The following is a 1,153,433-nucleotide window of genomic DNA, read 5'->3' as shown; positions in this document are numbered from 1 at the left end:
CCTTAATTCGGGCCATCATCCTTTCTCACTAGGGCCTCTTACTGCTTCTGGTTCACCTCCAGTTCACCTCCAGTTCTTCCTCCCCACTATAACCAGACAGAAGCTTCTGAAATACAAACATAGCAATGTCACACTCCTACTTGCAATCCTTTCATGGGGTCCATCTGCCCTCGGTGTGCACATTTCATAGCACATACTATAAAGTCCTTCATGATGGAACTTTCAATGTCCAAGCCTATCGTCTCTCCATTATCCTCAACCCCTGCTCTTGTACAGCTGTCCTCATTCCAGCTTCTCATCACCCCCCAGTGCACTACTGTCCCATAGCTGTAACCATCACATCAGTCTAATGCCCACTCAGCTTAGAAATCACTTCCTTCAGGAAGTCTTCCCAGATCACCAGAGTTAGGAGTCCCTCCTTCCTAGTCTCGCAGCATTCTGTACAGCTAACTATAATGCACCACTAATGACATATTATACTTATCTATTAAAGGTAAAAGCAAGGACTGGGCCTGATGCTTCAAAAGTCTCCAGCACCTTACTCAGTACCTGGCCAAGGGAAGATATCTAGTGATCAGGAAATGAATGAATGAACTAATGTAGCACCAAGCAAACCAAAGCAAAATGAGTAATTAAATCATGAAAGGAGTGAAACCAAGCAATTAAACTAAGGCATTTTCAAGTCTGGTGATTAAGACATAAGAAAAGTCAAAACATCAAAATTATTCCCAGTAGTAATTTCTGCAGAGTAAGATTAAGGGAATATGAGAGACAAAGTTTGTGTTTTAATTTCTACATTTAGCAATTGTTTGACACTTCCATAAATATGCGTTATCGCAATGAAAAAATTCTTAAGACAATAAATGCCCGTATCTAAAGGTTTCCTGTTAATTTTAAATTAGAGGTAATCACCCTCTGATCAACTTCTCCCACATCTTAATTTGAATGTTTCTATTTTTTTCTTAAATTGTTCAAAAATAGGAAAACTTAAAAATAAAAGCTATCAAGAAATGAAATGTTCTGGACATTTTAGCTTATTCGTGATATGATGTTTATACAGGATCTCAAGGATTTTTGCCTGTCATGGGACCTTAGAATGTTCTTAATAAAAATGTGTCCCGATAACTTTAATGTTTTTTCTTCAAGAGAGTGAAGCGGATTGAGGGGAAGAATAGGGAACATTTGGAGGAAAGGGACTTCTACTTTTTACCATATACCCTCTGTTCTGATCAAAAATTTTACAAGCCCACATTACTTTCTTAATAAAACAAAAACTAATTTAAAATGCAAAAGCAAATATTGGCAAGCATTTTATGAGGCTTATAAAAAATACATTAACCCTCTTGGCAACTCTGCAAGGTAGATATTAGCTTCATTTTAAAGATGAAAAAACTGAGACTCCACAAAGTTCTAGGACTTGTCCAAGGTCATAAAGTTAATAAGTAACCGACTGAGGACTCAAACACAAATCTGATTTTAAGGCCAAGGTATAGCTCTTTAAAAATGCAATATGCAATGTTTTGTTTTATTAAACATGCTGATAGTGGTTTGCTTGGAGGATAAGTGCGTTACGTTAGGGTTGGAGAATGATTTATGTCCTTACTTCAGGGCAGGAATAAAGCTTAGGGATATGAAATAAATGCCTTTCTGGACTAAGGTAGCCAAAGAGGAATTACATTAGCTGCTAAATTGAAAACAAATTTCCTTCTAACACTATTATTAGTATCATAAGCATTATCATATTTCCTAAATATCATCTCTCAGCTTTGGCAACAATAAAGCCTTAAACATAGAGCTTTGAATATAGGAAACAATCAATACTTATTTTAAATTTGTTAAAGTATGGGTGTGTGTATATATTTCTATGTGCCTGTGTGTATTTCCATGTGAGTATTTACTTGTATATTCTAGAAAAATAGATACCCAGACACCCAAATTTTGACTTAAATAATGACTTTTTTTCTTTTTCTTTTCTTTCTTTCTTTTTTTTTTTTTTTGAGACAGTCTCACTCTTGTCACCCTGAATAGAGTGCTGTGGCATCATAGCTCACAGCAACCTCAGACCCTTAGGCTCAAGTGATCCTCCTGCTTCGGCCTCCCAAGTAGCAGGGACTATAGGCACCCACCACTACACCCAGCTAGTTTTCCTAATTTTAGTAGAGGGGGGTGTCTCCCTCTTTCTCAGAGCTCATCGCCAACTCTTGAGTTCAAGCAATCCACCCATCTTGACCTCCCAGAGGGCTAGGATTATAGGTGTGAGCCAGCATGCCTGGCCTGAATGATGACATTTTAAATAAATTTTAAGTTCTCTGGAATTTTCTAGACTGCTGCAATTGTCCACAATGGATATTTGTTACTTTTATAATAAGAAGGAAAAGAGTAGGAATTGTTCTACAAGATAAGGAGACTTATTATAAGGCCACAGTAGGTATGTGTGTGTATTGCTTCAAGAATAGACAGACTGACCGATAGAACAGAGAACCCGGAAATACATATGGAATTTCGATATTTGACAGAAGTAATGCAGCACTATGAACTGGAGAAGGTGTCAGATAAGGAGAAGGAATTCAATAAATTGAGCCAAAAAAAGCATTTTCTGTAACAAAAAAGGTATCATTTTAGATACCTGCTTCAAATCATATTCAAAAATCAATTCTAGATTTATTAAGGATTTTAATGTCACAAGTAAGACTTTTAGAGAAAAAGTAGAGAAGATTGAGGAAGATTTTTTAAATAAGATACAAAGTATACTGATCATTGAAGAGGCAATTGTTGAAATTCAAGTTCATTAAAACCAGGAAATTAAGCTAAGAACACCCAAAAGAAAGTCAAAAAAGAAATCACTTGTAGGAAGAAGTTATTTGCAATGATCTAGCCACCAACAGATTAGTATGAAAAAAAAAAGACAAGCAGCTCCTACAAATTAATAAGAGAAAGCAAATTATTCCATAGAAAAATTGGGGAAAGCCATGAATAGACATTTCACAGAAATGGAGATACCTGTAGCCAACTAATATAAAAAGAGATTATCAATCTCGTTAGTAGCCAGAGAAATATAGGTCAAGGTAAAAATTCCATTTTATACCCATTAGTTTAGGAAAAATATGAATACTGAATGTAAACAGAGGATATGGCTCAATGAGAAGGCATACACATTCTAGAAGGAGGATAAGTTATTACAGTCATTTTGGAAAATAAGTTGAACAGTCACACACCTTCTATCCAGCAGTTCTACTCCAGACTATTCCCAAGAGAAAATCCCATTCATGTGCCCATGAAGACGTGTACAAGAAGGTCCACAGCAGCACTTCCTTCATAACAGCAAAAAAATGGGGAAAAAATGAAATGCCCATTAACAAGGAAACAGATTAAATCCTGTAATCTTTAGGAGGCTGAGGTGGGAGAATGACTTGAGCCCAGGAGTTTAAGACCAGTCTGGGCAACATAAGCAAGACCTTGTCTCTACCAAAAAAAATTTTTAAACTAGCAAAGCATGGTAGGTAGTGTGCACCTATCACCCTAACTACTCAGAAGGAAGAGGCAAGAGGACATTTGAGCCCAAGAATTTGAGGTTAGTGAGCTACCATTGCACTACTGCCATTGCACTCCAGCCTGGGTAACAAAGATTTTATCTCTTAAAAAAAAAAACAAGAAAACCAGATTAAAGCACCTAAAACAGTGCCTGGCACATAATAGAGACTTACTAAATGGTAGCTACTATGGTTTGACTATTTGCCCCTTCCAAAACTCACGTTGAAATTTAATCCCCATGTGGCAGTATCAGGGCTTTGCCCTCATGAATGGATTCTACCATTCATGCATTCATGGATTAATGGGTTAACAAATTAATGGGCTATCATGGGAGTGAGATTGGGGGTTTTGGAAGAAGAAAAGAGACCCCATCATCACGTGAGGCCCTGAATCACCTTGGGCCTCTGTAAGGAGTCCTTACCAACTAATAGGCATGGCTGTCACCAGATGCAGCCCCTTGATCTTGAACTTCTCAGCCTCAATAACTAAAGAAACAAATTCCTTTTCTTTATAAACTACCCGGCTTCACATATTCTATGCAACAGAACACGAACAAAGACAGTAGCCAGTACTACTACTAAGCATCAGTTTCTTCATGTATTAGATGAATAGCAAGAATACCTATTTTACAGGAATTGTGCAGATAATTAAATGAGAAATATATACATATAAGTAAGCTCTTGGCACATAAAAGGCTTTTGGTAAATGTCACTGCCTCCATACAGATCTGTTAGAGCTGGGAGTGTGCCACAGGTTGGCAATAGAAGAGCGTATATAACACAGTGTTGCCAGTCAACAGACTTCCAAGGCTACTTGCTATTTTTTTTTTTTTTAATTTCAGATTAATATGAAGGTACAAATGTTTAGGTTACTCGTTTTCATTCCTAAGGTAAAGGTCAAGTTGTAGTTGAACCTTTCACCCAGGGAGCGTGCTGAACACTCTCACTTTAGGTGAGACCCCACCAATCACCCTCTCCCCTCCCACAAGGCTACTTGCTTTTGAGTCAACATTTTAATATTCACTCTATGCCAGGAAAGCCCCTTCTCAAGTGGTGCTACCATTATTCCCATTTTACATAGATAAGAACTGAGCCCTTGAGAGCTGAGATTGCTTGTCCCAGGTCACCTACCTCAGAAGGAATGGGTCTGGAATTGAACTCAGGTTGTCTAATCTAAGGCCCACTGTTAAAACCACCACCCTCTACTGCTTCCCTGATGCCACCAGAGCTCAACATCAACTGTAACAGAAAGCCAAACAAAATCTCTACTGGCAGAGATTCCAGAATCCTCCTTCTATTCCCCATCCTGGAGGGGGAGGGTAGAGGACACATGCACTGGGGACAGGGACCAGGTAACACCCAATGAGAGACCTTCGAGCAAATGTCAGCTCTGAGGAGCAGAAGCTGCAAATGGTTAATGGCCCGAAGGGCACTGGAAAGTCAAGTAAGCAATTCTTGACCTTTCAGAAGCTATTACGAGAAAAACATAAAGAAACAATTCTGCGGGCTTAATGAAGGAACGCTGTGAAAAGTGTAATGGGCTATTTGTGCACATCTCAAAAGCATCATATAATTTGGCACAATTGGCAGTCTATTCTTTAGCATGGCCATGCAGGGTATTGCTACTTAGGCCCAAAGGGCCTTGGCAAAGCCAGCTTCCCACCTCCATCCCTTCTCTAAAGCCAAAGGTGGCTAGTATTTAATTTCCAAGGCTTAAACATCAGTTGCTGAAATGAGACAAGGTACAAGCTCATTCATTTTCTCTGAGTGCAAAAATATGTTTTCTATTCCAAAATATGAGCTGTATTTAAGTTTGATTTTTTTTTCTTTTTTCTGCTACAGAGTTTTGTGGGTTGTTACGGGGGGGGGGTGTTGTTTTGTTTTTGTAAAGTGTATTTTCAGCCAATTCATTCATTAGGTTGACTCAGCTCCCTGTGATCTGGGTGGAGGCTGCTGGAAGAGTGAGGTGTAGAGTACTTCATTATTTTTAAAAATGATTATTGACTATGCGTGGCTCCCATATTTCATTCCCAATTTCATAAGGGCATTTAGTATGCAGACTTTGTGCGTAAGATCATCAGCTGCTACATTAGCACAATGGCTCTTTTGGAGCCATAACAGTCTACCATGGAAATGATCCGTGAATTATTTAAGTTTATAAGGTCTAATACACTTACAAACAAAGAATTTTCTTTTCACCCTTTTCCATTATTTATTCCTCATTAGGTTTCCCCTCCCTCCACCTTTCTGTGCTTTTTAATGGCAAAAGCAAAAATAATACCCAAAGCCTGGGAATACACATACCTAAGTATGTTTAACTAAAGCTAAGAGAAGCCTGAAAAAATGATTCCACCAAAGTACTGATTTTCAGTTACTCCTGGGCTTCAGCCTATGTTTTGCTCCTACAGATTTTCTGTTTATGGTCTAAGTTGCTTTTCAAATGTATGAATAAGTGTGTGGCTTTGTGGGTCAGAGTTTTCTAGCTTTTTGTGGGGAATTGTGATATGACTTACTGACAGTGTTGCTATGTTTCTCATGAAAGATTTGACTCTATTTCAGGTTCTGTTGTTTAAAAACAAAGTGGTAAAAGTTCGAAAGCAAAACTGGTAACTGTGTATTTGGGAAAATATGGATATTTTTAATCAACTTATTTCAAAAAATAGAAAACTCTGTCTCAGACTGGGCAGAGATCACTAGGCAGAGAGCAAACTGAAGTATCTTCAGTGCCCTGAGTGATGTTGGCATGACAGCCTGTGTTTGCTAAAGCCATAAACAAAAGCCGGAGCCAAGTGTATTTAATGATAACAGCAACATGCCCCTGGACAACCATCACTGCTTATATTTGATTTAGATAATTCTTTACTAGCGGTACAGTGTTGCCCTTCACTTCTGACACCAAAGAATAGATTGTTTTCTTAGAGAGGAATATTCAAGCAAAAGGTACTTTCAGATATCTGTAGAAATGCAGCCACTAGAAACAGAGAACTGACCACTAGCATTTATAATCTCTCCCTGCCAAGTCCCAGTAAATGATAGCACAAGAATAATCCCATAACCAAGACAAGCACAGAGGGGGACCATCAGTGAATAAGACACCTCACCAAATTTCTGACGGATGGGTGGAAAGAGGAAGGCTATTGGTGGTGGAATAGAGAGCATTAGGAAATGGGAGGAGATTCCAAAGGAGAAAAGAGACAGTTGCTCACAGAGCTCCAAAGAAGCTGCAGAGTTAAGACAGGCAACAGAGAGTAGGAATGAGCAAGAAGTTAGCTGAAATTATCTCTAGAAGGTGTATTTGCATTAGCTGCTGCTCTCACTTCCCTCCCCAACCCTGGTCCAGGTAGTGCAGCATGTGGCTGACCAGGCTGCTGTGGCTCCCATTCTTGCCTCCAAGTTTCCCCATACGCAAGCAAGCAAAGCTAGATCTCACCCTATTGCCACCACCTTACAACCCCCAAGGCTAAAAAGCCAGGTAACTCTTGTCTAAGAAAAGCTGAAGTAACTTCCTAATGAAGAGGGAATGCTAGTGTGGACGCAGGCTCACCCACCATAGAGACGCCAACTTTCTGGCATTTGGAAGCCTCTGTCTCCAAAGCGGCTACCTGCCTATTACCTTGATGTGAAACCAGCTGACAGTAACCCTTACCTGCGTCCTCAGAGCTCCCCAGCAGCTGGCCTATTGGTACACTAACAACACAGAGGCCCGTCTATGAGGCCATCAATAGCCGTCATCTCCCTTGTCACCCCTATCATCATCACCGTCAAAGATGATTGAGTGGTATCTGATATCATATCTTGGATCTGTCATAGGCACTGCAAACTCTTTCCCCAAAATGGGCTCACCACATTCTCCCCTAACTTCCTCCCAGAACTACTCCTTTTCCAGAATTTCCTTTCAGAGAATGGACCTACCAAACATCATATTAACATTTAAGATTCATGGGGCGTTAGTCTACACCAGACAGATCTAAGCACATTTCATATAATAACTCATTTAAGGGCGGCGCCTGTGGCTCAAGGAGTAGGGCTCCGGTCTCATATGCCAGAGGTGGCGGGTTCAAACCTAGCCCCGGCCAAAAACCAAAAAAATAAATATAAATAACTCATTTGGGAGGCGGAGCAAGATGGCAGCCGAGTAACAGCTTCCTTGCATCTGGGCACTGTGAGTCTGGGGATATAGGACTCCAGGCATCTCTGGCTGGTGGGATCTGCCTATCATCACCCCTGAAAGGATACAGGGAGTCAGCAAGAGACTTCTGGACCCCAAGACAAGGACTAAAACAGTGGAAAAACGGCAAGTGGTCGCGTGTGTTCAATCCGTCTAAACCCGCCCGCAACTTCCACAGGCACGAGAACTTAAAGAGCAAGAGGAAGTGAAAGGAAAATTAGGGCAAGGAAACAGATAAAAGAAATCACCCATGAGGAACAATCAGCAGAAAACTCCAGGCAACATGAAGAACCAGTCCCGAACAACCCCGCCAAGGGACCATGAGGTAGCTACTGCAGAGGATTCCACCTATACAGAAATGTTAGGAATGACAGAAAGGGAATTTAGAATACACATGTTGAAAACAATGAAAGAAATGATGGAAACAATGAAGGAAACTGCTAATAAAGTGGAAAATAACCAAAAGGAAATCCAAAAACAGAATCAAATCAGAGATGAACGATCTGAAGAATATAAAAAGGATATAGCAGAGCTGAAGGAAATGAAACAGTCAATCAGGGAACTTAAAGATGCAATGGAAAGTATCAGCAACAGGTTAGACCATGCAGAAGAAAGAATTTCAGAGGTAGAAGACAAAGTTTTTGAGATAACACAGATAGTAAAAGAGGCAGAAAAGAAGAAAGAGAAAGCAGAACGTTCACTGTCAGAATTATGGGACTTTATGAAGCGTTCCATCACATGAGTTAAAGGAATTCCAGAAGGGGAAGAAGAATGCCCCAGAGGAATGGAAGCCATACTAGAGAATATTATAAAAGAAAATTTCCCAAATATCACCAAAGATTCTGACACACTGCTTTCAGAGGGATATCGGACCCCAGGTCGCCTCAACTCTAACCGAGCTTCTCCAAGACACATTGTGATGAACCTGCCCGAAGTCAAGACAAAAGAAAAGATTCTGCAAGCTGCCAGGAGTAAGCACCAGTTGACCTACAGGGGCAAATCCATCAGAGTGACCGCAGACTTCTCTAATGAAACTTTCCAAGCAAGAAGACAATGGTCATCTACCTTTAATCTACTTAAACAGAACAATTTCCAGCCCAGAATTCTGTACCCTGCTAAGCTAAGCTTCAAAACTGACAGAGAAATCAAATCATTTACGGATATACAAACGTTGAGGAAATTCGCCACAACAAGACCAGCTCTACAGGAAATACTTCAACCTGTTCTGCACACTGACCACCACAATGGATCAGAAGCAAAGTAAGAACTCAGAAATTAAAGGACAGAACCAAACCTCCACACTGATACAAAAGATAAAACTAAGCAACGGACTCTAACAAAATAAGATGAATAGAATACTACCACACTTATCAATTATCTCAATAAATGTTAATGGCTTGAATTCCCCACTGAAGAAACATAGATTCGTTGACTGGATTAAAAAACATAAGCCATCCATTTGCTGTCTGCAAGAAACACACCTGGCTTCAAAAGACAAATTAAAGCTCCGAGTCAAGGGTTGGAAGACAATTTTTCAGGCAAATGGAATTCAGAAGAAAAGAGGAGTTGCAATCTTATTTTCAGATACATGTGGATTTAAAGCAACTAAAGTCAAAAAAGACAAAGATGGTCACTTTATATTGGTCAAGGGAAAAATACAACAAGAAGACATTTCAATTCTAAATATTTATGCACCCAATTTAAATGCTCCCAGATTCTTGAAACAGACCTTACTCAGTCTGAGCAATATGATATCAGATAATACCATAATAACAGGGGACCTTAACACTCCTCTTACAGAGCTGGACAGATCCTCTAAACAGAAATTAAACAAGGATATAAGAGATTTAAATGAGACCCTAGAACAACTGTGCTTGATAGACGCATATAGAACACTCCATCCCAAAGATAAAGAATATACATTCTTCCCATCACCCCATGGAACATTCTCCAAAATTGATCATATCCTGGGACACAAAACAAATATCAACAGAATCAAAACAATTGAAATTTTACCTTGTATCTTCTCAAACCATAAGGCACTAAAGGTGGAACTCAACTCTAACAAAAATGCTCGACCCCACCCAAAGGCATGGAAACTAAACAATCTTCTGTTGAATAACAGATGGGTGAAGGAAGAAATAAAACAGGAAATCATTAACTTCCTTGAGCATAACAACAAGGAAGACACAAGCTACCAAAACCTGTGGGATACTGCAAAAGCAGTTTTGAGAGGAAAATTCATCGCTTCAGATGCCTAATTCGAAAAACAGAAAGAGAGCACATCAACAATCTCACAAGAGATCTTATGGAATTGGAAAAAGAAGAACAATCTAAGCCTAAACTCAGTAGAAGAAAAGAAATATCCAAAATCAAATCAGAGATCAATGAAATTGAAAACAAAAGAATCATTCAGAAAATTAATGAAACAAGGAGTTGGTTTTTTGAAAAAATAAATAAAATAGATAAACCATTGGCCAGACTAACGAGGAATAGAAAAGTAAAATCTCTAGTAACCTCAATCAGAAATGATAAAGGGGAAATAACAACGGATCCCACAGAGATACAAGAGATCATCTCTGAATACTACCAGAAACTCTATGCCCAGAAATTTGACAATGGGAAAGAAATGGATCAATATTTGGAATCACACCCTCTCCCTAGACTCAGCCAGGAAGAAATAGAGCTCCTGAACAGACCAATTTCAAGCACTGAGATCAAAGAAACAATAAAAAAGCTTCCAACCAAAAAATGCCCTGGTCCAGATAGCTTCACCCCAGAATTCTATCAAACCTTCAAGGAAGAGCTTATTCCTGTACTGCAGAAATTATTCCAAAAAATTGAGGAAGAAGGAATCTTCCCCAACACATTCTATGAAGCAAACATCACCCTGATACCAAAACCAGGAAAAGATCCAAACAAAAAGGAGAATTTCAGACCAATCTCACTCATGAACATAGACGCAAAAATTCTCAACAAAATCCTAGCCAATAGATTACAGCTTATCATCAAAAAAGTCATTCATCATGATCAAGTAGGCTTCATCCCAGGGATGCAAGGCTGGTTTAACATACGCAAGTCTATAAACATTATCCACCATATTAACAGAGGCAAAAATAAAGATCACATGATCCTCTCAATAGATGCAGAAAAAGCATTTGATATAATCCAGCATCCTTTTCTAATTAGAACACTGAAGAGTATAGGCATAGGTGGCACATTTCTAAAACTGATTGAAGCTATCTATGACAAACCCACAGCCAATATTTTACTGAATGGAGTAAAACTGAAAGCTTTTCCTCTTAGAACTGGAACCAGACAAGGTTGTCCTCTGTCACCTTTACTATTCCACATAGTGCTGGAAGTTCTAGCCAATACAATGAGGCAAGACAAGGAAATAAAGGGAATCCAAATGGGAGCAGAGGAGGTCAAACTCTCCCTCTTTGCTGAGGACATGATCTTATACTTAGAGAACCCCAAAGACTCAACCACAAGACTCCTAGAAGTCATCAAAAAATACAGTAATGTTTCAGGATATAAAATCAATGTCCACAAGTCAGTAGCCTTTGTGTACACCAATAACAGTCAAGATGAGAAGCTAATTAAGTACACAACTCCCTTCACCATAGTCTCAAAGAAAATGAAATACCTAGGAATATACCTGACGAAGGAGGTGAAGGACCTCTATAAAGAAAACTATGAAATCCTCAGAAAGGAAATAGCAGAGGATATTAACAAATGGAAAAACATACCATGCTCATGGATGGGAAGAATCAACATTGTTAAAATGTCTATACTTCCCAAAGCAATCTACCTATTCAATGCCATTCCTATCAAAATACCAACATCGTACTTTCAAGATTTGGAAAAAATGATTCTGCGTTTTGTATGGAACTGGAAAAAAACCCATATAGCTAAGGCAGTTCTCTGTAACAAAAATAAAGCTGGGGGCATCAGCATACCAGATTTTAGTCTGTACTACAAAGCCATAGTGCTCAAGACAGCATGGTACTGGCACAAAAACAGAGACATAGACACTTGGAATTGAATTGAAAACCAAGAAATGAAACTAACATTTTACAACCACCTAATCTTTGATAAACCAAACAAGAACATACCTTGGGGGAAAGACTCCCTATTCAATAAATGGTGCTGGGAGAACTGGATGTCTACATGTAAAAGACTGAAACTGGACCCACACATTTCCCCACTCACAAAAATTGATTCAAGATGGATAAAGGACTTAAACTTAAGGCATGAAACAATAAAAATCCTCCAAGAAAGCATAGGAAAAACACTGGAAGATATTGGCCTGGGGAAAGACTTCATGAAGAAGACTGCCATGGCAATTGCAACAACAACAAAAAAATAAACAAATGGGACTTCATTAAACTGAAAAGCTTCTGTACAGCTAAGGAGACAATAACCAAAGCAAAGAGACAACCTACACAATGGGAAAGGATACTTGCATATTTTCAATCAGACAAAAGCTCGATAACTAGGGTCTATAGAGAACTCAAATTAATCCACATGAAAAAAGCCAACAATCCCTTATATCAATGGACAAGAGACATGAATAGAACTTTCTCTAAAGACGACAGACAAATGGCTAACAAACACATGAAAAAATGTTCATCATCTCTATATATTAGAGAAATGCAAATCAAAACAACCCTGAGATATCATCTAACCCCAGTGAGAATGGCCCACATCACAAAATCTCAAAACTGCAGATGCTGGCATGGATGTGGAGAGAAGGGAACACTTTTACACTGCTGGTGGGACTGCAAACTAGTACAACCTTTCTGGAAGGAAGTATGGAGAAACCTCCAAGCACTCAAGCTAGACCTCCCATTTGATCCTGCAATCCCATTACTGGGCATCTACCCAGAAGGAAAGAAATCCTTTTATCATAAGGACACTTGTACTAGACTGTTTATTGCAGCTCAATTTACAATCGCCAAAATGTGGAAACAGCCTAAATGCCTACCAACCCAGGAATGGATTAACAAGCTGTGGTATATGTATACCATGGAATACTATTCAGCCATTAAAAAAAATGGAGACTTTACATCCTTCGTATTAACCTGGATGGACGTGGAAGACATTATTCTTAGTAAAGCATCACAAGAATGGAGAAGCATGAATCCTATGTACTCAATTTTGATATGAGGACAATTAATGACAGTTATGGTTGGGGGGGAACAGAAAGAAGGAAGGAGGGAGGTGGGTGGGGCCATGGTGTGTGTCACACTTTATGGGGGCAAGACATGATTGCAAGAGGGACTTTACCTAACAATTGCAATCAGTGTAACCTGGCTTATTGTACCCTCAATGAATCCCCAACAATCAAATAAATAAATAAATAAATAACTCATTTAAACCTCAAACAGCCCCAGAGGAGTGGGTAAGCTAGGCTGAAATCAACGAGGACACCCCTGTAAGTACTTCAGACCAACTGGCTAAAGAGGTCTCTAGAGAAAAGAGACTTGACTCTCCAAGACTCCTAATGATTTGCTATTTTCTGGGGGACATGTTTATGTCTAATTTTGTGATATTTTCTATACAAAGTAAAGTTTAGGCCCCTGAATCTTGGATTCGGCCCTAGGCTACCTACACAGAGCAAAACTTAAACTTGCATGAGAGTTCTCATTGGCAACACTGATATCTGACAAGTGTATAATAAAGCCCAGGGTATACTGTACTTACAATGAGCAGACACTGCCCAAAGTGCTTCATGTATATTAACTTACCATATGAGTTAGAATTTCTCCGAAAAAACAGAACCAATAGGACATACATAAATACAGGTAATTATTATGGAAACTAACTATCACAATTATGGAGGCTACAAAGTTCTCAGATCTGCTGTCTGCAGAGAGCCCAGGTCTGAAGGCAGGAAAAGATGGATGGCCCAGGTTAGGAAGACAAAATTTTCCCTTCCTTTGCCTTTTTGTTCTATATTTGCCCTCAACAGATTAAATGATACCCACCACATTGAGGAGGGCAGATCTTCTTTACTCAGTCTACTGATTCAAATGCAGACACATCCAGAAATGATGTTTTACCAGCTATCTGGGCATTCCTTAGCCCAGTCAAGTTGACACATAAAACTGACCATCACACTCACTTAAATTATTTTTCCTGTTTTATAGATATGGATACTAAGGCACAGGATATTTCAGTGATCTGCCCAAGTCCCAGGTAGGCAGGCTCACTGGCTTGACTGTTAACCATGATAGTTCCGTCTCTTGGGAAACTGTAAAGCCCATGCCACTAAAAAATTGCTGTTAAATTTTAAGTGTGTGATAGACCTGTGGTTATGTTTTTTAAAATGTGTTTGCTCCTTAAAAAAATTCAACATGGAATTACCATGTGATCCAGCAAAGCCACTTCCGGGCATATACCCAAAAGAACTGAAAGTAGAAACCCAAGCAGATACTTGCACATCTATGCTCATTGACAGTATATTATTTGGACACAATGTACGACATACATGAACCTTGAAGTAGTACACTGAGTGAAATAAGATAGTCACAAAAAGACAAATATTGTGTGATTCCACTTATATGTGGTACCTAGAATGCCGAAATTCATGGAGACAGAAGGTAGGATGGCTGAGGGATGATGGAATGTGAAGCTTTTATTTAATGGGTATGGAACTTCAGTTTGGTAAGATAAAAGAATTCTGGAGGTAGATGGTAGTGGTTATACAAAAACATAATTGTGCTTAATGCCTCTGAATTGGGCATTTAAAAATGGTTAAAATGGCAAATTTTGTTATGTATATTTTACCACAAGAAATAAATAAACGGCAAACAAACCAACCCACCAAAACAAAATAAGAAAATATAATAACTTTAAAAAAGATATTTGTGTTTATTAGTTACAAATAAGATCTTGAAGTAAGCACTCCAATTTATACAAATAATCAACACATTGAAAATGGCATAAATGTATTTATGGTCTATGTACAAAAGACTTAACTAAAAAATTAATAAATAAATTTTAATTCACCATTGAAAAAATAAATAAATATATGATACACTGTTTCACGGACAAAAAAAAATCTAAGGTATTAATAGACAAAAGAATATGCAGTGTGAGATTTGCTATTTTAATTTTATTTATGTACTTTGGAGACAAGGTTTAACTCTGTTGCCCAAGCTAAAGTCTACTAGCTTCATTATAGCTCACTGCAACCTCAAACTCCTGGGCTCAAGTGATCCTCCTGCTTTAGCTTCCCAAATAGGTAGGATTACAGGTCCACACCACCATGCCCACCTACTTTCTTTCTTTTTTTTTTTTGTAGAGATGAGGTCTGTCATCTCAACCCTGTTACCCAGGGTTGTCTTGAACTCCTGGCCTCAAGTGATCTTCCTATGCCTGGCCAGAGATTTGCTTTAAAATAACCTGGTGAATACAATTATTATTTATCAATTAAAAATAAAATTAAAATGCCAGTCACAGTGGCTCATCTCTATAATCCCATCTACTCAAGAGGCTAAGGCAAGATGATTGCCTGAGCCCAGGAGTTTGAGGCTACAGTGAGTTATGATCATGCCACGGTGCTCCAGCCTGGGAAAGATCTCATTTCTTAAATCAGCAATTCACAAACTGTCGGTTGCAACCCCTTTGGACTATATTAAAGGTTCGCAGCATTAGGAAGGTAGAGAACCACTGCCTTAAGTGAATAAAGAAAACTTAAAAAATTTTTAAATAGGCTTAAAACTTAAAACTTAAAAACTTTTTTAAATTTTTAAATAGGAATATGATGGCTCACACATGTAATTCCAGCCCTTTGGGAAGCTGAGTTGGGACAATCACTTGAGCACAAGAGTTTTGGACCAGACTGAGCAAGAGCAAGACCACTCTCACTCTAAAAAAAATAGAATAATAAGTCAGGCATGTGGTACATACCTGTAGTCCCAACTATTTTGAGAGGCTGAGGCAGGAAGATCACTTAAGTGCATGAGTTCAAGGCTGCAGTGAGGTTGTGTCACTGCATTCCATGCTGGGTGAGACTCAGATGCTATCTCTAAAATAATAATCTGGTGAGAGGAGAGGTTGGGAAATATAAAGAAAATTATGGCAGCCTGAGCAACAGCAAGACCCCATCTCTACTAAAAATTGAAAAACTAGCTAGGCATTGTGGTGGGCACCTGTGGTCCCAACTAATTGGGAGAGGCTGAGACAGGAAGATCATTTAAGCCCAAGAGTTAGAGGTTTCTGTGAGCTATGATGATGCCACGGCACTCTACCCAGGGCACAGAGTGAGACCCTGTCTCAAGAAGTAAAGCTAGAAAATCATGAGAGAGGGATGAAGATAAAACATGATGACTGAAGCTGGGTGATGGCATACGGGGTGGATGACGTGATTCTCTCTACTTTGTTTATGCTTCACATTTTCCATTAAAGAAAACAAAGTTTTAAAATAAGTATCTCATCCAGTAGAGAATAGGACAGCAGCTGACATCATATTAACCCTTCAGATAGAGACAGGGCTATGGGGAAAAGCCACCAACTCAGCCCACTCCACAAGACTCCTGAGAAGCCCCCTCCTCTGCACACCCCATTGCCCATTATAGGATTGCCCATCCTTGGAGTGCTCAAGGTCTAGAAGAAATGAAAATAAACTCTTTCTGGACTACCATATGCAGAAAATTATGCTTTTTCCTGTAACACAAAAAGAAAAATCCCAGAGAAGGCACACATACTCAAGAATCATACTCTGACCTACGTCTGCATCAAGTCATGGGATGTACCAACTCTCCAACAAGTTCTCTATATTTTAAATTATAAAGTCAAGGCATCATTTTTCTCCAGAGCATTGTGCACATTTTGACAGTGCGCGGAGGGAGCAGGGAGGTGTTTCACACAGATGACAGTACAGACACACACCACACACAGTTCTGCCTGGGACAAAAAAAAAATCACAATGAATTATTGTCATCCGAGTAATTTTAATTTCTCTACTTGCTGTTTCATTTATTCATATTGAACAAGTATTTGTTGAGTACTGACTATGTTTCAGGCATAGGACTTGGTGCTAGGTGAGATGGGGACACACTCAGACCCCCAGAGCTGATATGAAGTTTATTTTAAAGTAAAGACACCTGAGTTACAACAGATGCAGAAAGAAACCTGCTTAGAGGCTTCCTTAAATGAAGCTTCCAGAATTGTCCTTTCCAGGGCAGTTCACTTCAGGAAGCAGACTAGAAGGAAAACAACCTTACATCCTCTCTCCGAGACAGTTTATACCAACCGGAAAGATGACAGAGAAGACCACGTGCGCCTGCATAAACAAACATTGTCACAGACTTTCTTACCTTCTGTTTTGTTCTCCTAAAAGCCTCTTTGTCTTTCCTAAAGAAACTTCTTTCCATGGAAGCCTTTTCTTCCCCCCATTCCTTTTGCCTTATTATATGGTGATAAAGCCCCTATCTTTGGCTACTCACAGAGTCACATTTTTCTATGAACTCCCGTGCATTTGCATAAATAAAAATATGTTTCCTCTTATTAGTCTGTCTTCTGTCAGTTTAATTCACAGGCTCCCAAACACCGAATATAAGAAGCTTGAGGAAAAGTTTTTCCTCCCTGATGGTACTTTTGCTTTCATGGAAACTACCGGTGAGTCACTCGAAAAGAGCAAATATTGGCATCTGCTCTGATTGCATGGTACCCATGCCTATTAACAGCATCACTCCTGGAGGTCTAGAAAGGCCTCGTGGAAGACATGACACTTAAGGTGGAGTCCAAAAGCATGAGAAAGAACGAGCAATGGGAAAGCGGTGAAGAACATCTCTGTTAGAAGGAGTAACACACACAAATTGTCCCTGCCTCTTGGAACTTAAAATGCTCAAATGTGAGTGCAACAGAAGCAGGGAAGTGGAAAGGTAGATCAGGCCATGTCATACAGGACACGGTGATGCCTCTATTTGTTCAGGCTTCTAGAATTTATGAGGATTACCAATGGAATCATCATAGATTTCAAGTTCCCAGAGACATGAGATGTCTAAGGTCAGGAGATCCAGTAAGCATTACACACGCCATACAAGAGCAAGGACCAGGTGGTAGCCACAGACTTCACTTAGAAAAGTAAAGGCTACCTGACCCCTCAGAGACTCGGGGGAAAGAGTTTTGGTAATTGTTTTGACCACTTAATGCCACAACCTTACCATTTTGTCATATATTAGGTTTGAATACTGGGGAAGGCACAGGTGAAGCTGACTCCAGAGGCAAAAAGATAAAGACCAAGTGCCTTTATCAATCCATATAATATGCTTCTTAAATATATCTGATGCACCATTGTATTTTAGTTTTCTTTTATAGGTACAGAAAGTGTCAATCAAAGAATCATGAGGTTCATACATTTGGAGAGAAGAGATTTATTTCTTACAATGAGTTGCAGCCTGCAGGCTGGGAAGTGCGGCCTCCAGGAGAAACCAGAAGCATGACTTCCAGGGAAAGAAGGGTGAGACAGGAACTTATGCTGAATGGGTGGGCTAAGTATATATATTCAATTGGTTATAAGGGAAGCTGTGAATACCCATGAAGGGGGGCATGCACCTGCATAGTAAGCAAACATGCGTGTTACATATGTCCTGTGTTCACTTTGGAGTGGAGATGTTCAGATGCATTAAAATGAGGCTCTATATATCAAAAGGTGAAACAGGACACACAGGTATCCTTGCACAGCCTCTGTAAACTGACCACAGTCAGTCCATGATCTATGGCTTTTACCAGGAAGGAATGCTGGCCAGCTGTTGTGCTGAAATCACAAAAAGGGAAAGGAGTCTGGCTGAAATCAGTGGGGAAGCAAGTCTTTCAAAAGGGCTGGTTTCTGTTTAGCCCTTAGGAAAGAAAGTCCAACTGCAGTTAGCGAGGGCAAGGGAGCGAGTATAATGAGGCATATCCAACCTCCCCTCCGCCCATCCTGTCATGGCCAGAACTCAGTTGTCAAAGCTTCTCTGGGGTCTCCTTGACCAAGATGAGGTCTGTTCAGTTAGTTAGGAAGTGTAGGATTTTCTTTTTATTTCTCCAAAGACAGGGTCACATAATTCAAAATATTTAGAATATTAATATTTCTCATTATTTCTCCGGACTGAAGAGCAACCCTATGGTATTATAAAAGTATCTTTAGCTCTCATCAGTAAACAAGGTCCTGACTTCCCCCAGAGACAGGCCCCAGAACCTAAGGCCTCCTAAAAGGTAGGAAGTGCTGTTCTAAAGCAGTATTTACATGCAGCAAGGAAGGGGGAAATGTCCAAAATTACATGACTGCATATTCCTAGAATTCTGTCTGGCATCATTTATTTGGGACTTGGATTTATTTTCTCTAAAGGAGAGTGAATTTTATGTCATCCTTGAGGAAATGCAGTATTTAAAGTTAACCTTATTATAGGAGGGATTCCTGGAAAGATTTAATAGAATCCAACAGTTGGTGGATTCAAGCTGGAGGTCACTCTAATTAAGAAAGTAAAGAGTAAATAGAATGCAAACAATCCTATTTCTCACTACACAATAATTCAATGTGGGGGAATCCTTTTAGCATAATGACTCAAGTGCAGATTACTTTCTCAGAGGCAGAGGCAGAGCCCCCATTGACTTCCACTGCAGACATTGATGCATGTCTAGAAACAGTTTGGGGCCTAGAGGCTGCTGAAATAAATTGTGTGAATCAATTTAAAATGCAGCCAGATGTTTTTGACTCTGAAAATAAAAAGACACAAGATAAAAGAGGGAAAAAACCCAAAGATAGCCCACTTGGCAGAGGTTTCTAAAAGTCAGCCATCGTCAGCTAACTTGACCTCTTGTCATGGTCTCTTATCTTTTATATGTACCATTAAATACTTTTATTTGACAAACATTTTAGAAGGCCCCCTAATTTTAAAGGACTCTGAGGAAGATAAAGACAGACTAATCTGAAGTTGGACCTCAAGAAGCTCAGGGTTTGGTTTGTAAAAGAAATGATTTGTGCATCTACAAGATTAAACAAGGGAGACATTCAGGAAATAATCACAACGGAGTGGAGAAACAGTTGCCTTCAGAGATTTTATGGAAGCATTATTCTTCCATAAGGGTTCTATGTAAAGAATAGTTAAGAATTACACTTTAAAAAAAGTACCCATTAATAATGATGGAATAGTTTGCAATCATTGAAGAGGATGCTAGAGAAAATATTTAAGAATTTGGGAAACTGTTGATGAAATGCTATTAAGTGAATAATCAGCTAACCAAATATGATTTACAGTGTGATTCCACTTTTTTTTTTTTCATTTTGTCACCCTCAGTAGAGTGCTGTGGCATCACAGCTCACAGCAACCTCTAACTCTTGGGCTCAAGCCATTCTCTTGCCTCAGCCTCCCAAGTAACTGGCACTACAGGTGCCTGCCACAATGCCTAGCTATTTTTAGAGGTGGGGGTCTCACTCAGGCTCAGGCTGGTCTTGAACAGTAAGCTCAGGCAATCCACCTGCCTTGGCCTCCCAAAGTGCTGGGATTACATGCATGGTGATTCCACTTTTGAAAACATTTTTGTACCAGTTTGTTTGTACAAGGGAGAGAAAAAATATTTACCAAAATAGTAACATGGCTTACCTCCTGGTGGTATAATTATAAATGCTTTTTTTCCTTTACTTTCCTTTTATTTTTAAAAACTCATCTGTATTTTCCACAATAATCATACATTATTTTTTGTAGTTAAAAATAGAAAAAAAATATTAAAATGAGAGTTTAAAAAGAGGATAGAAATACAACATGGGGAAATTTAGAAGAGAGAGAGAAAGTCAGTTAAAATAGAAATGGAAGGCAGTGCCTGTGGCTCAGTGAGTAGCGCACCAACCCCACATACAGAGGTGGTGGGTTTAAACCCAACCCCAGCCAAACTGCAACAAAAAAATATAGCCGGGCGTTGTGGCAGGCGCCTGTAGTCCTAGCTACTTGGGAGTCTGAGGCAAGAGAATCGGCCCAGCCCAAGAGCTGGAGGTTGCTGTGAGCTGTGACGCCACAGCACTCTACCAGAGTCTACAAAGTGAGACTCTGTCTGTAAAAAAAAAAAAAAAAGAAAAACGGAAATGGAAATGGAAACCAAGGAGCAGAATTGGAGGGAATGGCATTGGAGCTGATCAATAAAGGAGGAAAGGAACTGAAGCTGGAACTTTTTTTTTTTTGAGACAGAGCCTCAAGCTGTCGCCCTGGGTAGAGTGCTGTGGCACCACAGCTCACAGCAACCTCAAACTCTTGGGCTTAAGCGATTCTCCTGCCTCAGCCTCCTGAGTAGCTGGGACTACAGGTGCCTGCCACAACACCCAGCTATTTTTTGGTTGTAGTTGTCATTGTTGTTTGGTGGCCCAGGCTGGATTCAAATCCCCCAACTCTGGTGTATGTGGCTGGCGCCTTAGCTGCTTGAGCTACAGACTCCAAGCCTGAAGCTGGAACTTCTAACATTGACTTCTGATACCAAATTTCTGATGACTCCTCTGTATGGCCTTACTATAAAAGACAGACGTACACAGGGCCACTGTGCTGCACAACTGTTAGGGTGCACCGTCCTTGTAAATGTTGCCCTCTAGCATTGTGCAACCCATAGCCTTATAAGCAACATTCTTTTCCTTATGGAATTCATGATTCTTGCTGCAAAAAAAAAAAAAAAATGAAAATGAAAATGAAACAAACAAACAACAACAACAACAAAAAATCCTAGGGGAAATCCAACCAGTTTATTGTTCTGAATCAGCAGAGGCCCAGTATTCTACCAGCTAATTCATGGACACCTGATAGAGGCAGGCTTACTAGGTGGGATTCTGGATTTTTTCCAGACTCTCCCACCCTCTTTTCACAACCAGCTACATAATTTGAAGAGTCTAGTGCAAAATGAAAATGAGAGGTCCCTTGTTATAAAAGCAGGAAAAAAGTGGAAGATAACTGAAGGGATCCAGAATATACCACTATGGCATGAAAATGTTTTGAGCTGAAGACATTTAAAAATCAACAGATACAGGAAGAGACTTCATTTGAACCTACCTTTTTTTACCTAAAACATAGTCTCCCTTATCAAGGGCCATAAATCCCCTCTTCAGGGGAGGCTTCTTATACCTGAGGAAAAGAGTGACACCTGTCAACAGAGATGAGAAGTCCATGCTGGTCTGAGAACTGTCATAAACAGATTTTACTAAAACAAACCTCAGCTTGGAACCACACTAGACCTATCTGGCTCCACTTTTATGAAACAAAGTTGGGGGTTGCTTTTAAGCATGCACCCATGGGTGGACCCTATGTGCTCAGAAGAAGGGGCAAGGACTGAATTAAGATGCAGACACCACAAGGCAAGATCTAAGATTTAATCAGATTGAGTCCTGGCATCAACCTATGGCACGATCCATAAGAGTACACCTCCTGGCATAACCCCATTGCAAGATCCAATCAGATCACACCTCATTACCTTACACTTATAAAACCTGATGCAGCCCCAAGCTTGGGGAGACTGATTTGAACATATCTTCCTATCTCCTTGCCAGTCTACTTACAATAAAGCTTTTCTCTTCTCAAAGGCCAGTGCTGTGATATTGGTTTCTATGTGCAACAGGCAGCAAGCCCTTTGATTGCTTGCAACAACCTTCCATTAATGTCCCCCATGGGTATCTCAGTCATTTCCCACCATTAATTGTCACTTGAAATTCTCCCCCCTTCCCTTGTAAGATGGTATAGAAGACCCAAATTCTTGCAATATCTTCAGTGACATATTTTTGTGCACTCCTGATAACTTACATAAATAAAACCCTGCCTTTTTTCTCTCTTTCTGTCTTTTGTCAGTTTAATTTGCAGGCCCCCAAACAATAAACATGAGAGGGTAGAGAAAAAGTTTTTCCTTACTGACAGCATGAAAACATAAAACTCTTTGCCTTCTTCTGTGGTTTCTTTTAACTTGTGGTGTTTTTTATTTGGATTTTAGTATTATTCTAGCTAAGGAAAATTAAAATCTTAAATTATTAACATAAATTATACCACTTATCTCTATATTGTATACGAAATGCAGTTTTAAATGCATTTTGCTTACATGCAAAATCACTGAAATGAAATGAGTCATATGTTGTAGGTCATACATGCAAATGTATTTTGTTCTTAGAAAAACAATGGAAATGCTGCACAAAACTAACTTAATGGTGTTTTATTTTATTTCTTGATAAGCGCATATTCTGCCAATACTCTCTACCACTGGCTTACAGGTAAGGAAGGAAGGATTGCAAGGAAAAGGAACTATGGGTTGATTTATCTTTGCCTTTCTCTTTTTCCATCATTTTCAGCATTATTGGTTGGCTGCTACAGAGGAGTTAACAGGAGGAAGAATGAATATGATAGGGTTCCTTGGTCACTTGTATTTCTTAGAATTCCATTTCTGTCTTTCTGTGTTAGACACAGATTCTGATTCTAATGAAAAGAACCTCAGCCCCTGCTCACTCAGTCATAGATGCAACACCCTTACCTTGTCCTGGCTTTGAGTATCTTTGAACTTCCACACAAGGTGGGTCAACTTGAATTCCATGCTTATGTGGCAGCATCCGCCCCAATATGGGTAGGAGTGGGTAATGAGGAATGGACAGCTCATTGAGTGGGCTGGTCTCCTCTGCTCAGATGCATGCCCCATTGCCCCCTGAATTCACTTACAAAACTTAAGTTTAAAAATAAAATCATTAGCCGGGCATTGTGGTGGGCGCCTGTAGTCCCAGCTACTTGGGAGGCAGAGGCAGGAGAATCGCTTGAGCCCAGGAGTTGGAGGTTGCTACGAGCTGTGATGCCACGGCACTCTACCCAGGGCGACAGCTGGAGGCTCTGTCTCATAAAATAAATAAATAAAAATAAAATCATTAAAAAGTGTAGGGTGGGTGGAGGGTGGAGCAAGATGGCAGCCGAGTAACAGCTTCCTTGCATCTGGGCACCGTGAGTCTGGGGATATAGGACTCCAGGCATCTCTGGCTGGTGGGATCTGCCTATCATCACCCCTGAGAGGATACAGGGAGTCAGCGAGAGACTTCTGGACCCCAAGAGGAGGACTAAAACAGTGGAAAACCGGCAAGTGGCCGCGTGTGTTCAATCCGCCTAAACCCGCCCGCAACTGTAAGTTCAGTAGCAGCGAGACTGCAAACCAGAAAGGCCTTACCTGTGAACTGTTTTGGTGTCTTTCGACTTGGCACTCAGCTGAACTGCCTTGGGGAGAGCCTGAGCGGGAGTGCGGAGAACTTTGGCCTTTGTCTAGGGCCCCAGTCTGAGCCGCTGAGCCAGACGGAGCTAATAGAGTTTGGCTCTGGGTCACAGGCAGACATTGTGAGCGATCTGCCCTGGCAAGCTCCGCCCTCAGGGTCACAGAGCTGGAATTGGGTGGGAGCTGGTAACCCAGTGACCAAGTAGCCTAAGGGCGGGGTCTGAGCAGCCTTGCAGCCCTAACCCTCGGGGGCAGAGGGAGACCAGTTTTGACACACAGGGTAAGTGGATAGCCACTTCAGCAGTGATTCCAGCAACAAGCACTTCCCTGAGAAAGCTTCTGCTCAGTAAGTGAACAAGTTCAAAGTGCCTTTTAAGTGGGCTGAAGAGAGATTTAGGGTGTCTACCTGCTGGGGTTCGAGAAACTAGCAGCCTCCAGTCGTATCAGAACTGTGATTAACATCTCATACCCCAGAAGACCACGTGTTGCCCAGACAATATTCAATTCCATATACATACTGCTTTGTTTTTGGTTGCGTGTGTGTTTTTTTTTGTTTGTTTGGTTTTTTTTTTTTTTTTTTGGTTTGGTTGTTTTTTTTGTTTATTTTGACGTTCTAGATTGTTGTTTTGATTTTAAGTTCAACCTTTTCCATACAGATCCTTTTTCTTTCTCAATTTTTCTAGTTTAATTATAATTTCCCATTGCTGCCTATTTCAATAATCAGAACTTCATTTTTGTTAGTGTTTCTACCACTATTATTTGGTTTTTCCAGCCAATTTTATCCCGTAAGGTTTTCTGTTTGCTTGTTTTGGTTTGATTTATAGCATTTTTGTCTTTCCTCTCTACTTGGTGGAGGTGGGGTACTGTGTCTGATCAGGTTAGCAAAGAGCTGCTGACCTCAAGGGAACCACCCCACTTGGCACCCCCAGAAGGTGTTTTTTTTTTTTTAAGGTTGTATCGAAGTACCCTACTGTACACCTATATTGCTCTGTCTCCCTCTTTCTGTGCCTCTCTTCTTTTTGTCAATATTCCTTTCACCCAACCACTCTCCTTTCTCTATTTTTCCTTTTTTTCATTTTTTTTTTTTTTTCTTATCACTCGGTCCTCATTTCTTTCATCGCTTTTTTGCTCTTAAACCTTCTCACCCTTCTGGTCCTGTAACCCTTAGTCCACAGGCACAAGAACTTAAAGAGCAAGAGGAATTGAAAGGAAAATTAGGGCAAGTAAACAGATAAAAGAAATCACCCATGAGGAAGAATCAGCAGAAAACTCCAGGCAACATGAAGAACCAGTCCAGAACTACCCCGCCAAGGGACCATGAGGTAGCTACTGCAGAGGATTCCACCTATACAGAAATGTTAGAAATGACACAAAGGGAATTTAGAATACACATGCTGAAAACAATGAAGGAAATGATGGAAACAATGAAGGAAACTACTAATAAAGTGGAAAAAAACCAAAAGGAAATTCAAAAACAGAATCAAATAAGAGATGAACGATATGAAGAATATAAAAAGGATATAGCAGAGCTGAAGGAAATGAAACAGTCAATCAGGGAACTTAAAGATGCAATGGAAAGTATCAGCAACAGGTTAGACCATGCAGAAGAAAGAATTTCAGAGGTAGAAGACAAAGTTTTTGAGATAACTCAGATAGTAAAAGAGGCAGAAAAGAAGAGAGAGAAAGCAGAACGTTCACTGTCAGAATTATGGGACTTTATGAAGCGTTCCAACATACGAGTTATAGGAATTCCAGAAGGGGAAGAAGAATGCCCCAGAGGAATGGAAGCCATACTAGAGAATATTATAAAAGAAAATTTCCCAAATATCACCAAAGATTCTGACACACTGCTTTCAGAGGGATATCGGACCCCAGGTCGCCTCAACTCTAACCGAGCTTCTCCAAGACACATTGTGATGAACCTGTCCAAAGTCAAGACCAAAGAAAAGATTCTGCAAGCTGCCAGGAGTAAGCGCCAGTTGACCTACAGGGGCAAATCCATCAGAGTGACCGCAGACTTCTCTAATGAAACTTTCCAAGCAAGAAGACAATGGTCATCTACCTTTAATCTACTTAAACAGAACAATTTTCAGCCCAGAATTCTGTACCCTGCTAAGCTAAGCTTCAAAATTGACGGAGAAATCGAATCATTTACGGATATACAAACATTGAGGAAATTCGCCACAACAAGACCAGCTCTACAGGAAATACTTCAACCTGTTCTGCACAATGACCACCACAATGGATCAGCAGCAAAGTAAGAACTCAGAAATTAAAGGACAGAACCTAACCTCCACACTGATGCAAAAGATAAAACTAAGCAATGGACTCTCACAAAATAAGATGAATAGAATACTACCACACTTGTCAATTATCTCAATAAATGTTAATGGCTTGAATTCCCCACTGAAGAGACATAGATTGGTTGACTGGATTAAAAAACACAAGCCATCCATTTGCTGTCTGCAAGAAACACACCTGGCTTCAAAAGACAAATTAAAGCTCCGAGTCAAGGGTTGGAAGACAATTTTTCAGGCAAATGGAATTCAGAAGAAAAGAGGAGTTGCAATCTTATTTTCAGACACATGTGGATTTAAAGCAACTAAAGTCAAAAAAGACAAAGATGGTCACTTTATATTGGTCAAGGGAAAAATACAACAAGAAGACGTTTCAATTCTAAATATTTATGCACCCAATTTAAATGCTCCCAGATTCTTGAAGCAGACCTTACTCAGTCTGAGCAATATGATATCTGATAATACCATCATAACAGGGGACTTTAACACTCCTCTTACAGAGCTGGACAGAGCCTCTAAACAGAAATTAAACAAGGATATAAGAGACTTAAATGAGACTCTAGAACAACTGTGCTTGATAGACGCATATAGAACACTCCACCCCAAAGATAAAGAATATACATTCTTCTCATCACCCCATGGAACATTCTCCAAAATTGATCATATCCTGGGACACAAAACAAATATCAACAGAATCAAAAGAATTGAAATTTTACCTTGTATCTTCTCAGACCATAAGGCACTAAAGGTGGAACTCAACTCTAACAAAAATGCTCGACCCCACCCAAAGGCATGGAAACTAAACAATCTTCTGTTGAACAACAGATGGGTGCAGGAAGAAATAAAACAGGAAATCATTAACTTCCTTGAGCATAACAACAATGAAGACACAAGCTACCAAAACCTGTGGGATACTGCAAAAGCAGTTTTGAGAGGAAAATTCATCGCTTTAGATGCCTACATTCGAAAAACTGAAAGAGAGCACATCAACAATCTCACAAGAGATCTTATGGAATTGGAAAAAGAAGAACAATCTAAGCCTAAACTCAGTAGAAGAAAAGAAATATCCAAAATCAAATCAGAGATCAATGAAATTGAAAACAAAAGAATCATTCAGAAAATTAATGAAACAAGGAGTTGGTTTTTTGAAAAAATAAATAAAATAGATAAACCATTGGCCAGACTAACGAGGAATAGAAAAGTAAAATCTCTAGTAACCTCAATCAGAAATGATAAAGGGGAAATAACAACGGATCCCACAGAGATACAAGAGATCATCTCTGAATACTACCAGAAACTCTATGCCCAGAAATTTGACAATGGGAAAGAAATGGATCAATATTTGGAATCACACCCTCTCCCTAGACTCAGCCAGGAAGAAATAGAGCTCCTGAACAGACCAATTTCAAGCACTGAGATCAAAGAAACAATAAAAAAGCTTCCAACCAAAAAATGCCCTGGTCCAGATGGCTTCACTCCAGAATTCTATCAAACCTTCAAGGAAGAGCTTATTCCTGTACTGCAGAAATTATTCCAGAAAATTGAGGAAGAAGGAATCTTCCCCAACACATTCTATGAAGCAAACATCACCCTGATACCAAAACCAGGAAAAGACCCAAACAAAAAGGAGAATTTCAGACCAATCTCACTCATGAACATAGACGCAAAAATTCTCAACAAAATCCTAGCCAATAGATTACAGCTTATCATCAAAAAAGTCATTCATCATGATCAAGTAGGCTTCATCCCAGGGATGCAAGGCTGGTTTAACATACGCAAGTCTATAAACGTTATCCACCATATTAACAGAGGCAAAAATAAAGATCACATGATCCTCTCAATAGATGCAGAAAAAGCATTTGATAAAATCCAGCATCCTTTTCTAATTAGAACTCTGAAGAGTATAGGCATAGGTGGCACATTTCTAAAACTGATTGAAGCTATCTATGACAAACCCACAGCCAATATTTTACTGAATGGAGTAAAACTGAAAGCTTTTCCTCTTAGAACTGGAACCAGACAAGGTTGTCCTCTGTCACCTTTACTATTCAACATAGTGCTGGAAGTTCTAGCCAATACAATTAGGCAAGACAAGGAAATAAAGGGAATCCAAATGGGAGCAGAGGAGGTCAAACTCTCCCTCTTTGCTGACGACATGATCTTATACTTAGAGAACCCCAAAGACTCAACCACAAGACTCCTAGAAGTCATCAAAAAATACAGTAATGTTTCAGGATATAAAATCAATGTCCACAAGTCAGTAGCCTTTGTGTACACCAATAACAGTCAAGATGAGAAGCTAATTAAGGACACAACTCCCTTCACCATAGTCTCAAAGAAAATCAAATACCTAGGAATATACCTAACAAAGGAGGTGAAGGACCTGTATAAAGAAAACTATGAAATCCTCAGAAAGGAAATAGCAGAGGATATTAATAAATGGAAGAACATACCATGCTCATGGATGGGAAGAATCAACATTGTTAAAATGTCCATACTTCCCAAAGCAATCTACCTATTCAATGCTATTCCTATCAAAATACCAACATCATACTTTCAAGATTTGGAAAAAATGATTCTGCGTTTTGTATGGAACTGGAAAAAACCCCGTATAGCTAAGGCAGTTCTCTGTAATAAAAATAAAGCTGGGGGCATCAGCATACCAGATTTTAGTCTGTACTACAAAGCCATAGTGCTCAAGACAGCATGGTACTGGCACAAAAACAGAGACATAGACACTTGGAATCGAATTGAACACCAAGAAATGAAACTAACATCTTACAACCACCTAATCTTTGATAAACCAAACAAGAACATACCTTGGGGGAAAGACTCCCTATTCAATAAATGGTGTTGGGAGAACTGGATGTCTACATGTAAAAGACTGAAACTGGACCCACACCTTTCCCCACTCACAAAAATTGATTCAAGGTGGATAAAGGACTTAAACTTAAGGCATGAAACAATAAAAACCCTCCAAGAAAGCATAGGAAAAACACTGGAAGATATTGGCCTGGGGAAAGACTTCATGAAGAAGACTGCCATGGCAATTGCAACAACAACAAAAATAAACAATTGGGACTTCATTAAACTGAAAAGCTTCTGTACAGCTAAGGAGACAATAACCAAAGCAAAGAGACAACCTACACAATGGGAAAGGATATTTGCATATTTTCAATCAGACAAAAGCTTGATAACTAGGATCTATAGAGAACTCAAATTAATCCACATGAAAAAAGCCAACAATCCCTTATATCAATGGGCAAGAGACATGAATAGAACTTTCTCTAAAGACGACAGACGAATGGCTAACAAACACATGAAAAAATGTTCATCATCTCTATATATTAGAGAAATGCAAATCAAAACAACCCTGAGATATCATCTAACCCCAGTGAGAATGGCCCACATCACAAAATCTCAAAACTGCAGATGCTGGCGTGGATGTGGAGAGAAGGGAACACTTTTACACTGCTGGTGGGACTGCAAACTAGTACAACCTTTCTGGAAGGAAGTATGGAGAATCCTCAAAGCACTCAAGCTAGACCTCCCATTTGATCCTGCAATCCCATTACTGGGCATCTACCCAGAAGGAAAGAAATCCTTTTATCATAAGGACACTTGTACTAGACTGTTTATTGCAGCTCAATTTACAGTCGCCAAAATGTGGAAACAGCCTAAATGCCCACCAACCCAGGAATGGATTAACAAGCTGTGGTATATGTATACCATGGAATACTATTCAGCCATTAAAAAAAATGGAGACTTTACATCCTTCGTATTAACCTGGATGGACGTGGAAGATATTATTCTTAGTAAAGCATCACAAGAATGGAGAAGCATGAATCCTATGTACTCAATTTTGATATGAGGACAATTAATGACAATTATGGTTATGGGGGGGAAACAGAAAGAGGGAAGGAGGGAGGTGGGTGGGGCCTTGGTGTGTGTCACACTTTATGGGGGCAAGACATGATTGCAAGAGGGACTTTACCTAACAATTGCAATCAGTTTAACCTGGCTTATTGTACCCTCAATGAATCCCCAACAATAAAAAAAAAAAAAAAGTGTAGGGTGATGACAGCAGAACTTCAACCAAAGCATGGAGGTCTTCTAAACATGGGAGTCTGTGCAAGGGAAAGTTCACACACCCAGGATGCCCACCCTGCCCGTGTGGCATTCCTATTAAAATCTCACTTGAAAAGGGATTTGATGTATTATTAAAAATGTTAGTCTAGATTAAGAGACAAACTCAAATACCAATTCAGCTAGTAAGGCAATGGGAAGGAGCCAAGCAGACGTTTTCAATCTTTCGTCTCACTATTGAGAGACACAGAGAATTCAGGTTATTTCCATTTCCTCTCAACTCTACCACTAGAAAAACAGCAATGCTGATCCACAAAAAATGGCAGCTGACCATCAGCTTCAGTGTCAAGACACACTGAGGACTGCTGGGGATCGCAGGGCAGTGTGGGCTTCTGACCCTCTAGAGGAGCCGCCATTGCTCACCAGCTGTTGACCACCACTTGGGAAAGCAAGCACAGCATGGCCAGACCTTCCAATTTTTCAAGAAATCCAAACTCTTACATGAAATCTCTCAATTTTTCAATATTGTCAACTAATTAAATTGAATTTTATATAAAGGAACTTAATAGACAATAGCATACTACCAAGGAGGACGGCACAAGTCAGTGGAGAAAAGCCAGACAAGTTATCAGGTGGCGTTGGGGAAACTGGCTCATCATATGGAGAAAAGTAAAACTGAATCCAGAGAAGAATAAACCTGAATCCTGGAAGATGGTGGCCAAGTAACAGCTTCCTTGCATCTGGGCACCGTGAGTCCAGGGAGATAGGACTCCAGGCATCTCTGGCTGATGGGATCTGCCTATCATCATCCCTGTGAGGATACAGAGAGTCAGTGAGAGACTTCTGGACCCCAAGAGGAGGACTAAAACAGTGGAAAACTGGCAAGTGGTCGCGTGTGTTCAATCAGTCTAAACCCACCCGCAACTGTAAGTTCAGAAGCATCGAGACTGCAAACCGGAAAGGCCTTCTGTGAACTGTTTTGGTGTCTTTGGACTTGGCACTCAGTTGAACTGCCTTGGGGAGAGCCTGAGCAGGAATGTGGAGAACTTTGGCGGTTGTCTAGGGCCCCAGTCTGAGCTGCTGAGCCAGACAGAGCTAATAGCATTTGGCTGTGGGTCACAGGGAGCCATTGTAAGCGATCTGCCCCGGCAAGCTCCACCCTCAGGGTTGAAGAGCTAGAATAAGATGGGAGCTGGTAACCCAGTGACCAAGTAGCCTAAGGGTGGGGTCCGAGCCGCCTTTCAGCCCTAACCCTCAGGGGCAAAGTGAGACCGGTTTTGGCACACTGGGTAAGTGGATAGGGACTTCAGCAGTGATTCCAGCGACAAGCACTTTCCTGGGAAAGCTTCTGCTCAGCAAGTTTACAAGTTCAAAGTGCCTTGTAAGTGGGCTGAAGAGAGATTTAGGGTGTCTACCTGCTGGGGCTTGAGAAATCAGCAGCCTCCAGTCTTATCAGAACTGTGATTAACATCTCATACCCCAGAAGACCACGTGCTGCCCAGACAATATTCAACAACATATACATACTGCTTTGTTTTTGGTTGCATTTTGTTTTTTCTGTTTTTTGGGGGGGGGAGGGTTTGGTTGTTTTTTTGTTTATTTTGATGTTATTGATGTTGTTTTATTTTTTTAATTTAAACCTTTTTCGTACAGATCTTTTTCCTTTCTCAATTTTTCTAGTTTAATTATAATTTCCCATTGCTGCCTTTTTTAATAACTAGAACTTCATTTTTGCTAGTGTTTCTACCACTATTATTTGCGTTCTCACCCGATATTATCCCGAGAAGTTTTCTGTTTGCTTGTTTTGGTTTGATTTATAGCATCTTTGTCTTTCCTCTCTACTAGGTGGAGGTGGGGTACTGTGTCTGATCACGTTAGCAAAGAGCTGCTGACCTCAAGGGAACCACCCAACTGGGCACACCCAGAAGGTGGGTTTTTTTAAAGGTTGTGTCAAAGTACCCTACTGTACACCTATATTGCTCTGTCTCCCTCTTTCTGTGCCTCTCTTCTTTCTGTCAATATTCCTTTTACCCACCACCTCTCCTTTCTCTATTTTCTTTTTCTTTTCACTCGGTCCGCCTTTCTTTCATCCCTTTCTTGCTCTTCAACCTTCTCACCCTTCTGGTCCTGTACCAAACGGACTCATCTAACCCTTAGTCCACAGGCACGAGAACTTAAAGAGCAAGAGGAAGTGAAAGGAAAATTAGGGCAAGGAAACAGATAAAAGAAATCACTCATGAGGAACAATCAGCAGAAAACTCCAGGCAACATGAAGAACCAGTCCAGAACAACCCCACCAAGGGACCATGACGTAGCTACTGCAGAGGATTCCACCTATAAAGAAATGTTAGGAATGACAGAAAGGGAATTTAGAATACACATGATGAAAACAATGAAAGAAATGATGGAAACAATGAAGGAAATTGCTAATAAAGTGGAAAATAACCTAAAGGAAATCCAAAAACAGAATCAAATCAGAGATGAACAATATGAAGAATATAAAAAGGATATAGCAGAGCTGAAGGAACTGAAACAGTCATCTAGGGAACTTAAAGATGCAATGGAAAGTATCAGCAACAGGTTAGACCAAGCAAAAGAAAGAATTTCAGAGGTAGAAGACAAAGTTCTTGAGATAACTCAGATGGTGAAAGAGGCAGAAAAGAAGAGAGAGAAAGCAGAACGTTCACTGTCAGAATTATGGGACTTTATGAAGCGTTCCAACATACAAGTTATAGGAATCCCAGAAGGGGAAAAAGAATGCCCCAGAGGAATGGAAGCCATACTAGAGAATATTATAAAAGAAAATTTCCCAAATATCACCAAAGATTCTGACACACTGCTTTCAGAGGGATATCGGACCCCAGGTCGCCTCAACTCTAACCGAGCTTGTCCAAGACACATTGTGATGAATCTGTCCAAAGTCCAGACAAAAGAAAAGATTCTGCAAGCTGCCAGGAGTAAGCGCCAGTTGACCTACAGGGGCAAATCCATCACAGTGACCATAGACTTCTCTAATGAAACTTTCCAAGCAAGAAGAAAATGGTCATCTACCTTTAATCTACTTAAACAGAACAATTTCCAGCCCAGAATTCTGTACCCTGCTAAGCTAAGCTTCAAAATTGACGGAGAAATCGAATCATTTACGGATATACAAACATTGAGGAAATTCGCCACAACAAGACCAGCTCCACAGGAAATATTTCAACCTGTTCTGCACACTGACCACCACAATGGATCAGCAGCAAAGTAAGAACTCAGAAATTAAAGAACAGAACCTAACATCCACACTGATGCAAAGGATAAAACTAACCAATGGACTCTCACCAAATAAGACGAACAGAATACTACCACACTTATCAATTATCTCAATAAATGTTAATGGCTTGAATTCCCCACTGAAGAGACATAGATTGGCTGACTGGATTAAAAAACACAAGCCATCCATTTGCTGTCTGCAAGAAACACACCTGGCTTCAAAAGACAAATTCAAGCTCCGAGTCAAGGGTTGGAAGACAATTTTTCAGGCAAATGGAATTCAGAAGAAAAGAGGAGTTGCAATCTTATTTTCAGATACATGTGGATTTAAAGCAACTAAAGTCAAAAAAGACAAAGATGGTCACGTTATATTGGTCAAGGGAAAAATACAACAAGAAGAGGTTTCAATTCTAAATATTTATGCACCCAATTTAAATGCTCCCAGATTCTTGAAACAGACCTTACTCAGTCTGACCAATATGATATCTGATAATACCATAATAACAGGGGACCTTAACACTCCTCTTACAGAGCTGGACAGATCCTCTAAACAGAAATTAAACAAAGATACAAGAGATTTAAATGAGACCCTAGAACAACTGTGCTTGATAGACGCATATAGAACACTCCACCCCAAAAATGAAGAATATGCATTCTTCTCATCACCCCATGGAACATTCTCCAAAACAAATATCAACAGAATCAAAAGAATTGAAAATTTTACCTTGTATCATCTCAGACCATAAGGCACTAAAGGTGGAACTCAACTCTAACAAAAATGCTCGACCCCACACAAAGGTATGGAAATTAAACAATCTTCTGTTGAATAACAGATGGGTGAAGGAAGAAATAAAACAGGAAATCATTAACTTCCTTGAGCATAACAATGAAGACACAAGCTACCAAAACCTGTGGGATACTGTGAAAGCAGTTTTGAGAGGAAAATTCATCGCTTTAGATGTCTAAATTCGAAAAACAGAAAGAGAGCGCATGAACAATCTCACAAGCCATCTTATGGAATTGGAAAAATAAGAACAATCTAAGCCTAAACTCAGTAGAAGAAAAGAAATATCCAAAATCAAATCAGAGATCAATGAAATTGAAAACGAAACAATCATTCAGAAAATTAATGAAACAAGGAGTTGGTTTTTTGAAAAAATAAATAAAATAGATAAACTATTGGCCAGACTAATGAGAAATAGAAAAGTAAAATCTCTAGTAACCTCAATCAGAAATGGTAAAGGGAAAATAACAACTGATCCCACAGAGATACAAGAGATCATCTCTGAATACTACCAGAAACTCTATGCCCAGAAATTTGACAATGTGAAGGAAATGGATCAATATTTGGAATCACACCCTCTCCCTAGACTTACCCAGGAAGAAATAGAGCTCCCGAACAGACCAATTTCAAGCACTGAGATCAAAGAAACAATAAAAAAGCTTCCAACCAAAAAATGCCCTGGTCCAGATGGCTTCACACCAGAATTATCAAACCTTCAAGGAAGAGCTTATTCCTGTACTGCAGAAATTATTCCAAAAAATTGAGGAAGAAGGAATCCTCCCCAACACATTCTATGAAGCAAACATCACCCTGATACAAAAACCAGGAAAAGACCCAAACAAAAAGGAGAATTTCAGACCAATCTCACTCATGAATATAGATGGAAAAATTCTCAACAAAATCCCAGCCAATAGATTACAGCTTATCATCAAAAAAGTCATTCATCATGATCAAGTAGGCTTCATCCCAGGGATGCAAGGCTGGTTTAACATACGCAAGTCTATAAACATTATCCACCATATTAACAGAGGCAAAAATAAAGATCACATGATCCTCTCAATAGATGCAGAAAAAGCATTTGATAAAATCCAGCATCCTTTTCTAATTAGAACACTGAAGAGTATAGGCATAGGTGGCACATTTCTAAAACTGATTGAAGCTATCTATGACAAACCCACAGCTAACATTTTATTGAATGGAGTAAAACTGAAAGCTTTTCCTCTTCAACTGGAACCGGACAAGGTTGTCCTCTGTCACCTTCACTATTCAACGTAGTGCTGGAAGTTCTAGCAATACAATAAGGCAAGACAAGGAAATAAAGGGAATCCAAATGGGAGCAGAGGAGGTCAAACTCTCCCTCTTTGCTGACAACATGATCTTATACTTAGAGAACCCCAAAGACTCAACCACAAGACTCCTAGAAGTCATCAAAAAATACAGTAATGTTTCAGGATATAAAGTCAATGTCCACAAGTCAGTAGCCTTTGTATACACCAATAACAGTCAAGATGAGAAGCTAATTAAGGACACAACTCCCTTCACCATAGTTTCAAAGAAAATGAAATACCTAGGAATATACCTAACGAAGGAGGTGAAGGACCTCTATAAAGAAAATTATGAAATCCTCAGAAAGGAAATAGCAGAGGATATTAACAAATGGAAGAACATACCATGCTCATGGATGGGAAGAATCAACATTATTAAAATGTCTATACTTCCCAAAGCAATCTACCTATTCAATGCTATTCCTATCAAAATACCAACATCGTACTTTCAAGATTTGGAGAAAATGATTCTGCATTTTGTATGGAACCAGAAAAAACCCCGTATAGCTAAGGCAGTTCTTAGTAATAAAAATAAAGCTGGGGGCATCAGCATACCAGATTTTAGTCTGTACTACAAAGCCATAGTGCTCAAGACAGCATGGTACTGGCACAAAAACAGAGACATAGACACTTGGAATCGAATTGAAAACCAAGAAATAAAACTAACATTTTACAACCACCTAATCTTTGATAAACCAAACAAGAACTTACCTTGGGGGAAAGACTCCCTATTCGATAAATGGTGTTGGGAGAACTGGATGTCTACATGTAAAAGACTGAAACTGGACCCACACCTTTCCCCACTCACAAAAATTGATTCAAGGTGGATAAAGGACTTAAATTTAAGGCATGAAACAATAAAAATCCTCAAAGAAAGCATAGGAAAAACACTGGAAGATATTGGCCTGGGGGAAGACTTCATGAAGAAGACTGCCATGGCAATTGCAATAACAACGAAAATAAACAAATGGGACTTCATTAAACTGAAAAGCTTCTGTACAGCTAAGGAGACAATAACCAAAGCAAAGAGACAACCTACACAATGGGAAAGGATATTTGCATATTTTCAATCAGACAAAAGCTTGATAACTAGGATCTATAGAGAACTCAAATTAATCCACATGAAAAAAGCCAACAATCCCATATATCAATGGGCAAGAGACATGAATAGAACTTTCTCTAAAGATGACAGACGAATGGCTAACAAATACATGAAAAAATGTTCATCATCTCTATATATTAGAGAAATGCAAATCAAAACAACCCTGAGATATCATCTAACCCCAGTGAGAATGGCCCACATCACAAAATCTCAAAACTGCAGATGCTGGCGTGGATGTGGAGAGAAGGGTACACTTTTACACTGCTGGTGGGACTGCAAACTAGTACAACCTTTCTGGAAGGAAGTATGGAGAAACCTCAAAGCACTCAACCTAGACCTCCCATTTGATCCTGCAATCCCATTACTGGGCATCTACCCAGAAGGAAAGAAATCCTTTTATCATAAGGACACTTGTACTAGACTGTTTATTGCAGCTCAATTTACAATCGCCAAAATGTGGAAACAGCCTAAATGCCCACCAACCCAGGAATGGATTAACAAGCTGTGGTATATGTATACCATGGAATACTATTCAGCCATTAAAAAAAAATGGAGACTTTACATCCTTCGTATTAACCTGGATGGACGTGGAAGACATTATTCTTAGTAAAGCATCACAAGAATGGAGAAGCATGAATCCTATGTACTCAATCTTGATATGAGGACAATTAATGACAATTGGGGTTATGGCGGGGGAAGCAGAAAGAGGGAAGGAGGGAGGGGGGTGGGGCCTTGGTGTGTGTCACACTTTATGGGGGCAAGACATGATTGCAGGAGGGACTTTGCCTAACAATTGCAATCAGTGTAACTGGTTTATTGTACCCTCAATGAATCCCCAACAATAAAAAAAAAAAAAAAAAAAAGAAGTGATAAAAGAAAATGAGGGAAAGTGTCTTTGTGACCTATGCAGGGAGAAGGACCTCTTGAACGAAACTTCAAAAGCACCACCCGTAGGGCAAAATAAATGATGGATGCCGTTACAACAAAGTCATCATGAATAATGATGAGTTAATCAATCTATGACTGATTGGAGGAAGATATTTCCAATGTTTAAACTAACAAGGGATTTGTTTTAGAACAGCACTGTCCAATACAAGTATAATGTAAGGCACCTAAGTAATTTTAACTGTTTTAATAGCCACACTAGAAAAGTGAATTAAAAACAATTACAATTAATTTTATAATGTATTTTATTTTTATCAATCTTTTCAACATGCAATTCCGGTAAAAATTATTGGTGCAATATTTTACATTTTATAATTATGAAATCTATACAATCTCATGTGTGTTTTATATTTATGGTATGTCTTAAGGCAGACTAGCCACATTCCAAGTGCTGAAAAGGTACATGGGGTTACTGGCTACCATATTGGACAGGACATAATCTAGATATATGTCTAGGGGACATAAGAAATTAGTTCAAATAAATAATAATACTTTCTAATGTCAGTTCCTGTAGGAAAATAGGCAAAGGATATGAACAGGCAATTTACAATAAAGGAAATACTACTAAGATGGGAAGAGATGTCAATTTTATCATTACTAATTAACATCAAATTTAAACTATACATCTGGAAAAATCACAAAGTTGGATAATACTAAGAGTTGGTAGGGATATAGGTGTAAAGAATCCCCATTTGCCAGTGGGAGGGCAGACAGCTGCAGACAGTATTAAGAGTCATTTTGTCAAATTAAATAGATGACTGTAATTTACTCTGCTAGTAGGTATTTATTCTAAAATAGAATAGAAATTTCTGTTGGTTGTCTGTCTGTCTTCTCCACTAGACTATAAGCTCCATGAAAGCAAGGATCTTGCCTGGGCCTTCTCTGGCTCTCCAGTGTTGTGTTAGGATAAGCACTGGCATGTGGTAGGTAGTAGAATGGATGGATTTTGTCATGGTCATCACAGAAACCCAATGAGGTGTATGTTTCATAAAGGAGAAAACTGAAACTCAGAACAGCCATCCCTCCAACATCGTTTGTCCAGTCACCAGCAGAGAGGACATTAGTACAAAGTGCAACTGCCCAGAATGACTCCCAGGCATCATCCGTTCATTATTTTAGCATCACTTTTAGAGCATCTCATAGGGAAAGGCATCCTATAATTAACAGGAAAGAGCAACAACATTGCCACATTTTCCGGGTTTAAATTAGAGCATGTCTAAATTCAGAAAGGGCCTGCTGAATAAGGATTCCTTCTAAACTCTTTATGTTCTTGGGTCATGCCTTTCTCAAGAAATGTTATTTTTGTTTTCTTTTGAAAAAGAAAGGAAGAGAAGGTAAGGAGACTAATAGATTGAAAGCTTTTGTTCTCCCACGCGTATTTAGCCATTCGGTAACAAAACAGGCAGTCTCAGAGAGAAATAAATCACAGCTTTATTTTACAGCTTTAATGTTAAAAAGGGTTAACATTTACCCACCAGCTTACATGCCTTTTTGGTGTCTGCCTTTTCCTTTCTCTCCATAGCTCTGATGAGTTATCTTCAGAAGATCATTTGAGTACTTGCTTCATTTTCTCAGTTCTTCTTGGCCATCCATTCCTTGGCAGGTTTCACCCTATTTGAGTATAAGCACCCACTCTACATCGCCTCTCCACCCCCTATTTCATGAATCAAGTGTTAACGAACTTTGTAGCAAAACAAATCCATCTGGAAATTGGCATTTTTATGATGTGTTTTTAAAACCGCTGTTCATCATTCCCAGCGTGTGCGCATGTGTGAAAAATTCAGAATACATTTAGGCAGGAAGCACTGGAAAGGCTGGGTGCACATTTAGAAGCCAGAATGCAAGTCACGGGTGAGGGTGGGGGATACACACGCCTGAGGGTACTGAGGGTTGACTATCGCTTGTATCAGGCATTCTAAATATTTGACCATTTTGACGAAACTTTATTAGTCTGGATATATTCCACATTCTCTATTTACGGAAAGATTATTTCCCAGTTGCTAAAGGGATTACAGTTATACAAAGTCAAAATACATATTCCTTTTTCTTCATTAGTTAATTTATTTATACCCAGCCCTGCTTGTTGCAAAAAAGGATTTGAAGATGCTCTTATACAATTTGACAGACAGGATTACATGGGGAAGAATTCCTACTTCCAAATCGATAATAGCAGTAAAATTAACAACAAAGTAATGATTCAGAATCACTAACGCTCTTTGAGTGTCTACCATCTGTCAGATTCTGTGCCAAACACTTTACATATATTTTCTCATCTAACCTTCACAAGAACCCTTTGAGTAGATGATTTTTGTCCCTGTTTCACAGATAAGGAAAATTAGGTTTAGAGAACAGACAAAGCTGGGATTGGATTCAAGCCTATTCCAGGGAGTTCCCTCTCTACCAACTTTTGTTTTTTTTTTTTTTTTTTTATTGTTGGGGATTCATTGAGGGTACAATAAGCCAGTTACACTGATTGCAATTGTTAGGTAAAGTCCCTCTTGCAATCATGTCTTGCCCCCATAAAGTGTGACACACACTAAGGCCCCACCCTCCTCCCTCCATCCCTCTTTCTGCTTCCCCCCCCTTAAACTTAATTGTCATTAATTGTCCTCATATCAAGATTGAGTACATAGGATTCATGCTTCTCCATTCTTGTGATGCTTTACTAAGAATAATGTCTTCCACTTCCATCCAGGTTAATACGAAGGATGTAAAGTCTCCATTTTTTTTAATGGCTGAATAGTATTCCATGGTATACATATACCACAGCTTGTTAATCCATTCCTGGGTTGGTGGGCATTTAGGCTGTTTCCACATTTTGGCAATGGTAAATTGAGCTGCCATAAACAGTCTAGTACAAGTGTCCTTATGATAAAAGAGTTTTTTTCCTTCTGGGTAGATGCCCAGTAATGGGATTGCAGGATCGAATGGGAGGTCTAGGTTGAGTGCTTTGAGGTTTCTCCATACTTCCTTCCAGAAAGGTTGTACTAGTTTGCAGTCCCACCAGCAGTGTAAAAGTGTTCCCTTCTCTCCACATCCACGCCAGCATCTGCAGTTTTGAGATTTTGTGATGTGGGCCATTCTCACTGGGGTTAGATGATATCTCAGGGTTGTTTTGATTTGCATTTCTCTAATATATAGAGATGATGAACATTTTTTCATGTGTTTGTTAGCCATTCGTCTGTCATCTTTAGAGAAAGTTCTATTCATGTCTCTTGCCCATTGATGTAAGGGATTGTTGGCTTTTTTCATGTGGATTAATTTGAGTTCTCTATAGATCCTGGTTATCAAGCTTTTGTATGATTGAAAATATGCAAATATCCTTTCCCATTGTGTAGGTTGTCTCTTTGCTTTGGTTATTGTGTCCTTAGCTGTACAGAAGCTTTTCAGAAGCTGTACAGAAGCTGTACAGAAGCTTTAATGAAGTCCCATTTGTTTATTTTTGTTGCTGTTGCAATTGCCATGGCAGTCTTCTTCATGAAGTCTTCCCCCAGGCCAATATATTCCAGTGTTTTTCCTATGCTTTCTTTGAGGATTTTTATTGTTTCATGCCTTAAATTTGAGTCCTTTATCCATCTTGAATCAATTTTTGTGAGTGGGGAAAGGTGTGGGTCCAGTTTCAGTCTTTTACATGTAGACATCCAGTTCTCCCAACACCATTTATTGAATAGGGAGTCTTTCCGCCAAGGTAAGTTCTTGTTTAGTTTATCAAAGATTAGGTGGTTGTAAGATGTTAGTTTCATTTCTTGGTGTTCAATTCGATTCCAAGTGTCTATGTCTCTGTTTTTGTGCCAGTACCATGCTGTCTTGAGCACTATGGCTTTGTAGTACAGACTAAAATCTGGTATGCTGATGCCCCCAGCTTTATTTTTGTTAAAGAGAACTGCCTTAGCTACACGGGGTTTTTTCTGGTTCCATACAAAACGCAGAATCATTTTTTCCAAATCTTGAAAGTACGATGTAAGTACTTTGATAGGAATGGCATTGAATAGGTAGATAGCTTTGGGAAGTATAGACATTTTAACAATGTTGATTCTTCCCATCCATGAGCATGGTATGTTCTTCCATTTGTTAATATCCTCTGCTATTTCCTTTCTGAGGAGTTCATAGTTTTCTTTATAGAGGTCCTTCACCTCCTTCGTTAGGTATATTCCTAGGTATTTCATTTTCTTTGAAACTATGGTGAAGGGAGTTGTGTCCTTAATTAGCTTCTCATCTTGACTGTTATTGGTGTATACAAAGGCTACTGACTTGTGGACATTGATTTTATATCCTGAAACATTACTGTATTTTTTGATGACTTCTAGGAGTCTTGTGGTTGAGTCTTTGGGGTTCTCTAAGTATAAGATCATGTCATCAGCAAAGAGGGAGAGTTTGACCTCCTCTGCTCCCATTTGGATTCCCTTTATTTCCTTGTCTTGCCTAATTGTATTGGCTAGAACTTCCAGCACTATGTTGAAAAGTAAAGGTGACAGAGGACAACCTTGTCTGGTTCCAGTTCTAAGAGGAAAAGCTTTCAGTTTTACTCCATTCAGTAAAATATTGGCTGTGGGTTTGTCATAGATAGCTTCAATCAGTTTTAGAAATGTGCCACCTATGCCTATACTCTTCAGTGTTCTAATTAGAAAAGGATGCTGGATTTTATCAAATGCTTTTTCTGCATCTATTGAGAGGATCATATGATCTTTATTTTTGCCTCTGTTGATATGGTGGATAACGTTTATGGACTTGCGTATGTTAAACCAGCCTTGCATCCCTGGGATGAAGCCTACTTGATCATGATGAATGACTTTTTTGATGATAAGCTGTAATCTATTGGCTGGGATTTTGTTGAGAATTTTTCCATCTATATTCATGAGTGAGATTGGTCTGAAATTCTCCTTTTTGTTTGGGTCTTTTCCTGGTTTTGGTATCAGGGTGATGTTTGCTTCATAGAACGTGTTGGGGAAGATTCCTTCTTCCTCAATTTTTTGGAATAATTTCCGCAGTACAGGAATAAGCTCTTCCTTGAAGGTTTGATAGAATTCTGGAGTGAAGCCATCTGGACCTGGGCATTTTTTAGTTGGAAGCTTTTTTATTGTTTCTTTGATCTCAGTGCTTGAAATTGGTCTGTTCAGGAGGTCTATTTCTTCCTGGCTAAGTCTAGGGAGAGGGTGTGATTCCAAATATTGATCCATTTCCTTGACATTGTCAAATTTCTGGGCATAGAGTTTCTGGTAGTATTCAGAGATGATCTCTTGTATCTCTGTGGGATCAGTTGTTATTTCCCCTTTATCGTTTCTGATTGAGGTTACTAGAGATTTTACTTTTCTATTTCTAGTTAGTCTGGCCAATGGTTCTCTATTTTACTTATTTTTTCAAAAAACCAACTCCTTGTTTCATTAATTTTCTGAATGATTCTTTTGTTTTCAATTTCATTGATCTCTGATTTGATTTTGGAAATTTCTTTTCTTCTACTGAGTTTAGGCTTAGATTGTTCTTCTTTCTCCAATTCCATAAGATCTCTTGGGAGATTGTTGATGCGCTCTCTTTCTGTTTTTCGAATGTAGGCATCTAAAGCGATGAATTTTCCTCTCAAAACTGCTTTTGCAGTATCCCACAGGTTTTGGTACCTTGTGTCTTCATTGTTGTCATGCTCAAGGAAGTTAATGATTTCCTGTTTTATTTCTTCCTGCACCCATCTGTTATTCAACAGAAGATTGTTTAATTTCCATGCCTTTGTGAGGGGTCAAGCATTTATCTTAGAGTTGAGTTCCACCTTTAGTGCCTTATGGTCTGAAAAGATACAAGGTAAAATTTCAATTCTTTTGATTCTGTTGATATTTGTTTTGTGCCCCAGGATATGATCAATTTTGGAGAATGTTCCATGGGGTGATGAGAAGAATGTATATTCTTTATCTTTGGGGTGGAGTGTTCTATATGCGTCTATCAAGCATAGATGTTCTAGGGTCTCATTTAAATCTCTTACATCTTTGTTTAATTTCTCTGTAGAAGATCTGTCCAGCTCTGTAAGAGGTGTGTTAAAGTCCCCTGTTATGATGGTATTATCAGATATCATATTGCTCAGACTGAGTAAGGTCTGCTTCAAGAATCTGGGAGCATTTAAATTGGGTGCATAAATATTTAGAATTGAAATGTCTTCTTGCTGTAGTTTTCCCTTGACCAATATAAAGTGACCATCTTTGTCTTTTTTGACTTTAGTTGCTTTAAATCCACATGTATCTGAAAATAAGATTGCAACTCCTCTTTTCTTCTGAATTCCATTTGCCTGAAAAATTGTCTTCCAACCCTTGACTCGGAGCTTGAATTTGTCTTTTGAAGCCAGGTGTGTTTCTTGCAGACAGCAAATGGATGGCTTGTGTTTTTTAATCCAGTCAGCCAATCTATGTCTCTTCAGTGGGGAATTCAAGCCATTAACATTTATTGAGATAATTGATAAGTGTGGTAGTATTCTGTTCGTCTTATTTGGTGAGAGTCCATTGGTTAGTTTTATCTTTTGCATCAGTGTGGAGGTTAGGTTCTGTCCTTTGATTTCTGATTTCTTACTTTGCAGCTGATCCATTGTGGTGGTCAGTGTGCAGAACAGGTTGAAGTATTTCCTGTAGAGCTGGTCTTGTTGTGGCGAATTTCCTCAATGTTTGTATATCCGTAAATGATTCGATTTCTCCGTCAATTTTGAAGCTTAGCTTAGCAGGGTACAGAATTCTGGGCTGGAAATTGTTCTGTTTAAGTAGATTAAAGGTAGATGACCATTGTCTTCTTGCTTGGAAAGTTTCATTAGAGAAGTCTGCGGTAACTCTGATGGATTTGCCCCTGTAGGTCAACTGGCGCTTACTCCTGGCAGCTTGCAGAATCTTTTCTTTTGTCTGGACTTTGGACAGGTTCATCACAATGTGTCTTGGAGAAGCTCGGTTAGAGTTGAGGCGACCCGGGGTCCGATATCCCTCTGAAAGCAGTGTGTCAGACTCTTCGGTGATGTTTGGGAAATTTTCTTTTATAATATTCTCTAGTATGGCTTCCATTCCTCTGGGGCATTCTTCTTCCCCTTCTGGAATTCCTATAACTCATATGTTGGAACGCTTCATAAAGTCCCATAATTCTGACAGTGAACGTTCTGCTTTCTCTCTCTTCTTTTCTGCCTCTTTTACTGTCTGAGTTATCTCAAGAACTTTGTCTTCTACCTCTGAAATTCTTTCTTCTGCATGGTCTAACCTGTTGATGATACTTTCCATTGTATCTTTAAGTTCCCTAATTGACTGTTTCAGTTCCTTCAGGTCTGCTATATCCTTTTTATATTCTTCATATCGTTCATCTCTGATTTGATTCAGCTTTTGGATTTCCTTTTGGTTATTTTCCACTTTATTAGCAATTTCCTTCATTGTTTCCATCATTTCTTTCATTGTTTTCAACATGTGTATTCTAAATTCCCTTTCTGTCATTCCTAACATTTCTATACTGGTGGAATCATCTGCAGTAGCTACCTCATGGTCCCTTGGTGGGGTTGTTCTAGACTGGTTCTTCATGTTGCCTGGAGTTTTCTGCTGATTCTTCCTCATGAGTGCTTTCTTTTATCTGTTTCCTTGCCCTAATTTTCCTTTCACTTCCTCTTGCTCTTTAAGTTCTTGTGCCTGTGGAAGTTGTGGGTGGGTTTAGACGGATTGAACACACGCGACCACTTGCCGGTTTTCCACTGTTTTAGTCCTCCTCTTGGGGTCCAGAAGTCTCTCGCTGACTCCCTGTATCTTCATAGGAGTGATGATAGGCAGTTCCCACCAGCCAGAGATGCCTGGAGTCCTATCTCCCCAGACTCACGGTGCCCAGATGCAAGGAAGCTGTTACTCGGCTGCTATCTTGCTCCGGGAGGCCCTCTCTACCAACTTTTATCAGTACTTTTCTGATGGGAGGTGTGGCTGAAGTTCCTATTCAGTCACTTGAGTTTAGACTTAAGTGATAAGTCTTGGTACCAAGACTAGAGATACCAAGACAAAATGTGTAACAATCTCAAGTTGCTCTTAACTAGTAGGCAGGGGCGGTACAGAATGAGTTCCCATGCAGTCCTGCCCCACCAGGCTTCCTCCTTGATTTTAGGGCAGTGACAACATCTGTTTTACTTACCAATCTATCCCCAGCCTATTACACATATTTGGCACCAAGTAGATGCTTAATATTCATTTAATGAATGACTCCTATGTGCGACTGCACCTACCAACTCGGGGAAGAAACCCAAGGAGGTGAGAACATCTGAAGAGAAACCACCTTCAGGAAGACAAGTGAGTTCAGCTGCAGTAGGCAGCATCCCTGATGGCCCCAGGCGCAACCTTCTGATGAGCATGTCCTGTGCCATCCCCTCTCCTTGGCAGGGGGTCAGATGTACTGATTTGTACTTAACAGGTAGAATGTGACAGAAGTGATAGGATGTCACTTCCAAGGTTAGATAACAAAAAGAATATAGCTTCTGAGTTAGTCTCTTTCTGGGATGCCCTCTCTCTCCTCTTTTCCAGATCATAACTGTCATACTATATGGAGACTCAGGCAGCCCATGAAGAGGTCTGCATGGTAAAAAAAAAAACAACCACGAAGCCCTGCCAGCAAGCATGCAAAGCAGCTTAGAAGTGAATCTTCAGAGACCTGTCAACAGCCACACAGAGAGACTGGAAATGGGCTCTCCAGACTTCCATACAAGCCTTCAGTTGACTGCAGGCTGACTGCAAGCTCACGACAGATGTGAGCCAGAAGCACCCCCACAATCTGTACCCGCATTCCTGACCCAGAGAAACAGTGAAATAATGGAAGTTTGTTGTTTTAAGCTGCTACATTTTGGGGTAACTTATTATGTACCAATAAATTACTAAAAATTCCTTGGTAACTTCCACGAAAATTAATTAAGGAGTATCAAGGAGGAATTGCAGCTGTGAATATGGTATAAGAACACTTAACAATTGTCGAGCTTGTTACTTCCCGACTGATTTCCCCACAGCGATTAGCTATTACCATCCCTAGAAGAGAAACCCCATGCAGGAGCAGCAAAGCGGTGGGGGGATGGGGACATTGGGCCTCATTGCACAATCAGTCCTCAGAAGAGAGGACTCTCAGGAAACTGAACATGCCTGGGATTAACAATTAGGCCTATGGAGAATTCATCTCGGTTCCAAACATTCATGACACTGAAGTTGGGTAATTTATCAATTAGGATTAAGTTCAGCTACATAAGAAAGGAAACCCCCAAATAACAACGGCTTAATGGAAAAAGAAACTATTTCATATATAGTGGGAAGTCAGTTGAGGGCAGGTCTGACCTCGAAAATAATAATTATAATGTGATCTGGAACCAGGTTTTTTGCATCCATCCTTGCACACATGCCAAGAGAACACCTCACCCTCCTTGTCCCACATGGCTGTTTGATCTCTGCCCTTATATCTTTATTCCAGCAGCCCGTGGAGGAAAAGGTACAGAAGAGTGCACCTGTCCTTTTAAATAGACTCCCCAGAGTCCCATGTGACACCTCTGTTTACATCTCACTGACCAGAATTTATTCACATGGGTATATCTGCATACCTGCAAAGGAAACTATGGATCATGCCCAGCTAAAAATCAAGGTTCTGTTATTAAAAAAGAAGGGGTAAACAGATGCTGGAGAGGCCACAGTGACCTCTGTTCCAGGTAACAAGACCGAGAGAGCCCTAGAGGGCTAGTCATTCAAAGATCTCCATGATCCAACACACCTCACACTTTCAAGCCTATCTTTCTCCTTTATCTCCCACACACAGCGTTCAACACTACACCTCACACCTTCCCATCTCAGCCTTTGCTTATGTGGGTCCTCCCGCTGGAGTCTCAACCCTCGTCAAGCATCCTCACCCAGCTCCAGTGCCATTTTCCAGACATTCTTTCCTCAATCCTGTCCTTATTCTGGAAACCCACAGCATTGATTTGCACCTCTGCCCAGTAAAAAAAAAATATATCATCATGTACTTTCAATTGCCAGACACTGCAGTAGGGATGCAAATGTGAACAAATGAGGACCCAGCCCTCAAAAAATGGATAATAGCCCACAGATGAATGTGCATTGAATAATGGGTGGTTAATCTTCTCTGTAGTATTATATCAAGCTTTTATTCCATAAAGTTTTTATAATCCCAAGCATAATCAAAGGTGGAGCATGGTTCATATACATCAAATTCAATAGGATTTCCTCAATATACCTGATGTGCTTGACACTATGTTCCACGCTTGCTCCTTCTGTCCTTCCTTCACACATTTATTTAATATCTACCATGTTGTTGACAATACGCACAGCACTAGGCATGAAAAGAAAGGCCTGAATCCTTCCCTTGGGGACTTAGGGAGAGACAAGCAAAAAACAAACAAACAAAAAACAAAAAACAGGTATAAAAACAAAAAACAGGCAGAACAATAAGAAAACTAAATTGGAGATATGTACAGAGTGATAAGAATACTAAATCTAGCTTGGAAGATTAGGAAAGGGTGGTACTTAAGTTTCAAAGATAAACAGAAGTTAGCTGGGCCCAGAACAGAAGGAACAGCATTCTAGGGCAGAGGGAACATCATCTACAAAGGCCCAGAGGTAGAAAACAGAATGTAGTGATTTTACTGCACAGGAAGTTGATCAGTGCAACAGAATTAGGTATATGAACTTGAGAAGGTAGAGAATGATGCTGGAGGTAGACAGGAGCATCAAAATGAATAAGGAACTGTATCTGAATGTAACAGACCTCCCCAAGAGCATCTTATACAAATAAAAGTTTCTATTTTTCCAATAAAACAATGACTCCCAGGCTAGGCAGGTGGGCTGATGCAAAGGCACCATGGTGCCATGAGAGACTTAGGGTTCTTCTATAGCTCTGTTTGCCCACCCTTAGTATGTACTTAACCCTTGCGTTCTCAAGGGTTAAGCCCTAACTTCAGCATCTCATCTGCATAGCAGGTGGGGAAAATAGGAAAGCAAAGGGCAAAAGTTATGTGCTAGCCAAATGTGCCTACTTTTCCTGGAAGTCCCATCTTACTACAGCTTTCTTATTGGCCAGATCTATGTCACACGTATGCCACAAGAGCAACAACTGCTAGAGATGCTGGCACACAGAGTTTTAGCTGTGTCCATGCTCTCCTTATCCATCAGCGCTCTGTGCATCAGGAAGAAGTGGAGGAGAGTTAGAAAGTCCCGAAAGTTAGGTAAAGGAAAGATTGGGGGTGGAAGGAAAGATTACTGTCAGGAGTCTGTTGTAGAAAGGGCCAGAACTTAGACTGTGAAGGATGGAAGTAGTAGATTGAAGTAGATTGAATAATGTCCCCCACCCCAAATTCATGTCCAACTAGAACCCCAAAATGTAACCTCATTTGAAAATAGGGTCTTTGCAGATAGAATTGAGGTCAACGATTCAGATGATCATACTGGATTAGGGTAGGCCCTAAACCAGTAAGGACATTCTTATGCAACACATAAAAGGATAGATAGAGACACTGAGATATGAAGAGGGAGGCAGAGACTGGAGCAACACATTTACAAGCCATAGGATACCAAAGATTGTTCTCATCCTCCAGAGGCTAAGAGAGAAGTATAAAGCAGCTTTCCCTTAGAAGGGACCAATCTTGCTGACATCTTGATTTTAGACTTCTGGCCTCTTGAACTGTGAGAAAATAAATTTCTGTTGTCTTAAGCCACCCAGTTTGTGTTAATTTGTTATATCAACTTTAGAAAACTAATAAAAGGTTTTTAAAAATTGTGAAAGCAGAATCAACAGGACTGAATGGGTAAGAGGGAAGAATTCCTGGTTTCTGGTTTGGCCGACTGGGTCAATGGTGGTGCTTTCGTTGAGATGAGGAGCATGGGAGGAAGAACAGGATTCAGAAAGAAAAAAAAATTGGTTTATCTGAAGGTAAGTTTCTTTGAAGGTGCCTAAGGGACAAGCAGATGACAGGTCTGGGACAGAGAGTAGATTTAGCAGCCCTTGAAATCATTAGAGTGGGTCTTGCCCTCAAGTTGCCTATTACTTTTCCAGGGGGATAAGACTTTTAAATGGGGGATGATTCAGAAACCTCACAAGAGAGTATGAACTAAACTGCCAAAATGTGGAGCATAACAATTTCAGGAAGCTTGAATTAGAGGAAATTAATGTAAGGTGGAAAAAATGACCCACATTTCTATACTAATGAGTAAGGTTGTTCCATTTTTATTTTTAATTGGCATAAATCTGCATTAGCCTTTGACCAAAGAGGCCGTACCAATCCAGAGATTGGTTTGCATTATATGTGCAGATGTTCAAAGAATGTTAGAACCACAAAGGACAAATCCTTTCCAACCTCCTCCCTCACAGATGGAAAAGCAGTCTTTGAGGGAGAATGACTTGCCCAATGTCAGTGAGAGGACAAAGTGAGATCCCAGCACGTGCCTGGCCTTCACCCTGAAACTCACATAATAAAATGTACCATGAAAAACATCACTGGAAGGAAAACGAGGTGAGGTTTAACCTGTAAAAGTCAAATGACAAGAGAAATGAGTAGATTAAAATGCTGCCAGTCTCCACAGCCAGAAAAAGACTTGGTTTCAAATCTAAATGCCATTGAGCATATCAGTAAGAATGTTTTTGGTTTTAGAAGAAATCTCCACAACAAGAAAATTATTGGTTGGTATAATGAAAACATCCAGCTTTGGTTGTGTTTTAAAGAGGGCTCCAACTCCATTTCTAGGTTCTGTTCTCCTTGCAACTTCACCCTCAGACTGGCTTCCCATAGGAGCCTTCTGTGAATCCACCTTAGCATCCAGAACACAGCGTCAGTACAGTGGTGTACCCAAAACAGGGAGATAGGAGTTGTCCATGCTGGGTGCAGATGATAAGAACTTACATGATCACCAGAGAATTTGAAAACAATAATAAAACAAACAAAATTGGGTCAATGATTATCATCACCATGCAATGCAATGGAAACTTTTCACAGATTCATGCAGTGGCAATTTAATACAAGGTCAATGATAAAATGCTTTCCCAGCCAAGCCAACTGCACCCACACCCAATGCTTTGCATGGTGCTCCAGAATTTCCAACAAAAGTCCTGAAATCTACATTGATTGGACTACATTAAGCCACACCCCTATTATTAAGCTAATCACCGTGTGCAGGAGCATATATTGTTTGGCTTAGCCTAAGTTTTGGCCTGATAGCAGAGGTGGAATCAATTTTTCCAGACCCTTAGAGGTTCCCAATTCAGACCCAGAATGAATAAGGCGGGGAAAGATGAACCAGATACCAGTGAAGTAACCACCAGATGTTCATCACACCATGTAATCTTGAGCAAGTTATTTAATCTAAATCTCAATTCGTGCCAGACTCTCTCTTAAATGTCCTACATGTATGTAAACTCATTTAATCCTCACACCAACCATAGGCAGTAACTACTGTGAATAAAAAAATAGAGTGCTCGGGCAGCGCCTGTGGCTCCATGAGTAGGGCGCCGGCCCCATATGCCGAGGGTGGCGAGTTCGCCACCCGGGCGAGGGTGGCCCGGCCCGGGCCAAACTGCAACAAAAAAATAGCCGGGCGTTGTGGCGGGCGCCTGTAGTCCCAGCTGCTCGGGAGGCTGAGGCAAGAGAATCGCGTAAGCCCAAGAGTTAGAGGTTGCTGTGAGCCGTGTGATGCCACGGCACACTACCCGAGGGCGGTACAGTGAGACTCTGTCTCTACAAAAAAAAAAAAAAAAAAATAGAGTGCTCAAGTTAAAGCGCTATGAGGTGGGCTTTTTTGTAGAGAAGCTAATTACAAAGGTATAGGTTAAATGTAGATGACTGCAAGGGAGGGTGCAGGAGCCCGAGGCTAGGAGAGGCAGAGCTATCACCCATCATTCTTAGGCTTGCAGGGACAAAGAGTGAGTTATATAAAAATGGTCTCAGCATCTTGATAGAAGCTGTGGCATTTGGCCAAGAGCACAGTCAACCCAACACAACCTCAAAATGAGGGAAGCCAGGAAATAAATACCCTAACCTGACTCTCTTCCCTTCTTCTAGGCTAGGGCAGAAGCCCCCTATTAGCCAACCTGAACAGGAAGCAGAGTACATTAGCCCGAGCTGATATCCTGTTCTCTCAGAGCAGAAATCAGGGTAGAAATGGTGGAGGGTAGCTCTAAAGCAGTGGTTCTCAACCTTCCTAATGTTATGACCCTTTAACACAGTTCCTCATGTTGTGATGACCCCCAACCATAAAATTATTTTCACTGCTACTTCATAACTGTAATTTTGCTACTGTTATGAATCGTAATGTAAATATCTGATATGCAGGATGGTCTTAGGCGACCCCTGTGAAAGGGTCATTCAACCCCTAAGGAGGTTGTGACCCACAGCTTGAGAACTGCTGCTCTAGAGGATTAGAGAGAAGATGGCCAACATGCCCCATCTTACAGATGTGGAAGCTGACGTTTGGGGAGGTGAAGTCACTTCTCTGGTCCAAAGCAAATCTGTTCTCTTAATCACTATACTATACAACCCCCTGGGGCCAGCAAAGCTCAGGCAGAGCTCCTCACGTACCACACATGCTTCACAAATATTCTTCCACTTCATTCTAGTTTCCACTAGCAAAGAGAAACCACTAATAAAATCGGTGTTCAGACCTTCGCCAGGCAGGGTGCTCCCCCAGCAAATGAACTAAGATTAGTCCCTTCCCCCAGGGAGTCAACCCACATCACCCAGTCCACGTGGTGCCATCGCACCCAGGACCTCGCTATAAATGTCAAAGACACGCTGTTCTTCCTCTCTGCATTTCTAAGCTAACATGCATTGCTGGCCGTACCACAAAAATAAATCAAAATCTGAGTGTCTGTGAACAGTTTCCATTCAAGGTACAACTGATGTGTTACACAATGCACATGGTAACCAGAGTCACAGACCAAGTACCCAGGGTGACTGACAACATGCGCGTCTTCTAGCCCGGAGCATCTGCTGGTGCCCTCTCTCCCAGAAAATCACAGTGCTCACCTGGTTTCTTAATCCAATTCCCACTCACCTCGCTCTTGTCAGGAAGGTGGGTGGCAGATCTTATTTATCCTTCCAGTGTCACTGGTGGGCTCAGAAGGGTGATATGATTTACCTATTGTCAAGCAAGTTTCCATCACAGCCTAACTCCATTTGACACATTCCTTTCAGTAAGCCAAACATGTTGTCGGTCCATACCTTGAATGTGTCAAAATAATTTGCAGGCGACACCCACATTCCCATCCCATTTGATAGAGTTGGGTTAGTCACCTGAGAGAGTTGCTAGGGAGGTTATTCAAAGAGGACGAATGCTAGAAAATCGGTGTGCAGGGGCTTTGCCTCACCAGGGGGAGGCTGATAATTAATTATAATACTATTGTATACAGAGCTCGGGTTGAAGCAGGCACTGCTGCTAAGCTCTGTGCCTTCATGATTGCCTCTAATGCTCACAAGCACCCTATAAAGGGTACTACCAACTTCACCATTTCACAGAGGAAGAATTTAAGTCTAGAGAGATGAAGTAACTTGCCCTGAGGCAGAGCTGCATGACCTTGCAGGGGCCCCACCCTTGGTTTAATGTTCTGTTGTTGCTGTCTTGAAATTCTTAATACTCTTTGCACAAGGGAACCTGCCTTTTCATTTTGCAGTGGGCCCTGTAAATAATGTAGCTTGTAGGCCTGGAGGTATCTATTCCATAAAAACTTACATAGTATGTTCTGGACACTGCGTTAGGTGAAAGGGATCAACAGTATAATGTTCAAGCTCCCACTCATGGCACTGCCCTTCCACTGGGGGAGAGAGGTAAGGAGGGAATAGCAAGGTAATTGCAGATGATGATGAATGCCACAAAGAAGGCACACAGGGGTGATGACATGATGGTAATGGGGGCAAAGAGGTGCCACTTCACACAGAGACTCAGAAGAAGTGATGCTTAAATGAGGTCTGAGCCTGAGAAGGAGCCAGCCTGGCAGGACCCAGACCAGACAAGGGAGGGCAAGTGAAGGCCAAGAACTCACACAGGGCCAGGGCCCCGCCAGGCTGAAAGATCAGAAAGGAACTCAGCTACTTCGCCTGCCTGGTGGGAGCTGAAGCACAGACAGGGAGAAGAGAGAAAACAAGGTGATGTCGAGAATGAGGCAGAAACTGGTTTACACAGGGCCTTGTGGAGCACAGCTGGGAGCTCGGGTGTGAGCCTCCTGCAGAGGGAGACCCAGGGAGCACATTAAGCAAGGCAGCGACAGGAGCTGATTCATATTTTAAGAATATCATTCAAGCTACTACTGTGTCAAGGACAGATGAGAGGCTGTCAGGAGACACAGGAGCAAAGAGCAACTGTAACCTGCCACAACAACACAGCCTTCTGCGGGACAAGCTGAAGGGAATCCCTTGAGGCATTTGGAGAGCCTGCGTGTAACTGATTTCCATTCTGTGTGTGTCTCTGTGCGTGTATATACACTTATACACACGTGTATGTACATACAGACATCCAGACGATCTATACATTTCCTGATTTCCATTTTATGTGTGTATCTGTGCATGTATATGCGCGCACGTCTATGTACCTATATACACACGTATGTCCATTTATAAGACATCCAGGGAATCCATACAGAACTGAGATCCACATCTTATAGCATGCATATATTTTTCAATGAAATGTTAAAAAACAAATGCACACACAGATATATTCAAACTTACATCTAATATATTAATTGACGCTTCAGATTAACTCATTTTCATATAAATTTAAGATTTAAAATTGCTTTACTATCCCTGCTTATTTGAAAAGTCTCCTGAGATGGAGATGATTAGCAACAATACAGCTGTTTAAAACCATTTTTAGGCTTTTCCTTACACTGTGAAACCAGAACAAAATACAGTCATGTGTCATTTAATGGTGATATGTTCTGAAAAATGTGTCATTAGGAGATTTTGTCACTGGGCAAACATCATAGACTGTACTCACACACACCTAGGATGGTACAGCCTCCTACACGCCTGAGCTGTGCAGTACAGCCTATCACTCTCAGGCTGCACACCTGTGCCTCATGTGACCATACTGAGTACTGTAGGCAGTTGTAACACAAAAGTATTTGTGCATCTAGACGTATCTAAACACAGAAAAGGTACAGTAAAAATACAGTATAAGAAATAAAACATGGTACACCTGTATAGAGCATTTACCATGAATAGAGCTTACAGGACTGGCGTGGCTCTGGGTAAGTCTGAGTGGTGGGTGACCGTGAAGCCTGGGACATGATTGTGCACTACTATAGACTTTACAGACACTGTACACTTAAGACTACGCTAAATTTACAAAAAAAAAATTCTCTTTTCGTTTTCTCACTTTGTTGCCCTTAGTAGAGTGCTGTGGAGTCACAGCTCACAGCAACCTCCAATTCTTGGGGCTGAAGTGATTCTCTTGCCTCAGCCTCCCGAGTAGCTGGGACTACAGGCACCCACCACAATGCCCAGCTATTTTTTGTTACAATTCTCATTCCTATTTTAGCTGGCTGGGGCCGGATTCGAACCTTCCACCCTTGGTATATGGGGCCTGTGCCCTGCCCCCTGAGTCATAGGTGCCGCCCAGAATTTTCTTTTTTCAATAATTAACTTAGTGTACTACAACTTTTTTACTTTAAAAACTTTTTTTAACCTTTTGACTCTTTTGTAATAAGGTAAAGCACAAACATGTTTTACAACTAAACAAGAATATTTTCTTTCTATGTTTATTCTATAAGCTTTTCTCTACTAATTTTTTTTTTTTTTTTTTTTTTTTTTTTACTCTTTAAACATTTTTGTTAAAAGCAAAGACACAAACGCACACATTAGCCTAGGCCTACACGGGGTCAGGATCATCGGTATCACTGTCTTCTACCTCTACAGCCCGTCCCCCCGGAAGGTCTTCAGGGGCAGTAACACACAGGGTGCTGTCATCTCCTGTGGTAATGATGCCTTCTTCTCAAACCTCCTGAAGGACCCGCCTGGGGCTGCTTTACAGTAACTATTTTTTGTTGTTGTTGTTATTGCAGTTTTTGGCCGGGGTGGGGCTTGAACCCACCACCTCCAGTATAGGGGGCTAGCGCCCTACTCCTTGAGCCACCCAGTTAACTATTTTTATAAATAGAAGGAGTACACTCTAAAGTAATGATAAAACATGTCATACAGGAAATACATAAGACAATAATATAGTTATTTATTATCACTGTCAAGTATTATGTAGTTCATAACTGTATGTGAGACTATTATACAACTGGCAGCCCCGTAGGTAGGTCTGCTTCCCCCAGCATGACCACAAGCACATGCTGCTTTGCACTCTGACATCACTAAAGTATAGGAATTTTTCAGTTCTCTTACAATCGTAAGGGAACACTGCCACATATATAATCTGTCCATTGTTGACCACAAGGTTATCATGCAGCATGTAACTCTAAATAGGATGCTGGGACAGAACAGTACAGACTTCTCCGAAGTCTGCAATTTCACATTTGTTGTTCCCTGGCTTGTCATTGACTCTCTTTAAAGGAAGTAAAATGCTATATATTTTAAAATATACTTGTGTTTTGCTCTGGTAGAGACTGGTTTGTCTATTTGATGTGCATTCAGCAAACCGTACTAATAATGAACACTAATGTTATAGTACTCCAATATACAAGCCAGGTCCTCCTCCTAGATCTTTCACTCATGAAATCCTGACCACTATAACAGAAAGACTCTCTCATTAGCCCCTTTTCACAGAAGAAACTGAGGCACAGAGAATTTAATATCTCCTCATTTTAATAAGTGAGTAACAAGATTACACAGCTAGTCAGTGGTAGTGCCGGGATAAAGCACCTGGCAGTCCAGATGAGAAATCTATGTTTTAACCAAGAGTTAGCAGATTGAATCAGTAAACTATGGCCCATGGGCCAAATGTAGTCCTTTACCTGTTTTTACAAATAAAGTGTTATTGGAACACAATGCCTATTCATTTACACATTATCAATGCCTGTTTTTGCACAACAGCCAAGTTGAGTAGAGGTTGCAGAGATTATACTGCCCATAAACCTTAAAATATTTGCTATCTGGGCCTTTATAAAAAAAGTTTGCTGACTCCTGCACTAAACCATGGCATCTACTATGTGCCAGCTTCTATTCCAGACGCTAGGAGTATAAAGGCAAACAGAACTAATGGGGGTCCTGCTCTCATGGCGCTTATGATTATATGAAAGGTTTACAAGATTTCATGTATGTGTGTGTACAGAGGGGGATTATTCTGCTGCTAAAAATTTTGACCATTCAAACATAGATAATCCCTTATTATTATAATATACTGTTTTGAGACAGAGTCTCACTCTCTTCCCCAGGCTAGGGTGCTGTGGCATCGTAGCTCAAAGCAACCTCAAACTCATAGGGTCAAGCCATCCTCCTGCCTCAGCCTCACAAGTAGCTAGAACTACAGGTACCTGCCAAGAGGCCGGGCTAATTTTTCTATTAATAGTAGAGACAGGCTGGGCATGGTGGCTCATACCTGTAATCCTAGGACTTTGGGAGGCTTGGGTGGGTAGATTGCTTGAGCTCAGGAGTTTTGAGATCAGCCTGATCCAGAGCAAGACCTCATCTCTATTAAAAATAGGAAAAAAATTAAAAAAAAAAAACTAGCCAGACATCATGGTGGGCACCTGTAGTCCCAGCTACTTGGTTGGCTGAAGGAAGAGGATCTCTTGAGCCCAAGAATTTGAGGTCTCTATGAGCTATGATGCTACAGCACTCTACACAGGGTGACAGAGTAAGTCTCTATCTCAAAAAAATTATAGTAGAGACAAGGTCTCACTATTACTCAGGCTGGTCTTGAACACCTGAGCTCAAGCAATCCTCTCGCCTTGGCCTCCCAGAGTGTTAGGATTATAGGCACAAGCCACCACATTGGGCCCAAAACCTTATTCTTAAAACATATATATATTCTAGTGATAGCAGATCCTTAGGTGTCTTAAACTTGCTTTGGAAGGGAAATTGATATGATTCTTGTCTCTTGCCACAGACAAGATACAAGGAACATGACTCTTGACCCAGCAGGGTAATTCTGATGTATAAAAATATACCTGCCAATTAGAATTGTACCTCTGGCTTGTTCTTGACAAGTAGGTCAATAAAAAGATAATTAATAGAAACAAAGATTGCTAAAATTGATAAATATTTATAATAACCAAATCTGATCATCCAAATAAGAAGGAAGCCTAATACCACAGAAATTAAAAGATTCCTCAATCAGAACTCTATCTGCGATATGTATTTTCCCCCACTCACTTGTAGTCTCTGTTAAGAGTTTGTGATTGTCAACATTACCATGGCAACCTGTTTGAGAAAGGGCTGCAAAAGATGCACCTTAGATTTCCTTATAGCTGATATTCACCAGTAATGCTCATCCTACAACAAAGGGCTTGCTTTTGTTTTTTTGTTTTTGTTTAAGGGGTGGAGTTGCAGGATATCAGGTAATTAAGAAATTCATTGCATTCTTAATATAAGCTAAATCTACTAAGATTTCACATTTATACTCAAAACATCATGAAAATCCATCGATAGAGAACAGTTTGCTGATCATATTATCATAATTGTTGATTGAGTGATAGATGACATTAACAGTCTAAACACTGATTTTCTTCTCTCTTTAAATAGTCTCTCTTAATTCTAACTTGTGGCCTTCACTTGTGAATTTTGAAGTCACTAATTTAGAATTTGTGATTCAAATTCAATCAGAATGCATTGAACACCTACCAGGTGTCTTTACATGCATCTTTCATTTAATTCTCTTAGCTTCCACAACTGTTCTAGGAAATAGATGTTATCACATCTGCTTTGCAGATGAGTAAACAGAAGCTCAGAGAGGTCAAGTAACTTGCCCAAGGTCATTCAGCAAGAAAAGGGCCAGCCCTTTTACTAACAAACACTAGCCTGCTTCTGATATTTTTAACCCCAAGCTGATGTCTACTATTGCTTAGCAATATTTCCTTCATAGACTGTCGATTATACATAGTATGGGGCGGGGGTGAGGTGGGTAAAAACAGCTATTAAAATAAGTGAGGCAATTATTTTCAAATATCTCAAACTCTTTAAAATATAACACCTCTATTTAAATCCCTACAAATTTAAACATTACAAATAGCTCTGTAGACCAGGTACAGTGCCTGACACCTTTAGTCCTAGCACTCTGGGAGGCCGAGGCAGGTGGATCACCTGAGCTCAGGAGTTCAAGACTAGCCTGAGCAAGAGTGAGACCCCATCTCTACTAAAAATAGAAAAACCTAGCCAGGTGTGGTGACAGGCACTTGTAGTTCCAGCTACTTGGGAGGCTGAAGCAGGAGGATCACTTGAGTCCCAGAGTTTAAGGTTGCTGTGAGTTATGATGCTCATCGCACTCTACCCAACAGAAAAGAGACTCTGTGCCCCCACCAAAAAATACTTAATTTAATTTAAACAATGTTAAAATCCCAAATAGTTCTCTAATTTATTAAAGTAGTTCAGAGATGTTTCTAAAAAATATTTGGCTGACAGTTGAAGTTATTTAATCACTTTGAAAGAAACTAGGCTGAAAATTATCCATCTGTCCCTCCAAGCTCACCCTCCATCCTTCTCCAGGCTATTCTATGCTTTGGGAGGCCTGTCTGGACCAATGGGTCTTCCCTACCCTCTGGCTTCCTAATGCATTCAGTCAATGGGCAGCACCTCAGGAGATAAGAGGGCAGAGAGAGAAGTCAGGGTGTGTGTGCAATCCTTGGCTGTCTCCCTGCAGGGTGGCAGCAACTGCATAACTCTAACCAATACCAAGCTCCTGCCAAACTGTCTCATCCTAGAGCTACAGTTCATGCCAGTTCTCAGCTAAAGCTCCCTCCTCTTGTGCCTTAAAGCCTGAAGAGTCGAGCACTTTCTATTGCTGCTAACCCTGGGTGCTTCACCATCCCTTGCTGGTTTCCTTTAATCCTGCCTTGACATGTATCAACAGCCTAAACTCTCAAAGTGGGGCATTGAGATTCTTAATTTGAAACTCTTTTCTAATACAAGCATTAGCACTGGAAGTTTTCCTCTCAGTGCTGTAACTTCTGTATGCTGTATTTTCATTCAACTTAATGTATTTTTTTAATTTCCCTTGAGGCATCCTCTTTGACTCATGGATAATTTTGAAGTGTGTTGCTTAGTTTTCAATTTAGCTGGGAGATTTGTCTGCTATCTTTCTGATATTGGTTTCTAGTCTTGATTTCATTGTGGTTGAAGGACACACTCCATATGTTTCAGTTCTTTTTAATTTGTTGAGGTTTGTCCTATGGCCCATGATATGGCTTATCTAAGGGTATGTTTCCTGGGCACTTGAAAAGAATGCGAATTCCACTGTTTACGGGGTAGAGTGTTTGTTATGATGTTGTTGAGTCCTTCTGTGTCCTTGCTGACTTTCTGTCACGTTTTCTATCAACTGTTGAGAGAGAGGAGTTGAAATAGTCAACAAAAATGATGAATTTGCCTGTGCTACCTTTTAGTTATATCATTTTTGCTTCACATATTTCGTATCTCTATCATCTGGCATCTCAGTTCCAGCCTGGCAGACTAGGCTGCCTATACTTTGCTGGTGGGAGTAGGGGCAGGGATGGGCCCACAATTTTTTATGTACTGCTTGGCTACTTTAGAGCAGCTGTTTTCTAAAACTGGTTCTTCTGTCTTGCCCTTTTCTTGGTCCTTTTGTTAGAGAGACCAGGCTTTTGTTGGGGCTTGTTTTACTGCACCTATTTGCAGTTTGGGGTTGCCAGTTTCACCAGTGTCTATATCAGATATAAAAGATAAAAAGAAAACTCAGGAGACTTACCCCACCCCATTTTTATTTCAGTCCTAATGTCCCTAGCCAATCTGCCTTCTTCTGCCCACCTCTCAAAGTCCTCTTGTGCTTGTTTTGTACATAACATCCAGGACTTTCAGTTATACTTGGCAGAAGGAATAGGGTAAAGCATGTCTATGGTGTCTTCCTGGAAGCAGAGGTCTTCCAGTCAGGCAGTTTTACAAACAAAATTTGACAGGGGGAACTAGTTACAAAGGGCTAAATGAGGCAAAAAGACAAATGGTACAGTGAGGCAACCCCCAGACTTGTAATAATGGGAAGAGGCTATTGCACTGGGACTGGAACCAGACAAGCAGTGGGTGATGTTAGCAGAGCCTGGAAGCTGATGCTGCCTGATGGGAGACTGGACCAAAGCGGAAGGAACTGTACCACTGAGAGCTGAATCAGTGAAGGAAATGCAGCTGGTTATGGACTCCCAACAAGTCGAATCTATCAAGTATAGAACATAAATGTCTTAACACGATAATCAAGTAAATGAGGTGAAAGCTATATTAATTAGTTTGATGTAAGCACTCCAAATTGTATAAAAAATCAACACATTGTACCCTACGTGTGCATAAATGTATTCATGATCTATGTGTATATGACTTAATAAAAGAAAAAAAGAAGAAAGAAAGAAATACCCTGACTCCTCCCTCCCTCTCCCTCCAGGCCCCTTCCAGTGTCTCCCAATGGCCAAACCCAGCCAGAAGTCACCTGTCAAGGGAACAAGGAACACACTATTTGCAAGGATCACCATCCTGGATACTGAGGAGAACAGAGGGATGTGGGAACAGGTATGCACGGAAATGACTGACATGCGGATGAATAGTTATTTTACAGCTGTTATGGGGTTAGAGGCAAAAAGCCCTAACATAAGTATGGGATGACGGCAGGAACACAGTAAACATATTGGAGGCCACAGGAAAGATCATTATTGGGTAGCCTACTGTGTGCTTCGAGGAGGAGGAAGACCAGACTGCCATACCCTAAAACATCCAGGTAATCCTTATAATCTATCCACATTCCTCTGGCTGTAATGAACTAGCTTATAAGATAATAAGCCCAAAATATTTGTTACTGGAACTGTATCATCTTTAGACTCCAGTGTTCTGATAATTGAGGGAGAAAAATAATGCTAAAGGTGATTAGGTGGGCTTCCCTCGGCAGGCAACTGTGATTCATAGGGCAGGATTCTTTTTTTTTTTTTTTTTTTTTTTGGCTGGGGCTGGGTTTGAACCCACCACCTTTGGCATATGGGACCGGCACTCTACCCCTTTGAGCCACAGGTGCCGCCCTGGCAGGATTCTTTGTGACATGTTTACTTTTCATTCATTAGTGAAAGTAACTACCTGCACAGTGGTTTCCATGTATAGTATTTAGCTGATCTGAGTAGAAGCTGAAGGTGCTCCACAATGAGATATAAACTTAAGAAAAGCAGCACTACCCAGCCAGGTGCTGTGGTTCACACCTGTAGTCCCAATCACTCGAGAGGCTCAGACAGGAGGATCACTTGAGCCCAGGATTTTGAGGCTGCAGTGAGCTATGCCTGTGCCACTGCACCCCAGCCTAGGCAACAGAACAATACCCTGTCTCCTCCAGAAAAAAGCACTACAAAAATGTTGTTTGAACTAGGAGAAAGTGACACTGCTACAAACAGACGTTCCATACCTAGAAGTCACAATCCACAGAGATTGACAGGCTTCAGAGAGACACTACCACCCCACCCATGATGCTAATTTGGTGGCAACCCACATGAAATTTCTGATGCATCAGAAAGTTTCAGTTGGCAGAATCTATAAAATTAAAACAACAAAAATTAAAAACAAAAAATGATGAATGGAAGAACTTAAATATTTTGAAGAAGCTTTTTTTCAAAGAATCCATTTTCATAAACAATCACTCTAATTCATCAAAATTCTTTTCCTTTTACTATGTCTTAAAAACCCATTTTTAAACCTGAGAGAACTAAATCAATATTTCTATAAAAGTATTTTATAACTCAGATTTGTTAGTATATGTCTCTCAGTGCTGTAGGAGTTGGTTCTGTATGCACGTGTGCTATTTGAAGGAGTTCAAGTACAAGACAAATAAGCTGTGTCTATTCTCTCAAGTGAGTACTTCTTTGATTGACAGTTTTTTCCTAATTAGCACAGCCAGCTATAGCTGACCACACTTGTGTTGGAAGCCAGTACAATAAATTATCCTTCAATTCCCATTCAAAACAAAGTTCAAAAAAGAACTAAACATGAGGCAGTGAGGGGAAAAAAGCCCACAATATTCATGGTTTATTAATAATGTGCAAGGATGGCCAGCACAGTACTTGCATGAGATGGGGGTGACAAAAGTCAATTAAAATCTTGAGACATTTTCGAGATACAGAATATTAATTAGAGAAAGCAATTGCAGAATATCAGCACGACGAGGCTCACGTTTGAAATCTTGTTTATAGTTCAAGAAGCCGTCTTCTTCAAGAGCACTTAAGAGACTGAAAAAAAGCATCTAGAAAAAAACCAATTAAAATAATTCAGAACTGGAAGATGTTAGGTCAACTTGGCGCATGGAGTACAAAAATGATCCAGTGGTCAGCAGGGAACTCCAGGAAAACTATGAGGATAGCTACTTCCCTGGGACTCTTCAGTGTTTGTTATTTTTTATTAGTTTTTTCTGGCAAAGGCCACTTGAAAAACATCAGTGTGAAGAAGGCGGTTATGAATATATAGGCCGGCAAAATATTATGAATTGCCTCTTACGAGCATAAGTGAGAGGAAGACCCTTTTTGCTCTGGCGAAGCAAATCATCTTTGTGTACAACAGGATTAGAGATGTCATAGACCAGGAAGCTTGGCTCTGTTTCTATGACAGGACGTCTACCCTGCAAAAATAAACATAATTAACATCTTTTCAGAGCCTTCTTGTTGACCAGGCCCTATAGTATGCTTTCTCAATGGCTTATTTCCTTTGGAAAGTGTGCTACCTGAAAGCAAGAAACCTTGCTTGTTTTGACCACGGTCATATCCCTCATGCCTGGCACATAGTAAGTGCTCAATAAATATTGTACCAATGAATGGTTGTTTCTATGAATGGATGAATTTGTTATGTCTGCATTGCTGTTATAATCAGAAATAATGAACACAGTGGCTCACCTCCTCCTGGTGTTGAATCACGCCCTGTGTAAGCCCCTGGTTTTGCAGACTAGACCTACGGCCCACCACTAAGGAGAGAATATAGAAAAATTAGAGGAATGTCACCACTGAGATTAGGTTATAAGATGACTCAGATTTCCGTCTTTACCCCTACTGTTCTCCCTCTTGCTCATTCTGGTGGAAGCCAGCTGCCATGTTTGCAGGGGCCCTACGGTGAGGTCCAGGCGGCAGGAGACTGAAGGGCACTCTGGCCAACTAACACAGAGGAACTTGATCCACAGTCCAGTGGCACCTGAGGATCTGGATCCTGCCAACATCAGGTCAGTGAGCTCAGACTGTCCAGCCCTGATTGAGCCTTCAGATGACCGAGGCCATGGCCGGGTAATCTTAAGAGAAACCTTGGGCCAGTTACCCATCCAATCTGTGCCTAGATTTCTGATACACAGAAACTATGAGATAATATTTGTTGTTTTAAGCTGCTCAATTTGGGGACAATTTGTTACAGAGCCATAGATAATGAATATATAAATCTATAGAAAAATTTCCTTAAGTTATGAGGGAATTTTTTTAGCATTGTAATTTTGTAATTACAAATCAGCATTGTAATTTTTTTAGCATTTAAAAAAAAGTTAGCATTTATAATTTTGTAATTACAAATTAGCATTGTAATTTTCTACTTTCTGCTCTTCATGGAATGTCCCGGTTTTTCTCAAATATTGACCCTGCTTTGATAATGTGATAATAGCTGCTTCCTCCATGGCCAATGGACAAGAGTAATATTACAACTGAAAATATATGGTCCTGCTCAACTATGCTACATTGGCATATTGACAAAAGGAGACTTAGTTTTTAAAAATTGCAATTAAGTCAAATTTCAAAATATACTTTTAAATCCTTTGGTTTTATTCAGCACAGCATTGTACATGCCATAATGATGCCAATTGCTAAAAGTAATCTCTAGAAACTGCTATTAAAGTTAAGGGGGCCCTCTTTATCTGATTCCATCTATAGCATAATGACGTCCATGTGTTGTTTTTTTTTTTTCAATAGCCAGACAACAGCTATACAGATGAGTCTTATGAATTCATATCAGTTCACCATTCCAATCTAAACATAGTAAATACCCTATTATCTGGCCCCCCAATTCCGATGGTACCTACATATTTATAGCTCACTTTTGCACTGCTAATGTATGAACTCTTAAAGTCCACTATACATCTAACACTATCATGGAGCCAAAATAATTTATTCCTGGAAACTTAAAGGGTCTTCTTAGTTACCATTACATATGTGTATAGCAAGAATTATTCCAATCAATTAATGTGGGCCTCTTATCATGTAGCTTTCTCCTGGCCCTTTGATTTGTCTTCCCCCAGACTGTAGGTCTGTTCCATCATGGAAGGGTACCTGTAGACATTCAGATGTGTATACCAATGAACTCAGACTAACTCACTCTCATTTATTCATTCAAAAGTACATCAGCATAGTCCTAGCCCTCAAGGACTGATAAAGAAGTGGAATAAATACACAAATAATTATGATGTAAGGCAGTAATAAAAATAATAATAATTACTTTGTGAAGTACTACATATTTGAAATTAAACTGGGGATTTATTTTTAAATATGCAGATCTCTAGACTCCAACCTTCAGCCGAATGTCTAATTTAACATCAAATATTTAAATTTATCTTTGCTTAAAAACCATGGCCAGGTCAAAGTTGGCAAACTTTTTCTATAAAGGTCTATGTGGTCTAGCAAGCCACATAACCTCTGTTGTAGCTACTCAACTCTGCCATGCAATGCAAAAACTGCTATAAATAAAGCATAAATAAATCAATATGGCTACATTCCAATAAACTTTACATATGGACGCTGAAATGGTAATTCATTAATTTCTTGTAATTTTCACACATCATGAAATATTCTTCTCCTTCTTCTGATTTTTTTTCCAACCATTTAAAAATAGAATAAATAGTCCTGGGTCTTGGGCTGTAAAAAAGCATACAGCTGGCCAGATTTGGCCTCTAGGCCATAGTTTGCCAATCTCTGAGATAAAAGAGAGATAAAAGATCATGGACTCTGGAATTTTCTTGACCTAAGTTTATATTGCAGTTCTGCTCTTTACTAGCTAGTGACTTGAGCAAGCAACTTACCCAATATGCACCTGTTTCTTCTTCACCTGAGGTCTGAGAGAACTCAGCAATGCCTACTTCAATCCTTGAGGTGGCAAGACACTCGAAGACAAAAAAAAGAGAGAGAGAGAGAGAGAGATTGAAAAGCCTGTGTGCTAAAACAACAACCATGCTACTTGAACTATCATAGTAAACATGTTTTCCTTTTACATGCCAATCAGGGAACTAATTTGGACATAGGATTTAATTAAATGCAGTTGGCTGCATCACTAATATACTTCTCTCTCTTCATCATATTCTATTACACAGTAGTCACTTCATTTGGGCATTTGTTATTGTAATGTGATGAGACCTCAGCATAACGTGTCATGGAGTGCACCAGACAGCATCTTTTATTTTTATATGACTAGGTTTTAATGGGATTTTACAATTTAGCTGTAGGACGTCTAGCCTGCCAAATCATTCAGCAAATGCTAAGGCAATTGTCTTAACTAGCACACTGCAAGTAAATGGTTCAATTTAATACATCATAAAAATAATAAAAACAGGAAAATAAAATGGATAGGGAAAAAGGGAAAAATCATTTTGGAGAAAAGCCTGGCTTTCTCCTGAATTAAGATTTTAGGAAACAATGTTTATCTTTCATTTCTGGCAGATGTTATAGCTACCATTATCAAGATTTCCCCCCACCACCTCCCCAAAAAAGACACATTCGTAGTTTAATCACATTTACTTTATACAGTGCCTGACAAGTAATCAGTCATCCAGCCTGATTTTAGCAAACTATCCCTGATTAAAAAAAAAAAGTCTTAAAGAAATAATGCCTTAACCTAAAGGGATGGCTATCTAAATAACAGAATAAAATGCATGAGACTAGAGGCAGATAGGTAGTGGTGGGCTGGTAAAACAGTGAAGTTATACGTAGAAAAAAGCCCATCTCTGTTATCTGTGAACAAATAGAGAGATTACAATTGGTGGCCATGTAGTTTATCAAAACATTCAGAAGTTAGAAATCAACCCCAATCCCAGCTGAGGTCCTATAGAGCTATCTGGAAATAGTCCTCCAGCCTGAATGCTAAAAACCTGTTACACACAGTAGCACAAATATGCTGGGCATGGCAGGGTGGCTACCTGGGCTCAAGCCCAGAATTTCTGGGCGGTTACTACACTAAAAAAAAAAAAAAAAGACTAGTTCAGCCAAGGTTGCAGGATACAAGATCAATATACAAATATTAATTGCATTTCTAGACACTAACAACAAATAATCCAAAACCAAAATTGAGAAAACTCCATTTATAAGAACATCATGATGAATAAAACACCTAGACATACATTTAACAATAGAAATACAAATGTAAAACTCTAATTAGAAAACATTTTTGAAAGAAACAAAAGACCTATATAAATAGAAAAACATTCCATGTTCCTGTATTATAAGATTGAATATACTTTAGATGGCAAAATTCCCCAAATTGATCTACAAATTCAATACAATCCCTATGAGAATACCAGTTGGCTCTTTTTTACATAAATTGGCAAGCTGATACTAAAATTCATATGGAAATACAAGGGCCTCAGAATAGCCAAAACAACCATGAAAAAAGAAGAGCAATTTTGAGACTAACTACAAAGACATAGTAATCAAGATAGTGTGACAGACACCTTTAAGGACAGATACATTTAGCCTTAGTCCATTTGTGTTGCTATAAAGGAATACCTGAGATAGGCTAACTTATAAAGAAAAGAGGAATATTTGGCTTACAGTTCTGCAGGCTGCACAAGAAGCATGGCACTGGCACCTTACCTCAGGCTGCTTCCACTCATGGCAGAAGGGAAGAAGAGCCAGTGTGTGCAGATATCACAGAGATCAAATGGTGAGAAAGGAAGCAAGAGAGAGGGGGAAGGGGCCAGGCTCTTTTTAACAACCAGCTCTGGGAAGTGGGGAGGCGACTTTCTCAGGAACTAATAGAGTGAGAATTCATTCATTACTATGAAGATAGCACCAAGCCATTCATAAGGGAACCACCCCCATAAGCCAAACATCTCCTATGAGGCCCCACTTCCAAAGCTGGGGATCAAATTTCAACATGAGATCTGGAGGAGTTCAATTCCCAACCCATAGCATAGATCAATGGAATAGAATTGAATCCAGAATTAAAAGCTCACATTTATAGTCACTTCATTTTCCACAAGAAGTACCAAGACAATTTAAGGGTCAGCAAATGGTGCTGGGGATATTCCCATATAAAAAGCGAGGTTTGATTCCTACCACACAGAAAATTTAACTCAAATTGGATCATAGACTAAATTTAAGAAATAAACTTATAAAACTCTAAGAAATAAACACTGGAGTTTATCTTCGTGACCTCAGATTAGTCAAAGCCTTCTTAAAAACAACACCAAAAGCACTAATGACTATAGACAAAGTAGATAAATTGGATTTCTTCAATATTGAGACTTTTGTGCTTCAAAAGACATCATCAAGAACATGGAATGACAATCCACAGAATGAGAGAAAATACCTACAATGGAAAGACAGAAGAATTTGGCACCTCAAGATATACCACTTTAGCATAAGGACTATTTTGAGCTAAAGGCAATTAAAAAGAAGCAGATAAAAGAAAAGCTCACTAGAGAAAAATAAAACAAAAGCACAATGAGGTATCATCTTATACCCACTAGCATGGCTATAATTGAAAAGACAGAAAATAGTAAGTGTTGGCAAAAATGTGGAGAAACTGGAACCCTCATACATTTCTTGTGTGAATGTAAAATGATGCAGCCACTTTGGAAAACAGTAGACATCACATGACCCAGCAATTTTACTCCTATTTCAGTGTACATTGCTTCAATGTAATGTACATGATTTAAATTCTAAGTCTACCTAAATGGTCTAGGGCAGTAATTGGCAAACATTTCCTTCAAGGGACAAATATTAAAGCCATGTTAGGTTTGTGGGTTATACATAGATTTACACGGTCTATGACTGCTTTCAAAAGAAGTGACAATACAGGTCCACACAAAAACTTGTATTCATATACAACAGTATTCACAATAGCCAAAAAGTAGAAACAACCCAAATGTCCATTAACTGATGAGTGGACAATGGAATATTATTTGACAATAAAAATGAATGAAGTACTAAACTGTGCTATGACATGGATGAGCCTTGAAAACACTGTACTAAATGAAAGAAGTCAGCAAAAATATGACCTATCATATGATTCCACTTGCAGTAGGTGTGGTCCCTTAACGGTTGGGTTCTTCCCTTGCCCATGTCTGAAGGCAGAACCCAAAGGAACTTCTGGGAGGCCTGCACAACACACATGGAGGGCAGTTGGGACTCCTTGACACTCAGGTATTTCCCTTTCATGCTCAGGCAACATGAAGGTCCTGTTGATGTCCTCCTCCTGTTTGAAAGCTGAGTACTACTGAGTAGTACTGTAGTGAGTAGACTACCCTGTTTCCCCGAAAATAAGACAGTGTCTTATTTTAAGGTGTGCTCCCAAAGATGCGCTAGGTCTTATTTTCAGGGAACGTCGTATCTTTCCTGTAAGTAGGTCTTATTTTCGGAGGATGTCTTATTTTCAGGGAAACAGGGTAGATTTATATAGTCTATGGCTGCTTTCAAACTATAATAAAACTTAAATTAACAGGTATGATTGTGTTCTGATTAAACTGTATTTATAAAATCAGCCAAGGCCCCCCCAAAGGCCATAGTTTGACAATTCCTGCTCTGGAGAAGCCCCTCTATTTATGATCGTAAAACCTAGCCTCCTTATGTATGTGAGTGAGTTGAAAAATCATCTGTCTCACACTTTCCTAGTATTTGTCTCCTCTCCTGCCTGAAGAGTAGCCAAGGTTTTGTTTCCTGGAGAGCTCAGCTTCTCTTGCCCCAGGGGAAAATTGAAGACTTTGCTTTTAAAACCTCAAATTTCAGAACAATATAATGATAATTATAATAGTAGCTGACATTTTCTGAAAATTTACTAAGTGCCAGGCGTGATGCAATAGATGCTTTATGATAAATTATTTCATCCTCACCACAACCTCATGTAATAGGATTTATTGTCATTCCCATCGGTTAGGAAACTGAGGCTTAGGAAGCCAAGGCATAGGTAGGTCTGGGAAGTATAATTACAGAGCCTGTAGCCTTAACTGCTATATGTATAAGAATGCTAGGACTGGTTGAGCCAGAGATGGAGGTTTTCAAAAATTGAAAGGAAGGAAAGTACTCTGAGCCCATAGAAAGCTGGATTGCCCAAAACCACAGAATAGAAGGGCGCACTGTAGGTGAAGACCCATGCCCTGTTCCCATACAGAACCCTCTGGGTTGACAAGAGTTTTGATTGAGCATATGGGTCCCTGTAGACTAAGCACCAGGCCTAATGTTGTTAGACGATGATATAAGATCCCAATAGCCATGTCAGCATGGAAGAGGGGCCCTCAGAACTACTCTCCCTCAGATAAACCCAGGTAGGGACAAACAGAACAGTAACCACCAAGTGTTTTTATGGACATTCATTAAGTCCCTGGGACCATTTTCCAGCCCTGGAGGGAGGCAGTGCCAAAAAGAACTGATTAGACACCACACCTAGTAGATTGGCGGGATCTACGTTAGATGTAGTTTAATTTGGCAAACTAAAGAAATGAGAGTTTTCTTGTAGCCAAGGATCATAGAACAAATTCACACTACAAAGTTGAGGGTAAGGTGAGGGGATGCTAAAGAGATGCTATCTGTGATGATGAAACAAAAATAAGAAGTTTACGTTTCTTGTTTGAAAGAGTAGAATTGGTCCTTCAAGGAACTAGTTTTGAGAGATAAGGGGGCATGATATATATAATCTAATTCAATCTTCATGATCACAGCAAGAAGGTACTCAACATTGCCCTAATAACCCACACTACATCTGCTTTCTGTTTCTGTGCTAAACAATACCATGACCAAACAATAAATAACTTGCATGCTCCAAAGAACACCTGTTCCTGGAAGATAAGACTCTGAACTAACTAAACAGCTTATTTATCAAGACTCATACCAAGATTTGCTTCAAAATTTCACCTTTTTCCCACCAATCAAAAATTAGTATGCCATAAACTCAACCCAATTCCACATGTTTCCTGCCTTGCAAGACTTGCCTTAAAATCGCTCTAAACTCTATAAATATCTTTCCTTGACTCCCCGCTCCCCACTCCAATCTGCCCTGAGACACTACTATGATTCTGTGAAGGTGTTCTTCCTACTTGAGCAAGTCTAAAAAAACTTAGCTTTCCTTGTTCAATGGATTTTTCATGTGGTCCTTTTAAGGTAAGGAGTCAGCAGTTGATAATGCAACGTTAATTAAAAAAAATAGTAGGAAAGAAATATCATTTAGAGATACTGAGACAATATTGAGATAATCACCTGAAAACAGAAATGGTTAAAAGGGTCTCCCTCTGGTGGTACAGAGGGGCAGAGCCAGAGGCAATTGCATTTCATGGTAAGTCTTTCTGTACAGATAATACTTTAAATCATGTATGTGTATTACTCTGATAAAAATATATAAAACTTTTTTTAAATATTAGGAATATGCTGGTGCAGTACCTCACACTTATATTCCTGGCACTCTGGGAGACCAAGGCGGGTGGATTGCCTGAGCTCAGTAGTTCCAGGCCAGCCTGAGCAAGAGCAAGATTTCATCTCTAAAAATAGCCAGGAGTTGTGCTAGGCCCTGTAGTCCCAGCTACTTGGGAAGCTGAGGCAAGAGGATCACTTGAGCCCAGAGTTTGAGGTTGCTGTAAGGTATGATGCTGTAGCATTCTACTAAGGGTGACAAAGTGAGACTCTGTCTCAAATTTAAAAAAAAAAAAAAAATTAGGAATTTGATGGCTCTTAGGCCACTTTCCCCAACCAGGAGAGACAGCTCTTCTCTTTCTGGATTTAGCCCTAAAAACAATATAATACTAAGCAAACAAAGAAACATTACAAGTTATGTTCATCCATATTGCACAAACACAAAAGTCACAGCACAAAAGGCATGTTTATAGGCACAGATGAGGCCAAGAGCCAGCATGGTGCACTCTTATTTGTTGCTATAAGGATTCCTGCAAGTAATGTCTATGAGTTGGCCCAAATGAGCTTGGGATTGCATCCCACCCTATCTTCTCCACCCCACCAACTTGTTCCCACTACCCACATTGCCAACCAATTTCTACTCTTAAATTTCCCTCGACAAGAAAATATCACAAGAGAAGTCATTTTTCTTATAAGACAGATCTTTTCCCTAGGCCCCAATTGTATTTTAATCTTAAATCTTAGAGAGGAAATCACCTTTTCAGATTAAAAACCAATTTCTGCCTAGCTCCAGCTGGAGTTTACCTCTGAAACACAGTACTACGAAGACACTGTGCTTGTAGTAAGTATTTGGGAGACTGAAGGGAGAACTTAGATGGGAGGTTGTGAAAGTCACTTGAGAGGTCTTAGCAGAGGACATGCAGATACAGTTCCATTCAAAAGATAAATGTTGGCTCGGGCCTGTAGCTCAAGTGCCTAAGGCACCAGCCACATACACCAGAGCTGGTGGGTTCGAATCCAACCCGGGCCTGACGACCACCAATGACAACTATAAACAAAAAATAGCTGGGCATTGTGGCAGGTGCCTGTAGGCCCAGCTACTTGGGAGGCTGAGGCAAGAGAATCTCTTAAGCCCAAGAGTTTGAGGTTGCTGTGAGCTGTGGTGCCACAGCACCCTACCCGGGGCAACAGCTTGAGACTCTGTTCAAATAAAAAAAAAAAAAAAAAAAAAAGGACAACTGTCTATGTGAAGAGCTTCTTTGAAAGTATATATATATATATATATATACTTTCTGTACAGATAATATTTTATTATCTGTACAAAAATATATATATATATATATATTTTTTTTTTTTTTTTTGTAGAGACAGAGTCTCACTTTATCACCTTGGGTAGGGTGTTGTGGCATCTCAGCTCACAGCAGCCTCTAACTCCTGGGCTTAGGCAATTCTCTTGCCTCAGCTTCCCAAGTAGCTGGGACTAACAGGTGCCCACCACAATGCCCAGGAATTTGGCTGGGCCGGGTTTGAACCCCCCACCCTCAGTACATGGGGCCGGCGCCCTACCCACTGAGCCACAGGTGCCACCCTGAAATACACACATATACATAGATGACATGGACAAAGATCCTTTTTATCACAAAGACCATAAAACAAGTTGAGTTGTGGTCCCCTTTCCCCCAGACCTTAACAAAAGAAGTTATTCACTGAGTTAAACCTGACACCCCTACACTTCAGAATTCAACCTCAGAAATGGCTAAGATATACTTTTATGACTGTGATGTGGCTTTTTTAAATACTTCAACCTCTGTTTGGGGTAATGGCTAGTAGAAATGCTAATGTGTTTACCCAGTAATCATTTGTTCAATAGTATCTGCTGAGCAGCTCTGTACAGTTCTACACACAAGGGATAGAGGGAAACAAAACCAAAGTCCCTGCCCACAAAAAGTCCCAATCTAGTACTTTGTGTATAGTAGCGTATATATAAAACCTTGATGATTAAATGAATAAATAAGTAATACATTAAGTCTAAAATATAATAAAACCACATCTGAGTGGTAGGCCTTTCTAATCCTCTCGAAATCTATCTTTAGATGCCAATAAGAAAAGGAACTAATTTGGGAAAATATACAATAATGGGAAATATTTGTGATGCTACCTTAGGGAGAAAAGACAGTAGAAAACTTTATACACAGTTTTGTTTGTTAGCAAGAAAAAAATAGATAAAGCTGGATGGAAGAGCAGAAAGTCTGTAATGAAACAATCCAAAGTGTTTATTGTAATTTTCTTTAGAATTAGCAATGTGTTTGTTTTCATATTTTTTTACCTTTCTACTTTTTCAGTTTTTCTAAATATATATTCTTTATATAAGGAAGAAAACACATATTTTAGCACAGAAGAAAATCACTGCACTAATTCTGCACGTAGTAATACTAGACGTAGGAGATCTTCAGAAAATATACTAGACTGACAAGCTAGCTAGTTTCTATCAACTTTTCCTCAATATCACAAGACAACTTTATTTTTGTTTCTCCAACCTAATCTCTGAGTTATGTGGGGGTTGCTAATCCCCAGAAAAGAAACCAGCAATTTTGGCTCCAGGAGAAAACAGAAGAAACTTCTACAGTAGTACAATCCAGGAAAAAACAAGGGACTTGTTTAAGGCAACCTATACCTGGCACAGCCAATCTCTTAAAATCACACAAGTCTCGATACTAATACGAAACCAACACATAAACAACTACATGCCCATACTAATGATAGAACACAAATATCGTCTCATGAAGGGGTGGAGGAGCGGAGGGGGAAGAGGGAAGGCAATTGGCAGGATATCACCTAATGTGCCTGATATGTGAGTGTTCAGCAGACACTTGCTGGGTAAAGGGCTCAGCTACAACGTGAACTTTACCTTAGAATTGAAAACAATGTAACCTAAACATGTGTAGCCTCCTATTAATTTGAAATTAAAAAATAAAAAAAGAAAAATACATTAATTAATTAAATTAAATAATTATAAGAGTCTGGAAAGGTTAAATGGCCTCTTGTTGTTTTTATTTCATTGGTTCCTAAACTAATGAAACTTGTGATAATATATTTCATGTTTAGTTTCTATAAAAGAAAATGTTTAATGATAAGTATCATAGAACGAATGGACACTATTAATTACAAGAATAGCTAACAATTTTTTACTGCTTTACTATGTTTCAGACACAGGGCTACTCTCTGCATATACAATTATTTCATGTAATTCTGAATCCCACAAAATGTCTTCCATTACTATTATACCTAGACAAGAGGAAACTGAAGAAAGAGATGATAAGGAACTTGCCCAAGATCATAATGCCAGGTGAAGAAATGGCCTAGAACTCAGGTCTGGCTGCACCTCATACCCCAGTGACTAAGCTGCTTAGTTATTTACTGTTTTTTTTTTTTTTTTCTCTTCCTTCACTACCAAGTCATTTTTTGAACATGATATTCAGTTTTTTTTCTAACAACTGGGAGGGGAACGAAAAGCAAGTTTCAAGTTTTAACAGCCTCTATTCACACTTTTACCCATCTTTCCTTCATTGTTTTCAAGAAAGTAAGGCTTTGGGGAAAGAAACATCCTAATAAAATTTCTTTAAGGCTGAAAGAATCAGCTGTTACATATTATTTGATAATTTCCACATCGCTTTTTGTCTTGTATCTCACATTGAAAAAACACATGCCAGACCATATTTGGTATTTCTATCAGTCTCATGGGGTTCAATACAGAAAACTGTGTAGGCAGAATAATATTCCTTCTGAAGAATTTATTGCTTCAACTTAATATTTAGAATGTAGTAGAAAGAATCAATATGCATATTCTTCTTAGTAGTTAACATGTTTATTTAAACAAACTCAATGTTTCCTTCATATATATTCAACATACCAACAGCTTGAAAATAGTTGGAAAAAGGATACGCTTGAATATCTCAGATGCACAAATAATAGATGGGAGAGGGATTGTATGCAACAGCATGTACACACTCAAGAAGCATTTTCTTTTATATCATTGGATATTTGAGTAAACTTGGTACTCACCAAGTTTGGATAAGACAGTCCTATTCAAAGTCATGACAGCAAAACGTTGTGGTTCTCAACCTTCAGAGCCCTTAAGAAAAATAGAGACTCATGGACTCCAACTCTAGAGATTCTGCCTTCCCTGGGTACCTGGGAATCAATACTTGACAAGCCTCCCCCATGATTTGGATGAACGATTCCTACCTTGAGAAATATTGTTGTGAATAAGAATGAATAAAAGTGAATGGGTTCTGGAGTTGGCTGTATCTAAGTTTGAATCATGTCCTTGCCTCTCCCTGGACAGGGTGTCCTCAGTCAAGTCTCAGTTTCTACACCTGTGAAATGGGAGGATAACAGAAATGAGTGTCTTTGAGAGTTGCAAGAATGTTTTTAAAAGAATGCATATGTTATTATTTCAAAAGAGGAATTCCAAAGCTCCAAAACCCACTTCTGGCTTGCTCTCTTTACTTCTCAATCTTCTCTCAGGAATAATGACCACCTTCACATTTTCTCTTAGATAAATGTTCCATGAGTATAAATCTTGGCTTCCTTTGAACATGAAGTCTCCAAATTTTATAGAAACTTTATTTGGCATTCAACCAGTTATCTCTACACTTCAAAATATTAGAACATAAGGAGAGTTTATTGCCTATTTGACCTTACTTGTTACAATAATTGTAACCGATCTCCCCAGATCTATTCATGCAGTGAATAAAATAAATCTCAATGCACAGAAGAACAACTAATTAGTTATCAAACCATTGTGAAGAAGTTTGCTAATTAAAGCATCCTATATATGTATTTGATTTGTAAAAGATAAATATACATGCACGCACACAAGAACTGACACTGAACTCTTATCTTCAAATAATATATTAGCTGGATTTTAAGTTTCTAAAACTTACAGACCTTTTGCAAAAACAATATGCTACAGTTTGTATTATACATACAGCAGAATGAAAACATGTTTCAGTATAGAAATTGCAGTTTCCAGAGGATTTGAGGTTTTGTCTTTTTATTGATATGTAATATTCCTACAGTTAAATGCTACATCCTCAGGGCACTGCTCAAGAAATTTTGACAAAGTGAACACACCCACCTCAGCATCACTGCCATGGAGATGGAGAACACAACCAGCGCCAGAGAAGGCTTCCCTGTGTCCCCTCAGTCATTACCTCCCATACAGGTAACCACTATTCTGACCCTCGTTACCAGTGATTAATTTCATCTACCTTTGAACTTCACATAAACAGGTTCATAAAGTATGCACTTTTTTCTGTCTGGATTTCCCCCTTACCATTATGTCTGGGAAATTGATCCATATTTTTGTGTGTTAACAGCAGTTCCTAATTCATAAATCAATGTACAGTATTCTATTGCATGGCTGTGTCATGAATTACTGACCTATTTATGGACATTTATTTATCTATGAATTGTTTTAGTTTGGGGCTATAATGAATAACATAAGACTGAACATTCCTAGTCATTCTTCTCAGCACATATGTGTATATTCTTTCCTGGGTGGTAAGGTGCTGGGAGAATAGGGGCTGAAGACTCCATTCTTAGCAAAAGAAAGCACCCCCAGAAAAAGAGGAAAACTAAAAAGCAAGCTGAGAGGGTTGAAACAAGGAAAAGTCAGCTAGTTTACGTTTAAGCTAGCCATTGATAGCAAGCTTCTCGCCTTTTCTGAAATTCTAACCTGTTGGAGATACAGCTTACAAACACCCTGCTGGGTCTGTGAGCACTCTGAGGAAAATAATGGTCATAGAAGAGGCTATGACAATGCCCTAGAAAAGACACATCTCCTAGGGCATTTCCTGCCCATTAAACAGGCAAAGCAGATACCCATTGTGGAGATTTGCATTTGCCTAGGGCAGAGACCAAGGGAGCAGCTCAAGCCCTGAGATAGGGGCCGAAGAGCTTGTTTGTATCCCTTATAGCAGAGGAAAAGCCCCTGTGGTGGTGATAAGAGGAAAAAGCCTCCCTCCCACGATCTCTCAGAGGAGGTTAGCCAGTGGTGTTTTACTCCACAGAGAACTAGTGGAGCTTAACAGTTCCCTAGAAATCTGTGTGTGTGACCTCAAGCAGGAGACTCTCCTGATACAAGGCTCAGATTTCAGATTACTGAAGGCCACCCTTAAGGTTAATAATAATAACAATAGAAGCTGATATCAACAAACCAGAAACTGCTGATGCCTTTGTTCCCTCCCTCATCTTCCCTCTGGGCAAATAGACTTCAATAAAATCAGAGTGGACTCAGTGCCTGTAGCACAGTGCTTACAGCACCAGCCACGTACACGGAAGGTAGCAGATTCAAACCCAGCCTGGGCCAGCTAAAACAACTGCAACTACAACAACAAAAAAATAGCCAGGCATTGTGGCAGGCGCCTATAGTCCCAGCTTCTTGGGAGGCTGAGGCAAAAGAATCGCCTAAGCCCAAGACTTTGAGGTTGCTGTGAGGTTGCTGTGAGCTGTGACACTACAGCACTCTACAGAGGGCGACATAGTGAGATTCTGTCTCAAAATAAATAAACAAATAAAAATAAAATCAGAGTTGAGCAAACATTATGGGCCATTGCCAGAATCTCACTAAGGATAATGGACCCCTGAGCTCCCACTTTTAATTCTACTCTATGTCTCTTTTCTTTTTTTTTTTTTTTCACAGTTTTTGGCCAGGGCTGGGTTTGAATCCACCACCTCTAGTATACGGGGCCTACGCCCTACTCCTTTGAGCCACAGGCACCTCCCTGTCTCTTGTCTTTCTTTACCATCACTTCTAACTCTGTATTTCTTTAATCAATTGCCACCAGTCTCCACAGGTCTCCACAGATGCTGGGACCCTGACAGTAAAGTAGGAATGTGTTTAGTTTTTAGTTAACACTGCCGCAAAAAGTCAATATGATGATTTTATCAATTCACATTCCCCCAGCGGTTTATGAGTTCCAGTCACTCCATGTCCTCCCCAATCTTGTTTTTCTGTCTTTTCCCTCTTAGCCATGATGGGGGACATATAGTGACGATGCATTGAGACGTTACTTTGCATTTTCTTCATGATCAGTGAAGTTGACCATCCTTTTTTGCCCCTGTTGGGCATTTGGATATCATCTTCTTAATATTCCTCTCCAGTTTTTTGCCCATTTTTTATTAAGTTACTCACCTTTCCTTTTTATTTTTAAAAAAACTTTTGCAGGGAGTAATTTTAGATTTATAGAAAAATTGTAGATAGCACAAGGCATTCCTTTATACCCCTCACCCAACTTTCACCTAATGTTAACTTTTTGTTTATCATTTGACATTTGTTAAAACTTAGAAATTCACATTGGTACATTACTAATAACTGATTTTCAGGCTTGCTTTGGATTTCTCCAGCTTTTCCACTATCATGCCCTCTTTCTCTTCCATAATGTGAAACAGGTTATCACACTGTGTGCTGTCATTATGTCCTTGGTCTCCTCTGGTTGATAAAAATTTCTCAGTTTTTTCTTGTCTCTCATGACCTGGATAGTTTTGAGAATTATCAATCAAGTATTTTGCAGAGTGTTCCTCAATTTGGATTTGTTTGATATTTTTCTCATGATTAGATGGAGATCTGGGGTTTTGGAAAGAAAATCACACAGGTGGTATGCCCTCTTCATCACATCACAGCAGGGTGATGTTAACCTTGAACTTTTGGTTAAGGTAGTGTTTAGTAGGCTTCCGCTACTCTATGAAGTTATCTTTCCCTTTCCAAACCCTAGTCCTTGGAAGTGAGTCAGTAAATCTAACCAACATTGGTTACCTTTTCTTTTTGATTTGTAGTTTTGCAATGAATTCTGGGTATAAATCCTGCATTGGATAATATATACATATGTGTTACTTATGTTCTGTGTAGTCAAAGAATATATATGTATGATTTTAATCCTTTGACATTTGCCAACACTTTCTTTATCACCCAGATTATGGTTTAATGAATGTTCTATATGGCTCCAAAAGAATGTGTATATTTTGTGTTTATTGGATGCAGTATTATACAATAGACACACACATATGCACACATATACAAGTCTGTTAAATACATTGCTCAAATATTTTATAATTATAAAAATGTTAGTCTGAGATAGATGTGTTAAAACCTCTATGATAATTATGGATTTGTCTATTTCTTCTTTTACTTGCATCTGTTTTGTTTTTTGTCATTTGCTAGACCAAAATGTCATTAGGTTAGGTATCTATAAATTTATTACATCTTCCTGTTCAACTGTCACTTTAATCATTACGAAATGACCTTCTTTCTCTCTGGTAATAATTTTTGTCTCAATTTTATCTACTACTAACAGACGTAAACCCCTTTGTTTTAGTGTTTACATGCCATATTATTTTTCATCTTTTTGAATGAAAGACTTTCATACTTGTTTGTCTTTATGTTTAAGGCATATGTCCTATAAGCATATATGGTTGGGTTGTTTTTAAATCCAGTCTGACAATCTTTGCTTTTAATGGGAATATTTTGTCCATTTACATTTATTGTAATTTCTAACATAATTGAGTTTAAGTCCGCCACTCTACTATTTTCTATTGTTTTATCCCTTTTGTCTTCCTTTTTCTCCTTTCTTGCATTATTTTTTTAAACCAAGTTCTTTTTCTTTTTTTTTTAATTTCAGATTATTATGAGGGTACAAATATTTTGGTTACATTGTTTTCATTTCTAAGGTAAAGTTCAAGGTAGTATACTGGGCACCCTCACATTGTGCACATTAGGTGAGATCCTGCCAATTGACCTCCCTCCTCCCTCCTTCTTCCCTTTCCTTATTCTCCCCTCCCACTCACTATATTTTTGGGCTTTTTTTCATGTAAGCATGTAGTTGTCTATATATTGGTTTCATATTAGTATTGATACATTGGATACTTTTCTTGAATTATCTTTGATTAATCAAGTAATTATTTTATCATTATATTTTCTCCTTTTTATTAGATTATTTATCATACTCTCTTGTTCATTTAATATTCACCCTAGAAATTGCAACTTATATCCAGGATTTAGTAATCTATCTGAGATGAGTAATTGTAACATTTCCCAGATAATACAAGAATCTTAACACTTTAATTACTCCCCTCCTGCCTTTTGTGCTATTATTGTCATAGATTCCTAATTCTATATATATTTTCAAGATCTATATACTAGATCTTAAATTTATCCATATATTTGTCCTTCCTACTGCTCTTCATTCCCTCCTGCATTCCCATGCTCCCATCAAAGATCATTAACTTTCTGGCAAAGAACTACCTTTGTGCTTATTTTAAGTGTGTGTTTGCTAGCAACAATTTCTCTTCTTTTTATTCAAATAAAATGTGTTTATATCATCTTTAATTCTGAAGGATATTTTCAATGGTATAGAATTCTTCTCTGGTATTTATTTTATCTCAGCAATTTATATATATTATTCCATTATCTACAAGTTTGCACCATTTCTTTTGAAAAGTCAACTGTCAATTTATTATAGCTTTTTTTTTTTTTTGGTGGTTTTTTTTTTTTGGGGGGGCCAGGGCTGGGTTTGAACCCGCCACCTCTGGCACATGGGACCGGCGTCCTACTCGTTGAGCCACAGGTGCCGCCCTATTATAGCTCTTTTAAAGGCAATATGCCTTGTTTTTCTGATATGATTTAGATTTTCCATTTATGAGTTTTGACACTTTTTGTTGTGATATTTTTATATTTATTCTGTTTATAGACCTTTATAAATTTGCAGTTTGATATCCTTTTGAAAATTATTTGGCCAGCGTATTTCAAACATTTCTTTTGCTTCCTTTTTCCTCTTCTCCCATCCCAGAACTTCAATTCAACATACATTAGGCATTTTTAGCAAAACTTAATATGTGGTCTATGTTACTAGACCACATACTTTCCATTCACTTCGCCTCTCTGCACTTCAAACTTAATATTTTGTTTACCTTCTTTCAGCTCACTAATTCTCTATTTTGTTGCATAATCTGCAGTTAAACTCATTTTTTTTTATTTCTTGATCCTTTTTGCTCTAGAATTTCCATTTGATTATGCTTTTACAGATTCTAATTTTCTGGTAATATTCTCTGTTTTTAAATCTGCTTTAACATTAATTATAGTTGGTTAAAATTATATTTCTGTTAACCTCAATATCTATATCACCTGCAGGCTATTTCTGTTGCTATTTTCCTCTTGACTTTTGTTCTTTGGTCCTGTTTTCTGACCTACCTGTAATTTTATTTCATTTTTTAAATTTTATTCTTGCCAAAGAACTTACTCTGCTATATTTAGTTTTTTATTTCAGAACATTAAGGGCTACCCATGTTTTGTTTATTAACTTTTCTTTTTGTACAGATTGAGTCAAAGTTATGAGTCCTTGACTCAGATATTGTGCACTGTACACAATCCTCCCCCAGCTTTATTTTCATTAAGATTTACTTCCATACGTGTACTAAAGTGTTGACTGATTGATTCCAACTTGGTATTGAGTACATGTGTTTGTTTCTTTGTTCTTGTGATGTTTCATGTAGAAGAATGCTTTCCAGTTCCAGTTGTCACAAAAGATATGAGATTACCATTTTTATGGCTGAATAGTACTCCATAGCCTGTATATATCACATTTTATTAATCTATTCATGTATTCATGGGCACTGGGGTTGTTTCCACATCTTTGTGATTGTGAATTGTGTTGCTATAAACATTCACGTGCATGTGTCCTTTTTATAAAATTACCTTTTTTCCTTTGCATGTACACTCGGCAATGGAATTGCTGGATCAAATGGTAGGTCTACTTTAAGTTCTTTGAGATAGCTCCATAAAATTTTCCACAGAAGTCATTAGTTTGCAATCCCACCAATAAAGTGTAAGAGTTCCTCTCTCTCATTCACTCCAGCATCTGTTGTTTTAGGACTTTTTAATAGGATCCATTCCCACTGAATATCTCATTGTGGTTTTGATTTACATTTCTCTAATGATTAGAGGCATTGAGCATTGTTTCATGAGTTTGTTGGCCATCAGTATATTTTCATTTGAAAAGTTTCTGTTCATGTCTTTTGCCCACTTTTTAATGAGGTTATTTGGTTATTTCTTGCCATTTGCTTGAGTTCTTTATAGATTCTAGTTATCAGTCCTTTATCAGATGTATAGCATGTGAATATTTTCTTCCATTCTGTGTATTAGCTATTTGGTCTTTCAGTTGTTTCCTTGACTGTGCAGAAGCTTTTTAATTTGATCAGGTCCCATTTATTTATTTTTTTTTGCTATGATTGCTGTTGCAGTCTTCATGAATTCTTTGCCTGGGCCAATCTGTGATTTTCAAAAATTTTCTTCTAGGATTATTATAATTTCCTGCCTTAAGTTTAAATCTTCTATCCATCGTGAGTTAATTTTATAAGTGGGGAGTGGTGCAAATCCTGTTTCAGACCTTTACATGTGGCTATCCACTTTTCCCAGCACCATTTATTGAACAGAGATTCTCTACCTGGTAATTTTGGATTGAATGCTGACATTATGCATGAATGACTGTAAAGACCCTGGATGATATTATATTTCTCCAGAGAAGATCTTATTTTCTTCTTCCTACAAGGCAGGAAACCCTGATCCAATCAGAGGATGAAATAATTGCAGGCTATTTTTAAGACTTGTGAGGGCTGATCTATTACTGATTTATCCCTATCATCAGTCATAACACTTCAGAGTTCTCATTTAAAAGTCTGAAGAATTTACTGGGATCCTTGGCAGGTTCTAAATTATAATTTTTGTTTTTCCTTAGCACCGTGAGACTGTCAAAGTTCTGATGAGTTTTTCAGCCTTTTAGCAACTATTTTCTTTTAGTTTTTGTAGCCTTTCATTCCATCATGCCCAGTTTAGGAATTAGCTAATGACTTGAAGAGAATTGTGTAAAGACTGCTGAGATCACTTTTCAGAAATTCCCATTTCTTTGGAATCTTTACACCTGTAAGTTCTGGATACTTTAGTAACCCTGAAGTTCAATTGTGGGTGATATGTCCTAGTGATATTGTTGTAAGTCCTAGACCCCTGCATTCGCCTGAGTCTCTCTGCCCCTCAGGCTAATTAACAAATGTTCGATAGGCAAAAGCATTAGTAAATTCAGGACTCATTTTTTGCTTTTCTTTGAGATTATGGCTACTAAAGTTCTGGCTACATTGGTTATTGTCTTCAACAAGTTGTTTGTATTTTACTGAGAATTTATTGTTGTTCTCAGAGTGAGAGTGAATTCCAAGGGAATTGGGTTCTCTACTACTTTCTCAACCACTCAGAAAGCAGCAATCAACTTTTAAATAGAGTGACACTCTGCCCAGTTTCCCTGGAATGGATCTGTATTATGCCTCTTACCCTTGAATATATTAGTAATTATTACTAGCACTCCCATTCACTCTCAAAAGTATCCAATATTTGCAAAAAATTACATGATTTTCCACTTGCAAAGGTGATTTCTCTTCTTCGTCTCTATTAAAGTAACTATTAATTACTTGGCTTAGAAGAATAAGGAATTTTATATGATCAAACAATTTACATTACGTGTGCATGCCTTAGAATTAATATTTCTTACATTTACTTGCATGTCTGACACACCATTTGAAGTCCAATAAAACTTTTCTGTTTTTAAGGATCAAGGTTATTTCCATCTTCAAGTGAATAATCAATTCTAACATCTAAAAACTCATCATTTCATATATGCAAATATAAATATACATTTGAGTCCAATATGCCCATTCATAAAACTCAACTGTTTTTCTATATGTATGATTTTCATAGTATCATAGGACTAGAAGAAATAGTAAAAATGATTGAACTCAGACACATACATTTCTTTTCTGCAGCTAAAGGCACAGAGGTCTCAAAAATTAGTATGGGATAGCCTAAATAATTTATCCAACATCACAGGTATATCCTAAACTTTCTTGACTCCCAGTCCAATACAATTCCCGCTCTAGCTACTGTCCAACCTAGGATTTTTCTTATTAGCAAACTCCTCCTGCTTGTACAGTAACAGACACCTCCCGCTTCTATATTCTCATACACAGTACAAAAAGATTTGAAAATATTTTTCTAATAGAATATAAAGGGCAAAATACCTCCTTTCTTAGAATTTTATGAAGTAACCATTTATATTTTTATTCACTAAACATTTGCCAGAATACCCTTCAGGTAGCCCCCAAGGATTTGGAGATGCAGATGGTTCATTAAGATTCGTTGTTTATTTCAACTGGAAGAATTTACAGAGTACATGATTTATTAGGTCGCTGTAGCAGGCACATCTGGTGCCCTGAGTCACATCCGCCTAGCCCTACATCTGATTTTAACCAGGTTGGAATAGAAAATCAATGTAATCTGAGTTTTGCTTCACCTGATAGAATCCCACCTCTAGCCCACACTGAGCGTCTTTCCTTTCTGCCCCATAGCTGTCTTGGATTCTATCTACCAGGAGTTTTCTTGGCTTATACATATGTGCAGAGAAAGGGTAGGGGGCAATCTTGACCAAGGGACAGGAGTTAATAAATAAGCACACTTGCCTCCCAACCATTGTGTGGACAATTCTGGGAGACATTCTACGTGCTTTTTAGGATGTTCCAGTAGAATTAAGCCCTGCTGCCTATAGCAATAGTCTTGAAACTTCATCCTTCTGTTTCTCCTTTCTTTCCTTTCCAATCTGATTCTTCTTGCTTTCTTATTCCTACTCCCAAAATCACATTTTGAAGAAATACAAACCACATAAAACTCAAACACTAATTCTTCCTTTTACAAAATGTCCCTATTTCAAAGGCTATTTCTTCACTTTCATATATGAAGGCTACACCTAGCTTCAGTTTCTTTTTTGTTCGTTTTTGTTTTTGAGACAGAGTCTCATTTTGTTGCCCTTGGTAGGGTGCCGTGGCATCACAGTTCATAGCAACTTCAAACTCTTGGGCTTAAGCCATTCTCTTGCCTCAGCCTCCCACGTAGCTGAGACCACAAGGGCTATTTTTTTTTTTTTTTTTGGTTGTAGTTGTCATTGTTGTTTGGCGTGCCCAGGCTGGATTCGAACCCACGAACTCTGGTGTACATGGCCAGTGCCCTAGCTGCTGAACTAGGTGCTGAGCCCTTAGCTTTGGTTTGGATGGCATGTCTTCCTAGATAGTAAAAGATAACTATAATGAATGTGTTCTATTACAGTGCCATCTAGTGGCAAGGATGAATCAAAGCTTATGGCATCTAAGTGATCAGGGTGTCAATATTAAACTTAAACTCTGGTAATTTCACATTACATGAGATAGATAAATGTATTCAAGAGCAGACTGTCTTACCACAATTCCACTGAAGGTCAAAAAGATAAATGTTTGTGACAGGATATTAAAAGGTTGGGATAATTTTATGATATGCAGGTAACACAAGCTAAGACAATGATAAAGATAATCAAATCTCACGCATGAAAAGGCAAAAGCTAATCACTAACAAGGTCAGGTAGAGCTTTATCTCTGTGTTTTGATTTAGCTGAGCATAAGGCCATATTAAACACACAAATTTGGTTCTTACAGTACAGAAATCTGCCCCAACAGCCAGCTCTAAAAAGATCTCAAGATAGAAAAAAAAAAAAAAGAATAGTAACATAAAGTAATAATAGCCACTACCCTTTAATGAGTCCTTATTATGTTCCAGGCTCTGTGCTAAGCATTTTATCTATATGATCTCATTTAATTTTCACAACAAGCCTATAGAGTGGATACTTCTGATACTTTCATTTTTCAGATAAAGAAAAAGAGACAAAAAAATAACTAAAGTTCCCAATGTCCCATACTCAATAAAAAGCAGGAAAATTTTCAAAAAGGTTATTTGTCTACAAATTCTCTTGACACACTAGAAATCATGACTAATTTTATGCCAAATATATTGTTCGTGATCAGCGTTATCTACAAGGACCCTCCATTGTGCAGAAATGCAATCTGCAAGAACGGATTTGCTGAAAACAGTCGTGGTTAAATTCCTTGCCTCATGTCATCTAGAAATCAGTGGCCTACTTGAATAAAAACTTCTTGCTCACTGGACCCTAGTCGAAACATATATTCTTTTTCTTCACTGACTTCTGCCAGCAATTAATTTATAACCTCAAGCAAAAGATCTGATTGCCTTATCTTAGATTGTACAACTGAAAATGCTATTATTAGATATTCTACAGAACTATGAAATATATTTATTCCAGAGAATTTAACTCTGTGCCATCTTCTGACTTCTGTGAGTTTCACGGTTCAGCTAAGTTTCAGGTGAATCAGAACCCTGTGTTAAGCATATATAGTCCTAGCAGTTCAGCCTAACACAAGAATCAGGGATGAGATAAATTTATCATAGGGCACCTGAGCCTAATCATGATAAGAGAGAGAATCTCCCTGTTTACAAACATGTCCCTCTTCTTAAGAAAGAAAAATGCTTCTAGATTCTGTTGAATAACCATCAGCACAACCTTGGATAGGATCTTTAAGCTTTCTGAGACTTAATTTTCCATCTTTGATTTTTAAAATAAATCCAACTTCACAAAGTGGTGGTAAAGATTTATCTATAAAAATAAGTAAGAATAATACACAATTTATAGTAAAACTTAAATGTTTTTTCTCTTATTTTCTTTGTTTCATGAAGAGTTCGAAATTCCTTATAAAAATAAACTCAAAAGATATGTCTCTTCATCCCTTCTCTGGTCTAGTGAAGACTAATTCTTTCAGCAAGTTGAACACTGTTTTGAACTCTAGAAATGAACACTTTGAAATATGTGGGCTTGCCAATGGAGGACAATTTAGTAATATCTAACAATTTACAAATGCAAATGTTGTTTGATCCAGCAATTTTACCTATGGGCATTTATCCTAGTGATAAATTATTTATGTATAAGGCTATTTATTGTAGCATTAATTTTAATGGAAAAGTATTTTTTTAATCTTAATGTCTATCAAGAGAGGATTGGTTATGGTACATGATAATCCATACAAAGAAATAATATGCAGCTGTCAAAAATTCCAGGATGTATTTTTAAGTGAGAAAAACAGACTATAGAACTTCAAGTGTACTATACTGCTATTATATAAAAAGGGGATTAAAATTAATAAATGATAATATTTGCTTTTATATACATAAAGAAACTATACAAGATACAAAAAAAAGTATGGTTTCTGGTGGACATGGGTGAGATGAGTAGAAAAAGGTGATTTTTACCCTATTTCACTTTTTGAAAAACCAATGGCAAAACTTTAATAAAATAATTGAATTTTAAAAGTATTTTAACAGGGCTTGCATCCACTTCCAAAAGAAAAGACCAGAAAATACGCCATCTTATCTCACATACCTTCTAATAGACAAATAGATGAACTGAGCCACAAAGTACTAGATGTGTCCATGGAACAATTTTCATACCCTAGAGACACAGAGCCACCCACATCTATGACTATTTCCACTCTTTCTAATTTGGTCATTATTGTATTTCTCTGTTCTTCTATAAGAGAATCTTATGGTAGCTGTTTGTAGGTGGGACACAGTTTCACCACTAACCTTCAGTACATATAACTGACAGTGGATGCCATGTGCCCTCTAATACCTTCCAGGCAAACTTATGAATCATATTGTTAATCTTTGAAACTGTCAAAATCTTGTACCAATAATCAGACAAAAGAGAGTCACACGGTAAATAATCTTCTGATTGTGTTACATTTAGTGAGCACTTTTTTTTTTTTTTTTTTTTTTGTGGTTTTTGGCCAGGGCTAGGTTTGAACCCGCTACCTCCGGCATATGGGACCAGCGCCCTACTCCTTGAGCCACAGGCACGGCCCTAGTGAGCACTTTCTTATTGGAACTCTTCTTTCTCTACTTGATGTGTGTCACTCCAGCAAAAGGAAAATTAGAGTATCTTTCCTTTAGAATATTGGAGATGGTCATTCCTGACTTTCATAATGTATATTCACCAAGATGACTTAAAACATCCAGACCTGACTTCTTGATTTCCCACACTAAATTTGCTACTATCTAAGCATTCCTTGTGGCAATAAATCACACTTCCATTCACCTAGTTGCTCAGAGCCAGAAACCATGGAGTCAACCTTGATTACACTCTTTCTCTCATACTCCATATCCAATCTATTAGCAAAATTTGCCAGCTTTGCAGTAAAACACTTTAATTTGGAAATTAAGCAATATAGTCATAAATAACCCATGGGTCAAAGAAGAAATCTCAGGGGAAATTAGACAATATTTCACATCAAAACATAATTAACATAATCTGTGGATGCAGTTAAAGCAGTGCTAAAGGGGAATTTATAGGTTTAAATGATAATATTACTAAAGAAGCAGAGTCTATAATCAAAGATTTAAATTTCCATCTTAAGAATATGGTAAAAGAGAAAACTAAACCCAAAGAAAATTTAAAAAGGAAAATAATAAAGCTAAGAAATTAATAAGATAAAAAAATTAAAAAATTTTTAAATAAATGAAAACAAAAATCGATTCTGTGAAAGATTGATCAAATAGACAAATCCCTAGCAAGACTTGCCCACCCCAACCCCCAAAGAAAAGCTCAGAAAGTATAAGGAATGAAAGAAAAGTTACCATGACAGGTCCTAGAGACATTAAAAGGATAATAAGGAAATGGTACTAACGACTTTATGCCTATAAAATTAACAAATTCTATGAAATGAACGATTTTCTTTAAAAATACAACTTATAAAAGTTGATGGTAAAAAAATTATAAAATTCTGAATAGCCCAATATTTACTAAAGAAATTTAATTTTGAATTCATAATAAAAAAATCTTCCTACCAAGTAAACTTCAGGTCCTATGTTTTCACTGGTAAATGCTATTAAACATTTAAGAAGGAAATAATAACAACCTTAAATAAACTCAGAAAGTAGGAAAGAACACTTTGCAACACATTTTATAAGGCAAAAACATTACAAGAAAATAAAATTGCAAGCCAATATCCTTCATGATGCATATGCTAAAATATTCAACAAGATATTAGTAAATTAAATGTAGAGATACATAAAAAGAATTCCATATTATGAACAAGTAAAGTTTATCTCAGCAATACAAAGTTGACTCTGTATTCAAATAGTAATCAATTCAATCAAATGTAATTCACCACATCATCATGGAGATAAATGATTATTATAATAAATACACAAAAAATTGCTACATAATCAAAACACTGATTTTCTGATAAATAATCAGATTATTTATCAGAAAATCAGTAATAGAAGGGAAATTCCTCATTTTGATAAAGAGTACCTATGAAAAACATACAGCTAATATTACACTAAACGTTAACATATTAAGCACTTTACCCCTATGATCAGGAATAAGGCAAAGACTCTTACTCACACTACTTTTACTAAACATAGCCCTGGATATGTCAGTAAAATAGAAAAAAAGAAAAAGCATAGAAACTGAAGAGGATAAAATTAAACAATATTTACACATGACTTCATTGTCTACACTGAAAATCAAAACCAATTAATAATTTTACCAGAATTAAATTAATTTAATAAAATATAGTATAACAAGGTCAATATAAAAAATTAATTTTATTTCCCTATACTAGCAACAATCAGAAAATCAAACTACCATTTATAATAGCATCAAAAAATATACACATTTACTAATTCAGAAAAAAGTAAAATCTTTACACCAGAAACAACATAACACTGCTGAGATAAATTAAAGAAAACATAAATAAATGGGGAAGTATATCATCTTAATGTACTGAAAGAAGAAATATTCATTAAAATGTCAACTATGTTCAAATGGACCTATAGATTCAACACTCCATCACAATCGCATCCAGATTTTTTTTGTAGAAGTAGACAAAGTAATTATAAAATGTATTTGGAATTCCAAAGGGTTTACAATAACAAAACAATCTTAAGAAAAAAGAAAGAAAAGCTAAATTGAAAGATTCGTATCACCTAACTTCAAGAATTAATATAAACCCACAGTAATTAAGACAAACATAAGAAAATAATTCAATGGAGAAAAAAGTTTTTTCTCAATTGGTTGTGTAGGATCAAATAACAGTAAATGGAAAAAGAAATGAAATTCGGCTCCTATGTCACATCATACACAAAAATTTGCTTGAATTGAATCATAAGACTAAACAGAAAACTAAATCGTGATATTTCTAGAAGAAAATGTAGAATTCCTTCATAACCTTGAGGTAGGCAAAAATTCTTAGGATAAGACAAAAAATTGCCATTTTAAAATTAATAAATTAGACTATAACAAAATTATTGATTGATTGATTCATTCATTCATTCATTTATTTATTCAGACCAAGTCTCACTTGGTCACCTTAGATAGAGTGCCATGGCATCCTAGCCCATAGCAACCTCAAACTCTTTGGCTCATGCGATCCCCTTGCCTCCATCTCCCAAACAGCTGGGACTACAAGCATATGCCATCATGTCAGGCTAGTTTTTCTGCTTTTAGTAGAGTCAGGGTCTCACTCTTGCTCAGGCTGGTGTCCAACTCCTCAGCTCAGGTCCACCAATCTTGGCCTCCCGGAGTACTAGGATTACAGGCATGAGCCACTGCCCCTGGCCCATTAACAAAATTTTAAGTGTCAGCACTTTCAAAGACTCTGCGGATAAATTGGAAAGGCAAGCCCTAGATTGGGTGAAAAGATCTGTTAAAGATCTTGAATAAAGAATATGTGTATGTGCCACCTAACTGTACACTTAAAAATGGCTGAATGGTAAATTATGTCACATGTATTTTACAGTTATAAAAAAAGGCAAAAAAAAAAACTCCTAAATTTCAATAATAAAAAGATAAACAAAATGGGCAAAAGACTTGAATAGATATTTCACAAAAGAAAACACACAAATGACCAGTAACTACACAGAAAGATGCTCAACTTGGATCAGTGCCCATGGCTTAGTGAGTAGGGCACCAGCCACATACACTGAGGCTGGCGGGTTCGAGCCCGGCCCAGGCCTGCTAAACAACAATGACAACTGCAGCCAAAAAATAGCTGGCATTGTGGTGGGCACCTGTGGTCCCAGCTGCTTGGGAGGCTGAGGCAAGAAAATCACTTGGCCCAAGAGTTTGAGGTTGCTGTGAGCTGTTATACCACGGCACTCTACCAAGGGCAACATAGTGAGACTCTGTCTTAAAAAAAAAAAAAGAAAGAAAGATACTCAACTTATTAGTAAAGATGGAAAGATACTTTAAATCACAATAAACTATTATGTCACTTCTTGTAAAATGACTAAAATGAAAAAGACTGACAATACCAAGCGCTGACAAGCACATGGAGCACCTGGCCTTCTCATACATGGCTAATGAAAATGTAAAATGGTACAGTTCAGCAATTTTTTTTTTAATTTAAACTTACATCTAACCCAAGATTTCACAGCCTCAACACTATTGGCATTTGGGGTCAGATAGTCTCTGCTTTGAAAGGTGTCTTGTGTATTGCAGGATGTTTAGCAGTATCTTTGGCCTCTACCACTAGATGCCACAGTTGTGAATATACACCCCACAGCTGTGAATACAAAGAAATTCCTATACATTGTTAAATGTCCCTTAGAAGGCAAAGTTGGCTACCATTGAGAACCACATAGCTACTCTATGACCTAGTCATTGTACAACCAGTTAATAATTCAAGAGAAATAAAAGCATATGTCCAAAAAGATATGCATTGGACTGAATGTCTGTGCCCCTGCAAAATTCATACATTGAACTCCTAGACTGCAATGCAGAGGTATTAGGAATGGAATGTTTGGGATATAATTAGGGCATGAAGGTAGAGTCCTCATGAATGGAATTAGGGCCCATAAAAAAGAAACCCCAGAGAGTTCTCTTGCTTTCTTTCCATCATAGGAGGATTCCAGAAGCTGACAGTCTGCCACCAGGAAGAAGGCCCTCATCAGACCCCAACCACCCTAGCACCCTGATCTCAAGACTGTCAGCCTTTAGAACTGGAAGAAGTAAATGTTTGTTATTTAAGCTGCCCAGGCTGTGGTATTCTGCTATAGCAGCCCAAACTATAACCAAGACTTGTGCATAAATGTTCATATCAGTTTTATTTTGATAGCTAGGAAAAAAAAAACTGGTAACAATCTAAATGTCCCTCAAGAGGAAATTGCATTTTAAAAATTGTACTATACGTATACAATGGAAAAATTACCATATCTTCTCTTTTCTCACCTGTCATTTCTACCTAATATCCTGCCATTTTGAATGAATGGCTACAAGTTGCAGCATATATTATGAGTTTAGTAAATCTGTCTCATTCTGGCCTTTATATGTATCTCTCCTTCTTCCAAGTCTGCTGACCTATGGCCATCCATAAGGTCAAAATGATTTTCATAATGATACTTATGAAAGTATCATTTATAATACTTATGATATCTAAGAGATACTTGCTTTTTTCACCGTGTTAACTTAGGCACTGATAGTGCAACAGCAATGGTGGTCTTCTCTCCTGGCTGATTCACCAATACTGGAGTTTTAGGTTCTTGGTATCGGCCATTGGAAGAATGAACCCAAGGACCACAGATCAGTGGTAAGACAGGTTTTATTCACAGAAACAATGAATATAAAAACTATAAAAATCAAAGCTCCTGGCAGAGCAAACCCAGGTAGGAAACAAGCTCCCTTGCTCCCACTCTGGAGTCTGTCCTAGGGCTCTCTGCTCAGGGGTATATATAGTGGCGGGGGTTGTTTTGCTGGAACTCAATGTTTACATTTAGGGCTAGGTCCTTGTCAGTTACGGTCAGCTGTTGTTGAACGCTCAGGCCTTGGAAACTTACATGAAATTCACCAGTCAGAAGTGCCAGGGGAGGAGACAGCAAGGCACCACTGTCTAGCGCAGGTGTCCTGACTTTCGGGCTACTGGAGCCTCCCAGGGGGCAGGTCGTGGCGCCACCTGTCCTGCATCAGTGCCACAGCATAAATCAAGGCAGTGGCACCCAATTGTATTAGAAGTTATGTTCTTTACTTCAACGTGCGTGCAGTTTTTTTGTTTGTTTGTTTTTTTGTTTTTGTTGTAGAGACAGAGTCTCACTTTACTGCCCTGGGTAGAGTGCCATGACGTCACAGGATTCACAGCAACCTCCAGCTCTTGGGCTTCCACCATTCTCTTGCCTCAGCCTCCTGAGCAGCTGGGACTACAGGTGCCCGCCACAACGCCCGGCTATTTTTTGGTTACAGTTCAGCCAGGGCTGGGTTTGAACCCGCCACCCTTGGTATATGGGGCAGGCGCCCTACTCACTGAGCCACAGGCGTCACCCTGCAGTTCTTTTTTTTTTTATGCCAGTTTTACCTAAGACTGTATTTGCTAAAATAGAATAATAACTTTTATTAAATTTTGACCCTTGAGTCCTCGCCTTTGTAACATTCTGTGTAACAAAATGGGAACTATACATAAAGTACTATGTAACAAAGTTCAGCAGACTTTCCCAGGATGGGGAGCATTTGTGTGACATTTTGAGTTGCAAGCTGAACTCCTTACTTTTCTCATAGAATAAACTATTGCTATTTAGACTTAAGTGGTTAGCAGATATTTTTGTCAAAACTTTTCTTAAAAATTAGCAAAGTAAGGCCATCTCTTCAAAACAATTGATGGTATTTGTTGCCAATGGCAAAACCCAAACTTTCCATTAAAAAATAGAATTTCTGAAAACTTGTATCCACCACTGTGGGCTTAAAAACTTCCAATATTTAAAAAGCATTCTGATGAGTTTGATGATGATACTTATATGTGTGAGGTTTTTTGCATTACTTAATAAAATTTGTCAACATTTAGAAGACCTACAAAAGTCAAAGATTCATTTTGTAAAGACTCAATGCATGATGTCACAAAATTATCTACAAGTAAAACATCTATTGAAGGTACAATACAGATCAATATATTGTGGATTGTAATGTAATAATATACAAAGAGTTAATTGATCAAGTTTCAGATTTCACACATTGCAACTAACATTTAAAAAATTATCACTTAGGGAGGATCACTTAATAAGCCCAGGAGTTGGAGGTTGCAGTATGCTATGATCACACCAGTGCACTCTAGTCTGGGCAATAGAGCAAGACCCTGCCAGAAAGAAAGGAAAATGAAAGAGAGAGAGAGAGAGAGAAAGGGAGGTGGAGGGGAAGAGAGGAGGGAGGGAGGGAGGGAGAGAGGAAGGAAAGAAGGAAGGAAGGAAGGGAGGGGGAGGGAAGGCCACTTATTCAGTTATATAATTTCAAAGAATATCCACAATTATCCAAAGAAACTCATAAAATATGCCTTTCTTTTCCGACTTCATAGCTCTGTTAGACTGGATTTTCTTTTTGTTTCCACAAAAACAACAATCACAATGAATTGAATACAGAAGCAGAAAGGAGAATGCATTTATCTTCTATTAAGCCTGACATTAAAAAGATTTGAAGAAATATAAAGCAATAACCACTCATCCTGTTAAATACTTATTTTAGAAAATATAATCATTTCACCCCCAAAAATATTATTTTATGTTAACATGCAGGAGATTTATTTTTAAATGCAATAACAAATATTTTCTAATTTTTTAATTTTGGTTTTGAATTCAGCAAATATAGAAAGACATAATTCACCATAAACGAAACTCTTTGGGATCCTCCATTACTGTTTTTTAAAATTGTGATAAAACACACATAACATAAAATCTACCCTTGTAACATTTTTAAGTGTACAATTCAGTGGCATTTGGTATATTCACAATGTTTGCAACCATCACCACTACCCATTTCCGGAATTTTCAACTTCTTAATCATTTCAAACAGAAATTCTATACCCATTAAACAATAACTCCCCATCTCTCCCTCCAGCCTCTGGTAACCTCTATTCTACTTTCCATGTCTATCAATTCATTCACGTAAGTGGAATCATACAGTATTTATTATACTCAATATATATTATTATATATAATATATATTTATATATTAAATCTATAATATTTATTATACTCAATATAGGGAGTTCCTCCTATAAGTGGAATCATATTGTATTCTGTGCCTGCCTTATATCACTTAGCATAATGTTTTCAAGGCTCATCCATGTTGTAGTATATATCAGAATTTCATTCCTTTTAAAGACTGAATAATATTCCATTGTATGTATATGCTCTGTTTCATTTATCTGTTGATGGACATTTTTGTGAACAATGCTCTGTGAACATTGGTGTACAAGTTTTTTTGTTTGTTTATACTCTTCAATTCCTTGGAGTATATGCCTAAAAGTGGAATTTCTGGATCATACAGTAATTCTATGTTTCACTTTTTGAGGACTTTTTGAGGACTTCTTACTACCTTTCAAAAGCATAAAGGAATCTGAAACAAACAAAAAAAAATTGATCATTGCTATTCTAGAACATCCTAGCTTAGCCCGAATAACTGCAGCTTATTATTCGAGACAAAGGCGAGCATCATCTACTGAGAAAAATATCAGCTCGAGCCCCAGATTGTATTATGAGGCCCTTCTATGTGCCTGTGCATACCTCCCTCTTTACTTTCAGTACTCTGTGTTTTTATCAGCTGTTAATTTCTCTTTTTTCTCACTTTAAATCGTAAATCCTATGAGATAAGAGATCCATACAGATCTCTTGTATGTGGGTATATTCCCATTGTCTGGAATAAAATGGTGCATGAGAAACATTTGTGATATATTTTTGAAGGTAATTAAAGACAATTATTTGAAATGCTCCATAGGAGGATTAATAAAGATTTCACTTGTATGTCGCCTCTGATTGTTTATTAATGAGTGCCTAGAACACTGTGTTGAGAAGGACTCTGGGGCGGTGCCTGTGGCTCAGTCGGTAAGGCGCCGGCCCCATATACCGAGGGTGGCAGGTTCAAACCCGGCCCCCGCCAAACTGCAACCAAAAAATAGCCAGGTGTTGTGGTGGGCACCTGTAGTCCCAGCTACTCGGGGAGGCTGAGGCAAGAGAATCGCTTAAGCCCAGGAGTTGGAGGTTGCTGTGAGCTGTGTGAGGCCACGGCACTCTACAGAGGGCCATAAAGTGAGACTCTGTCTCTACAAAAAAAAAAAAAAAGAAGGACTCTGAAGTCATGTAGAAGCTTAACAAGAAGGAGTAAAACAGTAATTAGCAATGTTAAGTGGGTATGAAAGATCTATCTCTGGACTAGATACTAAGCCCTCTTGTAGTTCTAGCATTCCATGTAGAGAAATGCAATCAGTTTTGTCCTCAAATCTTAATGCTTTATTCTAAAAATCTGATACTTCTTTCATTAGTATCAAATGTGACTATGTTGCAGAATCTGCTGGATAAAACACACACACACACACAAATACCCATCTTCAGTCTGTATCCCTACCCCTGGGTCCTGCCAAGATCAAAAGGTCCTCATGGGGCAGTGCCTGTGGCTCAGTGAGTAGGGCGCTGGCCCCATATATGGAAGGTGGTGGGTTTGAACCCAGCCCTGGCCAAACTGCAATAAAAAAAAGTAGCCAGGCATTGTGGCAGGCTCCTGTAGTCCCAGCTACTCGGGAGGCTGAGTAAAGACAATCACCTAAGCCCAAGAGCTGGAGGTTGCTGTGAACTGTGACGCCACAGCATTCTACCAAGGGCAACAAAGTGAGACTTTGTCTCAAAAAAAAAAATTCCTTATAGAATTCTTCATAGGTTTTTACAAATACATCAACACAATTTTATGATAATATGAGGTTGTTAGATTTGAAATGACTCACATCACTTTCATCTGGGGACTCATTTCTTACCCGAGTAGCATTCAGAGACAAATATATACAGCCCGCATTTTCATTTTATTTCTAGTTTCATGTCTTTGGTTTTATTTATAAAAAGCTACACGTTGTTTGAAAATGAAAATCATTCAAACACATATTATTATGCTATTTCTCCAACCTTCCTTTTACAAATGGACAGCTATTAGAGTTAAAGCAATTACTAGCTAGGCTCAAAAAATTAACGATGCCTCAGAAGAAAGACTAACAGGATACATTTGAATGTGGAGTCTGGAATCAGTATAGCCTATCTTTTAGAGAAAAAAGGGAAATATCTACAAATTAAGTACAAGTATGTTATTATCTATGTGAGTGACATAATATGTTGGTATATCACAGTGTTAATTTCCCAACAGCCTGATCCATAGGCATTGAAAGCAGATAGATGTTACTCCCAGAAAGAGCCTTTCGTTTGTGCTGTTTAGATTTGTCCAGCAGATTCCAAGGCCTCTGATGAGCTTTATGCTTATCTTTCACTCTGAAACGTGTAGAAACAATAAATGAGGACTTAAGAATTTTATTCAAATCTAAGTGATACTAGATTTCCTTCATAAAGGAAAAGAAAAAAATTTCCAATTCCTTGAGGATAGGGAAAGAGAACTTTGAAGGCTTTTTTCATACGCATGTATGTGGAGAAGAGCTGATAAACAATGAGTGTGATGGAAACCAATTTTGCAACCAAGGCACAAATACTACCTTGAATTTTATAGCACTTTTTGCTTTTTAAGAACGTGCTCACATCCATTATTTCATTTTATCCTCCCACGAAACCTGTGAGGTAGGTAAGTCAGGTTTCATTATCTCCAAGATTTATCTCACACTCTTACCAGTACTATTTTATGAGAAGGTTCATGGATCCAGAGAGAAGCATTACTTGTATTATGGCTATGCTAGTGACTCACAAGAATTGGAGAAACAAATAAACCAGTATGTATTATGAGGGTCGAGGACACTCTTTCTTACCTGGGGAGCCCGATTTCCCTTAAAAATATTTTACCACAAAAATTAGCAATAAACATAACTGTTTTACGGTACTGAAATGGGGATTTTGTCTCACCAGAATGGGGGTTAACTCTCAGAAGTGAATCCAATGACTGCATGCAACAAAAGTGCTGGCCCATAATTTCCTTACCTTCTTTTTTTTTTTTTTTTTTCCTTACCTTCTTCTTAACTCTTCATCATAGTTAACCCTCTCTCTGGCCTCTAGAAGATAAAGAATCAAAAGGAGGGGATAGGAACATCTTAGGTGAGACAATTCAGAGTCCATATTTCTATTTAATTTTAAACTACCATGTATTATTTATTCCATGCCTTATTATAATCATAAATGAAAAACATTTATTGAATGCTAGTAACACATCAGGCAAAGTAAAGAAATTTGTACATAAAAACACTAGCTTAATCTCAATGTGCACTCTTTGCTCTTTGTTTACAGTGAACAGACGCAGTCCTCTAGGGCTGGGGACCGCACCTGCCTAGTCCATCCACTTGTTTGGCTAAGGACTGTCTAAGGACTTATGACTGTTAAGCATTTTACATACCATTCCTGATATAATGTTTGCTCTTTTATTCCTTTTACTTTTCTATGTGCTTGAAATTATACACATATGCATATACAGTGGTTACGGCGCCAGCCACATACACCGAGGGTGGCAGGTTCAAACCCAGCCCGGGTCAGTTAAACAACAATGACAAGTGCAATTAAAAAAAAAAAAAATAGAAGGGACCACTATAGCAGAGGGTCTCTGCTCCAGGGCCCAGTAGGTTCTAAACTCTGACAACCCCTCTTAGCAAGTTCAGATCTTGGGCCAACATGGCTAAGAGTCCATCTCTACCAGGTCTTAGGACTGAACTCAGTTTTTCCATTGATAGGTTACTTTTTTTGGAGGCAATAAGAATGTTATATAACATTACATCATAAATTCACACAAATTTGAATTTGACCATATCCCAGATGCCTCTACTGAGGGTTGTTTAACCTGCAACTGAGCAAATATGGCCAAAAGGTATTCGCTCACCTCTGTTTTCCTTGTCAGTTCTGTCTGGCTGCGCAATACCACTGCGAGCTCATAGTGCAGCTAGAACTGAGTTCCAGTTACCACCAGTTCACTGTTTCATAATGAGAGAGAATGCCATCTCCTCTCCCAGCCCTGCACCCCACTGTGGGCTATGGCCTTGGGTTCATATGGCCTCGGGGTTGTTCTGGAGTCACACAACCTGGGAGTTGTGCTCCAGCACTCCCCTTTCGAACCAAGTGACCTGAGCAAGAGCAATTTGCATGAATTTAGTTTCCTGATTTATAAAATAAAGATACCAAGGACCTACTTTAGAGGCTGGTTTAGAGAATTAAATGAGGTATGCTTAGGGCACAGTGCACAGCATGTAATAAGTTCTCTGTAAATGTTAGGAGGGGATATTTATACCTTGACAACAGTCAACTTTGTAAGAAGTATAGTACACTGGTCTAAAAGCCTTATTTGCTGGCACCCTTACTAATGACATTTTCAGACAGACCCCAAGGTGAGTACATACCTGTACTGACTTCTGAAGCCTCATTAAAATATAATATTGCCTTTTATACCCTTTATAATTAATTATTTCCTGCCTCTATCCCACCACTGCAGGTCCGGCTCACCTAAGTATCCTTCTGCATGATTATTTTGTCCTGCCCATTATTTTGTTCTGTCTCAGAGAATGGGCACCTGAGAACAATAATATTTCCTTAATATTAGCTTCAGCTACTCTAACTCCGCTGAAATCGTCCTCCACTGATGGCCCAGGACTTCCAGGGTACCAATAACGGAACATTTTTCAGTCTCAATTTTCCTGAGTCTATTTCCATTGGACCCAGCTGACTACTTATATCTTCTTGATACTTCCCCTTCCAACATGCTGCTCAGACCTTATTCTCCTCTTACCTCTCTGAAGATTTCTTCTTTCCTTTTCTCTGCTCAATCGCCAAACATTAGTATTCCCACCGGCAGCAGGAGCTCATAAGAAAGAGGCCCATTCTATATGTGATCTATATGTGCTACAGAAGATCTCCAAAATACCTAATGAAATTAAAACAGCAAGGTGAATCTGCTTACCATTTGCTGTCTTTCTCTCTTTCTTTATTTGTAAATAGTCTCACTGTGGACATATGTGTGTGTTAGTTTCCTAGGGCTGCCATAACAAAGTATCACAAACTAGGTGGCTCAAAGCAGCAGAAATGTGTTCTCTTACAGTTCTAGAAGCTACAAGTCTGAAATCAACTTGTTGGCTGGGTTAGTTGGGTTTTGGAGGCTCTAAGGGAGCCTCTGTTCCTTGCTTCTTCCTAGCTTCTGGTCCTCACTGGCAGTCCATAGCATTTTTTGGTTTATGGATGCAGCACTCTAATTTCTGCCTCTTTTGTAGATGGCATTCTCTCTGTGTCTCTGTTCTTTCAAGGCATTTCTATCTCTAAGTGCCTGTGTCCAGATTTCCTTCCCTTTAATGAAGACACAGGTCATTAGATTAGGACCCAGCCACCTTAATCCGGGATGACCTCATCTTAACTCACTGATATCTACGAAGATCCTATTTCCAAGGCAAGTCACGGTCACAGGTTCCAGAGGTTAAGTCTTCAACATATCTTTTTGAGCAACATAATTCAACTCATAATAATATGCTTTAGCTTTAATTTTTTTTTTTTTTTTTTTTTTTTTTGTTGAGACAGAGTCTCTGTCTGTCACCCAGACTAGAGTGCCAGGGCATCAGTCAAACTTACAGCAATCTCAAACCCCTAAGTACAAGCAATCTTCCTGCCTCAGCCTCCCAAATAGCTGGGACTATAGGCTCTCCACCACACCCTGCTAATTTTTTTTATTCTTAGTAGACATGGAGTCTCATTCTTACTCAGGCTGGTCTTGATCTCCTGGCTTCAAGAGGTCCTCCCATCTCAGACTCCCAGAGTGCTAGGATTACAGAGGTGAACCACCACACCCCGCCACTTTTAATTATTTTTAAATGTTCATAAAAGAAATATGACCATTAGGCTAATATGAGCTATTTTCTTCTCTATGAATTGCATATTTTTATCTTATAAACATTATATAGAGCGATATAGAAAAACACTGTACAGATATCAATACGTATACATATTTACATACGAGGACCCTTTCTGCCTTGTAGGCTGCCCACTTTTCCTTGTATCCTTACACAGCAGAAAGAGGAAAAGATCACTCTCTGAGGTCCCTTTCATAAGGGCTCATTCATGAGAGCTCCATTTTCACAGTTCAGTCACCTCCCAGATGCTCCATACCACATACCATCAATTGAATTTGATGTCAGGGGCTTAGCATTTCATCATATGACTTGATAGTGGGAGGGAGATTGACACAAATATTCAGTCCATTGTAGTGATTATATATATGGGGTGTCCCAGAGTCACCCCACAGTCACCATTCCAAAATTTTACAAAATATTTGCAAAATATTCTGTTAGCCACCTCTTTGTAAAATTTTGTAATAAATATTTTGGAAATAAAGATATGTTTAGCTGTAATTTCCCATTTTCCCTATGTATAGCAACTTGAGAGACAACTTATGGGACATCCTGTATTTGGAGATAGAGCCTTTACAGAGGTAATTAAATTTAAATGATGTCAGAAGGATGGGCCATGAATCCAGCATGACTGGTGTCTTTATAGAAAGAAGACAGAGATTGCTTCTCTGCATCTTGGTTAAAATCAGGAAGAAAACCACAAGGGATGCTCACATACCAAGAAACGGCCACGTGAGGACAAAGTGAGAAGGTGGCTGTCTACAGGCCAAAAAGAGGCCTCAGAAGAAACCAGCCCAGGGGGCACCTTGATCTTTCAGCCTCCAGAATTGTGAGAAAATAAATTTTTGCTGTTTGAGCCCCTCAGTCAGTGCTGTTTTGTTACAGCAGCCCCAGAAGACCAATCCAAACTGTCTGCACAGATTCATTGTTCTCAAAAGTGTGGCTCCTCCTTCTATGCTAAAACCTCCCAAATCAACATCTTTAGTCCTGACTTATCAAAGCCTTCGAATGTGCTTCCTACTGATACAGCATAGAAAGTGTCCACAACAAAATCACCCCTGTCTTTTTCTACTTTATCCCCATCCTGCCCAGAAACCCAAGCCAGAAATCTGGGGGTCTTCCATGAGGGCTCCTTCTCCCGCTCTCTGCCCACATGTACCATCAGTCGCCACCCTGCGGGTCCTGTTTTGTTAATATCTCGCAATCCAAGTTCTCTCCATCCTACTACCACTGCTTCAGTCCAAGCGCTCCTTGTCCCTTACCTGGGCCGCTGCAGTAGCCTGCTAATTGGTCTCCCTGCATCCCGTCTTGACCCCTTAAGTCCATCACTTCCAGGACAACTAGAGGTATTTGTACAAAATGCAAATTGAATTATGTTGCACTGCTGTTTAAAATTTGAGCCTTGGGTCCAGTGTGGTAGCTCGCCTATGATCCCAGGCACTCTGGGAGGCTGAGCCAGGTGGGTCACCTGAGAAGTTTGAGACCAGTGTGAGCAAGAGCAAGACCCTGTCTCTACTAAAAATAGAAAAACTAGCTGAGTATTTTGGTGGTGTCTGTAGTCCCAGCTACTCAGGAAGCTGAGACAAGAGGATGGCTTGAGCCCCAGAGTTTGAGGTTGTTGGGAGCTATGATACTACACACTCTACTCAGGGTGACAGAGTGAGACTATCTCAAAAAAAATAGTGAGACTATTCCCCAAAACCTGGTCTTGCTACTCCTTCCCTTGAGTTTCTCAGCCTGCACAGGCGACACGCCGCCACATGCCTAGCGGCCCTTCAGACCTAACGCTCTACCATCAGACTGCCCACAGACACTGGCTCACAAGTCTCTTCCTCCCGTATGCTACATCCTCTGCCAAATGCCGTTTCTTCCTCTGCCAAACCCTTACCAACCTTTACGAGGCATTCCAGGTGTATCATGTCTACCATTAAGTCTCTTTGAATCCTGGGTGAGGCAAAGTGGTCTTTGCAGATGTTAGCAGAGCACGCTGAGTACACTGCTCTCTTAATCTTTTCCTTGTATGTATTAAATATCACACTATGTATCCGGCTCTCTGACTGCAAGCAACTGAGTGATAAGGATCATGGTATTTTGTTTGTTTGTTTGTTTGTTTTTGCGGTTTTTGGCTGAGGCTGGATTTGAACCCGCCACCTCCAGCATATGGGGCCAGCGCCCTATTCCTTTGAGCCACAGGCACCGCCCAGGATCATGTATTTTAAACCATGTACCTGTAGTGCCTTGTCCAGGCTCTGGCATGAAGTAGTTGCTAAAGAAATACTGGCTGAGTGAACAAAGGAAGGAATATTTTACTATTCGATAATTTCCACTAACTGTTCATTAACAAAGGAATAAATAACCATTTGGTCATAATTTAATAATATCTCAAAACATTAATTTTGTATAGATCAGGGTTTCTCCACCTTGGCACAGTTGTCATTTGGGCTGGGTAATTCTTTGTTGCAGGAGCTATCCTGAACATTATTGGGTATTTAGTGATGTTTTTGGCCTTTATCCACCTAAATGCCAATATCTCCCCACCCCCTATTTGTGACAACAAAAAATGTCTCCAAACATTGCCAAATGTCCACTAAACAGGGAGGGGAAGTTTGTGAGGAAGCAGGGAGGGGTAAGTTTGCCCACTGGCCTAGTCTGATCTTCAATTGTGAATTTCATAACACCTTCAAAGACAGGAATTCCCATAACGTTTCATTTGGTCCCTCAGGATATCAATTATTTTTTCTAAGAGCAAATCTGCCATAGTTTATCATGTTTTTAGAGGTGTTTATATCAATTGTATATAAAACTTTTAAGAGTTTTCTAATATAATTATCTTGTAAAAAGATGAGATCATGTCGTTTATTGTTCTATAAAAATGTAGGATTGTTTTTTTAAAAAATTATATGTGCCAATTCTCATTTGTAAAGGAAGGAGAGGCCTATAATTTAATTTGAAAGCTGCTGTCTAGCTGGGAGAGAGGGAGGTAGTGAAGAAGAAAGAGAGGAAGAGAGAGAAGGAGGAGGGATATTTTATTTTATTTTATTTTATTTTTTATTTTGAGACAGAGTCTCACTATCACCCTTGGTAGAGTGCCATGGTAGGAATGTCATAGATCACAGCAACTTCAAACCCGTGGGCTTAACCGATCCTCTTACCTCAGCCTCACAAGTCACTGGGACCTGCCACAATGACTGGGTCGTTTTTCTATTTTTAGCAGAGACAGGGTCTCACAGTTGCTCAAGCTGATCTCAAACTCCTAAACTCAAGGGATCCCACACCTCAGCCTCCCAGAGTGCTAGGACTCGAGCCACCATGCCTGGCTTGGGGTTGGCTATTTTAAATCCACAGTTTGAGGAGTTTCTATGGTAACTCCACATTTCCTTTGCTCTCTGATGATTCTGACCCACTAATATTGATCAGTGTGGTCAACATTAAACAAAGAACAGTGAACTCTGTTACACAGCCTAGTCAGACAAAGGCCAATCCAATATCCTGGTTGACAGAGTTTTCAATATTCAAAGTATTTCACTATTAATAATCATACAAACCATAAAAACTACAGTAAAATCATTAAGAAATTCTTTGAGTCAAAGGGAGCACCTCCTATGTACTAGGAATGACGGATTTTTTTTTTCTTTTTTAAGTGAGCCACATTGCTACGATCTCTATTCTTTGAACATGTATGGTCTGGTTAAGGGATATAAAATGAACAAAATGGTTATGATGATGGGAGTATAATTACAAATTGAATATGCTACACAAAGAAGTGATTAAGAGACATGAACTAAAATTGAAGAAGTGATGTTGGAGTTGAAAGAATTTAGGGAAGTGACTAAAAAGAGACAAAAGGGCAAATGGCAGGTTGCAGGCGCAGCAGAAGCATATTGTCTGGGCTGCAGAGAGCAGGTCCGGGAACTGAAGAAGAGAAGAGGGGAGCTGAAGGAGGTAGACCAGGGCCTAGAGAGTCGCACTGGTGTAGATCAGCAGTTCTCAACCTGTAGGTCGTGACCCACAGGAACTGTATTAAAGGGCCCCGGCATTAGGAAGGTTGAGAACCACTGGTGTAGATGGAAGGCTGTCTGCTGATGTAGGGTTTAAGAAACCATTCTGGCAATGTTGTGGAGAAATGATTGGTACAGGAGGTTGAAGAGCATGCAGGGAGACGTTAGCATCTTAACCATGTCAAGGTCCTCATTGTTCTTTTCAAGCTCAGACAAAATACCTCCTGTTCTACAAAATGCATGATCCTTGAAAACATTTTGTTAAGTGAAAGCCACCTTTTGCTGGCTGCAAAAGACCACCTATTGTGTGATTGCATTCGCATGAAATGTCCAAAGAGGCAAATCCCTGGAGATTAGTGGTTGCCAGGTGCTAGGATGAGAGAGAAACTGGTAGTGAAGATGAAAACATTCTAGAATTAAACAGTGGTGCTGGCTGCATAGCTTTGTTAGTATACTGAAAACCAATGAATTGAATACTTTATAAAGGTGAATTTTACAGCATGTGATTTACATCTCAATAAAGCTGTTAGCAAAAAGAAAAAAAAATTCTTATTATATCTTAGGAGAAAATAGGTTCTAAATTTCCTAAGGAAAAGCAAGGTTAAGAGCTGACTTTTAAAATTCTTAATTTTAAAATCATGTTCTTTAAAATGCTCCTTATATTCTAAAATTTAATTGGCTGAAATTTAAGAATGATAGAAATAGAGGCATTAAAAAAGAACAGCTGATCAATGACTGATAGAGAACTCCATAATTCCCAAATCATAGTTTTTGTTAAGAAAAGTTTTAAGAGCACCAGCTAGTGAGAATTAGATCAATTGGAATTTTACAATTTTGTCAATTCAAACAGTGGATTTTAACTTTTAGCACGATTTTCATTTTCTACTCAGACAGACACTTAGCAGAGATGTGATATCAATCTTGATTTCCAACCTCAACTTTCTGTGTGAATTTAATGGGGAAGTAATTGTGCAAGAATGTATTTAAAACACAAATCTCAACTACCCTATTATTACATTTACAGCTGATTACCACATTAATTGCCTTTATGTTATGCTGGAATATCACTAACACTCTTCTCTCAAGGGGCGCGGGATAGTATAGTACAGGACTCATGAAACAACCATGACACTGCCTTGTATTTATTTTTGAACTCAGACTTCCATGAAAATTATTACCTAAAAAAAATAAAAATAAATAAATTACTAACTAGAACAAAAACAAAGTGCAGGATCATCGTCTATGTTGGGATTCTTTTTAGTATAACAGAAAATCCAACACAACACAGTGTAACTGAAAATAAAAATTTTTGACTTCTGCTTACCTGCAAAATTCAGGGGTGGGGAAACCCTCGGGGCACAGCTAGATTGAGGGCTTTCTGGTCTGTTTTCTGCTAGGTTGGTTTCATTTTCAGGTCCCTCCTGATGGTAAAATGGAAGCAGCAGCTCCTTCTGCCTCTCTCTCCCCCCAATTCTTAGCAAGAGATTTGTTTGCTTTGTTGCATGACTTCTAATTGAGACATGTGCTCAATCGTGGACCTACTACAATGGCCAGGAGAATAGGGCATACTGACTGGGTCACATGCTCGCCCTTGGTGAACAGGGGCCCACTGAAAGCAAACAGATTGAGAGACCAAGGAAGAAACAAATCTCTACCAGAAAAGCAGGTATTGTTGCTAGAAGAAAGAAGAATGTAGGCTGTCAAGGAAAACAAGGAATGTCCATTGAAACTTTCAGTCAAAAGGCCGAAAGCCAGGGCAACGGGAGGCAAATGAACAAGCCATCTGAGGAAGTGCAGTAGACCCTTCTGCGGGTATCTTCCCTGCCAATTACCCTGTCTGAGACTTTCTCCATTCCATGGTTTGAGTCAAATACCTTCCACTTGCTCTATTAGAACCACTAGAAACTGCTTTCTGACTTGAGTGGACAAAAGCAGTAGCTCTGGGTTAGTCTGGTGGGTGGGTGGTAATGGCAGGACATGGGTGAGGAGGGGGTCCCTGTGGGCTAGCCGTATCTCTTAACCAATCACTACAGCTCTTTTTTGTGACTTCTCTCTTTACTTGAATGTCTGTTCCTGGCTCCAGAAACTTATTCCCACTGCTTGTCTCATGAGGTTTAGAGGTGGTAAGGACTCCCTCTGTTACGAAGTCTGGGGTGCTGCACCCTTCCAATAGCTTTGAAAATAATCCCTTCTTTAAGCCCTTTTTGAATTACTGCAATTTGAGCGCACCATCTGTTTGTTGCTGGGACCTGACAGATGCAGGTATCAGGAGTGGCAGCTGTAGTCTTACTGCAGGGCCTCACTTTCTAATGTTGTTCTAATTCTCACAGTTATCCTATGACATGGGCATTCTTACTCCCTAGCTGACAGATGAGGGAGCTGAGATGCAGCATCTCTGCATCTACTCTTGCCCACTTACAGATTTCCTCCACACAGAAGCCAAACATCATATGTTCTACATATCTAGAGAGCTGTTATGAGGAGCCAATGAAATAACACTTAAACACATATGTAAAGAGCCTTACGAGCTTGATACACTAGCTCATTGAATATATATGTAGATCCTTGGCCAATTTCAGCATTGGCTTCCATGGGAGTGGAGAGTTTGGAGGAGATGTTGGAGGAATTGAGGCTAAGGATGCTGTCCCTCTGGATTAGGCTTACTCATCACCTCATCCAGAAAGTCTTTCTGATAGTCCAGGGTGGCTGAGTCATCCTCACTATGCATTCCTAATATTTATCCCTACCATAGCACATGTCCCATTTGGTGCTATTATTCACTTTCTCTTCCCTAACCCATATTCCACTCTATTGTATTTGTCCATTTACTCCTCTACCTCTTACTGGACTACAAGTTTCTAGAAAGCAAGAGTTATATTTATTATTTCTGTATTTCTAGTTTCTTACACACATCTATAGAAAGGTCCCAAATGCGTGTCTATTGAATGAATAACATCATTTTGGAGGGAAAACCATGCCAAACAGTTCCCCTTTAATTCCTCTCCCCCAAGACTGGCTGTAAAGAACAATAGCAAAGAGAGCCCTTTGGTAGGACAAGGAGTGACCTACCACTGAGATTACAACAGAACTCTAAAATATTGCAATTCTAGATTGCACGATTATAATCTAATTAGGAAATGAGTATCTCACCACGGTATGGGTTAAGAAATCTTAAACTACCATATGTCATTTCTACTAGTGGTGACTAAATAACTAAATATATTATAGATAATATGAACCATTGGAGAAAAGACTTTAGTGAAAAAACTAATGAAATTCAAATAAAGTCAAAAGGTCCTTTATCTAGCTAATAATATCCTCCCAATGTTAATTTCCTGGTTCTGATCATTGCATTATGGTTATGTAAGATGTTAACATTGGGCTCGGCACCTGTAACTCAAGCAACTAGGGCGCCAGCCACATACACCAGAGCTGGCGTGTTTGAATCCAGCCCGGGCCTGCCAAACAACAATGATGATAACTACAACCAAAAAAAAATAGCCAGGTGTTGTGGTAGGTGCCTGTAGTCCCAGCTACTTGGGAGACTGAGGCAAAAGAATTGCTTAAGCCCAAGAGTTGGAGGTTGCTGTGAGCTGTGACACCACAGCACTCTATCCAGGGTGACAGCTTGAGACTCTGTCTCAAAAAAAAAAAAAAAAAGATGTTAACATGGGGGAAAAACAGGTAAGGGGGAATGAAAAAGTACTATTTTCAAAACTTTTCTGTAAATCTCAAATTAGTTCAAAATGAAAACTGTCCTATGGCATAGTCTTTTAGAGTGCACTCTTAGAATCTAATGTAGGTGATAAAATTTCACCAAGACATTCATTGGGGCATAACACATTAATAGCTTGCTGTGTTATTCAGGATCACACAATTTTAGATTTTAAATGTAATCTTGGCAGTCACAGTCCATCATGCTGCTCTTCAGGGAATCCCCTTGGTACTGTCTTTGACAACCCAAAGCCTTCTGCAGGGACAGGCACATATCACTGCCCCCAAAACACTCTTGGAGAAGAGTTTGAATTGCTGCAAAAAAATCTTTCTCTTTCTGTCTAACAAGCTAAAATCTGCCTCCTGTTGATTCTCTGGCCCCACATGGTGACCCTTCAGACATGCAAGGAAAGCCTGCACCATCTCTCTTGTGTTTTTTCTCCTTCAAGCAAAACAACCCATGCCTACCCAGATAATGTTATAATGTTTTCTTTTCTTTCTTTCTTTATTTTTTAATTAATTTCTTTATTTATGATTTTTAGTTAAGATCATGGGATACGATGTCGTGATGTTTCATTGAGGCTTTGATGCCTTGAGGCAGCAGTTTCCAAATTTTTTTCTTCAGCAACAGAACTGTTAGTCAAAGAAATTTTCATGTGAAACTCAGTATGTAAAACAGATCAGAGTAAAACTTCTCTGCTAGAAGTAGCAGGTAAGGGACCCAAGGACTTTTTGACCTTCTTCCCGTCCTTACTCATCCTTGAAATATAACCTTAGAATCTTTACAGCTTCTTAGAATACAAACTTTCACTCTTTGAAGACAATATGATCTTTTACTTAGAAAATCCAAAGGACTCAGCCACAAGACTCCCTAGAAGTGATCAAGAAATACAGTAATGTTCAGGATATAGAAATCTATGTCCACAAATCAATAATTTTCATATATGTTAACAAGTCAAGCTGTTAACAGCTTGAAAGAAAATGAAATATCTTGGAATATACCTAAAAAAGATATATTAGGAACTAGGAAACCCTGAGAAAAGAAATAGTAGAAGACATTAACAAACAGAAGAACATACCATGCTCATGGCTCGAAAGAATCAACATTGTTAAAATGTCTATACTACCCAAAGCAGTCTACAGATTTAATGCAATCTCCATTAACACACCAACATCATATTTTGAAGAACTTGAAAAAATAGTTCTTTGGTTTGTATGGAACCAGAAAAAAACCTGAATAGCCAACACAATTCTACAAAATAAAAACAAATCTAGAGCATCACATTACCAGACTTCACATTACACTACAAGTCTACAGTGATTAAAACAGCGTGGTATTGACATAAAACTACAGACATAGCTCTATGGAACAGAGTAGAGAACACGGAGATGAAACCTGCCTCATATCACCATCTGATCTTCAATAAATCAAATAAAAGCATACACTAGGGAAAAGAATCCCTATTTAATAAACGGTGCTATGAGAACTGGTTAGACACACCAGTGGCTCTCACCACTTACACAGACCCACACCTCTTACCACTTACAAAAATTGACTCATGCTGGATAAAAGATTTAAATCTAAGACATGAAATGATAAAAAAAAAAATACTCTAGATTAAAATATGGGAATAACTCTTAACAATATTGGCCTGGGGAAATAATTTATGAAGAAGACCCCATGGGCAATTGCAACAACAAAAGAAACAAATATATGGGACTAGATCAAGCTAAAAAGCTTTTGCACAGCTAAGGATGTAATAAACAAAGCAAATAGACAACCTCCAAAATGGGAGAAGATATTTTCCTGTTACAAATCTAACGAAGGGTTAATAAACAGAATCTACAAAGATTTCAAACAAATCAACAAGAAAAAAGCAAACAATCCCTTTAATCATTGGCCAAGAGACATGAACAGAATCTTTTCCTAAGAGGATAGATGAACTGGCCAATCCACACATGAAAAAATGTTCTTTGTCCCTACTCATCAAAGAAATGCAAATCAAAATTACCTGGAGATATTACCTAACCCCACTGAGAACAGCCCAGATCACAAGGAGTGAAAGCTGCAGATGCTGGTAGGTGCGAAGAGCAGGAATACTTATGCATTGTTGGTAGGACTGCAAACTAATACAGTTTTTATGGAAAGAAGTATGGAAAATCCTCAAAGAGACAAAAGTAGACCTTCCATTTAATCCTGCAATTCCATTACTAGGTATCTACCCAGAAGAAAAAAAGATCATTTTACTATAAGGACATTTATACTCATATGTTTATAGCAGCTCAATTCATAATCACAAAGATGTGGAAACTACCCAAGTGCCCATCAACCCATGAATGGATTAATAAACTGTAGTGTATAGATATATATATATGTATATATATATACCATGGAATACTATTCAGCCATAGAAAGATGTAGACTTTTCATCTTTTGTGTTAACCCAGATGGATTTGGAGAACATTCTCCTTAGTAAAGTATCATCTCAAGAATGGAAAAGCATCTCATGTATCCAATACTAAGTTGAAATTAGTAGATTAGCAACTACAGGCCTACTCAAGAGAAAAACACAATTGAATTCAAGAAAGGGTAGGAGATGAGAAGAGGTTTGGTAAGTTCCCACCTAGCAGGGTACATGCACACCTCCTGAGCAAAGACTCAACTACAAATTGGATTTTACCCTACAAATGCAAACAATGTAACCCAATGATATATATATGTGTATATATATATATATATACACCCTCATATGAATCTGAAATTTGAAAAAATTCCTAGAATATAATTAAACAAACTCTTCCTTAAACCAAAGGTGTGAAAGGACACAGGAAGCTCAGATCCCAAAGCAGGTGTGTGGCAAAAATGTTGTTTAGTACATGCCTTCTACTGTTCCCAAATGGCACCATGTGGCTAATTCCTGCTGCAGCTATTTGTTGGGTCAGACATAGTAATGATCATAACAACATCAACAACTAAAGACTTAAGATTTGACTTTATACATATCAATTCAAGAACCACCTGATACAGATGTTAGGATTGTCCCATCTTGTAGATGAGAAAAGGAGAGCAGGGCAGTAAGCCAATGTCAAGAGAAGTGTAAGGGCTGGGCTTTTAACCCAGATCTTTCTGACTCCAAATTCATGCCCTTAACCGCTGTACCAGTATTCTTTAGAGAGAAAATGTTTTTAGTTTCCATAAAGTCCAATTTATCCATTTTTTATGCATTATGCTTTTTCTTAGACTAGTCAAGTGCAGTAGTGAGAAGGGAGGGAAAGAATAGAACAAGGAATTGGATCTGTTAGTGACTTACAAACAATCTAGGGAGATAACTCACTACCTTCAGACCAGCCTGCATTATGCTTTTGATGGTATATTTCAGATAGTTTTGTCTGACTCAAGATTCACAAAGAGTTTCTACTATTTTCTTATAGAAGTTTTGAGCTTCAGTGTTGTGTCTGATGAGTTATGGATTGGAATTTATTTCACTGTGTATGAATGTACAAGTGTTCTTAGCACCATTTGTTGGAAAAAATATCCTTTGACATGCCTTTGTCAAAAATCTATGTACCAAATATTTGTATGTCTATTTCTGGAACTTCTATTCTATTTCATTGATCCATTCGTCTGTCTTGGTACTAACACTATACTATGTTGACTATTGTAGCTTTAAAATAATTCTTGATAACTGATATTATTAGTTCTCCAATTCTGTTCCTCATTTTCAAAGTATTTTAGTCCAGTAAACAAAATAGCCTGTTGTGATTTGGCCTGGGACTGCATGGAATGTATAGATTAATTTGAGAACAACTGATGCCATAATAATAATGTCTTTCAATCCATGAAAGAATATATCTCTCCATTTATTTATATCTTTTTAAAATTTCACTTAGTAATTTACTATTTTAGGATTTTTAGTGTATAGGTCTTGAACTTCTTTCATCAAATTATGCCTAAGTAATTTTTCTAATGTTGTAAATAGTCTTACTTTTGTAATTCTGTTGCTACTGAAGTTTTTTTTTGTTTCTTTATTTAATTTCCATTTAAGGGAAGATTTTATAAAGCCAGCCTATCTCTTAAAGTGCTGGCTTGAGTGGTTGTGCTAGGTCAGGAATCAGCCTGATCCAATCAACTGTAACAGAGTCTAGCATTCTATGGAACAGATTAAGCTCCTTGCTCACCCCATGAATCAGTCTAGGGCCATTGACCCTCAATAGGGATGGCCCTTAACTAATCCCTTCCATACACAGAGTAAAATTACTAACAAATGGATAACAGAAGTTAAGTCCCTTTCCTTTGAAACAGGGTCTCACTCTGCAGGCTAGAGTGCAGTGGTGACGTCATAGCTTACTACAACCTCAAATTCCTGTACTCAAATGATCCTCCTGCCTCAGACTCCCCAGTAGTTGGAACTATAGGCACCTGCCACCAGGCTTGGCTAATTTTTCTATTTTTTGTAAAGACAGGTCTCACCCTACTGCTCAGGCTGGTCTCTTAACTCCTCACCTCAAAAAATTCTCTAACCTCAGCATGAGCCACACCCAGCCTAAATCAATTATTTTTTTTTTTTTTATTGTTGGGGATTCATTGAGGGTACAATAAGCCAGGTTACACTGATTGCAATTGTTAGGTAAAGTCCCTCTTGCAATCATGTCTTGCATGTGTGACACACACCAAGGCCCCACCCTAAATCAATTATTAATGTTGTGCTTTTAGATTTTGCAGCAGGAAACTTCTCTGTGGATGTGGGGGAGGATGAGCAAAAAAGAGTCTTGCATGAAAAGTCAAGTATTTATTTCTGCTGGCATCTCTAAATACAACCATATGGTCCTAGAGGCCAGTGTGTTACAAATTCCACCTACTACAGGAAAATCTCAATTCCAAGGAGACCATATATCTAATGATGTATCCCAGCCCTTTAATTTACACTTGGGTCTGTCAGAAACTCTGCTTTTAACGGATCTGGTGAGCATAGAAAGCAGTGCAGTTCGAGGGATGCACAGAGCAACTAACAGGTATCTCTGGCAAGTGTCCGTCATGGAAGAGTTGAAATTTTGTGAATAGGACACCACCACCACAAAGTCCATCTGAAGCCCTCAGCCATTTTAAAGACAGCATTGAAAAGCCAAGTTTACTTGGTTAATTTTCACTTTTTCAGAATAATTCTCTATTCATTTGGTTTGTCTTATATTTCCTTTCATTCAGTCATTCAACAGATATCCACGAGGAACTACTTTGGGTGGCAGGAGGGGTGGGAAAGAACACCAAGTTTGTAATATAGGATTCCTCCTCATAGGCAGGGGAAATAAAGACATTAACGTACTGTGAATAAAGGTAAAAGGTGCAATAGCACTCTAATTTGTAAATATCAGACACGATTCCAATGTTTTGTTATTTTATGCTCAGAAGAGACAACACAATGGAGAGTTGAAGGAGGCTTCACAGAGGATGGAGAAGTGCTTGACCAGGTTTTACAGATGAACATACATTTCTTCCCCAGGTAAGAAGACATAGGAAGGAGTCTGTATTGCCTATCTACTTTTCCAAAGACCTTAGTGTATGATGCTGGAGGGAAATGGAGGAAGAACATCCAGTAGAGGAGTATTATCGACCATATTTTCCAAAGATGGCCACATCCTCCATCAAGAGATGGAATCTAGAAGACTCCAGGCATCGGCTTATCAATACTCTCAATTAATGTGAATGGTTTAAATTGTCCTCTAAAGAGGCATAGGTTGGCGGACTGGATACAAAAACTCAAGCCACATATCTGCTGCATCCAAGAATCGTATCTTACATTAAAAGACAGATATAGACTCAAGGTGAAGGGATGGTCATCTATATTCCAGGCAAATGGAAAGCAGAAAAAAGCAGGTGTTGCAATCCTGTTCGCAGACGCAATAGGCTTTAAACCAACCAAAATAATTAAGGATAAGGATGGACACTTCATATTTGTTAAAGGTAATACTCAATATGATGAGATCTCAATTATTAATATTTATGCACCCAACCACAACGCACCTCAATTTATAAGAGAAACTCTAACAGACATGAGCAACTCGATTTCCTCCACTTCCATAGTAGTTGGAGATTTTAACACCCCTTTAGCAGTCCTGGATAGATCCTCCAAAAAGAAGATAAGCAGAGAAATTTTAGATTTAAACTCAACCATTCAACATCTGGACTTAACAGACATCTACAGAACATTTCATCCCCCAAAAACTGCATACACATTCTTCTCATCAGCCCACGGAACATACTCCAAAATCGACCACATCCTAGGCCACAAATCTAACCTCAGCAAATTTAAAAAAATAGAAATTATTCCTTGCATCTTCTCAGACCATCATGGAATAAAAGTTGAACTAAATAACAATAGGAACCTGTATACCCATAGAAAAACATGGAAGCTAAACAACCTTATGCTGAAGGATATATGGGTTATAGACGAGATTAAGAAGGAAATCACCATATTTTTGGAACAAAACAACAATCAAGACACGAATTACCAGAATCTCTGGGATACTGCAAAGGCAGTCCTAAGAGGGAAATTTATAGCACTGCAAGGCTTCCTCAAGAAAATGGAAAGAGAGGAAGTCAATAACTTAATGGAACAGCTCAAGCAACTGGAGAAAGACAAACACTTCAACCCAAACGCAGCAGAAGAAAAGAAATAACCAAAATCAGAGCAGAATTAAATGAAATTGAAAACAAAAGAATTATACAACAGATCAATAAATCCAAAAGCTGGTTTTTTGAAAAGATCAATAAAATAGATAAACCTTTGGCCAACCTAACCAGGAAAAAAAAGAGTAAAATTTCTAATTTCATCAATCAGAAATGGTAATGATGAAATAACAACAGACCCGTCAGAAATTCAAAAAATCCTTAATGAATACTACAAGAAACTCTACTCTCACAAATATGAAAATCTGAAAGAAATCGACCAATACCTGGAAGCACGCCCTACCAAGACTTAGCCAGAACGAAGTGGAAATGTTGAACGGGCCTATATCAAGTTCTGAAATAGCATCAACTATACAAAACCTCCCTAAAAAGAAAAGCCCAGGACCAGATGGCTTTACGTCAGAATCCTACCACACATTTAAAGAAGAACTAGTACCTATACTACTAAACCTCTTCCAAAATATAGAAAAAGAAGGAATATTACCCAGCACATTCTACGAAGCTAACATCACCTTGATCCCCAAACCACGTAAAGACCCAACAAGAAAAGAAAATTATAGACCAATATCACTAACGAATATAGATGCTAAAAATACTCAATAAGATCCTAACAAACAGAATCCAGCAACACATCAAAAAAATCATACACCATGACCAAGTCGGATTTATCCCAGGGTCTCAAGGCTGGTTCAATATACATAAATCTATAAATGTAATTCAACACATAAACAAACTTAAAAATAAAGACCATATGATTCTTTCAATTGATGCAGAAAAAGCTTTTGATAATATCCAGCATCCCTTCATGATCAGAGCACTTAAGAAAATTGGTATAGAAGGAACATTTCTTAAACTAATAGAGGCCATCTACAGCAAACTCACAGCCAATATCGTATTGAGTGGAGTTAAATTGAAATCATTTCCACTTAGGTCAGGAACCAGGCAAGCTTGCCCATTGTCTCCATTGCTCTTTAACATTGTAATGGAAGTTTTAGCCATTGCAATTAGGGAAGAAAAGGCGATCAAGGGTATCCACATAGGGTCAGAAGAGATCAAACTTTCACTCTTCGCAGATGATATGATCGTATATCGGGAAAACACTAGGGATTCTACTACAAAACTTTTAGAAGTGATCAAGGAATATAGCAATGTCTCAGGCTACAAAATCAACACCCATAAATCTGTAGCCTTTATATATACCAATAATAAGCAAGCCGAACAAACAGTCAAGGACTCTATTCCTTTCACAGTAGTGCCAAAGAAGATGAAATATTTGTGAGTATACCTAACAAAGGATGTGAAAGATCTCTACAAAGAGAACTATGAAACTCTAAGAAAAGAAATAGCCGAAGATGTTAACAGATGGAAAAACATACCATGCTCATGGCTGGGAAGAATCAACATGGTTAAAATGTCCATACTGCCCAAAGCAATATATAATTTTAATGCAATTCCTATTAAAGCTCCATTGTCATACTTTAAAGATCTTGAAAAAATAATACTTCATTTTATATGGAATCAGAAAAAACCTTGAATAGCCAAAACATTACTAAGCAATAAAAACAAAGCAGGAGGAATCACGCTACCAGACCTGAGACTGTACTATAAATCCATAGTGATCAAAACAGCATGGTACTGGCACAAAAGCAGAGAAGTAGATGTCTGGAACAGAATAGAGAACCAAGAGATGGATCCAGCTACTTACCGTTATTTGATCTTTGACAAGCCAATTAAAAACATTCAGTGGGGAAAAGATTCCCTATTTAACAAATGGTGCTGGGTAAACTGGCTGGCAACCTGTAGAAGATTGAAACTGGACCCACACCTTTCACCATTAACTAAGATAGACTCTCACTGGATTAAAGATTTAAACTTAAGACATGAAACTATAAAAATACTAGAAGAGAGTGCAGGGAAAACCCTTGAAGAAATCAGTCTGGGCAAGTATTTTATGAGGAGGACCCCCCCAGGCAACTGAAGCAGCTTCAAAAATACACTACTGGGACCTGATCAAACTAAAAAGCTTCTGCACGGCCAAGAACACAGTAAGTAAAGCAAGCAGACAGCCCTCAGAATGGGAGAAAATATTTGCAGGTTATGTCTCTGACAAAGGTTTAATAACCAGAATCCACAGAGAACTCAAACTTATAAGCAAGAAAAGAACATGTGACTCCATCTCAGGGTGGACAAGGGACTTGAAGAGAAACTTCTCTAAAGAAGACCGATGCACAATCTACAAACACATGAAAAAAAACTCATCATCCTTAATCATCAGAGAAATGCAAATCAAAACTACTCTGAGATATCACCTAACCCCAGTAAGAGTAGCCCACATAACAAAATCCCAAAACCAGAAATGTTGGCGTGGATGTGAAGGAAAGGGCACACTTTTACACTGCTGGTGAGAATGCCCACTAATACGTTCCTTCTGGAAGGATGTTTGGAGAATACTTAGAGACCTAAAAATAGACCTGCCATTTGATCCTATACTAGGTTTATACCCAGAAGACCAAAAGTCACAATATAAGAAAGACATCTGTACCAGAATGTTTATTGCAGCCCAATTCATAATTGCTAAGTCATGGAAGAAGCCCATGTACCCATCGACCCACGAATGGACTAGCAAATTGTGGTACATGTATACCATGGAATACTATGCAGCCTTAAAGAAAGATGGAGACTTTACCTCTTTCATGTTTACATGGATGGAGCTGGAACATATTCTTCTTAGCAAAGTATCTCAGGAATGGAAGAAAAGGTATCCAATGTACTCAGCCCTACTATGAAGCTAATTTACAGCTTTCACATGAAGGCTATAACCCAACTATAGCACACAAATATGGGGAAAGGGCCAAGGAAGGGGAAGGGGGGGAGGTTTTGGTGGAGGGAGGGTAATGGGTGGGGCCACATCTGTGGTGCATCTTTTGGCGATTGCACTAATGTACACAGCTATGATTTAACAATTAAAAAAAAAGAAAAAAAAAGAGATGGAATCTAAGTCTCTCCTCTTAAATACAGGTGGGATTTTGTGATCCAGCCAACAGAGTATGGCAGACAACACTACGTGCAAGATTAGGTCATAAAGCTATGTTTCTGCCCATTTCATCAGAACCCTTGTGCAGAAGTCCTGAACTATATAAGCATTCCCACTACCGTGAGGGTGCCATGTTACAAGGAAGCCCAACCTAGCCCATGTAGAGGACACATAGAGAACCCCTGAGCTTATCTACATGATTAGCCCCTGGCTGCTCCAGCTCCAGCCACTTTTCAACTATAAATTTATGAGCAACCCCAATCCAGAACTTCTTAGTTGAGCCCCTCCCAAAGTACTGACTCATAAAAACTGTGAAATATAAAATAATTATTGATGTTTTAAGTCATTATGTTGCAGAGTGTTTTGTTAGGTAGCAATAGATAACCAGAACAAGAGCAAGGAAAGAGTTGAGGACCAGGCTCTATGAAGGCTGGGGAGAAAAACAGAACCATCATTGAAGCAGAGTTGCTAAACTGAGATTCAAAGCAGGGACTCACAAACAGGTGGCAAAGGCAGGAATCTTGCTACACAAAGCAAGTAACTAGGTCACAGGAAAATAAATGAGAGAAGTGAAATTTGAACATGAACAAACAGCGTGATGATGCTGAGTTGCGAAGCCTTGGAGAAAGTGTTTCTCTTAATTAGAGAATCTAGAATAATCTCAGAAACTGGCGTGGGGCCTGTGATCAACCCAGGTGGTTTAGATGGCAACAGGATCCACTAGGGCCAGATCAGTTATTCTATTCACTGCAACCCTGATCATTGTCTAACTCGCTCTGCTTACACTCAAGCAAAAAACAAAAAAGGAGAGACCACAACACAAAAGAAAAGTCAAGAGAAAGTGCAAGGGATTACAGGTGGTGTCTTGGAAAAGTTTCTAGCCACTAAAAATTCCCTACTAACTTGACAACATGACTGAAAATATTCTAAAAGCTAAGACAGCATGCAAACTTGTAAGTAACAGGAAAGCATGGCCACTGCTACAAGTTTATAACAGCTACATCCATAGCTCAAAGGGGAACAACAGACAATCTAATTGAACAACAGATTGACTGAATTATATAACACCATAAAGCCTGTTTTTTTTTTTTTTTTTGTAGAGGCAGAGTCCCACTCCGCGGCCCTCGGTAGAGTGCCGTGGCCTCACCCAGCTCACAGCAACCTCCAACTCCTGGGCTGAAGCGATTCTCTTGCCTCAGCCTCCTGAGTAGCTGGGACTACAGGCGCCCGCCACAACGCCCAGCTATTTTTTGGTTGCAGTTTGGCCGGGGCCGGGTTTGAACCCACCACCCTCGGTATATAGGGCCGGCACCCCACCGACTGAGCCACAGGCGCCGCCCACCATAAAGCCTGTTTTATAAAATGATGCTTGAAAAATAAAATAAAATGATGTTTGGTAAAGGGAATAAATATTCCCAAAGTATCTTTTTTTGTTTTGTTTTGTTTTGTTTTGTTTGAGACAGTCTTACTATATCAACCTCGGTAGAATGCTGTGGCGTGGAATAAATATTCCCAAAGTATCTTTTTTTTTGTTTTGTTTTGTTTTTTTGAGACAGTCTTACTATGTCAACCTCGGTAGAATGCTGTGACGTCACAGCTCACAGCAACCTCAAAACTCTTGTACTTAAGTGATTCTCTTGTCTCAGCCTCCCAAGTAGCTGGGACTACAGGCGCCCGCCACAACGCCCGGCTATTTTTTGGTTGTAGTTGTCATAGTTGTTTGGCAGACCTGGGCTGGCTTCAAACCCTCCAGCTCTGGTGTACGTGGCTGGCGCCCTAGCTGCTGAGCTACAGGTGCCAAGCCCAAAATATCTTTTAGTTTCACAAAAAGTTTCTTAAAAGCAGGTTTTAGGTATTTGTATCCTTAAATACGTCTGTAACAATTCCTTGCACCAGCAAATCCTTGAAAAATGTTGGTTGAAGAAGTGACTTCTATAGTTAATTTTCTATGAGGGTGTACTAAGTGCCAGGCATGGTTTTAAATTTCTCCCACATACAAATTATTTCGCCTCCACGTAACCCTAGGAGGTAGTGACCATTATCTTCCCTGCTTCAGACAAGTGAAAACAGAGGCAGAGTGTTTAAGAAAGTCACCAGTAAGTAGTCGCACCAGGGCAGGGAGGGTCAGGCCGTCTAGCTCCATGACACTGTACAGCCTCTTGTGCTATTCAACTCTTAAAACAAGTGATCTGAGGAAAAAAAAAGTCAAAATTAAAAATTTAGTTTTTTCGTCTCGGCGCCCATAGCTCAGTGAGTAAGGGCGCCAACCATGTACACTGAAGCTGGCAGGTTCGAGCCCGGCACCAGCCTGCTAAACAAACAATGACAACTACAACCAAAAAACAGCTGGGCGTTGTGGCAGACATTTGTATTTGGGAGGCTGAGGCAAGAGAATCGCTTAAGCCCAAGAGTTCGAGGTTGCTATGAGCTGCGATGCCTCTGTACTGAGGGTGACACGGTGAGACTCTGTCTCAAAAAAAAAATTTAGTTTTTCCTTTACCAAGTTCTTACCCAACACATTATTAAGGAAAAAAAATACCATTTATTATGTGTCACAATTATTGATAACCAACCTTCTAGAACTAAGAAGAGGGAGAATGGTAGCAAAGATTCTAGAATTAAAGGGGAGGAGGTTGATCCTAGGGATACTCTTTGTTGACCTTATTCATTTGTTCAGTGTCGGGGAAGATAGAGCAAACAGAGACTATGAAGAAGGCAGAATGTGCACTGGCTCACACCTGTAATGACAGCTACTTGGGAGGCTGAGGCAAGAAGATCACTTGAGGCCAGGAGTTCAAGGCTATAGTGAGCTATGATTGTGCCACTGTACTCCAGCCCCCGCCCCCCAGCAACAGAGTAAGAACCTGTCTCTAAAAAAACACAACCAAATAAAATTTACAAAAAGAAAACAGAACTTTAAAAAAGGAAAACAAGTTTGTCACGAGGTGATTTGGAATCGTTATACAGGGGAAAAAAGACACCTGTAAAAATATTTTTAACAGAAAAAAATATTTTAACTGTCTTATTCTGGGATTTTCTGCTTCCCATTTTCTCTCCCATCTGTATGCATTTATTTCAGCACCTACTACACAGGTATAATCTGCTCTAAATTAATTGAGGTCTGTTCAGAAAATTTTTTAAATCTTACCATCAAGAATTAAAACAAAATAGGAATAGAAAAATAGAAATAGCTGATCACCCCCTTCCCAAGGGATCCTGTCTCATGCCGTTTCTCAGTTGTTTCTAGCCTTGAGTGAAGACCCCCCAGCTCTGAAACGGGATTACGCTATGTGCACATTTGCCGCTTGAAATGGGACAGGCACCAGCAAACCAATATTTCCCTCGCACACCTCCCTTTCCTCTGACAGCGCTGAGAAGTTGGACTGATTTGAAGTGTGGGTGGTGGGAGAGTGGGAAGTGTTAACCAAACCCCCTCTCCCCCAAATTCCGCAGGGCGACCACCCTGCTGCTCTCCATACCATCCACGCCAGCAGCACATGGAGCTTCTTGATGTGCTTTAATTCATTTCTCCTTTCATTCTCACGCTCAGAAGGAAACGGATAAGGTTAGATAAAATTGCCACTTAATAAGAGGTTACCGAGTGTGTAATTGCTCCCAGAGTGTTTTCAGAGTGATAGTCCGCTGGTAGGAGCCAAGTTTGCTATAAAGAATCTTGCTAAACTGCCCAAGGACGGTAATTCCATTCACTGGTGGTTATTTGAGTAACATACCAAAGACTAAGGAGCATCAATTATTAAAAGTCTTTTTCTCCCACCTCATCCCAAACAGGTCAGCAAATTCAGAAGTTCAAACTTGTGAAGTGCTCAGGTCCTAAAGTTAGAGCTAAGGTGACTCCAGAACCTTCCTACCCACAGCAGAATTTACTAGCAAGTCGATGTGATCTTCGCCAGAGTTGCTGACAGAATCACTGCACTATATAATTTCTTTAGAGCTTAAGGGATCTTAAGGCTCATGATTGCATTCATGTGCCCTATTTCACAAACTAGGTCGCCCAGCTGGGATGAGAGTTAGTACCGCTGGGTGCTAACCTACTGCTCTTAGCATTTTCTCCCAGGACAGAGGCAGGGCAGAAGGTGATCTGCGGTGAGGGGACCCAGGAGGGACGGGCACAGTCTGACTTGAAGGGTTGGCTTCTGCCCAAGTTCTCACGTGGTATTAGTGTTTTTCTCCATAGAAACTTTGCTGTTGTCCCCATTATACCAGAATTGGCGTGACTTCCCCACCACCACCACCTTAGAGCTAAGGGTGCCAGCCACAGACTGTCCAGGCTTCATTTTCCAGCAATGCTCACAGGAGCCGGGGGAAGCTGCCATTAGAATCCCTGTGCTAAACTCACTACTGAGGGTGAATTACCTGATTTCCACTGAAGGAGCCCCGCCCACCCCAGAAGTGGGTACACTCAGGCTTCCCATTGTCTCCCCAAATCCGCAGGGAGGCGACATCTCAGTCACAACCAGTTTCGCTGTTTTCCAGCCCCTTTTGGAAGGTTGCTTAGTAAAGAGAGCGAGGAAGGCGCAGAGACCAGGAGTGCTGCTGAGGAGCCCTGGGATTTTGCAGACTCTCCAGTCTCTGGGAGACTGGTCAGCGTAGGGGCTAGCCTTCTCCAGGCTCTGCAGTTCCTCTAGAACCTTGCGGGGTTTGGGAGGGCCGTGGTTGATAGTTGGGAATTTTTGCTTTTGGTTTTTCTTTCCCTGGGGCCACTGTTCTGGAAATTTATTGCCTTCAGTTAAGTGCCTATGTTTGTTTAGATGCTGTGGGTGAATTACTTTTGCTCATTTTTACCATAATTAACCCCCCCAAGGGGGGGGAAGCCTTGAGGAAGGGATTGGCTGTGCATCTCAGAGAACCATCCTCATTGCGCCATCATTCGCAGGAGATATAACGTCTCCAAGTGCCTAATAGGGCACAATAATACCGTTGCTTTTCTTGTATTCATTTTGTGAATTAGCCGCAACATTTCCTTTCTTTTTTTTTTTTTATTGTTGAGGATTCATTGAGGGTACAATAAGCCAGGTTACACTGATTGCATTTGGTAGGTAAAGTCCCTCTTGCAATCATGTCTTGCCCCCAGAAGGTGTGGCATGCACCAAGCCCCCCCCTCCCCCCCGCTTTTCCTTTCCCTCCAGAGCAATATTTTCAATCCATGTTACTCAGGGTAGCCTTAGGCCACCACCCATAGAAATAAAAACTCACTGGGACATCTTACTTGCCACTTCCGCAGCAGGGATATTGTCTGGAATGTGTAGGCATTCAACAAGTTTGTTGAATAAATAATAGTCAAGTATTCAGGGTACACCACTAATTACTTTTTAATCACATGAATTACAAAGTGAACTATGAAGTTTGAGAGCAGAAGGTGTTCTTATGATTTGGCTTACACATTTCACTGCTAACCTGTACTAATGAGGATAATTAAATGCTATCAGTTGATAGTAAGACAAACAAGTGGTAAATAATAACCAAGTTTGGAACCTTGTTTACAAGGACCTAAGAGTGAGAATGTTCACAGAGGTTTTTTGGTTATTGTTTTTTTTTTTTTTTTAATTTTAAATTGTCCCAAAGTTTTTATGAGCTAGTATTACCACTGTTCTCCTCGAAACTCATTCAATTATAAGCAGCAGAAACCTACACAACGTAGCACAAGTGAGAAAATGGGAGTGGGAGGTGGGGGTTCATTGTAATGCTACAGAACCTCACAGAATCCAAAAAAAAAAAAAAAAAGACACAAATAGCTGGGCTTTACGCAAACTAGAGCACGGTGAGCGGAACAGCCAAGGTTTCTCTGTATAACGTTTCTCATTTCTGTATCTCAGAGTCAAATCCTTCCTCATCCTCTCGACCTGACTTCCCTGACTACTCCTCCTCTTACGCACGGTCAGAGGTGATCTCCTCCGATCCCAGAGAACATAACTTGTCTACTTAGTGCCCATCTTCAGCGAGACACATAACCTCTTTTGATTTTGAACGGTGACTCAGAAGTCATGGGTAGGTGTCCAACCAACGCAGTGGCCACTTTGGAGTCAGGCGTCCATCCCCAGTCCAGTCTTCAGTGGCTGGGAGCAAGGAAGGGGTTGACAGAGTATTGAGAAAGCTTCAAGGGTGAAACAGATAATGAAACACATCTGGTACTTTTGTAGTGTTAGTAGTATACAAACTCTTTGGTGTTGAGGATGTTATTTTATTCTTCTTTGTGTGCTTGGTGCCTCACATAAGGGTTGTACATAATAGATATTCAGCAATTACCTGGTGAGAAATTGAATGAGCTTGGATGAGTACAAACACCCACTAAATTCTATGTGATACCATGTCATGCCTTCAAGAATAGCTATAAACAAAACAAAACAAAAAAACAACAGCAAGTGTTGATGAGGATATAGAGAAACTAGAACCCTCATATACTGCTATCAAGAAGATAATATAGTAGAAAATAGTGTGGAATTTCTTAAAATGTTAAATACAAACTTATCACGTAACAAAGCAAAATCACTCCTAGGTATCTAATCAAGATAACTGAAAACGTATCCACATAATGGCTTGCACACAAATGTTTATTGAAGCATTACTCATGACAGCCCCAAAGTGGGAACAATCCAAACACCTATTAATTGGTGAATGAATAAACAAAATGTGATGTATTTATAAAATGGAATACTATAAAATGACCTAAGTATTGACAAATGCTATAATGTATATGAACCTCAAAAATACACCAAATGAAAAAATACAAATACAAAATATCACATATTGTATTATTGTATTTATATAAAATGTTCATTGGACCAGATGTGGTGGCTCATGCCTATAAATAATGCTAGCACTCTGGGAGGCTGAGGTGGGAAGATCCCTCAAGGCCAGGAGTTTGATATCAGGCTGGGCAATAGCACCAAGACTCTGTCTCTACAAAACAATTAAAAATTATCCAGGCATGATGGCTTGCACCAATAGTCCTAGCTGCTCAGGAGGCTGAGGCAGGAGGATTGCTTAAGCCAAGGAGTTGCAGCTCACAGTGGGGTCTGATGAAGCCATGGCACTATAGCCTGGGCAACAGAATGAGACCCTGCCTCAAAATAAATAAATAAATAAATAAAATTTTTATAAAAGGAAAATCTGCAGAAACAAAAAGTAGATTATGGCTGCCTGAGGATGAGTGTGAAAACAGGGAGGTACTGCAAATGGGCATTTCTTTGGAGAGTAATGAAAATGTTCAAAACTTACATAGTTATGATGGGTGCACAATTATAAATTTACTGACAATCATTGATTTATACACTTAAAGTGAGTGAAATTTACTAAAGTATACCTCAGCAAAGCTGTTTTAAAAAATCTATGGGACTAAAAGCAGCCATGTCAGTTATCTCAATAACAAAGACCCTTTAGCTAATCCTTGGTTTTATTTTCTGTTTTCTGAGCAGAGCTACTCCCAATTCACCAGTAGTGTCACATCCTCTGTAATCAAGCCTGTGCTAAAATGATCTTAGCAAAATCAGAGTGGTCAACATCTGTGACAGTGGGGCTGTAAAGAGCAACTGAGTTGTGTGCAGATAGTATCACCAGCTAAAGCTAAGATAGTATTGATAGCCTCTTCTGCATCTTCATGGCCTAGATGGCCCATAAAACTAATCCCACAATATAGACAACTTACTTACCTGGGAAATCCTACATACTGTTATTATATGGGCCATTTGCTTGCCCAAGAAAATAGAGCCAGCTGGCCACTTAGGCATCCATAAAAACCATAATGTAATTGACCAATATAAAATGTACCATCACTGTATGGAGAGTGCTTAATTTTACATTCTTCACCAGTACATACTGTGATGCTTCTCTAATCTCTTTATGTAAACAGTCTTTCCAGGTTAAAGCGGTTAAGCCTGGAGAAGACATAAAATAAAGATCCAGGAATAGCCAAATATTTCTCAGCCACCGGTATCCTCCTTTTTCTTCAGTGGTTAAGAGAGGATGAAGTTGAAGAAATGAAATAAATGAATTCTTATTAAAAAATAAGAATATCATAGTTATATCTCTATATTTTATAGATAGTTTTCTTACTAAATTAAAAAAAAAGTCACCCTCATACATTCAAGCAACCCTAACTCCATCCTTGCCACTCCCCTGGTGGTTGATTACATGACTTGAAGTAAGGAATTGCTCAACTCTTCCCACTTTCTACCCTTTTCCAAAGTTAGTTTTGCTCAAAAAAAATTTTTTTTAATTTCTTGTCCAGTTTCCTGAGTGGATCAGAAATTATGCCAGGTATGATACAAAGAAAACTGACTTCTTTATTTAATTAAACTATCCTATGGATTTCCCAGACAAGTTTGTCAATTAACTTTTAAAAACAAACATTTTAATATATATGTGTACATGCAAATGTTTCTTTCTTTTTTGGTTTTTTTTTTGGGGGGGGGTTTGAGACAGCGTCACAATGTCACACTCAGTAGAGTGCCGTGGCATCACGGCTCACGGCAAGCTCAAACTCTTCGGTTTAAGCCATTCTCTTGCCTCAGATTCCCAAGTAGCTGAAACTATAGGCACCCACCACAACACCCAGTTATTTTTTTGTTATAGTTGTCATTGTTGTTTAGCAGGCCCAGGCTGGGTTTGAACCCGCCAGCCCCGCTGTATGTGGCCAGCACCCTACCCACTGAGCTACAGGCGCCAAGCTTATGCAAATGTTTCTTTACACAACTACTCTAGGTGTTGTGATAACTCTGAGATTTTTTTTTTTCTAATCAAATTGAGCCAATCAATATTTGATTAGTCCCTGTGGTAAACCCCTAGCACGGTAAGTACAGTCATGGGCAGTAAAAATAGTGATAGGAGCTGCTAGTTAAAGAGATGCTCTTAAGGCAATAGAGCAGGGCTTAACAGCAGGTAGAAAAGAAAAGAAGCAACACCAAAAGAGAATTAAAAACCCCAAAATACTAGTGATAGTCTCTAGAAATGCACAGGAAAATGAGTTAAGCATTCTTGAATAGAAAGTCAAATGATAAAATGTTTCCTAATTAACCATAGCACCTTGTAAGTTTTGATTATAACTTAGGAAAGTAATAAACTTGTGCATCATAAATCAAGCAGAACATATTCCTTAAGGCATGATGGATGGAAAACAATGGATTGGACTTATTAAAAGTTCACTATAAAAATAAAAATATTTTGATAATAGACTGTTTATACTTCCTGTTTATCGTTATCTTTCTAAATGAAATAGATCTTGAAACACATTTTTCAGGAGCTAAGCTACTGATCTAACTGTATTAACGGGAATGAAGAGAAAAAAGAGAAAAAAAAAATACCAGCCACAACACTGCATGACTCAATGTCTTGGGGATATCATGGGAATATAAATAATAAAAGAATACTTGATACCAACTTTTTTGGCTATAAACAAAATAGTCTGAAATTGAGGTGTCTGTCTTTAAGAGTTTATATGCAAGATATTTATCTTTATCATGGTTCACTAAAAAATACTTGAGCTTAAAATGGAAGAGCTGGAAATAATCACAGTTTGGAAAACTAAAATAAGAAAACAGTTTTTGAATATTGTGGGCACTAATTAATAAGTATTTGCAAGTATATATACTGTAAAATCACACTAATTTGGATCAGTGAGATTGAGCCTAGTCTAAAATAGAAAAATATAATTGGGAAATAATTGAAAAGAAAATAAATGTTTCTTTTTAGTACCTGCCACTGAAATGAAAAACAAGTGGCTAACAAAGGACTGGACCTGATGTTAATTGGTAAAGCAAATTCATCTGAAAATGTGTGTTGACTATTTTTTTGCACAGAGATTAATCTACAGTGTTTCCTGAGCTCCTTACTTCATGCCCACCAATATATAAAATGCAGGGGAGGACATCGGTGGAACATCGGAGAACTTCATAAATCTGGCTTTCTTAGGAAATGAGTGAGTTTATTGAGTAGCTTACTCTAGTAGAGGGTCAAATATTTCTAAAATGGTATTGGACACCCAGAGTCTTTACAAAAGACTCCCTCATCACAACAGGACATATTTCATGAAGAGTCATTATTATGGGTCTTTATTGTCACCCTGTACTATCCAGTGATACTTTCAGGAGTTGGTAAGGGATAAACAGTCTTTGAAACTATGTCAGCCACTCTTATTCAGTGTCTTGTTGAGCTGCTGCTGGTATACCTTTGGTAACAACCCCCAGGTCTTCTCATTTACTGCTTACCCTCTTCTTTGTAATGGAAAACTGGACCATTAGTTTCATTTTAATCATTTTCAAGGTAATAGTTACAGTAATAAACATTCCTATATGCCAGCCTCTATGTTAGCCTGCTCTGGTGGACATCTAATTTTTTGCCTGCTGATATCCATTCCCACTTCTTTTGGAAATAGCATCCAGATTTGACTTTGAGGGAATTTGCCTATTCTCCCTACGACCATCCCTTCCCACAACACACACACACACACACACTCTTGTAGTCTGTAGGGTTTAAGTCAGTGGGCCATGGCCCAAGCTAGACTTCTCAAAATATTTTCTCTCCCTTCTGTGGTCATTGGTGGAGCCAATGAGGACAAGTTTTAGTTTTCCTGGAACTATTGGGAAGGAGATGACCTCTTTCTGCTGTAGTTAGTAGCTGTAAGGATAATAACATGAACCTAGACATGTCTCTTGAGAATGAAGCTGATATAGAAGAAAGCAAAATGTAGAGATGAAAAAAGAGGCAGAATCTTGGTAACATTAAGTCCCTGGGATTCAGCTATACCTGAATCCACTCTTAGACCTTTCAGTTATTAAACTATTATAGCTTCTTTTTTGGTTCTGCAAAGTGGGGTTCTGCTTCTGATCCTTGAAGTATCTGCTTAATAGACACACTCTACTTCATTTAATTTCTATAGCAATCCTCTGGAGGAGATGCTGAATTCTGTACCTTTAATGCATCAGAAATCTGGGGCTCACAGATTTAAGAATTTTTCCCCGTCATACCGTCATAATGTGATAGAACCAGGACGAAAGCCCTGTCCATCCAACACCAAGTCCATGCCCTTTACCCCGACCTCATCTTCCCCACCGCCTCATTTCTCTCCGTGACCCCAGTGTTTAACACAGGCTCTGACAAATACTAGGTGCTCTGTCAGTATTTAGTTGGGATTACAGGAGAGAAAAACAAACTTTCCTGCCTAAAATGGACAAAGGCATATAATAAAATAGAATGGAAGAAAACCAACTGGAGACTGGGGGATGCTGGGGCGTGAGGGAGAGAAGAATGAGACCATTTTGACTAGAACAAAGAATTTTGGAGAATTCCTGGAAGTGGCCCAGTTAAATCTTTACCAAAGAAAGTTGATTCCAAAATTGGGTTAAACTTTTACCTAAACTATCTTATTTATCTGATTCTTGTACTTAATAACTCATACTTCATAAAGAGCACAAAGGTATACTTCCTAATGGTTAAACTGGCCCAAGTTCCTATGTAGAAAGGCAGATTGACATATTCTTCTCTATATTTGAGACAAGCTTCTCCACTTTGCTGCTGTATCATGACAATGGATTTATTTTTTTTAACTCACACTAGTTAGTGATCCCAAAAAGGGGCTCAGTTTCTGTTCATGTTCCAAGAGCTGTGAAGCTTATCTGAGGACAAACCTCTTACAGAGTTCAAAGGGAACTCTACCCTCAGATATGCTCTGTGAAATTGTGTAGCAAGCGCAGAAACAGCCCCTTAAATGGAATGCAGATACATCTGTCCTAATTAAGTAATAGTCACCTCTGGCTTAGTCATATCACAAAGCACACCCCAAATATCACAAGCCCAAGTACACAGAGACACCATGAGGGCCAGGACAGCAGCATGCGATGAAAGCCCGCAGCATAAAAAACGGATGCTAAATGCTATTCAGGTCAGGGGTCTCTGCCAGCTATGGCTGACGAGCCTCACCTGTCTGGTTCACTCAGCCTGTGCAGGTCTGAGTTCATTAGGCAGATGATGGGGGAGTGCGGCTAAAGCAAACTGAAAATATTAAGACTCTGCACATCCATGAAAATGGATGACTGCACAGGGATTCCATCCCAGATGATAGCCCAGGAGGCAAAGAGCTCACTGAGAAACTCCATAAATTGCCCTTATTACTTAGTATGTGTAAAGTGTGCAAAATCAGAATAATAGCTTCAACTCGCGGAAAGCTTGCTATAGCCCAAGTACTTGGTTAAGGTTTCTGCAATCTTACCTCGGCTTCATAAGCACTCCTGTTGGGTGTCACTATCATGCCAATTCCAGAGCTGGGGGGAGAGGGGCTCAGTGAGGTAAGTTACATGCCCAAAGTCACACACTCTTGTTTTTTTTTTTGAGGTATTAGAGTTAGTTTTTTTTTTTTAATTTTTTTTATTGTTGGGGATTCATTGAGGGTACAATAAGCCAGGTTACACTGATTGCATTTGTTAGGTAAAGTCCCTCTTGCAATCATGTCTTGTCCCCAGAAGGTGAAGTCACACACTTAAAAGACAAGGCTGGGGTTCAACTTTAGAGCTAGCTGTCTTTAGAATGAGGGTACATAACTGTGTTATACCACCACAACCAGAGGCTACACAGAGCACCAAAGTCCTCTCGGATGCAGTTTGGTTCAATTGCATTTCTTTCCATTTCGGTATTACCGTAAAATAAACATAACATAAATCTTACCATTTAAATCATTTTTAAGGGTACAGTTCTGTGGCATTATGTACATTCATCTCATTGTGCACTAATTATCATCATCAATCTCCAGAACTCTTTCATCACTCCCAACTGAAACTCTGTACACATTTAACAACACTGCCCATTCCTCCCTTCCCCTAATCCCTGGTAATCACTATTCTACTTTCTGTTTCTATGAATTTGACTACTCTAGGTACCTCTATTAAGTGGTGATAATCATATTTGTCCTTCTGTGTCTGGCTCATTTCACTTAACATAATGTCTTCAAGTTTGTCCATGTTGTAGTATCTGTCTGAATTTCACTCCTTTGCAAGGTAGAATAATATTCCATTATATGCGATACCACAATTGGTTTATCCATTTATCTTCTGGATAAATGCTTTCAATTCATCTGAGCGTATGCCCAGAAGTGGAATTACTAAACCATATGGTATTTCTGTATTTAATTTTTTGAGAAACCACCATACTGCTCTCCACAGTGGCGGCACCATTTGACATTTCCATTAGTAAAGCACAAAGGTTCCAATTCCTCCACCCCCTCACCAACCTTTGTTATTGGTGGTTTTTTGTTGTTGTTTTTTAATCATACTCATCCTAATGGGGTAACCTGTTGCCTCATGGTGCTTCTGATTTTAATTTCCCTGGCAATGATAGTAGCGTTGAGCATCTCCTTTTGTGCTTACTTACCACTCATATATCTTCTTCAAAGAAATGTCTGAGACACTTGCCCATTAATCCCCTAGTAGAAATATGAATTTGCTATCATTATGTGGGTTGCCTTTTCACTCTGTTGCTATTGTCTTTTTGATGCATAAGAGTTTTTTTTTTTTTTTCGTAGAGACAGGGTCTCACTTTATGGCCCTCGGTAGAGTGCCGTGGCCTCACACAGCTCACAGCAACCTCCAACTCCTGGGCTTAAGTGATTCTCTTGCCTCAGCCTCCCGAGTAGCTGGGACTACAGGCACCCGCCACAACACCCGGCTATTTTTTGGTCGCAGTTTGGCCGGGGCCGGGTTTAAACCCACCACCCTCGGTATATGGGGCTGGCGCCTTACCGACTGAGCCACAGGCGCCGCCCAATACATAAAAGTTTTTAAGTTCAATTGCGTTTGAATAAGAAATGTTCATCCCCTATGTATACAAGAGTGTGATCAGGGAGACAGAGATGAGCAGCAAGGATTCTCTTTGTTAGAGAATGAAGTGCACAAGCAGCACGATATGATGAATACCATGTGGGAATTTAGCAAAATAATTTTTAAACATTAGCCAGGAATGATGGCACACACCTGCAGTCCCTGCTCAGGAGGTTGAGGCAGGAGGATCACTTGAGCCCGGGAGTTTGAGGTTGCAGTGAGCTGTGATGATGCCACTGCACTACAGTTGGGGTGAAAGAGCAAGACCCATTCTCAAAAAAAAAGAAAAGAGCATTTTATCTGTAGTCCTTGTAGCAACATTCTACTGTTTCTCTCTATTTTACATCCTTTGCCTCATACCTTTGAAGAACAATCCATCCTGTGTGTAAGTCACGTGGCTCTGACAGGGCTGGCAAACGTGTGGAATCTGCTTTCCACTACAGCCACAGGAGAGGATGGCCACAAGGCTGGTTGATCGAATATCGCATCCATTTACCCACAGTGGCTGACCTATGAAAAGCACGTAAGCCAAATAAATCCAGTCAAAGAGGATTTATTTGCAGACATGGGAAGATGGAAGAGGCACTCTTTCCTCTGAGGTAATCAAACTGGAAGGACAGGCTGGCTCCTTGGCAGTCTCACTCCCCATCTCACCTCGCTCACCTGCTCCATCTGTAGTGAAAAAGGATCAAATCGGCAACAAGAGAAAAGAGAGGCCCCTGAGAAAGAAACACATATGGAGACACCAATGATGTCTCTGCCTCTAGAACATGGATCATCAAACTAACATCCACAGGTCAAATCCAACCCTTGGTCTGTTTTTGTTGGACATAAGAGCTAAGTATGGTTTTCACATTTTTACATGGTTGGAGAAAAATCAAAAGAATGATAACACTTCCTGACACACAAAAATGATGGAACTCATGTATAATGCCCGTAAATAAAGTTTTTTCTGGAAAACAGCCACACTCACCCATTTACATCTTGTTTGTAGCTGTTTTGTGCTGTAACAACAGAGTTGAGTATTTGCAGAAGGGACGATAAGGCTTACAAAGCTGAAAATATTTACCATCTGGCTATTGATATAAAATGTTCACTGGTCTCTGCTCTAAAGCAAAGCCAATACCCTCAACTGTTACGTGAGCCCAGAAAACCTCTTTTGATTGCTTACACTGGTGGGAGTTGGATCTCGGTCACTTACAACAAAGTGTTTCCTGAAAAATATCCTTTTGGCTTTAAGAATGAGGAACATGGAGTTCAGAGGGAATACATAACTTGCTTAGTCACGTAGCTGAGGACAGAAAGGGACCAGTCTGACTTCATGCTGTACAAGCTCCGTAGCCACACAGGGCCCCATACTCAGGAGGACTCTGCACTCGGCTTTGTGCTCTGTTACCAGAATCTTGAGATTCTTGGTAAGTTTTGCACAAGGGGCCCTGAAAATGATGTAGCTGGTCTTGGGACCACCTACTTAGCCTCCCCAGCCCTACATACCTTGTTTACCCTTTTCTAATCACGTTTCACTTCAGCGTAATTTTCTACCACCTTAACACATTAATATTAGGAAAAACTGATATTATGGCAGCCTCTATATTTTAATTCCAACATAATTTCTAGTAAGAAGAGCACATTTTCTCACCTTTACAACAAAATTTTCTCCAAGGGTCAAGTAAAATAGCTATAATTTTATTTTTACATAATTTAATTATTCTCATCATCGTAATTATTTTGTATTTATTTTGTATTTCACTTACACTCTGGGAGTGGTGTGGCATAGGGAATGGATTCAGTAATTCTGCAAGTTCATAAATTGGGAACGGGACTGCAAAAATTGTGCCTGTTATTGGAAGCATCTGGCTGTGGTGATAATTGAAATGAAAACATTTATAAAGTGTTTATTAGATATCCCCACAGCAAAGCAATGTTTGGGTCAAGTAATTTATAACACAGGGCAAACCGCAAGGCTTAGTTACCTAGTCAAAACTAAATCTCTCTGTCTGAAACAATTCAATCTGTAAAAAATGGGCCCAAGAAATGCAAGAGGAAAGAAGAGTTAAATCATACAGGATGACACTGCTCTTTGATTTTTTAGCAATATTAACCTATTCAGGTTATGTTGGGTTTTCACCTTTTCCTGCCTCCCCATTTGTCCTAAGACCTTTTATTATAACTAGATTTTTCTCCTTCTTTCCTTCTTTCCTTCCATCTCTCCATGCTTCCTTCTTACCTTCTTTCTTTCCTTTTCTTTTTTATGACTTTTCCCATTTTTATAAATTGCTAAAGTCGTACGTGTTTATTGTAAGATTTTTTTAATTTGTTTTCCTTTTTTATTGCAATAGATGTAGGGGGACAAGTTGTTCTTTGATACGTGGATGAAGTGTACAATGATGGAGTCAGGGCATTTTAGCGTCTCCATCACCTCAATAGTATGCATTGTACCCAATAGGTAACTTTTGACCCCTTACCTCCCTTCCACCGTCCCTCCTTCTGAGTCTCCAAAGTCTAATTTACCATTCTGTGTGGTCATGTATCCTCATCACTTAGCTCCCACTTATAAATGAGTGCATGTAGTATTTTACTGAGATACTTCACTTAGGATAATGGCTTCCAGTTCCATATTGTAGGATATTTTTAAGGTAAAGGTAAGGGGGAAAAAGAACAAAATTATTCATCATTTTATCACCCACAGATAACCATGGTTAACATTAATTTTTGTCATTGCTAACATTTAAAATATGTGTTTTTCTAATCCATTCTTTATATACACGTAAAACTTTAAAAAATGGAATCTTATTGTACATACTATTAGGAATTTGCTTGTGAACATTTCCCCATGTGTTCATTAGTTTTTTGCATTGTCATTTTAACGACTACATTTTATATAATTTATTTAGCAAATTCCCTACTGTTTGACATTTGGGTAGTTTCTCATTTTCAGCTGTACGAAACAGCGCTGCATTGAATATTCTTGTACCTGTGTTGATATGTACATGTGTGCTTCTTTCTTTTATTTTATTTTAAAGGCTAAGAGAAACAATCTTTCATTTCTATGATTCTACAGCCTCTCAATTCCATAACACTATCGAGGAAGGGAGCTTGGGGAAAAGTATATATGTAATATATAATTTCAAACACTTGCATAGCATAATGCCTACACATCGTATTTCTCAACAAATAATCGCTAGCTATTAACAGCTCAAAGACAGAGTAGCCTCCTTGACATCAAATTCAAGTGACAGTTTTCCTTGGTTGCCATTTGTAAACCTCAACAGAGCCTTTTTTTTAAGAGATGGAAATATTCGTGTCCCACCGTCCCTTAGAACATGGGTTCCATTAGTTTAGAACCCATGTGAAAAAAATAGGATATCCCTTTATTCCACTTACATCTTAGTATCCCCCTCATCCTAATATTTTAGGATTAGATAAATGCATCTTAAGCAACTCAAAATAGACATAAAACTGACAAACTGATAGGAACATATTTGTATGCAAAACAATTTACTATTCTTTTTTCTTTCAATTGCCATATCTTTAGAAAAAAGATCCAGTCCCAACTCAATAAAAATTAATAAATTGGACTAAAGACTTTTCATTCTATGTTAAGTACATCTAAAAAGTTTTATTATAATTGGAAGGTAATTTTAATTTTTAAAAATAGATTAAATAGGCTGGGCAGGGTGGCTCACACCTGTAATTCCAGCTCTTTGGGAGGCTGAGATAGGAGGATTACTTGAGGCTAGGAGTTTGAGAACATGCTGAGCAAAAGTAAGACCTTATCTCTACAAAAAAGTTGAAAAATTAGCCCGGCACAGGGGCCTGTACCTATAGTCCCAGTTACTTGTGAGTCTGAGAAGGATCGTTAAAGCCCAGGGAGTTTGAGGTTGCCATGAGCTAGGCTGATGCCGCTGTACTAGATAGCCCAGGAGACAGAGCAAGATTCTGTGTCAAAAGAAGCAAAAGAAGAGAAAAATAGATTAAATAATAATAAGAGAGCTAAATTTCTTCCTCACGTGGTTCAGTATCTACAAGGGACTTACGTCTCTTAGACTTTCCAATAACCAAGCTTCCAAACTGGCAAATGTTCATATAAGTATCAGCAGAAGTGTCCCATCTATTGCAGGTTTTCCATGAATGTTTCAAATAATCATCACTTTAGGTACATTGAGAATTCCCTTGGAGAGTGTTATAGCTTAGCATTCAACTTAGGATCTGGTATGCAGGTTACAATAAACATTTTATTAATACCTACATGAATAAATCAATGCCACCAGGTATTGCCTTTACTGTTAACATTGGGTACAATTTTTACGTCTTCTCTTTATTTATAATTGTTATTGATTCATAACTTCTCTTAGTTTCCTCATCTGTAAAATGAAAACAGTAATAGTGCCTCATAGAAATGTTGTAAGAATTCAATAGTGGAGATTACTGAATTGCATGGCATTTATAAGCCCTCAACAAATATTAGTTATTTCAATTAACAATAACATAATCATCATCATTATCATCACCAGCATCCCACCTTCAGTATCATCGGTATTGCCATTATTATCATCATCATCCCCGAATGCAAATGCCATCCACTCTGCTCTCTTTTTAAGCAGGTGTTAGACTTATTTTCTCCTTGAGATTATTTTTCTTTTTCTTTTTTTTAATTTATCTTTTTTTTTTATTGTTGGGGATTCATTGAGGGTACAAGAGGTTACACTGATTGCATTTGTTAGGAAAAGTCCCTCTTGCAATCGTGTCTTGCCCCCTAAAGGTGTGGCACACACCAAGGAAGATGATTTTTCTGTAGTGGAGTTTCTCATACATTCCCCACCTGAGGGTATCATATGGAAAGGAGTCAGGGATTGAGAATTGAGGGGAAAAGGGAGTCTGTTAATTTTGGAAAAGCAAAATGTTTCAGAAAACCTTGGCCAGGTGTATGAGAAAAAATGGACTCAGCAATTACTGTTGCTATGAAACTTGTGTTTTATGAAGCCAGAGGCTGGAACTATACAATAAAACAACTTTGAAATATCAAAAGATCACTTTGGGTGGCCTGCCAGTGGATTACAGACATGACTTTTATATTTAGAGGGACTGTCTGGCATTGGATCAGAGGAACTATATGGTTTGAGCAGCTGGATATCAGTAGATAGTTTGGGCTTAAATAAAAAAATCAAAGTGGCAAATCAGTGCAGCATAAGCAAAACCTAAGAGATTTGTTTTGTACAGTGTAAAGAAAGAGTAGTTTCTGTAAACATCAAACTCCAGAGGAAAATGCTGGAGATTTCTTTTTATACCATTTCAGCGCACTGAAACTTTTCATGGACCTAATTGATTTTTAGGAAGACATTTAACATTGCAGTCTGAATGGGAACATTCTTTGAGATAATTTAAGGGCAAATTCATCATACACGCTCACTCTTCTAATTACTGAGGGGAGATTAAAAAAAATTGCAAGTTGGAGAGAAAGACAGGGCAAAAAATCCCTCCGATTTCGTAAAGGGAATGCAGAAACTGTCCATTGTTGAAAAGCTAATAGAGAAACTGTCCATCATAAAAGCTAATGAGAGCGTGGCCTCGCTGTGTCTGATGATTGATAAGCAGCCAGACTTATAAATGTTACCAGCTCAAAATGAAAACAAAAGCATGCACAAGTTACAGCCTATAATTGGTTAGAAAGACCACTTACTGCTTCCAGAACTCAGCTGCTTGCCACTCTCTCTTCAAAACAGATTACTAATCCACATGCCGTTCAAGTTCTAAATTCATTTTAGCAGCAACCACAGCCGTTTCTCATCCACTAGAATGCAATATATACAAAATGTAGAAGCCAGCAAAATGGAATCATGTCTTAGGATGTTTAGGAACCAAATCTTCTGTTCAAGCAAGTAAATTATGACATAGAAAAGGATACCGGTGCTAAAACTGAACACAAACAAGCCATCATTTCTCCCTAGAAATTTTCAAAATGATTTTGCCAGGGAGGTACCCCAAGCTAACAAATAGGAGACCTCTGGGCATTATAAATGATATCACTATATCTGCAGAAAGCCATCTTCAAGAAATGGACTGTTAAGATATTAGCGTACTTTAAATGTTGGTGATTGGAGCCTGGTCCACCTGCAGGGTTAAAAATAGAAGGCTCCTCTGTGTTGCAGTCTTTTATGCTACAGTGTCCTGCAAACAGAACCTGTATGCCTGCAGGTCCTTCCATTGGCCTTCCAGTCGTTCTAGAGAGACTGTCTGAATGACGCCTTGATTGCAGCTAATTATCTCAGCTCCAACCAGCATGTTTACACATATCCTGCCAGACTTTTCCACCAGAGCTGGAATTCTCTTGCTAAATACAGACTGATCTTCCTGTCGCCAACCTTACCTCGTTCGATCAATCCTTCACAGTGCCATTAGAGACACCTTTCTAAAACATAAATCTGATAACTGTGAGTGCCCTATTTTAGAAGTCATCAACAGCAAACCTCTTTCCTCCTAGATTATATCCCAAAATCCTTACAACAATCATTAAGAAATTATACGACAGGCATTTTGTACACGTCGCACTTAATAGCGTAAGAATTATAATAGTTTTAAATTATTAAACAAAGATATTATTTTTGTTTGGAGACAGAGTCTTGCTCTGATGCCCAGGCTAGAGTGCTATGGCCTCAGCCTAGCTCACAGCAACCCTCAAACTCCTGGATACAAGAGATCCTCCTTCCTCAGCCTCCCAAGTAGCTGGGACTACAGGCACCTGCCACTACTAATTTTTCTATTTTTAGGAGAGATGCAGTCTTGCTTTTGCTCAGACTGGTCTCAAACCCCTGAGTTCAAGTAGTCCTCCTGCCTTGGCCTCTGATTGTGCTGGGATTCCCAAAGTTTGTTTGTTTTTTTAAATTTCTTATGTACCTTGTGTTTTTTGTCTAATGAGCAATGGCTTCAATGTATCTTTAGTAGACCAGGTACACACTGGAGCAGTGGTCTTCAACCAGACGTAGTTTGTCCTCTGGGACAGTGGTCCCCAACCTTTTTGGCACCATGGACCAATTTCCTGTAAGACAATTCTTGCACGGACCAAGGACTGTGAGCGTAGGGGATGGTTTCAGGATGATTCATGTGCATTACATATCAACCTCAGATCATCAGGCATTAGATTCTTATGAGGATCCTGCAACCTAGAGATCCCTCACAAGTGCAGTTTGCAGTAGGGTCCACATGCCTATGAGGATCTATCTGACAGACCTTAGGTGCTGATTCAAGCAATCGTAGTGGCTATAAATACAAATGAAACCTTGTTTGCTCACCTCCTGCTGTGCATCCTGGTTCTAACAGGCCATTGACCAGGATCTGTCCACAGCCTGAAGGTTGGGGACCACAGCTCTAGGGAACATTTGGCAATCTCTGGAGTCATTTTTCGTGGTCACAATGGAAGACTTGACTCACATCTGGTGGGTAGAGGCCAGGGAAGCTGCTAAACATCCTACAGTGGCCCAGGATAGCCCTCACAACAAAGAAACATCTGGCCTCAAAATGTGAATAGCGCTGAGCTTGAGAAATCCTGCAACAAAAGAATAAAAATTATTGCTCAGCTATAACCATGAAATTTGGGTTTAGAGCCTTCTACTACAGGAGTGGCCCTCACAGACTGATGAATGTGTGGTTCTGGAAATTGACCTTCACTTCACTCAAGGTTACAATGAACACTAAAAAAGGAGATGGGACTATATTGCACCCATAGATGATATGAACACCTGGTTGTCCTGAGTCTTCAGATGAGCTGGGCAGAGAAAGGGGTCAGGAGGTGTTAAAAAGGATTAAGATGGCTAAGGAACTTCTTGTGCCCAGAGACTTCTCACTCAGCACAGGTACTATCAGTCATCGCTGTCAGTCCCTACGAAGAACTGGGGGACCTGAGAATTCATTTTTCTGAGAGCACTCAGTGACAAATTCTGTGCTAGCTAACAGTCTGTTTCTGTATCCCCTGCCATTTAAGATTCTTACATCCTCCAACTTCATCTGTTGGTGTTTCCATTAATCATCATCCCTTCGGGACAAAGATGTACCAGTGAAACAATGATCTTGGGAGCCAGACTGAATTGAGCAAGAAAAAGAAGTTCTGAAATCTTCCCTTAACATGTCAAAGCTAAAACTTTAAAATCCAAGTGAGGCCATTGAGATGGTTCCTGCCTGCCATCCCAGCACTTTGGGAGGTCAGCAGTTGAGGATCACTTGAGGCCAGGAGTATAAGACCAGACTGAGCAAGAGCAAGACTCCCATCTCTACAATATATAGAAAAAATAGCTGGGCGTGGAGGCACATGCCTGTAGTCCCAGCTACTCAGGAGGCTGAAGTGGGAGGATTGCTTTGAGCCCAGGAGCTCAAGGTTACACTGAGCTGTGACCATGCCGATGCATTCCAGCACAGGTGACAAAGTGAGGCCCTGTCTCTAAAAAAAACTTTAAAAAGATCTGAATGCACTTTTTATTTTTATCACAACCCAGAAAAACCTGGAAATCAAGATATGACATTAGAAAACTTTCCAACTTCCCAACAGGAAGGGGAGGGTATTTGGGAATGTAGGGGGATGTGGAGGACAAAGAAAAGAGGTCAAACACAAGGGCCCTGACTTCTACAGGGTCAAGAACTGGGTGGGGCTGTGTGAGAGGCAGGCACAAGTCTGGAGAGCCTGAGGGAGGAGCTGAAAGCCTCAGGGAGTTGGGCCCAACTTTCCATTTGTGCTACTGCAAACAGGCCACTTTTCAGATTGCCTCTGATAAATGTGCAACAGGGAAGGAAAAGGAAATGTGGCATGTTTGTGGCACGGGGATCCTGTTGTTTCTACATGCCCCTGGTGAGGAACACAGGTCACTATCAAGTTGAGGGGCAGCAGGCCAATGAGAGGTAAGTTTATAGTCGAGGCTGGGATGGCCCACCACACCCTGCATGCAGAGGCAGGATGCAGCTGAGATCCAGGGGCTCTGCAACAGGAGGGCCCATGTCAACATGGGAAATCACACCCAGGAGAGCTAACCAAAAAGGGAAGATCAAAGTTTTCATATCTTTGAAATTCAGCAGCAATTGCTAAGTGGGATAAACATGTCTTCATGAAGTCAGCAAAGACCTGGAGAGATTGGCCTCGTGGCACAGTGGGGCAGGCCCATCCGAGACAACACACGGATATGCACACAGGGGCCCCAGCTTTGGAGGAAGAGGAAGCAGGGCGGCCCTCTGAGAGCAGAACTGGGGTCTACTCAAATGCACGAACAAAGGGAATGGACCCTCACAAAGTTCAGATAAGTTGTGGAAATAAAGAAGCTATAATGTTTTGTACATACAAATTGTAGTATTTAAAATATTGGTGTTCATTTTAGTAGGAAACTCCTACTTACAGAGTGCTATTATGAGGTAACTGAAGCACAAAAAAAGTTAACTTAATTCGCCCAAGGTCACAGAGTCAGTGAGTGGGGGAGCCCTGGCTCCAAGGACTTTCCACTGGGTCTCCCTCACCATGACATGAGCACACCCTGGATGGTCTGGCCCTCCCTGAGGAGAGGCCTCGCTTACCACTGCCTCATACTCTGTTTCAGTCGTTAGATTATTTCCCAAACATGCCAGACTTTATTCCTCCTTCAGGGTTTTGAACAAGTTTTTCTTGCTACTTCATTGCACTTCCAAAGCACACTGTTCCCTCCCCAAGTTGATTTTTCTCTTCTGCCCAACCTAACACACCTTTGGGGAGGCTGGAACCCTCTTCCTGGAAGCAAAAGTTGGGAAATACAGAGGAGGAAGCCAACAAAATCAAGTTACTGAGCCAATTTCCAGAGAAAGAGTGCTATTTTTTCCTGCCTGTCTGGTTTTCCTCTGGGCAGAGAGGTTGCCAGGCTCAACAGGCAAGAAAGGGAGGGTTCACAACCACCTCCTGCGTCTTACTGGCTACACCCACTGTGCTGCTCCCATAAGCTCTCAAGCTCAGAGACTTGCTGCAACCATTCTGTTGACAGTCCCAACAACCCCTTGAGAGCTCATTCCTTGTTCCTCGGGCACACAACCTTCCTTAATTTCTCTCCATCTTTCCTCCACAATGAAACTAGCCAGGCCAGCCACAATTTCTGTTTTACTTACATGTGGCTTTTCTCATTGTCATGGCATTAATGTGACATGAAAAGCCTCCTACCTAAGATAATCAGAAGTACTTCAGCCAATTCTCTGCTTCACTTGGTTTACCTCTCACTGGCTCATCTCATTTTTGTGACCCCATGAATCTAAATGCCCTGCAAGTTGACACTTTTTGAGGCCTTTCTATAACTACAGATCAATTCATGTTCTCCTTAAGGCATTCAGGTTAGCACAGCACTTTCCAATAGAACTTTCTGTGATGATGGAATATTCTATATCTGTGCTGTCCAAAATAGTACCCACTAGCCACCTGTGGCTACTGCATCCTTGAAATGTGGCTAGTGTGGCTGAGGAAGTAAAACTTTATTAAATTTTAATTCATTTAAATGTAAATTGCCACATAGGTCTGGTGGCTACCACACTGGATAATCACAGGGTTAGAACATTCAATTTCAACCAACATTCAATTTCAACCAATTTCAACTTTCTGCCTAAAGATTAAAGATTATTTCCAGGCATACATGATATATTTGTAAGCCCACTAACCAAATTCATCTCATAGGAGGGTTACTATGAAAGTTTTGAGACAAACTGTGTTATAGTCCATTATTTCACCTCTAAGAAACACAGTCAACAGCGCCCTTTCTGATTCACCTTTGCAAGTTCCAACTTGCTCCCTCCACTGCAGATTTCCCTTTTGATCAATAATAGCTATCAGCTGTCATAACCAAGCCAAAAGTTGCTCCCTCAGCAAAGCTCTCCCTGTCACCTCTAAAAGCAGTCATCACTTCTTTTCCAAGACTCACATTTTATTCCTTTATTTGTCATAGAACCCATTACAGCATATTAGTCCATTATTTACATGTTGGTCTTCCTTCCAACATGTGTTAGAATATTCTCTCTCTGAAGGAAGGAAAGGACATTTCTATTCATCCTTGTTTCACTAACACCTAGAGCAAGAGGGGGCATAGCAGTTATCCAACTGGTATGTGAATAAATGAATGAAAAAGAACAATGAAGATTGACAAATACGTTACAACTACTTTTTTAAAATGAGCATAGGAAGGATAAAACCTAGCTGGTTCAGAGACAACAAACGTCTCATCTTTTTGTATCTTTTTCACTGACATTTCTTTTTATAGAAATCACTGTGATTTATTTGAGGAATGTAGAATTCTAATTGCTAATGAGGCCTCCATAGAGGCCAGAATTAAAGACAGTATTTGAGTTGTCAGTTATCGAATGTTGGTAATAGATGGGAGACAACATGCCTGGTGAAACAGTTCTCACCACAGATGTCATCTGCTACGTACACCAACCCAGGACGTGTTTTTGCAGACTTCTGAGTCACAATTACTGTGCTCAATGTTGCCTCCAATCCCTTTTCCAAATCACTGTTCTCTTTTTATTTATTTATTTTTTTTTTTTGTAGAGACAGAGTCTCACTTTACGGCCCTGGTAGAGTGCCGTGGCATCACACAGCTCACAGCAACCTCCAACTCCTGGGCTTAAGCTATTCTCTTGCCTCAGCCTCCCAAGTAGCTGGGACTACAGGCGCCCGCCACAACGCCCAGCTATTTTTGGGTTGCAGTTCAGCCGGGGCGGGGTTTGAACCCACCACCCTCGGTATATGGTGCCGGGCCTTACCAACTGAGCCACAGGCGCTGCCCACTGTTCTCTTTTTAAATGCAAATGATGTTGGGTCATGTCCATGACTGAAATCCACTGCTGACCAAACTCCTACAGGCCACCAGAGGAATGGACATCCAACCCAACTCTCTAGACCCATCTCGGACTGCACACCCTTGCTCCAGTCACACTGGCCTTTCTTCAGGACCTCACCATCTCCACCAAGTTCCTTCTCACCTCAGCACATGTGCACCTTTCAGTTCATGCTCCCTGGAACTCTCTTGTCTCTCTCTTTGCCTAGTTAATGCCATCTCACCTATCAGCTCTTAGCTCAGGCATCACTTGCGGGAAGACTTCCCTGAAATCTGGATAAGGCCAGATTCTCCTTTGATAAACAACTTGTACTGCTTCGTAACACACATCACAGATGGTTTTGAATTGTCAATTCTTAAATATTGGCTACAGATTTGTGAGTATTTGAGACATGTCAGTTTTCACCCAGGAGGTACCACAGCAACCTGAGCTGTGTTTACTTCTATTCACACTGTGACTCCATAGCCCCTAGCACTGTCGCTGGCACTAAGTGGGCACTCAATAAAGATCTGTTCAATAAATGAAAGAATAAATGAATGATTGGTACCAATAATTTCCCTTAAGGATATAGGTCTAGAAACTAAATGTTACTAATGATCAAAACTCACAGTACCTAAAGATCACAAGGATCAGGCCCTTGATAAAGAATAAACACATCAATCATGGCCTAACTTGGTTGTGGTAAAAAAACAATAATAATGACTCTCAAATAAAGGTAAGGCACTAAGATTACTTAACAGATTCTAGATCATTCTAGTTAGTGTGACCCTTTTAGAGGTCACTAAGGCAGCCCAGGCCGGGTGCAGTGGTGGTTCAGGCCTGTAATCCCAGCACCCTGGGAGGCCCAGATGGGCAGATTGCCTGAGCTCACAAGTTTGAGACCAGCCTGAGCTACAGTGAGACCCTGTCTCAAAAAAAAAATAGCTGGGCCTTGTGGTGGGCACCTGTAGTCCCAGCTACCTGGGAGGTTGAGGCAAGAGAATCACTTAAGCCCAAGAGTCTGAGGTTGCTGTGAGCTATGACGCCATGGCATTCTACCAAGGGTCATAAAGCAGCCCAGCATACTACCATCTGAAGTGAGCAGCCAGTTGCTTCCAGAGGTAATTAGAAACACTAATGTAAAAATATCCAGAGATCTTCATTGTGGAATTTACTTCAAGGGTCAAAGATATGGACTTTTTAGCTTAAATATTTGCTGATTATTTAGATAAGTCAAGGGAAATGGAAAGCTTCACTTTTTACATTTTGTTTTGGATATACTATGTACTTTATAAACATACAATAAAACATGTTGATTGCAAATTCATATTCACTTATTTATTCATTCAACAAATACTTTGTACTCAGCAGCAGTGGACAACATACTGTTCAGCCTCAGGGAGCCTACACTCAAGTGGATGATAACAGCTGATATTTACGAAGTGGCAACTCTTGTGCCAGACACTGTACTAAGAGTTTGACATGCATTATCTCACTTTAATGATCTATTTTATCCTGCAATCCTATTATTACATATCTATCCAAAAGAAAAATAATCATTTTACCATAAAGACATTTGCACTCAAATAGTTATAGCAGTTCCATTCATAATTGCAAAGATGTGAACTGCCCAATGTCTATTAACCCATGAATGGATTAATAAACTGTGATACATGTAGACCATGGAATACTACTCAGCCATTCAAAGAAAGAAGGAAACTTTACATCTTCTATATTTACCTTGATAGAGTTAAAGCACATTCTCTTTAAAGTATCTCAAGAAAGGGAAAACAAAGGCCAGCATAGTGGCTCACACCTATAATCCTAGCACTCTTAGAGGCCAAGGCAGGTCGATTGCCTGAGCTCATGAGTTCCAGACCAGCCTGAGCTAGAGCAAGATCCCATCTCTAAAAATAGCCAGGCATTATGGCCAGTGCCTGTAGTCCCAGCTACTTGGGAGGCTGAGGCAAGAGGATCACTTGAGCCCAAGAGTTTGAGGTTACTGTGAGCTATGATATGACACCACAGCACTCTACAGAGGGCAACAAATTAAGACCCTGCCAAAAAAAAAAAAAAAAAGAATGGAAAAACAAGCATCCCATGTACTTAATACTAATTTGAAATTAGTAGTTGAACAACTATAGGCCCACACCAGGGAAAAACACAATTAAATTTGGAGGTGGGGCTGTTCCCATCTGACGGGTAAAATGTAGGGATATATGGCACACCTCCTGGGTGAAGGACTCAAATCCAAATTGAACTTTTCCTAACAAATGCAAACAATGTAACCTAATCAGATGAACCCTTATATTAATCTGAAATTTAAAATTTATATATATATAGAGAGAGAGAGAAAGTATTTTTAACAAAAATCTAAGTCACCAATATCCTTCCAGTAAACTTTACTTAAATTAGTGGCAGTTTCTATTGCTTACATACAACTCAAGAAAATTAATCATTGAAATATGACAAAACAGGTTGGAAAAAAGGTCATATGGCTACAAGATAGCAGAGTTGGAATCAGAACACATGCACTCTGACCCTAGATCTCTCCTCACTCCTAAAAAAGTAAGTAAGTGAGTGCCATGGTTCGTAGGGTGAACTCCAGCAGGTTCTAATCTGTCCCATTTTGATCAAGGCTTTGGTAAGATGTCACCGCCAACCACAAACGTGTCCATGCTTCCTGCCCTTTATCTGAGAGGTTTGAAGGATCTCTTGGAGCAGAAGCATGAGGGTTGCCTACAAGCAGTGTGTTGGCAGAGGTTTGTGAGTAGAATCAGCCAGAGTGTATAGGGCACCAACAAATATCAGTTCAAGCTGGACACAGCTGCCGATGGGCTGGCCTCTGGCACTCGATGGTTTTCCCTGGATAAGGTCCCCAAATGACCTTGGAACTGGGTCAGCTCCCAGGCTGAATAGTGTCCTCATCTCCTCTTCCCTCTTTCCTAGCCAGAGCTTCATCTAGTTCTGAGGAGTGGAAACACGACCCTGCAATCATACATCCAAAATTTCTGGGCCAGAAGCCTTTTTCTCTGAGTCTTAAAGTCTCTAATGCTGCTTCCAAAGTGAATGACTCAATTCTGGGGGAAGAAAAAAGCCCCCAGAGAACAAGTGAGAAAGCACCCAGCAAGGACACAGCCGAGGTGGAGTTATTATTGTGCCCCATGACCTTGCCCCAAGGGAGCAAAGCAATCAATGCTCCTTGTAAACCCAGGAGAGAATGAAAGGTGTATAAATACATTGCCGGAGTCCAGTGAGGAATCCAAGAGTGTTTCTTTGACTGTGTTGGTTGTGAATTTCTTACACATACAATAACAAGTTTCTGGCTTTCCTGGCACATATGTTTGAGCAATGTGTTGCTACATCTCTGACAGTTGGTGACATTTCCTTTGCAGTCAGCAAGATTTGTACAGAGGCAGTGGGCCCAATGAAGAAATTAACATCCTGAGTCTCTATATGTGCTATTAGTCATCATTTGTGCCTTTATCCAAAAAATATTCACTGAACACCTACTGTGTGGTTAGCCCCAGGGGACAGAGATGAATCCACAGCAATTACTGCTGTCGAAGAAACAATAACTACTTTACTCAATAATATTATTAGTTAGAACAATTGCAATTAACATTTATTTAAGAACATACAGTGTGCCAGGGATTGTCTAACTATTTTCCATGGAATGTTTCCTCTATCCAAACCTTGCAGGAGCTCTGCTATTACCCCCATTTTACCGGCAGGAAGCACAGAATAGTTATTTGCTCCCAAGATCACACTGGTACAATAATGGCAACAACAGGCTTCTGAATTCCAAGAGAGAGATGTAAGTCCCACAGAGGGGTTCCAGAAGGGCTTCAGAGTGCAGAGACTGTGTGAGCTTATCCAGTAACTGCACAGCACTTTCAGATGATGTTAAGGAAACATGAGCATACTGCTTTGGTGAGTCTTGTTTTCAAGAATCATTTTATCCTCCATCCTTCATCTGAGAGCTGCTTATGAATCTGCAGATCCTGATAACAGACTTTACGTGAAGACCTTACATTGATCTCACTTCAAAGCTTGAAAAACTTCATTGTATCGGTCCATTGTATTTGAGATATTAAAATTTAGTAAATCGAGTAAACTTCAGGGAAAAAATTGCCACAGAGTTAAAAGATCAATTAAGGAAATTGATACCTTGATGAATTCACCTATTGAGCCAGAGGCCACTACATAATCAGAATTTTACAACTAGATGAGATGCTAAACCTAAACTGATCTATTACCTTCAATTTAAAAGTGAAAGAATGTACCTTTTGTTTGATCCCACAATCCCATTACTAGGTATCTAGTAGAAAAAAAAATATTTTACCGCAAGGATATTTGCACTAGAATGTTTATTGCAGCTCAATTCACAATTACCAAGACAAAGAAGCAACCCAAGTGCCCATCAGGTCATGAATGGATTAATGTATACTATGGAGTACTATTTGGCCATAAAGAAGGATGGAGACTACATCTTCTGTGTTTACCTGGATGGAGCTGAAACATATTCTTCTTAATAAAGTTTTGCAAGAATGGAAAAGCAAGTATGAAACCAATATATAGACAATTACACCACCACACAAGAGAAAACATAAGTCGGACTTTGAGGCAGAATTCCTGGAGAAGCAGGATCCTTGTGGAGACATAGGGTCGCCAGAAGATGGGATGACTAGAGTTTTTCCACGTAACTGCTGACTGAAAAGCTACAAAGCTGGCCCGGCCCTGGAAGTGCTGTGTAAAAAACTGTTTGGGACATACTCATATGGAATTACAGGAACTAGCGGGTGCCAAAGGCCTGGTTCCGTGTTGCCATCAGAGGGTTCATAGTGGCGTGATGCACACAGACTCCTGCAAGTTCCCCTAAGTTCTTAGAGGACGGCTTTACCATTCGAATCTGAGAGTTGCAAAGTTCCATAAAGAATGGCCCTTGTGGATAAGTACAAAGTCTAGAGACAGCGCTTGGACAGAATTTGCGAAGGTATCCGCCCACAGATCATGAACGGCCCCCTGCACCTCTACCCCCTGGTGGCTGCTAGATGATCGCGACTGCACAGTGGAGATGCCCATCCTGAAGGACCTGGCCACCGTGGCCTTCTGTGATGCCCAGTCCACTCAGGAGATCCACGAGAAGGTGTTAAACGAGGCCATGGGCGCCATGATGTACCATACCATCACCCTCACCAGGGAGGACCTGGAGAAGTTCAAGGCCCTGCGAGTGATCGTGCGGATAGACAGTGGCTACGACAACGTGGACATCAAGGCTGCCGGCGAGCTCGGGATCGCTGCGTGCAACGTCCCGTCTGCAGCAGTGGAAGACACCGCTGATTCCACGATCTGCCACGTTCTCAACCTGTACCGGAGAAACACATGGCCGTACCAGGCGCTACGGGAGAGCACGCGGGTACAGAGTGTGGAGCAGATCCGAGAGGTAGCCTCGGGAGCAGCACGCATCCGCGGGGAAACGCTGGGCCTCATCGGCTTTGGTCGCACTGGGCCGGCGGTTGCTGTTCGAGCCAAGGCCTTTGGATTCAGCGTCATATTCTATGACCCTTGCTTGCAGGATGGGATAGAGCAGTCCCTGGGCGGGCAGAGGGTCTACACCCTGCAGGACTTGCTGTGACAGAGCGACTGCGTCTCCTTGCACTGCAATCTCAATGAACATAACCACCACCTCATCAATGACTTTACTATAAAGCAGATGAGGCAAGGAGCGTTCCTTGTGAATGAGGCCCGTGGCCGCCTGGTGGATGAGAAAGCCTTAGCCCAGGCCCTCACGGAGGGCAGGATACGAGGGGCGGCCCTGGACGTGCACGAATCGGAGCCCTTTAGCTTTGCTCAGGGTCCATTGAAGGATGCACCAAACCTCATCCGTACTCCCCACACGGCCTGGTACAGTGAGCAGGCCTCACTGGAGATGAGGGAAGCTGCGGCCCCAGAGATCGGCCGGGCAATCACAGGCCGCATCCCAGAAAGCTTACGAAACTGTGTGAGCAAGGAATTCTGTCACTTCAGCTCCTTGTTCAGTAATAGACCAACAAGCAATTCATCCCGAGCTCCATGGTGCCACATACAGATAACCACCAGGCATCGTGGGCGTGGCTCCAGGAGGACTGCCTGCAGCCAAGGAAGGGATCATCCCTGGGGGCATCCCAGTGACTCACAACCTCCCTACAGGGGCACACCCTTCCCAGCGTCCTCTCCCAACCAGCCCACAAAACACGGGGACAATCGAGAGCACCCCAATGAGCAATAGCAGAGGACGCCGAGGCCGGAAGTGTTAAAACTAGGAGAGCTAGAAAACTGAAGATGTCTGCTCATGGAAGCACTGAAAGACTAGGACGTGATTTATTAACGACCAACTTCTGTTATTGTGTGTTAAGTTTTTCATCTGTGCATCAAATCACAAAGAATAAATAGAGCTTTTTCCTTTATCAGTCCCTTGGGCATAGCAAGTCCCAAGCAGCCTGCTCTAGAACGTTGCATCAGGAGTTCCAAACATCAAAAACAAAAATTAAAAGGAAAATTCCCATCCTGTGACTCTAGTCCCTTTGGTCTACAGGGGCTGGTTACTTCTTTTTGCTAATAGAAAGATTAAAACTACAGAATGGAGAGAAACTGTCTGCCTGTATTAAGACATCTGCACGCATAGGATTGAAGAGAGTACAGGCTCCTGTACAAAGAAGTGTCTAACACCTGAACTGCATACTGAGCGGACAAGTTGGTTGTAAGTTCAGTAATACCCTCTGATGATGCAAAAAAAAAGTATTAAGTTTCACAAGCTGTTTGTACTCAAATATATTTTCTCAGTTTCAGATCCTCAGCTATTTTGTTGAGCGGAAAGTCTTGAACAAAAAGTGTTCAAGAAGAATAATGTTGCATTTCCTTATGTCTCAGGAAACACTTTTTATGGTAACTTGTCAGATTGTCTATGAACAAACCCACTTTTTTAGATATTGATAAAGTCTTCTTTTCTTCTCGTGATATTTTATACAAGAACACTTCAGATGTATTAGATGTGACTGATTTTAACAAATCCTATTAGATTTGTATGAACTAGTTACACGTTCTAGTCATAGTCTTTTGTGAATCATTGCCTTTTTGTTTAAAAAGATGGCCTATTTTGAGCCTTTGTAGAGATACATTCCTGTTTTTGTGACCAAAAAAAAACTTTAAAACTGTCCCAAACAAAAAAATAATGGCTATCAAAAGTATGTTTTGTTTTAGTGTGAGTTGCCGTTACTGTATTTGTTTATCGTAACGGTGGACATTATGCATTCAGTGCAGTTTTCAATAAACAGTAATTAAAAAAAAAAGAAAACACAAGTCTATTCTAGTGAGGAGAAGGAGGGAAAGGGAAGAAGGAAGGGTGATTGGCAAGTTCTCACCTCATGTGCACAAGGTAAGGGCATATAGCACATCCGCTACAACTCCAACTTCACCTTGTTAGAGGAAACAATGTAGCCTAAACATTTGTACCCTCACATCAATCTGAAATGAAAAATAAAAATAAAAAGTGAAAGAATGAAGGCACATAGAAGTAAAAAGACCAAGGGCACATGCAGACTTTGTGCAGGAGCCAGAACATGCCCTCTTATCTTCTGGTTCCTAATGTAATGTTATTTTTATTTGAGAAAACTACCTTAGTCAGGTATAATTAAAGTGCACTAAATCACAAATGCTTAGAGTGTACAATTTGATCCATGTTGACGTATCTATTTACCTGTGAAACCAACACCACAATAAATATTTCATTTCCATTGCCCCCAGAATTTTCCTTATACCTTTCTATTCATCCCTATATCTCCATTCCTAGACAACCACTGATCTGCTTTCTATTGCACTAAACCCGCATTTTTTATAATTTCATGTAAATTGAATAATGCAGTATGTACTCTTTTAGGCTGGCATCTTTCACTCACACAATTAGTCTGAGATGCATTTGTGTGTATCCAGAGTATGTTCCTTTTATTTATAATGGAATAGTAGTCTGTTGTATGAATATAATACAATTTGTATAACCATTCAACTAACGGACACCTTATTTGTGTTCAATCTTGAGTGAATACATGATAAACATTCCTGTACAAGTGTTTTGTACGTTTATGCTTTTATTTCTCTTGGCTAAAGCATTAGCAGTAGACTGGCTGGGTCATATGGTAGATGTATGCTTATCTTTACAAGAAACTAACAATGTTGTTGTACCATGGTATATCCCCATCAACCATGTGTGTGAGTTCCAGTTACTCCACAGCCTCTCCAACATCTAGTAGCAACTTTTGTTTCACTTTTATTTTTATAAGCTAGTAAAACTTTCCATTAACACTGACTAGTAAATTCTTTACTACTGCACTGGCAGAGAGGTGTGATTCTCTAGTGTCTGAGGTCTGATGTGATTTTCCTACACTCTCACCCTCTTCTTTGCTCCACTTCTCAGCTTTAGGGGGACATTGGCTTGGGGGTAAACAGTTAAAAGAGTAGATATTTCAGAAGAGATGAAATGTAACAGAAAGGGCTGACTTCTTTGGAGGTGCTCCGCCTTGGTGAATACAAATGAACAGAAAGCTCCCTTACTCAAAGCATGGGAAAAATTGCTATTACCACCAAGCAGCACTCAGAAGCACAAGGACCTGATGTCAGGACCCTGGAGAGTCCAATGAAGGGAAAGGAAGAGGAAGGAGACCAGTGAGAAGGCTGCCAAGTTTTCTATTTCTGAGCTCTTCAAAAACCACAAGGTGACTTTCTTTTTCCTTGCCTAGACTGGAGACCAAACAACTCTTGGTCTTAGATTGCCTGTAGGCAATCCACAAACATCTGCTATTAGTTACTTAATTGTAATAGCTATTGTTTATGCATTAGTACAGAATGCATATAAGGAATTGTTTTAAGAATGTCACATCTAATATTTTATTATTTTATTTTATTTTTTATTAATATTAAATCATAGCTGTGTACATTAATGCAATCATGGGGTACCATACACTGGTTTTATAAACAGTTTGACACATTTTCATCACACTGATTAACAGAGCCTTCCTGGTATTTTCTTAGTTATTGTGTTAAGACATTTATATTCTACATTTATTAAGTTTCACATGTACCCTTGTAAGATGCACGGCAGGTGTAATCCCACCAATCACCCTCCCTGTGCCCATCCTCCCCACTCCCTCTCCTCCCTCTCTCCCTTCCTATTCTTAGGTTATAACTGGGTTATAGCTTTCATATGAAAGCCATAAATTAGTTTCATAGTAGGGCTGAGTACATTGGATACTTTTTCTTCATTCTTGAGATACTTTACTAAGAAGAATATGTTCCAGCTACATCCATGTAAACGTGAAAGAGGTAAAGTCTCCATCTTTCTTTAAGGCTGCATAATATTCCATGGTATACATGTACCATGATTTATTAATCCATTCGTGAATCAATGGGCACTTGGGCTTTTTCCATGACTTAGCAATTGTGAATCAGGCTGCAATAAACATTCTGGTGCAAATATCTTCGTTATAATGTGATTTTTGGTTTTCTGGGTATATACCTAGTAGAGGAATTATAGGATTGAATGGCAGAGATATTTGCTGCATACAAGAGCACATCTTACCTTAAAAGATAAATATGGACTCAGGGTGAAAGGATGGTCATCTATATTTCAGGCAAATGGTAGCCAGAAAAAAGCAGATGTTGCAATTCTATTTGCAGACACAATAGGCTTTAAACCAACAAAAGTAAGGAAGGATAAGAATGGTCACTTCGTATTTGTTAAGGGTAATACTCAATATGATGATATTTCAATTACGAAAATCTATGCACCCAACCAGAATGTGCCTCAATTTATAAGACAAACTCTAACAGACATCAGCAACTTGATTTCCTCCAGCTCCATAATACTCAGAGATTTCAACACTCCTTTGGAAGTGTTGGATAGATCCTGCAAGAAGAAGCTGAGCAAAGAAATTTTAGATTTAAAACTAACCATCCAACATTTGGATTTAGTAGACATCTACAGAGCATTTCATCCCAACAAAACTGAATACACATACTTCTCATCAGCCCACGGAACATACTCCAAAATTGATCACATCTTAGGTCACAAGTCTAACCTCAGTAAATTTAAAGGAATAGAAATTATTCCTTGCATCCTCTCGGACCACCATGGAATAAAAGTTGAACTCAGTAACAACAGGAACCTGCATACTCATACAAAAACACGGAAGTTAAATAACCTTATGCTGAATGACAGCTGAGTCAGAGATGAGATCAAGAAGTAAATTGCCAAATTTTTGGAACAAAATGACAATGAAGACATGAATTATCAGAACCTCTGGGATACTGCAAAGGCAGTCCTAAGAGGGTAATTTATAGCACTGCAAGCCTTCCTCAAGAGAACGGAAAGAGAGGAAGTTAACAACTTAATGGGACATCTCAAGAAACAGCAAAAGGAAGAACATTCCAACCCCAAACCCAGTAGAAGAAAAGAAATAACCAAAATTAGAGCAGAATTAAACGAAATTGAAAACAAAAGAATTATACAACAGATCAATAAATCAAAAAGCTGGTTTTTTGAAAAGGTCAATAAAATAGATAAACCTTTGGCCAACCTAACCAGGAAAAAAAGAGTAAAATCTCTAATTTCATCAATCAGAAACACAAAGACAAAATAACAACAGACTCTTCAGAAATTCAAAAAATCCTTAATGAATATTATAAGAAAAACTTTATTCTCAGAAATATGAAAATCTGAAGGAAATTGACCAATACTTGTAAGCATGTCACCTTCCAAGACTTAGCCAGAATCAAGTGGAAATGTTGAACAGGCCAATATCAAGTTCTGAAATAGCATCAACCATACGAAATCTCCCAAAAAAGAAAAGCCCAGGACCAGATGGCTTCACATCAGAATTCTACCAAACCTTTAAAGAGAAACAAGTACCTATATTACTCAAACTGTTCCAAAAGGTAGAAAAAGAAGGAAGACTACCGAACACATTCTATGAAGCAAACATCACCCTGATCCCCAAACCAGGAAAAGACCCAACAAGAAAAGAAAATTATAGACCAATATCACTAATGAATAGAGATGCAAAAATATTCAACAAGATCCTAACAAACAGAATCCAGCAACACATCAAACAAATTATACATCATGACCAACTCAGTTTTATCCCAGGGTCTCAAGGCTGGTTCAATATCCGTAAATCTGTAAGTATAATTTGGCACATAAACAAATTAAAAAACAAAGACCATATGATTCTCTCAATTGATGCAGAAAAAGCTTTTGATAATATCCAGCATCCCTTCATGATCAGAACACTTAAGAAAATTGGTATAGAAGGGACATTTCTTAAACTGATAGAGGCCATCTACAGCAAACCCACAACCAATATTGTACTGAATGGAGTTAAATTGAAATCATTTCCACTCAGATCAGGAACCAGACAAGGCTGCCCATTGTCTCCACTGCTCTTTAACATTGTAATGGAAGTTTTAGCCACTGCAATTAGGGAAGAAAAGGCGACCAAGGGTATCCATATAGGGTCATCAAGGGTATCCATATAGGGTCAGAAGAGATCAAACTTTCACTCTTCACAGATGATATGACTGTATATTTGGAAAACACCAGAGATTCTACTACAAAACTCTTAGAAGTTATCAAGGAATACAGCAGTGTCTCAGGTTACAAAATCAACATTCATAAATCAGTAGCCTTTATATATACCAACAATAGTCAAGCTGAAAAAACAGTTAAGGACTCTATTCCGTTCACTGTAGTGCCAAAGAAGATGAAATATTTGGGAGTTTATCTAACAAAGGACATGAAAGATCTCTATAAAGAGAACTATGAAACTCTAAGAAAAGAAATAGCTGAAAATGTTAACAAATGGAAAAACATACCATGCTCATGGCTGGGAAGAATCAACATTGTTAAAATGTTCATACTACCCAAAGCAATATACGATTTTAATGCAATCCCTATTAAAGCTCCACTGTCATACTTTAAAGATCTTGAAAAAATAATACTTCTTTTTATATGGAATCAGAAAAAACCTCGAATAGCCAAGACATTACTCAGAAATGAAAACAAAGCAGGAGGAATTACGCTACCAGACCTCAGACTATACTATAAATTGATAGTGATCAAAACAGCATGGTACTGGCACAAAAACAGAGAAGTAGATGTCTGGAACAGAATAGAGAACCAAGAGATGAACCCAGGTACTTACTGTTATTTGATCTTTGACAAGCCAATTAAAAACATCCAGTGGGTAAAAGATTCCCTATTTAACAAATGGTGCTGAGTGAACTGGCTGGCAATCTGTAGAAGACTGAAACTGGACCCACACCTTTCACCATTAACTAAGATAGACTCTCACTGGATTAAAGATTTAAACTTAAGACATGAAACTATAAAAATACTAGAAGAGAGTGCAGGGAAAACCCTTGAAGAAATCAGTCTGGGCAAGTATTTTATGAGGAGGATCCCCCAGGCAACTGAAGCAGCTTCAAAAATACACTACTGGGACCTGATCAAACTAAAAAGCTTCTGCACGGCCAAGAACACAGTAAGTAAAGCAAGCAGACAGCCCTCAGAATGAGAGAAGATATTTGCAGGTTATGTCTCTGACAAAGGTTTAATAACCAGAATCCACAGAGAACTCAAACTTATAAGCAAGAAAAGAACAAGTGATCCCATCGCAGGCTGGGCAAGGGACTTGAAGAGAAACTTCTCAGAAGAAGACAGGTGCATGGCCTACAGACATATGAAAAAATGCTCATCATCTTTAATCATCAGAGAAATGCAAATCAAAACTCCTTTGAGATACCATCTAACTCCAGTAAGATTAGCCCATATCACAAAATCCCAAGACCAGAGATGTTGGTGTGGATGTGGAGAAAAGGAAACACTTCTACACTGCTGGTGGGAATGCAAATTAATGCATTCCTTTTGGAAAGATATTTGGAGAACACTTAGAGATCTAAAAATAGATCTGCCATTCAATCCTGTAATTTTATTTTAATTTTTAGACAACCACATGAGGTTGGAATTACTAGTCTTAGTTTACACATGAGGAAACTGAGACATAGAGGTGTTCAAGATCTTAGCTTGTTCAAGATCACCAAACTAACCAGAAGAGCCCAATTTGAACCCGGTTCTGCCTGATTTCAAAACCCAAGTTCTCAGCCACTGAACTCTACTACCTTTTAAATGACTGAATATGAATGTTGTAAATGTAAGTGAATAGTAAAAGAGTATGAAACCTCTTCCAAACCTAACCTCCAGTGAGTCTCTTATATAATGTTATGGATTGATCACAAGCATTGCAGGCCAATTATTCAAGGAATTAATGCAATGCTTAAATGTTTGCCAAGAGTTGGTTCCTAATGCTCCCTAGCAAATTGTTGAGGGAAGAAGAAATAAGTATTTAGAACATTGGTTACTAGCCAGTGTTCAGACAAAGAATCTTGCTCTGTTGCTCAGGATAGAGGTCAGTAGTGCAGTCATAGTTCACTGCAACATCAAACCCCTGGGCTCAAGCAATCCTCCTGCTTCAGCTTCCAGAGAGACTGGGATGAAAACCGCATGCCACTGTACCTGACTTATTTTTCTCTTTTTAATAGAGACAGGGTCTCACTCTTGCTCAACCTGGTCTCAAAGTCCTGACCTCAAGTAATCCAGAGCGCTAAGATTACAGGCATGAGCCACCACACCTAGCCTGCACCATTCTTTTCCTTTTTTTTTTTTCTGCCAACCCATTCAAGCTCATTTTTCAGCAATTACAGTTGTCTCTCAGCATCTGCTGGGCATTGCTTCCAAGACCCCTCAAGGTTACCAAAATCCACAGATGCTCAAGTCCTCTATATAAAATGGTGTAATGTTTTTCATATGACCTACGCATATCCTCCTGTACACTTCAAATCATCTTTAGGCAACTTATGATACTTAATATAATATAAACACTGTACTGTTTGAGGAATAATGACTACAGGGAAAAGTCTGCACATGTTCAATCAATTCAGGCACAACCAACCATTTTTTCTGAATATTTTTAATTTACAATTGGTAGAATCCACAGATACAAAAGGTATACATTGTATTACAATTTAATTTTTCAGCTGTATGTACATGTCCATACCCCTTCCCACAGTGTCCAGTGATTCCCTACTTTCGGTATGCATAAGTCTCACCTGAAAAGCTTATTAAAAGCAGAAACACCAGGACCCCATACTCTGAGATTGTGATTCAGTAATATTGATTTTGTGCCCAGCATCTGTATTTTCAACTAGTGTCACAGGTAGAGCAGACCTATGTTACTTGTTACTTTGTTAGCTGCCCATTATTCATTCCTTGACCTAAAATCAACCCAATTTTATTTGGAGGAAATAAATAAACAAGGGCTTAGCCCTGGTGAGAGGGCAATTCCAGGCACTCACTTTCATAGAAGCCAAATCTTCTTTACCAAGGACTTGGCTTGTGACCTAGGCTTACCAATCACATGTCCTCTCTCAAGACTTTGAATTTCGAATGAAGGAACAAGAAGAAATGCTATAGAAGCTCAACCATGGGGGGTCCCATTTCAACTGTGAGATGATTGTGTGTTTTTTGCTCTTTGGCCCAGAGTTTTCTTTGTAACTACCTGGTCCCTCAAGGCTCCTCTCAGTTCTGAGAATTCCCATCCTACTTGCCCAAATACCCTTCCAACTAAACTTTTTTCTAAAGTTAGCTGGTCAGTTTTTGATGCATGCAACCGAAGTGATACTCCAGAATATCTCCCAGCAATTCTGATGCAAGTGGTCTAAAAGCCAGCCTTTGGGAAATGTTGCCTTGAATTCTGAGTGCTTGCCTGCTTGATCATTTTGGGAAAGGGCATCTTGTCTCTACCAGATATTTTCAGCCATCATTTCTATGTAAGTAACTTGTCAAATACTTTCAACAGCATAGGGAGATTCTGTTTTTACAATATTTTATTCTTACTCTTTTGAATACCATAGTTATAGTCTCTGCATAGAACACGCATCTTTTTTTCTGTCTTGTTCACTATTAAGTAAGAGCTCAAAATGCTATTCTTGGATGGCAAACCAGAATTACTCTTACCGGATTGTTTTGTTGTGTTTCTTTTTTAATTTGTGCACCTCAGGAGGCTCTGTTAGTCTAGAGGAAAAGTTAGTAAAACCAAGTGGACATCTGACAAGCCAATAATTAACTGCCTGGTAAAGTGTTGATGTGGACCATGACCTCAGGGAACTGATTACAATGATCTCTAGGAAAGAATAGAAAACCAAAAGAGCACCATTATTTGCAACTCCTGATGAAATGATGACATTTCAATGATAACAATAGATGCTAATTGTCCCCTCAAAGGAAGTTTCTATGGTGATAAGCCCTTGGTCACAGATTTCAGGCTAAAGAGTTAGTCACTGCAGAACAAATTATAGCAGAACAGAATAAGGGCTGTGACCCTCTTTTCCCAGCCAAGGCAATGTTATGACTTTGATGTTACCTAGTATTGTTAACAAACTAGTTGTAGGTGCAGAAGTTATGTTGATCTAAAGAAGAATGGACTTTGTGGGGAGTGGACTTCTGAGACATTCTTATTTCCCTCTCTGAAGATGGCATTTCAATATACTTCTGGGAAACCTCCCTTTCCCCATGGTCATCTGTGAAGTTTCAGTGGGTTGACATCATCTCCTTAGTTCTAGGGACAGGCACAGAACCTAGGCCCAGTTAGTCAGGACATTCAGTGTTCCTAGCCACACTGATGGAGCAAAGGTGGACACACAACACCAGCCACACTCTAACCAGCCCTATGCAAATTTCAATACTCCTATGTTTTTTTAAAAATTCTCTCCTTCAACTAACTACTTGACTTGTTGAAGTACTTCCCAGAAAGTGTGCATTTTCTGTGGTACGAAAGAGCTGAGATTCTGAAGGCCCCTGGGCAGACTTCCTGACACCAAGACTCACCTTCCCCTACAATCTGCCCCCCAGGCCTATAGCCTCTTATTAGTCACACTACTACCTGCCTCAGACATGTGGCTTCTCCTTTCAAAGCCCATGATCTCCCATTAGTTAAGGAGATAGATTCGAGGCAGCTTCTCCCAACTTTCACATTAAAAAATTCCTTTCTTTTCTTGGCAATCCTCCTCACCTCAACAATTAGATCTTTGTGTTATGGATAGCTGAACGTAGGCTGAAATCCCTTTGCAGTTTCAACAACACAACTAGTGAGACTCAGAGTTGGTCTTTCCTGGAGGCAGTGAAAAGAAGGTGCTTTTTGCTTAGTTTGTAAAGCTAGTTGTTAACTTATATCCAGGCCATTTTTACTACCATTAAGGGAAACTCCATTTAAGAATCAAGCCAGCTCACGAGAAAGCCAAGCCAAAAGACTGAGGAAGACAGATTCCTGATGTCTCTATGCAAGTCCTTGAATCCAGCCACCACCGAGGTAGCACTACCAGCCGGACTTTTCAATTACATCAGCCAATCATATCCTCTTTGGTTTTGCTTTAGTGGTTTTTAAGCTGGGTTTGTTTCTGTCACTTGCAACCACAAAAGTCCTGACTAATATGCATGAGAAGCAATGGATTGATCTCCACAAAGGTTATTTGATGAGGTAGATATTCCTTTAATCTGGAACTTTCCGAACTACTCTTTCTGGTCTAGAAGGAAAAGTGATACAGGCATAAGAAAAGGACAGGAAACTTGTATAATTGAATCCTCCTGCTACAAACACTTTCCCACACATTTCCTAAGCTATGTGGCAAAATCTTGTTTTCTTGCCTTCCTTCTACACAATGTTTTCAAATTCAGAACATATGCTGAAACACTCCAAATGAACTTGACTTCTGCTGTTTCTCTCTTTCTTCAGGAAATCATTTCAATTTTTGTGGACTGGCGTCACCTTAATGCCTTTCTTCCAGTCGTGTTTCTTTAAGGAAATCTACCAGGCCAAGGTCATTAGCCTGAGTGCCTCAAGCAAGTTCTCCATTGGAATGAATTGAAGAGAAGACAGGTCAGGGTTGCCTGGTGTGCACTCTGCCCCTCAGTGCTGTCACACCCCAGTGAGGGATGCTAGTCAATTAACATATAATAGTCTTTCCCAGGTAAAGGGATGCATGAACATACCAACATGCCTCGCTAGTGTGAAATTTTAAAGTCAATCTGCAGCTTCCCACCATCCTTACTCCTGCCAAGTCCTGTGATCTCAACCCTCAAAGAGCTTAAAAATGAAACTCAGATTGGGTAACAGAAAACACACAGGCGTTTGTAATACCACCAGATCAGGTGCAGATAATCCCAAGATCATCTGCTTTAGATATATGACAAAAAGTCTAACATCTTGTGGAGAATGGCTAGAGACAAAGGAGAAGTTAGAAAAAATGTGGAGGAAAAAAATAGTGAAATCACTGGTCTTGTGAATACAAAAGAAAAGACCAGGTAGAAAAGCATGCTGGAGTTTCTGGTGTAGGAAGTTAGACATAAAGTAGAAAATACAGTAGCCATGGTTAAGAGCTGGTAAATTTTAAAATATTACTTTTTTTTTTTTTTTTACAAAAATCATACTGGTTCATTGTAGAAATAGAAATCATCTGAAATCACACTGCCCAAGTATGAACACAATGAAAAGTGCAATATGTTTCTTTTATGCCTAAACATACACTCTGATTTAGATAGACGGGATCATATTGTCCATACTATTTATCACAGCCTGTTTGTTTTTAACATATTTTATGACCATTTTTCTTCTATATTGCTAAAAATTCTAAATGGGATTTCTTTCAAATTTAATTATTCAATATTTAAGACATAGAGAGAGGTAGAAAGAATAATATAATAATTCTTAGATCAAAATAATATAATAACACTTATCTCAAAAAAGAAATCATTACACAGTTGAAGCTTACATATATCCCCCTGGAGTGATATTCCTCTCTTCTCTAGTGGTAACCACTTGCCCACTGATTTTTTTCAGATTGTGTAATGTTGCATCATAGAAAGGTAACATAACCTATTTAACCAATTCTTTATTATCTGGCATTTGGACTGTTTTAATTTTTGATTACTATTAGTTAACACTGTGATGACCGTATATACATTTTTTCCCACACATCTGTGCTTTCTTCCTAAAGACAAATTCCCGGGAGTGCCAGGTGCAGTGGCACTGCTACTTGGGAGGCTGTGGCAGGAGGATCACTTGGGGCTAGGAGTTCAAGACCAGCCTGGACAATATACTGACACTCCCATCCCTACCAAAAATGTTAAAAAAAAAAAAATAGCCATGAGTGGCAGCATGCACCTGTGGTCCCAACAACTCAGGAGGCTGGAGCCCAGGAGTTGGAGGCTACAGTGAGCTATGATCGTGCCACTGCACTCCACTCTGGGCAGCAGAGCAAGAGCTTGTCTGTAAAGCAAAACATTTTTTGTTTTTTTGAGACAGAGTATCACTCTGTTGCCCTGGGTAGAATACCATGGTGTCATAGCTCACAGCAACTTCAAACTCTTAAGTGATCCTCTTGCCTCAGCCTCCTGAGTAGCTGTGACTATAGGCACCTGCCACAACCCCCGACTAGTTTTTCTATTTTTAGTAGAGACAGGGTTTTTCTCTTGCTTAAGCTGGTCTTGAACTCCTGAGCTCAGGTGATCCACCCACCTTGACCTCCCAGAGTGCTCAGATTACAGGCGCCAAGCTACCTGCCCAACCCTAAAAAGCAAATTTTTAATTTTAAAGAAGTGTTTTTTAATTCTTAGAAGTAAAATTGCTGTTGCTTAATATTGGGACATTTTGCTGCATATTGCCAAATTGCTCTCCAGGAAAGTTCTAACCAACGACACCCTATTCTGCCCCCAGCCATTGTATAAAAGAGCTTACACAATTACTGCACAGGAAACACTGGGGAAACATCACAAAGTATGTTTCTAATCCACCTTCTTGTCAGTTAGACAGAGTGTCTGCTCCTCCTGGCTGCAGACTTTCTGCTAGGTACTGAGGACACAGAACACAGAAGTATCTAAGCCCTGTTGATCTACCAGAGAATAGTGCTGGAGTAGGAGGCAGAAGACAGGCTGGAGAGACAGTCTAGCCATGGCCTTAGGGCCTTGCTTCCAAGGCCAGACCTCTACCCTGAGCAAATTATTCAACTTCTCGGTGCCCCAGTTTCCTTATCTGTAAAATAGGGGTCATCAGCCTTACTCAGCATGATCCATAAATCGGAGAAATCACAGGTCTAAAAGACATGATGCACAGACTCCCTCACTCACTTGTTGCACAGTGTTATTACTACTAACTCACCTCGACACACAACTAAGAGGTAGATAAGGGAAGGTAGAGACCAAATCAAAACAAAATGCTCCTGACTGTAATCTACTCTGCCTGCCTACGGCCATGTCTGAACCTTACAGAAGGCAAGTTATTAAAAGGGCCTTGGCTACCATGCAGAGGGGTGTGTTTTCTGTTGCCAAAAACGAAGGAAAATGCTCTTTCTCATCCCATATCCAATGTAATCTACACGTATTGATGTACTCCAAATATCACTGTGTATGAAAAAGCATATTGCAGAACATACTGTTGCAAAAGATAGCATTTATATCCATTGTGTGTATATAAACTATAGTTCATGCACTCATACAATAATTAATTGAAATGTTGATTGAGGGCTTACTGGGTGTGAGGTCCTATGCTAAGTGCTGGGAATACAATGAGAATAGGGTCCCTGCTCTCAGCAAGTTTTTATCCCGGTGACTGGCGTTAGAAGATACCTAAACTAACATTAGGTATCTTCTATACTGTCATATTGTTGGATTATTTTTTCAATAATTATTAGGAAAAATTAATTTTGACTTTTAGAATAATGAATGATGTACAGCAGCTATAAGATGGAGGCTGATGAACGAATGAAAATATAAAACTAGGCTACCCCAGGCTAAAGAAAGCTGAGAAAGAACTCAGCTGAAAAGTGAGTTATGAAAAAGTGAAGTGCAGACACTTAAGGAAGGGAAGGGGATTAAAATGAACCCGCTCTCCTTAATAAGAATCTCATTTGATGATCTTTTCTAAAAGAGGGGTCAGCAAACTTCTTTTGTAAAGGGCCCCCTAGTAAATATTTTAGGCTTTGCAGATCATTGGATCTCCACCACAACTAGTCAATTCTACCATGGCAGTGTGAAAAAAGCCAGAAATTACATACCAGTGAATAGGCAGGCTGTGTTACAAAAAAAAAAAAAAACCTATATTTATGGAGGCAGGAATTTAAATTTTATATAATTTTCACATGTTGTGAAATAGTCTTCTTTTTAAATTTTTTTTTTTAACCATATAAAACTATAGAAGTCATTCTTAACTCTTGGGACAGATTTGGCCCGTGAGTCATAGATTGCCAAGCTCTGATTTAAACAGCTACGTAATAGTCCATTCTGTGCATATTCCAAAATACTTTTAGCTAATGCCCCATTGGTGATATTTAGATCATTTCCAGCTTTTTCCTATTACACACAGTGCTGTGATGAGCATCTTTGCATCGTTCAGCATGTTAACGTCTGTCTTCCACCTGTCTCTGAATTCACATTGATGTCACCAACAACAGCTCTCGTGAAAAAACTATACAAGAGTGTTTGAGACTGTCCCACTGAATTCCAAATGCAGGGGATCATAATGGCTCTTTTACTTACCAGCTTAATAATTCTATTTTTAAAAGGCTGTCAAATTGCGTGACATGAGTTATTCTTTACAAACCCTGCTGCTTGTTCTCAGTGATTCATAGTGCTCAGTGTTTACCAAAAGGTTCTCAAGACGGCCTCATGCTTTTCCCCAGAAGAAACACTCAGGCCACCCCTCGCTGAGAGACCCTTCCTCCCAGCTTCTCCCACCAGGCTCCCCGCCCTCTTTTTGTTTTAGATACTGGGTCAGTTTGATATAAGATTTCCTTCCTACTGTTGCTGTAACTCAAATACTTGGACGGGTGTTTACTACATTTATAAATTTTTCCCAAGGATCTTTGACTTCTATTTATACATGGCTATCTCCACCCTGTCTACACCATTTCTATTTTTTCCTTTTGTTTGCATCACTTCAAATTTTTAAATAACCTGTTTATTTTAAAATTATTTTTGCAGAAAGAATACTTGTAAGAAAAACAAATAGCAACTTATTAAACACCATAAAGTAGACTGTGACAGTCCTCCCTTCCATGCCCCACCAAGAGTAGCTGTCCCTCTCATTCAGAGCTGCTTATCTGCCTTAGATAAGTGACTTAACTCCTCAGAGGCTTTGTTCTTCATCTGTAAAATGGGAATGATGGTTCTCATTACTTCAGATGGAAATCATGCTTTTGAAGTATTTAACACTTAATTACAGTGCCTGACCATATGAAATGTTTGATAAACAATAGCTATGTTAGTGATATTATTATTAAGAGCTCTGTCTCATCCTTCCTCTGTGCAAATGTAATAATAACATAATGTATAATTTTTAATATAAATGGTATTATTTTATGCTTAAACTTTGGTATTTTTTTAAGCCACTTAATTTATTTGGAGTAACCATCTTATTCCATTTAATGACTTCATAGAATTCCAATGCACTGGTATACCATTATTCCTTTAATCATTTCACTATTGCTGGTTATTTAGGCTTTCATTTCAGATTTTCAGTGCTGGATAGAATGTCCTTGAACATACAAGTTCAGGTATTTGTGGGGATATTATTTTAGGATGAATTCCCCAAAAAGGAATTGAAGCGTCAATGGCAATAAGCATTTTAATCGTTTTAATGATTTTAATAGCTACAGCCCAAGGCAGGAGTTCTATTGAGCTAGTTCCCAAAATATTTCCAGCTTTCTGCCTTCCAGAGCCCCAGCAGGCTGCACCTCCTGATCCTCTCATCGCTAGAAGGGCCATGCAAGTTGGCCAATAAAGTCGTGAGTGCAAAGGACATATGTCATCACCATTTAATGCCAATTTGAAATCTTCTGGCGCCTTCTTTGTCTTCTGCCATAGTGATAACAGTATTACAGATGGTGGCAGCTCCACTAACTTGAACTCTCTAGTGAGCTCAATGTGAAACAGAGCCTCAGCTGACCTGCCACAAACCCACAGTGTGAATGACAAATAGACATTTGTTGTTTTAAGCCAAGTCATCCTAGTTACTGTAGCATAAACTGATTGATACACTGATCAATACACCTACCTGCTCTCCAAGTTACCAATCCACACTCCTACCAATAGTAGGCAGTTTGCTTTCCTGTATCTCTCTTGCAATTTTTCCTAATTTTTCAATTTCTCTTTTCCATTAGTTTTATTAGACGTGATCAGAAAAAAAGATGTGTAATACCTCTGCCACTTACCAAGCCTTTATTAATTCCACACCCCTTTTGATTTATTAGCAAGTCCCATTTTCTCAAATATATCCCACGGTGCTAATATGCTACTAAAAGCTCTTTTCAGACTCTTTAGTTTCTTTTCTTTCTTCAATATTACCTAAATCCCTGTCTGCTGGCCTCATCTCATGTTCCATAGCCTTAATAAGTATACTGTAAGCCCATCCACATCTCTCTGCACCACCTTGATTTTTACAAAAGGTTTTCCCCGTTAGAGAAATGAGCAGTTACCATAGTTTAGTTGTGACTATGTTGAATGGTCCTCCTTGAAAAACTCACATTAACACCTCCATATCTCTTAACTCTGTTTGTAACAAGGGGAAACAAATGTAGATGTGTAGATGCACACACAAACTCCAGCCACTCTTTAAGGACCAGCTTAAACTAAACGCCACCTACTTCACGAAGCTGTTCTTCCTCCTCATCCTCAGTTTAAGGTAATGGCTCCCTCCCCTAAAGGCTCAGGCGCTTTTCTGTATCTTTTTCACACACTTCGTTGGGCTGCAGTTAGAGGGGGCTGCATGGGGACTCATCTTCCTTTGTTCTTTTAGCAAATCATCGTTGTTCATTTATATGCAACATATTTTGCTACCACTGCATTACAAAGTTGTACCACTCACGGGGAGCTAGGGAAGGCCTGTGAGCAGAGCACCGGCGTGAAAGCAAGATGTTCTCACAGAGAATTTGGGAAAAGCCTCGAAGCCTTCAAATATGAATGCTCAAACTCTCAAACCCCAAGTGCATTCTTACATTTTTTTCTGCAAGTGAAATGATCCTTCTACTGATAAACTCCAGGATAAGGGAAACAGAGGGTATGTTTTATGATAACCATTGGTGTCTCAACAAACTCTGCACTGGGATGTATCCATCTCCAGCTTGAAAGGAGATTGCAGGACAGTATGAACTGACTGATTCTGGCCTGTTTGCTTACGTACAAACAGCAGGTTGGTTTTTTATAAAATATAAGTTCCAAGAGGGCACATAGAAATTGTTCAGTCATTGTTTACTATACAGAGGTAGGTCAGTGTAAACTACCTCCCCCCCAAAACAAACACTCATTAGATAACCCTTGATTAGCAAGCAGGCATAAAAATCGCATAACCTCCGAGCGCTCTGAAGTCCCAGGTGTCTGTCCCTCTAGTATTTAACTATTCTTTCCAAGAGACACTCTCTTGATACAGACACAACAATCTTCTTGAGGCAGAATTCAGTTAACCTCATAGTCAGCATTAGACAACCAGAATCATCTAAGTTAGAAGGTGGAGGTAGGACCATATTAGAGTCGAGTCTTAGGCACCATTCTGCAAGTTGAAGGGTAAAAAGCTCACTATTTTTATATCCTACGCATGCAATATTGGGAGTAACTCTAAAATATTTTAGGCAATCTATATATATCTTGAATACCAGCCATTGAAAACCCACTTCTCATATTTATTATGCTGTTTTAATTAACAAGACCTTTGCTACTAGTCAAGGATAAATATATAGTAGTTGAAACACTTCACCTGGAAAGTGGTCTTATTTGAACAAATGCAAACTGGCCATCTCTGGAGTCTATTTCCAGAGAGATGGTCTGCCCCTAGAGTGTGGCTCAAAACTAATCAACCACATATTAAGATCATATTCTCTGATGGCATAATTTTAAATCAATTACACACACCAAAACACCAGGGATTGGTCATGTCAGACTCTAAAAGCAGGGGTCCTCAAACTGCCGCCCACGGGCCACATGAGGCGGTGTGATTGTATTTGTTCCCGTTTTGTTTTTTTACTTCAAAATAAGATATGTGCAGTGTGCATAGGAATTTGTTCATAGCTTTTTTTTATTTTTAACTATAGTCCAGCCCTCCAACGGTCTGAGGGACAGTGAACTGGTCCCCTGTTTAAAAAGTTTGAGGACGCCTGCAGCTAAAGCATAAAAATCAGGGTATTTGACCCAGCTCTGGAAATGTGGGCACGAACAATAGGCTCCAAAGGCAACTCTCTGTATGTCTCCTGTCACATAAACTTTTGTGACAGTGTGATAAAAAGGAGAATCTGATTCACCAAGGAGAAATTTCTTCTGGTATATTGCCTGCGTACAGTGGAAGCAGCTGCCAGGTGAGTCACTGCTCTCCAGATCTGTCAGGGAGACGACCCACACAACCTCACTAGCCACACATCCCCAACACCTCATCACAAGCTCTGAAAGGCTTCTAACACGCACCTCTAAGATTAGAGATCAAAAGCAGTAGATGTTTTGTTCCTTCTTTGCTGTAAGGCTTTTTAAAGAGCCATTTTAAGTTCGCAGCAAAATTGAGCAGAAGGTACAGAGATTTCCCATATATCCGCTGCACCCCCACACACGCACAGCCTCCGCCATTATCAACACCCCCACCAGAGTGGTACATCTGTTACCATCCATGGACCTACACGGACACATCATTATCTCCCAAAATCCACTGTTTGCATTAGGACTCTTGCTTGGTGTTATACATTCAGTGGGTTTGGACAAATGTCTAATGACATGTGTCCATCATTGGGGTATCATACAGAGCTGTTTCTCGGCCCTAGAAATCCTCTGTGCTCCGCCTATGTGGAGTCATCTCTCCCTTCCCCCAACCACAGCAACCACTGATCTTACCACTGTCTCCACAGTTTTAGATTTTTGAGAATGTCGTGTAGTGAGAATCACGCACTATGTATGGCATGTGGCCATACTTTCAGACAGGCCTAATGTATTCCTTCTTTATTGTCTTTAAGGTGGATATAAAGGAAGAAAGACATTTTCCTAGACCCTCATTAAGTGGCTCCTTCTCCCCCCTCATCTGCATCTCAGCTCTTCACTATGAGGGAGAGTGGACACAGATGCAGAGCTGAAAGGTAGCTCTGGGCAATCCTCACACCCCCGACCTCCTTCATCGGCACTCCTCTCCTTGAAGAACATACTTTTTGTGGCCATGATACATTGGGCAACTTGGCATTTCCCTGTAATTCCTCCGCCAAGTCTCCTCCGCCAAGTCAAGGGTCAATATTTGAAAGTACAAATGACTGCACATGGCCTTTTATTATATCTGCGGTATTTACACAATATCTTTTAAGTGTTTTTAAAATGTGTTTTGAGTCAGTGTTAATGGAACAAAAGTATTTCATGGTGTAGCTCTGAGTATGCTTCTAAATTTTTTTAAATAATTCATATAGAAAGAATTTCCCATTGTGAATCTTTGCACCGAGAGTTGCATTTTTCCAGGGATATAGCATTAACATGTGATCCAGACCCCCTGTATTTGTAGGCACATCTTATTGTCCCCAGTAGAGACTCCAAGCACAGAGTTTATGCCTCTTTACTCTAATGATGAAGCTCTAACATCTAGTTCAGTGCAATGCAACATAATAGGTCTTCAATATGTTCTTTTTAAATAAGTAGATAGATACTTGGGTGACCAGAAGCAGCCAGGATGTATTTGTGCTTGGTTTAACACTGATGATGGTCATATTTAGATTTACCTTTGTTTCAAATTAGGTTAACATTTCAGTGTTCCGTGGAGATATTGCAGATTCAGTTCCAGACCACTGCAATAAAGTGAATATTAAAATTAAGTGACTCACAGAATTTTTTCTTTTAGGGACTGGGGCCTTCCCATATTGCCGAGGCTGGACTAGAACCCTCAGGTGCTAGTGATCCTCCTGCCTCAGACTCCCAAGTAGCTGGGACGACAGGCTTATGCCACTGAGCCCCCACTCACATAAATCATTTGGTGCTCCAGCGTATATAAAAGTTAGGGTTATGCTATGCTGTAGTCTATTAAATGTGCAATACCATTATGCCTAAAACAATGATGTATACACTTTAGTTAAAAAAACACTTTATTGCAAAAAATGCTAACCGTTCCCTGAACTCTTCAGCAAGTCAGACTCGTTTTGCTAATGAAGAGTCTAGCCACAATGTTGATGGCTGCTGACTGATCAGGTTGGTGGTTGCTGAAGGTTGGGGTGGTTGTGGCAATTTCTTAAAATAAGACAAGGAAATTGGTTACATCGGTAGACTCTTAATTTCACAAAAGATTTCTCTGTAGTGTGTGATGCTGTTTGGTAGTATTTTACCCCCAGTAGAACTTCTTCCACAATTGGAGACAGTCCTCTCTAAGCCTGTGGCTGCTTTATCAACTAAATGTATGCCATCTTCCAAGTCCTTTGTTGTCATTCAACAATGTTTACAGCAGTGTTTTTCAACCTTTTTCAATCTCACAGCACATTCGATTCTGTAGCACTCTTACGTTATGTTGATCAAAAAAAATAAAAGAATAAAAAAATAAGTTCTTTGAAAATTATTTAATTATCTTTAAAATTTTTTGTACCATGCATGAGGTCCTCTCACTGCACACTGGTTGAAAATCACAGGTTTAGAGCATCTTCATCAGAAACAGATTCCATCTCAAGAAGCCACTTTCTTTGCTCACCCATAAAAACCAACTCCTTGTGTGTTCAAGTTCTATCATGACGTTGCAGCAATTCAGTCACATTTTCAGCATCCATTTCTGATTCTTGTTCTCTTGTTATTTCCATCACATCTGCAGTTCCTTCCTCCACTGAAGTCTTGAACCCCTCCTAGTCATCCATGAGGGTCAAAGTCAACTTCTTCCAAGTCCTATTCATATTAATATTTTGACATGCTCCCATGAATCATGAATGTTCTTAATGGCATCTAGGATGGTGAATCCTTTCCAGAAGGTTTTTAATTTATTTTTCCCAGATCCACCAAAGAAATCACTATCTCTATGGCACCTGCAGCCTTTCACAATGTATTTCTTACATAATAAGACAAGTCAAAATTACTTCTTCTTAACATATGGACTATAGAATGGATGTTGTGTTAGCAGGCATGAAAACAGCATTAATCTTGTATATCATCATTAGAGTTTTTGGGTGACCAGGTGCATCATCAAGGAAAAGTAATCTTTTGCAAGGAATTTTTTTTTTTGAGCAGATCTTAACAGAGGGCTTAAAATATTCACTAAACCATGGTATAAACAGATGTGCTATCATCCAGGCTTCACTGTTCCATTTATAGAGCATAGGCAGAATAGATTTAGCTAATTCCTAATGGCCCTAGGATTTTCAGAAGGATCAATGAGCATTGGCTTCACCTTAAAGTCACCAGTTGCATTGGCCTCTAACAGGAGACTCAACCTATCATTTGAAGCTTTGAAGCCAGGCATTGATTTCTGCTTTCTAGGTAGAAAAGTATTAGATGGCATCTTCTTCCAGTAGAAGGCTGTTTTGTCTACATTAAAAATCTTTTGTTTAGTGTAGCGACCTTCATCAATGATTTCAGCTAGATCCTCTGGATACCTTGCTGTAGCTTCTGAATCAGGACTTACTGCTTCACCTCATATTTTTCTGTTATGGAGAAGTCTTCTTTTCATAAACCCCATGAACTAACCTCTGCTAGCTCCCAGTCGTTTTTCTGCAGCTTCCTCATCTCTCTCAATCTTCACAGAATGAGAGTTATGGCCTTGGTCTGGATTAGGCTTTGGCTTAAGGGAATGTTGTGGTTGATTTGATCATCTATCCAGACCATGCAAACTTTCCCTTATCAGCAAAAAGGTTGTTTTACTTTCTTATCATTTATGTGTTCACTGGAGTTGCACTTCTAATTTCCTTCAAGAACTTTTCCTTTGCATTCACAATTTGGCTAACTGTTTGGCAGAAGAGGTTTAGCTTTCGGACTATCTCAGCTTCTGTATGCCATCCTCACTAAGCTTAATCATTTCTTGATTCCTATTTAAAATGAGAGGTGTGCAACTTTCACTTGAACATTTAGAAACCATTGTAGAGTTATTAATCGGCCTAATTTGAACCGTGTTGTACCTCAGAGAATAGGGAGGATGGAAGAGAGAGAGAAGGATGCAGGGACAGCCAATCAGTGAAGCAATCAGAAAAATATAGCATTTATCAATGAAATTTGCTGTCTTCTATGGGCACAGTTCATGATGCCCCCAAACAATTACAACAGTAATGTGGATAATCACTGATCACAGATCGCCACAACATATCTATAACAATAACGAAAAAGTTCAAAATATTACGAGAATTACCAAAATGTGACAGAGACAGGAGGTGATCACATGCTGTTGCAGAAATGGCCCCAATAGATTGGTTGGAGTCCGGGTTGCCACAGTCTTCACCATTTGTAAAAATCATAATATCTGCAAAGAGCAATAAAATGAGGTATGCCTGCATTCAATTGTATCCTACATGCACATAAAATAAGTTTACAGTGTCGTTTATTTTATTTTTCGCTAGTACTAATTCTACATTTTTACAGATGGATGGTGGGCATTGTCCCAACCCTACAGAATTTTTGCATAAAATTAAGTCAGTAGTTGCCATTTTTTAAAAGACTCACAATTATGTGGGGACAATTGGCAGCTAAGCAATTTCATGATGAGAAGAAACTTCAGGGGTTATTTCATAATACTGGTTTTGAGTGCTTACAGTGTGCAGGGTTTTGTGCTGAGCACCTTGCAAGTATGATCTCATTTAACCCTTTTTCTTTTTGCCTCGGGCTCCAATATGGCTTGGCACAGCACTGTTACTGATCCTGCTTTTGTTGAAAATGTTGACAGTTTGTTCATGAATTTTTTTGCATTAATTTTGATATTTTTAAAATGTGATATTAAAATATTATTTAACTTGACTGATGAAATCTGTCGGCACCTCCCTCATTTTGTATCCTATTCCTAGTAAAAGTCTTAGAAAGTTAGGATTATTCTTTTTCACCCTTTAGAGAGGAAGAAACTAAAGGTCAGAGTGGTTACACTTGCCCAAAGTTTAGAGGTGCCAGTAACTGTGGAATAAGATCAGATTCCAGATGCCCTGACATACCAGCCCTCAGGTTAGGCACATAATTTTACAAATGAGAAAACGGAGAAGCAGACGCTACTCAGAGTCACTCAACAGCTCTGGAGCAGAACCAGGACTCCTCACCTGTCTCTGAAACATAATGTCAAAAGCCATCCATTGTAGACTGACCATACGTATTCTCCAGGCTATCCCAGGATGTAGGATTTATTCACTCAATAACTATTCATTGAGCATGTCCTAGGAGCTCCACACAATGTGCTTAGTATAATGATAGCTAATTTTCTTGACAAAGAAACTGGGAAAAGACCATCTTAGAGAGCATTCTTTTTTCACTAACTCTGCTAGGCTCTGGGATGCACAACATAAGATTCTAAGAGGTCCAGTCACAAGAGGAGGACACAGATCTGCAACTAAAATATGGAGATATTATAATGTAGGATGAGCTCAACCATAGAAGGGCTCAAAAGTGACAGAGTCTCCGTTTCAGATTCTGAACACAGAGTAGCTTTCATTTAGTTAAGCACCTTCAGTATTTCATACACAGTATCGTGTGCTGGCAGAAGAAGATTTTGAAAAATATAACATAAACTTTCTCCCTTTCAGGAGTTTCTATTCAACTTAAAGAAAAAAGATCATCTACATATCACATGTGCAATACTTACCTGATCCCTGAGTAGGTAGGTGACTCCTTTAAGGATTCACAGCTTACAGCGCTTCCCTGCCATGTAATCTTCCTTCCTTCTTTCCTTCACTAAGAATGAAATGCATACTGACCGTGTGCCCGGCATTTTTCTAGGTGTTGGAGATGTAAGGCATGCACACAATTGACAAAGCCTCTGTTCTTGTGTAGCTGATATAAAAAAAAGACTAACTTTGAACAACCAAGAAAGCCTAAAACCAAGGCCAGGCACGGTGGCTCATGTCTGAAATCGCAGCACTCCAGGAGGCCAAGACAGGAAGATTACTTGAGCTCAGGAGTTCTAGAACCAGCTTGAAGAGCAAGACCCCATCTCTACTAAAAATAGAAAAATTAGCCAGTGTTGTGGCAAGTGCCTTGTAGTTCCAGCTACTCGGGAGGCTGAGGCAAGAGGATTGCTTACGCCTAGGCGTTTGAGGTTGCTGTGAGCTGGGCTGATGCCACAGCACTCTAAACACTCCAGGCTGGGCAACAGAGTGAGACACTGCTTCAAAAAAAGAAAAAAAAGAAGACCTAAAAGTGACAGCATGCTTAAGGAAGGCTTCTCCAAGTCATTGACATTTGAGCTGAGACCCATATAATGAGAAGGATCTATCAAGTAATGACTCTAACCCAAAGGCCCCGAAACCAATTCATCACTAAGGGCTGCCTAACCCTCCTAACCTATCACCTACCTTAATCTTAGCTCTAATCTAAGAGCCTCAAACACTATTCATCCCCAAGGTTTTTGGACAATTTGATTAAATCTTTCGAGGCCACAATTTCTTCAGGTAAAAAATGAACAGACTAATAACATTCCGCTCATAGAGCTGCTGTGCTGATTAAATTTAATATGTATGCCATGGTGAGAATATGGAGATGGGCTACTATGGACCCTCCAAATAAAAACTTGCTTTTCAGCTTCAGGGAGTACAGGCAGCAGACTGTCTGGCTGTCAATTGTCTCTTGAGTTGGCCTCAGTTGTGAAGAACCCTTCACAGCCCATACCCTGTGACTGAGCAAGGTATTAGTATAAAGATATGGCTAGGTTGGGTGCAATGGCTCATACCTGTAATCCTAGCACTTTGAGAGGCTGAGGTGGGAGGATAACTTGAGCTTGGGAGTTTGAGACCAGCCTGCACAACTCAGTGAGACCCCTTCTCTACATAAACATTTTAAAATTAGCCAACCATGGTAGCACACATCTATGGTCCCATCTACTTGGGAGGATCACTTAATCCCAGGAGGATGAGGTTGCAGTAAGCTATGTTCACACTACTGCACTCCACCTAGGCAACAGAGCAAGACCCTATCTCTTAAAAAATAAGAAAAGATACACCTATTTTAGCATGATGCAGGATGTCTTGATAGTCCATAGTCAAGTCAGAACTCCCCATAAGGTTGGCTGAGAATTTGGGGGGCCCAAAGCACAGTTCATCTTCTCCTACCCAATCCTGCTTCTTTCTCCCTTTTACTGTGTTGCTCCCTAATAAACATCTTGCACCCAAACCGCATCTCCACATCTGCATCTGAAGACCCCAACTTAGGACATACACCAACAAGTGCTCAGCACAGCTCCTAGCACATGGATCATAAGCATTCAAAAACACTAGTCAATATTATTATTATTATTATTGATGGCCCTAATGATAACAAGAGCGAAATGTTACTTGTTCTCAGCATGTCTTTCTGCAATGGTATTGAGATTTTCATTTTTAAATGGAGATACCAGGACATCTAAACATAATATTGTCTCTCTATTTCTCTAGGGATGTATGTGAATTCATTCATTCACTTTAGATTGTGAGTGACTACTATGGGCCAGGCTAGGAGTGAGAATACAACCAGCCTTGCAAGAGCATTTTAATTGGCATCAAATGAATGCAAAGGTAAAGATAAGATTTAGTGCCCTGCCCACCAAGTGAACTTGTAAACATAAAAACCTGTTTATCCCTGAAATGGGGGTCGTGGTAAGGAATAGGAAGGATGAGACAGTGTGGCAACAGCAAATTATTCTACCTCTATTGGTAGAAAGAAGAAAGTTACACTCAGCCCAGATAGGTGCATCTTTTACTATTTCCATCAGTTTTCTTTCATGCTTATGCAGAGATGACAAAGGAAATTCATAGCTTGCTGAGTGGACAGAAATTCAGTCTCCAATTATGGCCCAAACTGATGAACAGTAACATGGAAATAATCAAGAATCTACAAAGCATAATGGAGAAACAGAAACACTTCTAAGGCAACCAGTTATTTAATTCAACCATTTCTTGAGCACGCTGGGTGCAAAGCCCAGCTCCAATGCTGGGGGCAAAACACACAGAAATAATGAAGGCAGCTCCGAGCCTCAAGAAATCAAAGGCCTGTGAGTAAAGACTAAGACCTATACAGATCAACTATATAGAAACCAGCTTATTCTAATGAATGTTTGTGTAAGAATATTGTATGTGAATAAATATAAGGTAATTTTTTATTTTCTCAAAAAACATACACACCAGACAGAAGGTATTTGCTTTGTATTTTAGTACTTACCAAATGCCTCATTACAAGACATGCACTCAAATTCTTTAATGTAAAGAATAAACTAACTTCAACAATCCTGGTCTGCGGTGATTATGCAGTCACCCAACACATTTTAAAAAATAAAAAGACAAAGATGGTTGGATGCAGTGTCTTATGCCTGTAGTCCCAGCAATTTGGGAGGCTGGGGTGGGAGGATGACTCGAGGCCAGGAGTTCAAGACAAACCTAGGCAACTGAGTAGGACCCTGCCTCTACAAAAAAGATTCTTAAATTAGCCAGGAATGAGCTCAGCGCTCGTAGCTTAGAGAGTAGGGCGTAGGCTACATACACTAAGGCTGGTGGGTTCAAGCCTGGCCCGGCCTGCTAAACAACAATGACAACTGCAACCAAAAAATAGCCAGGCATGTGGTAGGCTCCTGAAGTCCCAGCTACTTGGGAGGCTGAGGCAAGAGAATCGCTTAAGCCCAAGAGTTTAAGATTGCTGTGAGCCATGACACCACAGTACTCTACCGAGGGCAACATAGTGAGACGCTGTCTCAAAAAAAAAAAAAAAAAAATTAGCCAGGCATGGTGGCACTTGACTGTAGTCCTAGGTACTCAGGAGGCTGAGGCAGGAGAATGGTTTAAGCCCAGGAATTGGAGGCTACAGAGCTATGATCACACCACTGCAGTCCAGCCAAAAAGAAAGATAAAGATTTAATACAGATTTAGAGACTATTGTTGGATGTATAACCTCACAGATCCAAGAGTCAGATTATTTGTAAACAAACCTCTGAAAGACCATTTTAAAAAGCAATTCAGAACTTCGATGTCAGAAGGGCAGACACTAGACAAACAACACTGCTGAAAGAAACAAGTAAAAACCTGGATTAAAAACATAAAAACGTCTGCTTAAGGCTTCATTGGGCTGAGATCGAAAGAAGGATTCTCCAGAGGCCAAGCACAGAAAAGCAAGGTTCCTGGGAAACATTTTTCTGATTCTAGAGACCTTGAACCTTGGCACATACAGCTGCTCAGAGTGGACATCTGAGGGTATGGGTGCAGAGGAGTGCTAATTTGGTATTCCCCCATAATGCTGAGACCCAAACAAGCTCTACCGTCTATCTAAGGAGCACTGACAAATAAACCTAGTGTTTATTATAGGAGTCGGAAGAAAACAGCTCTGAGTAATGGCAGCGAAAAAAACTCCCCTGAGAATTTATAACTACAAGCCGGCCTTCACCTGCCTGGTTTTGCGATCTGAATTCTACCTGTTTGATCCCAAAATACTTCCAGAATAAAATATAATATAAAGTAAGTCAGGACAGTTTAAGATTGCATTTTTTCACACCTAGAACTCCAACAATTTTTTAAAACCTTTCATTTCTTTATTACATGGGTAGGTATACTTTATTATCATATTTAAAACCCTAAAAAAATAGAAAATAAAAAGCATATGAATAATTTCCATCAAATTCTATATATCCCTCTTAATTAATAAGAAATGGTACAATTTCCAGGACAGCAACCAAGAATACCTGTGAGAGCCAAATGCTTAAAGGCAGCATAACATACAGAATGGTTTGCTTTAATTATTTGCTTAACTCTTTTATTACCTTTTTTACTTTTCTTTCTTTGGCTTTCACATGAGAAAAAATGTGATCAATGTTGAAACAAGGTGTTACAATGGTCCTTGTTAATTTGCTAAATGAATGACAACCAACAGTTTTCTTTAATTATGTTTAAATTCATGCTGACCATGAATGACATAGGATGTTCCCTGGATGCCATGGGATTTAGTCAAGGATTTAACACTGGGAAGATCTCAAAAGGCTTTATAAAATAAGTAGGCAAGGGCGGCGCCAGTAGCTCAGTGAGTAGGGCGCCGGCCCCATATGCCGAGGGTGGCGGGTTCAAACCCAGCCCCGGCCAAACGGCAACAAAAAAATAGCCGGGCGTTGTGGCGGGCGCCTGTAGTCCCAGCTGCTCGGGAGGCTGAGGCAAGAGAATCGGGTAAGCCCAAGAGTTAGAGGTTGCTGTGAGCCGTGTGAGGCCACGGCACTCTACCCGAGGGCGGTACAGTGAGACTCTGTCTCTACAAAAAAAAAAAAAATAAGTAGGCAAAATGAAAGGAAGTTAGACCTTGGTAAATATTTAGGTCATTAGGGAAAAGGAGTATAAAGGGAACAATTATATTGACATATCAATGTTTTCCACTGGCAATCAACCTTAGTCTTCCAGATGTTCAAATTATGCTTTATTTGTTGCAAGGGAACCAACAGGCCATAAAGCACATCATTTAAATAGTCAGGCTCCAAATTTCATCCAAATTAATTTTTTTCTCTATCTCACAATTTGCTCTTCTGCACTCTTTTTATGCAGACATTCCTTCTATATATACAATGTCAAATAATTCAGGCACCATAAATTTAGCTATTGACAGACAATGAGATAAAGGTAACACTCATCAATGCCTAAATAATTAGTGGTTCTGTTACGAGAATGGGGCTTGGTAGTCAGGCTGAAACTATTTTAAACTGAAATCAAGATATCTCAGCATGATTCCCTTCAAACTATGATAATAGGTCTGCATAATACTTCACTACACATAAAGGCACTTATTTGATAAATCTAAACGAATCTGATTTTTCTGATGGTTATCTGCAATTGGAAAAGCTAGAGCCACCCTGTTAATTTATTTCCAAGTCAATCTATAAATAGTGAGAAGATGACTGTTCTCCAACCAAAGTCAGACATCTAGCCACACTCACCAAAAATTGGCAAAAAGGAGGCAGGCACGGTGGCTCATGCCTGTAATCCTAGCACTCTGGGTGGTCAAGGCAGGAAGATCCTTTGAGCTCCAGACCAGCTTGATCAAGAGTGAGACCCCATCTCTACCAAAAATAGAAAAACTAGCTGGGCATTGTGATGGGCACCTGTAGTCCCAGCTACTTGGGAGGCTGAGGCAAGAGGATCACTTGATCCTAAGAGTTTGAGGATGTTGTGAGCTGGGCTGACACCATGGCATTCTAACTTGGGGCAACAGAGTGAGACTGTCCCAAAAAAAAAAAAAATTGGCAAAAAGATTATACTGCATTGAAATTTAGAGAAGAACATGAAAGGAGTATTCCTTGAAATAAAAAGAAGCATTTTGGAGAGAACATTTATTGGTCACCTTCTTTATATACCTTCTTGCCTTCTCTCTTTTTTAACAAGGCCTCAAACTTCTCTGTCATGAAATTTGGCTAGAATTGAATTGTTCCAAGAATATAAGAGTACGCCCTAAAGGGTTTATGTCAACCAGTGTATCCTTCCTCCAGCCACAGTGGCTGGATGTTTAAAAGAATTCTGGAAAAGAAATATTCTCTCTTTTCTGTGGAAGTTACCAAAAGAATACTTTCTCTTCTCAACTGAAACAGAAAAATGTAGGCCCTGTTCCTGCTACCAGCCTTTTACGACCATGAAGGATGCCAATCTTTAAATGAAACTGATAAGGAAGACAATATGGAGAAAGAAAAGGAAACCGGGATGCTTGTGATATTGTTGAGCCACTAGATCAATCTATACCTAAAGCCTACCCTGAACTTTTCAGTTAAGTAAGCTGACAAATTCCCATATTGTTTAAGCTAGTCTAAATTGGGTTTTCTGTACTTGAAATCAAATGAATCTAGTTAATTATTGAAGCTGAAACAATATTAAAGGTAAGCATCTTTCAAAAGAAAAACAAATTTAGGTAATTATTCAGATATCCTAAAGATTCACAGCTTAGACAGCATAGAGTGTCTTACTCAATAAGCAACTACAGCTTGATGTTGAATCTATTACAATGAAAAAATTTTAACACTAACGTGTAGAAAAATTATTGCTAGCAGAGGGCAGATTTTATTAAAACACTTTACCATGAAAAAAGAGCTAAGGCTAATACCTCAGCTCATTCTCATGCATAGACTATGAAGACACAACAAAAGAACACATATATAATTTCTTCCACCATTTCCATAGTAATTTTCAAACTCTCTATCATGAATTGTTTAATCTAAGAAGATTGTTTGTTTGCTTGTTTGTTTGTTTGCTTGTTTGAAAAAGACAGATGGGAATTCACAAAAATATTCTTTGGACATCCAAAATAGGGAAAATCATTTTTTCACATTTTCCTATTCCTATTGAATTTTTTTCACCTTTTCCTGTTCCTTTTCAACCTTCCTAATGCCGGATGTATTTTCATTGTTACAAAGGGGTCGCGACCCACAGGTTGAGAACTGCTGCTTTTCCGCCCAAACAGTAGCCCACTGAGAGATTTTCATAGTGTATTGTGCACGTCTCAGTTTGTCTGGCCAGTGTCTTTTACCCATCCCCTTCCGTCCATCCCTGTGGTTACAATACTGGGCTCCAGGCAGTCATGACTAGGTAGCAGGCCCCTGGTTACTGGCTTCTGTTTATTAGGCCAGGGATGGATACCTATTCCATTAAGCCAATCAATCTCTTTCCCACAAATGTAGATTTAGAACCAGGAAAGTGTCAAGTTTACTTGGCCCCTAAGACTAGACTAGAGACTTATAAAATCAGTAGGATTGAGTGGTCATTCTTAGTCATGTAGATGGAAAAGTTAACAAATCAAGTCTTCCAGTGATGTAAGAAGAATTCAAAGGGCAAACAGTTAGTGAGAACCTACTAAGTAGCAGGCACTGAGGTAAATCCTTTACATGTGTTAACTGCTTGATGCTCAGAACACAGTTATTATGCACATTTTAGTGATTACTTAACCACGTGGGTAAGTACATTTTCAAGGTCAGAGGACTTGTGTCAGAGCCAAGATTCAAATCCAGACCATCTGACATCAGCCCATTTGCTCTAAATCACCAAGTCCTATCCCTGATGCCATTGTGTGCCTGAGGTTCAGATGTATCTTTGTCTTTGAATCCTGTAAAACTACCCAGTACTGCTATAATAAAGTTTCCCTTTTAGTTTAGTATAAGTTGGTTTCTGTTTCCTGCAAGCAAAAATGTCTTAAGGAGCACATTACTGACAATCAGGGATCAACATTTATAGGTCCCAGGAATTCAATAAACTCTGATTAAACGGATAAATGAACACCACAAACCCCCTCTACAGCGGGCTACTGGGCATCTTAACTCATGACAACTCCAGGCTCAGAGTCACTGAGCAATGCATCTTATTTGTGCCCTCTACACAGCAGATGCTCCATTCCTGGACATTTTTATAGTAGGTGGATAATTTCCTGGAACTGGAACATGTTCTTGAGAGAAAGCACAGACAATGCCCTCCCCTGCAGTCTTGGCATTTTGAAGGACAGATGTAGGACTCAGTCAGTAATTAGAATCCAGGGGAAAATTGCATTGAGATTGAATTTTTGAAAAACAAAGCCATACTACTTATGGCAAGATTAACTCGAGGCTGAGAATCAGACTTTGGATCCAGTAAATCTGAATTTGAACTCCAGCCAGTTCTACCTCTAACAGTTATTGAGCAAGTTTCTTAATGTTTCTCTTTCTAGTTTTATGAATTTTTCTAAAATGTTATGAATTTTTAAAATACTACTATGGGAATTGAATAAAAGACCCCCAATAAAGTACAAAGAAACAAATAACAATTAAATGTAATATACCCCACATAAATAATTATGATTTCATCATGGAGGCCATCTTTACCTTCCTTTTCATTATTTGCTTAATAAGATAGTTGGTTTGTATAAAAAAAAAAATCACACAATGATGTTCATAAAAATGATATATATTCATTATAAGGAATCCAAACAATGCAGAAAAGTAAAAGGAAAACTCATTTTAATTGCCCAAATTCCACCACCTAGAAATCACTATATTATATAAACTTTATTATAGAAATGTGTCTATATGCACAGATAGCTGGCTACACAGATAAATAAATTGTTCAATAAGTACACGTAGGTTAGATTGATGGTTAGAAATAAAGTCTACTTTAGATATCTTTTAAATAAGATTTTAATTTAATTTTAATTTTAAAAAATGAAGAGAAGAGACTGAAGTTTCCTTTTAGTTTCCTTTGCTTAAGTTCCAACCGACGCTCCTGCAAATATTTCCATACTCTCCCTTTGTCTGTGTCACCTAAAATTCAGAAGGGAGACCTTTAGATCTTCCAATATGCTATTGTTGTTGTGACTGTGACAAAATACACATAACAGAAAATTCACCATTTTAACCATTTTAAAGTACAAATGAGTGGGATTCAGGACGTCCACAACGTTGTGCAACCACTACCTATATCTAAAACCAGAACATTTCATCACCTTAAAGGGAACTCCTACACCTGTTAAGGATACATTCTCTCCTCCTCTTCCCTCCACTCCCTGACAACCACTAATTTGCTTTCTGGCTCCATGGATTTTCCTACTATGGGCATTTCATGTAAATGGAATCATACTACATATAATAAGTGACATTTTGGTCTAGTTTCTATTGCTTAGCATGTTTTCAAGGTTCATCCATGTTGTACTGTTTATCAGTACTTTATCCCTTTTATGGTGAACTAATATTTCACTACATGGATAAATCACATTTTGTTTCTCCATCCATCAGTCAGTTGATAAACATTTGGGTTGTTTCCATTTTTTGGCTACTGTCAGTTATGATGCTATAAATGTTCATGAGCAAATTTTTGTTGGAAAATCTATTTTTCAGTTCTCTTAGGTACAGGCATACAGCAGAAATATTGTGGTTTCAATTCCAGACCACTGCAATGAAGTGAGTATCGCAGTAGAGTCACAGGAATTTTTTGGTTTCTTGGTACCTCTAAAAGTGATAGTTACACTATACCGCAGTCTATTGAGTGTGCAAAAGCATAATGTCTAAAACAACAGTGTACATACCTTAATCCAAGAACACTTTCTTGAAAAAAAATACTAACAATTATTTGAACCTTCAGCAAGACAGACTCCTTTGCTGGTGTAGGGTCTTCCTCAATGCTAGTGGCTGCTGACTGGGGTGGTGGTTGCTGAAAGCTAGGGTGGCTGTGGCAATTTCATAAAATTAGGCAACAAGGAAGTCTGATACACCAATGGATTCTTCTTTTCACAAAAGATTTCTCCATAGGATGTGATGCTGCTTAGTAGCATTTTACCCATAGTAGGACTTCTTTTACAAATGCAGTCAGTCCTCTCCAGTCCTACTGCGGCTTTTATCAACTAAGTTTATGCAATCTCCCAAGTCCTTTTTGTTATTTCACAAATGTTTAGCACATCTTCCTCAGGAGGAGATGCCATCTCAAGTTATCACTTTCTTTGTTCACCCATGAACAGTAGTAATTCCTCACGTGTTCAAGTTTTATCAGGAGATGGCAGCAAGTCAGTCGCATTTTCAGGATCCATTTCTGACTTTTGTTCTCTTGCTAATTCCATCACATCTGCAGTTCCTTCCTCCACTTAAGTCTTGAGCCCCTCCTAGTGATCCATGAGGATTAGAATCAATTTCTTCTAAACTCCTGTTTATGTAACTATTTTTTCTTCCTCCCATGAATTATGAATGTTCTTAATGGCATCTAGAATGCCCAGATCCATCAATGGCAGTGATAGTCTAACTAAATGTCTTTCTTTTTCTTTTCTTTTCTTTTCTTTTTTTTTTTTGAGACAGAGTCTCACTTTATAACCCTGGGCAGAGTGCCATGGCATCATAGCTCACAGCAACCTCAAACTCTTAGGCTCCAGGGATTCTCTTGCCTCAGCCTCCTGAGTACCTGGGACTACAGGCGCCCCCAGCTATTTTTAAAGACAAAGTCTCGCTCTTGCTCAGGCTGGTCTCCAACCTGTGAGCTCAGGCAATCCACCTGCTTCAGCCTCCCAGAGTGCTAGGATTATAGGTGTAAGTCACTGCACCCAGCCACTAAATGTATTTCTTAAATAATAAGACTCACAAGTCAAAATTACTCCTTTCTTTTTTTTTTTTTTTTTTTTTTTTTGAGACAGGGTCTTACTCTGTTGCCCCAGGCTAGAGTGCCATCAATCTCAAACTCCTGGCTTCAAGTGATCCTCCTGTCTCAGCCTCCTGAGTAGTTAAGAGTACAGAATCCTACCACAATACCTGGCTAATTTTTCTTTCTTTCTTTTTTTTTTTTGCAGTTTTTGGCCAGGCTGGGTTTGAACCCGCCAATTCTAGCATATGGGGCCAGTGCCCTACTGCTTTGAGCCACAGGGGCCGCCCCTGGCTAATTTTTCTATTTTTAGTAGAGACAGGGTCTCACTCTTACTCAGGCTGGTCTCAAACTCCTGAGCTCAAGGGAATCCTTCTACCTTGTTCTCCCAGAGTGCTAGGATTACAGGCATGAATCACTGAGCCCAGCCCAAAATTACTTATTGATATATGGGCTTCAGAATGGGTGTTGTGTTAGCAGGAATGAAAACAACATTCATCTCCTTGTCCATCTCCAATGAACTCTTGGGTGACCTGGTGCATTGCCAAAAAACAGTAATATTTTGAAAGGCATCTTTTTTTCTGAGAAGTAGTTCTCAACGGTGGGCTTAAAATATTCTGTAAACCATCCTATAAACAGATGTACCCTTCACCTCCCAGGGCTGCCTCCATTTCCTCTTCTATGAAATGGGGGAAATGTTGAGATGGCAGATTATGATGGTCAGAGATAAAGCTCGCGGAGGTGACTAGCGAAGACACAGAGCTGCACTGTGTGCATGTGCACGTGTGTCTGGGATGTCTCCGGTGCCGCTGACAAGCACTGTACATAGTATGAGCTCAGATATTATCAGCAAATTGCTGTGTTCTTTCCACACGTATCCAACAGCCTTGGGTGAAGCGTGAAAATGAAGCAGAGTTTCTCTCTTTGTTTATTTTGTGCATATTTCTTTGTTGTATTTTGTGCATATGATAGATTCATATTGTTGTCTATTTATATCCACCTCTTTCCAAAATATTGAAAAGACATAGTCTCTTATCTAGAGAATCTCTTCCTAGAAGGTCTCCTGAAAATAGTCATGGAGACAAGAAAATGCTAGGAGGCCTATTTTACAACCCAGTGGGTTAATAGGTAAACTGAGGGGAAGGACTGGGCCTGTGGCTTATCGGCCAGGGGCAGAGATGGAATTTGAGCACATTGTCTGAACAGCAGCTGAGTCCATGCTCTCAACTCCTAAACAACACTCTCTCCCAATGGAAATCCCAGAGTCATTCTGAAGAACACAGGATTTTGCCTCATCAAGCAAAACACAAAAGTGAATAAAGAGCCTAAGATACCCCATTACTCTGATTTAATTCATATTGTATGCCCATATAAAACATCACATGTACCCTACAAACATATACAACTACTATGTAGCCATAATAATTAAAAATTTTTTTTAAATTGAGTAAAGAGAAGAGGCCTAAGAGAAAACAGCTTCTGCATAAGCTTAATAAGGAAGAAGTGAAATGAAAAGCCATAAGTGCAACATATCTAACTCACGAGACTCACTAGAAGCTGAGCAGTGCCAGTCAAATCACATCATCCCCAAGTACATAACAAATAACTTTTAAGAGATGTTGAGCCCCTCTCCTACTGACATATTTCAATCTTAATAAAACCTGGTATGGGGCAGCGCCTGTGGCTCAGTGGGTAGGGCACCGGCCCTATATACTGAGGGTGGCAGATTCGAACCCAGCCCCAGTCAAACTGCAACAAAAAATAGCCAGGCACTGTGGGGGGTACCTGTAGTCCCAGCTACTTGGGAGGCTGAGGCAAGAGAATCACCTAAGCCCAGGAGTTAAAGGTTGCTGTGAGCTGTAACGCCACAGCACTCTACCAAGGGCAACAAAGTGAAACTCTGTGTCAATAATAATATAATAAATAAAAATAAATAAACTTTAAAAAAAAAAAAAAACCTAGTATGGATCAGGCATGGTGGCTCATGTCTGTAATCCTTACACTTTGGGAGGTTGGAGTGGGAGAACTGCTTAAGCCCAGGAGTTTGAGGCCAAACTGGGCAACATAGCTAGCCCCCTCTATATAAAAAAATTTTTAAGATACTAACCAGGTATGGTGGCACATGTCTATACTCCTAGCTAGCTACTCAGGAGGCTGAGGCAGGAGGATCCCTCAAGCACAGGAGTTCAAGGTTGAAGTGAGCTATGATTGGGCCACTACACTCAAGCCTGGGCAACAGAGTGACAACCTGTCTCTTAAAAATTAAAAAAATAAATAAATAAAATAAACAAAAATATTTTTTAAAAATCTACTTGGTAGTGATGGCTGGGGGCAGTGGTTCACACCTATAATCCTAGCACTTTGGGAGGCCCAGGCAGGTGGATTGCCGGAGCTCAGGAGTTTGAGACTAGCCTCAACAAGAGTGAGACCCCATCTCTAAAAAATAGCCAGGCATTGTGGTGGGTGCTTGTAGTCTCAGCTAGTTGGGAGGCTGAGGCAAAAAGATCACTTGAGCCCAAGAGTTTGAGATTACTGTGAGCTATGATGCCAAGGCACTCTACTGAGGGTGACATACTAAGACTCTGTCTTAAAGAAAAAAAAATCACCTGGTGGGGCCAGACACAGTGGCTCATGCCTGTAATCTGGGAGGCTGAGGCGGGTGGATGACTTGAGCTCAGGAGTTCAAGACCAGGCTGAGCAAGAGTGAGACCCCAATCTCTAAAAATAATAGCCAGTTATAACAGGTAATCCCAGCACTCTGGGAGGCTGAGGCAATAGGATTGCTTGAGCCTAAGAGTTTGAGGTTGCTATGAGCTACAAATGCCATGGCATTCTACCAAGGGTGACAAAGTGAGACTCTGTCTCAAAGAAAACTAAAAACTAAAATAAATAAATAAATAACCCACTTGGTGAACATACAGGCTTTTAATCATTTCACCAAATTTCATGGAACACTACTCAGTGCCAAGTACCGTGTTTAGCCTGGAGTACTTTGGGATCTGTTAGAAGAAGATTCATTCCTTAGATATAATTATTAGACATGGTCTACATTTTAGGAAAACCATTGAACTTGCTGTCAACATAGCTCTAGCCATCTTGATGGCCCTGGTAATTAGCTACTGGAATGAGGTTAAAGAGAAACTTTTTTAATTAAAAACTCTATCAGTACCCCATCAATATTATCATTTGTTTAATTCCCATCACTTTTTTAATATGAAAATTCAATCTCATTTAAGCCTAAAGATTGTATTTTTAAAAAAAAAAAAAATTAAGCCCATGGAACAATTCAAGCATATTATTACTATAAGATCATACTGTGCATTCTTACACACCTACCATGGTAGTCAGAATAATGGTTCCCAAAGAAGTCCACATCCTATCTCCAGAACCCATGTTATGTTACCTTAGATGGTAAAAGGACTTGGCACATGTGATTAAGGATCCTGAGACAGGTATGACCCTCATGTACTCAGGTAGACCCAACGTAATTACAAGTGTCCTCATTAAGAGAGAGGCAAGCAAGGAGAGAAAGAAAGAGATGTGATGAAAGAAACAGAGGTTGAGACTTGGCGCCTGTAATTCGGTGGTTAGGGCACCAGCCACGTGCACCAGGGCTGGTGGGTTTGAACCCAGCCTGGGACTGCTAAACCAAAAAAAAAAAGGAAAATAGCTGGGCTTTGTGGCGGGCACCTATAGTCCCAGCTACCTGGGAAGAGAATCACTTGAGCCCAAGATTTGAGTTTGCTGTGAGCTGTGACGCCATAGCACTCTACCAAGGGCGACTTAGTGAGACAAAAAAGAAAGAGAGAGAGAGAGAGAGAAAGGAAGGAAGGTTGAAGTTAGGTGGGCCATAAGCAAAGGACTGTGGACCCTCTAGAACACAAATCCATCTCCAGAACTGTGAGATAATATGTTTTTGTTGTTTTAAGCCACTACATTTGTGTGATAATTTGTTACAGCAGCAATGAGAAACCTGGAGCTAGACCTTTCTGAATCACCAGATTGTCAGATGGAAAATCACCTCCGAATATAAGACAAGACATCATTGCAAGAGTGGGGAAGGGAGCATTTTTCTTTTTTTTTTTTTTGTAGAGACAGAGTCTCACTTTATGGCCCTTGGTAGAGGGCCGTGGCATCACACAGCTCACAGCAACCTCCAACTCCTGGGCTTAAGCGATTCTCTTGCCTCAGCCTCCCGAGTAGCTGGGACTACAGGCGCCTGCCACAACGCCCAGCTATGGGAGCATTTTTCTTACTTGTCTTTTTTTCAAGCTCAAGAAAGCTAACCATGGTCCTTTTGTGAAAGTAAAAGGAAGAGGGGGTCAGAATGGTTCAACGTGCAATTTGATCTTTCTAAAGAGGTCACAGCAAAAGACCCACATAAAATCTATATACTCCTACCACATGGTCCCATTTCAACACAGAATCGCATTTAAACAAATAACAATCGGATAGAAAAGTGCAATTCAGAGCCCTTTTAATCTTGATTCAAATGTTTGAGAAAAGTATAAAGGGGGAAACTTACTCTTAAGAGATCACTTCTTAACAATCTTTTTTTTTTTTTTTAACCCATCACCTCCAGTATATGGGGCCAGCGCCCTGCTCCTTTGAGCCACAGGCACCACCCCTTAACAATCATTTTTGAAGCTTCTCACATTCTTTGTCTGAAATGTAGCAGCAGTCCCCCCAAATTTTCCTTTTCTCTTTCTTTCCCCTCAAAACTGTCCTCAACCCCCAACTCTATGACCTCTCTAGTCTCACTTTCGGCCTCCCCTACCCCCAAGAAGGCCTCAACTCTTTAACATGTACATCAGTGATTCTCAGGTGTGGGCCAGACCCTGCAGAACACAGCCCTGCCCTCATACAGAGAACTACATGCACACAAGGTCAAGGTGTGGTGAGGGAGGATCAACTGATGTTCTCTGTCTCTTGATTTTCTTTCCCTGACTAATGAGGAAACAGAATCCTCCTTTAGAAACGTGATGAGTGAAAACATTTGCAATCTCTTTTAATTTGACATTTTCTTTTATACCATAAAATAAGAATTAAATACAATAATATACAAGAAGTGCCCTGTGTGATTGCTCAAACCATGGGTCCTATAGACGCTCAAAAAATATTGGTTCTCATCGCTTTTCCTAGAAGGGAACGAAGAATCCAATTTAGTCTTAACTCCAAAGACTAAGTGTTCCAAAGGTAATGGCATCTTTCCCTATTGTGGCCTCCCGCCCCATAGCTACTTCAAATTTGGGGATATTTAAATTATAAAAACTGTTCACGGGCGGCGCCTGTGGCTCAGTCGGTAAGGCGCCGGCCCCATATACCGAGGGTGGCGGGTTCAAACCCAGCCCCGGCCAAACTGCAACCAAAAAATAGCCGGGCGTTGTGGCGGGCGCCTGTAGTCCCAGCTACTCGGGAGGCTGAGGCAAGAGAATCGCTTAAGCCCAGGAGTTGGAGGTTGCTGTGAGCTGTGTGAGGCCACGGCACTCTACCGAGGGCCATAAAGTGAGACTCTGTCTCTACAAAAAAAAAAAAAAAAAAACTGTTCACCTGCTGTAAGGGAGTAGTACATTCCCTAGGAAAATTAGATTTTTGAAATAAGAACATTAGAAAAACAGCAGAGAAGAGGATTATTGAAACCCAGCCTTCAACTGCTGAATACTAAAGGCATCGATTAATATATTTCAGTACTTGAAATGAACAATGTTTATCATATACCATCCATGATGTGTAGGGAAGGAAATAGCTTCTACCTGTTTTTAAATAATGCCTCATGTTTATTGTAATGACTGTGAAGCCCTTTGCATTTCTGTTAAACTTACATTATAGAACTCCAATTTCTTTGCACAGGTTTTTTTAAATTATCATACAATATACACAAAATAAAATTTACTATGTTAACTGTTTTTAAGTGTACGGCTAATGGCCTTAAGTACATTGACAATATCATGCAGTCATCACCACCGTCTGTCTCCAGAACCCTTTTCATCTTGCAGATGTGAAACTCTGCACCCATTAATCAGTAACTCACCTGGGCAGCGCCCGTGGCTCAAAGGAGTAGGGCTCTGGCCCCATATACCAGAGGTGGTGGGTTCAAACCCAGCCCCAGACAAAAACTGCAAAAAAAAAAAAAATTGTTAAAGCAATGACTTCCCTTTCTCCCTTTTCCCCAAGCCCTGGTAACCACCATTCTACTTTCTCTATATATTAATTTGACTACTCTAAGTGCCTCATAGAAGTGAAAGCATAAAGCATATTTGCTTTTGTGACTGGCAAATTTCACTTAGCATGTCTTCACCATTCACCTGCTTTGCAGCACACATCAGCATTTCTTTCTTTTCTGGCACTATATGGCTATAACACATTTTGTTTATCCCTTCATCTATTGATGGACCCTAGGGTTGCCTCCACCTTTTGGCAATTGTGAATAACGCTATTATCACAGGTATAGCATCCATCTTTCTTTTTTCAGACAGAGTTTCACTTTGTTGCCCATAGTAGAGTGTCGTAGTGTCACAGCTCACAGCAACCTCCAGCTCTTGAGCTTAGGCGATTATCTTGCCTCAGCCTCCCGAGTAGCTGGGACTACAGGCAACCGCCACAATGCCTGAATATTTTTTGTTGCAGTTTGGCCGGGGCCAGGTTTGAACCCACCACCCTTAGTACATGGGGCTGGCACCCTACTCATTGAGCCACAGGCACTGCCCAGCATACATGTTTTTTAAATGCTCAAATTATAGTGTCTGAAGGACTTATGCATGTTTACTTTCATTTTTAATATGGTTAACATGGAACTCAAATTTTACTGTATTGGCCTGTAAAAAATATACAAATTCAGATTTCTCTTTTTTTGTTTTGTTTTGAGACAGTCTCACTATGTCACCCGAGTAGAGTGCTGTGGCATCACAGCTCACAGCAACCTCAAACTCTTAGGCTTAAGCAATTCTCTTGCCTCAGCCTCCCAAGTAGCTGCCTGCCACAACACCCAGCTATTTTTTGGTTGTAATTGCCATTGTTGTTTAGCAGGCCTGGGCTGGGTTCAAACTCACCAGCCCCAATGTATATGGCTGGCAACCTATCCACTGAGCTACAGGTGCCAAGCCCAAATTCAGATTTCTAAAACAAAATTATACAAAACAACAAAGCACATTATCATAAGGGTTAACAGCATGGTACTCTATAGTCAGCCTACCCACCGAGGCAAGTAACTTGGTCACCCAATACTAATTTTTCTCATTTGCTCAGTACTGTACACTAGACATTGAGGTAGGCACTTTGCATGTATTAATTCATGAAATGCTCGTAACAACTCTGAGAGGTATCCTACCCTACTTAGCCTGGTGATTGAGGGTATATTCTTATGTGTCTCCTTTTTTTTTTTTTTTATTAAATCATAACTGTATACAATGATATGATTATGGGGCATCATACACTCACTTCATAAACCATTTGACACATTTCTATCACAGTGGTTAACATAGCCTTTCCGGCGTTATCTCAGTTACTGTGCCAAAACATTTACATTCTACATTTACCAAGTTTCGCAAATACCCCTGTAATATGCACCACAGGGGTGATCCCATCGATTCAAAAATATGGAACGCTTCACGATTTGCGTGTCATCCTTGCGCAGAGGCCATGCTAATCTTCTCTGTATCGTTCCAATTTTAGTATATGTGCTGCCGAAGCGAGCACGAGGGTATATTCTTGAGCCACCTTGTCTAGCTCTTCTTTTCACGAGCTTTGGCACCATAGTCAAGTTCATTAACTCTGTATTAATGTCCTCCAGTGTAAAATAGAGAAGATAGTATCTACTTGGGAGTGCTGTTATAGAATTGTGTGAGATGATGTATGTGAACTCTTACATCAGGACATCGCACGTAATTAGCATTCATGAATTTTACCCATTAATGTTTGCATCTACTTTTCATTCAGTACAACCGTGATACATTTCTTCCCCATCCCTAATGGTCATATCTGAAGAGTAAGCTCAGAATTTGCAAACTAATGTTAATATTAGCTTAAGCCAAACAAGATTCAGTAAGTCACCTTTGCATTCTAAATTATATGGAAATAGTATAAAGGTGGCATAAAAATCACATTCCAAGTTCAGATAAAATGATTTGATGTTATCCTTTAAACTCTTCTCTTTCCTGCTATGGATAATGACTGAATTGAAATTTCAGAGACTTCCATTTGAGATCAAGTTCTTTATCAACCTTACAGGGCAACCTTCCTCAAGTCACTTTACTACACCAAGGCTCATTTTTCTCTTGAACAGAGTACAGGCACAGGACTCAACAGTCATAAGATTCTTCCCGACTTTAATATGCTGTGATTCTGAAAGTAGATATTTGTATCAGACATCAATAATTAAAAGTCTATACCCATTTGGGGGGGAAGCCCCTTGCCTGTGGCCCAATCTAACAACTAGACCTTATGAAATAATCCTGCTTTGACCTCAAAGCAGGATTATGCTCTAACTCCTTCAAACCTGTTCAACAGAGAGAAAACATATGCCCAGTATAATGTGCAAGGCAAAAGCTTTATGTATGGATTGGATTCTACTGAGTAAGCTATTTTTTGAAAAAGAGTATCTAGGCCGGTGTAGTCACTCATGCCTGTAATCCTAGCACCCCTGGAGGCTGAGGAATGTGGAGTTTGAGACCCCATTTCTACTAAAAATAGAAAAAGTAGCCGAACATTGTGGCAGGTGCCTATAGTCCCAGCTACTTGGGAGCCTGAGGCAGAAGGATCGCTTGAGCCCAAGAGTTTGAGGTTGCTGTGAGCTACAATGACGCCATGGCACACAAACCTGGGTGACAGAGACTCTATCTCAATAAATAAATAAATAAATAAAAAGAGAAAGAGAAAGAAATACAGTATCCTCTTTCTCAACTGTGCTGTAAAGTTTCCAGGAGATAAATAATCAAGTAATCTCTAGATGGCTTCTGTACGGAGTTAAGTCTTACTCAGACCTATGCACTGCTTCCTGTCTTTTCACCTTCATGATTGAAGCAGCTGGCACATTGAAGTTTTGCAGGCCATACGCCCACAGCCTACATGACTTTCTGATTTCTAGCCCTTGCATGTACTGTTTCATCCACATGGTATATCTCTCCTTCCTGATGGAACTGTTATTCATCCTTCAAGGCTCAGTTCTAATATCAGGTTCCCCCAGGAAATCTATACACTGGCTAATTGGAAGCTTGTGTTTACATCTGCGCTTTCCATAGCATTAATTCATACTTTCTGATTGATCTTTATCATATATTTCTTAGCCTTATTTGCAAGTGTATGTCTAGAAACCTTATTATTTTCTTCTTTGAAATCCTCAGAGCACTTAAAGTGGCATGTTACACATGCTCCACAAACATCCCCTAGTTCAGATGCTACCTGTAGACAATGGCATCTACCTGCAGATGACACTTGCGACGCTGAATTTGATCATTCAGTGCATATGCCTTGTTTGTGTCCCTCACACCTACCAATAGACACTGTTGGACAGATTTATCTGAACAGAATTATTTGTTGTGCACCACCCTGACACTGTCTAAATCTTCTTAATCAGAAAACGTGACTTTGAGAAACCCAGAAAACCAAATAGGAGCATCTTGTTTTTTCTGAATGGAAAAAGTTTCTTCTTTGACTTGATTTGGTGCTGTCCTTAATTACCTAATGGGAGGAAAAACAGGCATTGAGTGGAATGGCTTTAAAACTGTGCCATCGGCCACATACACCGAGTCTGGCAGATTTGAACACAGCCTGGGCCAGCTAAACAACAATGACAACTGCAGCAAAAAAAAAAAAAAAAAATAGTTTGAACCCGGCCCAGGCCTGCAAAACAGCAATGGCAATTACAACCAAAAAATAGCTGGGTGTTGTGGCAGGCGCCTGTAGTCCCAGCTACTTCGGAGGCTGAGGCAAGAGAATTGCTTAAGCCCAAGAGATCGAGGTTGCTGGGAGCTGTGACACCATGGCACTCTACCCAGTGTGACAGCTTGAGGCTTTGTCTCAAAAACAAACAAACAAAAAAAAAAAAACTGTGCTGTAAAGTTTCCAGGAGATAAATAATCAAAAAACAGATGATTACAAAAGCCATTATAGATAATCTCAGTGGAAACTGAACTGGACCAACTATCATCACAAATAAATAATTTTGGATAGGAGTTATGCTTGGAAATACCCAAACATGGGCCAACACCAGTTTGCAACTTATGTTAAGAAAATGTAGATGGCCTTCTGGAATTATCAAAGGTATTTATAAAGGCCCACAGGGCTGTGGCATGATATAAACTGCGTGGGCTAAGGTTGCCCAGAACTAAGGAATGCATCTTAAATGTTGCAAGAGGGTCCTCTGTTTCACTTCAGAGAACTGAATGTTGCATAATGTTAAAAGTAGAGACACCACATGTGATTGAAGACCTGAATCATGAGTCAATATACACAAAGACGTTAATTGGCAAGCAATATTTGCTGCGAATAATTAAATCCCAGATTGGCTGAAATTAGACTTCAAGTAATTCCTTGATATAAAACCAAACTCATTGAATAACCTCAAGGGAAGTTCCTCATGTGTTACTTGGAAACCAAAATCCCAAGATTCTGGAACTTGCTCTTGGAGCTGAGCTACATTTCTGATGTTATCATCAGAGAGTCCTACTCACCTGCTCAGGGCTTGATATGTTCAGTCTTTCTTTTTTGCTAAAATTAAAATTATATACATAAAAAAGGGTAGTTATTTTTTAACCAATTCAACATGTTTTACTGAAAACATTAGTATTTATGTTAAGGGACACGGAGATGACTAACACATGGACCCTTTCCTCAAGGAGCACACCCTAAAACACAATGTAATAATGTAATAATAAAAACAGCGTAGAGGCTCTCTTACCCAATATACCATAAGGCCGCCAAGCCATTTTTTGACTGCTACAGCAATTCTAGTTTGTGTGCATCTACATTTAATTTTAAAATATGTTTTACCAATTTCTAGTAAAAAGATGAGTGAAATTTAAATTAAAATTGCATTGAATATGTAGCTCAACTTGGTGTGAAGTGATAACAATATTTAATACCCCGTGAACACAGCATACATCTCCATGTTCTTTATAATATAATTTAAAATATTTTCTAATTTCCCCTGTGATTCCTTCTTTGACCCATGAATTATTTGAAATATTTTGTTTAATTTCTAAATATTCAAGGTTATATTGAATGTTATATTGTTATTAATTTTTAATTTCAGTTGGAAAACACACTTTATAGATTTAATTCCTTCAAATCTATTGAGACTTGTTTTACAGCCTCGCTTAAGATCTATTTTTATCAATAGAATCATAACCCCTTGAAAAGAAGATGTATTCGGCAGTTACTGATGTAATAGTTTATAAACAGTAATCAAATAAAGGTGGTTGATAGCGTCATTCCCATTGTCCAAATCTTTACTGATTTTTTTGTCTAGTTTTTCTATTAGTTGTTGTAATAGAATATGAACATTCAGTATTATTATTGTAGAATTGCCTTTTTCCCTGTTAGTCTGTCGATTCTTCTTCATGTATTTTGAGGCTTAGAAGTAGGAAATAGTCTTTTACAAGTGGATATCCATTTCTCCCAGCACCATTTACTGAATAGGGATTCTTTCCCCTAGTGTATGTTCTTGTTTGGTTTATCAAAGATTATGTGGCTGCAAGATGTTAGCTTCATTTCATGGTTTTCTATTTGGTTCCAGATGTCTATGCCTCTATTTTTGTACCAATACCATGCTGTTTTGATCACTATGGCCTTGTAGTGAAAGACTGAAACCAGACCCCCACCTTTCTCCACTCACTAAAATTGATTCAAGATGGATAAAAGATCTAAATCAAAGGCATGAAATAATAAAAATCCTTAAAAACACCTGATGTTCTCGGACTGGGAAAAGACTTTATGAAGAAGACTTCAGTGGCAATTGCAACAACAACAAAAATAAATGAATGAGACTTAATTAAATTGAATAGCTTCTGTACAGCTAAGGAGACAACAACCAAAGCAAATAGACAACCATCAGAATGGGAAAAGATATTTGCATATTATGAATCAGACAAAAGCTTGATAACTAGGATCTACAGAGAATTCAAATTAATCAACATAAAAAAGCCAACAATCCCTTATATCAATAGGCAAGAGAGGCGAATAGAACCTTCTCTAAAGAAGACAGACAAATGGCTAGCAAACATATGAAAAAATGCTCATCATCCCTAATCCAGAGAAATGCAAATCAAACCACCCCAAGATATCACCTAACCCCAGTGAGAATGGCCCACATCACAAAATCCCAAAGCTGCAGACGCGTGGGGTAGAAAGAAGGGAACACTTTCACACTGCTGGTGGGACTGCAAACCAATACAACCTTTTTGAAAGGAAGTATGGAGAATCCTCAAAGGAACTCAATCTAGACCTCCCATTTGATCCTGTAATCTCATTATTGGGCATCTACCCAGAAGGAAAAAAATCATTTTATTATAAAAACATTTGCACTAGACTGTTATCATAGCTCAATTTACAATTGCCAAACTATGGAAACAACCTAAATGCCCACCAACCCAGGAATGGATTAACAAGCTGAGGTATATGTATACCATGGAATACTACTCAGCCACTAAAAAAGATGGAGGGTTTATGTCTTTTGTATTAACCTGGATGGATGTGGAACACATTCTTCTTAGTAAAGCATCACAAGAATAGAGAAGCAAGAATCTTATGTACTCAATTCTGATATGAGGACAATTGATGACCTGGCACATGGTGGGGGAGGGGACGCGGGACCCGTGAAAGGGAAGGAGGGAAGGGGTTGAGGCGTCACAGAGTGTGACATACCTCTTGGAGGCAGGACATAATTATAAGAGGGACTTTACCTAACAAATGCAATCACTGTAACCTGGTTCTCTGTACCTTCAAAGTATCTTCAACAATAAAAAATATAATAATAACATAAAATAAAAAAGAAGTAGAAAACAACAGAATATAGTCAAATTTGAGTAAGGCAGGGCATAGAGTAATGTTGGAGCTAATCATTTCTACTTTTTGTAAATAATAATTGCGTGGATAGTAATAGCAATATTACACTGCTGTTCCTGGTTCATGCTGTAAAACTTCATTACAACAAAAACAGTGTCATCAGGAGAAACTGCAGGCACTTCCAAAATAAGATATTGTTAGATGGAGTTTAAATGAGATCCTTTATAGAAAATTGCTCAAAATGCATAAGCATAAGTGGGAGGTATCATAATCATCATCAATTCGAACTAAGAGCATCCTTTCTACCCAGTTGTGTCATATCAAGAGTATAGTATGGAGGGGGTGTGGTGGCTCATGCTTATAATCCTAGAACTCTGGGAGGACAAAATGGGTAGATTGCTTGAGCTCAGGAGTTTGAGACTAGCTTGAGCAAGCCAGATCCCATCTCTACTAAAAATAGAAAAACTAGCCAGGCATCATAGCAAGTCTATCTACTTGGGAAGCTAAGGCAAGAGGATTGCTTGAGCCTGAGAGTTTGACGTTGCTGTGAGCTATGATGATGCTATGATGATGCCACAGCACTTTACCCAGGGTGACAGAGTGAGATTCTGTCTTCAAAAAAAGAAAAGACGTTAGTATTAATAAAGTTAGAGCTGTTTTTAAAAACTTCTTAAAGTCATTATAGTAAAGAGGAACTCTGTTCCACACAGAAAAAAGAAGGGACTGGGAAATAAAAATATTCTCAAAATTGTAGAAGGTACCAGTACATTATATGGAATATAAGATAATGCTGAAAAAAAATTGTTTGAGACAGAATCTTACTCTGACGCCTTGGGTAGCGTGCCATGGCATCAGAGCTCACAGCAACCTCAAACTCCTAAGGCAAGAGAATCCTCTTGCCTTAGCCTCCTGAGTAGCTAGGATTACAGTCTCCTGCCACAATGACCGATTAGTTTTTCTATTTTTGGTAGATGAGGTCTCGCTCTTGCTCAAACTGGTGTCAAACTCCTGAGCACAAGAGAACCACCCTCCTCGGTCGCCCAGAATGCTAGAATTACAAACGTGAGCCATGGCACCTAGCAGAAAAATTTTTTTACATCTATACATAAACCAATGAAAAGTTGACCAGGATATATGATTAAGTGAAAAAAGAACATGGTAGAATAATATATAATGTGTTTTTTAAAAAGCACACAACTCTATAGGTGTACATGTGTATATGTATGTTTTTACAGGCTTTGATCAAGAATGAAGTTGTTAACCCTGGACAGCTCTGGAGGGGACTTCAGAATGAAGAATTGGCTGTCAGGGAGGGTAGCGAGTAGAGGATTGAGGGGGATCTTGGGAGGGGTGTAGAGGAAATTTTCCCTTTTTACCATCTATAGATTGATATTATTTGTATTTGCTTTTATAACCAATGTGAATTTTTAAACAATAGCTTTTTTTTTTAAGTTTGAGCATGAGACAACTAATAAAAAAAAAAAAGTGTAAAATATGCACCAAAAAATAGTTAAAGTTTCTGGTATGGGGAAGACCAGGACCTTAAAGAAATACAAAGAAAGACAAAGAAACTACACAGTGATTTTACCTCTATAATGCAAGGCTGGATAAGATTACTAGAGTCATTTTTTTTCATCAATTCATGAAAATAATATGCTCTGAGATTAATGATAATTACCCATTGTAACTTGTTTGTTCTATTGGATTTTTAATCAAACTTAAAAAAAAAAAAAGCAAGCAAACACAAAGCTACCTCCTGAGCATTGCAGCACAATAGCAGCCTTCTCCTGTGCTGTCCTTTATTAGATTAATTAAATTAAATTGGTTCATAGGGAATCACAAATTCTACATAAGCCTAAAGGAAGAAGCCATGTCGGACTCCCCAGCCACTGCAACTTTGAATCAGGACTCAGTTTGGAGTGGTCAATGGGAGACAGAGGGATTTGCTTGCAGACAGTAGCATCTCTAAGCAAATCTATTTTGTCCCAAGAAGATATTGTTGGCCTGCTCAAGTGTGGTTCCTCAGAATGCAAAGCAGTCCTTCATAGAAAGTGGTACTGCCGGCAGACACCTAACAATCATTTTCCTACCCTCTTTCTTGCCAGCAGAGCCCTCCTCCTAGTCCAAAAAGCTGAAAACCTAGATACACAATTTATGATCCTCCTTGATTCAGTGTGTAGACATGGGACCCTTTCCTGTCCAATGGGACTGAAGGGGAATGTTTCCCAGGATAAAGAGGGAAATAAATGGGAGGAATCGCCCTCTCTTACCCTTTCTGCTTTTGGACATGGATGCTTTCTGTCACTGCAGCTGCCGTCTTGTAACTGCGACACTGAGGGTGACAGAGCAGCAAGGAAGAAAGGATCTGGGCTTATCGGCCCGCTGAAAGTCCTACCGGTAATCACCTACTGCTGTACTTCTACCAGCTCTGTCCACGGATGTGGGGGGTCTGTGAACCACTCAGGAGTTGAGCAGAAATCACGGGCGAAGAGAAGAGATCACATGTTGCGCACAACACGGGCATGGCTGAGAGGATAACTGCATTGCTACAGCAGTATTGCCGTGTGGACAGTGAAAAGTTTTGAGTCACCCTTTGTGGTCTGGGAAGGTTCTGGAGTCTTGGCAGCTGAAAGTAGAGGGTAAAATCCCCCTGGGGAGTCCTGTTGCCACTCCCTTGCACAGAGCTGTTTCCCAGGGCAGATCTTCAAGGCCAATTAGCAGTGAGACGGAACCCGGCTGGTTGTTCAAAGCAGATGCCCAATCCATTGAATCTACTTCCCATGTAGTATTTCTCATGGTAGCATCAGGCCGCATGTCCTTCGTGGTTTCTTCCAGAACTCTTTTTCAGAGACTTCCTTCTCCAAGGTCCTGCAGCCTTCAGTACCTAACTATTACTCCAGCTCAGGGTTTAACTCCTAGGCAATAATAATAATATAATAATATAATACTGATAGGTATTCTGCAGTCATTCTATGCCACATTGTATTTTAAGCACTTTCATATACAACCCACAATAATTATATAAAGAGGATACTATCAGCTCCTTCATTTTACAAGTAAGGACACTAAGGCATTTAGCAACTTATTCAGCATCTCAGATCTAGTAGGTAGCAGAGCTGGGCACCAATTCCTGGCAGCTTGGCTCCAAAGTCTATGCGCCCAACTCCTACACGAAACGTCCTTTTAGAAACCAGTTTCCTTTAGAATAAAGGGAGAAGCAAAAGAGAGGAATTAACCCAAAGAACAGATGTGTAGGGGGTTGGGGGAAGGGGAAAGCAGAAAGAGGAAAGGAGGGAGGGGGGTTGAGGGGGGTCACAGCGTGTGACATACCTTTTGGGGGTGGGACACAATTATAAGAGGGACTTTACCTAACAAATGCAATCAGTGTAACCTGGTTCTTTTGTACCCTCAATGAATCCCCAACAATAAAAGAGAAAGAAAAAGAAAATGTATTTATTTTGCTACCACATTTATTTAGTTAGTACCATTTTTTTTTTTTATTGAGACAGAGTCTCCCTACGTCACCCTCAATAGAGCGCTATGGCATCACAGCTCACAGCAACCTCAAACTCTTGGGCTTAAGCAATTCTCTTGCCTCAGCCTCCCAAGTAGCTGGGACTATAGGTGCCTGCCACAGTGCCCTGGCTATTTTTTATTGTAGTTGTCATTGTTGTTTAGCTGGGCCACGCTGGGTTTGAACCTGCCCACTTCAGTGTATGTGGCCAATGCTGTAACCACTGTACTACAAGCACCGAGCCAGTACCAGTCTTATGTACACAGATTTCTAGACTTTCTAATGAAGTCTAGAACAACCTTACCCAGCAGGCATTTCAATATTAGGCTGAAAATGCAATGAGCTCTTCTATCTCAACTTCTAACTGAAATTAATCATCTTCCCTTTTTCCTCGGATTTATTTATTTATTTACTTATTTATTTATTTATTTTTAAGAGCTAGCGTCTCACTTTATCACCCTCAGTAGAGTGCTGTGGCGTCACAGCTCACAGCACCTCCAGCTCTTGGGCTTAGGTGATTCTCATGCCTCAGCCTCCTGAGTAGCTGGAACTACAGGTGCTTGCCACAATGCCCTGCTATTTTTTGTCTCAGTTTGGCCAGAGCTGGGTTCAAACCCTCCACCCTTGTTATATGGGGCCGGCGCCCTACTCAGTGAGCCACAGGCACCACCTTTTCCTCGGATTTAAATACTTTTTATGGGCCTTTCTACTCCTCCTACTTATAAACTCCTTATTTTCATCTGCTAATTTACCTTTTCATTATTTAACTCTGCCATATTATCCCAAGAGTATGCAGTGGTTCTTAGTAAACCTTGTACTATTTCAGAATAATAAAAAAAGGTCAGAATGGTATTTTTTTGAGAGGATCTAAAGGTAAAAATAAGATTTACTTTGCATGCACCATTAAGGTGATAAATCTCCAGGCTTCCATTAAGAACACAGCAGCATCAAATGTCATGGAAATTCCTTCTTTATGCCACTTATAAAATTTAAAGCAGAATGTAAGGTGTTTCTAAAAAAAATGTCATAGAGTTGGTGAACATTGCTTCTGGAAACATGAATAAAGAGCTATAGAAGCAGGGATGGTAATCATTTGCCATGCACCAGTATCCAGTGTTGGTTTTTACAACATCTCTTCCCTTTGGGCCAGTGACCATTCTTGACTGTTTGGCTGAATGTCTGGAGTGACCAGTCTGTCCCTGTTTCCGTGGGATTTCCCCAGGTTAGCATCCCCTTTCAGTTCTAGGAAAACTGGGACAGCTGGTCACCCGAATTACCCTTTTCAGCGAAACTTAATAATACTAAATTAAAAACACCTCAAGTCCACATTTTGTAAATAATTGTGTGTCTTCAGGTTTGTGATACACTCCAGATTTTTTTTTAAGTATACTTAAAACACATTCAAGACCAAAATAGAAATTACATGAGTATTGTGTCAGAAAAGACTGGTAGCAGAAAGACTAATTTGCATTGGCATTTACAATAGAAAAAATTTACATGTTACTTGTGAAATTAAAAATAAAGGTTTTTTTAGAAAGAGGCAGATATGGAAATCTGCCTAAAAGATGTTAATCTGAGAATAGTATAAAATCAAATTTCTTTTACAGCTGAGATTGGTTATTCTTTATAAATGTGAATTGTATCTGTTGGAATAGATTTATGAAGTACAAGTTCAAAAGGAACAAAAAGTACACTCACAAAGTAGCATCTTCTACCTCGCACCTGTTCAATCAGTTATTTACAGTATTTCTAGCATATAGTCCAGAGATAGTCTATGCAAATATAAACAAATTAGTAGATTTTTTAGAAAGCAAACTGATAATTTCCAAAGATGAGGCTGGAGAGGCACAAGGAGACCCAAGCTGGTACCTGGCCTGCAGGCTGGCTTCAGCGTTGAATGGAAGGTGATAGTCAAGCTGGAAAGGCACAGCACGGAGGCAGCCTGGAGCATTCAGAGCAGCTCAGAGGGTCAGAGCTCAGGGGACAAAACTGGTGGGAGCAGTGAGAGATTAATCTGGAGAGACAAGCATGGCCAGCAGATATGCTTTCTTTCAGTAGGAAAGCACAATTTTTGTCTTAAAAACTATAAAAAGGTCTTGTGAGGCAGTTCTCTTGATGCCAAGCCCAGTTTGGGCCAATCCCTGGATAATGTGTTAAGGGGACATAGTTTAAAGGAGAGGGAATGTATCCACATTTAAGACAAAACTAGGTTTTCTACAAGATTGATGTCCATCTCTATTATGCGAACCACAAGCAAAGCATTGACTAAGGTGGATATTAGGGGAAATTGTTTTAGCAAGGGCCCCTATTTCCACGTCAACTGTGTGACACGCTCGGTATGTCTTTAACTCATTGGGAAGAGCTGCTTTCTTAAATGCTCTCATCAGTCCTGCCACCTACAATCGTACCTTAGAGGATGTCATAGTTGTGGTCTTTTAGAAGGCTTTCTCTGTGGCCAAATGCAATGGGAGAAGCTGAAGGAAAACTGTTCTCACTGGTGCATTCTCTCTGCATGCCAAGAGACTTCCGGCAACTATGAACATGTTCCAGTTGCTGAGCCAATAAACAGGGACTCTCTTTCTAGAAAGAATGGCTTGCACCACTGCATAGTAATTTCTAAAAAAATAAAAGAAAGAATTTCCAAACAGTGCAAGATAGGAGTTCCCTAAGCTAGGTGTATATCAGAATCATGTTTGAACTTTAAAAAAAAAAAAAAAAGATTCAGGACACCAACCTTGACTTACAGGGTCAGAATAGGGGAGGGGTGACAAAGAAGCATCTGTTTTCAAAAAGCGTAATATCTCTGGAGTGAGACTATGATTAGTCAGATGTGGGAGACTCCATCTGCTAATCCAGAATGGGGCAGGATCCTCAAACTACCTTTGGTAATCACCTCAGAGTCATTTCAAATGAGCCTGATTGCACTGAGGCTGTTGAAAGGTTTATCAGGACAGGTGGAAGACTCTGCAACTCCCTTGCAATTTGTTAATCTCCATAACAGGGGAAATGGCCAGTGGAGAAGAAAGTCCTTCTAGAAACCTATTGGTGATGGGTCATTTAACTGTATTGGTGTACCTGAGTGCAGGAGATGTGTTTCAGAAAAAAGAGTGAATAAATCAAATTTCTGTAAGTGGAATTTTTAAAAGTATAGAAGGAGACTTAAAGGGATCTTAGGGGGCATTTTTCAAACCAGTGTTTTATTTTAAATGTAATAAATCCTCAGGGTTAAAAAAAAAAATTCACACACTAGAGAAAGACATGAGAGGTAAAAATCACATCTCCCCCTTCTAACTCCTCTCAAATAACAATTTTTTTTCCACATAATCCATTTTAACCCTTTCTTGTTCCCCGGTCATTCTCATTGCATATTCCATCATGATTTTATAAAATCTATTTACTGAGTAAAGTATCTCAAGAATAGAAGAAAAAGTATCCAATGTACTCAATACTATTATGAAACCAATATATAATAACCTACACTTTCATACGAATGATAAATTAAAACACAATATAGTCCAGAAAGAAGGAGGAAAAAGAGAGGGAGGGAGGAGCCCAGGAGGAGGGAGGGAATTTGGTGGGACCTCACCTAATGGGCACAGTGCAATAGTACATGTCAAAACTATTAAGAGTAGAGTGTAAATGTCTTACTACAACAAATAAGTAAGTGAGGCGAAGGTTATGTTAACCAGTTTGATGTAAGCATTCCATATTGTATATCAAATCAAATATATATATATCAAATCATTTATGGGGTATATCAAATGACCCCATAAATGCATTAATGTACACAGTCATGATTTAATTAAACAATCTATTTACTGGTTTTTTTCATCTATCAATACATGATGGCTGCCACTCCATGTTAAGAGACAGAGAGCCCTCTCTCATTCTTGAAATGGCAGAGTAATGTACAATATCAGTAGTCTATGTAACCATTCCTTACTTTTGTAAATTTAGATGATATGTCTCTCTCTTTCTCTCATACACACAGGTACACACACACACATAAACACATCCCAGTGCTCCAGTGAACATCCTGGTAAATATAAACTTGGAAATATAGTAGAACCTCTGTAAGTGGACCACCCAAGGGACAGTAATAAATTGGTCAATATATAGACATGGTCAATGAAGAACTACTGATATGTACACATGGTGCATGTCCAGAGGTGGTCATTGCAGGGAGGTGGCCAACTATGGAAGTTCTACTATATATTTTTATACATGTATGCATATATATGCCAAAAAAAGTATACACATTTTAAGAGAGAAAAAAAGTATTAAAATTTTGACACTCAATACATACTGATAACATTTGATATCTTGTATCTCTTATAATTGCAGAAGTCAAATGTGATTTGAGTATTTCAATTTAAACAGTTTTTTCCCTTCTTAAAATGTATATACTTTTTTGGCACCATCTGTATACATACAACTACAGGATAATGTATAGTATACCTATAGGATAATTTCTCAAATATAAAATTGCTGGGTAGAAGAGTCTGTGCATGTCAAATTTGGTAGACATTTCTGAAGTATGTTCTACCCAAACAAGGGTACCAACTTCCATTCCCAAAAACAGTGTATGAGAATCCCTGCATTCCCACTTCCTCACTTCCTGTCCATAGCTGTTTTATCTGAGTCAATCAATTCGGGGAAAAGGCATCCTATTCTTACTTCAACTAGTATGTATTTTATGTGGCAGCTGGGTGTATTTTCCCAGCCACTGGGATTCTGTTGAGAACTCTTTCACAAAGCAGACCATCATTTTTCAAGGTGATCTTTCAGGTTCCATGATTTATCCCTTTCTAAGTTTGCTTTGTCACGAGTCAGCCAAAACAAGTCATTTCCAAGGGATAACCATGTACAGGTCACTCTCACTTTGAAAAAGCCATCACTTGATCCTGCTCCAGTCCCATTTCTCTCTCTTGCTTTGCTGCCAAGAGGTTAATCCTTATCCCTGCCCACACCTTCCTCCTTTCCCTGAGTTCTGGCATCTGTCCCCAGCACTCCAATGAGCATGTATTCTGGAAAGTCATCAAGGGTCTCCTTATTGCTAGGTCCTCGACCTCTGCTGTCATCATTCGTAGGGGGCATTTAAGGGTCCCTACCTCTCCCTAACCTTTCTGAGCCTCATTACCTCAAAAGATATTAATAATAATATCCTTTCTGCTTTGGGTTTCATGAGAGTTATAAATGAAAAAACAAAACAGGCTCAGCACCCATAGCTCAGTGAGTAGGGCACCAGCTACATACACCGAGGCTGGTGGGTTTGAGCCCAGCCCAGGCCTGGTAAATAACAATGACAACTGCAGCCAAAAAATAGCTGGGCATTGTGGCAGGTGCTTGTATTCCCAGTTACTTAGGAGGCTGAGGCAATAGAATGGCTTAAGCCCAAGAGTTTGAGGTTACTGTGAGCTGTGACGCTACAGCACTCTATGGAGGGTGACATAGTGAGAGTCTGTCTCAAAAAAAAAAAGTAAAGAAAAAACAAAACTAAACTAAACATGAATATGCTCTGTAAGCTATAAAATACTATGTAAATACAAATTGTTATTATTCTATATCTGAACCCCTGCAAGTCCCAGAACAGGGTTAAGGTTAGAGGACTGCCTCTTTTAGTTTTCTGTCTCTCTCTGAAGAGATTTTTACTGAGTACCTACTATGTGCCAAACAACATGTAGGGGGCTGCAGAAACAGCAGTAACCAGCTTTGGAAAACCTCCACTGAGTATTGACAGAGTGCCTGCACTGTGCCTACTAGCCCACAGGGACAATGATGTCTAATCCTCATATCAATTCTCAGAGACAAGTATTGTTTTTACTTCTGTTTTAAAGATAAAAATCTGAAACCCAGAGAGGTTAAGTAATTTACCCAAAGTTACACAGCTAGTAAATGGAGAAGCTGGGATTTGAACCCTGGTCTTTATGACTATTGTATATAATATTCATTATACTAATCCCCACCACCTAATATGCCTTTTGAGAGAATTTAGCGAAACAAGATAGATGCTTAATGAGAGTATACAGTGGTAGATGAGATAAATAGGTAATTCTAAAGATAGATTCTTACTTAAGACTAACTCCAGGACCACAATGGCAACCTGGGCAACTCAGGTATGAGCAGGCTCTAGGCAGGATTGACAGGAGCTAGTTCACAGGCCTTGAGGGCACTTTGATTCTCCAGGTGGGCACCATAGCACATGGCATGATGATTAGTCTGTGCCACAACTAATCACCTTGTCCTCCTTCTGCCACAGGGGTCCATAATCAGTCTTGTTTTATTCCCTCATTTTGTGGCCTCTTGCTGGAGGGAACAATAAGGGATCAGGTGTCATGCTGCAGTCCTGAGCCTGAAGAAAGGTCCAGGCAAGCAGGGAGAGCAGTCTGCTTCCCCCTGGAGAGGAACTTTAGCCCTCCTGCATGTGACTAGCATTCTCTGGAAGAGGGCACCCGGAATTAGGTATTCTGAGTCATTCTGCAGATATATCGATAAGCCAAAGAGAGACAAAAGGGCATTCTATCATTTCAAAACATCAGAAACTCACCCACAGAGACCTACATGGCTCCAGCAGTGAATAATACACCAGGACCCACAGGACATGAATCCAAGTACTATTGTGATGGCTCTGGCTGCCATTTCTCAGCCAACGTAAGACAACATCCAGTACGAAACGTGCCACTTTTTAATATACTGCTAAAATAAATGCTGCCGATTAAACTGTAACACCCCACTATCTGTAAGATGCACCCTCATCTTAGAAGGTGTTAAAAATGGGAAAACAGGTAAGTATCAAATCACTTTTTGTCATGGCCAGGGGGCCCATTGCTGTCTGTGGTGAATGTATCTCGCCCTTGCTTTCAAAACCTAATTTTCTCTTCCTCAATAAGCTTTGTTTCTTACTTAAAAAAAGAAAAAAAGGGTCAAAATTGGTAAAATTGGTAACAGGAAGGACAACTAAAATGTTAGCGTCTTCCAGCTGCATCTGTCAGGTGCTTTGTGTACCTTACCTTCTTCAATCTTCAGAACCTATGAGGGGGGCATTCTTCTTCTTTCACAGATGAGGATACAGAGGCCTAAAAACATCTACATCACACACGCAAGATCACAGAACTGTCCCTGGAATCCAGATCTGTCCAACTGCGTGCAATTGCTCTTTCTGTCACCACCGCCATTAGTATGGAAAGGTCAGCGTGTTCTTTGGAATGTCCAGCAGGCAATGTGGAGCCACTGAAACCAAGTTGGAGGAGTGTCAGTGGGAACGGTGCCCAGAGCTGCCACCTGCCAAATGAGCTTGGGACATGCCACGGAAGACATGTCTGGCTCCCTGAATAGTTTCGCCAAGGTCAGCTAACATCAAAGAACATGAGAAAAGTTCAAGACAACTTCCAGGATGTAGCTTACTTACAGGCTGTTATTAATCACAAGCAGTGAGCTAGCATAGCGAGGGTGACAGTGATCACAGTGGGTAGATGGGACTCCCTCAGCCCACCCTAACATCACAGAATGTGCCTTAATTGTAGAAGTATTCACAGATGGGACTGGCTGGACTCATCAGAAGCAGAAGAGGTGTTTTTGAACCCATTCTCAGAGAAACCACCAACAAATGTTCACAAAAAAAAAAAAAAACACTTCTTATAATCACATGTGCTCCTATTATTAAATATTGACTCTCAGCCAAGATTTCTCAACCTCCTCATACCCATGCACAGGCCATGGACTGAGGAATGGACCCTGGCAGGAGATCACACAAGGCCAGGTCACAGTCAAATAAAAAAGTCAGGCCCCTCCTTCCCCATCCCATTCAAACCAGTTTGTCTCAGGACAAGAAAACAGCTGGATGTTTTTACAAGGAAAATCAGTTTTGTGATGAAGAAAGGACAGCAGTTTCCTTGGGCAACATTCTCGATGGACAAGTCTTAGGACTCACTTAGGGAATCTCATTAAAATACTGAGGCCAAGGCTCTCTGCAGCAGACCTACTAATCAGACTATCCAAGAATACATCTAGTATTTGTATTTCTTTTTTAAAGTGCTCTATGCGATTCTTCTGATGGGGGAAGTTTGGAAAGCCCTGCCCTACAGGCAGTTTTTGTTTCAATTTCAGGCCAGTCATTGAAATGGGTGTTACCTAGGTGGGCAAACTCTGGAATATAAATTAATTCCTTGAGACAATGAATAATTGAAAGGTTTCTGATTCTTACCTACTATTTTCTCTAATAAAAAAAAAACAAAATCTTTGGGCAGCACTGGTGGCTCAAAGGAGTAGGGCACCGGCCCCATATGCCGGAGGTGGCAGGTTCGAACCCAGCCCTGGCAAAAAAAAAAATAAATCTTCCAGCTGATTTCCTGGATCTTGACAAAAATGAGTTACATACTTAGTGGCTACAGCCAAGGAAGGAAACTCAAGAAAAGCAGATCCAGGACCATAATTTTGGTGGCTACTGTTAGGCTTCCTGCAAGCTATAATAGGGCTGTTCTGTATTGTTATCATTTTACAGATGAGAGTTCCAAAGCCCAGAGAGGTTAGTAACTTGCTAAAGAGTCCAATGCAAGTGGGGCTAATGGGAGCTGAAGAAATAGGAAAGAGTCTGTGAACTTCAATTGCCACGTAAGTAATCCGATCTCAGTCTGGAAATGTTATTTTAGCCCTTTTAAAAATCATTAGGCTTTGATATAAGAGGAATAAGCCCTACTCTGGAGGAAATTGGGTTCCAACTTCTGTCATTTAAACTCAACCAAAAAGAGTTATTAAACCCAACCAGACTGGGCAAGGTGGCTCACACCTGTAATTCCAGCACACTGGGAGGCCAAGGCAGTAGTTTAAGGAGGTCAGGAGTTTAAGACTAGCCTTGGTAATATAGCAAGACCTCCATCTGTACAAAAAAATTAAAAATCACAGCTGATGAAGGTGAATTTTTTTATTGGTCCACAGTCTTATTCTTACTAATGAGGATGAGAAAATGATCATTGCACTTCAGTTGCACTATTTGTGGTTCTTATAAAGGGTCAAATTTACAAGAAGAGCTTTACCCTCTATACAATCCAAACAAAACTACTCCATCTTTGCATTGTTAAAATATAATAATTCCTTGGTTCTGTTGATCAAATTTCTGAGTACAGAAGAACCCCTTTTGCAACTTATTACAATTGCAGATTCCTGGACCTGAGATTGTATTCGATAGTTTAGGTCTGGATGGAGGCCTGGAAATGTGTATTTTAATAAACAGCCCAGTTGAATCTCAGAATGGGGAGTCATCTATGAGATACTGCACTAGTAAGACTTATTTGTAACTGCTTTCTACTCTTAACTATTGTCTTTCATGCCAAGATAGCCCATTTTTATATTCAGCATAGAATTTTCAGAAAAAGCTGAAAAGAGTTCTGAGTTTCAAGGAAAACAGGTGAATTTCCAGCGGAGTGATTTTTACAGAAGTAAAATAACTCACTCATTTAGGCAAATAGGCTCCCCCTGGTGGAATGTCTTCTGCAGCAGGTATGGGCCTCTTGAATGAACCACAGGTGGTGGTACTGAACTGATCCACACAACTCAACCAGGATTGTTGTTGTCACTGTCTCATCTGGACTTCTGGGGACGTCCTTTGTCTCCTGCATCCTTCTTCACTCTATTTCTTGCATCTAATCTGATGTTCTAAGTTCCTGTCTCATTGAGAGCATGAAAAAGAAATTAATTGAATTAGCCTGTTTCCAATTTTCATTGCACAAACCCACTTAAAATTTAATTCTGCAATGTCTGCTTTCCTCAAAGCCCTCTCTTTTTAGAGGTAAAATCCCTAGATAAACAAGCCACCAACACAAGGGTTTTTCCCTTGGCACTTTCCAAAGATAGATAAGCTAAATGAATTTTGTATAATAGGTTCCATCATCATTTCTAAAACAAAATTTTTTTTTTCAAAATCTCTTAATTCTGTGATAATCTCTTGTAATAGGTGTTTGCTGTATTATTTAAGATTATTCAGTTCTGCAATGGAAAATCAGAGAAGCAAATAAGGAGAAGAGATGAGACTAAGTATAAAACCAGGTAGCTTATGAGACCTATCAGACATGGACATAGAGCAACGTGCACAGGAAGACGTGTTACATGTACGAAGAGATGGGAAGACCAAGGAGATCCAAGTGTTCCTGCTACACAAGTTAGAGACCACATTTCAAAAGGGGATATTGTGCAGGAAATGACATGCAACGGTTGCCTTCAAGTATATGAGGTAGTCAATCTAAAAGGTCTTAAATTGTCCCCTATTGGTGACACCCATACTGGCGCCAAGGTATCTGCCCAAGAAAGATACATGGCTTCTTACCAGCTTTTTGGCAAGCTACAGATACCAGTCAGGGATACTTGAAGCATGTTTCCAATAGAGCAAGTATGTGTTACGGTCCCAGGTGCCTTCTGTCTGTTGGATATTTTGCTCAAACCTTACCTCTGGTCCTCCTAAACCAGCAGTGCTCAACCCGTGGGTCGCGACCCCTTTGGGGGTCAAATGACCCTTTCAAAGGGGTCGCCTAAGTACATCCTGCATATCAGATATTTACATTACGATTCATAACAGTAGCAAAATTACAGTTATGAAGTAGCAACGAAAATAATTATATGGTTGGGGGTCACCACAACATGGGGAACTGTATTAAAGGGTTGTGGCATTAGGGAGGTTGAGAACCACTGTCCTAAACAGACCATCACTGAAAAGACTGATGTGGCAAAAAACAAACAAACAAACAAAAAAAAAAAAAACAGAAAAGTGGGAGAGGAGGAGTAGAAGGAAAGGAAGGGGAGCTGCAGGGGGAGAGGGAGGGGGGTGAGAGAGGGAGTGTAAACACTCTGAAAATTCAGATAACATGAGCCTTCCACCCTATTGATAGGATAGCCCTATATGCAGTACGCTAACCTCTCCCATATCTTTCTCCTTTCTTCACACTGTGTTTTAAATTGCTTCAATGAAACATATGATTTAAACATCTCTATCTGGTTTGTGAGCCTTTCAGTGAGATGACTTCTTAGTTAGCTTGCCTGGTAGGGTCTTTGAAGGCTATCATTACATCAAGGAAATTTCTCACGAACATTTTATTTTTATTTTGTCTACAACTTGTTTTTAAATACATCAGTAGTAACAACGGGTATTATATGTGCAAGTTAACATTCATTACTCTATTACCCTAGGTGTGTTGAATTAACATTCAAAGTGCCCCGATTAGGACTTAACCCTTGTTGGGTCAGCACCTGAAGGGTCCTAATCAGGAATCAACACACCAGCGAAGCTTCCTTCCCCAAGAGCTTCAAATGTCCCTATTGAATCAGCACCAGAAGTTTTATTAATTAGCATAAGAGATGTTAAAAATAAGTTTTCATGTGTGGAAGTTGGCAGGAAAATTTGTACAGGCATCTTCTCTCTGGCATGGATGAGGTATAATTATCTGGTGAGCCCGGGAGACTAATGCCTCCTGAGTGGCACTGAAAGTTTATAATTCACTTGAGTTTCACATCATCTTAACTTACTGGAGGATCCTTTCACCGGATCTGACAAGAAGGTAGTGGATCTTGTCATCACAACATGGTTGCATTTGCCTTTGAATAAACCTTTCATGCAAATTGCTATCAAAGTAACTAACATGACAGAGAATGGCAACTTCAGTGAGTTCACAAGACTGGATGTGTGATTGTTTTGGGTCTGCTTGTTTGCATGCCAGAATTAGATCTGAGCCTTGTCTTAGTCGTTTTCATTCAGTAAGAAGTTAGGAAGAACTACAGCCCTCACCTTCCCTAATTATTGGAGGATATTAGTATCCATCAAAGAGAACACACAAAGCCAGGCAGGGTGGCTCACACCTGTAATCTTAGCAGTCTGGGAGGATGAGGTGGGTGGATTGCTTGAGCTCCAGGAGTTCAAAACCAGCCTGAGCAAGACTAAGACTCTATCTCTACTAAAAACAGAAAAACTGAGGCAAGACAATCACTTTAAACCAAGAGTTTGAAGTTGCCATGAGCTATGATGCCACAGCACTCTACTCAGGATGCCAAAGTGAGACTTTGTCTCAAAAAAAAAAAAAAAACACAAATTATGAACAACCACATTTATATAGGTTAATGTGAGGCATGTATTAGTTATCTATTGCTTCATAATAAATTATTCCAATATTTAGTGGCTTAAGACATGAGTATTTATTATCTCCATGGGTCCCAAGACTTAAGAGTGGCTTAGCTGAGTGGCTCTGGCTCAGGATCTTTTATGAGATTGCAAGATGTCAGTCGGATCCAGAGGTGCTGGCAGATTGTAAGCCAAAGCAGGAAGATCACTTGAGCCCAGGACTTTGAAGCTGCAATTAACTATGATCATGCCACTACACTCCAGACTAAGTAACAGAGCAAGACTCTGTCAATCGGGCAGCTATAACAACAATCATCTGAAGGCTTGAATGGGGCTGGCAGATCAGCTTCCAACATAGATCCCTCACTTGCCTTGCAAGATAATGCTGACTGATGACAGGACGCTTCAGTTCCTTGCCATGTCACTCTCTTCATTGGACTGCCCATATGTTCTCAGAATACTGAAGCTGGCTTTCTGCCAGAACAACTGATCCAAAGACAACTAGGCAAAAGTGTCAATCTCTTTTATAATATAACCTCAAGGGTCACACATACTGTGACTGCCACATTCTATTCATTAATTAGCAGTGAGTGGTTAAGTCTACTCCACACTAAAGGAGAGGGACTCAGCCTTTACCTCTTATAGGAAGGAGTGCCAAATAATCTGTGCACATAATATTAAATCTCCCTGAGTCTGCTGGAGTCTCAATTTTGCAAATCCAATGAAATTTGTTCCATCTTTTCTACGTTCTTAACAATACAAATTTGTCAAGCACTTGCAATGGGCCACGCCTTGCTATAGTCAGTGTTTTTCAACTTTTTTAAAAAATCTCATGGCCACTTGAACCTATTGTTAAACCTCCATGGCACACTTAAATTATGTTGATCAAACAAACAAAAAAAAAGAATATACTTACTGTGCTTTGAACTTCGTTAGAAAATAATTTAATTAATGATCTCTAGAAATTTTTGAGGCACACTTAAGATCTTCTCACAGCACACCAGCTGAAAAACACCACTATAAGTGTTGGAATAATACAACTCTGAATAAAGCAGACGGGGTTCAAGGTGGGCAGGATCGAGGACATAGCCTGTTAACAGCAAACCCAAATGCAGTTGGAGGAAGCTGCCAGGTATCAGAATATGGACTAGCAGAGACAGTAGTGAAATGGGCATATTTTCCTGTTTAAGGAAGGTATTCACTATCATCTGTGGGGGAATATGGTCTCAATATTTCCAGATCTTCTGATTTTTCAAGAGAAAGAGACATTAGAAATGTTCAGGTATGTAAAATTTCCAGAATTTTAATATTAGTAACTAATACAAACGTTTATAAAACACTATGAGGGGAAAAAAGGCACTGAGCCTAATTCAACCAAAGTTTTGTCGTTTTACAATATCTAAACTTGATAAAAAAAAAACATCTCTGATGATTTCAGCATAATATGAGCAAAGTAACCATGGTTAACAGATCTAAACATTACCTAGGGATTGAAAGATAAGACCCATCATATAGAAATACAGATAGACAAAAATATTCACATAAAATAATAAAAGGTCAGATAAAAGTTTAAATAAAATCCCTCCTAGAAACTTCATGTTACTGGTCTGAATTCTGATTAATTCCTCTATTTTAAAATGATGTTAGTAATCTTTTTAAAGTTTAAAAACAAAATCTCTGGGAAATAAAGTAGGAAAAATGGCCTTATGAAAGAAATTGGCACTGTCTACATTTAGATAAAATGGAATTATAATCAAATGTGCAATATCCTGGATCACTTTTGCCATTCCCCCTTACAGAAAACAAACCAACTATGGTATTTAAAAAATAAATAGATAGATAAAGATATAGAGACATAGATATGCCCTGAACCCAGCTAGCTGCTTTTGGTGATTTAAAAATAAGAGCTATCACAAGAGTTCTAGACCAACCTGGACAACATAGTAAGACCCCATCTCTACAAAGAAATTTTTTTAATTTAAAAAAATGTTTTTAAATTCTCCTTTCTTAGAGAGAGTAAAACACTTAAACTCTCAACTTGTTTGCCTGGAGAAAAGAATAAAAAAATCACTTTCCCAGCTGATATTAATTAGTAGAAGTAAAGTGTTTTAGAAATGCAGAATATGGTTCAATTTTTTTAAAAATTTAAAAAATTTAAAAATCAGAAGGTCTGATAATACTGAGCCAACATTCCTCCACAGAACATGGTGGTGAAAGTTTGCACACTGCACTACCGTCTCTGCTATTCCATATCCTGACACCTGGTACCTCCCAATAGTCCCAGCTACTCAGGAGGCTGAGGCAAGATGATTGCTTGAGCTCCGGAGTTTGAGGCTGCAGTGAGTGAACTATGATCATACCACTGCACTCCAACCTGGGTGACAGAGCAAGACTCTGTCTCTAAAAAAATAAATAAAGAAGGGCCATCAACAGTCTTAACTGATCAATGATTTTCCCCCCAAATTATTTATTCCATCATAAGACTGTAATTTATAATTGAGAAATGAAAATGATAATATAGCATGTCTTTCTTTAATAATGTAAACTTTGAAGTCAGTAGGATTTAATCTACCAGGCTTTCAAATCATTATGTTCTGACATTCTGTGAATGAAGCAGATTGGGTATGAAAATTTGGTTTAGGAAGGTGAATGACTTCTGCAGATATAAACACAGGATTTATATCCAGAGGGTGTTGGTTAGAACATGAGTTTTTAGCTTTGGATTCTTGGTTGAAATTTTAGCGTTTGACCGTTAGACAAGTTATGACAGCTCTCTAAGCTTTTTATATTTTCATTTGTGAAATGGTGATAATTAGATACACACTTCCAAGTATTGGAGAGATAATGAGATTATACAAGTCCTGTGCACATTGCCAAGGCTCAATACATGTCCGCTATTATCACTGGGACACAAGGCTCCATATGGCTGCGTACTGGGAGAGAAATCCACCCACCTAATAAAGATCTTTTTTACCCTTAAAATCTGACGGATTCCTTGTAGGCCACAATTTGGGCCAACAACTGCTTTCTTCAAAGGTAATTTCACATCACCAGGTGGGTATTCGTTAAGTTCCTGAAAGATTGCCTTAATGGTCTTCATACAGGTTTAGATCCTGGAATTCTGTCCATGACCTCCTCTCTCAGAAAGGGGAAATCACTTAAACTCTCAGCTTGTTTGCCTGGAGAAAAGAATAAAAAGTCACTTTCCCAGCCATGATATTAATTAGTGGAAGTAAAGTGTTTTGAAAATGCAGAATATGGTTAATTTTTAAAGGGTAAAACATAAATGTTAAGTTCATTGGAATTTTATCACACTACAGAGGAAATGTAACTTTCTTAATGCTTTTTTTGCAGAAAAACATTAGATGGTGGTGGTAATGCTTAGCTTTCAGAGACCTGGGTTCATTTTGAGCGGAGCTAAGAAGAACCTTGGGAGATGAGGCAAGTTTTCAAAAATTGAAGTAAAGTAAGAATTAGGAATTTTATAGGACTGCTTTCTCTGTGAGATAAATCCCCTAAGTAAAATGAATTTGTTTCCGGTTCCCAAAGATTTCCACTATTGAATATCTCTAGCTTTAATATGGCCATAATAGCACTCAAATTCTCTCTTTGTCACTCAGGGGCTCTCTGTTGAGTACTCAATTGCTCATTTTGCTTGTGAAAGTGAGGGTCCCTGAGTCACCGAATCAATGTAATGGATTTTATGAGCTGCTTTATATCAGTGAGGTGTTCTAGAATAATGACTTGCTTAAAGAATTATTTGGCTTTTCAAAATGGAAGTATTATCCATTTGACCAGTAAAGTTCACACAGAAATCCTCAAAGAGGGGTCGGGGCAGGGAGGACTGTCATGGCCCATGTTGAAATAAATGTTGCTAATGAACGAGGATACTGGCTTGTTTTTAGTTTTTGAAGAGTGTTATTTTTTGTTTATTTTTTAAAATCACAATCTTTAAACATTCTCTGTGGGATAGAAAAACAACATAATCCACATTGACTGGAGGAAATTGGGCTTGGTGACTGACTTTTCCTGAGCTTGTGACAAGCTAATGAAAGAACCAAAATTAGAATCCCTAAGTTCCTGCCCCTTCTCTTTGTCCCACTGAACCCTTTTCTTTCCAGGCAAAAGCACTTCATTTTACCATTTCCTGTTTGGTCTCCGAGGGAGTTTAGCCCCTCCCTATTCCTTTTCTATGACCTTCCAAAGACAGGGATATTTATCAAAGTCCTCTCTCTAAATGATTACCTGGACACCAGCCATTTTCAAATTTTACATAAAGAACAGGATAGTGACACCCTAGAATTTAGTGAATTTGTTTGGGGGAGACAGTGTGTCTTTGAAAAGGGACACATGACGACTAGAAGGGCTGGGGAAACAGTCATGGGCAACAAGGATGGGATTAGCTGAGAAAAGGAGAACAGAACCTACAGAAGGCCGGAAGAGGAAATATTCAGGAAAAGAAAAATAGTAACTGGTATCGCATACCGACTGACAACAGAGCTGGAAATCAAAGACTTAAATGGTAGGAAAAGAGGTCAAAAGAGGAGGAAATTTTCTGTTTCCTGGCTCTGAGCAGAAGAGTGGATAACTTAATGCTGATAATAGCGGAGGGGGTGAGGATGATGCACTTAGAGAGTTTGAATGCAATGCTCCCTAGGACAGGGGAATGAACTCAATGAACCAGTTGGTCATTTCGTCTCTGGGTTTTAGAATGAGAGCCTGAGTGGAAGACAGTGGTCTTGGTCTTGGTCAGATACAGATTCCACTGCTGAAGATGGGGCTCCAGGCTGCATTTCTGTCATCCCAGGGGATGCTATTACTGTTGGTCCATGGATCACATTTTGAGTAACAAGGTTCAGAGCTATGCAGTTAAATAGAAATGTGTGAGCCACAATGCAATTTAAAATTTTCTAGCAACAATCTTATCCCTAAAAATTGAAAAATTAATTTTAATGTATTTTAACACATTATAAAGAAAATATATTAAAAACTAAAATACATTATATTTACTTTTTTTTTCTTTTTTTTTGAGACAGAGTCTCACTTTGTCGCCCTTGGTAGAGTGCCATGGTATCGTAGCTTATTAGCAACCTTAAACTCTTGGGCTCAAATGATCCTCTTGCCTCAGCCCCCCCAAGCAGATGGGACTACAGGAGGCTGCCACAATATCTGGCTAGTTTTAGATACCAGGTCTTACTCTTGCTCAGGCTGGTTTCAAACTCCTGAGCTCAAGCAGTCCACCCACTTCAATCTCCGGAAGTGTTAGGATTATAGGCATGAGCCACAGCACCCAGCCTAAAATATCACATTTTTACCTTGTAATCAATACAAAAATTATTTTACTTTTTTTCCATACTAAGTCTTTGAAATCTATGTGTATTTTATACTTACAGAATATTTCAATGTGAACCAGTCACATTTCAATAGCCACAGGTTCTGGTGGCTTTTGTATTGAGTTTGCAGGTGTCGACACCTCTGCAAAAATGTAAGATAGTTCAAATGCTGTGTTGGCAAGGCAAGAATAACTATGCTTTTAGTACAAGAACACACTTGGGAAGGATCCGAGAAGACCCAGGAGCATAATGAATTCACTGCTATAGAGCAGGAGCCCTCAAAGTTTAATTATTCACCAGGATACTCCAAGGACAGGGTTAAATTGCATATTCCTGGGCTTTACCATACACCCTCCCCACTCCTGAGATGTTTTAAAAATCCAAAACATTTTATTATTGAAAATGTGAATATTTGTATACCAGTATAGTGAAATTATGCCATTAATGTATTTGTTAGAGAAACTGGGTTATTTGTTCCTCCTTGATTTGGCTGATTGCTTCCCCATAGTGCTGTTTCACTTGTTCTCATATCCCCATATTTCCTGAAAACTGGCATTTATTGCTGGAGAATTGATGACATTCAGAGTCCCAGAGATTCTAATTAGAATAGGGTTTACAACCTTGGCTCCTCATGGGAAACACTTGGGAGCTTTAAAAATTGCCAATGCCTAAGTTTCTTCCCCAGAGCTTCTGATTTAATTGGTATGGGGTATGGTCTTGCCCATCATGGCTTTTAAAAGCTTTTGGGTGGTGCTGATGTGCAACAAGGGTGGAGAACCACTGGATAAAACAGACTCTGGCTTGAAACAAGGCCCATAAATGGGTCTTCATCTTTATCCTGAAGTCTCCTTCCTTTCCAACAGGAAAAGAAATCACTGAAATGCTCCCACAGCAAAATCTAGAACATGCTTGCAAGTCTTAGAAATTTTTATTTTTCATTTTTGAATTCATTTTAGAATTGACTTCGTAAAGGGCCTCAGAGACAGTGTCATGCTAAGAATTGGAGTCACCTTAAAAAAATGCCAACATCCATGTTCCACCCCCAGAGAATCTGATATAATTATTCTGGGGCGTATTTTGGTGTCTTTGGCTTTAAAGTCTCCCTTGGTGATTCTAATGTGTAGCAAGGATTAACATTTAGGACAGTCTTTCTCAAGTTTTAATGAGCATACGAATCATCCTGGCATCTTGTTAACATGCAGGTTCTGATTCTGCACCTCTGGGTGACCTCCCAGGTAACACTGATGCTGCTGGGACCACGATTTAAAAAGCAAGTGTGTAGATGGCTGATGTGCACTATGGCACAAGAAAAAAATTCCCTTTGAATTCTGGCTTTTGCAACTTGGGTGGCTTTCAGCAAGTCGCTTCACCTCTCTGAGCCTTTTTTCTCACTCACAAAATAACAATGATAATAACTCCTACCTTTAGCCCATCACGTGGCAGGTGTGTGGCATGTAAGCCCCTATTTGGCTGATGTGAACTGCAAAGGGAGCCTCGCTGGATGTGGGGTCTCTCTAACGTCTTTACCCATCAATCTAAATCATTCCCAAGAAGTTTGATGGGTTTTCTAGTGACTCTTTGTTAAAACTGACAGATAGGGCATTTAAATATGGATTCTGAGGCCAGCATCCATATTCCTCTGTTCTGTGCCAGACTTTCTGCTTACAAAGCAGAATTTACGGTTATCCGTGACCTGTGCTGTCTCCTAACTTCTGGTCCTCATTACCTCTGATGGGTTTCCCACCCCCTTTGCTTCCCGTGGTGCTCTGGATTAATCGTCTTGATGCCGTCATAAATCACAGCCAGCACCACATGTTTCTGTGACTATGTTGAAATAAAACCCCTCTTTTCTCACCATCTGCCTGTCTTGCCCCCACATCTGAATCTCAGTGGGTTCTCCATGCCCTGACTTACAGCACTCAGAACAAACGCCAAGAGGAGTCTATCTCCAGGATGAGAGAAGAAACTCTCCTGGTAACGTAACTTACGAACTGCAAGTTCAGATCCTCTATTTTTAGCCATATGGAACAATTTGGAAGTCTATAAATCACATGACAGTGTACACTCAACCAAAATTACCTCTTTTTCGTGTTAAAAATAAGTTTATATGTATTCTATTTTCCAAACATGACAGGCCAAAAACAAAAAGTTTGCAGTAGCTTCCTGACTTCACAGATGTGCCTTCCAGGTGCTTTCGGCTTTGTTCTGAGTGCTAACAGTTCACAGTGGAAACTGATTAACACCATTAATAGTTTTCCAGTTCAACAGCCCTCTCCTATCCGAATTACTTTTAATATTTGTCTATTTCTTTCCATTTGCTCTTCATTTAGGTACCTGACTCCCTCTCAAGTTCAAGTTCCCATTGGGTCTTTTAAGGGATCAAATAAAGACTTTTTATTTGTTTCCCTGTAGAGATGTCCTTATGCTAAGTAAAGTGACTGAAAATGTGTTTCCTATTCAAATTAGAGGAGAAAAAAGTGATACAGCCTCTCCATATCAGTATTTTTAAAGCAACCTATATATTAACTGATTCAATAAACAATTATTGGGTGTTTGCTATGTTAAAAAAAACCATGCTGTGTGCTAAGGAAGGAGCCTACAGAGATGAAAATAATGAAAATACAAAGTCTCTGTCCCGAAGGACCTTGAAACGGAGAGAAATCTGCATATACCAGCACCTATAATGTGAGCACTATATGAAAGATGTTTTTCAAAGCCTCTTCCTAGGTGCTTTTTTTCCTAGAATACTCTGTACAATGCAAACACTATCCATTGTGTTGTAATTAGTTGCCTACTGCCTGTTTCCTTGGGAGGGCTATAACCTACTGTCTCTATGGGGCTAAGCAGGGTGAGATACATAACAGGTGTTCGAATGAATGAAAGAGAGGGAGGGAGGAGAAGGATGAAAGAGAAAAAGAGGCTAATTTGGGAGTGAGTTGATCTGCGTTCTAAGCGATGCTGCCCATGTCCCATGATTCGGAGCTTGTTGATGAAAGAAGGTAAATTTAAGTCAGGCCTCCAAACCTGGTAAGAGTTGCTCTGAGTAAAAATGAGGTAGAAGACATCCAGGCTCCAGAAATTCTATAAGGAGCAGGGGGGAGAAAGGTATGGCCGGGGTAATTCGTATGCTTACAGAGATAGACACCGAGCAACATTAAGAGTGATTAAGAAGGTCCTCGAAGCAACCACAGCTGAAGAACTACCGCAGGTTGAATTGTTCGTGAAGGCTGGCAGTGATGGGGCCAAGATTGGGAACTGCCCCTTCTCCCAGAGACTGTTCATGGTGCTCTGGCTCAAGGGAGTCACCTTTAACGTCACCACCATTGACACCAAGAGGAGGACCAAGACAGTGCAGAAGCTATGCCCAGGAGGGCAGCTCCCACTCCTGCTGTGTGGCACTGACGTACACCCAGACACCAACAAGACTGAGGAGTTTCTGGAGGCAGTGCTGTGCCTTCCCAGGTTCCCCAAGTTGGCAGCTCTGAACTCTGAGTCTAACACAGCAGGACTGGACATATTTGCCAAATTTTCTGCCTACATCAAGAATTCAAATCCAGCATTCAATGACAATCTGAAGAAGGGCCTCCTAAAAGCCCTGAAGGTTTCAGATAATTACTTGACATCCCCCCTCCCAGAAGAAGTAGATGAAACCAGTGCTGAAGATGAAGGCATCTCTCAGAGGAAGTTTCTAGATGGCAATGAGCTCACCCTGGCTGACTGCAACTTGTTGCCAAAACTCCACATAGTACAGGTGGTGTGTAAGACGCACGGGGGATTCACCATCCCTGAGGTATTCCGTGGAGTGCATCAGTACTTGAGCAATGCCTGTGCTCGGGAAGAATTCGCTTCCACCTGTCCAGATGATGAGGAAATCGAGCTAGACTACGAGCTACGAACTAGCCAAGGCCCTCAAATAAGCCCCTCCTGGAGCTCTCTCAGCCACCTCTGTTTTCTCCACAAAGGCTCTAAGTAGTTTCCACATTGTTATCCAATGGACACACTCCAAAAGGGCCAGTGGGAATCTTGGAGCACTTGTGCAGGGCTGGTGAGGGAAGAGGGATGACAGATAGGGATGGGGGACCTGGGTGAGATTTCTATTGTGAGGTGGGGTAGGTAGGACAATGTATTTCATTAATAAAATAAATAAAAATCTAAAAAAAAGAATGATTAAGAAGTAGGAAGTGTCAGCAGTGGAGATGCCAGTGCTGGTAAAAGGCCTAGTGGCAAAACTATCCCTCTCTTGTTCACCAACTCAACATGTTTCACTGTATGTACTGAGCTCTAATCCTGTGCAGGCTCTGTCCTAGGTGCTTGGGACCAGAACAATGAGGATATGTGAGCTTCCTGCCTGTGGTGAGGCTCACAGTCCCATGGAGGAGAACGGCAATGATTTGATATACCCACAAGATCACACACATACACAATGTGCTAATTTACTGGGAAGAGAACAGTGTGCTGTGATAGAAAGGGACAGCCTTTTGTGAAGTAGAGCTTGGAATATGAAAACCAAGAATTCAGGGAAATAACCCCAGGTAAAACAGCCATCTCAACCTGGCAGGAAGGGGTAGGGGGAAGGGACACTGGAAATGTATGAAGATATTTTAGAGTAATGACGCTGCTGGTATCTACTGGGCAGAGGCCAGGAAGCCGCTAAATATCCTATAATGCACAGGACGGCCCCACAACAAAGAATTATCTAGCCCCAGAGTCAATAATGCTGAGGATAAGAAACCCTGAGCAAGGGGGACAGGCCACTGCAGAGACCCCAAATTGAGAATGAACTCTGAAGTTGAGAAATTGGCAAAGGGCTAGCGTGGAGGGAACATTCTGAGGCATGGGGGAGTGGAAAGTGATGAGAGAGGCAGAGAGACAGGGGCCAGATCACAGAGGGCCTTGTTGGCTGTGGCAATAAGCCCACCTAATTGTGGTGCTTTAGAACAATTAACCCCGACCCCATAGCTACTACAATTTATGATTTTAGGTGCATAAGGCATTTCCTTTAATAACTTTAAAGTAAACAATTCATCGCTTATGGTTGCTATTCCCAGCTCTCTGCTATTCTAATAACAGAGCAAGAAATGATTTCAGTACAATTTGCTTCTTTGAGCTTGAAGAAAAGAACTTCCAAACAGTTGGCCCCTCCATTCTGTGGTTAAACAAAATTCCTGCAATGAGGAGGGGCCCAGAAAATGGAATCTTGTTTAACCTTATTTAATCCAATTCTCCAGTCTTCTGTCATACATCTTTATAGCTCTTTTGCGCACCCAAATTGCTAATGTGGAAAGAAAGACACCTTCATTACTGAGAACTCAGACATGATGGATGATGATGTAATGATTGATTTGCCATTGCTGGAAAATGGAGTTGTACATGTTAAAACCTCAGTAGAGAGGAGCAAGATTGAACAGGAATGTGGTTATTAATTTGCTTGTGGAGAAAGATGAAATAATGTGCCTCCAGAGCCTTTGATGTACACAAAAATGTATAGTTTATAAATGTACAGATAAACAACACTCTGTCATGCATGTTACTAATACTATTGAGCACATGTTATGTGGGTGGAAATATGGACGGTATTGAAAGCTAAAAAGAAAAATAAGGCAGAGTCCTTGGTTTCAAAGAATTTATGGTTTATATGTAAGATATCACATGTCAACAGAGTATAATATAATCCAGAATTAAAGAAATATCAAGTAGAAGCCAGAGACATCTATAGCCTCTGCCTTTCTAGTGTATATTCCCTTTATATCACAACCACAATTGGACACCTGACTTAGGCCCAGCCAATCAGCTTATTCCATTCTTCTGGTCACAGGCAGGAAAGTTCCAATTTCTTAAGATGGACCTGTGGTCCACTCTGGTCCAAGGACAGTCAGCCCTATCAAGAGGAAGAGCTGAGAATAAATCCAGCCTAGAGCAAGGCAGACAAGAATTGGAGAGAGGCTAACTTTTACTGACATTATTTAAGCCCCTGGATTTAGCCATTCCTAATAGTGTATAGTTCTATGAGTTTTAACACGCGCATATATTTATGTAACTACCACCACAACTGGAATACAGAACAATCCTGTCAAACCCCAAAACACTCCTTCCCTCATGGTCAAAACCTTTCTTTACCCCTAACACTGGCAACCACTGATATGTTCTTGATCGATATAATTTTATCTTTTCCAGAGTGTTATGTAAATGGAGCACACAAATGTAACTTTTGAGACTAAGCTCGCTTCACTTGGAATAATATATCCGTGAAATTCATCCAAGTAGTTGTTGCATATACTAATAGTTCAAACCTCTGTATTGCTGAATAACATTCTTTGTTTAGATGTACCACGGTTTATCCATTCTCCCTCGTAAGGGTTGTTTCCAGCTTATAGTAATTGGGAAGAGAGTTGCTATAAACATTTACATAGGGTTTTGCATGGCCATAAGTTTTAATTTCACTTTGGTAAATACCTAAACTTAAGATTGCTGGATCATGTGGTAAGGGATAAGTTTACCTTTATAGGAAACTGCCAAAGGTTTTCCAGAATGGCTGTGCCATATTATACTCCCACCAGCAATTAATAACAGTTCCCTTTGCTATGCTAGCTCAGCTAGCATCTGGGGTTGTCAGTCTTTTTATTTTTATTTATTTATTTTGAGACAGAGTCTCACTATGTCGCCCTTGGTAGAGTGCTATGGTGTCACAGCTCACAGCAACCTCAAACTCTTGGGCTTCAGTGATTCTCTTGCCTCAGCCTCCTAAGTAGCTGAAACTACAGGTGCCCACACATTGCTTGGCTGTTTTTTGGTTGTAGTTGTCATTGTTGTTTGGCAGGCTCAGGCTGGGTTCAAACCCGCCACTTCTGGTGTATGTGGCTGGTGCCCTAGCCGCTGAGCTACAGGCGCTGAGCCTGTCTGTCTTTTTAAAAGCCATTTTGGTGGGTGTGTGTTGATATTATGATTTTAACTTGCATTTCTATAATGGATTATGATGTCGGACAACTTTCCATGTGTGTATTTGTTATATGCTTTGGTGAATGTTCAGATCTTTTGCTCATTTTTCTTTATTTTCTCTGATGTGGTTTGAAAGTTCTTAAAATAGTCTAGACACAAGTCCTTTGTTGAATGTGTGATTTTCAAATATTTTCTCCAAATCTGTATCTTGTACTAATTCTCCTAACAGTGTCTTTTGCAGAATAAACATTCTTTATTTTGATAAAGTCGTATTTATCTTTTTTTTTTTTTTTCTTTTAAGGATTGTGCTTCTGGTGTCTTACTGGAGAACTTTGCTAATTCAATAACCCAGGCTGGGGGAGGTGGCTCACACCTGTAATCCCAGCACCTCTGGGAGGCCAAGGTGGGCAGATCGTTGGAGACCAGCCTGAGCTAAAGCAAGACCCCACCTCTAAAACCAGCAAGGCACTGTGGTGGGTGCCTGTAATCCCAGCTACTCAGGAGACTGAGGCAAGAGAATGGCTTGAGCCCAGGAGTCTGAGATTGCTGAGAGCTATGACACCATGGTTCTACCAGGGAAGCAAAGTGAGACTGTCTCAAAAAAAGAAAAACAGACAAACAAACAAAAAAAAAAACCATGAAGATTTTCTCTTTTGACTTCTACATTTTTTTACAGTTTTACATTTACATTTATGTTTTATTTTGAGTTAATTTGGAGGTAAGATATGACATGTAAGCTGAGCATTATTTTCTTACATATGGATGCCCAACTGTTTTAATACATTTTTGTTGAAAAATAAAACTATCTTTACCATGTTAAATTGCCTCACACCTTTGTAAAAATCAGTTGAGTATATTTGCGGGCCTCCTTCTGGGTTCACTACTTCATTTCGTTGTTCTGTGATCTGTATCTCCACCAATGTCATGTTGACTAGATTCATCTGAGGCTTCTGACTTTTTTTTTCATAATTGTTTGGCTACTCTAGTTCCTTTGGTTTCCATTTGAGTTTAAAATCAGCTTGTCTATATCTACAAAAAGTCCTGCTGGAAGTTTTATTGGAAATGCATAAATCATAGATTTATTGAAAATTGTTATCTTAACTCTAATGTCTCCCAGGAAGGTGGTATCTCTCTCATTGATTTCGTGTTTGTTTCTTGTATCTTGCAGTTTTCTCTATACTGATCCTGCATGTGTGTTGCTAGATTTATATCAAAGTATTTCATTTGGGGGGTTTATTGTAAATGAGTTTTTTGAATTTTAATTTCCAATTTAAAAGCTCACTGCTCCTATGTAGATACACAAATGATGTTTGTACATCGACCTTATACCCTGGAACGTTGCTAAACCTACTTTTTTTAACATTTCTTTAGGATTGTCTGTGTAGACATTCATGTCTTCTGCATATAGGGGCAGTTTTTTTCTGCTTTTTAATATGTCTACCTTTTTTGCTTGCCTTATCACAATGGCCAGGACTTCCAGAGTAAGAGTGGTGAGAGTGGGCTCAGCACCTGTAGCTCAGTGAGCACCAGCCACATACATTGAGGCTGGTGGGTTTGAGCTCAGCCTGGGCCTGCTAAACAACAATGACAACTGCAACAAAAAATAGCCGGGCGTTGTGGCAGGCGCCTGCAGTCCCAGCTACTTGGGAGGCTGAGGCAAGAGAATCACTTAAGCCCAGGAGTTTGAGGTTGCTGTGAGCTGTGATGCCATAGGCACTCTACCAAGGGCAACATCCTGACACTCTGTCTCTGGGGAAAAAACAAAAAGAGTGGTGAGAGTGGCTATTCTTGTCTTGTTGCCAGCTTTGGGGAGGGAAAGAATTCAGTATGTATAAGTAAGTATGAGTTGAGCTGTGGGTTTTTTGTTTTTTTGTTTTTTTAACAGAGGTCCTTTATCATATCAGGGAACTTCCTTTCTGTTCCTAGTTAACTGAGAGTTTTTATCATGAACAGATATTGAATTTTGTCACACAATTATTCTGCTGTAATTGATATGATTATGGAGTTTTCTTTAGTCTATTACTGTGATGGAATATATGGACTGATTTTTAAACATCAAACCAGCCTCCTATTCCTGGAGTCAACCACACTTGGTTATGGTGTACTGTTCTTATCATACTCAATTTACCATTGTTTTCTTGAGGATTTTAAAGTCCCATTTTTTTGTTTAATCCAATTTGAGTGGATTTCCATCACTTCCAACAATAGAAGTCCTGACCAGTACTCATAGGTCCAAGCAAGTAGCATGAAATTTCAGAAAAAAGTACTACAATTTATGAATGTTACAATAAAGTAAGAGTACACAAAAGATGTATTTTTACTCCTTTTCACAAGTAGTAAAAATAGAAATTATAGGCTCGGTGCTTGTAGCTCAGCAACTAGGGTGCCGGCCACATACACCAGGGCTGGCAGGTCGAACCTGGCCCGGGCCTGCCAAACAACAATGACAACTACAACAAAAAAATAGCTGGGCACTGTGGCAGGGGCCTATAGTCCCAGCTATTTGGGAGGCTGAGACAAGTGAATGGCTTAAGCCCAGGAGTTTGAGGTTGCTGTGAGCTATGACGCCAAGGCATTCTACCGAGGGTGACATAGTGAGACTCTCTCAAAAAAGAGAAAAAAAATAGAAATTATATCATAAAATTAAATTATTTCAGATGCTGCTATAGCTGTTGTAGTAAATATTCCTAGACACCTCACAATAGCAAGTTTTTGAGTAAAATTGAAATAGCTTTACTTTTTGAGTTTGCCCATGTAGTATAATTTGCAAAGACACAAAGATCATATATTGTGTGATTCCATTTATATAAATCATCGGAGTTGGCAAATCCATAGGATAGAAAGCAGATGGGGAGTTGCCAGGGGCTGGGAATGGGGGCAATGGGTCTTCTAGGGGTGATGAAAATCTTTTGGAATTTCATCCACTAGTGATGATTGCACAATTTCATCCACTAGTGATGATTGCACAACTTTATAAATATATTAAAAACCACCAAATTGTTGTGTTTTGAATTTTAAATTTTATGACATGTGAATTATATCTTAATAAAGCTATTATTAGAAAAAAGAAGAAATAAAACAGAGAAATCCCAGGTGCCCTTTATACAGTTTTCTCCAATGATACTATCTTGCAAAACTGTAATTTAATATATTATATCACAACCAGGACATTGACAGTTACATAGTCAAGGTACAGAAAAATTCCATTTGCCATTTGTGTATTCTCTTCAGTGAAATGTCTATGTCTTTTATCCATTTTCTGATTAGTTTAATTGTTTTCTACTATTGAGTTTTGAGGAGTCTTCAAATACTTCAAATAGTAGGCCTTTGTCAGATATTTGGTTTGCAAATTTTTTCTCCCATTTCTTATCTTTTCAACCTTTCATCTACACTTTCCAAAGAAAGTTTAAAAAAAATTTTTTTTTTCCTGAGACAGAATCTCATTCTGTCACTCTAGATAGAGTGCTCTGGTGTCACAGCTCACAGCAACCTCAGTCTCTTGGGCTCAACAGATCCTCTTGTCTCAGCCTCCACAGTAGCTAGAACTACAGGCACATGCCACAACATCCACCTAGTTTTTCTATTATTGGTAGAGATGGGGTCTTGCTCATGCTCAGGCTGGTCTCGAACTTCCACCCACCTCTGTCACCCAGAGTGTTGGGATTACAGGTGTGAGCCACGGCAAGCCACCCAAAGTTTTTAAATTTTGATAAGATTCAATGTTAATCTTTTTTTTTTTTTGTCTTTTGGATTGTGCTTTTGGTGTCAATTCTAAGAACTCTTTGCCTAGATCCTGAAGAACTCTAGATCCTGAAGATTTTCTTATTTCCCCCCCAAATTTTATACTTTTACATTTATGTCTCTGATCCATCTTAGTTGTGTATAAATTTTAAGGATTAGGTAGAGATTCACTTTTAAATTTATACATATAAAAAATTTGCCTGTGAATGTCCAGGTGCTCCAGCACCATTTGTTTAAAAAAGTATGCTGAATCTACTGGATTATTTTGCGCCTTTGTGAAATATTTCTTGGACCAGTGCTGTCCAACAGAACTGTCTGCAATGATGAAAATGTCCCCCATCTGCACTCTCTAATGTGATTGTCATTAGCCACTACTGGATACTGAATAATGTGGCCAGTGCAACTAGAGAACTGAATTTTTAATTTTATTTAATTTTTATTAATTTCAATAGCCACATTTGGCTTTTGTCTACCATTTTAGATAGCACAGCTTTGGACATCATCCACATCAGAATTTACAGCTCTGCCTTAATCTTTCTTAAATTAAATAATATTTGATATATAATTTATATCTAAGTTATTCTGGATAACAAACTCTCAATACCAAATATATATAATTTTTAAATGATAAATTTGTATATGCTATATAATAGTAGAAAAGGAAATTGAAACCTCAATTTTGAGAAAGTCAGATTTGCCACAAGGTAATTGTAAAATGGAATGTTTTAGACCCAAGAGTTTATACATATTTCTGCCCTGCCATGCTCATCTTCATTCTTTTAAGCCTTATGGTAGGTAGCAGGAAGCTCCAGCTCTAATACCAATATTCGAAGTCAAGAATAAAAGAGGAAGAAAGAAAAGTATCAAGTAAATACACCCCCCACATGCTCATTTAAAACATTGTGTCATGAAGCTAGCTGGGGCGCTCAGGCTTATAGTCCAAGATACTCAGGAGGCTGAGATAGGAGAATTCCTTGAGCCCACAAGTTAGAAAACAGCCTGGACAAAATAGCAAGACCCTGTCTCTAAAAAAGAAAATTATTGGTCAGGTGCCATAGCTCATGTTTTTGTTTGTTTGTTTGTTTTTTGAGACAGAGCCTCAAGCTGTCGTCCTGGGTAGAGTGCTGTGGCATTACAGCTCACAGCAACCTCCAACTCCTGGGCTTAAGTGATTCTCTTGCCTCAGCCTCCCGAGTAGCTGGGACTACAGGGGCCCGCCACAATGCCTGGCTATTTTTTGTTGTAGTTGTTGTTGTTTGGCAGGCCTGGGCTGAATTCAAACCCTGCCCGCTCTGGCGTATGTGACTGGCATCTTAGCCGCTTGAGCTACAGGCACTGAGCCATAGCTTATGTTTTTAATCCTAGCACTCCGGGAGGCTAAGACAAGTGGATTGCTTGGACTCAGGAGTTCAAGACCAGTTTGGGCAAGAGCAAGACCTCATTTCCACTAAAAATAGAAAAATTAGCCCACATTATAGTGGGCACCTATAGTTTCAGCTACTAGAGAGGCTGAGGCAAAAGTATCGTTTGAGCCCAGGAGTTTGAGGTTGCTGTGACCTATGATGCCACAGCACTCTAGCCTGGGGCAACAGAGTGACACTTGTCTCAAAAAAATACAAAATAAAAAATAGCTGGGCCTAGTGGTTCACACCTGTAATCCTAGCACTTTGAGAGGCCATGGCAAGTGGATCCCTTGAGCTTAGGAGTTTGAGACTGACTAGCCTGAGCAACAGCGAGACCCCATCTCTACTAAAAATAAAGAAACTAGCCAGGGATCGTGAGGGATGTCCATAGTCCTAGCTTCTCAGGAGGCTGAGGCAAGAAGATTGCTTAAGCCTAAGAGTTTGAGGTTGCTATAATGATGCCATGACACTGTTCCCAGGGTGACAGAGTTAGACTCTCTAAATAAACAAATAAATTAATAAAATAAAAATAATAGAAACAAATTATTTCTATTATTATAGATGGGAAATTTCAGACATACCTCAATGTAAGGAAATAAATGTAATGAACTCCATTGACTCATGTAACTATCAAATAGCTTCAACAATGATCAACTAATATCCAAGCCTGTTTCCTCTGTATCCTTATCTACTCCAAAGATATTTCAAAGGAAGTCTCTGTCATCATTATCATTTCACCTGTATCTCTAAAAGATTATTTAGGCAAAACCATAATCCTTAATGTCATCAAATATCTCATAAATGTCATCTTTTTTGATATGGCTCTTAAATCTTTTTTAAATCTGTAGCTTATACCCCTTTTTCTTTCTTTGCAATGCATTTGTTGAAGAAATAAGGATGTCCTGTGGTTTTTCCATGGTCTGGGTTTTGTTGATTTTTTTGCTGTGATGTCACTTGACATGTTCTTCTTTCTTTAATATTTTGCTATAATGTGACAGTTGGATCTAGAGGCTTGATCAGATAGATTCACATTCAACTTTTTCTAAGATTCTTTTATCTGGTATCACTGTTAAAAGTAAACTTTCTCAGAATACTCTGTCTCCCCTTCCCTTGCCAAGTAGTCGGCTACTTCAGTCTTATTGGCCAGAACTTGATCACTTGTCTACTCCCCAATTGCAAAGAAGGATGGGAAAGCAAACATCTGATACAGTGAGCAGGATCGGGATCTGTTACCCCTCCAAACTGATCAGGGTTCTTTTGGCAAAGCAGACGGGGAAAGGGGTATTATTGTATGGCAGGTGAAGACCATCTGCCTTAGCAGTTTAATACAAATTCATGATTGGCTTGGTGCCTGTAGCTCAAGTGGCTAAGACACATACACCAGAGCTGGCGGGTTCGAATCCAGCCCGAGACTGCCGAACAATAACTACAACCAAAAAATAGCTGGGCGTTGTGGAGGGCACCTGTAGTCCCAGCTACTTGGGAGGTTGAGGCAAGAGAATCGCTTAAGCCCAGGAGCTGGAGGTTACTGTGAGCTGTGATGCCACAGCACCCTACCTAGGGTGACAGCTTGAGGCTCTGTCTCAAAAAAAAAAGTCATGATTAATACAAGTAATAAATGTTCTTTATAAAGCATTATAAGTAACATTTATCAGTGACTATTAAATGCCAACAAGGAGAGAATGACTATAGTTTAATGATGACTTGTCATACTCACTCTTTGTATTGATGTTTCAAGTAAGACTACCTGGATATGGTAATTTCTGGGAACTGCAACAGAAAATGGCCCTTTTCAGATGATGTTTCTTAAAACAACTTGATTCTCTAAAATGATCCCTTAGCGTCTGTTTGATATGCTGGAAAGAGTATGTTTCCAGGGTTTTTGAGAATCCTCTAATGAGGGCTAGCTGAGCAATGAACCTCATATTTTCAAATAAGGGCAAGAATTGTGTGGGTTTATTATAAAAGCTGACGAAGCTACAGTTTGACTTTCTGACTAAATTTCCTCTGTTCAAATCAATTTCATGGCACTTTATCAAGGCTAGTAGACTTTTTAATGATTCAAAATAAGTGTCTCAGTTGGGCACGATGGCTTATAATCGTAGAACTCTGGGAGGCCAAGGTGGGTGGATTGCCTGAGCTCAAGAGTTCAAGACCAGCCTGAGCAAAGCCAGATCTTGTCCCTACTAAAAATAGAAAAACTAGCTAGGCCTTGTGGCATGTGCTTGTAGTCCTAGCTACTTGGGAGGCTGAGGCAAGAGAATCACTTAAGCCCAGGAATTAGAGGTTGCTGTGAGCTGTTATGACACCAGGGCCCTCTACCCAGGGTGACAGAGTGAGACTCTGTTTAAAAAAAAAAAAGGCTTGGCACCTATAGCTCAGTGATTAGGGCACTAGCCACATACACTGAGGTTGGTGGGTTAGAACAAAGCCTGGGCCTGCTAAACAACAATGACAACTACAACAAAAAAATAACCGGGCATTGTAGTGGCATCTATAGTCCCAGCTACTGGCTTGGTAGGCTGAGGCAAGAGAATTGCTTAAGCCCAAGAGTTTGAGGTTGCTGTGAGCTGTGAATCCACAGCACTGAACTGAGGGTAACATAGTGTCTCAAAAAAATAAAAAAATAAATAAAAATAAAAATAAAATGTCTGTTTTAAAACTTTCATTGTAGAAAAGTTTAAAAATATAATAAATAAAAATGAAAATAAAAATCATTGGCAATTTTACTATCCTGAGATAATCATTGAAAATATGTTAGTGTATTTATTTCTAATCATTTAAAAATACATATAGTTTTTTTGTGAAGTTGAGCTACGAATATGTATTTTAAGTTTGTGTTCTGATTTTACCAGAGTAAGGTAAAGCATTTTCTACATGTCTTCATAAATATAATTTTGATAGCTATGCAATAAATTATTATGTTGATAACATGTTTTTATCATATTGCACTGTATTTATAATTTACCATTATAAATATTATTGCAAGGGATAGCCTTATAAATATTTTTGAGGAATTTCTATTTTTTATTATCTGTTTTAAGAGAGTACTAATGGTTTAATTTCTGGACCAAAAGATATGAACATTTTTGAGGTTCTTGATACATACTGACCAGTTGTTTTTCAGAATATTTACACCAATTCATATTCAATTGGCAGCATTATGAATACCCATTTTGCTGTATGTTTTTCAGCATTTAGTTTTATCAATTAGTATTCTGCATTCAAATTTTTTTTCCTTTTGGGAAGGGGTTGTTTGTCTTTTTGCAGAGACATTATATATATGGAAAACACCCATTTGGGATAAATTTCAGAGCCTTCTTTTCATCACTAACATAGAAAATCTCAAAGAGGAAAATCTAAATGCCTTGCCTTCACATAATTTTATATTTATTTGAGGTTCCTGTATTTTTTGCAATTGTGGAAAGCATTGTTATGGCTTCATAACAATAAAGTTTGTTTGTTTGTTTGAGACATAGTCTCATTTCATCACCCCCAGCAGAGTGCAGTGGAATCACAGCTCACAGCAACTTCAAACCTTTGGTGTCAAGTGATCCTCTTGCCTTAGCCTCTCTAGTAGCTAGGACTACAGGTGCCTGCCACAACACCTGGCTATTAGAGACTAGGTCTCACTCTTGCTCAGGCTGGTCTCTGACTCCTGAGCTCAAGCAATCCACCTGCCTCAGCCTCCCAGAGTGCTAGGATTATGTGTGAGCCACTGTGCCCTGCCAAACAATGAAGGTTTTTTTGTTTTTTGTTTTTGAGACAGAGTCTTATTATGTTGCCCTCAGTAGAGCGCTGTGTTGTCACAGCTCACAGCAACCTTGGGCTTAGGCAATTCTCTTGCCTCAGCCTTCCAAGTAGTTGGGACTATAGGCATCTGGTTATTTTTTATTGCAGTTGTCATTGTTGTTTAACTGGCCCTGGGCCAGGTTCGAACCCACCAGCCTCGGTTCATGAGGTTGGTGCTATAACCACTGTACTACAGGTGCCGAGCCAGAAACAAGCAATGAAGTTTTTTTTCACTGTTATAAAAACTGTTTTTGAGTTTAATATGTTCAATTTCACAAGCATCATTGCAAATTTTGGTGTTATAGTATTCCACTAAATATCTGTGTAATAATTTACGTAAATGATCCCCAATCATTGGGCATTTTTCAGCTGAAAATACTAGGATGAAAATTCTGTTCATAAATTATCATCAGCTCTGATTACTGTGGGCCTACAATGTTTTGTGAGTCACGTTACTATGATTTTGGCTGTCACTTTTGCATTGAGGTCTGGTAACTATAGACTTCAGGTCTTATTTCTGGGCCTAGGTATTCAATCAATGAATTCTGGCCTTATTCCCCAATCGTTGGTAGTTTTACTTTGTATTACCTAACCTCCGGACGCCTCAGTTTTCACTTCTTTAAAATAGGGATGATATCATCTGTTCCCACTTCAGGGGACTGTTGTCAAGGATTAAATACTATTGAAGCTCCTTTTTTCTTGCCTACCCCTTTCCTATTCATTGTCCCCATAAAGTACTAAGAAATGAGAATGATGTCTGCTTCCACCATCAGGTTGGTTTGTTTTGGGCTTCTGTTACTTAGAACTGACAGAGCCTTATCAGTCATATTTTCTTTTTTCCTTTCCTTTCCATCCCTCCCTCTCCCTCCCGGCCTCCCTCCTTTCCTTCTTTCCTTTCTTTTTCTCTCTTCCTTCTTTTTCTTTAATTTTAAGGGTTCCACTCTGTTGCCCAGGATGGAATATAGTTTCCAGGCATGAGCCGCCAGGCCTAGCAAGCACCATTTAGTTTTAAGTTGGTAAATGAAATGGGTTGTTTGCAAAGAAGGCAACAACTGCTTCTCCCTTCCTTATAGTCATGCTTTTTTGCTGCTATTTTCATTAAGAACTGGCGTCTAGGGCCAGGCACAGTGGCTCATACCTGTAAGTAAGCCTAGCACTCTGGGAGGCTGAGGTGGCAGGATCCATTGAACTCAGGAGTTTGAGATCAGCCTAAGCAAAAGTGAGACTCCATCTCTATTATAAATAGAAAATCTAGCTGGGCGTTGTGGCAGTTGCCTGCAGTCTCAGCTTCTCAGGAGGCTGAGGCAGGAGGATTGCTTGAGTCCAGGAGTTTGAGGAAGCGGAGTTGGGCCCAGTCCATGGCATTCTAACCGAGGCAACAGAAAGAGCCTTTGTCTCAAGAAACAAAAAACAAAACAAAGTCCCTGGAATCTTTTCTTACCTCCCCTTAAATCTGGCCCGGCCTTGTGACTTGCTTTGCCATCAAAAGCAGTGGAGATAATGTCATACAATTGTTAAGTCTAGGTCTCCAGATGCCTTGAAACTTTTGCTCTCATTCTCCTATTGCTCTGAGACCTTTTTGTGAATAATTGTGAGAGACTGCTGCAGAGGCCAATGCATGAGGACTCAGGTGCTCCAGGCAATAGCCAGCACCAATAAGTGCTGTGGTCGAGACCATCCTAGAGGCAGCGCCAATTGAGCCCTGGTGCTATAGCTGCATGAATGACCTCCCACAAACCAACAGAAGAACGGCCCAGCTGAGCTGGGCATAAGCTGCTGACTTATGAAATGTTTACTGTTTCAAACTACTAAGTTTTAGAGGGTTTTTTTTTTTTTACAATAGATATGATACCAGAAGCTTGAGCTGTCTGTTGTTTGCAACCTCTATCACTCAACCAAATCACTTAATTCTAACAGCCTCTGCTTCCTTCTTTGTGAAATGTGTATATTTTACTTATCTGTCACCATCGATTCCAGGTTTCAGATTTTTACTTTCATTGAATGAAAACCAAACTCAAAGAGGCTCAGCAATGAAAAGAATTTATTAGCTCAAATAACAGCAAAGTCCAAGGTTTGGTTTGGTTTCAAATATGATTTAATTCAAGGACTCAAATGAGGGGCCCAGGGGGTTGTTGGCCCTTTCCTTTCCATTCTGCTTTCTTCTGAGTGTTAGTTTCAGAACTAACACTGGGTGGGCTTATCCCAAGTGTGGCCCTGCAGTTCAGTTCACCCAGCCTGGTAAACTCAAGAGGAGGTTTGACTGTCTTTGGACCAACTAGAAATGTGTGTCCATCTCTAGGCCAGTCAGGACAGCAGAATAAGTTCTAAATGGTCAGGACTGGGGCAAAAATTACTTCTGTGCCAAAAGGAGAGCCTAGTTATCCACAAAGAACAAGTGATGTGGAGAGGTCAAGGGTTGGGGTAAGAGAAGAAAGGAAGACTTACCAAGACCCTCCGGAGAGATTAGCATAAAGGAAAATCAAGATGATATTACCAGAAGAAAGGAAATGGAAGCTAAGCAGGTTAAAAATAACAAATGCTCACACACAGGCTGGATGAACAGATAATAGTTAACAGTTTACATTTATTAAATGCTTATTAAGTGACTGGCACTACTCTAAATCAAATATACTTTTATTTATTAAATGCTTATTAAGTAACTGGCACTACGCTAAGTCAAATACACTTTATGTATATTAATTTCTATTAATCTTCTCAATTTAGGAATAGAGGCAGTAATTACAGTATTCCCACTCTATAAATGAGGAAGATGAGGCACAAAGTGGTATTTTTTTTTTGCAGTTTCTGGCTGGGGCTGGGTTTGAACCCGCCACCTCTGGCATATGGGGCTGGCGCCCTACCCCTTTGAGCCACAGTCGCTGCCCCTCTAAATTTTTTTGCAGTTTTTGGCTGGGGCTGGGTTTGAACCCGCCACCTCCAGCATATGGGGCTGGCGCTCTACTCCTTTGAGCCACAGGCACCACCCCAAAGTGGTTATGTTAACTATGGTCATGCAGATGTCTGTAATATAAGAACCCAATTAGACTTATATTCAAAATAGGTCCTCCAAGATTCCCATCCCCTGGTAATGCCTTCTTGAAAGTGAATGGGATCCTCAATTGACCAATTAATCATCCCCTTTATTAGCTTATACTATAAGGCAAAAATGATGGCTCACTTTTGAGACATTATATCATTTTGATGTCTCAAGACTCCTTCATAGCCAACTGTAGGAGGATTCTTCTGCTGGTTTTGAGTAAGAAAGCTGCCATGTTGTAATGGGGCCATGTGGCTTGGACCTCTAACTGAGAGCAACCCTTGGCTAACAGCTAGCAAGAAGACTGTGTCAGTCCTACAACCATGAGGACCTGAATTTTGCTAGTAACCTGAAAATGCTTGGCAGAGGAGCCCTAGCTCCAGATGAGCAAGCCTGATGCACACCTTGATTTTAGCTTGATGAGACCTTGAGCAGAGGACCCAGCCTTACGGTGCCCCAACTTCTGACCTCTGAGACTGAGATAATGTGTATGTATTGTTTTAAGCTAAATTTGAAAGTAATTTGTTAGCATTTGGCACCTTCTCTTTCTTGCCTTCTTATTTTCCATCTGAATAGCCAGGCTTTCCTTTTCACACTCCCAGAGCCCTTGTACTGTATTATACAGCCCCCACCTCACCTGAATTGAGGGTTGTAAATACCAGCTGGGAATATGGCAGGGCCACTGCCAGGTCACTTTTGTGCTGCTAGCACTGGAAACAGTGTCTAGTGTGTATGAGTTGCTCTGTAATTGGTTTAGAATGAATGAAAAGGCATCTGTGCAGTATGTCTGTAATGTTTTATTTTATATTTTATTTTATTTAAGACTCACTCTGTTGCCCTGGGTAAAGTGCCAGGGAGTCATCTTAGCTTACAGCAACCTCAGTCTTTTGAGTTCAAGAGATCCTCTCCATTCAGCCTTCTGAGCAGCAGGGGCTACAGGTACCCAACAGTGCCTGTTAGTCTTTCCATTTTTAGTAGAGATGGGGTCCTGGTCTTGAACTCCTGAGCTCAAGCAGTCCTCCGGCCTTGGCTTCCCAGAGTACTAGGCTTATAAACCTGAGATACCATGCCTAGCAATGTAACATTTTATCTTCTGTAGTAATGGAGGGGAGGGGCAGGGTTGTGCTTCCTAGAACAGTTCCCATGTTAAGTTGCAGCTTGGGGCTCTAGGACAGTCACCAGCCTATGCATAATTGGATGTGAAATTTTACATTACTCAGGTAGCGAAAATTCACTCTCCAAACCTATTCGAGGTTCTCCTCCCCTCCCAGCAAGCTGCTTCTTAGCCGTCCAAATTTCATCGTCTTCTCTGTTTTTTTTTTTTTTTTTCCTTTTCCTTTTCACAGCTGTGGAGGCAAACAGGTCTGGGTTCAGAATCTCAGCTGCTCAGTAGATGGGCATCCATCATTTGCTCTTTTAAGCATATTCCCTTGCCTATGAAATGGGCAGAACTGTAAGGACTCCCTGAAAGAATGTAGCAGGTACTTAGGAAGGGGAACTCCAAAAGTTTCCCCTCCTCTCCTTTTGTGCATGGCTGTGTTCTTGGTAAACCCAGAACACACTAGGTGCTCGGTAGGTACGTCTGCTGAATGAGCAAACAGTTTACGGGAAAAATTCAGCACAGTGCTTGGTGGAGAGTAAGCATTCCACAACGGGCAGTTTTTATTATGTCCATTTGACAGAGGAAACTCACCTGAAGATGTTAATCCAAGTGTTCCACAGATTTTTTCCCATTTCATCCCTCAACCTCTAAGAAGGTACTCAGGCACACTGGGGTGATTCAAACCTATCTCAAAGCTTCTACCGACAAAATACCCCTTAGATACACGACTTTCGAGAAAACTGGCCTTCGCAAGCATTTATGAGGGAGTCACAATTCCAACAAAACCAGGAAGGACCAAATTCCAAAGCAAACAAACTCGCGTCATTCTCCACCCTAGCTGGGGGAGGGTGTTCACCCCCGTTCTACTAAAGATAGAGCCCGGGCCCTCCCCGGGAACTTCCTGGCTTTTATTTGTTTGTAATCCCAACTTTTCAAAGGTTTTCTTTTGGAAGAGTGGGTGCAAAACTGCCTCCCTAATCACATCTTGCAGGAAGATCTCTGAACATCTGTATATTATTTGAAAACCTAGCATCCGGAAGGGATGTTTGGGTGGGTGGAGGACCCTGCCGAGGTGGGATGAACAGCAGAGACGCGTTAGAAAAGTGTCAATATCGCTTTTAAACGGAGGCAGAAAAATTAGGCAAAAATTACAAATGGCTAATTACCTTGGCTCAATTACACAGTTAATCAAAAGCCTGCCTCCCCCACTTTCAGCACGAAGTGGGGGAAAATAGGGCACTCAGAGGGCTAAGCGATAAAGATCTTCTCACTGAGAGCCAAGGGACAAAACTCATTACAGATAAGCCTAGTCCTCCCATTTCCCCTGGACGCCTCTCCCGGTTAGCTAAAGCAGTAGCCGCTCCCCGGGTAGCAGCCAGGAAATCAGTCTGCCCCGCGGCGCTTTAGCCTGGCTGGGGGTAAGAGTCGCGCTTCCTGCACCCTCCCCGCGGCCGAGCCCGGGTGCAGGAACCTTCTCCCTAGGAGCAGAGAGTTGGGAAAACTCCGCTGCCGATCTATCCAGGCGCCGGGGAAGGGGGTGTGGGGTTCGGAAGGGCTGGATTTTGCAATCCTGGGATCGATATTCCTCTCCTCCCCCCTCCCCCAGCCGTTGACTCGGCCAATGGACGCCGAAAAGGAAAAAAATTAAATCTCAGTACACCCCGAGTGTAAAGGCCGCTCGGCTTTGTTTCCCGGCGGGGGAAGGCGTTGGGCTGGGGGTACGAACAAGGGAAGAGGGCGCTGCTCCCCGCCGCGGCACTGCCCGCACAGTGAAACCCAACCGGAAACCCCTTCCCCTAAAGGGGCAGCTGGCCGCTTTCCTCCCTTCCCTGGACCCGGGCGAGGGGCGCCTCAAGTCTCGGATCCGCGAGCTACGCGGACTCCGGGACCTTGCCAAATCCGCGTAGAGTGCGGCGTCTTTAAGAGCCCGCACAACGGGAATCTGGCAAAGACACGCCGGTCACAGAAGGCAGCCGCCCTGTTCTCCTTCCAAGACCGCGCCTGAGGCGCCCCCAGCCCCCAAACCGCCCCAGTTGAGCCCACGAAACCCGGGCTACAACCGCGGAGCAGAGCCGCGGGAACCCCTGGAGGCGGGAGCTGAGCTTGGCTGCTTTAAGAGCACAGAGCGCGCGCCCCCGCCGCCAGCTGCCCGGGACTGCGCGCCCCCGCCGTCGCGCGCCCCCTGCTTGCTCGTTCGCTCGCTCGCCGGCTTTAAAGTCTCTGCCAGGATCCATGCTCACATGTTACTTCCTGTATGGAGGCATGGCCAGTTTCCAGCCCCGCGCTCCCCGTTCCTCCCCAGCCTGCGTCGGAGCCACAACTTTCAGGAGCATGGACTGAAGGCGCCCTCGCCCCAGCGCCCCTCTGAAATCCTTTGTGTTTTCCTGCGTTTCCTCCGGCCGTTTCTATTTTGGGGGGCTCTCCGCTCCCCCCACCTCTCCCCTCCCCTTCCCCGCTTGCAAACATGCCTCCTTCCTTCCCGGGGCCCTGGAAGGAGCTGCCTGCCTGAAGCCCGGAGGCGCCGCGCCGCGCTCAGCCCCGCCGCCGCCCGCCGGCTCTCGGGCTGTGCTGCGCTGCCGACTCAAGTTGGGGATCCTCGGCTGCTCGCCGCCGCCGCTCGCGGTCCCTGCCTTCCCCGGGCCCGGGGCATCGCCGCCGTCCGCCGACTCCTCGCCCTGCCTGCTCGGCTCGCTCCTTTTTGAACGGAAAGCAGCCTTTCTCTGTTGAAAGGATCGTCCCCAGCGTGGTTCCACATTCCCGGTCACTTTTTGAGATTTTCCGGGGGACGCTCGGAGGCTTCCCGGATTCCAAGGGGACTCGGGCCGCCGAGCGCGGGGGGCCCGGGGAACAGGCGAGCCGGGGAAGCGCCCCGGCTTAGTGGAGGCTCGCACGGAGGCAAGAACTTATTCAACAAGTTTACCCCCCCTGCTTTTCTCTTTTCGATGTGCGTTTTCGGACATGCGGAGGTTACTGGAACCGTGTTGGTGGATTTTGTTCCTGAAAATCACCAGTTCCGTGCTCCATTATGTCGTGTGCTTCCCGGGTGAGTGCCGGCCGCCCAGGGGACGCGGCCCCGGCCGGCGCGCGTGGGGGATGCAGAGTTGTCGCCGGAGCGCGGAGCTCGGGCGTGCGTCCCCGGGACCCTGGCGAGGGTGGAGGGGGGCCTGGCGCTCTGGAAGGAAAGGGAGATCCGCTCCTTCGGCTCTGGCGATATTTAGGGAGGCTGGTGGTCAGGAAGGATGGAGGCAGGCACGGGCCAGGGAGGGGACAGGGGACGCGGGGGTCTGTTCCCGCCTCGGTTTAGGCGGCCTGGGGAGCTGGAATGGTGGTAAAACGGGACTTGATTTGCTGATCCGCTGCCGATCGGTAGAGCTAGAGTTGTGAGGCGGTTTGGGGACACTGGGGCCACGGGGAGGATGCCTCTGTCGGTTTGGGGGCCCGGGGTGCGCCCCTCGTTCCAGCGGGAATTCAAGGAGCTCAGAACCGGGGGCTCGCTTTACTGCTCTCCGACCCTTTGGAAAGGCTGGTGTTAGGGGTATGGAAGCGGCGTCTGGCCGCGGAGGACTGAGGATGTGGGGAGCACCCTGCATTCTTGTCTTGGGGGGTCTAGGGCGTCCCCCGCCCGCTTGGGGCTGGGGCGCGCGCTGCGCTTCGGTGGCGGCGTGAGGCATCCTCCCTGGGCTCAATAGGGAGGGCATGGACCAGGTGATTTGGGGAGACCATTGGTTCCCCTAACTCCGGCTCGCAGCGCTTTCTTTACGCGACTCTGTTTAGCTAGGTTGCTGGGGTCGGGGCGATGGGGGCGGGTCGGCGGCCAGGTTGTAGTTAGCGCCCGGGTGGATTTTTTTTCCTGCCTCGCGCGCCCTGCCTACCTTCATTTTTGCCCTTTTGCAGGCTTTTCACGGCTGGCAGACCCAGACCCGCTCTTTTCTGGTCAGGTTAAGACAGGAACGATATTGACCATTGATGACGAGAATAAATCACCTAGCGTAACGGTGTGCGGCTCGGCGACCCTCCACTTCCAGCCCTCAGCCTGCAGGCCCCCTCCCCTGTCCCCTCGGGGCGGGCAGAGGCCAGCCGCTTCCCTCTTCCCTCTTGCAGGCTCACTGGGCTGCAGCCTTGAGGCTCCCTCGAAGCTGTCGGACTCCATCCCTGGGGGTGGAGGACAAGTCCTGTGCCCTGCCGGGGGAAAGGGTGGAAGAAAGGGGGCGATTCGCTTTTCATCCCTTGCTTTTTTCTAAGGACAGAGAACCCCCCGTTTGTCTACTCTCTCATCCACCAGCTCCTGGATACCCGGAGGTAGAGGTTATCTGAATCAAGGAAAAGAGGAACGTGCCCTGATATTTCTGCTCTGCCTGGTTACAGCCGCCTGTCCCCAGGCAGCTACAGAGCCTGGTTTTGGTGCAGCCGGTCCCCCAGCCCTGTCATGCGCCCAGAAGCAGGCGCGGGCTGCCCTTGCTGCCCACCGGGACTTGCTACGGGAGGACTGGTAGCCAGTGCCCTCTTTGTGGGTTGGAGCTGACCTCGAGGGGCAGAGGTAAAGCCCGTCTTTTCTTTTGCACCCCCTTTTCCTCTCTGCGCATCCTCCGGCCCATGAAGCCACACGGAGCTCCAGCCACAGCCCAGAAACCCAGCTTGGAGGCTGAGCGAGGACGTGCGTCCACACTCACCGGAGGCCTGAGGTTTTCCCACTGGGGTCCTGCCTCTGTGGTGGTGCGGGCCGTGGTTACATCACCCCTGAGACATAGCTGTCTTGCCCTTAAAGATCACTGCTCAGTATTTGTATTAATCATTTCCCCCTCCTAAACCCCCCCCCCCCTTTTTGCCACAGACTTGCCGGCTGAGTGGGCTCAGGTGCACACAGGGGTCGAGCTTTGTGAGGACCATGCTTTAATGGGGGCGGTGGGAGGCAGTGGAGGGCAACCTTGCGAGATAAGAGGCATTCCACTGTGGCCTTGAGCTTGGGGCTGCAATCAGCTGCGGGCTGACCGTGCTTTTCTTTTTCCTGGTGTCTGAGGAAGCTTGAAATCCAAAATGGGCCTGCCAGGGATCCTGCCTTCGTGGGGCTCGACCATTTTCGTCTTCTCATTTTATTTTCGTGCCCACGCTGCGAGGTAAATGGCCCTTTCCCCCGTCCAGGAGCCGCAGGGCGTCGGAAAGGGAAGGGGCAATGGTGGGAGACGCGGGAAGAGAGGGATTTGGTTTGGAAAAGTGCAGCGGGAGAGGGTGCTGCAGCCTTGGAGCAAGGCAAAGTTGAAATATCAGAGCCGTTGGGAGACGCTGGGTGCCGCGACGCCGCTGAACCTCAGGGGGCGCCCCCGAGCCACTTGTCTGGCCCCTGCCACCTCCGGTGGTCGGCCGAGGCCACCTCCATGCTGCGGGGATGGGGCGCGCGCGTGCCCGGGTCCCCGGGCGCCGGGGCTGCGGACGCTCCTCTGCAGGAGGACGCAGCCTGGACTCGGCGAAGCTGCTCCTGGCCTTCTCGAAACCCGGTGGTGGCCAGAGTTTGCTGTGGGACCCCCCCCCTTCTTGCCTGGCTTAAGCTCGAAAGCGTTTGTCTGTTTGACGCGAGAGATAAAAATGCTTCTGGTTTGGGATTAGGGTCCTCCTTGTGAGTCTTAGACAAAATCCCTTGTTACTTTGTTTCTTCCCAGAATCTCAACAGCTTTTCAGTTGTGTTTCTCAGCTCCTGTTCAGGATACAGAGTAGCTGCAGTTTGAGGAGGGTTTTGGAAACCGCACTGGCATGGGTCTTTTCCCAGCAGTTGGGATCAGAAACAGTGGCTTTTAGTCTTTCCACAACAGCAGTATGGCCGGTGTGAGATCCTTGTCAGGGTTAGTGCTTCAAGTGATGCTTTCGCAAGTGCAGAGCAGAAGTATTCTCTCTCATGATATTGGGCAAACATTCTTGTCATATATCTTTTAAAAAATTATTGTGAAAAATTTACAGACATTAAAAAATGTTAATGGACCCTTGAAGACACTCCACTCAGCTTCAACAGTTACCAACTCTGTTCTGCCCCCTCCCCACGTTATTTTAAGGCAAATCCTACACACATTTCCTGTAAACTTTGCTATATATCTGTAATCATTGGGAATTTAATTGCCTCTGACATGATATAAACTGTTACTTGAGAGGGTTAACCTTGTATCTATTTTACATTCTGTAGCTATTCGGAAAAAAAATTTTTTTTTATTGATTTCTTCTCTCTTTTGGTTCTCAAAGTGAAACGATTCTCTTTGGTTCTGAGATGTTTTGTACCATAATTACATTACATCTAGGAGACTGGCGTTGGAAACACTTCAGATGGATAAGCTCAGTTGTGTACCTTGGATGTGTCAGAATTAAAGGATCCCTGATCGATGTCGGGTGAATAGTGAATCTTCTTCCTAGCTGTCTCTTGTTTTTGCATGTGCATGCTTTAGTCCTGATGGACATCCCTTATGGCCTTTCTAGGAAAAGGCAAAAGTAATATTTGAAAGGCAGCAGACTTACTGTTAGGAATGTGGTGAAAGATCATGCAGTATGTTTTTCCTCTTTTGAGTATCTTTGAAAAGGAAGGTTTGAAAAGGAAGACTCTTTATCCAGTCTAAACTGGGTCCCTGTGGTACAATAATGGAATACAATCTTTGATATTTCCTTCTAAACAGAATTCACATTAAAGGGTTGGTGAAGAACATTAATAAAAACAGGCATAAATAGGACCTTTGGAAGTGGGGGAAGCTGCTGTTGCTAAAGTAAGAAAGGTTGTAGGAAAGGTGGTGTGATGTGAGCAAGGGTACTACCCCTTAGGAAGCTTTGAGTATCTCCTCTTAATTATAAACTTATTTTCAATGAGTAGAAGATTATGAAGTGGTACATCAGTGGAAGGCTGATGATTTAATGCAACAAAACAAAAACCCTTTTGTATATACTTTGTCTTCTGAAAAACTGGCAAGTTAACATAGTAACATCGCTTATACCTTGTACTCATTGAAAGGAACTGACATATGATTTAAATAGGCCTAGACTACAATTATTAGGGAACTCTTTACTCCTTTGCCCTACTCCCATTCCTGGAAATTTCTTAACCTAAGAGATGGCCTGGGCTCTTAAAATAGCCTTACCTGGGTGAAGAAAGCAAATTAAGCATTGCTAGTGGGTTGTTGATTTCATAATTCCTTTTATGTAGAAATCTCGTTTGTTTTTTTAAAATCTGGATTTCCATTCATCACTTTACTTTTAGCATATGGTTCAAAGCAATGTCATTTCTAAGCAGGATGAAGATTATAATATGGGTGTGCATTCTGATTTGGGAGGTTAAAAAATTTATGACTAACACTTTTACTGTGGGCCATGTCTTTCAATGCCATCACTTTTCATAACTCAGTGCTTATGGGAAAAATTTTGAGAATGTGAAATTCCCCTGAAAGCACTTGATACACTCAAATAAGCCCTTGATAGTATTTGGTTACAGATTGACCACTATCAGATGATGGGTGGTAATCCCTGAAATTGCATTTTGGGATGTATCTGATCAGAGGACAGAAGGTCTGTGTATCTGTTAATGTAATGGAAGCTAACAAAGAGTGCCCTGTCCCCACTTTTTAATTCTCCACTTGAACTAGACCTAGGTAGAGTTAATAACTAATGATGAGGTGTAGGGAAGGTTCAAGAAAATGAGAAAAGTTCTTTTGAGAAGAGCTTGCTTGCAACAGGTTCTGAGAGCTTCTTGTGGATTTGGCAACAGTCATACTAAATTTATCCTAGAATGAAGTTCCCTATGCAAATATTAAAAGATCAAATACCTTTATTTCCCAGTCTGAGAAATGGGAGTGATTATCTTGTTTGCAAAATGCTGAACCCCGACTATGGCAGTGTTCTGCGCACTTAGAAAATCAAATGCTTATCTATGAAGTTATCTGTTAGTTTGCTTTGGCTTGCTTTTGGTATTTTGTTTATGTGAAGTAGTAACCAATGATACAACTCCAAAAAAGGATAAGTGTGTTTCAAACACCTGTATGTACTACTCCCCCCTCCTTTTCCCTGCCATTCTTCCGTCTTAAATTTCCAGGACTACAGATTATCAGTATCTCCTAAAACAAAACAAAACAAAGAAATCTTGAAGTAATGTAGGTGAATTTCACTTTCACAAAAGTCTGTAATGATTATAACACATTAATTGGTGGTTTACTCCTACTGTTGGGTTTGTAAGTGATGGCCTTGCAAGATTGCTTTGAGTAGCTAGAGGGCTCCCTGAGCAATTGTCCCCTTCTATAGGGACACCGGTGATTGGAGAGCCTGTTTCTCTTGGTATCTTTTGCAGCAAAATGTGTGGTGTTTTGACAGAAAAATATAACCTTGAGATGGCTTGCTAGGTGTATGCAGGCTCCAGGTTTTTAGGACTGCAGCACTTGATATGATTATTTAAAAAAAATTTAAAAACTTTTTTGGTGCTGAGTGCAGTGGCTTATGCCTGTAGTCCTGGTGCTTGGGGAGGTTGAGGAGGAAGGATAACTCAAGGCCAGGAGTTTGAGACCAGCCTGAACAAGAGTGAGACCTGGTTTCTTTTTTTTTTTTTTTGTAGAGACAGAGTTTCACTTTATTGCCCTCCGGTAGAGTGCCGTGGCGTCACACAGCTCACAGCAACCTCCAACTCCTGGGCTTAGGCGATTCTCCTGCCTCAGCCTCCCAAGTAGCTGGGACCACAGGCGCCCGCCACAACGCCCGGCTATTTTTTTGTTGCAGTTTGGCCGGGGCCGGGTTTGAACCCGCCACCCTTGGCATATGGGGCCGGCGCCCTACTCACTGAGCCACAGGCGCCGCCCTGAGACCTGGTTTCTAAATAAATAACTAAATAAAGAATAATAATAAATAAATAGTTGGGTTTGGTACTTGGGTACCCTGTAGTCTCATACTTGGGGGGCTGAGGCAGAAGGATCACTTGAGCTCAGGAGTTTTAGGTTGCATTGAGCTGTGATGATGCTATGGCATTCTAGTCCTGGACAACAGAGTGAGACCTTACTAACTCAGAAAAAAACAAATAAAAAAACAAAACCCCATGTCCATACGAGAGAAAAACACAATTAAAATCAAGGAAGGGGGAGGAGGGAGGCAGAGGCAGGAGTGGGACCTTTGGTAAGGTCTTACTTAACCAGCACAATGTAGGGGTCTAGGCATACCTGGGTGAAGGGCTCAACTACAACCTGGACTTTGCCTCACTAATGCAAACAATTAACCTAATTGGAAGCACCCTTATAGTAATCTGAAGAAAAAACCTGCTTCAGAGCTGGTTAGAGGAAATGATAGCTTATCAGGTTCTGTATGTGCCTGGTTTCTCCTTTAGAAGCTCCCCTAACTGAATTGGGCGGGGTTACTGTTGTACTTGGGGTGGGAGGCAACTTACACACGGAATGAGAAATTTGATACCTGTCAACCAGTTGATGAGAGTCACTCTACTGTTTTGTCAGCCCATAGCAAGGAGAAATCTTCTAGGAGCCTGAAACTTATTAATGCTTTCTATTTTATTTTTTTCTAAACCAAGTTGCTATTGAGAATTGTAGAGAATATAGCAAAGTGGGTAAGAATATGGCTTCTGGAGCCAGCCTGCCTCTGCCATTGTTAGCTGTGCTACCTCAGACAAGTTACGTAACCTCTCTGTGCCTCATCCCCCCTCAGCCCCCCACCCCGGGAAGTGAGGTGGTGATAGACCCTGACTCCTAATGTCTCTGTGAGGCTTGAATGAAAATGCACATAAAGACTTAGCACTGTGCATGGGAAATAGTAAGCACTTGGTAAAGTAACCATCTTTATCTTATGTCTACTTTAAAGAGATTTGGATAGGAGTATATGAAAAGCAGAATATAGAACTGAAGGGGACAACTATATATATGAATAATTTTTAAAAAAATTATTTAAGCATATGTGATGACAAACCTTTGCTGTTGAGGAAGGGCACAAGGACATCCCTTGGCAGATTAGTAAAATGGTTATGTTTTGAGGATTAAAGCAGTGGGAAAGCCTCTGTGAAGGTACATACCTCCTCACTCCCATTGCAGAGGAGGTCTCTGCTTTCTCAGCTTAAAATGGGAAAAATGCTTTCTGTTGGCTTAAAATGTGGCTCATAAATCTCCCAAATCCCTGTGTAAAGAGTTGGTCGGGCATGCCCCTCCTCTGTTAATTCCTCTTGTCAGGCCTGGTGGCTGCATGGGAAGGGAAGGAAAACAGGTCTGCTCTGGAACTGTCATCCCTGGGATTTAATGTGGTGATATGAATGGGAAATAAACAGCAGTATTTGGGTGTTTGTTTTTATTTTGCACTTGGATGATACTTGAACATGCTGGTGTGCCTGTCTTGGTATTTCTATGGCTTCAGAGCATCCAGGAGAGCCACACACCCAAGCACAGCTCCTGCCCTCTTGTCATTTTTTTGCAGACTGAAACCAGCATGATGGTTTCCCGGCCAAACAACAAAATGTGCTTTTAAACTCCTCACTTTAGCTATTTTTGGGGAGTAGCAAAGTGACACAGTTGGCTGCTGAAATGTAGCAACTGAAAAAAAAAAAAAGAAGAAACGAAAGCATAGTTCATGGAATATGTAACATTTCCATGTAAGAAAATAGGACAACTGGTCTTATTTTTGGGTCTGTGATACTATCTTTCTGAGTGAGTGAAGCGGGTTGTTTTATAATGCAGTGGGTATACTTTTGAGGAACTCATTCTAGTTACAATAGGGATATAAGAAGTGTCTGAGTACCTTGTACCGTTGCTGCCTCATAAGGACTACTGTGTTCTTAAATCAGATAAATTCATTAATTTGGCATAATTTGGATATCTAACACAGCCACAAACAGTTTACCAGGCATAAAAGTGCAGTGGAGATTATTGAGGAAATACTTATTATTATTTTTAGACAGACCATAGTCCCACAGCAATCTCAAACTCCTGAGCTCAAGTGATCCTCTTGCCTTAGCCTCCTGAGGAGCTGGGACTACAGGCACCTGCCACATTGCCTGGCTAAGTTTTTTTTTTTTAATTTTTAGTAGAGACATGGTCTTGCTGTTGCTCAGGCTGGTCTCCTGAGCTTAAGCAATCCACATGCCTTGGCCTCCCAGAGTGCTAGGATTGTAGGGTCTGAAATACTGACTTTTTAAGATTGTCTTTAAAATTTTTTAAGACTTGTGAACAGGATTTATTTGCAAAACAATGGTTGGTTATCCATTAAAAAAAATCACATCACTTTTCTTGAAGTGTTTCTACAGTGAGTGTGGAAGCTGAGAGTCAGCTGCAGTCGGAGCTTTGTCACTGTGTAGCTTGGCTGCCCCAGCCAGGACAATGGGATCTGGTAGTACTGGGGGTCTGGGAGTTCCAGATATACATACCTCTTATTATTCAGAAATCACACCAGGATCTCAGAGAACTGGGGTGAAATTTTTGGTCTCTTGAAATTTTTATTTACTTTGGGCAAATGGCTTCAGTGTTTTAATCTCTAAAATGGTAACAATAGTTCTAATTGCTCAAACCAAGTGCTTATGACCAAGGCCTGATGCCTGAGCATTTTATAAGCCTGTAATCCTCCCTGGAGGTAGAAACCATGATGACCACCATTTTAGGATAAGGAAACTAAAGCTGAAGAAGGGTGTCACTTATCCATGGTTACCTGGGTAGTAAGTGAGTTGTAGCTATAATCTGTCTCTTTAATTATGTTTTACGAGTATTTTGAATTTTAGACTGGTTGCATTTTGAAGACAGTTTGGAAGCTGTTTTTCCTAGTCCCATAGGAGAACAAATTTAAGAACAGACATAGGCTGGGTGCGGTGACTTACTCCTGTAATCCTAGCACTCTGGGAGGCCGAGGCACACAGATCGCCTGAGGTGACAGGTTCTAGACCAGCCTGAGATCCCCATCTCTAAAAATAGCTGGATGTTGTGGCGGGCGCCTGTAGTCCCAGCTACTGGGGAGCTGAGGCAAGAGAATTGCTTGAGCCCAAGAGTCTGATGTTGCTGTGACCTATGACGCCATGGCACTCTACCTGGGAGCGACAAAGCGAGATTCTGTCTGAAAACAAAAAACAAAAAAACAGCTTTAAGTATTTTACCCTATCACTTTTCCCATACGTGTATAAGCAAGTGCCATAAATACTGGGTGAAATAATGGTGCCTTCCTGTATTTGCTACAATTAAATAGGGAAATAACACAATTAGTATAGGATTTTATTTGGTTACATTGAAGAGATGACCTTTCAGCAAATTACTTTAGCCTCTAAATAAGCTGATAATAACTGTGGATAGAGTCTGAATTTGTTGGTGGTGAGGTTTTTTTGACTCCATTCCTCTTTGGAATAATCTAAATTGATTTGGTTTGTAATTTGAGAACTTTTTAATTTAGAGCTTTGAATATGGTTACTTGGTAATAACATGGTGGTTTTACTATCCCATATATATCATCTCAGTGTGGGCTGCAGGCTCTGAATCATAACTTCAGGAAAAGGTTTGAGGGCGTTGTGCTTGGCAAGATACGGTTTTGGGTTCTGGATTTTTCCTCTGGAGTTTAGAGCAAGCCATAGGAAACAGGCAAATCAGGGGTGGAATCTTGGGGAAGACCTTCAATTTCTTTGGGTTGTTTTCCTTACCCTTAATTAAATGGCTTTTAAATTTTTTTCTAGAGTTTCAGGGATTATTGCTTCCAGGCTGGACAGTTTGGAAAGGGTATGGCCTTTTTGCAATATGCTAGTCAAATTCTCAGTTACATATTGTGATTTGTGAGGTACATTTCTTGTTGACTTTTTCCTGTGAGAATTGTGCTACCCAAGGTGCTAAGAACCCTTCCGTTATCTGGCTAACCCTGTTTGCCCTTCCCCCGGGAAGGGCAAACCATTTGGTGAGTAGATCTTGGTTAATGGAATATTTGTAAGCTATTTCTTGTTTTTTCTTTTAAACATTAAGCTTTATTTCTGCTGGAGTCCAAGTTAAAAATAAAATGGAAGTTTGCTCATGCCAACAAAGTGATATATTGCCTTTAAAATTATCTAATGTGTGGCCTTTAAAACTAATATGATTTAGGGCGGCACCTGTGGCTCAAGGGGTAGGGCGCTGGCCCGATATATCGGTGGTGGCAGGTTCAAACCCTGACCCTGGCCAATAACTGGGGGGAAAAAAAACAAAAACTAATATGATTTATAGTTGGGGTTGTGGAGGCTTGATTCTTTCTCTAAAATAAGAACACAAAGCTAATTCTGGATCTTGTGCCTGGAAAGGGAAATGGAGAAGGAATAGGCCTGTGGGTCGTCTTGAGTTCTGCAAGGGGCAACTGGCCAGCAGAGGCTCTGTTTGGCCATACTGTGTTTAAAAGAAAAAATTAACTTAAAAACTGGTCATTTCACATTCCCACTATCAACAAGTATTTTCTGAGTACCTAGAGTATGCCAGGCGCTGTTGTAGACGCTGTTAAGACGGTGGTGATCAAAGCAGATGGAAGCTCCTTCCCTTATGAGAGCTTCCCATACAGGTCTGGTTTACTCTTGAAAAACAGGAAGGTAGCCTGGGTGCAGTGGCTCATGCCTGTAATCTTAGCACCCTGGGAAGCTGAGGTGGGTGGATCGCTTGAGTTCAGGAGTTCAAGACCAGCCTGTGCAAGAGTGAGACTCTGTCTCTAAAAAAAATGAAATATAAAAAAAATAACTCTGTTGTGGCGGGCGCCTGTAGTCCCAGCTACTTGGGAGGCTGAGGCAAGAGAATCACTGGAGCCCAAGAGTTTATGGTTGCTCTGAGCTTGATGCCACTGCACTTTACAGAGGTAACTCTGTCTCCAAAAAAAAAAAAGAAAGAAAAGGAAGATGTAGCCGTTTAGAGCCTGTGTTTCTTGCTTGGCAACAGCTCAAAGCTGGAATTAACAGTGTCTGTCTCTTGGGATGGGGCACACACCTGGCCCATAGTGGTTATTTACAATGCTCAGCTGGTCCCTGGTGGCGTTTATCACCCATGTATGGGTGATTTCTATGTGTGAGGCAGATTTCTTTATCCTTTTTTTCTTTTTTGGTCTTTTTGGGGTTTTGCACTGCTTGGGTAAGTTGTGGATAAATGTGTCTGTGTGCTTGGGCTGGTGCAGTATCGTGTTGTTGGCTGATGACATTGACTTTATGCATGTCAGGCTGGCCTGGGAAGCTTGAGTTTAGCTATCCTGATGGTGTCCTTTCTTGGCTCTACAAATGGCTTGCTATAATACATGAAGATTTCGCAGTAATGTGTTGACTTGATCTAAATTTCTGTTACCTTGTTCAATTTAAAAAAGTGGTGTTTTGAAAAATCACTGACTAGGACGGTGGCTGTGGCTCCACGAGTAAGTAGGGCGCCATATACCAAGGGTGGTGGGTTCAAACCTGGCCGCGGTCAAACTGCAACAAAAAATAGCCGGGCGATGTGGTGGGCGCCTGTGGTCCCAGCTACTGGGGAGGTTGAGGCAAGAGAATCACCTAAGCCCAAGAGCTGGAGGTTGCTTTGAGCTATAACGTCACGGGACTCTACCGACGGTGACAAAGTGAGATTCTGTCTCTAAAAAAAAAAAAAAAAATCACTCACTTAAGAACTGTGTCTCTTGGTCACTTTCTTGCTCGCAAATGACCCAAGAAGGGGATGGATGATGGGTGACCAAGGGGAGAGGCCACTGACCATTACAGTAGGGTCTGAATAAATTAATACAGGAGATGCCTTATTAGTGGGTCCCTGGACACCTAGTTTGTTCAGTATCCTTGCCCCCCCTAAATTTTGCAGAGGAATTTCTACTGGTAGAAATACTACATATCTTAATTTTTCCAACAACAGCGTATGGAAGCCTGAACTTTGCTAGCTTTAGGCTTGTCCAGACAGAAGGTTTTAGGGGATGATTCCTTTACCCTAGTTTCAGCATGAGTTCATTAAGTGGTCACTGTCATGGAAAGTTCATTTCTCACATTCCCTGTGTATGATTCAGGCCAAATTCAACTGTGTATTCCTAGAGGGCAGGTCCACTTTCCTCCTTCCAGTTGCTGTAGCTTCAGTGTCCAGGTGGCAGTAGTTATATTTGAGACTGACAAATAATGCTCTTCAAAACGATTCTGGGACATTTTGCAAAACACTGATATCATTGTATATAGTTTCCAGAAATCTCACATTTGTGTATTACATCCTCTTAAGAGATATGGTATCCAAAGTTTATATCTTCCTTTAGAAAAATCACAGTGTATATATTGTCGTGGTGGCTGAAGTCTGTCTATAAAAAGGGAGATACTAAATTCTTGCCCCAAACAAGATTCTCTTCCAGCGGTTCTCAACCTGTGGGTCACAACCCCTTTTAACTGTATGAAAGGTTTGTGGCATTAGGAAGGTGAGAACCACTGTAATCTGTTCGGATTAGGGGACAAATGTCTGTGGGACAGCAGGGCTCTGTTTTGCTGGTAGTAGTGGTAGCAAACCTTCTTTTCCTCTAGTGGAATGACTTAGGTTAAATTCTATGAATGTGGTGTTTGTTCTGTCAGAAGCAGTCTTGGTTTTATGATTGATCCAGGAAGAGACATTCTAGTTTTTCTTTGGTGGTTTTAGAAGTAGTGAATGAAGTATGGAGAGGCAGCGGACTTTGCTTCACTGACTAAAGCATGAAGATGTATGTTGCTCTGTTGTCTAGAAATGGCTTTGGGCAGATTGGGGCTTGCCTGAACTGACCGTTTTTGCCTGAATGGCAGGTGTTGGTTGTCCACTGTGCCTGCTGCCCTTGATTAGAGACAGATGTTGGCTGGTGAATCATGGTAATTTCAGACATGCTTAGGCACAAGCCAAGTTTTCTAGAGCACACTGCTGGTTGATGCCTGCTCTGTTTTATCCCTCTTCCAACCAGTTGTTTTCTTTTCTAAAACTAGTCATTTTCTTCTACTTACATGTGTGTGAAGGCCATGAGTGGAGGGTATGGAAAATTTCCTGACAGTTTTAAGCACCAGCCCCTTATTTTCTCAATTGGTCAATTTGGACAGAAACTGCTGAAATTTCATGTGATAGAGGGTGGTTGTCCTATTCCATTATGTGTGGCTGTAACAGAATATCTGAGATTGGGTAATTTATGAAGGAAAGAGGTTTATTAGGTTGGGCACAGTGGCTCACACCTGTAATCCTAGCACTCTGCGAGACCAAGGTGGGTGGATTGCCTGACCTGAGGAGTTCGAGACCAGCTTGAGCCAGAGTGAGACCATGTCTCTAAAAATAGCCAGGTATGGTGGGCACCTGTAGTCCCAGCTACTTGGGAGGCAGAGGCAAGAGACTCACTTGGGCCCAAGAGTATGAGGTTGCTGTGAGCTGTGACGACAAGGCACTCTACCCAGGGTGACAAAGTGAGACTCTGTCTCAAAAAAAATGAAAAAAAGGGAGGGTAATGGGTGGGGCCACATCTATGGTGCATCTTAGAATGGGTACAGGCGATTGCACTAATGTAAACAGCTATGATTTAACAATAAAAAAACAAAATGAAAAAATAGGCTATTGGCTCATGGCTTTGGAGGCAGGGGAGTTCATTGTTCTGGCTTCTGGGGAGGGCTCTTGTGCTAAGTCACAACATGGCAGAGAAGGTCAAGTGGAAGCGGTCGTGTGTGATGAGAGAAAACCTGAGGAGTGTCCTGGCTTTGTAACAATCCTCTCTCTGGAGGGAACTAATGCATTCCTATGAGAACTAACCCAGTCTCCCCATGAACCTCATGACCCAAATAACCCATTCATGAGGAAGGATCTTCCCTCATGACCCAGAGATCCTCACTAGGATCATCTTCTTCTTCTTTTTTAATTTTTTTTATTTTTTGAGACAGAGTCTCCCTCTATTGCCCTGAGTGGAGTGCTGTGGCATCATCACAGCTCACAGCAACCTCAAACTAGTGCTTGAACAATCCTCTTACCTCAGCCTCTTAAGTAGCTGGGACCACCTCACTTGGCTAGTAGAGATGGGGTCTCTCTCTCTCTCCCAGGCTGGTCTTGACCTTGTGAGCTCAGGCAGTCCACCCACCTCAGCATCCCAGAGTGCTAGAATTACCACCCCTGGCCTAGCCCCCCCATCTTTTAATACCCTCACATTAGGGATCAGATTTCAAAATGAGTTTTGGTGTGGACAATCTGAAACCAAGCAGTGGATAACTCTGGCATTAGAGTTCTTTCTGCACATTTTTTACCATGTGATCAACTTCTCAGTTGAGAAGAGGGGGGAGCTGCTGGTTCTTGAAGTTCTTATTGTCACGATGCATAGTGGAGGGAAAATTTAGCTTTGGGAAATCTAGGGAAAATATGAACTTTCTGGCGACATAAACAGGATTTTGTGGAAATAACTCTTATGTGCATTGGGACCTTTAATTAAACAGGGTTCTGAGGGAATGAGACTTTTAAGGGTAGGTAGATTCTGGTGAAAGAGTCTGGTGCAGATGCATGTTTAAAATAAAAACTACAGATGTGGAGTGAATTCCAGTTCTTTCCTTTGTTAACTTTGGCCAGTTACTTTTTGGTTTCTCATCTATAAAATGGGGATAATGAGAATTTCAACCTTGTAGAATCCTTGTGAAGATTAACTGAGATGTGTGTAAAGTACCAGAAAAGCTTTAGGCACACAGAATATTATAAATGGTACCTGTTTTTAACAGCTGTTGCTGAAGATTGAACAAATGCTTGCATGAACGGGTTCTCAAAGCCATGCAGCGCTGTGAAGAGGTGGAAGACTGAAAGTCAGGGAGAGTGAGGCGCCTACAGCTGAAGAAGCAGCAGGATGGGAAGGAAGGCCACTGACAGCTGTCAGGCTTCCTCTTGGCTGGCACAGCAGGTGGGGGGTGGATTGAAGGCCCACAGAGCTGATCAGGAATATTTTACTGACAGGGACTAAGTGAAAAAGCCTATTAGGGTTTAATTTGCCTTAAATATCCCCAACTTCAAGGTGTATAAACTACTCTTGGTATTCTCATTACTGAAATTATCAGTGTTAGTAGGATGCACGTGCCCTGCTGTGTATTTCTGTGTTAGTGTAGGGGCCATCATACCCTTAGATCAGTGGTTCTCAACCTATGGGTCGGGGCCCCTTTGGGAGTCAAATGATCCTTTCATAAGGGTCGCCTAAATACATCCTACATATCAGATATTTACATGATGATTCGTAACAGTAGCAAAATTACAGTTATGAAGTAGCAATGAAAATCATTTTATGGTTGGGGGTCACCACAACATGAGGAACCGTATTAAAGGGTCGTGGTATTAGGAGGGTCGAGAACCACTGCCTTAGGTGCATGTGAACACTTAGAGTCAGTGAAAGTCAGAAGCATATACTTTTCCTGTCCCTGTGTGTTATGTTTGGTTTTTCTACAGAAGGGCTGGCCATTAGTATTTGAGATAATGGTCCCCATTTCTCTAGCTGTGACAGACATTGTTAATTGATCACAGAGTTCTCTGTTGCTAAAGCCTGAACTATATCTTAGAATCTTTTGCAAGAGTTGGCCTGGAAGAGGATTTCTTGTGCCATCTCTGAGCTGTTCTATTAGCCAACCTTCAAAAACAGCATAAGGGCTCAGTGCCCGTAGCACAGTGGTTACAGTGCCGGCCACATGCACCGAGGGTGGTGGGTTTAAACCCGGCCCCAGGCCTGCTAAAACAACTATGACAACTGCAACAACTACAAAAAAAAAAAAAAAAAATAGCCGGCGTTGTGGTGGGCACCTGTAGTCCCAGCTACTTGGGAGGCTGAGGCAAGAGAATCGCTTAAGCCCAGAGAGTTTGGGGTTGCTGTGAGCTGTAATGCCACAGCACTCTACTGAGGGTGACATAGTGAGACTCTGTCTCAAAAACAAAACAAAACAAAACAACCCCCGCATAATAAGGAGAAGCATATCCAAGGGGCTTTTATATCTTATAAATAGGTGTGCTATTACATGGGCAATTTAAAAAATTTTTCTGATCCATGAAATTGATTTGAACTCATATTTGACTCACATTTGTTTATTCAGAGAAAGAAATCCAGTCTTTTGATGGTGATTACATCATATTATAATTGGTGAGATCCACCAATGGAGGTGTAGGGATCTAAAAATTACTTGCTTATTTTTCCTTTCTTCAAAGCCCAAAGGTTTTGCATCAGATTATGGCACTTGTAGGACTGTTTGTATTCCAAAGTGACACCTTTCTGAATTCTTAGCTATTTAAGTAAGTGTTAAGAATGGGCTTGGTTACAGCAGTTTTTCAAACTGTGGTAGACTTAATGGATCCTTTCCCCCTTATTTATACCCAGTAAAATGTCTTGTGTCTACTCTGAATGAACACATTGTTACCTTTAGGGTAACTTGTTTCTCAAAATGTGAGTGGTCCTCTGATCAGTGTTTTTTTGATAAGGAAATTGCAGAGTAAGACTGAAGGGTGGGGGGAATTCTTTCCCACAGCTGACATCAGATACATTTTGGTGTTTGGTAATATGCCAAGGATTTGAGTGACATTGTTTAATCCTGTAGTTGTTCCTTGGATATGAACTTTTCCCCCTAAAGATCCCTTTTGATGTTGAACCTTAATCTTGCTTCTTAAGTAATGTCTGTAGAGCTGCTCTGTTCAGTCTGGTAGCCAGTAGCCACATGTGGCTATTGAAATATAGCTTGTCCAGATCAAGGTGTTCTGTAAATATACAACATACTCTGGAATTCAAAGACATATTACAAAGTACGTGTAGTATCTCATTAAAATTTTCTTTTCTTTGCTTTTTTTTTGAGACAGAGCCTCAAGCTGGTAGAGTGCTGTGGTGTCACAGCTCACAGCAACCTCAAACTCCTGGGCTTAAGCAATTCTCTTGCCTCAGCCTCCCAAGTAGCTGGGACTACAGGCACCTGCCACAATGCCCGGCTATTGTTTGGTTGTAGTTGTTGTTTGGCAGGCCCGGGCTGGATTCAAACCTGCCAGCTCTGGTGTATGTGGCTGGTGCCTTAGTCCCTTGAGCTACAGGCACTGAGCCCTCATTAAAATTTTCAAGTAGAAAATTGAAAAATTTTAAGTAGAAAATAGTAAAATTAATATCTCCTGTTGCTTTGTAGTCTTTCATGTGACTAGCATAAAACTTAAAATTATGCATGTAACTCACATTTGTGGCTTGCATGGTATTTTTATCAGACATCACTGGTCTAGAGTGCTCTTCTGTACAACCTTTATCTCACCATTTAGAAGAGCATTTCATGTTTGTAGTTGCCTGTGCAATATTGATCACTTCTTCTCCCACCCTACCTCTTCAAAACTTTTGTCACTGACGGAGACAGTTGCCTCGTAGGAGGTACTGTCATTGGGATATTCCGGGTATATCAGGGGAGTGGGTTGGGAATCACTTAGCTTTGTGTGCTGGCTTGCCTGTCTGTGAAATGGGCTAACAGTCTTTGCCCCATAAGATTGTTTGAGGAACTAATGAGGTAAGCCATGTAAGGCATATGGCACAGGCCTGGCATCTAGGAATCAACTGAAGATAATAGCTGTTATTGTTACCCTGCTGGCTCATCAGTGGGCATCTGGAGAGTTAGTTCCTGGTGCCGATTTTCTCCTTTTCTGGTTTCTGTTAGTGATGCATCTTGGGACCTGTGGAGGGTTGCAGACAGACTGGCCCTTACTATGGACCAAATCCAGGGGCAGCCTAGGATACCTTGAGCATACTGACTGAGTTCCTGCTCAGCAATGTGAAAGGCAGAAGGGACCTCAGAGATCTTCAGAGGAATGCACATGGGCCACAGAAGCTCCCTGACACAGTGCTGATCCATCGTGTTTGGTGCAGGAGGATTTTAGAATCCTGGATCCTTGCATTTGCTTTCCTGGGTATTTTGTTAATAGCCAGGCTCACATAGGATCTAAGCTCTGGACTCCCAGGTTACTGCCAGAAGTCCAGGCTTTCACACAGCTGTGTGGATTTATTTGGTCAGTTGGAGTCTGTAGTGATCTCTCCGTCTGTATAGTTTAGAGATATCCAAAACTCCCTTTTAGGATGCTCGGTTCCTTTTTCCAACAGAATGTTAAAATTAATGTCTTTTCCAAGTGGAGTAAATATTCTCTGTACTCTCCAATTTGCTATGTAATTTGGAAAGGAAAATGGGGAAAATGTGAAAGACAGATAGGACATACTCCTATTAGAAAGCTCTGTTAGATCCACCCAGAAGAGCTTCTAGCTTGGGATTTGCTGTGTCCTAATGTAGCCACAGGCCAAGAACATGGGCAGGGGTGGCTGGTGCTGGGGGTGGGGCAGCTGGGAAAACCCTATTTTTATTTGTTTTTCAGCTTTATGGTGGGGATTATTCTTTCCCAGGGGGTGTTTGGCAGGGTGGATATATGCCCTTTGGTGCAGGTGGTAAGAATCTGTTTTCATTGGTAACTTCTTTTACCAGGGATAAAAAGGAAGTTAAAGTCTTCAAGTTAGGGTGTTGAAGGGGCATGGGGCATCATCAAGCCCTACCCTGAGCCTGTCTTGGAAACTCAGGGGAGGGCTTCTGAGAGCAGCTGCACATGCTCACGTAGGAGTGGGAAGAAGGGAGTTCCCTGAGGACTTCTTTATATACTTCAGCAGAGCCAGAATTCAGAGTGACTCTTAAAAGAGACTAGTCCTGGCTCGGCACCCGTAGCTCTGTGGTTACGGCACTAGCCACATACACCGAAGTTGGTGGGTTCAAACCTGGCCCAAGTCTGCTAAACAACAGTGACAACTGCAACCAAAGAAATAGCCGGGCATTGTGGCAGGTGCCTGTAGTCCCAGCTACTTGGGAGGCTGAGGCAAGAGAATCACTTAAGCCCAAGAGTTTGAGGTTGTTGTGAGCTGTGACATCACAGCGCTCTACCGAGGGCGATATAGTGAGACTCTGTCTCAAAAAAAAAAAGAGAGCGAGACTAGTCCTGCAGACCTTTCTGTCCACACAGAGATTATTACCAGTTATCGTGGCTGGGTTATCAAGGCACATCTTAGGGAGTCCTGTGATCACCTACGTGTACCACTAGTGACAGTTCCCTGAATCCCTGTCCCTTCCCTAGGCCTGGGAGTTTTACTCCAGTGTAGTATTTTCCGCTGTGAGCCCCAAGGGCAGAGCATTTCCCTCACCAGCCAGTCTTGTGCAGTGAGGGAGCGCTTGCTGACACTCTGCTGTTACTCCTTCTGTGGGTGTTTTTACAGTGCACCTACCATAAACCACCATTTATTAAACACCTACTATGATCAAGATCCAGTGAAATAAAGTAGCCTCCCATTGGAGGATTGACACACTTTTTCTATAATTCATCCTTGCCTTTCCAAGGTGTGCATCTGGAAGTCTTGCTAAGTTAAGGAACTTGCTCAGTATGGGACCAGGCTTCTGACTCCAAAGCCAGGGCCCTAACCACATAGGGCTTCTGTTCATACGTAGATAGCCATCTGTGAAGTGTACTTGAAGTTTGGGTCCTTAAGATTGACAGCTGAGCTCTGAGAAGGGGAAAGGCCAGGAGAGAGGACTGAAGGCTGACCTGAAGAGATGCCTTAATTCTTGGCACTTGGCTGTAGCAGGGATCCATGGGGACAAGTCTTTGTATTTACAGTTGACCCTTGAACAACAGGGCTTTGAACTATGTGGGTCCTCTTAAACGCATGTTTTTCAATAATTATAAAATTGGAAAATTTGGGGGGATTTGGGACAAGTAAAAAAACTCACAAACCACATAGCCTAGAAATACTGAAAAACCAGAAGCATTTTGGGCAGCACATGTGGCTCAAAGGAGAAGGGCGCCGGCCCCGTATGCCGGAGGTGGCGGGTTCAAACCCAGCCAAAAAAAGAAACCAGACATTTTTGAAAAGAATATACACAAATAGCCAAACACATGAGAAAATGTTTACCATTACTAATCATCAAAGAAATGCAAATCAAAGTTACAGCGAGATGCCTTCTTACCCTTATCAGATTGACCATTATTAAAAACTAAAAAACAAGAGATGTTGGCGCACAGATGCAGTGAAAAGGGAACACTTATCCGCTACTGATGGGAATGCAAATTAGAATAGTCTTTATGGAAAACAGTATGGAGATGCTTCAAAGCACTAAAAGTAGACCTGCCATTTAACTCAGCAGAGGAAAAGAAGTTGTTACATCAAAAAGACACCTGGATTTGAACACTTGATTGTGTTTATTGCAGCACAATTCACAATATAAAGATATGGAATCAACCTGAGTGCCTATTATCTGATAAAGTGGATAAAGAAAATGGGTGTACCTACACACATACCTGGAGTACTGCTCAGCCACCAAAAAAGAATGAAATAATGCCTTTTGCAGCAACTTGGATGGAACTGGAGACTATTATCCTGAGTGACCCATCTCAGGAATGAAAAAACAAATACCATTGTAAGTGGGAGCTAAACAACGGTGGATATACAAGTCACACAAAGTAGTATGATGGACTTTGGAGACTCAGAACGTGAGAGGGGGGTAAGGGATCAAAAATTACATACTAGAAGCCAGGCATTGTGGTGAGTGCCTGTAGTCCCAGCTACTCAAGAGGCTGAGGCACGAGAATTGCTTGAGCCCAAGAGTTTGAGGTTGCTGTGAGCTATGATGCCATGGCACTCTACCCAGGGTGACAAAGTGAGACTCTGTCTCAAAATTACATAATGGGTACAATGTACACCATTCAGGTGACAGGTATGCTAAATGCCCTGACTTCACCACTATACAGTCATCCATGTAACAAAAACTCATGTGTACACCATAAATCAATATTGAAATTTAAAAATAAAAAAACAGTGACCGTAAAATTATAACTCAGTGAATGAGCTGGATTATATTGGGCCAATAAAATAAATTTAAAACAAAAATAATTAAGAAAAAGATGTCATAAATTCATAAAATATAAACTGTTTATATGTTAGTTGACTGTTTATGTTATTGGTAAGATTTCCAGTCGGCAGTAGGCTATTAGTAGGTAAGTTTTGAGGAAGTCAAAAGTTACATAGAATTATTGACTGTTTGGGGAGGGGGTGTCAGTGCCCTAACCTCCAAGCTATTCAAGGATTGATGTACTCTGATTTACCGTTAATGAGATGCTAGAATGCATTTTAAACTTAGTAAATGACAGCGTATGTTAAAAAAAAGTAAGGAGAAAAAAAACCTTACTGGATATACATGTTTTATCCCTGTGGCCAAGAAGTGAGTAAAAGGACTTAAAGATTATTTTTTTGGCTGGGCACACTGGTTCCGCTTGTAATCTAGTACTCTGGGAGGCCGAGGCAGGAGGACCACCTGAGCTCAAGAGTTCAAGAACAGCTTGAATAAGAAGGTGACCCTGTCCGTACTAAAAATAGAAAAACTAGCCGGGTGTGGTGGCGAGTGCCTGTAGGCTCAGCTACTCTGGAGGCTGAGTGGAGTATAAGTTTGAGGTTACTGTGAACTATGATAGCACAGCACTGTACCCAGGGTGACAGAGTGAGACTCTTCCTTGAATAAAGTGAAGTAAAATAAAATCAAATAAACATAAAAAAAGATTATTATTTTTCTTTTGACTGTAGAAACCCTTCAGGAGCTCTTCTTAAGTAACCTTGGGTAACAGGATATAATCATACCCTGTGTCTGCAGAGGGCATATTAGCAAGGTAGCATGTGATTTGTACTGCTTTCTGGAGGTTTGTGAGTAATTACAGAGAAGCAATAATGTCTTTTGATGGAGAGAAAATATTTGTGCTTCCTTCATTGCTGTCTTCATCCCCGAGCATAGCTAACATGCGTTCTTTCCTTCTCCACTCAGGAACTTTTGGTGATGATATCCCCCATGTGTGTATAGCCAAAGAAGCAACCAGGGCAGGCAGGGATGAATTTTAAACTTTTCTTGGCTGTGGATATGTTTAAAAGCCAAATAGGCAGATAATTCTCTGAATAATGAATCCCAGCTCACTGTGCTGTCTGGTAGTTCTAGCCTAAAGGAGGGGTTGTAAATCTAGAGTCATTAATTCCCTGAGAGAAAAGTTGCCAAGGTTTTTCTTCCCTTTCTTTCTTGCCACACCTGTTAATTAGTTCCAGACACTAGCTAATCAGACCCTAGTGGGAAAGCTCGGGGGTAAGAAGGAAGGTCAGATCAGCTGTCTTTCTCTGCACACAACTGCAGCCCTTGTTTTCGTAGTAAAGGTTTCCTGGTGTGCTTTTCTTTCCTTAGTTTCCTAACTCTGTTTAAGTGCAGGCTGCGCACAGCTGTGCAGCCTTTTGTCTCCTGTGAGTTAAGTCTGTACTTAGCTGGTTTGAGAGCTTGTGGCCACAACAGCGTGAGAGGGGAGCAGCGGGGAAGAAGGGCAAAGGAGAGGCCGACATGGTGGCTCACGCTTGTAATCCTAGTACTCTGGGAGGCTGAGGCAGGTGGGTCGCTTGAGCTAGGAGTTCGAGACTAACCTGAGCAAGAGTGACACCTCGTCTCTACTAAAAATAGAAAAACTAGTCATGTGTGATGGCAGGTGCCTGTAGTTCCAGCTATTTGGGAGGCTGAGGCAAGAGGATCACTTGAGCCCAGGAGTTTGAGGTTTCTGTGAGCTATGATGCTACGGCACTCTGCCCAGGGTGACAGAGTGAGACTTTGCCCTACCCTATTAATTTTTTTGAGACAAAGAGTAAATGAGAGAACCTATAGTTGCTTCTTAATCTTGGCAGATGCAATACCCTTAATTTGGGGTGAGGGATGAGGGTACTGGGAATACTGAATGTATACAAAAGTATTTATGAACATATATATATATAAATCATATAAATGATAAAAGTTACAAGGGCAGCAGCCATGTATAGCTAAAGTGGTAACAATTCCTAATACAGGCTGGAGCAGTGGCTCACATCTGTAATCCTAGGACTCTGGGAGGCTGAGGCTGGTCGATTGCTTGCGCTCAGGGGTTCAAGACCAGCCTGAGCAAGAGCAAGACTCTGTATCTACTAAAAACAGAAAAATTAGCCATGCGTGGTTGCTCATGCCCATAGTCCCAGCTACTTGGGAGGCTGAGGCAAGAGGACTGCTCAAACGCAGGAGTTTGAGGTTGCTGTGGGCTTTGATGACGTCATCACACTCTACCCAGGGCACATAGTGAGACTCTTGTCTCCAAAAATAAATTTTTTTTTTTTTTCAGGATATTGTTTCTGATTGTACTGCATGACTCTGTGATCCAGGCTCTTTCTCAGGGTGAAGAGCCAGTGTAAGGTTGAATAATTTGTGGAAAGTGGTGACCACAGGCAGGAATCTGGGGAGCCTTTGCTGTGTTTGATCAGGGTGGAATTCGTGACTTTATCCATGTACCCTTTTTTTCTGTTGGAATGCTGGGAATGGGAGGATGACCAGACTGACTCTTCGGTGAAGCTGTTACCTTCTGGACCTTACTGTTTCTTCTCTGTAGATAGGGCAGCGAATGCCTGAGCTTTCCAGTGGGACAGTATGATTTCTAAATACAAGAAGGTATCCTTTTGCACATTATTGCCAGGAAAATAATGGATTCAGGTCAACTATTAGTGGAAACTCCATGTGTTAGCACTTTACTTGGTGTTATAGGGTTTCTAAAAGTGTATATAAATTAGGGAAATAACATGAAATTTTCTAAAACAGTTTGTATTGCTGTGTAAGGCTGAAAATAAATAAATGCAGAATTACTGATTCAGATTTAAGATCCTAAATTACTGATTCAGATTTAAGATCCTAAGTCTTCAGGAGCAATAGGGTAGCGAAATGAGATACTTTGCTGGGAATAGCTTGGCTGGTATTTTATGTGTATATCATGAAGTGAGCAGAGGCAATAATAAACCTAGGGTAACTGACCAGTAGGTAAATGGCTTATTCCTAGTGCAGAGTCCTGCATTTCTGGGGCCTGGACTCATGTCTGCCTTGTACCTTCAGTGTGCCCTTGTGCTATAAGCCATTAGTGTCTGTCAGCTTGTAGATGGACCCTGCAGAGATTTGAGAGGCCTGGTAGCCAGTGTTGGGTGTGTGGATTGGCCCCTGCATGCCAGGCTCAGGCATTTGGACTTGATTGGGTTGTCTGTGAACACTGTAAATTGCACAGGACGAGACTCAATGCCTTTCTCACAGTGGTCTTGTAAACTGAGACTGTTGTATGTCCCTGCTTTGTTAAGGATCGGCTTTGCATTCCTAGTTCCCCCAATTCCTCATCCATGAGATAGGATAATGGTTTTTTCAGAGCTGAGGAAAACACTGGTCCCTAGCAATCATGTCATCACTGATTTTGTTTGTTTGTTCTCCCTGCACTGCTTTACTCTTGCTTACCCAGTGGCTCTTAACATTTTTTGCTGGTAGCACCTTTGTTCCTCTTTGTTTTTGTTGTTTGTTTGTTTTTTTTGAGACAGTCTTACTCTGTCACCTGGTATCATGGTGTCATCATGGCTCACAGCAACCTCAGACTCCTGGGCTTGAGCGATCCTCTTGTCTCAGCCTCCTAAGCAGCTGGCACTACTGACATGCGCCACCATGCTTGGATGGTATTTCTATTTTTAGTAGAGGCTGGCATCTTGTTCTTGCTCAGGCTGGTCTCAAATTCCTGAGCTCAAGGAATCCACCTGCCTTGGCCTCCCAGAGTGCTCCTCTTTGGGTCTTGATCTCTTCTCCACAGTCTTGATGGGGTTCTCTGTTGATGGGGGCTCTGTTCACCTCTTGTTGAGGGTGGTACAAAATCCACTCCTTTTCCCCCTGGAATTGGTAGCTTGAGCCAGATGACACAAGAACACCATTATCTTTCCCAATTCCTGCTCCCTGAATCCTCAGAGCAGCTCTAATCCTGTCCCTTCCAAAATTGGATTGTTTGGCTCCTCATTGGACTCTTGGAGATTTCCAGGGTCCTCTCAGTGTATTTTTCTGCCAGCGTTACCCAAAGGTTGACTTTGGTCATTTTTACTCCGAGGGCACCACTATTCATTGGAAGTACACAAAAGGGTAGATAATGAAGTGTGTTGAGAAGGACAGGAGCCTTCTGCCTGCCGAAAATAGTCCTTTAACAGTGGTTCTGTTCCTCTGCTTGGTTTTTTGGGTTCATTTCTTTTTGAGCTTTTTATCTTCAGGAATAGAGGACTTTTATTTTGGTGCTAGGGCCAGCCTCTCTTGAGGAGACATGCTGATAACACTTAGCGTTAACTGCTTCTCTTGATTTTATTTGTAAATTAGAATCCTAAAGATCTGTAAGGAAACCGAGTAAAACTTAATTGAACAACATTTAGAGCCTGAATTTAAAAAATAATAAAAAGAGTCCATAATGGTAAGAGGCCCTGGAGGATGAGATTAGTGCAAAGCTATATGTCTGGGTATATAATATTTTGTCCACACCTAATCCTTTCTGTCATGTTTTAACTACTGTTTAGACGGGAGGTCAGCAGAGTGTCTGATTACCTCCAGAGTTAGCTCTCTTATCATACCTTGTCCCCACTCACAGTTTCCTTTTCTGGCATTATTGGACAGCAAGTGTTCCAACCTAAATTAAAAATCAATAAGAAGCAATTTCATTTGTTTTTAACTACAAAGACAAGTGCTTCCAGTAGAGCACTGTACTTTCAAGTACAGTTCAAGTTTTTGTTTTTTTTTTTTTTTTTGGCTCTTCCTGGCTGATGCCCAAAACGCATTAATTTTTATGGTAGGACTTTTCTTATGTTGCCTTGCTTTGATTTATGGCCTTGTTACCATCATCATGTCTTGAAAACTAGGATTTCTGGCATCTCAAAATTATTTTTGTGCTTTATAGGTCCTTAGCAATCAAAGCGTCATTGGTTTTGTCCAACCCTTACATGGTGGCTTGTTAGAAATGCAGGATCTTGGCCCCACCCCAGATCAGTGGAATCAGAATTTATATTTCAACAAGATCTTCAGGTGATTTTGGTGCATGTTAGGGGTTGAAGACTGCTTTCTCTGTTTGAGAATGTCATTTTAATCTATTTTTCATCATTTTCCACTGATTATTGAGGTATAACAGATGTTCCTTATAGAAAATAAGGGAATTGGTTTGGCACCTGTAGCTCAGCAGCTAGGGCACCAACCACATACACCAGAGCTGGCAGGTTCGAACCCAGCCTGGGCCTGCTAAACAACAATGACAACTACAACCAAAAAATAGCCGGGCGTTGTGGAGGATGACTGTAGTCCCAGCTACTTGGAAGGCTGAGGCAAGAAAATCACTTAAGCCCAAGAGTTTGAGGTTGCTGTGAGCTGTGACACCACAACACTCTACCCAGGGCAACAGAGTGAGACTGTGTCAAAAAAAAGAAAAGACGGGAATTCATGAAGGTGGAAAAGAGAAATCACCTGTAACCTTAATACTCATAAATAATGATTTGCCGTTTGGTGTGTAGCCTTCGGATGGGTTGTTGATGCATTTTAGAAGTAGTATTAGAATCATTGTGAGTGTTAAAGTATCCTTTATTCAGCATCCAGCTTGATTCTTAGGAAACGAATAATGAAGATCCAAATTCTCCTTTAGTTGACAGCAGCACATTCTTAACGCAGTTGCCCTTGTTTTCTCTCAAGCCTGTTTGATTTGTTGGGGACCTACTATGTGCCAGGTGCTGCTGCCGGCCTTGTGAAACCATCAAGTTGGTCATAGAAGAAAAGTGAGGACCCTGCCTGGGCTACTGATTCATCACATGCATTTTTGTTGAGGCCTCTAGACTTGAGGCAAAGGAAATTAGTTTGCTTTTTCCTTAATATTTCTTCTTTTTTCTTTTGCCTTGTTTTGCTAGTATGGAATTTGAATTAATTGCTACTTTAATTGCTTTATTAGGTGATAGATCCTGCTGATTGAGTAGACCTTTTTTGTCTCCAAGTATCTAGGATTTGAAACTTAAGGTCAGGAAGGGTAAGTTCTTCAGTTGGAGGGGGAGGAGTGGTTGTCTTGGCAGCAGAAGCTTGCTAATTACACTGCCAGTTGTAGTATCTATTTATAATGGAGGCACTGGGGACCCAATTAGCAGGTCATTTTCATGTAAGAGTTTTAGGATTAGACTGTGGTGTATGAAGATGATATGGCAACTAGTGAGCACCTTCTCAATGCAGGGAAATTGGAGATGGTTTTGGATCTCGTTGCTTTGGACTGCCACTTGTCACTGATAGGAAACTAAAGCTTGACTGTTCTTTCATTTATTTGAACCACCACTTACTTTTTTTTTTTTAAATTGTTGGATATTCATTGAGAGTACAAGATACCAGGTTACACTGATTGCATTTGTTAGATAAAGTCTCTCTTAGAATTATGTCCTGCCCCCAAGAGGTGTGTCACACACTGTGACCCCCCCCAGCCCTCTCCTTCCCTCTCTCCCCTCCCGCATTCCGCACCCCCTGCCATGTATTAGCATCAGTTGTCCTCACGTCAGAATTGAGTACATGGGGTCTTGCTTCTCCATTCTTGTGAGGCTTTACTAAGAAGAATGTGTTCCACATCCATCCAGGTTAATACAAAAGACATAAACTCTCCATCTTTTTTAGTGGCTGAATAGTATTCTATGGTATACATATACCTCAGCTTGTTAATCCATTCCTGGATTGGTGGGCATTTAGGTTGTTTCCACATTTTGACAATTGTAAGTTGAGCAGCAATAAACAGTTTAATGCAAATGTCCTTATTATAAAAGGATTTTTTTCCTTCTGGGTAGATGTCCAGTAATGGGATTGCAGGATGAAATGGGAGGTCTAGTTTGAGTGCTTTGAGGATTTTCCCTACTTTCTTCCAAAAAGTTTCAGTCCCACCAGCAGTATAAAGGCGAACCACCGCTTTCTAAAGTTGTCTTTTCTGCTGGGTGACAGTACTGAAAAGTGACTACTCTTGAGAGTCTGGCTTCCTGGGAAGGAACTGGCCCCCGTGATGAGACTAGTTGGGTCTTGAGAATCAGTGACCTGGAAAAACGGGGATGGGAAAGGCAGTGGGAACAGCAGGGCATTCATTTGCTCTGATTTCCGTGTGTCTTGGATCTGTTTACTGGAATGACTCTAATTGAATTCTTTGACTGACATGGATATGGAAATGGTAGGGCATCATCAGACAGACTGGGCCGTTGTTTTCTTTCCATGTTTATTCCTTTGTAGGGCTAAGTGTCACCCAGCTATGTCAGCCTGCTTTTTGTCCTCTGCTCAAATGGGATGCAGAGCAGGTGGGACTCACCTGGTGGAGGCCAAGGCCAGGGAGGTTTTCTGTGATGGAACTACTATAGGGGCTGTTGTTACAGGGATGGAGGAAGTGCTTTGATTCCTGTTTATTTTACCCAGGGCAGAAATTAAGGGCCTGTGGTGACACTGGACACAGTCTTGATGTAGGCCTATTTGTAGCACTGATGGCAAATATCACCCTACATTATGATGATGATTATTATTATTTTTGAGACAGAGTCTGTTTTCCCAGGCTAGCGTGCTGTGGTGTCATAGCTCACAGCAACCTTAAACTCCTGGGATCAAGTGATCCTCTCTTGCCTCATTCTCCCAAGTAGCTGTGTGTGCCACCATGCCTGGCTAATTTTTTGATTTTTGGTAGAGATGGGGTCTCACTTGCTCAGGCTGGTCTCGAACTCCTGACCTGAAGCAGTCCACCTGCCTTAGCCTCCCAGAGTGCTACCATTACAGAGGTGAGTGCTGTGCCCAGCCTCCCTACATTATTTGGTAAAATAGAAACATAAAATGCTCTCAATAAAGAGCTTTTTACAGGGTACTTGTAGCTATCATTTGTTCTTAGATTTTAAAATTTTGAAATAATTTTAGATTTCCAGAAAAGTTGCAAAAATTGTACAAAAAATTTCGCATATCCCGTTCTGCTCAGATTCTCCAAATACTAAGTTGATCAGATTTGCTTTGTTTGTATTTCCACATAGCCATATACAAAACACCGCTCCCTGACTACCCAACAGGCACACTTTTTTTCCCTGAATAGTTTGAGAGTAAGTTGCAGACATGACGCTCTTTGACTTTTAAACACTTCAAGTTGTGTTTCTCAAAACAAAGACATCAGCATAACAGACTCATCCACCTCAGAAAATCAACCTGGATGTAGCTCTGTTATCTAATTTGTATTCATTCATATTTATCTCAATGATGTCTTTTATAGGAAAACAAGAGATTTTAAGATATTTTTCTTTTTAACTTTTTTTGGGTCCAGGATCCAAATTCACACTCACACATTTCATTTGGTTGTCCTTTTAAATCTGGACCTTTTTCTTTGAGGACCTTGCCCTTTGAAGACAACAGGTCACTTAAGAATCTCTCACTTGAGATTTGTGTGATGCTTTCTTCCGGTTAGGTTCAGGCTGTCATTTGTTTTTTAATACAGTTAGGTGTCCTGTTTCTGAAAAGAGGCTTGTAGAAGAGGCTTGCTCAGCCTCTTTTAGATCTGCTGCTCTGACTACAGGGAGAGAGATTCAGTATATTTTTCCAAAGTGCAGATGAACTCTTCTACTGATATTATCAAAAATACAAAATTCAGGAGGGATACATTAACATTTAGTCATATTAATATTATATATGTATGTATGCACATATATGCAGCCATACATACTAATTCATAAATGTTCTGCTGTTTTCTTCAAATAGCCCAGTGCTAGCGAGTTCTGCAGTAAACAGCAGTTACAGTCAGTGCTCTGCAGGGGGAACAATTGTTGCAGCGTAGGTCTGTCTGTAGGTTACAGGATTTCCTTTAACACATGGATTGGCAAACTGTAGCCTGGAACCAAATCTGACCCACTGCCTATTTTGCTTAGTAGTAAGCTAAGCATGGTGTTTTTTTTTTGTTTGTTTGTTTTTTTCACATTTATAATTGCTAAGTCATGGAAGAAGCCCAAGTGCCCATCGACCCATGAGTGGATTAATAAATTGTGGTATATGTACTCCATGGAATATTATGCAGCCTTAAAGAAAGATGGAGACTTTACCTCTTTCATGTTTACATGGATGGAGCTGGAACATATTCTTCTTAGCAAAGTATCTCAAGAATGGAAGAAAAATTATCCAATATACTCAGCTCTACTATGAAGCTAAATTATAGCTTTCACATGAAGGCTATAACCCAACTATAGCACAAGACTATGGGGAAAGGGCCAAGGAAGGGGAAGGGAGGGGGGAGGTTTTGGTGGAGAGAGGGTAATGGGTGGGGCCACATCTACGGTGCATCTTAGAATGGGTACAGGCGAAACTTAATAAATGCAGAATACAAATGCCTACATACAGTAACTAAGAAAATGCCATGAAGGCTACATTGAACAGTTTGATGAGACTATTTCAGATTGTATATGAAACCCACACATTGTACCCCTTGATTACACTAATGTACACAACTATGATTTAAAAATGGAAGAAAAAGTATCCAGTGTACTCAGCCCTACTATGAAACCAATTTATAGCTTTCATATAAAAGCTATAACCCAATTATAGCCCAAGAAGAAGGGGAAAGGGGAGGGGAGGGAGGAAGATGAGTGGAGAGAGGGTAATTGGTTGGACCACACCTATGGTGCATCTTACAAGGAGGGTACATGTGAAATTTACTAAGTGTGGAATATAAATGTCTTAACACAATGAGAAAATGCCGTGAAGGCTATGTTAACCAGTTTGATGAAAATATTTCAAATTGTATATAAAACCAGCACATTGTACCCCATGATTGCATTAATGTACACAGCTATGATTTAATAAAAACAAAATGAAAATAATATTTTGTGTTATGTAAAATCATGACATTGAAATTTCAGGTCCATAAAATAAAGTTTTATTGGAACACAACCATGCTACCTCCTTCACTTTTTTGCAAGAATACCTTGTTCTGCTGCCTGTGACCATGGCACAAAGTTCACTGCATCCTCTAACTCCTGGGCTCAAGGGATCCTCCCACCTTATTCTCCTAGTAGGTGGGATTACAGGTGCTCACCACTGTACCTAGCCCCATTTGTTACAAGAAGCGCTGCAGCAGCTGAGTACTATACAGCCTGCACACATAAAATTTTTACTGCATGCTCTATTAGAGAAAAAGTTTGCCAACTCATATTTTTTTTTTTTTTGAGATAGAGTCTCACTCTGTCACCTTAGGTAGAGTGCCCTGGCATCATAGTTCATAGTGACCTCAAACTCCTGGGATCCAATCAATCCTCTTGCCTCAGCTTTCTGAGTAGCTGGGAGTACAGGTGCCTGCCACCATGCCTAGCTAGTTTTTCTATTTTTAGTAGGCATGGGGTCTCTTTCTTGCTCAGGGTGGTCTGGAACTCTTGATGTCAGGTAGACTTCCTGCCTCAGCCTCCAAGAGTGCTAGGATTACAGATGTGAGTCACCACTGGGCCTGCCAACTCCTATTCTAACACAATGAATGGTATGGTCCAGATCTTGAATTTAGCACTTTGCATATTTTCATTCAGTCCTCCTATTACCCCATGAGAATAGGGGTCTCCTAAGGTATCTGCTTCTAAGATATTGTCTCTGCCTTAGAAATGAGAAAGCTGTGAGGCTGACAGAAAAAGTTTCCTTTATGCTCGGCACCCATAGCTAAGCGAGTATGGTGCTGGCCACATACACTGAGACTGGTGGGTTAAAGCCCGGCCCAGACCTGCTAATCAACAATGACAACTGCAACCGAAAATAGTTGGGCGTGGTAGGCAAGCACCTGTAGTCCCAGCTACTCGGGAGGCTGAGGCAAGAGAATCATTTGAGCCCAAGAGTTTGAGTTTGCCGTGAGCTGTGACACAATGGCATTCTACCAAGGGCGACATAGTGAGGCTCTGTCTTAAAAAAAAAAAAAAAAAGTTTCCTTCAGTTATACAGCTCCTCAGTGGTGGGACTGGGATTTGAAAACAACTCTTTTGAAATTTAGCCCTCCTTGACGCAAGGCCATTCTCAACTTTCAGAACTCTGGTGGCTGGTGGTGTGGATTGGGAGGCAGTGTGGGCGGCTTGGGCCCCTAGACTGTGGGTGGTCAAGATTGTCTTGTCCATTGTTAAGTCCTTAGTGTGCTGGGTTTGTGGTGGCTGCTTGTTGGAGGTTGTAGGTAGGTACCTGGCTGGCTAGATGATGTCTGCACTCAGCATGGAAAATGAAAGTAGGCTAGGTGTATGGTCAGGGTCTGTTACTAGATTAGATTTACAAAAAAACAGCCACTTAAAGTTGGGCTAGAGCAAGAGGGTTACCTTCTTAGGGAATCTATGGCAACAAGTCAAGGAAGTTAGGTCAGAGATAATGCTGGGAGCCACCAGGGCATCAGACTAAATAAAGGTTTCCCAGACATATTCTGGTGAGTGGTGACTGAGCGTGACATAGCTTGTTGGTGAAGTGCCTACCAGGGGTGTCCAACCTCTGGCCCGTAGGCCAAATGCAGATTATTTGAGGACTGTTTTGCTTAATTGTGGTATCTGATATTGTAAAAAGTATGCATGGACTTCTTTAAAATTAGCTTTTGTTAGTATTTTGTATTTAATATGTGGCCCAAGACAACTGTTATTTTTCTAATGTGCAACAGAGAAGAAAAAAGGCTGGACACCCCAGGGCCCTAGACTTCGTCTCTGTCCCAGTGGACATGTGCCTTTTCAGTTTGGAATCATCTCTATGTCTGATAGGGATGAATGGGCCAGGAGCACAGGAACATCTGCTCCTGGGTCAGGCATCACTGGCATTTCTTTTTTCGTTAAAATATTATGTATCATACATGAATATGTTCCTTCTTGGAACATTTTAGCTAGGGCTTAAATCTGTAGATGGCTTTCTCTCCTCCCTCTGTCCCCAGGCGTGAAGCTGCTGCAATAGCTTTACAGATAAATATTTGTACAAACACAGAGATTATTTTATTTATTTTCTTTTGGAGACAGAGTCTCACTGTTGCCCCCAGTAGAGTGCTGTGGCATCATGGCTCACAGCAACCTCAAACTCTTGGGCTTGATTCCTCTTGCCTCAGCTTCCCAAGTGGCTAGGACTACCGATGCCTACCAAATGCCTGGCTACTTTTGTTTTTTTAAGAGGTGGAGTCTTGCTCTTGCTCAGGCTGGTCTCGAACTCCTGAGGTCAAGCAACCCACATGTCTCAGTCTCCCAGAGTGCTAGAAATACAAATGGAGGGCCACAGAGATTATTTAATAAAACAAATTGTAATACACTATATCTTTGTACTGTTTGCTTTTTTCATTTCATAATGGTTTTTAGAAATATCTTATTGTTGATCCCTAATACATTAACATAGTCCTTTTATTAAATAATTGCAGTATAGTTTTCTATTGTGGAAAGTATGTCAGAGGCGATGAGCCGTTTTCCTGCTGATGGTCATTAGGCCATGTCATATAGAATGGTCTTTATTCCTCCTTGTGTATATTCTCTAGGATTTGCTTAGCATTGTTACAGAGAATTGTAACTTCACGGTCATAGGGTAATAGAAATGAGGTCTTGGCTAGCCCTCCCCTCCTCTGGTCTTCTTGGCCTTGCTTCTTGTGTGTATTGTTTCTTTTTTTTTTCTTTTTGGAGGTTGACAAGGCACCGGGATGAGCTTCCTGTGGAGTTGTAGGCCCAAAATACAGGAACCCAGGGACGTCCCTCATGCTGTGTCACTGGCCCTGCAGTGGGTTTTCTTCCCTCTGTGCGTGTGGAGTGACAGAGAAGATGTATCAAATTTGCCAAGGTGTCCTTGCCTTAATTGCTATGTTGTCTTTCAGCAAGGGGGCCCTGTGGCCTCCCGGTGCAGGTAAGGGGTGTGGAAATGAAATGGAGAAGCAGGAGGGAGAAGGCAGGGAGGAGTGGAGGGGAACCAGAGAGAATCCTGGGGGCCACACGTAGTGACCGTGGCAGGGAGAGTATGATGTATTCACTGAAGCGTAATAGAGTTCCAGGATGTTGGAGGGTGGGTATGGACTTTGGGACTGAGGAGATAGATAGACTTGGTTTAAATATTGTTTCTAGGTGTAACCAGCTTAAGTTTGTCAGTGTGCTCTGAACCTTGGTTTCCCAGAGAATCGTTGAGAATTGTTCTTAAAGGGGTTAGAGGAGTCAGGCGTGGTGGCTCACACTTGTAATCCCAGCACTCTGGGAGGCTGAGGTGGGGGGATTGCCTGAGCTCAGCAGTTTAAGACCAACATGAGTAAGAGCAAGAGCCCATCTCTGCTTAAAACAGTAAAACTAGCTGGGTGTTGTGGTGGGCGCCTGTAGTCCCAGCTACTTGGGAGGCTGAGGCAGCGGGATCACTTGAACTCAGGAGTTTGAGGTTGCTATGAACTAAGACGGATGCCGTGGCACTCTACCAAGGGTATCAGAGTGAGATTCTGTCTCAAAAGATGGGGGTGGGGGGGTAAGTGAGAGGGATGTGCCGGAGGATAACAAATACCAGGTGTCACACAAGATGTTGACACTTAGTAGGTGCTCATTGTTAGTTCTCTGCTCTGTGTCCATTGCTGAGTTTTGTGCTGAGACTGAAAAGGGTAACTAAGGCGTGTTCTCGCTTTCAGAGCAAACACAGTCTAGAAACTGCCTTGTAAGTAAACAAGCATAAATAAAGTGTTGGATGAGCTCAAACTGCTTGGAGTTTCTCTCAGTCAGAGGCACTGGGGGAGAAAAAATGATGACTGACTTCCCTCTCTGTAGAGCTTAAATTGTGCTAGAGTAAATGGATACTGCAACATGCCATGTTTGCTTTTCTATAAAGTTGTGTCTCATCAAAATAGCTGCAAATAATTTTCTTAGTGATAATTGTAGAAACGCCCCCTTCCTCCCCCTCTCTTTTTTTTTTAAAGGAAAGAGAGTGAACTTGTAGAGCTCTCTCAATATTCACCCTCTGACGTCCTTGAAGTCTGGTGAAGGCAGCCCGTAAGCTTTGTGCATGTTGAATATCCTTGTAAAGAGACTGTTTCTAAAAAAAAAGAAGACATCCAGTTTCTCCACAAGTTCCAGGAAGAATCCTGGGCTCACTAGAGGCTCATCTTTGACCTAAGCGTGGTGGTCAAGAGAATGTGCTGAAGGTGGTTTCCTAGGGAGAATGGGCACTGGGCAGGCAAAAACAGTGCGTTCCATGTAGGCCTGGGGTGTTCTAGGATGTTCTGTGTCTTACCACTCAGGAGTGTCGTCCTCCGAATGGCAGCATTGGCACCACCTGGGACCTTGTTAGACATGCAGAATGTTAGACTTTCCAGTCCCACTTTAGACTCTCATGGATCAGAATCTGTACGTAACAAGATCTTCCAAGTGATTCTCCTCTACACTGGAATTAGAGATGCATCGGGCCGGAATAGGCCCAGGCAACGTGGCCCACACCATCCTTCTTAGCAGCATATCTCCAGATACACCTGGGTACCTCTGTCCCCCATCAGGAGAAATTCTGAAATTAAAAAAACAGTGAAGGGAGGCCCCACTGTGGTGCTGAAATGTTTTTCGGGGACTCTGTAGTTTTCTTTAATCCAGGAATCAGCATTTCTTTTGTTAGCTAGGTAAAAATGATGAGCTTTAAAAAAAAAATAGATGGTCCCAATTTTTCTCACAGTTAAAAGAGCTGTAGTTACATGGGTGGGAATTGCTGCTTAAAGGCTTAAAGTCTGTTCCTTAAAAATAAGCTGTGTATACAGTTCTCCTTTTCTTAGCTAAACAAAATGAACCGGGTTTTGAAAATTGGAGATTGAATGTGGTTTTTATAATAATCACGTGCATTTGCTCATCAGCTCTTGTTCTTGTTCTCTTCATTTCCTTTAAGACTGAGGCATTTTGGGTGAGGAAAGGAGTTAGAAAAGGGGGTCACAGGAACCAAAAGACAGAAAGAAAAATTCTGCTGAGCGCTGTAGCTGTTCTGAGTTCTTTAAAGTGCTTGAAAAGTAATATTTTGTTGCTACCAAATCTAATTAATAGCTAGCTGGTACTCATCAAGACCTCATTTCTTTCAACCTTGAAGGCAATTGGAAAGATACACAGATCTGTGTATTATCACTGCAAACGAATTCTCTTTTTTCCTTAATCACTTAGAGCTTGATAAAGCAATGTAGGCAGCAGATGGACAGCTGTGTTTAAAAAATAAAATGCATCTCAGGGTGTTCATTGTGGCATGTAATGAATGTGTATTGATTGTTAGAATTACTTCTTGGAAAAAAAAAACAATTCTGAAAGCAGAATCTAAACTATATACTAGGCATGGTTCTTAACTGAATATCCTACCTGACCCTGAATGATTAGATTGAATGAATAAGTATTTGGAAGCCTCTCCTCTGCCTAGCATGGACTGATCAGAATGCCTTGGACCAAAATGGATTTAAACACAAAGAGGGGATGAAAATGCTGATTGGGGAGGAGGGTGCTGGGTGGATTACAATGCAGGGGCCTCCATTGCCGCCTCTGTAGGGTGCAGCTCTGGGTGGTTAGTTACAATACATGGGCATTTCTCCTGTTTCTGAGCAGATGAGGTGTGAACTGACTTGGCCACAGTGCAGATAGGCTCAGGTAGAGTAGGTCAGGTCTTAATTGTGGCTGTTGGACATTGGGAATGCTGCTCCTATGCCCCTTCCCTCCTTAGAACCACTTATTTCTGCTGAAATGCACCCAGGACCGACGTGGGTTTGTGTTTGTTAGGTAGTGTTATTCAATTTGGCAAGTATTTATTAGGTACCTACTTTGTGCCAGGTCCTTGGTGTGAGCCTCAGATCTGCCTTTGGTCAGCTGTGCCAGTGGTGCCCACATCCCTTAGCATGTCTGTAATTTATACTATGCTAATAATCTCGAGGCCCTGCTTTCAAGCCTGACTCTTATCAATAAAGCATGACGGAGAAATCTGCACAGGGTGTTTGGGGAAATAGTTTACAGAAAGAAACGTGATGTTACAATAAAATTGGCCTGGTCTAAGCATAGCCAAGGTCTGGAATGGACAGAGAATTGTTACAATTAGTACATTTCTTTTTTTTTTTCTTTTAACCATTCCTAGTTCATTGTGGGAAAATGAAGGTGTTTCTTCTTAATGCAGATAAAAGCGAGGAAACTGGTCTGTGTACAGATGTTTTGTCATTTTGTCAATACACACAGCCTACATTTTTTAGTTTCCATCTGGAGGTGCTACGTGTATCTGTATGCAGAGAGCAGCAACAGTCTCCCACCTCCCTGGACAGAGCTTTTGTACCCTAACGTGGGAACTTTGCTGTCAGTGTTTGCTGGTGAACCATTTGTTTCCATGCTGGGTGGATGGTAGGGTCGTCACAGTCTATATACGGTAGAACCTCCCTGGTTGACCACCTCCTTAAGTTGACCTAATTTTCATAAACTGGACATTTACTGATACCGGAATTTCAGGTTCTTGGTTTCGGCAATTTGAAGAATAAATCGACGGACCACAGGATCAGTGGTAAGTCAGGATTTATTTACAGAAACCAAAAATTACAACAACTACAAAAACCAAACCTCTGGCAGAGAGAACCCAGGAGGGGAACAAGCTCTCCTGCTCCTTCCTGGAGGTCTGTCTTTGGGCTCTGCGCTCAGGGGTTTATATAGTGGCAGGGGATTGTTCTGGCAGGGCTTGAGTCTTGTCAGTTACAGCCAGCTGTCCAATGAACTCTCAGGCCTTGGAAACTGACAGGAAATTTACCAGTCAGAAGTGCCCTTGGAGAAGACAGCCAGGTGCCATCCATGAAACTGACCAGTCTGAAGTCCAAGTGGAAGAGACTGCAAGGCTCCAGCATCTTCCCTGCAGGTGTGCGGCCCTTCCAGGAAGCTGGTTCCTCCATCCGGAGCGTCAGCACCTTCAGGGCTAAGACACCAGGTCGTGGTGCTGCCTTCTCCGCCTCAGTACTACATATATATGTATCAATCAGAACAGAAGGCCTCGTTCCTTATGTTGACCACCTCCATATGTTGACCAGCTTATTACAGTCCCTTGGGTGGTCAATTTTAGGAGGTTCTGTAAATATAGTGTCATTTAGCTGCTGAGAGTTAACTGAAGTTAAAAAAAAAGCGGGGGGTCAGGGAGGGAGGAATGCCACAGTATCTTTCCTCAGAGCTGGGAATATGTCCTCAAAAGTTTGCATTATTCTTCAAGATAACTGGCAACAGTGTTACAGTTCTAAGAAAGGAACTAGCTGTCAGAATTTGGGTAAAGATGGCATTTTTCCTGTGACTGCTTGAGCCAAGCTGGTAAAGAATTTCACTTTGATAATGTAGTAAGTTGGCTCTAAACCTTGACCCTTCTATTAATAAATGAAATGATTAATGTTATTCCCACAAACCAGTAGACTGGAGTTCCATTTATATATATACTATCTGTTAAGCTCTGGTGGGACTGTCTAAGATTTACATGTACATCTGGTTTTGAGTCTTATAGAGTCTTTATCTATTTCATAGGTTTGGGTAATTGGTTTATATTAATGTAATAGCCAACAAGTCTTGCTAATGTTCATACCAGAGTAAAAGATTAGATAATTTATATGTTGTTTTTCTTTTTATAATTCTGTTTCAGTAAACGAAACTTGAAGCAGGTACACACTGCAGTGTTAACACTGTTGTATTTTTTTTTTTGACAAGAATTGGAAAATATTTGAAAAGAAAGCTCCTCCCCACACATAATTTATCCATAGCCTGCCCTCAAGGCAAAAATCGATATGGTGTTACAGGACAATTTGTTTTGAAAACAAATTTGAGGAATCTCCTTTTGTATTTGCTCTTTGAAATGGAAAAATGTATGCTTTTTAGGCCATTTTTCAGCAACTTTGGCCAAAATATATTTTAGGAAAGAATATTATTTAAAGTTGTTTATCTTTGAAATGCTTAAAGTAAAAATTTATCTGTGGCTACCCCTCATTCTCGAAACCCCTAAAATCAGTCCCAACTTGTTTCCCTTTGAATAAAGACACTGAGTGTGCACATTGAGCTCAACAGTAAGAGCAGTTTTACTTTAGGTGCAAATTTCTTTTATTGTGTGAGTGTGAGATAATACCCATATCTATCTATATACGCAATGAGATTTTTTTTCCCCCCAAAAAAAAAACAAGACCAGATTTTACCAGTCGTCTTAAACTTTTTTTTTTTTTTAAACAGAATCCTTTCTTCATTCTGATCCTTTCTTGTTGGAGCTCAACAAAACATGTAGCATGACATCTTTATCCCACAGATAATTGGGGTGGCAGCAGAGCACAACTCTTGCCATTGTGGGCGTTAAAATTAGGTGTTAGTTTTTAATCTAGTGCAACTCTTCCTCCTGATGAGGAAGCTGCGTTCCAGGGAGTCTGCAACACATTCAAGGTCACAGGGAGTTAGTGGCAGAAGGGTATTTGAAACCTGTCTCTCAGTTGCTTTTTGTGATTCTTTGACAGAAAAGACGATGAAAAGAAATGATTACTCTCAACTACTTTTCCGAAGTGAGTAATTATTTCCAGTTTGACTTAAATGTTAGTAATGGTCTCTTAGTCCATTTTGTGCTGCTGTAACAGAATATCTGAGCCTGGGTAATTTATAACGAACAGAAGTTTATTGGCTCACTGTTCTGGAGCCTGGGAAGTCTAAGATCAAAGGAGAGGGACTGATGAGGGTGGAAAGGCAAAGGCTGCGGGCTGGGTATGTGGGACCCAAACACCAGAAGCTGCATATGCTTAAGTCCCTTACATAACATGGACTAGTACAGTCAACCCTCTAGGCCCTCGGACGTCAGTCTGCTCTTGGCTGAACCTGAGGATGCAGATATTGAGGGCCAACTGTAGAACATTATGGGTTAAATTTTACTTTCCTTGGTCTGTTTATTAGCTTAGGATACTGCAAGCTCCCCACATTGTCTAGGGCATCCAAGTTCATTTGTTAAAGGGCCTGATTTAATCTTTTTACCATGTAGAGTTTGCTGTTAAGTCATTGTCCTGACCTTAATAAGTTTATTTTAACATCCTATGTGTATTGTTGGCTTGTGTCATGTTTAATTTAATCCATTAAAATGGATAAATTTGCAAGGATGTTGAAGACTCTATTTCTTTGACAGGTTTTTGTGAGCCATTTAAGCACTTTATTTTTGCCACATATTGATATTTATGTGAAAATGGATAGAGTGATTTGTGTTAGTTGTAATTAGGGTCATTTTATTAAGATGAAGTTTATCCTCTTAAAGCAGTTTGAGACATTATCATGGAGTATAAAACCAAACCAAACATTATTCTAGCATGGAAAATCCACTTAAAGGGCCTAGTTGCTGCCACAGTTTGTTTTCCTTCACCAACCAAGATACGGGCTTTGAAACGAAGGGGCATTGGCCATGGGAAGGAGCTACTGGCACTGAATGAATAGAAATTTTGCACTTGCTTGTTTTGAAACTCAGCTACTTCTGTTCAGGGTTGACTGGTCTCAGTGGTAACAAGCTTAAAATGAAATAATGCCTTTTTGCCAACACCATCTTGATTCTTCTCGTATGGACTGCTTGAGCCAATGTAACACATAATGTAGAGCAAAACAAGGAATCGATAAGGCCATTAAGTAGCTCACTGTCCGGCTAGGAATGTTGATGAATGGGTCCGCATTTCCCCTTGGGTGTTTTTATTCACCATGGAAAGAAAAGGAGTGGGCCAACAAAGTAGAGAAATTGGGAAGAGCAGCTTTTCTTGCTTCAGGGAGGCCATGCAGTTAGCAGTTGTCTTTTTTACTCAGGAGACTCCTTACCTCTGAAACTGGGATGTGAGGTTCATCATTCTGGGCTGTCCCTGTCCTGTTTTCTTGTTTGGGGGGTTTGTTACTGAATGATAGTGAAGAGATACAAAAACATGTGTTAAACTCAGGTATCGGTTAAGTTGTAACTCCACTTGGCGTCACAAGAACAGTGTCCGAGAGCGTGGAGTGTGATGTCCGTTTCATGGGGCCACGGGATAAGATGTGAGCTTGGGTAGTGCATTAGTTTGTATTAAAATGAACAGTCTGGCTGGCTTAAACAACAGAAATATACTGTCCTACAGTTCTGGAGGCTAGAAATCTGAGATCAAGGTGAGGGTATGGTCGGTTCCTTCTGAGGGCGTCAAGGGAAAATCTACACTAGCTTCTGGCGGTGTGCTGGTAATCCTCAGTGTCCCTTGGCTAGTAGCAGCAATACCCCCATGTCTGTCTTTACATCCACGTGGCAATTTCCCTGTACATGTATGTCTGTGTCCCATTTTTATAAGGGACACCAGTTGTATTATATTAAGGCCCGCCCTGATGATTTCATTCTTAAGTTAATTACATCTGCAATGACCCTACTTCCAAATCAGGTCAAATTCTGAGGCATAAGGGGGTTCAGATACTTGAATTTCTGGGGACACAATTCAAGTGGATAGGAAGATCGCTAGTTTTGTGTCTGTCAAATCTCAATTGAGAGTGGCTCCATTCAAGTGACCTGCAGATTCAAAATTAGTGAACACCTACTATGTGATAAAACTTTTGTCTGGATGCGTTCACATGTCCTGCATTCCTTACTACAGCAAGCATGCATTCATGTTTCTGAAAGTGGTAGAGGTTTTATATAATAAAAGAATGCAGTAGAATGAACCCTACATGTGACAAGGCGCACTTTCTAATCTTCTACTCATCTTCTGTTCTTTTTTGGGTACTAATAACTCTAACCCTCAGTCACCTCCATGAAGACTTTGATTTTAATCAAGATGGGTGGGTGGCAAATGTTGGCATTACCCCAAACATGAACTGTATCATTAACATAAAACATGTACTGTGCTTTTCAGGAGATTCAGGGGATTTGTGAAGGGTAATGTTTTTTTTTTTTTGAGATAGTGTCACACTCTGTCACCCTGGGTTGAGTGCTGTGGCATCATAGCTCAGAGCAACCCCAAACTCTTGGGCTGAAATGATCCTCTTGCCTCAGCCTCCCAAGTAGATGGAACTACAGGCACTTGTCATGACACTTGGCTAATTTTTCTATATTTTAGTAGGGACAGGGTCTCACTGTTGCTCAGGCTGATCTCCAACCTTTGAGCTGAGTGATCCTCCCTCCTTGGCCTCCCAGAGTGTTAGCATTACAGGTGTGAGTCACCACGCCTGGTCTGTTAAGGGTAATTTTGACTCTGGCTGAAACATTGAACCCTGACTTTTGAACATACTATAAAGCTTTTTAAGGATGTTTCTTGTTTTGTTTTAAATGGCTTAAAGACAAGTGTTTTCAAGCCTGCCTTTAGCAGTAAAACCTGTTTTGCAAATATGATTTTACTTGAAATTTCAATATATAAAACAGATTTTGGCCAAGTGTGGTGGCTTACACCTGTAAACTCAGCATTTTGGAAGGCTGAGCTGGGAAGATAGTTTGAGGCCAGGAGTTTGAGCACAGCCTGAGCAACATAGTTAGACCTCATTTCTACAAAAAATGGAGAAGTTAGCCAGGTGTAGTAGGGAGTGCCTGTAGTCCCAGCTACTCCAGAGGCTGAGGCAGGAGAATGACTTTGAGCTCAGGAATTTGAGGTTGCTGTGAGCTATGGTGATGCCACTGCACTCTAGCCCAGGCCACGGAGGGAGAACTCCCTCCCCCAAGCTCCCACAGATTTTTAAAAAGCACTTTTCTAACTGAATCAGAGTAAAGGCTTGAACTAACTTACCAGGAACACGGTTGAGAAAGACAGTGAGAAACTGTAGGGTGTGAGCTTGTTTCCTTTTGCTGTGTGACGGGAGTTATATTACCTAGAGGAAAATTGCAACCAGTAAAGATGTTATGTCCTTGGGTTATAGGTTATTTATGGGCTCCAATTTCTGTAAGATGCTGCTAATCCCATCCATTTCTCATATTCACAGAGTGTGTTGGTTTTGTTGGTGTTTTAGGTATTTGAAAAAAGGACAAGACCAACAAATAAGACCTGCTTTTATGTAGCATGTGTTTTATTTTGTGTGTGTGTAGGGGGTCCATAGTAGAAGGTTACAAGTGTCAGGAAAAAGGAAAGAGTAAAGGAAACTGAGTTGTTGGAAGTGGGGTGGGGGTTGAGTGTGTTGTCACCTGTTTTTAAATAGACTTCATTGGAAGAAGTTGACATAGGAGCAAAAATGTGAAGGTGGTAAAATTAAGCATGTGGTATCTGGGAGCAGAGGGAAAAGGTAGTTCACTCTGATGCATTTGGACCCCACAAGAGCCCTGCTGGAGTGTTATGAAGAAGTAAGCCAAGGCTAAAGTTGTCCAGGGTCGCCTGGCTAGGAAATAGTGGTAGAATTCCAGCCCGCAGGGGGGCTTCATGTGCAATGCAGCTGGCTAACTAGACAAATGTCTCTGTGACTGTGGTAATAGGGCCTTCTTATGCTTCTGTTGCAGACCCTTCTAGCCTTTTGCCAGGCTGTGTGTGCCAACAGGGCCGAGGCTATATCTGTCTTGCTGACTTGGGTCTCCACAGTATGTAGTTCATAGTTGTTACTCACTATACATGCGTTGATTGAACCAGAAGGATAAAATATGGCTCCTGCCTCTTTGTGATTAAGAGAAGGGTTCAAACACCCAAGCCAGTGGTGATAACACAGTGCAGAGGGAAATAAGGCCAGCGTCGTCCTGGTAGTACCAGTCAGGTTCCAGGTAGCTGTCTGACAAACATGGGCTTCTAATTTTCTCTGTGGGTCACACTAAATAGTCCATTGTTCATCAAGGAGAGAGGAAATTGATTTCAAATTACTGCTGTATTGGTTAAAAACCAAACTGCCATGAGTGCTTTATGGGATCAGGGAGAAGATAGGCCCAGGGTTTTAGCTGCAGTAAAACCTGCTTAATTAACCACTCACTGTCCGTTATCACCAGGCAGCAAGCAAGACCCCTCCTCTGCAGCTTGCTTCTAAAGACCTTCCTCCCAGGGCTGGGCGTGGTTTAGATGTGGTGGGAGTGGAAGAGTTGTGCGCAGAGCCCTTCTTTTCTGCTGTTAGCTTCCTTTCTGGGTTATTGCTGTTGCTGGCTCCTAAGAACTGAGTGTTTCATTTTATGAAACTTGGAGAGCTGGTTATTAAACACAGTCTTTTAAAACACAGCATTATGTAAAGTCACAATTCAGTTATATGTAAGAAGTGATAAATGTCCCAAACTTACCACGTTCTAATTATTTTACTTCATTTTGCTGTTATCTATGCCCTAGAGGTATGTGTGCCTGTGTGTATGGTGGAAATACTGTACAAAGGTTTGCCACTGCTCATCTCTTTCTTTCTTAACATTTAGTGGCTTTCTGTCACATTGGTGGTTTGAAATTGGCCATCTTGGGAATATTTACACCATGGAAATCAGCAAATGCTACAATTCAGCTGTCCTGGAGCTGAATGGTAAACATTTACTGAAACGGTGGACTGGGGCCATCCCATATATTAATTTCCTAGGGCTACCATAACAAAATACCACCAACTGCTGGAGTTAAAAGCCAAATGTATTGCTTCACAGTTCTAGAGGCCAGAAATTCCAGAATCAAGGTGTTGGCAAGGTTAGTGCCATTGTAGAGGCTCTGAGGGAGAATGTGGTCCTGGCCACTTTCTAGCTTCTGGTCCTTGCTGGCTGTCCTTGGCGTTCCTTAGCTTGTAGACACGGCACTCCATTCTTTGCCTCCCATCTTCACACGATCTATCTACTTGTATCAAATCATGTCATACACTTTCAATTTAATGCACTTTGGGCTGGGTATTGTGGCTTATGCCTATAATCCTTATACTCTAGGAGGCTGAGGTGGGAAGATCCCTTGAACTGAGGAGTTCGAGGTCAGCCTGAGCAAGAATGAGACTCAGACCCCCGTCTCTACTAAAAATAGAAATTTTTAGTAGAGAAATTATCTGGGCATTGTGTCACGTGCCATTAGTCCCAGCTACTTGGGAGGCTGAGGCAGGAGGATCACTTGAACCTGGGAGTTTGAGGTTGCCTTGGGCTGGGCTGAAGCCACTGCTGTGAGACTCTGTTGCTCTGGGTAGAGTACCATGATGTCATGGTAGCTCACAGCAATCTCAAACTCTTGGGTTCAAGCCATCATCCTGCCTCACTCTCCCAGTTTGCTGGGACTGCCACAACGTCTGGCTAATTTTTCTATTTTTAGTAGAGATGGGCTCTTACTCTTATTCAGGCTGATCTTGAACTCCGGAGCTCAAGCGATCCTCCTGCTTTAGCGTCCCACAGTGCTAGGTTACAGGTCTGAGGTACCGTGCCCAGCCTCATGTATGTACTTTTATTTGTCAGTTTTATTTTTTAATGACACAGTCTCGGTTTTGCCACCCAGGCTGGAGTACAGTGGCACTCTCATAGCCTGCTACAGCCTCTAACTCTTGGGTTCAGGTGAGCTTCCCATCTCAGCCTCCTGAGTAGTTGGTGTAATAGGCGGGCACAGCTAGTTGTTTAAAGTTTTCATAGAGTCTGGGCTTTGCTATGTTGCTCGGGCTGGTCTTGAACTCCTGGCCTTAGTTAATCTGCCTTTGGTTTCTTAGCGTACTGGGTTTACAGGCATGATCCACTGTGCCTGGCTTGATTTGTTAATTATGTTACAATAAAGCTGGGGCTGCTGTGTGTGGTGGGGACTAGACTATATTAGAATTCTGTTGCCACATCTGGGGTTTTCTTCTGACTCTTCCATCCTTTTGGGCTTGGACCCATGTTATTCCCACATATACCTTTCCCTACCTTAGCCAGATACATCCCATGGTTCATACATAAGTCACAGTTAGGGGCCACTGAGTACATAAACCTTGGCAGGCTTTTATGAATAGCCTCTGACTTACCAGTCATTGGGCTCAGTATAATGTTATTTCTTCAGATTCTTTACACAGAGTCCCTGTCCTCTGGCCTCAGTCTCGGGACCACTCTATTTCCTACTGTTTAAATGTTCTCACTTTCATATAGTTAGGGGAACATTGCAAGCACTGAAAGCCCCCACCTCAGCCTCACAGAAATGGCATTCTCTCAGGAAAGAAGGGTTTTTGCCAATAAAAGAAGGAAGGCATCTTGGGCAGGTGAAAATAACAGATGCCCATGTTAGAGCCTAGAATGACCTGGCCTATTCTATACTGATCAACTTGTTACACATTCAGGGATCCAGAATATTGTGAGAGTATGTTGTGTCTCTCCTCCCTCAGCATTGCAGCAGGTGAAGCAGAAGTGGACTGGACAGCTCCCCGTGATAGAAATGCTGTGTAAGGGGCCACTCCTGAGAGGTTTTCATGTTGGTGTAAATCCTCCTCTCGACATGAGTATCCTTTAAATGCTTATGAATATTGTCCTGAGAAAATGCCACACGAGTTGGGAAGTCAGATCAAACTGTGTTCCTTGGGATTTGTTACAACTGAAATGCCTAGCGCCAAATGCCAGCCAGATGCGTCAAAGTCCACAGTCAGTCCAGGACTGCCCTGAGACACGTCCCTGCTGCTCTCATTGCTTGCGATTCTTTTTCCTTTCCCACAAAAAGGCAGTTCCAAAAACTCTTTAAACCTTACTGTCCTCCCTCCCTCCTTTTGCTGCTGTTGTTGGGGGGAAGAAGGTAGCAGAGGGAGGGTCTGAACAAAGATAGCAGAATCTGGCTAGAAATTTGATTATTAACCCCACTTTCCCTCCCGAGGGCCTAGGGGTGAGGTTTTAGCAGTTCCGGGGCCCACTTTCTGCAGCAGGTATCCATGGTAGCTGATACTGAGGTGGCAAACTCACATAAATGCCAACTGGGCTCAGGAAGCTAAAGGTGAGGGAGGGAGGGAGCAGAGAAGCGGGGAGCACCCGGACTGTGGTGGGCTGGACACAGCTTGTTTCTCACAGCGTGGCTGGGCTTGAGCTGATTATTGTCCTATGGGAATTTGAGTCAGTGTTGTTTTACATCATTCTAACATTGAGATCTGAAATTTTACCTAATTACCTCTCCCATTTTTAAAATTTTGCTAATGGATTCATTAGTTTTTGTTACCGCATGAGGGCTGAGCTGGTTGTATTTGGCTAGACCTGTCCTGTGGGTGGCCAGTTTTGATCCCTGGTCTGCATCTCCACCAGGGCAGAAGGCTTGCTGGGGATGTTGTTTGATACCTAGGCAGCACCTGTGTTTCTGGCTTCCTTCCTAATAGAGCCTTGACTTTGTAGAGGTGTCTGCCTTACTCCATGAAGCCGAGCTCTAGGATTGTCTTTCTTTGCCTTGCAGCTTATTAGAGATTGGTTCAAGACTGGTCATGTGATCTCTATCCAGTGGGCCCTTTCAGGGAAAGCTGGGTGTGTCCTTGTAGCCTGAGTGGCTGTGTTGGCACTGCCTGCCCTGGGAGTGGTCAGGATGTGCTGCCCACAGCTGTTGACCTGCTGAGGGTGAAGTCAAGGTTGAAGCGGTGGAAAGGGAAGAACCTGGGTTCTTGCTGGCATCCTGGAGCCGCTGAATTAGCTGGCTGTGAAAGCCTGGCCTGCCTTTGGACTTCCACTTGTGTAAGACAATAAATTCTTTATTGCCTACGGCAGGATTGAGTCTGCCTGAGAAGCAGGCTAGGGGAGAGACCCCAGTCCATTCCTAGACCTCATGAACTGTTGGTGATAAAGAATTCCTTCCCAGATGCCAGGCTGGGCTGTCTCCAATTCATAGTTGGATAATGGCAGGATTTTATCCTATGTCTTTACACTGATCCTTTGTTATTGGCCCTTTGGAGGATTATCCAAGATAATACTCTGGTCCTTCTGTTGAGAAGGAAGCTCTGGGCTCAATGGGGAAGAGCATGATCACTTACATCTGCCCTGGTGGCTCAGCCTGAGGAGCCGTAGGAGTGCCATGCGTTTGTCACCCATGGTTTCAGGTTAGGCAGCCTGAACATGATACTGATGCCTTTGAGCTCTGTAGAGGGTTAGGTACGATTAACATTAACTAAACTATGGCCTCTTGTCCTTGGCAAAAATTATTCTTCAGAATCGTATGCCTTCATTATCAAAGGAGGCTCGCTCTTCATGGAAAGGCTGAGTTGTATTTAGAAGAATCCAAAAATTTTGGCTCTTAAAAAAGGACAAAGCAGAAAGCAGTTGTTGTCCAGCAACTTAAAGCACCCCACATCTCTAAGCATTCTACATATTCTCATTACTTTAAAATAAGAAGTAACATTGCATTTTAAGAGGATCTGTTTTTAATTTCTATTACTTTATGCGGGTTATCCTTCCCACTCCTTTTCAATTAATTAAAAATTAAAGACTGTTCTTTATAAGACTGCCCTTTTTATAATGCAGATAAGTTTGGATCATACAAAATTTATTTTCACACTTAAATATGTTTATTAGTATCTGGTGTGGAGAGTTTGTGAGGTGTGTGGTAAAGAGCCTCAGTGTCACACTGCCTGAGTTTGAATCCCAGCTCTGCCACTTACTGGCAAATCACTTAATTTCTTTATGCCTTAGTTTCCTAATCTGTAAAATGAGAGTAATTATAGTACTGACACTGTAGGAATGGGAGGCTTAATTTAATACATTTAAAGTGCCTGCCACACTGTGAGTGCCTGTGTGGGGTCACTTTGTGCATATTCAAAATAACAGCAATAAAATCTGCAGTACTGGGCAGCGCCTGTGGCTCAAAGGAGTAGGACACTGGCCCTGTATACTAATACCGGAGATGGCAGGTTCAAACCCTGCCCCGGCCAAAAACTGCCAAAAAAAAAAAAAACAAAACAAAAAATCTCTGCAGTACTACTGCTGGGAATATCATCAGAGATTTCAAAAGACTTGACTAATTTGGTAGATGTGTCATCACTGTTCCTTAGATTACAAGTGATTTATTGCTGGATCTAAAAAATTGCTCTGGATGAATCCTATGTACTCAATTTTGATATGAGGACAATTAATGACAATTAAGGTTATGGGGGGGGGAGGAAAAGCAGAAAGAGGGATGGAGGGAGGGGGGTGGGGCCTTGGTGTGTGTCACACTTTATGGGGGCAAGACATGATTGCAAGAGGGACTTTGCCTAACAATTGCAATCAATGTAACCTGGCTTATTGTACCCTCAATGCATCCCCAACAATAAAAAAGGAAAAAAAATAAAAAATTGCTCTGAGAGGTAAGCTTGGGAAAAGGAGCCTCCATGGGGCAAGGATGCTGGGCTGCAGCCAGCAGTCTTCATAGCAGATGGATAAAGAGATTATATAGTATGTTTGCCTACATGGATTTGGCTGTACTCAGGGTGATAGTAGGAACAGGAACTGGATATTACTTAAGAGCTCAACACCAAAGCATGTGCAGCATTTGATAAGACACACGTCTCTATTAAGTGACCATTCCTTTCACAGGTAGGCAGTTCTCTTGTTTCATTCACTTAACACTATTTATTCTCTCCTGGTGTCATTCTTTTTCTGAAGGGCAAAAGCAAGGTTTTATACTAGTACCTTAATCATCTTGTAAGGGTTGAAAGAGTCGGATTTAAAAGCCAATAAAACCTGGTCTCAGTCTCTGGAGACATCACGTACTGCTGGGACCTTTGAGGATGTTATTCCACTTGTCTTGGGGTCAGTCTTCTCACCTGTAAAATGGGGGTAACCATCCCTTAGAACCTCTTTCTGCGGATCAAATGGAATTAGGTATGTAAAGTGCGTTTCTCATCATTTTTAATTGTCATTTTTTTCCTGCTCTACTTCTAAGCACTATCTTGGCTACCAAGTCAGAAAACTTGAAAGCTTTCTTGGAATGGAAATGTACAATTTTTTTCCACACATAATAGAATGTGACTTTTTTTGCAGATTTTTTTTTGGTCGTGTTTTCTGAGAAGGGAACCTATTTAGAAGGAAAGAACAATTTTTGTTTCATTAGTAACTACATGTTTCTAGTGGGCCTTTAGTTTATTTGGAGCTGTTTTCCTGAAATTTGTGGGTGAATTAAAGTAGTGATTGGCAAACTTTTTCTTTAAAGAGACAGATAGTAGATGGTTTTGGCTTTGCAGGCCATATGTCTGAGTTGGACTGACTCGCCGCCTTGTACGTCAGAAGTAGCCACAAACAATACATCAACACACGGGCGTGGCTGTATGCCCACAAACTTTTATTTAGGGACACTGAAATTTGAATTTCATGTGCATTTCATGTGTCACAATATATTCTTTTGATTTCTCTCCCCAACTATTTAAAAATGTAAAAAACATTCTCTGCTTAAGGACCATACAAAAAAGAGGTAGCAGGTGGAGGTACCTTTGACCCCTGCATCAAGGTTTTCATACTACATGGCAATGTATCATCTGTGTAGTTGAGATGGCTCTCATTTAAAGAGCTTGCCTATTGAGTATCTTGGATTGTGAAGCATCTTTCTGTAACATTTGTTGGGACTCTGCAATTCGCTCAGGTTGAGAACTTTTCTTGGATGGCCTATGCCCAGAGTGAGATGCACGTGTGTTTCCTGTTCAGTTCCAGGTAATTCTCGGCAGTACAGAGCTTGCGGCTTATTTCCAGTTAGCAATGTTAGCTCCCTGAGCCTAGGTAGCTGCTGGGCTTGAAATGCCTGATTGCGTCCCTGAAAAGCTGTTAACTTCTCCACCCCTTTTGAAAGGATCCTCAGCTTTCAGCATTCTCCAGCCTGTTTTGTTCCCTTGCCCCCCCCCCCACACACACACACATTAAAGGTGCATTAGTGTATTCTCAGTGCAACACTTTAGAGTTCTTGGAATGGGCAGAGAGCAGTTATATCCCACAATAGCTGGATAATCAATGGAAAAGAGATAGATTGCCAGGTTGTAAATCATGTGAGAGAATTTGATGATATCAGCTTCAGGGGAATGGGATCCTATTACTTGTTCTAAATTCTCTGATTCCTAGAATTAATTTTTTTTTTTTTTGTGCTTGTAATCATTAGGTGGAACAGCCTTTACTGTGAACCCCAGGATGACAAATGACAGCTCAGCTTTGTCCCGCACATTCCACGCCTTCCTGCCTTCCTGTCTGTGCTCACTTCAGATGGGAAATGCTTTCTGTGTAGCCACACTCAGCACAGCAGAGTGGTTTACACTTAGACTGTCAAAGAGTCAAAAGAGCATTTACTGTCCATATTCAAAAGTGAAGAAAATCACTCCCTTTTAGGACACTCAAAAAACTAGTAGAATCCTAGCAAATGCATTTGCCGGCAATCGGAAGCAAAGGGCTTTTTCTATTTTTAAGAGAAATAAATTGTGCCTTTTACTTTCTGACTTAATGCAGAGAGATGAAAATATGCTAAAAACATGTTTTTTAAAAAGACATAGACCAGAGACATTTTGGAATCTTTTCATCTAGCAAAGCCAGCTTCCCTTTAAGCAAAGCATCAGGATTGCTTCAATATTTAGGTATTAATATTCCCTTGTGGCTCAATCAACTCTTTGAAAATGAATTTCTCCGTACTGCTGTCACAATTAAAGAAAGACATGCTGAGGTGAAAGGGAATTTGTGTGTTTCTTAGATTGGAAGGATGTGTTGAGTGAAATGAACATTCTCTCAAGGTTAAATTATCTATTTAAAACCCTTCCAATTACAGTGCCAGGTACAATCTTTGATGAGATTCAGGGAGAACAAATGAGTTAATCTGTGCACGTGAGAGCGAGAGAGATATTCTGTTATATGAAGGAAAGCTATGAAATTAGAATGAACTGGATATTGTTTATTATGGGGCGGGGAAATGGTTACGTAAACTGAACATGGTGTTGTCTCAACTCACCATGAAAGCATGAAACTCTTTACTGGATTATTGAAGGCCTCATAATGGCAGAGGGTAGGGGTAATTTTGTTACTGTAGTGCTTTTTCTTTCCCAAGAGTCAGGTGACCAGAATAGAAAACCATTAGTGATATACTGTGACCTGTATATTGAATCTAATTCAAGGAATTTGGGTGGCAAATACAGTTTTACTTAGGTGGTTTCATGGCATGGCTTCCTAGAATAATTGCCCAAGTGCTGTAAGCTTTGCCTCTGGAATCTTGACTGTCTCTAGCCAGTCCTTTGTATGTCTTCTGCTATTGCATGGTAAAGCACTGTCTTCTTTGAGTTAAAATATAGTGACAGGCCTCTACGTGGTTACCATGCTTTTAGAAACATCTTCTTGTTAACACATTAAAAAATCCACACTTTTACCGGTAAACCTGCCTCTGCCTCTCACCTCTTCCCTTGCGTTCGCCACTTACACACCAGCTCCAGGCTTCACAACTGGGATGGTTCATCAGGCCTGGTTCCAGCTGCCTTCACCCTCCTTCACTGTTAGTTGCTTGGGCTATTGCCTTGATGGTACAGTAGTTGTAGACCCTGGAGCCAAACTGGTGGGTTCAAATCCTGGCTGAGCTGCTGACCAATCCTGTGACCTCAGGTGAGTTTTCTCGTCTTTTTTATTTTTTGAGATAGAGTCTCACTTTGTCACTCTTGGTAGAGTGCCATGGTATCACAGCTTGCAACCTCAAACTCTTGGGCTCTTGCCTCAGCCTCCCAAGTAACTGGGACTACGGGTGCCCACCACGATACCCAGCTATTTTTAGAGATGGGTGTTGCTCTTGCTCAGGCTGATCTGGAACTTGTGAGCTCAAACTATCCACCCGCTTTGGCCTCCCAGAATGCTGGGATTATAGGCATGAGCCACAGTGCCCGGCTGAATTTCCTCATCTTTAAGTTAGGCATAATAATAATAATTCTACTTTTTAATAATACTTAGTAATTCTACTTAAGTTTGTGTTGAGGAATACACGAGTTAAAATACAAAAATAATTAGACCATTGCTTTGCGCTCAGTAAGCACTATATAGATGCTGGTACTGTTTTTTTGTAAAATCAACACCATAATTGTTATCTCTGCCCCTTGGAATTGTAAGTGGCATCCCTGTCTCTTTGGACAGCTCAGCTCAAGTGCCTTTCTGAGTGAGCATCCCCACTGAAGGCCTCATAATGGAAAGAAACTACCCCTTCCTTATGTACCATGCACTCTACCCATTATAGGTTAAAAAAAATAGAGGAAAGAAATTGCAACTACAACACAGAAGAACCCCTTTCCCCCAGCCTGGTGGATTCATTGCCATCCTGATGCCTTGTCACCTCTGGACACATGAATGTGTTTTCATGTCCTACAAACAAAGATGTTCTCCTATAGTACTGTATTAATTAATTAATTTTCCCATCAAAATTGGGAAATTACCTTTGATTCAGCATACTTTCTAATCCTCTGAGCCCATTCAAATATACCCTGATTATCCCGGTCACAAAAGGAGCCATTTAGGATCATGCCTCTGTTGTTAGTCTGCGTTGGGTCTGTTTCTCGGGCTTTCAATCTGTGCATCTGTCCCACAGCACATTGGATCACTGTTCCACGTGGACACCCTCTTCACCTCCATTAGACATGGACACTCCACGCTCAGGGCTTCTGTCTGCCATGTGTGGACACCCTCGTCATCCCACTAGGTCACCCCTTCTGAACAAATGGCACCTTTGTGCAGAATAAGCCATGCCTTCCTTCCGGTGGACAGCAGCCCCGTGCCAGGGTACTTGCTTCCGTGAACAGCGTATGTGGGCTGGATTTCTTTGTTCTTAATTGACCAGGCGGTTTTATGTTGTACAAAAGTATCCAAGTTTATGCAGTAGCCCTGGTGACTCTACCATATCCACCCCTACACAGTGGATGGGTTGATAATGGTCCTCATCCTCCTTGGATTGGGGTGGTACTGCCGTGGGTGTGCAGCAATGTTGAATCTAGGAATTTTGAGAAAAGTTGCTGCTGGGAGTTGATTTCCTGCTATTGACACTGTGACTCTGAAAGACAGAAAATTTGGTTCATTGGGAGGGGACTAAAGTAGATGGGCAGAGAAGGTAGAGGGCCAGACAGAGTTGTTTGTGCTTTCTCACCCATGGCCTTGGGTGGAGGACGAGATGCAGTTGTTTGGGGTTTCTCACCCGTGGCCTTGGATGTGGGATGAGACGCAGTTGTTTGGAGTTTCTCACACGTGGCCTTGGGTGGGGGATGAGATGCAGTTGTTTGGGGTTTCTCACCCGTGGCCTTGGGTGGGGGGATGAGATGCAGTTGTTTGGGGTTTCTCACCCGTGGCCTTGGGTGGGGGGACGAGATGCAGTTGTTTGGGGTTTCTCACCTGTGGCCTTGGATGTGGGATGAGACACAGTTGTTTGGAGTTTCTCACCCGTGGCCTTGGGTGGGGGATGAGATACAGTTGTTTGGGGTTTCTCACCCGTGGCCTTGGATGTGGGGTGAGACGCAGTTGTTTGGAGTTTCTCATCCGTGGCCTTGGGTGGGGGATGAGACGCAGTTGTTTGGGGTTTCTCACCTGTGGCCTTGGATGTGGGATGAGACACAGTTGTTTGGGGTTTCTCACCCGTGGCCTTGGGTGGGGGACGAGACACAGTTGTTTGGAGTTTCTCACCCGTGGCCTTGGGTGGAGGACAAGATGCAGTTGTTTGGGGTTTCTCACCTGTGGCCTTGGATGTGGGATGAGACGCAGTTGTTTGGAGTTTCTCACCCGTGGCCTTGGGTGGAGGACAAGATGCAGTTGTTTGGGGTTTCTCACCCGTGGCCTTGGATGTGGGATGAGACACAGTTGTTTGGGGTTTCTCACCCGTGGCCTTGGGTGGGGGACGAGACACAGTTGTTTGGAGTTTCTCATCCGTGGCCTTGGGTGGGGGACGAGACGCAGTTGTTTGGGGTTTCTCACCCGTGTCCTTGGATGTGGGATGAGACGCAGTTGTTTGGAGTTTCTCACCCATGGCCTTGGGTGGGGGATGAGACGCAGTTGTTTGGAGTTTCTCATCTGTGGCCTTGGGTGGGGGACGAGATGCAGTTGTTTGGGGTTTCTCACCCGTGGCCTTGGATGTGGGATGAGACGCAGTTGTTTGGAGTTTCTCACCCATGGCCTTGGGTGGGGGGACGAGACGCAGTTGTTTGGGGTTTCTCACCCGTGGCCTTGGGTGGGGGATGAGACACAGTTGTTTGGGGCTTCTCACCTGTGGGAAGGTCCCTGTGTTCCTAGACAGCCATCCCTGTGTGCTGTGAAGTCATGTTTCTCGAACTGCCGCTTGGTACCTTGCCCCCATTGCTCCTCAGGGGCATAAAGGTGCACAGGACCTTCTATTGGTGTGGATTGTGGATTATGGCCTTTCTGTGTAGCTCACTCCCTGGCTATCAGGAGCTGGATAAGCATGGACCTCTATGTAACTTAGCTCATCAGCCAACAAGAGCTGAATAAAGACATGTTACCCGTGCCCTCCATGCCTGAAGTACTCTCTGGTCTGTCCCAGTTAGAACGCTTGCTTGTTTTACAGAAGGGTTAGAGAAAGAGGAGTGCTGTTGGTTTGATGGAAGGTTTGGGTACCTGATCCTGGTTTGTATCGGCGGCTAGCTGGATCCCTGCTCTTCTTGGAATTTGGGGGCCAATTCCATATTCTTATAATAAATTCAACCTTGAAATTAAGCTAACAACAAGTCACATGGTCAAGCCCCATGTCAGGGGACAAAGAAGTACACTGGGTGGGAGGAACTGCAAAGTTGCTTGGCAAAGGACTGGGCGTGGAGTTGATCTCCCAGTTTATCGTAGAGGTCAACTTGTTTGTCAGTGGCTGTCTCATTAATACGTACTAATCTAAGTGAGGTGTCTCTAGCTAGGGTGTTGACATTTAATCACTTTTCAGTTACTTCTAGATAAAATTGTTAGGAACTTGATCTGCATGGTGTACAGGCAATTTAGAAGTGTTCCTCTTGTTGCTTTCTCTTGTCTTCTTGTACATAGGAAGTTTGCTTTTAAGGAGGTAGTGTTGGGCTGAATATGGCAGCTCACACCTATTATCCTGGCACTCTGGGAAGCTGAGGCAGAAAGATTGCTTGGGCTTTGAAGTTCCAGACCAGCTTGAGCAAAGCGAGACCTCATTGCTACTAAAAATAGAAAAAATTTAGCTGGGCATCATGGTGAATGGGCGTGTGTAGTCCCAACTACTTGGAAGGCTGAGGCAGGAGGATTGCTTGAGACCTGATGCCATGGCACTTTAGCCTGGGCCACAGAGAGAGACTGTCTCAAAAAAAAAAAAAAAAAGAAGGTATTATTAAGCTGCTACAGAACTTCCAAGAACCAGATGGCCTGCATTTCTTTCTTCCCGATTAGCTATAATAGAGCTAATTGTCCAGCTGAGAGAGGCTTAATTTTACAGGCTTACCGGAGAGGCAAGCTTATTGTTCACAGCTTTGCACCCGCTCTTGCCTTCTTTGCCAGAGGCTCTGCTCATGCAGAGGGACCTGAATCTAACACTAAAGAATTTTGGAAGAAGTTGGATTTTTATGGGGAGTCACTGCAGTGGATCAGTATGAAAACATTTCTCTCTAATTCTGTGAGTTCGAGGTGTGCCTGTGTTGTTCTTAGGTCTTGCATTCTCTGTCTTCTTTGATGTATCACATTTTAAGTGGCTTTGATGGACAGTGGGAATTTGTATAGTGTTTTTCAAATAATGTCTGCATTAATGTCCTGTAGGCAAAGGCCTGATAGCATTGGAGACCATTTTAAGGAATTATAATATAAAAATTATCCTGAATTATAAATGTGCAGGGGACACATTATAAGTAATTGTTAAGAAGCTTACAAAGAGGCCAAGTGGTACTTGGTAAATCTTATTATTTAGCACGGTGGAGAAACTATTTTTGCATCGGTGGAAATATTACACTGAAGCAGTGCCTTTTACGCAGAGTAAAGATAATAGTGGCTGGAATGTAGGATCAGCCATGTGCTGTGTGAAAGATGGCAGGCTTAAAAAAAAATCCATTCGTATTTGTGGCAAATTGTCTTACCATAATCCACATGCCTTTCTAATTTAAAATATGAAACTTAAATAAAGTTTATACTGAAGTTATGTCCATTAAGAAACTGGAAAATAGTTGAGTCTCACAAGCCTAAACTCTAACATTAATGGTTTGTGTGCGTGTCCTGCTAACATTTGAATTGTGAATTCACATTGCATTCCCTTGCAAGGATGTGCCATTTTTAATTAAGACTAAAACATGGTGGGGTTTTCTAAATTAGGCCTGATTATAATTGCAGATGGCAATTGAGCTTTTGGAAGCTGGTTTCTTTAACTGTTAAATAAAAATTGTCTTTTTTAGTATTGGTTTGCAGAAGTTCAGCAGTGGTTGTTTAGGGAGAAAAAGATTCACCTTTATTTCTATTAAACTAAATATCACAGCATATCCATCTTCTATTAAGGGATTTGGGTCTGAAGACATTTTTCTTAAGACTTTCCTAACAATTGATCAAATAAAGAATTTTGGCCTATAGACCTGAACTTTCTAGAGGCTTTATGTTGATAAGTATGGAAAACTCACGATAGATATTTTCTAGGCATTTTTTCCTCCAGTTAGTTATTGAGTCAATGCAATAATAAAGTGCCAGTATTCTTTTTTATTACAAAGAGTTTGTTTTATCATTAGTAGACTTTTAGTAATCAGACTCAGTGTAGCCTTCTTCTGTTGGGCAGGCAAACTTGATTGGATTCTGTGTTTTAGAAAGGATCATGGGCAGGAGAGTCTGGGTATGTAATGGTTTTCTGTGTGGAGTTCCGTATAGAGTAGAACCTCTCTAAGTTGACCATCCAGGGGACTGTAACAACCTAGTGAAGACATTGTAGGTGGTCAACATACGGAACTAGGCCTCCTGTACTGATACCCTATGTGTGGTGTGTGTCCTGTCTATGAAAATTAGGTCAACCTAGGGAGGTGGTCAACTATGGAGATTCTACTGTATGTATAATTTCTGCCTGTTGACCCACTAGATCAGTGATTTGCAACTAGGACTTTACAATCTTGCCCTCCATCAACAGGCCATTTGGCAATGTTTGGAAACATTTTTTTTTTTTTTTTTTGGCCGGGGCTAGGTTTGAACCCGCCACCTCTGGCATATGGGACCAGCACCCTACTCCTTGAGCCACAGGCGCCGCCCAGGGAAACATATTTTATTGTCAGGATTGAGAGAAGAGTGCCACTGGGATTCAGTAGGTAGAGGCCAGGGATGCTGCTACACATGTGGTAGTGCACAGAACAGCCACCCACAGGAAAGAATTGCCCAATCCAAAACGTTAGCAGTGCAGCTTTTGAGGAACCCAAGGCTACATAGTGAGCCTGTAGTGCCTTCCTTGGTCTCCCACTCTAATAGTGGGCTTGGATTCACCATGGACCTACTGTATTTTATTTTCCCACTTCTGTATTGGTGGGTATCAGTGGGTAGTATTAAATGTGATTTTTCCTTTTCTTTTTCTTTTTTTGGAGACAGAGTCTTCCTTGTCATCCTGGCTAGAGTGGTATAGTGGCATCATCATAGCTCACTGCAGCTTCCAACTCCTGGGCTCAAGTGATCCTCCTCTCTCAGCCTCCTGGAGTAGCTGGGATCACAGACATCCACTACCACACCCAGCTAGTTCTTTTATTTTTTGTGAAGACAGGGTCTCGCTCTTGCTCAGGCTGGTATTGCACTCCTGACCTCCAGTGATCCTCCTGCCATGATTTCCCACAGTGCTAGGATTATAGGCCTGAGCCACCTTGCTTGGACTTATATGTGAATTAGTAAGAAATTGTGTTTTCTGGAAGAGGTCAATAGGGAAGGTGAACAGTGTATTAGCGATGTATCAGGCAAGTGGTATGGATGGAACCAGAAGTTTGCAGCCGGCTAGGTGTGTGGATTTGTTTATGGGCTTTGGGGACTAAAGCCTTTGTTAGAGCAGATGTCACTCCTTAAATGTTAGCTCCTATGGGTGATGAATTCTTTAAAAGGTGCTGATGAAACATCTCAATAAATAACATCTCACAATTGTATTACTCCTTCACCCCGAATTCTCCCTAATGAAGATTGGCTATGTGCAGCTAGCACTGCTTAATTTTGTTGCATTTTGTATACACTGCTCAGAAAATTAAGAGACCAGGGAACTAGTATTGAGTAGAATAATAAAAGGACTTTCTTGAATGCTGACACTTTTGATGTTTTTTTTTTCCTGCCTTCCGTGAGTGGAGGAATAAGGGAGGACCCATGTCATGGGGCTTATAAACAGCTGATAACAACAGGCTTCATGTACATTTTGTAGCTTGTGGAGCCCCCTCCTTCCAGCACATGCACAGGGAATTGAAATTGCAGTTTGCCTATTATGTGTTGGCAGTAATCTTTCAAAAAAATTTTTATGTTTCAAATCAGACACCCAACAGCAGTAGCCAGTGATATATGGGGCTATTGATGTGAATTGAATTTGCTGAGGGAAAATGGGATTTGCTTGCTGTATGAACTCATAATGAGGGAGCCCCACAGATTTGTAATGGTCAGCCATTGATTGTGCCCAGAATCAGCCAGGAATTAAATACCTTTTGAGGAGAGTCTGAAATGAAACTTAGAGTTTTTTTTTTTTTCTCTTCAACAAATGAAGTTGTTCTAAAGTCATGTCATTTGGTTTGGCAGTAGAAGATGCTTGAAGTTAATAGTTAATTCTTTTAATGAGTTCAGAAAATTCAATCAGTGGTCTTTGTTGATACTATTGTCTTATCAGTAAAAAAATCGGGACCCATGTCCGCATTATATAGATATGTGAGTATTTTTATTATGTATATGTGTTCTTATACTAAAATCGTATGTAAATTGTAAAACATTAAAGATGTAAAGTGTTGTCTAGGCACGGTAGACCATGCCCATAATCCTAGTAATGGGAAGCTGAGGCAGGAGGATGGCTTGAGCCCAGGCGTTGGAGGTTGCAGTGATTATGACGATGCTCCTGCACTCCAGCCTGGCCAACAGACTCTGTGTCTTTAAAAAAAAGGTTAAGCATGTAGTCACAACTACTATGGATACGAGAGTTAACTATTTTTCCTCATGTCCTCAATGAGTTGTCTTGTGCACTCCGGGTGCTCCATGCTGGAAATGACAGGTGCTAATACTACCTTACCTGACAGTGTCAGGCCCTGGAGAATCTCGGGCTGCCTTTCCTTCCATCCTTCAGGCATCTTGCTAAACTTTAAATGACTTAATCTGGAATCTTTACTATGATTATGTGATGTGAGCAATAGATACTAAACATTCAGAAGTGATTGTTCTTCAGAGGTGTGAAGTGTAAGCTAGAAATAGATTGTCAACTACAACCTACTTCTTATGTTTTACCTGGATGCTTTGCCTTAGCAGTTTGCATCCTGATTCATCTCAGTACTTTAACTTTTTTTCCGCCTTCCTCCTTCCTTCCCTCTCTCTCTTACTTACTCTTTCACTCTCTTCTTTCTTGTGCCAGGATAGGCTGGGGACACACAATATGTTCCAAATGTGTTTCTTCTCTGAGGTCAATTAGAGTTTATGGACTAGAGTATGGGATTTGATGGCCAGGTACAATTGTTCACACCTATAATCCTAGCACTGTGAGAGGTCAAGGTGGGAAGATTGCTTGGTGCCAGGAGTTGGAAACCAGTCTGAGCAAGAGCGAGACTGTCTGTACAAAAAATAGAAAAATTAGCCGGGCGTTGTGGCAGGTGCCTATAGTTCCAGCTACTCGGGAGGCTGAGTCAGGAAGATCGCTTGACCCCAGGAGGTTGACATTATAGAAAGCTGTCGTGATGGCACTGTACTCAAGCCTGGGCAAAAGAGAAAGATCCTACCTCCAAAAAAAAGGGAGGGGGAAGCTGGAGTTAGAATAATTATAGTATTTGAATAAGTGAATGAATTAATCAATGGATTTATCCTTCAGGCTGAACTATGCTGGTTAGGTGATCTTAGCTGGTTAATTCCTCTGATTTTCTGTTTTCTTATCTGTGAAGTGGAGATCATTGCCAACTCCGGGTTCTCTACATAATTAAGTAGGGTGTATGTGAAATAGCCAGCACAGGGTATGGTATTGTATAAATGCTCATTTAATTTTGGTTCATTTATTCTCTCAGCAGTCTGTTTTTCTTGGAAGTCTTGAAACCATTTCTTGAAAGTCTTCACTTAATCTCAGAGAGTCTTACATACTAAGATGAACAGATGGTACAGTGTTTGCTGGGCACAGATCATTCATTTAGGTGTTCTTTCTTTCCCCCACTAAGTTAAGTTTGTGGAGGTTAGAAACCAAGTTTAAACTTTTTTTGTGGTTGACTTTCTTGCCTCTTCCCGACACCTTGTTCAGCAGGTAGTCAAAGAACTAATTTTTAGTTTCAGGTAAAAAGGCATTTTTGTGTTTCTCAAACCTTAGTTTTTGGTTGAAGCAGAAGACTTGCTTTGAAATTACAGAAGGTAGCCAAGGAGGGGGGAGCTGGAAGGATTTCAGGAAGGAGAGTTAGCTAATTGTAATTAGTGCCTAACAGAAGTTGGTATGTTTTTGTAGTTCTCTGTTGTCAGTCACTTTGGATGATAATTTTTGTGCTATTATTTTAAAGTGACAGATTGCAGTACGTATTTTAGGACCTGCCACCCATTTTGATTTGAAAGATTATGTTGTCGGATTTTTAGACACTGCAGGTAAAGACCTAATTTTACTAAATAACAGGGACCTATGGATCTTGTAAATTATTTTCCTCTTGCAACTGAAAGTGTTTTTCTCTGATTTATTATACAAATAATTGTAAATCCTGTAACTGAGCAAAGTAAAACTTTGCATGTGTTTTAGAACGTGTTTTCTGGTTTCGAGCATTCAGTAATAGTCTTACCTTAATAGGGAAGAAGTTTAAATTGTGTGGATTACTGAGCAGAGATGAAGAGATACATATTTTGGTTATTTCCAGCTAGTAGCTGCTGCTTAATCAGATTAAGACTCTTTTCTTTTTGCCAAGGTGTCTTTCGGAAGGCACACTTTCACCCTAAATATAATAAAGGAAGAGTATTATTTTCCTGCTTTTAGTGAAAGTAAAAATGTCCTTATTTTTGTGTTCAGACATCACCCTGTGAACAAGGGGGAGTAATTTCACACTATATATCTAGTATTAGGGAAATATGTCACATGCATTTCCACCTGATACAACAGGGTTTCCTTGGTTGTGAATAGATTATGACTGACTTTAAGTCAAAATTTGAATTTGGAAGGATACTATGCAATTTTTTCTTGGGGTGAAGGAATCATGACCCCTGATTATCATCATGACATAATGATGCCTTGGAAAGAGCAGGAACCAGGACAGGGGCAAGTAGAGGGCAATTGGTGTTGGGATGAGTTGGTCCATGCCTTGTTTTGTTTTGGGAGACAGCACTCCCCAAACTCAGATTCCTCCCTGGGAATGATTCTGATTGGCTTGGTTGGGGAGGACAGGATGCCAGCAGGGGTAAGGCAGAAGCAAAGTGGGGGACTAGAACATGGAGAAGTGAGGGGAAAGGGCCATGAGGCTAATTACTATCTTTAAGGTTAATCTGCGACAGGGCTTTGATCATAGAGTAATCAAATGTTTTCAAATGTTGGATCAAGAAGGGGCTCCCAAATGTCTTACAAAAGCTAGGGGCATGAGTGACTGTTAAGAGGTAGGTAGTATAGCTGGGACTGCAACTGGATCCTCTCCTGGCTAGTTTTTTTTTCCCTCACCTTTGTACCAGGCTAGGGAACATGGTTCCTATGTGAGGCTGTGTAAAATGGGGAAAGAATATCACTTTCCTTTAGTACAGATAAAGTGTTGACAATGTTGTAGACTGGATGCCTATAAATATAGGCTTCCTAGAATTGGAAAGGAGCACTTAAAGACGACACAAAGAAATTCTTCAGTTGTTTTAGAAGGAAAGCACAGGACAGCTGTGAAAGGCTTCACCTACTAGGATTGTAAATGCACTTGAAGAGACAAAACATCCAGGAGAACAGCAGAGGGTGCCGTGGCGGTGGCTCACACCTGTAGTCCTAGCACTCTGGGAGGCCGAGGTGGGTGGATCACTTGAGCTGAGGAGTTCCAGAACAGCCTGAGCAGGAGTGAGCCCTTGTCTCTAAAAATAGCCAGGTGTTGTGGCAGTCACCTGTAGTCCCAGCTACTCAGGAGGCTAGGCAAGAGGGTTGCTTGAGCCCAACAGTTTGAAGTTGCTGTGAGCTGTGATGCTACAGCACTCTACCAGTGTAGAGTGCTACTATGTCTCAAAAAAAAAAGAAAGAAATTCTGTTGTTTAGGGGGGTATGTCAGAGGCTCTGCAACCTTACTACTATCTTGGATTCATGTGCTCAAAGGTTCTACATTTACCTTAAAATTCAAAAAGAGAAACCAGGGAGCTTAGGAGCAGCTTAAAACCTTGTCCAACCCCTTTGCACTTAGGCCCACCCCTTGATAAAGGTTTTGGGTTTGCTGAGAGTGGAGTGTAGCATGGTGGTTCCTATTCCCAGTGGGTTTGGGATCAAGAGATGGAGACTCTGTCTCAAAAAAAAAAAGAAAAGAAAAAAGGAAAAAAAACTACTTCTTCATGAAAAATTGCCCCCCTCCCCTCCCCAAATCTGTCCTGTTGTATGAATGACTTTTTAGTTTATATCTGCAGGTTCTGGGATCAAAAGGCTTATAAAGTGGCCAGTACGTTCTTCTTCTTCTTCTCCTTCTCCTCCTCCTTCCTCCTCCTTCCTCCTCCTTCCTCCTCCTTCCTTCTTCTTCTTCTTCCTCCTTCTTCTTCCTCCTTCTTCTTCTCCTTCCTTCTTCTTCTTCTTCCTCCTCCTCCCTCCTCCTCCCTCCTCCTCCTCCTTCCTCCTCCTTCCTCCTCCTTCCTCCTCCTTCCTCCTCCCTCCTCCTCCCTCCTCCTTCCTCCTCCTTCCTTCTCCTTCCTTCTTCTTCTTCTTCTTCCTCCTTCTTCTTCCTCCTACTTCTTCCTCCTTCTTCTTCTTCCTCCTTCTTCTTCTTCCTCCTCCTTCTTCTTCCTCCTCCTTCTTCTTCCTCCTTCTTCTTCTCCTTCCTTCTTCTTCTTCTTCCTCCTTCTTCTTCTTCCTCCTCCTCCCTCCTCCTCCCTCCTCCTCCCTCCTCCTCCCTCCTCCTTCCTCCTCCCTCCTCCTTCCTTCTCCTTCCTTCTTCTTCTTCTTCCTCCTTCTCCTCCTCCCTCCTCCTCCCTCCTCCTCCCTCCTCCTCCCTCCTCCTCCCTCCTCCTTCCTTCTTCTTCCTCCTTCTTCTTCCTCCTTCTTCTTCTCCTTCCTTCTTCTTCTTCTTCCTCCTCCTCCCTCCTCCTCCCTCCTCCTCCCTCCTCCTCCCTCCTCCTCCCTCCTCCTCCCCCTCCTCCTTCCTCCTCCTTCGTCCTCCCTCCTCCTCCCTCCTCCTTCCTCCTCCTTCCTTCTCCTTCCTTCTTCTTCTTCTTCCTCCTTCTTCTTCTTCCTCCTCCTCCCTCCTCCTCCCTCCTCCCTCCTCCCTCCTCCTCCCTCCTCCCTCCTCCCTCCTCCCTCCTCCTCCCTCCTCCCTCCTCCTCCCTCCTCCCTCCTCCTCCCTCCTCCTCCCTCCTCCTCCCTCCTCCTTCCTCCTCCTTCCTCCTCCTTCCTTCTCCTTCCTTCTTCTTCTTCCTCCTTCTTCTTCTTCCTCCTCCTCCTCCTTCCTCCTCCTCCCTCCTCCTTCCTCCTCCTTCCTTCTCCTTCCTTCTTCTTCTTCTTCTTCCTCCTTCTTCTTCCTCCTTCTTCTTCTTCTTCCTCCTTCTTCTTCTTCCTCCTCCTCCCTCCTCCTTCCTCCTCCTTCCTCCTCCTTCCTCCTCCTTCCTTCTTCTTCTTCTTCTTCCTCCTTCTTCTTCCTCCTTCTTCTTCCTCCTTCTTCTTCTTCTTCCTCCTTCTTCTTCTTCCTCCTCCTCCCTCCTCCTTCCTCCTCCTTCCTTCTCCTTCCTTCTTCTTCTTCTTCCTCCTCCTTCTTCTTCCTCCTCCTCCTTCCTCCTCCTCCTCCTCCTTCCTCCTCCTTCCTCCTCCTTCCTCCTCCTCCCTCCTCCTTCCTCCTCCTTCCTTCTCCTTCCTTCTTCTTCTCCTTCCTCCTCCTTCTTCCTCCTTCTTCTTCTTCTTCCTCCTCCTTCTTCTTCTTCCTCCTCCTCCTCCTCCTCTCCTTCCTCTTCCTCTTCCTCACTCTGTCACTGTGCGTAGAGTGCTATGCCGTCATAGCTCACAGCAACCTCAAACTCCTGGGCCCAAGCAATTCTCTTGCTTTAGCCTCCGAAGTAGCTGGGATTATAGGCACCCACCACATACACACCTGGCTAAGGGGGCCATTACATTTCAAGTTAGTTTTAGAATGTTAATTACTAGCTCTTATGATGCTCTTGGATTTGGGTATTTACTTGGGTGGGTTTTAAGCCCAGGAACAGTTAATACAAGGGTCAATTGTTATTATATGTTCTTTAGAATAAATTTGTTTGTTCTTGGTGAATTTACTGGTCATTGGGATCCTAGAACATCATACCCAAGATGTACCCCATAGACTACCCAAGATAATCTGCTTCAAGGGCATTTAAAGTGTCTGACAATTCAGCCTTCAAAATAAGTTCATTAAGGGGGGAGGTTACTTGTTTAAATCACATTCTATGTTCAAAAATTTAAAAACGCTGAAGTTTCTACTATTGTAGAACTTCCTCCACTACATTTAAATTTGGAACCCAGTATTCTTTTTTTTTTTTAATTAAATCATAGCTGTGTGCATTAATGCAATCATGGGGCACCATACACTGGTTTTATAAACAGTTTGACACATTTTCATCACACTGGTTAACATAGCCTTCCTGGCATTTTCTTTTTTTGATCTTTTTTTTTATTGTTGGGGATTCATTGAGGGTACAATAAGCCAGTTACACTGATTACAATTGTTAGGTAAAGTCCCTCTTGCAATCATGTCTTGCCCCCATAAAGTGTGACACACACCAAGGCCCCACCCCCCTCCCTCCATCCCTCTTTCTGCTTTTCCTCCCCCCCATATCCTTAATTGTCATTAATTGTCCTCATATCAAAATTGAGTACATAGGATTCATGCTTCTCCATTCTTGTGATGCTTTACTAAGAATAATGTCTTCCACTTCCATCCAGGTTAATACGAAGGATGTAAAGTCTCCATTTTTTTTAATGGCTGAATAGTATTCCATGGTATACATATACCACAGCTTGTTAATCCATTCCTGGGTTGGTGGGCATTTAGGCTCTTTCCACATTTTGGTGATTGTAAATTGAGCTGCAATAAACAGTCTAGTACAAGTGTCCTTATGATAAAAGGATTTCTTTCCTTCTGGGTAGATGCCCAGTAATGGGATTGCAGGATCGAATGGGAGGTCTAGGTTGAGTGCTTTGAGGTGGAACCCAGTATTCTTACAGCTGCTTTCGTTTTCTTTGAAAATATTTCCAGCATTGAGACCATTACCACTTGAGTGAAGCAGAGTAGTTTATGCATTAAATAAATAACTTCTGCCCCAACAGGGTTTTTTTTGAAGATCAGTTTTAGGTGACATTATGTGTTCATAGGGGCTTCTCTTCAAGTAAAAAGCATAATTGAAATACAGCTGAATAGGAATCAAGAGTGTGATTCAAGTATAAGGTAAAATTGATGACATCTCTTATTGCTTTATAGATGAATTACTTTATGGTGGCCTATTTCCCGATAAAGCTTTTTAAAAACTAAAAATGCATTATTCTATGCTCTTAATTGTCCATCCTGACAGCAGCAAAAAGAAAAGCCTGTTTGTTAGTTGTTTTTTTTTTTTAACCCTCCCTTAGCAGTGATGGTAGAAATTGCTTATGCTTGAAAATCTGTATTTGCCTGCAGGTGTGCCATTAAAAAAGGGATTTGGTAGCCTGAATTCCATTTTTCATTTAACCTAAGACATAAGGGGTTACGTTTCCCATACTGGCTGAATGTGGAATAGGTAGGTGACTCGAATGTGGCCTTTTTCACTTAGAGAATTACCATTCAAAACCACCGATGGTGAGGAATTGGAATGTTTGAATGTGAGATCAGATGAGGGTTTGAGGGTGAGTTCTATCTCCATCCACCAAGTTATTGGCTGTGTCAGAATCACACTCCAAGCCAGGGAAGGAAGATTGCCAGAGTAGCTGCAGACATCCTACTGTTGGGTGCCCAAAGTGGGCAGATTCTCAGCTTTCCAGCAGTGTCAGGAGTAAAGGCTGATGGGGAGAAGGGTAAGGACTGTGGGAAGGAGGCAGGGGAAGGGGTGTGCCAAGGCTGCTTGGCAAATCATTAGAGGCATTTTACAGTTGTCATCCAATTTCATTTCTATATCCACATGACTCTCTGTGATGTATTCTTGGAAAAACAGCACCTCAGATGAAGCTTCTAGATCAAATGCTGAGGACAGAGCATGATGTAAAATGATACACCTGGAATGCAATCAACAAAACCCACAATGAGAGGAATTCAACACTGTATGAACAGCTTAAAGAGGCAGAGAAACACCTTTGGATTGAAAGAGGTTTAATAGATGCATCACCCAAATGCAGCTTGTGGAATTTGGATCCAGATTTGAACAAATCAATGTTAATTTTTTTTTTTTTTTTCTGTAGAGACAGAGTCTCACTTTATGGCCCACGGTAGAGTGCCGTGGCCTCACACAGCTCACAGCAACCTCCAATTCCTGGGCTTAAGCGATTCTCTTGCCTCAGCCTCCCGAGTAGCTGGGACTGCAGGCGCCCGCCACACGCCCAGCTATTTTTTGGTTGCAGTTTGGCCGGGGCCGGGTTTGAACCCGCCACCCTCGGTATATGGGGCCGGCGCCCCACCGACTGAGCCACAGGCGCCTGGGGAAATTTGGATAATGGATGTTATCTGATTTGTGGCCTTATTGCCAGTTTTTAGGTAAAGACAAGATAATACTATTGGAATTATATTTACAAGAGTCCTTATCTTTTAGTGACAGATGCTGAATTAGTTATAGGGGAAATGATTATATCAGGAATTTACTTTAAGATAATTAAGTTGGAGTCAGGAGTGGGTCAGGGTAAAAAGAAGTAAGATTTGCCATATGTGATGTGTTAATTGTTGAAAGTAGGGAGTGGGTACATAGGGACTCTTCTATCTTCGAATGTTGGACATTTTCATAATAGAAAGTTAACAAATAATAAGCACTTACCTGTGTCTTCTCCTTCAGGATGGCTGCTGACTTTATAAGGCCTGTTTCTTTTTAAGTATTCTTGGGGTAATGAATATTTAAATATATAACCTTTTTACCTCAAAGTAATCTAAGTATAACATGGTCACTAACTGGAGCAACTGAGCCTTGCAGAATTGACAGGTTTTGTTTAATGACCCATTTTTCTTTATTTGAACTCAGCCCTATGGAATACAGGAGATGTTTTATTCATCAGACTCTTCACTTTTTTTTTAATGTTAGGATGCTTTTGTAGGAATTAGCAGGTGTTTAATTATCAGTGGGAGGATTCTTTATTTGCTGAATGCAGTAGAAAGTCATTAAAAGAAGTCTGAAATATGAAAGAATCAAATGGTGGGAAAACTTGGGGAAAATGAGTAAATCTGTTCTCTCGTGTCCTGGGTTTATTAAGGTCAAGTGAGGTGTGGTTTAATGTTTTGCAGCTTCATTATAAACAGAGCCAAAGGAAAAATCTTTCTGCCCTTTGGTCAGACATTCCTAAGTGAAGAGAACACCAGCTGAAGTGAAACAGTGCCAAGGTTTTTCAGTCATTTCTTAAACCTCAAGTTTAGTTAATTGAGATAAGCCAGGATTTATTGACAGATTTATCCCAGTTTCAGCATTAAGCCCTTATTTTCATTTTTGCATTTTCTTTCGTACAGCAAGTGTATTTTGGAGTGTCTACTGTGTATTGACCTGTGTGCTAGGGACTGGGGAATAAGACCCAAGAATTACGTGTATTTTGCTCTTTGGTCTAACTTGAATGTAAACTGTCTTAGTCACATCCCCACCCTTCTCTTTTCTTGTTACCTCTGTCTTTTTCTAGCAACATTGCCCTGTCAACTTCTAATGACTTGGATTTGCACTTTGGAGGTGGAGTGATGGAGGGGGACATGAATAGCTGCTGTTAATCCGGCTCTGACCCAATGCCTTGTACTATGCGAAGATATGTCAAATTTATTCCAGCCCCCAAATCCTGCAAGTTAAGAATTATTCCCACTTTATAAGAAGGGAAAAGAAACACAGTTTAAATAACTTGATCTTTGTGGTCCTGTGTAAAACTTCTTGTAACAAACATACCATACCCCGTCTCCAAGGCAGTAGGTAACAGGGGCAATTTTACAGTGAAATATCTGCCATTTATTTTCTGCGTGACTTTACTTTTTACTGATTTGGTATAGGAAGTTGAGGGGCAGGTAGGAAGCGGAGGCATGTGTGGCTTCAAGCAGTCCCTGGAGGGCATCTGCAGGAACGTCACAGGTCCCTAAATTTTTTACATCACCTATTTTCAGGGTAAAAGAGGGGCCTAGGAAGGACAGAGACACCATGAAATGATTTGTCTTGTTCTTCCTCTGTATTGCTTCTTTGTTTTAAACACAAAGTTGCAGAAGGCTCCATGGTGTGATAAACAGAGATCTTTATGAAGAAAGCTCCTTGCCAGCCGCAGGCAGTGACGGGTAGGCGCTAGTTTCCTAGACCTTGTAACTGATACTACTTCTGTGGTCTCAGGTAAGAAGGCGCTAAAAAGGGTAAAGGTTTACTGTAGGTTCTTCGGAAGGCTGTGGAGTTTGTGAAGTAATAATAAAAGAGATTCCTCTTGGTCTCTTTCCTGCAGGCTGTTGATGTTATCTGCAGTTATAAGTACACAGCTTCAGCTTTAGGCTCTTTGCTCTTTTGCCTTTCAATGGCTCTTTTGTCAGGCTGATGAGCCGTCCTGCCAGGAGTGAAGTCCACTATTAAATCGAAATGTTTGCTAAACAGAAGATGGATGGAGAGCGCTTTTTCAAGCACCATACCATAAATTATGGAGAAGTTAACTTGGGTTGCCCTGGTGTGCCCCAGTGACACTGAGTGCCAGTTTATGACTGCGAAGTGCGTGTAGGTGAGGTTTCTTGGTCATAGAGTTGGAGGAGTGTGCTTTAAATGGAGCTTTTTTTTTCTGAGTTGATTTATTTATATTTTTAAATTTGTATTTATTTATTTTTTTGAGACAGTGTCTCACTCTGGCCCCCTGGGCAGAGCGCCTTAGCATCATAGCTCACAGCAAATCTCAAACTCTTGGGCTTGAGCAATCTTCCTGTGTCAGCCTCCTGAGTAGGTGGGACTACAGGCACCCGCCACCACATACATGCCTGGCTAGTTTTTCTGTTTTTAGTAGTGACAGGGTCTCACCCTGGGCTCAGGCTGGTCTCTTACTCCTGAGCTCATGCAATCCACCCTCCTCAACCTCCCAGAGTGCTAGGATTATAGGCGTGAGCCGCCTCACGTGGCCTAAATGGATATTTGGATGATATTGGTATGAAATAAAACGAAGAGGAAGGAACTGTAGACCTGCTTCCTGGACCTTATTCTGGGTCTTTTTTTATGGAGATGTTGGCCAAAGGAAATTTTGAGATAAACATTCCCTTAAAGATGTTGTCAGGAACTTGAGTGAATTCACTAACTTAAGGAGAACAAATTCCACTAATTTGGCTTCTGCCTTCCTCTGTGAATATGAAAACCACGTAGAAAAAAAACTTTTAGGTTTTCTTTAGTGTTTTAAGCACTAAGTTTTAAAAACCTAGTTAATACTTAAGTATACTGTGCTCTCCTAGTAATAATGATATTATCTCCCGTTGTCTATAGTGGGAGATAGAAGGTTACTGTCTGTCTTTGGGGAGCTCTTTCAGGGATCTTTCTAAAGACTGACTGAGCCAAAGGAAGCTTTCAGGTCAGCTGACATTCATTGTGAAGCCTTTGTAGTTTGGCATCATTCAATATATTTATCATCTCAAGTCTCTTAGACAGTAAGGGAAGAAAGACATATACTTTCCCCAAAGTACTGTTCTAATTGTCAGCTACTTAAAAAATGTATCTTTAGGGTTAACTAGAATTCACATCTTCAGAATTATTGGAAGCAAGGCACGGTTAATTGGGATTGAGGAATCAAAACTGACCCTGGTAGTTTTACTACCTTGAAATTGTACAGTAAAAAAAGATGGCTAGCAACTTCTTGCCGGGTGTAAAATATTTTCCAGGCGTGCTAAGTGAGTATAATTGTCTTCTCTTTTCCACGGTTTTATCTCCCAGGGTTTCAATTACTCACATTCAACCGCAATCCAAAAACAGGTGAATATAGTACAATAAAATATTTTGAGAGAGAGAGACACCCAGACTGTATTCATGTAATGTTTATTACCACTGTTGTTACAATTGTTCTCTTTAATCTCTGACTGTGCCTACTTTATAAATTAAGCTTAGTCATAGATATGTATGTATAGGGAAATCATAATACATATTCTGTTTATTTGATACCCTACATGGTTTAGGAATCTGTAGGGGTTTTGGAACATATCCCCTTTGGATATGGTGAGACTATTAGATATTATTTTCTAAAAATTATATTCATTATATACAAATCCATGTTGCTATAGTGTTTGAGCCCTTTGTTTGCATAGGCAGTTTAAATACAATGGAAGTGTTTATTCTGCTCACTTGTTGAGGAGACTCTTCTTCTTCTTTTTTTTAAATTTGAGACAGTCTCATTCAGTCACCCTGGTAGAGTGCCATGGTGCCATAGCTCGCAGCAACCTCAAACTCTTGGGCTCAAGCAATCGTCTTGCCTCAGCCTTCTGAGTACCTGGGACAACATTCCCACCACAACGTGCAGCTAATGTTTTTAGTAGAGACAGTGTCTTGAGTTGCACAGGTTGTCCAACTACCTCAGCCTTCCAGAGAGCTAGGATTACAGGTGTGAGCCACCCTGCCCAGCCTGAGGAGATTTTGTCCTTGTTCAGTAGAGAAAAGGTAAATTGCAAGCATGTGAAAAGCTTCTCTTTGGTTTTTGTGATGAAGGCACTGGGGATGCAGGTCTGAACAAGATGTGGAACCTCCCTCCAAGGAATTTATAATCTAGTGACCAAGAAAGACATGCAAATAACACTTGCAATAAAATGATGGAGATGCTCTCAAGGAATTGAGAAGACACTGAAATAATACTGACAGTACTGGGTAGGAAGTGATCAGGACTACAGAAGGTAGGAAGATAAAGTGGGACTTGGTTTCCAGAGAAAGAAATGACTTATACTAAGAAGACTAGAGAAGGCCTCAGCGAGGATGATGATGATATTGTATGTTCACCAGCCATTTGGAAACTGGGACGCAGTTGTGGTAAATCAGATAATGGCTCAGAGAGCTAGGGTGACATACTCAGGGCCATACAGGGAGTGTTGCATGAGCATGCATTTGATTGAGCATTTCTGACCATTTATTCCACAAAGAACCAGAGGGATCAGATGTGATCACGTCACTTTCCTTCATTCTCCTCATTCCCCTCCCCTTCCCTGACCATGGCTTGCCACAGAGGGTAAAGCTTTCACTCTGGACTGTGGCCTGCAAGCCTCCCATTGATATGGCTCTTACCTTTCCCTAGCTCTAACCTCCTTGCTCATCCTTAATATTGGCTGTTTCAGGACTACACCAGGCTGGTTGCCATTCCAGGTTCTTACACACACTGTTCCTGTAACATACATGAGCTATCCTTATTACCCCCTTCTTGATTTGGCTCATCGTGAGAATGTCACCTCCTCAAGTAAGTTTCTCTGACTTTAGATCTAAAACACATCCAGTTCTTCCATTAGTCGCCATCTTCCTACCTGTATTATTTTTATTATGGCACTTAACACTATTGGAAGTAAACATTGTTCATCTATTTCTTTATTGCTCTTCTCAACTAGAATGCAAGTTTCACGATGGGGAGTGGCAGAAATATTTTTGTTTATTGCTGTTTTTCCTTTGCCTGCGATGTAGGAAGAACATATGAAGCACTTGCTAAGTATTTATTAATCAAATAAATGAGTCTTTACTTGCTTAAAGTATAATTCATGTAGTTTTCCAAGAGCTAGAAATGAAAGTCATTGGGATAATTTTATAATATCCAGTTCATAGATTGGAAATTTGGAATTTATTTGGGAGAAAGTGTTGTGAAACAACAATTTTAAATTTCAGTTTTAGATTGTTCGTTGCTAATATATATAAATGGGATGGATTTTTGTGTATTTATCTTGTGTTCTACAACCTTGATGAACTACTTACATTGATAGTATTTTTTGTGGATGCCTTAGGATTTTCTGTATGCAAGATCATGTCATCTGCAAATAGATATGGTATATACTTCCTTTCCAATCTGCATTTTTTTTTTTTTCTGGCCTCATTGCCTTGCCTAGAACCTTTCAGTGTGGAAGTGAATAGAAGTGGCCTTCAGAATAGAGTTGGTAAGATCAGATATCCTTTTCTTGTTTTTCATTTTAAGAGGAAAAGCATGTAGTCTTTTGCCATTGAGTATGATGTTAGCTGGGGGTTTTTAATTGATTCCCTTTGTCAGGTTGAAAAATTTCGCTGTTATTCCTAATTAGCTGAGTTTTTTTTTTTTTTTTTCCTTTTTAAATCATGAAGTGGTGCTAGATTTTGTCAAATGCTTCTGCGGAAACATATTTCTTTTTATTGGTAAGTACTATTTGTACATTTTTATGGGTATATGTGATATTTTGATAAATGCTAACAACGTGTAATGTTCAAGTCAGGATATTTAGGATATATGTCGCCTTGAACATTGAACATTTCAGATCTTTTCCTCTAGCTGTTTTGAAATAATACGCTATATTATTGTTACCTATAGTCACTCTACTGTCTGGTTGAAGGTTAGAACTTATTCCGTTTATTTAACTGTATATTTTCACCCACTAACCTACCTCTTTCTCTTCATCCCCTATCCCCATACACCCATCCCAGCCTCTTAGTAACTGTCAATCTACTTTTTACATCCATGAGGTCAACATTTTTAGCATATGTGAATGAGAATATGGCAATATTTGTCTTTCTGTGACTGGCCTATTTCACTTATCACAAAGACCTCCAGTTCCATTCATGCTGCAGGCTTGCAGGGTTTCATTTTTTGTGGTCGAATAGTGTTCCATTAAGTATAGGTACGATACTCTCTTTATCCTTTCATCTGTTGATAAATACTTGGTTTGATTCCATATTTCAGCTATTGCAAATAGTGCTGTAATAAGCATGCAGGTGCAGGTAACGTTCCTTCTTGACCTCCTCCCTGCCCTGCTGAGAGAGGTTGGAGAGTTTTCCCATTTTCTCCCATGAGGTCCCCTAACTGCCTGCAACAATATTTGTCACAAGGTTAACTTCCAGAGAAGGATGCCTCTGCTCATCCTCTGGGAACAATTCTAATGACAGGATGTTTCTCTATACATCTCAGAAACAAACTGCTAGAATGTGATGCCATATCTGATATGCACACCATTGCTATGTTTGTTTTGCAGGTGTAATACTGTCACAACACTGTTGAGCGAGCTGATTTCAAGCTGTTGATGTAGTTCAGTCTTTGGCAGTTTTCTAATCTCTCTGACGCTTTAGTGTTTTGATTGCATTCGTTTGCCCTGCAAATAGTCAATGGTGTCAGCGATCTCAACGTGAGAATAATATATATCTAAAGCTTGTATTTATAATAGACAAGGTTCAAAGGAGAGCCGAGATCTTGTAAAGTATACTATGAACGTCTGAGCATGCAGTAAAGACTTCACTAACATTCATTGTGGCCTGTCAAACAGCCATATTACAGGCATGGTTTGGTTGCCTGGGACCAACTCAACACAATGAGTTGGTGAATAACAACATGAGAATGAAGGAAAAGAGAGGACACGTGTAAAATCATACTGTGTTAATTTAGTGATTTCAATAGTTTGAGGCACATTAGGTTTTTGTTGAGAGAATTCTATTATCCAGTATTTTATACCATGCCTTTGTTAAGGTATTAAAATAGCACTAATTTTTTTTTTTTTTGTAGAGACAGAGTCTCACCGTACCACCCTCGGGTAGAGTGCCGTGGCATCACACCGCTCACAGCAACCTCTAACTCTTGGGCTTACGCGATTCTCTTGCCTCAGCCTCCAGAGCAGCTGGGACTACAGGCGCCCGCCACAACGCCCGGCTATTTTTTTGTTGCAGTTTGGTCGGGGGCTGGGTTTGAACCCGCCACCCTCGGCATATGGGGCCAGCGCCCTACTCACTGAGCCACAGGTGCCGCCCAAATAGCACTAATTTTTTAAAAGGAACTTCTGGGTATTGATTGGAAAATATTATATATGCTCTATTGTTAGGATCTATTTTTAGAATAGGGTCCTGCTGCTTTTAATCAATGAATGCTGGTGGATGGTGTTTTTGTTTTAGTAAGAAATCTGTCTGCAGATCATATCTTAAAAATCCTGTTACAGAAGCCGTGAGGAGGGCCTTATCATATTGTTTAGTCCTTACCAAACTACCCTATTTAAGTAGTAATTTATATTATTATTATTATTGACTTTATTTGGAAAGAAAAAGGAAAAAAAACTGAGTCTTAGGCTGATTGTTTCCCTTAGGTTAATGTGGAGTGTGAATTTGATTCCAGGTAGCCTATTTCCATATTTTGTGTTCTTAAACATATCTTGGTTTATTGACTAATTCTTTAGTCACTTAAATGTCATCTAATAAATGCTAGAATTTTAGTGCCTTAGAAATCGTTCCCCATAGCACTTAGCCCTAAATTGAAATACATCTTTTCAGTGTAGTTTTCTTGTCAGTGTTGAATGCTCCGCTTGAATGCTTCCAATACTGGAGAGCTCACTACTTCACGTTGGCAGTCTCTTTCATTGTTGGGTAAGTTCTTCCTGATTTTGAGCCATCCTGAAGGTCAGATTCTCTTCCCAGCAACTATAGTATAGAGTATTGCTGTCGCTAGACAGACAACTTAAGTGCTCCAGTTACTTACTTTTTTTTTTTTTTTGGTGATAGAATTAATAACCATATAGTTCACCCATTTTAAGTGTTTTCCATATGTTCACCAAGTTGTACAGCAGTCTATTTTAGAACATTTTTATTATACGCAAAGGAAACTGGGTTCCCTTTAGCAGCCACTTCCCCACTTCCCCTGAATACCCTACTCCTTAAGCAACTACTAATTACTGTCTCACTTTATAAATTTGCCTATTCTGGACATTTCATTTAATATGGGGCCTTTTGTATCTGGCGTCTTTCAGTTCCCCTAATGTTTTAAGGTTCATGCATCGTGTAGTATCAGTACTTTATTATTTTTATGGGCAAATAATGGTCCATTGTGCGGATACACCTCATTTTATTTATCCATTCATTACTTTATGGACAGTGGGGTAGTTTCTACGTTATGAATAGTGCTGGTAGAAACATTCATTTCCAATGCATTTTTGACTGAAAATTTGTTCTCTCTCATTTCCTGTAGTGTATTTACTTATTGGTTAATCTCAAGGTCATATTTTACTTGGTAAGATCCTGTACTGTTGGAATTAGTATGGTTCACCTTGCTGGAAGTTTGAAATTTTGATTCAGTGATGGATTGTAGGATCTGTTCATTTCAACGTTGGCTACTGTGCCAATTGGTGAAATCTCCAATGTCTGACCTCATACAAACCAGAGATCAGGATGCTAGAAAGGGAGGGTAGCCTCCCTGCCACTTAGTTTATTATTGCAGAAAGGACAGAGCTATCTCTCTCCAGCTGTTGTTTGTGTGCAGTTAGGGAACTGGCACATTTTTATGTTCATGTGAATTATTTTAGATTCTATAGATGTCCTTCTATTTCTACCAGGACTAAGATGCTATGGCATTATGGGATTATCTCTGCCATTTGCTCATCTCTAGTCAGGTTGTTTCGTATACCAGCTCAGACCAGAATTTGAATTCTGGGTTTTGCACTATTTATTATCAGAATAACCCTGGGCAAGATACTTGAAGCTTAACTTGGTTAATATTCTCATCAAATAATAAGGACGATAGGAGGCCTCACCTCACAGGGTTTTTGAGAGTGCTGAGTGAAGCAGTCCATATAAAACAATCCTCGTGTGCTGGACTTGTTGGTGGGGACTGTATTTCAAGGATGGAAAGGAGGCCAGAGGGTTTTCTGTGACTTTCTCAGGGTTGAAGATGGCGTTATGCAGCTCAAGCAGAACGTTTCCTGTTCTTTCTGAGCCTTGTTCCCCTAAGGCAGCGGTTCTCAACCTGTGGGTCGCGACCCCTTTGTAACAATGAAAATATATCCTGCATATCAGATATTTACATTACGATTCATAACAGTAGCAAAATTATAGTTATGAAGTAGCAACGAAAGTAATTTTATGGTTGGGGGTCACCACAACATGAGGAACTATATTAAAGGGTCGTGGCCTTAGAAGGTTGAGAACCACTGCTTAGGGTTTTCTTTCTTTCTTTTTTTTTTTTGAGACAGAGTCTCACTGTGTCCCCCTGGGTAGAATGCTGTGGCTTCATAGCTCACAGGAACCTCAACATCCTGGGGTTGAGAAATCTTCTTGCCTCAGCCTCCTGAGTAGCTGGGAGTACAGGCTCTTGCCTCATTGCCCAGCTAGTTTTTCTGTTTTTAATAAAGATGGGGTTTTTCTCTGGCTCAGGCTGGTCTTGAGCTCCTGAGCTCAGGCAGTCCACCCACCTCAGCCTCCCAGAGTGCTAGGATTGTAGGCATGAGCCACCACACCCGTCCAGGGTTTCCATTTCTGAGGGACATAAAGCTATTTGTGATGCTGGAACACACACCTGTGGAACTTGGGGCAGCTGCGGAGTTGACCAGGGTGGCCTCGCATTGCTTCCTTGCTCTGCCTCCTCGACAGTGCTGCCAAATGACTTTTGTGTGTGTGTGTGTTTATCGTTGTTGGCCATGGACCACAGAGGTATCAATCCCATCTAAAACTGCCCATAAACATAGTCCAGCCCTTTGAGAACCTTGCCTACTGTGTGATGTTGATAAATGAAGATAGCCATCTTATCATTGCAGTCTGTGAATTATTATTTATTCAGACTGGAATAATCTTGTTAAGAGAACTGTGTGCAATCTCTGCATCATAATCGGATTTCAGTTATCACTTGGAGCTGTGACTCAGTCTTGAGGAATTTTAAGGACATAATTTAAAAAACCCAGTTTTGGTCGCTATTCAAAAAGGGGTTGTTATCTTTCGATTTGTTAAGCTGGGAGCCACTGTTTTCAAAATTGTGGTCCAAAGTTACTCTTTGCAGGTATTCATAAGTGGTCTTATAAAAACCAAATAGGCTGAGGGAAGAGAGGCATCTTCTTGCTGATATGGAAATGCTGCTGCCTTGTTTTATATTCGAGAGCATCTACTACACGGATATTTAATATTTGTACGCAGTTTTTCTTCCGCTATGTTTACCAAATGTCAGGACTATACTACGGAGCAGCGTTTCTCAAATTTATTTGTAGACCTGTTGTCATAGGGGAAAATACCTTGCAAGAACCCTGTGAATTTTTCCAAACTTCAGAAACAAATATAGATACTTCGGTTTTTTTGCACAGCATTGTCTTTTGACTGCCAGTTATCAGAGTACTTGCCTGATTTGATGTTTATAAATGAGAATATTTCATTTTTAGCTTTCATAGAAAGGGAAAACTTAGAGCTTGTGGACTCCTGAGAACACGCTGGTGGTCTCCCAACCCTGGTCCAGAGATGAGCCTCGGGTGGGAGGTGAGGGCTCTGGTGGTCCCTGGGAGGTGGCAGGCTGTACATTTATGAAGCCTGGGTGTCTGACTACAAGACATGATCTTTTCTTTTCAGATTTTGCAAAGTAGAGGTTGAAAAGTTTGCAGAGTAATTTCAGCAAAATTGTGGCTGTGCATATGTACAATACCAACCTCAAATATCAGGTGTTATTACCTACAGCTGGCATCCACATTTCCTTAAGTACCTGGTAAGTGTGGTAAGTGTGGTATACTGTCCTGTGCATACATTATTTATTTATTCATTTATTTATTTATTTTGGTGAGACAAGGTCTTACTCTGTTTTCCCAGGCTGGAATATAGTGTCATGATCACAGCTAACTGTAACCTCAAATTCTAGCACTCAGACAACCTCTTGTCTCAGTCCTCCTAATAGCTGGCACTGTATGTGTGTGCCGCCATGCTCGACTAATTTTTCTATGTTTTGTAGAGACAGAATCTCACTCTTGCACAGGCTGGTCTCAAACTCCTGGCCTCAAGCAATCCTCCTGCCTCAACTTCCCAAAGTGCTAGAATCAGAAGTGTGAGCTACCACACCCAGCCTCCTTATCTTGCCCCAACCACCTTGAACCAGACTGTTGCTTTGTCACCCACTTGAGGAGAATTTGATGCCTTAACGCTGTTACTTGGTCATGTACTTGTATGGGAAGTGAGATAGCTGTTAATTGCCTAGGGCTGTGCCACAAATTATGCCAAACCGAGGGGCTTCAACCTGTAGACATCTACTCTCTCACAGTTCTTCAGAACTGAAGCCAGAAGTCAAATTGCTGGCCAGGCTATGCTCTCTCCGGGGGCCGTGAAAGAGAAGCCCGTTCTTTGCCTCGTCTAGGTTCTGGTGGCTGCTGGCATTCCCTGACCATGGCTCCATCTGTGTCCCACTGCTACCTTCTCCTCTGCCTGTTAGATCTCTTGGCCACAGTGTGATAAGGATACTTTTCATTGGATTTAGGGCTCACCTAGATAATCTAGGATAAACTCCTTCTCTCAAAAATCCTTAGCCTGATAACATCTTTTGCCATGTAAGGTAATACGGTTGGCCTTCCCTATCTGTGGGTTCTGTGTATATGGAATTCAACCAGATATGGGTTGAAGATTTTGAGAAACAATAACAATACAACAATAAAAAATAAAGACATTTAAAACTGTATAACATTTATATTGTATTTAGTATTATAATTAATCTAGAGATGGTTTAAAACAGGGGTCCTCAAACTTTTTAAACAGGGGGCCAGTTCATTGTCCCTCAGACCGTTGAAGGGCTGGTCTATAATTAAAAAAAAACAACTAAGAACAAGTTTCTATGCACACTGCACATATCTTATTTTGAAGTAAAAATCAAAACGGGAACAAATACAATCACACCACCGCATGTGGCCTGCGGGCCACAGTTTGAGGACCCTTGGAAGTATTCAGGAAGATGTGCATAGGTTAAATGCGAAGTGCTGTGCCATTCTATTTCTTGAACTTGAAAGCATCTGGGGATTTAGGTATCTGGGGGGGAGTCCTAAAACCAATCTTCGGCACACTGACGGGTAACTGTACTTTTATCCTGTAAGGTGATAGTCACAGGTTCTAGGCATTAGTATGTAGACTTACCTTTTCGGGTTACGTTTAGCCCTTACCATACCCTAAACCATCAGATTGCTTCTAGGAAAAGAGTAAATGCAGAGCACTGGATGTTCAACATATTATCACTTACTCGCAAGAGCTAATGCTTTACTGCTTTTCCTTTTAGGGAAAGCAGCACGTACTAGGTATGGGTTAGGTGTGGTGGATACCACTGACAGCATCGCAGAAACTATGGATGTCTCTCTTTAACTGGGTTTGTCTTTCCCTGGACACTCTCAGAGCTTTGCCTCCTGCTCAGATCTCTTACCAGCCCTTAGCTGGCCAGGTGTTTCCCTTACTGTTCTGTCCTCTCAGAGTCCTGCCCATGGTTGGTGATTTACAACCCATTTTGCTGTTTGAGTGCTTTCTGTGAACATGAAAATTCATAGCAGCCTTAAGGGAGAAATGAAGCTAACAAAGCCAGTGTGGTAGGGACAGTGATCACTGTCTTTTCCCAAAATGAAAGCTGCCCTCTGGAGAGATCAGAGCGGGATCTGGGGTGTGAACTGGGGTTTACAGCCTTGCCATCTCCAACACTTAACATGGCTTTTCTCTCCAGGGTGTGCTAAGTATTGCTCCCCTTCCTCCTTGCCTTTCTCCTCATGAACACAACTTGTTTGACAAACCAAGGGTCAGGCTCTGTACCAAGTGCATTTTGCAGGTTACCATATTTATCCTCACATAGCCCCCAAAGGGAGCAGCTACTGTTATCCTCCCATTTAACAGATGAGGCAAATGTCCCCAGGGGACAAAAGTGACCTGTTTAAAATCATGTGGCTAGCAAGGGTCCGAGCTGTCTGATCCAAGCCTGAAGGTTATTATTAAACAATCTTGCCTCCTATTCATCCTGCAAAATAACGTCTAACACAAAGTACAGTTACTTTAAAGGCAATGCAGTGATTCAGACAAGATCCAATTGCTTTTGGATATTTCAGGTGTCTACTGCTGGCTTCTTCTTGGGTCACTGTCCAAATACAATGAGTCGGTAGTAAACAGGGCCCTAGTCTTTAAGTGGGAGTGTGTTTGCAGATGGAAAAAGTTGATGGATTACATGTTGCATCATGCTGTTTGAGAGGTCTCTCTCTGAGAAACTTGGTGTGGAGGTGGGGAGAGATCAGGGAACACTCTTCCAGCTTTGGCTAGGGGAAGTCCAGGTAGGTTATTTTCTGATGACATGAAACTAGAGGCATATTTGCAGAGAAGAATCCAGATTTCAGCTCTTCGATCATATCTCTTTGGAGTATGTTGTTAGTTCTGAAGTACTCCTGGTTCCTTCTTCCTCCTCCTCCCTACTCTGTCTTTCCTTCCCGCAAATATATATAAAGTACCTCCCATCAAGTGTTGTTCTAGGCCCTGGGGATAACAGCAGCAAACAGAAACAGAGGAAATTCTTGCCCTTATAGGCAAGTAGAAGGGTAGAATAGAAACTACTTTTAGTGGGTGGAAATGTCAGGAGGGCAAGCACAGCAGCCCATGGTTATCCCGTGGATTACAGTTAATGCTAAGTGGTTTGTTACACAAAATTTTTTATTAATATGGGTATGACAGTTTTCAAATGTTTATTTCTCCTTACTGTCTTTCTGTACTACGTATTTTTAAAGAAAAATCTTCTGGGTTAGTTCTGACTCTAGGTAAGTGCTTCCAATTCATTTAAGGCTTATCAGCTTTTGTGTTTTGTCCCACTACAGACTGGCCTGAGGTTCTGTTTAGAAGATGGGTCACTATTACATATGTAGAAAGTTAATACAGTGTCATTGGATGCCTTCATGAAATCTGATAGTGATTAGAAAAATCAATTTCTGTGCTTGGTTCAAGAGGAGTGAACCCAAATCTAGAAGTACAATGATGGGCTGTAATGTCCGCACTTACACCTTTTAGAAGAATGAAAAGCAGGAAGCAAACCTTGCCTACTGCAAAGATCTGATATTTAGAATGGATGGGTCTAATTTTGTTTTGCATTTATATTTAATGGCCTAGGCCCCTTTCCTGTGGGCTGGTGTACATTTAGCTGTGAATGCCTTCTGAGGAGACCTTGTCAAGAAGGAGGAGGTACACCCAACCTCCCCATCCGGAAGCCCCAGGGAGAAATCCAGCTTAGTTGCTGGCAGAGCCATGGCAGGCTCACCCGCAGAGTTGTTTTCCTGCTCCCCACTTGTCTGGGTTGTTAGTTTAAGAATCAAAGGACCAAAGCAGAAGCCCAAGTGTTGACCTAGAGTTGTTAAATTGGCTCCTCTGGCCATTTTTCTCAGCCACAGTGGTGCCCACTAGCCCCAGGCCCTGACCCTGTGCTGAGGTGTTCATCTTTTTCTGCCTCGGGCCCATCAGCTTTCCAATTTGTAAAGCTGTCGTTCAATTGAGTTCAGACTGTTGATTCCATTTTTCTTGTCTACAGTTTGTCAGTTTGCTCTGCTGTGCTGCTCTTATGCAGGACCTTTTTTGGCCAGCCTTGGGGCATCTGCTGTTCTGGTCACAGATGGCCTGCTTCAAGTTTGGGAAGCTGCTCAGAGTCCTCTGATGGTTTTGGGAAGGCACCTGAAGAGTGATGTGGTTCTACCAGCTAGTAGCTGGGCACACAGTCCCCAGAAGAGGACTGTATTGTATCCCAGCACAGCAGAGGAAGAGAGAGACTGGAGGTCCCTTCGGATTCTATCAGTTCTCTTTGCTGTCCTTTGTACTGAATGGGCATAAACTCAAGTGTGTTTATCTTGACTTTGGGGGAAACTGCTTGAACCCTAGATTTGACTGGAAAATAACAAGGCTTTTGGTTGTGGCTTCTGGCCATACTGTCTGTAGTGGAAGTGTGGATGTAGTATATATGTATTTTAAGAATTAAGAATAGCTTTTAATACTGGGTAACCAAGTCATGGCTGAAGGGAAGTTTTTCTTCTATAAAATCGTTGTAAACTAAACATGAAGACAGAGTGATGGAATACAGGCTTGCCATTTTGGAGCCCATTAATGAGTTGATGGAGCTGGGTGTGAGACACGAACACAAAAGACAGCTAGCTATTATCTGCCACTTTACTTTTAAGGAAGTAGTCTTATAAAGACAAACACACCCGATCTGCTCAAGTCCAATTTATAGGAATTTCAGAAAACTGGAAAACATGGTAAACGACATTATATGGCTACCACTGGCATATTCCAGAGTGAGCAAAAATCTGCTTTCCTTTACAAGTAAATTGCAGGGGAGGTGAAAGTGAGATGGAGAAGAAAGCCTATAGATTAAAGTAGTTAAGAGATATGCCAACCAAAGCTGAGCACCCGCAGCTACTCAGGAGGCTGGAACAGAGGATTGTTTGAGTCCAACCTGTGCAACAGAGCTATATGCTTTCTCTTAAAAACAAACAAACAAACAAAAAAAAAAAAACAACAAGAGGGCTTGGTGCCAGTAGCACAGTGGTTATGGCACCGGCCACATACACTGAGGCTGATGGGTTTGAACCCAGCCCAGGCCAGCTAAACAACAATGACAACTGCAACAACAACAACAAAAATAGCTGCGTGTTGTGGCAGGCGTCTATATTTCCAGCTACTTGGGAGGTTGAGGCAAGAGAATGCTTAAGCCCAAGAGTTTGAGGCTGCTGTGAGCTGGGATGCCATCGCACTCTATGAAGGGCATTGCAGTGAGACTCTGTCTCAAAAAAAAAAAAAAAAGAAGCCAGGCATGTTGCTCACACCTGTCATCTTAGCACTTTGGTAGGTGGAGGTAGGAGGATTGAGGCCAGGAATTTGAGACCAGCCTGAGCAAGAATGAGCTCCTGTCTCTACAAAATATAAAAAGATTAACTGGGTATTGTGGTGGGTACCTGTAGACCCACCTACTGGGGAGGTTAAGGCAGGAGGACCTTGTGCCCATGAGTTTAAGGCTGAGATATGGGTAGGCGGTGTATAAGTGTGTGTGTGTGTGTGTATGTACGTATATATATATTTTTGTGACAGTCTCATGTTGTCACTCAGACAGGTGACATATATATATGATCAGCCATTCTCTGTTGTATGTACTTATTTAGATCGTGATTCAAATGAATTAACTAGTAAAAACAGGGAATTTGGAGACTGCACCCTGATTAGAAATGGGTCAGTGCTAGGCAACTGTTGTAATTATTTAGGTGTAATGATATCATGGTTTTGTGTTTTTATTTTTAAAAAGCATTTAATAAACATGGATGAACTAAATCTGAGTTATTCTGAATACTTTGATATATTCTGGTGCTATGGTATCATAGCTCACAGCAACCTCAAACTCTTGGGCTCAAGCGATTCTCTTGCCTCAGTCTCCCCAGTAGCTGGGACTATAGGCCGCCACCACAACACCTGGCTATTTTTAGGGACAGGATCTTGCTCTGGCTCAGGCTGGTCTCCAACCTATGAGCTCAGGCAGTCCACCTGCTTGGGCCTCCCAGAGTGCTAGGATTACAGGCATGAGCCATTGCACTGCTAACCCATACCTCAGGTTTTAAAAATGTAAATGAATACTATTGTAGATTGTTGTAATCTACTCCTTTCATTGAACTCTTTATTTTGAGTATCGTCCTGGGCGATTATTCTGAAATCTTTAGAAATCAGCTATAGAGAAATGTTGGGTTTAATCCTTACACCATGATTTTATTTAACTATTTATTGTTAAACAAGTGATACTTATAATTTTAGATATTATAATGAATGCTGTGATGAAAATCCTTCTAACTAAACCTCAATACATATCCTTCTTTCTCCTTAAAATCAATTTCTTGGAAGTGCTAATTCAGCCTCTGCCTCCAGTGTTTCAGATTGCTTTTGCTTGTGTGCTTTGGTTAGGAAATGTTTTTAGCTTTCTGTGGAGAGGATTTCATCCCCCCACCCTCCCAGAATCGTAAGCCTCTTGAGGCCAGAACCTATATTTTCAGTATCCTTTGTGTTTCATAAGCTTGTCTAGCTGTTCACAGATGTTTACAGGACTGCTTGTTCTTCCTTTCCTCTTTAGAAACTAAACAGTGTTCTTACTGCAGATCGGCAATGAAGACGCCCTCACTGTTCCTTAGGTGTGGCTGAGTGGCATCTGTAAAATAAGTGAACATTTCGACATTTCATTAAGCTAGTAAAAAAGACCTCCACCCTGTATTCTGGTATTTGTCTGAAGGTAAAATTTCCTTTGTACACATGGAACACTGAAACTAAACTAGCAAGGAGGTGGTCCATGCAAGTTTGGAAAAGAAATACTTTCTTTTTTTTAATTTTTTTTTTTTTTTTGTGTGTTTTTGGCCGGGGCTGGGTTTGAACCCGCCACCTCCGGCATATGGGACCGGTGCCCTACTCCTTGAGCCACAGGCGCCGCCCGGAAAAGAAATACTTTCTATAAAACACCCTCATCATTGTTTCAGAACACTTGGGTTTAGGTGGCTTGGGTGCATCCAGGTACTATGCTGTGGTCAGAGGGTGAGTTCTTCTCTTACAGTCCTGGTTCACTCCTTTTCTTGCCCTGGCAGTGTGAGACCAGACTGTCTTTAACCAATGGATGTGGGCGTGGTTCATGTTTTCAAACTCCATGGAAGAGTATAACCATTTCTTATCTCTGTGGATGAGGGAAATTTAGTAACTATGAAGTGAGATGTTTGGTTTGCATAGTGGGTAGGTGGGGAGTTTTGTGCCTGTGGGGAACTAATAGGAGATCTGTTTTAAAAATGAGAGTATATGGCTCAGCGCAGTGGCTCATGCCTGTAATCCTAGCATTCTGGGAGGCCGAGGCAGGTGGATTGCTTGAGTTCAGGAGTTGGAGACTAGCCTGAGCAAAAATCAGACCCGGTCTCTACTAAAATAGAATAATCAGGCAGGTGTTGTGACCCATGCCTGTAGTCTCAACTACTTGGGAGGCTGAGGCAAGAGGATTGCTCAAGCCCAAGAGTTTGAGGTTGCTGTGAGCTATGATGTCACAACACTGTACCCAGGGGGACAGAGTAAGACTGTTTCTCCCAAAAAATAAATAAATAAAAATGAGAATATGATACAGAGATGAAGTAATCACACTATGTTAATGAGGAAACCAAGACTCGAACCCAGGCCTTCTGTGAGGGTCGAGCCAGTAGACGGACGTGCTCAGGACCCTTGCCTGGCCTTGTCTGAAACCCACTGATGTGGAGTTTTGTAAAAGGCCTCAGAGAAAAGAGAGTAACTAGAGCTTTGTGTTTCAAAAGCAACGGCTGTAGTATAGACAGAACTGATTTGTGCCTTAGCTGCGCCACACATAAGCTGCCTTTAGCAAATTATGGGAACAACTTGTGCCTCAGTTTCCTCATTTGTAAAATGGTCCATAATAGTAGGAGCTAGCTCACAGGGTGGCTGTGAGGAGTAAATGAACTAATATATGAAGTAATATGCCATATATGTTTAAAATGATTAGAGCAGCGCCTGGCACATAATGATGGCTTTATAAATAATTATTATTGCTGTGCTGGCTTTCCTAGAGGATGTTAAGGCATCGAAGCTACTGCAGTGACTGCCCATAGTAGGCACTCAGTAAATGCTTATTAAGTGGTCAATTTGATCAATATTTTAATATTTAAAAAACTTGCAGATGAACTAGGATACGCTTTTTATTGTCTGTTGACCATTTGAACTCTATAGGAAAGAATAGATGAGGCTTCCATTTTTCCCTCCTTCCAGCTTGTGGAACCAAGTCCCTGTGGGTACCGCATCTATCCTAACAGAGGGGATCACGATCACATTTAAATTATGCTGTGCACCTACAGCGTTTCAGCAGATGTGTGAATATTAAGTTATTAATAACTAATTGGGTGCTAATTACGTGCCCCGGAGTTCTTGGAGCTGATAAAGAGGTGCCACCTACTGTGTCAGGCCTCTGTCTTTTCAGCTCTGGAAAATCATTTTTGGCAGATGTGCCAAAGTTAACTTTGGAGCTTTAGGTTTTGAGTATCATTCCCCATACATCTTCGTTGTATTTTTTTGTGTGTCTCGTGAGAACTTCCTGACACAAATGTGATTTCTCATACGCAGAAATTGTGTGTACCATTTTCCAACCACCGTGTTGGCCAGGATGTGACCATAGTGTTTTATCTCTGGCGAGACAAAAGAATTCAATGAACTAAGAGTAATCTGAGGGAAGAATTTAAATCTGTGCATGGGAATTCAACAGTGATTCTAAAGCCCGGTGGGTTTTGGTTTGTTTTGGGACAGAACTCTATGTTTGAAGAGCTTTGAACTTAGATCTTGGGTCTGGCAAGACTTAGCTCCAGCACTAAGAATATGCATCATCTCAAATTTGCTCCACTCCCCTCAATCAGTTGTTTGTTCTCTGTCCCCATTAGGAATGCTTTGGCTTTTGTTAACTGGAAGAAAACTTTGAGTTCGCAATCCTGGATGTGAGTCAAGACCCTAGGAAAGGGATCTGTGATATCTAAGATTTATAGAACCCTATAAAATTCAAAAGATATGTTTTGAATGAGATCATCATTGAAAATACTATCCTTTCCCCTTTCTCTAGTTACTTGTAAGCTTTATATTGCTGGATTTGTTTTTGTCCTGTTTTGAATGAGCAAGATACTCGCTTGTCTTAAAGCAAGTCCAACAAAAAACGAAGGTGTTGACTATCTATTTGCTGCTAGGAAGTTGTTAGGATATTAGGGCTGCCTCGTTTGCTTTGTCTTTTAAAATGAGCTTCATAAATGCATACGTTTGAAGAGCCTCCTGAAGGTGGATGTGCTTTTTCTCCTACTGAACTAAGAGCATTAGAAAAAAATAAGCATTTCCAACCCAGGGATAAAAATATAGTATAAAAGATATAAGGAAAAACTGAAGATGAGAGTAAACCAATAGAAGGCCAGGCTTAGCAAATATTGACGACGATTAACACCTCTTACTGGTCAAGTTGGCTGAAAACCCAGTGTTTAAGTTGAGCCACAGAAAATAAAAATTCTCCCAGTTGGGTTGTGGTTCATAGCTTTGTGTCCACACTCCACATACCCCTTTTATGCTGTGCTTTTGCCTGCCTGCTGTCTGAAACACCTTCTTGGTTTTTTTTTTTTTTTTTTTTTTTTGAGACAGAACCTCGAGCTGTTGCCCTGGGTAGAGGGCTGTGGCATCACAGCTCACAGCAACCTCCAACTCCTGGGCTTAAGGGATTCTCTTGCTTCACCTCCCAAGTAGGTGGCACTACAGGTGCCTGCCACAACACCCACCTGTTTTTTGGTTGTAGTTGTCACTGTTGTTTGATAGGCCTGGGCTGGATTCGAACTTTCCAGCTCTGGTGTATGTGGCCAGTGCCTTAGCCGCTTGGGCTTCAGGTGCTGAGCCAGGTTTTTTCTTTTTTTTGACTTTAATTATTGTGGGGACATAATAGTCGTGTGTCTTTATAAGGGTATGTGTGATGCCTTGATATAGGCATACAATGTGAATTAATCAAATCAGGGTAATTGGGGTATCTATCACGTCAGGCATTTTACATTTCTGTGTGATAGGAACATCCCAGTTCCATTCTTTAAAAAGTCATTTTTAAAGTATATTGTAACTTACTGTTAATTTATATTCACTTTGCCCTGTTATCAGATATTGTTCATTCTACCTATATGTCTTAATTTTTTGCCCCCAGTAACCACCCCCCACTTTACACTCCCCTCCCCGCTACCCTTTCTATCCCTTGGAAACCATCCTTTTACTATATTCTCTCCGTCTTCTTGAGGTCCATTGTTTTTAATATTTAACTCTCACATATGAGTGAGAACATGTGAGATTTGTCTTTTCTGTGCTTGGTTTAATATTCTTCAGTTCCATCCATGTTGTTGCAGATGGCAGAATTTCTTACTCTTTGTGGTTCTAGGATATTTTATTGTATACATGTATTTGAGGTTCTTTATACATTCAGCTACTGATGGCCATTTAGATTGATTCTAAATCTTGGCCCTTGTGATTTAGTGCTGCAGTAAACATGAGAGTGCGGGCACCTTTTCAATATATGGATCGTCTCTCCTTGGGATGTATACCCAGAACTTGGATTGCTAGGTATCTTTTCAAAATAGAGAACGTCTCTCCTTTGGATATACACCCAGAAGTTGGATTGCTGGGTCATATGGTAGTTCTATTTTTAGTTTTGGTGGAACCTTCATACTGTTCTCCATGGTGGTTGCTCTGATTTACATGCCCACCAACAGCGTACGATTCTTGTCAAAATTTGTTATTGCCTGTATTTTTGATAAAAGCCATTTTAACTGGGATGAGATGGTATCTCATATAAGTTTTAATTGCATTTCCTTGATGACTAATGATGTTGAACATTTTTTCATAAACCTGTTGGCCATTTGTATGTCTTCTTTGGAAGATGTCTATTCAGATCCTTTGCTGATTTTTTAATTGGATTATTTTATTTTTAAAAAAAAATTTCAGATTAATATAAAGGTATACATGATTAGCTTACATTGTTTGTGTTTGTTAGATAAAGCCCAAGTTGTAGTTGAGCCCTTCATCCAGGACGTGTACCATATACTCCTACATTGTACCCGTTAGATGATGATTTATTTCTTACCGAGTTATTGGAGCTCCTTATATTCTAGTTATTAATGCCATGTCAGTTGGGTAGTTTTTCCCATTCTGTGGGTTATCACTTCACTTTGTTGATTGTTTCCTTTGTTGTGCAGAAGGGTTTTAGCTTGATGTGATCTCATTTGTCCAATTTTGCTTTGGTTGCCTATGCTTTGCAGGTACTATTCAAGAAGTCCTTGCCCAGACTAGTGTTCTGAAGCATTTCCTCAATGTTTTCTTTTAGTAGCTTCAGGTAGTTTCAGGACTTCAATTTAAGTCTGCAGTCCATTCTGATTTGATTTTTGTATATGGTGAGAAGTACAAGTCTAGTTTCATTCTTTTACATATGGATATCCAGTCGTAATCTCCTCATTGACCCACTGGTCCGTTCAGGAAAATATTGTTTAGTTTTCATGTGTTTGCATATTTTCCAGTGGTCCTTTGTTAACTGATTTGGTTTTATTTGGTTGTGGTTAGATTAAATAATCAGTATAATTTCAGTTTCTTTGCATTTTTTAAGCCTTCTTTAAGGCTTCTGTCCTTGAGATTGATCCATGAGCTGAGAATAATGTGAATTCTGCAGCTGTTGGGTGAAATGTTCTATAAACATTAGGTTGATTTAGTGTATAGTGCAGATTAGGTCCCATGTTTCTTTCTTTTCTTTTCTTTCTTTTTGGCAGTTTTTTGGCTGGGGTTAGGTTTGAACCCACTACCCTCAGTATATGGGGCTGGTGCCCTACTCCTTGAGCCACAGGCGCCACCCCAAGTCCCATGCTTCTTTGCTGATTATCTGTCTGGATGATCTGTCCAAAGGTGAAAGTGGAGTGTTGATGCTGAAAGTGGAGTGTTGAGCTCTCTAGTGATTTTTTTTTTTTTTTTTTTGTAGAGACAGAGTCTCACTTTATGGCCCTCGGTAGAGTGCCGTGGCATCACATAGCTCACAGCAACCTCCAACTCCTGGGCTTAAGCGATTCTCTTGCCTCAGCCTCCCAAGTAGCTGGGACTACAGGTGCCCGCCACAACACCCGGCTATTTTTTTGTTGTAGTTTGGCCGGGGCCGGGTTTGAACCCGCCACCCTCGGAATATGGGGCCAGCGCCTTACCGACTGAGCCAAAGGTGCTGCCCGAGCTCTCTAGTGATTACTGTATTGGGATCTTTCTCTCTCTTTAGCTCTGACAATATTTGTTTTGTATATCTGGGTGCGCCAGTGTTGGGTGCATATATATTTAGAATTTTCATATCTTCTTACAGGATTGACTCCTTTATCGCTGTATAGTGACCTTCTCTGTTTCTTTTTATAGTTTTGGTCTTAAAATCTTTTTTTTTATCTGAGGTAAGTATAGCTAGCTATTCCTGTTCTTGTTCAGTTTCCATTTGCATGAAATATCTTTTTGCATCCCTTTATTTTCAGTTTGTATGTGCCTTTATAGGTGAAGTTGGTTTCTTGCAGACAGCATGTTTTTTAGTCCATTCAGCCGCTGTTTTCTGAATGGATAGTTTAGTGCATTCACATTCAATATAATTATTGACAGGTGGGGACTTATTGCTGCCATGTTGGTATTTGAGTTTTGATTGTTCTGCAGTCTTCTCTTTGGTTTTTACTTTCTTCCTGTCTTCTTTTGTTAAAAATGATTTTCTCTGGTAGTACGTTTTAATTTCCTTTAATTTTTTCTGTTGTAGGATGTATTATATCTGTTGTAGGTTTTTTGATTTGAGGTTACCATGAGTTTTATAGAAACGTATTAATAACCAATTATTTTAAACATGACAGCTCTGACTACAAACAAAAACAAACAAATAAGCAAAGAGAAATCTAACAGAAAGCCTACCTTCTTCCTCCTTCCCTGCTTTTTAACTTCTTGTTGTTTTTTATCTATAGGGTATTCTGAAAAATAGTAAAAATTGGGAAATTGTAGCTAAACGTACTTTATATACAAAATATTTATTGCAGAATTTTACAAAGAGGTGGCCAACACATAGAGAATATTTTGTAAACAAAGACATATTTAGCTAAAATTACCCTTTTTCTCTATGTATGTCTACTTTTGAGACACACTGCGTATCTTTTAGTACTATCTATCTCTGAAAAAGTTGTTATTTTTGATAGGTTTGTCTCATAAGTTTTTTTTGCTCAAGATATAAATGGTTTATACACCATGATGACAGCAATGGAGTATTCTGTATTCGTGTCCTAACTGTTACCCAGGAGCTGTGTACCTTTACGTGATTTCTTATTTTGCATTAATGCCTTTTCCCTCAGCTCTAAGAACTCCTTGAAGGATTTCTTTTAAGACAGGTCTAGTGTTGATGAAATCCCTTAGCTTTTGTTTGTCTAGAAAAGTCTTTATTTCTCCTCTATGTTTGAAGGATATTTTTGCATAATGTACATATAATATTCCAGGGTTAATGTTTTTTCCTTCAGTACTTTGAGTATGTCATGCCATTCTCTCCTGGCCTGAAAAGTTTCCACTGGGAATTCTCTTGCTGGACTTTGTATTTGTTAATTTTTTCTTTCTTTTTTTTTTTTTTTTTTGTTTCTTATAGAACTTTTTCTTTACCTGTGAACTTGGAGAGCTTGATTATTAAATGCCTTGAGGTAGTCTTGTTTGAGTTAAATCTGCCTGTTTTTCTATGACCTTCTTGTACCTGGGTATTCATATCCTTCTCTAGGTTTGGGAATTCTGTTATTATTTCTTGGAATAAACTTTCTACCCTAATATCTCTTTCTCTCCTTCCCTCCTTACCTCTAACCCTCCCTCCCTCTTTCTACTCCCTGCCCTCCTTAAGGCCAGTAACTCTTAGCTTTTGCCTTTTGAGGGTATTTTCTAGATCATCTAGGCAAGCTTCATTCTTCTTTATTCTTTTCCCTTTTTTCTCTTCTGACCAAGTATTTTCAAATATCCTGTCTTCAAGCTAACTCATTCTTTCTTTTGCGTAGTGAATTCTGCTATTGAGAGACACTGATACATTTCTCAGTTTGTCAGTTGAATTCTTCAGATTCAGAATTTCTATTTTATTTTTTAATTTCAATCTCTTTGTTGAATTTCTCTAATAGGCTTCTGAAATGCTTCTCTGTGTTCTCTTGAACTTCATTGAGCTTCTTCAGGACAGCTGTTTTGAATTCTTTGCCTGAAAGGGCACATATGGCCATCCCTCCAGGGTTGGTCACTGGTACCTTATTTACTTCATTTGGTGAGGTCTTTCTGAATGTTCTTATGTTTGTGGGTGGATGTTTATTGACATTTGGGCATCAAAGAGTTAGGCATTTATTTTAACCTTTGTCGTCTAGGCTTTCCAGATATTCAAAGGGAATTGAGTGTTAATGACCCAAGTCTTTGGTCACTGAAGCTGTATCAGCACTGGAGGTGCCCTAAGCCCAGTAAGGCTATGACTCTTGTAGACTCCTACTGGCATTGCCCTTGGTGTACTTGGGTAAGTTATGGGAGGAGGAGTGATGTGGGCACTCCCTTGTGGCCACCAGCCAGGTCATACTTGAAGCCAAACCAGTCTTACCCAAAGCCTGTGGTGATTGTTCTCTGTCTACCTCTGATGTTGATTCAAAGACTAAAGGCTGTTTAGCCAGTAGATGGTGAATCGTGTCAGGATGGATCCTTCCTTCTGCCCCCTGGTGGGTCCAGAAATGCCATCCGGGAAGGCCACACAGTCTTTGTTTGAACTACCCAGCTCTACCATTTGAATGTGAAAGCAACCATAGATAATACATAAACAAATGAGTGTGGCTGTGTTCTAATAAAACTATTTACAAGAACAAGCAGTGGGCTCAATTTGGCTGTAATTCCAATTCCTGATCTAGCTATCCAATGATTTGGGGAGCTAAACTACCTAATACTTCAACAACTTTGTTTTCTTAAATCAGCTAAACTTAGTTTTTTGCTTGCCACTTGGATACCCAGTCATACTTCCAGACTTCATAGTCTAAGTTACTTTGTGGTGAGGCCCTAAAATCCTACCTACTTTATGCAGACACAAATAGGGGCTGATCCCTGCAGAGACAGTAGCTCTTTTGGCTCAGATATGGCCCATTCCTGATTCTGCAATGGACCATCTAATTCTTAATGGAACTTACCTCCTTTGTCCAAAAATTGCTGTAATTCCAAATCCAAAAAATACTTCCAAAAATGTTTCTTTTTTAGGCAGAATCTCAAGCTGTCACCTTGGGTAGAGTGCTGTGACGTCACAGCTCACAGTAACCTCAAACTCTTGAGTTTCAGTGATTCTCTTGCTTCAGCCTCTCAAGTAGCTGGGATTACAGGTGCCTGCCACAACGCCCAGCTATTTTTTTGTTTCTGTCGCAGTTGTCACTATTGTTGTTGTTTTTTTTTTTTTTTTTTTTTTTTTTTAGCAGGCCCGGGCCGGGTTCAAACCCTCCAGCCTCGGTGTATGTGGCTGGTACCCTACCCACTGAGCCACTGGTGTCTCCCTCAAAAGTTATTTTTCTCAGAGGGGACCTATGTACCCCATACCCAGCCTCTCTGAATGGTACTTTCTATGTAATTATAAGAAAATATCAAAACCAAGAAATTAACATTGTACATTTACAGCTTTTATTCAGATTTTACATTTCATGTGCCCAGCTATATGTGTGTGGGTAGTTCTACGCATTTTGTCACGTGAAGATTTGTATAACCACCACCACCACTAAATCAAGATACAGGATGGTTCTGTCACCACAAAGAGCCTCTTAATAACGACCATCCCTCCATCTCTGACCTTCTGTAATCACTCATCTTTTGTCATTTTAAGAGTGTTGGTTCTGGCTTTCTTTACTCAGCATAATTCCCTTGACCCATTCGAGATGTTTGTTCCTTCTTATTGCTGAGCTATATTCCATGATATGGACGTAGCCATTAGTTTAACCATTCATCTGTTGAAGGACATCTGGTCCTTTCCTAGTTTGGGGCTATTACAAATAAAGGTATTTGTGAACATTTGTAAACAGGAGGAGGAGTGTTTTTGAGCGAACTTCTAACTTTTCATTTATCTGAGATAAATGCTCAAGGGTCATATAGTAAATACACATTTAGTTTTAGAGGAAACTACTAACCTGATTGGCAGTGTTTGAACAGCTCTTGCTGTTTTTCGTTTTAGTCTCTTTTTGTGTATTATCTGGATTAATTTTCTCAAAACACTAGTGCAGTTTTCCTACATGCCATGTGTAGTATACTAAGCACCATACACATATTACCTAATTTAAGCCTCGTAGCAATTCGTCAAAGAAGGGTCTATGCCATCATTTCTCTAGAGAAGGAAACTGAGTCACAGAATGTGTAATTAACTTGTTCAAGTGCATCTAACTTACTAAGAGCCAACAATTTAACTTCCTTGCTAGGCTGCCTTTCTGAAACATCTTTTTCCCTTATAAAGTGTCCTGATTCTGATTGTGCCCCTTGAGACCCACCTGTCTGTCCACCTACTCACACCCCCTTGTACCCATCTGTGAATCCTCTGCCATTTTGGTTTTAATTTATTTATTCATTTTTTTTAGAGATAGAGTCTCACTTTATCACCCTCAGTAGAGTGCTGTGGTGGCACAGCTCACAGCAACCTCCAACTCCTGGGCTTAAGTGATTCTCTTGCCTCAGCCTCCCAAGTAGCTGGGACCCCAGGTGCCTGCCACAATGCCTGGCTATTTTTTGTTGCAATTTGGCTGAGGCCAGGTTCGAACCTGCCACCCTCGGTATAAGGGACCGGCACCCTACTCACTGAGCCACAGGAGCCATCCCTGGTTTTTATTTTTTTCTCATGCTTTGGATATGTTTGAAGCCCAAGACACTTTATAACTCCATGGTAAGTCAAGGGTTAATATTTGATGAAATTAAAAGTCCCATGGATGGTCACCCGAGGATATCCTAACAGTGAAATTCATGAAGGAAACTATGGCAGGGTGTAGTGGGCCACACTGGGGATGAAGACTTTCTGAGGTTACAGTAACATAGCTGTACATCTATAAGCATAGTGTCGATATGTTACCCAAATCATCCTTATTTAATGCACAAGGTCTCATAACTGAATCTCAGCAGAAATTGGATGCCCGTAACTGCTGTGGATTCCCTGGCGTCGATATTTGTTCTTTCCTTCTTGGAGGCCTTCATGTGTTCCAGGCACTATCCTGATGTAGGGATTCAGATATAAGACACTTAGCCGGTGCACAGGTTTACCACAAGTGGGAATAAAAACTGGGCAGCAACGGAGAAATTTTGTTAAGAAATTATCAATCTTGATATAAATCAGTTTCTCTACCCAGAAACAAAAATACTTCATTTTGTGTCAGCAGCTAAAATTAGGGTGTTTGAGTGGGGTAACTCCAGGCTAATGTACGAAGGCAGTGTCTAAGGCTTGCATCTCCGAGGCTTTCTTCTGCAGAACATACGTTTGACACACACTCATTTTGCTTGCCATCTGTAATACACTCAAGGTGAGGGGGTAGACATTTTTCTATTAGGCTCTGTTACCGTGTATTGGAAGAAGAATGGCATATTGCTTGAATGTTTCCCAAGAGAATGTTTTTTATGTGCTTCTTGTACATTTAATCTCTAAATAAAAAGAGTAATGATGGTAGGGTTGGGGGTGGGAGGCTGGCTAGTGAATTTCCAGCTTAACAATTGTGATCTTTGTTGAAGCAATTGTTTATTTACATGGATCAACAAAGGATGCCAAAATTAAAAATAAAAAACTAGATTAAAGAGGAAAAATTAAAGGATCCTTTTTCCTTGAACTGTCTCTGGAAATCCAAAAGTTAAGAAGTGCATGTAGGTTTAATATGGGGTAGCAATGTCAGTGTTAAAGAGCAATCCTGTATGAGTTTATTTCTAAGAATACAAAAACCTAGTGGCAATTTGGGGCTTTGCCTTCATTTGTTTTGTATTGTTGTACCAGTATACCAGAAACTCGGTGATTTATAAACAAGAGGAATTAACTTCTCACAGCTCTAGGGGCTGGGAAGTCCAAGATCCAGATGCCACCAGCTTTGATCATCTGTTTTCAAAGTGGCACCTCACTGCTGTATCCTCTAGAGGGGAGGAAGGCTGTGTCTGCTCAGGCAGAAAGTGAAAGGGCAAGCAAAGGGAACACTGCCTGAATCTTCCTTCAGACTTAGACCTTGATTCCATTCCCAAGGAAGAGAACCTCATAGGCTAATCACCCTTTAAAGGCCCACCTCTTAATACATTTGTTAACACCTGAATTTTGGAGGAGACACATTCAAACCATAGTAGCACTCAAGCTGAATAATATAAACAACTGGGATTTATTGCTTTTGGTAGAGTAGAAGGCACTTTGCTTTTATCTTGACCCCTTAGAAGTCACCCCTTACAGATGAGCATTCTGACACCTAAAGTTTTAGTTATTTGCTCTAGATCATGTGGCTGGTGATAAGGCTTGAAATTGGTAGAGACTAAGTTTGGGTCTGGACTCTGTGTTGTTAGGTCCCTGAACACAGAAGTTTCTAGTTCATCAAAAGCAGACTAAACTTATAAACAGTAGCCCAAAAGTCATAATAAACAAGTCATTGGGTTTTACTACTAAACTTAATAAGGGGCATCTCTGGTTTCTCTCAATTTCTTCTTGTCATTAATTCTCCCCTCTATTCCCAAAGGGAAAAATAAAACCCAAAAGCACCAGGGGATTAAAATGCTTGATCATTGTTTCTCCCCCTGTATAAATGCAGTGATCTATAGTGAAAGTGGGAAAATCAGAGCTGTATACTGCTATGCAATTAGCTTTTTAATGCATAAAAATTCTAACACTGAATCTATGAAGCCAAGGGTGGAGGCTTCACATACTATAATCTTAAAAGGTTGAATGCCAGCATAGTGTTGTGGAATTGGCCATTGCCACATACCTGGAAACATCAATGGGAATGTGTAATACAAGATTTTTGTGGACTGAGAGTCATGTTTGAAGAACATAAATGTCGAGTTCTGCACAGAACTGTTGAGAAGCAGCAAAAAAAAGAGCTCATGAATGATTGAGCTCTGGCCAGGATAAGGGAAAACTGGCACCTGATTTTATTAGGATGCAGTAGTTATCCAACCCTTGGACGTATCCACGGTTTTCTTTGGGAAGACTGGAAGATCTCTGGGTGATAGCTGAACAAGGAAGAAGTTTTGTGTTAGAGTCCATGTGTTCCTACCAGCAGTGTTCTTTTCGGTGAAGTGAACATTTCCTAACACTCCTGTGAAAATTTAACCAAATTGAAGAAACACTGCATCCTAAAACCGCATAGTCAAGTTTTAGTCTAAAATTTATTTATGTGTTCTTTTTTGTTTTCAAATGTGATCATTTTCAACTATTCTAACTCTTGCAAATGAGTTTGTACATGAAATGTGTGCATTTGGAAGGGTCTTTCCCCCTCTTTGGATTTATACCTTGCTTCTCTTGTTTACTTCATGTTGTAAACTAATTTTAACTACCAATAAAAGTTTTAGGAATCCTATTTACATCTGAACAATGATTCGGCAATTTGAACCTGTATTTTTGGCTGTGGAGTTGTCTAGTAAAAAGTTTATATGACTCTGTTGACTCTAATGGCCCAGATAAATTACACTTTTATCTGTGTGTATGTTTATATTTCTTTCTTCGCTGCCTACACTTTTAGAACCCTATTCATCAACCTCAATTATATGGGTGTATTTGGACACTCTTCTTTTTTTTTTTTTTTTAAAGGAAAAACACAATTTCTATATGCTACCAGATGGGTGTATTGGCTGTAAGATAAAAATCCCCAAAATACTTAAGAGGCCATCTGGTATCTGGGTAGGGTTTAGTTGCTTAAGTTTTTGTATATTGATTTTTCAGTCTCAGCAGAGGTAATCTTGCTCCCTTTGGAGCTCTACTTTAAAAGAAAGTTTGTATTTTATATTTTGTCAAATTGTTAATCCTTTAAAAAAAAATTTCACACACACACAAACCTGTGATAGATGCTAGCACCCATTCTCTTATGTTCTCATGCAGTTGCTAGCTGAACAGGTCTGTGAAGCTAGCAGATTAGACTTGGTTTGTAGGACACAGCTTCTCTGGATTCATTGGTATACAGCTTGAAGCTAAGCAATTTCCATGCACCCACATATTGGAAGTTCTTTTGAATGTGATATTGAACTTGGCAGGCTACCTGTTAATACTGCATCTCTTATATATCTGGGACATTGTTAGGAGCTTTATATGCATTGATCTAAGACATACGAGCATTAAGTAAATAGTACCATGGTCCTCATTCTGCAGATGCAGAGTATGTTAACTGACAGCAGAGCAGAACTTGGAGTTTTTTCTTAGGCGCAACTCTATTTTCTCTGGGATAGCACACCTGATGTCCCCCTGCTGTGCGCCTCGGACTGTGTAGTTAACGGAAAGCTTGGAGGAACAGATGTTCACTTTCTCTTTTTCTTCCACAAAAAGTATTTTGAGTATTGTTAATAACTTTTCTTCTCTTATTTATAATTAAGATAGGTCCTTAGGCTCTTCAGTTTATAACAGTATATATTGGGTTCTTTTGGTTGAGGGTTTTTTTTTTTTTTTTTTTGAGACAGAGTCTCACTCTTCCCCGGGGTAGAGTGCAGTGGCATCATCAGAGCTCACAGAAACCTTAAATTCCTGTGCTCAAGTGATCCCTCAGCTTCCAGAGTAGCTGGGACCACAGGCACATGCCATGACACCCAGTTAATTTTTCTATTTTTAGTAGAGAATGAGTTTCACTTTTGCTCAGGCTAGTCTCCTGAGCTCAAAGGATCCCCCCACCTAGGCCTCCTACAGGTGTGAGCCACCAGGCCTATCCCCAGGATATGATTTTTAAATTTCAATGTATCTAACCAGGGTCTCTCAGCCTCAATACTGACTCTATACTCAATACTGTGGAGTTGTTGCTACTTGGCTACTTGGTGCCAGTAGCATCCCCCTAAATTGGAACAACCAAAACTATCTACAGAGGTTGCCAAATGACCCCCACTCCCCATCGGGGTGGGGGTGGAGGCACAAATTTACCCCTAGTTGAGAGCCATTCTTCTAAAGTAACTTTTTGTCAATGGGTGAAATATCAGAAGCTTGTTTGGGCTGCTACAGAATCTCCCTGTCAAAGTGTCAGGAAGGGGAGATTTACACCACAACTCCCTGATATTATGAGGGTAGAAATTATGCTAACTAACAAGTTTGCTTTCATTATAGAATATAAGGACATCCTACATCGGGGAAAGGCAACTTTTTAAAAAGTACTCATAGGCAAAACGAAAAGTCCATTACAACAACTCATCTCAACTATCTAGAGATAAATGTGACTTTAGGTCACTACATCCTTGTTTTGCTTTTCTTCTATACATGTGCACAGGGATAGTCAAGACATCTTGTCCGTGATATTTTGTAATCTGTCTTTTCATTTTATATTGTCAGCTTTTCCCCATTTCTTTAAATTCCCCCTTTTCAACATAGTTCATAGTAGACGGCTCACTTGCCCTCTATTCCTAGTCATTTTTTTTGATAACTGCAGTAGTAATCCTCAATTAATAGACTGGTGTCTAATTTTCTGTCATTTTGATGTTGGACATTATGCTTTCAGTTTTCTTCTGTTCTAAATAATACTTCGATTTAGCACCCAAATATTTATTTATACAGGATTATGTGCCAGGCACTCCTGGCATTCAGGTACCTGGAGTAGAAAAGAGCAGAGGAGATTCCTGCCCCACGTAGTTACAGTCCAGCTAAGCACCATAGCCAAGTCACGGCATTTATCTTTGCTCGGTTTTGTTGGGATTCTTTGTGCCCTGCTGTTTTCTCTTGTGTTGTCCCCTACCTCACCAGGGATCTCTCTGGTCTAAAGGCCCAGTCTCTGTGAAAGGGAAGCTCTAGAATCTGCTGACCATAGGATTAAGAGTTAACCTTGGCTCCTACTGCTGCCAGTTTTCAAGTGGGAGCAGTGCAGCACCTGAGAGGCACAGAGGGGGCGGGAAATGACGTGTTCTTTTCCTGGGCTCTCTAACCTTGACAAATTACTTAATCTCTTTCCATCTCAGTTACGGTTGTTGTGAGGATTGAATCAGTCTGGGATTAGCGTGTGCCGTGGGGCCTGAGACACGGGAATCACTCGGGAATGGAGGCCACCTGGCCTTCATCTGCCCACTCTTTAGGAAGTCTTTCTTTCTGTGAGTACTTCGTATGTACCAGACTCTGTCGTGTGTCCTCAAATCTTCACAGCATATTTATAGATGTAGGTGGGATTCTGTCCAGTTTTGCTTCATGTTTTTGGAGGCTCTGTAGTTGGGTGAATACACATTTGTACTATCTGGTCTATTGGCCATCCTGTCCAGGGTTCTTGCACGCAGCCCAGGGCTTTGTGGTTTGAACTTCCTGCTGATGATAGAGGAGGGGTCACCTGTGCTTTTTGTTAGCTCGTTGAGATGTGGGGCCAGAGTCCTTGTCACCTGGAGAGTTATCCTGCAGGTGGAATTGTTGGGTCTCTGAGTCCTGTGTGTGAGGCTACAGTTGTACAAGGGCACAGCACTGCCTCTCAGTGACAGAAAATGGATGTCATCTCCTCCTAGTGTTTGTCCTTATTCCATCACTGATTATTGTCTTCCCCGCATTTAAACCATATTTTTTGTAGGTTATATTTTTCACTTATTTGTTTCACCTGTTCATGATATTCTTTACCCCCATAGATTAAGGTAAAAACTTCAGGGACTGTTACCAGTTTTAATCATTCTTGTATCACTTGGTCCTAGTGCAGTGCCTGGCACATAGTAGGTGCTTAAAAATATGGGTTGGATGAATATTACCATTGAAACCTCTCAGTCAAGGAGGAGTATTATTTATATGTCGTTGTTTTTCTCAATGGTATCTTCAAGTTACTCATGTCCATGAATGGTTTGCCCCTACTGGCTATTTTACTCGTAAGAGTAGATGCCATTTATTTCAAATAATTTCCTTCCTTTCCCTAGTGTGTGAGCTTTCCTCACATGATGCAGAAGGTGAGGTGACACAGAAGTGGTCTTCTTCTCAGTCTCAGGGATTAGGAGATTTAGAATGGAAATGCTTCTCCAGTCCCCAATTTATGTGTGAATACTTAAGAGCTGACATTTCCACAAAATGAGCAGTAACAGGTAATGCCTTTTTTTAAGGAAGGAGTCTTGTGATGGGTGAATTCCAGAGGAAAGAGGAGGCATGGGATACCAGTGCCATTACTTGGTACCAATGTCCGTCATTCCTTTCTGGCGACATTATTTAAAAAATTAGCTTTTAGGATTACTTCTCCAAGTATTCTTGGTTCAGCCTTCTAACACGTCACTTACCTGATTGTATTTGATGGATATCTTGGGATTCAGTGTCTGTAGGATTCTGGAACGTTCTCTTTTTTTTGGAAATATGTTCCTGGGTTACAGCCAACATTCTTATATTTGAAGACATTTCTAGTTTGTTTTCTTTGCTTTCTGGTCTCACATCCTTTGTTTTTCATTTGTTGCCATTATAGAAATGTTTTTATTTATTCCCCAGATATTTATTTGCAACTCTCTGCCAGGCACTCTTGTTTCAGGCACCCAGGATAGAGCAGTGCACAAGACAGACCTCTGTCCTTACAGAGCTTGCATTCTAGTCATGAGCAGGGCAGAAAAGATTCCTCTTCTCACCTACCACAAGGCTTGTGGCTTTGATTCCTGAAACAAAAGACAGATTGACAAGAGAAAATTTTACATGTCATGAGAGCCTTCAGAAATGAAGACCTAGAGCCGTGGTTCTCAGCCTTCCTAATGCTACCGTCCTTTAATGCAGTTCCTGTGGGTTGAGAACCACTGACCTAGAGAAACAAGGGAAACTGTCTTTTTATGGACCATGGTGCCAAAGTATGATTGGAGGAAAGGAAGGTATTGTCTGGTGGTAGCAATGGGGTGGAACTAGCAGGGCCTGTTGGTTGGTTTAGGTGCTCCCTAGTGTCTTTGCTTCTTAGAGGTGAGGACATTCCTTTCCTCTAGGTATGGGGAGGATTCCTGGAATGAGAGTTTTTTGTTTTTGAGACCATCTCACTGTGTCACCCTGGGTAGAATGTCATGACAGCATAGCCCACTGCAACTTCAAACTCTTGGGCTCAAGTGATCCTCTTGCCTCAGCCTCCTGAATAGCTGAGACTATAGGTGCTCAACCACAACACCCAGCTAATTTTTCTCTTTTTTAGTAAAGATGGGGGCTTGTTCTTTCTCAGGCTGGTTTCAAACTCCTGAGCTTAGGTGACCCACTTATGTTGGCCTCCCAGAGTGCTAGGATTACAGCTATGAGCCACCACACCTGGCCCCCTGCAAGGAGGGTTTTACAATCTGCTTTCTGGGGGTAGTGGTGAAGGGGAAGGTCAGAGAGACCTTCCGAGACCTTCCTGCTTTTGCTATTCTCTCAAATGCCAAGATGCCATATTTTGCAGTAACGTGTCCTAAGCCTCATCATGTGCCTAAGTCATTGTCTATATCTTTGATTTTTCTTGGGAGTCATTGTGCCCTAGTGTTTCCTCTATGTCCTGTCCCTCACTCCTCCTACTTTCTTTACTTACATGGAATCAGTTAATTAAAGATGAAATGAATTGAGTAAGCTGTAAAGCAGTTATTTACCACTGAGTATTTAGGTTTCCCTCCCTTAGAAAGTGCTATTGGCTTGACTGCTGAGAGTAGAGGCTGGTTCTCTTTGTCCTTGCATTGATCTGTATTGTGCATCAGCAGGGAACGTGCTTTGTACTTTGTTTGTTAAAAAGAGGGCTGCTGAGTGGCTGGGGTCAGCTTGGGCCTGGCTGTGCCCACCCCATGGACAGACAGCTCCATGAAGATATTTGAGAAATACAAGAGCTCTACGCCTTGAGGTAAGATGCAAAGATGACCACTCCACTTCCTGGATTTGGAAGTGAAGTCTTAACGCACTGTTCATCTTGAATCACAGCATTCTTCTGACACATACTTGGAGTTTTGATTGGCTTAAAGCTCGGGGGTTGCAAAAGCTGCCAGAATGGGAATGTTCTGGCCTGGTCTAAGCAGGTGCCACTGCCTACATACTTGGGGCTCATCATACTGCACCAGGTCCTTAGGGATTCAGATGTCCCTGATGAGGGTGTCCCAGGAGAGTGACTGAGGTCTCAGGAGCAGGTACAGGATTAGAAGAGGTAACAGGCAGTCATGATTGATTACTTGCTACCTATGCGTTCAAATGCTGGCTCTGACATTAACTGTTTTTTGTGACCCTGGGAATGTTGGGTAAGAATTTGAATTCATTTCTCCATCTTCAAAATAGGGATCTAATGTTTAACTTAACTCCCTGGTTTCTATCCACCCTACCCTCAACCCAGTCACACTTCTATGTTCAAATCTTATTTTCTGTCACTTATTCCTGAAATAAGGGTTTGTTTTGTTGTTTATTTCCCTGGCTAGTGTACAAGTTCTTTGAGAGTCAGACATTTGGTTCATCTTGTTCACTGCTCTGTCTCAGCTCTCAGCACCTACTAGGTAAAGTATTTGTAAAATGAAAGGATGAGTGTTTTTTTTGAGACAGAGCCTCAAGCAATTGCCCTGGTAGAGCGCTGTGGCGTCACAGCTCACAGCAACTTCCAACTTCTGGGCTCAAGTGATTCTCCTGCCTCAGTCTCCTAAGTAGCTGGAACTACAGGCTCACTCGCCACAACACCCGGCTATTTTTTGGTTGTAGCCGTCATTATTGTTTGGTGGGCTCGGGCTGGATTGGAACCATCAGCTCAGGTGTATGTGGCTGGTGCCTTAGCAGCTTGAGCCACAGTCACCAAGCTCAAAGGATGAGTTTGCTAGAAGCTCATGGTCATGATCTTGTGCTCCCTGGCCCATGTATTTTCGGCCACAGCCAAGAAAAGATTGTGTACAAGTAAGAGCATAGTATATACCTGCAAAAGTTTGAGACATCATGGATTCTGCCTCCATGCCTTGAGTTCTTAACTTCTGAGTCTGTTTTCAGACCAAGCACTCATTCTCATGCCTTGCTTTGGAGGATGCCTTTGGGAATTATTGCGGGTAGCCTTATGCTCAGGAGCATGATGTTTGCTGTCCTTTCTCCTGCCCCTCCCCTGTTCCCAGCTTCCCTTCTCAGATGGTGCCCAGAGCCTAGCAGGGGCTCCCTGGGGCACCTTTGGCCTGAAATCCTCACTGAGCTCTGCTTTTAAGGGTCTTGAGCCATGGCCTGATGAACATCAAGGACAGATGCTGATTGTTTTATTCTTGTAGCTCCAAAATGTCAGTCTGATTACATGTTCTCAGAGCTTCGTATGGGCGTATACAATGTATGTTTTCTTTCATTGATAAAGGCTGTGATTGTGTAAGTCCAAACAGTGCTGCTTGGTGGAGTATTTTCCAGTTCAATTTTCGGAAGCTCTTGACGGACTGCATTCTGCTTCACTGGAGGAGAAGATGGTTTGATGAAGCTGTGTACGCCTCTTGAAGTGAAAAAGCCTTTGCAGGTTTCTCCAGACAGTGGGATGTAGCAGGAAAGACAGTCAGAAGTCAGGGCTCTGTGTCCTGATTTTGAGCAATCACTCCCCCCAAAAGCTTGGACAGGTAAACATTTAAATTAAAAAAAAAAAAATCCCAGGGACACAATTCCCTTTCAAAGAAAATGAAATACCTAGGAATATATCTAACAAAAGAGGTGAAGAACCTCTATAAAGAAAATTACTAACTCTAAGAAAAGAAATAGCAGAAGATATTAACAAATGGAAGAACATACCATGCTCACGGCTGGGAAAAATCAACATTGTTAAAATGTCTGTACTTCCCAAAGCAATCTACAGATTCAATGCAATCCCCATTAAAATACCAACATCATACTGGAAAAAACAATTCTTCGTTTTGTATGGAACCAGAAAAAACACTGTAGAGCTAAGGCAATTCTTAGTAATAAAAACAAAGCTAGGGCCATCAGCTTACCAGACTTTAGGTTGTACTATCAGCCCATAGTGATCAAAACAAGCGTGGTATCGGCACAAAAATAGAGACATAGACACTTGGAACCAAATAGAAAACCATGAGATGAAGCTAGCATCTACAGCCACCTAATCTTTGATAAACCAAACAAGAACATACACTGGGGGAAAGAATCCCTATTCAGTAAATGGTCCTGGGAGAAATGGATAACCATATGTAAGACTGAAACTGAGCCTGCACCTTTCACCACTTACTAAAATCAATTCAAGATGTATAAAAGATCTAAATCTAAGACATGAAACAATAAAAATCCTTGAAGAAAGTGGGGGAAAGACACTTGAAGGTATCGGGTTGGGAAAAGACGACTTTATGAAGAAGACTTCGGTGGCAATTGCAACAGCAGCAGAAATAAACAAATGGGACTTAATTAAACTGAATAGCTTCTGTACAGCTAAGGAGACAACAACTAAAGCAAATAGTCATCAGAATGGGAAAGGATGTTTGTGTATTATGAATCAGACAAAAGATTGATAACTAGGATCTACAGAGAACTCAAATTAAGCAACATAAAACGAGCCAACAATCCCTTATATCAATGGGAAGAGAGATGTATAGAACCTTCTCTAAAGAAGACAGATGAATGTCTAACAAATATATGAAAAAATGCTCATTGTCCCTAATCATCAGAGAAATGCAAATCAAAACTACCCTGAGATATCAGCTAACCCCAGTGAAAATGGCCCACATCGTAAAGTTTCAAAACTGCAGATGTCAGTGTGGATGTGGAGAGAAGGCAACACTTTCACACTGCTGGTGGGACTGCAAACTAATGCAATCTTTTTGGAAGGAAGTACGGAGAACCCTCAAAGAACTCAAACTAGACCTCATAGTTGGTCCTGCAATCTCATTACTGGGCATCTACCCAGAAGAAAAAAAAAATCATTTTATTGTAAGGACATTTGCATTAGGCTGTTTATTACAGCTCAATTTACATTCGCCAAACTGTGGAAACAATCTAAATGCCCACCAACCCAGGAATGGATTAACAAACTGTGGTATATGTCCACCATGGAATACTACTCAGCCACTAAAAAAGATGGAGACTTTACATCTTTTGTACTAACTTGGATGGAGGTGGAACACATTCTTTTTAGTAAAGGATCACAAGAATGGACAAGCAGGAATCTAATGTACTCAATTTTGATATGAGGACAATTAATGATCTAGTACATGGGGGAGTGGGGGAATGAGGGAGCAGAGAGAAGGAAGGAGGGAGGGGGTGAAGGGGGTCACGGTTTTTGGCACACCTCAAGGGGGAGGAACACATTTATAAGAGGAACTTTGCCTGACAAATGCAATTAGTGTAAAAAGGATCTTTGTACCCTCAATGAATCCCCAACAATAAGAAAAAAAAATCCTTTGAGTGTCAAATTTCTTCTTTGCTGAACAAAATTCACTGTGGTGTAGCCAGTAGATTATATTTTGATGTCATTGTTGATTATTAAATTAGAGACTATTTGGAACCCTGTATTAGAAAGGAGCCTGATGTCTGGGCCCAGTGGAAAAGCATCAAGATGGACTTGGGTAACCTATGCTGGTAAACAGTTTACTAGGCTTTTTTTTTCCTGAATGTCATATAGAGTTTCCTTTAAATGTAAGATTGATTTAACTCGAAGAAATGAGTTGAATTTTAAAAATAAGAATAAAATCGGGTACAGGGGAAATGTGGACACCGCAGAAACTTCTGAAGATAGTATGAGAAACAGTGAAATTCTGGAAACATTGCTTTGGGGGTTTTAATGCAGATGGCAGTTTGTTGTGATTTTTAAAGGCAGTACATTGACCGTAAACTGCTTTTTTTGACAAGGAGGAAACTCTGTACTCCTAGTCAGTCTCCTGAAGCCCTGAGAGAGGCCTGTGCACAGGATGTGAACAGCAGGGTAGAATACCTGTCAGAGTGTGGGTGCTGAAGGGCCGGATCGTTTGGGTTGGAGCCCCTCCATTCACCTGTATTCACATAACTAGTGAATGGTAAAGGTATTTGACTTCCTTGATCCTTGGTTTCCCATTTGTTAAATTAGGGACAGTAATAATACCTACTTCGTGGTGATGGTGCAAGGACTAACAGGGCCCTTACAGAGCAGGTTCGAGAGCGGCACTGTACAGTGTAACAAAGCATCCCTGTCTTTACAATGATGATGCTTATCAGACACAGGAAACCTTACACAGTTCATTAAACTATTTCCTTTCTTGCCTCCTTCATTCATTTATTCATTCCTTCCTTCCTGGGTTCAAGCAATCCTCCTGCCTCAGCCTTCTGAGTCAATGCATGGCTAGGTTTTCTATTTTTTTTTTTTTTTTAGTAGAGACAGGATCTTGCTATTGCTCAGGCTGGTCTCAAACTCCTGAGCTCAAGGGATCCTTCTGCCTCGGCCTCCCAGAGTGCTGGGATTATAGGCGTGAGCCACCGTTCCCGACAGTGGTTGGCCTTACTAATTGCTGAGATTATTGTGAAGTCTTCTTATTTTTATAAACGTTAGCTTAAAAAAAAATTTTTTTTTTAAGAGAGATATTAATTTTGAGTAGAGGGATAGCAAACCTTGGCTTTGGTGAGTATCTTATTTCTCCTTTAGTGTCTATATGCTCTTTCTTGTGCTGTGTGGATCTTATTTACCTCGCTCCCCGAGGCAGCTTAGACTATGTTAGCATTTGTGCAACTGAATATTTCTTAGAATTATAGCATCTTTGGTGCATGGCTCTTCCTAGGCTAAGACATTTTATCATGGTATAAATACCAGAAACACTAGAAATTATTTATCTCGTTTTTGTTTATAAATTTTGCTCCCTTTATTTTTGTATTGGATAAAGAGCTTCTTAATCACTTCTCTTCCCCCCACCCTTTCTTTGGAGTAAAGAAGAGGTATGAGTTTGGGCATAGATACTAGCATACTTAACAGAAGTGTGCAGCTCTAGACACATAAAAACCCAGCACCTGTAAGTTACTTTTGAAATGTGATTATGGAAAAGAGAAAAATTATTTTGGTTTAAGAATACTGGTCTGTCAAAACAAAACAAAATGCCAAAGCAAAAAACCTAACTCAGTTCCCTGCCTTTTCTTTCCAAATGTTGATAATTTATAAATTTTTACAGGCCCCAGACTTAATGCCTCATTAAGTATGATTTTCTGTATTGTCATACACTTCGCTGTAGCTGGCCTGTTGACTAGTTCTGGTTAGCAGAATAACAAATGGAAACCAACAGTTTCATCTCAGGGTTCTGAGTACTCCTGAAGACCTGCTCTCTTCTTCTCATCTTGGAGGGGGTTATAAAGGTAACATTTAGTTTAAAATATGTCCACAAATTTTTGATATTCATTCTTTCAAAAGCTGGTGCTTCATTCTCCTGCCATTGACTATGGACTGGACGTAATGTCTCACTTCTAATGAACATTATAGGGTAGAAGATTCTTACAAGGTGATTGTAAGACCTGGAGTTGGTGTATTTAAAGCATCTACCACAGGCATTGCCCACAGCTCAGTGGGTGGGGCGACAGCCACATGCACCAGGGTTGGTGAGTTCGAACCCAGCCCAGGCCAGCTAAAACAAACAAACAAAGAAAAATAGCCGGGTGATGTGGTGGGCACCTGTAGTCCCAGCTACTTGGGAGGCTGAGGCAAGAGAATCGCTTGAGCCCAGGAGTTTGAGGTTGCTTAGAGCTATGGCGCCACACCACTCTACCGAGAGTGACATAGTGAGACTCTCAGTTAAAAAAATAAAATAAAATAAAGCACCTACCACAGTAGACAGGCATGTATTTTTCATGGTCTTCAGAATTAATTCTGGTTATGAGGGTTGGAGAATGCATGTGAAGGTTTGATCATGTGCTTTATGTTTTGGCAGAATTAGCCCTGAGTAATTCAGTTCCTTCAGTTGTCAGTGATGAATTCAGAAAATGAACTGTTGGATTTGGCTGCACATCTGGATCCTATTAAGTGGATTATTGCCAAGTTCCCACTCTACATGCTCCTTGTAGTCAAGCTAATGTCATGCCCCTCTCATTTCCAAGAAGATAACGTTACAGTGGTGAGTCAGAGTTCTCCAGCAGGAAGCACATTCCTGGGCCTCACTGAGAGGGTAGCTGAGAGCAGAGCTCTTGATCCGAGGAAGCATCAGGCCTTGTGGTGTAATCTTCAGTACAAGAGCGCATCAGAATTATTTGTTTCTTTAACTGAAGATTGTTCCAGGAAAGGAACCTGTAATAGATCTCGATATTCTGTAAAAAAAAAAACAGTTCTGCCTGTGTGCTGTAAATAATATTTATGATTGTTAGTTTGCCTAAAAAAGGCATTATAAGAAGATACTGAGCAGGAAGTTTTTATTTGAAGGAGTATATGAATTTTAAGAAATTGGACACCCTGTGTTTTTATTTAGATTTTTTAGTTTTTTGGTACTACTGGCAAGTGGAGTTTTCTGACAAATTTGTAGTGCTTCTTTCAGTATCACCCCATTTGAATAGGAGCTCTCACAGGGGGATCCGTATTTAATGTCAGGTTTTGTTCTGTTCTGTTTTGTGCTGCTGGGCCGTGTAACCTGAGGTGAAATGCTGAGGAAAGGAAATCTTGATCATACACTCTCCTACTTTTCTGTCATTTAGAACTAACGACCTGGAAGAGGTAAGAAGTGGGATCCAAGAAATATATCATCTGGCCTTCTGTGATACTTGCCTGTGTGTGTATTTTCACTATCCTGTTCCTGGAAATAGGGCTTTAAATCTGTTGTACAAAGTTAGGCAAATAGGTTTGTTTGAGTTGATGGTTCTTTTTTTTTTTTTTTTGGCCGGGGCTGCGTTTGAACCCACCACCTCCGGCATATGGGACCGGCTCCCTACTCCTTGAGCCACAGGCACCGCCCCGAGTTGATGGTTCTTATATGGACAGAGATGTGTCAACATTTTATGGAGGCTCAGAGTTATCCTGCAAGTCTGGGCCAAGTTGTGACTTAGAGTCCAGAGCATTTATATATACCTGAAAGATTTTGTCTTCTGAAATAAAATATGCATGTGAAAATTCTTTTTTTTTTTTTTCTTTTTCTTTTTTTGAGACAGAGCCTCAAGCCGTCACCCAACCTCCAACTCCTGGGCTCAAGTGATTCTGCTGCCTCAGCCTCCCAAGTAGCTGGGACTATAGGTGCCTGCCACAATGCCCGGCTGTTTTTTGGTTGCAGCCGTCACTGTTGCTTGGCAGGCCTGGGCCAGATTCAAACCCACCAGCTCAGGTATATATGGCTGGTGCCTCAGCCACTTGAGCCACAGGTGCCGAGCCTGAAAATTCTTTTAGTTGGAATTTTATATGTGAAATTGAGAGGTCTACAAAATGAAATAAAATTAGACTTATTGGAAAGGATTAGAAGTCTGGCTTTTAAAGATTTACTCCCCCCTTTTTGGCCAAAAATAAATGGCTAATTATACTGGAAGCAGAAATAGGTGGTTGTTTATCTTACTCAGTAAATAAAGAATGATGTTAACCTCTCCAGAATGCTGGTGACTATTGAGTTTGGGCAGAAAATTCTATAAAGGAGAAAGAGCTGCAGAGTATAATAAACTCCCAGGTGCTCCATAAAAACTCCTATTCCTCTTATGCTGGCTGGTGAAGATCAAGGGCACTACTGCAGAGCCACTGAGGAGGCTCCTTACTGGTGCAAAGGTGATGAGATTTCTCTTTTCCTGCTATCTGTCTGAATTACTTCTGGGCCTGACAGAGATGGGGATTCTCATTTGATAGCAGCTCAGAGACTCTAGATATCTTAATTCCCTTAAGTTAAACCTACTACTCTTCATTTGCAAGATAATTTTCACTTCTGCCAAGGTTGTGTGGTAAGCCCCACAAGCTCGCGTGCAACTCTTTGCTTTACCTCGAGGCTGTGGCTGGCCCTGTGACCTCTCTGCGTCATCTTTTATGGCATCTGCCAGTGGGCAAAGGGAAAACCAGCCTTGGCAGGGTTGTTGAGAAGGTGAAATGAGATGATAAACACAAAGTACCTGGCAGGTGGTTTTGCTGTTACTGGTTTTCTCTAAGTCTGAGACAGGTTTTCTCGGTTCTTTGCTGTGGAGGACCAACCTGTGCCTTGCAGGTTGTTTAGCAATATCACTGGCCTCTGTCCTATCCTACCAAAGATGTCGCAAGGTATATTTGTTTCTGACTACTGATAGAAATGTACTTAAGAAAACCTGATGTCAGGTTTTTATTTTGTTAAAAAATGAAACAGTACTTGAATGGGTGACTTCCATTTAATAACTACTTTTACACTATAATAGTAGCATTCCCCACCCCCACCCCCAAACACACACACACCTCCCAGTATATTGAATTGGTCATGTAAAATAGACGGTGCTTTAAAAACATAGGCCCAGTCACCTATTCCTTTCTGTTGCCTTAAACCAGCATTCAGCACTTGAAGATGGGCTTGGGGAACAAGAGCTGAAACGAAAGGGTTCCAGATGACTCCAAATTATAATAGAGGAACTCAAATCCTATGAAAACCACACATCTTATGAATAAGCTCAAAACTTCATTGTCTTCCCAACAATGTAAATTTTAGATCGCATAGCTTATGTATTTGACTTGACATTTTAATCTCTCTATATACTTAAAATTTCTGTTTTTAAGATGCATAGGCATTAACATAGAGATTGAAAGGATGTTTATTTCTATCTTTGCCTAGAAACTCTGGCATCTTTGAAATAGCCTTAACAGAAAGAAACAAAAAATGTATTTGGTATCACTGGTTCTGGGTAATGATATTAATCCTGTTAAAAAATAATGTTCGTAGGCTAGGCGTGGTAGCTTATCACTGTAATCTCAGCACTTTCAGAGGCTGAGGAGGGAGGATTGCTTGAGGCCTGGGGTTGGAGACCAGTTGGGGCAAGAGACCTCATCTCTACAAAAAAATTTTAAAAATTAGCCAGTCGTGGTATGGAGTTCCTGTAGTCACAGCAGCTACTGGCAAGGCTGAGGCAGGAGGATCTTTTAAGCCTAGGAATTCAAGGTTATAGGTGAGCTTTAATGGCACTACTATACTGTAGTCTGGGAGACAAAGCGGGACCCTGTCTCTCAAATGCATACATATATACATACGTATTTGTAGCAAAATTAAATAAGACTTAGTATTTTCTTGGGACTACTCTAAACGCTTCAACTATTTTCATTCCTTTGCTTCTCAAAATAACCAGTGTTATGATTCTCTCATCCCTGCCTTTCTGCATTTTATACACAGGAAAACCCTAGCAAAGCAAAATATCTTGCTCAGGATTACCCAGTTAATGAATTTAAGCCTGGAAGTTAAGTCTCTTTAACTTCTTTCCGCTGGTTCTTGGACCCACAAGTCCGGGGGTTGGCAAAACATGGCCAACAGGCAAATATCTGGCCCACTGCCTATTTTTGTAAATAAAGTTTTATTGAGATACAGCTTCTATTATTTGCTGACTTACTGTCTTCTGGCTGTTTTCTTGCTATGATGGCAGAGTTGGGTGGTTATAATAGAGACCATGTGGCTTGCCACACCTCAAATAGTTATTGTCTGACTCTTTACAAAGAAAGTCTTCCCATTTCTACCTAAGAGTACTCTCATCCATATATATGGTTCAGAAAGGTAGGAAAATGAAAAAAAAAAAACTTTCATAAACATTCAAATCAGACTTGGTTAAAATTTATCTTAGACAGTGAAGGTCCAAGTATTTGGTGCTAACGTCAGTGTTATGGTGGATGTTAGCCTGTGGCTCAGTGAGTAGGGCGCCAGCCCCATATACCAAGGGTGGTGGGATTGAACCCGGCCCTGGCCAAACTGCAACAACAACAACAAAACAAACAAACAAAAATACATTTATAGAACAGCTCCCTTTCTCAGGGTATTTGGGAGAGGGGAAAGGAACAGATAAACACAAAAATAGGACAGGAGCCTGGGCAATAGCAAGACCACCTCTATAAAAAATACAAAAATTAGCCTGGTGTGGTGGTGCATGCCGGTAGTCCCAGCTGCTCAGAAGGCTGAGGCAGGCATTTCTCTGGAGCCAGGAGTTGGACGCTGCAGTGAGCTATGACTACACGTTGTACTCTAGCTTGCAACAGAGCGAGACCCTGTCTTAAAATAATCAATCCTAAAGAGCAGCCCAGCATCCTTCATTCAATTAATTATTTTTATTTATTAATTTTTTAATTTTTTTTAGAGATAGAGTCTCATTTTGTCACCCTCGTTAGAGTGCTGTGGCATAATAGCTCACAGCAACCTCAAATTCTTGGGCTCAAGTGATCCACTTGCCTCAGCCTCCCTAGTAGCTGGGACTATAGGCACCTGCCACAATGCCTGGCTATTTTTAGAAATGGGGTCTCGCTCTGGCTCAGGCTGCTCTCAGGGCAGTCCACCCACCTCAGCCGCCCAGAGTGGTAGGATTACAGGCTAGGATTGGTTACTTTAAACTTTGACTTTTGCTTGAGAGTGGACTGGAATGTATAGTTCAAAACAAAAAGTTTGAGCAGAAGTGCTGGTTTTAGGCAGAGATTTTTTTAGTGCTTGATTTCCTGTGGGGTTGATGGATGATTTTTATGCCTTGAAACTTCAGGCTTATGAGTTGGTTCACTGAGACCTAGAATTAATTCGGAAGGACTGATTCCGATAGTGTACCTTGCTCAGATGGTGGTATTTGTCAGTGAGTGTGCAATTACGTGTTGCAGAAAATGAGTGGGACTCTACCAAGTGGTGCTTTAACTTGCAAAATTTCAAAATAGCACTCTAAAAGTTCCTTTTCTTCTTGTACTTTTCTGCCACAGCTTCAGAATAGAAACTGACAGGCCCATTTTTATCAGGTTCATTTTTATAGAAAGCAAATGGCAATGTGTGGGTGGCTCCTTGTAACACAGCAACTCAAGGTTAGGTAGGGGAAGACCAAGAATTGAGTTTCTTTTGTCAAATCAGAAATTATGCAAATTTTACAAAAAGTATTAGAGGAAATGTGTAAGGCTTTAATTGGTTTTATGGGTTTATCAGTTTTTTTTTTTTTAAAAAGGTTGCTTTGTGAACATTACCCTCTGTTGAACACTGTAGACACTTCCTGACGTTTAATGAGATCTTGGAGTAGAATAACAACAAATGTGACTCTCCAGTATTTTCAAGAGATGGTATTATTATCTTGGGCTAAGAGTATGTTACAGTAAGACTGTCATTTCTTAGGGGGATTCACTCTGCCATACGAACTCCTCTTTGAAATTATGATGAGCTGTAGCATAAAGCCTTTTGCTCACACCAGATTCACAGAATACTTATTTAGTATATACTAAATCAATGGTGGCCTAGTTTTTAAAGTTCATTTATTATACTGAACTTTAGTTAATGTAGAAATGCTTTATAATTACAATTTTGTCCCTTGGTAAATCTAATACTGTGGTTTGCATTTTTTTTTTTATTGATTTTTTTTCCCCCCCTATGGCCCCGTGAATGAAGGATGCTGGCTGCTCTCTAGGATTGCTTATTTTAAATTTTGATTTTTGCTTGAGAGTGGACTGCATTGTATAGATCAAAACCAAAAGTATGAGCAGAAGTGTTTGTTTCAGGCAGATATTTTTTTTTTCAGTGCTTGATTTCCTATGGGGTTGATGGATGATTTTTATGCCTTAGAGCTTGAAGCTTGTGAGTTAGTTCAATGAGACCTAGAATCATGTCAGAAAGACCAATTCCAAACAGGGTACCGTGCAGATGGTGGTACTGTGTAGATGGTGGTACTGTGTAAATAAGCTCATAGGAGCACTGAACATGCCTCCAGTGATAACAGTCAGTCACACCTGCAGCCGCCTGGGGGCTTACAGTGTCTGCAGGACCATCTTCTCCGTGTCTCTTACCCTTCCTTCTCTTCCTGAACCTTCCCTCCGTTGTTAATTCTGGTTCTGTGTGTTTTAGATAGGCAATTTAAGTTAACTGGACTCCCGTACTTACAGTGTGTTAGTCAATGAATAAATTGCTTTGATTTTTCTTCTTTTAAGCAAGGAATTTTCTGCTTGGAAATACATCGCAAGTCTCATCTTTAAAATTCTTCAGGACACACTTTATGGTATATTTTATGGTCTGTGTCCTCCATTGCTGCAGAATGCAGTTGTACTTCAGACACCTTGGCACAGATTGAGAAGGGATTGTGGCATACCCTGGCACTGTGCTGGACTGGCTGGGCACCGGCGTGGTGACAGGTGGGATGAGGAGGCCTCAGAGACCAGAATATGTGCCATTCTTAGAATGCAGGTGGAGTTACGGGTATAGTCAAGTGGGGCTGCTCTTTTCATGGAAGAGATAGCTTGATGGGTGGTTGAGTTTCGGTTCTGGAGTCTAGCAGATCTAGACTTCTGGCCGGATTCTGACTTACTGGCTGTTTGACCTTGGACAACTTTACTCAACCCCTTTGATGGGAATACATACCTGCCTTATGCACAGCCTCGGGGGAAGATGTTAAAAAGCCTGGCTCTGCTCCTGGTAGGCAGTAAATGCTGTGTTAACTTTTCTTTAGTTGAATGTGAACTGATTGAATTGCACTGGGACTTAGTCTGTAGGCAGTAACTTATGTGCAAAAACTTGGGAAGACCCGGGAGGGGGTTGACTTATTCTGAGATTAGGTTCTTTTTGAAAATTTGCTAATTTTTTCAGGCCAGCAAAGTGTCATCTAAGGATGTCTGAGAATTAACCAGTTCTCAGGGGTCTTAAAATGTCATTGTGGCTTTCATACATAACTGACTTATTCTTTTTTTTTTTTTGTAGAGACAGAGTCTCACTTTATGGCCCTCGGTAGAGTGCTGTGGCATCACACAGCTCATAACAACCTCCAACTCCTGTGATTCTCTTGCCTCAGCCTCCCAAGTAGCTGGGATTAAAGGCGCCCGCCACAACGCCCAGCTATTTTTTTTGGTTGCAGTTCAGCCAGGGCCGGGTTTGAACCCGCCACCCTCGGTATATGGGGCCGGCACCTTACCGACTGAGCCACAGGCGCCACCCTTCTTTTTTTTTAATTAATTTTAAATCATAGCTGAGTACATTAATGCGATCGTGGGGCACCATACATTGGTTTTATAAACAGTTTGACACATTTTCATCACACTGGTTAACATAGCCTTCCTGGCATTTTCTTAGTTATTGTGTTAAGACAGTTATATTCTACATTTACTAAGTTTCACATGTACCCTTGTAAGATGCACCTGAGTTATTCTTAAGAGCACCTTTCCTAGTAGGAGTCTATTCTGTGATATTTGTTTAAATTATGTTACAGCACATTGTGGACTTGTAGTCTGTTTTCAAAATGGTATTACGTGCCCCCATATTGATCAGGGCCACATCCTTTACTTGCTTATCTCTGCCTCCCATATGGTTATACTCCAAAGCTAGACCTCGAGCAGATGCACTAACTCATTAACCTCTGTGACACAAAATATAAACCCTCCAGAAGGGGGCTACCTATGGGAGAGAGGCAGAGTGTTTAAAGTCTGTTTCAGTCCCACCGCATTTTCTCCAGCCTCTGTAATCTCTTTTAGCCCCACTGCATTTCCCTGAACCTCAGTTATAAGCATCAGATTTGGTGCAAGTTTTCACAGCATGGGAAATGGTTGTCATGGTTGAGTTTGTGCCATTATTTGAAAATTATCACTTGGCCAGACTTGGTGGCTCATGCCTATAATCCAAGCACTCTGGGAGGCTGCGGCAAGTGGATCACTTGAGCTCAGAAGTTAAGAGACCAGTCTGAGCAAGAGCAAAACCCCACCTCTGCTAAAAATAGAAAAATTAGCGGAGCATTGTAGTCCCAGCTACTCAGAAGGCTGAGACAAAAGGATTGCTCAAGCCCAAGAGATTGAAGTTGCTGTGAGCTAAGATGCCACCGCACTCTACCCAGGGCAACAGAGTGAGATTCTGTCTCCAAAAAAGAAAAAAAAAAAAACAAAAACACCCAGTTAGTTCTTTGAGATATAATTAAGTAGAAACATAGGGAATAGCTGTTCACTGACTTTTTTGTGTGTAGTGGCCATTGAAATCCCAGCTCATGGTAGGCTTACCCTGACTTGAAGAGACATGGAGGGTTGAGACCATGCAAAGCTGTACAATGAGGGTATGCAGTGCCCAGCTGACTTTGGTTGAGACCATGATTCAATTTGAGAATTGGTGGTGCCTGTCTCCAGGTTGTCATGGGGTCCAGGAGAGAGAAACGGGGGGAAAATATCTTAGGTGTCTATGGGGACAGACTTTTCTCCATAGCTTATTTTGTTGGAGGTCTTAGGGTTTCTGCTGATACAGTGTGAACAAGAATTGGAGAGAAAACGGATTCCTAGACTCTCATACCTTCAAGTCTAAAAAATTCTAAAGTGTCCCTGCATGTGAACCAAATTTTCTGCGTTTTCTGAAAGTAATGGGAATTTCTGTGGATTTCTGAAAGTAATGGGGATTTCTATGGGAATGTCTATAGTTTGGCAAAGAAAGGCTCTTGAGAAAATTCTGGGTTAGTTTTTTGGCAAATAATGAATAGCCTGAATGGTTCCATAGGATAAAACACCACCATGAGAGTTTACAAAGTTGGGCTGTCATTGAGGTATTTTTCAGTCTGTAAAATGAGGTTGATACAGTCTAGATAGTGTAATTTCGAGTGCCATCTTGGCATTAGGAATCAGACTGAGTAGGAAATACATCCCTACATGTTTTTCCTTTTAAATATAGACCTTTGAACTACACTTAATTGGATGGAAAGGGTTGGAGTAAGTAGAATGTTAAATTCCTTATGTTAAGATGTGGTAGGAAAAAGAAACGTGGCTTTGCATGAGGAATGCCCAGTGTTGGCTTGAGTAGAAGGATTCTGACTATCATTTTCTTGCTTTCTCATTTTTGTTTTTATTTTTTATTTTTGAGATAATGTCTTGCTCTGTTGCTTGGGCTAGAGTGCAGCGGTGTCATCATAGCTCACAGCAACCTAAAACTCCTGCTTCAGCCTCTTGAGTAACTGGGACTACAGGCAGATGCCACCAGGCCTGGCTAATTTTTTATTTTTTTGTAGATACAGAGTCTCCCTATGTTGCTCAGGCTGGTCTTGAACTCCTGGGCTCAAGTGATCTTCCTGCCTCGGCTTCCCAGGTTGCTGAGATTACAGGTGTGAGGCCACTTTGCTTGGCTTTGCACCCTCATTTTTGGATTTTAGTATTATTTAATGTATTTAAAGCCATAAGGGGAGTCCATAACTAGTGCATTTTTTTTTTTTTTTAATGAGGTAGGAGGAGGTGATTCTCTCCTTCTCCAAAAAGTTAAATTGATATGCTGCTGAATTCTCTTTGGTTTAGAAAATGTTTATTGAGCATCTGTTTGTTGAATTGTTTGAAAATGAATAAAAAAAAAAAAAGAAAATAAATTAAAAATAATCTTACTTTGACCTTTCCTTTAACAACTTTTACATCACCTCATGAGGTAGCTGGAAAAGTCCTGGAATGTCTTTCAAACTCTGGGTGGGAATTACTGTTTACAAGTTGTCAGCCAGTGTCACTAGGTGATAATTCCCCTCTGTGTGAATGTCATGGTTACAGTCTGCTTTTTTGCCTCTAAAAGAACAATTATATTCAAGAAATTTCCTAGTGCATTTAAAAACAGCTGGGTGAAAGTCATTTTAAATCCCCAAATCCAACACATTAGTTCTTTTATGCATTTAATTAAGCAGAAGTTAAAATAAATTAGAACAGGAGACATTCAGTGCTGATTGTTGAATCAACAAAGCAAGAAACAGCCTAGCATTACCCTACCACAGATGTCTGTCACTCAGTGCTGCTGCCCTATAAATTTGCATCACTCTTTAACATTTTTTGAATAACAATTTCTTTTCTAGTAAAAGCCTGCATGCGATGTATAGTAAACAATGTTTTTAATAGGAACTGTACTTCTGACTCCCTCTCCCCATGACACTTTTTAGGGGGTGGGGAGAGGGTTAGGCTAGAATTGTAAAGTTTAGGAAAAGATAGAAAAATAAGATTTTGCTGTAACTTTGGATATTATAGTGGAAGTGAGAGTTGAGATTGTTTCTACTCCTGAAACAGTCCCCCAAAACTCTGCGAATTTGAGATAATTTTTATAATGCAAGTAATACATGATTCATTGTAGAAAAAATTGATTAAAAATGCATCGGCTAGGAATTGAGCCCTGAATTCTTATCACCCACAGGCATCACTATTAGACATTTATAGGTATTATTGTTTTGGCTATTTATTTATATTTTTGGGCACAGGGTCTTGTTCTGTCACCTAGGCTAGAGTGCAGTGGCATCATCATAGCTCACTGCAGCCCCAGATTCCTAGGCTCAAGTGATCACCCTGCCTCAACCTTCTGAGTAGCTGGGATGACAGATGTGTCCCACACCTGGCTAATCTCCCTCCCACCCCCACAAAGGTTTTGTCTGTATTGTCCAGGCTGGTCTAAAACTCCTGCTTCCTGGGCTCAAGCAATTCATTCTTCTGCCCAGGCCTCCCAAAGTGCTGGGTTTACAGGTGTGAACCACTGTGCCCTGCCTTAGCTATTTTTTTAAAAGCACGATTATGCTTTCTGGGAAGTCTTATGTCTTTTTTTTCTCCCTTCAATAGAATATCATGATTGGTATTGTATTTGGTACTGGCTTCCATATAATGGGGGGAAGGGCAAGAGTATGACTAGTGTTTCAGTTGAAAGAAGTTAGTCCTAAGTTTAGGATAATTTTTGTAGCTGAGTAATGGATTCTTGAGAGTTTACAATCTCCTGTTACTGTTACATACAGTTTAGAATTTTCTTTATAAAAAATTTATTAGTGTGTCCATCAGTTATAAACTTCCCAGGTCTTCACATTATATCCTTGTCCTTATTCTTAGGCGCCATGTGTTATTCCATCATAGTGTGGACCATAATTTAACCAGTACCTTCTTTTTAGATACTTTTTTTGATTGTTTGTTGGTTTGTTTGTTTCAGATAGAATTGCACTTTGTCTGTCGCCCTTGGTAGAAAGCTGTGTGTCACAGCTCACAGCAACCTCAAACTCTTATGCTCAAGCGATTCTCTTGCCTCAGCCACCCAAGTAGCTGGGACTACAGGCGCCCGCCACAACGCCCTGCTATTTTTAGAGACTAGGTCTTACTCTGTGTCAGGCTGGTCTCAAACTCATGAGCTTAGGCAATCTACCCACTTCGGCCTCCCAGACTGCTGGGATTACAGGTGTGAGCCACCGCGCCTGGCTTTAGATACTTGTTTTTAGTTTTTCAGACCATTTTTGCAAATGGGTGAAAATTGGGTCATTTTCTTCAGAATTTGTATGTCGAATTTTTATTTTCTCATTACCCAGAAGGAATCTGGAATTTTGATTACTGAGGCAACTGGCAGGTATTTTGCCTAGTTAGCAATAACCAAAACTCTTTATTTAGGGAAGTTTTAAAAAGTATGTGATATTAGTAATTTTTTTTAATTACTTCGTTGCAATTCAAATGAATCTTGTGGTTCACACACAAGTAATTTAGTCCCATCAAATAAGTTTTGGAACTAGATGTCTTGGTACCCTGATATAGTTGAACAAGTTGTAGTTGCATCTGACTCTTTCAGAGCCATCTACTGGGAAGTGGAGGATGGATAGTTGCATGGTCTGTCATCTTTGTGTTATTTACCATAAGCAACTAATTCCTATTTAGGGATATAATCTGGAAAAGCCTGCTGGGCATTACAATGGGCATTTACTTTTGGTGAACAAAAAGAAATTTGTAGTTAACCAGCAGAAAGCAGATGAGTTTTGGGTTGTTTTGAGTAATTAAACAAAATAGGACATGGTTATAACAAGATCGCAAAGTAGCTATGGAAATCTTTTTTCTAGGAACCTGGAAGCCTACATGGGAAACATACATTGGCCTTTTAGGCAGTGAACTTTCTGGCCAGGAGGTAGCCACCATGTCTGGGGCTTCTCTGAGCTGGAGAGATCAATACAAAGAGGTCCAACTACCCTGGACTGCAAAATATTTAGGGGATTGGGGGAGGGGAACACCATCAGGTTGTGCCTACTAATTCTGATCCTACCTGACTCCTCCCAACTCTCGACTCCTCCATTGTGTGTTCTGACAACTCTGTCTGTAAAGACTACGCCACTAAGGAGACGTTTTAAATCACATGTTGACTATTTCTTTCTTGGAGAACACATGTGCATCTGTCCCTTCTTTGGTTACTTAAAACCCCGCAGGCTACCAGAGTTCAGCTGTTTGGAATAGTATTCTCCACTGCTGGTTTTCAAGTATCTTTTAAAATTACAGTCATTTCCCTTTCATCATCTGTGACCTTTGGCTTGGGGGAAGGCAGTCACATGAGTGCCTTTGGTTTGCTCAGGAGACTGAAAGTTGTTGCTGTTGAACTTGATCATTTCAACTTCAGCCCCTTTATGTAGCTGGCCAGCGTGGTTTGTCTAATGGTTATAAAGCATCCTAATCTATTCTGCATCAAGACTGTCTGCTCAGGCTCTGCACACAGCAGTGCTGTGTCTCCAAATGTGGTGTCTGTACCTCTGGGTATCAAATTTCCCAAGCAGCTTGATAAACTTTAACTCATTGAGGAGAGAAGGGCCGCATGCAGGCCACGCTTTGAAACTCCACTGGTCACTCTCCTTTCCTTCTTCCCCTTCTCCCACCCACAGGGCTCACAGGGACTCTTTATAACTGACCTGTGGTCTAGGGGTTGCGTAGCAAAAGGGACTACCGATTTTCAGAAATTACTAACTTAAGAAATACATCAAGTAAGCAAGCCACCCTACCAGTCTGGGACCCCATGCATTTGAAATTTGGTTTGCTCCAAATCAAATGAAGAAGGACAGAAAAGGGAAAGTCAGCAAAATGTAGCTATTGAGGCACAGACAGGAATGAAACTTTTAAATGTATAACCAATAGATAAGACAGATTTTGATTACAGGCCATTTTCTAGGGCTTCATTTGCCTATGCTATAATTAAAAAATAAATACTCATCTACCAAAAAATTCATCACTGATTTACAGAATTAACTTTTTGGGGGGGGGGGTTGGGGGGGAGTCTCACTTTCGTTGTTGCTCATGGTAGAATGCTGTGGTGTCATACCTCACAGCAACCTCAGACCCTTGAGCTAAGTGGTCCTGTTGCCTCAGCCTCCTGCATAGCTGGGACTACAGGTGCCTGGCATTATCCCTGGCTAGTTTTAGAGAGGAGGGTCTTGGTCTTACTCAGGCTGGTCTCGAACTCTTGGAGCTCAAGCAGTCCACCTGCCTCAGCCTCCCAGTGTGCTAGGATTTCAGGTGTGAGTCACTGAGCCTGACCTGATTTACAGTAGTCTTGATCCAAGCTAGTAAATGTTAACTACTGTGTCCAAAAATCTGTATCTAACTGTGTGACCTTATCTGAACAAGTTACTTCCTCTGTCTAGGCCTCATTTCCTCGCTTATAAAATGGGGGGAGGATAATAGAGACTACTTCTGAAGGCTGCTGTAAAGATCGAAGCGGATAAGATGGGTGCCAAGTATAATACAGCACCTGTCCCACACTGAACACACGTAGAAGTAATGGGTAGTAATGTGTTTTCTTACCCAAACTAACTTGGGGCTCACAAAACAGATAATACTTCTTCACTCAGCATTCTCCCTCAAACTGTAGAAGCCTAAAGGGGAGGAAATTGCAGGTTCATATGTGAACAGTTACACAATCTCTAATTCTATCTGGCTCGACTCCCTTTGATGGAATGAAGTCCTAGATTAGATCTCAGTTGAGCACCCTTACATGCTGGGGTGCCTCCCAATGCCCACCCCTCCACCCCTCATGAAGGACTTCTTTATTAGATACCATTTCCCCCCCTTTCTTCCTCAAAAGGTTTTCCAGAATAATAGCTTTTTCATTTTTCCCTTAAATGAAGAAAGTCATCTCTAAGTTAAGTTTTATTTGTCTAGGAGAAGGAAAGAATATTCACGGAGGGCACCAGGCCGACGTGACTGGAGACACTGATAGAAACCCTGCAAGATCGTGCCATGCTCAAATTGTATAGTTTCAAAAGCTTGCTGCCTCAGGGATGGACGTACATCCAAACTCCCAAATGGTACATTAATTGATTTTGATTATATGAGTCCAAAATGCTTGAGCATTTGAAACTGTTTTCAAACTAATGGCTGCCACATTTGGCAAGGAGCCCAACAGCGCCTTTGGTTCATGATAAAAGGAGATTTTGACAGCACATCAGGACAGAATGCATGCTTCCTTCGGAGTTGTTGCTCAGTTTCAGAGAACTTTGTATTGTTTTTCCTTAACAGGTACACTCCCACCACGAGACAGGCTCGTAAGTCACAGAGTGACCCTAGTAAATACATGAAGAACTTTAACTGTGTGATCTTAAACTCTCCTCATTAGATTCCAGCTAATAAAACCTCAGTGTGTCAGAGGTTTGCAGGGTTTACTAGAATTAAACCCCGTGGAAGTGAAGGGTGATCCCAAGTAGAAGGAAAATCCATGACACCTTGCCTCCTTCAACTTGTCCCACTTTTCTTCAACTGCCCCAGTACTAGAACGGTTTCTCCTTCTTGATTTTGATTGTCCCCTTAAGCCATTTACAAATTAGACATTAAAACTTTCTATCCTCTCAATCCCAAAGCAAAACTGATGAGCACAGCAGACCAAAGCAGCTGGGCAGGAAAAGAACAAAGACACACCTGATGCTGGGAGTGGAATCCAGGGCCAAAGCCAGGAACCCAAGCCGAATGGCCATGTTTTCCGTTAAGGCCACCCTGTCCTGGAGTAACTATTAACACTGCTCTCTTTCACTCTTACTGTCCCAGTCCAGGCAGTGTGAAGTTGCTGGAGGCGTGAATGGTGGTGAGGAGAGGAGGATGGTGGAGATGGGGTGAGAGTGGGCCCCATCTCTGGCACTGGCCCCATGTTTGCTACCCTTGGGTGAGCGTGCACATACTATTGCCCCCATTGAGCTTCAAGAAAAGCTGGAAATTTGCGTTTTTAGTTTTGATTTTAACATGTTGTTAATTATTCAGATTTATAAAAACACCTTGGTGGGGTGGGGTAGGGGTCTGGGAAAATATGTGAGTGACTGTGGGCTGCTTTGCAACGAAAGTCTCCATTTTGTCCTTCAAAAAACACCAGCAAGGGGCGGCGCCTGTGGCTCAGTCGGTAAGGTGCCGGCCCCATATACCGAGGGTGGCGGGTTCAAACCCGACCCTGGCTGAACTGCAACCAAAAAATAGCTGGGCGTTGTGGCGGGCACCTGTAGTCCCAGCTACTCGGGAGGCTGAGGCAAGAGAATCGCTTCAGCCCAGGAGTTGGAGGTTGCTGTGAGCTGTGTGATGCCATGGCACTGTACCGAGGGCCATAAAGTGAGACTCTGTCTCTACGGAAAAAAAAAAACAAAAACTCACCAGCAGGACAGGAAATGAAGCAGGGAGGGGCATAACCCACCTCTGGTATAGGCAAGGAGGCTACACTGGTGAGCAGTCTTCTCCTAGAGCTGTTTCTGATCATCAGGTTGTGATGCGGGGATGAGGGGTGCTGCCTGGGGGCGCAGCGTGTGGTAGAATAATGACGGGCACCCAGGTGGTGTTTGGTGCCTGTAATTTGCTGGGCATTGGGAATCTGTAGATGGTACAGGCCGTGCACACCAGGGGGTGTGTCTTCTCTGTGGGAAGTAAGCTGCATAGAAGTCATGATTTTCAAGTGTGGTCATGGCTTTCACGCTCCGAATTTTTGTTCCTTTCCACATTCCCCCAACCAGTTTACACAAGCAGCTCTGGTTTTGAGTCAGGTTTAGTTAATCTTACATCTTTATGTGCTCCTAAAAGCCAAAAAAAATGTGTGATGATATCCAAGCTTCCCTGGAGCCATTTCTGTCTCTGTGAAATAGGCGATTTAAGATCCATCCAGTCCTGAAAGCTTTTAGCTTGTGAAAAGCTTCTTTTCTTGCTTTTAAAACCTCCACTCTGTGTTTAGAATAAATGGCATTCCTGGATCTGTTAAATAGGCAGTTAATAATGCCAGAGAAGCTGCCCATTGCACACTCAACCATAAAACTTGCTCAGGGAGCGAGACCTGTATTGGAATATTCTGTAATGATCCAACCCTGAAACATTAGAATCAGCCCTGACCCTGCAATCTGCATTCTTAATTGCAGTCTTCATTTACAGTGCAGTATCCGTCTGCTTTGAGTTCCTCCTGAAGGTTGACTGAATTTCTGTAATCTATTCATGTCAGATTGCCTGCTAGGACCAGCCTGAATTCAGCTCTTCAGAGGAAACATTGTTCAGGGGAGGAGGATCAGGCTGTTCAGTTCATGTTGATGTATTTCCCAATACATTCTTTGGCGATGGTTTTTCATTCCTTCTCTATAAAATGTGGATTCGAAGGACTCAGGCCCCATGGAGTTGTTATGGGGTTTAGAAGAGATAGGTCGTGTAAAGTGTTTGATTTGGGCCCATAGTGTGCGCCAGATAAATGGTAGCCATTATGATTTTTCTTGCAGTGGATTTAAGTTTTCTAAGATTCTGAATTCTGGGTTAGCAATGTTGACCATGGAGGAAAGTTGAAAAATGAGGTGACCTTCATTTTCTTAAGTATCACTACATGACGTAGTAATTAAATGGCATAAAAGAAATTTGGGGGATAATTGGTGAAATGCATATTGGACTGTAAATGGGGTCATTTTCTATCAGTGTCTCCTGACTTTGAAAATTGTACTGTGATTATATAAGAGAATGTCTTTGTCCGACGAAATTCACTCAGGTATTGGGGTTGAAGGTCAAGTATTTGGGTTTGAAGGTTCATGATCTCTGCAAAATATTCTCAAATGGCTTAGGAAAAATATTTGCATAGACAGTTATAAAGAGGATGATGGTAAATGTTGACAGTGATCATTATATGAGCTATACCAAGTATCAATAGTACCATTTTTTTTTGTACTATTCAGTGTAAAAAAAATTTTTTTCATAAAGTGGGTGGGTGAGGGAAAATGTAACTGGTATTTACCAGTTTATTTCACCAGGTAAAACCTGGTTTTATAGAGCTTCCCAAGTCCAAAGTGTTTTTTTCTCAATTTGTTCCCCCCATCCTTTTTTTCTTTTCCACTCTTCAATTCTTGATTCCCAAGGATGTTCCTTTCCCAACATTTAGTGCTCCTGCTGTTTTGTTTCCAACTCCCAGTCATAATCCTTTGTTCATGACATTATAATCATCACCACAAGTGGGTATTGTGATGTCACAAATGGGGGGATTATGACTCAAATGAGGAATAAACAGCAGGGATGGATTAATTCCTAAGCAACGAAGAAGATTCTGTTTGGTGCAAATGCCCCAGGGCAATAAAATTTAAAACCAGAAAAAGGCTGGAGGAAGAAGACAAAGCTGAACATATGTGATCTATTAGCTAAATTGTTTTTAAGTGGCGAGCTTTCCCCCACCCCTCTCTCTTCCTTCCTTAATTTTCCATGTGGTATGAACAGCTCTTCTGTAGTAGATAAATGGATTTGTTTTTAGCCCTAACAGCTCAAGGTGTCTTGCTGACTGATTGCAGGGATGTCACACCTGGGCTGAAAAGTGGGTCGTTATGGACCCATTGAGGTGTTTTTGTTTTCCATAAAGTTGAGTTGCTCTTTGCAGTCAGCATTGCAAAAGTCAGGCTATAAAGATCATCAGGATGGCTGAAGACAGCTGGGCTGATAATTGACAGTAGTCCCAACCTGGAAACCTGGGGCAAGGCCTGCAACAGCCAGAACGGTATCAGTCACTCAGGACAGTTTCCTGAATGGGTCTCATATAAATGAGGCAGTGATAACAGCTGTTGCTATGGATTGGCCTAGAAATAGTAGTCAATTCTCTGTGGAACTGCAGTTTTCAATTCCAAGTCAAGGATGTGTTTCCCCCCCACCCCTATCCCCCTTTTTAGGAAATATGTGGTTCCCGTATTATTTGGTTAACCAAGCATCCAAATTCTCCTCTGCAAATGACACTTAACAGCTCCCTTGTCCTCAGGGTTATTTGGCTGTCTCTGGAGTACTTTTGAGTTTGTGGCGTTTTCTAAAACCATAGTTTCAGGTTCCAAACTAAACTGGAAATCCCTTTGAATTGTTTTGCTCTTCATGGGACACAGTGTTCGTTCTTCTTGCTGTTATATTTAGTTCTCTCTGCACTTGAGCTCTCTCTCGACTTAATGACTTAGCCCTCACTTGAATATTGGAAGCCTTCCTGAAAAACATCGGTGGAAGACTTGAGGCTAACACTTTGGCATTGGCAGCGGAGCAAATAAACCCTACTTTAAAAAAAGAAATGGGTAAATTTAGTTATAAAGGAGACTTCCCATTTGAGTCTAGGCATTTAATAATAGCCTTTATGCAGAAAGTAGAAATTATGTGATTATTATCTTAGGGCTGTGATTAGAATGTGTTGCTATATTGGTAACATTTAGAATTGGGTAAAGGTTTGGATACAGCAGCTTTAGCTAGAGCAACTTGTGGTCCCGGAAAGCATGGCATAAACATGGTCTTGCAGTTGTACGCTGGTTTGTGGTTCCCTGGAGACAGAACAGCTATGAGAAAGTTGTGCCTCCACTATTTTCCCTTGTGTTTCCTTAAGGCAATCAGAGATTTTTTTTTTTTTTTTTTTTTTTTGGAAGTTTTTGGCCGGGGCTAGGCTTGAACTTGCCACCTCTGGCATAGGGGGCCAGCGCCCTACTCCTTTGAGCCACAGGCGCCACCCAATCAGAGATGTTTTCTGTGTTTTTAAGAGTAGTTCAGACAGATGTTTTGCCCCGAGTTGTCAGGCGGCCACAGCCTGTCCTGGTTCTCATGGGTGTGTATGTTGTGGGGGTGTTTTCTTTCTGTTTCCACGTCTACATGCTGTTGTCCACCTCTTCTCCAGGATGTGTTGTTGGGGTGCATCTGTGTGCTTGTAGGTGTCCCTTTAGGAGGGTGATTGCCTGTTCTTTCAAGGTGAATGTGTACATTTAGCTTTTCCTTTCAGCATTTTTGGGGTTTGGAGCATTTACAGCCCTTTTCAAAAATGTTGTCATTTCCATGTGGGTTTTCTATGAGCCAGTATTTGCCACACTCCAGCGATACTTGGAGAAACAGAGAGAACATGTCCAAGCCCAGAGGGGCTCTGTCTCGACCTGTGACGGGACCTCCTAAACCCAGTGTGGTTGTTTTTGTCCCAGTGCTGTGGATAACACAAAAGTCATAAAAGTGGTGGCCTCCGATCCTGGGGGCATTTACAGCTTAGCTTGTGAGCCAAAACCCAACCATGTGATACAGCTTAGAATGGTTTCAAAACTGAGAATCAGTAAATGTGGATTAATGTAGATTAAAACTTGCCTGTAAGATTCCAAAGGGCTTGGGGATCTGAGCTTTGTAATCTACTGGGGAAGGCTGCCTAAAGTAGGTGAGTTTGGGAGACAAGTTTTGAAAGAACCAATATAGGGTAGTGAAGATGACCCTGATCTTTGTCACCAGAGGCCCCTAGGTGTGAGTCTCTTCCCTGCTCCTGGCTGACCTTGGGACATGTTATGAAGTCCAGTCTCCTGGAGATGAGTCTCCCCCTCCCTACTTCTTTTCTCCCTCCCTCCTCTCCTTCTCTCTCCAGTACAAGAATACCAGCCTACCTCATCAGGGGCTTATGAGGATTATGTGAGACAACGTGTGTGAAGAACTGGGCAAGGTGTCTGTGCTTAATTGAGATTTTGAAGTTATCAGTGGAGCCAGGAGGTGTGCAAGACAGGGAACCTGGTGAGTGGAAACTGAAAGTGATTGAGAAGGATTACCCCAGATGCACTATTATGGATGGCAGGTTAGCTTGTTTAAAAAGGAAGGTCTGAACAGTGAAGTGAAGAGGATTTTGAATTGATGGTCCCAACGGGGATCTGTTTTATCTGTGTCAAGTCAGGATGCAGACACAGAATTAGCAGTTCATGGGGTTACTGCAGGTTAAGTTCTGTGGCAGAAGCAGTGAGAGGAAGCAGGACTGGGCAGAAAGAACCCCAGAACATGCTGAAGATCTGACCCATTGGGAACAGACAGGTGGACCCCAGTACCCCTGACCCAGTACTGCCCTTGGCTGGGTAAGAGCTTCACCTTGACTGAGAAGCCTCCCTGCAGTGGAGCAGCAAGTTCTTTGCCGAGGGAGCTCCACATTGTGCACAGGGCTGTTTCACAGTCTTAAATTGAGGTCCCTATCCTATCTTATCTCTATCATGCTATCATGTTTATTTCCTTTACAGCATTTTATCATCAACTATAATAAAAAATGTATCCAATTTGTCTCTGCCCCTAGAGTGTGGTCCTTGTCTGTGTAACTGAGTGCTGGTGCACAGGTGGGCTCAGAGGAGGGCAAACGATGTTGGGTCTCTTCTCGTCATGATCTCTCATTTGAGCTTGGAAGGATTAGCTGCCCCTCATGGGAGTGTGGGTGGAAACGCCACCATGGTGAACATTGGCTGAGCGTTCACCATCTGCTTGATGGATGAGGAAACTGAGCTGTAGAGAAGAGACGGGAGGTGGGACCACAGCCCTTCTTGCTCTCTGAGCCCATCATGTTAATTGCTTACCTGCTTAGCTATCTTGTGGCAGACACAGCTGGGAGTCAGGGAATAGATGGAAAGAGAATGTGGTCCATACTGGCCCTCTGATACATCTCATTGTCCTCCGTGTCAGGGTTCATAGCCTTTTAGAACTGGCCCGTGCCACGAATAGTTGGTGAGACTGGGCAAATGAGTAATCTTAGACATCAGTGGGGACTTTACATTGCTAGAACTTCTGTGAAGGTACACGTGCGTCACAGTACACTGTGATCAAACGCTGCCCCGAGGTGCTTACCCTTCAGATGTACTTGTCCATGGGGCAAAATGACTTATGTCAAAGTTATTCACTGCAGCAGTGTTTGGATTTGGAACGGATTGGAAGCCACCTGACAGCCCCATTAATAGGAGCTGTTTAATAAATTATGCTTTGCTAAATAATGGCATATGTGCAGCTGTTACAATCAGTGAAGCATCTCCCTATGAATGGATACATATGTTTGTTTGTATATCTATATCTGTATTTCCCTAGATATCTTGTTAATTGGGGAAGGGGGAGGGCAAGGTGTATAACATTATTAAGATCAGGCTACTTTGGGGGAGGAAGACACAGGCTCATCATTAGCATTCATGGTAGTAGGTGTTGCCTTGAGGTATTGGGAAGAGGTGAGGGAAGGATATCCTTTTCCATCTTTGATTTTGACTTATGTTACATCAGGCATAATCAGTTCAGAAGATTAAATGCAGCAAGGAATCTCCCAAACCAACTACCCCCCCCCCAAAAAAAAATTAGGCACTGACCATTAGGAGTAGGAAGAAGAGAATCATGTAAAGCTTACCCAGGAGATACTACTTGCACCCCAAAATAAAACAAAGCATCTGTTTATTTGCAGTGGAGAAGAAAACACCTAGGAAGTTTTCATCAAATTTGGAGATGTTTGGAATAGCTTAACATGAAAAATCTTATCTGGCTTAATTGGAATCTGAGGTAGGGTGCCTTCAGTGAGAACTTGAATTGGTCTAGGGTACACACAGATTTGGATTTGCAGTGGAGGTATTCAGGGTACCAGCCAGCATTTATTTGTATAACACTGCTTAGTAATTCTTCCCGGCTATCCTACTGGTAATATACCTTCTAAATGTATTTATCAAGGGGCAGGTGTGATGGCTCACGTTCATAATCCTAGTGCTCTGGGAGGGCGAGGCATGGTGGATTGCCTGAGCTCATGAGTTCAAGACCAACCTTACAAGAGTGAGACCTTATCTCTAAACCTAGCTGGGTGTTGTGGCAGGTGCCTGTAGTCCCATCTGCTCGGGAGGCTGAGCCAGGAGGATCACAGGCAAGAGGATCACTTGAGCCCAAGAGGTTGAGGTTGCTGTTAGCTACTTCATCATGGCACTCTACGGAGAGCAACAAAGTGAGACTCTGTCTCAAAGGAAAAAAAATCGATTTATCAAGGTTATAAATAGACTCTTGGGCTACACATTGGAGGACCTACCCTGACCTGACTAAACATGGTTTGGGGATCCCTTGGAAGTTACTGGTTTCAACACAGCGACTTAACCCAGGCTGGTCTCAAACCTTCCTCTCAACTCAGCCTTCCAAGTAGCTGGAATTATAGGCATGTGCTGCTGCTGGTTAATATTCTTTATTTGTCGCAAACCAAATAATTGCAATTGAGAAGAAAACAAAACTATTAACTTATATATTTATTCAAAAGTATGAAAATGAATGACTTTTTCTATTTATACCAAAATACGAAAAAGAATGACAAGTTAGGAAATTGTAAACGGAAGACTTTGTAGCTTTGTTGGTCATAGAGATCTTTTTTTATTAACATGTTAGACAACTCTTTAGAGGTCAATTTGCATTCACATAGGGAAACATTTGTTGGGGGGTGGTGTATAAAAGTGCAGCAATACCTGCTCCTTTTCTGGGAAATCAATTTGTTAACTAGCCCCCAGAATATGACAGCTTTATGGTGGGATTATGCCTTTTTTTACAGTTTAATCACATGCCATTATGTTGATAGGGGTGTGGGAAAGCTCAGACCTGTTTCTAGAAGTGGAATTGGGTACCTGGTTTTTGCAAGCTGCTGCTTAGCAGAGTCAGTAATTATATGTTTTGGATATGTGCCAACCCAGCCTGTTCACAAGGGTGTCTGGCCTTTCTGAGTGTGACTGACATCATTTTCTTAAGTCCTTGGCTCTGTTGAGGTGGCTGTCAGGGATGGTGCATTGCCAGGTCCAGAGAGAGAAAGAGAGACCTCTCTTGGGATAATCCATCTTTCCATCCAGATTTATATTATTTACAGGGGATTAGATAGAGGCCAGAATTTAGATAGGTGTTGCCCTGGAAAATTGTTGTGGACCTCTAGCCAAAAACAAAAAAGCAGAGGTGGGGGCGTCGTATGAGGGGGGTGACTCTGCATGCTGACCCAGTGAGGTAGCAGGTCAGTCACTGAGGGGCAGCCTAGACTCTGTATCCAGGCGTTTGTCATGCCAGCTGGGGAGCTTTGAGGAATCAGAGCTAGATAAAGCTAGAGCTCATCAGCCGCGCTCTTCCCTTGGTCGCCTCTGTTTTTCCTGAGACTCAGAGGCCACCAGCTGTGACAGCAGGTCTTGAGCTTTGTTGGTGATTAGCTGCACTGTGGGGGAGGCTCTTCGCATTCCCCTCCACTCCGGAGCTCTTCTGTGGATTGGAGCTGTCTAATCTGGCTCCTCACTGAGCAGGATGCCCGCAACTAGGAGGAAAAGAAAGGTTTTACACACCAAAAGACCCAAAGCTTATGTTTGCAAAATTCAATTGTTAGTGCCCTTGTCAGCTGCTACTTTAAATTCTGTATCTTTTTCCTGTTCCTGGGTCATTGCCTAGTAAATAGTAAACGTTACCATATCCCAGCTTCTTATTTCTGGGTTGTCTTATGTGAGCCTTGTTGGTAGCAGAAGCTTCCATGGGGTGGCCGGTACAGCTTGACCTTGATGGACTTGCCACATTTGTGGGCTGCCCTGTCTCTTTTCTCAGCACATCAGAGAAAATATCCTAACATGTTTGGTGTGCCCTTTAGCTTGACAGAGAGAGCACAGGCTGGTAAGGTTTGGAGGTGCACCTGTACTTACTTGGTTAAGGAGCTGACACTGGTGAATCAGTTCTTACTTAGCCCAGCCATCCTGATTCCTATTTGAGAATTGTTTTTACTGTAATAATCCATTCCTCTTTATGGTCTAGGAATGACACAACTGTATTTACTACTAGCTGAAAAAACATCGTTTGCAATTTGTATTTGAGGGTGCTGTAATAGAAATACCAGCCAGAAGTGATTTGACAATTGGAATTACCTGTTTGGGGGAGTGGGTCATATCACCGCTCCGGTTATCTGAAACTATGTGTATATATTCACACATGTGCGCGCACACGCACACACACACAATTTTGTTTACTGGGTCTTACAAAAAGTCTAGAAGGATTTTTAATAAAATTGGATGCATATTTATGATAGTGTGATTTCAAAAGTAAACTGTAGTGTGTGGCATTGACTTTGGAGGGAACCTCAAATAAATAAATAGGTGCCGTTCTCTACTAGAGCAGCTGGACCTGAGACGTAGGGAGAGGCTGGTGTGGTTGCCCAGCTGAGAAGACTTGATTTCCCTTACGGGATGTGCGCCTGGCAAGGGCAGGTGTGAATGGCTTTGGGTCTGCTGCTCTCAGGGGCGTTTCTTGCAGCTCAGGTGAAGGTGCATTTGGAAATCTAGTTTGTATATTTACTAATGGGGGGTAACTCTCTTAAGAAACAGAAGAGGACAAATGGGGTGATAATCATGATGAGGATGATGGTGTTGATGATGGCAAAAAGCAGTCTGTCGCATTTTAGAGCACGTTTATCCCATTGTGGATATTAGTTGATTAGAACAACCGAGGTTTTAACCAGATGCCATTTGTTTTATACTGGAAGCATTTTCAGAATTTCAGTTGTGTTCTGAAAATTCTCTGGCTAGTGATGTTTAGGGGAGTTAGAAATAGTGTTCCCCTGGCGTGTTTAGTAAGGAGCTCATCCAGGGGCATACCTTCTGTCAAGTCTCCTGTGTGCTGCTGTCGTTCTGCTTCCATGACTTTTCCTCTTCTGGGCACTGTCCAGGTCCTCCCCTGGGTTAGGTGATGTGGGAGAGCTTTGGTGGACTTCATTCTGGCGTCAACCAGGCAGCTGACTTGACTTGTTGTGACAATGTCACCAGCCCTCATTGTATGCAGCAGATGGCCTGAAATGCAAGTGCAGTGGTTCTTCGGGCAGTCGGTCACTTCTCCTGGTTCTTCAGGGCCACGAATCGAGAAGGGAGAAAGTGGGAGACGGCAAAGACCCACTTCCAGGCAGCTTCAGATCCCTTTCTGAGTTTCTGTTGTAGGGTGGCTCATCGGTGGCTTCTCTCCAGGACAGAAGGCAGTTGCTTAATTGTCCCTGTGCTTGAGAGGGACATGTGTTGTATACAACAGCTGTTTCAGGGCCCTGTCTGCCTTGTTTTCTATCTTCTGGATATCTGATACATGCAAAGCAGATAAAATACAGCAAAGAGTAGGAGGCAGGATGAGTAAACATGCACAAAACAGGTAAAGCTTGGATCCCCCAACTGCGTGCTTTCACCCTGGAGGCTGCGAAGGGACAGATTTGTCTTCCCTGTTCACCGTCTGTTAAGGTTAGGATCCTGCAGTTTGTAGATTCCACATCCTAAGACAAAGCCATTCACTCAACTAACTTTCTGGGAGTTCAGGCCTCTTCTCTTTGAAATGCCCTTCTAAGCATTTGGCCAGACACAAAGCTTTTTGAATAACAGCAACCCTTGGTTGGCTTTTGAGTTTGTGTCAGGTTTTTGCTAGAGAGTGATTTTTTTCAAGGACATTAATAGATGATCCACTTACTGCCAGGCAGTTTTAGATCTCAGAGCTGTCTTCTTATGGTTTCTTTACATCTTTCAGATGAAACTGCTCCGAGAGTGATTGATTTTTTTTTTTTGTTTGTTTGTTTTGGAGTGCATTGGTGTGTTTTTACATAGAAAAATAGAACCCCATGATCTGTCAATAGGGGAACGGTTAAATAAAATACAGCACACCAGACAAGTGGAATGTTAGGCACCCTCAAGTCTGTGTAGAGTGACGGGAAAAGTGTTTAATATGTTGGTGGGTGATAAAAGCAAACTGCAGAACAGCGTGCAAAATGCAGTGTTATCCTCTTTGTGCTTTATAAATGAGTGTTAGGACCAGCCCAAACACGTGTTTGTATCTCTGTGTATCACTGTGTGCAGTTACTTAGAAAAATGACTAGAGGGTTTGAAGGAAACTATGTTCCCTCAGGCAGCCTTGGGTGGAAGGGGGCAAGGATGACCCTTGTGTTTTGTATAAACCTGTGCTATCCTGTCCTCACACAATCAGTATATATTTATATGCTATGGATGTACAAATTCTCAAAAATATCCCAAATGTTTGTAATGCAGACAGTACTTTCCCTGAGGCCACCTTTTTGGTTCTCACCAAGAACAGATGGCACCATCAAGTATTTCAGTAAAATTTTAAAGCAGATGGGGCTTGTGGAAGGCCTGATAACGTAGAATCATGTTAAAGAAGGAGAACTTAGGTTTAAACTTCTGATTCATAAAGAAATTATTGATAGGAAGACAGAAAAGGGATGTTCATAAAATAAGTGCATTTTAGGTTGTGGAGAGTACATTTGGTACGTAAGATGAAGAATGATTATTTCCGGTTGTATTTCTGATTTGTATTGTTTTTAGTATATTCCGATGATAAATAGTGAATAATATATGATAAATAATGAACTTCTTCCTGTGTAATGCAGCTTCTCCTCAAGGAGTCAGCTGACTTCAATAGGCGTGGTGACTGTTGATAGTTTGCTGAAGAGTTTAATGTTGCACATAATTTGTAAATAATGTTCTTTTTCTTGGCATCCCCCATGGATTTGGACAAACCAGTCCAAGTCTCCATTATTCAATGTAGTAGAAATACATCCTTGCATTAAGCTTTTAGCCAGGTCTTTTTTCAGCTATAAAATGTGAATTGTACAATTAATTGTATTAAATTGATGTGTTAAATAAAATAGTGTACCAAAATGACATAAGTCATAATTTGTGGCACAGTATTGTTTGATCAGTATTAGCTGTTATCAGTTATCACTACATGGTATACTATGGAAATAAGCAAAATTGATAGCAAAATGTAGTTACATCTATGTAAGCATGTATTGAACTTTTTTGTATGTTATGCGTTTTCTTCTTCAATATCTTCCCAGCCCTATTAGTAATAGTTGTTTTTTATAGCAATTGGATGTAATGTGAAACTAAGAATTTTTATTAATTGGTTGCTATTCCTTAGAATAAAAATGTAAAAAAGATTAACAGTGGAAGAATATTAAAAGTGCAGTTTGCCCATTCATTATATCAGATGTTTCATTTTTATGGAGAGGTAGGCATCATATTAAGGTCCACCTATTTAGCAAGATATATAAATGATTAATAGATGAGAAATTAGGAATTTAATGCCCGTCCAAAACTTGTTAGAATAAATGATTTTTATGTTCCCATTAGGTTTTGTGATGGGAAATAATATATTTTATGTAAGAGAAAATTCAAATGATTCTACTTATTACCCGTGAGGTGTCTGTAAACTTGGCACCATGTTCCTTTTCTTCTAATACATTCTGAACTCTTGTGGTTAAATGCCTAGGTAATGTGTTATAATTGAATACATGCTCCTATCAGTAGTGTCCGTCAGCCAGTTTCCAGTAGATGCAGCGACACTTTCTGCCTATTGGGTGGCTAGGCTTAGTGAGCACCGGTAGAGAGCTGGTGCTCTAGAAGGGTGTGCCCAAAACTCCAGGACTAGAGACAAAAGTATGATCTATAGAACAGAGGCATTAAAAGGTGTGTGTGTTCCAGGGGTCGGGAGGGAGAAGAAAAAGGCGTGATGAGATCTGACCTTGGGCTGTATGTGGAGGAAAACGAAGACGACTTTGAAAGTAGACAGTGTTGAGCTGGGCTCGAGAAGCGACCTTGCCATTTCAGAGAGGGAACAGCATTTTAGGTAGGGGGAAGAGCACAAAAAATACCAATTCTTTAGGGAAGAGCTGAGGCTCTAACAGTGATGATACTGGCAAAAGGTAGGAAGAGGTCAGTTCATAAGGCCCTTGGAGGTCTTACACACACGAAGGCTGTAGCTGGTAAGGGAACATTATAAAAACATGCTTTATAAAGTCTCCTACATTTAACACTGCAGTAAGATGTCATTATTCATCTATGTTGATTGGCGAAAATGAACATGTTGGTAAAATACCATTATTAGTAGGGGTGTGGATTAAAGTACCCTATTATCACCTACCACTGGATCCCAGCTGTGTCCGTGGGAATATAAATTTGGCTGAGAATCTGTCAGTGTCCACAAAAGTACAAATCTGCATGTCTTCTGATTGAGGAATCCCACTCTGAGAATTTATCCTGTGGAAAGACTTGTGTATCTTCACCAAGGTTTATGTATAAAGGTAATCTTTGCAGCAACTGTAGGAATACCACGAAACTTGAATCAGCCTTGATATCCATAGTTAGGGGAATTTAGGGTTGTGACGTTTGTGTCATGGAGCATTATGTAGCTATTTACAAGGAAAGGGGTCGCTGTGCCTATTGATTTAGAATGATTTTTCATTGACATATTCAGTGAAAAAAAGCCACATGCAGACTTTGTGTGGTATTCTATTTGTTTAGGATGGTGGGAAAGCAGCACATTTTTTTCTCTGCTTCTGTTTCTCTTTCTGTCTCTTACACATTGTCTTTGGAAGGATATGGAGGAACTGTTATCCAATGTCTCTTCTGGAGAGAGGACTTATTTTTTACTGCCATACCCTAACTGTTTGGATTTTTTGTCAGAGAGTAACAACATTTTTTTCTTTCTTTTTTTTTTGGCCGGGGCTGGGTTTGAACCCGCCACCTCCGGCATATGGGACTGGCGCCCTACTCCTTGAGCCACAGGCACCGCCCAACATTTTTTAAAAAATTAAAAAATTCCTGCATTGGGCGGCACCTGTGACTCAGTCGGTAGGGCGCCGGCCCCATATACCGAGGGTGGTGGGTTCAAACCCGGCCCTGGCCAGACTGCAACCAAAAAATAGCCGGGCGTTGTGGCGGGCACCTGTAGTCCCGGCTACTCGGGAGGCTGAGGCAAGAGAATCGATTAAGCCCAGGAGTTGGAGGTTGCTGTGAGCTGTGTGAGGCCACGGCACTCTACCGAGGGCCATAAAGTGAGACTCTGTCTCTACAAAAAAAAAAAAAAAAAATTCCTGCATTGGCATGATGCTTCCTGATGTCTTAAGAGTATTGAAATAGGTGGTCCGGGTTATGATAAAAGGCTCTGCTACTTAAAACAGTAGCTTCTAGGTCTCAGTTTTCTACCTCTGTCCTTTGTCAGCTCTGATTATCTGAAGTACCTTGAAGAATCCCTCTTTACCATGCGCAACGTTCTCCCCTCCCCCCACCCCCCATTTTAGGCATTCATTGGAGATTTAACAATGTGGTTTGATTTGACTTTGTTTGGTTTGGGGTTTTTGATTTTTGGCAATTCAAGAAAGTCAGACATCTCCTTGGAAAATACAATGAGTTCTACAGCCAGCACAACTTGTTTCAGGTTACAGGGGTGTACCTCCTGGGTGCGTTTATGTTTGTTTTATTTTGCTAAGTTAGTAATAATTGTAATTAGAGTTGTTATTGGTTATGTGATGTACAAAGACAATCAGTTTTGAAATTAAAAGTAATACCATATTAAATGTACTTTTAATTTTAATGAATACATCCCCTCATTAAAAAATGTTAAGGAGAATGACTGAATGAGTGGGACAGGGATTCAGAGATGTAAGGAAGTGTTTCAAGAACATTTTATGGCACAGGCAATATGGGGGTGAGCTGATTGGAATATAACTTCCAACTAAGACTTTGCGGGTGTTGTCAGGACAACAACCCATGTCACACAGTTCTTAAATGTATTCTAGGGCTCTTAAATTCCCCCAATGCTTATGTGGTCACACTAACTACTTTTTACTATTGTTGTAAGGGGATACAGATTGACGAGTCTCAAGTGCATATCTAGTAACAAATCTTCTAACTACACGTTCAATTCTAATGTGAGTCTTTACTGTGGTTCTGGGCTTTCTACTCACTGACCGGAACACACTTTCTTGTCTGGGTGCTTTGGTGAGTACAGGGGCAGGCAGCTGACCTGAAACTAGTCTTTGCGGTGGAAACAACTGGAGCCCTGTGCTCTCTTCAAGGGAGAAGTCTTTTTTTCTGCCTTTTGTCAGTGTAGGATAGAGTGTGAAAAGGGTTTTTGAAAAGTTGGATGTTTTTCATGTTTCAGTCAGGTAATGTCTGATCTTGGGGTCAGACCCCAATTTTTTTTTTTTTAATTTAATTTAATTTAATTTTTTTTATTGTTGGGGATTCATTGAGGGTACAATAAGCCAGTTACACTGATTGCAATTGTTAGGTAAAGGTCCCTCTTGCAATCATGTCTTGCCCCCATAAAGTGTGACAAACACTAAGGCCCCACCCCCCTCCCTCCATCCCTCTTTCTGGTCCCCCCCCCCCATTTTTTTTTTTTAATCGTTAAATCATAGCTGTGTACATTAGTGCAATCAAGGGGTACAATGTGCTGGTTTCATATACAATCTGAAATATTCTCTTTTTTTTTTTTTTTTTTTTTTTGCAGTTTTTAGCCAGGGCTGGGTTTGAACCCGCCACCTCTGGCATATGGGGCCGGCGCCCTACTCCTTTGAGCCATGGGCGCCACCCCAATCTGAAATATTCTCATCAAAGTGTTCAACGTAGCCTTCATGGCATTTTCTTAGTTATTGTATGTAGACGTTTGTATTCTGCCTTTAGTAAGTTTCTGCATCTACCCATTCTAAGATGCACCGTAGGTGTGGCCCTACCCATTACCATCCCTCCACCGTAACCTCCCCCCTCCCTTCCCCTTCCTTGGTCCTTTCCCCATAGTCTTGTGCTATAGTTGGGTTATAGCCTTCATGTGAAAGCTATAATTTAGCTTCATAGTAGAGCTGAGTACACTGGATACTTTTTCTTCCATTCCTGAGATACTTTGCTAAGAAGAATATGTTCCAGCTCCATCCATGTAAACATGAAAGAGGTAAAGTCTCCATCTTTCTTTAAGGCTGCATAATATTCCATGGTATACATGTACCACAATTTGCTAGTCCATTCGTGGGTCGATGGGCACTTGGGCTTCTTCCATGACTTAGCAATTATGAATAGGGCTGCAATAAACATTCTGGTACAGATGTCTTTGTTATATTGTGATTTTTGGTCTTCTAGGTATAAACCTAGTAAAGGAATTATAGGATTGAATGGCAGGTCTATTTTTAGGTCTCTAAGTATTCTCCAAACATCCTCCAAACGTATCAGTGTGCATTCCCACCAAATTTGAATACCATGTTCTTCACTGATAGAGTCTTGTGACCTGAAAGTCCCTTAAACTTTCTGAGCTTTCAATTTTTCCTGCATATGTTGGGGATGATGACAGGAGTTTCTCGTATGAAGTTACTGGAAATGCCTGAATTCCTGTCCACTCTATCTTCTTTGCCAACACACACATTCACTCCTTCTCCTTTATATTAGTTAATTAGGGGATGTATTTATTAGAATTAATATATATCTAATGTAGTGTTATTTTTAATCTCAAAATTGATTTTTGTACATTACATAACCGATAATATCCCTAATTACAATATTTGCCCCCCCCCAAAAAAAACACAAAAACAAGTACACTGTTTCAATCCTTGCCGATCTCAGACTCCTGGGCTCAAGATGCTCCTGCCTCAGCCCTTAGAGTAGCCAGGATTCTGAGTGTGAGCCACCTTGCCCAGCTGGAAGATTGATGTAGATAGAGTTCAAGACAAACTACCCCCACATATGGCATCTTAGCATTTAAGAAAATAGCAGAAGCAGAAGGGTCACTCTGACCTATCCCTCACCCTTCTCCCTTGAAGCTGGTCATAAGACCTCACTGCAGCTGTGTCCTCCCAGTACCCAGAGGAAAGGCATGTCCTTACACTGAGGACACAGCCACTGCTGGGGCTCAGAGAACAATACCCCCAAGGTACAGTGCTTGGGCACACCGAATACTTTTGAATTAAAATAAATTGGAAGGCTTTAAAAGCTGCTCCCAGACCAAGGACTTTTCGAACTTTCTCTTCTAAAAGAAATATACTTGTGTTAGGGACCACCCCCCCCCACCCCCCAAATTTCATCAAATAACCAGGAAAAATCAAGTACCAGGGAAAAAACTAAAATTAGTCACTAAGTCCAGACAGACTTTTCCTATCTGTTCTTTTTTTCCCCCTTTGGAGACAGAGTTTCCCTTTGACATCCTCGGTAGAGTGCCCTGGCATCACAGAGCAACTTCAAACTCTCGGGGCTCAAGTGAGCCTCTTTTCTCAGCCTCCGGAGTAGCTGGGACTATGGGTGCCCACCACAGTGCCCGGCTATTTTTAGAGACGGGATTTGGCTGGCTTTTGTTCTGCCTGGTCTTGCCCAGACCGTCCACCCGCCTGGGCCTCCCAGAGTGCTAGAATTACAAGCAGGCTAGAGCCATTGTGCCCAGCTCTATCTATTCTTCTGAGGACAGTGTTGAGAGATTCTCTGGGAGACTTTATCTGCATAATTAGATAGCCTTTGTTTGTAGTACCCCTCACTTTCTAGTATCTAGTCCCATTTATTTTCCAAAGAGAATCATTTACAAACTGTTGTTCTGTCCTTTGGGTACATTCATTAACCTAAAAGTTGATATTCTGCCCTTAAAAATTGCCTATAGCGTGCCCCCATCCCTACACCCACCCCCCGCAATTGCCCTCTTCTCAATCATTTGCCCATTCTTTGAGTCTCACATTTTGCAGTTTTTTTTTTGGTCTGGGGCTGGGTTTGAACCCACCACCTGCTACCTCCAGCATGTGGGGCCAGCACCATACTCCTTTGAGCCACAGGATCACCCACCTAGTCTCCCATTTTGTACAGCACCTGTTTTTATGCACAATCATACGTGTGTGTGCGCCTAGTCTCCTGTTAATCTGCTTATTGTCAATTTCAGTAAACTCAAACCTTCAGAGGGGAGGGAACGTTCTTTTCATCCTTGCAACATCAAGGGTGTTATTCAGAAGAATCTGTATAAACAGGCCTTACTAATTTTCCCTCAGTTTATTACCATTAAATCATTTTTTTCTACAAGTGTTCATTCTTCTTCAAACCTAAGCATAAAAATCACAAAGTTTATCTGTTTCTTAGGGTTTTCATTTCCTTATCAAGCTTTTCTTGTCACTTAAAAGTTATATTTAATGCATTTGTGTACTTTTCTATTGTTAATCTTTTGTTATAGGGTCTTTGACTGTGAATCTAATATGGGAAGGAAAGATATTTCTTTTTCTCTACAATTTGATTCTTGTAAAGTCTCCATGTCCGGCTCATTGGAGATGGTTAATTAAGATTGTTTATCATCATCATCTTCCTAACTTTCTGTAAAAGGCCAGATAGTAAATGATTTGGGTTTTACAGGTCATATTATCTCTGTTACAGCTACTCAGCTCTGCTGTCATAGGAGGAAAGCCATCATGGACACTATTTGAAAGAATGGGTGTGCCTGTGTTCCAATAAAACTTTATTTACATGAACAGGCAGGCTGGATTTGGCTTACAGATAGTATATCCTTGTAAACAAGTGTAGCTGGTGTGTGTGAATACATTACTTACAAACTTGTCATGTTAGATGTGGCCAGCAGGACACATAGTTTGCTGGTCTCTCCATGCTAGTGGTTCTCAAACCTTTGAATCTCTGATCTCTTTTACCCTTTTAAAATTACTTAGAATAGGACCAAAAAAAGCTTTTGTTTATGTGGCTCATATCTGTTGATATGTATTGTTATAAAAACTGAAACCAAGAAATTTTTAAAAAACTATTAATTCATCAAAAATAACTAGTAAAATGTTAGCAGGTTAACACAAATCATAAATTTTTATGAAAAAGAATTATTTTCCAAAACAAGAAATTTTAACATGAAGAGTAGCATTTCTTTACATTTTTGCAGATCTCTTTAACGCCTGACTCCATAGAAGACAGCTAGATTCTCATAACTGCTTTTGCATTCAATCTGTTGTGATATTTCAAGTCCTGAAGTGTCTTGAATACTCCGTCCCCTGTACCTTCTGAAAGTATCTTGGAAACACAGTGGGATCTCTGGGCCACACTTTGAGAGTCGCTATTCCACAGACATCATTAAGGGAAATTAAGTTAGGTATTACCCTGTGAATGCCAACTGCTTTCCCCTGTTATTTCCAAGTTCCTTTGTCATCTTTCTCTGAGCTAAAAGTGAACACTGCAGTGTCTTTCCCTCCCTCCTGCTGTAGGAGGCATATTTAGTCATGTGGTAGGAGTTTATGAAAGCAGGTCTGCTTTATTTTTTGCAACGATTTTCACCTTAACTTAAATTGTCTGCCGCTACATCACAGTAGAGTTTTACTATAGTAGAGAAACAAAAGCCAGGAGATAGTCTGAATTCATTGGAGTAACGGGGAACAAAAGAAGCTAGCTTCAGAGCAGGAAAATGCCTGTGATGACAATGGCATCTAAAAGAATGATTTGCATAAAACTGAAACACTTGAAAAGCTCCAAGAAAATAAGATTAAATACAAAAGGAAACTCAACCTTAGAGGGCTGCTTTTGAAATAACTTTTCAGGAGGATTTTCAAGAACAAATGTTTCATACTGAAGGTTTGAGGGCCCTTGAACTCAGGACAAAGATACCTGGAAGCTCTATTTTTAGTGGGGGTTGGGGGCCTGTGTCTCTGTGGTCCTCTCGGAATTGATCCTTATACAATGAACAGGTGGCTTTCGAAGCCTTGGGAATTTTCATACCCAGTGTCCTTATTCCTCACTCTACCCCCCAAGGATTTTTCATATGCTAGTAAAACTTGGCTTTTCAACCAAGAAATAAGTAGTTGGCTCACATTGCTAAAATGATGGTGTGAGATCCTAATATAAATCTGTACATGAGGGATTTTTTTCATAAAGAAAGGCAGAATTATTTTATCTAGATCCGTTTTCTTCTTGGATACTTGTGAGTAAATAGATGGAGGGATAAAGCTGCAAATAAGCTGAGAATGTTCAACAGTAATATTTCCCATCACCCTGACTAGATAGAAGTGAATATTAAAGTAATTCAGCACACTGCTAAAAGCTTGTACTTAATTGCCTTTTCTTTATATTTAGCTTAACTTTAAAGGAAATTTATAACTAAATTGGGCTCAGTGAATTCCCTGGTTGCCTACTTTTATTACCCATTATAACATATTTCTGTTTAATTTACCTCTTTTAGCTGTAGTACTTCAGTGGGGATTCACCTATGTACTTGGAAGGAGGTGATATGAACTTCACTGTCTTTGGGCTTCTAGTGTTGCGGGAAGACCAGGCCCAATGGAGAGAAAGAGCACCCAAATGCCATGTTTATAAGAGGAAGGGCTTTATTTCAGCTGACGGAGCATAGAAGAATTCCAAACGGCCTCCGACTGGCTTGGTCTTTCCCTTTTTATCTCCAGTCAGAAAGTTCCAGCCCACAGGTACCTTTCTCATTGGTCACTTTGAATCGAGCAGGAGATGCTGTTCCAGCCCCCACAGAACTACAGATTTCATACAAGTGGAAATTTCCAGGTTCCAGGAAGTCAAGTCTAGAAATTCCCAAGAGCTGAGTCACCAGGGAGAGGACCCTGCAGGTGTATCCTTGTGGTCTCCTTGAGCAGACCTGTTCTCCTAGACCTCACCCTTTTCAGGTATCCTCTCTCACCAGGACTTCTTAAAAGAAAACACAAACCAAAACCATTAAAAAAAAAACAAAACCCCAAACCTAAACAAACAAAACCACCAAAAACTAAAACAAGAAAACTACAAAAGACATTAAGGAATCATAGCCTCCCTCCAGAACATTCACGTTTTGGAGTTTTCTCTTCTGAGATGTAGGACTTCCTCACTTTCACGTTCAGCTGTGTCATTTTCATTCTGTGCCTAGACCCATTCTCTACTTACTATATCTGTTACTGTTAGACTCCCCAGGAAATTCATGCGAAACGTTCTAGCCACTCTGATGGAAACAAATGTGCGCCCTCTCATTAATTCTACCCCTGGAAGCTTTGCCTCCATCCTGGTCAAAGGCCCTACCAAAGAAGGAATCCTAGTGATTAGCGGGAAAGTGGAACCAATCTAGGAGGGAAAGCTCCTGGTTTTGGGGAAACGCTCAGCCAGAGATTTAGTATTTGTTATTCCTCTGCCCTCCTTGCCTGCCCCTTTGTTCTGTTTACAAGTAGTTTACGAGTAGCTACATATTTCTTCCTGTGCGGACAGGGAACGCTCTGCCATCACACCATATGGGCTTTTTCCTCTGGTGATTAATCAGGTTGCATGCTGGGCTCTCTGATTCTTTGGGGACTGTTTCCTCGTGATCTTGTCAGAACATGCAGAATAGCAGTGTGATACTTCTCACATTTTGCACCCACTGCTAACAAGGTATCTGACAACTCCTCAGTATCACGTTGGATGCCAGACAGGGGAGTCTGCTGGGCCAGTGGTGTTTAATTTTCAGATCTGTGGTAGCTCTGAGTTTGAGGAGGCCCAGGTCACATTTTCTTATTTATGTTGCATCCTATTTCATGTTATTAGAACAATTTTTATTAAAAAAAAAATAGTTTTGGCCAAAAGGTAGGGGGAAGGGGGAGCCCAAAGTCCATGTTCCGTGGCTAATTCTTACCTCTATAATATATAAATGAACAGTAAGTGCCGAAATGTTTGTCAGAATTGTTAATTATAATAATGATAATAGAAATAAAAGCAGCCTATGTGCTTTGATACTTCGTGCTAAGATTTCACCCATTTTTATTTTATTTATTATCTACTACAACTTGACGAGAATAGGGGCTGTTAATTACTTTTGTTCTAGAGAAGAAGAATTTGAAGCCCAGAGAATAATCAGGCGTGAAGTCCCTCAACATCAAAAACAACAATAATGGCAGAGTTACTTTTTTACTTTAAGCCATTAATTTTTTTTAATTTTGGTAATTTAAAATACATATATTTTTTACATTGCAGAAATCTTAAGTACGTGGCTGGATATGTTTATAAGGGAGCGTTTCTGCTTTCAACTGCATGACCACTTTCCAGATCAAGACAGAAAGAACATTTCCAGCATCTCACCCACATTGATCATTTCTCTCCAATGCCCTGCTGTTATCAGAAGGTCCAGCTGCCTGTCACTGTCAGCCGAGATGCGGAGATGGGGATAGGTCCCCCAAACTTTATTTGTCAGAATTCCAGGATTCTGGAGAACAGTGAGAATAGCCTCTCCAAGATGTTCTGTCCTGTCATTTCCAAAATTACAGTTTTTATACATGAAAGTTCAAAGTAAAAACCTAGTTAACTCTTATCTTAAACAACAATAATCGGTGTAACAATAACACAATAATCAACATAACCCAGGACCCAAAACGGTGTTCCAATTCAAAAGTTCATCTCCTACATCAGTTGCGCCAAACTACTCAAGATACACACTTTTTTGGGTTAAAGCTGAATTTACAAAACAGCAAGAATGGGAAACATGAGGACATAAACTGACCAGGGCAGCGGAATACTCTCAACCCCAGCCTGAAGGACTCCATTTTATTTTCACTACACAGGCTTTCGCTGCCGGGTAGCCATGATTTTGATTTCACTTATTATATACAGTTTTGCCTGTAGAAATAAACGGATCTATACCATAGATACTCTTTTGTGTCTGGCTTTTGCCTAAGGTAGTGTGTGGTTGCTCACACCTGTAGCCAAGGTAGGTGGATTGCTTGAGCTCAGGCATTGGAGACCAGCCTGAGCAAGAGCCAGACTTTGTCTCCACTAAAAACAGAAAAACTAGCTGGTGTCGTGGCAAGTGTCTGTAGTTTCAGCTGCTCAGGAGGCTGAGGTAAGAGGTTCACTTTGGCCCATGAGTTTGAGGTTGCTGTGAGCTGTGGTGATGCCATTGTACTCTGCCCACGGCAGCAAAGTCTGACTCTTTATCTCAACAAAAAAATACCAAAACCAAAGAAAGAGGGAGACTTTACCTCTTTCATGTTTACATGGATGGAGCTGGAACATATTCTTCTTAGTAAAGTATCTCAAGAATGGAAGAAAAAGTATCCAATGTACTCAGCCCTACTATGAAACTAATTTATGGCTTTCCTATGAAAGCTATAACCCAGTTATAACCTATGAATATGGGGAAGAGGGAGAGGGAGGGGAGGGACGGGGGAGGTTGGGCGGAAGGAGGATGATTTGTGGGATTACACCTACCGGTGCATCTTACAAGGGTACATGTGAAATTTAGTAAATGTAGAATATAAATGTCTTAACACAGTAACTAAGAAAATGCCAGGAAGGCTATCTTAACCAGTGTGATGAAAATAAGTCAAATGGTCTGTAAAACCAGTGTATGGTGCCCCATGATCACATTAATGTACACAGCTATGATTTAATAATAAAATAAAAAACAAAACCAAAACCATAATTCATAGGAGATTCACACATGATATTGTGAAGTATTTGTTCTTTACTCTTCACTGATTATATCAGTAGTCCACAATTTGCTTACCTATTGCTAGGACTTTGAGTTCTTTCTAGTTTTTGTCTTTTAGGAACAAAGCTGTAAAGGGCAATCTTGTAAATGCTTGTGGCCCACATTGGTATGCTGTTCCCCAGGGTGCCTACTCATAAGGTGGGTGTGGAACTTGCATTTGAACATTTGGTACTCTACCTGCAGAGCCTTGGCACTTGACCCTCTGCTGCTGCCTGTAATTTATAAGTCTGTATTTCCCTCTAGGTGATGAAGTTGTAGGATGCCTTTGTATGAAAGTTCAGGGGATTGACACTTTGAGATGTGTATTAGCAGCTTGTGTTTGCCCCAGTTATGTAGGGACCAGATCATTAAACTCCCCTTCATTTTCAGAATGATGCTTTTCTGTACAACAGATAAGATGTTTAAAAGATTGTAAAGAAGTTTTAGTCATGCTTTGTGTAGTATTTCACCCCTATAGTCCTAGCTACTCTGGAGGCTGAGATTGGAGGATTGCCTGAGGCCATGAATTTGGTACTATCTTGGGCAACTCAGAACCCATCCCAAAAAAATAAAAAAAGAAATTTCAGCTGTAATAATGTCAAATTTCACAAGATGTTGAGAAAGTAGTGTGTTTAACTAGGCAGCAGTTTTTCTCTTCTGGGTTTTATTTAATAGTGGTGGCACTAATTCAGAAACTACTTCGAATACTTAGAAGTAGTATTTCTCAGGCACTCTCCAGGGCTGGGGGAGTTGATGCTGTGTTTTTCCCTTCTCCCTTTGTGCTAATTGGTGTGTACCTGTGGTAAGGCCACTTAGCTTCTTTTTAATTTGCCCATTTTTAAAATGAAAGGCATAGGATCGCATCTAGGGTTTGCACCTTTTCTGGATAATCTGAAGGATGACTCTCTGAAAAACAATACAGATTTGTATAAAGTTTCATAAGTTTGTTCGTGCATATCAGCTTAGGATTCCTTGATTATAAAGGATAGTTCCACTTCTAATATTAGATGAAAGTTCAACTCTGTGCATTTTGGGGATGTATTTTATTACATTGGGTTTATTATTGTGGACAGCAGTATACACTGTCATAGCTAAAATGAAAACTCCATGGTTCTTCTGCAACAGAAGTGAGCTAAATGCAGCGGTGATCACACTTTAAATCACTTATCCTCGTGGACTGCCTCTGTGGGGCAGCTTTGTTCTGTGAGGGTAGAGAAGTGAATTCCCCATTCTACATCTGTACCCTTATTTACAGTGGGCAGAGGATCTGATTTGAACAGCTATGGAGAACAGAGGCAAAAAATTGTTTGGGAGACCAGGTAGTATAATAGCCATAGGCCAGTCCTTTAAAACTCCCTGTCTCTGTTTGTGAATCTGTAAAATGGGTAAGGAACTGTACCCACCATTTTGGATTATTGGGGGTTTTAAATGAGGCAGTACAGGGTTTCTTGACCTGGGCAGTATTTGACAGGTAAGCGGGGGACTGTCTGGTGCATTGTAGGATTTTAAGCAGCATCCGTGGCCTCTTGCCACTAGATTCCTCCAGTGAGACAACCAAAAATTTCTCCAGGCATTGCCGAATGTCCCCTGAAGGGAAAAAATGACACTTCTCCGTTTCTCCTTTTAAAACCACCAGTCCGTTGTTAAATTCTCTTCTAAATGGTGTGGTAAAAAATTCCTGGTGACTGTTGGCTTAAAGAAAAACTCCACTGAATAAGCTATCATTCTCTATCTTGTGCCCCGTTGATGGAAACAAAATCAAAAAGCTAACAAAGCCCATGTAAGAAAACTCTGTTCTCATTCCTTTGCTCACTGAATTATTGATATGCTTTCCTAGATGAGCCTCATTCATTCAGGCCCCTGGCCCTGGCCACAGTGACTTGACTGTTTTCTGCTGCCTACCTGTTTGCAGCCCAGCTTCCCTGGCTTCCTGCAAATAGGTCCTTGCTCTGAGCAGAGCTGTTAAATCATGTTAAAGCCAAGTTCCTCCTGGGGGAGGTCCTGCCTGCTGGGGGGTGGACACTGGTGCCAGGCTGTGGGTGAGCTCAGGTGACCTGGAGGAGACACCTGCATTGAAGGGCTTGGGTGGCTGAGCCCCAGGTATTGACTTGTCGCCCATTAATCAACCCATACTCTAGAGGTATTGGCAGTCTGTGGACACCTGAAGCTTGAAGTTAAGTTCATGAAGATGCCTGTGATGGGTGTGACGAATGGGTTGAAATTACAAAGCTGAAAAGGCACTTGGAAAGTAGCGAGAAAAATAGCAGTGTCTGATGGGTTTCTGTTGTCGGTGGGGGGGAGCTAGGGTGTGACAACGGGAGTGGGGGAAGCCTGAGTCTTTCTTCATTATTTGTTCAAGGATATTATTTTGTCAGTGGCTTTAGGCTTTGGATTATGTAGGCCATTTTAAAACTAGAAGCATGGGGCGGCACCTGTAGCTCAAAGGAGTAGGGCACCAGCCCCATATGCCAGAGGTGGTGGGTTCAGGCCCAGCCCCTGCCAAAAACTGCAAAAAAACCCCCAAACAAACAAAAAAACTAGAAGGCTGTTGGGAACTTAATAACCTTTAAGTTTGTCTAATAAGGTTATTTAAATAAAAAAGGGTAACTTTTTCTGTCACTGTCATTGAATAAAAGGAAGGATGTTTTGTCATCAGAAAAGTGGGAGAAGCATAACCAGTAGACTCAAGAGGAGTGTTTATATTGAATGGGTTTGATGTTTTGTAAGATTGTCGCTGGTCCTTCATTTCTGTTACTTCTCCAGCGCCAGGTAAAGGTATAATCTTTAGCTCCATTTGTGTCAGTGCTCTTGGTAGGACTCGATGTTGCTTAGATGACCAAGTCACTAAAAGGTGTTATCCTGTTCATCATCCTTGGTGAGAACTGATGGCTACGCAGAGGCCAGTGGTGGCATTGGTGGCTATGGTCATCATGCTGTGGTGCCACCCTCTGTGCATTCAGCCCCCAGTTTTCCTGTTCTCCCCTCTCTCTCCACCTTTGCCTTTGAACTTTCTCTAGATGATTTTGTACCTCTTAGTCTGCTGCTCGTTTGATACTATTTTATTTGCATGAACCCTAGAATCTTAGAATCTTAGCAGGGAGCTTTTAGAATTGGAGGCCGCCTGTCTTTAATCCCCACCCCCCCCCAAAAAAACCCCAAAAAACCTGGGAGAATACACGGGGTGCAGCTAGGAGCTGTCCTAGTGAATAAGTGCCCATTACAAGCTGTATCTTTAAATCGAGGCCCTGACCTACTTCTCTTACTAATCATTGGAACATATATAGTAATATAATATCTATAATGTTATATATCTTTGTAGATCTGTAAAGCTAAGACCTTAATTTCTTGCTTTGTAAAATAAGTATTGAAACTACATTCACTCAATTTCTTTGTTTGATTTTCATCTTACTATGCTTAGTATATGACTTTTGTTTTCTTAGTTAAAAAAAGCAATCTATCAATACATTGAAATGTGAAAAATTCAAAAAATACAGAAACACACTTGACCAATCCCTCTTAATTCCAGACCTCTCTATTGTGAATTTTGTGCATTTACTATGTGCTTACACATGGGGAAACACTTAGCTTTTGTGTTATATCAATGGCACATTTATATTATTGGCCTGCTCTTTTTTCTGTTCAATATTGCTTGAAAATGTATATGGGCTGGGCGGCGCCTGTGGCTCAGTGAGCAGGGTGCCGGCCCCATATACCGAGGGTGGCGGGTTCGAGCCCAGCCCCGGCCAAACTGCAACAAAAAAATAGCCTGGCATTGTGGCGGGCGCCTGTTGTCCCAGCTGCTCGGGAGGCTGAGGCAGGAGAATCGCTTAAGCCCAGGAGTTGGAGGTTGCTGTGAGCTGTGTGACGCCACGGCACTCTACCGGAGGGCAATGAAGTGAAACTCTGTCTCTACCAAAAAAAAAAAAAGAAAATGTATATGGGCTATTCCACAGGTAGTGTTCATCATTGCCAACTGCTTCATAGTATTCTGTTGTGTAAGTATGCCATAGTTTATATAGCATGCACCTGTTCATAGCAGTATGCTAATATAAATGATAGTATGGTGAACAAGAAAACCTTAGTCCATGCATCTTCATGCCTATGTGCATTTTTACCTATGATTCAATACGTAGACGTTTAGTTTCTATTTTTATAATTTTGTGTTCTCCAGAGAAACAGAACCAATGGGATGGGTGCAGAGATAGAAAGATTTATTGTAACACTTTGACTTATGCAATTATGGAGGGTGACATGCCCCAGGGTCTGCAGTCAGCAGGCTGGAGACCCAGGAGAGCTGATGCGATAGTTCCAGTTGAAGGCTAGCAGGCTTGAGAACCAAGAAGAGCTGATTTTTCAATTTCAGTCTAAAGGCATGAAAAAAAAAATCAACATCCTAACTGGAAGAGAGGTTGAAAGAATTAAACTTTTTAAAGGGGAGGGGCAGGCTTTTTGTTCTATTCAGGACTACTAGTAATTGGTAAGACCAACCCATAACCCACATTAGAGAAGACAATCTGCTTTAATAGGTCTATCATCCATGAACGCTCTGCAGACAAACCCAGGGTAATGTTAGACCAAATACCTGGGCACCCTGTGGCCCAGTCAAGGTGATACATAAAATTTACCATATGCCATTAACAGGTATTCTTATTTTTTAATGGACACTTTCCTTTTCCAAAATGTAATGTCACTTTGTATTGTTCCCATCCACAAAGTATTAAAAGACTGTCCTTTCTGTACTTCACAGCCAACTGGAGATCTAAGGCCACTAAAAAAAATACTGAGTTACTTTGTTGGGGCAACTTATATATTGTTAGTCCTCTCTATGAGTGAGGAGGCACATTGTGGTTTACAGTCATCACTGGAGCAGTGACCTGCCTCCAGGGGTGTCTCCAGAAGCCTCAGGACACTGAGTGCCTTTCACACCCCAACACTGGTCCATCATTAGGTCACAAAAACCTATTCTGAATGGGGAATACTAGTCAGGCTTTCTGAAAGATGTTTTGGAAAGTTTTTATTTTTCATGTGGCTGCTTTTAAACCACCTTTGTGGGGACTTGCCCCGAGGACACAAATAAAACAGGGTAATAAAAAATGTCTCAAGGTCTGGCAAGTTTGGATTCTCAGAAAGTCTGTCAGAAGGAAGCAAATACCCATAGTAGAATATTAGTAAAAACATTGCAGCCAGTCACATGTATGCTGTGAATGAACGTCTGGGCTGGAAGCCCCTTTAGTGTCTCTGTCCTTCCCATGGCCTCTCTGTGTCACAGCTGCTGTCGTCTCCATTTTGCAGCTGAGGCTACTTGCTTTCCGGGGACAGCTTGCAGGAGGGGAAGACTTTACTTCTAGTTTACCTGTCATCAATAATCTTTTAAAATTTGAATTATGTAAAATTCTTACATAGAGAAAGTATACTAGACATTCAACGATGCTAGTATTTTGTCACAGTTATTTAAGAGACTTTTAAAAAATACTACAGCATTGCTAAAGTCGCCAGGCCAGGCATGGTGGCTCACGCCTGTAATCCTAGCACTCTGGGAGGCTGAGGTGGGTGGATCCCTAGAGCTCAGGAGGTCAAGACCAGCCTGAGCAAGAGCAAGACCCATGTCTACTAAAAATGAGCCAGGCATGGTGGCGGGAACCTATAGTCCTAGCTACTTGGGAGGCTGAGACGTGAGGATCGCCTGAACCCAGTAAGTAGTTTGAGGTTGCTGTGAGCTTGGCTGATGCCGTGGTACTCTAACATGGGCAACAAAGTGAGACTATTTAAAAAATTTAAAAAAGTCCTAACCATTCACACCTCCTTTTTCGCTATCCTAAAATATTATCTTGTTTTCCATACTTATGTTTGTAGCAAAACTACAAAATCATGCCTAGAAATATAACATATATCAGCTTCCGTATATGACTTTATAATCAATGGTGTGTATTAAGTTAGGTACTCCAGGGGAAGTGATAAGATTAGTGAATGAGCTGGTTGATGTTCCCAGGGTTTGTAGGCATTATTGATAACTACAGGAATTCCTGTCTGCACCCCGAGTACACTATGTTTTTTGTTGTGTGTTTTGTTTTGATTTTCTAGTGTCTCACAAATTCCTAGAATGGATGTCTCTGCATTTGGTGCTTTAAGCTCCTATCAGAGTTTTGACAGATTTTTCTTTTCTTTTCTTTTGCAGTTTTGGCCAGGGCTGGGCTTGAACCTGCCACCCCTGGTGTATGGGGATGGCGCCCTACTCCTTGAGCTACAGGTGCCGCCCTTGACAGATTCTTTGAAACAACAAATATTTCTAAACCTCCCTACATACCAGACATTTTGCTAGGCAATGTGGGGTTACAAAGAGAATGAGAGAAATAATCCTTCCCCCCTGGACCTTGTATTCAGATTACGCCAACTTTTATTTCCTCCCTAATAAATTTAGTGTAATACAGCTTTTCTCAAATTTAGTACAGTAGCACTTGTTAAACAGAGTCCCAGATTTTACATGCTGGCCTCGGCATTCGGCAGTGGTTACCATCTTCCTGTGTGTTACAGGCAGTAGGCCCCAATTTTTTTGTTCGCAGAAGGTGGTCACTTTATCTATTATGTGGCAATGAGGCATCTACACTCTTCGTAAATGGCCTGCAAAAGTTATGTGCCCATTTCCATTTGTTATTAGACATTGTGCTAATTGCATGGGTGATTTAAATGTTATAAAGGCATTAAAGCATTTGTTGTAATAATTAACAGAGATTGCTAGGTTACAAATGAATGATAATGCTGTATTTAAAAAATATTGCATTATATATCTGTGCAAAGTGATATATGTTATGAGACATTAATATCCAAATGAGAGATTTGAACCAAATGATCTCTAAAATCCCTTTGAGTAAGTCTTTTCTGGCTTTCTAAAGTATGAGCTCTATGACTATTAATATATTATGTAAGATGTCAACTGTGCCACACTTTTTAAAACCTCAAGGAGAGTCCACAGCCTACCTTTAGACATAAACCAGTATGTTAACCGAACCTCGGATAGGAGACTAGAGGTTGTGGCTTGTCCTCTCTTATTTCTCAAGAAGAGAAGCCACATTTTTCTACATGGACCCCAAGCTGCAAGAAGAAAGACCAACCACCAGCCTCCCTTGTAGCTGTGGTCTAGTTGGGAGGATATAAGTGGAAATGGTGGGAGAAGAGTATGTCTTTAATCTCTACCTTTTTCCTGCTGGCTGGAATGTGAACACAATAGTTTGCATCACATGCTGAAGATGGTGGAGCCATAATATGGAAGGACTGTGGGAGCACTGTGTGTTCAGTTGTGCAGGTGACTTCCTGCAGGAAGATCTCTGAATGAGGGGTAAGAGAGGGGCTAAAACTCAGTCAGGTTCCTCTTCCGAAGTGGTGTTCCTGTAGAAAGGGTCCACCCTTTACTTTGCATACAGAGATCTTGTACTTGCACTGTTAGGGTTGCTTTTGCCTGGAGGGATACCTTTTTCTAATTTGTTCAGTGGTGCCGCACCAGCCCCCACGATGTGAAATGCCCCTCCATCTCAGACCTTCCTACCTCTGAATTACGTTAATGGCAGAGAGAAGTAAGAGGTTATGAGATATTGTCTTGTAGCCCTCTCGTTTTGGCTTTTTCTATTACTGATACCTAGGCATTGCCCTGATGAATGTATCACTGTCTTTCTCTTTACGGGGTCACTTTGGATGTGTGTGTTTGTAAACAACAGAAAACACTTTTGGGTAAGTTAAGCCAATTGAGGTTTTTTGAAGGTGACCGAGAGGGGCAACTTGAAGAATCATTGTTGGTCATGGGCAAGAAATGGCGGAGGCTGGGAAGCGAGGGCTGGAGGAAGTACACTCCTAGGTGGAATGGTCTGGCCAGAGGGATGGCTCCTGCTAGGGGGAAATTACTTGCGGCCCTGTCTTTTCTCCTTAAGGAGCTCATTTTAAATCTGCGGTGTCCAGAGGACACCGTTCACTTGGCAAGGCCCCCGATCATGAGTCTTGCCTTTGGCTCTACAGGGTTGGGTAGAGGAAGGCCCTGGGCCCTTGGCCCCCAGCTTCTACCTACCCGGTGACTGTGTGATGCCTGCGGGGGAGGGAGTGTACTTTTCCAGAAAAGAAATGAAGTTGCTTACAGGATGAGGAGTGAATGTTGAAAAACAGAAAAAGGGAAAGAAAGAAAAGAAGCCAATGATGATAGCAAGTGATCACACCCATGTGCTCTTTATTCCACAAATGGAATAAAGTGCATGCTCGTTTTCCACCAGTAGCCTTTTCTTTTTTTCTTTTTTGGTACATAAATCTCTAGCATCAGGCAGTAAGTGCTAGCTCTGTGTTTCTCTGTGTTTATTAGTCCACAGATCGATCAGCTGCTCGTTACTGACTCTGCTTTGTGTAGGGCACTATGGTAGTAACAAGAGGGTCGTAATGGCATATTGGATGGAGAGGTCCTCCCCATGGTGGGGTGATCCTAGCGCTGTGATGTGTTTTGTATAAGGGCACCCACAATCGCAGGAAGCACAGAAATGCCTCTGAAGTCTCTGTACACTGCCACCAGGGATTGCCTTTCCTTCATAACTCTTTTGGGGGAGGTTTATTTGCTTTTTTCCCAGAATTGGGGATAATGTCTCAACGCTGAGGTTCTAATGTCATTTTGAACCCTGCAGAAGTATGTTTCAGCCTCTGAAGTGCTGTTTAGTGGTAATTTTATGGTTTTTCTTTATGAATAATTTATCCACAGAGTCCTGATAGCTTGGTAAGACAGTCAATTTTGGTGTTTATCAAGGATGTATCTCAACTACAGGAGAGAAATCAATTTCTTATTACAAAGCAAAGTAAAACAAAAGATCATCTATCCTATGGGGAAAATGTGTTTTATAAGCATTTTGGATTAATATTTAAGGCAAGAAGCCATGGATAGATAAACAAATTATGATCACTGCTCATAAAGGAAATAGTATATTTATTATACTTTTTAAAAATTGTTTGGGATTCATTGAGGACATAAAGAATTAGGTTCTACTGATTGCATTTGCCAGGTAAAGTCCCTGTTAGAATTGTGTCCTGCCCCCAAGAGGTGTGCCATACACCGTGACCCCCCCATGCCCCGCTTCCTCCCCTCTTCCCACGACCTCATCCCCCTACTCCCCCAACCCAGTGTTAGCTCATCTACTGCCTTCGTATTAGAATACAGTACATTGGGGTCTTGCTTCTTCATTCTTGTGATTCTTTACTAAGAAGAATGTGTTCCACCTCCATCCCGGTTAATACAAAAGATATAACGTCTCCATCTTTTTTAGTGGCTGAATAGTATTCCATGGTATACATATACCACAGCTTGTTAATCCATTCCTGGGTTGGTGGGCATTTAGGCTGTTTCTACATTTTGGCAATTGTAAATTGAGGGTGATAAACACTCTAGTGCAGGCTCGGCACCCATAGCATAGTGGTTACAGTGCCACCCACATTCACCGAGGCTGGTGGGTTCAAACCCAGCCTGGGCCAGCTAAACAACGATAACTGCAACAAAAAATAGCTGGGTGTTGTGGCAGGCACCTGTAGTCTCAGCTACTCGGGAGGCTGAGGCAAGAGAATCTTTTAAGCCTAAGAGTTTGAGGTTGCTGTGACACCACGGTGCTTTACCAAGGGCAACATAGTGAGACTCTGTCTCAAACAAACAAACAAAAAACAGTCTAGTGCAAATGTCCTTATGATAAAAGGATTTGTTTTTTCTTCTGGGTATGGGATTACAGTATCAAATGGGAAGTCTAATTTGAGTTCTTTGAGGATTCTCCATACTTCCTAACAAAGGTTGTGTTAGTTTGCAGTCCGACCAGCAGTATAAAAGTGTTCCCTTCTCTCCACATCCATGCCAGCACCTGCCGCTTTGAGATTTCATTACACTTCTTATATATATTCTCTTTGTCTATTATTGTTGGGTTAAGAATTGTCCTATATTCACAGCATTTTAGGGCTAAATGAAAAATATATACTTAAACCATGTAAAATACAGTAAAACTTCTGTTAAGTTGACCACCCAGGGGCCTGTGACAAACGGATTAACACATGGAGGTGGTCAACGTGGGGAACAAGGCCAGCTGCACTGATTGTACAGGTGATGTGTGTCTGGTCTGTGGAAGTTGGGTCATTGTAAGAGGAAGTCAGTGTAGGGAGGTGGTCAGCTGTGTATGTTCTGTCATTGCCTAATTTTTTAATAAAATTTCCTGAGGACATTGACTACATTATCTTTTTTGGTGATTTTGTCTTAAGCTATTCTGGCCCCTTACTGTAAAACATATCTTTAGGTTCTTTCTCATTTTTTATGTCACTGTTTCTTCGAATCATATGTTGTAAAGATTTCTATGCCTCTTAAGTCAAAAGCCTTTACTAGCCTTTCTTTGTGATTAATCTCTGAATGCCCAAATGAAAAGAGAATAGTGGTAATAATAGTAATGGATACACTTTAAGTGCTTCCTATATGCAGTCTATAATCTGCCTACTGTTCAGTACCCCATTTTACAGATGAGGAAACCAAGGTCCAAGTTCTCATGGTTAAAGACAGCAGACCCACAGTTTGAGGACTCTGTGCCTCAAAATCACTCTCGTGTTTTCCCATGAGTAAATTTATGTATGTATACTTTTGTACTCAAAGGATAACTGGTAGGTGTTACTGTAAGGGAAGTTTTGTGCTTTATTATATTACAGTATTATATCAAGCTTCCGTTTTACCCAACATAGCTTTTCAAAAAGTCAAGACTCAGAGAAAACCATGTCAGATTTAGAAACTTCAACTTCATCTTCTTGCTATTGATTGACCTGTTAGATTCAGGGAAGGATTTTTTTTTAGGTCAGTGATAAACGATTATTTTATTAGTAAGTTTCTTCCAGACTGGGTATGGTGGCTCACACCTGTATTTCTAGCACTCTGGGAGACTGATGTGGGTAGACTACTTGAGGTCAGGAGTTTGAGACCAGCCTCCACTAAAAATAGAAAAATTGGTTGGGTATCATGGTGGACGTCTGTAGTCCCAGCTACTCAGGAGGCTGAGGCAAGAGGATCCCTTGAGCCCAGGAGTTTGAGGATGCTGTGAGCTGTGACATCACGACTTTCTACTGAGGGGGACAGAGTGACACTGTGTCTCAAAAAAAAAAAAAAAAAAACTCTCTTTCTTTTTTTTTTTTTTTTTTTTGTAGAGACAGAGTCTCACTTTACTGCCCTCGGTAGAGTGCCGTGGCGTCACATGGCTCACAGCAACCTCCAGCTCTTGGGCTTATGTGATTCTCTTGCCTCAGCCTCCCGAGCAGCTGGGACTACAGGCGCCCACCACAACGCCCGGCTATTTTTTTGTTGTTGCAGTTCGGCCGGGGCTGGGTTTGAACCCACCACCCTCGGTATATGGGGCCGGCGCCCTACTCACTGAGCCACAGGCGCCACCCAAAAAAACTCTCTTTCTTATCCTTAGCCACTTTTCACTTTAGCCAGATGAAATGGTACAAAGAAATGAATTGGAAAATGAATCGCTTTGCACTGCATGTTAGGGAAGACATGGATCTACTTTAACGCATTTTTGGCTTTAACAGGTTGAATGAGTAGATAATGGTATGACATTTTGATACCGTGTTTTAGTTTTAATACCTGTTTTAGTTTTCATATTGAAAGACTTGGGACAGGACCCCCCACTCTGTCCTGAACGATGACGACCTCAATCAACCGCAAGAGACGGCACTTGATGCAATCAGCAAGAGGATTTTATTCCAGCATGCTGGGGCTTAACTCGTAACTCTCTCAGGAGCAGAGGAGTCAAGCCCCGAACAGCAGGTTTTACAAGCTTATAAAGGCAAAAAACACAAGGTAGGGAGGGGTAGCAGACATAGCAGGGGCTTTCCAGATAAGAAGAACTGGTTACCGGTTATCTGCTTCAGCTTCAGCTCGGAGCTATTTCCTGGAATAGTTACAAAGGTCACATTCTTATGGTAGGGGGCAACAGGTGCTGCTACATGGCTGGTCCCCCCCCCCCTTTTGGATTTGGTAGTACTTTCCTTCAATATCTACATTTATATATAATATTAGTGTATTAGTTCTTGGGAGTGTGCAACATGTAGAGGAGGTAGAATTTTGCCTTGTATCCCTGTTGTTTTGAAACAAAATTAGGAATTCCTTTTACCTTGCTTTTGTTTGTTTGTTTTTGTTAATCAGGCCCACAGGAGGTTTGAACTCACCACCCCTGGTGTGTGCTGTGGTGGCGGCAGCGCTAACCACTGAGTACAGCAGCCAACTTGGAATTCATTGTACATTGAACAGCAGCGTGTGTTCCAGCTTCAGGGCTACTGTGACTTAGTAACTTTTCCTAAGCAATTAGAAACCAGGGACTTGGGAAGCAGGTAGCAGGCATTGAAGTGGTCCAGAGACTCCTAAGAGAGATTGATGATCTCACAGGGTAGAATTGGACTTTGAAGCAAGGTTTTGATAACCTTTTTGGCCTGATGCCCTGCCCTCATATAGTCCTTTCCCATTTGTAATAGAAGCATGGAATTCAAGGCTATTGACTTCGAGCAGTCATTGAATCATGATGTGCACTGTGAATTTAGATTTTGGTTCTTAAGTTGAAAGGGGAGAAACACTATTGAATTCTTACCTGTTATGGCTTTGTTGGATTCAGAAATTGTCCCCAAGGATCCATCATGAATGGTACAGATACCAGCCATCGTCTGGCTTATTGAAAGGCCATAGAAATTTTTAAAGCTCAGTTTAGGCAAGGATTTTCACTCTGCTCTTGCAAAAGCTTCCACAAACGGTACAAATTCCATATGTGAAATTGTGCTGTTTTGCCGGCTACCGAACAATAAAGGCTTAACACAGACAGAGAAAAATGGCGAGTAAGTATGAGTTGTAGAAATTTTGGGGAAAGATAGTTGACTTGTGTTATATATGAAGATGTAGTAGACGAAAGGCCCTGGGGTTAATTTCTTTAATTAAAAGAAAAGCCTGCACATATTCTCAAGTATTATTGAGCACCTGCAACCTTGGGCCTCTCTCTGGGGTTGTGGGCAGGACTGGGGTGTGGAGGCCTTTTACAGCTGAAGTGTCTGGGGAGTGCACAGAGATCCGTCCCTCCTTTCTGTCCTTCATTCTGTCAGCTCTCCTGGGTCTCCATGCTTCAGTTGTCCAGGGTGATGCAGCCTGCAGCAGTGTCCTTGGCAGTGGAAAAGAAAGGGAACAGGGAGTGAGGTGGAATAATCCTATTTGGGTTCCTCATCCTCTCTTTTTCCACTTCCCAGTTCCTCCCTGTAGCACTTGTGTTTTTTGTTAAATGTGACATCTTGTCATTGAATTGAGCACATTTGTGTTTAGGGATTAGAAAAATGGGGACAATAGTTGTGTTTCTCTCATTGTTACTTTCCTATTTCTTAGTTTCTTTCTTTCTTTTTTTTTTTTTGTTTTGTTGTTGTTTGTTTGTTTTCCCTTTAGAGACAGGGTCTCTCTCTGTCACCCATGCTGGAGTGCAGTGGCACAATCATAGCTCACTGCAACCTTGGACTTCTGGTCTCAAGTGATCCTCCTGCCTCAGCTTCCAAAGTTGCTGGGATTGCATGCATGAGCAGTTAGTCTTTTTCTGCTTTATTGAATGACATAAGTGTCATGGGTCAGAAGCAGCAGCAGTTTTTCCCTGCTTTGTTTCAGTTCTTCTTAGTATCCCTTCAGAAGCTCTCTAACAGGTCTGTGGTTTCCTTCCTATTGCAGTTTTTCTCAGTGCTGCCATAGGGACATCTGGCGATGTCTGGAGACATTTGGGGTTGTCATCTCTGCAGGAGAGGCTTGCTGCTGGCTTCTAGTGTGTGAGGTTGCTAAACATCCTACGATGCACAGAATGGTCCCTTGCAACAAGCAATCGTCCTGCCCAAATGTCATTGGTGCTGATGTTGAAAAACCCTGCTTTACAGAAATAGCTCCCTGGCCAACATAGGATCCTGCCTTGCCTGGAACAATTTGCTAATTTAGCCATCTGAAGTGTATGAAACTGGTTTCCTAAACCAGTTAATCATTTTTATTTTAATTTGTATTACAAACTCTTTCTGGACAAGGCCTATCTAATTGCTGCCCCAAAGGACCACAACTTACAGGCTAGTGTGATCACGATTGGAGGTTTTTCTACTTGATGAAATAATGGATCATTTAGAGAAAGACACTTGACTATTCAGAATGTAGTTCACCAGCATTAGATAGATTCATAGAGTAGGAATTTTTGTGTCACAGGATGATGCAGCTTCTAGTATCTATGATGCACTTAGGGTCATTACTTATTTTGTGCCAAGCCATGTGCTGTTGTATTTTTCTTGTCTTCCCTGTACTAACCCATTTGTCTTTTGGCTCTCACCCTGGCCTTTGCTTCTTTCAGGAAACCTTTCTTTTTTTTTTTTTTTTTGTTTGGCTGGGGCTGGGTTTGAACCCGCCACCTCCGGCATATGGGACCGGCACCCTACTCCTTGAGCCACAGGCGCCGCCCCAGGAAACCTTTCTTGATGACTCAAGTTTGTCAAATGTTCCTCTCTTATACCTGCGTCTTTTGTAAAACAGCTCGACTCTTTGAATCACTGTGGCTTGTTGTGGACTTTGAGGGCCACCTCTTCCCCCGTGTATAATGCCCTTCTGCCAGATAACCAGCACACTTCCATAAATACACGTGTAATGCATAAACCAAGGAAAACTGGAAGATGGCACTTCTGCCTAATTACAAAAGGAATTATGGTGGAAAAAAATTAGAAACTCAGAGTCAGGAAACATAGTTTTGTTTTTTCCTTTTCTTTTTTTTGTCCTGAACTCACAGCAACCTCAAACTCAAGCAATCCTCTTGCCTCAGTCTCCTAAGTAGCTGGGACTGCAGGCGCTGGCCACAACACCTGGCTATTTTTAGAGGTGAGGGCTCACTCTTGCTCAGGCTAGTCTTGAGGTCCACCCACCTCAGCCTCCCAGAATGCTAGGATTATCCGCATGAGCCACCATGACCCCTTGAAACATGAGTTTTGATGTTGGTCCTCTGTCTCTCCCTTGTCAAGTAAGTGGATCAATAAGGGTGCCGAATTTCATTATTATAAATGAGGAACCTCTGTGCTTCTCATTAACACTCTCATGTATGTAGTACTAGCAATATGAAAGTTGAGCTGCATTGTTAAAGACAAAAGGATTTTTGCATGCCCGGAATCGATAGGTACCAGGGTATTGCTGTTAAAATGTGAAGTCGGACCTTGCCAGTTCCCTGATGAGCGTTCTCATGCACCCTCTTCCTACTTCAGGGGCTTCTGGCATCATTGATGAGGGTTAGATGGCAAGAACTTTTGTCAGTTTCTCTCACTGCTGTCTCTGCAGCATGTGGGTAAGCATAGATTACACATGAATGGAGTGAATTAAAGTAAACCTGTACATCTGATGTAGTTAGATTTCGAAAGCTGATTTTTGTTTATGTTTTAGTCCGAGTCATTGGAAAATGCAGTTATAGGCTTTTTAAGTATTATCCAGTTGCTAGATCCTGGCCATTATAACCTAGACAGTTGGATTTGTCACTTGTTTCTGCCATGTTGGCTTTGATTCTTTAAGTGTTTTACCTGCGATTTCTTTAAGTCTGCTGTTCTTGACTGTAATTTTAATTTATACTCTATTCTGTTTGCTGGCACTTAATCAGATACCTCTCTGGTGATAGGCTAACAATATCATTTAACTTCTTGTCTAACTACATTGTAAGTTAAACTAAGCATAATCAGTTTGCACCAAATTTTACCCTTCAGTCTTGATTCTTTCCTACCTGACATTATTGTACATTTCTGTTTCTGGTCACTGGTCACTTTCGTGTATTGTTTGAGAGTTGATTACGTTCCAGATGGGTGACTATATTAGAATTGCAACCTGACTTGTTTTAGTGCTTTAAGTAATAGAGTGTCATCAGATTAGATTGTGTTGCTAACCATGCGAGACTAGTAGATAAACTCAAGCATACAGGGCCTGCCTAGAAGTTTGGGTTTGTAGTGTCTCTGGCTGAAGACACACAATGAATGACGTGAGGGTGTGTGATTCATCGCAAAGTCATTGTGTAATTGATGAGTGAAGTTACTGGGCCTTCATACTGGAAGATGGCAAAAAGTGTATAGAGGAAGGGCTACTTTTTGTTTTGTTTCAGGACAGAATCTTTTTTTTTTTTTTTTGGCTGGGGCTAGGTTTGAACCTGCCACCTCCGTCATATGGGACCGGCGCCCTACTCCTTGAGCTACAGGCGCCGCCCATGGACAGAATCTTACTTTGTCATCCTCGGTAGAGTGCTTGCAGTCATAGCTCACGGCAACCTCAAACTCTTTGCCTCAAGAGATTCTCTTGCCTCAGTTTTTTTATTTTTTAGTAGAGATGGGTTTATGCTTTTGCTCAGGCTATCCACCTGCTTTGGGGTTTTTGATCTCTTTATCCATAAGTCTTCCCTGCCAGATTTATATTCTAAGCAACTACGTGAAACATGAAAGCCAGTATTAAATTTCTCATCCTGTTTTCCTTTAATGTCAGTCAGTATGGCAACTTCAAACTGAAATTGTTATTTTGGTTGGGGAATTAATAACAGTGAATTTTATGTTATGTTTGTTTATTTTTGGTTAAATTTTTAAACAGACTTGCTTTCTAATTTTTCCTTAAGACTTAGTATACTTTCTGACACATTTCTGTTCTTAAGAACTATAAAGGTGACAGGCCATATTTTGAATATGAAAGTAATGTTTTAATAAGAATGATTAGAGAGAAATGCAACTTAAAGGAATTTTGGGGAGAGGGTTTGCGGGGGTGGGGAGATGGGGGTGATTAATCAAGGGGAGTTGGTTTTTGTTTTTTTTGCAGTTTTTGGCTGGGACTGGTCTTGAACCCACCACCTTCTGGCATATGGGGCCTTGCCCTACTCCTTTGAGCCGCAGGCACCACCCGAGGAGTTGGTTTTTTAGTCCTTCCTGGGGTACGGTGTTCAACCTTAGTCGTATATTTAGGACTGTGCTTACTTTCTCTCTCCTTTCTTTTCAGGAAATGTCTTTGTTGTAAAAATTATATGATCCATCCTTCAGTTGGTACATTGTTCAAAGGACTGGTCATGTGTGGTAACACCCTTTTGTTTTATTTCCCAGTATTTTATGAGATGATCAACAGGAAATTACAGATTTAAAGGCAGGATGGCTTTTCTGAATTTTTTTCTCCTGTTACAACATCGTTAATTTTTATGGTCTGATTATCTGTGGAGGTATCTTTCTGAGAAGTTGCTAAGTTGCATCCACTCTCATCTTCCTTCCCCTTGGTATTACTGTTGCAAAGAAACCTTCTGTGAAACAAGAAGAGGGGAAACCCCCAGCATCTCATTGTCCTTAACATGCATTCCTCCTGGTCCCATGTTCTTGTTTCTGTGAGATGCCTCGCAGAGAAAGCAAAACCAGTGGCTCTTGTAAGACTGTCTGAGATATATACTATATATACATACGCACACGTGTATATGTGATTAAAAGTACAGTTAACTTCTAGTTTTGAAATAATTACAGATTCATAGGCAGGTAGTACAGAGAGATCTTGTATGCCCTTTATTTTTTTCTCCAGTTGTTCCATCTTACGTAACTGTAGTACAGTAACAGAACCACGAGTTTGACATCGGCCTGATAAGTGTTTATAGGTCTTTGAGATTTTTATCTGAAGCATATGTAGCGCCACCACTGGAGGCAGGACGCAGAATGATTCCATCACTGCGGAGATGTCCCTCATGCTTCCCCTTTATAGTCACACACGCTTGTTACCATCTCCAAGTCATGGCACCCATTCATCTGCTTTACATCCCTACCATGTTGTCATTTTAAGAATGTTGCCTGCACGGACTCATGCAGTATGTGATGGTTTGTCTTTTTTTATTGAGACAGAGTCTCACTATGTTGCCCGCAGTAGAGTGCCATGGCCTTGCAGCTCACAGCAACCTCCAGCTCTTGGGTTTAAACAATTCTCTTGCCTCAGCCTCCCAAGTAGCTGGGATTACAGGCACCTGCCACAATGCCTGGCTATTTTTTTGTTGCAGTTGTTATTGTTGTTTAGCAGGTCTGGGCTGGTTTCGAACCTGCCAGCCTTAGTGTGTGCGGCCAGCGCCCGACCCACTGAGCTACGGGCGCCGAGCCCGGTTTGTCTTTTTTCACTCAGAGTAATGACCTGATCTCCCTCCAAGTTGTGTGCACCAGTGGTCCACTCAGCCTTGCTGTGGAGCAGGATTGCATATGCAGATATGCCAGTTTCTTTAACCTTTCATCTTTTGAGGGAGATTTTGAAGGTTTCCATTTTCTGGCTGCTACAAGGTCATTTATTAACTGTGTACAGGTTTGGGGGTGGACGTGTTTTGACTTCTTCGGGATGAAGGCTCACAAGTCTCATTGGTGGCATGTGTGATAAGTGGATGTTTATTGATTTATTTTTTTAAAGAAACTGTCAAACTCTTTTCCAGAATACCTTTACGATTCCATGCTCCCACGAGCAAGGCATCAGAGATCCAACTTTTCTGCATTCTCCTGTCCCCCAGCTTTTGTTGTTGTCATTGTTAATTTTTTTTTAAAGACAAGGTCTTTACTCTTGCACAGATTGGAGTGCAGTGGTACAATCCTGTCACCTCAAACTCCTGGGCTCAAGGCTCAAGCAGTCCTTCTGCCTCAGCTTCCTCAGTAGCTGGGATGACAGGTGTGCCACACTGTACCCACAAATTACTTGGGTAATTTTTTTCTTTCTTTCTTTTTGTTTTTTTTGAGACAGAGTCTCACGATGTCACCCTCAGTCAAGTGCTGTGGCTTTACAGCTCACAGCAACCTCAAACTCTTGGGCTTAAGCGATTATTTTGCTTCAGCCTCCTGAGTAGCTGGGACTACAGGTGCCCCGTCACAACGCCTGGCTATTTCTTGTTTTAGTTGTCCTTGTTGTTTGGCAGGCCTGGGCTGGGGTTCAAACTTGCTAGTCTCAGTGTATGTGGCCAGTGCCCTAACCAGTGAGCTACAGGCGCTGGGCCAATTTTTTTTTAATTTCTTATAGGAACAGGGTCTCACTATGTTCTCCAGGCTGGTCTTGAACTCCTGGCGTGAAGCAATCCTTTCAGCTCAGTATCCCAAAGTTCTGAGATTACAGGCATGAGCCACTGTGCCAGCCTGTTTTTTATTTTAGTTGTGTTGATAAGTGTCCAGTGATGTCTCAGTGCACGTCCAGTTTGCACTTCCATGATGGCTCGTGATGTTGAATATCCTCCTGTGCGCTCATTGGCTGCCCTCCTGTGTCTCTCGTCCACTTTGTTATTGGACTGGGTGTTTGTTGTTGAGTTTTCAGATCATCTTATATTTGGGGTAGTAGTCCCTTGTCAGATATAAGCAAATATTGCATATATTAATTATTGCAAATATTGCATGTAAGGTGTGAGATTTATGTTGAAATTATTATTATTATTTGGGGGGGGGTAGCTATGGCTATCCAGTTGTTGCAAATATTTTTCATAGCCCAGAACTTGTCTTCTCATCCTCTCAAAGACACCCCTTATAGAGCAAAGTTCTTTTTTTGAGAGACGTCTGTAATTTTCTCTTAGACCATGCTTTTATTTTCATATTCAAAAACTCTTCATGGCTGGGTATTGTGGCGCACACTGTAATCCTGGCATTCTAGGAGGCAGAGGTGGTAGGATCCTTTGAGCTCAGGACCTCAAGACCTGCCTGAACAAAGCCAGACCCCTTTCTACTAAAGGTAGAAAGATTAGCCAGTGTTTGTCATCCCAGCTACTCAGAAGGCTGAGGCAGGAGGGTTGTTTGATCCCAGGAGTTTGAGGTTGCTCTGAGCTAGGCTGACCCCGTGACACCCTAGCCTGGGCAATAGAGTGAGTATGCGATATGTCTAAAACAAACCAAAACAAACAAAGAAAACCTCTTCACTAAGTTCCAGGTCCAGAAGATTTTCTTCTGTGGTATCCTTGAAAATTAGTTCCACGTTTACACTTTAACCTATGATCTGCTTTGAGTTAATTTTGGTATAAGGTATGAGGTTTATGTTGGTTGAAATTATTATTATTTTTGGGGGGTGCCTATGGCTATCCAGTTGTTCAGCACCATTTGTGGTAAAGACCGTTATTCATGTATTGAATCGTTTTTGCACCTTTAATCAGTTGTACTCCGTGGGTCCTTGTGGGTTTTCTGTTCTGCTCTAATGGTCTGCGTGTGATCTCTCGACCTGTGCCTCCCAGGCTTGATCACGTTAGCTATATAACGAGTCTTAAATGCGGACACTTCTTCTCTTTCGATGGTCTCTCTTTTGAAGTCTCCATCACCTACTCCTATCCTACTTTTTTTTTTTGGCTTGGGATGAACACTGTATTCAATGCCAGTGACCAAAGTGTTCCTTCAGAAGTCCTCGCTTTCATGTGGCACATTTTATCACAGGGCCAATTCCAACAGACTGGTAACCTCTTTTTCTCTGCTTTATTTTATTTTTCTGTCCTCCAGTTTTCAGCATGATGGAGAGAACGAGGCCTGGTTCAGCAGAGAGTGCTCTTGAGCCCTGTCTGGATAGGCACCTGGTGTCAACGGCACTTTTTTTTTTTTGCTTTACTGATTTTAAATAAGTCATTGTCGAGTGAGTATTACCTGGAAGTTTAGGCCTGGCTGGCTTGGATGGTAGAGAACAAGGCTTCCCCACACATTTAATCTAACCTCTCCAGTTTAAATATTTCATTCCTCCTCCATGACCTTATAACATTAATCGGCACGGAGCTGCCGTTCTTATCTTCAGACTTCAGTCAGGTTTCATTACTGTGGTTTTTTTTGCCGTTTTTGGCTGGGGCTGGGTTTGAACCTGCCACCTCCTGTGTATGGGGCCCGCGCCTTACCCCTTTGAGCCACAGGAGCCACCCTTGATTTACGACTTAGTGGGATTATTTTTTTCCTTGGATAGAGATGTGTATGGGTTAATGGTTAAAAATATACAGGATTTAGTTGTTAAGAGTATATAGAGAAATTGGGTTAATTGGAGGGACTGTAATATTAGATCTCACTTGTATTGAGAATTTTTATAATGGAAACACACTACCATTAAATGGAAAACACAAAAAAATAGCTAGATATGATTGTAAGTAGGTGCTTTCCTACCTAGGATGGACATGATGCCCGCAAAGCCATTTTATAATCCATTAAACACGGCTAGGAGAATTATATCTCCTCCAGTGCATGCCCCCTAAATTGCATGTTTTGATGCCTGAAGTTTCACTGTTAAGGATTATTATTATTGTATTTTTGCATCCCCAGGAACCTTCTATGTTAGATTGACAGTTCCATTGAGTTTGTGATATGTTAAGCTGTTCCTGCTTATTGAGATTGAGTTATTGAATTTAATTTTGATTTTCTGTGGTGGTTTACTGAGTAAGGTAGTTTCTAAATGGAAGAGAGGCGAGGGTTAGATTGGAGCCTAAGTTGTTTGGGAGAATGGCTCAAACCATTGCAGTGTAAAAATCATAATTTGCAAAAAGTTAACAACATGGTTATCATACAAATAAAATGAACGCATGCTACATTCAAGTAGTTAATAAGGCAAACAATAATATGGGAAAGCCATTTGAAAGGGGATTTTGAGGAACTTCAGTATTCGTGGGCTGCAAAGGAATGCTGGAATATGATTTCCAGGTTAGCCACCAGCACTGGTTAATGCCCTACAAGGTAATAAAACTGTAACCTGTTTGTCTTTGTTCAAAGTAGACATCTACAGGTTAATGTGTAACTTCATCATGTTTTGCCTTTAATCATAATGAATATCAAATCAAACAATGGTACATTCTTCTAGGTAACAAAATAGTTTTGGAGGGAGCTTGTGAAACTTCTCAGCAACATGACATTGAAAGGGTATGATGCATCATCTTTAACCTTATTTCCAATTTTGGGTAATTTTTCTCCCCAGCAGTCTGCAAAGCTTTATGGCAACTGACAATGCCTGGGTTTTATCTACTTTCCAGTTGTGTTTTTGGCTGGTGCTGAATGCTGGTCTACCTGTCTGCACGGTGAAGGACTTCACAGTTGAACCATTTGTGATGATTTCACGCCATTTCTCCCTCTCTATTGACATTTGACACTTCCAGTGGCAGTCCCATTCTCACTTCTTTATTTCATCCTGTTAGAGTGCATGGATGCTGTTCTAATTTGCTTAGCATGCTGGCAAAGAAGAAAGGGCTGTTGGAGAACACTGACTTAGAATGCCCACAATGCCTTGCTCTCTTTGCCTTCTGTGCTTTGAGTTAGGAGGACATGGCTTTGCTTGTGACCTTGAGCAAGTCAGTTTACCTCTATAAACCTCCATTGTGGTCACCTAAAACCTGCTGAACACTGGTGATAGGATATTGTGAGGATAAAAGCAGCGGTTCTCAACCTTCCTAGTGCCGCAATGTATTTTCATTGTTACAAAGTGGTCTCCACCCACAGGTTGAGAACCACTGATTAAAGGATTAAAACTAGGGCAGTGCCTGGGGCTTAGTGAGTGGGGCCCTGGACCCATATACCGAGGGTGGCGGGTTCAAACCCAGCCCTGGCAAAAAAATAGCTGGGCATTGTGGCGGGTGCCTGTAGTCCCAGCTGCTCTGGAGGCTGAGACAAGAGAATCGCGTAAGCCCAAGAGCTGGAGGTTGCTGTGAGCCGTTGTGACGTCATGGCACTCTACCAAGGGCAGTAAAGTGAGACTCTGTCTCTACCAAAAAAAAAAAAGGATTAAAAACTAGTGCCTGAGCACACAGTAAGTTTTCAGTTAAGATGATCTCTGACTAAGCTGGGTATTACTCTTTTGTGGGGGAGGGATCTTGTTATTTTGACCCTAGATGCTGTAAAAGTTTCCCAAACTCATATACTTAAAAGGACCAGGGAAGCACACTATAAATAACTGAAAAGAGCTTACAAAATTATGCATAGGAGCAGCGTCAACTGGCTACTGATACCTGTCATCCCAGCGGGGGAAGGAATAGATACTGGTAGAGGCAGTGGCAAAGGGGAGAGCATTTACCCTGAGGGAAGGTGGCCTACAGCTGTGCCTCTGAGCAGTTGCTGCCTTGTGGTTTGGTGTGGCTTGAGTTTAAAACTTTTTAAGAGAAGACTAAAGTCTGGATTGTCTTATCTTCTTTCCCCTTTGTAAATGGTGGCAACCAATTGACCTAAAAAACATGCTACGTTTGCGAGCTCCCTTTGCAGGCAGGCTGCAAGGGAATTGGCCTTTCTTGGCTACCAGTTTGCCACATTTACTCTGGGTTGATGTATGTTGTTTAACAGGAAAGGTAAATTGTTTAATTTAGACCATGTCAGACCTTGAAGTCACCAAAGCAGTCATTTCCCCAGCCTCCAGCTTTTGAAAAGACCGGGCCATTTGGTTTGGGCAAAGTCACACAGCTTGGTAGTGGTAATGATTTTAATTTTGAGGGTAAGGGAGGTTTACTGTTAAATATTCTTTCATTTGGGGGTTACAAGGCTGAAGGTTGATTTACCTTTACCACAGATTCATGTTTGAACAGTTCATTTTAAAAATGAGTCTATTGATTATTGGAACAAAGGAGGGAAATACAACAAAATTTGAACAGTGGGAATGGTTATTTTTATTTTCTTGTTTATGCTTTTTATGTACTCTCCCATCTATTTAATGTACTCTGCTCATTAATGTACTTCACCTAATGTGCTTCTATAATGAATATTTATTGCTTTTATTATCACAAAAAGCAGTAAATGGTATTTAAAAAATAATTTATCATAGAAAAGCCTAGATGTGCGATAATATGATTATTGATTAGTTTCCCGGCCCCAAGATCATTGCCAGCCATGTGATGGTTCATTTGTTCCTGGAAAGTGATGGTGCCTCTTAATCTCCAACTAAGCTATGTTTAAGTGGGTCTTCCTTAGACTGCAGTGATTTCTTTGACTGAATGAGTTTGTGACCACCATGGGGCATTGAGTTGCTGGTCCCCCTTTTGGGCAGCTTGCCTGTAAGGGATATCGTCTGTTTTGGCACAGCCAGGGCCCTGTCCTGCTGGGCTGGAGCCCACCAACTGTTGCAGCTGCAGTGCCTCAGCTGTTGTGCTTTTACACTAACTGTTATTAGCCACGCAGACCTTTATGGCTCAAACCAGGCCACATCTGTTGTGCATCCTCTGACCTTCAAAAACCCTGACCAGAAAGAAATGCAAAACATACTTTTTATCTCCAGGCCTTCTTTAAGGACATCATTTGAGAGGGCCTATTTTTAAAAATATTTTTCTAAACTTATTTTGCAACAGATTTTCGTCTTCCTTGTTTTCCATTGGCAGTGTATTTACATCCTTAGTGAACTGAGCAAATTAGAGCTGTTCAGAATGTGGACTGTTGCCCGCTTGCATCTGCTCCCAGAAGGAGCTTGTTCAAAGTTTTTCTGGAGCCTCCCAGGAGTCCAGTAGAAAGAATCAAGATCTTAGGGGTGCGTTTCTCCACCAACATTTTAAATCAGTGATTTGGGCATTAAGAGCTGTATGCCCAAAAGGACATTTTTAGTATTGCCTAAAATGAAATTGTCCTCTTCTCTGTACTTGGGCTGCGAGCGCTCTTCACTCCCATTCCCTCTGAAAAACTGCTGAACAGTATGCTATTGTTCCTGAATCCTTCAAAGCCAAGCCCAGGTGTTAGGCCTCCTGATGGATTTATGAGCCTCGAGCTGCTATTGCTAGGGCAATGAATAGACCAGGGAATGGGTTGGCGCCATAAAAATAATCTCCTCCCCTAGGGACTTAGCATCTCTGAATAGAAAAAAAGGGAAAATTGAAGAAATGGAGTTCTCCTCATTTGTGGAAATAGCCTAGGTGGAGAAAAAGAAGAGGGATGGTTTGACTGAAGTTTGTTCTTGATGGCAGGTAGGCGGGGAGAAAGAACACAGAAGCTGACTTTTCACGGTTGTCTGTGAGGATTTAAAGCAGTGCATTTCAGATGAAGGAGCCAGTTCTCCCCTTTCCTTCCTTGTCTCGCTCTTTTCTACTGTTGCCCTGTCCAATAGAAATACAACGTGAACCACGCAGCTACTTTTAACTTCTCCAGTAGCAACCATAAAAAAGTAAAGAGAAGCAGGTTAGAAGAACTTGAATAATTTATTTTATGTAATCCAGTATATTCCAAATACCACCTTAAACACTTAATCAAAATAACCATCTTCCTGAGATACTCTGCCTTCTTTTTTCTTAGTGAGTAGCTGAAATCCTTTCTTAGCTAGGGGCTACTATGTCAGCTCAGTTCTAAAGGCTTCTTCACGTCCCCGCTTCTCAGTTAAAATGTGAACATATGCCTGCATGGAACATTCCCTTCTTCTGTTTTAGAGAAAGCGAATTGTTTTCTCAGCAGTTAGTTGGTGTTAGCATAATGCCTTCCTGTGTAGGCTGTAGTGTTAGAATTCTCTTTGCAAGCCTTATAATAATTTTCAGGAATTATCCCTTTTATTATAGTATTTTTAGTGCAACTAAAGAGTTTTTTTCAGTGTGAAATCTCTTAAAAGGACAGTCAAAAACATATTGTCTGGGCTTTCTTGTTTTGTTATTTTTTAGACCAGGGTTGGGCATTTAATTACCTAGTAGACTCGGTGAGACAGAATATGTAAAATTAGAATTATCCAGGAGATTCTCAGTTAAAAGGTCACTTTGTATCAGTTCAAACATGTTTTTGTTTTGTTTTGTTTTGGGTTTTTTTAAGACTGAGCTCACTCTGTTGTCCCAGGTTAGAGTGCCATGGCCTCGGCCCAGCTCACAGCAACCTCAAACTCCTAGGCGCAAGTGATCGGCTGCCTCAGCCTCCGGAGTAGCTGGGACTATAGGTACACACTACAATGCCTGGCTAATTTTTCTACTTTTACTAAAGACATGGTTTCTCTCTTGTTTAGGCTGAGGAACTCCTGAGCTCAGGCAATCTTGCCACCTCTCCCTCTCAGAGTGCTAGGATTACAGTCATGAGCCACTATGCCAGGTCTCAACCGTGTTTCTATTGGTGTTTTATGTTTGAGTCTTCACACTGTACCTATTTTTTAAAAAAGAACTAGATGCCATTCATTTCTGTTTTTGAGACAGAGTCTCACTTTGTCACTCTTGGTAGAGTGCCCTGGTGTCATAGGTCACAGGAACCTCAAACTCCTGGGCTCAAGTGATCCTTTGTCTTAGCCTCTCAAATAGCTGGGACTACAGGCATCTGCCACAATGCCTGGCTATTTTGGGTTCTCACTCTTGCTTAGACTGGTCTTGAACCTGTGAGCTCAGGCAACCCACCCGCCTCAGCCTCCCAGAGTGCTAGGATTGCAGGCGTGGGCGACCAGGCCTGGCACCCACCATTCACTACTGTATTGCAGCCCCTCACCTCGCCTGGCACCCACCATTCATTACTGTATTGCAGCCCCTCACCACAACCGGCACCCACCGTTCACTACTGTATTGCAGCCCCTTAGACTTTATGGAGGAGTTTCAGTGGAGCGTCATTTCTCCTCCTATATCTTATCTTTTCAGAGTATCTGGGTTTGAATCCCTTTTGCTATCATGTATAAATGTGGCTTTGGCAAAGTACGGAACCATTTTGTGGCTTAGTTGCTTGGTTTTGAAAATGAGAATGATAATGGAATTTACCCCTCAAAATTTTGTGCAGATAATCCAGTTGGAACTCAGCACAGTGCCCTGGTCCACAGTTAGTGATGAAGGCTTCTAGCTTTCACCAGGACCTTTATTCATTGTCTTTGTGAATTTTACCGAGTAACATGGTACAGGAGGAATTTTAGGAATGGATTTATTTCTTTGACTTGGAGACGGAGCTTTAAAAAAATCCTTACTTCTTCCCAAAACATATTAAAAAATCTTTGTTTCTGCCATGCTGTTTCTAGTTTCATTTCCCAATTCCTTTCCACTATTTTATCCTGGGATTGAGCATCTCTTCACTTTGGATAAATTATCTTACTAAAAACTCTGCGTTTTGAGCATCTCTAGTGAAAAGTCCTACATGCATTTTACAAAGTTCTTTTTCTCGCTTTTTATGAAACATTGGTATCTGAACAAACCTCAGATATCATGCATGATTTCTGAACTATCTAGCATATGCAGACTTTTTTTTCTCTCTAGTTTTTGGTTCTATTGTAGTAAATATCAAAGAATGGATTAACTGTAACAGTGGTTCTCAACCTTCCTACTGCCGCTGCCCTTTAGTACAGTTCCTGTGGGTGGCGACCCACAGATTGAGAACAGCTGAACTAGAACATGGATGGACCAGCATGAAAGAAAAACCAGAGATTTCCGTTTGCTGCCAATGCCATCCATTTCTCTAATTACACAGATGTGTTATTTAAGAGCAAATCTGTTTAGTAAATCTTTGGAAGTAATATTTAAAAGAGTGTTTATTTTTTAAAATTCAGGATTTCTGCAGTTCTGTGGTTTTGGCACCCATGTTGTACCCTTTGGTTCCAGAGTATTTCACGGTATATTCTGTCTTTCTCCTTTGCTGTCTAAAAATCAAAGAGGCAATTTGTTTAATTCAGTTTTGCTTGATAGGGAAGTCCCCAAAGATAAAAGTGTTCTTTCAACATCAGTGTATTCATTAAAAAATTAAAAAGAAAACTGTCTTTTTCTTCTCTGTACTATCCTCAGTTTGATTGACTGTACTGCCATCCTAAAAGGATTTAAATTCAGAGTTGGAAAGTCTCCTTGAAATTGATTCACTCAGCTTCTTGTATACAAATAGATATTGAGAAAGAAAAAAGGAATATTGAACTGAAACTTTCAGTTTTGTATTTGAGCTTTCTAAAGTCATTGCTGCTTTCCCATTTGACTCTTCTTATGGGTCTTGCCTCCTAACTGGTCAAACCTTTTTTTGAGAAAAAGCACAACTGAAGAATAAAAAGAAACAAACCTCGCTTTTTTTTTTTTTTTTTAAATAGCTTCAGTTTCTTCATCAGGAAAGGGCTTTGATTAGATAGCTCTTTTTTCCAAATAAAAGGCAAAAAAAAAATTGCCATATAATTAATTTAAGAAATTGCTTTTGGAGCTATTTAAACAGACTTAGAGATAAGTTCTTTAGCCATCTTGATGTAATCTATGAAAGTTTTTATGTGGTTAGAATTTTTTTAATTAAATCACTTTATTTAAGATTGTAATAGCCCTTTTAAATTATTTTCCTTGAAACTTGTATTGTGTTATTTCAAGTTAATAACTCTCTTCAAGCAAAGCAAAAGGCAAGATATTTCTTCTGATGATTTCTTTCTGCAATTGAAGAGAACAAAGCCACCCTCACTCTTGCTGGAAAGGAAGCAAATCTAACACCTAATAAAAATGGAGATAACAAAAATGAACTTGTAGCCTTGGGATATTCTGACTAGCAACATGAAAGTGGTTGCCTGGGCAATACTAACCCCAATTCCTTGGGTTATTTTTTTTTTCTTTGAAATGTCAGGAACGGATCTACCTTGATTGAATCAAACAAAGCCCTTGAGAGGCCTGTTTTTCAGTGTTTGAGAGGGAATTGTCCTATAGATTTGGAATAAGAGAGAGAGAAGTATGTATATTTGATGTTTCTCTCCCTACCAACTACAAAGCATAGATGTTCCTAAATACATTTTCGTGATTATAGACAATCCTGAATGGTTGATAAAGAACAAAATCTTTATCATCCTTTATCACCTTCCAGAGCGGAATTAGCATGTCACTTTATCAGCCTTAGGTAGATCACTGTTGTTCCATTTGCTTACACATACTTGTGGAAGTAGGTTTTGGGGATTGTTTTTGGGAGGCAGAGTTGAGATTAAGTTCATGGCCACATTCATATTTAAACAATAATAGAATTATTTACAAAATAAAATCACCAACCTAGGGTTTCTCTGAAATCCAAGGTGAAGTGCTCTGTATCAGATAGGCAAGTGCTTTTTTTCTTATATGTTAATGCAGCTAAGGAAAAATACAGCGATAATGAGTAATTTTGCCTTTTTTCCTTTGCCTCATTTTCTTTGTACAATTGTGTTGAGTTTGATTCTTTTTCAGTTACCTTTTTTAAAAAAATCGATATGTGGGCGGCGCCTGTGGCTCAGTCGGGAAGGCACCGGCCCCGGCCAAACTGCAACCAAAAAATAGCCGGGCGTTGTGGCGGGTGCCTGTAGTCCCAGCTACTTGGGAGGCTGAGGCAAGAGAATCGCTTAAGCCCAGGAGTTGGAGGTTGCTGTGAGCTGTGTGAGGCCATGGCACTCTACCAAGGGCCATAAAGTGAGACTCTGTCTCTACAAAAAAAAAAGAAAATCGATATGTATAAGCAGTTGATTTTTTTTTTTTTGACTGATCCTAATTCAGATGAAAAAGGGCAAAGGTGAAGTTTGTAGACAATAGTAACAAAATAAATGTAAAGACAAGTTGAGTAAGCATTTGCCTAGGAGAATGTAAACATTAGGTTAATATCTGTTTGCTTTCCCACATTTTGCTTCCAGGGGCACCCCCCACCTGTGCACAGGTGCATCCACAGGCCTAACAATGATTTGTCTTGACTCACCGTGGGGGCCGGGGTGATGAGCCTCACCTGCAGCTTCTGCTCTTGCCTGCCTCCCTCAATCTGTTCCCTGCCTATAGCAGAGTCATTTTTTAAAAGTACACATTGGTAAAAATGTTCTACAATTAGATTATGGTAATGGATGCACAGCTCAGTAATTATACTAAAAACTGTTACTATCTCAATAAAGCTGTTTTCAAGGAAAGCATCTATCAGACCAGATGGACTATCACCTTGGAGTCCTTCCTTGCCTTCCCAAGCTCCTTGAAGGTTCTGCCACATCCTGACCTTGGTCAGCCCCCACCCAGCAGGGTGCAATTTCAAGTTAATACCACCAGGCAGGCCTTTGCACGCCACACTGTATTCTGTAGGATCCTCCTGTGTTGTTCCCCTCTTCAATTCTGTGCTGCCTCCCTGCCAGTGCCCTGACTCCTCTCTAAATACATTCCTTCCCTGTTTTCCTACTTTTATTCTCTGTGGCTGTATCATGTTTGTTTCATTTCATTTTCACATTTGTTTCACCATGTATACAACTTTGGATGTATGTATTAATTGACATCTCCCCTGCACCAGTCCAGGAGCTCTGGGAGGGCAGGGACAATGACTTCTTTCAGTAGCTTCCCACCGTGGAGACCATGAATACTTGCCTAAATCATACTAAACTCCCTTGAAAATCTCTTTTTGGCTAGAAGTTAGGAGCTACTTAAAGCAGATGATCAGTGAGGAGCAGTGGATAGGTTGTTGGCTGGAAGCACAAAGCTCTGAGCACTTGACGTCCATGGCCCACTGTGTAGCTGGCCAGCCAGGGTCCAAGTGGCATCTTTGACCTGGTTGTGGAAACTCACAGGTCTCTGGGTTTCAAACCAGGTGGAAGGTTTTGGGAAATCAGGTCTGCCCTCATGGTGATGTGGTTCTTGAACAAAGGGGTGTCATGGTTGTAGTGCTCTCTGGATTTGCTCCCCAAATGCAAGGTTTAGGGCTTGTGTCTACAATGTGTGTTCTATCATGTACCATGATGTTTCAGAGTTATCTTGTTAGATATTTTCGTTGCTGTGCAGCTTACTTATTATCTCTAAGTTCTGGAATTATATTTCACTTGCTGGCTCATGTTGTTAGCGTTAGTGTTTATGCTGAAGTTTTCAAATTGGCCCACAACCACATTTAAATAGGGTATCTGTGTCTACTTCTGTTAAGAACTACCTATTTTATTCAGTATTTCCCATGGAATATATATGTATAAATGGCTCAGCTGTATAAAAGGCCCATGTTAGTGATGTTTATTTCTCATATTTCTCATAGATAAATAGGCTGTCCCAATTACACATTTGAAATGAAAGAAAATGTGAATGAAGATAATTTATTAGTCAATATATTGGTTTCTTATTTCCTTAACTCAAGTATAATGTGATGCTTATTCATTTTTTTCTTTCTTCCTTCTTTCTTTCTTTCTCTCTCTCGACAATAATCTCATTCTGTCACCCTGTTGGCTGGAATAGAGTACCATGGGGTCATCATAACTCACGGCAACCTCAAACTCTTGGGCTCAAACAATCCTCTTGCCTCAACCTCCCAAGTAGCTGGGCCTACAGGCACTAGCCACAATGCCTGGCTAGTTTTTCTGTTTTTAGTATAGATGGGGTCTTGCTCTTGGTCAGGCTGGTCTTGAATTCCTGAACTTAAGTAATCCACCTGCCTCAGCCTCCCAGAGGGCTGGGATTCTAGACATGAGCCACCATGCCCAGCATCTTACAGATATTTTCCTGATGCCCCAAATTTAGGATTTTATGAAGAATAGTATAGTGTTCATGTACATGTTTGGGAGCACTATCTGCTTCAAGGCTATGTGTTCTTAGGCAAGTAACATACCTTTTCTGAATAATTGTACTTGAGCTACAGGACTGTTGAAACCATTACAAAAGCCAGTGTACTGATGGTACTTTCAATAGACCTTGACTCATAGGCAATAATTTATGATTGGGCCAGGCCATGGGTGCAAACTCAGATGACCATAGCATTATTTAATAAATACAGTTCTCACTGTTGTGGAGGCTGAAGCCAGAGGATCGCTGGAGCCCAGGTGTTTGAGGTTGCAGTGATGCCATTGTATTCTAGCCTGACAGAACAAGACCCTGTCTCCAACTCCAAAACACAAACAAAAAGAAATATAAATGATTAAATGAATTTGGGTGGAGACCATGGCTAGCTAGATAGTGATGTCTCTTCTCTAAAGCAGTGGTCAATATCATGTGCCATATTGTTGCCATTTGGAAAAAGTGTCCAGATGTCCTATTAGAAAAATAAAACTACAGATATTGGTGTCCTCTCCTGGATTCTTCCACATTGGCAACTAATGAAACACACATATACACGTATGCACATACAGTGGGTGAAACAGAACCTGCTAAGGGGTAGAGCTACATTCAGCGTGACTGCCCTCAGCGGGCAGCTCTGAACTGTGCTTGCCAGTTCTGTCAGTCCCTAAGATGCAAAGAGATGCCACCAGGGTAACCTTGAAAGTACGGGTCTGTGGCATTGGATGTGACTACAACACTATACGTGACTAATCCTCATTTTCCTAGTAGTATTGGAGAATCAAGAGACCTGATTCTTTGAGAACTAAAACTGTATTAAAATAGACGGGGAAGAGTTGGTTGTTTCATTTCTGTCTGTTAGAATATGTTTAACGCCAAGAGCCCAAGTTTTTTTAGGAGAGCGCCTCCCAGAAAGAACGAACCATGGTGTTTTTCATGTTTGTAGCACAGATATACAATGAACCCCATTATAAATCAGTTTTCTAAGTGTACCTTTTGTCAGATATGTTGGGAAGTGTGTTTTTTAAACAAAAACGTGGAAATTTCTAAACTATGACAGAGACAAAATAGTGGAACGGCTCTAATTTTTTGTTTCTTTTAGCCCTGATTTTGAAAAAGTAGAATCTGCTTTTTGGAATTGGTATTATTTTAAGAGAAAATAATGAAGAGAAATTCAGTATTTTGCTTCTCTACCTGACTTAGCTCATTGTTACAAGGCCTTTTCCTTTTCCTCCTTGGAATATAATATTGCTGAGTGATTCCTCTTTCAGTGAGATTGCCTCTTAAGTTTTAGTAATTTATTTTACTTTAAAAAAAAATCATAGCTCTATATTAGGTCTCTGTATCCTTTTAGATGATGGAAAAAAATTATTTTTGTTGTTGGGACAATAAGTACATTTGAATATGATATAATAGGTAATCTACTGTAATATACTCTATTGTATTTGAGGTTAGTTCAGTATCACAAACAGCTAGAGGGACCATTTGTAAAGCAGTAGTTACAAAGAAACACACTTCTTGATTCAACTTTTTGGGACACTCACCATGTACATTTTACTACAATTAATTGAAATACAGGCACAAAGGATAATAGACTGATCGGAATATTTAATTACTTTTAACTATAATCTGATACTTTTGCCCATTGTACGCACAAAAAAAGATAAAGATTTATTCATTTTAGACTATTGTGTGGGATTTAATGTTCTTAAATGCTCTTTAAAATTTAGAGAAAATTGTGTTTGATAGAGATTTCGTTTTCCTTGAGGGATCTTTAATTTGTTTGTTGTATGAGTTGCTATAATAGATACAAGCAGCCTGCTTAACTGCTTCTCTGCCATCTTGGAAATCTGCCTTCTGTGTTTAAAAATGTGAGTGCCGATTGCTTATTTTTTTTTTTTCTTAGAGTAAACTTTATTAAAGTTACTTTTCCAGAAAATACATTCAGTAAATTTGGTAATATGGTAATACACTTGAGCTCATAAGCTTTTGAAATTTTTAAGTAGTCTTCAATGATGTTGATCAGGGAATTCTTTCATTGGTGGAATTACTTCTCCTGTTTCCACAATTGTATCACCTGGGAATATTCTGGGCTTCCTTTCAACAATGGCATATGGTTTTGTCATGTTCCTCCAGGGGGTGGGCTTCTGCAAAAACTTATTCCAGAATGCCTCCATAGGCCACATCCTCCGAGGGGGCAGCACCGGCTCCCGAGGGCTCAGCTCCTGGTCCTTCAGCCATTGCCTTCTCAGCTCTCACAGCTGCTGCAGCCGCAGTTTCTCATCTGGTGTGTACCCTGACATGTCCCGATTGCTTATTTTTATCGGGCTTATTTTTTGGCAGTTACTCTGGCACAAGAACCAGGACTCCTTATTCGAGAGCCATCCATTTACCATCTTAAGTATTATCATTTTCATTTTGGCACCAGGGGACCAGAATTTCTTTGTTCTGATGTTTTCAATTTTGGATCAAAGCTGACCTGTTCTCCCAGGCTTCTGAGTCCTTCCGGATGACCTGGAATTGGATGCACAGTGGAAATACTCTCATGTACTTATGCACTGTTTAATTTTAGGTACAAGATGTCCAACCACATTGTAGATGGAACTTGGGGATGTTCTCATTATAAACTTACTCTAGTTTCACATCTGCATAACCTTTGCCATATACCCACTTCTCCCTACAGGAGATAAGGGATGATGTAGCAGAGCTCTCGGGGACATTATTGGTTCAATATGGTGAGATGATACAGTGTCTTGGAGGAATGCAGAGGTTATGTTGGAACCCTTGGTGGCCATGTGTCTTCCTTTCTTGACAGGCCCTTCGTATTTTTACTCATATACAGGTATACAAATGCATATGTAAGCAGACCACTTTTGTCAAAGTAAGATTCAGGCCAGGTAAGGTGGCTCACACCTGTAATCCTGGCACTCTGGGATGCCAAGGTGGGTAGATTGCCTGAGCTTACGAGTTCGAGATCAGACTGAGCTCAAAAAGGAAGACCTCATCTTTAAAAAATAGTCAGGTGTTGTGGTGGGCGCCTGTAGTCCCCGCTACTAGGGAGGCTGAGGCAAGAGGATCTCTTGAGCCCAACAGTTTGAGGTTGCTGAGCTGCGATGCCAGGGCACTTTACCAAGGGTGTTTGAGACTCTGTCTCAAAACAAACCACACGTGCAGTTTTAGAATAAAATACTCTCTTTTAATATATATTGAGCAGCATTTATTTTTATCCCATATAGATGTGATGACCCTTTCTTCTCTCTGACAGTAAAACTTGGGGAAAAAACAGTGTCAAGAATACTATTTAATATGGCATTCAGAAGAGTGGGCTCTTTGTATGAAAAATGTTTAGCTTGTAGATTAACTCAGAAGAGTTAACATAGCTTGAAAGCCTTTGTTTCTCCCCCTCAGGTCAAAATTTCTATGAAAGCCGAGAGTATGGATTAAACAGAATCCTTCCGAAGGTACAGTTAAGGCAGATGGGCTACACATCTGTTTTTATAGTCCCAGAATAAAAACATTTATTCTTATAAACTATGTCCGGTGGCTCTGGGAAATTAAACCGTGCACATAGGAAACAGCTTTGTTAATATTTTTAGTGCTAGGTAACTCTTAGGATATTTTTATAGGAAAAGATTGGGCCTTTGGGTCTAGAAACATTTTTATCTTTTTCGCTCAGGCTGGAAATGAAGTTAAGCTCAGTAGAAGTTCTGAGAGGAGACGGAGTTTATGAAAACTCCCTGATGAAAATAGCTGTCACTCATTTAGCTCTCTGCCTGGCAACCAACTTGACTTAAGATTCCTCCTGCTGAGTGAGACGTAAGCATCATTGGCTAGTTAATACTATTGGTTTTGAAACCTCCACTTTCATCTTGTCAAAATTGAGAGCCTCAAACTCTCCTGTAGGGTGGAAGTGCCTCGATTCTTCCTCTCTAGACCCATTTCATTCTTATACTATCCAGACCCTTGAAGATCGCTTCAATTTAATATTCCTCATTCCCAGGATTGCCAGCTCATTTGTGTGCCTGTGAGTGTTGGTTACAATGACAGTCGGGATGATCTCTTTGAGGAGGAATATATGGTGATGTATAGTGTAGATGACTGGGCTTCCCCGGGTCTTGCATAACTCAGAGTCCAGTTACTTGCTATGTTATAACACGACTAAAAGCCCTTCTAAGCTTTCTGCTGACAAAGGACTTCAGCTCCATAAACTAGTGGGCTTGGGGCTGCAGCACCTGGTAGGATATAATCTTTGCATAAACATCCTTCTCTCTTGTTATTCACTGATAACCATAAGCAGATTTACACTTACTGTCTGTTCTGAAGAGTGAAACTACATATTTTTATAAGCATACTCCATTTTTAATTATGTAATTAAGTTGCTGACATAAGCGAGTATGCAATTTCACATTAAGGTGAGGGTCTGTAAAGGCCTTCATTTGCATAATTTAATTTTCTGCACAGAAGAAACTGAAAATCAATAGCATGATTCATAGCCATATCATATCTTTGCCATATTGCCGTTGTTGGTTGGCTGTTTGAGCTCAGAAGAGTACAAAGAGTATTAGCATTGATTGAATTTGGTGTGCTGACGCTGTATCTTTACTTGGGATCCGCAGACTTGTTTCTATTTGCAGATCACTGCTCCTTGCCAATAAAATACCAAGTTACTTAATGTACTCTGTATCAGTGGTTCTCAACCTTCCTAATGCCACGACCCTTCAATATAGTTCCTGTGAGTTGCGACCCACAGGTTGAGAACTTTGGACTGCTATTCAAATCATAGTTTTTTAAAAAAAAAATCACCTTGTCATTGATTTGTACGTGTGGAGGGGAGTTAGTTGTTTTCTCTTTAATTTGCAGGTACCAGTAATAGGGTAATATGTCCTCAGGCAATTTTATCATGCGACATCACAGAGGGCAATTGCACAAACCTGGATGGCACAGCCTCCTCCACCCCAGCCCTCTATGGAAGTCCTATTGCTCCTTGGCTACGAACCTGTACAGACTATAGTATGGGTACAGCATGTAGGCAAGCTGGGTGTGGTGGCTCACCTGTGTAATCCTTGCACGCTGGAAGGCCAAGGTGGGTGGATTGCTTGAGCGCAGGAGTTTGAGCCCAGCCTGGTCAAGAGTAAGAACCCATCTCTACTAACATAGAAAAACTAGCCGGGCATTGTGGCGAGCACCTGTAGTCCCAGCTCCTCAGGAGCCTGAGGCAAGAGGAGCTCTTGAGCCCAAGAGTTTGGAGGTTGCTGTGAACTCTGATGCCATGGTGCTCTGCCCAGAGTGACAGAGTCAGATTGTGTCTCAAAAAAATAAAAAACAACCAACCCCCCACCCCCAGAAAACTGTAGACAGTTGTAACATTGGTAAGATTTGTGTATCTAAAAATAGAAAAGGTACAGTGAAAATGCAGTTTTGTAAACTTACGGGACTACCTGTCATTGACCGAGATGTCACCGTGTGGTGCGTGACTATATGTGATTCTGATCTTATTTGAGGAGAGAAGAAATCACACATTACTGACATAGATGGAATGAAGGGAAGACTAAATATAGTCACTTTTAATGAGTAGTTTATCTGTGAGAGAAAACAAAACAATCTGGTGGCAGCATGATTAAGTCCTTTGCTCCCGTGTGTCGCTGACTTGCCTCCCAAAGACTTGCTCACTGGGGACCTGGGGTCATTCCCTTTCTCTTCACGATTTACGTGTTTGCTGTTTCCCATGGGTGCGCTGTGGCTAGAGAGAGTCAGTGAAGGAGAGGGGGTGCTTGTGCCTGTGGCTTATGTAAACACACATGCAAATATGTACAGATATACATACTCTTACCATCACTTCCCCCAAACACACACCGCCGGCCTCTGTATCATTCATTCACTCACACTCTGTGTTTGGACGGTACCATGTACAGAGCTCCAGGGTGGGTGGTAGGTTGGTAGTTGTTCAGGAATACAAATGCTTTTTATTTCCAGGGGTTTAAAGTCTTTCATAGCCACAAAGCATGCCCTTCAAAAAGTTTTCCTGCCTATCTTGCTTGTAGTGTGTAAAATCCCATTATACGTCAATACTGTGAGGAAGTCAAGTTTAACCCACCTTTCTTGGGATAGCTCTGGCAAGAGGTGTCTTGTCAGTGGATCTGTATTCAACACACCTCATTTCTTATTTCTGTCCCATATGAATTACCTTTGGACAGGCAGTTCTGCTGCTCGGCTGAGACCTCTTATGCCACGGTGTGATGTATATGTGTGACCGGCTGAGGTCCAAGGCATAGGTTTCTTTTTTGGTGGTGGTGGTGGTGGTTTTATTTTGATTTTTGTTTTCAAAAGGGGCTCAGGGTTGAGAGGCAGAGCTCTTGTCCAACAATGGCCTTTTATGGATGGAGAAATTGCTGATCAGGAGTTCAAGTGGTAGTTTACAGGACAACCTCAGTGTCATCTGGGGATCTTTTGTATACAAGGACACAAAAATGTGTAGGTAATTGGTTCATGTAACTTAGAGCCTCGGAAAGGGCTACTAGCTAAATCTGCTTTGTCCAAGGTTTAAATTTTGTCACCAGAATTGATCTGTAGATTTTGTCCCCTCTGGCTTGGTTCCAATTTTGAGATCCTCAACTATCCCTTGAGGCTTCTGGCTCATGTCATAATCTTTTGAGGAGGAAAAAATAATCTCTCTGATTGGCCGAGGTGTCCATGCCAAACACATCACTGTGGTTAGTTTACAGTGATTGATTGGCTTACAGTGAATAAGGCCCACCCCCTTGGGCTGGGTATGACGTTGGTGACTGAGGGTAGCTGTCTAATCCCTGTTGCAGTCAAAGGGGATTTGGGTATGATTACTACTAAAACAGAATCTGTACTGTGGATTTCCACTGTATCATCAGGCATTTCAAAAGCACTGTATACCTAGTGCTGAGTTAGGTGTTCTTGTCACTGTAAGTTGTTCCTGGGGCCCTGAATGGTTTATCTGCACAACTGTAGGATGGTTTGGGTGGTAGGTACCTAAAACTTTTTGTACTTTAAAAAGGGGTGTGTATGTTAGATTTAGATTTTTTTTTTTTTAATTGAAGTCCAGGGAATAGAAATAAATGACAAGTTTTCTATGTAGATGTGCATTTGGAGTTGGTGAGATTCTTATTACGCTCCATAGGGTCATCCCTAGGGAATGTTTCTGTTTAAGTGTTCCTTCACTTAAAGGGACTCTTTGCAACTTAAGTATAATTATAAGGTACTTACAGGTTTCCTAATTTTTCTTTATGACTGTCATGTTGTCAACAAAGCTAAAATAATCATGATATTATTATTATATTGACTAATTTGGAATAATGTATTGTGTTTTGGGGTTACTGTCTTCATCTTAAATTGACTATATAGTTTTGCAAGCTATGGCCCTTGGTTTTTTAAAACACGCTTGATTTTGTTTGGGTGCATTTAAATATTAACATAGTCAGCTGGGGTATATTGTTTGAGTATAATTCTATTTCATTTTGGATTCTGAGCACCTGTGATGTTTGCCTTCTCACACATCAATGCATTCAGGTGTGGGCTGGCAACAAAAGAAATTTGCATCCATGAAGTGGCTGTGAAGAGAGAGGACTTTGAACACTATGGGCAGATGGAAACTCTCCATAATGGGGTAGAATATTTTTGCTTTCGTTTGGTGGATTGGATTCATTTTGAGATTTCAAATATACATTATTCAGTGTGTTTCTTTTCTGAGCATTATTTGCCTTGGAGGATTTTTTGTATCACATGCTCAGGTACCACAGGTGACTGTTATTGGCCTGAGGGATGTGGAAGACTGGTGCTGATCTGGAGAGTCTCCCAGGCCTCAGGTCATGCTGCATTTGGTGGCAGAGGCCTTGGCTTTGATGTGGGATGCTTCTGTTCAGTTTTCTGATCTGCTGCAGGCTGACCTGTGTGCCCTGGAGCTACTTACTGAAGTTTTTTGGCCTTAATTCCTTCATCTGCAAAAGAGATGCGATAAGCCCTAGTCTCTGAAGATCAGTGAGGCCAGAGAGCGTTTATACCCATGGCATAAGCTCATAAATGCCATGGGTTTCAGGTCTACCAGTTGTATGACCTTGGGTAAATTATTTCACTTACTGAAGCTTTATCTAAAGAATGGTCCCATGGTTGGGACCATTGTATTTATTGCCTTGTGGGATTTTGCATATGGAATAAGATAATATATAACTATAAAGTGCTTAGTGCGCTGTGCTTTGTGACACAAAGTGAAGGTTCACTGTTAGAGGTAATTAATAGTAGTAATAATCATGACCATATGCCAGACTGTCTTTTAGAGATTTTATTTATGTATTTACATTCTTTTGGTAAAACAAATTGGTTCTATTTAGTTATCCCTAATGTCTGTGATTCTGTGAGGTCACCTGGCCATGTCCAGGGGGTGATGACTTTGTCTTATGGTGGGTCTCCTCCTTTTCCAGCATTGACAGAAGGCTACGTCGGGGCCCTGCACGAGAACAGGCACGGCAGCTCGGTGCAGATCCGCAGACGCAAGGCTTCGGGGGACCCGTACTGGGCCTACTCGGGTAAGTCCAGTTGTTCTGATTGGGATCATCCAGGCCAGTTTACATCCCATTAAACTCACTCAAAAGCAGATTTTTAATTTGCTTTCGCGCCTGAGTTCTAGGTGGCCAAACCTTTCCCGGTTTGCTAAAAGTTGAAACGTTCAAGCCTGCTTTTCTTTAAGGTTATAAGTACCTTAATTTATTTCTACCACCTGTTTTCTCAACTTGTTTTTTTTTCCCCTCAATTTGCATTTATTTCTGAACTTTACTTGTTAATGAGTTATGGTACTAAACTTGTAATTTTCTGAAAGACACAGCTTTTTCTTTTCTGTCTTCAGTTTTTCAGTGGCTGTGATTTCAGAGAGCAGAAAATAAAGGGCTACTCTTGAGCTCCCACATGTCTGCTAAATATTACAAACTCCTATATCGAAATGGTCCATTATGCTCTAATCTAAGAAATGCAACTTTATTTTTAAATCTTCATGTTTGAATATATTTTGGCCCTCAATGATATGCTGCAGTTCTCTTCGTTTTTATTTTTACTTTTAGCTTTGGAGCCAGTGAAGAGAGAGAGCATTGTTATAGCAGTGTTGATTATTACTTTGGAAATCATTTCCTTACTTTTTTTTTTTTTTTTGTAGAGACAGAGTCTCATTTTATGGCCCTCAGTAGAGTGCTGTGGTGTCACACAGTTCACAGCAACCTCCAACTCCTGGGCTTAGGCGATTCTCCTGCCTCAGCCTCCCGAGTAGCTGGGACTACAGGCGCCCGCCACAATGCCCGGCTATTTTTTTTTTTTTTTTTTTTTAGAGACAGAGTCTCACGTTGTTGCCCTTGGTAGAGTGCTGTGACATCACAGCTCACAGCAACCTCCAGCTCTTGGGCTTAGATGATTCTCTTGCCTCAGCCTCCAGGGTAGCTGGGACTATAGGCGCCCGGCTATTTTTTTTTTGTTGTTGTTGCAGTTTGGCCGGGGCTGGGTTTGAACCCGCCACCCTCCGCATATGGGGCCGGCGCCCTGCTCACTGAGCCACAGGCGCCTCCCCATTTCCTTACATTTTAACAGGAAAAAAATGAAGACTTAAAGCAATATACAGACCTTTCTGAATTATGCTTCCCACATCTACCAAAGATACGATAGGTAGACTGTTATTTCTTTTTTTTTTCTTTCCTTTTTTTCCTTTTTTTTTTGTAGAGACAGAGTCTCACTTTATGGCCCTCGGTAGAGTGCCATGGCCTCACACAGCTCACAGCAACCTCCAACTCCTGGGCTTAAGCGATTCTCTTGGCTCAGCCTCCCGAGTAGCTGGGACCACAGGTGCCCGCCACAACACCCAGCTATTTTTTGGTTGCAGTTCAGCCGGGGCCAGGTTTGAACCCGCCACCCTCGGTATATGGGGCCGGCGCCATACCAACTGAGCCACAGGCGCCGCCCGGTAGACTGTTATTTCTAAAAGAAATTTTAATGCTGAAAAATACAGGGAAAATATATTAAAGCTAATTAAGGAGAAATGCTTGAGGAAGAAAGACCACTTTGGAAATTACCTTGGCACTGAATAATTCAAATTCCTTGTGTGAAAGGGCTTAGAGGCACAGACTATTAGTCTTAATAATAAATATATGTATTATGCAATGTTTTATACAATGTTGTTGCATATGGAACTGAAAGGTTTCCATTTCATAATGATGCTCTGGTTTAAATCCTGAATTTCTACCTGCAAATCCTGTTAAATTTATGTCAGTGTAAAATTTATAGGTCTGATCTTTAATTACGTCTTATCTATTGGCTTTTTGCATTCCTTTGTCTATTGATAAATCTCCTGCCCCTACTGGGAGAATAGCCTATCTGTTTTGTTTTGGTATGAACAGATAGTGATTCTGAAGTCTTCCATCACCCCCAGTTCCTTGTGATTAGAATTATCTAATTAGAGCCTTTTTGTCACCATTTCTGATAAATGAAGGAAATTGGGAGATGAAAGCCAGAATTACATATATAGAGCTTCTCGCCAAGAAACCCAAAGAAAATTTATCATTTTGTACTCTGTGGCTCTGACATCAGTCAGGAGGGAGGCACAAAGTGGCCTGGTATTTACAGTTTATCAATTTAGAATAATGATGCTGTTAGGAAATTGGAAGTTATATCCCATCAGCTTTTCCAATTGAAAATGGCAGTGAAGGAATGAAAGGCTTAAAACTTTCCCCATTACTTAATTAAGAAAGAGTGTGCATTAAGTGGTGCCATCGTTGTGATGCAGCAATGTTGAAAGCCTTAGTTCTGGTGGACTTAAAGAGCCTCTAGCTTATATTTCTGGAATGCATTGTGTCTGGATTTAAGTAGCCTCTTTCATTGGAAGGGCTAATGTTTCAAGTTCAGGGATTGGCAGACTTTTCCTGGAAAGATCCAGATAGGAAACACCTTAGGTTTTTCAGGCCCTATGGCCTTCATTACAACTACTCCACTCTGTCATCATAGTATAAAAGCAGTCATAGATAATTCTGGATAGAATGCCCATGTTCTGATAAAGCCTTATTAATGCAAACTGGAATTTGAGTTTTGTATAATTTTCATGTGTCAGGAAATACTCTTCTTTTGATTTTTTTTTTTTTTTTTTTATCATCCATTTAAAAATATAGGCTCGGTGCCCGACGCTCAGTGAGTAGGGCACTGGCCACATATACCCAGGCTGGTGAGTTTGATCCTAGCCTGGGGTCTGCTAAACAACAATGACAACTGCAACCAAAAAATAGCCAAGTGTTGTGGCGGGTGCCTACTTGAGAGGCTGTGGTGGGTCCCAGCTACTTGAGAGACTTGAGGCAAGAGAATCACTTAGGCCCAAGAATTTGAGGTTGCTGTGAGCTATGACGCAATGGCACTCTACCAAGGGCAACACAATGAGACTCTATTTGAAACAAACAAACAAACAAAACAAAATATAACAACCCATTGTTATTTTGCAGCCTATGTAAAACCAGGTAGCTGACTGGTTAAAGTCCAGAGGCTATACTTTGTCAACATGTATTAGTTTTTCTGGAATTCAGATAGTAGTAGTCATTTGAGGAATTACTCAGAAAGATGTCAACTGATTTGGAAGAACCAATGGGGTCATTTGCTGGATGTAATGGAGGAAATAATAGTAAAGGAAGAATAATTAAGTGAAACAAATACCAGGTGAAGGTATATAGTTCTTATGCTTGGAAAAGTTCTTTCTGAAAATTCTACAATATTAGTGGTTGCTTCATGCTGGATTGGTGCAATCTTGGTTCTCAAGTCAGAAACTTGGACTCTTTCAGAGACATTCCTTAGCTTGTGGGCAACGGATAAGGGCAGGAAGGAGAAGGATTTGGGGCCTGTTACTTTTGGTACTTCAGACCTTAAAACCACACCAAACCAGCTGTGAGATGATTAGCTACAGATATGTTCCCCTAGATTTAAATATTCCCTGAAAAGTAGGACTGATCAAAAAAAAAAAAAAAGAAAGAAAGAAAAGTCTCCTTCTTTGCTGGGGGAAATTCAGCACAGGTGAAGGAGACCATTCCTAAAAGATTGGCTTAAACTAGATTTTAATCTCTGATTCCCTCAATTGTCATCATTTCTCCTGCAATAATACCACTGGTGACTCATGGGTGTGGTGTGCCACAGTGTAAGTTTGGCAGTAATACGGTGAGACATGGTTCAAAGCTATCATCAGTTACTCTTTTTATGATGTCGGAAGGCCATTTAGTTGTTTGGAGTCTGTTTCCCTGTCTGTGAAATGGGAATAATTAGTAATACTTCACTCAGAGGGTTGTTATGGGGATGGAATAAGATGATGTGTGTGAAAACTTTGACTTAGTTTTTGGCATAAAGTAAGTAGTTAATACTACTTTTACTTTTGCTGCTGTTGATATTATTGTTATTCTCAGTGGGTAGTCGTGATTGACAGGGATGATTACTAGATTCATTCTGAAAGCTGAGCAAGTTAGATTCTATCAGCCATAATTCATTATAAGCATTGCCTGTTTGAGATTTGGGAATGAAGGTTAAGCAAACTGTCCTTACGTTTAGAGATTGGCAGACTGAAAACTACAGCCTGTTCTTTGTCAATAAAGTTTTATTGGAACATACCCTTCCTTGGCTGCTTTCCTGCTATAACTGCAGAGTTTAGTAGTTGTGACAGAGACTTTTGGATCAAAAAGCACAGAACATTACTATCTGGCTCCTTACAGAAAAAGTTTACCAACTCTTGCTTGCATTATTATAGCCTGGGTTTGTGACCAAATGTTAGACCAACTCACGTACAGAATCGTCAGAGATTTGGAGAGATTTTTTTCCTTTACATTTTCCTTGAGCTGGAATAGCCTCAGCAAGTCTGCTAGCGTTACTAGGTGAAGAGGGTCTGGCTGCCTGTCACTGCCAGCTGATGTGCAGAGACCAGGAAAGGTTCACCAAACTTTGTCAGAAGGCCAGCGATTCTGGAGAACCATGAGAGTAGCCTCTCAAGACAGTTCCATTGGTCCATTCCCAAAATGACAGTTTTACACCTAAAGGTTCAAAGTGAAGACCATGTTATTTCTTATTTTAAATAATAATCAGCACAATTCAGTAACCTACTACAACATTTCCAATTTAAAAGTTAATGTCCTAAATACTGAAGATGGGCATCTTTAGGGTTGGAGCTAAACTTACAAAACAGCAAGAGTTGGAGAGGGGAGGTGAAGGTCTCCCAGGGCCTAAACCAACCAGGCCAGCTGTGTCTTGTTGGCCATGGCCTGACTGACTCCGTCTTATTCTCACTACATGTACTCTCATTAGGTGGCATTTGTAGTGTTTCCTGCGACCCCCTCTTTTGGAGAAATGAGGATGAATGTAAGGGCTGTGGTGCGGGAGGTAGATGGGAAGATGCCTGGGTGTTGGTGTTACCGGGTCCTGCTCCTTAGGTCACCTTTGTGTGGGTGGGTTTTGGTGAATGGTGCTGACCTAGTTATTCCAATGGCGCAGCCGTGGATAGCTTGTTTTTAGGATCCTGTCGTGGCCGTAATCGCTACAATTAGAATAACTTTTCACCAGTTTCACTGCCTCACCTTGAATGATGCAGACACCCAATTTATGTTTGATATGTTTAAAAAACTTTACTTTTGTCGGTTTATCAGAAATTGCCTTTGTGAACACTACACCATTAGCATGGAGAACTGTTTGTTGAGGAACTCGTAGATACGTGAGTGAGTCTTAGTGTGGTCGCCTGCAGATGGGTATCTCTCTGGTTCTGAATTTCATCCTCTGTGAAAAGGCAGGTCGTAATACCTGAGTTCAGTGTGAAAGTATTGTCCATACAAGATACGAAGTGGAAGATAAGTGTCAGATTACATTTGATTATGTAATAATGGCAGTGTGTTAGCTTTGGATGTCTTTTTCCTTAGATCAGCATAGCAGACAAAAATGAGAGTGACCTCTTTATGTATTTCATGTAGAGTTACAACCAAAAAAAAAAAGTAATAATTAAAGAGTATCTCATTGAAAATAGTAAAACAGGCTCGGTGCCTGTGGCTCAAGTGGCTAAGGCGCCAGCCACATACACCTGAGCTGGCAGGTTCGAATCCAGGCCAGGCCTGCCAAACATCAGCTGCAACCAAAAAATAGCCGGGCGCCTGTAGTCCCAGCTACTTGGGAGGCGGAGGCAGAAGAATTGCTTGAGCCCAGGAGTTGGAGGTTGCTGTGAGCTGTGATGCTACAGCACTCTACCCAGGGTGATAGCTTGAGGCTCTGTCTCAAAAAAAAAAAAAAAGAAAATAGTAAAACAGTTTCTTTTGTATTATTTTTACTCAACTAAGATATAGAATATTTTTCTGTGTTATTTGAGGTGGTAAGAACTCATGAATTTTGGAGTTTGCCCAGAACTTCTGTAAATATTACACAAAAAAGTAACACATGCTAGGTAGGTGGGTCATTCTTGAGGGGAAGGGAAATAAGAAGAAATTTGGAGCCAGTTGAATTGGAAATTTGCGGGATTTTTGTAAAGCTGTCTGTTTTCTCTCTTTCCCCACAAAGACTTAGATAAAAATGCCTTGTGGTCCCCCACCTGTCTTTTGGGTTCTTTTGAGGGGTTTTGGCCCTTTTTTTTTTTTTTTTAACTTATCCTGTATTTTTCTTTTTTGCATTTTAAATAATCCTTATCTCATGTACTTTTTATGTAGAAAGAGCTTTTAAGAATCCATACAAAGGGGGTGGCACCTGTGGCTCAACGAGTAGGGCGCCGGCCCTATATGCCAAAGGTGGTGGGTTCAAACCCAACCCCTGCCAAAAACTGCAACCAAAAAAAAAAGAATCCATACAAAGGGGGAATTTCTCACTGTTAGAGAAATCCAGAATTGACTATAATGACTAGAATTCCCTGTAAGAAGTGTCTGGCATTGAGCTGGGTGAGGGTCAAGTAGGATTATTCTAAGAAGCATTCCTGTCTTGTCCTGGGGACATCCAAGGACCTTTCTGACTGTCCTCGGGTTTGATGACTTGCTCAGCTGTAAAATGGAGTAAAACATTTATACCTGGCAGGATGGCTTTGAGGATCTGTAAGCACCTGTTATAATTTTTGATTTAGGGCTCTACCCTGGAGTAGAGCATGTATTATCTATTTGGCTCTTAATTATATGCCACACTATACTATGCATATAAGCATCTCATTTTATAACACCTATGTGTATGTAGGTGTGTGTCTCATTTCCCAAGCTAAATGTGGAATCCTTGAGGCGAGGATTATAGCTTATAGTATGTTTCTCCTGCAGTATGCCAGAATATTTTGTTTTGTGCATTTTTGGTGCATATTTTCAAGTGGGCAAGGAGATGGATGGATGAATTAACTCCCGCCAGAGTCTATGCTTGGGAACTCACTAAGGGAGGCCCTGCCATGAAATTCAGATAAATTAGTGGGTGATTTGCAAAAGGTTTCACTGTTGGATCCCTTTATGTAACAAGCTCCTCTGGTGAACTTAAGATGTAATTAAATTCCTAAAATTACATTTCCATTCCTATTTTTAAGAATGTCTGTACAGGATAAAGCAAAATATACATGCTTGCAGAAGTTTGCTTTGGTTATTAGAAAAAATGGAACACTATATACCCTGAAGTTTTAATGTTAATATTGTTGTTCTACTTCCCTACTCCTAAAGCCTCCTACAGAGTCTCATAAGGGAATCATTTCCCTGGAGAGTTTCTCTTCACACTAGAGACTTCAGTTCTGATGGAACCACACCATTGGGAGATAGTGGCCTTGAGATTCATCTACCTGTGTCTCAACTCAAAGGCTATTATTGCTGCCCTGAAACCTGACCCATCTCTCCCTTAACTCTTCAGTCTTCATTTTATTTTTCACAATTTTTATCTTTTCTACACATCCCTATTTATTTACAGCTTGTAAGTATGAGTTCTTTATTCATTCACTGCACTTATTAATTGCTTATTGTATGCCAAGTTGTGTTATAATGGGAAGGACCAGAGAAGCTCCTCATAGAATTGTTGTGGCCAGATCCAGATCCTATAAAAGAATAACAGCATTTAAAGATCCTGGTCTTTAAAGAAGGGCAGATAATGATTGCCAAGACGTGCACAGGGCTTGAGAATGAAGTAATCCAGCAGTGACTGGGGAAGTAGAAACTGGTCAAAACGTCTAGCAAATGGTAGGATGGAGGAAGTTAAAGGAATGATGCAGAGTATTGGGGTTAGGCCTTGGAGGGCCTTATCTTACTAGTGACAGAGAACTTTCTATGGGAGATAGGGAGCCATTAAAGGCTCTCATGCTGGACTTGGACTGTGGTTTTGTTTTAAACTACTGGTTGTTGGCTTAAGATTTGGTTGGTGGGAGGAAGAGGTCAGGATTAAAAATGATGAGCCTGGGGCGGCGCCTGCGGCTCAAAGGAGTAGGGTGCCAGTGGGTTCAGACCCAGCCCAGCCAAAAACTGCAAACAAACAAACAAAAAATGAGGCTATGACCTTACAGATTTGAGAGATAAAAGAAAGAGCCTTGGGGCAGTCACTATCATCTGTACACAGAGGAGAAAACAAGGACTATCCCCAAGATGATTGAAGATGGCATTGCATTTAATTTAAAACGGTAAATGAGAAGAGTGGAGGATTTGTTGAAAAGATGAAGAATTTGAACTAGAACCTATTAAGATGTAGTATATATAGTGTTTTGTCCACATTTCTTATGCCTTTCAGACTATGTTCTTTGAGTAGAACCTCTATAATTAATCTTTGTTATTTCCCTGTTTCTACCTAAATGTTTTTCGTTAGGAGGGCCTCAGGTAGGAAACAAATTATAGAATAAAGTGTTCCTTCCTACAGATATTCTATTTCTTTTATACGTGATCTGTGATTACAAGGATAGATGGTGTGAGAAAAAACACATATGGTCACACACTAATCAGAGTTCTATGTATAAAGAGAAAAATGTGTTGCCATATGCTTGAGGTACCTTGAGCAGTTTTCAGTACTTGGCTGAATTTGGTTTTTTCCCCCTCCACTGTTTGAAAGAAATTCTTCTTTCAACTTAGAGATGTTTTCTTTTTCTTTTTCAAAAAAACTTTATCCTAATCCTTTGCACTTGAATTCTAAACCCTCTTGACATGTTCTTACTTGCGATGGTTTCACAAGTGTTTATAAAGGTAATGGGTGCTAACATTTAAGAGGACATGAATACATTCCCTAGGGTCCCTGTGACCCCTGGGAAAGTCTATTAGAAAGATAGAATAGTGTTCAGTATTGTGGTGGTGTCAAGTGATATTTATCAGTGATAACAATTTCAGTTGTTGCTATGATAGGGCCTTTAAAACCATGGGTAAGTGGAAGGCTGAGAGTTTGGGTTTGAAATCGACTCTGAAGATGGTGGGCTGCTGGAGGCTTTTTGGAAGGCTCTTTGACCATGTATGTGAAATTGGTAACTATTGATAATTTTACACCGAGCACTTCTGCTTTTAGGATTTGTCTTTCCAAAACACCGGGGTCTGTGCATGTAGCAGCGTTGTGTTTAATAGCCTAAATGACTGTCAGTAGAAATATGTGTAATTATAATACATCCATGTAATGAAATGCTTACCCAAACACCCACCAAAATGAAGTAGGTTGAGCTACAAGATATATTAAAACAATATGGGGAATGTGGTCTCATTAATGAATAAATCTGGAGACTGCACATAAAAGTTAATTGTGGTTATCATTGAGAAATGAGGGCTATTGCCTTTTTATATTTATATTACTATAATATCTTAACATTTTATAGAAGTATATGTAGAATATTTGCATTTATTATACAAATATACCCATTTTTTTTAAAGATCCTTTTATTTTAGAATGATGGCTAAATTGTGTCAAATTAAGGCAGTTTTCCTTGTGATAATTTTCAGGTGGAAAAAGAAAATGTTTTAGGTTTTTTCCTAAAAGGGAAGGCAGAAGGAAAGCAAAAGTCTTTTTGTCTCATTAATTGGCCGTATCTAAGTTTTTTAGTTGAAACATTTTCACTGACATTTCAAATTTTATAAAATGCTGATATGAACCATGCAGAAATTAATGAACTGATATTGACTTAGTTTGAAATGAACATCAAGATTTATTGAGCAAAGCAGTAAATATTGACCCAAGCAGAGGTAAGGTCAATATTTACTCTGACATAACATAAATCCAAATATTCATTAATCTATAAATTTAGTGGGTCAACATAAGACATACAAAGTTATATAGAAATACATAGTTTTCATATCTGCGATGGATCAAAGTCAAACATCTTTTTTTTTTTCCTGGTCATAAATTGGAAAGGATGATGTTTTTCTCCTTTCATACTACCTTCTTGGGGAGAGGGTTGTGTGGGTGGGTAGAGGGACGAGATTAATGGCACAGGTAACGGTTCAGAGGAGAAATGCACATGGCCAAATACACGTATAGTAATTGGAAAGCCGTGGCTTGTGTGAACTATGTGGTTTACTTAAAGGCCACTGCTCTTCTTTTCTAGGTTAACAAAATGTATTCATTTACTATATCTGATTTGGTTCATAAAACCCACTTTCGAAAGACATAAAACAAGGAACATTCTCTCTTTCCCTCTGGATATTGTTAAGCGACATTATGTGGAATTTCATTTGGCACATAAAATATTGTTGGTGTATATGATGCTCAGTAACACTTTATTGGCCCCAGTATCCCTTATTGAAATTATTAAGCTGAATTGAACTCTCCTTCCTTATCTTGTTGCTTCTCTTGGTGGGGTGGTTGTGGTGGAAGTAAGAAGAAAATGAGGAAGAGCTGTTTCACTGGATGGGGAACTTTTAGTATTGCCAGTGTGTACCCGGGGTGTTTGATATCTGCTTAAACTTAGAATTGTCTGTTTATTTGAGAGCAGAAAGTCTGTTAGTCACAAGGTCAAGTGTAATCTTGTACCTGAGCAAAAGTCTTAACATCTTATGTGGTCCTGTTGAGGTCAGCCCACCTGTCACATTCTTTGAGTGTAAACGTGGTGAAGTTAGTCTTCAGTGGTTTGACGGCTTATCTCTCTTAGCTAGTAATCTCCTGTGGCCCTGTTTGAGAGTAATGGCATTAAAAGGAGTTATCATCTTGTCTTTTTTGACACGGGGTTGCCCTGTTGCCTAGGCTAAGGTAGAGTGGTGTCATCATACCTCACTGCAACTTCAACTACAAACTCCTAGGCTCTAGGACTTCTCTCTTAGCCTCCAGAGTAGCAGGGACTATAGTTATAGGCCACCATGCCTGGAAAATTTTTTTATGTTTTGTAGAGACAAAGTCTTGCTATGTTGCTCAGGATGGTCTTAAACTCCTGACCTCAAGTGATCTTCTTGCTTTGGCCTCCCAAAGTGTTGGGATTACAGATATGAGTCACTATATCCAGCCTTGGTTGTCTTTCTTGCTATTAAAATTTACCTACCCTGGTTGGGTGCAGTGGCCTGTAATCCTAGCACTCTGGGAAGCCAACATAGGCAGATCACTTGAGCTCAGGAGTTTAAGACTAGCTAGAGCCAGGAGCCAGACTCTGGCTCTACTAAAAATAGAAACATTAGCAGAGTGTTGTGGTGGGTACCTGTAGTTCTAGCTACTTGGGAGGCTGAGGCAGGAGGATCATTTGAACACAGGAGTTTGAGGTTGCTGTGAGCTAGGCTGATGCCATGATGCTGTAGCCTGGGTGACAGAATGAGACTCTGTCTCAAAAAAAAAAAAAAAATTATTTGTCCTGTATTTCATTTACTTTTAAGCCCCATTTTCTATTATGTAACTGAGACCTTGTATAAGTTTTTAAAAAATACCAGTGGGATGTACGTAACACAGTATTTTACCTTCTTGAGAAATGTTTGAACTTTTAGTAATCTTCACTTTTGATTAATATGTGTGCCACTATAGTATATAATAATAATGTTTCTCTTGAGTATGGTATTCATTGTGATTTTATGTCACATGAGAAATGACTCTACTGTGATATAGGAATTTGACTTTAACATAATAAAGTCATTTCTCCTTTTTTTTTTTAATAAAAGAGAAATTCGCATTTTGGTACTAATAGGTCTTTAACACCCCTCCATCATTTGCTAATATCTCTTTTCAATATAAAGAGATAGCACTGGCCTCAAAGTCCTGAGCTGGGAAAGTATCTTAGAATTTAATCTCACGGATTTTGTTATTTTCTTGGTACTCTTCACGTCTGGCGAGCCATGCTAGTTTTCCATTTTGATGTGTTACGTTTCCTCTTAAATTATATTTAAGATTTTATAAAAAGTGAGCCAGTTAAAAGAAAAATTTTATCTAAGCAGTAGTACAGCTGGCTTTCCAAGATGGCAAAATAAGTTGTCTTCTGTGGGAGATATCACCATTTGGGTGCAATTGAAATGCCTGTTATTATGTGCCATATAATCAGACTATTATCTGTGATGTGAAAAATTACAAAGGGTGTAGAATTTCCTTGTGTTAGTTTAAAAATTAAGAAAACAGTGTCCTCATTCAAAAACTATGTCTCATTGTACGTACTGGTTCTGGTATAGCCATATGGATTGTTAACAATCCTAAAATAGTATATACTTGGCCCAAATCCTCTGAATTTTCCTTCCATCACTGCTCTAGAAACTCATTTCCCTATTTAGGATCCTTCCACAAATCCTACAGGAGACCTCTTCACCCATCCCCTGCCATCGACTGTGAGTGGTTCTTGTCTCCGATTTGTTAAATATTTCAAATGCCATTCCTGCTCATCACGATGATGGGAATTTCAGAGAGGGACAGGGCTGACTTTGTGGTGTTTTAGGATATGTATTCCTCTAAAATGCTCTACAGCCTATTTGAATTGAGCTGATCTCTAGATTTTCCAGGGCTTGGAAAGCCATTTGATCCAGATTTCCTGTTTGTATTGATCTGCATTCTCTCAGGTTGAAGTCCGGTCCCTGGGAGGAAAACAATCTTCTTCTTGAAACTGCGTGAAATTTTGCTGTTCCCAAAGGTATCATTTAATAGCTCTGTCTCAATTATTACTGACCCATTTTCTTTTTCACTGTCCCTCCCATCCTTCTAGTTTCTAGTGTTAGGACAGTGTTCTTCCTTTTAGCAGGGCATGCATGCCATTAGTGCAGTCAGTATTGATTGTCCTTTGAGAAATTTAGCAGGAAAATGCAATATGGAGCTCTTCTAGCTGTTTGTCTAGCACCTGCAAAGGTGAGCAAAGCCATTTGTAGTGTGTTGCTGCTTCTGGGTCTTACTGTGATAATGGGAAGCATTTTCTTATCACTATTGTTAAGTACTAGTCCACACTCTCCTCTTGGGGAGTGATTTTGACACTTCTTGATGGTCCTGTGGCTTTTACATTCTTACACCACCACCTAATTAGCTGTCTCTTCTCTCACCATCCACTAGGGTGTGAAAAGAAAGTTTCAACACTGAAGGTCAGTTGGACTGTGTACCTGCGGTGCTGGAAAGAACTAGCCAAGACTTGCTTCCCTTTTTTATCCAAGTACACCGTAGCTAGCAATATTATTAGCATTTTTCTCTCAAATTATCATAGAAGTCATTTCCAGGAATATTTTTTGAGTATAAGGATTTGCTTTTGGGTCAGTTCTAGCCTCTGGAAAAGACCCTCTTATTCTCTTGGCTTAAGGATATGGGCAGTTTATAGTTATTTATTTATTTTCTTCTTTTGCTGATAGAATCTTACTCTGTCACCCTAGGTAGAGTGCCCTGGCATCGTAGCTCCCAGTAACCTCAAACTCTTAGGCTCCAGTGATCCTCTTCCCTTACTCTCCTGAGTAGCTGGGACTATAAGTACCTACAACAACACCTGACTGTTTTTGGTAGAGACAGGATCTTGCTCTTACTCAGGCTGGTCTCAAATTCCAAACAACCTACCAGCCTTGAGTGCTAGGATTATAGGTGTGAACCACCATTATCTTACGTAGCACCTCTAGAGGTTGGACACCTCTAGCAGCGTCTTTGTATTCTGCTATCTTTAAGGCATATCCCATGTTGTTTATACTTTGCTGTCCTTATGGGTTGGCTTTGCTTATGGTCTTATTATGGCTTCAAATGCTAAGACCCCATCCAGAGAAGGCAGAAAACACATGCCTTTCTTGTATCTCTATTTACGAGCAAGTAAAATTAAAATTAACTAAGTTGAAATGAAATTTAAGATTCAGTTCCTCAGTCACACAAGCCAAATTTCCAGTTGTCCATAGCCACAGGTGGCTAGTGACTACCGCTTGAATCTGGACAGATAGAGAACATGTTCAGTCTTGCAGAAAGTTGTATCAGACAGTGCTGCTCAGAGGACATAGATGTTTTAGAGAACCCAGCAGGTGACACAGTGAGTATTGGTTCTGTCCAAAGCACAGGGCTAATTGCTCTGTGTTAACTGATGTTCATATAACCCCCTTGAGACATCATGCTCCTTATGCAGAAGGGAAAAACTCTCTGGGGAAGTGACTTTCTGGGGAGCACGTTATAGACTTCTCCTGAGCACTAACACCTGTCTGCCCACTTGCCTTCCCAGCCACTGAAGCTAAATTTGGGAATTGGGACAGCTGGATACCTGCAGATGTTCTCCTATATGGAAAAAAGCATTAGGTACAGGGGTTCATTTAAGATCTTCCTGGAAAGCTTGCACAATGCTCCAAGTGTATAAGGAAGGGGGGCCTCAAGTCTAGGAGGGTTCCATGGAGACCCCTCTTCCCTATGGAGCTCTGGGGAAGTTGAGCTAGGGTCTGATTTCTGAGCAAAGTTCTGACACTTTGGCTAAATACGTCAGGGACTTAAGAGAATAGAGTATGTGGGTGGGGAGAAGTGAAGACTTCGTCTTGCCAGTCTTCATACATTGAGACATTGACTGAAAGAGTATTAATCAAGCACAGGCCAGGCGAACAGTTCAATTGTACATAAATAAGAAAACATGCAGAATTCCATTTCTACCCACATTCCTACAATGAGGCATTCACAAAATAACATGTAATCTCATCACCTAATGCTGTGAAAAAAAGTGTAAATGAAGTGAGTGCAGGTAGGAGTGAGGTAGTGCTGTAGGGCCTGATACAGAGAAGGGAAGACCTCCTGGAAAGGCAATGTTTGAGCAGAGACCTGAATATAAAGGAGGGGGTGAGGTAATATGTGGGGTAAGCTTATAGGCAGAAGGAAGAGAAGAAACAGTGTAACCCTAAAGGTTAAATGGTGTGCTTAAAATCACTCCGTAAATTTTATTTTATTTATTTATTTTTATTTTATTTTATTTTTTGAGAGTCTCATTTTGTTGCCCCTGGTAGAGCTCTGTGGTGTCATAGCTCACAGTAACCTCAAAGCTCTTGGGCTCAAACAATTCTCTTGCTTTAGCCACCCAAGTAGCTGGGACTATAGGCGCCTACCACAACACCCAGCTATTTTTACAGATGGGCTCTTGCTCTTGCTCAGGCTGGTCTCAAGCTTCTGAGCTCAGGCAATCCACCGCCTCAGCCTCCCAGAGTGCTAGGATTACAGGCGTGAGCCACTGTGCCTGGCCTCACTCTGCTAATTCCTTTACTAGGTTTATACCCAGAAGACCGAAAATCACAATATAACAAAGACATCTGTACCAGAATGTTTATTGCAGCCCAATTCATAATTGCTAAGTCATGGAAGAAGCCCAAGTGCCCATCGACCCACGAATGGACTAGCAAATTGTGGTATGTGTATGCCATGGAATATTATGCAGCCTTAAAGAAAGATGGGGACTTTCCCTCTTTCATGTTTACATGGATGGAGCTGGAACATATTCTTCTTAGCAAGAGTATCTCAGGGATGGAAGAAAAAGTATCCAGTGTACTCAGCCCTACTATGAAGCTAAATTATAGCTTTCACATGAAGACTATAACCCAACTATAGCACAAGACTATGAGGAAAGGGCCAAGGAAGGGGAAGGGAGGGGGGAGGTTAGGGTGGAGGGAGGGTAATGGGTGGGACCACATCTATTGTGCATCTTAGAATGGGTACACGAGAAACTTACTAAAGGCAGAATACAAATGTCTACATACAGTAACTAAGAAAATGCCATGAAGGCTACGTTGAACACTTTGATGAGAATATTTCAGATTGTATATGAAACCAGCACATTGTACCCCTTGATTGCACTAATGTACACAGCTATGATTTAACAATAAAAAAAATAAATAAAAAAAATAAAAGTTATGATAAGACATCAGGTAAAAACTAGAGGAAATCTGAATAAAGTATGAAATTTAGTTTAAAAATAATGTACCATACTAATGTAAGATGTTAATAATAGAAGAAACTGAGGCAGAGTATACAGAAATCCTTAATACTATAACTTCTCTGTAAATCTGAAACTGTTCTAAATTAAAGCTTATTTTTTAAAAATAAAAAAAAAAGGACTCATTCTAGAGCTTCTGGCCTAATAATTTTGCTTAGGATAAATATTCTATAGTACTAGAAAAGAAGTTTTGAACTGCTGACTTTTTGCCTTTCTGTGGGACATTGGACAAAGTCAGAGACATTTTTAGATCATCACAATTGGGAGTGGTTGTGTGGGTAACTGGCATTAAATGGGTAGAGCCCTGGGATGCTGTTTAACTTCCTATCATGTACACAGAAAAGAATCATTTGGCCCCACATGCTAATAGTGCCCAGGTTGAGAAACCCAGTAGTGAAGCCTCACCAGAATCTATCCCTTTTATGTAGTCTCCATGACGCTGTGAGAGCTCCACCTTTCTAGCCAGGTTCTGATCCAAATCCTCAATTGATGGCCTAAGCACTGCGAGTTGTGATGTGCAGGGTGGCTACATTATTAGAGAACCAAGTGAGTGCCACTGTCTTCCCTCCTGTTTGGAGACTGAAGAGTAGAAATGGAAATCTTGGCAAGATGACCATTCCAGAAGTTTATGCCTGAAATCATGGAGGAGTCAGTCACACATCTGGGTGTGGTGAAAAGCCTCACATGTAGGTGATGGATGATGGCCGCGCTGCATAAAGAGGTGATGAGATTGCTTTGATCATTGTTTTATCTTTGAGGTCTCTGGTGACTGCCATGTGTTGACTCTTTGATCTAAGAGGCTGTTACGAAATAATATCCATCTTAGTATTGCTAACCACGAAGGGCCCTAAAGAACCAGCTGCCCACGCCACTGTAGAGCCATGAGAAAATTTACAGTTACCCAGCTGTAAACGGTGACAAGTTACTTCAGGGAGGGCAGGGGATAGCACAGTTTCTTAAGTGAATCACCTTTCACAGAGGAAGGTTAAGGAGAACAGAGCTGGGAATGGTGATTGACAGGCCATCGTGAGCCAGGCTTTTGTCAAATATCAGCACCTTAATATTTGATAGGTCTTATGTAAATGTTGTAATAATGGCCAGGGATTATTTCCAGAGTAGATTTCTAACCTCCCTATATAGATTAAACAAAAGGTCCGTTGTGATGGGGTATAAATATGTATATATTTAACTGCACATGTCATGGTGCCCTTGATTTCCACAGTGCAGACAGTTGTTATGAGTTCTGTCCCAGACCTTCTTATATGTGTTTGAATAAAAAGATGGATTCATATGGTTTCTGCCACTGGGGACCTCAAAGTCTCTTTCCTTCTTTTCTCTTTTGAAAATGATGTTTTATTATCAATGGTAGCCACTGGCTTTGTAGGTTAAACATACCAGATCTAATATAAGTATCTTGATAATCCTTTTGTAGGTCTACAAAGAGTTTGAAAAGGTATAAGATCTTTTATATGTCAGGGTGGCTGAGAGATATGTTTTCTTTAAATTGGGATGATAATATCTGGGCAAAATATTGACACATCCATTTAAATCGTGTGCAATGTGTATAACTCCAGCTTCTTCCATCCCTGCTATTTGGAACTCAAATTAGAGGATGAAGATCATGAGAGAAGCACTGTTTTCCCCCAAAGAATTATTTTAGCATCTTTTTTTTTGGCCAGGGCTGGGTTTGAACCTACCACCTCCGGCATATGGGACCGGCGCCCTACTCCTTGAGCCACAGGCGCTGCCCTTAGCATCTTTTTTCTATCTTGGATTCTTTCTTACATCCCAGAGTATTTCCAAAAGCGTTTCTTCAGTCAGTGCTGTTAACAAGAGATTTTACTTTGGAGATATTTTTTCTTTTGTTTTCTTTCTTAGGTTTTGATTCTAACATCTCTGATTGATACATTTTCCAGATTTCCATCTGTATACATAGTATAAAAAGAGTAGATTTGAGATTTCAAATCCCTCCCGTGGAGATAAAGACTGTATTATAAAAAAGGAAAATATGTTTGTATCAGAATGTATTATTTAACACTGTTATTGTATTAAGATGTTTTCCTAATTAAAAATGCTTCTTATGCAACATGTTACTTACAGAGTAGAAGGTGGCTAAATTCCAATAAATGATTGTAAGCTATCAGAAGGTTATATCGTTTTTTTACTCTGTATCCTCTGGGCGTATTCAAATGTATGATTAATTTCTTATCTTGCAGTAAATTATTTTTTCTGATTTTCCTCATATGAACAACCCCAAAATGGATAGATTCTCATTTTAAATAATCTATCTAGAGGTGACTCTAGCTGAGCACTGTCCTTTGCAGAATATGTTTTATAGGATATTAGAGCATTTAAAGCATTTTTCATATTAATTGCTTGGCATTTAGATGTTTTAAGTTATTTTAATAAATTTAGTAAAGTTATCATATAAGAGGAGGAAAAAATAATGTTTTTATTGTTCAAAGACACTTCAATAGACTATAGAATGCTTAAAATTTGAATCACGATGAATATTTGATATTATATTTTGAGTTCTCCTTACAGAACAGAATGGATTTATGCATTGTGTAGGACAGGAAATACAATAATTGGAAATATATTAATTGATTTTAGATTTTTGTCTGTAAAATACTCATAAATACAGTTATTAGAGTTCATGTTTATAGTCTTTGAATTTGATTGAGACAGAGAGTTATTCATCAAAAAGTCTCCAGTCCTACCATTTATCATAACTAATCGTGAATTTACATCTTGTAACTCACAAATGTGATGTATATCTTTTTTTGGTAGGGACATTTACTATAGGAATTAATATCAAGCATTGGGAGACTTTTATAGCCACTTAACTATTAGCTGTCTAGAGATTTAAATAAATTTTCTGGGTTTTTGGTGTTAGCCTCTGGGAGTAGATTTTCACCACACAAAAAGAATATCACTGGTATGCTAGAATTCAGAGAGTTCTTTTGAGTTTCTCTCTGACAACCTCAGTACTGAGTCTCCTCTGCATAGGAAGTCCCCGGCAGAGGTATATGTACAGGTGCTTTGCTTGGAGAGCTTTTTCTTTTTTTTTTTTTTTTTTTGAGACAGAGCCTCAAGCTATGGCCCTGGGTAGTGTGCCATGGCGTCACAGCTTACAGCAACCTCCAACTCCTGGGCTTAAGCGATTCTCTTGCCTCAGCCTCCCAAGTAGCTGGGACTACAGGCGCCCGCCACAACGTCCAGCTATTTTTCTGTTGCAGTTCAGCCAGGGCGGGGTTTGAACCACCACCTTTGGTATATGGGGCCGGCGCCCTACTCACTGAGCCACAGGCATCACCCCTGGAGAGCTTTTTCTTAAAGTCTGTGCCTGGAACATTAGTTAAGGAGTCTGTTGATAGGCTTTTTATGGAAGGAGGGTTCTGTAACCACAAGAGACTGGGAAACACTGAGATAAAGGTAGTAATGCTAGTTTCAATAATGCAGGACTTCTCAGAGCCTTTATCAGTCCACTCTTAACTAAAGAATTGGATACCTCACTTTCACTATGCACTTATATATTCCATTAGAAAATAAGGACTACGGGCGTCTGGGGGAAGGTTGTGTGCAGGGAGATGGAAGAAGTTTGAGTCTCACGAGTGGGATCAGTGTCTGCTATCATAATGATTTTTTAATAGCTTTAAGAGGGCTGTGATACTGTTGTAGAGTGTAGTGACAGGGAAATTTCAGTCTTTAGATGAGTTGCGTATGATTCACACTCCTACTATGAAGTAGTAAAAGGAAAAACTAGGCCAGTGTGCATCAAAAATATTTTCTTCTTTCTTCCTTATGGATTGTTTGTGTGACAAAATTCCTTGGGGGAGGGGGGATAAAACACCATTTAGTTTAATGTGAGAACAATATCTATTCAAGTCACCATAAATGAAAATATTTGTTAGAAATGAGTACATTTAAATTTATGGATATGAGTTTTGTATAATTCTTCCTTAAGAGGGTGGTGATGACGTATGGGAGTGTGGGATGGTTTTATTTATTTATTTATTTTTTTGGCCGGGGCTGGGTTTGAACCCGCCACCTCCGGCACATGGGACCGGCGCCCTACTCCCTGAGCCACAGGCGCCACCTGGGATGGTTTTATTTTGTATCAAATTTGGGAATAAAAGAATTTTCACTCATATCTGGTTTGTTGAAAGCAATCAACTCTATAAAAACTGAATTTTTGATAGCAAGAAAGTAAAGATTTCAGTCAAGCCACAGCACACATGATTGGACTTCAGCAGTGAGGGTACCAATGAAGATTAAATTTGGAAATTAAATTTGAAGAAGGGAAAGGGAAGAATTGGGCTTGCAGAATTTGGGGAGAGAATAAAATATGGTGATGTGATTCTCTAATTGTTCTTTTGTTCTTTCTGACTGTAAAGGAGTGCCACATTCCCCAACTGGGAATATCAGATGTGTTTTCAGATGTTGCGACACCTCCCTTGGGGAGGTTGGGACAGGATCCTCCTAGGTTTAGAATTGCTGTTAAGGAACATGAAAGAAATAATAATAGGTAGTGATAATATAGTATAGCGTGGAATTATTAGATGACAAATGATTAGATTGGCCATGATTTTGACTTGATTTAAGTTTTTTTTTTTAGGTAAATAAAAAAATGTCCTTATTGCAAGTAGCAGATTTTTATGTGTTTCTTATAACAAATGTGGCAGAAATGGATTTTAGTTCCCTTTGATTTGTGTTACGTAACCTCTGGAAATGGATGATGTTGATTGTAGCTCAGACTGAAACCAAGGAGCAGTCAGGGGTTGCCTCGTTAACATGTTGGTCCCCAATCTTTACAATTCATCATTTAAGGTTAATACTTAGGGATGAGTACTTAGGTTTGTTTTTAGACATTTGCTGCCTTAGCAGGAATTCAGTTAACAGAGCTTCATCTCACATTTGCTTGAAGAATTAAAGTTGCTGCCTGGGTTAAATCAAAACATTAGACAAGATCATAACGTTAATTATTAGAATGTGTGAGACTGCAGAATATATATACATATGTAAGTTTTGCATGGGAGTGGAACTAATTATTAGAATGATTTTCTTAATTTTGCTTATACTTTTTTCTCCCCTCATTTAATCTAGCTTCATTCAGATCATCTCTAATTTCTGTGGAAATGGCTTCATAAAGAATTTGAAACAAGCTGTGATTTGAGACTGACTCTTAAAAATGGAAATTGCATGTATCTGGGTTACAATTTTATCTAGGATTATAACTTAATAACTGATTATTATTTTCAAAATCATATCAGTGCAACTGAAAGTTGGTTTTTTAAATTTCTTTTCTTTCTTTCTTTCTTTTTTTTGAATTTTAAGGCAGAAAGCAAGCTTACTTTATTTTGTCTGCCAAGGAATGTTTTCTTCCTTAGCGTAGACAGGAGTGCCCTTTCTTTTCACTCTCTACTCTGGTGTCCTGGGGTTCTAAATTCTGTCTGGTTGCATTTTTCTCCGTTCCCCCTTTATCTTCCACTAGGGACAGAGAAGTGAGTCATCCCTTCTTCCTGCTCTTCTTTTCCATCTTGAGATAACTACATCTCACTATTTCCCATTGCCTTCTTTATTTTGCTTTCTACTGGTCTTTTGTTCTTGAAGTGGTTGGCAAAGTGGGGAGAGTTGAATTCAGTGAAGAGCAAGTGGGCAGACTTTTAATCTCTTTTATACAGAACAATGACTTTTTGAAAAAAATCAGAACAAAGAGAAAATAAGATGCATTATAATGAAACGTTGACACTTGTTGATAATGAAGCTCTTAGTTCCCATCATGTTGAGTGGAGGCCAGAAAGTCCACCAGATCCCTTACTCTGTGTTCATTTCACTGTAGTAAGATGAGAGAAACAAAAGGTTTCAGAAACTTGAGAGTTTTATCTGTCTATCTATTTATTTATTTATTAATCATTATTACTTTTTTTGGAGATGGGGTCTCCCATATTGCCCAGTCTAGTCTTGAATTCCCAGGCTCAAGTGATCCTCCTGCCTCAGCCTCTCAAATAGCTGGGACTACAGGCCACTGCACCTGCTTAATTTTGTCATTTTTAAAACTGTGTACGTAAATCAAAAGGCATATCAATTTGGTATTTCCATGGTAGTTTGAGTTTCCTTTATATCACACAAACTTACTCATGACTTCTGTCACTTTTAAAGATCATCAAAATGCCCTACTGCTCTGAGAGGCCTAGGTAGGTGGATTTCTTGAGCTCAGGAGTTTGAGACCAGCCTGAGCGAGAATAAGACCCCCATCTCTTAAAAAAAAAAAGTAGCTGGGCATTGTGGCTGGCTCCTATAGTCCCAGCCACTTGGGAGGCTGAAGCAAGAGAATGACTTGAGCCTAAGAGTTTGAACTGTGATGCCACGGCACTCTACTGAAGGCAACAAAGTAAAACTGTCTTAAAAAAAAGAAAAAGAAAAAGGTTATCCAAATGCTTAGGCTCATTACTTGAATTCTTTGGTATCCCTCGTAACTTGTTTTTACGGTTCATTTACTATGGAGATGAGATATAAATTTAATACCAAAAATAATTATTGTGCCCATGAAGCTGTTATTTCCTACCTTGGCTTAATGCAATTCTAGTTTAGTGAACTATCTTTGATTGGAATAATTTAAAAATGATATCCTCATCCCCCTTTTTACTTTCCTGAACCACAGGAGATTGGGTGAGCAGGTATGAAAACTCTAAAGACATCTGCACCACGTTCATATTCTCACTTTACTTCTTCCCACTGGGACCAACCAAGGACAGAAACAGGAATTTATGGGAAGTTATGTAGTTGAGGGGAGGGAGTTAAGCAGGGAGAATGGAGTATGTTCTTTGAGAATGCTTTGTGTATAAGTGTCTGTGAAGTTCCTATTTAATGTTGAATGAGGAGTTTAGGAATTACAGTAGACCACCAAGGAATTGAAACAAACTAGTCAACATACAGAGGTGGTCAGCAAAAGGAACTAAGCCTGCTCTATTGATACGTACATGTGGTGCATGTCTGCTGTATGAAAATTGAGTCAGCTTAAGGAGGTGGTCAGTGTAGGGAAGTGGTCAACCATGGAGGTTCTACTGTATTGGCGTTCGTTGATGCCAATTATGGTGATGTCCAGGATTCTCAAAATGTGTTACAGAACAACCAGCCCATTTACATACTTCTTTTTCTTAGTGTCTAATATATATATATTTTTTTTTGGAGACAGAGTCTTACTATATCGCACTCAGTGGAGTGCTGTGGCGTCACAGCTTACAGCAACCTCCAATTCTTGGGCTTAAGAGATTCTCTTGCCTCGGCCTCCCAAGTAGCTGGGACTACAGGCACCCACCACAATGACTGACTATTTTTTGGTTGCAGTTTATATTGTTTAGCAGGCCCAGGCTGGGCTCAAACCCGCCACCTTTGATGTATGTGGCTGATGCCCTACTCACTGAGCTATGGGCACCGAGCCATTAATGTCTAATTTTTATATCATTAATTTTGAAAATGTTTTAACAATAACCTGTATTAGAGCAAAACAATGAGTGGAAAAATGGGTATTTAAAGCAGTCATCCCTTTACCCCAAGCCTACTGTCTTGAGATAACCTTTCTAGTCTTTGTGTACACACACACACACTTTTCTCTTTTTAGCAGTTTGTCCTTTGATGACATCATTCTTTTAACAATGAAGAGCAGATACCCACCTGAGTCAATACATAAAAATCCATGTTTTAAAAAAATAACTGTGTCGGGCGGCGCCTGTGTCTCAGTCAGGGAGGCGCCAGCCCCATATACTGAGGGTGGCGGGTTCAAGCCTGGCCCGGGCTGAACTGCAACCAAAAAATAGCTGGGCGTTGTGGCGGGCGCCTGTAGTCCCAGCTGCTCGGGAGGCTGAGGCAGGAGAATCGCTTAAGCCCAGGAGTTGGAGGTTGCTGTGAGCTGTGTGGGGCCACAGCACTCTACCGAGGGCCATAAAGTGAGACTCTGTCTCTACAAAAAAAAAAATAAATAACTGTGTCTATTCTGTAGTATTGGCAGTATGATATACATTATTTAAAAATTTCCTTATTGATGGATATAGTATCTAGTGTCATGTGCTGGTACTTTTATTTTTATGGGAGAGATAATCAAAGATAGGGTTGCTAAATCAAAAAATGTGCTGGTAGTTTTTCCCATGCCTTTTAGTACAGAGCTTTTCAGATTTGATTATTTCACCATCACAAAGAGTGGGTGAAATGAATGGAACAACTCCATGACATATGGACTGGAAGTAAGTGAACTGATCAACCGTGAAGGAATTGCTTTCATAGGCAACATTTGAAAGACAAAAAAGATAAGAAAGACAAGATAACATCTGAAACATCAGATGCTGGTTCGCCCAGCTGAAAATCAAAACATGCAGGTACATATTTGCAAGTATACATGTTGAGGGCTGGTGGTAGGTTTGATAGTAGGATGGGGGTGGGGAGAGGGTTTGAATGTATCCCACAAAATCTTAGGAAGGAGGTCTGACAAATGCTGTCATGTGGAAATGATTCAGAAAAAAAGTGACAAAGACTATACAATGACAATTAAGTTGTAATTAGAAACTTACGAGATGGAATTTTACCAGATAGAATATAACTGTTAAGAAATGAAAGGGATCCATTGCTTGAGTTCAAGAAGATGAGAAAGAGGAAAGATTAATACCGAAATACTGACCAGTGATAACAAAGTATAAAAGATTCCAATTTGGTAAAAAGAAATGCTGAAAAGTTGCAGGAATGCTGTGAATTTGGAAGATGTGACCCTAATGAAAGACTTTTGGGATTGAAGGTGGCTATTGGATATATAATAATTCATAGAGTAGTTCCTTTGTATAATGGTGTTTTAGGTGAATAATGTCTTTTAATTTCTCCATCAGAGGAGAGTATGGTGATTATTGTTATTGAATAGGTGTGAAAATGAAGGGTCATAAAATAAAGTAACTTGCCCCAAACACATTGTTGTATCCTGAGATACTATAAGAGAGCCTAGAGCATAAAAAATAATCAGTAACAAAAATTTGCTGCCTAAGTGAAAACTTGAAACCTTTTACCTTATCATCTGTTCATCAATCATAAGCTTAGGGAATCACAATTCTTCCCCAAAGTTGGCCACACAGAACACAGCAAAGCATGACATTGAAGGAAGATTTTGTCAAAGACCAAGATAGTTTACAAGGACAAAATGCAAATGAGTTTGGTAACTGAGAGGTTCGCAGAATGTGAGAGATTCCTGTTAGTCTGGCCAGCATAGTTATGCATTTACATACATCCAGCTGATCATTTTTGCAGATGAGTGCATGGTTATAAATACTCCATTTGCAGTTTGTTTGTTGGCACTTGAAAATTGGACTTTTTAATAAGTGGTGTGAGACTTGGTATTGGAGCTGTTGCATAAGAGTCCATATAATTTATGAATGGGGTCAGAGCATTTGTGGCCTAACCAGAGGACATGATGAGTAACACCAGAGGGCCACCAGGTACATGGATTCTGGCCCTCTCTGTTAGATGCAGATCTTAAATCTGTGTCAGTTCGTTTTCTGTTTCAAAGGCTGGATGTGTTTTCATCACTCTCTGGAGATTCCAAAGTTAAAAATCATTGTTTTATAATTAGTGCCCGTGGAATGGACAGAAGAAGAATGTTGCATGGGTTTGTGTTTGTGTTGCATGGGCAGCAGCGAGTGCAGGGTGCACGCATGCTGGCCCCTCTGCCTCATTCCCCATCCACATGGGGCTACTGAGCATCTTTTCGAAAACACAGCCCTAAAAAGGTGATTGATAAAAGGCAGATGAGAGAGTGGACGCCTGAGTGCCCCTGGGATTGCCCTGAGCCTGACTTGTCCTGGTATTGGAGAAGGTGTTGGCCACTCTGTTCAGTTCCCAGTTGGGCCCCATTCCTGTGGCTTCCATAGTTCTGAATTACCAAGTAACCATCTCCTCCACTCCCAATTAATGTTTTTGACCTATTTTTGATTGTGCATTACATTTTATCCCTTAAAGAGTGTTCTTTCACCAGTTTAAACTTGTAAGGTGGTAGCAAAGCTTGCAAAGCAACTTGGCCTGCTTTATTTCCTGAATATGGCTGTATCTTTTTTAAGAGTATTAAAATGATGTTACAACAGAAATGGTCACTTCATAGTAGAAATCTTCTTTGGGTAATTTAGTTGATATTAAAAGACGAAATGAGTCTTAATGAAGCGCTCAACAATCTTAGAAATAGCTTCCTGTCAATAGTTAATTTCCATGTAAAATACCAAAGGTCTTGACTAAAAATTCAAGGTTCTAATTATATCAGTCAGTGGAATAAACGAGTCTGGCAACTCCACATCTCCAGATTTCTATCCAGAATTTTATGAAAGGGAATGATTTGGAGCCTACACAATATGTAGGCCATTACAAAAGTTTCGAGATACACAAACCTCAAGAAACATGAAATCCATACAGACAGAAAAAAGTGTAGCACACTTAGACAGTTGAAACTTGCACAGTGAATTAGAAAGGATGCTATTGACTGTGTTTCTTGGAAGTGAAATAATGAATCATGGCATAGTCTATCTCATAATTTTTGTAGTGACCCACATACTATTTGCAACCTTCACCTGGGAAATATGTCACTTACCCATACATTATACCCATTAGGTGGGCACTTACCAACCCCCTCTCCCCTCCGCCTTCCTTCCCCCTTCTTGAATTTAATTGAGTTTTTCTCTCATGTGTACATGTTGTTAATCTACAAGTTTCAACTTAGTGTTGAGTACATTTGATTTTTCCATTCCTGTGATACTTTATTTATGAGGGTGTTCTCAAATCCATCCATGTTGTAACAAAAGATACAAAATCTCCATATTTTTATGGCTGAATAGTATTCCATGGTATATACAAACCACATTTTATTAAGGCATTCATGTACTGAAGTGCATTTGGGTTGTTTCCATATCTTTGTGATTGTAAATTTGCTGCTATAAACATTTGAGTGCAAATGTCCTTATGATAAAATGGCCTTTTCTCTTTTGGATAGATAATGAGATTGCAGGGTCCAATGCAAGGTCTATTTATAATTCTTTGAGGACTCTTCGTATTTCTTTCTGAAAAGGCTGTACTGCTCTGCAGTCCCACCAACCGTGTCTGAGTGTTCTCTTTCCTCCCCTCCCCTTCTCTCCTACACCAGAGCCTGTTGCTTTGAGATCTCGTGATGTGGGTCATTTTGCTGGAGTTACTTGATATTGCAAAGTGGTTTTGATGTGCATTTCTCTAATAATTAGAGACAGACTTTTTTATGAGTTTGTTGGCTATTTGTCTTCATGAGAAAAGATTCTGTTCATGTCTCTCACCTAGATTTTAATGGGGTTGTTTGTGAATTCTTTGTTGATTTGCTTGAGTCCTTTGTAGATTCTAATTATTAGCCCTTTGTCAGATTTGTAGCATGCAAGTATCTTTTCCTGCTCTTAAGGCTTTTTCTTTGCTTTGCCGATTGTGTCCTTAGCTGTGTAGAATATTTATAATTTGATCAGGTCCCACTTTTTAATTTTTGTTGTTTCAATTGCCTTTGGAGTTTTCTTACATTCTTTCCCAAGTCCAATATCATCAAGAAATTTCCCACACTAGACAAAATTTTTCAACCTTTTATATCTCCTGGCACTCTTTTTTTTTTTTTTTTATTGTTGGGGATTCATTGAGGGTACAATAAGCCAGTTACACTGATTGCAATTGTTAGGTAAAGTCCCTCTTGCAATCATGTCTTGCCCCCATAAAGTGTGACACACACTAAGGCCCCACCCCCCTCCCTCCATCCCTCTTTCTGCACCCCCCATAACCTTAATTGTCATTAATTGTCCTCATATCAAGATTGAGTACATAGGATTCATGCTTCTCCATTCTTGTGATGCTTTACTAAGAATAATGTCTTCCACTTCCATCCAGGTTAATACGAAGGATGTAAAGTCTCCATTTTTTTTAATGGCTGAATAGTATTCCATGGTATACATATACCACAGCTTGTTAATCCATTCCTGGGTTAGTGGGCATTTAGGCTGTTTCCACATTTTGGCGATTGTAAATTGAGCTGCAATAAACAGTCTAGTACAAGTGTCCTTATGATAAAAGGATTTTTTTCCTTCTGGGTAGATGCCCAGTAATGGGATTGCAGGATCGAATGGGAGGTCTAGGTTGAGTGCTTTGAGGTTTCTCCATACTTCCTTCCAGAAAGGTTGTACTAGTTTGCAGTCCCACCAGCAGTGTAAAAGTGTTCCCTTCTCTCCACATCCACGCCAGCATCTGCAGTTTTGAGATTTTGTGATGTGGGCCATTCTCTCTGGGGTTAGATGGTATCTCAGGGATGTTTTGATTTGCATTTCTCTAATATATAGAGATGATGAACATTTTTTCATGTGTTTGTTAGCCATTCGTCTGTCGTCTTTAGAGAAAGTTCTATTCATGTCTCTTGCCCATTGATATAAGGGATTGTTGGCTTTTTTCATGTGGATTAATTTGAGTTCTCTATAGATCCTGGTTATCAAGCTTTTGTCTGATTGAAAATATGCAAATATCCTTTCCCATTGTGTGGGTTGTCTCTTTGCTTTGGTTATCGTCACCTTAGCTGTACAGAAGCTTTTCAGTTTAATGAAGTCCCATTTGTTTATTTTTGTTGTTGTTGCAATTGCCATGGCAGTCTTCTTCATGAAGTCTTCCCCCAGGCCAATATCTTCCAGTGTTTTTCCTATGCTTTCTTTGAGGATTTTTATTGTTTCGTGCCTTAAATTTAAGTCCTTTATCCATCTTGAATCAATTTTTGTGAGTGGGGAAAGGTGTGGGTCCAGTTTCAGTCTTTTACACGCAGACATCCAGTTCTCCCAACACCATTTATTGAATAGGGAGTCTTTCCCCCAAGGTAAGTTCTTGTTTGGTTTATCGAAGATTAGGTGGTTGTAAGATGTTAGTTTCATTTCTTGGTGTTCAATTCGATTCCAAGTGTCTATGTCTCTGTTTTTGTGCCAGTACCATGCTGTCTTGAGCACTATGGCTTTGTAGTACAGACTAAAATCTGGTATGCTGATGCCCCCAGCTTTATTTTTGTTACTAAGAACTGCCTTAGCTATACGGGGTTTTTTCCGGTTCCATACAAAACGCAGAATCATTTTTTCCAAATCTTGAAAGTACGATGTAGGTACTTTGATAGGAATGGCATTGAATAGGTAGATTGCTTTGGGAAGTATAGACATTTTAACAATGTTGATTCTTCCAAGCCATGAGCATGGTATGTTCTTCCATTTGTTAATATCCTCTGCTATTTCCTTTCTGAGGAGTTCATAGTTTTCTTTATAGAGGTCCTTCACCTCCTTCGTTAGGTATATTCCTAGGTATTTCATTTTCTTTGAAACTATGGTGAAGGGAGTTGTGTCCTTAATTAGCTTCTCCTCTTGACTGTTATTGGTGTATACAAAGGCTACTGACTTGTGGACATTGATTTTATATCCTGAAACATTACTGTATTTTTTGATGACTTCTAGGAGTCTTGTGGTTGAGTCTTTGGGGTTCTCTAAGTATAAGATCATGTCGTCAGCAAAGAGGGAGAGTTTGACCTCCTCTGCTCCCATTTGGATTCCCTTTATTTCCTTGTCTTCCCTAATTGTATTGGCTAGAACTTCCAGCACTATGTTGAATAGTAAAGGTGACAGAGGACAACCTTGTCTGGTTCCAGTTCTAAGAGGAAAAGCTTTCAGTTTTACTCCATTCAGTAAAATATTGGCTGTGGGTTTGTCATAGATAGCTTCAATCAGTTTTAGAAATGTGCCACCTATGCCTATACTCTTCAGTGTTCTAATTAGAAAAGGATGCTGGATTTTATCAAATGCTTTTTCTGCATCTATTGAGAGGATCATGTGATCTTTATTTTTGCCTCTGTTAATATGGTGGATAACGTTTATGGACTTGCGTATGTTGAACCAGCCTTGCATCCCTGGGATGAAGCCTGCTTGATCATGATGAATGACTTTTTGATGATAAGCTGTAATCTATTGGCTAGGATTTTGTTGAGAATTTTTCCATCTATATTCATGAGTGAGATTGGTCTGAAATTCTCCTTTTTGTTTGGGTCTTTTCCTGGTTTTGGTATCAGGGTGATGTTTGCTTCATAGAATGTGTTGGGGAAGATTCCTTCTTCCTCAATTTTTTGGAATAATTTCTGCAGTACAGGAATAAGCTCTTCCTTGAAGGTTTGATAGAATTCTGGAGTGAAGCCATCTGGACCAGGGCATTTTTTAGTTGGAAGCTTTTTTATTGTTTCTTTGATCTCAGTGCTTGAAATTGGTCTGTTCAGGAGGTCTATTTCTTCCTGGCCAAGTCTAGGGAGAGGGTGTGATTCCAAATATTGATCCATTTCCTTCACATTGTCAAATTTCTGGGCATACAGTTTCTGGTAGTATTCAGAGATGATCTCTTGTATCTCTGTGGGATCAGTTGTTATTTCCCCTTTATCATTTCTGATTGAGGTTACTAGAGATTTTACTTTTCTATTTCTAGTTAGTCTGGCCAATGGTTTATCTATTTTATTTATTTTTTCAAAAAACCAACTCCTTGTTTCATTAATTTTCTGAATGATTCTTTTGTTTTCAATTTCATTGATCTCTGATTTGATTTTGGAGATTTCTTTTCTTCTACTGAGTTTAGGCTTAGATTGTTCTTCTTTTTCCAATTCCATAAGGTCTCTTGTGAGATTGTTGATGTGCTCTCTGTCTGTTTTTCGAATGTAGGCATCTAAAGCGATGAATTTTCCTCTCAAAACTGCTTTTGCAGTATCCCACAGGTTTTGGTAGCTTGTGTCTTCATTGTTGTTATGCTTAAGGAAGTTAGTGATTTCCTGTTTGATTTCTTCCTGCACCCATCTGTTATTCAACAGAAGATTGTTTAATTTCCATGCCTTTGGATAGGGTCGAGCATTTTTGTTAGAGTTGAGTTCCACCTTTAGTGCCTTATGGTCTGAAAAGATACAAGGTAAAATTTCAATTCTTTTGATTCTGTTGATATTTGTTTTGTGTCCCAGGATATGATCAATTTTGGAGAATGTTCCATGGGGTGATGAGAAGAATGTATATTCTTTATCTTTGGGGTGGAGTGTTCTATATGCGTCTATCAAGCATAATTGTTCTAGGGTCTCATTTAAATCTCTTATATCTTTGTTTAATTTCTGTTTAGAGGATCTGTCCAGCTCTGTAAGAGGTGTGTTAAAGTCCCCTGTTATGATGGTATTATCAGATATCATATTGCTCAGACTGAGTAAGGTCTGTTTCAAGAATCTGGGAGCATTTAAATTTGGTGCATAGATATTTAGAATTGAAATGTCTTCTTGTTGTAGTTTTCCCTTGACCAATATAAAGTGACCATCTTTGTCTTTTTTGACTTTAGTGGCTTTAAATCCACATGTATCTGAAAATAAGATTGCAACTCCTCTTTTCTTCTGAATTCCATTTGCCTGAAAAATTGTCTTCCAACCCTTGACTCGGAGCTTTAATTTGTCTTTTGAAGCCAGGTGTGTTTCTTGCAGACAGCAAATGGATGGCTTGTGTTTTTTAATCCAGTCAGCCAATCTATGTCTCTTCAGTGGGGAATTCAAGCCATTAACATTTATGGAGATAATTGATAAGTGTGGTTGTATTCTATTCGTCTTATTTGGTGAGAGTCCATTGCTTAGTTTTATCTTTTGCATCAGTGTGGAGGTTAGGTTCTGTCCTTTGATTTCTGAGTTCTTACTTTGCTGCTGATCCATTGTGGTGGTCAGTGTGCAGAACAGGTTGAAGTATTCCCTGTAGAGCTGGTCTTGTTGTGGTGAATTTCCTCAATGTTTGTATATCCGTAAATGATTTGATTTCTCCATCAATTTTGAAGCTTAGCTTAGCAGGGTACAGAATTCTGGGCTGAAAATTGTTCTGTTTAAGTAGATTAAAGGTAGATGACCATTGTCTTCTTGCTTGGAAAGTTTCATTAGAGAAGTCTGAGGTCACTCTGATGGATTTGCCCCTGTAGGTCAACTGGCGCTTACTCCTGGCAGCTTGCAGAATCTTTTCTTTTGTCTTGACTTTGGACAGGTTCATCACAATGTGTCTTGGAGAAGCTCGGTTAGAGTTGAGGCGACCTGGGGTCCGATATCCCTCTGAAAGCAGTGTGTCAGAATCTTTGGTGATGTTTGGGAAATTTTCTTTTATAATATTCTCTAGTATGGCTTCCATTCCTCTGGGGCATTCTTCTTCCCCTTCTGGAATTCCTATAACTCGTATGTTGGAACGTTTCATAAAGTCCCATAATTCTGACAGTGAACGTTCTGCTTTCTCTCTCTTCTTTTCTGCCTCTTTTACTATCTGAGTTATCTCAAAAACTTTGTCTTCTACCTCTGAAATTCTTTCTTCTGCATGGTCTAACCTGTTGCTGATACTTTCCATTGCATCTTTAAGTTCCCTGATTGACTGTTTCATTTCCTTCAGCTCTGCTATATCCTTTTTATATTCTTCATATCGTTCATCTCTGATTTGATTCTGTTTTTGGATTTCCTTTTGGTTATTTTCCACTTTATTAGCAGTTTCCTTCATTGTTTCCATCATTTCTTTCATTGTTTTCAACATGTGTATTCTAAATTCCCTTTCTGTCATTCCTAACATTTCTGTATAGGTGGAATCCTCTGCAGTAGCTACCTCATGGTCCCTTGGCGGGGTTGTTCTGGACTGGTTCTTCATGTTGCCTGGAGTTTTCTGCTGATTCTTCCTCATGAGTGATTTCTTTTATCTGTTTCCTTGCCCTAATTTTCCTTTCACTTCCTCTTGCTCTTTAAGTTCTCGTGCCTGTGGACTAAGGGTTACAGGACCAGAAAGGTGAGAAGGTTGAAGAGCAAAAAAGGGATGAAAGAAAGGAGGACCGAGTGATAAGAAAAAAAAGAAAGGTAGAGAAAGGAGAGGGGGTAGGGATAAGGAATATTGACAAAAGGAAGAGAGGCACAGAAAGAGGGAGACAGGGCAATATAGGTGTACAGTAGGGTACTTTGACACAACCTTAAAAAACCCCACCTTCTGGGGGTTGGGTGCCCAGTTGGGTGGTTCCCTTGAGGTCAGCAGCTCTTTGCTAACCTGGTCAGACACAGTACCCCACCTCCACCAAGTAGAGAGGAAAGACAAAAATGCTATAACTCAAACCAAAACAAGCAAACAGAAAACTTTATGGCGATAAAATTGGGTGAAAAACCAAGTGATAGCGGTAGAAACACTAGCAAAAATGAAGTTGTAGTTATTAAAAAAGGCAGCAATGGGAAATTATAATTAAACTAGAAAAATTGAGAAAGAAAAAGGGATCTGTATGGAAAAGATTGAAATTAAGAAACAAAAGAACATCAACAACGTCAAAATAAACAAACAAAAAAACCCAACCAAACAAAAAAAAAAGAAAAAAAAATACACAACCAAAAACAAAGCAGTTTGTATATGTTGATGAATATTGTCTGGGCAACACGTGGTCTTTTGGGGTATGGGATGTTAGTCACAGTTCCGATACGACTGGAGGCTGCCGATTTCTCAAACCCCAGCAGGTAGACACCCTATATCTCTCTTCAGCCCACTTAAAAGGCACTTTGAACTTGTAAACTTGCTGAGCAGAAGCTTTCCCAGCTTTCTCGCTGGAATCGCTGCTGAAGTGGCTATCCACTTACTCAGTGTGCCAAAACCGGTCTCACTCTGCCCCTGAGGGTTAGGGCTGCAAGGCGGCTCAGACCCCACCCTTAGGCTACTTGGTTGCTGGGTTACCAGCTCCCACCCGTTTCTAGCTCTGTGACCCTGAGGGCGGAGCTTGCCGGGGCAGATCACTGACAATGGATCCGTGTGACCCACCGCCAAACACTATTAGCTCCGTCTGGCTCAGCGGCTCAGACTGGGGCCCTAGACAACGGCCAAAGTTCTCCGCACTCCCACTCAGGCCTTCCCCAAGGCAGTTCAACTCAGTGCCAAGTCCAAGGACATCAAAAGAGTTCACAGGTAAGGCCTTTCTGGTTTGCAGTCTCGCTGCTACTGAACTTACAGTTGTGGGCGGGTTTAGACGGGTTGAACACACGCGACCACTTGCCGGTTTTCCACTGTTTTAGTCCTCCTCTTGGGGTCCAGAAGTCTCTTGCTGACTCCCTGTATCCTCACAGGGGTGATGATAGGCAGTTCCCACCAGCCAGAGATGCCTGGAGTCCTATCTCCCCAGACTCACGGTGCCCAGATGCAAGGAAGCTGTTACTCGGCTGCCATCTTGCTCCCTCTCCTGGCACTCTTAAAACTATAGTTAAACTTCTGAGGCACACTTACATTATGTTGACTGTCAAAGGGAATAAAAAAAGGAATATACTTGGGCAGTGCCTGTGGTTCAAGGAGTAGGGTACCAGCCCCACATGCCGGAGGTGGCAGGTTCAAACCCAGCCCCAGCCAAAAACTCCAACAAAAAAACAACAATAACAACAACAAAAAAGAATATACTTGAACTTCACTTAAAAATAATTTAATTTAATGATCTTTTAAAATTTTCACATCACATCTAAAATCCTCTCACAGCATACCAGTTGAAAATCACTGTTCTTGAGTTTTTTATAGTTTTGTGTTAGTTTTAAGACTTTACCTTACAAATGCAAACAATGTAACTCAATTGTATGTACCCCATGTTAATCTGAAGTAGATATTGAAAAAGGGAAGGCTTATATGCTTTTAATGGGAATGTAAATTAGTATAACCTATATGGAAAATAGTATAGAGATTCCTCAAAGAATTAAAAGTAGACCTACCATTCAAACCAGTAGTCTCACTATTGGGTATTTACCCAAAGGAAAACAAGTCATTACATCAAAAAGACAAATGCACTTGTATGTTTACTGCAGGACAATTTGCAATTGTAAAGATATGGAATCAACCAGCATGCCCGTCAAGTCATGAACAGATGTGATGTACGTATTATGGACTATGGCTCAGACATAAACAGGAATGAAAACATGTCTTTCATAGCAGCCTGAATGGAACTGGTAGCCAGAATCCTAAGTGAAATATCTCAAGAATGGAAAAACAAATATTGCATATACTCACTTATATGTAGGAGCAAATGATGGGTATACACAGTGCGATAATGGACTTTGGTTTCTTGCATTGGGAAGGTTGGGAGGGGGCTGAGGGGTCAAATACCTATTTGGTATTACATACACTATTCAGGTGACAGATACACTAAAAGCTCTGATTTCACCCCTACACAATTCATCCGTATAACAAAAACAAACAAACAAAAAAAAACTTGTAAATCTATTGAAACAAAAATAATTTTCTGTTGGGGAAAAACAAGAAAAGAATACCGTTTGCCAAGGGAATGGATGTACTGGCCAACCTGAAAGTCTTGCCAGTTTTTATTTTGGATGAATGAAAGCCCTGAGCTTGACTTACCTCCTTAAAAGATTATGATTTTTTGACCCCATTTTTATTAGCATTTCAAATTTAGTTTTATTGTACAGATTAATATTAACATAGGTACTTTCCCCTTTTTTGGCAAACAAGTATTAGTGATCCCTGGTGTCACATGGTGTTCCTGGAAAGAAGTAGTTTGTGTCTGTTAATTATTTTCTTTTGATCAGACCAGTTTCCTGGCTTCAGAAAACTCAGGAGAAGGTACCTTCTATCCTATGGACCTTATTAAAGCACCAGTTTCCTACACAAGAATTCTGTACCTTTAACAGGAGCCTCTTCTGGGTTCTTTAGGCTGGCTGGTGGCAGTGATCTGTAGCCACATACTTTCCACACAGTCTCTTGTATGTCACACCAAGAACATTAGTCATTCTCGAACATTCTCCCATTTTTCCTGCAGCTGAATCCTGATTTTATACATATCTAGTAATTGTGTATAATTGTGCTTCTTGTTATTTGTTAAAATCTTCCTCATTTTCAAGAGTATATCAAAAGCTACTTCTTTGCCTAAATGTTGCTGGATTGTAAATTTTGTTCTGTCCACGCCTCCCCCCCATTTGAATTAATTATTACAGGTCTGCGTGCTTTTCCTTTTTTTTTTTTTTTTTGGACTGGATTATAGCGAACTAAGACTGGTATACTTTGCTTTGCATGCTGGTCGGTGAAATTTTTGAGAGTCAAGGATCAAATCTCAGTGCTCTTTGAATCTCTGCCAGGCCTAACCTGGTATTGTTTATGGAGAAGTTCCCATTAATATTTGAAGTGTTTTATTGAATTACGTGTCTCTGTGGAGTGTCACAAGTGACATTTCTTCTGGTGAATAAATAATAAAATGTTTACTTGCTAGCTTTATTTCATAAAGATCCATACTAGCACTGTCCAATAAAACTTTCTACACTGATGGAAATGTTCTATTCTGTGCTAAAATGGGAGCTACTTGCCACATGTGACCATTGAGCACTTAAAGTATTGCTAGTGTGGCTGAGGAACTGCATTTTTAATTAACATAAAAATTAGATTTAAATTTAAATAGCCACCTGTGGCTAATAGCTACTACATTGTACAGCACAGCCAGAGAAATAAGATATTTCCGATCTTGGTCTTTTTCTCTCTCTTTTCTCCTATTACTTCCTATGGCCTGGGGATACCAAGAAGCCTTGGGTAATACCAAGACTGGGGAAACAAACTCTCAAAGAACTGCAGAGGGACCCACAATATCTCATCACTCATTAATATAGGACAGTAAATGTGATGCTGTCAGGGTAAGCAGGGAATTGGGGACACACAGATAAGATTGGTATAAAGCCAAGGATGATTTGCAGCCAAAACCTTGGAAGGGGGGGAGTCTCATCTCCCCAGAGCCAAGTCATCTGTGAAGAACAGTGGATAGGTCAAGGAGGATAGCACAGAGGAGATCACCTGACCTGATCATATTTTATGGGCCACGATGGACAGGCCATCAGTGGTCAGTCAGTGTATATTACAGATACGTGCAACATGGTAGTACGTGATCAAGTGACCTTTCTACCATATCTTTATTGCGATGAACATTCTCTCATAAAAGAGTAACGTCCTACTGCTTTGTCCATTTCTTTGACTCTAAGCCCCAACACTGTTGAATTTATAGGGTTTTAAGTACAAGGTGGATTGAACTATATAGTTGGTTCTCCTGGGCCTACCATAATACCTGTCCCATGGAAGGTGCATAGGAAACATTCATTCATTCATTCATTCACACAGCAGCTGCCTGGTAGGCTGTGGCTCCACTGGAGAGCATAATCCACTTGGACCCTGCTTCCCACAGAGACCTATCTTACTGGACTAGACAGGCAAGACACTAATCAATACAGCAGTCACTAAAACTAATCTATGGTAGCCATGAGGGAAATGAAGGGGCTGGTGATAGATGATAGCAGTAGGGATCTGTTTTAGATGATGGTGAGGGAAGGTCTCTCAGTTACATGATGAGTCTGAGAAAGAATGCTGACCTCTGCTGAGGCAGAGGATGCAGCGAGTATAATACAGGTAACAAGACCATGTTATGGACAAAGCTGGAGGCTGGAGTATGATGAAGGAGAGGAGAGTTGTGTGATGAGATCTGAGAGGGGAGGAAGGAGCTGGAACCTTCAGGGTCGTGTAGAATGTGTTAAAGAGATACATGAAAAATCCTAAGAATGACAAGTAATCATTACACGAAGATTCTCTCTCAGAGACAGAAGTTTGTAAAGTTTTAGTCCACATTAGAAATGACTAACATTTCTTATGGTCAGTCACGTTGCTATTTTGAGATACCCTCATTTTGGCCATTGTGGAAGATCCATTAAGAAACTGCGTAGTGTTCTATATCTTCTGGGAATGCTTGAAGCTAAAATAAACTGGGGGAACATCTGATGAATCCTTGGAGAGACAAAAGTAGAGGATATAGTGCTGCACAAGTAGGTTTTGACTTCAGGTCTAATTTTCAGAGTAAGCCTCCCCGTGAGAGGCAGTAATTGGCTGGAAGAGTGTGATTTCCCCTAATTGCCTTACTAATTACACATGGTGGTGTTGGGGGCCTGAAGGCTTGGTGCTTGGTACTGTACATCACAGATGACTTGGCTCTGGGGAGATGAGACTAAAATATCCCCCAGGTATGAGTCTTCTTGTGCAGCCCACCAACCAGTGAAAATGCAGATAGAAGTTGAGGGATGCAGGTTATGTAAATGGCCTTTCTGATATTTAGGGTGGGCATGATCCACCTCAGATTTTGGACATCCCACCATACCTTTTAGCTTTAGGAAAGTTGGTTTCTTAAATGTTCTTGTTTTAGTCCTTGCTCATTTTTGTTACGGTATTCAAGAAGTTGAGGTAGCATAGATGCTGTTAATATCTTGCCCATGTTTTCTCATCTCATTTCCAATTACTTATTTTTCAATTTTTAATTTTTTGCATGCTGACCTACAGTCTACCTATTGGCATATGCAACTCTTTGCCCAAGGGCTCTCTGGAGCCACAGGTACTGTACATGGCCATCCAGAAGGAATGAATGAATTCATGTCCCTTAGCCAGCAGCTTTGAACCAATGATTATTGATCAGATTTGGATAATATCTTCTCTGCATTATTCCATCTTCCCCTGTTGCTCCTTGGGTCACTTCCCAAATAAAGTACTGGTCCTGTAGTCCTTAAACTCAGGGTCTGTTTCTATGAAGACACTCTACCTTAATAAAAGTTTTTACAAGAACTTAATGGCTACAAAGCTTCATTGGCAGACGCGGAAGTCACATATGAAGTCCAAATGTGTTTCTCTGAATAAGACAGTCAGCATTACTATATAAAGTATAATCAAGTGATGACAAGTTACTTGAAATTAGTCATTTAATCAGCAACTCTGGGTAATGACAATCAGACTTCGTTTTGTTGTTTTGTGAGAGGGCTCATTTTATGAAGCTGGGAAATATCAGAATCTTGAGAAGGGGACAGGCAGATACTTAGGCCCTCAGTAAGAAATTTTGGGAATGCTTAATGAAACTATCTTTGAGTTTCCTGCCTGAGACTAAATACCAGGCAAACATAGATTTGTCTCTGATTGGGGTTGCCTTTGGTCTGCTGATAATTCTTTTTTTGTTTTTCCAGTGTTGCTTTGAGTTCGTATTTAGCATTTAAAAGCTGGGGATTTTAATTTAAAAGACAATATGAATATCTCCTTTAAATTAAAATCACAATATTCATGTTCTTAATTGAAACAATAAAATTGGGGGGGGGGGAAGCAACAGGGAGCCTGCATTCCTACCATCAGCAGTGCCTTCTGGCCAGTCCCTACTGATGAGTAATATCTTGAGCTCAGCCCTTCATAGTATCTGCCTAGTCCCAAGAGACAGGTGAATGAATTTGCATCTGTGATCTAAGAATTTGTTTTTGGTTTATTAACTGTTTGAAAAACTTAATTCTTAGGCACTTCTGCCAATTAGCTTTAAATAGGAAGTTGAAATATCTGTGAAATTAAAATGTATGCCTGTGTCCATACTCTTTGTTTTAGAGGGTGATGTACTTGATGGGGGGATATTATAAGTTAATTAGATTTTGTTAACAAAAACATTGATTAGCTTAGAGCTCTCCTACAACGATCCTCCAGAGGGAATGGGGAGGAAATTTTATAATTATGTAGCTCTGAATGTATTTGGCTTGGATCTCTTAAGTTATCTTAGCTAATTTCAGATGACTTAGAGTGTCTGCCATAAGTTAAGGGAGCATGTGTATATTAAAAGGATTTGGATAGGAATGCCTCAGTGACGGCCCCTATAGGAGGAGGAAGGGGGCTGTGTGTCTGGATCTATTGGGCTTCCACTTGCCTTGAAAAAGTTCCTTAACTTTTATGAGTAGAAGAGCCAATGAAATGGGATTTTCCCAGTGTTTCATATACAATATGTTTACGGGTGTGTGCCTTTCAGATAAAATATCGAGAGATGACTGGCTATATGAGCAGTTAGAGTCCCTTTTTCTAGAAATACATAATAGATTAAAAAGCCTAACTACAATATGATGACTGCCCTTTGATTATTATTTCTAATTTATTGTATTTTTGAAACTCCTGAGGACCACTCTGTATTGTGTGGACCAATGGATTTAGGGTAAATGTCATCTTTTCTCATGTCCTGAACCACTACGCTGTATAAAAAAAAATTGAGAGTGTTTTATCATCTATGGTGAATTTCTTTTTCTTTTTTTTTTTTTTTATGGTGAATTTCTTACATGAGACTAAATTACAGGCGAACTAGATTGTCTCTGATTTGGGTGCATTTGGTCTACATATGTTTTGTTTTTTGTGAGCCTGCTAACCGGATTCAGCTCTGCATGTAGACAGTTAATCTTTTCAATGGAATTGTTTTAAGGATATTGATTACTAAATTAATTGAATTTAAAAAAATTTTCTAAATAAATGTGATTTAAATCAGTCAGAGCTTCAGCTTCACATGACATGACCCCACGGAGTGGATATAATTCCCAGGTCTAAGTAGAAACACTCAGTGGGTAAGTTATTTTGTGCAGGTGCTGTAAAATATTGGGAAGCAACCACTGCAGAGTTCCACTATGACTTTAAGATCTTTGAGACCAAGGGAAAAGGTATTTATACTTCCATCTTCCTTTGGCTTGCCTTAAACTTGTTTAAAGATGAGCTCGCTCAAATGTACTTGTCTAATCTACCATCTCCTCAATGTCAGATGTTGTTTATTTTCCAAGGTATCAGTTGGCTAATTTGACAAACCAATCAATGCTAATTTAATAATAGATGAAGACAATGGTTTATTCATCAATTTAGTCATGTGTTAAATCAGTCTGTAAATTGAGTGTGAACCCATTAGCCAAGGTGCTGCACCCTGCCTTCACGGAACTTAGAGGGTAGGAAAGACAGAGACCAGACAAATAATTTCACCAGTCATTGACTTAAAAGTGTGATGTGTACAAGGAAGTTTGGTGTGCATGTTGGGTGAGCCAGAACCTGTGAGGTTTTAAGGATGGGAGTAATTGCTATTGTTAATTGAGGCAGAGTGTCTCTAGTGAGACAAGGGCTGAAAGAGAATAGGAAGAGGAATCTGTGACCTAGTTAACGTGGGGCATCCTAGAACCCATCACTGCTGATGTGATTTTTAAGTTGAAGGTTGGATCATCCAGGATCTGCTCTTCCTTTCATGGTAACAATTGTATGAGCATGGTTGCTTATTTCATTTGTAATTCACTTTTTAAAGTCTATTTATTGATTATCTGCTTTGTGCCAAGCACTGCCCTGGAAGCTAAACTACTTAAAATGTTCATTGTAGTTAAGGTGGAATAGACCCGGAAGATGACAGTTCACATAGTACCATCATGTGGTGACTGCAATAATAAAGGGAGGTATGTGTTGCAATAGGGCCCAGCTGTAATGCTCCTAGGGGTGGCTTATGGGACAGGGAAGATTTTCATGTGTTTGGGGTGATATATGTGCTGTGGGTAGAGGCGTTGAGGTGGTATGTTTGGATGGTGAGATTAATACTGTGTTGGTGTGGGGTTGAGGGGCTGGGAGCAGCCTATCTGGTGCAGTTAGATAGAGCAGGAGCAAGATGCGGAGGCCAGAACTGCATAGCTTGTTCTCCGAGGCCACAAGCAGGGGCCTGGTTGCAGAGAGCCTTCTTGTCGTATTTTGGACTCTGTGCAGTGGAGGGCTGGGTTAGTTGGAGGCATGAGCCTGAAGTATTGGAAAAGTACAGCTGGTCATTGGCTATTTGAGGTTGGGATGGGGCAAAGATTAGGCATTAGCTAAAATGACTAAAAGAAAATTTATAGAGCAGTGTCTCCTGAGAAACTGATTTGTAAGCAGCTGAAAAGGGAAGAGCAACCTACAGAGATAAAAGGTCAGGAATGGTGGAAAGAGGACTGTGAACTAACTGGTGGGTAAGCCAGAATCTGCTGAAAAAGCTGTGAGGAGGTGAGTAGTCAGTGGTGTCAGGGGGACACGCACCAGAGGCGCCTGCCATCCTGTTCCCAGCAGCTGATCTGAAGGGCAAGGCTGAGTGGTTGGGGGCTGGGGATGGAGTCAGACAGTGTGTTGCACTGGGCAAGAAGCAGCTATCATTAAACTTACGGTTTCCTTCTCTTCTTTCATTTCTTTCAGATGTTTCTTTTTTTGCTCCATCACCCAAACTAGACTGCAGTGTCATTATCATAGTTTACTGTAAACTACTACTTCTGGGCTGAAGCCGTCCTTCTGCCTCAGCCTTCTAAGTAGCTGGGACTACAGGTGTGCACCACCACATCTGGCTAATTTTTTCATTTTTTTTGTACAAAGTCTCATTCTTGCTTAGGCTAGTCTCAAACTCCTGACCTCAAGTGATCTACCACCTTAGCCTCCCAGAGTGCTAGGATTATAGGTGTGAGACACTGCACTGGCCAGATTTTGATTTCTTAGTGTATAACATAGTAGGTGATTCTACAAAGACATATTTTTAACCTCAGAATAGAGACAAAGGAATCACAGGGACTGGGCTCAGTGGCTCACGCCTGTAATTGTAGCACGTGGCTACAGGGCACGTGGCTTACTTGAGCTCAGGAGTAGGAGCCCAGCCTGAGCTAGAGTGAGACCCTGTCTCTACTAAAAATAGAAAAACTAGCTGGGTGTAGTGGTGTATGCCTATAATCCCAGCTACTTTGGAGGCTGAGGTAAGAGGATTGCTCAAGCCCAAGAGTTTGAGATTGCTGTTGGCTGTGATGCCATGGCACTCTACTCAAGGTGTCAGAGAGACACTCTGTCTCAGGGAAGAAAAAAAAAAAAAAGCAAGGAAGGAAGAAATCATGGAGTTGTATGCCTGGACAAGGTAATTGAGGCTGAGTTAGAAACTGACATGAGGCCCTAGCTAGGTCTTACCAGCTGATCTTCTGGGTGGGTAGTTGTTCTTTTTAAATTTCTTGTGCAGGGTACTGGGAAATGAGGAGCTTACTAATTTCATTCAGTGATTATGATCTGTTTCTTCTGCCTTTCCATTTTTACGTGGAGAAGCAAATACCATTAACAACCAAAAGGACCCATTTGTTCTCATTATGAGATACAATTCTTGTAAAGAATTTAGTATGCATATCCTTGACCTTTTTTAAAATTAAAAATTATCTTGAAAATTTACCTCTACATCTGTAATTTCTGTGGCGTGCTCAAGAACAGCTTAATAGTCTGAAAACGGATGAATTTAAAATTAGAGAGTTGAAGGTCGTAACCCAGCAATGATAACTTAGCTAATGAAATATTCATTTCTAAGTACGAAGTGGCACTGTATATCAATATGTTGTCACTGTCTGTCATTGTTACGTAGAGCGCAGGTATATTTATGCATTTATAAATAGCTGAGGGGAGAAAAGAGGCTAATTACATGCAGAAATGCTACAGAAATTTTCATGGCTGTGTTTTTAACAGGCAACTGCTAACCATTTCTGCAAGCCACGTTTGTGAATTAAGTATAGGTTCTGCACATTAACCTCTGCTGTGTTTGGTTTTTAGATGATGCAATTACAGGGAGCACAGTTTAGGAGATATACATGCTTTTTTAGGTCATGTCCACACCAGAGGGTTGTTTATACAAATGTAAAATGAAGTGTGTAATTTAGCACTACCTAGAAAAATTAAAACAAATACCCTTTGGTTTTTGAAAAATCTAGAACATTGTTAAACAGATATGTATATATTTATATAATTAGCTTCACCAATTAAGAACAAATTGACTTTAGAAAAAAAAAATCAATGTAATTATCCAGATAATTCAGGCTAATTAAAGCCCTTCCCAAGTCCTTAGATCTTCATCAGCTGCATGTTTTGGGTAAAAGCAGATTTTTTTGGTGTTAAATTAGCTTTATAATTTCTATCAGTCTTGCTTTATTTTGCTGGTGTAGATCTGGCTTCAGTTGAGAGTGCCCCCTTGACAAACAGTTGTTCAGGGAGAAAATAAAATGAAAAATATAAAACATTACATATGATACGGAAAGCATCATGGTACTCATATTGGTAAATCATCTTTAGATATACGTGGACAACAATAGAGAATTCGTTTAAGAGAAGACACATGTAGGGTCATGATAATAATACTCTGATGAACAACCTGCTTTAGATTCTCGTTGTCTCTCTCTGTCTCTCTATCTCTCTCAAATTTCTTCCTTTGATTCCTGCCAGTAACCACCACTTCTCCCCAGTGGTGGCTATTACATTTTTTCTAAACAATACGTACACCTCTTTCTAAACAATATGACAACCACTGGTGAGACTTAAAATGGCCAGATGCAGTGGCTCACACCTGTAGTCCTAGCACTCTGGGAGGCCAAGGTGAGTGGATTGCCTGGGCTCACAGGTTCTAGACCAGCCTGAGCTAGAGCGAGACCTCATCTCTAAAAATAGGCAGGTGTTGTGGTAGGCACCTGTAGACCCAGCTACTTGGGAGGCTGAGGCAAGAGAATCTTTTGAGCCCAAGAGTTTGAGGTTGCTGTGAGCTATGATGCCGTGGTGCTCTACCGAGGCCGACAAAGTGAGATTCTGTCTCAAAAAAAAAAAAAAGACTTAAAACCACAGACCACCTTGATGAACATCATATGTAGGTATGCTAAATCATATGTGTCTTTAGTTTTTTCTTAACATTCGCTGTGAAATGAACATATGTGTATATGTGTGTGAGTGTGAGTGTGTGTATGTGTGTGAGAGAGAGATCTGAGGGGGGTGGAGTAGGTGGTGGCAGAATTACTGGTTTAGGCTGGTTCAGAAATTAAATGACCTGAATTTAATTTTTGGGTTCAGGGCGTGTGTCACTGATAGTGTCAGAAACAGGAAGCTTTGACTTGGGCAATTGGCACTTGGTTTTCATTTCTGAAATTTATTTACTATTTACTATTTACTACTATTTACTATTTATTTACTTATTTTTTATTCTTCTTTGACTGTTCCTAGCTTTTAATGTGAGGAAAGAACATAGATTGTGTCTTGGGCTAACTTCCTGATGCACATGATCAGACCAAGCCTGGTTTAGTACAGTATTGGGCTAACCTTGAGCCTTGTATAGTATTGGGTTGACCTGATACCTTGAGCCTTGTATAGTATTGGGTTGACCTGATACCTTGAGCCTTGTATAGTATTTCATTATCAGCTGGTCCGTAGTAAGGGTCCTTTATCATTAGAGGGCTTTAAGAAAGATATTAAAACAACTGGGCTGGTTATCATAATTACTGTGGGAACTACAAGGGGGCTTGAAATGTCAAGGTAAAGAAGAGTTAGAAAAGAGGAATGAAATTCACCTCAGAGCTGGGCGTGTGTCACTGGTAGTGTCAGAAACAGGCAGGGAGTATTATTTTTGGAGAAAAGGCCTACTTTCACCTTTCTGTTTCTTCTATTTTTATACACATGTCTCCTGATTATTTTTTTAAAACACCAGCAATGACATATGTCTATCAAGTTTTGGAACTAATATATTTTTAAATGATTATTCTCTGTCTGATTAGATCGTGTAGATTTAGAATATGCTAAATCTGAGGAAGATTAGCATCGTGTCTTTCAAATGTCCCCCTGGGAAATGAAAAACGTACACGCTGTAACCACTTAGATGACAAAGAGAAAGCTGCATTCCTTCTGAATTACCACCATGATCTTTCACATTTCACTAGTGGTGTGTCTAAGTAAAGCACACTTCTGCTTTTTAACATCTATCCCTAAAGGGCAAAAACATTTATAACATAGGCTAAATATTTTCTCCAAATCTGGATCATTTGTGTGAAAAAAAGAACAAAAGAGTTCTTTAACCTCAGAAGCAAAAACCTTTTTGAGTTGAACTTTAAACTCCATCCATCTTCCACCCCTGCCCCATACAGGAGATTGAAAAGAAGGAATTATGGTGACTGTTATTTCCTAGTAGCCCTTTAAGGTGCTTGTGTTTTATGTTAGTTATTTTTTTTTTTTTTTTTTTTTTGGTAGAGACAGAGTCTCACTTTATGGTCCTCGGGTAGAGTGCTGTGGCATCACACAGCTCACAGCAACCTCCAACTCCTGGGCTTAAGCGATTCTCTTGCCTCAGCCTCCCGAGTAGCTGGGACTATAGGCGCCCGCCACAACACCCGGCTATTTTTTCGTTGCAGTTTGGCCAGGGCCGGGTTTGAACCCGCCACCCTCGGTATATGGGGCCGGCGCCTTACCGACTGAGCCACAGGCGCCGCCCTATGTTAGTTATTAAAATGAAGGAAAATTACTTTGGAGAGGATCCACAAACAAGAAAAACTCCATGTATAATTTATGCTGTCACTCCCTTTCTGCCTCGTTCCTGCACGTACCTAAGGCAATTTTGGTAGAATCACATTATCTGTGTTTGAAAAACTTGGCTGTGCTTAGTTTTAGTGGATGGGTTATCTCATTGGTGTTTGACACTGGGAAGATTCCGAGAGGTATCGTTACTGTTCCACTTTTCAGTGATCTGTGAAGTAAAGAGCCCCTTAGTAACTCAGGACAGCACAAATTGTTTCTGAATCACCATAGTTTGCTTTAGTAGGTCCTTTTGGGAAGCTCATAAATGCTTGATCACTGACCCCAGACCTTAAGGTTCATTCCTTATTGGAAGCCTTTAATTTTGGTATGATGGACACAGTTATATCACAATGGTTCCTATGGAGTTGTTAAAGTCAATTTGTTCTTAGAAACTTCTTAAAAGGCCGATTTATTGACTTGATGGACTGTGAAATAGTTTCCGTTTATTACGGAATTACCTTCTTAGGTAGGCATTTGTGGCCATGATGGCTTCAGTGATATCCCTTGGTGTAGCCAGTGGAGTCCTGTTAAAAGTCTTGAAATTAGGCCATTTATTCCCCCAAGGATATTGTCTCCACTCATGTAGTTTTTTCTTAAAGATAGCTCCTGATGTTAGGGAGATTACCAACTTGTAAGTTTGGATATTCTTACAGATCCTTTCTTTCTTTTCTTTTTTTTCGTAGAGACAGAGTCTCACCTTATTGCCCTTGGTAGAGTGCCGTGGCGTCACACAGCTCACAGCAACCTCCAAATCCTTGGGCTTAGGCGATTCTCTTGCCTCAGCCTCCCAAGTAGCTGGGACTACAGGCGCCTGCCACAATGCCCGGCTATTTTTTTGTTGCAGTTTGGCTGGGGCTGGGTTTGAACCCGCCACCCTCGGCGTATGGGGCCAGCGCCCTACCCGCTGAGCCACAGGCGCTGCCCTTCTTTTTTTTTTGAGACAGAGTCTCATTCTGTTGCCCTGGGTAGAGTGTCGTGGTGTCATCACTGCTCACAGCAGGCTCAAGCAATTCTCTTGTCTCAGCCTCCCAAGTAGCTGGGCCTAGAGGTGTACACCACCACGCCTGGCTAGTTTTTCTATTTTTTAGTAGACACGGGGTCTTGCTCTTAGTCAGGCTGGTCTCAAGCTCCTACACTCAAGGGATCCTCCCTTCTAGGATTCCCAGAGTGCTAGAATTACAGGTGTGAACCACCACGTCCAGTCCAGCAAGATCCTTTCCTTTTCTCAAAGTTTCCCAGGCAGTACCTCCAGTTTGAGAGCCTCCTCCTGCCTACTTCTTGGCTCCGACCTCAAAATTGGCCATGGTGTCCAATGTTTTTCCCTGTCTCAGTTTAATAGTGCTTTATTCACATAGTTCAGAGTGGTGTTTGCAGCATCAGTGTGCATTGCTCAGGGTCTTTAAGTAATTTCCATATCATTCCTAGGTATTAGAAGTTCAGGTGCCTAGACCTACTGATGTAGACCTAGACTTAGATCTGCTAGATGTATAATGAATGTTTCTTAACTGTACCAACCAGACTACATAGAGTTACACAGGGAACTTAATTATACCGAGTTAAAGTTCAAAATACTAAAATTTGTGATTAGCAATACATGAACATTCTGTTAGCACATCACAAGATCTTGTAGCAGATCTAATAACTATCATAATATTAAAGTTGTCATGAGTGCACATGACATTTAGAGATACCTGCTGCAAACTATACTGTGAGTGATTCCTGATGATGACAAATTCTCAAGTACTGCTGAACATACCCTGGGTTCTCTTACATTTGCAAGTTGAAGGAAATGCTCTAAATGATAAATTCAACAACCAATTTGAAAATAAAGTTTGATTTCTTTTTCATTGCAAGTCACACATCACTGGAATTCTAGCTACGGTTTATTCTGGATCACAGATTGCAAATTTTTTCTGTGAAGGGCCACATGGTTAATATCTTTGGCTTTGTGAGCCAAATAGTCTTTGTTGCAGCTCGCTAACCTAACCCTGCCACATTAAAACAGCCTTAGACAATACCTAAATGATTGGGCAGGACCACATATCAATACAACTTTGTTTTAAAAAACCAGACAGAGGTCTTGGGTATGGCCCCTTTTCTAGATGAAGGCTTTTCTTGCCAAGACTTGATTCCTATCCCAACTGGCAAATTCTCACTTTGAGACCTAATCACTGTTGCTATTCTTTGTTATTTAGCATGTTTTTCTCATATTTATTTTTATTTTTTATTTTTTATTTTTTTGTAGAGACAGAGTCTCACTTTATGGCCCTTGGTAGAGTGCCGTGGTGTCACACAGCTCACAGCAACCTCCAACTCCTGGGCTTAGGTGATTCTCCTGCCTCAGCCTCCCGAGTAGCTGGGACTACAGGTGCGCACCACAATGCCCGGCTATTTTTTTGTTGCAGTTTGGCCGGGGCTGGGTCCGAACCCGCCACCCTCAGCATATGGGGCCCGTGCCCTACTCACTCCGCCCTTTTTCTCATATTTAGGTGTTGTGTCTTATAATACTTTTGTATTACATTTAATTTAATGCGCATTGTTGAACACTAGTATGATAGTTTCTTACAATACAAAGATGATTAAGGCATACTCTCTGCCCCTACAGAACCTTCTATTAGTTGGACAGACCAACACATAAATGGGTAAGTATAAATAAAGTGCTATAATTGCCACAATTAGTGCAGCATAAGATGTTACTGGAACAATAACATCCTCCTTCTTTGGAAGACCTCTCAGTGCCTTGCATTCACTACTTTGTATGGGTAGGGTTTTTTCTTTCCATGACCTGGTACATGGAAAGATTACCACATTCATATTTAAATAAGTATTTTATCTGAAAAGGGTGAAGAGTTCAGAAATCCTAAGTGTTTTTTAGGTGATGGTAATGGAAGTTTATTCACAGATAAATGATAACGTGCTACTTCGAAGGTGCTTTGTTTCAAATGGGTTTGGTGGTTATTGTAGGCGTCCAGTGTAAGTAAGGTAACATAAGGTAATGCCTAAAACTTAGTCCTCTAATCTGAGCAGAGTGAATTTTGTGCATGGAATTAATTTCCACAGCTGGCATATTCTGCTCTAATTGAGATCCTGTAATTAAAATATTTAGGACTTGGTTTTCAGCAGCTATTTACTGGTACCATCAGGGTCGGGTAGCCAGTAGGTTTCATTTGCTGCACTTAGGCCAGGGGGTTGAGTCTCCCACGAGTTGTGAAGAGTTTACAGGCTCCACCTGGGCTCAGTGGGAAGACTGGTGTGGTCACTAAACTGTATCCTGGGCAGTGGAGCCCACAGGGTGGCTGCCTTCTCCCCATCTCACATCTGCACGAGGGGAACCCTGAAGATCCACTGTTTTGTATCAATGCAGAAAATGTTGTTCCCAGTCTCCTAATGTTGCTGACTTGCTGTGGTGGTGGATCACTGGGGCTGCTATCTTTTCTTCCACCTTTGGTTCCCTCCTCAAACACAGGGTACCTATGAGAGCCCCCCCCATCTTCCTAGCTTCACCTCTTTATTATAGACATGCCGTTGAACAGGAAGTGTTTTAGTCTAGTGGTTTGGATTAAAATCAAATGTGAGGACCAAATTGTGACCATGTACTGTTTTGCTACAAACATCAGTATTGAATTTAATAGAGCTTTTAGCGGTGGAATAAGAGACAACATGGAGAACAAAGTTGCTGCTGGTATTTAACTGACCTTTATGGATAAAATACTCTTTTGCCTCTTTGGCTAAGTTTATATGTAGGGTTATAAATGTATACTTTCCCTAACTGTATACATAATGATGCACTGGAGCAGAACCTTCATGGTTATTTACTTTGCCCTTGGCTTCACAAATAGCCTCACTGAGGCATCATGAGGTGACTTTTCAGTCTCAGAATCCCTTTCATCTCTAAAATTCTTTGGCTTTTCTGCGAGTTTCTTTTTCTTTTTTTTTTGGCAAGACAACAATGTCCTTTATTAGAAAATATATCAAAATCCCAGCCCTCTGAGCCAGGACCAGTGAGGGAGCTACCCCAACACTGGCACAAATTGCCCAGGGAGGGGCTTCCGAGTTTCTTTTTTTTTTTTAAGAGGTAATGTTTTCCTGAAATTCAATTATTCTATTGTGATTTAATTATTTTTTGTAGGAAAATATGTGTAATAAGTCATTCGTCTCTGACATAGGTAGGTACAATGATTGATTTGTTGATAATACTTTGAATATCAATAAGATAAGCTGCATGTAAAAATCTTTGTTTTTATAAGAAATTGTGTTTCAGGATAAAATCTAGGTTTTTTTTTTTTTTTCCTGTTTTACATTAGGAAGGAAATTCTTGGTATAAATTAGGAGCTCTTTTTTCCTCTTGCTGTGTTAAGACATCAGTCATTGGTTTTAAAACAGTAGCCCAATCACGATTGCCATGCTGCTAAATTATTGATGAAACAGAGAAGAAATATGCTGTAATTTTTATTATTTGACTTAACTTCTTTACATGTATTTGTTTATAATGGATCCTGAGCCATTAGATCTCAATCGAGCTTTGAGGACGATTTCGGGAAGCCAGAATCTATCATTTCTCCATGGACAGGAAAAACAAAGTTAGCATTTACTTTGGATACTTACAATGTACTGTTTCTTACATTTGTAATTCAGGTTTGCTCGCACAGAGACTGGGAAATTATTTTCTGTTGCAAAGGTGAGTTCTTTGAGACATGTTGTTTCAGCCTTTGATTCAACATCCCAAGTTATCTTAGGGATGAAAATGTTCCTGTTACTTAGATAACATTTTTGAGGCAAAGGCTGGGCGGATATTTGCAATAGTTTCTGGTGCCCAGAATTGCTATATTTCTAATACATTTTATTTATTATGCTTAATGACTATTCTACAAACTGCAAGTCTCTGTGCTAGTTGGGACTTTGTTTAAGGCACTCTTCTTGTTTTCAGAGGTATTATTTATTAATGAATTTATTTTAAGCTCATCTCACTTTTTGGACTTTGTTAATGATTTGCAGACAAGAGGAAGGCAGAAAAGTACATATTTAATGCATCTTCATGAATAATAAGTGGATCTTTAGTTTTAGACACTGGAATGCCTCAGTTGTTAGAACTCATCTTTCTGCTTGGGTTACTACGACCTCAGAGTTTAGAGTTTTTTGGGAAGCAGGGAAGATGGGAGGTCTGTAGTTCTACTGTGGGTCCCCAAAGAAGGCTCTTGCAAGTATGTGAGTTCTGAGCTCTTCCTCTTCCTTAACACACAGGACTTTATGGCTTTACTTTGATACTGAGCCTACCTTTTGCCATTGAGCCTACATTTAGTGGACTCATATTGGCCCATGCCATATTCCTCTCAGTTCCACCAATGAATTCAGGACATTGGGTTCAAATCTCAGGTGTGCTTTGTCACAGTTTTCTTTCTTTCTTTCTTTCTTTCTTTCTTTCTTTCTTTCTTTCTTTCTTTCTTTCTTTCTTTCTTTCTTTCTTTCTTTCTTTCTTTCTTTCTTTCTTTCTTTCTTTCTTTCTTTCTTTCTTTCTCTCTCTCTCTCTCTCTCTCTCTCTCTCTCTCTCTCTCTCTCTCTCTCTCTCTCTCTCTCTCTCTCTCTCTCTCTCTCTCTCTCTCTCTCTCTCTCTCTCTTTCTCTCTTTCTTTTTCTTTCTTTTTCTTTCTTTCTTTCTTTCTTTTCTTTCTTTCGAGACAGAGTCTAACTCTGTCACTCTTGGTAGAGTGCAATGGCATTGTAGCTCACAGCAACCTCAAACTCACAGGCTCTAGTGATCCTCTTGCCTCAGCCTCCCAAGTAGCTGGGACTATAGGCACCAGCCACAATGTCTGGCTAGTTTTTCTATTTTTAGAAAATGAGATCTTGCTTTTGCTCAGGCTGGTCTCAAACTTCTGAGTTTAAGTAATCCACTGAACTTGGCCTCCCAGAGTGCTAGGATTAGAGGGTGCACTACTGCACCTGGCCTGCAATTTTTTTTTTCTAATCATTTTTTTCTTTTTCTAGCTCATACCTTGCCATTCACTTCATTAAATAATAAACCTAAAGAAAAGTTTAAGGGTGACACAAGAAGTATAAGATCAGAGGTTAGGTGAGGTGGTTCATACCTATAATCCTAGCACTCTGGGAAGAAGATGTAGGTGGATTGCCTGAGCTCACAGGTTTGAGACCACCCTGAGCAAGTGGGAGACCCATCTCTAAAAAACAAGAAAAAATAGCTGGGTGTCCTGGTGGGCACCTGTAGTTCCAGCTACTTGAGGGAGGCTGAGACAAGAGAATTGCTTGAGCCCAAGAGTTTGAGGTTGCTGTGAGCTCTGATGCCATGGCACTCTACTGAGTGCAACAAGTGAAACTCTGTTTCAAAGAAAAAAGAAATATAAGATCAGAAATTTAACCAAGTATGGGAAGGGTCTTCAGGATTGAATGGTCATGGGTATTGGGGCATCTCAAGATATGTCTCTCTATTGGTGCATCCTATCCCTTCCCCAAGTCCCCACTCTTCAGAGTTCTCCTAGTAGGACAGTCCACCACAATGACCAGAACAGGAGTGGACCACTTACCCAGCTGCTCTCTTTCACATGAATGGGTATGTCACCTAGGCTCTTTGGAGTATCTAGCCACAATGGTGGAGTCCTGACTGGTCTTGTTTCTCTAGCAAGGCTAATGTCTTCTCTGAGTTCCTCACACAGTTCCTTCCTTTCTTTTGGGAAGGACAGTATGCTAAAGTTTGGGCTTTGTGAAAATTTGTTGGCATGAGAAGTAGAAAAACAGTCAGAGCTGTGATGAGACCTGAACCAGCTGTACCTGAAGCCTTGTAGCTTAGGCTTTTCAATTATTTAACTCAAGGCGGGTTTTTTTGTTGTTGTTAATCTTTTTGATCTAGATTTATGTCTCTTTTTATAAAAAAAGATTTATGTCTCTTTTATCAAAAGATATACACATTATATACCTTGGGAAAGGAGCACAAAAACCACTGATTTAAAAAGTAAAATAACCAGCAAATTATTGTTACCAGCACGAGGCCTTCACCTCCAGATTGACAGGAGTCCAGATACAGTACAGCATTCTGGATGTTGTCTGCTTGTCTTTTGTCTGACCACTGCCACCACCACTTGCTAGTTTCCTTTTAGCTAAAAGAACCGAAATTAATTCCAAGTTTGGCTAGGTTGTGAAAAAGAAACTGAGAATCATCTGTTTCTGTTTCTCCCTGCCATACGGAAATAAACATCTTTTTGATTATTCAATTATAGCTAAACTGATGTTTTTCCTCGGCATGTTGAAGTTATTTCCGCCACATATTTTGTTGGAGCGAATTGATTTTGCTGGAGGGGAGGTGACATCCTTGGAAGTGGATAATGTCACAGACTTGGTGTATCTGCTTAGTGCTAGAGGCTTCCTTTTGTGTTGAGTTTGCCCAACTGCCTTCGTGTCTGCGCACAGAAGATCCTTTTGCATGAGTGCTTTTATTTAAATCCTATCCTTTCTACTACTTTGCCCTATTTCTTACCCCTACCCTGTTTTACTTTGTAAAAATCAGGATAGAATTTATTATGGCCTTGTGTTTGGGGTATCTTATTTTTGTTGTTATAGGATATGTTAGAATTACTATTATTTTAAAAATTCTCCTTGTCTTTATTTTTCTTTTGCCATCTGTTCTTTTAAATATTCTCAGATTGTTTACAGTTTCAGTTTTCCCTCCATACATTTTCTGGCATTTGGCTCTCCTTTTCTGACACAATAGGTCAGGCTTTAAAAAATCTGGCCCCTGTGTAATTTGACTTTTTCTGTAGTCAACACTTCGCCCATGCCTCCTGAAGTCTTTTATCTCTTAGGTCTTTGAACAGATGTTAACTGTTTCAATATTTTGATGTTTTGGTGCAAAGAAAATTGAAATATAAGACGTCAGTGATAGCATGCTTTGCTTACACCAGAGCAGATTGCTGCTTACAAGTTGAATATGCAAACATCTTTAAAACATGGAACATTCTCTTATGCATTTTAACCATACTCTACAGGTTGTGTACTTTGAAAAATGAGTAAATTCATCAGGTTATAATGAAGTTTTTTGTTGAGTCTGGAATATATCTAAAAGCTGGTGTTTTTATTCTCTGAATTGGTTTCAACTGTGGGAACTTACCTGGCAATAGACTTAGGCTTCCTTGTGGGAATGAGAAAGGAATCCAGTGCGTTTTATGCTCTGTAATTTGTGGTTGATATCACACACATTTTTACACATGGTCTTGGTTTGTCACCCCAGCTAGAGTGTAGTGGCTTCAGCCATCATATCTCACCGTAACTTCAAACTCCTGGGCTCAAGCAGACCTGTTTTCAGCCTCCCGAGTAGCTGGGACTCTACGCACACACCACCATGCTTGGCTAATTTTTCTACTTTTGTGTAGAAATAGGGTCTCCCTCTTGTTTAGTCTGGTCTTGAACTTCTAGCCTCAAGTAATCCTCCTGCCTTGGCCTCCCAAAGTGATAGGATTACTGCACCCTGCCTTGGTTCATGTGCATATTATATTAATGAAGGCATTTGAACATGTTTGGACAAATTATGAATGGTTAAAATAAGTAATCAGTATGTTGTAGGTGTTGTAAAGTCAACTAGGAATGTGACATCACTGTTAGTAGCAGCCCAGGAGAAGCAGTATTAATAACCAATGTTCTCTGCATACTTAGTATAGTCCTGACTCTGTGCCCAGTCTCACATTTAATCCTCAGCCAGCCCTGTATGTTGACCCATATGATTATCCCATTTTACAGATGGGGGAAGTGAGGCTTTAAGTAGTTAAATCGCTTCCTTAAAGTCACACAACTACTAAGCAGTCAACAGGGATTTTGGTCTCTGTGGTGTGAATCCCTTAGTCATGGGTTTGGCCACTGTTGCATTTCTTCATTGTATATAGAGTTTAGGAGCACAGGCTGCAAGGGTCGAGAAGATGCGACCTCACCAAAGCTTAGCTTTTTTGATCTGTTCAAAGTCTTAACAGTACTTTGAGGTTAAATGACAAAATGCAGACCCCTCGCTGGTAAGTGCTCAGTCAATATTGGCTTATTTCATTATTATTAAGGCTGTTAATTATTATTATACCTTAAAACTTAGTATATCCTTTCCCTCCCACCCCCATTATAAAGCGGCCTCTCTCTGTGGCTTTGAGTGTAATCGTATCTTGGGGTAGATAAATGCATCTTTTGTCTTACCGTGTTGTAATAAATAATTCAACAGTGTTAGATATCCCCTTAACTTTATTCAGATTTTGTCCTTGGCCTATTCCCCACCAGCCAAAAGGAGGAGAAATTTGTCGCTCAGGCTCTTAAGTTGAAAGTGGGCATTAATATTAGCAAATTCGCTTTAATAATCATCCCATTAAATTTGATGACTAGAGGGGATGTCCTCGTAGCTTATAACTGAAAATAATGTCTCTGAGAGACAAGGGCGCTTTTCCCAGTGTTAACTATTGAGCAAGATTAAAGGGACGTGGCCTGGGAGGCGGAGGTAGGTGGCGGGAATCTACACTCAGATAACTCGGATGGTCCTCACTCAGATAATTCCTGTTAGGGTTCCTGAGCATCCCTTTTCATCTTGGCTGCAGAGATAGAAAAGAAGATTGTAGACACTTGTCCTGCAGCAAAGATTATTGATACATTTTTCTCTCTATCTTTTTTTTTTTTTTTTGTAGAGACAGAGTCTCACTTTATGGCCCTCAGTAGAGTGCCATGGCCTCACACAGCTCACAGCAACTTCCAACTCCTGGGCTTAAGCAATTCTCCTGCCTCAACCTCCCGAGTAGCTGGGACTACAGGCGCCCGCCACAACGCCCGGCTATTTTTTTGTTGCAGTTCAGCCGGGGCCGGGTTTGAACCCGCCACCCTTGGTATATGGGGCCGGCGCTTTACCGACTGAGCCACAGGCGCCGCCCAATACTTTTTTCTCTTACATGAGAAACAAATGAGGACTGTCATAGATAGTGGCTCTGACCCCTGGAGCCAGGGGTTATTGAAAAGGAGCCAGGAGAGCTCATCATTGCCAGAGTATCCTGAACGGGCACAACTCGGGCCCTAGAGGCAGTTGAAGCTGCCTAGGTTGGGCGCAAGCCTGCGATGGCCTCCAAGTGTGACTTGACCATTTTGGCAAGGGTTGGAGGGTAGCATGGGAGAGGGGGACTTTCCTTTATGCCTCTTGCGCACACCTTTGGACCTGTGGGCCTGGTTCCCTCTGCTTCTTTTCACAGCAGACTCCTCCTGTCTAGTCTAGATCATAAAATAACATGCTGATTCTTAAGTGTGCCCTCTCCAGAGGACTCTTGCCTTCTCCTATTATTGCTATAACTTGTTTGTTGTTTTGGCCTCAGTTACTAGACACCAAGGCAGGGATTTTGTTCGTCTGTTCACCATGTTTTCCAGTGTAACACAGGGCCTGGTGGCACATACCAAGCACCCACACCTTTTTAGAGAATGAAAATCAATGATTGGCTTACTCCATGCGTTTCTATGAAGCTGTTGTCTTCATCTGTTTTTCTCCAGGTGCAGGTTTGGTTTTTGGATTCAACTTTATAATGCTTGGAAATAAGAAATCAGGTGAGGGGCTGTAGGAAAAGTTAGAGCAGTTCCCTGTTTATCGGGTTCCTAGAGCCAGGGAGGGCATGAGTGTTCTTCATACTCCCAAGGGCTGAGATTTCCATCATCTAGGAAATTCTGAAGTGATGCTCGTGGTATTGTAGGCTTCCTGCTTCCCTTGAGGATTAGACAGGTTAGCAGATTACATCGCTGCTTAGATTTTTTTTCTTCATGTTTTAACATCTTTGAAATCAGCATGTAATTTTCATTTAGTAATGTTTGAAAATTATTGTTGGCATTTTTTTCCCCTTCTATTTGAACATCACTGAAAACTGTGACGAGTCTTATAATCAATGATGTCTGGCTTCATGAAATAAGGTAATTATGGGAGGCATATTGATGTTAGGTCTATACTAAAACGTTAGTTATCTTTTCCCTTGATAACAAAGGAGAAGCAAACTGTTGATACAAACATCATGATGAGAACGAAGGAGCCTTTCTGCCAAAGGAGAAGCGCAAGCTGAGAAGCACTGGCGAGCTGGCTTCTTTAGTTCTTGTGTGGACATTAACTGGTGGTCGTTTACCCTCCCTCTGTCCTCCGTTATAAATCGAGGTTTCTGGCTTGCCAGTGCTCTGTGAGCGCCCTGTGTTTGAAAGAATTGTGAAGCCAAGCCCTGGGTCTGTAGGCTGGTGTTAGAATCATTTAGTGTTCTCTGTCCTGAGCCTGGTAACCTGGGTTAGTTGTCCCTCAGTTCTCCTTTTCAACATCAAATAGAAGGAAAGAGAGTTGTGGAATAGAAAAAGAAGAATAAAAGAAAAAACTAAAGTGAGAGACAGAGATCTCTCAGAAAAACTGTGTGAGGCCAGGCCCAGTGGCTCACGCCTGTGATCTTAGCACTCTGGGAGGCTGAGGGGGGTGGATTGCTTGAGCTCAGGAGTTCAGGACCAGCTGAGCAAGAATAAGACCTCATCTCTACTAAAAATAGAAAAACTATTCAGGCGATGTGATGGGCACTGGTAGTGCCAGCTCCTCAGGAAGCTGAGGCAAGAGGATCATTTGTACCCAGAAGTTTGAAGTTGCTGTGAACTATGATGATGTCAGAGCACTCTATCCAAGGTGCCAGAGTGAGACTCTGTCTCCCCTATCCCCCCAAAAAGGAGAAGAAAACATAAAGAAAAACAGGGTCAATGGAACTTTCTTCCCAGCATAATACAAATGAAGGCAGAGAGTTCTGAGTCTTATCTACTAAATCCAAGCATACAGTAATTGTGTTGGGGCAATTATGGTCACGTAATTTTTTCTTTATTCTTGAAATACTTGTCTGTATTTTAGTACAGTTAATTGCATGAATTATCTCTTCTAGGAATAAATGGTTTTTCCGCAAAGGCTAACCCTGCCCAGCATAGTACAGGGCTTTTAAAGAGTTTATTAGCTGTGATGTAGGAAAGAGACGCTTCAGATGATTGTGGGAAGTCATGGATACAACTGCAGCTGGACATGCCAAAATGTTAACTCAACATTTTAGTGCCGCTGCCTCCTCTCCAAGTAAAGTTCCCACTAAAGTACTGTAAGTGACAGTAAATGGACAACTAGTTCTTCTGGTAGGTTAAGAAGGGCTTTTGGGGGCGGCGCCTGTGGCTCAGTCGGTGGGGCGCCAGCCCCATATACCGAGGGTGGCGGGTTCAAACCCAGCCCCGGCCGAACTGCAACCAAAAAAAAGAAGGGCTTTTGGGGTGTTGGAAACAGTATCAGGCATGAAATTACTTTATCAGTGTAATGCTGGTCAGAATCACTTACAACTCACTGCACTTTACCTGAAACTTATGCACTAAACATTTCCCAGAAAGAAATTAAAAATGTTCAAAGTCTCCATGAATGTTTGTTTGTTTGAGACAGAGGCTCACTCTGTTACCCAATCTACAGTGCTGTGGCCTCAGGTCTAGGTCACAGCAACATCAAACTCCTGGGCTCAAGCAATCTCTTGCCTTAGCCTCCTGAGTAGCTGGAATTTTAGGTGTTCACCACAATGCTGAGTTAATTTTTATATTTTTAGTAGAGATTGAGTCTTGCTCTTACTCACGCAGGCCTGAAACTTCTTTACTACCCCAGTAACGGATTCAAAATATTGCTGTTGTAATTGTGTTTTGTTTTGTTTGAGACAGAATCTCACTTTGTTGCCCTGGGGTTGAGTGCTGTGACATCATAGCTCACAGCAACCTTAAACTCTTGGGCTCAAACAATCCTCATGCCTTAGCCTCCCAAGTAGCTGGGACTACAGGCGCCCACCACAACCCGTAGCTAGTTTTAGAGATGGGGGTCTCTCACTCAGGCTGATCTCCAACTGAAGAAATCCATCTACCACCCACTTGGCCACTCAGAGTGCTAGGGTTACAGGAGTGAGCCACTGCTCCTTGCCTTTTTTTTTTTTTAAAAGAAACCTTTGAATGATTTTGAATCCTTTCCTTTTACCTTTGCATTGGAAAGGGCCCTTAATGATGGTCTTGTCTTTTCATTTGTAAAGGTGTCATAAACAGCCACTGTGATCCCTCAAGAGTTGGAAGCAAGGCTTGACTAGTCAATTAAATAATCTGATTTCATGGATGAGCAGCAAGCGGAGACTGAAGCAGTCGGGGGAACAAACCAGAAGCATGAGGAGTCTTTGGGTTTCTGTTGATAAAGAGCCAGCCCTCCATTCCTGAGCAAAGTTTTCTCCTCTTTGCCAGAGCTAGAAACTTTAAGGGTTTCTTATCTTGTCTCCAACTATTAGGGTCATGTGTATTTTTAAAAAAATAAACATTTTGTTTTTTAATGATTTTCGATTTATGGAAACATTGTGAAAATATTATAGCACTCCCATATAGCCCATATCCAGTTTTCTCTATTGTTAACCCCTTGCATTAGGTTGGTACATCTATGGCTACTAAGGAACCAAAATTGATACATTTTTATTAAAGTACATATTCAGCCTTAGTCTTACCTCACAGATAACCTCATTACATTTAGTCATAGTGTCTCTGAGTTTTCTGGACTGTGAGAGTTTCTCAGACTTCCTTATTTTTCATGACCTTGACAGTTTTTAGTGCTGATCAAATATTTCATAGAATGTCCTCATAATTAGACTGGTTATAGGTTTTTGGGTGGAAGGTAACAGAGCTAAAGTGCCATTTTCATCACATCCTATCAAGGGTACAGGCTGTCAGCACAGTTGATGACTGTTGGTGTTGAATTGGATCTCTGATATTGTCAGGTTTTCTGCTGTAAATTTGCTTGTTCCCCCTTCCACGTGCTGTTCTCTTTGTGAGGAAGTCACTGTGTGCAGCCATGTTTAAGGAATAGGGAGTTGGGCTCTACCCCTCAGAATGTAGATATAACATTATTCCCTTTCATGAATCAGTATATTTATTACCAAAGGGGTTGACTTCTTAATTTGGGAGATGATACACCATCACAGTTAGGAATGTAGACACTAAAGCTAGACTAGTCTGGGATGAATTCCAACCCTGATAATTCCCAACTCTACCCTGGAGAAGTTAGTTAATCTGTCTGTGCCTTAGTTTTCTTTTTCTTTTTCTTTTTTTCTTTTTTTGAGATAGAGCCTCGAGCTTTCGCCTTGGGTAGAGTGCTGTGGCATCACAGCTCACAGCAACCTCCAACTCCTGGGTTCAAGCAATTCTCCTGCCTCCACCTCCCAAGTAGCTGGGACTATAGGCACCCGCCACAAAGCCCGGCTATTTTTTGGTTGCAGCCATCATTGTTGTTTGGCGGGCATGGGCTGGATTCAAACCCGCCAGCTCAGGTATATTTGGCTGGCACCTTAGCCGCTTGAGCCATAGGTGCTAAGCCAATGTGCCTTAGTTTTCTTATGTGTAATATGGGTCTAATAATGGGAACACAGTGAAGAGTAAATGAAATAATCTGTGGTACAATTAGTCCTAATTTTATTTCCTTTATAAATATTGTTGTGATTTTGTAAATAAGCTAGTTTGGGTGGAAGGTCTGTGGCAGATGTTATTGTAAGTATTAGTTTTAAATTGATATATTTTTTTTTTCCATAGAGGAAATTTTGTAGAATATGGTAGGTTTTCCTGGTGATTTGAAGACAGGTGACATGTTGCAGCATCAATTTCAAAAATAAAGACAAAGTAAATTCTGGGATCAAAAATACCCTAAACATTGGTATAGAAGAAAGAGCTGTTATTAGAAGATGAGCAGGTGCAGGGGCCCGGGAGAGTCTCGGCTGTGTGTGTTGGTCTCTTGGCTGGTGCTAGTTCTTGGCTGTTTTCATGCTCATTGTCTCCAGAGCTGTAAAGGTCCTTGTGACGTGGACACAGACCTTGGTCCCATTTTTCAGGATTGGTATTTCAAGCTGAGTGAAGAATGTCATGTTTTTTTCCTGAAGCAATAGTAGCGAAGGAAGACGAGACACTGGTGGTGTGGACAGAAGTCTGCACAGTTCCGTTACGGGAGGAGAGAGATGGAAGGAGGCAGAAATGCCGTGAAGCTTTGCTTGAAGTGTTCTGGCTTGAAGTCCCTGCCCCAGCACTGTGGCTTCAGCGTCCCTCTGGGAAGTGGCTTCCTGGTGAGGTAAAAAGTGTGTCACCAGCTGCTTCTGCAAAACAGATGCACCAGGAGCTCAGGGGAGTGCTTGTGAGGTGGGAAATGGCTTCTGACTGCTTAATTTAGCTTTAAAAGCACACATATTTTCATGATTATCCCCAGCAGTCTGCACCCACCCCCACTCCCACCCCATATACTCTCCAGGTAAGGACCCAGCACAGTGTTTTTCTCAACCTTTGTTTTCTTTTAATCTCACTGTGCACTTGAACCTATAGTTAAACTTCTGTAACACTTAAATTTAAAAAAAAGGTCAGAAGAATATACTTATGCTTTGAACTTCTTTTGAAAATAATCTAATTAATGGTCTTTAAGAATTTTCGCGGCACACCTAAGATCCTCTCAAGGCACGCCAGTGTGCCACAGCACGCCTGTTGAAAATCACGGCTCTAGGGGTTTACATGTATGTGTGTGTCTGTGTGCCTGTATGTATGGGTATAATTTTTTTTTTTTTTACACACAGCAGAGGGGTGGAGGAGGGCTAGCTGAGATGAAGGAGGGAGGTCAGGGTGATGATTATACAAATAAACTATGTTAGGTGCAAGCAACGGAAACCCACCGTAAGTTGGCTTCAACAGTAATGGAAAAGAATAAAGTTTCTGTGGGCCTCAGTGCTGGTTGGGTTCAGCTCCAACCCCTCATGCCAAGATTTTGGGGGTTCTGATTCTTTCTGTTTCTAGGTTCTGGCATCAACAGTGTGAACTTTCCCTTTACACCGCTCTCCATGATGGTGGGCACTTCACTCTTTGTGCCAGGGACTGTTTGGTTGGAAGAACTTTCTCAGCAGGCCCAGAGGAAGGGTGGTTTAGCTGTGTCCCGTGCTTCATGGAGCTTCCCATCCAGCTCCATGATCTGTGCAGCTAGTTAGCTTAGGCCTGACGTACATGCTGCAACCCACAGTCTGGGCAGAACCTGAAAACATTTTTGTTTTAAACTATGGAAAGGATCAGTAATTTACAGAAGTAAGGAGAACAGGAGAATGAGGCCTGTGTACACCTTACCCAGCACAGTGCAACTTTGCTTTAATCATCAGTCCGTGATTCACATAGGGAAGGGATGACCACGCAGACTAAAACCAACATTCTTATCCAGAAATGGGAAAAGTGGAGACCAGAGAGAACATGAAATGAACCCTGGGCCGCCAACCACAGTGTTCATTACATAGGTATTAAGGGAGCCCAGCCCTGTTAGATAGTTACAGGAAGGGTTTGTTTAACATTAATACAACGGTCTGCAGAAGAAGTGTCATAGTAAACAGTTCCCCTAATTGTTCATGCCTGCCTCTGGGGGAAAGTTGCCCAGCATTTTTATTGCAGGCCTACCTTTCTTTATTGCTAGGATAACTATACACATTCTTATTGAAGCCTGTTATCCAGAAATAAATACTAATTATGCCCTTCCTTTCATTTTCAAAATTGATTTGGGTTGGACAATAAATCGTACTGATCAGTACGTGATAGAAACACACATTATCTGACTCCCTGATTTATTTTTATTTTTTATTTTTTGGAGACAGAGTTACTCTGTTATCATGGGTAGAGGGCCGGATGTCATAGTTCACAACAACCTGAAACTCTTACGCTCAAGTGCTCCTCTCGCCTCAGCCCTCCTGAGTGCCTCTTTCTATGGCGCCTCCTCCGTAGGAGAAATGCTAATACATGTGGCCGTCATGTAAGGTAGGCCGGTTAGACTCAGGCAGTGATGGGGTCTTTGGGAACCTGGAACACCCATGCCCAATCTAAAGGCATTTCAAGTTCAGATATGTATATAACCCATGCTGGATCCATTGTTGCCCGAATTCAGATCATGAACCCTATGTATGTTTGTCTTCTTTATAGGGAACTGTTAATGTTCTAGACCCAGGGTAGGCAAGTTAGGGCACACAGGCCAAATTCAGCATTCTGAAGCCTTCGTAAATGAACTGTTTTTGGAACACAGCCACACCCATTTGTGTACACATTATCTGTGGCTGCTTTAGCACTGTGGACAGTCGGAGCCTAAAATATTTCCTATCAGCTACTTACGGGGTGTTTGCTGGCCCTTGTTGTAGAATAGTGCTGTCCAACAGAAATACCTTGTGAGCCATCAATGTTAGTCCCCCATGTAATTTACAGTTTTCTAGTGGTCATACTAAAAAAGTAAAAAGAAAAGGTGAAATTAAATTTAATAGTATATTTTATTTCACCATTATCTCTAAAATAGTATCATTTCAACCTATGATCAATAAAAAAATTATTAGTGAGATATTTTACCTTTTGTTTTGCTTGCTAAGTCTTTGAAATCCAGGGTGTCTTATACTCTATAAGCACATGTCAATTCTGACGGAGCCACGGTTCAAGTGCTTATTGACCACAGGTGTGTTGTAGCTAGTGTACTGGACAGCATGCTTCTTAGAAGGCACATCCCAAGCATTTCTCTGAGCATACGCCATTCACAGTTCAGTTTTCGTATTTTCTTACACACCCGATGAGTTATTGTTCTGTTATTGCTTCCTGAATGTTGCTTTTTTCCGTGAAAGTTGTGTTGAGATGTGAGCATCTGGGGCTCAGCTAGGCTCTCGGATGGGGCTCCCACACACACCCTATACTCGCTTTCTCGTGCTCAAAAGTCATTTTTTCTTCAAGAACTTTGAAGTTAATCTGTTTGCTATAGATCTTCTGGGTCTGGTAGAATAATCACCAAGCATTTGAAAAGTTAAAAGTTGCAATGCCAGGGTCTTTTAATCTTAATTTTTTTTTCTTTTGAGACAGAGCCTCAAGCTGTCACCCTAGGTAGGGTGCTGTGGCATCACAGCTCACAGCAACCTCCAACTCCTGGGCTCAAGCAATTCTCCTGCCTCCACCTCCCAAGTAGCTGTGACTACAGGCACCCGCCACAATGCCCGGCTAATTGCCAGGGTCTTTTTATGCTTCCTCTAGGATATAGTTGTCTAGAATGAAAAATGAATGATGGCAAGATCCATTTGTTGTATTAATCACACCTTTCCTTTGGAGTTGATTTATGGTTCAGTGGGAAGTTCTGGAACATGCTTAGAATTAACATAAGACTGTGTCAGTTTATGGAGAACCAGTGGAATGCAGGTTCAAAGTGAAGAAGAATATCAAATTCCAGGGCCCGTGGGAGAAAGCCTTTGGTCACTTAAATTCCCTGGGCTTCTTGTCACAGAACGTCCCTCTGTTGTATTCTGTGTTGGTTTTCTAGTGTCTCATAAACAAAAGCAGAGGAGCTGTGTTCATTCCCTGAACCCACTCACTGTTCAGAGTACTTTTGGGTAACCCTCAGATCTCTGTTGTTAAGGTTGATGGACAAGATGTACTGCCCAGAACTACCTGTCTTCCCTTTTTAGAAAGATGCTAACTTTGAGGGGCAATCTGGGGTTAATAGTCAGATCTAGATTATATCCTCTTTCTTGGGGTGTGAGCTTTGTCACCAGAGTAACCCAATTTCTTCATAAAGGGAGGTAACCTCAGGTGTACGTTTCAAGCTGCCAGACTTGGTTTGCTTTTACAGCCCCCAAATGGAGTTGTAATGTTCTTTATTCCAAGGGTACCTTGTGACAGACTGTATTTCTCAACCTCTTCTGCCAAGGGGTTAAGATAAATCTGTTTCATCAGTGTCTTGTGTTTAAGGATAGCTTAAAAGTGCTGATGGTTAGCTTTACTTGCTTGTATGCTCATTCTTTATTTTTACTGCAGGATTTACTGACTTTTTCTTTTACTGTCTCTCACTGCTCTCTCTCTCTCAAAAACAAACAAATAAAAAAAACTTCATTGATATGTCAAAAAGATGAAAAGATGTTATAAAACATACTTTGACTTTTCTGTTTCTTTGCCCCCCACCCCCTTTTAAAAATAGGTATCACAGCGTCAGGCATTTGCCATTGCAGCAGTTTTGAAGGGTAGGATTTTCCCTTTCCTGATGTATAAATGCTAACTCTCTTCCCCCCTCTGCAGACACAGGCATTTCCCCCTTTTGGATTTTGGTTTTAATAACACATTACAAAGAGTAATCTTTATCTTAAAGAGAATCTTTAAGATAAAGGTCCGTTGATATATTTCCTGTTTGTGGTGGCTCCCAGCTTCAGTGGAGATAGGGACACAGGTGCTGGAAACCTGCAGAGGCAGGACAGATGTGCAGCACTCCTGCTCCAGGCTTGCCAGGGCCGACCTTGTTATTTTAAAGGAGCTCGCTCTTTTGCTCTAAAGCAGGGGTTCTCAACGTAGGTGGGGTTTATCCCTGAGGGGACATTGCAATGTCTACACACATTTTTGGTTGTTAACAATAGGATGGGAGCTCGAGCATCTAGTGGGTAGAGGCCAAGGCTGCTAAATGTCTAACAAAGCATAGACAATCCCCCACAACAAAGAATTTTCTATCCTGAATTGTTAATAGTGCCAAGGTTAAGAAACCCTGGTGTAAGGGATGCTTTCTAAGATCAAACTGTGGCCTGTGTCTGCTTGTCTTTTCATTTCTTTTTGCTTTCAAAAAATATGCCATATCGAGTTAAAATCTACAAAGTATATTCTTAATAAATTGCCTCTTAATGAAAATCCTAGGTTTACTCTTTCTGAAAATGAGAAAGACAAAAAAAATCGAAGTGGCCCCATGGTACAAGTTACCCGCTTCTGGTGTTTCCCTCTGAGGACTGTTTTCTGGGTTAGGGTAATTAACACAGCCCAGAACGTCTTGGAGTCGAAGTTAAAGGGTGTCACTGATTCAGCCCCCAGATGAGCCTTCCCACTGGGATATATGATGCTATAAACAACAGTTAATGCTCATGTTGTATTTGATTTCTGATTAGAAGGAAATAAACGAGTGGTCTTTATAATTTTTTCCTAGAGCAAAACTCCTCTGTTGTTTTAGTTTAATGTGATTTCTTGTGAAGGCCGACCTTAGACAGAAGGGGAGGGAGCAGAAATTTACAAATCTTGCAGTTTGCAAAGTACGATGTGACCTTTTGTTTTTATATTGTGGACTGTGTTTTTCTATTAAGCTGTCGATCATATTCTCTCTTTGCCCTTTAAGAAAAAGAAAGTGCACACCTCTTTGTGGGTCTGAGTGCATGGTGACAGCATTCAGTGGGATGACTGCGAACGCTCTGGAGCAAGACTTTGGAGCTGATTTATTTTAAATCAACAAATAATGGATGTACTAAATAGAATTTTGTGTGCCTAGGTTTCACTAGAACTTGCATACCATTTTTATTTTTTTATTTTTTTATTTTTGTGCAGTTTTTGGCCGGGGCTGGGCTTAAACCCGCCACCTCCGGCATATGGGGCTGGCATCCTACTCCTTTGAGCCACAGGTGCTGCCTATTTATTTATTTTTTTGAGACAGAGTCTCACTCTGTTGCCCTTGGGTAGAGTGCTGTGGTATCATAGCTTACAGCAACGTCAAACTCTTGGGCTTAAGTGATCCTCTTGTCTCAGCCTCCCAAGTAGCTAGGACTACAGGCACCTGCCACAATGCTTGGCTAGTTTTTCTGTTTTTAGTAGAGACAGAGTCTCACTTTGTTCAACCATGAAGTTAGACTACAAATAGCCATATCCTATAAGGTATATCTATGACCCTTTCCAAAAGGGAATGGGTTAGAATTCCATTCTGACACTTAGAAGCTCTGAGACTAGGCACAAGTTATTTGTTCTCTCTATCTCTCTCTTTTTATGGAAACAGAGTCTCACCCTGTCATCATGGCATCATAACTCACAGCAACCACAAAGTCTTGGGCTGAAGCTATCCTCTTACCTCAACCTCACAAGTAGCTGGGACTGCAGGCATCTGTTATAGCTGTCAGCTAGTTTTTCTATTTTTAGTAGAGACAGGATCATGCTCTTGCTCAGGCTGGTCTCAAACTCCAGAGCTCAGGCAATCCTCCGACCTCGACCTCCCAGAGACCTAAGATTGTAGGTGTGAGCCACTGCACCCAGCCAGTATACCATTATTTGCTTGAGCTCATGATACAGGGAAAACTGAAACAATATTTCAGCATTATCATTTTGGTGTTTTAGAGTGGAGGGATGGGGAGAGACAGAGCAAAAGAGAGAGAGAATGAGAATCATAGCAAGCATACTTGAGTGAATGATCTTAGGATGAACTTGGTGGGAAATAATGGTGTTGGTGGGAAACAAAGTGATGTTTCTATATTTAGTGATCCTGAAGATCTGTCAGGGCAAGTGCTTCTAGGCAGAGGCTCTCTGGAATAATTCAAAGGGTGTCCGTTATGGATGGGTTAAAGACTTCCATCTCACCATCATCCTTGTCCAAGTTCTAGTACTCACGCCCTGTCTGTTATGTGGCTCATTTTAGATGCAGGGAGTGGAAATTCAATTTAATGATTAAGTCCCTGAATTGTGGATATTCATGTGATTTTTGTGCTTCTGGGTTTATAATGCATCTTAATGAATATCCTTTTTTCTTCCTAAATTATCTGAAAGAAAGGCGATAGAATAGTTAGTGGGTTGTGTTGGTTGGGTCTGTGGAAAACAAGGGGAAGAGAGGTGACAAAAATAGGTTTCCATAGGCCCCTGGCTAAATCAGAGTGGTAATTATTCTTTAAATACTAAAATAAAGTTTCACCTATTAGAAGCCTCATAAAACATTGTCCACCATGTATCTGATTTTGCTGTTGATGTAATTTTAGGAAATCAAATGAACCGAGATGGAAATTAGGTTTTATACTCAGTGGCTTCTGTACCCCTCTAAGTTCTATTAGATTTAATAGGAGTGTTGCAGGTGGAAACACAGCAGGACCACAGCTTTTATCACTTCAAAGAGCAGGCCCATCATAAACAGAGAATACAAAATGATGCCTTTTATCTTCTCGTTTAAAAATTCTTTATCTTCCGCACCCAAGTTATTTGTCACATGGAAGGAGAGGACAATTCTGGATATTGTATTTTGAAAAAGGGAAAGGGAAGCCATTCCAATTCCTATTAAAGTGAATTGGATGAGCCGCACACCACTTTCTAATTTCTGAGAAGACTTGTAAATCATAGGGAGAGAGGGCACTCTACCACCGGTCAAAGGAAAAATGGAAAATTTAATCATTTGTCAAAGATTAATAAGAAAGGATTACTGCTCTGAGAGACTCTGACTTGGTGAGCCAGTACGTTTTGGAGTTCGTCAGACTTATAAGCAGATAGAGAGTTTAATTAAAGTTGCTTGTCATTACTCAAGTTTGCCTCTTCTCTGTCTCTGGGCCAGGTGTGTGGTATGCCGATGACATTGTCAAAACTTGACCCTGAGAGCTGTGCGTTTTTCTTTTACTCTCCCCTGTTCTTCTTTCATCATGTAGAAAATAACGTATGTTTTTAAATGGTAATCAATTCTGTGTCTCAATGCTTGATGAATAGAAGTCCCAGTGGGTAGCGGGTTTTTTTTATATACATATAATTTTTTTACATTTTTTTAGCTGATAATGATTCAAGATGTTGAGTTGGTGAGTTTCCAAGGATTCCCAAGAATCCCAAGAAATAACTAATACATATATGGGTATATATATATAGAGAGAGAGACTCTATAAACAGACACATATATGCACATGTATAATACCATCTTGATAACAGAAGCATGTGTGTGTATGATTATATATGTACACGTATTTATATATTAATATATGAGTAATATTGAATCTTATCAGGATGATGTTTTCCCCAGACTCTGAACTATGTATGGAGATAGTTTGTACCATTCTCATAAGCAAAGCCTTTTTTTTCCTTTCTATTCCTGCAAAGAAGCTTGGAGAAAGTGACTTTATCTGGGAGACCGCATTTTTGATCTTGTGCAGAGTTAAGAGGACTCTGACATATGGTTCAACAAAGGCTCAAAGAGTCAGGCATCCCGTACCCATGGTGCTTCTGTTAACACCTGTTTATCAGATTATTGAAGGGCAGGCTGCTTTCCTTAGAATGTGCTCATTACTCCTGACTTCATGTAATCCTAACCAGGCCTGGCCCTGATAATCATCACACAAACAGAATTCTCAGCAGGCACTACTAAAAGTCATAGAATGGATCCCTTAGGATCAAGCCTTTTGTGTTGATATAACCCAATGTGTAGGAGACCTAATCATCACAGTCTGAAGCTTTTCAAAATTGCAGTTGTTGGAAACTAAAGCCAGAAACTATGAGAAAATCCACTGATTTTTTTTTTTGTTTGGTTATTTTTAAATGAACAAGTTACACATTTGTTAGCTGTTCAGATGTAGAGTGACCTGGAATCCAGTGGTTACCAAATCTTGAAGCTCCAGATGTGCCTGCTGAGCTTTCCTATGTGGCACCACCCCTATTTTTTTTTTTTCTTTTTTTTTGAGACACAGCCTGAAGCTGCTGCCCTGGGTAGAGTGCTGTGGCATCACAGCTCACAGGAACCTCAAACTCTTGGGCTCAGGTGAGTCTCCTGCCTCTGCCTCCCAAGTAGCTGGGACTACAGGCGCCAGCCACAACGCCCGGCTATTTTTCCTTTTTTTTTTTTTTTTTTTTTGTAGAGACAGAGTTTCACTTTATGGCCCTAGGTAGAGTGCCATGGCATCACATAGCTCACAGCAACCTCCAACTCTTGGGCTTAAGCGATTCTCTTGCCTCAGCCTCCCAAGTGGCTGGGACTACAGGTGCCCGCCACAACACCCAGCTTTTTTTTTTGTTGGTGTTTGGCCGGGGCTGGGTTTGAACCCGCCACCCTCGGTATATGGGGCCAGCACCTTACCAACTGAGCCACAGGTGCTGCTCTACACCCGGCTATTTTTTGGTTGCAGCCGTCATTGTTGTTTGGCAGGCCCAGGCTGGATTCGAACCCACCAGCTCAGGTGTATTGTGGCTGGCGCCTTAGCCACTTGAGCCACAGGCACTGAGCCTCCGCCTCTATTTTTTAACTGTGAAATCTCTATATATACTTACCCTAGATAATTCTTATGCTGGTGGTCCCTTGATCCAGTTTCATCCTCGTTATAACCTTCTCGGGCTGGGATCAATTTCTTTTGAGTGTAAGCCATTTAAATTCCATCATATGATATTGGACATAAAAGCAGATTTAATTATGTAGGACAGAGCATCCTTTTCACAAAACGTACAAAGATTTCACGTTAGGCCTAAAATCTTTGGAACATATATTGTGTTGGGCACAGATCCTCTGGCCTAGATAATACTGAATCACATTCCTCCCTTTCCTGCCCTCCCACATAGAAGTTGGCTAGGGTACCTTGGTGAAGGTTATTCTTAAAACCAATACTGTTGTTCAAATCCGGTGGTGAAAAAGGGTTTGAAACTTGGGTCCACTCCTAATGGAGCTTTTGATTGAAGTGCTTTAAAATTTAGACCTTTTGTATCACAGTTATGAAAACTGAGGTGTAATACACCATTTAAAAGTTTAAAATTATTGGCTTGGTGCCTGTAGCTCAGTGGTTAGGGCGCCAGCCACATACACGGAGGCTGGTGGGTTTGAACTGAGCCCGGGCCTGCTAAACAGCAATGACAACTATAACAAAAAATATAGCTAGGTGTTGTGGTGAGTGACTGTAGTCCCAGCTACTTGGGAGGCTGAAGCATGAGAATCACTTCAGCCCAAGAGTTTGAGGTTACTGTGAGCTGTGATGCTATGGTACTCTACCAAGGGTGACATAGTGAGACTCTGTCTCTCTCTCTCAAAAAAAAAAAAAAAAAAAATTCAAATTATTTCCACCAGACCTGTTGACTTTAAATCTGTTTTTGATACCTAGTAGGTATGTGACCTTGTGCCAGGTAATTTAACCTTGACACATTTTGTTTCTTTTCCTGCAAAATGGGGGTAGACCCATAGACCTATAGAGCTATTGTAGGTATAAGTAAAAAGAAAATGTGGGAAGTATTAGCTCTTCTGCTTCCACAGAGTAAAGGCTTAATAAGTGCTGTCTCTCATTATTATAAGGAGGGGTGGCAGGGAACCTGACAAAGTGAATAAGCAGCAGCAGACTTTACCTTTGTCAAGAAGCTTGCAGCCTCAAATTTGGGGTAAGGTACAATTGTATTACCTAGTAGAGTTAGGAAAGGCAAAACTCTAAGGGAAGAACAAATGGTTTCTCCTTTTTCAGAGGAGGATGTGACTTCCTGAAGGGAAGCATTGCACATGAAGCAACTTTCTGAACTGAGGCCACAAGGGAATGACCTAATGGAGTGGGACAGACAGAAGAACCAACTGCAGCAGGAAATGATACGGAGAAATAGTGTATGGCACACACAGGATAGCCAAGACATAGTGATTGAAAAGCATGGGGCTTTCTGGAGAGACACTTGCATTTGATTTTTTGTTCTGCTTATTTCTGTAAAATGGGGTCATAACTGTTATAACACTGCCCGTTGTAGGATTGGATGCAGTTAAGGGTGATATATTGTGCTTTCAGGTTATCTGGCACATTGTAGCTTCAGAAAGAGAATAAATAGTTACTTTATTCATATGAAGAGAATAGAAAGATTTAGACTGAAAATACAAATGTGGACCACAAAAGGAAGGCGTTTTAATCCTGAGCTCTAAGGAGTTTGGATTTTATTCACTTGATAGTTGGGAGCCATGGAAGCTTTTTGACCAGGTGCATTGACTTTGAAGCTTTGTGCTCTCAACGATTTCAAGATAATTCAGCAGAAATAGAACAATTTCTCCTGTATACTCCTTTCTTTCTTGTCAGGGTGCCTGAACTTTCCCAGAACCCCTATCACGCACTTCACCTGGGATTGGGTCTGGGCCTTCCTTATTGCTGCAAAGGGAGGCTGGGAAAGTGTTGAGCCTGTTGAGTCTCTGTAGCTGGAAGTGGGCTCTGTGTGCACAACACAAATGGCTCTTGTGGCCAGGCAAACAGAGATACCTGTGTTGGGACCATAATAGCATGTTGGAGCCCAAAGTGTACTCTGTAGGGAGTACAGGAGAAAATAAAAACAATACTATTGATAAAGAGAATACAGGAAGGGGCAGAGGTTTTGCATGAAAAGCTGGTGAATTCAGTTCTAGAAACAGAGTTCAGGGTGCAAGTGGGTATCCCACCTATCCACAGGAGTAATTAGGATTAGAATGTAGGACTTGAAGTATTGATTTGGGACTCATTTTGCTTAGAAAGTTACAATGAAACTCTTAAGAATTCCAAGTAAGGAAGAATTAGAAAAGAATAGACAAGAACCAAATCACAAGCCTTGGAGAATTATTTCTTTTTAGGGGCCCTGATTAGCAGTGACAGGGCCAAGTGGTACCTTATTTAATAACATTTAAACTTCTATAGCACTTCTATAGTCATATGGCCTCAGTCAAAGCAGCAATGGACTTGTGATACAAACCATGATGAAAGACAGGTTCTGGGGTCTCCCCTCCCTGCTACCTGACTCCCACCTCTCCTGGACAGAGATCTCTACCTGGCTTTGTCAGTTGTCCCTTCTGTGGCCTTTGATTGGGAAGTAACAGAGACCCAAATAAGCAAATTAGAATAAACAGGCATTTATTATTCAGGACAAATGGAGAAATCTGGTCCCCAGGAATGGCTATAAAGACGGCAGCTGAACTTCTTTTTGTTCAGCTTTACTTTAGTGTTGCACCATCAAGGTGATGCTCTCAAGAGATAATGAGTGTCTGATTGGCCCCCTGCCAGCCAATAAGAGAGAGGGAATGAGAGGCTTTCAGTAGGCATGCGGGTCAGGGTGAATTTGGCAGCCCAGGTGCAGTTGCCCTGATGATGGTTCATGTGTGACTCCCCTCCCTGTCATAGACCTACAGCCCCTTTACTGTGTGACACTGTGTGTTCCCATTTGGGCCAACCGTGGACATCTCAGTGCCCACCTGACTTGGGCTGGGTTCTGTGATTCTCCTTGGTCAGTGGACTGTCCTTGAAGATATGTGAATAAAAGGCTTGAAAAACGCTTGCCTGGCTTTATTTGACCCCTCTGCTTTTGTGGTCTGCCATGAGACAAGTATGCCCCAAACCCACAGGTAACTGCAGGTCCCAGAATGAAAGATGCATGGGGCTTCCTGGTCACCAGTAAGAAAGGAACACACGTCTGTGGTTACCCCAAGTCTTCTGCTTCCGCATGGTCACACAGTCCTTGTGGAAACGTGACCTGTTCAGCAGACAAGTTGTCTAATGTGTCAGCTCTTCCACCAGAAAGCTGAAGGAAGCCAAAAAAGACCATGTAGTGGGAAGGACTGAGTCGCGTTATCTACCCTCCTTTTGACCAAAGCCGAATTGCGGTGAAGTGTCCTATTTTGATCATGTCTGCATTCATTTGCTTTTCCATAGAAAACATTAGCATTCATATTCTGATTACCAGAGGCAGCATACATTTTGAGGCTTAATTTAAAGGTGTAATCAGCTATGTCAGTCAGATAAGGTAAAAAAATAGTACTGTGGACGGTTTCTAAATTCCCACAGGCTTAAAATATAAAAATTCCCTCAAGAGTGCTGACAGCACACCTTGCCTATTATTACAGCTCGAATTTTGTTTTGTTCCTCTGCCAGTACCAGAATATCATTAGGTTACAAATCAGATCTAATGGTTTAGATTATTGTTCATCTTGAGCTCTGCGCTTTCTTTCCATTAGTTGTGGCATAACAGAAATAATTTAATTTATTAGTGAGCCCGTCTTCCAAAAAAAAAAAAGAAAAAAACCATTTTATTTCAAAATGTGCTTGAGGACATAGTGGGGAGAACCAGGAATCTATTCTCAGTGTCTATAGAAGGGTAAAATTGCTAAAATATAACAGGTTTGAAAATGTGTGTATTTTTGGCAGGATGAAGAGAGGCTTGTATCCTGCTAAAGTGCATCCTTGCTGCAAAGAACAGGTTTTCCTATAACCCCTTGTTGGTAGCTGTCATTATTTTTTATTTATATTCATTTATTTATTTTTTTTAGGGTCAAAACATAATTTAAGATTTATTGTCTGGGGGTAATTGAGCAGTGGTGTTCACATTCATTCATTCTCTTTATCAATCTGTCTACCATTCAACAAATACTCTCCTTTTCAGGGCATGATCAATTTTTCTTTTGTGTAATACATAATAATCTTTCACACAGATAGAAGATTATCCAATATGAGTATATATACATTTTTGTAGTATAATGAAAACTTGCCAATTTCAAGTCAGATTTGTTATTTAATTTTCCAAGTTTCCAGATAATGCTCGCATTAGTTGCCTTCCACAATAGGGGTTGAGTATTCCAAGCAGACAGGTTTTGCCTTTGCAAAACCAAACTAAATTCAGACTCATCATTATGTTTCTTAGGTTTCTGCATACTCATTTAGCTGTCTTCCACAGGAGAGATTCAGAAGGGGCAACACAACCAAGAAAAAAAATTGCTCCTGGTCCTTCAAGAAGTCTGCAGGCTTTTTTTTTTTCTTTTTTTAAGATACAGAGTCTCACTTTATTGCCCTTGGTAGAGTGCTGTGGCATCACAGCTCACAGCAACCTCCAGCTCTTGGGTTTAGGTGATTGTCTTGCCTCAGCCCCCCGAGTCGCTGGGACCACAAGGCTTTCAGCCTTCTTTTATATCTACCCTCAGTAAGCCTGCCTGTGTTGGTCCAGCACTCAGTTATTTGGTGATGCAGATAGGAGTATGGGAAGTGATTGAGCACATGGGGGCAGAGAGAAATGTTGTGAACAACTGTTTTGCTGATTTGATGAATATTTAATGAGCACCTACTGGCTTAGGATGCTAGACTCATCTCAATGTGCGTAACTGCCTTTAGGGTCTTAAATCCCCCCATGCTTTATGGAGACATTTAATTTTTAAATCTTATAAACAGTATTGTTAAATTCAACGAATAATTGCTTAGATTATCTGAAACAGGTTCCCATCCATTACTGTTGGCAGTGACCAGTATCTTGAGAATCTGGGACAAATGAGTGAAGTAGAGCAATGAAGTTCCTCTAGTATCATGTGTTGTGTGAGACTCAACCTAATGGTAGAGGTTGGGGTTTGAGGCTTCAGTGTGTAGTGTGTTTGTACTGGTTTGTTTTGTACATGGCTTGAAGAATTCTGGGTACCTTTAATATAATATAACAACAGTACTTGTAGCAGTAATAATCATTTGTGACACACATGTTATCTTCCTGGCTCTTTCATTGAGCGCCTTTTTTTTGTTTTTGAGACAGAGTCTCACTCTGTCACCCTGAGAAGATTGCTGTGGCATCATCATAGCTCACAGCAATCTCAAACTCTTGGGTTCAGGCGATCCTCATGTCTCAGCCTCTCAAGTAGCTGAGATTACAGGCACCCGCCACAATGCCCAGCTGAGTTTTCTATTTTTAGTGGAAATGCAGTCTTGCTCTTGCTCAGACTGATCTTGAAATCCTGAGCTCAAGCCATCCGCTTGCCTTGGCCTCCGGAATGCTAGTATTGCAGGCCACACCATGCCTGGCCTCCTGGATCATCTTATTTGCTTTTATCGTAAACAAACTTATGATGAAGGGGCTGTTAATCTCCTGTGATGAAAGAGGCAAAGTCTCAAAGTGATTTCTTGATGTCCTAAACATGTATGTAATACTCTCATATGTCTTTTTCACATGTTACGTTCCTACAGAAACCTTGAGATACTATTCTTATAGTGAGGACACTGAAGTGGAAAAAGTTAAGACACCTGACCAAAGCCACACCGTTAGTAAGTGGGTGAGCAGGATTTGAATTGGGCCCTCTGCCTCTTCTGCTCTCTTGCTTAAGACTTGGTGCATTATTCTACCTCTTAGGTGAAAGAACAGACTCCAGGACAGGCTTTGCTTTTTGTAACAGAGAGCAAATCTACCAGGAGACCAATTTCTAGGGGTAATTTGCTCTGTCCATATCTGACTTACTGTAGTTCAGCTTCTCTCTAGTAGTCCCATATGTCTTTGCTTGTTTTTTGTTTGTTTATAATTTAAGATCTGCTCATAAGATTTTCTCAGACCTCAGGGAACTATGAGTTACATAGAAGGCTGCTTAAAATGCTATGAAGTCAGGATCAGCTACCTGGGGCGCCTCTTCTTTATTTTATGTATAAGCCAAAGAAGAAGAAACATGTGTTAAAAATTCGGTGACCTTATAGGGTGTGTCTCTTGCTTCCCATGTCTAGCTTATCTTTCTCATCCTTTTATTATCTAAGGTAACTGGGCGGGGCTCAGGAAAATAAATTTCATTATATGCCAGCTTTGGGCCAAGCATATTCCTAAGTGCTTTGCCTACCTGGTCTCGTTTACCCTGGCAACAACTCTACTGGGGAACCAATAGTTTTTATTCCTATTTCATTAATAAAGATACTGAGGCTCAGGCTGGCCAGTGGTGGAGATAGGATTGAGATTCACATCTGTCTTCTTTGAAACCAATACGCTTTCCCTACAGCAGGCCTGCTTCAGACTTAGGTTTTGTGTGACCTGCCTGCTAATTAGGTCGTTAATGGTTGCTGCTTTCTCAGATTTAGTTTTGTTTATTATTAGAAGAAATCCCAATATTTCATTTTGTTGTCTCAATTGGCTGTAACCCTGTTTCCACTGCAGTCTTAGAGATGGAATACATTATTATGGGGATAACCATTTCTCAGTGTCATCTCTTATTTGAGCTAATCAGAGAATACACGCTTGTATATTGGCAAGATTGTAGGAACCCAGATGATGGGGCTTCATTGTTTTACTGAGCAAAAGGAGTTTATCCATTCTTTATTGCAAGTGCTTATTGAGAACCATATTGCTCTATAGTCTCAGTGATTACCAAGTAAGATGAAAGATATAGTGGCCATTTATTAGGTTAAGGGAGGCCCGTGCATTCATCCAATAAATATTTATAAAGCTCCTGGTACACGCTGGGCACTGTTGTAGGTACTGGGAGTACAGGTGTGAACAAAGGAAATCAGGAGCCTGATTGGCCCTAGAAACATAACCAGTGTTTGGAAATTTTAGAATGGACTTCAATTCATTTTCATTTTCATTTTATTGCAATTTATTTTATTAGCTAAAATCCCTGGCTAGTGGCCATCTTTAACCCATGAAAATACTTCTATAAATGAAGATCGCTTTCTAGCAGACTGTTGGAAGCTTTAGGATGACGGGTGCTCCTTGCCGGCTGCTCTTGTACGTTTGTTATGAAATCTGTGAGATGACATCAAGATCACCTAGTCAAGCCCCCACATTTACGAGAGGAAGAAATTGAGACCCAGGATGCAGTTCAAACAGCATGGCAACTCCAGCAGAGTAGGAGTTTTGACATGGTGCTGTTTTGTGTCTCGGCACTCCTAAATGGAATTTCAAAACCTCAGTAAAAGGAGTGAACTATTAACTTGGCCCCATCCAGCTGCTAGGCAGTTACAGCTCTGCTGGTTCTTAAGGGCTTGAAGGCCAAGAAATCGTGGACATCTTTTCCCCAGGAAAATGCCCGTGGCCATGTATTTTTAATATTGTTTAAGCAGTCTTTGAAAATCAATCATATAGAGACATGCATGGGTGGCAGTTTTTGCAGGTTTTTTTTTTTTTTTTTTTTTGAGACAGAACGTTATTCTGTCACTCAGGCGACAGTGCCATGTCATCGGCATAGCTCACAGCAACCTCAGGCTCCTGGGCTCAAGCAATGCTCCTGCCTCAGCCTCCCCAGTAGCTGGGACTACATGTACCTGTTACAGTGCTCAGCTAATTTTCTCTATTTTTGGTACAGACAGGGCCTAACCCTTGCTTAGGCTGTCTGGAACTCCAGAGCTGAAGTAGTCCTCCTGGCTCTGTCTCACAGAGTGCTAGGATTAGAGGCATGAAACACCATGTCCAGCCTTTTTGCAGTGATTTGGTGAGAGATGATGAAAGATTGGTTGAGGGTGACTCTGGGGGAAACACAGAGAAGTGACTGATTTGAAGACTTTGATTTGAGACAGAATTGATACCTCATTGGGCTAATGAAAATCGGTTTCACTTGTAAGTTATTTGGAAATGTAGCTTTTTGCTGGAGATAATTAATAAAATTAAATTAAGTGCTATGAAGCTCGTTGGTAGATGCCCAAGGATTCCAGTAATCAATTCCTTTTTATTTGTATATATGTTATATTTACAAAAAGCTATTGATAATATAAAAGTATTGCCATACGTTTAAAATTTAAAACCTAAAAATTTTTATATGAAGAAAGTGATTGAAAAAATTTATAGAAAATATTGGTAGGTAGAAGTTTTTGATTTTGGGGGGAAGTTTTGAGATATTTTAATGTATCTGTTAATATTTCCTAAGAAAAAATAAAATGTTTAGTTGCGGTTTTGGCTTCAGAATCATTATAATTTGCATTGCCAGTGAATTCTGAGAAGATAACCCCAGCAGAGACCTTTTTAGAAGTCTGAGATTCCTTCATGAAAAAAATAAAGGAGAGTTAAACTATAAAATCATAAAAAATATATGCAATAAAACCATCTTATAAGGTATCCCCATCAATCTCAAAATATGTATGGATTGGACAAACCACTGATAGTTCCGAGACCTGGCTGAAGAGATGGAAGAGCTTCAGTTTGCAGGCCTGATGGGTGGTGTGGTGGGGATGGTGGGCCCATCTGTGGTGTGTGTTGAGGACCGGGAGTGATTCCACTGGACAGCCAGTTTCCTAATGAGGTGCAGGACCCTGCAATGGAGCAAGATCAGGTGATGACAGGGCTCTATCATTTACCCAACTAACAAACCGGAGCTTCCTTGTGAGGTGAAACTTGGCAATAAGAGGAACTGCTGGGAGTAGAACCCACGTTGAGCAAGATGGGGACAGTGAGAATGATCAGATGAAAGTCTAGGTTTGAAAAGATACATCCCTCGGGCGGCGCCTGTGGCTCAGTGAGTAGGGTGCCGGCCCCATATACCGAGGGTGGCGGGTTCAAACCCAGCCCCGGCCAAACTGCAACAAAAAAATAGCCGGGCGTTGTGGCGGGCGCCTGTAGTCCCAGCTGCTTGGGAGGCTGAGGCAAGAGAATCACGTAAGCCCAAGAGCTGGAGGTTGCTGTGAGACGTGTGACGCCACGGCACTCTACCAAGGGCAGTAAAGTGAGACTCTGTCTCTACAAAAAAAAAAAAAGAAAAGATACATCTCTCTTCCTCTGAAAGCAGAAGATCACTTTTTGGAATGACTCTGTGAAAACAGTAAAAGTAGCCAATCTAAATACATGTTTGTAGGTAGAAAAGCTGAACCATAATACATGCCCCCATCCCTGTTTGGAAGTGTTTATTTTACGTTAAAAAACGAGCACAAGAAAAGGATTATGGTTGAATCCTATACCAAGTTATGAAAGAGAATAAGGAGAGGTACTCATGAAAGAGTCGAAAAGCATGTGCCTGGTATTGTAAAACGAGACAAATACTAAGAAGCTAATAGATGGTATGGAAGAGCATTATACATTAGTTTTAGAGAAACACAAAAATGAAGACTTGAAAATAAAAATGGCAGAATTCAGGGAAGAAGCTGAAGTAAAAGAAAACAGTTTTAGAAGTTAAGAGTAAATGCAAAAGCTTACAAGAACAAGTAAACACAGTTGCTGATATTTTAAGTAAAGTAGAGGAGAGGGAGGGGATGGAGCATTTACTAATCTAGGAGGTGGCCAGGAGTGGTGGCTTGCGCCTGTAATCCTAGCACTCTGGGAAGCCAAGGCAGGTGGATCGATTCAGATCAGGAGTTCAAGACCAGCCTGAGCAAGAGCAAGACTCCGTCTCTACTGAAAGTAGAAAAATAAGCCAGGCATTGTGGAGGTGCCTGTAGTCCCAGCTACTTGGGAAGAGGAGGCAATAGGATTGCTCAAGTCCAAGAGTTTGAGGTTGCTGTTACCTGTGCTGCCATGGCACTCTACCTAGGGAGACAGAGTAAAACTCTGTCTCAAAAAAAAAAAAAAAAAAAGAAAAATCTAGGAGAAAAGTATTCAGGAAAAGATTTGAGAAAAAGTTGTGTATAAGTGCCCGGAGTGGTGGTTCGTGCCTGTAGTCCTAGCCCTATGGGAGGCTGAGGCAGGTGGATTGCCTGATCTTACTGGCTGGAGACCAGCCTGAGCCAAGAGCAAGACCCCATCTCTACTAAAAATAGAAAAACTGAGGCAAGAGGATGACTTGAAACCAAGTTTGAGGTTGCGGTGAGCTATGATGCCAGAGCAATCTACCAAGGGCAACAAAGCGAGACTGTCAAAAAAAAAGTTGTATAGAAGCTACTTAAAGGCGAAGCAAAATGTGTATGATAATACTCCTTGAAGAAGAAATTGAAAATAAATGGAAAAAAAAACATATCCAAAACTGTAAGAAAGGTGCCAGACACACTGACTCACACCTGTAATTCCAGCACTCTGGGAGGCAAGGTGTATGCCTGAGCCCAGAGCCAGTCACTGTCTCTTAAAATAAACTCACACACACACAAAGAACCAAAAAAAATAGCCAGGGTTTGTGGGGGGGAACCTGAACTACTTGGGAGGCTGTGGCAAGAAAATTACTTGAACCCAAGAGTTTGAGCTTGCTGTGAGCTGTGACTTTATGGCACTCTATTGAGGGTGACAAAAAAAAAAAAATAAATAAGAAAAATGTATTAAAATGAGAGTCCTTAAAGTTAAATAGGGCTGCTGTGTTCCTCAAAAATTATCTCAAATCATCTCTGAGACGCAGTATAGTAAAACAAAAAGAACATCATTAACAAAAAGAAGATAAATCCTTTGAGCATCCCAGCAAAAAGACTTTATTGTTATAAGGGAAGGAAAATTGGATTTTTGTAAAACCTTTTTTTTTTTCCTTTGGACAGTAGTTAATGGAGTATCATGTTGAAGAAATTTAAGGAAAAAAATGTGAACCATGAATTTTATAACTAAGCTGATCTTCACATATAAAGTAGTAGACAATTGATTGTGAATGTGCTGGAAATTGGGCAATATTTTTCCTATAAGTTCATTTTGGAAAGAACTAGTAGGGAACAAGCTTCGTGCATTCTTAAAGCTTGAAGAAGCATTGATGATGTGAACATAGGTAGATAACCAGTTGACTGATGGAGGCCTTTTCTCTTTATAGAAGTATTTCAGCTATTAAGGCCAGTGTTTTGTGTTTAAGAGGTCACAAAGGAAGGGGGAGTGGGTGGGAGTCAGGAGGATGATTAGAAATTAGTTAATGGGTACAGAGTACATTATTTGGGTGATGGATACACAAAAGCCCTGACTTCACCACTATGCATTTTATCCATGCAATAATATTATATTTGTACCTCATGATTTTTTTTTTTAAGACAGAGTCTAACTCTGTTGCCCTGGATCAAGTGCTGTAGTGTCATAGCTCACAGCAACCTCAAACTCTTGGGCTTGAGGAATCCTCTTGTCTCATCCTCCCCAGTAGCTGGGACTGCAGGCACCTCCATAATGCCTGGCTTATTTTTCTACTTTTAGTAGAGATGGAGTCTTGCTCTTCCTCAGACTGGTCTTGAACTCCTGAGCTCAAGCCATCCACCATGCCCAGCCACCTTTATATATTTATAAAAAAGTTTATTAGGATTAGAGTTTATGATGAATTCAGGGAAGATAGCCCTTGGGGTAACACAGTTTTATAATCACGAATAAATTAGACTTTATTTACCTTTTTTTTTTTGAGAGAGAGTCTCACTTTGTCACCCTTTGTAAAGTGCTATGGTGTCACAGCTCACAGCAACCTCAAACTCTTGGGCATAAGTGATTCTCTTGCCTCAGCCTCCCAAGTAGTTGGGACTACAGGCCCCTGCTACAATGCCCAGCTATTTTTAGAGCTGAGGTCTCGCTCTGGCTCAAACTCCTCTCCGACCTGTGAGCTCAGGCAATTCACCCTCCTTGGCCTCTCAGAGTGCTAGGATTATAGGCGTGCGCCACCATACCAGGCCTGTTTATTACTTCTTCTTTTCTTTTTTTTTTTTTTTTTAAGAAACAGAGTCTCACTTTTATTGCCCTCGGTAGAGTGCCATGGTGTCACGGCCCAAAGCAACCTCCAACTCCTGGGCCTAGGCAATTCTTCGGCCTCAGCCTCCCGAGTAGCTGGGACCACAGGTGCCCGCCATAATGCCCAGCCATTTTTTGTTGCAGCTGGATTTGAACCCACCACCCTCGGTATATGGGACCAGCACCCTACTCACTGAGCCACAGGCATCGCCCTGTTTATTACTTCTTGATAGAAGTATACAACAATACTTAATGAAGTAGTTCTGCCAAGAAAATGTAGAACTTTAATCAAACTTTTAGATTATCAATTTACAGGAAACAAACTGAAATACATGTTAAATGACATGACGGGGATACAGTCAGCAAAACTGACAAATTCAGATCAAAGGAAACTTGGTACAGCAAAGGGGGTAAAATTTATTTTGCCCACAAAGTAAAAAGAGAGAAAGGAGGAACTTATTGAATAAAAGAGATTAAAGAGAACATTGATTTGTCTTAAAGTATGGATCTTCTTTAGCTCCTAATTGAAGCAAACAACCTGTAAATGGAAAAAATTACAACATAATTGGGAAATTGTGAATATTGGATTTTTAGGAATTGATAATCATATATTTTTTTCATGATATTGTGGCTTTTATTATTGATAATTTAAAAGAACGGATAAAGGGAAAAGTTTTGTGTGACCAATTAGTGAGCATGAGATGCTGAATGAACTCCTTAGAAATGTTAGTACATGTTATTAATTAGGGTATTCCAGAGAAAAAGAACCAGAAGGAGATGTATAAAAAGAAACTTATTGTAAGGAATTGATTCGATTTGAAACTGAGAAGTCCCATGATATGCTCTTTGCAAGCTATAGATCCTGGATGGGGTGGATTCTCATCTGATTCTGAGGCCTGAGAAAACTGATGCCCCAGCTCGAACACTCAGGACAGAGTGAGGGTGAATTGTCCCTTCCCCTGCTTTTTTTATTCTGGCTCTCAGAGGATTAGATCGTGCCCACCACATTAAGAGGGGCCATCTGGGGCTCACCACCTGTAGCACAGTGGTTACGGCGCCAGCCACATACACCAAGCATGGAGGGTTGGAACCCGACCCGGGCCAGCTAAACAACAATGACAACTACAACAAAAAAATAGCCAAGCGTTGAGGGGCGGGGGGTGCCTGCAGTCCTAGCTACTTGGGATGCTGAGGCAAGAGAATTGCTTGAGCCCAAGAATTTGTGGTTGCTCTGAGCTGTGACACCACAGTACTCTACTGAGGGTGACATAGTGCAACTCTGTCTCAAAAAAAAAAAGGGGGGTGGGGTGGGAAGGGCCACCTGTTTTACTCGGTCTACAGATTCAATTGCTAATCTCTAATCTTGTCCAGAAACACCACCACTGTGGGTGTGCACACACTCCCAGAAGTAACATCTAACCAGCTATCTGGGCACCCCATGGGCCAGACATTACACAGTATAGTAGAAAATACCCCTTTTATAATTTCTTATTCCTTTTGTTCTTGCGGTGATAGTTGATCAAGCACTAATTTATTGGTGTTGAATCAATGTGGTCATCAGAATGGAAAAAGCAGGTTTTACTGCCAATAGTTTGAGTTCCTGGCTTCTGGGGATTGATTGTTCAAGGAATAGCTCATGATTCTCCTTCGAGTTTCCTTTTTTGCACTTCTCTGTTACTGTGGTGGGAAATTGCATGTGAAATAGCCTCAGTTTCTTGGCCAATCTGGAGAACTGGATTACTTGTTACCTCTAACACCTTTATTTGAAATGATGTTTTTTGATGCCCTGTGAACATTTATATTCGTTTCATTTTATCGCCCTCGGTAGAGTGCCGTGGCATCACGCAGTTCACAGCAACCCCCAACTCCTGGGCTTAGGCGATTCTCTTGCCTCAGCCTCCTGAGTAGCTGGGACTACAGGGACCTGCCACAACACCTGGCTATTTTTTTGTTGCAATTTGGCCGGGGTGGGTTTGAACCTGCCACCCTTGGCATATGGGGCCAGTGTACTATCTACTGAGCCACAGGAGCCACCCAACGTTTATATTCTTTTCTTTACACTAAGCATTTCAAGTAATCGCTTTCCTTAACCAGAGCTTTTATCATGCCATGTTTATTATGGACTTTGTCTACATTTTACATTTCACCTCAGCGTAGATTTGCCTGAGCCACCAGCAGCTGCTTCTTTAGCCTTATGAGTCTGAACATTTTTTGGTAATAATTAGTGAGAACAACCACTAAATTCTGTTTGTTATGATCAGTGTTCATTGGGATGCTCTTGTCAGGTTGACAGAAAAGTAGGTTAACACATTTTTTAATCCTTTTGGGGAGGTAGCCTTTTCTTTCATTTTGCTGCCAGAGGACTGAGGCTTAAATGTCAAGTGACATGCATCCCAAAGCTAATGAGGGAGAGTGGGGGTAACTCTGGGGGTACAAGAGAGAAGCAGAAGAGGTGAGAGGGCAAGGGGTTAAGGAGGAGGTGAGGGTAGAAAGGGGGAGGCGTTGCGAGGTAACCCTGTGGCTAGCGAGGGCCGAACGCAGTGTGGTCACACGGAGAACATGCTCTCAGCAAGTAAGCCAGGAGCTTTACTAGTGGTATATCACTGGCTTTGGGGGCACCTTTATGAGGAAGTCACGATTTATTTCCTCCATTTTACAGATGAGTAAACAGAGCCTTTAGGATATTATATAACTTGCAGAGGGCAGCCTCTGACAAACCCGTGTGGGAGCGTGACCCAGTAATTTAACTGCCTTTCTGAAGCGCCGTAGTAATCTGTCTTTCACTGGATTGGGTAACTGAACCCCACACAAGTGATGCTGCCTAAGCCACCTGCATAGCAGTTGATGGTGCAGCCCAGTAGAGATCTCCCTTTCCTGGTGGGGAAGTGTAATATTACGTGACTCTGCTCAGGAAGTCTGTGCTTGGAATTGCTCCTCGAAGGCCACATTCTTGTCTTTTCCATACCGTTCTTTTGACTTCTGTGCCTGTTTCTTATTGGTCACCTCTTCTCTTTCCACCCACATCCCACATCAGAAGTAAGGAAGGATTGGATCTCACATTATAATTGCAAAAGGTAAAAGCCAGCCTGAAAATAATTCTGTTGGCCTGTCGGGAATGTTGGCATGATGTTTAGAGCATTTCTTTCTTGTCCCCTGACTTTAGATTTAACTTTTTCTTTAATGAGGGCTAACATGCTAATGTTGTCCCTGAACTTTATTCGCAATCAATTCACCGATGGAAGTGCTCACAGCCAGCTCCAGTAATGAACATGGAACAGTGACCTTCTGTAGAAAAGAAAAGAAAAAAAAAATCATTTCTGTCCTCAGAGGTGTTCTTCTTGTTTGGAAAAACCAGCTGGACAAGAAAAATAAACCAAGCTCTTGAAGGACATGAGTACCATCCTTGAGAGTTGTATTTGTGAAAATTCTTGTAGCCTAGAGATTTTCTTGCCAATTTAAGCAAGGAGAAATTTTCCAATGTGCAGCTATTTTTACATGGCCATTAATACAGCATTTTTGGTGCTAAAATAGTTGCTGATCCTTGGTGTAGCAACCTTTACCCTTTTAAAAAAATGTTCTACTATTTCAGACACACATTGCAGGAGACTTTCCTCTGTGACAGTTTCCTCATACCTTCCCCCCAAAAACGGAGTCACAGGACAGGCAGTATTTGTTTTGATACTGAGGCTTTGCATGGCTGAGTGTCCTGGAGAAAAGCCTCCCTGTGTGTAGGAGAAGAGGAAGGACCAGTGAGTGTCCATCCTTTGCTGCTGAGGGTCAGCATCTGTTGGTGGTCGTCAGCATTTCCTAGCTGGGAGTTCTTGAGGCATTGGATTATCCCGGGCTGAATATTCTCCACCATCCATTGCATCCCATTATGTGCACTTTGCACTTCAAAGTTTTGTGATCTTGGAAGGCTGATGGAGCTGAAGTTGATAAACCAGGTGTACGGGGGATTATTAATTAGTGAAGTCACATTGCTTAGTGCAGAGCAGCAATGAGAGCTCAACCGGGGTATGCATTTTGGGTGTAAAATTTCTGATGTGGAACTTATGGACATGGAGGGCTGACTGTATATATAAAGGTCGATATTCCTCATGAACATAGATACAAAAATAATTCTCAGCTAACATAATGGCTCATACTTGTATTCTCAAGCACTTTGGGACGCTGAGGTGGGGGGAGGATCACTTGAGGTCAAGAGCTTGATACCATCTTGGGCAACATAAGGAGACCTTATCTATACAAAAAATTTAAAAATAAGCCTGGCATGGTGTGCACTTCAGTAATCACAGCTAGTCAGAAGATTGCTTGAGTCTAGGAGTTTGAGGTTATAGTGAGCTGTGATCAGGCCACTTCCTTCCAGCCTGGTGAGATCTTTTCTCATTAAAAAAAAAAAAAAAAAAGCAAAGCAAAGCATTGGCAAATAAAATCCATAAAAATACAATATGCCCATCATCAAATGGGGTTTATCTCAGAGATGTGAAGATGCAAAGTGGGTTTAACATTCAAATACCAATTAATGTAATTGTATTAACTATTAACTGTATTAACAATCTATTAACTGTATTAATAGATTAAGAAAGAAAAAAAGGATCATCTCAATAGATTTAAAAAAAAAAACACACACTTAAAAGCCAACACACATTTATGATAAAACTGCTCAGCAACCCAGGAATAGAACTACCTTTCTCAACCTGGTAATGATCACTTATGAGATTCTAAGAACTATAGATATCACTAATGTTGAAAGTCTGAATGTTTTCTCCGAAGCCTCAGAAGACAGCAATGTTGTTGGTACTCACAATTTCTATTCAGTATTGTTTTGGAGGTTTCTAGCCCATGCAACAATGCAAGAAAAACAATAAAATCAGATGGATTGGGAAGGGAAAAAAGAAATCTGTGCATTTAAAATGGAAGATATTTTAACATAGCAGAAGTGATGGAAAACTTGTTCTTATGGTCATCTTTATTATTTTTCTTTTCTTTTTTTTCATTATTTTTATTTTCTAGATTAGCTATTAAGGTGGAGGAAAAAAACTACCCTTGTTCTTCATGGAGTTTAAGTTGACACGGACTTTCAATGCAAGTAAAAATTTATAATGTAGAACAAGAGAGAAATGTTTTCATGTATTGGATGTGTCTGTCCAGCAAACATACTGATTATAAATATCAACGTTATATGTTTAATCCTGGAAATAAATTAGTTGACACTTGTGAGAAGGCAATAGTTTTACAAACCAGACTAAACTTTCCCTAGTGAGTTAGTTTGAAATACTTTCTATGGAGGGATTTTACCTAACAAATGCAATCAGTGTAACCTGGCTTATTGTACCCTCAATGAATCCCCAACAATAAAAAAAAAAAAAAAAAGAAAGAAATAGTTTCTGTACTTTTTCTGCAGAAAATACTTGTCACATTTATAGGTGAGCGTGTTGTTATAATGCTGCCTGAGAAGCCAGGTTAGATTTCTATTTGTTTTCTTCCTGGAGTGCTCAGGAAGAGTGTACGTAGCCTTCACTCACAGATGCCACAGAGCCTTCTAACAACGGGTTGCTGGGGCAGGACAGTAGGCGCACAAAACCTACAATTTACACCTAAAATGAGAAAACCGCACAAGTTGACTCTCCTGAGAGGATTTTTGTTCTCAGCTGAATCTTTAGGTGAAATTCTGATTTCTCCACAATCAAGAAAATTGGGCATGAAGTAAATAACCACCCTTCAACTTCCTGCTTGTTAATAAGTCATACAAGATCTAGCTGGCTTCCTTAGCAGAGTCCATGGGGTATGTTTCTTGACCCAAGTATGGTCTAGATTACAGGGGTCCTCAAACTGCGGCCTGCAGGCCACATGAGACAGTATGATTGTATTTGTTCCCATTTTGTTTTTTATACTTCAAAATAAGATATGTGCAGTGTGCATAGGAATTTGTTCATAGTTTGTTGTTTTTTTTAAACTATAATCCGGCCCGCCAATGGTCTGAGGGACAGTGAACTGGCCTCCTGTTTAAAAAGTTTGAGGACAGCTGGTCTAGAAGCTGCCAGTTGATGTGAGCAGGGGCAGAATGACAATTCTAGTGTCATTCCAGAGTAGAGATGAGGGATTGCCTTTTACCCCCGAGTTCTGCGCGTGCTCCGGCAGTGATCGCTAAGAAGGGTCAGAATACTTAAGGTATATTAGTAACTGCACGGAATGCAGAAACTTTCTGAGTTATTGGTCAGAATGCAGTAACACTGCACGTTAATGTGTGTTAACATTTTTGAAGATCAGCAATAAAGTGGAACCCAGCAAGCTTATTATCCTCACAGGTTTTATTTAAAAGACTGGTCATGGTGAACACAGAATAAATGGGAAAACTACAGAACAATCCAAATAGGTATCTGTGGTTGTCTAAGAGATGAATTTGCTTCTGGTCATGATCCAGAGCAGAATATACAAAGGAGAAAAGTGGAAATATAAGTGTTTTATACCTGTTGTTGTAGTGGTTTTACAATGTGTGTTATGGTTTTAAAAGCATTTAAAAAGCTGAACTAGGAGTTAGTTACTACATTCTGGATGTGAAATAGGAACAATATTATGTGATAGCGGCCTGGCCCAGTGGTTCACAACTATCACCCTAGCAGTCAGGGAGGCTTGAGCTCAGGAGTCCAGCCTGAGTAAGAGCGAGATCCCATCTTTAGTAAAAATACAAAAACTAGCCAGGTGTGGTGGCCCATGCCTAGAGTCCCAGAGACTCCTGAGGCAGAGGCAAGAGGATCTCTTGAGCCCAAGAGTTTGAGGTTGCCCTGAGCTATGATGCCACAGCCCTCTACCTAGCGTACGAAGTGAGGCTTTGTATCCAAAACAAACAAACAACAAAATATATATGTGTGTGTGTGTGTGTGTGTGTGTGTGGAGAGAGAGAGAGAGCACGCGCTCGTGACAGTTAAATAAAATTAACAAAACCGGAATAATCCAAGATTTGATCTGAGTTCTACCACTTGGTAATTCCATGATCTTGTTAATAAAATGAAGACAGTACTAACAATTTTGTAAGATTCCTGGAATTGATACATGTATACATTAGCAAGCAGTGTGCATGGCACATGAAAAGTGCTCTTGAATCCTTAACCACCATTATCATTAATAATAGTTATCCCTACAGTTTTAGAGAACAAAATAGACCTCTGACGTAAAACATTTTTTATTTACTTATATGGCTTTTGCATGGGATAGCTGCGAGAGATCTCTGCATTTGGTTTTCTCTTTGAGACTTAGTCTCGCCTATGCTACAAATATTTATCCCCCCTCTCTATCAGAGGGACCCCTTTTCCCGAGGCGTGTTGTGTATAGTCAATATCAATGCAGACACAGTCACATGGTGGCGGCATCGGTGACTCACCTGCAGTGATGCTAAGTGGAACTGACATGATAATGACATGAAGGTTACTGTTGATTAATCCAGGTCACTGGAGAATCATTGGGAAATGCATTTGTCCTCTCACCTGACACTCTCACCTCCACAAAAGTGTTTAACAGTAATTTGGGGGGTCACCCAGTCCCTTCCTCCACATCTTTCAGAACTTGAAAATATAATGTCTGTACTATCCACCCCACCCCCACCCCCACCCCTTCTGGTGACTGCTAATTTGCTGCAAATGTAAGGATGGGCAGATGTTTAATGTTTGTGTTAGTGGCAGCCTGGTTTTAACTATGATTTTATTTATGATGATGCAAAATGTTTACTTCTTGCTCTACCATTTTCTTTTTACGCCTCCCCTTACAACCTTTTTTGCAAGCTCAGATGATTGACTCGGTTTCTTATCTATTCTACAGATGTAGAGTCCATTAGACTTGACAGCAAAACCTAAAATGTTGTAAATATGGAAGATATTTTGGGGGAGGGATTGGTCTGATGAGGGTGGCAAAAGCTAACCTGTTCTGCAATCATTTGGTGATGTGGTAGTAAGTGATTTTAGTTCTCCACTTCAAACACATGAAAGCCTGATACTTCCTGTCCTTTTGTACGTTGGGAATAACTCTCAAACATGATCAGGCAACTGGAATGTGAGGGGGTATAAAGAGTGTTTGTGACTTTTATTTATTTATTTATTATTTTTTTGAGTCTTGCTATTTGCCCTCAGTAGAGTGCTGTGTTGTCACAGCTCACAGCAACCTCAAACTCTTGGACTTATGAAATTCTCTTGCCTCAGCCTCCCAAGTAGCTGGGACTACAGGTGCCCGCCACAATGCCTGGCTATTTTTTTTGTTGTCGTCATTGTTGTTTAGCAGGGTTTGAACTGGGGCCGAGTTTGAACTCATCAGCCTCAATGTTTGTAGCTGGTGCCCTAACCACTGAGCGACGGGTGCGGATCCTTAAATGGAAGCTTCAAGAGTAAGGAAGGGTGTCTTGTGCTGTGTTCCCTTTTTCTATCTTCTGAAGTCAGGGAGTTGTGAAGGTGTAACTTGAATTTGCCTGGATGCCTGGGTAAGGGGGATGTTGAGACAAATGGTATATCTGTAGCATGGGCAAGAAGAGACCTCATTGTTTCAAATTTATGTTTTGTGATACTGTTTCTGCAGCATGCCCTAGTTTACCCTGAGAAAAATGAGGTCAAGATTAGACTTCTCTTTTCAGTCTGTAATGTAGATTAATGCCCTGGGGCCCAGCGTCATCTTCGTGCATATTTTTCCTCATCCTCTATCTTACCCTTCATCCACCTCCATAATGACCCCTATCACGTGGTAGGAGAGGTGGGAGGAGGATAAAACCTGGGGTGCCAGCCTCGGTCGTGGACCCCATCTAAGCCCTGAAGATCACTGGCCTCATGATACCCTGTAACAATTATCTTTCTCTCAGTCCATAGGAGGGCCTCTGGCCATAGTGATAACTTTTCTATCTCTATTTCTGTATTTACCTATCTAGATGGGTGTATATGTGTGTGTGTGTGTGTGTAATTAACCTCAATCGATTATACAGACATCGAGATGATTTAAATACTAATATTAAGTAGATAAAATATAAGATTTCTGATTCTACCAGAGAGGTCATTACTGGTGGTCATATCTTGATACAGCTACTTTAGAGGTCTCAGTATACAAGATATTATCTACTTACCGTACTCATTATATAGTATCTTAAAAATGTCTGCAATAAAAGACAATAAAACAGCACATTACCTCACATGTACTACTTAAAAAAGATACTGTATTTATTTGGATTTTTTAGGTACTTTTCTCACCATTCAAATATATTTTTTCTTAAATGGACTGATGATTCTTATATCAGTTAAGCATTATTGACTTTTGTTTCATGTGCAATAATTAGTTTTTGTTTTGCTGTTGGTACTGAGTCGTAGTGTGCAATGTGATTTTTTTTTTTTTTTTTTTTTGTAGAGACAGAGTCTCACTTTAGGGCCCTCGGTAGAGTGCCGTGGCCTCACACAGCTCACAGCAACCTCCAACTCCTGGGCTTAAGAGATTCTCTTGCCTCAGCCTCCCGAGTAGCTGGGACTACAGGCGCCCACCACAACGCCTGGCTATGTGCGATGTGATTTTTTTATCTACATGGGATATCAAGAGGTGTTCCATGAGTTCTATATTTTAAGTATCTCTGAAATAAAATAATTGTCACTCACAGTTACAAGGTATAACATCCTAGCAAGCTACAGGTAAGTTATTTTCTCATATGCAGTTGAACCTGGGCGACACAGTAGGGAAAATATTTAATATTTGTCTATTGGTCTGTTTTCATCTGTTTCATGTAGCAACCATGTGTGTGGCTTGACTACACTATACCGGGTGTAGTGAGTAGCCTGTGGGAACAAAGAATGGAAGGGATTATATATTCTGAGTTCTGTCAACTCTACAGGAGGATGGCCCCAGACTAGAACAAAGTCTAGGCCTGTTCTGTACCTGGTCCTCATTGCCCAGGGCCTGGTGCATGGTTAATACCCAGTAGCAAGAGAGGGAAGGCCTGTACTTGGGACCAACAGGTGCTTCCTCTGGCCTTTCAAGGGGCTACACAGGAGGGGGTGACAACATGTGGCTGGGGTGGGATGCATTAGAAAGGCTTCAGATGAGATGGTGGTGGATTTGAGCCAGTGGGAATTGGCTTGAGATCTTTAAGAGATAGGGTGACAAGTCTTGCCTGCAGTGACAGCAGTTTGTATCAAGGCCCAGTGGTAAGGATTATGTGGAAAGAGAGGAGCACTGATTTTCATTTCCCTGAGAGCTCTGTTTATTTGAGCCAACAACTTTTATCTTTCCTTTTTCCCCCCAGTTTGATTAGAGGCATAAGATAGTGATTCATGTGACTGATTCTCTGTCCAGAAGAGGTCAAAGCCTGGACAGATGGTTCAGCTGACTTTTTTAGTATATATTTTATTAGTTTCTGTTCGCATTATTTGCAGCTACACATCCTTAGCACATAGTGTGTGCATGTGTGTATGTGTGTGTGTAAGGTTGGAAAGAGGAGGAATAAACTTGGCATGGGATTTGAGAGAAGATATTCCATATTTGTTCAGAATCATGCATCCCAACAAAAGAAAAGTAAATGTCGCTGTGGTATCCCACGTAAAACATGAAGCTCTAAATAATATTGAGAGAGCCTCGCTGAGCCCTCCACAAATAGTACATTAATGTCAAGGAAGTGTTGAGGAATTCCCGGAGAGTGTTGTAGTTCAATAATGACCGTTATTTATCACAAATGTGCGCTCTGTTTGTTCACTTTGGGTAATGAATGACCTTTCTGTTTCTGCAGCCAGGGCCGAAAGGGCCTCTGTTGAGGCGGGTGCAGGCTGGGGGTCATTTGTCATGCCTCACTTAGCCCGATTGCCGCCTTAACTGTTGCCACCAGGGAGATACTCTGGCTTAAAGGATCAGGCCAAGAGAAAGCTGTCATGGGTTAACTATTCCAAAAGCAAATACCGTCTGACCCTTCCTGCTGCCTATTTGAATCTCTCCTGATTCTGCTATACTTTCGATCAAATCACTAGCTAGTGTTGTCAGGGAGAGTGTATTAATCCACAAGGTAAGTGTATTTCCAACATCGATGACTCTTGCAGGATTTTATTCTGTTGTTCTGTTGTCGTGTGACATAGCTTCCTTATTTTGTTTTTTTCATTGAAGATTTCTATCATCCTTCAAATGAGAGACGTAAAATACAGAAAAATCACTCCGTAATTTTATTTGGTGAATCATGGTCCTGAACGTGGAGTGAAAGGGCACAAAACTCCTGTGTGTTTTGAGGGGGAGAAGATTGTCTTGCTTCTGATCCATTAGGGACTATTGGTGTAGCATGCTGGGGAAGATGACCACTTCATACATTTTCACTTTTAATATTACCCTGAGCTTATCCTCCACATGGTACACAGGTCACAGAAAAGAAGAGGAAAAGCCTTTTCATGTGATGATTTAAATACTACAGCGTGAATGAATACTGCACCTTTGTTACACACAGTAGTTTCCCTTAAGAGTTAGATTTATGTCATAAGGCTGGTCAAATTTATTCACTTAAAAATGCATTTAAAAGCCAATTCTGAGAATTGCTGTGATGTCATCTGGCATAACCCTGGGAATACTGCCAGCTCTGGAAACCTATGTAGCAAATCAGAATCGCCATATTTTTGGAAACTTCACTGTGTGAATTTCAAGACTGCCATGCTTTGGAATTACTATCCTTGTGATGAAGAATACTATCATCTTTTAGGTTGAAATGTTTTCTATTTTTTTTCTTTTCTTTCGAGATAAAAATCTCAAGCTGTCACCCTGGGTAGAGTGCTGTGACATCGTAGCTGTCAGCAACCTCCAACTCTTGGGCTCAAGCAATCTTCTTGCTTCGGTTTTTCTATTTTTAGTAGAGATGGGGGTCTCACTTTTGCTCAAGCAATCCACCTGCCTCAGCCTCCCAGAGTACTAGGATTACACGTGTGAGCCACCAGGCCCGGCTGAAATGCTTTCTTGTGTGTTTATATCTCATCCTTAAGACCCAGAAAAGAAATCTGGTCTCTCTTATCATGTTTCTATCTATCCGTTTATCAGTCTGTCTATTTTTAAAATAGAAGACCAACTTTAGGGACTTCTCTAGATTTGCTGATTCTTGACAGAGATTTGTCGACACTTTTCTGTCATGGGCTTATTTAAACTGATGGTGGTGCTTGTCATTAGGACCTATCAGCACATCATCATTTGTAGAGCCAACACGAAGTGTGCGCTTTGTTTTTGCTTGGTGCTGCCTGTCTTATAAAAAACCTAATGGAAAGTTTAAGTACGTTCAACAACTTAGTTTGCCGTTTGAAGCCTTACCTCAGACAGTCTCATATTCTCAAGTTTTTGAGGATTATCAAGAGAGTGATGGACATTTCGCTGCAAAGTCCACATCTTTAATGAACTGCATACTTGATCTTACTGATGTCAGGGCATATATATGTATATCCTGTTTTTATGGAGGGATCTTTATGGCATAGCCCACAATACTCCCAGGTGATAGACTTTGTCATGGAAATATATACTAAAGTTGTTTTACAACTTTTTTGAAAGAACATAGTTCCTATTTATGGTGAAGAGAAAGAATAATCTAAGAAGCAAAGTAAAGTAAGCAATTGGAAGTCATATGACTTGCATAAAGTCATTAAAATAAATTGTGCCTATTATAAATGTATGGCACATAGAAAGAACCTTTTGTTCCATTTTTAATTTCAGGTGACATCTGTTCTTTTCCTTCATATCACATCCCTTGCTTGGTACTCATCTGAGGTCAAAATGGAATCTGATTCCAGCAGCATCTGCCGTGGACAGCATCCCTCTGTTACCTTTTACTATGTTAATCGGATGATTTCATCTATACTTGTTTCTCACATTAATGAACTGGGAATTTTAGGAATGGGTAAGTTAGAAATAGAGGCAAAACTCTGCCACATTGTGGAAGTTTCTTGACTTTTCCCTCTCATGGGGAAATGATATTTTTGAGACTTGTTTTCCCTGTTGAGAAAAAGAGATAGTTTTAAATAAGAATCGTTAGTTCAAACGAGTATATATATAGCTGCAGCTGAACACACGTGGGCACGTGTATGTATATAGATATTGATGATGGTAAAATTTTCCTAATTGCTTCAGATAAGAAGACTAAAAAAATTACTTATTGAAAGAGGGAAAAAAAGAGGATAAACTCACATTTTATTTATAACTATTTTAGTTGGTTTGTTTTTTAGAAAATAATTTAATATTTTAAAAACGTTTCCAGATGGATTTCATTTGTACATTGATTTATACATTTGTATCTTATAAATATCCCAAAAAGAGTCAATCAAAAAATTATATCTGCCAAAATAAGTGTAATCATGTTGTTCAGCCTAACAAGGAAGAGGAGGTGCTTTGCATGCACAATTCCATGCAAATGAATTCACATTTCCATTTAGCTGTAATGGGCACATTCTCCCCACAGCTGTGCTTTTGGTTTTGACATAGTGATAGAAGCTCCACTTTCACAATTATTGGATTTGGAAATAGATTTGGAATATTGAATTTGCTGCTTAAATTAATAGCTATCCTTAAAAAAAAAAGATAAGTGTTATTACATGCTCAAAACCCCTTGCCTATACTAACTCATTTAATTCTCCGTACAACTCTGTGAGCTTGGTATTGTGACAGTCTTCCAAAGGCCATCTTGAGGAATAGAAAGGTTAAGCATTTGGGCCAGGATCACACAGCTGGTAGACACTGGCCTGGACTTGAGCCTGTGCTTTCTGGCTTAGGGACTAGCTCTGTTAATGGCCGCATGGTATCCTGCATTCAGGCTATCAGGCCCTAATCTCACATTACCTCTCCTGTTTTTCCTAGGTACTGTAACCTCCATTTTACAGCTGAGAAAACTGACATTCAGAATAATTTCACCGGGACAAAAAATTGGCATTCTCTTCTTTTGTATTTTTCTGCTGCTTTTTATTCGAAGGGTAGAATTTAGTTGGCCTGAAGGGCAGTCAGGCAAACTGAGCCTTTTGATGGAAGGTATTTTAAATGGATTCCACATATGACCCTAAATATTGTATAGGGCACATAATTTAATGCCCACAACTTTGTAGGACAATTTGTTATATCCTTCAACGTCGAGCATGTATATTTTTTGATACAGTAAATCTTAAAAACTTGCAGGAGAAATCTCCAGGGCTTTTACTGATTTAGTCTAGTTTATTTCAGAAGTTTAGGTTTTATGGTTGGGGTGGGGTTGGTGTCAGGGAGCCCCTGAGAGGACGTGCAGGGTGCAGGGACCCATCCCCAGTGGAGCCTTTATTTCCTGCTGTTTCTCTTGCCTTCTTCTCTACTTCATTCCTTTTCTGGTGAAGCTTTTCCCTGGAAGCTCATCTTTGCAGGGAGAGCTCTGTCTAAATGTTAGCTATTCTTATCCACAAGGTTATGGGTTTTCTTTATTTTTTATCTGCTTTACTGCTTCGATTAGTCACACCATAGTCACTGAGTGTAATTAATAAGATGGAGGTCAGCTTTAGGATTTCAGAAGTTACTTTTCTAAGAGATAGCTTATTCTTATATTCTTCCTTTTAGGTGATTTGTCAAAAAAGGATGTTTGCCTTGAATGAAAATGATTTGTTACAGTGTCTTCTTTTGACATGTTGCCTCCCTGAGTCATTTCTTCACAAAACTCCTGCGTTTACAATTGTCAGAATGAGTTTAATAAAAGTTGTGCTCAGATTGGGTGGTGCCTGTGGCTCAGCGGGTAGGGCGCCGGTCCCATATGCCGGAGGTGGCGGGTTCAAACCCAGCCCCGGCCAAATTAAAAAAAAAAAAGAAAGAAAAAAAAAAGTTGTGCTCAGAATCATCTGGAATATTTATATTGCCAACTTTGTTCATAAACATTTATCTTTCACCATTAAGATTATTTCTTTCTGGGCCAGGTGTGGTGGCACATGCCTATAATACTGGCACTCTGGGAGGCTAAGGTGGGTGATCACCTGAGCTCTTCTACAAATGGAACTTTACCGCGGAAGTAAGAACAATGTAAACAATGTAAGCTAAATATTGTACCTGCATATTAATTTGAATAAAGTTAAAAAAAAAAAAAAGACTAGCCTGAGCAAAAGCAAGGCCCTGTTTCTACTAAAGATAGAAAAACTAGCCAGGTATTGTGGTGGGCAGTGTAGTCCTAGCTACTCTGGAGGCTGAGGCAAGGGGATCTCTTGAGCCCAAGAATTTGAGTTTGCTGTGAGCTATGATGCCATGGCACTCTACTCAGGGCATAGAGGGAGACTCTGTGGCAAACAAACCATCAAACAACCAACCAAACATTTATTTCTTTCTAAAAGATAATTCTCCTGGTAGCAGGGCAATTTATAGTATAGAACTTTATTATTGAGGCTAGTTGCTTTAAAAATTTGTTTCTGATGTGAGGGACTAATTTTGGTTAACTGGACCTAGAAATCTTAAACTAGACATATTGGGACTCTAGGGCTCAGAACAACTATAGAGAGTGCGATTTTATTTCAGCCCCAAATTGTCAGTCCAAGACATGGCTTATTTTTACAGGCTTATTATTATTATTACGTTTTTAGATTTGCCTTATATTTATAGTCCCTTTGTATCCAAGTACACCTAAGATCCAGGAGCATAAACATCAAGTCCATTGAAACATTATTTATATTCAGAATTACACTGTCAAGTTTGGTGGTTTCCAGGTGCTTGTCCCATTGGGTGAGACTCAGGCTGCCTTTGCCTTTGGGCATTGCTGTGACCTTACCCCAATGTTTAGCAGCGGTTCTCAACATGTGGATCGTGACCCCTTTGCAACAAGAAAAATACATCGTGGCATCAGGAAAGTTGAGAACCACTGGTAATGGGAGAAAAGGGCTCAGGTTATTGTATCCACTTCTGGTCAGCCCCTCCTGCCGCTCCCGCCTTAATCTCCTGCTCTAGGCTTTACCTCCGTGATCGGTGAAGTCACTTTTCTAATTCAGTGGGGTCATGTTATTGCCACCACTCAAGTCCTTGATGGTCTGGCCTTGTGGGCAGCCTGAAGTCAACATCGGTGCCTTTCAATCCTGCCTTTCTATCAGGATTACTTTGGCCACGTGTTAAACACGGACATAGCTGGGGCCCACCGTAGCTTCATGGCTCTTGGGGTGTTTCTAGGCATTGACCCTGATCCTGTTCTTAAACCTTTCTGTGGGAGCCAGTGTTGGGTCTTCACCTTCCTAGTCTTTCTCTCTTTTCCACACCAGGGTTCTTTGTTTATGACTTTATTATAGTACAGACTTCTTAGCTGTTTCATTCTACACCCTTCGATCTGGTACAAACACTTCACCCCACACCTTCCACTTTTTTCCCTGAGTGTGTAGCACAGAGTAAGTAGTTAAGAGTGCTGTGCCATCACAGCTCACAGCAACCAAAAACTCTTGGGCTTAAGCAATTCTCTTGCCTTAGCCTTCCAAGTAGCTGGGACTACAGGTGCCCACCACAACACCCGGCTATTTTTTGTTGCAGTTGTCATCGTTGTTTAGCTGACCCAGGCCGGGTTCGAACCCGCGCCTTCAGTGGATATGGCTGGTGTTGTAACCACTGTGCTACAGGTGCTGAGCCTGGTCGTTAGATCTTGATCTTTAGACAGTTCCCCAGTAATGCCTACTGAAACGTGTGACAGTGTGGGACAACATGGCACTTGTCTCACCAGCAGGACTCCTGTTCACCTGTGTCTTGCTGAAAGCTAAGGGATGTAGTGGGTATTAGATTATTAAATGCTGAATACAGAGGGGTAGCCCAGAAAGTAACTCACGAGCACGGCTGGGACAGTAAGTTTAACTATTTCTGTAATGATCAGTCTAAAATGAATGAGCAGAATGTTGGGCACAGTGGTGCGTCCCTGTAGTCCTGGCTACTCCAGAGGTTGAGGTGGGAGGATGGCTTGAGCCCAGGAGTTTGAGTCTAGCCTTGGCAACATAGCAGGCCCCTATCTCGAATAACAGTAATAACAACAACAACAAAATTAGATAATACAGTGATCAGAGTGCTTCCAATGTGATGTTCTGGCCTACATAGTGATTAAAATCAGGCTTTCCCTTTAAAACTATATAGTTTATGGCTGTGAATCTGTTTCGTAAAGTTGATGTCTTAAACGATGCCTTACATTTGTTTGTGTGGACTGGAACTTTTGAACTAAATAACAAGTTCTAAAACTTTTAAAAGTAATTGACTATGTTTTATTTCAATAATGCCATAATATTCCATAGTACTCCAAAGACTGGTCAAAAACTGAGAAATTGGGTATTCTTACCACTCTCCCAGCTTTTTCTTCATTTGCTTTCTCCTGCTAAAACTATCTATTTGGAATTAGTTCTTATCTTGTGTTTCTGTAAATAAAATTGATAGCATGTCATTAGTGTCTTTGTTTCCAGAATTCTGAGAGTATGCATTTTAAAGGAGCTGTATAAAATCTAAGCTTTTCACGTTTAATGGGGCTAGTCTTTAAGAGAACAATAGTGTGAAGTTAGTACCTATTAATTAAAATGTCTGGCAAACCGTAGCTTTATGAATTCAGTAAGGATTGAGAGAAATATGCAGGTTTCTAATTTATTTGTTATTATCAGACAATTTTTAATGTAAGCAAATCTAAAACCAACAAGGCAAATATCTTGAGATAATAGGTAATCTTTCATTTCTAGGCTTTAAAGTTAGGATCATAGCTGAAAACTGAAATTCTGCAGCAAATTATTTTTACTGGTGGTAGGAAAAGCTTATTTAATGCATTAAATATATTTAAATAGCTCTTGAGTTGATTACACCAGAAAAATATTTACTGTTAGGTAAATCCGAGTTTGGCCTCTTTAGAATGAATGTTCAGTGAGTGTTGCTGAAGATGCTCAGAGCACAGGAGAGAATTCTGTTCTGTGACACTCTGTTTCTTTAAAAATTTGTCCTGCTGCTCCTGGAAGCCCCAAATCAGCAAGGAAGATAAATGTAAAAACAAATTAAAGCAAAACGGTAAATATTCCCCAGCTGTCAGGAGACTGGAATTTCTAGGAAGGACCAGCTTGGAGAGCCAGGGCATGGCCTGCAATGTTTTAAACCAAGATTGAGAGAGGTGGGCCTTAAACTGAAAAGACAGGAATTTGCTGTATCGTGCAATACAACCCTATATAGAGCAGTGTGACTTTCTTTTTTCTTTTTTTTTCAACTTTTCATTTATTTATTTATTTTAATTTATTTATTTTTATTGTTAAATCATAGCTGTGTACATTAGTGCAATCAAGGGGTACAATGTGCTGGTTTCATATACAATCTGAAATATTCTCATCAAACTGTTCAATGTAGCCTTCATGGCATTTTCTTAGTTATAGTATGTAGACATTTGTATTCTGCCTTTAGTAAGTTTCGCCTGTACCCATTCTAAGATGCACCATAGATGTGGCCCCACCCATTACCCTCCCTCCACCCTAACCTCCCCCCTCCCTTCCCCTTCCTTGGCCCTTTCCCCGTAGTCTTGTGCTGTAGTTGGGTTATAGCCTTCATGTGAAAGCTATAATTTAGCTTCATAGTAGAGCTGAGTACATTGGATACTTTTTCTTCCATTCCTGAGATACTTTACTAAGAAGAATATGTTCCAGCTCCATCCATGTAAACATGAAAGAGGTAAAGTCTCCATCTTTCTTTAAGGCTGCATAGTATTCCATGGTATACATGTACCACTTTCTTGTTAGGAAAAAATGCTTTTCAAATTTTTGATGAAGTTTATTTAAGTTTACTCAATATAAAGGATTTGGAAAATAAACATTTAGAGAAATAAAAATAATGGTTAATTACATTAGGGAAAAAGAACCTACTTTTCGTATGTTTTCTTGTACTGTCCTTTCATCCCCTACCACCTCAGCTTAGACCTCCTTACCCCTTAGAACATTTTCCTCAGTACAAAACCCACACCTCTCACTCTTCTGGTTTAATTTTGTAATCCTAATGCATCCTAGCGTGGCCTGTATTTTATGTGGTACTATTTCTTTTTCCTCTAAAAAAGCTGCTATTAAAATGACTGTATATTTCAGAATGCATGGAGTCTTAGAATTTAGGGAATATAGCATACATATATTTATGTGTACACTTATAGTTTATATGCACATTTATATTTAGATATGTTCCTGCATTTTCCCCTTGACATTATGTCATAAACATTTCCTAGTACTGTTAAGGTCCTAGCCACATGTGATATCTAAATCATATAACTTTATATGATAGTGCCTCAATTAATAAGATTTTCTTTAGCTAGTCATTTCACTTCCTTTTAATTTTTTGGACTGAGTATAGTTAATTTACTTAAAAACATTCTTTGTTAATTTTCTGTCTAAATATCCAGGATCCACTTTCATCTGTATTCTTCCAGTTGATAAATTTTTTAATGTTTAAAATACTGAGGGTTGTAAACCTGTACCGTGCCAGTAGTGATTATGATTTGGGCAAATGCATCTTATTGTTCTAGGGCAACAAAAAATTAAGCCTTCGTCTTTTAACCTAAATGATTTAATAAGCACTTAGTAAGTGTATAATGAGGATGATTTGGGTTTATTACAAATGATGTCACAGTGTGAATTGTGTAACTGTTGGTTTGCTCATGCCAACTTGAGCTCTAGGAAGACTCTTCATCCAAGATTCATCGAGTGGCTGGGCACTTTAGACATGGGTGCATGGGACAGAAGATTTTTTTTTTTTTAATCTTTTTGGAGTTTATACCGGGAAATCAAGAGGTGGTGTCCAGATGGATGATATGCAAGCAAACAAACATTTAGGAGATAGATAATTTCAGATAGATAGATATCTGAATTATAACCTTTTCTATCCACCACTTTACCAAGTTCCACAGACATAAACAGTCAAAAAGTATCAATTTGTACATTGTGACTGTTAAGAATTTTAAACCAAAAATGTTAAAGAGGTAGTTCATACATATATTTAACATGGGAAAATTACAGTGTGTGTGTGTGTGTGTGTGGAGGGGGGCCCATTCTAGCTGGTCTTCCAAGTCAGATGATTTTCAAGAAGATGTGAGTGTAAGTCAGGATTTTTCGTGCACACTTTAGTCTAGGTGGAAACTATTTCTCTCCTTACAATGCTTTTAGTTTTGTGAGGTTTCTTCTTTCTTTTCAAAGAAAGAGAAAAAAATTTCTTTGTCCTGTAGGTATAAAGTCATTACCTGGACTAATGGGGCATTGAACTAACCCGAGGTACAAGGTGGACTCCTTTTAAATCTTTGTATTGGATCCTTTTCACTGGCAGGTCAAATAAGATGTGATTAAACTTAGCCCTCCTCCACCCCACCCCCAGCCCCCACCTCCCCTTCCACCCTTAAGAAGTGTTTTCGTGCTTAGGAAATGGCCCCACAAAAGAATATTCACTTGCTTCCACCCACTGATCATCTACTAAGCAAAATAAACTACTAGTAAGAGAAAAAAAGAATTCTTCCATGGAATAGTAAATTTGCTTGACTACAGACAAAAGTGGAAATATTGGAGGGTAGATGGATGTGCCAGCACAAGGCCAGAGCCTCTCCGGAGCCCACAGTGTGAGATGAACAGGTGAGGGGATCTTCCTGAGAAGCAGCCTGAGGTGCTGGGTGCAGAGGACGCCAGAGCACCAGGGAGTTTTTGAGGCTCAGTTGGAGTGAGTCAAGTATTTCTTATGGAATTGAGGAGGGAGTGAGGGATGGCAGCTGGATTATAGCCACAGGCTGTGTTGTTGGTGAAGTGTAGGAGTCCTGCGGAAGGCCAGGTCTGCTGGTGGGAACTGGAGAAGAGGGCAGCCTTCTGGGATGCTCAGAGCTTCCCCTGCTATGTGCCAGCCTGATGGTGTTGGTGCTGTGTGTGTCAGGGTGGACAGAGGCCTTTGAATGGAGGGCAGGATAGAACAGAAACCCATAGGTCAGAATCTTTAAAATTAGAGCTAAATAATGATGTATAGCCTCTTGACTAACATGGTCAAAATACTCTCAAGGCTCTTTATAGCAAGTTGGCAAAGAACAGCATTGAGGGTGGCACCTGTAGCTCAAAGGACTAGGGTGCTGGCCCCATATACAGGAGGTGGCAGGTCCAAACCCGGACCTGGCCAAAAAACTGCAAAAAAAAAAGAACAGCATTGAAGGGCTGAAACTATCTGATATGATGACTTACAGTAAAGCTATGGGAATCAAAACCATGAGGTACACAGAAAACTTGTATGTGAGCATTCATAATTGGCAAAAACTGAAAGCAACTCAAATTTCAATTGATTGATATGTAGATAACAATTTGTGGTATTGTTACTTTAAGTTTGGTACTTGTCTCTGAGGCCAAGGAAGAATGGGGACAAGTGGTTTGAGGAAAAGAGAATGGTGGCAAATAAAGAGGGCAGCAGACTAACATCTTCGAAGACCTCCATCCGGCCCTTAAGCAGAAATCCAGGGCCATTTATTTATTTATTTATTTTAGGACAGAGTCTCATTATGTTGCCCTTGGTAGAGTGCTGTGGCTTCATAGCTCACAGCAATCTCAAACTCTTGGGCTTAAGCGATTCTCTTGCCTCCCAAGTAGCTGGGACTACAGGCTCCCGCCACAACACCTGGCTATTTTTTGCTGCAATTGTCATTGTTTAGCAGGCCTGGGCCCGGTTCTAACCCGCCAGCCTCAGTGTATGTGGCCTGTGCCCTACTCACTGACTGAGCTATAGGCGCTGAGCCAATTTATTATTTTTTGAGATACTATTTCACTTTGTCACCTCTGTAAGGGCTGTGGCATCCAAGCTCACAGCAACCTCAAACTCTTGGGCTCAAGCAATCCTCTTTCCTTAGCCTCCTGAGTGGCTGGGACTACAAGTACCTGCCACAACGCCTGGCTATTTTTAGAGATGGGTCTCACTCTGTCTTAGGCTGGTCTCAAACTCGTGAGCTAAGGCAATCAACACGTCTCAGCCTCCTAAGTGCTGGGGTTACAGGTGTGAGCCACCACACCCAGTAGGTATGCAGATTGTAATTCTTCCAAAGGGTAGGGGATTTGAAGAGACTAACCTTTTATATTTTTCCCTGTTTGAGACCTTTACTCCTGTTACAGTACATCCATACAGGGAGATCAACTAGGCAACAGAAAGAAACTTACTGTAGATATATATATATGTATACTGATGAATTCCTTTCTTTTTCTTTTCTTTGCCTTTTTGGCTGTGGCAGGGTTTGAACCTGCTACCTCTGGTATATGGGGCCGGCGCCCTACTCCTTTGAGCCACAGGCACCACCCCTCAAAAAAAATTCTTAAAAAAAGGCCAGGCACAGTGGCTCACACCTATAATCCTAGTACTCCGGGAGATGGATGCAGGTGGATTGCTGGAGCTCAAAAGTTCAAGACTACCCTGAGTAAGAGTAAGACCCCTTCTCTACTAAAAATAGAAAAACTAAGGCAGGAGGATCACCAGAGCTCAGGAGTTGGAAGTTGCTGTGAGCTATGATGACACCACAGCACTCGACCCAGGGCAACACATCGAGACTTTGTATCCAAAGAAAAAAGCTTAAAATAACAATTTTATTGAGGTTATAATTCAGATTAATTGAATGGTTTTAGTGTATTAACAGAGTTGTTCATCCATGAGTACAGTAAATTTTAGAACATTTTTGTCACACCAGAAAGAACCCCCATACCTATCAGTGGCAACTTCCTGTCCTTCCACCCTGGTCCTCCTGCCCATCTCCGGCTTTCCTGCCGCCCCCGGAAACCACTAATCTGCTTTGTGTCTCTGTGGACTTGCCTGTTGGGGTTATTTGAGGTCAGTGGGAACATACAATTTGTGATGTTTTGTGACTGGTTTCTTCCACTGAGTATAATGTTTTCAAGGTTCATTCACGTTGTAGCATGTATCAGTACTATAATTCCTTTTTATCACCAAATAATATTACAGTGTATGGACATACCACATTTTATTTCTTTTTTCCCATTAGGTGATGGATATCAGGATATTGAGATCATTTCTGTTATGAATTGTTGCTATAGACATTTATGTTTAAATTTTTGTGTGGTCATGAATTTTCTTTCTTTCTTTCTTTTTTTTTTTTTTGAGACAGAGGCTCAAGCTGTCGCCCTGGGTTGAGTGCTATGGCGTCACAGCTCACAGCAACCTCCAACTCTTGGGCTTAAGCAATTCTCTTGCCTTAGCCTCCCAAGTCGCTGAGACTACAGGCACCCCCGACAAAGCCTGACTATTTTTTTTGTTGTAGTTGTCATTGTTGTTTGGTGGGGCCAGGCTGGATTTGAACCTGCCAGCTCCAGTGTATGTGGCTGGCGCACTAGCCGCGTGAGCTACATGTGCCGAGCCACAAATTTTCATTTCTCTTGGGTATAAACCTCAGAGTGGAATTGCTGGTTCACATGATAACTCTATATTTTGAGAAACTGCCAAACTATTTTACCAAATGGCTGTACCATTTTAACACCCACCAGCAGTTTATGAGGGTTCTAACTTTTAAACAATGGATAAATATCGAAAACATTTTGTTGCGTGAAAGATGATATGCAGTCGGTACATTTACACAAAGTTCAAGATACTGATAAAACCTGATAAATTCCAGATAAAACCATGATAAAAATCAGACGATGGTCTTCAGGCACCAGGGGTAGAGCATGGAAGAAACTGAGCACAATTTCATAGCATGGAGGTACAGGGAGTGACAGAAGTGTTCTAAGGCTTGATTTCAATCCTGGATATGTGATTGCGTTATTTTATTAAATAAACATAGACAGATTGTATGCCTAAGATGAATAGACTTTATTTTAGTCAAGTCACATATAAAATACATTGATACAAAATGAAAATGAGATGTAGTTAGGCTTCCTACCATGCTCTTTGAAGTTAATACCTGAAAGGGGAGTTTGGAAAGGTCTTCCTTTTAAGAGCTATAAAACATTAATTTCCCGAGCTATTGATGACATGAGCATAAACTGCAATGTTACTACTTTACTATGCCTCAGTTTAGCAGCATTTTAAGTACATGGAATTGATAACTTGGAGAAGGTTTTTTTTTTTTTTTTAAAATTCAATTTTATGAGACTTTCTGCTTTGAGTACTTCAGGTAGCAGGTGTTGCCATTTACTAGTAATGTGTTCCACTTGAGCTTTGTTAGAGAAGGATTTGAGCTAAGATTTCAGAGTTGTGAAGAAAAAAAAACCTCTTTCCTAGTCAATGGAATCCTGCTGATAGAATAAATATTTTTGGTATGGTAATAAAAAAAGAGAGGAAAATTGCCCCAGGGATCTATCTCTTAGAATTGGGAGACTATAGAATCTGGGAACTGCCAAAGTTATTAAAATAGGTGACATAAAAGCCCAGTCATCATTTTAGCTGCTTCTTTTTTTTTTTTAACCAGAATTTTCAATTAATTTTCCCTATTGTGAGTTGCCTCAAAATACTCCCTGAGGGTAGGTACCATCTTATACTATATTCATTTATCCCTCTCTTATTTTCCATTTGTATATAGATCTGTTTTTGGGCTCTGCATACATATTTTATTTAGCTGTATGTATTTTTTTGGCAGTACCACACTTTTTTCAATGCTAGAGAAGGCTTTCCTTGTAATACACACTCTTGCTGTTTGTTTTGTTCTTTTCGGATTCTTTCTAGTGGTTCTTGCTTCAGATGAACTAAGGCACAGCCCTTTCCAAATATTGGTGGTTATGTGGTTTATGAAAATTTAAATGTACATGCAGCAAAACTGGAATTTCTTTTTGGAATGAATCAATATGAAACTGAAAGATAAGAGAGTTTTTCTAGAAAGTGGGAAGTGTTATCAATCAGGCCAGAGCGACAGAGTTGTAAGAGAGATGCCAGACATTTCAGGAAACGTAATTTGGATTTCCATTTGATTTGTAATGGCTTGGGCATGTATTAATAAATGGTGACGGCTGTAACAGGCTCTCAGATCTCAGTGTTCAACAGAATAAAACTTTGCTTCTTACTTGTGCAAAGTTAGTGATGCTGGTGTGGTTGGTCAGTAGCCTCCCTTCCATGTTGTCATTCGGGGACCCAGGCTCATTCTGCCTTATAGCTTTGCCATCCTCATCTCTCTTGGGAACATTTCATTGGCTTTTTTGTTGTCCACACCTGCACTGCACTGAGGGAGTTTAGGAAATTCACTTTCATCTGTGTCAGCTGGAAGAAAAAGAAACAAATGATGTTTCAGTAGAAGTCCCTGCTATGGGTTAATTAAGTATCTCATTTGGGCACAGTGGCTGATACCTGGGAGGCCGAGGGTAGATGTCTTGAGCTTCAGGATTTCGAGACCAGCCTGAGCAAGACCCCATCTCTACTAAAAATAAAAAATTAGGCATTGTGGTGGCACCTGTACTCTCTGGTGCTACGGAGGCTGACTGAGGTAAGAGGATTGTTGGAATCCAGAAGTTTGAGGTTGCTGTGAGCTATGATGACATGGTACTCTAGCCTGGGCAGCAGCGACTCGGTTTCCAATAAATAAATAAATAAATAAACGAATAAATAAATGTCTCGTACATACTGAATATAAGTTTGGTTGATTTAATATGGGCCTTCAGAATCTTTTCTCTCTAGCCTTGGAGTTCAGGACACGTGGAATAGAGGTGGACCTCTGTTGTCTTACCTTGGGAACATCTCCGGTACTTGCTAGGTCCAGATGGAAGATTGGAACAAAGGATTGTTGTTCACCAGACTGGGGAGAGAACACACAAGTGTTTGCAGGTTTGTGTTGCAGTGACTCTACTACCTCTGAAGCACGTGGCATTCCCTCCAAAAATGAAAAGAAGGTTTATTGCTATCGACTGATGGATGCACATAGAATTAAGAGACGTTTGGAGGGGTAGGTTGCTAACCTGGACTTTTTTTGGACTAATGTACTGTGGGTATGATCATATGCTCAAAGATCGGCTTATTTCTCGCTTGCCTGTTCAGTGCTGAACTGGTTTCTTTAACTATATATATCAAATAAAACCAGAAATTGCAGTCCCTTAAGGAAAACTTTAGTTAAACCTCCCATTTTTTGTTCACTCATCCTTGTTTCTGTGTTACACACCCTGGGTGGGGGTGCTATCCACAGCGACTGTCATGGAGTTGTGTTTTATTCTGCTACCATGAGGTTTTTAATGGGTAATTTGCTTGACATTATTAGCCCTTAAAACTGTGGCACAAAAATCTGTATTTCATTTTGTTTTTGCAGATAAATGTTACTGGCCAAATGATACAGTAAGTTTTCCAGATAAAATTATGGCTACCCAGTTAAATTTGAACTTCAGATAAGCGATAAACAATTTTTGGGGATGAGTATGTCCCATTCAATATGTGTAACATGCAAAAAATTATTTGTCCTTTTTCCAAAGTTCAAATTTAGCTGAGCACATGAATTTTACTTGCTAAATCTGGCAATCTTAGTTTATAGAACAATGAAAGGTTATTAAATGGTTAGGCAGTTTAGGGATACCCACATCAAATAATTGCAATAGTTGAAATGTTTTTTTGACTGTATAAAGCAGGGCAAGGCTATATCCAGCGTATTTATTCCTGATCTTATTATAGGGCTTGGCATATAGGTGCTAAATACCTATTTCCTACATGGTTGTTGATGAAGAAAGGGAAAATTGATTCATTCATTTTGTCATTCTGTTTCTTTTGTGTTTGTCACCCTTTCTCAGTAGCCTGTTTTAAGCGTTTTGTGGGTGGTGGTTGTTTCATAGTCTTCTTTTGTGTTTTTAAAGTATTAGTGATTTAAAAGGTACCCGCTGGATGAACTTTTCACTTACCAAGGATTTTTAGTGGATGCAGAAAAACTGAGGGAGGGTGATTGTTTGGGAGAGCAGCTTGTGGTTACCATGTTGAAATGGAAGAGAAAGAATTTTAGGTTATAGATGAGAACAAATAACCAAACAGTGAGGACAATTAAACCACGGGGTAGCCTCTGGAGGCAGATAGCAGAGACTGTGCTTGAGGCTGTCAAAGGCAAATGTCTCCACTGGGAGTTGTCTATTGATCTTATTATCCCGGGACTTGAAATAACATTTCAATTTTCCCCTTGAAAACCCATGATGCTGTTTTTAAAATCACATACTTCATCCTTAAACTCTCATGCAAAGCCATTACTTGAGCTAAACCTCTCTCACCAGAAATGTCTTTAAGGGGCATTCTTGGTGTAGGCGTGTATATTGTAGAAGATGAAAATTGAAAAGCTTTTCTGGTTCTCTGTTACATGAGATGTTCTCTGTGCAAGGTGAGCCCCTCACGAGGCTTTGAAATGCATCATATCATTTAATATATTTTTTATCATTTTTACTGTGTAAAAATGTATTTAGTAACTCATATGAAGTCAGATGTCAGAGAGGATCTGGGAGAGAGTTTTGGAATCCTAGCAGTGGTGAGTCTGGGTCCTGGTCGGACCACTCATTTACTCTGTGGCCTGGAGCAAATGACACAAAGCCTCAGTTTACTTATCTATTAAGTAGGAATGAGAATAGCAATTATGAGAGTTGAAGATCTCGATAAAGCACTTACTTCTGTGTCTAACCCCTGATAAATGCTCTAAGATTTTGAATTGGTTTATTTTATTATTTATACCAGTGATTTTAAAGAGATAATTATTGTTACATTGTTAAGACTCAAAGCTACAATAGCAAGTAATTAATCTGTACAATAGCAATTAATATCTGAGTGATGAATTGTCTACCTGTAAGAGGCAGCTGGGAATGTAGTCGTCTGTGTGACTGTTGTCCCCGGACGGTTTCTTACTAGATTATAAAAGAAACAACTTAAAGAATACCTGTAGGCTGTCAGGACAGAAGACACCTATGTTGCTGAGAGGGTCTTTGACGTTGAAAGAAATACAAGTACTTAACACTCTCTGAAGGTAGGCTTCCTCCTTGGGTAACTGGAAGAAACAAGTTACTTGCCCTAGAACTTGCCCTAATCCCCCGGGGCTGAGAACACAGTGGGCTGTTGGTGAATTAGCACACTGAAAGAAAATACTTTGAGGCTCCAGTACCATAGCCACTATGCACATGTGTTATTCAAATTAGAATGAAGTGAAATTAGGAATTCCCTTTTTCAGAGTTTTGGGTTGAATTGGTACCCCTCTCCTCCCATTCATATGTTGAAGTCCTCATCCCAGTAACTCAGAAAGTGACTTATTTAGAACTAGGACCCTTGCAGACTTACTTTAGCATGTTAGGATGAGATTATACTGAAGTAGGATGGGCCTCAAATTCAGTATCACTGGTGTCCTTATAAAAAGGAGAAATTATGACAGACAGAGCACGTGTGAGCATAGGCACAGCACCACGTGAACTTGAAGACATGGACCAGGGTGATGCGTCTACCAGCCAGCAAATGCCAAAGGTTGTCAACAAGGCACAGAAGCTAGGAGAGGGAGGCCTTGAACAGACCCTTTCCTCAGAAAGAGCGGACCCTGCTGACACCTTGTTCTAGGACTTCTGGTCTCCAGAACGGTGAGACAACATTTATTGTTTCAGCCACGTGGTTTGTGGTGCTTTGTTATGTCAACCTTAGGCCATTCACCCTACTCAGTCTCACTAGCCATATTTTAAGGGCTCAGTAGCCACATGTGGCTGCCATCCTGGGCAGGGAGGACGCTGACCGTGGTCACCTTGCAGAATGTTCTTACTGGAGAACTCTCCTTCAGGGATCCCAGACTGCGTGTAGCTCCAAAAGCTCAAGCTTAAAAGATAGAAAAGGTTTGAATGAGTTGTGTGAAAGGATAGTCCAGAGGAAAACACATGAATAATTAACAACAACAACAACAAAAACCTCCTTAAAACTAGGCTGGTCAACATGTTCAGATATTCACAGACTCCCTGTCTGGAAGAGGCGGATCCGGTGGCTGAGATGGCCTTCTGTCTGGTTCAAGATGAATTTTGGGTTGCACTTCCAGGGCTAAACTCTTACGTAATTACATTCTATATATAGAGCTTCCCTTTGTATCCAGCCCTGCTTCCCCCAGGTCCTGTCCTTCATACTTTATGAAAATGTTTGCCGAGATTCCTTGCTCCCTGCTGTGAGCTGTGACTAGGCAGGGGAAGGGTTTGTTGCTCTAGTCTGAGGCCTGGATGTGTAAGGAGTGCACAGCCTTTCCTGCTTTGGAGCTGTGGCTGAGTATGTATTAGGAACTCCCTGCACCCTTTTTTCTGGCTGAAGTGTGTGTGTCCTGGAGTGGCTTGTGATGCTGGGCTGGAGGGGGAAAAGCCTGCTAAGCTTGGAGTGGAGGTGACAGCCTCACTGTGGGGCTACACCCCCCTTCCCACTGGGATTTGAACTTGCCTGTGGTGTCTGTGACCACTGGCATGTCTGCCATCTTTTCTCTCTTTTCATGAGGTTTTGCTTCAGTTCCTAGATGAGCTCCCTGTGTCTGACCTCCAAGCAGCTCCTCTTGGCTCTGAAATGACTCCCTTGGCAGACTTCACCTTCAGTGTGTCAGAATTAAAGGGACCTTTGCGTTTTTTTACCTTTTCAGGTTAAGGACATTCTTTAAAAGTGGGATTACTTTAGAGTATCTTAATGTACTTTTTACTTATAGCAACTCATCTGATCATGAATATTTATTTTATCTTTTCATATTAGAATTGTTATTTTAGACTGTTTTTATTAAGTGTTTTGTTAATCTGAAGTTGTTACAACATGAGAAGCTACTCCTCTCTGAATTGTTCAGTATACTGTAGCTTATTTTATACTCAATCTAATCCTTTACATAAGAAAAAACATACATACATAAACACACACGTGTTTGTATATAAAAAACCATTATTGTGCTCCTATGGTGTGCAGACATGCTGCTAAGCACAGCGCATTTATTTTAATCCTTACAATACATCTTATGAAGAGGCAAGCCATTCATTGAATCTCTGTTTTGTAGATGGGAAGCTAAGGTTCTGGGAGGTCTCAGAACAGTTCACACAGCTAGAAAACAGAATGAAGCTAACCTGACATCACAGCAGAACCTCCTTCCCAGAGAGCTTGTGAAATGGTGATTTCATTAAACATTGTTCAAATCGAAATTGTGTTTGTTCTTGCCGTCTTTGGAGTATACTGGGCCTTTTGCAGTTGGGACAAGCCCGTTTCCTTTCTCAGTGGGAAACACTCCAAGTATTTCTCTTGAAACAAAACGGCAAGGATTATTTTTGCAGACTTCTGTGGAGTCAGTTTTTTGGACAACACCCTGGAACAGGAAACCACTGTTTCTCCTAAATTTGTACGAGATGGAAATAGATAACATTCTTCATAAAGTCATGGCTGCAATTAATGCTTTTGGGGCAACATAATGGGATATAGCCTGTTTTACTCATTTCTTACCTGGATAAATTATTACAACCTGCAGTGTGGGAAATTTTCTGAATAACTTAACATAGTTTTATTTTATAACCTGGAAATACAGTGAAGAGATATGCAGAGTCGAGGGAAAAAAGTGCTACATGATTCTAGCTATTTAAAAGCTTTCTCTGGAAAATGGATTTGAAATATACTGGGTATTGTACCAGAAGTGATGAGAATGAGATTTCCTATGGCTAACTGAAGCCCAAGAGCCCCAGTGCTGTTCAATGTTAATGAACTTGATGAAATAGAAAGTGACGCAACATGTGGGAAGCCTACACGGAAATCAAAACATACCTGCGCTGGGACGTTGAAACTTCCTCTTCTTTTCTCCTTCCCTCCCCTCCTCTTCCTCTCTCTTCTCCCATCCCCTCTGCCCCATCCTCTCCTCTCTCTTTTCCTCTTTTCATCCTCTCCCCTCCTGGTCTCTCTCTCTCCCACTTCTTCATTCCTGTCCGTCCTTTCTACAGTGGAGTAGTCAAAACTGAAGGTAGGTATACTTCAAATGATTGGGGTGCTTAACTAGTTAACCCCAGACTTTGTGCCTGGAGTCATCTTTCCATAACAGCTCAACTCTTTTTTTTTTTTTTTTCCCTAGGTCTTTTTCTACAAAAGTTCCTATGGCTAGGCTCTGTGCCTGTGGCTCAGCGGCTAGGGTGCCAGCCACGTGCATGGGGGCTGTGGGTTCGAACCCAGCCTGGGCCTGCCAAACAATAATGGCAATCACAACCAAAAAATAGCTGGATGTTGTGTAACTGTAATCCCGGCTACTTGGGAGGCTGAGGCAAGAAAATCGCTTAAGACCAAGAGTTTGAGGTTGCTGTGAACTGTGATGCCATGGCACTCTACCCAGGGCGACATACTGAGACTCTGTCTCAAAAACAAACAAAAAAAAACAAAACACAAAAGTTCCTTTGGCTAAACTAACTTATAGTGAATTGAAATTTTTAAGGCTATTAAATTTTTATGATTGAGTTTTTTAATTGTTATAAGGAATACGTGGTTATATTCTTCTAGCAAAAAAGTGAAATGTTTCCCACAAACCTCATTCCCCTATGTGTTCCTTAATCCCAAACCTTTCTCCCCTTACTAGTTTTGTATATAACACTGCTAGTTTTTTTTTTTTTTTAATGTGTATTTCCCCTTTGGAAATATTTAATATCCTTGTTTTTAAACATGAAGGTAATAAGATATTACTATTTATGTGTGCATATATATAAATAAAATACTTTTTAAAAATGACTTTCCTGTATTTATGCCTGTGTATGTTATCTGTATTAGTTTACATTTGCTTTATGGTTTGTGTTATTTTATTTTTTTGAGACAGAGTTTCACTTTGTTGCCCTTGGTAGAGTGGTGTGGCATCATATCTTACAGCAATCTCTAACTCTTGGGCTCAAGTGATTTTCTTGCCTCAGCCTCCCAAGTAGCTGGAACTATAGGCACCCACCCACAACACCCAGCTATTTTTTTTAGAGACAGGGACCTGCTCTGGCTCAGGCTGGTGTCAAACCTGTGAGCTCAGGTAATCCACCCACCTTGGCCTCCCAGAGTGCTAGGATTACAGGCGTGAGCCATGGCAATGGCCCCTGCTTTATGTTTTAAACTGCTGTGTTTTCTTATTGTGACTATTCCATAGTTATTATTTGCTTTTCTGTTGCTAAATGTTTAGGTTGTTTATATTTTATTGACATTAAGACAATACTTTACTGAACATCTGTCTGCATGCGTCCATGTACCCATATGCCACTGTTTCTGGTAAGCACATCTAAAATTTTAATAGACACCACAAAAATGAAAGCACCATCTTTAAGCAAACCTTAGGGATTCTTTTTGCAAAGCAAAATATGCCTTTGTATGAAATAGGATAGATTTAAAGGGAGATCTCCATGTTGCGTCCCTGTGCTGTATCTGATACAAGTAAGTTTCCATGGGCACCTGCCACTAGGTTTTTCAGAGGCCCCAGCATGGAAGAGATAGGTGTCAGGTTAGGTGGGAGTCTCATTGTTAACAATAACTCTGCTTCTTTTCACCTGCTCACTAATAGGGGTTGCTCTTATCTTTTGGACAGCAACCATGTTGTCCTAAGACTGAGTCCACAAATAAAACAAAATTAACTCTTGCTGTGTCAGTCTGTGTCTCAAACAACAGAAGGCTGTTCTAGTTAAGTTTAAGCAAAGATGGAATTTGTTGGAGAAAGATAGGGGAGCTGGCGCAATCCTGGGAAAGCTGAAAAACCCAACTCAAAAAGGATTCAATTCAAGGATAATTCTGATCTGAACTTTTTTTACTGCTTGTGTTTCAAAGTCTCTTCTTTGTATGCTGGGTCTGCTTTAGGAGGAGGGTGTGACTTGAATGGGTCACAAAGAAAGGATCCAGTTGGAAAATCATGTTAGTACAGAGGAAAATCCAGCTGTTTTAGAAAATATAGGTGCAGGGTGGGCAGAAAATACACAAGATCTGCTGCCACCAAATAAATTCACCTCTTATCTCATAATATGCTTTATCAGTATAAATTTACCTGTCACTGTCAAAATTTGGTATGACCCTTTAATACTTGCTTGCGTAGTGAGTGGGCAATGGTTTGTTTGAATTAGTTAGTATTTTCAGAGAATTAGATTAAGGTAAGGTATACTAAACCATTTAAAGCTCATGGGTTTTCCTTTTTTTTTCGAGACAGAGTCTCAGTTGCCCCCAGTAGAGGGCTGTAGCATCACAGCTCACGGCAACCTCAAACTCTTGGGCCTGAGTAATGCTCTTGCCTCAGCCTCCCAAGTAGCTGATACTACAGGCCCCTGCCACAGTGTCTGGTTAGATTTAGAGAAGATGGGGTCTCAGTCTTCTTCAGGATGGTCTTGTATTCCTCAGCTCAGGTGATCTCCCATATTGGTCTCCCAGAGTGCTAAGATTACAGGCATGAGCCACCAGGCCCTGCCTAAAGCTCGTGTAAATTGAAAAATACCTGAGAATTGTCATTAGGATCCTTGGAATTGTTAGACTATTCTTGGTGGAATTATTAGACTATTATTGTAATTTATTTCTAACGATAGAGACGTATTCTGGTTGAAGTTCTAACACAATCAGTTTCTTCTCTTTTCCCTTCAATTAGCAGAATTGTAAAGGTAAAAAATTAGAAGGGGTGGTTAAGGAATAGCTTTCAGTTTAAGTAATTTTAAATTGGAACCACATGATTTTCTAATGTTTATAATTACAGTTATCTGTATTGGCTGACCCTTAGAGACTGTGTTGAAATTAATGTTACTAGTTTCAAGCCACTAAATTTTGAGGTAATTTGTTCTGTAGCAATAAGTAAAACATTATTGATACACTTGGGGCTGTATTTTTGGTTGATGATAAAATATTTCTAATGCTTTTGGAACTAGATTTTATGTAGTTTAGCAAAACCATCTGTTTATTTTCTTTCTAAGGTGTGAAGACAATACTGGATATTATTATTTTTTCCTCTCTCTGCCTCTATCTTTCCCTCAGCATAACCTTTGGAAAGGAGGCATTTTTGCTCATTCTCTATGTTTTTCCAGGAGGATGACATCTGAGTTTCTTTTTTACAGTAGTTATTAAGTTGTAATGAGGATTATTTTAACATTTCTGGACAATGTATATTTCAAGCATGCTGAACAATGATCATAAGGTAGACTTGGTAGTTGGAATAACATTTTAAAAATGGAAATTGTGGTTAAAATGCAGATCTGTGTTTAGACACATCCGCTGGCATGGTTCTGATTTTCTGACCTGAGTAGTTCTATGGAAATATGGCCCTGCACCATCCATCAACCTCCAGCTGCAGTGGTGTTAGAATTGGGCTGAGGTCTTATCTACAGGTATGTTCTTCCTTATGGGCATCCGAGTCCTAGAGAAGAATGGTGGTGAGTGTTCAGTATAGAGGCAGAATCAGGACCAGAACTGGGGACTCTGGATTTCTGGTTTACTTAGTGCTCTTTGCATCTTGGTGCCTATGACTTTGGTCAACTTCAACTTGGCTATGAGGGCTCTGGGCTTTGATTACCATGCGTGATAGACCATGCTACAGTTTGCTTTCTAAAAATTGCCTGATCTCTGGGGCCTATTTAAAAAATGTTTTCACAACAAAGCATATGGATGTCCATGCTTTGCTTTGATTTGCAAAGGTCCTGAGAGCTGGACTTATCAAAGGCCTAACTTTATGTATAATGAGGTATTTATTTTTCTTATTTTTCTTTCTTTGTCTTTTTTATTTTATATTTCAGATTAATATGAGGGTTCAAATGAGTAAGTGACACTGTTTGGTCTCTGTTGTGGTTGTGCCTTACACCGCGGAGATGTGCCACATTCCCTTATATTGTGCCTCAAAGTGGGGGAGCACATGAATCCCCCAGCCCTCCCCCTCTCTCCCAATTGAATCGAATTTAATTCTTCTCTTGTGTGGGTTTGTATTAGTTCATTTACTGGCTTCATGTTAGTATTGAGTACATTGGATACTTGCTTTTCCATTTGTGTATAAGAAGAATGTGTTTCAACTCCATCAAGGTTAATACAAAAGATGGAAAGTCTCCATCTTTTTTTATGCTGCGTATCCCATGGTGTACAGGCACCACCGTTTGCTGAAGCACCTATGCTGTTCCATATGTAGTGTCCACATCTCTCCTTCTCTGTTCTTCTAACTTCCACTTGCTGAATGACTTCTTTCTACCAGCTGCCTCTGTTAGCTGCTGGGGGTGGAGTTTGGAGCAGTGGCTCACACCTATAATCCCAGCACTCTGGGAGGCCAAGGAGGGTGGAGTGCTTGAGCTCAGGAATTTGAGACCAGCCTGAGTAAGAGCAAGATCCTGTCTCTACTAAAAATAGATAAACTAGCTGAGTGTTATGGCAGGTGCCTATAGTCTCAGCTACTTGGGAGGCCGAGGCAAGAGGATCTCTTGAGCCCAGGAGTTTGAAGTTGCTGTGAGCTGTGACACCATGGCACTCTACCCAGGGTGTCACTTAAAAAAAAAAAAGATGCCGGTGGTAGAATAGTGAATAAAACATGCAAAAATGCCTGTCCTTGTGGAGCTGTGTTCTGCTGTGGGAAACCGAAAGAGTAAAGAATGTTATGTGAATTCTAAGGCAGAAAAAGTTAAAGCAGGGAATGAACGGGAGCTATGAAGCACGAGAAAGCTGAAATTGTAGAGAAGGTGTGTGCTGGCTTCAAAACGCCGTGCCCCCCATGATCCTCACTTGGCATTCACATCCTTTTCTAGTCTTTCTTACACAAAGATCGGAGCTGCTTTGTGTGATCAGTGGACTGTGGCAGAGGAGACGTGTACGCTTTCTCAGACCAAGCCATGACGGAATCTACCTTCTGTTCTGGTCTCGGCGATTGTTCTTGGGAACAAGCCCACCATCCTTATCACTGGGGAAGAACTGAGGCTCCTGCCAACAGCCAGCACCTTTTTTCCAGCCATGTGTATGAACTGCTTTGGAAATGGATCCTCCAGCTCTGGTTAAGCTCCAAGTGATTGTAGGCCCCGCTGCCACCTCATTAGAAACCTCGAACCAGATCCACACAGCTAAGCCATTGCTATGTTCTGGACCTATAGACATGGCGACGGATAATAAATGTTTACTGGTGTTTTAAGTTACTGACTCTGGGGTGATTTGTTGCACAGTGTACTAACTAATGCAGGGTGTCAAGAAATCCTTCACATAAAAGGTACCGTTTGGGGCAATCTAACTATGGCTCCTTCCTTTCTCTCCCAAGCTCTGATATGTTCTGGATAGAGCTGTTTTTTTTTAGTTCCTCCCTCTCAGTTGTAAGAATGGCCTTGTGTTCCAGGCCTGGTCATGGGGGCGGGCTTTAAAATTGCTTTGTTTGGGTCAGGGGTGGGCATATGGCCAAATCCCATCTAAAGGAACTCATTTCTGTGCTTTTCTTCAAACTGCTGTGTCAAAGTCCTTTCCATGACCTGTGCTTAGGTATAAGCTGGCGATACATGATTTAGTCCAGCTACTGAGGAGGCTGAGGTTGGAGGATCGATTGAGCCCAAGAGCATGAGGCCAGCCTGGGCAACATAGTGAGATCTTGTCTCTTAAAAAGAAAGAAACATAAACGTAAGCTTATAGAAACATAACATAGGAACTACTAGTAGCCCATCAAGAAAGGAAGGCCTGTTTTAGAGTGAAGCCATAACCAGAATGCAGACCTGAGTGTACAGGAAGAGACAGAACCAGGTCTGCCGAGAGGACTGGAGCCCTGAATTCAGCAGGCCTGGATACATGGACACAAGGTGTGCCCTGAACATTTACATGTTATAAGAGACAATAAACCTCTTTGTTCTTCAGTTTTATTTAGTTTGAAATGCTTCAAGGTATTGTTTAGAGTACTTTCAACCCAATGTCTTGAATTTTGTTTCTTTGGTTTTTTTTTTTGGGGGGGGGCGGGGACAGAGTCTCACTTTGTTACCCTGGGTAGAGTGATATGATGTCATAGCTCACAGCAAACTCAAACTCTTGGGCTCAAGTGATCCTCTTGCCTCACCTTCTGAGTAGCTGGCACTACAAGACCCACAACACCCAGCTAGTTATATTTCTTTTTTTTTTTTTTTTTTGAGATAGGGTCTCACTTTATCACCCCTGGTAGAGTGCCATGGCGTCATAGCTCACAGCAACCTCAGACTCATGGGCTCTAGTGATCCTTTTGCTTCAGCCTCCTGAGTGGCTGGGACGACAGGAGCCTATAACGCCCTGCTATTTTTAGAGATGGGGTCTCAATATTGCTCTTGCTGGTCTGTAGCTCCTGAGCTCAGGCAATCCACCTGCCTCGGCCTCCCATAGTACTAGGATTATTGGAATGAACCACCATGGTTGGCCCATTTTTCTTTTTTAATAACCATAATTATAAAAACATTCATCCTCTCTTATCTATAAAATGAGTCTGATTTCACTTCCCTTGGTCTACATGTTGTGAGACGTTAATGAGGGAAGGTTGGGTGAAGTACCTGGAAAAAAGTTAAGAACCCCCTGACTCTGCTGTTTACTCCTGTCCCCCCTCCTGAAATGCTGTACCCCATTTTGATCTTTTTCCCACATCCGGTGTTTCTTGAATGTATACCCACACATATACACATGCACGTTGCATGCCATATGCTTTTTTTATAAATTGCCCCGTGAGGGAGCCTGTGCTAGGTACTGTGATTGCCAGTGCTGCATATATCAGGAGTTAGGCTTGCAGACCTGGCACAGATGAGACCCAGAAATGTCTTTCCCTGTAACGTGAGCAGCCTGAGTGGGCAACACTTCCCTGAGGTTTAACCCTGGTGTCAGGTAAGAGTAGGGAAGATCCGTGTGATCCTGACAATCTGTAATGTGGGCATTACAGAGTCAGATAATGCTGACAGTGCAGTGGAGAACAGTTTGAATTTAAGATTCAAAATTCTGTGTCGTACACTTTTTTTTCTTTGCAGTATGAACACATATTTGCATTAATTTTTCTAGGAAAGTGGAATGCTGCTGGTTTCTAGCGGTACACCTAATCTTTAGAGTGGTTCACGGTCTTTCGGGAGACGGCTATGACTTAAATTCATCCTATTTTCACTGAATCAGAGAGTAGCCCAGTTACTGTGCACTGCTGATCTTTACAACAAGCCTTGCCAGCTTAGTTTTCAGTCCCCTGATTGAGTCCCTAAAAGCACTCGGGGGTTGCAGGTGCTGACTTTCAGACATCAGCACTCAGATGGGAGAGTAGTAGTTTGTAACTCTTTCACGAGTGGGTTCTCGTCCTAGTTCTTCTCTCTCTGCCCTTTCTTTTTCTGCAGGAGTTTTTTCCCCAAACGGTTCTTTGAGAACCATGAATTTTGTAGTCATGTCATCCTGACTTGCATCTTCAGTCCTTTGTAATTAGTTGTCTTTGTGCTCCCTTGGCGTGAACATGTTCTCACGCCCTTTCTCAAACACCAGCATTCTTGCCCAGGTCTGTTGGTCTTCAGTGTGTTTTCCAGAATTCTGTGGTTTCCTGGAGTCTTCTAGAATTTTACTGTCGATATTTTGATCTTTCAAGTGAAACTTCAAAACATGGTTTGAAGGAAGATTTGAAATAGCTTCAGAATGTTCATGTTAAAATAGACTTTATAGTTCTGTAATATTTTACTTCGGGATATAAAATAATACGATAGAGTAGAACTCTCTAAAGTAAAGTACATATATAATTATAATTTCTTTTATTTCTCTCTTAGTTTTCATGTTCTTGGGTTGAGTAGTGCTTCGGGCCTCATGTTAGACAGCTCGCTCAAGTGAAGAGCCTCCGGTTGTTTGAACACTGTGTTGATGGGTTGGAGGGATGTTAGCTGTGAAACCAAGGGAATAAGCAGGGTGCGGGGGCAGGGGGGCTCACGCCTCTAATCCTAGCACTTTGGGAGGCTGAGACAGGTGGATTGCTTGAGCTCCGGAGTTTGAGACCAGGCTGAGCAAGAGTGAGATCCCATCTCTAAAACAAGCCCGGTGTCATGGCGGGCGCCTGTAGTCCAGCTACTTGGGAGGCTGAGGCAAGAGGATTCCTAAGCCCAAGAATTTGAGGTTGCTGTGAGCTATGATACCCTTGCGCCCTACCAAGGGCAACAAAGAAAAAAGAAAAGAAACCAAGGGAACATTGGGGGAGAAGGGGGCACAACCCTTGGATTTCAAGGTGTTGAGGAATCAGGGGATGGGTTTCCTGGAAGTCAGGGAGAAGCTCTGGCTACACAGCTTCAGTTTCTGCCTCTTCCTACCCCAGAAGAGCTTTCGTAGTCGCCTTCCCTTCCTCTCATGATGTTTCCTTTGAGTCCTGGTATCTGTGGGTGGAGATGCTAGTGATGGCATGATGGCCTCAGTCTCTTGTACTTGTAGAACCCTAAGACCCAAGTTTTTTTAATTGCAAAATACACATAACATACAATTTATCATTTTAAACATTGTAAAGTGTAGACATCAGTGGCACTCAGTGTGTTCTCGATGTGATGGAACCATCACCACTATATAGTTACTTTTACATCACCCCACATGGAAACCTCACACCTATTAAACAGTCACTCTCCATTTCTCATCCCCCTTAGCCTCAGGACATCACTCGTCTACTTTTTAAGACCACATTTTTTTGAAGGTATTTTAAAAATAAAATTGGCCAGGTGTGATGATTCAGGCCTGTGATCCTAACACTTTGGGAGGCAGGGGTGGGAGCATCACTTGAGGCTGGGGGAGTCTGAGATAAGCCTGAATAAGAGGGAGACTCTGCCTCTATGAAAAATAGGAAAATTAGCTGGGTGTTGGGGCGGGTGCCTGTAGTCTCAGCTGTTCGGGAGGCTGAGGCAGGAGGATAGTTGAGCCCAGGAGTTTAAGGCTGCAGTGAGGTAAGATGATACCAGTGCACTCTAGTCTGGAGGACACAGCAGGACCCTATCTCCAAATTGGGGGGTGGTGGTGACTTTTTAAACTATAGTGTAAGAACAAGCTAAAAGTGGCAGAGCTATGATGAAACGAAGCTTACATTCTGTTCCACGATTTTGTTCTACTTTTTACCATTTATGATTGTCCACCTCAGACTCTTTCTGGTCTAATTCCAGTGCATTTTCTCTAAATGTTCTTCCTTTATTGTTAAAATTAAAATGCCTTTTTATGTTGGCGTTTCTTTTTCTGATCAATTCCCGTCCTACTCTGGTAGTCCTGCGTGTGTCTAATCCCTTCATATAGCCTCATATATTTAGTATTTGGCAGTTTTGCAGTTAAGGTCCAAATACCTCATTACTTCAGGAATTTCATATCACAAAATCTTGTTTAGAGTTAGAATTAAAAAGTCTTTTGAAGATCCTAGTGCATCTTATCTACGCTGAAAGAAAAAACACTCAGAGAGTTTAAGTAACTTGTTCAAGTTCATACAGCCCTCCAGTGGCCAAGGCAAAACTTGAACCCACCTCTCTAAATTCACAGATTCTCTCATGGCAACTCCATAACTGGTGGTGGCTGTCTGGAGCACATGTGTGAATGAATCTGTGTCTTTGATTGATTAATGATGTCTGCTCTGAGGGTTAGGGCAGGGAGTGGACTACAGAGACCAAATGATGTCCACTTGCCATGATCGCCTCTATCCCAGCATAGCATCCTGACAGTAATCATTTTTTAGTATGGTAGAATATTATTTCAAGGATTGTTAGAATTAGCTGGGGGACTGAGCGCAAGGTCAGGTTGAGGTCCTATATACACAAGGCTTTCTAGCTATCAATTGTTTTAATTTTTTTAAATGGTTGAATTATACCTCGCTGATTGGTGCTATGATTAGTCTTTATACTAATCTTGCAATGACTAATGTAGTTTTGCCGCATATAATGTGTATCCATGGTTTTTGCCCAAACATTCAGGAAATAAATCTTCCTTTTCTTTCATGTTTTCTCTTTTCTTTTATATATATATATATATATATTTTTTTTTTTTTTTTGAGACAGAGCTTCACTTTGCTGCTCTTAGTAGAATGTCATGGTGTTGTAGCTCAAACTCTTGAGCTCAAATGATCCTCTTGCATCAGCCTCTGAGTAGCTATGACTACAGATGCCAGCCAGAACACCCTGTTACTTTTTTTTTTTTGTGGTTTTTGGCCGGGGCTGGGTTTGAACCTGAAACCTCCGGCATATGGGACCGGCGCCCTACTGCTTGAGCCACAGGCGCCGCCCCCACCCTGCTACTTTTTTAGAGATAGGGTCTCACTCTTGCTAAGGCTGGTCTTAAACTCCTGAGTTCAGGCAATCCACCTGCCTTGGCCGATTATAGTGTTAGGATTACAGGTGTGAGCCACCACTCCAGGCCCTCATTTAGTTTTTTTTTTTTTTTTGGGAGAAATGGACCATTTAATAATTGGTATTAGACACTTAGAGAAAATATATGGCTGGATCCCACATGAGATCAAGATAAATTCTTTTTTTTATTTTTTTATTTTTAATTTCAGTTTGCTTGTTCATTCTTCTTTGTTTGAAGTACTCCTTTTTTGTTCATTTTCTTCTTCCTCTGGCGGTGCTGGCTGTTTTTGATGTTGTTACTAGAGACGGGGTCTTACTCTGGCTCACTGCTGCTCATACTGGTCTTGAACCTCTGAGCTCAGACAATCCACCCACCTCGGCCTCCCACAGCACTGGGACTACAGGCATGAGCCACCACGCCTGGCCCTCATTTAGTTTTTTAATTCAAATTTTTACTTGTTTTTTGTATTATAATGGAATTTTGGCATTTATTTATTTATTTATTTTTTGTAGAGACATAGTCTCACTTTATGGCCCTTGGTAGAGTGTCGTGGCCTCACACAGCTCACAGCAACCTCCAACTCCTGGGCTTAAGCGATTCTCTTGCCTCAGCCTCCTGAGTAGCTGGGACTACAGGCGCCCGACACAACGCCCAGCTATTTTTTGGTTGCAGTTCAGCTGGGGCCGGGTTTGAACCTGCCACCCTCAGTATATGGGGCCGGTGCCCTACCGACTGAGCCACAGGCGCCGCCCGGCATTTATTTTTTTAATATATTGTGGTATAGGGCGGCGCCTGTGGCTCAGTGAGTAGGGCACCGGCCCCATATACTGAGGGTGGCGGTTTCAAACCCAGCCCCGGCCAAACTGCAACAAAAAAATAGCCGGGTGCTGTGGCGGGCACCTGTAGTCTCAGCTACTCGGGAGGCTGAGGCAAGAGAATCGCTTAAGCCCAGGAGCTGGAGGTTGCTGTGAGCTGTGTGATGCCACGGCACTCTACCAAGGGCCATAAAGTGAGACTCTGTCTCTACAAAAAAAAAAAAAAAATATATATATATATATATATATATATAGTGGTATAAGAAAGAGTTATTTAATTCTAAATAAAAGAATTTAAAACATTTACATAGATTAGGAATTAGTAGTACCCATATGTAATCTGCACCCCTATTTTCCCTGCAAAAATGTGGGCAAAATTTGTGTACTTTACATGGCAAAATGTGTATATATTTTATTGAATGTTGGATTTGTGAAATTGGCTTCTTTTTCCCTGTAATCATATGTGGCTTTCTTCATTTGGAGGAGAAATAACATCAGATGGGTTGAACCGGACTCTCACAATCTCAGCTCTCTGGACATAGGGAGTGTTTAATTTTTTGCTGGGGGTGCTGTCCCTTCCTCTACCTGTTGGAAGCTGGTAATGACTCCCCCCTATCTTGACAACTGAAATTTCTCCAGTCATTGCCAAATACTACTGGGTTTAAAATCAGCTCTGTATGAAAACAACTGGGTTTAACTGATGCATGTTTTCAATGGATTGCAATAATTTTTTTAAGGTTATTTTCTCTCAGGCCCATTTGTATTTTAGGTGTTGGAATAGTGACAGAAAAACTTGAGGAAAGGAAAATACTCATCTTTAGGGCGGCGCCTGTGGCTCAGTCAGTAGGGCGCCGGCCCCATATACCGAGGGTCGCGGGTTCAAGCCCGGCCCCGGCCAAACTGCAACCAAAAAATAGCCGGGCGTTGTGGCGGGCGCCTGTAGTCCCAGCTACTCGGGAGGCTGAGGCAAGAGAATCGCTTGAGCCCAGGAGTTGGAGGTTGCTGTGAGCTGTGTGAGGCCATGGCACTCTACCGAGGGCCATAAAGTGAGACTCTGTCTCTACAAAAAAAAAAAAAAAAAAAGAAAATACTCATCTTTAGAAAGACACTAGGAAGGTTTTCTTCCCTGTAGTATTGAATAGGAAAATTACAAATATAGAAGTTCATTTTACAACAATAGGTGGCACACTACTACCAGAAGCCTAGTTCGGAAGTAGACGGAGGAGACAGTTTTACGAGCAAATGTATTTCAACCCATTTTTATTAACAATATTATCATCTCCTTTTATTTCTCTTCAAAATACAGATATTCTGTTTTGAGAGCGGCTCCGAAGCCAATTTTGTTTTTAAGAATAAACACATCTTGGCCATTTAGTTTACAAAATGAACCTGTAATCAATATGTTTATAATAGAAATGTCACGTAAGTATGGGATTAAACGAAATTAACTTTGATGTTAGTTATTTTCCCAGTGCATTACAGAAAAAGACATTTTTTACCTTTCTTGGGATATTAAGTGTTCTGTTTGTATTTTTTTTTATTTAACAACTAAACGGATGTTTACTCTCCACTCATACTTCAGAAGCACACTATTGTAATATATGACTACTATTGAAAACAGGTCAGATGCCAATTGGGAGGAGCTGAAATTAGGGGAGGAGACTATATATTCACATTTAAAGGTTATAACCATGGTGCTTATCCCTAGCATGACCAACTAATTCATTATAAATTCATTTTAATAAACTGTCTATTCATAAACTTAAAAACAAACACTGTCTCTTTTTTCTTCTTGCTTTAGTCAGTATCACTTCCATGTTTTAAGTATATAGGGCATTAAGAAAGAATAAGGAGATGGAGAAAAAAAGTTATGGCTGTTTCTGACTTGTTTAGGGATTAACTTTGAAAAACTTTTAAGTATAATAAAGGTTAATCCAGTGGATACTCTCAAAAGGAATGATAGAGTTCTTTTTTCAAAGTATTTCTATTTTGTATACATATTAATATTATCTTTTAAAATATTTAATGATGGGTGGAATCCTTTATCATGAGAATACTATTGATCACTTATTACATAACCAATATGTGCTAGACATTATTAAAGAAGTTAAGGACATTAAAAATTTTTAATCCATACAGTGTTTTTAGGCATGATAACATTGTATCCCAAGGAGGATTATTATGTAGCGCAAGTCACAATGTTATCACATGACAGACTGAGATTCAAAGCTATGGTTTCAGTGTTATCAGGTGATGGATCTGAGATTCAAAGCTATGGTTTGATTTTGAATTACAGTTTATTTAAAGTCATATGCTGTTACTGCAAGGAAAAATCAGTGTCATCATGTGGAAGTCTTATTTCTCCCTATGTCCTTGTCCCTCTTTTCTTCTTCTCTTTCCCTAAAGAAAGCTTTGTTTAAAATAAAATCACATGGAAGACACAAGTGTAACACAAAGAGGCTTCCTTATTTGAGGTCCTGGTTTGATAGTTCATAGTTCTGGATGCTAGGCCTTGGGGAGTTTGGTCTCTGAACCTACTGAGTTGTCCAGACTCTTGATTTTTTTTTTTTTTTAAATAGGCAAGTAAATTGAACCAAGGAGAGCCTAGTAGATAACCATATTGGTGATCACCTGTTCACCTGTATTGAACAGTTGAATGACTAATGGTCTGACCCCAAGGGTCTCTTGGGAGTCTCTACTAAAATCACTTTTCTATTGGACAGTTTTAAAGTAACATGACATTACATAATAATAAAAGCAGTATATGCACGTTTAAAAAAAAAAGTAACATGACATTTAAACTGTGTAAATAATTACTAGTTATTCCTCCCACAAGTTTTAAAACTTTATTTGCATATTAAAAATTAGTGTATTCCTCTAATAATTGAAATCATTTGAACAACAACAACAACAACAAAAAAATGGCACTCCGATTAAACTTCGTTTTATACCCTGCAGGAAACCACTGTCAGGCTACCCCATTGCTTCCTTCACCAACATGTAAGTTATTTTTCTGACCTGCCAGCCAGGCAGGCAGATGAGAGAGACAGGTGAGGCCTTCCTTGTCAGTAGTTCTTGATCATTCCATGTGAAAGGGGCACCACAATCATTTAAACTTGATCCATCCTCTTTGCACTTTACAAGGTTAAACAGCCAACGGAAGTCGAATGAGAGGGCCATGCTTGTGGAATGCACAGTGCATATTGGTGGCGCTCGCCTCATTACCACTCACCTGCTTGCTTCTCCTGTTCATTTGTTCCTTTGGAAGGCAGTGGGTTTTTGTCTTGCATTTTTGTCTGCTTCAATTTTTACTTTTTGAATTTCTCGATGTTGGCTCTCTTAGGTTTGTCAAACGTGGTTGCAGAGGAAGCAGGGTGAGGTATGAAAGCAAGCAGGCTCCCACTGTGCCGTGGCCACTGCTGAGTGTTTACTCGTTGTTGTGGTTATGGTTGGGTTTTTTTTCTTTGCACTATAGCATAACCTTCTCTGTACCCTACATATTTCTGGCATCTGATACAGTTTGTCCTACATAGTAGGTACTCAGTAAATAGTTATATAAATGCCAGTGTTTCATTACTCTTTCATAAGGAACTGCTCTTGCCACATCCTCAATTTTGATCAGTAATAAGCCATACCATTTACTACATTTACTTTATAATTTAGTCAACTCTGAAAAATACTGAAGGATTCCAGTTTGTACACCAGTCCGTAAAATCATGTGTAATTGCTTAGTCACATTGCTAAAGGTGTCAGGACACAGAGGAAGAAATATTCTATGCACATTTCAGAGTAAAAAGTTCTAGGCAGAGGGCAATGTGGCTCATGCCTATTATCCCATAACTTTTGGAGGCAGGGGTGGGACAAGCTCTTGAGCTCAAGAGTTAGAGACCAGCCTTAGCTACATAGAGAGACACTGTCATTACGAAAAATTTTTAAAAATTAGCCAAATGTAGTGGTGCATGTCTGTAATCCTAGTTGCTTGGGAGGCTGAGACCAGGGGTTTGAGATTGCAGTGAGCTGTGACCATGCCTTTGTACTCCAGCCTAAATGATAGACTGATACCTTAAGGGGGAACCCCCCCCCCAAAAAAAACAAAAAAAAAACAGTTCTTCCTCCAGGTAAAATGTGAAATTGAAACAGATGATAAAAGTGCTGGTCCGAGAAGGAACTCCGCCCCCTGAACTTTGTCCTTCAGTCAGCATAGTCCATTTGGGTGACAGTCCTTCCAGTGGACTTGTCCTTACATAAGGGTCACAGACCCTTGTATGATTTATTCCCTGCCTTAAAAACCCACTGTCAGGTGGGGAGAAAATACTGAGTTTCCCGTCCCCAGGGTTTAGAGGGATACCTCCCCCCTCCTCTTTTTTTTTGGCCAGGCCTGGTGGCTCATGCCTGTAATCCTAGCTCTCTGGGAGGCTGAAGTAGGTGGATTGCTGAGTTCAGGGGGTTGAGAGCAGCCTGAGCAAGAATGAGACCCCGTCTCTACTAAAAATAGAAAAATTAGCCAGGCGTTGTGGCAGGCACCTGTAGTCCCAGCTACTTGGGAGGCTGAGACAGCATGATTGCTAGCCCAGAATTTGAGGTTGCTGTGAGCTAGGGTGGTGCCAGGATACTCTACCCAGGGCAATAAAGTGAGAGTCTATCTCAATAAATAAATAAATAAAATCTTTTCAGATAACTGTGGTTTCACTGAATACATGAGTGGTCCGTTGTATGCTTCCACCACCTGATGTGTCTTAAATTCTGTATGTTTGTGTGTCCACCATGACAGTCAAGGTCCTCAGTAGTCCTTCCTCCACAAAAAGTGTTGTTCTTTTGTAAGCACACCTGCCTTCCTCCTGGCCCCTGGAAAGCTCAATCTTCCCTCTGTTTCTAAAATTTTGTCATTTCAAAGGGTTATATAAATAGAATCACTCAGTAACCTTTTTGGGGTTGACTTTTTTCATGCACTCTAATTGTTTGGAGAATTATTCATGTTCTTGAGGATATCAACAGTTGATTTAGTTGATTTCTTTTTATTGCTGATTTTTAAAAATACTGTCATTTCCAGAAGGGCCTTTAAGAAGTAAGCCTGTATTGTAGCTTCAGTGTCTTAGGGTGGAAAGGTAGGTTGTTTGCTATAATTTTTATTCTTCAGTATTTCCACCGAGTGGCTTTTTTAGTTAAAAAAGTAAATTGTCATAGTCATTGCTCCTCAAAGCTTTTGTCAACCTGGGAGCCAAAACCCAAATCCCATGAAGACATTGATGAAAGATATCCCTGTAGGAGACAGCTGGAGGGGGCAGAAGATGCTGTGTTCCTCTTACTGTCTTGCCCTAGTGGGCTGTTAGTAGAATCCCGGTCCTTTGTCTTCAAAGCTTTGGAGAAATGATTCACATAAAAGAAAATGAAGCAGGGGCTACCAAAGAGCTGTCTTTGTTGTTGTTTATGTGGAAAGTATTGTTCTTTGCTATTGGTGAAGTAATTTTCAGCTCCAAGTGAGCCCGGATCTGTCTCTGTAGTTTTCTGAAGCCTGATAGGGAGGCCTAGAGTGGTGTTAATTAGGCAGAGACAGAAAGAGGAGGACAGGTGCTAGCATGTCTATCAGTGCAGAGTTCCTTCACACTGCAGCCACTGCTCCAGCAGGGCAGTTACAGCACGCTGAAGCTGGTGGGTTTTATTGTACTATTTAAATTTTCTGCCAAGCATCCTGATGAGAGGAGCTCACTGCTGTTTCAGAGATGTATTAGGAGTTGTGAAAATATAACGAAAGCACCTTATGGGGGTATAATATGACTCAAGCAGAGGAGAAGGGGCAAGTACTCTGATACTTTGAAGTTGTAGCATCATGTAATAAATGCATTGAAACGCTCACTGTAACTAGGAGTATTGCTGCTGTCTTGGTATTTCCCAGACTTAAGGAGTAGTAGATTACAGTTACCGCTCACTTCTCTGGACTTTGTTTTCTAGCTCTGTTGATAAAAATCTGTTTCAGGGATTTCTCTCCTGTTTTCTTAGTCTTTGTCTGATGTCATTCCAGCTAGTATATCTGCAAAGACTCACAGGTGGTTTATTGGTACCTTTTTATGAACAGGGATTGATTCTGCAGTGTGGTGCTTTGAACACACTGCACTGGGCAGTGTGTACTCTAGAATGCCCTGTTTACTGAAAGGAGCCAGTCGAACATCTCACTGGGCTGCCAGTGCGTAGGGCACAGGGGAGGCTTCCTGCTCTCCATGTCATGTGTTGTCAATGGACTGGTACTGTGGAGTCCCCTTTCTTCTCTCTTCCCTGGTCTCATCTGCCTCACCAGTCTGCCTTCCTTGGTGATGCTTTCTTTTTTTTTTTTTTGTGACAGAGTCTTACTAAGTTTCCCTCGGTAAAGTACTGTGGCATCACAGCTCACAGAAACCTTAAACTCTTGGGCTAAAGTGATTCTCTTGCCTCAGCCTCCCATGTAGCTGGCACTACAGGCGCCCGCCACAATACCCGGCTATTTTTTGTTATAGCTGTCATTGTTGTTTAGCAGGCCTGGGCTGGGTTCAAACTTGCCAGCCTCTGCGTAGGTGGCTGGCACAGTAACCACTGTGCTATGGGTGCCGAGCCCTTCCTTGGTGATGTTAATGAGAGTGTTTTGGTTGGTAGGTCTATGGGTGTTCAGTGTAAAATTCTTACAGCTTTTTAAATAATAATAGAGGAAAAAACATAGTAGAAATTTAGCTGTTTACACTTCTAGAACAAGGCTGCTGGAGTGCATATTTAGCTGCAGGTCCCAGTAGCGGAGATTTAATTCCTGGCCTCCTCAGACTAGCATTTCTCTGAAACATCACTGTTGACTGGGCAGAGGATGTCTTCATTTTTCCTTTATCTTTTCTGCTTATTTTTTTACACAAGGCAGTTATTCCAGCTTTTCAGTGTAGGCCTCGGGATCCCCCATATTACCCTATACAGTATGTCTCTGGGTTTCTAAGACACGGCTCTGCTCCTCACTGCTCTGCGCAAGCCTTGAATGACTTAAATGTTTTTTTCCAGGTTGTCATAGAATGCTATCATTTAAACTGGGAAAAAGAAAGGCCTGCTTTGCCCTTGCACTTCACCCTTTCTCTGTTTTCTAGAGATAGTTCAGGAGGTAGAGGAAACGACCTGGTATGAACCCCAGTGTTTTTTTTTTTTTTTTTCTTTTTTGTAGAGACAGTCTCACTGTACCACCCTCGGGTAGAGTGCTGTGGCGTCACACAGCTCATAGCAACCTCTAACTCTTGGGCTTACGCGATTCTCTTGCCTCAGCCTCCTGAGCAGCTGGGACCACAGGCGCGCGCCACAACACCCGGCTATTTTTCTGTTGCAGTTTGTCCGCGGCTGGGTCCGAACCCGCCACCCTCGGCATGTGGGGCCGGCGCCCTACTCACTGAGCCACAGGCACCGCCCTGAACCCCAGTGTTTTAAGTATTTAGCAGAACTCACTCAACCTACTCAAAGTGAGGTTCATGCTGGTTAAGGAAGACAGCTGGGGCGCCAGGCAGCTCTGTGTCTCAACCTTGGATCTTACCCTTCCTAAGATACGGGACTTCAGGCAAGTCACTTCTGAATCCCCAGTTTGTCACACATGTACAGTAGGGTTAGTAAAAATACCTCCCTCATGGGGTTATTATGGGAATAAACTCAAACAGCCCTGATAGAATCCTCCCTTTGGACCTGTCACTGACAATTCTCAGTAAATGTTACTTGAGGTGGTAGCATTCTTCCTTAGGAATAATTAGAACCTATTCTATCATTTCACCCCCTTTATTTATTAACCCAGGGTTTCTTTTCATATCCCAGGAGACAAAGGCCTTCTGACACCTCAAAGAAATATAGAGCCCTTGTTTCATGGTTTTGATCTCTGAAGATGCTGGTCTTTGGCAGGTGGCTAAGTGGATAGTGCTCCCCTGTCCCATGGTTGGGGAAGTCCCAGTCTTCTAATTCTGCCCACTTGCGTGCAAAGTAGCTAAAGTGAGCATCTCAAGGATTCTGGGAGAATTAAGGCCAATCCCAAGGGGATTTGGAAACCAGAGTCATCTGCTTGTCACTCAGTCTTTCTCTAATAAACTATCAAGTTCAGCTTTGCATAGTGAACTAAATTTGTTTCAGCTCTTAATTTTTCACCTCACAGCTATAATTCTTTGGCTGCTGATGCTGTGTTAAAATGCAGTTCACCAGCCACCCAAAGTATTCAAATAGCCCAGGCATTTTAAAGTTTCACTTCTCCATCTGTGCTTCAGAAATTGAGAAGAGACTGATTCAGGATACTGGGAAGGAGGCCGGGAGGACCAGAGGTTCCGTCTCCTCGTACTGAGTCCTATCTGCTTTCTCATGCTTCTCAGGTTGTCCCGCAGTGTTCTTCTCCACACATCTATTTAATATATGGCTTGGTGGAAACTCTGTCATATTTCAGTGTCTCAGAAAGTCCCTCCATATGAGCCCTCCACCGTCACAGGGCCACATTTAGTCATTCCTTTGCTCACATGCTCTGAGACCAATTGATACTTTGTTCTGTCCAGTGCTGCGTGTTCAAGCTTGTGGCTATGTCTGGTGTCTGTAGTCTGTGGTCATTTTTGCTGTTTAGTGAGGGTGCTGGTGTGTTGTCCAGAGGCAAACTGGGGAGTTGCTTCGAGTACATGGCCAGGGTATACAATGATCCTGGGTATTTGTGGGTTTCACACTAGGCAAATTAGAGTGCTGTCAACCACAGTCTGTTCTCAGTTGTATCCAGGTACATCCAACTCCTGCAACAGTGACAGTAACGTTAATGATAATAGCAGTTACCAGGCAGCTACGTATGAGCCCTCGTTGGAGCATCTCATTTAATTCTCCAAAAATTCTACGAGAACTTACTATATTTTTCTGTGTTCTAGCTCTGAAAACTGGGTGCTAGAGGTCTCAGTCTAAAACATGTGTCTCATAAAGGGGGAAGCCAAGATTAGAACCTGGGTAACCTTGACCTGGTACGTAAGCCTGTACAGACTCTGCTTCCTGCCTTAACTACTATCTCAGCTGTGCGGTAGGCGGGGTGAGGGGAGCTGTCATTGTATGGATGGCCCTATACCTGCTCATAATAAAATCATCCTTTCTTGGCCACGGTCTCCTCCCTGATGACAGGGCAGGTGGCAGCAAGCTGCTTCCACCACATGAGCGTGACAGGGCCCCTTGGCTTTCTCACTGGTGAAGTGCTCCTTCCTTTCTGCCTATGTGTCTTCTGCCCCTGTAGCCAGATTTCCTAGGCCACTGCACTAGAAGGAAATGTATTTCCTCCAATGGCCCTGCAGCCAGTGCAGCCACAGAAGGCCTGCAGTGTTGTATTGCTCTTTATTTTCTGCTGGCTGCATCTGTACTCTTCTAGAAAATGGCGAGATTCAGCATTTGTCAGAAGGCCCTGACATCTCATTATCATCCTGTAGGCTGTTGCTGTAACAAGTCTTCATAGTTAAGTCAGCAATGAGACGGGCTTCCTTAGTCAATCAGAGGGGCTCTGGTTTGTTTATAGACATAATCTGGAACTCCTCTGATGGGCCAGCATGAGGATGCTGGGAAGGTTCCGGGGGACCCTCTGTGCCGCCTCATATGTGTTGTGGATAATTCACGCAGTGGCATCCCTGCTGCATCCAAGAACAGGCTGACTTTGATCTGTCTGCTTTTTAGGGATGCTGCCTCCAAATATTAATACTTTCAGAAGGTATCATTTTATTATTAGACCTTGCCTATTAAACACCTGTACTTCCCTTTTCCTACCTTGACACAGTCGAAATGTTTTTCATTTTGCCTATTAGTAACTCATGCTTCTGTTTGCCCATGACCGTGATCCTTTTTGTTTTTGTTTTTTGGAAGGTGGGTGGGAGGGAGATAGTCTCACTCTGTTGCCCAGGGTAGAGTGCAATGGCATCGTCACAGCTCACTGCAACCTCAAACTCTTAGGCTCAAGTGATCCTCTTGCCTCAGGCTCCCAAGCAGCTGGGACTACAGGTTTGCACCACCACGAGCGGCTAGGTTTTCTATTTTTTAGTAGAGATGGGTCTTACTTTGGCTTAGGCTGGTCTTTCAGCTGCTGAGCTCAAGCACTCCACCCACCTCGGCCTCCCAGATTACATGCATGAGCCACTGTGCCCAGCATGATCCTTATTTTTAGGCTTATAGAAGAGCAGGAAGGGGTGTTAGTCAGGAACGGGAAGGCTTCTGACCCCATCACCCTGGCTGGCATAGAGTTGCAGCTGTGGCTGAGGACCAGAAGGAAAAGGGGAGCATGTCTTTGTCTTAGAACACCTGGCTGGGAGTTGAGGGAGAGAAGTGAGCTAGCTCTTTTTTATAAAAATTCCATTTATACAGAATTTTCTCCTCCCTGGAACTAGCTGCTTTTTTATCCTAACAGAGACTTACGGTTGCAGTGGAAGCGAGATGATGGGAGTGCTAGGCCCGGAGCTCAGAGAAGGGTTTGACAGGAGTTTCAGCACTTCATGTCTGCTGGGTTCAACGTCATCCTTCCAGCCGGGAGTAGTTCTTCATCAGATTGCCTGAGATTGGAAAGGGATCAGTACCAGATGGCCTCCTAGCCCCAGAAGTTCCTTCTGGAACTGAGCAGGACTATCTTGTCACTGTGATTCAACAACAGCAGGCATTGATGGTGCCCTCATCGGATGCCTGGCATGGCCTCCTACCCCCTGCCCCGCAGAACCTGCAGCCTCCTCCGTGGCCAAGGAGCAATTGCCTATGGAGACATACCAGCGGTCCCTGTTGAGCTGACTTGGTTGCCTGAAGTGAGAATGGTTAAATGGGTAATTGATGGAAGGAAAAAGCCAAGGGAAGGAGGCGCCTGCTGGGTAACTAGCTAGTGTGGGAGGCTATGTGTGTGCAGCTGGAGCTGATGACCTTTCCAGGGTGAGGCTGTTGTTCCCTTCTCTCCTTTCTTCTCTTTTTATTTTACAATAACCATAACTTTTAACAATTTAATATTTTTTATGAGCTGGTGCACTATGCCTTTTTTTTTTTTGTAGAGACAGAGTCTCACTTTATGGCCCTTGGTAGAGTGCCATGGCCTCACACAGCTCACAGCAACCTCCAACTCCTGGGCTTAAGCAATTCTCTTGCCTCAGCCTCCCGAGTAGCTGGGACTACAGGCGCCCGCCACAACGCCCGGCTATTTCTTGGTTGCAGTTTGGCCAGGGCCGGGTTTGAACCCGCCACCCTCGGTATATGGGGCCGGCGCCTTACTGACTGAGCCACAGGAGCCGCCCGCACTATGCTCTTGATACCCATCATTCATTTGATTCTTTCATGATTCTCATTGTCATATTAAAAAAGTAGAGAAACTGAGGCTCAGAGAAGCCAAGGGTCTGAAGTCCCACAGTTTGGTGAGTGGCAGAAACAGGGTCTCGGGGTAGGTGTCTGTCACCTGATAGTTCAAGCTCTTCACCTTGTACCTCTTCACCTCTCTCCTTTCCTCTTCTTCATCATCTTCTTTTTTAAATATAAAAATATGTTTATTTTATGTTAGAGAAAAGGAAGAGAGTGGGGGAGAGAGATGAGAAAAAGAGAGCAGGGAGTGAGACAGGGAGGATGGGGGGAAGGAGCAGGAGAGCTATGAGGCGTCCCAAAGGAAGACAGAAGAACGCGGCCTCTTTGCCTCTTCTTTAAGGATGATCCGAGCACACAGCCAGTGTCAATCGGTGATGGAGTTGGAGAGGTAAAGAACACAGGTCTCCCCTTACTCTTAACTGAGTGGCAGGGGTACACAGATGCTTCTGCCCCTTTGTAAGGAGAGGGAAGCCCCGAGTTGCAGGGAGCCCCAGAGGCCTAGGGCTGGGTGGCAGAGTGTGGGCATGGTGGTCTTTCTTCCACAGGGAGTCTGTGCCCTGGGCCCAGCACCTTTCTCGGGGGATCCCGGAGCATGGGAGGCTGGTGTGGTTCCGGCCCTCCGTGGCCATCCTGTAGGTGTTTTTCCTGTAGAAATGGTTTGGCGCAGGACCGCCAGTCTCCTCTTTTATGCCTCTCTTCAAATTCTCCCTTAACCGAGTAAAGAATGACAGACGAGAAGAGGGGAGGCATGTCCTGCGAGCCAGCTGCATGCCAGCTTCTGGACCGGGAGCTTACAGTGTTACTGTATTTCATCCCCACGACAGCTCTGTGCAGCGCAGCCTGTTATATCTGATCTCATGGTGGAAGAGCCCCAGGATCAGAGAGTTTAAGGTTTATGTCACATCTCTGCTTGCTACCTTCTTCCGATTTGCTGCCTCTCTCAGAATTGATTCAAAATCCCTAAGCGCCTGAAGAAAGGCCTTACATCATCTTGCCCCGTGGTTATCTCCCTGGCCCGACTTCCTACCACTCTGCCCCAGCTCCCTGCCTTCCTGCTTTTCCGTGATCACTGTGCCCGGCCCCCCTGGCCTCAGTGCTCAGTACTCTCTCCTGCCTCCCTCTCCCCGCAATCCCTTTTTAGTTTCTTTCCCCCTTCTTTTAAATTTTCCTTCTGTGAGTTTGACTTCCAAGGTTTTGCTGGGCAAAGGGAACACATGGAGCTTACAGAATTACCCTGAGGCTAATTTGTAACAGAAAACCGTTTGTACAGGGGATAGTTTTTTGTTTGAGTATGCAAAGGGCCCCAGGCTGGGGTCAGATATGGTTCTCTATAGTTCTCAAGGTTTCTGAGGCTGGGCTCTCCAGTTCTCCTGTTGCTTTTGAGCTCCTTTGGGCATTGGCCTTTGTACCTGAAATAGCTTCATATTTAATTCAGCATGCACATTTATAACCAGGTCTGTTTGATGACTTGCTCAGAATTTTTTTTTTATTATTGAGTCATAGCTGTGTACATTAATGCGATCATGGGGCACCATACACTGGTTTTATAAACAGTTTGACACATTTTCATCACGCTGGTTAACATAGCCTTCCTGGCATTTTCTTAGTTATTGTGGGTTAAGACATTTATATTTTACATTTACTAGAATTTTTTTTTTTTTAGATGTTAGCAGAATCATGAGACCTTCTGGCCTTTCGGTTGGTCCCCTCTGTCTAAACTGTTTTGTAAAGCAAGTCTGGTCTTCTGTGTGGCTTTTGTGCTTTGTAGACAAATGTATCCCTGCATCCTAGTGGTTGTCAGGTATCATTCTGTTTTCTTGCTTTTGGGTGGGATATCTATGTCTATACATATATATGTTTTATACCAACAGACTTAACTGATGCAAAATTTTCCATTGTCCAATAGGCAAAATAATTCTTCCTTCCCAGTTCTGAGCATCAGACTGATTACATAAAATTTGTGAAAGCGCTATCTGTATAAAACCGTAAAGTTCTACTGAAATGTTGGTTAAAACAGAGGCACTCATAGCAATAATAACTGAGTTGTGCCAGGCTTCTGTTTATGAAATAAATTAGATCATTTACTGAAATCTCAATTAATGAATATGACTAATCAATTTTTCAAAAAATCACTTGAATAATCAGCTGTAGGATAAAGTTACTTACAGACGAATATTCAAAGTGGAAGGTTTGGGGGAAAATCGAGACTAGTTTTTTTAGACTGTTGGTGTCTCTGTGCTTCCTTTTCTGTTTTCTAGAATGAAGGGGCAGTCAGCAGAGTATCTTAAAGGTCCCTTCCAGTATGCTTCATTCCCATTTACTTTTTAAAAAGTGTAAAAATGCTGACCCTTCCTGGGTGTTTGATTCTACTAGAAAAAAAACTTCATCCTCCAGGTCCCTGTTGGATCGTGGTCTGATTTGCTCTAGAAATTATAGTAACTTCCATGAAACAAAGAAAGTTTTATTGCTGTGAAGATTTGCTTCTCTGTAGCTTTATATTGTAGAATTCATCTCGTATTCCTCTTCGCATTGATTTTGGGAAAGTAGCTTTCGTAGTCGGGGCAGCGGGGTCTGGAAATCACCAAGGCCTTGCAGAATTAGGGCTCCCTGGCAACATTGCCTGCTTGCCGTCCCTTTTAAAGGAGATAAATTACTCTCTTTCTTTCTCTTTTTGTCAGTTTCTCAGCAAAGCTGTTTAACTTTAAAGGCCTTAGGCATTAAGGGTCCAGGGATCTGTGTTTTAGAGCTGAGTGTTCTTGTCTAGCCTTTCAGAAGCCAAGTTCAGAGCCAAAGCTCTCCACAGCTGAAAATCCCCTCTGCTCTTTTCAACTGGGGCACTGAGGCTTCTAGGATAACAGAGCTTTTCTCATACTCTGTTGACCATTGAAACCTTAGTAAAGGACACACTTTTCAAAATGTCTTCTTATGGACAGGAAAGGGCCACGTAAATATATTTTCCTTTGGAAAGTAACGTGTACTTGCACGAAAGGACAGTCTGTCTAGTGCAGGTGGTATTTTTTTTATTAAGTCATATGCACATCAATCATGAATACATTTATACATATGTAGGGTACAAGGTGTTGATTTTTTAATACAATCTGATGTGGTTGCATCAAACCAATCAACATAGCTTTTGCCCCATTTACTTGATTATTGTGTTAAGACATTTATGTTCTACACTTGACAGATTTGACCTGTACCGTGGCAATATGCTCCATAGGTGTGGTGCCCTCTTTTGCCCTCCCTCTATCAAGCCTCCCCCCACCCCTATTTGAAATGTGGCGAGCATGTTGGTTCTGGAGCTAGAATTGGTTCTGTGTTTGGCTTTGCAGTTGTTAGTTTTGCGATTTTGGAGTAGTTACTTATTCTTTTGGAACCACAATTTCTCTATCTGTAAAGTGGGAATCACACTTAGTTCTGAGGATGGTTTGATGATGCAGGCAAGTGCTTGTGTTGCCTGGCCCTGGGTAAATGCTCATTAAATATTGATCATAATTTTTTTAATGACCCTTGGTGCAGTGTGTTATCATATATGTAAAAGGTTGCAGTTACTTCTCTTGGGAAGCTTTTCAAGCCATCTGCCATGCTCCTCCTGAGACGTGAGAAGTCTCTGGGCTGGTTTGGGTGAGAGTCTTTTGGACATCTGGTTGATGTGTTCTCAGGATAATTCGGAAGTCATGGCAGAGGTAAAGTACCCTGCCTGGTAAAACCACTGCATTTAGATAGAAAGATGCTACCCCTTTGAAATGTTTGAGGAATTGATTGTATATAAGACCGCCCCATCAATGGAATGATGAAGAACTAGAGAAGAAATCAGAATTATAAAGTGTGACTTTTTTCTTCTTTTAATAGAGCTATTGTGTGGAATATAAAGTGATAAACCATTTGGGGGAGCTAAATAGTAATTTAGTAAAGTTGAAGATACCTATGCTTTTGGATCAAGTAATTATATCTGTAACGTAGAGAAATTTTGATACATGTAGCTTGAATGACATGTATAAGAATATTTGTAACAGCAAGTTTGTAATGGAGGAAAACTGGCTGCAACCTGAATGACCTTCACAAGGCAATAGGTGAATTTGCTGGGGTTTATTCATATACCTTTGGAGATCATGCAACTGTTAAAATGAATAAACAGGACTGGCAAATCAATGTGGATGCATATTTTGCTTTACCTATAAAATTTTATATCTAAAATGTTAAAGCAGATCTGAAGCAAAAATAGCAAAACATTAAATCTTGTGAAATGCAGTAGTGACTATATGGCTGTCAGTTACATCGCTCCTGGGCATTTGCAGCATTTCTTAATTTTAGATAGCTGGTAGAAAAGAAAAATGCTATTGGATGGATTATGGGCTGGATTTGGCATTTATTTTTATGTTATAAAATACTGTTTTCTTGAGAAAATAAATTGGTCATGTGTGGCCCACTAAAGTGTTTTGTGTGGATATGAGTATTTTAGCAGTGGGTAGTTTTTTCATTCATTTTCTGCTTACCATTTTCCCCGTTAGCTCTCTGATAGGTGAAAAAGATGAATGACAGTTCTGAAGGTAGCCAGCTAACTGATCAGGGCTCTGCGGCTGCTTTCTGGGTCATGTTCAGCTCCTTTTCTTATTAAGAATGGGACAGGAGGTAAGAGATTCAGCCCCCTTTCTGTCTTACTGCTTCCCCTGTAAAACTCTACCTAGTAATGAGGACCAAATTGGATTATTTTTGTTGATTTAAGTACTAGACAGTGGTTGACACAGAGGAAACGTTAGCTGTTTCTTATTGTTATAGTTTGATGTTGGAAAAGGAACTCTAAAATAGGACCCTGGCAATAGAAGCGTAAATCAGACTGTCATGGCCACAAGAATCCAGAGTCCACAGTACCAAGTCTACACCATTGCTCTGCTTGTCTTTGCAGCCGCAGCCCTCCCTGGGCAGTGTGATCAGCAGGGGCTCCCTCTGGGTCACACCTTGAGATTTTGAGGTGGCCGAGGCAAGCTCAAGCTCTCACGTTTGACCATGTCTCACCAAATATGGTGTCCATCCAAGATTTATATAGCCAATGCAAATGTCTTTTCATTGGAGCTAATGAATGGGGTATTTAAAGACACCAAGATAATTTCAAATTTGTGGGCACTTCTGGGGTGGGGCAGTTTTTGAATCAGAGAGATAAATGCCTCCCTTTTCCCTTAAATGCCCATCATTTCTTTTTCCTTTCTTCTTCTTAATTTGTATGCATAAACACACACACACACACATACATACATATACACACACTTATACACTTTAAGTCTGTAGGACGTGGTTTAGGATAGTGGTTGATTTCCAACCAGGAATGGTCCCATTACTCCCTAGGACATATGGCAGTCTTTGAAGACAATTTTGATTGTTATGATTTGGGACAAGGGAGAGTGTGCTGTTAACATAGAACACCACATGGGGCTACACCATTCTCTGCTGCCATTCTGCCGGCATCCCCATGGGGCCTGGGCAGGATGGTGGCAGAATGGCAGCCAAGAATGGTGTAGCCCCATGTTAGTAATGCTGAGGTTGAGAAGCCCTGCCCTAAGCCTAGTGAGAGACCTGTAGGCTGATGCCCATAACTGCTGTTCCAAGACACGGGTGGTGTTTCAGTTTTTAATAAACCCAGCATCAAAGAATTCCTCTTACATGGCAGTGAAAGACAAAGCCGGTCAGGGGAGAAGCGAAATGAAAAGTTCAAAGTCCCACTTATTCTAGGACTCTTATCGGGTGTACAAGATGAGCAGGAATAGAAAATTGTTTCCTTTAAGAATTCTTTCTCCTCTTTTTCCTCTGCCACTGGCTCTTATCTAAAGAAGAGAGATTCGGAGTGGATAAGGATCTCTGGAAGTCTTTTACTCTGGCTTTTGATCCCTCATCCCATTTTCTTTTCTTTTCAATGTGTAGAAATCATATGTCAAAGCACAGACCTGCTTAGAATATGGAGAGTGTTAATGAAGGCTGGAGCCTCCTTTCTGCTGTGTTCAGGTTCTGCAACTGACACTTGAGGAGGTATTTCCTATTGATACCATTCGGGGAGCTGTTTTCAGAAGAGCCCTAGGACTCCCTGGGGATGGTGTTAGAAGTACTTGATTCCATCTGCAAGGCAAAATGCTTTGAGAGAGAGAGGATCTGCTTTTGAAGGAATCATAATGTTTTTAATGTTAATTATACAGGCTACTCAACTAATCAGTAAAGCGCCATCTTTATATATAAGGGAAACTGGGAAGTGTTTCAAAATGAAGAGTACCTAGTGGCTTGATGGAGCGGTTTGCTCTGTATTTATATTTTGGGACTTGGGTAGCTAACGATTCAGACATCTATCAGATGGAGGGCTGTCTGCTTGGAGTCATGCCTCAGCTGCACACACACACACACACACACACGCACACACACGCACACACACTTTGCAGGACAGTATTCCTGCCTTTGCCAAGGTCTTTCTGTTCTTTTAAGACTGCCATCATTTTTCACAGAGATGTAAATGGAGAACAAAGCTCACAAAGGCTGTTGGATTTTTTTTTTCACTCCCACTTCTTGCCTAGAATTAAGATGAGGTATGGGCCACTTTCCATTTCATTTTTTAACTACTTTGATAAGAACCCAAGCAGAGGCCAGGCTCACTGGGATGCCAAGGCAGGTGGACTTCCTGAGCTCACAGGTTTGAGACCAGCCTGAGCTAAAGGGAGACCCAGTCTCTAAAAATAACTGGGCGTTGTGGCGGGCACCTGTAGTCCCAGTTACGTGGGAGGCTAAGACAAGAGAATGGCTTGAGCCCAAGAGTTTGAGGTTGCTGTGAGCTGTGATGCTACTGCACTCTACCCAGGGCAACAAGTGAAACTCTTATCTCAAAAAAAAGAAAAAAGTCCATTTTATATTTTTGAAGGTCCTTTTTTCTTTCTTTCTTTTTTTTATTTTGAGACAGAGTCTTACTTTGTCACCTTTGGTAGAGTGACAAAGTATCTCTATGGCATTGTAGCTCACAGCAACCTCAAACTCCTGGGCTTAAGTGATTCTCTTACCTCAGCCTCCTGCGAAGCTAGGACTACAGGCGCTGGCCACAATGTTCAACTATTTTTTTTTTTTTTCTTAGAGACAGGGTCTCGCTCTTGCTCAGGCTGGTCTAGCACTTGAGAGCTCAAGCCATGCTCCCTCCTCGGCTCCTCAGAGTGCCAAGATTATAGGCACCCAGCCATTTTTGAAGATCTTAATCACGAATGACTAAAAGTAGTGTTTTTTTTTTTTTTTTAAAACATTACAAATAGTCTTCTAGAGTTGAGTGGTGGTACCCCAAGGTTTGTCAATGAAAGGTTATTACAGTTAAAAGCAGTAGTTAGAAAAAAATAAAAATAGTAGTTAGAAAGGATGTAACATTACTTCTGTGGGTTTTTTTTTTTTTTGTTTGTTTGTTTTTTGAGACAGAGTCTCACTCTGAGGCCCTTGGTAGAGTGTCGTGACGTCATCATAGCTTACAGCCTCAAACTCTTGGGCTTGAGCAGTCCTCTTGCTCAGCCTCCCAAGTAACTGGGACTGCAGGCACCTACCGTGACACCTGGCCAAGTTTTTCTATTATTAGTAGAGATGAGGTCTCTCTCTGCCTTGGCCTCCCTGAGTGCTAAGATTACAGGTGTTAAGCCACCATATTTGGTATATATATTCTTAACAGAAATGTAGACCTTCACTCCAATCCTGGGATGAAGTTAGACATAGGCAAATTCATGAATATTCTCTAGGACTGATCAGGTCGCTTTTGTCACGATCAGGAGAGACTGGGAGTCTGAAGAAGACTACAGACTGGGGAAGGTTAAGGAGAAATAACAGCTAACTATAATGTGAGGTACTGGATAAGATCCTGAATTGAACAAGGAAATTAAGGAGAAAATCTGTTACGGTTTAAATAAAGTTCGTCATTGAGTACAGTGTCGTGCCCATTTTAATTATCTGGTTTTGATCCCTATACTATACTATGTTTCTGCTAGAGGTTAACAGCTGAGGAAGCTGGGTGAGGGCTATACAGAAATTCCTTGTACTATTTTCTGCAACTTCTCTCTAGTTCTAAATCTTGTTTAGTACAAATGTGTTTTTTAAAAAGCAGTAATTAGCATGTATAACCAGACTTGGTTAAATAGTTTCTGTTCTTATCTAGATAGCAATTTAAATAGCAGTTCACATAAATAGTTCAAAAATGTTTGTTTTTTGAGTTACAAAACCATGAAAGTGTTGGTTATAAATATTAAATGACAAATTAATTGTTAAAATTGAGACGATACATTAGTCCCTAGCATTTTTTTTGTTATAAACATTAATAGGCTTTTATTTATTTATTTATTTCAGACAGTCTCACATTGTCGACCCCAGTAGAGTGTTGTGGCGTCACAGCTCACAGTAACCTCAAACTCTTGGGCTCAAGCGATTCCCTTGCTTCAGCCTCCTGAGTAGCTGGGACTACAGGTGCCTACCACAATGCCTGTCTATTTTTAGAAATGGGGTCTCATTCTGGCTCAGGCTGGTCTGTAACCTGTGAGCTCAGGCAACCCACCCACCTCGGCCTCCCAGAGTATTAGGATTACAGGTAAAATGGCCTTAGGCTTACTGCTAAAATGTAAATCACATAAAGTAGAAGTGAGAATTCTCCTACTCTTTTCCTGTCTTCACTTTCCTTCCTATTACCACCAGACTACTTCCCAATATTAAGTACAAAAGTTTACAGGATTTTTATTTCACAAACTCAAGTCTGTGTAATACTACGTAATACACGTATCTATTAAATACAATGGGATCATATTATGTAAGCCCTTCTATAATTAGCACTCCCCACCCCACTTAATAGTAATTTGTGGCTTTTTTTTCCAGTAGATATTTTTCTATCTAATATCATATATCAGCTATAAAATATTAGATTTTTTTGAATTTGTCAGAATTAATGAATTCAGGACTTTTTTTCCCAATCTGTAAGTTCATTCATAAGATGTTAAACATTCATAGGCTCCTCATTTTATCTCCCCCACCCCTTGTGACATTAAGAAATATAGCTTGTTAAAGTACTATCTTGGGTAGATTTAAAGATATATATGTAGCTTGCATTTTTGCTCCAGGAAAGTCTGAGAGCTTTGCTTTGTGCATTCTTTGCATTTTGTTTTGATTCTTTTGTTTCTAAAGTAATAGCTTCCTACACATCAGGCACCAAGAACATCTTAATTTGCAAAGAAGAAAAATCATTTTTAAATCCTGCCATTTCCAACTTTTATTTTTGTTTTGTTTTTTTTTTTTTTTGAGACAGAGTCTCACTCTGTCACCCTACATAGAGTGCTCTGGCATCATAGCTCACAGCAACCTCAAACTCCTAGGCTCAAGTGATCCTCTTGCCTCAGCCTCCTAAGTTGCTGACACTTTAGGTACCTGGCTAGTTTTACTATTCTTTTTATTTATTATTTTCCCAGTAGAGGAGGGCGTGTCACTTTTGAGTTCAACTCCTGAACTCAAGTGATCTACCAGCCTCAGCCTCCCACAGTGCTAGGATTACAGGCCTGCTCACCCTTTTATTAATTTTTGGAAGACAGCTTTGAGTATGCAGGGAGCACATACTTTAGCATTTGGATATTTTTTCTCTAAGTGTTGAGAATGTAGATACTCTGAAGCAGTGGAAAAAGGGTATGGTAATGCCAACCTGGTCCTCGGAAGTTAATTTTGAGTTTATAAACTGTGGTGTGCATGGTTAGCTTCCTGGCAGGGGGTTAATAAGTAAACCTCAGAGAAGCCACAAAGGTCCGTGAGTTCTGATTTCTGAGGTTTATCATTAGACTAGAAAGAGGGGAAATAGCTCACCAAACAATTTACAGAAATTTGTCATAATTGAGTCGTTAATAAAAATATACTAAATAGAATAAATTTTAATATTTATTTGGTATGACTTGGTAGAAAAAATAATAAGCACTTAATTGCACATCAGAAAAAATTGTGGGATATTAACATGTCTGCATATGGAAACTTATGATGCATTGGCACTGGAAGAATTAAAATGATGACAATAAATAGGAGAAAATACAAAATGAATATCAGTTGGTAAAAGAAAAACTGTCTCTTTGGTTCCAAAGTGTTTAAACTCCAAGCAAGCTATGTGTTGCGGAATTTATTGGATGAGTGACCTTTTGGAATTAGGAAGAACAAGTTGTATTCTTGACTATAGAAGGCCAGTATAATTACTCAAATTACAGTAAATGTCCCTGTCATTCTTTGGGTTTAATCTTAACATAATTAGCTCCTTGCACAATAGAGTGTTTAATTTGAAATACTGCCAAAGCTCATTAAGTGAGAGAAGTGCTTCCTGAGATCTCTGTTGTTAAATTTGGGACTTTTTGTATGAGATAATTTTCAATAGAAGTGTCAGGGTATCAGAATTGTTGCTTATATTCTAGCATTTATCACCAAAATTCACTGAAACACTTAACATTTTCTGTTTTATTGATGGAGACTTTTATGAATATTGGGGAATTTGCTAGGTCACAGGGGAAAATATTAATTTCGGGGGCTCTGACAAACCTTCTGAGTGATAGATTTACCTTGCAAAGCCTTCCTCATACAATAGGAGTAGGAATAATGGTGGGCTGATAGTTTTTTGGAGTTCTATTTAATTGTTGATTGCTGAGTCAGGCTAAGTAATATAAAATGGGAATGTCAGTTTTCTTTAGTTTGCATTTCTGTTTTGGTTGACTGACATTTTCTTGGGTTTATAAAACACAGGGTCTCCTTTAACTATGGTGTCAGAGTACAGTGTATTTTAACATATTTTGGCAGTTTGTAGATGCATCGAGTTAAATGTTTTAACTAGTAATGAAGCTTCTCCTATACCATCACTAACCTGTGCTTACCAGAATTTGTTGGTCTTTTCAATGGATTTCATTGGATTTTTTTCACAGAAAAAAATCTAACCAAGTATACATAAAAAACTGAAAAGTAATGATCATTAAGATACCAACATAAATTCACCAGGAATCAATCTTGTGGAATTAACACCATTTCCTTTTTTTTTTTTTGATAAATAATGAACCAAAGTTGTAAAAATTTCTTGCAGAAATCATTGGGCAGTATGAGCTCTAGGACTAAAGGCAATTATTCACTTTATAAGGTGAGACATCTTGAGGGTTGATTAATAAGGCAATGAATACCAGAGGGACAGCGTTCTCTGGATGCTTCCAGTGTGTTTTTTTCTGTGTCCTCGTGATCAGCTCAGGCTGGAATACTAGAGCAGTTTTAAGCTTTTGATTTGTAAAAGTAGAATGTCTTTGCTATTTATTTAGATCTTTATTTCCATTTTGTTTTGTAGTTTTCAATATGTAATTCTTATATTTTTCCATTAAACTTATTCCTATGTATTTTTCTTTTCTCTCTCTCTCTCTTTTTTTTTTTTTTTGAGACAGATTCTCACTTTGTCATTCTCGGTAGAGTGCCATGGTGTCACAGCTCACATTAACCTCAACTCTTGGGCTCAAGGGATTCTCTTGCCTCAGCCTCCTGAGTAGCTGGGACTACAAGCACCTGCCATAATGCCTGGCTATTTTTTTAGACCAGGGTCTTCCTCTGGCTCAGGCTAGTCTCAAACTCTTGAGCTCAAGCGATTCACCTGGAGATCCTCTCAGCCTCCCAGAGTGCTAGGATTACAGGCTATTCCTAAGTTATTTTTAATGCTGTTTTAAATTTCATTTTTAACTTCTTCATTTCTGCTATACTGAAAAATAACGGAGATTTATACAGTCATGCATTGCTTAATGATAGGGATACATTATGAGAAAGGCATCCTTAGGTGACTTCATTGTTATAAGAGCATCTGGCAGTGACCTTCTGTAAGCCTTGGTGGCATAGCCTGCTACACACTTAGCCATATATATGATGCAGTCTATTGCTTGTAGGCCACAAACCTGTACGGTGTGTTACTGTACCGAGTACTGTAGGCATTTGTAACACAGTGGTAAGTACTGATGTGTCTAACCTGGATCCATTTCACACGATAAAGAGCTAAAAGAATGAGGAAATGATTGCTGTGATGTTTAGCCAGAACATATAAAAGGTACAGTAAAAAAAAAAAAAAAAATATATATATATATATATATATTAAATTCTTATAGGACTGCTGTTATATTCAGTTCATCATTGACTGAAATGTTATTTGGTACATGCTTGTATATTCATCTTGTATCCTGCAATCTTGCTGAATTACTTGTTATCTCTAATAGTTGTTTTTTATGGATTCTATATACATGACCAGGTCATCTGTGAGTAGAGATGGTTTTAATTCTTCCTTTCCAATCTGGATGTCTTTTTTTTTTTTGCCTAGTTGCTCCACCTAGAACCTCCAGTACAATGCTGACTAGATGTGGTAAGAGTGGGCATTCTTATATTTTAAGACGTGTATAATTTAGGGTATATTTTCTCCTGTTGTTTGTGTTCATAGACATTTTTAACCATATCTTGAATGTCTATACAATCCTACGTGGTGCTTTTTATAAGCCTCTACATTATAATGAAACAACCCAAAATTCATTTTATGTGTGAGGATGTGTAAAACCAAACCAAGAGTCGTTGCCACTGCAGCCCATGTTATTTCACATGAAATATTTACTTGAAAAATGAACTAGTGGTGGTTCCATCGGCAATTCCTTTTCTGCGGATTTTCAGTGGACCGTGGTGTGAAAAGGAGCTCCACCGGTCTCTGTCTCCATTAATAGAAGTGTCAAATCTGGCAAACTAATAAGGGTATTGTAATTCATTTATTCATCACATATTTATTGAGTGTGTACCAAATACCAGGCATAATTAATATCCTAGGGAAATAATAGCTAATAAAAAAATGATAGTCTGCTTGCTAGGGGCAGACAAATTATCAATTAAATTTAGAAACATACAATTTTTTAGACTATATTCCCACCACCACGTTTTCTAGAATGTGTAGTTTGAAATGCATTTAGAAACGGACGTATGGCCTGGTGAGAAGGTCTGGATCCATTTCTTGTGACGGAGAACTAATAGAATGAGGAAGCAATGGCCATGATGTTCAGCCAGGGATCCTGGGATATGGGAGAAGAAGGAGAGAAGTTGCATGGTGTGGGTTGCAAGTATTTGTCCCATGGATGGGGCAATGTGTTGATTAGAATGGTCACCAGTAGGAGAAGTTGGAATAGGAGAGATTTGAATCTTTTTATACCAGGAGATTTCTTCTGGGTTAGTTCTACTGACTTCTATAGACAAACCATGCTATGTTCTATTATTTACTTTTTTTTTTTTTTTTCTGTAGAGACGGAGTCTCACTGTACCGCCCTCGGGTAGAGTGCCGTGGCGTCACACGGCTCACAGCAACCTCTAACTCTTGGGCTTAGGCCATTCTCTTGCCTCAGCCTCCCGAGCAGCTGGGACTACAGGCGCCCGCCACAACGCCCGGCTATTTTTTTGTTGCAGTTTGGCCAGGGCTGGGTTTGAACCCGCCACCCTCGGCACATGGGGCCAGCGCCCTGCTCACTGAGCCACAGGCGTCACCCTATTTTATTTACTTTTATTAGATTGTTTTTTCCCCCAGTCCCTGTTGTGCTCCCTTTCATTCATATCTATCTTCTTGTCATCCTTATTTGTGTCCCTGTCATATCAATTAATGGGGTATTTTTATAGCCATTTCAGTTCAAGTTAGCAAAAGTAAAAAAGCAGAAGTGATGACAGCTCCAATGCAATTAACTAGATTTATTTTTAGGAACAGAACACTTTCTTCACATACATTTATGCTACACCCTTCTTCCTCTCATATATAGAAACGATCAGAGAACTTTAGTCTAGGTACCTTCTTGGGTTCCTTTTTGTTGTCTTACTGCTCCCAATGGGCCCTTCCCAAGCCTTGGGACACATGTGGAAAATCTCTGGCTCTGTTCCTTATTCCTGTGTCATCCTGTTTCTCAGCCTCAGCACTGTTGGCTGGGGCTGAGTATTGATACTCGGCCATGTAATTCTTTGCTGTAGGCTCTGTTCTGTGCACAGTAGGATGTTCAGCAACCTTGCTGGCTTCTTCCCTCCAGATGCCAATAGCAGTTGTGGCAGTTACAGATGTTTCAGGGTGGAAGAGTCAAAATCGTCCCTGGTTGATGTCCACAGAGTCTGCATCAGGAGTTCGGTTATGTTTTTTCAATCTTACGAACAAGAATATTTACCAGTTTTGAAGCAAAACTTGAGAGCGTGCTCATGTATTTGGCTTCTCTGTGATTTATGTATAAAAATGAATTGCAGTTGTACTTTCCTCACAGGATTCAAGTACCAAGTGTAGGTAAAGCACATGGCAACATAGGAGTTACGAACACGGCAGTCATCAGACCATGCAGATTGTTCAGTCGTGTGTTTATTTCTGTATGGGCTGTTTCTGAACATTTCAATTAGTCCTTTCAAAGAAGTGTTTATTTCAAGGTTTTAGTTGCCTTTCATGGTACTCCTCTGAAGTATATTTTCATAACTACCTACCCCCAGCCTCAGTCACCACACATATAACCAAGGACATGTTCCAGGGATACGGCTTGCCCCCTTCATCACGGGGCTGAGAATGTTTGAGGTGGGAGTTCCACGTCTGATCGACTCGCAGTTGCGTAAGCGTCAGTGGTGTTTCTCCTCCTGAAGAAGGTACATGCCAAATCTCTCATTTCCTGAGGGAAAAGAAGCTGGGAACAATTTTCCAAATGGAAAAATAATTTGACATTTTCAAAGGTAATTAAAGAGCATCTGGGTAACTCATAAAGTGTGGGTCAGTCAACTCCATGTGTTGTTTACATAGAGCCCATGACTGGTTGGAAAGCTGTTTCCTCTGAACTGAAGGCTGCTCAGATGCTTTCTAAAAGACTAGCTTTGTTAAGTAGGATTATACTCTTATTTTGAGAAGCCACAATGTCTGGGAAACTGTTCTGATATGACATGTTTTGAAATTACATTAATGCACTTACTATAAGGAATTACTCTCAGTTAGCATTGGTAGATGAATCATTGACCTTGGAGGTGATGGTTTGGCTTGGTCCAGTCCAGGTAACAGAGGTAGTATGTGGTACTCCAGTTAAGCTGCCTAACATTTCATCAATTAGTGCTTTTCAAGAAAAGTACTTTGTACTTTCATGAATGTACTATGTATTTTCATGAATGTCAAAAGGGATAAGTCTTAAAATTACATATTAAAATTACCTTATACTGAATGCTAGTTGACTTCTTAATTTTTAGAGCATTCCTCTCTGGATTTAGGGCACCCTGGGTTTATCCCTGTCGGAATCACTGTGTTACCCATTGCCTCTTCACTTGTGCGTCTTTTCTTTGGATTGTATAATACAGAGCAAGTGGTTTTATTGGTTCCTGTGTCATACATGGTTTCAAAAACACTAGATCTGCGGGAGATGTTTGCTGGTCAAATAAAAGAGCAGCCCGTTCTCCTCTGTTCCTCCTCCAAAACCTCCTTCAGCACTCAGCCTTCATTTTCCATGGCCTCTGTTGCCTGGTCAGGCCTCTGCTGTCTTGGCTGGAGGATTCCGCTAGATAGCATCGGTTACCCTGATGCTGGTGTTCACTTTAGTATACAGAACTCACTTTGCAGCCTGCAACTCATGTCCCTGTCTCTCTGGGCCCTTCCCTGTGGCTCTCCACAAGTCCTGTCCTCTGGAAATCTGATCCTCATTGCTGCAGGCAGAATAATCTCTCTTGTTAGAGTCTCTTTTTAAAATACCTCTAAAATAACAATCCTCCTCCTTTAGTAATTCAAAACTCAACTGGTTCCAGAAAAGGAATTAAAAGAGTTAACAGGCACACGTAAGACTTAGTTAATAACAATTCCAAGGGACAAAAGCAGTATCTTTGAGGTAGAAAACAGGATCAGAAATGAGAGATGAATACATAAAAACGTGTCATAAAGTTGACATACGTGCTATGGTTGACGTTCTTATCTAGTATTCTTGCTCGTGTGCTTGTCTCAGCTTGTGTGTTTCTGGTGATTAAAGTGGCAGAAGATAGGCGGAAATCCAGGACATCTTTGAGACATTTCTTCTCACCTCTACTAAACAGTTTTGGAAATTTCACGTTGTTTCCTCCCTACTGTTCTCTTACCTCCCTTTTAAAACCCGACTGTGTGGTTGCTGAATTGATATTTATGATACTGTAATTAAATGCTCCAGATAGGTGGTTCCCAACCCCTGGACTTTGGACTGGCCCTGGTCTGTGGCCTGTTAGGAACTGAGCTGCGTGGCAGGAGCTGAGGGATGCTACATCTGAATTACAGCCAGGCCTCATTGCTTGCATCACCGCCTGAGCTCCACTCCCTATTAGAGAAACAGCCATTCCTTTCTCACAGGAGCACAAACTCTACTATAAACTCTGCACCTGCCGGGGCTCTGGGTTGTCAGCCCCCTGTGAGAATCTCACGCCTGAGGATCTGAAGTAGAGATGTAATGTGCTCGAACCATCCTGAAACCAGCCCCCAACTCCCTTTCCTGGAAGAACTGTCTTCTACTGTTCCCTGGTGCCAACAAGGTTGGGGACTGCTGCTGTCGATGACGGCATATGGATTTAGAAATTGACAAAGGTTTGTGTTAGTCATGTACTGTGAAGGCACATAAAGGAGTATCAAGGTTATCTAAGCAGATAGATGCTAGGTCTGCCCTCAGGGAGTTGAGTCTAGAGGGTGAGACAGCAAAAAGTAAAGAAAAGGGTGTGTGCTCACGCCTGTAATCCCAGCACCCTTGGAGGCTGAGGCAGGAGATTTGCTTGACCTCAGGAGTTCAAGACCAAGCTGAGCAAGAACAAGACCCAGTTTTTACCAAAAGATAGAAAAAATTAACCAGGTGTGTTGGCTCATGCCTATAGTCTCAGCTGCTCAGCAGGGTAGGGCAGGAGGATACTTGTACCGAGGAGTTTGAGGAGTTTTGAGACTATGTTTCCCCCCAAAAAGAAAGGTATATAAAGCAAAAAATGTTATCAGATAATTAGAAATTGCATCAGGTTTTATGGCGGAATGAAAAGAAAGTTTTGAGACAGTTGATCTGCCTGCCTAGAGGGAAAATTACAGAAGGTCTCTTCAAGATTGCATTGACAGTGAATTGTAAAAAGTGGAAAGATCCACGGTGTTTTGGATATTGTGGTAGGATGTTGTTCCTGGCAGGAGGAATAAGTTTACCCAGAGCCTTCAGGACTAGCAATGACTGCATGTGTTTAAATAAGTGAGGAATATCTGTGTAATTGGAATAATAATTTAACTTTTTTCCTTGGAAAAGTTGAAATTCTCCTTAAAGGTATGAACCTTATTTACCTTTGAAGAGCCTCATTGCTTTTTGCCTCGAAAAAGCAGATGTTTGTACAAGGCTACAAAGTGGTTCAAGTTTTCCACTTGCCACTTCTACTGGACTCTAAGGGAGTGATCTTCAAATTTGATTCCTGACAGATTTAAGATGCCCCGTGCCAAAGAAACCCCCAGAGGAAAAACATGGTTAAAGCTTGGGAAAGTGGGAAGCTTCAGGTTTAATCAGAATACCTGCTCGTAGGCCCAGAGCCACTTATAGGTCTGTCCTGCACATGCAGTCAGTAAATACTCTTGACATGTAGTGTGTGTTTTCATTGTCAGTTGGAGTAAAATGTCATTTATTTGCCTCTGCCAATTTGAGAGCCATGCTCTTTTATGGAAAATACAAGTAGATGAGGTGCAGAGGTGACATGCTCTGCTGTCTTTTCACCCAATTTGTGAATTTCATAGATCATATCACAGGGTATATACTGCGGCAGTTTTGTTTAGGACCACAGACACTGAGAAAAATGTGTTCTGAGTTTTGCCTACAAATCTCTATTCTGCTATTTCTTTTTAAAAGACACCTGTGTGGGTTATGTTTTACTGCCATAGAATATTTGGAAAATACACTAAAGACTAAAGAAGCAACAATGTTGACCCTTACGTCCACCACTGTGGGTGTGTTTCTTCTCCAGCTTCTTTTTTCTGTATCTGCGTATTCGTCTTCAGTCATGGGGGAACGCAGTGTGTACAGTCTTGTCATCCTATTTTCTTTTTACCCTCTTACCCTTACGGTACGTCTACACCAGTTGAGATAAAGAGCAGGTGTCAGACAAAGATCACAATGTGCACTAATGGTAATGCTGAATTGGATAACACAGGTTTGTATCTAAAATCTTAATGGAACTTTTATATTCCTTTTCCTTCTGGGTCAATCTTGGGACATGTCCATGCAGAAATGGGACATGTGGTATAGGTCTTCAGGGATAGTCATTTTCCCACAGTTTTGGTGCCTTGAAGGCAGAACACGAATAGATGGAAAGACACACACACAATGAAAGAGAAGCTTTGGACCCTGACTGGAGACAACTGGAGCACCCCCCTACCAGGACGTGTCCCATATGTCCTGGAGAAAGAGAGAGGGGACCTTGTCATGCACACGTTATCTTTAAAGTTAGAGAATCTGGAAGGAAACTTCCTGTACCTCTGTTAGATCTCTCCTTGTTGCAAATCAGAAAAGCCATCTGCCTTCTTAGGAAGAAAAGTGAATCAGTACATCGAGATGGAGAAATTTTAACCTTCTTATGGGGATGGACGATAAAACCATTATATTCCCTGGTTACTTAAAGATACATATTTTAAAAAGTAAGCCTTGTGCCTTATATTTTCAAATCTAAATGTCATATTTAGTGACTACTTGTCTAGTTTATTTACTTGTCTATATTTTTGTATGCCCCTTTTATGTGGAGAATATTTTTATTTTATAGAATATTTTGGTTTGAGATCAACCAAACTGTTGCAAGGATCAGTGGCCTGGAGTCAGTAGGAGAGTGTTCAAGAACAATGATATCTGATGTTGGTTTGTCTCTCTCTTGTCCTGTGTATGCCTGCAAGAGCCCACCCATTGCTGTTAGTATGTGCAGAAGTCAGAGATACAAAGGGTAGAAAGCTTGAATCAGGTAGACAAGAAGTTGAGGGGAGGGCTGCTTGATCCTGGGCGTGTACCTCCTAGTCAGTTGTGGCCCAAGACCACTTGGAACTACATTAACTAGCCTTTCTGTTTTCTTTCTTTTTAGATTTGTGGTTTATAGATAATCGTCTTCCAAACAGGAGGGTTTTATTTTCTGCTTAATTGAGTGTAAACAATTGATTACATGTTTGCCTCACAGACTCTGAGTATGGTGTCATTTTTCTGCTGTCGGAGAATTGATCAGAACGTACTGGAGTTCTTTTTTTTTCAAAGTGAAGCTTTGATTAGGGATGAAGTCGCACGGTGCACGGTGCTCATGGACCATCGAGCAGACCAATGAAGCATCTTGTATGCTCTGCTAGTAAGAAGAAAAACCTCTCTGGTTCCAATTTTCTGATTGTTTTCCACTTAAACATTATCTGGAAATACTATTTTTTTCAAGTATAAATAACTATAGCATCTTATTTTCAAGTGCCATCATTAAAGACTCATTTCATCCCGGTAAAACAAATTCAGCCCTTCATGAGAAAAGGAAGGAAAGTTGAAATAAAAATCTACAAGACAAGACTCTGCTATGATTCCTAAGGCCTGGGCAGTCATTTCTTTGGCCTAACCAAGAGCCATTAAACCAATTTTAACAAGACCTCTAGACATAGTGAAAAACACATGGTAAGAATAAAGAGTCCAGCAAAACTTTGAAGATTTTCTCGCTTAGAGATTTCCCAGTGCACTCTTTACAAACATGTCCCCAGTCTTGAAATGGATTCAGATTTCCTTAGGCTAGGAAAACAAAACAAAACAGAAAAACCACACCAAATACACATAGGCATATCCTCTCCCCCAAAGGAAGTTTCTTTACCAATTAATAGAGTCCTTGGGACTTTGATGTGAACTGGTATTTAACCTTTTTGTTCATTGTACAGTTATGTTAAGCAATTATCACATTGCGTGGTTTGACTACTGTTGTTTTGCAAATTCTGTGCCATATATTACCAGACCTTAATTATGAATGATGGCTTTCTATAAATTAGTTAGTTTATTTATTTATTTGAGGCGGAGTCTCACTTTGTTGCCCTCAATAGAGTGCTGTGATGTCACAGCTCACAGCAACCTCAAAGTCTTGGACTCAAGCGATTTCTCTTGCCTCAGCCTCCTGAGTAGGTGGGACTACAGGTGCCTGCCACAATGCCCGGCTGATTTTAGAGAGAAGGTCTCACTCTGGCTCAGGCTGGCTCAAACTTGTGAGCTCAGGTGGTCCACCCACCTTGGTCTCCCAGAATGCTGGGATTACAGGCAGGAGCCACTGTGCCCGGGCTTTCAGTAGGTTTAAAAAAAAAATCCTTTATGGTTAAATCATCCATATTTATTAAGGGTAAGAAGAGGACCTCGGAGTACCTTTGCATATATTCTTTACTCTTAAACAAAAATTAATATACCATTTATCTAAATATTGCTGAGGTCACATTCCTGGAAATGCAAAGATATTAGAGGAACATTACTTAAAATCTAATTATTCATAGGAACATTATAAATTCAATCAGAGTGTTATGGAGAACACACCAAAACAGACTAAAGGAGATCAAATAAGAGAGAAATGTTAAAAAATAGAGCCAAATGGAGTGAGGGCTACAGAAAGTGCTCAGATGGTGTTAAAAGACAGTGAATTATGTTTATCTTTCTGTACACACTTAAGAACTTTCTAGGGACCTTTGTATTTTTATTTTATAATTTCAAACTTTAATAAAAGTTGATAGAACAGTATGAAAACGATCTGTGTACCTTTGATACAGATTCACCAATGTTTAAGTGATTCTTTTCCTGTGTGTGTACTTACTTTAGTGAAGTTTTAGACATTGTACCACTTTTCTTTTGAACATTTTACCACTGTTTCTTAGGGAAAAAAAGGATATTTGCTTACATAACAAATGTATAATGATTTAAATCAGGAAGTTCAATGTTGGTATGATATTATTGTCTAAATCCATACTCCATTGTCAACTTTCATTTGCCCCCATTATGCCCTTTGTGGGCGGTTTCTCCCCAATCCAGGATCACTCACGGCATGAGCCATGTCCTCCCAGTCTCCTTTAATCTGTAAAGTTTCTTGAGTCTGTCTGTGAATTTTTATGCAATTGACATTTTGCAGAGTGCAGGGTGTTTTGCACAGCATCCCTCAAATTGCTTCCCTGATATTTCTTTATGATTAGATTTAGGTCATGGAGCCATAATTAAAGGTGATGTTGTGTTTTTTTTTTTTTTTTTTTCTTTTTTTCCTCCATTACATTTTAGGCAGCACTAGATGTCAATTTATTAGATTTCTCCACTGTAAAGCGACTGTGTTTCTGAATTGATGCTAATAAGCGATTTGTAAGGTGCTATTTGAATCTGTATAAATATCCTGTATTTCCTGAAATCTCTACCTGTTGCTTTTTTGCTATTTATCGCTTTACCTTCATTTGTACTTTCCTGGAAGGAAGCACTTTCTTTTCTTCTCCAATTATTTATTTATTTATTCATTCATTGACTTCTATCCTTTGGGTTCAGGTATTCTTGCTTTATTCAGTGGGTTATAATCTATTATTATGACTTTGGTGTTCAAACGGATTATCCCAGATTTGGCTAGTGGGGTCCCTGCGAGCTGATTCCTATGTCATCTGTCCCTGACCCTATGTCTGACTTCATAGGGAAAGTTAAATTGTAGCATAATAGTAGAATATTTATATGTTCTACAATGTGAAAACTTAACCATTAAAATGTTGCCGTGTTTTGCCCATCAGTGTTTTTATGTAGCTCATATGAGAGACTGTTATTATTTCTGAATTGCATGTTTGGGTTCTTAGCTGAGTTAGACATTATTGTCTCCTTAAAGTTAACATATTATCTTCAAATGAAATCTTCCAAAAGGTGGATGAATGCAGTCAGTCATGTCCTCTTAGTCTATTTCTATAAGGAACAGCGGATGTGATTTAGAGATTTGGTGTGTATTTTCTTCTTTTTATTTTAATATTTCGCTTATTTCCCTTGTTACCTCTACAGAAGGCTACGATTCATAATCTGAATTTAATTAAAAATAGAGACTTAAATACAGAGACTACCTGCAAACAAGTCAAGAATGTCAGAGAAACTGATGTTGGGGAGGGGGGTTCTCTTTGAAACACATGGAATTATTTTAGCAAGTAGTCTGTTAAGGAGCCGCCAAATCATGAGATTTTTGCATATAACTATTCTCATACTTTTTGTACAAAGATATTTTAGGTTTTTCCCACTTAAGCTTTTCTGCAGGGTATATGGGGACAGCTGTTGCATTCTTTTTAGTAACAGAGTATGATTCATTTTGCAGTCTGAAGGTCAGACTTGGAACTCAATTATTATCTTTAAGGTCTTCATTGGATGGAAAATAATCCCTAGATTGATATTTAAGGTTGACTGAATTGCTAAATTTAACCTCAGGAAAAATATAACCAAAGATATTGTCTTTCCATTCTTTGGTTCTCCTCATCTCCCTTTTTTTTCTGAATCTATCTTAGCCTGTTGGATTTATCAAGCCTGGCATTTACCACACAAGGCAATGGCCAATGCAAGTATTTGTGGGTTTTCATCTAATTTTTGTTCTTGTTTTTTAGTCTTTTCATGGTCAGGCTTTGTCTTTTATTTTTTTTTTTTTTAGACAGAGCCTCAGTCTGTCATTCAGGTAGGGCGCTGTGGCATCATAGCTCACAGCAACTTCAAACTCCTGGGTTCAAGTGATCCTCTTGCCTCAGCCTCCCAAGTAGCTGGGACTACCGGTGTCCACCACCCTGCTTGTCTAATTTTTCTATTTTTAGTAGAGATAGGTTATAACTCTTGGTGATGCTGGTGTTGAACTCCTGAACTCAAGTAATCTTCCCTCCTGGGCCTCTGAGATTGCTAGGATTACAGGATAAAACTACCACTCTGGGACAGTTCTTGTCAATTTTCTTCCCAGGTCCTAAGTCAGTAACTCTGCTATCTTACAGTAAGGACTCTGGGAAGCTTTGGCATCAACAAAATTACAGACATTCCTTGAAATAGCTACTTTACTACTTTCTATCCCCTTTTTGTTCTAAACATGCAGAGGGTGTTGAAATCAAGTCTATATCTCAAATGTGTGAATTTCAGACAGAATTTTTAGAATAAAAATCGACATTTTAAAAAGATTTAAATCCAACCTGAGCCCTCCTCCAGCCTCTAGTTTTGACATGAACCCCCCTACTCACCCTTTGAGACCCTATGGGCAGTTCCCACCTGCCATTCAGTCTGACAGAAGACATTGCTTATGTACAGCGTGAGAGACTGAGAAGTGTTCCACAGATAAGTTTAAAGTGATACTTTATATCAGCATGAAAAGATAGCTCTTTGTTTTATAATTAGTAAGTACTTTTGAAAACTTTGATGAATTTAATATTATACTTGGTTCTTAGAAATAGGATGTTTTATCCATTGGAACTGTTTTTTTGATATTTCCAGATGTTTTGTCTGTTTAAAATCCTTAAAAAGTTAATCACAGTGACTTTCCTTATCTTCAATCTTATTCTACAGTTGATCTTGGCCAATTCAAATCTGTCCCTTGAGAGACCGTTTTTCCTGAGTCCCCTGTAAGTCTACATGGCGGTTATTCTATGTGTAAACCATTTAATTTTTGTCTGCTAGTGGAAACACAACTCTTCAGAGAATTCTTTTCATCATGGCTGTTTTTTGGTGAGTGAATCTGGTGATCACCTAATGATGGCGAACAGAGACAGGATTCAGGGAATGAAGTTCAAGGTCGAGGAAGATACTTTGCAGAAAGCACATGGGGTAACTGAATAGTGGAGATAATCAGGTAATTGATTTTAAACTAGAAAAGGCAGATATACTTAGATTGCTAAAGAGAGGCTAAATGTTTTGTAAACCATTTTATACCAGATGCTTACTGAAACCCTTTGTTAAACCCTTTGTTTGACCCTTTAACTTATAATGGGAAGAGTCAGTTGTTTACGTTAATGAAGATAGTCTATGTAAGATGTTCACCCACCCAAGTGTTAGCCCTAGAAGTTAGCATTTCTCAAAGAATATTTGTGTGATTTCACTAAATTGTTAATACAGATTGATAATTTTTTTCAGTGTTAAGTTAATGTAGATAATCTTTAATTTCATAGCTTCCATGATGAAAATAATAATAGCTCAGATTTTACTTAGTGCTGATAATGTGCTAGGCACTGGACTATTTTGAAGAAAGATTTTTCATTCAGTCTTTTCAACAGCTCTGTGAAGTAGTTAATATTGTTATCTCCATTTTACAGATGATACTGTGTATCTCAGAGCCTGGGGAGCAGTCTCTAATCCAACCAACTAAAGGAGCAAAACCAAGTTCCTAAGATGCTGTGCAATTGTAATGCAGAAGCAGGAACTTGGGTGCCTTTGATTGATTATTAATAGGTACATAAATTTTTTTTTGTTTGTTTGTTTGAGACATAGTCTCATTTTGTCACTCTGAGTAGAATGCTGTGGCATCACAGCTCACAGCAGCCTCAAACTGCTGAGCTCAAAGCGATTCTCCTGGTTCAGTCTCCCTGGTAGCTGGGACTGCAGATGCCCGCCTCAATGCCCAGCTACTTTTTAGAGGTGGAGTCACACTCTTTCTGAAGCTGGACTTGAACTTCTGAGCTCAGGCAATCAACCCACTTAGGCCTCCCCAAGCGCTAGGACTATAAGTATGAGCTACCATGCCCAGCAATGGGTACATATGTTAATAAATTAAAATATTGGGCACATTTTTCCCGTTTTCTTTGGGGGGGGGTGTTTGACAGAGTCTCACTCTGTCACCCTGGTTAGAGTGCCATGGCATCATAGTTCACAGCAACCTCAAACACTTCAGCTCAAGCAATCCTCCTGCCTTACCTCCCAAGTAGCTGGGACTACATGTGCCCACCACAATGCCTGGCTAGGATTTTTTATTTTTTTTAGTAGACATGGGTTGTCTCACTTTTGTTTAGGCTGGTCTCGAACTCTTAAATTCAAGCAACTCACCTGCCTTGGCCTCCCAGAGTACTAGGATTATAGGCATGAGAGACCATGCTTGGCCCTTTTTTCCAGTTTTCAGTAAGACCATCTTAAGGATTTAGGCTGGCTAATAATTAAACTTCAGTTACCAAAGAGAAGGTATAGTACAGAATAAGTATCAAACTTGGTGTAATCGAAACATCATTCTCAGTTTCTAGCGCAGAGGTTAACAGATGTGCTCACATTCTGACTGTTATCTTGATGGGATCCACATCATATCATTGACTCCTGATGACATGCAGATAAATGCTTCTGGGAGCCATGTATGATACAGGAGGAAGTTCTAATTGAAGCTCTCTGAGTGCGCAAAATTCAAGAACTTATCAAGGTTTTAGGAAGTAGCATATTTTGGGAAAGCGAGTGTATCTGCAAGCCTCTGAAAGATGTTCTGGTAGACTTGTTGAACAATCAAGATTTTCAGTATGTGAGGTTGTGAGAGTCCAGTTCCTTTGCTTGTCAGAATAAGAATAGCCATCATGAACTGAGCACTGGGTATTGTTCGACTGCATTAACTGCAATAACTAATTTAATTTTCACAAGAACCTCATGAAGGAGGCAATGTTAATATCCCTTTTTAGCATTTTGAGCAAATTAGACTCAACATGATTAGGTTATATTTATTGTAGGTGGAAGAGCTGTAATCTGGCTTTAGTGTCTGTGTTCTTAACTCCTGTATTTCAGCTGCCTGCCTGGTTTTGATGGCTCATGTGAACATCCATTTGAAGATTGGTTGGTATTTCCTTTATTAGAGACCCCACCCACCCCCATCTAATTAGTTTATTTCCCTGGTTTTGAGGAACAAATGTTTCTTTTTAAACCATGACTTCATTGAGGGCACGAGCTATGATTGTGTATTCATTGTTTTATGTTGATGCTCAGAACAGCCAAGCAGTCCATGGGATACGATAAGTATTTGTGGAGTGGAGTTGGATTTCTGAATTGGGGCATCTAGTTTGTGTGGTTAGGGAACACAAAACCAAAGAACTCTTAAAGAATATGTCTGTTAAACATTTCTTTTGTGTCAGTTGGGTCTATTGCTACTTGCCTAACAGGAATGGTAGCTTCCCGTTGTTCAAAGTTATACCTGATGTGAGGGTATCAGTGGTTGATAGAGATGCTGGTGAAGTTATCTACAGAGAAACCAAGTGACCAGTTAGAAATGGTCAGCTCTCATCTGGTGCTGGAGGAACAGAAACTAGAGAAAAGAGTGACCACGGGTAATCTGAAAAAGAGGAGTCTCTGAAAATGGTTTGCTCCACTGGCAGCTGAGAAATGAAGAGTGGAGTGATAATGAAAGATTATTAATAACAACAAAGCATACGTACTGTCTGGAGATCTGTGCCATGGTCTGTGACAGCCACATCTTATTTATTTTCATTTTTCTAACAGCTCTTAGAGTGAAGGAGGGTTATTAATCCCCCTTTACAGTTAATAAACAGAGATTTACAAAAGGTAATTGCCTAGCTTAATGTCACCAAGATATGAAGTGTCAAAACTGGGATTCCAACCTGGGCTTTGTGGTTCCAGAATTTATGCTCTTAAAACATAGTGGTGAAAAAGAAAACTTTCCTTGTGCTGAATCAGACTTAGGAAGATCAAGAGAGTAGCAGCTACTTTTGCCCTTGGAAGTCATCTCCATGTAGTAGATCTAAGTTACTAATCTTGTTCTCATATTGGTTACTATTTTATTTATTTATTTTTTATTTTTGTAGTTTTTGGCTGGGGCTGGGTTTGAACCAGCTACCTCCATGTGGGGCCAGCATCCTATTCCTTTGAGCCACAGGCGCCGCCCCTCATATTGGTTATTTTATGTTACCAATCCTGTTTGGTAAGTCCATGCAAGAGTCCCTTTTTGTCAGGGAGTTTCAGCCTCAGTGCCATTGATATTTTGACATTTTGGGCCCATTGTTCTCTGTTGTAGAGGGTTGGTTATCCTGAGCATCTTTGGATGTGGAGCGGCATCCCTGGCCCCTCTACACCACACTGTGACAACCACATGTCTCCAGATGCAAGTGTCCCCAGGGGGTAGAAGTTATCCCCCCCGTTGGGAACTACTACTCAGTATCAGGAAGACAGCTCCAAATTGTAAACAGGTATTTTAACAAGGGTTTGAAAGCTCTTGTGTATATGTGAGTCACTTGATACCGTCAGGGTGGTTCTTTCTGAGCATTATTATGACTTAATTGGTCTGAGCAGGAGCCAAGAAATCTACAGAATGATTGCTGTGGGGTCGTTCTTGGATTTACTTTTAGGGAAAATGGCCTCAAAGAGCTGAACCTTGCACTGTTTCATATGTGTGTCAGCCAGCTATGCTTTTTCTACTCAGCAACAGAGTGCAGTACCTTTGTCAGTACAAAAATGCTCTTCCTTCTGCTGTCCTTTTAATTTTCTTTAGCTCTGCCGGCCTGCCTTGCTAGTGATTACATTTACAGTTCAGCTAATGATTTGCTCCAGGTTTCCTAGCTTGTAAAATCACATGTTGTGCATATAAATGTGTAGGATTTTGACCTTATAAACCAAGAGGCAATTATCCACATGTCTTAAGACACAGGAGGCCACCTTTGACTTTGAAAATATCACCAAGAGGACATTTTATTTTAGGAAGTCAAGTTTTGTGTTTCTAAATTTGATCATGGGGCTTCTTTGTAGCAGTTTTAAGACAAAGTTTTATTGTGAGTGGGGATGAAACAATTGATAAAAAATGAAGTTTGGCATTTAGCAATGTGACTAGTTTTAATGTAGCACTCACTGGTCTCCTTTTGCTGCCTATGAGCAAGACTTGTCCGGTTCTGGTTCTCTTTGATACATTTGAAAGTGATACCATTTATAATTTCAGGAGACTCACCATTCAACATCTCTGTTGTGGGCAGGAGCCTTTATCTTTTTATTTTTTATTATTGAAATTTTTATTGAGGGTACAGACTCACTTGCAGTTGTACAAAATAATACAAAGAGATCCCTTATGTACCTTTGTCCAGTTTCCCCAAAAGTATCATTCTTTAGAACTACAGTGTATCATAGAATATTGACATCCGTAAAGTTCAGTGATGTTACTCAGATTTCCTGAGTTTAATTTGTACTCATTTGTGTGTCCATATATGTGAAAATTCTAAGCAGTTCACTTGTGTGGGTTCATGTATCCACCGTTACAGTCAAGATACTGAACAGTTCCAATACCATAAACATTTCCCCATTTGCAAGAGAAACCTCCTTCCTTCCTTCTAGCTATCACATCTGGAAACCCCTCATCTGTCTGCATTTCTAAAACTTTTGTCACTTAAATCTTACATGAATAGAATGATACAGTATTTAATTTTTGAAAAAACTATGTGTTTTCTTTTTTTTTCTCATTGTAATTCCCAGGGATTCATCCACATTGTTGGGTGTGTAAGTAGCTTGTTCCTTTCCCTTGCTGAGTAATATTCCAAAGAACTGATGTGCTACAGTTTAAACTTTTCCTCGTGGGAGGACGTCTGGACTGATGCCATTTTTTGGCTATTACAGATAGAGCTGTTGTGAACATTTGTGTTAATGTTTGTGAGTGACTGTACGTTTCCACATCTCTGTGATAAATGTCCAGGAGTGCAATTGCTGGTTAGTCTGGTAGTTGCAGACTCAGTTTTACAGGAAATTGGCGAATGGTTTTCCAGAGTGGTTGTACCATTTTTCATTCCTACAGCAACATAGGAGCAGTTTGTTTTTTCCACATCCGTGCCAGTTTTTGATTTTCATGCTGTCTTTTATTTTATCTTTTCTGAAGTCTGATGGGTGTGTAGTGATATCTCATTGTGGTTTTAACATGGATTTCCCTCGCAGGTAAATGTTCTTTTTATTTTTTTTGAAGCAGAATCTCACATTTACACCCTTGGTAAAATGTGATGGTGTCACAGCTCACAGCAACCTGAAACTCTTGGGCTCATGTGATTCTCTTGCCTCAGCCTCCCAAGTAGCTGGGACTATAGGTGCAACACCAGGCTAGTTTTTCTACTTTTTTAGTAGCAATGGGGTCTCACTCCTCTTCAGGCTGGTCTCAAACTCCTGAGTTTAGGCAATTCATTCACTCAATCCAGAGGGCTAGGATTACAGGCGTGGGCCACCATACCCGGCCCCTCATGGGTTAATTATGTTCAGCAACATTTCATGTGCTTATTGCTACCTTTATGTCCTTTTTGGTGAAATATATATTAATATCTTCTGCCTGTTTTCTTTTCTAATTGGACTTTTTTTTGTTTTTCCTATTGAATTTTGAGAATTCTTTAAATATTCTATCTAAATAGTCGTCCTTTGTTGGGTTTGTGGCTTGTAAGTCCATAACTTGTTTTATTATTCTCTGTGAGTTTGTCTTTATGGGCTTCCTGAGAGCTAAACTTTTTAGTTTTAGTTAGGCTCTATTTCCTTTTGTGGATCATGCTCTTAATATCCATGTGGTCTCAGAAGTCTTTTGCTTAGCCCTGTATTTCAAAGATTCTCCCCTGTGTGTCTCTTCCCGTTATTTATAGTTCTACATGTTTAATTTAAATAGATGATTCACTTTGAGTTAAATTTTATATGAGATATGAGGTATAGGTTGATTTATTTTTTTTAGCCTGTGGGTTTCTAGTTACATCTGTTGAAAAGGCTATCTTTCTATTAATGTAAGTCTTTATGGAATAAGAAGTGAGAATATTTCCATAGGTTTATTTCTGGGTTTTCTTGTCTATTTCATTAATTTTGGGGCTTGTCTCTTTACTGGTATCACACTGTCTGAATGACTATGCAGGAAGTCTTAATATGTGGTAGAATGATTCTACTGTTACGACTGTTCTAGGTATTTAAGTGGCTGTGCTATTCCACATAAATTTTATAATCTCATGTATGTCCCCTAAAACTTGCCTGGGATTTTAATAGGAATGGTGTTAAAGTATTGATTAGTGTGAGGAAAACATGTTTTTATTACATTGAGTCATAACACTCTGCAACCATTATATATCTCTTGATTTATGTAGGTCTTTTTTGATTTCTTTCAACATCATTATATTTTTCAATATATAGCTACTATGCATGTTTTCTTTAGTGTCTATCTAAGTATTTTCTTTGGAGTTCTATTAATTTTTGTGATTGCTCTTTTATTCTGCAACCTTACTGAACTCACTCATTTAGATCGAGGAGGGTTTTTTTTTTTGTTGTTGTTTGTTTTTATTTGGTAGATTCTTTTGAATTTTTTTTTTTTTTTTTTTTTTTTTTTGTAGAGACAGAGTTTCACTTTATGGCCCTCGGTAGAGTGCCGTGGCCTCACACAGCTCACAGCAACCTCCAACTCCTGGGCTTAAGCGATTCTCTTGCCTCAGCCTCCCGAGTAGCTGGGACTACAGGCGCCCGCCACAACGCCCGACTATTTTTTGGTTGCAGTTTGGCTGGGGCTGGGTTTGAACCCGCCACCCTCGGTATATGGGGCCGGCGCCCTACTGACTGAGCCACAGGCACTGCCCTGAATTTTTTATATAGACAATCATGTTGTGCATAAACGGAGATAGCTTTGTTTCTTTTCTTCCTTTCTGTCCGCCTTTTCCTCCCTTTCGTGACGTATATTAGTGGTCAGCACTTCAGTGCCGTGTTGAGTAAGAATGCTGAGCGCTCACTTCCTTGTCTTGTTCCTCATGTTAGATGGAACATATTCAGGCTTTCATCATTCTGTGTGATGTTGGCTGTGGGATTTTAGAAGATGCTTTTTATGACATTAAAGAATTCCTCTCTGTCTCTTCGTTGTGAGAGTTTTTGATCAGCAGTGAATGTCAGAATTTTGTAGAGTGCTTCCCGTGTCAATTGATACAATCTTATTTTAGAAACAAGATCTCAATCTGTTACCCAGGCTGGGTGCATAGCACAGTCATAGCTCTCTACAGCCTTGAACTCCTGGGCTCCAGCAATCCTCCCACCTCAGCCTCCCGAGTACCTAGGTCTACAGCTTTGTGCTGCCATTCCTGGCTGTTTTTTTATTTTTATTTATTTTTTTTTAGAGATAGGGTCTCACCGTGTTTCCCAGGCAAGTTTCCAGCTCCTGGCCTCAAGTGATCCTCCTGTCTTGGGTTTCCAAAGCTCTGGGATTACAGGCTGGAGACACTGTACCCTGCCCATCCTAAGATTGTCCCAGTTTATCTTGGTAACATGGAGGGTTACGTAGTTTAAATCGTATCCAGCATTGCACAAGGGTGCACTTAGTAGGCTTTTTTGCTGTCTGCCTCCTGACTTTCTCTGTCTCCCCCTTCTTGACTGCACACTTGTTCTTCTTGTATCTCCACAGCAATTTTTTTCAACCTTTTTTATCTCACTGTATAATTGAACCCATAGTTAACCTTCCGCAGCACCCTTAAATTATGTTGATCAAAAAAAAAAAAAAGAATTAAAAAGAGAATATACTTTGCTTTCAAGTTCTTTTGAAAACAATTTAATTAATGATTTAAAAATTTTTTTGCAGCACCATGTAAGACCTCTCAGGGCACACTGGTTGAAAATCACCACTCTACAGGTTATGCTTCAAGTTGGAACTGGTCCTGTTGGGTGATATTTGAATCGTTCTGAGTTCACATTTAAACCTAGCTTCTGTGGTTTGGCAGAGGAAATAGGCGTGCCGTTCAACGTGCGTTCTTTCTCCAGGCTTTGCCTCTCCTCTTGGTATAATTTTTGGATGGATTCTATTTTCTCATTGCCCAAAGCATATAGGGAAGGACTTTAAATGACAAGGGTCTTCTTTTGATGGTCCACTTGCTATTGAAATGAATAAATACAGAGGAATGAAGAGGAATCAAAAAAGAAACAAAGAGAAAATGATTGTGTTGACTCTGCGGTGAGATTAATCTGGCTTGAACATTGGTTCTGAGAATTAGTGATAGTGTGTCTCTAGGCAACTTACTCCTTCTACAGTTTCCGATTTGTGAAACGAGAATCTCTCTTTCAGGGTGGAGTAAATGGAAGACCCAAGTCAGCCACCCCTGCCTAGAGCCTGCGTTCCCCCGTCCTCTCCATAAACGGGAGCTAGTTCTGATCCTTGCCTGTTAGCTGCACATTGAATGGGAGAGTAATTATGGCAGGGGGGAAGAATGGGAAATTAGAAGGTGGTTTAGAATGAATGCTGAGACAGAATTGCTAATACTTTTAGGTTAGAGGCACCTAGGGGGAAATCTTTTCAGGAAAAGAGGCAAAATGCCTGAAACAGTTGTATTTGAGAGTGAATGTGGAGAAAATGTGTGAATTGAAAGTGATTTCTAATGACTTTTTAAAAGGCCCCTTCTTAGAAGAGCTGTCAGTTTCTACTTGGGTGTGGTTCTAATCTGGTTTAAGATGCTGCTGTGTGTACAGCAGTACCTTCCCAAGTGAGGGTGACCCTGCCAGGGGACCCACCAGGACCGGGTCCTAATCCAGATTCCCGGCAGACTCCCCTGAGGAACATTTGTTATTAGATGTTCAGAACCAATTTATGGGTTCTAATTCGGTAGGTGTTTGGGGAGTGAGACAGGAGTCTGTAAATATTCTTCATAACAGAGATCCCAGGAAGTTCTGAAATGGGGCCAACAGTTCAGTGGGATCCATTGGGATGACGTGGGCCCCTGCAGCTGTGTGGTGTATTACGTTCCGCTCCCAGCTTTGTGTGCAACCCCAGGAAAATCACTTAACCTTACCGTACCTTCCGCGACTCAGCCTTTTGAAAGAAGAGGCATAAGGGCTAATAACTCTGACCTACTTTACATGGTTGTTGTTAAGAATTACTTTAAAAAATGACAGCAAAGCACTTTGCAAATAGAAATTGCTCTATAAATGTCTGTTTTTTTAAAAAATGTAATTTTCTAACAGTTTTAAACACAAATAGTCTGGTTGAGTGCATCAGCTCAAATTACAAGCATCAAATGGCATGGTAAGATGGCTAGAAATGGGGGGAGTATTTTTTTCTTAAATACTCCAAGTTAGAGGCAATAAGGAAACAACAGAAGGTTGTAAAGTCTTCTTTTATCTGTATCATTGTTAAAAAATAATGCTGGCGCTAACCTCTAACATCCACATTGTCCGGTTTGTTTTGTTTTGTATTTTTCATAGGCTACTCCCACCAATGTGAGAATTTAATTAGAAAAATAAATGACTTCCACCACTGCTGCTGTGTTAATTCTCCCTCCTTCTCAATCTCTCAATTAAAAGCCTGCTCCTCCCGTCATAGCTGCCTCTGTGGATCTGTTAGACATCTGTAAATTGATGCACACCTGCAGAGTTGGCGAGGCAAGGTGTGTTCTCCCCTCATTCCTCCATCCCTGCAGGCATTCCCGAGACGCCAACTCTTTACATCGTCCCTGGTGCAGCTCACCATCCACCCTGTTTCTCAGGGTAAGACTGTACTGGAGTCCCCGTAAAGCCAAGGTCCACCGGTTGGATTGGGGATTTACAAATTGTAAGTTCCCTTTCCACCTCAAAATGTGGCAGCAGGATTGTTGAGGTGGTAACAAATAGCAGACAAGTCACAGGGGAGAGGCGATGGGAATTCAGAACACATTATTTTAAGTACTTGTCACTTTATACGTTTCTGTAGTTTAGAGAACATGTAGGTCGTAGTATAGGATAGTTGTTTCAGAGCTGGAATGGCCGGGTACAAGTCCTAGTCATTCTGCAGTCTGGACCGGGGATCTGACCTCATGAAGCCTCCGTTACCACATCTATAACTTGTGGATGGCCATAGTAATAATCCTATAAAGGTGCTATGCAGGTTAGTGAAAATAAGCAGAGAGAATTCTTAGTGACGTGCCTGGTGCATATTGTACATCTCGTAGACTTGAGCAGGCTTATCTGCTGACAAAGTCAGTGGTGCCTGGACCAATGTGGATTTCCGGGATTGTTGTAGTCTGCATTTAAACATTTTTGAGTCTATATACGAGTAAACTTATCTACGTATATGGTTTACATTTTCCTGGGTTTTCTCTTTAAGTTATATTTTGTTACCATTCCCATGTACATTTCTAGCTTTCTATTCCCCCCCCCCCTTTTTTTTTTTTTGCAGTTTTTGGCCAGGGCTGGGTTTGAACCCGCCACCTCCAGCATATGGAGCTGGCGCCCTACCCCTTTGAGCCACAGGCGCCACCCCATTTCTAGCTTTCTATACAGATAAAACCACACAGATTGGTGATACTTTTTGCATCATTATTAATGCTGTGTTTTTACAGACAAGGAATATGAAGTTGGGATCGGTAGGCAAAGAGCTGCCTTTGTCTTTTAGCTTTGTTATACAAAGAGTTACTGAAAGGCTTTCTATCTTAATGTCTGTACTGACTGCTGATGCTAAGAGTCATCACTTGTGCTCACTCTGGAAGATATACACTTAAGATGAGGTAGACTATGCAAATCAAAACCACCCTGAGATAGTACCTAACCCCAGCGAGAATGGCCCCTATCGAGAAGTCCCAAAGCTGCTGATTTTTGCAAGGATGCGGAGAGAGGGGAACACTTTTATACTGTTGGTAGGACCGCAAACTATTACAGCCTCTTTGGAAAGAAGTATGGATAGTCTCAAAGAACTCAAATTAGATTTCCCATTTGACTCTGCAGTCCCACTATTAGGCATCTACCCAGAAGAAAAAAAAATCATTTTATCATAAAGACATTGTGCTAGATTGTTTATTGCAGCTTAATTTATAATCACCAAGAGGTGGAAACAACCTGAATGCCCATCAACTCAGGAATGGATTAACAAACTATGGTATATGTACACCATGGAATACTATTCACCCATAAAAAGATAGAGACTTTACATTTTTAGTATTAACCTCGATGTAATTGGAACACATTTTTCTTCGTAAAGTATCATAAGAAGGGAAAAGCAAATATCCAATGTACTGAATACTAATATGAAGACAGACGATCTAATCCACACCTACATAGGAGAAAAACTCAATTCAATTCAAGTTGGGAGGAGGGGAAACAGGGTTAGCGGTGCTCTTAATGGGCACAAGTCAGGGGCGTATGGCACACCTTTTGGGTGTAGGATACAACTATAAGAGGGTCTCTACCTAAGAAATTCAAATATTGTGACCTGGTCATTTGTACCCTCACATTAATCTGAAATTAAAAAAAAAAAAGAAAAAGGCGTAAACCAGCTACACTCAAACATAGTTGCAAATAAAGAATTGTCATTAATTGGTTAAAAAAAAAAACCCAATGGGGTGGAATTAGATACAAGGCAAGAAAAGTTGTGGCTGTAGTATCAGCTCTCTTGGAAAGTAGAAAATGGAAGGTGAATCTGCATGATAATGTGCAGAATGTATATGGCCCCCAATTTCAGCTGGAGATCCTTTAACACATAGAGATGCCTTGTACTGTCCATTGAGACTGGCTAAATGTTTATAGCATCATGGATTCTTTAATCCAGCAAGCCTAAAGCCTTTTCACACTGCTTCCGAGATAAGCCAATTTGCCAACTGCTCTCCTAGGGTGACCACCTGCTCCTGGGGTCTGAACCATCTGATTTTAGGTAAATTCAGAGTCCATGTTTTGAAGAACTACCTTTTCTTTTTCTTTTATTTTGCAACATTGATGTCATTGTCAGATATTGGGACCTTCATAAAAGCAAACAGAATCTTTTTAATAATAAAGACATCATACAATGTTACTTGATAGTTATGATGGTTGTTTATTTTTATACCCTCCCTCTTTTCCTCAAAGAAGATTTTTGCCTTGTAATAAAATATGATAATAAAGAGGAGACTGAATGAGAACTTAACTCTGTTGTCTTTCCAGTATGGTATGGACAGATTAAAAAACAGTTAGGCATACACTGGATTCTTGGTCATCCCCCAGTATGAACGGGCTCTTTCTCTCTCACCGTGGGGTGTACCATATGCAGACTGTTACCCGGCTCTGGGGGCCTGGACAGATGCCACTTTCTTCCATTTCCCAGGCGGGATTGGAACTGAAAGGCTTGGGCATAACTGGGTGGTCTGAGGGAGTCTTTCTGCATGTTTAGGAAGAAAGGATTAGGTGGGATGACATACAGAGAGCCACTTTCTGCTGTGTGGTTTTTAATACTTCTGGGCTGATGGGCAGAGGAGGAGGTACTTGGAAGACAGGTGCATCTATGCCCAAGGGAATAAATTTAACTCATACAGCCTTAGTTTCCATCACCTGTATTTTGCGATTAATAATGCTTTTATTTCATCAAGTTGAAGACACCATTGATTCTAAGACCAAGCATCCATTTATGTACTACTAAGGAAGAAAACTCAGTGCTGATTAAACTGTGCTGTATAGCTAAGAGAGCATCAATTATAGGATCTGTCCTGATTTCAGAGAGATGTCGTAAAATACGGAAGCAATTAAATCATAAATTTGTAAGGACCCCATTAGTTAATACCTGTAAGATATCAGCAAAGTCTTAATTCACAGTGAGCTCTCAGGAATCATGAACTTTCATCCTTTAGCCCTCCTGGCAGTGTTTTCTTCTTAATTGATAAATCTTTTTGGAACACATAGTATGTATCCATCATTGTTCTGTGTCTCTGGGATCAGTGAACAAAGTAGACATAAATCCTAGCTCTGGTGGTGCCTGTACTCCATCCTGTGGATGTACAAGGACTTACCACTTTGGGGACCAGCAGAATCACCCCTGAGCTCAGCTGTCTTTCCCACCAGAAAGAACTTGGTCTCATCAGCGGGGTTGCTTGTGTGTGTCAGCCGCATGTACATAAAAGACCTGCCAGATTCCTTGCCGTCTCAGAACCTTTCAGTGGGTTCTGTGTCCCTTACGCACTGGCTAAGCTGATGGTGCACCTGCCTCACAAAAACCACGTGCTGAGCCACCTCCTTGCCTTGACCTCGTGCTGTGCTGTTTGCTTGCTCATATGCTGTGTCCTCAGCCATGAACAAACAGCTTCCCCAGCAATTCCCAGAAGAAACTTCCTTCCTGATTCCTTGCCTAGCCCTTCCATCTGAGTATCATTTCCTCCCTGAGTCTTCGCCTTGGGACTGCTTTACATGTGTTTCTCCAATGGTCCTCGCTGAATGGGACAGTGTTGTCACCAGGATACAGGCTTCTGGAGGAAGCCCAAATGACAATAATTGCAGGCCACAGATACATGTTTTTATTAATACACATCAGCACCTCACACTGAATTGTGTACATGTATATTGTGTATATTAAACAAGTTAGGTCCAGGGCCTTATAGTCAGGTCATATGGTGGTCTAGATTCAACTCAATTATTTCTGTATCTTATTAGTAGGAAGTGTGTAATTAAACACTGAGCGTTCTTCCCACCCCTTTCCTTTTTATATGTATTTGTTCTGTCTTCTCACATTTCTGGACTGACTTACACTTGTCAGCCAGAAAAATGGATGTCCTTCAGGTATTGGCAGGAAGAGAAGCTTCTGTAAATAGTCTCTTTCACATCTGGGTGTTCAATTTCTCCTGCTGGGGATGAGGGAATCTGATGAGCTTTGGGGTTTTGTTTATTTGTTTGTTTTTTCCATCCCTGGGAAGGATCCAGCGCGGATCCAGCGCGTGCTTCTCTCTGCCTCCGCTCTGGCATAACCTCTTCCTGCCCTGCTCATTTTTAACACAAGTGCAGCTGTGGGGCCCTTCATCCGCCTCAGACTTGCCAGTGCCCACCACTTGCAACCTGGCTCTGCTGTGATTGTAAGTCTCCATCCAGAAAGAGCTAGGTTGTTTTTATTTTTTTTTTCTCTCCTCAGGACTCAAGAGACTGTGAAAGTCTCATGAAAAGGGAAAAAATTTTGTGCCAAGAGAAAGCAGTGCAAACACCTTCTCTTCTCCCCCTCTAAAGCAGGGTCAGTGCTTTCTACTGCTGTGTTTTTATGTCATTTGATGAACCGTCTCCCAGACCTGAGCAAATGTAGGCAGTGCCCATGAAGCCTGCCTCCCAGGGCCTTTGAGAGTTCTTGTGATAGGGTATTTCGCTGTTTGCAGCCTGACTCTGAACTGCCCAATTACAGGATTTAAAACCTTCCTGTCAGATGCCCACAGGCCTCAGGTCATATCTGCCTAGGTTTGTGGTCAGCTTTCTAACTCTTACATAATCCCCAAGCATACGCTGCATTTAAATTGTTACTCAGAATTTAATGTCGCCTTTCTAAAAAGCTATCTGCTAGCCTAGGTGGTTTAAAGAAGGTGTAAATCCAGTCATAAAAGACATGAGAGGTGCCTGTGAATATACTTGGCATTGAAAATTTCACATATATATTTTTTCCAGTTGACAAAAATCAGTCTAATAATTTTACCATTTCTATCCTATTAATTTGTTAAATATTGCCAGAGTATAAAGTGATCTTTGATTTTAATTGAAAGCCTTTTTTTTATTAATGCTCATGAGTTAGTTGTAAATGGGCAGAAAATTGTATGTTTGGTTCCTGTCGTTTGCCTTTCCCTGTACTTTGATGAAGGAAGGACTTTTTCAGCCCATAAAAGACCTCAAAGGAGCTTCTTTTTTGGAGATATAGGCTTCTCCCTGCTCAAAAGATAGATACATCATAGACAATGAAAAAGCAGATGCAATAAGCAGAAGGTTTTGTTAATCTGATTGCTCGGGCCCTTGAAGCCCTATTACTCTCACACGTGTTATGGTGTGAGAGCCAGACAGGGCAGGTGCACTTTACTGGGGGAAACTGAGGCTAGAGACATACAGGAACCTGGACCGTCATACCAAGAATATGACGAACCCTGGACTCCTAGGAGTCATATCTCTGCCTTTCTGTGTGTTCTTGCCATGCCCTTTCTAGGAGCCACATTAGAATCTGCTGTCCAAGACTATATATCTGGGGGCTGGGAGGATCACCCCCCTTCCATCTTTGACATTGTTCATCTAGCCCTCAGGATCTTTTGTCTGCCTTCCAAACTTCATTTCCTATATAGAACTTTCATCTTCTCAGGTTAAAGGTGGTCTTTTAACAGTTAGTTGTTTGACATATTTTACTGATCATCCATTTTCTTGGTTTTATATACTTGCCAGGAGTTCAATCCCCAACAGTATCTTAAATACATATCCCAAACATTCTGTGTTTTTGCTTATATTGGAATAAAAGATCCACAGATTTAAGAGACAGGTTCTGATAGCAAATCAAAGAGATTCATGTGTTTGTCCAACTTCGTTGATTTTCACACTTTTATATAGTGGGGTAAACAGATGGCTGAGAGGTACTGTTACAAATCTTCCAACTGAGTCATTAAACAAAGCAGGTTTTTCACCCTTTAGCTCTGTCCATTTGACTTCCCAAATACCCCTTTGGATGAAATAGAGCATTTAACATTTTCATACTCACTTCACATTTAATATGTGTCCAGAAAGAAGGTCCCTTGTACTTTGGAGAACATATTCTCTTATGAAAGAGTCATGTAAATATTAATTTTTCATTAATGTATTTTATTTCCAGAGAGTCATGAATACATTGTATTTTATACTTTTTGGTTTTCATTTAGCTCCCATAGTACATGTGATATCCTTAAAGTTGGAACAATTCTTTTTGCCAAGGAGAAAGTGAAGTCATATTTGAAGAAAACATCTTGAGACCTGGGATTTTGAAATTATGGGATTGTATTCCTGTTGTAGAAATGTATAATAGCATATTTAAGTAGGGTTTTTAAAACTCTATCTGCTCCTGGCTACAACATTAAGAAAAGTATCCCTGCTTTCTTTTGGAGAAAAAGAACTATATTATTTTTCTTTCATAGAAAACAATCGAACCAGTAAATGACATGATTGCACTTTTGATACTTGCACAACTTAAAACACACACAGAGTTTGAAATTATACAGCATTTTCTCAGGAATTTGTTATTTTGGTTAACATTTTTTCAGTGTATTGCTTGTTCCCCCTTCTTGCTTCCTCCTTGTTTTTACGTTAATGGTGCTTCCTAAGAAGTCCTCATTCTGGAATATAATAACTATTGGGCTCCAAAGATAGCAATTACTTACTAGTTATGGGCTTAAATCTGTAATAATATGTCAGATTTGTATTCTAGTTCTGAAAAGCTTACGGGGGCTATCAAATCTCAGAGGAATTCTAAGCCCAACAACTGGGAAGCCTTAATTCTGTGTCCGCAGGCACATGGTCTCTCTTTGCCGCCTCCATGGTCGAGGGTGACAGCACTGATCGATCAGGCCGTCTTCCCTGCAGAGCCCACACGTGCCCTCCTGATTCTTCTCAGCCCTGCTCTGCAAGCTGCCTCCATCAGTCATGTCAAATTGGTGCTCAAGATGAAATTTCTTTGTCATCCTTGAATGAGAATTTTTTTTTTTTAATTGAAGGTCCTTTTATGGGCAAAACCCTGTGCTTAAGGAAAGTATAGCAAATCCTTTTCTTTTAAATTTCTAGTAAGGAAGATCATTCCACCCCAAGTGGATCATAAGCAAAACGCAGAGAAAAGTCCCTGTAATTAAAAGGACGCAGCTGATCATGATCAGCCTAGGAAATTCCTCAGCTGCTCTGATTTTTATGTGAAATTGGATTGTCAGGGAGAAGTTTTCTCTTAATTGTCATCAAGCTGAAGAGTTACTTCCTTTGTAACTTTTGAGCAAAGACCAACGTACAGGTCTGAAGCAAGGTTAAAAGTCTGTATTTTAGGAATAGAAATCTAGTTGTGAGCTACATGTTGGGAGGTCTCTGGCTACATTTGCCCCAGTTCCACCAAGAAGCTCTGGAGGATGTGGTTAGAGTTTGAGGAATTTCAGATCAACAGTTCAATCTTGTCTAATTTAGTGACTCAGCACAGTAATAAACCTGGAACCTTCTGCTTCTGTGTTTCTCCTCTGCAGGAATTAAGGGCAGATAGAAAGAAAGCAAACATGAATAAATTTGATTTTTATGTGCTTAAGTAGACATAATGAGAATCTGTTGGTGAGGTAGAAGTTACCACCAATCTACATAAAAATGAAGAATGGCATTAAAAGAAAGAGCATTAATTATGTTGCTGTGATTGCAGATTTAAATCATTTCAGGGCTTATGCTTATATGTGTCTCAAGTTCCTGACTTTGGTGGACATAACAGGGAGGCTGAGCTAAGGCAGAGGGGTCTGAATGTTGTCCCATCTCTCCCAGTGAGATTTTGCACTGTTCTCTCACTGTCTTGCCCTGTCATTAAATAATGCTATCCTTTCTCAGAAACACGGAAAAGGCATGTGGATTTTCATAGAGTTAGAATGAAATGGAGTTCTCTTCCTCCTTTGAGAACTCCAGGTACTTTTAATGGCACGGCTATTCTTGGATGTATTTCTTGGCCAGTTTTGAGATAATTTGAGCACTTTAGAGACCACATGCTTAGTGGTGGTTCTTCAGTAGGCAACTCCAAGGACCTGTTACCAAGAATTCCAGATTTCCTGTTGTAAGAGGTTATGCAAACTATGCGTATTACATAAGCATTTCTTGGGCGATAAAGGAGCTGTTCTCTTAGGCTAACTATACCCTTTAGAGCTAGCCTCATATGAATCCCTGTCATCTCAGGTTTTTAAATTTTTTTAGACTATGCAGTTTAAATGTGAAGGGTAGCAAAGTAATAATTAAAAAGTTACAGTGTATGGGATTTGTTAGAGAAATATAATTGCTATTACTGCTGCTGTGATATTTTTATATGGCAAATTAGGAAATTTTTAAAATTAATTTAAAAAATTAAATATCACAACTCAATTTACAATTACCAAGATACTGAAGCAACCCCGGTACCCATCAATGCATGAATGGATTAATAAACTGGTCTATGTATACCATGGAATACTACTCAGCCGTAAAATGATGGAGGCTTTACATCTTTTATATTAACCTGGATGGAGTTGAAGCACATTCTTCTTAGTGAAGTGTCACAAGAATGGAAAAGCAAGTATGCAATGTACTCAATACTAATATGAAGCCAGTAGACAGACAAATACACACCCACATAAGAGAAAAACTCAATTCTTAATTCAATTTGGGTGGGAGGAAGGAGGAGAATTGGTGTGTTCCCCCAGTGGATACAATGTAAGGGTACATGGCACAGTTACAACAGGGACCTTACCTAGCAATTGCAAACATCGTAACCTAATCATTTGTGCTCTCATATTAGTCTGAAAAAAAGTTTGTTTCAAAATCATCAAATTTCTTTTTTTGTTTGTCTTTTTTTTTTGTAGTTTTTGGCCGGGGGTGTGTTTGAAACCACCACCTCCGGCATATGGGGCCAGCGCCCTACTCCTTTGAGCCACAGGCATCTTGATACACAGTAGACTCTCCATAGTTGACCACCTCCCTACATCGACTAACTTTTTAAGGTGACCTAATTTACATAGACTGGACATGCACCTCATGTTCATATCAGTACAGTAGGCCTAGTTCCTTATGTGGACCACGTCCCTTTATCATCCAGTTACAGTCCCTTGGGTGGTCACCTTACAGAGGTTCTACTGTGTATAACATTTTATTGGTAACTGCAGTCATCCTACAGTGGCATAGAACACTAGAACTTCTCACATCCAGATGTAATTTTGTATACTTTAACAAATCTCTCTAAACTTCTCGTGCCCCTCCCCTTCCCAGCCTCCAGTATCCTTTGTTCAGGATCTTTATTTTTATTTCTGTGAGATCAACTTGTTTTGTTTTTAGCTTCCTCATATAAGGGAGCATATTTTTGGCTTATTTCAAGTAACATAATGTCCTCCAATTCCATCCATGTTGCTGAAAATGAGAAGATGTCGTTCCGTTTTTATGGTCGAATAATATTTTTTCTGTATATGTTATATTTTCTTAATCCATTCATCTGTTGTTGAACACCTAGGTTGATTCCATATGTTGGCTATTGTGAATAGTACCTCAGTAAACATGGGCATGCAGATGTCTTTCTGATGTAATCCTTTCCTTCCCTTGGCATAAATTCTCAGAAGTAGCATTGCTGGATCTTGTGGTCGTTCTTTTTGTGGTCTTTTGAGGAACCTTCGTACTGTTCTCCATAGTGGCTGTACTAGTTTACATCACGTTTCTCTCCCCATCCTCACCAGCATGTGTTAATTTTTGCCTTTTGATAATAGTCATCCTAGCTGGGTTAAAATGATGCCTCATTATTGTTTTGCTTTGCATTCGATGATGAGTGATGTTGAACATTTCTTCCCATATATTTCTTTATTTTTATTACTTGATTACTATTTATTTTTATTTCAAATTAATATGAGGGTACAAATTTTTAGGTTACGTTGTCCTCACTTCCAAGGTAAAGTTTCATGATTACTATTTATTTCAGCAAAAAAGTTGCTCACTTCACTGCCAAAGAAGTATAGTTCCAACATAAATATTGCCTGATATCTTTTAAGTTAACCAGTAAGACAAAAGTCAAACAATGGAGAGGTATGTTGCAACTTCAGTTGTCAATGATATGAGAGTGAGGTCTTTGCTGAATCAGATAATAGTTTTCTTTTTTCTTTTTTCTTTTTTATTAAATCATAGCTGTGTAAATTAATGCAATCGTGGGGCACCATACACTGGTTTTATATACCATTTGACATATTTTCATCACTTCCCATATATTTCATTGGCCATCTGTATGTTTCCTTTTGAGAAATGTCCATTCAGATCATTTACTCATTTTTAAATTGTATTTTTTTAATTGTGTTGAGATGCTTGAAATGTTGTGTATTCTGTAGATTAATCTTTTTTGTGTGTGTGTGTGTGTGGTTTTTTTTTTTTTTTTTGGCCAGGGCTGGGTTTGAACCTGCCACCTCCAGCATATGGGACCAGCGCCCAACTCCTTGAGCCACAGGCGCCGCCCTGTAGATTAATCTTTTATCAGATCTGTAGTTTGGATTTATTTTCTCCCATTCTAGACATTGTCTTTCCATGCAATTGATTTTTTATTGTTTTTTGTTTTTTTGCTGTGCAGAAGCATTTTAGTTTAATATAATCCCACTTATTAATTTTTCGTTGCCTATAATTTTGAGGTTTTAGCCATAAAATCTTTCCCAGATCAATGTTCTGAAGCATTTCACCTGTGTTTTCTTCTTAATTTACACAGCTATGATTTAATAAAAAATAAAAAAAGAAAACTATTATCTGATTCCGCAAAGACCTCATTCATATCATTGACAACTGAAGTTGCAACATACCTCTCCATTGTTTGACTTTTGTCTTACTGGTTAACTTAAAAGATATCAGGCAATATTTATGTTAGATCTATACTTCTTTGGCAGTGAAGTGAGCAACTTTTTTGCTGAAATAAATAGTAATCATGAAACTTTACCTTGGAAGTGAGGACAACGTAACTTAAAAGTTTTATAGTTTTATAGTTTTGAGACTTACACTAAAAAAATGTTTTGTTTTTCAAATTTAGACGTTCGGTTCAGAGGGTTTAGTTATCATATTCTTTATGGTATGGTGTCATCTTGGGTTTGTGAAGGGGCCTCTTATGATTTGTTGTATTTTACTTCGCTATTTTTCTCCTTCACTCTTATTTCATTCTTTTTTCTCCAAAGATTTTCACTAGTTGTATTTTTAATTCACATAACTGTTTTTGTGTTCTATAACTCTTCACTTTATTTTGCATCTTAAATCAACATCATCTTGCAAAATCTTCCCACATTGCCTTGCATACATCCTGTTCATTCCTTTGGATTGCTGTGTAGTATTCCATATGTCTGTCCATCCCATTCTTACTTACCCACACGCATAGGGAGGGGCAGGTTGGTTGTCCATAACCTATTGTTTCCACTCAGTATTGCTCCCTTGAGCATCTTCGTAGCTGAGGCCCTGTGGGTCTTTATATATAAATGTGGGTTTGTTCATGTGTATGCATTTGCTTACATATCCATCCATTCACCCAAAGTTGGGTTGCTTGAATTTTTGACAAACTGGTGAATTTTACAAATTTAGTGAATTTGCTTATTAAGGAATTTCACTAAAATCTGCTGTATCACTTGTTACAAATGTCTGTACACATTCTCCACCACCATTATTTGTGTAAGATTCACATGAGCTTCCCAGCAGTCATTCACGTTGCCTGGTATTCTAATGTTGGCCAACCCGGTAGGTATAAAATGGTAACTTACATTTTTAACTACCGGAATTTCTCCTCCTGGAAACTACCTATTTCAATCTTTTCCTGTTTTAAAAATTGCATTTTCCTTTTCTTGCCTTTGGTGGCTGTGTTTTTTTTTTTTAACCGTGTTTAAGAAGTTTAGGGTGAAGATTTCCTTCTGGTACTTGGCACAGACTTTGTAACTGCCAGATACCACCTGAGGTTACTCTTAGGGTTTCTTTTTGTCTTTTAACAACCCAAAGTCATTCTGATTTCTGTGCAGTTGTTTCACAGCTGCTTTCTTCACAGAAGGTCCCGCCTCCCTGCAAGGGAGCCAGGAAGAAACCTGAACAAAGCAGGTAGGGTCACTGCTCTGTTTAAAGCCTGTCAGCAGCTTCTCTTAACACTTAAGTAGAAGGACTGAATGTTGTCTGGGTCTCAAGGCTCCTCCACCATGATTTAAAACTTGATTCCAGGGCGGCACCTGTGGCTCAAGGAGTAGGGCGCCGGTCCCACATGCTGGAGGTGGCGGGTTCAAACCCAGTCCCGGCCAAAAACCACACACACAAAGAAAAACTTGATTCCAGTCCTCCCTTTGATTCTAGCCACAGAAGGCTTCCTTCTTATCTTTCTAGTGCCTTCTCTGGGCCCAGCACATTTTGCTCCCTCTGCCGGGACTGCTGTTTTCTCTCCCTCCTCTTTTGCCTGATTAATGCTTCCTCTTGAAATTTCCCTTGGCATCTTTCAGAAAGCTGTCCTTGACCTTCATGCTAAGTTAGGTCTCTCTGTGTTCCCCCATAACAACTTCTTCCTTTTTTGAAACTCTTTAATATTTATAAACTAATATTTAATATATTCTTTGTTTAAAGACAAAGGTAGGGCCAGGCATAGTGGCTCACTTGTGTATTCCAACAGTTTGGAAGGCTGAGACAGGAGTTTCACTTGAGGGCAGGAGTTGCAGATTCCATCTCTACAAAACATAAAAAAGTATAGTGGGGTACGGAGGCACCTGCCTGGAGTCCTAGTTGCTTGGGAGGCTGAGGCAATTGCAGTGAGCTATGATGAACCTTCCTGGACTCCAGCCTGGGCAACCGAGCAAGACCGCAGAGTGTGTAGGTCCGCAGACGTTAGTGAACTCCATGAGGTCGCCACCTGTGTCTTTGTTTCTTTCTACCGTATCTCAAGTATCCAGCCAAGCAGTTGAGACATAGAACTGTAATTAATATTTGTTGACAATGTGATAAACGTATAGGCACATTGAATAATAATATTATTGCTTTGGCCTGTTGTCTCATTTTTACTAAATTTGGACCAGTTGGTCCATTTGGAACTATTTTTGATTCTGCTTTTTACATGTACTATAAAAGTATGTTTAATTGCACCTCATCTTGTTGATTGAATAAATATTCTTAAATACACATCTTTTTGGTACCATTGTCTACACGTTTATTTTTAATAGGGGATGTGTTGTACACTTAATTAGCTTACGTATCATAGAGTGTCTACTCTGTCATGGTTTGTATAATCATTTCCCTGTTTTGAAACATTTTAAGTTGTTTATAATTTTATAATGAAATGTAGTGTTTCTTGGTTATAAATGAATTTCTTTTTCCCCCCGAGTCATTTCTTTGGAATTACTGCATGTGAACAGCTCTTATTAAAGGCTGCTAAATTGTTTAGAAAGATTGAAGTTGGTTTCATTGCTAGCACTGTGGACCTGTTTATCTAGAGCTCTACTAAAATGGAGTTTTATAATTTCATTGTATTTTAATAGCTCTGAAGTGTAGGGCTGAAGTCATTTCAATTTGTGTTTCTTTCATTGCTGGTAAACCTGTGTACTTTTCACTAGGGCGATTTACATCCTCAATTTCCTCTGTCTAAATTGTCAGTGTGAATCCTTTGATGTCCTCCTAGTGTAATCAAATCTTTTCTTTTTGTGAGTGGTATAAAAAGCAAAAGTCAGGATGTTATCTAGCTGCACATTATTTTTGGAGATATTTCTCACAGGATTTGTTTCTAAGCGTATCTCTTGTTACTCTTAGAAAATATGCAACAGTAAAGAGTGAGCTTTAGAAATACTCCTTTTTTATGTATAATTTCCATTTAAAATGTGGTTAGGGCCCTTTACCCAGCTAAGACCAAAAGGACAGACAACAAAAATAACATTTCTCAGGCGGCGCCTGTGGCTCAGTCGGTAGGGCGCCGGCCCCATATGCTGAGGGTGGTGGGTTCAAACCCAGCCCCGGCCAAATTGCAACAAAAAAATAGCCGGGCGTTGTGGCGGGCCCCTGTAGTCCCAGCTGCTCGGGAGGCTGAGGCAAGAGAATCACTTAAGCCCAGGAGTTGGAGGTTGCTGTGAGCTGTGTGAGGCCACGGCACTTTACCGAGGGCCATAAAGTGAGACTGTCTCTACCAAAAAAAAAAATAAATAAATAACATTTCTCTTCAACTGGGTGAGAAATAGTCCCCTGAAAAGACGGGGGGAATCCATGTAATGGAGAGTAGGTTTCCTCGGTTCCTTTTTAAATTTGTAAGTTACTTTTATGCATTTGCATTCCATAGTGTCTCAGCATCATTTGGAATTAGGCTTTGCTTACTGAACTCAAATTGAGTCACTTAAGCATGACTCAATTACCCTTTAATGTAGAAAAGAAAAAGGAATGGAAAAAATGCAAAGGAAAAAATTCATTGGAATTTGTCATTACGATTGAGTTTTGTGCACAGAAGACCAACAATCTTTTCCAAAACTTTCATGGCTGTTTTCTGATTTTTTTTTTTTTTTTTTGCTTTTTTGTTTGATATTCTTGAATAATCTGTATAGTTTTGATTTTTAATTCCCCTTATTCTTGTTAACTGGGAGCTAGATTTGGGAGGTTGGCATTTTTTCGTTCTCTATGCAATTAGGGGTTTCTTCTAAAGCGTGTAAATTATGCAGAGCCTCAAATCTTTCCAAGAGTAGTTTGATCTAGTTGTTTTGGTTTTCTGGGAGGAAACGGACTGTGTGGATTTGAATCAAGTCACGGCTTGAGGTTTTGGTTTTAAGTTATTTTTTTCCCCCACCATTAAAATTTTTTTTTTGTTCCAATTTCTCTTCCTTTCACTGATTTTTCTCATGCTGAAAATAAAATGAACGGGTATGGTGGCTCATGCCTGTAATCCTAGAGGTGGGAGGATCGCTTAAGCTCTTAAGTTTGAGACCAGCCAGAGCAAGAGCAAGACCCCGCCTCTGCTAAAAAAACAAAAACTAGGTGGACGCCTGTAGTTCCAGCTATTTGGGAGCCTGAGGCTGGGGGAATCTCTTGAGCCCAAGAGATTGATGTTGATGTGAACTATGATGAAGCCACAGCACTCTACCTAGGGTGATGGAGTGAGACTCTGTCTCCAAGAAAGAAAAACAAAATAAAAGAAATGAATGTGTGCATGTGAAGGGTTGCAGTGGACAGTTGAGTATGTTGTTCACTGAGCGAAAGCTCCAGCCAGGGAGGCAAATGGTGGCTGCCTGTCAATGGGGGCCTTTCCTAATTCCCGCAAATGCACTCTACCAGCTGTCCACATCTTCATGTGTGACTTCAGTAGTTGCTCTTATTTCCATGTGGTTTCTTTTCCTTTGTCTCTTTGTAAGCTTGCATTTGTGTTCTTCAAAAAAAGATAATCAAGTGGTCTATTCTCTTTTTTTGTTGATAGCATATCCCTTACCAGGGCAGCACCTTTGGCTGGACCAGCATGACTTCATTCATTTAACCTGAAGTGAGCAGACTCAATTGTGTTACTGATCTCTAAGGGAAAGAGGCCCAGCTTTTAGTTCTTCATGGGGCTTTCTTCTCAGCAGTGAGAATTTCTGGGTATTCAAAGCTGTTGTAAACTGAGAGGAGTGGTCTCAGAGAAGAGCTCAGCTCTGAGAGACTAGGAGTCCTCTTTTGTGTCTGTGCTATAACTAAAGGAAAACCTCTCTCCTCCCCTTTTCAGCCTAATTGAGTCTATTTCACAGTGGTATCTCAGAGGCTCTGGTTTATTTCTGAGTGGAAACCTTGGGTTGGGATGGTGGTTGCCTTCTCATCTGCAGTTCCGATCTTGAGTGGAACAAGACTTCAGTTGAATGGTTCTATTATATAATCGACTTTATGTTTAGAAATCAAATGAAGGTCAATATAGAGATTCTACTGGTTTCCTTGACCTACTTTTCCTGTGTTGGAGAGGATTCATTTTACTTGACTTAATATTGCTTTTTTGTGGTTCTATGTTGGCTGCTGGAGTAAGATAAAACGATGATTAATATTCTTGGAGATGAGTCTCCTACGTTAAGGCCTAGTTCAAATTTGTAACCCTGGGGGACTTGGCATTTCTGCTCCCTGCTCCTTTCTGGAGAAATGTTCTGGAGAATTATGACTCCCAGCCATATTTGGTATCTGCTTGCCATCTGGTAGTCATCATTGACTGCGTCTCCCTCCTGCTATGAATACAGCCGTGTAGGAGGCAGATACTTTCCCATCTCCTTGTTTTCAGTTCCAAGTTTAAGCATCTGAAAGTATTTCTCCTAAATAGTCACAATGGTCTTGGACTTTATGAATAAAGATGTTGTTCTGAAATGGTATTAGTTTTTCCACTTTAGAGTAAAATGTCTTCCCACTCTTCTTAGTTCTCTTTTCTTCCTAGTTCCAAGGAAGTTAAATGTTGCCCTTAAAAAGGTTTGATGACTTCACTATATAAATATTTTAATTTATAGAAAGAAGACGGGAAGAATATGCACAAAACAAATAAATGGTTAACTCTCCTTTGAAGAGGAGAATGGGAATAGACAGGGAGGAAAGACTATGTGGGCTTTATGTGGGATGCATTTTATGTTTCTCCAAACATCACCATATTGTTTGAGTCTTTTAAAATGCACATCTATTTCTTACATAATAATTAAATGGGCATGGTTTTGGAAATCTTCATTTCCTTTCCTTTGCATATTATGAAGCCGTTCAGTCTTTCGCACCCACTTTCTCTGTTGCGAGTTTTCTGAGTATTTCAGGACTTCTTTCTTATTTCTATTCTGTTGACTTGAGTATAGCAGCAGTGAGGGAGTCGAGCTGAAATCCTCATTAATGTGGAACATGTTCATATTTCTTTACTGTTTTTAGCAAGAGACGGCTTCAAATTGGAGGAAGGCGTTGTTGTTCTGTAATTAGAGCCGTGATATATATCTTATTTGTCATCATCTTCTTATTCCTCAGCCTGTTTCTGGAGATCAGTACAATAAAGTTTGTGAATCCTTGTTCAGAAGCTATAGTTTGAGGCTTTGCTGAGTTTGGCTTTATAGGAACTGTTTTTTCCTCCTCCTATCCCCTTCTCCCCAAGGCTCCCTCCTCCTCCTGTTTAGGAAGTATCTGATTATTTGTCAAATCTCCTGTGTAAATGGAAATTAAATTTTCGAAAAGAACACTAAGTCTCAGAGGGTGTTGTTGGAGTTTACAAAGCATCATATCATATTATCTCTTGATTTAAAGTCAAATACCAGAACCTGAGTAATACATGTGTAGGAAACCCAATTAGTAATGCGTAACTTACGATAACTTGGGTTTCATTTGTAACTCTTAGTTCAAAGGCTCAAATAATTGCAGCCTATTCTTGCATTAATACATCTGACTATTTAGGAAGAAACTTTAAGACATATTAATTAATATGTGTCACTTAACATGTGTGAGGGAAAAGTAGTCAAATAAACTATTAAATTGTTGTGTTTTTTTTTTTGTTTTTTTTTTTTTGTTTTTGGCCGGGGCTGGGTTTGAACCCGCAACCTCCAGCATATGGGGCCAGCGCCCTACTCCTTTAAGCCACAGGCGCTGCCTGTGTTTTTTGGCGTATAGCTTATACCCTGTTTCCCCGAAAATAAGACAGTGTCTTATTTTAAGTTGTGCTCCCAAAGATGCGCTAGGTCTTATTTTTAGGGGACGTCTTATCTTTCCCGTAAGTAGGTCTTATTTTCAGAGGATGTCTTATTTTCGAGAAAACAGGGTAGCAACCTCAAACTCTCAGGCTCCAGCAACTCTCTTGCTTCAGCCTCCCAAGTAGCTACAACTACAGGTACCCGCCACAATGCCCAGCATTTTTAGAGATGTGGTCTCACTCTTGCTCAGGCTGGTCTCCAAACTCCTGAGCTCAAGCAGTACACCCACCTTGACTCCCAGAGTGCTAGGATTATAGGCATGAGCCACTGTGCATGGCTGTTGTTAATTCTTATGCATAAAAAGTATCTAGAACACCATTAAGTTAGATATGAATATTATGGTACCTAATGCCCTTGGCTTAAATACAATCTGTTGCATTTGCCATGAGAGAACTTTTAATTTACCCTTTAGACAGGAAGTGAGGAAACAATCTCTTTTTGAGGTCTTGGCATTTGTAAATTGGATTTTTCAGAGGATTCTAGGCATATATTTGGCTGTGTGTATAGAGTCATACTAGTTATTGAAAACATTGTTTGATTCAGATGTAGGGCAGTTTTGAAAAGCATTTTAGTAACAATATTATCATAGTTAGAATTGAGTTTGAAAATCCTAATTATAGTGCTAGATGGTACCCAAGGGACCATCAGTTTTAAACTCCCCCCCTCTTGTTTTTTAAATAAATGATTTCTCGAGGTGAAGCTGGACAAAACTGTGCTGAGAACAAACTCAGTTTTAAATCAAGGACTTTTATAAAGGTTACTCAAATATGAGATTGTGATCATTTACGTTAAAGTTGGAGTTTCATACATGCCCGTTTAGTTATTTCTCTTATACATCTGTTCTATAAGAGAACCCGATATTGTTATTGTTATGTATATATTTATATTTTAATCATTATGTTTTAAATTGGTAACTTGTGCTTCATACAAGTTCACAATCCCCATATGTACTTTACTGAATCCTCTTAAAGGCTACATCACCTGGGGACTGTTATCCTGTCCATTTGTAGAACAAAGAAACCGAGGTATGAAAATATTAAGTAATTTGTTTTGGGGTCAGCTAACTAGTACACGGTAGATCCATTTCCTCCATTCCGGATCTCAAGCTTTTAATCACTGTTTGTGAATCCTTTGCCTAACTTTTTAAGTTTCAATATTGTAACATTCTGGAAATGCCAAAATAGTGGCACCAAATTGATGGTGACTGACGTCCGTACTCGTGGACAGCTTTTGTTTGTGTTCTGAGCTGTTCTCTTATGAAGCCTTTGGCCTGTCTTTTGGGGCTGGATAGCAGCAGATGTATTTTGGGTCAAGGTGACAGCCAGTGCTTTTTGGATCCCCCCACAGCTGTTGCGACAGTATGAATCTGTGCGGTGGAGGTCTGCCAAGTGAGATGTGTGGTTCCTCTTTATGCTTCGGGAACTCACAAACCTCCTGCCCTGCAGTGGCTCACATCAGTGCAATGCTATGTCAGGCTGAATAATTCGCAGCATTTAGCACTTAAATTGGCTCATTGCAGACAATCCAATTAGAATAAAGTCTATTATCGTTTTGGTACCTTGGAATGAAATGGAGTGTTTAAGGGATGAACATGCCACGTTGCCTGGCAGTTGCTCTCTGTCTAACTCATCTTTGCAGGTTCTTTGCATCTTGCTACAATGACACCCTACCTTAGTGTGAGCCACGTGCAAAGTTTAGGAACACACCTTTTCTTTTAATATGCCAGGATTTGGAGGCTCCTGTGAACTAGACAAGTACCCCTTAAAAGCGTGGGATTCTTATTTAAGATTTGCATTTTTGGGTTGAAGTCAAGAACCCAAAGAGCATTGATAAAAGATTGTATGATCTATTAAATCCTGCAAGTAATAGATCGTGTAGTTTTGAGTTCAGTAAAATAGAAGTTAGAAGGAGCAATTTATAGGTGGCGCCTGTGACTCAGTGAGTAGGGTGCCGGCCCCATATGCCGAGGGTGGCGGGTTCGGACCCAGCCCCAGCCAAACTGCAACAGAAAAATAGCCGGGCGTTGTGGCGGGCGCCTGTGGTCCCAGCTACTCGGGAGGCTGAGGCAAGAGAATCGCGTAAGCCCAGGAGTTAGAGGTTGCTGTGAGCCGTGTGACGCCACGGCACTCTACCCGAGGGCGGTATAGAGACTCTGTCTCTACAAAAAAAAAAAAAAAAAAGAAGGAGCAATTTATAGAAGGCTTGTATTCTCCTCCCCTATAACTTGGCCACTGATAGAAGTTTGGGGAAAAACGGGGCAAAGGCGGGATGGTAGAGAGATGTTCCAAGATGCTAAACAACAACAAGAAAATTTTGGATTGAGCCCAGGACAGAATGATGGAAATTTTCATGTCAATGCGAAAGTGAAGCATTCTTGGGAGACTAACTCAGAAAGAAAGAAGAGATAAGCCCAAGTTGTTCCCAACACAGATAAATTTAGAAACAGATATATAAATACTCATCAGTTTTATAAATGAGAAAAAATGAATTATTAAATGGAAAACATATAGACATAGAAGAGAGGAGAGAGTATTTATACATATGTTGAATATGGGTCTATTTGTATGTGATTATATTTGTATTTGTACCATAGTACAATTGCTGGTACAAGTGCATTGCATCGTGGTACTTTGGAAAATGTGTGTCCCATTGGGTGTTTAAATCAACAGACCTAGATTTGACATTTAGCGCCACCATCTTTTAGTTGTATGACCTTGAGGTATATCAATTAATCTTTCTTAACCTTATCTAAATATCACAATGATTTTCTCTTACTCTATTAATACCGAGGATAGGAAATAGTTTGTGAAAGGTACTTGTACTTAGTGAAATCTTTAAATGTTAACTGTAAGCTCAGAAATCTCATGGACAAGGATGGAACCTGGAATAGCTTCCTTAACCTCCATAAGGGTGTTTTGGGTTTTTTATTTTTTTGAGACAGAGACTCACTCTGCTGCCCCAGGCTAGAGTACAGTGGCATCAATCTACCTCACAGCAACCTCAAACTCCTGGGCTCACACAATCCTCCTGGTTCAGCCTCCAGAGTAGCTGGGACTACAGGTGCCCACCAGGATGCCCAGCTAATTTTTCTATTTTTAGTAGAAGTGGGATCTCACTCTTGTTCAGGCTAGTCTTGAACTCCTGAGCTCAAGGACTCTTCCCAGAGGGCTAAGATTACAGACGTGAGCCACTGTGCCTGACTTCCTCTGTAATGTTTGAAATGGCTGTATTTGAACTAGACACCATGAATGGATTGAGGGGTAAGGGTGGGAAATGCCCTTGCCATCCATTACATATATAGTGATTTAAAACCTTTCTTTCTGCCTGTCCTTCCCTTTTGTCTAACATAACATTTATCTTGCTGTCCAACTGATCCATATTGATTTATTTTCCACTGAGAGTCAAAAAGCCGACCTCATTTCCTGGGGAAAGCATGGTTCTGTACATGTGGTCTTATCTTTCTGTAGTTGCTCTTAATGGCTTCTTAAGGAGAATTCAGTGGTTGTAAGAATGAGATTAGGAAATCTCCGTAATATGCTCTCACACCCAGTAGATGAGTTGATTTTCAACTCAGTTCCATGTGCCTGAAATGTTTGCAAATGTCAGGGCATTAAGCTTATAATTCTTCCTGTGATTCCTGGAGTAATGTCCTTGGTAAGCCGGGGTTCTGAGTTTCGAAGGAGTGTTGTTTTTACATGGAGTCCAGCTGTCCGGTATTAGCTCAGTCTCTTGCTTCGTTCCAGGTTGCTGTGTTGAGGTTGGAAGATACAGATGTGGTTGTTCAAGCATGATGGGAAGTGTTTTGGCCTCTGCAAAGTAAGGATAGGGCAGAAATAGCAATATATCTGGAGATTGGCCAAATGGTTCCTCCCTGTTCATTCTGCAACAAACGCTAAGCAAATTCAGTAAATATCCAGGTGATCATCTGTAATATGTGCATCACTCTGCCATACGTGGAACTCTTGGATCGAAACAGATAGATTCCTCTCTCTAAGATGGTATTTCCTGCTTGATGGTGGCCTTGAACTGGAAGGAAGTTTTGCCCACAACCCTTACAGTATACTATGGATAACTGTCCATTTAGGGCAGCAAAGAAAACCAGTGTAAATGGCTCTGAGCTGTCCTGTTCTGTTCTCTGGGGAATCATGATTATATCCAGTCATGGAAAAGATCTTCTGTTTCTTATATCGCTTCTAAGAGAAGAGTGTCTCTCTTATTTATCAGAGGACCTATGTATCCACTGATCTCTCAGTCTGCAGTGTTCTAAAGGAATTGGATGAAATACTGTTATGTGTACTTCTCTCCATTCTTGCCTCTTCAGCTGTGTCACCTGTCTTGAAGAAAGGTAAGCAGTTGACTTTGCAGGGCTTACTTAAAAGCAGCTAGTAGTGGTTGTTGTCTGCCAATCCCACTGGTTACTCATGAGAAAAAAGAAAAAAAAATCAATATATGATGGTAGTAGGGTGTCAGGCGCCAGTTAGCAAATTCTCTTTATTCTCACCCGTAACCAGAAGGGATGACTGGGATAAAGCCAGACTATGCTCCAGCTGTAGAAGTGCTTTAGAAAAGTGTGACAGACTCTCTTGTGGAAGAGGGAGATGATCCCTGGATGAGATTATGCGTGCCTGCATGACTCCACATCTCGGTTGTAGAACAAACCCTGCCTCCCTTGTCAAACGTGCTTCCCAGAGTACTTCCAACTAAGTGTCTCTCGGAGCCCATGTCAAGAAATGTCGTATGCCTTCCATCATTTTCAGGCTCCTTTTGAATGTTTGAATGCTTTCGTTTGTACACAGGTGAGTTCTGATAGTTGTAATTCTCCATTTTAAGACAGATAATTTTTTAAGACTTTATTTTTTTGGAGACATTTTATGTCCACAGCAAAATTGAGAGGAAGGTATGGAGGTTTTCCATATTCCTCTGGAGATGAAAAAAAAAAACTTTTTTTGTTTTTGTTTTGGAGACACATGTTCTTGCTCTGCTGCCCAGGCTGGAGGGCGGTGGCCCCATTATAGCTCTCTGTAGCCTCAAACTTTCAGGTTTAAATGATCCTCCTGCCTTGGCCTCCTGAGTAGCTGGACTACAGGCATGAGCCACTGTGCCCGACCTATCTTTTCATATTTCAACTGTTTTAAATGTGTTCAATTTTAAAACAGAGGTGCTGTTCATTAAGATCTTGGCCATACATTGAACCTTTTTAATGATACATTCGATTAAGTTGAATTTTGAATTGACAATCTTAGAGTTGGTGAAATATGTTTTACTTTGGCATCTCCTGTTCAGTGGGAAGGTTTCTTTTTTTCCACTAAACATCACAAATCTTGGCTTACAATAGGCACTTTGTGTTAGAGCTCTCTGAGGGGCTGGTTATAAAAATAAAATTCTTGACAATTTATTTCATGTCTCTTTTCTCTTCCTCTTCTTTCCCTTTTATCTGTCTGCCCTCTCTTTTTCCTTCCTTCCTTCTTTCCTCCCTCCCTCCTTTCTTCCCTCCGATCCATATCTTAGGAGAACAACTTACTCAATTTAGCTTCAGGAAAGCCTTATTTTCTTTGATTGTAATTTAATCTTTAAGATACTAGTGAAGATAAATCTTGATGAAGCGTTAACTGTTAAAAACAAAATGATGAAGGAATGAGAACATATATAAGTTGTTACCATGACAGAAAGATGAAATGGAAAATGGCATCTTGGAATGTAATGAATAATGAGGTCAATTGCTGGCCCTTGTCGAGTGGCATTACAAGATGAGCATCAGTAATCTGAAAATTCGAAATCCAAAAATGGTCCAAATTTGAAACTTTTTGAACACCAACATGACATCACAAGTGGAAAATTTCACACCTGACCTCAAGTGAAATGTCACAGTCAAAGCTATTTCATGCACAAAATTATTTAAACTATTGTATAAAATTACCCCCAGGCGGGCGGCGCCTGTGGCTCAGTCAGTAAGGCGCCAGCCCCATATACCAAGGGTGGTGGGTTCAAACCCGGCCCCGGCCAAACTGCATCTAAAAAATAGCCAGGCGTTGTGGCGGGCGCCTGTAGTCCCAGCTACTCGGGAGGCTGAGGCAAGAGAATCGCTTAAGCCCAGGAGTTGGAGGTTGCTGTGAGCTGTGTGAGGCCACGGCACTCTACCGAAGGCCATAAAGTGAGACTCTGTCTCTACCAAAAAAAAAAAGTTATGCGTGCCTGCATGACTCCACATCTCGGTTGTAGAACAAACCCTGCCTCCCTTGTCAAACGTGCTTCCCAGAGTACTTCCAACTAAGTGTCTCTCGGAGCCCATGTCAAGAAATGTCGTATGTCTCTCCTTATACACCCAGGCTATGTGTATAAGGTATACACATACAAAAAATAAATGAATTTCACATTTAGACTTGGGTCCCACCTTCAAGATATGTATATGTATATGTATATGCAAATATGCAAATATTCCAGAATCTGAAGGATTGCATTTCGGATAAGGGAAGCTCAAACTGTACTATCCTTAGGATTCTATCCTTAGAGGTCAGGACATTGATGTCCTTCCGTAACATCTTCATATAAAGCAAAAGGCAAAGTATATGCATGTTGAGCCTAATTAAATGTCACTTTACTTGCAAGTCAACTGCTTCTGTTTATCTCACATGATAAATGAAGCATCCAGGTCTGGTTTTAATTGTATTAAACATGATTCTACATTTAGTATAAAGAAAGCTCTTTCAAAAATGTACATTTTTCTCAGCTAGTCAGCACAGTGCGGTTTGCTGCGCTTTCTCCTTTAGGCGTGTCTTGCTTTTCAGCCGCGTACTTACAAGTGAATGTGACCTGCCCCTAGGATTCTTTGTCCCCACTGTCATGCTGCTACCCCTCCTCTAAGAGTTACAAAAATCACGTTAACAGACTTGATTCCTAGGCAAAATATGGCTTGCAAATAATTCTGAAAAACATTCTTCTTTTAAATAACTTTCCTGCATGTTCGTGTGAAAAGTTGATTAAGTCATTTAACAAACATTTCAGGAGTGTTTGAGCTAAATTCTTGGGCTTCATGCCTTCCAAAGATGTGCAGTCTGGTTGGGGAGATGGATGAGAATATGGCAGCAATGCAAGGACATACAGAGGCCAGTGGGTTGCAGAGGTGGAGACACGTGTGTGTGTGTATGTGGGGGGGTTGCAGAGGTGTAGACACGTGTGTGTGTGTATGTGGGGGGGTTGCAGAGGTGGAGACACGTGTGTGTGTGTATGTGGGGGGGGTTGCAGAGGTGTAGACACGTGTGTGTGTGTATGTGGGGGGGTTGCAGAGGTGGAGACACGTGTGTGTGTGTATGTGGGGGGGTTGCAGAGGTGGAGACACGTGTGTGTGTGTATGTGGGGGGGTTGCAGAGGTGGAGACACGTGTGTGTGTGTATGTGGGGGGGTTGCAGAGGTGTAGACACGTGTGTGTGTGTATGTGGGGGGGTTGCAGAGGTGGAGACACGTGTGTGTGTGTATGTGGGGGGGTTGCAGAGGTGGAGACACGTGTGTGTGTGTATGTGGGGGGGTTGCAGAGGTGTAGACACGTGTGTGTGTGTATGTGGGGGGGTTGCAGAGGTGGAGACACGTGTGTGTGTGTATGTGGGGGGGTTGCAGAGGTGTAGACACGTGTGTGTGTGTATGTGGGGGGGTTGCAGAGGTGTAGACACGTGTGTGTGTGTATGTGGGGGGTTGCAGAGGTGTAGACACGTGTGTGTGTGTATGTGGGGGGGTTGCAGAGGTGTAGACACGTGTGTGTGTGTATGTGGGGGGTTGCAGAGGTGTAGACACGTGTGTGTGTGTATGTGGGGGGGTTGCAGAGGTGTAGACACGTGTGTGTGTGTGTGGGGGGTGGGGAGGATTGTGCACATATGTTATTACTGTGGGATCCCAGGGCAACCTTCCTTTGGTACAGGCTCAGGAGCGTGCACTGTTTCTAGTCTGGAGTGTGTTCTCTCTCTCATCCCTGCCCTTCCTTCCCTTAGTTCTTGTCTGTGTTTAAACTATGTCTTCCCAGAGTTGCATACCAAGTAAGACTCTTTATTTTATTCATCTACTGTTTAGAATCAAGGTCTCTCTGTCACCCAGGCAGCAGTGCAGTGGCCTGACAACAGCTCACTGCAGCCTCTAACTTCTAGGCCGAAGTAATCCTCCTGCCTCAGCCTCCTGAGTAGCTAAAACTACAGGCTCAGCCCACCATGCCCGGCTAATTTTTCTTATTTATTATAGAGACAGGGTTGGTTTGCTGGGTTTTTTTATTTTTGTCAGACAGGATTGGGGTTGGCTAGGTTTTTTTATTTTTGTCAGAGAATTGAAGAATTGAGAATTGAATTTTTTGTCAGAGAATTGAAGAATTGAATTGAAGATTTGAGAATTGAATTTTGTTTAAGAACTGGTCTCAAACTCCTGAGCTCGAGCAGTCCTCTCATTTTAGCCTCCCAAAGTTCTGGGAAGATAGCTGCAAGTTATAGCTGTACCTGGCCTAAATAAGCATTTTTAAAATAGTTTTTTTTTTTTTTTTTATCCTGCTCTATTTTTTTCTCCCTCTTGCCTTTAATTTTCTTCATAAAAATTATTACCACTAGCGATTGCTCAGTGTTCTCTCATTCCCTGGAGTAAAATTTAACTCTTTGTACTCTGTTGTTTTCCTTCTGCCTAGAGCTTAGGCAGCACTGATTAAAATTTATTAAGTCAATGCTGATATACCAACTCAATCTTTTCTATAATTCAAGCCCTTCAACTATTTGTGTCTGTTTTCCTCAATCATCACAAAACTAATCTCTACTTTGCAGGTGTGTCGGTAGAGGCCCCGAGCTACGTGGTGATAAGTAATGAGTTCAGAATAGAGCTAAGAATGGACTTAAAGATACATGCTATTTTGCTGTTCTGTGTATTTCTTTACGTACTGAGTGAAATGGCCAGGGTTTTCTCAAAAGCAGAGGCCTCATATTGAAACTCTCTCTTTCTTAGTAATATTTCCTTGAGGAGGAATATCCTGCCTGCAGTAGATTAATTGGCCTGCTTATTTGTTACATGTAATATCCTTTCAGGGACAGATAAATGAAATGGGGGAGGGAAAGAAGGGGGAGGGTACGGGAGGGAGCATGTCAGAAGGAAAAGAAAAGGAAAAGGAGGGGTGAGGAGGGATATTTCATTTTGGAAATAATATCTTACTATTACCTAATAAGTATCTATCTTGCCGATGTGTAAGGGAGGTACTATCATTATTATGCCTATTTTATAGATTAGAAAACTGAGGCTCTGAACGACTATATGATTTATTTAGATCCCTAAGCAGGAACTCCAGCCAAGTTCTGTCTCCACAACTTATTTGTTTCCATCACTATGCTATTATGCTACAAACTATAATGGAGGGAATATACTGCTAATTTTATCAAAGAAACTATTCATCTTGGAAACTAACGAGGAAGCATCCATTTCCAGCATTCTATATTGCTATAAAGACAATTTTATAAACATTTTTAAAGGCCTCTTTAAGATAGCCTGTGGCAGTTCTTATGCTGGAGGAAGTTGGGGTTTTTACCATCTTTGGATCGCCTACTTCTTTTTCCTTTTCTTCCTTTATTTAAAATTTATGTTTCCTTTTGAACTCACCAAAGGCTGCCCTCTGCTGTGTGTTCTGTCTGTGCTGCGGACTCAAGTTGGCTGGACATGAGGCTGCCCATCGCGCTGCTTGCCAAGATGTTCCAGTGGTCATGCACATTCTGGCCCATACTTCCAGGTCGCAGGGTCAACTGCTTCTGGATATGGCAAGTCCAGATTTGGAAACTGGATTCTATCCTGCCTACAAGCAGCCATGGAGGAAGGAAGTGGAGTTTGTGGAGGATGAAAAGCAGGCTATTGTTATTAACAGGAGGTTATATTAAGAACTGTCATTTTTAGAGCATTCTAAATAAATGCCTTAATAGCGAAGAGCCGGAGAAGGGAACAGAAACTTCAAAACCTCTTCATTAAAAAGTATGAACTTAATTATAATTTGCACAAATTATTGAACATCCTTCTGTGTGCCTGGCACTGTGCTAAGTATTGGCAGATAGTAGTGAGCAAGACAGGCATGGAGTTTACCATCCCTCAGTGAAGAAAACTGTGGAAGAAATAATTACTCGTGCTGGAAGTATTACAAAGATGAAAGGGAAGATTGAATGATGTGTGTGGGTAAGTGATTTAATGCGGTAGGCCAGGAGTTAGCAAAGTTTTTCTGAACAGGTCCAGACAGTAAATCATGTAGGCTTTGGGGGGCTGCAAGTCTCTGTTTTAACTACTCATCTGTGACATTTTAGTACAAAAATGTGAGCTGCTGTGGACTGAGTATGTTACCCCAAAATTTGTATGTTGAAGCCCTAATCCCCAAAGTGATATTTGGAAGTGGAGCCTTTGGGAGGTCACAAATCATGAGGGTGGAGCCCTCAGGAATTTAATTAGTGCCTTTATAAGGCAGGAGAGATAAGATCTTTCTTTCTCCCAAATGGGGATTGTGCAAGAAGCTGGCTGTCAGCAAGCCATGAAGTTTATGACATTAAGAATCCCTCTGAGCATGATGGCACCCTGATCTTGGACTTCCCAGCCTTCAGACGGTGAGAAATAAATTTCTGTTGTTTTAGCCACCCAATCATATGGCGTTTTGTCATAGCAGCCCAAGCTCACTAAGACATTAACCATAAACAGTCAGTAAACAAAAGAGCATGGCTTCTTCTCAGGAGAACTTTATTTACAGAAACAGATGATGGTGTGGGTTTGGCCTGTGGGCCAAGATGTCGACCCATGACCTTGGCTGTCTCTCTGCCCCCACTCTGTTGTTCTCTGCCTGTGCTCTTTAGTCTTCATCCTAGCCACCTTATGGATCTAAGGTGGCTTCCTTAGTCTGCTGTAACCCAGCCTCCAAAGCAAGAGCTTCGGGAGGAAGGAAGACAACTTTTCATCCCAGAAAGCCCAGCCAACTTCTCCTTAAAAACCACTGGCCAGAATTGGAGCACCTGCCTATCCCTAGACCTGGTCTGCCAGCTGAGACTAGGAGTCTAAGACTGGCTTGGCCCAGTCATTGACTCAGCCATTGGCTTGAGCACATTACTGTTCCAACAGAGCCACGGTGCCTTCAGTTATTAGAAAAAGGCAGGCTGTTGATGAAGTGTCCAACAGTGTTTCCATAGGATCATGGGCTCCTGGCTATCATAGCATGGTCCCCTGACCAACAGCATTACCTGCCAGCTTGTTAGAACTGCAGAACTCAGACCCCAACCAGAACTACTGAATCAGAATAAAATCTGCATTTTAACAAGATTACCCCAGAGATTCGCAGACACATTTAAGTTTGAGAAGTATTGGTTTAGAGAGGTCCATGAAGTCCACTTTAAGGAAATACAAGGTTAAACTGAGACTTGGTGAAGGAATAGACAAGAGGTTAGCAGTTCACCCTTGACTCCCACTCACATAACACCATTATAATTCTAGTTTGTAATGATATTCTAGATCAGAAGTCCTCAAACTACGGCCCGTGGGCCACGTGAGGCGGTGTGATTGTATTTGTTCCCATTTTGTTTTTTTACTTCAAAATAAGATATGTGCAGTGTGCATATCTTTGATCATAGTTTTTTTTTTTTAAACTACAGTCCAGCCCTCCAACCGTCTGAGGACTGTGAATTGGCCCCCTGTTTAAAAAGTTTGAGGACGCCGTTTCTAGATTGAATCCAAATCTTAGTATATTTTACTGTTTAGCGTTCAAAGTGGATCAGACTTACCTAGAGGACACTTCTCATTCCATTTCACCTCCAGCAAGTGTTCACAGTGTTATGAGGATGAAATTAAAAAAAAAAAAAAAAGAAAAACAAAGTCTCGGGGGGGGGGGTGTGAAAACAGAAGTTAGTATTTCTACCTGTATTATAGTGCGTACATGTGACACAGCATTTCTTGTCTTTATTTTGAAAATAATTTACTGTCATTTGTAACACACAGCTTTATGAGTGCATATGACTGTCGAATGTCGGAATTCTATTTCTGACTTTAGGAAACTCCCTAGTCAAGTAACCAAATTCCATTTCAGAATTCTGCTTCTATTTTTTATTCTATTCATTTGATCTTCTCCATCAGTAGGCATATTAGCTTCCAAAGCATGGAGGGCTATTTTTTTTCCTCTCTCCTAGTTGTATCTTCTGCTCAAAACACTAAGGAGTTCCCTGGAAATAAATGCCTGGCTAACTGGAAACATAATAACATTCAGGTCCCAGGTGACAGCTCTGTGTCTGCAGTCACCTTTGTGAGACATTCGAAGGCCAAGCTCTCCACTGCCCCTTGGAATTTCATTAACTGGTGTGCTGTTGTGAGCTAACTGTGGAAGAGGCCTATTGGAGACTATCCCTGCCAGCTGGGCAGGTTTCCCACTTGGCTGTTTGAGAATGGTTATATCCTGTACTGTGGAAACAGGATGGACTTGGCTGGGAGTGTCGGCCAGAAGCCCTCTATCCCATTTATGCGGACTTGCTGGCTGGGTTTTGAGAAGTGCATGATTTCATTTAGGAACTTGCTGTGGTTTGCTGCTAACGATCTGAGTCTGCAAAATCATGCCTTTTAAGCACGATTGGGATAAAATAACCCCAGGCTGTATTTGCTGTGGTTTGTCTATAAGGGTTAAAGGCTCACTGTAAGATTTTCCTGCTTTATAAGACTAAGGCCTGTTTGAAATTTGTGTTACTTTCATAGTTACTCTGATTAACTTCTTCCAGCAATAGTCATTTAGTGTTTAGTAGAAACTAGATAAATTTTGTCTGTAAAGATTTCATTAGTGTTTACGTAGTAAAGTTGGACGCCCTGTCCCAGTGAAGTGTACTTATGCTTAAAGAGGGGAAAGAAGGTGGCCGTGTTCAGGAACCCATCTGTAACTCAGACCTTCTGCCTGTCTCAGCCACCCAACTGGAAGAAGGAGAATTTCCGTGAAGTTGTGGGGAAAGATAAATTAGCCAGATGATGGATTACATACCATTCTTTTCTGCTATAAGGCACCTGAGGCATGAGGTTAAGTGACTCATATATAGTCACTTCATTTGTCACTGGGTGGATGAAGCAGAGAGTTGAGTGGCCTTCAAGCTCCCTCTGGTTACCCAGGCCTTGTTGGGTTTCTTTCCCTTTCCTTGTAGACTGGTAACATGCCTAAGAAACCGTGAAAGTTGTAAAATACAGCAGGCCTAGTCTCTCCTCCAGACTAAGGTGACCCTCCCAGGAGAGGCCATAAAACCCTGAGAGAATGCCAATGTACTTGCTAACTACACAGACCTTGGAATGTGACAATTTCCCATCTCCAGTGAATGTAGGATGAAAATTCATTTTCTGCATCTATTTTATTATTTTATTACCAAGTCTATTTTTTAAAGTCCCCTACTCTCTATTTGGAAGATCAAATTCCTTGAATTTACTAAAAGAAAAATCATAGCCATTGTCAGACTCCATGAGGGAAGGATTTATTCATCTTTCAGGAATGGGGCTCATATTTTCTAGAACAAGTTGCTGATGTTTATGAGCTTTTAAATTATAGGATGGTGTTAGGGAGTCTCCATAAAACGAAAGCTTTTATACTTCACCAGAATGTAACTAAGAAGACAGACACACGGGTGGTTTACCCTTTTTGTCTTCATTCTTACTTTTATTGCTTTTTTAAGAAGTTTTAGATTCTAATTTCTAAAGATATCAGAGATAAGGAGAGGATGGAAAATGTCTTCTCTCTTTTCAGTCTTGATCTATTTATAGAAAGGTTATCAGCTATATCGCGGCAGCTATAGATATAATAAAAGGTCATTTCATTATAACACAGTTGAACAGAGTGGTACAGTAGTTCTCAAGCACAGGTGATTTTTCTCTTCTCCTATTCCACATTTGGCAGTGTCTGGAGACATTCTGGGTTGTCACAATGGGAGGATATTGCTACTGGCCTCCAGTGGACAGAGGCTAGGATGCTGCTAAACGTCCTGAGATACACAGAATATTGTATTCCACAACAAAGGAATATTCCACCCAAAATGAGAAAAACACTGAAGGAGCATCACCAAGACCAAATGTTGGCAGTGCCTGTGGCTCAGAGGAGTAGGCACTGACCCCATATGCCAGAGGTGGCGGGTTCAAACCCAGCCTGGCCAGAAACTGCAAAAAAAAAAACAACAAGACCAAATGTTCTGCCTTGAGGTTTTGGTATTTCATGTGACACTTAACATTACCAAAAACATGTCACAAATGTATCAGCCACTTAGCACACGTATAAAGCTTTGTTTTTCCAAAATAGCAAATGTGGGCGGCACCTGTGGCTCAGTCGATAAGGTGCCAGCCCCATATACCAAGGGCGGCGGGTTCAAACCCAGCCCCGGCCGAACTGCAACAACAACAACAACAAAAATAGTCGGGCGTTGTGGCGGGCGCCTGTAGTCCCAGCTACTTGGAAGGCCGAGGCAGGCGAATCGCCTAAGCCCAGGAGTTGGAGGTTGCTGTGAGCTGTGTGATGCCATGGCACTCTACCGAGGGCCATAAAGTGAAACTCTGTCTCTACAAAAAAAAAAAAAAAATAGCAAATGTGAGACGTCTAAGCCACATCGTTTCTGGGAGGCTTTCTTTTCTGGGAAGGAGAAGGAGGTATTTTTTCCCCGTTATTAAACTCCCATTTACTGAAGAATTATGTTTAAATTTGAAAAAATTTACATTGCTTTTATAAGATTATTTCTTTAATGGTCACTGTCTTTTAATCCAGTGATTTTTCAAATGACCCCATATGTAGTATGAAAGTTCCTTTCCTAGATTGGAACTCAACCTTCACTGGTAAGAATAGCCCCTACTGGTTCTGTCTGCTTCCTATGGGAAAAGCCCTTTCCTGGAGCCAAATTGTCCATTGGATGTGAGTTTTTCATTGTGGGTCACTGCCCAAAAAAGTGATAAATTAAATTGTTAAGCTCATTTTAGAAGTGACCTGAGATTAACAGAAGTATGTGTGAAAAATGAAGCAGGGTTTTGAAGGAGACCCGTGTGGGCATCCCACAGGACAGTGCAGATACCCACTCCTGCTCAAGCCTGATGGGTGCAGCAGTTGTGGAGCAGGAGCCAGCAGGGGGTTCTTTGCAACATGACGGCCCCCTTTTGTACTAGAACTGCATTGAAGTTTTCATGTACTTGGGTTCAGCTTCTTTGTTTTCTTTTGTATCATATGAATACACAGACATATTTGTCTTTGTTTTCTTTTGTATCATATGAATACACAGTCATGGATACCAGTTTAGACTAAATAAAGGGCATTAAAGTATCAGTAATGAAACATCTGATTTTAATTAAAGTTATTAATAATGTTGATTCTTGCCCTGGGTTCTTGGATATTGACATACCTAATGGTACAGTAACAGAGAATGAAGTTTTTTTTTTTTACTCCTACAAATTGCTTTTAAATTCTCAGAGATCTGGTTGACAATTGCCAGTATAAGTATTTATAGCGAAAGATAAAGATGGAGCTACCTACACTGTATCTATAAATAAATCTGTACATACAGAATTCGACGATGACAGCCATCTTGCCTGTGTCAGCTATGTGTGTTTTTCGGAGCATTTGAATACAGAAGATTCCTATTTATAGAAATTGTTCTATGTATTTTATGTGGCTTTTTACCTTCAAGGGTGCCTTTGAAAGACATTTCAACCCAGGGACACCAGAGAGATAGTTGCCAACAAATTCTGTCTGGAGGACTGCTGGTAATTTCCTGGAGATCAGAGCTGTGGCCCCCTCTGTCTTTTTCGGGGGCGTGTTGAGGGCCTCACAGCACACGCATGATCTCATCGATTCACTTGCAGGTGCACGACTAGCTCTTACGTGTTACCTCTTATTTTGACTTACTATGAGCAACTGTTTTCTCCATCTGCCAGTTAGAGACAAATTACAAGCAGGCAAGGATGGAGAATACTGAAAAGGTGTGTGGAAAACACAAGACCTCAAAGCTCTGAGTATACAGTAGTAGCCTGCGGTTATTTCTTGCAGAGCCAAGTATCATCATGGGCTGTATCTGTGAGTGCTTTAATGTACATTAAACTTACAGTTTAAAAAAGGGTACTGGTCATAGTGCTGTGGCACCACTACAGGAGTTATTTAGAGGAAGCACGGCCTCTACTTCCTTGCTTAGCGGGGCCCACAGCCCTCTCCTGCCTGGTGGGCCCGCGGCTGGGCTCTTGCTGGCCTTCCCGGCTTGGTTTTCCTTAAGAAGGCTTCAGTGTCGCTCACTGCTGTGCCACATTGCTCTGGCCTGATCTGCCTTTTGGTTCTCTGCTCCCTGTGTCTGGAAGGCTCTGGAAGTGCTGCGCTCATTCTCCCCCTCAGCATTTCTACTTGAAAGTTCATTCCTCGTTGTGGCTAACTCCTAGTGACTCTGGCAGACTTCTGGCTCCTTTAGGATTGTTCTCTCTGTTCTTAACCCCCCCACCCATGTAATAAGCACTCAATAAGTATACGTTGACTGAATTAATAAATTTGGGGTGTAAGTTAATTAAAGGAGTAGACATTTTTCTAGAATCCTGCTTGACAGTATTTGGTAAAATAGAATCTTGCTTGGCACAGACACATTGCTCCTCTATTTCATTTTATGCTGCAGGTGGTGGCATGTCCACAATCCTTTTAGGTACTTGTGTTGCTAAGTTGTGGCCACATCACCCTCTCTGCTACCTCCAGAGTTAAGCTAAACTCACTGGCTGTTTTGGAAAAGCATTGTGTGTGCCTGGCTCAGACATAAGTCAGAACCTCTGTCTCCTCTTGCAGCTGCCATCCCACCCCTCTCAGACCTTGCTGTATCCTCTCTCTCCGCCCAGAGACTGGTGTTTTAACACATGAACTGTCATGTGAGTTGTATTTAACTAATGCTAGTTTTGAGCCCCTGGCCTTGTGAAGCATATATAACTCATAGGTCAAGTGGCCCTGAGGAGACATTGTTTTTTTAGCAGTGAGTGTGTTAACGATACAGCCTGATTAGATCTTTTGAGGAGAGTCAAACTGACAATGGAGTCAATGCTGTTTACCTTCTGGTGTCTGAAGGAAAAAGGAACATCCTCCCCACCCCTTCACCTCCCCTCACAAAAAGAATGCCAATAGATTGTTCAGGAATGATGATCTTATTGTCATTTGCAAGGCCTAATCCAAGCGATTTGTTGGGCGGATTTTATAACAAACTCACCTTTAACAACAACTTGTTCCTGTTCTTTTTTTTTTTTTTTTTTTTTTGTGACAGAGTCTAACTTGGTGCTGTAGCGTCTTAGCTCACAGCAACCTCAAACTCTTGGGCTCAAGCAATCCTCTTGCCTCAGCCTCCCAAGTAGCTGAGACTACAGGCACCTGCCATAATGCCCTGCTGGTTACTTTAGAGATGAGGTCGGGCTGGTCTTGAACTTGTGAGCTCAAGCAATCTACCCCTCTTGGCCTCCCAGAGTGCTAGGATTACAGGTGTGAGCCACTGCTCCTGGCCTTGGTACTCCTGTTCTTATCTCAAATTAGACCTTTCGGCCTAAAGTTCTTCTATGTTGTCTTCCTTGTGAGCTGGCAACATTTATTGATTTATTGTACCCCTAAATATAGCATTTATTCGTTGTTTGTATTTTACCCGTTTTAAACATATTTTTTGCTATTTAAAACATGGGCCTTGCTAAAAAATATTTTCCCCCACTAAAATCTCTTTGCTTCTTTTTAAATAAGTCATATACACATAGATCACGAATACATTTATGCATATGTGGGGTACAATGTGTTGATTTATTTTTTATACAATCTGACATGCTTACATCAAACCAATCAGAATAGCTTTTGTCTCATTTACTTGATTATTGCGTTAAGACATTTGAAAACAAATAAGCTCACATTTACTGTCCGGGTCGGTTACATATGTGCTGCTAAGGATGTGTCAGATGGGGTTTACACAGGCAGGACTGACTTTCGCCTTTCTTAAGCCAATAGTTAGTTGGTAAAGCTTTGCTAGCCTGAGAGCTGCATCTTGGGACTAGATGTTGCATAGATTCTCGAAACAGTGAACTGTGTGGAATTATCTCAGTGTGGGAATTGGTGTTGAACACAGTAGACCATAAAATTCCATTTTATTTCTGTTGCATAAACATAGGATCACAAATAGCGTGATTATTTCTGGCAGCCTCAGGCGTCTTAGCTAGGAGGAAGATGTAGGAGAATATGAATACTTTAAATATATTTATAAGCTTCCCCACATGAGCTGACCAAGTGCTTTGGGCCCTAGCCTTTAAAAGGGTCAAATATAATGACATCTAATCCTGCCATTTGCTGAATTCTTACTGTGTGCAAGGCACTGTTTTTATGATTTCATTTATGTTATCACAGCTAGACTTTAAGCCAACATTGTAGTGTTTTGTGTTCTCACTTTACAGCCGAGGGAATGGAGACTAAGGGGGCATGAGACTGGGCACAGCTGAACAGCACGGGAAAGAAGTGGGCCTGGAGCCCTTATCTTTTGACCTCAAAACTTGCAACTGCCTGCACAGAAATCTCTGTCACAGAGGCAGAAACAATTCACTTCTTTTACCATTTCTTTGATCTGGATTGGCTTTCCTGGGGGATTTCTCAGGCACCAAGGGCTTGGGTTGTCTGCTTTGTCTCAGGATCCCCTGGGAGGCAGGTGGTGGTGCTGAGGCACCACCAGGAAGGCTAATCTTGACAAAGACGAGCACAAGAAAAAAGGTAACAACCCCTTGGGCAGCAGCTGTGGCTCAGTGGGTATGATGCCAGCTCCATATACTGAGGGAGGCAGATTCAAACCTGACCCTGGCCAAACTGCAACAAAAAAAAGCTGGGCATTGTGGTGGGAGCCTGAGGCAAGAGAATCTCTTGAGCCCAAGAATCTGATGTTGCTGTGACCTATGATGCCAGTGAGACTTTGTCTCTAAAAAAAAAAAGTTAACAACCCCCCTGTTTGCAACTTTACTTTTAGTTAAAGAAACTAGCCTCCAGAATGGTTGAGTTGGCCGTCTGGAGAGGAACTGCCAATTAGGAAACCCATATGGGTAAGAATTTGTGGTCAGAGAAGCAAAACTGTTTGAGCTCAGCCTCTGCTGCTATCCTATGATTTGCACATCTCCCCCCTCCCCCCAAGCACATGTCTATAGGAGCTGGTCAGGGATTATTAATAAGCAAAACAGGGAAGGCATAGGGTAGTAGGGAATGATGGAGCCGGATCTACATGGAAGGGGGAAGAAGGGTGCATTTTCTCTTCACCTGAAGGTTAAGAAAGTTAACAGTCACAAAATCCAAAGGACATGGTGGCCCAGGTGATGCTGAGTTTTGTTTGGGTCTGCGCCTTCTGCAGTTAGCGTGGTAGGTCTGTGACAGCAGACACCATGTCTTTTTTTGTTCTTAACTGCTAATTGTACTTGGTACCTGATGGGCACTCTTTAAATATGTTCTGAATGAACGAATCCGTGTCAGCCTCAGTTTCCTTCATGTATAAAATAGCTATGATAACAGTTCACAGATAAAGGGATAAAATGAGATTCTTCGCAAAGTATACTTTGCACATAGTATCTGGTGAGTGTAAGTGGTGACAGCGGTGTTGGCTGTTGATGTTTCCACTGATCAATTCATTGATTATTACCATGTCCCTCCTTCCTGCTTTACTCAGAAGCAGTCAACTTAAAGACCTAAGACCACTGAGGTGTGACTCACGTTGACTATGGGGCTCTTCCCTTCCCTGCTCTGCAGTCCTGCTGTTTCCCTACATTTTCTAAAGTGGGTTTTAGACTGTGTATCTCACCAGTAGCCATAGGAAATGATGAGATAATCTAACAGATTTCTGCCTTGTCTCCTCAATGATACCAGCTTTTTCCTTCTTTGGCATTTATATCAAACATATAATCAGTAGATCCGCTAGTTTGAAAATAGTCTCCGCTGCAGAAATTCACCGCATTAGATATCTGTGCCATCAAGTCCAGGGAAAGCAAATTTCCTCTCTGCAAGGGAGCCACACGTGGGTCAGGCTAGGCTCAGGCTTTCACTCTTGCACCTATGTTTTCATTTTGAATATTTTATGGGCTCAAAGATGCCGTCACAATTTCCTTGCTTTCTAAGAACATTTAGCTTGTTCTACTGGGTGTTTAGATTTCAGTGGCAGGGGGATGTGCGTTCTAGCTAGAACAAACAAGAGGTGTCAGTCATAAGCACAACTCTCATCATATTACATTTGATATATGCATATATATACAAATAAATGTATATGTAGTTTTAAAAATATATGCGTTAGAATCAGAATCACTGATACAGCATATTCTGATGACTGTCAGAATGCCTTAGGAGATGAATACTTAAGTAACACTCAGAGTGGATTATATTCCTGCATGTGCTCGAAAACTTGGGTTTTCTAATATTGACTCTGCCATTCAGAAAATCAAAATAACTTTTCGAGGCATGTGTATTTGGAATCCCATTCATCTTCTGTAATGATAGTCTAGGTAACATTGGTTTAAACAATTTGGCAAATTGTGTTCTTACGTAATAGTCTGTACTTGGGCAATATAGGGCTCATAGGTGACCCTGTCAGAGGTCCAAACTACTCCTGTCTTATAACTCTGTCATCTGTTACCCATCTCGTTATCTCAGCTGGAAGGCACAAAGTATAGGGCATATCCTATTCTCTTTATGAGCATGTCCTGACCCTCCCTGAATCCTCTCTCCCTCCCCCCGCAACCCCCCTCCCCCCCACTGTGTTGTCCTGTTGGTCAGAATTTTTTCACATGTGCATACCTAGCTGCACGGGAATCTGGGAAATGTAGTCTTGACCTTGGGTGGCCATGACCCCAGGTAAAACTGGGAGTTTTTGTTATTCATTTTGTTCAAATAAGTTGACATATTCCATGTATAATCTTCTCCTCATGGGACGTCTTTTTGTCCTATTTAGTGCCATGTCCCCTGCCTGACACATCATTGATGCATAGAATGTGTGGCTTAATTGAATGAATAAAACTGAACCCATCTCGGGCGGCGCCTGTGGCTCAGTGAGTAGGGCGCCGGCCCCATATGCCGAGGGTGGCGGGTTCAAACCCAGCCCCGGCCAAACTGCAACAAAAAAAAAAAATAGCCGTGCGTTGTGGTGGGCGCCTGTAGTCCCAGCTGCTTGGGAGGCTGAGGCAAGAGAATCGCGTAAGCCCAAGAGTTAGAGGTTGCTGTGAGCCGTGTGACGCCACAGCACTCTACCCGAGGGCAGTACAGTGAGACTCTGTCTCCACAAAAAAAAAAAAAAAAAAAACTGAACCCATCTCATCTGTGGAACTTCATGAGTGTGGAGTTCTTAGAAACTCCTTGTCACCTCCCTCTCATGCTGTTGAGTACATTCCAGGGGTTTATAGGTAACCTCTTCCCCTTGCTCACGTACTCTTTACTTGGTCTTACGTTGGCTGCCATGTGTAGTTCCCACTCACTACACCAGACCCAGCACCCACATTCCCTCTTACTGTTGTGCATTTTTCATAGCCCGAGGCCCTTCCCCCATCCTTGTCTCTCACCTTCAAACACATTCCAGTTTGCTCATTTCTTCTTTAAAAGTGTGATCTACAGAGTGGAGCACAGCTTCTCAGTTTTGCAAGTAACAGATGGACAGAGCGTGTCTTGTTTCCTGTGCTTTTGATGGACACCCTGTCTTCTCCAAACCCTTGCCGGCAGCTTCTTTCTTTGTGGCACAGAGAGAGGCAAAGAAATGCACGTGCACACACATGGCCACCCACATACCCCACTCCACCAAGAATACACATTAAATAAACTTCAGAGCAAGTGGATCCTTCTTTAGAACCTGGAAGAAAACCACTTAGGCAAGTAAGGGTGGGGATCCTGCAGCCTCCAGGCCGAATGCTGCCTTCTGGCTCCCTGAGTACAGCCTTTTGACCAAATCCAAATTTTAAAGAACAAATACTATTAAACAGGGAATTGTTCTGTAAAGTGTAGGTTTGGTCAAGGGGCTGCACTTGGGGATCTGGAGAGCTGCTTGTGACCTTGAGGCCGCAGATTCCTCACCCCCGCACACATGATACATTTTGTACCACTGTTATTGTGCTAGTGCCCATTTAACCACTGACTTTGCTGCTGATTTAATGGTTTTTTTTGTTTTTTTTGGTCTTATTCTCATTCTTAGAATCCCTTAATCTTTTTTTTTATGTTACCCTTTCTATATCTTTTCAAGATGTCTCAATTCCAGAAGGCACTTTGTATATTATGTGTGTATATTAAAATGATATTAATATTAGCCACTCTGACTTAACTTTTGTCTTGGACATTGTTCTGTGTACTGCATGTAGAATATTTAATTTAATAACTGCTATGGTTTGAAGATGGTGTCCCCTCCAAAATTCAAGTTGAGACTTAACCCCTAATGCAATAGTAAAAAGTGATGTGGCCTTGGGTGGAGATTTGCTCTTGAGTGCAGATTTGGTCTTGAGTGCTTTCCTCTCATGAATGGGATTAGCACCCTGATGAGGAGGATCAAAGTTGAAGGAAGTACTGTCTTGCCCTTCTGTGCCTTCCACTGTGTGAAGACGCAGCGTCCCTCTCTGGCAGCAGATGCAGCAAAAGGTGCCATCTGGGAAGGAGACAGCAGCTCTCGCCAGACACCAGTCATGCTAGTGCCCTGATCATGGACTTCCCGACCTACGAAATCATGAGGCATAGATTTATAAACTACTGAGTTTTAGGTATTTTGTTATAGCAGTGCAAATAGATGAAGACAATAACCTGCAGGGTGGGTACCATTTCCAGCCCCTTTAAAAAGCCCGAGGCTAGGAAGGCAAGTACCTTGCCCAAGAATTCTTTTCAAAGATGAGTTCGTAACAGGTGGTCTATTTCCAGAGCTCATGCTCTTTGAGCAATCATTGAGCTTAGCTGTAATCACCTGTGACTTGGAAGCTTGACTTTGACCAGGGGGAGCCATGGCTATTCATCATGGTTTACTATGCATTAAATAAATGAAAGCCAGAACACTGTCACAGAACTCCCTGTCACCTCTTTCACACACGCCAGCCAAAACAGAGCTGTACCCAGTCTGCTGGAGATAAACAAGTGGGGGCCGGAGTGGGAGCTCTGTGTTGAGAGGGGCTGATTCTACTGCATATATGGAGCATGCCATTTTGCCTTTTCTTCACATGTTTGCTGCAAAGTGGGGATGAGCTCATTGGAGTTCTTCCTGATACTGCGACGTCTTGGGTTATAACATCTCAGAGCCTTACGTTCTAGATGTGGAAACTGCATGTTATTTATAGCTGGCACATGAAGAGAATTACCTGAAGCCATAATAGAGAAGGAATACCTTCTGTAGTTTCAACTTGATCAAAAACCACCACCGCAAAAACATGCTCTTATAAAAGCCCTAGGAGAGGAGCAGGGTGTTTGGCTTAGAAGCGAAACTTGGTCCTTGAAGAAGTTCAGAAAAGTGAGTGATGTGCACTGAAGAGATGCTTTTAATCCTCACAGGGATCTTGCAAATCAAATGACCAGGCAGACAAGGCTTTCTTTTGTGACATCCTTAGGAGATGCTGTGAACTAAAACAGGAACCATCTTGTCTAAATATAGTGTGCCCCATCATTTAGATGAGATGTAGAATCAAAAGAATTGCTCAGAATATCTGGTTGTTAAGTCTTTCCTTGAAAGATGCAAGCCTTGGAGGAGACCTAACCTGTCTGAGGGACTGCTTTCTGGAGAGTCAGTCGAGGCAAGTAAAGTGACTGAATATGCCCACCCGATTTAGCTTCCCTGCCAGTTCTTTTAATGTGAGAATTGTTGGTCACTTCTGTTTGACCCTGGCTGCTTCGTGGTTGCAAACTGTGCTTTTGAAGTGAGCTTCAAGGTGCTATTTCACATCCTGGATGTAATAAGTTGCAGTCCTCCCATAAACTAAACCCAGATTCCCTGCCAGCCCCATCGCTAGACATTGCTCATCAGATCCAGAGTCTTAGAAGCCGTTTGAAACATACTTATCCGCATTGAGAATTTGAAGCTGGTTGTATTTTCATTATTCAGATCAACTGCTTAAAAATGTAAAAACAACTTGCCCTTGGTGAAGGCAGCTGAGGCTGTCACACTTTATAAGTTCTCTGTTCTTTTCTTTGAGGCCTAGAAACTTGGAAACATTTTCACAGCTTCTTGCTTATTTTAGAGTCAAGAAACATGCAGCAGAGCGATCACATTTTTAGATTTATAACAGGTGACGGCAAAAGGAGAACATTGTGCTCATCGAATTGCTGGTGCCACTTCCAACTCCCAGCTTCAGTATATTTATTAACATCTTTTGAGTAAAGTCTTAAAATTATCTATTAAGTACAATTTTTCACCCCTTCTGACAGATTACTAGTGCTGCCAAGAAGCTTTTAAGCTGTAAATGAAAAGGAAAAACAAGCCTGCATTTGATCTTGGGACTTTTCTTTTTTTTTCTTCTTCAGTGAATTATCTTAGAATAGAATTTTGCCATGAGTGCTTTTCATTGGAATTTTAAACCATAATACCACCTTTTCCTTCTGTCTGGACTCAAGGTTTCCCACTGTTCTAAGACTGCATTTGAAGTTATCCATCTTATCTTAGTAAAGGTTTTAAAAATACTCTTCCTTTTTATTTAAATTTCATTTCTCTGTAGTTAACTAAATCTGAATGACTCATTTTATCAAAGCTTTAATATGTATTTTTTTTCTGGACATCTTATCATTTCTTTCCCTTTTCCCTTTTACTTTTTACATTTAAACATTTTCCATATTTGGCCGGATAACCACTTGATATGGGTATATAAACTTTTTTGTATAAACATAAGCTCTGAAAATGGATTTTAAGAAAGCATTTGCACCATCTTATCCTGCAAATTAGAAACTTTCTGATCTGGAAAAGGACTTTTGGTATGCCTCATATATTTCCCTGGAGTTTTATGTAAATTGAAATTTATTGTGAATCAAATCCAATTTTAGCTGTTCTTGAGGAATCTGTAAATGCCAGTAGAGAAAGGAAATTGATTTAATATTCAGCACTCTGACGAATACCACCATGTTGGAAATGTGCAATTGTTTCATCTTATGTTAGTTAGTTTTCCTTATAGCCTTTCAGAAATGCCTGCTAATGAAAGCTGTGTTACGAATTACTTTGTTAGGGTGTGGTCAGTTGAAATATTTGCTATTGCTCTGTATCTTATACAAAGTCTAAACTTTAAGCCTTATAAACTGAGTCTAAAATGGAAAATGGTAATTTTCATTATAGTTGTCCCCTTTTCTGGGAGAAATTAGCGGGTAGATCTTCTAGAATGAGAAGCAGCCTTAGTGTTGCTTAACATTTTCATCATTCACTATTCAGGTATAATTGGTTTCCAGATTTTTGCTTTGGGGGATGAAAACTTTTGTAAGGCTATTAATTTCCATTATAATTAATATAAAAATTGATCTTTATCTCTGAATAGAAAAGTAGATTTAGACATCAATAATATTTGCTTGAAATGGCCTGCTGCAGTTCTGTATAAATGTGTTATTTCATTTATAATAGGTAGAGATTACTGATGCCACTGGGAAAACAGGGAGAACACCCTTTCTTCTCACATGGGTTTTATAAGAACATGTTTTTTGTGGTGGTGGTTTTTGATAAAGCTAAAACTACAGAAGGTATTCTTTCTCGATTCATGTGTCAGCTCTTCACAGTGAGGAGGAACTCACCAGTGGTTTTTTGTTTTGTTTTTCTGAGAGTCTCACTCTGTTGTCCTGGATAGAGTGGTGTGGTCTCCTACCTAATGGCAACCTCAGACTCCTGGGCTCAAGTGATCCTCTTGCCCCGCCTCCTAAGTAGCTGGGACTACAGATGCCTGCCATGGTGCCAGGCTGGTTTTTCTATTTTTAGTAGAGATGGGGTCTCAATTTTGCTCAGGCTGGTTTTGAACTCCTGAGCTCAGAGGATCCACCCATCTCAGCATCCCAGAATGCTGGGATTAGAGGCATGAGCCACCACGCCTGGCAAGAACTCATCATTTTGACAATTAATTCGATCCTGTTCAGATTGGACCAAACTGGTAGTCACACTTACAGTGTACTTGAAAGCAGTTTTTGCACAAATTAAGGAAACTTAAAAAAAAAAAAAAAAACCCTATTCTGATAAAAAATGACTCTATATTTACTCACATGAGGATTACAAAGTTCAGTGGAATAACTTGGCAAGAATTGCCCCTAAGCAGGCCTCAAACAAGCTCTTGGCCTCCCATAAGTTTAAAAAGAGGATGCTGGCTGGTCGTGGCAGCTCACACCTTTAGTCCTAGCACTCGGAAAGCCTAAGGCAGGTGGATTGCCTGAGCTCAGGAGTTTGGGAGCCTCCTGAGCAAGAACGACACCCCATCTGTAAAAAAAATAGCTAGGTGTTGTCACAGTTATCTGTAGTCCCAGCTACTCAGGAAGCTGAGGCAAGAGGCTCACTTGAGTTTGAGATTGCTGTGAGCTATGATGCCATGGTGCACTAGTACAGGTGACAAAGTAAGACTGTGTCCCTAAATAAATAAAAAGGGGATGCTTACACAGCCTAATTGAGAGTAAGCAGGCTTAGAGCTTATAAAAACTCATGATGGAACCTAAAGAAAGGTCAATGCTTACTATGATTGCAATGTGAAGATATATTGCTGAGTCTATTGTTATAGGAAGATACTGGGGAAATACTCAGAAATTGCCTAACATTTTATAAGGTTGATTGAGGTTTAGCCGCATGGAAGAGGGTGCCACATTTTGGATAAGATAGCCCATACTCTGCTTCTGAAATGGTGGGCTTCTCATTTTTAATAACAGCACATGAAATAGTTTGAGAGTCACGTTCAGTTTTGTTCTCCTGCTTTGATCCAAACGGCCCAATAAAATGCTTCATTATATTAAAGATTATTTAAAAAATAATCACCTATTTTACAAAGCTAAATGGAAAACTTCATCTTGCCCTTTGACGAAGAGATGGGGTTTCTGTTCGCAGACCTGCCTGTGCAGTTGCATTTGTTGCGTCCTGACCATAATGGATTTGCTGGTGTCCACCCAAGTTTCATGGAGAGAAAGCTTAGAAGAAAATTCTGTATAATTTTTGAATTGAGAGAAAAGAAGTCTCGAATGGGCCTATGTCTGGGTTTTATTACTAATTTGTTTTTGATGTATTTGCATTACTTAATTTCTCTGTACCTTCTTTAACTTGAAAAGGGAAACATCATTTTCTAGGAAAACATCCAGTAAATAATCAGTCTGTTGATAGGTCATGCACCAGTTGCAAAGGTCATGTGTGAATGAATGCAATTAGAACATGCAATCTCATAACTGTGTGAACACTCTGCAAGAAGGGTTTTTTACTTTTATTTATTTATTTATTTTAATTTTAACTTTACCAACTGCTGGTTTCTGCCCTAATGGTCTCTGCATCTGATCTGGCATGTCCTCTTGTGTGTCTTGTGATGATTTCTGGTTTTGTTCTCTTGATAGGATTATACATCTCCTTAAGGAGAGGACCAGATTTTACTCTGGTTTTTTTATAAATTCCTATGGATTCAATAGGTGCTTATTATATGATGGTCAGACAGACATGATCTGATGGAAGAAATCCTTTACTTGGCATCAGACAGATTAGCATTCTGATCCCAATTCCAGCCAGTACTTGCTGGATCTCCTTGAGCAAATTAACATGTAGCACTTCACATTCTTTTTTAGGCATAAGATAGGAAAAAAAGCCATCTCCCAAACTTGAGTGGATGGAAGATAATAGTCAACTGTGTACCTATGATAACTGTCATATTGTCACAATAATGCAAGAACCAGTTTCTTGCAGTTGCCAGACATGTTTCATTCATGTAAAGGGCTTAGCCCAATGTCTGAAATATGTGACTTTCATCATTAAGATTTTCTGTAGGGGGTAATTGCAAAGGGCCAGATGATCACTTAAGAGGCCAGTGGTTATTTGGTGCATGTAAAATAGGACTTCATACTGAATTAACCACTTAAATTTTATCAATAACTTCCCTTCTTCTTCTATTTTTATTCTTTTGGCTTTAAAAGGATTTTTCAAATTGGCCATCTTCGTTGTATATGGTTCTTACATAGTTTGACTCATTTTGTTGGCTTAAACTTTGTTTTTAAAAAAATGTTTGATGTGCTAACCAACATATAAAAACAGATCTTTTTTTCTTAAAAAGTAGGAACACTTTAAATGTGACAGGAATTAGCCAGATGAGTGTTGAGGCTGTTACCTTTACCTGGACACTTTTTTCCAGGCTGTCGTCCTTAGAGTCAGAGTCCAGATGCCATTTGCCATTCATTTGTCATCACACATTTGTTGTTTTTCCAACAACAGAGTTTGGAAATACCTGTGTGTGTGTGTGTATTTTTTTTTTAATTTATTTACCTATTAAATAAGGAAAAACACAAAGTGGACCAGGAACATAGTATTTCTCATGACTCAAGTCACTCTTATAAGTTTACTTTACGGCCCTTTTTGTCATTTTTCCCTCATTATTATTAGATCAGATTCAGGCTCAGCAAATACTTATTCTCCACTTTATGCTAAGAACTATGCTAGGTACATTTCAATATCTCACTGAATTCTCTCAACTAGTATTTGAGACAGATGATGATGATCATCATTTCAATCTTTTTTTTTTTTTTTTTTTTTGCAGTTTTTGGTCAGGGCTGGGTTTGAACCTGCCACCTGTGGCATATGGGGCTGGCACCCTACTCCTTTAAGCCACAGGTGCCGCTCATGATCATTTCAATCTTGTAAGAGATGAAGAAACTCAGGAGAGGTTTGAGAACTCACTTCAAGTTACACAGCTAGTAACCAGAAGAGAGAGGCTTTAAATCCAGATCTGGGCTGGGCACTGTGTCTCACACCTGTAATCCTAACACTCTGGGAGGCCGAGGCCAAAGGGTCATTGGAAAATAGATGTTCGAGACCAGCTGGAGGAAAGTGAAACCCCCATCTCTACTAAAAATAGAAAAATTGTCCAGGCTTGGTACTCAGGAGGATTGTTTAAGCCCAGTAGTGTGAGGTTTCTGTGAGTGAGGCTGATACCATAGCACTCTAGCCTGGGCAACAGAGACTATTAAAAAAAAAAAAAAAAAACTTGGATGGTACTCAGGTATTTTTATCTTTACTACTTCATGGAAACATTCCAAATAAAAGTATTACTTCTCTATTAAATGTTCTTTTCTTTCTGTTCTAGAGAATAGAAAATGGATATGGGAGTGTGGGGGTTGAGGGAGTGTTCTGACAATGTCTTGCATGAGGAAGTATGGTTTTTATATAAGACTTAGAGCAAACTTCCTTTCCAAACATAAATTATAGTAGGAAGAGGATGCAAAAATGCAAAGGAGTGGAGTCACTTTTAAGTAGACACCTCAGGCTTTCAGAATATTGTTAGCCAGTGGGAAGAAGGATAGTACTCTCCTTGAAATGCATAGACCAGTGTTTATAGATTTTGGTCTTGCATTTCAAAGAAGATCTACTTGCCAGGTGTAAAACGCTAACTTGGCTTTGCAACATCAAATAATACCCCAAGTATACTGGTGGATCATTCTAAAGTTCAAGTGCATTGCATATAAGTCTTTATGTTTCGGGCGGTGCCCGTGGCTCAGAGAGTAGGGCGCTGGCCCCATATGCGGAGGGTGGCAGGTTCAAACCCGGCCCCGGCCAAACTGCAACAGCAACAACAATAACAACAAAAAATAGCTGGGTGTTGTGGCGGGCACCTGTAATCCCAGCTACTGGGGAGGCTGAGGCAAGAGAATTGCCTAAGCCCAAGAGCTGGAGGTTGCTATGAGCTGTGATGCTACAGCACTCTACTGAGGGCAACAAAGTGAGACTGTCTCAAAAAAAAAAAAAAAGTCTTTATGTTTCTTTGTGTTTTCATATGTGTATATTTACCTGATGTCTAGGCATCAGATATAGAGAAATCTCTATGTAAAAAAAACCAGATAACAGATTCTTATAGTATGCAGAGAATTGAATTAGGGGTTGGAGTTTTAGTGGTTCTCAGCCTAACCACATCCTAGCCTGGAACACTTTGCATGTCATTTGTTGTAAACCTTTCTATTTTATTTATTTATTTATTTAGAGACAGAGTCTAACTCTGTCGCCCTGGGTACTAAGTGCTTCCATGGGATCATCATAGCTCACAACGACCTCAAACTCTTGGGCTCAAGTGATTCTCTTGTCTCAGCCTCCCAAGTAGCTGGGACCGCAGGCACCTGCCACAGTGCCTAGCTATTTTTAGAAGGGAATCTTGTTGTTGCTCAGGCTGGTCTCCAACTCCTGAGCTCAGGTAATCCACCAACCTCAGCCTCCCAGATTGCTAGGATTACAGGCATGAGCCAACAAGCCCAGCCTTGAACCTGCTTTCAAAAAAAACATATAATAATTCTTACCTTGTAGGGTTGTATTGCCTGTGTAGCGCTGAAGAATAATACAAGGGAGCTTTTATCACGTCATTGGTTTCCCCTTATCATCAGACCCTGAAATATTATCATTCTCTTGATGGGTTACTTCGAGAATAGAGAAAACAGAGAAACAAGAGTTTAGATGACAGTCTTAAATCTGGATTTATCTCTTTATACTTCCTTTAATTCACTTATACTAAAAGAACTTGTGTTTGTTTTTTTTTACTTCACTTGATATTTATTGAGCAACTGTTATCTGCTTGGGCTCCAGTAGCAAATAACAACAAAAAGATACCTATTTTATCAATAATATTAGGATTCCTCAACCTCAGCACTCCTGACAGTCTGCTCGGGTTTATTTTGCATTATGGGTGCCAGCCTGTACATTGTAGGATGTTTATCAGCATCCCTGGTCCCTCCCTACTACTAATGCCAGCAGCATCGCCTCCTACTTGTAACAATCAAATCTTCCCAGACATCGTCCAAGTGCTCCTTGGGAGCAAAACCGCCCCCTGATGAGAGCCACTGAGTTGTTTGATGCACAACTTTCAAGTATTGATGCCCCTGTAATTGGGATGCATCTTACAACTGTAATTAGGGCTGGCAGTGTGGTTCTTCCTGGCATGTGACATGGTACCCTGGACGAGGCTGCACTTCAGCTGTCATTCTCATCCTCGCCCTCGCCCCTTCTCAGAGCCCATGATCACCTGGGTGTGGAGGAAGTCTGCGGATTAGATGACGGTGAATTTAAGTCCTTCAGTCAGTTCAAAGAGCTCTATGACTTTATCACAGCCTGAAAATCCCCTTTTCACAGAACCAGACAACTTTATAATCAAACTGTCTGAGTTCGAGACCTCTGGATTCATCAGGGACTGGCTGAGAGAGTTGTCGTCCTCTGCCTTGCCAAAGTACAATTTTTTTTTCAATTTTAATCTGTGGTTTTTCCCACCGGAATCTACTAGCCCTGGTGATAAGCCTCCCACCCCCCCCCCACCCCCCAGGAAACTATTCTCACGGTCTAGCATTTATCTGTGTGATTTTTAGCTACTGAACAAAATTATTTTGGGATCCCCATGGGATGGTTTCATAGTCCCACCTCCTTCCCCCACGCCCACCTGCACTGCAGTGCCCTGGGGCACTTCACTTTTGTAAAGTGCTGCCTTCTGCCTGTACTACAGTGGTGCAGTGATTCTGCTGAGAAAAAGAGCATTTTATCCGACCTGTATGTGTGTTATGAAGGCCCCCTAGTGTGTATGTGTGTGTGCGTGTGTGTGAGTTCCTTCTTTTCTTCACCTGACCCCTCTGTGAAATATACCTGGAGTGGGTAGCACAGGGGAGAACTGAGTCAGTGACCATGAAACGGTATCAGCAGCGCATGATGTCAGTAAGGTACACAGTCTCAGCCAACGAACTGTAAGCTTCTTACTCTTATAGAAAATATTGTGTACTTTTGACAAAACATCTGCTCCAGCTGATACCAAAAGTCCCTAAAAGGAAAGCTGACATGGAGACTTAGCTGGATGATTGAGTGAACTCTAAGCCAGAAAGGAGGAACCTGTGGATTTTTCTGGTGGAGTATAATGGCATGCTATGAACATAAATTTATTATCTCTATTCAAGTAATTTTGCGAAATTAATAAGCTCAATGAGGGTTGCCGTTCATTGCACACTTAATGATACACATACCTTGGGCATTGTCCTGAGATCTCTGACTGTAGCGTGTAAACCGATGGTAACCCTGTGGCTGGCACCGCAGCAGACGCCATTGCTATTCTTGTCCCATAGGTGAGGGAGATGAAGCCTAGAGACATGAAGTGGCTTGCCCAAGGTCTGTGCTTATTAAGGTCTGTGCTTATCACTATTGCATAAGCTTTTCTCTGCCCTACAAATTCCTTCATAGATTGATTCATTATTTATTTTATTTACTATTGTCTCCTTGTATCAAAGGATGAATGGTTCCTATGATACTAGACCTGTTGACTGAGTTACAAAATTAAAAGCCCTGGTGGATGGTTATGAACACGTTGCTGGGGACTGGTATTTTGGATCTTATTCTTACCATCCCGAAGTCAGCTCCTCCCTCCTTAGCAGTAAATCAGGTTACACTGGATACTATGTTTCAGATTTTCTGTCTATCAGATGTACCATCAGCCTGTTCTCTGGCAGTAACTCTACAATTGGCAGAAGCCAGGGAAACAAAATACATTTTTTTTTAATGTGATAAATAAAAATGTTAATTCCTTCCATGCCTGAGAGGTTTGGAACAGGGAACAGAGAAGAATTTAATTTAGGGAGCAGAGAAAGATTTAATTTAGAAATGATTTCGTAAAAGATGCAGGTTATAATGAAGATTGACGGAAAGCCTCATGTGCCACACTTTGTATACTTTTCTCTGGGCTTATTTGATAGGGATTCTGGTCCTGCCTTCAGAAGTGCCCTCTGTACTACGTGAATTGCACTGTGTGTGTTTTAGTCTAGCTGAGATGCTTGTCCTCAGGTAAGCCAAATACAGATATGATATTTCATTGCAGTGGATTTTTAGCTCCATCTTGATTGTGTAAATGAGAGGCCCAAAATACCTGTACTCGGTAATTAGTGTCACTGACTGCATCAGCGTGCTATTTTGGCCCTGCTCTCTTCTGTTGCAGAAATTTAAAGACATCTGTTTACTTTCAACTCTCAGAGACCTTTTCAAGCATGCTAGATTTGTAGGACACGAGCTTGTTCTTACATTAGAGTTCCACGTGACATTTTCTCTCGTCTAGAACCTTTTAACGAAATTATTAAAAAATCAGTGAAAACATTTGAGCAAATTTAGACATGATGTGACGAGAAATGACAGCTCCTAGTAAAGGGAAGAGTGTTCTGCTGAAATCCTTTCTGGGGGATGTATGTTTGGGGTTAAGTAAGGAAGAGTTTTAGAAGTTCTTAGCAGAGATTTATTCTTTTATAGAAAAAGGCCCAGGTTTCTTTTAAAAATCACCAAAGGGGACCAACCAGGGTGATGGTGCTTATATTAGCAGTGATAATTAGTCCAGCTTAATCGTGTGGGCATTTGGGCTTTTGATCCCATGCTACTTTGTGGGCCTGCAAAAGGAGATAAACTCAGGTGGACTGAAGGTCAGATTTGTGGTGGGCATGTGTGATGAGCGTCACTTCAAAGTATATAAAATGCTTGTTTAAAAGTCCACAGCAATTTATGGAGCTATGTTATAACGTAAAGGAGAGAGTACTTATACCTGAGGAATTATACACATAAAATACATGATACAAGGAAGGATTAATTTCAGCAGGAGTGGTCTGACCACAGCCCAGGCAGTAGGGCAGTGACAGGTTGAGATAAAGGTCAGAGAGGGACTCAGGGAAGCCAGGTCAGTGACATTCAGAGCATCTGAAGCTTTGGAGGATACCAAAGCTTATTCAGGTGTGTGTAACAGAAAATTCAGGTCAGACTAGTATGAAGGAAAATTTGGAATTTTATCAACTGAAGTAGCTGAAAAGTCTGGGGCTGGTTCTGGCTATCGGCTCCCCCATCTGCATGCCTCTGCCTGGGTTGGCTTCCCTCCCAGTTAGGCTCTGTCTTGCCATGATCCCCGGCATGGCTGGGCTTACATCATCTTCATTTGAAATGGCAATAGAACAAGGACTCCTTTTCCTAAAATGTCCTGCAAAGATCTTGTCCTTGAACCCAGTCATTACCAGAATCCAGAGCAATAAATATGTCTAATTGCTAGGTCTGGATTTCTGTCTGCCTGCTTTTCCAGAAGCACTCCTGACACCAGAAAGACTGAATATGGATTGAGGAGAAGTCATTAAATTGAGAAGAATTGATGCTGGGTGGGGGAAGAAAAACACTTGTCCTATAAGGAATAGTGAAAGAAACTAGGGGCCGGGACTGATGGCTCACACCTATAATCTCAGCACTTTGGGAGGCCTAGGCAGGAAGATCTCTCCTGAGGCCAAGAGTTCAACATCAGCCTGGGTAAACATAGCAGGACTCCATCTCTAAAAAAGTAAACCTAACCAGTAGTCCTGGCTACTTGGGAGGCTGAGATAAGAGGATTCCTTGAGCTTAGAAGTTCGAGGCTGCAATGAGCTGTGATCAGGCCACTGCAATACAGTCTGGAGAACAGAAAAAGAAACTGTGATCTGTTCATTCATTCATCCACTCACTCATCCTTTTTAACAAGGAGTTATTGAGCATGTCTGGGGCTAGGCTGTTCTAAGTGCCCGGAGTTCAGCAATGTACTAAACACCACCAAATCCCTTTCTTTGTGGAGCTTATAACATTTTCATGCTGCTCTTGGCAAGGGGTCGGGGGGGGGGGTCGTCCAGAGGAGGATATGCTCTCCAGATACGGAGAGATTGATTGCTATAGCCATCAGTAAAGGGCAAAAGGGTTGACCGATTCTGGAGTGGGAAAAGGAATCAAGGCAATAGGAAACTGGGCATATTAGAGAAAAGAGGGAAAAGATGGGGTGAAGATGAAAACCTCAGAGGAGGCAGCTGACTTTGGAGTATTTATCAAGCACAGAGGGATTTAGCGTAGGTGTGGAAAGATCCTTTTTGTTAATTGGGAGTGAGAGTTAATGTATTTACCTTTGGGAATGTAGTCATGATACTGTGTTATTTTAGATGCTTTGCCTGCCCTGGCAGAAGCACAGAGTTGATGATCTAATAGCTTGTTACCACTGTTAATGTCTATGATTATCTTTGTCACAGTGGGAATATAGCTGTCAGGGAAAGTGAAAGGCATTTCTTCTTCATTTTCAGTAACAGAGCTCAACTTACTAACGCTCCAAGGAAGGGGCACAGGCACTTAGTGAAAAATATAAGTAAAAAGCAAAAAAGAATCCCAGGGGACCTGAACATGTGCTGGTTTTTAATGGGGAGGCTCGAATGGTCTCACCAACGCCCTGGTTTTTCCTTCCCCAAAGATCTTCTCCTGCTTTAGAAGGAGACCTGGTAGGCTATAAAACAACAACCAAAAATACCCAAACCAGTCATCCAAACAAACACTAAAACCAGGTGTGACAGGGATATTTATAACTGGAAGAAAGTGGATTTAAATGAACAGATGGAAAGAGAAAAACAATGCACGTTTTCTTGTGCATGGTAACAGAATGAGGATCAAAAAACGTGTAGCCATTTATGTTCTGAGGGGTACATACGTGAAGGAGAGAGTTGGATGTAGGCTGTCTGGTGAAGGAAAGTAGCAACAGAAATTAAGCATGTAATGGCTTAAGTATGTGATGGCTTGGCACCTGTGGCTCAAGCGACTAAGGCGCCAGCCACATACACCTGAGCTGGCGGGTTCGAATCCAGCCCGGGCCCGCCAAACAACGATGATGGCTGCAACCAAAAAATAGCCAGGCATATATGACGGGCGCCTGTAGTCCCTGCTACTTGGGAGGCAGAGGCAGGAGAATCACTTGAGCCTAGGAGCTGGAGGTTGCTGTGAGCTGTGATGCCACAGCACTCTACCTAGGGCGACAGCTTGAGGCTCTGTCCCCACCAAAAAAAAGGAAAAAAAGAAATTAAGTATGTGGAAATGAATCAGGATCTAGGCATTTTGGGGGGAGAAACCATAATTGAGGTGAGGCTTTGGGTAGGCAGCCTTCACCACGTGCCACCTGCCTCACTGAGGGCCTTGGGGTCTATATCTTACCTCTTGCACAACTCACCCTGAGAACCAATCTGTGCTTGTTTCACACCTGAGGAATTTGTGTTAAAGAGAGGTTAAGAAGCTAAGTTTCTGCAACTGGCAAGTCCCAGCTCAGGCAATGAAACTCAAAAGACATATTTTCACCATTCTAAGCCTTTAGGGTTTTGTTTTCATTTTTAAAGGCTTTGATTGATTTTTAACCACTACCCTCAATACAGCATATCAGATTGTAAACATAGCAAAGGTGATCAAGACCCTTCCAGTCCCAGAAGAAATGGCTTGGCATTGGGAATAAGATAAAATCTCAAAGTACTTAGCGTAGATGACAAGGTCTGTTCGGAGCGTGTTCCTGCGGATGGTTGCCACACCTGCCGTGAACTCCACTTCTGTGCTTCCTGACATTCTTTGTCCCCAACTCTTTCCTATCTCATTTGCCACTATCTTCCTTGGTTCCTCCTGTGGTTCTGTAATTTTGCTTATATTTCTATTAAGATAATTATGCCTCTAAATTACATTTTTGTCTGAATGCTCGACTGTGGGAGCTTCTGGGAATTACAGTCTTGCAGAAATTGCATCTTATTTTTTTCACCCCTGTGGTTTTACACATAGTTGGTGTTCAGTGAATTGAATGCTGAAAGAAAAAGTATAAATGAAGATTTGAGAGGGGTAGTGGTTCTTGTTATGTCTTTCTGACCAAAGACCCAAGAAGAAACTTTAGGAGCAGCAACTATGCCTAAAATTTTTTTTGTTGTTGTTGTTTTTAATTAATATTTTAAAACATCATTAGTTGTAGGATCTTTCTGTATGGATGTGTTAGGGGCAGATTGCATTTGTTTTCTTGGATCTCTGGTTATTGGATATAAAACTCTTTATTCACTTGGGAAGTCTTGATTGTTCTTGAATTGGCTGATTCAACGCCTTCAATTATTTCATCATATTTATGCTTGCCACAGGAAATGGGAAAGTGGTTGTATTTAGATCTTCAGGTTTAAATTACCAATATAAAGAGTCAAAACTGAGAAGAGAGCCCAGTTGCTATGTCACATACTATAGTCATAAGCACCCTCTGAAAGAACGGAATTTCTGGGATGAATCATGGATGCTTTGCTGTACACCTAGGTCTTGCCGTGTGAACAAGTGTCTCCTCTGGAGATGAATCCAGGTGTCTCTAAGCCAGGCCATCTCTCCCTTTTACTTGCCTGTTTCTGTAGAATTTCTATTGTAGGAACTTGAAACTGATTAAAAAATCATTTCTGTAAGTAGTACAGGTGGTTGTGAGTTGTCCCATAACTCTTATAATAGTAGCTGTTCACTGTTCAATGTGATAATGTTGGTGGATACCCACACAGGTGGTAGAAATGCTCCAGTGCTCTGTAAGCCCCTTCTGACCTCATCACTTTTATTGGAAAACCCTTCTTCTTTCCCAGTTGATCACTTCCTCCTAGTTACTAGGAGACAATCATTTCCAATCCAGCCTGTTCGGTGCTTTCTATGAGGCATCTGCTAAGTCTATGCTGAAACAATTTAGGAAGTGTGTCTTTTCTAATTGGGCCTGGGCACCTACTTGAATTGTAGGTATGAGTGTTCCTAGTTTTATATTAATAATACTCCCATATTTTGAAAAATTCACTTGGAATTCATGTTTCTTTCACTGATGTAGACTATACCTTACCTTAGGTGTGCTGCAAAAAAAAATTTTAAAGATGATTAATTAAATTATTTTCAAAAGAAATTCAAAGCAGGCTCAATGCCCGTAGCTCAGTGGTTACAGCACCAGCCACATACACCAGGGCTGGCAGATTCGAGCCCAGCCTGGGCCTGCTAAACAACAACAACTGCAACAACAACAACAAATAGCTGGGTGTTGTGGTGCGTGTCTGTAGTCCCAGCTACTTGGGAGGCTGAGGCAAGAGAATTGCTTGAGCCCAAGAGTTTGAGGTTGCTGTTTGCTGTGACACCATGGCACTCTACCGAGGGCGACATATCAAAAAAAAAAAAAAAAAAAGTTCAAAGCCCAGTAAGTATATTCTTTTTTGACTTTTTTTTTTTTTTTTTTTTTGTAGAGACAGAGTCTCACTGTACCGCCCTTGGGTAGAGTGCCGTGGCGTCACACGGCTCACAGCAACCTCTAACTCTTGGGCTTACGCGATTCTCTTGCCTCAGCCTCCCGAGCAGCTGGGACTACAGGCGCCCGCCACAACGCCCGGCTATTTTTTTTGTTGCAGTTTGGCCGGGGCTGGGTTTGAACCTGCCACCCTCGGCATATGGGGCTGGCGCCCTACTCACTGAGCCACAGACGCCGCCCCTTTTTTTTTTTTTTTTTAATCAACATAATTTAAGTGTGTCCTGGAAGTTTAACTATAGGTTCAAATTTGCTGTGAGATAAGAAAGGTTGAAAAATACTGATTGAGCAGTAGGATGCCTCCCAGTCTACCCTCTTTGGTCTCCCCAAGATCAGAGCGCTCCCTTTTTCCTGTGTATCCCCCATCCCTGTTTCAGTGCCTGCTTCTGAGGCAGTGTCTGCAAAGTGTTTCTTGGGGGATGTGCATGGATTTCTTCTTAGCAACAATTGACTAACTACTGCTGTTTTACAGAGTACTGGAAGGGTGTGCTTTTTTGTTGATGGAGTTGTTTATTTGGTTCTATGAACTTGTCCTTGTCTGGGTGGCATTAACATACATCTCAAACCCAAATCAAAATGCTGAAATCAGAATCCCACTGTTCCTCTGACCTTACAGGTGGAGGCAGTGGGTGCTTATCAGCCCTCGGATATATTGCAAACCCAGGGCCCCAGGAAGCCACCACTTACCTTACAGGACTATCTTGGCATCTGGTCTATAAGCCAGGATTTTCACATTTTCCTGGGCAATTTTACTTTAAGCAATGTTAGTGAATTCTTTACAGGTTTGTGATCTGGGAGTGATAAACTATCATTTTATCCACACAAGGCTTTGATGGTAAAAGAGTCCAGTCACTGTCATTCATTTAACTTGTTAACTGTTGAGATGCCGCTGAGAATCCGCTGGATCCTTCTCGCTCTGTATACTGTCTCTCCAGGCAACCTCCTACTGGTTCTTCTAAGAGCACTCTCAAATTGATACTTCTCGCTGAGATCTCCCTTTTGAGCCTAAGGCCTGTACACTTGACTTCCTCCTTGATGTGGGGTTCTCAGGACACCTTAAAACCAAGTGCAGTATCTGCCCTGCCACTCTCTCTTCAACCTGTTCCTCTCTCCCTCCTTCCTGTCCCAGTGAATAGCACAACCCAAGTGTGTTTGCATTAGCCCCAGACCTGGGGTTCCTCTCTTTCTTCAGCTACGTTAAGCAATGCCAGTGTTTCTTTACAGTGTCTCTTGATCCATTTTTCTCCCCCTCCTCACTACCACCACTGGATAATAACCTCTTGCCTGGATGAAGGTAGAAGCCTCCCAGTGTTTCTTGCCCGCCTGCCTCTCCTGCTCATGTCAAGTACACAGTTTTCCCTATACCTATTGCTTTCTTACCCTTTCCCTCCTCGCAACCTGAGTCGCCTGCTTAAATTCTAGCTCTGGCATCAGAGCTCAGCTTTAATCTCTTCCTTTAGGAGGCTTCTCCGGCCCCCGGCTAAGTCAGAGTCTTACTATTCTCCTACCCACCATGCTGACTACTGACAAGTTCGGATTACGTGAAAGGGGCAGAAATAGAGAAAAAGCAGGCACTGGCTCAGGCATTCAGGCAAAAGGAACGGTTAGAAAAGGAACTGAGGATAAAGCTTTGTTGTTGCTGTGGTCTTTGTCTCTTTGAAAACCTGGGCAGACCCTCTAGTTGGAGGAACGGGAACACGTCCAGGTGGCTGGCAGCACTTCTAAAGGTTACCTGAGGGCTTCCTAGTAAACTCAGGTTGGATATTGCAATGGCGATTACGCAGCGTGATAAAAGTGATTGTTGTCCTTGTTCTGTGGGGAGGAGAGACTTCCCACAGGCTGGGTGCCTTCCCTGCTGCTCATCTAATTAACATAATTTCTGTCCCCAAGGCCCACTGCTACACTTTTCTCCTTCAATATAGAGGGGGGACAGAGATGCTCCTTACATTGTCTTAGCTCATCATAGTCAAGTCTACTTCCTGAGGGCCAGAGATGGGAACAGAGACCCTTCCGGGCACACTTAGCACAGATGTCCCAGTGAAGATAACAAGGGACCGATGTACTCGGCCGCTCTCTCTGACATTGCACCGTGTTCATACAGTGATCTTCTCTCACGACTCTGAATTTAAGGATGAGTCTGCTTCCTAAGTACGTAAGGCTAACTTGCAAGCCAGCTGCTGTATACCAGGGGTCCTCAAACTGCTGCCCGCAGGCCACATGAGGCGGTGTGATTGTATTTGTTCTCGTTTTGTTTTTTTACTTCAAAATAAGGTATGTGCAGTGTGCATAGGAATTTGTTCATAGTTTTTTTTTTTTTAAACTATACTCCAGCCCTCCCATGGTCTGAGGGACAGTGAACTGGCCCCCTGTTTAGAAAGTTTGAGGACCTCTGGCCCTAGACAAAGAGTCTTGAGTTGGAAATCTGAGAAGACAGACTCATTGGTCTTCCAGAAGAATTGTTTGATGGTCACTTTGATGGTAGCTTGCTTGGTTTCACACTTTGTGCTGACTTTAGCACCTAAATCCCAGCCATGCCCACCTTCCACCCCTATCATATAAACTGGCCCATGGTTGGGATGTGAATGTATGCATAGTTCCCTGCTAAACTTCTCTAGTTTGAGGGTCATTTTTTATAACCCTTAGTGATGATATGCTGGGAAATGTCTGAATGGTAAATTTATACATGTTCATTGACAGGGAGTGTCATGTCGAAAGTGGCTGGACAAGCAGTGATGTTGAAACACAGGATTGCAGACTCTTAGGGAAGGGAAAAGCTATAAATTCCATCTGCTTTCATTACCTTGATATTCTCTCTAAGTGGCTTGTAGAACTTCTCTATTTAATGAAGCAATAGGGATCTGCAGAGATTCTTTGGAAGATGTTTATTATAGCCCTGAAAAATGGTAGCATTTGAGCAGGCAAGATTGGAGCTGGGAGACTGGATTTAAGTGAAGCTAGGGGGAGGATTTAAGATGACGATTTTTCAGATGCTGCCACTTTAAGATACTTCCCTTTATCCTATACAAAATCTCAAACTACATCCATTATTCTTTCTTGAACTAAGTTATAGCAGTGGGCCAGTGGAAATATTTTGGGATAAAATTATGGGAATAATGCATTCTAAAGCAGAAAGATCAGGATGTACAGGCGTGAACGTCTCAATGAGATGTGGAGTGGAGGACTGAACAAATCAGATGGGAAAGGACAAGCTTGAAAAGAAATCAATTTAGGTAAAAGGGATTGCACGCATTTGGGTTTGATTGAACAACAGCAACATGTCCTGGGGAAGAGAGGGAACTTCCCTAATAATCATCTGATGGAATCGACTTGTGATAAATTGTTATAATCATAGTATTATTTCAATTTAATGACCATACATAATGACATCTCCCAGCCATCAATCTAACATTAACCCCCACCTTCGTTCTTGAATATAAACTATGGTTTAGACTGAAAACATGATGAATAGAATTACTGACTGCTTTGGACCAAGGTACAATATAATCACATCCTTAAACTTTATTTTGTTCTCCTCCTGTCTTTTTCAGACCTTCATCTATAAGACCAAGTTTTTATTATTTGTGATTGAATAGGATGTTAGATGTTTTTAACCAGAAAATGTTAATGGCTATCTTTTTTCTCTTATGAGAAGTAAACGTTATATAAATTGAATTTTAATGCTTTTAGTGTCCCAGAGGAAGATTAAAAACCATTAGCTAACGACAATGGTAATGTTCAAATTGTTTTTAATTTTAAAATAATATTTATAACCTGCAATGTGAGGCTATCTCATTTTGGACTTAGCAAAAAATTATGAACATCTATGTAAGTGTATGTTAGTTAGGCAGCGGGAATAAAATAATATAAAGGTACAACTATAGCTTAATTCTGTTTATATATTTAGCGTTTGGATCCTGAGCAGTACAGGTATCTGGATAGAAATCTGCCTGCTCAATTATAACTGAATGTCAAATTCCCCTCCAGTTACCCGTTATTAAAAATATCCTTGTCTTAAATTTACTTTGGCAGAGGAATGTGGGTGGCGATTATCATACCTTTTTACTCTGGGGAGTTAAGGATTTATATTATGTTTCAGTTTCACTGGAATAATAGCATTCCCACGCACACACGTGTGTGTATGTATACACAGATGTACCTGAGAACGTTCTCCTTTAACAGCAGATGATTTTAATATTGTCTGAAATAAAATAAAAATAGTTTGTTTCATATCACTGTGGAGTGTCACAGAATTCTTAATTTTTTTTCTACACCCCTAAAATAGTAGTGTAATGGAACATACTATGTTCATTAAAGAACAGAATTTCAATTTCAGAGGTAGAATCGCCAAGGTCATTATTTCTGGGGAAAGGAAACAATACCAACCCTTTAACCTGAAAATGAAAGAGCACATGAAAGTTGTCATGTATGTCTCTATCTCAACAGACATGTAATTTCCTTCTTCCAAAGAAGGCTCCGAGGACTTATTTTTAATTTTCATTCTATTAATTATTTACATGGTGTGTGAATACCACTGTAACATTCAGTGTGCGTTCTCTCTCTGTCTCTGTCTCTCTCACGTACACACACGTGCATGCGCGCACACACGCACACACATGCGTGCTCACATAGTCATTTGACAGGGAAAAAGAGTCATAAGAGACACAGATAGTAACATTCCTGCTCTATGCAGAATCATTTCAGAACCTTCTTCCCAGAACTATTGATCATACTTAAGTGTTATTGCCTCTCAGACTCATTGGAAAAAAAATATATACATATATACACACACCTATACATATATATTTTGAGACAGAGTCTCACTTTGTTACCGTTGGTAGAGTGCTGTGGCATCATAGTTCACAGCCACCTCAAACTCTTGGGCTCAGGCAATCCTCTTGCCTCAGTGTTTCTATTTTTATTAGAGACGGGATCTTACTCTAGCTCAGGCTGGTTTTGAACTCGTGAGCTCAAGCAATCCACCCACTTTGGCCACCTAGAGTGCCAGGATTACAGGTATAAGCCAGCACACCTGGCGTCATGGAAAAATACATTTAATGAGGCTCTAGAAGGTCCCAGTTTGGTTAGCATACAGGGGTCCAGGAAGACGGTTCCTTTACTAACCCCTACTCTGAAAATCAGCTCAACATCTACCTCAGTTAGGTATGCCAGACACTGTATCTAAATGTTGAATATGGAGAAGTTGTGAGAAAATAAGGAAGATGAAGCAGGGCAAAAAAAAAAAAAAAAAAAAAGACTTATTGATATGTTAAAAATGAAAGAACATACTAAGACTTCCCGTGTCCATTTCCTTGTCAGAAATGCAGGAGCACAGGTGCAATGTCTTCACCTTCAAAGCTATTTCAGGATGTCGTGACATTTCTGCTTGGACAGGTTTTGTGACATTCAGGAGGAGTCTTAGTTCCAAGTTATTTTTCTGTCTTTTGGTCATCCTGTAATATTACTGCTGTGTCTCTTACTCCTATAAAACATTCATTAATGAAATTGCTTTCAGCCTTAGTCATCTCTGTCTTTGACTCTTTGATTCTGTTGACTTGTTTAAGGTACGTAGGAAGGTGGGTTGAAGACTTGTTAGTATTCCACATTAATATTATTTTGAAGTCTCTCTCTAGTATCACTAAATCACTACAAATAAAAACTAGTACTGTGAAGCATGTTGCTTGTCCATAAATATCACCTAAAACAGAGAACAAATAAAGCCATGTATGTTTAACTGGGAGAGGGTTGAGAATTAATGCTAAATTAAAATATTGTCACACAGATGAGTAGAGGCAGACACACAGTCAGTTTCTGATGCCTTTCCCTTTCCTGTGAACACTGAATAATAATTATTTTATGAAGGTAGTGCATTGTAAATATTTATAAACAGAAATGTAAAACAGTGAGACCGCAGTGAATAAATTATTTTGAAATATTTTAAAATCCAGTTTTTATATGCCTTTTAGTAAAAATTATTCATGGTGATCAATATTTCTTTCTCACTTGCCATCTGCTCTGCTTCTTTGGCTGTGCAGCTTGAGGTGAATGATGCACTGTGCTGTATAATGTATTCCACAGAGTTATTGACAGGGAGGCAGCATTTTTATGGAGAGTATGCAAACATGAGATCACTAAACGTAGGTCTTCTTTTGTAGGTAATTACCAAGTCTTTCCCATCCCCAGGAACAATGAGGGGCTTCTTCCAGCGGGACGCCTTTGTGTCCTGTCTCAGTGCTGGTGTCATTCTGCAGCTCCTAGCAGAAGGTGGAAGAAATGTGCTCATGCAGTCCTGGAGGGACTGGTCAAAAGAACTTCATCTTGGGTCTTGCAGGCAGTTTCAGTGTTTCTCCATTGCATCTTTTTGCTAGAACCCCTTATTTTCACCGAATTCCATTTGAGTAGACTTGCAACAGCCAGTTTTGCAATATTAAATCACCCCACCTGAAAGCCTCCAGTAGGCTCTTTGGACTGAAGCAATGACACTTAGATGTTTTGGCCACCTGGAAGCAGATGTCTGTAGCCGGTTAATAATCTCTGACTCTTGTACTTTCCTTTTATTTTACGGCTTCGAGAATTTGCCCAAATAAAGCTAATGTATTTTGTTGGGGTGTTGGATACCTTTACCATTCTCCCAAGTTGAACCACTGTAGATTTTATTATTCTTTCGTTTCTGTCCATCATTGACCTGGTTACCACTATTGAAGGAGTTTCCTTGAATCTGGTAAAATTCATAGCAACCTAGTGATGTTGCTGTATTTGAGGGGACCTATAGGTCAAAGATTGGTAATGCTGCCTCTCCTATGAAACCATCTCTTCTTCTCTTAGTTTGATTAATTTCCTCCATTATGTTCTTCCATCATTAGGGTTTTTTTCTGTTGTTTTCAGTGAGTCTGCCTTACCTAAGTTCCCGTTGTGATCTTCTTCCCTGTGGTTGGTAAAGTCTTCTGAGACAGGAACCAAGTCTTCTTGTCTTTGCTTCACTCTGCAGAACACAGAAGATACGCTTGTTAATTACTGGTTAAACTGGAGATAGTCAAATTTTTCTAAACTAAGTACCCTCTGAAAGAAACCTAGTTGGATCAGTCAGGGATCATTAGGTGGAATGGAAGTCCACACAAACTTTCTTTAAGCAAAGGCAGGAGTTAATTTGGAGAGTATGGGCAGTGTCTCTAAGACTGAAGGTCAGGCATCTATCCAGCCAGGACTCGGGGGAACCACTGATGGGGAAGTCCTGGGAATGCCGCTCTGCTGTCTGGCTCTCCGAGTGATCGTATTGCTGTACTGTGGTCTCAGCATCTGTCAGTCTGACTTCATCTGTAAACCTTCTCTCTCACTAAGTACTGAAAGAAAGTATTACCATGAGAATGTGACCACCTCTCACCCTTTACCATAGGAATGTGACCACCTCTCACCCCCTACCATGAGAATGTGACCTTTTGTAACTGTTCCAGAAGATAGCCCCCCACCCCCCCTCCCCGAGCTGAAGCGAATGTTTATTGTTAAAAACAAATATTTGACTGTTGATCTTATCTTAAGACAGTTGAATAATGAACCAGAGTTCTTCTTATCTGGAGAGCCCCTGCTATGTCTGCTCCCTCTCCCTACTTTATGGTTAGAGCCCCTGCTATGTCTACTCCCCCTCCTACTTTATGGTTAAAGCCCCTGCTATGTCTGCTATTCCCGCCTACTTTGTAGTTTTTGCCTTTATAAGCTTGTAAAAACTGCTGTGCAGGGCTTGACTCCTTGGCTTCTAAAAGAGTTGTGGGTCAAGCCCCAGCATGCTGGAATAAAAATCCTCTTGCGTTTTGCATCAAGCGCCGTCTCTTGCGGTTGATTGGGGTTGTCAGAGCTCCGGGCAGAGTGGGGGGTCCTGCCCCAAGTCTTTCAGTACGTAAGGACTTATCAGGAATGTTGTTCCTTCCAGTCCCTGAAAGTCCAAGTCCCCAATATAGTTCTGCCTCCCAACTTCAAATTCCCTGCAGAGAGAATACCATTTTGACGCTTCTTTGGATCAAAAATCCATCTAGGTTCATTCAGCCAAGGCCCTGGGGAAAGGAAGACATCTAGGAAAAGGTCACCTTCCACCCCCCTTAAGGAACCTGTCTTCCTTTGGATCAAAAATTCATTTAAGTTCATTCAGCCAAGGCCCTGGGGAAAGGAAGACATCTAGGAAAAGGTCACCTGATCAGGAGAACTCAGGAAGACAGGTTCCCTAAGGGGGGTGGGTAGGATTCGCAGAAATGATCAGTGGAGACAAGCAATTGTTGTCCACAGTGCAGTCCTGCACCAAAAGGTGCTGGAGAACGACCATATTTGGATGGTAGAAAATAGTAGCCATACTGGTTTCGTTTTTATCCTTAAGTTTCTTATCCTCACAAAACTTGTATTTTCTCCTTGCAAGTATACCACCTACACCCTTATGTTTGATCATTGTCCCTGCCTACATTAGAAACCTTCCTGGACCATGAAAGCCCAGTGTGAACTTGCTCTTCTTCACACTTTTATAGGAGACATTCTGGCTGGGTGTGGTGACTCACGCCTATAATCCTAGCATTCTCGGAGGCTGAGACGGGGAGATCGCTTGAGCTCAGGAGTTTGAAACCACCCTAAGCAAGAGCAAGACCCCAGTCTCTAATACAAGTAGAGACACAGGCCAGGCATTGTGGCAGGCAACTACTCCGGGAGGCTGAGGCAAGGGGATCACTTGAACCCAGGAGTTTGAGGTTGTTGCAAGCCATGACACCCAGCACTCTACCCAGGATACAGAGTGAGACTGTCTCAAAACAGAAAAAGAGAACGAGACATTCTATTCATTTCACATCTGCTTGTGCCCAGTCCTGTCCTGCTCTCTTATTTTCTGTGCTGAGCTCCTCGTTTCTGTGCTGTTCATGTGCCCAGAATACCTTCCTTTCATCCTTAGTGCATAAGGCTTACCGTAAATGTCACCTCCTCCAGAGGCCCTGTATTGTAGAGTCTCCCTGGTATTTTTACTCTTTTTTACGCCTTGCTGTTTGTGCTAGTTTAGTTGGTTCATGCCTCTCTCCCCACTGGAATGCAAACCCCTGAAGGCTGTTCTGACTTGTTCACCTTGGATCTCAGCGTTTGGTATCCAGTGGGAGCCCCATAAATGTCTCTTTAACGTGTAGTTGTCTGGCTGGCATACATCTCCTGGAGGTGCGACATGGCCTCTTCCTCTTCAGTGGCTGAAACTGAACCCTTTGTTAGGCCATCTGTATCAAGGTGATAAATTCCCGGTTTGTGTAGTCAGCTGCCCTGCCATGGACATGGCACGCCATAATGTGCATAATAGAATCATTTAGTTTTTGGGGTTGTTTTTCTGCATCATTTGATCAAGTCATAAACCTAAGTTATGAAGTCTACTCTGGAGAGTGAGTCTAAGTAAAACTGATCAATGGGATCTGTCTCAGGAACAAGAAATTTAATATATTCTGCTTGACAGCCGACTAGAGTCATTGTTTTTGCTTCCCAAATGCAGATCTAATCATCCAGATATGACAAGGGTGGGATTATTTTGATGAGCAATTTAGGCAATTCATCCTCCCTCTCCCCCCCATCTTGTTTCAGGATCAGAGGACAGGGTGGTTTTAGGCCTGTTGCTCTTGGTAGTAAGAGATTATAGCTTTGTAGTGGGAGTTGGGAAGTGTCACACATCCCCTGTGTCCTGACCAGTCTCCCCAGTACTCAGGTGCCTTTGCTTCTAACCTTCCTACACATAAGGACAGCGAGTAGTGTGTATGAAAGATTGCACACCGGCGACGAGACTCAAATCCCAGCCCTTCACTGAGCAGGTGGATTTACTTGATTAAGTTACTTAGTCTGGTAGCCCACTTCTTCACTTGTAAAATAGGAGTAACAATAGTATTATCTGAGAAGGAACCGGCTACATAGAGATTCAGGAGATGATGTGTGTTCACAGCACAAAGCCAAACAGGCAAGGAAGTCTTGAAAACCTGTTGGCGTCACAGTTAGCATCATCCTTCACCATCATTGTCTTCCTCTCTCCTGGAGACCCTTCGCTACTGGCTCTGACCTTACCCGGAAGGAGGCTAGGAAGGGGAAAGGGTGATGTGAATGCCCACAAACATCGTGGGCAAGAAAAGCTTTCATAGACCTAGACTTTTTTATTATTCATTGCTTTGAATGTAGCTTTTCTTATTATTAATGACACCTTTGGGGTGGATCATTGGGGACAGGGTTGTGTGTGTGCGGGTGTGCTGGAGATTTTCTTTAGCAGTAGGTTGCAGTACCTACAGGCGTCTCTATTCTGGGTTGACTAAATAAAAGAATAGAGACCATTTCACTTCATTCTTCTGCTCGGGTCAGATTGCTTTCTGTTTTCTCAGGGTAAATGTGGCCCAATGCTTTTGTTTAGTCTCCTAAGTAGGAAAATTTAGACACATTGTTCCTCAAGGATTTGGTTGCTCTTATCTTGAAGTCTTATTCTGTTTGATCTGCAGACCATTTTAAAAAAATAGGCTGGGAAATTCCAGTCTTGCTTGAAAAATCTTACCATTTTTCTGCACCTTCATTTCTTATTCTCATCAGTTAACTAGAGCTGAGAGGAAACTGCTTTCTGCAGACCTGTGGTTCTCAAAGTGGGGTCTGTTGACCAGCAGCATCAGCTGGGGACTTGTAAGAAACACAGATTTCCACATCTCGCTCCAAGGCATTTTTGTGGGGGAGGGTGACGGGCAAGACAAGGTCTTGCTCTGTTGCCCGGCTAGAGTGTAGGGGCGTCATCATACCTCCCAGCGACCTCAAACTCCTGGGTTCCAGTGAGCCTCCTGCCTCAGCCTCCTGCATACCTGGGACTATAAGCATGCAACACTAAACACTACACCCAGCTAATTTTTCTATTCTTAATAGAGACTTGAAATTCCATCTTGCTCAGGCTGATCTTGAACTCCTGTTCACAAGCTATCTTCCCACCTTGGCCTCCCAAAATGCTGGGATTAAAGGAGTGAGCCATTGCACCCGGCCTAAGCCTTTTAAATGAGAAAGTCTTGGGTGGGCACTGCAACTTTTATCAGGCCCCCAGGTTCAGGTGGAACTTGGCTTATGTTGGTCATGGTCTCTGCCCTTCTCTGCTATCTGACACCCAGCTGCCCTTTCTTAGTTAAATGGCCTCTCTGATGCCTACAGGCATTTTTGGGGACTGTTAAGGATTCTCTGAGTTGGGTTGTAAGTGTGTTGATTTCTGTTCTGCCTCAATAGATCTGACACCTTAAGCTAGCTTAAGTCCCTTAAGCTCCTCTAAGCCTAAGAAATACATGGTGAGAGAGCGGTGTCTGTATGAGTGTGTTTAACATTGTGAAAGACTGTTGACAGCTGTGTTGACTCTCAAGACAAGATCAGGATAATAGACTGTCTAAAAGGAATGTGTTAATTTTTTCCCTTAAGGTATGAGGAAATCAACTTTTCCTAAATACACTAGAAAACTGTGGGATTTGGAATCGGATGCACCTGGTTGTGAGATCCCAGCTTTGCGCTGCTGCATGGCTTGGTGAACCTCTCTGAGCACAACTTTCCCCATCTGTGAAATGGGTTTGATTCAACCCATGTCAAAGTAAAGTGGAGACATTTAAGTGATGTGTCTGCAGAAAGCTTCTCCTTAGCTTTTAAGGTTCATTTTTCATGCCCACAATCAAATTTATTGAGCTATTCTGAAGAACAGATACACAATTTAGGAAGTATAGTCAAAAATAGGGAATTTATTTATTGATTAATCAATAAACCATATATTCAGCCATACATTAGTTGTATATATATCATATATAATAAATCACAGATGACTCATTTTCCGTAAGCATTTTAGAGACATTAAAGTGTGTGCATGAGTGGAGCACCACTTATCCTCTCAGAAGGCCTTCTGGCCAGGACCTCAGCAGCTGGTTATTTAATGTATCTGGGGGACATACAACCTGCTGAAAAACAAACCTTATTAGTGAAAATAGAATTGCAAGTTACTACATCTTATTTGCTTCGGAAGATGTAGACCGCAATGGTTAATGTGTTACCTTTCCAGGAATATAGAACTAAGTTGATAGGACAGAGGGAGCAACTTTGTTTTTTTTTTTTTTTTTTAATTTGGCCAGTGCTGGGTTTGAACCCGCCACCTCCAGCATATGGGACCCGCGCCCTACCCGCTGAGCCACAGGCGCTGCCCTAAGAGGGAGCAACTTTGTAATCATTAAAGCAGTTTAGAGACTTTCCCCAAAATATTGGCAGGATGGCTTTATGATGTAAACTGTGACTTAGAGAGGATAAAACAAATCAGTAATCTTAACTAAAGTATGAAGTGGTGAATGGGGTGGGAACTCCTGTAGGTTAAGTGATGCTTTCTTGCATACTGGGGGGATTTCTCGGACGGTTCCCTTCCATGGTGTCTGGGACAGCACTGTCACATGCGTTTACTTATTTTTATTTATTTATTTATTTTGCAGTTTTTGGCCGGGGCTGGGTTTGAACCCACCACCTCCGGCATATGGGGCCGGTGCCCTACTCCTTTGAGCCACAGACGACACCCAACATGCATTTATTTATTGTGGGGTTATGAGTCAGTGACCCACCACCATGCCCTACAGAGCAAGATCAAAGTCCTGTAACAAACATTGTTGAATTCCAAATTGCCAACTGCCCTTTGCAGGAAGGAAAAGTGATACGACCTGTTCTACCTTTCTCCGGGCGCCAATAAAGTCAGTCATTCTCCGTTCACAGGAATCTCCTCTTGTCTTTATTGCCTCTGCCACTTTTTTCCACTCTGGATTATAGTTCCTTTGTCCATCCTTGTTGTGTCACGGCTTTACACGCGTGGCTTGGCCTGAGCTTCGGGCTTTGTTCCCTCTGCTTTTTGAAAGCCTTTTTGATGAGTTGCTGGGTAGTTCCAACCTACACTGTTGTCATTTGATTGCACATCGTCTCATTGACCTAGAATGTGAGAAGGAAATGCAGTCTACATTTGTCTCTCTGAGTTGTTCAACCCATTTTAAAAAAGAAATTCAATCCAAGTGAAATAACTGTGGTTAGTAAGAGGCCCAGGATAACGACACATTAAGTTACACCCTTTACGATGGACTGATATTAATGAGCAGAGAATGTGCAAGTTAAAATAGGTTCTTCTAAGTGCTTGCAAAAATCATTTTAGGTATGCTCAGCCAATCCCTCAGTCCTTCTTCTATGATAGTTATCATAGCCTGACTGTGTATTCAGCACTGGATAATAAGAATGCTCAGAGTAACAATAGCTAGTGCTTAATATGTAGTTGCTTGGTGTTTGCAAGGTGCCATTGACAGCCCTCACTTTGTGTAGTGCTACAAGGTAGGGACGTGATTATCCCCATTTTACAAACAAGGAAACTGGGGTACTAAGAGCTGAGTGTCTTGCCCAGGGCCACTTACATACCAAGTGGCAAAGGTGAGATTCAATGGTCTGGCTCCAGAATTTGTAGTCTTTATCACTGTGTTATGTCCGAGTTCTTTCTCTATTGAACTTGTCATCTAGTCGAACTTGATCCATGCAGTGTTATTTTTAGGACTCTCAAAGCAAACCTTTCTTCTAAAGCACAAAGCAAGTCTTTATTTAATCTCCATCTGTGTTACCACAGGCTCCAAATTAATGGAGTTCGAAGGAAGGCGATTTAACCATGGCTGTCATGCCTCCGCACCTGACGTGTGACTTGCATGTCAACAAGGTCTTCTATATTGACTGATACTTACATGGGGATTTGGTTATGGAGTTTAACTGGGGAAGCACCTTGCATGCTTAACTACCTGCTGGTGAGTGATGTGATGCCACAGGATATGTCAGAGCCAGTGGAGCATTGCAAGTTAATTACTTGTGTGCACAGCAGGCAATGTTGGAAACAGGCAGCCAGCAACATGGAGGTGAGCCTTTACTTGAGGCACCAGAGCCTGGGCTATTAATGAGTCATCCTGATGAGTGGGGAGCGGGGAATGTCAAGGAGGCCAAGTATGGCTCTGACCTGATGGAGTGTTGGTTCTGATGGAATGATGAATTGTGAACCCAGCTATTTTTTAAGCTGGGGTGTGCTGATGTGAAGTTGTCTTCTGCTAGCACCAGTAGAATTATATAACAAGGATTCAGTGTCTTAATGCATCATCAATACCATATGAAGAACATGTTTTAAGATGACTAGACTTGCTAATTTAGCTACCATTCATTAATTAGTTTGTCACTAATTAATCACTAGCTATTCATTCAGTAAAGATTTACTGGGTGCCTATTACATGCCAACGTTTTTCACTACAGTCTATGGGAGTGATGGGGAGCAAAATGGTCAGGTGTCTCTAGAGTTGGTAAAGAACAGAGTTATACAAATAGAGGCTCCATGTTCCTACTTATAATGTCAAAAAGAGATGAACAAACTGCCTGCCCTCCAAAATGAGACAGTATATTGACTTGGTGGTATATAACATAGCTCTGAAATACAGAGGTCAAGTCCATTGAACAAGTGAAAAGATTATGAAAAGAAGAAAAGCCAGAATATGAAGTTATATATCCATGATTGTAGAAACCACCGCACCACAAACATTTGATGAAAGTCTTTATATTTAACAGTTTCAGACTATTGTATTAACAATAGCCAAATAAAATACAGTAGTTGTATGTGATCAAAATAAGCTAACCATTTAGCTTAATGTTGGAAGCAATTATTTCATTAAAGAATAACATGTCCTTGTGAGGTATCATTCTGATTCAACTTCCAATAAGGCATACTTGATACATTTTAACATGTATCTTCCCTACCTCTACTTTCCCTGGAAGACCAAGATCTTGAATGTCAAGATAGTTGTACACCATTTTTATTATTATTTAAAATACTTGTTTTACATGTGCACTAGAGAAAATCTAAAAGCCATTGTATATACACAAATACACAGGTATTCAGGAAAATGCACATAATTTGGTATGTGTGTGTGTATATATATATACACACACACATATGTACATACACACCCTTAAAAACATCCATTCACATTGACCTAGAAATTTCACTTTGGCGGCATCTGTGGCTCAGTGAGTAGAGGGTTGGCCCCATATACCAAGGGTGGTGGGTTCAAACCCGGCCCCGGCCAAACTGCAACAAAAAATTGCTAGGCATTGTCGTGGGTGCCTATAGTCCCAGCTACTCGGGAGGCTGAAGCAAGAGAATCACCTAAGCCCAGGAGTTGGAGGTTGCTGTGAGCCGTGACGCTAAGCCACTCTACCCGAGGGTGACAAAGTGAGACTCTGTCTCAAAATAAATAAATAAAGTATTCCTGGCTGGGCGTCCATAGTTCAATGGTTAGGGTGCCAAGCACACGTGCACCTGGGCTGGTTTGAACCCTGCTAAACAAATAAAAAAAATAGCCAGGCATTGTGGCAGGTGCCTGTAGTCCTAGCTACTAGGGAGGCTGAGGCAAGAGGATCCCTCGAACCCAAGAGGTAGAAGTTGATGTGAGCTATGATGCCGAGGCACTCTATAGAGGGCAACAAAGTGAGACTCTGTTTAAAATAATAATAATAATAATAAAAATCAAAAAAATCAAATATGTATTCCTACCACAATAGTCAAGACAGACACAGCCATCTTAACCAACATGGAAAGCATTTATTCAAATTAGCCAAATTTACAATTATTGTTCAGTGGCAGTTACATGCACTAAATCCACAAGAATGTCACTCATTTCTCAGGAGAAGGCCACAATTCTGAATTATTATGTCATTAGCCCTTTTCTGCTTTTAACTATATACCTTTCCTTCCCAGTAAGGGAATGAGTTTAGACATCTAAAATGTAGCTCATGTAAGTCTGAGGATTTTGATGCATTACTAACATTGCAAATGAGGCGTGAGACCATTCCTATGGTGGGTTAATATTTCTTACTACTTCTGACAAGTAGAATGGAGATTAGGGAGTTGCAAAATCTGAGATGAATTGAAGGTCTTGCTGATAAAATGAGTAATAATAAAATGTTTCTAATGGAGGTTTTTTAACATTCTACACTGCTTTGTTTGTTAAAAAGCCTGTATAGTTCAATGGAAGGAATCAAACCACCAACAGTCAGAAACCCCCTGGACAGACCCATCTCCCTACCAGGACTGCCTGTGATGCCTGTGATGCCTGCTTCCAGGTTCACACTGGAACGGAAGAGGCACTTTGTCAAAGATCTCTTCCTCGAGCACCGTAAGCTTCAGAAACCCATGTTGCTTTGCTTTGGTACCACAGATCTCAGTTTTACTGATCCACTCAAAAGAAATCAAGCCCAGGTTGTTTGTGACAGCTCCTATCTCCCACCAGCCCAACTCTCTAGTTGCATGGCTGCCCCAAGCTTGGACCTTCTCTAAGTGGCTCACACCTGTAATCCTGGTGCTCTGGGAGGCCAAGATGGGTGGATTGCTTTGACCTCATGATTTGGAGACCAGCTTAACCAACAGCAAGACTCCCGTTTCTACTAAAATAGAAAAAACTAGCAGGGCATGGTGGCACATGCCTCTATTCCAGCTACTCAGGAAGCTGAGTCAAGGATCACTTGGGTCCAAGAGTTTGAAGTTGCTGTGAGCTATGATGATGCCACAGCACTCAACCCAAGAAAATACAGTGAGACTCTGTCTCAAAAAAAGGAAAAAAAAAATTTGAAACAGTAAAAATTATGGTGCTGTAATTTTGGGGTTGGCATAGGCTATTCATTTAAGCCTTTCCAACTTTACTTTTCTCATCTGATGAACGGGAGGTGAGAGAGGGGATGGTGGATGAGGATGATCCTGGCAATACTTCCTGGGATTAATGATAATTAATAAGGGAATTATGCAGAGAAAATGTGCATATATGGTAACACAGCTGGTGAACTTTAAGGAACATTTGTGGAGTAATTATTCTCATACTTTCATTTAAATCCCTAAGTTCTTTGAGATGTGGTGTCTGTACTCTGTACATTTTACTGAGAAGATGATGGCATGAACGATTAAGACTAAGAGCACAATCCCGAGTGTCAGGTTCACCAGATTGTGTATCCCTGCCACGGGATTTAACTTCTTCCTGCATCAGTTCATATGTCTGTAGATGGGGACGTGCACTACATGTGAGACAAGATGGGATGAGGAGGAAAGTGAAACAGTATAGGCCATCGGCTCAATGAATGGTACCTTTGCTTTTTTTGAGAAAAGAGTCTCACTTCATTGCCCTTGGTAGGGTGCCCTGGTGTCATAACTCACAGCAACTTCAAAATTTGGGGCTCAAGCCCAAGATACCCCTCTTGCCTCAGCCTCCCAAGTTGCTGGGGCTGGAGGCGCTCACCACAACACCCAGATATGATATCAATTAATGACAATTAAGGTCATGGGGGGGAAGGAAAAGCAGAGAGAGGGAAGGAGGGAGAGGGGTGGGGCCTTGGTGTGTGCCACACCTTCTGGGGGCAAGACATGATTGCAAGAGGGACTTTACCTAACAAATGCAATCAGTGTAACCTGGCTTATTGTACCCTCAATGAATCCCCAACAATAAAAAAGAAAAAGAGAGACAGGGTCTCGCTTTTGCTTAGGCTTGTCTCCAACTCCTGAGCTCAAGCAATCCATCATCCTTGGCCTCCCAGAGTTCTAGGATTACAGGTGTGAGGCCCTGCGCCCGGCCTCAATGAGTAGTTCATTAAAAGTTAAGTAACAAATGGAGCAAGAGTGTCAGTAGTTGTAGGAAGGAGAATATGTTCTTCATTGGGGTGGAGAGCCTTGTATGTCCCCCAACCATTTTTCAACATGTACTGGATACAGAGCTTAAGAATGAGGTCTTTTTTTTTTTTTTTTTTTAAGAGACTGAGTCTCACTTTATTGCCCTTGGTAGAGTGTCAGGACGCCACAGCTCACATCAACCTCCAACTCTGGGCTTAACCAATTCTCTTGCCTCAGCCTCCAGAAAACCTGGGACTACAGGTGCCCACCACAATGCCTAGCTATTTTTTGTTGCAGTTTGGTGAGGGCCGTGTTCGAACCCACCACCCTCGGTATATGGGGCCGACGCCCTACCCACTGAGCCACAGGCGCCGCATAATAATGAGGTCTTAAAAAAAAAAAAACCTGCATGAATATTTACATCAATGACTATATAACAGGAGTAGTATAATAAATATTTTTGAATGAAGTTTTCCTGGGGGCATTTTAATTAAATACATAAATAATAAAAGCTTTGGGGCATACAATAGTCCAATGCTGAATTATATAATGCAGAATATCTTTCTCAGTAAAAGTGTTTCAGATAATGGGGATGACTTCATTCAAAGAGGCAGGTCTTGGGCATGATGGTCAGGAAATAAAGTGAGGAGGAGAGGGAGGTCTGGGCTTTGTGCAAGGGGCACCTTTTAGAAAGGCATTTTCATGAATACCCTGCAGACTCAGTGACCCTATTCCTTCCATCTGCGTTTGCTTTGTGGACATTGGTGTGCACATCTGGCCTTTGGGACTGATGACAAACATCAGATGCACATGGCCAACCTGGAGAGCAGATGACCTGGTGCAGCACATCACCTCCTTTCTCACCTGCACTGAGTAGAGGGTGCATACCCATGTGCCTTCTCTGTCACAGGGGTAAATAGATTAACTTGTATGGAAGGGCAAATCATGAGAATATGAAACCTGGCAAACTGGTTATGAGATTAAGACATTTGAAAATGAGTTTGAAATAATACGGAGTTAAATTGTAAGTCAGATCTATATTCAGCCATAGATAGATTCCTGTCATTCCTTTGTAGCACAAATAATTGTTCATTTGACTTTAGTCATTAATATTCTTAAGCAAGGTAATGAAATGCCACTTTTTTGAACCGTGTGAGATATATCTTCCAATTGTTTGTGTTTATAATGTCAACTCAACTTAGTTTAATTCATCAGCATAGGATACTTGGGTGGCTTTGTAGATGGTATTGAGAAACTTCATATATCATGTGGAAACAAAAACAATGCTTTGACTCCTTTGTCATCTTCTGACTTCTGTTAGAGTTGAGAACACCATTCTTAAAGAGTTTTCCTTTTTCCCCATCTTGAAGAATTATCTTCAAAGAAATGCAGAAAAACAGAGGGAAACGTGAAATGAAGTCAGAGAAAAACATAGTTGCCTTATTTTCAAATTTGGTGTTCATGTTTGCTACTTTGGGAAGCTAATTTAATAGCTCCATCTGCAAATCATAAACAATACTTGAAAGGACAAATACCTAATGTATGTTTTATTTTGAAATTTTAGTTGTTAATGTATAGCAAATTATCCCTAAATACGCAAAGGGAAAGAAACCTTTGGGATTACAAAGAGTTGTTCAGTCTAATTAGTAGTAGAGGTAGATTGGTAGTGGTGTCTTAATTGTGATTTTTAAAGTGGATGTTTAGAATTTATTTGAACTCTGAAGATATTGTAGGATCTGGAGAATACTAAAGGTCTGCATCTTAAAAGTCATATTTAATTCTTGGCTTTGAGTGTGGTACATCTGCAATGCCAGGTCAGGAAATAAACACCCAATAAAGGAATGTGAACCAATTGTGTTCCTGGGTGCCACTTATTCCTGAAACCTTCTAAAATCCTGCGTTTAAGAGTGCAGTGCTGGTTAATGTATTTCTGCTCTGCCATTATTTCATTAATGTCCCTGTATGGTTTGAATATTAGTGAATGGTAGTTTCAGGGAGTACTTAGTTTCTACAGCAAATGCGGGCTCATTATTATGGCAGAACATACCTGGCCATATTTTAGTGAAGGACAGTTCAAGAACCTACTCTCACTGGGACCATATCAAGCTATGCAGTGAAGGAAATCTTTTCCCCATTTGGTAGAGGCAATACAAGCAAATCAATATTTGTATGGATAATTCCGTATTTTTGGTAAAAGGGTAGGAATCAAAATCTGCTCATCTTGTTATTTCCATTGCTTTCACAATGCTGGGTTCCAGTTATAAACCAAAACTGATCATTTTGAAACAAAAGGAAATTGTACACTGAAGACTTAACTACAGGACATGAGAGAGTTCTTTCCAAAACTGTTCCTGCAGGTTTGACTACAACGTATAACAGCAGAGGGATCTATCATAGGCAAAAGGATCATTTGGTGTGAGGATGGAAGTCTTCTGAAATTGGATTATAGTGATGGTTGCTTTATAAATTTTCTAAAAATCATTGACTGTACACCTGAAGTGGTTGCATTGAACCGTTTATAAGTTATACCTCAGTAGAGTTGTGTGAAACCTGCTCTATTTTAAAGTGAAATGGCATTGTTATTTATGTTTATTTGATTACTGCTGACAGTACTTGTACTGGGTGCATCCCTGTCCTTACAGAATTTGCCCTGCAGTGGTGGCAGTTTGTTTTCTAAATTACCTGTTTAGGAATAGGTAGTTTAGGAAACAAATAAGTAGGCCCTATATATAGGGTGGACATAGAGTTCACGTGCAGCTTAAGACAGTTTCACGTAGTAAATTGCACACAAACATACATGGTAAGTGCCGGACCAAAAGACAAAAGGAAGAAGAAACACTTTGGAAGGGGGGTTGTAATTTGAGTAGAAATTTAGTTCTTACTGAAAATGTGACATATGAATAATGATCAAAAGGAGGTGAGAGGTTGCCTGTTACCCTGGATTGGCTGGGAAGATAGCAGAAAAATTCTGGACATGTTCAAGGAACAACAAGGTGGCTGCTTAGCTTCTGTAGAGGGATCCATGGGGAGAGAACTAGGAGCTGTGATCACACAGGTAAATCGGGCGCGGGGGCAGAGGTGTAGGGCCTTGCAGACCGTTTCTCTGGTCTCTGGTTTTTGCTCTGAGGCAGGATGCTTTCAGAGGGTTTTGTGCCAGTGGGTGACGTGATCTGACTTATGTTTTAACAGGATCACTGGCTTCTGTGTGGTTAATAGCCTGAAGGAGAGGAATCGGAACAGGAGACAGTTGCAGTAACCTATAGGGAGAGATGATGCTGTGGCCCACAGTGTTAGTGGTTAGAAATAGCAAGAAGTTGGAGCTTCTTCATCTCTTGTGAAGACCCAGCCTAGAATTTGCTGTGGTAATTGGGGAATGAGGTAAAGAAGGTGTGAGAGATGACGCCAAGTTTTTTGCCTTGGGCCCTTGAAAGGATGCCAATGAGATGGTGGAGACCACAGTATACCAACTCTTTGGGATAGAAGAAAGATCTAGAATCTCAGGATTGTACATGAATCTGAGGGCCCTGGTAATCACCAGTGGAGTTGTGGAGGATGTAGAAGTATTTCAGACAAGGGTTTTGTGATTATATGTCCCCAAAGACCACAGCTTCTGTGTGAGTGTGTTGTGAGGGGTTTGAACCAATCACCTTCCAGATCTGCAGCATTCCAAGCTTGCAAGAGTGTTAGGCTAAAGGTGCCAGGGATGGCTTTATCGACCCCTGGTCTCAGAAGGAGTATGCATGCATGTGGGGGACACTTTATACAAATGAGGACTTCCACTTTCAGGCCAAGAGCCGTGTAGGTATGGAGTTTGACTCAAGGTTGTCTTTGATAGAGGGTCATTAGTTTGATTTCTCTTGGTGTCTTGCATTTCTCTTTGGGATCTTATTTCAAAGAGAGGGGAGCAACCCTCATATGATCCATCCTAAAAGAAATTCCAAATGACAGAGAAGTTCAGTCCTTTAAATGATGCGTACAACCCCAGTGGTGTAGAGATCTGTTTCTGTGACTTAGCTCAGCCAGCATGGTCAAGAGCCTGCTACTTGAAGAAATGTCTGCTTCTTTTCAAATATTTGTCCTTCTGTTTTTCTGAGTTAGGTGTTTTTGGAAGGAGTCAGGGAGAAAATTTAATGCTAATAACTGAAAGCAAGCTCTCTTGCCTAACACTTGAAAGGTCTAACTTTGCCCTTAAAAAATAGTCCTGCAGTTGAGTACCAAGGCTACAAAGAGAATGAAAACTGATTACAGCAAGTTTCGTCCTCTTCGTCCAACATCTTCTGAAAATGATGATTTTTATGTTGAGGCTTTGTCTGCATTAGCAGTTTTATCTGCAAGGAAAGGACTTCTAATTTGCTAATTAGAGCACTTGTTTTCACAACCAGGATCCAACTGTTTTGGAAATCACTAAGCATTTTGTCTGCAATGGAAGATTCTCAACTAAGGTATTCAGCTAAAGTTCATCAGTATGGTAGACAGAAACTGACATAGGCTTGCATCATTCAGGGTTTAGTTTTAGGATTTAAAAGGAAAAATACATGTGCTGTGTTCTGCTTGGTTACAAGCTGTGGATCTTCACTCGAGTTTCCTATTATTAACATTTTTTATGCATCTTGCCAGATAGGACTTTCCAGTGTAGTCTCTAAGAAAATGATTTTTCCGAGCAAAGAGGAAGGCAGAAGTAACTACTGTGATGCGGGTTACCACACTCTGGTTACCTCCTTGTCTGAGTCCAGCAAGACAAAACACCCAGACTAGCAGCTTTATTCTGTTGTCAGCAAGGACAACAGAAGACTAAGATTCCTGGAGGGCTGGTTCCCAAGTTTCAAGAAAGCTTTCTGGGCTGAATAAGATCTCATCTGTGGGTTGGCGGTGGAGCAAGATGGCAGCCGAGTAACAGCTTCCTTGCATCTGGGCACCGTGAGTCTGGGGATATAGGACTCCAGGCATCTCTGGCTGGTGGGATCTGACTATCATCACCCCTGAGAGGATACAGGGAGTCAGCGAGAGACTTCTGGACCCCAAGAGGAGGACTAAAACAGTGGAAAACCGGCAAGTGGTCGCGTGTGTTCAATCCACCTAAACCCGCCCGCAACTGTAAGTTCAGTAGCAGCGAGACTGCAAACCAGAAAGGCCTTACCTGTGAACTGTTTTGGCGTCTTTGGACTTGGCACTCAGCTGAACTGCCTTGGGGAGAGCCTGAGCGAGAGTGCGGAGAACTTTGGCCTTTGTCTAGGGCCCCAGTCTGAGCCGCTGAGCCAGACGGAGCTAATAGAGTTTGGCTCTGGGTCACAGGCAGACATTGTGAGCGATCTGCCCTGGCAAGCTCCGCCCTCAGGGTCACAGAGCTGGAATTGGGTGGGAGCTGGTAACCCAGCGACCAAGTAGCCTAAGGGCGGGGTCTGAGCCGCCTTGCAGCCCTAACCCTCGGGGGCAGAGGGAGACCAGTTTTGACACACAGGGTAAGTGGATAGCCACTTCAGCAGTGATTCCAGCAACAAGCACTCCCCTGAGAAAGCTTCTGCTCAGTAAGTGAACAAGTTCAAAGTGCCTTTTAAGTGGGCTGAAGAGAGATTTAGGGTGTCTACCTGCTGGGGTTCGAGAAACTAGCAGCCTCCAGTCGTATCAGAACTGTGATTAACATCTCATACCCCAGAAGACCACGTGTTGCCCAGACAATATTCAATTCCATATACATACTGCTTTGTTTTTGGTTGCGTGTGTGTTTTTTTTTGTTTGTTTGTTTGGTTTTTTTTTTTTTTTTTTTTTTTGGTTTGGTTGTTTTTGTTGTTTATTTTGACGTTCTAGATTGTTGTTTTGTTTTTTAAGTTCAACCTTTTCCATACAGATCCTTTTTCTTTCTCAATTTTTCTAGTTTAATTTTAATTTCCCATTGCTGCCTATTTCAATAATCAGAACTTCATTTTTGTTAGTGTTTCTACCACTATTATTTGGTTTTTCCAGCCAATTTTATCCCGTAAGGTTTTCTGTTTGCTTGTTTTGGTTTGATTTATAGCATTTTTGTCTTTCCTCTCTACTTGGTGGAGGTGGGGTACTGTGTCTGATCAGGTTAGCAAAGAGCTGCTGACCTCAAGGGAACCACCCCACTTGGCACCCCCAGAAGGTGTTTTTTTTTTTAAGGTTGTATCAAAGTACCCTACTGTACACCTATATTGCTCTGTCTCCCTCTTTCTGTGCCTCTCTTCTTTTTGTCAATATTCCTTTCACCCAACCACTCTCCTTTCTCTATTTTTCTTTTTTTTCATTTTTTTTTTTTTTCTTATCACTCGGTCCTCATTTCTTTCATCGCTTTTTTGCTCTTAAACCTTCACACCCTTCTGGTCCTGTAACCCTTAGTCCACAGGCACAAGAACTTAAAGAGCAAGAGGAATTGAAAGGAAAATTAGGGCAAGTAAACAGATAAAAGAAATCACCCATGAGGAAGAATCAGCAGAAAACTCCAGGCAACATGAAGAACCAGTCCAGAACTACCCCGCCAAGGGACCATGAGGTAGCTACTGCAGAGGATTCCACCTATACAGAAATGTTAGGAATGACAGAAAGGGAATTTAGAATACACATGTTGAAAACAATGAAGGAAATGATGGAAACAATGAAGGAAACTGTTAATAAAGTGGAAAATAACCAAAAGGAAATTCAAAAACAGAATCAAATAAGAGATGAACGATATGAAGAATATAAAAAGGATATAGCAGAGCTGAAGGAAATGAAACAGTCAATCAGGGAACTTAAAGATGCAATGGAAAGTATCAGCAACAGGTTAGACCATGCAGAAGAAAGAATTTCAGAGGTAGAAGACAAAGTTTTTGAGATAACTCAGATAGTAAAAGAGGCAGAAAAGAAGAGAGAGAAAGCAGAACGTTCACTGTCAGAATTATGGGACTTTATGAAGCGTTCCAACATACGAGTTATAGGAATTCCAGAAGGGGAAGAAGAATGCCCCAGAGGAATGGAAGCCATACTTGAGAATATTATAAAAGAAAATTTCCCAAATATCACCAAAGATTCTGACACACTGCTTTCAGAGGGATATCGGACCCCAGGTCGCCTCAACTCTAACCGAGCTTCTCCAAGACACATTGTGATGAACCTGTCCAAAGTCAAGACCAAAGAAAAGATTCTGCAAGCTGCCAGGAGTAAGCGCCAGTTGACCTACAGGGGCAAATCCATCAGATTGACCGCAGACTTCTCTAATGAAACTTTCCAAGCAAGAAGACAATGGTCATCTACCTTTAATCTACTTAAACAGAACAATTTTCAGCCCAGAATTCTGTACCCTGCTAAGCTAAGCTTCAAAATTGACGGAGAAATCAAATCATTTACGGATATACAAACATTGAGGAAATTCGCCACAACAAGACCAGCTCTACAGGAAATACTTCAACCTGTTCTGCACACTGACCACCACAATGGATCAGCAACAAAGTAAGAACTCAGAAATTAAAGGACAGAACCTAACCTCCACACTGATGCAAAAGATAAAACTAAGCAATGGACTCTCACAAAATAAGACGAATAGAATACTACCACACTTGTCAATTATCTCAATAAATGTTAATGGCTTGAATTCCCCACTGAAGAGACATAGATTGGTTGACTGGATTAAAAAACACAAGCCATCCATTTGCTGTCTGCAAGAAACACACCTGGCTTCAAAAGACAAATTAAAGCTCCGAGTCAAGGGTTGGAAGACAATTTTTCAGGCAAATGGAATTCAGAAGAAAAGAGGAGTTGCAATCTTATTTTCAGATACATGTGGATTTAAAGCAACTAAAGTCAAAAAAGACAAAGATGGTCACTTTATATTGGTCAAGGGAAAAATACAACAAGAAGACATTTCAATTCTAAATATTTATGCACCCAATTTAAATGCTCCCAGATTCTTGAAGCAGACCTTACTCAGTCTGAGCAATATGATATCTGATAATACCATCATAACAGGGGACTTTAACACTCCTCTTACAGAGCTGGACAGATCCTCTAAACAGAAATTAAACAAGGATATAAGAGACTTAAATGAGACTCTAGAACAACTGTGCTTGATAGACGCATATAGAACACTCCACCCCAAAGATAAAGAATATACATTCTTCTCATCACCCCATGGAACATTCTCCAAAATTGATCATATCCTGGGACACAAAACAAATATCAACAGAATCAAAAGAATTGAAATTTTACCTTGTATCTTCTCAGACCATAAGGCACTAAAGGTGGAACTCAACTCTAACAAAAATGCTCGACCCCACCCAAAGGCATGGAAACTAAACAATCTTCTGTTGAACAACAGATGGGTGCAGGAAGAAATAAAACAGGAAATCATTAACTTCCTTGAGCATAACAACAATGAAGACACAAGCTACCAAAACCTGTGGGATACTGCAAAAGCAGTTTTGAGAGGAAAATTCATCGCTTTAGATGCCTACATTCGAAAAACTGAAAGAGAGCACATCAACAATCTCACAAGAGATCTTATGGAATTGGAAAAAGAAGAACAATCTAAGCCTAAACTCAGTAGAAGAAAAGAAATATCCAAAATCAAATCAGAGATCAATGAAATTGAAAACAAAAGAATCATTCAGAAAATTAATGAAACAAGGAGTTGGTTTTTTGAAAAAATAAATAAAATAGATAAACCATTGGCCAGACTAACGAGGAATAGAAAAGTAAAATCTCTAGTAACCTCAATCAGAAATGATAAAGGGGAAATAACAACTGATCCCACAGAGATACAAGAGATCATCTCTGAATACTACCAGAAACTCTATGCCCAGAAATTTGACAATGTGAAAGAAATGGATCAATATTTGGAATCACACCCTCTCCCTAGACTCAGCCAGGAAGAAATAGAGCTCCTGAACAGACCAATTTCAAGCACTGAGATCAAAGAAACAATAAAAAATCTTCCAACCAAAAAATGCCCTGGTCCAGATGGCTTCACTCCAGAATTCTATCAAACCTTCAAGGAAGAGCTTATTCCTGTACTGCAGAAATTATTCCAGAAAATTGAGGAAGAAGGAATCTTCCCCAACACATTCTATGAAGCAAACATCACCCTGATACCAAAACCAGGAAAAGACCCAAACAAAAAGGAGAATTTCAGACCAATCTCACTCATGAACATAGACGCAAAAATTCTCAACAAAATCCTAGCCAATAGATTACAGCTTATCATCAAAAAAGTCATTCATCATGATCAAGTAGGCTTCATCCCAGGGATGCAAGGCTGGTTTAACATACGCAAGTCTATAAACGTTATCCACCATATTAACAGAGGCAAAAATAAAGATCACATGATCCTCTCAATAGATGCAGAAAAAGCATTTGATAAAATCCAGCATCCTTTTCTAATTAGAACTCTGAAGAGTATAGGCATAGGTGGCACATTTCTAAAACTGATTGAAGCTATCTATGACAAACCCACAGCCAATATTTTACTGAATGGAGTAAAACTCAAAGCTTTTCCTCTTAGAACTGGAACCAGACAAGGTTGTCCTCTGTCACCTTTACTATTCAACATAGTGCTGGAAGTTCTAGCCAATACAATTAGGCAAGACAAGGAAATAAAGGGAATCCAAATGGGAGCAGAGGAGGTCAAACTCTCCCTCTTTGCTGACGACATGATCTTATACTTAGAGAACCCCAAAGACTCAACCACAAGACTCCTAGAAGTCATCAAAAAATACAGTAATGTTTCAGGATATAAAATCAATGTCCACAAGTCAGTAGCCTTTGTGTACACCAATAACAGTCAAGATGAGAAGCTAATTAAGGACACAACTCCCTTCACCATAGTCTCAAAGAAAATCAAATACCTAGGAATATACCTAACGAAGGAGGTGAAGGACCTCTATAAAGAAAACTATGAAATCCTCAGAAAGGAAATAGCAGAGGATATTAACAAATGGAAGAACACACCATGCTCATGGATGGGAAGAATCAACATTGTTAAAATGTCCATACTTCCTAAAGCAATCTACCTATTCAATGCCATTCCTATCAAAATACCAACATCATACTTTCAAGATTTGGAAAAAATGATTCTGCGTTTTGTATGGAACTGGAAAAAACCCCGTATAGCTAAGGCAGTTCTCTGTAATAAAAATAAAGCTGGGGGCATCATCATACCAGATTTTAGTCTGTACTACAAAGCCATAGTGCTCAAGACAGCATGGTACTGGCACAAAAACAGAGACATAGACACTTGGAATCGAATGGAAAACCAAGAAATGAAACTAACATCTTACAACCACCTAATCTTTGATAAACCAAACAAGAACATACCTTGGGGGAAAGACTCCCTATTCAATAAATGGTGTTGGGAGAACTGGATGTCTACATGTAAAAGACTGAAACTGGACCCACACCTTTCCCCACTCACAAAAATTGATTCAAGATGGATAAAGGACTTAAACTTAAGGCATGAAACAATAAAAACCCTCCAAGAAAGCATAGGAAAAACACTGGAAGATATTGGCCTGGGGGAAGACTTCATGAAGAAGACTGCCATGGCATTTGCAACAACAACAAAAATAAACAAATGGGACTTCATTAAACTGAAAAGCTTCTGTACAGCTAAGGAGACAATAACCAAAGCAAAGAGACAACCTACACAATGGGAAAGGATATTTGCATATTTTCAATCAGACAAAAGCTTGATAACTAGGATCTATAGAGAACTCAAATTAATCCACATGAAAAAAGCCAACAATCCCTTATATCAATGGGCAAGAGACATGAATAGAACTTTCTCTAAAGACGACAGACGAATGGCTAACAAACACATGAAAAAATGTTCATCATCTCTATATATTAGAGAAATGCAAATCAAAACAACCCTGAGATATCATCTAACCCCAGTGAGAATGGCCCACATCACAAAATCTCAAAACTGCAGATGCTGGCGTGGATGTGGAGAGAAGGGAACACTTTTACACTGCTGGTGGGACTGCAAACTAGTACAACCTTTCTGGAAGGAAGTATGGAGAATCCTCAAAGCACTCAAGCTAGACCTCCCATTTGATCCTGCAATCCCATTACTGGGCATCTACCCAGAAGGAAAGAAATCCTTTTATCATAAGGACACTTGTACTAGACTGTTTATTGCAGCTCAATTTACAGTCGCCAAAATGTGGAAACAGCCTAAATGCCCACCAACCCAGGAATGGATTAACAAGCTGTGGTATATGTATACCATGGAATACTATTCAGCCATTAAAAAAAATGGAGACTTTACATCCTTCGTATTAACCTGGATGGACGTGGAAGTTATTATTCTTAGTAAAGCATCACAAGAATGGAGAAGCATGAATCCTATGTACTCAATTTTGATTTGAGGACAATTAATGACAATAATGGTTATGGGGGGGGAAACAGAAAGAGGGAAGGAGGGAGGTGGGTGGGGCCTTGGTGTGTGTCACACTTTATGGGGGCAAGACATGATTGCAAGAGGGACTTTACCTAACAATTGCAATCAGTGTAACCTGGCTTATTGTACCCTCAATGAATCCCCAACAATAAAAAAAAAAAAAAAAAAAAAAAAAAAGAAAATGATTTTTCCCCCTTAAAAAAAAAAAAAAAAAAAGCAGGGCGGCACCTGTGTCTCAGTCAGTAGGGCACCGGCCCCATATACCAAGGGTGGAGGGTTCAGGCCCGGCCCTGGCCAAACTGCAACAAAAAAAATAGCTGGGTGTTGTGGCGGACGCCTGTAGTCTCAGCTACTCAGGAGGCTGAGGCAGGAGAATCGCTTAAGCCCAGGAGTTGGAGGTTGCTGTGAGCTGTGTGATGCCACGGCACTCTACCATGGGCAACAAAGTGAAACTCTGTCTTTACAAAAAAAAAAAAAAAAAAGCAACCTTTCAGATATGTAGTAACCCACCATAAACCTGTCAAAAATCATGCTCTGCCTTCCTAAAGATGTACCTACAATGCTGTCGGGGATGGTTTTTACTCATGAGATTAATGATCTTTAAAGATCTAGTTGAAGCATTACAGAACCAACAGCTCTATAGTGGTATACCGTTAAGCCCAAATTTCTCTTTTCATTTCCAGTAAAGGAGCATTTCCTGTAGTCACCTCCTGTGATGCCTCATGGCTGTCTTCGTGGGTTTGCATTGTTTTTAATTATTTTTTAGTCTTCTGTTACCTCTAATAGGGCAGAGCCTCTTAGTATACACAGGTATATGAATTTAATTAGTTATACTTATCACTTTTCTACCAGTTTTTATTTCTGTCTTAATCTTACGATGTTTATGGTGTCAATATTCTCAAATTTAGTATCTTTTTTTTTTAATGGAGCATTATTGTCTTTCTGAGACTGGCTGGCTTTAGACAGCAAAAGCAGTTGCTCACTCACTTCATTTCCCTTTAACTACCTACTTAGCTTTGTGCCCCACCTACAAACACATGGCTTTATTGAAAATGTTTGTACTTTTAACCAGAATCTACAAAGAACTCACGCAAATTAACAAGAAAAGATCAAACAATCCCATTAAAGAGTGGGCAAAAGACATGAACAGAAATGTTTCTAAAGAAAACAGACTAAAGGACAGCATACCCATGAAAAAATGCTCAGTGTCTCTGTTTGTCAGGGAAATGCAAATCAAAACTACTGTCTGGTATCACCTAACCTCAGTGAGAATGGCTCACATCATACAGTCCCAAAGCAACAGATGCTGGTGTGGATTCAGAGAGAATGTTGGTGGAGACCAGGTGCGGTGGCTCACACCTGTAAGCCCAGCACTCTGGGAAGCCAAGGCAGGTGGATTGCTTGAGCTCATGGGTTCGAGACCAGCCTGAGCAGAAGCAAGACCCTGTCTCTACTAAAAAAAAAAAAAAAAAAAAAGTAGAGAAACTGAGGCAAGAGGATAGCTTGAGCTCAAGAGTTGGAGGTTGCTGTGAGCTATGATGCCATGGCACTCTACCCAGGGTGACAGCTTGAGACTGTGTCTCAAAAAAAAAAAAAGACGGTTGGTGAGACTGCAAACTAGTACAACCTGTTTGGAAAGTTGTATGGAGATACCTCAAAGAACTTAAAGTAGGCCTACAATTTGATCCAGCCATCCCACTCCTGGGAAAAAAAGTCATTTTATAAAAAGGACACCTGCACTCGAATGTTTACAGCATCATGATTCACAATCGCAAAGATGTGGAAATAGCCCAAGTGCCCACCAAGACATGAATGGATTTTAAAATGTAGTATAGACTATGGAGTACTATTCATCCATTTTAAAAAATGTTGATCTAGTATCTTTTGCGACAACCTGGATGGGACTGGAAACCATTCTTCTAAGTGAAACTTCACAAGAGTAGAGAAACAAACACATGTATTCCATACCAAGTTGGAACTGATTGAGCAATAGTTAAGTGCACATATGGAATTTAATGTCAATGAAAATCAAACTGAGAAGGAGATGAATAAATTTGTCACTATTGTGCATAGCGTACACTATCTGGGTGAATTCTCCCTGTTGTGCATAGAGCACACTATCTGGGTTATTTTGCCCCTACTGTGCAGAGTGCACACTATCTGGGTGAATTTGCCCTACTGTACAGAGCACACTATCTGGGTTATTTTGCCCCTAATGTGCATAGCGCACATTATCTTGGTGAATTCGCTCTGTTGTTCATAGCGCACACTATCTGGGTGAAGGATACATTCATGTGTTTAACTTTGACTCAGTCTGTACCCCGAAAAATATGTAAACAAAACACATGTCTCCCTAATATCCTAAAATGAAAAAGAAAATGTTAGTACTTTTGTTAGTGCTTTGCTAAAAATGAGTCTTTTCTTTGATTATGAAGAGCCAAGGTCAATGACACCAGTAGGCTTTTCTCCCCACTCTCTGGCTTTAACTGAGAGATCCTCTCCTTTGTGGAGCAGATGAGCTCAGCTTTTGGTCCTAGATGTGGAATCCAAGTTGACAGTGACCTCCAGATTTGGCTAACATCATAACTGTGTGGAAGTAGCCACCATTTAAATACTGCTATATGAGGATGTTTATTCTTTTTTTTTTTTTCCTCTTTTGAGGAAAAGTTTCACTCTGTCATCATTATAGCTTACAGAAACCTCAAACTCCTGGGCTCAAGGGATCCTCATCCTTCAGCTTCCCAAGAAACTGGGACTATAGGCGCCTGCCACAGCATCTGGCTAGTTTTTCTATTTTTGGTAGAGTCAGAGTCTCACTCTTGCTCAGGCTGGTCTCGAACTCCTGAGCTCAAGCAATCTGCCCATCTTGGCTTCCCAGAATGCTAGGATTATAGGCATAAGCCACTGTGCCAGGATGTTTAAATGAGAGTCTGGAGCCATCTGTCTGAGTTTGAACATTGCTTCTACTATTTGCCTAATGATCTGATCTAAATACCAAATAACTTCAGCTTTCTAGGCTGCAGTTTCTTCCTTCCTAAAATGGGCATAGTATTGTCCTGAGCAAATAAGATAATCTTTGGGCTTTGGTCTATTGTGAGTGGCCTATAAGCGTTAGCTGGTAATAAAGAGTGGCAGTGAAGTGAAGCGTGACAAGCTGCTTACTAGGGGAATGATGTTGGGCAGATTATTTAACCCTCTGACCCTCACAGGCCTCATGTGTAAAACACAGATAGCAGTGAATTTTATGGCTTACAGTTGATTTGAGAATCATGCGAGATGCCTTGTAAGGACTTGGCACCCCTGTGCTGGTACAGACTACAGCAGGTAGCACTGTTCTGGGCATTTCTGTCTCTTTCAAAACATGATTTTCTTGGGGGCGGCGCCTGTGGCTCAGCGGGTAGGGCGCCGGTCCCACATGCCGGAGGTGGCGGGTTCAAACCCAGCCCTGGCCAAATTAAAAAAAAAAAAAAAAAAAAAAAAAAAACATGATTTTCTTGACCCTCTCTCTTAGAGATGCTGATATGGGGGCTCGGGAAAGCAGGTTTTATCTTTGTTTTTTTTTTTTTTTTTTTTGTAGAGACAGAGTCTCACTGTACCGCCCTCGGGTAGAGTGCCGTGGCGTCACACGGCTCACAGCAACCTCTAACTCTTGGGCTTACACGATTCTCTTGCCTCAGCCTCCCGAGCAGCTGGGACTACAGGCGCCCGCCACAACGCCCGGCTATTTTTTTTGGTTGCAGTTTGGCCGGGGCTGGGTTTGAACCCGCCGCCCTCGGTGTATGGGGCCAGCGCCTTACCGACTGAGCCACAGGCGCCACCCAGGTTTTATCTTTAATGACGTTCCTTAGTGTGTAACTCTCAGCAATAGTCTCGCTTCAGCATTTGGGAACCCCTGTTTTCATTGTGCACAGCCACAGTCACTGGGCTGTCTTATCTTACCACTTAAATCCTGAAAGTGTTTCACATACAGATAAAATTCCAGGTATTTTTCTGTAGGAAAATTTTGAAGGAATTTCATGGTGGCCACATTGTTTGTGGTCAACATAAATATATCCCTTCTTTAACTCTTGAAGGTGCATTGGTTTCTTGTCCGTCAATGTTTTGCCTGTAAAAATATCATGATTCTTAAGGTTTATAAAGATTTTCATCAAACATTTCATGTTACTCACAAATTTAGACACAATAAGAAATGAGAAAGCTGACCATTTTTATGTTTTCACTGGTTTGCTCTTTTTTTTTTTTTTTCTTAATTGAGACAGAGTTTTACTTTGTCACCCTCCATAGAGCGGTGGCATCACACAGCTCACAGCAACCTCCAATTCTTGGGCTAAAGTGATTCTCTTGCCTCAGCCTCCCCAGTAGCTTGGACTTCAGGTGTCTGCCACAACTCTGCTATTTTTAGAGACAGGGTCTTGCTCTTGCTTAGGCCTATGTCAAGGTCCTGAGCTCAAGCCATCCACCTGCCTTGGCCTCCCAGAGTACTAGGATTACAGGCACGAGCCACGTCACTTGGCCCTTGCTTTGCTCTTTTATACATTCCCTTGTCAGCCCCATTTATGTTATGCAACACTTATTTAGCAAATGCCCACTGTGCCAGGTGTTTAGGCTGCAAAGATGCCTCAGGAAGTTATATGTCCTAACCTTGAAGAACTATGTTCCTGATATTCTACAAGGGAGGTTCTTTGTTACCCTTGTTCTAAAAAGCCTACAGTGTGTTGAAAAACATTGCTAGATTTTCAAGTACAACTGACACGGGTATCTGTATTTCAATAAGAGCCTTGACAGACTATCTCTTGATACTCTCAGAGTTGACATGGAGAAATGAGGATTCATAATGGATTGAAAAACTCTTCCCAGGGAATTCTAGATAATGTACCGCTGTAATGATGGAAAGTTATATCTTTGGCCCTGGCCTTTTGAGCATTTTTATCAAACAACTTGACAAAGGAGATGGGTTTATTAAATTTGTGAATGGCATGTTGCTGGGAGGTCAGAAATTGGATGACCATCAGGATGTCCCCTGTTCCTGGGAGGTCAGAATGATGGGTGAAAATTAAATATGATGGAATATAGAAGCAAGAGGTACTGTAACATAATGGAAAAGTTGTTCAGACTTCAGTCCCCATCACAGGTTCAGCACTTTTACAGCTGGTGACCGAGTCTCAGTCGCCCATCTCTACCGAGGGGTGTATCAGTAACCTGTGGGGTTTTCATATGGGCTCACATATAAAATAACAAGGAGAAACACAATGACTTCTCTGTGTATCGTTTTCTCATTTTTAGAGTATCTGCTTTGTTATCGATCTGACTCACTAGTCACATGAACAATACTGTAGAGTCTTTCCCCCCACTTATTCCTTACTGAGTGGTTTCTCAACCTTGTTGCTTATTATTGCTCATCCCCTAAAAGCCTTTTCAAACGTTTTTCTCCCAATCATCCCCTAGCCCAGGAAATTGTAATACCAGACAGATTTTATATCTCATTATATAGTCTATGTTTATCTGTGCTTTAAGATAAAAAGATTAAGATATTTTTGTCCTGCAAGAACATTCTTACAGCCCTCTGAGAATACATGCCATGTTGTAATAAGACCTCAGGAATTTCAGATTCCACCAAGAATATTCTGAGATCAAGATCTCCCAAGTGTTATGTATTCAATTTTTTTTTTTTTTTTGAGTCAGAGTCTCAAGCTGTTGTCTTGGCTAGAGTACTGTGGCATCATAGCTCACAGCAACCTCCAACTCTTGGGCTTAAGCAATCCTCATGCCTCAGTTTTTCTATTTTTAGTAGAGATGGGGGTCTTGCTTTTGATAAGGCTGGTCTCAAACTCGTGAGTTCAAGCAGTCCACCCACCTTGGCCTCCCAGAGTGCTAGGATTACAGGTGTGGGTCACCACACCCAGTCCGGAGACCATTCTTCTAAGTCAAGTATCACAAGAATGGAAAAACAGACACCGCATGTACTAACTATTAAATTGGAACCATTCGATCAACACTTATGTGCACATTTGGCAGTAAAACGTAACAGAAAGTAAGTAGGTGGGAGGTGACATTGGAGAGGGGCACATTCACACCTAACAGGTGCAAGGCACACTGTCCAAGTGGTGGACACACTTAAATTTTGACTCAAACTGTATAAAAGCAATTCATACAACCAAAACTTCTGGACTCTCATACAAATTCCAAGAAAATATATATAACATGGAGGTCATTTCATTTTAGCCTAAAGAAGTTTCCTTTTCCTCCCAAATTCCAAACCATTCCCTTATATTGATTTGCCATAATTTAGTTAACTAGCCCTTCAGTGATGGATATTCATCTTGTTTCTAATCTTGGATATTGCTGATGATGGTGCCATTAGTAACCCTAACCTTCTTATGTCCTCATACTTTTGAGCTCAAGTGATCCTCCTCCATCAGCCTCCTGAGTAGATGGGACTATTGCTGTGTGTCACCACACGTGGCTAATTTTTCAATTTTTTGTAGAGAGGGGATGTCTTTATGCTGCTCAAGATGGCCTCAAAATCCTGGTCTCAAGTCGTCTCCTACCTTCTCCTTCCAGGGTTCTGGAATTATAGGCATGAGCCACCATTCCTGACATGTATTCCCTTTTTTTAGTTTTGATTGTTGGTTCATATCCTTTGCCCGTTTCTATATAAGGTTTAATGTTTATTGATTTCTGTAATCTCTCGGTATGCTAAAGAACTTTTCATTATGTGGTATAAATTACAAATGTCTTACTGCTCATTTGTGTTTTGATAGTTCTTGCAGTGGTTTCTGGAATGCAGGACATTAAATATTCTTTCATGTATTTTATTTTATCAGGCTTTTCTGACTTTGGGTTTAGGTAACAGCAAGTTTCTACTGATTGATTACATTATTGCCAATTCTTTCAGATTATAAACATTGTTGAAATTTAATATGCCTTCTTGTAAACGTATGTGTTAGAATTGTTGAGACCTAGAGTAGGCACATATTCCAGCTAGGCTGTTATAATATGAAAGTAGCCATAGATATATGTAAATGAATGGACATGACTGTGTTCCAATAAAACTTTATTTACAAAAACAGATGGCCGGCTGGATTTGGCTCATAGGCAGTAGTTTGCAAACCCCTGTAGCAGAACATAGTTGAGTCCCATAGATCTAGAGTTGGCTCCGTGATCTGTTATTACTATGTAAAGGCAAGTTTCAGCATGTTTCCTAGCTTCTGAACATCAATTTCCTTATCTGTTAATGGGAAAACTGTACATACTTGACCAAGTTGTTGAAAGGATCAAAGAAGATAAAATTTGGAAAGCCTTAATAACTGTAAATATAGTGAATATATTCCAAATGGATGATGCATTGTTGATGTCGTTTTATTGATGTCCACTTTTAAATGTTGCCCAGTCATTTAATACCAGACCTAGGACTAGAGGTGGGGAACCTCCCATGTTGGAAGGCTGCATTAATTTGGCTGTAATCAAATAAGGGTGCATTCATAAAACTTAAATTAGATAGAATTAAAAAGGTACATTATTTTTTAAACATGTAATTATGTACTTAATAAATTCAGAAAATGAAAACTATTTGTCAGTTTTAAAGTTAACTAACCGCTAAATGACTTGGTTGTGTCTGCTTTTTATTGGAAAGAATTTGAATATTGGGTTATAGCATGAAGGTCCACAGTTTCATTTGATTCTCTAAATGGTGTCAGTTATTTGTGACCTTAAGGGAGTCTTGATTTGTATTAGGTAGGAGAGTGTAGATTAGCCTCAATAAGTGGTTGAAAAGCAAGAAAGCATTTTTTCATGCACGTTACACAAGGCCTGGGTATTCTCATGCATTTTTTCATATTTCAGTTGGATCTTTTATAGCATAAAACAATGACTAAAATGTCATGTAGGGAGAGCGCAGTCAGTTCCATCTGTAGTTCGTTAGGTACCTTAATATCCAACCAGGTGACACTAAAATCCTAATTTGAGTGTGATGTCATGATTCTCAAAGTCAGTGAACCTTGTATTCTTCAATTAATAGGTTTGTAACAGCTAGGTATTCTAACAATTCACATATGTCATTCTGCTCATCAGTGAGCTAACTGGAGAAAATGTTCATATGAAACATTTGAACATGTTCAAATGTTTCATATGAAATTTCCTTTTGAAGAAGTGTTTTTTAAAAAGTAGCTTTGGCTTAGTGCCTGTAGCACAGTGGTTATGGCGCAGGCCAAATGCCCCGAGGCTGGCAGGTTCGAGCCGGCCTGGGCCAGCTAAACAACAGTGACAACTGCAACAACAACAACAAAAAATAGCCAGGCGTTGTGGCAGGCACCTGTAGTCCCAGCTACATGGGAAGCTGAGGCAAGAGAATCACTTGAGCCCGAGAGTTTGAGCTGTGTGCTGTGATGCCATGGCACTCTACTGAGGGCAACATAGTGAGACTCTGTCTCAAATAAATAAACAAACAAATAAATAGTAGCTTTATTCGAATTGCTTGGCCTTTTTGCCACACATCACACATAGACTTAGTTTTACCTTGCAAAGGTATATTCAAGTTATTTTGATTTGACATGGTATCACACAAAAATGCTGCATTCTTACAGAAATCTCCTCTCACTAATTCACTTTGCTGATTCTGTTCTTTAGAAAATGTAACCATCTGTTCTCATAGAGATAAAATTTTAACACCTGTCCCTGCGATAGCCAGTGCACATTAGAATGATAGTGCAAATCCACACTGAATACCTACCTTCTCCTTCAGCGTTAGCATGTTATGAAACTGATGATGTGGGGCTGCATCATGAACGTAATTAATAATGCTTAAGAGTTGTTGCAAAGCGTCCCTTCACATTGCAGTGTGATACAAGATACAGTGAAAGGAATTGAAAGCATCTGGATCTGTTAACCGTGCAATAAACCCTTTTCGTTTCCTGTCACGGAAGGTGGGCTGTCATACACACACTCACTAAGTTTACCAAATGCATTCCAACTTTACAACATTTATCTTGAAAGTTGTTGAACATACCTATTTCCTGTGCTATTCACAGGAGTACCCAGAGTGAGCACCTCCTTGTAGCAAAGAAAATCTGTTAATGACCTGAATGAAGTGTAAGACCTTCACCAAGTCGGAATTATCAGTTGATTCACCCACCAGGATTGAATAATATATATTTTCTTTTTGAAATATTGCATGAAGTTGTTCTGTTAAGTGGAAGGTTTTCATGCTGCCATTCAGTTACTGTTCTTCTTTAAAGAGGGAGTTGTTTGTACCTTGAAACATCACCAGGGTCTAAGCATCCCACAAGAATGCATTCCTTCACAATTTTTGCATCACCGAATGGCATCCCTTTTTATTTAAGTATACCAGCTACTTTATAAATTGCTTCAATGGCATTATTTCCAGGTCTTGTTGCACCTGACAGTATTGTCTTTGCTTTTGCTTTTCATCTTTTAATTTCTGCAATACAATCTTTCGTGCCCCTCTACCTAATAGGTCCTTACATGTGTTACAATGCTCATGAGCACTGAATTTCTTTCCTGTTGATACTGCAGTATCACAAAGCAAGCAAATCATCTTATCTTCAGCAGAAACAAGATAATATTGCAATTCTTCATCATTAAAAAAAATCTGTTTTCTTCCTTCAGCGTTCTCTCTGTGTTCTTTAACGCGATGGGCTGCTAATCTTTCGACTGTGAACACACAGATGTTCAAACAAGATTTTCATTTGGTGTGTGGTTCATTAATGAGCACTCCGCAGTCAAGGGGTTAACACAGACAGAAATTTAAAAATACTGTCATCCTGGGTAGAGTGCCCTGGCACCATAGCTCAAGTTACCTCAAAGTCTTTGGGCTCAAATGATCTTCATGCCTTACCTTCCTGGGTAGCTGGGACTAAGGCGCCTACCACAACGTCCAGCTAGTTTTTCTATTTTTAATAGAGACCAGATCTTGCTTTTTCTCAGGCTGATTTGATCAAGCAATCCCCTTCCTGTCTCAGCTTCCCTGAGTGCTAGGATTACAGGCATGAGCCACCATACCTATCCCAGGTGGGGGAAGTTAGAACTAAATCATGAACATAGCAACCATCATTTTGGCCCTTGTGGCTTACTAATGTTCTAATAGTGCCAGTCAATCTGGGAGGATTATTTTATTTTTTATTTTTATTTTTATTTTGAGAAACAGAGTCTCACTGTGTCACCCTGGGTAGAGTGCCATGGCATCATAGCTCACAGCAACCTCAAACTCGTGGGCTCCAGTGATTCTCTTGCCTCAGCCTTCCAAGTAGCTGGGACTACAGGCATTCACCACAACATTTGTCTACTTTGTTTGTTTGTTTAGCAGGCCCTGGCCAGATCGAACCCACCAGCCCTGGTGCATGTGGCTGATGCCCTAACCACTGAGCTACGGGTGCCTAGCCTACTGGTTTTTATAACTGAATTTCTGTGTCCCTTTCCTCACTCCCTTTACCCTAGTCCTAGCTCTGTTGAACAGATACATACTGAAAATAGTCTCTGCCATCACGGAGCTTATTTTCTCATGGACCTTATTATACTAGGAAGAGAAATTAAACAAGGTTAAGGAAATATTATGTAGAGGGTGCATGGGAGTTGTATTTTACATAGATAGGTCAAGGAAGCCCCTCTCTGATTAGGTGGTTTTTGCCAGCTGTCCTTTTCTTTAAATTCCTCTAAATTGCTTTGTAGGCCCCATTTATTGTAAGTTCCTTGCCCTATGGATTTATTGAAATAGAAGTGTAAGTTGAAGTCAACTAGTCACAGTGTGACAGAGGGACATGGAATCTATCATATTGTTTTGGCTTTACCTCATAAATGTGGCACTGTAAGTCTAGACGTTTCCCCAGATAGCGTTTAATAGTTAGTATATTTTGGAGCATACTTTCCTCCTTTTATAGTTGTCACAGGAAGGGTGTTTAATCATCTTGTCTGCACCCTCTAAAATGTTTCCTAGTCCCACGTGCCATCCACACCAGGCCCCTCTGCTGTTGGGTGAATGCCTCATAAAACTGTGATTTCTGGTTTTTCCTTCTCAGCCCTTATGTTAGTGGGTTAGAATACAGAGTGTTAGCTCTCCCAAGCACCAAACTCCTCTGTCTCTGGGAATTTTTCCACTTATTCTACTTGTGATTGAAATTTTTCAGGAGCCGGAGCAGTTCATATTTAAACAAAACTTTGTGGAGGCCAGGTGTGGTGGCTCATGCCTGTAATCCTAGCGCTCTGGAAGACTGAGGCAGGTGGAGAGCTTGAGCTCACGGGTTCGAGAGTAGCCCGTGAGGCTAGTCTGAGGCAAGAGGATCACTTGAGCCTGAGTTGGAGGTTGCTGTGAGCTATGATGTTACAGCACTCTACCAGGGTGACAGCTTAAGACTGTCTCCAAAAAAAAAAAAAAAAAACCTTGTAGATAATTGAGTAATGGTGTGAAAAAGTCATTCCATACAAAGACAGGAAGTCTTAGCCTGGTTTAAGACTTGAACTGTCAGTTTTGTTTTGCTCTCTGAGCTGCAGCCATGACCTTGCAGAATAATGCTTGGTCACCTTAGCAAGACATTTCCATATAATAACTTGAGCCTCAGCCTGCCTCTGAGCCAGAAGACTTTGGTGAGAGGCAACTATTCCCATTAAATGTTTCATGGATTCTTATCCCGTGACCCCTGTGTTGCCAGAGTAAAAATTTACAGGAAGGGTCTTCAGGGCCAGTTTCCTCTCCTTTTGTCTAAATGAGATCTTCAAACCCTCGCTTAAGTTTTTCCTGCTCGTACAGGGAAAGGAGATAGAAAGGAAGAGACAGAGGAAGGAGGAGGTATTCGGGGGTGTTATTTTTATATATTCCATCCAGCATGCATTCCTGATTTTATCTTTATAATTTGACATTTTCATCTTAGTGATGATTGTTGAACGCATTGAATAATTAAACTGTTGTTCTTTTTAAACCAACATTCTGATTGTATCCTATATTAGTTCGTTACAAATAGCACAAAACCTACTCAAGCAAAGGCAGTAAAAATTGAAACATCTAGACATGGAATTTAAATTTCAGGCATGGTTTGATCAGACCTCCATCTCTTATTTTTCCACCCTTCTGTTATTCTTGTCCTTGTACTCCTTAGCTTTGTCCTTCAGCTGATTCCCTCCTGGTGGCAGGGCAGTCCACTCCCTACCTCCTTCATTCGCATTCAAGGGAGGAGAGCAAACTCTTCCCCTAGGCTCCAGGTTGAATGTATCAACCCAAACTCTTCAGTCTGACCAGAGCAACCTTCCAGGTACTAATTGGTGGAGGCCTAGGTTAACTCCCTTTTCTCAATCATTCTCCTGTCAAGAAAGATGGGAGTCCAGGAATTGCCAAGTACCAGTCAGGTGCATTTCTGGGTCTGAAGCTGACTCATGTTATTTGAGAGTTTAGATGGGGGTCCTAGAGGAAAGTACAGATAATCATGTTTGTTGAGCACTTTGTTTGTGCCAGGTCCCCTTGAATGTGCTGGGGGTGTAATGATTCATTTCATTCTTTAAATAAGTTAGTGATTTATTTAAACTGCATTTCTGTGTGTACTTGTAGGAAGGTATTTGATAGGGTTGGAGTTTGGCTCAACTGTCAACAAGTATTTTATATGCCTATTTGATTTTTGCAGGTATTGTAGGAAATACTCCTACAGATTTAGAACTCCCAGGAGTTTTTCGATGACCTAATGTCACTCTGTAATTTATGTGTGAGGACATGAAATCTTCGTAAAGTATGACCACTGTCTTATTCCGCTCCACTCTCAGAGTGGAAACTAGAATGGAAGGAACAAATGTGTGGCATAGCTGTCACCGTTGGTAGACACTGCTGAGTGATCATACATCATAAGTGATCGTCCAACCCATGAGTCATTCGGAGCCAGCGTGAGTGTCTGAGCTCACTGCTCATCCTTGGACCAGAACTCAAGCTGCTGGCCCTGGACTGTTGTTTATGTGATGTATAAATGGATAAACTGAATTCTAAGAGAACAGATCTTTGTCCAATAAAGAGTATTGACTACTCAAAGAAGTACCTAATTTGAAAGCTGAAAACTTCAGGTCTGGAGCCAGCTTACCTCCTCCATTTTTATAAACATTTAAGATGTTTGGCATTGGACAGTAAGAGGTGTTCAGTTTTTGCTGATTGTTATAGCTCAGATGCTTCTTACAACAAATGACACGTTATATCTACAAGAAAAAAGAAATGAAGTTGACCCTATTTTGAACCTCACTTAGTTAGATTTTGAATTGATAAATGATCCCAATTTGTGGCAGGCACCTGTAGTCCCAGCTACTTGGGAGGCTGAAGCAGGAGATTGCTTGAGCCCAAAAACTTAAGGTTGCTGTGAGCTATGACACTATGGCACTCTACCCAGTGTGACAGAGTGAGACTGTCTTAAACAAACAAACAAACAAACAAAAAATAAAACCCCCCAGAAACTAAAACAAAATATTTGGAAGCATTATTTTATTATCTAGAAGGTGACTTTGCATTTTCTTAATACTGAAGATTAGAATGTTTCTATCAACAAAGTTGAACAACTTCATAATTAAACAAGAACAAAATGAAAATAAATATTGGCAAGCAGCAATATGAATGCTTTTTAGCACTTTTTCATATACACAAGAATAAATGAACAAAATATAATTAAGCTACCAGTACTGGAAAATGCAAAAGAATTGTAAGCTGAACCCTATAACGTTTTTGTGTTTTTTTTTTAATTAAAATGGAATAATTTAAAGATGTGTATTAGATTTAGGAGGAAAAGCATTAATTATAATAGTAGATAAAAAATGAATACATATATTTTTAGATTGTTGCTGTTAGTTAGAAGTGGACAACAAGCTGCAGATAAATAAGCCTTGATCCAGGTCACACGTTCAATGTATTGAGGGAGGCATTACTAAGCGTATTTGACTAAGAACAGCACATAACATGTATATTAGTTTTGTTTTTAATTAGATTTAGACAGAATTCATTATTTTTAATGGCTTTTCATTAGTGAATAGAAACCATTATTTGCATCTATTGTGTTAAAAAAAATTCCACGTACATGCTTATTTTCAGCAAAGTACCTTGTCTGTGTTTATAGAAATCATTTTGGGGAGAACACGAATCATATATATGTATTTGAAATCCTTGCTTTTAGGCAAAAGTATGATTTATATGCTCTAAAATTATGGCAGATCCATTATTGACAGAATTATTATGCAGTGAGGCAATTTACTTAAATTGTAAAATTTAATATATTTGGACTTTTCAGGTAGATTGGGGTGGGGCAAAATTGTTTCTCTTAGATTTTTATTTGATTTATTTATTTTTATTTGTTTGTTTATTTATTTATTTTTTACAAGATGTTGGCCAGGCTGGAGTACAGTAGCATAGCTCTTAGCTCACTGCAGCCTTCAACTTCCAGCAGTCCTCTTGCCTCAGCCTCCCAAATACCTGGGCCTACAGGTGTGTACCACCACACCTGGATTTATTCAATTTGTATTTGAACAGAATAACAAATATTGGCTTAAAATTTATACATGTCAAATGAGTTCTTTGAGCTAAATCTGCCTGAAGGAAGCATTGAACATCAAGTGGGGTGGGTCTCAGACACAGCCCAGATTCACAGTATTTGTCATTATTTTCACGTGGGGAATTTTGTCTGCCTTAAACAGACCAGTTGGAATTAATCTCCTGTTGTGCGATTTATGCTCCTTACTGTAGAAGTGTGTCTTCCTGATGCTATTCTACTGAATTGTACCGTCTCAAAATGAGAAAAATACATGACTTGTTAATGGCACAGTAAGGAGTTAGAATTTGGGCTTGTTTTAGTGCACAAATGAGCCATAAAGTAAGCTAATATGTTGTTTCTTAACTGTAATTTTTTTTACTTTTTTTTTTTTTTTATTATTGTTGGGGATTCATTGAGGGTACAATAAGCCAGGTTACACTGATTGCACTTTTTAGGTAAAGTCCCTCTTGCAATCGTGTCTTGCCCCCAGAAGGTGTGGCACACACCAAGGCCCTACCCCCTCCCTCCTTCCCTTTCTCTGCTCTTTTTTAAAAGAGAATTTCTCCAACTTTATATATTATGAGGATTTTATGTAATCTTAAATAATGAAATATCACCCATGAGCTTGCTGGTTTTTTCTTTTGCCCAGTGTCTCTTTTCCCCGCATCTTAGCTCTGTGCAGACTCCTTTTGTCCAGAAAGGATCTGACAGCAATTCCAGTACCACCCATAAATCAGTGCCCATCTCCCTCAGCTGCTATGCTGTAGACATTCCCTTACTGCGTACGAGTAAATCCAGTAAAATCTAGGTATTAAAGTGTAACCTGTATAACAAAACTAAAATTTTATCTGACTTTTTGTGCAATTTCATAAACATTTTTTCATTTTGCTGATGGACTAACCCACAAAGAATGACCTGTTGACGAAGATCATCTAGGAAACGAACCTTGGTGTATTAGTATTAACTGAACTCCAGACTTTATCAGAGCTCACCACTTTTTCCATTAGTTTTCATTTCTGACTCCATTATTCTACCGAGAACTCCACATTTATTTTTGTGACTCATTTTAATCTTTCCTGGTTTTCATGACTGACATTTTTGAGGTATACCGGTCAAGTATTCTGTAGAGTGTTCCCTAACTTGTGTTCATCTTATTCCTCATGAATAGACCAGGGTCATGGATTTTTGGAAAGAACACCGAGGAGGTGATACACCCTTCCTATCCTATGAAGCTGTCCACGGTCACTACATGCTTTCCCAGGGATGTTAATTGTCCTCACTTGGTTAAAGTGGTGTCTGTCAGGCCTCTCCACTGTGAAGTTACTATCATTCTCTTTCTTTACTAAATCTTTGCAAGAAAGTCAGTATGTTCAAACATAGATGGAATTAAGCTTCACTTCCCAGGAAGGCCAACTATATTTTTGACTCAGCCTCTACCCAAGGGGGAAATACCTGGGCAAGGTGACCAGAGTCTAGTAAATTTCTGTGGACTGCAGGAAGTCACTCCACTCGAGTATTACCTTCTGTGTAAGTTCTGTTGGAGGGAGGGATGTCCCCCCCTTTGCATACTGTGAAATAACTGCATCTACCTACATTAGCCTTCACTGGACTGTCCATTGTATAGTCAGTTTCTTGAAGGCCTGCATTTTATGTTGGTATATGTCCATTATAAAGGCCTATAATCATAGCAGAAACTACTTATGAAACTTTTTTGTTTTTATGATGCTCTGAGTTCTTTACATAGATTGTCTCAGAATCCTCATAATCACTCTTTGATATGGAGACTCGTTGGACAAATGAAGAGCTGAGCCACAGGCAGCTTAAGTTTTCCAAGGAACCCTGAAGGAACTCGGGCAACCCTGTCTCCTAGAACGGACTTTTTAGCATCATGCCTGGTATTGATCAGAGTGTATAGAGGGTGATGCCTTATCAATAAGACAGTTTCCTCTTTGATTGCCATTCTGTGACTGGAGAGCTCTGTTAAAGCATAGAAAAACAAAAAAGAGAGATTTAAATATGTTTTACAAAGGCATTGAAAGAGAAGGTCCTGCTGCACCTTTTTAAAAAAAAACCACCACCATCACCGCCTTTAGTGGGCTTATTAAATTCACGCACATGTTCTTTCATGTGTATCCCGTATTTGGAGCTTATTTTTCCATGTCACAGTTCAAACTAATATATTAATGAAGAAAGGAAAGGAAGATTTATTTCTGAAGTTGACATCCTAACTCTGGAGACCAAGAGTGAGGGATACTTAGTAAGAAATCAGCAGATAGATATATAAAATTAAAACTAAAATAATGCCTAGGGAGCATATAGTGTCATTAGAAAGGCTACCGCTCTTTAATTTCTTCTTTTAATTCACTTATTTGTAAGTATAGAATATGTGTTAGAACTCTGTGTTAGGCATCAGTATGAAATTGAACAAGACCTAGGAGTAACCTCTTCTTGTAGAGTTTCCCACCTTGGCATATTGCAAAAGAAGCAGTAAATTGCAACAGGCATAATGAGGTCCAAAGAAACCCAGAACCTCTGTATGTCTGACAAAGGGACATTTACACTGAGTTCAAACGTTTAGCTAGGGGTTTCAGATACATTTATTGAATCCATCAAAAAGAAAATATTTTTCATCCTAATTTGAATGAGGAACACTGTTAGATTCCCATGGTACTTGTAGGTTGGCAATGTGTCTCTATCAAGATCCCATTCCTATAAGACCTGTAACAGGTGAATAGGAAATTACTGTTGGCAGCCCATTCTGCTCTGTGGTTTCTCCTTAGACCTCACCTCTTCCCCTTTGGGAATGTACCCTTGTACATTAGGTTGTCAAATCAGAGCTTGGTGAGCTGTTCAAGGGGTCTCACCATGAAAATGCAAATATGCAGCCTGTTGGAAGAAAGAGTCAGTAAGGGGAAACTAAAGGACAAAATGACTTCTCTTTTCCATTTTATATGGGTAGTGTTGTAACTGAGAGGAAGCCTTCTCGCTAATTGCTCCAGGTCCCTCCTCCCCCAGATGCTCACTACCTAGGTTCTTACCTAGGTTTAAGTTAACCAGTTTTTATTTAGTGTCATGTTTTTTACTTAAAAGCATTTACTCAAAGTTCTGAAAAACAAAGCATTCAATACTGTGAGACTTGCGCAACTGCAAATGATTAATGATATAATTCTCGGTCTTTTATAAAGTGTCTTAACACCAAAGAGATTTTATACAGTGTGGAATAGCAATGGTGCTTCGATGTGAGAATAGGTAATCAATACCTGCAAGGTTGGAAAAAGTGTTCTATTTCCTCCACTAATGACATAGGGGTTTTTGCAAAGCCAGAGTGTCTAGAGCATGAAGCGCTCCAAAGAAGAATTAATTTAAAATCTGAAGTGGAAGATCAGTTTCAATTAAAATTGCACTTGAATGTATATTGAATGGAAGTGTGAAAGCAAGCATGTAGTCTGTTTAAATCTTTAGATTGTTACCAGTGAATAAATGAATCCCATTGGTATGAAGTCTTGATTATATTTTTATAGAGTGCTAAATTATATTTCACCTATGTCTGGAAGGTTATGAGAAATAATATGAATGGCAAGTACTTTTCTGACGTGACAGAGTATTTTTTCAAAATTATTACTAGTTGTAGGATAATTATCAGGTGACTTTTTTCAAATGATAACTTGCATTTATTAGCTGGAGTCATGTTTTGGAGGTATTTTATTGTGTCCTGTGCTATTTTTCCCCATTAAATGTGATGGTATTTTACTGGTAAATTTCTCAAAGGCATTTAATATACACACATACACATAAGATTAAAACATTCGCTTCCATAATTCAGACATAATATAGAGTCATTGTCATTAACCAAAATTTATATTTTGATCAGCCATTCAGTACATCAAAGATGGATTCTTTTAGCATCTGGAAGAAAATTTAAACCATGGGCAGGAAAGTTACATCCATTATGTCCCTTCTTGTTTTCCTACAAATATCTAGATTGAAGATGAAAATAAAATTTAGCTAAAATATAAGCAAATGCATTCTGTCCCTTTATGACTAGTCACAGTCTTGGGGGATTTTACAAATTCCCCCACTGTTGAAATCCGTAGGAAAGACAACGATGTCCACTTTTTCCAGACATTCTTATGTCTCTTATAAATGTGCCCCAAGGTTGCTAGACCTTTGCCTGTCAGCTAACATTTTTTTTTTTTTTTCTGATAGTCTGTTTTTATCTGACTTTGGGGTTGAAGATTAGGGTAAATGACTCAGGAATTAGACCCAGACTGAGGTGCTTTAAGTATATGAATCATTTGTAAGGAGCTATGTCAATTGCTCTTAAGCCATGAAGCTTCCATTACCATGCCTGAAAAGATTTCCTGAGCTTGTTCCTTTTTTCCTGGTGCCATTGTTTATATCTGCTGGGAGGTATATCAGACTTAGAAGACTAGGAGAACATCCTGGCAAATGATGGCATGGTGGCAGGATGCTTACTACCTAGGTTCTTACCTACTATTAAACTAACAAGATTAGGAGACATACTGCTGAACTGAACGAGGTTTCCTTGTGTCTTCCATCACACCAGGCTAGGTGTTTAATGAGACACAAAAATACCCACCCATCAGCACAGTGCTTTTGTACATATGTATATACATTACACTAAACATAGAAATTTAAGGCTAAAAAGCCTTGGAGATATGTATATGTATATACACACACTAAACTATTGATTGTGAAGTCGATGTGTTACCTTCTAAAAATTGTAAGGTTTCAACATATTCTGTATCTGATTCTCAAAAAAGGATTCATCTTAATCTTTCCAGTGAAAGTTACCTCTTTTCAACAAACTACTCTTACTTTCTTATGTCAAAAAGTTTTAAAGTAGAATGCAGAAAAATCTTAAGCTTGTTATCAACTTTTTCATTTCTAAATAGGGCAGAGAGGCGAACGCAGTGGATCTTCTGTACCTACACTAGGTTGTTACCCGTTAGAACCTTGCTTTATGGTGACCCTCTCTTCCTTTATTTCTGTGGCCTGTGTCCTCCCAAAAGGCTTTATGTGAATGCCAAGTCCAGTCTGAAGGCAACTTTAAACCTCCATCTCCTGTCAGAGATGGGGATTGAGAAGGAGTGATGTGTGCCTTAACTCAAATATGCAAACTACGGCCAAATTGAAGAATCTTCCATGGTTAGCCAAGGGAAAAACATGTTTCATCATCTCCCTCATTTGTAATGCCTCCCATCCAGTCCTGTGTTGCTTTTCACCACCTCTTCAAGTTTACAAACTCTGATGAGCTAAGAACAAAGTTGTACTTAGGCTATTGTTCACAATAGCAAAACACGCTAAATTGATTAAGATGCTTTCTTGTGAATAAATACTTTGCTTCTTTTAGAAAACTTATTTAAAATTTTTCAGAAATAAGAACAACACTGACAGCCCTTCTGTGCGACTCCCTTAATCTGATTAAAGATAAAGTTAGCAAGTGTTTGATTGCAAATCAAGAAGGAAAACTATCTTAAGTAACGTTATCTTTTTGTTGTTGTTGTTTCTGAAATCTTTCCACATCAAGCAAATGGCTTTGTTCGATAGTCTTCAGTATATTGACCGCTTTGGGGTGGGGGCAGTGGGAGATGAAGTACTTGACTGCCTTAGTCTTATTCCTTCCAACCCCGACCCTGGAGCCATGAGGTTTGAAGTGTTGTTTTCTTTCAACAGGTGCCTATGGTCCTGAGCACTGGGTCACGTCTAGCGTCAGCTGTGGGGGCCGCCACCAGTCTCCTATAGACATTTTAGACCAGCATGCACGTGTTGGAGAAGAATACCAGGAACTGCAACTTGATGGCTTTGACAATGAATCTTCTAACAAAACCTGGATGAAAAACACAGGGAAAACAGGTAGACTGTGCCTTATTTACTTGTCTGCGTCTACGTGAAATAACTTTGGGTGTCTCTGGTGTTTGCCTTAACCATGACTTGCTCCTTGAATAATGCACATTGCCCTAGGGACCCTAAGTCAAGCCCTTGGTTTGAGAACCAGCTGTGTGACGTTGGGTAAATTGCTTAACCACTCTGTGCCATAGTTTTCAAAAAAAGATGTAAAATGTGGATAATGAAATGAATATCATCAACCTTGTTAGGGTTGTAACGATAAAATGAGTTAATAGATGTAAGGTGCATAGAGAAGACTTTGGGAAACATAACCAATATGGCAGCCCCAGACTCACATGGTATTTAAAATTTGTTTTAATTAAAAGCTAAATATGGTTAAAATTCAGTCCTTCAATTATACGAAGCTCATTTCAAGTGCTTATCAGCCACCTGTGGCTAATGACTACCAAGCACAGAGAACATCCTATTATTCCAGAAAGTTCTGTCAGCTGGGATTGTGCCCTGTGTGCCCAGGGGAATAGAATTCTTCTCTTTCTTGAGATTTTGCTTTGCTGATGCTGTTAGAATATCAGAGTGCAGATCAACTGTCTCACCCCTTTGTGTATCAGACCAGCAATTTGCTGCTTCCCCTTCTTGCTCTTTACCTCACTTGTATTCTGGGATTTGTGAATATGCACCATCCTCTTTTTGCCATTGCTGATGCAGAGAGCTGCTTCCCTATCCATAAAGCGAATATCACTTTACAGGTTGTCCGTGGAAGTAGCAGAGAATGCTTTGCTGAGCTTCACTGTCTGAGGCGAAAAATAAGCACTGGGATGGTATATTACATCTCCGCTTAGTGCTGCCTGGGGTTCTGTTGATGCCTGAAAATATTTTTCACTCTTCTTACGACTACGTATATTGTTAGCCCATTAGAACACCTTTCCTCTCTCTCTTTTTAAAACGAACCTTTTGTAACCAAGAATGTGACTGCAAACCACTCTTCCTAATTCCTTTCAGGAGCCTGGGCTGCCTGAAGCCGTCATGCTGGGCTAAAATGACTTCACTCCCAGCCCTTTGGTGCCATTCATGTTGTAGGTCACAGAACTGCCTTTTCTTTTAACCTGACTGGCTGCATGGGCAGCTTTGGAGATCCATTTTCTTTCTTCAGACCAGCGTTTGTCTGAGATTATTCATAGCTGATGGCTCCAAGTTTGCCCGGCTTGTTCATGGATGCTTCCTACTCAGCACAGTGATTTTTGGCTTTGGGCCCTTTGTAATGATGCCCCTACAATACTTCTCCCGGTCTTAGAGCAGGCTACCTTCTTTGCCTTGATTCATCCCTTTGGCTGACTGCTCAGGAAAAGCCTGTGAACCAATAATGTTATTTGTACACATCCTTTCCTCCCCACCTCTATACTTCCCCAGCATAGATTGTGTGCTAATCATTACGATTCAGAATTTATCTATCAGTGGTTCTATTTTATATTTCAAGTATGGGTGTTCTTTGGAGAACATCACAGGAATAATATGCTTCAGACCATGTGAATATGGTAGATGAATGCTTTGCCCCACTGAGTGTAATCAGAGCTTGGAGTTGAGTGCTGCCGCAGTGCCACATTCTGGAAGCTGCCAAAGGCAATTCACTGGGCTCTCTAATAGGGTCTTCTATTTGACTTGCAACGCTGACAGCCTTCTGCAATGATAACATGTTTCAGTGACAGCTTTCAGCACCGTGTCACCAATGACAAGTTTTAGACGTATGTAGGGTTCACTCAACGCAAGTTGATTCATGACCTTGGTCTTCCAGAAGCTGATTATCAATCTCTGTCACTCTCCTGACTTCCCGGAGTGATCCACTACTTGTTGCGGACTAACAACGGAGTACGTGTACTTGGTTTTCGCTATCCAAATGCGAACATGTCTTTGTCAGAGATTTCAGAAGCATAGTGTTCTGAGAAGCAGAAATAAATCTCTTACTTCTCAAAACTACTTATTACTGTAAAATTCACAACATAAAATTAGATAGGCCAATATCTCGTAAATAAGATGATTCTATAAGAGGGGTTTTAAAAAGTGACAACCAGTTATATGCAATTTGAAACAAGAACATGGATTGGGTTTTGTTTGATCTCCTAGTAGAGTTTCAATTTATGGTGGCTTAGAAACTTGAGTGCAGAAATCAACTTTTTGTGTGTGTTTTAAAGAACAAATCTAATAACTTCTTTCATTCTGTAGATGCCAAATTATTTCCTAAATTTTTCAACATTTTGGAGAAAGGAAGATTCAGTCTCTCTATTTTTGTCTGGAGTACCCATTAGTACAAACTAAATTACATAAGCGGGGTTGATAATTTCCACACTAACTACTCAATTTCAGGTGTTCTTTTTTTAAAATGGCAAACGCTTACCGTTGTAGTGTAGATTTGAAAGATGTCACAATTAAGGGAAATGAGGTAAAGAGATCCCAGAATCTCTCTGCATTATTTCTTACAACCACCTGTGAATCTACAATTCTGAAAAACAAACTTTAATTTAAAAAATCATATATCATAAATGACATGGTCTGTCTTTGTTGCAGCCATTCATTTTATATATCTATCTTGCATACTTAGTTTGAAGAAAAAACTTGTTTTTCTTAAATCATTAATTTTTAAGCAACATGTATTTTTCTTCTCTAAAAGTATTTTCTTGAACCTTGTAGTTCCAATAAATAAATTAAGGAGGGAGTTTTTATTTTTTTTCTGATGGAAATTTACAGGTCACTTACCTGTAAATAGACTCTGCCTTTTGTATATTAAAATATGAATAGAGAAAGTTAATAATTTAAAGCAGCCTATTGCACACAGACAGTAAGTTTGTCATAAAACAATTTAAATGCTCAGATCTGTCTTAAGCCCCTGAGAGTACTATATATCCAATCTAGCATAATCAATAGAGCAACTTGGTTATACCTAGCCCACTTCTTGAAAGTTGTCTCAAATATCTTTACAAGACAGATAGCATCTCTCTATTTCTTCCTGAGGAGCCGTAACTGTCTCTTGTGCCAGTTCCCATTTGATTTCATCTGAAGTTATTTCCCTTTCTTTCATTTTTGTGGAATGAAAAGATAATGCATTCATCAAGAACATTTCAAGACAGTCTTGCTGTTCCCAGCATTAGCTTCCAGCTAAATGATCAAAATTTAAGACTTAGACAGTACTTCTGCTGTATGTTAATAAGCCATGGCCTCCTGTGAATTTTAACTATTTGGAGGGCTTTTCATTTTCTTTTAAACTACTTATTTTTACCTCCCCCACCAAGGACAAATAATAAATGTAAATTTGCCATAATGCACATTACCTTCATTTTCCCATTTGGATCAGTTCTCTGTCTACGTCCTTTTCTACTGTTCTGTGTATCCCACGGTGCCAGGAGAAATGGATTCAAGAAATGATTGTTAAATTAGTAAAAGAAAGTTGATGGCAGGGAAAGCAGGTGTGGAAAAGTAGGTCAGGAGTCATTTCCTAGAATGATACCAAGCCCATAAAATTCAGACAAGGATTAGGAAACTGTTGCATCGACATAATTTTACCACGTGTGCCATAAGAGCACACAAACTTAAGCTGAGAGAAGAGCGAACTAACTGCAGGCTGGTTTGTAGAGAAAAATGAAGTCTTAATGACCTCAGACATTTCCACATGCTGTTTCCCTAAGGATGTGACCCAGGCTATGTGTCAGAAGAGGACCTGGCTTTGCTGCTTTGCTTAGACAGGCAGATAGGCCCCCTCAAGGTGGAAGGATTGTCTGAAGTTGAAAGACACTGTGTTCCATTGTTCCCTGCAGTTCACAGCTCAGACTAACCGCTGCCTCTGTGGAGACCAGGGTGTGAGCTTATTGACAGTCAGCACTGGGCTACCAGTATACGGATGTCCCAAAAGTTATCCCGGAAGTCCCCATAGGTAGGGAAAATGGGAAACTGTAGCTAAATGAAAGCTTTACTTACAAAATATTCATTATAAAATTTGCAGAATATTCTCTCCGTGTTGGCCATCTCTTTGTTAAATTTTATAACGAGTATTTTGTAAGTATTTCACTACGTGTGGTGACTTTAGGGGTGACTTTTGGGAAATCTTGTACATGCGCTCCCAACAGAGCTTGCGATGGGTTACCACTACATATGAGCGCCCTGGAGGGGTTTCAGTGGCAACCTTCATGATCTCGGATTTGCCTCCCAAACTCATGGTTTTTCAGGCATTGCCCAACCCCACTCCTCCACCCAAATGGGATCCATGGCACAAGTGTAGAGTGCGCACAAAGCTTTTAGTAACTTTGAGATTAATAAGAAGGGTCCCGGGAAAGCACGCGTGTGTGTGTGCTTTTCTTCATGTCTTTCTGACAGTTGGGTCTTTCTATTCTTTCTGTTCTGTTGTCAGTCTTGATGAACCTTCTTCCCGAATCTCCCCCTGAGGTCTTCACCTTGCTGCAGTTCTGTTCCCTCCCACCTTTGCTCTTGTGTCTCCTGGGGCTTGCTTCTGTCTCTGGGGCTGTTTGGGCCTGTTTCCACTCTTCTGCCCCTATCATTGGGCTTCTCTCTTCCTGAAAGTTGAACACAGAAGAGAAATGAACTTTTTATTTCATTTTATTTATTTATTTATCAATCACTCTCACTCTGTTGCCCTGGGTAGAGTACTGTGGCATCGTAACTCACAGCCACCACAAACTCCCGCGCTAAAGTGATCCTCTTGCCTCAGCCTCCCAAGTAGCTGGGACTATAAGGGCCTACTACAACACGAGTTTTATATTTTTAGTAGAGATGGGGTCTTGCTCTTGCTCAGGCTCATCTCAAATTCCTGAGCTCAAGCAATCTACCCAGATTGATAGGATTATAGGCGTGAGCCACTGGGCCCAGCTAGAACCTTAGTTTTGATATCATAATCTAGGTCTATTCTCATTTTAATAAAAAAAACTCTCTCATCAACTGGGCATGGTGACTCATGCCTGTAATCCTAGCACTCTGGAAGGCCAACGGCAGAAAGATCCCTGGAGCTCAGGGGTTTGAGACCAGCTGAACGAGAGCAAAAAACCCCTCTCTTATCCCTGATAACGTTAGATGGGGAGGGGCCTGGACAAATTACATACATGAATGATTGCCCGAGTGCATTTTTAAGGGTTCCAAACTCACATATTACCAAACCATTACTTTTATATTTATTGCAGTTCCTACCACACCGCCTCAGTTCTTACGGATCTTTAATAGGTGTAAGTGTGAGACAGCGCGATGGACCATTCTCTGGTCCTCATGCCAGAATCACAGTTGCTTTAACTCTTGAGTTCTGTTTGTGTGACTGGTGAATTGGTCATTTCACTGACAAAGAGGGTGCTTTTCTAATTAAAAGCAACGCCTCAGCCAAGTAGACAGATGTTTGGAAACATCTGGATGAATAACAACGTTTATGCTGGGTGTGCCAGCCCTGGGTCTGTAATAGTTTAATGTTACCCGAAAAAGATAATTCAATTTTAAAAAATCGATTCTTTCTTTAGGGAATGCTAAGTGTGCTTTCACTGTTCACTTTATAGATTTTTGTGTTTGAAATACCTAAATTCTTCGGGTTTTTCATCCTGTTACTACCCAGTCTCACCTGAATCCGCCATTGAACCGGGAGATACTTCACAAGGGCTCCCTGCAGCTAGATAGAGTACAAGCGGTGCTTCGTGTCTGCTAAGCTTGCCTGTCTCTGACATCCCCATAGCACTAGGCAGAGCTATTTTTTGTGTGGAGCAAGCCTAATTAATTAATTACCCTGAACTTTGAGGGTCATTTTTGAAGAACTCTTTTTTTAGGGGAGCTTCCTTTACCCCTCTTGTCTTACATGGTTAAAATCTTAACTAGTCCATTTTGTTCATCTTGCTCAGTTCAGCGGTGAGTTAACTGAGACCCAAGATAATCTCGTGGCTTGTTATGGCTTGGGTATCTGAGATCAGTTCTTGCTGACCACAGTGGCATCATAAGTTTTGTTTTTATCGACTGATGTTGTTATCCTGACAGGTCTTTTCCAATTTCCCTACTCTGACCCTGTCTGTCTCTCCTCCTTTCTTGTTCTCTCTCTCTGCCATATCAAGGACTTTGCATTTTGCTTTGGACAAAGACAGACTGCTCACTGTCCTGCCTCATTCTGTAGCCTCATAGCCCATCCAGCTGTCTGCATACCGGGCACTCTGACTTCATACTCACTACCATTACCCCAGGGCCTTTGCACAAGCTGATTCTCCCTGGATGTTCTCTCCTCTTCCTGGTGCTTCTCCAAGGCAACACCTCTACCTCACAGCTTAGGCCTTGACACTCCTCCCTGCCCTCATCTGGAGTTTGGTGATCAGCTTGTACTGCTTGTCTCCCTTCCAGGTTAGCTGGTGTTGTGTGCTTTGTTCTTGGGACCTGTCTTTCCAGTCAACCACAGGTTCCTTGGGAGCAGGAGCTGGACTGATTAATCTACCTTTTCTTCCCAGTAGTTACTCAATAAATATTTGTTGAACAGTTGAAAAACAAAATGCCAATGGCTATGGGGAAGTTCATGGGAGACTGATAATGCCTGGAATGCCTGTGTGTTCTGACTTTCAGACAATAGCATTCCCCTTTTACCAAGAACCCCAAGGCATCCCTTGGATGGACACAGGTATGGTGGGAAGTGGTCTGGGGATCTCCCATTAAGATCCAATAATGGTAGACTTTTTTCACTTTATAGTGTTGGAAATGGGGGGTGGGGGGAGGTAAGATAGTAAGCAGCTGGTTTTCCTTCCTTCCATTTTCCTTAATTTTTAGCACCTGCTGCTGTTTACTCAGATTTCGGTGTGAACATTTGCTTTAGCCTGCTGAATATAACCATGTTGAATTTAATTTATGAACAGTTGGTGGATATCCTGCAAAGAATTCCAGGCACTTGGTCATTCCTTCTAGCTTCAGGAGAAAATGAATTCCTTATACAAGGTGACCGTGTAACCTGCCTACCTCTCCACCCCACCCCTGTACACAGCCTGGACTGTCTTTACAGTGTGGGGATCCCCAGACACAGGGAGAATGGGGTGTAAGCTGAGGGTCCTCTCCTGAGGACACTAACCTCTATAAACAGCACTCGCAGAATGCCACCTTCATGCCATGATGTTATATATGAGTTGCTGTCTGAGCATTCTTTGTAAGACACCCCTGTGATCCTCTTAACAAACCTCTGAAGTAGGTGCTGTCTTACTCCCATTTTACAGCGTGAGAACAGAGGGACCAAGAAGTATAGTGACTTTCTTATACCTGGACAGTGGCAGATCCAGGACTCAAATTCACACTCAATGGCTGGACAGTCCAGCTCCTAAGCTCCTCAGGAGGGCAGAGTCCATGGGTAGCTATTGCTCTTGACTTTTGGACTTTACATTAAGAAACCCTGCATTTACAGCCTGCAGCCTCCAGCTCCTTCCCCTCCCTCCATCATTCTGCTTTGATTTCAGCACAATCCGTAGGAGCAGTTTAACCACCAGAGGTGTTAGTTCTAGAAAGTCCCCTCACGTGTGTACCTTGCTGGCCTCTCCCTGCTATCTCATCTGTCTCAGTCAATTCAGGCTGCTTTAACAAAATACTGTTAACTGGGTGGCTGAAACAACAGACACCTCTCACGGTTCAAGGACTGGCAGATCTGTGACTGCTGGGGGCCTGGGTTCTGGTATATAGATAATTCCTTCTCCCCTTGTCCTTACCAGGCGGAAAGGAAGCCGGCCCTTGGGGCCTCTAATGCCCTGCCTGAGGCTTCACACTCATCGCTAATCACTTGCAAAGGGCTGCCTCTTCATACTACCGCCCTGGGGGTTAGGATCTTCATTTATGAATTTTAGGGGGACACTGACGTTCAGTCTGTCATGCCATTGTGCTGTTTCCTTGCCACCTTCTGGTTTATGCCTTATATGTATTCAACTCTCACTTCTATTGTTATAATTAAAATTAAAATGTATTTGTGTCTGCTATTCTTGAAATATTATATACTTCCTATTTATATCACCTTTGTTTTACTCTGCCACTACTCAAATAGAGTGTAGTGACTTCATCATAGTCCCTGCAGGCATAAGCTCCTGGACTCAAGGGATCCTGCTGCCTCAGCCTCCCAAGTAGCTGGGACTGCGGGCATGTGCCACCACCCAGCTAGTTTTTCTATTTTTTGTAGAGATGGCATCTAGCTTTTGCTCAGGCTGGTCTCAATTTCCTGGCCTCAATCAATGCCTCCTACCTTTGCCTCCCAAAGTACTAGGATTACAGGCATGAGCCGCCGCACCCACCCTTTTACCAGCATCATAAATGTGCAACCAGTGCTATTTGACACAGACTTACTGTTAGAAATAGGTCCATAATTTATAAAGATAAGTCAAAGCTACCCATGTTTTTAAAATGTAGCTTAATGCTTACTCTTTTGAAAAGGGAGGAAATAGGTTATCAGGGAAACATGCAGGTTATATTAGCACCAAACTAAGGTTTCTTTTTCCTTGATGTGATCAGAAAGTTAGAAATAATCAAGAAAAAGCACCATTTTTACTCTGTTTTACTGAACTGAAAGCCTCTACTCAACACTTAAGTTCTCTTCCCAAGTAGTATTTGGGCCTCACCTGCCCCTTCTCTTGTCCCTGCCTAATGACACTTTTTATTGGTGCAAAAGGCCACATTACTTAAAAATGGAGCGTTCTCTGAAATGGAGAGTAGTGGCCTGTAATCCTAGCACTTCGGGAGGCCGAGGTGGGTGGATTGCTTTAGCTCATGGGTTCGAGAACAGCCTGAGGCAGAGCGAAGCCCTGTCTCTACTAAAAATACAAAAAAACAGAGGCAAGAAGATCGCTGGAGCCCAAGAGCTGGAGGTTGCTGTAAGCTATGATGTCACCAGGGCACTCAATTGAGGGTGACAACTTGAGACTCTGTCTCAAAAAAAAAAACAGAAAAGAAAATGGATAGTAATAAGTGTGTAGCCATTCTTCTGTGCTGCACACGAGTTTCATCCTAATTTTGGAATGAGTTTGACAGTAACCACCATTGAGTGTGTGCTTGCTGGGTTCCCAGCTCTGGTCAACTGCTTTCCCACTGTGATTTTGCCAGGTAAGCCCTGTTACTGTCCCCGTTTGCACACTGAGAGGGACAGAGGCACAGAGAAGTCAAGTAACCTACAGAGGTCACACAGCCGTTGAGCTCAGTATCTGAGACACACTGTGTTCTAAGGGAACACCTTTGACACATTCTGTCCCAAAACGGTACATTGTTAGCACTGGTCATCAGAAAACTCTTACCCGATCGCTGGGGAAGTTCTCTCTGCCTGCATGGTTTTATACGTAAACAAAAATATAAACCATTTTTGTACAAGTAACATGCTGCCTACTCTGGTAAGAAACACTGTAAAGTGAAAAATGATATTAATGTTTCAGATCGTACAGTTCCCTAATTATGCTTTCAATTATTCATATAAAACAAGTAAAATGACCCCTGACAGAGATATAAATGATTTGGGTAAAATCAAATATTTATAAGATGCTGCTGCGTCCCTGAGTGTGTTGTAACAGATGCACACAAAATGCTCTGCATTCGTCCTGTGGATGTAAAATGTTATCGATAGAATTTATCACCAGCTGAGAATAATCAACAATACTTAAGACTCTACTCAGCTAATGTCTGGGTGTTTTGACACTGCAACTAAAGGTACATAGTTGGTAAAATGTAATATTTTAGAAGATACTTTGTAACATCTGCATGTATGTAAATTTATATTTTAGGTAATATCTGCTATTTTAGGAGTCACAAAAAGATAGACTTCATCACTGTACATTTATTATGTAAATAGTTTTTAAAAATCAAAAGGAGAATATTTTATGAAACATTGAGAATTATTTCTTTTTTTTTGAGAATTATTTTAAATTTCAGGGTGGTTAAATAAAGTTTTATTAGAACATAGCCTGACCCATTCATTCGTATATTATCTTTGGCTGTTATTGTTTTACACAAATGAGATTGAGTAATTGGCCTGTGAAACCTAAAATATTTACTAACTTAGTCCCTCTTAAGACAAGTTTGCCAATGCCTATTCTAAAACGTGCTCAACACAGAAAAGGTGGAACAATGCCATAGCATGTTTAACTGGCACAAGAAACATTTGCTTTTACTTCATTTTATCCTTTAATTCACTGTCCTACTAATTGAACATTCAATGTATTTTTTTTTTCAGAAGTTAGAGAAAAACTGCCTTTTGAATGCAATAAAAAAGGATTTATATGAGAAAGGTTTCTTCACTTGCTTTTAATGCTTCCTTTATATACAGAAGTACTGAAACTAATTTCAGTGTTCTAGAAATGGGTCATTAGTCTAGTCCCTATCTTTTATGGAGACCTAATTTTCATGCAGGGTTTCTCTCTAAAGCTCTAAGTGGGATCTCTTTAGGAAAAAGTGACAATCAGGATATGAGAGCTTTCCCATGGCTGACCCAAGCTTGGCTTTTGATCACAAATCATTGTAGTATATTCATACGTATCTTACATGTATTTTAGCAGCCAGTATTTGTTGAATGGATGGATGAATGAATGAATCCACCTTAGGAAAAAAGGAAATGTATCACTTGAACAAAATCTGTTTCTTATGCATGTAGCTCTTCTATTCCTTATGGAGAAATAATTTTTCTGCTAGGGCAAATCCAAGTTATTTTCAATTTCTCTTTCCTGGGTTTTAAGGAAGAGAGGTATGTTTCCGAAATTTAGGGTCTGAACCGGTTGAGATCCTTATATTGTGGATGTTCTTACGTGTCCTTTTGACTGGGCTAAGGGAAATTTTCTTATGCTTGGAAAGAAAAGAAGCAGTAAAGAATTATCTGGTTAGGGCAGTGCCTGTGGCTCCATGAGTAGGGCGCTGGCCCCATTTACCAAGGGTGGCAGGTTCAAACCCAGCCCCGGCCAAACTGCAACAAATAAAGAATTATCTGGTTATCTGCCCATGTTTGAGTGACTCCATGAGTTGATTTCCTACTACACTCTGCTGTGCTCCATTCCCAAATACAGAGACTCCTCGATGTCTTCCCATTATTATTTGTTTTGTTTAGGAAGAACCCACTTTTTTTTTTCTTCATAACGTGCCTACACTTTCTCGTCAGAGAAACACACCTCTTGCATATGTCTTTTCACGCCTATTTCTAATCTCATTCCAGACCTTGAATATTGGGGTAGCCCTAAGAGTCAGTGCTGAAAAAGGAACATCTTGCTTTGTCCAGATAATTTTGATCATCAAGCAGAAATAGGAGATACTGATTAATACCAACTTATTCTCTGTCTCCATTTTTTAAAACTTCGGTTAAATGGATACATAATTCTGAGATCATTCCCTGGGAAGTGTCATGATTTAGAGGCAAACGGTTATCTGAGAGTATTCTGCAGCTAGACTGTACTAATTTATTCAGGCTGGTGTTTTTTGACTTGTTTATTTTAACAGGTATGCGAGAAAATAATTCACATCATGGTAATCATGAACTTTATTAGAAGCAGCCGACGAAATCATGAGTTTGGTTTTGAAACTCACTCTGTTTTCCTCCCTTCCCTTCCATGTTACACAGTTGCCATCCTTCTGAAAGACGACTATTTTGTCAGTGGCGCTGGCCTGCCTGGCAGATTCAAAGCTGAGAAGGTGGAATTTCACTGGGGCCACAGCAATGGCTCGGCAGGCTCTGAACACAGCATCAACGGCAGGAGGTTTCCTGTTGAGGTGAGAGGAACTCAGCTCTCAGAGTGTGGCTGTGTTTTGAGTCTTTATGTTAATTAGATGCTATGTCCTTATTCTCATTTTGCAAATCAGACTTGTATAGTACCTAAGTTTGCCTCTCCGGAAATCCTTTATAGTGTGGCAGGTGGATATCCATCATGAGGTTTCTCATCTTCGTTCAACTGGAAGAACATGTGAAAGTCACAGGCATTGTCCTCTGACCAGACTTGCCCCTTGTCATGTCCATTGTTGGTCTCATTTGACGGTTTCTTTTCACTATTTCCCAAACCCTGCTTTCTGAAGGTGCTATTTTGTATGAAACTTGATTGACCTCACTTTTGTCCTTTAGAAAAAGAAAAGTTAGTGACCTATGAAGAAGAGACTCAGAACCTTTTCTCAGTAGCAAAGTTGTTTTAAGCTATTGAGCAGGAGGCTGTGACTATTGCTGGTATAAGTCACTGAGATTAATTTTGCTGGGATTGATAGAGACACTTTGCTGCTTCTCTGTCATTCTTCCCCTAGATCCAAGCTACCAAACAGAGAAGGATGTGAGGTACACTAGCTGCCTTGGGCTGGGATGAGGGAGGGAGCACGGCTCCAATGCCTTTATTAACTTTGGGTAGAGATAGCACATCCCTTCTGTTGCTAATTTAAGTTGTGTGAATATTCTTTTGTTGTGATAAACATGTTTGTCTTTTGGTTCTGCATGTGGGAAGCCTTACAAGTGTGTGGAACAACAAAGTAGGAGTGGTTCCAGCCTGTGGTTGAAGTCAGCCAGGGAGTGACTTTGAACTGGTAACATGTTTTAATTCAAAGGAGCCCAGTGGCTGAGAAAGGTTTTTAACTCATGGTGTTTAATAACTTCTACTAAGTCATGTCCTGCTTTGATGATCTGATGCATTCTTGAGATGTCCTTCACAAAGAACATCCATGTTGTGTGCGTACATGCAGATTTACATCTAATTGATAGGGTCTCATCCTTCTCCCTAGCTCCTCAAGTCCATTCCTGAGCCCTTTGTGTGTCCTTGGTGCTTAGCTGAGGCCCCCTAACTGGATGAGAAAATCACTACTCTTTCATTGTTTATGCATGACTCTAGGGACACATTGATTTATTTCTTATCCACTGTTCCTAGAGAAACCAGAGATTTCTCAGAAGCCCTAAGAAAAGTTTTTCCCGTTTAGCTGACAGATACCCGCATTCTCCCGGCAGTCACTCTCCCCTATCCGTGGGATTTCCTATCCTCGTCACACTAATTATATGTCTCACAAGTAGGGTTCCCCTCCACCCTTTCAATGGAATGAATCATTTCTTAGAAGTCTTAACTTTATTTGAACTTGGAAACTTGATTCCTAGAAGCAAAATTACATTATGTTTTTAAGCGTGAGGTTTTCCTTCTGGTCCTGCTGACAGGTCCCCATTGGCAGTGTGAGTTGAAGGGGGAGGGGTGAGTTGTGTCCAGCCAACTTGGCGCTGAAGCCTCTTTGTCTTAGAATTGGGTTGCCATGTGTTCAGTTAATGTTGCTTTGGACCGAAGACCTGTCCTGAAAGCTGAAAAACTTAATCTGAAGGCCACCTTGGACATGAGGACGGTGGAGCTGGGCACTGGGCCCTCCTCTTTTGTCAGCACCCTTGCCTCATGCCCAGACAGCCTGTCCTCCTACTTGGTCATGGGAAAAGGCAAGGAAGACATGTAAATTCTTTCGAAACCTTATGACTTAAAATGAATATTTTTTTAATTTTCCATCATTCAAAGAGAGCCACTGAATCCCAAATCTAATTAGAAATGGCAGCTACAATGCCCAGACTTAGTGTCTGACCAAGCGTTTGGATTTCTTTCTTTTAAGTACTGTTAGACAGTAGGGCTACCTACAGGTGGGTCATCATGAAAGGTTTGAGACACACAAAAATCAAGGAACATCAAATCTGTGCTGAGGAAAACAATGAAGCCTTCCAGTAATACCTGCAAACCCAGCAAGTTGGAACTTGCCATAGGTGAATCAGAAAGGACGCTGTCAGCTGTGTTTCTTGGCAGTGAAATAGTGGGCCATAACACAGTCTGTCCCAAAGCTTTCGTAGTGACCCTCATCTAAAGTTGTCTAGTTCGTAGCTTCCTTTTTTTTTTATAGTGTGGTAAACATGTTAAATTACTTAATGGTATATTTGGAGGAATTTGAATTTCAGAGATTTAAGGTAACTGAATTAAATTTACTTTAAAAATAGACACAGGAAAGTTGCTTACTTTTGCCCAAAACATGTCTGTAATATTTTATGTTAAATTGCTTTACTTGAGTTCTTTATTAACACCAGCTCTTCCTGAGATTTTTACACTGTTTAAACATATCAGGCTTGGTTTATTTCTTTTCATATAACTATACCGTTTTCCAAGAAACTCGAATGAAAGTTAGAAAATCTAATTTATTATGGAAAAAAATTTATAAGCATCGAGGTGTTATTTATTTGTCTTCTACTCACTGTGTGAAAGGGCTACAGGGGAGTCGTTGACAATTGCACAAGAAAACAGCAGTGGTTCTCACCTGGGGACGGTGGTTTACCGTCCCCAACCCCCCAGGGGACATTAGGTAATGTCTGGAAACATTTTGGTTTTTTTTTTTTTGTAGAGACAGAGTCTCACTTTATGGCCCTTGGTAGAGTGCCGTGGCCTCACACAGCTCACAGCAACCTCCAACTCCCGGGCTTAAGCGATTCTCTTGCCTCAGCCTCCCGAGTGGCTGGGACTACAGGCGCCCGCCACAACGCCCGGCTAGTCTGGAAACATTTTGGTTGTCACCATTGTTGGCAATAATATGCTACTAGTTTCTAGTGGGTAGGTAGGTGCCAGGGATGCTGCTGAGGACCCCATGCATGGGCAGCCCCCACTATAGGGAATTATCTGTCCTCCAAAAGTCACTAATGTCACTTTTGTGTCTCTGGAGTAGAGAAAGAAAGTATGTTTGGTAGAATTGAATATTCCTTTCCCTTATGTGGGATCATTTTAAATGCATTTGAATAAGGAGGATTTGTTTCTTGAGAAGTTATTCCATCCTCCTGTGATTTCTAGAGAGGAAATGTACCTTGCCTATTCCTAACAGCATTGTTGGTCCTGGTTCCTTGAGTTTCTACTTGAGATGCAGTCACGACCTTGGGAATTTCAACAGCTCCCTCTGTGCTCCAGCGCTGCAGGCTGAATTTTAAGCATCTGCCTCATAAGAAGCTGGATCTGCTCCCTGAGGGTAAATGGAAACAGACCCAACTGTGTAGATTTTGTTGCTTCCCAGGAATTCTTTGAGGTCATCTGAGACAGTTTTGGAGGCACCCAGACATGAGACCTCTCCACATTTTCCTGGCTGAAATTCAGGGCTTAGTCTTGTAGTTTCTTGCACTTAAAAGCATCCAGTCTGTAATAGTTAACAAGAACAAACTTCTTGTCAAAACAAAACCAAACAAACACAAAAGCTCTTCAATAGCCGGAGTTCTTTACAGCTCAGTTAAAGTTAGAAAAGAGAGTCAGATCACGGTGTGCCAAGGCTGCGAGACCCAGTGTGGGCCTCAGACGCGCTTAATCAGTTTCCTTCCTTGCTAAGCAGAGGGCTCTCTTGGGTATCTTCTGTTGTTACAAGTGCTGGTCCACAAAGGTAAACCAGAAAGTCACAGTCCCGGCCATCAAGTTATTCATGCTGTGGTGGTGACACAGAAATTTTACGTGATCTCATAAACAGTTGTGTAATTTCAGTCGCGATATATTCTCTGAAGCAAATCAGGCTTTTCCCAAAAGACAAAAGATCTCCCTGGAGACTGTGATTATGAGACGAGGAAGAGGTAGATGGAGTTTGCTGGTAGAACAGGGGTGTGCAAAGGCACTGAGATCGTTAGAATTCGGTAAGTTTAAAGAATAAAGATGAGGGTTTGGGTAGGCAAGAAAATGCCCTCTACCCTCAATGTCAACTGTGATCCCTGCAACCTATAACCATGTTACTTTCTGTGGCAAATCAGACTTTGTAGCTGTGGTTTAGTGTCCTCAAAGTTAAAAAGCTCTGACTATTCCAGTGATTAAAGCAGGAATGTCCTGTTTCATTTCTTCCATGACTACTTAGCTTTTGTTGTCCGTCGACCCACCGTTTTCTATGATGGCTTCCATCCTATCCTAATTTTCTTTCCCCTTTCCACGCTCATTCACTGTTCTGTGGTTGGTAACTTAAATAAAGGCTCGCGTAACACAAACGGGAATTGGATCATTCCGTGTTTCCACTAATAACTGAATTTGAAGTTAATGTAAAGAGAACCTCCAGGTAACACCTCTGAGAACTCCATAAAGCAGAGGTTCATTGTATATTTACCATCTGAGATAATTAAAATCTTATTTATTACAATAAAAGATCACAGGAGTTGTTGATTCAGGCTTACTGGTACTTTATGAGTTGAAGTCTTCAATAAGCTTAAATGATCCAAATTGATTGTGGATGCTCTTTGCAGTAAAACTCACAGCTGGTTCCTTTCAGCTCTGTTTAGATTATTTTAGCGAATAAATAGAAGCAGAGACATTTTCCCTAATACGTACCATGTACACATTACCATATGGTGCACACTCTCTTATCCGAAACCCTTGAGGCCAGATGTTTTAGAATTCAGAATCATAGAACATCTGCAGTAAATGTGTTAGAAGATGCCCCGTAGGGTGTGGAGTGCACCCTTTAAATGCATTGCAAGTAGACGATCAGTCCCACCAAGTGGGAACATCAGTGCTCTAAATAGCCCCATGTATCTTCACATCAGATTTTACCACCAAATAAGTTCTTGTTCAAAAATTATAAATAATAACAACAAAACACCTTTTTGGTCTTAGGTATCCAATAGCACTGTTGTGGGTTTGGGTCCATTGCATGACCCTAGTGGTTGATGTCCTAGAGAGCACTGGGGAGCTGTGACCAGAACACCAACACAGCGAATTATTTGTCCATCTCTAGGGCTGGATATGTCCAGGCTCTTCTCTCTTCTTTCTCCCTTGTTTGTTGCGGAATCGTACAATAGTCCTAGTTAAAGTTAAGGGTGGTCTATCAAGAAGTCACCAGTTTTAGGCTAGCCCTGTTCTGGGACTGATTTTCATTTTAACGTTCTGTTTGAGCCTGTGGTTGTTTTCACTATTCATGTCTTTAGGAGTGTGACCTTGACCCATTCCCACGTTCTCTCCTTTCTGCTCAGATCCTGGCTTTCTCCCTAGAGCCAGACTCGGGATTTCTAGTTCATTTTGTGCAATGGCTCTTGGTTCTTCCCAGGAATGCTTCTATCACATTCTAAGTAGATAGAGTAATCTTTAATGACTGCTGGGTTGTCCTGAGTACCTCTGGGATGCTCAGGTGACCAGCATCTGCCTTCCTTCTAACCCTGGTGAGCTCATGCACTTCTGACACACACAGAGGTCCAGAATGGTGCCCCCCTTTCCACACTGATGCAAGCATGGTAGACTGCTGCGCAACTTAAATACAGACCAGCCCATCTGGAGACTGAGCCTACATCAATCGCAGGCTTCACTGTATTGCAAAGTATAGGCTAAATGTTTTGTTAGGGTAGCACCCCTTTTATGTATCCTTTTTTTCTTCTAGAAATAAGTTTAGGCGTATGAAATGCCTTCTTGAAGATTAGGTTCTACATTGCCATATTAAGGGCATTGAAGAGTCCTTCACTGAAGAAATGTTTACTTTTGTGTACCATCATGTTTTTGCAAACTGAGATAACCTCTGTCCCTCTCTTTTTTCATGAAACAGTTTGTAATCTCACTTTTTTGGAAATGGAATCTTCTCTCTTCCTTCAGTCCATAGTCCTTGTAAGAAAAGGGGTCATATTCAAAATGTTTTTGAGGATATCAGTAGCAATTTGGCATTTTAGTTATCTTGAAAATTGTAAAATGCTAGGTGCGGTGGCCTGCTCCTGGAGTCACAGCTACTTGAGAGGCTGATGCAAGATAGGAAGGATCGATCACTACTTGAGCCTGAGAGTTTGAGTCCAGCCTGGGCAACACCATGAAGCCTCTTGTAAGAAAGAGAAGAAGGGAGGGAGAAAGGAAAATGACAAATAAACACCTTGCCTTATTCGAAAACAATTTTTTTAGCACCATTATGGACTTGATACTATCTTGATTTCTCATTGTAGAGAACTGTCATTAGAGAGGAATTGAGATATTTTCTATTAAAAATAACTTCTGCAGTATCAGACTCCCTCCATGTCCTATACATTACATAAATTCCTGGAATTGTTAACGGTTTCTCTGAAATGTTGCTTTTTCTGCAGAGATTCCTCATCTTTGGAGCTTAAGACAGGGCCTGTTTTCCTTGTCCTGCCTTATTAAGGAACTTTGGATGTGTAGCATCATTCCATGGTTATTTGATGTTTGCTGTTCTGTGGTGTCACTGATCACGTTTTGTCCCATAGTGATTGCCATTGAATGGCGAGGGAATTGGTTGAGATTTTGTTAAATGACTTTATTGAAATAAAGATTCCACTTTAAAGCAGAGTGTTTCATCCTTTGCTGGTGAAATGTTTAACTTCCATCTGGCTGATCTTTCATGTGTATGTCCTGTGTTAATTAAGAGAAACATTGAGGAGGCCCTGGTACTTAGTGAAGGCTCAGTGGAGAAGTTAACGCCTGGCTTTACAAAGCCAGGGAGCAGGTTTCAAAAGATCAAACAGCCCTGGTGCCTGTCATGGTAAAGCTTCACGATCTCTCTCAGTCCTCATCACATCCTTAGATGTGCGTGAATTTAGACATTCACATCCATAGATGTGAACTTGACTTAGGGCCGTTTGATGGAGTATCACCAACATGTGGTGTGCTGATAGCTGAGAATTACAGTCAAGAAGACACTTCAGAAAAGAAAACATAAACCTGGTTAAATTGGAGATGTTCTCTTTGTAGGAAACTTGGTGACTCTAGGGGCTCTCAGGCAACTGAAGAGAAGACTCAGGGTAGGAGTGTTGGTTGGGAGTGGTTCTGGTGGTGGTAGTGGTAATAATGATGGCATCGTAGACACCATTTAATAAGTGCTGCTATGTCCAGGGCTTTCTAGGTGCACCATTTCATTTTCACATCAGCCTTATGGTAAGAAAAGTGTTCTTACCATACCCATCTTAATGCTGGAGTGACTGAGCTTCTGTGATGGTTAGTAGCTGGGCTCATATTGGTCCTTTAGAATCTAAGCTCTTAGGTCTCCAAAATTTTAACCGTGATTTTTCACTTGGTAAGTCAATTTTGTTGTTTTTCTTGTTATTGCTATAGGTTGTTTTTAGAACCACCAGTGTAGTAGAAATAAATCTGTTAAAGTTTTAACTGGTGCTTACTGTACAGGTTGAGTATTCTTTATTTGAAATGCTGCAGACCAGAAGTGTTTTGAATTTTGGATTTTTTTCAGTTTTTGGAATATTTAACTTATACATAATGAGATATCTTGGGAATGGGACCCAAGTCTAAACACAAAATACATTTGTGCTTCCTATACCATAGCTGTCTGGGAAGTATCCAGCAGGTATGTCTCTATTTTTCATTTAACATTGCTGGATTGGGCAGCGCCTGTGGCTCAAGGAGTAGGGTGCCGGTTCCATATGCCGGAGGTGGCGGGTTCAAACCCAGCCCCGGCCAAAAACCAAAAAAAAAAAAAAAAAAAAAACCATTGCTGGATACTTTCGAGATGGGCCTCATATACCTTACACCCCATCACCTGAAGGTAATTTTAGAAAATATTTTTAATAATTTTATGCATGAAACAAAGTTGTGACAGTGTTTTTTACCGTGTGACCTGTCACATGAGGTTATGCGTGGAATTTTCTACTTGTAAGTATCAGGGTAGCATTCAAAAAATTTCAGATTTTGGAACATTTCAGATCTTGTATTTTTGGATTAGGGATATTCAACCTGTGTAATAGGAAAAAAGAAAATCAAAGGGCTTCAAGTGTTCGAAGATTGGTGACCCTTTAGTGAAATATACAGAAAGATATGAAAGATACAGAAAATGTTGTCAACTCTTTGCCTTCCATCAGTGGAAAATACTACACTTTTTATCTGGATTGACCACTTCAGCATAATTTTAAGCACTTAGAGCAACATCGTCTGATAGAAAATATTATGTGAGTCAGACATTGCAATTTAAAATTTTGAGAAGCCTCATTAAAAGAGGCAAAAAGAAACAGGTAATTTTCTATTTTAAATTTTTATTTCATTTTGTTTAATAATTTATACTATGGGCAGTGCCCATATCGCAGTGAGTAGGGTGCTGGCCACATAGACCAGTGCTTGCAGGTTTGAAGGCCAGCTAGGACAACAATGACAACTGCAACAAAACATGGCCAGGCATTGTGGTGGGCTCCTGTAGTCCCAGCTACTCGGGAGGCTGAGGCAAAAGAATCGCCTAAACCCAGGAGTTGGAGGTTGTTGTGTGCTGTGATGCCATGGCACTCTACCAAGGGTGACAGCTTGAGACTCTGTCTCCAAAAAAAAAGAATTTCTATTATACAATAATACAATGTATAGTATATATAATTATTGTTACAGAAATAATCAAAATTTAATTCATTTCAATAATTTGTTATTTACTCTAATATTTAAAATATTATTTCAACATGAAAATCAACATCAAAAGTTTTTTTTCTTTCTTTTTTTTTTTTTGAGACAGAGCCTCAAGCTGTCACCCTGGGTAGAGTGCCATGGCATCACAGCTCACAGCACCTCCAGCTCCTAGGCTCAAGCAATTCTCCTGCCTCTGCCACCCAACTAGCTGGGACTACAGGCGACTGCCACAATGCCTGGCTGCTTTTTGGTTGCAGCCATCATTGTTGTCTGGCAGGTCAGGGCTGGATTCGAACCCGCCAGTTCAGGTGTATGTGGCTGGCATCTTAGCCACTTGAGCCAAAGGCACCGAGCAAAAATCAAAAGTTATAGCTGAGACATAGTACGTTCTGGTTTCTTGCTAAGTGTTTAAAATTCAGTTTGTATTTTTACACTTACTGTGTATCTTTATTCAGGCTGGCCACATTCATACGTGACGTGTCCCAATGGCCACATCGTACAGGTGCGGCTCCTGCATTGAAGCCTGCAGGCTTATGGATTCTAGACCATAATAAATGAAATTCAGATAGTGAAAAATCCAGAAAACTAACAGAAATTCTTTTTTGGGAGGGAGGGGACAGAGTCTTACTCTTTTGCCCTAGGTAGAATGCAGTGCAACATAGCTCACAGCAACCTCAAATTCTTGGGCACTCAGATCTTTGCCTTAACCTCCTGAGAAGCTGGGACTATAGGCACCTGCCACAACACCCAGCTGTTTTTAGAGACGGTGTTTCCCGCTTGCTCAGGCTGATCTCAAACTCCTGAGCTCAGGCGATCCTCCCACCTGAGCCTCTCAGAGTGCTAGATTACAGGTGTGAGCCACCATGCCAGCCCAGAAATTCTTTAGGAGGAATTTTTATGCTAATATTCTGATAATTTGATGACTTGTCTTCCAACAAAAATAGGGTTAAAAGATACAAAGTAGGGCGGCACCTGTGGCTCCGTGATTAGGGCGCCAGCCCCATATACCGAAGGTGGCAGGTTCAAACACGGCTCCAGCCGAACTGCAACAAAAAAATACCCGGGCATTGTGGCAGGCGCCTGTAGTCCCAGCTACTCAGGCTGAGGCAAGAGAATCACCTAAGCCCAGGAGTTATACGAAGGGCAATAGAGTAAGACTCTGTCTTTACCCCCCCACCCCCAAAATACAAAGTAGCAGCTATGTGAGACTAATAAGTCAAAAGAATTAATGTAAAGCGGGGGACAGTGGCTCATTTCTGTAATCCCAGCACTCTGGGAGGGCAAGGCAGGTGGATTGCATGAGCCTATGAGTTCAAGACCAGTCCGAGCGAGAGCAAGACCCCATCTCTACTAAAAATAGAAAACTAGCCAGGCATTGTCATGGGCACTTGTTCCCAGCTACTTGGGAGGCTGAGGCAAGAGGATTGCTTGAGCCCAAGCGTCTTGAGGTTGCTGTGAGCTGTGACACCATAGCGCTCTACCCAAGCGACCAAGTGAGACTCTGTCTCAAAAACAAACAAAAATAATTAATGTACAAATGAGGGCTATAGTTAATAAGTGTATTATAGTCAGGATTTTTACTAAAAGAATAGATTACAGATGAGGAAGAATGGGTAGCTATGTGAGCTGATACACATGCTAGCACGTTTTACTCTAGTGACCCTTTCACAATCTACTTGTATCTCACAATATCATGTTAAGTACACACAATAAAATGTGTTTATATATATTAGTTCAGTTTGGTATTGGTGGTTTTATTGTTGAAAAGCCTTCCTCTAGATGCAGTACAGGTTTTTTTCTTTATAAGCTTTAAGTCCTCCACAGTCCCACCCCCTTTTTTTCTTTTTTACATTTGTTCCCGGAGCTTTGAACACTGTTCTTCTCAGAATCCACTTCCAAGCTCAGGAACTCAAATAAAGCTGGCTGGGAGACCTTTGTGCACCAAAGGTAGAGACTGCAGGCCACCAGATCAGACGTATCGTGAGTCCAGGTCAAGAGGATTTATGGGCCTAGGGCGCCATACTATACCTACTGTCTTTTTTTCTTGTCCTGTCAAAATTTGAGTGGAAAGGTTTCAAGCCATCTTAAATCTAAAGCCTTTAGCAAGTTATTTAGTGGCAGTGTCACTCAGAAGGGACAGTCAAAAAGATTTATACAGAAAAGAAAGAAGTCAAGTTTGAAAGAAAGTCTATTTCCTCTTTCCCTTGCTGAAATCCCTGGCATAGAATTTCACTGCACCTATTTTTAATGGAATGGGAAGGAAATTTCTAAAGCTTCTCTGCTCAGATTGTTTGGTCTGGTGCTGCATTGAGCATAGATACGTCTCTAGATGCATTTACTCTGATATACAGAGACCAGCTGGGCAAATTCACCAAAATCCTATTTTATTTAAAAATATAAATTTCATCTCTTGAGTGTTTGCAGATGTCTTAAAAGACAGTATACTTTTAAACTCAGGTTAATACATGGAAGATATTTAGGTTAACCATAAAATAACTTCTAAATCCCTCCTATTACAATACTGTTATACAGCTTCAACTTTTGAATCTCCCTGTTAAAACCTTCTCTGAACTGATTGGTAAAGTTCAGTATTTCAGGGAATTTCTGAGTTGTTGCCTCAGTGTACCCCATCTGATCAAGGAAGATGTGAGTGAAGGAAACCTCACCCCATGGTTCCTCTTCTGATTCTCAGCGATGGCTTCTGTCTTTGAATTTGCCTCTGTCTCTGCTGTTCTGCCTCTTCCTTTACTAGAGGGTAAGTGGGAGTTAAGTTATCACAACCACATGCAGGCAGCACCCTTAGAAAAATCCGCCCCAGTATACTTTGTGGATCACTAGTCAGTCTAAATGCTGCACGTACAAAGTGATTTAGGAAATGTTGCATAATATGTCTTCCTCGTACAGCTTGATGATGAGCAAACATACCCAAACTCTTAAGAAGTATTCTAGTAGAGAAGCCTAGATTTTCATTAATTGGGAATCTCCCAAACTCAGTTTACTATGGAACTCTTCTTATTTGCATATTCTGTGGGACTGAGTGGTGAGAACATAGAGAGGGAAATGCTGTCCCAAATAGTCCGGTGGAGAGCTCTTGTCCATGCCGTACAGTGCGTGGAATGTTTGTGCTCATTCCTCCCAGTCTTCTCCAGAGACAGCTCTCCATGATCAGCAGTGTTTGTTCGTTCAGTTGATTAATATTATCCTTCTTTGTAGGGGATACAGAATGTCCCACAAGGGACTTTAACTTGGGCAGGTACTGAGGCCCTGAGGCCGGAGTTTGCCAGACCCATCTGATAAACATCCAGGAGGCCAGCGCTGCTGGGGCAGAGAGAGAGAGAGGGTGCAGTTGCCATCTAGTCAAGTCCTGATGATGTGAGGCCTCCATGGACTGGGGGAAGCTCTCTGGCTTTTACTGCTGGTGAGATAGGGAACCCTTGGAACAGTCTCAGTCACACTTAACTGTCTTATATATTTTTAGCATTTTAAAAATATTTTTAAAGTAATGTTTCTTACTAATGAGATCTTGCTCTTTTCCCAGGCTGACCTGGAACTACTGGGCTCAAGGGATTGTCCCACCTCAGCCTCCTGAGTTTCTGGGACTATGGGCATGTGCCATCACTTCTAGCTAATAGTCATTGCTTCTTTCAAAGTCTTTCTTGCCCCCATAATCCACTCTTTTATCCAGTAGCAAGGCTTCCTTTTAAACACTTCGGTTAAAATACACCTTTCCTTTGCTTAAAATCTCTCAGCGGTTTCCAGTCACGTGTTGAATAAATCTGAAGTTCTTACCGTGGCCTACAAGGCCCTATTCAAATCTGACTCCTGCTTTCCCTCATCCACTCCCAACCTCCTGCAAACTTCTCTCCACCTTGTTCTCACTGTGTTTCCATTCCAGAATGCTCTTTCCCTGATTGTCCCTCCTTATGGTTCATTTATTTCCTAAGCCTACTCATTATACCACTGCTTGCTCTCTCCCCTCCCATCTCAGTTACTTTCTTTGAGACTGCTGAATTTTATTTGCTTCATAACATCCATCACTTTTGAAATTATTGATTGATTGATTTGTTTACTTGTTGATTAACTCCCCTTCCCTCACCGTCGTACACTACGTGTAAGCTTTTGGAGGAGAGGGGTCTGTCACCCTGTCTGCCACTGAATCTCAGCTGCTAATGATTGCAGACCTGTAACAGGATAAGCGGCAATATTTTTACTGAGAAACCCTCATCTTGTAGGCCTACTGGCTGAAAAGATACGGAATTCTAATTCTTGAGAATGAAAACTTTAATTCATTCATAAAAAGGGCATTAAAAAAAGCAAATTCTGACCAGTAAATGAGGGAAGAATAAAAAGTAAAAATAACAAAGCAAATCTTCTCCCCAAACTACCTCTTGTATTAAAGTTGTGAAAGACCCAAATAAATTAATCATTCCCAAATAAACACATTCTTCCTCTTGCCTCATGCTGTGAGGCTGAGGGTTAATTGTGCAGCTCAGAAAGTGATCTTTTAAGGTCTGTTCTTCCAGAGTGGAGCTCTGATATTAACAGCCATTACATCTGCATACCAAGACAGATTGTTCCAATTAGTCAATGAGGTCCACGTTTTTTGAGAGCTGTTAATATGTACATGAGCAATTACTGTAGCAGCGTTAAGAGGCGTGCCTTTGGGAATTTTAGATTGAGATTACCAGTTTTATTCATGAGCTAAGGCAGAAGCCATGAGAATTGTGTGCTGCATTTCTCTGCAGGATAGTTCAATAGGAACTTCTCCAGTGCCTACACAGAAAAGGTCACAAAGGTGCCAGATGCCTCTCCTTGGTCCCAGCCCACCTCATCCCAGACCAGTATTCTGTGTGTGTTGATAGCCAGGCATTATGTTTGGGGATTGCGTAGTGAACAAGGCAAACAAGCCCCTTATGGAATCTAAGAGACGAGCAGAGTGGATTTTAACCAGTATTTTACATCAAAGTCAAATAGGCATTATTAAAAATTTTCTAATATGAAATTTGAGTCATTTTTGTTCATTTTTTTAATTACTGGTAAAAAGCACAAAAACACTCAAAACGACAGTCTGTTTTTGAACGTTCAAATAAAATGCCTCTCGGTTGTGTTCAAATTCTCACGTTTTTCTTTCCAAAGTTTACTAGAATCTCACAATATAAACAGGAAAGAGACTCAAATAATAGAGGAATTACAGACTCATAGACTGAGGAGTGACACCTCACTCTTCTTCATTAGGCCAGTCTCGGAATAATTTTCAGTCGCCAACTCAATCTCATAAATGCCCCAAATTCTATCATTCAATTTGAGTGCAGGTATTGCTGCCTCTTCAAATGGCAATCTAAGGAAAGAGCAAGGTACAATTTCTAGCTGTGTTGAGGACATTAATGGAACTCATCTGATAATGCTCCAGTGGCTGCAAGTCTTCCCTTGGAATAAGATGCACAAAAGGTCAACACCGGTAGGATAAAATGTAGGTGGGCCCGGCTGAGTCACTTCCTAGGGAAGGAGGAGGGCCCAGGTATGGTCTGAGTCAGGGCGAGGAGAGGATCCATTAGAGGTAGAAGGCTCTGGTTTTATCTCTGGTAGGAAGTGAGCCCGCCCGCATTCTAGAGGAAATGATTGGAAGGGACAGTGATGTGCAGGTAGAGCAGGATCATGGGTCCTGATGTTTCTGAAGGGATTCTCTTAGAAGAAGGAATCGGCTTAGTCTTTGGACCGAGAACACATAGAAGCAGATATTAGTAAAGGAAATGGTTCCAGCTTGGGGTACAGTAGCCAGGCTGACAACAAGTGCTAATCTGGGCTGTCTCTTTTATATAATTCAGGGAAGATTTTTCAAATTCAAGTTCCCTAAATTGCTCTGGGGACCTCCTGATCAGGTGTCGAGAAGTAAAAGATATTCGCCAATACTTCTGTGAAAGACAGCTAGTGGGAGGGGGAATAAGTTCAGGAGATGTATTGTACAACATGATAATAGTTAATAACAATGTATCATATACTCGAGAATTGTGAAGAGAGTAGATTTTAAAAATTTCCACTGCAGAAATGCAGAAAAGTATGTGAGATACGTTAATTAGCTTGTTTAACCATTCCCAGTGTATTCATGCATATATCACAAAATATCACATTGTATGTGGTACACTAAAAATACGTACAATTTTTATTTGCTGTTTTATAAGAATTTTTGAAACAACTTTTGGTATGATAATGGTAGTTATAACTTTTCAGAAGCGTATGGAGTACTCCACGGTGCTTGTGTCCTATATTTGTGACATTTTTGAACATTTTTCTGTAAAAAAAGCAGTTAATAACAAGTGTCTCTATTTTTCAGATTTTAAAAAAAATGAAGTAAAAGTGGTCATCTTGATAGAAGTCCCCGTAGAGTCTAACATCATCTTGATAGTAATCATTGAAAGAGCCGGGTAGGCTGAATTTAGGTGCCATTTTTTATTGATCATGGAGTAATTTGTTATTTTGACCCATTTCCTTGCAGTATTTGGCAGGGGTTGGACAGAGATAGAAGTTTCGTCAGTATCAGAGTGAATGTGTTCATACCCCGCTTTATCACACTGCATATTGTATTTTATTTTGCAGTATTCCTGAGTCTTTCAGAAATGAAATCTAATTTTCTTGTACCTTGCGGCATTGTATGGATTTTTCACAATGAACACATTTTACTTTAAAATCAAGAAAAACATAACAGAACAATGAGTCTTAGTTAATGAGACCTTATTTTTCTAAGCAGGAAGCAGTACAGAGGCAGTGTATAAAAGCATAAAAATAGTTTTTTCTCAAAATGCAAATCATTTATGGTCTTTTGATTATCAAAATTATACATGTTCATGACAAGATAACTTAAACAGTGTATGAGTTAAAGTATTTTTCTTGTAAACACATAACAATCCTTAGAAATGCAAATCTGCTATATAGGGCTTTATAAATTCATTTCCACCTACACCGTGATGGAAGTCTTTCCTTGTTATTATGTAGATGTTTGCATTTACAGCTCAGGGGCAGACCAGCGGCCAACACCAGGTGCTTACCAGGGGCTCATCTCTGTGTTTTAACTGCGGCATAGCTAAGGCCTTGGAGCCAGGTTGCTGGGGTTCAGATCTCATCATTGCCACTTGTCAAGTGTGTGACTGTGGTTATCTGTTTAACCTGTTTTCTCATCTGTAAAATGACATTTAATATTAATATCTACACGAGGAGAGTTTTTGTGGACATTAAAATTGCAATTTTCATTAAGTACCCACTTTAGCATCAGACAGTATGTGATTGATGAATGTTTTTTTCCATGGTATGGAAGCATCATGGTTTGGTTTGGTTTTGCATGTGGCATTGGGCATTCTGACTTGTTCCATTGGTCCCTGTTATACACATCACAGCTGCAAAGATCCTATATCTGGGATAAACCCAGGTTCTCTAGGGGCCAGGTATATGATGCGAAGGTGAATGGTAGGAGTTATCCGAAATGCTAGTTGATCTGTTGACATTTGGAAATATTAGCCACCGTTAGTCAAGATATCTGACTTTTTCAAAAGAAGCTAGAAATCTTGACTTGAAAAAACCAGGAAAGAGAGAGAGTTTATGTGCTGTACAGGAGGTATCAAAAAAATGTATACACATTTTAAGAAAAGAAAAAATTATGTTAAAATTATATTCAGTTATACCAATAACAAAAGATAAATACAAGTCACATTTGAGCACCTCTTATAATTGCAAAAGTAAAGTATGACTTAAACATTACAATTTTAATGCAGTTTTTTTCCGTTCTTAAAACGTGCATATATTTTCTTGGCACCTTCTGTAAATAAAAAACATCCTTTATGTTAGAATAAAGAAAGCCTTCGCTTCTTACCTATGGGCTAGAATTGGTGACCTGTCAGGGTTTCATATCCAGGATATTAAATTTCAAATTGAGTTTTTTGTGTTAACAGCTCACTGTATCTACCTTTACCTTAAATGAACTGAGAATGTGCAGGATGCTATAGTAAAAGTTAATTAGTTTGGTATTACATGATGTAGCTTTATATGTAGATTCTGAAACTGTCTATCATAATAATTACTTTCCCTCACCAGGATGCAATATAAGGGCTCCTAACACGTATTCTAAAACTCATAAATTTCTTGAAACTATATGTAAAATTTAGGTCTCTTATCTCTTTTCTTCTTGCATCTATCATTCATTCAGACTTTAGTATTGTTTTTTGATTCCTTCTTCCGTGCTCCCTAAAATGTATAGCATCTGGAGAGAAAGAAACATACTCTTTTTCTGTAGGACAAATCTGTCTTTTTGGCAGTTTTTGGCCAGGGTCGGATTTGAACCTGCCACCTCCAGTATATGGGAACGGCACCCTACTCCTTTGAGCCACAGGCGCCGCCCTGTCTTTTACTTTCTAATGGACAGAGTACATATATATTTATATAACTTACATAAAATTTTATTCATAACCTCATTACCAGTCTCATGAATTTTCTAGAGGTCTGAAAACTCAGTGAAGGCTGCTGTAAGTGACTATTCTACCAGCCTTCTGTGGGCAGGGACCACTCATTAATGTCTCATTAATTTCTGTAACCTGAGTCCTGAGTATAGTACCAAGTACATTGTAAATGACCTATTTAAATTTTTTTTTATAAAAGAATGAATCCACTGCTCTTTCTTTTTTTTTTTTTATTAAGAGGCATATTAAAATTAAATACTGGTGAATAATCTTTTTTTTTTTTATTGTTGGGATTCATTGAGGGTACAATAAGCCAGGTTACATTGATTGCAATTGTTAGGTAAAGTCCCTCTTGCAATCATGTCTTGCCCCCATAAAGTGTGACACACACCAAGGCCCCACCCCCCCCGTCCCTCTTTCTGCTTCCCCCCCCCCATAACCTTAATTGTCATTAATTGTCCTCATATCAAAATTGAGTACATAATATAGGGGAACTCTTCCAACTCAGGTTTATAAGAACTAGGCCATAAAATATCTGTATCTTTTAGAGAAATCTAGTCCCTGTGTCGGGACTTGGACCACCAATACCTGTATGGATGGGCATTTTGTTTTGACACAACTGAATTACAGGCCTTCTCTTTGCTCTGGAGAGAGTTGAAAGTTTGGCAGGTCTTAACCAACAGGCTTTATTCAATTTAAGTAGATTATGGTGTGAACGATGGAGGTAGAGATCAGAGCTGGCAGGGAACTGGGATTTGATTAGGACCTTACAATTTATTTGACGTGTCTAATGTTCTTATGAATGGGACAGAACCCTGGTTTTTAGTGATAGGTAGAAAGATTGGCTCCAGGATTGATGGAGTCTTGGGTGGATTAGTAAATTGATTTGCTAAGAGCTGGAATGATAATACCTTTTGGGTCTGAAATTCACCTAGCAACAGCTTACCATAACAAACCTAGGGGCACTTGCATTTTAAAGGAATTTAGCACATAAGCTATAAGTAGTTATTCTGTCAAACTATTATTTCTACAGAAAGGAAAAGCTATTATTTTACTAAATAAAATGGGTAATTGATTCTTGGTGATACAGTTTATCTGAACCTTTTATTTTGGGGAGAATAATTCTTATTTTAAAATTCTTCAGCTGTCTTATTGCATGTTTATTGAAATAATATAATGAACTCACTACTTTTAAAAATCACTGATTTATTAAATTTAGTTAAAATGCTACAGTTTAACTTTATAGGTACATATGTCATGATTGAACTTCCTGTTAGAGGTAGTTAATAAAACAGAAAAAATAATGCATATGATCCTGTCAGTAGATTACGCTTCCATGTTATATTTAAACATGACCTCAAATCAACCTCAGATATAAATATAGTAATGAGCAGGTAATTGTTTTTCTCACCCTCACAGTACTAATGAAAACATCAGGAAATCAAAACCTTTTCTTAGCTGAAGATGGAATTGATCAAAACAGTTGTGACATTTACCTCAACTGTTTATTAGCACTATTATTACAATAGAATGTATCTCTCTCTGGTATGTGTTCAGAAATTTCAGCCAGAGAGTCTATGTCTTCCAGTTCTCTTCACACCTTCTTGCCGGGATTTCTCCAACCAATTTTCATCTAACGTTGTCACTGAATGTTCCATCTGGTTTGGAATATTTGTGATTGCTATGCCCTCTTCCAAGTAATATTTTTGAGAATGCATTACTTTCCTCCTCTCTACTCATCATCCTTATTTTACTTTTAAACAAACAAACAAACAAATCTTTTCCATCTATAGGTACCAAAAAGCGCTTTACTTCCTGAATTGTAGCTGTATCTCAAATCTGCCTTTTTTGCTGATATGGAAACCCAGGAGATTAATTATTCTGAGATTCCAGGGCCAACTTTGGCAAGGCCAAGTCTTGAATATGAAGAGATTAAAACCAGCTCTCCTGATCTGTAGCAAACAATGGAGAAGGTACTGGTTGTGATACTGGGTGGGAGACTAGTAAACCCTGGGTAAGTGTATACTGATAAGATTATGAGATACTGTGCAACCGCCCTTCAGTTAACCACATTGCTGTTGGGGAACTCGTGAATCCTCAGTGAAAAGCTTCTTTTAGGACATATCATGATTTTTTTTTTTTTCCAGACAAAAAGGGGTTTAGAAAAGCCCACTTTTCAAGGCTGGGCATGGTGGCTCAGGCCTATAATCTCAACCCTCTGGGAGGCCACGGCGGGTGGATTGCCTGAGCTCAGGAGTTCAAGACCATCCCTGAGCAAGAGTGATACCCCTTCTCTAAAAGTAGCGGGGGGTAGTGATGGGCACATGTGGCCCCAGCTTCTTGGGAGACTGAGGCAAGAGGATCGCTTAAGCCCAGTAGTTTGAGGTTGCTATGAGCTATGACTTCACCACACCCAGGAGTTTGAGGTTGCTGTGAGCTATGACTTCACCACACTCTGAGTGCAACAAAGTGAGACTCTGAGTCAAAAAAAAAGAAAGGAAACAAAGAAATGCCCAATTTCAATCATTATTGGAAAGACAAATGAAATAAGGCTTTTTTGAGAGTGTTGATTTAGTGATTGTTGACTCTTGTTTTCTTTAAAAAATTTTTAATATTAACTGAAAAAAATATATTTATAGTGTACTACATGATATTTTGATACAGGATGTATGTACCCATTGTGGAAAGGCTAAATCAAGGTCGTTAGCATATGTTATATATTGCCAGCCCTTTTCTCATACACAGTTTCATCCTTTGGTAAGTCCTTTTGTCTTATTTTAGTACTTTCAGTTAACCCAACCTGCTGACAGAAGGGAATGAATTTCTCTTTGTCGCTCCTACTTTTCCATGATACAATTATTTTGGCATTAGTGATAATGACAGTTCACTACTTCATCTTTGTGGAGGTTTTTCTTAGAAAAAAACGTATAGAATATGAGCTTTTTAGTGCCAGGCAACTTCAAAGGAATGTTTGGCACTGTTACTGTGATTAACATGAGTTGATTTTCTGTTCTACCAAACTTGGGTAGCCTGCACGGTGTTTTAGCAGAGATGGAATGAAAAGTAAGAGTGAAGTCAGAGTTGATTTGAGTTTCATTAGCCATGGGGGGGTTTTCCTGTTTATTTGTTACTGTATAGAATCTTTTTGGCCATTTTTTCATTTTTTGCCCATTATATCAAGTGGGTTTTTCAAGAAAGTAAAAAGTTACAGGTGCCAAGTCTTTCTTCTGTCACCCCTAATGTGTTATCTTTTAGATAAGGATTAATGAATGAATGAATGGATTTAAACTCAGTAGATCTGATAAATGCTTTACCCTTGAATTCAAGGTACTTGATTTAAGGACATCAATAGGGATTTGTTGTGCAAGTTTTGACTTGAGATTTTCCAATTCATTGGTATCAGATAATAGGAAATTATTTATGACATTTCCAGTAATAATCTGTCTTTAAAAGCAGGTTGCTGCTCTGTCTTGTTGACCTAACCTTAGCGATTTCTTATTCTTTATTAGTGTAAGAGTTATCTCCCAGGAGTATGAAAGTCATGACTGTGACCCCGGTTAAAAGGAAGATCTTTGTGGAATAAGCTGGGAATTAGACCAGAAGGTTTTCATATGTGGACAGTGAAGTCAGAGTTAGACACTGTAACAGGAAGTGGGATGAAGCACTAAACATTTTTGATTATGTGATGTCTCAGCTGTCACTACCACCTCTGTGCTTAAAAGATGAACTTATTGTAAAAAAGAAAATTATAGGTCTGAGTGCATACACACACACACACACACGCATGCTAGATGCAGATGTGTTAATGTTTTTATAGGGAACTTTGCTTTTATATCTTGCTTTTGTTTTATGAGAATTTAGTTTTGTGACCTTGGTAGAAGGACTAAGACGAACTCAGAATATGTAATGTTTGTGTTCCTTTATCTACAATTATTTCTTAGTTTTTTCCAATTCAATACAATTGAAAACCCTTTTTTTCCTGTTCTCTTGATGATGACTTTTCCTTTCTTATAGCAACTAAGTTTTCATTCTATTTTTGGGAGGAGGGGGGACTGAGTTATTAAAATCTCAAAAGGGTTCCAAGATTGTGCTTTTTGTTGACCACTATAAAATTATAGAGTAATCATTTTCCCTTTGAATTCTTTTCATGTGGCTTCAGTCATTCTAATAGTTTTTTTCTCTAGTACCTATCTGTCCTCAAAAATCATAAAGTTTCAGAACAATGCTCTTCAGGACTAATATATCTATAAATGTTTTAGTGTAAAGGTACAATAAAAAGTAATCTAATTGGAAAAAACTGTTGGGTTAGGCTATGTACAGTTCTTAGTGATGTGCTAACGAATTTTTATCAAAGTTAGAAGAGAAAAACTCTCATTACTGGCTTCCTCAAGTATTGGCTTTTAGAAGGCAAAAACATTTTTATATTCTTTCCCATATTTTACTGATACATTTCTAATCCCAAGTTTTTGAAAAGGTTAATAGAAATTGCAATGCTTTATTGTCGTGATGCTTAAATGATTTCTTTTTCAATAAAGGGTATGTTATTAAAGAGAAAAATGATTTTGCAACCCATGCATTAAAGTGTGCAATGCCATCTGTCTTAAGCCTGCGTAATCAATGGTGTAAGTGAGGCCAGTTTATTTCTCATAGATTTACTAGCGTCACTGCATAAATAGCCATAATGGAATTGATTTCTTAGGCCGCAGCAGCTTTTATCACATACAAGGGTTTGATGATGACTGTATTAAACATTGGCCTTTGATTAGCCTTGGTTCTTCTTAGTTACAGAGGTTTATAGAAACTTCATCCTTAAAGATTGAAAATGCGATGTTTTAACATTCAAGTATTTTTTATATGAACTACTTCATCTTACTTTTTTAACTTCTCATTTTTCACTTCCTAGACGAGTTCCTATATTCCAAGTATCTTCTCTATCTCAATAAAGTTGGCATAGCCCTTTATGCTTGTGTCAGAGGCACAAAAAGTAACGGAGTGAGTCAGAGCAGGAAATGTGAACTCAGACACTGGTGCCTGAGTTGGGATTTGGACCCCTTCACTCCTCCCTGCTTGACCTGGACACGTAACCTCTGTAAGCCTCAGTTTTCTCATCTCAAACACAGGTATAAAAATCTACTGAGAAGATGGTTGGGTAAAACAGAACAAATACTGTGTTGGTAATACTTGGTCAGGTGACTGACATATAACTAAATAAATGGTAGCAATTATTATTATTATCTGCGGTTGTTGTTGTTACTACTACTTAGTCAAAGCAAGGCTCATTCAAAGCACAGGTGTTCTCTGGGGAAAGGGATCCCTTCTGTTTTTTTTCCTCCCTTTTATCACAGTTTCTCTTTCTCCCCCATTGCTGTTCACTAGGGAACACTAACGATGAAGCTTATTATATTGTTCTAAAATATTTCTTTTGCAAATGATTTTTTAAAATCACTGATTAATAGGGCAGGGAAGGCCTATCTTTTGGACAGATCTAGCTCCGAGGAACACTGGGAGGGCAAGGAATGTTGTGTCCCACCTACCCTGACTGTCCCCAGAGCTGTCTCCCTTAAAATGACCTCCACGGCCTTCACCTTATTCTGATTCCAGTCATGGAAAGTGACTGGCAGCCTCAGTTCTGTAGCATCCTTCCTGCTGTGCCACGCTCCCCACAAAAATGCAGTAAATCAGTGCTTCCAATACCCCGTTCACTAGCCAGAGTCTTAGAGGTTCAGGATCCTGGCTGAAAGCAAGTATCTGCTTAAAAATAATTTCTTGCTTACCTGAAAGAGCCTCTATACCATACTAAATCTAATTTCTCCAAATATTTTCAAGTGCCAACTCATATTTTTAAGCTAGGCAGCTGACAAAAATTTACCTGTAGGCTAGCTTAATCAGATTTTAACCTAGTCAGAAGCCTTGCCAAAGAAATAAACCTCCTTCATGAGCACAGATTTCTAAATGCATCAAAAAATGTGCCCCAGAGCCAATGTGATTTTTTTTTCACCTTAAAAAAGGATTTGCTAAATGATCACGCGGGAAATGTGTGTGTTCATCTACAGGACAAGGCTGGGGGTTAGGAAGAGAGGCACTTTTTTTGTGTTTCAGTAAGTAATTTTCCTTGTTATAATAAAAAATCACATCACTTGTTGGAAATCTGGTTGGTGCCCAAATGCTCCGGGCAAGTGTTTGCAACTCGTGATTATTTATTCCCCAGATCTTTTTAGATGTGCTATGTATGAATCAGCCAGCCTGCATTTAAGGCTTGAAAAATGTTCTTCAGGATTCCTTGGTATCAAAGCATCCATTAATTACAGAAAGGATAAGACAGTGGTTTACTGGAAGTCAGAATCTGCATGTTCTTTGTTCTGAAGGGGAGAAAAGGAGTCTTCGGTAGAAAGGAGAGCCACTTTTTTAAAGATCCCCTTTTAATATCCTGTAGAAAGATGGGCATTTTTTTAAATCATAAAGAGTTCTTTCAAAATGGTCTTTCTGTGGTCATATCCACATTACACTAGAAACTATCCTTGTGTTTCTGGTAACGATACACTGATTACTGCCTATACATTTTTAATAGTTTAATCTGTCATATTCTAAGAGTGGAGTGATTCTGATTCCAAACAAAACTGAAGTGCATGACCAAACAAACACATTATGAAATGCGTGGTTTCATTAAATCCTATTGTTAATTCAGTCAGAAGAAAATTATTTCGTTCAGATGAGCAAGAGTGCTGAGGTTTTATGATTGCATTTCTGAATGTGCAGAGCCCTCAGCATTCACAGTCCAGCCTCATCACCATGTTGTTGTCTAAGAAGTCAGGTCACAACTTGGAAGTAGAACGTTGTCATATAGCGTGCCTTTGTTAGCACTGCTGGGCTTCATGGATCAGAAACCCACTTGACTTAGTTTAACGTAAAAGGAGTGTTTATTTTTAAAATACAGGAGTATCTCATGGAACTCAAGGGTACATATGTGGCCAGAAAGGGCTAGAAAGTAGACGGAAGTCTTTTTTTTTTTGTATCTTCACTATGTGTCTTTATGGTTTCTTATCTTCTCCTATGGCCAGGTTCTGGTGTTATGCAGTCTGGTTCTTAATACTTCTTGAGTCTACAGGTAATGAGTTGATTCCCACTGACAGTCTAATGCCAAAGACCCAGGAAAGACAACCTGATTGGCCCATCTTGGGTCACGTGGGCCATACCTGGTCCAGTGGGCTGTAGGCAGGGAGTGCAGGACATACGTGGCCTGCATCTGTGATACTCTGTGTCAGTGTTTCCAGACAAAAGGGAGCTGGGCAGACTCACTAAAATGTTCATTCTCTCATACACTAGGAACTTTTTATTCTGATGACTAAAAGGCCAGATGCATCTGGGCTAGCCTCAAACCTTAAGAATGTTGGTCTTGTAAGAATTCTCGTATTTAGACACAGTGTAGTATGTAAAAAAAAGAAGACTGGCCAGGCAAGGTGGCCCATGCCTATAATCCTAGCACTCTGGGAGGCTGAGACTGCTAGACAGATGGAGCTCAGGAGTTTGAGACCAGCCTGAGCTGGTGAGACCCCTTCTCCACCAAAAATAGAAAAACTAGCTAGTCGTTGTGGTGGGCGCCTATAGTCTCAGCTACTCAGGGAGGCTGAGGCAAGAGAATTACTTGAGCCCAAGAATTTGAGGTTGCTGTGAGCTATGATGCCGTGGCACTTTAGCCTGGGCAACAGAGTGAGACTCTATCTTAAAAAAAAAAGAAGCAAAGACTGACGCAAGTCTGACTTAGAGTCTACTTGCTTCATTCTCACCAATAAATACACTTGCGCAAGCTTTGAATTTGCCTCCCAGAAGAGAGAGAAAGGAGTCTGTTTTTTAAAGATGGGCTCATTATGCAAAGGTGACCAGGGGTGTCCTCTTATGATTCACATTCCTAGCATGCCCTTAAAAACTGCTAAAACACTAGATATTATTTATGAACAAGTCAAAATAGCAGCATGTCCTCTGAAGGGATGTAGGTTATTTATTTATTAATTTATCCATCTCCATTGGAAAACTTACCATCTGGATGCTGTCCACATTTTAAAAACACATAAATTAAAACCCAAGGCAAATTGATGCCTTCATGGGTGACCTTCAAACCTCGGTTACCCCAGCCAGCCATTTCCCATCCTTACTGTACTGAGGAGAAAGAAAAAAGGGAAAATACACAAAACACGCTGAGACACCTGCTCCTATTATTCGGTGAGATCAGGCCTTTTTCATAAGACCTTGCATTTACTTTAAACTTTATATTATAAGCGATGATAAAATGTGAATTAATGGCCACCGTGCAGGAGTAACATTCCTGAAATAACACGGTGTGTTTCATGCTGCCTGTCCACCTTCCACCTGTCACCAGACATTGTCCGATCTGATTTTCCAACTTGCATTTGCTGGCTTTGGTTGAATGACTTCACAAATTGCTTTCATGATTATGCTTACGTCCTGGTAAAGGATATGGGTTTGATGAATAAATATATTGTTTACACTTGGCCTCTATCATTTGTGGATCCTGAGTTACTCAAGTTTTAAATTGCACGAGGCTTTTAGTAAAATCATGTATATCCAAACGCAGATTTAACTTTACGTAGATCAGTGTTCTACACATACACATAGTTTCAAAATGATGGAAACCTTTTCCCTGTGTTTTTAAACTTCAGTTACTTTCTGCGTTTTTTTCATTTTAGCAGTTTCTAAGGAAAGTTGCCTATAAGATGATTCTATTCCTGCATCTTCTCAGTTGTTTCTCCCTGGTCCTTGCCCTTTTCCTTTCCTACAGCGAGATTTGACTTTCCCTCCGAGGATCTCTTTGTGCTCTTTGTCCAGTTTAAGTCGAGTAATAACCAGGTTGCTGGAGGGAACGCCCACATGGACAGTCGTGCCATTAGCCTTTTCCCAGTGCACCTGCTCAGTGGAGGTGACACCTTTCTTCCTGTAAACCTGGACTACTTTGCCAATCTGCTGACTTTTATAGTGCCCCCCCACCAACCTGAAATTTATCCTCCTTTCAGATGGTCTTGGATGAACTTTTTACTTCTGTCCCAGTTCTTTGGAAAGAAGGGAAGACATAATCTTCCTGTGAATGTGCACTGAAATACCTTTTGTGGTTCTTGCGTTAAGTCAGAAGTCACAAAGGGATTGAACTTCATTTTGGTCGCTGCTGCTTTGGCAATAACCCCCAAAGGGAAGAGTATTTTCTGCATTTTTTGAACCAAGGTCATATTGACATATTCCTTCCACTAAAATCTCTAAAAAAAAGTTTAGCTGATTTTTTTAAATCCCGTTGTTAGTGATATTCAGCTAGTATCCTTAAAACCTGTCAAATTTCTCATAAACGAGTTGCTTGTATAAGTAGTCAAATTAAAATATGGCTTTAAGGAGCATTTAGAGGTAGGGAGGAGGAAAAAGATATACATTAGACTAATTAATATGTTTTAATAGATGGCACAACGTTTCTGTAAATTGAAACTTTCAGCCTACGGATTTATGTAGAATTGTGGTTCAGCAGGTATTAGTCAGCTTGAGCCATGTTTCATGACTACCAGTAAAGGAAACTGAGCTTTTACTGGAGATGCCATCATTGATCCATCAGTTGACCAACACGTGAGTATTGAGGAGGCAGGGGTCTTAGAGCGGTAGAGGGTTCATAAATCATAAAATCCATTTTGGGAGATGAGATGTATTTATGAACAGTTATTGTACAGCAGATAGTAGGCAATAAAGAACCTTGAGTTGCAGACAAATCTAAGGATATGAGTCTCTATTATGGGATGAATTGTACAAAAAACTGAAAAGACCAGGATTTGTTACTGACTTCATTGGGAATGAAGGCTCTGATTCTCTGATGGTATATGGCAGGAACTTCGACTGAAGCCCACTGCCTGGTAACACTTAACAAATAGTTATTTAGCACTAGCTATACACCTGCTCGCATACAAGATGAGTGAGGTAGAACTAACACCCTCATTACAACTATAGCACGATGGGTGACCCCAGGCTACACTGGGAGAAATGAAATGAGTAACTTAGCTAGAAGGTTAGGAGTTATATATTCCCTGAAATGTAAAGAATGTAGAGGAGTTGGGAAGGGGAATCTGGGTTGAAAGGTGTGTTCCAGGGAACATTATACATGTCAAGATCTAGAGTTCAGGCCAAGAAATACCCACTTGAGGCAGAAGTCCTGATGGCTGCTGGTCAGAGTGAAAGTCAGAGTAGCATCAGGAGAGAGAAGGCTAGAGAGGGAGAAGGACATGTGACCGTAATGAGTTTGGAGTTTATCCTAAGGGAAATGAGAATAAAAGTGTTCTGAAGAAGGACGCAGCATGATCAGAGTTATCTATTAGGTTATGGTCCTCGATGACTAGGACCGTGATATGCATGGAACGGACAGGGAGATGGATTGAAGAGTCCTGCAGTCTAAAGTCACCTTGGGAGGCTCGTAAAGCAATATAGCTTAGCGAGGATGGTCACTGACCTAGATGTGACTGGAGGCGGGGGCCAAGGAAAGAAGTGCATTGATATAAGGGATATTTGGCAAATGAGGTTGACAAGTCTTAGATATGCAAGGACCATAAAGAGACAATGATGTCAGGTGTTTGGTTTGTGCAACAGGGTCCAAGACAGTGCCCCGTGGAGGCACTGAGCGCTGTGGAAGGGGCAGGCATTACGAGGAGGAGAATGAATTCTGTTACATATACGTGGGTAGATCCAATTGGACATGTCTAAGAAACCACTGGGTAGACGGATCCGCCACTCACAAGCCAGAACTAGAAGTAACAGTGTGAGAGGCATTAGCTTGCACGTGGCAATTGATGCCTCAGGGTTGACGAAAGTGACAAGGGGCAGTTGGGTTTAGTGTGTGTAGATCCCACTGAGCTGTGAGTTACACCAGCCTTTCGGGGACATCTAGGGGAAGGAGGCTGCAGAGAACACTGAGATGGAATAGCCAGAGAAGTCGAAGGAAACCTGTGTTCGTAGAAGTCAAGGGACACATGGGCTTTGAGAAACGCAGGAGTGGTCAGTAGAGCCAGATGCTCCCCTAAAGTCATGTGAGGATAAGGGCGGAAATGAAATTCTGCTAAGACAAAGCTTATTGGTCACCTTGCTCCAATCACCTGATTTAGATTTAATTAATATGGAATTGAACAAAAATATCTAAGATGCCATTTGCTGAACAAACCTGAGTGCTAAATATATTATTATAGGAAATCCCGAGGTTTCCAGCAGCTGAAGTGGCCACTCCAATAGAGCCTTTGTGGCTAGGAAGAGATGAAATTAGGATTTGAGTGAAGAGCATTCCAGTTTCACAAAAGTATTGAAGGAAGGGGGGAAGCAACAAATCTGATTTAGTGAAGACATTTTCCTTGACAGCAGGATTTACTCCTGGGTTATAAATTTGCCATGATCGAGACTAAAATGCAGTGAAAGTTAAATTTCACCTATATCTCATTCAACGCCTAACATGATTTAAATGACAAGATTTCGGGAGTGACATGTAGCCTTGGATCTAAATATATTTTTTTATGGCTGGAAATTTTAATTTCAGATCAGTGAAAAATCACGACGCCTCTTCATGTGTAAGAGAGTTAAAGAGTGAAGTGTGAGGCCAGTGCAGATGGTTTTGTCAGGCAGAACTATTAATGCTAAGGGGAATCAGATGGCAGGATTTGCACAGGTTTATCTATAAATTTGCTCCTGCAAGATAATATTGAGATGGCTGAATGACCGACCTCGTTCTAAGATAGAAACACGATGAGTTCATCTTGTTTTAATCTCACATTGAATGTTCAATTTGCTTGTGACATGCCAGCACAGATGCCCTGTAAAAGCATTGCATGTGTGTGACCGGCTCCTGCCTCCCACCCCAAGTTGCATTTGGAAATGGTCTTTCCCTGGTTCTCTCTGACCCAGCTTCAGTGACCCCCTTTCTTCAAAAGGCCTTGGCCTCTTTCCACCCCAGGACCTTTGAACCTACTCTCCTGGCTTGACCTACCGTTGAGCAGACTTCTTTTTATCTAAAGTTCCAGTTCAAGTGTCACCTTTGGAGGAAGCTTGTTCTCACTTCCTTGCTGAGGTCTGACTTCCTTTTGTCTACTCTCATTGTCCTCTATACTTTTTGGAGTGGTTGCAAATTAGAAAGGGAACCAGGTACAGCTACTCGGGAAGCTGGGGTATCATCACTGGAGCCCAGAAGTTTGAATGTAGCATGGGCAGCATAGCAAGACTCTATTTAAAAAATTTAGGGAGGGAAAGAGTTCAGTAATAACCACCTTGACTACTGATGTTTGTATGTCTGTTTGTTTATTTATTTGTTTCTTTTTAAGAGATAGGGTCTTGCTCTGTCACTCAGGCTGGAGTGCAGTGGCACAATTCTGGCTTGCTGGAACCTCAAACTCCTGGGCTCAAGCGATCATCCTGCCTCAGCCTCCCTGTGGGGGTGACAGGCTCACACCACCACACCCTGCTAGTTTATTTGTCTCTCTCCCCCCTCCTCCCTTCCTCCCTCCCTCCCTCCCTTCCTTCCTTCCTTCCTTCTTTTCTTTCATCTTTTTATGGAGATGGGCTTTCCCTGTGTTGCTCATTTTTAACTCCTGGCCTCCCACTTATCCAGAATCCAGGATTGTAGATGTGAGACATCATGCCTGGCCTTGACTACTGTTTGGAGGTTTCCAGAAACCCTCTTGCTGACTGATGATTCTTGTAGAGAAAAGGCTAATACAAGATCATGGTTTATGAGTGCTATGTGTTAAGCATATGGATTACCATTGTCCCTCAGTGTGCAAGGGGAATTGGTTACAGGACCCTCGAGTACTAAATTGCTCAGAATACTCAAGTCCTGCGGTTGGCTCTGGAAAACCCACATTTACTAAACTTGGCCATGTTTATAATTTTTTTTCTTTTTTTTTTTTGCAGTTTTTGGCCAGGGCTGGGATTGAACCCGCCACCTCTGGCATATGGGGCCGGTGCCCTACCCCTTTGAGCCACAGGCACCACCCTTGGCCATGTTTATACACAATTTCAGTATCCTATGAATGCTATATATTTTTTAGCTTCCTTTGGTTGAATAATATCTGCTTAACTGGACTCTTGCATTCAAGCCCAGGTTGTTCAAAAGTCAATTGAATTTCATTTCTCACCGGGAGCCTATGGGTCATTATTATCTTCATGCACATTATATGAGGAAACTGGAGCACAAAGAGAGTAAGCTGCCCTGGGTCCCCCAGCTAGCGAGTGCAGTGAGCAGTGCCAATGCCGTTCAGACCCTGTCTGAGGGACGATTGTGGGATGTTTTTTGAAAGGCATTTCTCATAGCCCATGTGACTGTTGATAGAGTGTCTTTCAAAGTCTTCTCTTTTGTGGTCTTCCTGGTTTGTCAGGTACACATAACCTCATGGTAGATGTCCACTAAAATCCTTAGTGGTTGGTACCCACTTCTCTGTTCTGATGAGGACTTAGTCAGTTGATTGAGAGTCATTAAAACAGGAGTAAGTCAACATCCTTCCTCCCCAAAGGAAGTTTTTCAGTGTCATGCTAGCAGGAGAAAATGATGAATGATTATGAAATAAATAAAATCAAAGCCATGGCTTTGATGGTTTTTCCATGTGACTGTCTGCGGTAGACTTGGCCACCTCGGCAACCGTCCTCTGGAGGTGCCAGTTCGATAAATGTAATGGGAGCAATCTCGCTCTATTACTTTTAAATTAACTTAGTCTGTGTGGCTGTCCTCATCCATGGCTCCTTCTTGGGGAGCAGGACTGTGCTGTATTGATTCCGGTGATGGATGAGAATATTAACAGTTCTGAGATAAGACAAGAGCCCCACACAGGGGGCTCCAGGCAGGCAGGCCCCCGCAGCCTCTGAGTGAGTTAGCACCCCTCAATATGGGAACAGCAAACCCCTCAGATACATTTAAAGTTAGAATCCACACATTAAGGCTAAACACATGAATTCACGGTCATCAGGTAAAGCTGATATTTAAAAACCCTTAGCATCTGGCTCGGTGCCTATAGCTCGGCAGTTAGGGCGGCAGCCACATACACCGGAGCTGGTAGGTTTGAATCCAGCCCGGGCCTGCCAAACAACAATGACAACCACAAACAAAAAATAGCTGGGCGTTGTGGTGGGTGCCTGTAGTCCCAGTCACTTGGGAAGCTGAGGCATGAGAATCTCTTAAGACCAAAAGTTTGAGGTTGCTGTGAGCTGTGTGGCTACTGCACTCTACTGAGGGGGACATAGTGACACTCTGTCTACAAAAAAAACCTTAGCATCACCTGAAACAGTAGGATAGTGCTCTCAAACATAAAAGTCAGTCTGAAGGGCTGCAGCTTTTCTACCTTGAGAAATGGTCGGGGTAGGGTGGGAAGGTGTGAAGAATCTTCCAGGACTTTTCGGAGTAATTGTAACAATAATACATTAAAGTGTCAGTAGGTGAAATGATTAATTGAATAGTTTGCTTCACTTTTCTCATTTATTTGCTTTTGGTCCTGTCTTCATTATCTTCTATTTAAAAAATACAAGTAGTCCTGTTCAGCCCAGGCCGCAGCACTCTTTCTCTGCAGTCCCTTATTATTGCAAAGTGACATATGTGAAACCTTGCCACTGACTTTCATAGACTTATAATCCTACTCCTTCAATTGCTTTATTAATGCTTTGGCTTTCGATATAAAAGTTGGCACATTGAAAACCACAGAAAATTTCTGATTATGACAATGACATTTATCATTCCTTAATGGAGGAGCTGTAGCTTCTAGGTGGAAAGTTGGCGGGGATATCCTGTGTGAATTTCCTCATTTTAAATGCAGTTGCTGCTGAGAGTAGCTGTTCTCCCAGGTGATGGGTGACACTTAAGTCTCACACGGTTGTAGGCCAGTGGCCAGCAATTGTAGGAGTACTGGGAGTACTGTTAATTTTTAAGTGTAGGTTTTATGGGTGAAGAGTTGATATCACATTAAGTCAGTGATGGATTCAACATACTATCAAGTGCTTTCTATGTGCCAGACACTGCACTTGGAATGTATCGGTGAACAAAATAAAATTCTTGCCACTGGCTGTGGAGCTGAAGTTCTAGCCAAGAGACAGACATGCCCAGAAACATTATAAATAATTGTATATGTTAGAAGGTGAAAAGTATTTTGGGGAGAAAAACAGCAGCGGTTAAGGGATATCAGCTGGGCCAAGGATTTGTTGGGGGTTATGGCTTGCAGCTTTATAGTCTTCATTAAAAAGGGGACATTTAAGCAAAGCACTAACGGAGGTGAGTCTGGTTTGGAATATCTCAGAACTCCACAAGGAATTTTGGATGAAGTGAGAAAAAGGAAATCCTTACTAGAGAATAATAAATCCTGGGTTGTTGCAAACTGAAAATGCATTCTCTTTTTCTCCTCAACTTCTGAGCCTTCTTTCCTTTTTCTGAGCCCTGGCATTCTTTAGGAACAGTAGCCACCCTTCCTGCATCCACTCTCTCTGATGGGAATTGGGATCAGGAGAACTGGGAATGTCACGTCTGAGAGTGTTGCCTTCAGTTTCTCATAAAATCCATTGAAGACTTCAGGGTGCTGGCCACAGGCCCGCTTTGGTCTCACGTTTATGGGCGACCATGTGATTCACTGACTGGCTTCAGTTCTCAAGGTTCACTTATATATGCAACTTCTTGGGAAGGAAAAAGATAAAAATGTCCCTAGAGCGACTTTACTGAGATTTTGGTCTAAATGGAAACAGTGTAAATAAACAGCAAGAAAAGCAGTAGCCAAGGCAACGTGCTTTGGAACAAGGCAGAAGACAAATGCTGGGTAATTTGTACAGTCCTCTGATTAAATGGCTGTGAGCAAATCATTGGGCCTCCAGGGCACACTCCATTTCTCTTTGTTGTGGCTGTGGGATGACACACGCCTGTGCATAGCTCTGCACTCAGATAACTCAGGCATTGATTGCCGCCACTTCCCCACCTTCCCTGGGCTGCGCACATGGTGTTCCCTAATGCACAGAAGCCAGTAATAGTAATTACTCAGTGATAGTAATCTTTGGGTGCCTTATCTAATCTTACAATAAGCTTATCAGAGAAGTGCTCATTTTCTTCTCAGTTTACAGATGTGGAACCTGAGGCCAGGAGTGTTAAATGAGTGATGGCTAGCACATGCATCTAGTTAAGATATAGGTGAGGTGGGAATCCAGGCAGAAAGCCCCAGAGGTCATGTATGAATCCATTCCATCATGTACAGATAAGTCGTGGTTTTTGACATGATGCCAGATCAGAAAGTTGGTGAGATATATTGTCCTTCCTGATGGCCTGAATTACCATCTTCCGTCCTCTCTCTCTGCTCAGGTATTCTTTGCATTGTGGGAGGTGTAGCAGCATCCCTACCCCATCATGACAGCCCCCACTAAGGTGTGACAGTCAGAATGTCTGCAGGCATTTCCAATGTCTCCCAGGGCAAAATCACTCCTACTTGAGGACCTCTGCTCCATAGACTGACACTCTCACATGCCAACATCAAACTCTTCATCTCTAGTCAAATTTCTTTCCTTTTTTTTTTAAAGAGATTTTATTTATTTATTTATTTATTGCAGTTTTTGGCCAGGGCTGGGTTTGAACCCGCCACCTCTGGCATATGGGGCTGGCACCCTACTCCTTGAGCCACAGGAGCCACCCTCTAGTCAAATTTCTAATCCATCTAGGAACTGTTCAGCTTTGTTTGCTGAGTATACTTACCTCTTTTCTTTTCTTTTCGAGACAGAGCCTTACTGTGTTACCCTGGGTAGATTGCTGTGGTGTCATGGGTCACAGTAACCTCAAATTCTCGGGCTTGAGCAATCCTCTTGCCTCAGCTTCCCTAGTAGCTGGGACTACAGGCATTCACTACAACACCTATCAGAGATGGGATTCTCACTCTTGCTCAGGCTGGTCTCCAACTCCTGAACTCAAGCAGTCCACCTGCCTCAGGCTCCCAAACTGCTGACAGGACAGAATACCATAGACTAGGTGCCTTAAATAATAGAAACTTATTTCTCAGTTCTAGAAACTGGAAAGTCCAAGGCCAAAATGCAGACAAAGGTAAGTTTCATTCGGACGCTTCTCCTAAAGCTCTCTATTGTCTCTTATAAGAGCACTAGTCCCATTTTGAGGGCCCCACATCATGACCTCATCTAACCCTAATCACTTTCCAAAGGCCCCATCTTCAAATAGTATCACAATAGAGGTTAGGGCTTCAGCATCTGGATTTGGCAGGGTTGAGGGGCTGATGGGGAGGACAAACATTGGTCTGTAACCCTGAGCCTCGATAGGTTGGAGGATGTTCAGAAAGCACATCAAGTCAAGTAAAACAGAGTTTGCTTGTGTTCCAGCTCTACTGTTTGGACAAATTACTTAACTATTTTTAGTCTATTTCCTGACCTGCTAAATGTGGGTACAACTTTTTTCCTTAGGGGTTTGTTTTGGAAGTTAAATGAAATCATCTATCCCAAGATGTGTAATTTTTAACATGAAAGAGATTTTTATTTATTTTTTGTTCCAGACACGTACCCTAAGTGGGTGATGCAAACCCATTTTCCAAGGTAGAAAAATACACTAAAATAAAAATTTGTTTGTAGCCCTTGGTCTCTGCAAAGCGTGTGATTAGCTGTATTATTATTTATCCAGTGAATAGTGATATGAACAGTTACACTTTATTTCTTAGTGACCATAGTTGTCACACCCAAATCTGGCAGAGACACATATATGGAGAGGTATATACAGAAAGATAGCAAGAAAGATTTTTTTTTTTAAAGAAAGAAAGAAAGAGTAGAAGTGTTTATATGTATAACTTAAGTGAAAAAAAAAATTTTTTTTTAAGCTAGTAGGGATATTCTGGACAGTTCTTTACCATCTCTGGTAAAAAATTAAGTGTTTTCATGTAACAAGGGAAAGATCTCTTTTTCTCTAATAAAATTGTGGAAACAAGATGAGTAATAGCGACATGAAAGCACAGGATATTTTCCAAATTCTGCGGTTTGTGTTTGTCCCACATTTTCCTTCTCTCAAAGCCAACCAGGATCTAGTACACAAATTTGAACTTCAGGTCCCAATTTTGGGTAGATCTGAAGAGTCTATGCATAGAACTGTTACTTGCCATCCTGAGGAGTTACTTTCATAGATCCATTAAGGTGGCCCTGTATCACATTTGATTTAAGAATGTGCTCAGCATGGTTAGCCACACAGGGACACCTCCAGCTGGGGAGCCTTCAGCTTTATAAGGGTGTCTGTCTCCTGCCAGCGCAGCTGTAAACACTTGGTACCTTCGCTCTGAGTCAGTTACCGCGCTTGCTTCCTCCCACCCCAGCTTTGGAGCAGTGCTAATCATTAAGTATGTTTAATCAAAAAAAATCTTCTCAGCCTCCAAGTGACTCTCTGTGTTAAATATTTTAAAAACTTATTCTACTCAGTGAGACACTCTTGACATCAAATAGATTTAATAAGAAATTGCTGGTTTCTGATGGTTTTCAGTATTAAGTATTTTTTATAGGTAGTTACTTTCCCAGCCGACAACCAGCTCAAAGTCTTTAATATTTAGAAAGTTGTTTTTATAGCTGCCTGGTGCATCTGTGTATAAAATACAACACGAGGATTGCCTCTAAATTTTGAGAGGCTCCTCCTAATGAACATAAGGAGAAAGCATTTTCATTTTCTTTCTAAACGTTTATATTTCACATACCAAAGTAGAGTCCACGTTTCACAAATCACAGACAGTTTTCCCCCAAATTTCAATTTTAATGTCATGTAGGATGCCAAAGACAAAGAAATGTATCCATCATTTATCCATCATTGAGCATCCATGGGAATGTGCTGTAGGTGATAGTAAGACATTTAATGCTGTGCTCCACGGGTGCTCTCTGAGATGTTACAGTAAAGTTATTCTGTCTTTAGAGAGTTTCTTCGAAGTTGTACATGGTTCTCAAGGTAGAGTTTTGAAGTGGAACGTAGAGTTGTGAAGTATAGGAGCTTGTCAGAGCGTGGTCTGATGGGTTAGGTAGAGCTGGAAGACACTTTGATTTCTGATTTGAGAGAGCAACTCTGAGATAGATTAGCTCTGAAAGCCTGGGTATGACCTCTAGCTTTTAAGGCATTTCAGTAGTTTTCCCAACTTTGACTGAGTGACTGACTTATGCTAAGAAATGGGGTGGAGACAGGTGTGCAGGTCAGATCCAAGTGATGAACTTGAACAGATCAAGCTTCAAGTCCGGGCTCTGCCCACTTTTCTTAGTTGAGTCTGAGTTAAGACTCTCATTTTCGTAGTATCTTACTGTGTAAAATGTGGGTAGTAACACCTGATTCTTGTGGTCATTGGGGAATAAAGGAGCTGATGCATAAAGTTTTCTGCCTCCAGCACCCATAATATATTAGTATTTAATAAACATTTTCTGTTACCATATTATCTTTCTCGGTGATTAAATAGCAAAGTGCTTCAGAGAATGGTTGACTTGGAGACTTAGAAGCCTCTTCAGATACCAGATTTGATAATTCCAGAAGACAGAACACTGTTTCTTCCCTTGTAACATTTGAAAGATACCTGCTGTTTTTTCCATGGGTGAGCAGATTGTTGTGGAAAGGTTGAGATGATACCGTCTGAAATTAACGAAGGACTGAGTATGTCCTTGCATTTCTCCGTCTTTGTAACACGTGGAAATTCTACAAAACCTCTTCCTTTACCTCTAATTCTGAAAATTTAGGTTTCTCCCACTGTGCTTAGAAATGCCACATCTGGCATTCTGGGATATTATCCAGGATTAAAGTGATGACTCAAGGGAACTTCTCATTACTGCCTGCAAAATCTTCGACTAGACCTCATATGCCTAGAGACGATGGTTGTGATGATAATAGTTGTGATGGAGATGACGGCGACAGGGATGGTGATTTCAGTGGCCCTAGCAGTGGTTTGTGTGGCCGTGGTAGTGATTGTGGTGCCTAGCAGTGGTTTGTGTAGCTGTGGCCGTGGTAGTGGTTGTGGTGCCTAGCGGTGGTTTGTGTGGCTGTGGCCGTGGTAGTGGTTGTGGTGTCTAGCGGTGGTTTGTGTGGCTATGGCCGTGGTAGTGGTTGTGGTGCCTAGCGGTGGTTTGTGTGGCTGTGGCCGTGGTAGTGGTTGTGGTGCCTAGCGGTGGTTTGTGTGGCTGTGGCCGTGGTAGTGATTGTGGTGCCTAGCGGTGGTTTGTGTAGCTGTGGCTGTGGTAGTGGTTGTGGTGCCTAGCGGTGGTTTGTGTGGCTGTGGCCGTGGTAGTGGTTGTGGTGCTGGCGGTTCCTGACATCGACTGTGACTGTGCGGCTGGCACAGTGCTGAGTGCTTCCCTGCATTATCTCATTTCATCCTTATAGCCTCCTAACTCTGCATCACAATCATCCCTCTTTAGTAGACAGGTTTTAGTTTATCCAGAACTGAGATCAGAACCCGGACCTGCCTCAGCTGTTAACTGTTTTGAGTGTTGCTTCTCAGAGGGTCGTGGAAAACCTTGCGTGGCTGGCGCACCATTGTTTCTGGGGCTTGTAGGACTCAGGGCAAGCTCAGAGCTGCACCAGTAGGACCTGAAGCTTCTGCACTATTATGGAGTTAGAGATGTGAACAGTTTCCTTCCAGACTTGTCCTGGCCTCTTACAAAGCCATTCCCAGGGAATGGTGTGGAATAAACCTGGGCTTTGAAGGTGGGACCCCAGTGAACACGTACCTTCAGAACAAGTCCCAGGGTGGCCCAGCGTCCCATGTTTTAAAGATCTGCGATTTCTGTTATGTATCTCTGCTATGCTGAGCCTTTCTGATCTCCTGACAGTTGTCTCACGCTCTTTCTATATTATTGATATTTGAGCATGATGTTCCTTTGGCTGAAACTGTTACCCTCCTGCTCCCCGACCCTGCAGGACGATTTTTTATTATTAATTTTCCTTTGGGCCTCAGCTTAACTGCTTTATCCTAGAAGCCTTCAGATCTCCCTCACCTTCTACTCTGGATCTTCTGCTGCGTGTCCTTGTAGCACCTTCCTTCAGAGCCTCTTACCACTCTGTGCTGCGGGCGCTTGTTTCTTCTGTTGTCTTTGTCGCAAGACCTTGAACTTCCTGGAGAGGCCGACTCTTTTGGCCCTGTCCATCCGTGTGTGCTCAGCATTTAGCATGTACATTGGCACAAGATGTGTCAAGATGAATCGCCTGCTTAAATGAATTCATGTCATGCTTATCCCTCCGAAAAACATCAAGACCATAGGACAGGATTTAGGGTTGTGACCTTTGTCCTTTGACCCATATCTATAAAAGGATCAAATCCTTTACTTACATAGAATTAACCACATGTAGTAAAAATAAATTTCCAACTGGAAAATGCTCTTTATCTTCTTTTGTTGAGAGATGTGTGCTAAAGGTTACTGGGCTAGGATGGGGTAAGTTTGTCAGTTTGAAACTTTCATTTTAACAAAAGGCATTCAGAAAGGCAAAAGTCATTTTTCTATGCTGTTTAATTTGATCACATAAAAATGATCTCAATATATATAAAGAACCCCGATATGTTTTTCTATTAGGTTTCTTTATTCGTTTTATAGAATCAACTCTATAGATATATTTCTAGTATTTTGTTCTCCAGAATGCAATATTGTTTATCCTACTTTTTTCTCTCCAGCAATACACATCAAGACTTTTTAAATCAACATTCAATTATCACCAAAAGACTTTTCTGACTATTTCAGAATGATTTTAATATGGTTGTGTTTATTTTCTTAAAGAATTTTCATATCTGTCTTGGGATAATGCAATTAGAATTTTTCCCCTTATGCAATCACTATAGAGCTCTTTACATGAGAGAATAAAGGAAGACAACAAGAAGTAAAGTTGGTTGGTTTCAAAGGGGCAGACAAAATATTATCATCTGGTTTAAAAGGCCTTTTTTCGTGTTCTCACCTAATGTGAGGTTGTTTAGCACGCCCCCTGGGTGAAGACTCAACTACAACTTGAACTCTACCTTAGAAATAAAAACAATGTAACATACACATTTGTACCTTCATATTAATCTGCAATTAAAAAAATAAATACTAACATAAAAATAAGTAAATTAATGGTGGAAAAAAATAAATAATGTTAAAGAAAACAAGTGGGAAACAAAGGCCTTTCCTATCCCTCTATTAACTATTTGGCTTCAGGAATGTATATCATACATTGCATCTTGATTTAGGTATAGAAAAGCTGGCTTTTGGTATAGGTCAAATTTTTTCCTTAAGTTCTGCCAGTTTTTTGATTATTATCAAGATAGAATCTCCTGCATTCCAAAAAAGAAGCAGACCCAACCCCTATCCAAGAGGTAGTATAATCTAGTTAGTTAGAAAAACATATGTGAATGAAGAAACAAAGTTGTCGATAAAACAAAATTTAGAGATCTCCATCATACCATCATAGGCCATTAGAAAACATGGTAGCTAATCAAAATTGCACTGGCCCAGTGTAAACAGCTTAATGTGTACAATAAGCTACCTGGATGATTAAGGCAGAATTTTCAGTTTTCACAGCTAAGGCATTTGGAAGATAGTTTTGCTCCCAACGATCAGCAAAACTCAGTAGGTTACTTTAGGAGCACAGTCAACACCCTGAGCAGTCATGAGCATTCTGACTTCCCTCCTCCGTAAGTCTTTATAATCTTTCTTCTTTACCACCACATTTCAAATGCTTGTGGTTTGTAAAGGCAGGATTAGGAATCTGGCTATGAGCACAGATGCTCAACTTCGCCCTTTCCTAGCTGGGCAGTACTGAGGAAGTCACTCACCCTCTCTTGGTTTCTCCATCCTTTTTTTTTGGACAGAGTCTCACGTTCCCCTGGTAGAGTGCTGTGGTGTCATAGCTCACAAAAACAACCTCAAACTCTTGGGCTCAAGCAATTCTCTTGCCTCAGCCTCAGTTTCTCCATATTGAAAATTGCTCACGGCCAGGTCCAGTGGCTCATGCCTATAATCCCAGCACTCTGGGAGGCCGAGGTGGGTGGATTGTTTGAGCTTTTAGTTTTGAAACCAGCCTGAGCCAGAACGAGACCTTGTGTCTAAAAATAAAAATAGCCGGGCATTGTGGCGGGCGCCTGTAGTCCCAGCTACTAGGGAGGCTGAGGCAAGAGAATTGCTTGAGCCCAAGAGTTGGCGGTTGCTGTGAGCTGTGATGCCACAGCACTCTACCAAGGGTGACAAAGTGAGACTCTGTCTCAAACAAAACAAAACAAAAAAACAGTGATGCTCGCAAGTTATTCCAAGATTAAATGAGCTGTTGCTTTTAACATGGTTAATACACACAGTAACTATTTATGAAATCTCAGCTGTGACTATTAATAAAAGATGAAAATAATCAATAACATTGCGCAGCCATATTGTCATTATTATTAATATCCTTCTCATCTCAGATATGTCATTGCTCAGCCCAAATGGCAGCTTTTCCATTAAGCTTCCCTTTTAACCCATTGGAATTAATTACCCTTCTGTATTCTTATTTGTTTTTTTATGTATGTTTGTTATAGCCCTTAATACAAAATGGATTTTGTTATGTATGTCCTGGAAACTTGGGAGTGTTTCTTACCCATCCTTTTAATCAAGCTCAAACATAGTATTTATTTAAATTAAATAGCCTTGGCGATAGAGGACAGGATAAAAGGGTGTTACCTGGATGGGTGTTTTAATTTGCCTTCCTTGTAAGAATAGGAGGAGGTGGTGGTGTGGGGTGAAGACAGCCATTTCGTGAAACTGGCAGCACTTGTTCCAGAATGCTAGCTGGACTCTAAGCTTCAGCAGTTCTCAACCTACGGGTCGTGACCCCTTCATAACAATGAAAATACATGCTGCAGGGCGGCGCCTGTGGCTCAGTCGGTAAGGCGCCGGCCCCATATACCGAGGGTGGCGGGTTCAAACCCGGCCCCGGCCAAACTGCAACCAAAAAATAGCTGGGCGTTGTGGCGGGCGCCTGTAGTCCCAGCTACTCGGGAGGCTGAGGCAAGAGAATCGCTTAAGCCCAGGAGTTGGAGGTTGCTGTGAGCTGTGTGATGCCATGGCACTCTACCGAGGGCCATAAAGTGAGACTCTGTCTCTACAAAAAAAAAAAAGAAAATACATGCTGCATATTAGATATTTACATGATGATTCATAACAGTAGCAAAATTACAGTTATGAAGTAGCAATGAAAATAATTTTATGGTTGGAGGTCACCACAACATGAGGAACTGTCCTAAAGGGTCGCGGCATTAGGAAGGTTGAGAACCATTGGCTTAGGTGGAAGTTAGCTTAGATATCAGTGTTGCTTTTTAGAGGATGCATACTCTCTCAGGCCGAATATTCGTTCTCTAACTCAGGAAGAAGTTTCCCCAGATGGAAAGCCTTGAATTATTTATGCAGTGTTTATCTCTGAGTTTACTTCCCATCACAACCAATTAAGGCTATTTGGTTTCATTAAAAATAGAATTTTCTCATTTGGGAAAACATTTATCTGAAGGAAATTTAAATTTACCCACTTGGAGGCTACAAAGCTGGTGTCAAGTTAGCTGTACCGCCCTTAGCCAAGAAACAGAGAAGGAAACCAGTGCAGTTTTGTCTTCAGTGGTTTTTTTTTTTTATTTTAATTTTTCAACAGACATGAATTATGTAGAGTCAAGCTTCCTTGTGTCCAGCTTTTAGATTTAAATCTCTACAAATCAGAAGCATATACATGGCTTGTAGAAATGGATTGCATTGCCTAAGCTGCTGTTTGTATACCATGGCATGTGTGCCCTTCTTCATTAGTTCAGATCGATTAGTGTGTGTGTAGAATGGTAATTATCACCCAGCATTAGTCATTACCTTGAATGAAAAGCATTGGGTCTGCTCTTAACAAATCATGACTTACACCATATGGTTCTGAGTCCTTCCTCTCCCCAGATCTGATGGTATTCCACTGAAAACTACTCTCAAGCTTTAATCTTCTACAGTGCAAGCTTTGCATTAATTCATAGATGCCATTTTTGAAGTGAGACTGAGTTACGTTTGAATGGGGAAAAGTGAGGCAGAGTAGTGGGGCAAGACAAGACTGGGTGGTAGTTTAGGCAGATGTCTCGAGGGTAGTTCCCCAGCAGGGTCACTCATCAGCAGAAGGCAGTTGACCTGTCCAAGATGTGTCTTGCTTCCCATCCACCTGTGATATGATTCGCATAAAGCAGCATTCCCCTCTCTTAGTTGTTAGATGGGGGCTGTGACTGCCCAACTTGGGGATGCTCTATCACACCCTCTCCCCGCTCTGAATCTTCCCGTCTGTGGCCACTTGTAACCTGTTACGCAAGAGTGGAATTGGAGCAAGATTTAAATTGGATGGGTGTCAGTTGGTGTCCTCCAGAGGATAATAGCCTCATGTTCTCTCATCCTACCCATGTTGGACAGGACATGAAGGGATGGACCCTGCAGGATTTTGTCTGTCTTCCCTTCCATGGGACTGTCTGCCTTCCATGGACCTTTTCTGTCTTCAAGGAGGGTAACAGCAGGATATGAAAGAGGAATAACCAGTACCTTATACATATACTTCTTGAGCCAATGCCAAGCCCCACTAACCGATCACAGAATTCTTTCCCCTGAGTCTGATAGGGTTTCCCAATCTGTCTCAAAGCAGCCACCACCAATTAGCCAGCATCCGCATGCCAGGTAAAACCTATTTGCTACCTTTGGTTTAAGTCAGAGTCTTTCTTCCCTGCGTTTAGCCTGAGGGACGTTCTGTCACTTACCATTATGTGCCGATTTTTTAAAAAATCAAACTTTCAGAATTCATGTATCACCTAGAATTTAAACTAGTCACATTTTCCCATGTAGAAATCTTGATATGATTTCACTTAAAGCCAGAGTATTGAAAAAGCCTTTTGGGAAGCTGTCCTTAAGTTTAGCAGATATTTGTTATTTATCTGGATTGGTTGACTCTCCTTTATATAGAGAGAGATTTTTACACCTGCGATGTGCATGAAAAAGATACCAGCTCTTACTGGGCACTTATACTCAAGATGGTGTGGTGAGCTAATTATGAGCATTATGTCACTTATTCTCACAAATGTGCTAAGTAGGTAATATTTCCACTCCTTATTATGAATGATATAAGTGGGGCTTGGAGAGGGTAATTTACCTATGTGTGTAAGAACAGAACCACAAGTGGAATCCAGAATTAAAAGCCATATTTGCCAGGTTTACAAGCTTTAATTTTAAATTCAATGGGCTTTCTAGTTAAAACATTCTGTCTGACATAACCCCATTTACTCCCATATAATTGCCCTATGTCATATTTGAAAGTAGCTTCTAGAATGCAGGGATTATTTGGATTCTTGAGTTCACATGCCCAAATTCCTATTATTTAAATAGTATCCCTGAATTCCTTGCTCACAATTCCTGACTTGCATGAAGCTCAAGTTTTATGTAAGATTTTGCTATCCCATTCAGCTGTCACCTTATGTAATACGCATTTTCCCCTCTCAGTTAATGCTGGATGTCACTGCCAAGTCCCTGGGGGGTGGTGCCTGCCTCGGGATGGTAGGACCCCTTCGCTCTAGATATAAATCATTCCAGCCGAGGCCTTTGAGTTCGTAAATGCAATAAGCTCTTCTCTTCTTACACTCCCTCCCCCAGCCTTTTAAAAATGAACTTCAGGTTCAGATTTACACAATTGCAAAAAAGCCAGCACAGTTATTTAGCCCCAGTCTGTGTTAAAACAGTGGGATGCATAGCTGATTTCACTCGTATTTTCTAAAATGTGCATTAGTAACCTGACACTCCATTAATTACTATATTTCATATTGGGAAGCTAAACTTGCTTTTCTTAGAAGCCTGCTGAAAGTAAGACAATTACCTCTGCAAGCTACCTCTGAGTGTTTCATATTTAATATAGCATGTTAACATAATAATGCTTTTTTATGGATAAAAGAGGTTGCATTGTATACTGATGATAAAAAGCCTACTGTAAAAAAAAAAATAAGAAAACAAAGAGGCGATGAATGTTGCTCTTTGCTAGAGTTAGAGAAAATACACCACATGAAGCAGCGTCTACACAAGCCAAACAAAGCTAATCAGGTTTCTTTTTCTTTTTTTACTACTTGCCTTTGAGTCTATGGTGTGGGAGAAAAAAGAAAATGGTTTAGAGTATGTCCTTATTTCTTCCAAGGTTGTGACCTCTAAGTATAGGTGAGACAAAATGAATACAAATCTTTGGGCCAGGTGCCGTGACTCAGGCCTATAATTCCAACACTTTGGGAGGTCAAGGTGGGAGGATCACTTGAACCTGAGGGTTTGGGGTTACACTGAGCTATGATGACACTGTAGCACTGAGGTTGGGTGACAGAATGCGACCTTGTCTCAAAAAAGGAAATCAAGAAAGTAAATCCATCAGTGCAATGGAAAACCACAATAGCTGTTATTAGTAACAGCTTTACCTCTTGTAAAGTTGGGATGTAGAAAACACCATAGTGTTATCACTGGAAATAAAAACTTAAATGTTCTTACCACTTTTTTTTTTTTTTTTTAAGACAGAGCCTCACTGTCTTGTCCTGGGTAGAGTGCTATAGCATCATAGCTCACAGCAACCTGAAACTCTTGAGCTCAAGTGATCCTCCTTTTGTCTCAGCCTCCCAAGTAGCTGGGACTATAGGCACCTGCCACAATGCCTGGCTAGTTTTTCTATTTTTAATAGAGACGGGAGTCTTATTCTTGCTCAAGCTGGTCTTGAACTCCTAAGCTCATGCAATCCATCCGTGTCAGCCTCACAGAGTGCTGGGACTATAGATGTGAGCCTTACCACGTTTTTAATATATCACCCAGTTTCTCTCAGTGCCTGGGAACCCCTGTGAACACTTGTAGACTGAAACGGAAGTAAACTGTTGTTAGAAGACTACTGCTGTCTTCAGAACATATTCGTGGTTCTTTATTCTCCCCTAACATTATACAAGTCACCTGTGTTACATAACTGCTGTGTCGTCACATTTTATTTCATCTGTAAAGGTGAATGTGTTCTTTTTTCCCACCTGCAAGGAGCAAAGCCAGTGAGTATGTATAATTCAAAAATTGGTCCAGGGAAGGCACATAACTTTCATTCAATTAAAGGCACTAAGTAAAGGAAGTTTGAGATAAGCTTGAACAAGTGGCCTGCTGCCTATTTCTCTCTGGCCTTTTCAAAAAGGAACAATGTGTAACTCAATATTTTGTGAATGGAATGAGGAAATATAAAAAAGATGAAATGACTTTGACACAAATTTGAAGTTGATAACCTTGAAACAGGATGTGAAGGCAAAGCTTCTAAAAAATATTGTAAAAACAAACAACCCCCCTCCCCAAAGCCGGAGGGTGGGGGTGACCCCTCTCACCATATCTCTTTTGAATCCTTCAGCTGACTTGGTGCTCAAACTGTTTCCTATTCATTTCAGATCTGTACAACGTGAGCAGCCTGTCAGCTGTTTTAAGGTTGTACCACATATTATGCGTGGTACTTTTCACATTGAAAATGAGTTTTAGTTTGTAGGACTCTCCATTTTCTAATAAATTAATGAGGTGTTTAGCCATTTAGTATACTGAGTAGAGAAGGGTTTATTCAGAATTTTGAAAGTCTCAGTCTGGTAAAAAAATGTCTTACCCATTTGAAATATTTAAATAGCATTGTACATATAATGAAAGTTCGCTTTGAGTAGTCCCTGCTGTTTTACAGAATCAAATTTTGCATCTTTACTCAGTAACTTTCCAAATGACGTGTAGGGTTTTCATTGTCTGCTGCCCATTAAAGTCATTGGAGTGGAACCTCTGAGTAAGTCGCAGAAGATGCCAGGAGATCTAAACTTGCATAGATCTGGAATATGTGACTTGTTGATGGGAGAACTTCTGGAGAAACTTACATGTAGAATATTTATGAGTTCTGCAGTGCTCACCCTGCATGGTAGGTCAAAGGGAATTCAGAGCAGGGAAGGAAGATAGTACTCAGCTGTTCAGATGAATTCTGAGGGATGCTAAAATGGCCTTCATTGAAATTGAGTGGTGTTAGGATGTAACTTTCCTGAGGCTTTCTATAGACTTTCTCATACCCTGTTGTTTCTCCTAGACCTTGGAAACTTTGAAAAAGTCGTGTTCAATTGGGGAAATGATGGAAATAATTTGAATATGTGATTAAAATGACACTCAGGAGGTTTTTAAAACTAACAATTGGATTGGACAATTAAGCTTGATGAGCATTTTAGCAGATGTTAACAGATGTTATCAGAAAAGGAATAATATTTAAATAGAGAAATTCTTTAAACAGAAGCACAAAAAATTGTAAATCTATTATGTGAAACAAAATACAGGATACAGAGACTCTTGATTTGTGTACAGAATAACTGTACAATGGTGTTTTGGTTAATGATAGACCGTCTAGGGCGGCACCTGTGGCTCAGTCAGTAGGGCGCCGGCCCCATATACCGAGGGTGGCGGGTTCAACCTGGCCTCAGCCAAACTGCAACCAAAAAAATAGCTGGGCATTGTGGCGGGCGCCTGTAGTCCCAGCTACTCAGGAGGCTGAGGCAAGAGAATCGCTTGAGCCCAGGAGTTGGAGGTTGCTGTGAGTTGTGTGAGGCCACGGCACTCTACCGAGGGCCATAAAGTGAGACTCTGTCTCTACAAAAAAAAAATGATAGACCGTCTAGGGCTGTGGTCCCATAAGGTCATAATGCCTTTGACCATATTTACTGTACCTTTCCTGTTTAGGAATTTTTTTTTTTTTTTTGTACTAGACTGTTCATTGCAGCTCAATTTACAATCGCCAAAATGTGGAAACAGCCCAAATGCCCACCAACCCAGGAATGGATCAACAAGCTGTGGTATATGTATACCATGGAATACTATTCAGCCTTTAAAAAATATGGAGACTTTACATCCTTCGTATTAACCTGGATGGACGTGGAAGACATTATTCTTAGTAAAGCATCACAAGAATGGAGAAGCATGAATCCTATGTACTCAATTTTGATATGAGGACAATTAATGACAATTAAGGTTATGGGGGGGAAAGCAGAAAGAGGGACGGAGGGAGGGGGGTGGGGCTTTGGTGTGTGTCACACTCTATGGGGGCAAGACATGATTGCAAGAGGGACCCTACCCAACAATTGCAATCAGTGTAACCTGGTTCATTGTACCCTCAATGAATCCCCAACAATAAAAAATAAAAAAAATACCCAGCACACTGTAGCTTCTGGTACACACCACTATACCCAGAGTTAGCTGAGCCTCTTGCCTTCCAAATCCCAGCCCACCTGGCCCTCCTGTCCTCTCCTACATTTTCCCTCTGCAACCTGACTCTACACATCACTTGGACAATAGGGAGTCTGACTGGTTCAAATCTTGCCTTTTTCTGGCCATCTCTCTATCAAACGGGGACAAAATACTACTACCTTAATCAGGGGCAGGAAGGGGATCTGAGAGATAAAGGGCTTGACAAAACATGGGGCACAGATCACTGGCAACTGCTATTAAATACTCCAGAGCCTTAGCTTGGGCCCTGGAACTCACTGAGCTGTTGCCTTCTCTGAGCCTCAGTTTCTGCCACCTCCAAAGTCATGAGCCTTGGTTTCCTCATCAGTAAAATGGGATAACACCCACACCCCACACAGGGCCATCCAGGCACACACCTGCCTGTACCCCACCTCCTCAGACAGTGACCCAGGCACTCACTCTGCTGAACAGACTTGAGGCCTTGGAGGCAGGTGGCTACCAGCAGGAAACCACAGCCCGTGGGAGGCACCCGGAACTCTCCAGCCAGGCTGCAGGCAGCCCCAGCAGAGGGGTCCCATGGCAGCCAACTGAAGCGGGTGGTGACGATAGCCCAGCAGCAGTGCCGACAGGGCCATTGTGAACAGTGGTGTGGTGGTGGTGACCCGCTGAGCTAGGTCCAGAGGCACGGCACTCAGTCCCGCGTTGCCACAGGCCATTGAGGTGCCAAAGGTGAGGCTGAGCAGCAGTGACGGCAGGGTGCCACCTAGCATGGAGCCCTGTGCCCCCGGGTGGCATGCCAGTGCTGCTGCCAGCATGTGCAGTGCTGAGAGCAGCAGGGGCTGTCTGAAGCTGTGCACAGTGAAGATCCACTTGTTGAGGCTTGACATGCTGGCTCCTGCCAACAGCCACACCAGTGCTCCCATGGCCACCCGGGCTCGGCCAGGTTGCCCAGGGGCCTGGGGGCTGCCAGGAGGCCACTCCGAGGGCCTCGCCACCTGAGCACCACCAGCTAATGCTGCTGCTTCACCTGAGGTCATCCTGGCATCATGGTGCTCCAGTGGGGGGTGGCACATCCGCACCAGCGGGACTAGGGCAGAAAGTGGGCAGCCCAGTGACCAGCTCTGGGCTGCTAGCGAGCTCGGCTGTGGGCAAGGCCTGATCCGGGTTCCTCTGACCCTGTCCCCAGTCTCAGGTGAAAGCACTGTTTACTTGTGCCAGGCCTGTGCCCGGTGAGGTCTGGGAGCTGAGATGACCGTGCTCGAGACAGAGCCAAGGTCGTGGCTACCTCTACAATGCTCAAGCCCGGCACTTCTACCCTGTGCCAGGAGGTCTCCACTCTCCTCCGCACCTAGTGCCCAAGCGATGCTCTTAGATGGACTCCTCACTTCTTTTTTCTCTTCGGTCCTCAGGCCGTTAGGGTGGGTATCCAGACAGCAGGAACTCCTGCGTGCTCACGCCGTGACCAGGCCTGGGAGGGGCGGTCAGGATTCCCTCCCCGGCGATACCCGAAAGGTTGCAGCTCTTTCCTCCAGTCCCAGGCAGTGAGGGAGACGTGCTCCGGCCTGTGCTAGGTGGTGAGCTCTGCTCTGCTCCAGCAAGGCCGACGCTTTAGCTTTGGCTCCCTGAGGCTCTGACTGCTAACTGTGGCTCCGGCTCCGGCAGCGGCTCCCGCCAGGCTCCAATCCAGGCCAGGACCGGCCCGGCGGGCGCGGCCCCGCCTACCCTGCCGCCGCGGCCGCCGCCTGCGTCCTAACCGGAAAGTTGGGCTGAGCCCGGGTTCCCGGCCTGGCCCCCCTGTTTAGGAATGTTTTAGGTGCACAGACACTGGCCAGCATGTTAACAATTACCTGCAGTATTCTGTCCAGTCACAGGCTGTGCAGATTTGTAGTGTAAGAGTCGTCAGCTCTAGCGTTTAACCTACGTGGTAATAGGCTGTACCATCTAGGTTCGTGTAAGTACATCCTATGATGCTCCTACGAGGAATCACCTATCAATATTTCTCAGAATGCATCCCCATTCTTACTCATTACATGACTGTGTAGATTTGAAAGGGGCTTGAGTGATGGCCTTTTTCTTTAGATAAAGGAATTGGGAGACAGGCAGGGGAAGTAGCTTGCGCAGTTTTGTTAGTTTGTATTGCAATTTACTTGAAGACAAATGTGAGAATTTAGTGGCTCCCATAACTGAAAAGTCCAAGGGTAGGATTGGTTTCTGATCTTAGGTGTTAATTATCAGGTCTGTTTCTATGTTATTCAAAGGATGTCAACTTGGTTGTCAGAGGTGGATGTCAAGTTAACAGATGTTTTTTACCAAGCACGTAAGCCATTTAGGGACATCACTGAGGTGTAACTCCAGTTTTCCTGGCTTTGCCTCATCAGGATGCTTTCTGCTGGGACCATTAATTTACCAAATACTTACTGAGTGTCATCCATGAGCAAGATACAGAAAGTAGCCAGAGTCCCACTGTCAAAATGATTTCGCCTTGGATTGGAAAGGCACTGGGTACTAATTCCAAAGCCAGCTGCTGTGAGAATTGTTTGGCACAGCTGCCCTGGACCTACTGGATCAGAATTTCTGGCATGAGAACCCTGAAATCTGCTTTTACAACAAGCCTCCTGGTGACTTTGTTGCATAGCCAGCCCAGCTTAAGGAAATACTGTACAAGAAAGGAGTGCTCTGAACATGAATAAATGTCTCATAAAAGCCGTTTGCAGATTATTTCCATCATACCTGCAAACCCAGTTGGAGTTTCTCAAGACACCTGATTTGGAATGATCATGTTAAATTCTTCAGATGCCAGGGCCCCACTGTAGAACTGTTCATATTTCTTTCTTTTTTTTTTTTTTAGCCAGGGCCAGGTTTGAACCTGCCACCTCAGGTATATGGGGCTGACGCCCTACTCCTTTGAGCCACAGATGTCGCTGACCTGTTCACATTTCTAATCTTACGTTTAGGAGTCTTTATTTCCTTTTAGCCACTCCAGTGAATTCTGATATATGACAAAATTAAGTAGGACAGACAACGTTGAATCATTGGGCCTCAGAGGAACATGTTTGTTCGAATGCTAATTTTATATTTCATCAATTAAAAGAAAGCCTTATTACTATTTGAAATATACATTGCAGCTGGCACCCTTGCATGGTGTGTGTGTCAGGTATTTACATGTCTTATTTGGCAGGGATCCAGTGGAGGAATGGGAACCAAAGTACATAAGCATTCAGCTGCTTTAAGTGTATTGCAATCAATTGCATTTTATATATGCCTATTGTAAGCGAATCTGTTTATTAATATTACGTTTGTAACTAAACCACCACTCTCCAAATAGAGAAATGGCTTAATCACCATGTTGTCAGTCATCTCCTGAGTTAAATAATGATGAGGATCCAATCAGATCTGACATGAAGCTGGGCATGAAAATTAATTATCAAGATAATTTGATAAATATTTTTATGTTTCTTTGTCATTAACCATCAGCTTATAATGATTAGCACAATTTTTTAAAAATAATATTTTTTACTTTTACCACCGTTTTTTGTTTCTACTTTTGTATATGGTTTATGATAAACATATTGCATCAGTATAGTAATACAGGTATATGGTTTGTCAGTAAGTAAAAATACTGGGAACCCATGCATACAAAAGACATTATCCAAGTTAGGGTGTACATAATCTAAAAAGTGTAGAGACCACCATTCTGTCAAAAAAGAAAAAGCGATCCTTGGAGCTCTTGTGCCCATATTCTGGTTAGCCTTCCATTTCCTTGTTACTTGACTTTAAAAAGATAAAAGACAAGAAAATATAAACTGCCTTTTAGTGTGAGACTTGAGCCATAAGAAAAATTCCTGCTACACATGTTGATCATTGCCTTCTTTCTGTTTCAGATTCATTTGCAAATTGCTTTGTTGATAGAGAAAGGGGAGATACTTAGAGCAGCCTGGAAGTTAAGCTCACACCACACATTAAGTTTTAAACTATTCTCTAGACCACTAAGTCTCTTGAACCCTTTTGCCTTTTTTGTTTCAATACTGTTTGACAAAAGGAATGTGTCACTGTGCTCTCCTCTAGCTTTGAATTCTTTTTTCCTAAGGGTACATCAAACTCTTGACAGATATTTTGAGTGTCATTTTTCATGGTTTAATATAGACTGTATTCATATTTATAAATGTAATTGCTCTCCAAAGGAAATCAGTAATTTGTAAGCGATTATCTGTATTTTCAACTTCATTGCCTCGCTCTTAATATATTTGGAACTTCTCTAGCTGGTGCTTGATATTCTGAAGGCATGAATTTGTTTGCTGTAGAAAAGATAGGCACGGCATCTGCTTCACACCTGTGGTGTTGGGGATGAAAAGTGTGCAGTAAGTTATACTCAAGGACCTTTGCGTGATCTTCAGGCAGTGGTGTCTGTTCTGAGATTTCTTCTCATCTAAATGTAAACTAAAAGGCAGGCTCCCTCTCCACACCAGTGATTTTAAAGGGTCCCAAGGTTCAGACTGGTGGTCAGATCATTTGACTTCCTAGCTCTGCCAACAGCTGTTCAGACAGTGCTAAATATTTTATATTTTTTATTAAGGTATAACCTACATTTCATAACCTGGTCAAATAGTAAGTAAATACTGCTTGATGAATTTTATGTGTGTGTACCCATGTAAGCACTGTCCAACTCATTATCTGGAACATGCTTTCGCCCTAGAAGCTCCTGGCGCTCCTACCCAGTCAGTACCCCTACCCGAAAGCTACCATCATGTTGACTCCAGGCCTCTTCTGTCCTGTTTTTGCCTGTTCATGACCAGGTGTGGTTATTACTGTTCTTATAGTTCTTACTGTGCTTAAAATATCACTCTTGGGATAGGATAGTCCTAACATTTCTGTCTCTCTGATTGAAGGAAAAGGCCTGTCTGCCTCCAGAATCTGCTGGTAGGCCTTCCGTATTCAGGGAGTCCATTATTAGCTGCTCTTTTGAATAATGGTTTCATCCTTCCATGTGGTCTTTTTCAGTTGGTTTTTAGTGTGTATGCCACCAGTTTGGAAAAGCTTGTTAGGCTTTTGGTGGCCGCAAACCCATTTATTTATATAAGGAGCATTTGATCTGATTAGCTTGCTGTTTTTCTCACAGTGAGTAGGGCTCCAGGGAGAGAGACGTAGACAAATTTGATGAAAAGAATTAATCAGAAGTCATTGTTCTTCTGGGTGTCAGCCTGACTTCACCCGGTTGCCAGGGAAGACTCTAAGGAAGAAGAGGCAAGGTTGACAGAGGGTGAAACAGTTTCCCTAATCATGGGTCCCTTGGGGATATTTGAATCCTTCCAAGTATGTGGAAATGGAAGCAATAATGGAATCCCAGTGGTATTTGTACCTTTTTTTAATCACATCTTGCACTCTTAAAAGAAGTACTATTCCTTCCTTTATCAAGTGTGTGGTAATATGTGTCAGGGCATTCAGACTGTATGGAGCTTACACAGGAGAGACATGTATGTTACCTAGTAAGTTTATAGATGAGTTATAAAGACTGAATCATGGGCTATATTGGGAACAAAAATAGTCTTGCTTTGGGGTTCCTTAGGGAAACAGGTCAGGAAAGTGATTTCTCACTGGCCAAGACTTGATGTAGCAGGTAGTGCCTAATTTGAATCTGGAAAGATGATGAGTAGGAGTTTTCCAGGTAGAATTTTATCTCAAGCCTCCCTGTTTCTGGTTGTTCTGAATTGATACCCTCTCATCATAAATAGCTATTGTGGTTAATATTGTAATTAAGGTCCAATTATGTTTCAAGTGTGAGCAGAATTGAGTCCACGATTTCACTGCATTGCAAAATTTAAAGCACTAATTAATATAGGACTATTATTATAGCATTATGCTCATTACAAGATGATATTATACTTTCCTGTGTTTTGGATTAGAATTTCAAGATGTATTGGGAAAATAAAAAGGGAAGAGTGCCCACAGAGGTGGAGCTAGTGTGGCTCAAATGATTGAGGCTGGGCGTGCTAATGAGAGAACAGCTTCTAACATGGGATAGTTACTCTGCTTCACTTCATCATGATTGCTTTACAGCTCAAGAACTAGGTACCATTATATTTCATCTTGTTTTTTCAGGTGAAAACTTAAGAGAAGTGTGAAGTTCGTTTCCTAGGGCTGCTGTAGCAAACTCCCACAAACTGGGTATCTGAGAATGATAGAGAATTGCTGTCTTACAGGTCTGGAGAATGAAGTTCTGAGCTCCAAGATGTCGGTGACATCTGAAGGCAGTGACGGAGAACCTCTTCTGTGTTTTTCTCTTAGCTTCTGGTGCTTCGTTTGCTGGCAATCCTTGACGCTCCTTGGCTTGTCCTACATAGATGTATCACATGCCTTCATGCTCATATGACTTTCTCCTTGTATCTTTCTCCGTGTCCAAATTCCCCCCTTTTATAAGAACACCATCCAATTAGGGCCTGTCCTAATGGCCTCATCTTAATTTGATCATCTTCAAAGATCTTACATCCGAATGCAGTAACAGTTGTAAGTAGAAAGAGTTAGGACTTTCAAATCTTTTGTGGTGGGGATACAACTCAAGCCATAACATTGCTTAGGTTCACCTAACGATTATAGTAAGCACTAGAGAGGATTCAAACACAAGTGTACAGCCTCAGGCTTTAAAACTGTGCAGTCATGCATTAGGGAAGTACATTCAAATCCGAATACATGTGTGTTCCCTAATTCAGCAATGAGTAGACAAACATCATGCTATGCATATCTTGTCCAGACAGGACTGACCTGGGAATATGCCCTACTAAGGAATATTGGTCCAGTTGTCATGGAATTGGAAGTTTTGGGTATCCTCTGAGATATGTGCCTTGGTCTGTGGTCAAAGGGCATAGAATGTTCTGCTATTTAGTCTAAGGAGAAAACAAGGCATCTGAGCCTCAGCATTTCATGTTTAATAATCTCTTGTTGTATTATGTGCCTTGTTAGGATGGTTGGCAGCGTCCTTAACCTAATACATAGTACATGCCAGTAGTACCCCTGCTATAGTGGTGACAATCGAAAATATCACCAGATATTAGAAAATGTGTCTCCTGGGGGCAAAAAGTCACCCCAGTTTGAGAACCACTGGCTTAGCAAGGGGAGAATGACATGTGGCTAAACCCTGCAGGCCTGGCACTTGCTCTGCTCTGCCTAGACTTCCTGTCTATTTAAAGTGGTTGCTGGAAGGGGGTGAGGAACAAGCCTTCCTTGCTGAGCTTAACTTGAGGTCTGTGGCATCCGTGGTCATAAGGAGGAGACAGACAGATGGAAGGGCGAGCAGAAGACGGAAAGCCTGTCATGCATGCTGAACAACTTGATTTTTTCAAAGCAAGATAGTGGTTTTAGAATAAATGTGAGATAAAAGGAAAGAGCTTTTATTTGAATAATAAATGATTATCCCTATTTCCAGAGAAAAGCAAATGATTGATATTTTTACTTAACTATTTTTGGGAAATATTTGCAATTAAGATCAGAGGGTTTTTTTATTTTTTATTTTTTTGGCTGAATTAAGGGAATTTTATTGATGTTACATGACAAGGTGGGGCTCCCTAGGCCCCTCCCGTTCTTCAAGGGGCCTGGTGTGGAAACTGTGTTGAGGGAAGATTCTCAATGAGGTGGGGGACTGAGTAGGCAGGGGCACCCCAGCAGCTAAGGCCTCTCTCTTCCTCTCGTGCTGTGGCTGGGGCTGGTGGTCTGGGGGTTCTTACTCCTTAGAGGCCATGTGGGCCATAAGATTACCACCCTGTTGCTGTAGCCAAATTCATTATACCAGGCAATGCGTTTGACACAGTGGTCATTGAGGGCAATTCCAGCCGCAGCATCAAAGGTGGAAGAATAGATGTCACTGTTGAAGTCAGAGGAGACGACCTGGTGCTTGGTGTAACCCAGGATGGTTGAGGGGGCCCTCTGATGCCTACTTCACCACCTTCTTGATATCATCATATTTGGCAGCCTTCTCCAGACAGCAGGTGAGATCCATGACCAACACGTTGGCAGTGGGGACGCGGAAGGCCATGCCAGTGAGCTTCCCATTCAGCTCATGGATGACCTTGCCCACAGCCTTGGCTGTGCCAGTTGAGGCAGGGATGATGTTCTGGAGAGCCCCGCAACCATCACGCCACAACTTCCCAGAGGGGCCATCCACGGTCTTCTGGGTGGCAGTGATGGCATGGACTGTGGTAATGAGTCCCTCCACAAGGCCGAAGTTGTCATGGATGACCTTAGCCAAGGGGACTCAGCAGTTGGTGGTGCAGGAGGCATTGCTGACAATGCAGAGGCTGTTTTCGTACTTCTCATGGTTCACACCCATCACAAACATGGGGGCATCAGCAGAAGGGGCAGAGATGATGACTCTTTTGGTACCCCCCCGTAGGTGAGCCCAAGCCTTCTCCATGGTGGTAAAGACACCAGTGGACTCCACAACATACTCAGCACCTGCCTCGCCCCATTTGCTTTTGGTGGAATCTCGCTCCTGGAAGATGGTTATAGTATTTCCACTGATGACAAGCTTCCTGTTCCCAGCCTTCACTGTGCCATGGAACTTGCCATGGCTAGAATCATACGGGAATATGCAGACCATGTAATTGAGGTCAGTGAAGGGGTGATTGATGGCAACAATATCCACTTTGCCAGAGTTAAAACTAGCCCCGGCGACCAGGTGCCCAGTATGACCAAAGCCGTTTATTCCGACCTTCACTTTCACCCTGGTGCCTCAGTGATGCAGCTGGCACTGCACGAGAAGAAACGGCTGTCTGACAAAGGGGAGGACCAGAGACTGAGATCAGAGTTTTAATGGGCCTTACATGTCAGGGAAAAGGGATAGTTAACCCTAATCTCAGTGGGGGTTTTAAAACCTAGATCTTTATGGTGAGAACCCATAGCCAGTTGCACCCAGTTGAGGAGCATTGTCAAGAGATTCTGACCTAAGGCTCCCCTGCACCCCTCATCCTCCATTTCACACCACGTTCTGCTGCACGAAAAGATGGGGAAGCATCACTCTTCTTTTCAGAAGAAATGCTTCTTCGCAAGTTACTTGCTAGACTCCCAGAATATGCTATTTCCTGAGACATTTCAAGGCATCTGCACCTTGGACGGTGATGTTATCATGTCCCCACATCAGTCACTCTGTTTTCTCTGGGCCTCAGCCAGTGATGTGGCTGTGTATACTGGTCACAGCTCAAGAAACTGAAAAATGAACTCAGAGCTTTACTACAAAGTATGCCAGCTAACAAAAATAACACTGCCAAAGCTGCGCCCTGGACAGGTTGAGGCTCTTGAGAGCCCCAGTGCTGCTGGCCTGGAAGTCTAGTAGAATTTTTTTTTAAGAAAGAAAGAAAACATCCATCTGCTGTGCAGTTTACATTCCAAAAAGGTGATGCCCAAGACCTCCAGATGCCTTCTAATGGGCTAAGACTGAGAAAACTCAGAGGCTGTAGGTTGTACACCACTCTGTACTCCAGACTGGGAACAAAAACACAGGGTATCTCTGTGAAGTGCAAACAGACAACCGCATGAAGAAATTCGTGGGCAGGAATTATTGAGCCAGCATGTTAAAGATGCTTGGGGTGTCGGTGTTTGAAGAAATAATAAAGCCAACCTTTACACCAGGACATGGCACTGTATTATGCTAAAATATAATGCTTTCAATAAAAATATAGCCCCTACCAGAGACACCTTTGAAAACTCAACAATGCATGCGCGGGTGTGTTTCCCCTAGCATGCACATCCCTGTGCATCCAGCCTTATTGCCTTTCTCTATACAATTCAGAAAGCAGGATGGCAAATCGTGTTTACCTAGCCATCGTTCTGGAAGATTGTGTTTACCAAGCCATAGTCATTCACATAAGCTATATGCCTTTATTGTGTGGTGTGTGATACAACTCCATGGCCAACTTCACCTTAATAATTTTAGAAGGGATCATAAGTTGCCTTCTGGTGGGGAGAGAGCTTGACAAAATGATGGCCTTTGGATGTTCACTTTAACTGTGTCAGTTCTTTCATACTAAAGCTTGTTGTTTCTCTTCCGCCATCTTTTTGTTCATGTCTAGGTAATATCTCCTATGGATTCTAGCTCTGTGTTTGCGGATCTAGTGAGTTTATGTGCTGAGTATGTAGGCAATGGGTGTGTCTTGGGCTGCAGTGCACGCCTACCTGGTGTTGGTTAGCGTGACCCTGGTAGGCAGCAGGGACCAGGTTGAATTCAGTGTTGACAGCATCCAGCAGATAGGAGAAGGTTTGAATTCTGACCAAAGCAGTTTGTTGAGATGGTCTAGGTCCAGGGTACTGTAAGAAAGAGAACAGAGTCCCAGTGATCAGAACCGACTGAAGTTGAGCTCTAGTCCTAAGGCAAGGACTCGTTTCTCCCCTGGACTGCGCTATGATGTCTGTTGGGCATGTCCTGCCTTTGGCTTATGAGTGATCATACCATCAGAAGGAGATGCCTTTCTGTATCGCAAAACTCTGCTTTTGATGGACAGAAGTGAATGATTCCCCCATGTCTGATTGGCCTGGTGGAGCCCCACCCCCAGGTGCTTGGTCTGTTGTGAAGGAACCCAAATGCAGAATTTGTCTGGGTGCCCAGCTACTGTGTTCTGAAGCAATTCTTGAACCTTTCTTAAACCTCCCTTTCCCAGTCTTTCAAATGGGGATCACAATAGCACCCCCCCATGTACAGTTGTCATGAAGATAAAATTCTCTAATCTTCATAAAGTGCATGTCCCTGGGACTTTTTCATAAGTGAGCTCTCTATTTATAGATTTTGATTTTTAAACTTGGGCTCTCTCATGTTCTGGTTTTGCAACTCCATTCCATCTATCTACTAGCAATGATTTTTTTTTTTTTTTGAGATGGGGTCTTGCTCTCTTGACCTGGGTAGAGTGCTATGGCCTCATCATAATTCACATTGACCTGGGTGGAGTGCTATGGCCTCATCATAACTCACAGCAACCTCCATCTTTTGGGCTCATGAAATCCTCTTGCCTCGCCCTCCCTAGTAGCTGGGACTACTGGTGCCCACCACAATGCCTGGCTGGTTTGTCTATTTTTAGTAGAGATGGAAGTCTGACTCTTGCTCAGGCTGGTCTCGAACTCCTAGGCTCAAGCAATCCACTTGCCTTGGCCTCCCAAAGTGCTAGGATTACAGGCGTGAGTCACCATGCCCAGCCTACTAGCTGTCATCTTAAAATAACTTAAGGCTTACTCTCTGAAGACTCTGATACCATTCCTGCAAACCCCACTGCTCCATAAGATAATCCAGGAATGGACACTCAACTTCTGATCTTATAGGTGTCAGGTAAGGAATGTGGACTCTGGCCTGATGTAAAAGAGAGAATTTTTTAAAGCATTGTAGAATCTCATTTAGCATGAGCTTAAAAGCTATCTGGTCAGGAGAACAAGTCTCTGCTGTTAGAAGTCAGGACATGGTTACTGGTGGGCGGGGGTAGTGACTATAGAAGAGGACGTGGGGCTTCCAGAGGGGCAAGAAGTGTTCTGTCCCCTCATCTGGATGCAGGTTACATGGGTGTGTCCACTCTGAATCTTCACGGAGGCTGCTCACAGTTGCACATACTGTTGTGTACTCTCCTGGAAGTATGTCAACTCTTCGTGAAGTTCAAAAAGAAATCTTGTCATGTGCTATTTAATTCCTCTTTCAGTTTTTCTTTGTGATTGTTGTACTTGTCATTTCAAATATTTACAAAAGAAATTCTTCTTGTTGACAAATCTTTACACAGTACTGCATGTGTAGAGTAAAAAGTGAAGTCATTGTTGCATCCCCATCACTGCATTTTCAGTTTTCAGAAGTAACCACAGGTAAATTTCTTAGAAATTGTTCTAGTTTCGCCCCCTCTGTGTATGTTTCTGTATTGCTCCTTTGCTTGAAATAAATATGGGAATATTGTAGGCATAGCATTCCATAGCCTTTTAAATTTAATGATATATCATGGACCCCTTTCCGAGCCAGGTGTGGTCAGCACTGTCTTTTTGATAACCGCGTAATAGTCCATTATGTGGGTGCACTCTGATTTATCTCAACAGTCTCCTATTGATTTACAATGAACTTCTCTACAGTCTTTTGCTATTGCAAACAATGCTTTTTGAATGCCCTGAAATTTCCCTCATGATATCTGGAACACTGCTCAGATCTCAATTCAGGCAGCCAACTGTAAGCATCTTTTGATTTCAAATGCCTTCTTTAAAATTAAGATTTTAGGCTGGAGTTTCTGTGGGCATGACTCTTTCATGATGGCTTAATCTCAAGTTTGGAGATAATAAACCAGGCTTCCTGGGTAGACTTCTGGATGTGTTCACTGTTTGATTATGTGTTATAGATCCAAGATAAGTAAAAGAAACAAATGTTTGAGCACAATTATATTTCAGGTAGAGCTTCTCTGAGTGTTTTCTATATTAGCTAACCAGGATGGGTAATGAATGGAGCCAGTTGATAACATGATTATTGGCTGACACTGTCTCCTGTGGATGGTTGGCTCATCATGAAGGCATGGTTTTGATATTTTGTTGTCTCTATCCCCTCTTTTAAATTCTGTGTTTATTCCAAATTACTAACAGTTCCCTGCTGAGATTTATCTATCAGAGTCTAAAGATGCTCTCATTAATGGAATTATTAACCCCTTTTACAAACCAGTAGGGCATCTTCTGGCTTGGATCCAAAGCCTGAAAAACATTGCTTGGCTTTGTCTTGATGCTGAAGTTACTGTTTTTATGATGGGTGGCTTTGGAGAGTAGTGACGGGTTTAGGGTTGGGGGGAAGTGTTATATGTTTTTGTTTTTGTTTTTTCTTAAAATTTAGTACCCGATTAAAGGAATGGATAGACGGGTGGACTGTTGTTTGATAAAGCAAGTATATTAAAATGTTAGCAGTAGAATCAAGGTAGTGAGTATACACAGGTGTTTACAACCAAATTCTTTTAACTTTGCTTTTTCATTTAAAGTTTTTTTTTTTTTTTTGTAGAGACAGAGTCTCACTTTACTGCCCTCGGTAGAGTGCCATGGCGTCACACGGCTCACAGCAACCTCCAGCTCTTGGGCTTATGTGATTCTCTTGCCTCAGCCTCCCGAGCAGCTGGGACTACAGGCGCCCGCCACAACGCCCGGCTATTTTTTGGTTGCAGTTTGGCCGGGGCTGGGTTTGAACCCACCACCCTCGGTATATGGGGCCGGCGCCCTACCCACTGAGCCACAGGCGCCGCCCACATTTAAAGTTTATAACAAAATGCTGGGGGTGGGGAGATCATATGAAATGCAGTGAGAGAGTGGGAAAGTCTTAATCAACAAAGAACCTGATCTGAAGTCATAAAAGGAATGGATTCAGTATCCAGGAACCATTCAACAGAGACATGTATAATTTTGAAAAGAAGTTTTATATAAATTATTGTCATTCTGATCATGAGGAAGAAGATATGTTGATATCATCCCACAGGTTTTGTGGCATTCTTATTTTCCCTGTGGTATTAAATCCTAACTCCAAACTTGTGTGAGGCTATATTCCATCATCAGACCCCTTGTAAGTCATCATCATTCCAACTTACCTAATAACATCATGTTACTTTTCTGTGGTTCCATCTTCTAATTTTATATTTTCCACTCTATCGTATGTTTTCTGTGATATGTGATTCTGAAATCCAAAGTCATTTCCAAGGGAATTCATGGAGAAGAGGATCATTCGGCCAAGAATAGTTTGAATTGTGATCAAAGCTGTCATGGTGGCAGCCCTCTGTCCTCCTTACCACCGGGGCCTGCGACCACTTCCTAAAAGCTTCCGTGTCAATCAGCTGAGTCAGGTTTTACCCAGTATATCAGCAGTGGTGGCATTTTGCCCAGCTTTGGGCAGATTCGCTTTACTCTCTAATTCTCTGGTGTCTTTCTGACCAAAGAGATGGTCTGGGAGAATTAGTACTTTGTGTTTATTCAGAGTAAAGTGAAACTACAGTGTACACTGTAATTTTATGGTCAGGTAGGTAGGCAATTATTAGTCTAAATAAATAGAGTTTTCAACAGAGCAGCTCTGTTAAGTGAATTAAAGTCTGTGTAGATCTGAAACAGTAGCTCAGTCTTTTCTTTACCTCTCCCTCCTTTGGAGAATCAGTGAGCTTGAGTAGCTGTGTGCTTCATTGCAGTCGGAAATAAATGAAGAATGAATCGTGTGGAAGTGAGATCAGAAGTAAAGAAAGATCACAGCTGTGTGACTCTGGACCATCTGTGGCTAGGGGCTAGCAGGTTCATTCCTTCCGAATCCTTTGCTGTGAGGCTGGTTCTGAGTTGGGTCACCAAATGGATCCATTTGCTGTACCTTCTCTCTTTTTTTTTTTTTGATTTTTTTTTTTTTATTAAATCATAACTGTATACAATGATATGATTATGGGGCATCATACACTCACTTCATAAACCATTTGACACATTTTTATCACAGTGGTTAACATAGCCTTTCCGGCGTTATCTCAGTTACTGTGCCAAAACATTTACATTCTACATTTACCAAGTTTCGCAAATACCCCTGTAAGATGCACCACAGGTGTGATCCCACCGATTCCCCTCCCTCTACCCACCCCCCCCTTTCCCACTTCCCCCTATTGTTAAGTTGTAGCTGGGTTATAGCTTTCACGTGAGAGTCCCAAATTAGTTTCATAGTAGGGCTGTGTACATTGGGTATTTTTTCTTCCATTCTTGCTTGAAGCAGAATTAGGATTTTGGTTTGTTCTTTTCTTTTTGATTTTTTTTCTCATTTTAAAGGGGTTTCATTTTTTCCTAGATGTGTTATTGTTCAGAGCCAGCAAACATTTTATTTATTTATTTATTTCAGGATATTATAGGGGTACACTTTTTTTTTTTTACATAATTTGCTTTTGTACATTTTAAGTCAAAGTTATAAGTGTGTCTTTCACCCAGAATTATCTGCATTATACCAGTTGGGTGTGAATGTACCTCAACCCTCCTCTTCCCTCCCATCTAGTGAGTTTCCACTGAGTTTTCTTCCATATGTGCACGGAAGTGTTGATCAACTAGTTCTGATTTAGTATTGAGAACATGTGGTGTTTGTTTTTCCATCCTTGTGATACTTCACTTAGAGGAATTGTCTCCATTTCCATCCAGGTTGCTAGCTCCCCATTTTTTTTTTTTTTTTTATGGCTGAACAGTACTCTGAGTGTACATATCCTACATTTTATTAATCTGTTCCTGTATTGATGGATACTTTGGTTGTTTACATATCTTTGCAGTTGTGAATTCTGCTGCTATCAACATTCAAGTCCAAGTGGGTGTTGTTTTTTGTTTGTTTGGTTTTTTGTTTTTTTAAATGCCTTTTTTCCTTTGGGTAAATGCCCAGTAGTGGAATTGACCAGCAAGTATTTTAAACAATAAATAAATAACCATTTTCATGGCCCCAAACCAATCTGACTCCCTCCCCCCAGAGAAAACTACCTTTAATTTATGTTATGAACCTTTGCTTGCCTTAGTTCTGTATTTTTGTGCATTTATGAGATCTGACAATTAAGTTCTTGCACTCATCCTGGAAAAAAAAATGCTGTCTGACTCATTGCTGAATACCACTATAGACAGCTTCACAGTACTGCCTTTGGGAAGCTATGTACCAACACCAGCACCTAGTCTACCCTTCAAAGCAATTATAGTACTCTTTTTTTTTTGAAATGGTCATCAAAGTTGTCATAGGTTTACCATTGATGGCCTGGAGGACACCAAATCTCTTCCTTTCAATATTTCCTTTATCTTTGGGTAAAGGAAAAAGTCTTTGAGGCCAGATCAGATGAGTAGGAAGGGTGTTCAATACAGTTATTTGTTTACTGGCTAAAAACTCTCTCATTGACAGTGCTGTGTGAACTGGTGCATTGTCGTGATGCAGGATCCATGAGTTGTTGGCCAAGATTTTCAGTTAAGATTTTCCTGTTTCTTTATTACTGTTTACTTGCTCTTCTATGCTTCTCACAAGCAGCTGAAAATTTTGACACACAAGTTGATCAATTTTTGCGATGTTTTCATCAGTTTCCCTTGTTTCTGGCTGCGTTGGCTTCTCTTCATCAGTGATGCTTCTCCTCTCAGAACAACGTTTAACCCGTTTGTACACTCCTGCTTTCTTCATGTCATTATCCCCATCAACTTGGAATAATATGTCCCTAATTTCAATTTCACTCTTGCCAAGTTTAACAAGAAATTTAATGTTTGTTGCTCTAATTCAAGTTCAACCTTCTCACAACAGCACACAAAAACGTGCAATGAAAGTAATGAATTCCACTCCAACTCAGACTCCAGCATTCTCACCATGGCACACAAAAACACACAGTAAAATTAATGAATGCCTTTCAGGAAGATACCATCACATGTTAACACAAACACAACAGTGAGACACTGATACCCCAAGGTTATGAAACCTTAAATAGAGCTGTTTGTAGAATGCTGCCAATGTAAGCATACCGTGGCACGTTCACAAACTCAATTGTCAGACAGTCATACCTCATACCTACAGGACACGTACAAAATTGTCTTATACAGCATATTTAAAATCAAATGTGACCACACTGTGTTTATTTTGCAACTTGACGTTCTCCTTTGACAGTGTATCTTTGAGAGCTTTCCATGTTAGTGCCTGCTGATTAATTTGTTTGCCTACCACATAGTTTATTTCACCTCTTTATTATATATATTAGGGTTCTTTCTCCCTGATACCATCAGTGGGGGGAGCATAGGTACTGTGTACTTGTCTCTGTGTTTTCAGCACTTACGGCAAAGCATTAGAGTTTTTTTTTTTTTGGCCGGGGCTAGGTTTGAACCCGCCACCTCTGGCATATGGGACTGGCGCCCTACTCCTTGAGCCACAGGTGCCGCCTAGCATTAGTGTTTTTAATAAAGAACTTCTTAAATAATATAAAGGGAAACCATTAGGAAAAAATTATTAATTGTCCCCATTCATATTTGTTGTTAGGAAATTTTTAAGATGAGAACAGAAATGTTCATCCCGTCAGTAGATAAGAAGGATCATGAATCCAGTGTTAGCAATGGCACAGGAAAATTGGTATTCTCCTGCATTGTTGGAGTATAAAAGGTGTGTACTCTTCGGGGATCCTCTCATTTGAACTGCTTCTGTTTGTATTAGAGAAAGGATTCTTTGCTCATCAAAACAGGTTCACAGACTGTTTTTAGTAACAGTGATTCTTAACCTTTCGGGTGTTTGGAGCCCTTATAGATTCCGAGGAAAGGCATAGTTGTGTCGTATGAGATCAGGGCTAAAAGTGAACCTTGAAGAGTTCTCAGCACGTGCTCAGGGACTAAACATTCATCTGTTGGGAAGTGAGAGCACTGTCCAGTACATGGCACTGTGTCAGGGGATGTGCAGCCCTACCGGAAACTAAGCCAAATATGTGTTTTCCCCACTACCCAAAAGTCAACTCCCAAAGCTATTGGTTATCTTAAGGGAGACAGAATAATGAGAAATATCTGAGTGGAGTAATACAACACATTTTCCCATGTGAGAAGTAACTTCCATTCATTCACTGCACAGTCATTTGTGAGTTACTGCTACATGTTCAGCCCTGTAAGCAGCCAGAGGGAGAGGTCACAGAACACAGTAAGAAGAGCCTGTTGCAAGGGAACATCCACCAAAAATGGAAAGATGACGTGAGGATCAGAGAGCTGTTTTAAAGAACAGATATTCTGAATCAGTTCACTCAGCTAAACTTAATAACAATGCCTCACTGTGGCCAGGCATGGTGCCTCATGCCTGTAATCCTAGCGCTCTGGAAGGCCCAAGTGAGAATTGCTGGAGGTCGGGAGTTCCAGACCAGCCTGAGGAGGAGTGAGACTCCATCTCTATTTAAAAATAGAGAAATTAGGTTTGGAGCCTGTAGCTCAAGCAGCTAAGGTGCAGCCACATGCACCAGAGCTGGTGGATTCAAATCCAGGCCAGGCCTGCCAAACAACAATGACAACTCAACCCAAAAATAGCCGGGCATTGGGGGGTGCCTGTAGTCCCAGCTACTTGGGACTCTGAGGCAAGAGAATCACGGAAGCCCAGGAGTTGGAGGTTGCTATGAGCTGTGACACCATGGCACTCTACCCAGGGTGACAGCTTGAGGCTCCGTCTCAAAAAAAAAAAAAAAAAAATAGAGAAATTAGAGGGCAAGACACAATTATAAGAGGAACTTTACCTAACAGTTGCAATCAGTGTAACCTAATTCTTTATACCTTCAATGAACCCCAAACAGTAAAAAAGAGAAATTAGCCAGGCATCATGGCATACACCTGTATTCTCAGCTACTCAGGAGTCTGAGACAGGAATATATAACTTGAGCCTAGAAGTTTGAGGCTGCAGTGAGCTAGGATGACACCACTCCACTCTACACAGGGATACAGAGTGAGACTCCGTCTCAGAAAAAAAAAGGGGAGGAGGTGTAAAAAAACTTCACTGTCATAATTGTCTGGTTTGGATTTATAAAACTCAGGAGCAATTTGGGAAGCCTCCAGGTTGTCTTGCATGTGTGTTCTCAGAAATATTTTGCACCAACCTTTTTCTTAGGAAGAGTGATTTGGCAACATTCAGCTGTGCAGGCACAATGCAGTTTTCTGGTTGAAATTGCACAACTTGTCTTTGTGAACAAGCTGTCTTGGAGGCCTCCGTATGGGAGAAAGGGAGGGATACAACCGACTCTACATCTGTGTTAAATTCATTTTGTTTAATTGAAAATTCATGACATCATCGTTTCTCCCCCCCCCCAAAACCTATTATGGGATAGAAAATACAACGTCAGAAGTGAGGAAAGAACTAGAGTGGGACCTTGGGTTGAATCAGTAACAACTAAACTATATATTAGATTTCTTGTATTTCAAAAACGGGAGACATATTGCTGATTCCTAGCTGGTTTTGAATGATTTATAACCTTTTATTTGTGGTTGAATGTTGCAGTCTGTGTTGTCATGGAAATTCTATTGAATTTATAGGTCCATTTATCCAAAATGATTTTCCAGACTTCATTTCATGGTGAATCATGTGGCTGTTACTCCCAAGTACAAAGCAATTTCTAAAAAGTTTCATATTACAAAGAGCACAAACACTGTGGTGGTTATTTTCGTGTTTTTGAAATACAAATGAGTTCCAGGTGCACCTAGGGACCCCTCCCCCTCCACTGTGTCCAAGGCATTAAGCTGCACTGCATTTCAGAACCACCTTCTATATAAAATAGCTACGCAAGCAAGGAAACTTTGTTTTCATAGAAAAGAAAGGCAATACAGTAACTTCAGGAATAGGGGAAAACGACTGCTTGCCCAGCCTCTGTCTGCCAGTAGCTCCTCTCAAGTGGTGACAACCAAAATGTCCCTAGCACGGCCAGATCTCCACTGGCATACAGAATCACCCGTGGTTAGGAACACTGCCCTGGAAGCTTGGTGTTAGGATCCTAGAGATAACTAATAGATAATTTTCATTGCAGATGGGAGTTCGATCAGGATCTTGTAGGCTGTGCAACCGCATGTCTGGTTTCAAATCCCTTTGTTATTACTTCTTAGACAAGACCTAGTAATTCAGCCTTGATTTCCTTTTGTGTAAAGTGAGAAAAATTATAGTATCTCCCTCAGAAAGTGCTGGAAAGGACTTAAGTAATTAATTGATGTAAAGTATTAATAATTGAGTACATTTAAACAATTCTCCTGGAGTGTGTCATACATAACACTGCTTCTCGGCCTCACTTGCAGTGTCAGCCACGGGGAGAGGGTAGGTGGGAAGGATTCTTGGCTGGTGTGATTGTTCCTGTTACTCAGTTCTCCAGTGGAGTGATTCTGTACATTCATGGCCAGTCACTGTGACTTGCTCTATCAAGCAGATAAATTCAATCTAGCCTTATTCCTAGATTTAAAGGTAGCCCACCTCAAAATCAGATGGGTGCAGAACAGGGTGGCATACTGGGCCTTGCTCTGTCATTATATGAGAAAGTTATGTACTTTTGTTCATCTTGGTTTTAGAAGCCTGGCTCTCTTCTCTAATTCCCTTTGTTATTAAAGTATCACATACAAAGAAGAAAAGTCACAAATAGTAAGTGTACAGGTGTACGAATTCTCATCACCTGCACCCAGATCATCCAGAGAATTTAATCAGCATCTCCCAGACCCCTTTTCTAGTTACTAACCCCAAGGATAACCATTGCGCTGGCTTCTAACTCTTGAGTTTTCCATATTCTCATACTTCCTTCCAGTGGAGTCACAAGAGTACATTCTTTTGTTTGGGGTTTTTGTTATGGTTTGTTTGGGCTTATTTGATTCATCTTTGTGGGGGTCAACTGTGTTGTCATCTGGTTGTCCTGTGTTCCATCTGGTATCCCACTGTGAGGCTGTGACATAATTTGTTTCTCCTTTCCATTATGGGTTACCGTTTAGGTAGCTTCCTATTTGGCATTTGGGAATATTTGCAAATAGCCCTTTTACCACTAACTTACTTGTTGGTGTGGGATTTTTTTTTGTTTTAGAGACAGAGTCTCACTTTGTCGTCCTCTGTAGAGGGCTGTGGTGTCACAGCTCACAGCAACCTCCAGCTCTTGGACTTAGGTGATTCTCTTGCCTCAGCCTCCCAAGTAGCTGGGACCACAAGCACCTGCCACAATGCCCAGCTATTTTTTGTTGCAGTTTGGCTGGGGCTGGTTTTGAACCCACCACCCTCAGTATATGGGGCCGGTGCCCTACTCCCTGAGCCACAGGCACCGTCCTGTTTTTCCTTTCTCTTCCTTGTTTCCCTTCTTTAATACTAAGAAACATGAAAGCAAATTGGCGGCTTTTAGTATGCCAGACATGGTGAAAGGTGCTTTACTTGAGTTATTTAATCCTCTCTATAATCCAGTGTCTTTTTCCCCCTTCATTTTACTCATGGAGATGTTAAGTCACAGAGAGGGCAACTAACTAACTGGGTCACACAGCTATTAAAAATGGAAAATCTGGGCAGCGCCTGTGGAGTGTTCAAACTCGGCCCTGCCAAACTGCAACAAAAAATAGCCGGGTGTTGTGGCAGGCGCCTGTAGTTCCAGCTATTCGGGAGGCTGAGGCAAGGGAATCGCCTAAGCCCAAGAGTTGGAGGTTGCCGTGAGCGGTGACGCTACCGTACTCTACTGGGGATGATAAAGTGAGACTCTGTCTCTTAACAAGAAAAAAGAAAAATGAAAAAGCTATAGTTTACTGCCCTCTTTCCTGAGTGCACGATAAGGGTGTCTTGTCAACATACAGCTAGATTCTGAACCTACCTCGTTTGTGCCGAAACTTATGCTGGACTGTAAGAAATAACTCGTGAAACATGCATAGTAAATCCCTGAAAAACTCAACTTTTTGTAAGGAAGAGCCTGGACTTTTCCTTAGCAAGGGAAAAGTGCAAAGATTTAATATTTATTTGATTAATCAGATGCATCACTGAACCAGAAATCCTGAAAATCAGCTAATAAATAGGTGTATAACGGAATGAACCAGTTACACACAGAGACTTTTTTTTTTTTTTTTTGGTAGAGACAGAGTCTCACTGTACCGCCCTCGGGTAGAGTGCCGTGGCATCACACGGCTCACAGCAACCTCTAGCTCTTGGGCTTCAGCGATTCTCTTGCCTCAGCCTCCAGAGCAGCTGGGACTACAGGCGCCCGCCACAACGCCCGGCTATTTTTTTTGTTGTTGCAGTTTGGCCGGGGCTGGGTTTGAACCCGCCACCCTTGGCATATGAGGCCGGCGCCCTACTCACTGAGCCACAGGCGCCGCCCCCCACACAGAGACTTTTAAAAAGGATTCCCAAAACATCCTGGCACCCGATTGCATGGCTCATAGCTCTAGTGTGTACTTGGGGTTCTTCTCCAAAACTTTTCATTCCTGCTGTGAAGTAGTTGAAGATAATTTCATGTTACAGGGCAAGTGAAAACAGGAAATAATTAAGGATTAGTACACTCTGTGATTAATGATTTGTATAAAGCAAACTTTTCAGAATGTTTATTTAAATGCTGCCCTGCCTGCAAAGATGTCTAATACCTACTATTCTTTGGAGCTTGGTTATTCTAAAAATATTCTACCAGTGAAGCCCACTCACAGGTGTCTTTGCTGTGCTTTGTAGCAGGAGTCATTGGATGTTGGCTGGTCTGTGGACACGATTTATTTCCACCTTAATTTACATATACCTCTGGTCATAAAGAGAGTAAAAAAGATATATAACAATAGGAAAATGAGAGCTGTTTGGTTTGTTCTTACTTTTCCAAAGACTGTGTTTATTGAAGATTTATTACAACAGTCCCATGAGGTGAATATTACCTCTGTTTTATACACGGGAACACTTAACTAGCTGTAAATATCTCCTGTGTCTTCAATATGCAAATCAGACCTTACTCTATAGCAAATGCTCTTAGATCTTCATCTAACACTACCCAATTCTGCCAACTTCATGGATACTTTTCTGTAAGCCATAGGAGAGTGAGCTGGATTGTAATAGGGCTGCATTTCCCAGGGGAGAGACTTCCAGGAGGAAATGAGTGATAAGCTGAAAGATATAAAAGTAACTGGATTACATTGTGGTTTTATACAGGCAAGCCCTAAATTACAAGCATCCAACCTAACATACAACTCACATTTATGAATGGAGGCTATTACAAGTAATAGACAGAGGTACCTGTTCCAACTTACATACAAATCCAACTTAACAAACCTACAGAACCTATCTCTTTCGTGACTCAGAAGCTGCCTGTGACCTGCTACACAGACACATATCTACATGCGTGTGTGTATGTTTGTTTCATACCAGTAATGACTTCTGGGGAGATACATCAGTCTGGGTTCTCCAGAGACACAAGACCCATGGAATACCTCCCACCCCTAGCCTGTAATTAATGGGTTCTAATTCTTTTTTTTTTTTTTTGTAGAGACAGAGTTTCACTTTATTGCCCTTGGTAGAGTGCCGTGGCGTCACACAGCTCACAGCAACCTCCAACTCCTGGGCTTAGGCGATTCTCCTGCCTCAGCCTCCCGAGTAGCTGGAACTACAGGCGCCCGCCACAACGCCCGGCTATTTTTTGTTGCAGTTTGGCTGCGGCTGGGCTTGAACCCGCCACCCTCGGTATATGGGGCCGGCGCCCTGCTCACTGAGCCACAGGCGCCGCCCAATGGGTTCTAATTCTAATTAACTCTGCTTGGGGCTGATATTGCAGCCTGAGTCAGAAGGCTAGAAACTCTGGCAGAATTTCTCGGTTGTGGTCTAGAGATAGAATGTCTCCTTTTCTTTCTTTATTTCTTTTTTTTTTTTTTGGTTATGGGCGGGTGCCCTACTCCTTTGAGCCACAGGCACCACCCTAGAATGCCTTCTTTTTAAGGTCACCTCAGGGCTTTCACTGATTGCATGAGACCCACTCACATTGGGGAGGGCCATCGGCTTTACGTCTAAAGTCGATGGGTGTAAATGTTGGTCATATCTAAAAAAGACTTTTACAAAATACTTTTACAAAAATAATAGTGATCTCTTTAACTATCCTTGATAGGAAAAAAAATGATGATCCTTTAAAGAAGTGACTAGAACTAAAAATTAGTTGAAAACTAATTTTAGTTCTTAGTGGGTAAAGCTACCCACTCAGTGTTGTGTTTTGTATTTTTATATAATATATATTCTGTGTATTTATTTTTTTTCTCCATAATTTAAATGAATTGATCTTTGGTTGGAGCGTAAAAATAGCAGACCAGAATTACTTAGAAAATGGTTTGGATTTCTTGTGGATTAGAGAGAAAGTAACACAGTCTGCGTTTAGCAGAGCCACACCTGGGCCCACCAAACCATTTCACAGTGATGGTCTGTATTTGCGCCTTTCTGAGTAGTCACTCCCTCAGTTTAAATGCCTTCAGTATTCTGGTCCCTCCTTGCCATTCATTTTGTTCTTTATTCCAACAGACAGAAAGGACCTCGTTAATCACTTGGCTGTCCTTGCTTCAAGCCACTTAGAGCTCTCACTTATTTCTTTCATTCCAGGAATAAATTAGTAGTATCAGTGAGCACCAGTTTGCAGGGGACCCAGCCTTGAACTGGGCAGGTGGACTTCCTGCCTGCACACATCTTCCTGTCTAAAGGTGATGGCAGAATCAAAGACAGAATTACAACGTGATGTGTCGGGGGTGTGCAATCTGGGTGAATCATTGTTAAGGTACAACATAATTTAAAAAGCAAGTTAGATTAAGAACTTATTTTATAAAAACCTCAATTCTGACATATGCAAATCCTTGAAAAAGTAGAACCAGCTGATGAAGTGTGTTTGGATTTCTACTCTGCCTTTGCTACACGTTTTTATTCTCAGGCGGCTGTTCCATGTCCACCACCACATTCTTGACTGGCTTACAGCCCGTTAATGCCAAGCATGATTAGAAAAATCCATTTCCACCTCTTCAGTTCTGTTGTCTGTTGCCTGCTATGTGATTTTTAATTCTGCTGTTGCCTTTTTAGTTACCTGCTTTATTTCATCCTGTTTACATCTCATCTCCATCTGTTCTTTTCTATAGCGTTTGCCTGTGTGTTCTTCCACTCTATTAAAAATTCCCAACAGTATCCTGGAAATGTCTGCTGAGTCCTGCAGTAGATTGCCTTTCCTCTGAGCTATCTGCATTCTGTTTTCTTATTTAATGCATCATTATTTTTTCCTTGGGCCACGTGGAGGGGACATGTGGGGAAAATGGAAGTTTTTTGAGAGGAAATAAAGTGTAGAGCTTTCTAAATCTGCATGGATGTGACTGTTGGGTTTTCCATTCTTGTGTTGGGTTCTTTTCCTCTGGCCTCCATTATTACAGCGACCTGAGAGTTGACTTAGACACACACCTGTAACATTAGAGAATAGAATTTCACCTTCAAGAAAAGACCCCTTCTTGCCCATAGCTTGTATTAATTTGGTATTTATATCATATGTGCTTCCCTTGATTGTGAGCCATTTATTATCTTATGCTTCCTTGTGATACACTTACTCAACTTTGGCATTTAAAGTCAAAGTTAATCTTGTCTCATTATTGATATTTTAGTCTAAGTACAGACTGTGTCTTTATCAGTCATGATGGCTTACACAGAATAAGCATCAGGCAAATTCTCTTGCCAGTTGGAAGGAAACATAGTGATCAAAACCTTGAACTCTGGGGTTGAAACGACAATTTTTCTGTCTCAACCCCATTTTTCTTCCTTAAGAGCTTTGTAAATTTTGGAAATTATGAATTTTGGAAATTCTTGGTTTCCTTGCCTATAAAATGAAGATCATGGTACTGCCTACCTCACTGAGTGTTAACGAATGATAGTTCCACACCTGGCATATAGTAGACATTCACTAAATGTTTGAAAAACAAGATTAATAATAATATAAAGGCTCTGGTTTCCAGATATATTGCTTTCTGTTCATAGACAGTGATACATAATTGGAAACCAGACATATATATTTTTAAAATAAAATTACAACTAGAGCTTATTCTTTTAACATTTTTTTTTTTTTTGAGTCTGACCCTGTGACCTGAGTAGAGTGCCATGGCATCATAATTCACAGCAACCTCAAACTCTTGGGCTCCAGCAATCCCCTTGCCTCAGTCTCTCGAGTAGCAGGGACTGCAGGCACCTGCCACAAGGCCTGGCTGGTTTTTCTATTTTTAATAGAGATAGGGTCTCACTCTTTCTCAGGCTGGTCTCCTGAGCTCAAGCAATCCACCCTCCCAGGGTGCTAAGATTATAGGTGTGAAGCACCACACCAGCCACAACTAGAGTCATTTTAAATATAAGGGGAAAAGTTGCACAAGACAAGGGAAAAAGGAAGCTAAGTGGGCATTTTGCTGTGACTCTGCATGTATCATGCTGTCAGCCCTACACGTAAACCTCCCTCCTGTTACTGGGTAGTGTTGCTGTTCATGTAGGCATTTGCCAAATCTGTATTTTAGGAGGTGGTGCCTGGTTGATGGGAATACTTTTAAGATGGTTTGCTTTTCCTCTGGAAAATTCCATTTTCCAAATGCCAAATTATGCTAGGTTATCCATCATCTTCACCTGCTAGAGAAATACCTAGAGTGTTTTTTGGTCAAGCCATTCTGCAAGGTGGAGTCCAGTGATCCATTTGGGCCAATGAGTCTCACCCTTGACTTTGAAGAATTTGGCAGAACTGGTCCCATGATCACGCCCTGGTACACCTAGTCAGTCTACCAATGGCTTTTTAGTTGAGTTTTATCTAGTTTATTCCTGTGCATGGGGAGACATATATATCTTGTGGATCCCTCCATGATGTAAGAACATTCGTTTATGTCACATTTATCCAGGTTTTCTTCCTGTAAAAGCAAGTCCTAGTGGAAAGGGTCTCGCTGACTAGTTTTCCAGAATATCCAAAGTTCTACTCTCAAATATATTTGGAAAATACTGAGTTCAAGTTGCTAAGTCCATCAATAACATTTTCCACTAGAAATAGCCAGGGCTTACTCAAGATATGGCCAGTTCTGAGACTGGGGCAGTAGGAATACTAGATGACCCCAAATATCTCTGCCTGGTAATAAGGAGACCCTGTGAAACAAAAAACAATAGGAAATGGCAGAGTGACAGAGGAACCCTTTCGAAGGGTACCCTACTGGGGTCTAGGACAGCTTGAGCATCCAAGTAATGTTAGTAATGGAATTTAATAATGGATTGAATAAAAGAGAAATCAAAATAAATGTGTCCAAATGGATTAGACAAATGAAGGTTTAAACTGTGGAGAAGGGACAGCTATTCCTTCCTCTGGGATGCCATCAATGAGGATAAAGGAATGTGGAGTCAGAGAGTCATCAATGGATACTAAAACTAGTGAGTAAAAGATGAAAAAAAGAGGGCGGCACCTGTGGCTCAAGGAGTAGGGCACCAGCCCTATATACCGGAGGTGGCAGGATCAAACCTGGCCCTGGCCAAAAACTGTGAAAAGAAAAGATTAGAAACAGAATATTTATGTAACCTTAAAGTATCTCCCTACAAGGTGCATTTTAATTACAAAAGGAAAATTAATAACTTTATAGTTGTGAACCCTGGCAGCATAACGTTACCCAAGTGATCAAGATACACCTTCCTAGTCTTGGGATAAATCCAGGTGCCTGTAATGTACCCCCTGATCCCTGAAAAAACACCATGTTGGTGCTGTGGTGACCTGCCCAAGATGCATCCCTGGAATCTAATCATGAGAAACTATGAGGGAGACTTCAGTTCTGTGAACTAACTTTCCTACACACTGAATATTGTCAGAGTGAAAAAAGACAAGGGCTGAGTAACTGTTCCAGGTGACAGAGGGGTGGGGAAGGCAGGAGGGCCACATGAAGGGACATGACAGCTAAACGCAAAGTTGGGTCTTAGATCGGATCCTGGAATGAGAACCAAAAGTGATCTGTAACGGGCTTTATTTGGGCATTTAACAAAATGTGAAAATGGATTATTAGTTCAATAACAGTATTGTATTATTGTGAAGTTTGCTAATTTTAATAATTATCCTTTGGTTATGTCAGAGAACGTCCTTATTCTTAGAATTTACACATTTAAGTATTTAATGGCATATATTATTTCACACTTACTTCCCAATGTGTTTATGTGTATACAAACAGAGGGCAAATGGGGTAAACTGTAAATGATTGGTGGTACTGGGTAAAGGATGTATGGAACAGTTCATAGATCTCTTTTTTTTTTTTTTTTTTTGTAAAGACAGAGTCTCACTTTATGGCCCTCGGTAGAGTGCCGTGGCCTCACACAGCTCACAGCAACCTCCAGCTCCTGGGCTTAAGTGATTCTCTTGCCTCAGCCTCCCGAGTAGCTGGGACTACAGGCGCCCACCACAACGCCTGGCTAGTTTTTGGTTGCAGTTTGACCGGGGCCGGGTTTGAACCCGCCACCCTTGGTATATGGGGCCGGCACCCTACCGACTGAGCCACAGGCGCCGTCCCATAGATCTCTTTATTACCAGATTTTCCAGATCTTTTCTTCAGCTCACTTGTGTCATGATTGCTGTGAGTCTGTAGCACTTTTTCACATTATTATAAAGAACACATCTTAGGGGATGTGAAGGGAGGATTATAGATGTGAATTTTGAGAGCGAATTTAGAAAGTTGCTAAAGTTGTTTTTCGAGGACAGGTTTCCAGTGTCCATCCAAATTGGGCCACCGGTAACAATTAGCAAAAACGGTTAAGGTACAGTTTACGCATCAAAACCCCATGTAGTTATTTACTCATATTTTAGATAGCATCAAACTTTACCGTCACTCAGTAGACTATAACTTGAGAGAGATAACACGGAAAATTGATATTTCAAACCTGTGCTACTGTTCTCTTCCTGAGACATTTTATTATCCAGATGGGTGGAGCTGTGACTCAAACACATTTTCTAAAAATGCATTTTCTTACCCAATTGTAAATGAAAATGCCCTTGAAGAGGTCTTAAAGTATTTTGTATCACACACTATTCAGGTGATGCATTAAACAATGCCGCCCCTGCTCATGCGCTGAAGTGTAAGAAAGCCTTCTGCGAACCTACTTAATTTGAGAGCCTGAGTTTTAAAAGGAAAGTGAAGTGTAATTTTCTGAATATACTTGTATGGAGTTTCTTTCTTGGGCGAGTAGCATTGCACCAAAAGCAATTCACCTGGTATTAAACTGTTTTAATCCACACCTCATTGAATGGGTTTTTCTCAGGGTAAATTCATGATGTCTAAAGCTGTCCAAACCTTAAGGCAAAGCATTTGTAAGAAACTGTCGGAATCAGTATGAATTCATAGTCTTAAGAAAAAGCATTCTCTCTAGGAAAGAAAATCCTCCAAAAGAATTTACCTATCCCTCTCACGTCTACCCTGGTACCAGAGTTTTCCTAGAAACTGTCCTGGTTTGGGCTACTTGATTTCACCCTTCAGAAAAGAAATGCGGTCATGGTCTCAGCATCTTCTTAATTCAGTCATCAGAACTCTGTTTACCATTGACCTATACTTCAGCTTCTTGCTCTGATTTAACATTGCTTACTGGGCGTTGATTTGTTCAATATCAAATCTCCAAACTCCATCTGGGGTGTGGTTCTTTAGCCTCCTACAGAAAGACAGCATCATGTCATTTGGAAAAATGGAGAAATAGAGGCCATGAAAGAGAGCTAATGACATAGGAGACTCTAAAGCAGGCGTCCTCAAACTGCGGCCTGCGGGCCACATGAAGTGGTGTGAATTGTATTTGTTCCCATTTTGTTTTTTTTTACTTCAAAATAAGATATGTGCAGTGTGCATAGGAATTTGTTCATAGTTTGTTTTTTTTTAAACTATAGTCCGGCCCTCCAACGGTCTGAGGGACAGTGAATTGGCCCCCTGTTGAAAAAGTTTGAGGACGCCTCCTTTAAAGAGTAGAATCATCTAAAAGACTTGATAGAATCATACTCTGACTAGAAATTTTAAGACGTTTGCCAAAATGTTAACTTTAAGCTACTATAAGGAAGACGGCAATTTGTTGAGCATTGATGACGTCTAAGCAGGAAGTCTACCTATGACCCTTTAACTATACTGACTTGTTTGAGCACCACAGCCACCTCACAAGGTGGAAATACTTGACTTTGTGCACAAAAAAGTTGATGCTCGGAAAATACCTTGCCTCACAGGTCTCATAAGCAAGTAAATGAGGAAGCGGGATTAAGAACTACTCAGCCCTACTAGGAAACTAATTTATAGCTTTCATACGAAAGCTATAATCCAATTATAACCTAAGAATATGGGGAAAGGGGAAAGGGAGGGGAGGGGAGGGGGGAGGATGGGTGGAGGGAGGGTGGAGGGTGGGACCACACCTTCGGTGCATCTTACAGGGGTACATGTGAAACTTATAAATGTGGAATATAAATGTCTTAACACAATAACTAAGAAAATGCCAGGAAGGCTAACCAGTTTGATAAAAATATTTCCAGTTTGATGAAATTATTTCAAATTGTATATAAAACCACTGCATGGTGCCCATGATTGCATTAATGCACACAGCTATGATTTAATTAAAAAAAAAAAAAAAAAAGAACCAAGATCTGTTCTTTATGTCACATAGGGAGTGTCTTAGGGATAGTCTGGTTCATTTTTGTTTACTAAATTTTATAAAATTTCAAGGTGTGGGCCAGGCATGGTGGCTCACACCTATAATCACTTTGGGAGGATGAAGCAGGAAAATCACTTAAGACCAGGAGTTCGAGACTAGCCTGGACAACATAGTGAGGCCCGGTCTCTACAAAAAATAGAAAAATTAACCAGACATGGTGGCTTGTGCTGGTAGTCCCAGCTACTTGGGAGGCTGAGGCAGGGAGATTCCTTGAGCTCAGGAGTTTGAGGCTACAGTGAGCTATGATGATGCTACTGCACTCTAGCCCAGGCAACAGAGCAAGACACTGCTTCCAAATTCAGTAGAACATGTTTAAGTTGACCAGTTAAGGGACTATAACAAGCTGGTCAGCATATGGAGGAGGGCAACACAAGGAATCAGGTGTACTGTACTGATATGTACATGGAGTGCACATCCGATATGTGAAATTAGGTCAACATAAGGAGATAGTCATTGTAGGGAGGTGGTCACCTATGAAGGCTCTACTGTGTACATACGTGTTCACATACATGAGATATATATGTGGTATATATGAAATATCAAGGCACAGTCAAGCATTAAAACTGTACAATGATTTTAAGTTGATATATCTGTGTTCTGCTGTTTTAGTAAGAAGCTCTCGTCTAGCCAAATATAAAGGAGATATTTAAGGTCTGGATGAGACACCTAGATTTTAGAGTCTCATGTTTAATCTTGGTCAAGTTAATGTCAAATTACTAAGTACTATTTCTCCTCTATAACTGAGTATAGTAATTTCTGCCCTCCCTTTAGAGGGGATATTGAAAGGATTGAGCAAAATAATGTGACTTGGCTTTTTGCAGACTGTAAGGTGTAAAGCATTACTGTTACCATTTTCATTCTGTTTCTTTATGAATTCACTGAAATATGCCATTTGGGCTGTTTCTCAAAGCTACTGAGATACCCCTTCAAATTCTCATCACCATATCGTGCAACTGTTTTTAAAACCATGCCCATTTAAGTGTTTATAATTTTAATGTGTGGACTGAATCTTATGAGCTTTGTTTTCTACTTCTGTTGAAATTTTGCTTTTTCATAGGGACATTTCACCATGACCAGTGTATTCGGTAAAATTTGTTGTTATTTGTCTTGGGTGGCATGAATGTACTGTGGTTATGTGACATGTGATACATTCTGAAGTGCGTAGGGATAAAATGACATGAGGTCTGGGTTTGCTGGAAAATACTTTAGCAGAGAAAAAATACGGATAGACGAATTGGCAGATCTTAGTAAGTGGGTAATACGAGTCCATTGTACTATTTTTTCAACTTCTGTGTATGTTTGAAAATTTTCCCAATACATTTTTTAATTGTTCTTTTACAGATGCAGATTTTCTTTTACAATCCAGATGACTTTGACAGCTTTCAAACTGCAATTTCTGAGAACAGAATAATCGGAGCCATGGCCATATTTTTTCAAGTAAGTTAACAGTGGCTCAAGTACTTCAACCAGAGAGTTCTTAGAGTATTTTTTTATAATTTGCCAAATTGTTCTATGTTTAATGAATGCATCTGTTTTCTAGTTCACACCTGTCTAAATGAAAGATATTTCATATTGTCTAAAGTGTGATTTAAAATGTAAATAAGTATGTTTAGAAACATAATGAAAATTTTTGCATGAATTATTCTGATTTTATTGCTACTTGACTGGTGCACAGATTGAAGAACACATTTATCACCTAACTTTGTTGCTGAAGCATTTTGAACAGGTTCCTTCAGCATATTAAGTCTGATGTTTTTTTTAAAAGGTGGTTTTCTTTGGTCCAACTTTAAAATTTGACATTACTCGCAAGTAGATTAATAAATAGAATCAGTTGCTTTTGTAAAGAGAGCCCTTTTCTTTCCCTCCCAGAAATCCCCATGGTAATGAAAGTTTTTGTTGAGACTATTTCCAAGTTAGTACATTTATGAATTCCGTCCTTTCTGTCTATGCTTGTGTTGATGAATGTTCATAGCTCGTATTGATCCTACACATCAAAGTCATACCTTGCACCCCTCCATAGACACAGTGTCCATGCTTTTTAATGAGTCCAAATTAAAAGCAGTGTTGGTCAAGGAGTGCCTGGACCAAGTTGCCTGCAGGAGCCTGTGCTGCTTTGTTATGTGGAATGCAACCTGAGCAGTAGGCGTTTGATTTCTCTTTCAGTCTTAAAATTTGCCTAAAGACTACTTACAGGTATTTCTTTTTACCATTGAGTCACTGCTGGAAAATAGTGTCCTTTTGACAACTCAGAGGAACATTCAAGACATCCTAAGCTTCTCCCAAATGGGTCTTTAACATCTGCCTTTTTCAGCAGTTTTGTTTGTGACTGAGATGGAGCCGTTCTTGTTTGGAGTGTGTTACTTTCGTCTCCCTTTTTAATAGGTAGCACCTGATTGACAATTCTCTGTGGTTTATCTCTCCCTCTTAACTACTTTTTCTCCCTTTTCTGTTCTTGGATAAAGAGTCACATGGGAGATTATGGGTGGAAATTTGAGAAGCCTAATATTCTATATAATGTTATAAACCATAAGAATGCCAGTCATCTGCATTGATCATGGCACTGGTTTCCAAACAGTGGATTTTGACTTACTGTTGGGCCTTGAGATTGTTTCAGTGAGTTCTGACCATCATTTTTAAAATAATGAAATAGAATAATATAGAACAGGGAAATAAAACTCAGAAAGTATCAGAGTGTATCATACATAGTAAAGGTCAGTATTTGTATAGAACCCTGTTTTACATTCCAGTTGCATACTGGAAGTGCACTGGTTCATGACATAATGTGTATTACTTTCTGTGGGTCACAGTAAGGTGTTTGGGAGTTCTCCTGTTTAAGCAGTGTGTTGACCTGCTCTGTCCACGATTCTCCCAACACATCTTTTTTCTCTTACTACTTCCATGAACCACAGTAGAGTGTAGTGTTTTATGAGTGTCCTCACTGCAATCAAAAACAACTTGCTTTTGAATTCCACCTCTTTTTCTTAACAGCTGAATGATGCAGTTATTTAAACTTTTCAACTTGGGTATCCTTATCTGTGAAATGGGGATAACAACTAATATATCATGAAGATTGCAGTAGTAATTAAATGAAATCTCAAGTATGGTTTCTGGCACTTGGTGGGCCCTTGGTAGATGCCAAATAATCTGATTCTGTATCCATCCAACTGTTCCTATGGGATGGAGACTCTAAGGACGTTTGTCTATATGTCCTCTACTCGTGTTCAGACGCTGCCCTGTTGGCAGATGATTCAGGTTCCAGCTGAGCCCCTTCTGCTTCTCAATGGTGATTGGCTTGCCTTTAGCAACACTGGAGTCACCTAAACTACTCTTCACTGACTCCCACTTACCTGTGTAACCCTTGTCATTGTTCCCTTGGCATGCTGCTTTTCCTATAGCCCTGCCGTCCCACCCACCCTGGCCACCTCCTCTGTCATGTTCACTTACGTCTAGACCAACCAGGTCTACATTATAGGGCATCTTTCTTAGAGGAAAATAAAATTTTAAATGTTTTTTATGAGTACTGGAATGATTAGTTCACAGAATGCTCTACCCAGACACTTCCTATTTTTTGAGCTCTATAAACTCTTGTTAAATATAAGACCAATTAGAGTCTAAGGCAGGCAAGACATGGTGGTGTGCAAACTAGCAAAATACCTCACTGTGAAGTCCAGGTTTTAAATTCCTAAAGTATTTCTGGGACACGCCTACTAGTTCACATATAAAGAAATTTAATGTATGGTTTAAACACTAGGGTCCTTTTCTAAATGTTGGTTTTCTGTCTCATAGACACCAAGTAGAGGGCAGGTAATACAAAGAGAAGAGAATTTTATTTAGCCAGCAGCTTGTGCTGAGCTGCATCCTTTGTTATAAATCCACACGTGTGTTTATACACTTGGGTTCCCACTGTATCAGGCCATGCAAAGGAAAAAAGTATCATTTTAATTTTACAATTTAGTTAGATCTCACAGTTTGTGATTTTTGTATTTTGAGTCTAAGAATGGTAAATTTGATGGTTTGGTATTTTTTTCCCCAAATAGAGAAATCTTGATATGTATTTCCAAATTCAAACCTGGCGTCTTCCATTTTAGTAGTGAAGAAGTTGCTTGCAGATGGCCCTGTTGTGGCTCAAAGGCATCATTTGTTGAATCTACATAGTGTTACAATTCTTTTCTTTGGTTATTCAGTGTTGATTCTGTGCCAGGAATGGTACAAGTTGCTACATTAAGTGTCATAAACAGAGTCTCCTGTCCACTAGGACCACACTTTCACAATCACAGTGTTGAAATGAAGAGAGAAAGTCCTCTGTTTGTAAAGAGGCTGTACTCTCACTTGGTGCTCATAAACTCACATAATCATTATCCAGATGTCACGATGTGAGTGACCCCCTAAGTGCAGGTCTAGGCAAGGCCAAGTTTTGTGGTAGTCTGGGTGCTGATTTACTCCCATACACTGGAATAATTGTCTTAACAGTTTCAATTTTTCACTCTCTCTGCTTTTTTTTCTTTTAACTTCTTTAACATATGCCTGTTATTTGGGGTAAATTTAGTTCTCTCTCTGCCTTTTCTGTGATTAGATATGATGAAGTTCACAGTGTTGCCAAAAAATACGAAAACAAGCACAAATCTAGTGGACACATGGTTGACCCAGGAATCATCCATTGGGCTGGACTAGAGGTTGCTGGCATGTGGCCCTGTTATGGGTCACAAACATGATTTGTTGAACCTACATAGTGTTTATAATTATTTTCTTTGGTTAAATATGGAAGGCTTTACAGAAAAAGTCTTGATTATGTAGCAGTAATCAGTATCAGCCTAGTGGCTATCTACTTTGTAGTGGGTGAGCATTCCTTTTGCAACACCATCTCCAAGCAGCCTTGTTCATATCTGTCCATGTCAACGTGATCTTAAGATCGTGATGCCTGGCCTGGAGCTTGGTAAATCTGAATGGCAGTTGACATATTTTGGTTACATGGTTGAAGGTCAGTCTCAATGCTGAAACACAGTGAGCTAGATCTTTTGTGTGAGCACAAGTGCCTTCCCCTTGTGGAGGTGGAAGGCAGCAAATGAAGGCAATCATGCACGCTTTTTGTGCTTTTTGTGCACTCTGTAACCACTAGGGAATGGAAATTCTGTCACAGTTTTCCACCACATAGTGGTAATGTGTCTAGAGAAAGCATCACGTTTTTCTAGTTCACGTGAATCCTCTTTGGGCTAGCAACCCTGTAGAAGAAAGGTAGGTGAATAGATAAAAGTGAAGTTTGATTTTCAAGGATTTTTTAAATAAAGAAATTTAAAAAATTGTCAGGGGAAGAATTTGTTGTCAAATCACTCGAGAGAATAAACACTTGCTTTGTTAACTTGTGTAAGGACAAAATTTGAAATAATTATTTTCTACTTGTTAAAGTAGAACTTGCACTATTCTCTACTGTAAACCTATTTTGAATGCCTGTAAAGATGTAAAATACTGCAAGTTACCAAAATGCTTTTAGAAAATACACTGTTATTCTAATAACATCCTGCATGGGTTTTCTAGTAGAACAAATAAATATGAAAACCCAGGTTTACATGAAATAGAATCAGTGGAGTGATTAGGCAATTTGTGGAAGGATGCTTTGCTTCTAAAATACTGTAATTCACTAAAAGATTTAATTGGTTTCTATTTAAGTTTGTAGAGTGAAAACACTCAGTACTCAGAATGACCTTATCCTTATCTAGGCCTTTATCATTTTAGAACAAAATCATCACCCTCAGAATTCGGTTCTGATTTCATTTTTCTCTTGTTTCTAATCGGTTTCTTCACCATTATTCAACACTTTGCTTTATTTTCCTACCAGGACTCAAGTGCTTCCAAGCATGCAACCGTCTTAATAGATTTCAGTCTGCTGCTTACATGTAGAAGTTTGGTCTCCTCATTCTTTAAGTTTGATTGTGTTTTTTCGTGAAGCCCATTATTATCATTGAATTTATGATTTGAGGTGGAACGTCTCATTCATTTTATTACCTACCCAGTTGCCACTGTCTTATGCTTGCCTGAAATTTCATTTATATTTCCTTGAACTTTGGAATTACAAATGCATGTTTTTGTGAGTATCTACATTTAGACACTTTTCTCATGTGACATCTTTCACAGATTCTTTTTTGATGTAGTCACTTCTGAATCTTTGCAGCAGAAACAAAGTAGAAAATTACCATGTCTGTATCCAAAGACCCAGTCTGTAGGAAGTACTTTTTATATATTTAAGAAATAAATAAATTGCATCTGATCTATTTATCAACCAGCCTACCTTTTTTCGTTCCTTCCTTCCTTCCCTTCCCTTCCCTTTCCCCTTGCCCTTCCCCTTCCTTCCTTCCTCCCTTCTTCCTTCTTTTTTTGAGACAGAATCTTGCTCTTTTGCCTGCAGTAGTGGAGTGTCCTGGGTTCAGCCTAGCTCACAGCAACCTCAAACTCCTGGGGTCAAGTGATTCTCCTGCCTCAGCCACCCAAGTAGCTGGAACTACAGGTGCTCACCAGGACACCTGGCTAATTTTTCTATTTTCTAGTAGAGATGGGGGTCTCTCTTGCTCAAGTTGGTCTTGAACTCCTGAACTCAAGAGATCCTCCTCCCTGGTCCTCCCAGAGTGCTAGGATTACTGGCATGAGCCACTGCCCCCAGCCTATTTTTTACGGGTTGGGTGTGAGATCTCACTATGTTTGCTAAGCTTTGACTGTGAACTCCTGGGCTCAAGCCCTCCTCCTGAGTAGCTGGGATCAGGCACAAGCCACTATGCCTGGCCCAAGTATTTCTGCTTGACAATCTATCTTCAACAACTCTGTTGAGGTCTCCTCAGTTAATGTTAGCAGTTCTGTTTCCCTGGAGAGGGTTGAGCTGACTTCCTTTGCACCAGTTTGGCTTCCCTTTTTATTCACATTCTACCCAGTCTATGACTGTAGTTACCTGGTTTTCCCTAGTAGTCATTTGGTTTTCCCTAAGGTCTATAGAGTCATTTGCCCCTTTTCATTTCTGCCCTTATTTCATGGTTGAAAGGAAACTCCAGAACTCAAATGTTTTGCAAGTTACTAACCCATTCTTTATATCACGTCGGTGCTACAGACTGCTTAATTATTTTTCTCCATCTGGAGAGGCTTAGTAATTAAATGAAATGGCAGCACCTGGGATTATTTATAGATACTGAGAAGGCGGGAGGAGTTCTTGATGACTCATCCATCCACGGCTGGCGAGGAAGCCTTTTTCTACGCTTCCCTGCATTTCACCTCTCCCCTCCACCCCAAGGCAGATAGATCTGTCCTTCCTTTGACCCCATGTGACTCCTAGCATTCCATTTAGTATTAAATGTTCTTTTTCTTGTTTCTTCTGCCTTTACACTGTGAGATCATTGAGGCCTGAGAATCTTTATTCATTGTTGTGTCTCTTGCAGGTGGCTTGATTGTGGAAATACTTAACTAAATATAGTGGAAGCATATTTACACTCTACTGTGACAGAGTATTTGAAATAAGCACTGGAGGATGTAGGACCTGAGAATACTAGAATATAAACTCTTCCCCAGGTTGAGATTTGTGTCTCATTCTCCTTCTCTCTGTATCCCAACCACCTATTCCCCCCAATTCCTCACAGCAGTGCCTTGACCTCAGTTATTGCTATACGTGCCCAGTCCTGTGTGTTAGGAAGGATTGAGTTAAGGGAAGCCTGTCCTATCACATTATAGCTGGAATTTCTCTGTTCAGAGTCCTTGGTCTCTAGGGTCAGTAATGAATCCATAGGCCACACAAGTTAGCAGAAGGACAGAGTTTATTGACAGAAAGATTGATAAGCAAAAGAGGGGGAAGAGATCCTACAGCAACAGCAGAGGGTTGCTGGGAATGAGAAGCCCTTGTGGGCCTGCTATCTAGGGGTTTATATGCCGCTTTTCCCATCCTGCGGACAGGGGTGTTTGGGGAATATATGTCTGGAACATGTCACAATTAGCCAGGGGCCTGCAGGCAGAGGAATGGGGTCCTTGCAGTCCTCGGCCCAGGTGAGGCATCAGAGTGTGTGTTCCCTACTCTGGGAGGAGCTGCCCAAATGACATACCTCAGGCTGCTTTTTTAGTGACTTTGCTTGAGCCCAGAGAGTACTGCCTGGAAAGACTTGTTTGTAGCTAGAGATGGGGTCTGTGCTGAGACTGATTTCTGAGCTCACCTGGGCCTAAAAAACGAGGGTATCTGTCCAACCCTGGACACGGGAACCCTGTATCAACGTCATTAATTATTTGGGTTTGGGGAAAGCATTATATCTGGGTGGTTGTGTAAGCTTCACCCAAAAAAGACGGTGTTTGCTATCAGAGGTGTAAGGCTCCGAGATGGTGAAGGACATTAATTGTGAAGGTTGTGAATGTGATGATTCACAGAGGATGGTAAGTCTCTAATCTGGGACTCCGCTGGGTCTAACGTGTTTTTAAAGGTATGTATCTCCTTTCAGAAGTGGGTTCAGAGGTCTTTACGGAGTGTTTTCGTATCAGGAATATCTGGAAGTGTCTGTACCTGAGAATGTATTTATGGAGTTTCCCACCTAATGCCTTTATCTCAGTAAATGGTGGGCGAAGAGGGTTTTTAAAATTATGACCATGCTAATTTTCTTTCTGTTGCCTCTGTCTCTTTCTTGCATTTTTTCTTTCTAGTGTCTATCTGTGATAACTGAGAGGTTGGTTTCTATGTACTCCAGTCCATCTGTACCTAAGTTTCTTTCTTTTTTTTTTTTTTTAGGACACATTAAAATTTGCTTTAATACTTCTTTGGGGGGAAAAAAAACCCACACTTGTAGTGAATGAACAAGAAACATTTTTATGCTATTATTTGTATCTACCATGCCATGAATTCATAGGGGAAGAGGTTCCAGCAGCTCAGGGAGGCACCTTGCCATTTAATGTGACAAAGTGTTGATTGACTTTTGAATTCATGGGAAATAGGTCCCAGCACCTTGTATCACTGTTACATGGGGACTATTGGTTCTCTTGTGTGCCCCTGCTGTACACATATTATGCCATGAGCTCATGGGGAATAAATAGGTTCTTGCTCCTAAAAACATGGGTCCACTAGTACTCCTGTGTGCTATGTTATATGCTTATCATGCCATGAATTCATAGGGAATGGGTTCCAGGAGCTCAGGTTCCTTTCCGTTAGTTCTCACAAAGTGGGCTTCTCTGGGTGGTGCAGGCTATAAAGAAAAAAAAGAGAATAAATTAATTATGTAGAGTATTAAAATCCAACTTTAAAGTGCTCTCAGACCAATGAAATTATATTCAATTTTTAAACTTCGCAAGGGAAATTATCAGGGACCAACAATTTTTAAAGTTGCCCAAGATCAGTATCAAGAACCTGTCAAGCTCTTACCTGGCGCTTCAGTTGAACCCAGGTACCTTTCTCTTTGGCTTTTCTTGCTCTTGCTGTTATTTCCATGTCTGTTTTTCTTCTTCTTTCCTCGTTTCCAGATTCTCTAAGTAAACAAAATGTAAGATTTTCTCATTCACGTAGCTATTTGCTAACTCATTTGATCATTCTGCAATATTTATTAAGCTCCACTTCTTTATCATGCCCTATAAAAATCGAAAAGGTATCTTCAGAATTATGTCCTACTCTTAAAGTAGTTGGGAAATTAAGTTTTGAGAAGGGTTGGCCTTTTACTTCTTTCCTCAAAAGTAGTGTCATTTTGTCATCAAGTGATAGGGGAGGACAGATCATGTCAGGCAGATAAATATAATAGAAAAATACAAGAATTGTATCTATGTAGAATTTTAGAATGATAACATATTTTGAGCATACAAAGCTCATAGTTGTGAATTTCACAATTGGAGTCTCCTTTCTCCATTTTTCTTCTTTCTTCTATTCTTCTGTAAAACAAAACACCACTGTTAAGTATAAATAATTCCTTTTATTCATTATGACCCAAATTAATCTTTTTATTTTTTTTAACCATTCCCAAAAGAATCTTCTCAAGGAGATTCTTCTTCTCTTTGATGAAGAATGAATTTTCTGTCATTGCTGTAGTTCTAAATATTTTTAATTTTTAATTTTTTTTTTTAACTTTTCACCAGTTCTGCTAGCAATGTGAAACAAGGTCTCTTTCTCCAGAAAGAGAAAGAGAGAAAACAAATTAGTAATTTTATCCATCTACCAACCCCACCCGCCCACCCACCGCCCACTACTCACCAAAGAAAACCAAAAACTATTTTTGGGTCTGTGAACGTGTGAAACTATGTCAGAGAGTGGTGGTCGATTGTATAAAATCCTTCTTAAATTGCTTTTCCAGGATAATTGCAGTAAACCAATATGATTCTTAATTTATTCCTTTCCAGTTGCTGCTGTTTGAATATCATCCTTCTGGCATTTTCCACATCCTTGGTTTTATCCAGTTATAAGTTCAATTCTTTCACTACATTACCTAGAAGTGCAATTTCAGAATGTTTTGGGTTGATTAAGAAGAGTTTTTTTAATACACACACAAAAATTAAAATACATATGTTCCAATTAAACTATTTTAACAGTTAATTGATTTCATAGGACTCACCATTAAACGAAGGCCAGAATCATTCTTAATGTTCAGATGCAATTTTGAAATAGGTTTGTGGATGTACAACATTGAATTTATAGCCTATCAGGTGTTTTTAGTACATGTTCCGTCTGCACATGGTCAGTAATTCAAATTTCCTCTTAGTGGACATTACAGAGGACTATTTAATTATTGGTGAAGCATTACATAATTAAGAGACTTTGAGTTCTTTGAATGTGACCATGTGAAAATCTATTTTAATTAAATCATTACACTTCAAGGACAGTTACCAAGTACTTTGCTTTGGTACATCTTTGAATGATAGTTTAGAATTGTTTTGGCCGATAGTTCTCATATAAGTCATAGAATCTGATTGTCATAGACTCAGAGAAGATCTTACACACTCTATAGTGTCCCCCCTATGACAGATGACTGGCCTGGTTCTCTGAAAGGTTAAATGGTTGGCCATGGTCCCAAAGCTCTTTGCAGTCTACCAAGCCAAGAATTTGTGTGTCTTGACTCCCAGTCCATTTGCTTTCCGCCCCCCCTAGATTTGGTCTTCCTGGAATGTGATCTAGAAGGGTGCCTTCACTGACTGTCTCCTGGGAGAACTCCAAACATAAAGTACCTTACTTTAGAAGGTCATGGCAACTCTCTTCGCCCCACCATTCCCCACCTAGATTAGCTCTTTGAAAAGATGCTTCTTAACAGAGGATGAATACTCCTAATAGAAGTTTATATTCATTGAGGACTTTATTCGTGTAAAATGCTAATGACAAAGTACCTAGTATGCGTTATCTTATTTAATCTTCACTGGGATCCCTCAGTGTATTATTACCAACACTGTACACACATGGAAGCTGCAGCATGGAGCTTTTTTCAGTATAAATGACTCAAGATGACCCAGGCCAGTAGATGCCAGAGCCAACATCTCCACAGCAACAGTCTATCTCCAGGGTCTGTGCTCTTCGTGGCAAACTGAATTAGAAAGGTTGGATTTTCTGTTGAAGAAGGGGGAGAGAGAAGGCCTCTCTTAATTTGGCTGGTACCCAAAGAGTTATTTTCTTGTAACTTAAAATGATGTTCTTGTCCTTTTGGTCCATAAAACTTTTGATCCTCAGTTCTCTTAGCTCCTGTGCCTATACTTATTTTTTAGATTTGATAACAGCCTTTTTCTTCAGCTTCTTCCCTTTTATGAAAAAGCTATAAAGAGTACAGAATGAATGGTGTGGTTAGGTAAGGATAGTGTGAGTGAACGGCATAAAAGATTTAAATAGTCATTTATTAACTTTTTTTGTATGGAGTAAGGGGAGGAGGGAGGATTTTTCTCTCACTAGGGGACATGTGACCATGTCTGGAGACATTTGGGGTTGTGACAGCCAGGGCAGAGTTGCTTCCAGCATCTAATGGATGGAGCCCAGGATGTTGCTCAACTTTCTGCAGTGCACAGGAGAGACCCCACAGCAAAGAATTAGCAGGCCCATAATGTCAGTACTGGTTGAGGTTGAGCAACTGTGCTTTGTGATAATTAACTAAAGTGACTTGAGGACACCAGAATGTTTTAATGTCAGTAGAGGAGGGAGGCTGTTTAGGTTATTCTGCAGGCTGGTGGCCATAAAAATATGTAACAATCCTAATCTCAGGAAATATAGTCATCCCTGGCTAAATAAGACTTTAAAGACTGGGATACCAACATAAGATGCAAAGATTGCATGTCACAATATTTAGATCTGCCATATTTCTTTCTTTTTTTTTTGCAGTTTTTGGCCAGGGCTGGGTTTGAACCCACCACCTCTGGCATATGGGGCCGGTGCCCTACTCCTTTGAGCCACAGGCGCTGCCAAATCTGCCATATTTCTATGTATCCTAGGTTCGCCTCTGCCCCCTTGAGTTGAAGAGCCCACATGGGCATTTGTTCCCAGGCACTGCAATGATTTTTTTTAAACAAGCACCAGTTTAATAGAACATTCACTTAGATGTAGAAAAATAAACAAAGATAAGAGCATGTACAAATGCCATTGAACTTGAAATCAGACAGAGATAGTTTGAAAAATTCAAAGGTCAATGAAACTCCCTTGTTGGGGCTGTAGGAGAATCTGCTTCTGCAAATCACAGTGCTATGCTGTTTCTCCAGAGTTAAAGGAAGATTTTCCTGGGGCAGATTTTAAAGCTGTTAATGCTGACATGTTTTATTTAGAGGGTTGTTATTGTCTCTTTTGAAATCTTTTTGCTCTCTGGGCGTCTAGGTACTGATGGCCGGAATTACTAGCCATCCTTAGCTGTGTGAGTCCCAGGCAGCTCTCCTGCAGTAGGACTGCACAGAACCGCCCACGGGAGAAGGAGCTTGCAGTTCTCCTTTGATTTTGTAGTTAGAAGTTTACATTGAAACTGCTGTTTGTTTTCTCTGTGGCATCTTTTTTTTTTTGTAGAGACAGAGTCTCACTTTATTGCCCTCGGTAGAGTGCCGTGGCATCACACAGCTCACAGCAACCTCCAACTCCTGGGCTTAGGCGATTCTCTTGCCTCAGCCTCCCGAGTAGCTGGGACGACAGGCGCCCGCCACAACGCCCGGCTATTTTTTTGTTGTTGCAGCTTGGTGGCGGGTTCTCTGTGGCATCTTAATGTATGTTATATGTCTGCGCCATCTGGAGCCCAGGGCTTTTGTTTCTCAGTCTGTTTTCTAGGATGCCTGCTTATGTCTTGAGTGCCCTTCCCACCCACACTGTAGACCACACAGATTATATAAGACAGACAGTCTGCACAGACCTTTCGTATTTAGTGGAAATCGATTCCACCATTTGTACATGATGTGATAGCAAACTTGGAAGAAACGTAACTTATGCATGTGAGACTTTTTATGATTTTCCCAGTATCTCTCTTTTTCTGTAACACCTGATCTTGGTAACACTGTTTTGCCAACTGTGGTATTTTTCAAGAGTGCAGTTCCTGAGGTTTGTGAGGGATTAGGAGACAGAGTCTTTTGGGAGAACTTCTATAATGGAAATACTTTATTCTTCCTGCTTTTTAACTGGCCACAGGTGAGAATCCAGATAAGCTCCATAAAAGGTACAGGAGTTGGAGCTCACGTGACTTCTTCATTATGACTGTACAGGTGTCGTTTGAGAAAATTTTTGGTATCGAATCTTGTTTAGAATTTGATGGGAGCTGTAAAACATACTTCTCTGCATTGACTCACCTGGACACAAATTCTGTTTTTCTTAGAACACTATGTTTTATGAATGTGTAGTAAGTTTATATGGTTTTTGTAGTGTACAGATCCCTAGGTAGTGGTGTATAAAACAATATAATAGAACTAACTAATCTAGATCTTGCTTAATTGGAATTTGAGTTTGTCCAAAGCTGAGGTAAGCCAGGACTTGCTTTTGCATTTTAAGAAGGCATTAATTAGGCACATCAGTGGTGTAAATAAAATTGCAATGGGGGGGATTGCTTCATCTGTACATCAACTGGGCACTTTCAACCCATTAAACAGAATATTAATTTAACACATTGACGGCCACATTAGAAAAAATATTTTTTATCCTTAGGGCCACAGTGTTTTATTAGATCAAGATAGGCCAAGAGACATGTGAGTTATATATGCTTCATGAGGTCCCAGATAAAAACTAGTGTAAGTTAAATACTCACGTGGCAATAAATGTGTTAATGGAGTCCTTGGTTTTAACAGAGAACTCTTACATGTTCACATCAGTGGATTTTAGTGAGGGGTATCAAACTACAAACTATCAGCAATTGGTTTGTACCACATATAATGAAATAACAGTATTTATCTCTGAGACAAGACTCCATTTGAGCATTTTCATAACTCATTTCTGGGGACTTCTCCATCCATGTTACTGAGGTCTCACTCGACCTTCTGCAGTGTATTCCTTGGTAGCTCGGCATGCTTGAACCATTCTAATGAAGTTTCAGCGAATTATTTCTATTTTTAGGCCCTCTCCAAAGGTGGCTGCCAGACACTAGTTCTGTTTTTTTTTTTTTTTTTTTTCAACTGAACTGATTATGGGGTTTAGTGCCAGATGCTTCAAAAATTCAAGCAGCTAACTAACACAAAGCCAATTCCTAAATCTTTTAGGAAAGGAAATGAATATTTGGAGTCATATTCAAACTTGGTAGCTCAGCTACCCTCTCTCTTTGTTTTTGAATGGCGGTCAACCTAAAGCTTTGTGGTTCCTCTCTATTTCAAATTTTAGAGGTGAAAGATGTCCTCATCACAGTAAAACAGTTTATACAGGTAAAATCCCAAGTCTTCTGAAAAAAGACTTTCAGAGTCTGATTCTCTCTGAATATAAACAATAATAAAAATAACAATAGGTGGTATTTATGGACTCTGCTTATGTGTCAGGTCCTCTGGCAATTCTGCCAAGCATTCTGCATTCGTGTTATCCCATTTAGTGCTTGTAACAGCCCTCTGAGAAGGAGATTCTGATTCCGGAAACTTCCCAGATGCTAAAAGTCCCCTTGATTATGAAATCAGTGTCTAAAGTTTTGGAGGAAGAAAATTCTGTGCATAAATTCTGACTTCTCAGCTCAGCACCCGTAGCACACTGGTTACGGTGCTGGTCACATACACTGAGGCCGGCAGGTTCGAACCCAGCCCAGGCCTGCTAAACAACAATGACAACTGCAACAAAAAAAGCCAGGCGTTGTGGCCAGTGTCTGTAGTCCCACCTACATGGGAGGCTGAGGCAAGAGAATGGCTTAAGCTCCAGAGTTTGAGGTTGCTGTGAGCTGTGACGCCATAGCACTTTACCGAGGGTGACATAATAAAACTCTGTCTCAAAAAAAAAAAAGTTCTGACTTGCCACTTACTGGCTTCTTCCTTTGGACAAATCTATTTAATCCCTCTCTGCCTCAATTCCTTTGTCCATAAAATAGAATATTGATACCTGATTGATTTATTGTGAACTTCAAAGGAGACAATGTATACGAAATCACTATAGAAGTCTTTGAAGCACTCTATAAAAATTGTTACAATAAAAATAGTTTTCCTGATGATAATTAACAATGACTGGGCATTTCAATGCTAGAATAAAATGGAATACTTTGAATTATTACTTCCCTCCATCCTGAAGTCTGTCCCCGAGTATACACACTAAAGTAAACGTACCACTTCTGCACGTCAGGTGTGCACACCCGCCTGCTTGCATTTTGGTAGAGGGTGCTCTAGGTCTCTGATTGCCTTGGCTGTGAGACAGGATCTTAAGTGGTTGTTATTGGAGTAGTGACTCAGTAATTCAGGAGGAGGCAACCAAATTCAGATTTCCTCAAGGAGCATCTACATATCTCTCTTACTCCTTTAAAAAGAAACTAAAGTAATTCGCTGGAACACTTTGGGTGGTGAAATAAATAGATACTTAATTGGAGCAGCCAGTCAGTGGAGAAAGAGACAGGTAACCCACTGATAGGTGGTGGTAAGGCCATTTGCAACTGAATGGGCCCCATCTTCACCTGGATCCCAAGAAACTGCTTGAATTCCTAGTCGTGAGCTCCTCTCTGGTGACAAAGTCATGAACCAGGGATCCTTCTGTGGCCTTATCTTGTGGTGGGAATAGCTCCTTTCTGTGAGGTCCCTTATGAGCATCTACTTGGTTGGAGACAGTGCCAGCAATAAGAGGATATGATCCTTGGAAATTTTTACACCCCGGAGCTCGTGAATTATTATCTGTTCTGGGGATTCATTAGTCCTGATGTTTGATGTGACTGGAGGGTGGGAGTTATGGATAGGAGATGCGGTCTTCTTCTGTATGTGGGAGTTCTGACTCTAAGTTCCCCTGGTCTGATGGGATGAGATCACCCCAGACACACACCCCTCACTTCCTCCCTCCCTCCTCCTCCCCTGTGACTTCTCTCTGCCATCTTCATTCATTCCCTTTGCAAAGTTGTGGAATCACTGTGGTGAAACATGTACACTGGTTAGCATGGTGTTCAAAGGACTGAATAAGACACGGTCCCTGTCATCATGGAGGTCACCTCCCCCTCCCGCCCCCAACTGTCAAGCTTCTTAAGACAAAGACCTTTGCTTGTTTGGTGTTAATGTTCTTGATGTCTATCACAGAGACACAATGAATAAAAATAAAAGAGGTTACATGAGAGTCAACTTGTGAATAAAATGGACTCTGGGTCCACATTGCTGAATTAAATCCCTGTTCTGCCCATTAGATCAGTAAACTTCAGTCAAGTCTCTACTTTTTTGTTTTTTTGTGTTTTTTTTTTATAGTGGTAAAATTAGTTACTAAGTACAAAAGTTGTGCACAGAGAAAAGTAATTAACCTGCATGTGTTAGAGAGGAAAGGTATTCTCACCTGAACAAAGTATGTAATGTATCTATTACTGTTTTATCTCTTGCTTTCCACACTCAGTGGGCTGAAGTACACAACAGTTGTCCCCAACCACGGCAGCACGTGAGAGTCACTGAGCTCTTAAATAACACCAGTGCTTGGGTTCCAGCCCTGGGAGTTAGGTGTAAGTGGTTTGGCAGGTGACCAATACAGTCTTCTGTATTTTAACATCTACTGACATAATTCTAGGTAGTGCTGCACAGCTTGAGAGCTCCCAACAGGGCCAGTGATGTGGCTCATCTGGGCTCCCCGGGAACCACTTACATGCCTCTGACCCAGCCCAGCTATCACACCTGCTCTCTGCCTAGGTGGCTGAGGATTCATTTAGGCCTTACCCTGGAGGTTCTAGTTTTCTTTCTCTTTTTCCTTTTTTTAAGAGATAATGTTACAGGCATGAGCCACCATGCTTAGCCTCATGTTTTCCACCAAGCTGCCTCCAAAGCACAGGCTTGGAGCTGGCTATCTATGGAAAGTCACTTCAAGCTAATACAAATTGGTTTTTGATGGCTGTTGCCATGCAGCTCCCCCGGTCCCATGGCTTCATAAGAGATTTTGGACATTCCAGGCACTGGCAGCACCTGCTAAAAAGCTCAGTACCCAGAGGCAGGCCTCTTCCAGCCCACCGTCCACACTGAGGCCATGTGGGGCCCATGCTGAAGATTTGTCTCTGAACTGGGCCAACAGGAATTGTGCACTTAGTGAGGCTAGGCAGGCTCAGGGGTGTTCTCAGGAGGCCCATGAATGCCTGAGCTGCTGTTGAAACTTTTTGGAAGCCCAGAAGCAGTTCTGCTCATGCTTGGCTGTGTTCTGCCAAGAGGTATTTGCTGATGTTTGCATGTCAGGAAGGCTATGACGTGCCACAGAAGAGCAGTTCTTCTATCCATAGGCTGACTGTGCTGTATGGAATGGTAATCTACCTTCCGCGCCTTCGCCTCCCAGAGCACCAAGTAACAATCTCTTCTTTGCAGCTTTATAAATGAGGAAATGTTGCACAATGTATTTTTGCCAGGCAAACATGTAAAATCAGCCCAGATGCTCACCAAAGTACTGTCCCTTCAGTTACATCCTTGTCATAAAAGCTTCATTTGAAAATTCTTGGGTGCGTAATAAAGGAAAGAGAGCACACTGATTACCATCCCCAGTGGCTGAGCACCCAGTCTTGGTGTTGGAGGGGACTCTGTTACGCACTGATGCTTTCAGTTACGGAGAATGTCAAAGCTTACATCCCTGGTGGCCTTCAGTGAGGCAAAGGAAGGGTGTCTAAAAGTAGAAGACTGTGACTTGGTATAGATATAGGCTAGCTGGGGACTGACAAGACTCAGATGACAATGGTTAGATGTGACAGCAGAACAGGAGGTCACATAGCATCCTGAATTCTCAGTGAGAGGGGAGTGCTGCTGTCTGGATCAGTCTGTCTCGTGCACAGAGTGTAATCTGGTCTCTTTCAGTGTTCATTCACCAAATAGGCCTTGTAGACAACTGCAAGCCAGGCGCTGTGCCAGGCGCCAGTGCTGCTCTGGTTAGAACATAACTGTGTGGTCTTGGTCTTGGTGGACATCAGTCTATTGGGGGAATGGGTATTAATCATGTACATGTGCCAATGGACATGATTCAACTTGTGTTACATAGTAAAGGAAAGAGATATTCAGTACTTGGAGAGCATGCCATGTGGGTAAGGCTCATTTTCAGGGTTGGGAAGGGCTATCTGGAAAAAGATGGGATTGGACTGAGGTTAACTAGGGTAGGAAGTGGAGCTGAACGGAGCAAGTGACCAAGTTGCTAGGGAATAGCATGTATGATGTCCCCAAACAGGAGAATTGAGTGTCTGAGGACCTGAGACAAAGCCATCAGGGCTGGACCTAGAAAGTGTTGGCTCCATAGATCCTAAAAAGCCTTAAAGGTCATCAACTGTGGAATTCTCTGGGTAAGTCATAGAAAACTGCCAGAAGATGAGAACTAACCTGGTTCACATTTTGAGCAGCTTGGGAATACTAGGGAGAGATCTGCTCAGCTCTCAGAGCAGGGGAAGAGGCACTGGCATCCGTTTGTCATAAAGAGAAGAGGTGGTGGTAGCTGGGATCTCGGGAAAAATGATCTCTTTCTATTACCAAGATTGTGAGGGTTTTATGTTCTTATGTGGGAGGAAGAAAATTAGTTTCAGTTTCTGGAAGCATGCACTTGAAGCAACTTGGTGACTAATGAAAATAACACTTCTGGAGCAGGAAAGCGGGTCAGAAGGGGTTTTATAAATGCTGCTTATGCTTGGATTTATAGAAGCGTCCTCTTTGCTGTTTTGATATTGGCAATTTTTCTGAGCTCACTTTCACTGCTTTTCTCATTTGATGTTTTCTCCTGTTGTGTGTGTTTCTTTCCGTGTTTTATGTGCATTATATGAGTGTATTGAATGGACCTTCTGTCTTCTTCTGGTTCCATTTTAATTTTGGAGAACTAGACTGGGGCGGGATTATGATGATGAGTTTGTGTGTGCGTTTGGCCATGTGTTATCTCTGCAATTACAGCTGACCGCTTTTCATTGTAAAAGTTAATTTTGCAGCCATATTGTAAAGCCCATAAACCCGTAGATTGAATTTCTTGAGGATTTCATTAGTGTATTTATGAAAATAGTCCATAGATGTCTAATATTTAAAAATTACAGTTGTCATTCATAGTATCGTATTATCTCTCCACCCTCTGGGTTTCAGGACAGATTGATGACCAGGCTGAATCCTAATTATAATTATCTGAATAAAAGAACAAATTAGGTGTATGGTCCCTAGCTGCAATGGCCTTTAATGCCAATCACACTTTATACTCTATTTACAATTTACGTTTCCGAAGACCTTCCATTTGGGTTTCATTTGTAGCACAGAAGGATTTTTAAATGTATACAGTTTACCAGCTCATCTTAGAAACACAGAGCAAAAAGCCAACCATCTTAAAAGTGAAATTATGAGCCAAGCTGGCTTAAGATGACACCATTAGGGACTCACTGTTAGAAACACAAAGGAACCCCCACCAGCCAGTAATACGATCACACACTTCAGCAAGGGCAAACTCTGTGTAACAGATTGCCTTGTTCCACTTAGCACTATAAAGATATTGGTGATAAAATCTGAAAGTATGAAATAAGCTTGGTAAAGGACAGACTTCTCAGTTCCTTTAGATCTTGCTCGTGTAATCTTCCAGCAGAGGAGCGAGGATAGGACTCCTATTAAATGTGGTTCAGGATGTTCTGCCAGAAGTGATATTACTCCAGACCTGTGCTTGTCCCTGCAAATGAAACCTAAATACACCCACAACAGCAGCACCAAGTGTTCTTTAAAGGACTGACTCCTGTCTAAGTGTTTCCACATAGGCGATTAACACTCATGAGTAAGAGTGTATTTTTGACAAGCTCATGTTACTGCTCTTTCCTCCTCCTTAAAATGAGAAAACACCATAGCATAGTACAGATCAGTTTCAAAGACAAATTCCTAGATGACCTCCTAGCATGAAATAAGCTTCATTCGTTTGTGCCATTTCTATCTAGCACTCAGAAATTAGAACTCCAAGAATCACAATAGTCCAATGCCTAAATTCACTCGGTTATGTGAATTAAATAATAATGAAATTAACATTAAATTATACATTGAGTTAGTAATAAATATGGACTAGTATGATGTACCTTAAAACTAGAAATTCCAAAAGATCTCTTCAAAGGAATTGCTGTTCTACTATTCTGCTTTTAAACATAAATTAAATTATTCATTCTAAATGCAAAGAAATAGTATTGATTTTCTCCTTCAGCCCTCTTTCACTTTTTTATTATTTTATAAGGTACACATGGTATATTATGTAGTGGTATGACAAGCATAACTAAACATTATCTCAAGAAGCACTTTTAGTCGGCACCTGTGGCTCAAAGGAGTAGAGCACCAGCCCCATATACCAGAGGTAGTGGGTTCAAACCCAGCCCTGGCCAAAAACTGTGAAAAAAAAAAAGGAAGCACTTTTTAGAAAAGGAGGCAGTTGAGATTCTCAAAAGTACTTTGAATACAATGTTTCTAAATGCACAATATAATGCTAAGAAATTAACTTCTCATTAAAGTAAGTGATAATATCCCAGAATAATAACTACTACATACTTTACCAAGTTTTGCACAGTTGCTATCTCAGAGACTTAAATTGCTATCTCAGAGAATTAAAATTCTGATTCAACTTTATCTTCATTGTGGACTTTTGAAAGATTACATGGCTAATTGATAACAAGAACTTGAAAATATATTTTAATAAACCACGTTATTTTTCTATAGGCTTAATAATTTATCAAGTGCCTTTACCTATATTGTATTACTTGATCCATAATAGTCAGCCCTCCATAACTGTGGGTTCCACATCTGTGGATTCAACCAACTGGGAATTGACAATATTTGAAAAAAATTCAAAATTGTGAATTTTACAACAATATAACAATAAAAAAAACCACGCATTTAAAAATACAATGTAATGGGCTCGGCACCCATAGCTCAGTGAGTAGGGCGCCAGCCACATACACCAAAGGTGGTGGGTTCGAGCCTGGCCCAGGCCTGCTAAACAACAATGACAACTGCAACCAAAAAATAGGTTGTGGCAGACGCTTATAGTCCCAGCTACTCGGGAGCCTAAGGCAAGAGAATCGCCTAAGCCCAAGAGTTTGAGGTTGAGCTATGAGCTGTGATGCTATGGCACTCTACTGAGGATGACATAGTAAGACTCTGTCTCAAAAAAAAAAATATATGTATATATATATAAATACAGTATAACAATTATTTGCGTAACATTTGCATTGTGTTAGATAGTATACGTAATCTAGTAATGATTTAGAGTAAACGAGAAGATGCGTGTAGATTATATGTAAATTCTACACCATTTTCTATAAGGGACTTGCGCATCTAAGGTTCTCAGTATCTGTTGGGGTACTGAAACCAATCCCCTGTGGCTGCAAGGGGAGGCCTATAGGCAAATAAAGCATCATGAATTTTATCCTACCATCTGCCCTGGCCCCAGCTGACTTGGGAGAAAAGATCAGAGGTTAAGTAACTTGCCCAAGGTGACTTAACTGAATCTAGTACTCAGAACTGTTGCTTTTATTCCTGGATCCTTTACCGCCTTCCAGGAAAGCTGATTTTTCTTTTTTTGTGTGTGTGGTTTTTGGCCGGGGCTGGGTTTGAACCCGCCACCTCCAGCATATGGGACCGGCGCCCTACTCCTTGAGCCACAGGCACCGCCCAGGAAAGCTGATTTTTCAATAGTTGTTTGCCTTCTCTTAGGTGGGCAGGTTCAGTCAATATTCTAAAAGACATAATAAGTATTTTTATTTACTGTCAGGGAGATAGTGAAGTTTGGGAGTTTCTAACATTTCCTGGTTATAGCTCCTGACTAACAGGTGGTAGAACTGAATTGATCCATGAACTTGAAGGGGTGTAGCCACAGAATGTGTTCTGACTCCAGAGATGGGAATGTGAAATGTGCGATACTTAGAAACAAAAGGCATATTCAGTGTCACTGGACAAACACATTCTGAGATGATGGATTTTTATCCTGATTTAGAATTTAAAGTTGTTTGAAACCAAAAGTGGCCCTGATGGCCACCTGCTTACACATAGAGCTGTGTTTCTGATTTGCTCTATTTCCACCTTTAGGAATTCTCAACATTGACACTAGAGTTGGAGTACTTATCTGAGATTTGATTATTTAAGGAGGACTTGCCTGCACTTGAGACTCAGAGTTCAGCACTAGAACCCAAAGTTGGATTAGTTGACCATTCTCATAACCATTTTCTGCTTACCACAAATTCTGGTGTAAGCAAACCCTTGCTGTGGAATCTGAGTTTTTGATTCCTTCCAACCCATCTCCACTTATCTTTTCAAAGTGATATTTTAGACTTGAAAATTAATTCTAAGAAAATAATTCCAATTTTAGAAAAGTTTGAGGCACTAAAATGTTGGCTCCACTGTTACGATATCGAAAATTACTCAAAGAAACCCAAATTCCCAACATTTTGGAAACGATGAAATGAATTAGACCTATCCCTGAAGTTGGACTACATATTATATAACCATTAAAAATTATGCTTTATGGAGACTTTAATAACATGAGTTATGTTATGAATTAGTACTACTGTTGGTAAACGAGCATAGCAATTACAACAGGAACTGCACATTCTCACTACTATGTACTCATCTAAGCATTTAACATAAATGGAGTTATTTGAAGGTAAGGAATCATAGTAATTAAGTGATAAATACTTTTAGAAATTTAGTTTTTGAATGAAGAAACTTTAATCCCGTTAATTAGTCACATAGCTAATAAGTGGGGAAGCAGAGATTTGAACCCCTGAATGCAACCAGTACTGTTCTTTTGCCCAATATAAGGTACCTAATGAATGATCGTATCCCTGGTGTAAAATACGTTTATAAGTGTATGAAGAATTTGGAAGGGCATATGACCTTTCTAGTATTGGGGATCTGTACCGTGGGAATTTGAGTGCCTTGTTCCTGTTGTAGTGTTTTCTGTATCTTACAAAGAGGCTATGATACCTTTGTGATTAGAACATATGCCATTTGAAGTAAATAAATGGACACTGTTTTATACCTTCCAGAATTTCTTTGCTGCCAAGTGAACCCCACCTCTCATGTCTGGTGACATTCTCATGTCTTTATATTTCTGTGCAGTGAAACTGCAGGGACCAGGCTTTCTTTGTCACTGATTTTGTATCACTTCAATTAGAGAGTAGATCTGAATACATAATAGATTTGCCTGGATGTTTTTCTGCTTTCGAATCATAAAAAGAAAAAAAAAAAGAGAGAGAGAGAGGCACACAGGAGTATGTGCTGCGAATTCTAGATCCCTCAGTCCCCATCTCATAATTTTTTAGTTGATTTGGCTAAATGTTTGGTCATTTTAGCCAAGGAATAAATACTAGTAAAGGCTTTATGGAATAAAGAATGGGGGGCATTTTCAAATGGTGCACTGTTTCCATTGAGCTCTGGACAGATGGATTTTTATATGCTGTTTCAAATGCAGCCCTTTTATATGCATGTGTATGTGGTTTGGGGTTGTTTTTGGGGGGTGGGGAGTGTTTTGCTGGTAAAAGTAGAACCAGGTTTCTTTTGTTCTTTTCCTACATTTCTGCTAAAGTTCTCTCATATTTAAATATTCTATGTAGTGTAATTTGCAGTCATACAGTTGTACCCCAAGTGTAAAGGGAACTGTTAAAAGACATTCAAAGAATCCTTTTCTTCAAGAAATACATATAAAAATATTTGCTAATAAAATGTTATCGAGGGTTTGCTTCAACCTAATGGAAGAAACATGAAAATATAAATGAAAGAAGTCTAGTCATGAAGCTGAGCTGAGGACTACCCAGTTCATTAGACTTATTCTTTCTACTTTTGTTTATGTTGAAAAATTACCATCATAAGAAAGGCAGTCACTTAACTGCTGTCTCAGTGATTCTATTAAACCACAAAGTGCAACACTTTTAGTTTGAAAGGGTGATTTTCATGGAAGTTACATAGAACTTTAGTCTATAAAATGCCAAAACAAGCTATTGAGATAGGAAAAATTCCAACATCACATTATTTGCATACAGGACCTATACCATACCAAAGAATAATTTGATTGTTGGTTTCAGCTTAACTAATTTTATGATAGTAATATTAACTGGTTTTGATATGTTTGTGGCTTTGGAACTTTAAGCCCTTTATAAGCCCTTACTGTCTTCCCCTTGACTGCTGTAAAGGTATCTGAAAAAGTTCACATTGACTGCAGACTCTCAGCCTCCCAGGGCGTCCTATGAGGTCTCTTAAAACTAGTAGCACTTTTCTTTCATCATTATTCTCCTATTCACCAGCCTCCAGTTGCCTGTGAATAAAATCCAGATGTTTTCATCTGGCCCAAACTCCCCCTGCAAATTGATTTCTTCTATTCTAAACCACTTCCTAGGAAAGGAATCACATAGTCCAAAGAAAATGAACTACTTAAAAATTCCTGATGCTTATTTCCAAACAGTCTTCCAAAACAGTTTGCCAATTTGCACTCCCACCAAGTGTATAATTATGCCCATTTGACCATATGCATATGAGCGGTGGGTGTTATTATTTTTCACAATCTCTCCTGATATGATAAGCCAAAAAAAAAAAAAAAAAAGAAAAGGTAAAAAAGGCATCTCCATGTTTTTGTTATCAGTGAGGAGGAACTTTTTTTTTTTCAAACTGTCATTGGTATTCCTTTTTTTCCATTTAAAATGTATTTATTTCTATCTTTGCCTATTTTTGCATATTCTCTAGTAATAATTTTGCAGCGGGATGGAGGCTTCCTGAAGGAGTCCTGTTATCTCACTTATTTTTGTGTCCTCAGTCCTCCATCTAATACTTAGTGCTCCTAAAATAACTCTGAGTGCATTTGGATGCCACTCTTTAAAAACGGAGAACAAATTGAATGGTGTCCCTGTTGAGTGGTAATCTCTGTAGTACTGGTTGTACGAACCTTTTTGTTATTGTTGCAGAATAAATCATCGCTACTTCCAGAAATGACCCCTGGGTGGGGTCTGAGAGGGCAGCAGCTGCCACCCAGGAATAATTGTCCTCTTGATTTGCGCACTTTGCTCTCTATACCAGGAACATTGTGTAGGAAAAAGAATTGTATTGTGCTGAAATTTGGAAGTTACTCCTATTACTTGGTATCTGCTAGCGATTTCTCTGGGACTCATGCCGTCATCTAAACTGAAGACTTGGTATTGTGAACTAGTTTTTGAAAAGATGTTTCTGAGCTTATTCCTTTAGATTATTTAGTGGCATTTCCCTCCGTATTTTTCCACACTGGTACTTAAAAGTAGGAGTTAAATCCCAAGCCTTTCTGGTGTATCCTCTTAGCCCATCTTCTATGGTATCCTGCTCTTCCTCCCTCCCTCCCTGATTTTTGGTCCTAAGAGTCACTTTTTATGATAGACATCATTACTGATTCTTGGGTGTTCCTCATCAAGTTTCCTTTATTTTGTGTGCCCTGCTCCTGAATATTCCACCACAAGACTGTGGTCTCGCTGTGACATGCTTTGGACTGTCTCATAACATGTGGAAGCCTGTCCTGTGCGTGGCTCCTAGTCTGTGTGCATTAAATGAAACTCTTAATGAAATGTCGAAGCACTCAGCTTTCCCAGCTCCCCAGCAGTTCTGTCGTCCTAAGCAGAGTTTCGTCTTCCCTTCCCACACTTCCAACGGGAATTCTAAAAGAAGAATGAAGAGCAAAATAAGAGTGACCCAACTCTAAAGCCAGAGATTCCAGTCCCGTGGTTTTTAAACCTCTTTCCTGTTTCCATAATTTGAGGTGTGTGGAGAAAGGCCAGCCCTGGAAAGGAATGCATAATTACCCTCCAGTTGTTTCCATCTTCTTGGTCCTCATGAAGAAATTTCAGGCCTACGTTGCCTTCTCCTACAGATCATCTTCTTTTCATTCTGATGTCATTTTGTGACAGATGGCGAATAAAAGCAGTAAGCCCAGGCCAGGTGGCAGAGTATCTGTGTCTGCGTTTCGATGGCACCTGTCACTGGTAAATCTAGGCACACAGGCTGAGTCAGCATCCAGGGACAAGGCAGAGGAGGGGAGCAGCCTGGAAACCCACCAGCTGAGTTGGACTGTGCTCTCCATAGCTTACAGACCTTTGTAATTTTGCAGGTAGACCCAAATCTTTAAGCAGCTAGCAATTTAGAAAGAAAGCATTGCTCAGGATTCAAATCAGGTTTCCTCTCGCTTGCTGTGCTCACCCTCATGTGTAGAATCTTGTGACAATAAAATCATAAGTAAAATAAAAGCACAGTCAGCCTTCTGCCATGCCTCTGATTACCCAATGTTGTTAGCTCAGGTTCTAGAATATCAGGTATGCTTTTGTTACTTGGTTGAGCATAAGCTTTCTTCTTTCTATGTGGGAGGGAGCCCTATTTGCTTTACTTCCTGCCAAAACACAAAATACACTTTATGGCAACACTGATTTGGAACCTTCCAGGGATTGTTTTGTCATTGCCAATGGCAGAAGGACATTGTTATGGTACTGATTTACACAACTCATGGACCGAGGCGCAGTGTCGTGGTGGAATTTTAATATATAGCCCTGTTCGCCTTCCATCGGGTGTTTCCATGATTTGTAGTTATTGTCTCCTTTTGCTTTGTTTGATCAGCCACGTATGATATTTGGGCCTGAAATCCTACATCTTTATAAGTTCCAGAAGCCAAAATTACGTTTCCATACTGCCTGATACCAAGAAGTCCAACTTACAGAGCTATCGGGCCTGTCGCCTTATTATCAGGCAATGGTCTTGTGTCGGGGATTATCTTTATTTATTCATTCTTTCTGTTGTTCACTTAGGAAATGATGAAGAGGCCACAGGCACCGTTAGGCTATTTCATGCCGTTTCAGTGTGCAGTGGAGAAATGCAGTTTGTGTTTGTAGCCATCAAGGTCCTTTTAAAATAGTGGACTAGAGCGTAATCCTACTTCTTTGTTAGGTTTGGTTTTGGAGAAGGACAGAATTCACTTAAACATTTCCTTGGGAATAGGTCCTCCCATATACAGTACTACTAGTGGGAGTGAGAACCAGAAATTGAGGGTCTGCAAGGTCATCCGTCTGTTACCATGTGTCAGAAACGTCAGAACTTAGCAAATTTTTTTAGCCTGCATTATTCTCAAACTCTAACGCATTATAATGTAATAGAATTACTGCACTGAAAAAGACTAGAAATCTTATATTATTTAAACAATGTAATTCATCATTATTTAAACAGTGTAATTCAACTGAAACACCTCCGTTGGAAAAGTGTGGTCATTTTGGAATTGTGGGTAACTGTATTTTTTATTAATGGATCTGAGAGCTTCATTGCTATAGCATGATATTGGGGGATGAAACAGTTGTCCACAGATACTTATGACTGGATCTACACTAAGATAAATAGCATGTTTTACTCATTGTCAATGGGGAAATTTCACTGTATTTCCAAGGCATTTGTGTTAGCAGCAGTGACCAAATAACAATATTAATGTTCTAGTGTGCGATTTGAGTTAATTACTGTCATAGTTTTATTAAATTTTGACATGATCTCTTTTCCAGCAAATAAAACTTGAGAAAATCCAAGATTGGTATTAATTATGTTGCTGCAGATGAATTTCTAATATAGACAACTACAATCAACAACTATGAAACCACACTGTCAGCAGGAAAGTGCAGATTTTTTTCATACAGACAGAACATGGAAAGCCTCATTCTGATTTTTACTTCTCTTCAGGTATACATTAGTTTACTTGCCTACAGAAGCATTTAAGACAAGAAGGTTTCCTGAAGACTCTTTGGAGAAGAGATTCATGGAATTGCCTATAGATGAGTAAAAAACTAGCATAAGGGAATACACAGCAGAGCCTCAGCGTGGAGGGTTTATTTTTCCAGGTTTGGCAATTGGAGGTGCACAAGTCACAGATGCTGCAACTTCTCCAGGTAACGTGGAACTCTGAATATGTAATTGGAGAAGTTGGAGCTCGTCACTTATCCAGCAACATGTTGCCCAACCTTCCTGTATCAACTTGGGATCTCTTGGTCTCTTCTCAAGCTTATTAAATCATTCACTTAATAAATGTCTAAGAACACAGTATTATGTACTTAGACTACATCAGTGAACGTGACAGGTGCAGTTTCTGCTTTATTACGAGGATTTCTGGTAGAATTATTTTCTATAGTAACATTCACAAATTTGGGGATCCTTTCTACCTTTTTTACAACTGTCAAGACTATCACAATAACTGATCTTTACAGTCATTATCTAAAATAAATTTCCCAAATTTTATTTTCCTGGTAGCGCTAGTAATCTGAACATCTATAGGAAAACCAGAGAGGAGGTCCTCTGGGCAGATTTTGTAATTCCGTAGTTTTGCCATCGTGCATACAGTGGTGAAATCTGGAGAGGGTCAAGGGATAGTGTCACCAATTCATGGTGAGTGATTTTTCTTTATGTTAGTGGACCTAGCATCCGAGTCAGGCAGCATGTCTGTGGAACATCTCAGCTCTAAGTAGGGCGGTGCTGAAAGTCCTAAGTCAGACCCGACCTGGGGAGGGGAGAACTCTGCTAGGTATCCAGCAGCTAAATGCTGTCTGCCCTGGGGCATCAATATACAATTCTCTCCTACTTCTAATCCTGGTGTGTTTGGTCCCCTCCAACTTCTTAAAAGCCTTTTGATGTCTAGTGAAACTGTTTTCCCCAGGAACCGGAAGAGATCGTTGTGGGTTTCATGTGTCGCTAAAATCATTTTACTTTTATCTGTTTCTGTAGCACTGAACATCTTTGGGTACATAACCTTATATTTAGTCTCCTTTCTGAGGAATCATGTGGTTCCACAGAAAGAAGATAAGGATTGATAGGAATACAAGAACTTTATTGAAGAGAAAATGGTAGCTGTCTTTTCTTGATTTCCTTCACTGGAAATATCAACGTCAGGCTCCTGACAACATCAAAAACTTGATTTCCTATATCGAACCCGGATCTCTCTCACCTGTAAATTAGAGGTGTTCAGGTGTTGCAATCAAGACTGAGAACAAGAGAAATGTGAAACAGTTAGGTGCCGAAATAGAAATGACAGGCAAATGGTTGGTTGTGTCTCAGACTTTCCACGGGCGACGTGCCTGTGATGGATTATGTTTCAATCAAAATTCTGTCAATAGAATCAGATTCTTTGGTTCATCGTGAGAGCTTAGTGCCAAAGATCTCTATGGTAAATCACTCATACCGTGAAGCATGCTTCTATAAAATGATTAATCACCTCCTAATTTGAAATTTTTATATCCCCATGTTTTTATAAAAAGGAAGCTTCAGAGCAATTAAAGGTTCATCGTTAGGCCTATGGCATAAAAATGCCTGTGAAATACTATTAGAACAGATAACAAGATGATGATAGCTTTTTTTTTTTTTTTTTCCTTTTTGCAGTTTTTTTGGCCTGGGCTGGGTTTGAACCCACCACCTCCGGCATATGGGGCTGGTGCCCTACTCCTTTGAGCCACAGGCACCACTCAATGATGATAGCTTTTATAACACAAACAAAATGTTTCTACATACCTAGCAATAAGCTGATAACTAGAAGAAATGTTTATTTCTACCATAAATACCAATGTATAAAATAGATTAAGACCACTCTGGAGACTTCTTTCCACGTGAATTGAATTTTGAATAATATGTATTACATATTATGGTGAAAGCTTATTAACTGATCTTATAACAAAGAAAATGTGCAAAATACATATGCCAGTACCTGAGCAGTGATACTCCTTCCAGAAACTGGCAGACTGAGCAGAGTCACAGTCAAAGATAAAACAGTTGAAACGTTTATGCATTTACGGGCACCTACTTGCCAGTCTTAGTACTGAGTAGTTACTATTTTCTCATCCTTCTGTTATGGAGAAAAAAAATTTTTAATCAATGCCTGATAGGATTCCTAGCATCTGTTAAAGATGAGTTGATGGAAGTCTTGTTAGTGGAAAGTATGCCGGGTAGCTATTTATTACTGCTCAGTTACAGATTCGCCTGTTTTGGGGCCCAGGTCTGTGTTCCTGGAGCTGAACCCTGAGTGTAAACATCCCGCTTTGGTAGCTGGTGCAGTGATCGATTGGCTGAGTCAATAGAAGATGCTGAGGGTGCAGCAGGAGGTGGGGCTCCCTCCCGTGTCTGTGTGCTACTTGAGGGCCTGTCAGTGGCTGATCAGCAAGAGGGAGGCCCAGTGAACGTCCCTCATCTCAGCCGCTCATACAACAGCTATAGCCTTCATCCTTCAGCAAATTGCTTTCCCACTCAAGGAGCCGCTCCTTACCCAACTCCAGCCCACCATGTTCTTAGCAAATCCTTTGGACCTGCTTTAGGCTATGCCGTCCGATAAATTTCTCCATAACCCAAAGAACCACTCATGGGCGGCTACTCTCTGGCCGGCTCTCCTGAGTTTCCTCACTGGCTACTGGGCCGTTCCTGTGGACCAGCAGCAGTGTGCCCTCTGGCAGTTTCCCTTGCCACACACAGGTTGTCCCTTCCTGTGACATACATGCCCTCTTCAAAGGTCTGAGTATCTGCCTGGTGAGGAGGGCCTTTAGCTGGGTTCTTCATTTATTCCTTGTTCATTCTCGCTCTATGCTAGAAATAATAACTGTTAGCTCTTCCTTAAACCACTTGGAGTCCTCTTTTTGGTAATTAAGGGGATTAGCTACCTTTTACTTGTTAGCAATTCTTTATATATGAAACTTTTCTCTGTTTAAATTATCAGTGTGGTTTCTTTCTATCTCCTGATGGGACCCTAACTGAAAGAGAAGAGATAAGAGAGAAGCCACCCGTGAGAAGTAGTAATTGCCACTAGACTTACCAGCTCATGACCAACATCTGTTTTCCTCAGCATGCTCAATAAGTGGTTTTATTTGAGTATGGATTACATCAGCCGTCTCGTCATCACGTGCGGGGTACTCTCACCAGCGTGACTGCATTGAGTAGAAAATAAGTAAATACCCTTTTATCTCTCTGTAATATGAAGGCATTTATCCAGTAAAGGTTTATTCAGAAGTGCCGGCATGCTTGGCGCTGTGGTAGGTGCTAAAAAAGGAATGATCCTTTGGCCCTGCCTTGCAAGTTTGTCAGGGAGACAAGGTCTCTATGTGTGAAAAGTTAACCAGCAATGCAGCAGAGCTTGCAAGGCAGCCTACGGTCCCATTAGCATCTGAATTGCTTCCTATTTCCAGGCTGAGTAATGTCAGTGAACGCCAGTAGTCTGCTCTGTGTAATCCACTCATAGTCCTAAGAGTGTGGGCCTTCATTTGTCTTTTCAGTTGTCTCCCATTTTCTCTACATACACACACAATACTGGCTGGTAGAGACTGCAAGGCCTGTAAATTGGTCTGCTGTAATCAGTGAAAATAAATTTCTGATGCTAGATCTTTGAAATGGCATTTGAATACACACACTTGTGGGCTTCAGAAGGCATCTCTATGACTGTGTAAACAACTGGAAACCAGCTCTGTGGGATGAAGCTGGAATTGACTCTGTGGAATGTTGTGGGTTTCGAGGTTGTAGGGTCTGTGGGAAGTGATTTTAGCTTTGGAAGCTTTACACAGGCGAGATGCTTGGAGTCTGGGATCTCTTCCTGCATGTACGCTGTACAGAGTGATACCTAAGATGTTGTCACTCCTGAATTGTTCTAGTGACCCTCTGAGTGGATTTGTGTTCCCTCCTCTGTCCAGTTTTTGTAGAGAAGTTGAATCGTGTCGACCGGCAGCATCTTTGGAACTGAACCATTGCTGAAGGTGATGCTCTAGGATTTGCTAGACCAGCCTTTCCCAGCACACATTCCAAGGAGGGCCACTCCTGGAAGGTGCTCGAGCATTAGGAAGTGCTGTCTAGTCGAGTCTGTCTACCTCTCAGAAACTGATAGTGTGGTTTGAGATAATAAAGGCTCTCCGATAAATCCCAAAGTAAAAGGAACCTTCGTTTTCTAACCTAGTATTCCTGAAGTATTATTCACCCTGGTGGATCCTTTTTTCTCTATAAATATCAATTATCTCATAGAAATACTGTTTACTCTACATTTAGGAGGAAATCTGACTGGTGTTTTCTGCATATGTAGCCTCAGAGCCCTTAGCTTCCTGTGTCAGAGAGAGAGAGAACTCAGAAAGAGAACATCCTTATGACTTAAAAAAAAATATTGGCTTCCCCTGCAATCCTTAAGGAGTTCAAGGATTAGATACATGGTCATGTGGCCCGGAAGGGAAGTCACGTGTATGAGGTGTAGGAATTGTGATGAGGTCGGGCAGCAGCTTAGGTGGTTCCAGGACAAGCACAGCCCCGTTTTGAGCCCTGCCACCACCACTTTCTAGCTATGACTTTTGGCAGATGCTTGTTCTTTGGAAGCCTTGGTTGTCAGAGCTGTTCTATGAATGATGGCTTGTTCTTACCTCGTGGTGTGATTGTAGATAAAATGGCATAATGAATGTTACGCATGTAGTATAGCAGATGGCCCCTTAGAAGCTCGTAGTAGATATTAACTGTTGGTATTACTATTTGAAGAACAGATTGCGGCCAGCATCTGGGGTAGTCCTTTGCAAATCCTAACTGGACGTAAGAGGCAATGACTGTCGTCATTTGCACTAAGTTTTTAGAGGTCCTGTTGGTGAAATGAAAGAGATTGTAACTGATGTCGGGCTAAACTGGAAACATGACTCTGTCCCTAAGAAGTGTAGGTACATTTGCGTCTGTGAGCAGGAGTCCTGTAGGAATGGGAAAGAAAAACAGCGACTCACGCCCGCCATTGCTACTCCAGTTTGGCATCAGGGGTCTACTCTTGATTCTTCTACTGTGACTGTTTTGCCAGAGTTCACTTAGCAGATGATGTATTTGTTCAGGTCTTACTTGCCTTTTAGAGAAGACCATGTCACTTGAAATCCCGTTATGATGGAGAATCACGTACATCACAAGTAGTGATTCACGTCTAAGACTTGATTTCACTCTTATTCTAAAATATTTCCTTGTGTTCCTTGCTCGGGTCAGTGGTGAAGCTGCACTCTCTAAAGCCTACTGAAATACTCAGTGTTAACATATCCTGTCTCCATCCACCTCTACACAGGAAGAGAAGAGAGTTATAGACTGATTGTATGAGAACGTGGCCTGTTCCTGTCACCAGCCACCAAGCACTCAAGCTCTACAATGTCTGACACTGTGTTCAAAACACAGCAACCAGCTGGAAACCAAAGCAGCATAGTTCCTGCCACTTGCCTTGGGGTTGCTCTTTACTGAAACATTTGCTGTGATATAGATATACATCATTTAAATATTTGATACAAATATGCCAAATTTGATATATACACAGAAGAAAATCACAAAAGACACATCAAATTTGATATATTCATACACATATATCAAATTATATTAAAAGTATACACATATATAAAAATCAATGTATAAAATATATACACATTTGAATAAAATGGGTTTTTTTGAGAATGCAAGTAACTTTTCTGGTTCTGTACCAATTTTAAGCATCAGGAAGGCCTCTTAAAGCAAAGGGGTAAGTGGGATGCACTTGGGCCCACTCTCTAGAGGGAACTACTAATATTCGCTCTTTTTGCTACCAGACATTTTTAAAACTTTTATAAATACATATTATCTTAATAGGCTGAAATTCTGCTATAAAGTGGTTTTGACTCTAGTAATATGTTATAGTTATGTCTTGATGTAGATATACCTTTTTCTTACCCTTTTCTAACTACTTTATATTATACACTGAATGGCAATACCATAATTTATTTATCTAGTTAGCTATTAATAGATTTTTTTTAGTAGTTTCAATTTTTTTCTATGATGGATAATATCAAAGCGTTATATTTCCCTAACCAAGGATGCTGGTGCCCGGATGACCATTTGCTCATTAAAACGGAGCATTTTTTATTTGAAGTTCATTATTTTAACTCACAAGGTTTATTCTTGTGCTGTTATTGAATCTCACTCTTCCTTTTTTTCTATGTATGGTAGCTAAGGTACTTTATACCCTTCAACTGTTTAAGTTATACTAAGAAATCAGTAAGAAACACAATAAAGAATGTTGATCTCTACTAAAAGTATCTGTTTTGAAAAGCCCCAAATAAATATGGTGATTTATGTTCTTGGGCTAGTATTGGTCGACATAGCCTTGCTAAAATGGGATTCAACTGAATGCTTCCGTTGTACACAGGCACAGTTAATGCTTATAGATTTTCAGGACACCAAGAAAATACAGATTTTCAGGCCGTCATCACATTTATCTCATCTCTTATCACCCTGCCTCCTGATTCTTACCCTAGTGGCCTGACTCCCAACCAGATAGAGTTTTAATCTCCCTCAGGTTTCATGGGAGGTGGTGCACGGCGTATCTAAAATTCACAGATAACCTTCCTATTGGTTTATCTTCTCGACATTAATGCAGATGACTTGAAATCACACATGAAAAATTCCCCTTTCCCTCAGGAGATTAGAAAGGGTGTTTATCTTTGGTGCAGATTTCCAACTAAAATTCTGTTCAGTCATATGTATCAAGAGATTTTCAAGGGGTTGGGAATATAAACAGGTGGGTTCCACTCCGTGAAAAGTGATTGATAACAGAGGAAAGACCGGGAAGCCTGCGTTTGCTCTTTACTGACAGCCAAGCCCAAAGAAGAGAATATGTCACTGAGATATCTGCCGGAAGTCAGTATTATTAATTTCGTTTTATTATCTAAGAATTTCAACTTATAGAGTGTAACTGTACCAGGCACAGTATGGATTGATCCAAGGCACATTCTTATGGTGGGAGAGGATATGAGTAGGAGGTTTGCTCAAACAATAAGCTTACGGTGATGTTTCTAATTAGCCAGTCAAGCTCTTGGGATATTGAAACAATTCTTGCTTTACAGTGATAGCCACGATTTGGGGTGCTTATTTGATAAGTGGGTTATTGTATCAATCCTCACATCTCCTATAAGGAGTTATTGTTGGTGCTGTCTTTATTTCAGCATTGGAGGAATTGAATTTCAAGGAGACTAAGTGACATGCACACAGTATGCCTGATTGTCTGTTCAGCCTATAAAGTCCTTACACTTGGCTCCCATGGTCATCAGGGAGAATGAAAATCTGTCTAGAATCAGGCACGCCTTTGGTGTTGTTTGGGTAAAGTTCAAACTCAACAGCATTGCTGTGCTGCCTTCTTTCCTGAAATGTTGCATCCTACTCTGATGTGCTTTATTGGCTGAAAACCTTTCCATAAATTGCATCAAGCTGGTGATCATTTATGTAACAGAAAGAGAAATAATTTTCCACTAATACAGCAAATCATTGGAAAACTATATAACAAACTGCTGCTACATGTATAAACATGGGTGAATCTCACAGTGAAGAGCGAAAGCAGATGAAACAAGAGACTGGTGGATGATTCCGTTAACATGTGCGGGTATGGAGGTATCTCCTAGAGGTCCTTACGCGAGCCTTTTGGGGTTCTGTAGATACTTGCCTTCACTGGCTGGGGTTGCATGGGTGTGTACATGTGTGTACAGTATCTAACTGTATACTTAAAAATTGTGTACTTTACTGGTTTATGTTATACTTTAATTAAAAATTAAAATAAAAAGCAAGTCACAACGTACACTTCATCTGGCACCTCTGCTAATGGTAGGACCATTTTAAACCAAGCACCTCTGTGTCTTAAGACTTGTTTCTTAATGTGACCTCTTATTGCCACCCAACTTACAGGTGGATCACATACCTGAGAAGCTAATGCATAAGCAGTAATTGTAAAATAATTTTGAAAGTTCACAAGAACCAATTTGTATGTCACCATGTCCTCACACTAAAGCACGTACATGCATACATTCACTAGAGAGCTCTCCAGGCTTCTGGGTGTCATTTTGCCTTCTGTGATGCTTAACATGGAGGCATATCCCCTGAGACTTTCATTAGAACCTGGTCACCCAGTTATTATTCAAAAGGACCATCCTCAGTCATCTACAAGGACTGGAATTATATTTCAGAAGGCAATAAAGCATGCAGTGCATTTTACCAAGATTTCATCTGAAATTATCAGAATGAAGTTTGAGAATTAAAGGGGACCTCTCCAAGTTAGCTGACAAACCACTTTAATGTGACTCATTCTCTGTACTATTTCTACAACACTGTTGAACTTCGCAAACTTTTTTTTTTTTTTTTGAGACAGAGCCTCAAACTGTTGCCATAGGTAGAGTGCTGTGGCATCTTGTCAAAGCACTTATTAAACAGCAACCTTGTCAAACTCCTGGGCTTAAGCGATTCTCTTGCCTCAGCCTCCCAAGTAGCTGGGACTACAGGAGCCCGCCACAACACCCGGCTATTTTTTTGGTTGTAGTTGTCATTGTTGTTTGGCAGACCTGGGCTGGATTTGAACCCGCCAGCTCTGGTGTTTGTGGCTGGCGCCCTAGCTGCTGAGCTACAGGTGCTGAGCCTGAACTTTGCAAATGTAATGTTCTGAAATAACTGCCATTTCTCAGGCACTCTTAATCTTTTGAGTTTTTTTATTTTGTTTTGTTTTGTGTGATACCAAGATCTGAATCACACAATACCTATGAAAAGCTATTTCTAGAGTCTTAGAGATTTTTGTGTGAGGTTTACAGATACAGTTCATTTACTATGCCATAAAACTTGGGCGGTTTCTGCACCATCATTAGAAGCCTCCCAGCTTGGTAGTTGAACCCTCTGTAACAACCATCAATCTGTCAGTCATTCTGCAAAGATAATTTGAAGGCTTATTATGGAAGAGGCACTGGGCTTCTATTGCAGTGCATTTCAAAGAATACAAAACTCACATTCTGTTCGACACAGTACTAATACCGTGTCTGCTAATACTTCTATCACTATAACAACTCACAGAGCTGAGCACCTGATGGGCAGAAACAACTTCCTTTTCTGTTTCTCTTTTTGCTTTTGTTTATCTAGTACATACATACATACATATATATATATATATATATATATATAATGGTATTTCCTAGTACAATTGCTGCACTTAGTAGGTGCATAGTAAATATTTTTGAGTATGTGAGTTAGTGAATTAATGAATGGATAGATGGTTGAATGGATGGAGGTTAGCACTGATGGTTTTAATAGTAATATTTTATGTTAACGTGTCCGGCACTGTACTAAGTATTTTGTGTGGATTGTGTCATTTGACTCTCTGACAGCCTGATGAGAGAGGTACCATTAGTGTCTCCATTTTCCAGATTGAGGAAATCTGAGACTTAGGCAAGTGAAGTAATTTATTTGTGTAACACTAGGATTGGCAGACTTTCTAAAAAGGTCAAAACAGTACATAGTTTTGACTCTGCAGGCCATGAGGTCTCTGTCCCAACTGTTCAGCTGTTTTTGTAGTACAAAAATGGCCACAGACGAAGTGTAAACAAGTGGGCTTGGCTGTGTCCCAATAAAACTTTATTTGTGGAAGCAGTCAGGCAGTAGACAGCATCTTTCCCGATGGCTCTCATTTGCTGACCTCTGTCACACCATGTCAGCAATGGAACTGTGATTTGAACCAAGGCAGTGGGACTTGGAAGATTATATATTAAACCATAGGAGCAAATTCTGATCCAGAAAAGGGGGGGAAAGACTGAAAACTTGCTTTGGTAGCTTTTGTTAGTAACTATTATTTTTAAAATTGTGTCTTTTTTGCTTTCTGCTTTTCCCTTCAAAAAGTCCGTACCACTTTTTAGTTATGGGTTGAAACAATAGAAACCAAATAAACAATATAAAACCAAAGCCCACCATAGTGTAATAATGCCCTGATCTGTATACTGCGGAGATTGATGTGTGTGTCATACACTTCTTTTCATCATTTCTCCAGAGGTGTGCATCTTTGTCCATTTGCCCAGATTGGTTAAGTCACTTACCTCAGGCCACACAGCTAATATATATATATATACCCAGGACTTCAATCAAATTCTTTGGCTATAACTCCCAGAGTTTTCTCAACTCTGTAGTTACCCTAGCTAGTTTTCTTTTCACCTTTCCCTCTCATTTCCTTCTTCTTCACCTCTATCTGCAGTTCTTTCCATAAAGCAAACATTTGTTAGCTCCAGTTCTATGTTGGCAACAAGATGCAGCTGGGAATATGAACTCAGACTAAATGAAGTATAAACCCTTCCCTCAGAGAGCCTTCAGTCCAGTCAGGGAAGCAGATATTTAAGCAGGTAACTGCAGCAAGGTGTAGTAAGGGCTAGGATAGGATAGGATGTGTTGTAGGTAACAGACTCCCGCCCATGTGAAGACCTCTAACCCGCTCAAACTTGTAGGACTCTCCAGGCTACCAAGCAGCTGGGCTACACTCAGCTTCAGAAATTGACACGATGAGGTCGGTGCTGGGAAAGAATGAAACAGGATACTGAGTTAGCAAACATTTGTGATGGGCCAGGGAAGGCTTCTGTTAGGCGTCCTGCTAAGCGGAAGCACTTGTTTTCATTGTTTTTATCAACCCTGTGAGATTTGTTACAGGTGAGGAAACTGAGGCACAACTAGATTGTAATTAGTTTCCCATGACTGAACAGCTGCTACATAGGGGTGGGGAGAGTGAACCTGGGTCTACCAGCTGGTTTCACAAACCCTGCACTTAACCACTGTATAGGTCTTACATACTAAAGTTTCTGAGCTAATTGGGCTGCAAGCTGTGGCTCACTTCTCTAATCCTAGAACTCTGGGAGGCTGAGGCAGGAGGATTGCTTGAGCTTAGGAGTTCAAGACCAGTTGGAGCAAGAGTGAGACCCCAGTCTCTACTAAAAATAGAAAAACTGAGGCAAGAGGATTGCTTGAGTCTAAGAATTTGAGATTGCTATGTTGATGGTGTGGCACTCTACCTGGGGGACAGAGTGAGACTCTGTCTCAAAAAAAGAAAGGAGAAAGATAATTGCAAGCAACTACAGGCGATCAGGAGATCCATCTGTGTTGTTTTCTAAGGAGTTATTTATTCCCAGGTTATTGTCAGTGGCAGTTTTCACAAGATAAGCCTCTTTCTGGCTAAATGTTACCTACACTCCCCACAAGGACCATTTTTTTTCCCAGCTGAATTGCTGAAGGAATTGAAAGATCCCAAGCACTGTTGCTTAAATAAGTCGTCTACACGCTTTATGAAGAAACCATATCGTTTCCTGAAGAAGAGAGAGTTGGCCCAGGGAGGCAATGATTGCTGGGAACAAACTTTCTGGCTTTCCATTCTGCTCTGCTGCAAATGGCACATTCTATCAATCAAGGCCTGCTGCAAAGGAGTTTGTCTGTCCTTGTTGCAATTTAATTTTACTCTCTGTTGAACTCAGGTGTATTTTAAATACAAAGCCAAACTGTTCAGTTAGCATTAATCTATGTTTTCTTGAGATGGGCCGGACTTTGTTTAGACTACTTACTAGAAATGAATTCTCCTAATTTGTGGATTTAAAGATGTTTGTCCTCTTAAATAAGCTATTTGTCCCCAATCCCCCAACATTGCTTAACTAAGGCTTTTAAATCAGGGGCTCTGGCAGCTTTAACTATAGCCTCCTGAAAGCAGTTTTCATTGGATGAGTTACCAGGTTCATTTCAGAGGACGGTGGCAGGGAGCTTAAGTCTCTTGTACAGTCTCAGACACCAAACCCCTTACATGAGCACATGGTTTGGGATAGGAAATGGCCTAAGGGGTACTCCTTAAGGGAGTGAAAATTGATACTTAATCAAACTTCAGAGGCTGCATTATGGAAGCAATCATTTAGAGATCTAATTAAAAATATCCTCTCATGAAAAAAAAAAAAAGCATTGGAATGTGTACGCCAACAGAATATACTGTTTATTAAGATTTACAGCACTTAACTTGTTTGCTGTGAATCTAAATCAGTAATTGCCCACATCACCGTATTACGCCCTGTACCTTGTCCAGGGATATTGTGGTTTTCTATGTTTAAACTTAAAAGCTACCAGAAACTCTTTGTCTCAGAATTATTCCATTTGGGGTTTGCTCGTTGTTTTTCTCAAGTTTTGCTGGTTGGAATTTGGATTCTAAACATACAGCTTCCTTCCATAGCTGTGAGGTAACAGGGCAGGGGAGGTACATCAGGGGCCAAGAAGTTATCTAGAAGGATGGGAACTGCCTTTGAGAGCTAATATACCAGAGTATATTAGAAATGAAGACGCATGAATTCAGAAACCAGGGCCCTCATCCTCTCTGTGGGGGATGTGGGAGCTAGAATTAGATGTTCAACTATGTGAGGGGACAGCACTGTGATCTGTCCAATGGCACGTCTTATTCCAGTACCCAGTTCTTGGCACAGGGTTATGTATTGCCATGTAACAAATGGCTACAAACTGAGCAGCTTAAAACAACACATGTATGAATATCTCAGTTTCTGTGGGTCCTCTGATTTCAGGGCCTCTCACAGGCTGCTATAAAGATGTCAGCTGGGGAACGATTCACTTCCAAGCTCACGTGGGTTGTTGGTAGAATTCAGTTCTTCAAAGGCTGTTGGCCTGAGGTCACCTTCAGTCCCTTGTCATGTGGGCTTCCCCAGGGTATGCAAGCTGAGGGGCAGAAATGAAGTCTGCCTACAAGGTGGAGGTTAGGATCTTCTGTGACATAGTCATAGAAGTGAAGTGATGTCCCATTGCCTTTGCCTCATAGGCCACTAGATGCAGCTCACCCTCCAGGGGAGATTACATAAGGGCCTTCATAGCTGGAGTTGGGGATCATTGGGAATCACCACAGTCAGCCTAAAGAGCTGGGTGCTTCTAATGGAGGCACCATACCATTTTTCTCTACCTTTTCTTTATACAACTCTAAAAGGGTGTTTAAGGTCATTCAGATCTTTTTAATATTTTATATATGATACCGACATGATATTTGCAGTCTTCCCCATATCCCCAGTAATGCAAAATGACAATCTTTTACCTACTCCTAAGGAGGAATTTTTTTAGCAGAAAGATCAACCTGGCAACCCCTTTGATCCAATATACCTTGTCTCTTGTATTTTTCTTGCTACATACATGGCAGGGATTTAAAGCAGTCCCCACTCAATGCTCCCTGGATTTTGAGTCTTTTGTAAATGGAGTGCCCCAGCAGCTTTTTGCTTCGAGGGAATGAAAAAACAAGGGTGAGAGTTCATATCTAATGTGTTTTGGTTGAAGTCACCTGCTATGTGTGAAAACAGTCGGCTCTGCTTTCTCCACCAAGCCTTTGATATTGTTGGGGCTTTTCAGTGCATGGCTAGATTATTAACAAGGGAGAGTCCAGCAAGGGAGAAACTTACAGGAAAGTCACCCGACTGAAAATAAGCTTCTGTTGCCCCAGGCTTCCCCAGATCTCACACTTTTTTTATTTTTTTAATTCAAAGGTCATGACAGTGTCTGTGTGAAATGGTTTGCATTGTAGCTTAGGACCCCTCTAAGTGGTTAGGTTGGAATTTCTCTTTTGCTTCTTTCCTGTTAAGGAACAACCTGCACTTGGAGAAGACTGGCAGGGGTGGGGCCGGCAGGTTCTAGGACCCGTTCTTGAACTGCTGTAAAGGTTGCCCCACTGCATTCTTGGCTGTGAGACACAATGCATTTTTTTTTTTTTTTTTTTTCTCTTTTGGCCGGGGCTGGTTTGAACCCGCCACCTCTGGCATATGGGACCGGCGCCCTACTCCTTGAGCCACAGGTGCCGCCCGACACAATGCATTTTTAAAAAGGCAAAGAAGGGTGAAAATCACCATGTGGCCCCTCTGGGAATACCGTTGGCCAGGAAAGCCCAGCCTGCCTACTTCCTCCCACTCTCCTGCTTTGACTTTGAAATGGAGTGTTGGGTTGAGTCTAACACCAGAGGAAATGGAATTTGTATACCCAGCCCATTGACAACAGACAAGCCAGCTGCTGGCAAGACCTGCCATGGTACAGATTTGCTCTGGCCTCCATCACCCCTCGGGGGCTGCTTTTCCGGGTAATGCACTCCTCCAGGCCAAGTCTGATGGTTAGATGGTAAATACTGTGGTGGCCTCGGCGGGTAGGGGCAGACGGACAGAGAATGATCAGTTTAAGTCAACCAAGAGCACAAAATTCATTTCTTTGGTGGCCTTCTCTGGCCATGAATTTTGATTCTCTGGAGATGAATAATAAATAACCTGTGAATTGACTAGTTTCCATTAATATTATGAATTAACAGTAAGTAAGCCATGTCAGTGCTTAAGCTTCATGGGGTGGGGGGTGGGGGTGTGAATCCTATTAGCATTTATAATTGTGTTTTCTTTTCTTATTAATCCCTTCCCGGGGCTGAGGAATTAAGAGTTTTTCTCTGTGCTGATGGAAACCAGTCCCAGGAGTCTGTCCCTGTCAAGTGCTAGAAAATAGATGGGGATACAGGGCATACCCTTCCCTTTGGACAAGGGCTCTTCTGTGAGAAGACTTGGTGATGTTTGGCATATCTATTAGATTAGGCTTAATGTGTGATCTTAGAATTTTAGTGGTCAGATTTAAAGTAACCTAACCAGGAATCCACACTTCATTATTTTCCTTTAGCTGAATTTCACAAAAAGTCCTGTAGCTTTGCAGAGCTCCTTTTCCCCTTTCCACGCCTCACTCTGCATCGTCTGACTTCATTCCATGGCAGTTTGTGATACTAAATGCACCAGCACCAGCACCTCTGATTCTGCTCTTTAGAATCACAGTGCAGCAGTGATCGTCAAGAAAATGATCCTGGGATGTCAAAAGGGAAAGCAAAGAAATTTCTACATCAGAACAGACCATAGTCTGTACAAGAAGAAAAGTAGTATTTGTGAGTACTAAAAAAAAGATTCAGGAAAAGAAGGGTGTTTTCGGTACAGCTCAATGGTTAGTGATTTTCATGCTAGAATTGCCTTCTTGAACACAGGCATGACCCTAAATTATTAACAAGTATTTAATTTATTAATAAAGGAAGCTGGTTTGTGCTCTGTCTCTGGGTAAGGACTTCCTGAAATGCAGCATGGGACATAGGCAAGTTACAAATGGTTTGTGCCAGAAAGTTCTTGACAGCAACTTGAACCAAATTCTGGTGAATAGTAACTAAGGTATTAAAGTCAAAATGAAAAGAAGCTATAGCATCCTTGCTGCACAGCTCTTATCTAAAGAACCACGGAAGAAAAGGAAAATTTAGATGTGAAATCAGACCTCTTGAAAAGTGTTTGCCTGAAATGGCAAGTTAGCTTGTGAATACACAGTTAACTATCTGCAATTGCCCAGGTGGGTTGATCACCATCTCTGCCGTTCACAAGGGCTGTGTATACTTTCTGGTCACACGTTTGTCACTTTCTTCCACAGCCATGGTTAACCGTGTGGCCAGTCATTCTCAGCGGGCATAAATCTCTTTTCCCACAGGAGAATATTGGTTGGATGTGACATTTATGGGACTAAAAGAGCAGCTGGCGATGTCGGATTCAAGACAAGTAGGTTCTCTTGGCCATCCTATTTAGCAGATGGCCAGGACTTGATAGATTGAAATTTATTGGGCTCTAAGTCAAGGGCCAAATGGCACAGGGGGCAGCAGGCAGCACATGTCTGAATGCATTCACATGCGGTCTGGGGGGGCCTCTCCCTCCAGTCAATTGTGCTTCAAGTGGGAATAAACGCCGGCCCTCTTGTAGAGCCTGGATTATTAAGACATCTCTAGAGATTATTGATAATTTTGCTACTAATTTCATAATTGGTTGAATCCTTACGGTGGGCTGTTAATTGAATAGAACATTTTATGAAGTTTAGATTTCATCGGCATTTGGATGAATAGGGCCTACATGTCGTGGTTTTCTGTACTGTCAGTGTCTCTGCACTTGGGTTATATCTAAAGACAACGGACAAGCTTTAATTCACAGCCCTCTCTCATGTTTGTGTGCCGTCCTTTTGAAGATGACTAATGCCACGAAAGCTCCTCTGAAGTGTAAGTGCCAGGAGCTAAGTTTTGCAATGAGAGCACAAACTCTGCAGGGAAAGGGGGTGTCTGTTTCTTCTGGTCCGTTTTAAGCTCATTTGTGCAATTGCTGCCTTCTCGGTATTACAGCATAACTCCTTTGATCTTAAAGTGGAAGGAAGCAAATTTCAAGAGCCTGGAAAACTCTTCCTGTGGCTTTAAGAGGAGCAGCATATTACAAAATTGAGTGTACATCAAATAAAACATGAATTTAAATCTTTTGATATTTGAACTCAAGGGGGTATTACTTTTAGAGCCAAGTTCATTGACAAATTCAGGGATAAAATTGCTGTTGTTTGACATTCATTTAGATTTAAGTGTGTAGGTGAACTTGCTGCCCGATGTTATGTACCCTTATATTGGATGCTACTTTTGAGGTCAGCGTTGTACTTCAAGCTTTAAACTTTTAATCTTCATAACAGCCTTGTGAGATTGTATCCCCATTTCACTGATGAGGACACTGAATCTCAAAGAGTATGCCTGACTCAGAACTCTGTATTTTCCCTGTTCCTTGGCCTGCTCCACCCTGGATGGAGAATAAATGTAAACACAGGTTGCTAAAACAGCCTTCCTCACTGCTGTCATATTGTAAAGCTGCCAAAATTGTTTAGCTTCTGCACATGAATTTTTTTTAAGTGGCAAATTGATTGAAACAGTGAGTGAAAGTGATTATTTCAGTTAGGGTTATGCCTTACTGGAACAAATCCACTTAGTAGCATGCTATTTGAATCCCCACCCTGGGTTTTGGAACCAAGACACAGACTGGAGAATGAGCTCCGTATTGTACTAGGAAGTTACTCTGACCAGCCGGTAATCTCTATATTTTCTCTCCCTTTTTCTTCATCCATCTTCTCAACCCCAGCCGTATAGACCAGCAGTGAAGCCAGTGGAGCTGAGCATACAGCATGGAAGACTTCCCACTGATGGGGTTCCCTAGAATCTGGGGTCAAATATCTCAGGTCTGAGTATCAGACTCACAAATGCTATCACCAGAAGTGACCAGAAATTGAACCTGGACTAGGTTGCCTGCTTATTTTCCTTTTGCATGGCCTACAAATGTTATTGGAGTGTGTTAATTGTGGAGGATTAAGAACGCTTTCTTTGGGCTTTCATATCATCAGATAAGAATAAATGCGTTTAAAAGTTCCTATCTTGGAGGCGCCTGTGGCTCAGTGAGTAGGGCGCCGGCCCCATATGCCGAGGGTGGCGGGTTCAGGCCCAGCCCGGCCAAACTGCAACAAAAAAATAGCCGGGCGTTGTGGCGGGCACCTGTAGTCCCAGCTGCTCAGGAGGCTGAGGCAAGAGAATCGCGTAAGCCCAAGAGTTAGAGGTTGCTGTGAGCTGTGTGAGGCCACAACACTCTACTGAGGGCGGTACAGTGAGACTCTGTCTCTACAAAAAAAAAAAAAAAGTTCCTATGTTAGGGCAGCGCCTGTGGCTCAGTGGGTTGGTCGCGGGCCCCATATACCGAGGGTGGCGGGTTCAAAGCCGGCCTCAGCTATACTGCAACAAAAAATAGCCGGGCGTTGTGGTGGGCGCCTGTAGTCCCAGCTACTCTGGAGGCTAAGGCAAGAGAATTGCCTACACCCAAGAGCTGGAGGTTGCTGTGAACTGTGACACCATAGCACTCTACCAAGGGCGACAAAATGAGACTGTCTCTAAAAAAAAAAAAAAAAAAGTTCCTATTTTAGTCCATTTTCCGGTGTCGTAACAGAATAACACAAGATTGGGTAATTGATCACTAACTTATTTGGCTCATGGTTCTGAAGACTGGGGAGTGCAAGAGTGTGGCACTGGCATCTGTTGAGGGTCTTTCATAACACAGTGAATGATATCACCTGACTAAAAGAGAGCAAACTTTCAAGGGGGCCAAACTCATTTTTATCACAGATTTACTCTTGAGATATGACCAATAATCTCATGAGGGCAGAGGCCCTCAGAACTAATCACTTCTTAAAGGTCCTGCCTCTCAACACTGTAGCATTGGAGATTGTTTCCAACACATAAAATTTAAGGGGTGCATTCAAACCACAGAGATCCCCCAACTAGAAAGTATGCCCTAAGATGAGATTGAAGATCAGAGAATTTGAGGCATGGTGCCATGACAAAAGAAGAATAACACAGTTTTGGAGGAACTTATGAGTTGATCTGGTGGACAGAAAATGCTGCTGTGCCTTGTGATGCGCACTTCCACTGGGAAACCTTTAGACCAAACCATAAGCAAAGCGTAATAATCTGTATTACCTAAACAGATTATTGAGTGGGCGCCTGTAGTCCCAGCTACTTGGGTGGCTGAGGCAAGAGAATCACTGAAGCCTAAGAGTTTGAGGTTGCTGTGAGCTGTGACACCACGGCACTCTACCAAGGACAACAAGGTGAGACTGTGTCAAAAAAAATAAAAATAAATATATTATCAATCTCATAGCCCATCCCTTATCCTCTGCCTCTACACATACTTACAGAAAATCTAACAGTTAAATTTTTGCTCTATCATAAATGATCCAGTTGTAGGTTGTCTGGTCAGTTCTTCTGGTTAGGGTCAGCCCAGCTGGTCTCATGGACTACAGATGATTCAGCTGAGACTGATGGTCTTGAATATGCCATTCCACCCACCTGGTGGTTAGCAGGCTGGTGAGTCTAGATAGAGTAACCTCAGCATGTGGACACATCTCTCTGTGATCATTCTTCCTTCGGTAGGGTAATTTGGAATTCTCCACCTGGTCTCAGGTTTGCCAAGAATCCAAGGGTTTTCAGTTTCTGTCTGTATCATGTGCACTCACATTCCATTAGTCTAAGCAAGTAATGTGGACAATCCCAGTTGTAAAGGGTGGAGAAGTTCATCTATACTCTTGATGGGGCAGGGCAAAGTCAGATTGCAAAGGTACATGTGACAGGAATGGGAGGGATTTGCAGCCACTTTGTTCTGACTCCCACAGATATTAGAGTAACTATAGATAATTCAACTGGCATGAACAGGAACCAAGGACACCGACACCATCTTTTTCCCAAACTCATCTTGAATCCCTGACCTCAAGCGATCCTTTTGCCTCAGCCACCCAGAGCACTAGGATTACAGGCGTGGGCTACCACACCCAGCCAAAGAGACCATCTTTTTGCCTGTAACTTCAATTTGATATGGAATCTTTCTCCAGGCTCTTATTTTATGCTATTCTAGCTTATTTAAAAATTTGGCCACATTTACTGGTCAGATTCTCTTATGTTCTTGCGTTGTGATTCCATTTTTGACCATGTTTTTGAATTTTGATCAAATTGCTAACAGTGGTGCCAACGTATATTTCCTCAAATACAATTTTTATTTGGTGTATTCTATGGCATACATTGTCCTTTTCCAGAACGTTTCATGCTTTCACCAGTGTGTTAAACCCCTGGCTCAGGCAATTTGGAGCTACACTTATGCCAACCCCCAGAATTCCACCTTCATGATCTGATATGCTGGGTTCCCATCTACTGACTCCTTTTTTTTTTTTTTTTTTTTTTTCAGTGTAGTACCAAATTACACATGATTTTATTAGTCTAAAAACATGATGTTGTGTATATTAGTACCTGTGTTCTGAATTTAGGTGTAACTCAGGGTTCCAGACATTAGGCTATAATCACTATTAACTCACAGAACATCCAACCAGGGTTTCTCTGCATCATTGGCATCTTGGGACAGGTAATAATTACCCTTGTTGTGGGCAGTCATCCCAAATGTCAAAAGATGTTTAGCAGCAATCCTGGCCTCCATTCTACTTGATGCCAAAAGCCCTGCCTTCCCCCCAGTTGTGACAAAAATGTCACTAGACATGGAAAAATGTCCTCCTGGGAGGGCAAAATTGCCCCCAGCTGAGAACCACTGCTGTCAGCTGGCAAGGCTGAAGCAGAGGAGAGGAGAGTGGGTTATCGTCAGAGAGAACAAATGAGGAATAGCAACCCTGCAGGGAAAATGTGTAAGGGGAAGAAAGGGTGTGGAAAATGTTCAGTCACGTTGAAATTCAACCTAGCGATGGCTAGGTATTCCTCTGATAAACTTGGAAACATCAAATTGGGCCGTGCTACACAGGGAAAGTTTCATCAGTATCTCAACTTCATTATTTTAGATGTGAATTCAATGATTCCCTGTGGTTGGGGGTGGGCTGGCAGCAGGAGCTGTGCTGACCACAGATGATGGATTTTGGAAAACTCTATATTTTGTAAAAAAATTAAACATACACAAAAGTAAATTGTGTCATGATCCGTCGTACACACGTCACCCAAGGTCATAAAGGATTGATTCAAGGACAGTCTGCGGTAGCTGCACTCCACTCACTCCCTCTGCTGTTCACTCTTGGATTGTCGTAAAGCAAGTCCCAGGTATTTGGTTTCATTTACAAATTATTCTCTCTCTCTCTGAAAGTACCCCAAAGCCACAGTCATATGCTGACAAAATTTTAAATCTTCAAGAAAGAGCCAGAATGAGAACTTCTGCTGAGCAGTATCAGCAAATTAAGGGAAATAATGAGTGGGGTCAAGACCAAAGGGACTTAACTTTTGGAGCATTAAAAACCCCAGAAACAAATGAAGGTGGGAGATTCTGTTATGCATGATACCTTGCATAACACTCAGAAATGCTCCTGAGAGTATGTGACTTTTCCCAGAGGACCGGGGTCCTTACAGAGGAGAATAAGCGAGCCGGGAACTGATCCATTTCCTCAAAAGAAGGGGGAAACAGAGTCACCAGAAGGTGTGGAAATACTTGGTCAGTGATGCATTGCTCTCTGATGACTTCCAATGCCTTTTTAGCCCGTCTAGGGCCTACTTTTAATAAAACAAGAAAAAAGTCTTGCAGTTACTTTTTAAGATTTTTCTAGGACTATGGTATTTCTTTCCTGTTATAATGTATTCTGAGAAGTTTCTTTCTTTTGATTTAGACTTCCGCACTTGATTTTATGATCTCATAAATCTCCTGCATTTGGTGAGCACCCGTGGTGTATGTGAGACCTAAGCAGCTTGCTAGATAACATCTCCCCCCCACCCCCACTTCTCTTTAGAAGATTAAACTGAGGCTGTTGTGTCTGATGCCAGAATAGATTTAACCAATCATGTTTTCTTTACATGTAGGTCAGTCCAAGGGACAATTCTGCACTGGATCCTATTATCCATGGGTTGAAGGGCGTCGTACATCATGGTAAGTATGACACATACGCTTCCTTTTGCTGGAATGGGAAGGGCTCAGATCTCTACCTGAAGGAATTGGGTTATCTTGCAGAGGACAGAGGGTGACACCCATTTCTCATCCACTGATGTTGAAGGGCATTACAGCCATTATTTGATGGGTAAAGAGCACGCCCATTTATTACCTGCAAATGGGTCTGGGTGAACAGTAAGCAATTTGTTTCTCTTCAGGTACCACTTTAAATGCACAGGTTATAAATCAAAACGCCCTAAGATGTACTATCCATATGTGTTGAACTTGCCATTTGTCTCATCTCTCTCCCCAAAATATTCTTTTTTCAATTGTCTTTTCATTTATACACTTTATTATTTGTGTGTCAGATTTAGGGGAAAGGTTTAAATAACCACGACAAATTATAAAAAACTTTACAGAATGCAAGCAAGCATCACGCAGCTACTAGAATGGAAAAGGTTAGGCTGCTATTCTTTGCAGCAGACCTGTTATCCTCAGGCATAAAACTGGGAGAGAAAGTAAGATAAATGGGTTCTGTCTTTTCCAACTGGTTTTTATTGGAAGAATTTCCCTGCAACTTCATTATCGGCACTGCATCATTACCTTTGACATCAGGATCCTCTAATTTCAAAGGTACCCTTGTCTCAGTGAGGTGTGGAGTCTAGATGTAAAGCAATGATTTGCAAAGTTTTAATAATCTAATTCGAATTCCAAAGACATTGACAGAAGTAGCTTTAGTAACTGTAATAAATCTCCCCTTCATCTCCACAGCTGTGATAAAATGTCTTCACACGTTTGGGGGAGGATTGTCTTTAGATATTAGCCAACTCTGTAGAGCTTGTAGAGCTTGGTCAGTGGCAACCCTCTTCCTCCTCTCTCAGGGAACCTTAAAACTAGTTGTCAGCCTTCGATTGAAGCAAGGAGGATTTTTGGATTAATTGTTCTGTTCTCATAATTGTGAATCATGCAGCAGGTAATAATAATAATCCTAGAGAAAGCAGGAAAATAGGGTTCAGGTCTCAGTTCAGATCCTGCCTTCTTAGAAGTTCTTTCTTACTTACCTTATTCGATTACTTGTTCCCCAACCCCCTTCCCATCACTCTGTTACATTGTCCCAAGGGTGTTTCTTCAGAGCACTTACCTGGAGTGACATGTTTCTTTATTTACTCATATATCATATATCACTACTTGAGTGTCAGCTTCCTGAGGATAGGAAACCATGTCTGTGGCACACTGTACTCAGTAAATATTAGCCAAATGATGGAATCAAGTAAACATACAGATAAATTAGTGGAAGGACAAAATACAAGGTGGCCATAAAATACGTGTGCAGTTGTAATTTGCAGGCTATTTAAATTGCACATGAATGTGATGGCCACCCTGTATAAAATTGGATGGAAGGAAAGGAGAACTAAAGCCAATACAAGTTTTGTTTCGATTGGGAAGAAAGGGGATTTGGAGTTTTTCATTCTTCCAGAAGAAAATACACATTTGAAATAGTTTAAAAAAAAAAAAAAAACTAGAAGCATTTTCAGTTGAAGGTCCTATGAGGGATTTGAACAATCTGTTAATTTGAAGGAACATAAATAATTGTGCCCTTCACAGAGTCTCTGGCTTGGGAATGATGACAGTGATGTGCAAAGAAAAGAATCAATATGGATTTCTGTTGCACTTCAGAAATGGCTTTTATTTCTTCAGCTCTGGCTTTCATATCTTAAAATGTTAATTTCTCACTAAGTGATTTTTTTTAAAAAAAAAAAAAAAAGAGGAAGAATTTCTTTTTTAATGTTCTTTTAGCTGAAACACGCCAGCCAGCCATAGTTGGCATTTGGTCAGTAGGATCCTCTGCGAAGCAGACACCAAGATGAAATTTAAGTGCGAGAGAGGTTTTTGTCAGGGAAGGACTGCCTGGGAGGGTAAAGGGGAGAGGGCAGGGTTAGGCAGGAAGAGTATTCAGACCACTCTGCTGGTCTGACACCCCCCAGAAGGAAGATTGGCCTAAGGAAGGCCTGGCCAGTCTGTTGGAGAACCTCAGGTGAAAGGTTGCCCAAGGGGAGTCCTGGGCTAGCAGGAATCCCCACCCCTTATTTTCCACTGCATGTCGTCATTGACTGAACATCCCTGCAAAAGTAGCCTGAGCGTGCACTCTGATAGACCCCTGAGGTGCAGATGGTACCGGCTGTCAGCTGAGCAACCCTCCTCGTGTCTTGGAAGGAAGGTCTCATCTCAGGGCTCCCCTTCCATGAGGGGTACAGAGCTTCATTTACCTTCCTTCCAAAGACACCTTCCTAATCATGCTCCCAAAGGTGTTTCTACTTATCCCCCTCACTTTTAAAATTCTTACAAACAGTGCTGGTTAATTTTGTCCAGTTGTTGAGTTCCTGATCTAAGTACACCATGAAGCTGGGCGCCGAGGACGTGGACCCACCTTCACTGAGTGTATGGACTCTTGGGAGAGACGTATAGTTAAGCACGTTAAGGTGTGGGAAGCAGCAAACTTAACTGGGACTTGAGGGTTTGGAAGTGTCTCAAGTACAATGACCAGAAAGACCTAAAGAGAGCAGAAATTTCTAAGCAAAGAGGGGATTCAGGCAGGGCAGGTGTAGAAGAAGTTTGTATGTTGGCAGGAGAAGACGATGTATGTCTGAGGCTCAGAGCGCAGGGTTACTGTGCTATTTCCTTTTTTTTTTTTTTTTTTTTTTTGCACTTTTTGGCCAGGGCTGGGTTTGAACCTGCCACCTCTGGCATATGGGACCGGCGCCCTACTCCTTTGAGCCACGGGCACCACCCTAAAGTGCTATTTCTTATATGTTCATTTTTTCAGGTAAATCGTGATCTTTAAAAACTCAGGACCTATGAAGACATAAAACGAGAGTGGAGGGAGGTGATTTGCCCTTGATTCTGGCCTCCTCTACCTGTGCATCAAGCAATGGACCAAAGCCTGATATGTGTCCAATTAAAGATTTTTATTCACTCTACCACCAGCATCCACTGGAGAGGGAAGATTTAGGGAGACCGGGGGATCCCCCCTCTCCATGTTGACTCAGTTGTTTATAGTGCTTTTGGTAGACAAGAGCCAGTATTGCAGGAGGCACCCCTGATATGTGAATATTAGTTCCTAAGAACTTAGTCTAGCTCTAATTTGTTTAAAACCCTTTAAAAAAAAATCACATTTGTGAATTGGTATAGAAATGTAGTCTTATGAATAATTTTACCTAATTATTCCATATTGAGCAATGTGCATTCTGTCCTAGGTCAGTTAAAAAGCATGCATATGTTTCTTTCAAGTTTTTGTTTTCTCTTCTCTCTTCCTTCTTGTAGTACTCACCCCAGGAAAATCCAGCAGGCTGTTGGTGTACACATGTACACTCCGTCCAAAGCTCTCAAAACACCCTCCTCTCCTGGCAATCATCTAAAAAAGACCTCTTTTCTCACAAAAGAGGAAAGACGTCTTTCCTGAAAGGAAACTCACTGGTGGTGATTATTTGGTTGTTGGGTTTTGTCTGTCTTTTTCCAACCCCTTCTCGCCATGAATGTCCTGCCTTAGTAAGGCACAGGGAGGCTTCCTTTGCTTTCAGAGAGAATGTGAGAGGGAGGGTTAGAAATCGCCTCAGACGCAACAGAGTCTTCACTGGCCAGAGCTAGACGGCCACTCTTCCTGTCCTCCCTCCCCTGGCTGTTCCCAGAAAGCTATCAGTGAAAAAACAACCACCTGAGAACACCCCTATATTAATGTCACAAAATGAGACTCTTGAAAGCTTTTCTGGTCAAAACTTAGGATTGGAAGTTGGGACCATGACAAGATCATAAGATCAATAGTTTCCTTGCAGAAATATTCAGTAGCTTCCCCCACTGCCTGGTTTATTGACTGTGCTTACCTCTGGGGATGTTCTCCCCCTTTCCCCTCTTCCCACAGTCCTGTGACATTCATCATCTCCTTGCCAAATCTCCGGGCAAAATTCTAGAATAGCTCTGGTCACTCCAGACCTCTTGCAGAAAGAGAAGAAATAAATTTGCAAATGTGCCTTGGCTGCCCAGCCGAGTGTTTTCAGAACTATCTGTGAAGCTCTGCGCCTTGTCTTTTCTTATTCCACCTTGTGTGGCTGAGATTTCTACAATAAAGAGCAACGTGGAGGTGTCTCCAGACCTGGAGCCCCTCTGAACATCTTCTGAAGCAGTGGGTAGCCTTCATCTAGCACAACTGTTGTTGCCGCCACAAACACGCTGTCAAAAAAGAAACCAGCCCCAGGGTTTCCATCTATAGTGGTGCAGGCCCCCTGCTACCCTGCAGGCGGATGCAAATGGCACAGCCTCTTCCGTCCATTTCTTCCACTGTTACATGTGTGCTCTACCCTCTCAGCCAGCACTTTCATGCTTACAAGTATCTCCAGAGAAAATGTCCACAAAAGATTTGTACATAACGAGCTTTGGTCAATAGTAGCTTTAGCTTGAACCTTGGAAACACCCAAACGTCCAGCAGTGGGAGCACAGATATACACATGGACTAGTCATACAATAGAAGATGATGCAACAATGAAAAATAATGAACTTCTGATTTACACAAAAACAAAGCAGCCCATCCTGCATCATTCCTTTTATAGGAAGTTCAAGAACTGGTCCATCCACAAAACTAATCTATGGTGATGAAAGTCAGAATAGAAAAACGTCCAAATTTTTTACCCCTGCTGTGCTGTGGGGTAGTTGGTGAGAAGGAACCCAAGGGAATGTTCCTGGGTGATAAAAATGTACATCTTGATCTAGAGGATCGATTACATAGGAAGGTATACTCTTGATCTAGAGGATTGATTGCATAGGAAGGTATATAAAAACGCAGCCCTCTGATTCCCGTAGATTTCTGCGTTTGACTACTTATAAATTAAAGAATAGCCTGTGTATGTTATATATTAATCTTCCAAGGATATTACATTCAGAAAGCTTTAAAAAAACATCTAGTAGGGGCGGTGCCTGTGACTCAGCGGGTAGGGCACCGGTCCCATATGCCGGAGGTGGCAGGTTCAAACCCAGCCCTGGCACAAAAAAAACAAAACAAAACAAAAAAAAAACATCTAGTAGCATGCACCAGATACTCAAATAACAGAAATCCTGACAGCATCAAGCGTTAGCAAGGACATAAATGTGGGAACTCTCATGCGTTGCTGGAGAGAGGATAACTTAGTTTGACCACTCTTCAGAAAACACTTTGGCATCGTCTAGTAAAGTTAATCCAGGAGTTCTGCTCCTCTGCACATGTCCTAGAGAAACTCAGATATAAGCATACCAAGGCTGTGACATTGTGTTTCCTTTTTTTTTTTATTCAGTCTCACTTTGTCGCCCTGGGTAGAGTGCCATGGCATCATCATAGCTTACAGCAACTTCAAACTCTTAGGCTCAAGCGATCCCCTTAGCTCAGTCCCCTGAGTACGTGGGACTACAGGCATGTGCTACAATGTTTAGTAGAGATGGGGTCTTGCTCTTGCTCAGGCTGGTCTTGAACTTCTGAGCTCTGCCGATTCACCTGCCTCGCCTCCCAGAGTGCTAGGATTACAGGTGCAAGCCACCATGCCTAGCTGGCATTGTGTTTCTTAATTGCCCAAACCTAAACATCTTTCAGATGCCCTCCATAAGCTAGCTGAATAAATACGTGGTGATGGAGTTATTTCACCACGAGGAAGAGGAACCACCCACTCACCAGCATGGGCGCATCAGAGATCCACAGAGTTGAGCAAGGACAGCGACATTCTGTGAGATAGCTGGTGTGTGCTTCAGCACAGGCAGACTGGCAGGGGTGGCTGCGGAGGGAAGGCACGGTCTCCTTGTATTTTGAGTTGGGGGGGGGCATGTCATACAACAGGCAGGGTCGTTTCTCAATAGCCCGTAGTGTGGTGTGCACGCTCCTGCATGGGTGTCCTGTTTCACAATCAAAGAAGACAACAGTTAGCATTAGAAAGTAAGAGGTTCAGACAGGCTTTCCTCTGGGAGGCACCAAGTACCAGGTGGCCTCACCACACGCAAAGAGAGGAGTGACAGCACTTTCTTAAAAACTTTTTTACCGTAACTACCCCTGACAGCCTGTTTGTTTTCTCCACAAATTGATTGCAGGCCAATGAAGAAACTGTGGCTGCCTTGGAATTGTATCATTAAGAGGTGACTTTGGAAGCAAATATCTCCTTGTGGAGTTTAGAAAAAGGAAATCAGAAACAAAGGGAACAGGGTGTCAGGTGACAAGTGTAAAATCAGAAGGCCCCTCACTGATCCTGTGCTGGTGCACACTTGCTCTGCACCGGGTAAGGGTCTGATGAGAGCACCAGGCATCACTGAATCCTCCAGAAACCCTCTGAGGGTTGTTCAGAAAGTTAAGCCAAGCAGGCCGTGGCTGCGTGACTTGCCCAACAGTCACACTTTGAGAAGCAACCCAGCCCAGAGTCAACCAAGGTCTTTATGACTTTACACCGTCGTCTTGTTCTCGCAGGCCATCTCTGCCTCTACTCTCTGCCAGTGTCCCTGCTCATGTATTTCTGTGCTGGTTGAGGCTCATCATACAGGCTTTGTCAAAGGAGTGAGTGAAGACATTTAACAGAACCATGATCTGTCATTGTCACTCCAGCACCATTGTGACTGTCCCTGGGGTCTAAGATCTTGAAATAAACTATCTGAGGCTAAATGGCTGAAGTTTCTGAGAACATCTTGTATAGACTTTGGAAAAACAGGACAAATCATAGAATGAGGGGCTTTTGGGGGAAAAATGAATGGTGGCAGAAATGGCAGCTTGTGTCATTATAATCCGGCAGAAAAAAGATAGAGCAGGGCTGAGCTGAGCAGTTTGAGGGGTTCTGGCGTGTTTTGTGTATGTGAGCTTTAAACTCACTTAATCGTAAAGTCCATTCATCCTTCTATTCATTGAGTGCCTAGCGAGTGCTAATCAAGGTGCTCCAGGAAAAATGAAAATTTAGTTTCAAAAGATTTAATCTTTTTTTTTTTTTTTTTTGGCCTTGCCTCTTGGTGCTAAAATGACTGATGTTATTTGCATGCAAAGTAATCTCATGTGTTCACACAAATAAGCAGTTGGGCCTCTGGAATAAGCATTTATAAAAAGTCTATTTTATGGAATACTTCTGAAGAAATGGAATTTTGTTATTTTTTGCTTGAAATTTGATTCTTAGGAACACAACTGAGCAAGGATTCTAAGCTGCAGAGTTCACACTCGGTCGGGTTTGCATTCTGCCTCTCCAGTTTGAGAGCTGTGAGATCCTGAAAAAACTGCTCAACTCTCTGTCTCTGAGTTTCTGCCTTGCAAAATGAGGACAGTGAAAGTGCTGATTTCTTGGGTATTACTACTACATACATGAAGACAGGAAAAATACAGAGAAGGAAGTGTACCAGGGATGTATCCAGTGCCCTTTAAATCAGGACTCAGCAAGCTATAATCTTGGGTCAACGGTTGCTTTTCTAAATAAAAGTTTTATTTGTTCACATATTATCTATGGCAGCTTTTACACTGCAAGGGCAGAGTTGAGTAGTTGTGATGGAAAGTCTAGCCTGCAGAGCCTTCAGTATTTACTTTCTGGCTCTTTACAGAAAGTTTGTCAACCTTGCCTTGTCTAATACCAGAGCTATTGTAGTAGCTTGACTAATAGTATTGCCTTTGCTAGTGATTTGTTCATGTTGGGACAATGTAAATACCTACTTAGGTCACTACTTACCCATTCGCTAGACTTTATAGACATAGTCTTCCGTTTCCATCTTGCCCAGATCATCATGTAATCTAAATGCGTTTCAACTGGAGTTAATGAGGGTTCTGTTTTAATGTTTAGCTTAAAGAAAGAAATTATCCAAAATATATTCTCTTTTGAATGAGAAAACCAATGCTACATTATCTAAAGCTCACTGATAATTTTGAACATCCTAACATGTGACAAAATTTCCCATTTGAAGTTTATGTTTCCCGCATTTAATTACATGGAACTTTCCTGAAGAGTGCTATAAATATGCAATACCGTGATCTCAGCTAATTGGCTTGCGTCTGTTAGGGATTTGCTTGCGTCTGGAAGGGCTGATGCTTATCTGAACACTTTTGATCTCAAAATCTTCTAGAAACAGGCACACTTAAGCCATTTCCACAGTTTCCTGGATTTCAGTGTATCAAAACCACCACCGTAGATGTGAGCTCCTTCCATTTCTTTTCTTAGCCAGGAAATGGGATGCTGTGCAACAGTTATTTTATCACTAATATTATTGTTAACAATAATGTTGAGACGTAAAACGATTCAAAAGTGATTCCTTTTAGGCTCAATTTGACTTTGAGCCAAGCTCTCATTTGGCTGGCCTTCTTTGTCAGTATTTTATCATCTGAACAGGATTATGGGAATCCACGCAAATGCCCTCTTCCTGGTTGTTTCACTGTGATGCAGAGAGCAAAGAGAAAATTTGCCTATGCAAAAGTACGCAGGGCTACCTTGTGTGATTCTCTTACCCTGTTTGAATGCCCCGTGTGTGTCCCCTTAGTATGGAAGAAGAACACAGGCTTGGGGTTTGAATACTAGTTCTGCTTTTGATTATTTGTACAACCTGAACAAAGCATTTAGCCTCCTCAGAGCTCTGTTTTCTCAACTGTATGATGAGGTGATAATGATACCACCCCTACTGGTTTATCCTGAGGACTCAATGACTTACTGCACGCAACTGTGCCTGACCCAAGGTGAGCGCTCAGTGCCTGCTGTTACCACCCCCCACCATTGCTGTTATTGTCAACGTGATTGTGGAGACTCTGTGATGACAGCAGAGGATTGTGGATCTCTGAGTCCTGCCACCGTCACTGCTTGGCTACTGAAATTAAATGTGCATTGCTTGACTTAGTTGGGCAATATGAAAATAAAGGGATGAAGATGGGGGTGACAGAGCTGATTCGGGGTAGCCAGTCCTTTTGCGATCAGAGAGACAGGTAGTTAGTGGACAAAGAGACGGAAGTAGGTGAAAGGACAAAGCAGCAGCCTCTCCACTGTTGACCCCTCTCTGTGTACCTGACCTTGCCTGGATGTTCTACAAATGCAATTTTATTTAATCCCAGCAGCAGCACAGTGAGATGAGAATTTTTAATCTCATTTTACAAATGGGTAAACTGAGATTTCAGAGAGATTGGCTAATTTGTCCCAGCTGTGCAGTGGACCAATGATCTGAACCCAGTGGTATTGGACTCTGAAATGCATTTTCTTTCTGCTCTACTGGGCCAGCTTATAAGTTCCAGCATCGACTGACTTCCTGATTGTTGTCAAAATCACTTAACTCTTATGTACCTTCGTTTTTCCTTTGTGAATTAGGTCATTGACTGAGCATCAAAAGGAAGCTAAAAGAATATACACATTGTGTCAGTTATGGCAATCAGACCTCTGTGGGGAGAGACAGGCAATCAATGAAAGTGTTGGGTGATAATATTGGGTTTTTGTCACTGTATGACTCAGTATAATTTAAATGTCATGTTCATTTCCTTAATTGTTGATGAGACAGCGATCTTTATGTACTTTCTCTTTGGAAATATTGATGTCAACATACGTTTCATTCAAACATCAACCCTTAAATCAAAATGCCACACTTAGTCAGCTGAAACCACTAATAAAGTTCAAGCAGGTTCTATGTCTTTGAACCCTGTGGGATGGCTATTTGATGACCTTGGAGCATGCCTCCCAGGTGCTTGGTGGGCATCTGTTTAATCAGGGGAGCTCTCTCCCTCCCAGGCCACCCCTGCTCAGACCCTACAACACTACCAGTTATTCATGCCAAAGTGTGGGCCTCTGGAATTTTCTTGGAACTTTGCCTGTAGGGAAGGCCAGGAGGTGAAGAGTGCGTCAAAGGCAAATGTAAGCTCCACTCCTCCACCTCCGCATGTGGTTTGCCCTATTTATGCTCAGATCATATTGCTTGTTGCTAGTGATGTTGCCCAGGCTGGTCTTATACTCCTGGGCTCAGGGATCCCCCTGCCTCAGCCTCCCAAGGTGGGCCTAAAGGTACACCCACCACACCTGGCTTTCTTTTTAATATACCCTTCCCTTTTTAGAGGAGCAGAGGGTGGCAGACTTTCTCCATAAGGGGACTGACGGCAAATATTTTGGTTTTCAGTGGCCATATGTTCTCTGTTGCACCTGCTCACCTCTGCAGTTTTAGCCTGAAAGCAGCCATCGGCAGCGTGTAAACAAGTGGGCATTGCCACGTTCCAGTAAAAGCTTACTTATGAAACAGGCACTAGGCCAGATTTGTCCTGTGGGCTGTAGTTAGCTCACTTTTGACTTGGAGTTTCTTGTGACATAGTTTTATCTATTTCTCTCGGCCATATGTAAAGATCTCCTCTGAAAGTTCTATGTTGGGTGCTGGAAATACGGAGGCACGGTCTTGGCTGAAACAGGGCCTCCAGCCCGCCAATGAGGCTGTTCAGCGGGTCTGTACAACCTGTGACCCTGTATAAGTTCTCGGCCTTCATTAAGATTGATGCCTAAATTGCAAAGATATGTAAGCAACCCAGAGGCCCTTCCAACACAACAATTAATAAACTGTGATATATGTATGCCATAAAAGATGGAGAGTTTGTATCTTTTGTAACAACCTGGATGGATTTGGAGAAACAAGCTCAATACTAACTTGCCATTAGTAGATACTCAGTTGAGAGAAAAAAATTTAAGAAGTGAGGCAAGAGGGTTTGGTAAGTTCTCACCTAAAGGGCACAATGTACAGGTGTGTGCACGTGTCCTGGGTGAAGAGAGCGACCATGACTCAGACCTTACCTTACAAAAATGCAAACAGTGTCACCCTAATCATATGCACCCTCGCAGTAATTGGAAATTACAAAAATAAAAACATAAGTAAGTAAATAAATAACTGGCTTAAAAATATATATATTGAAGACATGATTGCAAGAGGGACATTGCCTAACAATTGCAATCAACGTAACCTGGCTTATTGTACCCTCAATGAATCCCCAACAATAAAAAAAATAATAAAATAAAAAAAAATATGTATATATATATATATATTGATTCCTGCGTCCCACGGCTGGGAGGCCTCCGTTAGACAGGGGCCACAGCAGTGCCCAGCACCCAGTTCAAGCCCCTAAGTGTGAACTGGTAAAAGGAAGTGGACTGTGTGGAATGGAGGCTTGGGGGTGCAGATTTGTGAAGGGTAAACTGAGGCTGGGACACCCCCCTCTGCAGCCCCCCCCATCAGTATAAACAGATGAGAGTCGGTGTGCCGTGCTCTGTGGCCCTGGGCGCATCCTACCCTGTGATCACCTGAAACAAGCTCCGAACTCCACTGCTTCTTGACCCAGCAGGCGGGGCCCTTTGCTGTGAGTTCCATTGAATCCTAGTTCATCAATTCTGCAACTCGCATGTTTTTGTATTTTAACAACTCTTAAAATGAGGATGCATCTTTCAGTCGATATCAAATTTTTGTTTAATTAGCAACATGTGGACTTTATTAGTGGTATTTGAAATAATGATGCATCTTCTGACTCATGGTGAACATGGTATCTCAGATTTAGTGGTTATTTAAAACACACCAACTGCTACTTTACTTGTTCGCTTCTTCATTCCCTTTTCACGTGATTATTAGGCACCTAATCTGTTCAGGGAAGTGTTTTAGCTACTGGTTTTATATATAAGCAAGGTCTTTGTCCATGTGGAATTACCAGGGTCTTGAGGGGAGACAGTAAACAAGAAACAAATGCTGGAGAGGCAGAGGGAAGTAGGTGAGATAGTTAGTAACTCAGGGAGCATACTGAGATGGGCTGGCCAGGGCAGGCACTCAGATGACATGTGAGCCAAGAGCTGAAGAGTAGAAAGGCAATCACCCAGATGGAGGGTGAGGGAAGAGCATTTAGGCAGAGGGAACAGCAAGGTGAAGCAGGCAGGTGAGAAAGGAGGAGACAGGCTTGGGAGGTAGATAGGTCAGCTGGGGCTTCATGGTCATGGCAAGGAGGAGTTTGGATCTTATTCTAAATGATGTGAGAAGCCACTGGAAGATTTTAACCTGGGTAGTGTCAGAATTAGTTTCATGTTAAAATAGCTAAGAGAGTTTTAGTTATCAGTGTGACGTGACCTTACCTGGTCATGTGTATTTAGCTGCAGGCAAGAAACCCAGAGCCCAGAGATCCAGCTTGAGGTAGTAGAAAGGTGGGTGTCAGGAGACCTGGCTGCCCTTCCTATGTCACTGTGTGGCCTTTGTCCAGTCTCTTTCCCTCTTATTTTTTTTGGACAAAAAAAAAAACAAAAACTTTTGGCTTTAGACAAAAACAACAAACCTTGCATTTGTTTGTTTGTAAGACCATTTTGACTTTGCAGTTCTGTGTGTTTCTTGGGTGGTTTGCCAGGATCTCCTAGTCATCACCTCAGTCTAGTGCTTGTTCCTTAAAATCATTTATCAACTTCCAGTTAGAGCAACAATTTTTGCTCATATTTAGATCATAAAATTAACTCCTCTTGGGTTCTCCCAGCAAGGAGTCCTCTGCTACCATCTTAATTATAATCTTTCTTAATTATCATACCTTCTGACCTCCCTGAAACCCTCTGGATACTGCATTCCTAAAACCTCTGGATTCTGACCATCCTGATTTCCCATTTCTCATCCCTGGGTTTGGTAGGCCCTCCTGTCACCAGCTGTCAGACCAAAGACTCCTCCCAGGTCATAAAGAACCTTCAGGGCAGGTTCGGACTTAACTCAGTGCTACTGGCTCCATACCTAGTGATTCACCCCACTCAGTAGCCTCTTCATGATTTTTAGCCAGATTACTGCCTATACTTACCCAGGAGCTGGTTTCCCCATTGAACGTCTTAAGCTCGGAACTGTTGAACTTTTCCTTCCACTTTCCCTCTTCCTCACTTCACTCCAGCCACATGCCAGGCAGAGTCCCTTCATAATGGCTTTTCTCTCTGCCTTAGAATAGTCTAAGCCCCAGGTAGTCATATGACTTCCTTACTGCCTTTAGGGTCTCAATCAAATGCTTCCTTCTCAGTGATTCTGCTCTTGAAATTGCTGTTTTCAAGCCAGTTGTCAGAGTAGACCTCATTGAGAAGTGGGTCATTGGAATATGAGTAAGTTGCTGGCAGCTCCAGAGCTTTTGGTCTGAAACAGGCCATGAATGGGGTAGTGAAGAAGCAAGCCAGGCATGATGAACAGCCAGTGCAAAGGCCCTGGGATTGTATGCTCACAGGACATTAAGAGAGGCCAGCGTGGCTGTACCTAAGAATCAAAAACGTAGAAGATGAGACTGCAGAGGGTATAGGAGCCCACTGATGGAGTCTTCGTACAAACTAGCTAGTCTGAAGTGTGGTTCTGAGGCCACCCACATCAACATTATTAAAAATGCAGAATCTCAGCCCTCACCCCAGACCTACTGAATCAGAATCTAACTTTTGACAAGCTTCTCAAGTGATTTGCATGCACATTGAAGTTTGAGCAGCGCTGTCATAAATCTTCTTCCGTTTAGACTGACTTACTGCCCACTTCTTCCCACTCTCACTCCTCTGTTCCCTCCCTCCCCAACAAGAAGCAGAAGGCCAGTCCTGCCCTCGTGATCTTAAGCGTTTAAGGAAAAATTAATTGCTTTTCCGTAAAAAAGGGCTTTGGGAACCCCTAAAGAAACTATACAATTATTGAGCTAAATTCAGAAGCGTGGGCCCTTGTATACATCCTTAAAATTAGTGGATCCCTTGTTCTGGGAGCACTGCAGATTTTTGTCCTTTAGAAACTACCACATTCTGTCCAAACACCTTCCAGAGGACTACTTTGTTTATTGTTGTGTGTGTGTTCAGTATGATTCCACAATTCTTGATTACTACATGGGTCCCATCAATAAGGTGATAATTCATCATATTTTATGAAGAGCTTTCTTTTTTCCTGTATAACCAAAGCATTGAAAGTATTAGGTTATTAACACACTGAAAAATGCAATCAATCAGATGATTATCATCTAATGTTTTAATGATCACATTTTTAATCCAATTATGCATGTTTGAATCTTTCAAATTTTCTTTAATTAAAAATTGCCTCCTGGCACAGCTATCAGAAATAAAAAATTGAACAGAATCAACCAGATATAATTTAATGTTGAAAGGAAATTGCAAGGATAACTGGGCTATGCTGGGTGTGGTGGTTGACCAGGACTTTAAAGCTCTCGTACAAAATTTCCTAATTGATAAGAAAAATTTAATCATCTTCAGCTATAATCCATTTGCATTCAAATAAGGTATTTCTTTTTCTAAATAAACCTCCCCTAACTGATTATTCATATTGTCATTCAAAATGCTTAAAATGAAAGACAGAGTTGGGTGAAATGTAGACTACTCAATACAGTGTGTATTTAATATAAAAGTCATACATTATTCATTTTTGCAATTTGAATAACTTTGAATTTAGCATCCCTGTTCCTCATCTTTTTCTTTGATGAACAATTAATTATTAAAATACAATATTGTCTGCGTACAGTACCCGGGCTCCTTGAAAGTAGAATACGAGATTCATTCCTTTTCGATTCTTTTATCTAGTAATGCACAGTACCTGCTTATTATGGTATAATAGAATGAATGGTTGTATAAGTAGAGTGTTTCAAATATTTTTCTCAACTAGTAAGTGGCTGGGATAAGAATGTTTTGAATTCAAGTCACTAATGAGGATAAAAGTAGGAGGCGGGATGGAATTGGCATGGAGTCACTCTGTCCTTCTCTGAAAAGATTTATTTAACAAGCACTTAAGGTGCACTTCCTCTGTGCGAAATATATTTTCTCCTAAGTCCTGAACAATGTTATTTCATTTGGTACTTAGAACCTCTCTAGGAGGTTGATGCTGTTGTTATAATCCCATTTTACAGATGAGGAGATGGTTACAGAGAGGTTAAATAATTTGACTTAGGTCAGACCTTTAAGTAAACTAGTTGGGATTCAAACCTTGGGGCCCTCCCTCTAGTACAGGGGTGTCCAACCTGTGGTCTGCAGCCACATGTTGATTTTGTAAGGTGTTGTGTTTTTCCCCCCTCTAGCTATCTGTGGTGTTGGTTATCAAGGAAATTATGCATGGACCTTTTTATTTTTTTTGCTCGTCAGCTTTCATTAGGACTCGTGTATTTAATGTGTGGCCCAAGACAACTCTGATTCCATCGTGTGGCAGAAAAGAAAAAAAGATTGGGCATTCCTGTTATAGGACTTCTTCCCATTTTATAACAGTATCTACATTTATTAAGATTTTCATTCTTTTCGTGGTCCCCCCTTCCCCTTCGGAGACAGGGTCTTGCTCTGTTGCCCAGGATAGAGTACAATGGTGTCATTATAGCTCAAATCAACCTCTAGTTCCTGGGCTTAAGGGACCCTCCTGCCTCCGCCTCCAGAGTAGCTGAGACTATAGGCATGAGCCACCATACCAAGCTAATTTTTCTCTTTTTTGTAGAGAGGCTCTTTCTCAGGCTAGTTTTGAACTCCTGTCTTCAGTCCTCCAACCTTGATCTCCCAGAGTGCTAGAATTACAGGCAAGAGTGAGCCCTGGGCCTATTATGGTTTTCTCAGTGGAAGAGTTTAAGTTTTCAACTGAAAAGTTCATTCTTTCTACTGGCTGTAATTAGAAACTCCCAGACTTGAGTCTGGTCATTTGCGTTCTTAAGGCTTACTTAGGCTTCATGGACAGTACTAAAAATACAGAGTTACCAGCTGGGCGCTCAAAGCACAGTGGTTACGGTGCCAGCCACATACACCAAGGGTGGCGGGTTTGAACCTGGCCCAGGCCAGCTAAACAACTGCAACCAAAAAATAGCCAGGTATCTGTAGTCCCAGCTACTTGGGAGGCTGAGGCAAGAGAATCGCCTAAGCCCAAGAGCTGGAGGTTGCTGTGAGCTGTGACATCATGGCACTCTACCGAGGGCAACATAGTGAGACTCTGTCTCAAAAAAAAAAAAGAAATAGAGTTACCATTTTTTAAATTGTTATTAATTTATAATTAAGCATTCTGAGCACTTCATCTCTCAGTTCAGCTCTGCCTATGGGAATGAACAGGAAATGGCATTTTCAGAGCGATCCCTGTAAACTAATGCTCAATTTGAACTCGGAAAACCCGCTGGGGGCAAAAACAACTTGAGTTAATTCTAGTATATATATTGTTCATGTTCACAAAAGAAGCTGTCATATAATGGTAGGGGAAGCTGAACATGCAGTTTCTTCCCTCCCCCAAAAGTCTAGCTGTGACTATCCAACAAACTTCCTACCACCCCACAACATGTGTATTAAAGCTGGGGTGGGCAAAACACGACCTGAGGGTCAAATTCATTCCAATGCCTATTTTTATATGGCCTAGATCTAAGAAAAGTTTTCATGTTCTGTTCTATCTCTAATTAAGTAAAAAGTTATTCTCAAAAAAAAATTTCTGTTCTTCTCATTAAGTAGACATATATTTTGAAAATTGTACTCAGTTATTATTAGCATTTTGAATATAGTTAACAAGGTTATGGAAGTGTGTTTGCTATTTAAGTACCTGCATAACATTCTGCCTCTTGGCCTGTAAAGCCTAAAATATTTACTCTCTGAGGCTTAGCTAAAACATTTTCTAATCTTGCCCTTAAACATCCAAGTGAGCCAGCCTGTAACTCAGCCAGGCTTGCTGTCAGCCAAGTGCTTGCCTTAATAAATCAGGCCTGACAATGGGCCAGGCACTGTGCTAAAGCCCTTTACATATCCGTTGGCTTGCTTAATTGTCCTAGCAATGGTGAAGGTAAATATTCCCATTATTCCCATTTTTCAGAAAATAGAAGAACCTCAGAGAGGTTAAGGCCTTTGACTAAAGTCACACAGCCTTTAAAGTCAGTTAGTTTCAAAGCCCATGCTAAAGCTTTGGCAAAGCAAATTCTAACCTATACTGCTCATGCTGTCAGAGAGTACATAAACATGGAAATGCGAGGCCAAGGTAAAGTAAACAGACCCTAAGTCAAAAATATGAGGCGTATACAGAGACTTGTATGGGATTCTTTACATCTTTAAGGCACTAGTAATCCAGTTAAAAAAAAAAGACACAATGCACAAAACACTAATGGAAGTACATGACAAAACCTTGGTAGTTTAGAAAAATAATGATAACAATAATAAAAGTAATAATTAGAATAATATCTATCATTTATGAGATGTATAGTATGTTCTAAGGTCTTTCTGAACACTTTTCTTATATTGATTTATTTCATCTTCACCAGCAGCCTATGAAGGTTTAATAACCTACCCAAGCTCACACAGCTTAGAGCTGGTAAAGTTGGGATTTGAACCCACGCAGGCCGAGAATCTGCTCTACTCCCTAGCCCCTGTAGGCACAAAGATGGGTTTGGGGTACTGATGAGAACGGTAATGAGATTTCGTTTTTCAGCTCAGCCATGTTTCCTGCTTTTAAGGCATACTGTTACAAATCCTTAGTGATTTCCTTAAAGAAAGAATCCTATCTGGCTCAGCACCTGTAGCACAGTGGTTACCACGCTAGCCGCATACACCAAGGCTGGCAGGTTCAAACCTGGCCTAGACCAGCTAAAACAACAATGACAACTGCAACACAAAATAGCCAAGCATTGTGGCGGGCGCCTGTAGTAAGGGAGGCTGAGGCAAGAGAATCACTGAAGCCCAAGAGTTTGAGGTTGCTGTGAGTTGTGACACCATAGCACTCTACCGAGGGCAACACTACCTCAAAAAAGAGAGTGGCACCTGTGGCTCAAAGGAGTAGGGCGCCGGCCCCATATGCTGGAGGTGGCGCGTTCAAACCCAGCCCCGGCCGAAAACTGCAAAAAAAAAGAAGAAGAAGAAAGAATCCTATCTAAGTCTCTGTATATTCGTGGTTTTGACCTTGGGTCTGTTTACTTCATCTTGTTCTTTCATTTTCCCACCCATTAAATTAAACAATTGGCCTAAATTGGTCGTTTTCAAAGTGCTCCTGGGTCCTCAAATCAGCTTCAACCACAGTGGCTGCACTTACAACTTACTTGAGATCCTGGCTAGGATTTTGTTCAAGAAAATGTTTCTTTGGCTCCCAAAGCCAATGGGCTCTGGCTGTCTAAGGCCCTTCCAGATTGCAGTCCTAAGATCCAGTAACTGATAGAGATGGAAGGAAGAAGCAGTAAAGCCAGGTCCCCCTCCCTTCCCACCCCACCGGCTACCCTCCCCTCCCATCTGACTGTGCTCTCTCATCAAGGAAAGCCAGAACCCACCTCTGAAGCCCCTGTGCATGCCCCCAGGGTCACACCGCAGGTTCTCTCGAGGTCTGCCAGATCGCGAACCCATTCAAGAACTGAAGAGTCTTGGTCCTGCTGAATCTGTGTTCCCCTTTGACATCCAGTGTCCTGCTGGTGGGCCAGGTGTCTCTGCACTATTTTTTAATGCTCTTTAAAGCTGTGGACTCTTTTAGAGTGGATGCTTTACATGGGGGCTTGTGGGGATTATCTTGTCACTTCCTGTTGTCACACAGGGAGTAACAGTGACCCTAATACTGGGTCAAGCCCCTGAGGAAAAGCTTTCGGATTTTCTGGTCGGCCGGTTCCTGGAGCCCTTAATCCCAAGGCAGGGTGGTGTGTTGCCCTGGGACGCCAAGTTCACCCACAATGTGAGGGAGACGTGAAGGTGGCAGTTTTGCAGTTGGTGATGCCAAGCCCTGCACACATCCCATCATGCTGCACACATCCCGTCATGCTGCACACATCCCGTCATGCTTGGAGCTTTTGTTGACTATTGACACAGCCCAGGGAGTGCAGAGACAGCAAGCAAAAGCGAAAATCTTTTCTCTCCCTGGCCAAAGGACTTCCAGCCAAGCACACTTGCAGAGATTTCCCCTGTCATTAGGCTGCTGGTGACCAGGTTTAAATGAAAGCTCAGACGTGCCAGTGGGCAGAAGGGTGATTCCGTTATTTGCAGCCTTTTATCCAACAGAAACTGTTTTCATAATTTTGATTATAGAGCCCTGTGATTTGAAGACTTTTGCGTTGATTAGTTAATACAAAATTTTTCCTTTTAACAAAAGGAATTGAAAGCCTCTGTGGGAATCGGCCAAGGATTGTGAGTCTGACCAATAACTACTTTACTTTACTGTTCTCTCGTGAACTTGAGCCTAGTTATTTAACCTCTCTGTGCCTTGATGTCCATATCTGTAAAATTGGAGTATTCAAAGGATATACTTCGTGGAGTTGTAAAATAAGAGAGCAGAGCCATGTGAATAATGACAACCTGGATTCCAAACTGGATTGCAAACCAGCTGCCTGGTTTTGCATCCCAGTTCTGTGAATTGGGGAATCATAATAGAGCTAACTTCATGGAGCTATTTTAAGTATTAAAAAAATTAATCAATCTTTATAAAGCTCTTAGAACAGAGCCTGGCACATCCAGTAAAGGCTGTTTAAATGTTTGCAGCATGTAAATACTCAGACTAGCACTTGGCATATATGAAAAGCTAAATAAATATTAAGTCTCGTTCAACTAATCTCTTCCAAAAGGAAATTACAATTTTAATTATTCTAATATAGTTGATTTCTATTGGGGTTTTGGCACAATCCCCCAGTTACATAGACTTTTAGAGTCCAGGGGTACAAATATGCCCAAATTTCTGTGCGAAGGCTAGAAGAGGAGGGAGGAGGTGTGCACCCTGGGAGGAACACTTCTGTCGGCACAAGTGCTCCTGGGAAGTAACCTGGTGCCCTGAGGGCCCCTAGGAATCTTCTGCGGGTGCTGGCGGAAGCCATTTAGGAGCTAGGTTAATCCATTAGTGGGACTCGGATAGGTTTGTTATACATCTAACAGGGATGAGGAGAGAATCCCTGATTTAAATTCGGGGCTAGATTTCTGGAGATGCTTTCGGGGACTGGAACCTACTGAGCCTGTTTGGGAGAATTAGAAGACCATAGCCTAATCTTCTCTTTCACACTATTTTTTCCTGCCTCAGGGCCTTTGCACATGCTCTTTCTACTACCTAAAATGCTCTTCTTTGCCTTTTTTTCTACTGTTCTTTAATTTCAACTCCTTTGTTAGTCAAGTCAGAACTATGCCATGTGTAGTGCCACAATACCTGAATTCACATGCAGCTTTGCTTCTTTGGAGCCGTGCGACCTTGCGCAGCCACTAACCCATTCCATGGCTTGCTTTCCTTGTAGTTATTGTGAAGTATGGTTGTTGGCATCTTAGCTTAAATGTCATTTCTTCTATTTAAGGGAAGAGACCTCTATTTTTGTAAAAAAAAGAAGAGGCCTATTTCTGGGCCCATCATTTTTACCTTCAGGACTGTGCCTTGGTTAGGTTTTACTTTGATTTGGCTAGGGCTTGGCTGGCATCATAATGAAATGTAACCAGCTTTGGAATTGCTTGTCCCTAGTGGCCTAACAGTTTTCATAGTGATTACCTCATTGTGTCCCAAAGTTTGTTCCACTAATGATGAGTTCATAGATATTAGATAAGGAAGGGTTCTCTGATGAAACAAGATTGGGAAGGGATGGGTTAAAGACAGTCAGGCCCACTTCTTTTCTGCAAGACTTCTTAGAGACTTCACTGTGCTGGAGTATTTGGTCTATTTCCTGGGGAAAGGGGTGGAATGGCAATGTTGCCCAATGGTGTTCATTATGGGACCTGTTTTTTGTGAAATATAATGTGGTACTGAGTCCTTAGAACACCCCCTGAGAAACGCTACTTTGTTTTCTGAGGCTCTCCCACCACCAAATGCTAGTGCTTCTCAAGATATAAACAAACATAAGGCTTGTGATGTGGCACCAGCATGCCGAGGACTTTGACTGTGTGTCTGCAGCATGGTGTAACTTAATCATTGTGCTTTTTTCCCCTTTTTCTCCCAAACAGAGAAAGAGACCTTTCTGGATCCTTTTGTGCTGCGGGACCTCCTGCCTGCATCCCTGGACAGCTATTACCGATACACAGGCTCTTTGACCACCCCACCATGTAGCGAAATCGTGGAGTGGATCGTCTTCCGCAGACCTGTCCCCATCTCTTACCATCAGGTAGATGTTCTTCCTCCAGTGAGACTTCTGTGTTTAGTTGTTCTGTGTTAGCTTAACTGTCCAATGTTGCTAGAATACACCAGTTAAGGATTTTATTTATTTATTTTTTTTGACGCTCTGCTTTTCATCAACTCCTTTAGTCTTTCCAACAAACATGTTTTTGAACCCAAGAATTGTAAAATCTAAAACATGGTTTCTCAGTTGCAAAGTAACTAATTACCTGAGGAAAATCACACACATAAAATTAGCTACTGGCCATGCGGTGATTCATGCCTATAATCCTAGCACTTTGGGAGGCCCAGGCAAGAAGATCACTTGAGCTTAGAAGTTTAAGACCAGCCTGGGCAATGTAGTAAGAGCCTATCTCTATAAAAAATAAAAAGGTGAGTCAGATATAGTGGTACGTGCCTGTAGCCACTTGGGAAGCTGAGGTGAGGTGAGAGTATCACTTGAGCCCAGAAGTTCACAGCTGCAGTGAGCTATGTTTGTGCCACTGCACTCCAGCCAGGGTAACAATATGGGACTCTATTTCAAATTAAAAAAAATGAGATGTTTTTTAAGTATTCCAGTCTTGGGGAGATAATAATAACTGTCCTTTGTGATGATGGTATTTTGTGCCAGAGACTCTTCTAAGCTCTTCATATGTGTTAACCATTTAATTGTCACGAACAGCAGTCTTACGAGGTAGGCACATATTTCATAGATAAGACTTGCCTAAGACCATATAGCTGGTGACCAAGCCATAGTGTCTGATGCCAAAGGTCATACTCTAATCTTTAAGCCTGTCCCTGTTCAGAATAGAGATCTGGTGTACATGAAGAAATGAAGCAAAGTATGCCGTTGAGTGGATTCTGTGTGCCAAGCACCTCACTAAGCAAGCACATTACAAATGTCAACTTAATCAGGGCAGAGCAGCCTGAGAGACAGGTGTTACACAGGATATTGGAGAGATTGGGTACCATTCCCAAAGATTCAAAGTTAATAAATGATGAAGCCAGAAACCAAACGTGGCTTGGTCTGATTCCAAAACCCATGTTGCAGAGCACTGTCCTTTACTGCTTTCTTCTGAGTGTGGCCCAAGCAAACATTATAAGAAGGCAGGATTTAGGCTGAACACTTAACCCCGGGTGAGAATTGGTAAAGTGGAGATGGAGCGAGGGAAAGGGCACCATCATGGAAGTGAGGGGTTTTTAAATATCTCGTAAGGATTTAATGGATGGAAGGGGAGGGTTCTTAGAAGGGATATATTCATTTGTCCAAAATTCAGCATGGCCTGATGTAGACAGAGCCAGGTACAATGAGTAGGATTTGTAAGAAGGTAGATTTGAACCGTCTCAAACCAGGACTATCTAAAAATGGAAGTTTCTTAATAGGGAATTTCATAAGAATAAACACCTCCCAATCCTGAAATGATTGCTCTAGTGCCAGTTACAAGGGCTGGTTACAGCCCGCAGAACACTGGGTCTTATTGACAAGTGTTCAAGTGTTTGGATCTGAATAGATGCTGGCCACACACCAGATTGGCTGCCCTCAGGTCATGAGACGTCAGAGGTGCCAGGGAGCCTCCTAAGACATCCGTTGTTGCCCTTCTGGGGATAAATGGAACAGGTTGTCTAGAAGGAGGAGGGCAGGAGAGAGACTTTATCCTGCCAAGAAAGGTTGGTAGTGTGGGGCCAGGCAAAATGATTTATATGGCCTCACCACTATTGACAGTCATTTTACTTTTAGGTTTTTTTTTTTTTTTCTTCTAATTCTACTCTGGAGAAAAAGGAAGGTGTTTGGTGATTTGGTTTCTGAACAGGATCTGCCAGCCTTGAGAAAATAATGAAATAAAAAATGAGTTGCTTCCTACTAGTGAAGCCAAGATTTTTTTATTTAAAAAAATAAATGAAATTATAGTCTAAATGTTTATATCTACAGAGTTGGAGAGAGGGTTTTATTGAAAGGATCCTTTTTGACAATTAAAATAAATGTTTTTGTCTTCAAAGATTTTGTTTAAGTTAATGAAGTTAGGAAGTTGGCCACCTTTTTATAGGGTGCTACGTGAAAGGAGGAGCAAGGGGTAGTTGTTGATTAACTGGAAAGAAATAAGAACCGTTAACATTTACTGAATTTCACTGCGGCTCCAGATCCACAGCGGGTCCAAACAAAAGACAGAATTTTGGACTTGGATATCTCATCAATTAGAAGCATTTTGAGGCCCATTTTGGTAGCTAGGGCTCTGAAAAAGTGCTTTGTTAATATCTATTTAGCCTCCCACTCTCTGCCACTCACACATTCAAGGAGAAGAAATAATGGAAGACTTTTCTTTGCTTTCCAATATGACTTCTCTGTAGGTATTATGTTTCAGGAAAATGGAAAAGAAATAAACTGATCATTTTTGCTTTCCAGTTTCTTTGCTATAAACCATCTTCAGATAATACTTTGCTTTTTTCAGACACTTGTTCATACATCCCTGTCTCTCTCCTGAGAGAGGAAAACAGCTCATATTCATGTGGCCTAACTGGATCCTTGCTGGCTAGTTTTGCAAAGGTCACAGCTGTGTCAGCCCTTGGAAAGGAAAGCATTAGCCATCCAAGTATTATCGCTCAGACCTTCCCACCCTGACCCTGCCAACATTCTTTCTGAAGTTAGTACAGAATGTTCATTTCAGAAAGGCGAACAGCCAATTTGGGAAAGCTAAGTAGTCAGGAATTCCATGTCTGCTTCTAACAGAGAGATAACATTCCTACCCCTTCATCCCTCCTCCAATGTCTCCATCTCCTCTCTTCTCTCTTATTTAGTGTGGGTGCCTGCACGCAGTGGGAATGAGACCAGTCCGCCATAAACAACAGTGCTTTGCATGAACTCTTGGCTTGAATGATGTGGGTTTCTTCGAAGCCTTCCAGAGTACATACGAGCAACCACTTATTTTTCCTCTCTTGTTCTCTTTTGTGAGCCTACTTGGATGTTCAGACCCTCCCTGTAGCCAGCAAAATCTGGCATGTGTGGCAATACTCTAGATCAGTGGTTCTCAACCTTCCTAAGGCAGCGACCCTTTAATACAGTTCCTCATATTGTGGTGACCCCAACCATAAAATTATTTTTGTTGCTACTTCATAACTGTAATTTTGCTACTGTTATGAATCATAATGAAAATACCTGATATGCAGGATGTATTTTCGTTGTTACAAAGGGGTTGCCACCCACAGATTGAGAACCGCTGCTCTAGATCAAAATATGATGTTGTTAATGAAATTGCATGTTGGCTTAGTTGACCAGTGGTCAGCATGGCTTATATGGTTCCATTAAACATCTACTATAAATATCAGGCAAACATTATGCCATGACCTTGTCACCCAGAAAAAACGGTGGCACTCTCAGCCCTGGTATGGCCGATGAGAGCAGCAGGATGGCACAGGGAGATAGTTGCCTGCAGTGTGTTCATGATCAGAGAAGACAGTCGTCTTTCAGTCCAGCCTACTAGGATTTGTTACATTCTAAACAGTGGTTCTCAGATGATGGTTCTTTGCCCATTGACAACTAACCCAACCCTCCCTTTCTAGGACTGTTGGCTTCTTGTAGGTTAAAATATGGCCCTGCCTATAATTTTCCCCAGCACGAATTTTACTGAAGTGCTTTTTGGGGGTGCCATCAATAAGGTAGTAAAAAATGAGTCTGAATACATATAGTTGGATTGCCTTTGAGTATGTGATTTCTTTTTTCTTTCCTTTTTTTTTTTTCAGTTTTTGGCCAGGGCCAGGTTTAAACCTGCCACCTCTGGCGTATGGGGCTGGCACCCTACTCCTTTGAGCCACAGGTGCCACCCTATGGTTTCTTTTTTCTAATAGGAAGCTGAAATGGATGAGAAACATTTATTTGTATGATGCTTTTTAACCAAAGGTTGGAAGGAGTAGAGCAGCTCTTTGGAATTAAGAAACATGTGCTTTGGAGGCAGGCTGCCTGGGTTTCATTCATGGCTTCATTCTTTGGCCAAATTACTCCTCTAACTCTACTACTTTGTGCCTCCATTTTCTCATCAGCAAAATGCTGACAGTACCCACCTCATGGACTCATCCTAAGGTGAAATGATAGAATGTGCATAAGAAGCCTAGATTAGAACTTGGTACCCTTAGGGAAGTGGTTGAGAGATATTAGGTGGGTTTAGCGATTACTGTTATGAAATCATCCCCAGGCTTCTAGAGCAACACTAGTAGACACACCCCCTGGGAGAGGAGCTCTTTACAACTGGAACTTTACCCTGGAAGTGAGAACAGTGTAACAATCTAACTAGTTTCTGCTACATTATCTAATAGTCATATTTAAAAATGAAGGGAGAGGGCGGCGCCTGTGGCTCAGTGAGCAGGGCGCCAGCCCCATATACCGAGGGTGGCGGGTTCAAATCCAGCCCCGGCCAAACTGCAACCAAAAAATAGCCGGGCGTTGTGGCGGGCGCCTGTAGTCCCAGCTGCTCGGGAGGCTGAGGCAAGAGAATCACGTAAGCCCAAGAGTTAGAGGTTACTGTGAGCCGTGTGACGCCACGGCACTCTACCCGAGGGCGGTACAGTGAGACTCTGTCTCTACAAAAAAAAAAATTTAAAAATGAAGGGAGAAATAGGTGAATTTGATTTTATTTAACTCAATAGAGCCATAATAATAGTGTCTCAATGTGGTACTAGCCACATTTCCAAATGGAATAGCCACATGTGGCTACTGACTGTCACAGTTCTAAAAGGTTTAATCTTAAGGCCATAATGACTACTGAGTCACTTAATTCAAAATCTTGCTATTCCATCACATGATGCCCAGTACATGTGAATAAAGAAGATTGTTAAATAGTGGGGTCGGGGGCAGGGGGAGGGGGAAAGAAGATTGGCAGAGGAGGGAAGGGCGTGCAGCGGGATCTCACCGGTTGTGCACATTGCCAGGGCGTAGAACACACCCCCTGGGAGAGGGGCTCCTTCACAAGTGGAACTTTAACCTGGAAGTGAACAATGTAATCTAAAAATTTGTGTCCTCATATTAATTTGAAATAAAAAAGCAATAAAATAAAATACAAAAATATTAAATAGTGGGTGAAGATACCATTATTAATCCAAAAGAGAAATTCTGTTGTTAATTGTGATTAAGTCCTTTTCTTTCTCTAAATTGCCCTCATGCAGAACTGTAGCTACAGGAAGGACGTGGCCCTGCATTTAGCTAGCTCTTATCAGATTTTATTTTTGCAACTGCAGTTCAGTAAGTAAAACTTTGGATGCTCCAGACTATTGGGAATTTAATATTCCATCATCATTGTCTTGTTTAATAATATGGCAGCAAAACAGAGCCTGCTCTGTCATCCCTCAAATGTAGGGTGGAGCTGAATCTCTCCAAACACCAAACATGACCTTAGGTGAGACATTTTGGTTCCTAATGCCTATCCTGGTTTTGTTTCATTGCAATTATATACCCACCCCTTAAAATATTGTACATACCAGCCTTTTAAGGTCTTATAATTATATTACTTTTGGTTTCCTCTCATTTCTTCCCCTCAGCCACAATGGTCCCCTGCCCAAGTCCTGTGGACAGCACTTCTTGCCACACATGAACAGCGTGAATAGATTGCAGCTCTCCTTTGATTCGAACCAACAGATTAAAAACTAATTATTCTCTGTAATACTTTTATAATACGAACCAAGTTGAAATGATTTATATACACTTCCAGCCAACACATTTGCAATTCAAGGTTAAAATTGTTCTTGAAACAGCACCAGTTAAGCCACAATTACAACTCCCCAAGCAGGGATAAAAGAAAGAAATGTTTTACGCGTTCACTTCAAAAGTTTAAGAGTCAATTTAATATTATAGAAATAAAAACTTTCATTTATTTTTACTAAGCGGTAAAGACTTCATTAGTTGTAGTAAAGTAAAGATAAATCCAACCATATTTATGACCCTCTGGAAAAGAATCAGGTGAAGGAAAGGGAGGGCTTCAGGAGGCAGACAGCCTTTTCTCTTTGTCTGCCATCTTGTCTGTGATTCATTCAGTGTTGGGGTATAGATGGTTTCTTTCCAGAGTGCAGGAGAATGCATAGATTTATGTTGCCAGTGCTGGGTGCCCTGTGTGGCATGGCCACAGGGTCAGCTACAGGGAATCATTTAGGCATGTCAACTATCAGCACATACAATTTCTGTACCACAGTGTTACTCTTCCAGTGAGTCATGCTGAGCCATGCGAGTGGTGCCATGAAGTGGCCAAGAGCATCCAAGACCTGAGGTTCTAATCCTCACTTCACCTTTGTTGCTGTGTGACCTTGGGCATGTTACTTAACATCTGTGAGCCCAGTTTTCCTTATTAGTCAATAACCCTAATACTAACACAACTATTAATTATAATAGTACCACCAACCTTATGGGATTTCTGTGAGGATTAAGAGAAGGCGCATATCGCTCTTAACACAATGCCTTGCTATATAAGCAGCAGCGCTGTGTTAATGCTGAATGGTGTTGTTAATAGTATTACTTAATTGTTATTATTTTAAACATAATAATAAAAATAAGTTAGAAACCAAAATAATGTCTGTGAAGTGCTTAACATAGTACCTGGCACAGAATAGTTTTATAGACGTGGATTATTTGGAAGAAAAAGAGTAGCAGGCAGATGTGGCATGTTATAATTGTTGGAAGCTTAGAGCACAACCATAGTTACCACATTCCCCATAAAACAATAATAATAGTAACAGTGGTGGTAATAAACTTACTGCGCACCTGCTGTGTGGCAGCAGTAGTTTCAGATGCTTTAGGTAGATAGTAACTCATTGAATAGTTACAGACACCACAGGAGGTAGGTAATGCTGTTATCTTCATTGTACCAATAAGGACACTGAAACACAGAAAGATGAAATAATTTGTTCAAGATCACACGTTGAGCAAGTAGGGTTTAAAAAACAAAACAAAAAGGATTTGGAATCTAAGTAACAAGAGTAAGGGTTTTGAATTTGCAGAATTAGGCAAAGGCCAGATCACTAGGGCCTCACAGTTAAGAATGGGGAGGCTCTTAAAAGGTATCGAACAGAGGCATGATCTGATCCCATGCACATTTTTATAGGATCCCAGTGTGGCTGCCTAACCAGATCTGGAAGGGTCGAACAGATGAAGCACCAAACATGTTGAACAATCAGAGGCCCAGAGAGATTCCATTTGCGGCAGTTGGTTCTGTGGCTCTAGCACTGCCCAGGTTTTCTTGTTATGCAACTCTAGGGGCCCCCTTCTTGGAATAGTCTTATGGCATCCTCTGGAGTCCAAATAGGTGGAGGCCCAAAACAAGGGTGCGGGTCAAAGGACAGCCTACAGTAGCCATGTAATGATGTTATCAGTAGATTTCTGGCCCAGATCACTGCTCCTCTGCCAGAGTGAGAAATGTAGACCCCTTCACCAATCCAAGGATCGCTGAGGTCTTCACTCACTGGGCAAGCACGCCAGTTACCAAAGAGGCCACTGGCAATTTTTATTCAACTTAGAGAAATAACGGGGTTTTAGTAATTGCCACCAGCCTGCCAGAGGACATTTGATGAGCTTGTTCTCCTTTCCCTCTTTTCTGTGACTGTCAAACAAAACTATGATCCAGTTGACAATATAATATCATTCAGGTCATCAGTTCACTCTCAGAAGCATCACATCCTTCCTTCAAAATCTTTGGGCAAGTTGAGTTAATGACAAAGAAGCCGCCGGAGCTTTTAAGCTATAGCATGTCATTAAGCTGTAAGAGCAATTTAAGTGAAAGCATTTTTGTGTTAATTTCAGAACCTGCCTCTTTTCTACACTTATATGACTAGTTATTTCCTGGGGCATCAGAAATCAGCTTTTTAGGAGAACTCAATGCAAGCTGTGGAAGAAGCAAGCATTCTAGAGAATAAACAAACCTCCAAGTCTGTGGCTGAGACAGTCTCCCAGGCCATTCATTCTTTTCTGGCATTTCAGGGATTAAACTATTTTAGGGGAATTGGCTGTCTCTTCCAGACAATTTCCAGTCTAACTTGCTATGTATGGCAGCCCAGTCCCTCCTTTTAAAAATCACCCTGAAAGTTAAGAAATCCCACCCTCTATTCAACTCACGTCTCCAAGGCTTTAATTTCAGCCAGTTCCTCTTCTTTGGCCTTCTCTGGTCAGCATCTTCTACATACAAGGGCCTTTAATCACATTACTCCTTATTCACCATTTCTTCAGGCTACACAATTCCACTTCCTTTAACCTTTCTTCACAGGATTTAATCTACATCCTTTTAATCGTATTGCTTTGTTTTTTCACTGGACCATCTCTAGAGGATCTTTATTAATTTCTTCCATAGAATTAGACGAAGTTCTTTTCTCTTAGAAAATCAGAAATCTAGATGCGCTCAGTCCTGATTTGGGAGGTCCCGTCACATCACTGGGGAGAGTTGATTTTTCAGCATCTTTAGTTATCTTTGTCTGAGTGGGTCACATTTGGCAGAGTGAGCAGTCCAGTTTTCTTGATTTTTGTGGCATCTTTTACCATTCTTTCTTTACTATGAATAAGGAAAGGATGGCAGAGAGAAAAACAGGGAGGAAGGCAAATTCTATATTGAGATTGTGTGAGCTGTTTAGAAGTAAGAGACTCGTAGAGAATTGGGATAACATGAGAACAGCAGGCTACTTTTGCTTTTAGGCTACATATAGACAGCTGTGGGTCCTGTTTCTATTTGTTACCTTGATGGAAAGGCTTTCCATGCTTTCTTATGATGTTATGTAACAATAGAATTAGAAGGGAGGTAAAGTGATGGGGAGTCCACATACTTAAATGTTTCATCTTGGCTAAAATCACTATGTGAATTCATTACTTTCTCATGCAAAAGACAGGGAGTTTCTGTTCGGAGCAGGTTATTACTTTCTCTGTCATTCTCTGTGGCCCTTTGCGAGGCAGTGGAATTCAGTTCCAAGCTTCAAGATGACCACCCAGAATTTGCAGAAACTCAGGTAGTGATTTCCTTTTTTATTTTACATGCTGGTGTTTGCAACCTTCTGGATCCCCATAACCCAGGCAGTCACTCAAGGCCTGCTTGGAACCATCTTCCTAACACTTTTCCACCTTGTTGCTCTCTCCTTGGGGAAGCGTTCTCCCCTGGCCCTGGAGGAGCCAGGTACGCTGGAGACTGTTCGTGCATTTTTCTCTCCCTCCTGCCATTTTCTTCTCCTACCTCAAGGAGTTAGTATTTTTGACAGCTGGGCATTTCACATTCATTTCTTTGGTGACAAGAATAACTGTGGCTCTTTGAGAACAAGTCTCTGTCACCCAGTCACTACTCTATGCCACATAAATAAATAGAATGACCTTGTTTAATGATCAGAATGTTGAGAGCCATAAAGAAGCCCTTTTGATAATGGAACTATGATCCTGGGAGCCCTGATCTTTTTTTCTCTTTGCTTTCCATAAAAGTTTGATCGACAGTCTTTGTGGAACATGTTTCCTTCTTTTTTCTTTTTTTTTGAGACAGAGTCTTACTCTGTCACCCTGGGTAGAGTGCTGTGGCGTCACAGCTCACAGCAAACTCTAACTCTTGGGCTTAAGCAATTCTCTTTCCTCAGCTTCCCAAGTAGCTGGAACTACAGGCACCTGCCACAATGCTCAGCTACTTTTTGGTTGTAGTTGGCCCCGGGCTGGATTTTAACCTGCCAGCTCTGGGGTATGTGGCTGGCTGGCACCCTAGCCACTGAGCCATAGGCACCAAGCCTGGAACGTGTTTCTTAATGCTATTAATAATAATGATAACTGCTAATCTTTAATGAGGACTTACTGTGTACTAATTTATGTAGATTTTAATCTTTCAGCAACAATATAGGATAGGTACTATTATTGTATGTTTTACAGTTAAGGAAGCTTGAGTTACAGAAAGCCTGCCCATGATTACCTGTCTGGTAAATGCTGACCTTGGGCAGTTTAACTTACAGGTCACGTATGTAGCATCTTAGTGGCTTTGCTGAACTTGGTTCCCAGTAGGTTAGAAGATGCTTGCTAATAGGAATTAAATCCCTGGCTTGGCACTTGTAGCACAGTGGTTCGGTGCCAGCCACATACCCCAAGAGTGGCAGGTTCAAACCCGCCCAGGTCAGCTGAACAACAATGACAACTGCAACAAAAAATAGCCAGGTATTGTGGCAGGTGCCTGTGGTCTCGGTTATTTGGGAGGCTGAGGCAAGAGAATCACTTAAAGCAGGAGTTGGAGGTTGCTGTGAGCTGTGATGCCATGGCACTCTACCGAGGGCAACATAGTGAGAGTGTCTCAAAAAAAAAAAAAAGAATTAAATCTCTGATATTTATCAAGCTCTTACTATGTGCTAAGAATGATTTTAAGCAATGTACAAGGATTAAATGTTTTGTCAGTACGTATGTATATATGTATGTATGTATTTGAGACAGAGTCTCTTTCTGTCACCCTGGATAGAGGGCTGTGGCATCATAGCTCACAGCAACCTCAAACTCCTGTGTTTGAGCAATCCTCTTACCTCAACCTCCCGAGTAGCTGAGACTACAGGCGTCCGCCACAACATCTGGCTAATTTTTTGCAAATTTTAGTAGGGATGGCATCTCATTCTTACTCAGGCTGGTCTTGAACTCCTGAGCATAGGCAATCCACCCACCTCAGCCTTCCAGAGTGGTTCTGTCAATATTTAATGTTGGTTAAATACTATGATTATCACCATTTGGTGGAGTCTCGGAGATGGTAAGCCGCTTGCTTGTTCAGGGTCACAGACTGGGTGACCGGTAGAACTGGAGTTCATACCCAGGCAGTCTGGCTGGAGAAACTACCCACTTTGCCACAATTTTATGCTCTTTTCTATCATACTAAGGTCTTTCTGGAGGGGTGCTGCAGAAAGACACAAACTCAGAGAGTTTGTATACCCCTCAAATAACGTATTTTTCTGGTTTGTTGGCAGGATAGGACCGTGGCCAGGTGAGCCTGTTGGCAGCCATTCCAGCAGCAGCTTCGGGCCCTGCTGGGTTCATCAGCCTTCGCATCGGGCACATCCTTCTATTTTGTGTTCTTATCACCCCCACCTGCTTTGGACCACATCACTTTTCTAATTGACGTGTTGGTTTTTTCTCCCTTCTTTGCTTCTCTGTCCAGCTTGAGGCTTTTTATTCCATCTTCACCACGGAGCAGCAAGACCACGTCAAGTCAGTGGAATATCTGAGAAACAACTTTCGACCCCAGCAGCGTCTGAATGACAGGGTGGTGTCCAAGTCCGCTGTCCGTGATGCCTGGAGCCATGACATGAACGACTTCTTAGAAAACCCACTGGGGACAGAAGCCTCCAAAGGTATATTTGGATTGAATGCTCTTGATCAGAGGAAGATTCCTTATCAAAAACCACTAAATCAAAAGGAGTTCATTTCAGCCAAGAGTTGAAACTTGGTGTTAAGTGTATATGTTTTTCTGCTAAAAGAAACTTGTCTGGATGATAAATAGAAACAGCTATGGAAAGAACTTCTGTTAAATAGATATGATAAAAATTGCCCTTTCAACTAATAATAGATCAGTCATTCACTGCATTTTTACTTTGTGACTTCAAAACTAACTAGTAGTGTGGAAACAAAGCTTTTTGGAAAGTGTCTTACTTTTTAATTGTTTTCCTGTTGATTAGGTGTTTATCCCTGAGCTCAGGTATTGGGACTTTTGAATTGCTTCCACCACCCCTCTGGGCAGCATTCTTACTGACATCCACCCCGGGAAGGAACTGCAACTCTAGCTTTCACTCCTACTGACAATCCCTTGCTTTTTCCAACTATTATTTAACAGTTTCATCCCTGTATCTGATAAACATGAGTTTATCGTTTTCAGCCACCTCAGTTTTTATCATTTTTACTCTCTCATGTGAAATGAATGTCTGTTTCTACCTTCACACCCCTTCACTCGGGCTCCAGGATTTGTCATGGGTGTGGCACCACCAAGCTCGGGAAACAATAACAGGAGTGAGGCTGATCAAAGCCCTAGAAATGGAAGGGAGAAAGGGACAAGAAAGAATTTTCTTTTAATGTGAAAATATGCATTTTTCCCAACCCGGTGTTCTCCTTCAAAATTGGGAGCTTGGATAAGGTAGCAAGAGCTTGTCTGATTTTTCAACATTGGAAGTAGACTGTCTTTATTGTTAGTTTGGTAAGTTGTGCGGGGAGGTTTTGTTTCAAAAGTGCCCCTTCTCCTAACAAAGGGGACTGGTTTATTGGTGTATGAACTTTGTAGGATCAGAGGAATGAGATTATATTCCACAAATAACTGCATTGGCATGCACTTGGATGATAAATGAGCCATTTTCCAAGCTCCTGGATCCGTAAAAGAGCTAAAAGAAGAGGAAAAGGAGTTTAAGAATGTGATCATTTCCTTCCTGCATGTATGATTTTGTTTGGGATTAGTGAGGAGAAGTGAGCCTGGCCAGGTTCCCTGGAGAAATGCTTGAGATTCAAGTAATTTGGGGCCGTTGTTATTTGTCAAGGGCATCATTCTTTGAGAACAATAGGAGAATTAAGAAGCTCACAAACCTGTAAAATGTCTGTGGTTGGGCTGGCATAGAAAAAAATCTCATGTGGGCTAATTTTTTTTTTTTTTTATGCTAGCTAAATAAATAAAGAAAGCGACCAAAATTGAAGGACTTATCTCAAGAGGACTTGCCTGGGGAAAGGAGGCCTCTAGGGGATTGACTGTTTTGTGAGAGGTGAATGTAGAGGACGTGGGGTGGGGGGGAGTGTTATATCATAAGTGAGCATAAGATCGCTGAAATTATGACAGTTACAAAGCTCTTTGCTGAAAAATGGGTTGAGCATATGATATGTCAGCTGTACTTAGAAAATGCATGGCTTTTATTATCCTGGGAAGGTAGATAATGGTTTCTGTCGCATTAAATTGCAAAAGTGGGCAAGATCTTACACTGAACATGCTTTTTCTGAATTTAACCAGAGCCACAGACCAGTCCTTAAATATGGGGAATCTGTTCTTCATTCTTCAAGGTTTATTTGAATGATCATGGTGTTCCTTGCTGACTCTTGAGATGTGTGACTACTACGGTGTTTTCTAATCTTTCTAGAGGTGCAGAGAGAAGTATCTAGGTATAATCCCATTTGTGTTTTGAACATACTGTGGGAGAATGACATATACAGAAAAGTGCAGTGCAGTGTGCACACCGCTTGATGGATTTGCACAAACTGACCACGCCTGAGTAATGCACACCCAGATCAAGCAATTCATCACCAGGACCCTCCAACCCCTTCCTAATCTCTATCTGTTCCCAAGGGAAACTACTACCAGAAATTAGCTTTGCCTGTTTGTAAATTGCACCGAAAGAGAGTCACCTCATCTGCCCAGCTTCACATCCTGCTGCTTTTGCCCCACACTGGTTTTTTTTTTTTTTTTTTTTTTTCTGTAGAGACAGAGTCTCACTGTACCGCCCTCGGGTAGAGTGCCGTGGCGTCACACGGCTCACAGCAACCTCTAACTCTTGGGCTTACGCGATTCTCTTGCCTTAGCCTCCCGAGCAGCTGGGACCACAGGCGCCCACCACAACGCCCGACTATTTTTTTGTTGCAGTTTGGCCGGGGCTGGGTTTGAACCCACCACCCTCGGCATATGGGGCTGGCGCCCTACTCACTGAGCCACAGGCGCTGCCCCCCACACTGGTTTTGAAAGTTCTCTGTGTGTCTGCTCGTAGTTCTAGTTTGTCCTTTCTTCCTGCTGAATTCCACTGTGTGACTATACCTGCATTTATTTGTTTATCTCAGCATACGTGAATATGTCAATTATTTCCAAATTTTGGAGATTATGAAAATTCTGAAATGCCTTTTATGAATATATGGACATATCTCTACTGGGTATACACCCAGGAGTAAGTACATGTATGTTCAGATTGGGTTAGATACTGCCCAATGGTTTCCTGAGGGGATTAGATACACCACTTTATACTTCTGCCAGTAGCATAGGAAAGTTTCTTATTTTTTAATAGCTTTTTTTTTTTGGAGACAGAGTCTCACTCTGTGATGTCATAGCTCACAGCAACCTCAAACTCCTCCTGGGCTCAACCGATCTTCTTGTCTCAGCCTCCCAAAAATCTGGGACTACAAATGTGTGCCACCACAATCAGCTAATTTTTCTATTTTTTAGTAGAGACAGAGTCTTGCTCTTGCCCAATATGATCACGAACTCCTGAGCTCAGGCTATCCACCTGCCTTAGCCTTTCTGAGTGCTAAGATTACTGGTGTGAGCCACCACACCCAGCCTCACATTTTTTTAAAGACATAATTTATATAGCAGAAAATTCAACTGTTGTAAATGTACAATGCAGCAATTTTTAGTAAATTTGTAGTTGAGCAACCATCACTGCCGTCCTGTTCTACAACATTTTCATCATCACACCAAGTCCCTTCATGCCATTTGCAGTCAGTTGTTAATCCTTTATTCAACCCCAGCAACCCTGGTGTGTTACTGCCTTTCACTGGGTGTTATAATCTTAACATTTATCCATGTGCTGGCATGTATCAGTAGGTAATTACTTTTTATTGCTGCATAGTATCCCTATTTTTTTCAAACAGTAGCTTTTGTGATATTAAACTCATATTCCATAAAGTTCATACCTTTTAAATGCATACATGAGTTGTTTTTAGTATGTTCACAAAGTTGTGCAAACCATCACCACTATTTCCAGAACATTTCTATCACCCCCCAAAGAAATTCCATACCTAATTACTCAGTCCCTAGTCTCTTTCCCTTCCTCTGCCCCTTCTCTGCTCAGTGCTGGTAACCAGTAATGTCCCGTCTCTGTGGATTTGTCTATTCTGGATATTTCATATAAATGACTCAGACAATATATGGCTTTTTATCAAAGGCTTCTTTCATTTAGCATATTTCTAAGGTTCATCTGTATTGGAGCATATATCAAAATTTCATTCCATTTTGTGGCCAACTAATACGGTACTATGTCAATATACAACATTTTGTTTATCCATTTATCAGTTGATGGACATTTGAGTTGTTTCCACTTTTTGGCTGTTATGAATAATGCTGCTATGAACATTCATGTTCAAGTTGTGTAAACAGATGTTTTCAGCTCTTTTAGTTATAAACTGAGGAGTCACATTGCTGAGTCACATGGTGACCCTTTGTTTACAGTTTTGAGGAATTGCCAAATTGTTTTCCAAAGCAACAGCACCCAGTTCACCTTCCTGTCAACAGTGTGTAAGGGTTCCAACTTCCCTGCGTCTTCACCAATACTTGTTATTATGCCCCCTTTTGTATTTTAGCCATCTTTGTGGATATGAAGTAGTTTCTCTTTGATTTCCCTTTCCCTAATGATTGGTAATGTCTCTGTTCGCTTTTATGCACATGTCATGGAACCACAGGCATCATCATCAAATTCTCTTCCCTCCCACCACCCTATAAGAAAACTCAGGTAATTCAACAGCTCTGTAGGCCAAAAGCCAGGGCAGGTGCTGACAATCAGGAGACAGCTTGGAGGGCTTCAGTCATTGACCCTCTGAAACATATGCCAGAAAGAACCAGTGCAAAGAGTTGTTTTTCTTTCCCCAATCTTCTGTAAAAATTGAGTTTAAAAAGAGAAGGGTGATATTTTGTAATCTTCAGGTAATTCACAAAGAACAAACCCTGTCTGATTGGCATTCTCTGCCTAGTCATTATTAGAAGCTTTCAATGCCCAGAAAAGCTGTTGTGTTTTATGCATTCATTGGGCTACTGTCACAGAAGAAAGAAAAATAAATTAATTACATAAGGCAAGAATCATTAAGCATTTTTGGCTACAAGCCAGATAATAAGTGTTTTTGGTTCTGTGGCCCTGTGGTTTGTGTTGCAATTACGTGTCCCTGGGTATCTGCAGGGGATTGGTTCCAGGATCCCCATAGATTCTAAAATCCTTCGATGCTCAAGTGTCTGATTTAAAATGATACCATATTTGCATGAAACCTACTCACATCCTCCCATATACTTTAAGCCATCTTTGGATTACTTATAATATCTATTACAATGTAAATGCCATGTAGATAGTTGTTATACTGTACTTTTAAATTTGCATTTTTTTTTTTTAATTTTTATATCTTTTTTTTATTGTGGCTTTTTCCTTCTAAATATTTTCCATTCACAGTTGATTGAATTCACAGATGCAGAATCCCTGGATACAGGGTCCAGCTGTACTCCATTCTGCCATTGTAGCCTGAAGGCAGCTATAGATAAAACGCAAATGAATGAGTGCAGGAAATGTCTTCCAGTAAAACTTTATAAAAATAGGTGGCAGAGCAGATTTGGCCTGAGAACCATAGTTTAGTGACCCCTGCTATAAGGGATGGTCAGAGTAAGTTGGAGAAACCTAAATAGAGAAGTCATAGGCTTGTTTTAAAGTAAACATTTTCTGTCTTCAAGATAGCAGTGGCCATGACTTTGAACTGGTTGGTTCTGCTTTCGTATTACACTACAAGACCCTGGGACAAACAAGAGATTTATTAACTTGGTAACCAAGCACTTACTGATCCATCTTAACACCTGGTCACCTTTCCCCTGAGTGGGATAACCAGAGCCCCAATTGACTGAACTTAGCCCCCTGCCTCTCCCATCCCCCTGGCTATGATCATGAATGAGAACAGCCCCTGTGGTAGTGGGTGAGTTAACACACCCCATCCTGCCCTCTGCCAGGATGATGAGATGTCCGGGAATGGAGAACACAGAATCTAGCTTTTCAGTGTCAAGCATAGGAGACATGGCCCCATCTCACAATAAAGGGAAAGGGGGACAGTCATCTTAATATTCTATTGTTGCTGAAGAAAGACTTATAATGAATGTTTTCCATAAAAAATAGAAAGCCTTAGTTCCAGTAAATGGAAACAATATTTAGGCTTGGTGGATTGTTCAAGGCACATCCAATTTGCTACTCTGCCCTTTGTCAGTAAATAACTTGGACAGGCTTTAGGATTTAATGGGCTGTCATTTTAGTCATTCTGCAACACATCCCCGGCACATGGAAGAGCATTCCAGGATTAAGTGCTGAATGCTGTCTATTGTGAAGACTTTTGGAACAGTGAACACAGAAAAATAACTTTCCTTCCAACAACACGAAGCATATGGTTTATTAATTTAACAAAACCTGTTCAAACCACAGTGGAATCAAAATCACTTGATCTGATAATTTGATTTGATGGCTTAATTAAAGTGACACTGCATAATGTAATAAAAGCAAAGGAAATTGAGAGGACACTGTGCTGCCTGCATACCCTGTAGTCTCCTAAGCCAACACCGTGTTTTTTGGAGGATAGTTTTTGCTTCTGCTGATGGAGGGATCTCTTTTTTAGTTACATTTTCCATGCTAAAGATTGCTTCCTGTTTTGGTTAAAAGCAGCTTTAAAGGACATACACCACTGTGTGAGAATGCTGAAGTAACTAGTCTATTTTAAATCAGAATACATTGAGAAAGAGCATCACATTTTCCACCCAAATTAGCAAACAAAGAAGTAAGTCTATGATTGCTTCTTTAAAAAAAAAAAAAAGTTAACATTGAAGTCATGGTTTTCCGTTATTTTTGGAGAAAATCATGATGTTGTTCTATTTTCAGTTTAATCATTTCCACTCACCAGATTAATGAGCTTGAATTACTTTATCTTATTAAAAGAAGCTCCAATAAGAACACTTAATTCCTTTGTAGTTAGCTGCCCTCCCAGAACGTCTTCCAAAAAGTTACCTTGTTAATTCCAGAAACTTATAGGACAGGAAAGTACATCTTTTGTGTAGCCCCTGTAGTGAATCTTTAACCCCCTTCTTTCAAAAATAACTTTCATTTGCCATTATTTTTTAGCCTTAAGAGTCCAAAAAGTAGGGCAGCGCCTGTGGCTCAGTGAGTAGGGCGCCGGCCCCATATGCTGAGGGTGGTGGGTTCAAACCCAGCCCCGGCCAAACTGCAACAACAAAAAAATAGCCGGGCGTTGTGGCAGGCGCCTGTAGTCCCAGCTGCTTGGGAAGCTGAAGCAAGAGAATCACATAAGCCCAAGAGCTGGAGGTTGCTGTGAGCCTTGTGACGCCACGGCACTCTACCAAGGGCAGTAAAGTGAGACTCTGTCTCTACAAAAAAAAAAAAAAGTCCGGCCCTGTGGCTCAGTCGGTAAGGCGCCGGCCCCATATACCGAGGGTGGCGGGTTCAAACCCGGCCCCGGCCAAACTGCAAAACCAAAAAATAGCCGGGCGTTGTGGTGGGCGCCTATAGTCCCAGCTACTCGGGAGGCTGAGGCAAGAGAATCGCTTAAGCCCAGGAGCTGGAGGTTGCTGTGAGCTGTGTGAGGCCACGGCACTCTACCGAGGGCCATAAAGTGAGACTCTGTCTCTACAAAAAAAAAAAAAAAAAAAAAAAAGTCCAAAAAGTAAGTCAGCTTTTAGACCTTGGACCATCCTAAATACTTTTGAAGGTCCTGCCATGTTACAGCAAACATTTTTAAATGCTCAGACAGCTCATGGTGTCTATAATTTTACGTAAATGTATAAGCGTTAATATAAGTTACCTTTGATTGGCTGACATAATTTTGATGTTTTGTAAACATTCAATGTAGCATTAACTATTTTGCTTTATATTTTGGAGCCAGTAAGTTTCTTTTCTAGTGTGAGACATCTTCATCTGCCTTTCAAAGTGTATTGAGTCCAGGGGCTGCACACAAAGCACCTGTGGGTGAAAGGGATAGGAAGGTTTCTGTGTGCTAGAGACTACGACAGCTTCTCCATTCATACACTTTATTTAATCCTCAGAATGACCCCTGCCAGGATTCACTTTTCAGTCATTACATATTTGTTGAGCATCTACTATAAATAAAGTCTAAGCACTAGAAATAAAGATGAACAAAGGAGCAGGCCCTCATCAGGGAGTTTACATTCTAGAGGGAAGAAATTAACAAGTCAACCAATGATAAGCCTTTTGTGCTATTCTGAAGGAAATCACATCACGTGTGCAGGGAGCTTGGTAAGGGGTAGGGAGGGGAGCTCTTCTTGGAGGGGCAGGTGGTGATAAGGAGCCAGCCCCACAGATCTGGAAGGGGACAGGGAAAGGTCATGTGCAAGGGCCTTGAAGCCAACAAAACAATGGGGAAACAAAATTAGCAAAGGGGCTGGGGAAGTGGGCAAGAGCACGTCTGGTGAGGCCTTCTCTTGGTAAGGAGTTCAGAATTATGTTCCTATGGCAGCTGGTTACCTTTGGAGGCGTTCATTGGGCTTGTGGAATGATCTGAACAGGTGTGTAAGCCCGTCACTCTGGCTGTGTGTACAGAAGTCTAGCAGTAAAGTCTGTAGGACCCACAGGAGGTGACAGAAATACTCCAGGTTGGATGTGGATGATCATGGTAGAGGCAGAAGTGATGTGTTGGAGACGGATTTTGGAGTAGAGCCTCAGGCATTAACTAACATTTTGGATGGTGTCTGGGTGTGGGTGAGCAGAGAGAGAAATACAGGGTCATTGTTTCTCTTTCACAGGTGAAAGGGTCTGAGACTCAAGTTAGTGACTCGTCCAGATCCTCGGAGCCAAAAAGTGGTAGCGCTGAGATGTAAACCTAGATTCTCTTGTGTCCATATGCAGCATTCTTTCCATCATCCAAGGGACTTCTAGCTTCTTAAAGAATCCCCAATGGTGGCTCCTCTGTTGCGGTGTCTTCAGGTGGCTTGAACAACACAGTTTATTACTCCTTCCCTGAATGAAGGAACTTTACAACTAAACATATCTGTGGGGATCATATGTGGTGCTTAAGGCCACTGAGGACCTGGTTATGGGTCCATCCTGGGAGGGCCAGTGCACCCACTTCATCTGGACCATGGGGTCTTCTAGGAAGAGGATTTTTGTACATTCTTGAAACAGCAGGGCGTAACATAGTACCTGCCACATAGTAGGTGTACAGTGATTGTTCAGTGAATGAATGAAAGGATGGATGATGGGACAATATAAGGCAGGGTTAGAGCGCAGACTTGGGAGTCACGCCAACCTAGACGCTTAATCCCAGAGTAACCATTTATGATTGATCTTTTTGTTTACTCAAGTTACTATCTAAGCCTTTATTTCCTTGTCTCTAAAAAACAGAGATAGTAATCCTCCCTTGGCCAATGGCCTTTTAAATCACACCATGTATGGAATTTATAGGATCGGGCCGTGGACGTGGAGAGTACTTGGCAAATTGTACTTTCTTATTTATAGGACAGCAGTGGTGTCTTTGGGTGCTCAGGACAACCTCTTGTTTGTAGCGTGGTCATTGGAGAACACATTTCAGAGTAAGCAGGCCATGTGCCCTCCCCGGCAGAAGAGTGAAGCCAGGCCGTCTGGGGTTGCTGCACCCCTTCCAGTGAGATTCACGGTCCTTACTGTGGCTCGCACATCAAGTCCTGCCCCTCCCCTTGGCATCCTGAAATTCAGTCCACCCACTCTCCTTCAGTGTCAGCAGCTGTCCCCCTGACCACATGGCCCTTGCCCTACTTCTGTACCAAATTGATGCTTCCTCAGCCTTCATAGCCCCGCTCAGGAGTTCCTTCCCCAAGGAAGTTTCCTGCCTACATTGGCCACCCACTGAGTCAGGGCACCAGTACCTCTCCTTTACCGTACTCATCTCGGTTGGAATTTTACATTCAAATGTATAACTTTTTCTCTAATATCTAGGTCTCCCACTACCCCCATAAGCTCCATGACAGGTGAGACTGTCTTATTTTTTTCTTTTTTTAATTGTACAGAAGGTGCTGTGATCACTGTTGGTTCCTCGGTAAATAGTGGATTGGATAGATGGGTGCCTACATTTGTGCCTGGGCAGGAGGCTGGGGGATGCTTAGAAGTGAAGCTGAGACACTCAGCCAGGTGGCCAGCAGTAGAAGATTGTTTCCACAAGAGTCGGCACAGTTGGGGCATTTATATCTAACCCAGGCTAAGTGCTGCTTCTAGGTGAGGAACATAGCTAGGAATTGGAAGTAAGATTCCATGCCAGTCCCCAAAACCACAGAGGCCCATGGGATTTGGGAAGCATCGTCTACTGTGACCAAAAGCCACCTTGGATGGAAGCACTCATTTAAAAAACAACAACAGGCTCCGTACCAGTAGCTCAGTGGTTAGGGCACCAACCACATACACTGGGGCTGGCGGGTTCAAACCCAGCCTGGGTATGCTAAACAACAATGACAACTATAACAAAAAAAGCCGAGCGTTGAGGTGGGTGCCTGTCTTCCCAGCTATTTGGAAGACTGAGGCAAAAGACTCACTTTAGCCCAAGAGTTGGAGGTTGCTGTGAGCTGTGACGCCACAGTACTCTACCAAGGGCGACATAGTGAGAGTCTATCTCAGAAAGAAAAATAAATAAATAAAACAACAAAAAAACGTGGAGAGAGGGCTTTAATCCCTGTCACAAGGGCACGTAAAGTGTCAGGCCCTAGTGTCAGGATGCTCGCAGATAGAACTGCTATTTCAGCTTTAGAGCAATTGAGCAGATATTGGTAAAAGACCCCAGGGGCTAGCTATTGTTTTCACACTTTATAAATATTACCTAATTACTTAATAGTCTCTATCTCCAGGCAAGTAGGCCAAGTGAGATCTTCAGGGCCGACTTAGCAGCCCTCCCCTGGCTTCTCCTTTTCTTTATTCGTTAGACAAATCTTCTCTGACATTGGGTTTATTTGTGTGGGCACCGTGGTGCTCATGAACAGCAATCTGGAAATTAATAATAAAAGCCGGCAGCACCCTTCCTTCCAGAGCCTTCCTCCCCTATCCCACTAAGTAGCATTCACCGCCCGTGAAACAGGAGGCTGCGAGAAGCCTGCGGGCCCCCCTCGGAGCCACGGGAGGGTTCAGCCGGGAGACAGACCATTTATCTTCCCCCTTGCTCCCACTCATTATTCCTCTAACATACCCCGAGGGGTTGAGGTTGTTTTTCTTCAGGTACCTGTCCAGGAATATGAACAGAGCCCTTGCTTTCTCACAGCATAAGAAACAGTCTCACGTCCCCTGCGGCCTGAGAATTAAAGAGTCACCACAGAGACACAGCAGAGGGGCCCGCGCGTGCCCTGTCCAGTGGTCCCTTCCTCCTTCCTTTTTCCTTCTCAGCACAGCTAGTGGTCCTTCTGGTTGCTGGCTCCACTCCTGGGCCTGCCCTCTCCACCAGATTTGTGATCCCAAAGCATTGGCTTGGATCAAAGTGAGCATCTTGGCAGTCACATCTCAAATCTCTGCCTGTGTCGAGAAGTCACTGCCTCTACCTCTGACACTAAACACCATCGGGCGCAGGGAGCTGTGCAGTCTCTGTGCTTCTGGGCTGGTACCAGGAGAAGCTGCCCAGAAGAGAGGAGCCTTCCTGGAGAGGAGTCTGCTGACCATTTGAAACTTGATTTTTCACCCACTGGCTGAGCATATGGACCCAATTGCAGGGGGCAGCCAGGAGCCCCATTTGGGTCTCTTTCATGGGCTGAACAGGTGGTTTCTAACTGAGCCCACTTGGGGCGGTGTGTACTTATAGCCTGGTGTCCATGCAAGTGGCAGGGTCCCATTGACCAAGTCCCATTGTCCCCCCAGAGGGGGCTGCCTGAGGGCAGTACCCAGGTGTGGAGATCCTGAAACCATACCATCTAGAATCATCCTTACCAAACAACCAGTTGGTTCAAGTACCAAATCTGAGTGTCAAAACAAGCTTGGAATCTGAACAATGGAGTACATCTCCCCACCCCACCCCCACTCAGTCAGATGGCTAATGGCAAGGCCAAAGCAGAGATGCAAAGCTGAAGAGGTGAATGCCAGGCAAGAGCCAGGACACTCCTTGGGTATAGTACGTGCCGTGCCCAGGTGATACCAATTTCTCCCCCCTCTTTTTTTTTCTTGAGCCTACTCTGTGGTTCAGCTAGAGTGTCTCATAGCTCACACCAACCTCAAAATCTTGGACTCAAGTGACCCTCTTGTCTCCTGTGTAGCTGGGACTACAGGTACCCTCCACATCACCCAGCTTCCTTTTTTTCTTTTCTATTTTTAGTAGAGATGGGGTCTTGCTCTTGCTCAGGCTGATCTGAGCTCAAGTAGTCCACTGGCTTCGGCCTCCCAAAGTCAAAGATTACAGGCATAAGCCACCCTGCCCAGCTGTGATACCTATTTTCAAAAGAAATTATTTTAAGGACCAAATGGAAAACAAATGGAAGCATCTTAACCAATAACTTCATAATCATCTAGAACCAACTATTTAAACAAAACCCTAGCTAAACCCATTGATATGGATCACTAGTTGATTTCTTGACATAGCGATTGGAATCACTTACAAAGATAGCTTCTGGGATCTTAGCTCTGAAATGAAATTTACATTCCAGTCTGAATCGCTAAGAGCAGCTATAGGGCTCTGTTTTAAGTGACTCAGCTGTTTGTTCGGGATAAAGGGGACAGTGATACCATCTCAGCAGTGGGAAATAGGAGGCTCAGCCAGAGAAGACCCCACTATGATACAAGGGCACCTGCTATTTGCCCGCCCTAGATTCACAACCTGGTCTCTGGTATAGACCTTCAGTTGAACCCCAGGACTACAGCAAGGCAGAGGGAGAAGGTGAAGGTTTAGAAGCACTACATGGAAAGGATGCTCAGATGGGCACAGTGGCTCATACCTATAAGTCTAGCTCTCTGGGAGGCCGAAGATTGCTTAAGCTCAGGAGTTTGAGACCAGCCTGAGCAAGAGTGAGACCCTATCGCTATTAAAAATGAAAAAACTATGGCTCGGCACCTGTGGCTCAAGCGGCTAAGGCGCCAGCCACATACACCTGAGCTGCCAGGTTCAAATCCAGCCCGGGCCCGCCAAACAACAATGATGGCTGCAACCAAAAAAAATAGCTGGGTGTTGTAGCAGGCACCTGTAGTCCCAGCTACTTGGGAGGTGGAGGCAGGAGAGTTGCTTGAGCCCAGGAGTTGGAGGTTGCTATGAGCTGTGACGCCACAGCACTCTATCCAGGGCCACAGCTTGAGGCTCTGTCTCAAAAAAAAAAAAAAAGAAAACTAGCTGGGCGTTGTAGCACTTATAGTCCCAACTACTCAGGAAGGTGAGGCGAGAGGATCACTGGATCCCAAGAGTTTGAGGTTGCTGTGAGTTGTGACTCTGCCACACACTACCCAGGTTGACAGAGTGAGAGACCATCTAAAAGGTAAAAGGATTCCGCGCTTAATGAAAGTTGGGGAGGCTCACTTTGCTTTCTTGGCAAGAAATCACATCATTGTAAAGTTGAAAGGGAAGGGCCTCAGGGCACTTGGAATCCAGGCTTCCACCTAGCATCCAAAATGCAGCTGCAGTCAAGTGGGGCTGGGAAGATGCATCATCTTGAACTTTGTCACCTCCCTTAGCACCTAGCAGAACAATGCTCTTCCTTACACAGGACATAGATACGTCCCAACATCTTTAGTTCTTGGAGGAAGAAGGATATCATGTAGGAAAAAAGATTCCAACGAGTTAGGACAAGTTAGGAATAGCATCCTGTGGGAACGTAAAACCACATGCACGGAGGGCCCGAGAGCCGTATTTCTGCCCCTGCCTCCCAGATACTGCCCGTGGTGGTGGTTCTCTGAACATGGAGCTTGGTTCAGTGCATGGCAGTGACAACCAAGGGAAAAAGAAAGAGTTTTCTTTTTTTTTTTTGAGACAAGAGTCTCACTTTGTCACCCTTGGTAAAGTGTAACCTCCAGCTCTTGGGCTTAGGTGATTCTCTTGCCTCAGGCTCCCGAGTAGCTAGGACTCCAGGCATGCACCACAATGCCCGGCTATTTTTTTGTTGCAGTTTGGCCAGAGCCGGGTTCAAACCCGCCACCCTCAGTATATGGGGCCAGCGCCCTACCCACTGAGCCAGAGGTGCCGCCAAGAAAGAGTTTTCAAATTTGCTGTCTTCCATGGTAATTACAACACAGAGCATCTTATAAACACTTCCTTGTTTGCTGAGAATTGTAATTTGGGGCATCTCCGTAGAAATAGAGGAGATGCCATTGCATGCCTAGCATAGGGAAAAAGTCCACAGGGAACATGGTTTTAAAGCTTCAAAGCAATTGCCCTAGCACCTGGCAGGGCTTGGAGTGACTGAGCCCAGTGTCTCCCATGGCAGAAGAAGGTGGCCATGCGGCAATGTCTGGCCTCTAGAGCAGGACCCCCCCAGGTGGACCCCGGCTCCAGCACTGACCAGCTTTGAGACCTGGTCTTGGGCTGCCCTCCTCCTCATTCTCTGCTTGCCAGACACACTAGTTTCCTTTCTGGTTTTTCCTATCACAGGGCCTTCGTACAAGGTGTATTTTCTGTGTGGCATGTTCAAACCTCCTGCTCCTGATCGCTTTATAAACATCTTTTCACTGTTTAGATTTCAATTCAATCATCACATTGCCCAGTAAGTATTCATTAATCAACTCCCCAAGTCTAGGTCACAGGCCTTTATTAAACCTTTATATAAATTACTATAATAACATATTCTTTAAAAACATATAATTACATATTCCTTAATGCTAGGAATATTTAATGTTTTTGGTGTCATGGACCCCTTTATCCATCTGATGAATCCTATAGCTCTATCCTATGTGATAGTTCTACATATATAAAATAAAATAGAGTAGATTACAAAGGAAACCAATTATCTTCAGATATTATCAAAATATTTTTAAATTATGATATTTTAATTTATCTGCTTCTCAATGAAGGCATTAGATTATAAGATCCAGCAGCAGGTCTAATCACTATAATGTTGAAATAATGATGAACATGAAGGAAATTTTGAAATACCATTGACCCTTGAACAACGTGGAAGCTAGGAGTGCCAACCCCCACACAGTCAAAAATCTTCATGTAACATTTGAGTCTCCAATAACTTAATTACTAATTAGCCTGCTGTGGACTGGACACCACACTGATAACATCAATATCCAATTAATGTATTTTGTGTGCCATATGTATTATATACTGTATTCCTACAGTAAGGTAAGCTAGCTAGAGAAAAGAAAATGTTATGAAGAGGTCAGGAGATTGAGACCAACCCAAGTAGGACCAAGACCCCATCTCTACTGAAAAAACTGGCCAGGTATTGTGGCAGGTGCCTGTAGTCCCAGCTGCTTGGGAGGCTGAGGCAAGAGGATCACTTGAACCCAGGAGTTTGAGGTTGCTGTGAGTTGGGCTGACACCATGGCACTCTGACCTAAGGCAGCAGGTGAAACTCTGTCTCCAGAACAAAAAGAAAGGAAAGGCAAATGTTATGAAGAAAATGATAAGAAGGAGAAAATCTAGTTATGTTTATGAAGGGGCGGTGGATGTCACAAAGGTCTTCGTCCCCCTATCCTTATGTTGAGTAGGCTGAAGAGAAGGGGAGGTTGAGGTAGAAGGAAATCTGTGTGTGAATAGATGCACGTAGTTCACACCGGTCTTTGTGTGAGTAGACACACATAGTTCACACTGGTCTGTGTGTGAATAGACACACATAGTTCACACGGGTCTGTGTGTGAGTAGACGCGCATAGTTTACACGGGTCTGTGTGTGAATAGACACGCGTAGTTCACACTGGTATGTGTGTGAGTAGATACACGTAGTTCAAACCGTTCTGTGTGTGAATAGACACACGTAGTTCACACTGGTATGTGTGTGAGTAGACACGCATAGTTCACACTGGTCTGTGTGCGAGTAGACATGCATAGTTCACACTGGTATGTGTGTGAGTAGACACGCGTAGTTCACACCAGTCTGTGTGTGAGTAGACGCGTGTAGTTCACACCGGTCTTTATGTGAGTAGACACACATAGTTCACACTGGTCTGTGTGTGAGTAGACACATGTAGTTCACACCTGTCCAAAGATTGACTGTATTGGCAAAGAACAGGAATCTAGCCCTGATGATGTCACACGGGCCTGGCAAACACAACTACAGTTTGTTGCAAACATTCACCGTATAAGGAAATTCTACATTTTAGTTCGAGATTAGTGAAAATAGAAGTGTACTTTCTTCTTATGTAAGTATATGGACATCTATGAATTCTCTGCAGAGCCCCAAAGGGGCCCCACGTTAAGCATTCTGTTCTAGGGAGATGTCTGTTCTCACACTGGACCATAATCTCCAGGACACCGGGTTCTCGTCAGCTTGTGCTCACCTTTGCCCCTAGTTCCTGGGCTGGGGCCTGGCATGTAACAGGCGCTCAGTAAATACTGAACAACAGCTGTTTCTTACAGTGCACTTGATGCGTGTCATTCATTGTATATTTGTGCCTTTCATGCATTTATCTCAAAAGCTTTTACCCAAGTTTTATCCAAGACCACACAGCTGGTTTGTCTAGAACAGTGGTTCTCAACCTTCCTAATGCCGAGAACCTTTCATACAGCCTAAAGGGGTTGCAACCCACAGGTTGAGAACCAATGGTCTAGAACAGGGGTCCTCAAACTGCAGCCTATGGGCCACATGAGGCAGTGTGATTGTATTTGTTCTCATTTTGTTTTTTTACTTCAAAATAAGATATGTGCAGTATGCATAGGAATTTGTCATAGTTTTTTTTTTTTTAAACTATAGTCCAGCCCTCCAACAGTCTGAGGGATAGTGAACTGGCCCCCTGTTTAAAAAGTTCGAGGACCCCCTGATCTATAACAAAGCAGTCTGATCCCAGGGAAGTAAATGAATGAATGACCCTCTTGTATAGATCTAGGTCTCTTAAACAAGGGGGATAGAGCCAGCAGCCTTACAGAATTCCTGTGATGACATAATTTGTGAAATGCACTAACTCAGCCCAGAGCCAGGCTCATCAGAGAGGACTCCATATTATGGACATGTCAGCCAGCACAGAATACATGGATTGAAGGTGGGATGGACACCCCACCACCACTGCATATTATTAATATTTCCAGTACCTCATAATGGCTTGAGGGGCCATGATCTCAGTGTGCATTTCCAATAGATGAAGAGTGATGACTGGGCTGTGTCTAGTTCTGGAGGGACTCAAAGGAGTTGGAGGCTGCTCTTGAAATTGTCAAGAGACCCCACACTCTCACATGTCATTGAGAACAGAAAAGGGTAGGGGAAGTGAGTGTGAAGAAGGCCTTTGTGCCAAGAGTTGTTGAAGAAGCTGGGGGCCTAAGTCTGGATGCTTAGGGCCCGCTGGCTTTCACCTTTGACTAGCTCTCCCAACTTAATTGCCAGCACGCAGATAGGAAAACAGATACGAGAAGTGTTCGGGCCATACACACTGCCCCATTGAGTCACACCCTCCCCCATTCAGAACCAGGCAGACCAGGTTCTAGTTCTGAATCCTCCTCCCATGCTTGCTTCCCTGGCCCAACCCAGCGACAGGCCCTCTCTGGAGCCCGGTGTCCTCATCTTTCACGGGAGGGTGACTGACCCCACCTCTCAGGTTCGGTTACAGGTGCACAGGTAGTCTGAGGTGGATGCTCAGAGCTGGGCCCAGGGCATGCGTTTGGCAACTGGCCGCTCCAACTGGATTCTGTTCAGATGTTGTAACTCCAAAAAGTGTGGGAGTGGGGTCCTGCTTTGAGTCCATCATTCCAGGGCCTTCTGCAGTGGGCTTTGCTCTTCATGAGCTCTTGGGGTGGGGGCGGGAGGTAACATCCAGAGCGCCAAGATCCCAGGTTTGAAGTCCCAGGCCATCTGCGGTGGGGCTTTTTAGACCTCTCTCAAACAGCCCTTCAAAGGGAGAAATCCCTCCCTGAGGCCATGTCTTTGGAAATTTTCCCTAAAGGGCTCCTCCATATTGGAGGGTTCTTAGTCTGAGCTGGGGTGACAAACAGCAAGCATTTAAGAAGTCTGTTCCACCTGACTGGTTCTCTCCAGCTTTTTCAGAGTGAGCAGGAGCTCCCAACACCAAGGGGTCCTGTGGGAGAAGGCATTTCCCTGCTGTCCTCTCCTGGCATGGTCCCAGCTGGTCACTTGGATACCACCGCTATGTGGGATGTGCGTTCCCCACCCCCTGCCACCACCCAGGAGACAACACTTTCATTTCTCTTGACAAGCACTGTGAAATAGTGAATCTGCACCAAAATTGCTTCATTTGAGCAATGCTGTCTCTTTGACTCCTGATCGATATTTGGCCACTTGCCTCAGGTGTGAAACTCAGAGGGGACAGGTGCTAGGAGAAGGCCCTGGGGAGGAGCCTTCCACTCTAAATAGTTTAAAGCAACTGGAAATTACATCAGCTTTCAGACAGAGTATACCACATTAGCTTGTATAAAACCCAAAATGGAGAGGAAGGGGTGGAGGAGGGGGCCCGGGGACCTACCATTACTTTGTGGAACCACTGAGAAAACATCCTTGACATTGATTTAGAATCAGAGGACCTTGGTGCTCTGCTAGAAGCCTCTTCATTATTTAACGAAGCCTGGGATCATAATTAAAGGTGGTTCAGAGCTGCAACAAGCATCCTCCTAGATGCCTGTGAAAAGCAATCAGACCCTGTGGGAACGCAATCAAGGCCCTGAGAAGGCAAAGGCAGATGTCAGGAGCACCTCCCAGGGGACATTTGTGTAGAGATCGGGTGTGGCGCCTCCAGAATGGTTAAAAAGCTTCAATTTTGTGCAAAAGGACATATCAAGATATCTGGCGGGCCCCTGAGTTGGGTGCAGTAGGAAAAGTCAAGTTTTGGAGTTGGGTGCAGTAGGAAAAGTGCAAGTTTTGAGCACCTGCAGTTGACCCCAAGAGGGGGGCTTCTGATCGTTTAGACCAACAAAAATCTCACCTGGCCTTGAGGTGCTGGCAGTCAAGGGCGCGGAGGGCTGGAAGAAGAGATGGGAGTGGTAGGGTCTGTGGGGAAAGGTCCCCGGAGCACACGCCCAGTCTGACGGAGGCAGCTGCTCTGCTGCTCTTCCTGACTGCTGCCGTGAGTGGAGGCAGGCTCAATTGTAACATCCAGATTCATGTGTAAAATACACCTAATTCTAAGAACACCTTGTTGGCCATATATGCCGCTGTAGGTGCTATTAGGCTTGAGGGCCACAATTTTTGTTTTATGCCAAGTGTCCCCTCTAATTCTTACTCCAACCCTGGGAGGAAGATAAACTGCTGGACCCTAATCACCCGTTTTACAGATGGGAACATAGGGACCTATAGGGGTCTGGATTGAAAACCCACACTTTTTCTTTATTATACAAGCTCTTCCAGACTTGTGCATAAAACTCCAGAGTGCTACTTTTGTTTTATACTTGGCCTTTTGAGGGAGGTTTTGTTTGAAAGAAGGGTTACCATCACTTAAAAACCAAGCTGGACAGGGGGAGCGCAAGCCCTGCCGCGTTGCTGTCCACCCGCCTGTTTGCACGTGTGGCTCCGCTCCCCCCCCCCCCCCCCACACACACACTGAAGGCTCTGGGGTGTTGCTGCCTCTGTAGGCTGAATGCACCCTCTGACTGGCAGACATCCCCACACAGAAGGTGTGAATTAAAGACTGAGGACAGGGTCCTTACACAAACTTGAGGCTCCTGGAGGTGATTACAGGAATGAATTGTGTGGCACTGATTTTATAGATGAAACAGCAGCAGCGATCTGACTAAAGAGCAAACACCTTTTCTCATTCTGGCAGTGGAATATGAGTCTGTGAGCCCCTGCTGGGGGATAAAGGTCTTTGTTTCTGCTTCCTGCCCTGGAGGCGCTTACAGGTTGGTCAGAGGGACAGAGGGTTGGGCCGATGGTGGGGTCATGGTATGAGGGGCACCGTGAGGCAGGAGGCAGAGAGGGTGTGGGGAACATGCTGTCTGGTCAGCCTCATCGAGTGGACGCAGGATGTTGAAGCTGATCTTCATGGGGGCTGTGGTGGGGGCTGGCCAGAGGTGTGAGTGAGGAGCAAAATGGAGAGGCCTGAGGTTGAATCTGGGACGGGGATCCTGTCACACAGGACCTGTGAGACCAGGAGAAAGACTGTGGCTCTATTCCACATCCAGCCAGTGTGCCATTCATTCACCACATACTTACAGGGAGCTGCTACCTTAGACCCAAGGATAACATACGAGACCAGACATGAAACTGCCAGCTGGTGGGGGAGGTAGGTTATTGCAGATAGTTGGTGAAGCAGTGAAGTCGGTAATGCAGTCCCACCGTGTAGTGGTAAGTGCTAGGAAGAATCTAAGCTCTGTGAAGAAGCAGGCTTGGTAGGCTGTGCTGAGGACAGACACTGGTGTCAAGGCCAAGTGTGGTGCTTCATGCCTATAATCCCAGCACTTTGGGAGGCTGAGGCAGGAGAATCACTTGATCACAAGGCCAGGAGTTTGAAGCTTGTCTGGACAACATAGCAAGACCTCACCTCTACAAAAAAAAAAGCCGAAAAATCAACCAGATGCAGTGGCACGGACTAGTAGTTCCAACCACACAGGAGGCTGAGGCAGGAGGATCACTTGAGCCCTGGAGTATGAGGTTGCTGTGAGCTAGGATGACACCACTGTACTCTAGCCTGGGCCACAGAGCAAGATCTTATCTCCATAACAAACAAAGCAAATGCAGCTGATAACCATGTTTCAAATAATGTTTGGCCTCCCTTTATCTCCTAAGATTGGGATCAGCAAAACTTGCTGCTCACCACCTCTGGTGTAGCCACGAGCTGAGAATGATTTTTGCATTTTTAAACAGTGGAAAAGATCAAATGAATATTCCGTGACATGTGAAAATCATATGAAAGTGAAATTATATCCATAAATAAAGTTTTATTGGAGCATAGCTGTATGCGCATTCATTTTTACATACTATCTGTGCTGTTTTATACTTAAAAGGCAGAATCAGTAGTAGCTATAGAAATGGAGAACTGAAAATATTTCCTATCTGGTCCTTTACAGGAAAGTCTCTATTACAGCCCATCTCTATTCTAGATCCTCCTCATCCTCTGCACATGCCTTCTCCAAATTTGGGCCACTATGCCTAGAAAAACCCTCCCTGCTCAGGCTAGGGAATAGAGAACAGAAGAGAAGTTTCTGTTCAGAATGTTCTTCCTGAACAGGGCGGACATGGGCTTCTCAGCCTACAAACTCCTGGCTTTGTTATATGTTGGGACAGGCACCGGGTCTTTGGAGGCCCCTCAGTTCCAGAATTCCCTTTCTAGCATGTGATTCCATTAAGAGTGAGGCCAGACTTATGTCCTTTAATTCAATACAGTACAACCTGGGCAGCACCTGTGGCTCAGTGAGTGGGGTGCCAGCCCCATATACCGAGGGTGGCAGGTTCGAACCTGACCCAGGCCAAACTGCAGCAAAAGAATGGGTGGGCATCATGGTGGACGCCTGTAGTCCCAGCTACTTGGAGGGCTGAGGCAACAGAATTGCCTAGGCCAGGAGCTGGAGGTTGCTGTGAGCTGTGATGCCAGGGCACTCTACCAAGAGCAACAAAGTGAGACTGTCTCTAAAAAAAAGATACAGAACAACCTCTGTGAGTTGACTACCCCAGGGGCTGTAACAAACTGGTCAACATAGAGAGGTGGTGAACATAAGGTACTAGGCCTACCATACAGACACATGCATGTGGTGCATGTCTGGTCTAAGAAAATAAGGTCAACTTAAGGAGATGGTCAACTATGGAGGTTCTATTGTATTTTTTTTTTTTTTTGTAGAGACAGAGGCTCACCTTACCGCCTTCAGTAGAGTGCCATGATGTACACAGGACTCACAGCAACCTCTAGCTCTTGGGCTTCCGCGATTCTCCTGCCTCAGCCTTCTATTGTATTTTTTAATGCATTAAGATAATAATATTCTATATGTTCATTCAAGACAATGGTACCAACCTCTGTTTATTCACAAGGAAGTACACTGATGAATTAACTAGTGAAACACAACAACAAAATAGTTCAGTTATAGTGCCATACCTATCCTATTCCATTTACATCAAATGGTGTGAATTTTCATATGTGTATGGAGAGCTATCTGCATGTTGGACCTGTAGAATGTCCTCTATGCTCATCTCTGGGCCCTTGGATTTGGGGTGATTTTTTTTCCTTTAACTTTCTTCTTTTTACTTTTTTGCACTACTCGGGTTTACAAAAAAAAAAAAAAATCACTAACAAGAATCATCTTAATCCACGCAGAAAAAGCCAACTATTTTCATTTCAAAAAGTAAATAAGAAGGAGGATTGCATCTGCCTGTGGGTGATAGGATTATTTATGTGAGTGTGATGCAACTGCTGGAGAGATACATCCCCACACAGCTCTCCGATTGGGGTTGTGGGGTGTGAAAGGCTTCAGAAGAAGCAATAAATAACAACACAGTAGGAGGTGAGAAAAGATGCGGAAGTTAGGAAATCTGACATGGTCATCATTATGAAGTATAGAAATTTATATAAATCTCCTTGGCTCGTTATTAATATTTGGAAAGATGGGGGTGTGACTATTTCCTCATCTTCCCCCGGCAACTCTACATTCAGTGTTGAGAAACTAAAAGCCTCTTACTAAGTTGGGGTCTTTATTATAAAAATAGTAAGTTGGTGCCACCTAGTGTCTGTGGGCTGCATTGCCCCCTTGGCGCCTTTGCGGAATCCTCCCTTCAGATTCTTTGTTTGATGTCCCTGCTCTGGTGGCATTTACCCGGCAGGCAGCGCAGTGCCTCTTGGGGTTCTGCAGGCAGTGGAAATGCCTCATTAACTTGTTCCTTCCAGTCTGAGTTGCACACAGTGAACCGCTCCAACTGAACCAGGCTTTGGCAGTTGAAGAATAAAAGGTTGCCGCCCTGTCAAAGCCTGTCTCTGCTTCTCCAGCAACCAGAACTTTAAAGCTGGGCCACTCTTCTCTGGCAGGAAAGCCGTCCTGCTCCCTGGGGCTGGCTTGGGATGGGGGCTCTGGGGTAGAGAATAGGAGAGTGTGGGTCCAGGTGGGCTGCCTGGCATGTGGGTGGGCTCCAGGAGACACCAGCAGGTCTGAAGCAAGCTGAGGTCCCCTGGCCAGCATGCTCTCCTTCTCACCCAGCTCCTGCCCCCACATCAGCAGGTCCCCCTCACTGCCTCCCTCTCACCTATGGTTCTGCCTCTTGGTTTTACCTCCCACCATGAGCTCTAGAACCTGCAGCTCCTCCTCGCAGGCTGCTGCTGCATGCCTGGCTCCTCTGGGGCCTGCTCTACTCAGCTGAAGCTCGGGGGATCTTGTATAGTGGCAACCTGATTCTGTCATCCTCGGGCACAGATCTTTCCAGCAGCTTCCGAGGACTGGTAGGAGAAAGGCCAGAGTTTGAATCTGGCATCCGAGGCTTCTCACCCCAGCTACCCCCAACACCTTCACCTGCTTGTGGTCTCTGCACCCTGCCCCAGCTCCTCAGGCCTTCCTCCCATGGCCCCTTTGCCTGCCCTCCCATCTTTCTGGGTTCCACAGCCTCCTTTTACATGCTTAGGAAATGCCGTGTGCCTCCCTTCCTCCCCACCCATCCTGGCCTGGTATATGACATTAGCTCTGCGCGTGCAATTCTTTTGTGAGTCTTCATCTCCCCTTTTAGACTGGAGGTTCTCAGTCAAGGGCAATTGGCTCCCCATGGGACAGGCGGCAATATCTGGACACGGTCCTCGTGGTCACAGTGGGCAGGGGCTGGAGAGTGATGCTACTGGCATCTAGTGGGTAGAGACCAGGGTTGCTGCTGCAGAGTGCACAGGAGCCTCCTTAGGAGCAAGGCATTGTCTAGCTCAAGAGGCCCTAGTGCGGAGGCTGGAGGCTGATAAACCCTGCTCTGGACCACCAGCCCCATGAAGGCAGGGGCCACAGGCACTGGGGCATAGACGCTCTGACAAAGAACTCGTCTAAAGGCTGACGGGAAGCTCTCAACACTGGATATAGATCCGACATGTTTCTTAGAGCTTCCCAGGTGTAAGGAAGGAGAAGATGAAGGATAATTACACGGGGTCTGCTGGTCCAGAGAAAGTCATCCTTATTTTGTGTGCCTTTGCTTAAAATTACCTAAAGTCTCATTTAAAATCGTATTTATTTACACTTTTGTCTCTTTATAATAAAATTCATCTGCAAATTTAGGTAGTTGGAACACCGCACTGACCAATTGGCCTGGCTTCTTCAATAAGACCGTCATGGGGGGAAAAGGCCAAAGTTGGGGCAGAGGACAGTGATAAAGATTGTTTTGGAGCAATTTGAATCTGGGCTGTGGATGAGAGAGAATTATTGAAGTCGTGTCTAGCTTCTGAGCCATGACAGTGGTATTAAGGTTCTACAGCAGCAGGTCCTTATTCTCAGCAGACACAAGCCAGAGTGTTTAGGGGAGAAGTGTCGGGAAACCTGCAACTTGCTCTCAGTGGCTTAGCAGAAAAACAGCTGTGTGTATGTAGAGAGGGAGGGAGAGAGGACAGATGGGGCGAAATGTTAAAAGGAAGACCCAGATGAAGGGAGTGTGGGTGTTCCCCACATGACTCTTCACACTGCTCGAGATTGCCGTCCTCAGGAGCACACGATGAGCCGTGTGTCTGGCTGGCCGCTGTCTGAGCTCGGCCCTCTGTGTCTCCAGTTTGCAGCTCTCCACCCATCCACATGAAGGTGCAGCCTCTGAACCAGACGGCACTGCAGGTGTCCTGGAGCCAGCCGGAGACCATCTACCACCCTCCCATCATGAACTACATGATCTCCTACAGCTGGACCAAGAATGAGGACGAGAAGGAGAAGACCTTCACGAAGGACAGTGACACAGACTTGGTAAGGCCCCCTTCAAGTCTGTGCACACTGCCTGCCCACCGCTGCCCACGGAGCGCGGCACCACCACGGGCTGTGCCTCCTGGCTGTAACGGGGCGGGGGGTGGAGGGGCCCACTGGGTGGAGCCTGCCTGGACTCTAACCTGACCCTACACCGTCCAGCCATGTGACCAGGAGAGCCAGGTAATTTCTTGGTGTTGGGTCTTCCCAAACTAGCTACTTTTTCTTTCATTACTAACAAGAAGAGAAACCTCCAGGAGGCCCTTTTCACATGGCAGGGTTATTGATACTGAGTTCCGCAGATGCTCAAGTCCCGGCACAGAGTGAACACTACATAAATATTAACGGTTATTATTATAATTATTCCTCCTCTACTGCAGCCACCGTCACGAACATCCCCACTGCCACCAGCTACTTGCTGTGTCTGCAACTTCTTTTGTTCTGCCTTCCACATGCCCAATACCTGCTGGGTCCCTGTGGCCGTGTAACTTTTCATCTCTATTCTCAGGCTTTGCAATACTCTGCTGTCCAGTGTCCCTTACAGCCACACGTGCCCAGTTCTGCTCTCACCTCTTACAATTTACGTAACTGTCTGGCATCCAACACCCAGCCAGGCCCTCCAGAACAGATGTTGTGGAAGCCATTTTCTTCCACAAAAGCAAACCCTCCAATGAGCACTAGTCTTGAAGTCTTTGTCTAGAAACTCAAAGTGACACATTGGGGTTTGAAAGCCTGGTGTTTATTGTTAATCAAAGGAAGGGTTTGGAATAATGAAACCTGTAATTGTATATGCACATGAAAAATGGAATAGCACCAAGTGGGATTCTTAATGACTGTTACCACTTTTTTTTCTCTCAATACAGGGTCCTCGGGGCCCATTCAATCAGTCATAGAATAATATTTTTCTTATTTCTTTAGATGAAGATTCTTTTACTTCATTTCCATTTATATTTTCAATTTCCCCGTTAGACGTTGTTATCTGGGCCACATTAGGGAATGGTGAGCTTCATGAAATCAGGGAGGAATCTATTGAAAGGCACCCAAGGTTATGATGTGTTTTAACCTTTCTCTTGTCAAAACTGGAAGTCCATAAGGGATTGTTCTCTGTCTGAAGTAAAGATGGCTTGCATTAATCAGCAGAAACTATCTAGGCGCTTAGGTGGTTTCTTGTTCTAAGTGGAAAATAATTAAACATGGAAAGATGAATGGATACCGGCTTGGAGAGAATTCTAATAAATCCCTGCATAGATGGAGGGAAGGTTTTGCTCGGAACAGAAGACGGGGTCAGAGGTTTAGAGATTGAGGCATAAATTAGTTTCAGAGAGAGAGAGAGAGAGAGAGATGTAAAGAAAAACATGCTTTGACAGCAAGTTCTATTTTATAAGAATTTCTAGGGGTGGTTATTTTCTTTGGGGACACACCAAAATTAATTTTCTTAACTCCTCAACAGCTCAGAGTGCTGACTTAGTAGCAAAAAAGCTGTTCTCTAACTTGTGGTTATCGTGGCCCAGAAACCTAAAAGCAATACTTATCGTTTGAGCAGCATTTTCTAGCTGCGTCCGTCTTTCACATCCTCACCACAAACCCGTGGGGCTGGTGGTACTACCCATCTTTTCCCAAAGAGATAAATGAGGCTTAAAGTGAAATAACAGGGCCCTAACCTCCTGCTCTCACCAGGAAGCAGCAGGTGTGACCACAATAACATTTTAATACCAGTTCAGAGGTTTTAAATGGCTGTGGGAAAACCCACCCAGTGGTTAATAAGCCCACAAAGCTGCTGCTGTTTGTGGCCCCGAATACCCAATTTTGATGGCAAGGTGTCTCACCCATTAGGAAGAGTCTTTGAAAATCAGTTGCTTTTGTTGTCATTTCTTCAGGAAGTAAGAGCTGCCTGCTCCTTAGGTATTTTCTGTTTTCTCATTTTTAAAGGCTGTTGGAACAAAACTTCAAGGAGTGGGGACCTGGGTGGCAAACTTGTAGAAATCTTAGGCTTTCCAGGTCACACAGTCTCTGTCATGTAGCTGCTCAAGGATCCCATTGCGGGGTGGGAGCAGCCAGAGACAACACACCAACAAATGGCCTTGGCTGTACGCCGGGTAAAGTTGATTTACAGATACAGACGGTGGGTTGTCGCGTGCCACCCCGCGTTAGACCAGTGGCGTTCCTTTCCTAGGACCGGGTTCTTGTAACTGACTTATGCAGACATTCCACACGTCCCAGCCCATAGTGCACATTCTGGTGTGGCCTGGGGGGGTCTCATAAGGATCTTGTGTCAGTAGGGTCTCATAAGGATCTCTCCCCATGTTACATTTGAAGTTGAAGATTAGCAGAGGCCGAGAGACGCTGAGGAGGTGCACGGAGTAGCACGGCTAGTGAGGTGTGGCAAGGCCGGGGTCGGGTCTCTGCCCGCCAGCCTCATGCTTTCCTTGCTCCATGCCCCATGCTCTGCACAGTCAAGATACAATCAGGCCTTTAGACTGCAAAGAAACAGACACGCAGAGATTTTTCTGTTGATGTTCTAACCTCTGCATGGCCCTGAGGCTTCAGTATACTTGATAATTCTAGAGGCCGTCTAGGAGAAATAATCATAGTTTATCGGGATCAGTAATTATCACAAAAGTCCAAGCCTTGTGGGTATAAAGAGGGCTGAAAACACATTCTAAGCCATAGTCAAGAATGATGTTATTTAAATTTCTCTTTTTGGCCAGGTGCAGTGGTTCACGCCTATAATCCCAGCACTGTGGGAAGCCAAGACCCGTAGATTGCCTGAGCTCAGGAGTTCAAGACCAGCTTGAGCAAGAGCAAGACTCCATCTCTACCAAAAATAAAACAACTAGTCAGGCATTGGGGTGGGCACCTGTAGTCCCAGCTACTCGGGAGGCTGAAGCAAGAGTATCGTTTAAGCCCAGAAGTTTGAGGTTGCTGTGAGTTGTGACAGCACGGCACTCTACCCAGGATGACAGAGTGAGACTGCCTAAAACAAATAAAATAGAATGAAAGGGAAATGTCTCTCATCCCTCACATTTCAGTGCTGAAAACAGATTCTTAGGCAAGGTCATGAAAACAGATTTCTAGGCAGGGTCTGAATGGGCTTCTGAAGTGAATGGACTTCTGAATGGGCTTCTAAAGTGAGCCTCTGGTCAGGAGGAAAACATGGTGTCTGGCAACCCTTGCGTCAGTACCCAAGTTTACCTTTAGAATGCGAAGTGTGCACTGGCCCTCAAAAACCAGCTCACCGCCCTGTCTTTCTTCACCTGCAGAAAGCAACCATTAGCCACGTCTCACCCGATAGCCTTTACCTGTTCCGAGTCCAGGCCGTGTGCCGAAACGACATGCGCAGCGACTTCAGCCAGACCATGCTCTTCCAAGGTGAGGCCGCTGTTCCCTTCTGCTCCTGGGCCCCTGCCCATCCTGGGCCCCCGCCCCCACTGCGCTGCGGTTCTTTCCTTGTTAAGGTGCTTGGGCAGAAGACAACAAGGCTGGCCTAAGAATCAGTGTAGAGTTTTAGCCCCACACAGAAAGCCTCAGTAATTCAGATTTGTCTTTCAGGTTGTAGGCTTCACAGGCCAGAGGCAGAGAGGAAAAGCAAAGCCTTTTTTGATTTGTTTTATTGTTATTTTCCAACCGTGGGAAGCCAAGTATTTGGACCTTTCTCACGCCCCTAGCTCTGTGGCTATGTCAGGTCACAAAATCACTTCCAAGGTGTGTTGTTGAATGTCCTTTTTGGATTTTTTACAAGATTCGGTTAGCTGTTCTCTCAAAAACTACAGCCCAACACAGATAAGGTTTACCCTTCTGACTTCAGCCGCACAGATCCAGTCCCTGCTTGCAGGATCTTTGAGATTCCTGGGATCTAGATATGCGTTCCTGCTGACTTAGGGGTTCATAGAAAGTTCAAGGGACAGAACTAGGGTGAAGCAAATGGGACATTGGCCTTGGCGCAAAATTTAAAGGGGTGCCAATAAACTCAGTGATCAAGAGAGGTAACATTTTAGTGAGTTTTTTTTTTTTTTAAAGCAAAATCAATGCAAACATTTTGTGAATAAAATATCAGAATTTTAACTAAAGATGCATAGGATATACTTTGTCTTACTTGCCCTAACCTAAATCCTGGTCCTGGGTCCAAAAATAGGCAGCCTGCATTTGAGCCATAATTTTCTGATGTGGTTTTATGATACTTGCTAAGAACATATGGAAATAGGGGTCAGTGGACCCTACTAGGGTCTTTGCATCTTGGATCATCAGTTTTCCCATCCAGAAAATGAAAAACCTGCACAGCAGACCAGTGGTTCTTAGCCATGGCCTGACCAAGGCTTTGAACCTTCTCCCTGAATTTTGCAGACAACTTCAGGGACATGTAGGTCATGAGCATCAGAAGCCCATGAGCATGCATGTCTCCCCCGGCCAGCTGCATCAAGAGTTCCGGGTAGGGGAGGAATCTGAGCTCTAATGAGGTGGCCCTGGTAGCTGGGGCATGCGTAGTAAGGGCTCTGGAGTGACGGCCTCTGGTCTGAGTCCTGCCTGTCACTTAGTGGCTGTACAACTCTGAGAATGTTTCTTAACACGCTGAAGTTGTTGTTTCCTAACCCAAGAGTGGGTAGTATTAACAGTATCCACTTCTCAGGGTCTTTGTAGAATGACATGGGGTAACATACGTTAAGTAATTTACGTATGCTAGTTATTTACAGCAGTGCTGTAATTTACACAGTGCTAGTTATTTAGTTAACACCACTACAAATAAACACCTTCTCGGTTGCTGAGCGAGGTGGCTCACACCTGTAATCCTAGCACTCACGCCTGTAATCCTAGCACTCTGGGAGGCCAAGGTGGGTAGATGGCTTGAGCTCAGGAGTTTGAGACCAGCCTGAGCCAGAGTGAGACAGCATCTCTAAAAACAGCCAGATATTGTGGCAGGCACCTATCGTTCCAGCTATTGGGGAGACTAAGGCAAGAGAATTACTTGAGCCCAAGAGTTTGAGGTTGCTGTGACCTGTGACGCTACAGCACTCTACCCAGGGTGACACACTGAGATTCTGTCTCTAAAACAAAAAAACACCCTCTTAATATTAGTTTTGATATTTAAAAAATCACAAATGGGGTGGTGCCTATGGCTCAATGAGTAGGGTGCCAGCCCCATATACCAAGGGTGGCAGGTTCAAACCCGGCCCCAGCTGAACTGCAACAAAAAAACAGCTGGACATTTTGGCGGGCACCTGTAGTCCCAGCTACTCGGGAGGCTGAGGCAAGAGAATCACCTAAGCCCAGGAACTGGAGGTTGCTATGAGCTGTGTGACGCCACGGCACTCTACCGAGGGTGACAAAGTAAGACTCTGTCTCTACAAAAAAAAAAATCATAAATGATGAACCCAAGGTAAGAAACCCTCCAGCCTAGATTCTCTCCCTTCTAGCTTAAAAATTGAGATTTAGTATTTAAATATTCTTTGCTAATGTTCACATTTTAACTAATTGAAATTGCTGGGCAGAGTCCAGTGGCTTATACCTATAATCCTAGCTAGCACTTTGGGTGGTCGTGATGGGAACATCACTTGAGCCCCGGAGTTCAGAGACCAAGCCTGGGCAACATAGACACTGTCTCTCTAAAAATTAAAAAAAAAAAAAAAGCCAAGTATAATGTAGTCCCAGCTACTTCAGAAGCTGAGGCAAGAGGATTACTTGAGCCCAGGATGTCAAGCTTATATGAGCTATGTCACTGCACTTTAGTTGACAGAGCGAGGCCCTGGCTCTTGAAAAAAAAAAAAAAAAAGAAAGGAAAGAGAGAAATTAGCATGTCTTTACTTTTTAATAAATAAATCACACTTACTAAGTCCACTTTCACCTTGAATGTGGTCCCTTTCTGTGCTGAAGAAAGACTGCGGCAAGGCCAGGTCTATGCTGGCTGAGGGGAGAGCAGGGAGGCCAGACTGGACCTTGCTGAGGCTGAGGGTCCGGAACTCCAGCCACATAAATCCTGATTAGACCAACAGCCTAGAAGCTGCAGAACTGCCCTACTGATTAACAGGCCCCCAAGCTCCCTAGGTTCTGCATGGACTTTGAAAAATTAAATGTTTATAATATAAAATTCAAAAAGGCCCAGACAGCTAATAAATTCAAAGCACAGAGTATTTTATTTATTTATTTTTTTTTTTTTTTTGTGGTTTTTGGCCGGGACTGGGTTTGAACCTGCCACCTCCGGCGTATGGGACCAGCACCCTACTCACTGAGCCACAAGCGCCGCCCAGCACAGAGTATTTTAAATGCCCAATCCCAGTGCCTTACAGAACTTGGCCAGCGTCTCTGTCGTCTACAGGCTTCCTTTGCTCAGAGATGGACTTGAGTTTCCTGGTTATTTCTGTTGGTTTATCCCTATGTGTTGATAAAGGGGCAGGATCCTTTATTTACACCTCATAATGGTCCTAGCTTTTCCCTGCAGCATCCAAGCAAGCAGTGTAAAAAAACTAAATCTTAATCAAGGTAAGCAATCTTACCTTTTCCAATGAGCCAGGAAGGAGTTTGTTAGCGATAGAGACCAATGTACAAAACTGATCAACTGTGAAGACTTGTTTATAAAAGGGAAAGAGAAAAGCCTAGAGATTTCCACAGAGGCCTTGTTCAGAATAATTAGATTTACCAATAATAAATTTACATCTCGCTTGAGAGCATGAGGAAGCCATGGGGAATATTTGCCTTACTGTAGTAAATATGATGATATTTATGTTTTATAGGTTACATTTACCTTACCGCATTAAATATAATAATAGTAATAGCCACCACGATTTGTAGTTACAGAGCATTTTCACATAAGTCATTCATCTGAACCTCACTCCCTGGCAGCTTGTAATGTAGGTGTTATTTTACAAATGAGGAAATAATGTTCGGGTTGCAAGTAACTTAAGAAAAATCACTGGGTTACTAAGCAGAGTTTGGTTTTTATGTTGCAAAGCCCAATGGCTTATATACAGCAATGGACCACCCCCAAAAGTAACTATCACCCAGTACTGGAAGTCTTTAACAAAAGAATAAAAAGATTGATGATTAAGTGTTAAAACCCTTTTTGAAATTCTCAACAGTCATGGAAAACAGGTCACTGAGCTTTTTCTTTGCAGCCATAAATCCATCCCTGACAAGACTCACAAATCCTCTCTCAGAACCATTTTAAATAAACAAGTAAAATGCATAGGAAAGGAACCAATTACATTCAAATAGAGTTGTCAAAATATTTTAAACCAATTTGGGCCGTAGTAATATACATGCTTTTTTCATTAGATGACAAGTAGTTTATCTGTGAGCTACCGTGATTTCTGAGTAGTGATGAACATCAAAGATATTCCAAAATAGCTCCACCATCTATGAGACAGTTTGAAAATATCTGTGATTTCAATCAGAGACAAAGTCGCAGGTCCTGCTAAAGCAGCTGGGATTGGGTGCCTCACTCATAGCAGAAAAAAGTGCACTGTCCTCTCAATGAGAGCTTAGGGTTTACCCAGGACACGGATGTCAGTTCCTATCTCTGAATTCCATTAAGCCTGGAGGCCACAGGTGAAGCACTTCTGATCTGAAAGATCCTGTGGCAACTTCCTACCCACCAGGGCTCTAACTCACCCTGTGGAAATTGTTCAAGACTAATGGAAAGCCAGCATGCTCATGGAGGAGCTGTTTAGTTTGTTGGCTTTAATTAGAGCCCTTGTTTAAGGACAGGTAAAGCAGTTCTCCTGGGAACCTTTTCTGCTGCTTAACCAAGGGAGGTGTGCACACCTGTCTGAGGCCGTGCAATATCCATCCTTGAGTGACTCCCTGATGTTGGGAAGGCCGTGTTTAGTCCTGGGTGAGACTCACGTCACTTGCCTCCTCGGCAGCCATATTTGGAATCTAAACAATTGTACTGACTTCTGCCTCTGCCTGTTCTCCACAATTGTCTCTTTGCACATTTTTACTTTCCAACTGTGCAAAATGAATAAATCATAAGGTCAAGGTTACAAACTCAAGTGCCTGTGGGGCCAGACGGGGGTGTGTAGAAATGAGGGGAGGGCTACAAGTGGGAAATTGGAGACCATGTGGCCACCTGAACAGGCTGACAGACAGTCCCAGTCAAATGCTACCCTGAGGGAAGGTGAGCCAAGTTTTGCCCCAATTGTGAGTTTTCAGATAAGCAGGAGGTGAGGATTTTTAGATGAAGGCCCTTGTTCACAATGTTGGTGGCAAACTCAGTTAAAGAAAAAGACTTGCAGGCCAAACAAAAGTATGTGTAGGTCACTTGCCATTTCTGGTTTAGGTAAAAATCACAGCAGCTGTAAGTGTTATTTATTTTGGTAATTAGCATTTTTGGCTAATCTTTTAGTGCCATATATATAAGAAGCAGAAATTTAGTTTATGAAATGCTTTGGTTTCTTGAAATTCCACAAAGAAGCAGTTTTTATGGCTTTTTAACAAAGTTGTATTTTGGAGGCCTCAGCATAGTGACTCCTGTCTATAATCTCAGCACTTTGAGGCTGAAGTGGGGAATCATTTGAGGCCAAGAGTTCAAGACTAGCCTGGGCAACATAGCAACTCCCATGTGCCTACAAAAAATTTAAAAATTAGCCAGGTGTGGTGGTACATGCCTGTAGTCCCAAGCTACTCAGGAGGCTGAAGCAGAAGGGTCCCTTGAGCCCAGCTGTTCAAGGCTTCAGTGAGCTATAATCATACCACTGTACTCCACCCTGGCCAAGAGTTAATTAGTAAGACTCTGTCTTCAAAATAAATAAATAAGAACAAGACTGTATGAGTCTACTCACACATACACACACACACACAGCAGTCCACAAAAGGTGAGGCAAACAAATTATTGTATATTTCTTATATTTTTACAAAGCAATTAAAGTACCAATTTAAGGTAAACTCTAGTAAGTTAAGGATGCATATTAGAACCACTAAAAGGATAATACAAGAACTTAGGACCAAAAAAGATAAGAAAGCAGGAACAATAGACTGATGTGATTCCATTATAGGTAAAACTCTGAGTGAAGTCAGAATAGTGTTTACCTTTGGGGTTGAGGTAGTTATTGATTATATGCAGGCACAAGCAAACCTTTTTTCCTTCAAAGCACTGGAAAGTATATCTTAACATGGGTAGTAGCTACACAGTGTTACCATGTAAAATTAGTTGAATAAAGATTGTTAATCAGATAGGAATCAACCAATAACAGCCCCCAGGTCAAGTCTGGCTCTGTGCATGTTTTTGTATGATTTACAAGTTAAGAAGCATTTTACATTTTGAAATGATTGGGAAAAAATCTAGAGAAGAATGATGTAACATTTTGACATGTGACAATTACATGGTAATTGAGATTTGTGTCCATGAGCAAAGTTGTGTTGGAATTGTAAACAACAAAAAGGTTTTATTGTTTACAATGTAATTTTTTTTGTCTCTCAGCAAATACCACCCGAATATTCCAAGGGACCAGAATTGTGAAAACGGGAGTGGTAAGTAGGGAATGGTAAGGGCTTTGTCATGGCTGTTAATTTGCATGCAATTAAAACTGTCACCACCAGGTGGCACTATAATATTGTTAAACTGCTCAGTGTGACAAGGTTAAAATGAAAAAATTTACATTATTCACTTTTTATAACACATTACCATATGAGAAAAAGCTATGCAACACTGTTAGAGGGTTATATTATATGATTTTTTTCAAGGCAGAAGTCCCCCAGATTTATAATTAGATATGATCTGTGCAGTCAGCGCAGGAATGACAGAGTTAATCTGGTCCGACCCCTTCATTTGATGTATGCTAAAATTCAGAGCTTGTCACTTGTCCAAAAGCACATGGATCTGAAAATTTCTGGAGCCTGAATTAATATTTCAGTGTCCTCATTCTTGGTACAACCAGTAATTATAATACTAATTACCTCCATGCCGAAAGCAACAATAGCCTATAGTTCACTAAGCACTTCCTGAGTTTCAGGCACAGATTTATTATTTACTCCATGAGGCAGCCCACAAAGTCAGTGTTACTATTATTCCCGGTTTGCATGAGGAAACTGCGAGTTAAGTAAGATGTCCAGCATAACCCAGAGAGCAAGTGAGAGATCAGCTCACACCCGGGCAGTCTGACCCCTCTACACCAAGTGCCTTATCTTATGTGGTCTTTGGCATTTTAAAAAAACCACCCCCAGAACTCAACTTGGCTAACTTGGTTATCCTTAAACTATAAAGTTTGAAGATGAAGTATGCAACCCAAAATGTTCTAGCCATCGTTTTGAACTATAGGGATGATGCAGTGGACTTCAGAATTCTCTTCATGAGCTTACAAGAACTAAAATTAAACTGATAAAGCAATATTTCTTGTTTCTCAAGATGCCTTATATGAATGGATTCCCACATTCGGCCCCAGTTTAGTGTGGTGGGGAGAGAGAGCTGACCAGGCAGCTCTGCATTTGTGCCTTCCCAGCCATGCACCTGGGTATACCCCTCAAAATCTCTGTGCCTTAGTTTTCCTGAGGTAAAATGGGGTGATTATCATTCCTGCCTCTAGGGGACCATGGAAAGCCCTGGCAATAGGTCACACTTGTCAAGTGAAACTCTTGTTACTGTTGTTGATGTTTTCGGCATCCAGATGGACATGGATTTTGCTGTGGATAAGCCCAAGGATACCGTGGGGTACCCTGAGGGGTACCGTGACTATGTGGCACTCAGCGAGGAGACGCAGAGATGTAAACAGGTGCCCCAGAGCTTGCAGTGCAGTGTGGCTCTTGCGTCTGACCTGCCACTGCAGATGTGGGTGGGCAGCTTTCCCTCCTGACGCACACACTTTCTCGCTATAATGGGGTTGGGTTGAACCAGGTCCCCCAGAGTCTTCCCAGCCCTGAGAGCTGGTGGTTCTCCTTGAGTATCAGTGGTACATGTGAAATCATGGGGATCCTGACTGTGTCACCCCAAGAACAGATGACTGATGTTGCCAATTTATTTTTTATTTGTTGTCTTTAAGGCAACTTACTTTTGTGTTGCCTGTCTCAACTTGAGTAGTATCGGTGAAAATTTGAGTTTGATACACTAGACTGCTTTTTATGTGCTCAAAGTCATTACAAAATCATTGAAGTAAGAGTCGGTCACCCATAGATCTAAAATGTGAACTTGCATAGCGTACTTTGGGAAACTCCATAGGACAAAAGAGTGAAATTCTTGGAGGCCACAGCCAGGCCTTGTTCCCTGTGCTAATCGGGACGTGTCTCTGCTTTGTCCTTTCTTGCCTCTTCATCCTCCGGGTGGCTCCATCCAGCCCACAGCGCCTCCTGCCTCTTCAGCTGACATGGCCCCCATCAGTTCGGGATCTTCCACCTGGACGTCCTCTGGCATCCCCTTCTCATTTGTTTCCATGGCAACTGGGATGGGCCCGTCGTCCAGTGGCAGCCAGGCAACAGTGGCCTCAGTGGTCACCAGCACGCTTCTCGCCGGCCTGGGGTTTGGTGGCGGTGGCATCTCCTCCTTCCCCAGCACGGTGTGGCCCACACGTCTGCCCACAGCCGCTGCCGCCGGCAAGCAGGCGGGCAGGCCGGTCCTCGCAACCACAGAAGCCTTGGCTTCTCTGGGGCCAGACGGCGATTCAGCGCCAACCAAGGACAGCGAGGGCACGGAGGAAGGTGGGGAAAAAGATGAAAAGAGTGAGAGTGAGGATGGTGAGCGGGAGCATGAGGAGGAGGGCGAGAAGGACTCCGAGAAGAAGGAGAAGAGTGAGACGACCCAGGCCGCCCAGGAGCAGAGCCAGACCCAGCCCAGCCCCACAGCCTCGTCTCCCAACAGGACTACCCAGGACAGGGGGCATCAGACTATACCTGGGCGGGGGCCAGGCCTCACCGCTGTCCCCACACACCAGCCGGGGGAGAGGAGGGATGCTGACCCAGATCTGGACCCCGATTCGGTCACCTCCACCCAAGTGCCCCCTACAGTCACAGAGGAACAGTATGCAGGGAGTGATCCCAGGAGGCCGGACTCGCCGTCTAAAAAGCCCCGAGGGGACCGATTTTCCGAGGATAGCAGATTTATCACTGTCCATCCAGGTGAGTGGTGCTGGCCTTCACTCAGCTTCTGTGCTGCTGTAGATGCTCTCACCTTTTTCTACAAATTAGGTAAAGATTCAGCAAGTGCTTAAATTCTTGGAATCCTGTATGTCCCTGCTATAAAAGGGATACACACAAGTGTGTGTGTGTGTGTTTGCGCACATGCGTCTGTGGATGTGTCTTCCTATTTTATTCTAAGAAGCTGTTACCTTTGCAAGAATAAGTCTTTCTTTGGTATTTGTTTCCTTGCCTTAGAATAACTTGGGATTTTCAATCACACAATGATAGAAATGAATTAAAAGGCATCGATCTTAAGTTTATTCATTAAGAATTCACTCCTCGTTCATTTATTCAGCCAGTGTTGTGCCAGGCACTGTGTGAGGTGGTGTCCCCGGGGAGCATACTCCCTGCCTCTTAGGTGTCACAGTATAAAGGGGAAGGCCAAGGGGTGAGGGACGGCAGCTAGCTGGAGCACAGGCCGGTGGGTTGAGCAGCAGGAATGTTAGAAAACAAGCAGGCTCGGTAGATGGTTGGCCAATAAGCCAGCTAGCTAAGTGAAGCTTTGAGTGTGAGATGGTTAAGGAAGAAAGGTACATAACGTAACCAAGGTCGTCCAAGAAAATTATGGAGAGGGACAGGAACCTACCTGAACTGAGAGAGGCCACTCTAGAGAAGTGACATTTACATTGAAACCTAAAGAATGAAAAGCCTGGGCCTGGGGAGAACTAGTGTGAGCCCACAGTCCTTGCCCAAGAAAGGTGGGCGTCCGTCCCAGCCCTCCCATTGCCATGTGCATGGGCCAGTTCACAGACACTGAGGCCAGGGTCCTCATCTCACCCTACCAGTAGCAAATTTGTTGCTCTGTCTTCTGCTCAAATCCTGATGAGCCATCCTGATGGTTTCTGTAAGGCAGACATAAACACGAGGGGTTGTTATTGTTGTGAGGGGTTTTCTTAATAAGAAATTCTTCATTTTGCCAGACTCCAAGATGTTTAGCAACAATTTTTTTTGCATCTAAGCTGTTGTGGAGTTATAAGAGTGCAAAAAAAAAAAAAAAAGCAACTGGTAAATATTTATTTGCTTTTGCACTTGTAAACATTAAAATTCATCTAAAGCTGAGATCTCGTATGTTAAGATACAACTTAGAATAAATTTTCATGTTTTGAATTACTTTGCTCTTAAATCTGGTGTGAACTAATTTTTTGAAGTGGGGGGGTCTCCCGTGATGTTGCTCAGTTTTGTTGTGGTTTGGGGGAAAGATGCAGAGTAGCCTGTTACAGAATTGAGTGAAGGCAACATGGGGCCACTTGGGAAGCTATTTCTATATGAACAGTGACATTTCTTCTGAGAATTGGTGTGAAAATGTTGAATTTCTTATGAAGATGTTAAGGAAATATTTATGGGGTACCATAACAGACCCCAGGCTGGGAATTGGGAATAGAACACGGATCAACACAGACCTCAGTTCTCTTGGGGTTTGTATTCAGTGGGGGGAAAGATTGAGAATATTCCAGTAAACAAATGCATGCCTTTTAATAGCTTTAAGTGCTCCAAATTGAGGAGGGGAACAGCATAGCTCTGAGTGGTCAAGCATGACCTTTGTGCAGAGACCCAAGTAGTGAGAAGGAGCTGGCCATACAAGGGTGCACATAAGGAGGCTGGGCACCATGGCTCACACCTATAATCCTAGCACTCAGGAATTCAAGACCAGCCTGAGTAAGAGGGACACCCTGTCTCCAAAAACTAGCCAGGTGTTGTGGTGGGGTATACCTGTAGTCTCAGCTACTTGGGAGGTTGAGGCAAGAAGATCACTTGAGCCCAAGAGTTTGAGGTTGCTGTGAGCTATGAAGCCACGGCACTCTACCCAGGGTGACAGAGTGAGACTCTGTCAAAAAAAAAAAAAAAAAAAAATGGACAGAAGGGCATTCCAGGTTGTGGGAACAGCAGGTCCAAAGACCCTAAAGTGGGGATGGATTTGGATCAGTTGAGAAGCTATCAGAAGGCCAGTGTGGTTAGTCCACAGAGAGTGAATGGGAATGGTGGGGCTGAATTCACAGATTGGCAGAGCTCAGATCAGGATGGGCTTCACTGGGCTTGCTGAGGATTTGACTCTACTTAAAATGGCAAACCAATGGTAGATCTCAGAACGGGAGCTGCTCATCTGAAAGTAGCTCAGTTGTGTTGTATATCTTTCCCCCAAACTACTCTCAGAACACTTTTGAAAGATCACTCGGGCCCCTGCGCAGAGATGACAGATAAGGCAAGGGTGGGTGCACAGAGCCCCGTCAGGAAGCAGTGGTGAAGGCGGCCTGTGCGTTTCCTCCAAAGACAGATGATAGACTTGGAATTCATCTGTGAGCTTGAGCAGGTCAGCCTCTTGAGTCAGGGCTCTAGCAAAGTTGTGTTACCAGCCTGCTTCTCTAGGTATTTCTTTGACTACACTCCTGAAAAATATGGCTGCTAAGAGTTTAGGCTGAGATTATTTCAGTTTGAGAGACAGGAAAGAGGCAGGGCCTGGCATTGCTCCAGATAAGTGGAAGAGAGTTATTGCTGGCAGTGTCTCCAGATTGCTGGGAAAGTGGAGAAGAGTGAACCTTGGGGACTCCCAGGACCCGGGATGGGGAGTGTGGGTCTTAAGTTTCGAGGCTTCAAGTTTCCAAAAGCATCTACAACCTTGGCAGAGTGGCTTTTGGGATCAGATCAACCCAGAAAGCTCTGTACTATATTTACTCAGAGTCCTCAAGCAAGTCTTTGTCCAGTGTCCTTAGCTGTAAGTGCGAGTAATGATGGCCCTTAATGAAGAAGGTGGTCTGGATGAACAGAGTCACCCTTGCTGTTGTTGACAAGGAAGGAGGAGATCTCAGCACCCAAATGACACACAATAATAATGGCACCCATGGACATGATGACAATGGTTCCTAGCTACTTTCCATTAAAAATGACCTCCATGACTTCTAGCCCACCCCCAGCACTGGTAGGTTGGAGCTGCTCCCTCACCACCTGTAGCTAACAGGAAGGTCTGCTGCTTCAGCCAAAAAGGCTCTTCCTTCAGAACTTCAGGCACTGCAAGTTTTGAAAGCAGTGGTGGTGATCACTGAAGCTGGAGATGAGCCAAGCTCTTTCAGCAAAGGGCCAGATAGTAAATAATTCAGCATTCCAGGGCAGAGCTACAACTGCTCAGCTCTGACGCGTGGCACGGAAGCAGCCCTAGATGATACATGAATGAGTGACATGATCGTGTTTCAATAAAACTTTGTTTACAGAAACAGGCAGTGGGCCTGATTTAGCCCACGAGCCATCATTTGCTGATTCCTGTTTTTTTGTTTGTTTGTTTTTGAGACAGTCTTACTATGTTGCCCTCAGTAGAGTGCCATGGCATCACAGCTCAAAGCAACCTCAAAGTCTTGGGCTTAAGCAATTCTCTTGCCTCAGCCTCCCAAGTAGCAGGGACTACAGGCACCTGCCACAATGTCCGGCTGCTTTTTGTTATAGTTGTCATTGTTGTTTGGCAGGCTCTGGGCCAGGTTTGAACCTGCCAACCCTGGAGTATGTGGCCGGCACCCTAGCTACTGAGCTACAGGTGCTGAGCCTGCTGATTCCCATTTAAGCAGACATACATGTGTGCCTGGTGGTTAATAAAGGATGTGAGTAACTCAAAGGTAAAAACAGCAAAGCCCACCTCCATCCAAGATCCCCCAAAGGTTTCATTTTTCTTCCATCCATCCCATCCTTTCTCTCATCTACCCCCTCCAGCCTGATATTCTTTTTTTTTGAGAAAGCCCTGAGTGGGTAGAGTTCCATGGCATCATAGCTCACAGCAACCTCAAATTCTTGGGCTCCAGTGATCCTCTTGCCTCAGTTTTTCATTTTTAGTAGAGACAGGGTATTGGTCTTGCTCAGGCTGGTCTTGAACTCCTAAGCTTAAGCAATCCACCTACCACGGCCTCCCAGAGTGCTAGGATTATAGGCATAAGCCACTGTGGCAGGCTTTTGATATTCTTTTTTTAGTAAAAACATCATTTTTTAATGTTAGAGGTGATTTAATTTAAAGATTCTGAATGTACATTTGTTTAAATCTGTTCCACCATTTTTTTCTGCACACTAAGTAAAAACAACTATTTTAATCAATATTTAGTTTCTGAGAAAAAGTGATAATGTTTAAAGTTATAAAGTATGCTATGAATTTACAAGTATCTCAAAAAGGCTTGTTTACTTTCCTTTGATGTTTGATAACATCCTTTCCAGTACTATACAAGTAGTAGCTTTAGCGTTACCTCTCAGTGAAGAGGGGAATCCTTCCGTAAAATAGTGGAAACTTCAGACACCTGCAGAAGTCAGGTGGGGGGGGTGGGTACAAACAAAGAACCAGGTGTTAGACATTAGGGAGTGTTAAGGACTGCAGCAAATTAGAGAGCATACGTTCTTTCTACAGAGGCCTACGTCAGCTCCAACTCATTATTGCCAGTGAGTCTGAAATCCAGATTTTTGGCCAGAATCTCCCAATTTTTAGTTCAAAATTAAAAAAAAAAAATTCTCTCTCTTTTTAAACATGTGCCAAACTAAACACCCCCCCAGGCCAGGTAGAAAGCACTTACGCTTGGCCTCTGCTGAAGTACCCATTGCTGTACTTGCAACTGCCCTGGAAGCCTCCCAGGGAGATTTGTGGCCCAAATTCAGTCGCCACCTCTCACCAGGCTTTTTGCTCCCGTCTCTTCAGTGCAAAACCCTCAGCTGGATATGCACTATGTGGAAATCCGGCATATGGTCCCTCCCACGGGAGCCACAGCCTTAATGTGGGGGCAGACCCGGAAGCCATTGGATGCATCAATAAAATGTTCTGGGCTGTGTTCAGGACAGCATGCTCTAGCAAAAACATCTCAGAGTGGGCATAGTCTATACACCTGTCACTTAGGACTAAGGTTTTCCATTTTGGTTTCCTTAAATCAGGGAAACTTTTGTTTTTGTTTTTTTTTTTCCAGATTCAGTCTTTTTCAGAAGCCCAATATATGAACATTCATCCCTGAGGGTTTAGTGCCTGGCTCTTCTGGGTCAGCCCTAACCAGGTGCTAAAGGGAGAGTCCAGTTCCAGGGTCCAGCCTCCAGGCCACCTCCAGCCCATGGCCCGCTTTTGCGTGGCCCATGAGCTAAGAATGGATAGAGTTAGAGGCTTTGGGCTGCTTTTCTGCTTTGAGCCACAGTGGACAGTGCTAACCTCCAGCCACCCTACTCCGCTGGGCAAAACCTGACATTGCTATGTGTCTTTTGAACTTTCAGGCTTTAAGGAATCCAAGTTGAAAACCTTAGATTATAGAAATAACAGTATCACCTGTCCCATTTGCTCTGTGCCAGCTCTGAGCATGTCCCTGATCCTGCAGCTCTCCCATGGAGCCCGTGCTGTCATTGTTGCTGCTATACCAGTGGGGAAACTGAAGGCCGAGGAATGGACCCAGGGCCACACAGCACATAGCAAGACGGGGCCCCAAACCAAGTGATGCCACCTTCCTCTTGGCTTTGGCACTGGTTTCCAGAGGGAGCAACACAGATGATTTAGGATGACATATTAAGTGACTATCTGAATGTACGCTTTTGAAAGGAGACCAACTATCCATTTATGGCAGAGGTTCATCAATCCAGGGCAAATCTATCCTTTCCCCACTAACACTTGGCAGTATCAGGGGACACTTTTCTAGTCACAGCTAAGGTGGGGATTGCTCCTGTCCTCTATTTGATAGAGGCCAGAGATGCCACCAAACCTCCTCCAGTGCACAGGATAGTGCTGTCCCCCCAACGAGGAATCACCTGGTCTCAGATGGCAACAGTGCCAAGTTTTAGAAACCCTGATTTAGAGTAGTAATAATAAGATTTGGGTGTTTTTTTGTTTGTTGGTTTTGGAGAGGTTTTGGGGGGGTTTTTTTGCAGTTTTTGGCCGGGGCCGGATTTGAACCCGCCACCTCCGGTATATGGGGCTGGCGCTCTACTCCTTTGAGCCGCAGGCACTGCCCTTGTTTGTTTTTTGAGGCAGGATCTCACTTTGTCACCGTGGGGAGAGTGTCTTGGCATTATACTCACAGCGACCTCAAACTTTTGGGCTCAAGTGATCCTCCTGCCTCAATCTCCTGCATAACCAGGACTACAGGTGCCCTCACAATACCCAGCTAGTTTTTCTATCTTTTGTAGAGATGGGCTCTCACTAGAGCTGTTGCTTAGGCTGGTCTCGAACTCCTGAGCTCAGGCAATCCACCTTCCCCAGCCTCCCACACTGCTAGGATTACAGGCGTGAGCCATCATGCACAGCCTAAAATTTCATTTTTAAAATTTACTTGAGAGGAAAGAAAGGAGTAGTTAAAAACAAAAATAAGTCATAGTTCAGTGTCATAAACATAGGGCAGAAATCATGAATGCAATACCTACTGGGAATCTTATAGCAAAGTTTATTTAAAATAAATAATATTGGGAGCACTTATATGGACTTTCAGAAAAGTCCAGGGATAGTTTTGTTTTCAGGTTTGTTTTTAGAGACATTTTCTTTATAATTCTGCCTGCCTCTCGCACTGAGCTGTCTTTTTCCTGCCATGTCCATAGGAAGTAGCCTGGGGTGTCTTGAAGGGATTATTCAGCAGCCTGTATGGTTTAGATTCCTGCCTAAAAGTATCTGGGTCCTTGGAAATTTCTGTTCCCCACTGAGTAATCTTTGCACTAAGACAGGTTGTAAATCTCTTGGTGTAAAAAACCAGAACCCACCAAGGACAAATAGGTTTCCAGAGAGGTTAGAAGCAAGAATTCCAGTTGTAGGGGGTGGTGTACTGGAGGAAAGGTGGGCGTACAGCCTTTGTCCCTCACTGACTTCAGCCATGTGGTGCTGCAGCTGAGTGTGTGTGGTGACCGACTGGTAGGGTAGGACTTGCTGTATTTATGGGGCCTGGGATTAAATTAGGATTTATCAAATACTCTGAATTTCCCAACACCTAATTGAAATAGAGATGACAGACCATCATTTGATTGTTTGAGTCTGGCAAATCAAGCTCTCTGTGAATCAGTAAAGGAGCACTTAACTCACAGGAACCCCAGACCATGGGATGAATGGAAAACAGTGACACTCTGATCCAGCCCACAAGTGTCAACACAGTGGCCTGCCGCAGGAGAATATAAGTATTTGTAACTAACCAACAATCATTCCTCTGCAATGGTAGTTGAGGTAATATCAGGACTCCAGAAAAATAAAGGGCAATGTTGTGGCCTTGTAGTAAAAAAAAAAAACAACACAAAAAACAGCTACTTTATCACTTCACACTTGTTAGGATTGCTACTATCCAAAAAAAGAAAGAAAAAATATATATATAGAGAGAGAAAATAAGTGTTGGTAAAAATGTGGAAAGATGGGAACCCTTTGGACATTGTTAGTGGGAATATAAAATAGTGTCATCGCTGTGGAAAATGGTATGGCAATTCCTCAAAAAACTGAAAATAGAATTACCATATGACTTAGCAGTTCTACTCCTGGGTGTATAGTTGACTCTCGAATGACACAGGCTCAAGCTGTGCAGATTCAGTTAGACACAGATCTTCCCCCACTTTGTCACCCCTGAGACAGCAAGACCAACCCCTCCCCTTCCTCCCCCTGGGCCTGTTCAGCATGAAGATGGCTTGCTTTGTAATGACCTCTTCCACTTACGTGAATAGGAAATATATTTCCTCTTCCTTAACGATTTGCTTAACATTTTCTTTTCTCTAGCTTACTTCTTTATAAGAATTCAGGGTATAATAATTATGACATACATACAAAATATATGTTAATCGCCTGTTTATAGCAAAGTTTTGGGGGAGTCAGAAGTTATATATGGATTTCTGACTTGAATCACAACTCCTGCAGTGCTCAAGGGTCAACTATCTACCCAGAAGGATAGACAGTAGGATCTCTGTGAGTTGTTTGTACACCCGTGTTCATAGCAGCATTATTTATGACAGCCAACAGAGCAACCTGAGTGTTCAGCACGGGATACATGGACAAATCAAGTGTGGTAGATCATACATACCACACATAGAATGGAACACTGTTCAGCCTTAAAAAGAAAGGAAATCCTGGTGCATGCTACAACATGGGTGAACCTTGAGGACATTAAGCTAACTCAAATGAGCCAATCACCAAAAACAAAACAGAACAAAAACAAATACTGCATGACCCCACTTACATAAGGTGCCTAGCATAGAAACAGAAGGAAGGATGGTGGTTGCCAGTGGCCGGCGGAGGGAGGGATGCAAAGCTGTTTACTGGCTATAGAGTTTTAGGTTTGCAAGACGGAAAATTTCTAGAGGTCGGTTGTATGACAATGTGAATATATTTAAAGTCATTGAACCATATACCTAGATGTGGTTAAGAGATGGTAGATTTTGTGTTACATGTTGTTTTAACCACAATTTAAAACAACAAAACAGCCACCCTAATTTCACAGAGGCAGGAGGTTTTTAAGGAGGGATGATACTCAGGACAAACCTGGTGACGTCAGCCATGATGAGAACAGGCCCTAAATCTCTGAGTAGACAGATTGTCCTTCTCTTCATCCTTCTTGCAAATGAAAGAATCTTGCCTTTCCCTCCTCCTAATAATGGTTTCTAAGACCCAAGCTTGCTCTTAATCTGGACACGGAGGGGTTCTCATCCTGTGGCAGAAGTTCAGCCCTTACTGGAAGGTAGGAGGCGTTTCACATGGGTCCATCTGATACGTCGCCGCCTGTAGCTTTTATAGTACATTGTACTCCGTTTTTATTTGCTTCTACTGGGATGAGAGCCAAGCCAGTAAAAGGCAAACAGCATTAATTCAGTGATGACATATGCCACTGAAAACTGTTTTTCTTTTCTTTTTTTTTTTTTTTTATTTTTTTAAAAAGCAGAATGGAGCCACTTTACTCAGATGCTGCTGGGTGCTGAAATAAAGACTGGGTGGAAGAAAGGCCATGGGGAAGTCATTAAACCTTACCGCCCGCCCGAGTCTGCCCAGAGGGCGTTAGTTAGCATCTGGCTCCACGTTTCGTTTGGGAGACATTTCTGAAGCAGGCTCATTCTCTGAGTCCAGGCCTTGGCTGTCCTCACATCTTCTGACCTTCTAGTGGCCGTTCATCTGCACATCACATCCATGGGGGAAGCAGTGAGGATTTATTTGACAGCCCCTTTCTCATACTCCTCCTCTGCACACAGATCAGCAAGATTTAGCTCAGGAAAGGCTAAGAGAAGGGTCCATGTTCATCGAGGAGAATGGACCATGTAATGTGGGCAGAGCAACAGCATGATTAGTCTCTAGTCAAAAAATAAGCTTTCTTCACAAATGAATTGGAGAAAGCTGCTTTGTATGGAAATAGCCTCTCCTCCTGAGCCAAGTTAATGGATAAAAATCAGGATCATGGTCAGGAATTTATTAAACCATGATTTTTGCTTTTGAGCTTGAGCTCTTTTTAAAGACCCAAGTTAGTGGTGTTCTGCTGATTCATTGAATCAAACTGTCATCCCAGGGACTGAAAATTTGGCTGTCTAGAGTGAGCTGACAGTAGGAGCCCAGGAGTGAGGAAAGTGGGTCTGGCACGGACATTAGGGAGTAGTGAGGCCTGTGGCAAACCAGTGAGACATGCCCCATCTGAAGGGCCTGTGCTGCTTGGTTCCAGCTGATATTTACCACATGGGAATTCAGGCGTTTGTTGCCAGCCTTCAGCATTCCTAGTAGAAGCTTCCATTGCTGATTTTTATATGCACTCTTCTGCTAATTAAATGATGGCAACTAACTTATAATTAAAAAACAATTACTGGGAGCGAGTTATCAAACCAAATACATCTGTGGGTTGCCAGTTCACAAGTCATGGCAGGCATGGAAAAGCTTGTCCCGCTGGGGAAACTGTATCCTCTGGATGAACCAGGGATGAAGAGGAGGCATTGTACCAACCCAGAGCTCCTACGATTATATTGGTGTCAGAATCTGGGCATGGTGGAGGGAAGCAAACCCTCTAGCAACAGGGCAGCCCAGTTCTGCTGGCCCCTTCAGGAGATAGCTAGGTTTGAAGAGAAATTCTGAGAAGCTGCTCCTCACAATTGGGAGGGTCTAGTCTTATCATAATGACAGCACTTGAAACTCTCATATACATTTTGAGACAGAGTCTCACTCTGTTACCCTGGGTAGAGTGCTATGGCGTCATTATAGCTCACAGCAACCTCAGACTCTTGGGTTTGAGTGATCCTCTTGCCTCAACATCCCAAGTAGCTGGGACTCCAGGTGCCTACTACAAAGTCCTGCTCGTTTTTCTGTTTTCAGTAGAGATGGGGTCTTGCTCTTGCTCAGGCTGGTCTCGAACTCCTGAGCTCAAGCAGTCCACCAGCCTCAGCCTCCTAGAGTGCCAGGATCACAGGCATGAGCCACTGTGCTATGCCTCTTTAATGATTTTTGAACAAGGGGCCCCATGATTTCATTTTGCATATGACCCTGTAAGTCATGCGTCTGTAACTGACACAAGCTGCTTTATATAGCATATCTCATTTAATCCTTATGATGCTCCTAAGAGGCACGTGTTGTCTTCTGCCCTGTTTGGCAGTGGAGGGCCCAGAGCCTCAGAAGTGAGCAGCCACTTAATCAAGGCCATACAGTGAGAGAGACCTGGAGGTCTGCCTGACTCCAGAATACAGGATCGTAACCTTGTGGCATATCCCTCAGAAGCACTGAAAGGTTTATAGCGTGTTCTGCTGTCTAGAGCTCTAGGCCTGGGGAGTGTTCTTGGGGGACTGGGAGCACAGGGGGAGGAAAGCGTCTGCTCTGCCAGGCAGTGTGTTGTGTGCTCCTAGGGGTTCACTATTTTATTAGGGCCACAGAATGAGTCAGCCAGCAGATGAGTGTTTGTTTCTGGTCTCAGGGCAAACTCTGAAGTACTAGCACTTTACCAGCCATCTCATCACAGGCAGCCCCTGTGCTGATTGATGCCCAGCATGTCATAAGTTCTGTGTGACTGCCACTTATGCTCTCAGATATTTTATTGCCCCAGGCTAGAGTGCCATGGCATCATAGCTCACAGCAACCTCAAACTTTTGGGCTCAAGTGATCCTCTTGCCTCAGCCTCCCAAGTAGCTGGAACTACAGGCACGTGCCGAAACACCCAGCTAATTTTTCTATTTTTAGTAGAGATGGGGTCTCACTCTTGCTCAATTTGGTCTTGAACTCCTGAGCTCCCAGAGCGCTAGGATTACAAGCATGAGCCACCACACCCAGCCCATTCTAAATGTTCTGTAGGTACTAACTCATGGCATACTGATGCCGTGCAGTAGGCTATAGTGTTATTTACCTTTACGGAGGACACAGACTCAGAGAGGACAGATCACTTGCCCTGAGTTGCCAAGCTTATAGGAGGCACAGATTTATGACGGGTCTTCCATATGCAGATGGAAATCAGCCCAGCCTTTGGGGACCTATTGTAATCAAGGAGAAATTATAGTTGAGTATGATGTGTACAGTAAGAGCAATATGAGATGATGATGACAGTGGTCACGATGATGATAGTATTGTTAGCATTTGCTTACTGTCGGGGATATTTCTAAGCATTCTACATGCATCTTCTCATTGAATTTTCCCAGCAGTTCTATAAAGTAGGTTCTTTTTCTTCCATTTTATAGATTAAGAACTCCTGGCTCAAATGAGTTTAAGTTATTGACTAAAGGTCACATGGAAAGTGGCAGGGCAGGATATGAATCTGCAGTTCTAACTCTGCCTTTGGAGGTGGCACCAACTGAGGGCTTGGGGAGACCTCACAGAGAAGGCAGCACATGAACCAGGATCGGAGGACCAGAAAAAGCTTTCAGGGTCAGGCGGGAAAGGGATTCCGCCAGTGGGAACAGCAGAGGTCAGGGAAAAGAGGTGGAGCCGTGGCCCAGAATGGGCTCTGATCGGGTGAGTGGCTGGAACACAGGGTGGGGTGGACGGCCCCATTCCTCAAGGAGCTTGTTCAGGAACTTGGGTTAGCTGGAGGCCATGAGGAACCCCCTCAAGACAGTGACAGGAACAGATTTCATGTGATCACCTGGAAATGGAATCTAATTTCAGGCTTCTGGAACCACAGACAAAGCAACACTATGAATTTGAAAATGAAACCAACTTTGTCACGCCCGCATGGAAATAGAGTGCAGCCCTACTTTGGCCTGGCCTTTGTAGAAAGGACCCCGCATGAGTTGAGGTCCAAGTGAAATCATTGTCACAATAATTTCCTTAGGTCTCCCACTCCCTGCAACTTACTGACACCTGAGATCTCCACAGAAACCACCATTTGGGAACTGTCCCCGATGGGATTTCTGAGGGTGTTCAACCCCACGACTTGACAGGGAAATGACTCAGAGTCATGCGAATGAGAGCCCGGCTCTAACCCGGGCAGCTGTGACGTCAAGACCTTCGTCTTCTGCACCTCCATTCCCTCCTCCATCAATAAGGAGGCCATAGTGGCTCATAGTGGCCGTAAGGGTGGTTCACAGCCTTTTCTGGGGCCTGCACCCTCTCTGACAATCTGATGAAAACTTAGAACACTCACTTTGTGGAGGAGGAGGGAGGGACAGACACAAACTACAGAAAGATGCACATGGATTCAGGAACGAAGTAATGTGCCATTGATCGTCACAACCAGCTGCTCATTCCTCAGCCCCTCCTAAGGCCCAGAAATTCTGGAGTAGTCACTGTTTACTGGTTTCAGGATGGCAGAAATACATGGAGCTGGCATTTCTAGTAACTGTTTAGGAATGTAAGTGTGAGGAACCACATTGGCCAAGAGTCCTTTTCAGTGGTTTAGGATGAAAAGGACATGAGTTTGCGTTCTGGGAAGTAGCATAGCCAAGAATTCTTTTCTGTAAAGAACAAGGAGACAAATAAGACAGCCCCTCCAGTACCCCAAGGCTTCTCAGGGTGGAGACTGAGTTAATTGAACACGTAGCCTATAATGTCAACCTTCCTGATATTTTTCCATTAACAGACCTCAAGGTCTTGGAGAGACCCCCACTGCCAGCCAAATAATTGCCTGGCTGAGGCCCCACAAATGATTCTCATTTGCAACTCAGGTCCCTCCAGCCAGCAGAGCTTTGCAAGGGAAGCATTGTGTCCAGGGCAAGAATGCACGTCTGTCCCGGCTCAGGTTTAAAACCCTGCAGTCCCCTTAAGTACTAAGGCCTCTTCCCTTAATTCAGCCTCTCATGGCTCTGGCTGATCTGTTTCCTGATTCTCTATCTTCCTATCTTGATCTCCCCCCACCCCCCCGTCATTCTTCTACTGATGACAATTTTCTCCTTCTAGAACACAAATCTTCCTTGCATTTAACCCAGTCAACTCCCATGCATCCTTCAGAACTTGCCCTAAACCCCCAGGAAGCGGGGAGCCCTCTGGAACCCTTGCCATGGGTAGCTCTTCAGCTGGAGCCCCTTGGGTCTCCGTTGGTCCCACATTCATTGTGCTCTAATACCTTGTCCTTGTGCCCACCTCAGTCCCTTTGGATGATCCCTGCCCCGTGGGCATAGTGTTGCTCCAGTCTGACGTACAGCTTCAGCCCCATCCCTGGTGCACAGCAGGGCCTTGGCAGATACCTATCTAATGAAAAACAGAGCAAGGGTTAAGAGACATGGGCTGCCATAGCTAGGAGGCACTTCATGAACAGCAGAGTGCTCTGTGGTGGTTTCACCTGCTGGACTCTGTCTTCTTACCTGTGGGCTGGGACGAATCCGACCCCACCTGTTTCTCAGGCCTGTGCCTCAAAGAAAGGAGGTGATCGATGTGAAGTACATTGGAGGAAACCCGGGGAAATGCATTCTAACACACTATTTTTGGGACTTTGGAGTCTTGCCTCTTTAAAAATCTGCTCCCAAGGCCAATTATTTCTTCCCTACTTAGCCCACCTTCTCTCACCTGGAAACCCAGCCTGATTAGCTCCGCGTTTAGTCCGTCCTGCAGAGGGATGCTCCAGGCTGGCTCAACACTGACCTCGTTTTTGCAGAGCAGGAGGAATCCTTGCTGAATCCTTAGCACAAGTCAGCCTGTAGCCAGCTTTGGATTTTTCTAGGGGCTTTTTCCTGCGGTCACAGTTACCCATTGCTGTCTCGCTGCCCACCTCCTGTCATTGCTTCTGTCCACCTGCCCTTCCCAGCCCCAGCCCTGCACCTGAGCTTCATTTCATTTGGGCCACCGGGCACTTTCCAGGTTTGTCTGCAACTGAAGGAGGGACAAGGATCTCCTGCTGAGGGTCCCAGGGACTCCTGAAGGTACCGGGGTGGGGCCCAGAGAGTTACAGGAAGAAGCTGCCCAGGTAAGAGCAATGGGCTGACCAGAACCATCCTGCAGTTGCCCTCTTAGCCCTAGATTTTGGCTGCTGTTTAGAAGCAGGTGTGTGCTGGGTGCAGGGGCAGGCATGGCTCTTTGTCTCCAGTTGTCTTAGAAGCTTTTAGAAGGATCTGGGGTAGGCGAGGTGTTTGAAGGAAAAGTTAGAGAATGAGATTTGAGGAAAAACAGGACCTCTGGGGCCTGGGTGATGGGACCTGCTGAGCAGAAGCGCGTGGCACTCCTATAGGGTGTGCTATGTTGTCTTGAAGTCACTGGCTGAAAGTGCCGGGTGACAACTCCATGGCCCAGGCTTGAGTCCTGCACCCCCTCCTGGCCAGCAGAGCGGGAAGCCCCATGCTCAGATGGCTGTCCCACTAAGGCTGTTAGAGAGAGGGAGGTGATTTCCCAAAGCAGAATTGGGGTATAGTTAGTGCAGGAAGGGGTATTGGCTGCTTAGCCACAGTGACTAGATGGCCACTGCTGTCCCAGCCGGTCCTCCAGGTTCTCCTGGTAAAACCTATCATGCCTGCTCTCACACTGGGGAACCCAAGGAGCTCTCCAGTGGCTGTTGCACCCCTGATCCTTGTTGAAACTTGAGCCCCTGTCATTAGAACATCCTGGGGCCCCTGTGGGTTGGTAACGTACTTGGAGTGTCTTCTGTATTGCTCTTTACAGCACATCTTGAACTCTGTCTGCAGATCCATTGCACTGACCATTACTGAATGAAAGAGGTCTTGTTTGGGTTGGGACGGGGCAGGAAATAGTGAGGGCTGCACGTTGCCCCTCCTGTCATGGGAGTGATGGGACCTGCTGAGCAGGCGGCCCAGTTCTCCAGAAACCACACCATACTCTGGCTGCTCAGCTCTTCTGACCTCTGACCGGGATGATTTCTCTTTGCTGCAGAAAAGAACACTTCTGGAATGATAAGCCGTCCTGCCCCAGGAAGGATGGAGTGGATCATCCCTCTGATTGTGGTATCAGCCTTGACCTTCGTGTGCCTCATCCTTCTCATCGCTGTGCTCGTTTACTGGAGGTGAGTAAGCCAGGCAGCACCTGGACAGTGCGTGTGGGGCCTGGTGCCAGCGAGGCAGCCCGTGGCTTCTGCATTCAGGAAGGTGAGATGGCTGGAGGGTTTCTAGTCTTGCCACCTGGGAGAACCTCTTGTCTTTGGAAGACGACAGCAGGCCAGAGCCACTATTGAGGTCGAGGCACTGAGGGTAAGCATCTGGCATTTAGTACCAAAAAGGCTTTTCCTTGAGAATCAGAGAGTTCCTAGTTGAGAGCCCAGCTCTGCTGCTTGCTGGATTCAAATTCCATGTCCACTTTGAACTTTAGTTTCTGAACTATGAAATGAGTTAATAAGTTCCATAGTGTTTCCCCTTTTTCTGGGATGATGTTTTACTTGGTTGTAGACATTTAACTATTCCTCTTTACCTTAAAATTGTTATAGCCCCTTGCCAAAAATTAAACTAGATGATAGGAAAACATGTAGCATATGGTGTGGCTTTTAATACATGTGAGATAAAAATGGCCGACTATGAGCCATCCTGCTGTGATTATCCTTCAACTGGCTCTCACCGCTCTCACGGGAAGCAGCCTGCAGCCTCTGTGCGGAAGTTGTGTTTTTTCTGCTATACCACCTCCGCCAATAGAACTGAGTGGGTGAGGCTGGTTACCTTCACCTGTCAGGCTAACATAGGAGGCCTCTGCCCTTTACCCAACAGGCTTTACCAGTAAGAAACAGGTGTCGTATTTCATCTCTCCCTCTCCTATCCATTTACTAAATTCTTTCTGAGCCCCTATTGTATGCAGTGGTGACACAAAAGTGAGCAAGACAGTAAAAATCCTTACTTTTAGTGGAGGAGACAGGCAGTAAACAAAACAAACAACTATAACATGCGATTTCTAAGATGGTATTCAGTGTGTAATGGCGAGAACTAAGTCTGTGGGGGTGGGAGGCTTGCAGGGCCTGGCTGTTCAGAGTGGTCAAGGGAGGCCTAACTGGGATATGATACTTGAGCAAAGACCTAAAGAAGGAGGAAACCAAATGAGCTCCATCTGGTGCAAGTTCCAAGCAGAGGAAATAGCACATGCAAAGGCCCTGAGGCACATGCACTTTTGGTGTGTTCCAGGAATAGCCAGGAGATTGTTCATTGGCTGAGCATGTGGGTACAGGGGGAGAGTGGTAGAAGAGGATGTCAAGTTTGGAAGATACAGGGCAAAGGAGGATCCAGTTGTGTGCAGCTGTACATGAGACCGCTGGTAACGCATTGCCTTTCAGCCTAAGATAAGCAGGGCTTGGTACAGAAGTGTGTTACGGTTTGACCTCAGGGTTACTTGGCTGCTATGTTGAACACAGACAGGAGGGGAGCAGGGACTGTCAGGGAGGCCACTGTTAAGAAGGGTGTGATTGTGGCTCAGAGGAGGTTGGCAGTGCAGGGGGAGAGCCAATTGACTGTTGGAATATTTTGAAGGTGGGAGCAAGAGAATCTGCTGACAGGCTGAAGGTATGTCCTTGGGTCTGTCTCAATTGGTCAGAACAGGGACATAAGGAAGGGGGCATCTCAGGTTTGCCCAGCTGTCTGACAGTAGCCGTAGGAGCATTAGTGCTGCAGACCACTAGTTCATGGAGTATGTTGTGTTTGGGGGTGACCAGAGGAACACTAGACTCACCTCCATGTCATCCCTTTTCCAGAAAAGAGTGGTTTGCAAACGTGTGCCTGAAACCCGTTAGGAAATTGAAGGCCACCTAATGTGAGTTTAATGGAACATGTAAAACAACAAAGGCCCAGCTGCCCTTGGTTCTGCTTGGTGCTGCCTGGGTAGTCTCAGACTCTCCCCGTAGGGGAGCAGAGAGGTCCCACCGCTGCCCCAGGCTCAGTGATCCTGGCTTAGCACTCCCAGCATAAAGAAGCACTTTGGACCAAGCAGTTCTAGCAGAAACCTCAGAATATTCCTGATTGGCCCACCTTGAGACTTTGCCCATGCCCTCTGCCCAGTGTGAACAGGAAGGACCATGTAGCTGAGCCAGCTGGCCAAGGCATGAGTATTCAGGCAATGCTTCTTGTAGGAAAGGGCTGTATAACGTAGTAAAGACAGCTTTAAAGTCTTTCCATTCAAGATGTACCTTCCCTTTAGAAAATGACAGCTGTTTATATTTACAAAGAAAACAGTAAGTCCAAATGGAATATATAAATTGAAGATTATATTAATAGTTCACATCTAAAATATTTTTATGATGTTTATTTTATACATATATATATATCCGCCCCCCCCCCCACACACACACAAAAGAAAGTTGGGTTTAAAGTAAGCAGATCTGTAAACTCCATCTATTAGAGTCTGGATTTGAGCTTCTACCAAACCTCTAATGCCAATAACCAAAAAAATGAATGTGAAGGAAGAAATTCTAACTAAGCAAGGAAAGTAAAATTGAATTAGTGTTGGGATGGATGGGTTGGCTAAGCAAACAGCCTAGAGGGGACAGAGACCTTTTTCTACCCAGCTTTTTTTTAAGTATTAATGTGAAAGAAAGAAGCCTCAAGCACCTCACATGGAAATCGGTGAATAGACAAGAGATGCGTATTTCCCTTTGGCAGGACGGTTTTGAAGCCAGAACAAAAGCTCTTCTAAGACACCGCGAGAGTGGGTGATTGGCAGCTGACTTGACTTAAGTAGGACCATCGAGGCAGATCGAAACCTTGGGCGGCAGCCTGGGGTTCAGAGCAACTCACTGTGGCCAACAGTTTCTACCACAAGCAGGACGGGTCCTTCACAGTTCCTGCTCTGGTTTCTGAGTGGTTTATTTGGAGTTGTTGACTGCTGTTTAAGTTTGTGAAATAGTGGAAAACTAAACCCAAGGTCTCTGAAGTCTGTCTCTGCGCCAGTCTCCCACTGTGTGCTGGTGTTAGTGCTTGCTCACGCTCAGCGAGTCCTTTTGGAGTGCTAGGCACTGTGCCAAGCACTTTGGGCGGCATCATCTTGTGTGATTCTCACAACCAGTCTGGATGGTACTATTCCTACCCCCTTTCCTTTGACCAGGGAAGAGGGAGGGAATTCGCATGTGTTGAGTGCCTGCTGTGAGCCAGCCAGCATGCCATATCATCTCCCACTGATGACACTGGTCAGAGCCCTTTTTTTTGCAATTGACAAAAATCCACTTCAAAATGCATTAAGCACAAGGAAAAAAAAAGTTTGTGGATTCAAAGAATTGAAAGATGTGGGAGCATCAGTCCTGGCTGGATTAAGGTGGAACGAGGACATGAGGGCTTAGCTGGGCTGGTCTGTCTCTATTTCTCTTGCTCTCTGTTTCTGAGATCCGCTCCATATTGATTCCTCTCTGAGGTAGGACCCTCTGCCAACACGCAGTGGCCTCTGGCCACGTTAGACTTAGATCTCTCCATCCTAGTGGAAAGGGAATCTCTAATCGTTCCACTTAAGTCCCAACAAGGCATCTCTTAGGACTGACTTGGGTTATTTGTCCATGTCCAGTGGCCAGAGGGATGGAATGCTATTGCTGATTCTGAGTCTTACATTCAAATCTGCAGCCCAGAAGTAGGATCAGTGCCATCGCCATCAAAACCAGGGACTTTATCCCCGAATCACCAGGCCCAAAACAGTGTGGACAGCTTCCTGTTACTTCCGCAATGCTTGCTGAGTTCCTGCCACACACTGTGCTGGGCCTGGTGATTCAGGGATGAAGTCCTGTGGTCCTCACAGTTCACTGAAAGGAACAGATGAGTAAATACAACAGAGGATGGCGAGTGTTTAGAGAAAGGTAAGTCTGAGTTGCCATACACTCAGGCAGGGCCTCAGCCCAGCCTGGGAGAGGGCCTGGGTTCAGGAAAAACTCCCTGGAGGGTCTCACATCTGAGCAGAGTCTTGAAGCAGAAGCAGCTGTACCCCAGGTGAAGAGGGTGCAGAGGGACGAGGCTACAGAGGGAAAGTTTGGCTTGCTCCAGGCAGAAATACTCATATGTAGTCGTTGTCGCTGGAACAGAGTATGGGGACAGCCAGGGCCAGATCATAAAGGCCCTGGATGCCACCTAAAGGGTTAGGTACCTTACCCTGGGGGTGATCGAAAGGCCTTGAAGGAGCAGAAGCTGCAGGAGGGCCAGTTCAGGAAGAGGTGCTATTGTATACAGACACCGGGACACGGGCCCAGAGCCACACAGACTGGGTCTAGAGCGACAGTCCATCACCTTCTCCATCGGGGTATCCGTAAAGCCATCGCCAGGCCCAAAATTGGCGAGCTGTCATCTCCCAAGGGATGAAAATTGGTCTGGAGAGATTTTTTTTAAAACTTACCTATGTTGTGTAGAAAGCACAGATGTACATATGGCCTGTACCCAGATAGACTGTGCCTTCAGGGCATTAAAATTGCACTGGAAAAGAAAAAGAAAAAAAATTGCACTGGTAGTGGGCGAAGAGGGATAAATGTCGAGAAAGTCTCTAAAGGCCCTTAGAGGAGATGCTGGTGAAAAATAGGTCAAGAAACCCCACCTTAGAAAAGACCTCCACCAGCTTCAGCTTCTTCATCGCAAGGAGAGAATTAAGAAACAGCCCACACAGGACAGGTGAGGATTCAGAGCAGGAGAGGCTCGTCCCGGTGCCTGGCATGGGGAGCACCTGCAGTCATGAGTGTTACGCCAGTTCTGACTTGAGGCAAAAGGAGAAATTTAACTCTGGGTCCCGGTGTGCCCCCAAAGTAGTTATTTTTTATTAAAAAAAAAAAATCACTCATACATATGTAAATGATGTTGTCCCTTAAATGTTATCCTATTGTGTTAGCCATATATAATTTCCAATACGTGCGTAATAGGTCCATTGCACAAAACATGCTTGAAAATAATTTTGGGGATTTCTTTCTCAAGTTCATTTTTTTTTTTTTTAAGGATATCAGTTGTGTGAAGTTTTTATACTAGAAATAGCTAAAAGTCATCTGTTTGGAGCTAAATATAGTATAAATGTAGGTTAACCAACTGAGCAGAACCACGGTGAGCCAAAAAAAGAAAGGGGTGACTATGAAGTTAATGAAATTGAAATTGGTTTAAGTGGTGCTCCTGTGAGCCAAAAGGCAATTCCTGAGGAGGACATCCCTAAGTCACTGGGTTAAAGATGGACCCCTCCCCTCCCCCACCACCTGGGAACCACTCGGGAAGCCCACCAGCAGCATCATTAATTCAGGGTTGTCTGGGTTAGAGTAAACTTCCCTGGCTGCTGCCCCAAACATGTCCCAGCACCCCAGGGGCTTGACAGCACACAAAGGGTTATTTTCTCCCCCACGTCAAGTCTGGAAGGGTTTGTTCCTCTTTCTGGAAAATGTCTCCCAAATTGCTGCAGCAGGGACAGAGAAATCCAGAAGGGACCCAGCTCTCGCTTGCTTGGTCCCCAAGTGACTCCTTCAGTTACTGATGACCATGGATGGTCACACACCCAAGGACCAGAGGAGGGTGGGGAGCACATGAGTACTTATAAGGCACTGCCCCTGGTGTTCTTAGATATTTAGAGCCATTGGCATCATTGGGTTATGTGTATGTTTCCTGAGAGGGACAACTTTAGAGACTGTTATTAGTCTCATTACTTCCAACGTAGGCGAAACTAAAACGTAGGGGTAGAAATGACATAATCTGTATGTCTGAGAGACCTCCGATGCACAGAGTACCATTGAGGACCCTTCGAGCAGTACTTTTCCAGGCAGCAACATGGGTCTGGAGGGAGAAATTTATTTTAAAGTGTTGTTAGCTGAGATGTTATAGGTAGGATGCAGCAGTTCTCCCTTGAATTCTCCTCGCAAAGGTCTGCCTTGAAGAACAGTGGGAACCAGAATCCATAACGATGCGGAAGTTGCTGTGAAGCCAGGAAGAAATGCACGCAAAGTGATTCTGGACAAGGGCAGGATCATGGGGCAGCTAATGGAAATAAAATCAGCTAACAGTTACAGCTTGTCTCCTTTCATAAATGGCATCCCCATTGTGTGCTGTATACATATTGCAGTGATACCAGACATGCAGTGGTTCAGAGCTGTCACTAACAAGAGAGGAGACATCAATTCAATAGTTTTTGAAGTGTGTCATTTTGGCCTTACTACTAAAGAGGGTAGCAAAACACACCTTTTGAATTACTACAGTCGGAAAGTGCCTTCCAAGTGCCATCCCCTGCCCTAACAAGACAAGCTGTTAAATGGCACCAATGTGCTGACATTCCTGAAAAGACTTGGAGCAGCACAGCCACTGCCACTCAGAGAAGAGGAACATTTTTGGAAGGTTTCTTTTTGATTTTCATAATTTGAGGTAGATGCTGGGAGAGTAGCTGTGTGCCGGGTGTCCAATCAGCGCACTAGAGTGTACAACTTTTTAAATTCCCCAGCAAGCAACTGTGAGCAAGACATTCATGTCCACTTAGAATTTTTTTTTTTTTTTAACGCTTCACGAATTTGCGTGTCATCCTTGCGCAGGGGCCGTGCTAATATTCTCTGTATCGTTCCAATTTTAGTATATGTGTTGCCGAAGCTAGCACGTCCACTTAGAATTTTAAGTATTGTGAAGATATTTTTAATTTATGTTTTTACTTATGTTTTAATTATGTTTTTCCGTAATCCTGAGGAACGTTGCTCCAAAGGTAACTAACTCTTGTCTCTCTGAGGAGCAAAGTCTCACCCCCAGAATGGCTTTGTGTATCTCAAAGCCTGTATACCCAGGAACCTTTTATTGAATATTTACCGTACCAGACATGCTCAGCAGACTGTCCTCGCCTAATCAACATACAGATCCTAGGATACAGTCATAACAATTATGTTCCTTTTGCAGATCAGAAAAGCAAGGCTTAGTAAGGTCAGGTGACATGCTCAAGTTGCAGTGTTAATTTTTGGTGGAATCTGGATTTGAACTCAGCCTACTTGACTTCGTACTGTCTTAACCAGTACGTTATCTTGCCAAGATGAGGAGTAGCATGCCTGGAATTTGACCACCCAAGAGACTGTCACTGGTTGACATACGAACGTAGTCAACATAAGGAACCAGGCTTACTGTACTGATTATGTGTGGTGCATGTCCCATCTGTGAAGATTACGTCAACTTGAGGAGGTGGTCAGTGTAGGGAGGTGGTAACAATGGAAGTTCTCCTGTCCTTCCTGCAGCCTGCTTTTATAATGCATAGCTGTGTGTCAAAAACACACCCCAGAAAAAGGGCCGATCTCAGCTGCTACACGGTGGTGGTAAACTGGTTTGGAAGGCCAGATACAAACCATCTGTGTTGGAGTTGCTAAAATCATGTGGAAGAAAACTTCAGGGACCCACTACATTTTCAAGTGTTCTAGAAGCTGATGAATGGTTTCTGCAGCCAGTGACATCTTTGTTATTTTGAGAAGGTTTTAATGTTGAATAACATATAACCTGTTTGGTCTTTCTTAGTGCTAGCTGATCAATGCTAGTTTCCTTCTTGATAAAGTCAGTATCTTCTTTTTTTTTTTTTTTGTAGAGACAGAGTCTCACTATGTTGCCCTCGGTAGAGTGCCGTGGCATCACACAGCTCACAGCAACCTCCAACTCCTGGGCTTAGGTGATTCTTTTGCCTCAGCCTCCTGAGTAGCTGGGACTACAGGCGCCTGCCACAACGCCCGGCTATAAAAGTCAGTATCTTCTTGAGTGTAAGTTTAGGGAATTCTCAAAAGCTGCTTTACACTTTTGTAAAGTGTACTTCTCAGGTTCAGATTCAGGAACAGAAAACTGGAAACTTCACAGTGGAAACTGTCAAGTCTGACCCGGATTTGCTAACGTTTGGCCCCAGGAGCCTCTCGCACTCTGATCTGGTAGATTCCTGTCCCCCTTTAGCACATGACTGAGCCATCTGTAAATTCTGTGGTAAATCAGACAACACCAATTTAGCCACATAGGCAGATAAGGAAGGTCTCTCATCTAAGTCCCATCTTTAGATTTTCAGAAATTTTGCATGTGTTGGTGCCTCCTCATTAAGAATGCTATTCATGAAATCAAGTGAGTTTTTGTTGACACTGTGATTTTTTTTTTCTTCCCTGGATGTTCAGTGGGAGACAGAGTGTAATAAATATGAAGGGATGCAAACCGCAAATGTGTGGGGGATTTGTGTTGGCATAATGGAGGCTCAGGCAAACAAACAGATGCGTGCGAAAGTCAAGTGTGGGCACGTGAGAACTCCCCTCTCTTGTTCGAGGGCAACTGACCACATGTGCCTCGCTGGAGCGTGGATCCCTCCCATACCACCGGAGTGGCAACCATGGCACGTGTGGGGGCTGCTGCGAGCTCAGGCGTGCACGCTTCCCAGTCTGCTCTAACGCCCACACTTCCAAGTTCACCAGCCGATGACTGGACTTGGTTACAGTGTTTGCCCTCTTTCATTCCAGCAAAGTCACAAAGAAGACAGGTGTAACGAGGATGATGACTCCGGCACAGGTGACTGTAGAGAGGGAGGAAAGGAAGGGGGAAACGCCATCACTAACAGCCACCAGGAGTAGCTGAGTTAATACAAAGAACACACTCCATTATTTAGTCCTCCAGCAGCAGTGCCATCGGCATCAGGGAGTGCATGTCCCAAGAGAGGAAACAGTTTCCAGAAAGGGGATTGGAGGGCTTGTGCAGGATCATATGGCTCATATGTTTGAGAGTTTCTCATACCCAGGGTTTGATTTGGTTGATCCAAGACCCTTTATAACGGGCCTATTATTCCTTCCTTTGTTCTTTCATTCAACATTTCTTGGGCCCCTAGTATGTACCAGGCACTGGAGATCCATCCTAGAATTTCTCAGACCCCTAGTATATACCAGGCACTGGAGATCCATCCTAGAATTTCTCAGACCCCTAGTATATACCAGGCACTGGCGATCCATCAGAGAGACAGAGTTCCTGTCTTCGAGGAGCTCAATAGCTTAATGGAGGAGATGAGCAGGTAAACCATAGTTATCCCAAATGGACATCTAAAACTCATAGTCCTCCAGACTGGTTTTATTGAGCTAATAGTTGTTTTTAAATTTTTGAATTAGTTTGAAAATAGATTTGACTGAATCTGGGTTCTCATAGCAAATTGGAAGATGTAGTAACATTGTTCTCAGATTCATTGTGTCACTCGTGGCTTGATAGAGTCACCATGGTGGTCCCTTTTCAAAGGCCACTTGCCGCTTTGACAGTCTCTGCCATTTCTCAGGTTCCTGCCTGGCACCTGTGGGTGGGTGAATTTGTATTCCCCTGGTTTGCAGGGGTGATAAAGGAAAATAGTGTGCTCTGGGAAGGACTCTGATTGGCAAAGAGAGGCAGTCATGGAGGGCTTCTTGGAGGAGAGGATATTTGGGTTGATTGACTTACAGATTAAAGAAAAAAGGATAGGGTGGCACCTGAGGCTCAACAGAGTAGGGCACCAGCCCCATATGCCGGAGGTGGTGGGTTTAAACCCAGCCCCGGCCAAAAACTGCAAAAAAAAAAAAGAAAAGAAAAAAGTATAAGTTCGCCAGGTAGAGGCATCTGTGTAAGAGGTGACCAAAAAGCATGCCATCATGGCACATGCAACAGAAGACAAGTCCCATCTAACTGCCCTTACTTTAGCAAAGAAAAGTCCACTGTCATGGGTAGAGTCAGATTCTTTTCTAAGAGGTTCTGCATGTACTAAGGCCCTGGGCCAATTCTAGTTGCTCGTACGTGTCCTATTATGCTGAGGGAGAGAATGAGATTCAAAAGACATGTTTATAAAAAACTTTTCTCAAGTCTGGAGACATCTGAGTTTCCAAGTCATAATATTTGGTGGCATGGTGTGACCACCTTGATCTTTTCTGCAAACAGACCCTTTATTGGACCACAGGTATTGTTGGCATTATTTTTTTCTTTTAAGACCAGTGACTGTACCATTTTTCTCTTTCTGGAACCTGTATCTAAGGTTGCATTTTAATAATTTTTTTTAATCATTAGGAGTAATTTTTACAGTTTAGCTCGTCAAAGCCTGACAAAGTGTCGAGCCAGTGGAGAGAGCTCAGGCACATTTCATGATGCCAAAATATGGCTTGCCACAGAGAGTCTGAGTTCATGATGACACTGTGGTATTAAACGGTCTTGCTCGGAGCTGCTCACAGGGGCTGGGGAGCCTTTTGAAGTCCTCAGCTGATCCTGAGGGTGGCCACATTTTTCTTTTTCTTTCTCTGTGAACTGTGTGCAGGAGATCTGGGTCACATGGCAGCTCACGTTGCAGATCCCAGGCAACTTTCTGCTCAATAACTGTTTCCCAAATGGCTACTCAGGGGCCTTTCACAATTCCGGAGAGCTGTCAGTTGTTATAGTAACCGGCCCCCTGCTGTTGAGTTGGCCCTGAGATGCCAGTGGAAGCTCTTGGAACAAGCTAACACATAGTCATTAGACAAAAGCGGGGAGAGCTTCACTGCTAAAGATTGCCGTTTAAACATGCTCCATGATACTTAAAAGGCTGCACTGATTCTGTTAGGGAAGTGGTGGGTGGGTCAATTTTTAAACCAAGCTCACTTTTCAGGAAAGGGAAACTCCTATGCCCAGTCTATTCTAGGTAACAACCACCTTTCTTTGGATTTCTCAGAATTAACAGTACTCTCTCCCAGGGTGGATTATGTAGCCCGCTCTGTTCTGCCGGTTTGCTGAGGTAGCCCTCCATTATTTGAGGTATTAGTTATTGATTGCGTGGCATTTGCTCCTCAGCTAAGTGTTGTCAGTTTGCGGGTGGTAGTTTTAAGCTCTTGTGATTGTGTGTGAGGAAAAACTGTGGAGATTGCCGGCTCTGCTCCAAAATACTGAATCTGGCAGTATTCAGAATAGGGCTAAGGGTTGAGAAAAAGTCTAAATATTTTAGGAAGCTGCAAATTTGAAGTTTTTATGAGAATTTGTAAAAACATTCCAACACACTCGTGATTTCTTCAGATTAATGTTCAGAGCCACACTGAGCATACTCGTGATGCTTGGAGGACAGTCATCCGTTGTTTCAGAATGTACTCGATAGAGGGAGACAAGAAGTTCTGAATTACAGCAATCCCTCTCCCCCTTTGAATCATAGTTCCAAGTTTTGGCTTCTCTAAATCATGGTTCTTGTGCCAAGTACTTTTTACCCAATATTGAGTCTAATAATTATCAAAATAAATGAAAGTTTGTATTGAGGGTGAAGAAAAACGTAACCCAAGAATTGGAGGGTGTCCCTTCCTAGAAGCAGAAGGCCATCAGGTGAATCACAAAGTAATAAAATGTTAACTTCTTTGGAAGTACATATCTGACATCAGAATTTTATGTGGGATTCACAGAGCTTCTAAAAAAAGAACATCCTTGTATCTGAGTGCCATTGCTATTTTATCAAGAGAGTTTAAAAAGAACAGAGATCATTTCAGTGTGAAATCCTATAGCTCAAGTGGTTTGAGGGATTAAATATAATTAAACATTTTTAACTGTTGTTGTGTGACAAAAGTATCTTTCAGATTCTGTGGCCAAGTCTCAGATGCTACAGCTATTTAAGTTATAAGGGAAACTGAATATAGAATTTGCTATCTAGTAATAACTTGCCAGTGGCTGTTCCCGTCCCCCTGAGGTGCCTCTCCTGTGTATTCTACAAATGTGTATGTGACTCATACTGCAAACCACAACAGTGTTTGTCCAGAGATGAGAGGAGTGCCTGGGAAAAAGACAAAACCCTGGATTTGTCTAATGGCACCAAATTCAGAGAAATTTGCGGCAGAAGGGAGGTCCAAATGGTCCCCAGTACATTTCTGCCAAGTTCTGTTTATTTCAATGGTATTTTAAGCCACCCTCTTTGCCAGGGCAGCATGTCAAAGGCAGGAGAGTGGGTATATCAATGCAAAAGGTCACGATTGTGTTTGTGATATCCTTACCTTCTGTTAACACCAGGGATGATACAGGCTTCTAATATGTAAAGATGGCTTTCAAGAGCAAAGTTCCCATTTGGTATTTCTGACACCTCTCTGTAAAAGCCCATAAAAGCAGCCACCTTTGTACATAAGCATCCTCTTTTGAAAATGTCCCACTAAGGCCTGCTGACAGGGTCTGCCTGTGTTAGAGGGGAGGGGGGGTGTCTGTGTGGAACTCTTGGTGGCCAATTGACAGTCTTGTTTTCTACACCTGTTCTCTTTTGTTTTTTGTCCATTTAGAGGGTGTAACAAAATAAAGTCCAAGGGCTTTCCCAGACGTTTCCGTGAAGTGCCTTCTTCTGGGGAGAGAGGAGAGAAGGGGAGCAGGTGAGGGGCGGTCAAGTTTAAGGGGGGGGTCTTGATGGCCGGGACTGGCTTGCCGAATTTTTGTTTTGTTGCCATGGGGATTAAAGTCTTCTAAGCAGTGCAATGCTGACACTCACCTGTTCTACCCCAACTCCCTGAAGTAAGACTTGCAATTATCACTTCAGCTTGTGGGTAGCTGGTACCAGTTAAAGTTTGCCCCCTGTGCTTGCTTTGCTTTACTTTGTGATTTGGGGCTATGTTTTTTGTTCGGGGGTTTGAATGTACTGGGGATGCTCCATGCCTGTGTGTCTGTATGTGTAGTGCATCCATTTTCTTTTCAAAATTTCAAATATTTGCATGTTTTAGAGCTTTAAAAATAGCACATAGTGCATGCATTTCGCCTTATACACGGAAAATATCTTTTAGAAACCTAAATGTGTAGATAAGTTAGGGATGAAGAGTAGGAAGGGGGGAGAGAAGTGAGCTGTTGTGGAAATACCATGTGCTTTTCCTAACAGGTGAATTTTTTTTAAAAGTAAAAGTACGTGAGTTTTAGATAATTAGAATAGTTGGAAAAGTTATTGTCCCAGAGAGATTTATAATAAAACTTTTAGAATTCACAACTGCATAATCTTAATCACCACACTTGGGCCTCTTGATAATATTTCCTTAGGCTTATCTTAGCCAAATACTTTTTAATATTAATATGATAATCTTTTAATATTAGATTGCTAATTAGGCTATTGCATTAATCCCTATTATGTCAGCAGCAGTCCCCTATTATACTTTTGAACCAATTACAGCAGTTACCTTAAAATTTTCACATGGAATGATTAGCCTCTATTGGTTGTGGATAGACCAGATTATTGAGATGAAAGTTTAGATACCCATACATTATAATCAGATATACCTATGCTATCTAAGAAGGTATAGTTTGGGGATTGTGACAGATTAATGAGAAAGTCCATGATTTATCTTCTTTTAAGCTGTATGGTGCAATTTTGTCCTTGTAGGGAAGGTCGTAACGCCTGTAATTGTTCTGCGATCTCTTTGTTTATGCAAGTCTTTGATTTCTAATACATTTTCACACTCCAAGGGTAGAAACTAAAATAGAAACTCCTCTGTATAGTTTCGGATTCAAACATCTAATCTTAAGAGAAAGAGACTTTGTATTTTTTTTTTTTTTTTGGCCGGGGCTGGGCTTGAACCCGCCACCTCCGGCATATGGGACCGGCGCCCTACCCGTTGAGCCACAGGCGCCGCCCTGTATTTTTTTTTATTAAATCATAAACACAGAGATCATATATACATTAATGCATTTATGGGATACAATGTGCTGATTTCATATAGAATTAGGAGCCTTTACATCATACTGGTTAATATATACCTCGTCTCATTTACTTAATTATTATGTTAAGACGTTTATAGTCTATACTTAATAGATCCAACATGTACCCTTGTATTGTGCACCACAGGTGTGATCTCACCATTCACCCTCCCTCAATCTGACCTCCCCCCTGCCTTCTCATCCTCCCCTACCCGCTCCTTCATCCTGGGCCGTAGTTGTGATCTGTTCTTCATATGAAAGTGTGAGTGATTATAAATTGGTTTCATAATCCTGCTGAGTACATTGGATATTTTTTCTTGCATTCTTGAGATACTTTACTAAGTAGGATATCTTCCAGCTCCATCCATGTAAACATAAAAGAGGTAAAGTCTCCATCTTTTTTAAGGCTGCATAATATTCCATGGTATACATATACCACAATTTGTTAATCCATTCATGGTCAGTGGGCACTTGGGCTTCTTCCGTGACTTGGCTATTATGACTTGGGCTGCAATGAACAATCTGGTGCAAATATCTCTGTTATAAAGTGCTTTTTGGTCTTTTGGATATACGCCTAGTAGAGGAATTGCAGGATCCAACAGCAGATCTACTTTTAGATCCCCGAGGATTCTCCATACTTCTTTCCAAAAGGGACGTATTAGCTTGCACTCCCCCCAGCAGAGCAGAAATGTTCCCTTTTCTCCACATCCATGCCAACATCTGTAGTTTTGGGATTTTGTTATATGAGTCACTCTTAACTGGTGTTAGATGATATCTCAAAGTGGTTTTGATTTGCATTTCTCTGATTAAAGATGATGAGCATTTTTTCATGTGTCTGTAGGCCAGGTGCCTATCTTCTTTAGAGAAACTTCCGTTCAAGTCCCTTGCCCACAATGAAATGGGATTACTTGTTCTTTTTTTATTAATAAATTTGAGTTCTCTGTGGATTCTGGTTATCAAACCTTTGTCAGAGGCATAACCTGCAAATATCCTCTCCCATTCTGAGGGCTGTTTGCTTGCTTTACTTACTGTGTTCTTGGCTGTGCAGAAGCTTTTTGGTTTGATCAGATCCCAGTAAATGTATTTTTGATGTTGCTTCAATTGCCCGGGGTTCCTCCTCATAAAGTATTCTCCCAGGCCAATTTCTTAAAGTGTTCTCCCTACACTCTCTCCAAGGATCTTTATAGTTTCATGTCTTAAGTTTAAATCTTTTATCCTGTGAAAGTCAATTTTTGTTAGTGGTGAAAGGTGTGGGTCCAGTTTCAGTCTTCTACAAGTTGCCAGCCAATTCTCCCAGCACCATTTGTTAAATAGGGAATCTTGCCCCCAGTTGATATTTTTGATGGGCTTATCCAAGATGAAATGACAATAAGTGTCTGGGTTCGTCTCTTGGTTCTCAATTCTGTTCCATACGTCTACCTCTCTATTTTTGTGCCAATACCATGCTGTTTTGATCACTATAGATTTATAGTATAGTTTGAAGTCCAGTAGTGTGATTTCTCCTGATTTGTTTTTATTTCTGAGTAATATCTTGGCTATTTGAGGTTTTTTCTGGTTCCATATAAAATGAAATACTATTTTTTCCAGATTTTTAAAGTATGACAGTGGTGCTTTGATAGGGATTGCATTAAATTTGTAAATTCCTTTGGGTAAAATGGACATTTTAACAATGTTGATTCTTCCTAGCCATGAGCATGGTATGTTTTTCCATTTGTTAACATCTTCAGCTATTTCTTTTCTCAGAGTTTCATAATTCTCTTTATAGAGATCTTTCGCATCCTTTGTTAGGTGAATTCCCAAATATTTCATCTTCTTTGGCACAACTATAAAGGGAATAGAGTCCTTAACTGTTTTTTTGGTTTGACTATTATTGGTATATATAAAAGTTACTAATTTGTTAGTATTGATTTTATATCCTGAGACACTACTTACTGTATTCTTTGGTCACTTCTGAGAGTTTTGTAGTTGAGTCTCTGGGGTTTTCCAGGTATAAAATTATATCATCTGCAAAGATATAAAGTTTGATCTCCTCTGACACTATTTGTATATCTTTGATCACCTTCTCTTGAGAAAGAGACTTTGGATGTTACCTTAGTGCCTAACTTTCATACCTGGTCCATTTTTAATATAATATGTTTTTGACTGTAGCAATTTAAAGAGCTGGCATCACCTTGTGAACAGCATGACGATAAATGGACATCTGGTTTCTAAGTTCCTCCCCAGAAAAGATGCCATAGCCTGCTAGACCATCTCATTTACATACTTGGCCCCAGTGTGGGAGTGGCTTATTACAGACATATTTTAGGTCAAAAGAGAGATGCTTCAGTCCCTCTAATATCTTACCTCCTTCTCAGTGAGACAACCTTGGGGTAAGCACAGTAGAAGTTTCATGTATGTCTAAGGAGTTGGGAACTATCCTGGGAAACAACAAGGTTTTAAAGAATCTTAAATTTACTTTCCTTTTTCCCAGTAGTGTAGCAGCTAAAACGACAGACTTTTGTTCTGGATTTTTTTTTCTTTTTTGCTCCTGACCCCCCAGCAATTTTGATGGAACTAGAAAAAGACAGACTTTGGCTCAAGGGGGTGTGGGTGCTAATTGCAAACTCTCCCACTTCCTGGCTCTGCAATCGTGAAGCGCTTTGAGACTCAACTTTTCATCTAGCAAATGGTCTAATGATGGTTTCATGAGGTTGTAAAGATTCAATGAAGTGGTGTATATAAAATGCTTAGAGTGTGAAAGACGTTGCCCCATTGAGAAGATGAGGAAACCGAGACACTGAAAGGCTAGGTTACGTGGCTAAGCCACCCCACTCAAGTGGCTGCCGTGGCACTTCCACGGCAGTGGTCTGCATCCTGACCTGGGTCTTGTCCTCTGTGCTCAGCTGCTGTGCTAACTGCTCCATGAGAGATGGGACAGACACAGATCCTGTCCTCAAAGGGTGCAAAGTCTCTGCTCTTTCTCATGCTGGCCTCCCTGCCACACTCTGCTCCTCCAGAACCTCCGGATCCTCGTTCCCCACCAGCCCACTGCCCCCCGTCCCCCTTTCCCCCCTGTTCTCTTCCCAGGCTCATTCTGCTACTGTTCCATGAAAAGCCTTCCGAGGACAGGGGGCCCCCACTTCTGCCAGGCTCCTGCAGGAGGCTACAGTGGGTCGTGAGAAGCACTTTCAGACTGTCTCCCACATTTGCCTCTTTCTATCCACGCTCATTTCCTCTCCTGGCCTGCATCTCCAATCAAAATATGGTAACCAGGAGAAAAGCCCCCAGTGATGCCACCTTCCAAACAGCTACAGTAGCCGTTACAGAGTCCCACATGTTAACACAGCACTGCCCTCTGCCCCTGTTGTCCCCCTGCTCCACAGCAGGCCTGATGGGGCTGGACCAAGTGAGGCCAGCAGAGAGAATTATTAAAATCAGGGCAATTGCAGTGAGAGGTAATAGTTCATTATCTCCCACAGAAAGGAGAGGAAAAAATAATAAAAATCAGCCTTAAGCACTTAATGTTTAAATAAAGCCGAATTAAATTTTGCACGGGTAATGACTTGACATGGTTTAAAATCCAAAAGTTTAAAATTATAAGTGCCCCTAAATCTCCATCCTATCACCCACCCACCCTGCTCACTGGTAGGCAACTGTTGCTAGTTCGTTTGTTCTTCTAGAGATTGTTATGTACATGTAGCAAATATGTGTCCCTTTATCCCCTGTACACAGTGGAGTGCCACACACGCGTCTTGCTATTTCCACTGAACAGTTTTTCCCTGTGCCTGCATAGTGGCCTCATTCTTTTTCACAGAAGCTCATGCTTTACTAAACCAGTGCGTCATGCTTTCACAGGTGCGTCATGCTTTACTAAACCAGGCCCGTGTGGCTGCCACTTTGGGTGTTCTCTGTCTTTTGTTATTGCAAACAAGACTGTGGTGAAGAACTTGGTTTACGTGCCATTTCACAAAAGGATAAGTTTATTTGTAGGATAAATTCAAGAGATAGGCTATCTCACAGGGTATGTGCATTTGTAATTTTGATGGATGGTGCCAAACTGCCCTCCCTGGTGAGCTGCCAAGGTGGGTTTCCTCAGCAGTGTATGAACATGGCTGTTTCCTACATCCTCCCCAGCCAGGGTATTGTCAGACTGTGGCCTTTTTGCTAACTGCGTAGGTGGGAAACAAATAGCACCTCAATGTAGTTTTTGTTTTGTTTTGTTTTGTTTTGGAGATAGAGTCTCACTTTGGCACCCTATTTCACAGCAACCCCAAACTCCTGGGCTCAAGTGATTCTCTTGCCTCAGCCTTCCAGATAGCTGGCACCCACCACAGCGCCCAACTGTTTTTAGAGATGGGATCTTGCTCTTACTCAGGTTAGTCTTGAACTCCTGAGGGCTAGCAATCCACCTGCCTCAGCCTCAATGCAGTTTTAATATGTTGTTTCTTATTATAAGTGAGGTTGAACATCATTAGTATACTAGGCTGAACCATGTGGCTTTTTTTTTCCCTGTAAACCATTGATATTTTTGCCCATTTTTTTCTTGGAGCTGTTATTGGTCTCCTAATCGAGGGAGAGAGCCCTGGTTAGTGATAAGGGTTGCAAATATTTCTTCCTAGTTTGTAGTTTGCCTTTTACCTGTGATTATGGTGTTTCTTTGACTGTCATTTAATCAATTTTCTATTTGCTGTTTTGTTTTCTAGATTTTGGGTTATCTGTTAAAAACTCTATCCATTCAGAGGTTATTTTTTTAAGTACTTTTATAGTCTCAAAATTTAACAGTAAATTCTTTTTTTTTTTTTTTGCCAGGGCTAGGTTTGAACCCACCACCTCCGGCATATGGGACCGGCACCCTACTCCTTGAGCCACAGGGGCCGCCCAACAGTAAATTCTTAAATCATTTGGAATTTAACCTGGTGGATAGTGTGATGTCTGAATCAACCTTTTCTCCCCAGGTGGTCCTAAGTATTTAAAAAAATACTACAATCTGGGGCCCAGTGAAGAGGTTTATAACACCTTACTAGATAACCCTGTAATAACACTCAACAAAATAGGTAGCTGCCAAAAAGCTATTCCCAGACCTTTCTTTTTCTTTCAGAGTAGTTTGAGGGTACAAATGACTAGGTTACAATATTTGCATTTGTTAGGTAAAGTCCCTGTTGTAGTTGTGTCCTGCACCCAGTAGGTCTGCCATACACCCTTACATTGCCCATATAAGGTGGGAGCTCACCAATCTCCCTCCGTCTTCCTTTCTGCTGCCTCCCCCAACCTGAATTGAATTGAGTTTTTCTCTTGTGTGGGCATGTACTAGTTCATTTACTAGTTCATGTACTAGTTCATTCATTTTAGATTATGAATACTGAGTAATATATGTAGCAAATAAAACATGAATTTCATTTTCTCCCTCCTTCCCAAAACAAGTTGGACCATCACCTCACCATGGGCTTGCCCAAATCCATGGAGAGTGTGTCAATGCCTAAAAACAATGCCAAATGAGGTAGAGAGTCCCCCCAGCCTCAGTCCAGATGTTCACAATATTCCACACTAGGGTCTGAAGGGTAAGACAGCTGCCACAAAGCTCCTGACTTCAAGTTGTCTTTTCTAGGTTTGGGAGCCCAGGGCTTACTTCTTTGAAGCTAGCTATAATATAAAAATCATCATGGCTGGGCATGGTGGGTCACACCTGTAAGGCTCATGCCTATAATCCTAGCACTCTGTGAAACCCAGGCAGGTGAATTGCTTAGTTCAGGAGTTCGAGACCAGGCTGAACAAGAGCAAGACGCCATCTCTCCTAAAAATAGAAAAACTAGCCACACATGGCAGTGGGCACCTGTAGCCGCAGCTACTAGGGAGGCTGAGGCAGGAGGATCTCTTGAAGCCTAAGAGTTTAAGGTTGCTGTGAGCTATGATGCCACCATACCCTACCCATGGTGACAGAGTAAGACTGTCTCAAAAACAAAACCTCAAGAACCTGTCATGTTCAGTATTTTGGTCTTGTCAAAATACGGTGTTTTGTTTTGTGTTTTGTCTTTTGTTTGTTTGTTTGTTTTCTCTCTGTATAGATGGGATCTTGCTATTGCCCAGGTTCATTTCAAACTCTTGGTCTCGGGCAGATCTCCCTGCCTCAGCCTCCCAAAAGTGCTAGGATTATAGGCATGAGTCACCTGGGCCCCCAAATGCAGTTTATGAAGAGACTTTTGCTCTCCTATCTCCTGGAGATCATTACCAGTACTTCATTTGGCCCTGGGTGTCCACAAGGATTTCTTGGCAAACTCAACATTTAGCAGGAGAATATATTGTCTGGAGACCACTTTTGTGTCTGTAACTTGTTAATTTTCTCCCACCTTCCTAAAGATGTTAATCACAGGCAATATGAATCATCCAATAAAATTCTCACCATGGGAATGAAATTTTTGTCACTTCCAGCTGTAACAAGAGTGAACTGGGACATCTCTCCTAGTCATGTGAAATCCAAAATACTGGGAAACATTTTCTCCTCTTTGAAGTTTGACACACATATTTGCATCCTCTTTCATACCGCATCCATCTTCTGCATGATTCTATTCTCTTTTCTTTTCCTTTCTTCCTCCCCACCCCGTATCCGACATGTCCGGTTTATCCGAGGTATAACAACCATATGCCCCAGGATTTCCAAGCAGCCCTGCGGTGACACATAGCATTTGATTATCCCCCAGAGCACACTCACATCTGTCAAATCTCATGTCCCCTTTTATGATTTAGAAAACAGGGCCACCAGAAGCATATTTTAGTTTCTAAATTTCCCTTTTTAGAAGATCTCTTCCTGAAAAGATACTCAGAGTGTAAACTGAGTTTTATAAACTGAATCCTTTAACATGCAGCAAAGGAAACTTAGCAGCCAGTGAGTTGTTGTATGTGAAGAATCTCAACTTAGAACTTAAATTGGGCTCCTTTCCAAGTGGAATTCCAGAGTTATTTCAAACAGACACTCCTCTTTGAGGAAAAGCCCAACAGAGCTAGTAGCCTTTTTCTTCTATTGTTGTATTTGTCACTTCAGTTTCTTGAAACATGTTGCCCTAATGAATCAATCCATGTCTTTTTAATGCAGCTCTCAGTCCTCTTTGTTGAAGGCATGTGAAGATTTTCAGCTTTCTGTTTATAAGTGGCTCTTATTCATACAGGGTTTATTATAACAGATCCGTTTACAAAAGTAAATATTAATGTGATTTCTGTTGTTTACAACATACGAAGAAATGGGATTATTAGCGGGCATGCCACTATAAATTTAAATGAGGGCAGTCTCTAAATCAGTTAAGATTGTTTAATTAATATTCATCAGCAGCTCAGCCAACCATCGCTCTAGTGTACAATTAGAATTTTGAGCTGTACGCTGCTCACAAACTCCTTCTCACCCAGATGTGATTATAAAGCCATTGAGTTTAATTTGAAGACAGTGACTTGGTTTCTAATTCTCACATATCAACATTTGGTAGGTTTGCAATTCCGGATTTTTGTGTGTGTCTGGAAACCATATTGTGCCTCCCCCCTTGCCCGCCCATGCCCCAGCAGCCATGGTGTTGCAGGGGCTTTTTATAGTAGTCAGCCACAGACCCTGTTTGAGAATGGTGTGACATCTCAAACTTGTCGAAAGGGATGTACAGGTTGATCCAGACGTGTGTACACGTGAGGAACTCCCGCCCTGGTACGCAGGTGTGGATGCTGCCTTGGGGGGAGCCTTTCTGGTCCCTAGCAGTGTTGAGTGGAATTCCAGACATTTCTATCATTCTGGACTCAGCATCAGCACTCTGCTTCTGAAAAGTGTTAGTCACCTAAATGATTTCCAGGTTCTAGTCAGAGAGGCAGAAAAAGATAGAAGTAAATGGTAAGCCCGTATCAGTGGTTATCTAAATGGGTCCTGAAAAAACAGAAGTAGCAGGGAGGAAGGCCTTTATGCACAAATTTGGCCATTCTGGGTAATTTTGCTTTAAAAATGTGGCAGCTATCCTGGAAGGAAATGGAGGTTCAGAAATCTTGAGATTTTCTGCCTACCTTTGTAGTTTGCTACATTTTGTTTGAACAGTAAACCTCTGTAACTTGAATTTTATGAATACTTATAAAGCACTGTCAGAGCAGCTGGGGGTATGTGTGTGTTTCATTAGTCAAGAGAGCCAATTAAACACTGGAACCTGTCATGTGCTGACGGTATGCTTCAGTGGGAGCTCAGGGACGTGCGTGAGGTTGACAGCTGACACCGGTCCATGCTTACTGCCTCCTGTCTAGAAGACACACTCTGCTCATGTGTGTGTTCTGCTTTTTCAAGGCTAAAATTTTTGATTTGTGGCAGGGTCTCTATCCTCAAAATATCTCCCTTATTTGAAAGATTGGGAAGTTATTTTTAGACATTTCAGCCCACGAGCAAATGTTCATGATCATAGGCCTTCTGCATCCCATAGGCTTCTTAGAAGCCAGGCTCATGCACACATGCACACTTCTGCCACGAGGCCTGCAGAAAAACTGCAGATTTGGACCTCAGGTGTGGGGGGTGGGCTGGAAACCAAGGGAGCCGCTAACCAGAATGCCCACAGATTTGATCAGCTTCAGAGATGATGTCACACACTATCTTTGTCCTCTTGACTTCCAGTCAAGAAGTCAAGCATGTTTTTTTTTAAATAGGCAAGCCCTGCATGGTTTCCTAAAAAGGGATGAATGAATGAAGAGTATTATAGGAAGCTTGGTCCCATTTTGCTACTTAGAACAAAGTACTCTCTTCTGTGCATAGATGTGCATAGATCTAATATGTTGGCCATCTTTGTTTGCAGCACCCACGTGGCATTTAGGGTCTGTGTTGTAATAAAAATCCATACCTTTATGCCTATTCTAGAGAGATATATGAGTAATATGACCAACTTAGGGACCAGTGGATTCACAGCCCTTGTTTTATTTTCATTCTGTCCCATGAGTTTGAATTGATTTGTGCAAACTGAGCTGTCTCTTGCTCCTCTCTGGGAGCTTGGTCTTGGTCCTTTGTTGACGGGATGGGTTTTAGAAAGCTATCCAACACAATGGCTTTCCAATTTGCTAAGTGGCAGGACACTTGGAATCGAGAATGTCAGAACATCCATGAACTACGTAATATTGACAACTTCAATTTCTTCATAGAAACTGAAATTCATTTTGGTCTGAGACAAATAAAGCCATCCACAAGAGTGGCTTAAAAGGTAGAGGGAAAACTTTGAGTTGGAGAAATCTAGGGTTTTTTTCAGTGACTTGAGAAGAGTCTTTCCTTCAGAAGAATGGCAGAACACTGTGCTCCAGAGAATGCCATCCTGTTTCTTAGGTTCTAACAGAAATAGAGAAGACTTTAAAATTCTTATTCAAGTATGCACTATACCAGTTTTCTTTCTGTATTTGAGATGATTACGTTAACCCCCTTGAAGTCTTAACGACTGTTTCTTATCCCATATGGGAGCCAATAAATTCTAGTCTTACTTTTATGGGTGCCTTTAACAGTACCTGCCCTGTAAGACTATTTTAGTTTTTCACAGCTTCTTAGTGACAGTGCTGGAGGCTCTCAGGAACCACTTTCCTTTCATCACAATGGTTCCTAACCAGGAAAGGTGCACACCAGGATCCTCAGGGGACCCTTTTCAGAATACATGGGGATGTGTTCCACATCTCTCAGTTAGAATCACCAGGGGTGGGGCTCATGCAGTAGGCATTTTTAAAGCTCCCTAAACTGAAGAGATGGTTTAAGAATTATAACCACCGCCTCGGCCGCTATGGCTTAGAGGCTAGAGTACCAGCCACATACACTGGAGCTGGTGGGTTCAAATCCAGCCAGGGCCTGCCAAACAACAACAACTACAACCAAAAAGAAAAAAAGAAAAAAAACAGAAAAATAGCCAGGCATTGTGGCAGGTGCCTATAGTCCCAGCTACTTGGGAAGCTGAGGCAAGAGAATCACTTCAGCCCAAGAGTTTGAGGTTGCTGTGAGCTGTGACGCCATGGCACTCTACCAACGGTGATGGAGTGAGACTCTGTCTCAAAAAAAAAAAAAAAAAAAAGAATTATAACCACTATTTGCCTGGAAACTTTACTAACGAGAGAGGCTCTTTCAGACCATCCAAAACTAAATTAGGTGAAAGTGTCAGAAAAATATATGATGAAAATGTTGATTAGGGAGAGCAGAAGATAATTAATTTAGATCATTACTAGGCCAGTTGGGGTCAGTGAAAATATTGTTACCTGGCCTCAGTTCCTAAAGGGGACACAGCACCATGGGGAGGGTGGGAAGTAAGCAGAAAGGGAGAGATGGACACGTGGAATGTACGTTGGGCATTCATTGGGTTATAATTTGTACTTAAACTGGAAGATGTATTTTTTCATTTCAGACGTGATCCTTTTCATCATTTTCCCTTTTTAGAGTACTTGTACAAGCAAATGTTCATTGTGAAGAAATTATAATTTTAGAAAATGGCTTTTCATGATCCTAGAAATCTGTTTCATTCAGGGAGGGATTTTAAGGGTAAGTTAGTTGAAAGAGAATTGGACCCAGATACAAGATTGAAATTGCAGGCTCAGTGACACACTAGAGCACTTTCAGAAACTCTGTCTCCATCCCCTGAGCTCAGAATCAGAGGCAATACTGTCTCTTTGAACGTACCATTGTTCAGAGTATTAAAACGTGTATTGTCTTTTCCTTTTCCTTCCAAAATCCCTCCTTTGCCTTTTTATTCTTGGCTACCAAGGTCCAGAAACAAAGTTTCTCTAGGGACTTCTTGGAAATGAGCAAGTTAAAATATGTCATGCACTATCCAGCTGCTTTTCTTGGGCGTTACGCACACGGTGTAGAGTATGTACACACAGAGGGATCTCACAGGGTTACCTCAATGAAAAGTGGACAGCAACCTACTACCTTGCTCAGTCCCTGGTCTAGAGGAGGGTCACAGTAAATAGTTATTAAAGGAATAAACTAAATATCAACAATGTATAGTACCCTCTGTGAGATGAAAGATTAAGCAAACATTAGTAAAGAAGATATCAGCCTATGCCTGTTATCAAGGAGAAAGGTGTATTTTGTTTTGGAAAAATAAAACCCCCAGAAAACAGCCTGCTTGCATTTGGGTGAGATTTCAGTAACAACATGCTGACTGATGTCCTCCTTCCATCCATTCATCACATAGCAGCAAAATGAGCTTTTTGAAAAAGACAAACCCGACCGTGCCACTCCATGGATTAAAGCCCTTCCTGGCTTTCCATTGGTCTTAGACACCCGTGGAGGTTCTGTGTGGCCTTGTGAATCTGCCGTGGTCTGGCCCTTGCCCACCTCTCCGCCGTACTTTCTGTGGCCTTTCCTGCTCTTGCCTCTGGCTTCCTGTCAGTTCCCACAACATGCCAAGTCCCAAGCTCTCCGCTCCAAGGCTCCTTAACAAGCAGCTTGATCTGCCTCCAAGGGTCTTCCCCTGGAAATACACAAAGCAAGACCTTCCTAATCTGGCCTCAGCTCTAGTGCCACCTCTTCCTCGGTGAAGTCCCTCCTTTACCCTCATCGATTAGCACCATGGTGTTCTGTTTTATTTTCTTCATAGCTCTTGACTATTGAAACCATTGGTTTACTTGTTTAATGTGGATTTTCCCCATGAACACGTTCCGTGTTTACCGTTCTTCTCCCAGGCCTTCACTGTAGATAATCAACGATTAAGTCAAGGAAAAGCATAGGATGTGCTCCCAAATATGAATAATGATTATCATTAGGGGAAAGATTTCAGGTGATTTGAATCGATTTTTTTTTTCTTTTTATTCATCTGTTACTTAAGTTGTTATTTATCAGTTAGCCCTAGCTTTTAGCCAGGCTTTCGGGAGTGGTTTTAGGGATTATCGCCATTTGCAGGGAAGGCATTATCTACACACTTGAGGCCGTGCAGGGGGTGCTGTACAAACATTTGCTGAAGCCACGGAAACGTTTATTCTCAGGGAAGGCATTACGCTGAAAGTTCCGTAGTGAGTTGCCCACCCGCGTCTTTGTGTGGTAGGAAGGACAGCGTGCGATGTGCGTGCAGCGCGCTTCAGATCACAAGAGCTTTGGTCCCAGGTTTCTGACCCTCATCCCCAGTTGTGTGCTTTTCTCTGGCAATCACAGAGTTATCTTGCTCCAGGGAAAATCCATTATAAACAGCAGCACATGGGGCACTAGAGTGTGATTTGCTTCAGTACACACTGCTGTTTTTTTTTTTCAAAGATAATGTGCAGCTTTCAGTACTGCATCAAGGGTGTAGATCCACATGAAACTGAGATCCTAGCTGAACCGTCTGCCTGTCTTCTAGGAAAAGAAAATCTATGTAGTGCCATATCCTTTCCAAGCTCCTGGGCTTTAGTAGAAGTTGGCCAATAACAATTCCATTCCCTAATAGCTTTATGCTTTAGGCACTTAAGAGGCACAGTGAGTATGGTTTTAAAATAGGTAGGTGTTATTTCTTTTGTTGTTTCCTTGTTGTTATCGTTTATTAAAGGATGACCCTGTAAAAGAATGCCTTAAGAGCAATCGTTTGGTTATTAAGTACTTCAACTGTCATCTTCTAAGTCAACAAAAACAGATTTTCCTTAGCTATGATGTGGTTAAAGTCCTAGCTCATTTGTGAAGTCCATAACCTGTGTTTTAACTCAAATGTTGCATTCTGGAAATGTACAAATTGGAGAGGCCAAGAAGGGGAGAAAGGAATCCAAGACTAGAAAACTAGATGACTAATTTAGAAATAGAAGTTATTACCTCAAACAACATAATCATGGGGGTTTTTTTTCACATGGATTTCCATTGTTTTCCATTTAGATTTGGTTAGCATCAGAGCCCTATAATATTATAAACATTTCATGTCTATGTAATTAAGTCCAACTGATAATTCTTCTCAAATTTAGGTAAAGGCAGCTAAGTGAGAGTGACAAAAACTATCCCCTTATGGTCTGGGGTGGCCATCCAGATCCCTTCTGGATTGTCCAAATGAACATTTGGTTAGAGGTGTCTTCCTTCTGAAAATAGGCAGTGCTTAAAGAAAGGGCTTCATGCTGTGTGGTGTGATCATTCCTACCTGTGTTTCTAATAGCCCTCTTTAGAGACAGAAATACCTGGATGACTGTGCGGTTTCCTCCCTCCCCCAGAGATCTTCTTTGGTTTGTAGAGGTGCTGGACTTTTTTTCTAAACCTCCCACCCATCACAGTCCTCTTCTCTGGCTTCACAGAAACAGGGTATATCCAGTACAACCATCCCAGGATACTTTTGATTAGATGAACAGGGACAAGTCTGGGAAAAAGTCGACTTACTCAAGTCCTTGGAGTATGGCCCTGAGAAAAAGCAAAGCTGTGGGGTGTGTGAGTGTCGCTTGAGGCTGTGATGCCAGAGGAGGAGGATGGAGCCCAGTGACACCGGGCACCAGAAGGATGCCGCCTGTTTGGCTAAAAGACCCAGCAGTAGGGCCAGCTATTGTAAAGCCCCTCCGCCAGATGAACAGGGACCCTTCTCTGGTCACAATAGCCATTCATGCTGAGCAGCCTCATTAAATATTCAGGCTGTGCTTCCGGCAGCTCATTAGGGCTGCAATGAGCAGTGACGTGGATGCTGGAAAGCTCAGGGCCGGCCAGCATCAGGAGGCAGAGTCTGGGCGAGCTGCTGATGGCTATTCTCTTCACTGCCTGTCCTATGATGACCAGTGTGTGCTCCCTGCTCTGCCTGAAATACAGGTAAAAACAAAACAAAGGACACGCAGGTCACACTGGAGGGCTCCAGGGCCTTGTGCCAGGTGCTTTTCTGGCAAGGGCCTCTGATTTTGAGTGCCTGCCCCCTTGAAGCCCTCTGACCTCTTTAAAGAGCTGAGGCTTCAGGGACCTTTGCTAAGCATGAACAGTATGGTGCTATTGTGTGCTTGGGCTGTTTGTTGACTACATTTGATGGGGGTAAGAGGTGTGGTTTTGAACTTGGTGCTGGGGGGTTAGAATAGCAAACTCTTCCTCTGTATCTTGTCAAATCTAGAAATATTATGGGATAATCCTAGCAGTTTGTGCAGCAAGTTCGCTCTGTGCCAAGTTTTCACATATCGAGTAATTCATTTTTAACCCTTTCACTTTTAACTAGCAGGTTACACACGGTTATAATAAAAAATGAATATTCGTCAGCTATTTGGGGCTCCTCTAACAGGCTGCTCACTGTTCTCCTTGTATCTTGTTACTTTGACATGGTTGGCCCTCAGCCTGTGTGATGTTTAAAGCTGGGAAATTCTGCAAGAGAAGAATTGAAAAATGTTGAATTCAGACAAAGTGTATGTTATTGTTCACATGTTTTTCTCTTATATGCACAGAAAATGTTTTCAGACTGCTCATTTCTACGTGGAAGATAGCAATTCGCCTCGAGTGGTCCCCAATGAAAGTATTCCTATTATTCCTATTCCCGGTAAGTGAGATACCACTCTTATTTCCAGTGGGCTAATTGTTTTTCTCTTTTATTCTCAGTTGCATGTGATAGCCATGACAAAATACTATTTTTATAGCCTTTTAAAGCTTGCCCTGTCTAGAAGATCCTTAACTAAGGCTAATTTAATGAAGTCTTTTCCCCTTTGTATATCTGCACAGTAATGAAATCCTCTTCAAGAGGAAACGTAATTGAAGCGGTACAGTGTAGAGTCCCAGGCAGGGAAGGGAAGTAACAGTAGGAAAGAGGGAAAACATACAAAAAACATATATCAGCTACTTGGACTGAATTTCATTTGGATAGGCAATTTGCATTTACCTTGTTCAATCACAATTTATGACACTTTTTTTTTTTTAAGGTGCTTTTTCTTCTAAGATTCTTTACTCTGAAAATAATATTTCTTAATGCAGGAAGTTTTGGTTTTCAGGCTGTGTGGAAATCTGGGATGCATTATTCGTCTGTAGTATTTTTCCTTTGTCCTTGAGTAAAAAGATAAAATTCTCCATTAGTGGTAGTGCTGGGTTACTGGGGGGGTACACTGCAGGGAACCCTGGCAAGCGCCATAGACCTGTGGAAGGCAGCGGTGAGTTAGGTGGAAAACACAGGATGTGGGAAGTGGAGATCTCACCACCATTTTTATTTGGCCTCTCTTCTCTTTTGCCAGATTGGAATTTTCATTATGTGTTTCTAAATATTTATCTTCAGATAACTTGAGATATATGTTCCCCCTTGACATTAATTATTCTTTTGTAAATAGAGGTATTACTTTTATTATAGTGGCACCTCCCACACACACCTGCAGCTTTTCTGCACCAATCCTCTGACCTACCTCATTCTCCAGAACACTTCTACCAACTTACATGCTGTATGTTTCGCTTGTTTTGTTTGCTGGCTCCATTATCAGAACAAGAGCTTCATAAGGATGAGTAACTACATCCTCAGTGACAGAATAATCCCTGGCACATATTAGGCACTCTTTACCTACTTGAATGAATGAACGAATCTCAGCAAAACTTCCTTAAAGTTCTTAAAAAGGTCATGGCTGTGCAACTCAGAGAAAAGTCATTCTTTGAGTACCAATTCCATTGTTTATAAATTGTCACTAGGCGTGGTTATGCCTGGGGACTTAGTTGGCCCTTTATGTGTCTGTATGTTTTAAGTCATTAGATATTGCTGGGATTGTCCATGGTCTGGCCATTCTAGTCAGCTTTTCTCACTAAATCTTGTCACACAGAAGCAAGAGAGGTAACAGAATAGTCTCTGATTAAGTTCTTACTGGATCATTTTGTGGCTAACTTTCCTTCCCAAATCATGGTACTGTTAATCCCATCAGTCATGCAGATTTGCATGGCTCTGGTGTTACAGTTGTCCCTAATGCTGAACTACATACACTGGGGATGGCCCACTTCACCCTGTTCTTTTTCGTTTGGGCATTAGAACTTTGAACTCGATTGAATCCTCTGACAACACCATTTGTGTGCCTGCCTTGCCGCACCCGTGAGTAGTTGTCTCAGATCAGCAATTGCTCTTGAATGTTTTCTGCCTTGTTTCACAGCTACCTGTTTAATTACCAAGTTAAATACCACAACCCTAAGTCATTTCTTTAAATGTGTGTTTTTCTTCCTTTTAAATGTGAGTTTCTCCTAATTCGCACTCACTGGTAGGGTAAGTACATGGAAAGGAAATTGCTTTAGATTCTCCAGTGACTGAGAAATCCGTGGTGTTCAGTTGAACCTCATTTAGCACAGATGTATTCTTGACAAGTTCTAACACATTCGTAGAAATGAGTCATTTTAAATATTGTAAGGTGGTGTGATAGTAAAGAGCTCACCTAGTGAAGCCATGAGTAAGGCTAATCTTTCTCTTTTTTTTTTTCAAGTTTTCATAGATAGGATAGCCTTAACAGGGGTACACCCAAACAGGGGAGCTGGCTTCACCCTTAACTGGGAAAGAGTTACCCTAAATGACCTTTCCTTAAAAAGCTTTCTGCTTGATCACTATCTCTTATTTGTCTTAATTAAAACCCATGGTCCTACTTAATAATTATAAAGTATTTTAATTCATAAACTACTTTTAACAATCCATTATCCTATTTATTCTTATGGTTTCTTCTGGTTATAATAATCCAGCTGCGTATTACATAAGAAAAACACAGTTTTTAATAAATTCATGAGTTATTTTGATTCTATTAAAGCATTTACCACAACTCTTCTTTAGTGGAACTCTCTGTGGGATTATTTTAAATGATTTACCTTAGAAATTATCTAATTCAGGCTGGGACTGGTGGCTCACACCTGTAATTCTAGCACTCTGGGAGGCCGAGGTGGGTGGATTACCTGAGCTCATGGGTTCAAGATCAGCCCGAGCAAGAGTGAGACCTTATCTCTAAAAATAGTTGGGCACTGTGGCAGGGGCCTGTAGTCCCAGCTACTTGGGAGGCAGAGGCAAGAGAATGGCTTGAGCCCAAGAGTTTGAGTTTGCTATGAGCTGTGATGCCACGGCACTATACCAAGGGCCACAAAGTGAGACTCTGTCCCTAAAAAGAAAAGAAAAGTAGGGAGGGAGGGGAAGAGAAGGGAGGGAAGGAAGTTAACTAATTGTTCTTATTTCTATAAATACAGAATGTCCCAAAATTCACTCCTGAAGTTGCCATACATAGGGAAAATGGGAAATTATAGTTAGATATACCTTTATTTCCAAAATATTCATTACAAAATTTTACAAAGAGATGGCCAACACTTAGAGAATATTTTGTAAATATTTTATAAAATTTTGTAATGACTATTTTGGGGATAAAGGTACATGTGGCTACAATTTCCCATTTTCCCTGTGTATGACAACTCAAGGGGTGACTTAGGACATCCCATAATATGAGATTTATAAAGCTTATATGGAATATTTATTCTGCCCATTTAATCTCAGTTATATTTTATACTTCTCAAGACCTAGTAACGAGTACTAGGCCCAGAATTATCAACTTATTTTATCACAAGCTCTTCATTTTCTCTAAGTGATGTTTTTTAAAAAGAATATTTCCAGACAACCAACAGTATACTGAACCATTGTGCTGGTTAAAAATATGTACAACAGGGTGAGTTTGAAAATTCAGGTACCATGCTGTTACAAAAATAGAACTCCAGGGTCATCACTATAGAATATGTAATATATTTTCTTCCTAGAACTTATTTTTCAGTTAGGCCTTTTAAAAAAAAAAAAATCATTATCGTAATAGTTATTGCGGATTTACCAGCTAAGCCTTGACTTTCACTATAGTCTTGTAGAGACAGATGCGATTGATACTTCATTTTATAGATGAAGAAACTGAGGTTTGGAGACATTATTTAACTAGCTGAAGGTTACGTAGCCGAACAGTAGCACTAACGTTGACATTCTCTGTGTGACTTCAAAGCACAGATGCTCTGCCACTTCTTAGCATGCTACTGTGACAATTTTGTTATATCAAGACTTCAGACTTCTCATTTGGATATCGCTTCATTAAATCAAGGAGTTTCCAAATACATGTGAATATTCTCTGTAGTTTTTTCACACTTCTTGATCATTATCTTCTTTTACTAGCACTGGCCATTTCCTTCTCCATTAAATTCCCTTTTGTCCTCCTAAAGGGCAATTCATAATTTTAGGTTGAAGGTTCCTCCATATTAAAAAATCTCCCCTCTCATCTCTGTTCTTGAGTTATTTTTATTCTCTTGCTTCCTGAGAAAAAGACTTTCAGCCCAGCAATACGCTTCCATTCCCTGTGCAAAAACAGGTCTGTGTGATTTAAATGACTTAGGGAACAATTCACAGACATGTTGAATACTCAACACATTTAGACCCCAAATCAGCAACTATGGAATGATTCTACTATGGTTTAAATTCATAAACAAACAGTTCTGATCTTTAAATCCCAAAGCATAAGTGGAATTGGTAAATTACCCAGACTTTTGAAAAGTATTATAAAATAGGCAAATGATAAAGGAAAGCTACTAATTTCTTAATACATATCCCTTGGAGATAACATTTTATAGGAATTTTTAAAGAATTATTAATTTTTCTAATTCTAAATGAAATTCAATATCTTCAGTATGTTCTTGTGATTTAATACAGCAAAGACAATCTTTTTAGGAGAGATATTTTTTTCTTGGTCTCACCTACACTTAAGAAAAATGTGAACATGCTGGAGATTAAATATGGTGGCTAAGGAGAGACAGCAAGGTTAGAAGGAACTCATAATCCAAGAGTGTTTATATACCGAGAAAGAAGTGCTTTTGAGTTCGGTTTCCAATCACTGTAAAAATGACACGAGTTCTTTCTATTTTTCTTTTTTTTTTTTTTTTCAAGACAGGGTCTCACTGTGTCATACAGGCTGGCAGGCAACAGCACCATCATAGCTCACTGTAACCTCAAACTTCTAAGCTCAAGCAGTCTTCCTGCCTTAGCCGCCCAAGTAGCTGGGACTGCAGCCATGTGCCACCAGGCCTGGCTAATTTTTTTTTAAATGTTTTTTGGAGAGGGGATCTCATTATGCTGCGCTGGCTGGTCTCAAACTCCTGGCTTCAAGCGATCCTCCTAATGTGCTGAGGTTTCAGGAGTGAGCCACCATGCCCAGCCAACCTCAGTTCTTTGATCAGGAAGATTTTTGAAGTGTAGTGCTTGTTCCAGGCTTGATGTATGAGAAAGTGGTGGGGAGGGTAAGTTAAACTGTGACTTACACAAAATGAAAGGGGCTCTGACTCTTAATATTTTTTACTAATGGTTTTTCAAAATCAAATGTTCCATAGTACTGTTTTTTGATTGTTAAAGCAAAATGGAATGGAGTAACCCAGTCCCTTCGTATGCTTTCCATCTTCTAAGATACTGAAATTTTGTCTTTAAGAGCCGTATTATTCTTAACATTGACGAGTATTTTTTAAAACCCATTAATTAACCTTGGGATATTCTTTTGAAACATCAAACTGAAGTAATACTTTTGTTGCAGTTGTTAATGAAGCATTTCCTACATATATGTCATCTACAAATTGCATTAACTATACTACTTACTCTTTTAGGCTGTCATTTACACAAACATTTTTAAAATCAGAACCTAACTAATGAAATTAACCTGTCACAGAGCATATAGAAAGGGCTTTCCGAATGTACCAATTGTCAAACACAAATGTCCTTACAAATGCTTTTCTCTGAAAATTAGAAAACCTACTTTTCTAATAAGAGCATTATAAAACAAAATGTTGCTGCTAACCAGTAGCTTAGAAATCAGAAATGATTTATGCCTCTCCAGCAGTTAAAATACATCTTAATAATTTGAAGGTCACTGGCTTCAGCAGGGTGCCCCAATATAAAGGCCTTTTAAACGTGCAGTTTAAAACCCCTGGGATTAAACCAACCTTGTTGGCATATTTTATTTATACAGAGATTATCTCCAAAGGAAATTCATTAGTCTTTTGACTATAATGAAGCCCTTTCTTTATTGACTTCATTGTGTCATAAATGAAAAGAGATTTCTTTTTATGGCAGGAAATAAAATGTTCCAATCACCACAACACACCCTGCATCCTAAGAGTCTGAGTTAGACAAAAATCTGTTTGTTGTGTCCTAACTCAGGAACTACAACCTGATAATGTTCTTTTATTCTATATTTGCTTTATCTCGTTAAGTTGAAACAGAGGTACTTCCAAGCACCAAGACAGGCCTGACCTTGGCCTCTGGGAGACTGGGAGGGCAGAGAGCAGAGGAGCTGAGTTCTGTCCACTAGAGTTGTGGTTAACAGGACCTGATAACAGCCTGGCCTTAAGGACTGGAGGCAGCGGCTGAGGGTGGGGTTTTGGGGGTGGGGTGGGAAAGGTCTGAGCAGCACTGATGTGAGCCATGGACTAGGATCGGCTTTTATGTTCTCCCTGCCTATGGAGATTTGGTTGGACTCTGGGATAGAGTGAGGAGATCTGCTAAGGGTTACATGAACTTCACAGGGATTTTTCACAGAGCCAGTGACTTAAGGACCTCTTCAGTCTCTGCCCCACACGCGCAGAGGAGGCAAGAAGGGATCTTTTCTTAAACTCACCTGACGCTAGCCAACGCCGGCAGCTAAGTATCTTGACAGGAAGGGAAATGCTGTAACACTTTATTTACCTGTCATCCAGGTGACCAGTCCTCCCATGCCAGTTTTCCACGTAACTGAAACTTATCCTTAAAGGCGAAGCATATCATTTCAGTCTTTTTTCATTAGAAAATTTCTTTCAAATGTAAGGTCTGGGGAGGTAATAGAACATGGAAGAACCAAGGTTTTGGAATTAATCCCTCCCTATCACTTGATAATGGCAGCAGGCCTTGGATGAACTCTCTTAGGCAGAGTTGTCTCATCTATAAAATAGGAGTAATCACAGCCCTCAAGTCGTAGGGCTGTGTGTGTGAAGCAAGTAGCACCTAACAGGAAGTCGTAATTACGAACTATATAGTAAATGCCAAGCACTCTTTCAGGTACTTGCAGAATCTTGTTTACTTTCCCTAACACTTTATGAAGTGGGTAGTGTTGTTCCCATTTTATAGATGAGAAAAAGGACTCACAGAGAAATGAGGTCACACAGTCTGGCTCTGGCTCTTCCCCTCTTACCTTTGCGGATGGGTGCCCAATACACAGGAAACATTCCATCTGCAGCTGCCGATGAAAATAACAGCTACCCACTGTCGCCAGTTAGGGTCTAACAGCCCCGCTGCTGGGCAGTGCACTGCAGCTGGGCCCTCAATTGCACCTAGTCCTTGTGGGGATCATTTCCTGAAGTACATACCTCTGGCCACCTTTGAAGATCATTTCCTTGAGCTACTACTCATAGCTACTCTATTGCCACCCTTTGTTTTACCCCTCAATGAAAGACCACTGCAAAAGTTGTTCGGGGCTCTCCTGCACTTTGGGGGAGCCTCTTCTCTTGCAGCTGGTACTGTCAGTCCGTGTCCTGAATGATTCTTTCATGCGGCCATGACAGCCCTCGGGGCAGCTCCTCCCTGGGCTGTATGTTCAGGGACAGCCTATCTGCTGCTTTCCCCTTTCTGATATCGAACCAAAAACTGCAGAAAAGAAAGCTTAACTTTTTCTCTTTTCATTCATCTCTGTGATTCCTTGAAATTAAGAGAAAGCAAATGTAGCATATACGAGTAAGTGAGCAGTCTAAAGTATCGGTGATTTCCCTCTCATAGTTCTGAAGATGCAAGTACCACGGTATGTCTATACCTGTAGATTTGGGAAACAGCTTTCTGTAGGTTCGAACGCACCGTTCTTGGTTTCCTACAGTTGTTGCATTTGAGATCAACATTATCTTAGCTCTGGTGACCTCCTCACAGTAGTTGTTTCCGTCACCAGTTCACCCCCTCCTGCTGCTCTGCTTTTGGTGCACATACCTGAGAGCCAGAGACTAATTTCAAGCTTCGTCAGAAGTGGTATGTAAGGAGGGTTCATTGTAGATTGACTAGAATAAGAGGCCTCTTACACAGTTTAATTCTAACCATGAAAAGCTAAAATCTTGGAGCAAAGCATAAATAATAATAGTTACAGCAAGCCTACTACTCTTCATGTACTGATTCTCAGTTTATCGAATATCTTATAATGGGGTGATTTGGCAATAATGGTCACTGTCCAATTTTGCCTAATTTAAAACTTTGGTATCTGAAAATTCTTTTTTCTTTTCTTTTTTTTTTTTTTGAGACTGAGTCTCACCTTGTTGCCCTCACTAGAGTTCTATAGCATCATAGCTCACAGCAACCTCAAACTCTTGGGCTTAAGCGATCCTCTTGGCTCAGCCTCCCCAGTAGCTGGGATTACAGGTGCCCGCCGCAATGCCCGGCTATTTTTAAAGACAGGGTCTCTTGCTCAGGCTGGGTCTCAAACCTGTGAGCTCAGGTCATCCAACCACCTCAGCCTCCCAGTGAAAATTCTTTAAAAGTAAAATTATTGGGACAAATTGTACTATAATGTAATATTTTATCAATTTAACCAAGATAACTCTGTTTCACCCCTTGTTCTTCTTTGAAATTGTGGTGCTTTGAGAATGAAGACAAATAATATATCACAGTAGACAGGAGCACAGGCTTTGGGTTCAATAGACCTGGGTCCCAATTTCAGCTCTGACATTTACCTGTGTCTTTTTGGACAAGTCTTACTTCCCTTAAATGTATTTTAAGGGTAACACATTCCCTTCACCTGGTTTTGTAAAGGTAAGTATATGAAAAGCATTAAGCCCAGTCCGTAACAACCAGTAAGGGCTCATTACACTGTTCTTCTGTTACACAGAACAATCTCCCATCTAACCTGTGATCAGTGAAAACATCTTCACTTTGAGTCCAGCCTGTTTGTTTCATGCTTCTCCCACCACCACCTCCTCAGTGACACACACTCTCACCTAGGTCCTTAAGCCTGTTTGTTTCATGCTTCTCCCACCACCACCACCTCAGTGACACACACTCTCACCTAGGTCCTTAAGCCCATCCTTTTGACGTCACTTGGAGTCTTCATGCTATAATTACAGACTGTTCTTGCACTTACTTTATGTTCACCTCTTCTGCAATACAAACATGGCCCTTGATTAGGCCCTTGACTAACATCCGGCTCAGTGTTAGGAGCTCAGAAAATGCTTCATTCCGTGGCCTCCCATTCTCCCTCCTGAGGCACAGCACTCTTTTCCTTTGGTCCACAGCCAGCTTTAGCTTCCCACCTGAACTTGTAAGATGTATGAAAATAGTACCTATCTCTTGGAGGCCATGTTAGAAAGTGCATGCCTGGCCTAGTTGGTGCTGCTAATATTCTCTGCAATCTTTGATAAAACTCAGATGTTTAGGTGGAGATAACTTCTTATGGATAGATACCTTCTTAAAACACACACGACCTTACTACATAAAAAGTGAGCAGCTGAGTTCTCTGATGCTGTCCTAATTGTTTGATCTTCTGCTAGTTAAATTAATTTTATAATCTGCCTTATGTTGAGAGAATTTGTTGGAAAAACTATATGAGAAGAAAACAATTAGGACTTCTAGTCAGTCATGGACTTGTATTCGTCTTAGTAAAGAGAAAAATGATTTATGATCCCTCTGCTATTTATCTTGATTGAAAGGCAAATAACTTTCTTATGTGTGTATCTGGCAGTGCCCAGCACAGCGCACATCACTACTCATAGCTGCCTCTCTGGTGGTTCTATGATGCTATTGGTGGTGGCTGGAAACCCAGAGGGTGTGGTTAACGTTTCCTCAGATAAAGATGCAAATGCCAGAGACCAGTGAGTCATATTTTTCCAAGATTATCCTACTGAGCTCTGCTGGGGTTTTGCTGCATCTAGCCAACGTGGGTAGCAGGCATACTGATTTCTGGGCATGGGACATTAGTCTGGATATTACAGTTGAGCAATTTGAAGGAAAAAACAATTGTTAACCTGAAAGCATTTCTTTTAATGATTTGAGGTAGGCTATAGCTTTCAAAAGGTAGCAGTTTTTACCTTATACACTAAAACAGCTCGAAAGCTGTCAAGCTTTTTTTTTACTTTGAACTAGAGGCCATGTCTTTAATCATGACTAAGTTTCTTGAATGTAAAATTCTAAACTATTATTATGCAATAAATGTTGCATTTGACCTATTGACACTATTAACTCTGTTGCTCTACCCTTGAAAAGTATTTTATCTTTCTTTCATTTCTATATGAATAGAAAAGACTTGCAATAGTCTACATTCTAGGGTTTTTATGGTGCTTGTGACTCATTTTGGCTCTTCTTTGAAAATGAGTTTATCCTTAGGTTAATCTTGTAGAGACTCTCCAACTTTGTGTGTCTTAACCTTTTCTCAGCTTAACTTGAGATCATTTCATGGTCACTGATCATTATTGTAGAATTTGCTTCTGAACATTTTAAATGAAGTGATCAGATGATTTTGGAGATTTTTTTTGAACTGTGCATTCTGCTAAATATTCTGGAGAAACATTTTGGCTCTGCTTACGCTGTTAATGCCGGTTACATCACGGGAGATATAGATTTCTTGGGCGTGCAAAATGATTGCATATTCATGAACATCTTCAATTCTGAAATATTTGTAAATAACTTGGCAATTTTTTTCATAACGCTGCCTATTAAAATGATTAGGACTTTAATTGTTCACACAGAAAGAACTTGCCTTTACAAAGCATCACCAATTTGATAGGTAACATTTCTGTGCTAAGCAACTCGGGTTAAGAGCATGTAAGTCACCTTCCTTAGACAAACTAATGCTATTTTCCGCTTAAGAATGATCCGAGTTTGAAAATGTCAATAGATGCAAAAAGCCACCCTAGAGCTTTGCTCTCTGGAAAGAAAGAAGAGAAGGAATGACATAGTCAATGTTAACTGTCACCAGATGAAGAGAAATCAGATTGTCAGGCCTGGATCTATAAAATTCTTGCCAAAGTAGGACCTCATTTACACATACAGATCTTCATACCCTTTGCTAAGAAAAGCATCTGTGGCAGTTTAGATGTTTGTGCGTTTGCCAAAGATCTTTCACTCTGAATAAAGTAAATGTCATGTCTGTTGTTTATCTCAAATTCAGCAGAGTATTTTTAAAAGGAAATATTTGCGGGGGAGGGTCGAGAGAGAGAAGGGAGGAAGGAGGTTGGGGGCTCAGTTCGTTGGGTGTGGCCGTTTTATAGAGGTACTCAAGTATCAGACAAGATCTGGAAAAATAAGCTTAAAACATACTTGGGCTCCGGAATGGAAAGTGTCCTTTTGAAGTGACAACACCGTAGTGAATTGGAATGTGGAGTCTTCCTGAATCTGTACCTAGTCTGTCAACACCAAAAAAAAATCCAGTTAATTCAGTCAAACTGATTATTTGGCATCGTGTAGACACAGCTGTCTTGAGCTAAAATTTTGAATACTTAAAGATAGATGGCATTGTACCCAGAGCCAGCTGGTACAAGGGCATCTATCTGTAATTGTATATAAAAGATTACTTAGACTTTTTAAAAGGTTGGAAATAGAACTTAATTGCTCCAAGTTCAAGCTGGATCCCATTGAATAGCGATTTTCTAAGAAATAGAAACAAAACAAAAAAAACACAGGTTGTGATAAAATGTCTTGGCAAATAGGTACCCTTGATAAATTCAGACTCCTCAGAGGATGATGTGGTAATTTGACTATGTAAATTGCCATGAATATAAAAAGTAAAGGGAATTCTCTGTGTACCTTCTTTAAAAGCTGTATTTAACCTGGCTTATGGGCATCTAAGTCATGATGAGATCCTAATGTAAAGTAAATCCCGAGACTTTTCTTTAGGACATCTACTTCAGGTGATGCAATAAATTACATCACTCTTTGCAAAAATCAAATATTTGTCTCAGATAAGTGTGATTTGCTTTACCAGTATCATTTGTTTTATGGAAGTATTTTGTGTGACTTTGAATATCACTTTATTCCCCCAGATGACATGGAAGCCATTCCTGTCAAACAGTTTGGTAAACACATCGGTGAGCTCTATTCTAATAACCAGCACGGGTTCTCTGAGGATTTTGAGGTAAGTTTCAAAACTGGAAATTGATTTCCAGAAAACTCGCTCTTATTTTTCGGAGATCTTTGTAAACTTGAACTAAATTTGTTCCAAGTATAACAAAATAGTAACTATGGAAAGTAGGGATTGTAATTTTAGGGAAATGTGTTAAGAATGATACAATCTTCAGGGAAACCAGAGTGTCACTGGTGACTTTAACAGGCCTTCCTTTCCCAGTAAAACCAGGTGAAAACAGGTTGGTTGTGCTCGTCCCGAACATTCGTTTCTGTGAAAGACCAGACTTGGTATTAGAAAAGAGGCAAACCGGTGGGAGCTGTTTTTCAGATTCCTTCTTCATCTTCTAACTGGGAACAACAGTCATAACGCAAAGCTCCCTCATTCCATGTCTTCCCTGCCGTGCATGTGGCGTGCTGGAGACGGGTTTGGCATCTGAGGAAGGCGATGCTGGCTCCACCAGTCGTACTAAGCTCTGTGATCCTTGGGCCAAACACTACATCTCTGGTTCCCAGTTTCCCCATTTAAAGAAATGGCCACTAATGGGACCCACATCCTAAAAATTGTTGGAGAAAACATAACAATTAACCTCTTCGCAAGTCGCTGGGCTAATTGTTAAGAATCATGCAAAGGCTGATTATTGTTGTTTTCCATATTATTAATCCTTGGAGAGAAGGCGTGGGTTAACACAGCCTTCGGATTTTAAGAACTGGTGTGTAGGAAACAAGGTAGAGAGCAGCACGCACCACCCTGCCAGCTCTGGGTTCCCTGCCAGTTCAGCAGTGACAGGGTGTCAATGAGGAGCTATTAAACAGACTGCCCTTTTCTTCACTGAGGCGCTTAACTAAGGCACATCTCTGGCAGGAAGAGTTGTGCCGAGGAGGCCAAGTTTTCATGGCAGCTCAGCTGTCTTCTAGCTTTGTGGGTAAGTCGACTCCCTTCTCTGTCTCATTTCTGTTTTAAAATGGAAATGATGATGATGATGCTAGCGCACCTCTTTTAACAGAATCGGTGATGGGACTGAAATGAACGGAAGGTTAGCACTTTGGGATCATCTAGGAGTTATACAGCTGGAAGGGGCAATTATCTTGCATGAACAATGAGAAATAAAAACAGGATGAAAAGCCCCTCTCTCTGTGCAAATTTGGAATCCCCAAAGGCTATCATAAAGGCAATTATATTGACAATTCATTTTAAATTAAGTCTTTCTCTTAGTTTTTTGTTTGTTTGTTTTGTTCTGAGCAGAATGATTTATTCTGCAAAGTCCTGTGTTTTTATGGAACAAACTAAAGCATGTCAAGTATTTAATGTAGCTATTTGAGGCTTACCAAAAAGGTGCCTATTCAACTACAAAGAACATGGTTTAAGTCAACATTTTGTATTCATGAGGACAAGCAAATGTGTGTGGTGTTAAAGTGATTTAGTTCAATCGACTGTTGGCTGGATGACTGAGCAAGAATATTGAGGCATTTAACAATGTTGATGGTATTCAGGACAAACATTTATCCTCTGGAGAGCAGAATTTGATCAAGATGATCAAATGCAACTCTGGTTTCTCAATTATTTATGATTTGAGACCCCAGTGCTATTCATCACAGCTGGTTTTGACACCATTTAATTATTCAAAATAATCAGCTACACCTCTGTAAACTTGATCTGACTTAAAATGGGTTTGCTTCATCAAAATCGTGCCTGTTAACAAATCGTGGGCATCTGTACCCTGTTTCTATCCTTAAAAAAAAAAAAAAATACAGTCCCTAAAAGCATTGTTCATGTACATTGAACTTTCCAGCATAAGTTTTATTAGTTGACAATTATGGGAGTGGAATGGGGAGGACAGGCAGGAAGGAGGCATCGTTCTACTGTAACCATTTCACAATCTTCCCTGGTTTGAAAGGTTTAAAATTCAGAAGAAGAAGGATATCCTTTCTTTGTAAACAAACAGCACAGCAGCCACATAAAGGGGAGAAAAACACAGTAGGACGTGTCGCCAATATACTGTCACCCTATAAGGGAAAATTTTAAGTATTTTAAAATAGTAATATTCCTTTCTTTATAATTTGACTCAAAGGGAAAACTGGTAATAGAATACATAAGAAACTGTTAAGGCTATTATATGAACAGAAATAATAAAAGGCTAAAAAAAAGAAAGAAATGATAATAGGCCATATAAGACTGAGCAGAAAAAGATTGTAATAGTAATTTTTTTAAACCTATATTACGGTAAGAGCATTAAAGTAATCTCAACCGCAGATTTCCAGACACATTTTGTGGAATAATGGTGGCCAGGATTTACATAGCATTGTGCATGAATTATTTCACTCCTACCTCAAAACTACCCCCCACACACACCAGGTAGGTAGTGTCTTACTGTCTCCAATTTACAGGCAAGCAACCTTTACTCATGAGAAAATCGAGGCCCTAGGTGGCTAAGCTTTGACATGGCAGCAGTAGGGTTGAAGACTAGGGCTGTGTGACTGGAACCTCGACGCCACCCAGACGTTTCATTACAGTAGTGTCCCGTATTGAGCTGAAGTCAGAAGCAGAATAACCCAGTTTGCTAGCCTATCTGTCTAAAACTGATCTTGCAGCTGTGCTTTGGCAAAAAAAAAGAAAAAAGGGGGTAGAGGTTGGGGAGATAGCAGCTAAAATGAGGAGCCTCCACTGAGAGTGCCACATGCCGGTGGCCTGGTCTGTAAGATCCAGAGCACGGATTTTTAACCCATGTGCCATGAGAAGATCTTAGTTGTGCCTCAAAAAAATGTGAAGGATCATTAATTAAATTATTTTCCAAAAAAAGTTCAAAGCACAGTAAGTATATTCTCTCTTTTTTTTTTTTTGCAGTTTTTGGCCAGGGCTGGGTTTTAACCCGCCACCTCCGGCATATGGGGTCGGCGCCCTACTCCTTTGAGCCAAGGCGCCACCCTATATTCTCTTTTTTTAATCTCTTTAAATCAACATAATTTAAGTGTGCCAGAGAAGTTTAACTACAGGTTCAAGTGTGTCATGAGATAAAAAAGGTTGGAAAAACACTGTTCTAGAGCCTTCTCAAGTAGCTGAGAATCTTTGACTTTAAAAAATCTTCTCCAATATTTGAAGAGAGGCCTAAAATTAGTCAAAGTGTTAACATTATAGAGAAATACTACTTTAAAAGTTGATACCTCGCTGTTAAGAGGAGGTAAAACAATTCGTCTAATAGTTGCTGAATACCTACCTTTCCTGGCCATGATGTAAGGTAGAAAGATGAAAGAGACAATCCTTACCCTCAAAGAGTGTAGTCTGGAGGGTGAAGGACAGACCAGAGGGTATGCAATTCAAAGTAGAAAACAGACAAAGCAAAATCTTTGCTGTCGTGCAGGTATAAAGTTCTGAAGAAGCACGGAAGAGAAAAGCTCCTATGAATTTTGATCGGTCATTTCAGCAAACGTTCTATTTACCCATCTTGTTTGAAAATCTTGAAAGAAAAAAATCAGGGTAAATAACTGTCATAGTTTCAGAACTTAGCTGCTGTGAAGAATGAGAAAAACGACTCGGTGGTAATTTTGAATCTTTGTCTAGAAGTGATGGGGAAAGCTAGCTTTTTGTCCTTGTCCAATGAATTTTGGAGGTGGTGAAAAGCTGGCAGTGACATAGCTCTAAGCAGACTTTGCAGTCACTGGAAATAACCTTAATCCCTGTCTCACGATAGTGTTCCATGACACTGTTCCCTTGGCTACCTGAGCTAACTTCAACCTCACTGTCTTTCCCAGGGAGTGGTTTCTCAGAGTCACAGTAAGAGATCGACAGCCTCTTCCCCGGCCCCCCACAGTCAGAATGCAGACGGCTTCTGAAGGTGCAGCACTAGCATGCTCTTTCAAAAAGGAGGGTGCTCCAAAGCTCCATAGGTCAAAAGAATTAGTAGGCAGGGGCTGGGAGAATCAGAAGTTTAAAGGCTGAGTACAGAGGTGAGGCTAGAGTCTATAGCCTCTTGACACGATCCTTTGGGGGGGGGGGGGCGGGATTGATGCCGTTGCAATTAACCAGCTGAGCTAAATTTGGGCTAGTTGTTCATCTTAAATCAAGAGAACAAAGCTTTGTCCACCTGAGCCCATGCTCTGAGGGACCAGTGGCCACAGTCAATTTAAGTAATGAGTGGAGGCGTCCAGGGTTGCCGATGACACGTAATGAGGAGGTCCCGGTCAGGGGTGTCATGCTGGGCAAAGAGCCCTCTACTAGAGGGCAGAAAATGACCCTCTGGAGCTTCCTGAGCTTTCATGACAAAATGCCAGTTTAGTGCTCAAATATCTTAAAAAATCCCTAAACCCTCATGATGAAGAAAGTCATAAGGCCCTTCATAATTGTGGGCCTTCCCAGCTGTGCATTAAAGTTGATGCTTTTATGAAGAGGGAGAAAAAAAGTGAGTGAGCTGAATTTCACAAACCGCACGTGAAAAACAACTCTGTTAAAGACCAGCTGCAGAATGATAGGTGCTGTGTTCACCTCCAAGGCTGGGTTTGGTTTTCTGGATGGGAAGGGCAGTCATTTCAGGCAAGGATTTGTGGGTAGAAGAGAACAGAGATTCTTAGCGAGGTAAATGGCAAAGAAGCAAAAAGCAGGAAATCATATGGTCTTTTTAAAGGGCACGGAATTAAAACCGTCTGGGCTTGGGAACAGAGTGGGAAAGAGCATGGGACCCTGAAAGCCTGGCTGAGGAATCTGGAATGTCTCCAGAGGTTTCTGAGTAAGGCAATAACAAAGTCAACACAACATTTGGGGAAAATCAGTCTGGCAGCAGCTTGTAGCTTGATCAAGAGTGGGTAGAAGCAGGAAGACACAGGGTAACCAGCACCTGTCAGGGGCAGCTCTGTGTCTGACCCTGCACAGTCTCTGGGCTACCGTCATGGCCCGACCCCATCAGTGTTCTGTAGCGCAGTCTCCTTGACACAACTGTAGGCCGCCTGAATGAGACGACAGCCATGTTACACCTACTCAGCCTAATGCTCGGTGACCAGGTCCAAAATATTTTCTTCTCAGCTTGCTTTGTGGAACTGAGTTATCTGAAATATTTCTAGATGTGTTTTTGTTGAATTATTTTTTCGAATCGAGCCGCAGAACAGTAGGACAGTTGGCCTTCAGTGTTCTTTAGACAGCTTCAGACATCCATGCTTCTGAGCGGGAGGGATTTGGCTGCCATCTCCTAAGAATTCTGGGTATATCAAATTCTAGTGTTTTTCCTTTGTTCATTTTTTTTTTTATTTGTACCTTATTTTAAACCTCCTGTTGTACTTTAGCCCTCTCCTGTGGTTGTGTGCCTATTATTATTCAGACTATTCATTCTGAGAATTCCAGCTTTGTTTTACAAACAATAAAATACAAACAAGCTTTACTCTTAAACTGTTTATCAGAGTGCTGAGTAGGTAACTTTAGCATATATACCCTGTAAGCCAGTGTCACTTGAAAGGATTTTAACACCTATTAAGATCATATTAAATTTGAAATGCCAGTTCTAATGGAGAAAAGCCACTCCAGGATCAGATGATATTATCAGCATTTAAATGACCCTGGCAGTACTGCAAGGGATTTCAGATGACGTTATTATCTATGAGACAAAATCAGAAGGCCTCAGGCAAACCCCATGAGTTCTTATAAAATCAAAGATTTAACATTATTTATGACTATTCTTTGTTTTCTGTCACTCACATAATTGGAAAAGTGAAATAGAGGCAACAGATCAGAACAGGGATTTCAGATAACAAAGAATTTGGTCATATTGAATGACTGCTTTAAACAATACAGACAGCTGCTCCCAAGCAGTCTGGGTCAGTTGCATTCTATTATAATAGAGGCCCCACCTTAGTCCATTGCTAGGGAGGTCAGAGCCACAGGATAAAAAAAAAAAAAAAAATCAATGAAATGAATCTCAGACTAGCATACTAAAAGTTACAGTCTCTCAGCATAAAATATCTGAATAGTGCAGCCTGAAAAAGTACATGCCAAACAAATGGCCTTCAAAACCAGGAAACAAAAGGATGTTGACTCGTTTCAAATCCATTTTTAAAAGTTCTCTGCCCTCAAAACTATCCGCAAGAACATGCCTCAGGTTTTTTTTTTTTTTTTGTAGACACAGAGTCTCACTTTATGGCCCTCGGTAGAGTGCCATGGCCTCACACAGCTCACAGCAACCTCCAACTCTTGGGCCTAGGTGATTCTCCTGCCTCAGCCTCCTGAGTAGCTGGGACTACAGGCACCCGCCACAACGCCCGGCCATTTTTTGGTTGCAGTTTGGCCGGGGCCGGGTTTAAACCCACCACCCTCGGCACATGGGGCCGGCGCCCTACTGACTGAGCCACAGGCGCCGCCCATGCCTCAGATTTTTAATGCAATTCCAAAAGACAGGTCCTAATATTCCAAATTTGGCTAGCCCTGTTCTTACAGTTGTTAACCTATCAGAATGATTACTTGGTGACCACACTGTTATCTCAGTCTAGAGAAAAGAGCCAAAGGCAGCCACAAGCCTCCTTAACTGGTATTTTCCAAACCATAGATTATAAATTATTTTATAATAAAACAGGAAATATCAGTGCTCATCACATTTTCTAAAAGAAATGGGTAAGAATTGTTGTGAAACTCAGTTTCCCCAAGGAGGTGAGTTGTATTAATGCCTGTGGGGCTTTTTTTTTTTTTTTTTTAATGAACAGCTGGAAAGGCCTACAATTATGACATGTGCAATCAGTATACAGCATCCAAGGATTGGAGTGGAGAGTCAATGAATATAGTTTTTTTGAACAGATAGAAACCCTTTGTTTCTATACTTTAAGTTCTTTGATTACAACGAGGTGGGTCCTCCTTGGAGAGAAGGGGGACTCCTCCCTGCAAAGTACTTTGTAAAATATAGAAGACAACCAGGTCCTTGTTTTCATTATGCTTCATGTAAATGCTGTGAAAAACATCCATAATTGCTATGTAACTCCTTTGTGTAAAAAAAAAAAAAATCTGCATGTCCCTAAACTCTGCTACATCTGTTACATGTAAAACATCTCTCCTAGTAATTTTGTGTTACTTTGCTCCTTCTCTTTGTAGCAGCTGTGCACTGCTAATGACTTCCCTTATTATAATAGTTAGCTCTATCTAGTACCTTCTTGGATTTGAAGCATACAGTATAGAAAAATGTGGCTTTTCAGCAACCTCGTATTAGGCTAATACATGATGTTTATATCCATGGTGAAGGTAGTAGAAGAGAGTTACTTGGCCACTGCTATTTTTCTAAAGAGGGATTATTTAAATAAAATTCAAGTTCACAGATAATTTTTGACACTCATACATACCTAAGCTAGATATGCCAACTAGCTGGGCCATTGGGGTCATTGTAGGACCAGGTCTTTATAGCCCATTTGCAATCTCCTGGTCATAAAATGAGGCTGCAGCCAGAGGCATATTGCAAATTGTGGTGGAGATTATAGTGAAGGATGAAATCTGTATACCTTCTTCACATTCTTCACTAAGTCTGGTTATGAATGTATCAGTAATTATACATTACTGAAGTTGGGTTTAGGAAGGTAACTGTGGCTATGGCTAGGGAGTGGTAAATACTTTATCCCTGTGGAAATATAGAGGGTTCCTTTCTTTCAAAACACTGTCTAAAATCTTGCTGTTTTTTTTCTTCACTAGGAAGTCCAGCGCTGTACAGCTGATATGAACATCACTGCAGAACATTCCAATCATCCAGAAAACAAGCACAAAAACAGATACATCAACATCTTAGCATGTGAGTAATAAACTTTAAACTATCTTCAACTGCGAGGAAATTAAATTTTCATGCTGAGTATAAGCTGGAAGCCAAGCAGTCAGAAGCCGTATGCCAAGAATGATACTTGCAAGCTAACCTCTCATTAGCCCTTCTTCAACAGTGCCAAGAAGAAGTGGGGACATTTTCTTCCCCCCTCGCCTTGCATTAAGCTGTCAGATCTCAGAGAACTTAGTAAGGTGCCTGAAAGAAAATATTCTGAGCTTCACTATTTTCACATGAAATGTGAGAGCCAAAGTTTGAATGTCAGTTGGCTGTCTCGACATTGGTTTTACCTGTGAGGCCAAGTCTTTTCAGTACACACAGAAATATTGGGAATTGATTAAGGAAAGCCAATTTGCATAGCAGTCTTCTTGTTAAGACTAAGTAATTGGTCTCTGCCTTAAGTGATGAGCCTCTAATTCTTCTGGCCCATGTGCTTAGGGTCAGGAGTATCCTGGAGATTAGGGGCTCAAACAAATAGCCATTCTTCATACAGAGCCTTAAGGAATATTCTAGGACCACAAGCTACTTTTGTGCCCAATGGTCCACATTTCATGGACATGTGAGGCTTGGGTCACTATGCATTTTGATATTAAGGGCACAGATATTTAAAGTAATATACATTATGACAAGGATCACAGGACAAAGAATTTTATATCATAGTATATTTAAATTGGTCCATTTAAAATTTGAACAGTACTGTGTAGCTTTTTTTTTTTTTTTTGAGACAGAGTCTCATTTTGTTGCCACAGAATGCTGTGGTGTCACACCTCACAGCAACCTCCAGCTCTTGGGCTTAGGCAATTCTCTTGCCTCAGCCTCCCAAGTAGCTGAGACTACTGGCACCTGTCACAACGCCTGGCTGTTTTGTTTTTATTATCATTATTATTATTATTATTATTATTATCATTATTAAATCATAGCTGTGTACATTAATGTAATCATGGGGCACCATACACTGGTCGTATAGACCATTTGCCATATTTTCATCACACTGGCTAACATAGCCTTCCTGGCATTTTCTTAGTTATTGTGTTAAGACATTTATATTCTACATTTAGTAAGTTTCACATTTACCCTTGTAAGATGCACCGCAGGTGATCCCACCAATCACCCTCCCTCTGCCCTTCTTCCCTCCTCCCCTCCCTTCCCTCTCCTCCTTTCCCATGTTCTTAGGTTATAACTGGGTTATAGCTTTCATATGAAAGCCATAAATTAGTTTCATAGTAGAGCCAAGTACATTGGATAGTCTGTTTTTGTTTTTTTTTGTTGCAGTTTGGCTGGGGCCGGGTTTGAACACGCCACACTCGGTATATGGATCCAGCGCCCTTCTGACTGAGCCACAGGCACCGCCTAGTACTATGTAGCTTTTTTAATAAAGTGCTAGTAAGATATAATTCACAGGCCATATAAAATTCACCCATTTGAAGTGTACAATTCAACAGGTTTCAGTATATTCGGAATTGTACAGTCATCGTCACAACCTAATTACAGATCATTTTTAGCACCCCAACGAGAAAGCCTATACCCATTAGCAGGGCCTCCCAATTCTTCCTTTTCCCTACCCCAAGAAACCATTTATCTGCTCTCCCTGGTTTGCGTATTCCAGACATTTCATATAAATGGAATCATACAACATGTGGCCTTTTATGTCTGGATCCATCCACGTTGGGACACCTGTAAGCACTTCATTTCTTTTTAGGACTTAATAATACTCTATTATATGGACATAGAATATTTTATTTATTTACCATTTGATGGATATTTGTATTTTTTCTACTCTTTGGCTATTATGAATAATGGTGGTATGAACATTCACATGCAAGGCTGTATGCAGACATATATTTTCAAGTCTACCAAGAAAATAGAATTGCTAGGTTATATGGTAACTATTTAACAATGAGGAACTGCTGAACTGTTTTCTTTTTTTTTTTTTTTTTTTTGTAGAGACAGAGTCTCACTGTACCGCCCTCGGGTAGAGTGCCGTGGCGTCACACGGCTCACAGCAACCTCTAACTCTTGGGCTTACGCGATTCTCTTGCCTCAGCCTCCCGAGCAGCTGGGACTACAGGCGCCCGCCAAAACGCCCGGCTATTTTTTGGTTGCAGTTTGGCCAGGGCTGGGTTTGAACCCGCCACCCTCGGCATATGGGGCCAGTGCCCTACTCACTGAGCCACAGGTGCCGCCCTGCTGAACTGTTTTCTAAAGCAGCTGTTCCATTTTACATTCCCACCAGCAATATATGTAGGGTCTAACATCTTCATATCTTTACCCACACTTGCTATATTCTGGGGTTGTGATGATAGCCATTCTATAGGGTGAGAAGTGGTAGTTTTGATTTGCATTTCCCTAATGATTAGTGATGTTGAGCATCTTTTCACTTGCTGATCGGCCATTTGTATCTCTTCTTTGGAGACATATAAATGTCTCTAGACATTTTACTCCTTTTTTCTTCAGACCTTTTACTCATTTTTTTTTAACTGGATTACTTTGTCTTTTTATGTTCAGGTTTTAGGAGTTCTTTATAATTCTGGATACAGATCTTTTATCAGATATATAGTTTGCAAATATTTTCTTCCGTTCTGTGCATGTCTGTTCACTTTTTAATGGTATCCTTTGAAGCATAAAGTTTTTAAATTTTGGTGAAATCCAATTTATTTTTTTCTTTAGTTAGCTGTACTTTTGGTACAGCTGCTCTAAGATCATGAAGGGTTTATACCTGTGTTTTCGGAGTTTTATGGTTTGAGCTTTTATATTAAAGTCTTAGATCAACTTTGAGTTAATTTTTAGATACGGTGTGACGTAGGAGTCTGACTTCATCCTTTTGTATGTGGATACCAGTTGTCCTGCTACCATTAGTTTAAGTACTTCCCACCCTTATTGAAAATCAGCTGACCACAAGGGTAAAGGTTTAATTTCTGGACTCTCAGTTGTTCTGCTGCTGATCTGTGTGTCCAGCTTTATGCCATCACTGCATGTCTTGATAACTGACTGTGGCTTTGTAGTAAGTCTCAAAATTGGGATCTGTGAGTCCTCCACATTTGTTCCATTTTTTTTAAAATTGTTCAGCTGTTCTTCGAACAGTGGTTTAAAATCTGCATTCTATCCATGTTGTGCTGCTTTTATTAAATTTCTTCCTAAATGTTTTATTCTTTTTGATGCGATTATGAATAGAATTGTTTATTTTGGATTGCTCATTGCGAGCATATATAAATGCAATTAATTTTTGGATCTTGATCTTATATCCTACAACCTTGCTGAACACATTTATTCTTATAGTTATTTCTTAATGATTCCTTTAGATTTCTATATATCAGATCATCTACAAAAAGAGTTTTATTTCTTAGTAAAGTTTTAAAAGAACTACCAGGTTATTTTTGAATAGGACTATTTGTTTCACTTATCTAAGAGAAGAAAGAGGGTAAAAAGAGCACAAGGAATAAAGAGTTTCTCCTAGACTTTGCAAAGATGCCTGTGAGAGTATTTCTTGGCCCACAGTGCTATAACTAGGGGGATTTGTCCATCCACATACTGCCTTTCTACCCAGACAAATCAGGCAGGGATATATATACACCTGTGCCTCACATGTGCCTCAGACATCATTCTCTTCACCATAGCAGCTTCTAATGAACTTACTGCCTTGGCTAAAATTACATGGCCAAGGAGGAGAAAGTCGAAGCGACTTCTGGGTGATGTGTGAGAAGGTCATGGTATTTCACTAGAAACCCATCATCTCTACTTAAATATGGTTATGCATTCACAAGTTCATTAGCGGTTGTGGTTTTATTTTCACAAGTTCAAAGACTTAGGTATTCTCTCAGCCACTGAGATTCTGAGCACATCATGTGCCTTCATCTACCCCTATATTAAAGCCTTTATTAAGCAAAAAATAGCACAGAAATGCCATGGAAACAAGAAAAATCAGACTGTGGTATGCCAAAAACATGATGTAGAAAAAGTCTTTTTCACAGAACCATCACAAGGTTAAAGGTATACATGGATGTCACCATGTCACCTTCCAAAATTGATTTATCACATATTAACTATTCTGTGACTTTTAGTAAAATAAGAATTTTGCAACCTTAAGAGTAGCATTCTTATTTGTTAGTCTCATAAATAACAACATACTGTATGATGGCTACTACATTTGGATCCAGAGGCCTTAGAAGACATTTTTCATCTGAAGCCTGTTTATATTAGGTAGTCCATGTTTCATGTCAACCTAGACAGAGAGTTTGCCAGGACAACAAAAGCAAGTCACAATTCCTAGAATGTGGAGGGCTTTCACAAGGTGCTCCTGAAAGACTTGGGACAGGACCCCCCACTCTGTCCTGAACGACGACGACCCCAATCAACCGCAAGAGACGACACTTGATGCAATCAGCAAGAGGATTTTATTCCAGCATGCTGGGGCTTAACTCGTAACTCTCTCAGGAGCAGAGGAGTCAAGCCCGAACAGCAGGTTTTACAAGCTTATAAAGGCAAAAACTACAAGGTAGGGAGGGGTAGCAGACATAGCAGGGGCTTTCCAGATAAGAAGAACCGGTTACCGGTTATCTGCTTCAGCTCAGGGCTATTTCCTGGAACAGTTACAAAGGTCACATTCTTATGGTAGGGGGCGAGAGGTGCTGCTACATGGCTGGTTCCCCCCCTCCTCCTTTTTGGATTTGTTAGTACTTTCCTTCACTCCATGTAGGTCTGAGGTCAGTCATGTCTACGCTACTGCACTCATTGGTCTTGTTTGTGAACCTACCTTTTTATTTATTTATTTATTTAATCATAGTACATTACTACAATCATGGGGTACAATGTGCTGGTTTTATATCCAATTTGAAATATTTTCATCAAACTGGTTAACATAGTCTTCATGGCATTTTCTTAGTTATTGTGTTCAAACATTTATATTCCACATTTAGTAACTTTCAATGCACCTAATATTTCACCAAACAGAAATATTAATTGGCTTTGCCCATTCTGTTTCTACCTAGAAACAGTTTCTTTCTACCTAGAAACAGAATGGGCAAAGCCAATTAATATTAAAAATTTCCATAATTTAATATGAAAAATTAAATTATGACCTCAGCTTCCTTTTATTTCTTTTGCCATCCTGAAAAATCAGGCTCAGCCAGGCATGGTGGCTCACACCTGTAATCCTAGCACTCGGGAGGCCAAGGCGGGCAGATTGCCTGAACTCTCAAGTTCAAGACCATCCTGAGCAAGAGCGAGACCCCATCTTTAAAAAATAGCTGGGCATTGTGGCAGGCACTTGTAGTCTCATCTACATGGGAGGCTGAGGCAAAAGAATCCCTTGAGCCCAAGTGTTTGATGTTGCTGTGAGCTATCATGCCATGGCACTTTACGGAGGGTGACAAAATGAGACTCTGTGTCGAAAAAAAAAAACAATCAGGCTCACTTTGTTGGATAAACACATTGTGTTGCCTACCCTACACACATACACCCTATTTGTTAATAAACTGTGATTAAATGGATCCTAAAATTGGATTGTTGACTTCCAATTCCTGGCAGGAGTGCCCAACCTTTTTTCTTCTCTGCCACACATTGGAAGAAGAGTTGTCTTGGGCCACACACTCAATACACCAACACTTACGAGAGCTGATAAACAACAACAAAAAAAGTCCATGCATAATTCTCATGATACCTACCACCACAGAGAAGAAAAAAGTCTTCATGTAATCCACATGGGGTGGACACTCCTGCCAGATTATTCTTAAAAGCAGCTGTGGTTCCCTTCATAACAGGTTCTTTGGAGATGGCAGGGAATTCAACTGAATGTAGCAGTAGAACTTCCTGCAGACAGATATTCTGGACAGTCACCTTTTTATATTTGTATTCATGGGGGAGGTAGGGAGATGAGTAATCAAAAACCTTTGACCTGGGTTTAAAAATACAGGACAAGGAAATTTTAGAGTAGCATTCTTTATTTAGAGGATGGCAGTTTTACATGAACTAGTAAGGACCTTAATTTGCATCTCGGATACCTGCAGGCCACAGAATGAGGTACAAGTGGTGCTGTGTTTTGGAGATGGGTTCGCTTGCTCTTGTCTTGACCGTTCAATTGTTGTTCTGCAAAAAGTTTTCTCAGGGCACTCTGGGAGATACCACATTGCCCGATTGCCTTGTGTTGTGCTTTGGAATGCTGCTAGTTTCTGAATTATCCATTTTGTTTCTGCTTTTTTTCTTACCCTCTACAGATGATCATAGTAGGGTGAAGTTAAGACCTTTACCAGGAAAAGACTCTAAGCACAGCGACTACATTAATGCAAACTATGTTGATGTAAGTCAGAAATGTTTTTATAAACCTCCTTGTGGAAACTGAAGACTGCAGCAGAGACTGCTAAATGTATTTTAATACTGTACAGAGATGCTACTAAAAACACGGCCCATTCCATGTGGAAGGCATCTGAATTATTAACGGGGCTTCTGTGGTACTGCTTTCATCTTACTTTGTGCTGTGTCACCTTTGAAGGGTTACAACAAAGCAAAAGCATACATTGCCACCCAGGGACCTTTGAAGTCTACGTTTGAAGATTTCTGGAGGATGATTTGGGAACAAAACACTGGAATCATTGTCATGATTACGAACCTTGTGGAAAAAGGAAGAGTAAGAGCCTTACTATCTTTATCATGCGCCTTCATTCAAAAAATATTCCTGGAGTACCTACTGTAGGAGAGGAACCTGACCAGATAGAAAGAGTGACAGAAATAAAGTGTTCTCTCTGCCCTTACCGTGCTTATGGTCTAGTGGGGAAGAGAGCTAAGGCATTACAGAGTAAATTAAACTCGGTGCCAGAGAGGGACAGGGTACTAGGGGTATGCCGCAGAAGCAAGGAAGAGGCCCCTAGCACAGAGATTTTTGTAAATGGGCTGATGTTTGAAATGAGACTTGAACAACAATGAGGAGGAGTTAACAAGGCTGAAAAAAGATAGGAACAGGCATTCCAAGTGTAGGGGACAGAAAAAAACAAAAAGCAGAGACATTAGAAGAAGTACAATGTCATCAAGGAACTGCTAAGTTCAGACCAGGGGAAGCAAAATTGTTTAAACAAAATGATGGCTAATGTAGCATGTATGGGATTATGAGCTTACATTAGATGATCCTAATTGAGGCTAGAGTAACAGCTAAGCCTCAGGTTCCCTATTCAAAATCACTATTGCTTCACTTTACAGAGTTCATATTCTGCCTTTGGTGACCCAACTTGTAACATGAAGATTCTCAGAATTACAAGAGCCCTTCCATAAATTCAGTCCAACCTTATAAGTGATACTTTTTTTTTTTTTTTTTTTGTGAGACGGAATCTCACTCTGGCACCCTGAGTAGCGTGTTATAGAATCATAGTTCATAGCAACCTCAAACTCATGGGCTTAAGCAATCACCTTGCCTTAGTTTTTCTATTTTTAGTAGAGAGGGAGTCTCACTCTTGCTCAAGATGGTCTTGAACTCCTAAGCTCAAGCAATCCACTTGCCTCAGCCTCCCAGAGTGCTAGGATCACAGGCAGGAGCCATCACGCCTGGCCTATAAATGATACTTAAACTCCCTTTATAACATATCCTGCCTACATTTCTTATAGGTCAAACATACAGGTTTCTTTCTTAGGCCTTCTTTAAAATACATCATGTAGGCCTGAGCTCAGAAGTTCAAGAGCAGCCTGAGCAAGAAGGCGACCCCATCTCTACTAAAAATACAAAAATTTTTAGTAGAGATGGGGAGGGTGCTTATAGACCCAGCTGCTCAGGAGGCTGAGGCAAAAGGATCACTTGTACCCAAGAGTTTCAGGTTGCTGTGAGCTATGATGCCACAGCACTGTACCCAGGGTGACAGGGTGAAATTCTGCCCCCCCCACCCCCACACAAAAAAAATCACGTATTGAAAGATGATCATAATGCCTGAGCCTAAGAGTCACAATTATAGTGACCTACAATTGTGCCACTGCACTCCAGCCTTGGTGATAGAGTGAAAACCTGTCTCTAAAAAAAGAGATGGTCATGGCTAGGTTCAGTGGCTCACACCTGTAATCCCAGCACTCTGGAAGGCTGAAGTGGGTGGATTGTTTGAGCTCATGAGTTCAAAACCAGCCTAAGCAAGAGCAAGACGCCCTCTCTAAAAATAAATAAATAAAACAACTGGGTGTCCTGGTGGGCACCGGTAGTCCTAGCTACTTGGGAGGCCGAGGCAAGAGCATCACTTAAGCCCAGGAGTTTGTTGCTGTGAGCTGTGACGCCACGGCACTCTACCCAGGGTGACAAAGTGAAACTCTGTCTCGAAAAAAGAAAACAAAAAGAGAGATGATCATATATAACTAGGTCCCTTTCTCAGATTTTACACAAACTTATCCCAAGCTATCAATCAGCCTCTTCCTTTTTGGAGGTCAAATCTGCCTTGAATCAGTTCAGCTTGACTGCCTTTTTCAGTCAAGTAAATGACAATCTCACCTGTTATTTTAACATTATTTGAAATTATATTATCAACAGCAGAACTGTGCCCAAAATGGCAGTTAGAATTTACAACTTTCTTTATTTTTGCAGCGAAAATGTGATCAATATTGGCCAACAGAGAACAGTGAGGAGTATGGAAACATTATTGTCACGCTGAAGAGCACAAAAGTTCATGCCTGCTACACTGTCCGCCGTTTCTCAGTCAGAAACACAAAAGTGAAAAAGGTATGGAAGGAACTGGGTAGGCTGCCCGGCCAGCTCTTCTTTCTTGTAAAAATTACTGTACATCTCAGGCCAAATCTCATCACCAACTTGGTTTTTTAAAAATATTTTTAAAACTTTTTTTTTTTTTTTTTTTTTGCAACAACTCCTTTGATTGACAACAGTGGATGGTGTGAGAGTCCCCGGTAAAGCGCATAATACAATTTAGTGGACCCGACTGAGTCCCTTAATCTCATCATGAACAAGGCTGCTTTTTTTTTTAATCATCCTCTTAGCTTTTGATAATACTTAGCAAATATGTCAGTATCTGTTTGATTCAACTTTTCAAGTCCAATTTTCTGACAGCTTTAAAGCATTGTTTCCCAAAGTGTGTTCCAAGGAATGCTTGTCCTGTAAGGTACTTGTAAAAATGATTCTCCTATTCAGTAAGAATAGGAAATGGATGCTACAAGGTGCGTTATCTTCCTCACTGTTTTAGAAATTTATGGAGAACACAAGTGACCAGAGTACTGGAGTTAAGAAAACTGTATGATTTTATCTTGCCTGCTGTTCTCTGATGTGGCTTAATAATAAAACCCTTTTCTATAGAACAACGAATATCCTAAGAATCACACTTCATGGAAATATTGCTTTCAAGTTATCTCAATTTCTATTTTTCAAAATCTACTGTCAGAACCAGAATCACAGATTCTCACAGCAGTATAGTAGTACCCCCTTACCTGTGGGGGATACATTTCAAGCCCACCAAATGGATGCCTCAAACTTCATATGGGACTGAACCCTATTTAGACTATGTTTTCCTATACATACTTGCCTATGCCTATGGTAAAATTTAAATAAAAATAAGTTATAAATAAATTTATAAAAATAGCAAGAAATTAACAATATGAGAACAGAACAATATACTATAATAAAAATTATGTGAATATACTCTAGTACACTCTTTCTCAAAAGAGAAAATATTATAATACTATAGTATTTTCAGATTATGGTTGACCACAGGAAAGCAAAAGAATAAGGAGCAACTACTATATTATGAATTCTAGATAGAATCATCTAAATAGATGCTCGTTATGAAAATATGTAATAGTTACTTACAGAAACTTCGATGTGACAGTTGTTCGTAGCAGTGGCATCGTAAATCTTTTTTTGGCATCTTGGATATCTTTGAGAATTTTATAAAATTGTACCTACCTTTCTTCAGAAGAATTCACGTTTACTCATTTTTAAATATACAGTTTCAGTAGCTGTGTAACCCAGCTATGATCCAAGGTTACCCAACAGTCCTTTTTGTGTATAGTTATTTCCAAAAATGGAAGAAATCAACATGAAAATCAGTAGCGCTGTATCTACACTCTCTGTAATAGAGTTGTGAACCAACTCAAACTAACCAATAACCAGTATAAACCTTACAAAGCCCAACTCATGGAAACCCTTCATGTATTAGAAGCAGCTAAAGTCAGAGGAAGAAGTCAAATAGGAACTTGAGGTATTTTGCATACTGACAAGGAAAAAAAGTAGAAAAACGAGTTCACAGGAGAATTAGAACATTGAAGCCATCGTGTGCCTTTGCATCACAGGACCAGATACCTCACAAGCTTCAGTGTTGATTGATTAATGACTCTGAGTCATCCAAAAAAATTAAAATGTTTAGAAACATTAGTAATAAGAAAATATATTAGTTATTTAATTTAAACATTAAAAAATGTTTAGGAGCATTAGTAATAAGAAATTAAGAAAAGTGTAACATTAGCAAGTGATCTATTCAGGGGAAATCTGTCATCCAAAGTAGTTAAAATGTAGAAAGTTCATTCACTTAAAGGAAGAGACTCTATAAAAGTCATTTATGAAAATGACATGTGAATGACATGTTGCCTCACTCTAGAGACTGAGAATCATTTGAAACTTACAATCTTCCTGTCACTTCCTAGAGAGTTCTCAGCAGCTCCTGAAGGTCCAGCCTGGACAGTGGAGAAGGAAGGGGAATCCTGGTCCACAAGCAGATGAAAGCAGAACTCTTCCAAGGCTTTTTGTAGTTGGGGCAAAAGATCAGGAAGTGAACACTTGTAGGAAACGTACAAAGTGCTTTGGATAATTCCAAATCCAAAATAAATAAATAAGAATAATAAAACACCTGACATGAAATGTATTCATTCACAGTACAATCTTAAACCATCTCCTCGGCTAAGAAATAGAGACACTTCATATCCAGCCAGGGTTGAGTCTCCGTTTAATGATATGAAAGTTGGCCACAAAGAGGAAACAACCTATCCCAGGAAGAGTGTGATCAGGGTGAATGGGATCAAAGGTTATGTTTCCCGACACCGTTAACTTTTATCCAGAATGCCCACCCTCAGCTTAAAGACTTTTTTTTTAATCTTCCTCGTAGGGTCAGAAGGGAAACCCCAAGGGGCGCCAGAATGAGAGGGTAGTGATCCAGTATCACTACACGCAGTGGCCTGACATGGGAGTTCCTGAGTACGCCCTGCCGGTCCTGACTTTCGTGAGGAGATCATCAGCAGCGCGGACACCAGAAATGGGGCCTGTGTTGGTGCACTGCAGGTAGGGCCTGCGGTTCAACGCGGGAAGTGGGCAGAGCGGTGGACTTGGCCACAGTGACTCTGCCTTTGCTTTGTTTAACCTGAAAGCTGACTCTTCCACTAAGAACTGGGATAAATAAAGCCTGTTACAGTCCTAGAGTCTAGTAACTATATTTCCGTAACATTAAGAAATCATCAGGGCGGCGCCTGTGGCTCAGTGAGCAGGGCGCTGGCCTCATATACCGAGGGTGGCGGGTTCAAACCCAGCCCCGGCCAAACTGCAACAAAAAAATAGCCGGGCGTTGTGGCAGGCGCCTATAGTCCCAGCTACTCGGGAGGCTGAGGCAGGAGAATCACATAAGCCCAGGAGTTGGAGGTTGCTGTGAGCCGTGTGACACCATGGCACTCTACCGAGGGCGATAAAGTGAAACTCTGTCTCTACAAAAAAAAAAAAAAAAAGAAAAGAAATCATCCTCTGCTTCTACAATTTTAAAGCAAATTCTGCTCAACTAGATGAAACTTTATTTTTATCAATCATCTTATTATAAATAACTTCTCCGTTGTTCGTAGGGAAATTGTAGGCTGATCCTAATAAATAAAAAGTCTGACCATAAGAGGTTTCCATGCCGGAGATACTTTTTTGTAAATGGCTTTTGTGAAAGGTTTCTCTGAATAATAATATTTTTAGTACATATGAAAAGATTTCACTTTTAACTTGTTAGTTTACAAATACCAGATCAATTATCTTTTTAAAAACACTGAGAAAGCCTTGTATAAAGCTTGTTTTCTCTCAACCACCTTAAACAATTAGTTGGCAGTTTAAAAAATGCTTTTATTGTGATTCATTTGTGGTTGCAATCGTGGCTTTGTTTTTTACCGTGGGATTCAAATCGATAGGGCTTATTTTGTGATTTATGTTGCATGGTTGCATGGCATTTTCTAAACATTTTTGGGCTATTCTTACAATACCCTTTCATAAAACAAGACCTTTGCAGAAGCTGGAGCCCATCTTGTGTTTAAAATCCCATGAGAATTTACTTTTTTGCTAATTTATTTAGGAATCTCTAAAATGAAGATAAAAAGTCTATCAAACAGCTTAGATACCAATGGAGTTGTCTGAGATGGGGAATTCTGCCAAAGGAAACTTGTTGTTTAGTACTATACAATTCAGAACACCTGGGTATTTTTTTACGTGAATAAAAGAGGCCAGATTTTCCATATGTATTATTCTTATTCTATACCTAAGTTATTTAAAAAAAAACAAAAACCTTTTAAATAGGGTTAAAAAAATAGACATACCAGTGCCCTCATACTGAGGGTATTAGTCAAGTTCAAAACTCCAGGTACTAAAAGCAGACTGGGGGAGTTGTACAGAAAAGGGTTTGTTAGGATAATGGGTTCTCACAGAATCACTGGGAGAGTTAGAGAACCAAGCACATGTCTAAACAGTAAGGAAAAATTCCCTGCAGGATGCCTCAGCAGGTCTGGACCAGGTGCCCAGATGGCTGCTGCCATGAGAGACACTTCTCAGTCCCTTTATCACTGAGTTAGAAGCCATTGCTTAAGCTGCAAAGGTAGTTGAGAAAGCAAGTACATAACATTCTTCCTCCAGCTCCTGAGATACAAAGGCAGACTCATAAAGGGAGTATGTCCTAATAAAGTTTGTAGGTGCTGTCTTTATGATAACCTACGTCAAAAGCCCTTATGAAGGCTCGGCACCCGTAACTCAGTGGTTAGGGTGCCAGCCACATACACCAGGGCTGGCTGGCTCGACCCCAGCCGGGGCCTGCTAAGCAACAATGACAATTATAACAAAATAATAGCCAGGTGTTGTGGCGGGCACCTGTATTCCAGCTACTTGGGAAGCCAAGGCAAGAGAATCGCTTAAGCCCCAAGAGCTTGAGGTTGCTGGGAGCTGTGACACCACAGCACTCTACCAATGGCGACATAATAAAACTAGGTCTCAAATTAAAAAAAAAAAAAGCACTAAGTCAAGTTTACCAGGTTATCTAACACCGAGGTTGTGTCTAAATTCATTAGATGTTTAGATCATAACTTTTCTAATCCACAGTTAATGATTTTGTAAAGCAAAAAATACCAGTTGAATGTTCTCATTTCTGACAGTGCTGGTGTGGGCAGGACAGGCACCTACATTGTAATAGACAGCATGCTGCAACAGATAAAAGACAAAAGCACAGTGAACGTCCTGGGATTCCTGAAGCATATCAGGACACAGCGCAACTACCTCGTCCAGACTGAGGTAGGGAGTACGCCGGTGCCCTCATGAGACTCTTGCACATGCTTTCACTGAAAGTTGAATGATATTGAAGAGACAGATTTATTCTCTTTAGGCCTTGAGGGAATTTATAGGTTTGTATTAGAAATTCGTTGACCATGACACTGTTCTGTGGTTCACAGTTTTCCATTTTTGTGTAGATCTTAACTTTTGGATTTCTCAAAAGCAATTCATAATTGCCAGGTCATGGAAGAAGCCCAAGTGCCCATCGACCCGTGAATGGATTAATAAACTGTGGTATACGTATACCATGGAATACTATGCAGCAGTAAAAAAATATGGAGACTTTACCTCTTTTATGTTTACATGGATGGAGCTGGAAAATATTCTTCTTAGTAAAGTATCTCAGGAATGGAAAAAAAGTATCCAATGTACTCAGTACTACTGTGAAACCAATTTATAATCACTCACACTTGAATATGAAAAATGAAACACAGCTTTAGCCTAGGATGAAGGAAGGAAGGGAAAGGGGTGGGAGGGATAGTAGGGGGACCACAACTATGGAGCACATTGCAAGTACAAGTTGGATCTATCATGTGTAGAACACAAATGTCCTAATGCTATAATTGGGTAAATGAGGTGAAAGCTATGTTGATTGGTATAATGTAAACACTCCAATTTGTACAAATAATCAACACACTGAAAATGGCTTAAACGTATTTATGATCTATGTACAAAAGACTTAATAAAAATACAAATTAGAAAAAAAAGAGTTATGTCAGAAAAACTTGTTGTCTGGCCTATGAAATACACAGGAGAGGATGGTTTGAAAGGCCTTCATTGAACACCCACTTCTTGATTGCTGTCTGAAATCAGCCTGCGATTCCAGGCACAGTATAGAATACAGAGCTAAACTTAATATACCCTCTATCCTAAAATAAGTTAGGGTGGCTAAACAAGCGAGTTTTGGAGCAAACCACCTAACTATAGATGTGTGGAGGGATTGACTGGGCAGTCCCTGTTCCGGGATAGAGTTAATGTACTGTAGGTGTCACGAATGAGTGGGTACCCCTTAACACCACCTTGGTGACTAGCATGCCTTAATACCTTTCAGGAGCAGTACATTTTCATCCATGATGCCTTGTTGGAAGCCATCCTTGGAAAGGAGACTGAAGTATCTTCAAATCAGCTGCACAGCTATGTTAACAGCATCCTCATACCAGGAGTAGGAGGAAAGACAAGACTGGAAAAACAATTCAAGGTAGGGCCTTGAATAAATTTCTTCCATCGTATAAAGCAAGAAGTACTAAAAATGCCTTGAATTTAGGGATCATGTCGTCTTTGAGTTAATTATATAGACTGAAACAGATTACTGTTTGTGCTGAGTTTTTTTCTCGGTAAATGTAATGCAAAGGAAAATCAAATTTTGACCCATATGTGAATCATTGGTATTCAACTAGGTAATACAGTCCTGTATTTTCTTCTGAGAAATTTGAAATTTCATCTAAACATAAATATCAGCCCTTGGCCACAATGACTTGACTCAGTCATTCCTGTCCAAAAAAAATTCTCTGTACTTTTTCCATCTTCCCTTTATTAAAAGTCAGAAGATAATTTAGAAATTAAAAAAGGGTTACTAAACAATACTAGAAGAAAGATCACTTTATATACCTGGTTGTTCTTTTTCTTTGTTGGGGCATGAATAAGTTTAAAGGCAATTAAGGTTTATATGGAATTGACTGGAATGAAGGTGAAAAAGAGAAAACTAAAGGATTATTTAAACAATTAAAATCAGAAAAGGTCAGTCGTTTGATAATAAATCAGAATTTATTGTAACTCCCAAGCATGTTGGCTGTCTCTTCAATTTCAAAGTACTTTGCTATTTATTAGTCTCTTCATATTTTAAATTCTATTTTTTTGCACATTGTTCTATATGTAATTTGTCACTTTGTGTCAAGATAGAAATAATGCAATGAATCTGTGCAGTTTCAGTTTTCATGGTAAAGCTTTCTGTACATTCTGAAACTTCATAAGACTGCCAAGCAAATTGTAACAAGTGACATGAAATGAAAAATAGATTCCTTTCACTGAGTTCAGTCATAACAATAATTTTAAATTTCTTGCTCTCCTTTTAACATCCTCACTACAATAAAACCTAGGTAGCAGTGTATCATTTTAAATGTTTGAAATTAGGTAGCATTTCTGCAGTATATCTTTACACATATATTTTCTTTAATTCGTTGAAGACCCCAGTGCATTAAGTTGAAAGCCAGATAGTTGGTTCTTTTACAGGCACTAACCATTTCAGAACTCAAGGAGAGGTTAAAAGCAAGAATCAGAACCTCAAATGAAAATTACATCTGGGGCCCATGACAGTAGCACTAAAGTGCTTGGAGCAGGACGCTGTTCTCATAGACTCCATGAAGTTAGACCCCACCCCCCAACAGAAGGATTGACAGAGTGGCTCAACCACTCCATAAACAGGAAGAAACTACTAGACAGATGGTTTATAACAGGCTTAGAACAATGTCAATTTAGTTCAGTAGAAAGGTACTGAGAACCTACTAAGTTTGCCTTTATTGTCAAGAAACATGATTAGACTTTTTTTTTTTTTTGAGATCGTGTCTTATTCTGTCACCAGGCAGAGTGCAATAGGGTCATGATAGCTCACTGCAACCTCAAAGTCCTGGGCTCAAGCAGTCCTCCTGCCTCAGTCTCCCAGGCAGCTGAGACTACAGGCATGTGCTGCCATACCTGGCTAATTTTTCCATTTTTTTGAGAGATGGGGGTCTCGCTCTTGCCCAGGCTGGCTGTTGTCAAACTCTCAGCCTCAAGCAATCCTCTAGCCTTCCCTTCCAGTGTTCTAGGACTATAGGTGTTAGCAAGACCTATAAACAATTCAAGGTAGTGAATTAAAAGCCCAGAACATACGCTTTTTACTCCCTCTCTTTATTCACTCCTGCTATACCCATGATTAGCTTCTTAATAGCACTCAGCAATCTTTTCTAGTGTAGACTCATTGAGTCTTACATGCTAGTAAGGAATTACTGGAACAAAATTCACAATAGCAGTGACATGGTATAACAGAAAAAGTCACATAATTCAATAAATATCTATTACACACATAGTACCTGTCTGTCTTCAGGAAGCCTAGGGCCTGATGGTAGAAATGATAAACGCTTACAACCCAGGTCACTGGGGAAAGTACCACTAGTAAAGCCTAGAAGTGTTAGGTGCGATGGGCACAAAAATGTTTTTGTTCATCAGTTAATCAGATTATTGGGATTTTTGCCAACATGTTGAGCAAATGCTATCAGTTATACCTTTGAATAAAGACTAAAATATTGCTTTTCTTTCAGCTGGTCACACAATGTAATGCGAAATACGTGGAATGCTTTAGTGCTCAGAAAGAGTGTAACAAAGAAAAGAACAGAAACTCTTCAGTTGTGCCATGTAAGATCTTAAAATCAGTTTGACTGGGCGGCGCCTGTGGCTCAGCGGGTAGGGTGCCGGCCCCATATGCCGAGGGTGGTGGGTTCAAACCCGGCCCCGGCCAAACTGCAACCAAAAAATAGCCGGGCATTGTGGTGGGTGCCTGTAGTCCCAGCTACTCGGGAGGCTGAGGCAAGAGAATCGCCTAAGCCCAGGAGTTGGAGGTTGCTGTGAGCTGTGTGACGCCACGGCACTCTACCAAGGGCGATAAAGTAAGACACTGTCTCTACAAAAAAAAAAAAAAATCAGTTTGAATTAGTTCAAGTGTTACTATTTTTTAAACTGGATTTTTAAGTATTGTGTAACGTGGGAGAGTTCACTGTCAGTGCCAGCAAGTCTGACATGAAGTCTTGTTTTGGTTCACCTCGCAATGCAAAAATTAGGTTATTTCTACAACATGTGAACTTAAACTACAGTAATAAAGTGGTTAGAAGTGTGGCATTAACATACTTTTAGAACTTAAGAGTCCTAGGTTAAAGTGTACCACTAGAAGTACCTCATTAAATTATTGTGCCTCTTGAGATCAAGGCCTTGTTGATTGGTGGTGACCTTGTGTAAAATAAGTGAGGACACAGCAGAGGACGGTGTGTGCATGCTAAAGACACAGGCTTGGGTTATAATCAGAGACCTTTACCTCTGCTACAAAAAGCCACTGTTTTCTAACCCCGTCATGGACAGAAAGGTAGGGAGTAAAGGTTGGAACCAGAGCAAAGTACAGTGTTGGTATGATTGTAGGAATATCAAATTAGGGTCAGAAATTCTCTGAAACCCTCTGTCGTGTCTGTACAGAGTGTGCTCTCAGTGATCTGCTGTGAAAGCTCTCCCACAGTAAAACTTTATTCCTACAAAGCCTGTGTCCTTCTGGGTCTGTGCAGCAAAACTGCATTTTTACATTCTGCCTTAACTGATAACGTGAGCTTATTTTAAAATATAGATAAGCCTTAGAAAGGGAAGCCAGGGGAATATGTTATTCATCGAGTAAATCTCAAAGAACTGTGGGTTCTGTGCGTATAATAAGGCAAATGTGGTGTTTTTGTTTTTTCCATATGATAGCTGAGCGTGCTCGAGTGGGTCTTGCACCATTGCCTGGAATGAAAGGAACAGATTACATTAATGCTTCTTATATCATGGTGAGAGTCAACAGTTAATTATAAGTAAAGTCAATTACACTGAAAGGTGTTAAAGAGCAGATATCACCTATGTGACTGATTTTATTCTTGAAATAATTCTCAAGGTGTACAAAGAATTCTGTATCTTGAAACTCTTAACAAAACATACCCAATCGGTGCGGGCATAAAAATGCTTAAAATTAAGCAAAATGCTTCTGAAGGAATGAATTTTATTGTTAATTTCACCCATCTAGTTTTGAATAAATGTTGAAATTACTGCTAAGTAAAAACAGCAGGGGTAACTGGAAGTGAATTGCGCATGGAGAGAAAATTGTCTGCACAATGTTAGCAGAAGTACATCTAAAAATTAGCCAAATGTACTGAATGCCTTTCTCTGTTATTTTAGTACAGTCAAAAGAATGCTGTCTTATTTCGTGAATATATTTTACTACCACAAAGTTAGAATGAAACACTCATGATCACTGGTTTTCGTCTTCCCAATTAAAGGGCTATTATAGGAGCAATGAATTTATTATAACCCAGCATCCTCTGCCACATACTACGAAAGATTTCTGGCGAATGATTTGGGATCATAACGCACAGATCATTGTCATGCTGCCAGACAACCAGAGCTTGGTAAGTAAAGCACATCTGCTATATATTAATGAGCCCAGGAGGCTACAAGCATAAATTACTTTGATACCTTGCCATACGAGTATAGCAACCGTATATGCTAGGGAAGGAGTTAGCATTCTAGAGATTCCTTTCATAGTCTCATAATACCGTCCCTGTCAATTCCATCATTTGATTCTCAGATGCTGTTGACCTCACCTTTCCTTGTATTGCACATGGCATTGTGGTAGGAGGTTTGGAAAATGGCCTTCTTACTGCTAACAGCTTTAGCAAGTTATTAATACAACTTTACACAGACCTGGGAAAATAAATAATAATTGCAACTTACATGTAGGTATGTAAAAACATGTTTGTGTAAACACAGTTACATGTCAACTTATAAATTTTAGCTCACTTAATCCTCTCAACAATTTTATGACCTGAATACTATTATTATCTCATCTAAGGGCTGAGAAAACTAAGGGAACTAACTTGCCAAAGACTACACACAAATAATTGCAAGCCAAGATTTCACTTGAATCTTTGGTCTCCAGACCCCATGTGTTTTTTTGTTTGTTCGTTCGTTTTTTGTTTTTGAGACAGAGTCTCAAGCTGTTGCGCTGGGTAGAGTGCTGTGGCATCATAGCTCACAGCAACCTCAAACTCTTGGGCTTACGTGATTCTTTTGCCTCAGCCTCCCAAGTAGCTGGGACTATAGGTGCCCGCCACAATGCCCGGCTATTTTTTGTTGCAGTTGTCGTTGTTGTTTTAGCTGGCCTGGTCCAGGTTCGAACCCGCCAGCCCAGGTGTATGTGGCTGGTGCCCTAGCCACCCAGCTACGGGCACCGCCAGACCCCATGTTTTTAATCACTTTACTGTTTTATGTGTCCTACCCACCTCATAAAAAAATGTTTTCCAGCCAACAAAAAGGTATCAAAAGTACTAATCATGTATCATTATTTGTTTTTTCCATTCCATAGGCAAGTCAGATCCATTATAGGGAAGGGGTAAAGGGAAGGCTCTTTTGTTCCAACTTACGATCCTCTTAAGACTGAATAAACTACTCCTTTCCCCTCCCTCGGTCCTTCACAATTGAAGTCTCTATGTAGAGGACTGAGCAAGCTGAGAAGACAAACTTAAATGTTTCTTCAGGTTCAGCCGTCAGAGGTTATGTGGACATGTGAGCCCACAAGGTCAAAACGACCAGCGACGAGGCTCTGCCTCTGCGCATGTCAGATTAATGAGTTCTCTAATCAAGGAAGAAAAGCATGCGATCGAACCCCTCGTCTCTGTGACATGCGTTTGACTGTGTGCCCAGTCAGTAGGAACTTCTTCACTTTGTCGCGTTTTGCTCCAGCTTCAGGATACCAAGCCTGCTTCTGGATGATGGAATGGCAACAAAGTTGAGAATCTTAAACTAAAAGCTGGAGTGTAAATTTTCAAATTAGCTGGCAACAGGGGTCTATTCTGCTTGGCATGTGGAAATTGGAGGCATTTAAGGTTGTTAAAACGTTCATTTGTTGGATGAGTCAGTATTTTGTTAGTGCCACTTAACAGAGGGCAATCACCATAAAGCGTCTACCCAAGGGCTCATTTATACCAGGAGGATTCGGTGGTGGTCCAGGGGAGAATTGGACCAAATAAGTGGATACATGTTCTGCTGATGGAGGCCTCAGGAGGCCAGGCTAGAATCACGCATGTCTGCTCTCTCAGCTCCGTGTTTCACCATTGCACAGCTTGTTCCTAAAGATGATAACGTTACAAGACCATAATTCTGTCAGTAGCCCAAAAGTCCCTGGTTCTTAACTCAGAAAGCACTGCTGCAGATGCCCAGACAAGACCAAAGAGCCAGCTGAATTAAGAAGTAGCATTTGTAAAAAGCCAGGCGTTGTGGCAGGCACCTATAGTTCAATCTACTTGGGAGGCTGAGGCAGGAGGATTACTTGAGCCCAAGAGTTTGAGATTGCTATGAGCTATGATGCCAGGACACTCTACCCAGGGTGACAGAGTGACATCCTATCTGGAAAAAAAAAAAAAAGAAGTAGTGTTTGTGTTTCTTAGTCCTTCGTGGTGAATAATTATTCCCTAGTTTGGTCCCTAGTCAAGGTTTTTCCTGCTTTTCTTCTATCAAAATTAAAATCCCTTTGATAACCTTTAAATAGGTAATTTATTCATGTTATCATAATATTTCTTCTGGGTTTTATTATTCACACTTTTCAGATATGGAAATTAGGCTCAGAGAGATTAATTAATTTGTCCAGGATCACATCCAATCCCACATCCTATGCTTAACCTCTACATACTGGTTAAACCCTGTCCCTCCTTGCCCTATATCTTTAATATCTGTTTCCTTGGACAAAATGTATTAAAACCCACCAGCGTCACAGACTTCTTTTGTATAGACTAAACCCAATTGCTAATCTGTTTCCCCTTATGCTGAGCTTTAAAAATAAAAATGTACTTGGCAATAAGCTATATTGAAACTTGAAAGGGTGATAAGTCTTATTGGACTGTTGGCTCATTTCTAATGCAACAATGTAAGATTTAAACAAAGCTTTCTTTGTTTTGAACATTCTTCAGAATTATTTCTAACTTCAATGATAGTAGCTAGGCATTTTCAGGAAAATGCCCATGGAATTCTATATATTATGCTATGGGCTATAGTTTGCCATCTGAACTGATTAGGAAATTAGGGGAGGGAGAAGGGGTATATCATCATAATCATATTTCTCATAGTCTCCAACCTATGCAACAATTAACTTTTTCTTAAGCATCCATAATCTTCAGGGATGGAATTCAAGTACCAAGCCTGACTATCTATTTTTAATCTTAAAATGGATGAACATTTAAAGCTTGCCTGATTCAAGGCTGAAAGACGTTCTGTGTTATTCCCTCTTGAAACCTAACATTGACAGATTAACTTTTCTTTTGAAGAGTGCCTTCTACTTACAGCCAACATATTTATTTATGTACGACTTCTTTCCGAAAAAGGTTCTATCCTTTACAGTTTCTTAGCGGTGTGATTTTAGACAATTTATGGACATCTTCCCACCCCGAGTTTTCTTGTCCTCATCTGTTCAATCTTCTATCTTGGGGTTAATATCCACAGTTTATTAAGAACTCATACAACTCAATAGTAGAATAATGAATAACCTGATTTAAAAATGCCAAAAGACCTGAATAGACATTTCTCCAAAGATGACATAAAAATGGTCAATACATATATGAGAAGGTACCTAATACCATTAATCATCAGTGCAAATCAAAACCACTATGCAATACCCACCTCACACCCGTCAGGATGGTGATTAACAAAAAAATCACATGGTACCAAATGGTGAGGGTGTGGAGGAAAGGGAACTAGTGTATACTGTGAGGGGTAATGTAGACTGGTAGAGCCATTATGGAAAACAGTATGGAGGTTTCTAAAGGAACTAAAAATAGAAAGACCATATGATCCAGCAATCCTTGTTCTGGGCATATACCCAAAGGAAATGAAATCACTACCTCATAAAGATATATGTATTCCCATGTTCATTACATGGTTATTTATAATTTCTAAGATGTGAAAACAACCTAAGTGTCCATCAACGGATGAATAAAGAAACTGTAGCACATATAGATAATGGAATATTATTCAGTCCTAAAAAAAGAACAAGATCTTGCCATTTGCCACAATCTGGCTGAGCTTAGAAAACATTATATTAACTGAAATAAGCCAGACCCATAAAGAAAAATATTGCATGACCTCACACACACATGGAATCTTAAAAAAAAAAAAATAGATAAAAGAACAGAGCTGTGGTTATGGGGCAAGGGTTAGGTAGGGAGGAAACGGAGAGATGGATGCCAAAGGACACAAAATAGCGGATATGGGGGATTAACAAGCCTACAGCTCTCATGTACGAGATGAGTTACGGCGAAGACGGCACTGTGTTTGGGATCCATGCTAAGTGAGATTTCAGCTGTTCCTGCCACAAAGAAACAAAGAATAACTACATGAAATACTCCTTGAGCCACAGGCGCCGCATCAGACGTGTTAATTTGCTTCACTTTAGTAACCTTTTTACTATCTCTATTTATCCCATATATCATGTTAAATATGTACAATACATTTTAACAGTATAATGTAAACAATAAAAAAGGCAATATTTATGAAAGTCCTTGGTACAGTGCCATTCAATTGTTAGGAAATAACAATTAGCATATCTTGGTTGCTTAAGCAATTGTGAAATAATAAATTTAAAATTAACTGACCTAGATCCTATCTCCTTTTTCACTGTTAATTACATTACAGAACATTTCTCAACGGGGGGTTAATACAACCCCTGTAGAGGGAGTGTTTGGGGTTGCTACAGTGACAGGCAAAAAGTTCTAGGAAAAGGTTATTATCAAAATATATTTTACCATTGAATACAAGCAGTAACCATTGAACATGGTGTGATTAGATAGGGATATAATTTTATGACCTCAATTTAAATGTTGGCTTGAGAGGTTTGGGAAGTGGCAAATACAAGAAAGCAGTTTGCAAGAAAATTCAAGAAGAAATGTTACACAGTGCTACAGAGGATTTATTTTTATTTATTTTACTTATTTGTTTATTTATTTATTTTGGTTCTCAAAGGCAGAAGATGAGTTTGTGTACTGGCCAAGCCGAGAAGAATCCATGAACTGTGAGGCTTTTACCGTCACCCTTATCAGCAAAGACAGACTGTGCCTCTCTAATGAAGAGCAAATTATCATCCATGACTTCATCCTTGAAGCTACACAGGTACCCTAAACCTCTGTTCCTCAGTAATAGCACATTCCTGGGTTGTGGACCATCCCTCTAAGGAATAAGGAAGTAATATACTGCCCTCAAGACAGGCTCAGGCATTTGAGTAAGGCTTAATTTTAAATATGTACATTTCTTCTTTTTTCCCCCCTCAAATATTTGCTTTTTCCAGCTGGCTAGATGAAATGTAACAGTTCTGATTCAGCATGCATACAAATACGTCGATTGACCTAATTATAAAAACAATATACTAGAGTTCAATATTTTCTTTGCCATCAGAAATGTAAGCCTTGCAATGTGTTGCAGGGATGGTAATATTAAGATTTTTGGGAGGCAGTGCCTATGGCTCAGTGGGTAGGGCACCGGCCCCAAATACTGAGGGTGACGGGTTCAAACCCAGCCCCGGCCAAACTGCAACAAAAAATAGCTGGGCCTTGTGGTAGGCACCTGTAGTCCCAGCTACTCGGGAGGCTAAGGCAAGAGAATCGCCTAAGCCCAGGAGTTGGAGGTTGCTGTGAGCTGTGACACCATAGCACTCTACCGAGGACAACAAAGTGAGACTCTGTCTATTGAAAAAAATTTTTTTTATTTGTCTTCTGTAGTAAATATTTGATGTATAACAGCTGCCTTCTTATGGGATGGGTAAGGCAGGGAGCCCTCTTTAGTAGTTTAAATAGAGGGTTTTTCTTTAATTTAAAAAATAAGGCAGAGTAGGATATATGGTCTCTTATAATTTGTCACTTGAAATTGTTGCCTGAACAAAATGAGAGTCTACTGTCACACTAACGTGAATTGCTCGTTTTTTAATGGCAGGTAGATCTCCCTAATATTCTCCTACCAGTTGCTATTTGGTTAACCTGGCATTGTTCACAGTTATCTGTAACATACGCTTCCCCCAGAGCAAGTTCTGATCATCAGATTACAGTTCTGTGAAATAAAGGATGAACTATGATTCATGTTGTTTTGGTTACAGGATGATTATGTCCTAGAAGTTCGACACTTTCAGTGTCCCAAATGGCCCAACCCAGATGCTCCCATAAGCAGTACCTTTGAACTAATCAACGTCATCAAAGAAGAGGCCTTAACAAGGGATGGCCCCACCATCGTTCATGATGAGTATGTCTGTTTCGTAATTTTAAAATGCAGTCATTGTCCTTGTTGATTGCCATAGTAGAGGAAAGAGAAGACAGAATTTTAAAACCGACATCCTCTCTCTCTGCTTTTGACAATTCTGTGTTATTGCTAACGTATGCACGTACAAAGTATGAGGGTTCTGCTTGCATTTGTTTTTTTTTTAGAGATACTCATAGCTTATAGCAACCTCAAACTCCTGGGCGAAAGCTATCTTCTTGCCTCAGCCTCCCAAATAACTGAGACTACAGGCCTATATCACCAGGCCCAGCTAATTTTTCTATTTTTAGCAGTGACAGGGGTATCACTTTTGCTCAGACTGGTTTTGAACTCCTAAACTCAAGCAATCTACCTCCCTTGGCCTCCCAGAGTGCAAGGATTATAAGTGTGAGCCACTGCACCTGGCCTGTGTACATTTTAATACAGCAAAGTCTTCTAAGATGCTAGGTTGTTAGAATGCAGAGCATGTTCTGCTTTCTAGAATATGCTCTGGATTTTAAAGTAGACTTGCATACTTCTTAAAGTTTTGTTTCAGTAACAAAAAAATACTTTAAAAACTGTTTACATTAATTAAATAGTTACATTTATTTTAAAATCATTACACTGAATTTCAGCAAATATTCGTTAGGAAAGGAAGCTTTCAAAGTATGGTTCAGTTGATTGATAAGGATAAAGTTACTGTTAATGATATTTAGAGTTTATGCTGTGTTCAAGAGTTTATAGTACTCTTTTGGGACTTAAAGAATATGAATCTCGAGTGGCACCTGTGGTTCAGTGAGTAGGGCACCAGCGCCATGTACTGAGGATAGTGGGTTCAAACTCAGCCCTGGCCAAACTACAACAAAAAAATAGCCGGGTCTTGTGGCGGGTGCCTGTAGTCCCACCCACTCGGGAGGCTGAAGCAAGAGAATCACCTAAACCCAAGAGCTGGAGGTTGCTGTAAGCTGTGACACCACAACACCCTACCTAGGGCGACAAAGTGAGACTCTTGTCTCAAAAAAAGAAAAAGAATATGAATATGAATCTCAATGAGAACAAATAGGCTGGGCAGGCTGGCTCATGCCTGTAATCCTAACACTCTGGGAGGCCAAGGAGGGTAGATCACTTGGGCTCAGGAGTTTGAAGCAGCCTGAGTGACAGTGAGACCCCCATCTCTAAAAATAGTCAGGCATTGTGGCCGGCACCTATAGTCCCAGATATTTGGAAAGCTGAAATAAGAGGATCACTTGACCCAGGAGTTTGAGGTTGCTGTGAACTATGACACCATGACACTCTACTCCAAGTGACAGTCTCAAAAAAAGAGAGAGAGAAATGAACTTATGCCTGGAGCTTCGAAAGGTCAGAATGGAATTCCAATCCATTCCCCTTCAAAGGGGGTAGTAGATATACCTTATGGGATGTGGCTATTTGTAGTTAAACTTCATGGCTAGAACCAGGCTGTAAGTCAGTTGTGTAACCCAGGATCATTAGAACCTCACAAACCTTCAGCTCCTATGGAATGTACATCCTCATCCTCATTTCTATTTTAGGTCCAAGGTAGCTCCCTTGGTCAGCACATTCTCAGTTCATCCATTATGTTCATTAAATTACCAACTACTCTAGTAGCATAAGATGTTAATAAATTTCAACGTAAAACTTAAGTCTTTTGTTTTCCTTGCACTGAAAGCTGTAACCTGAAGTGCACAGACTTTGGGCTGCCATCAGTACCTTGATCCTAAGTCAGAGCATTCTCCTGCTTGAAGTAAGCCATATTATTGGATGCTTCCAAAAAGTTTTGCAGTCTTTCCTAGGGAACAGTAACTATTTCAAAATGTTGGCCTGACTCTTAATTAGTAAGATTAAAAATTAAGATTAGAAAAGCATTCTAATTGAAACATTAATTAAAAAGCAAAGGATATAAGATCCCTGAAGATGTGATAGCCAATAATATTGTCTAAATAGCACAGACAGCCTCAGAATAACTGGGTGGTTGCTACTTCTACAGATTTCCTCTCTCCTTTCTTCCCCTCCCCCCAACTTATCTGGGTCTGTTCTTCAAATGCCTTCTGGGTTTTATTAGCTCTCATCAACTCAGGCTGATGCCCAGATCCGTGACAGATTTTGCTATTGTGGTAGTACTCTGAGGAATTCTGTCTTAAAGTCAGTAATGCAGGTAACCAGGGAAAGAAAAAGGGAAAGAAAAACCACCATCACCATGTAAACACTATAAGGAACTGTTTGATTACACATGTATATACAGTACTTGCCTTACTTATTCAGTGATTTTTATTTCATGTCACATGCTGAATATGTTACCTCTGGAATTAACCAAATATAGCTTGCCTGGGGCCTAAATATGAAAAGAGCAAATTAATCTGAAACCAGCAAATCTGCAAGTATCATGTAGATAGTCTTTGTTAAGTGACAACTATAGAAATGTATTAGTTCATCTATCTTCCACTGGTAGAGGATGATAAGTTGATTCCATAGAAATTACTTTTCCACAAGACAACACATAGCTTTTCAGTTTCTATCTTACCTACTTTTTGTACCTCTACACCCTTTCTGATGGCCCTCAAACACCTCCAATCCAGCATGCCTGCAATCAAACTCATCATCTCCCCTGCCTGACCCCAACTACTTAGTTGTAAAAATCAGAAACACATGTGTCCTCTTTGAGCCTCCCTCACCTCCACATCTTACTGGCCACCTAGTCTTGTTGGTTTAAGCCACTCTTTCAGTGTGCTTTTCAAAATCTTTTACAATCCAGTCTAAGTTTACTTTTCTAGCTGTTATCCCAATTCACCACAGAAATACTTCCTGTAGACCACCTTGGCCCTACAAAAGCTATTTCTTCTGAATGTCCTTTCATTCAACACACAGTTCAAAAGTCACTCTTTTTGAGACCATCTCTTAACACATCCCAGAGGCACTAATCAAAATCATTAACAAATACTGCTTCCTTCCCTGTACATATACCAGCTAAATGTCCTTCCTTTTTGTTATGTCAATCTGTAACCATTTGTGTACTTGACTGTCACTCTCACATTGCTGAGGCCAGCAGTGGTGACTAATTCATCCCAGTCTTCATAAGGTGAAGCTCAATGCCTGGGACAGAGTGGGTGCTGGATAAGTATTTGCATGAATAGTTACTATGCTTTTAAATTATGGTGACTGGTGACTTAGAAATTAGGGATATGTACTCCTATATAAAGTGTCCCCAGAGAGCCTTTCTTTCTGTCATATTTATTGCTCAACGTCATTTTGCCTGCTTAAATTCTCTGTGAACCATAAAACCATTTTACAAAGCTCTGTCAAAAGTGGGGAGCGAGCAGGCTTAGAGGGAAGGCCTGTGCACTTCCAGTATTAAGGCAAACAGTGCACAAACCACTTGGTGGTATCTATCTGGTCTTCATAGACATCTTTTTAACAGCTACTTTCAGGATTCTATGTGCCTGGGGATGAAGTTTCTAGATAAATAAGCTAAGGAAACAATTCCTCACCAAAAAGTGAAGTCATTCTATTTGAGGACAGGCACAGCTTAAAGGCAAACTGCTTCATTCTCAGCATCCTAAATTCATCTGTTCAAAGCTATTCTGCTCAGAGGCTGATCTGTAACATTACTGTCAAATTTTAAAAACAGTCTATATACTTGCAATAGTTTAGATGGTTCTTACAATAGTTTGCATGGTTCTTACACAGTCTTATAGAGAGTTGTATGTAAGATTTTTACCCAAATTTTTTCCTTGACTCACAGAATGGAGAATAGTTTCCTCTGTAAACACTTAATTAGATACATCTGCCACCCTTTTGGATATCAGTAGGCACATTTTCAGTTGTCCCTCCAAGGCCTTTCCAGGAGATCCAAGAGATCAAAACTACTTTCAATGATAATAATAAAAAAAGAATTACTGTGTGCCTTGCTCACTCCCATTCTGTCATGAGTGGTCAATAGAGTTTTCCAGAGCAACGTGAAATGTGGTGACATTACCCTAAGGGCTAATAGAATGCGTATTCATATGTTCTTGTAGCCTAACATTTTCTCAGTTTTCATTTCTGATATAATAAACATTGATAGATAACAGCCCAAATAAACAGATACTCTTTGGAGAGCCTCAGTAATTTTTTATATTAATTTGGTCCAGAGATCAAGAGTTTGAAAACTGCTGAGATATTCTAATAAAAGACACAAATACACAGAATTCTTTCTATAACCAACTGCTGCAAAGAAACCCACTTTATCAATAATTGCTAATTCACGTCTTTCTTTTCATTCTCAAAATCATCGCACTTGGAAGGTCATTTTAGGAGCCCTCTTTCCCGTATGAGAAAACAGGCAGAGTGAAGTTAATTAACTTGCCTGGAACCTGTGTATATGGACAGTTAGTGAATGTCAGAGTCAGGACCAGCTACATATTTGAAGTTCATGGCGTCCAGTGTAAAATGAAAATGTGGAGCACCCTTGTCAAAAATCGAGAACTTCCGAATGACAACAGCAGAGCATGAAATGACCCGTAGGACCCTTGTGAGCAGTCAGGCCATCGAGGCCCTGGGCTACATGCACCTAACTACACAGGTGGCAGGCCAGGAATCCGGCCCTGGTTCTGGTGTAGTCAAATCCACATCTGCCTAAGCCCACAGGTGACCATTGCCTCCCCCTGGTTTTCACAGCAGCATGCCTGCCATTCATCTCCCTCACTTCTTCAAATTGTGCTGTAATTTTTCCCTATGGTATTTTCTCATTGACCCCAAGTCTTCATTTTTTAAAGCCCCATAGAAAGCTTTTCTATTGCCATTCTTTCCCAGGATTGATACATATTCAAGTTTTAATTCTTTGTTTTCTTTCCTGCCCGACTGATTTTGGAGAGAAGCTTCACTTTCTTCACAGTGACAAAGAGTTATAACTGTGGATTCCATTCATGGTTATGAGTTTTAAAACAAAGTCTTAAAAAGCAAAGCTATAATAATTGTAAGTAATTATATGAAATAGTAAAAAATAAGATTAAATGGCCACAGGTATTATGTACATTGACTACACAAGAAACCTCAGTGTGTTTTATTTATTTATTTATTTTTATTGTTGGGGATTCATTGAGGGTACCAAAATATCTTTTTTTGTGTGTGTGTGATTTTTGGCCGGGGCTGGGTTTGAACCCGCCACCTCTGGTATATGGGACCGGTGCCCTACTCCTTGAGCCACAGGCACCGCCCTACCTCAGTGTGTTTTAAAGTGAGTATAGACGGTATAGCCAGTGCTTAAAAACTTACTGCACGGGGTGGCACCTGTGGCTCAGTGTGTAGGGCGCCGGCCCCATATGCCGAGGGTGGCAGGTTCAAACCCAGCCCCGGCCAAACTGCAACAAAAAATAGCCGGGCGTTGTGGCGGGTGCCTGTAGTCCCAGCTACTCAGGAGGCTGAGGCAGGAGAATTGCCTAAGCCCAAGAGTTAGAGGTTGCTGTGAGCTGTGTGACGCCACGGCACTCTACCGAGGGGGGTACAGTGAGACTCTGTCTCTACAAAAAAAAAAAACTTACTGCACATGAGACACATAAAGTACTTTAATTTCTTTGAAAGATAAAACAACTTTTTTTTTTCTTAACAACAGTAGTTATACAAGTATTACTTTTAATGGAGCCCTTAGAGGAAGTAGCAAACAAAGTACCGAAACCAATGAATTTATATGCCACTTTCATTTTATCCAGGTTCCGAAGTTTTAAGTGCAAAGTCACAAAACTCAATAAATACCCTTTAATCCTACTTAATTCATAAAGTTCTGAATGATAATGGCCTTTATTTTTCCCAGACTTTATTCTTTCATTATAACGCGTGGTATGTAGAAGATATTTAAAAGTATCAGTGCATTTCACTGATTTGACTTACTAGTTTCTTGTCAGCATTTGAAGCCTTATTATGTAGGTATAATTTAACTGCTTACTTAAGAGTGACTAAATACAGGGAAAGCAACCCACCTAAAGCCCAGAGTAATCCCACGTGGAAGTGTGCGTACACATTACCTGACTTAGCTGATCGGTTATACAAGCTTTAAGAAAGAGCTAAGAAAAAAGCAGGGAGGGTCCTAAGTATAGCTGTTTTATTAGAATAGATCAAGCAAAGGTTAAATTCTTCCCTCCTGAATAAAACCAGAACAAATTACTTTTTTTTTTTTGGACAGTGTCTCACTCTGTCACCCTGGGTAGAGTGCCCTGGCACCATCATAACTTATAGCAACCTCAAACTCATGGGCGTGAGCAATCCTCTTGCCTCAACCTCCTGAGCAGCTGGACTACAGGCATGTGCCACCATGCCCAGCCTAGTTTTTCCTGTTTTTGGTAGAGACGGGGTCTCATTCTTCCTCAGGCAGGTTTTAAACTCCTGAGCTTAAGCAATCCACCTGACTCAGCCTCCCAGGGTGCTAGGATTACAGGCATGAGCCACTGTGCCTGGCCAGAACAAATGAGTTTTTAAAAAAATACCAGCTAAAATGAGAAGGTCAACTCAGGAGATTTTAGAAGCTGGGGAAAGACAACATGATGAACAAGAACCAAAAAACCATAATGAATCAGAGTTAATAGAGGAATCACAGGATATTAAATAGGATATTAAAATAATGTGCTCAGTGCTCTTAAAGGAAGATTTTATGAAATGAGTTAAGAACATATTATGAAACAGGAAGAAATTAGAGCTTAAGAATGGGGAAAGTATATAATTTGTTAAATTTAAGTTTTAAGAGATAGGCTAGTAATACAGTGGACCAAGCTGAAATAGATCTAGGATATGGTGGAGGGAAAGGGAAGGAGGTAAGGGGTTAGTAAGCTCTCACCTAATGGGCACAAAGTAAGGGTACACAGCACACCCCTGAGTGAAGGGCTCAACTGAAACATGGATTTACCTTAGAAATGCAAACAATGTAACCTAATCATTCATATCCTCATATTAATCTGAAATTTACAAAACACTAGGATATGGAAGCTGGATATAGGAATTCTAACATATGTCTAAGAAGTGATGAATGAAGAGACCAACGACAGAGCAAACAAAGTAGTAAGAGCTGAGGTTTCTAAGGATTGAAGACAATGCTGAGTTCTCAAACTGAAATACATGTGAACAGTGAGATTCAGAGAGAAGATTTGAATACCACAATTAAAAAGTCTGACAGTGATATAAAGAAGTCTGTACCCAAGAGAGAGACCTACATTCTCTTCAAATACAACCGGTTTATTTATATAAATTGACCATAAATAGCATTTCGATGTATTTCCCCAAAACAAATACACTAGGCCACATTCGTTTATTACAATGCATTAATATTAGAAACCAACAAAAAGTAAGATTCCCAAATACTTATACCTAGAAATTAAAATCTTTACAAATAGAACTGCTTAGAAATAATTCACACTGTGGCTCAGGGGGTAGGGCGCCGGTCCCATATGCCGGAGGTGGCGGGTTCAAACCCAGCCCCGGCCAAATTAAAAAAAAAAAAAAAAAAAAAAAGAAATAATTCACACATTAAAGAGGTAACCAAAACAGAAATTGGAAAATACTTCTGACTCAATGATGCATTTCAAAACCTAGTAGGATGGGAGCCAAACTGTACTGAGAAAAATTTATAGCCTAAACTACTGTCTAGGTCAGAGAAAAGATGAAAAATAAGCAAACTAAGCTTTCAAATCAAGAAGTCATAAAAAGAACTAGATAAACCACCAAAAAAAAAAAATCTAAGGAATTAAAAAACAAAAAAGCAAATAGTAGTGAAGTGGAGGCTGGGAGGAGACAGTAAAATTTAAAAATAAAATCTAATAAAAAGTACAACTTTGGAAAATATGGTGAAGATAAATATTTAAAATGGCATAAATTAACATTAGGAAGAAGGCAGGATTTGGTGGCTCACACCTACAATCCTATGGGAGGCCAAGGTGGGAGGATTGATTGAGCTCAGGAGGTCAAGAACGGCCTGAGCAACAGGGAGACCCCATCTCTACTAAAAATAGAAAAGTCAGCGAGTTGTTGAGGCAGGTGCTCATAGTCTCAGCTGCTCAGGAGACTGAGGCAGAATTGCTAGAGCCCACAAGTTTGAGGCTGCTGCAAAGCGAGGCTGACACCAAAGCACTCTGGGGTGGGGCAACGGAGTGAGACTCTTTCCAAAAAAAAAAAGGAGGAAAAGAAATCTATAGTATATCTGTAGTTACAGTAAAAACATTTGAGAATTGTTAATTTGCTTAGGTGTGTTAATAGGTCCAATTTAAAGTCCTTGTCTTTTAGGGTTTTGTACTAAAATGATTTGCTTCAAAATATATGGGGGAGGAAATAAAGATAAAACAAGAGTGGCCATGCGCTGATGAAAATTAGGATACTGGGTGGCGCCTGTGGCTCAAGGAGTAGGGCGCCAGTCCCATATGCCGGAGGTGGCGGGTTCAAACCTAGCCCCGGCCAAAAAAGAAAATTAGGATACTATCTGCTTTTGTGTGTGTTTAACATGTCTTATAATTAAAAGCTAAAGAAAATAAAGTAAGCATTTTAAAGGAAATAAAGTAAGCATTTAAGACTTTAACTTTATACTAATATACTTTCAGCTTAGATAAAACCATCATAAAGTAACATTTATTAAATATATCTTTGTTCTGAGCCATTTGTATGTATCAGCTCAAATTGAAGCTCTAGGCTTACTATGAGACCTTGGCCAGTTACCTCACCTGAATGGACCTAATTTCTTCAGCCTCAAATGGAGATAATAATAGCACCCCCATCATAGGGTTATTGTGAGGATCAGGTTGGTGCATGTAAAATACCTAGGAGAGAACTTGGCAAATAGAAAGAGTACAGGACATGTTAGTGATTACCAAGAACTGAACAAAAGAAAAAGTTCTCCAACTGTTAGGGCCCACACCTCCTGATCAAGGATACGTTTAAACAATAATATATGGGAGAGAGGATTTAATGCTACCTCAGTTTAAACAATCAAGGCTAGCACCAGAATGGAAAAGAATAGGTCAATAACTTACGTGAATATGAATGCAAAAAATGAAAATAAAACCCAGTATGTTATAATAAAAGAATTACACATCATGAAAAAATTAAGATTTATCTTGGTAATATAACTAAATGAAGGCTACATATTTGGCTAAATTACCAAAAATCTGTGCATGAATTTAGGACACTAGTAGAGGGACTTTTATCTGCCAGAAGTCTGTATACCAAATATTTTTATTTACTCTTAAGAATTTAGAAGCTTGGCCTTTAATGCCACATGGTATCTGCTGTCTGCATTAGAACAGAAAACTGAGTACCAGCCAACACAGTTAAAGGAAAATATACAAGAAGTATAAAAGTTGAAAAGAGGCAAAACAGACCTTGTTGTCAAATAAAGATAGAGCCAACTACCTAAGGAATCCACAGACTATGAGAACTTACCCAGGGGTCTGTGTGTGGTGAGGTGCTACCAGGTTCACCATGGGGGTAAGTCAGTAACCTTCCTAGACATCCTCTGAAACCAGGCAGAAAGTGTCACGAGGAGAGGCCATTCTTAGGGGTAATAGAAACTCCAAAGGACTTTGGAATTAACCTAAAATGAAACTGGCAAAGACTATGAAGAAATCATAAAGCCTAGTTAAAGCTATAAAAGACCTGAATAAATGGAGAAAAGACATCATGTTCGTGAACAGAAAAGCTCCAGATTGAAAAGATGTTAATTTCCTCAGATCCATCTATATATTCAATGCAACCTAATCAAAATTCCAACAAATTTTTTGTTCCTTGACAATCTGGCTTCAAAATTACTAAGAAACAGGATAAAATGGGGTAAAAGGTTAGAGGTATTCCATAATGTGTGTACAAGTAAAAATGAAAATTAATAATATAGAAGGAGTTCCCAAAAAGAATACACATTTTAAGAAAATAAAAAACTGTATCAACATTGTAATACTCAATCTATATCAATAATGTTTGTTATCTTGTATATTGTAATTGCCTAAAATGGGTATACAATTTTTTGGCACCTTCTGTTTGTGTTTGAAACACTAAAAACAAAACGAAGTCCAAGACTATCACAGAAAGTTGCTTTACCAGATATCACAACTTATCAAGGAATGAAATATAGAAAGGTACAAAAAAAACAAACAGAATACAGACCCAAAATAAAGTTCAGAAATAGGCCTGCAAATATCAAAATTTGTTATATGATAAAAGGAAAGATCATCAACAAGAAAAGATCAGACCTTTTGAAAAATAACTAATATCAGATCCCTTTCTTACATTCAAACAAGAAGAAAAATCAGATGAAATGAACAATATTAAAAAATTAAACTAGAAAATGTAGAAGAATATGCTTAAAATACAAGGCTAGGGGAAGCACTGTCAAATAAGATTCAAAGAAGCCAAACATAAGACTGACAAACTTGATTACGTCTAAACTATACTTTGTTATAACAAAAATGACCACAATTATAAGAAAGGTAGAGATCGGAAAAAATTCCTACAACAGGTACTATAGATAACATAAAAAATAACTCCTAAAACTCCATTTTCTTAATAGGAAAGTTCCAAAGTATATTAATTAGGCAATTTCAGAAAAGGGAATATAGATGATCTATAAACATAAAAAGATATTCAGCCACCCTGGTAATCAAGGAAATGCAAATTAAAACAATGACAAGATACAACCTTTCACATCCATCAGTTGGCGCAGGCACTTACAGTTAAAATGAGGAGAAACCAGCATTCTGATGCTGGGAGGAGCACAAAACAGGTAACATTTCCTTGGGAAAGAACTACAACCCTGTCTTAAAACTAAATATGTGCACACCTGTGACCCAGCTCTTCTACTCATGGTAATGTGCACAAGATACAAACAAGATCAATACAAAAAAAAAAAAAGGCGGCGCCTGTGGCTCAAGGAGTAGGGTGCCGGTCCCATATGCTGGAGGTGGTGGGTTCAAACCCAGCCCCGGCCAAAAATCAAAAAAAAACAAACAAACAAGATCAATGTGCATGAATAGGGAAGTGAATAAATCGTATCTATGCAGCGGGTAAAATGATGAGCTGCATTGAAACATAGTGATACACTTGACTCTGGAAGGCTGTCCTTAGATGGGTAACAGTTTTTACCTCTAAAGAGGTTTGCTCTAAAATTGGTGTGGGAGTTTCTGGGAACTGTGGTTTTATTTGTATTAAAAACATAAAATGTGTCGTTTTTTATTTCATATAAGAATGAATTCAGAGACTACCTATTGACTTATTTTTCAGAGAACAGTGGGCACAGGCTATCTGAAGCTTGGTCTCATGTCTGCCACCAATCAGCAACACTACCTTGAACAATTCATTTAATCCATCTGTTTTCTCATCACTAGTATGGAAACTACACGCCGTCACAGATTCCTATGAAAACTGAAGTTGCCAACCTGGCCCTGATGAAAACAGTCTACTACCCTTCTAAGCTTTTTTTTCTTTTTGTGAAGCAAAGAGAACCATATTTATTTTTCCAAGGATTTTATAGAAGGCAGTTCCATTTCAGTGCCAAAAATAATTACTGAACATAAAACTAATTTTGAAAATTCTCTGACTTCTTTTTGAGCCGTCTATTTCCATTTTTTATTTTTCATATTTTGTAAATTCAATTTAGTTCTTTGAGACTGTTCAAAAACTTTTTTCCAGAGCCTTTCCTTACTGGCTACTTGTCCAGTGGCCTAGAGTTAAGGTTCTCTTATATTGTTTTTCCTCGTGTACTACCCAGGTCATGCCTATTACCAAATGTTCTATAGCTCTCCCAAGTCTGTTTGACCCTCTCATTTCACCACAGATATAAAGCTAACATCTGACCAGCCAGTTTGGGATATTTTACATTCCTAAACAAACCTCACCTAATATGCTAGCTTCCAAAACCCCCTCCTGTTCAGCATGTCATTCATTTTCGTCTTCTGGAATAGATGTCAACACAATCGACTTAGTTTTCTGTGAAAATACATGATGGTAATTTCATTCCAACATACTCAGTCCCTTTCTAAATCTGAAATCACATCTTTGTTTTTATCTCCCTCAGGTATGGAGCAGTTTCAGCAGGAATGTTATGTGCCCTTACTACCCTGTCCCAGCAACTGGAGAATGAAAATGCTGTGGATGTTTTCCAGGTTGCAAAAATGATCAATCTTATGAGACCTGGAGTATTCACAGACATTGTAAGTAATCTGCTTATCTGTAAAATACATCCAACATCAGTTGAAATTCAGACTCATAATTTAGAGCAGCAGTGCTCGCCAGGGGGGTCAGGGGTGGGGGGTTGGGCCACGTCTGGACACCTTTTCAGTTGTCACAATGCGGACAGAGAGAGTTGCTCTGACATCTAGTGGGTAGAGTCCAGAGGTGCTGTCAGACGACCTGAGTACACTCTCGACAACAGAGACTCATCCTGCCCAAAATGCCGGTGTGCTGAGGCCAAGAAGCCCTGCTTTACAGCATACTGTTCCCTAATTATGAGATATGGACACCGTCAACTTTGAAACTTGATTCCAAGCTGACGGAGATCAGAAGTATACCAAAAAAGTATGTCTTGATTATAAAGGATTCAAGTGGTTTTTTAATTTGCTCACATAACATTCATTCTATTCCTGTTTCTCTAATGTTTCTCACACTTAAGATTTTTAATTGACATTTCTACCTTAGGTGACCGGACTAAGCTGTTCTTTGGCTCAAACTGTTTTCCTCTTGTTTTTCAGGAACAATACCAATTTGTCTATAAGGCAATGCTCAGCTTGGTCAGCACTAAAGAAAATGGAAATGGTCCCATGACAGTGGACAAAAATGGTGCTGTTCTAATTGCAGATGAATCAGACCCTGCCGAGAGCATGGAGTCTCTCGTGTGACTGGAATCCTGAAAGGGCACTTAATTTGTAAACTTCGGAAAACTGAGAACTTTTTTGAGGCCTTTTTTGCCAGACTCTAGGTTATACAATAACCCAATTACTTTTTTACACTGATAAAAGTTTTGATATTTATTTTTTGCCATTTTATGTCTTAATGGTATCCTACTGAGCATTTGCACCTCTGTTCATTTCACACCGTGAAACGCAATTTTACCTAGTTTGCACTATGCGTGTATGATCAGTGTTATTGCCTATAATCTAATACAAAAGCAAGCCCTGATGTGACATTCCATGACAACATACATGCTCCTTTTTAGTTCAGTACAGTGAAGGTCTTTGTTATGACAGTGAACCTTGATTTTATTATCATTATTATTATTATTGCTGAAACAGTTGCATTCTACTAGCAGGCAATGCTGTACTTTTCCTTGGTCCTCCTCTTTTTTTAGGCACTGTTCAATACTGTATGCCTTCTGTATTTTAGTGGTGTGGATGAGCCTTGTTTTCTTTTACAGACTGGCAGGCTACCGGGAGCTAAGAAGGTCTGTTAACCTCATGGCCTTGAAACAGTTCCATTTAAGATGGCTAAGAGATCCATTAAAAAGTTAGAAGGCTTAAGAGTTGCTTCGTGTGAACATCCATTAGTTACAAAGTTATATTCACCGCTTTAAAAAAAAGTGTCAAAATAAAGAATAACTCTGTATTACAGCTTTCACAGTAGACATGTGGACAGTGTGTGTTCTTTCCATTTTGACTCTCTGAAATAGCTACACCCTAAAATCAGGGCTTTTACGATAGAAAGATGGCAATATTTTACACAATTCAGATACAAGACCCTTTAGTTACTCTGCATTCATGCTTCTGGGTTTATAATACCATACCTCACGGTAGGTGGAAGAATGAAAATTTTTACAGGTGTGTAATTTTGAAACTCGTCTTCTAAAAATTCCCTATTCCTCGTACAGCAATCTGATAAAAAAACTACCTATATAGTTAATCTTTTCTTTCCTTTTTTGCCAAATGTTTCATAATAAATCTCTTAATAACATATATTCTTCTACTTAAGATTAATTTGGAAATGCTGTATTAGCAAAAGTCTTAGGACTATATAGAATCCCACATATGGATAAATCTGATTTGGAGAATATTAAAATCTCGAATTAAAGGTAATACCTACGTTTTCAAGTAGTTCAAAGGGAGATGGGTTTGTAGGCTTTTGTGTGGTTTAGTGTTAAGAACAGATACACTTCAGTAAAAAATGCCGATAAGCATTAGAGAGCCCAAGGAAGTTATTTGTTCCACTCTAGGAAATCATATTCACCCTGTAGTATACAATGGGAAAATTAGGAGCATTAATAAGAAATGTTTGTAGAATTTGTTAGAAAAATAAGCTACTTACTGAAATCTGTTTCTTCCACTATATGTTTGCTTTTGAGGGATAGCTTCTATCAGAAATAAAATCAGCACCAGAACTGGACCTGTTAAGAAGAACAGGTTTTATGTCCATGAATTTCAATGAAAAGGCCACCAGGCTGCTATTATACCATCTGAGTAGGCATTAAACATTAATTAATTATGATCAACACTGAAGTTCTATTTATCCTGAGTTGGTTTTCTATGAAGTTTGTCAGAATGGTGCTGGAAGACCAAATTTCCTAAAGAGAAAAAAATCTATAGGCCAAGTTCATGAATTACATAATTTACCAGGGTTAATCTCATCATTTTATCACAAGATTTGATAACCCAGAATAGTCTGTTTTTCAAGAATTATGTAGGACAGTCTTGAGAAAAGGTGTTCAAGTGAGCAAAGTTTGCCACATTGTATGTGTGCTAGACAACAGACACCTTTACAGCCCCTCTGAGTGACACAGGATGTTCTACTGAACTCAAGAAAAGCTGGAACACAGGAGCACTACAGCTGCCAGGCATCGAAGGAAATCAGGGAGGGAAAGGCTAGATTTTTTTTTGTTTTAAGTCAATTAAATGGTTTTAGACAGAGTATTGATGTAAGCTAACTCTTTTTTAGTAGATGGCAAAGTGGTCTTGGTTTTCAAAAGTGTTTGAGTTCATGGTCCCTCTCTCAATTTTTGCTTAGTAAAAGTAAACATTGGTTAGAAGACAAATAACAAGTATTCCCTTCTGTACTGTCTACGGAGGGCTCAATTTGTGGAGATATATACCTCCCAGTGCAATTCTGTGACTATCTGTCACAAAGATATCACAGTCATAAAAGAGACAGCTAGTAAATAGGATAGGGACATAATAAGGATGGGTTAGAAGTTTTCTGTGAGCAGTCTGTGTGTCTCTGGCAGGTGTGAACCAAAGTTACAGATTCTGACCCACTGAACTATGAGCAACTGTCACTTGACCGTTTTGGCACAGTAGTCCAAACATACTTCACTAAGGATAGTTATATTCAGCAGTTCTGCACTATCGCCACAGAGCATATCCTCACTATTATTATTCATTTGTTATTGGCAAAGATTATGCTTGCATCTTTCCAGAGGCAGAGAGTTTCAAAAATGGTGTTTGCTTTGAGACATAAGCACACTGTTTAAGTACATGACAAGGGGAAATGAAATAGCTATTGCAAATTCGTGTGTGCTATTTGATAAACCGTTCCTATGTAGGAATTTAACTCTAGGTAAACATAATGCACACATCATACAAAATTGAATATAATGATCCAAGTGGGCATGCTGGACATGAGAGAAAAGACACTTGGTTGCCATCAGGAGAACTTTTTCTTTCATCCTATAGCCATGATACTGTCTTTAAGTCTAAAAACAGAAAAAGCTAACTTCTGAATTTTAAGAAGAAGAAGATTAATTTGTTTTCCTAAATTTTATGCCTTGGATCTCTTAGGAGTCCACTTCAAGTAGAAGAGTCCAGCTGGGGTCAAAGAAGGGTGATGGTGTTCAAGGTCTGGATATTGGGGGGTTTAGCCCAGAGTGACATTGAAATCAATAACCTTACTTTATAATGACACAGCACAACTGCCTTGTTATGAATTTTTTCTTAAAAGCATATATACTATATTTAAAATTAAAATATAGATATCAATTTACCAAAGATACATATTACTAATTCTAAGCAAAAAAAAAAAAAAGAAACTCAAACTCATCATAATTTAAGAAAAAAATAATCAAAGCATAGTTTGTCTTAAGAATTTAGCAGTTATACTGGAAAACACATTTTCAACTCCTGTGTTCTAAAGTTTATGTTCAAATGGTGCCAGTGAACTTTTATATGAAGGGAAATGCCTGCTTTTTTTTTTTTAACAGCTGTAATTTCACTTAACCCTTTGCACTTTCCCTTGGTTGCCATTTAACATATGATATTGGCTTTACTTATCTCTAGAAAGAAGGCATGCTACAAATAGGAAGGAATTGTAATAATGATATTTGGCCTCTACTTTGTCTTAGCTGTTAAACTGTTTTTAGTATTTTTGTTAAATATTTGCAAAGGGAAGCATTTTCTACAGAGGATAATTAATTTCAAGAAAACTATCTTGAGTTTTAAGAAATAAACATCTCCAGAAAAGGAGACAGTCGATTTTATAAAACGTCGCAACTCTCCAACATTTGGGGTAGTGACTCCTTTTTTTTTTTTTTAGAACGTTTGAAACTAGCAAGCAGCCATTGTTTCTAAAAAAATTCAGCCTTCATGTTGACTCATATTTCTTTCAATTCATTTTGAAATAGTTAAGATCATTAAAACTGTAAATATTTTGTTGCTTGGGTAAGCATCTTCTGGGAACTTTGTATCTATGGTATATAATCATAGAATTTTATATTTTCATATAAAGCTAATTTTTTTCTAGTTTCAACTCTGTCAGTTTTGTTTTGATTTTTTTCCCCCTTTTTGTGGTGGATATGTGAATTCAACTTTCTGTGTATTGAAGTAGCAAGAACCATCTTTGCATTCCAAAAGAATCCAACATGTGTTATTTCTTTGAGGCAGTGATTGTGAAAGTTGGGTTTTATTTTAATTCCATTGACCATTTGTGCAATAGGAATTAGACATAATTAGTCACTGGACACATTTGTCACAATGACCCATTTGGGAAAAGTGGGTTGTTTTTTTTTAATTCGTTTGGGGGGAGGGGTTTTGTAACCTGAAATTTTCCCTTTTTCTTCTGTTTAAAACTATATCAAATCATTCTATTATAGTGTTATTTAATATGTAAATTGTATTGCTATACATAAAATAAAGTATGGTTTTTGATGTATTCATTAGTGTTGAGCATTTCTATGAAAATAACTGTGTCAATAAAATCAAGTTACTAATCTCTCTTAACAGAGTACATCAGTACCCACCAACACTCTCAGTTTTCATGGGAATAAAATGAACATAAGTAGTCATCTTAACCCAGGCAGTAAATTGAAAAGGCAGCTATGCTGGGTTGATTTATTAATGTTCTTTCTCCATTAAGGAGTAAACAATGACAAAGTTTTATCTGCATATTGAATCAAACTTTATTCCCTTTATGACTCTGTTGCTAAGTTGTAAAAAGACTTACTATTCTTCTAGTAGATCAACTAGATTTGTAGCAACTTCTTAATATTTACTATGTAGGATAAGATTTTCAGAGATTCTATAAAATATATGTAGGATCAGTACAATTGGTCTTACCTACAAGGAAGTTTTTTTTTTTTTTTTGAGACAGAGTCTCACTCTGTTGACTAGGCTGGAAGTACCATGATGTCAGCCTAGCTCACAGCAACCTCAAACCCCTGAGTTCAAGATGACCTCTTGCCTCAGCTTCCTGAGTAGCTGGGATTACAGGTGCCAGGCACAATACCCAGCTAGTTTTTTTTCTATTTATAGTAGAGACAGGGTCTTGCTCTTGCTCAGGCTGGTCTCATCTCAGACTACCAAGCTCAAATGATCCTCCGGCCTCAGCCTCCCACAGTAATAGGATTACAGGTATGAGCCACTGTACCTGGCCCTTCCAAAGAATTTTGACATTTTCAAACAGGAAGACACAAGTCCTGAACTTAGTGGCTTTGGTCCACCATTCTCTCTGAACTTATTAGTAGCTCCCCATCACCTATTCAACTCTTCCTGCCAAGGCTCCAGTTTGCTTTCTGTAGAGATAAGAGCTGATATTCCACTCTCCCTAAGTAACTAGGAATTCAAAAAGCCAGGTTAACCCTTCTAGTAGTATGTGGAAGAAAGAACAACTTCAGCACAAAAGAACAAATCTCTGATGATATGACACTAGGCTTCCTCAAGTTATACCCATGGGACTTTTACTACTGTATACCACAGAGGACACATCATGAATTGATGGTCTGTAGATTGTGTTCAGTCCACAGATTTGTTTGGTCCACAGTTTTTTAAATTCATATAGTTACCCACATTTTAATAAAAGAAAACTTTCACATTAAGATTCACGTTTCAAGCTCCTTTCAGAAATGTGTGTAGTATTACAACAGCAGGTTCAGAGTCTCCTGTGGCAACTGACAATTGCCCTTGTTAGGTAGGGTATGTGCTCCCCAGGTCACAAAAGTCTGTTATCTCTCTTTATCACCTTACATCTGGCTATCAGTCATTTAACTAACCTGCCTGGATCCTGTGAGCAGTTGCCTGTGGGATATACAGTAAGAATTTTGAGTCCATCCTCCATCTGAGGCTGGTAAATCAAGAGCAGCAAGAGTATTTATATCAGTCTTCCATCAAAATCCAAGTCGACCGGCGTGGAGTAAAGTGGGTTTCCACATTCCTAACTACCTCTAAATCCACCCAAGATGACTCCATTAAGCACCCGTTGACTGTCCAAACTAATAAATCAATTTTCTTCTCCATGGCTTTTACTGTCCAAGACATGGAAGTTTTATTTATGCTACTAAGAATGGCACAAAAACAAGAGCACAAAAAGCCACTGATCTATTCTTAAATCGCTAAATGTAGAATTTTAAGATTTTTTTTTTTTTTTTTTTTTTTTTGTGGTTTTTGCCCGGGGCTGGGTTTGAACCCGCCACCTCCGGCATATGGGACCGGCACCCTACTCCTTGAGCCACAGGGGCCACCCTAGAATTTTAAGATTTAGCAACAAGTCACTGCTAACCACACCTAGATTAAAATACAGGATTAAAGACACTGGCTTTATATTTCTGCCTATATTGGTGAAGTCAATATAGGCAGAACCACTAGAGCAGTGGTTCTCAACCAGTGGGTCGCGACCCCTTTGTAACAATGAAAATACATCGTGGTGTTAGGAAGGTTGAGAACCACTGCACTAGAGGAAGGGAACCCGAAGTCAGTGTCTAGCAAGTTAAGACTGGCATCTGAGAGCATGAAGTTTCACAGGGAAGATAACTAGAATAGCAATGTATCTGAATTTAACAATTACACTGCTCAAAAATTGAATAAGGGTGGGCAAAGTGGCTTGTGCCTGTAATTCTAGTGCTCTGGAAGGACAAGGCAGGAGGAGTTCTTAAGCTCAGGAATTCAAGATCAGCCTGAACAAGAGCAATATCCCATCTCTGCCAAAAGAAAAAATTAGCCTGGTGTTGTGGCAGGCACCTGCACTCCCAGCTACTCAGGAGGCTGAGGCAGGAGGCTCTCTTGAGCACAGGAGATTGAGTTGCTATGAGCTATGACAATGCCACTGTACTCTAGGCCCTGGTAACAGAGTGAGACTGTCTCAAATAAAAATTTTTTTGAAAATTTTTATTTGATCTTTTGTAATTTGAAATCTTTTATAGTTACCAATCTATAAATTATTTTCCCTTCCTCATACCCTGCGTTTGCAAGGTGTAAAGTCAGGCTTCGTGGCAATATATAATATCCAACGGGTCTTCCGAAGCTTAGGAGAACAGCATTATGTTAGAATCCATTCCATAAGCATGTTTCTGAATACCTAATACAGACCACATGTTAGTGATACCTCTGTGGAATGTAAAGTTGTTGGTAGAGGCATTTCAAGGCAGATGAGGCAGATATTACAATTATTAAGTCTTTTTGGTTTTGACTCTGTTGCCCAAGCTAGAGTACTGCGATCAGCCTAGCTCACAGCAACCTCAAACTCCTGGGTTCAAGCTATCCTCCTGCCCTAGCCTCACAGGTAGCTGAGACTATAGGCACCAACCACAAAGCCCAGTTAATTTTTTCTATTTTTAGTAGAGACTGAGTCTAGCTCTTGCTCCTTGAACTCCTAACCTTAAGCAATTCTCCCAACTTGGACTCCCAAAATGTTAGGATTACAGGCATGAGCCACCTTGCCCAGTTCAATTTAGTCTAAAAATTCATTCTTCAATTTATTAAAAAATATTTGGTTGACACCAAATGGTGGTGGTTTTTAGGAAAAGAGTAAAAAACATAATTATGCACTGTCGTGAGCAAGTAAGTAAAACATATAACCATGGACATTCTTTATTACAAAATTCCTTTATAAAATTGTATTTATACTAAATTAGTTACTGGAAATTATAAAGCATTTTCTTTTTTTTTCTTTTTTTTTTTTTTTTTTGAGACAGAGTCTATATTGCCCTTGGTAAACCTCAAACTCTTGGGCTTAAGTGATTCTCTTGCCTCAGCTTCCTAAGTAGCTGGGACTACAGGCGCCTGCCCCACACCCGGCTATTTTTTGGTCACAGTTGTCGTTGTTTAGCAGACCCGGGCCAGACTCGAACCCCCCACCTTGGTGTATGTTGCCAGCTCCTATTCACTGAGCTACTGGTGCTGAGCCATAAAGCATTTTCTCATAGAGGAAATATTGTTCAAGAATGAGGACTAGAGGGTTAAACAGCCAAGGGCACTGGTCAGTCCTGCTACTTACAGTCATTTGGGCCAAGTTACTTCAACTTCCTAAGTACCATTTTCTTCATCCATGAAATATAAAAACTAATGGTTACCTCATAGGAATGCTGTACAGCAGTGGTTCTCAACCTTCCTGATGCTGCAGCCCTTTAATACAGTTCCTGTGGGTGGCAACCCACAGGTTGAGAACCGCTGCTGTAAAGAATGAGATAATGCATGCAAAGACCTTAGTATAGAACACAGTAAGCAGTTAATATTAACCATCAGAAGTGTCTTGCTTTATTTAATTGCTCGGCAGACCTCATGTCAATTATAAAATAAAAAGTCAACTATCTTAGCTTGCCCAGTTAAATAGTAATGGTGAGAAATCTCCATCACTACCGAAGAAGCTCACCAAGTCAAATTAGATCCAAGAGAGGTGGGTGAGGATGAAGGTGGACAGGGAAAGCAATCCATGTATCCTACAGTCCAGAAACAAGAGTGGCAGCAGCCGGAAAGGGACAAATACACATGATGCCCCAGAGCTTGACTATTTCTCTTCTTATTGTTTAAATCTCTCAGTGCATTCCAAGGAAGTTTTTTTAAATGAGAAGAGCTCCACAATTTCAAAAAAGTGAAACAAAAACCTTCATAATATTTATTAATGTCAACCACTGAATCCAGAATACAGGGTAGACCTGAAGTTCGTGTGCAATTTATTATGTTAGCTCATCTTAAACTGCACACAGACTTTATGTCCACCGTATATTACATAGTGCCATGAAAAAGATGAATGACGTTTCCAATACTAGCAGCAGTGTTCTCTCTCTACCCAAAAGCCCTATAAACCCATACTAATAGTGGTAATTCCTTTCTCCTTGGCCAATTTTTATCTCCTGTATCTGTTACTACTCCTAGTAGATCATAATCCTTCCCCTTAAATCATCCCTCACCTTAGATTTACGTGGCTTCATTAGCCACTCACTATTGTATTAAGAGGAAGTAGCCATCAAGTAAGACATTTCCTGTTTTAGTATTTATATAGGGAAGGTATCTCACTATATAAATAAGATTATGTTTTTCTATACCAAACTTTATTGATTGGAGGAAGAAATCATTTAAATAAGTTATGTTTAGTTTTCTTATAACTCTTAGTGTTTAAACAATAAATTTTAAAATACGGGGTGGCCGTTAAGTTCACATGCAATTTAAAATAGCGTGTAAAAAACTTTATGGCCACCCTGTGTATTCCAGTAATGACCATTTAAAAATAGCCAATGTGAGGCCAGATGCAGTGGCTCAGGCTTATACACCTAGAACTCCAGGAGGCCAAGGTAGAAGGATTGTTTGAGCTCAGGAGTTCAAGACCAGCTTGAGCAGGAGTGAGAGCCAATCTCTACTAAAAAAAAGTAGAAAAATAAGCCGAGTATCCTGGTGCATCTGCCTGTTATCCCAGCTACTTGTGAAGCTTAGGCAGAAGGAATGCTTGAGCTCAGAAGTTTGAAGTTGCAGTGAGCTACCAGGACACCACTGCACTCTACCCAGGTTGACAGAGCAGTATTCTGTCTCAATCAATCATCAATCTCTCAAAATAGCTAATGTGGGATGGGCTGTTGTAAGAGGCTACAAGGTATGAACATCACTTTTCACAGAAAGATGCACGGAATAATGAGCATGGAATGATGTGAGCTAAAACAGAATTGATCATTAATATTTATTAAGATACATTTTGTTGGGACAGAATTCTCACATTGCTTAAAAATATTTGAACTGGATTTTGAGTCCGAAGGTCCTAATGTGATTAGTAGTTCATTTCTGCGATTTTCTTGTGATGTTTCTCTACAGGACTCACTGGTATGGAACATGCTGAGAACCACCTTAGGTACTTTTGCAGAATGAAAATTACTCAGGGTTTGAAGAGATCTCTCCCTACTGCCCTATCTCCTGCTCTTCCAGGTTCCATTGTTAGGTTTAGTCTGTCTCTTCAACATCTAAATGTTGCCATACCCCAAGCTTCTCTTGAAGGAGCCCTATTTCCCTCAAATTCCTCTGTCTCCAGGTAATTCCATCCAATCCCATGGAACTAAATATTTTCTATGTGCCAATATCTCCCAAAGTATACGTCTAGTCCCAGTCTATACCCTGAACTCCGGATTCTTCTCCAATGTAATATTTATCATCTCCATTGGTATGTCTAATCGGCATTTCAAACTTAACATTACAAGAGCACAACTGGAATCCCCCAACTTGAATCCCCCCTTCCTGAATCTTCTGCCATCTAAGTAAACAGCAGTGGCATCTTCTTAGGTAATCAAACTAAAACCTCAGCTGCCATCCTGGATTTCTCTTGATCTCCCTCCATTTAATAATAAGAAACAACCCAATTTTTAAATAATTAAGCAAAATAGCTGAACTGATATATCAAAGATACATATAAGGTAAACACATAAAAAATTGCTGAGTATCTTTAGTCATTAAATAAATGCAAAATAAAACCACCATACGATACACCTGTTAGAATTAATAAACTAGGTCAGTCATGGTGGCTCGTCCCTTTAATCTTAGCCCTCTGGGAAGCTGAGGTGGGAGGACTGGTTGAGGCCAGGAGTTCAAGACCATCCAGAGGAAGAGTTATACCCCCATCTCTACAAAAAATAGAGGAGTGCTGAAGGCGCCACTGGAGCCGGCTTGGCCCGCGAGCCCCGCTGAGGAGCCGGAGCTTGGGTCGCAGTTGCCGCCGCGTCCACCCTCGGCGGCACGGCGTGCGGGGCGACGCTGAAGCGGCCCATGGAGCTCGAGGCGGCGCTGCTGGGCCCCGGTCCCCCGAAGCGGCGGCGCCGCGCCCCTCTCCCCGGCCCCGCTCCCGCGCCCCTCTCCCCCGGCCCCGCTCCCGCGCCCCTCTCCCCCGGCCCCGCTCCCGCGCCCCTCTCCCGCGCCCCGCTCCCCCGGCCCCTCTCTCCCGGCCCCTCTCCCCGGCCCCGCTCCCGCGCCCCTCTCCCCCGGCCCCGCTCCCCCGGCCCCGCTCCCCGACCCCGCTCCGGGCCTGGGGCCCCCGGACGCCGAGCCGCCCCCGCCCGCCGCCGACCCTGCAGCAGCCCGCCCCGCCCGGCAGGGAGTGGCGCCTTCCTACTCCGGAGCAAATGTTTTAGAACACAAAACAAGAATAGCGTCGTTACCAGATGGGGAGACATTTAGAAGTTGTTCTTAATCAGAGTGAAGTCTGTGCTTCGGAAAGTCAACCTCACTCCTCAGCACTCACGGCACCTAGTTCTCCAGGTTCCTCCTGGATAAAGAAGGACCAGCCCACCTTCACCCTCAGTCAGGTTGGAATAATCTGTGAGCGTCTCCTTAAGGACTATGAGGACAAGATCCGGGAGGAGTATGAACAGGTGCTCAACACCAAACTAGCAGAACAATACGAATCTGTTGTGAAATTCACACAGGATCAGATTATGCGTCAGCTTAATAAGGCCAACAAGCTATGTGTCCTGAAGCTGTGTGGCATATCTGGGTACCAGGTTTGACCTAAGAAATGGCTGCTGTATACTTTTTGCAACTGGTTTGATATCACATTTCAGCTCCAACTTTGCATCCTGAGAACACATAACGTTTCTGCAGGTCCATTTTATAACTTGAAAGACCTTAAAACTTTCTGGTTGCCACAAGCATATCTTTCTTTTCTGCTCATCCAATAAACAGCTGTGCCCTACTGTGATAGATTTTCCAAATAAAAATACCTGGAGCAGCAGTTTAGCAAAATATGCCTTTAGTGGCACTCAACAAATGGAGTTTCCCCAAGCACAGCTCTGTAAGAAGTGTGTGTGAGAGTGTGTGTATATGTGTGTGTGTGTATTTTAAGTTATTTGTATTGTGCAAATTTTTTTTGATCTTGGGGATTCTGGCTGTGAATTTGATGCACGACAATTGTGGTTTAAAACATTTGCTTGGTCTACAGAAGATCATTAATGTTTTGTGACCAGATAAGTTGTAACAGTGGATTGTTTTATGTGTAGGTATTATTGTTAAATACAGGGACTGTTTCCAGGCACAGAATATGAATCCTAAGTTAGGAAGGACATTAGATGTGATTATGAGGATATAGTGAAGGCCTGCCGTCCTAGATCTACAAATGTGTGGTGAGAAATTAGAACAAACTGGAGACGGCCATTGACACATGGACTCTGCCTAGCTGTGTTAGGAAAATACTTTGACTCCAAGCCTTAAAATACCCACGTGGAGTCAGCACTCACCCCATTTACACTATCAAGAGCTCCCTGGACACTGAACCTCCAAGGGGAGGAGGTATCCCCTGAAGCAGGAGCATCAGGGTTTACTCTGGAGCATAACATAGGTGAGTGTGGGCCGGGAGCTGGGTCAGGCCCTGGCGGCAATGCTGCTTGGGAGGAGCCACTTCACCTTTGTATCAGTTGTTAAAAATAGAATTTGATCCTTTGGTCAGGTTCCCCCCAATTCTTTTGAGGTGTCCATGTTCAACTGCTTGAGATTTGTTTTGGCAACCCCCTGCCTGAAGTTGGTTATAGGCTGTTCTTCACCTTGTTCCAGGGCTGAGGAACAGAACAGCCTCTGTTTTGAGGAGGTGGAATTTAAGTATACATTTTTTTTTTTTTGAGACAGAGCCTCAAGCTGTCGCCCTGGGTAGAGTGTCATGGCATCACAGCTCACAGCAACCTCCAACTCCTGGGCTCAAGCAATTCTCCTGCCTCTGCCTCCCAAGTAGCTGGGTCTACAGGCGTTGGCCACAACGCCCGGCTATTTTTTTGGTTGTAGCTATCATTGTTGTTTGGCGGGCCCGGGCTGGATTCAAACCTGACAGCTCAGGTGTATGTGGCTGGCGCCTTAGCCACTTGAGCCACAGGCACCAAGCCTATACATTTATTTTTTACTGTGACTTGTTCAGGACCACATTTTACAAAATGCCTTGTTTCCTTTATTACTGTTTCTGGAAAGGAAAGTTCTGTTAATATTGTTTAGTTTGAATATAGAATAGTTATTTTAATTAGGGCTTATTTTGAAAAATTCTGAGTTTAATTCAAATATATGCCAGTACCTTCTAAAGTAAGGTAATATTCAGAGACAGTTGTTCTGATGAGATGGCTTAGAGAAATTTCTGGAATATTCACAAAGATTCCTTATTAATGAATGTCTTTGACTTAAATCTAACCAAAAACTGCAACATTATTCTTTGTACATTTTCATTATATAGTGTTAACAAGCTTAGTTGCAAACAAATAAAATACTTAAGCTAAAAAAAAAAAAAAAAATAGAAAATTAGCCAGGGATGGTGGCATACGCCTGTAGTCATGGCTATGCAGGAAGTTGAGGCAGGAGAATCATTTGAACCCAGGAGTTTGAGCTTGGAGTGAGCTATAATGACATCACTGCACTCTCGCCTAGGCATCAGAGTAAGACTTAGTCTCTAAACAAATATACAAAGAAAGTGAACTTGAATTCAGGCCTATATATATATATATATATAACTCAAAATGATATGCAAGGAGGAAAAGAAAGAACAGATACAGTGTAGAGAATCCAAGTGCTGTGGAATATCAAATGATGTACATATTGTATAAACAAAGAAGAAAGAGATAAAGAGGTAGAAGAAATAATTGCAGAAATAATGGCCCAGATTTTCCAATATTAGTGACATCAAACCACAGGTCAAGCAGATTAGAGAACACCAAGCAGGATCACTACCCCTCCCCCATTGCCAAAAATCACACCTGTGTATATCATATTCAACCTGCTGCAAATCAAAGGCAAAAAATCTTAAAGGCAGCCAGAGAGATTTTTAATAGCACATTACCTAAAAGGATAAGAACTACAGGAGACTCTTGCAAGCCAAAAAGCAACAGGGTGACATACTTAAAGTGTTGAAAGAAAAAAGCACTACCAACTCAGATTTTTTTTCCGACAGAATCTTACTATGTCATCCTTGGTAGAGTGCTGTGGTATCACAGCTCACAGCAACCTCCAACTCTTAGGTTTAAGTCATTCTCTTGCCTCAGCCACCCAAGTAACTAGGACTACAGGCACCCGCCACAACACCCTGGCTATTTTTTTGTTTGTTTTTGTTGTCGTTGTTTAGCAGGCCTGGACCAGGTTAGAACCCACCAGCCCCAGTATATGTGGCTGGCACCCTAACCATTGAGCATGGGCGCCGAGTCCCAACTCAGAATTTTATATCCAGTGAACAGAAGATTATTATTCCAAAATGGTTTATGTGAATGAGTGAAAAATATTTTCTCTTTATAGGCATACTCTTACAGACTGTTTTTATTTTCCAAATGTAAATCAATACTTTGGTAGGTGTGTTTTTCCAGAAATTTGGTTTAATGATAGCCTAATTAGGAGTCATTACTGTATTTGTTTAGGGAAAAGCTTAAGGGATCAGTATAATCTCTAGGTACTGAGCTACAATTAACAAAGAGAATGCTATATTATTATACTTACACCATGAAATAAAATTACATTGCTTTGTTAATCAAGTTCAAAGGAAGACAAAAAACTATCACATCCATATTATACAGGTATAGTAACAAATCAAAAAGACAAGATTATATCTGCTATCAAGGAATAACCAATGTGTCTTCAAAAAAACACTTCTTTGGCAAAGAATCTGAAAAAATCAAAGTACAGTTGTTGAATTTGCATCACACAAGCTATGTGCAAGCCACATAATATAAGGAGCAAAAGAAATAAAAACCAATATGTTTAGATGCATTTGGAAAAATTTTTAGAGAATGCAAGCCCAAGGTTTTCACACATAAAAATCAACTAATTTAATCTTGTCAATCCTCCTTAGAACATTTAATAGTCCTTTCTTCCTGCAAATGTTAACTGCTGTCTTTAAAGATAACATTCTTCCCTTTACTACTAATTATCAACCTCATATTTCCTCTTCTCTTCAACTCACACCCCTGTTCAAACCAGGTCCATTCGATAACACTGATTCACACACTCTCTGCTTCATTCTTACACTTAGACAGCTAGCCCACTGCACCCCTAAGAATTCCCAAGAATTTACCCTGTTGCACCCTTAAACATTCTAAGCACACCCTCCCCTTAGCTCCTATTCAATGCTCAGATGATGACTTTCTCCTTGAAAATATTGCTGACCAGTTAACATCTAACTTTTATTAGTAAGATGGACTACTTGGTTGTTACACTCTTGCTGTGACAATTTATCCCCAGTCATCATTGCACTAAGTGGGAGTTATCTCAGAGAAGCTAAAGGTGATGGGTGATGAATAGGACATGAGGTTTGTCTTACCCTATAAGGAGAAAACAGCACTAAAAGATAAAATGCCCAACACAGCAAAAAACCCTTGGTGGGCTGGTCCTTCAACATTATCAGCTGACAGGAAGATGGCCTCTCTGTTATGACTACGTGAGGTGGGGGTTTTCAATAACTGAGAACTATATCAAGAAACTATATGATCACTAAATGTTGTTCATTCTCCTAAATGATCTTTTAAATACTTCTGTCAGAGATTTCCCAAAGTTAGAGTACTGTTCTGCGGTGAGAACAAATTGATTTCTTAATTCTACTCTCCTGGGAAACTGTTCTGTGAGTTTAAAATGTTTTAAATTAAGTTTAGATTATTTACTTATCAGTGATTTTTTTTTTTGAGAATTCATTTTTTGTAAGTTCTAGGATAAAAAAATGAATACTCAGTAATTTTGAGTATAGAAGACATGGGAAAGACTTACATTCACAAAGCCCAATAAGAAATTTAAAGCTAAGAACTACTGTAAGATTTACTGTCAACAATTCACCTTTATTTGCATGTTACATAAATGTATAAATACCTTTATTCACATGCTAACTAAGCTTTAGAAGTTATCAGGTTTTTTTTGTTAATGTTATTATAAAAATGAGAGAAAATATTATCCTTCAAAAGACACGGACTGGAAATTCATAGAATAAATTAGGACTAAAATACACCAGAATTTTGCTACCAAGGAAAACCCAGTCCATGAGATAGATCCATGTCCTAAGTTAAACAATTTATAATAGGTTTTTACACCATCTTAGTAATAAGACTATGTGTGATATAGTCTAATAAAATAGATCTGTTTTACCCTCAGTGCCACTCTAAAATGGACACCTCACATTGTATAGTGCCTTTTGATTCTAAAAGTGCTTTCATATGCCTGATCTCATTTGGCCCTCATAAGTATCTTATAGAGAAAGAGGTAGTATTTTCCCTTTCATACCAGTGAAACTGAGTTAAGTAGCAAATTAAGAGCAAGAATCCACAGATTCTCATTCAGCTATATGTCCTCTCTAGGAGGACATGCAGCCTTTCTAGCAAGGATCAGTGCTAGGTTCTAGCTCACTTCAGTTGTAAAGGTCAACCTTGTTAGGACTATTTACAATATAAACTGGGTTACTGCCATTATGTCTGGGATAGGAAGATAAATTTACTACTTCTATATTTATTTTTCTGCACATGCTTCATTTAAGAGTGCTCTATCCTTACCCAGTCAAATAGAAATCTTATATGGATATAGTACCCACAAGGCAAAGTTGGTAGAGAAGCAAGTTTTTATAAACTAGTTTTTTTTTTTTTTTTCACAGACCTTTCCATTAAATCATGTAAGAACTCTCAACGGACTATATCTAAAACTATCAATGAGAAAAAAAATGGTGATCTTAAAAGGAATTCAAAAACATTCACGGCTATCAGAAATTCATTTGAACCATAAAATTATATAGCTTTGGGAAATAATATTTTGGGCACATGAAATAAATGAATGTTCTACTGTCACACACTTAAATCATCTTTTGTAGAAAACTTGTCCCACACAAATAAAAAGGTCACATGCAGAACAAATTATAACAAAAACTACTCAAGAAAATTATCCAATAATACTGAAATACCTATAACATTTTCTATGCTGCATCTACTGTGAATTACTTCTCCACTAAGAACTTACCCCTATTAAGGATATGCAAAGTGATGCAAATACCATACAAATAATTAGTCTTATTTTTCTGAATGCTTAGTTATCTAGTAGCAATTCACAGTACAGTCACACATCGTTTAACCATTGGGATACCTTCTAAGAAATGCATCTTTAGTTGATTTTGTTGTGCAAAGATCACAGAGTGTACTTACACAAACTTAGATGGTATAGCTACACACCGAGGCTGCATGGTAGAGCCTATCATTCCTAGGCTAGAAACCCAAACAGCATATTACTGTACTGAATACTATAGGCAACTGTAATATAATGGTATTTGTGTCTCTTACTACATCTAAAGATAGAAAAAGTACAGTGACAATATGATATTATAATCTTATGGGACCACTATCATATATGTAGTCTATTGTTGACTAGTATCATTCAAAACACATTCCCAGGATCTTATTGTGACCCTCAATTATTATTATTTTTTTTTGGTGCCCAAATTTTATTTTGCCAAGTAAGGTAACCATCAAACAGGCATTTGAACACTCAAGAGCATAAGAACCACACAATCTTAGAATAAAATCCCTTACATTAAATACATTTAGTTTTATTTTCATAAAGCTGACACATTGTCTTTCTTTTTTCTCATTTTCCCTCTGATCACGTAAACTTCTTCACGGACATGTGGCTGGCTATTTTGTTAACCTTTTTTTTTTTTTTTTGAGACCAAGTATCACTTTATCGCCCTTAGTATTGTGCCCTAGTGTCATAGCTCACAGCAACCTCAAACTCTTGTGCTCAAGTGATCCACTTGCCTCAGCCTCCAGAGTAGCTGGCACTAAAGGTGCCCACCACAATGCCCGACTATTTTTAGAGACAGGATCTCACTCTTCCTCAGGCTGGTTTCGTGCTCCTGAGGTCAGGCAATCCACCCACCTTGGCCTCCCAGAGTACTAGGATGACAGTCGTGAGTATTTTGTTAATAACTTTAAAGAAGGTATCAGTCAGAAGGGGGATTGGTCAGCAAAGAAGCAAAGGAGAAAGAAGTCACAGACAGAGAAGTCAGGTGATAGCCTTTTCAGGCAGTATCCAGAGGAAAAGCCATAGCCAGGCAGTGACCTTCAAATGTTAAAATTATATTGTTTCAGGAGATCGGAGCAAGATGGCAGCCGAGTAACAGCTTCCTTGCATCTGGGCACCGTGAGTCGGGGGAGATAGGACTCCATGCACCTCTGGCTGGTGGGATCTGCCTATCATCACCCCTGTGAGGATACAGGGAGTCAGCGAGAGACTTCTGGACCCCAAGAGGAGGACTAAAACAGTGGAAAAATGGCAAGTGGTCACATGTGTTCAATCGGTCTAAACCCGCTCACAACTTCCACAGGCACAAGAACTTAAAGAGCAAGAGGAAGTGCAAGGAAAATTAGGGCAAGGAAACAGATAAAAGAAATCACTCATGAGGAAGAATCAGCAGAAAACTCCAGGCAACATGAAGAACCAGTCCAGAACAAACCCGCCAAGGGACCATGAGGTAGTTACTGCAGAGGATTCCACCTATAAAGAAATGTTAGGAATAACAGAAAGGGAATTTAGAATACACATGATGAAAACAATGAAAGAAATGATGGAAACAATGAAGGAAACTGCTAATAAAGTGGAAAATAACCAAAAGGAAATCCAAAAACAGAATCAAATCAGAGATGAACGCTATGAAGAATATAAAAAGGATATAGCAGACCAGAAGGAACTGAAACAATCAATTAGGGAACTTAAAGATGTAATGGAAAGTATCAGCAACAGGTTAGACCATGCAGAATAAAAAATTTCAGAGGTAGAAGACAAAGTTCTTGAGATAACTCAGATAGTAAAAGAGGCAGAAAAGAAGAGAGAGAAAACAGAACGTTCACTGTCAGAATTATGGGACTTTATGAAGCATTCCAACATACGAGTTATAGGAATCCCAGAAGGGGAAGAAGAATGCCCCAGAGGAATGGAAGCCATACTAGAGAATATTATAAAAGAAAATTTCCCAAATATCACCAAAGATTCTGACACACTGCTTTCAGAGGGATATCGGACCTCAGGTGGCCTCAACTCTAACCGAGCTTCTCCAAGACACATTGTGATGAACCTGTCCAAAGTCAAGACAAAAGAAAAGATTCTGCAAGCTGCCAGGAGTAAGTGCCAGTTGACCTACAGGGGAAAATCCATCAGAGTGACCACAGACTTCTCTAATGAAACTTTCCAAGCAAGAAGACAATGGTCATCTACCTTTAATCTACTTAAACAGAACAATTTTCAGCCCAGAATTCTGTACCCTGCTAAGCTTAAAAATTGATGGAGAAATCAAATCATTTACAGATATACAAACATTGAGGAAATTTGCCACAACAAGACCAGCTCTACAGGAAATACTTCAACCTGTTCTGCACAATGACCACCACAATGGATCAGCAGCAAAGTAAGAACTCAGAAATTAAAAAACAGAACCTAACCTCCACACTGATGCAAAAGATAAAACTAAGCAATGGACTCTCACAAAATAAGATGAATAGAATACTACCACACTTATCAATTATCTCAATAAATGTTAATGGCTTGAATTCCCCACTGAAGAGACATAGATTGGCTGACTGGATTAAAAAACACAAGCCATCCATTTGCTGTCTGCAAGAAACACACCTGGCTTCAAAAGACAAATTAAACCTTCGAGTCAAAGGTTGGAGGACAATTTTTCAGGCAAATGGAATTCAGAAGAAAAGAGGAGTTGCAATCTTATTTTCAGATACATGTGGATTTAAAGCAACTAAAGTCAAAAAAGACAAAGATGGTCACTTTATATTGGTCAAGGGAAAAATACAACAAGAAGATGTTTCAATTCTAAATATATATGCACCCAATTTAAATGCTCCCAGATTCTTGAAACAGACCTTACTCAGTCTGAGCAATATGATATCTGATAATACCATCATAACAGGGGACTTTAACACTCCTCTTACAGAGCTGGACAGATCCTCTAAATAGAAATTAAACAAAGATAAAGAGATATAAATGAGACCCTGGAACAACTGTACTTGATAGATGCATATAGAACACTCCATCCCAAAGATAAAGAATATACATTCTTCTCATCACCCCATGGAACATTCTCCAAAATTGATCATATCCTGGGACACAAAACAAATATCAACAGAATCAAAAGAATTGAAATTTTACCTTGTATCTTCTCAGATCATAAAGCACTAAAGGTGGATCTCAACTCTAACAAAAATGCTCGACCCCACACAAAGACATGGAAATTAAACAATCTTCTGTTGAATAACAGATGGGTGCAGGAAGAAATAAAACAGGAAATCATTAACTTCCTTGAGCAGAACAACAATGAAGACACAAGCTACCAAAACCTGTGGGATAATGCAAAAGCAGTTTTGAGAGGAAAATTTATTGCTTTAGATGCCTACATTCGAAAAACAGAAAGAGAGTGCATCAACAATCTCACAAGCCATCTTATGGAATTGGAAAAAGAAGAACAATCTAAGCCTAAACTCAGTAGAAGAAAAGAAATATCCAAAATCAAATCAGAGATCAATGAAATTGAAAACAAAAGAATCATTCAGAAAATTAATGAAACAAGAAGTTGGTTTTTTGAAAAAATAAATAAAATAGATAAACCATTGGCTAGACTAATGAGAAATAGAAAAGTAAAATCTCTAGTAACCTCAATCAGAAATGATAAAGGGGAAATAACAACTGATCCCACAGAGATACAAAAGATCATCTCTGAATACTATCAGAAACTCTATGCCCAGAAATTTGACAATATGAAGGAAATGGATCAATATTTGGAATCACATCCTCTCCCTAGACTTAGCCAGGAAGAAATAGAGCTCCTGAACAGACCAATTTCAAGCACTGAGATCAAAGAAACAATAAAAAATCTTCCAACCAAAAAATGCCCTGGTCCAGATGGCTTCACACCAGAATTCTATCAAACCTTCAAGGAAGAGCTTATTCCTGTACTGCAGAAATTATTACAAAAAAATTGAGGAAGAAGGAGTCTCCCCCAACACATTCTATGAAGCAAACATCACCCTGATACCAAAACCAGGAAAAGACCCAAACAAAAAGGAGAATTTCAGACCAATCTCACTCATGAATATAGATGCAAAAATTCTCAACAAAATCCTAGCCAATAGATTACAGCTTATCATCAAAAAAGTCATTCATCATGATCAAGTAGGCTTCATCCCAGGGATGCAAGGCTGGTTTAACATACGCAAGTCCATAAACGTTATCCACCATATTAACAGAGGCAAAAGTAAAGATCATATGATCCTCTCAATGGATGGAGAAAAAGCATTTGATAAAATCCAGCATCCTTTTCTAATTAGAACACTGAAGAGTATAGGCATAGGTGGCACATTTCTAAAACTGATTGAAGCTATCTATGACAAACCCACAGCTAATATTTTACTGAATGGAATAAAACCGAAAGCTTTTCCTCTTAGAAATGGAACCAGACAAGGTTGTCCTCTGTCACCTTTACTATTCAACATAGTGCTGGAAGTTCTAGCCAATACACTTAGGCAAGACAAGGAAATAAAGGGAATCCAAATGGGAGCAGAGGAGGTCAAACTCTCCCTCTTTGCTGATGACATGATCTTATACTTAGAGAACCCCAAAGACTCAACCACAAGACTCCTAGAAGTCATCAAAAAATACAGTAATGTTTCAGGATATAAAATCAATGTCCACAAGTCAGTAGCCTTTGTGTACACCAATAACAGTCAAAATGAGAAGCTAATTAAGGACACAACTCCCTTCACCATAGTCTCAAAGAAAATGAAATACCTAGGAATATACCTAACGAAGGAGGTGAAGGACCTCTATAAAGAAAACTATGAAATCCTCAGAAAGGAAATAGCAGAGGATATTAACAAATGGAAGAACTTACCATGCTCATGGATGGGAAGAATCAACATTGTTAAAATGTCTATACTTCCCAAAGCAATCTACCTATTCAATGCCATTCCTATCAAAATACCAACATTGTACTTTCAAGATTTGGAAAAAATGATTCTGCGTTTTGTATGGAACTGGAAAAAACCCCGTATAGCTAAGGCAGTTCTTAGTAATAAAAATAAAGCTGGGGGCATCAGCATACCAGATTTTAGTCTGTACTACAAAGCCATAGTGGTCAAGACAGCATGGTACTGGCACAAAAACAGAGACATAGACACTTGGAATCGAATTGAACACCAAGAAATGAAACTAACATCTTACAACCACCTAATCTTCGATAAACCAAACAAGAACATACCTTGGGGGAAAGACTCCCTATTCAATAAATGATGTTGGGAGAACTGGATGTCTACATGTAAAAGAATGAAACTGGACCCACAACTTTCCCCACTCACAAAAATTAATTCAAGATGGATAAAGAACTTAAATTTAAGGCATGAAACAATAAAAATCCTCAAAGAAAGCATAGGAAAAACATTGGAAGATATTGGCCTGGGGAAAGACTTCATGAAGAAGACTGCCATGGCAATTGCAACAACAAAAATAAACAAATGGGACTTCATTAAACTGAAAAGCTTCTGTACAGCTAAGGAGACAATAACCAAAGCAAAGAGACAACCTACACAAGGGGAAAGGATATTTGCATATTTTCAATCAGACAAAAGCTTGATAACTAGGATCTATAGAGAACTCAAATTAATCCACATGAAAAAAGCCAACAATCCCATATATCAATGGGCAAGAGACATGAATAGAACCTTCTCTAAAGATGACGGACGAATGGCTAACAAACACATGAGAAAATGTTCATCATCTCTATATATTAGAGAAATGCAAATCAAAACAACCCTGAGATATCATCTAACCCAGTGAGAATGGCCCACATCACAAAATCTCAAAACTGCAGATGCTGGCATGGATGTGGAGAGAAGGGAACACTTTTACACTGCTGGTGGGACTGCAAACTAATACAACCTTTCTGGAAGGAAGTATGGAGAAACCTCAAAGCACTCAAGCTAGACCTCCCATTTGATCCTGCAATCCCATTACTGGGCATCTACCCAGAAGGAAAAAAATCCTTTTATCATAAGGACACTTATATTAGACTGTTTATTGCAGCTCAATTTACAATCGCCAAAATGTGGAATCAGCCTAAATGCCCACCAACCCAGGAATGGATTAACAAGCTGTGGTATATGTATACCATGGAATACTATTCAGCTATTAAAAAAAATGGAGACTTTACATCCTTTGTATTAACCTGGATGGAAGTGGAAGACATTATTCTTAGTAAAGCATCACAAGAATGGAGAAGCATGAATCCTATGTACTCAATTTTGATGTGAGGACAATTAATGACAATTAAGGTTATGGGGGGGAGGAAAAGCAGAAAGAGGGACGAAGGGAGGGGGGTGGGGCCTTGGTGTGTGTCACACTTTATGGGGGCAAGACATGATTGCAAGAGGGACTTTACCTAACAAATGCAATCAGTGTAACCTGGCTTATTGTACCCTCAATGAATCCCCAACAATTAAAAAAAAAAAATTATATTGTTTCAAAAAGGACAACTTTCCAATAAATTCTGTATTAATACAGTAGTGCACGTGCAAAAATCACATTTCATGAATTAAGTCATTTATGTAAATGTAGTTCTACAAAGCATAGGTAACATACCAGTTTTAAATTCTATCATAAATTACAGAAAGTCACATTTCTAAAATTGAAAAAAGCTAATGAGTGATGAGTTCCATGATAAGCAAGTGTGTCAAATGCACAGCACCAAGGTATTGCAACTGCATTGTAACTCCTAATGTCTTCATAGCTTTACCTCTGCAGCCCTTCCCAAGCATGAGATCCTCCTTCTACCATTCAATGTCAGAGTGGCTACCTAGATTTTATTTATTCATTTATTTTACAATTGTGATAAATAGAATAGGGACAGGTCCTATCCTAGTTATTGAGGATACAGCATTCAGTAAGATGGACACGGTTCTTGCCCTCATGAAATTTATATGCCAGTGGCAGGAAAGATAAGTAAGCAAACACATGCCAAGTAGAGGTGACTATATAAAAAAAAAAAAGCAAGATAAGAAGATAGAAAATGATAGAGAAAAGGATTGTTGTGGGCACGGTGGGCAGCAAAGACCTGTCTCAGGGAGTGACCTGAGAAAAACATCTAAAGCTCTGTAGAAGATGTACCAGGCAAAGGGAACATCAAATGAAAAGCTCTTGAAATGAGCAATGGCAAGCCACCCCAGGGTTTAAGGAGGGGAGTTACATGTTCTGATTTATATTGTTTTTAAAAAAATCACTATATGGCATACAGAGAACATTATAAAAGGAAAAAAGTGGAAGCTATCACACATTTCTTTAGTATTTAGATTTCTGGAGTCAAGTAGGTGGCATAAAATACCTATAGCAAGGTACTCCCAGAATTTAATTTAAGGTTATTATTTCAGAATGAAATTAGGAAAAATCAAAATTCAAAGGATAGGATCAGATATCCATAGATATTACTCAAGATACTGATGGTACATATGAAGTTGAAGACTTTTAGAAAGACTCTAAAATCTTATTTTAAGATAATTTAATTGTAAGCTCAAAGAAGAAACAATGGATTGCAATTATAATTAAAAGATTTTAAGCAAATTTATAATATATGATATTTTAAATAAGCCGAATAACCTTTACATTAAAGGTTGCAAACAGTCTTCTGGGACATTTTAAATTTTTTATAGTTTTTTTCTTTGATTTTGTTGCTAACACTAAAATTAAGATGATTTCACATGAAATTCCAGGTGTCTTAGCCTGCAAAAAGGTGCTGCTCTGGCATCTTTTATTCTTGCAAGGCAACAATCTTGAATGTTAGCAGAAGTTCTATCTAGTGTTACAAAATTTTAGTAGAAACTTCTCTAAAATAAATGGATAAATTCCATTACTTCATTTTTTTAGTAACATGGGACTCTTCGTATATTGCTTTAAGAAGAAAATAAATAAAGCATTGGCCCTTTGCCAACATAATATATTCAACAGGCATTTGTCAAGAACCTATTGTGAACCAACACCTGCTATGTGCATTAAGAGTCTGGAGTCTGAGGCTGGGTCAGATCCAAATGTGGATCCCCTGAGCTCAGGAGTTTGAGACCACCCTGAGCAAGAGGGAAACCCTGTCTCTAAAATTAGCCAGGTGTTGTGGTGGCTGCTTGTAGGCCTAGCTACTCCAAAGGCTGAGGCAAGAGGATTGCTTGAGCCCAAGAGTTTGAGGTTGCTGTGAGCTATGACACCATGGCCCTCTACCCAGGGTGACAAAGTAAGATTCAGTCTAAAAAAAAAAAAAAAAAGAATCTGGAGTGTGGGAAAATAATTCTAAAGGTCCCACCCTGGGGGCAGGGTCCATTAAGACATGTGGATCTGGCAGCAGTCAACTGAAGAAATGTAAAGTTAGAAACAACAAAAGACAGACAAGATACACAGAATAGAATTTTCAAAGGTGGGAGCACAGGGGACCACTGACCATTTGTGAGTTTCTGGCGGGTGGCCCCGAGTGTCAGTTCCACTCAGCTTTGCTCATTAGCCCAGAGGGTAAGCTGAAAAAGGGAATAAAGACATCAGCAGTTTCTACATCAACTCCTATTGTTTCTATAACCATTAACTTCAAGGGTTTGAGCATTCTTAAGAATTCTAAAACCTGAGCCTTATGTGGGGGCAGCCTCCTGTCTGTGGTCACACAAACAGATTCTTAGGGGGGTGTTAATACCTGCTGGTTCACTGTGGAGTAAAACACCACTGGAGTCAATCTCCTATGAAGAATTGGTAAGAAAGAGGAATTTTCCTTTCATCACCACCACAGAGGGTCTTCCCATGTGATAAGGGATTTAAGCCCTCCTACCCATATTTCAGGGCTCAAATTGTTCTCTTAATCTCTGCCCCAGCCAAATAAAAATCTCCACAATGGATATCTGCTTTGACTGTTAACTAGGCAGGGATGGCCTAGTTAATGTTCCTTGCTAGGCCTTGCACACAGCATCCTCATTACTTCAGAATGTTTACAGACCTAGCAGGGGTGGTTACAAGCTATATTCTCAACAGGCCAGGCTTCTAGGAAAAGTAGAAAACATGCTCAGATAGGAAATTTAGCAGTGGCTTGTTTAAAGGTAAACTAGCTGACTTTCCTTTGTTCCTCCTCACTTAGCTTACTTTTTTATTTCCCCCATTTTCTGAGGGTGTTTTCTTTTGCCAAGAATGGGGGTCTTCGGTCCCAATTCTGCCTGTACACAGGAACTCTGTACAATATGATCACATCTCTCGGAGATTCTATTGATCATTTATTCTATAACCAACCTGAAAGGCAAATGACTTTCCAAGATCTGAGGTATTCCATGAGGTCCTAGATTCCACTAGTCTGCCCTGCACCTCCACACCTTTGTGTCAGCAACCTTCCTTACAGAAACTTCATAAGGTTTACCAGAGCAGGGATCAAGGCCCTTTACCTCAGGCATAAGCTGCTGTCCAGGGTATAAATTGCTAAATATAGGAAATGAGAATCAAATCAAATAAATCCTCTCAAAAGGATTTAGTTATTTCATATAATATCTGCAATAAAAAAATTAATTTTTTGTAATAAATTTTTTTTAAAACATATCATATCCTGGCTCCAGCCTGGTGGCTCATACCTATAATCCCAGCATTCTGGGAAGCTGAGGCGGGAGGATTGCTTGAGCTCAGGAGTTTGAGACCAGCAAAAGCAAAAGTGACATATCCTCTCTACTAAAAATAGAAAAAAATTAGCCAGGCATAGTGGTGCACACCTGTGTTCCCAGCTACTCAGGAGGTTTAGGCAGGAGGATTGCTTGAGCCCAGAAGTTTGAGATTACAATGAACCACGATGATGCTACTGCATTCTAGCTGCAGCTGGGTGCTATGCTTTACACCTGTAATCCTAGAATTTAGGGATGCTGAGGTGGAAGGATCCCTAGAGACCAGGAGTTCAAGACCACCTTGGGGAACACAGTGAGAATCCATCTTTATTAAAAAAAAAAAAAAAAAAGACAAAGAAACCCAAAAAAGTATATAGCCTCTCCTTCTCTCCTTTCCTAAGTCATAAGACAAATGAGACTTTTTAGGTCTACTTAAGTTCTTTTTGTACTATTTGCTAGACATTATGCCAATGTGTTCTAATCATTAATATGAGACAGTTACACTCTACAGGTTTACACAGATGATAGTAAACTCAGACAGCTGTGACCACAGGATGAGAACAAAGTATGATCTGACAAGCTTCCCTTTCCCTTATAAATACTATCAAAAACATAATCTTATTACCCCAGACAGCAGAAAACTAACATTACAAATTCAATACATACATATACTGTGTATGTGTATATATGTGTGTGTGTGTTATGTATGAGTACATACATAGGTCTATATATATGTAATGTAGTTTTAAAAGCAAAGCAAACGAAAGGAAAATCTGATCTCAAATGTACATGCATGGATATCTATGCCAGATTTTGGAGTGGACTTTTATGGAAAATACTTTTTCAAGAAAATAGGCTTTGCTTCTATTTAAACATTTCAAAACATTAACTGTTTAATAGTTTTCCCAGTGGCATATGGTTTGAATTGATATTGGTAAATAATTGTACATAAAATGAAATTGCACCTAACTAAATGTTAGTAAAAGTGACAAAATAAAATACAAGCAATATAAACCATTGCACGGGTGTATGCCATATTACCAGCTGAAAAAAAATCTTGCAATTACAGGCCTCCACTATTTATTTCACTTGTATGTAATTATATTTTATACATGTTTGTTTACTAATATCAATCCAAGACATCATTTTGAGAATATAATTAACTGGATAGTAAAACAGAATGTGTGTATATGTATGTTTTACTATTTTTTGTGTTTCTGTATTTTAAAAAAGTTAGTCTTTGTTAGTTGTGTTTAACTGCCATCTAGAGTTAAAATGAATCCATTTCTTTCCCCCTCTAGTCCTCATCAAAATTTTAGGCCACATAAGCCAACATGTTTAATCTTTATCTTAGATCAAACAAATATTCTTCAGACAACAAAACTGTAAAAGGTTATTTATCCACTTTTTCAATTTATTGTTAACATTTCCACCTGCTGCAAATATTTTAAGTTAACTAAAAATTGAGATTCACATTTCAGCTAATTTAAACACTATTTTTTATTGTATAAACAAACCAATGAACAACCCAATACACATTTGAACTTAGGGAAATAATATTAAAAACTTCAAGTTAATATATAGTCTATTTCATGGCCTACAATTTGTATTTTTTTTCAGAGTCCAAGGAAAGCAGACCCAAATAAAAAGATATCCAGAAGCTATTTCATTTTTATATATGTGAAAAATTAGCTAAATCCCTAGTGCATATTCAACTAATTAAACTTTGTAAGATTCTTATGTTAAAAGTGGCATTCCTATCCCAATTTAAGGAGAGAGTTTGTAAAAATAAACCATCAGAACAATTACTCAGCCTTTCAATTTAACAAAGTGAAAATAAAAAAGGGATACTTAAAAGAAAAATTAAATCAGATTTGAAAATGATTCAACGCCCTAGCAAAAGAAGAAATGTATTCACGAAGCATTCAAAAAGTTAAGTAAAACAATTTCTTTATGCTTTCTCACATAAAGGGTACAGGTGAGTTTTTGAACTGTCCCAAATGCATTGAGCCACAACAGCCTTTTCTGATGATATTTTTACACATCATTAGACCCTGAAACAAAGAAGTCACAATCCCTTAACACTGTAACCCTTATTCTTTCAGAAGAAATTATATGAAAGTTTTCAAGTGGATGCACATAGCAAACGATGAAAAACTAGCTGGGGCAAAGAACCTCGAATGTTTACAATAAACACAATTGCAGATTATAAGAAGATGGGGAATGGTGTACTACAATGCTGTCCAAGTACAGCAGTCAAGTATGCATTCAAAAAGGTTCTTAATTGCTTGCTCCATAGTGAACTAGTGATAAAGTTGCTACAGGATTATAACAAAAAAAGGGAAAAAACATGGAAAAAAAAAAAAGGAAACAGGCAGGAAAATGCCTACTTCACGAAAGTCTGGAATAAACAGTGATAGAGTAACTAATGAATGTACTGAGAGTAACTGGAAAATCAAGGACACAGATTATAAAAAAAAAAAAAATGCTTTTATTGGCCTGGCAACTGTAGCTCATGCCTGTAATCCTGGCATTATGGGAGGACCAGGTGGGTGGACTGCCTGAGCTCAGGAGTTCTAGACCAGCCTAAATAAGAACAAGGCCCCATTTCTTCTAAAAATAGATAAATTAGCCAGGAATTGTGGTGCATGCCTGTAGTTCCAGCTAATCGGGAGGCTGATGCAAGAGGATCACTTTAGCCCAAGAGTTTGAGGTTGCTGTGAGCTACGATGACACCATGGCACTCTACACGGGGTGACAGAGCCAGACTCTGTCTACAAAAAAAAAAAAAAAAAAAGTTTTTTTTATCACTTATGCACAGCTGGAAGGGTGTTAGTTTAAGGGTAAAGGTTTGTGTGAACTTTATTTTTTGAGACACAGTCTCACTTTGTTGCCCTCAGTAGAGTGCTATGGTGTCATAGCTCACAGCAACCTCAAACTCTTGGACTTAAGCAATTCTCTTGCCTCAACCTCCCAACTAGCTGGGACTACAGGCACCCACCACTGCACCTAGCTATTTTTAGAGACCAAGTCTTGCTCTGGCTCAGGCTGATCTCAAACTCCCATCTCAAGGGGTCCACCTGCCTCAGTCTCCTAGAGTACTAGGATTACAGGTGTGAGCCGCTGTGCCTGGACTTGTGTGAACTTTAAATTATGAAAATTTGGTTAAGTAAAAAGCACTGATGGTCCCATCAGTTCCACTGATGATTTCTCAACTTTACAAGAGGTTTTGACAGTTCCACTGATGATTTCTCAACTTTACAAGAGGTTTGGGAGTATTAGATGCATTTTTGAGTTATGGTATTTTTGACTTACAATAGGTTTTTCAGGAGGCAACCCCGTTGCAAGCTAAAGAGCATTTGTATGCATATTTACTGTATATACAGTTGAGTTTCATAAATAATAACAAAAAACACCCTCCAAAGCACTTTGAATTAAAACAGAAAGACCTTAGAAGGTACCTTAGAATCAAGGACTTTCTGGCTTCTTCTGTCCTCCCCATCTCCCAGCCCTAGCCCATTCCCTTAGCTGCCTTAAGACCTGACACAATCGCCCTCTTTGCCCTCCCTGAAATTTCATTACCTATTCCAGGAAAGGAGACTGAGGAATGTAACCACATCTGGAGGGACTTCATCTGCCTATTGGGCTCAACCAAATTCCAAAGAGAATCATTTACAAGTTAATATTTCTGTCTCCCAGGTCCATTCATCTTCCCTAAAATCATTTACTATCCTGCTAAAAGTTGCCTACAGCATCTCTTCACCATTTCCCTCTCCCTTCTGAGGAGGGTAGTTAAGCCTCTATGATCTGGCCCCTCTTTGAGTCTCATATTTTATATGGCTCCTGTGTTTATGCACATTAAATACATTTGTATGCCTCAAATTCTCTATGAATTTGTCTACAGGTATTTCCAGTCATTTCCACTAAACTTTCAAAGAGGGGGAGCTTTCCATCTGCTTCTACAATATAACATAAAAATGACTTCCTGGCTGGACACAGTGGTCGATACCTATAATTCCAGCATTTGGGGAGGCTGAGGTAAGAGGATTATTTGAGCCCAGGAGTTGAAGACCAGCCTGAGCAATACAGTGAGATGCCATCTCTACAAAAAATATATTTTTAAATTAGCCAGGCGTGGTGCCATGAGTCTGTCGTCCCATCTACTAAGGAGGTTAAGATGAGAAGATTGTTTGAGCCCAGGAGTGTGAGGTTGCAGTGAGTTAAGTCAGGCCACCTGCACTCTACCTGGGTGATATAGCAAGACTCTGTCTCAAAAAGTTTTTATTTCCTAAGAATTATTATGTGTGCTCTCGATTGAAAAATTCTAGTCCTTCCTCAAGTGAATTTTAGAGCTAGTGAGGTTTATAACTCGCTTTACCAAGGAAGGAAGAGGCATATGTAAATTCTCGCTGAAGATCTCTAGGATTGAGCATAGTTTTATTAGCAGGACCTTGTCCTCTTAGCGAAAAATAGCTACAATGCAGGCACCAGCTGTGATAATGATTTCTCTATTGCAGTGTTTTATGTGATTGGACCTAAAGTGATAGCTAGTTCACTAACAAAAGCTCCTAAAGAGGTATCTGGTTATAAATTCTCTCTGGTCAAAATCCATCAAGAACCAATTTAAACCATTTCAGATATATTTTGAACTGAGAATATTTTACCATAATAAAATGGACAGACAAGTATGAAACAAGGTAAAATTCTAATGAGTTTACTTCAAAGTGAAGAAAAGCAGACATACAGGCAATTAGACCCACTTTAACAAATTTCATCCAGGATTTCCTAAAACTGGACGAAAAACTAACTAAACCGAAAAAAATTTCATTTTTTTCTCAGTGCTTTATTTTCTTAGTACTCGCCTACCCAAGTGAACTCAAAGAGGGTCTAAAAGAATGGCCTCGAAACAAACTGGAACAGAATTTACTGTTAGTAACTTGGGGTCTTTGAAACAGTTAAGGATTTTGCAACTCTTTTCAGAATCTCCCACTCTTTAAAGCTTGTCCCTCCTTTTTCATTCTCAAGCCTACCTTGACTATTCTCATTTCTGTTTTCTAATCACCTGTCTCACCTCCTCCAATAATTCCTTCTCCTTTCTACTGTCTAACCTCCATTTTTCAAATTCTCTGACACCGGAAATAAAATCTTCAAAATCGAGGAAAATGAGAAAAGAATCTTCTCAAACCTTCCCTTGCACAGGGTCTCACACTAGATGTACTCTCACACACACGTATCTCTGCAACTGCCCCCATCACTTAGAACACTCCACACCACATTTTCCTGCCACCTGCCACACACGATGACACGATCAGACTTCCAAATCCCACCTACTTTTCAAAGCCCACTTCACCTTCCAAAGTGCCCTCTCCTTTCTTCTCTATCATCCTCATATCTGCCTGATACTTTTTAATTAAACATTTTTTAAGATAAAATAAACATTCTTAAGAATATTTAGAATACTCCATGGACCAGTTTTGCCCAGAATCTATTTCTCTTCTGAATTCACAGCTGTCTCTGCTGTGTGCCTTTTGTTTAACACAGTGACCACTACAGTTCGCCCTGCTCTTCTCTACTACCTGTACAAAGTCTTTTCCTTATTTTCAATAAATGTCAGACACTGTTGAAAAAAAAAAAAAGAATATTTAGAATACTAACATTAAACAAGCTGGAGTTCATTTACTAGTAGTGTTATTTTAAGTAAACCATGCTAAGCCTCAATTTTCTTAGCTATAAAAATGGGGATAGTAAGAGTTCAGCACCCTTGCTCATAGGGTTTTTACGAGAATTAGATAAAATAATTCATACAAAGTGCTTGGTGCAGAATGAGCACTCAATAAAAGCCTTTTTTTATGTTGTCAGCCATTATCTCTTAGCTTTTTTGTGTATATCTGAAAAGCCCAGCCAGATTCTGGGCTCTTACGGGCAGACTATATCTTACAGGTGTTTAATACATACACCTTTATAGAATTTATGACTAAATGACACAATGATTTCTACATAATGAACATAAGGGGACAATTACAAAAGATTATATGAGGCTAAAGGGATAATTGTAGCATGCTGCTACCCAGAACTAGTCCAAGGATTAGGAAAAATTAATTTCCCTACACATTTACAGAATGCCCCATTACAGGTCAAGTGTTACTGAGTAGGTTACAATAATTTGCATGGCAGAGCATGAATAATACCTCACTCCAGAAAGTACCCAAACTTAACTGGTAAATACAGTAGTTTCCAGAGATACTTCCTCATCAGAAATAGTCTGATGAAAAGGATAGTCTCACAGAAAAGGATCAACTGTGGGCTATGTCCTGAGAAGGGCAACTGTCATAGCAGACCTGGCAGTAGAGTAAGCACTTGTATCAGATGTTATGAATTACCAAAGTATATCTGGATAACTTCTAAGTGTTTGTGATATATTTCTGGTTACCACTCTTCTAAAAACTAAGAGAATTTCCTTGGTTCACAGTTAAGGCAGACAATAATCTAAAAAAGCCAGGCTCAGAGTTGAAAGAGCTGGATTTGTCCCAACTATGTTACTACGCAAAGTTACACAAAGCAGGTCAGCAAAGTGGGTCTTAAGCAATATACAATCCCCATAATGTGCAGTCTCTCAGTTCCCCAACACCAACTTAAGAAAAATCCTTATAAAACATAAATAGGAATCTCTGTAACCATGCAAAAGTTCTATTTCATTTCTAGAACACAGGACCACTCAACAGTCAGTATTTCATCTTTACTAAGTGGTAAGGATGTAGAACAGTGAAATCGAAGTTCCTATTACTTGAATACAACTCCCTGAAATTATGATGAAATTTCAATGGGGGGAATTGTTTCATCCATTCATTCAAAAATATTTACGGGAGGGTAGGTGGGGTGGCTCATGCCTGTAATCCCAGCACTCTGGGAGGCCAATGCGGGTGGATTGCCTGAGCTCAGGAGTTCTAGACCAGCCTGAGTAAGAGTGAGACCCCATCTTTAAAAATAGCCAGGCCTTGTGGCTGTAGTCCCAGCTACCAGGGAAGGCTGAGTTTAGAGAATTGCCTGAGCCCAAGAGTTTGATGTTGTGAGCTATGACAGCACGGCACTGGACGAAGGGTGACAAAGTGAGACTCTGTCTCAAAAATAAAGAAGTAAATAAATACATAAATAATTACAGGGCACCTATATGTCAGGCAGTTCTAAGGATACAGCCAAAAATCAGAGACAAAAATATCTGTTCTTGGGAATTTCAAATTCCAGTGAATTGGAAACAAACGAAGAAGTGATTATATAATATATGGAATGTTACTGAGTTGTAGAGAAAAATTAAGCAGGAGGACAGGAAACCAGAAGGTGGACATCTGTTACTAAGGAACTGAACCTATGATACTGTCTGGGAAAGGGGCGCTGCAAGCAAAGAAAATGTTAAATCCAATTAAACAGTAAATCCAACTACTTTGCAGTTTTCCCCCACTTCTACACTCTACTGGGACATTCTAGCTTCTAAGAAACCAGCTCCCTGAAGCAGAAACAAAATTTTATGTACATACTCCTAGAGAAAATTAAAAAAAAAAAGGCTGGATTGGTGTCTCAGCCCTTTGCCCTCCACTTACCTAACGAGTAACTTTTACGAACATTCTGTCTCCTGAACCTTAGTTTCTTCCTCTGTAAATCAGAGGACTAACACTACCGACTTCATTTGTTTCAAAGAATAAAAATGACGTTTAAGAATGCACTTTAGAGCACTAAGAGATTATTACTAAATGTGCCAGACTAACACCAAGCTTGTTTCCTTGGTCAAATGAGGATAACAGTAGCTATTTCAGGGGGCGTTGTGGGCTTTCAACGAGATAACCCACATAAACGACCGATTAAATAAAAACCCAAGACATGATGGATGGATATTGTCCCTGTGGGAGTTTTGAACTGCAATTGGGCAACGGCTTCTTGCTGCTCTGCTGACTATGGGACGCCCAGAGTTCACAGGCATTTGTTGAATAAACTGTAAAAATTCCATTCTAACACTTTGGACTACTTTGCAGTTTTTCCCCCACTTCTACACTCTACTGGGACATTCTAGCTTCTAATAAACCAGCTTCCTTCTCGAAATCCCTTTTAAATGCAGGTCTCCCTCTAAAAGGCTTTGAGTTTGTGTCACCAATAAATGGATTTTCCCCGGAAATCTGAATAACCCACCCCGGCCACCCTCCCGCCCTCCGTGCATTACACGGCCTCCTCCTTTCACTGAGCCGACACCTCACTAACCCGTCGCGCCTGACAGCCACTTTTTATAAAGCTGCGATGACGTCAGCCGCTTCGTGCGTGCGCAAAGATGGTGGCGTGGCCACGCCCAGGCCCGCGTGGAGGGCCCAGCGTCGCGCCGGAACCGGCGCCTTCCGGGAAGAGCTGAGAGGCTGGCTGGGTGAGTGAGGGCCCACTGTGGGGGTTGGGAGGGGGGCTGACTATCGGACGGCGGCAGAGGTGCGTGCAGGGCGGGCGGGGAGGATCTTGTTAAGGTAAGATCCAAAGTAAGGAGGGAAGTTCACGAGTCCTTCGGGTATAAGCGGTAGTGGGGGCGGTGGGAGGGCAGATGGCTCTGAGACAGTGCGGATCTTCGGTTCAGAGGGGAGAATTTGTCTTGAGTTCTGTCTGAAGTGCTGCTGGCGAGCAGCACGGAAAAGTTACCTTGAGCTGACTTTCCGGGATTTCCTGCACACTGCATTGATTGGCTCCGTTGCAAAACGAAACTGACAGGAAGGCGGCGAGGATTGGCTTGCGGTGATTTTCCTGCAGAGTGTCTGTGGTTGCGGGCAAGCCTGGGAGCGGTCGCTGTCCGCGGTGCTGAAGTCATGAGCGCACCACCTGGAGCAGGAAACCTGACGAGGGCGGGGCGGTGTTCTGTTCCCCTGGCTGGGCTCAGTGCCCTGCTCTCAGTAGGTGTCTGCTTTCTATTAGCGCTGGGCATTCAGGCGGTTCATAGACAACCACTATTTAATTTTGTAAAATTTAGGAAAGCCTCATTGCAAGAAGGAATTTTATTCCTTTTTTTTCTTCCCTTAGGGGCAAGCACCTTCCGCTTTTGCACCCAGCTAGATGGTTGGCCTTCCAGCTTGGGGCCTTCAAAGCATTTCACTAGACCTCTGTCTGTGATGGCCCACTCTCTTTAGCCAAAGTGAGCTTATCATGTAAAGCGTGCCATCAAAATGGGGTTTCCTAAACACAGATGATTGAGTGCTGAGCAGCTAGGGTAAGATAAGGGAACCTATTGTGCTTTTCCTTGAAGTTGTGCATGAAAAATACTTTCCTGTTTGGAAGAGAGATGGTAGAACTGGGCAGTCTTCCAATAAAAGAAAGACCATGAGTTTCCAGTTGGTTCTCATACTTGTTTGCCTTTCTCTGTGTGTGTGCACATGCATAAGGATGGTCTTTCTATGTTGAATTTTACAGAGTGGATGTTTTTTCTGTCTGTTGATACAATAAATGTTTACTAGTCTTAGTACCAGCTGCTTGTTTGTTTTCAATTCTGAGTAAGGTTAGAGTCTGAGAGGAAAAAAAAAAAGGGAAATGTGAAATATGTTGAATTTACCTGATTCTCGGTGTTCTTAAGAAGCATCCGAGAAATGAAAAACTATGCATCCTGAATAAAAAGTGTGTTTAAATGCATCCTTCATTTTACACATTATTACATCTTAAGTTTTATTTTCCCTTTTGAGTTGAGGTACTAAAGTAATAGAATGTTGCAAAACTGAGGACGTGATAGAAGTAACTTTAAATGTTTTTATTATTTAGCAGAAAGCTTATCCACAGCTTTGATTAAAGATGACTTCCTTGTTTGTTCAAGAAATTCGCCTCTCTAAAAGACATGAAGAAATGTAAGTTTGTTTTAAAAGGATAATTCAAATATAGAAATATAGATAATTCAAATATAAATTGCCCTGGCTTTATTAGTGAAATACTGTGTGCACAAGAAGACAAATATTTGAAAGTGTGCATTTTAATTTTCTGACACTTAAGAGATTTTGGTGTTAGGAAATTTAATTGTCTTTTAAGAATAACCAAGATTAAAAGGTAGAATTGTATTCTCTCTCTTTTTACTTTTTGTTACTAATATCTAGATAAATATGTTCTTCCTGTCACCCTTTCTAGGCTCCACATTGTTATTAAATGAACTTTAAGCCTCTTACCCAAGGCTGGCTTGACGGATGTGACCTTTACACTTCCAGGCTCTGTACTTGGTTTAATGTTCTGATGACTTAGTCTCAAATAATTTTACATTGAGCCCTGTAAATTGTGTAGCCAGGCCTGCTCTTATGTTTAATAATAACCATTTTCCACTTCTGGGCTTTCAGATTTTTCTCTTTAATTAATTACCAGGCCCTATTCCTTGGCTTCTATTTTCTTTACAAAAAATGACTGTTCAAAGACCCAGGTTTTTAGTTCTACTTTCAAGAAATCCCAGTGAAAAATAATCTTGTGAACCTATTTGGGAAATAGTTTGACTATTATGTATACCACTTATAGATTTTTTTGTCATCTGACATATTTTCTTATTACTCATTTAAGAGGACTAAGAGCTTACAAAATAGCATTTGAAGAACAAGAAGCTTTTAAAGTCCATAAAGTTCGTGTGCGATTTAAAATAGTTTAACATAGCAAATTGCACATGAACTTTATGGACACCCTGTGTATTACACATAACAAAGTAGTTTGAGAATTTACTTACAACTTTTTATATTTTCCTTCAATTACTGTTTTACCTTGTTGTGAGTATGCATACATATACACAGCTTCTCACTCATATATCAAACTATCATCTTTCTCTTGGAAAAAGAGGGAAAAAATATTTTTATTGCTTCTTCAAGCATATGGAAGTTTAGCACAATTCTAAATGTGTAACATGAGATTCAGGGGTACTGAAGTGTTAAGCAGAAGGTTTCATATAGCAAGTTATATCAATGTATGTGTGTCGGGAGGTATATATAACTATGTGTACAAAGGGATATGTATTACAGTTTGCATTTTCACCAAAAATTAAAACATATCTTTAACACTCTAAAATAATTTCAAAAGACCAGAGAGGCTAAAAAGCAGAAGCATATACTTATGGCATATATAAAGAATATGTTAATGAAAATAAAAATAATTTTATCCAGATTGACTTAAGACTTATTGAACTACCTACTTTTTGCTGCCTTACTAGTTGTTATAATAAGTGACTTTACAAGGTTTGTGTTGAAGTGAGCTGAAGTCAAGAGTGATTGAGAAATCATTATTTTTATATTGGTCAGGCAACAAAATGTTTGCTTTTTTCTTTAACTTTATATAATCTTCATTTTTCTAGAGTATCACAAAGATTAATGTTACTTCAACAAATGAAAAATAAATTTGGAGATCAAAACACGGAAAAGGCATCTCAGCTGCAAGCCGCAAAGACTGCTTTTAAAAGGAACCTTAGTCTTTTAAAGGTAAGTTTCTATGACTTGGGTATAGAGATTTTCCCACCTTTCCAAAAACATTTCAGTTAGGTGAATAATTTTTATTTATATAATTTCTTCATTCTGAATAATAAGTATAGTAGAATTAACATACAGTACCATTTTTGTAAAGTGATGTTAGATGGATAAGTAGCATATGGATTCATTTTTTTAAATGAAAAATACTATAGTTTTCTTAAGCACAATGTTTTCAGTCAGCCAGAAAAATCAATGACTGTGGGAAAGAATTTTAAGGTCATCTTTGTGCAAGAAGTAAGAAATAGAAGATGTACCTTTTCATCTTGTCTTCTTTTATTTGAAGGAAGTTCCTGCTAGGCCATTAAGTACCTGTAATGTAGTTAGATCCAGCTGGAAACTATCAAACATCACAAAAGCAAGAACAATTTGAGTTTGCCCTACTGGAGCCACAGTCAACACACAGAATTCATATCTGTGTTAACAGATTTCTCAGAACCCTTCTGATGGTTATGGAGGAGGTGGTCAAAGTGTGTGACTGTGCAGGGCCTCACCATTTGGCCAATGTGCCCATTTGGAGTAAAATCATATGTGTAAGATTTTTGGCTGCTTGTTATACTTTGCTTCCAGAATTGTATGGCTTCATCCATAATTAAAACCCTAAAGTTTGCTTCCATTCAAGCTTCCAAGAGATTCTATGACTAAAACATTTGGTAGTAAGACTATATTATTTAAGTTATAAAGCAGTGTTTTCAGTTTTTATTGTTAAATATTTTCATCGATAGGCATGATATAGTTATCTTCTGTCCTCACTAAAGGATAAAGGAAGAGGAAAACTCAGTTATCTTCTCAGCTTCTGGCAGTTTGATCCACAGTAATTTAAGTCACAGCCATAGTGCTACCAAAGCATTCTATATTGCCATATGTCTTACTTGCCCAATGGTGTTAGCAATATTTATTTTTAAATGGAAATATATAGGGTAATCTGGAATTTGCTCTGAAAAGTTAGAAAAACTAAATTAGAAGGCTTGACTGCTACCTACCTGCAGCAAGTGATGTGATATTTGGTTTTCAAGTGTTTTCCTTTTAATGAGCAAGTATTAGATGAATGCTCAAAGGGTCCTTACTGTTGAGCTAGTTCTGGATAGAAAGTGGGAACAACAAAGTATAAATCAGAGATGACAGGCTTAGTTGTTGATAGAAGTTTGAAAGCTCCTTGATATCAACAATTCAGACTTTCAAAGGTGTCCCACCCTTTTGGTTTCTCTGGGCCACATTGGAAAAAGAGGAGTGGTGTTGGGCCATACATTAAATACACAAACACTAACGAAAGCTAATGAGTAAAAAAAGGTCCTCATATAATTTTCATGATATCCACCACCATCACAGATAAGCAAAAATATCCTCATATAATCCACATGTGGCTCATGGGCCACAGATTGGCAATTCTATGTGATCAAACATTAAATTACATGGAATAGATTCGGGACTTTAAGAGTAAAAAGATCTTTGAGAGCTAGAATATTCTGAGAGATCTCACAGAGGAAGTTAAGCTTGAGCTGTGCTTAGATAGGCAGAAGGCAAGGCATACTGTTTGATTCTTACAAAAGAGCCAAGACCAGAAGAATGAATGGCCCTGTTTATGATCATGGGAGTGTAAGCTAACTAGCTTGGAAATTCACAGGGAACAAGATTGGATATTTGTTGTGGGACCAAAGAAGTTGAGATTGGTATGCAGAGAAAACAGAGTACTGAAAATATCTAAGGAAAAGAAAAATATAGACTTATTTAAGAACCAAATGAGTCGTATTTAAGCAAGACTCATTTGCTATTTAGATGCACAGTGATTTCAAGAATAGAGAGACTAGAGTTAAGACAAGTAGCTAAGCAATCATTGTCTCATATATAAGGAAGATAATGAACCTGGTTTCATAGTTGTGAGAAACTTCAATTTGGTATGGTATTTCTTTCCCTGCTTATCAAAGTAATATATTCTCACTGAAAATTTTAAATGGGTAAAGAAGATGAAATAGAATACCCATATCATCCACCCATCTAAAAATTAGTACATTTCTGTAAATTCTCTTTCAGTACTTTAATGTTTATTGAGCACCTGTCACATTGCAAACACAATGCCTTCCCTATTGTTTGTTTTTTCTTGTTTTGCCTTCTTTGAATACTTGAATTTGTACTTTTTTAACCTTGTTTTTCCTCAGTTTTTTTTTTTAACCTTTGGAAATAATTTTAGTGGTCATTGTGAAATTAAAATAAATAGGATTTGATTATGGAATTTTGAGTTGTAAGAGACTTTAAGAAGTACGTAATGATTAGATTCTCATCTGAAGATATTCAATTTTATTTAAGCATCAAAATGTTTTTCAAAGATGTAAAATAGATAAAAGCAGACCTGCTGTGGCCCAAAGCCCACAGGTATCCATACTTTCCTTGCCTGCTCAGCTATGGCTCAAAGGAAATGCGAAAACCACTGATCTGGGCTGATTCCTTAATTTAGAAATGAGGAAATCGTACGGTAACTGCTCTTGTTGCTCTTTATCAAGAGCAGGACAAGTTACACCTAGGATAGTTACTTTAGAAATACATCATACACTTTAAAAAGGGTTCCAGTAAAACTTGAAAGCATACCTATAAATGATAGTAACAAAGTAAAGATGACCTCTATTAACACCCATTATTTGACCTTATTTTAGCTTTTTTTTGAAAGCCTCATTCTGTCTCTCAGGCTAGAATGCAGTGGTGCAATCATAGTTCATTGCAGCTTTAAACTCCTGGGCTTACCTTCTCCAGTGGCTGGGGCTGACTATAGGCATGAACCACCATGCCCAGCATGCCCAGCTATTTTATCTTTTTTTCTTTTCTTTTTTTTTTTTTTTTGAGACAGTCTGACTATGTTGCAGTTGGTAGAGTGCTGTGGCATCACAGCTCACAGCAACCTCAAACTCTTGAGCCCAAGCGATTCTCTGCCTCAGCCTCCTGAGCAGCTGGGACCACAGGTCCCCACCACAATGCCAGCCATTTTCTTTTTTTGTTGTAGTTGTCATTGTTATTTTGCAGGCCTGGGCCGGGTTTGAACCCACCAGCCCTGGTGTATGTGGCCGGCACCCTAGCCACTGAGCTACAGGCTCTGAGGGCAATTTTATCTTTTTAATTTTTTGTAGAGATGGGGTCTCACTATGTTGCCCAAGCTGGTCCCAAACTCCTGGCCTCAAGTGATCCTCTCACCTTTCCCTCCCAAAGTGCTGGGATTATACACCTGAGCACCATGCCCAGCCTCAGCTTTAATTTTTGAAAAGGAAGATACAATAAGTATTATTATAAGCATTTTGAAGTGATATGGTTAATAAAATTAATGGAAAAAGGGTACAAAATCAATAGCAATTCTATGTATACAGCTGGAAAATGCAACAGAGCATATTCACATTAGCAATCAAATTTTAGCAAGCAACAAGTGCTATGCATGATTGGTATAAAAACAATTGTTACACTAAGATGGGAGATTTAAAAGAAAACTTAAAAGGAAGTGTGTGCCCTCATCCTGACTAAGGAGACTTTTTTTATAGCCAGTTGTCACAAAGTTTTTATTTTTAGACTTAAAAATGAAAGTCCCATTAAATTTCATTGAACTCAATAAAATTTCTGTAACATCATTTGGAAAAACAATCTAGCAAGAATACGAAATATCAAAGAATGATTTTTACAAAGGAACAATAAAGAGCCTGAGCAAAAGCAAGAGGCTATCTCTAAAAAATAGTTGGGAGTTGTGGTGGGCTTCTATACTCCCAGCTGCTTGGGAAGCTGAGGCAAGAGACTTGCTTGAGCCCAAGAGTTTCAGGTTGCTGTGAGCTATGATGCCATGGCGCTCAACCTCAGGGCAATTGAGTGAGACCCTGTCTCTTAAAAAAAAAAGCAAAGGAACAATAAGGAAGATACTGATCCATCAAATATTCTTACATATTAGTAAATGAACAGATATGAATAGAAGTAGTGAAAAAACTCACAGTCAGGCTTTAGTAACTATCATAAAAGACAGGGAACTTTGAGGCTGGGTGTAGTGGCTCATGCCTGTAATTCTAGCACTATGGATCCTCTAGCCAAGGCAGGAGGATCCCTTGAGCTCAGGAATTCTGAGCAAGAACAAGACTCCTATTTCTATTAAAATAGAAAAATTACCTGGGCATTGTGAGGGGGTGCCTGTAGTCCCAGCTAATCTGGAGGACTGCTCGAACCTAGGAGCTAGGGGTTACCGTGAGTTAGGCTGATGCCACAGCACTCTAGGCAACAGAATGAGACTCTGTCTCAAAAGAAAAGAAAAGAAAAGGAGAGGAGGGGAGGAAAGGGGAGGAGGACAGGAAAAGAGGAAAAAGAGAAGAGAAGAGAGAAAAGAAAAGAAAGAAAAGAAAAAAGTGAACTTTGAAAACACAGTGATTTTTCCCTGTTAGTAAGATAGAATTTATGTACCTTTTAAGAACAGAAACATAATTAGGCCATGCAAGGCGGTGGCTCATGCCTATAATCCTAGCACTCTGGGAAGCTGAGGCAGATGGATTGCCTGAGCTCACAGGTTCATCACCAGCCTGAGTAAGAGCAAGACCCTGCTTTTAAAAATAGCCCGGTGTTGAGGCGGGAGCCTATAGTCCCAGCTACTTGGGAGGCTGAGGCAAGAGAATCGCTTGAGCCCAAGAGTTTGAGGTTGCTGTCAGCTGTGACGCCGCAGCACTCTACCAAGGGTGACAAAGTGAGACTCTGACTCAAAAAAAAAAAAAAGAAGAAGAAAAGAAAAGAAACATAATTGGTATGGATTTAGAAAAGTAAGGATTTTTGTTGTCATCTCTCCCCCTTTACCTGCTAGAAAATATAGTTTTATCCAGAAAAGCGATTGTGTGGTATGTAGCATCCATCTCACTAGGAGGCCAAACACTGGTGCTGTAGTGGATTAGAGATGCAGTAAGGGCTTCCAAGGGAGAGCACCCTGAAAGTCTTCACAGGGCAGGTGGCAGTTAAACAGGGCCTTCAAAATACTGCTGCCCAGGAGGGCCAGCAAATTACCCAACCCATCTCTCTTCCTCTCTCCAATTCATTGAAGAATAAATTTATTTTATTTTATTTTATTTTATTTTGTAGACAAGAGTTTCACTCTGTCACCCTGTGTAGAGTGCTATGGCATCATAGCTCCCAGCAACCCGAAACTCCTAGGCTAAAGAGATCCTCGTTGCCTCAGCCTCCCAAGTAGCTGGGACTACAAGTGCCCCCCACAAGGACCGGCTACAAAGAATAAGTTTAATGACTGTTAACATGTCCCTATACCAATTACCCTAGATCTTATGCTTTAGTATCTTACTTTTTCTATCCCAGAAATTGGCTCTCCAGCAGATTAAAAGATTAAAACCAGCCTGGCCACAGCTGCGTTCACTGTATAGTGAAATATACCAGGGTTGTCAGGAAAATATCCACCCACGTATGTCTCTGTTTTGCATAGTATGTGGCTGGATACTTTCTGGACATCCTCATATTGCTAGTGTGGGAGGTAGGAGCATATGTAGGGACGAGGAGAGACAGAGATTTTAGCACATGACTTTTTGTGCTCATATTTTACCTTTTCTAATCTCGAGTCAACTCATTTAAATATAGGTTTTTGAGTCCTGCCATAGAGTAACATTTATATCACATCCACATGGCAAACTTGTATTTTAATTGTTAAGAAAATATCAAGCCTACGTAGAAGAGAGAATGGGAGAATGTTCTCCCATGTACTTATGACCCAGATTTATAATTATCAAAACACAGCCCACCTTATTTCCTCTATACACCTCATCCTCCCTTTAACCCCTCATTATTTTTTTTTTTATTTTTTTTTTTTTGTAGAGACAGAGTCTCACTTTATGGCCCTCGGTAGAGTGCCGTGGCCTCACACAGCTCACAGCAACCTCCAACTCCTGGACTTAAGCGATTCTCTTGCCTCAGCCTCCCAAGTAGCTGGGACTACAGGCGCCCGCCACAACGCCCGGCTATTTTTTGGTTGCAGTTTTGGCCGGGGCCGGGTTTGAACCCACCACCCTCGGTATATGGGGCTGGCGCCTTACCGACTGAGCCACAGGCGCCGCCCTAACCCCTCATTATTTAAGGTAATCCCCAGAAATCATATTCTTTTATCTGACTATTTCAGTAAACGTCACCGTATATCACTAAAAGTTAAGGACTATTTTAAGCAAAATCACAATATCATTATCAATCTAAGAAATCACCAGTAATTTCTTAAGTATTTAATCAGCATTCAAATTTCCCTGATTAATTTATATGCAAGTTTTTATATTTGTTTGAATCAGAATCCAAGTAAAACCCAACATGATAATTGATTGATAAGACTCTAATAGTTCCCCCTGTCCCTTTTGTCTTTCCCTTTTTATTTGTTTCAGGATTAAGTCATTTGTCCTCTAGAGTTTCCCAGCCTGGATATTGTTTTCTCTGTTCCCTATAATTCCTATAACTAGATTGATCTAGAGTTGTGGTGTCCAACAGAAACATAATGTGAGCACATACGTAATTTTAAATTTTATAATAACCACTTCTGATAAAATCAAAAGAAGTAAATGAAATTAATTTTAATAACATTTAATGATACATATACACAATGCAAAATTTCAAAGGTTTTCTGTGAAAATTAGTAATTAAATATCTTATATTCTTTTTTTCTTACTCAGTCTTCAAAATTCAGTGTATATTTTACACTTTTGGCACATCTTCATTCAAATTTGCCACACTTCAAGTGCTCAGTAGCCACATGAGACTAATGGCTTCCAACTAACGGTGCAGATGTAGAAGTCTGATCAAATATGGATTCAGTGTTTTAGGGAGGAAAACACAAGGCCTGGTTGCTTGTCTCTCATTTTGGAAGGATGGCAGTAACTGATGGTCATTACTTAGATATATTCATTAGCAGCTACAAAAAGTGATACATTCTTTTATTCCTGGCCCAGTGGCTCATCCTTATGATCCTAGGGCCTTGGGAGGCTAAGGCAAGAGGATTGCTTGAGGCCAGTAGTTTGAATCTTATTTTTTTTTTTTTTTAAGAACCAGAGTCTCACTTGGTCGCCTTCGGTAGAGTGCCGTGGTGTCACACAGCTCACAGCAACCTCCAACTCCTGGGCTTAGGCCTTTCTCTTGCCTCAGCCTCCTGAATAGCTGGGACTACAGGTGCCTGCCACAACACCTGGCTATTTTTTTGTTGCAGTCTGGCTGGGGCTGGGTTTGAACCTGCCACCCTCGGTATATGGGGCCAGCGCCCTACTCACTGAGCCACAGGCGCTGCCCAAGGCCAGGAGTTTGAGACTAGACTGCGTAACATACTGAGACACAATTGCTATAAACAACAACAAAAACAAAACAAAAAATAAACTCTAGCCTGGTGTGGTAGCTACACACACCTATAGCCCCAGCAACTGCAGAGGCTGAGGTGGGAGGATTGCTTGAACCCAGGAGATGAGGTTATGGTAGGCTATGTTTGCACCAGTGCACTCCAGCCTAGACAGCACAGTAAAACCCAGTCTCAAAAAAAAAATTCTTGTATCAATTCTGATTTAATTGCTGATTATTTATATGAGGATAATCTTTTCTCATCACCTGGTTACACTGAAGTACAGTTCATATGGGGAGAAGTATAATTAGTGCTTGATTCTTTCCCTACAGTTTGCAACGTAATAGTTTGATTCTTCAGCATCCTCTAAAGACAACCAATGAAGTGTTTTTTTTTTTGTTCTTAATTTATTTAGGATTTCAAATGTTTTAATCCCTTGCAAGTTTTATTGTTATTTATGCTCTGATGGTTCCATTTTTGCCAAGTGGAAGCCTCTTCAACTTCACTCCTGAAAGCCTCCCACATGTCCCTACCGGTCTTTGATAGTTTCCTTTCCTTCCCACGTGACAAGCTCTTCTAGGCTCATCGTTTGTCTCTGTTGTCCCAAACCTGGAATTGCCCATTGCTCACAGAGCCGGTTCCTTTTGGTAGGAAATAGATTTAGAAGCCCCAATCTGGGCAAATAGGGGTGTTTATTGCAACTTATTTGGGGTTTTGTTTGTTTGCTTTTTAAGATAAAACACATCAAAAGATCATATCAGTATTTCTAACTCAATTATAGGATTCCAAGCTTTTTAACTTAAAATCATCGATCTTGTGCCTTAAACTTCTTCTTCTTCTTCTTTTTTTTTTTTTTGCAGTTTTTGGCTGTGGCCGGGTTTGAACCCGCCACCTCCGGTATATGGGGCCAGTGCCCTACTCCTTGAGACACAGGCACCGCCCTTTTTTTCTATTTTTTAAGTAGAGATGGAGTCTCACTCTTCTCAGGCTGGTCTCAAACTCCTGAGCTCAAGCATTCCACCTGCTCACAGGCAGCATGAGCCACCGCGTCTGGCCGTGCTTCAGACTTGTTTTTCTCACACCAAAAAACTCAGTGTCCAAAGAATCATTCCACGATACCAAAGGGAAGCCTGTTCAAATTAGCTCCTGAATGCCTCTGACATGCCCCTGTCATCACATCACTATCACCAACAATGTGATTACTAGAATGATTTTCAGGAAGATATTTCTAACAATTCTTTTTTTCTCTAGGGTGTCCCAGGAGGCATGTCCAGTCAATACTGAATTCTAAGCCCCCTTGATGTAGTTCTTCTCTTTGTGATTATGCAATCAACTACACGATAGTTAGATTTGTTTCATTTGCTTTACAATTTGGGGGGATTACTTCTTATTTGTTCTGTAACTATGTAAAATGGTAAATGGTCTACTGGCATATCTATAAAACAAAGTAAGGAAGTGTAATCAAGTAAGTCTTAACTTCTCATTTTCTCCCCTTTCCTTTTTTCTACTCCCTACCTTGGAAACCTTTTTTTCTTTTTAGGTTTTTGATTTATACTCAGGAAACTGTAACATCTTATTTATTCATTTAGTGAATATGAAAATACCTCCAGCATACCCTGCACTGTAGGATGCTCAGATGCACAAAGGTCATAGGGAACATAGTCCTTATCTCCCAGAATTATAAGGTCAAAGGAAAGATTTTTATATGCATGTATTAGGATGTAACTTAAAACAGAAAGCTGAGATCTAATTGCAAAGATTTTTTTTTCCCCAGTCAAGCTAAGGAATTCAAACTTTATTCTCTGTGTAGGGGGTATTGATGTTTGTTTGTTTGTTTGTTTGTAGTGTAGGGAAGGAGATATTTAAGGTAGTTCTTTAGAAAAACTAATCAAACCTATGTTAGGTATGGACTGAAGTAAAATGAGATGTACTCTAAGCATGAATCAGAGTAAACACTCAGCAAAAATTGAATTAATAGGTGTAGTAATAAGACCATAGCATTGAGAATGAAAAGGAAAGGCTAGAAGGGACATCCTAAAGGAACGATCTTTAGAGCTTTGAAATTTTAAATGGCAGAGAATAAGAGTTAAAGGTAGAGGATACGACATAGGTGTTTGAGTGAATAAGAAGAATTTAGTTTTAGAAGGCTGAGAAATAAGGGCTAGACAGAAATCTTAGCCATCCCCATAGTTAAAGGCAGTTGAAGCTAGCTAAGAGACAATCTTAACAATATGAGGACAGATGTTACAAATCTTAAGCAAGCCCACATTTAGAGGCAATGAGAGAAAATGAGCCAGCTGAAGAGAAGGAGAAGTAGGAATCAGAGAGGTATGCAAATCATTTAAGAAAGTACACATCACTTAAGGATGAAGTTTTTCAGAACAGTGATAATCCTCAGTCAAAATGCTGTAGATGTGACAGTCAGGTGTCTAACCACAGGCCTGTCTTGCCAGGCCACATGTCCCCTACTTATATCTGGTCTTCCATTTAACAATCTGCTTTTCTATTGGAGATACTCGGTATCCTTAATTTCTGATCTTCAAGAAAAATGCTTATATTATAATATTGTCTACAATATTGGTGGCACCTAGATCTGCCACTGACAATAACTTTGTAACTGTTATTAGAATAATGACATAATTGGGGTTGTGATTATTCTATTTGTCTTTTGTTTGTTTTATAAAAGTAAAAAATAACTTTTCCAGGACCTTGTAAAACCTCAGCATAATCACAGAAAAGTTATTAGGCTTCTGTATCTGCTGTAGCGTTGGCATCAGAAGCTCTTTAGCATGTGTCTTTGCTGTAAACTTCTGGTATGGGATAGACATGCTAATAGATCAGCTTTTTATCCCTAAATTGATGGTTTTTTTCCTTCAAATCACCTTCCTCTAGACAGCAGGTGCACTAATGGTTGTGCAACTTTGGGGAGTCCCTTTAGGGAATTTCCTGTTTTTCCCTTTTACATTTCACACCCATTCCTTGCTCCTGCCGCAACCATCTGCTGTCTCTTTTCTCCTGTTCAGCCTTGGCTTCTTCACACCCCACTCCCACGCCCTTTTCCATCTCTCTCCGTCTGTCCAACAGCCCTCTACTTAGATTGCTCCAATGCTTGTACATGCGTCGGAGAACATTCTCTTTTCTATCAACTCAACTATGCTCAAAGGAGAAACAAGACTTACATGGCCTTTGACCAAGGCTTCTGCAAACTTGACAGACACAGTAAGCGGGCAGAAAACATGGGTGCTAATTTGGGACACATTTATTAAATGGGGCTCAAATGTCTCAGCAACAACTCACAGAGTTACATTTCTGGACATGTGCTTCATGTATGTATCAGGGTAAAAATCTTTGCCAGGGTATGAATTTAGTTTAGTTGCCCTACTGTTTTTACAACCATAAGAGAAAACATGCAAATCTACAAAGTAAACTACAAATGAATACACAGTGCTTGAATGCCGTCAGCTCAATGATACAGCTATTGAAATGAGCTTAGAAATCTAGTACCAAAGACACCTGGCTGGTCTGGAGAGAAGGTTCATGCCACAAAGTACTGAGGTACCTCACTGAGCTTCTTTTAAAGGTGTAGAATATTTACATAGGTATACGATTTTTAAATGGAATGCTGAACGAGTGACATATGTGCCATTATATACCGTTTACATCATCTGGAGAGACTAAAACTCATTTTTAAGGTTAGCACAGGGTGAGTCTGCGTATGCTAACTGTTTTTATATCTGAATTATCCATCTGGTTGTTTTTAGGTGATTGCAGAGCTAAATTAATGCTCTGAGCAGTTTTAGAGGAACCTCTTTTTGCCGTGAATTACTGGCATTTACTAGCCGTTCAAAGTGAAAAGACAGAACTTCGAAGGACCATGCCCCCTTCTATGTTAAAATAAGAAACACTGCATTCTTTATTTGAAATGGGTTAATGATCAGTTCTCGTACCTCAGTGTCCCTCCATCAGTTTAGACTATATACACAGAGAAGAGTTGAGGTGAGCGACTTGGGATACAGATATTGCTACCAGAAATAGCAGTGCATTATATACAGAAGTATATTATATAAATACACTTTCACTAGAAAATGCTGTTATCTGTTACAGGATATAGAAGCAGCAGAAAAGTCCCTAGAGAGCAGGATTTACCCAACTCCACAGCCTGAGGTGGTTTCTCTTGAGGTAAGAACCTTAAGGAACAAAGAGGAACGTTAAGGAAAAAGAGGGACCCTATTTTGTTAGTAGTGTATATTAAGTTAAACAATGGTTATATGTATTTCTCAGATTTATTTATTCAGTAAAATAAAGATTGTTTATTGATGTTTATATTTCTACAGTACCAAGCTCTATATGTAGTAGGTAATTGAGAAGTATCTTGATTAAAAAATCTTATTGAGTGGAAATTTTATGAAGATTTGTGTGGTTTCATCCCATCACTTAAAAACAACCATTGTGGGTGGCGCCACTCAAGAGTAGGGCGTCAGCCCCATATACCAAGGGTGGCAAATTCAAGGCCAGCCCCTGCCAACATTGCAAAAAGAAAAAAAAAAAGGAGAGAAACAACCATTCTGTTAAACCACCACAGATGATGTGTATTAAATCTTAAAATGACACCATGTCTGACCCAAGTGCTTTTCCTGTCGGCTGATGTTAGAAGTAGCACTTTAGTCCTTTTACCAAAATTTGAACCAAAGCGACTTAAATGCATATTATCATACAATATAGTACGGCTGTTATCTATTTTATTTCATAATCAGTTCAAGAATGGATTGGTAACATGATTGGCAAAAACAAACTTTTATATATGAATGATGAATTGAAATTTAATACATACAGAATATATTTTTTTATATTTTTAATGACCTTTTTCAAATTCAGTTTTGCTTTCTGCCCAACTGGGGATATGAATAGACGTAAAATCAAAGGCTAAGAATTTGCCCCTCGATTTTCTGTGTCATCTAGGGTAATGAAAAAAAAGGCAGTGACCAAGAAAAGAAAAAAAACCTGGTACAAAGTTGTGCCTTGGGCATGTCTTTCCCTTTGTTGAATTCTCCAATACCTTACACTGGCATGTACAGGGCCCACACAACAGGGGTTAATCCAGCCATGAATGGCAGAGAAACTCCCCACCACAGGCGTCAGATGGTATTTTTCTTAACTAGTCTGGCACAGCAGGATGACCTTTGTTTTTAGGTATGCTGGGCTGTTTCTCAGACCACATGCATAGATGTGTAGATATGTAGAACCCCTGTCCTGTTCGCAACTTTCAGAACTGCTGTACTTTGTAATACTTTGTGTGAATAATTCTGTGTTTCTAATGCTAACTCATTGGCTGGGTTTCCCAAAATGAGATAGTTAGTGATGGTCTAATATAAATTGACCTCCTATGACACAGACCTTTGGCAGTTCTCTTTGGCCTCTTTAGGGCAGTCACCCAGGAAACGATCAGAACTCCTAGACATGGCATGGCTGTGTTGCATGAGGTTCTATCTCCTGTAAACCACCAGAAAAATAACACAGTATCTCAATTTCCAAGCTGTTTATATTAAAAATGGTAAAAAGTATTGATTTTCTAATAATACAAAAAAAAAGTTGAGGAAAAAGATTTGTCATATCAAATATCTTTTTAAAAGAGAGAATGGATCTCTTCTTCTATGTTCTAGAAATAAAAATAAATCAAAATAAAAGACATAGTGGTTACGTATTTTCCACACAATTAAGGGGCCAATTTATCTGAGTCCTATACAGTAAAATACTAGTTATATTTTAATTCCTGATCTCATCCAAGGTCAAATATTTTGATGTCAAATCTGAAGAATGTATTTATGTTTAATACTTTTATTGAAATAATTTCAGTAAGGGTAATTGTTTGGTATGGGACTTAGAATATTCAACATTTAGTGAATGTACAGCAGTGATACTACTGGCAGTAATCACAAAGTTGGCCACAAGAGGGCGTGTTAAATCACAATAAAATTTAAAAACCTGTAATTCTGCCAGGCTCTGGTTTTACTGAGAAATTTGAAAATTAACACTAGTAAGTAGCCAGATTTTTTTCTAAAATTAACATAAAATATTCTGTAAAGGAAATGCATTCTACATATATGTGTGTGTGTGTGTGTGTATACACGCACACACACACACTTAAGTGAATAAACATTTACACTATTATGAAGAGCCAAGTTCAATTGCTTGATATGCTTTTTTACTTTTGGATTTTTTTTCCAGACTCATTACTGGGCATCAGTAGAAGATTATATTCCCAAATGGGAACAGTTTCTTTTAGGAAGAGCACCACATCCTCTTGGTGTCGAAAATCAAAATGAAGCAGAAAATGCCATTCAAAATGAGGAACAGAGATAACTTCGTCACATGCGACTTCAAAACACTTGCTTAATAAAGCTGAATATTAAAGACTATGTAGGTAATTTCAGGAAGTTCCTTTGTTTTATTATCTCTTAAGTGACAATGAACATATGAGAATCTGTTGGGGAAGTCTCAGGTTATCACCTGTGACTATTTCAAGGGCCTGAATTTGCTTTCTGCCAAACCCATGGGCACATTAAAAACTAATATTAAGGCTTGGCACCCGTAGCTCAGTGAGTAGGGTGCCAGCCACATACATGGAGGCTGGCGGGTTCGAGCCTGGCCCAGGCCTGCTGAATAACAATGACAACTCCTACAAAAAAAAAAAAAAAAATAGCCAGGCCTTGTGGCGGGTGCCTGTAGTCCCAGCTACTCAAGAGGCTGAGGCAAAAGAATCACTTAAGCCTAAAAGAGTTTGAGGTTGCTATGAGCTGTGATGACACGGCACTCTACCCAGGGCAACATAGTGAGACTCTGTCTCAAAAAAACAAACAAAAAAAATAATATTTAAAGATGGATAGTTTATTAAATAAATTATTAAGTCAGTGTTGTATATATATATATTTTTAATACTTTGCAGTCATTCTCCTCTTAACATATATGTTCTAGTTTTAAGTTTTCTAGATTCTTCACTTTTTAGTTATTTTATTAAGGGGACAAGGTATAGAGTCCTGGTAGTTCTTTGCTTACTATTAGTGTTTCTTTTAACAAATGAAAAGATAGTGACACCTGACACTAGCTGCTTTAGGGTACAACTTACCAGTAAATAAATTCCTAAAATTGTGTGCCTCACAGAGAATCAAACCTTCTAAAAGTTCTGGAGACAGAAAAAAAGTGAAATTTTTTTGAAACCAAAAAAGTAGAACTATTAGAGCTGAGAGTGGTTATTGGATTTTGACTTGGTTTTTTAAGGATTGGGAGAGCCCTGTGATTGCAAACCACCCCATCTCCTCTTTGCATCTTTAAACTTGCCCTTCCCACTCCTTTCTATTTTCATTATTTCTGAAAAAACTGTCATTCAGAAAGCTTTGGGTCACAAACCTACACAGCTTTGAGATTCCTCAGCCCACCACTGCTTGAACACTAGAAAAAAATATGTAATTTTCTAATTACAGAGGCAGCCTCTGCTAGTGAAAGGTATATGTGCTGTATTACAGTTGAATTTTAATTGAAATGTTTTAAATTTCAAACTGGTCTGTGTTTTTAAAAGAAGACAATAGGACAGCTAAAAAACACACAACAATAACAAAAACCATACTGAACCGTCCATTGTGCTGGTAAGTTCCTTTAAACTACCATCTTGAAAATATCCTGTTGAGTGGGTGTTGGTGTGGGTAACAATAACGTTGTTTTCATAATATGTGCTGGCAGATTAGCACACTTCTCTACAGTGTTAACAGTTGTAATTAAGGAATAAACAGCACAGGGTGTCAGTCCGATGACAATTTCATCTATAGTGTCACAATACAAAATGTCACAAAATATTAGAACTGTTATGTAACTATAAAAAGTATCGGCTTAAAAGCTGAAAGCCTTTAAAAACAGAAGACAGAGAAAGGGAGAAAAAAGAAAACTGGCATAGCAACCAGAACAATTTTATACCTTCTCAAGAATGTTCTGTCATGAAAATAAATTGATAATTTTTTTCTGTTACATTACAGTTTGGTTTCTAGTCATCCAGTTGATTTAGCAGGAGAATGCAGGTTTTTTTAGCAGCTTTGAATTGGTAAACAGATTTAGATGTAGTAGAAAGGAACATGAGGAAGTTTTTTTTTTTTTTAACATCCAATCTTTCCCAGCATATGCACATATGAAGGTGAATGAAGCAATGTGAAACTTATTTCTCTTTAGTGAAGTGAAAAAAAGGCTAAACATTTGTTAGATGGTAAAATATTGTGTCAAGCAAGTAGGCACATTCCAAAATTACACAGTGGTTGATACGTTAACGTCCTCAAATATTTGAGCGTACACTTCCTTTGAGATCTGTAAATTAAATCACCAGTAGGTTAGATTAAAATACAAAATGAATGGCAATTTAACCATCTCAGAAAAGGTTCAGGTTTTGCCTCTCCTAAATTGACTAACTTGCTAAATAATTTTTTTTAAGTATAAGTTTCATATGCCCTTGGGTAACAATTCAGGGCACAAAGAAAGATGTTTCCAGACTTCAGCTGTACCATTTTCCCCATTTTAGTTAATACCTCAGAAACTCCCAGAGATGACTTTATTCCTGGCCCCTGCAGAGCTCCCCTCCCCACCTCCGCCTTGTAGACTGTAACAGATTGCACCACATGGTGTCTGTTTTTTTTTTTTTTTTTTGAAAAAAATTCCCATAGGGACCTAGATGTCCCATTAAAGGGCTTTATATTCCTCGTGGCAAATTAGCTTTACACAGGAATTTCCAAACATTGTTTTCTATGAGGAAGGAAAGAATGTCATATGTAATGTATATATTTTTTCTATAATTAGTAGGAATCAGACAAGGGAAAAGAAATGTCATTTACTCATACCTTTCCCCCCAATTCAGTGTCCTTACCACATGTTACACTGTGCCCATTAGTCTCCATGAAAACTATAAATTTGTATTTTCTTTAGAATGGAGTTTTAAAAATAAAAGTCAATTTTCTTTTCCAAAGTCTTTTTGGGATGGTTGCAAAGGCTTACTCAAGGCTCATTTTCTGCTGAAACACTTGTGGGAGATGAAATTATTAAAAGTGGTGTAAAATGCTAAAAATCAGAAGGAGCTGCAGTTTTTCTCCAAACTTCAAAAAAATAAATTTTAAGTACTAAAGAAAAAGCCTAATACCCTGGAAACTAGACATCTGGTCTTTCTTGTGCGTAGGGAGCAATGTGACTGCAAGTAAAGTCAAAGGGACACAGTTTTTCTCTGCGTCATGCACAAGGTGTTTTAACGTGTCACTTTAAGGCTTAGATGAGGATTATCTTTAACATTTGTTACCATTTTGGCTTCTCTGCATCCTTTTTTTTTTTTTTAATCAAGTAATAAAGTGGGTATATAAGAATACTTATTTTTGAATCAAAATTAAACTTATTTAAAGATGTTTTGTCACTTCTGAGATCATTGGAGACAAATAGGTTTATGTAGGGTGGGTGGATGTGTGTGTGTTGACTGAAAAACCAGGGTTTGCAATTGCCAATTTCAGAGAACAACGTTAAGCTTTAAACCCAGAGAGGTAAGTTTTAGTGTGTAAAATGTCATGCACAAGGCCATAAATTTGGCTATCTACAAAATGTGTTATTTTCTTTCATTTGTGTATTAATTTATCTATTTTATTCCAAGCTAATTCATGTTATTTTTTTATGCTAGCTTTTATTTAAAAGACAATAAAGTTTTCAATTCCCCTGAGGAGTTCCATACCTCCTTTTCAAGCATTGCCCAAATCTACAGTAATAGCTACATAGTTTAAAACACTCCTCAGGGCAATACTCACCTATATTTTTAACCTCTCACTTTAATTAGCATAAAGAGATATTTTTTAAAACTTGCAGGCCAAAGCTTGCTTTTCCTGGAAGATAATAACTAGCTGATGCTTTTAAATAGGAAGGAAAAAATCTGTGGAAAAAATGGAGAGAGGGAAGAAGAGAGATTACTCTAAGAAAGCTTCAAGTTGGAACCAGCATCTGCTCCACCATTCCACCCTGTGTTTTTGTTTGTTTCTCTTATAATTTAAAAGTTAATTTGTCTACATAGGAAATTTAACTCCCCATTGTTAAGAAAGAGCGTTTAGAATTTTCTGGGACAAACATGGGGACATGTCAAACTTTGGCAATTAAGGAGAGGATTGATTTTTGGATTTGACACCTGGCATTGTGATCTCCCTTTCTAACTGGAACTGAGATTATATCCTTACTAAAATTCAAGAAAAAGAAACCGACTCCAACAAAGCCAGAGGCTAAAAATGCTTCCGGATGTCATTTTACCTTGTAGAGTCAAGTTTCCCAGCTTACCAAAAAAAAGGAACAGGTCTCCCCTAAGTTACAGTAATGTTGTAAAGGTCTTGCTATTTTAAAATCCTAAATCTGTATCTCAAAGACAGAGACTGAAGCTCTGCAAAGTAGTTTTTGGACTGACTACAATAAAACCCAATTAAATTGTTGCATCCAGAGGAAACAAATGTTCTTCTTTTAGCAAGTGTTGATTTGTTTCTACCTTTTTAAATGATAATTGGTCATTGAACCTCCACTGTTAAAGGTCAAAGGATTTTTTATTGTTTCTCCCAGAATCTAGGTTTTCAATGTAGAAATTTTTCTGATGTTTTATGCAGTGCCATTTTTGGGGCAATACAATCAAATTAAAGGGAACAAAATTCCTTTTATATATTTTATCTAGTGTATCTCTATCTTCTCTCATATCCCAATACCACTTAATTATTTTTTCATGCCATGCTTCCAGACGTTTATAAGACCTGTAACACTGAGAAACATTTTCTTGTACAAGAATGCTCTACTCAGGAAAAAAAAAATAACAGATGTTCAAAAGAAACCAGATCTATAGTCCTTTAAAATGACATCCTATGAACACAAAGGTGGGTAACCTTTGAGCCCCATTCATTCATTCAATAGACCTTATGGACAACTGCTTTTTATGTACCAGGCACAGCTCTAAATACCAAGAATACAACAGTGAAAAAAAAAATCTGTCCTCATGGAATTTATATTCTGGCAGAGGACTCAGGTGGAGGGAATGGAAGGTAGACAAAAGAGCAAAAAAGTAACGTGGTTTATTAGATGGTGAGAAGGGCTAACATAGAATGAACATGTAAAATGTCTTCTCAATACATGAAAACAAAGCAGACCCCCTAAGTTCTTAGATGATGCGACTAGAACTGAGAATCTTGTTCTCTTCAAGGATCTTGAATTGGGGTTGGCCACTGAAGCAACATTTCCATTGCTACTCATTTGGAAATTGTGTAAGTTTAATGAATAGATCAGGATAAAGAAATATCACTACTTAAACAGGTACATCAATGTTCATAACAGCATTATTCATAATAGCTAAAAGATGGAAACAACTTAGGTGTTTGCTGATGGTTGAATGGATAAAATGTGGGGTGTATGTATATATAATGGAATATTATTTGGTCTTAAAAAGGAATGGGTGGAACTTGAAGAACTAATGCCAAGTGAAATAAGCCAGATACAAAAGGATAAATATTATATGATTTCACTTATATGAAGTACCAAGGAAAATAAAATGCACAGAAACAGAAAATAGAATGGTGGTTGCCAGAGGGCCGGGGAGGGAAGAATAGGGAGTTAAGCTTTTAATGGGCCCAGAGTTTCAGTTTGGAAAGTGGTAATGGTGGCACAGCAATGTGGTCATGCTTAATGCCACTGAACTGTGTGCTTTAAAATGGTTAAAATGGAAATTTTAATGCTATGTCTATTTTACCATGATTTTTAAAAAAGTCCATCACTAAACATAGTAATTCTGCCACTAACTGCTGCTCAGTTTCTTCAGTGAGTTGAATTAGGCCTGCATTGTTCAACAACTTTCTATGATGGTGAAAATGATTTAAATCTGGCACTGTCCATTATGGTAGCCACTACCCACAGGTGGCTATTACGCACTTGAAATGAAGCCAGTGCAACTGCGAAACTTAAATTTATTTAATTTCAATTAGTAGAAAAATGTTAAGTATGTTTGAAACAACTTGGGTATGTGAATCTACTTTTTCAATTGTAAATTTAAATATAAAATCTAGGCTGGGTGTGGTGAGCAAGAGCGAGACCTCATCTTTACTAAAAATAAAAGAACTTAGCCAGGCATTGTGGTGGTCACTTGTAGTCCTAGTACTTGGGAGGCTGAGGCAGGAGGATAACTTGAGCCCAGGAGTTTGAGGTTGCTGTGAGTTAGGCTGATGCCAGGGCACTCTAGCCTAGGCAATGGAGTGAGATGGTATCACAAATACATACATACACATATGTACACATATACACATTTGTATATATATATATATATATATATATATATAAAATCTAGAGATCAAGTCTTTCCAATGCAAATTTAGCATCTAAATGGAGGCATCCTACAAGTGTAAAAATACACATTAGATTTCAAAGGCAATCAACATAGATTATTAAAATTAATTTCACCTGTTTCTTTTTACTTTTTATAAAGTAGCTATTAGAAAATTCAAAAATATATTTGTGATTATATTTTACTGAACAGTGTTAATCTAGACCAATCTTAAGAGCCCTTTGCAATATGCTGAGTAACCACATAAGTATCTCTATTATTTAAATTGAACCCCACAATTGCTGAACTTGGGGGGGGAAACTCAAGGTTAAATACTTAAATGATATTTTACACTTCACTTCCAACAGAATGTAAATGAACAAAAATAAACAAAAGTTTTTAAGAGGAAAGTATTATTTTGTTCTCAGAATTATATTTAGATGTATGTTCATTTTTAGATCCCCAGTGTAAACACAATGCGTAGAAGATACTAGATGCTCAGTAAGTATTTGGGGGTGAATATTAAACCCAAGATTGGCATTTTGACTGGACTCTTAATTAGAAAGTACATTTGATGAGAACATTTATTAAAGATGAAACAGCATGAGGCCACAAACCAGGAAAAATAATTTGGCATTGGTTTTCATATAGCACAAGATAACATGAAGCTGGATACTGAAATCAAAGGTTTGTTTTTTTCCTCAGAGGACCTTGATAATCATCGGAAGTCATGTTAATACTTAGTGATAACAAAGCATCTTTTATAGGAAAAGTACATTATAGACAAATACTGTTAATCATCAAATTACAGATGGTGAAATGGAAGCAGTATGCCATTAAAGGACTGTCGAAGTCACACCAGGAGCTCCCCTCTTACACCTGGGGACTCAGCACTCCTAGTTCTCGTGCTTCTCTCCTATTCCCAATACCACACCCACAGGTTCTCCAGAGGAAACGTGGAGAAGCAATTACCAGTTAAAATGAGGTAGAAAGAAAAGCCTGCTTTACAAAACTTAAGAGGCTGAGGGTCCAAAATGGAATTAACATCATTATCACTAACTAGTTGAAGGCTCTGAGCAAAGACAGACCCTTGAATAACCTCCAGCCAAAATTAACTTTTTTGTTTTTGTTTAAAAATACACCAGCTCCTCAAAGGATTCTGACCTAAACTGCTCTTGACAATGCCAAAAACCTGAGAAATTGTAGTTTTGCATCAGTGAGGGGATTACTTGCTTATCTAACAGATCTTATTTCTCTCTATGGACCCTCCTTCAGAAATTCCCATAGTTAGAACAAAGCTTCCTTTGACCACATCTTCCCTTTTAAAATTGAATCGAAAGTGAATAACAAATGTTTGTTGAAATTTAATTCAACAAATAAAACTCAAGTTTAATTCAACAAATAATTCTAGAATGGGCTAGGAATTATGGGTGGAGATAAAAAGTGTGCCTTCCTCAGAGCTTTCTGTTGCTGGGGAGTCACTTGCAAATACAGAAAAAGCCGTGTCTCAGGGAAAGACTAAGGTAGGGCTTCTAACATGGCCTGGGAAACAGGTGTGAGCAGGGTGGAGCAGTAGGGAAGCTGGGAGAGAGCAAAGGAGAGATTTGTGCTGTATTTTAAGAGATGAGTGCAAGAACAGAAATTAGCTAAGAGACTTCCAGATTCAGGATGGTTGGTAAGAGATAACAGCTCTCCTTCTGCACCCAGCCCTCATAAACGAGAGATATCTCCGCTGCCTCACCTCTGATTTTCTCCCCAACTCTCTCCACTAAAACTGCTCTAGTTGAGCTCTCCAGTGCCTTCTATTTTACTAAATCCAATGTTGGTCCTGATCACTCATCTTTCTCAACCCCTTAGCAACACTGGACACCATCAGTCACTCTCTCATTCTTTTTGTTTGTTTTGTTTTGTTTTTTTGAGACAGAATCTCACTTCGTCTACCTCGGTGTCACAGCTCACAGCAACCTCAAACTCTTGGGCTCAAGCAATTCTCTTGCCTTAGCCTCCCAAATAGCTGGGACTATAGGTGGCTGCCACAACACCTGGCTATTTTTTTTTTTTTTTAGAGACAGGCTCTGGCTCAAGCTGGTCTCGAACCCATGAGCTCAGGCAATCCACCCTCCAAGGCCTCCCAGAGTGCTGGGATTACAGGTGTGAGCCACCTCGCCCAGCCCACTCCCATTCCTGAAGGGATTCTTCTTTGGTTTTCCTAGCCCTGACAACTCTTCTTTCTATTCCCTCCTAAATATTGGAGTACCTCATAGGTCCATTTTGACCCTATTCCCTTTTCTAGCCATTCTTTCACTGACATTATTCAGCTCATGACTCTAAATGCAGTCCCTTAAGGAGAAATTCTCAAATGTTAATCCTCAGCTCTGATTTTTCCCTTCAGCTTAACTTCACTCAATACTTAAGCATCTAATAAGCATCTCAAAATTAAAATGTCCAACACAGAGCTCTAGATTTCTCCCCTCAAGCCTATTCTTCCCAGAGTCTTCTCCATCTTTGTACATGCTATTATTCCTCCTCCAATAGCTAAGGGGATCATCTTGGAATGGCTCTCAACTCTTCTTTTCCCCCCTCCTACCATACATATAATCCCTCAATAAGTCATGTTGGCACCACCTTCAAAACATGTCCCAAATATGACTATTCCTAACCACCCTAATCTCCAGGATCCTGGACACTCTTCCCTGGACTACTGTGACCCAGCTGACTCTTCTCCACGCCTGTCCCTCTGTCCACCACAGAGTCATCTAGATGATTCTCTCTTGCTCCCAAACCTCCAAGGCTTCCTATCACCCTTGAAAGATAATTCCCTTTAGCAAGGCCCAGAAAGTCCTACATGATCTAGATCGTGGTGGCTACTTTTGAAGCATTATTTCCTACCTCTCTCTCCCCTGACTTCTGAGCTCCAGACACAGCAACTTCCTTCCCATAACTCACACCCACCTCGGTGCTTTTGAATGTAACATACCTCCTCAGAAGGCTCTTCTCTCCCTCACTTCATTCAGGGTTCTGCTCAAATCTCACCTCTTAGTAGAGGTTTCCAAGAAACCCTCTCCTCACACCTTCACAGAATGTGGCACTGTACTATATACCCATTTATTAAGGTGCTGGCTACGGCTCTCACTGAAATGTTAGCTCCATGATGGCAGAGTCTCTCCTGTCACCAGCACATCAGCACCCCCTATGAACAGGGTCTGGCACCAGCCGGCACTCAGTGAATACATTTTTAATAAATTAAAAAAGAAAAATTGAATGCCTGTATAACCTTATTTAAAAACAAGAAAAACATCAAAGTGCCAGAAACACAGAGTGCAGAAAAGCCACAGCAGCCACAACCCAAACAAGGAGCAGTCAGAAGGGGTGGCCAGCAGCAAAGAATTCCCAGAGGAGGAATTAACAGCCAGCAGGCAAGAAAAGGTGATATATCTCAGTAATAATCAGGGAAATGTGAATTACCTGACATACCATTTATTAGCCATTATACTGGAAAAATTAACAAAGTTTGATAGAATTAAGTGTTGCTAAAGACATAGAGAAAAACGTCCTGTCATGCACTGCTGGTAAGTGTCAGTAGGGATAGCCACTCTAGACAGTGATTTTTGTAGTATCTACAAAGCGGGAAAATGCATTCCCCTCATGATCCAACATTTCCATTTATATTCTGGAGAAATCTTAACACAGGTGGACAGTGGGGGAATATATGGGAATGCTTACTAAAACTTGGTTTGTAATATTAAAAAAATTAGGAACTTGGATATCATCAGTAAAGAAATGGATAAAAATTCCATTTCGTAGTCATATGGAATTATATGGAATACCATATAATAGTTACAAAGGCATGCGGTACAGTTCTACGCGATAACATAGATACCTCATCGAGACATACTTTTAATTGAAAAGGGCAATTTGCAGAATGATTCAATATAATAATTTTCTTTTTTTGAATCTGAGTTGAGACTCTGTCACCCCAGGTAGAGTGTCATGGGGTCATCACAGTTCACTGTAACCTCAAACTCCCGGGCTCAAGCAATCCTCCCCTCTCAGCCTCCTGAGTAACAGGGACTACAGGCACAAGCCACTGTGCCGACTAGTTTTTCTTTTTTAGTGGCAACTGGGTCTCACTCTTGCTCAGGCTGTTCTCAAATTCCTGAGCTCAAGGGATCCTTCTGCCTCTATCTCCCAGAGTGCTAGGATTACAGGCCTGAGCCACTGAACCCAGCCTGATTTTTACTAAAAATATGAATGTGCAGAATTACTATGTGTTTTATAAGGGGAATTATTTGTATGTTTGAGGGCACAAAGGTATGTGGATTGTATAAAGGGACCTCCTTTTTATCTGTAACCCCTCAGTAAATCACAGGTAATACAGGAATATATATGTGTGAGTGTTTTTACAGACAACCTGTCATCCAGGCTAACCTCAAACTTCTAGGCTCAGGTGATCCTCCGGTTTCAACATCCTGAGCAACTAGGACTGCAGGTGTGTGCCACTATGAGTGACTTACTTTTTTTTTTTTTAAACAATGGGTCTTCCTGTGTTTCCCAGACTGTACTTAAACTTCAACAATCCTCCCACTTGAGCCTCCCAAAGCACTGAGATTATAGATGTGAGCCACTGGAGGCACCCTGCCCAGCCTTTTCTCTTAAAGTAGCAGGAAATTAGCTGGGAAATTGTAGTGAGATTGATGTTCAGATAAGAACTATCAGCAAAAAAATATGAAATAGTTTGACATATGCAAAGAAAAAGTAGGTTTATATGGTTGGAGCATAAAGACTGAAGCAGAAATTGAGACTAGAGAGGCTGCCTGGAATAGACGGTGCATGGCCTCATGTGCTAGGCTGTGTGTCATGAGATTCGTTCCCTGATTCCTCGCCATTCATCAACACCTCTACATACGTCAACTTTGAGAATGATGGGAAAATTTTCCCAATAGTTAGGGTTTACCTTACCCATTTTATTTTATTTTATTTTATTTTATTGAGACAGTCTTACTCTCACTGCCATGGCATCAGCAAACTCAAACTCTTGACCTCAAGCAATTCGCCTGCATTGGCTGGGACTACAGGCACTCACCACAATGCTGGGCTAGTTTTTCTGTTTTAGTGGAGATGATGTCTTGCTCTTGCTCTGCCTTCTCAAACTCCTGAGCTCAAGGGAGCCACACACCCCAGCCTCCTAGAGTGCTAGGATTACAGGCATGAGCTACCAGCCCCAGCCACCTTCCCCATTTAAGAAAAATGTATCTTAAACCACTAAATTCTCTGTAGCCTCACAAAATAGTTACTCTCTATAAGCCCCTTTGACAGTTTATAAAAGTTGCCTCACTAAAACCCTATTATTTCAAACATTATTTAAAAAAAAAAAAACAACAACCAGAGACTGACCCTGGTACCTAATAAATGGCTCATACTCTGATTCTTTGAAATCTTAGGATAAAAAATTAAACTGAAAGATAATGATAATTAATTATAAAGATTGTTTTCAGCATGCATGCAAGATCTGACAATTAGGTTTGTAAACTTATCCTAGAAAAAGTGCTACGTACCTCAGTGCTGAATATCACTAAGGTCAGGTGTGAAGTCCTCCTCTTGGGAAGCTATGTACTAACATCAGTGCCTTGTCTACCCTTCAAAGCAATTTTGGAACTCTTTTTCTGGAACGGCCATCAAAACTAACATCGTATTATTACCTTCATGTCCTGAATGTTATCAAAATGTCTTCCTTTCAGTATTTCCTTTATCTTTGGGTGGAGAAAAAAGTCACTAGGAGCCAGCTCAGGTGACTGGGGAGGGTATTCCAATGCAGTATTTATTTATTGGCTAAAAACTCCCTCACAGACGTGCTGTGAGAGCTGGTGCATTGTCATGGTGCAAGAGCCGTGAGTTGTTGGACAAGGTTTTCAGTTGAGATGTAACTGTTTCTCTATGGATGTTTACTTGATCTGCTATGCTTCTCATAGTTAACCAATGATTTTGACACATAATTTGATAAATTTTTGCAATGTTTTCATCAGTTCTGCTCCTCACTAACCACCCTGACCTTGCTTCATCAGTGATGCTTTCTCTCCCCTTAGAAAAAATATTCAGTCCATTTTTACACTGCTGTTTTCTTAATGGTGTTATCCCCATACACTTTAACTGACATATCCCTGATTTCACTTCCACTCTTGCCAAGTTTAACAAGAAATTTATGAATCTTTATTCATTGCTTTCATCTAAGCTCTGTCTCACAACAGCACACAAAACCACTCATGAATAATGAATGCCACTTAGCAAGACACCAGACACAGGGCGGCGCCTGTGGCTCAAGGAGTAGGGCGCCGGTCCCATATGCCGGAGGTGGCGGGTTCAAACCCAGCCCTGGCCAAAAACCAAAAAAAAAAAAAAAAAAAAAAAAGAAGACACCAGACACAGCTATGAGACACTGATATAACAAGGTCATTAAATATTACTGAATTATCTGTACAGTGCTACCAACCTAAGTGCAGAGTGGTTAAGCTTATGAACTTAATTGTCAGACCTTGTATTTAATTGCTTTACGGTGACAACATTCAGTCTATCAGTCAGCACCTCATTTATTTATTACATTTTCGTTGAGTTCACCTGTGTTGGGTGCTGAAGTTAAAATGACGAGCAAGAACTATCCTCACTCTCATGGAGCTTACAGTCTAGGCAAGGAAACAGGTATCAATTGAATTACTGCAAAAGAGAAATGTAAAATCGCAACACCATTAAATTCTACAAGGGAGTGTCTCATAGTGGTTTAAGCACATATGGGAGGATATGACTTAGGGAATTTAGGGAAGGCTTTGCTGGGGAAAGGGAGATTAAGATTTAAAAGAAGAGGGTGGGGGGCATTGTGGTTCATGCCTATAATCCCAGCACTTTGGGAGTTTGAGGTAGAGAATTGGTTTAGGACAGGGGTTTGAGACCTTGTTACTAGAAAAAAAGAAAAAGAAAAATTAGTCAAGTGTAGTGGTGCTTGCTTTTATTACCAGCCACTTGGGAGGATCCCTTGAGTTTGAGGCTATAGTGAGCTATGATCATAGCATTGCACTCTGGCCTGAGTGACAGAATCAGACCCTGTGTCTAAAAAAATGAAAAATTAAAAAAATGAAAGAAGGAAAATTTGTAGAGTGGCAGTGGGTGAAAGGTTAATTCTTGACAAATGGAACTGAATATGCAAAAGCACTGTGGCTGGGAAGGCACAACAGTTGGGGCTCGGTGCCTATAGCACAGTGGTTACGGTGCTGACCACATGCACCAAGGATGGCAGGTTTGAACCTGGCCCAAAATAATATCCAGGCATTGTGGTGGGCACCTCTAGTCCCAATGGGAGGATGAGGCAAGAGAATCGCTTAAGCACAAGAGTTTGATGCTACAGCACTCTATCAAGGGCGACACAGTGAGACTCTGTCTCTACAAAAAAAGGACAACAGTTGGTAGGGTGAGTGTGATGGCTCACACCTGTAATCTGAGCACTTTGGGAAGCCGAGGCAAGAGGATTGCTTGAGCCCTGAAATTTGAGGTTGCTCTCAGCCAGACTGACATCTTGGCACCCTAGCCTGGGCAACACAGTAACATTCTGTCTAAAAAACCCCATAAAACAAAAACCCCACAATTGTTGAAAAAACTTTTTGATCCCAGGACTTTGAGGTTGCTGTTCTATAATTTGTTGACCGTGAGAAAGATGGAGAGCATACAGATAGATCACATACCTAAATATTTTACCTTGCCATCTTGCTGACAGAGCTCTAAATTCGGTGTCTGTTTGAAGATGAGATTCTTAAACCTAAAGCTGCATATTCTCTAGTCTGAGTTATTTAATTAAGTACCATAAATAGTCAAGTCAATAGCCTGGGGAGAATAAACAGGTAATATGTTCCTAAAATTTTGAGAATAATTTTATTGGATAAAAAGAAAATCAAAATTTCTGAGAATGAAGAGGTTATATATTTATAAAATTCTGGGAAGAATTTTGTTGGATGAAAAGAAAGTCAAAGCATTTCTTTAGCCCCACATAGAAGAAACAAACAGTTAATTGCTGGAAATTTTTTCCTCATTGAGTCTTTTTGGCATCTGTAGAAACTGCCTATCTGTAAGAAGAAAAGTTTGTTCCTGCCTCCAATAAAAATTTGCCAGAAATGACTTTCCAAAAATGTTCTTTTGTTTATTTTGTTTGAGACAGGGTCTCACTCTGTTGCCCAGGATAGGGTGCAGTGGTGTCACCATAGCTCACTGTAACCTCAAACTCCCAAGCTTAAACAATCCTCCTGCCTCAGTTTTGTGAATAGCTGGGACTAATTTTTTGTTATTCTTTTGTAGAGATGGGATCTCACTATGTTGCTCAGCTAGTCTCAAATTCCTGGGCTCAAGTGATCCTCCCACCTTGGCTTTCCCAAGTGCTAGGATTACAAGTGTGAACCCAACCTTCCAAAATGTTTTTGACTGCAACCCACATTAAGAAATCTATTATAGTCTGGGAATGGGGGTTCATACTATAATCCTAGCACTCTGGGAGACCAAAGCAGGAAGATCGCATGGGCTCAGGAGTTGGAGACCAGTCTGAACAAGAAAAAGACCCTGTCTTGAAAGACAGAAAAAAATTAGCTCTCCATTGTGGCAGGCGCCTATATAATCCCAGCTACTTGGGAGGCTAAGTCAGGAGGATTGCTTGAACTCAGGAGTTGGAGATCACAGTGAGCTGTGATGACTCCATGCACTCTAGTTGGGCAACAGAGTAAGACTGTCTCAAAAAAAAAGGAAAAGAAAAAGAAAAACATCTATACACACTCTAACTTACCAAACAGATATATAGGCAGATATATAAATAAAATAAGTTTTGTGTCTCAAATAAGGCAACTGTAAAAAGATAACAGTCCATTGGGAAAATTAGAGTATAGATTAGATATTACATTATATCAAATAATAATTTTAATAGTAATAATAATTATATTGTTATTTAAGAAAATGTCTATATTTTTTAAAATACATACAAAAGTGTATGAGGTCAGCTCAGCGCCCGTAGCTCAGTGGTTAGGGTGCCAGACACATACACCGGGGCTGGCGGGTTTGAAACCATCATGGGCCTGCCGAGGGGTGGGGGAAACGACACCTACAACAAAAAAATAGCCAGGTGTTGTGGCGGGCACCTGTAGTCCCAGCTACTTGGGAGCCTGAGGCAAGAGAATCACTTAAGCCCAACGGTTTGAGGTTGCTGTGAGCTGTGACAGGGTACTGTACTGAGGGCAACATAGACTCTGTCTCAAAAAAAAGTGTACCGGGTAAAATAAAGTAATATCACAGATTCCCTTTAAAACATATCTGCAAAAAAAGAAAAGTAGAAGCTTAGTTATAAAAACTAAAGTGAAGAATCCAGTGTAATAAAAGGTTAATTATTGGATCTGGGCAATGGTATGTGCCAGTTAATTCTACTAGTCTTTGTGCTTTTGTATATGCTTACAATTTTCATAATGAAAAAATAAAGTTCCAATGAAATGAACTCTTGCCCTTATTATGAACAATGCCTTCTTTTTGTTTGTTTTTTAAACAAAATAGAAGGGGAAAATTTAGTGATGAGCCCCAACTTAATTTCTTTTTCTTTTTTTGTAGAGACAGAGTCTCACTTTATGGCCCTCAGTAGAGTGCAGTGATGTCACACAGCTCACAGCAACCTCCAACTCCTGGGCTTAGGCCATTCTCTTGCCTCAGCCTCCCTAGTAGCTGGGACTACAGGCACCCATCACAACGCCCAGCTATTTTTTGGTTGCAGTTCGGCTGGGGCTGGGTTTGAACCCGCCACCCTCGGTATGTGGGGCCGGCGCCTTACCGACTGAGCCACAGGCGCCACCCAAGCCCCAACTTAATTTCATGATGCTCTAAAGCCTTGTGAGGCATGAGATGCTAGCTACCTCCATCTCTCCTCCGCCCATACTGAAGCATTCTAACACAAAAGACACTTTTTGGTCACTTGAAAGCAAATTCAAAACGGAAAGCCTAAGTCTCTGTGTTTCCAACTTCTAAAAATGTAATGCTTCTTGACATTTCCATAGTTGTCTATTTAAGTTCAATGTAAATAGCTGCTGCTACTTTGGGAGTGCCTGATAATGTCTATCACAGTACAAGGATATATGTCTCTCTGGTGACATCTAAATGTTGATCTTGTAAATTCTGCAGCAACACATAATGTAGTACAAAGATATGCCAAGTAGCATCAAAGACTTTTTTTTTTTTCAAAATCTGGGTTTAATCTAAATGTCAAATCAAATTTAGAGGAAAACAAATTTCAAAGTATATTTAGATGACTTCAGCTAATTAATCCTCCCCATTGATAACATTTTGAACTTTGGACACAAAGGTTGTTAAATGTTTTATTTCTGTTGTTACTTACAGTTGCTAATTTACAAAGCAAGTTAACCACATAACCTACAAATTTTTAGAAGACAAATTCTATTTTTGTACCCAGTAAGAATTTCCAACAATAAATAAATCTATCTAGACCCAGTGCTTTTATTGTGCTGAGATGTGGATTTAAAAAAAAAAAAAACAAAAACCTGTGATCCAAAAGATAAATACATTGCTCTCTACCTTCCTTTTGCTAACCTGCGTGGAAGCATCCATCAGTTCTAAAATGTCACTCTGACTTTGTGAAGATCTTCCTTGCCCTCTTTCTCAGAACCATATGTAGCAGACACTGTTGGCTGACTATGTAGCGCTCTTATCACCCGCTTCCCCATCTCTCTCTTCTTAACTACAACTAGATTTTATTCAGCTATCACCTTTTTCCAAGACATTGAGGGCTTCAGGGAAGCTGCCCCACCCCTACTGTTACTTCTAGGAGGCGCATTGTAACTGATCTAAATCAGTTGTGCTTATCTCCTTTTTGCCATTGGTTGGTTTAGGAAGGAACATGTGATAAAATTCTGGCCAATGACATGGGAGAATAAGTCAGGCAGGAGGGTTTCTGGGAAATATTCTCTTGCTTCAAAGAGACAGAAGGCTGTTCACCTGGACACTGTTGGAACAGAACATGAGGCTGGAGCTTTAGCAGGATCTTTAGCCTCAAGGAAAACCTCACACAGAGGAGAATCTATAATAGAATCACACAAAAACAAACTTGACACCCTTACTTCTGGGTTTCTTGTAATATGAAATAATTGATTGTCTTAGTGTTTAAGCCACTTGCATGTCACTAAGTGCTCTAAGTGATAAATTTGCTTTATAGAATTTTAGGCAAAACTTCAAATCTATTATTTGTTGAGAAATTGGTGAGATTAAATTTAGAGTGAATGAGGTGACTCTCAAATGGCTGGTCATTTCAGTTCAAAAACAAAATTAAGTATATGAGTTGATATGGTGTCCATGAAAAACCCTAATGGTGGGCTGTGTCTGTGGCTCAGTGAGTAGGGCACTGGCCCCATATACCGAGGGTAGCAGGTTTGAACCTGGCCCCTGCCAAACTGCAACAAAAAAATAGCCGGGCATTTTGGCCAGCACCTGTAGTCCCAGCTACTCAGGAGGTTGAGGCAAGAGAATCGCCTAGGCCCAAGAGCTGAAGATTGCTGTGAGCTGTGAGGCCACAGCACTCCACCAACTGTGACAAAGTGAAGACTCCATCTCTAAAAAAAAAAAAAAAAGAAAGAAAGAAAAACCCTAATGGTGGGAGTCTCTGAAAAGTTGAGGGGTACTCTAGCAAATTAAGTTGAATAGAGATAGCAAAAATGATAGGCAAGAAAAGTGATGCCTAAATTAAATTTATTAGAACAAGGGTGGAGGGACCTCACACATTTGAATTTCACACATCATTATCCCCAATACATTTGGAGGCAGGACTATAAGGCGTCAGCTTCTACTGAGAAAGATCTTAGTATTCTGGCCAATTATGAGACAAGGAGTACTGTAAGAAGGATGTCCAAGTGGCTAAAGTTCTGAACACATACACACGATGGGCTGACCTATATATTTCATTACATGGTACTGCACAGTGTATACAAGCAGGTAATTTCTGAAGTTAAGTATCAGCAGAGGAAGAGATGCTGATCTAATGTAATGCCTGGAGAGAGAGTGAGAGAGAAGCATGAAGATCAACTGAATTTTGACAACAGATCTTTTTATGGCAAAGGATAGACAAGGCCATCCTCATCATTCTGCCATCCAGGAGCAATTAATGGGCAGGGAAGTAGCCTAATCACTGGATCACTCTCTGACTTCACTAAGGAGTGTATAACTGATAATTTCTGTTTATAATTTTTAGAAAGTCATGCCTGGTGAAAGACAAGGTAGGTAGGACCCGGTTTCCATTTTCAGGGGGATAATGTGAAGATAATATATTTTGACTCCAGAAACATCTTGAGCTCCTTGAAAGAAAGAAAGCATGTAATTTTAAAATGAGAATAATTATATATTTTATGTAAAAGAGTTATATGCTTGGCTTATGATATTTAAAGCAAAATGATCACAGCATATGTTTGTTTTATGTGATTTGGGAAGTGACATTCGATTTTAGAACATTGCCTAGCACATAGTAGGCACACAGATATTGGTTGAAGGAATATTTGTTAGCTAATTGCCAGGAAAAAAAAGTTTGAAAGGATAAAGATATGTTGTTTATTCACTTGAATGGGAGAAAAGTCTTTAAGTTTTTTAACTCCTAAATAAGTTTAAAGCCTTTTTTTTTTTTTTTTTTTTGCATGATATAACTTTAGAATAAATTATTTCTATTATTACCTCTGGGGTTTATTTTAAAGCTGGCAATTTTTTTTAAACTAGCAAATATATTTTTAAGCAGTTTCTAAAACTAAATTAAGCTTGATAATTAGGTGTAAATTGAGATGTAAGTGGCGATTCTATTTAAAATCTTTAAAATCCATTCTATACTTGTTAGTATCTTTAATACAACATTTGAATTTTAGAAGAATTTGAAAAGAGATAATGTTTGGGCATATCGGCCTGCTATGAAGGCTTCCATGGATTTATTTCAAATATATCCATGCTTTTTTTTTTTAAAATCCAATAAAATAAATCTAATAACCCAATAGGATTTTCATTAATGGGGCAGGACACTGTAAACCATATTTGAAACCATACAAAGTACATCTCATTCTAATCTGACCCACACATGTACTATTTCTTAAAAGCTTATCAAATCTAGACCTTTGAAAATGCATACACTGTAACAGATTTTTTAAAAACATGATGGAAAATATATACCACCCAGCTAAACACTCTCTTGATTTAGAATCGAGGCCTATATGTTTCTATTTCCATAGTGACTATTGCTGTGGAATCGACATGTTTTAATTTAGATACGAGATTATAAACATCATTTGGAGGCAGAATTTATTTTCTTCTCCCACAATTTCTGAAAATTGATCAGTCTAAGTGCCGAACAGAAGCAAATTCTGGAGCAGGATTTAGAAATTATCTGGCTTAAGGGGCATTTGTGACTAAAAAAGTGTGAGTTTTCACAGAAACTCATGGCTTTTTAATCTTTAATCCTTAAAAAAAAATCATCAATTTTTATACTTTATAAAATAAAGAAGGAATTCCTAATCAGGCCACCCTCGGAAGTATTTGAATTGTGCTAACATATTATTGCTTAAAAAAGAAAAGAAAAATCAGGGTGATTAGATAAGTACAGATTCTGCTAACACTTTGCTCTACATATCCTGAAAAGTTGAAATGAAACATTTTACAGTCAACGACTATCTAAAAAGAATAGTTAAGTTGTGACTCCTATTTAGGTCAAATAAAAGTTAGTCACCCCAATCACTAAAAGGAAAAAGAGGGTGAGTTCTATTCATTTATTCATTTTTTCAGTGAACTTTCTGAACTCTACTGTCCCTGTGCTCAAGAAGGTCATCAGCAAGGGTGGCAGATGAGGGAACTGGCCAGTGTGGCCAAGGCTTATGCTGCACAGAAAGAAGCTGAAGGTGCTGGAAGGACACAAGGGAAGAGGCAGAGGGTACAGGAAAGGGTCCTGAGATCTCTACAAGGGAAAAAGTTAGAGACACTAAAAGGAGCTGCTTTTTAAAACAAACAAAAACAAAACGTGCTGACAACTCTGTTTAACACAGTGGAATCGCACAGCCCGGCTGGCACAGGAGCAGATGCCATCCCATTCCTCTTGACTTGAAGCTGTTAAAAAGCCATACAACTGAGGTAGCCCTTGAAATGCAGCCTTTAGATTGGGATGAATAAGGTTAGAAAACCCCTTCATAAACTCAACTTCTCCAACTCTTTCCAATTGCTTTTTTGTTTTCCTTCTTAAGGGTAGAGACAAACCAAATTTTATACAACCCAAGGACTGCGAGAACTGCCCCACTTTCAGAAGTCAGCTCCTTTATGGGAGGCTGAAGCAGGTGGACTGATTGAGCCCACAGGTTCCAGATCAGCCTGAGGCCTCATCTCTAAAAGCAGCCGGGTACTGTGGTGGGTGCCTGTAGTCCCAGCTACTTGGGACGCTGAGGCAAGAGAATTGCTTAAGCCCAAGAGTTTGAGGTTGCTGTGAGCTGTGATGCCACGGCACTGTACCAAGGGTGACACAGTAAGACTCTGTCAAAAAACAAAACAAACAAACAAACAAAAAAAACACCCCAGCTCCTTAGTCCAGAGAAGGTCTAGAAACTGAGTCTACAGAGGGGAAGCCATGAAAGATGTCAGCAGTGGAAGGGGTGGGGGACAGATGGTGAGAGAAGACACTATTTTGTTTAATTAATAATTAGCTAGACTCATCACTGACAGCAGAAAACAAAAAAGTGAAGGTTTTGCAGTATTACTTCAGGCGTGGATTTTCTCTGAAAGTCCTGCAGGTGTTTGCTGAAGATCCTTCCCAGGTGAATGAAGTGTGTCTGGTATACTCATGGGAGGCACCATATTTAATATTTAGCATCAAGGTAATTCATTCTTTGGAATGATGTTCAATGAAGACTTGCTAGGGCTCTGGAGGCCATGAAGAGCAATGGAGCAGGTCAGAGGGAACAAGGCAGCCACTCATGCAACACTGACTACATACCTGCTACATGATAGGCTCTGTCTGGGATCTGAACAGTGCAGCAGTGAAGAGAGCATACAAAGACCTTTGCTCTAATGGCGCTTACACTCTCATGGGGGAGACAGACAATAACACAGGGAAGGGGCATAGGGAATGTGAAGGGGTGAGGGTGGGGGAAGGAAAAAGGAAATCGTGCACAGGGGAAGGGAAACCAAGGGGTAGGGGAAGGCGTACCAAGATCCCAGAGGGCAAGATCTGAGCAAAGACTTGAGAGCATCATGGTTGATGGAGGAAAGGTTCCAGAGGAAGGCACAGCCCATGCAAAAGTCCCAAGGCAGGAGTTTGCTTGGCATATGTGAGGAACACCAAGGAGGCCATGTAGCTGGAGTAAGGGGAAGAAGAGAGATGAACTGAGAACATCAATTTGAAGGAAAGAGGGTAGGGGCCTTGCAACTCACACTAAACCTTCTGAGTGGTAAATGGGAAAGCTTTGGAGGGTTCTGAGCAGAAGAGTGGCATGATCCAATGTTTTTCAACAAGTATTTACTGAGCATCTACTGTGGGCCAAGCACTGTGCTAGGCCATATACTTGGGTGCTGGGAATATACTAATGAACAAGAAAGGCCTAGTCCATGCCCTTGGAGGCCTTATGAGGTTGGGTAATTAAGTTTGCAAATTCATCCTAGAGTGCTATATACCTCAGTGCTGAATATCACTACGGTCACCTTGGAAGTGCTCCCCTTGGCCATCTGGACACCACAGTAATATTCAGCAATGGAGTATGTAGCACTTTCTCTAGGATGAGTTTGTGAACTTCATTATCAGACCTTGTATGATGATAGCTCTAGGCACTATACTAGGCAGTATCTAGGGTGCACTAGGCACTATCAGTGCCTTCTCAAGGGGAGTCCCTCCAAGGTGACTGTAATGACATTCAGCAATGAGGTAGGTGTGCCGCACTTTGTTAGCATGAGTTCATGAATTTCACTTTCTGACCTTGTATATCCTAATGGTAAAGAAAGAAAAACAAGTAAAAGAGTTCACAAAAAACAATGTCTAGTTGTGATAAGGCTACAAAAAAAAAAAATCCGGGCACTTGCATAATGATAGATGTGGAGAGGAGAATGTACAAGGAAGCTTACTTTGTCTAGAGACGTCATGGAAGACTTTCCTGGGGTGACATGTGGGGTGAGTCTTAAAGGATGCAGAGGAGCTAGCTCTAGCTAAATATGAGGTTGGAGGAAAGTGTATCATGCAGGAGGACCTGCATGTTCAAGGGCCCCAAGAAACAAAAGGGTGTGGCTGTTGCCAGGACAAAAAAGAAACCAGCATAGGTAGCTCCCAGAGTAGGCAGGTGAGAGGAAGAAGGGCAGAGATTGTAGCCATAGACTGAAGTCAAATCACACTAGTAAAGGGGCCCAGATATGAAATAGGTGACCCAAGGTAGAAAAAATGTCAGACATCCTAAGACAGCCATAGATAAAAAGCTGCAATTATATCTTGAGGATGCACAGAATTGGGCCACATCCAGGAGGTGGAAAGCACTCAGTTGTGGCCATGTGGAAGTGGGGCTGTAGGTCAGACCTGGCCTCAAATGCTACTCAGCCAATGACAGCTGGGCCCAAACTGGAGCCTTTGGGAGCTTACCCACCTGAAACGATCATGTGGAGCTTGCAGGTTTGGAAGAACTAAAAGCAACGCTCATAAAATTCCTTGTGCAAAGGAAGCATCAAATAAATGTTATCATGATAGAATATAAATTCTGTTGACTGGAGTTTCTACTCTCCGGTTTGAGTGAAAGCATGGAAGCAGTGATAACTACAGTCTAAATATTGCATATAACTTTCAACAAACATATAACCTTATTCATACCTTTCATCTAGATTTGCTGAGTGCCAACAAAGGGCCAGGCGTGGAGCCCAGCACTGGACATATACTGCTGATAACACGATCCTGCCCTGTGGTACTTCCAGTGGACTCAGGGAATGAACAAGAAATGAATAAGGAGCCAGGTATGGTGGCCCACGTGTATAATTCCAGCACTCTGGGGAGCCGAGGCAGAAGGATCAGTTGAGGTCAGGAGTTTGAGAACAGCCTGAGCAAGAGCAGACCACATCTCTACTAAAAATAGAAAAATTAGCCAGATGTGGTGGTACACTCCTGTAGCCCCAGCTACTCAGGAGGTTGAGGCAGGAGCATCACTGGAGCCCAGTAGTTTGAGGTTGTTATACCACTATACTCCAGCTGGGGTGACAGAGTGAAATTCTGTCTCAAAAAAAAAAAAAAGAAAGAAAATTAGAAAAAAAAAGGGCAAAGAATGGAAGAAGTGTGGGATGAGTGAGGAGAAGGAAGGAAGAAGGTACATCATTTAGGACAATGAGGTGAGGTGGGGAGGAGACAAAGACTCTAAAGATAAGCCTCTTTGTAAGACAAACTCATCCCAAGTGTTAGAAGACAGTCAGTACTATGTAACTCCTTCCTTTTCAGAAAGGCCCTTCGGAAGTAGGCTACCCTCGAGGGCGAGAAGGAGCTGGCCTCAGGAAGAGTAAGGTAGAGGGAGGGCTGAGGGAAAACCTCAAACCGAGGAAGAAATCATCCACCACTAAAAAACTCACAGAAGCTGAAAACTCCCACTGCTCTTCTTTCTAGCAGACATGGTGGCATTTATTTTCCCAGAGGATGGAACGTATAACACTGACTTCCAAAGCTATTGATTTCCCATGATCTAACCAGAAGTGATGTGATGAGTACTTTAAGCTCAGAGCAGCCACTTGTGAGTTGTACAAAGCGCCCCTCAAGGAATGCAATTGCAAACATCAGTACGTTCTTTTTCCAACACAATATTCCTTTGCAGTACATAGTCAGTGGTCTTATGTCGATTTTATAGATTTGAGAGAAAACCATGGAGACCTTGTTCATTCTCAAATTAATCCTAGACCTACAGCCTAAATCCCATGTTTACTCAGGCTCACTCAGAACATCCGACTCTGATCTGCCCTCATCGCCAGAGAAACCTTACAAATTTTATCAGAGATGTATAAGAAATTTATATGAGAGAAAATTCTGGCCAAGAGGGCAAATTTTACCAGAAGTCACACATTTTCAAGAATCAGCCATAGTAATCAGCTTGGCTCCCTGCATTTCTTTTTCTATAAACTGTGTGCCACAACTGAAGTTGGCTGGTACCTTCCAGTTGTTATACAACCCAATCAGTGCTAAGGTTTATGGCCCTGTATGAGGGGTCACGAGCACATACGTCACAAAATTTAAGGTTGAAGAGGTAACTCGAAAGAAAATCTGACCAAGGAAGCTGTTTGTTTTCTGATGCCTCTTGAAGCCAACACCATGGGTTGTCCTTCTCTTTTGTCTTAATGTCTTTCACAGCCAGCCCTCTCTCTCAAAAATCCTTGTAGCTAGCATAGTTTTCTCCTATTTGTTACCTTGATTTTCTATCCATACTGACAACCTTTCTGAATATCTTGGATCCTGGGTAAAACTACAGTAGAACTTCTACAGTTGACCACGTCCCCGCATTGCCCGCCTCCTTACGTTGACCTAATTTCATAGACTGGACATGCATCAAATGTGCGTACCAGTACAGTTGGCCTAGCTCCTTACAATGACCAACTCTGTAGGTTGACTCATTTGTTACAGTCCTTTGGATGTTCAACTTACAGAGATTCTACTGTATTCATTGTTGGAAGGAAACAGAGGATAGATATATAAAACTTCTTGCCCCAAATGTACCAAGTTTTAGGATTTGTGTTCTTCAGTAAATAGACTTCTAGGCTCAGACCTTAGAAGCTGCCTTCTTCCCATCTTACGGCCTAGCCTCAGGAAACTATCTAAAGTCTGTGTTAAGGTGTCATTTCTTTCTCTTTCTCTCTCTCTCTCTTTTTTTTTTGAGACAGAGCCTTATTCTGTTACCCTGGGTAGAGTGCCATGGTGTCAAAGCTCACAGTTCCTTCAACTCTTAGGCTCAAGGGATCCTCTTGCCTCAGCCTCTTAAGTAGCTGGGACTACAGGCACCCACCACAACACCTGGCTGGTTTTTCTATTTTTAGTAGAGTCAGGGTCTTGCTCTTGCTCAGGCTGGTCTCAAACTCCTGAATTCAAGCAATCCACCTGCCTCAGCCTCCCAAAGTGCTAGGATTACAGGATGAGCCACTGCACCTGGCTTGTCTTCTTTTCCAGTAGACTACATTTAACAACTCATTCCTACATCATAGGAGTGCTGGGGGGTAGGAAAAAAAAACCCAAAACAGATTATGTCCTAAGAGCTCTTTCTAAGCAAAACAACTCTAAATCCCATTATGTCAACCTTCCTCTTTTCTGAGCTGTTTGACCCAGCCTCAGCCCCCACTTACCCTGAAGACATTTTATTCTAATATAGAAGTAGGGTGTGCATAGGTTTTTCTTCCTCTAAAACTTTCTTCAAGAAACAAAGCAGAGCACTGAATGTGTAGGCCACACTGTCAGATTCTCAGAACTGTAGAAAAGGATTCAGATAGACAATAAAAATGCTGGGAAGGAAAATCCAGTCTTGAGCTTCAGGTGTACTGTTTCTAGGGCTGCAAAGAGAAGGCCAGTTATGGGTGGGAAGATGACTGTACTAGTCCATATCTTTGTTTTTTTTTTTTTTTTTTTTTTTTTTTTGGTTTTTTTTGGCCGGGGCTGGGTTTGAACCCGCCACCTCCGGCATATGGGACCGGCGCCCTACTCCTTGAGCCACAGGCACCGCCCAAGTCCATATCTTTGGTTGCAACCCACAGAAGGCAACTCTGGAAAAAGAATTCACTTAAATGTTACGATGGTGCTAATAGAACAAAGGGAAGGTTGTAATGCCAGATTTGGGAGATCATAAATTAGAGAAACCCAGGATGGATAAGTAAGAAGACAATCCACAATCTCCTTGGAATGAATGACCATCAGTTATTTGCAGTGTTATTCCTCTGCTCAAGGGTCACATCCCACAGAAAGCATCTCTGTGACCCAGCTTGCATCTCAGGTGTGTTCCTTGGCCAGTAAACATGGCACAGAGGGCAATGCTTCACAGTTCCAATGTCAGTGGAGAAGGGCAGCTCCCCCACAGCAAAACCAGAATGCTGATAACCAGACGAGGGAGGAGGTGGAGGCTGGGCAGCCCGAAACAACTGAACCATCCTTGTATATAGAAATTGTTCATTAGTGGCTGTCACTGGCACTAAGACATCCTACAAACCGCATCATTCTAAGAGCTTGTGTAACAGTTCCCTCCATCATTCCCTTCTCCTGACACTACAGCTAGGTCTCTGACTTCTGTGACTTCAGGAAGTGTGAGAGAAAGACTGGTATCCTGGAAAGCTCTCACCCAAAAGTCTGTTAAGAGTCTCAAGTTCCTAAGACAAGCAACCACCTCCTTGTGGAAAAATATGGCCTACCCAATATAACTGTTAAACAGTCACATTTAAGTCAAGGATGTGTTGCTTCGGTGATTCCATCTGGAGACTTGGCTGGGAAATGCACGGTTTAAAAACATGGCAGCAGTATCTCTTTCTATAAATTTTTTTTGCTTTGATCAATTACCATTCCATTCAGTGGAAAAATGGTATGTGGGTCAATGGCCCACACAGCCCACTGCCCAGGGATACTTTTTGTTTTCTGTGGCATACCTTGGAAAACTCCTTTTCTGAGTCCCAAGCAGATATTTGAGTTGGACAAACCAATGGGCAATTTGGAGCTGTGGAGGAAAAGAGGATTTTTTATTAAATCCAAGTGGATTAATTAAAGGGACCCAAACTGAAATTGTGTCGATGCTTCTCTTAATTCCTGGGTGCATCAGAGACTTTAATTGCACCAGCAATGGTACTGGCCATCTATTTCAATTAGCCTTCTCCCAGATGGGTCTTATCTAGTCACTTTCTTTTATTTCCTTCCCAGTGTTTTCTATTATTTGAAATTATTTCATGGTTTTTGTTCTGTTTATCATGTCTCCCACTACTAGGATATAAGATCCACAAGGTCAAAGGCTGTGTTGTTCACAGTTGCATCCCTACCACACAATGCCTGGCACATAGCAGGTCCCTTCAATAAATGCTTTATGACTGAGTTGCTACAGGATGGAGTGCAAAATGGCTGCCCTGAAGACCAGGCTATATAACCTAACTTCCTATGTGGAGGAGTGGAAGCTGCTGATACCCAACTCTTAATGTTGGGTGCCTACTAAATGCCAAACACTGGGAATGAGGCAGATACAGTCCTTGCCTTTGTAGTGCTTACAGCACTTTAAAGGCTGAAGAATGCCGTAGTCTTACTTGCTCTGCCAACCAAATATCTCAAGATTAGAGTGGAATTAGCAATAGTAATTACCAGTAAGAGTAAATAGCTATTAATTTATCGAACATCTATGTGTTTGGTACTTCACACGTTTTATCTAGTTTAAATCCTTCTTAAGGCTCAGTGCCTGTAGCTCAGTGAGTAGGGTGCCAGCCACATACACTAAGGCTAATGGGTTCAAGCCCAGCCCCAGCCTGCTAAACAACAATGACAATTGCAACCAAGAAATAGCCAGGCATGGTGGTGGTGCCTGTAGTCCCAGCTACCTGAAAGGCTGAGGCAAGAGAATTGTGGAAGCCCTAGAGTTTGAGGTTGCTGTGAGCTGTGACACCACAGCACTCTACCGAGGGCAACATAGTGAGACTTTGTCTCAAAAATAAATAAATAAATAAATCCTTCGTTTTTTTTTTTTTTTTTTTTCAGCTGTTTTGGCCCGGGCCGGGCTTGAATCTACCACCCCTGGTATATGGGGCTAGTGTCCTACTCCTTGAGCCACAGGCACTGCCCTAAATCCTTCTTAAAACCATGTTAATATTAAAGATTTTAAAGATGAGGCAACTGGGTCTCAAAATGTTAAGAGAAACCACCCAGGACCTTGCAGCTGGTGAGTAAGTGTTGAAATCAGCTGATCTATGTGACTCCAAGCCTTACGTCTTACTGGTTCACTCAGAAACAGGCCAGCTTCAGCAGCTGTCCTCTCTTGTCTAGCTCCAGAAGTCTACTCTATTCACTCCCTCTTAAGATGCCTCAATTACCTGAATGCCTGCAATGGATCAGGTGTTCAACTGGTCCTATTGCACTGAATCACCACTAAGAAAGAACCCTTGCAACAGATAATATCATGCTTATTTTGCAAAGGCAGAACCTGAGACTTAAAGAGGCAAAAATCTAGCCTGGAGTCCTCCAGCCGCTCTGCCCAGTATCAGTATCAAAAATCCAGCCCAGAGTCCTCCAGCCACTCTGCCCAGTATCAGTCAAGAGTCCTAGGGTTAGAGCAGAGAGACTCTAGTAGACAAATGCCTGTGAATTCCATGTGTGCCTACAGTTTTAGTCACACCAGAGTCCAATGAAGTCAACGGCCAGGTCTCAGTTCCTCTCACACTCCATCTCTAATATTCTCAGGAAGGTCTTTCCTAATATCATAGCAAATAGGCCCACACCAGATCCCTAAACTAACATTCAAACTACTCATAATCCCAGAAAAAAAGGCTTCTGTCCTGGCAAAAGCCTGGGAAGGGCTCTCATGGGCCCTATTCAGGTCAGGTGCCAGGGCCTGAACCATTCACTGCGGACAGGAAGATGATGCACTCTGATTGGCCAGAGCTGGGTCACATGCCAATCACAGAGGCCTGGGCTAGCTTCTAGCTTAAACTTAAGGACAGAGAGTAGGGGAGAGGAGACTTCTCAAAGGACACGTTGTTACCAGAGGAAAGAATTGATGATCAACAAGGAAAAATAACAGACATTCAAAACCCACACCAACCCAGACTACGCTGAGTACCTGATCTCACCTTCTCAACCAAGCACTATATGGATATTTACTGCTTTATGTATTTTTCTATCTCATTAAGCCATAAACTCCTTTCAGGCAGAGGCTGTGTCCTCCAATTCTCTGTAAATCCTGCATCTAAGCGGTGCCTGAACACAGAAGAGGTGTTTAAAACATATTTGTTGAGGGCTGGCCCGGTTGACCATTCTTGTAATCCTAGCACTTTTGGAAGCCGAGGCAGTGGACTGCTTGAGCTCAGGAGTTTGAGACCAGCCTGAGCAAGAGTGAGACCCATCTCTAAAAATAGCCAGGTGTTGTAGTGGGAGCCCATAGTTCCAGCTACTTGGGAGGCTGAGGCAAGAGAATCACTTAAGCCCAAGAGTTTGAGGTTGCTGTGAGCTATGATGCTATAACACTCTACTGAGGGTGACAAAGTGAGACTTTGTCTCAAAAAATAAAAAATTTTGTTGAGTGAATGATCAAATGCATTAATTAAGAATAGCTGATGATATTCATCTTTCAAAGATAGCATCACGGTGAGGTGGAAAAAACATAGATGCTGAATCAGTGTTTTTCAAAGCATAGTCTGGAGAACTACCTGCATTAGATCAAAATGCAGGTTCCTGGGCCCCAGACCAGATCTGTTGATTTAGTATCTCTATAAATGGGGTCCAGAAATCTGGATTTTAGCTAAACCTTTTTGTGGTTCTTTCACACACTCCTGCCAGAACCATGACACCATATGAGACAGTCACCTGAATGTAAGGTCTAACTCCATCAGGTTCCAGTGACTTGAACTAATGGGAGTCAAACCCTCTCAGCAAGCCAGGTTGCTCCCCTTTAAAATGGGACTGGAAAGGAATACTGGCTCACTCCTATAATTGCAGTGATTTCGGAGGCTGGAGCATGAAGATCACTTGGGGCCAGGAGTTCAAGACCAGCCTGAGTAACACAGTGCAAGATTACAGCTCTACAAAAAGTGGAAAATTTAGCCAGGCAGAGGCAGGCTGAGGCAGAATGGCTTAGGCCAGGAGTTTGAGGTTGAGTGAGCTATGATAATGCCACTGCACTCTAGCCTGGGAGATAGGGCAAGACTTTGTCAAATAATAAATGGGGCTAAGAAAACAACGTAATAAATATATAATGAAGAGTCAATAAGATAACATTGGTACTTTCTTTATGAAGTGTTGTATTCAAGTTTTCCTACTTAAGTTGTTCTAATAATAGCTAGGTTCTGCAATGCTTAGTACATATGTATTGGGTGTTGTTTTAAAGTTTTAATTAGGCTGGGCATGGTGGCTTGTGCCTGTAATCTTAGTATTCTAGGATGCCAAGGCAGGTGGATTACTTGAGTTCAGGAGTTCAAGACCAGCCTGAGCAAAAGCAAGACCCCTGTCTTTAAAAATAGCTGGGTGTTGTGGCAGGTACTTATAGTCCTAGTGATTTGGGATGCTGAGGCAAGAGGATTGCTTGAGCCCAAGAGTTTGAGGTTGCTGTGAGCTATGACACCACAGCATTCTACTGAGCGTGACAAAGTGAAATTCTTCTCAAAAAAAAAAAAATAGATTCATTAATTTAAAAAAAAAGTTCTAATTATATGGGTTAACTCATCCAATCTTTGCAACAACCCGGTGAGATAGGTGAAGAAGCAGAGATAAAAGTTGTTTTCTGGTGTCTGAGACAGGATTTGAACACAGCTGCTCTGATACCAGATTCCAGGCTCCTCACTAGTCCCTCCTGACAGATAACAAGTCACCCTTCTCTGGGCAATTCACCACTAGCCATTTTAAGGGCAAAGGAAAGACACTGAATCTCATTGAGGAAAAGGATCTCCAAATATGACCAACATCATAAACACTGAAGAAAGGAGAGACACAATGACGGTTCTATTGGGTCAGGTCACGTGGCTTTGACCAGATGCCTTGATAAAAACTAACTATATCTCTCTGCAATAGAAATGTCTCATTTTTGCCTCCTTTTCCTGAAACACACCTTTGTCGATTCTACAACACTTCTGTGCTTTGAAAACCAGAACAAGTCTCTAATCTTAGATGACTGTTTTTATTTTGAATTGGTATACTTTTTTCCCCTTCCTTCCTTCTAGACACCAATATATTTTTTCCATGATGCATGAGCAAAGCCCGAAGTGCAAGCCAAGCCCTCAGAAATGTGATAGCTGTTACCAAGGATTTGAGAGTAAGAATACAAAACCTAGAATCAAGATTTAAATGCTGCACTCTAGTATCTGGGATGGCACCCTTCCACTCAAAGATGGAATCAATAAGGCATTAAGAAACCAGAAAATTCTTTCTGGGTTGCTTAGCTTGGTGGACTAAGCTGAAAACTCTATCACACCTCCAGATTCTGTTTACCTGGCTCTGTTGAACGCTGAGTGTAAAAGAACCTCCAAACACTTCTGCTGTTGGGAAGCCTGGACGTTTAGGTTTAATTAAGATGTAATATGTGTCTCATATAGATATATACTGTTGACCTACTTTGTTCAAAAAAGGAAACATTAAAATGAGGTGGTTTCTCATAGCCAGATGAACAGCTATGAGAAATAATTTAAGTATTTTAGGACTTGTTCCACAAAGCCTTGGTGTATTCAATGTCTTCATTTTCTTGCCAATCTGCTCTGGGGCAGAATTAGGAAGGCAATCACCTAAAGGTGAGGGTTTTGAATGGTCACTAGCACAAAGGAGAGTAGAAAAACTTAATGTGAGCTGGTGACATATGGTGCCCCCAGGGGGTCTATGGTCTAGAAGAGAAGGGAGTGGCTTGGTGAATGCCAGGGGCTAAATAACAAATTTTGAGAACTTTTGGGGGATCTCTCAAATGCTAGCCTGATGCATTTTTCACCTATAAAAGAAATATCCAGAGTGGGGGGTGGGCACCAAGAGTTTCATATCAGCACCTCCCAAGGCCTGAGGTTTGCCCTGGGATGGAGAGTCCACCCTTCTGCTCATTTCCTAACTTAAGGCCTGACGAGTTCTTCAGTTCCCTGTCCACCAAGGGGCCTGGCTATGGCTCCCTTTTCTTGGGCTATGTACTTTCAACCAGTTTTGAGCAGCCCCATTTCAGATTGGCCTTTTTATGTTTGATATAAAGAATAGTTGTTGGCCAATTTCATCTTTTCATCGCTGTTCTCTAGGCCTGAATCCAAGCAGTTTGTCAGATGCTCATTAACTCCCCCTTTGGCTCTTTCTAGTGTGTCTCCTAAGCTCATTGTGCCAAGAACTAACGCTTTCTTTTACACGATTCTCTTTCTCTGCTCCATCAGGGAGACAAATTACTTTCCAAAAGGGATCGCCAGGGATGGTTTAATGAGAATTTCTTTGGGGCTAGGCATGGAACGCAATGTAGTTAACATTCGGTGGACTTAATTGGACTTTTCTTTTCTGCCTCTTTTTAAAAAAATCTGAAGCTATCCTGTTAATCTCTCATTTGTAATCAATTGTGTTGACTAAACAAAAGTCTAGGTCGTCTTTTCTTCCTGTCCCAGACAATCCTTTGTTGCCTCTAAATGCCTCATTCTTGAGTGATCCTGGTCGCGTAGATGGGCCCGATTGTTGACAGTTCATTATTGCGCTTTTGTCCCTCTAATCTTTCTTGCTGTGTTTTGCATGTGCATGCCTTAATGAGCTCCGTTGGCAATTAACATGTTTCTAGGAGCAAACTGGTTGCTCAGACGTTTGAGAGGGAAGTGCAGGGAAAAGGGCAACGCAGCTGCCTTGAGGTTGTTTATTTCCCAGCGTTTTCTCAAGACTCCTGTCCTCTCTTTGGCAGCCCCCCCCCCGCCTATCACCCTCTCCCCTACCCCAGCCCATTCACCACCAGCACACCTGGATGCCTTATTGCTCTATAACTCTTGAGCTGGGCTCAGGCAGTCCCTATCCTCCTGTGAGCCAAACAGCAAAACGGGGACCATATAGACCCACTTCTGCAGCCAAGGCAAAAACGAACACTGTGCCCCCCAAAACGTGTCTGGATGCTGGCAACTTTTCTGTGCCGCTCTTTGCAGAGAGGAACCTCTAACCCGCCTAAGGCAATAGGACTGTACAATCTGTTATGTACAAGGCTGTGGCTTTGGAAGAAGGTTTTTTTTTTTTTTTTTTTTTTGAGTCTTGCTGGCAAGATTGCTGAAGTGTGAGCAGTCATGGACAGAACAAACATCTTGTAGGGGAAAAGATAATTGGAGTCTTTTTTGTGTCTGTGACAGAATTCCCCTCCCCCGCAATTTGATTTTTTAAAAATATTTTAAAGGGTGGCCTCTTCAATTTAATCAAGGTTAGAATATTAATATGCAGCTGATGACTACCTTGTTTAAGTCATTTATTAATATTGTAAACTACGAGCCATGCAAACAGTTTAATATTAGGAGGGGGAAAATATCAGAAAACAGAGCCTTTCACCCATCAATTCCGATGCATGGTGAATTACTAAGGATCCCAGCTAAGATGGTTATTGAAAGGGCTTAGTGTTGGCTTCAGAACATGTGCTGGCTGTGAAAGGTGTTCAGTAATTTAGGCAGAAGTTTCCGTTTCTTCTCCCACTGTTTTTCAGGTGAAGGAATCCTTTCCTCTGTCCCATACCTGAAGGAAGCAGCCTTCTGAAACCTGGGAGTGACTTCTAACCTGTGCAAAGTAGGGTTACGCCTTGCAGATACAAAACATAGTTTATCTACAATTACCATCAGATATGACCTCTTGCCTTTGCAGATGACAGTGATTGACAGAAGCTGGCATAAAGGTTAAATAACAATCAAGTTATGAGGGAACAACCCTAAGAAGGTTGAAGTGTGCAAAAAACTCTGCTCAGGTATGCCTTTTGAGCCACGGTTCCTGTCCCTCTTCTCCACTCCAAAGATGAGCAGTCCCAGAGAAATGACCCCTACTGTACTCATGAGTTTTATTTTATTTGCTGGCCAGTTTGCAAGCCCTCTTCAGAACTGTCCACCCAGAAAACAATTTCTCCAGTTTTATGAGGCAGGTGACCTTTTAAATCTCTGTCCTGTGAAAACAGACTTACTTGAAGAAAGTTCTCTCACTTGATGGTTAGAAAATTATTTCCCTGGGTGGATGGGCGTCCCTTCTTTTATTTACTTTTTCTTCTTCAAGCGAATTTGACCATAATTTCCACATACAGGCATATATTTACCCCTACTTCTTTAAGTGGACGATTTTACACTAGATTTCACAGGTGTCTGCCCCTTGCCTGAAGTTCTGGAGCTACTGAAGGAGAATGAAGGCTTACCCTGACCATTGTCTGGCTTCCAAGAACCGCATCTGCAAAGGATCTTCTCTATAGGAAGGAAAGGATTTTTGGTTGAGATGAAAGTCATAGGGCACTCCAGATCTCCCTCAGACATGGTGGGGGGCGCTAGCGAAGACACTGATAAAACACAGTATGAGAACAAGGGAAGGAGCTAAGTCCTCAAACCGGCCTGCAATCTCCTTGGGGATAGATATCTGGGAAAAGCAAGGCGATATTTTTATATCCTTAGCCGCCAAGTCCTCCTCGCCCATCCTGGGGTTTCCTGGGGTTTGTGGCATCCACCAAGATTTCGGAGTTAAATCTGCATATTCCTCTGGGTCCCAATCTCCCCTCAGCGAACTGCAGCCAGAAAGAGCTAACATTTAAATTCCCCCTCGCTTCCTCTTCCCCCCTCCCCTGGCTGCGTCTTCCTAGACTTGGGGGGAGGAGAGGAGGAATACAAAAAAACGAGGACGCTCTCCTTTCAGGAAATGGAATTCTAATGTACGCGTTCCTATTTCTGAATCGGAGGTACTAAAAATACCCCCGCGACAGCCTGAGGAAGCTGTCGCCGTCCTCTGTGCAAACAAAATCGACAATTCTCCTTCCCTGCGCAATGGGTCTGCAAATTGGGCGGGGGCGGGGCCCGAACCAAAGGCAGTGACCCTGACAGAGCTTGCGTGCTGTTCTCGGGCATCGTTCCCTTAGCCTCTCTCCCGGGTTTCTTCACCAAGGAGGACGGAAGGCAGCATTAGTCTCCTAGAAGCCAGGAGTTCGAATCCCTGATCCTCCTAGCCTGGCGCGTGGTTTAGTTTGTCTCTGCCTCTATTTCTTCCTCCATAAAGTGGGAATAAACATCCGCAGCTTGCTGGTTGCTGTTAATTTAACATTCGACAGAATGTGTGTCAAGTGCCTGGCATATAGCAAGCGCTCGGGAAATGACAGCATTGTCACTGGTGGAAGCCACTGAGCGCCTACTGTATACCAGGCGTTGAGCTAACCCGAAGCCAAGTCACTTTCAGAGTTACGTGATAGGCTGTCCTTTGCCTTAGCCATCTTTCCTTCCGAACAGCCAGCAAGCACCTGCAGTGTAAATTCGCTTAGGGTCAGCGCCCAGCGCCCCCGCCCCCTCAGTGGGGAGGTGGAGGGGAAGCACACTGCCGAACCCCGCGCCGCATTTCCTCCTGGCGCTGGGGAACATTGTTCCAGAAGACGTGGGCTGAATCGCGGCGCGGATATTAAAAGTGTGTGTGGGGGGTGGGGGTGGGGAGACCCGGCGCGACGCGCCAGTAATCCGAGCTCTTGATTATCCAGATTCGGATCAAACGGGGCGGCGGCGGCCGGCCCCCTCCTGGGAATGATTAGATGATTAATGTAATGCTGTTTGAAGGGTCTCTGTTTTCTCTCTTAATTTGGGTCATTACTTAGAAAGCAAGCGTGAGATCATTTCAGTAGCGTGCTCGGCGGCGGAGATAGCTATTCAGGAAATGGACTAACTGAGCGGTAATCAGGACCCAGGAGGCGACGGCGGCCGCGGCGAGCTCCGGGAGACCCGGCGCGCCCTCCCGCGGCAGGGCTCGCGGTACCGGGAGGCCAGACCGAGAGCGCAGGGCACGGAGTCCCGAAGCTCTAGTTGGGCTGCAGACAGTCAGCCTCCAGCTCTCGCCGCCAAGGGAGATTAGGAGCGGTAGTTACCCTGCTTAGGAGGCCCAGAGAAGGGGACGTGCCCAGAAGCGCCCAGGCAGGGTAGTGCCCGGCTGCTTACCCTCGCGTGACTGCTCTGCTCCAGGACGCGCTCAAATGCTGCTCTCCTGCACCCACTTTTAACCCTTTTCTTTGAATTTGCTTACCCAAATAAGGCAACACCCAGAATCCCAAGCGTCTGAACAGTCACCAAATAAAAACTTGGCCCCTGGTGGAGGCGGATATAGGCCTTTTAGCCCTCGCTCCCAGGGGCCTTAACGCCAAGCGCTGCAGGAACACTGGTTTGGCCTCCTCCTGGCTCCAGCGCCCTTAATGAAGTGCATATTTGGGAAGGAAAATGCTATAAATGCCTATTTCCTTCTCAGATCCTTCTCGTTCTTTGGGGTTGCTGAGCTGACCTTGCGGCGAGGGGAGAGGGGGGAAAAAACGCGCACAAATGATTCTGTTTATTGAGTCATATATGTATATATTCTGTGTTGGCTTGTACAGGAGGATTTACATGGCAGTATAAAGATGAATGGGGACGCCGCGCTCTTCTGGGGCGCTCACGGTGACAGGCTGGGGTTCAAACTGGCTGCCTGAGGAGAAGCCGAGGCCTGAAATTAAATACGTTTCGGCGCACTGGATTTAAATAAGTTTCCTGAATATACAAAGGTGGGAGCCACGCGTTTGCTGCCAGTCATCGAGGAAACGTTTAGCTTTCCAAAAATATGCTGGTTTCGATAAATAGATTTTAGCCTCTCTGCTATAGTTTTTTTTCTTTTAATTTTAGAAATAAGTTTATACGTGTGATCTGTTTGGGGGTGGTACGGGGAGGGAAGGAGGGCAAGGCAGTAGCTCTCAGCTCTGCACTGTCCTCGTCAGGTCCTTTGCGGAGGGGACAGCGGGGCCCACGCTGTCGTGGAGTTTGCGCACATGTTTCTTTAAGTCAAAGTTTCTGCAAAACCCTTTGCCGCAAGTGGCGCACGTGAAAGGCTTCTTGTCGTTGTGGGTGTGCATGTGGAAGGTCAGGTTGTAGACCTGGTGAAATGCCTTGTTGCAAATGGTGCATTTATACTGCTTCTCGCCGCTGTGGGTCAGCTTGTGGTTCTTGTAGTTCCCTACAAGAGACCAAAAAGGGGGAAAGTAGGGGCATGCGGTGGAATTGGGGGTGGGGTGGGGTGGCCTCCCAGGTGCCCGCTCAAAAAAAAAAAAAAAAAAAAAGGGGACGCTTGGCTAGTCGGGCGCGACCTCTTCCAGTAAAGAAGTTGTCAAACTTCGTATGCGTCAAGCCAGGGCTCTCTCGACAGGCCCTAGAACTGAGTCTCCCCGCGGGCGCTGCCCCTCTCGCCTGCCCTGTGGGGCACCGAGAGGCGGGTGCGGCGTCCTTCCCGCCGCGCTCCGTGAGCCCGGAAACTTTTGCTCTGTCCCAGAGACTCCCCGGGTCTTTCTCCCAGCTGACGCCTCACTGGAGAAATTCGCATGAACCCAGGCTTTGTTCCTTATTTTTTCCCTTATGTTTTTTGAAGTTTTTCTCTCTTGCCCCCATCTACCACCTGGAGATCCAAAAGTGCCTTGGAAAATCCTAGCTGGATGTCGGGCCTGGCCGCACTGGGGACCATACCCGCTCCCCGTCACCAAGTCTTAAATTGTTCCTAGGAGGTGCATTTTGTCTCGAAAAAAATTTTTTTTTCATTTGAAAGGGGAGTCTTGGCTACAAAGGGAACCCTTTTCTACAGGGCAATACCCTCTTTTTTCCTGCTTCCTTTTCCTCTGCCCCCTTCTTTCCTTCTTATCACCCCTATTAGGAGTTTCTTGGTGCACCCGGTCTGCACATGGGCTAGGTCTACTAACCCCGCCGGGAGAGCGTCACCTAAACCCGCACAACCCGATTCCAGAGAAGGGCTGCGCCCGCGTCTTCAGCTTTCTTGCTACGGGTCTCCGGATTCCTTTTGCCTTCCCACCAACCACGACCCGCCGAGTCCCTAGGTGAGGTGAGGAGAGGGCCTCGTCCAGAACATTACCTTTTTGGTGAAAGCCTTTGCCGCAAAATTCGCAGACGAAGGGCTTGTAGCCTGCGTGGATGCGGATATGGGTGTTGAGCGTGGAGCTGCGATTAAAGGCTTTGCCGCACTGGTTGCATTTATGCGGCTTTTCCTGCGGAGAGGGGAGCGCGCACAGTAAGGCCGAGCCCCTGGCACGGAAAAGCCACCTCAGGAACACCTCAAAGGGACACTCTACCCCAAGCCCAGAGAGTAAAGGGGGATCCTTGGCCATCCTCTCCCCAGTGCCATAGCTAAGACTTGGGGACGCGAGTGGGAGGGGGGTTCGCACCGGCAGGGCCCGACCCAGGGCCACGTACCTGGGTGTGGATAATTTTGTGTCTGCAAAGGGTGCTGGCCTGGCGGAAACCCTTGCCACAGACTTTGCACACGAACGGTCTGGCTCCGGTGTGGACCGGCATGTGGCGAGTGAGGTTATAGTGAGCATTAAACACCTATGGAAAGACACGACAGGGCCTTGTGCTGCGTCCGTCTGAGGGCCTACCATCAGCCCCTGTGGGTTACAGCCTACTCCCTCCAACCAACACCCGCCTTCAGAGCCCCTTCCAGTTTGTAAACTGCTCCCCAAACTGCTGCTTACACCAATACTGTGCGGCCGATGACGAGGACATCCCCACTTTACAGAATAGGAAACTGAGTCCCAACTTGGCTCCCAATTTGAGCAGGCAGCTACTGGGGAGCTCTTCAGCTTAAGAAAGGAGCGTTGCAGGCTGCCCCGTGGAAGCAGGCGCTGCTGGTTGCCCCTCCCAACCCCACCTCCGGGCTCTGGGCCTCTCACCTTGCCGCACACCTCACAGGTGAAGTTTTTGGGCTTGCCATCCGCGGAGCCCCCTGGCAGCTTGCTGTGGCCCTTGACGCCGCCGCGCTCCGCGGTCAGGGCCGAGTTCTCCTTTAGCACCTGCTCCAGCGGCGCGGGCAAGCGCTCCTTGTGGGGATAGGGAGCAGGATGGGGGAACTTGTCCGCAGTCAGGCCAGCCAGCTTGGCATTCTCCAGCAGAAAGAGCTTCGGGTGCGCAGCCAGGGTGGCGGGGGCCTGCGCATTGAGGAGGCCGGACGGGAAGAGGTGGCCGCCGAGGAGCTCAGACGGCGGGTACGCGGTCGAGTCCAGGTAGTTGAAGTAGTAGAGCGAGCCGCTGGCCGGCAGCCCCACGGCCTGGTTGATGACTTGTGGCTTGATGACCCTGCCTGTCGGCAGCGCAGTCGGCGCCAGGCCCAGCTCGGCCTTGCAGCACACGCCACAGTTGGTTTTACACAAGCCGCTGGCGCTACACACCGGGCCCCCCCCGCCGCCGCCGCCTCCTCCTCCTCCGCCGCCCGCCCGGAGGCTGCTTTTCCAGAGCTCCGAGTAACTGAGCAGTGTCTTTGACGGCACCTCGTAGCCTAAGGGCTGGAGGGGGATCATACAGGGCAGCGGCGAGCAGAGGTTGAGCAGTTTCTTGCTCTGGCTGCCGTCCGCCTCTAGCGCTCCAGGCCGGGGCTCAAAGGGCGCACGGGGCTCCGACGTCTTGGCCATGATGCGCTCGATGGAGAAGGCCAGCGTCTTGGAAGTGGCCGGCGACGCTCCAGCGCGCGGGCAGGCCGGGGGCACCATGGTCTCCAGGGAAGCTGAGCTTGCCATGACGCGTGGAGCCGAGCCGAGCCGGGCTGGGCCAGGGCTCAGCCTCTCTCCTCTAAGTCTGCATTCCGGAAAAAGCAAGGGGGAAAACTGCAGTTTAATAAGCACCTAGTCGGGCCCGGGTCACCCATTTACATTCAAATGAACAGGGGCAGACAAAGTGCACCCAAGGGTACCAAATTACCGCCCATTAACCCTGAGCGTATAGGAACCCACCAGCCCCTGCCCTGGGACTTTGAAAGAGGGAAGTAGGGGGAGGGTTTACAAAGGAAAGGAGGGTGGGTGGGAAAAAAGAACAGAGCCTCAAATTAACCCCCCTGAACCCTTCCCTGGACCGGGGCCTCCGCCACGCGTGCTGGAAAGTGGACAGTGAAGGGGCAAAGTTAAAGAGGAATGGGAGAGCCACCTCGCATTTACCTCTTTCCCCCACCACCAAGGAGAAGCGTTCCGAGCCATGCAGCGTGTCTCTTCTGTCACATTTTGATGGCAAACATCTTCCCCTCCGCGTGAGATCACTGTCTTTTACATTCAGCTGACATCACATGAAGTCACTTGAAGTGGAATGACATGGGCGGCGGCGCGGTTCCCGTAGCGGCCCCTGTGTTCCCCCGCTCCTGCCGGCCGCCGTCACCACCGCCCCTCAAACTTTAAAAGGAGGCAACTGGCGCCCGCGCTCCCCTTGGGAAAGTGCGAGCGGTTTGCGAATCGGGAAAGAGGGAAGAGTCGGGAGGGGGAGGGGGAGGAATCGTGATGGTTTTGCCGGTGGAAGGAAAGGGGGGGGAGCCCGAACCCAAACCTAGGCAGAGTTCCGTGCGTGATTCACAACTTTGGAGGCCTGCAGGTTTGGGGGACGCGGGAAGGGCGGGGGGGTCCCGGACGCGCCGCCCCATAGGGCCCCTGAGTGTCAGTCTAGTAGCCGAAGTATCCCTTAGCCCTCCGCAGCCGAGCTGGGCATCGTGCTAATAAACTGCCATTTACCCACGGAGCCGGCGCCAGCCCCGAACACGCGCAAATGATAATTACCTCATTAGGATGTGGCGCATGGACGCGGGCGCCGCGTTTGGAGGGGGGAACTTGTTAATGGGGAAATATTAATTTATGCAAAAGCAACGAGCTCGCTTTGGCTGGCGTCGGAGGTCGGGAGAGAGCTCCCGCCGCCTAAGGACGACCCTGAAGCGTCACCGGGAGCAAGGCCGCCCGCGAGAAGCCTGGGGGCCTCTGCGCCGGGAGGGTGCACCTCCAGTTTTCTGGCTGGCTCTGCGTCTGAAACCGGGGGAGACTGCACCGATAGCCGGAAGACTATTTGAGATCCTAATCGATCAGAATTGCTGATTTATGATCCGGTTTCTAAGGCAGAGCCAGGCTCTGCTGCTGGTTGAAGGCTGCGTGCGGGGAGGACTGGGAGCGCAGCTCCGCCGGCTGATGGGTACTTACTGTTTGTATAATTGAGAAGGTCCAATCTCCACCTGTTTAAGGAGCAGATTGAAACAGCAGAACCTCCCCTGGATCCTATTAAAACGTTTTTCCTCCTAAGGCCATTCAGTGGAACCAATTTTCCGAAGTGATTCATAGAGCTGAATTCTGCCAAGGCAGCTCTTTCACTTTTAGCCACTAAAGCACTGCGTGGAACCGGGTTTTGTGTTTTTCTAAAATAAAGAGAAGGATTATCAGAGAGGAGAGGGAGGGGGCCTGATGAGGGGCGGGCAGAGACTTAGTGTGGCCAGAGGTACAAGCAGAGGGAAGAAAAGGCCCTTTTCTAGACAGGCCCCAAGTAAGTTCGGAGGAATTCAGCGTTTTGTGCCTGGCGCACAAAAGCAGCGCGCTCCGCGCTTGGTTTGGAGGGGCTGAATTCATCTGTTTGCAGACCATTCCACCTGCGTATCACAACAAACTGCTCAAAGACGCTCCAGCACTTTCAACAGGCCGGGTGCTCTTGGCGACAACAAAAGTGGTGGAGGCTGAGGGTTCTTGGGGGTGGGAGGTGGCTAGCAAGAGAGCCAGCGAGAGAATTAGGTTTTGGAAAGAGGGAGGAGGGGGCGCAGAGGTTTTTGAAAACTTTTGCCTGTTTTGTTCGAGGGACAATTATATCTTGCCAGCCGGCTTTTGCAAGACCAGGAGCTTTGTAGTGGCAACCACAGTTTAAGAGGATTACAGTGGGTATAATATGAGCAAACAGGGTTGAGGGTTTGGTAGTGAATTCCATCTCCAAAGACATACGATCATGTGGAGCCCAAGAAAGTGCTGTTAGAGGCAAACCCTCTTCTTCATTTGAGAGCAAGTGTTGAAAGGGCCGTGTGTACCATCCCAGGCCCCTCAGCACTGCAGAACTTCTCCAGAAAACTGTCAAGAGACTGTAGAAGACTGCTCTAGTTTTAACTTCAAGCAAATAACTCCCTTTTCCCTTCAGAACTTCTCTTTCTTTCTCTCCACCCATCCAGTTTCAGCTCTCTTAACATACAATTTTAGACAAGATGTGAACATAGCAGGTAAGGAAAAAGACAGACATATCTGGAAAGCAAAAAGAGGTGAACAAATAGTCTCACGGGAAGGTGACCTGGCAGTGGACTGCAGTGAGTTAACACTCACACCCTGCGAAACTCCAAAACTGCCCCTGCATTTGGCAATCATGTTTGTTCCCTTAATTTTACCTCTACCCCAATTTCCAGATTTCCAAGCTAGAAAGAAGTTTTCTTGTGTGGAGGAGAACAGTTCCATACAGCCCATTTAATTTAGGAGATGTTCAAAGAGGCAGGATCCCAGACCTAATCTACCCCCATCTGTATGTTAATGTGAACAGGAGAGCACGGATTATCCCTCCTCCCACCACACAGGAAACAAACCAACTCACCCCACCATTGAAATAACATCAGTACACCTGCAGGATCTCAAGACCCGAATTTCTATCACGACTTTTCTGTGGATCCCGTTTGCCACCAGCTCTGCACCCTAACACTTTTTCCACATTGGGTAATTGTTGATCTCCGCAGCAGCTTGAAAGATCTGCTGGTCTGAAAGCTCCATCAGGCTGAAAGGCTTCCAAGGGCTTCCCATGAACCTGCCTCGCCATCCCTATCATTTTTTATGGTTGCATAAGCCATCTCTCTCTTGCCGGCATCACAAAGGAGTGCTACCTCCACAGAAAGAAAACATTTGGGTAAAAACAAGTTGCCTCTAATGTGCCTCTCTTTCCAAATGTTGGGTGAATACACTGGCTTTTATGAAAGTATTTAATTAGCTTCCACAAACTTCTCCTTCCCTCCCTTGCAGATTATATTGAAGTGGAGGGTTGGAAACTATTTTACACCTTGCCACTCACATGTTAATTAATCTCTATCTAACCCTAATTGCAGTTTATTCAAGCACCGCTCAACAGCTCACCCACACAATAAACACTGATCCTACTTTTATACATATTACTTCACGTTAACACATTGAGTAATTAACTCCAGTACCAACTAATAGTGCAAACAAATATTTTCTGTAAATGAGATGATTTCAGGCAGAATAATAGAGGACTGGGGAAACGTGGTGCATGGTGGAAGGAGTGCTGAGATTTCCATTCACTGCCCCAACCCTCCAAATTCATTCTTATACCCAGAATCACTGGGGGGATTAGGGGGTGGGGTGGTGGTGGTGGTGGTGGTAAACTGCTTATAAGGAAAAGAGGGACAACTACAGAAATTAAAATTTCACAGTTTTAGGGAGTGTGATAGAGGGGTTCTGTGCGATTACAGAAGACTTTTCTACCTACGATTTTCAGTGAGGGAAAATCCCAAGTAACTCAGCATGAAGGGCAACAGGAGGCTGTAGAGATGGGCAGGTGCTTCAGGGACACAGGATTCATTCATAAAAATAGTTTTCCTAATCCTCTCACTCCACTCCCTTCCTCAAGTCTTGTCCGTTAAAGGGATGGATTTTCCAGTAGAAGAATCCTGTCTCTTAAAGCTGTGATTTTCCAGTAGAAGTGGGCTGAGGCGCCCGTGACATCCTGGAAGTCCCAATCTCTCATCCCATCCAGACTGGTATACCAGCTCCGCCGTGGAGGCATTGGAGCCTCCAGGAAAGCAAGACCCAGCAGGACACCTGACAGGGAGGAATCGCGGTCCCGGTGCAAGCAAGGCCAGCAGAGGCCTGCTAGGCCCCAGCGCGCTCTGCCCCGGAGGCCACATTCTAAGGACGTGCACGGACAATTTTGGGGCACCCAGGCCGCCAGCAGTCCGCCACTCATGCAAGACCCCGGATCTGGATGGGCCCTTCTCCAGCCGGAAATAGGGAGGTCTATTTCCTTAGGATCGTCCCAGCCGAAAGGCAGACGATTTTCCTTCTTTGGCATCGGGTCCTCACCCAGGCCTCAACATCCGGGCCGCGGTAGGGAAACACCTCCAGTTAGACCTGAAGCCCCTCCGTGGCCAGTATCCTTCCCACGCTGCAGAGCAGTCCAAGGCCAGGCGCGCCTGTGGCGCTGCAGGACCTGACCCGGGCGGTGACCTCTAGGATCCACCGCGGTGCGACGCCGCGCCCTGGCCGAGAGACTTGTACACCACTGACTGGGGATCTGGACCCAAACCCAAGGACTGCAGCGCAGTGTTTTAATTGAAGTCGCAGGTTTAAGCACAGCTGGCGGCTGTCTATTGATTTTACAGGAGCTTCTCTTGTGGGAAGCATATTAAATATGACTGGCCAGGCTAGAGCCTTTCCTCCTGCCCCTTCCCTCTGGCCATTTTATGGTCACTAACCCGAACCACTGTAATGATGACTTTTTACATTAAAAAAATTTTTGTTTTTAATGCCAGAGATCACCCTCACGTTAGGACAAATTACTTAGCAGATGCCTTCCTGCAGCTAGACAACCTCAGAGGAAAATCCCTTTCTTGTGCAAAAGCTGACACATTTGCACCACGTTAGGAAAAGGCAAGCATTGCCAGTCAAAGAAGGTGTTGCAATTTCAGCCCCAGCGGAGAATATCTCTTGGTTCTGGGTGAGAAGAGGCACTATACATATTTTTAAAAACATTATTATTTTCTTGTCTGGTTGCAATACTTAATACATCATCCCATGCGTGCCATCTCGGGTGAGCAGCTTTGGGGGAGAGGGTTTGCTCAGGGCTGTTAAGTTTGGAAAGACACTTACTGGGCAAATTTGATGTTCTTTAATGCTGGTCCTCAGTGACTTGTTTGGAAGGAGAGGGAAAAAAAAAAACAAAAAACCAAGCCCAAACAAAAAATCAAATAACCTTATGGTTTAAGGAGTGGCCTCCTCCTCTCTCATCCCCTTCCTTCACCCCTCCCTCCATTCCTGCCGTTCCTCCCTCCTTTTTTCCTTCCTCTTTTCGTTCCTCCTTTCTTCCCTCCCTTCTCTCCTTCAGGACATTTAGAATCTGATTTACTTGGTGCGGCGCTTAACTGCTGATGAAAATAGATTAACTACTGAAGAGAAATTCTTTTGCGATTCTCCTTTTTTCCCCAGGAAGCATTTTACAGGAAACATTTGAACAGGCTTGCGGATGGCAGGCTTGTCCAAGGCGTAGGGGCCTCTGCGTTCTGTGCGCGTTGTTTTCAGGATTAGCGCTGTCGGGAGACAAAGAGCCCCAGATACCCCAGCCTGGCGAGGCCAGGCGCGCACAGAGCTCCCTGGTTCCCGGTACTGGCGCAGAGCGGGGGAGCAGGTCCCAGGCCCCGGCCTCTAGGGACAGATGGGCCAGAACCGTCTGCACCTACCCGCATCATTTGGGAACGACGAGCGCAGGCAGAGTGGCCAAGCTCCCGTCCCACTGTACCCTGCGGCTGTTTTACTGCGCGGGTTGCATTCTTTGCAAATCTCAGTGTACCCAAGGACTAGTTTTCATCCTGGAGCGTGCGAGGCTCCTAAAAGCCAGGGGCAAACCGGCTTTGCAGCCTGGGGCGAGATGTGGAGGGGAGGAGGGCCGCTGCTGCAAACTTACCACGATTTCCAGGATCCTCCCACCCCCTCAGAGAGATCACATCTGAGGACATTGGCTGCATCTATATAAACAGACATTTGTGCAGTGTACTTGCTCCTAGGCCAGAAAGGGATTCCAAAAGAGCATATCTACAATCTTTATCTGTACAAGTTTGGTGCACTCTCCTCTCTGCCCTGGATACGTATAAAATCATAAACATATATATGCATGTCATATATATATATACTTGTATACTATCGACAACACTTCACTAGAAATGCTGTTTAATCAGGAATCTGATCCAGTACCCGCATGCTGCAATTCGCCAGCAGACGTGTCATTTTGTGGGGCGCAGAGAGGGAAGGAAGTCATTTTGCCCACCTGGGTTTTCCTCTTGCTACACGATTTTGATGTGCAACCCAAAGGAAAAAATTGTTTATAAAGAACAATTACGATACCCTTTATAGATGATATAAATACACTATACACACATACATGTATATGTATATTCAAAATAAAAGGCATTCTGTGAGTGACTGATCCTGCATAGTTGGGAGATGTCGATTTCCGACTCCCCGGGAAGATGGCTTAGGATCCTCGGCATTATCTAACTTGGCAGCTGGTTAAACTCCGCGGTGGAGCCTGCCCAAAGGTATTAGCGTTAAGTGCTGAGAGCAGGAGTTAAGCCGGCAGGGAAAAGGGACTGGAGGGGGAAAAGGGTGAGATGAACCAATTTCACATTCCCCTAAACTTCTGTAAGTTTGCCCAGCACAGTAGATCTGAGTTGGATGGAGCATTGCATGAGAACCTGAAACATAGTAATCGCTTTGCAAGAGAATTCCTCAGCTCTGTTTTGTTTATTTTGTTTTGTTTGATTTAGTAAGAACTTCCCCTCTGTGTGTGTGTGAATGGAAAAGTTCTTTACTGCCCTTGTCTCTAGAGCTTTCAGCAGAATCCCATCTTTTCCTTACCCAGGTAACAGCTCCCGAGTTTGCAGACTGACAAAAAGGAACTTAGGTAAGACGAAAAGGGAATTCCAAAAATGCTTCACCTCCAAAAGTGAATCAATCTTTTTCTGCTTCCATTGCTGTCTTCTTGGTACACACAGACCCTTCCTCTTTGGGAATGAAGCTAGGATAGCATTAGCAGATGGTTGCTTATTACTGAGGGCTTCTTCTATCCAGACACAGCACTAAGTTAAATACCCGCCAGTCAGTTCTCACATCATCTTATGAAACCAGTGTATATAATCAATATTCCCATAACACAGGTGAGAAAACTGAAGCTCTTGGAAGCTTAGTAACATGTCCAAGCTCATGTAATTAGTAAAATGTTGTTTCCAGAACTGTAGTCCTAAGCACCATGCTGAAAACCCAAAGCTAAGTAATGAGCCTGTACTTGTATGGAATGATAATCAACACAAACCCTTTGGAAAATTAGATGGAAGCATCTACTAAGGTTGCATATTCACATTATTTATGACCCAGCAATACTCCCAAGTCTATGCCCAGCAGAAATGTGTTCTGTTCATCAAAACACATGTGCTAGGTGGCATGTTCATAACAGCACTGTTTGTAATAGCCATACATTGGAGACTATCCGAATAACCATCAAGGATGGAACCCATACATAAATAGTGGTATGTTCATAAAATGAAATACTAGACATTATTACACATCAACAAACTATTGATAACACTTAAAAGCATGAATGAGTTTCACAAACTTAATGTTGAGCAAAAGCAGCCATGTCTGATTACTTCATACTACTTGCATGATTCCGTCCAAAATGGGCAGAATTTGGGCACATAACAAGGGCTTCTAGTGTACTGAGAAAGGTCTGTGTGCTGATCTGGGTTCTGGTTTGTGAATTTTCATCAAGTTGTGTACACTTATTATTTGTATGCTTTTCTATATTTCTGTTAAATATACTTATTTGTTTCCATTTCTATATATGCATTATAATATCCACATATCTGTCAAATAAATAAGTCACCGTGGGATTGTCTGACTTGCTGCCATCCCCAGTTCCCCAAAGAGACACTGCTTCTCACCTGCCCCATGAGTGATGCTCCTTTAGTTTCTTCCTCTGGACCAGCCAACTCATCAATTAATTGACCTCTCCTATAGAGTTCTGTTTCATTTTATCTTATTTTGATTTAATTTAATTTAATTTAATTTTTTTTGAGACAGAGTCTAATTCAATTGCTTGGGTAGAGTGCCGAAGAATCATAGCTCACAGCAACCTCAAACTCTTGGGCTCAAGTGATCCTCTTGTCTCAGCCTCCTGAGTAACTGGGACTACAGGGGCCTGCCACAACACCGGGCTTGTTTTTCTATTTTCAGTAGAGACAGGGTCTCATTTTCCTCAGGCTGGTCTGGATCTCCTGAGCTCAGGCAATCCACCTATCTTGGCCTCCCTTAGTGCTAGGATTACAGGCATGAGCCACCAAGTCTAGTAGCTTCACATAGACTTTTTAAAGCATGCTGCATCTAAATTTCAGTTGTCTTTGGAGCTGTGCAGTTCCCAGGAAACCTGCAATGGACTCGAGAATTCTTTTTTTTTTGGCTGGGGCTGGTTTTTTATTTTTTTTAATTATTAAATCACAGCTGTGTACAGTAATGGAATCATGGGGCACCATACACTGGTTTTATATACCATTTGACATATTTTCATCACACTGGTTAACATAGCCTTCCTGGCATTTTCTTAGTTATTATGTTGAGACATTTACATTCTACATTTACTAAGTTTCACATGTACCCTTGTAAGATGCACCGTAGGTGTGGTCCCACCAATCACCCTCCCTCGCCATCCGCCATCCTTCCTGCCCCTCCCCCGGGGATGGGTTTGAACCTCCACCTCAGCATATGGGGCCAGCGCCCTACTCCTTTGAGCCACAGGCACCGCCCTGCCTTGAGAATTCTTAATCAGGGAGCTCATTTGAAGTTTCCTTCTTACCAATGACCTCATATGCAGAGAGGAAGCAGTTGTGACATTAGACCTGTACCCCTTGCTTGCCCAGGGCTCGACATAAGTGACCTCATGCTAGGGACTGCCTCAAACTTTTCAGAGACACTACCTGGCATGTTGCCCTTGGAAGTGGAAGATCTGGTTGAGGGCAGGAGGACAGAGTATGGGGTGTTCGTAGGAACTGGCATTAATAGAAAGCCTTGGCAAATCCTTAGAGCTCAACTCACTGGGTCTTGGCCCTAGACAAGACCAGCAGAAAAAAGACAGACTCTTGGCTCTCTGGCAAGTGACCCAGTCAGTAGAACTAGCAGTTTTACTCTGGGAGAGGGTGGGGAAGTTTATTTTAGCAGGCAGAAGCCTTGGAACCCAGAAACTAGACCAAATACCTGACAATTCGTTTGTGCAAACCTGTAGTGAATTCGGCCAGTGGCGTAGGTTGCAAACTGACCTCAGCACTTCAATATACCAGGAACCTACAACCAAAGCAATTAAGGTGGAGGCAAGAACAAAATAAGAGCTGGTGCTCCAATTCAGATAGACTAAAAAGACAAAGCTCTTGTCCTGAAAAACTGAGAGGAGCTAGGACCTATATAATTCATTCATTAATTAGCCAGCACACATGTCTTGACCTCTATACTGGATGCCATTTATATGCCACAGGAACAGAGCTTTCTAAGATAAAAACAATTCTTGCCCTTACGGAACTCCATTATTCAACCAAGAGGCACACATAAGTATTTTCTATAAACCAGTTATGTGCCAAGTATTGGAGAATGGATGATGGGTGTGCCTAGGGTGTTACAAGACTCTCAAAAAGGATGGAGTTGGGGAGAAGAATAAAAAACAAACACAAACAAACACAAGAACTCCCTTCTGATGAGATTACAAAATTTAAGAAGCTTCCAGCAGAAGTTACAGGCTGAAGACACAAATAATGGATTTCTGCAAACATTTCTGCAAGGAGTGGGTAGACCTACCTTTTGGCAGCTCTTTCCCTGGTGCCTTTTCTAGAGATAGAATTCTAGTCTGGGTAGACTTGGGGCTCCCTGGAGCATGGGATTTTTTTTCCTTTTTTTTTTTTAGGCTAGTCAAGTGAAGCAGTGGGAGTGGAGAAGGAACAAAGGAATCTGTAACTGGTTATAATCAATTAGCTGTAAACTCCACTGCACTCGGACCAGCCAGAGATTTCTTAACAGGTTATGACAAAACACGAAACTTCTTTCTGGGCTTTGTAGGACTAAGAGTCTTTCAGGCAGTGTAGGTTCCTGAATCAGAACAACTTAGAAACCTGGCTCATCATGGGCCAGTTACTAAACCTCTCTGCAAGCCCATTTTTTTTTTCTTCTTTTGAGATAGAGTCTCACCCCAGTTGCCCTGGGTAGAGTGCAGAGGTGCCAGCCTAACTCACAGCAAACTCAAACTCCTGGGCTCAAGTAATCCTTTTGCCTCAGCCTCCCAAGTAGCTGGGACTACAGGCGCCCACCATGAGGTCTGGTTAGTTTTTCTATTTTTAGCAGAGACAGGGTCTTACTCTTTCTCAGGCTGGTATGGAACTCCTTAGGTCAGGTGATCCACCCACAGCAGCCTCCCAGGGTGCTAGGATTACAGGTGTGAGCACCACGCTGTCTCTGATAGAAGATGGATACCCACTTCCTCACAGAGTGGTGAGGACTAAAAGGAAATGCACAAAAAGATCTTGGCACCAGTGAGTGGCTGGTCGCCAGAAAGCCCTCAATGAGCATGTGCTATTGTTATTACAATAACTATTACGATTGATATGATCCTTTAATCACAATAATGAAGAGAGAGGGAAGAGGGCAAAAAAAGTTTATTTCTTATTCTTGCTTTTGCAAATAAGGTGGATTTTTATTTCTGATCTGAAAAAAAGCAGAGAATTACAAAGAAGAAAATGAAAATTGTACAAATCCTACTACCCCCAAATCACAGACCATTCCTTGGTATATTTTCTTTCCATGCATTTATAAGATAAACATCATATGATATCATGATTTAGAATCTGGGTTTCTATTTAATATAGCATGATTATGTCCCCCATGTTTTAAATATGCTATTAAGACATGATTTAATGTCTCTGTAGTACTACTTTGTCACTGGAAATTTAGGTCTTTCACCATTTTTTGCAAGAATTCCATCAGGAACGTTCTCACACATGAATTTTGTGCATAGTTAATTCCTGTAGGACAAATTCCCAGAAGTAGAATTACTGTGGCAAAAGATATGCACATTTTTAAAGCTTTAGATACCAACTGACAAATTGCCCTTCAGGAGGGGGTACATATTTATCCCCACTTCAATTAGCAGGCCTTGACAATTCTTTTTTCTCAGCACCTTCACTAACACTAGACATAATCATTTAAAAAATCCTTACCAATATGATAGGTCCCAAATGGTATCTCATTGCTATTTCTGCCCATGTGTTTTTGCCTAGGGCAGACTCAGGTGCCAAATTATGGAGAACTTGGAATGTAATGATGGTGCAGACCTGGGTGACAGAAGAGAGGAAGAGAAGATGGGAAAAGATATCCCAGAGAGAGAGCCATCCAGGAAAGAAGGAGACCAGGATCACATCTCTTTTGGCATTTAAATTATTTCAGTTTGCTTTAGATCTGAAGCATTTTTTTGAAAATCCCTCTAACTCCCTAGCTCTTCAGGAACCCCACTCGGAAAATGAGCTGCTGACCCCTCTACACCTAGGTTTTGCACGCAGGTGCTAATATGGAGCTGAGGATCTAGCCCAGTGAGTGGGAGCCTGAGGCTAATGAGGCCATGGTGGTCTATGCTTTGGCCAGTTGTTTTACTACTGTGAGCTGGTGGGCCAAAAGGGGAAACATTTATGAGAACAGCTGGACGTGGTTCATTTCAAATCTCTCACTATGCCTAAAAAAAAATCAGAGGCTCCAGGTGAAGGATGTACTAGAATTGGGAAAATGGGTCCTGCCTGTACTCCACGAATAGAAGAGAGAGTACAATGAGAAGGATTATTCACTTGCAAGAGATAAATTTGCTTTTTCTTTTCTTTGCTTCTTTTTTCTTTACTTTTCTATTTCTTCCCCTCCCTCCCTTTTTCCTTCCCTTGCTTTTTTTTTTTTTTTTGAGACAGAGTCTCACTCTTCTGCTCTGTGTAGAGTGCTGTGGCATCATAGCTCACAGAAATGTCAAACCCCTGGGCTCAAGTGATCCTCTTGCTTCAGCTTTCTTGAGTAGCTGGGACTGCAGGTGCCCACCACAATGCCCAGCTAGTTTTCTACTTTTAGTAGAGATAGGGTCTCGCTCTTGCAATTCCTAAGCTCAAGCGATCCACCAGCCTCAGGTGGATTACTAGGATTACAGGTGTGAGCCACCTTGCCTGGCCCTTCTTTTCTTGTTTCAACAGGGTCTTACTCTGTCACAGCTGCTAGAGTGAAGTGATATCATCATATCTTACTGCAGCCTTGAATTCCTGAGTTCAAGTGATCCTCCTGCTTTAGTCTCTTGCATAGCTGTGACTATGGGCATGCATTACCATGCTTGGCTAATTTTTAAATTTTTTGTGTAGAGATGGCATCTTGCTGTGTTACCCAGGCTGTTTTCAAACTCTTAGCTTCAAACGATCCTCCCATTTTGTCCTTCCGAAGTGCTGGGATTATAGGCATCAGCCACTATCTTCTAGCAAGAGGTAAATTTTCTTGCTGGATTTGCATTCCCCTCCAGCCAGAGATGTACATACTTTTAGTTTTTCCTTTGTTTTCTGCTGAATTTCTCCTTGTAATTAAAAAGTAACTAAATCTTATCATGAGGAATTTTGAACATATACAAAAGAAGAAAAGAAAAATATGTAATCTCCTTCACAGTCCCAGTAAGATCAACCCATGGCCAGTCCTGATTCCTCTACACCCCCATCTATTTCCTCTTCATGTTATTCTAAAGCAAGTCCCAGACATAAGACTTTATTATTTATGCACTCAAGACCATCACCTAAAATACCAACAATTCCTTAACATCATCAAATAGTCAGTGTTTAAATTTCCAATTGTTTTTACAAATGTCACAATTAAAAAAAAATCATTTGTTTAGTCTTGGTGCCCGTAACGCAGTGAGTAGGACACTGGCCACATACACTGAGGCTGATGGGTTTGAACCCAGCCCGGACCTGCTAAACAACAATGACAACTGCAGCTGAAAATAGTCGGGGGTTGTGGCGGGCGCCTGTAGTCCCAGCTACTCGGGAAGCTGAGGCAAAAGAATGGCTTAAGCCCAGGACTTTGAGGTTGCTGTGACCTGTGACATCACAGCACTCTAATGAGGGTGACACGGTGACACTCTATCTCAAAAAACAAAAAAGTCACTTCTTTAAATCATGATCCAGAGAAAGATCATACATTATGACAGGTTGCTATGCCTTTTAAATCTTTTTTAATTTATAAGTTTCTTCCCGTTTCTTTTTCTTCTCCTTCGTCTTTTTTTTCTTTGCAATTTACTTCTTGGAAACATCAAGGTTTTTTTTGGTCCTGTAGAGTTCCCTACAGTCTGCATTTTGCTGACAGTCTCCCTGTGGAGCTGGCAATTTTAAAGACTTATTTCTTATGATGCTGCCGTTCTTTTGCTACCCTTTCTTGAAAATTCCTTTGAAAGTAAATCTTTTTTGCTTCAGCCCACTGGCCCGTGAACTCTGAAAGGTAGGGGCCCGTCTTGTCCAGCTTGGGTCCCCACAGTCTTACCCATCACCTGGGCCGCAGGCATACTTGCTTCGTTGATGAATCAAATGACTGAAAGAATTGTGCTCTTTTTGCTTTGCATTTTTGCCATGTGCACCCCTGAACTTAGCTTGCAGCACTGGCTTCCTGTCTGCCACCCACCCCACCCCATGTGTCTAGTGTCTAAGGACAGGGCAGGTCTCATGTTAGTTTAAAAATATCGACTTTCCCCTACCATCCGGTAGACAACGTGCGGGGAGAACCACGATTCTTAGTCGTTGGCGGCAGTGAACAGGCAGACGACTTCACTTCCTGCCGTTCCTGAATGGAGGCTGCTGCTTTCTTTCTCCTTATTAATATTTAAAAAGGCACCTAATTTTTAGCTGATGAGAGGAATGCCTTCCCAGACTGTTCCTTGGATATTGATACACTAATTATTTTATTCCCAGAATAAAGCATTTCTTCTGAGTTTCTTCTCACTCCCACCCACACCTCCACAGGTTCCTTGGGAGTGGACGTGGAGGTGGCACAAAGTGATGTACGGAGACACTTGACATTCTATAAATAGGAGCTTGTCTGGAGGATGAAAAGTGATGTAGCAAGTCAGTCTTGATCGCAATTTTAATTTTTCTATTTTTCTGGAAACAGGTCTTGTTCTCATTCTTTTGCGCAGGCTGGAGAACAGTAGTGTGATCAGAACTCACTCCTGGGCTCAAGCAATCCCCTTGCCTGAGACCCCCAAGTAGCTGGGACTATGGGCTCATCCTGCTATGCCTAGGTAGTTTTTTTTTAATTTTTATTTTATTTTATTTTTTGAGACAGAGTCTCCCTATGTTGTCCTTGGTAGAGTGCTGTGGTGTCACAGCTCACAGCAACCTCAAACTCTTGGGCTTAAGTGATTCTCTTGCCTCAGCCTCCTAAGTAGCTGGGACTATAGGCACCCACCACAACATCTGGCTATTTTTAGAGACGGGGTCTTTCTTCCTACTCAGGCTGGTCTTAAACTCCTGAGTTCAAACAATCCACCTGCCTCGGCCTCCCAGAGTGCTAGGATTACAGGCATGAACCACTGTGCCTGGTCTAAATTAAATTAAATTTGAGTGTCTGCTTATATAACTAAATCTGGTGTGGTAGGCATTCTTTTTTGATGTATGTTTGTAGATAAAATTAAGTTTTCACCTAGAGAACATAAAGTAGTAAATAAATCAACATTGACCAACTGTGAGGTTATTCGTATATTAATGTTTTCTGCTTCCTAAGTTTTTCTTGCAAAATAATAATTATTAGTACTTACTGAGTTCAAACACCATAATATAATATGTGGCGACGATCAATCCTCCCACCCTATATCTTTAGGCTCTTTCCCCAGAGGCAACCACTGTCACTGGTTGCTTACTATGTCCTGTGTCCTGTGAGCTTAGTAATTACAAATAATTATTGTTATTACTGTAGCTATCACATGACCCTATAATGCAGGTGCACTGGTTATCCTCATCTTCTGATGAAGTAAGCAAGGGTGGGTTTACTTGAATGGCAGAATGGGGAGTCATAGCTAGCCAGCTGTAACCCCAGCACCTTGCTCATAACCACTATCTCATCCTGCCTAGAAACACAGAAATATGACTTATTAATACCTTCAAGCAGGAAACTGTAAACTGCCATTGGTGGAATTGTTTTGGCCAGTTGATGGTTTGACTTTTTTTTTCAAGAAAGTAAAAGAGCACAGGCAGCTTCTGTTGCTTGTACGAAAAAGGAGAGGATGCGATTCCTATTTTGTAGGTAAGGAAGTTAGGGTGCGAGTCAATAGATAAAGCCCCGACTTCACCGCTATACAAATTCATCTGTAACAAAAAACCTCTGGATCTCCCTTCATCTGTTGGGGAAAAAAAAGAGGAAAGTGAATAAAACAAGGAGTGAGACGGAGAAGAGGAAGAGGAAGAGGAAGAACTTTGGCATACGTGCTCGCCCTCTGCATGTGCACCGGCGAACACAGCAGTCTGGTAAGCCCGGGGACCCTTTCCCGGAATAACGAACACTTTTACTCGAATAGGATAAAATACTCAGGATTCTAAAAGATGCCAATTATATTAATATGTACAGAGAGTGCCTGAAATGTACACACATTTTAAACAAGGAAAAAACTGTATTAAATTTGTAACACTCAAGCCACATTTGACTTCTGCAATTACAATAGGTTCTCAACGTGACTTGCACTCATCTTATGTTATTGGTCTAATATGGAATATTACAATTTTCATTTCTTAAAACGTGTATGCATTTTTGGGCACCCTCTGTAGTTATCAAAATCTTAAAAAATGAATGTGTGATCCAATGATATACATGCCACTTTATTTTTATTTATTTATTTATTTTGAGACAGAGCCTCAAGCTGTCACCCTGCATAGAGTGCCATTGCATCACAGCTCACAGCAGGCTCAAGAGATTCTCTTGAGGCTCAAGAGATTCTCCTGCCTCCGCCTCCCAAGTAGCTGGGACTGCAGGCGCCCGCCACAATGCCCAGCTATTTTTTGGTTTCAGCCGTCATTGTTGTTCAGCGGGCCCGGGCTGGATTCGAACCCGCTGGCTCAGGTATATGAGGCTGGCGTCTTAGCCGCTTGAGCCACAGGCGCTGAGCCTTTATTTATTTTTTTTTTAATTTAGATTTTCTGAAATGTATTTGACCAACATCCCCCTGTTTCCTCAACCCTCTGGCTCCTGTTCTACTCTCTGCATCTAGACTTTGATTCTGCACATGTGAGATCATGCAGAATTTGTTTTTCTATTCCTAGCTTTTTCTATTCTATAATGTCCTCCAAGTTCACCCATGTTGTTACAAATGACAGGATTTCCTCTTTGTAAAGGGCCGAATAGTATTGTATTTATATATATACCAGTTTTCTTTATCCGTGCTTACATTGATGGACCCCAAGGTTGATTCTGCATTTTTCCTGTTGTGAATAACGCTACAGTGAACATGGGAGTACATATATCTCTTTGGTATGCTTCTTTTTTAATACATTCAGTAAAATCTAAATTAAAGGAATTTAGAAACACCAATGAATATTGAGATATCATAACTGTAGCATGATAGGAACATATCCATGATTTCGATTGGTGACACAGTCACAAATACTACAAATGCTGCTATGGTTTGCTGCCTTCACAAACCCCCTTCCCCACTCCGTTCACGTTCACTGACCTCCTGAGTTCTAGCCAAACGCTCTAGGTTAAGAACCTCTTCCTGGTAAGAGGACCAGAGCAGAGGTTGGAAGGTGCGACTTAATTTCCATCCTGCAACGGCTACTAGCACTGTACTTTAATTCTACATTTTTCTTACCCAGGTGCTGACTGTATTGGGACACTTTTTTTTTTTTTTTTTGTAGAGACAGAGTCTCACTTTATGGCCCTCCATAGAGTGCTGTGGCCTCACACAGCTCATAGCAACCTCCAACTCCTGGGCTTAAGCGATTCTCTTGCTTCAGCCTCCCGAGTAGCTGGGACTACAGGTGCCCGCCACAACGCCCGGCTATTTTTTGGTTGCAGTTTGGCTGGGGCCGGGTTTGAACCCGCCACCCTCGGTATATGGGGCCGGCGCCTTACCGACTGAGCCACAGGCGCCGCCCTGTATTGGGACACTTTTAAAAGCAAATCTCTTTAGGTAAATACCCAGGCATGGGATTGCTGGATCAAATGGTAGGTCTACTTTTATTTCTTTGAGAAATCTCTGTTCAATTTTCCATAGAGGTTGTGCTAATTCGCAGTCCCACCCACAGTGTAGGAACATTCCTTTCTCTCTGCATCCGTGCCAGAATCTATTGTTTTACTAAAAGCCATTCTAACTGGGCTAAGGTGATATCTCACTGTGGTTTTAATTTGCATTTCCCTGATGATTGGTGACATTGGGCATTTTTCATGTTTATGGCGCATTTGTTTATCTTCTTTTGAAAACCTGTTTATGTCTTTTGCCCATGTTTTAATGAGGTTGTTGCTTTTTCTTTGCTGATTTGCTTGAGTTCTTTACAGATTCTGGTTATCAGCTCTTTAGCAAATATGTAATTGTCAAAAAGACACTTGCACTTGAATGTTTATTGCAGCACCATTCATAATTGCAAAGATGAGGAATCAAACCAAGTGCCCATCAATTCATGAGTGGATTAACAAAATGTGGTACATGTATACTATGTAATACTACCCAGCCACGAAGAAGGATGAATTTAGGCCTTTTGCCACAATTTGGAGACCGTTATCCTAAGTAGAGTATCTGAAGAATGGAAAAACAAACATCACACGTACTTCCTGTTACCTTGGAACTAACCAATGAGCACACATGTGCAAGAGGGAAGTAAAACTGAAGCAGGCAGGAGAGGGAGGCGGGGATGGGGGAAAACCTGCCTCACATGCACAGTAAGCACCGTCTGGGTGATGGATATACCTGTAAATAACCCTGACTCAAGCATAACAAAAGCGTCCATGTAACCAAAACATGTGCACCCTGTAATATTTTGAAATAATAAAAAGAAAAAAAAATCATGAACTATAAAAAAGCAGAATCTACTTAAACTACAGTCCTTTAAAATGTTTTAAATTTGAAAAAGTAAGACATGCACATGGTTAAAATAAACAACATAAAACAGTATGCATTGAAAAATGCCATCTCGGCTCAGTGCCTGTAGTTCAGGGGTTAGGGAGCTGGCCACGTGCACCAGGGCTGGTAGGTTCAAACACAGCCTGGGCCAGCCAAACAACAATGACAACCACAACAAAAAATAGCTGGGCCTTGTGGTGGGCGCCTGTAGTCCCAGCCATTTGGGAGGCTGAGGCAGGAGAATCGCTTCAGCCCAAGAGTTTGAGGTTGCTGTGAGCTGTGACGACACGGCACTACGAAGGGCAACATAGTGAGACTCTACCTCAAAAAAAAAAAAAAGAAAAAGAAAAATGCCATCTCCTTTTTCAGAGGTAACCAGTCTTGCCAGTTCCTTCGGAATTCTTTTTGTGTCAGTCAGTGCTCTTGGTTGCCAACAGTAGAAACTGAAAGCAGAGAAGGGGATTACAGAGTAGCTTATAGAATCTCCTGAAGGCTGGGGAAGCAGGCTCCCATCAGGACCAGGGATAAGTGAGGTGAAGCCTAGACAGAGCAAGCACAGGACGCTCTGCTGGGGGTACTGCTGGGCCCATCTCCAATCTGTCCCTAGGCCACAGTGACAGTCTTTTAATGCTGCCATGACTCTGGGTCCTTGCAGGAGGCAAAGGTCTAAGCTAGAGCATAGGTTATTAGCTACATTCTAGTGACCAGAGGCAGGGAGAGGGAACATCACTTCCCTTTCAATTTCCACGAATTTGGATTCTGAGAAGCCAAAATGACAAGTGTTCATTTAATCTCTTCAAAAATACATACATACACACACACATAAAAAAAAACAAACTACTTCCTCTTTTTTTTTTTTTACACAAATAAGAGTGTTCTTTAAATGCTAGTCTTCCACTTGATTTTTTTTTTTTGAGACAGAGTCTTACTATGTCACCCTCGGTAGAGTGCTGTGGCATCACAGCTCACAGCAACCTCAGACTCCCAAGTAGATGGCACTACAGGTGCCTGCCACAATGCCTGGCTATTTTTTTTGTTGTAGTTGTCATTGTTGTTTAGCAGGCCTGGGCTGGGTTTGAACCCACCAGCCCTGGTGTATACGGCAGTGCCCTAGCTACTGAGCTTTGGGCACTGAGCTGTGCCACCTGATTTTTTAACTTAATAATATACCTTGAACATCTTTCACTGTCCACATATTGTAAATCTATTTTGTTCTTTTCCCCAGCTCCATTGTATTCCATTGTATTGAAGGCTGGAATTTATTTCACTACTTTTAAGAGGCTTCCAAGCCTATCCTGGTGAGGCAGTGTTCCTGGTAGGAGAAATGCTGATTCTGCCTTGCTGTTTGCAGGCCGTCACTGATCACAGCCTCTGCCCTGCATTGCAGAGGGGTGATTGTAGCAGGTAATACCGATGCTCTGCCCACCTGCCTTGACATGTCCCTACCTGGTTCATTGCATCAAGGCCTGAGTTCCCAGCACCAGTCTGCTTTGCCCTTTGGCCCTGCAGGCCTGAAGTACTGGAGAAAAAGCCTTCCCTCACCTCACTCCCTCCACTGGTGATGAAAAAGACTTGGGGCATAAATACCCCAGCTCTCTCACCCCCGAGGAGGAATGACTCTGAAGTCTGTGTTCTACTCTGGATCCCAGATTTTCCCAGAGTGTCACACTCCAGTTACCCACAAAGGCTGCCTTTCCTTCCCAGTCTTTCTTTCTTTCTTTCTTTTTTTTTTTTTTTTGTGGTTTTTGGCCGGGGCTGGGTTTGAACCCACCACCTCCGGCATATGGGACCGGCGCCCTACTCCTTGAGCCACAGGCGCCACCTCCCTTCCCAGTCTTTCTTCCCCTTTCCTCTATTAATGTTTCCTAGGTCACCTCCCAAATAAATGACTTACACTAGAATTCCTGTCTTAGGGTCTTTTTCCAGGGAAACTCAAATTAAGGCAGAAGAAAAGGAGAAATGTTAAGAAACTCATGTATTCATTAATTCATGCATTCATTTATTCTCTGATATCTGTAGGCAAAGGGAAGTAGAGGAGAATGTGAACAAATATAGATAAGGGGAACAAATTTTTCTTTTTCAAGGCAGAAAAGCAACTGCTAAAAAAAGAAGTGGGTAGCAAGAATACCTTTCTCAACACATTGCTGCCCAATCCACAGCTGATCTTGAGCTGTTCTTTTGCGGAGAAGTAGAACAGAAAGCAGTAGACTGCAGCTTCTTAAGGATGTGACTTGGCTGAATCTGTGATCTCTTCCAAGGCTAAAATATGTGACAGGCTCTTAAGAGCTTGAGAAATTAACAGTAAAATGTTAGCTAACATTTACTGAGCACTTAGCACGTGTACTTTGTTTAAGCACTTTCCACATATTAATGCATTTAATCTTGATAATGCTCCAATGAGCTTAAGACAACAGCTAATTTACTAAGAGTATGTTATTTTGACTATTTATATCTTACACATGAGAACACTAAGCCCTAAGGAAATGAAGGAATTTTCCCAAGATCACATGTCTAATGATTGTTTCTGATCATCTGAAATCTGGATCAAGGTCTGACTGGCTCCAGAACCTCTATTTTTTAATTTTTTTTTTTTGCAGTTTTGGCCAGGGCTGGGCTTGAACCTGCTACCCTGGTATATGGGGCCGGCGCCTACTCCTTGAGCCACAGGCACCACGCTAGAACCTTTATTTTTTGAGACGGGATCTCACTCTGTTTCCCAGGCTAGAGTGAAATGGCTTTATTGTAGTTCACTACAACCTCAAACGCAGGCTCAAGGGATCCTTCTGCCTTAGCTTTCCAAGTAGATGAGACTATAGTTGTGTACCACACCTGCCTAATTCATTTAAAAAAAAATTTTTTTTTTTTTTGCTAAACAGGAATGTTGTTTATTATAAGATTGTCTTGACTCAAGTATGTGAAATATGAAAATGTCATTTTAAAAATTTTTTATAAAGACAGGGTCTCGCTATTGTTCAGGGTGGCCTTGAACTCCTGGCCTCAAGTGACCTGCCCCCTCCCCTGCCTTGGCCTTCTAATGTGCCATTATTATGGGTATGAGCCACCATGCCTAGCCCAGAACTTATGTTCTTAACCTCTTTTTTATTCACTCCTGTTATACCTGTCACCCGATGGTCTACAAATCCTGACATTCCTTACTTTGTTCTTCACTTCGGTATGTAAATAGAGTGGTTTGAGCTCCCATACTTTGTAATAACTAGGCCCCTCCCCCTCTCAATAATCTTTTTTCTCTAATTTATTGAGGGTCAAGGGAATGAACACTTGTTTCATGGATACTCCTGAGTCGCCCTTAGTTTTACACCTGCCCTCTGCTCACTTTGTGAAAGGTTCTACCCTGGGACAGGCACTCCCTTACCTCCAACCTTCTAAGAATACTAACCCAAGCCTGTGTGTATCTCCGTCTTGTTATGGAGGTTTGGTGATGACTTGGTTTCCCTACAGTGGAAGGAATGATGCGTCCCAATTTTAGAAGTCTTAAAAGTGAAAAAAAGTTTTGTTTTAGAATCATTGAAATATGATACAAGCATTGATTCCACTCAAGAGCTGGAGAAGCTATCAATGCACCATTTCCTTGATTTGGGGATTATTAAGTTTACCTTAAGCTCTCCAGAATCATTTAATCAGAACTATTCAAGTACTCTGAGTTTTGGAGAGAAAGACATCTCTCTACTCTGCCAGAAATTACTTCATAGAAGTTCAACTTTGAATACCACAAAACTAGATATTGTCATTTAATTAAAGCTCCGAAGAGTTCAAACTTTCCAAATACATTGCGGTGTCAATACTCTCCATATGCTCTGGAATTTTTAGCCTATAATCTTGATGTTTGATTTTTTAAAGGATTCTTTCTTTTTTTTTTTTTTTGCAGTTTTTGGCCAGGGCTGGTGCCCTACTCCTTGAGCCACAGGTGCCGTCCTGAGGATTCTTTTTATTCAAAATTAACCTAATTGAACCAAAAAATATGGTAGAGGAAGTTCTTATGCTCAAAACTCTATTCCAGGAGGTGTTGGAGGAGACTGAGTGAGGGGCATCGCTCAGTGACCCTCCTGTTTATAATGATGTGGTGCCATTAGGATTTGAAATGTAGCCACAGCTTCCACACAAACTACACTTTGCACCAAATACCTCCACTGTTTTTCTTGATTTTCTTTTAAATACATTCCAACATTTCTGCGCTTTCTCTGAAATCCGTACTATCTTCTATCACATGTTTCTTGCTTTGAGCAAATTCTTGTTTGTTCTCTGCAGTTGTATTCACCACCCAGGAAACAAGCCAACTTGTTTTTCTGATGGACAGAGGGAAATATGCCAACATAGCTATGTTTACAATTCCTTTTGGCCATCCCACCATCAATTCTTAGGAAACAAGAAGAAAATGTATTTGTGTACTTTGGCCTGTTGTTGCTTTTGCATTCCTCTTATTTTGTAGTTGTGCATATTAATTATAATCATTTTACCCCTCCGTTAGCTGGTGTCTGCGATTAAGTTGTTGCTCGGTGGTTTTCTTTGACCTTCATCGTACCGTCAGGGTAGAGAACTCTGCTGGCAGATTATGCCTTTGTCGGCCCCTTTCTCGTGCTTTGCTTAGTTATAACAAATGCAGATTTACAACTTTAGATGAAATGCATGGTTTCAAAAGAAGAAAAACAGATGATAATTTCAGTATTTAGATGAAGAAGCAAGACAACCTTAAATAAAAGATGAATATTGATTTTTAAAAATTTGTTTACCAAGAATTACAGAATTGTGCCTAATTTGATTTCATTTCAGATTTGTTAATCATGTGTCTGATGGAAACTGGCCACAAAGAACACAAATTCAAACACTTGGTTTGAATTTTAAAATGTAAATGAAATGAACTTATTAAATTTTGTGCTTAAGCAAGAATGCTACAACTCTTGTTGTTTGATTTCCTACAATTTTTATGGAAACCCAAATTTATGACTGTGTTGGGAATTCAGGTCATGCTCACGGTCAGGTGCAGGGATGGCTTTTCTAAAGTCGTCATGATTCTCCACCTTTTTCTGTGATTTGTTCTTTATGGACAGAGTCTATTGCAATAAATTTAGCTTATGCTCTCTTGGTCATGATCATATTTGGGTATGCCTTCCTGGTGTTCACCCATTTAATTCAACTGACATTTATTGAGTGCCCACTATATCCCAGGCACATGAATGTCATACAGAAATGGATACGCTGTCCTTACTTCAATGGCAGTGGTTGGCAGTGGTCTAGCAGAGATAAACAGATAACTGCCACAGAGTGCTGTTAGATGGTGTTTGGATTTGGGGTATTTCAGAAATTCTTTAGTCACACATTTTCAAACAGTCTTTTGGGTCACTTCCACAGATGGCTCATTTCCTCCATCATGTTTTGATCCATCCTAATTTCTTCCTGGGTTTTCGGTTTACCTTACTTTGCTCCCGTTTCTTCTCTGACCATAAAATCTCCTTAAATACATCACACTTATTACCAAAGTAATCATACCCGCTGCCAAAGTGCTGGCCTATATATGGTCTATATGGTGTATACGGAAAGTCTATATGTGCACAGGTACAAAATGATCCTCCACTGATAAATGGAAAATGTGATGTGCCAAATAGTAGGCTCAGGATGATTCCCATTTGTGTGTATATATATATATATATATATATATGTATAATCTCCAATATACTCATATATGATTTGAACATATTTGGAAGAATATATGCCCATCTGTTAGCAATGGCTACTTTGGGGAAATGGGTGTTGGGTGGGGGGAGGCTTAAACGTTTTGTTTCATATAATTCTGTTCTATTTGATTTTTTTTAACTTAAGAAATTTCTTTAAATGTATTGAAAAAATTAAAAATAGTAGTTAGCTCTTGGCTATGCAGCCCAACAGACCCAAACTAAATGCAACTAAATGTCCTCCTTTGACACCTGAATCTACTCTTCCCATCATCATCTCTCCCAACCCCTTGCCTAAATCCTTCCATAAAGCAGGTGACCCTGACACACCGAGCACATTCATTAATGTCTTAATTAACATGTACTTTTTTATTGTTCACCATGTGTTAACATGTATTGAGTGTTCACAGTGTGTTACCACATATTTGTTGAGTGTTTACTGTGTGTACTAGAATCCATCAAGGATGAGAATGGTTTCTCATCTCTACAGAGCTCCAGCCGAGTGGCACATCCTTTGGCCTCTGTTCCTATGCCAGTCCTTCCCTGTACTCTCCATGTGCTCTACAAGGCCTCTAGCCTCCTTTCTTTCCTTCTCTCTCCTCTAAATTTTATAATGTTTAGTCAATATGCATCTTTGGAAGTTTCATACCATCTAGATTAAGGGTTCTAAGAGAACAGGAACTAGATCATTTCTATCTTGTGCTTTCAGCCTTCATTCACTAGTCAGGTATGTATTGAGGGCACTGGGGATAGGGCGGGAAAGCTGGTGCAGCCCACAGTCTCCTGAGGTGGAGAAAAGAGATATGAAACATGTATGATGTGATCAATCCACTAGTGAGTTGTGTGAGGGATACTGAGAAAGAGAAGTAGAGAATGGTGTCAGGATATGTACTAAGGAAACGGATGCTGAGCTGAGGGTGGGGCTTGGAAAGGCTTCCTCGGGGAAGTCAAATTCAGCCTGGATTTGAAGAATGAGATGAGGTGGTTCAGGGGAGGGCTCCAGGCGCCAGGTGGGAAGAAGCCTGGTGCAGAGCAGAGAGTGAGAGGTGGTGGGTATACAGGAACCCTGAGAGTGAGGGGAGTAGGGTTAACAGAGGGGGCTGGAGAGGAAGGCAAGTGTAGGATTGTCCTGGGACACCACATCAAGGACGTTGGGCTTCATTGTAAGAGAATTGGGGGCAACTGGATGCTTTTAATTAGAGGAGGAACAAGATCACACTTGCCTTTGAGAAAGGCTTGCTGGCTGATGTGAGGGAGTGGATTAGAGAGAGTCTGGGCGTTCCTAGCACAGTGTCTGATCGCATGTACTCCACTATTTCTGGACTGATAATACAGCAAATGCTTTCTATCAGTTTAGAGTTTTCCTTGACATCTTCTTCATCCATCTGCCACTTTTTACTATGACCTTCTTCACGACCAGCCTTTAGATAGCTCTAGAATTTTCTTCTTTTTTAAAGAAAGGGACAAAGACTTACACATGCACTTCATCTAAGAGGGTCTTCAGATGACCAACATATATGTGTTAAAAGGCAATCAATTGCATTTGCGTAATTAGTGAACTATGATTACAAACCACCACCCTACAAACCCGAAGGTCGAAAATTAAGGAGGGACCATACGTAATGCTGTCAAGGATGTAGAACAACAACAGGGACTTCCGATTGCTGCTGGTGCAGTCCATAGCTCAGTGATTTATCACAGAGTGAACACAAGCATGGAACCACCACCCAGTCAAGAAATAAAACAGGTGGCATTCTTTCTTTCTTTTGGGATGCCTCACCACCTGAGACATAAAAGTGCCTCAAAGTTAAGCATAACTTTGATTCCCCTCTATGGAAAACAGGCAGTATCTTCTAAAAATGAACATATCTTCACCCTATGACCCAGCAATGGCACTAAAAGTACAAGGAAATTCATGGCAGCATTTAACGTGGATAATTGGAAATGGAAAACATTTTATGATGGATAAGTCCATTGTGGCGTATTTATACAGTGGAATACTATATAGCAATGAAAAGAAATGAATCACAGCTATATCAAGAACAGAATGTAGAGCAAAGGAATCCAGGCATCAAAGAATATGTATTATGATTGTCATTACATAAAGGTTTAAAACAGACAAGATAATCTATGCTGTTAGAAATTAGGACAGTGGTTTTCTTTGGTGAGTAAGGAGGGGATAAAGATGGAAAGTGGCACGTATGTGGGGTATGTTGAGCGTCTTCAGTATGTTTTCTTTCTTTTGTTTTAGGATATAAAAGTTTAGACTTTATCTTAGAAGAGAGTGAGAGAGGGAAGAGAGCAGGGAGGTGGAGAGGCATTTGAAAAGAAAGAAAGAAAGAATGCCCACCTGTTTTCTTTCTTTCCTTTTTTCCTTTCTCTTCTTTCTTTCCCTTTCTTTCTTTCTTTCTCTCTCTCTCTCTCTCTCTCTCTCTCTCTCTTTCTTTCTTTCTTTCTTTCTTTCTTTCTTTCTTTCTTTCTTTCTTTCTTTCTCTCTCTCTCTCTCTCTCTCTCTCTTCCTTCCTTCCTTCCTTCCTTCCCTCCCTCCCTCCCTCTGTTCTTTCTTTCTTCCTTCCTTCCTTCCTTCCTTCCTTCCCTCCTTCCCTCCCTCCCTCCCTTCTTTCTTTCTTTCTTCTTCTTTCTTTCTCTCTCTCTCTTTTTATTTGAGACAGCATCTCAAGCTGTCACCCTGGTTGGAGTGCTGTGGCATCACTACTCATAGCAAACTAAAACTCTTAGGTAATTCTCTTGACTCAGCCTCCCAAGTAGCTGGGACTACCGGCCCCTGCCACAAGGCCTGGCTGTTTTTTTTTTCCCTTTTGTAGTTGTCATTGTTGATTTTAGCTGGCCCAGGCTGGATTTGAACCCTCCAGCCTTGGTGTATGTGCCTGGCACCCGACTCACTGAGCTATGGGCACCGCCCACCTGTTTTATTTCTTGAGTGGGTGGTTGTCCCATGACTGTGTTCACTTTGTGATGAATCACTGAATGGTATGCTTAAAATTTGGGTACTCTTCTGTGCGTATAATAAAAAAGCTAAAAATATATATATAATAAAGAAAAGCTGGGCATGGTAGCTCATGCCTGTCACCATAGCACTTTGGGAGGCTGAGGGTGGGTGGATTGCCTGAGCTCAGGAGTTCGAGACCAGCCTAAGCAAGAGTGAGATCCCCATCTCTAGTAAAACAAACAAACAAACAAACAAACAAGCAAACAAAAAATACTACATGAGTGTCATGGTGGACACCTGAAGTCCCAGCTACTTGAGAGACAGAGGCAAGAGGATCTCTTGAGCCCAAGAGATTGAGGCTGCTGTGAGCCGTGATGATGCCAGCGCACTCTACTCAGGGTGACAGAGTGAGACTGTCTCAAAACAAATCAAAACAAAACTCAAGACACCAAAGCTGTTGTCTAAACTTTGCTTTCTGTGAGAAGGATACCTGGAGGCAAACTCTAACCAAGGATAACCTGGTGGGTGCTTTCTCTTCTGACCTCTTCTGATGTCATTTCCTTCTGTGCATCCCTTCCTCCAGGGTTGTCACACTGGGAGATGATATTCAACAGGATCCTCAGTGCTTGGTTATGGTGGATTCCCCTTTTGAAGGATTTTTTTTTTTTTTTAAGTTTGTTTTTGGAGACACAGGCTTTTCTGGGTTGGTTCTTTTTATGACTTTTGGACCATGCAGTTCGGTGAATTATCTAACCCATTCTTTTAGCTTTCCTCCAGGGCTCTTGGACATTTTCCTCCTTTTGCCAACTCTTATATACTGGGCAGATGCTCCCTCTTTACTTTGCACATTTAAAAAATGTTTGTAAAAAGAAAAAAAGGAAAAAAATGTAATTGTTGCAAGAAATACGATTTAGTTTTGTGACTCAAAATAAAAATACATTTAAAAAAAATCTTGGCTTTGCCTCTCAGACTTAACTATGTGCCATTGGGCAATCAGTGTTTCTCTTCACATCTGAAGGCTATATCCCCACCATTTACACTACTGGTTTTATGTTGTTATCTCTGGATAAAGGCTTCTGAATGGAGTCACATAGCCTTTGGGCAAGTTCGCTTAACCTTTTTGAACTTCCTCCTCTATAATAAGGATAACTACAGTCCTCTCCTTTATGGCAGTTGTGAGTTTTAAATGAGGTAATGCATCCAGAATACCTGGCGTGGATTAGTTGCTCAATAAAAGGAACTTTTCTTTTGAACCCACTTAGGGCAGGAAGCATGACTGATTTGCACCTGCAGACCTCAAGGACTAAACAGAGGGGGATGTGCTGTCCAGAGGGGTTGTTTTGTAGAAAACCAGTGGTGACCAACCTACCTGGTCCTATTGGCAAAGTAGGACTTAAAACCTCAGTCAGCCCCGAGAAAACATCAGCCTGGTTTAGTGACAGATACAAATAAAGCAAACAAGGCTACGAAATATTTGGTTTCTTTCAAATGTAGGTGATTATATTGTTGACGGGGCCTAAGGAGCGATAAGAGTACTCCATCTCTTAAAGAATCTTGTAGAATGCTTTAACAAATATATAAGAATCATATATAATTGGCACACACTTTGTTTGAATGCAAACACTGCTGTTAAAGTGGTGCTTAAAAACAGTTTGTTGGCCTTCTCTTCATACAGGAGAAACATTTCTCTCGTTTACACTACTCACTTGCTTAGCAAACCCTTATTTATCCTATAATGCAAGCGTAATCTGCCCAACATGTCCAAATGCCCATAGATTCTGAGTTAGTGGAGTCTGAATTAAGGGAATTTTAGGCAGTCTCTCATGGAGAACTATAATACACGCATTTGAAAATGACCCACTCCAGCAGTTTTAAGAGCCCTCTAAGGAAACTGCCTCTTCCCTTTCCTATCTCTTCTTGCTGCTTGTGTTTCATTCCCAGGTTTGGAAGGAGACAGAGGAAGACAGGCTCAGACACGAATTCTTAGGGCATTTGAATAGTTATTTATTGAGAAGCCACAGTTTTCCACACTTTCATAACTGTAGGCTTTATATAAGGCAAAAGCAAGATGGATCCACTACTTTACACAAAAAGAAACAGCCCTGCAGCGAACCCCGGGGTCGTGCAGTTACAGATCAAAATGCGATGTCCATGACATATAAAAAACTGTGTGGAACCAAATAATTTAAATTATGGTTACAGTCTACTGAAGGAAATATCCATATCTTATTATAAACACATTTTTAAATCTAGGGTTGTCATTTAAATATTCGGAGGTTTTTTTACATACCATTATTGAAACATAAAAGCAAAATATAACATTTAATAGGATAAACTTTGACAGAAGACAGTTGTTCTGAACTGTGCTTGATGTTAAGTCATGATGGGATCGCCCCTTTGCCGTGGCAATGAAGTTAATTAATCCATTGGTATGTCGCCATCCTTTTTTGGCTAACTATATGAATAAACGAAAGGATGGTTTAACAAGGACACAAGAGGTTCGTTTTTTTAGTTGTAGGGGAACAGAAAGAACTAAAAGTTGGAGACTGCCTTTTATTTTTCAAAAAACCAAAGCAGATCTACAGGTGTTAATTAAATTAAATTATTTATGTACTCATTTAAGTAACTGGCATCCACATACATGAAACAAAAGTGACAGTACTCAGTGTACTTGTCCCCACACTCATTTACCATCAATGCACACACAGTACATGAAAGAAGCATCGTTCATCTTTGCCGATAACAGGAACACACCTAGCAGTTGGACTATGGATTCTCCATGAACAGTATTTAAAGAATGGTGCTCCATATTGCTTGTAAACATATAGACATGGAAATCAGGAAATCAGTGGTCATTTTCTAATCTTGGTACCACATAGCTAAAATGGCAATTGTATTGGTAAACATCTCATGGGCATGGTGATTGACAAAAAATTCCCTAATGAGGTTAACTAACGGACTACGGACATGCACTGATTACAGGACTCCATCCCAGTGGACTCTGGGACCGAGTGGTCTAATCATCTTCTTCATCTTCCTCATCGCTGTCTTTCATGCTGATCCCCTGCAGGCCCCCACCTTCACTCACTGATGCTGTGGCTTCCTCCACAGTGAGACGGTTCCGGATGGTTTCGTAGGTCTTGCTGTTTAAGGTGGAGTCCAGGACCCCTTGCAATCGGAAATCTCTATAGGTTTTCTAAAGAGGGAAAAGATGCAAAGATAAGGGAGATCCCATCTTCATGGTGGGGAAGGCAAAGATGTCAAGCAGGTGTGGGTGTGACAGCACTGACCTTTAGCTAAGTGTCACATTTTATGCATTCTCAAAGAAAAAGTCACTGTGCTCAGATTTCACTCTTACTGAAAAATGAGATTCACTGAATGACAGAAAGTAAGAAATTGTGACGGGATAAACTATATTAGCTGAGACAAAGCAAAAACCATAAGCCTGTGTTTATTCATTTCCATAAAGGAATATGCTCCATAATTGTTTTGGTTCCTTTGTGTGATCTGGTTCTTTCTCTGGGGTTAGTATAATATGATAGATATTGGAAATGGCTATAACATATAAATAATGGGTCAAGTGATTAGGGTATTTTGTGATTTCTGTTGCTGTCTGGTCTTTAGTATTTTTGAGGCTTGTAACTGCATGAGCTGTACTGCTATTCCTCTGTCTCATTCATAAGACAGACACATGTATGTTGGTGTAGGAAATCTAGTATGGGCAGCAGTGATTATGGGAAAGATGGGGCGCTAATGCCTCATGGGTATGTTGCAGGCATGGGGCTCATTTCTCATCTCCTTGGGAAGAACTGCGTCTATTCCGTTCACAACTTCATAGTCTCAGGGAAGAAACTCGGCTGTTTTTCAAGAACAATGGTTTGGGGATTACTGTACCACAAATTTGTTCTTGGTTCCTCCAGGCAGTTTCTGTTGAATTTCCTTAGGTAGCTCAAGAACTGTTTTTCTAGAAATCCCTTAGGGTTAATTGAACATGACCAGAAGCATCTGGCTGTTGTCTATTTCATAATTTTTTTTTAAAGGTCTCTCTCTATCTACAACTCTCCTCATCACGCTGCATGTCATTTCAGTTACTGATTCTTCTGTTTGTTTCTCGTATTGATATTCAAAGCCACTCCCATCATGATTTCTAATAGTGCATCTAATGCAGGCATTGTGTTAACAATCACAGTGTCATCCCCTGTTGAAGGTCACTGAGTTGTAATGACTGTTGACTAGTGAATGCAGTTAGACTTAGTGAAGTTCGATAATGTTAAAGTAACTTGGTTTAGACACTAAATTATAAGGTCATCCTGAATCATGCATTAAGCTGCAAGCCTTGCTGAGGAGGAGGATGCTGGGAGGAGGCTAGGAGGACACTAGCTATCTGAACTAGGTCTTCAGCTGGACAGGGAAGGGTAGGAGCCTGTCTGGCATAGTGTAGGCCAGATATCCAGATGATTAACTGGAGTTTTTATACTTTTCAATAGGTTGTTGTGTTGCCACTTAGAATAATGTAATTTTCCCCAGAATATGATGGGGAAAAGGAAGATAAAAAGCACTTGAGTAGTCTCATCTTTATTCAAATTCCAGAGCAGAGTGTACCCCAAGTAGACTCTGAATGCCTAAGGGCAGGGATCACATCTAGTCATTCTTGAACACAAGTACAGGCTCACGGAATGTTTATCCAATGTTGGATGAATGAATAAATGCTTGCTGAATAATGAATGAAAGGATGAATAAATGGAGTGGCTATTGACGTGGAAAGGAAAGCCAATTATCCTTGGAAATTTGCCTTGGAGAGAGAGCCTTCTGGGTGAGGCACTAGGTAAAGAGCTGGTGAATTCGGCTTCACATTAGTTAAGCTGGGCCTGCTTTGGGTGAAAGGGAATGGGTTTCTTTGGCAGTGACATTTCTGTGTTCCTTCTCTGTGCTACATGTCTACATTTTTGTTTTTGTTTGGGGGGGCTTTATTTTGGCAGGAGGCTAATACTCAACCTCCTCTCCGACCTATATATTTTTTCTTAATAAAATATTGCTAATGCTCAACATAGATCTAGCAATATCAGTAATGAAAAGACAATTTTAAGATATTAAAATTAAGTCATCTTTTCACATCTACCCAGTAAGGGTCAAACAATAGATTTCCCCAAAGTATATTTTGATTCAGAAAATGGAATTGAAGGAGTCAGGCAATGGCTAGTGAGCTTGCCTTAAGGAACTGAAGTAAAAAATATGAAAATTAGACTGGGTCCATGGTCCGAGTGCATACATTTCTCTTTTAAGAGCTGCAATATACTGCTGTCTATAACCTTCCCAGGGTGGACGCTTTGTGAGATCAAATGCAGATGATAATAATTCTCCTTAATTACACACAATGGAACAGTAATTGGTTTTAAGTCGGCACTGGGAGAGAGGAGCACCTTTGGTGAAATGGTGCTAATCCAAAAGAGACTAAGAAGTGGGGTGGGGGTTGTGTGGCCAGGGGTGGATGTGCGGGAGACTTTTGGCAAACTGTTAAATAGAAATTCAGCTATGTTCATTGTTAATATATTTAAAGGGAGGTTATATTTGAGGTTTTTGCATACGAATGTTTTAAAACCCTTTATGGTGAAGCATCAAATGGAAACTGAAATGATCAAAAACGTATTTACCCCCTTCTGTGATCTTATTATTTCATGTAAACCACTGAGATTTCACGCTGAAATAATTATCATTAGTCCAAGGCACATGCACAAGAGCAAGGGGGAAAAAAAGCCACTTTCAGGGTATGTTATCTCACCTTTGTGATCCTTTACATTTGATTGTATACACGCATTATAAAATAAACTACTTCAATTAACTATGAGAACAATATTGATTTGCATTCTGTTAATGATCACAGGACATATTTAGAAATAGCTGGGGGTAAATATTTCTATTAAATTAATTGTGGCAAAATTTTATTCAATTAAACCATAAATGAAATTGGTAATTGATGTGATTAGCATAATGGCACCAGAAGCTAGCTTTTGAAAGTCTAAGGCAAAGGGTATGGTGGGCTCTGCAGTATTTTTTTGCATGGTGAACACATAAAGTATTTTTCCAATCTGGATAAAGATATCAAATTCCTTTTTATTAAATTTTCCTTTGATATGTAACAATAAATCAGGCATTGTGAAGTGATTTTTGAGGCTTTTCTTATAATGAAATACTGTTTTAGAAGTCATCTTGTTTTGTAAGTAAACTAATATTCTTTGTGTTAAGGAAGCTCTGCAGCGTGCCGATGACATATATTTCAGTAAGCTATTTGCAAAGAAAAATAATCATTTTTTTCTTTTACCTTTACCATCCTAATTAGTGTTTTCAACTGATAAATGTGAAGCTGTAAGTCCATCCGGTCCGTCAACCAGGTGCAGATCACGTTCATGGAGCTGTTGTACCATTGCTGAAAAAAGAGACAAAAGTTCTCCAGCAAACATATCATAGAGCGTTTATGGGGATCAAGCCATGTTTGAGCACCCCACTCTGTTCCAGGAGGAAACAAAATGGTTAAAGAGAATTTGAGAGCACAGAGATCATGAACGTTCATTTGTACAACATTGGGTCTATCTGAGAGCGGTCAGTTGGGACTTTGAATCTAACACAGAATGCTTCCACTATAGCTATTTCACATTCAATTCATAGAGACCATCTTTTGCTTCTTCCAATTTGCTTTTTTATTGGTTCCCTTTACGGAGTGGCTTATTTCCTAATGCCATTGTCTCTGGTTTTCAGAGAGATGAGGGCTTCTCCCCTGCACTGATGTGGCCACTTACCTTTTGAAAATTCCATACCCTTTCTGCCGCTAAGTTCAATTCTGGGAATCAGGCTGAGAGAGTCTTCGGAATTCAGGGGGAAGTTCACTGTCATGTACCTGACAGGGGAGTTCCTGATAAACATAATGAATGAGAATTCATTTATGGGCCAAATTGTGCTCTGGGCAGCTTAGGTGCCCTTATATTGGCTATGCAATCTGTTTTAATCTTAACACCAAAAAATTATGGAAGATGAGAGAAAAAAAAAAAACATCTACAAATGAGCTCATTTCAAGCTGTTGAAATCATACTTTCCCTTAAGGGGGTTAAATTTTGCTTCTTGTCTGTGAAAAATGCTTGAAGCTGTGTCACTTTAGACTGCCACCCCTGTGGTGCCGGAAGTCTCTGGTGCAGTATAATTTTGCAGTACTGCTCATATATTCATAAATCTCACTCGGAGACATATGAACAGTGTTATGAAGTGTCAGTATGAAAAAAAAATCTAATCTTTTAAACTTCACCAGGTTTCATTACGCTCTGCCGCTTATACCAAACAATTTACAAATAAAATGAGAAGGTGTGGATGGACCTATATATTTATTTATAGGGCATCAATAGGAACCGTGCTCAGAAAAGATACAAAAAAGAAAGAGTGGTTAGAGAATGGAGATGAGGCATACTCTCGTGCTAACCGAAACACACACGCATACACACTCACACACACATCGCACACCAGTGGGGATTCGAAAAGCATAAATAAAAACATGTTTCCGATGGTAACTCCACCCTTTCTCACCTAAAGATCATCCAAAATCAGTTTATGCCTAACACTCACAGTTTTTCCGAAGCCTTGTTTCTGACTTAATTTCTTAAAAAAAAAAAATTAATTTAGGTTTTTTACTTTGCAAGGTAGAACTGCCAAGTTTCACCTTGCAAGAAACGACACAGTCTCAGCCATGGCATACAGAAGCCCTCTTTGCAATCTTTCATTTCTAGGCTCCTTCTTCATCAGAGCCAATTGTGGCTCTCCTTGGAGCCCAGCCGCGGCAGAGACCACACTACCCCAATGAAGGCAGCGCTGCAGCCTCACAGCCAACTTCTGCTCTTTTAAAGATCATGGAGGAGAAACCATCAGTCTTAGGAACCTTCTGTCCCCCCCCCACTCTCTCCAGGGAGCAGGCGGGTGGGGAGTGGGGGTTTTTCTTCTTGAGATTTGCAGTTCACTCCATGGAAGGAAGGAGGGTGTTTGCTGGGGTCAGGCTGCTTCAGGCATGGACAGGTTTTCCCCTCTAGGGATGAGAACATTTTACTGAAACTTTTTTTTTTGGTAGTAGTGGTTGGGGGGGTGATTTTGGCACCTCCTGCCTTGGGATTCTGGAGCTTTTGCTGTCACTGCATCTAGGTTTTTTAAGAAGGGGTGCTGGAACAAGAATGTCACTGGGTCACCTGCGTTTTTGCAGCCCTACCTTAATCTTTGCAATTGGAGTATCTCTTGTGTTCACTCCAGGCCTCAAACTCTGCATTCACTGGCTCGATCTGCCATGTCATCTGGGGGCTCAAAAAAAATCTATTTGGAGATCCATAATCAATCTTTCTTTATCTCCAGCCTCCTGGGGTTGGAGGATGACTTTCAAGAAATGCCAGTGACCTCCTGGCCAAATCTACAAGCTCAGAGCCTCATGATGCGTACATCTCAGGGACACAAAAGAGGAGTGTGGCACTCTGGCTTCTAGGCAGAGGTGGCATTTTGCTTTGGCTGTGACAACAGGCAAACCGGCGCTGGCTTATATCACTGCCAGCAAGCCTTGTGCAACATGCCTTTTTCTCTTTGCTGAGAGACGTGCCACCTTTCAGGAAAAAAAAAATAACGCCACCCCCCCCCCACTTCCATTTTATGTAAGCAGTTCCCACTCTTGTAAATGGCTTTTGGATAGTGAAAAATAAAAATAAAAATAAAAAGGTAGGGTACTATCAACATTCTTGCTCTGATGCTGAAAGGGTAGGGAGGTAGAAACTGCGTACAGCGATAGCTCAGTGCATCACATGCAGACTCCCATCCCAGGAGAACAAGAAAGCCCTGGAACATCCATGCTTTGCTTCCTGGATCTCACATCTAGCAAAAGAAGTGTAAAAAATGTATGATGCCCCATTGGCTACACATTTAAAGAGGCAAAAGGGAGTAAGTCACTCCTTTCCAAACCTTATGCTCAGTAGATGAAATTGGAGGCACTTTTGGATGCAACACAGTGCTAACTTGGGTTTCCAGAAAGGCGCTTAAAGGCATTTGGATGTTGAAAAAAGCAGGAGGCACTGCCTTCTAGAACTTTAAAATGTTAGAGGTGAAAAGGGTCTTCCATGCTATCCTTTGTAGAGGACGAAACAAAGGGCCAGAGACGTGGAGTGACTTGCCTGAGGTTACAGGGTTAGGTAGTACAGAACAGGCAGTTCTGTAGGACAGCCGCTGGAGAAATGGCCGATTTTCCACCATGATTCCTCCCTAGAGGGATATTAGTCATGTGCTGGTCACGACAGCTGATCTTGTACATTTCTTCCCAGCTCCACATTCAGGGATATCACATTGATAGCTAGAAATAGGTCTTAGTGGGGATTTTTACACCATGGAAATTGGCAAACACCCCAAACCAGGGCTTCCTCCCTCCCAGAAAGCTAGTCGTTAAACATTTATCAGCACATTCCTGGGTGTCTGGGTTGTTCCTGCTCTTCCTTGTGGGCTCACAGTGCTTATTAATCAGGTTTTCTTCGTTTGAGATTGATGCTAATGTAGCAGATTTGTTATGATTCTTCAAAAGAGGAAATTAATAAAACATTTTAAGTTTTCCCCATTTTGTTTTGTCTTGCGTTCAGATATGCCTTTTCCAGAGCTATCCTAACACCTGGGCACTAGATTTTTGGGGAAATGCATTCTCAATTTGCAGAAATCAGAATTAGGAGCTGATGACATGTACTAAGTATTTAAGTAAAATCACGACTCCCTGCTCCCTTTCCTTCATTCAGACGTATGAATCTGCAACTTTGTAAATAAGGTTACTTGAATCCTAAAGAATCACTAAAGAAAGAAAATCTGCAGTAGGCTGGGATCTTTTAAAAATACACCCTTTAGGGATAATTCTGCAAAGGTTTTGAATTTGGAACCCCAAAAGATGCCTATCGCAGCTATGGTGTGCAGGATAACAGGGCCTTTAGAAACCAGAGATCTGAAGGCGCTATTTAAAAGAAGTGGGAAGGCTAATGGAAAAATCTGCCATTTAATTCTTCTTTCTTTCTACAGTATAGTGGTTATGGGCACAGACTCTAACCCCACACACCCGAGTTTATGATCTTGGGCGAGCTATATCCCGTCTCAGAGACTCAGTTTCCTAATGAAAATGGGGATACGTCAGCCTCTGGTAGGCTTTTTCTGATAACTAAATGAAATAATGCTGCCAAAGCACTCACGGCAGGACTTGTCTCATAATAAGGCCTCAGTAAATGTTAGCCACCACCACCATCACCACTACTGCCCCTGCCTCCACCATTACAACTATCATCATCGTTTCTCCCTTCTTTTCTTTGTCTCCTTCTCGCTCAGTCTAAAAGTTTCCAGGAAACAAGGGAGAAAGCAACACATTGCCAGGGAAAGCCACGTGGTGATGGAACAATTTGTAGATTTGTATGGACAAGTCTTAAGGACATGTGAGTAACTGAGCAATGCAATTCTGCTGGAAAGTTGTTTTATGGGAGAGCACCACCCAAACCTACAAAACCATCTTGAATGCTTTAAGCACATTTTAGATTATATGGACCTAGAGTTAAGTCTTGGATTAAAAAGATTCAGACCCAGAATGAGTGTTTCTCAAATCCAGTGGGGATAAATTATAGCTACTGGGTTGGCTACTTACACGTATTAGCTGAATAAACTCAAGCAAATTACTTAATTCTCTGACCTCTTTGTCTCCTCTTGGGGTTAATACCAGTACTTACTTCATAGGATTATTGTGAACACTAAAAGAAATAATTTATGTGAAGTGTCTAGCAGAGCGAGTGTCACATTGTAAGCATTCAATAAAATTTATCCACTGTTGTTATTACTGTCGGAAACATAACACATATACTTTTAATAGGCAATACAAAGAAACTGTTTTGATCTTGTTCTAGGAGAAACTTGGACCATTAATATGCAAGGCTAGGGTTCACTAAGGCTAGGGTTAGGGTGAGGCAGGGTGCTGCAGGTATAGGGCTGGATCCCTATCTTTAACTAAAAACTTGACATTTCAGTCATCATAGATTTTTGGTACTAATTATGATTTTGTAAAATGTTGTCTTGAAATATCATTTATATTGATTATTTAATTTTTTGTCTCCTCCTTCCCTTATACTTTCTGACCAAGAAGTGACCCATCTACATCTATCCAGTCCACCACCCTTTAGTTTACTGTTCCCCTGAAAACTGTATTCCCCAGGGGGATGAAGCATTGAGAGATACTGTGACTAATTAACACCTCACAGGACATTATAGTGTTCACAGAAAATGGGCCTTCGTTGGCCTTGGATAATCCCTAATCAGTTATACAGCAGGTTGCTAGAATGCTGTGCTTATACATTATGACATAAAAACCACCACCACTTATACAAGTCTTAACTCCCAACCCCAAAAGACATCAATGTTAATTCGATGTCCTAGAGACACTACTGTTAATGGTACATTTGTTTTTAGAACAAGCCATATATCACAGATGGGTGGCAGTGGAAACAAGGAAAACAGGCTGAAAAGGAGACAGAACCATTCATTCTATGCTCACTTACCACAAGGGCAATTTATCCCTTTAATTTAGGCAACTCCTGGTCTTCTATAAGAATTTCAAAAAAGTGTCATTTTGCACAGGATTCCTAAGAAATACCTACAAACATGCACATACACAATCAATAAAGATAGTTGCCTCTTCACTGAACACAGAGCTCTTAAGATGTGTGCAGGCACCATGCAAAACAGACTATGAGAATTATATAGTTTATTCATTGAATGGAACTCTTTTTTTTTTGTAGAGACAGAGTCTCACTTTATGGCCCTCGGTAGAGTGCCGTGGCCTCACACAGCTCACAGCAACCTCCAACTCCTGGGCTTAAGCGATTCTCTTGCCTCAGCCTTCCGAGTAGCTGGGACTACAGGCGCCCGCCACAACGCCCGGCTATTTTTTGGTTGCAGTTTGGCTGGGGCCAGGTTTGAACCCGCCACCCTCGGTATATGGGGCTGGCGCCTTACCGACTGAGCCACAGGCACCGCCCCTGAATTGAACTCTTAAGAGGTGGACATAATTAACAGTACCATCTTGTTTGGGCTGAGAAAAAAGGGCATATGTAGTTTATATATAAGTAGCTTGTGGTTACACAATTAGAAAGTGATGGGACAGGTTTCAAGATGGCTATTTACCACTAAATCTGTAGTGCTTTGCACTCAACTTGATACTTCACAGAAGTGCTGGATTGGTTATATAGAAACAGCTCTAGTTCTAGCTGTCTCCACAGCAAGTCCTTCCACACCGAAGTTCTCAAAGGAGAAGGGTGTGCAGGAGACAACGCTGTCGAACCTGTTTGCCTCATAGCCTGAGCATCAGTGTTGAAGAGATTCTACATTTTATGAGGTTAGAAAGTTGCTAAGGAAAGTGTGGGGATTTAGGGGCATTCCCATGGAAAACCATTAACCTTAAGAATTGATGGATGAGACATCAACCATTGTGGACACGATTAAAATAAATCGAATGGGACTGCGGGATGCCATTTCTTAGCTGGAGTTACCATTTTTTCTTTTTTCCATTCATTCTACTTCTTCTTATTTTATTTCAGTTTGGTATCTCAGCAATTGCTAGTGGGAGAAAGTTCTCACTGTGGGCAGCTTGTTTTCAAGGAAAAACACAACTAGAAAAGTTGCCGTCACCAGATGCAGTGGCTTGCACTTGTAATCCTAGCACTCTGGGAGGCCGAGGCAGGTGGATTGCTTGAGCTCACAAATTTGAGACCAGCCTGAGCAAAAAATCGAGACCCCCTTCTCCACTAAAAATAGAAAAACTAAGGCAAGAGGATTTCTTGAGCCCAAGTTGGAGGTTGCTGTGAGCTATGATGCCACAGCACTCAACCCAGGGTGACAGCTTAAGACTCTGTCTTGAAAAAAAGGAAAAAAAGAAAAGTTGCCTTCATCACAGTGGATTGAAATTTTCTACCGGTTTTAGGGATAGAAAAGATAAAGCATCAGTTAAAAATTCAGTTCTGAAAAATCACATTTCATGTTTAAAATTTTTCAGGAATAGGGGAGAGAAAAACAGTGGAGTATTTTTATGTTGGTGGAAAAAAATTTATCTCATGAAATTAAAGATGTCATCAGCAAACAGTATGAGAGAAAAAAATTAGGCAAAGTCACAAATCCCATGAAAATAGTCTAGTGCAAAACTCAGTTCTTCCTGTGTTGCTTTTTTCTTTTAGGAAAAATGTTATTATTGAAGTATAACATGGCGACTGTAGTGTATCACCTTTAGCAAACTACACACACACTCCCAACAAGACATGTGGCCCCATAACCTGTAATCAAGGGTAATAGTCCAATACCATAAAAATGAGCTCTTTAAAAAATTATGGTATTTGATGTAAGGCTCTAGTGTACCACATAAAAACACACATCCTTCTATTATTAAAAACTTCTGCCTCTGCTGAGCGTGGTGGCTCATGCCTGTAATCCTAGCACTCTGGGAGACTGGGGTGGGTGGATTGCTGGAGCTCACAAGGTCGAGACCAGAGTGAGCTAGAGAGACCCTGTGTCTGTTAAAAATAGAAAAACTAGCCAGGTGTTGTACTGGGTGCCTATAGTCCCAGCTATGCAGCAAGCTGATACAAGAGGATTGTTTGAACCCAGGAGTTGGAGGTTGATGTGAGCTATGATGCCACAGCACTCTAGCCTGGGGCAAGAGTGTGAGATTGTCTCAAAAAATAAAAAATAAAAATTTCAGACTCAGTCCAATATAGTCCCCACCTGAGTGATAGTAGAAATTCACTTAGAACTGAGGTATAATTGCTAGTTTATTTCTAAACATGTTTTTCCTTTGAAACTGGCATGTTCAAGCCATAAATGCCAGGAAGGCAAAGCATTAAATGCCTTTCCACTAAAGATCAAAGTTCTAACCTTTGCTGTAGTTGAACCTTTATTATCACCCATAGATTCCCTTTACAGATGAGGAAACTGAGACATGTAAATAAAGCGGCCTGGCAGCCAACAGGAGATGGAGCATGGATTTGAATGGATCAAGAGAAGCAGTGCAGCCAATGGCTTAAGAAAATGCACTTGACTCACATCTCCTGTATTTGAATTTTGACAAATTCTTTAACCTCTCTTTGCCTCACTTTTCTCACCTGGTAAGGGGATAATAATAAAAACCTACTTAGAGTTGTTGTGGGAATTTGCATGATGTGCTTACAACAGGGATGGGCATAAGGGTTAGCTATTATTATCTGAGCCAAGCTATCCCACCCTGCTCCACAAATAGGAAAGCACATCTCCCCAAATGTGAATTATTCAGGGTTGTGCCAAACTTTCTGAGCAGCTTCCACTCTAAGAATGGCTGAGCACACAGGTAATTTGGTAACTACTTGGTAAGCAACCTGTGTTTTTCAACTGAAGACACATAGTGAATGCTGGAGGTTTATTATCTTTTCTCTGGAAAGTACCTTTTCTCCAACCCAGCACAGCCACATGTTAGGGAAACTGGCCCAGCATCTCACCTAGTGAGGCTAATGAAGAAATGACATTTTGTTTGTTGGCATAGAGTCAAAGAGGAAGATGATACTTTGGCCACATCCATGGGACTAGGTTCTTCACTTTGTTTTTGGTGACAAAAGGAGGTTATTATTAGTTAAAGGGGAAAATAAACCCTGCAGCCTATTTAAATTGCTGTATTGAAATACTGTAATGAAGCATTTTTATATTTGAAGCTTTCAATGCATGTTTCTTCCTGACAATCTGGGTAATTTAAGAACATGTGAAAAGCGTCATTCAGGGTTTCTTTACACTGCTACCCAAGTACCCTTAGCTTCGTTAACCTAAGCCACAGTGACACACCCCTGTGGTCTCGCAGGTCTAACGATCACCAGGGATCTGGTTGTAGTCAGTGTTCTAATCAGAGATTCAGAAAGGGTATGACAAAGAAAGCCTGGCATGTTCCAGCCGCCTATGCCAAGTGGGCAAAGCACTAAATGACCTCATGCAGTTCATAGCAAGTTTCAGGATTTGTCAAGGCTCCCCAAGGACTGAGTAAATACTTTCTAAAAGGGCATATCATCCAAATGCTTTCAAAAACCAGCACACCGTTGAAAGATGCAATCTTTTGCTTTTCTTGAGTGTTGCTGTAATTTAGGATTTGATTCTCAAAACCACTGCTCTTAGAAATGGGTATTTCCCAGTCCTAGCTTCAGGACGCTCAGCTAAAAGCATAAAGCTTTTAAACAGATAGCAAAATCAGAGGGCATAGATAATAAGAATGACCTTCCCAGCTGCCCCAAATGTCATGTTTAGTTGAGAGTGCTGTTTTTTTAGTGTTGTTGTTGTTTTAATATCTGTAATTCTTCGGATGCCTAAAAGCCTATTTCATTGACGCCTTCACAAACCTGTCTTAGTGCTGTGGCTCTTCAAGGTGACTGGGTCCTATGTCTGGATTGCATCTCCCTATGGACTCACTGATGGAGGAGTCTAGGACAGCTCGCTGCAACTGTGCTTTCAGAGACTACAACTATTTGCAAGCAGGTGCTTAGAGAATTTGGCTTCTCTTTTGCCTTTAGCTTTGTCTTATAAGGAAGAGATAGTATAAAATAAATAATAAATTTTAAAATACAGATTTACTTTTTTTTTTTTTTGTAGAGACAGAGTCTCACTTTATCACCCTCAGTAGAGTGCTGTGGTGTCACACAGCTCACAGCAACCTCTAGTTCCTGGGCTTAGGCGATTCTCTTACCTCAGCCTCCCAAGTAGCTGGGACTATAGGTGCCCGCCACAATGCCCAGCTATTTTTTTGTTGCAGTTCGGCCGGGGCTGGGTTTGAACCTGCCACCCTTGGTAAATGGGGCCGGTGCCCTACTCACTGAGCCATAGGTGCCGCCCCAGATTTAAATTTTTACTATTTAAATTGTTGCATTTTTCTTTTTTTTCAGTGTTTGGCTGGGGCCGGGTTTGAACCCATCACCTTCGGGCATATGGGGCCAGCGTTCTACTCCTTTGAGCCAAAGGCGTCACCCTGCATTTTTTTTTCAAAGACAGAGTCTTATTCTGTTGCCCAGGCTAAAGTGCTTGTAGCTCACAGCAACCTTAAACTCTCAAACTCCTGGGGTCTATCTCAGCCTCCTGAGTACCTGGTACTACAGGCACCTACTATAACACCTGGCTAATTTTTCTATTTTTAGTAGAGACAGAGTCTCATTCTTGCTCACGCTGGCCTCAAAGTCCTGAGTCCAAAGGATCCCTCATTTTCGACCTCCAGAGTGCTAGGATTACAGGTGTGAATCACTCAGTGTGCTTGGCCAAAGTTTTGATTCTTTTATAGGAACACATATATGGAATTTAGCATTTGGGAGCATTATTGTAAGCTCCTTAGAGAGGGTCTAAATGACATCTTAGTCTATTTTATTCTTCATTAAAATAAGTGGTTATCTCTTTATGACCAAATCCTGAAATGTGGAGAAATATCCAACAATAAGTAATTCTTTAGCATCAACATTTTAAATGAATGATCCAAGTGATGGATCCACACTTGGACTCCTGGCTTAATGCACTGCAGCCTTTAACCGAAGGCCGTTCTACCAACATGAGTTGCATGGGGAATTTACAAGGTGAGGAAAGAGTCTGGAAGGAACTTTTGTGAAAGCAAATCAAGCAGGAGAGTTTAATTCAAAGATTAGCTTATACAGGCTGTCTAGGAGTCTCTCACTGGAAGACACATTCTGTGCCGTTTTAATGGTTTGGTTAACTTGTTGGCAGTCTCTGTAAACTACATAAGTAGCCAGCCAAAGCCAGACAGGAAATGACTTTATTGTTTCTGAATCACTCAGATAGTATGAAACCCAGGAAGTCACAGAATCCCCTTTTATTCCATCCCATCCCATGTTTCTCACTATGACATGTGGTCACCTCAAGGAGGTGTGATGGTCTCTGAAAGGCTTCCTTTCCTAATAATCATAAGCTATTGCTGGAAATAGCTTGCCAACTTCAAATGAGAAAACTATGTCAAACGTCAATGAATTAATATCAACTTATTTTTTTTTTAGACAGGAAAACATATCATGAAAAAGTAGAGGCCACTAAAGTGAATTTTCAATCATGAACCTACCTCAACTCAAATGCACAGACTTTTCTTCCACCACCACAACCCGAGTGAATGTAACTATAGAAAGATGTGTGACCCAGCAATTCCACATCTGGGCATAGACGTAAAAAAATCAGAAGAAGCGATATTTCCACACCCATCTCACAGCAGCATTATTCACAATAACCAGAAGGTGGAAGCAACCCAAGTGTCCATTGGGGATGAATGGAAACTGAGTGAGATATACACTATTATTCTATCTTAACAATGAAGGAAGTCCTGTTACATGCTACAGAACAGGTGACCCCTGGAGAACTTAATGCTAAGTAAGTTAAATCAGTCAGAAGACAGATCCTGTGTGGTTCCCTGTACATGATGTATCTAGAGTAACCAGATTCATAGAAACAGAAAGTATAATCGTTAGAATAGTTTTGCCGGGGTTAAGGGGAGGGAGAAATGGGGAATTGTTTAATGGGTACAGAATTTCAATTTTGTAAGGTGAAACCAGTTCTGGAGATCGGTTGCATAATGTTTTGAACCTACTTAATACTATTGAACTGTACACTTAGAAATGGTTAACATGGTAAATTTTTTATGTCCTTTTACCATAATTAAAAAAAGATAGGAAATAAAAAATCACTTCCCATACTGAAAATGAAACTTTCCCTAAGAAAGCTTGGATGTGTAGCAATGTATCTATTCTAATCTGGAACACTCAACCCAGTTTTACAAAAAGAGGAAGGAAAAAACAAAACAAAACAAAACATTTTTCTTTGAAAGATGAATGTGGTCATTGAATTTAATACCAAGACTGAGACAATTTCTCCAACTCTCAAGGCTCCACAGAGTTTTGAGACTGTGAAGAACAAAGAACAAATCTGGTAGCATTTGCTCAGTCATTTATTTGGTTTATTTAAAACATGCCACGGGGCCAACATTTCTAAATCTGTGAAATAGAATTAAATGAAGCCCAGAGATGAGAACTGAGAATCCTCATAGAGGATTGGGTCCAAACCACAAAAAAGGATGCATTTTTTACACTGCGTGCCATGTCACCTCATATGTTTTCGCAGAGACTCCCCCATCCCCTTCCCGAGCTCCCTCTTCCAATTTCCTAAGCACTGATTTGATCAAGTCAGCCCTGAGACCCCATTTGCCCAAAAGGGCAGCAGCTCCCCATCCAGAAGCACTCCCACCACAACAGACTTATTAAGGTTTAGAATGTGTGTTCAGGAAGCCCTTATTCTAGGAAACAATTAAGTAGAATTAGGCTAATAACGCGAGGCAGGCAAAGCTTTTGCCCTTTGCTGAGAAATAACTCCTACGTGGAACAGTTATACTAATAAAAATCATGTATTTCTTAAATGTCTCGAAATGATCTTTGCACCAAGCTTAGCAATTAACACTGCCCCACTGAGGAGCATTTATTCCCCAGGCTCAGGAGGATTAATTTCCCTGTTCACTCAACCAATGTCTTCTTTTGGTGAAAATACAGTGTGAGGCGCTGGGGCAGGGAACAGAAATTTCTGCAAGCAGGAATTTTGCAGGAGGCTTAATTCCCTTCTCGTGGCAAGGTGGAAAGGAAGGGCTGGGCACTCCCCCTCCAGGCTCACACAGAGGCCATGCCAAAGTTCTTCTTGGGCCTACCTGCTCTTGACCTCTAGGGAGGACAGGACACCTTTCTTCAAGTGGCCTGGGACTTGTCTACCAAGGGATTATTCTCCATCCTCCCAAACCCACTCTCCCCCTCAAAGTAGCCATCAATGGGCCTTCTTCTCAGCCAGATGCACTAAATGTCCCAGCTCCAGGCCTGGGCAGGAAGTGACCGCTGGGCAAAAGGGGGACACAGACCCTCTCGTCTGATGCTTTGTCTCCTTGACAACACCCCAGCTGGTGGCCCGAGGAACAGACTTAATTTCTTTTCTTTCTCTGCCTACCCTCCCCACCCCATACTTCTTTCCCTCTTTTTCTAGACGCAAACGTACAACATCCAACATAAAGTTGCCGAAATAGCAATCTTGTCTCTGAATATATAAATTGCAAAAATTGATATGAATAAATCTGCAAGTAGCACACTGATTGTGGCACATTTTATCAAAAAACGACGCTCGGTTGCTCAGTGGCTGCGGTGGGGGGTGGTGTCATTACACATACAGAAAAACATCTGCAAACTCCCAGTTTCTTTACTTAGAACTGAATGGAGGCATGACCTCCTGTTCCTTGCCATGAACCCTGAGTTCACACTCATATTTTACATGTTACAGGAAGCCACAGCTCGCCCCAGGGGTGCTGCAAACAGACACGCAGAAGCCAGATGTAGCCCCCCGCTTCTTAATGCACCTGAAGAAGCCGGCAACTCGACATTCAAAAGCTGACGTGCTCGTAGCTTAAGGTCACTTCAGATTTTGTAAAGAGGAGGACAAAACCAGGAATGCTTCTAGGGCTGGGCTGTCAGCAGGGAGGCAGAGGGATTACAAGAAACCTGTGACTCTGCCTCTTTCTGCCTTTGCTGGTAGTTTTTTTGTGTGTGAACAAGTGCCATACAACAGATTGAGCCTCGTATAAAGGCCTGAGACTGTGCAAGGGCTCCCCGCTGGGCCTCAGCTGTGCTTGCAATTAGCAATAGGCAGGAGTGATTATTGTTGGGGTAGCGGATGGCAATGCGAAGTGACAAGTTTTATGGGGGAAGTTGGGAGTGGGGATGCTCTGCAAGTTTCTCTTTCTTTCTTTTTCTTTCATTTTTTCTTGTTCTGCAAAATACCCTTCCTTGGGAGGCTGCAACCTCCCGGTTTCAGTGAAAGCTATTTTTCCCCCCCTCGTCATTCAAAAGAGTCTTAACAAAATTGTTGAAAGAATATTTTTCTCAGTGCTTCAGAATGCGGGTTTTCTAGGTCAGAGCTTTCTTGCTGCCCTATTTAATGTCAGAAATACCCATTTGCCTCAAATTAGCAGAGAGCTTGGAGTTGAGGGCAGGAGATTAAGCATACAAAATTACTCAGCAGGTGACAGTGGGGTGGATTTGAGGGTTGAGAAGTCTTTAAAACTGACTACAAGACATTATATACTTCTGACAAAAGAACATAGTAATCCTACCTGCTTGCTTTAACCACTGTTGTTTGCCTATTATTATGTGCTTTAATGCTCATGAGAGCAAAACTATTGCTGATACTACTCAATTACCATAGTAACTCACACCAGTGACCTCTTATCACAGGGCTCCCAGCCCAGCTGAACCAATCCAAAGAGTTTGTGTCTTTTTATTTATTTAAACGGTGACATATACTTGGACTAGAAAGCTCCCAATAGAGGCTATTCCTCTCTTTGCCTAGGTTAAGAACTTGTTTTGAAATACCGAGTATGGGCCTTTCACCATTTGAGTCTGAGGTAGTTTGAAGTTTATGGACTCGAGGCTGTGGGACACGTCCAGTACGTGATGAAGACACAGAACAATGGTCAATCAAGAGAAAAGAATGTGCGGGCACCAAAGGGCGGCAGCCTCCCAGCTGCAGGAAAAGTTGTGTTTCCCTCTCAAGTTTGCGAGGAGGAAAATTGGATGCTCTTTGTGGGGGACTGTTGCTATTTTACATAAGTGGGGCTCATAGCACACAGGACAAAATGACTAATCAGAGGGATTTAATTGTATGTTTTCAAAGAACTAGAAGTAACATTATGAATGCTTTTCTAGTTCTCATTTTTCACTGGCCTGTGAATGTGTATGTGACGACTTTGATGGGCACTGTATGCACCAAATGCTGCTGGTGATTCTGACGTGTTCTGTGATGTGAGCATAGTCAATGCTCTGAGAGGTTGCGGTGGGGAAATCATTTAACTTGGTGTTTTCACAAATGTATTTAACTAAAGAACTGTTTTTCAAAAGCTACCGGTTAATATCTGTCAGGGAATTTATGTTCCATTAACTCACTTTGGAAAAAAGTTCAATAATGACATTAATAACAAGAATAATTAGCAATAACAAAAATAAAAATAGGCTGGGCATAGTGGTGCATGCCTATAGTCTCAGCTACTTGGGAGGTAGAGGTTATGATGGGAGGATCCCTTGAGCTCAGGAGCTGGAGGATGCTAGCCTGGGCAACGTAAAGGCCTCCCTCACAGCAAAACAGAACAAAACAAAACAAAATACCAAGATAGTAAACATTTATTGAGCACTTGCTATGTGTCAGGCACGATTCTAAGCAGTTTATATGAAGTAAACTCATTTATTACTGCTAATAAGCTCAAGAAGTAATGGGTTTTTGAATCTTATTTTACATTTCCATAGTATATAAATATTTGTATGAATTTGTTTTCCATGAAAAACAAAGAAAAGGAAATGTAATAAGCCATATGTAATATACTGACTTTTAATTTTTATTGAATTTTTCCTCCTCCTTTTTTTTTTTTTGTAGAGACAGAGTCTCACCTTATGGCCCTCAGTAGAGTGCCGTGGCCTCACACAGCTCACAGCAACCTCCAAATCCTTGGGCTTAAGCGATTCTCTTGACTCAGCCTCCCAAGTAGCTGGGACTACAGGCGCCCGCCACAACACCCGGCTATTTTTTTGTTGCAGTTTGGCCGGGGCTGGGTTTGAACCCACCACCCTCAGCATATGGGGCCAGCACCCTACCCGCTGAGCCACAGGCACTGCCCCCGAATTTTTCCTCCTTCTGACTCATCCTCCAGAGATCTAAAGCCCCTGGGTTCCCTAAATAATTTTTTTTTTTTTCTGAGACAGAGTCTTAAGCTGTCACCCTGGGTAAAGTACCGTGGCGTCATAGCTCACAGCAACCTCAAATGCTTGGGCTTAAGCGATTCTCTTGCCTCAGCCTCCCAAGTAACTGGGACTACAGGCGCCTGCCACAACGCCTGGCTATTTTTTGTTGTTGTTGTTGTTGCTGTAATTGTCAATGTTGTTTTAGCTGGCCTGGGCCGAGTTCAAACCCACTAGCCTGGGTATATGTGGCTGGTGCTCTACCCATTGGGCTGTAGGCGCCACCAGTAAATTTTTTTCTATAAAAATGCATGCTCTATTAATATCAAATTAAACTAGAAGTAAGGCAAGATCCTTTAAAATCCTTCCACCTTTGAACTTGGAGATCCAAAATAGCGAAATATACCTTCCTTTCCCCCTGTTTTTTGATTGGCCTCCACAGCCCTGCTGCTTTGAAAGAAAGAATCCAATTTAGATATCAAAGTTAGATCTGTGCTTGCCTGTACACAACATGACTTCTGAAACTGCCGGTGTCTAAGAAATGGAATAAAAATGCCACCAGTGGTCAATCCCTTAAATGAAAGATGAAACATGGGCTGGGCACCAGCTATTCTAATACCCCTGGCTGATCAGCAAAATCCAGGGCGAACCTGAGTTTGTCAGTTAAATAGATAAGTTCTTGTAGCAAACATCAGAAGCCGACACCTTACTTTCTGCAAGCAAACCAGGGCACTGTGACATTTAAGAGAAAAGGAACAACTCTCTTATGTACCTGAAATTTCTCAGTTCAGACCATTTCTTTCTTTCAGAGACATAAATAATGAGCCCAATGTGATTAAGCCCCAATCAGCTTCTAACCAGGCCTTGTCTGCCACCTGGGTCTCCCAGGGCAGGTGTGCAGTTTGGGCATTAACCAACTGACCACTGTTAACAATACCTTTCTCTGGGGCCTATTTTTCCTGGATATGTTGGGGATTTAGTCATAGGCCTCCCTGTGCATTGAGAAAATGGACCCCCATGCCTTTAGCCTTCATTCTCTCAAAGGAACCTACTGTTTTGAGAAAATGTATAGTTACAATCCGAATTCACTCATCTCAATCATTTAAAGCTCAATTATGTTAAAAATGAAATTCTAGTTTGGGTGGCACATCCTACCACCCATTATTCATGTGAGAAGTGTGAATAATTTATCTGAAAACTATTCTCTTATATGCATACAAGGGCTTAAGAGGTAGGAGAAGGATTCGGCATATAAACTGAATTCAGATTATTCATGAACAGCATCTGCCCACTCCCCTGATTGCTTCTTAGGTACGGGATCTGCATTTAGAGTTAACCACATTAATTCGCAAGCAGATTGACGTAAGCAACTGAATAAGAAATTTGCATACCATATAGAAATGATTATAGAAATCATACTCTAAAATAAGGATTGTAACTCATGTACTGAACAGAAAGATAAAGCGGAGTGCCAACTTTGTCTTTTTAAAACACGGTTGGCTAATCACATTAGGGCTAATTTCATAATTTGCACATATTAAACTTTCTATAGTCATGAATCATTAGGGTTTTGTGAGCCAAAGTTGAAGAAGTTCTTACTTAGGAAAATTCACACTGACTTCAGGGAGTCAGTTTCCTGGGCTAAGGTGGTTTTAATCATTACTCTCAATATAAAGAAGCACAATCTGTATATTCAGGTATGTCCATGCTATGATGTGAAAGAAAGTTCAGGTACATAAGTAAATAAAATGTTTTAAGTCAAACCACACAGGGAGTTTCTAAGCAGATGACGGAAAGACACATATATGACATCTAGAAGGTGCTGTCCAAAACCCCAGAATTCAGAGACAACAAAAGTCAACAATTACAAGTAGGTCCACAATGCTTTCTAAAGTCCTTTAAGCAGTTTTATGATGAGATCTATGTCAACTCAGTGAACAGGAGCTTTCTGGGGAATGATTTCTCATAAAGGAAGAGCATGATCTTTTTATAATAGGAGCCAGAGATGGCATGGAGTGGTTTCCAAAAAAGCAGTCAACAAAGAAGGATGGGAGGGTGTGGGGAGAGACCATACTCAGAGGGTGGTCCAGGAGCCGGGAGGAGGGCTGGATTTCAGAGGAATAGCAGAGGGCCATGAAGGCTGGGGAGGAAGGAAGATGGCGGCACAGGAGGACAGAGAAGCCACCCTGACCTCCCAGGAGGAAGCATTTGGGTGTCGATAGCGACTGCCCATTTGAAGTAGACCAGAAAACAGGTTCTGATGCCTGGGTCTCCAGGATGAAGAAAAGAAAGACAATGTGCTGCTTTTTAAAAGTTAACATGTGTTTTCACCATGTACAGCTGGGCTCTGCCTCCAATGGCGCCCTTTCCTCTTGCTTTATTTTTAATCTCAGGAAACTATATTCCCCTTTTGCTACTTCTCACTGCGTATGACTCCAATTTTTTTTTTTCTCTTTCTGGGAGGGAGGGAAAAAAAACACACGTGCACACGCATTTGCCAGATCACTTACACAAACCTTACCCTGGTGAGGTAGCCCATCCCATATCTGTAACACACACAAACCTCATGTCTTATACAAGATACACATTCAACATTTTGGGGTGCCCTGGATATCTACAGATGGCTTTGGATCCACCAGCCAGGTGATAGGAAGGCATGTCAGGTCCCCCACTGAAGTGTTCAGATGGGTCTGGACCCGAGCATAGAGAGTTAAACCATAAATTAGCCATGAGTTAATGCGTGCGGCCTGGATCACCCTGCCTTGCTGTCAAGGCTTCCCGTCCACAGGGCTCTCTCCCCCTGCCTCCTCCCCTTTTTTTGAGGCGACAGAATAAGAAATTAAACACTTGTGGGTTCATTCGAAAGAGTGAATGAAATTGAATAAGCTCTCAGTACTTGAGGCGCACAGCGAGCGCCTGAATGGGGCAAACCTCCTAAGTTGAATGGAGTGTCTTTTGGGACCAATTTGTCTCTTTTCACTCTTTATTCTTCCCTTTTTGCTGACAGATGTACAAAGGCGGAACTGCGCCGTGCAGCTTATCCGCATGCACCCACAGCAGCTGTCACTTTTGTCGAGCAAGTTAATCAAGCAAATGCCACCATATCCCACTTTCTATAAGGAACAACATGTTATAGACAGTAGTCTTGCTAGAAAGAGACTTTATTTTAACTTTGACTGGCTTGGTTCCCCCACCCCTCCCCGCACTTCTCCCCTTTTCCCCCCCAAAAAGGAGGGGGAAGGTGAGGGACTCTGCCCAAGCCAAGGATTTGGCTATGACAATGTTAGATTTGATAATATTATTGTGCTGGAGAGACTCATTTGGAGTTCTTTCCTAGGGACAGAGGGATGCCCCGGGTGTGGGTTTTTCCCCCCCTCACTTTGGAGTGTGCTATTGTTTGTGCTGGACTGTTAGGCTGCATGTCTCAAGTTATAAAAAGAAAAGCCGAGGACAGAAAATAGTATTATGCCACGAATGTCTCGGATTAATTTTATTCCTCTTTCCTTTGTAAAGCAGGTTGTGTTATTTACATATTTCTTTTGATAAGCCTCCTTGCCTGGCCAAGCTTACAAAGCCTGTGCTAAATACGTAATAGCATTTCTTTGTGCATCTTGCTGTTAGTGAGTTCTTTAAGCTGAATGTCCAAATTTATTTCTAATGTGCACCAACAAATGCGAACAGGCCTCCATCTCTCTGAGTCTGTGTAAGCCAAGTGGGGAGCCTTTCAAAGAATTCCCTCATGTCTCCATCCACATCTCCCTGTGCCTCAGTCACCACTATTTGGTGGGGTTCAGAAACCACAGGCAGGCACGAGCTTCATTAAACAGCGCACAGTGCTGACCTCAGCCACTGCCCCCGAGCCCCCACTCACTTAGAAAACTGAATGCCAAACCCAGACATATTTTGAATAAACAAACTCTTTAGAAACAATGCATACAGACAGTTTTCCAGGGGCCAAGGGATTTGCCACTTTCCAGAGTTGGCTAACAGCTGACGATCTATCTGGTAAGCTCTTTAAAGTTTCAAGAGAAAAAAACAACTCCCTTTCTTCCTTCTTTTTCTTTTCTTTTATCCCTCCCTTTCTCCCCTCCTTCCTTCCTTCTTTCCTTCCTCCCTCTCTCCCTCCCTTTCTTCCTTCACCACCTTGTCACATTTGTTCCTTGTCAGCTTTGGCTT

At 41.1% G+C, this 1,153,433-nt stretch overlaps 4 protein-coding genes, 2 non-coding genes and 5 pseudogenes across 26 annotated transcripts in view; 5 read left to right on the top strand and 6 right to left on the bottom strand.

The window, feature by feature from the left end:
• The first annotated feature begins 149,133 nt into the window (after window positions 1-149,133).
• LOC128592115 (C-terminal-binding protein 2-like) lies at window positions 149,134-150,466 on the top strand (annotated as a pseudogene).
• Window positions 150,467-192,089: 41,623 nt separating this feature from the next.
• On the bottom strand, window positions 192,090-192,195 carry LOC128592845 (U6 spliceosomal RNA). Its single transcript, XR_008382057.1, has one exon. It is a non-coding gene; the product is annotated as a U6 spliceosomal RNA (small nuclear RNA).
• A 29,428-nt stretch (window positions 192,196-221,623) lies between these two features.
• Window positions 221,624-222,363, top strand: LOC128591939 (chloride intracellular channel protein 1-like; annotated as a pseudogene). The gene has a single exon (XR_008381709.1). The product of XR_008381709.1 is annotated as a chloride intracellular channel protein 1-like (transcript).
• Window positions 222,364-240,700: 18,337 nt separating this feature from the next.
• Window positions 240,701-1,013,899, top strand: PTPRG (protein tyrosine phosphatase receptor type G). Of its 4 annotated transcripts, none has more exons than XM_053598711.1 (30): window positions 240,701-241,500; window positions 428,824-428,928; window positions 702,446-702,625; window positions 714,183-714,331; window positions 792,967-793,062; window positions 841,088-841,154; window positions 861,977-862,134; window positions 873,236-873,428; window positions 897,529-897,713; window positions 900,971-901,079; window positions 907,120-907,169; window positions 908,966-909,743; window positions 924,961-925,090; window positions 937,193-937,279; window positions 952,890-952,981; window positions 964,423-964,514; window positions 972,150-972,246; window positions 978,480-978,562; window positions 978,755-978,889; window positions 980,813-980,947; window positions 983,334-983,506; window positions 985,609-985,744; window positions 986,835-986,981; window positions 989,080-989,173; window positions 990,266-990,342; window positions 990,829-990,957; window positions 995,558-995,704; window positions 996,681-996,823; window positions 1,008,849-1,008,984; window positions 1,009,522-1,013,899. In XM_053598711.1, exons 1-30 carry the CDS (start codon window positions 241,416-241,418, stop codon window positions 1,009,666-1,009,668), a joined length of 4,335 nt encoding a protein of 1,444 aa, XP_053454686.1. In that variant the 5' UTR covers window positions 240,701-241,415; the 3' UTR covers window positions 1,009,669-1,013,899. The 4 variants fall into 4 exon arrangements, with proteins under 4 accessions (XP_053454686.1, XP_053454687.1, XP_053454689.1 ...); XM_053598714.1 differs by lacking the exon at window positions 240,701-241,500 and adding an exon at window positions 427,910-428,012; XM_053598712.1 differs by lacking the exon at window positions 937,193-937,279.
• LOC128591251 (NADH dehydrogenase [ubiquinone] 1 beta subcomplex subunit 6-like) lies at window positions 422,270-425,550 on the bottom strand (annotated as a pseudogene). Its single transcript, XR_008381556.1, has 2 exons — window positions 425,432-425,550; window positions 422,270-422,893 (listed from the first exon to the last, which is right to left on the bottom strand). The product of XR_008381556.1 is annotated as an NADH dehydrogenase [ubiquinone] 1 beta subcomplex subunit 6-like (transcript).
• LOC128591250 (solute carrier family 35 member E4-like) lies at window positions 761,510-763,323 on the bottom strand (annotated as a pseudogene).
• On the bottom strand, window positions 931,469-931,575 carry LOC128592899 (U6 spliceosomal RNA). Its single transcript, XR_008382109.1, has one exon. It is a non-coding gene; the product is annotated as a U6 spliceosomal RNA (small nuclear RNA).
• Window positions 1,013,900-1,019,019: 5,120 nt separating the features above from the next.
• LOC128591312 (akirin-1-like) lies at window positions 1,019,020-1,020,906 on the top strand (annotated as a pseudogene).
• Window positions 1,020,907-1,044,364: 23,458 nt separating this feature from the next.
• C8H3orf14 (chromosome 8 C3orf14 homolog) lies at window positions 1,044,365-1,061,287 on the top strand. 4 transcript variants are annotated; one of them, XM_053599615.1, is made up of 5 exons: window positions 1,044,365-1,044,474; window positions 1,045,842-1,045,924; window positions 1,047,394-1,047,517; window positions 1,058,976-1,059,050; window positions 1,061,097-1,061,287. In XM_053599615.1, exons 2-5 carry the CDS (start codon window positions 1,045,872-1,045,874, stop codon window positions 1,061,229-1,061,231), a joined length of 387 nt encoding a protein of 128 aa, XP_053455590.1. In that variant the 5' UTR covers window positions 1,044,365-1,044,474; window positions 1,045,842-1,045,871; the 3' UTR covers window positions 1,061,232-1,061,287. The 4 variants fall into 4 exon arrangements, with proteins under 4 accessions (XP_053455590.1, XP_053455591.1, XP_053455592.1 ...); XM_053599616.1 differs by having other exon boundaries at window positions 1,044,395-1,044,474; window positions 1,045,845-1,045,924; XM_053599617.1 differs by lacking the exon at window positions 1,044,365-1,044,474 and adding an exon at window positions 1,045,146-1,045,299 and having other exon boundaries at window positions 1,045,845-1,045,924.
• A 36,124-nt stretch (window positions 1,061,288-1,097,411) lies between these two features.
• Window positions 1,097,412-1,101,322, bottom strand: FEZF2 (FEZ family zinc finger 2). The gene is made up of 5 exons (XM_053599754.1): window positions 1,101,051-1,101,322; window positions 1,099,797-1,100,694; window positions 1,099,318-1,099,452; window positions 1,098,980-1,099,112; window positions 1,097,412-1,098,076 (listed from the first exon to the last, which is right to left on the bottom strand). The coding sequence occupies exons 2-5, from the start codon at window positions 1,100,634-1,100,636 to the stop codon at window positions 1,097,817-1,097,819; spliced, it is 1,368 nt and encodes a 455-aa protein (XP_053455729.1). The 5' UTR covers window positions 1,100,637-1,100,694; window positions 1,101,051-1,101,322; the 3' UTR covers window positions 1,097,412-1,097,816.
• A 28,100-nt stretch (window positions 1,101,323-1,129,422) lies between these two features.
• The window catches only part of CADPS (calcium dependent secretion activator), a 499,139-nt gene continuing 475,128 nt past the window's right edge, over window positions 1,129,423-1,153,433 (bottom strand). For all 13 annotated transcript variants that reach the window (XM_053599820.1, XM_053599828.1, XM_053599822.1 and 10 more), the window contains 2 exons: window positions 1,133,762-1,133,866; window positions 1,129,423-1,130,638 (listed from right to left, as the gene is read on the bottom strand). In XM_053599820.1, coding sequence (XP_053455795.1) covers window positions 1,130,459-1,130,638; window positions 1,133,762-1,133,866 — 285 coding nt within the window. In that variant the 3' untranslated portion in view covers window positions 1,129,423-1,130,458. The remainder of the gene's footprint in view (window positions 1,130,639-1,133,761; window positions 1,133,867-1,153,433) is intronic.

This window comes from Nycticebus coucang, chromosome 8, assembly GCF_027406575.1.
Source record: "Nycticebus coucang isolate mNycCou1 chromosome 8, mNycCou1.pri, whole genome shotgun sequence".
NCBI classification, from domain to species: Eukaryota; Metazoa; Chordata; class Mammalia; order Primates; family Lorisidae; genus Nycticebus; species Nycticebus coucang.
Note: the sequence above shows the minus strand (reverse complement) of the source record. Positions and strands in the feature narration are given on the sequence as shown.

Excerpts from the sequence above, each read along its gene's own strand:
- FEZF2 (XM_053599754.1), bottom strand. The coding sequence starts at position 1,100,636 with ATGGCAAGCTCAGCTTCCCTGGAGACCATGGTGCCCCCGGCCTGCCCG. Across the intron at positions 1,099,453-1,099,796 it reads CCTGTGAGGTGTGCGGCAAG|GTGTTTAATGCTCACTATAA; the intron begins GTGAGAGGCCCA and ends GTCTTTCCATAG. Across the intron at positions 1,099,113-1,099,317 it reads ACAAAATTATCCACACCCAG|GAAAAGCCGCATAAATGCAA; the intron begins GTACGTGGCCCT and ends CCCTCTCCGCAG.
- PTPRG (XM_053598711.1), top strand. The coding sequence starts at position 241,416 with ATGCGGAGGTTACTGGAACCGTGTTGGTGGATTTTGTTCCTGAAAATC. Across the intron at positions 925,091-937,192 it reads GCTGTGCTCGTTTACTGGAG|AGGGTGTAACAAAATAAAGT; the intron begins GTGAGTAAGCCA and ends TTGTCCATTTAG. Across the intron at positions 990,343-990,828 it reads TTAATGCTTCTTATATCATG|GGCTATTATAGGAGCAATGA; the intron begins GTGAGAGTCAAC and ends TCCCAATTAAAG.
- C8H3orf14 (XM_053599615.1), top strand. The coding sequence starts at position 1,045,872 with ATGACTTCCTTGTTTGTTCAAGAAATTCGCCTCTCTAAAAGACATGAA. Across the intron at positions 1,045,925-1,047,393 it reads TCTAAAAGACATGAAGAAAT|AGTATCACAAAGATTAATGT; the intron begins GTAAGTTTGTTT and ends TCATTTTTCTAG. Across the intron at positions 1,047,518-1,058,975 it reads GGAACCTTAGTCTTTTAAAG|GATATAGAAGCAGCAGAAAA; the intron begins GTAAGTTTCTAT and ends TATCTGTTACAG.